General features: G+C 41.7%; 6 protein-coding genes and 2 pseudogenes across 10 annotated transcripts; 2 read left to right on the top strand and 6 right to left on the bottom strand.

Annotated features, from left to right (window-relative positions):
- Positions 1–42,752: 42,752 nt before the first annotated feature.
- On the bottom strand, positions 42,753–48,029 carry LOC111175787 (cullin-4B-like). The gene is given in 7 exon segments (XM_089923075.1): positions 42,753–43,670; positions 43,673–44,362; positions 44,365–44,432; positions 44,661–45,429; positions 45,582–45,879; positions 45,881–46,406; positions 46,408–48,029. Coding segments are annotated over 7 exon segments (2,646 nt in total). The 5' UTR covers positions 46,500–48,029; the 3' UTR covers positions 42,753–43,467.
- Positions 48,030–72,881: 24,852 nt separating this feature from the next.
- LOC111175786 (putative selection and upkeep of intraepithelial T-cells protein 1 homolog) lies at positions 72,882–75,536 on the bottom strand (the record flags this gene model as incomplete). The annotated part of the gene is given in 3 exon segments (XM_089912134.1): positions 72,882–73,365; positions 73,368–73,725; positions 75,147–75,536. Coding segments are annotated over 3 exon segments (852 nt in total), but the record flags the coding sequence as incomplete, so codon positions are not given.
- Positions 75,537–119,579: 44,043 nt separating this feature from the next.
- SLC5A9 (solute carrier family 5 member 9) lies at positions 119,580–138,438 on the top strand. The gene is made up of 14 exons (XM_022575638.2): positions 119,580–119,756; positions 121,737–121,808; positions 124,349–124,453; positions 124,754–124,918; positions 126,285–126,390; positions 127,226–127,306; positions 127,632–127,837; positions 128,035–128,170; positions 128,999–129,106; positions 131,674–131,824; positions 133,363–133,531; positions 134,885–135,100; positions 137,482–137,641; positions 138,217–138,438. The coding sequence occupies exons 1-14, from the start codon at positions 119,595–119,597 to the stop codon at positions 138,423–138,425; spliced, it is 2,046 nt and encodes a 681-aa protein (XP_022431346.1). The 5' UTR covers positions 119,580–119,594; the 3' UTR covers positions 138,426–138,438.
- A 1,594-nt stretch (positions 138,439–140,032) lies between these two features.
- On the bottom strand, positions 140,033–311,907 carry SPATA6 (spermatogenesis associated 6). Of its 3 annotated transcripts, XM_022575641.2 has the most exons (14): positions 311,654–311,907; positions 287,804–287,941; positions 286,598–286,646; positions 262,425–262,466; positions 261,251–261,375; positions 252,285–252,365; positions 247,456–247,749; positions 243,013–243,100; positions 236,551–236,591; positions 218,198–218,382; positions 213,956–214,055; positions 171,491–171,582; positions 162,684–162,872; positions 140,033–146,680 (listed from the first exon to the last, which is right to left on the bottom strand). In XM_022575641.2, exons 1-13 carry the CDS (start codon positions 311,702–311,704, stop codon positions 162,692–162,694), a joined length of 1,467 nt encoding a protein of 488 aa, XP_022431349.1. In that variant the 5' UTR covers positions 311,705–311,907; the 3' UTR covers positions 140,033–146,680; positions 162,684–162,691. The 3 variants fall into 3 exon arrangements, with proteins under 3 accessions (XP_022431349.1, XP_022431348.1, XP_022431350.1); XM_022575640.3 differs by lacking the exon at positions 140,033–146,680 and having other exon boundaries at positions 146,687–162,872; XM_022575642.2 differs by lacking the exon at positions 140,033–146,680 and having other exon boundaries at positions 146,687–162,872; positions 214,004–214,055.
- On the bottom strand, positions 207,251–207,381 carry LOC115801870 (U4 spliceosomal RNA; annotated as a pseudogene).
- Positions 311,908–358,146: 46,239 nt separating the features above from the next.
- On the bottom strand, positions 358,147–948,411 carry AGBL4 (AGBL carboxypeptidase 4). The gene is made up of 11 exons (XM_089912066.1): positions 948,369–948,411; positions 947,493–947,574; positions 900,646–900,907; positions 703,573–703,612; positions 497,385–497,474; positions 486,204–486,318; positions 466,351–466,462; positions 418,983–419,135; positions 416,328–416,490; positions 364,968–365,064; positions 358,147–358,845 (listed from the first exon to the last, which is right to left on the bottom strand). The coding sequence occupies exons 1-11, from the start codon at positions 948,409–948,411 to the stop codon at positions 358,728–358,730; spliced, it is 1,275 nt and encodes a 424-aa protein (XP_089768192.1). The 3' UTR covers positions 358,147–358,727.
- Positions 523,034–529,308, top strand: LOC149750757 (uncharacterized; annotated as a pseudogene).
- On the bottom strand, positions 567,149–614,905 carry BEND5 (BEN domain containing 5). Of its 3 annotated transcripts, none has more exons than XR_002644821.3 (7): positions 614,500–614,905; positions 599,219–599,352; positions 596,735–597,119; positions 582,283–582,431; positions 576,145–576,358; positions 571,533–573,421; positions 567,149–567,325 (listed from the first exon to the last, which is right to left on the bottom strand). XR_002644821.3 is itself a non-coding variant. In XM_089923049.1 (7 exons), exons 3-7 carry the CDS (start codon positions 599,321–599,323, stop codon positions 567,168–567,170), a joined length of 1,011 nt encoding a protein of 336 aa, XP_089779175.1. In that variant the 5' UTR covers positions 599,324–599,352; positions 609,393–611,255; positions 614,500–614,608; the 3' UTR covers positions 567,149–567,167. The 3 variants fall into 3 exon arrangements, 2 of the variants coding, with proteins under 2 accessions (XP_089779175.1, XP_022431352.1); XM_089923049.1 differs by lacking the exon at positions 571,533–573,421 and adding an exon at positions 609,393–611,255 and having other exon boundaries at positions 614,500–614,608; XM_022575644.3 differs by lacking the exon at positions 571,533–573,421 and having other exon boundaries at positions 614,500–614,903.
- Positions 948,412–1,153,433: the final 205,022 nt, after the last annotated feature.

Below are 1,153,433 nucleotides of genomic sequence, written 5' to 3'. Positions count from 1 at the left end.
ATCCTTTTCTTGTTTCTGATATTAGAGGGGAAATTTTAAAAATTTTACCACTAAGTAGACTGTTAATGTGTAGTTTTTTTTGTAGATACTTTTTTTCAGATTGAGGAAGTTCCCTTCTATACCTGGTTTGTTGAGGGTCTTTATCCAGATTGATTGGATTTTATAAGGATGTTGGATTTTGTTAAATGCTTTTCCAGCATCTATTAAGATGATCATGTGGTTTTCTTTTTTGGTTTGTTAATATGGTGAATTGCATTGATTAAAAAAAATGTTTAATTGTGATAAAAAAACCCATGACTTAAAATTTACCATATTAACCATTTAAAAGTGTTAATTATATTCACATTGCTATGCAACAGATCTTCAGAATTTGCAATGATTTCTGAATGTTTAACATTCAGAAATCACCCTGCATTCCTCGGAAAAATTCAACTTGACCATGATGATCTTTTTTATATGTTTATACCTTTTTTATATGTTGCTGGATTTGATTTGCTAAAATTTCGTTTAGGATTTTTCAGTTGTGTTTTTGAAAGCTATTGGTTTGCGGTTTTCTTTTCTGTTAATATCATTATCTGGTTTCAGCATGACAGTAATCCTGGCATCAGATAATGAGCTGGGAGGCATGCCCTCCTCTTCAATTTTCTGGAAGAGTTTGTGTAGAATTGGTATTGTTTCTTCTCTTAGTGTTTGGTAGAATTCACCGTGAAGCCATCTGGCCTAGAGTTTTCCTTAAGGGAGAGTTTTTAAACTACAAAATCTATTTCTTTAATAGATACAGAGTTATTAAGGTTACCTATTTTTTCTTGAATAAGTTTTGGTAATTTATATCTTTTAAGGAATTGGTCCATTTCAGCTGAATTGTCAAATTTACAGCTATAAAGTTATTCATAATATTCTCTTATTTAAAATAATATCTGTGGAATCTGTTGTGATGTTACCTCTTGCATTCCTGATGTTATAATTTTTGTCTTTCTTTTTTCCTGTTCAAGCTGGGTAAGAGATTAACCAATCTTATTGATCTTCTCAAAGAAACAGATTTTGGTTTCAATGATTTTTTTAAAATTGTTTTAGTGTTTTCTATTTTACTGATTTCCACATTGAACTTTATTATTTTATTTCTTCTTATTTTAAGTTTAGTTTGCTCTCTCTTTTTTCTTTTAACTGCTGTGTCTTCAAGTTAACTAATCTTTCCTTCTGCCGTGTTAAATATACCCTAAATTCCATCCAGAGTATTTTGCATCAAAGATGTATTTTTCATATCTAGAATTTCTATTTGAGTCTTTTTGATATCTTTCATGTCTCAAGTTTTTCAATACATAGAATACAGTTATAACAACTATTTTGAAATCTTAGTCTGCTGGTTTTAAAATCTGTCTCAGCTCTTAGACTATTTTGATAGATTGATTATTCTCCTTATTAGGGACTGTGTTTTCCTGCTTCGCTGCATGCATGGTAATCTTTGCTTAGATGCCGGAAACAGTGATTTTTACCTTGTTGGGAGGTGGATTTTTTTGTTCCTATAAATCTTCTTGAGTTTGTTCTGGGATGTTACTTGGAAACAATTTGGTCTTCTTGGGTCTTGCTTTCATGATTTGTTTGGTATACCTGCAGCAGTCTAGGGTGAATTATTCCCCACTACTGAGCAAAACCTTCTTGAGTACTCAAACCCAGTACTCAGGAATTATGATTCCTTTCAGTCTGGCTGGGGGAATATGCAATATTTCCAGCCCTGAGTGAGTGTTGGACATTGTTTTCTAATCTTTTCAGATTATTTTTTCCCTGGCCTCTATGTTTCTTTACATGAATTCATTGATCAGTACCCTCCTGAATATCAGAGGGGGATCCTCTGCAGATCTTTGGGGTTCTCCCTCTGTACGGCTCTTCCTCTTTGTTACTCTGTCCTGTGGACTCCAGCCCACTTGGTACTCCCAACTCTCAGCTTCATCTCTTTCACTCAGATTTTTGTTCCCTGCACCACAGCCTGGAAGCTCTCTCAAGGCATCAAGCTGGGATGATCATAGGCTTACCTCATTTGTTTCTTGCCTCTCAAGGATCACTGTCCTTTGTTGTCAAGTATCTTGAAAACTGTTGTTTTTTTAAAAAATATTTTGTCTGTTTCTTTTTGTTTGTTTAAGGCAGGAGGGTGAATCCAATCCAATAACTATCTTGGGCAAAGGTGGAAATCTCCTGGTATTTGCTTCTTACCATAGATTTCTGATATCAGCAAGCTTGTCAGAGCGACCCACTTCTGAAGGGAGAGTATGTACTCTTGGGAAGTTTTTCTGGGAAGAAGAAAATTCTCTGCTCTGTATCCACCTCACCAACTTCCCTTCAGCCCTTGGAGAGTGCAGAAAAAACCTCCACGTCTCTCAGGGCTCCATTACAATGAGAGTACAGAGGAGAAGGTGGCAGCTCTGGTGGCCATGGACCAAGTAAGAGGGCATCCAGATGGAGAGGAATTGAGGGGCAAGATTGTTTCTAGGACAAAGGGAGACATGGCTACCCACCTCTTGGGAGTCTCAGTGATGGAAAGTGATGGCATAGAGATGAACATCCCCCTCCAAAAACACCCCACTTTATCTAATAGGAGACCAACACATTGCCAGAGGCCATCAACAACAGAGAGAAACAGCTCAAGCCAATGTGAGAGCAGGGACTTCTTTCCATCAGTGACAAGAAGCCACTTATTTAAGGTGACTTCCTCTAACCCTTTTATTCTCCCTTCTTCCCTCCACGTGAGAGGCATGAGACTGAGAAAAGAAAAGAGGAGGAGTAAAAGACAAAATCAAGTCCCCTTCCCACTCTTGGAACTTGAAATACAAGTCTGGCAACATTTGAATGAGGGAGAAGACTTGGATATGATATTGAAGTTGTGAACTGGACTGGACTTTGAGTAACTGACATTGATAGGAAAGCTATGGGATCTGCCTGGAGAAATCCTTAGGAGGTGAGACTGAGAGACTGGACAGAGCTAGCTACCTGCAGTGAATGGAGAAAATAAATTGATCTTTATTTATACCCCTATGAATCAAGTCTTCTCAGTAAACTGGCTACATCTGATCGGCTAACGATAGCTCCCAAATCTTGAGACAGGCACTATGCTGGGTTTTGTACTTACCATATTTGTTCTTCACAACCTACAAGATAGTTACCATTTTATTTCCTCTATTTTGCTGATGAGGTAAACCGAGACACAGCTGACTTGCTTACATATAGAGTGTAGAAATTTCAGATCTGAGAAACTGATGGGAGTAATTTCATGTGTATCACTCCAGTCTAGGGAAAACCCATTCTACTCAGCTTCTTTGCTCTTACTCATGATACTTTCCTAAACATTTTGCCTGTGTTCAGAGTTTTTTACATTTCCCCAGGCTATATTCTGTCAATCCATCTCCTATTGAGACCAGGTCAGCTCAGCTGCTGGGATGGAGGTAGATGAGGAAAGGGGACATTATGGGAAAACTTTCATTTTAAGAAGATGAAATGTTGGATCAGGGCTCATGTCTGAGTGAGAGGCATCAAATAGGTGGGTGGCCTTGGATAAGTCACTTAACCTCTTTGTGCTTTAGTTTCTAGATATGTCAAATGAGGATAGTAATTGTCTTAGTCCATTCGGGCTGCTATAACAAAATACCACACCCCAGAATCTTATAAACAACAGAAATTTATTTCTCACAGTTTTGGAGGCTGGATGTCTGGGGTTAGGGTGTCAGCATAGTGGGGTGAGGGCCCTCTTCCAGGTCCAGACTGCTTTTTGTATCTTCATAGGGCAGGAGGCACTGGGGACCTCTCTGGCCTATTTTATAAGGGCACTAATCCCATCTATGAGGGCTCCGCCCTCAAGACCAAATCACTTCCCAAGGGCCCCACCTACTAACACCATGACCTTTGGGGGTTAGGGTTTCAACATATGAATTTTGGGGGGCATGAGCATTCAGACCATAGCAGGAATAGTACCTAGTCCATAGGGCTGTTGTGAAGAACAAAGTGTTAGTATAGGCCAAGCCCTGCATCAGTATCTGGCCTCCTCTATCCAATGATTAGCCATTATTGTTATCTGCCCTCTATTACTGGGTAAGTTCCGTTCCGCTGCTGAAAGAAAATGTTTGAATGAACCTAAACATATTCATTTCCTTTTTCTCCACATCTTCACTGTCTCCTCCCTCATGACCCCATCTCCATCATCACCCCAAGAAACATACCTTTACTTAGCAAAACCACTCTCCCCACTCACAAGAGAAAGAAGGGGAACATTTTTGCATATTTCTGGAAAGAACCCACATTTGACAAAATTTCTGCTCAGCTTTCCTGAATACACCTCTGGTTACATTGCTGGAGGATGTCAGAGTGAGTAGTTAAGCCCATCTCTGCCTGGTTACCCAGATGAGAAATTCTGGAGTCCTGCCTTCTCTGCAATGGGTTGTGTGGCCACGTGGGTCCCTGTAGTACCTTCCGAGTGTGCCAGGCAGCAGGTGTGCATCCGAAATGCAGGTGAGTCTGCTGCACAACCAGTTCTGCTGGTGGCACCAGAATCACCTGGGAGATTTCTAACAACATGGGTACCTAGGCCCTGGCCCCGGGATCCTGATGCTGTGGGTTTGGTGTGGGACCCAAGCACATGCATTTTTAAAAAGCTCCACAGGGAATTATGATTCAGCTTCCTGCAGAGACCTGCCTTTGGAGGTCAGAAGCCACTGCTTTAGAGTATTCCAGAGAACGGCAGCCACACACAAGCAAGAAGGGCAGCACAGATCGCCACCCTGGGCTCTTGGACCTCAGAGGGTGAGAGGTTTTACAGCGTGTCAGAATTGACAGGGACCTGACGGCTCACTGATACAGCACTAAGCATAGGAGGCTGAGGCTGGGAGGACTTGCCCACTGTCAGAGCCCTGCTCTGTGGTTACAGTGCTGTCACTTCCCCACTAGCCCAGGGATCTGAGAATACTTTGGGGAAGCTACAGGAAGGACCCTCCTGCCCGAATCAGTGCCTTTAGCTGCTATTGGAACAACTCTAAGCCCACATAATTCAAAACTGTGTGAACATGTTTTTGCCTGAATCAGGATTCACCCCCTGGTGGCCTGGTCCCAGAGACCACGTTCTTAATTGCCCTGCATCACTGCCCCTCTGCCACTGCCTGAGCACTCTCCCTGGCCCCCCTCTGTGCCCCCCTCTGCTCCTGCCCCGTCTTCTCAGAGACCTTGGGCAAATCAAGACTTTTCCCTGCCTCGGTTTCCTCCTCTGTGAGACAGGGATAATGATTATGTGAGAAAACATAGTCATTGCTGTGTGTAATTGTAGAAAAGAATTAGATCTTATCTTGCCTCTAAACGCTCTCTGACTTTCAATACTTTGAAGATGGACTCTGGTTTCCCAGAGGCCGAGGACCTTGGAAAATCTATAGCCTAAACCCTTAAGTTTATAGAAACTGGGCCCAGAAAGCTGAGTTACTATGACAGGGGAATTAGTATCCAGGTGACCTCACTCCGAGACCCCTGTCCTTTCCTCCATATCATAGGCACACGGCCCTGCAGCCATTCCACGGAGCCTCTGACAATTATCATTTTAAATATTCCTGACTGCTAGCTGGTCGTCTCCCCTTACCCCTTTTCCTGCTTTCCTTCCATCAACATTTAGTGAGTACTTGTGTTAGGTTGCTGTTAGAGAACCTCATTCATAATAGGTACTAAGTTAGCGTTTGGTGGTGGTTTATTTATTTACATTGAATCACATATTTAGCAAAAAGCACTTGCTTTGTGTGAAATTCTTTTCAGGGAAGCTGTGAGGGATCCAAGAGAAGCAAAGAACATGACCCATGTCCTCTGCCCTCAGGGAGTTGGCAGAGTCTGAGAAAGTTCACACACACACACCCATACCCCCCCTCACACACCCACACACACACAATCCACCCCCCACACCCCCCCACACACGGACACACACACATGCACACGTGGACACACCCACACACACACGGACACACACACCCCCCCCATGGGGACACTAAGCGTCCAGCAGAAGGTGTAGGGGCTACATCGGCACAGCTGTGTGCACGGTGGCAGGAGGGCAGCCTGGCTTGGGGTTGGGAGGCTGCTGTGCTGTGCTCCCCCCACCTCTGCGATGGTGCTCCCTCAGCCTAATCTCTGACTCCCTTTCTCTTTTAACCCCCAATATGCTGGGTTCCTCAGCCTTCTGTCTTGGACCCTCTTCTCACTCTATGTTGTTTTATGCATTTTCATCTGTTTCCCTGAGGTCATCCATGATCATCCACTTCTTCATGCTTCTCAATCTGTATCTGCAGAGGGAAGAGCCTCTGTGAATTTTGGACCCTCACATGCACCTGCCTCCGGAACATCTGTGACCAGATAGCTCAACTGCCCTTGTCCGAAACAACTCATTTCCCTCCCAACCGGCTTTTGCTCCTTGAGCTCTGGGCTGTCAGAAACCTGGAAGTCATTCCTGACACTCCCCTCTCCTGTGCTCCTCTAGCATCCCAATAATCATGACGTTCTTCGAATCATAGAACCTTGGAGCTCTAACTCTCCTTCTCACAGATTCTTTTCTCTCCAACCCATGTTTTCTCACCTGGGCTACTCTGAGGAACTTTACCTAACTGGTCTTCCAATCTTTGGTCAAGCTCACCCACCAGTCCTCCACACTGGATCCAGAGAACTCTCCATCACTTACAGCCCTTCAGTGTCTCCCCTTTGCCTGCGGAGTGAGCTTCCTGCTTCTGAAGGTGGCATCTGTAACCTGCATTATGAGTTGAGTTGTGTCCCCTGCAAAAGCTGTGGAGATCCTAACCCCTGATACCGCAGAATGCAAGCTTCTTTGGGAATGGGTTAGTTAAAATGCGATTAAGTCAAATGTGTTAAGATGAAGTCATATTGGAGGAGGATGAGCCCTTAATCCAATATGACTGGGGTCCTTATAAAAAGGGGGAATTTGGACACAGACACAGACACAGAGGGAGGAAGGCCATGTGAAAACGGAAGCAGTGATTGGCGTTATGAGGACCTGGGGCTGCTCCAAGGAAAGATCATCCTCTAGGTACTATGGAGGGAGCATGGCCCTGCCAACACCTTGACTTGGGGCTTCCAGCCTCCAGGATCGTGAGACAACAAATTTCTGTTGTCTTACCCACCCAGTTTGTAGTACTTTGTTACTGTAGCCCTACCAAGGTAATACTACCTGTCATGATCCAAATATCAACTACCAACCTCCGTATATCTTTCAGCCTCGTCTGCAGTCATGTACCCGCTACTCCAGCCACACTGGGTCGCTTACAGCTCTCTAAACACACCAGATACATGCACACCCTCACTCGTGCCGGTCCTTCCGCATGAAGGCTCTTCCCCTCCCCAACCCCCATCTCTTCTCCAGGCCTCACCCCTCTGCTCCTGCAGGGCCTTACGCCTATTCCTGGGCCCCTCGTTTGGTCATCACTGCCTTGAAAGCAGGGAGTCTGCTTTTCTCTTTTCTTTTTTTTTCTTTGTTTTTTTTTTTGCGGTACGCGGGCCTCTCACTGTTGTGGCCTCTCCCGTTGCGGAGCACGGGCTCCGGACGCGCAGGCTCAGCGGCCATGGCTCACGGGCTCAGCAGCTCCGCGGCATGTGGGATCTTCCCGGACCGGGGCACGAACCCGTGTCCCCTGCATTGGCAGGCGGACTCTCAACCGCTGCGCCACCAGGGAAGGCCTCTCTTTTCTTTCTCTGTGGTGTCTTAGCACTGAATCTGACCAGCTTGATGCTACAAGAATTTATTTGAGTTGGGTCACACATTCTCCCACAGTTTTTGTGATGTTGGTGGGGAGTGGATTCAAAACACTCCTTCCTCACCTGGGTTGCCAGAGAGGATGCTACCCTGGTTTCATCCAACATTCACTAAGAGTGAATCAACCACAGGCCATGGCATGCAGGAAACCTCCTCCAAACTGCCAAATACTTCTCCCCCGGCTGTTGCCTGGCTCTCAAGCAGGCCTGAGGAAGGGGGACCCAGAGAGAGAGATTTTGCTTGTTCCTTTGAGGTCAACACCTGATCAATGTCCCTCTTCAAATGAAAAATGGGGAAAACGCTAGCTAACTATTGTTTAGTGACCCCAACCCTTACCCCTTTAAAGTAAACACTCTTTTCAATTAGGAAGATTTGTCACCGGGGACAGTAATTCCGTGTCCTACCAAAACAAACACAGTTGTAATTAGTTTTATCCAGGAAGAAAATTAACTCTGTTTATCTTAGCATAATTAATCACTGACCCTTTCTGTCCGGGCAGCGTGGGGGAGGGTGTGGGAGTGGGGGGTTATGGTCTATAGCAATGGGGCATTCAGGGACCCATCTATCTCTCCTCTTGGTTACTCAGCTGTCTGCATGAGTTATTTGAAATAATATTCCTGGCCAAGAGTTATCGAGCTGCCTCAGAGCTAGATTTGGAGAAACACTAAATAAGGCTACGGTTTTTATGGTCTCAGGCCGTGGAGAATTTTAGATGAGTGTGCATCAGATGGGCATTCAGGCCTGCTGTAGGCCCTGGGATTTGCCTTTCACAGTGACCCTTCATGAGTCCTGGGGGTGGAAGAGGAGCTGTGGGCAAAGGGGTTGGTTCCTGATGATGGGGGTGAGGCTCTTGCTGCCGTGAGAAGGGCATAGACGGATTTGGTTCTGGTCCTAACTCTGACATCCTCTAGCTGTGTGACCCTGGGCAAGATACCTTATCTTTTTGAACCACAGTCACCTCCGAAGTTTAAAAAGAAAAAAAGAGGGTGGGGAGATCAGGGTTAGTAATTGGTACCCTTGTGGATTTTGTAAGATTAGAAGCGAGGTGTACCAAGCCCCCAGCCCAGTGCCTGGTAGGTTTTATTATTCTCGCGTGAACTGACTGAAGGTTCAGGGGCGAAAGAACATATGGAAGATCTTCTCTATTTTAATAGCTCCTGCAACTCACGGAGACCCTACTGTGTGCTGGGCTTTGCCTTAGGCCCTGGAAACAGAAAGAGGGCTTTATCACAACCCACATCCTCACGGAGTTCGCAGCCCCGTGGGGAGACAGACAGACACTCCTAAACATTCTCAATCTGTTATCGCAAATGCTAAGCCAGAGACATGGAGTGAGATCCCTGTGGTGGAGGTGCAAGCAGAGACTGAGGGAATTTGATTTCATGAACTCTGGAACATTCAGTTAACATATAATACCTCACTTAATCCTCATGATAACTCTAAAAATAGGCATGAGGGAGGGGGACCCAGGGACAGCGTAATTGCGGCTCACAGATGTTAAGTCATTGGACCCAAACTGCATAGCTGGAAGGTGGTGGAGCTGGGATGTGAACTGAGCTTCTATGATGCAGAAGCCTGGGCTTTGTCAGTTTCACCTTGGTCCGGAGATCCTGACTGAGTTTTAATGGCTGGTGTCCTGCCCCAAGGCCCCGAGTCGGGGCATTAAAGCATCGTGTTCCCTAGGGCTGGTGTCAGGAGTCCCCGCGATTAAAATTGCAGCTTCTTTGGCTTCAGCCTCTTCCAAATACAAGTCTCTTGTAGGGGGATCATTTTAAACAACTATCTATGGTGATTCTCATGCTCTCACCATCTGTGAGAATCATAAACATCTACCTTTTGTTCATCACGTTGAGATGGCTAATCCCAGAGAACTGCTTGTCCTCCAGACAAGGGGACAGAAGAACTGTGAAATCAAGGAGGCCCGTGTCCTGAGATGGGAGAGGTGGAGAGAGAAGCTGGGTGGAGTGGGACCCCTTGAGAGGAGGCTGGTGAGCTCCCACTGGGGTGAGTGGCTGCCGAAGGCAGAGAGATGGATTGGCACCTGCTTTGAGTACTAGGTCTCCCCCTTACTTCCAGGGCAACAGAGAGCTACAGAGGTCATTTTGGGAAGCAGGAGAGAGCTTCAGGCTCTGCCCACCTCAGACAGGCAGCAAGGCAGCCTTTCATGATGCACATGTTGCTGGCAGGAGAGGGGCTTTGGCCTCCCCAAACCTGGCAGGGAGCCAGAGCAGGGACCAGTCCATTTTTGGAGCTGCAAAGGAGCCCAGGGAAGAGGGCAGCCGCAGATTCTGAGGGCACCGAGGACAGTTCGCCTTGGCCAGAACTGCACGCTGGGTCCCACTCTGCCAGTAACAGGCTGTTTACACTTGGACAACTTCCTCCCCTCTAAAGTGCCTCAGTTCCCTCATCTGTAAAATGAGGGTAACAATATCTCGTCAGACTTGAGTGAGGATTAAATGGCTACATCATACACGTTATCTCACTTAATCCTCACAGCAGCTTCTGACATAAGGATATAATCGTTGTTAAATTTAAATGAGCGAGAGTGACAGGGTTCAAGTGACTTATCTGAGGCACGTAGGTTTTCAGTGGCAGAGCCGGGGTTTAATTCTGTCTGACTCTAGAACCTTTGGAACCACATTCCACAATGCCTCTTTTCTAGGAATGAATGAATGAATTCCCTCACATGCAGTCATCCAGCCTCGGAGGTTTTTCTGACAAGGGTGATTGCCTCCTCTTGAAGCTAGGCTGAACCCCTCCTGTGATCCTCCCTGCAGCACATGACCTTAACAGCCTGGCTGGAGGATGCTGCTTCCATCACAGGAGCCCTCGAACTGCTGACAGCACTAAAGGCTGTGTAGCACGGTAGTTCCAAGCACAGGCTCTGGAGTCAGGCCAACCGAGTTACAATATTGTTCGGGAAATCCTTGGACTGAAGGACTCTCGGTGAGGCTGATACTGTCTGATGATGGGCTTCCCCGAGATCCCAGGTTTCTTGGGGGCACAGAAATAGGCCAAGAAGAAGCTTGAAGGAGAGAAGACCCTGGGGGCCGTATCTCTGACTCCAAATCTCTGAAGGGCCCAAGGCAGAGCCAAGCTTTAGCTTAAAACAGGGACAGCTGTCCTAACAGTGGGCTGCCTTGAGAGTGCCAGATCTGGCAGTGTTCAATGGAGTCTGTAGGCCGAGGACTGCTCATCAATGGGACTGGGCCAGCAGAGGGGTGGGAGGGCAGAGCCATGATGCTGCAGATCCCCTGACGGAGGAATTATCTGGTGAAAGGATTGGTGACAGGGCCATGTGAGGCACCGTTCATCTCATAACTGGAGAATGTCAAGTTTACAGTTTAAAGTTTATAGGACGATCCTTCAGGGGAGGCTACCCAATGAATTTCTACTCACAGTGGAGGTGTGGATACTCTGTGCCTCAGGATTTTCCTGCATGATTTGGCCTTTCGGGAAGGGCAAGAGAATAGGATGGTGTCCTGGTCCATTTGGGCTGCTATAACAAAATACTATAGAACGGGTAGCATATAGATGACAGAAATTTCTCAGTTCTGGAGGCTGGAAGTCCAAGATCTAGGTGCCAGCTGATTGGTGTCTGGTGAGGACCTGCTTCCTGGTTCACTGATGGGCTGTGTTCTTGCTGTGTCCTCGCATGGTGGAAAGGGAGCTCTCTGGGGTCTCTTTTGTAAGAGCATTAATTCCATTCATGAGCGGTCCACCCTCATGACCTCATCACCTCCCAAAGGCTCATCACATTGGAAGTTAGGGGGAAAAACATTGTTTACAACAGATGAGGATAAGAAAGAGGGGAGAAAGGGCAGGGGCGGGACATCAGAAGGTGGTATCTGCTGTTCAGTGGACGCTTACTGGATTCCAGGCACACTCACAGCTTAGTCACATTGACTCCTCCTCACACAAGCCTCTGTGCTTGTTTCACAGATGATGGTCTGAGATGCACTCTCAACCAGGAAGGCCCCAGGTAGGCCTGGCTGGAAAGCCTGCTGGGTTCTGGGTAGCACATTGCCTTCTTCAGGGTGGATAGCACAGTGCCTCTTGCCTGAAAGTTTATCAGAGGTCATTTCTTGGCCCCCTCCCCGCCAGCCGGGCTTCTGCAGGCTGCTTGTCCTCTCTTTGATTCTTCTCACCTGTGGGTCTGTATAAAGAAAGAGTGGGAATGGGCATATACACTGAGAAAACCATAAGTCAAAAAGCGTCATGTACCACAATGTTCACTGAAGCTCTATTTACAATAGCCAGGACATGGAAGCAACCTAAGTATCCATCGACAGATGAATGGGTAGAGAAGATGTGGCACATATATACAATGGAATATTACTCAGCCATAAAGAGAAACAAAATTGAGTTATTTATAGTGAGGTTGATGGACCTAGAGACTGTCATACAGTGTGAAGTAAGTCAGAAAGAGAAAAACAAATACCATATGCTAACACATATATATGGAATCTAAAAAAGAAAAAAAATGGTTCTGAAGAACCTAGGGGAAGGACAGGAATGAAGACTCAGTTGAGAATGGACTTGAGGACACGGGAGGGGGAAGGGTAAGCAGGGACAAAGTGAGAGAGTGGCGTGGACATATATACACTACCAAACGTAAAATAGATAGCTAGTGGGAAGCAGCCGCATAGCACAGGGAGATCAGCTCAGTGCTTTGTGACCACCTAGAGGGGTGGGATAGGGAGGGTGGGAGGGAGACGCAAGAGGAAGGGGATATGGGGATGTATGTATACGTATAGCTGATTCACTTTGTTATACAGCAGAAACTAACACACCATTGTAAAGCAATTATACTCCAATAAAGATGTGAAAAAAATAAATAAAATAAAATTAGGCCATCTGCAAAAAAAAAAAAAAAAGAGTGAGGGTGCTTGGCTCCCTCTTGCGGTCAGATTAGTCAGGAGCCAGCTTGCAGGAGCCAAGCCTTTCAGGAACGTTGAGAAAATCACTGCAGTGGGAAAGGTTTGGCTAAGGGCATATCCCAGAAGTGGAGTTCTCCGGCACGCAGTAGGTGCACCATACAAATCTGATGAGTCACTGAATGAAATAGAGACCCGGAGGTGGGGGGGCCATCGGGGTGTCCCCTAAAAAAAAAAAAAAGCACAACCTAAAAGTTGAGAATTATGTTTTATTTGGTGGACTTTCTAAGGACCTTAACCCTGGGAGGCAGCCTCTCAGATAGCTCTGAGGGACTGCTCCCAAGAGGTAAGGGAGGAGCCGGGATATACAGGAGTTTTTGCAACAACGACCAGGTAGTGAAAACATCAAAGATCACTGTTAATTGAAGAAAACCAGATATCTCAAGTAAATGAATTTAGCGCTTTTCTGTGTATGGGAAGATGCAAGAGTCTGGGCTCACTGAAATCATTCCTCTGATATTCATCTTAGCTCTCTAGAGCCAGTATCCTGTTCTTTCCCATCCTGAGTCCACTCAGGGTGCACCCCTGGGGTGGCTGCAGTGGCTGAGGGCTGGACAGCAGGGAGCCTGTCTGTCTCCATCCTGAGCTCCCACAGGGCTCACCTGACGTCTGCAGCACCCTTTGTTGACTGACAGGGCGGGCAACATTCCTTATTCACAGGGGAAGAGGGAACCAAAGAGAGAAGAGTGCCAGCTGGGCAGAGCACGAAGCTCCAGTCTCTGCTCTCCAGCCACCCCTGGGAGCCCTGGACCAGTTAGCTACCCTCCACGGTAGGGCCTCGGAGCCTCCGCCTGCAAAATCGGGGGGCTGACTTATGTCAGCGGTGTTCATTCTGGGCTGTACTTATTAATCACCTGGGAAGTTTGAAAATATCCTGATAACTGGGCCCTCGCCCTAGAGACTCTGACTTTTTAGGTCTGAGGTGGGGCCTGTGCATTGCTATTTTTTAAATCTCCCCAGGTGATTACGGTCTGCCGCCACGGCTGAGAAAGACGTGGGTTATTTTTCTGGACCCCTCAAACTCCCATTGCCTGTAATTCTGAGATTGTTTTTAAGGCATTTCACTACATTTAATTTGTATCCTGTAGTAGTAGATGATGTCACTTCACCATTAGGACAATGAGCTGATATTTGTCCCCAGTAAACCTCAAGGCAGATCTGCATGTTCGTGTCCGTAGGGTAATTCCATCAATAGGCGATGGGAATAGGATTTATTCCCCAGGCCTCTAATGTAATGAAGTGTGCATTCTAAAGAAGGCTACACTGTTGAGATGCAAATTAGTAATGGCAGTTTACCTTCAAATTGCCATTTTGTTAAGGTTACCGTAGTGTTGTTTCAAGTGCTTAAAAGTGCATTATTCATGTAACAAACACAGGAAGTCCACCGGGAGAGAAAGTACAACACACTCAAGAGACGATTCGAGGCCTCTGGACTTCGTCATATCCACGAGAACTATTGCTTCATCCCCTCCCCTGTTTGTGCTTCCTGTATCCTGCAAAATGTGCCAGAAACAGAACACTGGGGAGTGGGGGAAGGAAAAGGGAAAACAGTCTGCAGCTTGGGCAGCTACTCTCGAGATTCACCACTTTGAGCAAGTTGTTCTTTTTTTTTTTTAAAGAATTTTTTGATGTGGACCATTTTTTAAAGTCTTTATTGAATTTGTTACAATATTGCTTCTGTTTTATGTTTTGGTTTTCTGGCCAGGGGGCACGTGGGATCTTAGCTCCCAGACCAGGGATCGAACCCACCTCCTACATTGGAAGGCAAAGTCTCAACCACTGGACCGCCAGGGAAGTCCCAGAGCAAGTTGTTCTTATTAGAGATGTCCAAAAGGCAAGCATTATTTTGAGGTATTTCTCGAATCTGGCAGCCTGGCCTGCCCCTCTGCTCTGCAGTCTCTCTCTCAATCTTGAGAGGGCTCTGGCCTAGCCACGGAGTAGGTATCACAGAGAGGATGCTAAGGGGACCCAGATGATACTGCTGCCAGATGACACGAGCTCTGACTTGGATTAGCAAGAAACCACCAGGAACAATCCTCTCAGTTCTAAGAACCACCATTACTCAAGCGCTGGTGTTGTCCAGGTGCGATGCTTGAATGACCCCCTTCACCAGTCTGAAGCATAAAAAAGATTTACAAGCCTTTTACTTCTTAATTAACTGTTCAAGGCCTGCCTGCTTATAATATCTAGCCTCCTTGAGGTATGAGAATGTCAACAACTTCCCAGAATGTCATGTAGCACAAAGGGTTTGGCGATGCTTCCAAGTGCACTCAATCTATCAAGGAGATTCGAATCTTCCTAGAGATTCCTTAACTCCATGCAAGTTCATCTCCTTCTCCTAAGTAGTCAGATCTCGGGAGGTTTTGCAAAGAACAATCTTTGTGAGCCTAAAGCCTTCTGTTATACCCATCCCACATCTCAGTGTGTACTTTGTGGTCTTTTTTTTGCAATAACTAAGACGTACATCTGAGGTATTCAAAGGAAAACTGAAGATCTACTGCAAGATAATAAAACTTACAATATTTGTCAGGTAGAAATCACTGGCAATTTCGGGAAGATCCCACATGCCGCGGAGCGGCTGTGCCCGTGAGCCATGGCCGCTGAGCCTGCGCGTCCGGAGCCTGTTGCTCCGCAACGGGCGAGGCCACAACAGTGAGAGGCCCGCGTAAAGCAAAAAAAAAAAAATTTCTCATGATGAAAAAATCTTCAGTTCTGTCTCACTTGGCAGTCTATCACGCTTGTGTCCATAATTTAATCCTTTCAACAATTTTGTAAGGTAAGAGAGTTAATCTCATAGTTCGAATTTTTATTATTATTAGACTGATAGAAAAAGCTAATAAGTTCTTAGCGCCTTCTTTGTTTCAGGAACTGTGCTAGGTCCTATATAAATAATAAATACTATCGCTAATCCTTACCATAAGACCACAAGGTGAATATTATCATTCCATTTAACAAACTAGGAAATCAAATCTCAGAGGAGCAATTTGCTCAGGATTCAGTAGTTTGCACATTCTGTAAGTGGCAGAGCTGGGATTCAATGGCACATCTCACTCACTCCCAAACCCATGACTTGCACAGCATAGTGACCTGCCTGCAATGTTCACCTGTCCTGGATATGGTGGGACATGCTTTTCCAGAGGGTCCTGTCCTAACAGGGGCAGGGGACACCTTTCAGATATGTTGTATAAGGTGCTCCTGCCGAGGGGACCAGGGGGCTGCACAATGTCCCTTCCAGCCCAGGGACTGACTCATTGTGAGTCAGCAGACAGGCTCTTTGTCAAGCACAATCTGGCACAAAAAATGGGTTAAAAAGTGTTTGTTGAAGATTGAAAGTGTTCTGACTTGGGACTGAATTAATGATAAAGAAAATACACTAGAAACAGTCAGGGAAAGGGAGGTTACCGTTGTCTGCAGTGGTCAGGGAAGTGGAGGCAGATTTTGACCCAAGACGTGAAATAACTTGCATAGTGATGCCCATCAGACTGAGAAGATTAGGGTCTCTGGGAGCAAATCTCTGTGACCCCTTTTGTGAGACTTTAGAAAGCCTGCAGTATGAGTTTTAACCCTAGATGGCACTCATGTACTTTTTTAGCTTTCATAGCTTGGCTTTCAAAGGAACTCAAGCAGTGGTTCTGGCCAACGTCTGTCCAAATTTGCATCTAACTGTGTTTCTCTAGGTCAGGGTGTCCACTTATGATTAATAAAATACCAGAGTAAAAACACGTTTTTATCTTGTTTATTCTTACTTCATTCACTTATACCTCCTCTCAGCCTAAAAAGGATTTGAGACTGGACAGTCTGGCGTCCTGTATGATACATATTTGAGGCAGATGACACAGATGCTTTTGAGACAGTCCTTCTGATGCCAGCGTGACACAGCATGAAGGGACAAGATCCCAGCACGACGCTGCCCTGGGGTAAAGTACCTGTTTTGTCTCAAGTGGCAAGTAGAGGAAATTTGTCTTCTTCAATTCCAATTTATCGCTCTTTGCTTGCTCTTACCTAATCTACTCTTTTGAAACACAGATAGGTAGACAGGATGAAAGTAAGGCAGGGTCAAGATCACAATAATGAGCATTGTGTTTGGAGAGGTCATGAGAAGCAGAGATTCTAAAATGTACCAAAGAGATGTAACAAACAACATACTAGGGATATAGGAACTGGAGGTGGGTGAGGCAAGGGCTGGTGAAAGTGAGACCCTATCATCCTTGATTCTCTAGCCATGGAGAAGATTGAGTGGATTTGAGGTTGGATGAGGAGAAGTTGTGGGAATGGGGCTCAGCCTGGGCTGGTTGAATTTTTTGCTGAAACCGAAGCATCTTTCCTTCTCCCCACCCTGCCAGTAACTAATGGCTATGCCTTTATTTAATAAATATCTGAGCACCTCTCATGTTATAAGAATTGGTAGAGGCACTGAGGATATAGATGTGAATAAGATAAACAAATTCCTATCCTCGAGCTTACATTTTAAGAGGGGAATAAATAACAAGATCAGGTGATGATAAATGTTATAAGGATGACAAAATAGGGAGCCATGATAGAGAGTGGTTAGAAGTGGGGTTTATTTAGCTGAGGTGGTCATGGTGGACTTTTCTGGGGTTACACTGGAGCTGAAATGGAGCTGAAACTTGAACAACGAGAAGGAACCAACTCTCTGTATTGGCATTCTTAATTCCAAGGAAACGGCAGCTAAAGGCAATAGACTTCCCTGGTAAAATCCTAGAAAGGCTTGAGACTCTATGCACAGGAAAGAATGTGAATGAAAAGTGGGGAAGGAAACAGGGAGATAAATTGAACCTTTGTAAATGCAATAGTCAACTTGCACCCTTACCCCTATTCACAGCATGACCTTTAGCCGACATTTATCCCTTGGCAAAACCCAACCAATCAAACAGACCACAAACAAAACATTGATTCCTTTTAAAAGATGTGGAACAAGCCATATGTGGAAGTCTTGAATAGCAAGTGTAGCTCTTTTCTATCTAGGTGAAGCCCTCCATATCCTGTTGCTTTTCTAGGAGAAGGGTGCTCCAGAGAAATAGCTCGTTCCCCATCAGCTGATAAGGTTTGATCGTCCATGGCTCACTCAACTAACACAACTCTAACTTTACCTTTTAATCTTCTTCAGTCTTAAAAGTAAATTGGTGAAATGATTGCAAGATACTTGAGAAAAGCCTGCAATGTGAAAAAAGACCAACGTTAAAAGACAGAAAACAGAAAGAAACAAAGAGAAATTTGGAGAACAGAAGAGAATCAGACACGCAAATGAACAAAAAAGTTCCCCTGTTATCTCCAATAACATTAAAAAGACAAGTTATTAAATAAAGGTTAAAGAATCAGAATAAATTACTGTAAATTAAAATTTAGGTTATAAAAATGTAATGGAAATTGGGAAGAAAGAGTCAAGAAAATGTCCTAAAATATAGAAGAAAAAAATAAAGTGAAAAATAAGTGAGAAAAGAAAATTAGTATGGTGGGCAAATCTAAGAAGTTCAACATCTGAGAAACAGGATTTCCAGAAAGAGATGAGGAAAAATAAAGGGGAGGAAATTATTCAAAGGTTAAAAAAAAAAAGATAATTTTACCAGAGTAAAATGGGTAAAGAAATTTTAAAATTGAAACAATCAAGTAGGATAATTAAAAAATAAAGACCCACAAATAGTTATAAGATTTCAAGACAGCAGGGTTCAAAAGAAGATCCTAAAAGTTTCAAAGAGTGGGAGAAAGAGAGAGAGACAGAGATTCTCACAGAAGAAAAATTTAGTTAAGTATATAAGCTTATCAGAAACACTTTCAGATTTCTCATCAGAAAGACTTCATCAGACCAGTTATACACATTCTTTTTCAAGTATTCATAAAAAAAATTACCAGTGAGTTATGAAGTTTCCACAAATTATAAAAATTGAAATCATATGAGGTATATTCTCTGACCACAGTGGAATTAAGCTAGAAATTGATGTCAAAGAGATAACTAGAAAACATTGTATGGAAAATTATAAAATCTACATCTAAGTATCCCTGGATCAAAAAGAAACCATAGTGAATATTAGATTTGAGCTGAATGATAATGAAATCACAACATATCAAAATTTTAGGGTAGCTAAAGCCCTGTTCCAAGATAAAATTATACACTTAAAGATAAATAACTGGAAATAAAAGGCTGAAGCAATGATCTAAATATCCATCATAAGAAGTTAGGAAAGAAAAGCAAATTTATCTCAAAGAAAATACACGAAGAGCAGAAATTAATGAAATTAAAAAAATCATACTATATAGGGGATCAAGGTAAAAAAAATTTCATACTAATAACATTGATCTGTTTTAAAAACAAGATCACACAAATTATTCATATCAGGAATGGAAAAGAACACAATTATAGATTGCATAGACATCAACATTAGTAAAATACACATTAAATCATGAAAGTTGAATAAGATTCCTATAGACACTAAAATTTAGTAAGATGTTGTCATACTAATAAGATTAAAACTTTAGATGAAATTGACAAATTTCTAGGCACAAAAATTTGACCAAACCAACACAAAATGATGCAAAAAATATGAATGATGAATTCAAGAAATTATAAACATTTTCACCAACCCATAAAGTAAATTGCAAAACCAAGTGATTTAAATGTTACATTCTACCAAATATTTAAAGAGGGAATAATGTAAACCTTATGTAAGTACATCAAAAAAGTAAAGAACTGGAAATTCTCCAATATAACACTTATATCAAACTTGATAAATTCAGTATAAAATGGAGTTACAGGCCAATAATGACCTAAGTCATACAACTTGCACAACATGAAATTGCTGATATCTAACCATCTGAACCTAGAAAAATGACAATTTTATGTGGTTCAACATAGTAAATGCAAAAATTTTAAATATATATTAACAAACCAAACCAGTCTGGGATCAGTTGAGGCAGTCTAGGATGAGGGGTTAACCTGACTGGATTAAGGTGAGCACCTCATTTAATCTATCTGCCTAGCAGAAGAAAGGGTAAACCCCCTGGCAACACCATTGAGAACTTCTATACTTTTTAATGGACAATGCCTGGCATTAGTTAAAGATTACTAGGAATATGTAGAAACAGGGCCTTAGGATAAATAACCAAGAGAAAAAGCAAACAATAGAAGCTGACCCAGAGATAATCCAGATGTTGAAGTTAGCAAAGACTTTAAAATAATTATGATTAATATGCTTAAGAAAAGAGAGGAGAAAGATAAAATAGATGAGTAGAAAGAAATTTCAACAGAGATTTGGCATTTATGAAAAGATTTAAGTGGGATTTTAAAATTAAAAAAAAAAGACTATATGAAGTTAAGAACTCAATGGATGAAATGAGTCAGCTGAGCACAGAAATGACCATAAGGCTAGTAAACAGAAAGTATCCAAACTGAAGCACATAGAGATAAAAAAAAGCAAAACACAACCGAATGTAAGAAACGTGAGGGTTAGGTCATAGGGTTTAGGTATATGTAACAGTAATCACAGAAGGAGAGTAATAAGAGAATGAGGGAGAAGTGATATAAGAAGATAGAATGGCTGAGAATTTTCCAAAATGGAAGCATACAATATGAACTCTTTTTTAAAAAAATATATTTATTGGAGTATAATTGATTTAAAATGGTGTGTTAGTTTCTGCTTTAGAAAAAAGTGAATCAATTATACATATACATATATCCCCATGTCTCTTCCCCCTTCCACATCTCCCTCCCACCCACCCTCCCTATCCCACCCCTCTAGGTTGTCACAAAGCACCGAGCTGATCTCCCTGTGCTATGCGGCTGCTTCCCACTAGCTATCGCTTTTACATCTGGTAGTGTATATATGTTCATGCCACTCTCTCACTTCGTCCCAGCTTACCCTTCCCCCTCCCCATGTCCACAAGTCCATTCTCTAATAAGTCTGCGTCTTTATCCCTGTCTTGCTCCTAGGTTCTTCATGACAATTTTTTTTTACACATTCCATATATATGTGTTAGCATACGGTATTTGTTTTTCTCTTTCTGACTTACTTCACTCTGTATGACTGACTCTAGGTCCATCCACCTCACCACAAATAACTCAATTTCGTTTCTTTTTATGGCTGAGTAATATTCCATTGTATATATGTGCCACATCTTCTTTATCAATTTATCTGTTGATGGACACTTATGTTGCTTCCATGTCCTGGCTATTGTAAATAGAGCTGCAATGAACATTGTGGTACATGACACTTTTTGAATTATGATATTCTCAGGGTATATGCCCAGTAGTGGGATTGCTGGGTCGTATGGTAGTTCTATTATTAGGTTTTTTTTTGAACATCTTTATTGAAGTATAATTGCTTTACAATGGTGTGTTAATTTCTGCTTTATAACAAAGTGAATCAGTTATACATATACATATGTTCCCATATCTCTTACCTCTTGTGTCTCCCTCCCTCCCACCCTCCCTATCCCACCCCTCTAGTTGGTCACAAAGCACCAAGCTGATCTCCATGTGCTACACAGCTGCTTCCCACTAGCTATCTATTTTACGTTTGGTAGTGTATATATGTAGATGCCACCCTCTCACTTTGTCCCAGCTTACCCTTCCCCATCAGCATATTCTCAAGTCATTTCTCTAGTAGGTCTGTGTCTTTATTCCGATCTTGCCCCTAGGTTCTTCATGAACTTTTTTTATTCCATATATGTGTGTTAGCATACAGTATTTGTTTTTCTCTTTCTGACTTACTTCACTCTATATGAAAGTCTCTAATGTCCATCCATCTCACTACAAATAACTCAGTTTCATTCCTTTTTATGGCTGAGTAATATTCCATTGTATATATGTGCCATATCTTCTTTATCCATTACATTAATCTGTTGATGGACACTTTGGTTGCTTCCATGTCCTTGCTATTGTAAATAGAGCTGCAATGAACATTTTGGTACATGACTCTTTTTGAATTATGGTTTTCTCAGGCTATATGCCCAGTAGTGGGATTGCTGGGTCATATGGTAGTTCTATTTTTAGTTTTTTAAGGAACCTCCATATTGTTCTCCATAGTGGCTGTATCAATTTACATTCCTACCAACCCTACCAAAGGGTTCCCTTTTCTCCACACCCTCTCCAGCATTTATTGTTTGTAGATTTTTTGATGATGGCCATTCTGACCGGTGTGAGATGATATCTCATTGGAGTTTTGATTTACATTTCTCTAATGATTAATGATGCTGAGCATTCTTTGATGTATTTGTTGGCAATCTGTATATCTTCTTTGAAGAAATGTCTATTTAGGTCTTCTGCCCATTTTTGGATTGGGTTGTTTGTTTTTTTGATATTGAACTGCATGAGCTGCTTGTAAATTTTGGAGATTAATCCTTTCTCAGTTGCTTCATTTGCAAATATTTTCTCCCATTCTGTGGATTATCTTTTCATCTTGTTTATGGTTTCCTGTGCTGTGCAAAAGCTTTTCAGTTTCATTATGTCCCATTTGTTTATTTTTGTTTTTATTTCCATTTCTCTAGGAGGTGGGTCAAAAAGGATCTTGCTGTGATTTATGTCAAAGAGTGTTCTTCCTATGTTTTCCTCTAAGAGGTTTATAGTGTCCGGTTGTACATTTGGGTCTCTAATCCATTTTGAGTTTATTTTTGTGTATGGTGTTAGGGAGTGTTCTAATTTCATTCTTATACATGTGGCTGTCCAGTTTTTCCACCACCACTTATTGAAGAGACTGTCTTTTCTCCATTGTATATCCTTGACTCCTTTGTCATAGATTAGTTGACCATAGGTGTGTGGGTTTATCTCTGGGCTTTCTATCCTGTTCCATTGAACTATATTTCAGTTTTTGTGCCAGTACCATATTGTCTTGATTACTGTAGCTTTGTAGTATAGTCAGAAGTCAGGGAGCCTGATTCCTCCAGCTCTGTTTCTCATTCTCAAGTTTGCTTTGGATATTCGGGGTCTTTTGTGTTTCCACGCAAATTGTGAAATTTTTTGTTCTAGTTCTGTGAAAAATGCCAGTGGTAGTTTGATAGGAATTGCATTGAATCTGTAGATTGCTTTGGGTAGTAGAGTCATTTTCACAATGTTGATTCTTCCAATCCAAGAACATGGTATATCTCTCCATCTATTTGTATCATTTTAATTTCTTTCATCAGTGTCTTATAATTTTCTGTATACAGGTCTTTCGTCTCCTTAGGTAAGTTTATTCCTAGGTATTATATTCTTTCTGTTGCAATGGTAAATGAGACAGTTTTCTAAATTTCATTTTCAGATTTTTCATCATTAGTGTATAGAAATGCAAGAGATTTCTGTGCATTAATTTTGTATCCTGCTACTTTCCCAAATTCATTGATTAGCTCTAGTAGTTTTCTGGTAGCTTCTTTAGGAGTCTCTATGTATAGTATCATGTCATCTGCAAACAGTGACAGCTTTATTTCTCCTTTTCCAATTTGGATTCCTTTAATTTCTTTTTGTTCTGTGATTGCTGTGTCTAAAACTTCCAAAACTATGTTGAATAATAGTGGTGAGAGTGGGCAACCTTGTCTTGTTCCTGATCTTAGTGGAAATGGTTTCAGTTTTTCACTGTTGAGGATGATGTGGGCTGTGGGTTTGTCATATATGGCCTTTATTATGTTCAGGTAAGTTCCCTCTACGCCTACTTTCTGGAGGGATTTTATGGTAAATGGTGTTGAATTTTGTCGAAAGCTTTCTCTGCATCTATTGAGATGATCATAGGGTTTTTCTCCTTCAATTTGTTAATATGGTGTATCACATTGATTGATTTGCATATATTGAAGAATCCTTGCATTCCTAGGATAAACCCCACTTGATCATGGTGTATGATCCTTTTAATGTGCTGTTGCATTCTGTTTGCTAGTATTTTGTTGAGGATTTTTACATCTATGTTCATCAGTGATATTGGCCTGTAGTTTTCTTTCTTTGTGACATTTTTGTCTGGTTTTGGTATCAGGGTGATGGTGGCCTTGTAGAAAGAGTTTGGGAGTGTTCTGCCCTCTGCTACATTTTGGAAGAGTTTGAGATGGATAGGTGTTAGCTCTTCTCTAAATGTTTGATAGAATTCACCTATGAAGCCATCTTGTCCTGGGCTTCTGTTTGTTGGAAGATTTTTAATCACAGTTTCAATTTCAGTGCTTGTGATTGGTCTATTTATATTTTCTGTTTCTTCCTGGTTCAGTCTCGGAAGGCTGTGCATTTCTAAGAATTGGTCTATTTCTTCCAGTTTGTCCATTTTATTGGCATATAGTTGCTTATAGTAATCTCTCATGATCCTTTGTATTTCTGCAGTGTCAGTTGTTACTTCTCCTTTTTCATTTCTAATTCTATTGATTTAAGTCTTCTCCCTTTTTTTCCTTGATGAGTCTGGCTAATGGTTTATCAATTTTGTTTATCTTCTCAAAGAACCAGGTTTTAGTTTTATTGATCTTTGCTATCATTTCCTTCATTTCTTTTTCATTTATTCCTGAACTGATCTTTATGATTTCTTTCCTTCTGCAAACTTTGGGGTTTTTTTGTTCTTCTTTCTCTAATTGCTTTAGGAGTAAGGTTAGATTGTTTATTTGAGATGTTTCTTGTTTCTTGAGGTAGGATTGTATTGCTATAAACTTCCCTCTTAGAACTGCTGTTGCTGCATCCCATAGGTTTTGGGTTGTCGTGTTTCATTGTCGTTTGTTTCTAGGTATTTTTTGATTCCCCTTTGATTTCTTCTGTGATCTCTTGGTTAGTAAGTAGTGTATTGTTTAGCCTTCATGTGTTTGTATTTTTTACTGATTTTTTTCCTGTATTTTGTATCTAGTCTCATAGCGTTGTGGTCAGAAAAGATAGTTGATATGATTTCAATTTCCTTAAATTTACCTAGGCTTGATTTGTGACCCAAGATATGATCTATCCTGGAGAATGTTCCATGAGCACTTGAGAAGAAAGTGTATTCTGTTGATTTTGGATGGAATGTCCTATAAATATCAATTAAGTCCATCTTGTTTAATGTATCATTTAAAGCTTCTGTTTCCTTCTTCATTTTGATTTGGGATGATCTCTCAATTGGTGAAAGTGGGGTGTTAAACTCCCCTACTATGATTGTGTTACTGTCGATTTCCCCTGTTATAGCTATTAAGTATTGAGGGTCTTATGTATTCGCCTTATGTATTGAAGTGCTCCTATGTTGGGTGCATAAATATTTACAATTGTTATGTGTTCTTCTTGGATTGATCCCTTGATCATCATGTAGTGTCCTTCTTTGTCTTTTGTAATAGTCTTTGTTTTAATGTCTATTTTGCCTGTATGACAATTGCTATTCCAGCTTTCTTTTGATTTCCCTTTGCATGGAGTATCTTTTTCCATCCCCTCACTTTCAATCTGTATGTGTCTCTAGGTCTGAAGTGGGTTTCTTGTAGACAGCATATATAGGTCTTGTTTTTGTATCCATTCAGCCAGTCTATATCTTTTGGTTGGAGCATTTAATCCATTTATATCTACATAATTATCGATATGTATGTTCCTATTACCATTTTCTTAATTGTTTTGGGTTTGTTAATGTGGGTCTTTTCCTTCTCTTGTGTTTCCTGCCTAGAGAAGTTCCTTTAGCATTTGTTGTAAAGGTGTTTTGGTGGTGCTGAATTCTCTTAGCTTTTGCTTGTCTGTAAAGGTTTTAATTTCTCCATCAAATCTGAATGAGATCCTTGCTGGGTAGAGTAATCTTGGTTGTAGGTTTTCCCTTTCATCACTTTAAAGGTGTCCTGCCACTCCCTTCTGGCTTGCAGAGTTTCTGCTGAAAGATCAGCTGTTAACCTTATGGCGATTCCCTTGTATGTTATTTGCTGTATTTCCTTTGCTTCTTTTAATATTTTTTCTTTGTATTTAATTTTTGACAGTTTGATTAATATGTGTCTTGGCGTGTGTCTCCTTCTATTTATCCTGTATGGGACTCTCTGTCCTTCCTGGACTTGACTATTTCCTTTCCCATGTTAGGGAAGTTTTCAACTATAATCTCTTCAAATATTTTCTCAGTCCCTTTCTCTTTCTCTTTTTCTTCTGGGACCCCTATAATTCGAATGTTGGTGCATTTAATGTTGTCCCAGAGGTCTCTGAGACTGTCCTCATTTCTTTTCATTCTTTTTTCTTTATTCTGGTCAGCAGTAGTTATTTCCACTATTTTATCTTCCAGGTCACTTTTCTGTTCTTCTCTCTCAGTTATTTTGCTATTGATCCCTTCTAGGGAATTTTAAATTTCATTTATTGTGTTTTTCATCATTGTTTGTTTGCTCTTTAGTTCTTCTAGGTCCTTGTTAAACGTTTCTTGTATTTCTCCATTCTATTTCCAAGAATTTGGATTCTCTTTACTATCATTATTCTGAATTCTTTTTCAGGTAGACTGCCTAATTCCTCTTCATTTGTTAGGTCTGGTGAGTTTTTACCTTGTTCCTTCATCTGTTGTGTGTTTCTCTGTCTTCTCATTTTGCTTAACTTACTGTGTTTGGGGTCTCCTTTTTGCAGGCTGCAGGTTCATAGTTCCCATTGTTTTTGGTGTCAGCCCCCAGTGGCTAAGGTTGGTTCTGTGGGTCGTGTAGGCTTACTTTTGGAGGGGACTAGTGCCTGTATTCTGGTGGATGAGGCTGGATGTTGTCTTTCTGGTGAGCAGGTCCACGTCTGGTGGTGTGTTTTGGGGTGTCTGTGACCGTATTATGGTTTTAGGCAGCCTCTCTGCTAATGGGTGGGGTTGTGTTCCTGTCTTGCTAGTTGTTTGGCTTAGGGTGTCCAGCACTGTAGCTTGCTGGTCGTTGAGTGGAGCTGGGTCTTGGCATTGAGATGAAGAACTCTTGGAGATTTTTGCCATTTGATGTTATGTGGAGCTGCGAGGTCTCTGGTGGACCAATGTCCTGAACTTGGCTCTCCCACCTCAGAGGCACAGCCCTGACACCTGGCTGGAGCACCAAGAGCCTGTCATCCACACTGCTCAGAATAAAAGGGCGAAGGAAGGAAAGAAAGAAAGAAAGAAAGAAAGAAAGAAAGGAGATAAAATAAAATGAAATAAAATAAAGTTATTAAAATAAAAAATAATTATTAAAAATATTTTTAAATAAAAAAAAGAAAGAAGAGAGCAGCTATACCAAAAACAAATCCACAAATGATAACAAGTGCTAACAACTATACTAAAAAAAAAAAAAAATCTGACAGAAACTTAGCACAAATGGTAAAAGCAAAGCTATACAGACAAAATGACACACAGAAGCATACACATACACACTCACAAAAGGAGACAAAGGGAAAAATATATATATAGCTTTGTTCCCAATGTCCACCTCCTCAATTTTGGATTATTCATTGTCTATTCAGGTATTCCACAGATGCAGGGTACATTAAGTTGATTGTGGAGATTTAATCCACTGCTCCTGAGGCTGCTGGGAGAAATTTCCCTTTCTCTTCTTTGTTCACACAGCTCCTGGGGTTCAGCTTTGGATTTTGCCCCACCTCTGCGTGTAGGTCGCCGGAGGGTGTCTGTTCTTCGCTCAGACAGGACGTGGTTAAAGGAACAGCTGATTCGGGGGCTCTGGCTCACTCAGGGTGGGGGGAGGGAGGGGCACGATGCGGGGCGAGCCTGTGGCGGCAGAGGCCATCGTGACATTGCAACAGCCTGAGGTGCGCCATGTGTTCTTCCAGAGAAGTTGTCCCTGGATCACGGGACCCTGGCAGTGGTGGGCTGCACAGGATCCCGGGAGGGGAGGTGTGGATAGTGACCTGTGCTCGCACACAGGCTTCTTGGTGGCGGCAGCAGCAGTCTTAGCGTCTTATGCCCATCTCTGGGGTCTGCGCTGCTAGCTGCAGCTCGCTCCAGTCTCTGGAGCTCCTTTAAGCAGCGCTCTTAATCCCCTCTCCCCGCGCACCAGGAAACAAAGAGGGAAGAAAAAGTCTCTTGCCTCTTTGGCAGCTCCAGACTTTATCCTGGACTCCCTCCCGGCTAGCTGTGGCGCACTAGCCCCTTCAGGCTGTGTTCATGCAGCCAACCCCAGTCCTCTCCCTGGGATCCGACCAAAGCCCGAGCCTCTGCTCCCAGCCCCCGCCCGTCCCGGCGGGTGAGCAGACAAGCCTCTCGGGCTGGTGAGTGCCGGTTGGCCCTGATCCTTTGTGCGGGAATCTGTCCGTTTTGCCCTCCGCACCCCTGTGGCTGCGCTCTCCTACGCAGCTCTGAAGATTCCCCCCTCCGCCACCTGCCATCTCCGCCTGCGAAGGGGCTTCCTAGTGTGTGGAAACCTTTCCTCCTTCACAGCTCCCTCCCGCTGGTGCAGGTCCCATCCCTTTTCTTTTGTCTCTGATTTTTCTTTTGCCCTACCCAGGTACGTGGGGAGTTTCTTGCCTTTTGGGAGGTCTGATGTCTTCTGCCAGCATTCAGTAGGTGTTCTGTAGGAGTAGTTCCATGTGTAGATGTATTTCTGATGTATTTGTGGGGAGGATGGTGATCTCCACATCTTACTCTTCAGCCATCTTGATGTCTGCCCCAATATATATTTTTGTTTTTCACTAATTAGTCAATGGCATTTTAAGAAAGAAAATTAAGAGAGAAGAAAATGTCTTTAAATTTATCCACATATTTACTATTTCTAGAACTTTTCTCCTCTGGTAGTTTGGAATTTACATCTGGTATAATATTCCTTCATCCTGAAAACTTCATGTTACATTTATGGTAGTGCAGAAATGCAGGCAAAAAGTTCTCTCTGCTTTTATTTTTCTGAATATTTTTGACTTACATTTTAATTTGATACAGAATATAAGGCTGACTTTTTTTCTCTTGAAGCCTGTTTCTCATTCCATATTGTTGGACCTTATTTTACTTCTACTGAGAAGTCAGTAGTGATTCTTATCTTTTGTCTCCTGTATCTAACATGTCTCATTTCTCTGGCTACATTTAGTTTTAAAAAATTTAATCATGAATGCCTTGGAGTGTTTTCCTTCATATCAATATTTCTCCTGCTTCCAGAGATGTCAAATACCTTATTTTTTCATTGTTGAAATGATTCTTACCTAGGCTGCTCCCAGCCTTCTTCTTACAAATGAGCTGTCAGAAACATTCTCTTTCATGTCTCCATGGGCACTTGCAAAAGAGTTTCTTTGAGGTATATAGCCAAATATGTCCTTAGTATGTCATAAATATGTAAATCCTTAATTTAATGCCAAATTAAGAGATCCCAGAAAAGATGGGTTATTTTCACTCCCACACGCCATGGATGTTAGCTCCCACTGCCCCAATCCTCATCAGTACACAGTGTTAGCCACCTTAATTTTGCTCATCTGATCGGTAAGAAGTTTTATCTCTTTTTTCTTATATTTGTATTGATCTGATTACTAGCAAGATTATGAATTTCTTCATACAGGTTTAGATTTTTGGATCTACCCTTTGTAGATTCCTTACTTACACAATTTAACAAATTATTTATCACATTTTCTGTCTTTTTCTTCTCTGATTTACAGGTATCCCTGTGTAGGTATTAATCCCTTGATATCATTAGGCTTTGAAAATATCTTCCCATCATGTCAGACATCTGCTGTCTTTGTCTATAGTGCCCTTAATTTAGCATAGATACTTAAGGTTGTCAAATTAATTTTCCCCATACAGTTTATACTTTGGGGTCTTATTAAGAAATCCTTTGCACTTCAATGTCACAAAGACATTATCCTGAGTTTTTATTTGTATGTTTTTACCCATAGAGTGAGCCAGTTTTCCTCAAGAAACCCTCCTTTTCAACTAATATGTGATTCCACCTGTTTTTAGTCAGGACTTTGGCAAGGAACACAAGGCAGATTCAGATGACATTCTGAAGAAAATCAAATGAAGAAAATGTTTATTTAAGAATGATTGGTGGCTGCAGGAGAATGCGCTCCCAAGTATGGCTGCCCTGGGGCCCGGCAGCCACCCCTCTGATTCTCCGGGAGACTATCCAACACCAGCAGGTATCCCCAGTATACCTAGAAGAATGCTCAATAAACACCTGATGATTGAATAAATGAGCACAGACCACCAGTTTATAAAGAAGTGAATACTTTTCATACTAAAGTGATTGGAGGAGGGAGAGGGGGAAGATGATGGAAGAGTAAGACACGGAGATCACCTTCCTCCCCACAGATACATCAGAAATACACCTACATGTGGAACAACTCCTACAGAACACCCACTGAACACTGGCAGAAGACATCAGACCTCCCCAAAGGCAAGAAACTCCCCACGTACCTGGGTAGGGCAAAAGAAAAAAGAAAAAACAGAGACAAAAGAATACGGATGGGACCTGCACCAGTGGGAGGGAGCTGTGAAGGAGAAAAGGTTTCCACACACTAGGAAGCACCTTCCCGGGCGGAGATTGTGGTTGGTGGAGGGGGGAAGCTTTGGAGCCGCAGAAGAGAGCGCAGCCACAGGGGTGCGGAGGGCAAAGCAGAGAGATTCCCGCACAGAAGATCGGTGCCGACCAGCACTCACGAACCCAAGAGGCTTGTCTGCTCACCCGCCAGGGCGGGCGGGGCTGGGAGCTGAGGCTTGGGCTTCACTCGGAGTGCAGGGAGAGGACTGGGGTTGGCGGCGTGAACACAGCCTGAAGGGGCTAGTGCACCACAGCTAGCCGGGATGGAGTCCAGGGAAAACTCCGGACTTGCTGAAGAGGCAAGAGACTTTTTCTTCCCTCTTTGTTTCCTGGTGTGCGAGGAGAGGGAATTAAGAGCGCTGCTTAAAGGAGCTCCAGAGACGGGCGCGAGCCGCGGCTAACAGCACGGACCACAGAGATGGGCATGAGATGCTAAGGCTGCTGCTGCCGCCACCAAGAAGCCTGTGTGTGAGCACAGGTTACTCTCCACACCTCCTTCTGAGGACCCTGTGTAGCCTGCCACTGCCAGGGTTCTGGGATCCAGGGACAACTTACCTGGGAGAATGCACAGCGTGCCTCAGGCTGGTGCTACGTCCCGCTGGCCTCTGCCACTGCAGGCTCGGCCCGCATCCGCATCCCTCCCTCCCCCTGGCCTGAGTGAGCCAGAGTTCCCGAAGCAGCTGCTCCTTTAACCCCCTCCTGTCTGAGTGAAGAACAGACGCCCTCAGGCAACCTACACGCAGAGGCGGGGCCAAATCCAAAGCTGAACCCTGGGAGCTGTGCAAACAAAGAAGAGAAAGGGAAATTTCTCCCAGCAGCCTCAGGAGCAGCGGATTAAATCTCCACAATCAACTTAATGTACCCTGCATCTGTGGAATACCTGAATAGACAACGAATCATCCCAAATTGAGGAGGTGGACTTTGAGAGCAAGATTTATTATTTTTTCCCTTTTCCTCTTTTTGTGAGTGAGTATGTGTATGCTTCTGTGTGAGATTTTGTCTGTATACATTTGCTTTCACCATTTGTCCTAGGGTTCTGTCCGTCCATCTTTTTTAACTTAAAAAAATTTTTTTCTTAATAATTATTTTTTATTTTAATAACTTTATTTTATTTTATCTTACTTTATCATATTTTATTCTATCCTCTTTCTTTCATTCTTGCTACTTTTTCTCCCTCTTATTCTGAGCCGTGTGGATGAAAGGCTGTTGGTGCTACAGCCAGGAGTCAGTGCTGTGCCTCTGAGGTGGGAGAGCCAACTTCAGGACACTGGTCCACAAGAGACCTCCCATCTCCACATAATATCAAATGGCAAAAATCCCCCAGAGATCTCCATCTCAACACCAACACCCAGCTTCATTCAACAAACAGCAAGCTACAGTGCTGGACACCCTATGCCAAACAACTAGCAAGACAGGAACACAACCCCACCCATTAGCAGAGAGGCTGCCTAAAATCATAGTAAGGCCAGAGACACCCCAAAACACACCACCAGACGTGGACCTGCCCACAAGAAAGACAAGATCCAGCCTCATCCACAAGAACACAGGCACTAGTCCCCTCCACCAGGAAGCCTACACAACCCACTGAACCAAGTTTAGCCACTGGGGACAGACACCAAAAACAAGCGGAAATACGAACCTGCAGCCTGCAAAAAGGAGACCCCAAACACAGTCAGATAAGCAAAATGAGAAGACAGAAAAACACACAACAGATGAAGGAGCAAGATAAAAACCCACCAGACCTACCAAATGAAGAGGAAATAGGCAGTCTACATGAAAAAGAATTCAGAATAATTATAGTAAAGAGAATGCAAAATCTTGGAAATAGAAAAGAGAAAATGCAAGAAACACTTAACAAGGACCTGGAAGAACTAAAGATAAAACAAGCAATGATGAACAACACAATAAATGAAATTAAAAATTCCCTAGAAGGGATCAATAGCAGAATAACTGAGACAGAAGAACGGAAAAGTGATGTGGAGGATAAAATAGTAGAAATAACTACTGCAGAGCAGAATAAAGAAAAAAGAATGAAAAGAACTGAGGACAGTCTCAGAGACCTCTGGGACAACATTAAACACACCAACATTCAAATTATAGGGGTCCCAGAAGAAGAAGAGAAAAAGAAAGGGACTGAGAAAATATTTGAAGAGATTATAGTTGAAAACTTCCCTAATATGGGAAAGGAAATAGTTAATCAATTCCAGGAAACACAGAGAGTCCCATACAGGATAACTCCAAGGAGAAACATGCCAAGACACATATTAATCAAACTGTCAAAAATTAAATACAAAGAAAACATATTAAAACCAGCAAGGGAAAACAACAAATAACACAAAAGGGAATCCCCATAAGGTTAACAGCTGATCTCTCAACAGAAACTCTGCAAGCCAGAAGGGATTGGCAAGACATATTTAAAGTGATGAAGGAGAAAAACCTACAACCAAGGTTACTCTACCCAGCAAGGATCTCATTCAGATTTGATGGAGAAATTAAAACCTTTACAGACAAGCAAAAGTTGAGAGAATTCAGCAGCACCAAACCAGCTTTACAACAAATGCTAAAGGAATTCTCTAGGCAAGAAACACAAGAGAAGGAAAAGACCTATAAAAACAAACCCAAAACAATTAAGATAATGGGAATAGGAACATACATATCCATAATTACCTTTAATGTAAATGGATTAAATGTTCCCACCAAAAGACACAGACTGGCTGAATGGATACAAAAACAAGACCCATATATATGCTTCTACAAGAGACCCACTTCAGACCTAGGGACACATGAAGACTGAAAATGAGGGGATGGAAAAAGATATTCCATGCAAATGGAAATCAGAAGAAAGCTGGAGTAGCAGTTGTCATTTCAGACAAAATAGACTTTGAAATAAAGCCTATTACAGGAGACAAAGAAGGACACTACATAATGATCAAGGGATCGATCAAAGAAGAAGATGTAACAATTGTAAATATTTATAAACCCAACATAGTAGCACCTCAATACATAAGGCAAATACTAACAGCCATAAAAGGGGAAATTGACAGTAACACATTCATAGTAGGGGACTTAGCACCCCACTTTCACCAATGGACAGGTCATCAAAAATGAAAATAAATAAGGAAACACAAGCTTAAATGATACATTAAACAAGATGGACTTAATTGATATTTATAGGACATTCCATCCAAAAACAACAGAATACACATTTTTCTCAAGTGCTCTTGGAACATCCTCCAGGATAGATCATATCTTGGGACACAAATCAAGCCTTGGTAAATTTAAGAAAATTGAAATTGTATCAACTATCTTTTCTGACCACAACGCTATGAGACTAGATATCAATTACAGGAAAAGGTCTGTAAAAAATACAAAGACATGGACGCTAAACAATACACTACTTAATAATGAAGTGATCACTGAAGAAATCAAAGGGGAAATCAAAAAATACCTAGAAAAAAATGACAATGGAGACACGACGACCCAAAACTTATGAGATGCAGCAAAAGCAGTTCTAAAAGGGAAGCTTATAGCAATACAATCCTACCTTAAGAAACAGGAAACATCTCGTATAAACAACCTAACCTTGCACGTAAAGCAATTAGAGAAAGAAGAACAAAATAAACCCAAAGTTAGCAGAAAGAAAGAAATCATAAAGATCAGATCAGAAATAAATGAAAAAGAAATGAAGGAAATGATAGCAAAGATCAATAAAACTAAAAGCTGGTTCTTTAAGAAGATAAACAAAATTGATAAACCATTAGCCAGACTCATCAAGAAAAAAAGGGAGAAGACTCAAATCAATAGAATTAGAAATGAAAAAGGAGAAGTAACAACTGACACTGCAGAAATACAAAAGATCATGAGATGTTACTACAAGAAACTCTATGCAATAAAATGGACAACCTGGAAGAAATGTACAAATTCTTAGAAATGCACAACGTGCCAAGACTGAATCAGGAAGAAAAAGAAATATGAACAGACCAAACACAAGCACTGAAATTGAAACTGTGATTGAAAATCTTCCAAAAAACAAGAACTCAGAACCAGATTGCTTCACAGGCGAATTCTATCAAACATTTAGAGAAGAGCTAACACCTATCCTTCTCAAACTTTTCCAAAATATAGCAGAGGGAGGAACACTCCCAAATTCATTCTATAAGGCCACTATCACCCTGATACCAAAACCAGACAAGGGTGTCACACAGAAAGAAAGCTACAGACCAATATCACTGATGAGCATAGATGCAAAAATCCTCAACAATATACTAGCAAACAGAATGCAACAGCACATTAAAAGGATCATACACCATGATCAAATGGGGTTTATTCCAGGAATGAAAGGATTCTTCAATATACGCAAGTCAATCAATGTGATAAGCCATATTAACAAATTGAAGGAGAAAAAATCTATGATCATCTCAATAGATGCAGAGAAAGCTTTCGACAAAATTCAACACCCATTTATGATAAAAACCCTGCAGAAAGTAGGCATAGATGGAACTTTCCTCAACATAATAAAGGCCATATATGAGAAACCCACAGCCAACATCATCCACAATGGTGAAAAACTGAAAGCATTTCCACTAAGATCAGGAACAAGACAAGGTTGCCCACTCTCACCACTCTTATTCAACATAGTTTTGGAAGTGTTAGCTACAGCAATCAGAGAAGAAAAGGAAATAAAAGGAATCCAAGTCAGAAAAGAAGAAGTAAAGCTGTCACTGTTTGCAGATGACATGATACTATACATAGAGAATCCTAAAGATGCTACCAGAAATATACTAGAGCTAATCAATGAATTTGGTAAAGTAGCAGGATACAAAATTAATGCACAGAAATCTCTGGCATTCCTATACACTAATGATGAAAAATTTGAAAGTGAATTTAAGAAAACACTCCCAATTACCATTGCAACAAAAAGAATAAAATATCTAGGAATAAACCTACCTAAGGAGACAAAAGACCTGATGCAGAAAATTATGACACTGATGAAAGAAATTAAAGATGATACAAATAGATGGAGAGATATACCATGTTCTTGGATTGGAAGAATCAACATTGTGAAAATGACTCTACTACCCAAAGCAATCTACAGATTCAATGCAATCCCTATCAAACTACCACTGGCATTTTTCACAGAACTAGAACAAAAAATTTCACAATTTGTATGGAAGCACAAAAGACCCTGAATAGCCAAAGCAACCTTGAGAATGAGAAACGGAGCTGGAGGAATCAGGCTCCCTGACTTCAGACTATACTACAAACCTACAGTAATCAAGACAGTATGGTACTGGCACAAAAACAGAAAGATAGATCAGTGGAACGGGATAGAAAGCCCAGAGATAAACCAACGCACATATAGTCACCTTATCTTTGATAAAGGAGGCAGGAATGTAGTTGAGAAAGGACAGCCTCTTCAATAAGTGGTGCTGGGAAAACTGGACAGGTACATGTAAAAGTATGAGATTAGATCACTCCCTAACACCATACATAAAAATAAGCTCAAAATGGATTAAAGGCCTAAATGTAAGGCCAGAAACTATCAAACTCTTAGAGGAAAACATAGGCAGAACACTCTATGACATAAATCACAGCAAGATCCTTTTTGACCCACCTCCTAGAGAAATGGAAATAAAAACAAAAATAAACAAATGGGACCTAATGAAACTTCAAAGCTTTTGCACAGCAAAGGAAACCATAAACAAGACCAAAAGACAACCCTCAGCATGGGAGAAAATATTTGCCAATGAAGCAACTGACAAAGGATTATTCTCCAAAATTTACAAGCAGCTCATGCAGCTCAATATCAAAAAAACAAACAACCCAATCCAAAAATGGGCAGAAGACCTAAATAGACATTTTTCCAAAGAAGATATACAGTTTGCCAACAAACACATGAAAGAATGCTCAACATCATTAATCATTAGAGAAATGCAAATCAAAACTCCAATGAGATATCATCTCACACGGGTCAGAATGGCCATCTTCAAAAAATCTAGAAACAATAAATGCTGGAAAGGGTGTGGAGAAAGTGGAATGCTCTTGCACTGCTGGTGGGAATGTGAATTGGTACAGCCACTATGGAGAACAGTATGGAGGTTCCTTAAAAAACTAAAAATAGAACTACCATATGACCCATCAATCCCACTACTGGGTATATACCCTGAGAAAAACCATAATTCAAGAAGGGTCATGTACCAAAATGTTCATTGCAGCACTATTTGCAATAGGCAGGACATGGAAGCAACATAAGTGTCCATCAACAGATAAATTGATAAAGAAGATGTGGCACATATATACAATGGAATATTACTCAGCCATAAAAAGAAACGAAATTGAGTTATTTGTGGTGAGGTGGATGGACCTAGAGTCAGTCATACAGAGTGAAGTAAGTCAGAAAGAGAAAGAAAAATACTGTATGCTAACACATATATATGGAACCTAAAAAAAATATTTCTGATGAACGTAGGGGCAGGACTGGAATAAAGATGCAGACGTAGAGAATGGACTTGAGAACACGGGGAGGGGGAAGTGTAAGCTGAAGTGAGAGAGTAGCATTGACATATACACATGCCAAATATAAAATAGATAGCTAGTGGGAATCTGCTGCATAGCACAGGGAGATCAGCTCGGTGCTTTGCGGCAACCTAGAGGGGTGGGATAAGGAGTGTAGGAGGGAGGCGCAAGAGGGAGTGTATATGGGGATATATGTAAACATATAGCTGATTCACTTTGTTATACAGCAGAAACTAACACAGCAATATAGAGAAATTATATTCCAATAAAGATGTTAAAAAAAAAAAGAAGAGTGATTGGAATTATGTGAGCCAACAAGATTCTCAAGGTCTGTCTACAGTGAGAACTTATCTTCAGCATTAATGACAAAGGTTGAAAAAGAGTGTTGCCAGAGCCTTGGCGATCTAGAGCCCTGGGTGATGAGGCATGCACAAGAGCTATAATTGTAGGGAGATGAGCCCGTTGACGAAGTGTGGCAACAAAACAGGAAGGGAGCAAGGAAAGAGATGCTTTGGCCTCTTTTTCTTCCCATCCTTCAGTCTTCCATTGATGACTCTCATAGGCCAGAAGAGAAGGGGCCCCAGGTGACAGACTTGGTAGAGGTCAGCCCTGCAAGCTGCCGAGTAAAGAAAAGAAGGAGAGAATGCATCTGAGGGGACAAATGAAGAAAGACCTACATACGCCACTTATATCAAATACCACATTTTTCTCAACTCTCTAATCTGTTCCATTTGGATTTGTCTTTTTTGCACCAATACCACTCTGTGTTTTTGTTTTTGTTTTTTTTTCAGTACGCGGGCCTCTCACTGTTGTGGCCTCTCCCGTTGTGGAGCACAGGCTCCGGACGCGCGGGCTCAGCAGCCATGGCTCATGGGCCTAGCCACTCCGTGGCAGGTGGGATCTTCTCGGACCGGGGCACGAACCCGTGTCCCCTGCATCAGCAGGCGGACTCTCAACCACCGCACCACCAGGGAAGCCCCTCTGTTTTTTTTTTTTTTTTTTAACTGGCTTTATTATATATGTTAATATCTGGCACAGTGAATTTAAAACCTTTCTCTTTATTGTTTTATAATTATCTTAGTTATTAGTAAATGTTAATTCTTCCACACAATTTTGAGATTAAACTACCCTATTGCTCCTAATATTCTGCTAGCATTGTATTAGAATTTTATGGTCTATAGAGTAATATGAAGGCAAATTTTATCTTTAAAATGTTAATATTTTTCTCCTCCATGAACATGATATTGTTATCCAGTTGCTTAAGTTTAGAAAAATCTTCTTAAAATTCCAAATAGATCTCACACTTTTTTTTTTTTTTTTTTGCGGTACGTGGGCCTCTCACTGCTGTGGCCTCTCCCGTTGTGGAGCACAGGCTCCGGATGTGCAGGCTCAGCGGCCATTGCTCACGGGCCCAGCCGCTCCGCGACATGTGGGATCCTCCCAGACCGGGGCACGAACCCGCGTCCCCTGCATCGGCAGGCGGACTCTCAACCACTGCGCCACCAGGGAAGCCCCCTCACACATTTTTTAAGTTAACTTAATCTGGAGAAAAGGAGTACTATTTTTTCAAATTTATTTGTATTTTTCCATTTTCTTATTACTTTCCATGTAAATTATGTCATCCACGTTTGTTCATTTTTCTCCTTCCTTTCTCATACTTGTGCTACACTGACAGCTTTATTTTCTTATTATGTTAGATAAAAAACCCTTTAATTATTTAGATTTAAAGAGAAAAATTACAAAGATTTTTTTCTCATTAAAATGTTTATGGAGATTTTTATTGATAGCCTTTATCAAGATAAGGAAGATCCTTCCTATTGCCATTTTCAAAGACTATAATCACAATATTTCTTGATATAATATTCTTAAAGCATTACAGTGTAATTTCTCCTTCATAGATAGTTTAAATTGATCCAGATTATATGATACATAACAAATACTGTTTCATGCTTTACTTTCAAGGAGAGGCAAGTCAAGTTGAAACCTATTCTTGCTTGGAAATTGTTGATTCCTGATGGTAAAAATGAGTTTGAACAAGCAGTCCTACACGCTGGGTGAAGTTGCCACCTTCACATTCCTCTTGTGAGGGGAAATCATATTAGGCTTGAAAAATAAGCAGTTGCACGCAGGCATCCACTGGGGTTCTTACAGAAGGTCCTGCTGGTTGCTATGTGATGATAGCACATCTGCTAGTGGTTTCTGTGGCAGCAGGAACCCAGCTGATCTGTGCATAGATCTACAAGGCATTTGGATGAGGTTCTTTCTGAAGGGCCTGGAGTCCTTCTTAGACCCGTGCTCTGTTCTCTGGGAACAAGTAAATGGGAAAACTTGAGATGCATTTATTCGTTCCATCTCTTTCATTACTCCTTTTCTTTGAGCTGCATAGAATGCTATCCAATGCTCTTGACCTTAGGTTCTTTTTATTCTGTCTGTGTTTTGTTTTGTTTTGTTTGTCTTTTTGGGGGGAGGAAGGATGGTTTTTGCTCCTTTTTCACTTCTTTCCTTACAGAGCAGTTAGCTTTAGAAGTTAAGAAAAGTAATATGTAATATGTATGGTAGGTCTCTATTACTTTAAAGAGTAGACTTCCTTCAACTTTCATTAGAAAGGAGGTAATAAACAGAAATAGTTATACGTGTGCTAAGTAGCCACAAGTATATGCTACTCATTCCTTTTGATTGATGATAATAGTAAAAAATATTGCCTATGTTCAAGATATCCCTAAAATAGAGTAAACTAATTGTTCCATTTCTAGATAGAGTAGAAGCCAAGATTATGCCCTAAGTAACTAAAATAACTCTGAGAATTTAAACAAAAATTTAATGAGTTGATTCATTTTATATATACATATGTGTATATATGTTTGTGTATACATATTAATATAAGTTTCATTACTTTATAAATCATAAATATAAATCTCCCACACATATAAGATATAATTTCAGTGATTTTTAGCCCATATGTGTATGTTTAAGGGTGGGTGAGATACATTCAAATTACTGTATCTGGAAGGAACCTAGGTCTTTAAACAATTTTGGGAAGCTGGCTTACCATTCTTGAGATGCTTGCCTTTGGCCTTTCATCTTGCTTAAGAAAACTTTAAAGATAAATATTGAATTAGTATAAATATTATGTATATTTGTATTATAAAGAATAACAAAAAACTGAACAACCCTGTAACTGCAACCCAGTTAAGAAAAAAAGACATGTAAATTAAACGAGGTAAAAGAAGACCAAAGTTGGTTTCCAAGGCTGGTGGGACAGCTTCATAAAGTTAAGGAACCAAGCTTCTTCTACTTTACTTGCTGCTCCATCTTCAGCCTCTTCCACTTCAAGGTCCGAGTTCTATCTGAGGTATAGCCATAGGATGGCCTTCAGTCTGGCTCTAAGGAGGGAGGGAAGGTGTGCCTCCTGAATTTAGGGATTGAAGAAAATTCTTTACAGTTCTGTTTATATCGCATTTACCAGAAATCAGTCCTATAGTCTCACCTGACTGCGAGGAATCTGAAAATTGTAATCTTTGAGTTGTCCAAGTTACTCCATAAACACTGGATGTTCTTTCTAAGTAAGGAAGAAAGACAGAATTGTCTCTGTTAAGAGACAACTAGCAATTTGTATGGCAAGGAGTAATTAATATATTTTAGATATTGAGCCTTTTGAGCTCTAGTTGTTGTAAATGTCTTCTTCTTTACCAGGGCTTATCATTTTACTTTCTTTATAATGTCTTTAGATATAAACACTATTAAATTTAATGGAGTTGAATTTAACATTTGCCACTGACATTTTATTCATAGGAATAAAAGGAATTTGTTCATATTTCAATTTCATGAAAAGTTTGCTGTTATAAAATGGTCTAATATTTGCATAGCTTTGGCTTTCAAAAAGGATTAATCTTTGTTAATTTGATCCATTCGGGACACATTTGTGTGTGGTGTGAAGTGGAGATTCTAAGGCTCTGCTTTTCCTGTGAAGTCGTTTCAGCACCATTCACAGAACAGTAATTCTTTCTTCATTAATTTGCAATCCTAGTCCTATCATGGATCAGGTTTCCATGTGTTTGGGTATGATATTGGGATCTCCATTTTGTTGATTTATCTATTTGTCTATATCAACACTAACTTCATGATTCTTTCAATTAGAGTAGCTTTATAATTAAGTCTTGATATCATTTAATTTAGGTTTTCTCACATTATTTTTCTTCTTCAGAAGAATCTTTGCTCTTTTTGGCCCATTACTCTTCTATGTATGTTTTAGAGTCATCCTTTTAAGATTCATAATATAAAACAAAACAAAACAACAAAAAAATAAAGTCAACATTATGACTGAAAGAGCATTGACTCTACAGAATATTTTGAATAGACTTGACTTTTTAATTTAAAAAATTAAGTATTATTCAGAAAATATGATTTTTGTATTAAAAACTCAAAAGAACATATGGCTAAATTATTATGAATTATAAGCAATTTAAACAAATTGATTAATAAAAAAATCAGTTATTAACATTATGTTTGTGAAATTGTTTGCTGGATGTTGATATTATTTGGCTTGTATGTTTTGTTTGTTTTTAATAAAAGTTTTATTGGAGAAAAATATAATCACCACGTACACAGGAAAAAGAGCACAAAAATTCAACTGATACAGAACTGAAAGTCACAATTATCCAATGTTGTTTGTGATTATTTTTCAATTTCTTAAACAGCTCCCCTCAATTTGTTTAATAGTCTCACCAATTTTTTCAGCTGAAATAGCATCAAGTTTTCAAAAAATTAAGAGCCTCAGGGAAGGGACCAGCTTTCAAGGTAACAAAGGTGACACCAAGAGTCTCCTAATAGTACCAGTTCTACCTAAAAATTCCTTAAGAGTAATTATCGAGTCTGGTGGAACAGTCTACGTATCTCACAGACCATCAGGGATGAGTTAGAACATTGACTTAGATGGTCCAGTATGGAGAGAGGGCAAACAAAATGGCTGCATTTCCTTGTCAAATAAGTTCATGTAAGGAAACCAGGGAGGCGCTAAGAAAATACGGGCAATGGCTGCTCAAAAATAGTTAGGAAGGCATTCTAAATACCACATATTGTTGGACAACAGTGTGTAAGTTGATGCAATTATAAAGAAAACAGGCAACTTCTTAAAAAAAATAGCTGGTTACAGTTCTTTGAGAACTCAAGAAAACAATCAATAGCAAACACAAGAGCCAAAAGTCTCAGTTGAGGGTTAGGACCGAGGTATTCTTCCTAATGGTTCCAAATAGTCAAGGAATTACACTGTTGCAAAAAGCATTAAAACAGTTCTGATTTTTAAAAAAATTAACACAGGGCTTCCCTGGTGTTGCAGTGGTTGGGAGTCCGCCTGCCGATGCAGGGGATACGGGTTCGTGCCCCGATCCGTGCATGCGCGGAGCAGCTGGGCCCGTGACCCATGGCCGTTGGGCCTGCGCGTCCGGAGCCTGTGCTCCGCAACGGGAGAGGCCACAGCAGTGAGAGGCCCGCGTACCGCAAAAAATAAAAATTCAAACAAAATTTCTGCTTCTCCTCCAAGATCAATTCCCTTCAGAGCTTCATGGAAAAACAAACAAGGAAGCAAAACAAAACCCAAAAACAAAAGACCACTGATGGTGAAAGAGAAGACTTCTACTCACATTATCAATTTGAAAAACAATACTCTTGCTATTTTCTATGTATGAACAATCCTAGGACATTCCCCTGAAAGGTAGGTGTCCAGTGGCTATGAGAACTCTTTATCTTCAAGCAAGTTTGAAAGGAATAATGTCAGCATAATACAGAATTTGAAATTCGCAACTAGGGGGTGTGTGGGGGAAATGAGGAAGGATCTAGTTCTATCTAGGGCTTTAGGAAGTTAAAATAAGGATGATAGGAAATGCTTATATGCCAACAAAAAGGAGAGTTGAGGTGCTTCCAAAAAAAACTTTGGTAGAGAAAATAGGAATGCTAAATCCCAGGAAGCCCGTAAGAATCTACAATTGGTCCAAGTTAAAGACAAAACTGTCCAAACAACATTAACGTCTAAAGGAAGTTGAAAACTAGTTTATGAATTTTTGCTCTTGTAAAAAGTTACAAAACACGTGGGTTTTGTTCTCTTTTGTGATGTTCATATTATATTCATTTTTAATATGAAGAAAGAGTTGGATTTTTCTCTCCTACCATGTTCTTCTAGTACAGCTGACCAGCACTTTTCTATTGCAGCTATTTTTATAAGTGCCTGTTAATCAGCACAGTAAACTCAGGGCTGAACCGTATACACACAGCCCATGGGAACATTTTAGGTTGTGTGTGTACAAGACCACTTAAGCAACTGTCCCTCTGCTTGAAAACTTGTTTCCAAATAAAGTTTTTAAAAACGTCCCTTTCAGTGTAACAGAACATTACTTAGTAAAATATCAGTAGCTATGACAACTTATTTTTCTCTTCAAGGGAAATCACAAAACAGGTGAACAACCAAGTCCAGGGTGGTTCTTCTATTTGATAAATACATCCAGTACTCTGTACAGTAAATAAAGTTTGCATGCAGTTTAAGTATCTTTAAATGACATTTTAAGCAAATAAACCTTTTGCTTCATAATTAATGGTACATAAGAACATCCCTCCTCTCTTTTTTTAAAAGCCATAGGGACCTCTTCCCCAGTTCCACATGGTAATCATGAAGACCAGGTACTTTTAGTTTTCTGCACATCATACTAAATAACATGCAAAGAGTTCAACAACATTCTTCTTAAAGGTAAGTATTACTCTTTAAATGGGCATGTTAACCACTGAAAAGTCACTCAACCGTTTCCATTACACTGCTTCATTTGGTCATTGGTAGCATAAAAGAAGTCAAATAATGACAGGTTAGTTTATCCACTGGCTACTGCTTATGACACCAAGTGCTCCAAGGCCAACATTTTATGCAATATAATTGTACCGGTTTGGATTTTCTTTATCTCTTTCCATGTAGTCCAGGTCAATTAAGGATTCTATTCTCTTCTTAAGATCAGCAGGCTTTACGGGAAATTTCAACTGGTTGTACACTTCTGAAACAAGAAGATTGTGGCTAAGTGTCTTTCTTATCTTCATAATTTGAACAATTGCAGCATCAATTTCATACTGTCTTGATATACTCTTTCTGTAGTGCTTGCTTGTTCCTCAACCATTTCTTTCATCTGAATTTGATTGATCTTTATCCTGAAAAGTTTGTGCTTGAAATCGTCATTACAAATGAACTTGTCACCATCTTCTATAGCTTTACCCTTTGGATTTTTCCTCAGAACTCTAGCTTTGCCACAGGCCAATGACTGCAGTGCTCTCCTTAACTCTCCAGCCTCTATTCCCGTAGCCTGCTTGATCTCTTCTAAACTTAACTCCTCTCCCTCATTAAACATTAGCAGCACCAGTGTTTGAAAAAGAGAGAACTGGAGTTCCTTTTTACCCTCTTTAAATTCTGCCTTTAGCACACAGTGTCCTAGGGTTGACTGCCACTGAAGTTTCCTGCCACTATGTTTGCCTAGGTAAAAGGTCTTGAAAATCTCCTGAAATTTTACCATCTCTGGTGGTAAATGAACATCCATAGGCACATATGTTGGCCAATAACCCACCGTCAGGATATTCACAGTTAATTCAATATTCCCAGGTACATTCTGGTTCTGCATATACTGTTTGAATTGAATCATGATGTCTTTAGAAAGTTCCATGTCTTTAAACGTTCCTTCAAGTTTGCTGGTGAAAGCAGCTCCACATTCATGTTTAAGTTTGGACAGCATTGATTTTTCAGCATCCACAGATGCACTCTTCCCAACAGGCACTTGGCCAAATCTTTCTTATAGAAGGCCTCAAAAACATCCTTGCCATAGATGAATCTAAATATAATCATAGGGGCTTCCCTGGTGGCGCAGTGGTTGAGAGTCCGCCTGCCGATGCAGGGGACACGTGTTCGTGCCCCCGTCCAGGAAGATCCCACATGCAGCGGAGCGGCTAGGCCCGTGAGCCATGGCTGCTGAGCCTGCGCGTCCGGAGCCTGTGCTCCGCAACGGGAGAGGCCACAACAGTGAGAGGCCCGCATACTACAAAAATAAATAAATAAATAAATAAATATAATCATAATCTTATCCAACATTTTCTCAAGTTCTTCATCTGTAGCTTCTTTGTTGCCTGCGAGAAGCTTTGAATCTGCATACTTAGCTGTAAGTTCAGCAGGTTTGTTTGGTCTTTTGTTAATGAATGTTTCAAATGCTTCTTTCATGGCATTGATATGTTTTTCATTCTTCAGGAAACAGATATCAATTATATGGTCAACCTTATCTTTAAAAGCCAGCAATTCTTGAACCATGGTTTTATCCTTTTCAGGATTAACTACAATAGTGCTACCAAATGCCTTAATGTATTCAATCCATTGCTGCAAGAGAACCTGAATGCCACCTCGAACTTTACTGAAGAGCTGATACAGGTGAGATAAATCTTGAATTCGGTTTTCATCAAGGAGTTTATTTAAATCTTTCTGAAGAATCGCTGTTAAGTGTTCACCTAGAAGTTGTTTCTCCACAGTAGCAATTAATGACTTTTGGGTGGTCTGATCTAAGTAAGTAATAAGTCTGTCTGCTTCTTCTTCTAGACGTTTGTTAACATGATGAAGATATTCAGGAACCTCTCTTTCCTGCATTAATTTTTGGCCTTCAGCTGCGTAGAGTCGGTTAGTTTCTTCCAAAAATCGTTGTTCAAAATAATCCTGATAAATTTGCAAATCAGAGAGCATGCTTAAAAGGCTTCGGAGTAAACTTCTATCAATTGCTTCACTATTCCCTTCCCAAATGGAAGGTAGCATTGATTTTTTTTTTTTTTTTTTGCAGTACGCGGGCCTCCCACTGCTGTGGCCTCTCCCGTTGTGGAGCACAGGCTCCAGACACGCAGGCTCAGCGGCCGTGGCTCACGGGCCCAGCCGCTCCGTGGCATGTGGGATCCTCCCGGACCGGGGCACGAACCCATGTCCCCTGCATCGGCAGGCGGACCCCCAACCACTGCGCCACCAGGGAAGCCCGGCAGCATTGAATTTTGAAGAACGTAAGTCCTATCCAGAAACAAAAAACTGCTACTGATCATGATCATTTGTCTGCAATGGTTTTGCCAGCATCTATCGATCTTCTTTAGAAAAAGAACTCTATCCAATGAATCCTCTCTGAACTGATGAATTTGTGCTTTCATGTGATCTTCACAAATCTGTCTCAGCTGTTTGCACAAGTTTGCAGAAATCTTGTAAGAACAGAGGTTTTCCATAGACTGATAGAGTTCTTCTAAATTGTTCTTAATTGAAGTACTATCCTGGATAGGCTTCCACTGCTTTTTTCAGTTTCTGCCATGTTTCATCTGTGTAGCTTTCTGGTAATTTAGGCTTATCTTTAAAGTTCTTGATCACTAACTTCTTAGCAGAGCCAGGCTTGCTGTTAGCAAAGCTAGAGACGGTGGTAGAAGATTTGGCTAGGCCGTTTGCGTGATGCACCAAAGCCACAGAAGAGATTAATATACTCTTATTTTTAAGTTGCTGCTGCTGAGATGTTGCAGCAGTTGGTGAAGGTGAAGAGGAGGAGGAGGATTCCTCAGCCATCTTCGCATCAAACCCTACACACCCCAGGGTGTCTTCAAAACGCAGCTTCTTCTGTATCCATACGTGGCTGGGAGCAGCCACTGAAACCCCCAGGCAGGAGAAGGACGAGGTTGAAGGGGATGCCGAATCCCTGGGTTGTAAAGGAGTGGAAGAGGAGGGAGAGGTGGAATCAAAGTCTTCTCTGTCGTTACTACTGTTACTGCCACTACTGCTGCTGTTTAACTTTCTCTTCTTGGCAGAGGTGAGTGGTGGTGCTGGTATTACCATCAGTGGCAGATCTGACCCCCTGAGCAGCAGCGGCAGCAGCTGAGGGATTGGGGGAAGAAAAACCTGTTGGAAACATGAAAATAGCGGGGTCAACAGGCAGACAGCATCAAAACCCTACGTTTATATGCCTGCGTGCGTGTAGGAGAGAAGGTGGCAATGCTAGAGGGGGAAGGGAAGAAAGAGAGGAGAAACACAGAGGACGAGAAGGAAAGTGAAGGGGGCGCTCCAGCGGGGGAATGGGAGGGTTTGGGAAGGAGGATAGGCTGACACCAGGAGTGAGCAGAACAAGGGGGGAGAGCGAATGAGGAGACAGACAGATAAACGGCCGTGCCATCCCCCTCCCCTGCTTTTCCCCCTCTCTCCCCGCTTTCTGCAGCAGCAACTCAGTAAGTCTGTGAGGCTGCAGCTCCTCCTCCTTTTCTCCCTCTTGGCTTGTATGTTTAGGCTTATTGTATCGTTCCAGTTTAGTTATTACCATTAATGTTATCTGGAAAGGTATTGCATGTGTCTTTTGTGCATTTGTGCATACATTTCTATTGATTATGTTCCTGAAGTTGAATTGCTGGATCATAGGCTATGTTTATTTTCAACTCTAGTAGAAGATGCTAAAGTGCTTTCAGATATCATCCTACCACTGTACTCTCACCAGCCATGAACATGAGAAATACCCTGTGCACTGCATCACACCACAGCCTCATCACAACTTGGTATTGTCAGCCTTTTTTATGGTACCCATTCTAGTGAGTGTGATATTGCATTGTGGTTTTAATATGCATTTTCCTGATTCTTAACGAGGGTCTCTACCTTTTCTTATCTTTACTGCTATTTGGGTATTTTCTATGCTGAGATTGTTCAGGTCCTTTAACTATTTTTCTTTCAGCATATCTACCTTAAAAATAATGTTTATAATTAAAATTTTGATATGAGCCCTTAATCAGCCTTGATGTTTTGCAAATATCTACCCCTACTCTTTGACGCTGCTTTCATCTATCACACTCTTTCCAATTCCACTTATTTTTTAAATGGATATATTAAATCACTGCAAGAGACACCTTACCTGTAACTTTTCTCTCCTTTAATACATTATTAGAAAGGCCATGGGTTAACATGTCAGTTGACAATCCCAGGGGATCCCAACCTTCCAGCCTACTCCACCAAAGGGCTAGACATGTGAATGAAGCCACCTTGAGCCCTTTGGAACACTCCACCCACTAGCTGAATATACCAAGAGACCTCAGCCTATGTCATGTGGAACAGAAGAGTCACGCAGCTGAGCACTGGCCAGAATTCCTACCCAACAAGATGTGAGATATAATAAAATGGTTGCTTTAAATCACTAATTTGGGGGATAATTTTCTATGAAGCTATAGGTAACTATAACAAGCTCCTCCCATAATCTTAGTTTTTCCTCTTTTTGATTATGCCAGATTCATTCCTATCTCTGTCAAGAGTGTTTATCCTTTTCACTGTAAGGTATCCAAATTATCAGACTTAAGGCCTATTGCTCTAAGAGAAATTTGTGGACAGCTCCAGCTCACGCCAACGTCTCCTTTATCTGAGGTCCTACTAAACTTATAATTCATATCATCACATAAATGATCGTGGTTTGTTCTTAAATATAAGGGATCTATTCATTATGACTACTTGTCAGTGAGAACTTGAGTCTCCCGAGAGTAGATATTAGCCAGGTATCTGTCTCTTCTCCTTGGCACAGCATGCTTTAATACATTATTTTATATTCTTGTATTGTAACACATGCATCTCAAAGCCCTTTGGTGGAGTAGGCTGGAAGGTTGGGATCCCCTGGGATTGTCAACTGACATGTTAACCCATGGTCTTTCTGTCATGATGGTCTCAGGGTTGTCAGACTTTGTACATGGCTGCTGACGGCTTCCAGAAAGAATAGTACAAAAACAACAACAACAAAAAGACAAATGAGACCAGCTCATTTCTTAAGACAGACCCAGAAACTATTGCAGGTTGTCTTCTGCCATATTCTATTGAGCAAAGCAATATCAGAACACAGTTTTAAGAGGAGGGGACATAGACACTTTCTCTTCATGGATGGAGCATCAGAATATTTGTGGCCATTTTTAACTTGCCAAAAACTGATACTGAAAAAAGCAGCTGGTGTATCTGATAAGTAAAGGCTGTTGTTCAGCAATAGCGGTCCACCTCCCACCTCTCAATATTGGGGACTATCCACATTCCTTTATTAAATATTTACGGAGTGCCTACCACGTTCAGGCAATGCTTTATGGACTGGGGATAATAAAGAGAATTTTTTAAAAAGATAGAGACTCTGTTGTTGTGTGGCTTACATATTAGTTGGTTATGAGAGAAAATAAAGACAGGAATTAAAAGTATCAGGTAATGATATGTGCTACTGAAGATATGATTAGGGGAAATGTTAAGTGGATGGTGACAAAATTTTTCTCTAAGGAGTTGACATTTAAGCTGGGACCTGAGAGGTAAGAAGGAGGCAGTGATGGGAGGGTCTGAGAGAAAAGCACTGCTGTCAGAGCAAAGATATCTCTGAGAGCAAAGTTCTGAAGTCAGAAAGGACTTGGCATCAAGAATCAGGAAGAAGACCCATGTGTCCAGAGCAGAGGGACCTAGGTGATGCATTCTCCTGTGGCCTTCAGAATAAATCCGGTCTCGGACTTCTTCCGCAGAGCACTTCACTGTGAGCAGCTCCAGGAGCCACCAGGTGGTCCTGGCGGGCGAAAGTGCTGAGCTCAGCTGCCAGCTGTCCCTGCCACAGTGTGGTTTCACGAGCACTCTTCCCATCTGGTTTACCTGTATAAGGATGGGGAAGAACTCTCTGGAAAAAGCACTACAGCTATATGAATCGCACAGTGCTTCTGAAGGACACCCTGGGAGAGGGCAAAGTGACCCTCAGGATCCACAATCAGTGTTCTTGATGGGGGGCAGTACCACTCTTTCTTTAAGGACGGTGACACCTATGAGGAGGCCATCATGGATCTGAGGGTAGCAGGTAAGGACAGAAAAGAGTCATCTCCACATTTCCTTGGCAATGCTACCCTGGACCACTTCCTGATATAGTTTGCATGTTTATATATGTGCATAATATACATAAACATACACATGTAGGGACCTCCCTTGTGGTCCAGTGGCTAAGACTCCATGCTCCCAATGCATGGGCCCCAAGTTCGATCCCTGGTCAGGCAACTAGCTCCCACACGCTGCAACTAAGAGTTCACATGCCGCAACTAAGAGAGCTCGCATGCCACAACTAAGATTTGGTGCAGCCAAATAAATAAATAAATATTTTAAAAGATACACATGTACATATATACAGATATAAAAGTATTATATACATGAATATATAAATATTTATATATCCATATCTTCTTTTTAAATGCTAATATGGTATATACTTTGCTTTGCAACTTACTTTTTTTTTAACATAATTGTGTAAACAGGAAGAAACTTCATATCAGTGTATGATTTTTTTTCCTATTCCTTCTATGGTTGCAAAGTTTTCCATTGTTTGGATGATGCAGAATTATTTTACACATATCCTACTTTGTTTTTTTTCAGGTCATCACCACTTTATTTTATTATTTATTTTTTAACATCTTTATTGGAGTATAATTGCTTTACAATGGTGTGTTAGTTTCTGCTTTATAACAAAGTGAATCAGCTATACATATACATATGTCCCCATAACTCTTCCCTCTTGCATCACACTCCCTCCCACCCTCCTTATCCCACCCCTCTAGGTGGTCACAAAGCACCGAGATGATCTCCCTTTGCTATGTGGCTGCTTCCCACTAGCTATCGATTTTATATTTGGTAGTGTATATATGTCCATGCCACTCTCTCACTTTGTCCCAGCTTACCCTTCCCCGTCCCCGTGTCCTCAAGGCCATTCTCTAGTAGGTCTGCGTCTTTATTCCCGTCTTGCCTCTAGGTTCTTCAGAACCATGTCTTTTTTTTTTTTAGATTCCATATATATGTGTTAGCATACAGTATTTATTTTTCTCTTTCTGACTTACTTCACCCTGTATGACAGACTCTAGGTCCATCCACCTCACTACGAATAACTAAATTTCGTTTCTTTTTATGGCTGAGTAATATTCCTTTGTATATATGTGCCACATCTTCTTTATCCATTCATCTGTCAATGGACACTTAGGTTGCTTCCATGAACTGGCTTTTGGAAATAGAGCTGCAATGAACATTGTGGTACATGACTCTTTTTGAATTAGGATTTCTCAGGGTATATGCCCAGTAGTGGGATTGCTGGGTCGTATGGTAGTTCCATTCTTAGTTTTTTAAGGAAACTCCATACTGCTCTCATACAGCTGTATCAATTTACATTCCCACCAACAGTGCAAGAGGGTTCCCTTTTCTCCACACCCTCTCCAGCATTTATTGTTTGTAGAATTTTTGATGATGGCCATTCTGACCGGTGTGAGATGATATCTCATTGTAGTTTTGATTTGCATTTCTCTAATGATGAGCGATGTTGAGCATTCTTTCATGTGTTTGTTGGCAATCTGTATATCTTCTTTGGAGAAATGTCGGTTTTTTTTGGATTGGGTTTTTGTTTTTCTGATATTGAGTTGCATGAGCTGCTTGTAAATTTTGGAAATTAATCCTTTGTCAGTTGCTTCATTTACAAATATTTTCTCCCATTCTGAGGTTGTCTTTTCGTCTTGTTTATGGTTTCCTTTGCTATGCAAAAGCTTTTAAATTTCATTAGGTCCCATTTGTTTATTTTTGCTTTTATTTCCATTTCTCTAGGAGGTGGGTCAAAAAGGATCTTGCTGTGATTTATGTCATAGAGTGTTCTGCCTATGTTTTCCTCTAAGAGTTTTCTAGTTTCTGGCCTTATTTATTACATTTCTAGTGTCTGGCCTTATATTTAGGTCTTTAATCCATTTTGAGTTTATTTTTGTGTCTGGTGTTAGGGAGTGTTCTAATTTCTTTCTTTTATATGTAGCTGTCCAGTTTTCCCAGCACCACTTATTGAAGAGGCTGTCTTTTCTTTTCTTTTTCTTCTTTTTACGGTACACGGGCCTCTCACTGTTGTGGCCTCTCCCGTTGCGGAGCACAGGCTCTGGATGCACAGGCTCAGCGGCCATGGCTCACGGGCCCAGGCACTCCGTGGCATGTGGGATCCTCCTGGACCAGGGCACGAACCCGTGTCCCATGCATCGGCAGGCAGACTCTCAACCACTGCGCCACCAGAGAAGCCCCCTGTCTTTTCTCCACTGTATATTCTTGCCTCCTTTATCAAAGATAAGGTGACCATATGTGTGTGGGTTTATCTCTGGGCTTTCTATCCTGTTCCATTGACCTACATTTCTGTTTTTGTGCCAGTATCATACTCTCTTGATTACTGTAGCTTTGTAGTATAGTCTGAAGTCAGGGAGCCTGATTCCGCCATCTCCATTTTTCTTTCTGAAGATTGCTTTGGCTATTCGGGGTCTTTTGTGTTTCCATGCAAATTGTGAAATTTTTTGTTCCAGTTCTGTGAAAAATGGCATTGAAAGTTGGATAGGGATAGCACTGAATCTGTAGATTGCTTTGGGAAGTATAGTCACTTTCACAATGTTGATTCTTCCAATCCAAGAACATGGTATATCTCTCCATCTGTTTGTATCATCTTTAATTTCTTTCATCAGTGTCTTATAGTTTTCTGCATCAAGGTCTTTTGTCTCCATAGGTAGGTTTATTCCTAAGTATTTTATTCTTTTTGTTGTAATGATAAACGGGAGTGTTTCCTTAATTTCTCTTTCAGATTTTTCATCATTAGTGTATAGGAATGCAAGAGATTTCTGTGCATTAATTTTGTATCCTCCTGCTTTACCAAATTCATTGATTAGCTCTAGTAGTTTTCTGGTAGCATCTTTAGGATTCTCTATGTATAGTATCATGTCATCTGCAAACAGTGACAGCTTTACTTCTTCTTATCTGATTTGGATTAAAATTAACTTCTAGCTCATCCAAGTAGAGGATCAGAAGGATCTTTACTATTAGGTAACTTATTAGCATAATATAATGCATCAATTATTCCAATGAGAAATATGATAATGTTAATACAGTTGATGCCATTAGAGTTATTACATTTCAAATGAGTTCCTAACTCAAGAATTAATCAAAAGTAAAATGTCTATTTAACATTACATATATTAATTTCAAAGAGAGAGTATTGGAAATATCAAGTAGCTTCCCTGGTACAGACTGAATGTTTGTGGTCCACGCCCTTGCCCAAAATTCATATTTTGACACCCTAACCCCTAATGTAACTTATTTGGAGATAGGGCCTTTACAGAAATAATTAAGGTTAAATTAGGTGCTAAGTACCTTCTACATCATGCCAATGAAAGGAATTAGCAGATCAGCAGCAACATATACAAGCTACAAAAAATGGCTGCTGCTTCCTTTCCACCCTCAGTCTCCCAGGAACTTTCCTTATGGCCTACACTAACTGGAAACAGAAATGAAAGGGCATTCTGGAAAGTGTAGTCAAGTTGACACACATTTAAGGACACGATCACACATTTAAGGACACGATCACAATGTCCTTAGATCATTTTTTTATTTTTACATATGAGAAAGGACAGAAACCTCTGAATTTAAACTAAGGAGAAAAACGGATAATAGAAACAGACCTAACAGACTGAAGTTGACTAAGATAGTGAAATTATCTGATAAGTTTAAAATAACTTTAATTGATTTGTTCAAGCATGCAGAGGAAGAGATAGATAACATCTATCTCTGGAATCTATGGTAGGAAAATATTGGGGATTCCCAGGAGGAGAAAATATAACTTCTGAAATTAAAAAAATCATTAAAAAGAGTTTAGCAGCATATTCAGCAGAAAGAACATGGGATTAGGGAATTGGGAGACTATTTAATTGTAAATATCCAAACTGAAGAACAGAGAGGAAAAAGAATATAAAATAAAGAAAAATGCATAGGGATATAAGAGAAACAGTGAAAGGAACTAACAGATATGTAACTAGACACCCAACAGCAGAAGATGTATTTGAAGAAATAATGACTGGAATGCTATTTTTAAACCCCTGTATTTATCGAGGTATGTGAACCTCAAGCAGGATAAACCATATCAAACACATCATAGTCAGACTATGGAAATCAAATTGAAACAAATCTGTTTAAAGCAGTCTGAGAATAAAAGGCATATTGTTTTCAAAGAAGCAACAATAGGACAGATAGCTGACTTTTCAACAGATAATACAAAAGGAAGAAAATAATGGAATTATCTATTTGATACATTGGAAGGAATTAAGTTCCAACCAGGATTTTGTTCCAGATGACACTATCATTTAAAAATGTAGGTTAGGGCTTCCCTGGTGGCGCGGTGGTTGAGAGTCTGCCTGCTGATGCAGGGGACGTGGGTTCGCGCCCTGGTCCGGGAAGATCCCATATGCCGTGGAGTGGCTGGGCCCATCAGCCATGGCCGCTGAGCCTGCGCGTCCGGAGCCTGTGCTCTGCAGTGGGAGAGGCCACAACAGTGAGAGGCCCGTGTACTGCAAAAAAAAAAAAAAAAAAAAAGTAGGTTAAATAAAGATGATTCCATAGTGGCCTTAGAGAATTAATTCTACTTTAGTTTAAGGAGAAATTTACAGACAACCAAATCTCCTGGTTCTTGAATCAAATTAAAAAACATTATATGCCTTTATCCTGGCATAAAAAGCTCAGTCAATCACTGTATTTCTGTAAGTCAGTATTTTTGCTTCAAGACTTCTAGCTTTTTAGGAAGACTATCTCCCTGATATCTACCATGTGGATCTCCCTCTGAATGTAAACTTCTTCCAAGTTTCTTCTAGATTATAGTTGGAACTTGTTTCTGCCCTTGGCCTTTGTTACAACTTCAGTCATTATGAAATCCAACCCTGAAATAAATTTATATACTAAAATTTTCCCTTGTGTCACTTATCAGAGTAAGAAACTTTATGCCTCCTACACTTATTTTACAAAATCATTCTTTTAATTCAATGCACAAAAGACCTGTTATCTGTTTATTTAATTTTTAACTGTGGACTTTCATGCTAATAGCCTTCTGATGCATTTCCCTGATTGATGTCAGATTTCCTCTGATAGATATGTAATTTATGAGCTCCAAAACTACCAATAAACCATAATTGAAGGATGTAGAGAATTGTCTTTTAGAGTTCTCTGCTTAGAAATTTTTGTCTGATTTTCTTCTCCAAAATGATTATTTACTGTAATTTGCCTTAAAGTCTACTCTCCTTACCCCTTTACATGGATGTAGATTTTAACACATCCTAGAAAGAAAATTCTAACATTCAGAATTCTCCAGCCAGGAAGAAGTCTGTCTCAAGATAATCGTGAGTTCACCATACTTGGAAGTATTCAAGCAAATAATTGACAGCCTAATTAAAAGATAAAAGAAATTAACGGAATTTCTTCCCTATGCTAGGTAACTTGATGTTTGAAGTCCTTTGTCTCTGTGTTATTATGGGACTCCAATTACTTTGTTTTCTTAGCATCCCCAGAAATCCTTAAGCCACAGCTGTGATTTTCCCATATCTTTCAGTACAACTGTATGCAGGGAGTGATGTCTAATTGCAGCCATATGCTGGCTCTACTCAAAATCACTTGAAACTCTAAGCTCTGCCACATCTCTGGATCTTGCTCTTCTTCCTGACTGATCCTAATTTCTAAATAACTCCATAAAGAACTAAAAGTAACCAAGAACTTAGAGACGAGGGTTAATACTGCTTTTTCAACATGTTCCTATTAGAAAATCCTGGCTTCCTAATTTTTACATTTCCTTTCTCTTTCTTCCATATTTCCAATTCCCACCAAATGCTTATTGGATGAAAAGTGCGCTATAAAGCCTATTTATACTCATGATTAGCATAGCCATGCTAATTTTATTACTGTATGATTTTGGACCGATAAATGTGCATGGCGGATAGTGCAGGTGCTCTGAGGTACTCTTTCTCTGCCTCATTTTAAAGTCCTCTGAGATTTGTTTGTCATTGATATATGATTCCCTGTCTCAGATAAGTTCAGATAGGAAGAACATTGATCTGGGTTACATTTCCAAGATCTTCTACTTCAGTAGTCTTGGTTGAGTTCTAGACATCCAGGCTCTCATGCTATTTGGGGTTGCTTTCAGTAACAATTTTATTGCTTCAACACCCTTATCAGCATTAAGCAGGAAATAAGATTCATCTTTACTGTGAATTTATAAGTGTGTGTGTGTATTTTATAACATGTGTGCATATGTCTATTTAAAATTTCATTTTAAGGCACTTTTCTCAGCATTCTTTTGCATTGGCATGTAACACTTTATGTGTCATTCTCCTATGTCCAATTTTTGGTACTAAATGCAATGCTGCTAAGAAAATTATTCAATGTGCCTCCTTGTATAGGAGCTTCAGTGAGATGTATACCAATATGTGGAATTTCAGAATTAAAGGCTATTTGAATTTTCAGCTTTACTTGATATAGCTGCCATTTATAAAACATACCTGCCAAGTATCTTGATGAATGGGTCAAATAATGAAGGAAAATGACAGGAGGCACAATACATGCAAACTCAGAGTAAAAGGGGAAATGGAAAATTCACTTGTATTAAGCATTACAATCCTGAAATATTTTCAAATGACTATTTAGATTGATGATATTTATGTAAAGATAAAAATATATCTGTAAGATCCAATTTAAGAAATGTATTATAAGCCACTAATATCTCTTCTCATTGGTTAAACCTGACAGATGGAAACTAATGTAGTAGGGGAAAAAAGCATAAAAATTGCTAGAATATGGACAAAGTTAAAATGCTCAGGAAACTTTTTGTTTTTGAGAAAAATGATTAATAGACTGATAAATTGTATACTTTTTAACTTAATTTTAAATTCCCAAATCTCTAATGGGGTCTCTAATATTGCACAAGTAGAATTAAAATATTTGAACAAAGAGAAGAAAAATATATACTGAGAAAAATCCAATCTATCCCAAACAGAACATTAAGGAAAATAAATAACAAAGCATAGAAAAGATGAGGCAAATATTAAACACAAAATAAGATAGTGGAAGTAAATTTAGCGAACTATCTTCATCACCACAATAAGTTTAAATGGACTAGGGACTCTAGTAAAACTTCAAAAATGAGTTAAAAAAATCCAGCAGTATGCTATTTAAATTAAATCTAATTAAAACTTAAGACTACAGAAGGTTTAATTATAAAAGGCTAGGGAAAAAATAATCCCTAAGTAATAATCAAAAGAAATCTGGTATAGTTGGATAATATACAAAATAAGATGAAAGAAGTACAGAGTTTCAATATCTAACAATAAAAATTTCATTCTTTCCAACCATAAATAAAACATTAACAAACAGTAATCACATATTATAATTACAGAAGTCCAAAAACTTTAATAATAAGTACCATACAGGCCACATTCTCTGATGACACTGAAATTTAGTTGGATGTCAATTTAAAAAAATATTTAAAACAATTTAAAGTCTTTTAGAAATTCAAAAATATTTTAAATAATTATAGGTATAAAGAAAATTATATGTAAAAATTCACACACAAAGGAAATTCTGGAAAGATAGAAAATGTGACCTAGAACATAAATCTTCCTCTTTCCCCACATAATAATAAACAGAGAAACTTTTGGGCCAACCCAATGGATAGCTAAAACAAAATCCACTGGGAAACATTACCAACAAAAACTAAGTGCCAATGTATATTCATGAATAAAGATATACAAAAGATTGGAGAAAATGTGAAAAATAGTGAATACAGGCAAAGAAGATTCAAAATATGTATAATAGCAGACATTGGAATGCAAAGCCAAATCAAAAGAACAAAACAAATACTAAAAACTATAATTCAAGAAAATCTTCCAGAAAAAAAAAAACCAACCCAGATTTGATGCTACATATTAACTAAGCACATCACATGCAGAAGAATTCAGACTCAAAACAATCAATAGCAAGACATGTTCTATTAAAATTCCTGGACATTTAAAGTAAAAGAAAAATATCCCTCTGGTCACCTAGCCAAACAACAAGTAACATGAAAGGAAAATAAAATCAGACTATGGTCAGATATTTTAATAGTAATACTTCAGGCTAGAAGACAGTAGTATAACAGATTTAAGATATTCAGGAAAGTAAATAAAAACCAAAGATTTATAAACAGAAGAAATGACTTTGGAAAATAAAAGTTACTGCCAAAAGTTACTGCTATTAGATGTAGTAGTTACTTTTAGAACTAATATGAAATAAAGGTTAAGAACATGAAAAATGTTTAATATCATAGTTTTTAAGGAAAGACAAGTTAAAACCACAGTGAGTTACCATTATGCACACATTAGAATGGCTAAAAATGCAAAGACTGGCCTTAGTGTTGACTAGAATGTGGAGCAATTGAAACTCTCATTCACTGCTGGTATGACTTTCAAATGGTATAACCACTTTTAAAATAATTGGCAGTTCTGTAAACAGTGAAGCTTAGACATATAATATGACCTAGCCATTCTACTACTAAATATTTAACCAAAGAAAATGAAGACATATACAATCATGCAAAAACTTACATGCAAATGTTCATAGCAGCTCTATTTGTCAGAGCAAAAAAAACTGGAAACAATCCAAAAGTCCATCAACAGTTGAATGATTAAACAAAGAGTTTCATGTCCATACAATAGAACACTATTCAGCTGTACATTTAACAACCAGGACAAATCTGAAAACAATTAATCTGGATAAAAGAAGTGTGATAAAAATGAATATGCCCTTTATGACTCCATTTAAATGAAATTCTAAAAGATACATACTAGGGACTTCCCTGGTGGCGCAATGGTTAAGAATCCGCCTGACAAGGCAGGGAACACGGGTTCGAGCCCTGGTCCAGGAAGATCCCACCTGCCGCAGAGCAACTAAACCCGTGCGCCACAGCTACTAAGCCTGCACTCTAGAGCCTGCGAGCCACAACTACTGAGCCCACGTGCCACAACTACTGAAGCCTGCACACCTAAAGCCCATGCTCTGCAACAAGAGAAGCCACCACAATGAGAAGCCCGCACACCGCAACAGAGTAGCCCTCGCTCACCGCAATCTAGAGAAAGACTGTGCACAGCAACGAAGAGGCAACGCAGCCAAAAATAAATAAATAAATGCATTTAAAAAAAAAGATACATACTAATATCTGTTGACAGAAAACATATCAGTGTTTGCCTGAGGATAGTGGTGGGGAGAGAGTAAAGAATGGATTATCAAGAAGTATGAAGAAAATTTTGAAATTAATGGATATTAATTACATAGTTTAAAGGGTGTATGGATATGTCAAAATTTGTCATATTGTACACTTTAAATGTGTGTGATATAATGTACATCATTATACCTGGATAAAGTTTTAAAAAAGAGAATAAATGGGCTGACTCTCTCAATATAAAAACAGGGAGAATTAAAGGAGCATATGCAAATTCTTTGAAATTTTAACAGCACTTTGAATATGTCCTCTCATTACCTTACATCCTCCACTGATTTTGATAAGTCAACCATGAATGGTGTGGTTCCCTTGTACATGATGAGTCTTATGCAGGTATATATACCATAACTTCTTTAACCTTTCATCTGTTGATGGACACTTAGGTTGTTTCCATGTCTTAGCTATTGTAGATAGTGGTGCTATGAACATTGGGGTGAATGTATCTTTCCAAACTAGAGTTTTTGTCTTTTCTGGATATTTGCCCAGGAGTGGGATTGCTGGATCATATGATAACTCTATTTTTAGTTTTTAAAGGAGCCTCCATACTGTTCTCCATAGTGGTTGCACCAGTTTACATTCCCACCAACAGTGTAGGAAGGTTAAGAGTGCATTATTAGTGTTTATGTACTATGCACTAATTTTTAGAAAGTTTTGGTTCATGGTTCTTATCTTTATTTTGTGGATGACCATTTTATTCCTGCTTATTTCTTTTTAATTATTTTTTACAGAATATTAATATATCTTTCAACATATATTTTGGTAAAAGTTGCATAGTTTTGGTCTTTGCATCCCTGTATTTTCAACTTTTGTGTCATTGAGCATTAGTTAAGTCTCTTGTAAACATCATAGATTTGAAAATAGTTTTCTTTCAATGGACACGTTTAATTATGGATAGATATGACATTTAATTACTGATGGGTATAGATTTATTTCTATTTTCAGAGTTACTTCCATTTTGCCCTGTAGATTATTTGTTTTTATTCCAGTCATTCCCCTAATTTGCTGTCTTCTGATTACTTTCTATCCTATTTTTTTTTAAGTTAACATAGTTTGCACAAGAGCTACAAGCGAAATGCAAACTTGAGTGTACAAACATATTTTACTTGCCCTCCACCTGACAATTATTTGGCTTTATATAAAATTGTAAAGCCACAGTTACTTTATTTGGAAATCTTAGCATATTGTTCCTCTGTAGTTTCTTTATCCACTGTCCCAGATGAAACATTTGATGCTTGTTTAATCCCTTAATTTTGCAGGAAACCTGTCAAGGAAATAAAATGTACTTGAGGTATTGTAAATTCAAATTTTACTAAAGGCAAGTAGCTGAAATAAAAACATGTTTGAGAACAAATTGATTTCCTCTGAGATGCCAAAAACATCTTTGGAAAAGCCATAAGAAAGAACTTTTATGTAGAAGTCATTAACTTGAATTCCCTGGCTTAAATCAATGAGAGGGAAACCTCTGCTGGGAGAAAGTGTACAAGGAGTAAAGGCATTCTAGAAAGGAGTCTGATTTAATTTGCACAGTGTCTCTTTGCAACTGAAGTAAATGAATACCCCGGTGAAAATATAATCAATAATATATATTCACTCTCTCTCTCTTTCTTTCTCTCTGTCTTCTCACTCTCTTCCTGTACCCTCATAACCCAGATAACAGTAAATCACTATATGTTGTGTTTGTTTGCTTGGAAAAGGCTATTGCACAATAATAGTGATGCTTACATCATAAGACACATCAGAAACTGCAGTGGATTTGTGGATTTGCTTTTACAATTTTTCTAAACATTCTTATGCATCCCCTTACCGTTCTGGAACTTGAAAAATCGTGAAACATAAGAGACATCAAAATGGAATAATCAACTTATCAACACAGGAGAAGAGCTAAACTCATTCAATGAAAGGGTGCAGAGAAAGCAGTTATTGAAAAAACAATGAGATTCATACAAAAACCCTAACACAAACTTGATAGAAACAGAGAAAACATTAAGAAAAATTGTACAAAATGAATTTAGGGAAATTATTTTTTCTTTGTAGAACAAAATTGACTTGATTATGGGAAGTGGTTGATTTTTTTAAATTTAAAAATCTCATAGCTAATTTAGAGCATTTCAATTTATGGTCAAGTTTGACCATTTTCAATTTTGGCCTTTCATGAGGTTGCTGCTATAAACTCTATAATATTAGCAATGTGAGATATATTAGTAGAGTGTAAATGGTGACAAGTAGAGTGAACTTGGTCTTTTCAGTTGACTACATTGTATAATCTCTCTTTCAAATCAATTAATGTATTGTCTTAATTTTTTTTAAGTAGAAATCTGGGAAAACCAAAAAGATAATTGACAAAATCTTTGAGCAGCTAACGCAACTTTTTCGTTGGTCTCCATGGGACACAGAGGAGCAGTGCTGAGAAATGGCCTTAGGGAACCAAGTGGATGAAAACAGGATTCGGTTTTAAAAATTCTGGTCCCCTCCACTGTGAATGACAGTAAAATTTCTCCTTGATTCTAACTCTTCTTTTAATCCCACTGGGTCAGCAGGTAAACCTGATTTTTTTTTAACATCTTTATTTGAAGTATAATTGCTTTACAATGGTGTGCTAGTTTCTGCTTTACAACAAAGTGAATCAGCTATACATATACATATATCCCCATATCTCCTCCCTCTTGTGTCTCCCTCCCACCCCTCTAGGTGGACACAAAGCACCGAGCTGATCTCCCTGTGCCATGCAGCTGCTTCCCACTAGCTAGCTATTTTACATTTGGTAGTGTATATATGCCCATGCCACTCTCTCACTTCGTCCCAGCTTACCCTTCCCCCTCCCTGTGTCCATTGTCCCCTCAAGTCCATTGAGGGGAGATGATGTAGAGCATCTTTTCAAGTGCCTCTTGGCCATCTGTATGTCTTCTTTGGAAACATGTCTATTTAGGTCTTCTGCTCATTTTTTGATTGGGTTATTTGTCTTTTTGATATTGAGCTGCATGAGCCGTTTGTATATTCAGGAGATTAATCCCTTGTCAGTTGCTTCATTTGCAAATATTTTCTCCCATTCTGAGGTTGTCTTTTCATCTTGTTTATGGTTTCCTTTGCTGTGCAAAAGCCTTTAAGTTTCATTAAGTCCCATTTGTTTATTTTTGTTTTTATTTCCCTTTCTCTAGGAGGTGGGTCAAAAGGATCTTGCTGTGATTTATGTCATAGAGTGTTCTGCCTCTGTTTTCCTCTAAGAGTTTTATAGTGTCTGACCTTACATTTAGGTCTTTAATCCATTTTGAGTTTATCTTTGTGTATGGTGTTAATGCACAGAGATCTCTTGCATTCGTATACACTAATGATGAAAAATCTGAAAGTGAAATTAAGGAAACACTCCCATTTACCATTGCAATCAAAAGAATAAAATACCTAGGAAAAAACATACCTAAGGAGACAAAAGACCTGTATGCAGAAAACTATAAGACACTGATGAAAGAAATTAAAGATGATACAAACAGATAGAGAGATATACCATGTTCTTGGATTGGAAGAATCAACATTGTGAAAATGACTATACTACCCAAAGCAATCTACAGATTCAATGCAATCCCTATCAAACTACCAATGGCATTTTTCACAGAATTAGAAGAAAATATTGCACAATTTGTATGGAAATACAAAAGACCCCGAATAGCCAAAGCAATCTTGAGAAAGAAAAACAGAGTTGGCAGAATCAGGCTCTTGGACTTCAGACTATACTACAAAGCTACAGTAATCAAGACAGTATGGTACTGACACAAAAACAGAAATATAGATCAATGGAACAGGATAGAAATCCCAGAGATAAACCTACACACATATGGTCACCTTATCTTTGATAAATGAGGCAAGAATATACAATGGAGACAAGACAGCCTCTTCAATAAGTGGTACTGGGAAAGCTGGACAGCTACATGTAAAAGAATGAAATTAAAACCTTACTTTTGAGTGGATGAATACTGCGTATAGGCTCCTTTCTGCTTCCCTGTATCATTAACCTGTGCCTTTGGATGCAAAGATGTTGATTGGGTTGTTTTCCTTAGTGGCAGAAACTAGGCATGAGAAGCATAAATCTGTACTGTAGGAATCATGGACTTGTCCTTGCCTTTGTTTAATCTCAAAGGGTGGAATGTTTCTCCACATTGGAGAGGTAATGAGGGTCTGACTCCAGGCCAGATTCCCATGTGTAATTCCTTATGTCTGATCATAGGAAATTACAAAGGCTTTGCGTAGCAGGTCCCATGCGGGAAAGCTGTCCTCCCCACACCAGACTTGGTGCACAGTCAACTCCTTGCACTCTCTGGAGGAAGCTGCAGTCAAGGACTAGGTCTCCGGCCCCCAGCAGCCATGCTCATATGCATACCTGCATTCCCAGCCCAGGTACCTCCTTTTGGAGGCCTCGTTATTGGGGTCCTCAGCTGAGATGCTTTTTAGTTGCCTCTTCTGAGACCTTCTTTTATTGGGAGATGGTGTCTTGACTAAAAGCTTCTTCTCTGCTCTATTTTTCCATTCTAGCCCTTCTCTGTCTCTCCTCCCCATCCGCTCTCCCCTGCATCCATAAAATGGCAGGAGCCTTTTGTTCAGTGTTCTTTATAGTGAGACACAATTTCCCCCACCTGTGCTGCATGTCACCTGACCCTTACCCAGTGCTGTTCTGTGGGGGAAATGGAACTGTAAGGAGCCACCAGAGCTTTCCTTTTTTGGCCTCTTATATGCCCACAATAAGGGGATAAAAGCTTGACTGTTACTTTTAGTTTTGCTCATTGTCCTAATTGGCCACGTCAACATCTAGCAGCCCTCAACAGGTAGTACAGAGAAAGCCAAGAGTCAGTGGATGTAAAGATGAAAAAACAAATACCCATTTTTGTGGTTATAGGTTATAGGTCTTTTTTTTTGGTTTAAGTAAAAATAATTTCTCTGTATTGTCCATAATAACTTATCATGGATTTGCATTGTATTCGGGGGGAAAAGTCTGCTAGTAATTAAGAGTACATGTTTTTGTAACCTTGCATACGTTTTTTAATGGAACGTTTTAGGATCGTAGATTGCTGGTGGAACACGAGGATTAAAATTTTTCTTCCCGTGTGACTAATTCTACATTTCCTTCCATTTTCATAAGAAGATTATATCTGCACAACAAAGCCAGGACTTTCATCGTTGGGCATTAGTTAGGGGATTTCATTAGTTCACATGCCTTACTGTGGACATAGGCTCATAAATGTTCCTGTCCAGCCTTTGTGGACATCTACAAGTTTCTATAATATTAAATTGTTGTTATTAACTATGATATTAAATTTTAAATTCTGCCTTTGAGATCAAAATAGAAGAAAACATCTAAACTTCACAAAGAGCTCAGTATTGAATGTTTCTGGATGAAACACTTGGGCCTTCCAATTTTACTTGAGAGAACTATCAAAGTGTGAAGTCAGAAATGAGACTGTCACTGGAGTTTGAGGCACTAATACTGCACTTGTAGAAACCCCGGAGCCTCAAGGCAGCTACAGTCAGAAAGCCCTTATAAGGCATAAGTCTTCCTCCTTTCCCTCCCTTCTCCCTCCCTCCCTTCCTCCCTTCCTCCCTCCCTTCCTTCCTTCCTTCCTTCCTTCCTTCCTTGTTTCCTTCCTTCCTTCCTTCCCTCCTTCCTTTCCTTCTTTCTTTCTCTCTTCCTTTTCTTTTTTAGGAAGGGACTATACTGTGTACATTTCTTTCAGTGATATCAGCTGATACCTCTGTGAGATTTTGAGAGAACAGGTAGAGGCAGTGAGAAGCAGTAGAGGTAGATGTTTCAAGAGATATAGAAGCAGAGAGGAAGAGATAGACAGATTTCACTGGGGTAGAATCTGACCACTTCTGGTCTTCTCCCCCTCTGATTGCCTCCCTGATGTGTGTGTATGTGCAGGTATATGCATGCATGTCTGTGCATGTGATATTTGTTGTTTATCAGGCACAATTTTAGACGTTTTACATCAAAATTTCTAATCTTCACAATCTCATAATTATATTCCGCATTTCGTGGAGGAAATAAAAGTAGATCAGAAGGGATAAGCCATTAACCCAAGGTCACTCAGCATGGTTAAGTCAGGATAAAAACCCAACTCTCTGGATTCAAAAACTATGTTCTTTTCATTAAGCAACCTTTCTTCTCTAGCCTGAGTAAAACCTGGTCTAAAAATCACCTTATTTTTTCTCTTGTTTGTTTTTTTTTTTAATAAACAGGGTACTCCCCTCACTTCTTTTTTCTTTCCTCCATATCATATTTAGTTGAATTTAGAGTTATCCTGAGAATATTATCATCCTGGCTTGGGCAACTTCATTACATGTGTAGTTTCATTACATGTGCCAAAGATATCGTTAGAAAAGTACACATTCTGGCAAGAAAATCTCTAGTATATTATTCTCACATCAAATCCACCAAGAGCTTTGCACATTAACAGATCAAGAGAAAATCTACAAGTCTTTGTTGCTTTCCCCAGTTATTAAGGCACAAAGACTGGAAAGGTCACTTTTGTAGAAACCCCAGGAGCCTCAAGAAGGCTACAATCTGAGATTGTATCTGGAGGCCAGTTGGAAGAAAGATGCCTTCTGAGTTACCACCCTTCCCATTCCATTTACCTCTGAATATAAAGTAAATAAAGGAAATGACCATGGTGATAAAGTCCATCAGAACACACAGGATCAGAGTCATATCTTTCAACTACATGACATCCAACTGGAAATGTGGATCTGAAATGGGGACTGGAAAGAGATGCAAGAATTAAAAGGGTCACAGAGGGGAAGGAGAACTGAATTACAGACAAATAAATTTACTTTTCACATTCCTATTGCTCCATACTTCTGGGCTTATGTGTGGGTGAAGGAGAAATAGGCTGGGTTATGTGGATGACCCTGGAGATGAGTACATTTGGCCCAAGTCTGGAAGAAGGCTGCAAAGAGGCAGATACCCATTCTTCCACCCAAGCATCATGACACTTGCTCTGGTTGGCCAGAGTCTGAAGGACAGATAGACACATTATACCTTTATCTTCTTTATGTGGTGCTGTAGCCCCTCAAGGATTCTAGACCTCTTGAGGAGTATGGTGAAATAGAATAGTCTAAGATTAACAGAATCTCTGAGATGAAAGAGATCTTACAATTCTCAAAAGTCATCCTCTTATCTGGAGCAGAAGTCTTCTGTAAAGTATGTTTTCTGGGTGATTATAAAGGTGGAAAACACCCCTAACTCATAATATTGATTAATATGTCTTGTGATAGGAACACCATTGCCAACAGTTAGGGTATCTGTTTCATTACTGGACAGCTATGTCTATTAAGAATTACTTTCTTACATCAACCCTAGTTTGTTTCACTGACATGATTGTTCACTGATTCATACTACCTTGTAGAGAAAGACAACCAAGATGGTGAGGATGAGGAAGCCGAAGTCAGGAGTCTTAAATCCACGTCCTTGAAATAACAGTTGAAATAATTGACAATATTCTTGTTGGAGAAGCGAAAACTCTGAAGTCACCAAGGTTGTTGCCCACATGATATATTCCATACGGTCTTAGACTGTACAAATGGAGGGTAAAGCGTTCACCTAATTAATATCTACTTTCTCCTATAATTTGATATAAATTCTCTGCCCTTAACTAGATCAGAGATCCTTTTTATAAGGGTAATAGCATAAATTTTTTAAAAATAGCAAAATTGCCCTGGGAGTGTGTGCATAAGGATCAGAGAGTGGAGAGTCTGTAAGTCTCTCTCTTGGTCACATACCTCTATTTTTCTCACATTAACATTTAGGAGAACTTCAAACCTCTTCTCATAAAGGATAGAAAATAATTTAAAACAAAATTGAAAGAAAAACTTGGAAGATAGTACAAAGATGCTAAGAGTATTTATTCAGAGGATTGTGTGTGTGTGTGTGTTTAAATCTAAACTGAGTTTTTAATTTTCTTTTCTTCCTACATGGCTAGGAAGCATAGCTTCTAAGCATGGCTAGAGCTGTCCATGCTTAGAAGGAAAGTTAAGATGATGGTGGGGTGCGAGTGAAGAAAGACATGCCATACGCTTAGGAGAAAAGGGGAGAAGAATGATGGCAAACACATGTAGCAGATAAGACACCAGAGAGGGAATTGAGACAGAATCCCTAGATTATGCTAATAGTAATGATAGTAGCAATAATATCATACATTAGTGTTGTTTGTACTATGTGCGAAGCCAGGCCAAATGACTTTGATATATTGACTAATTTAACCTAAAATAACCTTATGAAGTAGGCATCATCATCAATATTTTAAAGATGAGGAAACTGCAGTTCAGAGACTTAAAATAACTTTCCCAAGTTCACACAGGTAATAGTATTGCCAAGAAGTCTGACTCTAGCCTGGCACTGGTTCTTGGAAATAAACGGTATACATCTCTTGCAGATTGAGTGTCTTCTGCATCTCTTGCAGAATTAAAATGTACAATGCTTGTGGAATTTCCTGACAATTCATATTTGTTAAATGAATTGATAAGAGATTTCTGAATTGATAAGCCTCAAGAAGGAAAATCAGTCCAGAAAGGCACAGCAAACAGCAAGCTGCCTAAATACGGAAGAAGGTTGCTAAATGAGATAGCTGTAGAGGAAGCAGTACCTTCAGGGGAAAGTCCATTTTAGGTAGAGAAGAAAGTTCAGTAGCAATTATAAAAGAGGTTAGTGGATGTGTGTTACCTGCGTAATTACCAGGAGTTGTGAGCAGTGTGGGTGGAGGCTTCTGTGATCAATGACTCAATTTTAGGTCCTCAAGGTAGAGCAAGCAAAAATAAAATTTTAATTCGCAGATTCATTCTTTTTTTTTTTTTGGTACGCGGGCCTCTCACTGCTGTGGCCTCTCCCGTTGCGGAGCACAGGCTCCGAAAGCACAGGCTCAGCGGCCATGGCTCACGGGCCCAGCCGTTCCACGGCATGTGGGATCTTCCCGGACCGGGGCACGGGGTCTCAATCACTGCGCCACCAGGGAAGCCCCCCAGATTCTTAAGGATTCCGGGTCTGCTTCAACAATGACAGTGACCTGCAGCCTATTCTTGGGGCTTTCAGTTATATCCAATGGAAGCCTCATAAATCGCTAAATGCCCAGGCTGTATTTCCCTGTAATGATAAATTCCTTTTCACAAGGCTGCTATGACTAAATATCTCTTTCTTTTTTACTTTATTTTTAGTCTTTTCATAGGGGAACAGTACACTACAGCTGTTGAAACAGAGGGCTAAGGAGTCTAAGTGCCTGGTTGGGGTCCTGGCACCACCATCATTTAACAGTGTGAATAGCTATTCAACTTCTTTGTGTACCAGATTTTATCACAGATAAAATCTAATTCACTGAAAATTAAATATATTAATCTTATAAAATGCATACTGCACATAATAAATATTTAATATATACTAGCTATTATCATAGCATCTTGCTCCTTTCCTCCAGCACTGATGGATACGGCATTTAGTCTGCTAACATGGTTAATAAGCAAGACTCAGGTATGGACTTTCTTAGAGTAAAATACAAAAGCACTTTCAGTCTGGTCTGGTTTAGGGTATTTTGTCTTTATTTCATAGGAGAAAATTAATAAATAAAATCCTCAGAATTGTTCAGCGCTACTTTGTGACTTCTGCATTGTGATTTTTGGCTATAGCTACAGCTCCAGCTATAATAAAAAAATTACCTTACCTTGCTGATCATTGACATGTATACATAATTTCCATGGGGACCTCAAAGATAGAGCTGATGACACATTTTAAAATATGTTGGGTTCAGCTATCCTCAAACTTTCACAATTGCCTTTTCAATTTCACCCTCAAAGAGAGTCAGAAAGTCCGCCTGCCGATGCAGGGGACACGGGTTCGTGACCCGGTCCGGGAAGATCCCACATGCCGCAGAGCGGCTGGGCCCGTAAGCCATGGCCGCTGAGCCTGCGCTTCCGGAGCCTGTGCTCCGCAGCGGGAGAGGCCACAACAGTGAGAGGCCCGTGTACCGCAAAAAAAAAAAAAAAGAGAGTTAAAGAGGACAAGGATCAGTTTCAGTTGTCCATACAGACCATAAACTTAAGCAAAATATCTGTGGACATATGAATTATTTTGAGAAGAGGACTTTTTTACTTTGCATCACTCTCTAAAATAGTCTATGACCCCAAAAGTTTAAGATATACTGAATTATTATCTCCTCTAAGATTAAAGTACAGGAAGAATTGGCATATTTTATTAAGTGAAATGATGGCTGGATTTTTGGCAAAGATATAGCTATTACACTGAAAGAAATATGTTCTTTTGCTATGGAGGAGAAGCATCGTCAGTTTGTATCATTAAGCCCATAAATCTGGAGGCTGGAATCCAAACTCAATGACATGAGATCCAAAAGTTTATTGTTCATGTAATTCAAACAAATATTTGAGGTACAAGAAGCCCAGGCTTTCTGATAAATAGCCTGTTACTCTTCTTCAGCTAAATGTTTTGCCAGCTACTAAACACTTGGGAAAGGAGATACTTTCATGAAGTTCTCATCTTTCTGGTCCCACATGCCTCTTTTTTTGTGATGCAAATAGATAATGAGGAAGACACTCACACATATTGAAGTCAAGACTACCGGTGTGCCCACTGACCAAGGAGGTATCACATTGCAGGAGCAATCTGAAGGAAAAAAGAGATAATCATCAGTTAGTGGTGTGGAGACACTTTGCACTGGGGGAAATGCACCAAGAGAGCAAGAGTTATATTTTAATGCCATCCCTTTGTATTTATTTAGAATAGGACCAAGGGAAAAAAATATGGCTAAGGCTTAGGACTAGAGGATCCCAAGGATCTAAAGGCTTAGATCTAAAGCTGTTTGTCACTGGGACAATAAGCAGAGCTGTTTCTAAGATGGGACCAATTTGGGGCTGAGCCTAAACAGACCCAGAGAAAAGCAACTTATCTTTCTTTTTCTCTATCTAGTCCATCAGTCAACGTGTCTCATTTGGAGGATGAGACAAAGTTATGCACTAGTCCTTGTATTGTCTGGGTTCAAAATAGGCTGGAGTAGGATAGGTCTGGAGACGTCTGAACTGCCTAAGAGATCATAAGAGCTCTGAAAGTAAGAATTTCATCAATGGAAGGCAGGTTAGACAGCACTTTGTTTAAAATCTTATTTAGCACACGTCGTGGTGTCACTTGGCTATATAGTCTTTCCATGAAAATAGTCTATGACGGGGGTGCTTACTACCACAGGTCGTGCCCAGTCCTCTGCTGGGGAGTAATATACACAGTCTAACTTAGTGTTTAAAATATGGGATACAAAGACTCATGAGCATCATGGTGGCATATGATAGCCCTCATTTTTATCTCCCCATCAACAACAAAAATGTGACATCCATGCATAAACAGAAGTACCTCTATAGGATTTGTGGGACACAGCACCATACACCAAGGGACCCGGGAGGGGTCTTGCTCACCTGCGTGTCAGGTAATAAGCAGACAGTATTTGGTACCTGCTCTGGAACATGCAAGAGACTGTGAACTGTGGCTCCTCTCAGCTGTGCTCCTGGAGAACATGCAGAACATTGACCTACCAAAGAGAGAGTCTTTGTGGAAGTCCAGGTTTTCAGGCAGAAAGAGACCTCAGAAGAATGTAGTCTTGAAAGATAGAGCTATACCAGAAAGGATCTGTGCATTTGAAGCTTTTAAAAGTGAGCACACTCTGAAATCAAACAGCTATTTTATTGTGTCTTAAAATTTTCCCCCAAATCCTCCAAGTCGATTTCCTCCAATACAACATAGTTGAGATGGATGAAAACTTTCTCCCTAGGAAGAGTAGGCCACCTGGTGTAACTCTCCCTGCATGTTCTATTTTCCTGATGCCGTGGACTATTAATGACCTCTGCTCCGCTGTTTCTGCCCTGTGTAATTAGCACTTTATTTCCTGCCCCTGACGGGGTCACTGGGCCATTTAAGGAGTCAAGTAAGAAATATGTGTAAACTGTGTTACATGTTAAATGCTGAATGTTAAAACGATCTCCCAGTTTGTTGGGAAAGCTATCACCATACCAGAAAAAAAGGATTTCAATTTGACTGAGGTACACGAAAGCCCAGGCTTTCAGATAAACAGCATTGTCAGAAGCTCCACGGCTAAAGAATATCTAGGACCAAGGAATGATGAAGGGCGTATGTCTAACGTTTGTCCCAAGAGTTTAGAACTTCCTGAGGTAGATGGGCTTGGGAATCAAGGGTCAGGCAGCTTTAGCTCTCCCACCCCCACTTTATATCTCCTGCCCTTCAAACCCACTTACCTTGTAATCTGTAATATAAATCGACACTGGGCACCATGATAAATGTCAGCAGCAGAACCAGAATTATGACCAGAATCTGTATCCAAATTGTATTCCATGGAATACAATGTATACATTGTATCAGAATACAATGTTTCCGATAAATACAGTTTATCGACAATAGATTCATCTAAAGCATTCAAGACCTCATGACAGTGGGATATTAGACCTAAGCCAGTTTGGGGAGGCAGTTCTAATTGGGTGAGTGAAAAGTGACAAAGGGTCCAGAGTGGGACTGAGCCCAGTGTGATTAATTTGAGACTGGAGCAAAGGTGGATGAAGCCTTCTCACCCCAATTCTTCCCATCCATTCTGTCTCATGTTCTCCCTAAGGCAGAGCTGGGTTCTTCCTACTAAGCCTCAGACCAACTCAGTCCTTCAGTCCTTTTGTCTAAGCAACCAATATATGCGCAGTTCTGAATTCTCCAATGTATTCACTGGGTCTGGCATTATTCTTCTTGAATACATTGAGACACACGTTTACATAAGCTTTCCTCCTTTCCTATTCGTGTGAACAAGCACCTGCTTTGGTTTGCTGGTTTGCACATACTGGGCATAGACACCTATCATTTTGTTTGGGAATCTGATGTCTTTCTTCCCAGAGAAATAAACACAAAAATGTTCTAAAAGTAGTAAACTGCTAAACCTGTTGGGAACATATTCCTATTATAATAACCTTGAATTGGGATACCCCTCTCAGCATCTGTCCAACATGAATTTCACAGACATTTACAAATACTAATACATGTACATTTACTCAGCAGTTTCCAAGGCACTCATTTGATTTTATTTCAATCATTCAAGTATTGATTATTTATTGCTTACCTACTATGTGCCATGCAATATTTGAAGAAACTGGGGTATATATTACAACAAAGATCTCTATCTTCATGTTTTAGAAAGGGAGATAGATAAGTAACAATAAACATAATAAATAAGTTACACAGCAGGTTAAAAGGTGATACTACGGGCTTCCCTGGTGGCGCAGTGGTTGAGAGTCCGCCTGCCGATGCAGGAGACATGGGTTCGTGCCCCGGTCCGGGAAGATCCCACATGCCGTGGAGCGGCTGGGCCCGTGAACCATGGCCGCTGAGCCTACGCGTCCGGAGCCTGTTCTCCGCAACGGGAGAGGCCACAACAGTGAGAGGCCCGCGTACCGCAAAAAAAAAAAAAAAAGGTGATACTACTATATAAAAAAGAAAAATTAAAAGAGGGTAAGGTGATAGAAAATGCCCGGTGGAGGGGGTGGTAAAGGTTGCATTTTTCCAAGTTGGTTTGTCAAAGTGGTCCTTACTTACAAGGTGAGACTTGAGTATAGATTTGAAGGAGATAGGTAATTTATTGGAATTATAGCATTCTGGGAAGAGGGAACAACTGGAGCAAAGACCCCAGGCAGGAGCAGTTCTGTCACGGTTGGGGAACAGCAAGGAATTCTGTGTGACTAGACTAGAGGAGACACAGAGAACATTAGGGGATGAGGTCAGATAGGTAACAGGGGCAGAGATAGTGCAGGAGATTGGTGGGGCATTTTACTTTGAATAAAATGGGGAACAATTGCAGGGTCTTGAACAGAGGGTGACATATATCTCATGTTTTAAATGGATCCTCCTATCCATGTGTTGAGAATATACCATAGTGGACAAGAGAAGTAGTAGGGAGAACTTTTCAGTTGCTATTGCCAATGTTCAGACCATGGGTGATGGTGTCTCAGACTTGGAGGGCAGCAAAGGTGGTAAGAAGTGGTGAGACTCTGGGTATATTTTAAAGGTAAAGCTAGTATTATCTCTCGACACGTGTGATGTAGAATATAAGAGAAAGATGGGAGTCAAGGATGACTTCAAGGATTTTTTTCTGAGAAAATAAAAATAAGAAGTGTGACTGGGAAGGCAGTAAATCACACAAGTTGACAGCTGATTAAGAGTTTAGTTTTTGATCTGTTTGATTGAGGATATTTACTCAACTTCCACACTGAGATGTTGAGTTTAGAGATGAGACTAGAGTTTGGGAGAGAGGTCTGGGTAGAAGATATCATTCGAGGAATTCTTATCATATTGATTTTATGTAAAGCCTTGAGATAGAATTAAGTCACAATAGAGAAAAAAGACTCAAAGACTATGCCCTGGGAAACTCATATATCAAGAAGGCGGAGCAAAAAAGATGAAGTAGCAGAAGAGAATAAGAAAGAAGACAAGCAAGATGGTGAACAAAGCCAAGAGAATATAATATCCTGAAAACCAAGTGAAGAAAGTATATTAATTTTTCTCTTTAGTTTATAAATTTGATGACAATGGCCATCATTTGAAGAACAAACACACAGATCTCACCTGATAGGACAATGCTTGTTCCTTCCTCTTGATCAGTTACAGGGTTCGAAGGTAACAAGTGACATTCCCATAGGAGCTCCATCTTAGAAGAAGGGTCATCTTCAGATTGAACAATTTGTCAGTATCCTGTGAGTGAAATTTTGATGAAGGTAGAATGATCTCTCCTCTGCTGTCTCTCCATTCCATTTGAGTTTGCGGGAACCAACCTCTTGAATTACACTCCACTAAAAGACCTTTGGTATTAGGAGGATGCACAAGAATCTGCGTTTCCAGACTTGTAGCTGGTTGGAAAGAAAGGGGAAAACAATATTTAGGTGAAGGGAAGCCCCCTTCTTCTACTTTAAACCTTATGCCCTTAGATACACTGATAGTCAAGCGCTGTGGGGCTCTGATTGCTTCTACAACCTAATCAAAAGGGAAAAAGGCTAAGCCAGACTGAAGGGTTATGATATCCAAATTAACAACCTGGTCCTAAAAAGTCAGGAGAGGAAATGCCTGTTTGTTTCATTTATTCACTTAGTCAAAATATTTATTGATTATTTACTAAATCTAGGAGACTGGGCTAGGTCCATGGACATAATGATGAACAAAAACAATCAAGATCTCAGTCCTCATAGAATTTATAGTGTAACATTTTTTCTTGTATCTTCATCGTTAGTCACATATGAGCCACCATAATTTATTAATAAGCAGTAAATAGCATAAAGGCAAGTTTGCAACTTTAATTGAAACTTTAATTTAGGTGCTCTTTGAATAAAACAGGTAACACACTACTATTATCAAAATAAAGCAGTAGATATCAGTTTAGAGAAAATAAACAAGTTTTTGAAAATTTTCAGGACATTGCTGGGGATGTTAAGAATTGTCTAATGCGTGGGCAAAGAAAGAATGAGTAGAGATTTAAAGAGTTCCTCTAGAGCAGCTCTGTCTGATAAAAGTTTCTGCAGTGATGGAAATATTCCATATCTGTGCTGTCCATTCAGTAGCTTTTTGCAACGTGAGACTTTAGCACCTAAGATGTGGTCAGTGATCCCTTATTGGCCTTTTGGCTAAGATCAAGATGTGGTCAGTGAGACTAAAGAACTAAATTTTCAATTTTACTTAATTTTTTACTTTAAATTTTGCCTAATTTTAATTTTATTTAATTTAAATATAAATGTAAGTAGCCACATGTGGCTAGTGGCTATCATATTGAATAGCTTAGCTCTAGGCAATACAGATGAACGTCACAATAACTAATGAAAATGTTAAATGTGAATGGGCCTAGGTCCCTACCCTTGTGCCCTCACATTTGGAAGCCTTTCAGTTTACTTCAAGTCCTCCATCTTGCCACCATTTCTTTGTTATTCAGAAAACTAAGACTGAGGTGATATTGGAGAACACAGAAGATTACAGATGAAGGCTTTCTGAACTAGATTTAAGAACTAGTAGTCAGCAAACTGAGTCAGGGAGAAATGGGAATAAGAATGATCATTAAGGAGACAGTTGTAAAGATTTAGGTGGTTTACAGAGTCAAGTTTTACTAAAGTGTTGTCAAAAATAATTGAAAAAAATAGTAACAAATCCTGAAAGGATTCTGTTGATACTTTAAAGATCTAACAGTGCACATGGACCTGGGAAAACAGACAGTTCTTGCCGATAAAGGTAATATGCGCACAGACACAATTAAATGCATCCCCATTTAAAGACTAAATGCATGAATTTGAACTTGCTAACCAAACCCTGTATGTAATACGAAATGGTCAGAAACACTAAGAATATTCCTAATACTCAGCCTCAGATGGATTGAGAATCGTGGATGCATAGAAGCCTCAGAGGGATCCATCCTTACCTGTGACCTTCACTTCTCTGATGGCCTCATCACAGAAATCACCATGTTTGAAGAAACAGTGGTACCACCCATCAGCAGCAGCATTCACATTAAGGATCCTGAGGGTCACCTTACCCTCTCCAGTGGCTTCTTTCAGGAGCTCTGTCCACTCCACATACTTGGAGATGGTTTCTCCATACAAGTTTTTACCATTCCAGTACAGGTGAACAGGTTTTGTGTAGTGGTTCTAGGACCAGCATATTTCCATGTGTTCTGCACTCTGTGGTGGGGACAGCTGGCTACTGAACTCAGCTTTTCCACCTAATGGAGCCAAGATTGGCCCCTGAATGCCATTCACTGTGAACTGCTCTGTGAAGGAAGACAGTAACCAAAAGGTGAGAGTATGAACCAGGAGTCACTGTGTATTGGATTCATACATGTACATGATGAGTTCCTAGCTTTCTAGGTATCAATGGGTTCTTAACATTCCTTCCAAATACCACCTATAGGACTGCCTTACCTCTTTAGTATCTTTCTAGAGACTCCCAAAATTTCCCTTTTATTTAATTCTCTTTAAATAGGATTAGGATAGAAATTTCAAGAAAATAAAGAAGAGACCAATTAAAAAAGGGATATTCCATCAGGCTCAGTCCTTAATAAAGATCTCTGCACTCACTAAGTGCCTAATCAAATAATGTAGACTGACTGATTTGCACAGGCAAATAAAGTCTTCTCTAAAAACTATGTGTGATCATTACTCTTGCCTTTTCTCTTAACCTCAGGCCAACCACCAACCATTTTTATTTCGACTGAAAAAATCCACACTGACCCTGACATCTGATATATTTCTCTTTTCATCCCTTTAAAACTCAAAAATTTATTTCTGGGTAGGGCTTTTTTATTTTTTTAAATTTTATTGGAGTATAGTTGATTTATGATTTTGTATTAGTTTCAGGTGTACAGCAAAGTGAATCAGTTATACATATACTTGTATCCACTCTTTTTTAGATTCTTTTCTCGTATAGGTCATTATAGAGTATTGAGTAGAGTTCCCTGTGCTATACAGTAGGTCCTTATTACTTATCTATTTTATATATAGCAGTGTGTATATGTCAATCCCAATCTCCCAATTTATCCCTAACCCCTCTTTCCCCCTGGTGACCATAAGTTTGTTTTCTACATCTGTGACTCTATTTCTGTTTTGTAAATAAGTTCATTTGTACCATTTTTTTTTAGATTCCACATGTAAGCGACATCATAGGATATTTGTCTTTCTGTCTGACTTATTTCACTCAGTATGACAATCTCCAGGTCCATCCAAGTTGCTGATAAAGGCATTATTTCATTATTTTTTATGGCTGAGTAATATTCCATTGTATATATGTACCACATCTTCTTTATCCACTCTTCTGTCGATAGACATTTAGGTTGCTTCCATGTCTTGGCTATCGTAAATAGTGCTGCCATGACCTTCGGGTGCACGTGGTTTTTCAAATTATGGTTTTCTCTGGATATAATCCCAGGAGTGGGACTGCTGGATCATATGGTAGTTCTATATTTAGTTTTTTAAGGAATCGTCATACTGTTCTCCATAGTGGTTTTACCAATTTACCTTCCCACCAACAGTGTAGGAGGGTCCCGTTTTCTCCACACCCTCTCCAGCATTAATTGTTTGTAGATTTTTTGATGACGCCCATTCTCACTTGTGTGAGGTGATACTCCATTATAATTTTGATTTACATTTCTCTAATGATTAGTGACGTTAAGCATTTTTTCATGTGTCTTTTGGCCGTCTGTATGGGTAGGGCTTTTTTTAAAAAAAGATGTTTTCTCTGTATCCCTTAAAGGATTATATTTCACTTTAACAGATTATGTAGGATCTCATTGTGGGGAATTCTGCTCCATCTAGACTATGCTCTCTCACACTTTTGGTGGGGGATTGTAATCTATGGACTCAGAGAAAAATAAAAGTTTACTAAGTTATTAATTTATTTCTTCCAAATGAGTTTCTTAGATTTTTTTCCCCAGAGTAGAAAGCCACATACCATACAACTCATTGAAGGAGAAAATATGACTTGGATGTATGGTAAACCTTTATGTGATAAGGAACAAAATATATTTCTTTATTCATGTAAACATTTTAAATTTATTTCTTTGTAATTATGCAGTATTACAGATTCATACTGAAATACTTTAAAATACAGAATTATTTAAATGAGGAAAGTGAAAGTGTCCAAAATTTGCATGATAGAGGAATAGTGCTCACATTTGGACACACGTCATCCAATAACAGAGTAGGGAGGAAAGTAAAGACAAGTTCAGATACCGCTAAGATTGCAATAATTGCTAAAACACAAGGAGCACTTACAATGTGCATGGCAATATTCTAAGCGTGAAAATTTTAAGTAAATGAAAAATGATATACCGTGTTCGTAAATGGGAAGAATCATTTCTTTAAAAGTTTCAAATCTTTCTCCCCCGATAAATTATAATTTCAGGATAGTTCCAATATCCCAATAGTTTTTTTTTCCCATAAATTGACAAATTGACACAAATCAATGTCAATGTGCAAAGGCTGAAGAATTGCCAAGACACAACTGAGGGAGAGGGAGAGAAGGAGGATGCATAAGAATAAGGAATATGGAAGCAGAATGAACAAGGGGAAGAAGAAGAGAAAATATAATGGAGGCTGAATACATAAAAAATCTTTAATATAAATTGAACCTTTTAGGGGCTTCCCTGGTGGCACAGTGGTTGAGAGTCCGCCTGCCGATGCAGGGGACACGGGTTCATGCCCCGGTCCGGGAAGATCCCACATGCCGCAGAGCGGCTGGGCCCGTGAGCCATGGCCGCTGAGCCTGTGCGTCCGGAGCCTGTGCTCTGCAACGGGAGAGGCCACAACAGTGAGAGGCCCGCGTACTGCAAAAAAAAAAAAAAAAAAAAAAAAAAATTGAACCTTTTTTTTCTAATTAGGATTGTTAATATAAGGTATTAAATCAATTTTTTTAGCAGTGAAGTTTAGCAGTTTGAAGATTAGTGTAATGTAGTAATTGTTAAATATTACTTTAAACAAGTTTTTAAATTTGGTTTAATAATATTTTATTTAATAGCTTTAATTTTACACCCATAGTGAAATTTATCTTCCTTAAGAATTCATTTGTCAGATTGTGATATCAGAATTATATAGTCAATGTGATATCATCTAAAATCCTTCCTACTTTTATTTATACTCTTGAGTTCCTCACAAAGCGTGAAAACTGTAAAATTTTGAAAAGTGCAACAATAAATCTAGATTCTGAGTTGTTTTGGGATAGTTATTCAACAAGTATTTTTCCCTTTTACAAACTCAATTGGACATTGACATTAAATGGTTTTCTATATTTTCTTGAGCAAAATTTGGTAAATATCCTTTTTTGTTTTTACATAAAACTGTCCAATTTACTAACATTACCTCATTTAATAAAACACTTTTTTACTGATCAGTCATGATTAATTTTTTGAGAATATATCAATTTTAAGCTTCCTTTGTTGAGGGTGAATTCTCTTATTTTTCCTGAAGATGCCTTAATTTTGTACTTTACCAGAATTGTAGTTCATCAGTCTGTTTCCCTTAAGAAATATGATATATGGTTTCCATTGCTGCTGTTAAGAAAACTGCTACCACTCTGATAGCTGTTCCTTCATTGATAAACATTCTTCCTCTCAGACAGCTTTTAAGATTTATTGCACTTGAGTTGTAATGAATCTATGTATGAATTTATGTTTCTTTTTCTAGCTTAAGCTTGATAGTGCTTTTTGAATTGGATAATTCTCATCTTTCTTCAAGTATAGAAAATTCTCACCAAATAAATGTTTAATTTTATTACTTCTCTTATTCACTATATGCTCTTATAAAATGTTTATGTTCCACACAACAACTCTCAACTCTCTTGGGTATTACCAGCAGATGTCTTGAACCACCACCGCCTGCTCCTACGGGTGTCCCCATGTTAAAATAATTCATTTATTGTTTTGCCTTTCTGATACAACTGGGCTACCACAGATGTTCTTTCAGTTTAGAGAGTCAGAAATTCTCAAAGTTGACATTTAGTTCCTGACTAGAATAAGGTGTGGAAATAGGACACATGCCAGACCTTCACATTTTTGTCCCCTCCTCACTCATTGAGGGGAGGATGCAGACATAGTTGAAACTCTAGGACTCCCTGTTTCCCCCACATTAAGGCCTTCTTGTCTCTCCCAATGCCTCCTGTTATATCGCCACTTGAAAAAGACCACCAAATAAATTTAGGTTTTCTCATCCTTGAGGCCAGAAGAGTCTCAGTACCAATGTGTCAACTAATTAATTGATTGATTAATCAATTAACATATAAAATATTAAAAATCATTTTGTATGTGGAAAGGAATACTATTTTAGGTGTAAACTGTTTAATCCCCATTTTATGATATGTTTGTATAATAATATTTGAAAATAATTTGAGCTATTTGAACACTGCCAATGAAGTTAATTTTATTCCCTTAAACAATTAAACTTTAATATGGATCCAAAACACTGATTATTTTGAATGTGTTTTAAGTGCATTATGTAACAAATAAAATAGAATGATTACAAGCTAATTACCACAGTTACCTTTATATCTATTATAAAATAATAATGATAATTTCATCATTATTTTCTACTCATTTTTATATCTAGCTGGATATATAATTTGATACATTTTAAGGTTACATAATACATATTTTCATAAATTTTCAGGTTTATAACAATCTTACAGGAAACAAAGAAAAAAATGAAAAATTATTCTCAAAGATATAATGGAAAATATTAGAGCATTTTCTATTAAGAACAACTGTAAAGCAAGGGTAACTCAATGTGGAAATTTGAGGTCATCAAATAAAAATATCTTTGAACTATTTCATAAAACAAAACATGTTTTGTTTGTTTTGTTTTCTATAGACTTTTATAGAAAAAATATTTTTTTAAAAAAGTTACTGAGCATGGAATAGTTCTACGAGATAGAAAAATGTATAAATATTATCATTTTTGAAAAATCTGAATTTGGCTCATGAGAAGAGAGCTCAATGAAACAGTTTGTAATTTCAAATACATAGAGGAATTTAGTTTATGACAAAGATGAAATTTGGTATCAGTACAGAAAGATAGATTATTTAATAAATAGAGGGATAACTGGGTATTTTTTGGAAAAAAAAAAGTTAGATTTCTGTCTAAATCCTTATAATAGAAATTATTTTGCATAGATTAATTTGCAAATATAAAATAAATAGAAAAAGTAGCTGTATAACTTGGAACATGGCCTAGAAAACTCTTTCTAAGCAAACACACCAGCTGGAAACCACGAATAGAAGAAATATTGAATTATGCAACAGAAAAATAAGTAAATAAATTGAATTACAAAGGTCAATAAAGGGTATAACAGGTCAAGCATTAATTCATTAAATTAAAATTTTAATTCATTAAAATAAAAAAGTCTGGTCTGGAAAAGCTTTTTTTTTTTTAATCTGCAAAAGCTTTTGTTATGAGAAAGGAAAGATAAGTTACAGGCTGAGAAAAAATATTTACAAAAGATATATCAGATAAAGGATTTGTATCCAAAATACAGTAGTCCCCCCTTATCTGCAAGGGATACACTCCAGGAACCCAGTGAATTCCTGAATCCACAGATAGTACTGAACCCTATGTATACTATGTTTTCTCCTCTACATACATACCTATGACAGAGTTTAATTTATAAATTAGCCACAGTAAGGGAACGTCCAAATTGCCAACATTTCTACTTTTGTGCTTTGGGGTCATTATTAAGTAAAATAAGGGTTACTTGAACACAAGCAGTGAGATACTGTGACAGTCGTTCTGATAACCAAGATGTCTACTAAATAACTAAGGAGTGGGATACCCTGGATGAAGGAATGATTCACATCCTGGGTGGGACAGAGCAGGACAGCATGAGAGTTCATCAACCTACTCAGAATGGCTCCCAATTTAAAAATTATGAATTATTTCTGGAATTTTCCCTTTAATATTTTCAGACAATGATTGATCTTGGGTAACTGACACTGCAGAAAGCAAAACCAGGGTTGGGGATGGGGACTACTAAATACAAAGTTTCTCAGAACTTAACAATAAAAAAACCCCAATATAAAAATGGATAGAACATCTGAGCAGACACTTCACCACAGAAGATATATGGATGGCAAACAAACACAGGAAACGGAACTCAACATCATGTGTCATTAGGAATTGCAAACTAAAGCAATGAGATGTTACCAAAAGCCTATTAGAATGGCTGAAATTCAAAACACTGACAACATCAAATGCTGACAAAGATGTGGAGCAAAAGAAACGCTCATTCATTGCTGGTGAGAATGCGAAATGCTAAGCCACGTAGGAAAACAGTTTGGCAGTTTCTTACAAAGCTAAATATGTGCTTACTCTATGTTCTAGCGATCAGGCTTCTAGGTATAACACAGATGAGTTGAAAACTACATCCACACAAAAACCTGAACATAAATGTTCCCAGCATCTTTATTCATAATTGCTCCCAAATTGGAAGCAACCAATATGTCCTGTGGTACATTTAGACAATGGAATATTATTCAGTGATAGAAAGAAATGAGCCATCAAGCCACGAAGAGACATGCAGGAACGTTAAATGCATATTGCTAAGTAAAGAGGCCAGTCTGAAGAGGTTACGTACTATATGATCCCAATTATATGACATTCTGGAAAAGGCAAAATTATGGAAACAGTGAAAAGAGCAGTGGTTGCTAGGGGTTTAGGAAGAGGGAGGGAGGAATACGTGGAGCATAGGGTATTGTTAAAGTGGTAAAGTGGTTCTGTATGATTCAGAAATGGTAGAAACATGGCATTATGCATGTATTAATGTAGTAAATTTGAGGATTTCAGGGCTGATCAAGGAAAAAGATATGACCACGAGGTGGCGGTAGCACACAAGAAGCCTTTATTTGAGCAGCACTTTGACAGGGTTTTGCGGGTGGCAGTCCCTACAGTATGAGACCATTTGGAGGCACAGGGAGCACCATGCAGAAGGGGAGGAGGGCAAGGGAACTCCAGGGGAGAGATGGGTTAGAGAGAGGGCTTATGTGTCTAGTAATGTCACTTCACAGAACAGTGAAGAGTTGAGGGCTTTGCAGGGCAGCAGTGGCTTGGGGTCTCTGTAGCTACAGAGTTTATCTTACCTATGGCTAGCAGATGTTGGGTGCAGTTTCACAGAACACACAAAGCAGACAGGCATTACATAGCTAAAAGTATGTTTATCAGGGATATATTTAAAACAATTGGATGTGTAAAAATTTGAGTTTGGCACTGACAGACTTTTGAGCTAATGGGTCTCAGCCTGATTTAAAGAAGTAAGTAACACAGGGACAATATACAGAGGCTACGTGTGCGCATTTATATAACAATTTGTTAAAACCCAGAGAACTTTACAACACAAAGCGTGAACTCTAATGTAAACTTTATTCAATAATAATCTATCAATATTGGTTCATCAGTTGTAATAAACATACCACACTATGGAAGATGTTAGTAGTAGGGGAACCTTTGGAGGGGCTGGGTGAGGAAGGGAGAATGGGGTTGGTTATATGGAAACTCTATGTACTTTCTGCACATTTTTTCTGTAAATCTAAAACTGCTCTAGAAAATAAAGTAGTAAAATTTAAAAAGTCAATGAGGATAAAAAGGAGGAAAAAATAAAGGGGGGCTTGGGAAATTTCATAATTTACAAAAAAAAATAAAAAGTCCAAAAAAACTCTCTGGATGTTCAAAATATAATTAATATGTGAAAAGACTGAATTATAAACTAGTCAGAAACATGTGGAATAGGTATAAGAGATAAAAATTCCTAAAAATTTAAGAGTTCTTAAAAATCAATGAGGGAGGGACTTGTCTGGCAGTCCAGTGGTTAAGACCCTGCACTTCAAATGCAGGAGCTGTGGGTTCAATCCCTGGTCAGGGAACTAAGATACCATGTGCTGCATGGCGTGACCAAAAAAAAATAAAAGGTGATTCTTTCATAATTAAAAAAAAAAAAAAAGCAATGAGGGAAAAACCAGCAATGCAAAGGAGACATGGAGTAAAGACCTACACAGGCAGTTCAGAGAAAAGAAATACAAAATTTCTCTGAATGATACTCAGTCTTGTTAATAAAAAGGGTAAAATACAATCACTATGAAAATTTATTTTTCATCTGTAAGTTTGGAAAAGATAAAACTCTGAAACCTGTAATATCTGAGATAGTGATACCATGTGTTGGTGGAAATGTAGATTAGTAACTATTTCAGAATGATATTTTCAATATATAATAAAATGGTTCATAGTCTTTGAGCAGTAGTTCTACTCACTGGAATGTTTCCTACCTACGTACTCACAGGCATGCTCAAAACATGTGTGCCAGGATTGGTGGCAGCATTATTTTATTAGCCAAAGGCTGGATACCACCTAAATGTTCATCACTAAGATTTCTGTCGTTTAATAAGCGGCTTTTGCTAGAAACATTAAAATCTTATATTCCATTTGTTGTCTCAGGCTTTCTTTTACCTATCTCTAAATACGTTATCTTTATTTCTTCTCTGCATAGATATCTTTACAAATGCGAATTTTCATCACCTGTCAAGCTTCCACTAGCCCATTCCATCCTTCCTCATCTGACGTCTTACTTTACTGATAACTCACATGGATTCCAGTATGGATCTGCAGCTTAGGCCACTTCCTCACAGTATAAGTGGTACGTAAATCATGTCTCCTAAATATGAATATTGGTTCTCAAGGGCAAGTATTAGGTCTTCTTTATTTGTTTCTTCTCGCTGGAACCTAACACAAATCTGGGTACATGATAAAGAAGACTTGCTGATTAGAGATAATTAATTTTTCCTAACCATTAACTGGATCTGATACCACAATGAGGTTATCACCTCACATCGGTCAGAATAACCATCATCAAAAAATCTACAAACAGGACTTCCCTGGTGGCGCAGTGGTTGAGAGTCCGCCTGCCGATGCAGGGGACACGGGTTCGTGCCCCGGTCCGGGGATATCCCACATGCCACGGAGCGGCTGGGCCCGTGAGCCATGGCCGCTGAGCCTGCGCGTCCGGAGCCTGTGCTCCGCAACGGGAGAGGCCACAACAGTGAGAGGCCCGTGTATTGCAAAAAAAAAAAAAAAAAAGCATCAAACTATAATTTAAATGGGCATATTTTACTGTATGTAAATAATATTTCAATAAAGGTTTTTTAAATTGAGAAATGAAGTAGCAAGTGAAGTCCTAATGGATCCTCTTGGTGCCAAACTATGTAAATTATACAATAAGAACTTTAAGTATTTGTTGAAATGACTCAGAAGACTTAGTTTACACTCAAAAAACAGCTTTATTACAAAGGACATAATACAATAACAACAGATGAAGGATGTGCATTGAAAGGGCTTTGGGGTTCCCAGAAGCAGGCTTCTAGGTCTACCCATGGGGTAACATCACACAGGATATGCATCGTCTCCAGATCTCAGCCCATCTCTGTGTTTTGTGAAGCCCTCCAGTGCTAGGAAGCCCCAAATCTGCCTGTGGTAGGGGTCTCATGTTGAATTGTTCACATAAATCTATTCCAGCTATGTGACCAGGCTTAGCCTTTGAACCCTGACATCCCCTACTCCCTGCCCCCACCAAAATCTTAAATAAAATTAACATTCCTAAGCAATGAAGACAGGCTGCTGCTTCTTGCTCTGTAACAACTCACAGATCCCTGGTTTCAGAACATCATATATCTTTAGTTGATAGATTTTACATTATTTACCAAGAGTCAATAGCTCTGGAGATAAGCACTCAGTCAATCTAGACCAGCTGAGATTAACTGATGCTGTAAACAAATATATTCTTCCCTACCTCCTTTGTGTAACATTAGCTCTACATCTTCCTGGTGATAAGCATAAATTACCCCTGCCAAGATAGTGGCAACTTTCCTCACCTGTTATTTTCTAGGTAAGAGAAACCTAAACATTGGACAGAACTTCTGATTCTAGCTAGGATGAAGTAACAAAGATAGGACCTAACATTAATAAACAATGAAAAACAAGAAAAATATGTGAAATAACATTGTTTTAAATTTTAGGAAACAGACACAATAAAATCAATGAGGCAAGTTCTACAATCACCTAGGCTTCTGGTAGGCAAATTTTTGATTGTAGGCAGAGGAAAAGAGAATGCAAACAAAACCCCAAAAGGCCTGGCTGAGTTGAGAAGACATAATAGATTTCAGGAGGGTAAGGTGAAAAAGTAAGGCTGAGGTCCAGAAAGAAAGGAGCTATGAAGAAAAAGAGCTACAGAAATCTTCAAATAAAGCACCCTGAAAATTTTCTATTAAATAGTGCATGTGCAAAGTGAAACTCTGCAGAACTGAGGAAAGAATGATTAATATTGTTTTAATACCAACACCAGACAAAGACACTGCAAGAAAAAAACAACAATAACTGCAGACCAATATCCCCTATGAAGATTGATGCAAAAATCCTCAATGCAATACTAGTAAACAGAATTCAGTAGCATATTAAAAGGATTATATAATATGATCAGCTGGGATTTATTCCTGGATTAAAAGGATGGTTCAATACAAAAAATTGGTCAAAATAGTATATCATATTGACAAAATGAAAGGAGAAAAACCAAATGATCACCTCAACTGATGCAGAAAAATTATACGACAAAATTCAAAATACTTGCATGATAAAAACACTCAACAACTAGGAATAGAGGAAAATTACCTCAACATAAAATATATGAAAACCCACGGTGAACATCATACTCAGTGGTGAAAGATGGAAAACCTTTCCTCTAACATCAGGAACAAGGTAAGGATGTCCACTTTTGGAACTTCTATTAAATATAGAACTGAAGGTTTGAACCAGAGGAATTAGGCAAGAAAAATAAATAAAAAGCATCAGTATTGGAAAGGAAGAAATAAAATTTTCTCTGTTCACAGATCATATAATCTTATATCATAGAAAACCCTAAAGATTCTACCAAAAAAAAAAACCTGTTTGAACTAATAACTAAATTCAGCAAAGTAGCAGAAGGCAAAATCAACACAAAAATAAGTTACATTTCTATGCACTAACAATGAACAATCTGAAAAGGAATTTTAAAAAATATTCTATTTACATAACGTCAAAAAATATAAAATATCAAGAATTAACCACAATGAGATATCATCTCACACCAGTCAGAATGGCCATCATCAAAAAATCTAGAAACAATAAATGCTGGAGAGGGTGTGGAGAAAAGGGAACACTCTTGCACTGCTGGTGGGAATGTGAATTGGTTCAGCCACTATGGAGAACAGTATGGAGGTTCCTTAAAAAACTACAAATATGACTACCATATGACCCAGCAATCCCACTACTGGGCATATACCCTGAGAAAACCAAAATCCAAAAAGAGTCATGTACCAAAATGTTCATTGCAGCTCTATTTGCAATAGCCTGGAGATGGAAACAACCTAAGTGCCCATCATCGGATGAATGGATAAAGAAGATGTGGCACATATATACAATGGAATATTACTCAGCCATAGAAAGAAACGAAATTGAGCTATTTGTAATGAGGTGGATAGACCTAGAGTCTGTCATACAGAGTGAAGTAAGTCAGAAAGAAAAAGACAAATACCGTATGCTAACACATATATATGGAATTTAAGAAGAAAAAAAAAAATGTCATGAAGAACCCAGGGGTAAGACAGGAATAAAGACACAGACCTACTGGAGAACGGACTTGAGGATATGGGGAGGGGGAAGGGCGAGCTGTGACAGGATGAGAGAGAGTCATGGACATATACACACTAACAAACGTAAGGTAGATAGCTAGTGGGAAGCAGCCGCATGGCACAGGGATATCGGCTCGGTGCTTTGTGACCGCCTGGGAGGGTGGGATAGGGAGGGTGGGAGGGAGGGAGACGCAAGAGGGAAGAGATATGGGAACATATGTATATGTATAACTGATTCACTTTGTTATAAAGCAGAAACTAACACACCATTGTAAAGCAATTATACCCCAATAAAGATGTTAAAAAAAAAAAAGAAATTACACACTTCAAAAAAAAAAAAAAGAATTAATGAATGAAATGAATGACTTGTTCATTGAAAACCACAAAACATTCCTGAAAGAAATTAAAGAAGACATAGATAATTGGAAACATACCTTGTGTTCATGGACTGGAAGACTTCATATTGTTAAGATGTCAATACTACCCAAGGTAAGCTACAGATTCAATGAAATTCCTATCAAAATTCCAATGATATTTAAAAAACCCATTAAAATTCAAATGGGACCTCAAGGTATTTTGAATAGCCAAAAAAAAAAAAATTGGAAAAGAAGAATAAAATTGGAAGGCTCATACTTCATGATTTCAAAACTTACTACAAAACTATAATAATCAAAACAGTGTGATACTGGCATAAAGATAGACCAATGGAATAGAATAGAAAGCCTGGAAATAAACCCTCATATATATGGTAAAATGATCTTAGAAAGGACTGCCAAGACCACTCAATGGAAAAAGAGTCCTTTGAACAATATTGCTGGGAAAACCGGATACCCACAAGCAGAAGGATGAAGTTGGACCCTTACTTTATATCACATACAAAAGTTAACTTAAAATGGATCAAAGACCTAAATATGAGAGCTGAAAATAGAAAACTCTTAGAGGAAAAAATGGGGAAATTTTTCGTGATATTGGACTTGGCAATGATTTCTTGGATATGAAATGAAAAGCAAAGGCAAAAAAAAGAAAAATAGATAAATTTGACTACATCAAAATTAAACTTCTTTGCATCAAAGGACACAATTAACAGAATGAAAAGGTAACCCATAGAATGGGAGAAAATATTTGCAAATCATATACTGATAAGGATTAATATCCAGAATATGTAAAGAACTCTTAAAACTCAGTAGCAAAAATAACAAGTACGCTATTCAAAAAGTTGAATGGGCATTTCTTCACAGAAGATATACAAATAGCCAGTAAGCTCATGAAATGATGCTCACCATCACTAATCATTAAGATGCAAATCAAAAAACAATGACATACCACCTCATACCCATTAAGCTAGCTACTGTAAAAATTTCAGAAAGTAATTTTTAAAAAAAGGAAGTGAATGTTGGCAAGGAAGTAGAGATACTGAAACGCTTGGGCACTGTTGGTAAGAATGTAAAATGGTACAGCTTCTGTGGAAAACAGTATGGTGGCTCCCCCCAAAATTAAAAATAGAATTACCATAAGATCCAGCAATTTCACTTCTGGGAATATATCTGAATGAATTGAAAGCAGAATCTTGAAGAAATGTTTGAACACCTGTGTTCAAAACTGTATTATTCATAGTAGCTAAAATATAGAAGCCACCCAAACGTCCACTGATGGAACAGTTAAGCAGAATATGGCATAGACATGCAAAGCAATATTTTTCAGCCTTAAAAAAGAAAAAAATTCTGATATATGCTACAACATGCAGGAATCTTGAGGATTCTATGCTAAGTGAAATAAGCCAGTGGTAAAAAGATAAGTACTATATGATTCCACTTATATGAGGTAACTAGAGTAGTCAAACTGAAGGACATAGAACATGGAATGGTGATTGCCAGGGGCTGGTGGGAGGAGGAAATGGGATTTATTGCTTAATGGGTATAAAGTTTCAGTTTCACAAGATGAAAGGAGTTCTGGAGATGGATCGTGTTGATGGCTGCACAATAACATGAATGTACTGTAACTTAGAAATGATTAAGGTAATAAATTTTATGTTACAGTATTTTATCACAATTTTAAAAATTAGAGAAAAAGACTAAAGACTTTAGTCTAGCCTAAGTTAATTCAGTGTGTGGAATAATATGACAATTTCAAAGTTCACCTAACAAAAAGTTACTTTGTTTTTCATGGTAAAATTAAAATTCTAGTTGAATAAATAAAACTGTATGATGGAGAGGTCTCAAATTACAAAAATTATGCTCAGATAAATGTAATTCTCACATTCATTTTATGCTTTCATCTTGTTATCAACCTCATTAGTCCCTTATTTGCAATTTATCCCATAAATTCTGGTATGATTATTAATAGTCTTTTAATAGTTTGTATTTCTATTTTTTTAATTGATTGATTTTCTCTTTGGACTAAGATTGGAATAAGAAAGGCTTTGAGGTATTTTTTGTTTTCCAATTTTCCAAGTTTTTACAATTTGTATGTTTGTGTAGCAGTTTCTTTTTTATGACTTTTTATCAGACAATTTTTTCTCCCTTTCTTCTTCAGAGAATTTAGCAAGACTTTTATTTCAGGATTTACACAGAATCAAAAATGTAGCCAATACTCAATAAATGGTAGCTATAATCATTATGAATTTTAGACAAGCTCACTTGTCACTCTGTAGGTGTTGGATTAGATGATGAGGTTGGCAAATATTTAGCTAGAGAGACTATTTACTATATAAATAGTAGGTGACTGTTACTGTAATATAGTTGAGAAGTTGTGGTACACTCAAATGCATACATGACTCCATGGTATACTCATTTTGTAAGTATTCCACGAGGTCTTTAAAAGAATAAAAATAACAACATCCAAAAATACTCAGTGCCTCTTGTTTGCCAGGTATTGTGTCCAAGGTCACACAGCCAGGGCACAGTAGAACTAGGATTAAAATTCAAGATATGTATGCCTCAGTTCTGTGCTCTTTCCATAGTACCTGGCTCCCTCTTTTTAAAAAATCATACTTAAAAAAATCTCTCCCCCATTTCCCCATAAATTTTTCCACAAGGTATACATACCTTTTTATCTTCTGTCCACCAACAATTAGTAAGTAACCATGGATAACACACACACACACACACACACACACACACACATGCATGCACACATACCATTCAACACACATTTTCCCACAATATGTACAACTTCTGTGTAGAAGTTTTCTTTGAAATCAAGACCTCAGACAATTTATTTACTAAGGAGAAGGGGAATTTACCCAGCAACTGAAAAAATGTATCCTACTAAACAGGATATAAAACCACACTTGCAAAACCTATTGGCACAAAACTATAGAAATTGTCATTCACAATGAAAGCATTAACAAACAGATGTTAGGGTAAATCCAAGGTCTATAACAGAATAAGAGACAGTACAGAGCTTAGAGTCTGAGAATCTGTTTTTGGAATCTCATCGTGTGATCAGGGATAACATATTCTATCTTTAAGTCTGTTTCCTTATTTTTGTAGTAGGGATATAGACATCTACCTTACAGCCAAGTCTCTGTGTGCATGAAAGTACAGATCCTCAGGTCCTTTTCCAGACTTACTGAACTGGACCTCCTGAAATGGAGATGAAGGAAAGTCAAATATTTTCTTAGGAAACGAGATTCCTTAGGACAATGGATAAAGATACAACAATCCCTGGTAATATAAAAACATGGCAAGAGGAGTGGAGGAGTAAGACATGGAGGAGTAAGACATGGAGATGGTGGAGGAGTAAGACATGGAGATCACCTTCCTCCGCACAAGTACATCAGAAATACATCTACATGTGGAACTACTCCTACAGAACACTTACTGAACACTGGCAGAAGACATCAGACTTCCCAAAAGGCAAGAAACTCCCAACATACCTGGGTAGGGCAAAAGAAAAAAAGGAAAAACAGAGACAAAAGAATAGGGACGGGACTTGCACCTCTGGGAGGGAGCTGTGAGGGAGGAAAATCTCCACACACTAGGAAGCCCTTTCACTGGTGGAGAGAGGGGTGGGTAGGGGGGAATCTTCGAGCCATGGAGGAGAGGGCAGCAACAGGGGTGCAGAGGGCAAAGTGGAGAGATTCCTGCACAGAGGATCGGTGCCGACCAGCACTCACCAGCCCGAGAGGCTTGTCTGCTCACCCACCGGGATGGGTGGGGTCTGAGAGCTGAGGCTCGGCCTTCAGAGGTCAGACCCCAGGGAGAGGACTGGGGTTGGCTGCGTGAACACAACCTGAAGAGGGCTGGTGCGCCACAGCTAGCTGGGAGGGAGTCTGGGAAAAAGTCTGGAACTGCCTAAGAGTCAAGAGACCATTGTTTAGGGGTGCGGGAGCAGAAGAGATTCAGAGCACTGCCTAAACGAGCTCCAGAAAAGGGCGTGAGCCGCAGCTATCAGTGCAGACACCAGAGACGCGCATGAAATGCTAAGGCTGCTACTGCAGCCACCATGAATCTTGTGTGCGAGCATAGGTCACTATCCACACCTCCCCTCCCAGGATCCTGTGCAGCCACTGCCAGTCCCGTGACCCAGGGACAACTTCCCCGGGACAACACACAGCGCGCCTCAGGCTGTTGTAACGTCACTGTGGCCTCTGCCGCCGCAGGCTGGCCCCGCATTCCATACCCCTCCCTCCCCACAGGCCTGAGTGAGCCAGAGCCCCATAATCAGCTGTTCCTTTAACCCCCTCCTGTCTGGGCGGGGAACAGACACCAGAGGGCGACCTACATACCCAGGCAGGGCCAAATCCAAAGCTGGACCCCAGGAGCTGTGCGAACAAAGAAGAGAAAGTAAAGTTCTTTGTGCAGACTCAGAAGCAGTGGATTAAATCTCCACAAAAAACTTGATGTACCCTGCATCTGTGGAATACCTGAATAGACAACGAATCATCCCAAAATAGAGATGGTGGACATCGGGAGCAACTAGACTTGGGGTTTGCTTTCTGTATCTTATTTGTTTCTGGTTTTATGTTTATCTTAGTTTAGTATTTAGAGTTATTAACAATGGTAATTTGTTTATTGATTTGGGTGCTCTCTTCCTTTTTTTTTAATATACATATATATATTTTTTCTTTTTTTCTTTTTGTGAGTGTGTAGGTGTATGCTTCTTTGTGTGATTTTGTCTGTATATGTTTACTTTTACCATTTGTCCTAGTGTTCTGTCTGTTCGGGTTTTTTTTAGTATAATTTTTAGCACTTGTTATCATTGGTGGATTTGTTTATTCGTTTGGTTGCTGTCTTCTTTTTTTAATTACTGTTTTTTTTTACTTTAATAATATATATATATATTTTTTAAAGTTTATTTTATTATTTTTTTCTCTCTTTCTATTTTTTCTCCCTCCTCTTCTGAGCTGTGTGGCTGACAGGGTCTTGGTGTTCCAGCTGGGTGTCAGGCCAGTGCCTCTGAGGTGGGAGAGCCGAGTTTAGGACTGGCACACCAGAGACCTCCTGGCCCCATGTAAAATCAGCAAGAGCTCTCCCAGAGATCTCCATCTCAATGTTAAGACCCAACTCTACTAAACGACCAGCAACCTACAGGGCTGTACAACCCAAGCCAAACGACTAGCAAGACAGGAACACAACCCCACACATTAGCCGAGAGGCCGCCTAAAATCATAATAAGGTCACAGACACTCAAAAACACACCACTGGACACGGTCCTGCCCACCAGAAAGACAAGATCCAATGTCATTCACCAGAACAGAGGCACAAGTCCCCTCGACCAGGAAGCTTACACAATCCACTGAACCAACTTTACCCACTGGGAGCAGACACCAAAAGCAACTGGAACTACGAACATGCAGCCTGTAAAAAGAAGACCCCAAACACAGTAAGTTAAGCAAAATGAGAAGACAGAGAAATACACAGCAGATGAACGAGCAAGGAAAAGACCACCAGACCAAACAAATGAAGAGGAAATAGGTAATCTACCTGAAAAAGAATTCAGAGTAATGATAGTAAAGATGATCCAAAATGTTGGAAACAGAATGGAGAAAATACAAGAAACATTTTAAAAGAACCTAAAAGAACTAAAGACCAAACAAACAATGATGAACAACACAATAAATGAAATTAAGAATTTTCTAGAAGGAAAAAATAGCAGAATAACTGAGGCAGAAGAATGGATAAGTGACCTGGAAGATAAAATAGTGGAAAAAACTACCGCAGAGCAGAATAAAGAAAAAAGAATGAAAAGAATTGAGGACAGCCTCAGAGCCCTCTGGAACAACATTAAATGCACCAACATTCGAATTATAGGGGTCACGGAAAAAGAAGAGTAAAAGAAAGGGACATTGAAAATATTTGAAGAGATTATAGTTGAAAACTTCTCTAGTATGGGAAAGGAAATAGTTAATCAAGTCCAGGAAGCACTGAGAGTCCCATACAGGATAAATCCAAGGAGAAACACACCAAGACACAAATCAATCAAAGTACCAAAAATTAAATACAAAGAAAAAATATTAAAAGCAGCAAGGGAAAAGCAACAAATAACATACAAGGGAAACACCATAAGGTTAAAAGCTGATCTTTCAGCAGAAACTCTGCAAGCCAGAAGGATGTGGCAGGACACATTTAAAGTGATGAAAGGGAAAAACCTACAATCATGATTACTCTGTGCAGCAAGGATCTCATTCAGGTTTGATGGAGAAATTAAAACCTTTACAGAAAAGCAAAAGCTAAGAGAATTCAGCACCATGAAACCAGCTTTACAACAGCTGTTAAAGGAACTTCTCTAGGAGGAAACACAAGAGAAGGAAAAGACCTACAATAACAAACCCAAAACAGTTAAGAAAATGGTAATAGGAATATACAAATTGATAATTACCTTAAATGTAAATGGATTAAATGCTCCAACTAAAAGACATAGACTGGCTGAATGGATAAAAAAACAAGACCCATATATATGCTGTCTACAAGAGACCCACTTCAGACCTAGGGTCGCATACAGACTGAAAGTGATGGGACGGAAAAAAATATTCCATGCAAATGGAAATCAAAAGAAAGCTGGAGTAACAATTCTCATATCAGACAAAATGACTTTAAAATAAAGACTATTATAAGAAACAAAGAAGGACACTACATAATGATCAAGGGATCAATCCAAGAAGAAGATACAGCAATTGTAAATATTTATGCACCCAACATAGGAGTACCTCAGTACATAAGGCATATGCTAACAGCCATTAAAGGGGAAATCGAGAGTAACACAATCATAGTAGGGGACGTTAACACCCCACTTTCATCAATGGACAGATCATCCAAAATGAAAATTAAGGAAGCAGAAGTTAAAATGACACAATAAACAAGATGGACTTAAATGATAATTATAGGACATACCAACCAAAAACAACAGAATACACTTTCTTCTCAAGTGCTCATGGAACATTCTCCAGGATACCTCATATCTTGGGACACAAATCAAGCATTGCTAAATTTAAGAAAATTGAAATCATATCAAGTATCTTTTCCAACCACCACACTATGAGACAAGATATCAATTACAGGAAAAAATCTGTTAAAAATACAAACACATGGAGACTAAACAATACACTACTAAATAAACAGAGATCACTGAAGAAACCAAAGAGGAAATCAAAAAATATCTAGAAAGAAATGAAAATGAAAACATGATGACTCAAAGCCTGTGGGATGCAGCAAAAGCAGTTCTAAGAGTGAAGTTTATAGCAATACAATCCTAACACAAGAAACAAGAAACATCTCAAATAAACAACCTAACCTTACACCTAAACCAATTAGAGAAAGAAGAACAAAAAAACCTGCCAAAGATAGCAGAAGGAAAGAAATCATAAAGATCAGATCAGAAATAAATGAAAAAGAAATGAAGGAAACAAAAGCAAAGTTCAATAAAACTTAAAGCTGGTTCTTTGAGAAGATAAAAAAAATTGATAAACCATTAGCCAGACTCATCAAGAAAAAAAGGGAGAAGACTCAAATAAACAGAATTAGAAATGAAAAATGAGAAGTAACAACTGACACTGCAGAAAAATAGAGGATCATGAGAGATTACAAAAGCATTATGTAGCAATAAAATTGATAACCTGGAAGAAATGGACAAATTCTTAGAAAAGCACACCCTTACGAGACTGAAATAGGAAGAAATAAAAAAATAACCAGACCAATCACAAGCACTGAAATTGAAACTGTGATTAAAAATCTTCCAACAAACAAAAGCACAGAGCAGATGGCTTTACAGGCAAATTCAATCAAACATTTAGAGAAAAGCAAACACCTATCATTCTTAAACTCTTCCAAAATATAGAAGAGGGAGGAACACTCCAAAACTCATTCTATGAAGTCACCATCAACCTGACACCAAAACCAGACAAATATGTCTCAAAAAGAGTAAACTATAGGCCAATATCACTTATGAACATAGAGGCAAAAATCCTCAACCAAACGCTAGCAAACAGAATCCAATAGCACATTAAAAGGATCATACACCATGATCAAGTGGGGTTTATTCCAGGAATGCAGGGTCTCTTCAATATACACAGATTAATCAATGTGATACACTATGTTAACAAATTGAAGGAGAAAAAATATGATAATCTCAATAGAGGCAGAAAAACTTTTGAAAAAATTCAACATACATTTATGATAAACCCCCCCAGAAAGTAGGAATAGAGGGAACTTACCTCAAAATAATAAAGGTGACATATGACAAACCCACAGCAAACATGGTTCTCAATGGTGAAAAAGTGAAAATCTTTCCACTAAGATCAGGAACAAGACAAGATTGCCCACTCAGGAATAAGAAAAGCTTGCCCACTCTCACCACTATTATTCAACATAGTTTTGGAAGTTTTAGCCACAGCAATCAGAGGAAAAAGAAATAAAAGGAATCCAAATTGGAAAAGAAGAAGTAAAGCTGTCACTGTTTGCAGATGACATGATACTATACATAGAGAATCCTAAAGACTCTACCAGAAAACTACTAGAGATAATCAACGAATTTGGTAAAGTAGCAGGATACAAAATTAATGCACAGAAATCTCTTGCATTCCTATACACTAATGATGAAAAATCTGAAAGTGAAATTAAGGAAACACTTCCATTTACCATTGCAACAAAAAGAATAGAATACCTAGGAATAAACCTACCTAAGGAAACAAACGACATGTATGCAGAAAACTGTAAGAAACTGATGAAAGAAATTAAAGATGCTACAAACAGATGGAGAGATATACCATGTTCTGGGATTGGAGAATCAACATTGTGAAAATGACCAAACTACCCAAAGCAATCTACAGATTCAATGCAATCCCTATCAAAGTACCAATGGCATTTTTCACAGAACTAGGACAAAAAATTGTACAGTTTGTATGGAAACACAAAAGACCCTGAATAGCCAAAGCAGTCTTGAGAAAGAAAAACAGAGCTGGAGCAATCGGGCTCCCTGACTTTAGATTATACTACAAAGCTACAATAATAAAGACAGTATGGTACTGGCACAAAAACAGAAATATAGATCAATGGAACAAGATAGAAAACCCAGAGAAAAATCCATGCACATATGGTCACCTTATCTTTGATAAAGGAGGCAAGAATATACAATGGAGAAAAGACAGCCTCTACAATAAATGGTGCTAGGAAAACTGGACAGCTACATATAGAAGAATGTAATTAGAACACCTAACACCATACACAAAAATAAATTCAAAATGGTAAAAGCCCTAAATTTAAGGCCAGACACTGTATCTCTTAGAGGAAAACATAAGCAGAACACTCTGTGACATAGATCACAGAAAGATCCTTTTTGACCCACCTCCTAGAGAAAGAGAAATAAAAACAAAAATAAACGAATGGTACCTAATGAAACTTAAAAGCTTTTCCACAGCAAAGAAAACCATAAATAAGATGAAAAGACAACCTCAGAATGGGAAAAAATATTTGCAAATGAAGCAACTGACAAGGGATTAATCTCCAGAATATACAAACAGCTCATGCAGTTCAATATCAAAAAGACAAACAACCCAATCAAAAAAATGGGCTGAAGACCTAAATAGACATTTCTCCAAAGAAGATATACAGATTGCCAACAAACACATGAAAGGATGCTCAACATCAGTAACCATTAGAGAAATGCAAATCAAAACTGCAATGAGGTATCACCTCACACTGGTCAGAATGGCCATCATCAAAAATTCTACAAACAATAAATGCTGTAGAGGGTGTAGAGAAAAAGGAACCCTCTTGCACTGTTGGTGGGAATATAAATTGATACAGCTACTATAAAGAACAGTATGGAGGTTCCTTAAAAAACTAAAAATAGAACTACCACATGACCCGGCAATCCCACTACTGGGCATATACCCTGAGAAAACCATAATTCAAGAAGAGTCATGTACCACAATGTTCATTGCACCACTATTTACAATAGCCAGGACATGGAAGCAACCTAGGTGTTCACTGACAGATGAATGGATATAGAAGATGTGGCACATATATACAATGGAATATTACTCAGCAATAATAAGAAACAGAATTGAATTATTTGTAGTGAGGTGGATGGACCTCAAATCTGTCATACAGAGTGAAGTAAGTCAGAAAGAGAAAAACAAATACTGTCTGCTAACACATATATATGGAATATAAAAAAAAGGTTCTGAAGGACCTAGGGGTGGAGAGGAATAAAGATGCAGACATAGAGAATCAACTTGAAGACACAGGGAGGGGGAAGGTTAAGCTGGGACGAAGTGAGAGAGTGACATTGATATATATATATATATACTACCAAATGTAAAATAGATAGCTAGTGGGAAGCAGCTGCATAGCACAGGGAAATCCTCTCAGTGCTTTTTGACCACCTAGAGGGATGGGATAGGGAGGGTGGGAGGCAGATTCAAGAGGGAAGGTATATGGGCATATATGTGTACGTATAGCTGATTCACTTTGTTATACAGCAGAAGCTAACACAACACTGTAAAGCAATTTTACCCCAATACAGAGGTTAAAAAAAAAAATGAAATGAAATTGAGTTACTTGTAGTGAGGTGGATGCACATAGAGTCTGTCATACAGAGTGAAGTAGGTCAGAGAAAAACAAATACCGTATGCTAACACATATATATGGAATCTAAAAAAAAAAAAATAGTTCTGAAGAAGCTAGGGGCAGGACAGGAATAAAGATGCAGATGTAGAGAATGGACTTGAGGACACAGGGAGGGGGAAGGGTAAGCTGGGACGAAGTGAGAGAGTGGCATGGACATATATACACTACCAAATGTAAAATAAATAAGTTAGTGGGAAACAGCCGCCTAGCACAGGGAGATCAGATCGGTGCTTTGTGTCCACCTAGAGGGGTGGGATAGGGAGGGTGGGAGGGAGATGCAAGAGGGAGGAGATATGGGGATATATGTATATTTATAGCTGATTCACTTTGTTATAAAACAGAAACTAACACACCATTGTAAAGCAATTATACTCCAATAAAGATGTTAAAAAAATACAAAAAAGAGTTAAGTACAAGTGCTCTTTCTCCTAAGCTTTTGACAGAAATGTTGCCTCTTGGTACTGACAAAGATTCTTTGCTTGATCAAGCTTTAGTCAGGATCTTGAGCCTTTCCTAGGCCCATTTGTGCACGTCCTTGTAAAATCCAGTTTTAGCAAGAGCCCTGCTAAATCAGTTAACCAGAAACCCTCACCCTCGATATGTGATATCCTCAATATCTGATGAGGTTCCTCATCCTCCACCATCCCCAATATGATGTCTGGTCACCCTGGCCTGTCTTCATTCAGCAAAAATCCTGTTAGTTGGTTCAGCCAGAATCCCCCTTACTCCTGATGTTTCCTCTTAGAGATTTTCTATTCACTGACTTCCATCCTGCTCCTTGGTTATAAATTCCCACTTGCCCATGTTATATTTGGAGTTGAGCCTAATCTTTCTCCTTCACTTTCCATCCTACTGGATAGTCCTGAATAAACTCTGTATTACCATCTTTAAGGAGTGTCATTGAATATTTTTTCTCTAACAGTACCATGATGGTTTCCTTGGAGAGAGAGTTTGGGACTTAATCCCAGCGGTCTTCAATATTTTGCTTACATATCCTCTAAAAGGATTTGAGTAACTCTATAATCCCTTAATCATTTATATTAATACCTAAAATTTTATACAAGTTAAAATACTTGCAAGAGGTATAATTTCTAGACTTTTATAAGTATTGATATTTTAAAATAAAGCTTCCCCAGAAGATTTTATATCAATAAGTTAGTTTTGAAATTTTTTTATTTATAACCCTATTATAACTTTCTGCAACGAAATTATAACTTAGTTTTATACTTATGACCATAAGATTAAAAATTCTCCTGTATTAATTTATTATAATTTTTATCAGAACACAGTTGATAAAACATTGCAAATATATTATCAATTTTGATAAATATTGATAATATCAAACATAGAAAGTAAAATTTATTAGAAACATACCTTTCAAGAAGATGACTAGACTGTTTTTAAAAATAAATGTATCCTTGGATTAATATTATTTATGGCTAGAATGAAACAGGGTTTGGCAGCAATTCTGTGTGTATCTGTGATGGTTGATTTTATGTGTAAGCTTAGCTAGACCAAGTTATTTGGTGAAACACCAGTTTAGATGTTGATGTGAAGGTATTTTTTAGATGTGATTAATATTTAAATCAGTAGACTTTAAGAAAAGTAGAATACCCTCTACATTGTAGGTGGACCTTATCCAATCAGTTGAAGAACTTAAGAACAAAGACTAAGGTTTCCCAAAGAAGAAGCAATTCTGGCTCATGGCTGTAATGTAGAAACCCTGCTTCTCTTTCCAGTTTGCTGACCTGTCCTGCAGATTTTGGATTCAAGACTGCAGTATCAACTCTCCCCTGGACCTGCAGCCTGCTGGCCTGCCTCACAGATTTTGAACTTGCCAGTCCCATGACTCATGGAAATATCATGACTCAATTCCTCTAATATATATATTTATATACATATATTCATATATATATATATTTGAGTAGATGACAGATAGACTGACCAGTACATATCAAAAATGGAAATTCATATAATTACCTGTCCTTGACCCAAATAATAGAGGGATTGGGAACACCTTTCTGTCCCTGTATTAAGTAATACTGAGATCACATAAAAATAGCTATGTGCTCAAGGAAATCTTTGCTCCTAAAATTAAGACGGTGAACCCACAAAGATAGTTTACTTATCAAGACTAACAACGTTTTCATCAAGACTTCAAGACTCTTACCTCAATGTTCCCATCACCCCAGAGTTCTTCTCAAACCTCACCGTTTATCACCAGGAAAGACCCGCCTTAAAATCACGGGACCCAAAACCCAAAACCCTAAACATAACCTTGTGTCATTTGCTGGATTAGCAGCTTCTCTCTCTGTTGGTCATTTGGGAACCTGAGATTGACATCTCTTATTGTATATTTACAGATATAAATGCTGATAAAAGTTTCTGAGAAACGAGCAATATCTCTCAGTTTCTAAAACTCTGCTGGAGAAGATAAACTAAGCCAGAAGTTATTTCTTCAAAAAGATACAATTGACGAACCTTAGACAATACTGATCAGGAAAAAAAAAAGTAAGTACGAATCCACAATACTAAGAATGAAAATCACAATTTAATTGCAAAATCAGAGAAAAAAAATAAAGATAATAAGATTAAAACAATGATTACATACCAATATATTTGAAAATAGATAAAATGAGAAAATTCATAAGCAAGAATCAACACATTATGGCAGAGACCATAATTTTTTCTACAATATTTGTTATCCTTTTCTTCTATCTTATTAAAACCTTTGATTTTTTAGGTGAATTTTTAGGTGAATACATAGCCAAATGGAATATAAACTACATCGTTCGGCATCCCTTGTAGCCCTGTAGACTGAGGAGACTAAGTCCCGGCCAATTAAATATAAGCATTAATGATGGTCCTGCTCCAAGGAAGTATCTACAGAGAGAGGATGTGTTCACTTTTCTTTACTTTGGTTTGGGTACTTTCATGAACCACAAGTGGGAACCCATATATTGAGAATGGAAAAAAACAAAACTGAAGAAATTACTGGTGATTGTGGAATGGACTTCCTGCGTTAGTGAGAGAAAAAAAAGAAATTGCAGTCTTGTTTAAGCCGTGATTACTTAGAGTTTACTGTCTTCTGCGTCTAACCCAATCCTAGAAAAACCCAAAGTTGATGAATTGGATTTCATCAGAATTTAAGACTTCTTATCAGCAACACCATTAAGAAAAGACTTCACGGAAAAGACTTCAACCAGAAGAAAATATGTGCAACACACACATCTGGCAAAGGGTTTATATTCAGAATATATAAATAACTTTTACAACCCAATAATAATTTTTAAAACAACCCAATTTAGAAAGATTTAAACAAGTACTTCAAAAAAGAAGATGTACGAATGGCCAATAAGTACTCTAAAATGTGAGCGACATCACTAGGTATTAGGGAATTGCAAAGTAAAACTATACCAAGATTTCACCTCAGAGTCACTGAAATAGCTAAAATGAAAACACTGACAACACGATATGTGGCCAAGGATGTGAGAACTGGCACTCCCATACACTGCTGTTGTGTCTAAGATTTGAAGTTTCTTATAAAGCATACATCTACCCAATGACCCCAAAATTCTACTCTCAGGCATTAATCCAAGAGAAATGAAAACATATCCACAAATCTCTTTGTATAAGAATGTTCATAGTAGGTATATGGTCAGGCCGCTCGATGGCTGTGCTCTTGCTCTCTGTACATCCCCTGCTCCATCAGGTCCTGCTTCACCTACACGCTACTCACATGACTGACTTTCTTACATACTTTCCCAGGCCCCAGCTAATGATTGTTCTAGCTTTAGATCAGAACTCTCCACTATGCTTATCAAAGGGGTGGTTAGGGGCATGCCCCTCTGCTGGTTTCCCTGGTAACCAATGAGCCCACCTGCTATCAATTCCCCCTATAACTGATAATCTCCCCCTGCCCCCCGGGAGCAAAGACTGCCACCATGTCCTGCCCTGCCGTCCACAGCGCATGGTGGGGTGTGGCTCCAGGACCTTGCTTCAGACATGTAAGCTCCCCCATCCATTAAACCACTGATGTGTCTGTTGCTGACTCCAGGCTCTTTCTTCAGTCTTGAAGCTGGGCAAGTACGGACCTTGCAGGCCTGCAGAACGCAAGCCAACAGTAATCTTATTCGTAATAGACAAAAACTAGGGATAGTGCAGGTGCCCATCAACAAGCCAATGTGGTGTATTCTGACAATGGAATATGACTCAGCAACAACAAAGAGAAACTAACGATACTTGCAGCAATGTGGGTGAATGTCAAAACATTATGCTAGGGCTTCCCCGGTGGCGCAGTGGTTGAGAGTCCGCCTGCCGATGCAGGGGACGCGGGTTCGTGCCCCGGTCCGGGAGGATCCCGCGTGCCACGGAGCGGCTGGGCCCGTGAGCCATGGCCGCTGAGCCTGCGCGGCCGGAGCCTGTGCTCCGCAACGGGAGAGGCCACAGCAGCGAGAGGCCAGCGTACCGCAAAACAAAAACATTATGCTGAATAAAAGAGGCAAGACACCAGAAAATATGTACAGTATGATTCCATGTGTATGAACTTCTAGAACAGGCAAAGCTGATCTACGTTGTAAAATGGTAGAGTGGTAGTCACTGGAGGAGTGAGGGGTTGACTAGAAGGGGTAAGAGAACTCTCTAGGATTATGGAAATGTGCTGTAGGACACAATTAACAGGCATATGCATTTTTCAAAATTCATTGAACTGCACATTTTTTGTCTACTTGTTTCACTGTAGTATGAAATTATACCTTGATTATAAACACGGGAATGATTCTACTGATTACCCCCATTTTTCAGGGGTGGGGAAAGATAAATTAGTTGATAATCAGTTGGCTCAGAATAGGAATTTTTCCACTTCTCACTAATTTTTTCTTTCCCTTGGGGATGTTTACCTGTCTCTATGTTACGTTAGAATTTCCTTGACAATTACCAGAACCCATTCCTGAGGTATGAGTGGGAAAGATACAAAGGATAAAGGTGAAAATACTGACTACGGGAAAGCTTAGAGAATTTTGTTTTTGAACATTGGCCAGAAGCAATAGTAAAACACGATAGGTTGTTCACGTATGAAAAGATTCTCAATAAAGAAAATCCCAAGGAATTGCAAAAATAAAACAGAACAAAGAACTCCTGGAACTGATAAGCAGTTATAGCAAGGTTGTAGGATACATGGTTAATATACAGAAATCAATTGCTTTTGATTCTATCTTTGCAATTTCCTGTGAATATGTAATTATTTAGAAATTCTTAAGTGGAAAAATTTATCTACTCCCATAAACTACAAATATCTGTAACCTTGCCTACTTTTTATAAATTAAAAGCTGATAATTCATTGAACGACATCAAGAATTGCTGCTCCACCCTATGAGATTTATTGATGGGACGTAAGCCAAGAAATACACAAAGATATCTGAAAAATAAGATAATTTATTTTAAAATTAATTTATACCAAAACACACATCTGCAGCCCCACCTCTCAAAGAAAATTACTAATAATGTAAGTAGCTTTGGGCAGGAAAGAACTTTTTGCAGGAAAGAGCTCTCTACGGGAGGCCTCTTTGTCTTGTCACTAACCTTAAACCAGGCACCCCCATCTCCAGCCCTAGCACACGTTTCACATCTTTTGATCACACAATACCTTGTCTAATCTGTTGGTTCTTTCTGTAGATCAAAGAAGTAGAAATGAAGAATAAATAATTAACAGATGACCAGATCTCTTCCCTAGCTTCCCATTCAGTAACCTGGTGAACAAACTGTATGAACAAGACAGCATCTAAAGAAGAAGTGCAAGATATCAACAAGCCCGCACACAGTGGGGGATGGAGACGACACTGACCCCCTATCTCAATGATGAACTGAGATTACTTCCCTTTTTCCCTTTAAAAACTTTCATGGGTGAGCAGGATCTTCGGGGGTGGTTTTGGGGGAACACTGAGTCCACCATCTTCCCAGATTGCTGGCATTCTGATTAAAAGCAACTTTCCTTTCTACCAACAACTACTTCTCAGGTATTGATGTACCAGCAGCAAGTAGCCAGTCCTGATTCGGTATCCGTAACGTTTTGGTATATTTTCATCCAGTATTGCGTGTGTGCTAAAAAATGAGTGCTTACAAACTTTAGCATGCATGAGAATCACCTAGAGAATTTGTTAAAACACAAACCACTGGGCTCCACCCACAGAGTTTCTGATTCAGTAGATCTAGGTAGAGTCCAAGAATCTGCATTTCCGAGAAGTTCCCAGGTAACGTTGATACTATTGATTATAGAGACTACACCTTTAGTATAAGTGATAAACACCATAATTATATTCTCCTAAATAAAACTAAACTAAGTGAGAAATAAAAGATTAAGGCAGATTGTGCGTTAAAATGTCAACTTTATAAATCATTGGTATAAAATAAAGTTAGCATATGTGAATGGGTGGGTGGACAATCTAATGATGAATTCCAGTATCGGGCTGATTTACCAGCCCAATTACAGGCAGTGATAGCCTGCTCCCATTGAGACAGAGACTTAACTGCTAAACTTGCTTCATGGCTGAAAGCAATTGAGAACACATGTTTCCTGGGGTTTGCCTATTCCTTAGATAGATGGGAAGAAGTTTCAGGAAGACACATCTCAGTTCCTGATCCCAAATTTATATCACGGAAGCATGGTGAGTAGTAAGTGAGGAGGTAGAGAGAGGCCACGGGTATTACTCTAGTAACAGAAAAAGCTGCTTTCACAAGGAAGTAAACCTCAGCGGTTGGGAGAATTACAGCCCTTACAACCACCACTGCCATCCCTCCTGCCCTCCCCCAATACTGTTAAACACTTACGTCTTTCCAGTGGCCCATTGTTGCCAATAGGTTATAAGGATATCCGCGTACATCAACTGGTATATCTGCGTCTCTGGTTATTTGGCTAGGAATAATTCCTAGAAGTGTGAAATTACTGGGTAGTAATTTAAGGCTTTTCATACATATTGCCCAGTTGTCTTCCAGAAAGGATGCAGAGATTTACACTTCTGCCACCACTACTCATGGCACAGCACTGCAGTGTAAGCAAGAAATAAACCTCTGTGTGTCAAACCAGTGAGATGAGAGTGGTGTTCAGTGATTTAGAAACATTATTTTGATGTATACTCACAGCTGCCCAGTGAAATGGAAACTATTATTAATACCACTTTACAGTGGCAAAAACAGGTTTTCAAACAGCATTGTTTGAAATCACACAGCTGGTAAGTAGCTGAGTGGACACTCAAATTTAGTTTCCTCTGACTCCACTCATCATGCTTTGGATCACAATTGGGTTGAAAAGAAATTTACAGAGATTACATCATGGCTTGAAGTCACGTGAGGTATAAGAGGCATAGCTTATATGAGAATCCTGCTGGTGAAGAGTCCCAGATCCTTTAGGGCTCTATGTGTTTACACTTATCATCTACTCATTAAGATTAAATTCCTGGGACCCAGGGTAGCCTGGCAAGGGAGAACATAGTCATTGGCAAAGTAGATGGCTCCTTAGGACAGCCTGGAAAAAGTCCTCCCTCCCCCTTTGCATGACACTCCAAAAGCCTTCCCACCTCCCCCACCTACTCCTTGGCCCTTTGCCAATGCCTAAGCCTTCCCAGCCATGATTTAAGGTTTCCCTCCCACCCCACCCTGAGAAATTAAAAGGGAATGGAAGATCAATATGACATACTTTCCTAGAAGCGAAATCTGATAGACAGCATGAAAGTCTTTCACTCTAGAAAGAAAGTTCAGTCGTTCTTTCAATAATTAGTTATTGACTGTGTGTCTGGAATTATGCTAGGGATAATATGATGAGCAGAATCAGGCCAATCCCTCCTTTGTGTAGTTTATGGGAAGAATATGAATCTATGAGAGCACAAAGCAAGGGGTGTGTACAGGAAAGTTCACTGGACAAAAGCAGCAGCATGTGCAAAGGCCCCGCAGTGGAAGGCCATAGCATGTTGCCAGGAAAGAAAAGACTACAGTGAGTGGAGAGCGAAAAGGAGGGAGATTTGGGGCAAATGAAGCTGCAGGGTAAACCACATAGGCACCAGGGAACTGTGCTGACATTCCTGGAAAAACACTGGTAGGTTCCAAGCAGAGAGTAGGTTGCATGACATGCTCAGAGTTACATTTGAAAAGGTCCTTCTGGCTTTAGTGTGGAGAACAGATTGGAGGAGGGAGGAAAGGCCAGGTCAGTGGAAATGCAAGCACTTAAGTCACTTAAAAACACTCCCTCTGGCCTGCGCCAGGACACACCCTTCGGCAGGACATAGCTGAGGTGAGGACTTGACCTCACACTCAAACAGCTCTAGGTCTTTCCCTCTGTCCACGTGTGTCTTTGGCCCATCTGCTGCTGCTCTGGGGAGACAACCCTTGGGACTGAGCCTGATATATAAACCCTGGCTTTCATAATCGTCTGTTCATTTCTCTAAGCAGCGATCTGCCTTTAGGGAGAAAATAGTACAGGACAATCACCTCCCACCAACACGCCCCCATCACATTTTTATTTATTTATTTATTTATTTTTGCGGTACGCAGGCCTCTCACTGTTGTGGCCTCTCCCGTTGCGGAGCACAGGGTCCGGACGTGCAGGCTCGGCAGCCATGGCTCATGGGCCCAGCCGCTCCACGGCATGTGGGATCTTCCCGGACCGGGGCACGGACCCGTGTCCCCTGCATCGGCAGGCGGACTCTCAACCACTGTGCCACCAGGGAAGCCCACATTTTATTTTTTTAACTTAAAAATCCTAAACCAGTTTTTAAAGAAACATTCTATATTTCCAGCAGAAAAGCCAGGCTACCACTGGGTTTATTCACAGCCAGGACTCCACTTCACACCATAAGTCACTATAGATTTTGTAGTCCCCATTTAAGTAGCAAGTGTAAAAGTGATTCTATCGGCTCTGATGTGGGGAATGTATGACCATAGAGAGCAGTGGTTTATTCACTATAAAATCCCTACAGCAAGCACTAAAAAAGTTTGACTGAGACTGACATTACCAAATCAAACATTCCTTTCGTTTTCAACTTGGTTTTCCTGAGGCTAAATGCTACACTTTATAGCTCTCATAATTAAATACAATCTTGATAGAGTCAAATCAATTACAGAAGACAATAACTTCTTGGCTTTTGATTCTCTGAATAGCAATTTAGTTCTCTTTACCAAATAGGATAACCCTTTAGCCAATGTCTTTATTTAGATCATGCAGTACATTTGTTAGGAACATGGCCAAGAATAGAGTTGAATGGTTAAGTCACTAGAGACCTGTCTCTAGGTTGTCATAGTAGCATCAACTATCACAAGTCCACCAAACATACCATCATGTCTCCAAGAGATTATGGAAAATATCTTTTTGAAATCCCAACATGAAAAACTTTGTCTGCTGATCCCACCACATATTTGATGCCAAAGAACTTGTTCCATCAATAGATTCTCCTACATCTGTTGAAAATACAGGCAAAAAAGTGAGTCTAACATGACTTGAACTTAATGGTTCCCGTCATTCCCCATGTCTCTCTCCCAGTATCCACAGTTCATCTTTAAGAAGCTGGGAGTCTCCTTTGATGTTTAAGTGTACAAGGGTGTATGTTTGCACTCCATGAATTTACCCACCTCGAAGGGAGACAGCCTCTCCCCCGCCCCTGCTGCCCTTCACCCTTGGCTCCACATCCCTCCAGCCCTGTTGGGGGCTCTCTAGTCTCCCTCCCAGACCAGTGGTTTTAGATGATGTTGTTCCATGGACCACACCCTCTCAATTACCCCATAAGCACAGACTCCTCTAGTCAGGGACCAATCCCCTCTTCTTGGACTCAGCCAAACCTGTTACAAAGGAGAGGCCGAACCCAAATTTTGGTTAATTACAATGTTAACGAGCAGAAAAAGCCCTCAAGATTTCTTGCCTCACTGATTAATGCTATCCTTTTGCTTGGACTCTGTCTTCTCTCCTTTTCTACTAAAACCCTACTTATTCTTCCTGCTAGCTGAAACCCAAACTCCTTTAGAAAGCTTGAATAGTACCTCACTCGATGTGATGTAGTCCTCTTTTAAGTTCCTCATAAGCATTATACAAAGATTTTAGAGGAAGACATCCATCTAGGTTGGCATCTAAATTGTCATAAATAAACCATTTGGTCACTCTGCACCTTGGTTTCCTCATCTGCAAAATCTCACAGGGATGCCCTGAGACCTAAATCACACGATAAAGTGTTTTGCCCCTGGTTGGGCACTCAGAAGTGGAAGCAACCATCAGTATGATCTATATCTCTCACTGTAGTAATTAGGCTTGCTTATATTATAGTGTTTATGAATTCATCATTGCTTCCTGGCCCACTTCCCACCCCTCCTCCACTGTGAGCTCCTTGGGAGACAACTTCACTAATTAATCTTAGCTCAGCCTCAGAAAGAGGCTGGGATGGAGAGTGTTCATTCATTCCTAGATAAACTGAAGTTGTCTGGAATTCTGTGTTGTCCAATCCAGAACCCTCTACCCATATGTAGCTAAATATTTATATTCAAATTAATTACCATTAACTTAAGTTAAAAATTTTATTCCTCAGTTGTACTAGTCACATTTCAACTGTTCAATAGCCCTATGTGGTTAATAGCTACCATTTTGGACAGCACAGGTTTGGAATATTTCCATCATAGCTGAAAATTCTATTGGAACACACTAGTCTAAATGCTAAATACAGAGGCGTATTGTCAAACAACAGCTCAGATTTCCAGCTGCCCACACAATCCCCACCGATGCTAAACACTGCAGGCAGATGGGGTCACACATAAGATAGGGTATGAAGTGCCACCAAAGGCTTTACTACTCATCACTAAAGGCAAACTACAGTGGAAGATGCTGAAATCTGCTCTATTGCCCCAGCTTGTGTCCAACTCTTGATATTGCACATTCAAAGTAAGTGATTCACAGTGATAAACGCCTACGTTAAGAAAAAAGATCTCAAATAAAGAATCTAACATTATACCTCAAGTAACTAGAAAAAGAAGAACAAAATAAGCCCAAAGTTATTAGAAGGAAGGAAATAACAAAGATTAGAGCAGAAATAAATGAAATAGAGACTAGAAATGCAATAGAAAAATCAACAAAACTGAGAGTTGGCTTTTTGAAAAGATAACAGAATTGACAAATCTTTAGCTAGGATAACTAAGAAAAAGGGAGAGAAGACTCAAATAAATAACATCATAAGTGAAAGAGGAAGCATTACCACAGATACCACAGAAATACAAATATCATAAGAGGCTTCTATGAACAATTATATGCTAACAAATCGGATAACCTAGAAGAAGTGAATAAACTCCTAGAAACATATAACCTACAAAGCCTGAATAAGGAAGAAATCAAAAAATTAGAACAGACCAATAATGAGTAAGGAGATTGAATCAATAATCAAAAATCTCCCAACAAAGAAAGCAGCAGAATCAAATGACTTCACTGGTGAATTCTACCAAATATTTAAAGAAGAATTACTACCAATCCTTCTCAAACTCTTCCCAAAAATCAAAGAGAAAGGGACACTTCCAGACTGATTTTTCAAGGCTTGCTTTACTCTAATACCAGAGTCAGATGAGGTCATTACAATAACAGAAGATTACAGGCTGATATCCCTGATGAATATAAATGCAAAAATCCTCAACAAAATATTAGCAAACCAAATTCAAAAGCACATTTAAAGGATCACACACCATGATCAAGTGGGATTTATCCCTGGGATGCAAGGATGATCCAATATATGCAAATTAAGAAAAGTGATCCATTACATTAACAAAATAAAGGATAAAAATTATATGATTATCTCAATAGGTGCAGGAAAAGCATTTGACTAAATTCAACACCCTTTCATAATAAAAAAAAAAACCTCTCAGGCTTCCCTGGTGGTGCAGTTGTTGAGAGTCCACCTGCTGATGCAGGGAACGCGGGTTCATGCCCCGGTCCGGGAAGATCTCACATGCTGTGGAGTGGCTGGGCCCATGAGCCATGGCCGCTGAGCCTGCACATCCAGAGCCTGTGCTCCACAACAGGAGAGGCCACAACAGTGAGAGGCCCACGTACCGTAAAAATAAAATAAATAAATAAATAAAAACCTCTCAACAAATCAAGTCTAGATAAAAATGTACCTCAACATCCTTTTGTGATAAAAATTCTCAACAAGTTAGATATAAATGAAGTGCACCTCAAAAAATCAGGTAAAGATGAAATGTATTGTACCTTAACGTAATAAAGACCTTGAACTTAGCCCACAGCTAACAGAAGTATTCAACAGTGAAAAGCTCAAAGCTTTTCCTCTAAGATTAGGAACAAGACAGGGATGTCCACTCTCACCACTTCTACTCAACATAGTACTGGAGTCCTAGCCAGAGCAACTAGACAGGAAAAAGAAATAAAAGACATCCAAATCAGAAAGGAAGAAGTAAAATGCCTCTGTTTGCAGATAACATGATCTTATATATGGAAAACCCTAAAGACTCCACCAAAAAATTGTTAGAATAATAGATGCATTTTGTAGAGTTTCAGTTACAAAGTCAACATACAAAAATCCATTGCATTTCTCTACACTAAAAATGAACTATCTGAAAAAATAAATTAAGAAAAAATCCCATTTATAATAGTATCAAAAAGAATAAAATATTTAGGAATAAACTTAACCAAGGATGTGAAAGATCTGTACACTGGAAACTATAAAACGTTGACAGAAGAAATTGTAGAAGACACAAATGGGAAAATATGCCATGTTAATAAATTGGAAGGATTAATATTGTTAAAATGTCCATACTACACAAAGCAGTCTCTAGATTAAATGCAATTGCTATAAAAATCCTAATGGTATTTTTCACAGAAATTTAAAAAATCCTAAAATTCATATGGAACCACAAAAGAGCCCAAATAGTTAAAGTTTTGTTCTTGAGCAAGAACAAAACTGGAGGTATCACACATCCTGATTTCAAACCACACTACAAAGCTATAGTAATAAAAACAGTGTGGTATTGACATTAAAACAGACACACAAATCAATGGAACAGAACAGGGAGCCCAGAAATAAACCCACACATATACAGTCAATTAATTATTGACAAACACCAAGAACACAAGTGGGGAAAGGATAGTCTCTTCAACAGACGGTGTTTGGAAAATTGGATATTCACATGCAAAAAAGTGAAATTGGACCCTTATCTTACATCATGCCCCTCCCAAATCAATTCAAAATTGGTTAAAGCCTTAAAGGAAAGATTTAAAATTGTAAAACTTTAGAAGAAAACAGAGACAATCTCCTTGACATTTGTCTTGGCAATTTTTGAATCTTGTTGCCCAAAGCACAGGCAATGGGGCTTCCCTGGTGGCGCAGTGTTTGAAAGTCCACCTGCCAATACAGGGGACACGGGTTCGTGCCCTGGTCTGGGAAGATCCCACACGCCGCGGAGTTGCTGGGCCTGTGAGCCATGGCCGCTGAGGCTGCGCATCTGGAGCCTGTGCTCCACAATGGGAGAGGCCACAACAGTGAGAGGACTGCATACCGCAAAAAAAAAAAAAAGCACAGGCAATGAAAGCAAAAATAAATAATCAGGATTATATCAAAACTATTATATTCATTAAAGGGTTAATATACAAAACACATGAGGAAACCTTACAACCCAATAGCAAAAAACAAAACAAAACAAAACAAACCCCCCCCCAAAAACCCAATTTAAAAAAGGGGAAAAGACCTCAATAGACATTTCCTTCCCCCCTCCCCCCCAAAATGGGCAAAGTACCTGAATAGGCATTTTTCCAAAAAAGACATACAAAGGCCAACAGGTTTATGAAAAGATACTCAACATCACTGATCAGAGAAATGCAAATCAAAACCACAATGAGATATCACATTACACCTGATGGGATGTCTATTATCAAAAAGACATGAGATGGTGTTGTTGAAGATGTTGAGAATATACACCGTTAGTGGGAATGTAAATTGGTACAACCATTATGGAAAACAGTGTTGAGGTACCTCAAAAAATTAAAATTAGAGCTCCCATGTGACCTAGCAATGCTACTTTGGGTATATATCTGAAGGAAACAAAATTAGTATCTCAAAAAGTTACCTGCACTCCCGTGTTCCCTGCAGCATTATTCACAATAGCCAAGATATGGAAACAACCTAAGTGTCCATCAGTGGATAAATGGGTAAAGAAAATGTGATATATAGATACACACACACACACACACACACACACACACACGGGAATATTGTTCTTCAAGAAAGAAGGGACTCCTACCATTTGTGACAACATGGATGAACTTGAAGGGCGTTATGTTCAGTGTAATAAGCCATACAGAGAAAGACAAGTACCATATGCTACCACTTGTATGTGGAACCAAAAAGAAGTTGAACTCATAGAAATAGAGAATAGAATGGTGGTTCCCAGAGACTGGGGGATGGAGGAAATGGAGAGAGGTTTGTCAAGGCTACACACTTTCAGTTGTAAGATGCATGAGTTCTGAGTGTCTAACATAAAGTATGGTGACTATAGCTAATAATACTGTGTTGTATACCTGAAGTTTGCTAAGAGAGTAGATATTAAGCGTTCTCACCGAAACAAAAGGGTAACTATGTGAGGTGATAGATGTGTTAATTAACTTGATTGTGGGACTAATTTCACAATGTATATGTATATGAAATCATTGTGCTGTACACTTTAAATATAGTACAAGTTTACTTGTCAATTATACATCAATAAAGTTGGGGGGCAAAGTACGACTAATTCTTGCAAGTCCACAGCCCCACAGAATCTGTAAAGGAAGCAATAATGTGGGCTTACACAAAGCGACTTCTTAAATGCAGCAGACTCTGAATACTTCCTTTCCATGTCAAGGGCTAATGAAACACACACATGAATCTCTCCATCCTCCGGACTCACATCTCACTTAAAGTCAGGATAGTCATGGGCGCTCACCAGGCATTTTACACTTGACTACCTCCTACAGCCTCTAGTCCTCATAACAGTCTCGAAGGCTGCAGGATTATCTTTACTAGATTAGAAAAGACAGACTTGGAGAGGGAAAAGCAATTTGCCAAGGTCACACAGTAAGATGAGGAATAGAGAATCAAACCCAGGCTTGACTGACTCCAAATGCCTGGCTCTTTTCTCTGGCTCCAGTTCTAGCTGAAACTTCCTGTGGGAAGGGCTCTGATCTCCACCTTCTTCAGAACCAAGACAGTTGCAGCCTGGAACTAGGAGGTGCAAATTCCTGGAGTTTAGCACAGATAGCGCCTGTCTTTGTCTGATATCCACTTGCAAAATGTTAACAAGCTGGGGCTTCCCTGGTGGCGCAGTGGTTGAGAGTCAGCCTGCCAATGCAGGGGACACGGGTTCGTGCCCCAGCCCGGGAAGATCCCACATGCCACGGAGCGGCTGGGCCCGTGAGCCATGACCGCTGGGCATGCGTGTCCGGAGCCTGTGCTCCGCGCAACCGGAGACGCCACAGCAGTGAGAGGCCCGCGTACCACAAACAAACAAAAACAAGATAACAAGCTGTTGTAGACAGATGGACTGAGAGTCTCTGAGATTCAGAGAGAATGTGTGCTGTCAAAGGGTAGAGAGGGTCAGAAAAAGACATCCACATAGAGATTTATAATTTTAGAGATTTATAGAAAGTCAGCATTTCAAGGAGTTTCAGAATATTTCAGCGAGATAGTTGGTGTCCCAAAAGTTTCAGAGAGATACAGAAAACTATAGATATTTGCATATTTCAGAGATATGTTGGGAGACTTGATCAGAGAGAAAAAAAAAATCAGAGCAAGATTGAAAGACTTTTCTGACACACTGGCTCCTATGTGCCAGCAATGTCTCAGAGAACTTTTGACATATTACTGCAATTGAAAAGCCCCATGAATCCCTCGTCTATCTACAGATATTGTGTGTGGAAGTTTAGCTCTGATTATAACATGGGTATGGAGGGAGTGAAGAAAGGATAGTCACCTACTGGATTCTCTGCCCAGAGGGACGGTGAAATGGAAGATGCTAAAATTTGTCCTATGTCTGCCCCCTGTGGCCATCCATTGTACTGCACATTCTGGAAAGTATGGTCTTTCAGGGCCCCAGTCCCAGACCCGCCAGGGTCCAAATTACCTGCTCTACAAGTCTAGGCCTTAAAAGATAATTCACACATGAATATCTCCCTTCTCTGAATTCTTATCTCAATTTAAGTAGTTATAGTTGTGTGCATTCACCCTGCTTTTGACACTTAACCACCAACAGAGCATTTCCCATGGACCCAGTAGTGAGCAAAGTGTTTTCTATTCTCTCCTTTAATATTCACAACAAGCAAGCCAGGTACCCTGAGCACTTGCCTACAGTCACACAGTTAATAAGCTGAAGTGTTGTCATTCAAACCTACCTCTGTCTTACTTCAAGTCCGTCATTCTTTTCTCTGTTTCCACCTCTAATCTCTCAGCTGAATTCCCTTAAAGGAAGGTATCCAGGCTCCCCTTTACTTCTGCCAGTCACAGGCCAAGCACAGGGTTGGATAGACAGTATAAACTTGGTGAATGCTGATAATTTAAAACTAACTGATGGGCTTCCCTGGTGGCGCAGTGGTTAAGAATCTGCCTGCCAGTGCAGGGGACAGGTGTTCGAGCCCTGGTCCGGGAAGATCCCACATGTCACGGAGCAACTAAGCCTGTGTGCCACAACTACTGAGCCTGCGCTCTAGAGCCCGTGAGCCACACCTACTGAAACCCGCAACAAGAGAAGCCACCTCGATGAGAAGCCCGTGCACCACAATGAAGAGTAGCCCCCGCTCACCGCAGCTAGAGAAAAGCCCCCGTGCAGCAATGAAGACCCAACGCAGCCAAAATTAAATAAATAAATAAATATTTCTAAAAAACAAAAACTAATTGATGATCGATTGATTGATCATTATTGATCAATGCCTAATTGGGGTCAGTGACTGCTTAGAAAGCCATCCTAAGACAAGCCAGATGGTTTTCCTGAAACCTAACAGGCTCGGTGAGGCTACTGAGATATGGTATACCTCCATTTGCTGCATGATACAAAGGCAATTTTTTTTCCCATCCCATTTGCCGCCATCAGGATACAGAGGAGCCAGGAGCCCTACAGAAGTGGGTAAACTTCCAGAGATAATTCCTGCAGAGAAAGGAGAGGAGGGATGAATGCCACAGACTCGCCAGAGCAGAGTCTTGGCTTCACGCAGTGGAGTCTAACAGAGCAAGCATTACACACCTTCCAAGGGGCAAATCTCTCCCTCGGTGAGACTCCCTCTCTCCAGTTGTTGAGACACGATGCCGACAGCTCCTTACAGGTGATCAGGCTTCTAGCTGCAGAATAAAATCCAGGTGGGGGGGCCTGGTCTAGCCTGGCAGGTAGTGGGTCCCAGCCAGGGTTTAGAGCAGTGGGAGTGTTCTGGAGAGCCTCCCAAAGCCCCGTGCAGGAGGAGGTCCAGCTTAGACATCAGGAGACTGTGCTCAAGTCTCGCTCCGACACACACTTGCCTTGGACAGGGACTAGAACTCGCTGAGCCTCAGTTTTCTCACATGAAAAATAGGACTGTAACTTGCTTTCCATGAAAAGAGAAGTAACGCTTTCTGATCTCAGAGCCTACACTTTTAGCTGTGCTACCACATCCCATCAAACATAAACACCAATGTCCTTTGTCTGAGGTTTGAACTCAGCCCGAATTCTCCAACCCCATCTCTGGTTCCAGACAGAAAACTGTAGGCTGGAAGAACCTGAAATGGAACGTCACACACCTTGAAGTATTGGCTTCCAGGGCTCTGGGGTCAGAGAGCTGTCTGTGCTAGCAACCCTCCAGTCATCACACTATATTCTAAGACTTGTGTAAAGACAGACCATGAGGTCCTCAAGAGGGATTGGATCTGGTTTCTCTCTGAGTATCCGGTGCTTTCTGCACACACAGCAGGTGTCTGCTGGATGCTTCTTGAGGGAATTGTGAGGAAGGAGCCCAAGCTCTACTATTTCCAAGAAGCCCTGGGGCAAGATGATGAAGCGGAAAGAGCAACCTTGTAGCTGGCAACCTTGGGTGCCCATCTCAGCCCTGCCATAACTCACTCTGTGGCCTGGGAAAACTTGCTTCTCAGAGCCTCTGTTCCTTCAACCGTGAAGTGGGGATAATGCCTCTTATTCCCAAGTACCACGCAGGGCTAGTAGGTGAAGATAGTAAGAGAAGGGTGTGCCATTTAGACTATAAAGTGTGGCATGGTTGGGACTCCTAATGTCCCCCCAGCATCCATTCTTCTCTGTTAATGAGTAAAAAAGCCAGAATCTTGACAGGGCACAGGCCACCCCAAATAATGATAGCATTTCCTGTCTTTCCCTGTAGCTATGTGTGATCACATGACTAAGTTCTGGGCAACAGGATATTAGCAGAAGTGTTGTGTGACATTTCCAGGAAATGTTCACTGGAATATAGAGGCAATGGTTGGAATATAGAGGCAATGGTTGGAATACAGAGGCAATGGCTGGAATTCCATTTTAAACAATGAGATGGAAGATGGTAGAACAGCAAGAAAAAAGGAGTTGAGGTCTCTTAAAAAATTATGAACCACCTTACCGGTCCTGTTTTGTGTATCTCTAGACATGAACGTGAAAAAAACTTTCTTATTTAAGCAACTTTTAAGTTGCATGTATATCACAGCCAAACTTAACCCTAGCTGATATATGTGGTGTGGCTAGTGACAACTGGCATGGTTTTGAGTTTTTGAGTTTATGAAGAGCTTGCATGGGAAAAGAAGAAACAGATGTAATATGCATTCATTCGTTTATTTGATGAAAATGTAATGAGGATCTACGGTGTGCCAGGCCCTGTGCCATGTGCTAGAGACAGAAGTGAACCCGATAGAGCCCCTGCTTTCCAGGAGTCCGCCACTAGCAGGGGGAACATACAAGCAATTGTAGCACAGTTGGTAGGAGTTATAATGGAGGGGGGACAGGCAACCGTGGGTACCAAGTAACCCAGAATCCAGGAAAGGACATGGCGGGGGCGGGAACGGGCCGGTGGAAGGAGCATGAGCCCAGGTCCCAGGCTCTGCTTCCAGTTGCTAATCCCAGGATCCTCTGAATCTCCTTGGCCTGTTTCTCACGTGAGGTGGCAGAGAACTCGCCGCCTGTTTAGTCTCTCCCCAGCAAGATCCGGACGCTCGCTGGTGAGCGCTCCAGAGCCTTGCTTGGGTGGCTGCAGGCTTTGCTTTCTTAGAAGGACGTGACAAGGTGGGTGGCAGTGGCTCAGCCATGAAGCCATCCCCCGACCCCACTTGGGGCCTCTTGGGGCTCTGGAATTTGTCAGGACCAAGGACATCTCCAGGGGCCTGACCGCTCTAGGTGAACACCAGGGCAGAGTCCCACAGAGCCATCTCGCCACACAGAGCACAGTGCCAGCAACAGCGCTCGTGACAGAGCAGCCCTGCGCCGGCCGAGGGCTCTGTGCCTTGCACACACTCCTCAGGCTTTATACCTCAGGATGCTTCTGTGAGGTGAACTTCGTTATCCCCTCTCCACATACAAGGACACGGAGGCTGAGAGCACAACTCATGAGTACCAGGGCCGGGCAGGGTCCAGGGGTGCCTGGCCTAAAGCTATGGACCTGAGCCCTCACTGTTCTCCCACTTTTCAATCACAGCTCCAGCTGGATCCCACTTCCCCCAGGACTCTTAGAACCAAAAGGCTAGAGGAGACCAGGCCAATAATTTCCTTTGTAGCACTTTAGCGCTCCAAGGTCATTACAAGCGATTCCAGACATCTCATTTCACAGGTGAGGAAAGGCACTCCCAGTGATGTGTGCCACGTGCACCCATGCATTAGGGGTCACCAACGTGCTGGTGGCAGAAGCAAAGCTCTCTGGCTCCCGGGCCACACCTGTTTCCTCTGCGCCACTGCTGCCTTCTGCCACTCGGGCTCTGCTGTTTGCTCTTGGATTGAGCTCTGGTTCCTCATAAAAGTGACGTCTGCAGAGAAGACAGCCGATGTCAGGCGCTCACCACCCTCCCGCCGTCCTTTCCCCGAATCCTCGGGGAGCCTCCAGGCTGCTCGGGGTCTTAGCTCACAGGGACCCATTAGAGCCACTGCCGCCCTAGCTGCGGACACAACCAGGAACAGCCCAGTGTGGTCAGTGCTGTGAAGGGGAGCACATGGCCCCCAGCCTGGGCACCAGGAAAGGCAGCAAGGAGCAGCCAGAGGAGAGGAGGGGAGGCAAGAAATGATCTCTTGGTCAGTGGCCCCCCAGCAGCAGCAGGAAGGGCAAGGGCAGTGCAGCCAGGGCCTTAAACACCCTAGTCTCGTGTGCCGGAGCAGGAACGTTCTGTGCAGCCTCCCGACGGGTGCTGTCCAGCTTCCATGCTCCAGACCTTGGCCTAACCCTCTGCTGGTGTCACTCCCCCTTTTGAGATGTCCCCAGCCTAGACCATTGTTTTCCTTAAGTCACCAGGCCCTTGGACACACATGAAATTCTGCCATAGACCCTCTGACACTCTTCTCTCTTGGCTTCACTAGAGGGTGAAAGGGGCCACCTCCTCACCCTGCAGATGGGGAAGAAGAGGGGTCGCCAGGTCACTCCAACAACTTTTTGTAAAGCAATCGCCACGGGGATCTAGTGCAGTACTAAGAAAGTTTCGGCTGGTCCAAGGAGTGTCCTCCAGCCAAAAATGCCCGTTATGTGAGCCACATGTCCTGCAGGAAAGGGCATGCACGGCATTAGCTGGGCTCAGTCACTGGCCGAGAGCAGCCAGGCAACTGAGATTTCAGGGCGAGTGTTCAATACCTACGGGGTCAGCTGGGGCAGCAGGGGCCCTGGGCTTAGCCATTGCCACGGCCTCTGTGGCATGGCTCCCTGAGTGTCCTGACTCACTTTTAGAATTGGGGTAAGGGTACTAGGCACCTGTTATATTGTCCTCACCCATTTGACCTCAGCCAAAACTGAGACAGAAAATGTCCCGGGCTTCCCTGGTGGCGCAGTGGTTGAGAGTCCGCCTGCCGATGCAGGGGATATGGGTTCGTGCCCCGGTCCGGGAAGATCCCACATGCCACGGAGTGGCTGGGCCCGTGAGCCATGGCCGCTGAGCCTGCGCGGCCGGAGGCTGTGCTCCACAACGGGAGAGGCCACAACAGTGAGAGGCCTGCGTACCGCAAAAAAAAAAAAACAAAAACCCCGACTACAGGCCCAGCTCTGCCTTTACTTCCCTGCATCCCTCTCCTCCCTGGGCCTCAGTCTCTCCTCCACACAAGCAGGAGCTCGAGCGCCTTGACTCTGAAGTCCCTCCCAGTCCAGGCTGCCAGGACTCTGCTCCTTTCCTTCTTCTCTCCCTCCTGTTCCTGCTCCTCTCCGGGATGGGAGCGTGCACGCGTGCACTTGTACATGTGCATGTGTGTGTGAGCGTGCAACTGTGTGTGTAGTGGGGTCAGGGAAAGGGAGGGAGGCCTGCAGAAGACGGAGCTGGCAGTAAGGGGAAAAGGCGGGCCAGGACTTTATGTGCCAGTGGGGCTCAGAGCTTTCTCATTGGCCAGTGGCGCTTGGGGCTGTTTAATCATTAAAGGAAAGGAATGAAACCAGGAGTGCCTCAAAGTCCAGCCTGGTGGTGACTGACTAGTAGATGAGCGTGGAGCCGGCAGCAATGGGGCCTGGAGCTTCGGGAAATGGGGTCAGCACTGCGACAGTTCCACGCTCAGCACCGGGTCCTGGAGGCAGCCTGCATGCCTACGACATTGCGGTCCTGGTCGTCTACTTTGTCTTTGTCATTGGCGTGGGGATCTGGGTGAGTAGCGCGGAGGTTGGGGGTGGGCAGGGGAGGCAAAGGCAGGCTCTCTTCGATGGCTGGTCATGGAGCTGGGGGCAGGGGTGGGCAGAAGGAAGGCGTGTCCAGGAAGCACAGGGGCTGATGTGGAAGGACCTTAAGGGATCATCCTCTCCAAACCCTCCCTTTTAGAGATGGGCAACTGAGGCCCAGAGAGGGGTATGACCTGGCAGAGCTCACACAGCGAGGCCCCATCTCCCGCCCGACTCCCTGTCCCTGTGCATCTGCTCCTTTGGCCCCATGCATCCCTGGCCTCCCCGCATCCCATTCCTGCCCTCTTCCACATGCCAGCATCCCCAGCTATGCGAATGCTTGACTCCTGGACCCACTACACCTTCCACCAGATGGTGCCTTGGCAAGGAGCAGTGCTTTCTAAAGGAGCTGGGCTGCGCGTCTCACGGGAAGGGAGCCAGGCGAATCCCAACATGCTTCTGTTCTCCACTGCTCACCAGAGCCTCAATGCCCTGGACGGGCGCCAGGCTTGGAGGTCGGGGAGCTCTGAGTTCAGATGTCAACTCCAACAGGTAGGGCCGCATGGCCCTGGGAACATACGGAGCCTTAGTTTTCTTATCTGGGCAATGAGAGTATAAAGGTCTATGAGGTAAAGCGACCCTGACCATTTAGGAGCGTGACACATTTAAGGATCTGGCACAACGCCCAGCACACAGCCTGCAGCAATAAATGACCGCCGTTATCTCTGCAGCATTCGAGGGAAATGCCAGCGCCTTCAGACTCCACTGTGAGGCACAGAGTGATCTGAGCCCCAGGTGGCCACTTATGAGGCTGCGGCGAGGTCAAGAACCATCTCTGGCCTCAGTCTCCCCATCTGTAAAGTGGGATGAACTGTCCCTGCTTCCCAGGGTGTGTGAGGAAGAGATGGGCAAACAGAGGCTCGCTGGCTCCTGGGAGGTGGACAGCCATGAAAAGCAGAAACTCCCCTGTGACTCTGGACAAGTTGCTTCCCATTAGGGGACCTCCGTTTCCTCACCTGTAACGTAAACTGTTTCTGTTCATCTGTCCTCCCCAAGGACCAGAGGTGGCACAGGAAAGTCCAAGCAAAGGCTTGACAAGCAGCAAGCCCTGCACACAAGTCATGCCCTAGTGACTAATCTGTCACTTTCTCTTGGGGGAAGAGAAGCTTCTTTCAACTTCCCTCTCCCTCCCCCTCCTTCAGGTATTTCTCTTGTCTGCAGACCCAATCAGATGCCTGGCTTCGGCATCCAATAAGGGCTTTAACCCGCTGCCCTGTACTCACCCCCTGCATCCGAGAGAAAGTTCTTTCCTTCCTCACCCCCTTTCAGTCTTCAGAGTAATTCCTCAAATAGGCCACTACTGACCACCTCCCAGTGCAGGAGAGGGTTTGCTCCAGGGTCATGGGTGGACCTCAGTGGTGTGGTCTGACATCAGGCCGGAGCAGGAGACGGCCCCCAGAAGAGTCCTGCCTCTGTCTGGGGCCCGAGTGCTTTGCAACCTCCCAGTCCCCCGAGTGGGAGTCCGGCTGGGCGGAGGGGACAAGGCAGTCTCCCTGCCACGGTAGCCTGAGGATGAGACCCCAACTCATTTCCTAAAGCTACGTTTGGACGGGGACAGGGGAGCAGGATAGGACACAAGAGTGCACAATGGCAATAATCTGTGCTCATGAACAGCACCGTACATTCATGAGGGCGTTTCACTCACACACACACACACACACACACACACACACACACGCACCATTAGCTCCTTTGCTCTTCACACCAGCCCTGGGTGATGAGCAGGGAGGCCCAGAGAGGGGAGCTGACACCCCCAAAGCCACGTAGCTTAAAGATGGTGAACGCTTCAGCCTCAGTTCCCACCCCCTGTGTTCCCACAGTGCCTGCCTCGAGGGGCAGGGAATCTGGGGCAGAGGGCAGAGCCTGGGGGAGGCTCGGGAAATCCTCACTCTTGCCATTTCCTTTCCAGTCGTCCATCCGTGCCAGCCGAGGGACCATTGGCGGCTACTTCCTGGCGGGAAGGTCCATAAGCTGGTGGCCAGTGAGTCGACCCTCCTCCCGCCCCTCCCCCCATCTCCCAGCTCCCACCTCACCTACTCCTGCCTGGACCAAGGCTACAGCCCCCAAGGGGGTTCCTGGCTCTGGGCTCCTTCTCTCTGGTCCAGAGGCACCAGGCAACCTGAGAGACCTTCCAAACCCACAGCTGGGACCTGCGTGCCCTGGGCGCCTCCTAAGTGTGGGTCCCACGCCGGACACTGGACCTACAGAGCCCACGCAGAGTGTTCCCGTCCCAGAGGAGCTCAAGGCTGAGCGGGGTAGACAGACTCATAAACAACCTGATGGCTGTCGAGCTGGAGGGCAGCATGGGGCCTGTGAATGTCTGGGGGAGGCCTCTAACCTCCAGACAGTGGAAGTGGGATTAGGAAAGATTTTCTTGGGAAAGTGACACATAAATACTGAAGAGCAGTTAAGTGAGGGAAATCCTAGAGGTAAAATCCCACCCCCACAGGACCTGATCTTTTGAATCCCAGTCCTGCCCCTCAGGCCTCCCCACTTGTTCCTTTTGGTCCTCAAAGCTAACTTCCTCTTCCTGAAATAGGACGGAGGAAGGTGAGGCCTGCTTCCAAACTAACAGCGGAGTCCTCAGCCCCAGGGGCCCCTGAAGCTGGCACAAGCCCAGGCACGCACACCTCACATGTGGTGTGTGTGTGTACACATGCACACGCACCCACACACCACCGGCCCTCTGCACAACCCTGTCTTTGTTCTCGCCACCCTTGCTGCCCACCGCTGGCGACAGGCTCACCAAAGAGCAGAGGAACCCAGGAAGCCTGCAGGGCTCTCTGGAAGGTTCAGGTGTCTGGGACAGGGAGAGGCGAGGACAAAAGTAGCATGACAGGGCTTCCCTGGTGGCGCAGTGGCTGCAACACCAGGATGTGGTGGTGCCCTCGTCAGGGGGACGGGGCTGTGAGCTGAGCCGCCTACACTGAGAGCAGCTTCAGCCCAAGGCCGGGGCAGAACCAGCTGCAGGTAAGGGACTCTCAGTCCCACTGCCCCGCTGGGATGTGTGCGTCTGGTGTCTGTGATGACCGTCCGATAGCTTTGCGCGCTTCCCTACTCAGCCAGTCCTGAAAGGTGCCTCGTTCCCCTCCCTGTGGCCCGAGGGGAGTGTGGTTGGGGGCTGACAGCAGAAGGCGCAGCAGCATCCCCGTCTCAGAGGGGCCCGTGGGGTCCCCTGCCGACCTTGTTGATGGCTCCTTGAGTGAGGCACTGGGAGCCCTGGGCAGGGTCCTCGAGAGCAGCCTGGGGAGCCTTTCCTCCCACAGTAGGAGGCCCAGTGCTCTCTGCTGTGACTGAGTGACCCAGCCCAGCCTGCAGCATCCCCAGGACCCCCTAAGAGAGGGAGGGAGTGTGTGTGTACGTGTTGTGTGCACGCGGGGGCGGAGGGGTGGCTGAAAGTCCGCAGGAACATCAGGCCGATCGTTATCTCTGTGCCTTTGCACTGTGCCGCCTCGTCTCTGAACGTCCCGGTGCTTTTCCCTTCTTCTCACTTTCTACTGCCCAGCCCCACAATTTTATTAAGGTGACACAGGGTACAAGACTGGCTCTTCCCCTCCAGCTCCCATCTAACAACAACAGATAACGCTAATGGAGGCTTACTAAGACCTAGCACCCATCAAGCAGTGGTTACAGGAGGCAGGTGGCCAGAGTCACAACCCTCATTTCGACTCTCACTTATCAGTTCTGGAACTTGAGCGAGTTATTTGCCAGTGCCTCAGTTTCCCCGAGTAGAATGGGGATAATGGCAGAACTTTCCTCATGGGGTTGTCGTGAGGAGTTGGTGAGTTAATATATTTAGAACAGAAGCAGGCACTTGGCCATGCCGTTCAAGTACTGACGGCTGTGACTGTGGACATCATCTATGTAACTGGCATTGCCTCCTGTTGCCTCAGAGTAGTTAGCTGCCTCCTGGAGAAAAATTAACTGGGGGCGTGGCCTGGGCTGTGCTCAACCCCGTGGCTCCTCCCACTGCCTGGCCCTGCCCTGGGACCTGCCGGAACGGGGTGGCAGAGGGCCTCCCCCATCCCTCTCGTGGGGGACTCCCCTTCTCCCTTCAGCTTCCTTCTCTCTGGAGGCCCTTAGATCCATGGCCCCAGAGCAGAGCTTTATCCTCCCTACATGGACGCTGCTTCCCATGGCTTTTGTTCTTTTCCACTTTGCCTCTCCCTCACTGGGTGGCCTGGAGCCAGTGACTTCATTTCTCCTAACATTAACTCCTTCCTCTGTAAAGTGGAAAGATTAATACCCACCCCTCCAAATATCTGTGGAGATTAAGTGTATTAGTGCCTATAAAATGCCTAGCACATTGCCTGGTATACAGTAAGTGCCTAATAAATAGCAGTTCCATTCCTCTTCTCATTGCTCCCCCACTGCATCTCCTCCCTCTGATCTCACGTTCCCTGAGTTCAGGTTCTGCTCTCTCTCTGCCTCTTTCCCGGATTCTGAAGCCCATAGTCCTGACTACAGATCGATTCAAATGAAAGCTGACCTCTGACCCTTGGCCCCACTTGTGCCTTGCAGATCGGAGCATCTCTGATGTCCAGCAATGTGGGCAGCGGTCTGTTCATCGGCCTGGCTGGGACAGGGGCCGCTGGAGGCCTTGCTGTGGGTGGCTTTGAGTGGAATGTAAGGAAGTTGGCCTGGAGGATTCTCATGGATAAAGGGGGTCTTAACCCACCCCACCCCACCCCATCCCCGGCTTTAGTGCTAAGAGGAACCTCAGAGGTGCTTGGGGAAGATGCATGGTGAATCGAGAACCCATTTTACAGATGAGGAAACCAAAGCCTGGAGGACCTCATCAGAGGTCACACAGGACTGAGATCAGGCCTCTGGTCCCTTACCTCCCTGCCCAGGCCTCTCCTCTGCACAGACCACCCCTCCATCTGCATCTAGAACATGGATCCCTTTTTCTCCCCACCCTCCCAGGCAACCTGGCTGCTTCTGGCCCTCGGCTGGATCTTCGTCCCCGTGTACATCGCAGCCGGTGTGGTCACAATGCCACAGTACCTGAAGAAGCGATTCGGGGGCCAGAGGATCCAGGTGTATATGTCTGTCCTTTCTCTCATCCTCTACATCTTCACCAAGATTTCAGTGAGTACCTGCTCCCGTGTGGCCATCATGTCTCTCTGAAAATGCTTAGGAGAGGGCACAGCCTGTTGCTGGCTGGCTGGATGGATGGATGAATGCATGGATGGTTAGAAGAGGAAGGATAATAGAAAGGGAGGATAAATCCACACCCCTGGGCTTCCCTGGTGGCTCAGTGGCTGGGAGTCCACCTGCCGATGCAGGGGACACGGGTTCGTGCCCCGGTCCGGGAAGATCCCACATGCCGTGGAGCGGCTGGGCCCGTGAGCCATGGTCACTGAGCCTGCACGTCCTGAGCCTGTGCTCCGCAACGGGAGAGGCCACAACAGTGAGAGGCCCATGTACCCCCCCCCAAAAAAAATCCACACCCCTTCCTCACATGCTCCCCCTCAGCAGTAGGGTAATTAGAGATGAATGATAAATGTTTGTTGAGTGAATGAGAGTCCCTCTATCCAAAGAAGTCACAATCTAGAATTCGTTCACTCATTTATCTTCCCATTAATTAAGGCTTCATTCAGCACAGAGCATTAATTGCCTAGAATGTTACCATTAGAAAGGGCCTATTCTTCCTCTGTTGACCTAAACTCAGAAGACAGACCCAGGTCAAACGATTTGCCCAGGTCCACACAGAGCACTAGCTCTGGGGCTGGAACTAACGTTTGGGTTCTGTGGCCCAGCTGAGGCCTCCTGAGGCTTTGTCACGTAGTAGTCCTTGTCATGGGTCACAAAACACTCATGTAAAGGGACCAGCAAGCATGCCCTGAAGGGAACTGAAGCATTCAGGTTGGTCCAGGGCTGGAAATATTACAGCTTCTTGTTCCATCAATGCTTGTAAATAACCCTAAATCAGCTCAGGCAAAGGCTGCGACCCCAAGTCCTCCAATAAACCCAAACATGTGGGTATCCAGGACCTGTGTCATCTGCACTGGGGCGCCTGCCCGTCAGGTCAGCCGCGGGCCCATCTGGCAGCTGAGTGGGTCAGTGCTCCTTCAGGGAGCCGTCAGGGACCCCCTAGGTTCCCACCTTCTCCCCCAGTGGTCTCTTCCCCCCACCCCCCGACCCCAGCTCCTGTCTCACTTCCTCAGTGTGCCACTTCACCCCTTCCCCGCCAGCACATGACCTTGGCAGTGCTGCCAGATCACACGGTTCTCAGGCTCAGAGTTGTCCGCGGTGCTCCTCTGCTTTACAGTCTCCACGGCTCCTCAGTGTTTGTAGGCCAAGCCCATCCTCCTGAGCACAGCACGTAAGGCTCATCTTCATCACACCATGAGGGCCGACAGAACCTGGTATTGCTGAGCAGGAAGGTGACGTACACTGGTGACCACACAGAGGGCCTTGGGTGACCTGGACTCCTGGGTCGCTGTCTCTGCAGACTGACATCTTCTCTGGAGCCCTCTTCATCCAGATGGCTTTGGGCTGGAACCTTTACCTCTCCACTGTGATCCTGCTGGTGGTGACGGCCGTCTATACCATCACAGGTAGGGCCGAGGGGAGGTCACGTCGGGTGCAGGTGCCAGGAGCAGAGACAGGGACAGGTGGAGAGGGAAGCGCCGGATGACAGGGACACAGAGGTCCAGGGAGGACAGAGTGAAAACTGACCGGGAGAGTGAGAAAGAGAAACTGGAGGGAACAAAGAGAAAGGCAGACAGAGATGCAGAGTCAGAGGAAAAGGCGGAAAGACTCAGTGCATCACAGACACTGTGCACGTGGGAAAGAGAAAAGGGGAGACAGGAAGGGCAGAAACAGGAGGAAACAGAGCCATCCCGAGAGAGAGCCAGGGAAGGAGATACAGAGGAAGACCAACAGCAGGGAATAGGGTGGAGGTTGGGGGACTGTGACCCGGACTAGAGTCACCACGGGCTACTCCAGACAAGAGCCACAAGCATGCCTTCTCCCGTCTCCTGCAGAGCCCCTCACAGAGGCCTGGGCTCCCGGGACACAGGCTCCGGCAGACTTCCTCCTGGCTGAGGTGGCCTGGAAAGATGGGGGAGCTTAAATGGGCATTGGGGTGGGGAGGGAGGCAGGCCTCCCGGTGGAGCTAACAGCACAGGAAAGGAAAAGACTTGGGATATTACCAAACAACAGCCAGAGGCCGTCGGGACAGAAGGAGAGGGACCTGAGGGCCTGTGGCTGTACCAGCCTCTGCCTTCTGGGCGGGCCCATGGAGCACGAGGGGCGGGGAAGGCAGTGGCCAGAGCCCATCCGCTGAGGGCTCCATGTGTTCTCTGGTCTCCCCAGTGCGGCCCAGCACAGGGCGGGCACCCTGAGAGGAACCCCTGCTGGTGCTGATGACCCCTCTCCTTGGGTCCCCAGGGGGCCTCACGGCCGTGATCTACACAGACACTCTGCAGACGGTGATCATGGTGGGGGGAGCCCTGGTCCTCATGTTTCTGGGTAAGGAAGAGTCCTGAATACATCCCACCCTCCCCTGTCAACTCCTCTCTGATCTCTCTCTGGCTGTCACCACCACGGTCTGATCAGAACTTTGCAGAGCACAGAGCCATGTTCCGGCTCCAGGCCAGGGCACCCAACAGCAGGATTCTCTCTACTCCACAACAGGGCTCTTGAGCCTGAGTGCCACTCCACCTCTCATTCCCAAGTCCCATACGAGTTCCGAGCTCAGGGGTCCCACACATGACTGGGATCCAGCGAGCTGGGGCATGCGACAGACCCAGTGGGGCCTCAGGGCTGTTTCACTCGCAGTGGTCTCTCCCTGCAGGCTTTCAAGAGGTGGGCTGGTACCCAGGCCTGGAGCAGAGGTACAGGCAGGCCATCCCTAATGTCACAGTCCCCAACACCACCTGTCACCTCCCCCGGCCCGACGCCTTCCACATGCTCCGGGACCCTGTGAGCGGGGACATCCCTTGGCCAGGCCTCATTTTCGGGCTCACGGTGCTGGCCACGTGGTGCTGGTGCACCGACCAGGTGATGCCCTAACCGAGCTTGGCCCAGCCCACCACAAACTGGGGTGGCTCCTGAGGGCAAACTGGGCATGTGGATGCACAGAGGGCTGGGACTGGTTCGGGAACAGGTATGGGGCACCGTCCCCACGCTGGGGCTCGCAGGAGCCGAGCGGAACCCGAGCAGGCCCGACTGGCGCTCCTGCGCTGCTGTCTTTTCAGGTCATTGTGCAGAGGTCTCTCTCCGCCAAGAGTCTGTCCCACGCCAAGGGGGGCTCCGTGCTGGGGGGCTACCTGAAGATCCTTCCCATGTTCTTTATCGTCATGCCTGGCATGATCAGCCGGGCCCTGTACCCAGGTAAGAGCTAGTCTCCCTCCGGGCAAAGTTGGCCCAGAGCAAGGGCCACACACTTTCTATTAAGAACACATAGTAAGGGCTTCCCTGGCTGCGCAGTGGTTAAGAATCCACCTGCCAATGCAGGGGACACGGGTTCGAGCCCTGGTCTGGGAAGACCCCACATGCCACCGAGCAACTAAGCCCATGCGCCACAATTACTGAGCCCGTGAGCCACAGCTACTGAGCCCGCGTGCCACAACTACTGAAGCCCACGCGCCTAGAGTCCGTGCTCCGCAACAGGAGAAGCCACCACAACGAGACGCTCACGCACCGCAACGAAGATTAGCCCCTGCTCACCCGCAACTAAAAAGAAAGCCTGCGCGCAGCAACGAAGACCCAACGCAGCCAAAACTAACTAAATAAATAAATTTATATATAAAAAAAGAACACATAGTAAGTTCGTTAGGCTTTGTGGGCCAAACATACAGTATGTGTATCAGTAGAAGAAATTTGTATCTGAATGTCATTTTAACATCCTGCTTTCTCTCTATAAAGGAAAGACCAATTGAGGCATTCATGGTGCCTTGCAAGGATATTTGCCTTTTATTAAGATATAAGGCCTAAAACCCAGAGGGGTCTATCAGGTTTTGCAGGGTAGTATGTGGTTGAGAAGTCTACCAGACACTCTGAAATCCCAGGACCCAACCTCCACCTGCCCTTTGACCCTCTAGACGCTGACTCCCGCCACTCACCCGTGAACACTTCCCTATGGGGTCAGAAAGCAGGTACTGGGCCAGCCAGAGAAGGCACGGGATGGTTTAGCTCTGACTGCCATCACTTCTTCCGCAGATGAAGTGGGCTGCGTGGACCCTGACATCTGCCAAAGAATCTGCGGGGCCCGCGTGGGATGCTCCAACATTGCCTACCCCAAGCTGGTCATGGCGCTCATGCCCATGGGTAAGTCCCATCCCCCACACCACGCTGCACACCAGCTTTCCAGCCCAAGAGGGATTGCATTAGGATGGTCGTAGATGGGAAGAGAGAATGAAAACATTCACCTCCGCACCCCCGTTTCTAATACACACACACACACACACACACACACACACACACACCTTTCACAAGCATCTGTAGGGCACTACTCTGTACCCTGGCTCCGGACATACAGAGATTAAAGGCAGGCCCCTGCTCTCGAGCTCAACGCAGTCTGCAGGGTACCCAAGCAGAAGGTACAATACAGTGGGACCAGTGTGGGGACTCGGTGGGGCTGAGGGAGCCCTAAGGAGGCACCTGACCCACTTTGGAGGAATGTGGAGGAAGGTTTCCCAGAGGAGAGGAAATGGAGCTGAGTGCCGGGGAACATCTTAGGCAGACAAAGGCGGAGGGGCGTGGGAAATGTCGTTCCGGGGATGAGGGCCCGTATGTGCAAAGGCCCAGGTATGAGAGAGTGTCAAGTCTGAACTGAAAGTCGCCAGTGTGGGCTCAGAGGCAGCAGGAATGAAGACCACCTTCGTGGGGAGGACTTGGTGGCCATGCCCCACTGTGCAGCGTGACCTTTACTCTGAGGGCAGTGGAGGGTCACTGGGGGTTTCAGGCCAGCGTGCATGATTGGATGTGTGCTTTAGAAGGATCACTCTGCATGGAGCGTTCAGCTTAGGGGGAGGCAGGGAGATAGATCCTGAGGGATTTTCAGTGGTCAAGGCAGTAGTGGTGGCTTGGACCAGGTCAGTGTCTTTAGGGATGGACAGAAAGGGTTTAGATGATATTTGTGAGATAGAATTGGCGGGACTTAATGACTGATTGTGTTTGAGGGACAAGAAAGACAGAGGGATCCAAACAGGGCTTGCAGGTCTTGAGTTTACAATGATATTGAGACTGGGGACATAGAAAGAAAGGCAGGTTTATGGAGGGAAATTGAGTTATTCCCTCCCTCCAGTGGAACAAGAAATGAATCAAAGAAATAGTGGAGATGGTGGTGGAGGCCCAGTTATGACAGAGCAGCCACAGAGGGACTGGCTGAGGGAGGTGGGGTAGGAGGGAGGCAGAGGAAGGGGTCCAGAATAACTTGGAGGTGTCTTGTTAGAGACCAGAAACATATCATTAACCAAAGGAAGAAGCAGGGGCCCCAGAGGAAGATGCTGGCCTAGATTTGGGACACTTTGAGTCATCCAGGGAGCCATGCAGGAGGTGGTTAAATATTTGGACTGAGGGGAAAGAGGACTGAGGTGGGGCTGGCCAGGGAGTTGTGTTTCTAGATGCTTCCTCATCAGAATCATAGAGACTTGAGATACCAGTGGGCCCCACCCTCCCTTGTTACAGGTTGAAAACAGGCCCAGAAAGGGTCAGGACTAGTCCAAAGATCACACAGCTAGTTCCTTGCAGAACCAGGAAACAAACCCATGGCTTCTGCCTGTGGAAAACAGTATGGAGGTTTCTCAAAAAACTAAAAGTATAGCTACCATAAGACCCAGCAATGCCACTCCTGTGAGTATATATTAAAAAACCCAAAAACACTAATTCAAAAAGATACACGCACCCCAATGTTTATAGCAGCACTATTTATAATTGCCAAGATATGGAAGTAACCTAAGTGTCCGTCAACAGATGAATGAATAAAGATGGTGTATATATACACAATGGAATATTACTCAGCCATAAAAAGAATGAAATTTTGCTATTTGCAGCAACGTGGATGGACTTGGAGGGCATTATGTTAAATGAAATAAGTCAGACAGAGAAAGACAAATACTATATAATATCACTTATATGTGGACTCTAAAAAACCCAACAAATTAGTGAATATTACAAAAAAAGAAGCAGACTCAGATATAGGGAAGGAACTAGTGGTTCCTGGAGGGGGAGGACATTGGGGTGGGGGACCGAGAGGCACAAATTATTGGGTGTAAGACAGGCTCAGAGATGTACTGTAGAAAACGGGGAATATGGCCAACGTGTTGTAGTAACTGAAAATGGAAAGTAACCTTTAAAATTTGTATTAAAAATTAAAATAAATAATTAATTAATTAAAATAAAACCTTCAAAAAGTTCCAGGGATTCTGCCTCCCAAGCTGGGGCTTTAGCCTGGTCTCATAGCATCATTGAAAAAGGTTCAAAACGCTGAAAAAAACCACTCAATAATTAATAGTCACCCTCCTCCCTACCAGGGCCCACTAACCAAGTGTCTACAAGGTTTAAAACCCAGACCGAGATGTCCAGTCTGCAGAGAACCTTAAAGATCAGCTAGTCTCACATCCCTTAATAGTGCAGATGAGGGAACGGAGGCTCAGGGAGGACGGATGACTCAGCCAAGGCCACAGGGGGAGGCAGAGGTAGAGTGTGACCAGAACCCGGCCTCTAGTGCTATGGGTCTCCAGGATTCCTGGTTGGGCACCTCATTCAACACCGTCCCCATCCCTTTCCCTCCCCTAAACTCGTGATTCTGCTGGATGCTGGCAGCCTCCATGGTTGCTGGCAGAGCTGGCCTTAACGGGCCAGCTGCCCACAGAGACCTCATCTCTCCCCAGGTCTGCGGGGCCTGATGATCGCAGTGATCATGGCCGCCCTCATGAGCTCACTCACCTCCATCTTCAACAGCAGCAGTACCCTGTTTGCCATTGACGTGTGGCAGCACTTCCGCAGACAGGCAACAGAGCAGGAGCTGATGGTGGTGGGCAGGTGCGCTGGCCCATCCTTCCGGAGCACCCCCTCCCTGTAGGCAAAACCCCTCTCCCCTCTCCTCCCTGCCCTTGGTTACCCGAAGGAGATGCGGTTGGGTCTGGGCCCTGCACTGGCAGTCAGAGCCCCTGGTTCCTTGCGCCAACTTTCTACAGGACCTCAGGTGAGTTCCTCCCCAGCTCTGGACCACTCCCCTCCCTCCAGAATAAGGAGAAAAAAAATCTCTTCCCTGCCTGTTCAATTTTATCTTGGAACTGATCAAGAGGGTAAATGAGAGAAGCTGACAAAGCATTGACTCAGTGAAAGAGGAACTGTATAGATGGAAAGAAGTTAGCAAGCAGCTCATCCCCAATGTCTTCCAGACCAGCTCTTGATGTCATCCCCGGATAACAGAAAGACTCCTTCAGTCTCACCCCGAGCACGCGTCCTGCATCATACCTTTGTGCTGCTGACACAGGGGCGACTTATATGGACTTATATGGTCCTGCCCTGAGGGTGCACACAGTTTAATGAGAAAATCAGAAACATGTAATGCAGTGAGGGGCCCACATCGATGGAGGTGTTCATAGGAAGGTTGTCTCCAAAGGATGCAGGGCTTTGAACACTCAGCTGAAAATTTTGAACTTTACCTCATAGGTATTCATTTCATGCCTTTCAAAATATAACTTGGTGGCTATTTTTTCTTTTTCTCCCTGGGTTGGGCATTTATAGTTTGCACAAAGTTAAGAGGCCCTTTCTGAAATCTTTGCTTCATAATTTAAGGCTCTGTAACTCAGGTTTCTGGACTAAAGTGTTCATTCTCTACTTGAGTTTAGATAACTTGCTCTTTTCCATCTCCCTGCCTTTGCATTCACTGTTCCTTGCATCACAATGCCTTCTGCCCACGGCTGCCATGGATCCCTACGGCCCGCTCATCTGTGCATCCCAGCCCTATGCACAGGGACTGACCATCAAAGGATCTGAGCGCAGGACAGATTGTACAAAGAGGTGGGGGCTAAGAGGGGAGTGAACGGCAGGTAGCTCCTGCAGTTTAGCTGCTGCTCTAGTGTGGCCTGAGAGAGAGAAAATGGGAGGGAAAGGAGAGAAGAGGACAGGTGTGCAGAATCCTTTTATCTCTTTGCTCACCTGCCAAGTCTTACTGCACCTGATTGCATCAGTCAGTGAGGTTTGGGCACCATCTCCTGGCAATATGCATCATTGCACCTAACACACCCAAGAAAAGTTTTTCAACCAGGGGCCATTTACTCAGGTGGGTGGCGAAGGGGAAATGAATGGATTTCTTTCCGAAAGCAGATGGGCTACACACTTTCAAAGGGATTTTTAAAATTTTGGGTTTTCTGGATTCTGTAATTCTGATATTCTGGGATTTTAAGAGTCTAACTTTCTGGAATCTTTGCATTTGTGATCCTGTCTTCTCTGATTCAGCAACCACACGTTCCCCTCCTTTCTCCCTTCCTGGTTCCCGTACATCACCTTCACCTGCCCCCCTGCCATGCCGCTCTGAGCGCTCTTCACAGTGCCCTGTTCTCTCCTGGCAGAGTGTTTGTGGTGTTCCTCGTCGTCATCAGCATCCTCTGGGTCCCCATCATCCAAAGCTCCAACAGCGGGCAGCTCTTCGACTACATCCAGTCTGTCACAAGCTACCTGGCCCCACCCATCACTGCCCTCTTCCTGCTGGCCATCTTCTGCAAGAGGGTCACAGAGCCTGTGAGTGCAGCAGTGCATCTGTCTCTCCCAGAACACCAGAGGGTCAGGAGAGCTAGTCTGTCCATAACCTGGACTTGCCCCCTCCAGGCTTCCGTCTCCCCACCCATAGCATCAGGTCTAGATTTATTCATTCACTCAGCAAACATTAATCAATCCCACTAGGGAGGCTCCAGGGATGCAATGGTTTACAAAGTTCACATAGGTCTGCCATCACTGGGCCAGCGGGAGGAAAGAGGTTTCGATATGCAATAAGAGCAAAGTATGATAGCTGCCATGAGAGCAAAGAGCAGGAACACATAACCTATGGGACGCCTGGGAGGGGGGGGGTCACAAAGGGACTTGTGAGCTGAGATCTGAATGATTAATGGGAGAGGAAAGAGTCTTCCCGACATGAGGAACAGTGTGTGTAAAAGCCCAAGCAGACGGGAAGCTCTCTAACACAGTAGGGCTCTACATGTCGGCAAAATAACAGCAAAGATGATGATGAAACAAGGTGTGAGCTTACAGGGGTGCCTGCACATGTGCCACTTATGAAACTGCACGGAAATGTAACAGACCCTGGGAGGTACCAGGAGGGTAACCTTGGTCACTCCCCAGGTTAGCCTAGAAAAGACAGGCCCAAATTGCTGGCTGTACCTTGGGGAGGTAAGGAGCATCATGGACGTGATTGTACAGGGGCCACGTGAGAGCCCAGGGTCATCGTAAGGGAGATCATAGAAGCCCCTCCCCAATGGAGTAGTTAAGCCAGGCCTCTGCTGGGTCTACTGTTTGCAGAGCTCGAGTCCCCCTGCTGATAACTAGACTGCACGGCAGGACTCGGTTGAATTCTGGAGGATTCTATTCATTCCAGAATTTTTGAAAATATAAGCCTTCTTATACTTGGGGAACAGGTAGAGGTTAGGGTCCAACAGTGCTACAGAGAAGATATAGGACGTGCCAGAGCTTTTCTTTAAAAATAAAAAAGGAGGCGTTCTAATTCTGATTTCTGGTTTATCATAACAGAAAGCTGGGGAGGAAGATCCTGGCTTTCCCTGCTGATTATAAAAGCAAATTCCATTCTAGTTGAATATTCAGCACCTACCCTAAGTACTTATTAATTTGCTTATCATTGCATGTGAGTGAGGTCGAGTCACTGCTTCAGTCATTGTTCTGCAGTGGAGCCTAGCCTGACTCTGGAACCCGTGCCTTTTCCAATAAACCGCTCTGCCTGCCTTTAGGTTAAGACAAAGCCTCGGCATTCATGGGGAACTTACTCAGGCAGACTTGCAAACGCGGTGACAAACCAAACCGTGGCTTTTAGCTTCCTGGGGTTTCCCCGCTGGATCCCACCCCTGGACTGCCCTCTCTCCGCAGGGAGCCTTTTGGGGCCTCATATTTGGCCTGGCAGTGGGGCTTCTGCGCATGACCCTGGAGTTCTCGTACCCAGCCCCAGCCTGTGGGGAGGCAGACCCGAGGCCGGCCGTGCTGAAAGACTTCCACTACCTCTACTTTGCACTCCTCCTCTGTGGGCTCACGGCCATCGTCATCGTCACTGTCAGCCTCTGCACAGCCCCCATCCCTGAGGAAAAGGCAAGTGGAGTGTTCAGAACGAGGCCCGCCCCCAAGTGTTCCCCTACCCACAGTGCCTGGACTTCCACCATTGACTCTTACTCCGCTGAGTTGAGATCACAGATGGCTGGGGACGGTGAGCTCCTTGGGCTGTTAATTCCCAAGTGAAAAGTAATTCATTCAATTGGAAAATGACTCAGCGGGCACCTACTCTGTGCCAGGCACTGTACTGGGCTTACAAAGATGAATGGTCCCTGCCAGCAGCTGCCCGTGGGGAGCAGGGGTGGGGGGGGCGGGGAGGAAGACCCCAACACCAGCAGTTACTCTCCCAAGAGAAGGTACAGAAGGCCCAAGCTCAAAGGGTGCAGCCGAGGGCAGAGGAGAGGTAGTCACCCCTGGGGGGAGGGGGAGGCTCCCCGACAATGTCACTTGAGTTGGACCTTGAAGAAACAGGTTTATGAGAAAAGAAACAGTCTAGCAGAGTAAGAGCTCGATTTGAGGCCCTCACCGCTCCCACGCTGATGGATTTACCAGTCCTCAGACACTGATGCTCAGTCTTTTGAAAGCTTTTTTCTTTAGAGCAGAAGGGTATTACTTTGCTCAGGCTGCCATAACAAAGTACAACAGGGTGAGTGGCTTAAATGACAGGAATTTATTTCCTCGCAGGTCTGGAGGCCAGGAGTCAAGGGGTTGGTCAGGTTGCTTCCTCTGAGGCCTCTCTCCTTAGCTCATAGATGGCCATCTTCTCTCTGTCTTCACGTGGTCTTTCCCCTGTGCCTGTCTGTGTCCAAATCTCCTCTTCTAAGGGCACCAGTCATATTGGTGTCCTTAGGGCCCACTCATCAGACCTCATTTAACCTTAATCACCTCTTTAAAGACCCTCTCTCCAAATACAGTTACACTCTGAAGTGGGGGGTGGGTAGGATTTCAACATATGAAATTGGGGGGAACAGTATTCAGCCCGTAAGAGAGCCCATGCCAGAAGTTGGTCCTTGGAACACTGGGTGGAAATAATTAATAACACTCCTTACCTTTAGAGTTCGCAAAATGACCTATACCCTTAGTGTCACGAATTCCTACAAACAAGCAGTGTATTCACAGGTAAACCAAGAGACTGACTTCCCCAGGGGCTCACCCCTGAAATGGTCTCCCCCCACCGCTTGATCCTTCAGCGTCCCCATTGTCTGCTGTCTCATTCCCACACTGAAGTCCTTCCCAGTTAAAAATCCCCTCCCTGGCTCCCGTTCTCCTCCAGGTACAATTGTCTCCCTCTCTGACCCTCAGCAGCAAACTTTGTGAAGAGTGGTGTCCATCGCCAGCCTCCACTTCCCCCTCATCTACTCCTTAACCCGCTGAGTCGGCCTGGTGTCCCAGTGCCCTCCGGCATTGCTCACACCAACATTCCCAACAACCTTGTTACTGGTCACTTCTCCATCTTCATCTCAAGCGAACTCTGAAGAGAACCAGACACTACTGCCCACATCCTGCGTCTTGGAGACCTCTCTTCTGCTCACTGTATATTTTTCTACCCTTCTGGCTGCTCCTCTGTCATCTTCATGGGATTTTCTTCCTGCCCCTTAAATATCATTGTTCCGTAGGGATCCGTGGACGTCTCCGCTGTGAGGCCCTCCGGGCTCTTCAAGCTCCTGCTGTGTGTGTGTGTGTGTGTGTGTGTGTGTGAATGACCACGCCCCCGCCCCCAGGCTTTCTCTCTCTCTCTCTCTCACTCCCGCCATCACCAAGCCCAGTCGTCCTCCTGCCGGCTCGAGCTCCATGAGGGGCCCCGCTACCCATCTGAAGGTCCAGGGCAGCCCTGAGAGCCACGGTGGCTGCTTCCAGTCAGTCACCACGGCCTGCAGATCTCACTCCTCAACCTTGGGGCTGCCCCCCACCCCGTGACCTCAAATGCTCATTTTTTCTGGTTCCACTTTTGCAACTGTCTCCAGGCTGGATCTCATCAGTTCACTCCGAGAGATCTTCCTAAAGCCCAGAACTGAGCCTCTTCCCTCTGCTTCCTGCGTGCGGTGACTCTCCACGGCCTAGTAGCTTCAAGTAGTCTCAGCTTCTCAGCCTGACCTCGGGAGCTGCTGCTGTGGGCCGCCTGCCTCCCTGTGTCCGGCCTTGCTTCTCCCTGCCCGTGAGCTGCAGGAGGTCAGGGGCCCAGCCTGACCCGCGGTGTTTTCGGCCCCCGGCACGAGCCCTGTATGGAACAGGTGCAGGGAATTCAGATTTTCCAAGGACGGGGCAGTCGGGCCTCAGAGGCAGGCCTCGTCCTCCAGCCCTGTGCTCCTTCCTTGTTCTCCTCGCTGCTCTGCCGGCCTCCCAGGAAGGGGTGTCCTCTCTTTCTACAGCCCGACTTCCTTCCAAAGGTCCCTGAGCCAAGGCTATTTGCTCTCCTCCAGCTCGCTCGCCTGACGTGGTGGACACGGCACGGCCCTCACTCTGAGCTGAAGAGGGAGGCGCGGGAGAGCACAGCAGGGACAGCGGACGTGCCATCTGGGGAGGGTCCTACAGGGGCCGGAGGGACAGAGAACCCCAGGCACGGCCAGGAACAGCCTGCAGGTAGGCTGAGGGTACATGGGGGGAGCAGTGGGGGCGGACACCAGGTCATGGGTCCCAAAGACCCCATCTGGGGGGTCACTGGGGATGGGGTCTCTAAGGGAGTCCCCTAAATATCACCCCTCCTCCTTCCCAGATGGCTATTAAACGAGTAAGGCAGATGAGAGCTGAAATATTGCCCTCATTACTGGTAAAGCACAAGGATTTGGTTTATATCACTGTGAAGTGCGCTTCCTCACGCTGAGCCGCTCGGTCCTCAGGCGGGGCACGCGCTCCGAACTGGGTTGAACTGTGTTCGTTATCCTCGCCCCTTAACACCCCTCTCCCTGCAACACGGGGATGCTTCCGCTAGATGACGGTTTGGGGGTTCAGCATGGCGCCCCAGCTCAGCGCCCAGCCTGCGGCTTGCACCCGGGCTAAGCTGACTGCTCCCCCTTCCTCTGCCCCCTTCCGTGTGCCTCATTCCTTTCTTGGGTTTTTCACCATCTCTGTCCCGGCCCTGCTCTCTCATCATCTCCTTTCTCCAAGCTCGCCCTGCCGCCCCCCTGCCTTCCTGCCCTCTGACTTCTGTCCCTCAGCCCCACGCAGGTCCTGGGGACAGCTGCTCTGGGGCTGGCTCTGCGGGCTGTCGTGGGCCCCGGAGCAAGCACTGAGCCCTGCAGAGAAGGCCGCGCTGGAGCAGAAACTGACCAGCATCGAGGAGGAGCCGCTCTGGAGAAGCGTCTGCAACATCAACGCCGTCCTCCTGCTGGCCGTCAACATCTTCCTCTGGGGCTATTTTGCGTGACTCAGCAGGCCTGGTATCACCCAAGGCAGGTTAAACACAGCCACGCCTGGCCGGCCGGAGACAGGCTCCCTTCCCACCTCACTGTCCACACTGAGCCCTCAGAGGCTGAGACTGCAGGAACCCCCAAAGAGCACCCCATCCAGCCAGTACACTGAAGGGTGGAGCCAGGAGGCGCAGAGAGGGCGCTGGGTCTGCTCAGGCCACACAGTAGGACTCGCACTGGGTCGCCTGACTCCAACTCTTCTCCACTACAGTACCTTTCACTCCTACCTCAAAAACACTATTTCTGTCCTCTGGTGAGTCTGTCCAGGAGCTTTTACTCTACATGTGTCATGAGGTCAAAAAAGTGGAAGATACAAGAAAAAGAGTGGCAAGAAAGTTGCAAAAATCCTCATGCATCTTTGCTCACCCATTTCCCTTCCTTGTCCCCTTTCTCCCTCCTTTACTCTCTGGCTCCCAACCCCCGATCACCTATTTCCAGCGAGAATCTCCCCAGCAAGGCCTTATACTTTCACTGGTGGCTCTGCACTGGTGGCTGTCAGACCCGAAGGAGTGAGGGACCAGGGACCAGGGTGGAGGGTAAACATGGTGGCAGATGGCATTTGGGCAGGGAGCTCTCCTTGACACCACTCAAATCTGCCTCTTCCTACCCTCACATCCAAACAGGCATCAAGTCTCCAGGCCTCGAGGAACTTAGAGGCCAGCTGGAAAGATGTGACTTGTTGGAGACAAGAGGAATCAAGACGGGCTGCTGGGTGCTATGAGCAAGCCCTGCAGAGGGGCAGCACGGTCAGCCTAGGAGGCCCCACAGCTGCACCTGTGCCCCCTCCCTCTGCCTGCCAGGCATCTGGCTACTCTGGAAAACACCATGACCTTGCCTGGGTGTCCCTCCTCCAGGAAGCTGCCCGATACCCACAACTGGATCAAAGTCCCATTCCTGCTCACACAGCCTCTGGACCTGCTTCTGCGGCAGCACCGATCACTGCGCTGTGAGGTTTGCCTCCAGAACCAGACTGAGCACTCCAAGGGGCAGGGACCAAGGACCGCATCCCAAGTGACTTTGTACCCAGAAAGTAACAGGTGTTGCCTTGGTAACAGTAAACGTTGAATTGGTAATTCTCCAAAGTCCTGGTAGGCTTTGCATTACAGCTGGCTGGGTGGTGAGCTTGGAAACCAGTGGTGGGGAGGAATCTCCTTCAGTCGGAGTTTACACGCTGAGTCTCAGATGTCTAGAACATAAACCACAGCTTCGTCCCATTGCCAAAGTCATCCGTGAGATTGTCCCTTCCTTTTTCTATCTTCCTGTCTAGGCTGTCCCTATTCTCATGGGACCCTCTTTAATGCTGCCTTGGATCATCATTTTATGCTAATCACTCATCATAATTGAATACAAATAAAATTCTTGTTTTGACGGTTTAAATACATCTGAGTCTATGCATACCTCCTATTGCTGCTGTCCCCTCCACATTTCTCCACTGACCTTTTCTTGCTCTGTGTCACCCCACATGGCTGTGCAGTCCTCACTGTTTCCCAGTGACCCTTAATGCGAACTCAGCTATTTCCCCCAAACCATCTACATAAGGCTTTTTTTTTTTTTTTTTTTTTTTTGCGGTACGCGGGCCTCTCGCTGTTGTGGCCTCTCCCGTTGCGGAGCACAGGCTCTGGACGCGCAGACCCAGCGGCCATGGCTCACGGGCCCAGCCGTTCCGCGGCATGTGGGATCTTCACAGACCGGGACACGAACCCGCGTCCCCTGCAGTGGCAGGCGGACTCTCAACCACTGAGCCACCAGGGAAACCCTACATAAGGCATTTGTGTGCAACCGATTATTCTGAAGGTCCGGGGAGGGGAAGAATTGTAAACCACAGAAGCACAAGTTAAGATGCAATATTGAACACCCCTATTTCCCAGAGCTCCTCAGCAGCTGCTCTGAGAACTTCCCACGGGTCTCACAGCGTCCAGCCTCCCGCTCCTCGCGTGGTCCCCAGCCCCCTCTCCCTGCAGCTGCTCTCATTGAGCCCCTCTGCTCCTTTCTCTGTCCGGTGCCTCCCCCTCGGTTCCCCCTCCCTTTGTTATGCTGAGTCTCCTCTGGGCTCCAGACCTATCTGCTTCAACCCAAGGATTCATGAGCACGCTGTTAAACACAGGAGGACTTCAGGGAGGGTGGCCACTCTCCTTCCCTACCCTCTTTGCCTGGTTAATTCCTACTCATTCCTCACATCTCAGCATAAACATCATGTCTCTGCAAAGGGAAGCTATGTCATCCCAGTTACGACCTTACCTTGGCCACCTGCATCCCAGAGTGGATAAGTCTCCAGCACCCAACATATGGTCTCATGGTCCCCTGACTTTACCTTCAAAGAGTGACATATTTGTATAATTATTAGATTAACATTTATCTCATCCCCTAGACTGTAAAGTCCCCATCACCTAGAAAGGTGCCTGGCCCATGTTGGGTGCTAAAAAATGTGTTGTGAATAAGTGAAAGAATGGATTAATGAATGAGTGAAAGCATCCTTAGCAGAGGAAATCAAATATTCAAAACAGAGGTGGGGAAAATCATGACATAAGTAGGAAACAGAAAGTTGTTTAAAATGTCTGGATTGGAGGGAAGGCTGGGCAGGGCCACTGCTAGTCCACATGGCTTCTCTGCAAGCGAGCAAAAGGCACCACCCTTCCTTTTTGCATCTGTGACTCCTCACCAGGGCTCATGGTGGTAGCCAGAGCCCAGGCTGCAGTTCTGCCCCCGCTTGGCCCTTGGCCAGGTGCAGTAGTAGTAGCCCTGCCATGTTGGGGAGTGGCTGGGGAGGTCAGTGGGGATTAGTCCGGGGAGCAAGGTCCCTGCTAAACCTGGGACTTCATCATCTCTTCCCTGGATTATTGCACCAGTCAAAACACTGTTATCTCTGTTCTCAATCTCTCCTCCTCCAATTCACCCTATGCACAGCAGTGAGAGTGATCTTTGTAAAACGCAAATCTTGTGTCACCTACCTGTTTAAGATTCTCTGTAGACAATGTTTCCTAGCCTGGCCTGAGGCCCTACCAAAACTGCCAGAAGTACCCCCAGGGTTCAGTCCTTGGTCCCTCTTCTCTATTCCAGTGAAAGAGAGCTTATTCTGTGCAGTAGGTAAGAGCAGGGACCTGGAAGCCTGACCCTCTGGAATCAAATCCCAGCTATGCCACTTGCTAACTACATGATACTGGGAAAGTTGCTAATCTCTGTTCTAGTTTCTGTTCTACAAAATGGAGATGGTGACTGTAGCTATTTCATAGAGTTGTTGAAAGGATTAAATGAGTTAATTCACATAAATTATTTAAAACAGTGCCTGGAACAAAATTAAAGTCAATAAACATTAGCTATTATTACCACTATTAGTAGTAGGTGAGATGGGCACTGCACAGTCATGTTAGAGCTGGCACGACATGCTGTCAGAGCAAAGTGGGAGAGCAATTAATTCTTCCTGAGCAATCAGGAAAGGATATAACAGAAAGTTCTTATTGGAGCTGGAGTTTGTAGGATGAATAGGAGTTTTCTAGGAGGTCATACAAGGTAGAGGGACAGCATGTGCAAAGTGGGTAACATGCAAAAGTGCACGCTGGGTTCTGTAAAATAGGGATAATATTTACTCATTTGCAAACACCAACCTGAACATTTCATTTCTCCTTATAAATCATGTTTTGTTTCAGCCTCTCACCTCTAAAGCAGTCAAAGTTTATTGACCGGGGACAGGAGAGAATGAACAGTTGGCCGGTGTAGCAGAGGGTGTCATTGCCCCACGCATATCCCCTTAGGCATGTTTGCTGGGTGACTTCCATTGAAAGACCCTGCAACTCTGCTGAGGGCTTTCCCAGCTGCAGAAAAATGCTTGACGCCCTGCATAGAACAGGCTGGAAGTGCTGGGGAATTAAGAACCTGGGAGCAGGCTTCAACCAAGGACAAACAAGAGTTGGTGGGTAACTGTGGAACCACTAGTTCTTTGCCCCTCCAGTGGGACAACTCTGAGGCTTGTTTTAAACCATCTCCAGAGGTTCTCAGGGGGATTGAGTCCCAGGTGCCCACAGAGTTAACGTGCTCATTACCACATCCCAAAAAGCTGCCTTCCCTTCCCTGTCCCATTTCCCCACTCCCCTGCTGTGTTTCCTGGGATCACCTCCTAAATAAACTACTTGCACTTGGTTTCATGTACTACTTCCGGGGGAGACCAAACTAAGAGAGTCTTTAGGGACTAGAAGGCCCTCACGTCCTGGCTTAATTTTGCTACTTGCTTTGGGATGCCCCATACCTCAGCTTCTTTGTCCTTAATAAGGGAGGTGCAAGGGTTTGAATTAGTTGAGATGAAATCTTGGGAGCCCTCTAATGCTGACATTGTGTGCTTCTCATTCAGTTTCACAGGGGTCTCCTCGGGGCAGGGGGCAGAGGGGTGAGCGGCCGTGGAGCGGGTACAGGGAAAGCAAGTCACGAGCTGGCACACTTGAGTGGAAACAGCACAAAGAGAAAAACTGAAAAGCAGTTTTCAGAGACTCGACATGGGTTTGTCATGAGCAATAATAACATTAAGAAGGAGCTTTGGACCGTGAAGGGACGATGTTTAAAAACACACAGGTGTTAAAGATACCATGAAGAAATGTTTCTTCAAGTGACTTGCAATTGAGCTTAGATCCCCAAAGCACTCAGCTTAATGCGTGAGACTAGTAACTATGTCGCCGCGTGTGAGAGTTCACATCACTTAGAAGGGGTGGAGCCTGCCAGAAGCCCAGGCAAAACAGGGTCAGCTTTCCGTCAACCTAAGTGTCTCTAGACTTCCAGCCCTGAGTAAGATGACTGCAATTTCTTCTTTTCTCCAGGGTGAAAAGTTGGGAGAACTTTAAAAGCTGATATAGATATAAATCCTAGAGACCTTAAGTGAGGTCGTTACAGTTTACTTTCATATTTCAAGATCAAACTCAGCTTTAGCCAGGATTCACAAAATAGAAATGTCAGATTTTTTTTACTGTGATCTCACATAAACTCTACAACTTTCACTTAAAGAGAAAAGGAAAAAAAAACACCATTATGGGCTTCCCTGGTGGCGCAGTGGTTGAGAGTCCGCCTGCCGATGCAGGGGACACGGGTTCGTGCCCCGGTCCGGGAAGATCTCACATGCCGCGGAGCGGCTGGGCCCGTGAGCCATGGCCGCTGAGCCTGCGCGTCCGGAGCCTGTGCTCCGCAGCGGGAGAGGCCACAACAGTGAGAGGCCCGCGTACCGCAAAAAAACAAAACAGAACAAAACAAAACGCCATTATATCTTCCCCAGAATAGAATACAAAATCCTTGGTCCATCTCTCAGGATAGTTTGTATGTAAAGTTTAGGATAATATACGTCCAGAATGGGAAGGACCCTCAGGAGTCAGCTAGTTTAGCCTCTTTCCCACCTCAGTCCAGGTCAGAATATCTCTGACAGCTTCCCTGACAGGCAAGGTTAGCCCGCCTCTGCTTGCCCGCCTCCAATGAAGAGAAACTGACTGCTCCCAGAGACAGAGTGCCCACCGTCAGGTGACACCGCCGATAAGAAAGTTCTTTTGCTGCCTAAGCTTTGCATCCCTGAGTTTCCACCATTTATACCACGAAACAAACAATGTTAAATGAACAGTTTACTCTAAAATTACACCCCCACTAGCTGTGATTTATTCTTAAGCAAATAATTCGCAAAACTGGGAACACCCTGCAGAAGTTCACATTTATCTGGGATGGGAAGTACACGAAGACTAATAAAATAGGTCATTTTAAAAACCCTCATAACAATTTTGTAAAGAGCACTTTCATTTCAATCGTCTCATTTAGCCCTCAATCCCACTCTAGGATGTTGAACTATCGACAACTGAAGAAACAACTCAGAGAGGCGAAGTGATGTGGCCGAGGCCTGCCGCTCAGTAGCTGCGTTGGTCCTTGAAACCAGAATTCCGTCTCCACCTTCAGCCTCTGCCCCTGCACTACTCACGTAGGCAGCATTCTTTGGAAACGCCACTCTAGGTTCTGGGTGCGTGAAATAAATGTGCAAAACATCTACAGCCCCAACAGAGGTCAATCTAATAAAAAAGGCAGACAAGCAAGTAAGTTATTGCAGTCCATTGCAGTAAGGACTGAGATTAGAGGCAGGAACCAAGTACTTTGGGAAAACAGAGAAAGGAGCAACCAATTGCCTGGTAGGGTGGGGGGGGCTTCACAGACATGACACTGAACTTGGATTTTGAAGGGTGAATAGAGATTTCCGTGTGGAGAAATGGAATAGATTCTATTTCAAGCAGAAGACACAGCACAAAGCAAGACAAGGAGGGCAAAGGGCATGGCGTATTTGGGGTAGACTGAGGTACATGGTGTGACTGAAGCATCTGGCATGTAAGAGAATAAAGCAGATCAGCTCAGAGAGATAGGTAGATGTGATCCTGAGGACACAGAATGTCACTATGAATTGGGCACGTGGTGTAGCCAAGAATGGGATAGGGTCAGGGAGGGCTAGTAAAAGCAATGAATAGATCCAAGGAGCATCTTATTATTTGTTTTAGAAAGAGCATTATGGCCACAGAAATAGAATAACTTAAAGGGTCAGAGGCTGCTAAGGGAGGTTATTGAAGTATCACTGAAAAGAAATAAGGAAAAGTCCATCGACAGATGAATGGACAAACAAAATGTGGTGTACACATACCCTAAAACACTATTCAGCCATAAAAAGTATGACATTTTGATGTATGCTATAACCTGGATGGGCCTTGAAAACATTATACTTGGTATACTTGTGTCTGACATAAGCCAGACACAGAAGGACAAATGTTGTATGATTCCACTTAATGAGGTACACAGAATAAGCAAATTCACAGAGACACCACATAGAATAGAGGTTACAGGGTTGGGGGAGAGGCAGGAATGGGAAGATATCGTTTAATGGGTACAGAGTTTATGTTGGGGATGATGAAAAAGTCGGCATAGATAGTGGTGATGGGCACACACAGTATATGAATGTACATAATGCCACTGAATGGTACACGTACAAATGGTTAAAATTATGTTATATATTTTACCACAATTAAAATAATAAGGGTTGGTGGATGGATATCCTAAAGCAAGTATAGTAAAATGATGGGTTTAGATTTGAGCACACTGACGTTGAGGTATCTGCAGGATAGCCCACCGGAATTGCCAAAGAACTTTTTGTATCTATGGATCTGGAGCTTGGTGAAGAGATCGGGGCTTAAAACTTCCTTAAAATTCTTGCTTGGGAAAAATGTAACCTACCTCATAGAACTAGTATTAGATCTGTGCTTCTGTGTTGGGGGTGATAGTACTGCCTAGCGGTGTAAAATAATTTTAGGACTGTGAGTTACTTGAGACTTTATTTTGTGAGGGAAACTGGGAAAGGGAGGGGGGTGGAACCTCTCTTTGTCCAGTTAGGCTTCCAGGAACTAGTTGGTTCACATATGTTATAACAGAACGTGGAGGTGGAGGGGGGAGACAAGGACAGGGCTTGTTGCCCAGCTGCTAGCAGTTCTGGGGGCAGGCAGCCCCAGCAGGGATGGCCTCAGCTGCACAGCCACCTTGCCCGGGGTCCCACCCGGGCAGATGTTTCAGCCATGAAACAAGTTTCAGATGTTTCAGCCATGTCAGCCTAACGTGAGACAACTCTGATGGGTCATTTTGTTCCAGAGCCCTGCGGTGGGGTTGGCCAAGGCTGCTATCTGGTCTACATCGCAGCTCAACCAACCCTCCCTTCCACTGGTATGGCTCCAGGGCACTCCCTCATAAACACCCTGCACATTAAACTCCAGTCTCAGAGCATGAACCTCACCTGCGACAGAGGTCCAAATGACTAACCCAGCTCCTTTGACTTTACCTACTATGGTACTCACTATAATCCCAAACTATGCTGACTAGATCCCGGAAGGCAGCCCCTAACTCTGGATTCTCCACACATGTACTGGTGAGTAGCTAATGGCTGTTTTCTATTCTATAAGATAGTGTTAACAGGCTCCAAGTAACAAAAAGACCATCATGTGTTCAGCAAATAATTCCATCCTGGCTGCCCCAAAGATGCCCCATAGCAAAATCCATTAAACCTTAATGTGTTTTATTTTCTCTCCTGCAACCCTGAAGTGTTTGCTGACATTTGAAGTCTGGTAATAATCATCGTCCCCCAGCCAAGCCATGTTTCTGAATCTTCAGGCAAATTCACGGCTGTCCCATTTTCTGAATGTTCTAATCAACATTCTAAACAGCCTTGCTCCTGGATAGAAAGAAGGAAGAAAAAATAAACCTCTTTAAACTTCAGGGTCACAAAATTGCACTAGAAAAAGTCCCCAGTGGAAACACTGGATAGTCACAGATTATAGGTTTTATTAATAAAAATCAATATAGTTGAGATGTTCATGCATTTGGCATGAATCAAATGAACCAAGACTGAAGACAAAAAAAAATTGTTCATTCAAAACCTCTTAGAGGGATTTAATGTTTTGGGTTTTGTTTTGCTTTGGTCTTTGGTTGCTTCTTTCACAATACATTTTAAAGCCCAGTAAATTAAGCAAAGTAAATCTTGCATTGTATTTAAAATAATCTCAGGAACACATAGATTGATTAACAAGGATATACACAGATATATATATACCCTTATAAAAAAAGGGATTTCAGATGCATTCATTCTTTAAAATTCTAGCTGCCTGATTAACAGTAGCAAATGTTTATTGAGCATTGACTATGTGCAGCTACCATGCTAAATGTTATATATGTATTGTCTTGTTTAATTCCCCTACCCACCTGAGACAGGTAGGGCCTCTGGGTACAATGTGAATGATGCCACCCGCAGTTGTACAACATGGTAGCCCTGGGGATAGGTTCATTTTCTCTTCTCCTGATGAGGAAGTGAGGCGTGGAGGCACAGAATGATTCAGCACCTTGCCGCCAACTCACACAATTGGTGCATGATACTGATAGGACTCCAAACTAGGCTGATTTAACTAAGCCAGGGCTCTTACTTACTACATTACACTGTTCCTTGTCCTCTGCTATAAGATACAAGAGCTCATTGTGGCAAAAGAGACAATGTCATCTCTGTTATCCGACTTCCTCTTTGTCCTAGCTGTTCCCTTTGCCTACACTGTCCTTTTGCACATCTCTGCCTCCCAAGATCCCATGCATCCGTTAGGGTCCACAGAAAATGTCTGTAAAAATTTCCTGGACCCCCTCTTCCTGTAGCAGAATTAATGACACCTTCCCTTTGTTCCCAGAGTACTCTGTACCTGAATATTTTCTGGCTTTCCAAGATAGAGTAGTAAGAGCATTTAAAAATGTTTAATGAATGCAACTCTAGTATTTGTAGCACTGAGTTACTTATCTTGTTCCTTGAGACAAGAAAGGAGCATTTTCTCTTGTCCCTTTACCCACCCATCAACCCCCACCTCTCTCTTAACTCTTCCTTTAGCCTCTAGAGTTCACAATTGGACTTGTTTATACTTACTATAGTATTTCCTTGTTGAAGTGTAACCCACCTGTCTGTCCCTTTCTCCTTAGGACTCGATAAATCTTGCATCATAGGTTGTGTGCTACCATAGTTAAAAACATGAATTCTAATCCATCTGAGGGTGGAAGGCGTATGATATAGTAAATCATCATATAAAGGAACCTCAGTGTAGTCTAAATGCACTTACGCTTCTCTCATATTAAAATTTATGTGAAATTAGAACATTAGGCCAAAGTAATTTTATCCTTAGACATTCAACTGGATTTGGAGAGGCTGTTAACATTCACACTAACACCTATACTCTGGACACAGCAGTTCATCCATGTGTGGATGGAGCAAGAAGCAAACAACTCCTCATAATAGTCAAAGTTGATGACATAAGATCAGTACCTAAAAGCTCCCGAACAGGACATTTCCATTCTTGTTTTATACAATCATATCAAACTGGTAACCTGGTCCCCAAGCCCACTCTACATCATAAACAGAAAATCTGAGGAGGAAAGAAATTCTGAAATAATGAGACAAAGTGTCAACAAGGGAAGGACTAACACCAAAGCAGCATAACTGCTAAAACTAAACAAAAGAGTCAGAATAGTGTGGAGGCGGTCATTGCTGGCACAAATGGCTCTCCTCTACCTTCACAGCCCTGCATTTACATTGCCTGATACAATAACTGATGTTCAGACTGGTAAGCCAAAATCATCAAGAATGCATTGAAATATACCCTGGATCCTTCGTTTTACGGAGGTTAGGAAATATGTGAAAAATTTAGAAGATGTTCCAGTCAATAGTTAGAAGAATATTATAATTAAAGTATAACAGAACGATTGGAAAAATTCAGATATTCAGAAACCACTCATTAGGATTCAAACAGTAGAGGTTTTCAGTTTGAGGACTTTGTACTACGGAGAATGTAAAGCCTATCCTGACTAATAGTTTTCTTTAAAGGCAAAGTGAACTTTCTTTTTTTTTTTTTCTTTGCGGGCCTCTCACTGCTGCGGCCTCTCCCGTTGCGGAGCACAGGCTCCGGACGCGCAGGCTCAGCAGCCATGGCTCACGGACCCAGCCGCTCCGCGGCATGTGGGATCTTCCCAGACCGGGGCACGAACCTGTGTCCCCTGCATCGGCAGGCGGACTCTCAACCACTGCGCCACCAGGGAAGCCCCAAAGCGAACTTTCTAATGCTATCAGAGCTAATCCCTTTTCCAATTCAGATTCAACTTGAAACATCATTGCTTTTAACTTAGTTCGTCTCTGACTACACCTACTTTGAAGTGTAACACCAGTCATCTCAAAAACCACTTATATGGTGTGGACAATCCTGCAAAGAGACTTTCAGATGACAGCATGATGGTGTGTGGCTGAAAAATAATCTGATTTTTATGCTTCCTGCCCCCTCCACCCAATCTTCACATTTGGCTTAAAAAATCAATACTAAAGAATTGCAGTTTATATAATGTATGCTATAGCCAAGCAGCATCAGTAGTATCTTAATTGTAATTATTCACATCTGGCAAGACTTCAGATCTCACTGGCCACATTTTCTTTTCATATCTTATAAACATTAGGAACTTAAGAAAGGCTACATCCTTTAGCATCATGTGTAACCTAACATGTCAGAGAATATGCGGTGTTTCCAGTTTGCTAGTTTACCTTCTGACAAGTTTTGTGAAAGAGATGGGAATAAAACTAACTTGCATTACATACAAGATGCTGCCCACACAAATACCAGAAAGGGAAGCAAAATGAACAGCCAGACATATGGCATGAGCTGACAGCATAAAGAAACTAGTTCTGCATGAGTAACAAGGAACATCTTGAAATGTACAAGGCATATGTGTTTTAGGAAGAAGGCTGAAGTGTTTCATAATAAAAACAGGACAAAGTGAACCACGAGTGCTGAATAAAGTTTTAATTAAAAATGGGTTTTTAGCCTTCAATGTGAATATACAATATGCTTCGCAGATGGATTTTATATTTAAGTCTTATCCAAACCAAAAAGTAAGTGAGAAAAATAAAGCTTCTGAAAATGACACAGAGGCTAAAATGTATGTAAACAATAGAGGATTCTGGTACAAACAAACAAGAAAGGAAGAACAATCCTTCTGTCACCCATTTTCTGCTTGCACATTGCATAAGTAGATCATATAACCTACCTTTGGTGCATACATGTTTCTTCTTGGTTTAAATACATAATAGACACACACACTTAGGAAACAGCTGAGATGTCCAACCACAGAGGAATGATTAAATTAATTCATAGCACATCAGTGCAATATTAGATAACTATTAAACATACATTTATGCATCATTTTAGAAAAATGAAATGTGTATGTGTTACCATTAAACTAGTAAGATATGAAATCTGTTTAAAGAAACAAATGACTGTAGAAATGCACAGAATACTGCAATAAAACATACAAAAATATGGCAAGTTATCTCAAGTTTTTATTGATACTTTCACATGAGTACTTTATAAATCTTCCAATTTTTATGCAGTATTGCTTTTTTTTTTTCTTTTTTGCAGTACGCGGGCCTCTCACTGTTGTGGCCTCTCCTGTTGCGGAGCACAGGCTCCGGACGCGCAGGCTCAGCGGCCATGGCTCACAGGCCCAGCCGCTCCGCGGCATATGGGATCTTCCCGGACCGGGACACGAACCCGTGACCCCTGCATCGGCAGGTGGACTCTCAACCACTGTGCCACCAGGGAAGCCCTTTGCAGTATTGCTTTTTAAGATCAGAAAATAATAACATTTGAAAAGTCCAATTAAAGTTGCAATATTTTCCTAGAAAAATTGATATAAAAACAATGATTATAAGTTTATTGGAAAATGTTTTTATATTAATCTTTGATGTCTGACTTGTGGAACTTATCTATAGTTTTGTTCTTGGTCCAAGGCAAGAAAGAATTATCCCTAAGGTTCACTGGCTGTGGGCAAACAATGAATGAAATGCAGATATCTAGCAGACAAAGACATGACAATTATGCTCTTTGTGTACACAGGACCAATGGCTACACTTTTCTGTGTTTTCCTTGAAAAAAAAAATGTCTAGGGGGCTTCCCTGGTGGCGCAGTGGTTGAGAATCTGCCTGCCAATGCAGGGGACACAGGTTTGAGCCCTGGTCTGGGAAGATCCTACATGCCGCGGAGCAACTGGGCCCATGAGCCACAATTACTGAGCCTGCGTGTCTGGAGCCGGTGCTCTGCAACAAGAGAGGCTGTGATAGTGAGGCCCGCGCACCGCGATGAAGTGTGGCCCCCGCTTGCCACAACTAGAGAAAGCCCTCACACAGAAACGAAGACCCAACACAGCCATAAATAAATAAATAAATTAAAAAAAAAATGACCTATGGGCATTAAAAAAAAAAAAAAAAAGAAATGACCTTATGGGCATTAAAAAAAAAACAACACAAAAGAAGTCTAAACCAAACATAAAAAGCTATCTAAAGCTCTTTCCAATGCATTTAAACAACTGAGTTTAAGCTGGAAAATCTCTGGCAATGATTTTAGTGTTTGAAAGTATCTTAATGCCAGGAAATACTCTTCTATTACAAAATATTTATTTTTTAAAGTTCAGCTGCGGTTTGAGTTTTATTTGATATCTTTAAGTTGGATCAAGAGCAAATTCAGGAATAGCCTTTCTTACGAGGTTTTCTAAAGGTTTCATTTCATTTTGAAGCTGTATTTACTTATTGTCAATGCTCTTTCCCTACGTGGAACTCTATCCAGGCAAGTGATCAACTTGCTGTCCTCAAACACACTTCATGAACCCTTATTTCCACACCTTTATGCCACTGCTCAATTTTTTTCCACTTAAAGTACTTTTCTCGGGGGGGTTTCCCTGGTGGCGCAGTGGTTGAGAGTCCGCCTGCCGATGCAGGGGACACGGGTTCGTGCCCCGGTCCGGGAAGATCCCACATGCCGTGGAGTGGCTGGGCCCGTGAGCCATGGCCGCTGAGCCTGCGCGTCCAGAGCCCGTGCTCCGCAACGGGAGAGGCCACAACAGTGAGAGGCCCACGTACCGCAAAAAAAAAAAAAAAAAAAAAAGTACTTTTCTCTTTTCCTAGCTATTCTAACCCAACCCATGCTGCAGACTGATCTCATATCCTTCCTCTGTATTCATGAAGCCTTTTCAGACAAATGACTAGTTCTCTCCATCTTTTGAACCCTTATTACTCACTGACTCTTCAGTAATTATAGATTCCTATCTCTTTACTGCGGTCTTTTCAAGTATTTATGTCATCTGCTAAATTAGACTGAAAATTCCGTGAGAACATTTAAGAAGTATTTTTTATGTCATCCAAAGTGTCTGACATGCACTTGCAGATGGAGCTCCTTCTTGGAGCTCAATAAATATGTTGAAAGATGAAAAATGGCTGGAGAAACACAGGCTACAAAACTCTTACCTTTGGTCTTAATATGACCTTTGGAGTGTCAAATATATCTGCTAATGATATTATGAGGACGAAATGGCATTACTTGAGCCCCTAAATATTTTTTTTGGTTTGAGGACAGAATTCAAATTCTATAGTAAGGCATATGAAGAAGTGCCTTGATGTAATTTCAACATACATTTCCCCCTTATCTTGGGCCCCCATTTCACCCTACACCCTTGTACTCTAACCACAGTGAACTCCTTGCAGTTTCCTGAAGATGCTGTGTTTCTTTCATGCCCACGGCAGCTCCGATGCCCTGCCCCTCCTCTCCTGATAAAATCATCCATTAAGATCAAGATGAGAGACTGATTCCTTTGTGATGCCTTCCTTCACTCATTAAGGACGTGGTTGCTTCCCTCTTCCATGCTCCTAAAGAACCCACCCAAACATCTCCTTCATATATTTACTTGTATTATATATTTATAATATATGTATTTGTTTATATATGTATATCCACAATAAACATTTTATAACAGACTGTATTATAATGTGTCTGTGAGAGGTCAGGACATATTTATTTGATATTTGCCCAGTGCCACTCACAATATTTAGTTCATAATAGGTACTTGATGTTTGCTTAATGAATGCATAAATAAATGTATGAGCTTGATAATGTATAAATGTATAAACTTGATATGAGTTTAGATGAAGGGAGAAAAAAACCTGGTATTTAAAGGTTAGCCACCGATACCCCCAAAGGTATATAATTCACATGGAAATCAAGAGACAGCCATAAACCTTGGAGCTCAAGGTATTTTGTGCCTACAATACAAAAACATTCAGATGATGAAGAGGTTAACAAAATGATAACATTTTAAGAAGGAGAAATTTAAACCAGCTGAAAAAAGGCCTTCTTTCTCCTTAATAGAGAGGAAGCCATGAAGAGGTGACAGACTCATGGTTCACCAACCTGGGCTAACATCACAATCACCTAGAGAGGCTCAAAAACTCTTAAAGACTCTTTAAAAAAGTTAAATTTACTGCATCAGGATCTCCAGACGCTGAGATGAGGAAACTAGTTTTAACTGCTTCCTAAGTGATTCTCATCAGTCAGGATTTGGAAATACTGAACTGGAACACAACCAAAATCTTTACCAGCTTTAGATCGGGATGGTACATAGTCATGCACGTTCCACTAATGAGATGAATGTTACGTACGTCTCAGGTACTCTACATCTGTATCCTATGCCTGAGGAAAAGTTACTTCCAAATTATGACAATTTCCAATTATTTGTGGTAACTAGATCACTGAATTCTTTATATCCCATGGAAGTCTTTATTACTAAACCTTTCTAGTAGAGCTGCTAACTAGTTATAAGCTGGCTAGTTTAATTTCCCTCACTGTTCAATGGACTGGAGGTATGTTCATAAGTGGGTGAATTGGCCAACAAGTAGGGACAGAGCAGGGAGAAGGAAAAACAAATGGTTGGAGCTATTTACAAACATATCAAAAAGTCTGAATAATGGAAAATAAGCCTCCTCCATATATAGAAGTGATCAATCACTGAGAATCAAGTATCGTCTCTTAAAATCCAATATGAAATTCAATACTTAAGGAAAATCAAGCAATAGAAGGAAAAAGTTCAATAGAATATTTATGAGAAAATACTAATTTATGGGTTTAAGTCCTCATTCAGCCACTTACACCCCCCACTGTGAGACCTGCAAGAGACATTAAACCCAAACTGGAGTTTTCTCATTTGTAACAGTGTAGCATTATAACCCCTGCCCTACCTAATTCATAAACATGTATGGAGAAATACAAGTTATTATTTATCATAAAAGTTTAGTGGAAATAGTTTTTCTAAATGGTGGATAAAAATTCACTGAAGTCAAATGTTCTTTTTCTTCCATTTTCCCAACATAAACACTTGAAAATTTCTAATTCAAAAGCTGGTATCTTTTCTCTCATTTAGCAAAAACAATTACCCCCCTGGGTTTCCAGTGGAACTGAAATTAGTTTGACTGTTTTTGTTTAAGAATATCAACAAAAACCTCTCCAAATTATGCAGTTTCTATGCCAAAACACATTCTTTATGCTGCATAGCTGTAGGAATGTATCATAAGTGAACAACTGCTGGGCCACAAAGGAGAGTCAAGATAGAATATTTTTTCTATCCTCCAGGAAAATGTGAAATATTTTTAATACGTTCTTCTTGAGTGGTAGATTCCTTTCAAATATAGTTTTTTATATAGCAACAGAATATTATTATAAATGGGGAAAAGGGGGCTATACTAAATAACTGTTTCAGAAAACATACATGTTTCCGATGAGTCCAACAGATAATCAGTCAGCTATGTAACAATAACAACAGCAATAATAATTGTAGTAAATCATATCCTTTATACAGCCCTTACCACGTTCAAGGCCTTGTTTTAAGCACTATTTGTTAACTAATTTAATATTCATAATGACCCCATGGGATTGGTAATAGTATCTTCATTTTATAGATGACAAAACTAGAAACAAACAAATCAGGTAATTTGTCTAAGGTCACACAGTTATTAAGTGGTTGAAGTGTGATTGGAATCTAGCAGTGTGACTCCAGAGGCTGTGTATTTAACCACTAGGCTATTTTTCTGAGCAGTGAATAATTTATATGCAGTAAGATGCAATAACTAAAATATAATACTCATTAGCCAGCAATTTCCAAAAACATGTAAATATATTTTAAAATTTATTTTATGTATATCTTAGGTTGAGATTGCTAAAGAAAATTTTTTGTAATTAACATTTTTAAAATTTTAAGACTTCTAAAAAATTACCTGGTAAACCTTAGTCTATTTAAAAAAAGTTTTGTGTGCATGTGTATATGTATGTAAGTACACGCACACACACACACATACATATATCTCTGTGACTAGTGTCAAACAGTATAGTTTTCTGAAAAACGTGATTGCTCAATCACATTATTATAAATTCTTAAGACGTGCAGGGATGTGCATCTGGCTGAGATGATCCAGGGTTACTTCTATTGAATTAGGGTGATTTACTTTAACTTCTACCTCTAACATCCCCCAAATCAAAAGCATATGGTTAATTTACAAAACATAACTGTGCTAAATCCAAAATAAACGAAGGACAAAATAAACTTCCTACTATCAAAACTGGTTAATAGGACATACCCTCAAACTAAATTTATTTTTGTTTTAAAAATAATACCTTGACAAGTGAGAGAAGTCACAAAGAAAGTTGAAGTGGACAATATTCTCAAAGACTAAAGTCATGTGTTTAGTTTCACTTGTAAAATCTATGTAAAACCTCTACCGAAGTGCACAACATATACAAGGTTAACAGGATTTTAAATTTTATAGTAAAAATAATGATGCTAAGGTAGCTGTCCATGCCTGCGTGGATTTATGCACAAAATGATGAAACTAATGAAAGGGAAAGGGTATTAAATCAATTTTAAGCATCTACTATTTTTCAGGTACAATGCTAGTCACTTTGCATCATTTACCTAATATGTTCTTCATAGTAACCAACCTAGGTAGGTATCATTCTCATTTTATAAATAATAAAATTAAGGTCTAATATCTCCAGACAGCACCACAGTATAGAATACAAACCCAGGTATATGACTCTTCTCACAATACTATACAACCTACATAAACTAAATAACTAGTAAATTTAAGAGCCATACCAAAAAAATCTGAATAATTTGGTCTTGTGTCTTAAAATAATTTTGAAAAAATTTTTACATTTATTCCATTTTTTTTCTCCAATCAGATCTTCAAGATCTTTCAGAATATCACTGTATATTGACTTGGAATTTCAGTTATTACAGTTACCCTTTACTGAGCACCATGCATTGTACAACATGTTCCACATGCATTAACTCTTTAAATGATCACAAGAAACCTATGAAAATAGCTTCCATTTTACAAGTGAGAAAACAAGTTCAGAAAAGTTAAGTAACACAGAGGTGACAAGGAAACAGAGAAAGAAATATGAGGTCTGTTCAACTCTACAAACAACAGTATTGCTATTATGCCAGATGGAATATTTTTCAAACTGCAAATTTCTTTCCCCAGATCACTTCCAAAAAGTAATTAGGATAGTGCCTAATATATGTAGAAGAATGTCCACATTTACTTTCCTATTTAATCCTAATACTCTATGAGAAACGGAGGGGCAGTGCTTATTAATATCCTTTTTCACAGGTAAAAAAAATAAGGTTCAGAAAAGTTGTGAAGAAAGTGCTTTTTCTACTGTTCAATGTTGTTGTCAATGCCCTAGAAATAGAACTTTCTGAAAACATATATACATAAATCCTTCTTCAACATTTTATTTGCATATATCACTAATTTTACTAAAAAACAAACACACAAACAAAAACTCCAGTGAAAAATGACTTTCACTGATAAAAGTAAGCCTCTAATAGGATACACTTAATCTCAATTCTATTACATATATTCAAAGGCATTAAAGATTTTCTCTCACCTTATTTCTGAACTATGTCATAAACTCAGAAAGCTAAACTTCTTTAAACTTATACTGCAACAGAAATGTAGTGATGCTTCTGACACTTAAAGTCTATTTTTTCTGAAATTAATATAGGCACCTATGCTCTCTTGTTTACTATTTGCATGGAATACTGTTTTTCCATTCCTTCATTTTTAGCCTATGTGTGTTCTTAAATATAAAGTGAGTTTCCTGTAGACAGCATATAGTTGGATCTTGTTTTATTATCCATTCAGCTATTCTATGTCTTTTGATTGGAGAGTTTAATTAATTTATGATTAAGGTAATCATTGATAGGAAAGGACTTACTTTTGCCATTTTGTTGTTTTCTGTTTTATATTTACTTTGTTCCTCTATTCCTCTCTTGCTGTCTTCCTTTGTGCTTTGTTGATTTTTTTACAGTGACATTCTTTGATTCCTTTCTTTTTTTATTTTGTGTATCTTCTTTATGTTTTAGGGGTTTTTTTTGTGGTTACCATGTGGCTTGTTAAAATGTCCACTACCCAAAGTGATATACAGATTCATTGTTATGCCCATCAAAATCCAATGACATTTTTTATAGAAATAGAAAAAACAATCATAAAATCATATAGAACCACAAAAGACTCAGAATAACCAAAGCGATCTTAAGAAAGAACAAAAAAGCTGGAGGCATCACAGTCCTGATTTCAAACTAAATTACAAACCCATAGTAATTAAAACAGTATGGTACTGGCATAAAGACAGACAAATAGCAATGGAACAGAACAGAGAGCCCAGAAATAAAGTAAAACATACAGTCAACTGATCTTTGACAAGGGTGCCAAGAACATACAATGGGGAAAAACTGTCTCTTCAACAAGTGGTGTTTGGAAAATTGTAGTATCAACATGCAAAAAAAAGATAAAAAAAAGAAATTGGACCCTTACCTTATACCATACATAAAAATCAAGTCAACGTGGATTAAAGATTTAAATTAAGACCTGAAACTGTAAAACTCCTATAGAAAATATAGGGGTACATCTTCTTGACATTGGTCTTGGCAATGACTTCTTGGATATGACACTAAAAGCAAAGGTAACAAAAGCAAAAATAGACAAAGTGGAACTACATCAAATTAAAAAGGTTCTGCACAGCAAAGAAAACAATCAACAGAATGAAAAGACGACCAATGGAACAGGAGAAAATATTTGCAAACCTTATAGCGTTTCTATCTATTACAGTACTTCTCTCACCGTTAATAAGTAAATGTCAGTCTCCTCCCACAAACTAGGGTCAGGAACTAGGTTTATGTTTATCTCTAGATGTCAGTCAGTGCCTTGCAGATTGCCTGAAACTGAGTAGACCTTCAATAATATTTGCTAAATGGGTGAATAGTCACAAGTTCTGGCTGTCTAAGGAATTTCATATAATTAAACTCAAAGTACATCATTCAGAGATAAATAATACTCTCATAACTCAATAACGGCAAGTTTGCTTTTCCCTCTTACCTCTTCATTTTGTACATAAATTTCTAGCTAGTTAGACAATCTGGGATTGGGAGGAGAATATCTTTCTTAATTTCTAAAAGGGGGCCCTCAAACTAACTCACTACCACAATGGCCTCAGTAATAAGTAAAAAGTACAATTACTTGGGTTCCACTACTCTCGGGGCACCTATTATGGTCACATACAAATTAGGACATGAACAGCATAGAGCTTTTGCTTATTTTGACCTGAATTCATTATTTTGATCTGACTTCAAAAATCCATTTTGTATTCTTGAGTTCTCCCAAGTTCTAGATCTTTAACTGATTACTGGACATTTTCCTCAATCCCACCTCCACCCTCGTAAAAGCTGATCAATATTGAGTTTATTCCATCTTGGTTTCCTATACACAAAAGTCCTCCCCATCTTTCAATGTCCAGCTCAAAAGTTACCACATCTAATGCTGCTCCAGGCCTGTTGTTCACTTTGCGGTCCTCTTAACTGTCCCACCAAAGCATTTGCAACCTTGCACACAATCTCCAGCTAAAGCACTTGGAGCTTCCTGAACAATCATGCTCTCTCCCATTTTCACACTTTTGCAGGTTCTGTTGCATCAAGCTAGCATGCCCTATCCTCATTCTTGCATTCTTATATCATAGAAGTTACCAAACCACTGTAAATGTTGAAATACACTGTTATTTGTCTCTCTCAATAGAATCTGCATGCTTGTGGAAAGATACATTAAAAAATTTTATACTCTATATCTAACACAGTGCTCAACAAATATGTGATAAATGGGTGAATGAGTGCTTGAATGTGTAATTAGCCTAAGTTCCTAAGGTAAGATAAAAATAAACATAATAATGGTAAAATGGTTGAGTCACTTTGGAAAACAGTTCGGCAGTTCTTCAAAATGTTAAACATAGAGTTTCCATATGATCCAACAATTCCACTCCTAAGTGTATACTCAAGAGAAATAAAAAGATATGTCCTCACAAACTTCACAAATGTTAATAGTACCAGCATTTTTCATAATATCCCCAAAGTGGGAACAATGAAATGCCCACCAACTGAATGGATTAATAAAATGTGATATATCCACACAATGGATTATTTTTTAGTAATAAAAAGAAATGAAGTACTGATACATGTTACAACAGGGATGAGTCCCGAAAACCTTATGCTACGTGAAAGAAGCCAGACACAAAAGTCACATATTATATAATCCCACTTATATGAAATGTCCAGAATAAGCACAGAAACAGAAAGCAGATTAGTGGTTGCCAGGAGCTGAGGGGAGAAGGGAATGAGGAGTGATTGCTAATGGGTACAGGATTTCCTTCTGGAGTGATGAAATATTTTATACATAGCTAGTGGTTACAGTTGCACAACTCTGTGAGTATACTAAAAGCCACTCAACTGTATACTTTTAAAGGGTGAATTTTGTAGTATATTAACTATCTCAAAAAACCTATTATTAGAAAATGAACACAATAATAAGAATTCTCCATTTGGTCCAGATTTTTAATCAAGGGCTTTATCTTTGAAATCACAACACAACTCTGCTGCCTAGAACTTCCTAATCTTCTATATTGATCAATTATAGAACTAGAAAAATGTTGGAACATTAAAAGGTCATTCTAAATTAACCCCTTCCTCACCTTACAGGTAAGAAAACTGAGCTCCAAGAAGGATAAATGACTTAAACAAAGTTATACAACTAGTAGTGAAACCAGGGAGAACTCATTCTCAGTCCAATGATTCATCTTTTTTCTTAGTTGAATTAACATTTTCCTTCCTAAAATTCCCAGGTTCTTTTTTTTTTTAACTTAAAGGAAAAGTTACATTAAAAAGAAGAGGACAGACCTATTTATCTTTCATATTAAGCCTAGTAACTATTACGAGATTTTAGGGGATATTAAAAAAAGATTAAGAGAAAAAACTACTGCACCTTTCTGATTCTTTCAATGAGAAAAGGCAACTATTAGTACTTAAAGGTTTTACTCTTAAAAGATAATACAACATAAGTATTCACAGTAATAGTTAAGGATAGCAACAAAAACCACTCTTTCCCCTAGGGAATGGAAATAGACACTTAGCAAAGATGCTACATATGTGGAAATTTACATCCGAGCCTTCAGAGAGATGTCAAATTTAATCCATAGGAAAATGTCTTTCAAATTAACACTTTCTAAAGTTCCCCTTTGAGACCCATTTTTTGGTGGCCTTTGTATGACAATGGCAAATATAGGTGCAATAAGTAATTTTTGTGATACTTATTCACTCAGGAGATTTTCTATGAGAGCAAATATTTTCTTTAAAGTTCATATTTGTCCTTTTCACCAGAAGCAACTTTTAAAGGGAGGAATTTTTCATTTGTTTCTACCAAAGGGGAAAAAATACTAAGTTTCGTTGAACATATGATTTTTTTAAAAAACCATCATTCAATGTTGACCTTCAAAAGCTTATACAAAACATCAACATACAACTTATAGCTAGGGGGTAGCTCAGTAATTATGTAGTCCAGTATTTCCCTGACTGTGTCCACATGTACCTGCAGATGGCATTTCAGAGGAAGTATGGGGAGTTGGGGGAGCAGAATGGGAGGGGAAAGATAACCATAACAACAAATATTGTTACACACTCAATTTAGTTTAGGAAGTTCTGGGTTAATTCAATAAATATTTAATGAGCACCAACTATGTGTCAGACTTTCTTCTAGACGCTAGAGCAAAACATATTTATGCCAGGATTTCTTAGAGCCTCTAACATGCTACTGTTTACTATGACTAAGATGACCATATGTAGTTTGCCCGGACAGCTCCAGTTTACCACTGTTTTCTCAGCATCAGTAGACCCCCTTTCATTCCTGTTATCAAACGCATGACTCTCTAAGTTTGAGGGGTGTGAATATAGTGCATAGATTTTTCCTAAACTTACATGACCAATGAAATACTTATATTTCCTATAGCCATCTCCTAGAACAGTGGTCTACAGAACATGGTTCAGGAAATGCTGACCTACTCCATTCTCTCCATTTGATAACTGAGGAAACTAAGGACCAGAGATCTAAAGCCTAGGACACCTGGCTCCTATCTCTGATGTGCTTGCCAATACCTTGCAGATTGCCACAGATAAAACACTCAAACACAAAGTAAAAAAGTCTTATTATTGGATAACAAGTATTATGTATTTTCTCCTATTACAAAAATAAATCACTCAATTTTACATGCTGATTCCAATTTAAATAGAGTTTAACTCAAGTTTTTTCTTTTAAGATCATAACTATAAAATTAACCAAAGATGGAGTCAATGAGAAAACATTACCTTGTAGTCAACTCTTTAAGTTTATAAGCCAAGTTTACCATTTCCTATTCTCTGCTTTTCTTCCACTCACTCTGGTGAATACAAGGTAACTGATTTCTTCATATCTTCAAAGCCTCACTGGCCTCATAGGTGTGCTTGGGGCGTGGGGGAGAAGCTAATTTTATCAACTAACAACTTTCTAGTACAAAGAGTTACGCTCTAATATTTTCCTCCCCTTTATGGTTCCAAGTGTCCTTTAAAGTAAGGATGCTACTTTCTTGGGCTATTTGATACCTATGAAAACTCTAAAGAGATGAAATTACAATATAAGTCCCTTATTCTTTCTGAGTCTCTACAGGCTTATTAACAAAGGCTATTTTCTGATTCTGGATGCACCAAAGATATGGCTCTAGAAGAAAATCATGCAAAAAATTCTGTCTTTAAAAATCAGTTATTCACATTGTGGATCACCCATGGCCATTCCTATTTCTAGCTAACTGTTAAGCATTTTAAGTAACTTAGGTAGTTCTTTTAGAGAAGAGGGAGTGAATGATTATAGAAATTTTAAAAAATAAGCTGTATCTTAGGAGCTAAGACATATCAATAGCCTTTTCTGAGGGAGCAAACGGTAGAAAATACTAGTTAAAACAGGGTTTAAACTCCTGGGAAATTCATCTTCGTACAGTATATCTTTTTGCTCATGACCAAGAAAAGGGAGTTAATAATAATAATAATTAAATCTTAGACAAGATAACCAGTCAAGTCGGTGAAAAGAAAATTACAAGGTGATTAAGGCAGAAGAACATTTCTAGAGAGAATCTGTTTTTGGATTTGTAGCTGGTGATATGAGAGAGATGTGACAGAACAGCCTTCTCCGAATCAGAATGGAGGTTGTAATTGTGTTGCAGAGCTTTGACTTTTAGAATATAGCATTCTTTACTGTGATTGGAAAAAGGAGGTTTGCCCATGATAATCTATCATTTGAAGTAATAAACTTACTCAAGTCTAACTACTGTGCTCAATTAGAACCACCTGTTTAAAAGAAAAGGAATACGGATACTGATCACATCAAACGTTTTCATTGAGAAGTTGACAAGGACGCTCATACAGTTTCTCACCACTGGCCTCAGCAGCTTTCCTGTGTATGAGCAGCAGAACTACAGGCCTTTTTGTATAAGTTCCTGTACATCTTGTCCATGCTGTTCTCAAAGATGGGTCGGTGAGATTTCCCTTTATAAGAGGCTGCCCTGTTGGACCAGTACTCGCCATCATCCAAATGGAGAGTGCCACGTGGCTGCTGAAATGAACTATAAAAAAGGATATAAAAGATTAAAACAATGAGGAAACAAAATGAGAGGTAGTACTATATAAATCAAATATTTACTAAGTACTTTATAGGTGTGTGGTACTCTGTTTGGGCTTTGAGATATAAAATGTGACAAGGCTTATGCCTTCAAAGAGTGACACTATTTGCATGCAACAATTACAAAACAATAAAATGAAAATGGTATGTGAGAGTTAAAAAGAAATTCTGAGAAGAGAGGGAGGTGCGGCAGAGTAAAAGCAGGGCACAGATGGTATGGTATGGCCAGTTGTGAGAGTGCTTGGCCTCTGAAGTCAGGCAGACCTGGAACTGAATTCCAGCTCCGTCTTTGTAAGCTGTGGGAACCTGGGCGATTTATTCAATTGTCCAGGGTCTCAGCTTCCTTTACTGTGTTTCGGCAGTATTGTTGTAAAAACCAAAGAGGACATATGTAAAGTGCATAGTGCACTGCTCACCTGGCGCACAAAAGTTATTAAATATAAGGCATTGAACTACTAGGTACTTTATATATATTTATACATATTTATAAAAAATCTTACAACCCTCTGAAGTGAAGTGGTAACTGTGGAAACTGAGACTCAGTGAAGTCAAGTGACTTGCCTAAGCCTCTTTAGGTAGTAAGCGGCAGAATGGAAAAGGATACCATTTCTGTGGCTCTAATGTCCTTTCCACTGTGGCATGCTATTGTCCTCAGGGAGGTGTAGAAAATTCGACTGAATATGAATCACTTTTAGAAAACGGAAAACAAGGTGGAAGAGTCTGTATTTGAAGCGATAGAGAAATACTGTTATTTTGAGGGTGTTGAAGAAAAAAGAGAGAGAACAGATGGAAGCTATAAAATAGACCAGGACTAGGCTCATTGTAATGGGAATAGAGAAGAAAAGGCAACACTTTCTGAAGGCTTGATAGTGCTTTTCTTTAACTTGCTAGAAATAAAACATTGACTTTTCAAAAGACTGAGTTTATTTTATTTTTTAAACAAATAATGAACCCACTTTAATAAATTAAGTACTTGTTATAGATAAGACCTCTCAGGCATGTTAGAGATTATGCCATATAAAGCTGTATGTCCTTGCTATTAAATGTTACAAATATTGACTTCATATATTTGGAATCTCACTCCACACAAAACAAACAATTTCCTCCCTGACTTATCGGTCCCATGATGTTACTTGTGAACTGTGAAATAGCAACTCTGGGAGCTGGATATCTGTGAAAAGAATCTGCTATTTCACCTGAAGTCAATCTACCACCTGAACTCAGTAAAAGTGGTCACAAAAAAAGGCACAAAGTGGCTGTGTTATCATTCTTAGAGCTTCCCATAGCTTCCACCTTTCTTTCATTAGCTTTGCTTAAGAAATAGTCTAACCAACTGAATACAATGTCTTTCATACAATTTCTCACCAAGCCTAACTCCTGCTGGGACAGTCACTCAGAACAGTTTTTTGGACAATTTGAGTCAAGTGATAGAGAAATCACACACACAAATACATTAATAGAACTTCTTCTGCATGTACTTTGTACCTCTGCAAGTATATCTACCAGCCTAAGTCCCCACATTTGCCTCTGTTCCCTCATACTACTTCAGGAGTCCCACATGTTGTGTTTTGTTTGTTTAGCTGTATTTGGTTTATTTGTTGCTTTTTTTGTTTTATGTCAAGTCATGCACTAATTAGTATTTCACAAAACACAGCTCTGTCCTTAATCTCCCTGTTGTCCACAGTCATCAACTTTACTGCATACTGATGGTCAGATGATAATGTTCTTTTCTGAACTCCATATTTTGCCGGGCTAGTTCTACCACAATAAACCTAGTCAACAGAAATTTGAATTTTTATTAAGCTACTACCCAAATCTCAGAAAGGTAAGTAATAGTAGGGCTGCTAACTTTAAAAATCATTGTGTAGGTTTTTCTGAGATTGTAAATCAAATTCCTAATCCCTATCATAAATTATCATATGAATGAATAAGTGAATAAATAAAATTCAGAAATCATTTTAGGAGCAACTGTGAACCTGATAAGGGTCTGTGAAAAAGAGCTAAAGTGGCCAAAACAGACATCCTAATGCTTTTAAAATCTTGCAAATTTTGACAGGAAGTTTATTTCTATTTAAAATTGCAAAATTTTCAATTTAGTAAACAGTACTGTAGTTCTCCGGAGAGAATTTGGGAATTGGCTCTTCCTAGAAGTCTGAACTGCGAAACAGAGGTGTTTGCAAAACAGAGGTGTTTGCAGAACAGGTTCTAATACGCATGGACAGGTACAAACAAAGAGTAGCAGAATCTTAAAAGCAACATTTACTTCTCGACATGGAAGTATTTGGCTATCTAACTAATAAACTGTGAACATATTGAGTCAGTTCTGATTTTCCATTATTGGGAATATTAATAAGTTTACAATGTGTAAGCGACACTTAAAAAGTCTTATTATAGTAATGGGCTTTTAAAGACTACACTTCTGTATTTTACCATGAGTATCTCCAGCATTCATTCATTCAAAGCATTCAAAGTTCCTCCTCTACAAAACACTGAATTAGTGCTATATAACGTAAAATGGTTATCTTTAAAGCAGGGATAAAATTGCTATTTTATTAAATGCAGTACATTTTTTGGCAATTTACTTTTGCTACTTGAATAGGGAGCCCTCTATTTAATAATGACAAAACTATTAAGAAAAAAAAAGACAAAAAAACCAGAGACCAGGATAATACCTGAGAACCGAGCACTTTCAAATCTTAAATGTTGCTAAGGTATAAATTATAAATTTATTTTTTAAGGCCTAGCATATATACAGAGAAGAGAAAGGTCTCAGGTAGCTTAACATGGACTAGGATACTAGTATTTTGCTTACAGAAGGTTAAACTCACTTGAAACCCTGACAGTGTTTTCTATATCAGTACGAAATGAAGACCAAGTACATACTACTTTACACATAGTTTTCAGATAAAATATCTATAAGGTTATATACATGAAAACGAAGGTCAGAGGGTAAGATGGATATGCCATGCAAATAATATTAATTCTAATAAATAGCTGGAAGGTCATGAGAATAAAAAAATTGGCCATTTGCCATTTGTACTCAAATAATCAGAGTTGAAAATGACATTAAAAGATGATGATGCATATTCTATACTTTAAACTTGTGATCTAAGATTCAATATAAAGACATAATATAAGAGATGAATTCCTTCCCATAATACTCTATAAAGGTTCCTATCAAGCACAACTTTGACAAAACATGTAGAATAGTACTGAGGACGTGATGTATGCTCTATAGACATTGAATGGATGGATGATGGATAGACTGACGGATGGATGGATGGATGGAATGTAGGAAGGAAAATACTCAAAATCTTGGAGTTCAGAATAGATGATAGGGAGAGACTAAACTATGGTCTAATAAAATCTGTAAAGCATTTTGTATCTTTAAATATACCACACAAAGATAAAATGTCATTAAAGACATCAAAATTTACTGATAAATTATAGCAGTAATTCTCAAACTTTAACACACATCAGAGTCATCTGGAGGGCTTATTACAACTCACATTACTGAGCCTCACCCCCAGAGTTACTAATTGAGGATGTCCGAGATGGGGTCCAAGAATTTGTATTTCTAACAAGTACCAGGGTCATGCTGATGCTGCTGGTCTAGGAACTACACTTTAGAAAGCACTAAATTAGTGGCTTTTCTATAAAACTGTAAAAGCTTCGGGAAAAAAATTGCATGTTGCCATTTATCTTCTTTTATTATTCACAGAAACTATACAGTAAACATTAATAGAAGTCTATTCAAATGAATATACTGAAGACTGGTTACTTATACGTGATTTACTTCCCCTCTCTGAGTAAGGATGTGCAGAAATGAGCCACTGACAACAAATAAGTTCTAACAGCTTTCATCATTATTAATTCCACTGTTGATTCCTTATCTAGAGATATTACTAAATATCACAACCATAATATGTGATATTTAATAATAAAGAGTTTCAGCAAATGCAACTGATCATTATTAATAAAAGACCCAATTTTAATATTTGAACTGTTTTTTTTTTTAAAATTGAGCTCCTAGTACGTCAGAGACCTTGATGGGCAGTCAATAAACAAAGGTAAGCAAAACATCTGTGCCTCACACTTAACAGAAGGAGTCAAAACAGACATATAATGAAATGGTCACTATGAGATAAATATTGCTAATTGAAATTATATATGTGAGAGGAAGTGGCAGGATAAAGGAGAAAATGACTAACAGTCTGCTGAGGTCATAAAAGGTATCTCAGAAGAGGGAATAACTTGAATTTAGTCCTAAAGAATGAGTAGGCATTCACTAGATAAACAAGAAGACATTGGTTATTCCAGACATCATACTGTAACAGAACCAAGGCACAAATTAGCCTGAAATATCAATAAAAATACCAGGTAACACAAAATCCAAAGAATTCAAATTAGATTTGAGCAACATTTTCTCACTTAAAACTGAAAGCTTATTCTTAGTTATTCAAGAGACTTAAGTCTATATATTATTTAGACTTTTTTTCTTTCATTTATTAGTACTAAAGACATCTTGGTAAATTTACCAAGTTAATCAGATAGTGAGCAATGGGCAGGAAATGAAAACTATAGTCAATCTGTGTTATTCAAAAATATATAGTCAAAGTTTAAATTATTCAGTTTGAGATTCTGTTATAAACAATTTCATAATTAAAGCATTTATATTGAGCATATTCTTACTGTTAATAACCTGCAAAACATGCACAATAGAAAACAGTTTATATCAATAGCTAGTTCCATAAAAGAACAACACAGCTAAAAATTTGGGGTAATAGTCATAAAAGGCCAAGTCATGTTCTAAACATGAAATTAAAATTATTTTTATCTTCCCCTCTCTTTTTGTGGCCAACTCCCATCTACATGAAGCATCACCTCATGCCTGGTCTTTAGTTAGGACTAATGATCAAATTGAATAATGATGCCAGAATTTCTCTATACTACAGTATAGAGAAATTCCAACATCCTGAAAACTGAAGAAATTTGAAAAATATATAGAAGGTACTAAAAGGAGAAAGAGCATCCCAGGGCCCTGGAAATTGGCAAGGCTACCATAGCAAATGCCTAAAATTTTCTGAAACATACGCAATATGAAAGTTGAAAAGGACGTCTTCATGGGTAGTAAATTCTTTCCCCAATCCAGCTCTCAAATCCTAAATTATTGGACGTAAAAGGTCACTTAATAACTCCTTGATAAGAGATTTCTTTCAAGTGAATTTCATTCTCAAAGGTGATAGAAAACACAGGACAGCTAGCACGGATAGGCTGATGCCCGGAAGATGAAATAACAAGCACTCTAATTTGCCATTCTGCTCTTCCTGCAGAAAACATGGAACATCTGCTGTACTCCATGGCTGATAGCCACAATATATATCTAGATCATAAGATAAAGGATTGAGTCCTGGGCATAGTTTTTCCTGGGAAAAATATGAAAGAAAATAATTTCTATCTCTTCATGAATATTCTCTATTTGACTGTCATTATACTTCTCTTCAGTTCTTTAAACATAGCTGCTACATCCCCAGGGCTGCCTCAGGAGGTTTCTAGTAACTCATTTTTCATGTGTATGGATCACACTTTACTGTTTCTTTGCATGTCTCATAATTTTTTGTTGAAAACAACAATTTAGATAAAAATTGTAGCAATTCTGGGTTCTCACTCATTACCAAGTTGTTTTGGATTCTTTGTTTAGTGACTTGCCTGGACCTATGCTGTGAAGTCTGTTTCCCTTGCACTGTGTAGTTGCTGGTGTCTCTTCATTTTTATTTTTTCAATTTTTGTTTCTATTTTTAAGCCTGGCCTCCTAGGGGTTGCCCCTGCGTCAACATAGCTTGATGACCAACAAATGATTGGTCAGAGTCAATAATCCTATAACGTTTCCATCTTTTGCCAGTGGACCTATGTGTGGCTTAGGGAATACATTCAAAGTTTATCTGGTTGATAAATCTGCCCTAGAACTTGCTTTCTGCCTTCATAAGGCCTCACACTCAGCCATGGAGTAGTGGCTCCCTAACACGCTCTCTGGTCTCTCCTGAACATGTTTACAGCCTTATGCATACACATAATGTTCTAGACTACCAGGGATACATAGAACTTTATCAAGGACAACTGTGGCTATCTTGTCCTTGGATATTTGTTGTCTGCCCCAGTAAGCGGTAAGTAAGACCTCAAGCCCTCCCTTATTGTTTGCCAGTGGGATCATTATTGTTTCCATTAATCCCTCCACACATGAAATTTCCTATGCTATGCGCCATATAAAGTCAGTCCCCTCTGGCAGCAGAGCTGCCTGTCTTTTGGTGTGACTGCCTCAGTAGAACTTTTGTGCTGAGGAGCTGGGGGTTGGGGGGTGGGGACTGGAGCTCCAGGCAAAATGCCACAGACTCCTACTGCTCTCATTGAGCTTCAGTAGATTTTCTTGATAAACCCTTCTCAATTTGTTATATTCCTTTGGTCAATTTCCAGAGTCCTTAAATTGTTGTTTTTGACAATTCTGCTCAATTTTGTTGCTTTCGGAGGAGAGGATTTGCTGAGCTCCTCACTCAGCCATTCCAGAGGTCCATGCAGACTTCCTCTTGACCCCTGTGTCAATGGATGTCTGCAGAGGGGTAATTTTTAGCCAAGATCTCAAGTTCCCTCTTGATTTCTGCTGATAGAAGCCTTAAGGCAAGCAAGTGGGTGACTACTGTGACTGCGGGTTCTCTCATCTTTGAGATGGAAAGTAGAATTGGGTGACTTCTTGGCCTACTATATAATATGACTTAGGGATAAAACTAAAATAATACCCTGATCAGTTAAGTAGCTTCTGGAGCTAATAGCAAAGACACTCTTATAAAATGTCTTGAAGCACTGACCATACTTGTCCTATTGGTCCAAGTATGTCCTACTGGTCCAAGAGAAGCAGCAAGGAATATAAAGTAATCTCAGAAATGTGTAAGCAGAACTTTCCTAATGCTCTGCTTAACTCTCTCACTTGAGAGGTACTAAAACAGTCTCAGGTGACCAAAAGCTTAGCCATTAACATTGCTTGGTGAACTGGAAAAAGAACCAATACTAAGGTTTATGGCAAACTTTAAATAGAAACCAATGCTTTTCAAAATATGGTCCTTATATTACCTTCACTAGAATCATTCATGATACTTTTTAAAATGCAGATTTCTAGGTCACACCTCTGTATGTTAGGAACCAGAATCTATGGAGGTAGAAAGTAGAAATCTATATCTTTAAGAAGCATATTATACATACAAAAGTTTGAAAATCAGACCCTTTGCTTTATCAACCCTACTCACTTCTTACCCCAGTGAGAATTAATTATGTGGATACAGAAGGCAAAATTGGGATGCTAATCCATATACCGGAAATCTAAGAATTAGAAGTTTAAGTAACAACAATAAAGGGTACAAATTCTTCATCAAGGTATGCACTTCCTTGGCCCTTCCTTTTCCCATTTGGATTGCTTTTTCTTCAAACTCATTTAAAATACACTACTTTCCTTCATGAGAGACCTAGGTTTCCTCAAGGATGGGAAGCAGTAACTTTGGACAGGAGTTCAGACTTATACTCTGTGTAAGGGACAAAAGAAAAAGTCCTCACATGTTTATGGAATGCCTAGCCTAGCTTACCAGGGCAAATATCAGAGATTTCAGTCCAAAACACCAGTTAGCAATAAAACATATTCCATTATCTGGAGCTTTTTTCTTACACTTGTTTTTCAGGAAACTTAGGAAGGTGGAAGCCATATAGTAATCAGTGGCATAGCATCAAAGGCCTCAGAGAAACTTTAATTATATAAACTCACAATTTACATTCAGTTTTTAATACCACACTTAATGGCAATTAACATAAAGTTTTCAAAAGTCTTCATGAGATTTGCTAGTATAATTTTGCAAAAACTGTATTATTACTAACATTTCTGAAATTTTAGGCTAGAAGAACTGAATTTCTCTTATTAACATAAGAGAAAAATAAAAAAATAAAAATAAAAAAGGCTTACTCATGATCTAAATTTTTTTTTTTTTGTGGTACGCGGGCCTCTCACTGTTGTGGCCTCTCCCGTTGCGGAGCACAGGCTCCGGACACGCAGGCTCAGCGGCCATGGCTCATGGGCCCAGCCGCTCCGAGGCATGTGGGATCTTCCCGGACCGGGGCACGAACCCATGTCCCCTGCATCGGCAGGCGGACTCTCAACCATTGCGCCACCAGTGAAGCCCTCATGATCTAAATTTTGAAACCTGTTGTTTACTCATCTATTCAGGATGAGAATAAATACATCCTGAAGTAAGTCCTGAATATGTGGATTTGCAAGGCAGCCAAATACACTAGAAATCTTAAGTAGGATGAAAGGCACCACCATTAACTGACTATATTTGTTTTCACTGAAAATTTTCAGTAAGGCAAACATTAAAATACTATAATAGGATTTTACATAGTTAAAATAAAATATAAATAAATAAATATTGAGTCTAAATTTGCCACAAATCCTGCATATTAAAAACCAGGTTATTTTTATACTAACTATGAGAAGATCTCTATACACTGTATTAATCAAGCTCATACCTATACTCTGGGTCACTGTCATAGGCAGAGTCTCTATATAAAAGACCTCTTTTCAATTCCAGTTCATCTTCTTTCTCTGGGTCTCTCTCATCCTGAAAAATTTAAAGATTTCCATTAATTTATTTTATAATTAAAATGACACCCATGTTTCTGTGGTAATTGTTCTCCCCCTCCCCCAATGAAAGGAATTGAATTAAATGCTGGATTTCTTAGGAAAGGAACAAAAGGGTTAGTGAGAATTTACTATTCTGTTCAATGAAACTAATACAGTTTTATTATAGTATTACTAATACTGCTTATCAAAGACTAGAAACACAGTAGATGTTTCTTGAATCAATGAATAAATAGAAATGGATACTGTGTCAAGATATGTAATAAGATGTGTAGTAGGTAATAGCCTACACATTGTTATGTGGACTCCTAAAAGATTATACCTGCACTCTGAAAAATAAGTATTTGGGAAAACTATGTAAATCTAAGCATTTTAACACATACCTATTACTTACGAAGGAAGTGATTTAGAATTATTATGTGTACACCAAAATGCAGTAACAAGCCACAAGAAGTAAAAATGAAAGACAGGGTAGTTGGAATCAAAACACACGGCTCCTCCTCCTTCTATGCGCAGGCTGTTCTTTACTTCTGAGAGACCAACTCAAGGGCATAAGAAATAGAATTCTAAAGAGATAGCTTTGTAAACTATGTCATTCACAGTAAGGATGTTCTTACATATGGTAATTTTATATAATTTAGTATCAAATATCTTTCTCAACTACTAGCTAATACCCTTTTCTGTAGTCAAACAGGAACAGAAATAAAGAGAACTGATGGTAAAAGGAACCAGTAAGCACAGATTGCTGTAGGGATTAGTATTAATAAGGTGCTCATTCACTTTATGTAAGAAATCAGCTGAACAAAGATTATCAAAGATTAGATCACTCCCTAACACCATACACAAAAATAAGCTCAAAATGGATTAAAGACCTAAATGTAAGGCCAGAAACTATCAAACTCTTAGAGGAAAACATAGGCAGAACACTATGACATAAATCACAGCAAGATCCTTTCTGACCCAGCTCCTAGAGAAGTGGAAATAAAAACAAAAATAAACAAATGGGACCTAATGAAACTTCAAAGCTTTTGCACAGCAAAGGAAACCATAAACAAGACCAAAAGACAACCCTCAGAATGGGAGAAATATTTGCAAATGAAGCAACTGACAGAGGATTAATCTCCAAAATTTATAAGCAGCTCATGCAGCTCAATAACAAAAAAACAAACAACCCAATCCATAAATGGGACAAAGACCTAAATAGACATTTCTCCAAAGAAGATATACAGACTGCTAACAAACACATGAAAGAATGCTCAACATCATTAATCATTAGAGAAATGCAAATCAAAACTACAATGAGATATCATCTCACACCAGTCAGAATGGCCATCATCAAAACATCTACAAACAATAAATGCTGTAGAGGGTGTGGAGAAAAGGGAACACTCTAGCACTGCTGGTGGGAATGTGAATTGGTACAGCCACTATGGACAACAGTATGGAGGTTCCTTAAAAAGCTACAAATAGAACTACCATACGCCCCAGCAATCCCACTACTAGGCATATACCCTGAGAAAACCATAATTCAAAAAGAGTCATGTACCAAAATGTTCATTGCAGCTCTATTCACAATAGCCAGGAGATGGAAACAACCTAAATGTCCATCATCAGATGAATGGATAAAGAAGATGTGGCACATATATGCAATGGAATATTACTCAGCCATAAAAAGAAACGAAATTGAGCTATTTGTAATGAGGTGGATAGACCTAGAGTCTGTCATACAGAGTGAAGTAAGTCAGATAAAGAAAGACAAATACCGTATGCTAACACATATATATGGAATTTAAGAAAAAAAAATGTCATGAAGAACCTAGGGGTAAGATAGGAATAAAGACACAGACCTACTACAGAATGGACTTGAGGATATGGGGAGGGGGAAGGGTAAGCTGTGACAAAGCGAGAGAGAGGCATGGACATATATACACTACCAAATGTAAGGTAGATAGCTAGTGGGAAGCAGCCGCATAGCACAGGGAGATCAACTTGGTGCTTTGTGACTGCCTGGAGGGGTGGGATAGGGAGGGTGGGAGGGAGGGAGACGCAAAAAGGAAGAGATATGGGAACATATGTATATATAAAACTGATTCACTTTGTTATAAAGTAGAAACTAACACACCATTGTAAAGCAATTATACTCTAATAAAGATGTAAAAAAAAACAAAAAAGATTATCAAGAAAAATGATTTTAAAAATTTGGTGATGGCATGAAATTAGGAAGAGAGCATTCAGTTAAAAAATGTAAGCAATACATAATAGAGCAAGTTTTAAAATCACAGAAACTGTGAATATATATTTAGAATTATTATAACTTCTAGGTGAATTGAGCCCTTTTACTGTTATGAAGTAACTCCATTTATTTCTATTAATGCTTTTTCCCTTAACATTTTTTTGGTTTACCATTGATATAGCTACAATAGCTTTCCTTTAGTCAGTGCTTGGATGATATATATTTGTACTTTTATTTTTAACTTTTCCTTATTATTATGTTTACATCTTTTTCTTAAATAGTATATAGATGGATGTTGCTTATTTTTGTCCAGTCTGATAAGCCAATGAAGTAGAGCATTTACTCTATTAATATCACAGAAAATGTAATCACCTGTAATGAGTACAAAAGACACTGCAAAGGAAAGTGTAAGAAATAAGACACTATGTTAATATGTTTTCTTCAGAAATAGAGTATATTGCAAGAAAAACTGAATGAAAGAGATGTAAATGATGTTGAATTTTAAAATTCTATCCTTGGAAGAAATATTAATTTCTAGATTATATGATAAGTGATATCAGACATAAACATAAATCAATATTCCTGGTTTAATTTTGTCAATACAGTTGAAAAAAATAATTTTTGACCAGGAGTAATAAAAAATGTAGACTAAATTTTAAAAGTTTATATATGAAAAAAATACAAAAGGGCCTTAGAAATCTGAACCTCAATTATTCATTGAATAATACCCCTATTTTGAGCTGGGTACTTACTATCCTAGACTCTGTGAGGATAGAAAGATGACTAAGACATGATTCCTGCACACATGTGGAATAAAGTTTGTCTCTTCTGTGAATCTCTATGAGTAGAATGGATCAACAGGTAGAATTATTATAGGATATAATAAAGGACAAAATGAGGAAGAACTGCCTAATTAATAGAGCATTCTAAAAACAGAATGACTGTCGTAAGAGGGAGTAAGGGCACAATCACTAAAGCTATTCACATAGAGCACTAATACCTATCTAGAATCAAGGAATTCAGGAAGGAGAATTCTGCCCCAAGAAACAAAAAGGACTATATGGCCTTCACGGTTATTCTCTTCAAATTTTAAGACCATTTCGTGACATTTATATATATTCAAACACATACATATCTCTTATAAGCATCCTTGTGTAAGCTTTTTTTAAAAAGATCAAGTTATAAAAAAGCAGAGAGGCAACCAACATCATACCTATCATAAGCCATTAACTATGACTAAAACAAGTATTAGAAGAGGTATATCATTCCCATTAGTGCCAGAAAAATATATTTCCGGAGCATAGGGAAGTGATTCCCCTCTTATTTCTCACCGACATTCCCATTTGTCCACATGTAAACACAAGAAAAGATGGATGACATCAATATTTGTTCAGTTCCTTCAAGGTATCTAGGACTGAGTTAGGTACTTCTTAAATGAATATCTTGTAAGCCTTCAATAACCTTATGAAAAAGGTACTGCAACTTGGAAAAATTAACAACATGCCCAAAGATACAAGTTATTAAGTGGCAGAGCTGGAACTTAAACCCAGATCTAACTTTATTTACATTATACTCCCTCCTGAAATGCAAGTAAGATGGACTATAAAATAAAAATCTCCATTCCAAACCATTAGATTATTCTCCAGTATGAAAATTAAGCTCAAACTCTTTCAGCTAATATCTATTCAGTTCGTTTTTTATGAGGGTATTCTGAAATAATTTAGCCCAGAAGAATTTTTTTTAGGATTTCCATGAAGAAACAGTTTTCTTTCAGCAAAAGTCATTAATAAAATGACGTACTATTAGAAGAAGCTGTGGGCTCTCCTTCCCTGAAACTGGCAGTAAGTTAAATGTTCTCTTAAGATTCCTGTCACCAATGATCACTATCTTATACATGTAACTGACATCATTCTTAGAACACCCCTGGAACAAAGAAATAAAAGATACCCATACATGCTTGCAAACTGAAAAATTTAGGACAACAGTGATTCAATAGTCTATGATAGGGCTTTCCTGGTGGAGCAGTGGTTAAGAATCTCCCTGCCAGTGCAGGGGACACAGGTTCGAGCCCTGGTCCGGGAGGATCCCACATGCCGCGGAGCAACTAAGCCCACGGGCCACAACGGCTGAGCCTGCGCTCTAGAGCCTGCGAGCCACACCTACTGTGCCTGCATGCTGCAACTGCTGAAGCCCGCGCGCCTAGAGCCCGTGCTCCGCAACAAGAGAGGCCACCGCAATGAGAAGCCCGCGCACCACAATGAAGAGTAGCCCCCGCTCGCCGCAACTAGAGAAAGCCTGCGCGCAGCAACGAAGACCCAATGCAGCCAAAAATAAATAAATTTTAAAAAGAAAAGCAGCAGCCAAACCACAGCTGCAGCCAGTTAAAAAAAAAAAGTCTATGATAAAGCAAGAACTAAAAGGTAGTCATCTCACTAATTAAATAGTACTTAATAAAACATACACCTGTCATTCTCAAATGAAATTCTCATATATAGTTTAAAAACCTATAAGATGTGTTTCATTGCTGTCAAATTCAAAACACTATTTATAATGAAGTGTGTACAAGAACAAGAATTCCAATAGAATTTAACCACTAGTTCTAATTTGCATTATCACCCTGGACAATTAATGCTTCAATTTCCTAAATCGTAATGTAGAGAAAATTTAGAGTTGTTCAAAGTCACAAAGATAAGAAGTTGCAGAGCTGGCCTTGAACCAGGTTTTTCTAATTCTATAAACTGATTTATATTGTAAGTATATTAGAGGATAATAAAGACTAAAGGGAAGACCACTTAAAGAACACTTAAATGCTAATTTTTACAAACTTCTGGAGGCAGAGTGTGGAAAAGCATGTGTGATGGTTAATTTTATGTGTCAACTTGGCTTAGCCATGGTACCCAGACATTTGGTTAAACATTATAATGGATATTTCTGTGGCACTTTTATGGATGAGATTAACATTTAAATTCACTGGATTCTGAATAAAGCAGATTACCTTCCATAATGTGGGTGGGCCTCATCTAGTCAGCTGAAGGCCTTAATAGAACAAAGACTGATCTCTCCCCAGGAAGAAGGATTTATGCCAGCAGACTGCCTTTTTTTTTTTTAAACTTTTTATTTTATATTGGAGTATAGTTGATTAACAATGTTGTGATAGTTTCAGGTGTACAGCAAAGTGATTCAGTTATACATATACATGTATCTATTCTTTTTCAAATTCTTTTCCTGTTTAGGTTTTACATAATATTGAGCAGAGTTCCCTGTGCTATACAGTAGGTCCTTGTTGGTTATCCATTTTAAATATAGCAGTGTGTACATGTCAATCCCCAACTCCCCAAACTATTGCTTCCCCCGACTCTTCGCCCCCCCCATAACTATAAGTTTGTTCTCTAAGTCTATGTTTGTTTTCAGTTTCTGTTTTGTAAATGTTCATTTGAATCATTTCTTTTTAGATCCCACATACAAGGGACATTATACTATATTTCTTTCTCTGTCTGACCTACTTCACTCAGTATGACAATCTCTAGGTCCATCCATGTTGCTGCAAATGGCATTATTTCATTCTTTTTAACGGCTGAGTAATATTCCATTGTACATATGTACCACATCTTTTTTATCCATTCCTCTGTCGATTGCATTTAGGTTGCTTCCATGTCCTGTCTATTGTAAACAGTGCTGCAATGAACACTGGGGTGCATGTATCATTTTGGACCATGTTTTTCTCCAGATATATGCCCAGGAGTGGGATTGTAAGATCATATGGTAGCTCAATTTTTAGTTTTTTAAGGAATCTCCATACTGTTCTCCATAGTGGCTGTACCAATTTACATTCGGACCAACAGTGTAGGACTCCCTTCTCTCCACACCCTCTCCAGCATTTATTGTTCATGGATTTTTTGATGATAGCCATTTTGACTGGTGTGAATTGGTATCTCAGGGTAGTTTTGATTTGCGTTTCTCTTAATAATTAGGCATGTTGAACATCTTTTCATGTGCCTCTTGGCCATCTGTATGTCTTCTTTGAAGAAATGTCTATTTAGGTCTTCTGCCCATTTTCTGATTGGGTTGTTTGTTTTGAAGATATTAAACTATATGAGCTGTCTGTAAATTTTGGAGACTAATCCCTTGTTGGTCACTTCATTTGCAAATATTTTCTCCTAATCTGTGGATTGTCTTTTCGTTTTGTTTATGATTTCTCTTGCTGTGCAAAAGCTTTTGAGTTTAATCAGGTCTAATTTGTTTAATTTTGTTTTTATTTCCATTACTCTGGGAGACAGATCAAAAAAGATACTGCTGCAATTTATGTCAGAGAGTGTTCTGCCTATGTTTTCCTCTCTTGACACTTTTATTCAACATAGTTTTGGAAGTCCTAGCTATGGCAAACAGAGAAGAAAAAGAAATAAAAGTAATCCAAATTGGAAAAGAAGAAGTTAAACTGTCACTGTTTGGAGATGATATGATACTATACATAGAAAATCCTAAAGACACTACCAGAAAACTACTAGAGCTCATCAGTGAATTTGGTAACATTGCAGGTTATAAAATTAATACACTGAAATCTGTTGCATTTCTATACACTAGAAATGAAAGATCAGAAAGAGAAATTTAAGAAACAATCCCATTTACCATCACATCAAAAATAATAAAATACCTAGGAATAAACCTACCTAAGGAGACAAAAGACCTGCACTCCAAAAACTATAAGACACTGATGAAAGAAGTCGAAGACAACACAAGAAGATGGAAAGATATACCATGTTCTTGGATTGGAAGAATCAATATTGTCAAAATGACTATAATACCCAAGGCAATTACAGATTCAATGCAATCCCTATCAAATTACCAATGGCATTTTTCACAGAACTAGAACAAAAAATCTTAAAATTTGTATGGAGACACAAAAGACCCCGAATAGCCAAAGCAATCTTGAGAAAGAAAAACGGAACTACAAGAATCAGGCTCCCTGACTTCAGACTATACTACAAAGCTATAGCCATCAAAATACTATGGTACTGGCACAAAAATACAAATATAGATCAATGGAACAGGATAGAAAGCCCATAAATAAACCCACACACCTATGGTTAATTAACCTACAACAAAGGAGGCAAGACTATACATGGTGGAAAGACAGTCTCTTCAACAAATGGTGCTGGGAAAACTGGACAGCTACATGTAAAAAAATGAAATTAGAACATTCTTTAACACCATACACAAAAATAAGCTCAAAATGGATTAAAGACCTAAATGTGAGACTGGACACTGTAAAACGCTTAGCAGGCTGCCTTTGGATTTGAACTACAACTCTCTCCTGAGTAACCAGCCTGCGTATCAGATTTTGGACTCACTAAGCCTCTGCAATCACATAAGCCAGTTCTTTAAAATTTCTTTCTCTCTCTCTTTGTTATACACATGCACACACACACACACACACACACACACACACATCCTGTTTCTCTGGAGAACCCTAATACAGCATGAGAATGAGAAACTCCTCCATATTAGAACCTTCAGTACCTCACTTTCAACAATGGATAGAACAATCAGAAGATCAACAAATAAACAGAAGACTTGAACAACACTATAAACCAATGAGACCTAACAGGCATCTACTGAACACTCTATCAGACAACAGCAGAATATACATTCTTCTCAAATACACATGGGAAATTCTCCAGAAGAGACCATATTATGTTAGATCATAAAATGAGGCTCAATAAATTTAAAAGGACTAAAATCATACAAAGATGTTTCCTGGCCACAATAAAATGAAATTAGCAAATTAAATCCATTATTCAAAACTGTCAAAGATGGGCTTCTTTAAAACATTTAAGAAATAAATAATCTTACACAAACTCTTACAGAGAATAATTGGGAATATTTTCCAACTCATTTTTATGAGGCCAGCCAAAACCTGAGAAGGACATCACAAGGTAGGAAACTTACATACCAATCACTATCATTAACTTAGATGTAAAAATCCTAGGAAAAATATTAGCAAATTGAAACCAGTGATATATTTTTAAAAAATTATGACCAAGCATTTTGTTCCAAGTATGCAAGTATGGTTTAACATTTGAAAATTAAGTAATTTACCACATTAAAATAAGGAGAAAAAGCATATAATCACCTCAATAGATGCAATGTGATAAAACTCATACATTTATAATTTTTAAAAAATGCTTAGAAGATAAGGAATACAAGAAACTTCTGTAATCAGGAAAAGAATGCCCACAAAAAGTCTACATAAATCATCATACTTAATGTAGAATTATAAAAAGCTTTCTCTTTGGATGGCAAACAAGACAAGATGCCCTTTCTATAACCACTTCTATTGGATACTGGAAACACTGGATAATGTAATAAGGCAAAATAAATAAATAAAAGGCATAAAGATTAAAGAGGAAGAAATAAAAATGTCATTATTTACAGATGCTATGATTACATATGTAAATACCCAAAAATCTACCATTTATTAACATTAATATGTGAATGTAAGGAGGTCACTGGACACAAGGTCACTATACAAAAATCTATTCTAAGAAGTCATCATACCAAGAACAAACAGATGACAGAATTTTAAAAGATACAATTTATAATAGCATAATAAATATCAAACATCTAGGATTAAACCTACCGAAATACATGCAAGCCTTCTAAAATAAAAACTGTGACATAATTGGAAGAAATTAAAGATCTAAATTAATTTTAAAAGTCACCATTTTTGTGGATTGACTCAATGCTGGTAAGATGTCAGTTCTCCCCTACTCAAAGCACAGATTTAATGTAATCCCAATCAAAATCCTAGCAGGGTTTTTAAAACTGAAAAGTTGACTCTGGAATGCAGATAAAAATACAAAGAACCAAGAATAATCACAGCAATCTGCAAGCAAAAATAAAGCTGAAGGACTTATGCCATGGGATATCAAGAGTTATTATAAACCTACAGCAACTGAGAAAGTATGGTATTAATACAAAATTAGACAATTAAACCAATGAAATAGAAGACAATTCAGAAACAGACTTATGTATCTAAACTCCCAATCGAACAGAACAGCATCCAGGACTATCTACAGTGAGGAAAAGAATGGCTGTTTGGAGAAAGATGCTGGATCTTAATCATATGGGGATAAAATGAATCTTGATCCAAATCTCACATTATACATACAAATCAAATCCACATGCACTGTTGATTTAATGTGAAAGGCAACACAATTAAAGATTTTTAAAATAGGAGAATATTTTTAGAACCACGGTTAGCCAAAGTTTTCTTACATGGGGTAAAGAAAGTGCTAACCAAAGTCCTAACCAAAAGAACCAAAGTAACCAAAGAACCAAAGTAACCAAAAGTAACTGAGATACATTAAATTAAGAACTTGTATTCACAAAAGGACTCTTGTTAAAAAAACAAATATGTAAGTCACAGATTGAAATATATTCGTAATATAAAACATGCCCATTAGAAAATGCCCAGGAATGAAAATAAAAGACCTTAAGAGACGTACGGCACACAGAGACCAAGTCTAATGTGTGCTTATTGAGAAGCACTATAAATGTCAAACTGAATAAATACAAAGAAAACCACACCTAAGTGTATAATATTTAACTGCTGAAAATATATGACAAAGAAAAAAAAATTTTTAACAATTGCCAGAGAAGGGTATTCCAGGAAGATGTTAGTGGCATTGTGGTGGGCAAAATAATGGTTCCCAATGATGTCCATGCCTTAATTCCCAGAACCAGTGAATATGTTACCTCACATCGCAGCAGGGGATTTTGCAGATTTGATTAAGGTTAAGGATATTGATAAGAAGAGACTACCTTGGATTATTTGGGTGGGCCCAATCTAATCAAATAAGCTCTTTAAGGCAGAGAAACCTTTTGTGGCTGTGGTTAGACAGAGGGAGGTGTGACTAAGAATAAGAGTTAGGGAGATGCAATGTTGCTGGCTTTGCAAGTGTAGGAAAGTGGCCACAAGCCAAGAAATGTGGGCAGTTGCTAGAAGCTGGAAAAAGCAAGGAAATGGCTCCACCCCTGGAAACACTAAGTAGAAAACAGACACCTTGATTTTAGCCCAGTGAGACACATGTTGAAATTCAGGTCTACTGAAATGTAATATAATTAATTTGAGCCACCAAATTTGTGGTAATTTGTTATGGCAGCAATAAAAAACAAACACACAAGAGGTACAAATCTCCTCATAAAACATACAGAAATTTGTTTTTAGGTTAGGTGAAATAATTCATGGCAGACCAATGCTCTTGCTAAAATCTAGAAAAGCCAGAAAAAAATAAAAAGTTTATATTGTTTAAGTTATTAGAAAGGTGCAGACAAGTGGGCTAATGATATGCACTTCTGTTTTTCCTCAAAGCATTTGCACATTCTGAGTGTGGACAAAAGGCTGAGAACCAGGGCTTGGATTAGGACACGGGTCATTGCTGTGACACAGAGAAACTAACAAAGCTTTTGATGGTTGTAGGAGTGGGGTGATGAAACTAGAGTTTTATGAGGCCTTAGATATACAACTAGGCTCTCCATCATGACACTTATTGATTTATGAAGCTGCCTGGGACTACTAGGTAGATAACTCAAAAGTATCTGAAAAGTAGAGCAGATATTAGTACAGTCTTATGGTGCTTAAGAAATAAAGATCTGCCAGGGCAAGAGGCCTTGAAAACACAAGAAGCAAAAACCCTAGAAGTAATATTGACACTTAAGGAACTATATTTTTAAACTGAAGGCTCTTAACAATCTGGACTAGCTAAGCTAAAAAACTTGGTCTTGGCTCAGGCAAAGCTTATTTCTGGGGACAGAGCATCCAGCAGAATTTTTCTGTGGATCACACTAGGCTAGAGAGGTAAAACTGAAGACTAGAAGAGCCTCAAACACATGAAAGGTCCTTGTCAAGATATTTGCTAAATTTTGAAGGTGTGCCAGGTTGGCGGCAAAAAGTTAATCCAAAAATGACTGAAAAGCAAAAGAACCATCTCATATAATCAGATGGTACTTAAAAGACAAACATCCATCAGGAAGAAAGACTGATAACACAGCAGGTGAGAGTTGAAAGCCCTGGAAAGTAGCGAATTGACAGTTGACCATTTGCAATCACATTTTCCCTGAGGACACCTATTTCTGAGAATAGCTGGAACTAGCCATAAAGCTGGTGCTGGTGGACAGAGAAACCAGCAGACATCTTGGTGACTATGCAGAACTGGTGTCACAAAAACAGAGACTAGAGGGGACTCAAATACATGAATAATTTCTGAAGTTCCCTGCTGTGGGAATATAAGGAACTAAGCCTAAAACCTCTGACAAGCAGGATGGAAGCTGTCTCGGTTTCTTGGTACTGAGAAGACAAAGACATGAAAGGCTCTAAATTGAAAACACTGGAGGCTCATGCCTAAAAAAGATGGCTGAACTGAGATTCAGCAAAAGTTTGATTAAAGGTAAACTGAGATTTACCAAAACATCAACATAGCCTCAACCCAATTCAGTCTCTTTTAAATCAAGGTTATCGGTCTATGATGCTACCTGTCTAGTAGAGGAAAGAGGGAACCCTTTCATCACCTGGAAAAATCTGAACTTGTTTTAAACATAATATCTAAAATTTAATTATAAAATAAGTGGTACATAAAGAGTCAGAACAACATGACTAGTAAGCGAAAGTAAAAAGACAAAGGAAGCAAATCACAAATTTAACCCAGGTATTGGAGTCAGGAAACAAGCACTTTAAAATAATTATGATCAACATGTTTAAGAAAATAAATGAAAATTTGGACAAAATAGAAATAAAGATTAAGGAGTTCAAAAAATTGGCATCTATAAAAATATATCTAAGCCATTTTATATCTAAAAATTAAGTAGCTGAAATTAAAAAAAACTTAATAGATGGATGAACAGCATATTGGAAACAGCAGAAGACAAGATCAGTGAACTAGAAGATAGGTTCACAGGAAACATTCACAATAAAAGACAAAACAGAATGATAAATACAGAAAGGAATGCAAAACACATGTGGGAGACAATCAAAAGGTATAACAGATGTAACCGGACACACAAAAAGTAAGGAATAAAGGAGCAGTCATACAGCATATATGAAGAGATAACAGGCTAGAATTTCCCAAACTAATTTATGTCAGGAATTTATATATTCAAAAAGCTCTGAGCATCCTGAGCAGAGTTAATACATAAAACCAAATTTTTGAAAATAAAGGCAAGAGAAAATACTAAAAGAAGCCAGAGATAAAGGACATTACCTTCAACGTAGCAGGGGTAAGACTGACAACTGACTTCTCAAGGGAATGATAAAGCCATAAAGTACAGGAAGAAAAACATCTGCCAACAATCTTTCACAATTTAGTAGATATGTAAATAAATAATTAATAAATAATAAGTAAATGGAAATGAGCAAATTTTCCAAAGGGAGGCCTGCATCAAAAACACTAAAGAGAATTCTTCAGGCAAATGGGAAATGATCCAAATTAAAAAAAGAATCCAAAAATAAAGAGCAACAAAAAAGATGAGTATGTAGATCAATATAAATATTACTATAAAAAAACAATATAGAGGCAAATATAAATGAACATTACTGTATATCAGTACTATCAATGCATTGTGGAATCTAAAATGCTTGGCAACAATAACTTTAAAGGGGAAAGTGATGTAAATGGGGTGTAAGTGTTCTAAAATTCTAGCATTATCAGGAAACTGGAAAAATAAAAAAACTTAGACTATAATAAAGGATAGATGTATTTTATAGTACAACTATTAAAATAATAATAAGCAAATATATACCCTAAATTAAAGGGAAAAAAGGGAATAAAAGGTCTGCTTGTTAAAGGAGGTACGAAGGAGATAAAAGCCCAACAATATCAGTAAACTAAATGATGACACCAAATAAAGAAGGGGAAAACTGAATAATAAAAAACCCAACTATATAAGACACATACCTTAAATGTAAGGACAGAGAAAGGGTGAAAGTAAAAGGATGAAAAATACAAAGCAACATTAACAAAAAGAAACTTGGTTGGCTTATAATAAGTCAGATAAACTCTATTTGAAGGCAAAATCTTTCCTAGAGATAAAGACATTTTACAACAATGAATAGGTCTATCAGTCAGAACAAAAACACACTCTAAACCTGTATGTACCCAATAACAGTTTTAGAATATGCAAAACAAAACCATGAAACATTATCAATTCATACCCTCTGGAATAGCTATAATGAAAACAAACAAACAAACAAACAAAAAAACCTAGAAAGTACAGTGAATTGGCAAGGATATGTAGAAATTAGAACTCTCAACCACTGATACTGGAACACTTTGAAAATCTCTTTGGCAGTGTCTTCTAGAGAAGGATATGCACATTCCTTATGATTCAGCAATTCTATTTCAGGTATATAATGAACAGGAATATGTACACATATGTTCATCAAAGAACATATACAATAACGTTGATAACAGCACTATTAGTATTAGCCCCAAATAAAAAGTAGAATAAATTGATAAATGATGGTATTCTTATTAGAATACTATTAAAACAGGGGCTGACAGGGCTTCCCTGGTGGCGCAGTGGTTGAGAGTCCGCCTGCCGATGCAGGAGACACGGGTTTGTGCTCCGGTCTGGGAAGATCCCACATGCCGTGGAGCGGCTGGGCCCGTGAGCCATGGCCGCTGAGCCTGTGCGTCTGGAGCCTGTGCTCTGCAATGGAAGAGGCCACAACAGTGAGAGGCCCGTGTACCACAAAGAAAACCAACAAAAAACAAAAAAACGGGCGGACAAACTATTCTTGTGAAGGGCCAGATAGTATATATGTTTTGTATGTTATGTGGTCTCTATCACAATTACTCAACTCTGCTGTTGTAGCTTAAGAACAGCCATAGATAACATATAAATAAATGAGCCTACCAATGTTCCAATAAAATTTTAAATGCAATTTAAAACTCTGAATTTTGCCCATAGGCCATAATTTGCTGACTCCTGCTATATAGCAATAAAAATGAAGTGTATGCATGTCACAAACATAACGATCAACCAAAGAAACCAGATCCAAAGAAACATACTGTGTGATTCCATTTACAAAATGTTCAAAACCACACAAAACTAATCTATATGTGGTTAGATATTAGAACAGTGGGGCACATAATGATGGAAACAAGGCACCAGAGGCACTTCTGGGGTGTTAGTAATGTCGTGTCTCTGACTCAGATGCTGTTCACACATGGGTTCACTTTGTGAGAACCTATGCTGTAGAATTTAGGATTAAAGTATGTTATACTGAAATTTTAAAAAAAGTTAAGGGCCTAGAATATAGTACTTGAAAAAAATCCACGGAAAACATCTGCAACAAAATGAAGTGACAAGATATTCACATGAACCCCAAAATATGAGATGAGAACAAACCACAGTTGTTACAAGAGACATTTTGGAGGAGAGACATGTCCAGGAGACATCTGGAGGAGAAATCAGAGGAAAGCACTGAGGTATATGATAAATCAGGTAACTTCAAAATAACAAAAGAGAGTTTCACTCAAAAGCTCAGAAGTGGGAAAAAAACCCTCAGTAGGCCAATTTAAGAAGAGCAACTGGAAGAAGTTTTCCTACTTCCATAGTGATGAGTATGAAGAGTTTACAGGAAATTCTGAAGGCGCTAGAGCAGTCTGGGACCCATTAACTCTCAAAACTAACATGCCGAAGTCACCTTTCAAGACAAAACTTTACACTGAATAAAAACATCTGGGAAAAGAATCCAAATTGATCAGGGGAGCAAAATTAAAAGAAGAAAAATTCTATATAAAAGTTGGGAAGAAAAAGCAAGCCTGGAAATCTCTAAGTTGCCATATTTAGGAACAAATGACAAAAACAGAAGAAAAGAGCTCTCAAGCTACAAAGTTAGAAAAGTAAATCTAAATCATATGTCCCTTCTAAAAGTTCAGGAAAAAAAAATTCACACACACACAAATCATCATACATGGGTAAACTTCATAAAAAGTTTTAGGAGGGGAAAAAAAGACAAAAAATTTTCATTATGAATACTAAAAAAGAGGTAATTTATTTTGTTTCTCAAATATGGACAGTGCCACAGAGAAAACAAACAGATGAAGCAGTTTCTCTTTTTAGAAGTATTCCAGAAAATAAAGAATGGATGTCAAAGTTGTAATAGTACCAGTTTTGTAAGTCCTATGCAATGCATCTTGGAATTGGAATTGTTATGAAGAGACAGAGAAACATAGAGATAGAGATAGATAGAGAGAGAATATGAATAAATATGAATGAATATGAATGATCAGGCATTATATGGTCAATGATGAAAGACACAGCACGACTCTCGAAAATAAAAACTGAATATGGTTAAGCTTCTAGATACCCTGACCAATTTAAAGGTAATACTGAAGACAAAAGAACATGTTTAACAACACCAAGGGAATGATATCAGCAAAATCTTATGGGAAATTCAACAGGACAAGTGATACAGTTCTTTCAATAAATAAAATATGCCAGAGGAAAATACAGTGCAGAACAAAAGAGAAATAGAGAAGGAGCCTATGGACTAATAGAAAATTAAGATACATTAAAAGAGGAACCAAGACGGTGGAGTAGAAGAATGTGTTCTCATTCCCTCTTGTGAGAACACCAGAATCACAACTAGCTGCTGGACAATCATTGACAGGAAGACACTGGAACTCACCAAAAAAGACATCCCACATCCAAATACAAAGGAGAAGCCATAATGAGATGGTAGGAGGGGCACAATCACAGTAAAATCAAATCCCATAACTGCTGGGTGGGTCACTCACAGACTGGAGAACACTTACACCAAAGAAGTCCACCCACTGGAGTGAAGGATCTGAGCCCCACTGCAGGCTTCTGAAGCTGGGGGTCCAGCAACGGGAGGAGGAATTCCTAGAGAATCAGACTTTGAAGCCTGGTGGGATTTGATTGCAGGACTTCGACAGGACTAGGGGAAACAGAGACTCCACTCTTGGAGGACACACACAAAGTAGTGTGCACACCAGGACCCAGGAGAAGGAGCAGTGACCCCAGGGGAGACTGAACCAGACCTACCTGCTAGTGTTGGAGGGTCTCCTGCAGAGGTGGGGGGTGGCTGTGGCTCACCGTGGGGACAAGAACACTGGCAGCAGGAGTTCTAGGAAGTATTCCTTGGCGTGAGCCCTCCCAGAGTCTGTCAGTAGCCCCACCAAAGAGCCCAGGTAGGCTCCAGTGTTGGGTTGCCTCAGGACAAACAACCAACAGGGAGGGAACCAAGCTCCACCCATCAACAGTCAAGCAGACTAAAGTTTTACTGAGCTCTGCCCACAAGAGCAACAGTCAGCTCTGCCCACCACCAGTCCCTCCCATCAGGAAACTTACACAAGCCTCTAAGATAGACTCTTCCAACAGAGGGCAGACAGCAGAAGCAAGAAGAACTACAATCCTGCAGCCTGTGGAACAAAAAACCACATTCACAGAAAGATAGACAAGATGAAAAGGCACAGGGCTATGTACCAGATGAAGGAACAAGATAAAACCACAGAAAAACAACTAAATGAAGCGGAGATAGGCAAGCTTCCAGAAAAAGAATTCAGAATAATAATATTGAAGATGATCCAGGACCTTGGAAAAAGAATGGAGGCAAAGACCGAGAAGATGCAAGAAATGTTTAACAAAGACCTAGAAGAATTAAAGAACAAACAAACAGAGATGAACAATACAATAACTGAAATGAAAACTACACTAGAAGGAATCAATAGCAGAATAACTGAGGCAGAAGAATGGATAAGTGACCTGTAAGACAGAATGGTGGAATTCACTGCTGTGGAACAGAATAAAGAAAAAAGAATGAAGAGAAAGGAAGACAGCCTAAGAGACCGCTGGGACAACATTAAACACAACATTCGTATTATAGGGGTCCCAGAAGGAGAAGAGAGAGAGAAAGGACCAGAGAAAATATTTGAAGAGATTATAGTTGAAAACTTCCCTAACATGGGAAAGGAAATAGCCATCCAAGTCCAAAAAGGGCAGCGAGTCCCATACAGGATAAACTGAAGGAGAAACATGCCAAGACACATAGTAATCAAATTGGCAAAAACTAAAGACAAAGAAAAATTATTGAAAGCAGCAAGGGAAAAATGACAAATAACATACAAGGGAACTCCCATAAGGTTAACAGCTGATTTCTCAGCAGAAACTCTATAAGCCAGAAGGGAGTGGCATGATATACTTACAGTGATGAAAGGGAAGAAACTACAACCAAGATTACTCTACCCGGCAAGGATCTCATTCAGATTCGACAGAGAAATCAAAAGCTTTACAGACAAGCAAAATGAAGAAAATTCAGCACCACAAAACTAGCTCTACAACAAATGCTAAAGGAACTTCTCTAAGTGGGAAACACAAGAGAAGAAAAGGACCTACAAAAACAAACCAATAACAATTAAGAAAATGGTAATAGGAACATACGTATCAATAATTACCTTAAACATGAATGGATTAAATGCTCCAACCAAAAGACACAGGCTCGCTGAATGGATACAAAAACAAGACCCATATTTATGCTGTCTACAAGAGACCAACTTCAGACCTAGGGAGACATACAGACTGAAAGTGAGGGGATGGAAAAAGATATTCCATGCAAATGGAAATCAAAAGAAAGCTGGAGTAGCAATACTCATATCAGATAAAATAGACTTTAAAATAAGGAATGTTACAAGAGACAAGGAAGGACACTACATAATGATCAAGGGATCAATCCAAGAAGAGGAGATAACAATTATAAATATATATGCACCCAACATAGGAGTACCTCAGTACATAAGGCAACTGCTAACAGCTATAAAAGAGGAAATCGACAGTAACACAAAAATAGTGGGGGACTTTAACACCTCACTTACACCAATGGACAGATCATCTAAAATGAAAATAAATAAGGAAACAGAAGCTCTAAATGACACAATAGACCGATAGATTTAATTGTTATTTATAGGACATTCCACCCAAAAACAGCAGATTACACTTTCTTCTCAAGTGCACATGGAACATTCTCCAGGATAGATCACATCTTGGGTCACATATCAAGCCTCAGTAAATTTAAGAAAATTAAAATAATATCAAGCATCTTTTCTGACCACAACACTATGAGATTAGAAATGAATTACAAGGAAAAAAAACGTAAAAAACACAAACACCAAACAAACAAACAAAAAAAAAAATTGGGCTTCCCTGGTGGCGCAGTGGTTGAGAGTCCACCTGCTGATGTAGGGGACACGGGTTCGTGCCCGGTCCGGGAAGATCCCACATGCCGTGGAGCGGCTGGGTCCATGAGCCATGGCCGCTAAGCCTGCGCATCCAGAGCCTGTGCTCCGCAATGGGAGAGGCCACAACAGTGAGAGGCCCACGTACCACAAATAAAAACAAAAACAAACAAAAAACCCCACAAACACATGGAGGCTAAACAATATGTTACTAAATAACCAAGAGATCACTGAAAAAATCAAAGAGGAAATCAAAAAAAACGTAGAGACAAATGACAATGAAAACATGACAATCCAAAACCTATGGGATGCAGCAAAAGCAGTTCTAAGAGGGAAGTTTATAGCTATACCAGCCTATCTTAAGAAACAAGAAAAATCTCAAATAAACAATCTAATCTTACACCTAAAGGAAATAGAGAAAGAAGAACAAACAAAACCCAAAGTTAGCAGAAGGAAAGAAATCATAAACATCAGAGCAGAAATAGATGAAATAGAAACAAAGAAAACAATAGCAAAGACCAATAAAACTAAAATCTGGTTCTTTGAGAAGATAAACCATTAGCTAGACTCATCAAGAAAAAGAGGGAGAGGACTCAAATCAATAAAATTAGAAATGGAAAAGGAGAAGTTACAACAGACACCACAGAAATACAAAGCATCCTAAGAGACTACTACAAGCAACTCTATGCTAATGAAATGGACAACCTGAAAGAAATGGAGAAATTCTTAGAAAGGTATAGCCTTCCAAGACTGAACCAGGAAGAAACAGAAAATATGAACAGACCAATCACAAGTAATGAAATTGAAACTGTGATTAAAAATCTTCCAACAAACAGAAGTCCAGGACCAGATGGCTTCATGGGTGAATTCTATCAAACATTTAGAGAAGAGCTAACACCCATCCTTCTCAAACTCTTCCAAAAATTTCAGAGGAAGAAACACTCCCAAACTCATTCTATGAGGCCACCATCATCCTGATCCCAAAAACAGACAAAGATACTACAAAAAAAAAAAAATAACAGACCAATATCACTGATGAATATAGATGCAGAAATCGTCAAAAAATACTAGCAAACAGAATCCAACAACACATTAAAAGGATCATACACCATGATCAAGTGGGGTTTATTCCAGAGATGCAAGGATTCTTCAATATACGTAAATCAATCAATGTGATACACCATATTAACAAATTGAAGAATAAAAACCATATGATCATCTCAATAGATGCAGAAAAAGCTTTTGGCAAAATTCAACACCCATTTATGATAAAAACTCTCCAGAAAGTGGGCATAGAGGGAAGCTACCTCAACATAATAAAGGCCATATACGACAAACCCACAGCAAACATTATTCTCAATGGTGAAAAATTGAAAGCATTTCCTCTAAAACTGGAACAAGACAAGGATGTCCACTCTCATCAGTATTATTCATAGTTTTGGAAGTCCTAGCCACGGCAATCAGAGAAGAAAAAGAAATAAAAGGAATACAAATTGGAAACGAAGAAGTAAAACTGTCACTGTTTGCAGATAACATGATACTATACATAGAGAATCCTAAAAATGCCACCAGAAAACTACTAGAGCTAATCAATGAATTTGGTAAAGTTGCAGGATACAAAGTTAACGCACAGAAGTCTCTTGCATTCCTATACACTAATGATGAAAAATCTGAAAGAGAAATTAAGGAAACACTCACATTTACCATTGCAACAAAAAGAATAAAATACCTAGGAATAAACCTACCTAGGGAGACAAAAGACCTGTATGCAGAAAACTATAAGACACTGATGAAAGAAGTAATGATGATACCAACAGATGGAGAGATATACCGTGTTCTTGGTTTGGAAGAGTCAATATTGTGAAAATGACTCTACTACCCAAAGCAATCTACAGATTCAATGCAATCGCTATCAAATTACCAATGGCATTTTTTACAGAACTAGAACAAAAATCTTAATATTTGTATGGAGACACAAAAGACCCTGAATAATCACAGCAATCTTGAGGGAAAAAAATGGAGCTGGAGGAATCATACTCCCTGACTTCTGACTATACCACAAAGTTACAGTAATCAAGACAATATGGTAATGGCACAAAAAGAGAAACACAGATCAATGGAACAAGATAGAAAGCCAAGAGATAAACCCATGCACCTATGGTCAACTAATCTATGACAAAGGAGGCAAGGATATACAATGGAGAAAAGACAGTCTCTTCAATAAGTGGTGCTGGGAAAACTGGGCAGGTACATGTAAAAGTATGAAATTAGAACACTCCCTAACACCATACACAGAAATAAACTCAAAATGGATTCGCGACCTAAATGTAAGACTGGACACTATAAAACTCTTAGAGGAAAACATAGGAAGAACCCTCTTTGACATAAATCACAGCAAGATCTTTTTTGATCCACCTCCTAGAGTAATGGAAATAAAACCAAAAATGAACAAATGGGACCTAATGGAACTTAAAAGTTTTCACAGCAAAGGAAACCATAAACAAGACGAAAAGACAGCCCTCAGAATGGGAGAAAGTATTTCCAAACAAATCAAAGGACAAAGGATTAATCTCCAAAATATATAAACAGCTCATGCAGCTCAATATTAAAGAAACAACCCAGTCCAAAAATGGGCAGAAGACCTAAATAGACATTTCTCCAAAGAAGACATACAGATGGCCAAGAAGCACATGAAAAGCTATTCAACGTCACTAATTATTAGAGAAATGCAAATCAAAACTACAATGAGGTATCACCTCACACCAGTTAGAATGGGCATCATCAGGAAATCTACAAACAACAAATGCTGGAGAGGGTGTGGAGAAAAGGGAACCCTCTTGCACTGTTGGTGGGAATGTACATTCTTGATACTGCCACTATGGAGAACAGTATGGAGGTTCCTCAAAAAACTTAAAATAGAATTACCATATGACCCAGCAATCCCAGTACTGGGCATATACCCAGAGAAAACCATAATTCAAAAAGATACATGCACCCCAATGTTCATTGCAGCACTATTTACAATAGCCAGCACTATTTACAATAGCCAGGTCATGGAAGCAAACTAAATGCCCATTGACAGACGAATGGATAAAGAAGTTGTGGTACATATATACAATGGAATATTACTCAGCCATAAAAGGGAAAAAAATTGAGTCATTTGTTGAGACATGGACGGATCTAGAGACTGTCAGAGTGAAGTAAGTCAGAGTGAAGTAAGTCAGAAAGAGAAAACAAATATCGTATATTAAAGCATGTATGTGGAACCTAGAAAAATGGTACAGATGAACCGGTTTGCAGGGCAGAAGTTGAGACACAGATGTAGAGAACAAACGTATGGACACCAGGCGGGGAAAGCTGTTGGGGCTTGGGGATGGTGGTGTGCTGAATTGGGCGATTGGGATTGACATGTATACACTGATGTGTATAAAATTGATGACTAATAAGAACCTGCTGTATAAAAAAATAAATTAAATTAAATTTAAAAAATTAAAAAAATACTAATACTAAAGTTTCTTTGGGTTATTTGTATGGAAATATGTTAATATAAATGTTTCAGACATTACATGAAATTCCTAAAAATCTTATATGTTCTGGTATAATGTTATAAGTCATAATTCTAGTTATTACTTTAAAATGTATATCTCAGAAATAATTAAATTTCCTTGTCAATTGCATTGTTATGAACTTTCAACAAATCTTTAACCATGGTCATTTTTAAGTCTTTTGTCATTTACAGATAGTTCTGGGTGTACTCTGATGCTTTTGCAAAAATGTTCGTATAAAAGTGTTTCATCTTCAAGGAATTCATGGAAAAGACTCTGACAAGTACAGGTTTCTGGTAACTGATTATACTGCTGAATTGAATGAATAAGCATTTTCAGAACTCTAATGGAAAACTGATGAATTCATAAAAGTGCTAACAAAAGATCAAGATAAAAAAATTAATTACATAGGACTGAGTGAACTGATGAGGATGATTATAATTTTGTGACTTTCTGTTTGAATAATTAAAAAAAGATACATTAAGAATCAATATTGTTAAAATGACCACACTACTTATGGCAATCTACAGATTCAATGCAATCCCTATCAAAATACCAATGGCACTTTTCACAGAACTAAAACAAATAATTTTAAAATTTGTATGGAAACAAAAAAGACCCCAATTAGCCAAAACAATATTAAGAAGAGCAGAGCTGGAAGAATCAAACTCCCTGACTTCAGACTATACTACAAAGCTACAGCAATCAAAAAAAATATGGTACTGGCACAAAACAGACACATAGATTCATGCAACAGGATAGAGAGCCCAGAAATAAACACACACACTTATGGTAAATTAATCTTTGACAAAGTAGGCAAGAATATACAATGAAGAAAAGACAGTCTCTTGAATAAGTGGTGCTGGGATAACTGGATAGCTACATGTAAAAGAATGAAGTTAGAACATTCTCTAACATCACATACAAAAATAAGCTCAAAATGGATTAAAGACCTAAATGTAAGACCAGATACTATAAAACTCCTAGAGGAAAACATAGGCAGAACATTCTATGACATAAATCACAGCAATTTTTTTGGATCCACCTCCTAAAATAAAGGGAAAAAAACAAAAACAAATAAATGGGACCTAATTAAACTTAAAAGCTTCTGCACAGCAAAGGAAACCATCAACAAAACAAAAAGACAACCTACTGAATGGGAGGAGAAAATATTTGCAAATGATATGAAGGATAAGGGATTAATATCCAACATATATAAATAGCTCAACACACACACACACATACACACACACACACACACACAAATCCAATTAAAAAATGGGCAGAAGAACTGAAAAGACATTTTTCCAAAGAGGAAATACAGATGGCCAACATGCACATGTCAATATCGCTAATCATCAGAAAATGCAAATCAAAACCACAATGAGTTGTCACCTCACAACCATCAGAATGCCTATCATCAAAAAGAACACAAATAACAGTGTTAGTGAGGATGTGGAGAAAAGGGAACCTTCCTACACTGTTGGTAGCTATGTAAATTGGTGTAGCCACTGTGGAAAACAGTACAGAGGTTTCTCAAAAAACTAAAAATAGAACTACCATATGACCCAGCAATTCCACTCCTGGGTATAAATCTGAAAGAAAAAGAAAAACCAAAAAGATACATGCACCACAATATTCATAGCAGCATTATTTACAATTGCCAAGATATGGAAGCAACATAAGTAGTCATCAAGAAGTGGCCATAAAGAAGATGTGGTATAGATATATACAATGGAATACTACTCAGCCATAAAAAAGAATGAAATTTTGCCATTTGCAACAACATGGATGGACTTGGAGGGCATTATGCTAAGTGAAATAAGTCAGACAGAGAAAGACTAACACTATATGATAGCACTTACATGTGGAACCTAAAAAATACAACAAACCAGTGAATATAACAAAAAAGAAGCAGACTCTCAGGTATAGAGAACAAACTAGTGGTTTGCAATGAGTGGAAGGGAAATATAGGGATGGGAGAGAGGGATGTACAAACTACTGGGTGTAAGATAGGATACAAGGATGTATTGTACAATACAGGGAATATAGCCAATATTTTATAATAAATGTAAATGAAGTGTAGCCTTTAAAAACTGTATTAAAATTTTTTTAAAAAAGAAAGAAATGCTCACTTGGGGGATAATATTATAAAAGTAAAGAAATAATATCCATAAAAATCAGGACACTGGATTGTTCTCACGGATGAGGGAGGGCTGTGATTTTAAGGGACTACAGAGAGAGCTACTGGGATGGCTGGCTAGATTCTATATCCTGATGGGGCAGGTGGTTAAGATGCTCATCTTGGAAAAAATCATCTAGCAACATATATCTTATGCAATATTCTGTATCTGAGTTATAGTTATCAGTTTTAAAAGCATAAAAATTAAAAATGACATGTTCAGGACTTCCCTGGTGGTCCACTGGCTAAGACTCTGTGCTCCCAATGCCGGGGGCCCGGGTTCGATCCCTGGTCACAGAACTAGATCTCACATGCCACAACTAAGAGTTCGTATGCCGCAACTAAAAGATCCCGTGTGCTGCAACTAAGACCCGGCACAGCCAAATAAATAAATAAATAAATAATTTTAAAAAAAATGACGTGTTCAAAGTAGCAACAATATGACCGATAACTTTACCAAAACAATAGAATGATAGCTTGAAAGTGCTGAAAGAAAATAACTGCCAACTTAGAATTCCATAACCAGAAAAAAGTATCTTCCATAAACTGAGTTAAAATAAACTTTCAAACAAAAGAAAAAAACAAAACAATAAACCTGGTAGAATTCATCTGCAATAATGAATTGCAGGCTAAAGGAAATACTAGAATTCAATAATGAATTGCATGCTAAAGGAAATAACTAGAGTATTATGAAAGAGGAAGCCTGGAGATGCAGTGCAGAATGAAGAGCCACAAAATGGTAAAATATGATTACATCTAAATGAGCATCACCTATATAAAATATAATGATGCGATATGATGCTTAAAATATACAAACAATAAAAACAGCCTAATAATAGTATGTTAAGTGAGGAGGAAAATAATAAAATTAATATGTTCATTTATATTCAACTTTAAAAAAATACTTGTTTTTAATCTTTAATGTAACCATCAAAATAATAAAAAAAGAAAGTAGCACAAGTTAATGTGGTAGGAAATTAAATAATACATGCTCAAGCCAAAAAGAGGCAAAATAGAAGGAAATACGTAATATAGAATGAATAGAAAACAGTAGATTTATATCCAAATATATCAGTAGGTATGTTTAATATTAACAGACTAAATACTACAATTAAAATACAATGATTGCCACATTGTATAAAAATGTCAATATATGCTATTTTTAAAATCCCCTTAAATATCAACAGAAAGGTTCAAAGTGTAAGAATGAAAAAATATATTTTCATTCCTCTAAAACACTAAGCATATAAAGCTATTTTAGCTATAGCAATATCAAATAAAGCAGACCTAAAGAAACATTATTACTAGAAATAAAGACATTAAATAAATACTATAATTCCATTTATATGCATCTAATCACATAGCTCCAAAATATACAAAGCTGAAATTGTTAGAACAGGCAAATTAAAACAGGCAAATTATATTGGGAGATTTTAAAGAAGTGTCTCTCAGTATCTGATAGAATTGGCAGACAATAAAAAAGTCAGTAAGGATAAAGAAAAACTGAACCACATTAGCAAACGTGGCCTAGTTGTCAAGCACACAAAAACAGATACCATGTGTTTTTTCTTAAGTGTACTTGGAATAAAAAATGACCATATCCTGGGCATAAATAAGGTCTCAAAAATTTCAGAAGACTGAAAAATCAAGTGTTCTCAAGACATAGCAGAATAAAGCAAAAAATTTTTTTAAAAAGAAAAAATAAAATTCCCCCACGCAAAGAATGTTTGGAAATCTACAAATACACTTTTAAATAACCCAAAGGTAAAAGAAAAATTACAAAGGAAATTAGAAATAGTAGTGAAATTATGACACTACTTAGAAAGAAATCTATAGTCTTAAATACATGTATACATTAGGAGAAAGCCTAAATTTTTTTTTTTGTTTTTTGTTTTTTGTTTTTGTGGTACACGGGCCTCTCACTGTTGTGGCCTCTCCCATTGCGGGGCACAGGCTCCGAACGCGCAGGCTCAGCGGCCATGGCTCACGGGCGCAGCCGCTCCGCGGCATGTGGGATCTTCCCGGACTGGGGCACGAACCCGTGTCCCCTGCATCAGCAGGCGGACTCTCAACCACTGCGCCACCAGGGAAGCCCGAAAGCCTAAATTTAATGATGTGAATAGTCACCAAAAGTTTTTAAGAGAAAGATAAGCAAATTAATTCCACAGAAAGGAGAAGAAAAGAAATGATATAGACCAAAAATTAATAATGTAGGAAAAATACATACAATAGAGAAATAAAACCAAAAGTTGGTTTTTCAGAGGAAAAAAGTAATAAATCTCATAATTCCTTTGTGAGACTTATAATAATCTCCCTTTTATCACCATCATAGAGAAGTGATTTAAAAAAAAAAACAAAAGCAAACATTTATTAAACACTTTCTATATGCCAGTGTCATTCTAAGTATGTTACATATACTAATCCTACTAATACAAGAAACCTATCAGGAAACTGTTAACAGAGAAGTAATTTGTTGAACAAACTGGTTCCAGACAGAGCCTTCATAAAACAGCACACAGCTGGTATGTAGTAGCAACTCAATTCATCTCAGCTAAACTTACTAATCAACTTCAAACTATTAAAATTTAAACCATACTATTCCCTGGCAAATCACATACCCTACCCTTCCTGATTTATTCTTTCATTATACTATTTTGGCATATTTATATAAAAATCAGTACTTTTAAAAATAATTGGAAGATTGGCAACATTGTGCCTGAATTCCTACATGGCAACACTTAACTAGGGCTGAGCAGTGGCTTTCTCCTACAGAGAGGTCATAGATTTACTTTCTCTATTGGTCACAATACTCAACACCTACCCTAACTTTTGAATGCATCTGACTTCATGACTTCCTGGATTTCAGGATAAAGTCTATGCTTCCTATTCTGCTTTTTCCACGATTTGGCCCAACAAGAACCTTCTGCTTTAACTGGATTATACCTAACAATTTCCAGAATGAGTTTTATATAAAACCATGAATTTCTAGAGAGTATAGGCTTATAGGATTAAGTCACATTCTCTTTATTTCTGTCAAAAGGCACCAGAAACTGGGGTTCAGATGCGATAGCAAAAGGACTGGGGTCTTTGTTGAAATGATCTTAGATTTTCTTGAATTAAGTCAAAATGCTGAGTGTTTTCTCCTCATTCAACTGGGTTTTATTTTCAATAGGATCTTTTGTGATCACTGACTTCCATTAGCTTGTTTGAGGTGGGTTCTCTTCATTTATAAAGGATTGGCAAACTATGTTTTACACTTCTCTGTACTAATCAAATATTTAATGATTTTTGAAGGACTTTTTCACTGTCCCAGAAGAGGCTCATATTTAAATTTTTTGTGAAATAAAAATACTTTTTTACTTTTAAAAATTCTTTGTGACGTAATGTAGAAAAACTTAATGTTTATATTTAATAAGGTCTACCATTCTCTGTGAGTGTCCTTCAAGCAGGTCCAACATGGACTTTGGTCTGACCTGTGTCTAGGGAGTGTGTTTCAGTGTACAGCTCACAATGTGTGTCTCTGGTATGTTACTGTTTGTTTCTGAACATGGATCTTGTTTTCACATGTTAAGGTTTAGGCATATTATTAGGCTTATATGTATCAGATTGTACTTTGTGGGTTTATCTCTGTAGAGCTTAGTGGTTAAGATCAAATAGTATTAATCTGGACTCAAATCTTGGCTCCAACCAACCTAAGTAGCCATGTGACCTTATATAGAAGTCACAACTTTTCTGAGGCTCAGTTCCTCATCTTTGAAATAGTACTTTTTAATAGTACTTACTTTGTAAGATTATTGTGAGGATAAAATGGAATAATAAATACATGTATAGCACCTGGACTATAGTGAATGTTTAATAGTTATTATTCCTATATAAATAATTTCAGTTTTTCTCTGGAAGAACAATAACATTTCCTACTTATGCTTTTTATTCTTATACTTAATCGTATACTATGCCACACTGTTTTAATCTTTCACACTCATCTTTTAGTTTATAAAATAATCACTGGATTATACAGGTTCCTTATGGAAAATCTGGTTTCATGAAAATATCCCCAGTGCTTTGCATAGCGCAAGGTACAGAGCATGTAGCTATTAGAGGAAAAATGTTCAATATATACTTAATGAAAGAACATAGGCAAAAAAAAAAAAAGACTAATTTGAAGAGTTTGTGTTCAGGCTGCTCTTAATGTAAAACCACTTAAGATACTGAGATTTAGTGTCCAGTGTAAGCCAACATGAGCCACCTTCCATTCGAGAAAGGCAGGTCAGAGACAAAATAAATTAAGGTAATTAAAAGAAGTGATGTGACACATGGAGGCTAAACAATACACTACTTAATAACCAAGAGATCAGTGAAGAAATCAAAAAAACACCTAGAAACAAATGACAATGAAAGCACGATGACCCAAAGACCTATGGGATGCAGCAAAAGCAGTTCTAAGAGGGAACTTTATAGCAATACAATCCTACCTTAAGAAACAGGAAACATCCCAAATAAACAACCTAAACTTGAACCTAAAGCAATTAGAGAAAGAAGAACAAAAAAACCTCAAAGTTAGCAGAAGGAAAGAAATCATAAAGATCAGATCAGAAATAAATGAAAAAAAATGAAGGAAATGATAGCAAAGATCAATAAAACTAAAAGCTGGTTCTTTGAGAAGATAAACAAAATTGATAAACCATTAGCCAGACTCATCAAGAAAAAAAGGGAAAAAAAGACTCAAATCAATAGAATTAGAAATGAAAAAGGAGAAGTAACAACTGACACTGCAGAAATACAAAGGATCATGAGAGATTACTACAAGCAACACTATGCCAATAAAATGGACAACCTGGAAGAAATGGACAAATTCTTAGAAATGCACAACCTGCCGAGACTGAACCAGGAAGAAATAGAAAATTTGAACAGACCAATCACAAGCACTGAAATTGAAACTGTGATTAAAAATCTTCAAAAAAACAAAAGCCCAGGACCAGATGGCTTCACAGGCGAATTCTAGCAAATATTTAGAGAAGAGCTGACACCTATCCTTCTCAAACTCTTCCAAAATATAGCAGAGGAAGGAACACTCCCAAACTCATTCTACGAGGCCACCATCATCCTGATACCAAAACCAGACAAAGATGACACAAAGAAAGAAAACTACAGGCCAATATCACTGATGAACATAGATGCAAAAATCCTCAACAAAATACTAGCAAACAGAATCCAACAGCACATTAAAAGGATCGTACACCATGATCAAGTGGGGTTATTCCAGGAATGCAAGGATTCTTCAATATACACAAATCAATCAATGTGAGATACACCATTTTAACAAATTGAAGAATAAAAACTATATGATCATCTCAACAGATGAAGAGAAAGCTTTTGACAAAATTCAACACCCATTTATGATAAAAACCCTCCAGAAAGTAGGCATAGAGAGAAATTTCCTCAACACAATAAAGGCCATATATGACAAACCCACAGCCAACATCGTCCTCAATGGTGAAAAACTGAAAGCATTTCCACTAAGATCAGGAACAAGACAAGGTTGCCCACTCTCACCACTATTATTCAACATAGTTTCGGAAGTTTTAGCCCCAGCAATCAGAGAAGAAAAAGAAATAAAAGGAATCCAAGTCAGAAAAGAAGAAGTAAAGCTGTCACTGTTTGCAGATGACATGATACCATACATAGAGAAACCTAAAGATGCTACCAGAAAACTGCTAGAGCTAATCAATGAATTTGGTAAGTAGCAGGATACAAAATTAATGCACAGAAGTCTCTGGCATTCCTATACACTAATGATGAAAAATATGAAAGTGAAATTAAGAAAACACTCCCAATTACCATTGCAACAAAAAGAAAATATCTAGGAATAAACCTACCTAAGGAGACAAAAGACCTGTATGCAGAAAATTATAAGACACTGATGAAAGAAATTAAAGATGATACAAATAGATAGAGAGATATACCATGTTCTTGGATTGGAAGAATCAACATTGTGAAAATGACTCTACTACCCAAAGCAATCTATAGACTCAATGCAAGCCCTATCAAACTACCACTGGCATTTTTCACAGAACTGGAACAAAAAATTTCACAATCTGTATGGAAACACAAAAGAACCCAAGTAGCCAAAGCAATCTTGAGAATGAAAAATGGAGCTGGAAGAATCAGGCTCCCTGACTTCAGACTATACTACAAAGCTACAGTAATCAAGACAGTATGGTACTGGCACAAAAACAGAAATATAGATCAATGGAACAGGAGAGAAAGCCCAGAGATAAACCCACACACATATGGTCACCTTATCTTTGATAAAGGAGGCAAGAATGTACAGTGGAGAAAAGACAGCCTCTTCAATAAGTGCTGCTGGGAAAACTGGGCAGGTACATGTAAAAGTATGAAATTAGAACACTCCCTAACACCATACTCAAAAATAAACTCAAAATGGATTAAAGACCTAAATGTAAGGCCAGACACTATCAAACTCTTAGAGGAAAACATAGGCAGAACACTCTATGACATAAATCACAGCAAGATCCTTTCTGACCCAGCTCCTAGAGAAGTGGAAATAAAAATAAAAATAAACAAATGGGACCTAATGAAACTTAAAAGCTTTTGCACAGCAAAGGAAACCATAAAAAATACAAAAGACAACCCTCAGAATGGGAGAAAATATTTGCAAATGAAGCAACTGACAAAGGATTAATCTCCAAAATTTACAAGCAGCTCATGCAGCTCAATAAAAAACAAACAACCCAATCCAAAAATGGGTAGAAGACCTAAATAGACATTTCTCCAAAGAAGATATACAGATTGCCAACAAACACATGAAAGAATGCAAATCAAAACTACAATGAGATATCATCTCACACTGGTCAGAATGGCCATAATCAAAAATCCAGAAACAATAAATGCTGGGGAGGGTGTGGAGAAAAGGGAACCCTCCTGCACTGTTGGTGGGAATGTAAATTGATACAGCCCCTATGGAGAACAGTATGGAGGTTCCTTAAAAAACTACAAATAGAATTACCATACAACCCAGCAATCCCACTACTGGGCATATACCCTGAGAAGACCACAATTCAAAAAGAGTCATGTACCAAAATGTTCTTTGCAGCTCTATTTACAATAGCCGGGACATGGAAGCAACCTAAGTGTCCATCAACAGATGAATTGATAAAGATGTGGCACATATATACAATGGAATATTACTCAGCCATAAAAAGAAACGAAATTGAGTTATTTGTAGTGAGGTGTTTGGACCTAGATAGAGTCTGTCATACAGAGTGAAGTAAGTCAGAAAGAGAAAAACAAATACCGTATGGTAAAACACATATATGGAATCTAAGAAAAAAAAAGTCATTAAGAACCTAGGGGTAAGACGGGAATAAAGACACAGACCTACTAGAGAATGGACTTGAGGATATGGGGAGGAGGAAGGGTAAGCTGTGACAAAGTGAGAGAGTGGCATGGACATATATACATACCAAACGTAAGGTAGATAGCTAGTGGGAAGCAGCCACATAGCACAGGGAGATCAGCTCGGTGGTTTGTGATCACCTAGAGGGGTGGGATAGGGATGGTGGGAGGGAGGGAGATGCAAGAGGGAAGAGATATGGGAACTTATGTATATGTATAACTGATTCACTTTGTTATAAAGCAGAAACTAACACACCATTGTAAAGCAATTATGCTCCAATAAGGATGTTAAAAAAAAAAAAAAGTGATGTGATTGTCTTTCACTTCTGAGTAGGACGGGCTGTGTGTGTGTGTGTGTGTGTACACGTATACTTATATATATATATATATATATATTAAGGCATTAGAAAGCTGCTTAAACAACAGTACTAGTGATGCCAAGATTCCTGAGGGGAGAGGTGAGTTAATAGTCTGCAGCTGTTATTTTCCTGGGGGCATTTGTGGATTCTGAGAATAAAACAAAATGTTGAGAATCTATGCTTTGTCACAGGTCCACTGCCAGAGGACAAATATACCAGCAGTATTTTGGTAGTCTTACTATGCTAGATGGACAAAATTAATAATCTGAGAGGCCAAAACTCAATGAGACACGATGGGTGCAAAACTGACCTGATGGGTCCCTCAAGACACTCGCAGAATGTCTGAAACTATGCAGGGTGAAGGGACAAAAAAAGCTCAGCAAAAGCCTCTGAAAAGCAGAAGCGATTTTCAGCTGTCTTGCCTGAGAAGATGAGAGTCATAAATAGTACCTATGAGAAGGAAGGGGCCTAGAACCACACCAACTCTCAGGTAAAAGCCCAAAGGCTGAAAATTAAGAACTTGACAGTTTTGTTTTTTGGTTTTTTTTGTTTTTTTTTTTTAGTATTTAGTATTTAGAGAAAAACTGCAAAGATAAAGCGTTCCTGTACACAGGAACTTCACCCTTCACCCAGCTTCTCTTAATGTTAACATCTCATATAACCACAGTAAATTTTGCAAAAACCAAGAAATTAACATTGGTACAATACTATTACCTAAACTGCAGACTTTATTTGGATTTCACCAGTTTTTCCAATAATGTACTTTTTCTGTTCCAGGATCCAATACAGGATACCATGTTGCATTTAGTCATCATTTCTCCTTAGTCTCCTCCAATCTGTGACAAGTTTCTGTTCTCCCTGTTTCTCATGATCTTGACATATTGGTCAGGTATTTTGTAAAAAATTTCCCAATTTTAAAAAAAATAATTTTTTATTTATGGCTGTGTTGGGTCTTCGTTTCTGTGCGAGGGCTTTCTCCAGTTGTGGCAAGCGGGGGCCACTCTTCATCGCGGTGCGCGAGCCTCTCACTATCGCGGGCTCTCTTGTTGCGGAGCACAGGCTCCAGACACGCAGGCTCAGTAGTTGTGGTTCACGGGCCTAGTTGCTCCGCGGCATGTGGGATCTTCCCAGACCAGGACTCGAACCTGTGTCCCCTGCATTGGCAGGCAGATTCTCAACCACTGCGCCACCAGGGAAGCCCTCAATTTGGTTTTGTCTGATGTATTCTCATGTTTAGACTAAGGTTATGGGTTTGGGGGAACCATATGACACAGACATGCCCTTCCACATCCCCTGATATCAAAGGATACATGCTATCAACATGAGTTATCACTAGTGATGTTAATCTTGATCACTTTGATAATAAGGTGGTGTTATTTGCCAGATTTCTCCACCTAAATTACTATTTCTTTTTTCCATGCTCTATTCTTAGACATAAACCAAGTCCAGCCCACACTCAAGAAGAGAAGAATTAAGCTCTATCTCCTGGAGCGGGCAATATCAACAATTATTATTTAGGATTCTTCTGTAAGGAAGATTGGTCCATTCTCACCGTTAGTCATTCATTGTTTCACTTACATCAGTGTGGACTCATGGATATTGGATTATAATTGATACTAATGCTATTTATTTCATTGCTCAAATTATTCCAGAAATGGCCACTGGGGCTCATTCAGGTTGCTCCTGTGTCCTTTTTTTTTTTTTTTTTTTTTTGAGTTTTTATTTATTTTTTATACAGCAGGTTCTTATTTTCTATTTTATACATTAGTGTATAGATGCCAATCCCAATCTCCCAATTCATCACACCACCACCACCACCCCCCCGCTTTCTCCTCTTGCTGTCCATAGGTTTGTTCTCTACATCTATGTCTCTATTTTGATAAGCCCCTATTCCCCTCACCTTTCTTGAACAATTCCTCACTTTCCACACTACAAGATGTTCTATGCTAATCTTCTGTTTTCCCTGCTCCACCCCGAGAATTAGCTATTGCTCCAAGAAAAAAGCCCTCGTAACTTTCGTAGAAAATAGGTATTTAGAAATACATGATAGGTATTAGATCTGGGAGCTGGGTGTCCTTGCTGCTATTGGGTTGTCACTCCTTCTAGGCCCTTTCAGAGGGCAAAGACAGGAAATATGTGTGTATACTAACCCACGTATATTCATATATCTATATCTCTGAATTAATCTATCTGTATATATTAAAATAAACATGAATTAAAACTGTCATCTCAGACTCTAATCCAACTTCCCAGGGTTCATTCTAGCTTTTTCCCATCTTATTCCTTTATAACTTCTTTTTTCTGACAATAAGAAACCTGGTTGTTTTATCCACAATTTATTTACTTATTTATCCAACTCTCATATAGATGTAATTTCAGAATTGTTAGTCCATATCCCTGTATGAAACACATTTATCTACTAGAGCAGGGGTTGGCAAACAGCTCCCAGGGCAATTCTGGCCCTTTGCCTGTTTTGGTATGGCTGATAGCTGAGAGTAATTTTTACATTTTTAAATGACTGGGGGGATAAAACAGAATATTTCATGAAAATTACATGAAATTCACATTTTAGTGCACATGGATAAAGTTTTATTGAAACACAGTCATGCTCATTTGTTTATGTGTTGTCTATGACTGCTTTCATGCCATATCAACAGAGCTGAGTAGTTGTGACAGGGACCCTATGGCACACAGACTCACAAAATATTTACTATCTGGCTCCTTCCAGAAAAAGTTTGGTGATCCCTAAACAAGAATACAGTGATCATGTAGTTCTTTTTGGCTTTGGTGTTACAGTATCCAGCCAAAATACCATATTCCAAAGGAATTTAGATAAGCTAATTTAAAGATAAGTCTTGTATTTTTAACACTGCTAGTTTAATATAATCTACATTAATTCTTCAGAAGACCCAACGTCACACTTTTAACTTTTAATACAATAAATTTAACTCTTTCTAATGTACATTTTTCTAGGAGTTTTGACAAATGCATAAAATTATATATCAGTCACACCAGTATATCAGGCAGCTCCTGTACCCTAAAAATTCCCCTGTGAGGCTGGTTTCTTTGTAGTCGACAGCTTCTGCATCTCCTAACTTGCTATTTTAACAATGTCATATAAATAAAATCATACAATGTGTAGCTTTGGGGTTCTGGCTTCTTTCATTTAGCAAACTAAATTTAAGATTCATCATGTTGTAGCATACATTAATAGCTCATTCTTTTTTATTGCTGAATTATATTCGATTGAATGGCTCTACCAGTTTGTTCACCATTCACAATTAAAGTGCATCTTGTTTCCTTCTAGTTTTTGGTAATGATGAATAAAGTTTCTATAAACATTCATGTACAGGTTTCTGTGTGAAGATATGTTTCAATTCACTTGGGTAAACAGCTAAGAAAAGGATTGCTGGGTCATATAAGTGTATGTTTAAACTTATATATAACTATCTTCAAACTGTCCTCAAAAGTGGCTGTACCTCTGAGCATTCCCACCAGCACTGAATGAGAATTCCTGTTGCTCCATATCCTTGACAGCATTTGCTACTGCAAGTTTTGCAGGGTTTCTTTGCGGCACTGGGGTCGGGGGATGTTTCTGTTTAACAAATTCTAATATGTGTGTAGTGCATCTCAGGTAGTTTTAATTTGCATTTCTGTAAAGACTATTGAGCATCTTTTCATATATTAATTGGATAAAAATGTCTGTTCAGATCATGTGCCCATTTTTCAATTAGCAATAATCGCGCCTCGGATAAACCTCATTGGCTACGATACTGCCACTGCGCAAAGATTCATGTGCCCATTTCTAATTGGGTTATTTATTTTCTTATTGTTGAGTCTGAAGAGTTGTTTTTATACATTTTATTTTTTTTATTTATTTTATTTTTTTTGCGGTACGCGGGCCTCTCACTGCTGTGGCCTCTCCCGTTGTGGAGCACAGGCTCCGGACGCGCAGGCTCAGTGGCTATGGCTCACAGGCCCAGCCGCTCCGCGGCATGTGGGATCTTCCCGGACCGGGGCACGAACCCGTGTCCCCTGCATCGGCAGGCGGACTCTCTATCACTGCGCCACCAGGGAAGCCCTGTTTTTATACATTTTAATTATGGATATAAGTCCTTAATTATATATGTGATTTGCAAATATTTTCATTCAGACAAGGGTTCGTCTTTCTATTCTCTTAACAGTGTCTTTCACAGAGCAAAAGTTTTTAATTTCAATGAAATTTAATTTATCAATAATTTTGCTTTTCCTTTATGGATCATGTGTTTGGTGTCATATCTAAAGTCATTGCTAAATATAAATTAAGTGGACTTTCTACTATGTTTTAGGTCTAGGATATATATATATACATATATATATACATATATATATATATATTTGTTGTTGTTGTTGTTGTTGTATGCGGGCCTCTCACTGTTGTGGCCTCTCCCGCTGCGGAGCACAGGCTCTGGACACGCAGGTTCAGCGGCCATGGCTCACGGGCCCAGCCGCTCTGCGGCATGTGGGATCTTCCCAGACCGGGCACGAACCCGTGTCCCCTGCATCGGCAGGCGGACTCTCAACCACTGCGCCACCAGGGAAGCCCCTAGGATATATTTTGAATTATGTGTCAAGGAGTTTGTTTTTGTTTTCGTTTATCGACAACCATGTGTTAAAAAGACAACAAATGCAAAGACTCCATTTAATTGACTTTGTACTTTTGTCAAAAATCAATATTTGTGTGGGTCTATTTCCAGAGTATCTCTCCTATTCCTTGAAATCTGTGTCTACAATTTAGTCAACACTACAGTCTTCATTGCTATGCTTTACAGTAAGTCTTAAAATTAGGTAGTGGGTCCTCCAACTTTGTTCTTTTCAGAACTGTTTTGGTTTTTTAAGTTCCTGTGCTTTTCTATACATCCTAGAATCAGCTTGTCAATATCTATTTAAAAGCTTGACGGAGTTTTATCATTTCATTGAATCTAGAGTTCAAACTGGGGAAAATTGACATCTTAATTTGGAGTCCTCCAATCCATGAATATGGTATATCTCTGATTAGTTCTATCTTCTTTGATTTCTTTCAATGGTGTTTTGTAGTTCTCAGAATGCAGATCCTGCATTAGGTATAATCCTGTTAGAATTATACCTAAGCATTTCAATTTCTGGTGCTACTGTAAACTGTATGGGTTTTCTAAATTAAAATTCCAATTGTTCATTGCTGGTATATAGGAAATATTACTTTCTTTGTATTTTGTGACATTGCTAAACTCACTTATTAGGAGCTTTTAGGTTGTTTGGAATTTTCTACATAGATAACCATATCCTTTGCAAATACAGTTTTGTTTCTTCCCTTCTAACCTTTATGCCTTTTATTTATTTTTCTTGCCTGTCTGCATTATCTAAGACTCCCAGTATGATGTTAAAGGAATGGTGAGAGAGGGCATGCTTGCCTTGTTTCTGAGCTTAGGGGGAAAGTAGTCAGTCTTTCACCATTAAGTATAATGTTAGCTGTAGGTTTTTCAAAGATGGTCTTTATTAGGTTAACGAAGTATCCTTCTACCTCAACTTTAGTAAGAGTGTTTATCATGAATAGAGTTGAATTTTGTTGGATACTTTTTCTGCCTATTGAAATGACACTGAGAACAAATATGTATTTAATCCTATGTTAATCCTATTCCTCCTATGTTAATAGGAGGAGTTTACATTGCATTTCTGGAATAAGCCCACATGATTAGGATGTATTTTCATTTTTATATACTTCTGGTTCTAATTTGCTAATATGTTGTTAGGGATTTTTACATATATGTTCATGAAGGATTTTGGTCTGTATTTTTCTTTTCTTGTAATGTCATTGTCTGGTTTTGGCATCAGAAGAAATGTTGATATCATAAGATGACCTGGGGAGTATTCTTTCTTCTATTTTCAGGAATGTGTAAAACTGGCATTATGTTTTCTTTAAAGGTTTGGTAGAATTCATTAGAGAAAGCCTCTGGGCTTAGCGTTTTCTTTTATGGAAGATTCCTAACTTTAAATTAAATTTCTTTAATAGATATACAACCATTGCAATTATCTATTTCTTTTTGAGTTAGCCTCGGTAGTCTATGTCTTTCAAGATGTTCTTGAAAGTTATGTCTTTCAAGAAGTTTCAAATAATTTTAACAGCAATGTAAACAGAGCAGAAGACAGGATTAGCAAACTAGAGTACATTTCAAAAGAAAGTATCTAAACTAGAAAGAGAGAGAGAAAAAAAAAAGAATTAAAAACATCAAAATAAGCATAAGATACATATGATACACAGTCTAAAGACCTTATATAAATGTAACTGGAAATTCCAGATGGACAGTAAATAGATATTGGGGCAGAAGCAATGTTTAAAGAAAGAATGAACAGGTTTTCCAAAACTGATGAAAGATATCAACCTAAAACTTTAAGAAGCTCTGCAAACTTAACGTAGAATTGATCCAAGAAAACTACATCTAGGTATATCACAGTACGATTACTAAACACAAAGTTGAAGAGCAAATCTTAACTGCAACAGAGGGGGGAAACTCCACATTACTGCAAAGGAATGACAGCTGACTTTTCAACTGACACAAATGAATGGCTTCTTTAAAGTGCCCAAGGAGGGAATTCCCTGGCAGTGCAGTGCTTAGGATTCCACTTTCACTGCTTTCACTGCCAAGGGCACAGGTTCAATCCCTGGTCAGAAAACTAAGATCCCATAAGCCATGCGGTGTGGCAAAAAAAAAAAAAAAAAGTGCCAAAGAAAATAACCACCAACCTAGAAATGTATAACTTTATATCTAGTAAAACCACCCTACACAGAAGTAAAATCATGATGTTTTCAAACAAACAAAACTGGAATTCAAAGCCAGGATAATAACATGAAAGAAAGTACTAAAGGGAGTTTTTTGGGCAGGAGGAAAATGACTCAAAAATCCAAATGGGAATATGGAATTGCAGGAAAGGATGAAGAATAATAGAAAGGGTAAATATGTGATTAAAATGAATAAACATTACTATGCAAACAAAATTAATTTGTTGTGTGTTTTATATATGTAGAATCAAAATTCATGATAATAGATGTTCAGAAGAAGAGGTGGGGGCTTCCCTGGTGGCACAGTGGTTGAGAGTCCACCTGCCGATGCAGGGGACACGGGTTCGTGCCCCAGTCAGGGAAGATCCCACATGCCGTGGAGCGGCTGGGCCCGTGAGCCATGGCCGCTGAGCCTGCGCGTCCGGAGCCTGTGCTCCGCAACGGGAGAGGCCACAACAGTGAGAGGCTCGCGTACGGCAAAAAAAAAAAAAAAAAAAAAAGAAGAGGTGGGTTAAAAAAAGAGTTAACTGTTTTTAGGTCCCAACATTACTGGGGAGGTCAACAAAGAAATAATTTGTTATATATGCAAGTTGAAATCTCTAGAGAAATGAATAACAGAATAGTAAAAAAATGAATAATGAGTTAATAAAAAGGAAATGGATAATTAAAAAGTTACTAATCCAAATAAAATCTGCATCAATCTACATAAAAATTCTAGATTTTCATTATTGGAAAGAAATCTCATGTGCTATTCACAAGATACGCACTTTAAATATATTGATAAAAAGCAAAGGATGGAAAAATATACACCATGCATATACTAGGGAAAAGAAAGCTGCTATAACTATACAACTGGCAGACAAAACATACTGTGAAACAAGAAATATTACTAGAAACAAAAAGGGAACCTACATAAGAGGTTTGTATCGTAGTCTGAAATCTGTATCCAACTAACAATTTGGCTTCAAAATACATAAAATAAAATTAACAGAACTAGAAAGAAAAACAGACATATTCACAATCATAAAACTTGAAACTTTCATGAAATTTGACACCTACCTACCACTATACAGAAAAAAATAATTCCAACAAAAAGCCTTTAGAAGAAAACATATGATAGAATCTTGAACTAGACTGATGGAAGAAATTTTCACATATTGAGGTATGGGGAATCATTCTGGCTTGTACATCATTTGGCTTGAACTTTATGCTAACTAGAGCCAGCAGTCTTATGGTCTGTCAAATGTACATTGTACAATTGCTTTAACTAAAAACAACAACAACAGCAAACAACAAAAATGCACGTTGCACTTACCAGACTGTTTAGAATGTCCACTTGGAAGACAGGGATAAATGTGCGCCCTTTCTATGACACTAATGCTAGTACTCCTTCGAAGATGCGGTTCCCTTCTCAGACACTGTGGTCATGCTGACTCGCTGTGTATGTGCTAATCAGTCTCTTTGGAAACTTTGAAGGACTGTACCCCTGTCATTTCTGATGTTTGTTCTTTGTTCTGACAAGATATGAAACTGCGGTTCAGGCATCCAAAATGGAGCCAGTTGGTCACTGTGGATGTGGTTTCAGACACGTTCCTGCATCACTAAGACCTTGAAATTTTCTGAACTGTATCAAACTCAAGGATACCACCAGCAGTTCTCAAAACAACATCTGCAGCTGCAGCCAGCTGCAACCTTAAGGTCTCAAGGTCTCCCCCTGTGACTACACAGCCATTTCGGACCCTAACCAATCCTTACTTAATTCATCTACCTAACTGTAACTCTGCGGTTTTTGCTGATATAAGCCTCCTCCACTTTGTAGTCTGGCAGAACACAATTCAAGTGCTTCTCCTTCACAATTCAAGTGTCCTCGGCTATAGTCCTCAGTCTGGCTCTAATAAAGCTCTTCTCTATTCCTATTTTGGATTTATTATTTCTGTTGACAAGACAAAAATTATAAAAATGCTAATAAAAAAAGATAAATTTGATTCATTGTACGTAAGAACTTCTTTTCATCAAAAGATACCATTAAGAGAATGAAAAGGCAAGGCACAGAGTGGAAAAAGAAAATTGCAAAACATATATCTGACGTATCAAAAATCAACATGGAACTTTAACAAAACAAAAAAAGAGACAACTCAGTATAAAAATAGGCAAATAACTTGAACAAGTACTCACGAAAGAGGATATCCAAATAGCCAATAAACATATGTACTAGTCATCAAGAAACAGCGAATTAAAACCATTATGTTATAAAACTATTTCTCACTATCAAAATGCCAAAATTAAAATACACACACACACACACAACCTATCAGTAGTAGCGAGGACAAACTGAATTCACACAGGCTGGTAGTGGGAGTGTAAACTGTTAAAATCACTTGGAAAAGTCTTTGGCGGTATCTAGTAAAGCTTAATGTTTACACACTCTATGAGCAATTCCACTGGTAGGGACATACCCAAATAAAATGTATACAATGTTACCCAAGGATTAATAAGCTGTTCATAGCAGTTCTAAAATAGCTCAAACCAGAAACAATCCACATGTCCATAAATAGAGGAATGCATAAATCAATGGCAGTATTTTCACACAATGAAATACCATGCAGCAGCAAGAGTGCAGAACTATATATAACAAGATGTCTGTATTGCAAAAATGTCTGAATTGAAAAAACAAAATGAAGTAACTAAGAAAAGAAGGGAAAAGACATGGTTGGATGTCATTTGTATAAAGATCAAAAATATACAATACTAATCTTGCTATTAGAAGTTAGGATAATGTTAACCCTGGGAGTGACAGTCACTGGGACTATCTATATTACACTTTGAAAAGAAATTTAATTTAAAATCAATATGCATACAGAAACTTTCAACAGTACAAACTGATGTCAATGTCACATAATCCAGTTATATCCCCAGGACTAAGCTTGGTGTCCAACATGACTCATGATAAACAATTGTTTTTAAATTAATGAGTGAAACAAGAAATCAAACACAAAAAGAATAATATACTGTAATTATTTCCCAGCTGTTGTTCATATATATATTTATTTGCCTTACGTCAGAAAGTATTCTCATACTGATCTTCTCTAATATTAAACCTGACAAACCTGACCTCTTCTTTTCCTCTTTTAAGTTTTAATTAACATAAAAATCAGCTGGGAAACTTCTCCAAAATACATATGTCTCATCCCATCTCTCGTTCTACCATTTAATCAAATCTGTTTGCAGGAAATGGAATTGTTTTATTCTGGGTCACAAAACAAGGGTTCCCATATTTTGAAGGCTGTGAAAAAATTATCATAAAGTCACTACTTACTGACTCTTTATGAGATAGTTATCACTAACATTTTTTATAGTTCACATGATCTGTGTCAAACATTTTGCATAATGACTCGGGTCAAGCAGGAAGTTAGATACATTGCCTTTAGCAAAACCACTGACTTCCATTAAATGGAGGTTGTATCTTTTCTATTCCTTCCCAGTGATTAAACTTTGCGAGCTTTAAGCATCTTGGGTGGTTTTCATGCCTAATTATAAAAAGCCTTCAAAAGGAAAATTTAGAAACTAACATATAAATGTCTCTGATGAGCCTGATGTGATTTCAAGACATTCTTTACCCGGTCATGGATCTCATCGCAGTTTGAAGGTGAACACCAGTCAGAATGGAATCTGTAGGCATAAAAAACAAAGGTGACTTGTAGCCAGAGGGAGAGAAAAGTAAATCTTTCCAAATGCCAGACACAGAAAGTTATTTTTTCTTATCTCTATGTGATAACATAAAAAGATTAAAATAACATATTTTCTTTCTTTGACCGAGGACGAGAGGCAGGTGTAAAATCAGGTGCTAATTCTCAACTGTAGTATTAAGTCCTCACAATATGTTCCATTAACAGTCTTAATAATAAAGTTTGACATGATTTGGGGAGAGCATATCTATATATCTGACCATTTTAACAATTTCCATACATAATTCTTTAGAGGTTTATCTTTAAATAAAGATATAAATTTTTATATTAGAGCAATAACTCCACCTATAGTGCCTTTAAAATTAGTTCTTATTTTCCAGTCTTGAAATTAAACATGTCAAAGAAGAAGGAAAGCAACTATTCCTCTTTCTCATACCCTTCCCAAACTCAAAACTGGCACTTGTATAATTAAGCTACTTTATTTGTTTTATACAAGTAATAATGAAAATTTCCACATCCATCTGATTATAATGCATCTCATGACATATTCTTGGTAATTCCTTTATAAAGGAATGAGTACTAAAATGTTAACAGGTTGCTTAAAACTTTCTAGCTCCCAGTTTGTTCTTACAAAGTTATAATTTTATGTGTTTACACAAAGTATAAACTGTTAAGCAGGATAAATGATTTACATAATCTGTTTTAAAGAATGCAATCAGTAATGGATGATCAACTATATATAAATGTTAATCTCCTGCATTTGTAATAGGAAGTGTTGCTGCATTTATGGAAATATATCGGCAGACCTTGCTATTTGCTACATATGTAACACATCTTGAAAATCAGAGACCCAAATATCCAGCTCCAAGAGGATCTCTTCAATGATACTATGAGAGGATCCACTAGTCTGTGCTGTGGTATAAGAAATAATTACCTAGCAATCTAACTCCATTTACAAAAAGCAAAACCTTTAGCATGATCAAAAAGAATATCAGCTCCTTTTAAATTAGATTTTCTATTATTTCTTAGTCTGATTTTAGTAATAACTCTACAAGCTAATATAAATTATAAGTCATAATATTAATATTTATACTTTAAGGAGAAAACTGCTTCTGAAATGTAACACTTAAAATCAAAATTGAAACCCTTGCATACAAGGTTAACCCTATTGGAGGTATTCTATTGTGCTAACCCTATTGGAGGTATTCTTTAAATAGGCTTAAAGCAAAAAGGACTTTCACTATAAATAAATTCATTTGCTTAGAGTCACTGGTAAAATTTTCAAAAGTCTGTTTATTCATATACATGATTAAGGAGTCAGCTTTTTACAGCAATCTTAGAGGAAAACTTATTTAATTTTAATGAAGATTTACCTAGATAAACCAGAGCTGTATGTTCTGTCATATTCCCAAGTTTGCCTGGGACAAAAAATCTACACTTACATCAGTTTAAATTGTTTATTGATTCCAATGGATTGTATAAACATAGTATATTTCTCAGTGACCTAAAAGCCAGATCAGAGAATGTCTTATATTTAAAGATGTGGTACTGAGTGTGCTAAAAAGAACAAAATGTTTTTGTTCCTAGTAATGTCTTAAAGACATATTGTTTGACATATTTTACTTTCTTCTATAGACTAGATCTAGATCTTTTTTAGAAAATACACTCAAAGCAGAGGTGTTCTACGTTAGTGAAAGTAAAAACGTTTATTTACCCTGGAAAGTACCCCAATAAAATTTTATTAACTTATTTAGATGTATTCAAACTAAATTGCCATTATATTCTTTTATTTTAAAAGTACCTCAAATTTCCTCAAGTCATAAGTAAAATATGTAATGTTTAATATTTGAATCACTGATATCCTTCTGGCAAAGAACTTATTTATCTATATCTACTATCCAACATCAAAATAAATGTGTAAATGCTGTTACCTACTCTAAACCATCCCCTGCATTGAAATATGAAAAAGGGACAGTTGACTTTAGCTACCCTCAATAAAGAATTTTTGAAAATAGCCTCAGTGAAGAATTTATCAACCTGGCTTCAAAGCTGGGACAATTTATACAAGGATAAAATAACACAAGACTAAAATTGATATTTTACTATAGTAGTAGACAACTGGAGAGTTCTGTAAAATATGCAAAAAGGTAGAAAACTAAATCAATATTTATAAAAACATATGCAAGGAGATACAGGTAAAAAAAATTCTTGAAAACCTACAGATATGGCAAAGAACCTAATCAAGAAAACCACAAGGGCTTCCCTGGTGGCGCAGTGGTTGAGAGTCTGCCTGCCGATGCAGGGGACACGGGTTCGTACCCCGGTCTGGGAGGATCCCACATGCCGCGGAGCGGCTGGGCCCGTGAGCCATGGCCGCTGAGCCTGTGTGTCCGGAGCTTGTGCTCCGCAACGGGAGAGGCCACAACAGTGAGAGGCCCGCATACCACAAAAAATAAAAAATAAAAAAAAGAAAACCACAAGTGCTTAATTCTAAAAGTAGGGAAAAAGAGTGTAGCACCAACTGAATATCTGAACATCTGAGCAGACATGGAAATCAAAGAAAGTCCCTGAAAACTGAGATGCAAGTTACCAGACTTCAGTAGAAAAACCTCTCTTCAAGAGCTTCTCCTGAACTTTTAAAGCCTATAGATACACAGACATATATCTCCCTATGTAAATATACAGTTGTATCTATCTATCTATGTATCTATCTATGTATCTATGTATCTATCCATCTATGTATCTAGCTATGTATCTATCTATGTATCTATCTACCTACCTACCTACCTACCTACCTATCTGTCTGAACTTGATCTCCATAGGCATAATTCTAATACACTTGAAGCAACATTCATCAAAATTCCCTATCTCAGGATGGGGGTCTCTAGCATACCTTCATATACCCATTTCAAATGCTTACAGGGCTAATGAGGAAATAGATAAATCTATCTGTTCAAGACAGAGATGTTTTAATACAGTTTCCAAACTGATATACTCTTGTTTGAATCATCAGTTTTGAGATGAACTTTTGATAGACTCTCTACAGCTAATTTAAACTTTCTTATTTATGCCTGATAGCCCTAAGTACGCTGCAGGAATTTGGTGTGGTACTTTAGCTTTTTGATACCACTTGTAAAGATAGGTTTTATTTCTACGTGTTGACGGCATATCTCTTAGGTTTTCAAATTTCTATAAAATTTCTTAAATACCCAGGGTTGGGTTTTCGGTTTTGTTTTTTAATTTATGACAACTCTGGTTTTCTATGTTACCATGAGGGAGGCAAGGAATTTCCAATTTGGATTCAACAACAACAAAAACAGATGAAGAAGAATTATTTCTTTCACATTCAAATTATAACAAGTGTCTAACTTTGTTTGCCAAAGCATTTTTAGAGGGAGAACTAGAATCTTTACATAAGGTTAAGATAGACAGACGATTAAGATTCTCTTGGCAAGTTGGGGGTAGGTAATTTGAGGAAAATAGGCGCCATGTACCAATAATATATAGTATCATCATTATCACTAAAAGGAAAATATAACCTATGCTATTTTTATACATAAGCCATGACTATAATATTAAATCTCTATGAATCTACTAAAAACAAACTATCATATACTCTATTTTTCACTTGGGAACTACAAAATTTAATTAGGGTTAAAGTGACCCTAATTAATAAACTCACTAATAGTTAATAAACTCACTTTGAGAGAACTGGGCTGGGGAGGAATATCTAGCATTGTATAATATGCAATATGTTCTAAACAAAAACAATTTAAAGTAAGTCTCTTAGAATCAGATTATCCCGTTACGAATAATCACATCACATACATAATCACTGCCTGCTCTTTCCTTTTTTTTTTTTTTTTTTTGCGGCACGCGGGCCTCTCACTGTTGTGGCCTCTCCCGCTGCGGAGCACAGGCTCCGGACGCGCAGGCTCAGCGGCCATGGCTCACGGGCCCAGCCGCTCCGCGGCATGTGAGATCTTCCCGGACCGGGGCACGAACCCGTGTCCCCTGCATCGGCAGGCGGACTCTCAACCACTGCGCCACCAGGGAAGCCCTGCCTGCTCTTTTCTAATGATGATTATTCAAAAATTTAGTACAGAAATAGAGACCAAGCATTACCTTTCCCTGAGAGAAGCACGATTTAATACAGGGCTTGGAGAATGCTTCGGCATTGTAGAGGGTGCTGAATGAACGAGTAAGGTCCTGGATGAATGCTGGGGATTGCTACATGACCTTGAGCTCAAATAGTCATCACATCTTTCCAAAGAGTCATCGAAGTCTCTCCCATGAGGTGTTCTGATGACCTGTTTAAAAATTTTTTATATATATACATATATATGTGTATATATATATATATATATACACATATATATACATGTGTATATATATATATATACACACACACACACACACAGGATATATATAGTGACATTATACACACACACACACACACACACATACCCTTTGTAAAAGTAAAAAAATCAAATATAATGCCACAGCTATATTTGAAGGTAAATTTCAAAATGTAGCAGTCATTACTACCACTGCATGACTAGACATTAAATACATATGATTATTCATTCCACATGTCCAAAATCTACAGAACTTTATCAATTCCAATGGCTTTTGAGTAGGAATAGGGTAAAGGTAGGGATGTATATATAAAACAAAGGACAAATACACATGAACTAATGATAGTCTAGTTTATCTATGAGGCCAAACAAAACAGAATTCTAGTCCTCATACTCATTCATTGCTTCATAATAAATCAGGGTAGATAAATGAATAAATTCCTACCCTTGTAGAACTTATATTCTAGTAAAATTTACATTCTAGTAAGGAGAGAGAGATTTAAAAACACACACCTGGAGTCTGTCATACAGAGTGAAGTAAGTCAGAAAGAGAAAAACAAATACCATATGCTAACACATATATATGGAATCTAAAAAAAAAAACCAAAAAAAAAAACAAAAAACATGGTTCTGAAGAACCTAGGGGCAGGACAGGAATAAAGACGCAGAAGTAGAGAATGGACTCAGTTGAGGACACAGGGAGGGGGAAGGTTAAGCTGGGACGAAGTGAGAGAGTGGCATGGACTTATAAATACTACCAAATGTAAAATAGACAGCAGAAAGCAGCCGCATAGCACAGGGAGATCAGCTCAGTGCTTTGTGACCACATAGAGGGATGGGATAGGGAGGGTGGGAGGGAGGTGCAAGAGGGAGGAAATATGGGGATATATGTATATGTATAGCTGATTCACTTTGTTATAAAGCAGAAACTAATACACCATTGTAAAGCAATTATACTCCAATAAAGATGTTAAAACACACACACACACACACACACCTGCCCGCCCAAAATAAATAGGTAAAATATACAGTATATGGAAGGATGGTAAATACCATGGGAAGAAAATAAAGGCGATAAGAAGTGCTGCTGGGTGGAGTGGCAGGGGTATGTAGGGCAGGAGCTGTAATTCTAAATACAGTAGTCAATTGGGACCTCACAGAGAAGACTGTCCTAGTAAAGACCTAGGGAGTAAAGGCCTGAAGACCCTAGTGAAGACCATAAGACCTAAGTCAGGGGGACATTTGTGAGAAGAACATTCCAGAAAGAGAGAAAAATAAACACAAAGATCCTGTGGATGGGGTAGGGTGCATGCCTGATAGTTAGAAATAGCAAGGAAGCCAACAGGGCTAGACAAAATAGTAGGAAATAAAGTAAATAAGGTAAATTTTAAGGATTTAGCCTTCTATTCTAAACAGAGGAAAAATAAGCTCTTTTTATTTTTTTGTAAGTAAGATCTCCTCGGCTACTGTGTCGAGAACAGTCTATAGTGGGCCCAAGGGCAAAGGCAAGGAAATCAGTTAAGAAACTATTACAACAAAGTATGGAAAGAACGCTGGCTTGATTCTGAGTGATAGCAGTGGAGGCAGAAAGTGATCAGATTCAGAAGTCATCTGGAAGATACAGCCAACAGGATTTGCACAGACTGACTATCAAGGATAACATCAAAGTTTTCTGGTGAAATCAACTGGAAGAGTTGAGTTTGTATGAATTAGCTATACCCTTCCAAATGGACAGGTGGAAGAGTAAGATATTAGGAGTCTGGTTTTGGACATGTTGAGCTTCACACATCTATTCATCATCCAAACTATTAAAGCAGAGGTTCAGGAGAAGAGTCCAGGATAAATGTACAAGCTGGTAATTTCCAGAGTCTAAATGGCATTTAAAAGTATGGCACTAGGTGATATAACCAAGGAAGTGAGCATAAACAGGAAACACCTGAAAACTGAGCCCTGGGAAGACTCCACTGTTTAGAGGCTGGGAAGATGAGGAGGAAACAAACTGAGGAATGGCCAGGGAAGAAGTGGAAGAAAAAGGAGAATGTGTTATTCTGGAAGTCAATTAAATAATGTATTTCAAGGAGGAGGAGTAACTAGCTCGGTCAAGTACTGCTGACAGGTCAAGGCAGAAAAGGCTAGGAATGAACTTCTGGATTTTAGCAGCGGGGGGGGGGTCATAAATAATATTAATAAGAGTAGCTTTGGTGGGGGCTTCCCTGGTGGCACAGTGGTTAAGAGTCCGCCTGCCAATGCAGGGGACATGGGTTTGAGCCCTGGAACAGGAAGAGCCCACATGCCGCGGAGCAACTAAGCCCATGTGCCACAACTACTGAGCATGTGAGCCACAAATACTGAGCCCGTGTGCCACAATTACCAAAGCCCATGCACCTAGAGCCCATGCTCTGCAACAAGAGAAGCCACCGCAATGAGAAGCCCATGCACCACAGCGAAGGGTAGCCCCGGCTTGCCACAACTAGAGAAAGCCTGTGTGCAGCAACAAAGACCCAACACAGCCAAAAATAAATTAAAATAATTTTTAAAAAAGAGAGTGATAATCTGGAGTTAAGTTCAAGAGAGAATGAGAGAGACCTAAATGTAAGGCCAGACACTATCAAACTCTTAGAGGTAAACATAGGCAGAACACTGTATGACATACATCACAGCAAGATCCTTTTTGACCCACCTCTTACAGAAATGGAAATAAAAATGAAAATAAACAAATGGGACCTAATGAAACTTAAAAGCTTTTGCACAGCAAAGGAAACCATAAACAAGACAAAAAGACAACCCTCAGAATGGGAAAAAATATTTGCAAATGAAGCAACTGACAAAGGATTAATCTCCAAAATTTACAAGCAGCTCATGCAGCTCAATATCAAAAAAAGAAAAACCCAATCCAAAAATGGGCAGAAGACCTAGACATTTCTCCAAAGAAGATATACAGATTGCCAACTAACACATGAAAGAATGCTCAACATCATTAATCATTAGAGAAATGCAAATCAAAACTACAATGAGATATCATCTCACACTGGTCAGAATGGCCATCGTCAAAAAATCTACAAACAATAAATGCTGGAGAGGGTGTGGAGAAAAGGGAACCCTCTTGCACTGTTGGTGGGAATATAAATTGATACAGCAACTATGGAGAACAGCATGGAGGTTCCTTAAAAAACTAAAAATAGAACTACCATACGACCCACTACTGGGCATATACCCTGAGAAAGCCGTAATTCAAAAAGTCATGTACCACAATGTTCATTGCAGCTCTATTTACAATAGCCAGGACATGGAAGCAACCTAAGTGTCCATCGACAGATGAATGGATAAAGAAGGTGTGGCACATATATACAATGGAATATTACTCAGCCATAAAGAGAAACAAAATTGAGTTATTTGTAGTGAGGTGGATGGACCTAGAGTCTGTCATACAGAGTGAAGTAAGTCAGAAAGAGAAAAACAAATACCGTATGCTAACACATATGTACGGAATCTAAAAAACAGGAACAAAAAGAAATGGTCATGAAGAACCTAGGGGCAAGACGGGAATAAAGACGCAGACCTACTGGAGAATGGACTTGAGGATATGGAGAGGGGGGAGGGTAAGCTGGGACAAAGTGAGAGAGTGGCATGGACATACATACACTACGAAACGTAAAATAGATAGCTAGTGGGAATCAGCTGCATAGCACAGGGAGATCAGCTCGGTGCTTTGTGACCACCTAGAGGGGTGGGACAGGGAGGGTGGGAGGGAGGGAGATGCAAGAGGGAAGAGATATGGGGATATATGTATAACTGATTCACTTTGTTATAAAGCAGAAACTAACACACCATTGTAAAGCAATTATACTCCAATAAAGATGCTAAAAAAAAAATTAGGTAAATACCAAGGAAATCTGAGTAAATTAAGGACTTTAGTTAATAATAATATATCTATATTGATCCATTAATTATAGCAAATGTACCATACTAAATAAGATGATAATAATATGAGAAACTGGGTATGGAGTATATGAGAACTCTCTGTACTATCTTTGTATTTTTTATGTAAATATAAAACTGCTCTTAAAAAAAAAAAAGAACTGCCAGTAAAAAAAAAAATTAGAATTAAGCTATGCTAGGTAAAATTTTAAAATTTAACTTGCCCTTTTTCTTACATTTATTTTCTTTATGCTTCCAATCCACCAATGTTCTTTCTGTTACATTTTTATCTTATGATTTTATCCCTTAGTTCAGGTATTGTTTTATAATGCACATCCCTACTATATCATGTACATATCACAGAGAAAGTGGATTAGTAGTGTTGTAACACACAAAAACATCACCCTTGGGCAGACTTTTCATACCAGGCACATCTCATAGCCCCATCCTTTGTTGGTTGCCTTTGGGTTCCTATTCCTGACGCAATGGTGTCTGGATGATAGTGTTGACGTAACTCAAAACATGGTGACTCATGGCTGCGCTTTCACTAGAGGCCCCAGAGATATGGCAGTTATCTGGTAAACCTAACCATCCTAGGTCCTGATTACGGTAGACTTCAAACCCTCTTTTGTATTGACCCAGCTTTCTTATCTCTTCTCTGGCATATATTCCCTGCAAATATTATGCCAATGTACCCAAGACACTAAATGCTTCTAGAAAAAAAATTAAATTAACCATATAGATTGGTTAGTTTTATTATGAATTTATTATTGTCAGTATGATACGGACACTCAAATTACTTTGACATTCTCTAATGCCAGCATCCTCACTGGAATTAATACATCCTTCCCATAATGTTCTTTAAATCCTCTGACACACTCTCACACAGATGTTTCTAACTTGCTACCTCTGCTCTCCTGTGAATCTACTGAGTCCACACATGTATGCTCCCTTCTATCTAATCTCAGAAGTTTCTTCGATCCAAGAATAACACCTACCTCCATCTGTGCTTTATCCCCATTCTTTTTCACATCCTTTGAACTTCCCTCCATTAGTTATTAGCATGCTATCTGTATTTCCAGCTTCTTCACTTCAACTGGCTCCCAACTTTTAATGCAATTCATGCCTGATCTCTCCCATTTTTATCTCTCTTCTTTTGTACATTAAAAAAACTCATTGAAGTTGCAGACTAAACATATTGCTATTTTTCTACCTCTCCTGTACTTATAATGTTTCATCAAAACCTACTCTTCCACAACTTATTTTATAAATCCTGTCTTTTCCTCCCAGTTCTCATACTACTTGGCCTCTGCAGCATTTGTCACTGGTCAGTCCTCTTTTAGGTCTTCTCTCCTGAATTTCTCCTCCTCTGTTTCCTTAGTCACCTCTTTTCATGGTCCAGTGGACATTCTTCATCCTTCATCTCATCACTGAAATCAGTGGCTGCTCTCCAATGTCACACTTTCTGCCCCTGTCTCATGTACCTTCTCTTTGGTTGATTTCCTTTGCTTCTATTATCAAGTGTACAGTAATCTTTGAAACACTTATCTACGGGCAAGACTTAGCTTTCCAAGACGTATCTCTGGAAATCCAGATCTGGATACCCATTTCTCTGTAAGGCAGCTCTATTTGGATTTTCCACATGTAACCAAAACTCAGTAAATTAAAAATTTTTATCTCCACCATGCTCTTACCTCTGCTATTCCAGATTTCATCATTATCTTAGACCTAAGCTAAAAATCCATCATTCATATTTCCACAACACCAAGTATGGTCCATCTCTTTATTCACTCCAGAGCAAGCTATTTATGGACGACATAAATTTTAGAATTCTGCCGTCTTGAAATCTTAAATAAATTCGAGAAAATGTCAATTCTATCAATGAAAAAAAAAAAGAAAATTGAGATGGTTGATTGAAAATTTAGGGGACCTGTCAGATCAAATGAAAGAACTGAAAAAATTAATAACTATATAATATCATTTAAATGGCATTAGACATAGGAAAAAGTAGAATTGGCACTGGCTTTATCAAATTGACAACGTAACGCGCATAGTTTTGAACTTTCCCAAAATATAGTGAAAGAGTTAAAAATTCTCAGAGTAGAAAAATTATTGAAAGACAAAATAGAAGAAAAACTTTCCTGAACTAATGAGATACATCACGGGGGATATTATGAACCAGCAACATTAATTAAAAGAACAAAAACACCACAAAAAAAAAAAAAGAGAGAGAAAATGAGAGAGAGGAACTGAATTTATTTAACAAATATTTAACTTCCAGTCACCATGTTAAATGTTGGAATTACAACAGTGAACACAACGAAATCCCTGCCTTTATGAGCTTATGTCCTAGCAGTTACTATCAACGAAATATCTGACCTTTTAAGAAGGTCAATTTGACCTTTAATCTTTCTCAGACTCATTTCACTTGTATGCAAAACAGGGTTAATAACAGCTACCTTATAGATCTTCCGTCATTTATTTAAAGTATCTTGCAGAATGCCTAGGTGTGTGAATTAGTTATACAACAAATATAAGTCCTTTATTATTAAGACACCACTCCAACACGGCTTCTTACTTCAACCCTACCACAATTTTCACTGTTTTCCAGAATTACAGCAACATATGGTGAGCCAGCAGTCAGCTGAGAGAATCAAGCTTTCATCCCAGAACCAAACAGCATGTAATTCAAATGACTCAGTTACAGTCCCAAATAACTGACCAAGAAATATGTGATCCAGATTGAATAAAAGAAAAAACTGAAAAGTGCTCTATTGTTAGCTGTTCACAGAGACAAAGTAAAAACACAGTGAATGTCAAAAACAAGATCAAAGAGGTCCATGACCAATAAATACAAGTGTATATATTAAGAGACTGATAGAAAAGGAAAAAAAAGTGCTATAATGCTGTTTCTAGAATTATATCCAAATATGAGTCACTTGGCTTATAGTAGAGAGATTATTTTCTCTTCATTAATTTCAATGCCATTTGAGTCATGCTGGCTGGCAGACCATTTCATTTTTTGTTTACTAAAATTTCTCCACAAACTAGTCAGCAACGCTTTAAATAAAGCCTCTTCTAGGTGACTACAACTGACTTTTTTTCTCTTTATCAGAATATTCACTGAGAATCTCTTGAACAACATGTTAGCTAACACACAGATCTAGAGAGGTACAGGGATTTGAAATCACAAACCAGATGAGACAGGGTATTAACACAAAGAAAACTGACAGTGAGATATGCTAGGTGGCAAATACATCCTAACGACAATATGTGCAGAAGGACATTTATAGACTTCTAATGGTCTAAATGGTGGAGGTCTCATGGAGGAGGTGGACTGGAATCAAGGCCATAAGTAGAGAAAAGGGGGAGATAGGGCATTCCAAGTAGAGGAAAAGGCACAAGGAAACATAAACAATGAGTACAGTCACTTGGCTAGTTCTGTAGGAAAGTAATCAAAGAGAATATCACAGAGGTGGAGAGGGGCACACTGTAGAGAACCTTGAACGCTGCAACTCAATACTATCTGACATTTATTAAGCATCTTCTATGTATCAAATACTGAACAAGGTAGGTGACAGTAGTCACAGTTAAATATAACAGGAGACCTCAAAGATATTACAATCCAGAATGAGAGACATGAAAAAACAAGTAATGATAAAACAATGAGGAAGGAAACTAGAACTAAATAGATATACAATAAGTAATTGTGCAGTGGGGACACAGCTGGGATGTATTCCTTCCATGGAATTAGGATAAATATTTGTTTTGGAAAATTATTTATCTAAATGGGGAACGGAAGGTATAATAAGGGGGTAAGTCTTTGATAAGAATCCACTTCAAATTTTCAACCTTAAAACTCAGCTTAAGAAAACGTTTTCGTAGCTCTTGTGAGTTTTCCATAGGTTGCTTATTCACTTCCTAAAACCAAATGGAATGTTATCTCTTTGGCTCATAACAGAAGAGTTACATTTCTTGGATGACTCCTCAAGAACCCTGCCTTGGAGTGTTCAAAGAACAGGGTTCAAATCCCTGCTTGTTATGCGACCCTGAGCAAGTCATGTACTCTTAAGTTTTCATTTCCTTCTCTATAAACTGGGGAAATTATCTTACAGGTTTGCTACAGAAAATAAAGGAGACAAAATTAGTACAAACGCAAAGCAGAGGGCTCGAGTTATGAAAGACAACAGTATTTATTTCCTCTGTTTACAGCAACCTTCATATTTCAGCATAAACAGTTTTTTTTTTGTTTTACATTTACAGAAATAGTTCTTTAAATGCCATTTCTAAGATCTCAGAAATGTAATAATTCCAATATTGCAAATGTTGCAATGTATCAAGATAAAATCTAATATTTTTAAACCAATCTGAAATTGTTACAGGTAGAAAAGAAAATTTCACACACCAAATTCATTGTAATTATATAAATGTAATGTAATTAAATGACATACTTTTCAAATATGTGATACATAATGGTTTGGTTATACCATACTTATGAAATAAGGTTCCTGAAAAGTTGTTTACACAATAAGTTCATAAGTTAAATAATATTTATGCCCATGAGAATTTTATATTTATTGGAACTTCAAGGTCAAATTAATGGAATAGAGAACCACAAAGTATAAATAGGAACCAGGAAATTCGCTTATCCAACAAATATTTGTTGAAAGCCCATTTAGTGCCTGGTACTACACACCATGCTTTAAAGTTTCTCCTTTGTTATGGGACATAAAACTTAAGAAATAAATAAAAATAATTCTAAGGAATTTGCTGGGAAGTAGTTGAGAATGAAGACTATAGGAAAGAAGTGCAGTAGAGGCACTACTTTCAGGATAGTAAGAACGAAGCACAGTTCTGATTCAAAAGGGAGAGAAGCAGATACTGGCAACTGAGATCAGTTTCTCAATTTTGCTGAAAACATTCCTTTTGAATCCTACTGAAGGGAATGACCCATTCCAACCTTGTCAGTTTAAAAATACATATGTTCAACTATCTGGTTTGGTTTAAGGAAGATGTACTTTCTTTACACTGAAGAAAAATTTAGAAGAAGTTCCAAAATAATGCAATGAAAATGATAAGTAATTCCTAAGTGTGTCCATCTTTAGGGGGTAGGGGGAAATTCCTCCCTTCTTAGCCCACTGTTCAATGCACTTATATAAATAACTTGTTTAATCCTCACAATGACCCTGTGTGGTATTTTTATTACCTACACTTTACAGGAGAGGAAACTGAAGAAAAGTCAAACAGCTATTACGTGGTAGGGGTCCCAGGCCAGTGAACTATGAGAGATCCACAGCAGAAAAAACTGGAAAATCCCCACAGCCCAGGCCTCACAGGATGCCTATGAGGAAAGTTCCACAGAAGATGCGCTAACAATCTGATTTACAAACAACCCAATAAAAAGAGCCAAGGAACAAACCGACAAACTGTTCCCAAGGAAGAAATAAAATATCCCCCAATTAATTTTATGATGTGATCATAACATTGCTACCAAACCACTCAAGAAAAGCAGAAGGAAGGTAATTAGAGACTACTCTTACTAGTGACCATATGTGACAAAATATCTTAAGTAAAATATTAACAAATTAAATTTAGTGATGTTCAAAAAAAGAATACAACATGATTAAGCTGGGTACATCAAAGAATACAAGAATGGGTTATCAATAGAAAATCTGTTAATTCACTATAGAAAAATCATTAGCAACTCAATAGATGCTGAAAAAATTATTCAATAGCATCCAACATCCACTCGTAATTAAAACGTATACATACCTTGCAAACAAGGAATTTCAAACGGAACTTCCTTGACTTGCTAGAGGATATCTAACAAAAATCTACTGCAAATAAGATTCATAGGTGTGAAACCTTCTACATGATCTTACCAAAGACAGGATCAAGACAACACAGTATCAGTTCATGCTGCAGCGTATCAGGCTGCATTGCAAGAGCAAATTAAGTTTGAAAATTAGTGGCTTAACATAATAAAGGTTCATTTTTCCCTATGCTTTATGGTAATATAGGTTAGCAAGAGAATCACACTTCACAAAATTGCCCAAGGACCCGGGCTGATGAGACAGGCTGAACAACTTATAGTTGTACCATCTAGAACATGAGACCTCATTATCACTATAACAAGAGAGAGTTCATATCAATTCTTCTATGCTGCACCCTGGAAGGGATCCACGTAATTTACATGTATGGTCCATTGGCTGGAACTAGGCCCCATACACCTGCAAGAGGGCTTGAAAATACGGGAGGGGACATGAATAGCCAATAAGCAATAAATGTCTGCCACATCCTCATCACCACTTCTACTTAACAATGTACTGAAAATCCTAGTAAGTCAGGACAAATAAATAATGTGAAAGGCAGAAATAAAATTCATTGTTGAGGATATGGTTTCCTCTATTAAAAAAATTCAAGAATATCTAAGACAAGAATGTTATACAAAAATGTACTGCAGACCCATACATCAGTAAAACATATAAAAATGTAATTTTACATAAAAGACCACTTACAATGGAAACCAAAACTATAAGGTTTCTTGGAATAAATCTACCAATGTATTAACACATTAGTGGAAAAGTGTATATAACCTTAGTAAGACGTGTGAGAACTGAGACCACCTACGTTCACATGGCTTGGCTAAAAGAACAAAAAACTGAGGCCCACCCACCTCAACATGACTTTATCATGAGTTCCAGGAAATTCTTGCCGGGAAAATAATGCTATAAACCAGTAAATAGCTTCATTATTTGCTTCAGGACCTTCCCATAAATCATTTGCCTGAACAGCAGTCTGCTCAATCATCAATCAGCTCCCTTCTCAAAACAACAGATTCTTAATCTGGGCAAACAGTCCCCTTCTCAGGACAAGACATCACTCAACAGGACAAATCCCTTCCCTATCAAATACCTGTTTATTTACCAAGACTTGCTTTAAGACTCTAACCTCTGTGTCCATTAATCCCAGACTTTTATATCACAAACTCTGCTAATTAGATTCCCTCATTAAAAGCCCTACCTTAAACTACTGGAGCCCAGACCCCAAAACCCTACAAATATCTACCGTTAACCTTTTGGAGATACTACGAAGACTGTAAAGGTGGTGCTCTCCCTTACTGCATAATCATAAGCTCTGCTTTGCTTGGTATCAACAGATCATTCAGTTATCATGGTCGTCCTTTGGTGAGTTGGCAGTTGACAACCCTGGAAGTCCAATAAGATCCAAACAGACCCTCCTGGCTGCCACATCTAAGACACTCAACTTAAATAGAAATAGTTTTTTCCTCTGAGACACTTGGGCCTCCCTCCTGGGGGGTCTCTCTAACTACAATGGTGCTGTAAGTGAATCTTCCTGTTGAAGCTGGACTCTGCTCTCCTCTTGTTAAAGCTCCCAAATGCTGAGTTACTTTGTCTTGTAGGAATGCAGAGCGGTTGTCATTATCTGGTCAAATTTGAAAACTTGTAACCCAGGCGGAAATCTATCTTATTACTAACAATACTAATATGTCTCTCTCTCTTTGTCACTTTTTGCTCTGAGTCTGTAAGAGGAAGTTCATAGAGAAGTAACAGGCATTAGCTACTAAAGCGCCAGACCTAAGGATTGACAGGTTCAGATGTTCTCATTATACCATTTTAAAATCCTTAGTAGAAACTTTGCCCTGGGCCACTTGTCAGAATATCATAAAAACTTTCCTCAGTTTCGTCTTTTTTTTTTTCTTTTTTTTGCCATGGGAGAAAACGCCTCTAAGAGAAATCACTACCAAACCTTCCATCTTCCTAGAATTACAGATTTATCAGGTCTCCAATTTAAGAAACGAACCACTAAGTTGGGGCCCAAGACATAAGGTGTACAAGCAACATACTGACCGACACTGCCAGACTCTTATGCCTGTGTTTCAGGTTAGGCCCATGCCCCCTCCAAGTTAGATTCAAACTTTCCATCATCTTACATATACTTATACTATAATTTAAAATTTTACACTTATTGTTCCAAATAGCATAATTTCACTAAGCATATTTTAGAATTACAGTGGCCACTTTGGACGGTTTTTTATATGAACAAAACTGTTCATGTGAAAGATGCATTAGAATAAAAAGGAGCAAAATCCTACACATCCAATGGTCTGTACTTCTTAACTGGCCTAACAAAAATTCCAAAATATTTTTGAGTCCACGAATTGCTTCCGTAAAAGATTTGCTGGCCAAGGTAAATTTTTAAAAATGTGAAAATGCAGAACTATGTCTTGTTTAGATATCCTCACATCCCATTGAGAGAAATGGCTTTTATCCCACTATTTCTTATTTCCTGTCATATGCTCCTCCATTACCTCAGATCTCTATCCTTCTTTCTGTCTGCTTTCATTCCCATCTGACCTGCCCGAAACAAAAGCTCAATGACTTCTTAAAATTAAATCCCCTTCAGAATACATGAAGTGCCATATGGTTGATTTTTAAGCTCTGGTCTGTTTCTGAGCTGAATAGTCAGACACTCTCCCGCATCTAAACAAGATAACCAGGAATTTGCAGCAGAATTTAGAGTTCTGTGAACTTTAAACTAGCCTTTGCATGTTTCCTATCCCAATAAATGGTGTCATCAAACACTGAGTTGTGAAAATTAGAAATATAAGAGTCATTCTTAACATTGCATGGCTAAGCCCCTTTCAATGCTCTCCGCTTTCAAAGTTTTCCTGTCTATTTTTGCCTAGTTCCTGAAATAAAAAAAAAAAAATGCCTGGAGATATTTTTATTGAGGTATTGTTAATTTTTGAATTACTCTGCATAGAAGAATATCTTTATGACATTGACACTTTCTCTAGGAGAACATCATATATCTTTTTCATTTGCCAAGTCTACTTTTCTATCGACTCCACTGCAGTCGGCCTCCATTACTATCGCCCCAAGCCAATCCATCATCATTTCTCACATTGACTATTCAGTAGCCTACTAGCTTGTATATTACTATCCACTCTTTTCCTAGTCCACACTAAAATCAAGAGTAATATTTGCAAGGTACAAATCCAACTGCGTCATCTTGTTGTTTAAAATAATTTCATTTGCTTCCCATTGTACCTAAGATAACTATCAAAATTCTTAACATGGCGAAAAAGGTGTGATCCCTATCTACTACTCCAGCCTCAATTTAAATCATGCACCTACCCATGTCTTTCACTCCTAGCAACACTGGTCTTTTAGTTGCCTAGCCACTGAACCTTTATAAATGCCACCCCCCCTTTTCCCTTGCACATGTGCTTCCCTCCTTTTCACACAGTAAATTCTTATTCACTTTCAGAGCTCAAGAGCAATCACCAGTCCTCAAGATCCTTTTTCCATTCTCCTTCACCGGATCAAATCCTCCTAATATATAACCAGTCCAAGCTAGCATGCATGTCCCCCATGACATTTATCACAGTTCCAAGTATATATTGATTTTTGTGATTTTATTATTACCTATCTCCCTCACCATCATGAAATATCCATGAATTCAGGCAGAGATAGGTTCTAGTTTTGCTAATTTTTTATTTCTAGCATAATAGAGTTTCAGTCATATCATCTTTCCTAATGGTAAGAGAGAAGTTGGGAGCGGAGAGGGACAAGGCATTCTAGATGTGACAGAAGAAATGACTAGCTTTCCATCACAATTCATCTTTCCCTCCTCCAGAGCAGAATTACTGCTGAGAAGCAATCCTTGCAACCAGGTGTGGCCATCTGATTAGTTCTTGGCAAACAGAGTGTAGGTAAAAATGTTATGTGTCAATTCCAGGCCAAGGTTTTTAAGAAAGAGATATGCCTCTTCAGGTTCTCCTTCATTTTCCACCATGTGAAGAGGACAGCAAAGCTCTAGAGTAAGGCAAAGGCACAGAATGGGGTCACTGCACGGAAAAATAGTATGCAGATTAGACGCACCCTAAATTAACTATTATGTGAATAAAAACTAAATTTCTATTATATTAACCTTCTGAAGTTTGTAGGTTTATTTCTATAGCAAATAGCATTACCCCAAACAATTCAGATATCAGTATCTTACTGTACTGGTCTTAACATAGACCTAAATTTATGCATTGGCCTGTAAGTCAGGAGCAGGAAGCAAGGGAATAGATACTTGAGGATTGAAAATTTAAGATCCAATAATGCAGTAGCAAAATAAAACCGTGGCCTGCAACAGCTGGGAAGATAGACCACATAACTTTCAAGCCTATTATCTCTAGGAAAATAGCTGTAAAGGGCAAGAGATGTAGTGTGTGTTGGCTTTTACTTATACTGAGCAAGGGATTTCAAGAATGACGAGCTCAGGAGAGATTGGTTTGAGAGCAGAAATAAAATAGTATAGAAAGATTTTAGTAATCGAGGGCCTCTCAGGGCCAGGAAAAGTGAGTGCCAACTGCGTGTGGACACAAAATGTAGAAGGTTAAGACAGAAAAAGGCTTTGAGCTTTGAACAAAGGGCCATTAAAACTTTTAAACAGAGAAACGAAATCCTAAGACAAAAATCAGATTGAGGAGGTTACTTCCCATCTGAGCCTACTTCAAAGGGCCTCAAGGTAAGTGCCATTAAAAGGCATAAGAACTAAAGAAATAAATCAGACTTCAGAATTATATTTAGAGGGAAAAAAACAACTTTGTGTGTATTTACTGAAACATTAAACTGACTGCAAGCAAATAAATGAGAAGTTGATACTTGCCTAAGTCTATATTGCCTAAGAAATCAAGAACCTGGCCTTTAAGAGCCTAAGTCTATAAAATAGCTCTCAGGCCCCAAAACTTTTAACAGCAGGAAGTGGGCTAGAAAACTATGCAGTCCCAAGAGATCAAATCCTCCAAACCCGTTTCAGAGAGGATAACTCACTGCCATGTGGGATAATAAATGGACATGGAAAAACCAGCTGCAGGGTAGAGTCAGGGCCCATGGAGAGTAAGGTCTAAGAAAGGACATTCCTCTACTATCAGGGCAGCGGGGCACCTGCCTGTTAGGTTCACGAAGCTTGCCCAGCAGCACTTATCATTGCTGTAGACTAGTAACTGCTCTTCATTCTCCATTTCTCCCTTTTGCAAATAAGAGCACCATTTTTTTCCAGTTATCCTATCCCTGCTCTAACAAAACATACCAGAAATGAGGTTCAGGTAGAGTGAGAAGGTGAGGGAGGGGAGAAGTAACTTGTCTTGGTTCACAGGTCACTGGATCACAGGGAGTCTATCTGGATCTGGCTTATCCAACACTCAAAAGATCCTGAACTTCAAGCTACATTCAAGTGGAACTTGAATGATGGAACTTCAAGTGATTTTCCTGGAAGAGGACAAAAGTATGTTCTGTGTGAGGGAAGAAAGGGATATTTGGTGGCAGATAGGCAGACTATGACAGATATGGTCAGTGGTCTACTAAAATCTATGACCCCTCTTCAGTGGAAAACAGCTGCCTAACTAGGGTCTCTATTTGCTAGCCACCTTCCTCATCTTGCTTCTAGATGTGACTAGTTCTTGTCAATGGAATATAAGAAGTGACTTAATTCACTTCCAGGCTTTTTTTTTTAATTAACTAATTAATTTTTGGCTGCATTGGGTCATTCATTTGAATGTCTAGCAAAGAAAGGACAAAGAAACAGGGAACAATAAAGATACAGGGAGGCAGGTTGAGAGGTGTGTTCTTTTTCTGAGAACTTTGTATTTATAGAACAGCTGATCATAATGCATCCAGGGTGAAGAGAGGTGACTTTGGCCAAAAGAACAGCTAATGACCAAGTAACTAGAAATCTTAAAGAGGGAGGTGGCAGATATAATAGGTATGAAGAAGTAGGAAAGATAGAAAATAAATGTTAAATAGCCATTATCCCTCAATATACGCCCTCCACTCAAGCCAGACCAGTAGTTTCCCCCCTGCCTCCAGGACAATGTACTTATTCTAAACTCCAAGGCTTTTTCATGTTGTTTTCCTTCTAAGACATTCTTCTCTCTCTTCCCTTGCCTCTGCAGAATATATTTCCCAACAGAACTCAGGCCAAGTCCCAGTTTTCTAAAAAATTTTTGCAAGCACTCCTAGTTTCATAACTCTTCTCCTTGTAGAAATCCTATAGTGTTCCACTACCAGTTACTATATGCCTATAAGAAAATAGCCCTTTATTTTTTTCATAGAAAAGACGGCACTGTTCAATGCCGCATATGTATTTCTGTGAAAATCTGCCTCTTCAATACAGAAACAATCCTGTGAGCCCACTTACCACCCACAGCTTTACAAAGGTAGTATGAATGGTCACCTGCTACTCTAACTCTAAAAGTGAAGAATACAGAGGTGAGGGTGGGTGGATATTAAAGGTGAACAGAAGTGAAGTTCTTTTAAAGAATTCATTTAGAAAAGAGGATTCTAAATATATCACCTACCTCTAAATGGACCAGTCAACGTAGAATTGGATTATAGTTACCTTAGGATAAAGATTAGTGTCCTATAAGCTTTATACTTTTCTCCCCATTCTATACTTTTGTATATTTGGTTTACTTGTTTTCTCTTCATAATCCACTCACACAGCACATATTTTAGGAATCCACACCGTACATCAGACAATATCTAGCAATTGTCAATAAGCAAGATCAATAAGATCCTTGCCATTCTGGAACTTACAGATTAGTAAAAAAAAACAAAGATGCAAATAAAGAAGAAAATAAATAAAACTTGTGAAACATGACTTGAAGATAGGCTTGTCCCTTAGGTATTACAACTAAGGTAACTTCCCTGGGCCCCATGCAAGACAACAAACATTATGCTTCTTGATGCGTGTGTGTGTGCGCGCGTGCGTGCACATATATATTACACAGATCAGTACCCATGTATGTGTTTGAATAAATTCCACATAATAGGGTAGGTCTGCACCAGGGGAATTATGCCAGGCCCACACTCCTCTAGGGACAGCCTTAAGCAAGAGCACGACCCCATACAAATGCTATACAAGGAATGGTTCTATTCAAGTGCTATATCCACGCCTATACTAATAGTTCTCAAATACCAATCCTTGGATAGACAGCAAAAGAGTTGCATAAGAATCACCTGGAAGCTTGTTTAAAATAAAAATTTCTAGTCTACGGTCTTAACAATTTTAATTTAGTCGGCCTGGAATAAACTTTTATAAAGTTCCACCTTGATGATTCTGACTCTCTGGTAGATCTGGCCCCTTAGTCACATGGTGCCTTGGCTTGTTCCATATTTCTTTTATCACAATCAAAGCATGGCAAAGAGCTATGCTGTTCAGTGCCAGTAAGCATGGGATAAATTGTTTTCAAGTAAATAAACAAAGGTATTATAAGGAAAGCTATGTTTTTTGTTTTGTTTTGTTTTCCCAACTATGATGCCTCTTCTTATTAAGAAGCTTACACTTAGGGACAGAAGAGAAAAACTCTGGGGCAGTACTTCTCAAAATGTAGAACATGAACTACTAGTGGTATAGCAGATAACTTAGTATGGTACCCAAAATGAATTTAGATGATACACAAGATTATTTTATATAGCACATGGACATACACTAAAAGGGTACTGAATCCCAAAAGAAAAAATATATTTTCTTTTCAATTCTCTTTCAATCAGAAATCTTCAGTTAGCTATTGGTATGTCTCCTATACCTGTCTATCATTGCTTATCTCATTTTAAGAAAAAGAGAACATGTCTCAGAGTCTTTGGAAAACAACAGTTTTCTAGCCAGAATTTAGTAACGTTGTTTTGTTTTTGCTGTATTTTTAAGGCTATCATCCATTTAAAGTATATGATACTGATTTTTCATTTACACTGGTGAAATACATAAAAACAAGGTGAATTTTTAAAAGACAGCATAAATTACATGCAGGTATTGTAAAAATTATGAGGATGCTCTACGAATGACTGAAATTTAGAAATACTACTGTGTGAGGTATCACTAAAAGTAGCAACCAATTTCTCTCTGTCTCTGTCTCTCACAGACACACACACACACATATACACATACACAAACAAGTAATGAACAATCAAAAGTCACAAAACATTTGTAGCAAGACACTCAATGAAAAGTCTATCCTACCACCTGACAATATACACAAAATAATGACATTCCATAATATGACAATTATTGTTTGTAAATTTCTTGACTAAATGAATATGATAATATCTGACCATACATATAAGAAATTTACTAATGCTCTAATCTGAAAGCCAGGATAATTATTGTTCTGCAATTTATACTACATACCTTATAATCCTTGGGTCGGTAGCAGCGAAGGTGAGAATGATCTAAAAAAGGATGTACAAAAGAAACTATAAATATTTCCTATCAAAAAGAAGAAATTTGTTTTCATCTTTGATTTTTCCTACAATCACTCTGTTTCTACGATTATACTTCATACAGCAGTTTTCAGAAATATCTTAAAAACCCTTCAATAATGTTACAAAGATGATAAGCAACAAGTTAAAATCTGTATCAGTTCTTCAGCAATTAAGTGATTTCAAATCATATTTTCATTAGAGTAGGAGATATCTGATACAGGCCAGATTAATTTTTAGTTGATAAACCAATTTGTCTACATGAAATAGATAATTTTTAGTTGACAAACCAGTTTATGATGAAATATAATTTGAATATATAGATTTGATAGATACTGCCAAACTACATGTGTTCCTAATCTTGGAGTCCATGCTTGAATTAAGTAAGCGTAATGGAAACAGGACCAGCTTTAGAGGGCGGGAGCATACTGTCCTGTAGTGTACAGATCTTGCTGACAAATAGATGTGCATTACAGTTCAGGCTCCAGCACTTCCAATATGGCCCTGGGCACATTATCTAATCTTTCCAAGTCTCAGATTTCTCAATTTTCTAATGCAGGGGTCCCCAAGCCCCAGGCCACAGACTGACAGCGGTCCTTGGCCTGTTAGGAACCAGGCCGCACAGCAGGAGGGGCGAGCAGCGGGTGAGTGAGCAAAGCTTCATCTGCCACTCCCTATTGCTCCCCATTACCGCCTGAACCATCCCCCTTCTCCACCCCACCACCACCCCCGCAGTGGAAAAACTGTCTTCCACGAAACCAGTCCCTGGTGCCAAAAAGGCTGGGGACCACTGGTCTAATGTACCTCTTTCGTAATATTGTTTTAAAGATTACATTAGATGTTACATGTAAGGCAATACAATAAATGTTAACTATTATTACTAACAGCATTATCAACATCATTACTATTGAATACTAAGTCAAACAAGGCCAGGTTCAACTTCCACTACTTATCATACATGTTAGTTTGGTCAAGTTATACAACTAATCTGTTTTTCATTCCTCATTTTAAGAGTATGAAGACAATGCTTACCTTACCTCAGAGAGTTATAGTGATGACTAAATTATACAGTTTATAAAAGTACCTAGCACAGCATCTACAACAGTGGACTATAAAGCTATTCCAAATCTCTCCCTAAGCCAAAGACCACTACATCGTAGATGTAGATTTGGGGTTTTACTCATTACTTGAAGGAGTCAAGTTTTAAGTATTATAATCTCTGTTATATTGATAGATAAGAAAATCAGAACCATAATTTGCAATTCTACTTCTTTACTAATACATTCCAGTCAAAAACATTCTAGCATTCTATATTTTACCTTCCCAAACCACCTTGTACAGAAAAAAAAATGCTATATGGATAGAGACCCAGGATAGTCTATATTTAGTCAATTAGCTTTCATTTATAGCACAAGATGTTTGTTCTCCAAGTGTCCTGAGCCATTATAGAGGGTAGCTGAAACATTAATGTCTTTCACACAAGGTCAACTTCACCATTTAATTCAGTAAGGTCCAACTTACTTCAACTGCTTTTCAAAATTCAAAATAAAACTAACTCCCAACCTAACTCCTCTTCTGTAAAGTCTAATGTACAACATGGCCACAAGTAGCAGAAGAAATAAAAGAATGATAAGGACACACTGAGTCTAATTCTCCAAACATGCTAACTTTGAAAATTAAGGTAATAATTTCTATACATAATATATATTCTTTTTGGTAGCTAATGTAATATTCAAAATATCAATATATTAAAACACAGGAATGTCTTCTGCTCTCCACAAACCATTTATAAACCTATCCTAATTCAGACAAATTTATATAATTTTCTTTCACTTTTATAAATTAAGCTATTACTTTGATCTGGGGTTTCCTAATGTTCACATTTAATCACCTTTACCAACAATTGGGTACTTAACTATATTCTAAATGCAGGAGATAGAGGAGATAAAAGTCACAGCCCATGGTCGTGAAGTGCTTATAATTTACTTTAGTTAAGTTATACGAAGTTGAATAACAGCAGCATAAAAGAACAGGCTAAATCAGAATGGTATAGGCAATTAATGCTATTAAAAAGTCATATCAGAGACAGACCTCTCAAAGTTGAAGGCCATGAGGAAAAACTTCCTAAAGGAGGAAAAAGTTGAGCTGGGCCTCAATGAATGGGTCACACTTAAAAGTATGAAGAAAAAGAGCTAATTTAGATCGTGTGTGTGTGTGTGTGTGCACGACCTTGAACAACTTACTCTACTTCCTTAAATCTCAGATTTCTTCACCTGTAAAATGAGGATAAATAATAGCATCTAAAATTCTTGAGGTTACTGTGAGTAATTAATCAATGAAATATTAAGCATTTAGAATAGTGGCTTGCAGAAAACACAATAATATTAGTTATTATTTGATTCTCCAATAATCTCATGATATCAGTGTTACAAACTGAATATTTGTGTCCTCCCAAAATTCATATGTTGAAGCCCTACCTCTCAAAGTGATGGTATTTGGAAATGAGACCCTTAGGTGGTAATTAGGGTTAGATGAGGTCATGAGGGTGGGGCTTCATAATGGAAAGAGTGCCCTTATAAGAAGAGACAGTCAGATCTTGCACTTGAGCTCTGGTGTGCTCACTCATTCACTCATGCTCTCTCTCCCCTTTTATTCTAAAAATAGATATTAGTGATTTCACAACCGTGCAAATTTATTAAAAATTATTTAATTGTAAAATTATAACAACCGAATTTTATGATATATAAATTATACCTCAATAAGGCTGTTAAAAATGTTTTATAAATAACAGAGAATTAGAGAAACTAAAAAAGGAGTTCCTAAAAATGACACTCTGTAAAACAAGGAGGCACACAAACAAATGAGATATTTTGCTGATAAGTATATACATGATGACTACATGCATTTTATTCAGAAAAGAATAAAATATTACCATTTATTGCTATCTACTCAAGATATGACCTATTAGGATTTGGGATGTTATTTCCAATTTATTTGACATAAAAATAATAACCATCTAACAAAGGGACTAGTGGAAGCTCATAAAAGATTACAGTCTTGTGTAGAATTGAAACTCACAACAGAATCTTCAAATGAAGAGAATAAGAGACGTTTCCTCCAAGGGGGAGACAGAGTCTAATATCTTTCCTAAATCCTAAGCAAAATTGAAAAAGGCCAGGATGTTGCTCTTAATTTCCTCTTTAAAATGCACAAATGATTAGATAAAGCTTCCATATATTCTTGAGGTGTAAGAGATACTGAGTTTCTTCAAAAGGACTGCACAAATTACAATTAGAATTATATATCAAGGAAATTCCAGACAGAGAAAATTTAAAAATTTTATTTAAAAAAATACACCTAAATGAAAGTAGGAAAAGTGGTAGGAGAGTAGTGGAAAAGAAAGGAAGTTGGGGTTAGAAAACCTGGGTTCTACACTGTACCTGGCTATTCTGTAGCTCTCCAACATATCACGTAACCTCTCTAAGCCTCTGTCACTCTTCCTGATCAAATATAGTTACATCCACCTTCATATTATTATGAGGACTAAATAAATCAATGTTGGTGAAAATGGTAACCTATAGGAACTTAAGAATTATTAGGCAAGATAATTTGGTAAGAAAATGTTCAAGAAGAATTTTCATTAAAGATAGTCATAAGTGAAAATTCACTATGTGCAAGATATTCTATCATAAGAAATTCACATATGTATTTAAATAGCTGATAAGAACCCAAAGCACAATTGCTCAACTGCCAACCAGAAAAAAAAGTAGTCCAAAGAATAGGGGCATTAAAATTAGAGAACTGAGAAGGGAAAACTCTTTATAGTAAAAGGCAAATAATAAATGTGTAAAGAAAAATGGAACTTAAAAAAATATTTGGTAAACATCACTGTAATAAATTGTTTCGGGCAAGAATCATCAATGTATGCTAAAGGGGTCGAAGTCGAAGAGAATTACATAGTCTCAATCTTCCCATAATTACAAAGGGAAGGAAGAAAATAGCACCTTCATGCTGGAGAAACCGAGCAGACACCATCTTAATCAAGTGAGCAAATTAACATCACCAGTAACAAAGCAACATCACATACATCCTGACATGATGCACTGAGAGTAATACATCACTTCTGTTGTATTCCGGGGTAAAATGAATAAATCTAATCATGAGGAAAAAAAGATCAAACAAACCCAAATTGAGGGAGATCTATTAAAAAAAAACTGGCCTTTATTCTTCAAAATTATCACATCATTAAACACAAAGAAAGACTAAGAAACTGATCCATATTAAAGAAAACTAAAGAAAGAGACATGGCAACTGAACCTTATGTATATTGTGGAATTTTTTTTGCTATAAAGATATTACTAGAACAAGTGACAAAATATGACTTAGGTTTATAGCTTAGTTAACATTATATCATTAATTTCCTGTTTTGATACTTGCATCACATTAAGAAAACAACTGTATTAGTTTCCTCAGGCTGTCATCTACCATAGACTAGGTGGCTTAAACCACAGACATTTATTTCTCATAGTTTTAGAGGCTAGAAGTCTGAGATGTGGGTGTCAGCACAGCCAGGTTCCAGTGAGAGCTCTCACTCTGGCTTGAGGATGGCTGCCTTTTGGCTGTGTCCTTACATGAGAGAGAGAGAGAGCAAGACCTCTGGTGTCTCTTCTTATAAGGGCACTAATCCTATCATGAGGACCCTACTCCATAAACTCATCTACACCTAATTACCTCCCAAAGGTCATGACCCATCTCCAGATACCATCACTGGGGGGTTAGAGTTTCAACATATGAACTTTGAGGGACACATATCAGCCCATGGCAATGTCCTTGTCAAGAAAAGTTTATACACAGACACTCATACAGAGATGGAGGCAGGAAGGAGAAAGAGAGAGGAAGAGGGAAAAGCAAATATTAATATTTGTGGACTCTGAGTAAAAGGTGTAGGGGAATTCTTTGTACTATCTCAACTTTCTGTAAGTCTGAAATTATATCAAATTAAAAAGAAAAAAAAAGCACCTCATTATTGACCTCTCTGATTGTTCCTCTACACAGGCGGCTGACTGTTTTGATTAGAAGTTACTAGAAACTATAACAGTTCTGCTGGCAAATACACAATAATAGTCAAAGGAAATCAGACATTTAAGTTCATTCTACAAACATCTTCCAAAGAAATGTCTATATTGAAGCTATTTTCAGTTTTCTGGTTCTGAAAGCTTGTTTACTCTATGTCTATAAATTTAGTCCAAGAGGGGAAACATCCCTTGGAGGGGAAAGTCCAAGAGTATAACATCTGTTCCTAATTTCATATAATCTGCTATTCTGAGTATGAAAGACTTATTGATCGCCCCATTTATCTCCCAGTTAGTGCTAAAAGAGCAAAATAAATGTGCACAAACTCTTCATGTTCTCAGATAAGAATGTTCCATATCCCAATTTTTAAAAACAGATTATACACTAGCGTTTAGAAACAAAAAGAGACAGCTCACTACATGTTGATTGTATTTTTTCACTCTCACTTTTCTATGCCTTTTTTTTAGTGTGCAGTAAATTAACTTAAAGGCTGCTGGTGGATACTTGGTGAACTGACTAGCTAATGTCTACAGATATTAACACTTACATATCTCTAATTATAAAATACTATTTAATCTTCTTCATAAAAACCATCTTCATATTGAACTTAAGAAACAACTTATCTAACCATCAGGACCAGGCCTAAAAATGAAAAAAAAATATTATAAACTAAACCTAAAGGACATTATCTTTCCAGAAATATAAATAATAAGTATTATTTTGACAGCTGATATTTATTAGGTGTCCTGTGTGCTAGAGCATTTTACATGGTAATATTTATCATGTTATCTTCATTCTTCAATAAACTAACTGATTATCAGAGTAAAGTGATTTGTTCAAGAATGCCCAGTTTATAAATAAGTGGTAGAGAAAGTATTCAAATATATGTGTAAATGTATGTCCAAAACCTATAAACCTGAACTCTTTTTACAACGGTGTTTCCCAAAGTCTGTTCCATAAACTAAGTAATATATGTTAAGGAGAGGAAAAGGTTTCACGGTCAAATAAATTTAGAAATTGTTGAGCAAAACAAAAGGTTTTGTTTTGTTTTGTTTTGTTTTTTACTAAAAGATATCATAGCCTTTAATATGCTAATATGTGTTATGAATCTCAAAGATGAAGATGGTTTATAGCAGCACAGAAATTCTATTATTTTTAGAGAGTACCGACATGGGTGTCCCACAAGTTGTAAAAAGTGGCATTATACCATATTTTCCAATACAGCCAAGATTCTGTTTTTATTAATTGATGCCAAGACAAAGACTTGAATGTAGCCAAGAGAACTGAAACAGATGGAGAGAGATAACTTGTAGCTAACCATTGTGCAGCCTGGACCATCCATCTCTTTCACAGTCTCTGCCAGAAGATCCAAATAAAGCATCAGCCCTGGGACTTGGAGGATCAACCTAGAATAAGGAAGATTTCAATGTAAAATGGAGCTTAAATATTTTTTTCAGTCTCATGGTGTCAGAAAATCAATTGAAGTACATAGATCACATACCATCAAGTTAACATGATACTGCCTATACAGTTCAAGGATGTTCCAAGATCAGAGCTTAGCCGAGTATTTTGCTGTTTGTTTTTAAATAAAATTTAAGTTAAACTCCAGAAATTTTTAATTATATTTTGAATCCACTCTAAAATGAACAGATTTATAGTTGAAATGTCCATTACTTTATTGCCTAGTTTGCTTCCTATTACAAAGTTAAAAACAGGGAAATCTTACTTTACCACATTTAAGAAACAAGTTTAGCCATTTACTACTTATCTCCTTAGCATATAGATTTTGAATTTAGTGTCTTTACTTGGCTGTGTTCAGGAGTCAGCATTCTGAGTATAGTAATAAAAGATATTAACAGTTATCCACATTTTCTAACAAAAAAAAGTCAGAATGATATAAATCTGTGCAAAAAAGACAGCTCTACTCACCAAAATTAAAAAACTTTGTACATAAAAGGACAATATCAAGTAAAAAGGCAACCCATGTAGTAGGAGAAAATATTTGCAAATCATTATCTGAAAAGGCATTAATATCCAGAATATATAAAGAAACACCTAAAACTCAATCTAAAAAACTCAATTAAAAGTTGAGCAAAGGACTTAAGAAGACATTTCTCCAAAAGATATACAAATGACCAATAAGCACATGGAAAATCAATCAACATCACTAATCATAAAGGAAGTACAAATCAAAATTCTAGTTTACCCCCATCAGGATGGCCATTATCAAAAACCAGAAAATAACAAGTGTTGACAAGGATATGGAGAAATTGAACCGCTTGTGCACTCTCGGTAGGAATGTAAATTGGTGCAGCCACTATGGAAAACAGCATAGTGGCGCCTCAAAAAACTCAAAATAGGATTGTCATACAATCCAGCAATTCCACTCCTGGGTATATACCCAAAAGAACTGAAACCAGGGCCCTGAATAGATATTTCTATACTATTTTCACAGCAGTATTATTCACAACAGCCAAAAGGTAGAAGCAACCTGTGTCCATCAACAGACGAACGAATAAACAAAATATGGTATATACATGTAAAAGATTATGCAGCCATAATAAGGAAGAAAATTCTGACACATGCTGTAACATGAGTTAACCTCGATGACTTTATGCTAAGTGAAACAAGCAATTCACAAATTGACAAATACTGTATATATTAGGTAGCACTTATATGAGGTACCCAAAATAGTCAAATTCATAGAGGCAAAAAGTAGAATGGTAGTTGCCAGGGCTGAAGGGAAAGAGGAATGGGGAGTTATTGTTTAATGGGTACAGTTTCAGTTTAGCAAGATGAAAAATGTTCTGGAGATAGACGGTGGTGATGATTATACAACGTGAATGTACTTAATGTGTACACTTTAAAATGTACACTTAAAAATGGTTAAAATAGTAAGTTTTATATTGTGCATATTTTACCACAATTTTTTAAAATTCAACTTTAAAAAAAGTAATGTGAAAAGACAAGCCACAGAATGAGAAAAAATATTTGCATATCATATAACTGTTAAGGATCTAGAATCCTAAATATATAACAGAAAATTTACAACTGAATTCAACAAAAAGGCAAACAACTCAATAAAAAATGGGCAAAGGGCTTGAATAGACATTTCTCCAAAGAAGATATGCAAATGGCAACAAGCACGTGAAAAGATGCTCAGCATTATTAGTCATTAGGGAAATGCAAATCAAAACCATAATGAAATACCACTCCACACCCCTCAGGATGGCTACAATAAAAATAAAACAACAAAATGAGAATGTGGTGAGAATGTGGATAAATTGGAACCACCACACATTGCTGGTGGAAACAAAATGGAGGAACCACTGTGGGAAAGTTTGGCAATTCCTCAAGAAGTTAAACATAGAATTACCATATGGCCCAGCAATTCCACTCCTAGGTATTAAAGCAGTTGGGAATTAAAACAGGTATTCAAACAAAAACTTGTGTATGAATGTTCACAGAAGTACTATTCACATAACTAAAAGTTGAAAACCCAAATGTCCATCAACAGATTAACGGATAAACAAAATGCACAATGGATTATTCAGTCATAAAAAGAATCAAGTACTGATACATGCTACAACATGGATGAAACTAGAAAACACTGTGCTAAATGAAAAAAGACACAAAAAGCCAAACACTGTACGTCCATAGAGATAGTGAGCAGATCAGTGGTTGCCAGGGGCTGGGGAAAGAAATGGGGAGTGAATGCTTAATGAGCATGGGTTTTCCACTTAGGGTGATGAAAAAGTTCTGGAACTAGATAGTGGTGACAGTTGAACCACAATATAAATATACTTGATGTCACTGAATTATACACTTTAAAATGGTTGAAATGGTAAATTTTATGTTATATTTTACCACAATAGAAAAAAATCCTATTCTGCATAAATAAAAAAGCAAAGAATGCAGTTTAACTCTTATAGGACGGTTGTGCCAGTTTGGGAGAGTACTAGTTAGATTCTTGAAATGGCTTCTTATTCTTTAAGATTACTTTTTATACAGTGTTTGTAAAACTAGAATGTCTTTCCTAAACGTATTACATTTTGCATATTCATGTATCAAATTAAAATTTGGTTTGGTTACCAATTTTGTTAAGTGCTTTTAAAATCATGAATGCCTATGGGGCTGAGAGAAGCATACATTTATACAGTTGGAAACAATCTAGTCCTATACGATAACGTAAGCAATTTTATAAGCTTAGAAGCATGTATTTCTTTCTGTTCAACGGAAAGCTGAAAGGGAAATCATTTAAATAAAAATGTGAAGATTTATACCAAGCATTATTAAAGTTATTCTATTTTGAACAGTGACATGAAAATAATAATAAACATTTTAAGAGCAGTTATTTCCCTAAGCAACTTTTATGTGGCTAACGCTCAAAATATTCCTGGTTATCTTCGTACGTAGGCATTTTAATTAAAATGCTAATATTTCTTCAGATTAGAATTTAGCATGTCCTTTCTTTTCAATTTAATTTGCAATTATGAGCAAACAGAATTAAAGGCATTCTGAAACTGCCGTCAAACAAGCAAGTAAACATATCCGGATATTGTTCAAACCACAAAAAAATGTGACCAGAACCTATAAACGAGTTCTATAGGAAAAAGACAAGTATAATCACAATAATCTCAATAAAATATTATCATTTAAAAGCGTCCATTATATTATAAATTTTCTTTTTTACAATAAAAAATCTATTACTTAGGCTAAAATAATAAAGGATTCATAGTCAAAATATGAAAATGGAATGAAATATTGCTTAAGGCACAGCTAAATTTTTTTTTAAAGGTATCACAAAGAAAATCTGAACTTCTAGGTGGCGTATGTTAAAAAAGCGATTCGACCATCACAGGAGCATGTTTACATGTTTGTACTGATATTTACGTTTTAAAATTTGGAAAAAAATGTATTAGAGACAAAGTCAGAAAGTGTTTCATAGACATCCCAAAAAGTTGTTTTGCTTCTATAAGCACTTAAATCTTCAAGTTTATTATTATATAAAGCAATTTTTATTAATTTGCAAGCTTTTCTTAAAGAAATACTTTTAAGGTAATATAGTTTGATAAAAATTAAAGGAATTACGAAGATTCTGAGAAAGTCTTTTATTAAATATTCTGATTATAGACCCTTAAAATTAGCCAGAGTCTATTTGACTATATGGACACAAGCTCTAAACTCAAACCATACCAAAACAGGCTTCCATATAGAAAGATTAGAAACTATGTTACCCTTGAAGTTAACTCTTTCTTTCAAAGGCCTTCCTCTTCCCATCAAATAAAGATTTACTTCAAAGATCCATTATATAAGGTTTATCCAAGGGACATAATCTCAAGAGAAACTTACTTTTCCATTATAATTTTTTAAAAGGCCGGGGGAGGAGGGTGTCTTCCTTTCCACAAAGAAAACTTGGTCCTCTTTTAATACCCTACTCTGCCATTTTAGAACTAATGTCAATTACATCTCAGTTCAATTTGTAAAGTTATTACACGGTCCACTGTATGAGAGGAAAGGAAATGGCTACTGAGAGGATTTAACATGGCATTCATAATGGAGCTTGATCTCTGTCCGGTTTAAAGGCTGCAAAAGAATGTTCTTTTATCAAGTTAATTTTCCATTTTAGATTGCTAGGCTAACAGTTCAGGAAAGAAAATTATTAATATAAGCTAGAAGTTGAAAGAAATTTGAGAATAATAGTTTAGTGGAAGAACAGATTAGATCAGTTTCAAATGGAAATGCTTCAGAGAACACATACATGTCTAATCACAAATGGAGGTTTATCTGTTTCTTTTTTGAATTCATAGGGCCCCAGATTTAAATGGGCCAGCCGCTGCCTAGTGTCTTCAGATAGCTCACACATGCGTCTTTTTGTGTAAGGAGATGGAGAGTGTGATTTTGAAGAAATTGTAGGCTGTTCGTAGTTTTTTGCATTTATGCAATATTTATTTCTCTCAGGTGATTTGGATTTTTTCTTTTGTGACCTTGATGTTCTGGTTTGCAGTCTGCCATGTGATTTTTCAACTGGAGCCGTATGGTGAATAAATTTATCCTAAACATAAAAAATAAAATTCATTTGGTCAGGAGAGATATATTTCATACATATTATGACCCTTGGGTAAACCATATACATATACATATATATATAACTACAGGTAGAAAAAACCTTAAAAAGTAATTTAAGGCACATATAATCTATCAAAGCCAACTAGATCAGTCTCTCTTATCCATGTAGATCCTGAGGGAAGTCAAATCCATATCCTCCGAAATAACTCTGTCTAGTAGTTAATAAAATATACTGTACCGCACTTCTTAAGTATAACAAGTACTTTAAGAACGTTAAAGCCCAATATTTAATCATTTGAAAAATCTAAGAAAAAAAGTAAAAAAAAATATTTTTCAGTATACTAAAAAACTAATGCAAACATTGGTTTATCATTTATAATTATGTATTCAAATAACTGGCTATATAATTTAAGAGGGTTTGTTTAGTAATCTTAGCAACACACGTCTAATTAGTTGATTATAAAATCTTTATGGAGAAAACTATACGTTTCGTTCATACTATCATGATTACATACATTTGCACAATGTGAAAATCTGAAGAAAAGCTTTATACATATTTTCATAAAATGTATAATTTGGATTATACAAGGTGATTAGGATTTTTAAGATCTCTTCCAAACTAAAACTTTACAATTCAATGACAGATAACCATAACATCTTAATTCTGTATTTTTATAAAAGTAAAAATGTACAAAAGACACGTTACAAACTTTAATGACTAGTACTCTGTCTTCTAGTAAAACTGGCTAACACTCTAAAATTTTAAACACAAATGATATTTCTAAATATTTTGTGTTATTAGGATACTTTATTCAAATAGTCTCTGCCTTTAAAAAGTTGGATTACAAGTAAATAATTTAAGACCTCTTCAAGCTTTGTCTAGATTTATAAGCTTTCCAATATTAGAGAAAATGGACAGTTGAGAATCTTTGAACGTCCTCCTAACTTTATCACATTAAAAAACCACCGGGCTTCCCTGGTGGCACAGTGGTTGAGAGTCCGCCTGACGATGCAGGGGACACGGGTTCGTGTCCCGGTCCGGGAAGATCCCACATGCCGCGGAGCGGCTGGGCCCGTGAGCCATGGCCGCTGAGCCTGCGCATCCGGAGCCTGTGCTCCGCAACGGGAGAGGCCACAACAGTGAGAGGCCCGTGTACCGCAAAAAAAAAACCAAGAAAACCCACCAATCCTACCTTCCCTCTTCTCTACTTTCTCAATCCCCCTCCCTACTTGCTAAGGGTATCTATTTCTAAGTAAATAAAATACAAATGTGAAACAGGAGAAGAGTCAAATATTTTTTAAAGTAGGAAACTACTTTTTTTTTTTAAACAGGAAAGAAAATAGGAAAACAAGGAAACAAAGTTTCCTGATTAGAAAAATAAGTCCACAAGTTTCATACAGACCAGCAGCATCAGATTATTTCATCATCTTTCTTTCTTCTCTAGCTCTTGCTATGCTCCTGGACCTTCTCCCACCTTGTTCAATGACTTCAACAAGTAATTCAGAATTTTTCATCCCACTTCACCTATCTCTATGACATCACACTGACTCACAGAAGCAGCATTATTAACACATGAAAAGAACCTTTGAGGTTTAATAAAATGTTCAAGCAATGAATCTTTCCAAGAACTTAGACTTCCTATTTCTGAGCTTTAACTGTCTTTTTCTACTTCATCTTATATTTTATCATTATACAGATCCATTGCACCCTAAACTCTGAAAACCCCTTGCTGACCAAACCTTTTCCTCAACCTACTTCTTTTATTTTCACTGAATCTGTTACTTGTCCTCTTCGTCTCCCTCAGCCCCTAGATCTCTTTTCCCCAGATCCTCATACATTTTTAGGATCTCTTACCTTTAGACCCGGATGAACCCAACATCACCTATTTCAGCAATGCTGTAAAGTTCCTTCTTACCCACCTCTTGCTTATACCAAACTGAAAGGAACTCCATCTTCTTTTTTGATTACAGCTTTTGAACGCTGAATACCACTAGAGGAAGTTAGAAACGGTGCTGTATCTACCACAGATTCATACCTTCTAACCTAATCAATCCTTAATGCATCCTATTAATGCCCAATAAAACTTAAAATAGTAGCTGTTTCATACTGTTTTACACAAAATGGCTCCCTAGATCAGCCACGAGGACAATAGCACTTGTGACAAAAGGAGACTTGAAAAGTGCTAGTCTTCTTTTACTCCAGAAAACCTTCCTGCCACATGTGAATGAGCTGAAATTAGCCTGCTAGATGATGAGAGTCTGTGGCCATCACCCCAGCTGAAATCAAGCCAAACACCAGGAATGTAAAGTCCCTCTCACACCAAGAAGTCAGCCAGCTGCCAGACATGCAAGTGAAGCCCTCCTAGACCACTCAGCCCTAGCCTAGGCAGCCCAGACCAAAAGAATCACCCAGCCAATCCACACAACTGTGAGAAACATCTTACTTTAAGTTTACTAAGTTAGTGTGGCTTGTTACACAGCAAAAGCTACCTGATATAGATTATCAAACATATTAATAAAGTTACTAGTAATATTTAACTATTTACTAATAAATTCTACTTTGCAGTAGGTAAAAGAGACTACATAGAAAACTAGATATATTCCAGAAAATCCCAATAATATATTTATTTTTTCAGTCCATTCAATTGGTGGCAAAACATCAATTGTGACAAAAAATTTGAAAATAATGTGCCAAAAGGAATAAAGATCATTATAAATATTTATAAACCTAAATGATTTTAAAGAGTTTATTTCAATCACTCCTCTCTTAAAAACCGAAAATGGTTTGTCTAATTCTTAAACTGTATTTGAACCTGAAAATGCTGTTTTATAGCCATTAAAATTTTAATTGTAACTTAACTAATATTCACTTGGAAAAAAAGTGGATTTAGCATGTTGTCAAATAAGATCAGATAAGATTAAAATTCTGGCTGTTACCATTCAGATTTTAATGTAAAAGTGTATACTCTGTTGTGTCTACCATACAATGTCTTCATCTTATATTTCATCTATGTCATCTATATCTCAATTATCTTAATTAAAAAACTAATAACCTCAGTAACAGCCACAAAATTTATTAATTATATGCTATGTGCAGACACATATATTCTCCAATTTAATCTTTAAACCAGTCTTTTGAGGAACTTGAACCCAAATCTGTCTGATTCTCAAGAATATTTTCTTAATAACACCAAAGGCTATTCTCTCACATTTCTGTTCAACAAAAAACAAATGACAAACATTGAAATGGCAAGTTAGCCAAAAGCTTACAGAGGAAAATGCTAGTCCAATGAAACTACTAGTGGGGTGAAAGTTCTACATTTAGTAAGGAATCTTCCACTAAGCTGTACACTTAGAATGTGTGTACTCTTCTGTGTATATACTACACTCCTGACAAAAAAAGAAATTTCTACCCACCCAGTAAAGGCATACCCCAGTGTGGAGAGGAAACTTCTGTGAATCCAGAGGAAGCATTTCTGACAATTTACAAATGTGCACAGCGCATATCTCCAAACAAGTCAGTAACCCAGCTCTGCATTTGGCAAGTACGTATCATTAGATCTCTAGTAGCAGTGTTTCAGCTTGCATTTAAAAGATAAATAATTAGGCCAAACTCTAACATACCAAATGTCTTGCTAAACAAAATAAGAAAGATCCCCTTGATAATCTTACAATTATATTTTACCTTTGTTAGCTTGTCAGGTTACCACCCTGAGCAAATTCACTCTGAAACTGATAATGCAGGAAATTAACATTCTACTTTTTCCACCATAGGTCCAGTTCTGCCCTGTTTGGGTCCTCTAAGCTTTATATAGTACTGGCTCATCATCACAGGCTGGCCATTGTTACCCGGTCATAATGCAATCACATATGTATGAGTGATGCCTAGACATTATTAGATAACCTGTGGTCAGGGTAGCAAGATGATCCTGGTGACTCAGTAGGAAGTTAGACCAGAATGTAATATTAGATCCAGATATCTGAGTTTACTGAAGGCAGTTTTTACAAACATAGAAGGTACTTATTAGGCTGAAGTATCGAAGCTTCTCTTGATCTGATAGCACTAGAACAGCCACCAAACTAAGCAACAGTCCCTTAAGGAATTAGAGACACTCAAGAAGCTATACCCACTAACCACCTATATCCCAGCCTGAGAACCTCTGGTCCCATTCACTAAAAATGTATCCTTTGAACTTTAACTTCTTTAAGATTCATAGAAGCCTCCAATCAAGTTCTCTGTGGAACTTTTTGAAACCAACATGTTTCTGGCAGCCTAATTTCTTTCCATTAAAAAAAAAAAAAGTACCATCTACCATGTATACCAAGCTTTTCACTTCCACACTTATTAACATGTAACCAAACAACTAAGTACCTAAGATAATTGTTTTACTTAAACTAGAGACTGATCAAAAAAATGTGAAAAGAGTTGTAGCCAAAATAAAAGAATAATGCTTGCCAAATGCCCAATAAATACAAACAAATAAATTAAACCATTAGATATTTTAAATAAATGATTTTAACCTGAGTGTGGCACTTCCTTGAACTTATCAGACATTCGGTAATCACTGAGGTTGTAGAAAATTCCAGCTTTGGAGCAATTCCCTGAGGAAGAAAGAGAGGGTATTAGTAGACATTTTAATTTTTAAAAAGCTAATTATTACTGGTGAAAACACGACCTATAGTAACAAACACTTACCAAGGTTCAGCTGCTTTATTTGTTAGTTTGAATTTCTTATTAAGGATAAAGACAACAAACGAATGTTAAATGTTATCAAGAAACAGTTTTACTGCTGATGATTCACTTACAAGTGATTATATCACTTTTATGGAAAAATTCAGATATTTTTCATTTTCAAGTATTTCCCTGTCAATTTTTAAAAGATTTTTAATAATATTAAAGTCCTAAATATTTGAAAATACTTAATGGATTCTGGCTCTTTTTACTTTTACAGATTAAGATGTACTTAACTACATAATCCAGAAATACTTTGCATAGTCTCCACGTGTCAAAAAAAAAAAAAAATCACAGCTCCTGGGTATGCAGTTTTTGAAAACAGAAGAGAGATAAGTCTCTACCAGTTCTTCCAACAGTTTTTCCCATAATGTAGCTTACATTCAGATATACGAATGAATGAATCTGGTTTCTATTTTTTGCAACATTTCAATCATCAGCTTAAACACTGTTCTGAGACAAGCAGAGACAAATAGTAAAATTCAAAGGAACAGTCACAAAGCACCTGAGAAAATATTTGGAAGCACACAAGTTACATATTCACCAAAACACTAAAAGATACAGTATATTGTCTGTACCCAGGGCGGCTTCACTCTAATATATTGGAGGTCAGATATCTTACCCAGTCTTTGACCTACTAACTTTAAAGTTTCAAATATTACACACTACAAAAAGGTTAAATATGAGTTACCTATGAATTAAATGGACGACTGTTTTTCTGCAAACATACTTTTATTGATAATGCTTACTTGTTAGTTATCCATTGCTGCACAGCATATTACTTAGCAGTTGAAAACATACGTACATACTATCTCACATAGTTCCTAAAGGTCAGCAATCTGGCAGAGGCTGCACTAGTTGGTTCTGGCTTGAAATCTCTCATGAGATTGCAGTCAAGATGTTGTTTGGGCTGTAGTTTTCTGAAAGCTTGACTGAGGCTGGAGGATCTGCTTCCTGAGATTCACACAGTTGTTGGCTGGAGGACTCAGTTCTTTTCTATCTTTTAGCAAGAGAACTCAACTCTTTCTCGATAGGACTGCCTGAGTGTCCTCATGACATGGTAACTAGTTCTCTCAAAGCAAAGCAAGGAGGAAGACACAATCCTTTTTATGACTTAGTTTCAGAAGTCTAACACTGTCACTTCTGTCACATTCTATTCATTAGAGCCCCACGTTCTAGAACAAGGGAAACTACCTTTTTAGCAGAGGAGCATCAAAAATTTGGGGGACATGTTTTTAAACCACCGCAGTTCACTCTCTGACCACAAATTAAATTCCTCTCATGTGTAAACTAAACTCATGCCCTACTGAAGAAAAAGGAAAAGGAAAAGGAAAGGAAAGGGGAAAAGTCTCATCCTTTTATAACTTCAGCTTGAAATCCAGGATATTGGCATCTAAATCAAATTGTTATTCAGCTGTCTCAGGTATGGTTCTTTAAATACAGTTTCTAGGATACAGTTCCTCACAATTAGAAGACCTATGAACTAAAGAAACATGTGCCCCACATATATTCAAGGTACACATATGCAGCAGGCAGAGGATAATCACTATAGACATTCCTATTCAAAAAAAGAGAATACACGAGGCAAATAGAAATCACTGGTCCACAGCAATTCTGAAATCAGCCAGGAAAATGTTAGAAGTTTCTCACTTCGAAGTTTAGTCCTATTTCTGCTCAGAAATAACTATCCATAGTTTTTGGCTCCACTCTCTGGGCTCTTGCTTCCATCCTTTGAATTATCATTCCTTTGCAACAAGAGGTAGACAATGTTTAGAGCTATAAGTGTTCTGAGCCTGGGTCCTGTCAATAGAATTTTGGGGGTCCAAAAGCCTTTTCATTTTGTAAGGTCTCTCTCAATTTCAGACCATGCTGGTGGTGCTTCTGCCAATATAATGCTCTTAAAAATGTATTTGGTTCTCATGTGAACATAAATGGAGTTCACTTCCTTAGACAAAAGCCACACCCACCTCTACAGGGCTTCTGCTGGCCTTCAATCATCTTCAAGAACATATGTTTAAGCAGCATTATTTACAACTGCCAAGATATGGAAGCAACCTAAGGGTCCATCAACAGATGAATGGACAAAAAACATGTGGTATATATATATATATATATATATATATATATATATATATATACACACACACACACACACACACACACACACAATAGACTACTACTCAGCCATAAAAAAGAACAAAACTTTGCTATTAGCAGCAACATGGATGGACTTGCAGGGCATTATGCTAAGTGAAATAAGTCAGACAGAGAAAGACAAATATTGTATGATATCACTTATATGTGGAATCTAAAAAAATACAACAAACTAGTGAATGTAACAAAAAAAGAAGCAGACTCACAGATACAGAGAATAAACTAGTGGTTACCATGGAAAGGGGGGAGGGCCAATATAGGGGTGGGGAAGTGGGAAGTACAAACTATTAGGTGTAAGATAGGCTCAAGGCTGTATTATACAACATGGGGAATATACCCAATATTTTGTAATAACTGTAAGTGGAAAGTAACCTTTAAAAATGTGATAAAATTCTACATCTTTTTATGATAAAAACTCTGCCAGAAAGTGGGTATAGAGGGAACATACCTCGACATAATAAAGGTCATATATGGCAAACCCACAGCTAACATCATCCTCAACAGTGAAAAGGAATGCTGAAAGCATTCCCCCTAAGATCAGGAATAAGACAAGGATGCCCACTCTCATCACTTTTATTCAACATAGTTTTGGAAGTCCTAGCCACAGCAATCAGAGAAGAAAAACAAATAAAAGGAATCCAAATTGGAAGGAAGAAGTAAAACTCTCACTATTTGCAGATAACATGATACTATACATAGAAAATCTTAAAGACACACCAGAAAACTACTAGAGCCCATCAATAAATCTGGTAAAGTTGCAGGATACAAAATTAATATACAAAAATCTGATGCATTTCTATACATGAACAACAAACTATCAGAGAGGGAAATTAAGGAACCAATCCCATTTACCATTGCATCAAAAAGAATAAAACCCCTAGGAATAAAACCTATCTAAGGAGGCAAAAGACCTGTACTCTGAAAACTATAAAACACTCTTGAAAGAAATTGAAGACAACACAAACAGATGGAAATATATACCACGTTCTTGGATTGGAAGAATCAATATTGTTAAAATGACCATACTACCAAGGCAATCTACAGATTTGATGCAATCCCTATCAAATTACCATTGGCATTTTTCACAGAACTATAACAAATAATTTTAAAATTTGTATGGAAACACAAAAGACCCAGAATAACCAAAACAATCTTGAGAAAGAAGAATGGAGCTGGAGGAATCACACTGACTTCTGACTATACTACAAAGCTACAGTAATCAGTACAGTATGATACTGGCATAAAAACAGACATATAGATCAATGGAACAGGATAGAAAGCCCAGAAATAAACCCATGCACTCAAGGTCAATTAATCTATGACAAAGGAGGCAAAAATATACAATGGAGAAAAGAGTGTTTTCAAAAAGTGGTGCTAGGAAAATTGGACAGCTACATGTAAAAGAATGAAATGATAACGTTCTCTAACACCATATACAAAAATTAACTCAAAATGGATTAAAGACTTAAATGTAAGACCAGATACTGTAAAACTCCTATAGGAAAAACATAGGCAGAACACTCTTACATAAATCACAGCAATTATTTTTTTGTATCCATCTCCTAGAGTAATGGAAATAAAGGCAAAAATAGACAAATGGGACCCAATTAAACTTAAAAGCTTTTGTATGGCAAAGGAAACGATAAACAAATGAAAAGACAATGTACAGATTGGGATAAAACATTTGCAAACAATGTGACCAACAAGGGCTCATACAGCTCAATATAGCTCAATATCAAAAAACAAACAACCCCATCAAAAAACTGGCAGAAGACCTAACAGACTTAAACTGCCATCTGTATGTCATCCAAAGATGACATACAGATGGCCATCAGGCACATGAAAATATGCTCAACATGACTAATTATTAGAGAAATGCAAATCAAAACTACAATGAGGTATCACCTCACACTGGTCAGAACTCCCAAATTAGGAGTTTGGGATTAGCAGATACACACTACTATACATATAATAGATAAACAACAAGGACCTACTGTATAGCACACTGAACTATATTCAATATCTTGTAATAACCTATAATGGAAAAGAATCTGAAATAGATATATGTATATATATGTAGATATATAACTGAATCACATTGCTGTACACCTGAAACTAACACAATGTTGTAAATCAACTATATTTCAATTATAAAAATTGTATGAAAAATATTTTTAATTTAAAATGTTTTAAATGTAAAAAATAAAGTAAAATAAAACCTATGTTTAATTAAATTATTTTCTGAGGCAACACATCTTGGATCTTTTGGAGATTTTAATAAAGGATTTTACAGTCACACCTCCTTGGTTTCACCATCAGACCAAAATTTCCTGAACATACCCTAGAATGATCTTTGCTCATAAGTCATTCCTTAATTTCAACATTATCTGCCATTGGGGAAGGCTGAGAATCCTCAAAAACAGTAAGTTCCAACTCCTTTTTGTGTTATTAACAGGCTTTCCTTTTGCTTCTCTCTCCCCTTATATTTTGCTATAAGCAGCAAAAAGAAACCAGACAGCCCCTCTAATACTCTGTCTGAAAGTCTTACAAAGACCACCCATTCCATCAGGTATTTTTTTCTATATCCCACATTCCAGCTAAACTTTACACCATTACATAACAAGGGCTCTTTTCTCCCCTAATTTCCAATAAAATTTGCCTCATTTTCTTCCAAACACTCATCTGACAGTTTCTTCAAGGCTCTTCAAGCTTTCATACACACTCCTGCAAAGCTGTCCCAGCTTCTGCCCTCTCCAGAGGCTTGAGTGTCCTCAAACATGGCAGTTGGCTTCCCCAGGAGTGAGCGATATAAGAGTGAGAGCAAGGAGGAAGCCACAGTGCATTTAATGACCTGGTTTCAAAAGTCTAAAACTATCACTTTACCACAGTGTATCTGTTAGAGTCACTAAGCAGAGTCCATACTTAAGAAACTCTGCCTTTGGAAGAGAGGAGTGTCAAATCATTTGTGGACATATTTTATAAGTACCACAGCCTGGACTGCAACTTATCACTTTACCCCTCCCCATATATTGCTGGTCATATAGTAAATACTCAGTGTTTTAGCCATTATTTTTAGATCTTTCAAAACCCATGTGTATCAACTGGGGTTTCAGGGAAACAGAACTAACAGAATATATACACAGAGAGATATTTATTTTAAGGAATTGGTACATGCAATTGTGAGAGTGACAAGTCCAAAATCCACAGGGAAAGCTGGCAGGCTGGAAACTCAGGCAAAGTTGATACTGTAGTCTTGAGTGTGAAATATGTAAGCAAGCCAGCAGGCTGGAAACAGGATTTCTATACTACGGTCTTGAGGCAGAATTCCTTATTCTTTTGGAAACTTCAGTCTTTGCTCTTCAGGTCTTCAATTAATTGGATGAGGTCTTACCTACATCATCAAGGGTAATCTCCTACACTTAAAGTCAAGTGATTGTAAATAGTAGTCAAATCTACACAATACCTTCAGAGTAACATCTAGCCCCAACCTAACCAAAATAAATTTAATCATCACACATCGGAAATGTCAGTTTCCTCTATGAAGTCTACAATAAGATGTAATTTATTCAACTCAACCAAGTCATTTAAGTACATACAAAGATCTGTGCTAAGAGGTAAGATCAAAGATGAGAAAGTCACAGATTCTGATTAATATCACTGCCACCAACAAGAGGAGTTTTTCTCATGCGCTTCTAACTGAATCCACCACATTCAGCTGGCAAAGACACAATATTTGCCCCTATGATTGTGACACCAATTCCAATGTGTGGGTTTTCCAACACCACCAAGAAAAGTCTCTGTGACACCATTTGGGTGTCCTGAAATTTAACTCAGCTCTGACACTACCTGGAGATAGCGTCAGATCCCACAGGTTAAGGGCTCAGTTCCACAAGACTGCTCCTATCTGACTTCAGATGCTCATCACAAGTCCAGTTTGTCACCCACACGCTACAAATAAGAGGTTCCCACGACCCCTTCCTTGGGTTCGATCAATTTGCCACAGCTGCTCAAAGAACTCAGGAGACAGTTTACTTAGTTTACCAGTTTATATAAAAGGATATGATGACATCCAGATGGAAGAGATGTCTAGGGTGAGATATGTGGGAAGCGGGGAGAAGTTTCTGTGCCCTCACCAGGTGAGCCACTCTCCCAGTACCTCCACGTGTTCACCAACATGGAAGCTCTCCAAACCCCATCCTTTGGGTTTTATAGCCGCTTCATTACACAGGCGTGCCATTAAATCACTGGCCATTGGTGACTGAACTCAACCTCCAGCCCCTCTATTTCTCAGGGGTGGGGCTGAAAGTTCCAACCCTCTAATCACCTGGTTGGTTCCCCTGGCATCAAGCCCCCATCCTTAGGTTACCAAGGAGCTTTCCAAAAGTCTCCTCATTAACATAACAAAAGACACCTTTATAGCTCTTAAACACAGGAAATTCCAAAGGTTTTATGAGCTCTGTGCCAAGAATGGGGCAAGAAGACCAAATGTATGTTTCTTATTACAAATCACAGTATCACTGCCCAAAATTGATTCTGACCTCTCTGGTAGCAAAGCTACTAATTTTTGCAGCTTGCCCCAGGCTTAGTGAAGCTACAATTCTCACTGGCTATGCAGGGTATGAGAGCTGTCCTAGGCAAGATGACCACATACTTCTGCCATTTTTACCCAAAGTTTTAGCAGCTATTCAAGCACGGATACTTCTTAATTTGTCTTAATTGTCTTAACTGCCGATCAGTTTCCAGTGCCCTAAAACTGCGGCTTGTGACAATTTGGCCAGTTTTATACTTGTGTGGAGAGAGTAACTGACAGACCCTTCACACCATCATCACCAGAAGTCTCACTTTTTATACTGTTAAAAACAACAGGCCCAAAATTGAGTTGCTTACGCTAAGCCCCCTGTCACCAAACAGATTTAAATTAATTACAGTTTTGGCTCTCCCAGAGATGGAATCTTAAACCAGTCAATCAGGAATCGCCTGATTAGCACTCACGAGGTAATCCATCTGATTAGACCCTCTGCCATCCCCTAAAGGAAAGGAACCTTGCAATAATCAATACACTTTTTGGCCTAGTATAATGTCCTTGTTCCTGCTCCCTTCTGGATATAAAAATCTTTCATTTTGCACAGCTCTTTGGAGCTTCTTTCTATCTGCTAGATTGGATGCTGCTTGAATCAAATCAATTTTTGCTCAAATAAACTCAAAATTTTTAATATGCCCCCATTTATCTTTTAAGAATATATATAGACTTTTTGCCTTAGTAATCCAAACCTTTTGATATATGTGAAAGTAACTCAAATTCAATAAGGAAAATACCCGTTAATGGTCCATATTCTTATATTTATATTGCCAATTTGGTATAATACAGCATTTTAAATTACTTTTAAAAAAACTTTAACTTTAAAATCAGATTTTTTTTTCATTGCAGGCTTCTAGAAAGTCCCTGAAACATTCTTGGAAGACTTTTTGGGCTAATGGACACTGAAAATATCCCAAAGGAGGTATATTTTAATAGATTTGCTAGTCAACTTTTATACTTTCAGCAAGCTGAAATTTGCTATTTCCTACAGGAAATACAGGAGAAGTTACTTAATTCACCATATTGGCTCATGTAGCACCCCAATTTCCTTACTGCTCTAATATCTCCTAAAGTTAGTGAAAAATATTTGTCCAAATAATTTCAACCTAGACAACTTTCACTTTTTTCTCCTTTGAAACAGCAGGGGCTTCACTCAGTCTCTCTAGGCAAAAGGCATTTTCAGGAATAAAAATATTATTAATTATCCAATAAAACTGAAGAAGTTGCAGGAAAAGGTGAGAGTTGGCTATCACTTAATGCAGCTTTCACTTTTAGGGGTATGAATACGTATTTCCATTACATAAACGTGTAATAATTATTCTATCCAAACTCCTACTAATGTACATTTCAATTATTTCCATTTTTCATTATTATGAACAATGCTACAAACGAACATTCCTAAGAAGGCTCTTAGTATGCCAGACAGAATACATCTTAAAGCTATATACCTAGAAGGTCACAGGCTATGAGAATCTTGGCCTTCACTAGATAATCCTGAATTGTGGTTGTTCCGATTTACATGACATAGCAACATATACAGGCTTCCATTTTTCCATGCTTTTGACATTTGTCAGATTTATTAAATTTTACCAATCTTATGGCTATAAAAATGAAATCATATGATTGTTTTAATTTGAATTTTCCTAAATGCTAATGGGATTGTGCATGTTTTCAAATATTTATTGGCCATTCTTTTGGGAGAAAAATAAAGAGAAGAGAGACAAAGACATAGGGACAGTGGGGAGGGGAGGAAAGGGGGAGAAGAAGAGGAGAGAAATCTGAAGAATATAAGGCAAAATAATGCTTGTTAATTTTGGAAGGTAGATGCGTGCATTTTGGTAAAGTATTTTCATTTAGATTTCAGTATGTTTAAAATAACATCATAATTTCATGAAGCAATTATGTTTTAAACTAAATTAAACTTTGAATTAGGTCTTCACATTTCAGATATTGAGGGCTATGTGTTGGTTTTTGACAATGATCCTGCAACACGATTTGATTCAGAAAATAGTAAGCACTTACGCGAAGGCCAGATATCCTCCTCATGGTAGCCTGGCGGTTTGAGTCATGGTGCCCAGAAATTTGATTTGGACCCGGGAACATGAAATCTCGTGTATTCTCATCATATGTAGACAGTGTTTCACCCACTACAAGAAAGATATCCTATGATTCAAATTATAACAAAATATGCTATTTAGAAACAATATCATCAAGTACAAATATATAATGCCTGATGCCTTAATGAAGTACCTGCTTCAGGGTCATGGACTTAATTTTTTTTCTATGAAAGGGAAATTAAAATAAAGTTATGTTAAACGAATTAACACATTTCCTTATTCAGAAATGTCATACATACTACTAATTCTCCCTCCCCCTTTTGTAGAAAGGGGATGTTCATGTAAACTTTTTAAGTACATATGAGTTCCTAGAAAAGAAAATCCTTATAAACATATCAAACTGACATAACATTTATACATATAAAACTTAATTACCATCCCCAGAATTTTTTTTTCTATCTTCCATTCTTTTCTACCTGCCATTATGAGATATTAGGTTACATATTGAAAAAAATATAGACATTTTATAGAATCTGTGGTTACCTGGATTAGGTATATATGTGATATTCAAACATTTTAGACTACTAGCTTTCAATAAAATATAGTTCTCTATTTCTCACATAAAATAAGGATTTAAGATAGAGTCTTCTATAATCATAGAAATCAATAATAAAAATAAAACTATCCTTCAGATTTTAACTCTACCTACTGCAGGGATCTGTACTGTTTATTAAGTAGGTACAGTTTTAATTCCCCTACATTCCCAATAACAGTCAATACACAAAAACAAAGATAATGAACTACTTTATCAGCAAAAGCATATTGGTTTAGAAAAATCACAAAAACTTAAAGAAGTTAACTTTTATGAATGTCACAAAATATGCTAGGATCATATCGGGTTATTTCCCACTTTAAATTATGACTATTCAATTTTAGAACAATGTGTTCAAATATAATTTATGTCAATCTTTCTGTATATGTTATTTTGGCCTACTGACATTTTACACATAGTAGGCCAACGCTAGAGACTCAACATTGCTCTTAATTTGGGAAGAAGGGGAAAAGATGAGATTTTTTAAAAAGCATTTCATTGAAATGAGTTCACATGTCAATTACCTTATCAAAACACAATACAGTACCTGGCGGAACTAGCTGAATCAACTCAAACAATGCTGTATCATCTGAAAGTTTAAAGAAAAATTTCCATAAATAAACAAATTTATAATAAACTATAACTAATTACTTTACCACAGAAGTACCTAAAAGCCAAAGTAATTGCTCAGTAGACTACACATATGTTTATATCTTAGTATACTGTGTATATTTTTTGGTTGCTATGTATCTTGTGGATTTATTAATCTCTGGTAGAAATTAATCTTTCTAGGTTTTTTTCTGATTTTTTTAAGACTTTATTTTTTTAGAGCAGTTTTATTTACGTTGACAACAAAATTGAGAGGGAGGTACGGAGATTTCCCCTATATCCCCTGCCCCCCAAAACATGCATAGCCTCCCCACTATCAACATCATTCACAGGAATGGTACATTTTTTACCAAGGATGAACCTACACTGACACATCATAATCACCCAAAGTCCACAGTTTACCTTAGGGTTCACTCTTGGTGATGTACATTCTGTGGGTTTAGACGAATGTATAATGACATTATCCATCTTTATAATATCATATGAAGTATTTCCACTGCCCTGCTCCTCTGTTCTCTGGTTATTTATCTCTCTCCTCCCCACAACCCACCCTTCGCCCACCACAATCACTGTCTTTTTATTGTCTCCAGAGTTTTGCCTTCTCCAGAATGTCATATACTTGAAATCATACAGTATATAGCCTTTTCAGATTGGCTTCTTTCACTCAGTAATATGCATTTAAGGTTCCTCCATGTGTTTTTATGGCTTGATAGCTCATTTCTTTTAGGTGCTGAATAATATTCCATTGTCTGGTTATTCCACAGTTTATTTATCCATTTACCTACTGAAAGACATTGGTTGCTTCCAAGTTTTGGCAATTATGAACAGAGCTGCTATAAACATCCACGTGCAGGTTTTTGTGTAGACATAAATTTTCAACTCTTTGCATAAATACCAAAGAGCAGTATTGCTGGATCATATGGAAAGAGTATGTTCAGTTTTGGAAGAAACCGCCAAACTGCCTTCCAAAGCGGCTGTGCCATTTCGCATTCCTGCCAGCAGTAAGTGAGAGCTCCTGTTGCTCTGCATCCTCACCAGCATTTGATTCTGCCACTGCTCCAGACTGTGGCAATTCTAGGAATGTACAGGTATCTCGTTTTAATTTGCGTTTCCCTAGAGACATATGATGTGAAGTATCTTTTCGTGTGCTTATTTGCCATCTGTATATCTTCTTTGGTGAGGTGTCTGTTAAGGTCTTTAGCCCGTTTTTTAAAAGGGCTGTTTGTTTTCTTATGGTTGAATTTTAAGAGTTCTTTTCATATTTTAGATAACAATCCTTTATCAGATGTGATTTTGCAAATACTTTTTTTTCCAACCTGTGGCTGGTCTTCTAATTCTCTTGATTTTGTCTTTCATAGAGCGAAAGTTTTTAACTTAACTGCAATCCAGCTTATCAATTATTTTTTTCACATTTACTTTCAAAGACGACACTATGGTGTCTTTGGTGTTGTATCGGAAAAGGCATCACCATACCCAAGATCATCTAGGTTTTCTCCTATGCTATCTTCTAGGAGTTTTACAGTTTTGCATTTTCCGGTTAGGTCTATGATCCATTTAGAGTTAATTTTTGTGAAGGGTGTATGGTCTGTATCTGGATTCACTTTTTTTTTTTTTTTTTTTGCATGTGGATGTCCAATTGTTCTAGCACCATTTACTGAAGAAACTATCTTTGTTCTATTGTACTGCCTTTGCCCCTTTGTCAAAGATCAGTTGACTGTGTTTATAGAGATATATTTCTGGGCTCTCCGTGTATTTTTATAAAGATAAATTATGTCTTTCTTAAGCAGAGTGGTGAATACAGCTAGGTATATTACATAACTCACACTTTTAATATGTCTGAAGTACTTGATGATAAAGTTTTTAAATAAAAATAAAATATAAATTATGCCCTTTCTACCTTCTAAGAACCCATGAATGTAATCTTTTCCTTTCTTTAAATTCTGCTATTTTCATCCAAGGGAAATCTCAGTCATTTAACCCAATACTTGTATGTCCAGTTTTTGAGGAAATATTAAATATTCCTTGTAGCTTATCATTCGGATCTGTAATAAGAAAAAAAACTGGTAACAGTCCTACTCCTCAAGCACCTGACACTGTGTTGAAAAGGCAAACATTAAATGAAATAAAGACACAAATAAATATATAATTATAAACTACAAGTACAATAAAGGCATTCAGGTAGTGCTATAAGAGAGTATAACAAGATAATCTTGTCAGGGAGTCAGTGAAGGCTGAGGAGGAGCTCTTCAGGACTTGACCCATAGCATGAATAGGTGAAAACTAGGAGTTAGGGGGGTGGGAAACTAGAGGTTTTCAAGCAGGAGGAACAGGATGTATGAAGGCTGTAAATGGAACATAGCAGGGTAATCTGAGAGATTAGAAGGTTCAAAAACAAACCTCCTGCTAAAATCGACTTGAAAAGGTAGATAACTAAAAAATCTGCTTGAAGGCAGGAGAAACCTAACAAGGTAGTAAAAAAATTACAAGTCTGAAACTCAGTATATGAAGTAAACACAGGACTTCCCTGGTGACGCAGTGGTTAAGAATCTGCCTGCCAATGCAGGGGACAAGGGTTCGATCCCTGGTCTGGGAAGATCCCACACGCCACGGGGCAACTAAGCCCATGAGCCGCAACTACTGAGTCCACGTACCGCAACTACTGAAGCCCGCGCACTGTAGGGCCCACATGCCACAACTACTGAGCCTGTGTGCTGCAACTACTGAAGCCCGTGTGCCCAGAGCCCATGCTCCGCAACAAGAGAAGCCACTGCAATGAGAAGCCCGTGCACCGCAATGAAGAGTAGCCCCTGCTCACCACAACTAGAGAAAGCCCACACGCAGCAACGAAGACCAAACGCGGCCAAAAATATATATATAAAATTTTAAAAAATTATCTGTATTATTTTAAAAAACAGAAGTAAACACAGAGAGATAAGCCTGGTATTTGAGGTTACTTTTCCTTTTGGGTATCTGACAGTTCTGACAGAGGTAGCTAAGAGGCTAAGAAGCTGAGTACAGCTTTTGATAAGCTCATACAAAAATTGGAGTATCATGACCTTGGGAAGAGATGAGAAGGGAGGTCTGCAGGTAAGAGAAAATGGCCTGATAAAATGGCTAGGCTATAGGACTGAATCTTGAAAAGGTAAACCAATTCAAAAAGACACATGCACCCCAATGTTCATTACAACACTATTTACAATAGCCAGGACATGGAAGCAACCTAAATATCCAGTGACAGAGGAATGGATAAAGAAGATGTGGTACATATATACAATGGAATATTAGCCATAAAAAGGAATGAAATTGGGTCATTTGTAGAGACATGGATGGACCTAGAGACTGTCATACAGAGTGAAGTAAGTCAGAAAGAGAAAAACAAATATCATATATTAATGCATATATGTGGAATCTGAAAAAATTGGTATAGACAACCTTATTTACAAAGCAGAAATAGAGACACAGACGTAGAGAACAAACATATGGATACCAAGGGAGAAAGGGGGATGTGGGATGAATTGGGACATTGGGATTGACATATATACACTATTGACACTATGTATAAAATAGATAACTAATATGAACCTACTGTATGGCACAGGGAACTCTACTCAGTGCTCTATGGTGACCTAAATGAGAAGGAAATCCAAAAGAGAGAGGAAATATGTATACATATAGCTGATCCACTTTGCTGTATAGTATAAACTAACACAATATTGTAAAGCAACTATACTCTAATTAAAAAAAAGTTTAAAAAAAGAGAGTAAACTAAAAATAGATAACCAATGCTATACACTGAATATCTGTATCCCCTCAAAATTCATATGTTGAAATCATAACCCCCAATGTGATATTCAGAGTTAGGGCTTTTTGGCGGTTATTAGGGCAAAGCCTTCATTGAAGAGATTAGTGCCCATTAGTGCCACTGGTGCCCAAAAGACCCCAGATAACTTCCTTGCCCTTTCTGCCACATGAGAACACAAAGAGACAATGGCATTCTATGAACAGAAAGGGGACCCTCACCAGACACCAAATCTGCTGGCTCCTTGGTCTGGGATTTCCCAGCCTTCAGAAGTATGAGAAATAAAATTCTATTATTTATAAGCCACACAGTCTATGGTATTTTGTTATACCAGCCCAAATGTACTAAGACAGCAAACTAAGAACTTAGGCTTAAATCTGAATCATCCCAAATCCTGTCTAAATAAGTTGATCCAGAATTGCTAGTGCCCTCTAGAAACAATCATAAATCTTGTCTGAAGGAAAATATCTTCATCTAAGGTTTCAAATTATTTCTAAAATTCTTACATACAAAATCTGACATTTAATGAAAATCGACCAGGTATATAGGAAAAAAAGACCACTGGGATCAAAACACAAGAGAAATACAGGAAATAAAAACAGATCAACAGGGCTTCCCTGGTGGCGCAGTGGTTGAGAGCCTGCCTGCCGATGCAGCGGACACAGGTTCGTGCCCCGGTCCGGGAAAATCCCACATGCCGCGGAGTCGCCGGGCCCGTGAGCCATGGCCGCTGAGCCTACACATCCGGAGCCTGTGCTCCGCAACGGGAGAGGCCACAACAGTGAGAGGCCCGTGTATCGCCAAAACAAAAACAAACAAAAAAAAAAAACAGATCAACAAGAGATCCAGAAAAATTAGTTATCAGACTGCAACTTAAAATACAATTAATATGCTCAAGAAAATAAAATATAAGATTGAGAATGTCAGCAGAGAGCTAGAAACTGTTTAGCTAAAAAATAACCAAAAACTAACCACAACGAACAGATTTACCAGCAGATTACAAATGACCCAAGAGAGAATTATGGACTTGGAAGACAAAAATAAATATCTTGAGAGAGGCACAGAAAGCCCAAAGGTTGGAGTAAAAAAAAAAAAAAAGGATAGAGTAAGAGGATCTAACAATGTGCAATTGGTTTTGTAAAAGGAGAGAAGAGAAAAGGGCAAAAGAAATATTTGAAAAGTTAATATCTCCGAGTTTATCTGAAGAAAGATACCAAGATACAAACACCAAGCAGAACAAATTTTTAAAACACACACACACAGAGTTGGGCACATCAAAGTAAAACTACAGGAAAACAAAGACGTAAGAGAATATGTTAAAAGAAGCCAAGAGAATATGTTAAAAGAAGCCAGCAGAAAATGACAAAATACCTTCAAAGAAGTAACAATAAAATTAACAGATGATTTCTCAACAGAAACTAAGGGAGCAAAAAGACAATGGAATAGTATTTTCTAAGGGCTGGAAGGCAGTCATACCAATATTCAGCAAAAATATACTTCAAAAAAAGTTAAGACATTTTCAGATAAATAAAAATCAAGATATCTATCATCAAAAGACTGTAAGAAAGGAATTATGAAAGGATATTCTTCAGAAAGACACAATAAACTGAGAAGCTCAAAAAATGAAAGGAAATAAAGAGCAACCAAAAAGGTAAAATACAGTTGTAAAGTGAAATGAATGATGCCTATACAATAATAGCAATAATATTCTGTGTAGTCTCATTGCACACTAAGTTAAAATGCATAACAAAAAATAACATATAATCTAGAAGTTAAGTAGTTGTAGGTTCTTCATTGTCCTAGAAGAGGTTAAAATAAAAATACGTACACAACTCTGAAAACTCAAGCATGCATGCTGTAATCTCTATACTAACCACGAAAAAAAACAAAATAGTTAAAGAACATGGACCCTCAAGCTAATAAAAGTGTAGAAATGAAAAAGCAAAAAATAGTTAATTCAAAGAAAAGTAGAGGACTTCCCTGGTGGTCCAGTGGCTAAGACTCCGTGCTCGGGTTCTTTCCCTAGTCAGGGAACTAAACCCCACATGCTGCAACTAAGAGTTTGCATGCCACAACTGAAGATCCCGCATGCTGCAACTAAGGATCACGAGTGCCACAACTAAGACCTGGCGCAGCCAAGTAAATAAATATTTTTAAAAAACTATTAAAAAAAAGAAAAGTAGAAAAAGAAAAGCACTAATATTCAACAATCCAAACAAATAAAAAGTAGATATCAATATGGTAGATTTACACCAAAATATATCAGTAAAAACATTTTTTTAATTTAACGTTTTTAGATAATGAGGATTCACAACAAATTGTCAGAATACAGAGATCTCATATACCCTTTATGCAGCTTCCCCCAGTGGTAACACCTTGCAAAACTATAATAAAATATATCACAACCACTGTGACACTGATACAATCTACTTATTTTATCCAGATTAAAAGTTTTAATTGTACTCATTTGTATGTGAATGTGTATGTCTATATTTAGTTCTATACACTTTTATCAGGAGTGTAGGTTTGTGTATTCACCACCACAGCCAGGATACAGAATAGCTCCACCACCACATGATCTCTTATGTTGCCCTTTTGTAACCACATCCACCTCCCTCCCCAACCCATCCCTAATCCCTGATAACCACTAATCCCTATAATTATATTGTGCATTTTTAGAAATACTCTAAATGGTCCAATTAAAAGACAGATTAGATTAGAACAAAACAAAACAAAACAAAAACCTCTCTCCAAGTACCACTCATAAGATACATGTAAAATGTAAGAATACAGAAAAACAGAAAACAAAAATATAGACAAATATATAACATGTGACAACTAAAAGAAAGCTGGTTTGGCTATACTATAAAAGATAAAGTCATCATTAAAGCAAAAGCATCAAAATAATAAAAGGTTCAATTCACCAGTTGATAAATGCCTGGCAAGACTGGTCAAGAGAAAAGACACAAATTACTAATATCAGGAATGAAAAGAAAGACATAGAGATATTTTAAAATCCTAAGGCATTACGAATAATTTCATGCTACAAATGTATTGAATGTGTCTTATCTGAATCACTGTCAAACAAAATATGATTAAACAATTATAGAACCATTGGGGAAATGTGAACTGAGTGGATATTTGATGATAGTAAGAAACTGTTAATTTTTAGGTGTTCCTTTATTTTAATATCTATATCTATAAATGAAAGGATATATGATATGACATTTACTTAAAAATAATCTGATATATTAAAAAAATCAAGTTCCTACAAAAAGGAAACTTAAAACTTATGCAGGTATAGAAAAAACTGAATAGTTGTGTACATATGTGTGTATATACAGATATATGTGTAGATGCACACACACATACACAAGCCATTATTTAAAACCTTACAACAAAGAAAACACTAAGACAGATGACTTCATTGGTGAATTTTCAAACTTTTAAGGAAGAAAATAATGCTGATTACATGCATACTCTTTTGCAGACCAGTAAAAGAAGGAACACTTCTCAACTTACTTTATAAACCCAGCAAAATCTTGATACTAAAACCTGACAAGAACCTTACAAGAAAGGAAAATGACAGGCAATCTATTTCATAAACAGAAATGTAAAAATCCTATATAAAACATTATCTAATCAAATCCATCAATATATTAATATGGTTTAATATTCAAAACTAAAGCAACATAATTCACCACCTGAACAGAATAAAGAAGTATTTCATAAAAGTTAATAATCATTCATTTTCAAATAAAAATCTTAGCAAACTAGAAATAGAAAAGAACTTTTATAATCTAATAAAGGCTATCTACCAAAAACCTAAAACAAACATCATACCAAGTGATGAAATGTTGAAGCTGTCTCTCTGAGATCAGGAATGAGACATTCACTTCATTCACTGCTATCACTACTATCATTCACTTCAACATTTTATTGGAGTTCTAAACCACTGAAAGCATAATAGAGCAATAAAAAGAAATAAAAGATATAACTATAACAAAAGAGAAACTATAATTCTATCATTTACAATGTGATTGTGTACATAAAAAGTCCAAAGGAACCTAAAGACATTTTTTAAATCAATACATATAGCGAGGTTGCTGGAAACAAGGTAAATATGTCAAATAATGTATTTTTTTACATATCAGCAACAGTTAGAAATGACATTATAATCTTGTTTAAAAGTGTGAAATACCTAGAAAAATAATGAATTAAAGACTGCTACACAAAAGAAAAAAATTAACAGAGGAATATACATGCTTGAGAGACATCAACCAATCATAATGTATGGACCTTACCTTTATCCCAATTCAAACAAAAGACTTATTTTTTAAGTTATAAGATAGTTGAGGAAATGTGAACTGAATTGATATTTAATATTAAAAAGTTGTTCATTTTTAGGTATGGTATGGTACTGTTCCTATATTTTAGATATTGATATCTAATAGATAAAAGCATATGATGTCTGAGAGTTGCTTCAAAATAATCTGGAAAAGCGTGATGAAGTAGAGAGATATAGTAAAACAACATTAGCCATGAGTTGATAATTATTGAGCTGAGTGATGAGTACGAGGGGGTTCATTATTCTCTTTTAGTGTCCACTTTTGTATATTTATAAAATTTTCTCTAAAAATGTTTTTTTAATGTTTTTGATTAGAGAAAGTTGTGTGCGTGTGCTCTAATAGCATCACCGTGAGAGCTCCCATTATGCTGTTTTTTGTTAAAGTTCTCTTCTGCCTTTTCCATCAGAAATTCTAAAATAAGAGACACACATTCTACATGTTCAACTTCACATTCCTCCTTCAAATGGTATCTAGTTATCTCAATAAAATCAGTTTAAAATTGTCAGAATTCCTCCATATTTCCTATAATTTGTAAACTGAACATATATTAATTTTTCTTTTAAAAACAACAATAAAAGTTTTAAAAAGAGGATAGTAGAAGCACTAGGCTCTTAACAAGAAGTTAATCCTCTCCTTTTAGTCTCATGGCATCTGATGTTGTCAACTGCTCATCCTCCTTCTCACTACAATCTCTTAACTTCAAGGTCCCTACCACTTTTTCACCGAAGATAAAACAAGCTTATCTTCCTCTCAAACCTAAGACTTGCCATAATTTTGAACAACATCCACCCATGTGAATGTTGTATCCAACAGTTCTCTGACCTCCTCAAATCCAGTGCACATATACAAGGATTCTGATTATTTATTTACATGTCTGATCCTTATTTTATTAAGATGGATACTCATTTGAACAAACAGCCTATATTTTATTCACTTCTGAATCCCCTATATTCTCTCACAGTGACTGAATCTGCACAGGCAATCAAAAAGTTTAAAAAAACAAATTTTATCATAAGCCAGTGGATAAGCAACTTTTGTTTTGGAAGACTTTTCTATCACCCCTTGAATCACACAGCATATTCCATGAATACATCATGCTGTTTCTCATCCTATTATCAATAAATGGAAGAACAGAAAAGAACTAATGCTAAAGATGATACTGAAATAAGAGACTGGCATTTAAGAAACTTGGTCTATTGCACTTACAATAATTATAATATCTGACCACAAAGTAAAACCCTATCCTTTAGAAAATATCTGAACATAAAATTTTATTAGAAATCAAACAAATTAAACAAACAGGATAAACATACACTATATTTTTTCTGATGTCACTTATTCTGTAATCTCAACTATTTGAAAAACATTATTACAAAGTAGAATACTACATTTTTTAAAAAAGGATATGGGTAGTCAAAATAATAGTATTTACTACCATTTAGAGAACATCTTCTGTGTGTCAGAAGATGTTCTCTAAATGGTATTCCTATGAGCTTCAAACAAATCCCTAAAACAACCCTAACAAGCCATTATTTCCATTTTACAGATAAGAAATAGAGACTAACGGTTAAGGTTACCAAACATAAATTCCTGAGCTGAGATCTGAGCTCAGCCTGCACTGTTTTCATTAACAATTCTACTAGAACTAGAAAGCAGTAATTTACAAAATATACAGTGAGGTAAGGAAGTTATATTTTGAATGAGGCGTAGAATAAAGAGATAGGATAATAGCTAAATGAGGGTAAGGATGAAGACAGGAAATATCTTTTAAAGATGTAAACGTACAACATAACATACAGTGTGAGGGTTAGCAAGACAGACATTGCAAACACAGAGGGAAAAAAATCTAATGGTCAAGATACTAGAGATGGCACGAGGAGATGAATAAGAGGGACAAGTAGAATAATCTTGAGCAGAATGCAGAAACCTCATCCTCCAGGACCAGGAGAAAGGGGATAAGAATGAGAAACAATGTAGATGACTTTTAGGGCAGGGGAGGAGTAAACTGAAGTGATTCACTAACATGGCCTCAGTTTTAGTCAGTGAAGTAGGAAGTAGTCATCTGTTCACCTTAAGAAGGCTGGAGTTTAAACAGAGACATCTAATAAGAGAAATGAATATGTTTAAAATATCTACAAGATAAATTAAAAAGGAAGTTCTCCAAGAAGTAAAGGACTGAAAGGTAGCACTGAGAAATAACTTGTGTTAGCATCAATCTGAAGGTTATGAAAGCCCATCAGCAATACCAAATTAACCTTCCTGGTATAAAAAGCCAGGAAGGCAAGTTGTAGCACTGACCCGCGAATGGACATTTATTAAGAATCTCCGGTATGTCAGCTTTGATGTAATATCTGACATAATGAAATAAATAAGTTAAAGTAAGATATAGAAAGTTTCAAATGTTTTTACCAACACAAAAAGGATATACCTTTTTAAGCAACCATGTCATGATTATATTTGATTCCTATCCCAGATGCTCAGGGAAAACGTCAATAAATTCCAAGAAGCAGTAATATTATAGGCTACATGCTCTGACTGAAAGACAAATTAACAATATTTTTTAATATTTAAACTAATCATGGATAAATATTTGAAATACACTGAAAAGACATTAGCAGTCTTCAATATGAAGGTTCAGCAAAATGACTGGATACACAATAAATATTTTTATCACTTCCTTGTGTATCAACCATAAACAAAGGGAAAAAAGGAAAATTAGGTGAAGAACCTTATTCTCTAAAGCCACAAAATATATAACAGTTAGAAATAAACATAATAAGAAATGTATGGCAAGTATACGTATACACAGACACACACACACACACACACACTCACATACATACCCCAAAACCTTGGTAATATGTTGAAAGAAAGCATAACTTTAGCAAATCAGTATACATCACCTATCTACATGGGAAGAATGAATAATGTAAAAATGCCAATTCTCCCAAAATATAATTAAAATTAAAATTCAAAGAGGTTTATCTTAGACCTTAAAAAATGATTTTAAGTTCATCTAGAAAAATAAACATGTAGGAATATAAATGTGTGTTTATTAAATGAAAAGAACATGGATTATATAAAGCTGTAATAATTAACTGTGCACTACTAGCCCAAATACAGATACTTAGAAAAATTAAACAGATATAATGGGGGGGGACAAATGGGAGAGTACAGAGACAGGTTGAGGGTAGAAAGGATATTAAGGGGGAACAGATTTCTGCCTCAGATAATGGCAATTTACATAAAGCAGACCAATCATCTTATTAGGAAGACTAAGAAAATCAGGTCAAGTTATTTTTTAAAATCCACTTGAAGGCATAGAGAAGATAATACGGCAGTGAAGAATTACAGGGCCAAGTAAGTTCTAGGAGAAGAAAGAAAAGACAGGGAGATGAGCCAAACATTGGAGCTGCTTTCTCCCCAAGGGCATCTGCTAATTCCAGAAATTGCAAATGAAGGATTGATAAACTTAGCTGAGATTTTGATGGTCTCACAGACCTAGAAGCAAAATATCACTACAGGGGCTATACCAAGAAGGACAGGTCTTCATAAATTCTCCACAGTTTGGATAGAGCCTGTAAAAGACAACATCATAGGAATAAGGATGAACTGGAAATACCCTGGTGTTGTACACGGATTGAAACCCAGCGTCAAATCATCTTAATCTCTGACATTAGATTGACATGATTGAGGATTCTTAGTATCACTAGCAGCCTACAGAAGGGAAATAAAAGTCAAACATAAAGCCTACCTGGAGAATGACAGCATGATGTTATGCCTCCAATTACTTCTATATTTTTCACATACAATGTTCAGTACTCAAAAGGAATTGTACAATTATTTTTAGGGAACTGTCCAGCAGTATCAACAAAAGCTAAGTATACACCTATTCTATGACTCAGAAATTCCACTCCAAGAGAACTACTATAAATGTTTACCAAAAGATATTTATAAGAATATTCATAATAAGCCAAGACTAAAAACCATCCTCATTAACAAGAAATGAATAAATTATAGTACATTGATATAATGGAATACTAAAGAGCAATAAAAAAGAATGAACTACTGAAATACAACAACACAGGTGACTCTCACAGACATTTGGCTGAGTGAAAAAAAAGCCATATTCAAAGGAATACATATTTATGATTTAATTTATATGAATTCCAAAACCAGACAAAAGTAATCAATGCTGACAAAAGTCAGAATAGTGATTATCTTGAGGGGGGTGTGACTGGTAGAGGCACAAGGAAACCTTTTTGGATGCTGGAAATGTTCTCTATCTTGATGAATGGTGCTTATGGAGGTACACAAATGTGAATAATCATTGAAGGGTACGCTAAGGATTAAAATTAGTATACTTTAGACACTAAGAACAGCTAAGAAAATCTTCAAAAAGAATAAACCTGGGATAAACAACAAAGTCCTAACGTATAGCACAGGGAACTATATTCAATATCTTGTGATAAACCACAATGGAAAAGAATATTTAAAATAGGAATGTATATATGTGTATAACTGAGTCCCTCTGCTGTACAGCAGAGATTGGCACGCCAATGTAAATCAACTATACTTCAATTAAAAAATAATAAATAAGTAAAAGTGAAAAAAAAAGGAATAAACCTGGAGGGCTTAAACTACCAGATACCAAAACTGAAGCTCCAGTAATTAAGAAAGCATAATATTTATGCAAGAACCATGAAACAAAATAGAAGATCTATTTTTAAAAATCCACATGTATGTAGGCACTTAATTTGTGATAAAGTAAACATTACAGAGCAATGGGAATAAAAGTTTCTTCACCAAATGGTATTGCTCAATTAGATAGACATAAAATAAAAATAAAATGCTATCCCTTCTTCATACCATATATAAAAATAAGAGCCAAGGGGACTGTAAATCTGAACGTATATGGTAAAGAAATAAGGTTTCTAGAAAATTATATAGAATATCTTCATAACTTGGGGTAGGGAAAAAAATTCTTTAACATGACCCAAGAAAAGCACTAAACATAAAGGAAAAGATTAATAAATCAAACTACATTATTAAGTCAGACTATATTAAAAATAAACTTGTTCACCAAAAGAACAAGAATCACTAATGGATTAAAAATGCAAGCCACAGAGTGAGAAGCTACTTGCAACACATATAACTGACATAAAGCTTATTAACTAGAAAATATAGAGAAGTCCTACAAATTAGTAAGAAAGTAATAAACAACCAAAAGGAGAAATGAGCAAAAGACAAGCATTTCACACACAAATACAAAAAGATGTCCAAAAACGATGGTGTCATTTATCGTCACAGAAATGCAAAATGAAACCACTGTTCACTCACCATAATGACTAAAATGAAAAAGTCTGGCAATGCCAGGAGTTGGCAAGAGAGAACAGAACTAGAGGTTCTGTTCTAGAGGTCCTGTGGAGAACAGAACTTTCATCAATGGCAGCGTGTATATTGATAGAGAAACACTGGAAAACTGTCTGGCATTGTCTACTCATACTGACCCTAAGACTCAGCAATTCCACTTCTATATATACACCAAATAGGTGTGCATGCTCATGAACATCAAGGCATGTAATCAAGAATGTTCATAGCAACTTCATTCATAACAGCAAAAACTAGAAATAACCTAAATGCCCATTAATATCTGTAAATAACAGAATAAATGAATTGGAGTAGAGTCACATAATGAAGATACTGTATAGCAATAAAGGTAAATGAATTAGTTTTCAAAACACAAATCAGTTTCTCAGCAAAATGCTGGGCAAAAGAAGCCAGGAACAAAAGAATTTGCACGTTACAATTCCATTTATTTAGTGTTCAAAAACAGGCAAAACTAAATGACAATATTAGACGTTAAAATGGAAATTCCTTTGTGGAACACAGAGGAAATAGAGATTAGGAGGTGGTATAAGGAAGGCTTTCTGAAGTTTTGGCAATGTTCTAATTCTTGACCTAGGTTGTAGTTACATGGGTATTCACACTGTAATATTTCAGTGAGCTACAAATGAGTGCTTCCAGTTAGAGATAGTAGGTTAAATGTACGCATTAGCTTTTGTTCCCTTCTGAGCCCTCACTAAAAGAATAAAAGGATTAAACACACACACATACCAACTCACAATGACAAAACTAAAGAGAAAACAGTTTGAACAAAAATGGTAACTGAGTTAACAGCCTGGAGAAAGAATCTTAAGCCAATAGAGAGGAAAGCTTAGAAGCAAACCATTTTATACTAAGGAACTCCTAAGAGACGTAGCAATTGGTGGTGCTAGGTACCTCTGGAAATGACAGAATCAGTGGGGTTAAAAACCCGAGTAATAATTGAAAGTTGAAGAAGCAGTCAAACCCCAGATCCTTCTTCCAATTTACACCACTAGGAAACTGCCCTTCCCCATTCCCAAACAGGTGACTGGAAGTTATTCTCTAGAGAGTTGGAGCAGAGAAGGGAGGGAGGGGGGGCATGGAAGTTTATTAGGGAAAGGAGAAGAAGAAGGAGAGGGAAGAAGAGGGTTAGGAGGAAGAGAAAGAGGAGGAGAAGTAATAGTAGTAGTAGTTGTCTTCACTGGAATGGAAACAGCAGGTACAACTGACAGCAGGGGTAATACTATAAGAAAACAGGTAGATTAAGAGTCTGGGCTATACAATGAGATTTTACTACAGCTTCTTCCACTACAAGGTTCTATAAACAGGTCGCCAAGTATATAGCCTCTAGGAGAAATATGTGAATGATTCTTTTACTGAATATGACCAGCTGAAGAGAAAAGATATAAAAAGATAGTGACATAATTTCCAATAAAATGACCCAGAGAAATCACCTACAATAAAGTACACATTGACAATCTGCATCCAGGAGGAACCCCAACAGACTTAGCAATTAGTGGTACCAGGCACCTCTGGCACATAACTTCCAAAAGCATTTCAGTCTTCTATTCTTAAATATGAATAGATGGCCAATAATTTGATGAAATATGAAAGGCAGAATATGAAAGGCAGAAACAAAAACACAAAATAAAAGCGAAGACTAGAATTTTCAAGTCTCTCCAAACCTCCCTTCCAGAAAAACATATGCAGCAATTACACAGCAGAAAACTACAGACATTTACAATAAAATAAATGACAAGATATCTCCACAAACCCTAAGATAAAGCAGGTGATGACAAACCACGAACAACCACAAAACCTGCGAGGTATCAGCATCTATCTATGCAGGAGAAGCAGAAGAAAGCAAGGGAGTACCTAAAGGACCTGGGAAGAGTTACTCTAAATACCCAACTGGTACTCAGTAGGAAGAAGTAGATCAATCTGAGAAAAGCAGTTGAAATTGGAAGGGTGTTTGCCCATTCCAATAGCAGGTGAGTTCAAAAGAGTACAGTAAGGTCCAAAGGTGGTGAAGTAGTCTGGTAGCCTGTAAGAACTATAGAAACAACACCCAGGGTTCCTGGACAGGATGGAGCACAAGAAACCAAGAAAAATGGTAGAGAACAGAATACAAAATAAACAGGATAAAAATGTAGAAAGAGAAAACGCAGAAAAAAAACAACAGCAGAAAAAAACTATCTAAAGTGGAATGGAACAAAGGCAGAAAATTCCAGAAAGCAAGCCACCATACTTTGAACACTATATAAGGGAGCTTGGTGAAGCTATAAAAAATTATCCTAAATCACGCTTCCTTCTAAGAATTCACGGGAAAAAATCTAAATTAAGAATGAGCAAAGAAAAGGATCACAGTCAAACACATACCAAGCTCTTGTTTAAAAGATAATAATAGTGAGCAAAAGAAAAAAGTTCCTACAGTGAAAGCATCCAAAAGACATGCTTTCAAAATAAATAAAAACTATAATCTACTACTTGAAAATTAAGGAAGTAATACAAGATATTAAGCAACTACATAAATCAAATTTAGAAAAACACAGAAGAAAGATGGTAATAACTTAGGAAAGAAGCAGAAATAGAGAAGGAAGTTGTTTCAGAAACGAAGATTAAACTAAAACAAAAGCAAATAATCACAACAGATAGTATCTTAAAAGAAATAAAAGAACAAAAAGTTGTTTTAATCAAAAAGAAACAAAAAGATTTTAAAATACGAGTAAAAATAACAAATACTAAACATGCAAAAAAAATCCAACATAGACCCTGATGAAAAACACTAAGGCAAAGAAAGAAAATAAATATTAAATGGTATATATAGTTCATGAAACTTTACAGAAATGAAAAAAGATTACAAACTACAAATGAAGGAGAATGCACTGTACCTAAGAGTACCAAGCCATAAAAAGCAACTTCAGGACATATTCTAGTAGCATTACTACACTTTAAAAATAAATTAAAAAGTTTTAGGCCTCTAGGCAAAAAAACAAAAATGATTCATAAGTGAAAGAACATTAAACTGTGAGAAAATAATGTAAATACCTGAGGGAGAATTGGGGTTAAGTTAAGCAAAAACAAAAAAACTAAAACTATAAAACTAAGCAAAGGAAAGTAATTATTAGTTCAAGTGAAAACAAAATCCTTGCAGAAAAAGTATGATAGTATATATACCACATGGTTCAGCCATAATACTTTTTACATGATCTTAACAATATAATCTAAAATTATGATATAACTGTATTAAGAGAAGAGAAAGACAGAAAATGGGCATGTATATATTTTGAGAGCAAAGAGAGAACATATGAAAACTATTTAAATCCTCATTTTTCATAAGGGAAAGTAGAAATAATGTCCAATATTTAAAAATCAAACGTTTCAAATGCAGTATAAGCATGTTGGAGACAATGGAGGTGAATACAAAGAAAAACAATTTAAAAAAAAAAAAAAGCAGTCCTTAGGGGAGTAGGAAATGATGGAGGATAGGGATGTTACAGGACTGTTGTTTGCAATCAGCTCTGTAGACTATATGTAACTCTGCTATGAAGAAAATTAAAATAATTCTATAACCAATTAAAAATATAATTTCAATATAATTAAAAACCAGACTTAAAGTAAGACATTAATATTTACATATATGCATATGTATGTATGTATACACCTTGCCTGAGAGCAAGTCCTACAGAATAATAAAATTAATTGCCTGGTAGTTCTCTGGGTGAAAAGTTCTAACACCATGTGCACAATGTGCTTACCCTTTCCAGTCTGAAGAACTTGCCTTGCTTTGACACTGCAAATTCAGTACTTGTAAATTGGACAGAAGAAAAAGTTCCACTTTCTTTTCAAATAAATAAATATTAAAAACAAAAACCATTTCATAAAGGAAAGTAAAAGGTTAAAAATAAAGCCAAAGAAGGGAATAGCCCTTTTATAAGTGATATAAGTAAAACAAAAGTACCCCACACTAGCCAGAATCATTCTGGAAGGGGCCAAACACAAGCAGAATATAGCCAATAAAACGTCAATCAAAATATTACATGGGTGTTTAGTATTGCCAGGTATTATTTCTGTGAACAAATTACAGTGAAGAAAAATAAACACAGCTGTTAACAAAATATATTTCCAAATATAGTTTTTAATTCCAATAAGTTTGCTAAAGGTATCAGTGGTCTCAGAAGTATCAGTGATCTCCGTCCGGAGCCTGTGCTCCGCCACGGGAGAGGCCACAACAGTGAGAGGCCCGTGTACTGCAAAAAAAAAAAAAAAAAAATGTTTAATAAAAAAAAAAAAAAGAGGTATCAGTGATCTCAAGAAGAGTATAAAGTTTAAAAACAAAGGGTTTAAATAGAAAACAAATTTAAGATTTGTGTCAATATACTATATACCTTCTGAATCTCCCATGGACACAATGAATCACTGCCACACAAAGTGAAGTAATAAAATAAACAATACAGGTAGAATTGTTATTGAAACTCCTCAACTGTAAAGAAGTGGCCTGAAAAGTAATTGCTTGGGTTTAATTAGTTTATATTTTATCACAAGAACATAGATTAACTTCTAAAGAGAAAACTATTTCCTAGTTTCTATAAACAATGTTCTATTCTTTTATATTTAAAAATATATATTTTGGCAAAAATACTTCAAGAAGAAAAGACCTTAAATTATTAATGGAAAAGTTTTTAGAGAACTAATGTTCCTGGAAACCAAATAATAGGTTCATGTAAATTACATCTCCTGGAACATATAGTATAATTAATCCCATTTTACAGTTGCTCTTTCTTATAACTAAATAATGACATTTTCCCTCCTTCTGTAAAAATTGTCATTTTCACATGTACTTTCAACCCAAGTTACAAAGTAAATGTACTCCAGTACTCCAGAAATCTTAGTCTCATGGAGCAAATCAAAAGCTACCATAAACACCTTGAGAGAGAGTGCCAGAATGCCATTAACACTCTGTACCAGCAAGAGTAATTGCTATAACAATTTCCAATAAATGCCTATTTACCTGCCCTAACTGCAAGGGCGAACTGCTGGGAATGCATCTGCCATCATGGATTTAAAATATGAATCCTGAGTCCTACAAGCTCTCCTGACCACTGAGGCAGGGACTCTCTCATTCATAGACACTGAAGGATTTATTCTCAGCCTTCAAATCTTCACCTGAAAGCATTCTGAATACCCCAGACACCAGGTAAGCACTAATTTCCAGAAGCTGAAAAGCAGAGGCTATAATGAAACTGCTATTTTTCCCTACAGGCGAGAGAAAACAATAGGGACAGCTAGTAATCTACTGCAATATAAATAAAGATCGCATCTTCTCTTTATCCAAACGAGAAAGAAGCCAGAGCAGCTATTATTACATTTCAAAATTTCAAATACAAAATACATTTCCTAATCAAAGGATTGTATACTACAAACAGGTATCTCTCAGTAGGACAGTTCCAACACTCATGAAAACAGTAATGAGAGGCAGTTATACGATGCATTTATGATATTTTGTTTAACTCCTTGAACATCAAATACCTAGTATGTGCCAAGTATTGTCATATGCACACAGCAGCTACAAAAAAGGAAAAGTCAATGCTCTTATGAAATTATCACTCTAATGAGAGAGAAAATAAAAAATAAATAATATATCAGTGCTAGGAAGAAAAACAGGAGGACCATTCATCCCTATTTGCCCTGAGCAGTACCCCTTTCACAGCTGTTGTCTTGGTGGAAATACTAAAAACACACTCTTTTACTCTCAAAGTATTCTGGTGTAGAAGATACAATAACCTTAAAGATAATGGGATAGAGATTGAGATATTGACCAAAAGGGGGAGCTATTTTTAAATACTTTGGTGAGAAAAGATCTCTCATTATAATGATAAATCTGAGGAGTGACTTGGAGAGAAGTGAGGGAGCAGGCAAATCCATATCTGTAGGAAGAGCTTTTCAGGCAGTGTATTTGTGGCAGTATGTAGCTGACCCGTAAACAATGCAGAAGCTAGGGGTGACCATCCTCCTGCAGTTGAAATCTGCATATAGATTATAGTCGGCCCTCCATATCAGTTCCTCCATATAAATGGTTCCTCCGAATCTGCAGTTCAGCATCCACAGGTTCAACCAACCACAGATCATGTACTGTAGTATTTCCTATTGAAAAAAATCCATGTATAAGTGGACCAGCACAGCTCAAACCCACGTTGTTCAAGGGTCGAGTGTACTGTGTACGTGTGACAGAGTACGTTTGTGTGTGTGTGTGTGTGTGTGAGTCTGTAGAAGAAAATCTACAAAGCTTCAGTGAGAAAGGAAGAAACTCCAGTTTCAATAGAGTAGTCTATAAACTAGAAAACTTTTCATTCTCTTTCTTGCCTAAAAATGGTTCCCAGGAAATGGCTTTAGTCATAATTAGTTTTAGTCTGGTAGATTCCAGGATTAAAACCATTTCCCTAAAGAGAATGCCTTCTCTATGAATGTAAAATAGCCCTATATGGCTTTTAATGTCATTGGCCCTTAATATCACTTTATATTTATACATCATAAATATATATTTCCCCAGAAGCTTGGTGATTCTGGGGTGCAGATATGGTATGAATGGAACTTGGCAGTTCCCCAATAATAAGAGTAATAATAATAACACACCACCAATAAAAATAAACAAGGGACATTTTAAGTGTTTACTGCGTGCCAGGGACCGTTGTAAGCATTTTACCTGAGGTTACTCAAGTATCTGGCCATTTATCAGACTGCCCAGTTAAGGGGGTCTCTGAATCTCCTTGAGCATTTGTACCATCTACCAAAGAAAAAATAGATCCTTACCTCTCAACATACACAAAAATTAACTCAAAGTGGACCACTGGCCTAAATGTAAGGGATAAAACCATAAAATTTGTAGAAGAAAAGAGAAAATTTTTGTGACCTTGGGTAAGGCAAAGACTTCATCAAAAACATGATACATAAAAGAAAAAAATTGATAACCTGGACTGCATAACTTTTGTTCTTCAGAACACCCCATTAAAAGAATGAAAAAAATAAGCCACAGACTGGGAGAAAATATTTACTAGTCATATATCTGATAAAGAACTTATATTTAGAATATTTTTAAAGACAAAAAAAAACTTACAATTCAGTAAGAAGACAAACTACCCAGTTCAAAAATGGGCAAAATATTTGCACAAGCATTTTATAAGAAAAAGCTACATGAATAGCTCATCTGTACTTGGAAAGATGCTCAACATTATCAGTATTAAAATGCAAATTAAAAATACATTGAGAGGGCTTCCCTGGTGGCGCAGTGGTTGGGAGTCCGCCTGCCGATGCAGGGGACACGGGTTCGTGCCCCGGTCCAGGAGGATCCTGCATGCCGCAGAGCAGCTGGGCCCGTGAGCCATGGCCACTGAGCCTGCACGTCCGGAGCCTGTGCTCCGCCAACGGGAGAGGCCACAACAGGGAAAGGCCCGCGTACCGCAAAACAAAACCAAAACCAAAAACAAACAAACAAGCAAAAAAATACATTGAGATACCACTACACATCTATATATTCCAAAAAGACTAACAATATCAAGTCTTGGGGATGATATGGAAAATCTTCATACGTTGCTGGTGGTAATGTAAAATGGTACAGTAAGTTTAGAAAACAGGCTGACAGTTTCTTAAAAAGTTAAACATATACTTAGGATACAACCCAGCATGTATCCATATACTCACAGCAACATTGCTCAGAATAGCCAAAAACTTGAAACAATCCAAATGTTCATCAAATGGTGAATGGAAGGGGAAAAAAATTCCATACAAGATGAATATTATTCATAAATAAAAAGGAATGAACTACTAATATGTAGAACAACATGAATAAACCTCAAAAACATTATTCCAAGTAAAAGAAGCCAGGCACAAAGGACTAAATGTTATAAGAACCCACTTATATAAAATTTCTAGAAAAGAAAAATATACAAATATCTATTTTCTAGATAGAAAATAGATCAGTGGTTGTGGGGACTGGAAGTGGGCATAGAGACTGAGTACAAGCAGGCGTCAGAACTTTTGGGGTGATGGAAACATGCTAAATTGGATTGTGATGACGGCTCACAACTATATATATTTTCTAGAAATCGCTTAACTACAGTTACAATGGGTAAATTTTGTGATATGTAAGTTATACCTCACTAAAGCTATTAAAGTAAGGAAAGGAAAGATGACACTACCTTTCCTACAAGAACAGTATTTCAGGGTCATCACATTGCTGATAAGGAAAATATCTGTTAGAGAAGAATTCCAGCTAACACATATAGAAAAAATTAACAGTATTAGAAAAATCACATTTGGTAACCCCTAATGAAAAGACAGGTCTCAAGGAATGCTGAAGCTGTTCGATGAAAGGCGGTAGAGGAGGCTTATCACGGAGGAATCAGGCTGATGCTGCCTGGAGGCAAAAGATAAATCTTAATATCACTAAACTTAAGACAATCAGACATTATATGCCACTTGATATGATGCAATAATAAGTACAGAGCACCAATTATGAAGGATTCTTGCCAAAAAAACAAATAAGCCTGAATCGAACGAAACCTTTAGGTCTAATTTTCAGTTTACATAATATAAGTGATGAATAAGCTAAACAACACTTTGAGGAAGCAGCAGCCAAATCCAAACTGTAGGACATTCTAAAGGACCTGATTTTTCTAACAAATTCACGGCATTAGGAAGAAAAAAAGTGAGGGACACTACTACAGAAGAAAATAAACTTAAGAGCTAAACAGCCATATACATATGTGAACCACGCCTTGATGGGATCCTGATTTTTAACAAACCAACTGTATAAAGACATTGTGGTGGCAATTGGAGAAACCTGCATAATGACTAAGTATTCGATGTTATTAAGGAATTATTATTAATTTTGTTACATATGATACCAATATAGTGGTTATATTTTTTTCAAAAACGCCTTTATCAATTAGAGGTCATGCCAGAATACTGGCAGTGAAGTAATGTATGTATAGAATTTGCTTTTAAATATTCCAACATTTTTTTAAGTGGCAGGGTAAACATATAATACAATGGGCAAAATGTCAAAAACTGTTGAAGCTGACAGGTATATGAGACTTCATCATTCCATCTTTTCCACTTTTAGTATATTTTAATTTTTCATATTAATAAGGTTAGGGGACAACAAAAAACTGCAAAGCTGAGAGGAAAAGAAAAGTAAAAGAAAAGGGGTCCAAAGCTTACAAGAGAGATCAGGGATAAAGACTGCTGTGGAAACCATCAGAAGATAGGTAAAACATGAAGCCAAGTCTTTGGAGAATATCATATAAGGAGAGAGTAGAAACTAAGTCAAAAGAGATCAGAGAAGTGAAGCCAGAGGAATTTGAGAAAGATACCAAAAAGTGGAATGTCAGTGATGCAGGAGGAAACCTAAGAGAAAAACTGAATCAGGGGAATCAAGACAAGAAAGATTCCAACTAATAAGAACCACCAAGTACTCTTAGAGACCCTAAATTTCAAATAAAATAGGAAAAATTATGTTTTATAACAAGAGAATTTCAGAATGATAAGGGAAATAATTATCTTCATATTTTCTAAGATACACAATTTCCCAGATACTGAACAAGATGTTCAAGAAAATTAAAAGTCATTACGCACTGGCACCAAGTTGCCACCTCACTAGTCTGCCGTAGTGGAAGACAGAATACCAAGTGCAAGAACAGCTATAAAAAATAAATACGATATTGACATTAGCCATAAAGAGTTCTTTAAACTATTAACTCCCTGAAGGTAAAACAATGAGCCAGCCCTATTTCTACCCATATGCCCAGATTCTAGCATGGTTCCAGGCTGCATGTTTCTATATTGCTAGAGTCCCAACGGGGTGCAAAAGGTATGGAAGGGACAGTTGACATTGATGATGCTCAATATTGTTGGCATTTTGAGTCACAATTATATATTAGACCAATATGGTAATCCCTAATCCCTTTCTGATTACAAGGATAAATAACAGAGCTTTTCATTTCATACTCAGAGCTCAAATAACGTATTCCCCAACGTATACCTTTGCATTGCTGCTCTCACAAAAAACTGGATCTTTTTATAGTTGATCCCCAGTACTTTGAAGAATTTACTGTTAACCACAGCCTTGAATACGTCACTTTCAAATAATTTATTAACATATTGCATATAATACAAAATGCAAAAGCATATATATTTTAAGCTACTATTACTTCAATCTTCTATTGTTTACTATCTTGATTTGCAATACAGTGAGGTTAAAGACATATTTTTGTTTGCAGGGCAAAGTCCCACCTAACATGAATCTCAGTTCTTACATCATTAACAGCCCATATCATTTTAATCAATAAATAGTTCAGATAAGTCTTTTTGTTATTCACAGATCAAACACAGAAAAAGGAAAAATTCCCCATCTCTCTGCAGCACACGTAGTTTTTATTATTTCCAGGTATATTTCAAAATTCTAAAAAGTGTAAAAAACTTCTCACCTCAAGATTTTTGAAGTTCTTGTTTGACCCTTTTTGACTTTTATCTAACTCAGGATTAAAGAGCATGATTCTAAAATCTCTTAGAATCAGAAATTAAAAGTTAAAAACTTACATTCAAGCTGTGCAACCACATCTCCAGGGTCTACTGCTTCGGGGAACATCTATAGTGAGAGAAGGCAGAGGGAAGCAGGATAGAGAAGAGAATGTAAAAGGAAGACATATATGAAATAGTTTTTGTGTTTTCCTTCTCATTCCCAAAATATTCCTTTCCCAACCAAAGAAACTTCTGACATTACTGAGAACTGTCACTTCCTCTCTGCTTCTCATGATCACTATACAAGATTTTACCAACAAACGAAAATTACATCTGGCTCTGCCTCCCTCTCCAATTTGATCTGCTAGCAGTCCTCCCTTTGTTACCATGGTCATACTTGCCTTCTTGGTGTTCCTCCAGCTCATCAAGCTTATTCCCAACAAGACACCTTTATATTTTCTGTTCCTCTGCTTAGAATGCTTTTACCCTAGACCTTTAAATAACTGATACTGTCTCATAATTCAGGCTCAGTTTCAACGTTATTGCCTTCTCTGACCACCCTTTAAAATAAAGAATCCCCCTAATCCTTCTGTCCCCTTACCCTCCCTTTATTCTCTTCATGACACTTACTATTTACTTGATTATTGTCTGTTTCACCTATTACAATGAAAGCTCCAAGAGGGGAGCATGTTTGTTTTTTTTACCCAGTGCCTAGAACAGTGCATGGAACAGACCAGGTACTCAGTAATTACCTGTGGAGAAGAGGAAGGAGAAAAAGGAAGGAAGGAGGGAAGGAGGAAAGGAAGAAAGGAGGGAAGGAAGGAAGGAAAGAGGGAAGTAGACAAGGAGAGAAGGAAAGAAAAAAGTGAGAAATACAATTGGTAATAATTACCCAAAAGCACCAGATTCAGGGGGGAAAAAGGAAAAGAGACTTATAGAAAGAAGCACCACATGACAGCCATAAGCAAAATATGACCTATTCTTACCTATTAATATCTCCCCCATCTCTTCTATGAAAATGATTACTTAGAATTCAAGGTGCTATATTTTACATAAAGACCACTAAGACAATTTTAGAAGTAAACTGATCCATCACGAAGAAGAGGCAACTGATTCAATGTATAATATAATGCATATTTATTTTCAAGCTTCCGGATTTAAGTTACAAATCTCCTTTTGAATTAAATCAAAGTGCATAGTCAACAATCGTAATATGTGTTATTCAAAATTTGGAACCACTTTGATTTTTTATTGGTTAACATTTGATTGGATATTTGAACTCACCTTTTCAAACACCATTCTGGCATTGAAGACCAGTGGAAAATTGGCTGGGACACATTGTGTCTTTTTGTATTGGCCAAACACACAGATGCTAAGATAGATGTCCTCCTTGTCTTTCAGTACCACTCCTGGGCAAGTTACCTGAAAGAAATTAGACAGATGAATGTGACTGCTTCATGAATTCCCTGAACTACTGTACTAAAATAACTTACCAAACATTACATAAAAACACTAGTCTGCTAAGCTAATAAAAATAGGCACAAGTTAAAAGAAAAAGACAGAGATTCTAGTATTTACAGAGTTAAATGAAATGCCTTTATAACTTCCATCCCTCTGAGATATCTATGGTTTTCCACTTGGTTATTTGTGCTCTATGTACTGGCTCTTGGGACAGACACTAATAGTTTTAAACAGTAAGCCTCAGGCTCCCACTTTATGTAGAATGCTGACATAAACTTATTCAGCATCATTTAATCGCAAAGGATTAAGACTCAGCAGAAATAAAGCACAATACTAGAGGACAAAAAAAAATACCAAAAAAAGCACAAATCTGACCTGTATCACCCTAAGTCTCAGCCCATACACACCCTCATCAGAAGAAATACGACAAACTTTCAGAGCAAGTGAAGTGTAAGTTTCTAGCCCAATGAAATATTTTTTAAACATAAAACTGCACTTAACTATTCTCAGGACTGACACAAGGTATATAGGCATAAGATGTAGGGTTTCTAAAAATTACATAGCACAGTCTCTCCAGTTCCTGCCACATTTCATTTTCAGTGATCAACCATACCCTTAGTAGGCTATTGAAGATTCTCCAAGATTTGAATCCAACTTATCATATAGCAATATTACTTGACACCTCCTAAAAATACAATCAAAGTATATTTGTTATTGTTTACTGAACGCACACATTACTTTCTTGCTCGCATTCTTCCATTATCTGGATTACTGCTCATTTCTACTCCATGCCATCTCCTCCTCATCTACTTCTACCTCCCAAGGCTTACATTAACTGTCATCCCATACACAAAACTTCTCTTGATTCACCAACTATCACTATTCAATTCAATCTAATTCAAACATTTATTGTTAATTTATTATAGTCAAGTAAATAGTTTTAAATTCTCACAGCATTTTATAGTTCTCTTAAGGCCCTAATTATTGTCTCTATGCATTTTAATGAAGTGGATACACCTCACCTATTTTATTTGATTATAAATTCCCTGAGAACAGAAACTCTAATTTCCTCATCAATGTATCCAAAAACACAGACTTTCTATATTAAGAAGCAGCTTAGAAATTATCTAGTACAGCTTTGAATTTTTTATACAGGGAAACAATAGAGACCCAATAAAGTGAAGGTGATTTACTTACTTAAAGTCACACAATAAATGAGTCAATACAATACATTCAAAGTATTTAGAACAGTGCCTGACAGTGTTTTAAATAAATACTAGTGGGCTTCCCTGGTGACGGAGAGGTTAAGAATCCACCTGCCAATGAAGGGAATACGGGTTCGGGCCCTGGTCCAGGAAGATCCCACATGCCACAGAGCAACTAAGCCCATGCACCACAACTACTGAAGCCTGCACGCCTAGAGCCCGTGCTCTGCAACAAGAGAAACCACTGCAATGAGAAGCCCATGCACCACAAAGAGGAGTAGGCCCCACTCGCCACAACTAGAGAAAGCCCACGCACAGCAACAAAGACCTAACGTAGCCAAAAATAAAAAAATAAATAAAAATGTATAAATAAATAAATACTATAGTTATTATTAGAATGAAAACCACTATCATCTCCATCTTAATATAGACTATTGCACTGAATAAATGACAAAGACTTCATGTCCCTCTGTATACAGCAGTTAAGATTATTTTCTATGCTAGCTATTTTGACTCCATCTACCCCTTATTCTATTTTCTACTTTTGTCCTAATAATTCACTATTGATTATTAAAATCAAAGCCTTCAGAAATCTCATTCTGTCCATCAGCTTCATTTTCTACTCTGCCTCATTTAAACCAAACCTGTTAAGAGTACCTCTAAGTCTGTGTTATGCCTACAGATGAGGCTGGTCCAAATTGAAATGGACAGTTAATGTAAAATACAAGATTTTGAAGACTTGCTCAAAAATATTTTAAAGAATGTTTACAAAACAAGTGTAAAAAAACTCATTAACAACTTTTACACTAATTACATGTTGAAAGGATAATACTTATACTGACTTAAATAAAATTACTGTTAAAATTAATTTTATCACTTCTTTTAATTATTTAATGTAGCTAGGGGAAATTTTTTAATTATATCCTTGGCTCAAATTATACTTCTATTGGACAGCACAGCTCTAACTGTCCTCACTGGAAAATACTGAGTCTCTTTCCAATTTGTAGTATATTTAAGAAGACATGACATTTTTCCTTAGCCACAGTTCTATAAATTCTGCCATTCTTTAAAGGAATACCATGGAAAGTTCCATAAAGAAGGCATCAAAAGAGGGGTTAAAGAAAATCCGACGGAACAAATATAAAATAAGTAGCAAACTGGCTGGCTTAAACCAATCATATGGATAATTACATGAATGTAAATATCTTAAGTATTGTAACTAGAAGGCAGAAATTATCAGACTGGATAAAAAAGCAAAACACAATATGCTAGTCTGCAAAAACACAATTTTAAAGATTACGACATACATAGAAAAAGTATTTTCGTAATAGTAGAGTAAATATCTCCAAAATCAGCCCCTCCACAGAGAAGCTGAATAGATATTTTTCCAAAGAAGATATACAGATGGCCAACAGGCACATGAAAAGACGTTCAACATCACTAATTGTCAGGGAAATGCAAATCAAGACCACAATGAGATACCACCTCACACTCGACAGAATGGTTATTACCAAAAAGACAAGAAACAACAAGTGTTGGTGAAGATATGGAAAAAAGGGAACTCTCACACACTGTTGGTGGGAATGTCAACTGGTGCAGCCATTATGGAAAACAGTATATCGAGGGTTCCTCAAAGAACTAAAATAGAACCAGTTATAGGATCCAGCAATTCCACTCCTGGGTATTTATCTGAAAAAAAAGAAAATACTAATTTGAAAAGGTATATGGGGACTTCCCTGGTGGCGCAGTTGTTAAGAATCCTCCTGTCAATGCAGGGGACACAGGTTCGAGCCCTAATCCAGGAAGATCCCACATGCCACGGAGCAACTAAGCCCGTGCGCCACAACTACTGAGCCTGTGCTCTAGAGCCTGCGAGCCACAACTACTGAGCCCACGTGCCACAGTTACTGAAGCCTGAGCGCCTAGAGCCCGTGCTCCACAACAAGAAAAGCCACTGCAATGAGAAGCCTGTGCACCACAACAAAGAGTAGCCCCCCCGTCATAACTAGAGAAAGCCATGCACAGCAACGAAGACCCAACGCAGCCACAAATAAATATAAATAAATATTTTAAAAAAACAAAAGATATATGTACCATGTTCATTGCAGCACTATTTACAATAGCAAGATATGAAAGCAACCTAAATATCCATCAATAGATGAATGCATAAAGAAGGTGTGATACACACAAACACATCCCCCCACACATACACACAGGGATATTACTCAGCCATAAAAAAGAATACAATATTGCCATTTGCAACAACATGGATGTACCTAGAGGGTATTATGCTAAGTGAAATAAGTCAGATACAGAAGGAAAAATACCATAAAGAAAACAAAACAAATGAACAAAACAGAGACACATAGATACAGAAATAAACTGGTGGTTGCCAGAGGGGAGGCAGTGTTGGGGGGGCGGTGGACAAAGTGGGTGAAGGGGATTAAGAGGTACAAACTTCTAGCTATTAAGTAAATAAGTAATAGAATTAATGTACAGCATAGGGAATATAGTCAATAATATTATAATAACTCCATATGGTGACAGACGGTAACTAGACTTATCCTGGTGATCATTTCATAATGTATAAAAATATTGAAACACTATGTTATACACCAGAAACTAATATAATATTGTATGTCAATTATAATTAAAAAATTATTGTAACAAATGGTGAATATTTACTATGAGCCCTAAATTAGACAGTATTGTTGTATAAATGCTAAATTTATTGTGTGGGGGAATTGTATTAAACTTATATAGGAGAATGTCCTTGTTCTTAGGAGATTTACCCTAAAATATTTAGTGGTAAAGTGTCTGAATGTAAGCAACTTCAAATGTTTCATCAATATATGTTTATGCCTATATCTCTACTTGTATCATAGAGAAAGATAAATAAATCAGATGTGAAACAAACAAAAAGTAAGCCCTCCGTAAAAGCAATGAGAACACCAACAAAAACTGTCAAAATCAACTTTTTAGAGATCTAGAAATTAACCAGAAGTTTGCAACAATCTGAGGAGCATTTATTCAAGAAAAATAGCTGAATTTTGGTAAAAACAGTGATATTGTGGTGTTTTAACATACTTTATTCCCAATCTCCTCTACTCAGGTCTGCTATAGCCTTGACAACCAAGACCCTTACAATCATGGTAGCCATGAAAACTAGCAGCCCTACAGCCACTGTAGGAAATCAGGTATAAAGCTACCCAAAAGCCCTACGCCTAAGGAATTGTCAACCCCCATTCACAGGGCTTCTCTTTGACTTGAATCAGAGCTTAGTCACAACAAGCATCCTTTACCTGCAAGGCATTTGTCAGAAAAAAAAAAAGCAGCCATTGTTTAACATCACCGATGCCTGAGGCAGTGCCAGTTGGAGCAAACAATAAGTGACGAAAACACTTAAAAGGCAAAGCTGGAGAACTGTGTGTGTGTGTGTGTTGGGGGGCTGTCTTTGACAAGCTGTGATACATTCTTGGCAATTTAGAAGGTCATGCACACGTGCAGGGCTACAAGCATACCCAGAAATTACTTAAGGAAGCCCTAATCTCTCACCTCTGGTTGATCTTGAGGCTTTGAAAATGTTGGAAGTGAAGACTAAGAGTTGTACATTACCTGCAGGGCATAGAAAGCATGTCCCAACATACTCAGCAATAGAGATACTCAGCAAAGACTGGGGGACTCACTGGTTCAAAGCATTTAAGGAAATATAAGCCCTGTCATTAGAGGGCCATGAAGCTAACTGAGCAGAGACTTCAGTGGCCACACACAACAAAGAACACAGATTTTACAGAATATAGACATTGCCTCAGGAAAGTAAATAAACAAACAAAAAGCAACAACAACAGCAAGAAAACAATAAACTCTGGGAAGTAGAGGAAGTCTGATTTACACAGTTCCATATTATATTATTTAAAATGTCCAGTTTTCAACAAAAATTATGACATGTAAAGAAACAAGGGTATAACCCATACATGGAGGAAAAGGCAGTCAGCAGAAAATGTCCTTGAGGAAGCCCAGAAGTTGGGCTTACTAAACAAGAGCTTTAAATCATCTATTATAAATATGTACAAAGGACTAAAGGAAAACTTATCTAAAGATCTAAAGAAAAGTATGGCGATGTGGCAAAGACGTCTCATCAAATAAGGAATATCAATAGATAGACATTATTTTAAAAAATAGAGATTTTAGAGTTGAAAAGTACAAAACAAATGAAAAATTCACTAGAGAAACTCAAGAGTAGATATAAGATAGCAGAAGAAATAAATGAACCTGAAAATTTGTCAATTGAGATTATCCAGTCTGAGGTACAGAAAGAAAAAAGAAAAATGAATAGTCTCAGAGACCTGTAGGAAACCATCAAGCACAGCAACATAGATATAATGGGAGCCTTAAAGTAGAGGAGAAACGGCCAGAAAGAATGTTTGCAGAAATGATGGATAAAAATGTCTGAAATTTAAAGGAAAACAATCTATACATCCAACAAACTCCAATAACTCCAAATCACACACATTGTAAGCAGACGGTTCAAAGACAAAGATGAAGAGAGAATCTTGAAAGCAGCAAAAGTTAAATGATTCAGTAGGTACCAGAAATCCTCAACAGGAATAACAGCTGATTTCTCATCAGAAATATGAAGCCAGAAGAAAGTGCAATGACTTATTCAAAGTACTTAAAGAAGACTTTCAGTAGTTCAATATCCAGGCAATTCTCCTTCAAAAAGACGGAAAATTAAGACTTTCTCAAACAAAAACAGATAATCCATCACGAGCAGAACTCCCCTGTAAGAATTATTAAAGAGAATCCTTCAGAGACCTTCAAGATGGTGGAGGAATAAGACATGGAGATCACCTTCCACCTCACAAATACATCAGAAATACATCTACATGTGGAACAACTCCCACAGAAAACCTACAGAACCCTGGCAGAAGACCTCAGACTTCCCAAATCGCAAGAAACTCCCCCACATACCTGGCTATGGCAAAAGAAAAATGAAAAAACAGAGACAAAAGAATTAGGATGGGACCAACACCTCTGGGAGGGAGCTGTGAAGGAGGAAAGGTTTCCACACAATAGGAAGCCCCTTCACTGGTGGAGATGGGGGTGGCAGCAGGGAAGTTTCGGAGGAGAGCACAGCAACAGGGGTGCAAAGAGCAAAGAGGAGAGATTCCCACACAGAGGATCAGTGCCAATCAGCACTCACCAGCCTGAGAGGCTTGTCTGCTCTCAGTGGGTGGGGGCTGAAAGCTGAGGCTTCGGCTTCCGAGGTCAGATCCCAGGGAGAGGACTGGGGATGGCTGCATGAACACAGCCTGAAGGGGGCTAGTGCACCACAGTTAGCCAGGAGGTAGTCGGGAAAAAGTCTGGAATTGGATAAGAGGCAAGAGACCACTGTTTCGGGGTGCGCAAGGAGAGGGGATTCAGAGTACCGCCTAAGCGAGCTCCAGAGACAGGTGCGAGCCGTGGCTATCAGCATGGACACAAGAGACAGGCATGAGATGCTAAGGCTACTGCTGCAGCCACCAAGAAGGCTGTGTGCAAGCACAGGTCACTATCCACACCTCCCCTCCTGGGAACCTGTGCAGCCACTGCCAGTCCCGTGACCCAGGGACAACTTCCCCGGGAGAACACACAGCGCGCCTCAGGCTGTTGTAACGTCACTGTGGCCTCTGCCGCCGCAGGCTGGCCCCGCATTCCATACCCTTCCCTCCCCCTGGCCTGAGTGAGCCAAAGCCCCCTAATCAGATGCTCCTTTAACCCCGTCCTGCCTCAGTGAAGAACAGACGCCCTCCGGCGACCTACACGCAGAGGCGGGGCCAAATCCAAAGCTGAACCCCAGGAGCTGTGCGAACAAGGAAGAGAAAGGGAAATCTCTCCCAGCAGCCTCAGGAGCAGCAGATTAAATCTCCACAATCAACTTGATGTACCCTGCATCTCTGGAATACCTGAACAGAAGACGAATCATCCCAAAGTTGAGGAGATGGACCTTGTGTGATTTTGTCTGTATAACTTTGCTTTTACCATTTGTCCAACGGTTCTGTCTGTCCGTTTTTCTGTTTGTTTGTTTTTTTAGTATACTTTTTTAGCCCTTGTTATCATTGGTGGATTTGATTTTTGGTTTGCTTGCTCTCTTCTTTCTTTTTTTTATTAGTTTTCAATATTTTTTTAATTTTTAATAATTTTTAAAATTTTTTATTTTAATAACTTTATTTTATTTTATTTCCCTTCCGCCCTCTCGCCCTCCGTCTCTCTCTCTCTCTCTCTCTTTATTTCTTTCTTTCTTTCTCCCTTTTCTTCTGACCCGTGTGGCTGACAGGGGTCTAGTGCTCTGGCCAGGTGTCAGGTCTGTGCCTCTGAGGTGGGAGAGCCGAGTTTAGGACATTGGTCCAACAGAGACCTCCCGGCTCCATGTAACATTAAACAGCGAGAGCTCTCCCACAGATCTCCATCTCAATGCTAAGACCCAGCTCCACTCAAAGACCAGCAAACTACAGTGCTGGAGACCCTACACCAACCACCTAGCAAGACAGAAACACAACCCCACCCATTAGAAGATAGGCTGCCTAAAATCATAATAAGGTCACAGACACCCCAAAACATACCACCAGATGCTGCCCTGCCCACCAGAAAGACAAGATCCACCCTCATCCACCAGAACACAGGCACCCGTCCCCTCCACCAGGAAGCCTACACAGCCCACTGAACCAACATTACCCACTGGGGGCAGGCACCAAAAACAGTGGGAACTACGAACCTGCAGCCTGTGAAAAGGAGACCCCAGCCACAGTAAGTTAAGCAAAATGAGAAGAAATAGAAACATACAGCAGATGAAGGAGCAAGGTAAAAACCCACCAAACAAATGAAGAGGAAATAGGCAATGTACCTGAAAAAGAATTCGGAATAATGATAGCAAAGATGATCCAAAATCTTGGACAGAATGAAGAAAATACAAGAAACTTTTAACAAGGACCTAGAAGAACTAAAGAACAAACAAACAACGATGAACAACACAATAAATGAAATTAAAAATTCTCTAGAAGGAATCAATAGCAGAATAACTGAGGCAGAAGAATGGATAAGTGAGCTGGAAGATAAAATGGTGGAAATAACTACTGCAGAGCAGAATGAAGAAAAAGGAATGAAAAGAAATGAGGACAGTCTCAGAGACCTCTGGAACAACATGAAACACACCAAAATTCAAATTATAGGGGGCCCAGAAGAAGAAGAGAAAAAGAAAGGGACTGAGAAAATATTTGAAGAGATTATAGTTGAAAATTTCCCTAATATGGGAAAGGAAATAGTCAATCAAGTCCAGGAAGCGTAGAGAGTCCCATACAGGATAAATCCAAGGAGAAACACGCCAAGACACATATTAATCAAACTGTCAAAAATTAAATACAAAGAAAAAATATTAAAAGCAGCAAGGGAAAAACAAGAAATAACATACAAGGGAATCCCCATAAGGTTAACAGCTGATCTTTCAGCAGAAACTCTGCAAGCCAGAAGGGAATGGCAAGACATATTTAAAGTGATGAAAGGCAAAACCCTAAAGCAAAGATTACTCTATCCAGGAATGATCTCATTCAGATTCGATGGAGAAATCAAAACCTTTATAGACAAACAAAAGCTAAGAGAATTCAGCACCACCAAACCACCTTTACAACAAATGCTAAAGGAAGTTCTCTAGGCTGGAAACACAAGAGAAGGAAAAGACCTACAATAACAAACCCAAAACAATTTAGAAAATGGTAATAGGACCATACTTATCGATAACTACCTTAAATGCAAATGGATTAAATGCTCCAACCAAAAGACACAGACTGGCTGAATGGATACAAAACAAAGACCCATACATATGCTGTTTACAAGAGACCCACTTCAGAACTAGGGACACATACAGACTGAAAGTGAGGGGATGGAAAAAGATACTACATGCAAATGGAAATCAAAAGAAAGCAGGAGTAGTAATTCTTATATCAGACAAAATAGACTTTAAAATAAAGACTATTACAAGAGACAAAGAAGGACACTACATAATGATCAACGGATCAATCAAAGAAGATATAACAATTGTAAATATTTATGCACCCAACATAGGAGCACCTCAATACATAAGGCAAGTGCTAACAGCCATAAAAGGGGAAATCGACAGTTACACAATCATAGTAGGAGACTTTAACACCCAACTTTCCCCTTTGGACAGATCATCCAACCTGAAAATAAATAAGGAAACACAATCTTTAAACGATACATTAAACAAGATGGAATTAATTGATATTTATAAGACATTCCATCCAAAAACAACAGAATACACTTTCTTCTCAAGTGCTCATGGAACATTTTCCAGGATAGATCATATCTTGGGTCACAAATCAAGCACTGGTAAATTTAAGAAAATTGAAATTGCATCAACTATCTTTTCTGACCACAAACCTATGAGACTACATATCAATTACTGGAAAAAAATATGTAAAAAATACAAACACATGGCGGCTAAACAATACACTACTAAATAACCAAGAGATCACTGAAAAATCAAAGAGGAAATCAAAAAATACCTAGGAACAAATGACAATGAAAACATGTTGACTCAAAACCTATGAGATACAGCAAAAGCAGTTCTAAGAGGGAAGTTTATAGCAATACATTCCTACCTCAAGAAACAAGAAACATCTTAAATAAACAACCTAACCTTACACCTAAAGCCATTAGAGAAAGGAGAACAATAAAACCCAAAGTTAGCAGAAGAAATCATAAAGATCAGATCAGGAATAAATGGGAAAAAAATGAAGGAAATGATAGCAAAAATCAATAAAACTAAAAGCTAGTTCTTTGAGAAGGTAAACAAAATTGATAATAACCATTAGCCAGACTCATCAAGAAAAAAAGGGAGAAGACTCAAAACAATAGAATTAGAAATAAAAAAGGAGAAGTAACAACTGACACTGCAGAAATACAAAGGATCATGAGAGATTACTACAGGCAACTGTATGTCAATAAAATGGACAACCTGCAAGAAATGGACAATTTCTTAGAAAAGCACAACCTTCTGAGACAGAACCAGGAAGGAACAGAAAATATAAACAGACCAATCACAAGCACTGAAATTGAAACTGATTAAAAATCTTCCAACAAACAAAAGCCCAGGACCAGATGGCTTCACAGGCGAATTCTATCAAACATTTAGAGAAGAGCTAACACCTATCCTTCTCAAACTCTTCCAAAATATAGCAGAGGGAGGAACATGGGAGAAAATGGGAGAAAATATTTGCAAATGAAGCAACTGAGAAAGGGTTAATCTCCAAAATTTACAAGCAGCTCATGCTGCTCCATATCAAAAAAGCAAACAACCCAATACAAAAATGGGCAGAAGACCTACATAGACATTTCTCCAAAGATATACAGATTGCCAACAAACACATGAAAGGATGCTCAACGTCACTAATCATTACAGAAATGCAAATCAAAGCTACAATGAGGTATCATCTCACACCAGTCAGAATGGTCATCATCAAAAAATCTACAAAGAATAAATGCTGGAGAGGGTGTGGAGAAAAGGGAACCCTCTTGCACTGTTGGTGAGAATGTAAATCGATATAGCCACTATGGAGAACAGTATGGAGGTTCCTTAAAAATCTAAAAATGGAACTACCATACGACCCAGCAGTCCCACTACTGGGCATATACCCTGAGAAAGCCGTAATTCAAAAGGGTCATGTACCACAATGTTCACTGCAGCTCTATTTACAATAGCCAGGACCTGGAAGCAACCTAAGTGTCCATCAGCAGATGAATGGATAAAGAATATGTGGCACATGTATACAATGGAATATTACTCTGCCATAAGAAGAAACGAAATTGAGTTATTTGTAGTGAGGTGGATGGACCTAGAGTCTCTCATACAGAGTGAAGTAAGTCAGAAAGAGAAAAACAAATACCGTATGCTAACACATATATACGGAATCTAAAAAAAAAAAAATTGTTCTGAAGAACCTAGGGGCAGGAAAGGAATAAAGACACAGACATAGAGAATGGACTTGAGCACACGGGGAGGGGGAAGGGTAAGCTGGGATGAAGTGACAGAGTGGCATGGACATATATACACTACGAAATGTAAAATAGATCGCTAGTGGGAATCAGCCACACAGCACAGGGGATCAGCTCAGTGCTTTGTGACCACCTAGAGGGGTGGGACAGGGAGGGTGGGAGGGAGACGCAAGAGGGAGGAGATATGGGGGTATATATATATATATGTATAGCTGATTCACTTTGTTATAAAGCAGAAACTAACACAACATTGTAAAGCAATTATACTCCAATAAAGATGTTAAAATAAACCAAAAAAGAGCATTCTTCATATTAAAATGAAAGGACACTAGACAGTAGCTAAAATGCTCATGAAAGAATAAAGAACACCAATGAGGGAACTACATTGGTAAATTTAAGACAGTATAAATGTATCTGCTCTCATTTAACCATTTTTATTTAAAATAAAATTACATAAAGCAACAATTATTAAACTGTGTTGAAGTGTGTATATGTATAAAGATGTCATCTGTATGATAATAAAATTATAAAGAAGAGAGAGAACAGAACTAAATAAAAGCAAAGGTTTTATATATTATTCAAATTAAATTGGTATTAATCCATACTATATTGTTAAAAATTAAAATGTTAATTGTGAGCCCCAGAACCATTACTAAGAAAATAACTCAAAAAATATAGTAATAGAAACAAGGGAATTAAAATGGTCCACTTGATAATAGTTAACACAAAAGAAGTCACTAATGCAGAAACAGAGAAACGAAAAAGACATTAAGACAGAAAAGACAGAAAAATGACAGAGGTAAATCCTACTTTATCTTACATTAAATGTAAATTAACTAAACATTCCAATCAAAAGGTAGAGTTTAGCAGAATTGATTACAAACTATAATCCAACTATATGTTGTCTACAAGAGACACACTTTATATTCAAAGACACAAATGGGAAAAAAATAATCTATCCAAGAAGTAACCAAAGGAGAGTTGCAGTGGTTATCCTAACATCAAACTAGACATTAAAACAAAAATTGATACTAGAAGCAAAGAAGGACATTTTATAATGATGTGACAATTAAAAACAGGTAAATATATTCCAAGAAAACACAACAATATAATGATATATGTACTTAGATGAGCCCCAAAATACATGATGCAAAAACAAACAGGCATCTCTCTAAAGAAGATTCACAAATGGCCAAAAAGCACATGAAAATATGTTCAACATCACTAGTCATTAGGGAAATATAAATCAAAATCACAATGAGATAGCTCTTCATACTCACTAGGATGGCTATAAATAAAAAGATGGACAAAACAAGTGTTGGGGAGGATGCCAAAAAATTGGAACCCTCCTACTGTGCTAGTGGAAATGTAAAATGGCGTAGTCACTGTGGTAAAAAGTTTGGTAGTTCCTCAAGAAAAGTAAACAGTTACCACAAGAACCAGCAACTTGCTAGGTATATATCCAAGAGCACTGAAAACATACGTTCACAAAAGAATAGGTACAAGAGTATAACAGTGTTATTCATAATAACCAAAAAGTGGATACAATCCAAATGTCCATCAACTGATGAATAAGCAAGATGTGGTATATCCATACAATGGAATATTACTTGACCATAAAAAGAAATAAAGTACTGATATATACTATAACATGGATGAATTTTAAAAACATTATGCTAAGTGAAAGAAGCCAGACACAGAAAGCCACATATTGCATAATTCCACTTATAGAAATGTCCAGAGTAGGCAAATCCATAGACCTTGAAATTAGATTAGTGGTAGCCAGGGGCTGGGGGGAGAGGGAGATGACAGTACTAGGTATGGGATTTCTTCATGGGGTGATGAAAATGTTCTGAAATTAGTGGTGATTGTTGCACAACTTTGTGAATATATAAAAATTTATTGAACTATACTCTTTAAAAGAGTGGATTTTATGATATGTGAATTATATCTCAATGTTTTTAAAACTTAAAAATTCAGGACTAAAGTAAAATTATAGAAAAAGATGCACCATGCATTCACTAATCATAAGAAAGCTGGAGGGGCTAACTTGATATAAAGTAGACTTCAGAAAAAGAAAGGTTACCAATGTTAATGTGGAACATTTCATATCGATTAGAAATCTGATTTATGAAAAGATATACAAAATTAAATTGTATGCACCTAATAATACAATGTCAAAGTAATGAAGCAAAAAAATAAATAACTGAATTTCGACACTTCCCTGTCAATAACTGATAAAATAAGCAGTCAAAAATCATAAAGGGTATAGAAGATGTGGACAACAGCGTTGAAGTAATTTGACCTGACATTTACATAATACTCCATCCAACAACAGAAGGATACACCTTTTTTTCCAAGTGCACATGAAAACATTCATCAAGACAGATGATATCATGAACCGTAAAACAAGTCTCAATAAACAAAAGGATATGGGGTCAACAGGCAAAAAAATCAACTTTATTTCTATATATTAGCACATCAAAAAAAATTAATACCATTTATAATATCATTAAAATCTTAGACATGTACTACCTAGGTATAAATTTAACAAAATATGTGTAAGACATGTATTCTGAAAACTACAAACATCATTGAAAGAACCTGAAAACCTAAATAGATGGAAAAATATACCAGTTAATGGATTGAAAGGTTCATTGTTAATTCTCCCAAAAGTGGTCCATAATCTCAGTGAAATCCCAAGCACTAAGAAAAACAACAAAATTGACAATCAGGAGATAAATCCACTTTACATGAAAATTAATTTACACAATCTGAAAATAATTTTAAAATAAGTATTTAGAATCTTTCATCTAATAAGGGGAGAAAACTCCATAAAAAACAAAATTTATGAAATTAAAACAGGTAAAAATGTAAATATTCGGCATATGTTTAAAAAGAGACACTAAATGAGAAATATTGGAATATGTAGTCAATGAAGTTAAAAATCTCAATAGAGAAGATTTAAAAATTTAATTTAATAAGTAAATAAGAATATAATACTGAAGAATTCTCCCAGAACAGGAGGATATAAAAATATTACACACAAGAAAAGCACTTAAGAAAGCAGAATAGATACAAGTTCCAATATATGTCTAATAGCACTGTCAGAAGAAAAGAGAGAACAGCAGAAAAACAATATTCAAAGATATAAAAGCTAAGAATTTCCCCAAACTGCAGAATTCCATAAATTCTCAGATGGAAAGTACAAACTCAGTGGAAAACAATAAACAGAAATGAATCTATAGTTCTATAATCATAGTGTACTAGAATACAACAAGGATAAAATGAAAATACATTGTGATAGTAAAGATTTTAGTATCTCCATTACAATCTGGTAGAGACTGCATGCAGACAAAAAATTTAATACGGAACTGAAGGTATTTCAGAGAAAATAAATTTGATCTGATAATGGCTGATAGAGCCCCATATCAAACAAATAAATTTATATATTATTTTCAAGTAAATAGAGAACATTCACAATAATTGGATTATTCATATATTATATATATAATAATTGGATAACAACACATAGGAAATTGCCAACAAAAATAATCAATATCACACAGACTTCATTCAATACCCCCAATGCAATTAAATTAAAATACTACAATATAAGAATGTATGTATGTGTGTGTATGTATGTATGGCGGGAAGGCGAGGGGGAAAAAGAGTATATACACACATATAAATCCTATACATCTTGAAATTAAAACAAACTCCTAAATAGCTCATAAGGTAAAGTAAAAAGCATAAAATAAATTTTATAAAAATTATAAAATATCTAGAACCAAATAATTTTAAAACAGTTTCATCAATCCCCTTAGGATGCCAGCTAAGCAGCACTTGCATGTAAATCCAATGCCTTAAAGACAGATATTAAAATGAGAAAAGCAATGAAAAATAGGGAGAATAACACAAAATTCAGAGTAGTGACTAGCCAAAGGAAGAAGGGAGGGGGGATTCTATTAGAGAGAGAGATACAGGAGACTTCACCTTATCTGTAATGTTTTACATCTTAAGCTGATGGGGAGGAATATGGGTGTTCATTATGTTACTCTTTATAACTTTTTGTATGTCTGAAATATTTCAAAATAAATGTTTTAATAATAAAAAACAAAAGCTAAATAAATATTTGACTTATAGAGCTAATATCTCATCTATGAACACAAATGAAAGATGCTAAATATAAAATTATGAATCAAATCCAACAAAATATAGTAAAAATAATACATCCTGACTAAAAAGAATCTATCATAGGAATGGAGAAGGTGCAACATCACAAAATGTGTCCCTTCTATAGAACATGGGAGCAATGTTATATAATAATCTCATTAGACTGAGGGAAAAGCATTCAATATAATTCAAAACTCAGAATACTTTAAAAATTAGGGGGAATTCCCTGGTGGTCCAGTGGTTAAGACTCCGCACTCTCACTGCCGAGGGCCCAGGTTCAATCCCTGGGCCGGAACTAAGATCCCATATCCCACAAGCCACAGGTGCAGCCAAAAAAAAAAAAAAAAAGGAATAGAAGGGAGCTTTCTTAACTCAATAAATGAAAATCCTACAGCCAATATTATATTAGGTTGAAATATATGAAATTGTCCTTTTTTTTTAGTCAAAAAATGGCCCATTGTCAGCAATTTCATAAGATTCAATCTAATACTGGTGAAACTTCAGCGGGATAACTTAAAATAAAATGACAAGTATATGTACTATTATTCTCACTATTTAACATTATACTGGGGATTCTAATCAAGGACATAAATAATAAAAAGGGAAAAAAAAGAAAAAACATTGTACAAGAGAAGTCAAAACTGACTTTATTTACAAACATGATTTCCCACATAGAAAATCCAAATACCTTATATGAGATTTCAGCAAGTTGCTGAATACAAAATATGCAACAAAGACATGTACAAAAATGTTCACAGGAGCACAATTTGTAATATCCCAATACTGGAAAAAAAAATGAAAATGTCATCAACAATAGAAATGGATACAGAGGAACAGAATAGTTTTCCAACGAAGACATACAAATGGCCAACAGGTAGATGAAAAGATGCTCAACATCGCTAATCATCAGGGAAATGCAAATCAAAACCACAATTAGATATCACCTCACACAAGTCAGAGTTAACTCTCATGAAAAAGACAAGAGATAACAAGTGTTGGTGAGGATCTGAAGAAAAGGGAACCCTAAGACATTTCTGGTGGGAATGTAAATTGAGCATAGCCACTATGGAAAACAGTATAGAGGTTCCTCGAAAAATTTGAAATAGAATGACCATATGCTCCAGCAATCCCACTTCTGGATATACATCCAAAGGAATTGAAATCAGGATCTCATATCTGCACTCCCATGTTCACAATGGCATTACTCACAACAGCCAAGATATGAAAACAACCTAAGTGTCTGTCAATGAATAATGGATGAATGGATAAAGAGCATGTGATATATATGTACCAATATTATTCAGCCATCAGGAAAAAGGAAATCCTGCCATTCGTGACAACCTGGATGGACCCTGAGGGCATTACGTTAAGTGAAACAAGTCAGAGAAAAACAAATAATTGTAAGATATCACTTATATGTGGAATCTACAAAAGATAAACTCAGAGAAACAGAGAGTAGAATGGTGCTTACCAAGGATTCAGGAGGTGGGGGAAATGGGGAGATATTGATGAAAGGGTATAAACTTCCAGTTATAAGATTAACAAGTTTGGGTACCAAATGTACAGCATAGTGACGGTAACTAATAACACCGTATTATATACTTGAATGTTGCTAAGAGAGTAGATCTTAATTGTTTTCACCACAAAAAAGAAATGGCAACTATGTGACAGGATGGAGATGGTAGCTAATACTATGGTAGTAATCATTTTGCGATTTATAAACATATCAAATCAACATACTGTACACTTTAAACTTATACAATGCTATCTGTCAATTATATATCAGTAAAGCTGGGGGGGGAACAATAGAAAGGATAAAGAATTGCTGCTTCACATAACAGCATGGATGAATTCTCACAAAGAAGTTATACGTAAGCGTCGAAGGAGGGAGGGAGGGGAGGGAAGAAGGGAGGGAGAAAGAAAGAGGCTGACTTCAAAAGTTCAAAATTTGTTGTGATAGAAGTCAAGATAGTGGTTACCTCTGGGAGGGGAAGGGGGGCAGGTGGAGTGGCTGGAAGGAATGGAGCACAAGGAAGCAACCTGGGGTGCTGATAATATTCTAATTACCCATTTGGGTGGTGATTACACACTTTGGATTTGTGCACTTTCTGAATATATGCTATAGTTCTGTAAAAAGTTAACTTAAAGACTCAGCATTCTTTGTTTACCAGCAACAATAACAACAAAAAATAGAAAATAAAAACAAAAGGCATTACTAAAAAGAGCAAAAACAAAGTGAAAAAATAAGCTTCAACTAGAAGATCTTTGACATTTACATTACATATAACCAACAAAGGTTGGTGGTGTTCAAAATATATTTAACAAGAAAAAAAAACTCTTATGTTCCTAAAGGGCAAAGGATATGAACTGGCTATTCACAGAAAAGGAAACCTCTAGGATTGGAGATTGGAGTTATGCAGCCACATTCTGGAAATGCCTGGAGACACTGAAAGCTAGAAGAACAAGGAAGGGTCTTCCCCAAGAGCCTTCTAAGGGAGCGCTGCCCTGCCAATACCTTTGTTTTAACTTCTGGCCTCCAGTAAATGTGAGAGAACAAATTTCTGTCCTTTAAGACTCCAAGGACAACAAATTGAGGAAATTTGTTATGGAAGCCCTAGGAAATTAAACCAATTCCCTAAGACTTGGTAGTTCCATTTCTAAATCTATTCCCTAGAGCACTGGGTCTCTACAAGATCCAACACCCTCCTTTTACAACTAATATTTTGCAATTTACCCATACACATAACTAAAAAATAAACCAATGCCATAACGGAAAAAAATACAGAAATAAAATAAATTATATATTTCTATGTGTAAACGCTCAGGCAGAACTAAGCTAGAAGATACAATATTTGCACCTATTCACAGAATCAACATGAACTGGTCTGTTTCAAAAGCTGACAAACACAAGCAGAGTTGCCACTGATGCCATGATTTTCTGAAAGAGTAAACTCTTACCAGAGCTCCGAACAAAACAAAGTACACTCTTTCCTCAATTTGCATGGTAATTGCATTAGTGGAAAATTCACTGTATTTAAAAATATTTTTTTCCAAGAAAACAGACTTTGTGTTTAAACATAAAACAGAGTTAGGTTCTTAATCTCTAACAATTATAAACAGGTTTTCATATACATATTCAATGGGACAGTCAAGTCATGCAGAATACCAGATAATCAACACCAGTAGGATCTCCCCCAACCACTGTGGCAAACAAGGTAGCCCACAGATTTCTAGCATGCTCCCTAGGGCACAATATCTGCCCTTGAGAACAACTGACTCATGGACACCAGAAGGTATGTTCAAATATTCTCATTGCAACATTGTTTGTAATATTAAAAAAGAGGAAAACTGGTATTTAAAAGTCCATCAATAGGGGAATAAGAATTAAATCACTGTCATATAAATATACAGCATTACATAACAATTAAGGAAATTAACTAGATCTGTAAGAATCAACACTGACAAATTTCAGAAACAGTGAAGTGGAAAAAACAGATCTGCAGAAGGATACCTACAGTATGATACCATTTGTGTAAAGTTTTAAAACAGAACAATAGTACACGTAGTACGTAGGCGTACACAAATATGTAGTAAGCTTACAAAAACCTGAATGAAAAGAATACACTCCAACTTCAGGATATTGATTATGTTACCTCTAGGAAGGGACGGAGGAAAATTGGCTTCAGCAAGAGGTGCAAAGGGGCCTTAACTACATCTGTAACATTTTATTTCTTAAAAATTTGCAGGAAACATGTAAAATGAGGATTTATTAAATCAGGGTGGGGGGAGATCACAGTATTTAGGTTTTCTTTTTCTGTAAGTTTGAAGTACTTTAGAGTTAAAGTTTTAAAAAGTCTGTATTCCAGGGAAATTTACCACCAGCTGCAGCATAACTGAGTAAGGAAACCAGAAAACGATCACGAATGTTCAGATGAACTGTGATTGAAAAGTATCCAGATCTCGTTGCCTCAATGCTATCAATAATTTGAGTGAGGTAGTGAGGTGAGGTGAGTATAGAGAAGAAAAATGGGAATTATACAATACAGACTAACCCCAAACTGACACAATTCAGGTGAAGCAAATTGGCTGATTTTATTGCCCAGGCATTGGGCTTTACTCTTGTACCTCCAATTTCTTCCTTCTATATACCTAAAAGCATCTCATGAAAACGTCACTACTGAATAAGAAGAAGAAGGTAGAGTGAAGAAGCAGCAAATATAGTTTTTCATATCAAAGATATGATGTTTCAAATATTAAAAGTGTAAGTGATGGGAAATATAATTTTTGGCTGCTCTTTAAAAACAAGTTACTTTGGCATATTACATCATTTTCCCAAGATTCCTTGAGAAAAGTCACACTTTCTTCCCAGCAACATATTTTCTCTCAAGTCACGGCTCTGTTGAGCAACACAAAATATTGCGTTATACACCAAAACCTTTCATGTTTACTATGTTTTTGCTCTCATATTACCACAGTATTAAACATGAGATACCACAAATACAAGACTACAGCAAAAAAATAAACATGGAAAGGGGAGAAGGGAATGAAGTGCCCCACTTCAAGTAGGCAGGTAGAAATAAAACACCTAATTTCCAGTTTAGAAGAACAAATTAAGTATCACCATGATGGGGAAAAATTCAGACAATGACACAACATGGGATAATCTGTATCCGAGCCTGGTCTCCAAAAGGTAGCGTGCATAAAAAAACTTTTATAGGAATGAATGTTCATAGTTTTATCCATGACAACCACAACTTGGTAACAACCCAAATAATCAACAATAAAGAGACTGGGTAAACATGTTGTGGTGTGTGATAGAACATGATACAAATCACATGATAGAATGCTACCCCACAATATAAAGGAACTACCAATAGGCACAGCACATGAACGAGTCTCAAAAATACGATGAACAGAAGAAGCCCACACAAAATATTACACACTATATAGCTCATTTAATATGATGTTCAAGTACTGGCAAACTAATCTTCCCTGATAGAAATCAGAAGAGGAGTTCCCTCTGCGTGGGGCTTAAAAGGGGGAACAAGGGAATTTACCGTGGCGATGGCAGTGTTCTAAATCTTGATCCAAATAATGGTTGTATGAGTGTATGAATTTATCTAAATCCACGGAGGGGGGAAAACATTGTGGGAAAGAAACAGTAGGACTGCTCTATGTTAAAATGGACTAAAACAACCTAACGACCAAATGCAACATGTAAACTTTGAATGGATCCTGGTTTGAAAAAGTTAACTACACACGCCATTTTTGTTGACAACTAGGAAAACTTGGAAATGGACTAGATACTAAGAAATTATGGATAATTATCTTAGGTGTGATAATAGTATTGTGGTTATTTAGAACAATGTCCTTATTTTTAGAAGATATATGCTGAAGTATTTAGGCAACAATTTACTTTCATATTTTTAGTAAAAAATATTTATTTTTATACATATACAAATATACAGATATATCGAATTAACGTACATAGGTCATGGAATATATTCATTGTACTATTCTCCCAACTACTCTGTATGTTTGAAAAATGTCAATAAAGAGTTGAGGTTAAAGAAGATGCCCACTTACCTAGAGTGATCTTCAGGATACATTAAGGAAAGAAAACAAGCAAAGTGCAGACTAGCTTATATAATATGCTTCCTATTGTGAAGGAAAGTAAAAAAATATATATGGGAAGGGGGGAGTGTACAGTGTGTGTGTGTGTGTGTGTGTGTGTGTGTGTATGTATCTATTTGATTATATTACAAAGGGAAATACTAGAAGAATAAATCAGACACCAATAAAAATGGTTACCTACAGCAGATGAAAATAGATGGAAAACAGGTTTGAAAAGGGCTGGAAATAAGACTGCTCAGAGTGTATCATTTTATACAGTTTTGACTTTTATACCCCATAAATGTAAAGAATTAAATGAAATTGAAAAAAATGAAATTGAAAAGATGTTAAAAATATCTATGCTCACATTAATTCCTCCATTCTATCAAAGCCAAATCAATCAAGCTTGTTTAATGTGTGAGGTTATTAACGGTCTTTTTTGCTCCTTCTGAGCATCAGAGTCATTTAATGGGGTTTTTGCTGGTCAGAAAACTTAGCGTCTTCCTGCAGATCTGCCCCCTAAATAGTTGCGCAAACCTAGAAAAACATTTAGTCAAGCTAAGCCTCAATTTTCTCACCCATAAAAAGAAATTCAATCCAATGAAAGCTAAGATTTCTTAGAACTGTAAAATTCTGTGACTCAAATGTCTGTTGAAAAAAATGAAACAGGAATGTTTCCACCTGCATAATTTCTTAAGCCACGATGAACAACAAAGCTCCATTATACAGCCACTCACTTTCCGCCTGACAACTTATACTGGGGAGAAAGGGTAGTGAAATAACTTTTCTCTCTCTGACCCCTTCAGGCAGTAGTCAGTTACCACCAAGTGCTTGCTCTAAGCAGGTCTGGATTGACCAAGGAAGGAAAGCAACATCCGGTCCGGTCAGGCAGCTGCTCTCGCCAGGCTGCTAAACTGCATTGGTTAGCAGAGGAGGAAGCAGCAGCCAGTAACAAAGTCTAGAGAGGCCGAACTCAGGAGTTTTACTAACTGCCCTGGGCGCAGCGGTTCAGGAAACTTCGTGTATTCTTTTGCCAAATGAATCCTCCTTTACAAAAAGGCTGCCAAGCTTTGGCAGCTGTGGGATGAAAAAAACATCTGAAGCCAAAACTATAGAGTTTCTGACACTGCAGTGAGTAAAATCTCTGCAGCCTTAAAGATAAAGCGACAGTGCCAGAAACTTTCTTCTCCAAGCCTGCCTCACACTCTGCCCTACCCGGCCTTCCTTTCTTTAAGACCTAGCCAAAGACCTAAAACAGTCCTGTGGCTTCCCTGGAGGTTTCAGGGACTGTGCTACAGCGGCCTCATTGTAATGTGAGGAAAGACAGCAAGGAAAGCAGAGGATGCTTTGTGGTGGGGGGATGGAGAGCCTTGACTGCAGGGCGTGCAGGAAGGAAGTGGGGAGGGCTACTCCATGCAGCACCCAGAGGAATGGTGTTGGCTACTTAAGCACACACACACACACACACACACACACACACACACACACACAGAGTTTTGCTGGGAGATGAAAGAGATGAGAAATAAAAGGACTTAGAGAAGTGGAAAAAGAAAAAAAGGACTGAAGGAGGACTTTTGTTTCCAAACTGCCTGCAGGTCTAAAATGGAGGTATGGAAAGACTTTTGGGGGGATTTCCTCTAGAAGAGAGAGGCTGGAGATTTCATCTGAAGAGGAGAATGAGAGGGTCCTGTAAAGAATGAGGGGGAAGGAGATCAAAACCCCTTGGAAGGGTCTTGTAAGATTATTCAGAGGGATGGCGTTTGCTCATGGCATGGAGAGGTCCAAGGCCCTTCACTTGAGGAAGGGCAGGGGGTTCTCTGCCTCAGCTGGATTTCCACAGCAAGCTGGGGGGCCACTAACCTCTTCAGCATGTCTGGAGAGTGACTGGGTGGGGCTGAAGGTCCTCTGGAGCAAGTTTAGAGAATTAGTAGTGTCCCTCTAAAAGCTGGTGCCTTTCTTGGAGTGAAGGGAAGGATAGGGGCTCCTTCTCAACATCGGGAGAGTTTGGGGGCTGGAGGGGCCTGAAATGGTTTCCGAGGTATTGGCCCTGGGGTAGATGGCAAGGTGCTGTGTGCAATGCTGACATATTTCGGTTGCGGGGTGTGGGGACTCTACTTTGAGAGGAAAGGCCCCTTCACGAATCAGAAGCTTGTTAATCTGTCTGAAAGAGGAAAAGCACCCCCCCCGCCCCCCGAAGGCTGGGGAGAAGTCGGGCCAGTAATACTCTCACTAAAAGAACTGGAGCAGAGAAGAGGAATTTTAAAAGAAGACTCTTCCCCCACCCAATTCACTGGAAAGTTGAGAGGAGAGAGGAGGACTTTCTAAAGTGGTTTGGAAAGGATTTGAAGGAACCCGAACTGGAAGTTGGGAGGAAGCTAGGGGAGCTGAGGTGGAGGGGTTCGGTGGGGGGCGTCAGGCCTCTGTGTGGCTGGAGTGGGAGGGCGTTCGTGATTTTGAGGTTGGGGAAGAGCCAAATGACACGGGATCAAAGCTCCATAGGGATGATTCGGAGGGTGGAGGGGGTTTCGCGGTGACCCGGGGTTCTCGGAAGTGAACGGAGGCGGCGACCCTAGTAAATTCCGGGGGCTGACGACACCCAGGCGGCGGCGATGGGGGCGCGACCGGTACTCACAGAGCGGATCTCCAGCGCCAGGGCGCACTGCAGCGCCTTCACCTTCGGCATCCGCGCAGGGTTGGGGCGGCGGGGAGGGACCCCGGCCGCGGACCCGAGGGAGGTGAGGAGACGCGGGGCGGGGACAGGGAGGAGACGAGGTGGCGGCGGCGGTAGCAGCTGTGTCCCCAGGCCGGGGGCCGCGGTCCAGCCAGGGTCCCGCCCGAGCGGCAGCCTTGCGCGGGGCGCGGACTCGTTGTCATGGCAGCCGGGAGGGGCGGGGCCGGAAGAGACGCTAGCGGGGACGCGCCGGAGCCGCCACTCGAGGGCGAGCGGCTGGGGGCGGGACTCAGCGAACGACGGGAGGGGCGGGGGTCGCTCGAGGAGGCGGGGCTTCCGAAGGGGCGGGGCGGGGCGAGGCGGGGTGGGGCGGGGCAGTTCGTCTGTGACGTCAAGCTATGGGCCCAAAGCCAGAAGAAGAGAATAGCTGTATAATAGGACAGTGCGCAGGTCAGGGTGCTGGACTCAGGATCCCTGAGTTCCAACGTGGAAGTGGCAACTTGAGCTAGTGGCGTCCCCCCGCGGCCTCAATTCTCCAACTGTAAAGAATAATAACGATTATTTGTTCTCTTATTTGAATTTCCTTAACGGTGTTCAAAGCCAGCATGAGAAAACAGGATTGGAGAAGAGACGTGCTCAATTCAAAGGCAGAACCAGGACTGGACCTCAGGAGCTCTCAAGTAAAAGGTTGCCTCCCTGAGAAGAGGGGCCTCAATCAAATCACCTTCCTCTTCCGAGTCTCCTATTCTGCGATTCTTCGTTAGTGCGTCGCCCCCCTCCCTTCAAGGTTTCCCGTCTAATCACCTGTGTATGCATCTCAGTGTATATTGTTTTAAGTTGAACTGTCAATGAGGGGCCAAAAATAGGTCCAGTTGCAAAGTGGCTGGGCCACAGACCATCGATGATTAAGGAAACCTAAGAGATTGCCCAAGCCAATCGTTTTAAAAATCATTTTTAGTGCGAAATACATTACACATACAGAAGTATATAAAATAATTTCATCTTAAACAATAATAACAATAAAGCAAATACCTGTGCAACTAACACCCAGCTTAAGAAATAGAACGTTACGAGCACCTTAGAAATGTCGCAACCATTGCATTGCCTTCCTTGCCCGGGAAATAACCACTACCCTGACTTTTGTTACAATAATTCCCTTGCTTTTCTACATACTTTTGCGATTCATGATTGCATCTCTAAACAAGGTATTGTTTAACTTTTTCCTGTTATTGATGTTATATAAACATAATTAATACTATATGTATTCTTCTGTGACTTGCTTCTCTCACTCTTCTGCTGTAGGATTCTCCCAACTTTGATGTTGTGTAACAGGAAGTTTTTTCCATTGTTAGACAGTGGAATATGTCCAACATAACATATGAATATACATTGATTTATTTATGCTTTTTACTATTGATGGTTACTTGTATTCTTTCCATTTTTAGCTATTGTCAACAATGTTGTTATGGACATTCTAGTACATGTCCACTAGTGCATGTATGCTAGAGTAGGAGTGATTGACTGGCTGTTAAGTTTTGCACATGTGGGACTTTAATAGGTAGTGCCACACCATTTTCCAAAGTAGTTCTACCAAGTAATGTCCCTGCGGGGAGTGTGTAAGAGTTCTTATTTTTCCACATCCTCACCAACATTTGGCATTGGTATTGAATGTTGAATTTTTGTGTATTTGGACTTGTGTAGTCTAGGCATCTCATTGTGGTTTTATTTTGCATCTCATTACTTTTGAGGTTGAGCACCTTTTCATGGCTTTATGAGTCTTTCAAATTTCTTTTTGTGAACTGCTTAGTAGTTCTCTTACCCATTTTTCTACTGGATTCTCTCCATCCCTCTCCCTCTCTCCTGATGTATATTAGTTCTTCATATATTCTAGATACTAATTCTTTGTCTATTATATGTTGCATATATCTTCCTAGTTTGTGCTTGGTCTTTTAATTTTCCATATAATGTGTCACAAACAGAACATAAATTAAGTCACGGGTTATGAGTATTCTTAGTTTGACCAAATAATTCTAAGTTGCTGTCCTCAATGCCACACCAGTCTACACATCTACAACCAATGCCTGAGTGTAACTATGCCCTCACATTCTTCCCAACCTTGGCATTATCAAGCTTTCTTGTTGCCCCTAGTGTAACAGATGTAAAGTACCATCTCATTGTTGAATTTCTCAGATTACTGATGCATCTGAGCATATCTTTACATGTTTATAAGATTTTTGCTTTCTTTACGATCAATCGTCTGCTCAGATTCTTTGCCCATTTTTCTGCTGGAGTTTTTGTCTTTCTTACAAGAACTCTTCTGTACTCTAGTTATGTATATCTTGTCAGTTTCAGACATGCAAATATCTTCTCCCTTTTTCATCTGTTCATAAACTTTATCCAGGGTATACTTCAGTTAATAGAAATACCTAAATCAATCAATCATTTTTGCCTTACATTTTGTGTTTGTTTCTGACATTTTAAGAAGCCTTCCTTATTCCTAGGTGACAGAAATATGTCCTATATCTTCTTCTATCAACTTCATAGTTTTACTTTTCACATTTTGACGTTTAATCCATCAGGCCTCAATTCTTGTACATGGTGTTAGGAATCCAGGATCCAGGTTTTATTTTGTTTTGTTTTTTCTGCTAGAGAGTAAGCTAGATTTCCCAACAATACCAACAAAACATTCTATACTTCCTCTCATTTATTTGTGGCAGTACCTGTATCATATATTAACTACGTAAAATTCTGTCTTAAAGCTTCCTATTCTGTCCCTGTGTTCTATTTGTCTTTCTTGCAGCAATATCACACTGCTTTATTACTGGACTTCATATCCATTCGGCAAGTTTCTCTCTCTCTCTCTGTCTCTCTCTCTGTCTCTCTCTCTCGCTTTTTCTCTCTCGATTGTTTAGTTATTTGTGATCCTTTATTGCTTCTTTTTATTTTAGAGTAAGTTTATTAAGTTTCTCAAGCAGCCCAACTGGAATTTTTATCGTTATACATTAAATTTATAGAATAATTCAGGGAATTGACGTCTTTGTAATATTGCATCATCCCATCCGAGAACATAAAATGTTTCTCTATCACTTTGTCTTCTATGTTCTTTACTAGAGTTTTCAAGTTTTCTGCGTAAAGGTCCTACTTAATTCCTAGGTGTTTAATTATAGTTTTTTCTTTCTACTGTTGAAAACAGTTTCTTATTTTTCATTATATTTGCTAGTTATTGCAACTGTAGGGAAAATTTTATTTTTATAAGTTTATCTGTCAAACCTACTAAACCCTTACTGTTCGGAATATTTTCTCTGTTTGTTTCATTGTTACTATTGATTTTTTTCTTACAGAGATGATATGCACTGTATTGGGTTTCTATTCCTGCCATAAGAAATTACTACAAACTTGGAGGCTGGAAACAACCCAAATTTATTATCTTACCGTTCTGTAGGTCAGAAGTCTGACACAGGTCTCGCTGGGCTAAAATCAAAGGATCAGCTGGGTTCCTTTCCAGAGGCTATAGGGGAGAATCTGTTTCCTTTTCAGTTTCCAGATGCCACCAGCATCCCTGGGCTCATAATCCCCTTCCTCCGTCTTCAAAGCCAGCAAAGAAGAGTCAAGTTCTTCTCACAGTGCATCACTCTGACGTACTCCTCTACCTCCCTCCTTCCACTTTTAAGGACTCCTGTGATTACACTGAGCCCACCCAGATAATTGCCTTTTCTCAAGCTCATGCGATTAACAATTCTAATTCCATAACCTTAACTCTCCCTTTGCCATTTTAGATAATACATTCACAGATCCAGGGATTAGGATGGAGGCATCTCTGGGGGATTATTATTCTGCCTACCACAAGCACCAAAAGGAATGATAATTGTATTGCATCAAAACACATCAGATGTGTTAAAAATCCATGAGGTGGTAAAGTTACTCAAAGGGGCAAAAAAGCATGAGTCAGCTTTGGGTGATTTAAGAACCAACTAATTCTGAAATCTGATAAATAAAAAGAAAGAATCAAGCATTCATACTGAATTTCTTGTTGGAACTATACCTCAGGGTGACCAAGGGGTTGATGAGTTTTCTTTATAGAAAACTCCCAGAGATAAAGGAACAGGAAGAATAAAGAATAAGAATATTCATGGCTATTAAAACCATCAGTGAAAAGCTGATGACGATTTTTATCATAGGTAGGTCAGTCCGACGACACTTAAACACACTGACCAATCTCAACATCACAAAAAGAGATAATAAGACGTTATGCCCCTTCCAGGATAATGCAATAAAATGCCACCTTTCGAGCCAAAAAAATCAAACTTGAATCTGACCAAGCATCCAAATAAGTCACCAATGTACAGGAAATACAATATTTAAAGTAACTAACTGGTTAAACAAAATAGGGATATAAGCAGCAAAATGAAGACAATATGATTTTTATTCAACAAATTGCAAAGGAAAAACAAAAAGGGAGAGCCTGTGTATTAAAAGAGACTAAAGAGACATAACCTAATATAAAGTATTTATGAGGCAAGAGGGGAAATTTGAATGCTCACTGGATATATGAAGATCTTAAAGAATTTTTGATAATTTTTTTAGGAATGATAAGAGTGCCCAGGGTCTGGTCCTTAAAAAAAAAAAAAAAAGGAGCTCTTATCTTTTATAAAGTCATACACACTGAAGTATTTATGGATGAAATACGATGTCTGGGATTTGCTTTAAAAACCTCCAGTGTAGGTGGGAGTTGTTAGTGATGGACAGTGGGTGAGGGTATGGATAAAACAAATCAGCCGTGTAATTGTCGATGGCAGGTATGTTGGAGTTCGTTATACTATTTTTTTCTTTCTTTTTTTTTTTGTATATTCTTAGTTCTATGTTAATTCATACAAAAGAAAGTAGGTGTTGAACAGTGTCAAATGCTTTTTCTACGCTGATTATTGAGATAATCATATGGGCTTTCAACTTTAGCCCATGTGTGAAATGAATTACATTGATAGTTTTCTGATATTGAACCTTCCTTGTTGTCTTACACTTTGTTGTTTTGTGAATATGCTTTTGTATTACATTAGCTAGTATTTCATTTAGGTTTTTGCATATATGTTCATAAGAAACTTGGACCTATAATTTTCCTTCCTTTGTTGTCTTGTCCTGGTTTGGGAATCTGGATTCTAAAATAAGAGCATATATTAGACTGCATACTCTTGTCCACAGATCTCTGATGTTCTCTTCATTTTTCTTCAAACTTTTTTTTCTCAGATCCTTTAGATTGTACAATTTCTGTTTATCTGTCTTCAAGGTAACTGACTCTTCTGCCATCCCTAATCTGATATTAAGCCCATCCAGTAAAATTTTCATTTCAGTTAATGTGTTATTCAGTTCTAAAATTTCCATTTAGTCTTTTTTATTTTTTTTTACTTTCCACATGTCTGCTGAGATTTCGTGCTCACTCATTAGGACCATATTTTCCTTTACTCCCTGAACATATTTTCCTTTAATTCTTTGAACATATTTACAATAACTGCTTTAAAGTTGTAGTATGCTATATCTGACATCTGACATCTATACCATGTCGAGTTCTGTTTCTATTAGCTGCATGTTTTCAAGACTATGAATCACATTTTCTTGTTTCTTTGTGTGTCTAATGACTTTTTTAATTGAATACTGGATATTTTGAATAACACATTGTAAGACCGTGGATTCTGGGTTATCTATTATCTTTTCTCTGAAGAGTGTTGACTCTTGTTTTAGCAGGCAGTTTAATTACTGGCTGATTGCCTTAAACTGGTGGAGACTTAGCCATAAGTTGTTACTACAGGTATGTGGAAAGCCCAAGATGTTTCTATAGCCCCTCTAACTTGGTAAGACCCAACTTTCCAAACTCTGTCTCTCCTATGGGTTTTGCCAGGCTTGATTATAGACTTTGTTAAGGCAGGTCTAGTGTGGGCCTTTCTTCTAAAGTGCAGCCTTTCTGGTGTATCAGCTGGATTCCAGAAGTATTAACAAAGTGTTAAAAAAAGATCTCTCCACAATGGAAGGTTCAGAAATCCAGTGTCCCTTAGCACTGCTTGATCTCAAGTATCTCTCTTCTGCTCCCAACCCTGTAGCAGCTAAGTGGCAAGCCTCAGGTGGTCTCACCTGTGCATGTAAAGCTCATCCCTCAGCCTTGAAGTTTTGGGGAAACCCCTCATCAGTTTCTGTGCTCTCTCTGCACAGCTCCTGTCTTAGTTCAGGCTGCTAGAACAGAACATCATAGATCAGATTGCTTATAAACCACAGAAATTTATTTCTTATGGTTCTCGAGGCCAGAAGTCTGGTCAGAAGTCAAGATCAGCGTGCCAGCACAGTTGGGTTCTGGTGAAAGCCCTTTAATGGGCTTCAGATAGCCATTTTCTCGTTGTATCCTCACATGGCAAAGAGGGTGAGAGAGCTCTCTGGGGTCTCTTATAAGAACACTAATCGCATTAATGAGGGCTCCATTCTCATGACCTAGTTACCTCTCTCTCAGAGGCCCCAACCACAAATACCATCGCACTGGGGGTTAGGATTTCAACATGTGTATTGGGGAGAGGACACAAATATTCAGTCAGTAGTGACTAGTTTGAAGGTGTTGCCTCTGTCACAGCCTTCAAGTTTCAGCCTCATACAAAAATTCAGCTGCCAATTTCCAAGCCCCAGGTGTAGAATTTTTGGTGAAAATTCTAGCAGGCCTGAATAGCAGCGTTGTGAATGGCACCACTATAATTAATGATATCTCAGGAAGATGTATAACTGCAGGTAGCAGATAAAACAAATAGTACCACTTCTACACTTCCTCTCCTTTTATCCTCTATGAAATTTTATGGGAAGTAAGTCCAATAAAAAATGTAAGCTCTTAATCTTTCCCAGAGATCCTACCTCATTTGATGAATACTTGGTGGGAATAGGTTAGAACATTTTTTTTTCCTTTTATATAGTCAACTTTGCATTTATGAAGTGAGAATGGTAACTTAGACTCCCTGGCTAAATGGTCAGAAGGTCAGAGACATTCTGAAAGACCTCTGTTATCTTTCATTCATGTTCAGTCTCCATAACGGAATTGATGTAGTGGCAACAAAGTCAGTGTCTTCATTAGTTATAAGCCTAATAACAATAAGAATAGCCATAGTAACCATTCAGTGATGGTTCATTATATACAGGCATTGTACAAGGTACTTTATATACTTAATTATATATCCCACACATCTGTACAAGGTATTTGAATCCTCATTTAACAAACGAGGAAGCAAAATCAGAGTAAATCCTTGCCCACACTCACACAGATAGTACCTGACCCAGCAGGAATGTAAACTTTAGTCTGCCCTGTTCCAAAGGTAGCCTTCTTTCTGCTATAAAATGCTGGCTCTCATTATTTATTAGTTTAATATTATCAATAGCAAACATGCCACTTAGTTTAAGATACAATACAACCAGGTAATCATGCTGACAACAGTAGCTGTTATATTAATAGAATATGTTATATATGTTATTATGATCTTGCATCTGAATATAAATTTGTGTTTCTGAAAGTACATTTCTATCACTTAAGCTGATTCTCAAAATGGTGCTGTGTATTTTAAAGTAGAACTATTTCTAAACCTCTAATGCTGGACTGCCGGCTTATTTATCACTGAGCGTGGTATGGAAGGTTTACAAGAAACAAGACTTTTAAAATTTCTGATGGAGTTTGAAATGAAAAGATAAAGCAGGAATCACCCTGTGGTAAGAATTTTCTTATACAGAACAGTATGAATTGTACCCCTTGGAAAAATGTGTTTTGTCTTGATATGTATTATGCAGCTATAATAATACATACCCAAAAGAATACTTTGTTTTATTAAGCTTGTGTCCCTATGTAAGATATGCCAGTTCAGCCAATAATAATTAGATTGCCATTCCTCTGACTGAGTTTTAGAAAGTAATAAGCCAATGAGGAATCACTTCCAATTTCTCATATAACAGCCTTAGAGAAAATGGCCGCGTAACAGGCCAGCTTACTTTAGAAAAGCAAGAAGTGGGTGTGGGAGGAGACACTGTAAAAGTTCTGAGCCCTAGTTACAAACTGGGTCTGCTGGAATTGGGATTACTTCCAACCTGGGGGGCAGCCTCCTGAGACTCAACTGTACTGGCTCCATTGCAGGAAAGATAAGGACCTGGGTACCCATATGAGGGTCCCCAAATAGCTAGGAGCACTGCATCGATGGTAAGCCACATCCATCTTAGAGAAGACTTTCTGAACAAGGAAGGGTCCTCTTGTGACGTTGGAGCTAGGTAGCTGCTGGGGGAAGGAGGAGATGCTGATGTAGATATCATTTGGTTTCGTCCACAGCTACCAAGCTTTAACCTTCTGGAGCACTGAGTCCTGGTGGTAAACTGAATAATGGCCTCCCAAAGACATCTACGTACGAATCCCTAGAACCTATGAATGTTGCTTCCTATGGCAAAGGACTTTGTAGATGTGATCAAGTTAATGACATTGAGATGGGGAGATTATGCTGCATTATCCCGGTGGGCCTTATGTAATCACAAGGGAACCAGGAGGAGTCAGAGTCAGAAAGAGGGCAACGTGATAATGGAAGCAGAGGGGGAAAAGGTGATACAGGACCATGAGCTAAGAAATGAGGACAGCCTTTAGGAACTGGAACCAGAGGCAGCAGATCTGTCAACACCTTGATTTTACCAGACTCATTTCAGACTTATGACCTCCAGAACTGTAAGATAATAAATTTGTGTTGTTTTAAGCCACTGAATTTGTGGTAGTTTATTACAGCAGCAGTAGGAAACTAATGCAGTACTTGATTTGGTCACATTGCAGGTAGATAGGGAATTCCCTGGCAGTCCAGTGGTTAGGACTGGCCATTTTCACTGCCGGGGCCCTGGGTTTGGGGAAAAAAAATTGCAGGTGGACTAAAAGTTAAAAAGGCTGACTGTGAATTTCTTAAACGAATCCAGAATTAATTTTGCAACAGAAATTACAAATTTAAAAATCATGACACAAATAGTGACCTCAGGGGACTTTTCAAGTCCTGCTCTCAGGAAACAAATAACTCCTGGGCAGTGTCTGTTGGAGGTGGTTTCCTAGCACACTAGGTGATAAGCAGCCCCTTCCAGTCCTTCCTAGGCACCTGCAAGTTTCAACAAAATGTAAGTCTAATACCAGTCCCAGAAAATAAATCAGGCCTATTAATTAAGAGTGTAGACAAAAAACATAAGGCCATATTGGCACCAAATGACTGCCCTCCCACCCTGTGCACCCCTGGGCATCCCAGTTTGGATATTCTTTCTCAAGCGGATGTGGCTGCCAAGGCCTCTGGGCGTCTTCATTTCCCCTTGTTCTTATAAGAAAGAAGAGTGGAGATGAGTTGGGTCTCTCCCCATTTCCCGAACAAGATATGCAGCCTGGCCCCTACACTGAAGACCCCTTTTTATACTGCTCCTCCCTCAGTGTCTACCCATCAGAACAAGCCTGACTTCTCACCTCTTCCTCAAAGTTCTGGGGATTTTTAAAAATAAATAAAGTTGGTTTAACCACCTCTCACTTAGAGAAATAATGGTTGACAATATGTAAAAATATATATCTGGTCCCACCCTGATTAATTAAATCAGCACCCTTGGGAGCAAGGTTTAGGCATCTATCTATCTATCATCTATCTATCTATCATCTATCTATCTAAATAAATAAATATAAATATATATATACATTTTTTTTTTTTTTTTGCGGTATGCGGGCCTCTCACTGTTGTGGCCTCTCCCATTGCAGAGCACAGGCTTCAGACACGCAGGCTCAGCGGCCGTGGCTCAGGGGCCCAGCCGTCCCGCGGCACGTGGGATCTTCCCAGACCAGGGCATGAACCCGTGTCCCCTGCATCAGCAGGCGGACTCTCAACCACTGAGCCACCGGGGAAGCCCAGGCATCTATATTTTTTAAATTTCTCCAGGTGATTATAGTCAGGATTGAGAACCACTGATCTAAGCCAATCATGAACACCCTATTCCTGGCCAAATTGTGGTCACCAGTATTATGGGCTGAATTGTATTTCCTAAGATTCATACATTGAAGTCTTAACCCCCAGTACCTCAAAATGTGACTGTATTTGGAGAGAGGGTCTTTAAAGAGGTAATTAAGGTTAGATGAGGTTGTTGGGATGAGCCCTAATCCAATGGTGTCCTTCTAAGAAAAGGATTTTAGGACACAGACACACACAGAGGAAAGACCATGTGAAGATACAGAGAAAAGATGGTCATCTACAAGCCAAAGAGAGAGTCTCAGAAGAAACCAATCCTGCTGACACCTTGATCCTGGACTTCTAGCCTCCAGAACTATGAGAAAATAAATTTCTGTTGTCTAAGCCTCTCAGTCTGTGGTACTTTATGACAGCCCTAGCAAGCTGCAATCAGTAAAAAAATGGATCTCAAATCCATTGCACATTGTCATTCTAGGAACACTCATTTTCTGAACTCTGAATGTTAGCATGGGCTATACTTCGCTTTTTTTCAATCATAATAGCCTTCGTCTTAAGAAAATGTCAAATACTCAGGTAAATTGCTTTTACTTGCAAATAACAGAAAACTCAATTATCATTGGCTTACAGAATAAAGATATTTAAGAATTTCAAATAACAAAAAGTCTCAAGGTGGTCAGGAGAGGGATGTTGCAGATACTTACCTGGTTTGAAAACTCAAGCCTATCTTTCCCTTTCACTGTCTTTAGCACATTTTTGTTGATATCGCTGTTGCTGTTTGAATTGTTTTTTGTCTTCATGCTGGCTGTCTTCAGGCTGGTTGTACATAGCCACACCAGGAAAAAGGAAAAAGGGCAGCACCCATAAACCAGAATGTCATGCCTGTCCCTTTTTATAGGAAAATAAAAGCTTTTCCAGAAGGATCCCAACAGACCTCCGTTTGCTAGGTCACATGGCTTCCTCAAGCTGTACAGGAGGCTAGAGTGGAATAGCTCACAAATGGGAAAAGAATGTTACTGTCAGAGGACCAGTGGGTCTCAATCCTGACTGGAATCACCTGGGGGAATATTTAAGCTATAGATGCCTGGGCTTCAGTATCAAAGGTTTTGATTATATATATTAATACATATATATATAAGTAAATTAAGTTATACATTATATAAATATTACAAATATATATAATTCTATTTAAAATTTGCATAAATATTGATATAAACATGTAATGTAAATATATAAAATATATTAAAAATATACAAATATAATACTCATAAATTTAATATAAATATACAAACTTAATTTTATATAAATATTAATATAAAAGTATAATATTAATAAATGTATAAAGAAATATAATGTTAATATTTATATAAATATGAAATATAAATATATACATATAATTTGATATAAATTTATATAAATATGTATAATTTTTAACTCTACAGCTGATTCTGCTGTGTAGCCAGGTTAAGAACCACTGGCATAGACCAATTATTGTGCATCCCATGATACCACCTGGAACAAAATTGGGACTCAAATAGCAAGCAGGCAAGACAGGAAAATAACTGGATAGGAATTAACATCTGTGACAGACCCAACTAGAAATTATTTGCTCATAAAACAGGGAAGATGCACCTGGATTTGGGCATATTTAGGTACTATAAGACTAAAATGATCTATCAATCTCTTTCTCTGCTCTCTCTCTTCCTCTTTCATCTCCCTTCCTTTTCATCTCTTTTCCCTTCCATCTTCCTCTCTCTCCATCTCTCCCCCTCCCACTCCATTGTTTCTTCCCTTCATCTCCCTCTTCCTCTATCTCTAGTACATCTTCATAGCCAGGTTAGATCATTGTAAGCAGGATTTAAAAAAATATTCCCTAAAGAACCAAAACAGATCATCCAGTCGTTGGCTGAATGCTCCCAGTGACAGAAAGCCCCCTGCTTCCACGGAGTTAGTATATAAGATGGTATGAGTTATGCTCTGCACGAGGGCACCTGCCCAAAGTAGTGAGTGGGCGCTGAGTGCCATTGTGTCAGGCTTCAACCTGCTACAGAAAGAAGCACCTTTCTCTAATTCACATGAAGATGTCACAGAGGTTAGCAGAGGCCCTGGTGTTATGAGGCTACCCTTTCCACTGCTATACGGCTGTGACCTTTATGAAGTTCTCTTACAATGAGGCAAAACCTCCCTCCTCAGCTAGTCCACTCAATAATCCATTTAATAGCTTGGAGCTACTTAGAACACGTTTGCTTCTTCCTCTCCAGTCTCCATGACATCTTTTCTTCTCCAGGTTTCTCAGCCCCTGTTCCTCCTGCTTTAACGTGGCTCAGATTTCCCACCCATCATCTCCTCTGGCTCTTCTTTGGATACACTGTTGAGTGGTTAGTGGCCCTCTAAGCCGCAGCACCCTGGCCTGACCATTGTAAGAGGGAGAGTCTGCCCACAGATGGGGTGACTTCATCGCTCTTGAAGGGGAGAGAGTGCAGGTGGAAAATCAGAGCCTCATTCACAGAGATCACCTTGCTGCCAGCCGTGAAGGAGGTAGACCTGGGAGGCACAAGAACGAGCAGCAGTTTTAGTGGAAGCCAATCGAGGAAAGCGTTTCGGGGATGGGGTGAGGACCGTCAGTGCCCGTGCTGTTAGGAGTTTGGTAAAGTGAGTAAAGAAAGGGTTTCATGGATGTGGAAATTGGTCGTGACCATCATTACATAAGTTTCAGTTAATGGATAAATGCCAAATAAGGCAGTAGAGACAGCTCGTGCAGCAGAATGGAGAGCTTGTAGATGGCAGTTACAGGGGGGATACAGTCCAGAAGGTGGAGGGCAGCAGGTGTGTGTATATGCTTAAGGATGGGTGAGGTTTGAGTGCGGTTATAGGATGAGCAAAGAGAGGCAGCGGAGAGCTGGAGAAAGGCTGAAACTGGGAGCAGGAAGACGATCATTGGAGCTCTGCCTGGAGGACTCAGGAGAGTCTGAGATCAAGGGCACAGGTGGAGGGACTGGCCCTGAACAGGTGGACTAACACATGTTCCTTAAAGCCTGAGGGAAGGAGGAATAATATGTACATAGAAAAGGGGAAGATTTCTTTGAAATGAAGACACAGAAAGGATTACTTTTTTTTTTTTTTTTTTTTGCGGTACGTGGGCCTCTCACTGCCGTTGGCCTCTCCCGTTGCAGAGCACAGGCTCCGGACGCGCAGCCCCAGCGGCCATGGCTCACGGGCCCAGCTGCTCCACGGCATGCGGGATCCTCCCGGACCGGGGCACGAACCCGCGTCCCCTGCATTGGCAGGCGGGCTCTCAACCACTGTGCCACCAGGGAAACCCAAGGATTACTTTTACAAGACAAAGAATCTCAGTGCCAATATGTCTCTCAGTCTCTCTCTTCTCCCTTCATCAAATATTTATTGAATCCCTGCCCCCCAGAATTATGGATACAGAAAAAAACAAGACAAAGCCTTTGTCCTTACAGAGCTCCCAGTCTGGATAGGGATGGCCCTGCTCGTCACTTGTCGTTCTGCACCAAAGGGACCCAGCCCAGCACTGAGCTTGGGCCACTTTCCTCAGTGCTCACGACATCTTATTTCCTCTAAGTCTCTCTAGATGCTCTTGATTTCCTAATCATTTTGTCAAAGCTGTGCAGGAAAGAACACAGCTCGCTGAGGTGGCCGGATAAGGGAAGAGGAAAAAGTCAGGGATGGACCAAGTGGGGAAGAAATAAAATGTTATTTTAAAGCCGATGGCCTAAGTCCCCTTCTGGAGAGAACTGTGTGTGTTTGGAAAAATAATTTCAAGACCTCTCTGCAGGTTTGAAAAGGGAAACCCAGAGGACACACACAGGATAGTCTAGCGCAGTGAAAAGAGGACAGAAGTGCTTTACACAGGAAGTGGGATGAGGTCTGAGGCTTGGGTGTGGGGAGGAGGGGCCTGAGAATGCCTCAGGTGTGAGGGGGGGAAGAGAGGGATGGAAGCATCTAGAGAGTAAGGTCTGTGAGCTCCTAAAAATTCATATCTGAATAGAAAAACAAGCAGAGTGCGTTGAGGGTTGGAAGCGAGGTAAAGACCCTGAACTTCCTGGTAACACTCTGTGTAATTGTTGGTTTGTGTATGAGGCTGGTCCAGTGACCTGGGAGACCCTCGAAGTCAAGGGTCAGGTCTTGGCTATTTTACGTGCAGTAGTTATTACTGAGTCTGAGTGGTTCGGGGTTTTTTGGACCCTGAAGCTTATATAATTTGGAGGTCCCTTTAAGAAAAAGAATACAAAATTTGTAATGAAAAGTAAGAAAGTGAATATTTATTCAAAATGAGGGAACAAACCAGAGACGTTTTTAAAATTTCAAAATCCAGAAAAATCACATTATTTGTATTAATTGTCTGATATATACCTCTAGGCTACCTTTCTCCAGTATGTCCTGGATTTTCTCTTTGATCATCTCTTCATATGACAATAATTTTTGTAAAATGATTTTCCTTTCAGAGGACAGAAAGATAATTTGGTCTTTCTTCTAGCATGACTGATCAAACTTGGATTTTTATTTTGCAGGATTCAGAAGAGTTCATTTTAGCTTTGGAACTCCTTATCTGTCACGTTTTGTAGAATGGTCAGACTGTTGCTTTAGGAACCTCTATTGAATTTCTTGTATTAGGTGCTATAAGAATTCAGGGCATCTTGTGTAGTCCTAATCTTCACACTCTCTAAATTGACAGCACTCACTCATCACGTTGTTGCCAATGTCTTTGTTCTTGAGGCCCTGAACCTTTGGTGACAACGTTTGGTGAGTCGGTCCCGTGGGCAGTGGCAGTATTCCTGGAAGCCATTCCTACACTGGGGATGGCTAACAATAACTGAACAGTTCACGGGGAGTGGCTGTGAATCACATAAACATAATCCACTAACCCAAACTTCAACTCGACTTCCTAAAATGCCTATGGCTACCTCATTGCCTCCGTATGTGAAGGCAAGTGAGGCGAAGGGGAAATTGGAGTGGAAGAGACAATGGTCTTAGAAGACTGCTGTTAAAACCTTCATGCTACTTACAAAAACGTATCCTCAGGTGGACACAGAACAGGGGAAGGGTCCAGTGCTTCCTGAACATACAATAAATCTCTGGGTCTGACACATAGTGGACAGGTGCTCAATGAGTGAATAAACGTGAAAGGGAGGGAAAGGAGGGAGAAGAGGCTTGAACAGGAGCAATAGCGCTGATGCCTGAAAAGAAGGGGATGCCCGGTACGGTTGTTGGTGGGTGAGGCGTCATCGTTACCCTGCCTGACCTCAGCAGGGAAGTTGGCTTTGCTTGTCCACTGGGGCTTCTGACCTCCTGGCTAAGCTGCCCGTGTTTTTCCCCTCCCTCCTCTTCACCCCTTCTTCTTTGGCCACACAGAGGGCTATATTCTTATCCCTGTGACAGAAAGTTTGCCAATCACCAAGGCCCCTGTGTACCTTTTTGATTTGCAGCATTCAAAGGGCACGAAGAGATGCATTCAGAGGCAGGCTTTGAAATCGGACGTTACCCTAGTGTGAGTCCCAGCTGACACATCCTCGCTGGCAGGCACTGCCGAGCACAGCTGGACGGATGGCAGCATTTGCCCCATAAAACATTTGATACTTTGCCAATAAGCTGTAAAGAAGAAAAGAAAGCCCCTGTCTAGTTTGAAGTTACAGGGCTGCCTTGGAATGCGCTGACAGAAGCAAAATGTGCTGCTTGCTCTGTCAGATCAGAGTCCCCCTGCCCTGCTGATGTAAAGGAATATAGCTACCAGTAATGCAGGCCCCTGACTCAAGTCCCCACTCAGCAAAGCCACTGGGACTCTGGAGCCTGCCCCAGATCTCTCCCTTCGCCACTGGGGCTGGGTGGTTTAGGGTGCCCGCAGGAACTGCTGAAGCTGTTCAGTCTTGGGTACCACAGTCGCTCTCCGCTCCACCTCTTTGTGGCCTTGTTTGTCAACTGGAGCTACTACCACCACAATAAAGAATGGCGACCGGAACCTCTGCGGCCATTACTGTCATTCTTTTAGAGCTGTTTCTTCACTTGTACCCTTGTTTTTCTGTTTTCCCTGTAACAATGGTCCTTGAAGGGGAAGTCTCGCCAGCCAGTGAAAATCCCCTCAGTCAGACTTCAGAGGGTCTGGCAATCTACTGAAAACAGCTTTTTATAAAGTTTACCAAAGGTTAATGCCCTTTCTGATTTTCATATCTATTCTTGATCAGTGTGGGTCATGTTATCCAGGGTCCGGTTGGAAGACAGTTATCAAGTGCAAAACACCATTCCTCCCAGCCAACCCACAAACTACAAACATTCCAAGGCAGGAGCCATTGGTCTCCTACTTTAGGATGAATTCCTTGAGAACCTGAGCATTCTGCTGGAGGGCACCCTGCGAGATCCAGTTTACTTGAGCATTCAAGTGTCAGGAATCTGGGCTCAGCCATCAGGTTAAAGTCAGTCACTGTTTCTTCCCAGGAAACCTAAGAGAACTTATGTAAAAAAGGATTCCTGGAAGCATTGCTCTCCCAGAGTTCCTGTCTTAGTTTGGGTTCCCCAAGAACCATCAGACAATTATTTGAGTATAAGTAGTTTATTGAGGGGGTGATCCCAGGAAACTAACGAGAGAAGGAAGGAGGCCAATAAAGGGTATGTTTTCAAGCAGGTTTTCCCATCATGGGCTACTGGGGTTAAAGCCTACTCAGAGCCAATGTACAGTATACATCTTAGAGTTATCCTGTCCTAGGGGTGAAGAATCTGAGGTCTTTATCTATCCATTACCATCAGCCATTGGTTGAGAGTGTTAATTCCAGCCCTTCTGGCCTGCCAAGACGGTTGAGTAGGCTCCAGCCACTGGAAAAAGCAGAGAATCACAGGTGTTGGCAGTTGGAAATCTGGCCAGTGAGCACAGACATGGTGCGTATGAGGTAATAGTGGTGGGACACTGACTTGTTCCCAAGGTAGACATGCAGGACCCCTCATGATCCATAAAGAAGACCGCAATCAAGGAAAGGGAGTTTTCATGATCTTCAGAGTGTGCTGATTGTCTGGATGAGACTCTTGAGTAATCTATTCAGGAAGGAACAGCTAAGAATATAGGAACTGGATCAACCCTACATCCCTAGGCCACTGCGCACTGATAAGAGTAAGGCGGGGAGATGGGTTCAGGATTGAAATCCTAGTTCAAAGAGGAACTGGGATCTGAAGGAAGAGAAACTGAGGTATAAATCTGCATTGCTCTAGATGAGTGGTTCTTCATGAAGATGATATCACCCTGTAGGTATTTCAGAAATACGTGGGTCTTTTAAAAATGGCTCTCACAATAATTGGGGGGTGCTCCTGCCACTTAGTGGGAAATATTCAGAAATGTCAGGTAGTCCTACACACCGAAGAATTGTCCAGCATCTCCAAATCCTATCCCTCCACATATTTTTAGAAGTGAAAAACTTATTTATAAATATCTAGAGTTCACAGCCCAACTTCATTTCACATGTAAAATCGAACACTTTTTTGCATGATTTAAATACAGAGCAGTTTTTCCCTAAACCTAACCCTGGGATAATGCGACTTCCTTTTAAATCAAGAGAAAATTACATTTTCTTCAGAACTCTATTGGGAGTTGTACAAAAGTTTAGAAAAACACATCACTCTCAGTGGTAATATTTCAATCACCAATTCAACATACCTGCCTGAATCAGTTTGCATTTGTAGGTCTGATATTAATGTAATTTTATAAAGAGATGAAGGCATATGCTCCTTTATTGTATCTTTTTTGTAGTCCTGCCAGAGTATTTACATATGGAAAGACATTCTATTTTACGTTACTCCTCTTTTATTTCTACTTTATAGTACGGTTAGAATAATATTTCTATTTTTAAAACTTGTACATGTAGGCAAGTTTTATTTTCTGTGAATTTCGTATAGATAAGAAAGTGATCAAATATTTGTTATAAAAAAGGAGTGTGGGGTCTGGTGGGGCGGAGACGCACGGCTCTAAGCTAAATACCAGGAAGAGCAAGAGTAGCTCCAGACGCCCCCTGCTGGTGGGGAAGCAGCAGTTGCTGCCATCTTTACCCTGCATTGTGCTGACAGATTCTGGAATTTGTCTTCAGATTTTGGTACCTGCTTTAAAAAGGCTAATCAACAAATCTGATAACTTCCAGATAAGAATGGCTAAGGTGTCAATGGATCTGAAAACCTTAGCCTTAAAAAAAAAAAAAAAAGTGGTTGCCAGGGATTGAAGACATTTACCTTGGAAATGTGATTCAGGAATGAGCAAAGGTGGAATGAGGGGCCTAAATCCTATCATTTAATCTCTGAAGGGCTGAGATGGACAAACTGATTCCGAGTTGGGGGAATAAGGGAAAGCTAACACTAGTGGTCCTATGACTGGAACAACTTCTTCCAAAATATTAGGGTGAAAATATGGTCACTTTTTAAAAACTTAAATCATCAAATTCTCCTTTCCCTCTCCCCTTAGATGAGTTATTTTCTGGAAGCCCAATATGTCTTTCCTGAGTCTTCCCTTCATTCGTCTGCTTGTCTAAGTATAAACTTCAGAGACTGGTTCAAGATGGCGGAGTAGAAGGACATGTGCTGCCTCCCTCTTGCGAGAGCACTGGAATCACAACTGACTATCTCAACAATCATCGACAGGAAGACACTGGAACTCACCAAAAAAGATACCCCACATCCAAAGACAAAGGAGAAGCCACAATGAGACGGTAGGAGGGGTGCAATCACAATAAAATCGAATCCCATAACTGCTGGGTGGGTGACTCACAAACTGGGAGAACACTTATACCACAGAAGTCCACCCACTGGAGCGAAGGTTCTGAGCCCCACGGCAGGCTTCGCAACCTGGGGGTCTGGCAACAGGAGGAGGAATCCCTAGAGAATCGGACTTTGAAACCTAGGGGGATTGGATTGCAGGACTTCACCAGGACTGGGGGAAACAGAGACTCTACTGTTGGAGGGCACACACAAAGTAGTGTGTGCATCGGGACCCAGGGGAAGGAGCAGTGACCCAATAGGAGATTGAACCAGACCTACCTGCTAGTGTTGGAGGGTCTCCTGCAGAGGCAGGGGGTGGCTGTGGTTCACTGTGGGGACAAGGACACTGGCAGCAGAAGTTCTGGGAAGTACTCCTTGGCATGAGCCCTCCCAGAGTCCACCATTAGCCCCACCAAAGAGCCTGGGTAGGCTCCAGTGTTGGGTCACCTCAGGCCAAACAACCAACAGAAAGAGAATCCAGCCCCACCCATCAGCAGACAAGCAGATTCAACTTTTACTGAGCTCTGCTGACCAGAGCATTAGCCAGCTCTACCCACCACCAGTCCCTCCCATCAGGAAACTTGCACAAGCCTCTTAGATAGCCTCATCCACCAGAGGGCAGACAGCAGAACCAAGAAGAACTACAATTCTGCAGCCTATGGAACAAAAAACACATTCACAGAAAGATAGACAAGATGAAAAGGCACAGGGCTATGTACCAGATGAAGGAACAAGATAAAACCCCAGAAAAACAACTAAATGAAGTGGAGATAGGCAAGCCTGCAGAAAAAGAATTCAGAATAATGATAGTGAAGATGATCCAGGACCTCGGATAAAGAATGGAGGCAAAGATCGAGAAGATGCAAGAAACGTTTAAAAAAGACCTAGAAGAATTAAAGAACAAACACCTAGAAAAATTAAAGAACAAACAAACAGGGCTTCCCTGGTGGAGCAGTGGTTAAGAAACTGCCTGCCAGTGCAGGCGACATGGGTTCGAGCCCTGGTCCAGGAAGATCCCACATGCTGTGGAGCAAGTAAGCTTGTGCGCCACAACTACTGAGCCTGCACTCTAGAGCCTGCGAGCCACAAGTACTTAGCCTAAGTGCTGCAACTACAGAAGCCTGTGTGCCTAGAGCCCATGCTCCACAGCAAGGGAAGCCACCGAAATGAGAAGCCCGCACACCGCAGCAAAGAGTAGCCCATGGTCCCCAGAACTAGAGAAAGCCCGTGTGCAACAACGAAGACCCAACACAGCCAAAAATAAATAAATAATTTTAAAAAAAAGAACAAACAGAGATGAATAATAAAATAACTGAAATGAAAAATACACTAGAAGAAATCAATAGAAGAATAACTGAGGCAGAAGAATGGATAAGTGACCTGGAAGACATAAGGGTGGAATTCACTGCCACAGAACAGAATAAAGAAAAAAGAATGAAGAGAAATGAAGACAGCTAAGAGACCTCTGGGACAACATTAAATGCAACAACATTCGCATTATAGGGGTCCCAGAAGGAGAAGAGAGAGAGAAAGGACCAAAGAAAACATGTGAAGAGATTATAGTCAAAAAATTCCCAAACATGGGAAAGGAAATAGCCACCCAAGTCCAGGAAGTTCAGAGAGTCCCAGGCAGGATAAACCCAAGGAGAAACACACCAAGACACATAGCAATCAAATTGACAAAAATTAAAGACAAAGAAAAATTATTGAAAGCAACAAGGGAAAAATGACAAATAACATACAAGGGAACTCCCATAAGGTTAACAGCTGATTTCTCAGCAGAAACTCTAAAAGCCAGAAGGGAGTGGCATGATATATTTAAAGTGATGAAAGGGAAGAACTTACAACCAAAATTACTCTACCCAGCAAGGACCTAATTCAGATTCGACAGAGAAATCAAAAGCTTTACAGACAAGGAAAACTAAGAGAATTCAGCACCACCAAACCAGCTCTACAACAAATGCTACAGGAACTTCTCTAAGTGGGAAACACAAGAGAAGAAAAGGACCTACAAAAACAAACCAATAACAATTAAGAAAATGGTAATAGGAACATACATATTGATAATTACCTTAAATGTGAATGGATTAAATGCTCCAAACAAAAGACACAGGTTCGCTGAATGGATACAAAAACAGGACCCATATATATGCTGTCTACATGAGACTCACTTCAGACCTAGGGACACATACAGACTGAAAGTGAGGGGATGGAAAAAGATATTCCATGCAAATGGAAATCAAAAGAAAGCTGGAGTAGCAATACTCATATCAGATAAAATAGACTTTAAAAGAAAGAATGTTACAAGAGACAAGGAAGGACACTACATAGTGATCAAGGGATCAATCCAAGAATAAGAGATGACAAGTATAAATATATATGCACCCAACATAGGAGCACCTCAATACATAAGGCAACTGCTAACAGCTATAAAAGATGAAATCGATAGTAACACAATAATAGTAGAGTACTTTAACACCTCACATACAACAATGGACAGATCATCCAAACAGAAAGTTAATAAGGAAACACAAGCTTTAAATGACACAATAGACCAGATAGATTTAATTGATACTGGGACATTCCATCCAAAAACAGCAGATTACAATTTCTTCTCAAGTGCTCATGGAACATTCTCCAGGAAAGATCACATCTTGGGTCACAAATCAAGCCTCAGTAAATTTAAGAAAATTGAAATCATATCAAGCACCTTTTCTGACCACTATGCTATGAGATTAGAAATCAATTACAGGGAACAAAAATTTAAAAAACACAAACACATGGAGGATAAACAATACGTTACTAAATAACCAAGAGATCACTGAAGAAATCAAAGAGGAAATCAAAAAATACCTAGAGACAAATGACAATGAAAACATGATGATCCAATACCTATGGGATGCAGAAAAAGCAGTTCCAAGAGGGAAGTTTATAGCTATACAAGCCTACCTCAAGAAACAAGAAAAATCTCAGATAAACAATCTAACCTTACACCTAAAGGAACTAGAGGAAGAACAAACAAAACCCAAAGTTAGCAGAAGGAAAGAAATCATAAAAATCAGAGCAGAAATAAATGAAATAGAAACAAAGAAAACAATAGCAAAGATCAACAAAACTAAAAGCTGGTTCTTTGAGAATATAAGCAAAATTGATAAACCATTAGCCAGACTCATCAAGAAAAAGAGGGAGAGGACTCAAATCAATAATATTAGAAATGAAAAAGGAGAAGTTACAACAGACACCGCAAAAATACAAAGCTTCCTAAGAGACTACTACAAGCAACTCCATGACAATAAAATGGGCAACCTGGAAGAAATGGACAAATTCTTACAAAGGTATAAACTTCCAAGACTAAACCATGAAGAAATAGAAAATATGAACAGACCAATCACAGGTAACGAAACTGAAACTGTGATTAAAAATATTCCAACAACCAAAAGTGCAGGACCAGATGGCTTTCCAGGTGAATTCTATCAAACATTTAGAGAAGAGCTAACACCCATCCTTCTCAAACTCTTCCAAAAAATTGCGGAGGAAGGAACACTCCCAAACTCATTCTATGAGGCCACAATCTCCCTGATACCAAAACCAGACAAAGATACTACAAAAAAAGAAAATTACAGACCAATATCTCTCATGAATATAGATGCAAAAATCCTCAACAAAATACTAGCAAACAGAATCCAACAACACATTAAAAGGATCATACAGCATGGTCAAGTGGGATTTATCCCAGGGATGCAAGGATTCTTCAATATATGCAAATCAATGAATGTGATACACCATATTAACAAATTGAAGAAAAAAACATATGATCATCTCAATCGATGCAGAAAATTTTTTGACGAAATTCAACACCCATTTATGATAAAAACTCTCCAGAAAATGGGCATAAAGGGAACCTACCTCAACAAAGTAAAGGCCATATATGACAAACCCACAGCAAACATCATTCTCAATGGTGAAAAACTGAAAGCATTTCCTCTAAGATCAGGAACAAGACAGGGATGTCCACTCTCGCCACTATTATTCAACATAGTTTTGGAAGTCCTAGCCACGGCAGTCAGAGAAGAAAAAGAAATAAAAGGAATACAAATTGGAAAAGAGAAAGTAAAACTGTCACTGTTTGCGGATGACATGATACCATACATAGAGAATCCTAAAGATGCCACCAGAAAACTACTAGAGCTAATCAATGAATTTGGTAAAGTTTCAGGATACAAAATTAATGCACAGAAATCTCTTGCATTCCTATACACTAATGATGAAAAATCTGAAAGAGAAATTAAGGAAACACTCCCATTTACCATGGCAACAAGAAGAATAAAATCCCCAGGAATAAATCTACCTAGGGAGACAAAAGACCTGCATGCAAAATACTATAAGACACTGATGAAAGAAATTAAAGATGATAGAAACAGATGGAGAGATATATCATGTTCTTGGATTGAAAGAATCAATATTGTGAAAATGACTATACTACCCAAAGCAATCTACAGATTCCATGCAATCCCTATCAAATTACCAATGGCATTTTTTATGGAACTAGAAAAAAAATCTTAAAATTCGTATGCAGAAACAAAAGACCCTGAATAGCCAAGCAGTCTTGAGTGAAAAAAACGGAGCTGGAGGAATCAGACTCCCTGACTTCAGACTGTACTACAAAGCTACAGTGATCAAGACAATGTGGTACTGGCACAAAGACAGAAATATAGATCAATGGAACAGGATAGAAAGCCCAGAGATAAACCCATGTACCTCTGGTCAACTAATCTATGACAAAGGAGGCAAGGATATACAATGGAGAAAAGACAGTCTCTTCAATAAGTGGTGCTTGGAAAACTGGACAGCTACATGTAAAAGAATGAAATCAGAACACTACCTAACACCATACACAAAAATAAACTCAACATGGATTAGAGACCTAAATGTAAGACTGGACACTATAAAACTCTTAGAGGATAACATAGGAATATCATTCTTTGACATAAATCACAGCGAGATCTTTTTTGATCCACCTCCTAGAGTAATGGAAATAAAAACAAAAATAAACAAATAGGACCTAATGAAACTTAAAAGCTTTTACACAGCAAAGGAAACTACAAAGACGAAAAGACAACCCTCAGAATGGGAGAAAATATTTGCAAATGAATCAACAGACAAAGGATTAATATCCAAAATATATAAACAGCTCATGCAGCTCAATATTAAAAAAAAAAAAAAAGCCAATCAAAAAATGGGCAGAAGGGCTTCCCTGGTGGTGCAGTGGTTGAGAGTCTGCCTGCCAATGCAGGGGACACGGGTTCGTGCCCCGGTCCGGGAAGATCCCGCGTGACATGGAGCGGCTGGGCCCGTGAGCCACGGCCACTGAGCCTGCGCGTCCAGAGCCTGTGCTCTGCAACGGGAGAGGCCACAACAGTGAGAGGCCTGTGCACCGCAAAAAAAAAAAAAAAAAAAAAAGTAAAAAAATGGGCAGAAGACCTGAATAGACATTTCTCCAAAGAAGACATACAGATGGCCAAAAAGCACATGAAAAGCTGCTCAACATCACTAATCATTAGAGAAATGCCAATCAAAACTATGAGGTATCACCTCACACCAGTTAGAACGGGCATCATCAGAAAATCTAGAAACAACAAACGCTGGAGAGGGTGTGGAGAAAAGGGAATCCTCTCGCACTGTTGGTGGGAATGTAAATTGATACAGACACTATGGAGACAGTATGGAGTTTCCTTAAAAAACTAAAAATGTAATTACCATATGACCCAGGAATCCCACTACTGGGCATATACCCAGAGAAAACCATAATTCAAAAAGACACATGCACCCCAATGTTCACTGCAGCACTATTTACAATAGCCAGGTCATGGAAGCAACCTAAATGCCCATCGACAGACAAATGGATAAAGAAGATGTGGTACATATATACAATGGAATATTACTCAGCCATAAAAAGGAACGAAATTGGGTCATTTGTAGAGACGTGGATGGATCTAGAGACTGTCATACAGATTGAAGTAAGTCAGAAATAGAAAAACAAATATCGTATATTAACACATATATGTGGAACCTAGAAAAATAGTACAGATGAACCAGTTTGCAGGGCAGAAATTGAGACACAGATCTAGAGAACAAACGTATGGACACCAAGGGGGGAAAGTGGCAGGGGGGTGGTGGTGTGATGAATTGGGCGATTGGGATTGACATGTATACACTGATGTGTATAAAATGGATTACTAATAATAACCTGCTGTATAAAAAAAAAATTAAATTAAATTTTAAAAATTAAGAAGAAAAGAAAAAGAATCAACTTCAAACTAGGGTCTGTTATGCTTTCTCAACCAAAGCGGCACAGAACCTGGCCGGGTATTCCGGTCCTGCTGTACATCTTTCTCCCACGTGGTGGCGCTGTTGAAGACAACCGAAGGGAGTATAAAAGACATGGCAGGTTTGTTGCAGCATTGACCGCAATGATTGCCCTGGTTTTTTGAGGAAAGATAACCCTCACCTAAAGTAACCCCATACTTTGGCCCTGAAGTTTTCAGTTCTTAGTACTTGCTCTTTCAGATGAAATGCCCATTCTCCCTTTCAAGGAACAAGCCAGCCCTATTTGCACTGTGACTCTGGTGTCTGACTCTTCAGACCCAAATTTCTATCCCTTCCCCAGCCCTAGTTTTCACCCTGGCTGTATGGCAGCTTTACCCCTGGAACTCACAGAATACAGTCTCATTCTCCCCATTTCTCGGAACATTTGCTATCCCTTCAGCAGTTCTCAGCTCATTTCTATTCCTGCCTATTCTGTGCTATCAGTTTCTCTTAATACGTGATTATCGTTGTATAATAATTATACCCCTGGCAAACATCATCTCTAGCCCGCACCTACCACAGTTGATTCAAGGAGGGGGCAGATTTTAACTTAACAAAGAACTTTTAAAATCCAGAGCTCTATAATGTCTGCCTCAAGAGGAAGTGAGCAGCTCCTCCAGAAATACTTAAAAGAGGCTGTTTGAGCATCCCTCCAGACCAATATCCCAACAGGCATGCCAAACAGAGTCACCTGCCATGATGATGCTGTCTGTGGCCCAGAGAGGACAAGGCTGGCCTGTAATAACTGTCAAATCCCCCAGCTCCCTAAATGTGTCTGCTATCACAGTTTCACCCCTCTTTTGTCGAAACTAATGAGTCACGATTCAAGTAATGTTTTTCTATGGCTCCAAAACCATTTTGCTTAATGAGGTACTAAGTCTTCATAATTAGGCCCAGAAGGGAACGAGGACGTGGGCCTTAAGAGCAATAATTATTTCAGTTATTTATGGTAATAAAAAATTGAAAATAGGAATTCTTCCTCACAATGCAACTATTTATTCTTTTACATATTGCCTATGGCAATTACCCTATTAAGGCTGCGTTTTATTGCTAAAGACAATTAATTGAAATGTAAATTAAATGTAAATCAGCTAATTAAATTGATATGTAATGAACTTGTCAGGCTGGCCTCTCTGATCAGATGCATTTCACTGATACACAAGCATTGCAGCTGGCCCAATGAGCAGCTGGGGCCAAGGGTGCCTGGGCTATTCCCCACCAGACACCCTGGTGAGGAAGGGAGGGTCTGCATTATCCAGATCTTCAGGAAGAAAGGGGAAGAGTTCAGTCAGGCCCTCAGAAATATGTTTTCCTTCCGGTACCACTCCGTGGCCTCTTTTTTTTGTGGTTTCAGATGCAATGCTTTCAGATGCAATAGCTAGAGAATTCAACTCAAGCCGAGTCAGGTAAATGGAACATCCCGAAGTAGGGTGAGTTTGGAGTGGCTCCTTCAGGGATGCAGCTCCATTTCTCTCTCTTTCAGCTGTGCACTCCCTGTGTTGGCTTCATCTTTAGGTTGGTATCTTCATAGACTACATGCTTATCACACGAAGGGCAGGGTGTTGTTTATACAATGACTGAAGGAAAATATTGTCTTGTGCCTATTAAACCAGGGCAGCTTTGCAGCTGGCTTGCACTGGTACAGCTGTTCCAGTTGTTAAAATAGTGAAACACTTCCCTACAGTTGGTAAATAGCTACTTCCCCCAAGAGCTGCTTTCCCCTTAATGGTCTCTTCCTTTCACCGGTGTCTCCAGCTTCTCCCCCAGGACCCTTCAGCAAGAAAAGGATTAGGGTCTTCAGAACCCTGCTCTGGAGCCACGTCTGGCACCTATTCTGATTGGTTGATGCCCTTGCTCTGCTGCCCGTTAGATATCTGAAAAAAATTTCCATATTGGATCACTCCTAAACCAATCCCTGTGATTAGGGAAATACCATTTACTGCCTAGCTACACCCCTGAATTCACACTGTGGCAACAGGAAGAATTTTCCTTGATGACTCTAGAGTCTAGAGCAACCTTGAATGTGTACCAGAATCACGTGGAAGACTCATAAAAATGCAGACTACTGAGTCCCACCCTCAGAGGTTCTGATTCAGGAGTGGGTCCCGAGACTTTACCTTTCTATCAAGTTCTCAGATGATGCTGGTGCTGCAGGACTGAGGACCCCACTTTGAGAACCAGTGCTCTGGGTCTTTGCCATCCTCAGGAGAATTGAGAGCAAGGTCATTCAAATCATTTTCTGTGTTGGGTAGTTCAAGTGAGGAACCTGGTTGACAAAAGCTGTTCTAGTCTAGGCAGTCAGGGAACTATGGGCACAGACCAAATCCACCCTATCACATGTTTTTGTAAACAAAGTTGTTTTGGAACACAGCCGTATTCATTTGTGTATGGATTGTTTCTAGTTAGTTACTTCTGTGCTGTGGTGGCAGAGTTGAGACAGAGATCTTATGGCCTGCAAAGTTTAGAATGTTTACTAACTGCCTCTCTCAGAAAACAGTTTGCCAACCCCTGTTTTAGACTAATCAAGGCCCACCTCTGCAGTTGAAAGTGAAGGGTACATCTCATCCGTTAGCCTGGCTGCTACACAGCTGAAGACAAGTAAAATGAATGGAAAGAAAACAAGCCATGTCCACCATACCCCTCATCGGCTAAGTGGGTATGACAATCCTCGCTGTAAAGAAGGTTTATTTTGCAATCAAATGATCACATTTACACAAGTATGAGCAGAAGCAAACAGAAAGGATTCTGTAGCGTCAGGGATATGGGTACGAGTCATAGTATGATTTACTTTAGCACAGTTCCCTAGCTAGCTCCGAGACCTAGTCACCAGCAGACTGGACTCTCAGCTCTGTCTGCAAATCTAGCACCCCACAGGTCTGGGAAACCTAAGAACTTCCCTCAGGCTTCTTCTACATACCATGTTCTGGGGAGGGAGGCATAAATTGTTCTTATCGAGACAAGACATATATGAAAACATTCTTTTATTTAACAAATATTTACTGAACGCCTACCTGCTTTAAGGAAAAACTGTTGAAGGGATGAGGGATTCAGCAGTGAACAAAATGGATCATTTTGTAGTAAAGTTCACAGGCGGTTGAGCTTTGCCCAGGTCCACAGAGCTTCCAAGCAATCTTTTAGTGACTACCCTTTTAAAATCTCATTTTTAAAACATAAAATGTAACACATCCTGGTAAAGAAATAGAACATTTCCAGCATCTCAGGATCAGCCTTCAATACCTCCTACCCCTGTGATCCTTCCTTCCAACATTCTCCTCTCCTTAAGGGTAACCACTGTCCTGACTTTTATGAAATTACTTTCTTGCTTTGTTTTATACTTCTACCACCTAAGTGCATATGCCTAAATGAATCAATTTTGTTTTCCCTGTTTTGTAAATTCATGTAAATATAATCGCACATTGTATACTTTTTTGTCTTATTATTTTCAGTCAACAATGTATTAAGATTCATCCGATTTTGTGAGCGGCAACATTATCGTTTTTGAATAGCATTTCATCATGTGGATCTGCCACACTGTAGACATCCATTCTGCAGGTGGGATGTTTGCAGTTTGAGGCTATTGCGAATGGTGCTGCTATGAGCATGCTTGTGCATGCCTCTTGGACACTTGGGCATGGGTTTCTCTAGGGTATATACCCAGGAGTGCAATTGCTGGGTCACAGTGTAGCAGTATCCTCAACTGTATTAGGTAATGCCAAATTGTTTTCAGTCTCACCAATTGACACTTACTTAACAGTGGAAGAGTGCTCCCATTGTCCCATATTCTTGCCAACACTAGATACCATCAGACTTTTAAATTCTTGCTAATCTGTGTGTTTAGAGTCACCTCATGTGGTTTGAATGAGCATTTCCCTGATTACAAAGGAAGTTCACCTTTTCGTATGAGTTTTGGCCATTTGGGTTTCCTTTTTACGAACAGCTATTCAAGTCTTTTGGCCATTTGTCTAATGGGCTGAGATGCTGGATGTCTTTCACTTGCTCCTCCAGATCCACTCACAACTTCTTCACTCTGCTCTATGTCCTTGGGGGCGACCCAGATGGATTGCAGCCATGGGTTCCCTGAGCTTCTGACTTCAGCACTGGAGCACTGGAGAGCACTGGAGGGAGAGACAGAGGGAGGGAGGGAGGGAGGAAAGGGGGGAGGTGTAAGGGGTTGGGTATTTAGTTCCTCAATTCTCTCTCTGCTGAGTCACGAGGGGCTGACTGTATCCTTTGATCCAAGGTCACAGCTCCTGGCAGGCAGCTCTCTCCAACAGCTCTTTCTGTTTCTGAGTTCTAGGAACTGTTACCTCTCCTTGTCCTTTTAGACTTAGAGGGCTAATCTTGTGATATCCCTACACAATACTCTTAGCTTTGTAGATTGTCTATTTATAAGGCTTTCCACGAATTTGCCAACATGACTTTGCCAGCTGTTTGCTGATACAGTTGATTATCATTTTGTAATGAATTTTCAGGAGTCCTTTATTGTGTCTGGGATATACTCCTTTGTTGGTTATATGTGTATAAGTATCTTCTCCCACTCAAATCACTTTCTTCATAGTGGCTTAAAAATTGTTTTATCATAAAATAAAATGCAGGTATAGAAAATCACATGAAACAAAGAATAGCTTAATGGATTGTTTTAAGGCAGACACCCTTGTAAATACCAGTTGATGTCAAGTAATAGAACTTCTCCAGCTAACTCAAAAGCCCTCCGTGTACTCCATCCCAATCACAGCCTCCTCCTTCCCTCTCAAGGTAACCATTATCTTTCATTTTTATAGTTTTTCACTCCTTTGCATTTCTTCAGAGGTTTATCATTTAGGGCGAATCCCTAAATAATTCAGATTAGTTTTGCCTGTTTTGTGTGTTTCGTTAGTCTCTTCAAACTAAGATTTCTCCCTCTGCTCCCACCTTTTGACTTGCAATTTATTTGTGGAAGAACCTAGGTTATTTGGCTTTTAGGTGAACTAAGTCTGGATTTTTACCTGCTTCCTCATGGTACAAGTTAATATGTTCCTCTGTCCTCTGTATTTCATGAAAATTGGTAGTTGACTCTAGAGGCGTGATCAAATTCAGGTTAATTTAAAAAAATATATATAGATATATATAACAGAAGGTACATAATGTCTAATTTTCTCTTTTTGGTGTTAGCACATTTCCTAGTTTGCACAGGAAAGGCAGGTTAAATTTTTCATTCTTTCCCTCTATTTACCAGTTTTTGAGATAATGAGTTTTCTAAGATAATGAGATTTCCTGTCTTTCCACAAAATTGAACTTTTTTTATGAACTAATAATGCATTTAAACATACTTGGTGTTTTCCAGCCAGTATAGTTGTTATTATCCTAAGTGAAGCCCATTCATGAGGGCTCCAGCCTCATGACCTCAGCACCTCCCAAGGTCCCACCTCCTAATATTATCCTGCTGGGCATTAGGTTTCAACACATGAATTCGGGGGGATGCAAACATTCAATCTGTAGCGGATGATATGATTTATGATTTTTTTAAAAAGAGCACTTTGGGGAAGATGGACTGCAGGGGAATGAAGTTGAAAGCAGGATCCTTAGGGGAAGGTATTGGATTCACACAGGTTGGAGATGGTGGTGGCTTGCTCTGAAATGGCTGTAGAGGAGATGGAGAGAGGTGGATGGATTTCGGGTGTATTTTGTAGGACTGTTAATGTACTAGATATGAAGGATCAAAAGGGAAGTATCAAGATTAACAACAAAATATTTGGCCTGGGAAACCAGATGGTATTGCCTTTTGCATGGATAAGAAAGACAGAGGGGGTGATTTGGGGCAGGGATAAAAACATACCTGGAAATCAAAAATTCAGTGTAAGTCTGAGATAGCTGGTGATCCACTGACTGTATGAATCTGAATTTCTGGGGATAGTCTTAGGCTAGAGATGAGAATATGGAATTGGCACAATTCATGGGTTTGAAAGCTGGGGAACATCTAGATGGTTGGAGGTGTTATCATGGTGTCAAAGTGCTTGGGCTTTGAAGCCAGACTGAAGTATGTTTGAATCCTCCCTTTACCACTTACTAGCATTGTGGCCCTGGGTGTGTTACTTTTCGTGTCTCTAACTCCTCATCTACAAAATGGGGACTGTATGCCTTCCTCTCAGGGTTGTTGGGAAGATTAAGAAGGCATGTAGGGCTTCCCTGGTGGCACAGTTGTTAAGAATCCACCTGCCAATGCAGGGGACACAGGTTCGAGCCCTGGCCCGGGAAGATCCCACATGCCGCGGAGCAACTAAGCCCAGTGCGCTCTAGAGCCCGCGAGCCACAACTACTGAGCCCGCTAGCCACAACTACGGAAGCCCATGCTCTGCAACAAGAGAAGCCACCGCAATGAGAAGCCCGTGCACTGCAACGAAGAGTAGCCCCCACTCTCCACAACTAGGGAAAGCCTGTGCACAGCAACGAATACCCAACGCAGCCAAAAAGAAAATAAATAAGATTAATAAATGTATTTAAAAATAAAAGAACGCATGTGAATCTCCTGGCATTAGTAGTAGTAGATGGAGGCATTGGCACCATCAATCACCAGGTGAAAGCTACTTGAATTATAACCATAGTGCCTAGAAGTAAGTAAACATGCTAGTTTTGCAAACCCAAATTTTTGAAATATTAACTCATGTTCCATACTACCAAAATAAAATCTAGATAAATGCTTACACAGGCCTGGCAGGGTGTAGGAATCGGTGTAGATAGCTACCACTTAAGAGCGGTTCTGTGCAGCTAATTCACACTTACTTTCTGGTGGTTGGTAAAGCTGTAATATATCGACAGGAGAGAACACAGGGGAGAACAGGTCTTCTAGAATAAACATGGATTTTGAAGTCAGCCAGACCAGGGTTCAATCTCCACTTTGCTTGACCTTACCCTTAAATGTGAACTTCAGTCGGCGGTGAAGGGCTGCAGAAATACTGACTTCCTATTGGTAACCTCCTTGGCATGACCAGCCTATATCGGCCCCTTCAGGGGCCACATGTTTATTAAGTATGTCAACTGGCATCTTTGTCATTTTTACTCTAATGCAGCTCGTCAGAATCTTAGCATTGAGGAGCCCTTGAATTTGAAGCTTATGGAGCAATTAAACTTCCTCCTGGGAGAATCCAGACCTGGAGATTGTCAGTGCATAGAGATAAGCAATTGTGTATTCATTTCCCTCTTGCCAGAAAAATGGACTGCTCTAAAGTTCATCAAGGACTTATATTTATCTCAATGAGCTGTATGTACATTGCATTCTATGTAATTGATCTAGAAAACCACTCAGCTAATAAACTCAGGGAACCGGCCCATCTTCTATTAATTTCCTTTAATTAGCTATATCATCAGGAGGGCACTGAATGTCTGCCTGAAGTGATTCCTACCCATCTGATGGGAATGGTCAGTAATGCTGAACCAACCTTGGCCTTGCTGATAAGCAAGGTGCTGACACATCCATGCTGTCATCTCATGACAGTGCTTTGAGTCAGATGTGGCAGAGAGCATTATTCCCATCAGATCCTGGAGCTCAGAGAGATGATGTGACTTCCCCAAGGTCACAGGGAGGTTTCGTGAATCTGTAAAGCCAGGTCATTAAAAGTATGGGCTCTTGGGGCTTCCCTGGTGGCGCAGTGGTTGAGAGTCCGCCTGCCGATGCAGGGGACGCGGGTTTGCGCCCCGGTTCGGGAAGATCCCACATGACGTGGAGTGGCTGGGCCCGTGAGCCATGGCCGCTGAGCCTGCGCGTCCGGAGCCTGTGCTCCGCAACGGGAGAGGCCACAACAGTGAGAGGCCCGTGTACTGCAAAAAAAAAAAAAAAAAAAAAAAATCCCAGCTCTGATGGTTACTAGCTATGTGACAGACCTTAGTGGCCCCGGTCAGCACCCACCCTTACCCCCTTGCCCTCATCATTGCAGGGAATGCTGCCCAACTTCTGACTGCCAGGACCTGCATGTATGTGGCCTCCAGAGACTGCTTTGCTCCCTCCCCCAGCAGCCTAGAAGTGACAGGGAATTCAGGCTCCTTGGGAGCAGCCTCAACCAAGACTGACTGAAGCTGGTGAAAAATACCCAGCTCTCTCATCCCTGGAGTGGGATAATCCTGAGACATGAGTACACATGCTCCCCGAGCTTCCCCAGCAGGGTTAGGCTCTGGTTATCCATGGTGGCAACTTGCTTGCTAATGACCATTCCATTGGCTGCCTGCCCTCCTCATCTCCTTTTCCATTTCTCTACTGTTTTTTCTTGAGATCCCTTCTTAAAGAAATCCCTTGTACTTGGGTCCTTACCCCAGGGCCTGTTTTAGGGTAACCTGAACTGAGTAACCTTTAACAAATCATTTAACTCCTCTCAGATCCTCAGTTTCCTAATCTGTAAAAAAGGAATCTGTATAGTGCTTACCTCATAGGTCTGTAGGGAAGCTTAAAGGACACATTGCATATGAAGGGTTTTGCACATGTGCGTTCACACCAGCAAAATTTTAACATTAAAAACATGGGAAATGGCCTAAATGTCTAACAAGAGGGCATGCGAAAATAAATTAGGTTTTACCCATATGATAGAGCATCACACAATCAGCAAAAGTTATTTTCAATGAATAGTCAATGACATGGAGAACTGTATATGAAAATTATATATTACACAATCCAACTGGGGAGCTCAATGGGGGGAAATGTCTAAAATTGTTAATATAAAATTATCTGAATGTTGTTAAAATATATTTAAAATACATTGAATTATCTATCTCTTGGTGGTGGTAAGTTATTTTCTTTAGGCTTTTTCCTATTTTTCAAATGTCAAAGTTTTCCAAACAAGCAGTATTATGTTCATAATCGGGATAAAGGAAATGTTACTTGTAGAAACTGATCAAGATTTCGACTATGATAAAAAAAATAAAGATGCCTACAAAATGTATAATATCCCAACACTTTATTTTTATTTTCCTTTTCCCTGGTCAAATGCACTAATTACTAAAAGGAAAATCAGCTTTCATGCAATAGCGAAGTGGACAGTAAGTAAGGGCAAGGCTGTGCAAAGGCCTAAGGAGTGTCTAAATCTGAGGTCCTTTGAGTCCAAGCTTCAGGCTACTGCCCTTCCCTGCCACCACCCCCCTCCCCAACACACACACACGCAGTCTCTCCCTCTTTTGATCCTGCCCTGAGACTACTTTTCTTCACAATTTCATTTCAGCCACTCTTCTGGCTACCATTTGTGGTGTGGATTCCAAGCTGAAGTACCAGGTTGAGGCAACTTCGTCAACAGGCCCAGCATCGATGATGACCCATTTGGTGCAGCTCGCTTGACCCAGCTCTAGATTTATTTCTTCTGAGGACTCCTTGACCTACCTGCCTATGCCCCATGCTGGTCACCCCAGTACATCAAACTCTATCTGCATCCCACCTCCCCCAGCCTCAATTTACCCGCTACATTGTAGGTAGAAATTACTCTTACAAAGGAGAAAGTCCCTCTATCCATCCTTATGCCCCGCTATCCATCCATCTATCCACCCATACATACATACCTATATACATACATCCTTTCACTCAGCACATAATCACTGGGTATGCAATGCTGTGCAGACACTTGTTAGACTCTTGGGATACAGAGTTGACTCAGACACTGTCCCTACCAAACTTATCAGCCATGGGACAGCAACGTCAATGCACTCAGGCCTCACTCGACCCTCTTGTGCCCATGTGTGGCAGATGCCTGTGCTGTCTGCTTCACATCTCCTCAGTTCACCTGATTTCAGCACAGCCGTGGTGGACAGTTCCATGCACCTGGAACGGGACCAGGGCTGCCTCAGGGATCAGCCTTACAGAGGAGCAAGTGAAGGGGAATTTACACCCAAGGGGGCAGCCCTCAGTTGTTTCCCTGTCATCTAGGGAGACAGCTCTGGGGAGTGCTTTTATACCAGTTCCAAGAAAGTTCCTGGAGGGATTGAGGCCCTTTCCCCTCAGTGGTAATTAGCTCATTAATACACACTTTACTGGGTTTTCTCCCTGTTCTGTCTCACTTTTGCCTCTCCCTTACATCTACTTCCAGGTATCACCTGGTGAATAAGCTGCTTGCTCTCAGTTTCTTGTCCAGGTCTCTGTTTTTGAAAGAACCCAAACTAAGATACCATGGCAGGCATTATGAATGGAAGGAAGGAAGGGAGGGAGGGAGGGAGGGAGGGAGGGAGGGAGGAAGGGATAGAGGGAGGAAAGAAGGAGAGAAAGAAAGAAAGAAAGGGAAAGAAAGGAAGATTGATGGTATTATAGTGAGAGGAGAGAAGGACACTGTTGGAGGTGGACGAATGACCACCTGCTGTTGATGAAGGAAGACACTGTCACGTCGGTATCCATTCACAATGAGGGACTGTAGCTTCTCTTGTGTGTGCCAGCCTGTTGGCTGGACTGATTATCTTAGAAATACTAAGCCTAAGAGTCATGTGATTGTGACTAATAATAATAGTTACCTTTGAAGGACACTTCCATTTGCCAGGGACTTTATTTACATCATGTCATTTATTCTTCACGAACCTCCTGTGGCCCAGGCACTAATTAATCCCATTTTATAAGTGAGGAACCTGCAGTTCATAGAGGTGGCTCAAGGTCACATAATGGCAGAGCAGATCTCACCTGGGTCTGTCAGATACCAGAGTCCATAGTCCTGTGCTCTCCTCTCTACATGAGTCTATTACAGCATCCAGTCAGGGTCCCAATTCTCCAGCTGCTTGGCAAGCAATTTATAACACATGCTCTTGAAATGCAGGTTTGCCTTCTCACAGGGTCTAGGGAAGCCTTAGTAGGGCTGTGCAGTGAAGTGCAGTAAATAAAGCACAAGTCCATTTGTTACTCACCGTTAACCAACACTTAAGATAAAACATTGCTTTATTTATCCTCTCCGGCAGCTCAAACACACTCCATGGTATCTATTACACGGTGATGTTAATTAAGTCCACAGCACCGCACCTTCTGTGTGCAAGGTTCGCCGTGTCACCCGCTGGTCTCATCTCTCCAGAGGCCTCTGGTTCAGCATCAGGTCTGAGGACAGAAAGAAACTCTGGGAGGCCCGCCTCACCACCAGTGCTGCTGAGCTAAGTATGAAAGTTTACTACCTACACATCCTGCCCAAGCATTGGTCTAGAAACCTGACATGGTTTTCAAGGTCGATATGAGATCGTCTTTCAGGGTGGGCAACTGGGTTGGAGGGGTCCTAGAACTCCCAAAATGGCAGAATTGCAGGAGCCTTTAGGGATTGCCTAATTCAACAGGCTCATTTTATAGATGTGCGAACTGAGGTTGGGAGAGGGAGACTTACTTTTCTAAAGTTGCATAAATGCTAGTAGACTGGGATTTGATTCCAGATATTTTTGCTTCTGGTTCAAGCTCTTTCTAATGGATCATTTCAAGATCCCCTTGCCCCCACCCCACTCCACTTGTGTGGTTGTAGAATGGATGCATGTGGAGAAGGTTAGTTCCTTCTCCCCACTAAGTCCATTTCCCCTGAAGTCCCTTAAACCAATCCCATGGATTAGGCAGAACACTCCTTTTTAATTCCATTCCGCAGGGGAGATTGAGATTCAGAAGGAAGAAGACAGCAGCTGAATCAGGCTTAAATCCAAGCCTCTGAGTTAGCGCTCTTTCTAATAATCACATGGTCTCCTTAAGGCTGAATGAATGAGTGAACAAAAGAAGGAGTGAATGGATGCTAAATGTGCTAAAGAATGAATTTAGCTATGCACAATGAATAAGGCTTAACATTTGAAAGTCCCCATCCTGTGTGTCTGCATTTCAGCAAAGTCAAAGTCTCAGGGCCCCTGGAGCTGCTCCGTGGAGCAACGAAGTGTATATTCACAGTGGCGCACTCTCCACTTCCAAACACCGACCAGGACTCAGCCTACTTTAGAGCAGGCCCTCAGCGAGTGCATCTAAAATTGAACAGAAGAGAATGTTCTGGAATAGTGCCTCTGAACCATTCAGTTCTCCAGGAGCAGCTTGGAGAGGAATTGGGGTATTAAGGAGAGCAGTCTCTCCCTTCCCAACACCATGCCACAGTTGTGTTTTCAACCTTCAGTCGAAGAATGAGAAAGAGGAAAACAGGCAGAAGCACGAAGAAGGCTGAGATACAGGAAGGAGCCGTCAACACGAGGCCACCCACTGATGGGGTTAGGAAAGGGGCTGCTGGTGAGCTTCTTACCCTGAGGGACTGGTCTGGCTGGAACCCGCATCAGCCTTCCCTGGGACTGGGAAGGAGGAGAGGTGGCCCTGACATCCCCTGGGTACAGTCTGTGGGAGGCTGGGCAGAGGGGATGACGCAATAATATGGATGAAATGTCGAGAGATTAGATAGAATTTCAAACAGAAACTTAGCCCAGGACCTCAAACTAGGAGGCAATATAAAAATGTGCTTAGAATCGACAATGATCTATAATCTAATGCTGAGTTATGCAAACATACATTCACAGCTACACAAACCCATGTGTCACAAACTCAGATATAAGGAGGTTACTCATAAAAGCCTCACGCACAATGCAAATATACCAGTACACACACATACACACTCACACACACACACTCATGCACTTACATCCATCACAGTCACTTTACCTTTCCTACGTCGCCCAGCCCCTCCCCATCCCCTTCCTTTCTTTTTTCCTCTCCCATGAATGCTCTTAGCCTTAAAGTTTGACAGCTTTCTATATGGGCCTGTAAGCTAGGTTTGCTCCACTTTTCCCAGAAATTTAAGGAGTTGTCCTTATTTATGAACTTCTGGAGGGAAGGGGGTGTGGGAAGATGGAAGGAGGGGCATCAGCCTCGCAGAAATGTTCTGCTCAGAGCAGGCATCTCATCTTCGTGCCCATCATCATCGTTCTCGTCAGCAGCGATACCTGCCGATTCTCAGTGAATGGTTACCCTCTGCAGGGCCTTTGTCTGGACCTGAGCAATGAGTAAGACTGGTTTTGCCATCTCTAATCATCTCACCCCAAGAACAAGGCAAAGTACAGCGGGGAAGATAGAGCTGATAAACAGGAGAAGTGAAATACCAAAGCCATTGCTAAGGGCCCGTGAAAGGTTTAGACAATAGTTCTCTAGAAGCTCAGAGGATGAGTTAGCACTGAGGGCTGGGAGGTCAGGGAAGACTTCCTGGAGGAGGGGTCTTGAAGGACAGGTAGAAATCAGGGCAGCAGACAGAAATGAGAAGTGGCTGGCAAATACAGGTGTTTAATAAATTTTGCTGGATGAATTAACGACAGAACAATCCAGGTCAAAGGCAAGGCATGGACCCGGTAGGGGACCTTTATGAGGTCTCAGAAAGAGGGGAGAAAATACTGGGAAAGATTTGTCAAAATACTGTACTTTCCCAGTTATCCTCTCTTTGTATCCTCACAATACTCTTGAGAGTAGGTTGGTTGAAGATTATGTCCCCATTTTAAAGAGTAAGAACCGGAAACCAGCCAAAGCTCTGGGGTAACTCCAGACAGGGCAAGAGGTTTTTTTCTTTTTAATGTCATACAGGCAGGCAGTTATCAGAGCTGGGAGCAGAAGCCTGTATCCCAGTGTCTACATTTTTAAATGCTTCTCCCTTTACAATTTGAATCCTGGGGGCAGGAAGTGGCTTGGAGCGGAGGAAGAGGAAGTCTGTAGGATATTTAGTGGGGAAACTCCCTCTAGCATCTGCTTTTTAATGCAGGAGGCGGGTTAACAGAAGCCTCCTCTGCATTGCTCTATCCTGACCTCCTGGCAAAACCTCCCTCTTGTCGTTAGAACTCTAAGGGCAACGCCGGCTCTGCCTGTAAGACAATCGCTTCTCAGCAGTCGTTTCAAAGGCAGAGACTCAGGCACGGAGGACGTGCAGGGACAGACATCTAGCTGCAGAGGAGAACGCCTAGAGCCAGACTCAGGGGAATGAGGCAAAATGAGGTCGCACACAGGAACAAAGATGAACCGGTGAGCTCCCTGAGGCACGGGCTTTTTATAACCAGCATTACCTATGTACCGTTCTGCCAGTCTTAGGACTGTACACATAAAAGCAGAGGGGAAAATGGAAAGAATGTAAGCACTGGGGGTCTGGTGATAACTAGGCTCCTCTACTTAGGAGCTGTGTGACTTTGCACAGGTTCCTTAACCTCTCTGAGCTTCTGTTTCCTTCTCAGGGAGCAACACCTGCTTCATAGGGTTGCTATGAGGATTCCATGTAAAACAAAGCAACCCGGAGTGCAGGGCCTGGAGCTGAGCAGGCACTCAGCTGGGGCAGAGTAGCAGCAGCAGTAGTAATAGTAGTAGTCATAGTAGGAGATTAGCAGTGATAGTAGCAGCAGTAGTAACAGCAGCACCAACAGTAATAGCGGTAGCAGTAATAGTAGTAGTAGCAGTGGTAGTGGCAGATTAATAATAATAGTAGTAGCAGTCACAGCGGCACCAATAGTAGTAGTGGTAGCAGCAGTAGCAGTAGTAGCTGTAGCCACAGAAGCAGCAACGATAGTTGTTTTTATGGTTATGAGAAGAATGATCTAATTGCCTTGGGCTCTAAAAGTGAACTTGGCCTTCAAGGAAAGACTGGAGATGAAGTATTGAGTTGGCCAAAAAGTTCATTTGGGTTTTCCTTATATTGCCATTATTCTACTTCATAAAAATAGTCTGAGCAAAATTCACTGAGCTTAATCGTTTGGAGCTGTGATAAATCAAAAAAACTTTTTGGCCAACCCAATGAATCGATGTCCTCCATCTGTCCTTTGAGAGCAGAGCCTTGAAGACCACCCAGGACTTCCGACCGCAAGTCCAAAGCCCTCTACCATGCATGCTGCCTTGTATGTGGAGCTGGAATTTAGTTCTGGAGGTAAGGGGAGCTACAGATGAAGTCTGAGCAGTGGGATGTCTCAGAGAGGTCAGTGCTTTGGGAAGATAGATCTGTAATTAGGATCTAGTTATTAGGATAAGCTCAGAATGGAATTGTGGATTTAAGATTTGTCCATTCTTTTGTTCTGCTCCATTAACTGAGTGCCTCTGATAGGTCTGGAGCTGTGTTGGGTGCCATGAGAGGTATGGAGATGAATAAAACCTAGTTTCTGCTCTCAGAAATGACATGATAATGAAGGAGGTGACTATCATCTCAGTGAAGTAATTGATACATAGATAAATCAGCAAAGTGCTAGGGGACACGGGAAAAGGAAGCAATTCATTACATCTCTGCGACTGGGGGGGATGACGTGGAGTGGGAATATCTGAGCTAAGTCTCGAAGGATTTTCTCTAGTTAAGAAGAGTGGAGACGGTAGACGGATATGAGAAACGCTGAGCAAGCAAGGCCAGCAGGATGTGGCAACTGATCGGCAGGGAGGTGAGAAAGACACAGAAGTGGCGTGATATCCAAGCTCCTGGCTCGGACGATTGATTTGAAAGAGGTGCCATACACACGGGGTCATGTTTTATAGAGACCGTGGACGCTCCTTTGGAGAGAGGGAGGATAGATTAGAGGAGAGCATCGGAAGGCAGGGAGGTCAAGGAGGGGCTGTTCCAGCAGCCCAGGCAGGACGTGATGGTGGGAGTGAAGCGGAGGAAGAGCATGGACAAGGCAGAGGAAGGAAAATGCACAACAATCCTGCCTATAAGTATTATGTCCCCATTTTAAAGATGAGGAAAGTAAACCCTGCTTTAAATGATTCACAGGACAGCAGTAACAAGCGGTGGAGTTGACATGAAAACTCAGGACTATCTGACTCCAAAGTCATGCCATTATACTGCTCGAAGGCAGGCGCATCACAGAGGCAGAAGCAATGAGGCTTGGTGACTGGCTGGCTATGTGGAGAGAGGAAGGGACGGGAGTTATGACAAGGGCAAGGTTTCCAGCCTGGGCAATGAGGCGGGAAAAGAGGACGCTAACCAAGACAGCTGGTGACAGAGAGAGAAGCAGGTTTGGATTTAAGGCTGACATGGGGGCAGCCAAAAAGAAACCTGAGGTCTTTGGGGAACAAGTGAATTTTAAGCATTAAGGAGTTAAAACAGGTGTCGTAGGAATGACTTCCTGAATTGGTCAGCTTAGTGGTGAGGTTTGGGGTTGATCACAGAGGTAGTGGGATGTGGCAGAGTCAAGCGTGTACCCAGGTCCTCTTCTAGTTATTTACGAGCTGTGGACTATGGGCAAGGGACTTAATTACACCGATACCAGTTTCTTCTTTCTGCAAAATAAGCCCTGTCCAGCATGCACCCTGAGTTTGATGAGAGCACATAGAGTTAATACAGGTGACAGTGCTGCAGGGAATTCCTGAGTTTCAGCTAGCAGAGTGTATTGGTGTGATAACTTCACAGAGATGACCCTGGAGACATTGTAGGGTCAAAAATAGCAGAGAAAGAGCCTCTTATAAATCTTACTAAGATTTGTTTGTTGTTATTTTAATAAAACTGGTATCTTGCAGAACGTCTACGCCCCTCTCTTTTTAGTCTTGTCAGTTCTGCCTCAATTCAGTCTAGGAGAACGTTGTGTCCAGCGCTGTCTTCCCACCTGTTCTGAGCCCCCAACTTACAAAGACACTGATCCCTCTGTGTGACCGTCATTTTGCTTGATACTTCTCTCATTCCTGTCCTCAGGGGGAGGGGCAGCTTATACTTCTCTCTGCACTTCATTTGGGAGTAAGAAAAGCTTTCGCTTCAAGGAAAGGTGTTTCCAACCCTGGCAAGTTAAAGGTGGAGGTTGGGGAGAGAGTTCTACTCTATGCCAGGTATTTTAGAGATGTTCTTATATTTTGAAAACAGCTTTATTGAGGTATAATAGATATACAAAAACCTGTATATATTTAACGCTTACAATTTGACAAGTTTGGTCATAGGCAGATTAGGTATCTGCCTATGTTGCCATCACCATAGTCAAGGTAACAGACATATCCATCACCTCCAAACATTTCCTTGTTTTTTTTCTGCCTTTTGTTTGTTTTTTTTTTCTTGTTGTTATAAGAACACTTAACATGAGATCTACCCTCTTAACAAATGTTCCAGTGCACAACACATTACTAACTAGAGGCACTGTGTTGTACATAGATGTCATTGTATCTACTTTTCACAATAACTGTGGGAGGTAGGTATTATCATTCCCATTTTACAGATGTGGATCCTGAAGCTTAAAGAGGTTAAATTCTTTGCCCAAAGCCATACAGCTAGTTAGTTAATGGAAGAGCTAGGATTCACATTTCAGTTTACCTGACTCTTTCAGCCCAGGCTGGCCCTATTATGTTATAATGCCTCCCCTGTTCTGTCTGTCCTGGTACCCCAGTGGCTGAGCTGAGCCATAAGGGAAACGACCTCTAATCTTGGTGCCCTTAAAGTGCTCGGGAGGCAGGACTCAAAGAAAATATCTGAACAAAAGTTGAGGGACACAGTGGGCTCAGCTCACACACTGAGGAGGGAATGATACAACACTTGAACTAGATTAGCTTCCTGGGGTCAGTAACCCAGAAGGTGCCGGGATGGGCCCGGTAACAACTACCTTGCTGAGCTTCCAGGAATCCTGGAAGATCTAGAAGCTTTTGCATGTCAAGTGATAAATGAAACCCTACCCTGTTGGAGTGCCCAGTAGGGACTCAGACAGGTGTGTGGGAATGAGAGATGGGAAGAAGGTAGGGTTTCATCCGCAGGTGCTAACAAGTTCCTGAAATCTTGACACATACACCCAGCCTGGAAACTTACTTTCTGCTTTTTTTTTTTTTTTAAATGGCATCAGTACAGTTTAATAGAATATTGATTTATTGCAAGGTACAACGTACCGTGACATGCCATTCTTTTGTCTGTGTGAGCTCCATTAGTGCGGAGAGCAACTGTTGAATGTTTGCTCTTGTACCTTCATTTCTTCAAAATTCAATCTCTGATTCAGTTTTTTCATATACCTAGCAGTCAGACTGGGTCAGAGCAGGGTTACGTCAGTGAGCAACTGTTAGAAGCAACCATTACACGTGAAGAGAGGGTCCAAGAGAAAGGAGGTGAAAACCTAGAAATTCCTCTAGGATTTGGATCAAGTAAGTATAACTAGCCAAACTCTGCAATACACTGTGAAAGATTCTGGCCTGAGTTTTTCCTGTTTTGGCCTGATTTTACCTGGAAACTAATGGAGAAGGTCCCAGGTAGGGTAGTGGGAAGGGAGCTGGGTTTGAATCCAGGATCCCACTAGCCATATGAATGCAAACAAAGTATTTTACCTTTAGGGGTCTTCATTTTCTCACCTGAGAAATGATACTTATCACAAGAAGCCGTCAGGAGTATCAAATGAGGCAATGGATGTAAAGGTACCTGGCACAATGCCTGGCACACAGTAAATGTTCAAAAATATTTATGAACTGAATTGATGCTCTACAAATGCTAATCACTCAAGATTTCCATGCTTGGCACTGCGCTCACTACTTAGGAAAATGAGCTGGGCGCCTCTTAGGCAAGTTTCAGGTGTGTCACTGAATTACAGTGAAAGGACAAAAGCTCATCCTGTGCCCCTCCCCCATTCAGAGGCAACCGGGAGAGTAGCTGGAGGCCTCCTCCTGCTGCGGCAGAAGCAGCAGCAGCAAAGCAAACATCGTCAGAGGCAGGTGACCCAGCCTCTACTGTGGGCTTCAGCACGAAGGATCTGGGTGGCCTCCGGCTTGTGGCTTCTCCGCCACAGCTGTCTCTGAGCCTGTGGACTAATGCAGAGCAAAACTGACGCTGTTTATGGAGATTTGTGTGAGAGCCAGGTAGAGGCCCAGCGTGTCCCTTCACTCTCCTCCCCTCCTTTTTGCATAATTGTCTCACTCTCCTTAGTACACTGGTTTGGTAGCCGGTTCTACCCACGGTGGTCCTATCCTGAGAAGGAAGAGAGCAGACAAGAAGAGAGGCTACAGCGCCCCCTGCTGGGGCTGGGTGGGCTGGTAGCTTCTAGCCAGTTCACCTGCCGGCTTGGTGCTGTCCTCCATCTCAGTGCTGAAACTCTTCCCCTCGAACCTGAGACCATTAGGTATAACCTGGCCTCAGAAAGCTAGGGAGCTGCTGATCAGGCTGGGGCCACAGGGAAGTCCACTGGCAACCAATGTGGAGATGCAGACATCCCTTTTGCAAACACATCCTACAGTCTGCCTTATAGCCATGTATTTTTCCCTCATAAGGATTGCTGAATGTTAGCAGGGTCCATATTCTGTAATTCAGAGACACTTAATGTCACTTGTTTAGTGTTAAATGTTACTTTTTGTACTGTACACTCCATTGTCTGACATCAGGAATGTAAGTCCCATCTCATGTCATTTCTCTTCAGAGTTACAGAATAGGAGGTGATGCCACTGAGCATCCAGCATCCCCCTAGAGTTCCTCCAGATGCTCAGTCAGATTCTGCTTGCATACCTCTACTGTTGGGGAACTCAGTATCTCTCAACGGAGCCCATCCAATGGTCGACAACTCTATTCACTAGAAGGTTTTCCTCACGTTTGAGCTGAAATCTGTCTTACTGAGACTACCTCCCTGGATTTGGTTCTTACTTTTGGCAACATAGAGCAAGTTTGCTTTTTTGGACAAAAAGAATGTCCAAGATGTTTTCTTCAACTTTTTAGAGATTGTGATCTTGCTTTCCTACCCCCGCTCCCTCTTATTTTTCATCTCAGGGATAAACGGCTCCAGTCTTCTCATCCGTTTCCAGTGGGAAATGATTTGCAGACCCCTCACCATCCTGGCCACACTCCAAATAACAGCTATCATTTATTGAGCACATTTGCTGACATCCCCCACACCTAAGTTCATCAAACCCACATAACTACTGTAATGAGGTAGACATAATTATCACCATCCTACAGGAAACTAAGATTCAGAGAGGTTAAATAACTTACCCAAGATCACACGGATATTAAGAGACAGAACCAATGTTTGAATGCAGAATTAGAACCCAGAGTTGCCTGGCTCCACTAGTAGGCCTGAGCTTATAAAGCCTGTGATCTAATTAATCAACACAGTTTTTAAAAAGTGGGTCTGTAACTGAGGATATTCTATTGATAAAAAGTTGATGAAAATAAATGATTTTTTATGTCAATGAAGATTTGCTAAAATGGATATCAGTTTACTCCCAGTAAAATGTAAATTGGAAATGTACTATGTCATTATTTAATATGCAGTATAAATCTATAAAATGATCCACCTTAGCACCAAAAATAAAGGAGGGCCTAGGGCTTCCCTGGTGGCGCAGTGGTTGAGAGTCCGCCTGCCGATGCAGGGGACACGGGTTCGTGCCCCGGTCCGGGAAGATCCCACATGCCGCGGAGTGGCTGGGCCCGTGAGCCATGGCTGCTGAGCCTGCGCGTCCGGAGCCTGTGCTCCGCAACGGGAGAGGCCACAACAGTGAGAGGCCCGCGTACCGCAAAAAAAAAAAAAAAAAAGGTGGGGGCCTAAATATGGTCACGTTATGGAAGCAGTCTGACCAGGGAAAAGTAGATCTGGACTATCATCTCTGATTTTATGCGATCTCTCTCTATTTATGCCGTCTCAAGAGATGCTCTCGTTTCTGAAAGCTCTGCCACACTGTTGGCTCGTGCTGAGATGGTTGCATTCAAATAAACTCCCCAGGACTCTGCTGCACGAGCTGCTGGAAAGTCAAGCCTTGACTGTTCTTCCTTATCTTCATGACAGAGTCCCTGACAGCAAAGTGAGCGTTACACCAAATTGGGTCACCCGGCTGGTTCTTGAGGGAGTGAGAGACCTAGAAGGAAAGGTGCCAAGAACGCCCAGAGGAACAGAGGAGCTGCATAAAGCACTTTATTTGTGTTCTTCTGGGCAACAAGAACCCAGGGGAGAAGCTGTATATACAACACAACATTTGTAGCCGACTAACATATGGTTCTTTGTTTTCATTTCTGAAAAGCAATAAGCAAAGGGAGCATAAGCTTTGCTCTCAATTTTTGCAACAAAGTTTGAGAATCTCGAACCCCAAACAAAAGAATGCTAAACTGAAGCTTTGTGCTAAAGGCCCTCCCTCCCTTGAGCCTCCCTTTCTCTCCCTATCTCCTAATCCTTATTTCCGGGAGGTCATTTTAATTAGCAGGCTGTCATGGTGACTCAGCCTGCTGCTGCTTCACAGACAGGCAGGGAGCCGACTCCCCTGGACCCATTCATCATGAAAGGCACTTTACTCCGTAGAAAAATGCACAATATTTTATCATTCCCACCTGCCTCAGAGTGCATCCTTTTGTCTTTTGCATCTCCTGTCCCTGGCGGTCTGCCTCCTCCCCCCTGTTGCAGATTTTCCATGTCCTTGTCTTCAGTGGTCAGGTTTGATCTCAGACACCAAGATCTAGAGATCTTAACCATGAGAGACCTTTTGGAATGTGTGTCTATTACTTTTTGTTTTAGGAGCTAAAGATTCAATGAAACGACCCAGGTCATTGGGACATAGCTCTCAGAGCAGTTTTCTGAAGTTGCATGCTGGGGTTTAGGGGAGTCAGGGAGCATGCAGCTCATAAATTAACCGTATGTCTAAGACCATCGTGATCTCAAAAATTCTGTCCCATTGTTCCCAACTGTGCATTTGTCTTCGTGTTGTATGTGTTGTTGCTATTGTTCTGGGTCAGCAAATGTGGACACTGCATTTCTAAAACCGAAAACAACTGTAGCCTAGTCTAAACGGTAAACATCTGTAGTAACTGCACAACTTAGAACAGTAAAGGGGCTGGAAAGCAGTGACCTGAGAAGGGACGTGTGGGTTTTCTCTTCCTGTGAGGGTCTCTATGTTGTGGAAAATAGCATCTGTACTCATCTGGTTTGAATCTCCTATTTTGTTCCTAAGCCTGAAGGTGAAGGCTCACAATTGATTTTCCACTGGTAAAAGGGAAAATCGATGATGAAATTTCTCATGTTTTCCCTTCCCTTTCACTAGCTTATACATTATCTCACAGCCATTATCTTGGAAACTAGAGAAGGGTGATTAATTTCATGCCCCAGCAGAAAATGCATGCTCCTGCCACCACAAGACCACCCCGGACTCCACGTCCTTAAAAAGAGTTTGAAGGGTCTTTGTGGTTCACTGAGCTCTTCTTGCCCCCTTTGCTGTTGGGGTGGCTGCTGGCTGGGCCCCGCAGGAGCGGGCGCTTGTAGGGGGGGCGTTCTTTCCTGCAAAGGGGGAGATAACAGAAAGAGAGAAGAAAGACAGCACATATACACGCTGTACTGCAATCATTTGTGTGCATGTCTATCTCCCCCCACTGGACTGTGACCTCCTAGGAGCAGTGGCCTTGACTTCCTCTTCTCTGCATCCCAGGAACCCAGCCCAGGGCCTGGTTCAAAGCAGGCAGCATGACTCAATGGAATGACTGTTAGATGAATGGATGGATACGTTGTATCATTCTGGTTCTGGAGAAAACCTAACTGTCCTATAGTTACAAGTCTTCCACACTTCCAACTTGATTCTAACTCATTCTATCCATTTCACAACGGGATGGGCATGAACCCATAGATGAATTGCAGCTTGGCAGATCCAGGGAGCTCATTCCCTTCATAACCATCATGGGCTCCAGAGTTCCCTTTATATTTCTCAGAATAGCCTAATTATGGCACTTCATGGTGGGTCTGTCTCCCCTACAATCTTGGGGGCTCTCTGAAGGCAGAGATGTGTCTAGTTCATCTCTGTATCCCAGCACCCAGCACCCAATGCGATAGCTTTAACACTGCTCTTCAGCAATTATTCACTGTCTGTCCTGCTCACACACTAGGCTATGAGCTTCTGATAGGCAGGGGCCCAGTTTATGCAGTTTGCAGTTTTCCTCATACGGGGCCTTGTCTGTGTGTTATGTGGCTGAGTAACAAATTGATGCGTCATTCATTCAAGCATTGGATTAAGATTTATTTGCAGCGGAAAGATTAGCCAAAATCCAGAAAGAACTGAACTGGATTCCCTGGTCAGCTCTATGTGAGAGGTACGACCTTGAGCAAGTTGTTTAACTTCTCTGAGTTTCATTTACAAAACGAGGATAAAATATTCCAGTCTTGGAGGGTGGTGTGAGGTTAAATGAGATAATATGAATAAACTCACCTAGCATCTTCCTTTGCCTACTATAACTTACAAAGGCATGGTGCTAGGTGCTAGGTGCTAGGTGCTAGGTGCTAGGTGCTAGGTATGGTCCACTGTACTCTGGGGATGACAAAGTTGAGTCAGACATTGATGCTGTCCTCAGGCTGCTTACAGTTTAGTAGAGGAGACAGTTATACAAAATAATTACACAAAATAATAAATAATAAAGAACTACAATGCATGGAAGAAAATGGTAATGCCACAAATATGGGAATCTCTTGGGCCGTTTGATTTAGGATTCAAGATGTGACTTCTTATAACTCATGATGCTCTGACCCTGGAGTATCATTTTCCTTCATTGCCGATGAGTCATGAATAAGGTAAAGACAGAACAGGTGGCAGCACACAAAAGGGACACCTTGCCCTAATGTAGCTCCTCCACCAGGAAGCCTCACTGTCTAAAATTCCACACTCATGAGGGGCCTTGCTAACATAGGAAGGCCATCTAGCATGGGTGAGATACATCTAGATCTTAGTACCCATCAACAGCCTGGAACATATGCTGGAATGTTGTTTGCAGGCGACGTGATCTTGAAGAAGTCCCGTTTTCCTCTAGCCTCTGTTTCTTCATTTCTAAAATAGTAGAGCCCATGTCCTTCCTGCATCATAGGCTCTGGTAAATGGGGTTGGGGAAGAGTTTTGCCAATTACAAGGTGCCATTCATATATCACTGAGAGTGTGGGTCTTCACACCCAAAGGAAGCATGGGAAATAAGTTGGGTTTGTTTCTTTGCGGGTGAAGGCCAGGTATGATCACAGGTGGGGCAGCCCCAGGCAGATGGTGTGCGTGGGGAGAGGGTGTGCAGTGGCTGGGGAGGAGTGTGAACGTGCAGAATGACTCTGGGGCCATTACAGAGCCAAAGAGCACCTGCAGCTCAAGATGGGGGCACAGAGAGAGGCACTGGTAGGCAAGCATCTCACACCTGGGCCCCACAGAGATGCTCCTTTTCCTTTCGTGCCCTCCAGACTCACCTCCTTTGGGAAGCTGACTCCCCGGAAGATAAGCCTCTCTCTTCCAGAGGCTTCTGCAGCACTTTGTGCCTAATCTCTTAGTACGCCGCTTTCTAGGGAGCTCTTTGCCCAGCTATTTCTCTCACGGGACTGTGGGTTGGATGCATTTGATTTTTCTCTACAATTCCTGAGTGGTATGGAGTAGATGCTTGAAGGTTGTTTGATGAATTGAATGAATTTTTAGTCCCATCTTTATCACCTCTATTGCCCTAAACATCCTGGCCTGTCATTGCCTTAGAATGTGTCTTTTCAGGTTCAGCTCCCTGCCTCTTACAACCTTTCCCTCAACCTGGAATGCCCTCTCTCCTCTTTCTGTTTCATCCATTGGAATTCTACATGTCCTTTGAAACCAAGTTCAAGCCCCACTTCATCCATGAAGCCTTCCTGGGATACTCCTGCTGGCTGCCGAATGTTTGCCAGATGGTGTGGGAGAGTAATTTCTGATTGAGTCTCACTTTTCACTATAACACGAAGGGGTTGAAGTAGACGATCCTTAGGGGCTTCCTCAGTTCTACCATTTTATGAATCATACATTTAGGGCTTATTTAGGACCTACTCCCAGCTAGGCTCTGCACCTGGCACTAAGGATACAGGAGTGATAAAATAATTCCTCAAGGAGCAACCCATCTAGTGGAGGAGCCAGACATGCAAAGATGTCACAACATGCAAAGATGCTGTGACAATACGCTATGGGACGTACCATGCACACGTATGTGCAAAATGCAGTTCGGGATCCAGCAGAGAGGAAGGAGCTCTACCTCAGGTGGAGAGCAAGGACAAAAACACAGAGGTATGATGTCTGGACTGGGCTTTGTAAGATAAGTTGGCATTTGTCATCTACAGACAGTAAGGGAGAACATTCCAGAAAGAAGGAAAAGGATGAACATGGAGGTATGACTTGCTGACTGGGGTATAAAGTGGTAGAAAGCAGGTGGGGTGGAGAAGGTGCTCACAAGGGAAAGGTGTGTGCTAGGAGGCTGCATATGAAGTTTTAAATGTAGGCCAGGGCCTTGAACAGCCGGAAGACGAACTGAAATGGGGAGCCATGGACGGTGTTTTGAAAGAGGGCACAATCTGACAGGTAACTGAGCACATTTACACATTGCTCAGTATTGTCTGTTATCTTTGCATGTGTACATGCTTTCTCCTCTGTGGATCTGAGCTCCTGATGGGCAGAGGTTATCTATGTTCCCCCAGCATCCAGGGCAGGGCCTGCCACATGGCGGGCTCCAGTGTGACGCAGAGCTGATGATTCCCACTCCCATGCCCCACACACATATCCAGACCCCAGCGTGGAGGCAGCCCACTGGCACTGAGCCTGAGGCCACCTTACACTTAGAGGCCCACCCTCCGTGTTCATGCTCTGTCTCCCCACAGAGGCTTACCTGGCCTGCTCATTTCCCCTGTCTAATTTGTATGCACCTCGATGGGGCATTTTGTGTCACTGTGGTCGAGATAAGCGTGGGGTCTCAGCTCTGGTCATCAACGCCATGTCCCTGAGCCTTCACTCTCAGGCCCACATCCTGGCCTCCCCAGGGACCTTCCCCGAAGGGTGGCACAGCACCCAGGGATGCTGACAGGCTCCTACCAGCACGTGGGTGGAAACTGACACAGTATAATTATCCGTAGAGATGAGAGAAAACAAAGATTAATTTTGAGTCAAAACATATAATTTTCCTTTAAAACCAGAACTGCTCTTTCATGTACGTTATTTGATGCTTGGGTGGAAAATAATACAAAAATTGGGAAGTATTCAAGTCCCACATCAGAGCCTTGTATCCTCCTGAGATTCATTTTTTCAAGAACTGCTGACCAGTTGAGAGCTAAGTCATATTCATAGTTTGATGAGGTAGAGATGTGGGGATGGAGAGAGTTTTTATTTTATTTTTCTTAGGCGAAGGGTGGGCGCATTTACCACAAGTCCTCAAGGCTATGAACTTTGAGGAATGAGCTCTCCAGCTCTTCTCTAACAAGGGCTCCAAAGCTCAGGGAAATGAGGTCCCGTGAGCAGGGCTCTGAACTCCCCTGAATGCTTTAGACCCCGTTGCAGGGTCCTGCCTTCCCCATCTCAGAGGACTCTTCACTAACTGACACTGAGGACGCCAGGCTGGGGATGGTGGGTCCTGGCTCTAGCCATGGCTGTGACCAACCCTGTCTGCTCCCTGGGCCTCAACACCTCATCTGCATGATGACGATGGCTACTCTCCCTGGATGTCAGCACCATTTTACCGACAGTGCAACATTCAAGAACCAAGTGGGAAAGGATCGGGATAATTTTATTCAGGCTGACAGAGGACCTGAAAGAGACAATCCCCAAATTAACTTGTAAATGAGATTCTAACAATTCTTTTGAGTTTTACGGAGCTTTAAATTTTTAAGAACATAACCAAGGACTTCTAAGGATGAATTGAGCACCATTCTCTAGAGGTGAGCTCTTCAATGTCGGGGTCACGCCTTAATCATTTACTCGTTCAAGCACCCCGTCTGCCCAGACACTTGGCACAAAGTGTTGTTTTTCCTAAGTGAGTGAATGAAGGGATGCATACATGCACGCATGCTCAGTACAGCCTAGGCACTGTGGGAGCACAGAGAAGAAACACAGATGCTCCTTCTGAAGGCTAATCCACCAGGACGGGGGGGGAACAACCTGAGACAAAGTATGAGTCAGAGTACATTGTGTTGCAGACTCCTTGTGGAGCTGGGACTCAAGAGGTGGGACTCCCGGCCTGATGGGACGTGGGTCCTGAGAGATCATCCAGCCCAACCAGACAAGACCAGGGACTTGCCCCAGGCTGTGATGAGCTGTCTGGAAATCTGGGACTGCACCCCAGAAGCCAGAGGAGATGGAAACATTTATTGAGCACCTACTGGCGGCCAGGCACTACAGCACGCTTGTATCTAATTTTTAAAACCATCCTTTAGGTACCCACTTTAGGTAGGAGGAGAAAGATTTCACGAGGCCAGGAAGCTTGCCTAACATCCCACAAGCTAGCATGAGCTTGAGACAGAATTTGAACCCACACTGAGGTGGAGCTTAGCTGGACTTCAGTCCAGCTTTAGAATCATAAACGCCTAGGATCAAATTCTGCCTCTGCCAAAGTATCTTTGACCTCAGGCAATTCTCGTCACCTTTCTGAGCTTCCTTTTCCTCATTTGTAATATGAGGAATAGCCTAGGAGGACTGAATAAGACCATATACAAAAAGTACTTTGCTCAATAAATAGTAGTGATTAACACTGTGTTTTGTTAATAACAGGTAGGGAGGAAGGTACATCAGGGCAAAAGCCCTGAGACAGCAAAGCATTTGGGCAAGGTCATGGGCAAGGTCAGTGGGAAGACTGGTCTGGCAGGAGCAGTAAGTTTGATATCGTCATGTCCTTCAAGGAAGCTGGACCACTAGGAGAGTAGGAGATGAGGTCAAGAGGTAGGACGGGGCCAGCACATTCCAGATGCCACTGGGTGTCACTGCCCAGATGCTCACTGGGTTCACCGCCAGCAGTCATGGGAACACCCAGCACTCTGGGCTCTGGTCCAGCCCTCAGGAAGGACACTCATCTCCTAACCTTGTTTCTTCACCAGCTCAAGAAGTTGGCCCCAGCAGAGGACCTGAGGGGAAACTTCTCAGGGATGTGTCTTCTCAGCCCTGAGCCTTTGCATCTTGACAGAAGGGGACTCTCATGTGCTCGGGGTACATACATGCCTGGCACTGTGCAGGGTGCTCTAACACACATCTCTTAATAATCTTCTAAGTGAGCACCACTGTCCCCACTTTACAGATGAGGAAATTGAGGGATCAGAGACCTTATGAGCCTAGATGACATAGGAGCTATCAGATAAAGTAGCATATGGAAACACGCAGACTAGCTTGGAACAGTGACTGGACTCGGCCTCCCAGCAACTTCCATCCCTGTCGGTTCCCATGTTAGACCCAGAAATGTGACCAACCCCTCACTGTCTGACCCCATAATTATACTTCAACTCAGGAAATGTGCTGTTAAGCCCTTCTGCTCCGTACACTCTCTGCGGCAGGGCCAATCATCTTTCCCGTGACGCAGACGGGAAACCGAGGGACAGAGAGAGGCTAAGGGAAGCTGCCCCTAACAAGAAGCCAGCGAAGCAGGACGCAAGCCCCCGCTGCTCTGCTCAGCACTTACCGCAGGCTTGGCATGGGGGTCGCCACTTTCTCGACCATGGGGTTCAGCCGGTAATAATCCAGAAACGTTCTCGCCACGTTCCGCCCCAGCTTCATATCTGCAAGGGTGGGTGTTAAGGAGCAACTCTGGACTAGCAAGAAAAGTGAGAACAGTCACAAGACAGTATCACCACTCACTATTCTAAGTGTTGTATGTACTGTCTTTTGATTTTCACGAAACCTTAAATATTATTGATAGATACTATTATTTTCCTCATTTTCCAGACGAGGAAACTGAGATGTGGAGAAGTCCAATAATTTGCCCGAGGTCACAGAACCGGGAAGGAGAGGAGCCAGGATATGGGTCTAGGTAGTCTTACCCCGAAGCCTGTGTTCAGAGCTTTTAGAACCTACTGCATCCCTTTGGGAATCATTGGGCTTCCATGGTCTGCCTTCAGGTGGCTTGGGGTGGAGGCAGATAAGCAAGACCCGAGGGCAAGAGACCCTTTGTTGCATATAGACCAGGGCCTACTTGACCCCGGGGATTAGTCATCTACTTTGGTAACCTTGGGGACAATGATAAAACCCTCTCACCCTAAACAGTATCCCCGTTCCACCTTGAAATCTACCAATTACGAATCCTTAGGGTAAACGTTCATGACCTGTTAAAGTACAAACTCCCTGGGGAGGGGAAAAGGGTCAATTCCATATTGACCATTAACGTTTTAGTATAAATTAGCACAGCAATCACCTATTCAACAACATGGAGCGTATGCTCTGTGCATTATCTGTCATAACTCTGGGGCTTCACGTGAGCTGTTTCCTTTCCCTGAAGTGCCTTCCCCTTCCCTTTGGCTAATTTTTAACTATCAATTCTCCAGTTAGGTGATGTCTCTTTAGTAAAGCCTCCCACAGTACTCCTCTCCCAGGTCTATGATTGGTGCCCTTGCCCCCTACTTCCGTGGCTTCTGAACTGACTTCATTCAAAGCACTTATCTTTTATCTCATATCTCTCAGCTCTGAACGTCCAAGCCGTCACCAACTCTTACCCAAGGGACCTCCTATCTCTTCAGTTTCTCCACTTTTCTCCAGGTCCCTGCTGTTCCCCTAGAAAAGGCCAGCACCATCTTTTCCTTGAATTGCCGTCATCCTGTCCTAATGGCCTTCCTGCCATAAGAGTGCCTGCCTCTGCTCCATTTTCTATAACTTTGCTAGTCGGGGTGGGGTGGGAGGGTAGTTATTCTAAAACGCAGATCTGACTATGCTACCCAGCTGAGTAAAACCCTTCAGTGGCTCCCAGTTGCCTGTAAAGTTCAAATTTTGGAACTTGATCTACCGGGTCCTTTGTAGGTAGGTCTCAGCTTTGTGCCTGTTGCCTCCCACCTTCCACCCCTCGACCTTCACGCTCCAGTGATACTGAACTTCTTCTACCTCCAGGCCTTTGTCCATTCCATTCCATCTTCCCAGACCACTCTCCCCTCTGCCCACGGGGCTTACAGGGCAGACTCCTTCTCAGCTTCCAGACACCTCAGTTTAGTTGCCCCTTCACTGGGTGCCACTCAGCCACCATTCTACCCAGGCTCATGGAGGTGGGCTAGCATCTGTGGAACAGTTGAGTGAGTTGTCACCACTCTCTTCAAGACATCTCCAAGCTGGGATTGGACGTGGCCCAGGACATGAACACCGGCATTTATGTAATGCCTGGCACCACATGGGCACTTTGCTTACATATGCATTTTAAAAAACCCAGGGAGGAAGGCATTTTTATCTCCCCTTTGCTCTGGGAGGTTAAGAAACTTGTCCAAAGCTATATAACTGGAAATGGTAGAGTCAAGACTCCAATTTGGGAGTGTCTGACTCCAGAACCGTGAGCTTTCCGCCACTCTGGGCTGTTTCCCAACTTGAAGGCACCTTTTCTGTCAAGGGCTGAGTCATCCCAGGCCAGTGCCCGGTGGGAGAAGGAGAAACACCAGACGAGTTGTTTAAGACAGTGAGACGTGCCGCAGGCTTGCTGTGCTCTGGGGTTGCCACCTGCTTTCTTCCTCTGGTTGTGACTGACCTTCTCTGTCCCCTCCTTTAAAAAGTTCACAAGCTGGTGTCAGGCATGGGCTCTCAGACCAGCAGACACTAGAGGCAGTCTCACCACCAGGGCCTGCAGAAGTGGCTGGCTGCTTCAACCTAGCCAGGCTCTAGCTGGCTTGGGGTGACCAAATCACCATTGCGTGTGTCAACAGTAAGAGCTGCAGGGCTTCCTTGGTGGCACAGTGGTTAAGAGTCCACCTGGCAATGCAGGAGACACGGGTCGAGCGCTGGTCTGGGAAGATCCCACATGCTGTGGAGCAACTAAGCCCGTGCGCTACAACTACTGAACCTGTGCTGTAGAGTCCGTGAGCCACAACTGCTGAAGCCCACGTGCCACAACTACTGATCCCGTGCACCTAGAGCCTGTGCTCTGCAACAAGAGAAGCCACCGCAATGAGAAGCCCATGTGCCACAATGAAGAGGAGCCCCCGCTCACCGCAACTAGAGAAAGCCTGTGCGCAGCAACGAAGACCCAGTGCAGCCAAAACTAAACAAACAAACAAACAAACAAAACAGTAAGAGCAACAGGGGCAGAGAGGAAGGGAGGGGTTCCTGTGGACGGGGCTGAAAGATTGTAGTAGAAGTTTTGGGATCAAATGTACCTAATCCGAATCCGAATCCTGGCTCGGCCACATGCTGTGTGGGGCAGATTGTACTTTCCAAAGATGTCTGCAACAATGTCTCCCATCTCACCTGTTATTCTATGATGTGACCTTGACACTCCCTCCACTGAGAGGTGGCATCTATATCCCCTCTCTCTGAAGCTGAGTGGGCTTTGTGACTCACTTGCCACCAAAGGAATGGCAGAAGTGACAGTGTGGGACTTCTGAGGAGAGGCCAGAAAAGCAGATATAACTTGCACCTTTCCTGCTCGAATGTTCCAGCTGGGGCCCTGAACTTCCAGGCAAGCTGTCTGACTGCCCTGAGGCCAGCATGCTGTGAGGAAGCCCAAACTAACCCATGGAGGGGCTGCAGGGAGAGGCCCTGAGACTTTGTGGAGAGATTACTTTAGAGAGAGGTTCCTGGCCAGCCCGCAGCAGCTCCTCCAGCACACTACAGCTCCAGCTCCAGCTCCAGCCACTGTCTCACTGCCGCTGCGTCAACGATGCCAAGCTAAGAGTACTCAGGGGAGCCCTTCCCAAATTTCTGGCCCACAGAAAACAAGAGAGAATAGCTGTGGTTTTAAACACTAAGTTTGGGGGAGATTTGTTACGCAGCAGAGGAGAACTGAAACACAGTGTGGCCTTGCAGAGGCTTTCCCATCTCCCTGAGCCCTCATTTCCTCACCTGTAAAATGTGAATAACAATGCCTGCCTCACAGGATTATGGTGGTGAGGTATGTCACTAACACGTGGGTGCTGACTAAGTAAGTGCATGAATGGGGCCAGAGGGAAGCCTGAACCCTTCCTCCTGACCTGCAGTGAACGCCAGACTCGCCCAGACTGGAAGCAAGCCTAGGAGATCTCCTTGGTACTCAATACTCCTGGGCTCTACAAGGTGGAGGAGTTGGGCTGTTGCAGTAAAATGTCCCTCAGTGAGGTGCTGATCATTTTAGCAAGCTCTGTTTAAAAGACAGTGTTTTAAAGGTGGGAATTGTCAGGGACAACCCTCTTTCTCTTTCCAATAGTATTACATATTTCCTAAGCCCTGAGAGCCTCACTCCAGATTATTTACTGCACTGGCCCTGCTGGAGTCAAGAAATGAGATGTGGGTGACAGGAGTGAAGAGACTGACTGAACATTTTCAATTAAAACAAGCTGTCTTTGAACAAAGATTTAAGATCTAGGCAAGGAGAAAGCAATAGCTCTCTTGGCTGGAACCTTTTCTGATATACTGCAGAAATAAGAGAGAAAAAAATTGGGGTGAAAACTCCCAACTCTTCATTGCCAACAAAAACCTCAGAACGGCCTGTAAATTCAAAATGTCATCCTCCTCAGATTCTTCTGTAGCTCCCGATGGGCTTCTCGCAGAGGGCAGGAACAGGCAGCAGGTGGGATCAGGACCCTTGAATCAGAGAAGCAGGAGGGTTTGTCTGGGGTTGTCTGAAACTCAGACTGACTTGGTGACTTCTGCCCAGAGCTGTTTTAAAGTAAAAGGTGGGCGTCAATAGCTCCAGCACTTGGTGGGACGCTTTAACAGGCAATGAGGGCTGGGATATTCTCATTCATTCATTCACTTGTTCATTCATTCTAACATTCTGGGGGCTCCTCCCATGTGTGTACTGGCATGAAGAAGGGCAGAGATTGAGCTTAAAGAAGAATTAGACAAATTCTGTTTACAGTCTAGAAGAGGAAACTAACATGTCCCAACTAACTCTACTAGCAAACAGGCTGTTGCATGCTCACCTTTACAAAAGCAACTACCATTTTTTTTCCTAGCATACCCTGGGCACCGTACAGTGTACTTACTTACTGTCGATAACCCCCACCACATCCCTGCAAGGCCAAAGCACAATTCGACACATATTTAACAGGAAACTGAAAAAAGCAGACTTTGCATAATTGACCCAGAGCCTTGTGCCTCGAAAGTGATAGAGGTGGCATATGAACCTGTGTCTTTTATTTATTTATTTTAACATCTTTATTGGAGTATAATAGCTTTACAATGGTGTGTTAGTTTCCGCTTTATAAAAAAGTGAATCAGCTATACAGACACATATATCCCCATATCTCCTCCCTCTTGCATCTCCCTCCTACCCTCCCTATCCCACCTCTAGGTGGACACAAAGCACTGAGCTGATCTCCCTGTGCTATGCAGCTGTTTCCCACTAGCTATCTATTTTACATTTGGTAGTGTATATATGTCCATGCCACTCTCTCACTTCGTCCCAGCTTCCCCTTCCCCCTCCACATGTCCTCAAGCCCATTCTCTACATCTGCATCTTTATTTCTGTCCTGCCCCTAGGTTCTTCAGAACCAATTTCTTTTTTTTTTAGATTCCATATATATGTTAGCATACAGTACATGTTTTTCTCTTTCTGACTTACTTCACTCTGTATGACAGGCTCTAGGTCCATCCACTTCACTAGAAAAAACTCAATTTCATTTCTTTTTATGGCTGAGTAATATTCCATTGTATATATGTGCCACAACTTCTTTACCAATTCATCTGTCGATGGACACTTAGGTTGCTTCCATGTCCTGGCTATTGTAAATAGTGCTGCAATGATTATTGTGGTACATGACTTTTTTGAATTATGGTTTTCTCAGGGTATACACCTAGATGTGGAATTGCTGGGTCATATGGTAGTTCTATTTTTAGTTTTTTACGGAATCTCCATACTGTTCTGCATAGTGGCTGTATCAATTTACATTCCCACCAAAAGTGCAAGAGTGTTCCCTTTTCTCCACACCCTCTCCCATATTTATTGTTTGTAGATTTTTTGATGATGGCCATTCTGACGGGTGTGTGGTGATACCTCATTGTAGTTTTGATTTGCATTTCTCTAATGATTAGTGATGTTGAGCATCCTTTCATGTGTTTGTTGGCAATCTGTATATCTTTGGAGAAATGTCTATTTAGGTCTTCTGCCCATTTATGGATTGGGTTTTTTGCTTTTTTGATATTGAGCTTCATGAACTGGTTATAAATTTTGGAGATTAATCCTTTGTCAGTTGCTTCATTTGCAAATATTTTCTCCCATTCTGAGGGTTGTCTTTTTGTCTTGTTTATTTTTTCCTTTGCTGTGCAAAAGCTTTTAAGTTTCATTAGGTCCCATTTGTTTATTTTTGTTTTTATTTCCATTTTTCTAGGCGGTGGGTCAAAAAGGATCTTGCTGTGATTTATGTCATGGAATATTCTGCCTATGATTTCCTCTAAGAGTTTTATAGTGTCTGGTCTTACATTTAGGTCTTTAATCCATATTGAGTTTATTTTTGTGTATAGTGTTAGCGAGTGTTCTAATTTCATTATTTTACATGCAGCTGTCCAGGTTTCCATGCACCACTTATTGAAGAGGCTGTCTTTTCTCCATTGTATATTCTTGCCTCCTTTATCAAAAATAAAATGACCATATGTGCATGGGTTTATCTCTGTGCTTTCTATCCTGTTCTATTGATCTATATTTCTGTTTTTGTGCCAGTACCATACTGTCTTGATTGCTGTAGCTTTGTAGTATAGTCTGAAGTCAGGGAGTCTGATCCCTCCAGCTCCGTTTTTCTTTCTTGAGATTGCTTTGGCTATTCGGGGTCTTTTGTGTTTAGAAAGAAATTGTGAAAAAATTTTTTCTAGTCCTGTGAAAAGTGCCAGTGGTAGTTTGATAGGGATTGCATTGAATCTGTAGATTGCTTTGGGGAGTATAGTCATTTTCACAATGTTGATTCTTCCAATCCAAGAAAATGGTATATCTCTCCATCTGTTTGTATTGTCTTTAATTTCTTTCATCAGTGTCTTATAGCTTTCTGCATACAGGTCTTTTGTCTCCTTAGGTAGGTTTATTCCTGGGTATTTTATTCTTTTTGTTGCAATGGCAAATGGAAGCGTTTCCTTAATTTCTCTTTCAGATTTTTCATCATTAGTGTATAGGAATGCAAGAGATTTCTGTGCATTAATTTTGTATCCTGCTACTTTTCCAAATTCATTGATTAGCTCTAGTATTTTTTTGTTAGTATCTTTAGAATTCTCTATGTATAGTATCATGTCATCTGCAAACAGTGACAGCTTTAATTCTTCTTTTCCAATTTGTATTCCTTTTATTTCTTTTTCTTCTCTGATTGCTGTGGCTGAACTTCCAAAACTAAGTTGAATACTACTGGTGAGCGTGGACAACCTTGTCTTGTTCCTGATTTTAGAGGAAATGGTTTCAGTTTTTCACCATTGAGAACAATGTTGGCTGTGGGTTTGTCATATATGGCCTTTATTATGTTGAGGTAAGTTCCCTCTATGCCTACTTGCTGGAGGGTTTTTATCATAAATGGGTGTTGAATTTTGTCAAAAGATTTTTCTGCATCCATTGAGATGATCATATGGTTTTTATAGTTCAGTTTTTTAATATGGTGTATCACACTGATTGATTTACTTATATTGAAGAATCCTTGCATTCCTGGGATAAACCCCACTTGATCATGTTGTATGATCCTTTTAATGTGCTGTTGGATTCTGTTTGCTAGTATTTTGGTTAGGATTTTTGCACCTATGTTCATCATTGGTATTGGCCTGTAGTTTTCTTTCTTTGTGGCATCTTTGTCTGGTTTTGGTGTCAGGGTGATGGTGGCCACATATAATGAGTTTGGGAGTGCTCCTCTCTCTGGTATATTTTGGAAGAGTTTGAGAAGAATGGGTGTTAGCTCTTCTCTAAATCTTTGATAGAATTCGCCTGTGAAGCCATCTGGTTCTGGGCTTTTGTTTGTTGGAAGATTTTTAATCACAGTTTCAATTTCAGTGCTTGTGATTGGTCTGTTTGTATTTTCTATTTCTTCCTGGTTCAGCCACAGAAGGTTGTGCTTTTTTAAGAATTCATCCATTTCTTCCAGGTTGTCCATTTTATTGGCATATAGTTACTTGTAGTAATCTCTCATGATCCTTTGTATTTCTGCAGTGTCAGTTGTTACTTCTCCTTTTTCATTTCTAATTCTATTAATTTGAGTCTTCTCCCTTTTTTTCTTGATGAGTCTGGCTAATGTTTTATCAATTTCGTTTATCTTCTCAAAGAACCAGCTTTTAGTTTTATTGATATTTGCTATCGTTTCCTTCATTTCTTTTTCATTTGTTTCTGATATGATGTTTATGATTTCATTCCTTCTGCTAACTTTGGGGTTTTTTTGTTCTTCTTTCTCTAATTGCTTTAGGTGTAAGGTTAGGTTGTTTATTTGAGATGTTTCTTGTTTCTTGAGGTAGGATTGTATTGCTATAAACTTCCCTCTTAGAACTGCTTTTGCTGCATCCTATAGGTTTTGGGTTGTTGTGTTTTCATTGTCATTTATTTCTAGGTATTTTTTTATTTCCTCTTTGATTTCTTCAGTGATCTCTTGGTTAATTAGTACTGTGTTGTTTAGCCTCCATGTGTTTGTATTTCTTACAGATTTTTTCCTGTAATTGTTATCTAGTCTCACAGTGATGTGATCGGAAAAGATACTTGATACGATTTCAATTTTCTTAAATTTACCAAGGCTTGATTTGTAAGCCAAGATATGATCTATCCTGGAGAATGTTCTATGAGCACTTGAGAAGAAAGTGTATTTTGTTGTTTTTGGATGACATGTCCTATAAATATTAAGTCCATTTTGTTTAATGTATCAGTTAAAGCTTGTGTTCCCTTATTTATTTTCATATTGGATGATCTGTCCATTGGTGAAAGTGGGGTGTTAAAGTTCCCTACTATGATTGTGTAACTGTCGATTTCCCCTTTTATGGCTGTTAGCATTTGTATTATGTATTTAGGTGCTCCTATGTTGGATGCATAAATATTTACAATTGTTATATCTTCTTCTTGGATTGATCCTTTGATCATTATGTAGTGTCCTTCTTTGTCTCTTTTAATAGTCTTTATTTTAAAGTCTATTTTGTCTGCTATGAGAATTGCTACTCCTGCTTTCTGTTGATTTCCATTTGCATGGAATATTTTACTCCATCCCCTCACTTTCAGTCTGTATATGTCTCTAGGTCTGAAGTGGGTCTTTTGTAGACAGCATATATAGCAATCTTGTTTTGTATCCATTCAGCCAGTCTACGTCTTTTTTTTTTTTTTTTTTTTTTTGCAGTACTCGGGCCTCTCGCTGTTGTGGCCTCTCCCGTTGTACAGCACAGGCTCCGGATGCGCAAGCTCAGCAGCCATGGCTCATAGGCTTAGTTGCTCCATGGCATGTGGGATCCTCCTAGACTGGGGCACGAACCTGCGTCCCCTGCATCAGCAGGCAGACTCTCAACCACTGCGCCACCAGGGAAGCCCAGGCTATGTCTTTTGGTTGGAGCATTTAATCTATTTACATTTAAGGTAAATATCAATATGTATGTTCCTATTACCATTTTCTAAATTGTTTTTGGTTTGCTATTGTAGGTCTTTTCCATCTCTTGTGTTTCCTGCCTAGAGTAGTTCCTGTAGTATTTGTTGTAAAGCTGGTTTGGTGATGCTGAATTCTCTTAGCTTTTGCTTGTCTGTAAAGGTTTTAATTTCTCTGTTGAATCTGAATGTGATCCTTGCTGGGTAGAGTAGTCTTCCTTGTAGGTTTTCCCTTTCGTCACTTTAAATATGTCCTGCCACTCCCTTGTGGCTTGCAGAGTTTCTGTTGAAAGATCAGCTGTTAACCTTATGGGGATTCCCTTGTGTGTTATTTGTTGTTTTTCCCTTGCTGCTTTTAATATGTTTTCTTTGTATTTAATTTTCGATAGTTTGATTAATATGTGTCTTGGCGTGTTTCTCCTTGGATTTATCCTGTATGGGGCTCTCTGTGCTTCCTGGACGTGATTGACTATTTCCTTTCCCATATTAGGGAAATTTTCAACTATAATCTCTTCAAATATTTTCTCAGTCCCTTTCTTTTTCTCTTCTTCTTCTGGGACCCCTATAATTCGAATGTTGGTGCATTTCATGTTGTTCCAGAGGTCTCTGAGACTGTCCTCAATTCTTTTCATTCTTTTTTCTTTATTCTTCTCTACAGTAGTTATTTCCATTATTTTATGTTCCAGGTCACTTATCCATTTCTCTGCCTCAGTTATTCTGCTATTGATTCCTTCTAGAGAATTTTAAATTTCATTTATTGTGTTGTTCATCATTGTTTGTTTGCTCTTTAGTTCTTCTAGGTCCTTTTTAAACGTTTCTTGTATTTTCTCCATTCTATTTCCAAGATTTTGGATCATCTTTACTATCATTATTCTGAGTTCTTTTTCAGGTAGACTCCCTATTTCCTCTCATTTGTTTGGTCTGGTGGGTTTTTACCTTGCTCCTTCATCTGCTGTGCGTTTCTCTGTCTTCTCATTTTGCTTAACTTACTGTGTTTGGGGTCTCCTTTTTGCAGGCTGCAGGTTCGTAGTTCCCATTGTTTTTGGTGTCTGTTCCCAGTGGCTAAGGTTGGTTCAGTGGGTTGTGTAGGCTTCCTGGTGGAGGGGACTGGTGTCTGTGTTCTGGTGGATGAGGCTGGATCTTGTCTTTCTGGTGGGCAGGACCTCATCTAGTGGCCTGTTTTGGGGTGTCTGTGACCTTATTATAATTTTAGGAAGCCTCTCTGTTAATGGGTGGGGTTGTGTTCCTGTGTTGCTAGTTGTTTGGCATACGGTGTCCAGCACTGTAGCTTGCTGGTTGATGAGTGGAGCTGGGTCTTTGCGCTGAGTTGGAGATCTGTGGGAGAGCCATTCGATATTACGTGGAGCCAGGAGGTCTCTGGTGGACCAGTGTCCTGAACTTGGCTCTCCCACCTCAGAGGCACAGACCTGACACCTGGTTGGAGCACCAAGACCCTGTCAGCCACACGGCTGAGGGTGAAGTGAGGGTCCTTATCTCGAAATTCTGTCTGGCCCTCCCAGATCTCACAGCAGGGGTGGAGCAGGGCTCTGAGGTTACTCTCTTCTGAAGTTTTATTATTCTGAGTTCATATGGTAGGTATTTGGAGAAATCATGGTACTTAGTGAAAAGCAAGTTTGAGGGCATGCCAGGGACCTGTGCTCATTTGTTGCTGGGTGCTGCTTAATTACTGGAGAGTTCCTGTTGAGGATTTTTAGCCCTCTTTGAGTCCAGACCTGTCTGGAGCAAGGTCCTGGAGTAACACCCCACTGTGTACGGCAGGCAGGACATGGAGGTAGTCTTCACTCAGGGGGAAGGGCAACCTGAATGCCTTTTAACACCATGCATGCTTTCTCTTCTCTTGGGCGTGACCATAAATTCAGACACTAAATTCTGTGGACATGTTGGAGATTTAATTTCAAATGGAGGAATTTTGAAAGGCTTCATGGAAGTGGGTATATAGTCAAGATTTGACAGAGAAAGACAAATCTGAAAGAGGGAGGAAGAGAGAGATTAGCATCAGTAGAAGTGGGGAGTGGGTCTGAGGCCCGTGATCCTGGGCCAGAAATAAGACAGAGAAGGGCCCGTGGACCAAGGGAGCTGAAGTGTAGAGGGGAAGGTGGGGCTGCAATGCTAGGCTGGCGTCAGATTAGCGAAGGCTCTGAATGTCAAATTATGGAATTTAAACTTGTATTCTGTTGGCAATAAAAACCAGGGCCCATCTATGGTTGTATTTATCATCTGTTCACTCAATATGTTTTATTGATCATCTAGTATGTTCAAGTTCTCTAGAAGGCGCAGGGTATATACTGTGGTTAGAATCCAAAAACTAAAAACCGAAAACCAACCAACCAAACATAAAACAACCAACCAAGACAAGGATTTTTAAATCCAGAAGCAGAAACGGTAACAAAGTAATGCAAAAACACTGAATAAATACGTAACTGCAATTTTAATAGTGCTAGGAAGAAAATGCACAGAGTCTGTACCTGAGGGCAATGGGGTACTGCCTTAGAGAGGGGGTGTGGGCAGGCATCTGTGAACTGAGAGTGGGCAGTGGGTACGGAAGCATCTAGGAAGAAGGAAACGTGTGTGGGAAGGGTCCTTGGGTGGGACAGACAGGCTGAAAGAGGGCTGGTGTGGAGGGAGAGGCAAGGGTTAGATCACGAGGCACATTATTCTGGGTCACCTTCAGGACTCTGGATTTTCTAAGTGAATGGGAAGCATCTAAGTGAATGAAGAATTTTAAGCAGGAAAATGAGATGGTCTGATTTATAATTTTAAAAGGTCAGGTCATTGCTTTGCTAAAAATAAGAAAGCAAGAGTGGAAGCAGGCGAGCCAGACAGGAGAATACAGCGATGGTCCAGGGGAAAGATGGGGCCCTGGACCAGGATGGAGGCAGTAGAGATGGGAAGATATGTCGTGGGGGGGAATAACTGGCAGGATCTGCTGACAGGTTGGATGTGGGGCTTGAGAGAGAGGAAGGAAGGAAGGGTGACTCCGCGTACTTAGCCCAGGTAGCTGGGTGAATGGGGGTGCTGTGCTCTGGAATGTGGAAGACTGAGGGAGGAAAGGCTCAGGGGAGAGTTTAGGAGTTCAGCTTGAGTTCAAGCTGCCTGTGAGATGTTGGGCACCCAGGTCCTCAATCAGAAATAGGAAGATATCAATAATGGAAATGGTTTCTGAACCACCACGTCTCTAGGATTATTCACGCCATAAACTTTTGCTCACTGCATGGCCTGTTCCCTTCTGCTCCCTCTCCATCTTCTTGCCCCTGGCTCTCAGAGGGCATCCAAGGGCCCTGGGAGAATGGCAGTGACTGCAGGACCCTCTGTTCTCTTATCTCAGGACCTCAGGCCTGGTGCACTGAATGAGCCCATAAATGGGAATCAAGAGACCAACCTGGTTTCAATCGGTAACTTTCCGTGTGATCTTGGCCATTTCCTTTCTCTGGCCTTAACTTCTCTGTGGGTAACATGTATAGTCTCTCAAGTTCTTTCCAGCGTTAACATGGTATGTTAAAGCAAAGGCTTCAACACCATAAGCTTATGAAAAATCCCATACCCGTTCTTTCATTCAACAAATATTTATCAAGAACCTACTCTGTGCCAAGTTATTTAGGTGCTTAGCACGGTGAACAAAACTGACCAAGACCCCTGTCTTCATGAAGCTTACATTCTAGCTACTGGAGACGAACTGCTAATCCAGTACACTCGTACATTGCTGAGATGCCAGGCAGTGATGTGTCCTATGAAGCAGGTAAGGAAAAGGGCAAGGGGAGTGCTGGGGGGCAGGCAGCAGGTCGCAGCAGAAAGTAGAGTGGTCAGAGGAGTCCTTGTTGATAAAGTGGGGCTTCAGCAGGCTTGGAGGAGGCGGGGCATCTGGGCAGCATCGAGCATGAGTGACCCTCCTCACCTGAAACAGGACCTCTGACCAGTCACTTCATAACTGGCCTCCTGCTAAGTCCGGCCCAATCCCAGCACTGGGGATAACAGTCAGCCTCCAGGGTGGGATTGAGGAACACCTCCTTCTTGGCACGTGGCAGTTTCCTGACCGACTGAAGCTCCCCCTCACCTCCCAGAGCAAAGCCAGAGGGGACGCATCTCATACCCATCCTCCCGCCTGGCCTGTGGCCTCCCTTCCCCAGGCCCTCATGTCTGAAGCCAGCTCCACACCTCTCACTCCCTCCAGCTCTTCCAGAACCACTGCTGAGCACTCCTGGCCTCCCTGCCCTGCAGACAGCTGAGGTCCGGCCCCGCTCAGCAGATACCATATTTCGCTTCCTCTCTCCCCACAGATGTGTGCTGCAGGCAGGTCTGATTGCTCTCCGCATATTTTTAAAGTCTTTATTGAATTTGTTACAATATTGCTTCTGTTTTCGGTTTTGGGTTTTTGGCCCCGAGGCATGTGGGATCTTAGCTCCCCGATCAGGGATTGAACCTGCCCCCCCTGCATTGGAAGGCGAAGTCTTAACCACTGGACTGCCAGGGAAGTCCCGCTATCCCCGTTTTGCAGATGAAAAATTAGAAGGGACTTGTTCAATGAGGCTCACCAGATACTGGCACACAAAGGATTGAAGCCCATTCATTCGTTCATTCATTCACTCATTCATCATTCACATAATCATGACGTGCAGGACACCATTCTAGGACCTAGGATACAATGACAAGAAAAACAGACACAGTCCCTGTCCTCATGAAGGTCTTTCCTTGCCACCATCCTGCCTCCAAATACGAAAATTTAACTCCTACCTGCTCCCTGCAGGGAAGCCCCCACCTAGAATTCTTTCTCTTCTCACACTCCTACTCACGCCAGCAAAAGATGATTCCCATTGAAGGGGGCTGATTAATTCTGCAGAGCAGTCGGCCAAGAAAAAGTGATTTCTCTTTGGTAAGGCTGACAGCACTGCTGGAATGTTGAGAGGCAACTGCCCAGGAGCCTCTAGGTAAAGGCAGAAGAACAGTGGGATGTGAAGGATCTTTTGTCTCTGCCTGCCTCACCCATCCTCCCATGGGGTCAGACAGGTGCATGACTAAACAGATGAATCTGTCTCTTGAGTGCGGTGCAGAGGCTGCATATATAATCGCAGACTCCTCTCCAATGCCATGCAAGTCCTGAGGCACCCCCTGAGGTAAGGAGGCCATGAATGGGAGAGAAAGACAGGGAGACACAGCAGGAGGGAGGAAGAGACAGGGAGAGAGAGGCAGGGGCAGAGACCAAAAGAGAGAGAGATGCAAGCAGACAGGAAGATACAGGGAGAAACGCGTCAGGATGGAGCGGAAAGTTGGGGGCCGAGAGAAACTCAAACTTGAAAACTGGAGAGAAAGGAATGAGGGGCAGACACAGAAACCTACGAAGTGGATGACAGAGAGAGAGAGAGAATCAGACTGAGAGAGAGAGACAGACAGAAAGAGTGAGAGAGAGAGAAACATTGAGAGAGGGAGAGGGAAAGGGAGAGAAACATGCAACTGTAGACAACAGGGAGGGTGATGGGGGGAGGGAAAGGGAGAAAGGCAGAGGATGAGAGAGAAAGAGACAAAAGGAAAGAAACAGGGAAACACAGGCATAAGAGGAGAGACAGTAGGGCTTCCCTGGTGGCGCAGTGGTTGGGAGTCCGCCTGCTGATGCAGGGGACATGGGCTCGTGCCCCGGTCCGGGAAGATCCCACATGCCGCCGAGCGGCTGGGCCCGTGAGCCATGGCCACTGAGCCTGTGCGTCCGGAGCCTGTGCTCCGCAATGGGAGAGGCCACAGCAGGGAGAGGCCCGTGTGCCGCAAAAAAAAAAAAAAAAAAAAAAAAAAAAAAAAAAGAGGAGAGACAGCAAATGAGATGAGCAAGACAAAAATAGAGGCAGAGAGAGGCAGAGAAGGACAGACAGAAGGAAGGGAGAGACAGACTGATGGGAAGGGACACCTCCTCTTTGATATGTGAAGTACAACTCAAGAGGGTGGGTATTTTCCGGGAGGCTCACTTCAGAGAAGAGGCTGGAGATGAGCACGCAGGTATAAATGGTGGGGAGGTGTCCAAACCACTAAAGAATGCTGAAAGTTGCGGATAGCTATGAGGTTCTATATTCATTTCCTATTGCCACTGAAACAAAGTACCACACACTTAGTGGCTTAAAACAACAGAAATTTAGTCTCTCGCTGTTCCTGAGGCCAGAAGACTGAAATCCATTTCAATGGGCCAAAGTCAAGGTGGTAACAGGGTCACACTCATCTTGAGGCTCTAGGGAAGAAACCGTTTCTGGCCTCTCCCGGCTTCTGGTGGCTGCGGGCATTCCTTGGCTTGTGACCACATCACTCCAGTCTCTGCCTCTGAGGTCACATGTCCCTCCGCCATCCTCTTATAAGGATACATGTGATTGCATTTAGGGCCCACCCAGATAATCCAGGATACTCTCGCACCTCAAGATCCCTAGAAATGACATCTACAGAGACCTTGTCTCTATATTAGGTAACATTTATATCTCTAGGTTCCAAGGATTGAGGTCTGGACATCTTTGGGGGTTACAGTACATGTCCTGAGTTCACCTGCTTAGCTAAGAGCTGAGGGTGAAGATGCTGTGAGTGTCAGGAGTGGGGCTCTGGCTCTGTGCTGGGCGCTCTACCCACACCACCCACCAGACCCTCAGTATCACTCAGAGATGTCCAACACCTCCTGCACAAGCAGCAAGTGGATTTACCAGGATTTGGACCCAAATATGTCTAACTCCAGAGCCCTTTTTACTTGCGTTATTTGCTGCCCCTCAAGGGCAGGAAATACCTGTAACGGACCATGTGCTGCTTATTTTACTTCTTAAACACGTCGTAACCCTGCCCCCTCCTCTTCTCCCACCGTTAGTCCTTTAGTTCAGACCCTTATCTCTTACCTGAACTGTGCTTCAGCCTCCTAACTGGTCTTCTTGCCTTCAAGTTCTCCCCTTTTCTGCTGAGAGTCCCATTCTCACAATTGCTAACCGTGTCACTTCCTGACTTACAACCCCATGCTGATTCCCGGTCACCTACAGGGTAAGATCTAAATTCTGAAATCTGGCATTCCTGGCTTTCTATAATCTGGTCTTAAGCCTTGTCCCCTGACACTGTATACTGTTGTACATTTAAATGTGGGCTTTAGAATCTGAAAAGCATGGGTTTTAATCTTGGCTGCTATACATTTAGCTGTGTGACCTTGGGCAAGACACTTATATTCTCTGAGCCTCAGTTTTCTCATCTCTGAAATGGATAATGCTACCTACCTCACAGCGCAATTGTGCTAATTAAGAACTGTACATCCAAAGCACCCAGCACAATGTTGCTATGTAGTAGCTTTTAAAATTATCACTATTATTTATGAGCCTGTCATTGCCAACAAAGCATGAGTTCTTTAAGGACGAGGGTATGTCAGGTTCAGATTTGTTTCCAGAGTCATTTTACACATGTTAGGCCTATTAACAGAGGCAGGGAGAAGAAAAACAAGCTAAAAAAACAAGGTAAGGGAAGGAGAAAAAGAAGGACAGAGAGACAGAGGGAGGGAGAGATAAAGAAATTATTTTTAAAGTTCTGTTTCCTGGATGTATAGGGATAATACCTTGCAGGTCCTTCCATGCTGTGGGCCTCAGTTTCCTCTCCCATAAAATTGGCTGGAGGTGGACCTAGGTGACCTCTAGTCCTAAGGCTCACTCTCTCTGCTCTTCCCTAGGAGAAGTGCATCCCTGGAGCAGGGGATATCCTTTCCCACCACTCAGACGAGGGACAGCCTTACCAGGTGTGAGGGTGGTGCCTGCCACTCTAACAGTGTATTTAGAAGAGAAATCAGGCTAGAGGCTGGCTGGGCCAGGACAGATGGAGACCTGACCTCAGGTATAGTGTGCTGAGTCTGGAAGGGATGAGCGAGGGGGATTTTGGGACTTAAAACAACATTAGGAAGGTGGTTGTCATTCATTCATCATTTGCTACTCATTTATTCCCTCAAGGGACACTTACCAAGCACCTCCTATGTGTTGGGCCATGTAATAGCTTATAGAGTACACATGCTGAGTATATAAACAAAGACTGGCGGTCCTGCCTCAGGCTGCTGACAGTGTAGACGCTGTTGACATTTGGGGCTGGACGAGCCCATGGTGTAGGCAACTGTCCTGCACACTGTAGGATGCCTAGCATCACCCCTGGCCTCTTTCTTTAGGTGCCAGCAGAATCCGCCACTCTTTTGGGATAAACAAAAATGTCTTCAGACATTGTCACACATTCCCTGTGGGGACGATTCACCCCTAAGTGAGAACCACTGGTCTGGGGGTTACACAGGATCTGGTGGAGATGCAGCAGGTGAAACGAGAGAGGTGGGCGTGGGCAGGAGCTTGAGAAGTGGGTCAGAGCTTGACTGGGATCAGCAGCCCTACCTGGAAAAAGTACTCCCTGAATAGATCCTTGGAGACAGCGGAAGGGGAAAGGAAGCTGCCCTCGCGGGCTGCCTTGCCGTCGTAGGATGGACGTCTAACACTCCCTCCAGTCACTCTGGCAGGAAACGTGGCCCCCTCCATCTCTATCTAGCACACCGCAGTCTCCGAGGACCTCTCCCTTCCTGACTTCCCCTGGACTGCTGTATTTATAGCCCCTCTGTCTGTCTCGGGCCCCCTGCTCACCCAAGGGGGAAGTTAATAATCTCTCCCTCCAGCCCCCACGCTATCGCTCGCTTTGTGGCTCCCTCCCCTCCCCTCCTCCTTCACTCTAGGCTCCAGCAATTCCCCAGCAGTACCTCCCTTTCCCACTGATGGTTGACCGCAGCTCTGGCAACTGGCTCTCAGAATCGGCTGTGCCTGTGCAGCTGGGCCCTGTTCAGCAATTGTTGGGACTTGGATGTGCTGCAGCCTAAGAGGAGGCCCTGCTTCTCTGAGAGATGCTCATAGATATTATCAGAAGCTTCAGCTGGTGTACAATAAAAACAAGACCAAAGACCAAAGTAAATATTTGTGCAGTGGCACCTTGGAGCAGGTTGCAAGCGTTAGGGTCCTCCTGGCTTTAACACCTTATGACTTTCTCACCCTTGTGCTATTTTCTTTTTAACTATTGTTTTGAACTTGAAACTCAGGGGATGGGATAAATGTTTATGACTACCTCCTATCTTCCAGGCACTGTGCTAGTTTCATTTATTATGCACAAGCAAGGTAGATTTTATTATCCTCACGCTGCAGGTTAGAAAACTGAGGTTGAGAGATGTCACTTGTCTAACATGACTCAGCCAGCAACTGGTTAGGACTTAAGCTCAGGTCTGTCCAATTCCAAGCCCTACAGCTTTTAAAAATTATGCTATAATTTAAAAAATTATTTTAACTTTCTTTTTTTAATTTGTAAATTTATTTTATTTAAATTTTTATGTTATATTGGAGTATAGTTGATTAACAATGTTGTCTTAGTTTCAGGGATGGACCTGGAGATTATCATACTAAGTGAAGTAAGTCAGAGAAAAACAGATATCATATGATATCGCTTATATGCGGAATCTTAAAAAAAATGATACAATTGAACTTATTTACAAAACAGAAACAGACTCACGGATTTAGAGAACAAACATATGGTTACCAGGGGGGAAATGTTGGGGGGAGTGTAGAATAGGAGGTTGGGATTGACACATACGCACTGCTATATTTAAAATAGATAACCAGTAAGGACCTACTGTATAGCACAGGGAACTCTGCTCAATATTCTGTAATAACCTAAATGGGAAAAGTACTTTAGCTGTCTTAAAATGAATTCATTCATTTATTCAAAATTGATTATGTGCTATGTAAGGCTCTGGGCCACTTGCTGTGGATTTGGGATGAGAAGTCAGTCCCTGCCCTTGAGCAGCCCTTGGAGAAGCCTTGTAAATAAGAACGGCAGTGCAGGGCACTGGCTACTCCAGCAGAAGGCGGGAGGGGAAGTGGGGCGCAGAAGGTAAGAATGAACACTGGAGGGACCCGGAAGACATCTTAGACTTCTGAGCTGAACTGAGTGGGGGGCGGGGGCCAGTGGTTTTTGTTTTTGTTTTTGAGATGAGTCTTCACTGAACAATTTAGTTAACAAATAATTGAGAATCTATTACATAATGTGTACTTTTCTAGGTGCTGAGGTACAACTGTGCACAAAACAACAGGATCTCTATTCTCACGGAGCTCATATCACAGTGGGGAAAATAGGCAATAAACAAACAGGTGAAGAATAAGGTTGAAATCTGGGGCACCTGAAGGAAAAATAGGAGTTGGCCAGGTGAAAATAGGACAGGGAAAGGCATCTCCGAACAAAGGCAGAGGCATGATGTGCGAGCAGGGCGAAGCCTGGCCATCCTTCGAAGACTCTAAGACATTTGGCACAGCTGGAATGCCTTCTACGAGCTGAAGAAGGAAGAAAGAAACACACAAAGACAGGTCATGAGTGCCTTGTGTGATGTAGTGAGCGTGAGCTTTATCCTGCAGGAAATGAGGAGCCATGGCAGGGTCTTAGGGGAGGGAGAGAGAATGTCAGATGTGGCTTCGGGATGATCACTCCAGTGGCCCTGGTGGAGGATGGTTTGGAAGAGACCAAACCTAGAGACAGGGAGGACATTCTGATCCAGGGAGGCTGGTGAGGGCCTGAGGTAGGACACAGCCTTGGAGTAAGGAGGGAGGGATAGAATTAGCAATATCTGTAAAGTAAAACTGACATGACTTGGAGATTGAATGTAGGGTGCTTACAGAGGTAGCTGAACTAGGAAAGGTATCGAGGCTAACATACCAGGTTCTTGTCTCGAGGAACCGGGTGGAGGTGTCCCCATTGCTTCTGGATAGGATGTCTGAATGTGGCTTCTAGAAGCCAGGGAGCTTCATGCTCCCTCGAGTGGCTTCCTCGGCACCCTTCTTACCTAATTTAATTTTGCTGCACAGTTGTGCCAGGCGACTCCTCCGATTCCTACAATGAAGCTCCATTGTAATGTCTGGTTTTTGTCATTTCCTGGTATCTACTGCTCCTTGGGGGACATCTTGGTTTCATGTCAGGCAAAGCTGATGTGATCCCACTCCCAGGATGGGTAACAAGTTGGGCTTAAAGTTCCCATGAGACTAACACATTTATCCAATCTTTAGGATGGAACATATTTCCTCCGGAGCTTTTCTTTTCTGTTCTCGTTCTCCCACGCCTCTGCTGGGCCAGCTGGCCTGTCTGTCTGCCTGGCTGCCTCCCCACCTCTGACAAACACTAAGCAGGGTCTGCTCAGCATCAGGGTATCAAACATGCCTGTTCTGTATCTCATTCAGTCCTGCTCTGTTTTAGTAACAATAAGACAACAAGCCATATGCTATCTCATGCTCTCATCTATCCCTTGGGCAACAGGATTTCTTAGACCAGTTCTGTGCCGTTCCATTCTCCCTCCATGGCAGACCCCCCGCCTCACTGGCTCTAGGAACTCCTACTAATTCTTTAGCCCTCTGCTCAATTGCCACTTCCTCAAGAAAGCCTCCTGTCCGTGTCAGTGCCACCATCATATCCCCTCCTGGACCTCCTGGCACTCCTTCCTGGTCCTTTCATGTTGGTAACTTTACATGCATATATGTAGGTTTGAATACTGTCTCCTCTGCTAGACTACCAACTTCCATGATTGCAAAATCTGCGTAATTTGTTTGCCACCATTTCCCCTGTGCCCAGCAGAGTGTATGACACGTTAGGTGTTCAATTCATGTTTTGTTGCTAATGGTAGGAATCTGGAGCCCAGTCTGGCCCCTCCTTCTTCCTGAGCCAAGGTTGTCTCAGGACTTTGCTGGGAGGAGAAATGGAGGCCATTTCCTAGTGACTGATGGAGAGAATGTGGTGGTGAGAAGAGAAATGCTGAGCCGCGGACGTTGGCGAGAGGAAGGCTGAAAGCAAACATCACGAACTCCAGAAGGCAAAGTGGCCTTGTTCGCCCTCTGTCACTCTAGCAAAGCTTCTGGGAAAATCCAGAAGCAGGGATCCTTGAAGAAGGACTGTCTGATGAAGAGAAGAAAGAGGTGGCCCTGACTATCACCAACGATAGCCTGGATGCAGAGATGAAGAGGTTATGTGGAGGAAACGATGACCCTCTAGTATGGTGAAGGTGATCCTGGGCCAGAGGAGCCAGGTTCTTTTGACAACTAGTTATAGCTGGAGGGTGAAGCCAATTGAATATCACTGGGCCTCCAGGGACAAAAGCTCCTCTTGAACCGCAGACTCTCAGAACAATGCCCCACCTATGCAGAGCAGGGAACCTTGGACTTGTGCCTGGAGGGGACAAAAGGGAGCATGTCCTGGCACCCTCCAGACCGGGACTGAACCCACCGCACCCATGATCTCCAATGCTCTTTGCCTCTCTCTCCGCATTGGACTGTGAGGTCCTAGAGGGCAGAGTCGGCATCTTTCCCATCCTTGTTTCCCCACAGTCTCATACAATCCCACCAAAGAAGTCTTTGTGGGAAGAATATGTAAATGAATACATATTTAGACAAGTGGTTCACCCCTAATTCTCAATTTCCTTATCTGTAAGTGGGAATGACCATGGCTACTAAATCAAGTCTTGTGAAAACTGAATGACAATGAACATGAGGGCACTCGTTATGGACCCTAACATAAAGCAGGTGCTCAAAAATACTTTTTTCTCTCCTATGCCTTTAAACACACCTCCTGACTTCAAGTCCTCCCTGAACTTCCCTGACCTTCATATTTTCTAGGCTGAACTTGACGGTGCAGCAGTGGTTAGAGAATCACAAAATGTCTGAGCAGGAGGGTACCGACAGTGGACACCTGCCTTGTTTGGTTTCCTGCTCTTAACCTATTCCCTTTTCCTAACACCCCACTTTTCCCTATTGAACACCCATTCTCAATCCCTGTGGCTCAGGAGGAGCTGACTCCACCCAGACTCTCCATGGGGATAGAGTCAACCCTTTCCTGGCAAGCAGAGCACTGAATTCCTTTTGCCACAGTGATTAGTCAGCCATGGCATAAGCCCAATGAGACTCAGTTCTGGACTTGGGAGAGAGGAACTCACCTTTAATGGTGAGAGGATGGGATATCCACCAAGAGCTGCCATTTTTCATCTGGAGGAGGGATAGCCTGTTAGAGAGTGGAGCCAATATTCAGGAAGCAGATGGACATCAAGTCCTGATGACCCTGCTTGAGTCTCTTGAGCCAGGCATGCCTAAAACCAGTATTCCTTTGGCCTTCAAAATTTTGTGAGCTAATCAATTCCCCTTTTTACTTAAATCAGTTTGAGTTGGGTTTTCTGTCACTTGCAACCGAAGGAATTCTGACTAATATAGGACCTTGGAGTTTACCTCGTCAAGTGTCTTAATCTTACAGATGAGGAAGAGATTTGCAAAATCACTTAGCTTTTATACACCATCCATTTTCCAAATAAATATATTGCCTCACTTGCTTTTATCTTTGCTGCTGACCAGAACAGGGGCATGTTGTCCTCCTGCCTGGATAGGGCCATAGAACATTGATCTTGGTCAAAGAATGCCTAATCTTTCTCCAACAGAGAGAATTTCTTAATTCAGGTCCTCAGGAACCAGCTTTATTTTGCACGACAATATTCTTATCCGCCAAGCCAAGCTGTTGATGACTGTCCTTTCTCTTCCACACAGCGTCATCAGCAGAAATTAATTCTAATCACAAGGAGGCAGCAAGAGTGGACAGAGCATCAATTGGACGGAAGTAATCAGAACCTCCCTTGTCCACAGTTGGTACCTGTACGCAGGCAAGGCAAATACGAACAGGCACGTGTATGCATGTGCGCGTGCACACACACACACACACACACACACACACTCCTCCCAACCCCTCATCAACTAAGGCCCAAGGAGAGGGTACAGAATGAGCCTGCTGTCTGATCAGCATGGTGCTGTATAAAAAACCTCAAGGACTGTGGAGCCACAAAGATTCCACTGCTGACTAGTCACTTAAACTGGGCCTCCTCATTTGTAAAATGGGGATACACAGGCCGGCTTCAAAGTGGTTTAGAAGATTAAATAAGAATCTTGTATGCAAAGCACTTTTCACTGGTGTGTAGCAGGAGCTCAGTCAGTGCTAGTTTCCTTTCCTTCCACATCAAACACCTTTTATAGCTGGTGGAGAATAAAGGCCTAACATAATCTGAAATTTTAGATCCTTTGAATGTTCTTGATCTAGCCAAATCGCCAGCCCCTCCCCTTAATCCTGTGTCACCGTCCTGCTCCAGTCTATACCAACACGCGCACACACACAGACACACACACCCTCCTGCCTCTTTCCTCTCTGGGATTATAAATTCTGAGAGAGCAGTTTAGTATCCCCATTGTTCTCACAGTACCGGGCACAGAGTAGACACTGAGTGGACACTTGTTACATAATCACCAACGGAGCCTGTGCCTTTGCTCGTGTTTGTTCTCCACCTTAGTTTTTGTCCTGGTCATCTTTCAAGGTTTAGCCTACACCCCACCACGTCCTTCATGAAATTTTTGAACCTTATTCTTGGGAGCACTCTATTCTCCTCTGAACTCCACTCCTCTTTCATAATACCTGCAGATTTCCACCCATAATATAAGATACACATGGGTGACATAAGATATATATGGATGTCTTTTCTTCCCTGTCTCTTCAAGTTCCTTCAATCAATCGTTCAACTAACTCTTGGAGCCAGTGTATGCTGGGCACCATGGATACTGAGAGATACCCAACTGTGTCTGTGTCTTGAGATGTTCAGGTTCAGACTAGTCCTTAAGCACAGCCACTGTGTCTGATGCATCTTTCTCTATCCTAGGCCTTGGGCCGTGGTAGGTGATCCTTAAATATTTGATAATCCCTCCCTCCCTCCTTCCCTCCTTCTTTCTTCCTTCCTTCCTCCCTCCTTCCCTCCCTCCCTTTCTCTCTCTTTTTCTTTCTTTCTTTCTTTCTTTCCTTCCTTCCTTCTTTCTTTCTTCTATTAAGAGGGAAGATTAAATCAGATCAGCTCTACCAACACTTTTAAAACTGAGAAGGACACTGCAGGACCCTCCCAGGTACGAAAACCCCTCCATATCCCATGTTTCTTATTTTTAGAAAAAGGCTTTAGTGTCCTAGGCCTTCCCTGAGTTCCAAAGAGCAGACTCAAGCAGTTACTTATTAGAGAAATGAGGGAATGTAGAAATAAAGGAAAATCAGTCAAGCAAGAAAAGTAATGATAGCTTAAACAAGAGTTCAGTGATAAAACAGAGTCCTAGCTCCTCAAGGGATATACATAACAATATGACACAGATCTTTGAGTTGTTGTGCAGTAACTAAGACCCCAACCAGGTGAAGGTTGGTGACTACATGCTGAGCATAAGCACATAGACTGGTTAGAAACGGAAGGTTGATGATTGAGATTCCCAAAACATCACCCTGGTACCTCACCACCGACCACTTAGAAGAAAGTCCACGAGCTGATCACATACCCTGCAACCCTCCCCAAATATTGCCTTTAAAAACCCTTCCCTGAAAGCCATCAGAGAGTTCAGGTCTTTTGCTGCCTCTTCTCCTTGCTTGGCACCTGTGATAAACACTGTACTTTCCTTCACCACCACCTGGTGTCATTAGATTGGCTTTGTTGTGTGGCGGGCAAACGGACCCAAGTTTGGTTTGGTGATATTTTTAAGATGCAGTAGTCACTCATTAATCTTTGTGCTGGGTCTCTGAAACTCATGATCAATCTGTCTGAGCTATGCCTCTCCTTATGGTGTTTGAAAATATCCCTAAAGTCAATTAACCAGACGAGACTGGGCTCGGCTTCCTAAAGAAAGTTCCTTCCAATGGTGAATGAGATGTCAAGTTTTCTCTACCACACCCAACCTTCCCCTTCCCTAGTTCTTGTTCCTGCCCTGGATTACAGTTTTCTCCCTTGAAAAATGCTGAAAGAGATCACTTATGCCTCTTATTTCAGAGCAGTGAGGGGCTCATCCATGGCTCTGGGCTCTCAGGCCCTTGTGGAGTGTCTTCCTCTTTTTCCACTCTTGCTTATCCTCTTGGAGAATACTTAATCACCCTTGCAGACCCAGCTCAAAAATCTGTCCTATTTAGGAAATCTTCCCAGATCCCTCAAGACTGAATTAGTTGCTTAATTGCTCTGTTCTCTATGTACCCAAGGAATTCTGTACCTATCTCTTCCTTAGCTTTAAGCACATTGTTTTATAATCTAAGCCAGATCATGAGGCAGGTTAGGCAGGCAGGGTACCAGGTACCATTTGTGATGGGATGAAAATACAGCAAGTGGGAGAAAATGATATTTATCAGAACAGTTCACTAATACGTGGTTGGAGGGAAATCTGAGACCAGAGAGGTGAAGTCACTTTTGCTCAAATCATCAAGCTAGAAAGTGGTTGAACTGGGATTTGAATCTGACTCCCAAAGCAATGCTCATATTGGTTATTCACTCAATCATACGTGTTAGATGCTAACTGTGTGCCAGACATGGTGCTAGGCACCAGGATACAAAAGTTCAAGCATGGCAGGTAATGGCAGGTAATGGCAGAGCAGAGCCAAATGTTGGTCTGTGGTCTCCTGTCCCACTGTGTGATTTCACCACTAAGAAACTCCATAGACAGCCTCGTAGCCTCTCCCTCTCCCCAGGAAATAGCAAGACACTTCCTCAGAACGACCCCTTCCCCTGCCCCAAAATCTTTGGCTGTGCCCACTGTGGAAAGACAGCCAAGACTGCTGCCAAGTTCATTAATAATTTTGGCTTTCTGGAGGAAGGAGTTGGATTGCTTTACTCTTCAAATATCAAAACATCCAATTAACACAACTAATTAGCATCACTAGCAGCAGTCAAAAGAATGGCAATTTAGATGCAGGATTTCAAAGGTTTCCTAGTTGTAGGCCAAGGCAACCCATCTCTTGCTAATGACAAGAGTTCCTTGTTTAGGCAATTCTATAGCAGCCATCAATTAGCTTAGCCACCGGGCAGAGACTGGCTGCATCCCCGAGTCATTTGTCTAATCAGAACTGGGGATAGAGAGAAAGAGACAGAATAGGGTAAGAGAGGGATGGAGGGAGGGGGGAGGCAGGGTGGGACAAAGAGAGAGAGAGAAAATGAGAAAAAGAGGGAAACACAGAGAGGGAGAGATACAGAGAGAAATAACACACCAAGAGAAACTCTCAGAAACAAAAAGACATAGAATGAGAGAGAGAGAAATAAACATGAAAGGTGACTTACAGATAAACAGACAGCAATCATATAGATACAAAGAAAAAGAAATAAATTCCCTAAATATGGAAATGATATGACAAAAAATGTCCGACCACCAGTAGCTTTGGGAAGGTAGCTGATCATTGGGAAGCCTAGCGTTCTGACCTGTAAAATCAGGCTTAGCCGTGAGAATTCAGATGAAAATTTGGCAAAGTTTGGCTGCTATGGTGAAAGTCAAGAGAGGAGAGACTAAGAAACCCAAATCAGAGTTTTTCCTCTTCCCTTCTCACACTGAACTTTGGTCTTCCCATGAGCCTTGATTCCTCTTTAGAAGGTCAGGTGTGAGGTCAATATTCCTCCATTTATGTACTTTCTCCTATAAACCCAGTGAGCCCAGCAGCCAGGGCTCCAACCAGCCAGGAGTGTTGCTGTCTCCCCAAGGTAGGAAACCAATGGAGTCTACCTCAGAAATGGATCTCCTATGGAGTCCACGTCAGAAATGGCTTTTGTGTCTTCCTCCTCTCCATTGCACTGCCTCTGCCCTGGTTCAGGCCTCAGAGTTGTATCTGCGTCAGCAACCTGAGGGGACTGCAACAGCTTCTCTCCTTGCTGCTGTCCAGTCCATCATTATCACTGCTGCCACAGTGACATTTCTCAGATGCAGGTATGACCATGTCTCTCTCTGACTTAAACCCCTTTTTGATGGGTTCCATGCTTTCTCTAGAGCAAGCCCAAGTCTATTAAACATGGTATCCAAGGCCTCCCTCTGGGCTCTGGTTCCTGCTGTCTTCTCTGCAGTTTTCTCTTGACCCATCTCTCCCACTCCCCACCTTACACTCGCATTCCGCCACACTAGAGGTCGTGGAGGACCCTGGACAATCCATACATCTTTGTCTCTGGGCTCCTCCTCATACACTCTGGCCCCCACAATACCTCATTGATCCCAGCTCTTTCTCCGTGGCTTTCTATGTCTATGTTTTTGTTTATACACGTCCCTTGCCTATTAACTTGTTCTCTTTTACAGCCTCACCTCTTACCCATCAGATACACCAGGGTCACAAGCTCAAATGTCTTCAGAAGATGGGTTTATAATGTAAGTATGTGCAATGATAGGTGTGAAACAATAGGGGGCGTAGTGGCAAATTGAACAGTGAAAGCCATGCTCCTAGACCCTCAAACTCAACATTAAACCAACCACCAGCCAGCTCACCAGCCAGCAAACATTGTTCTGGCCAAACCCACCATCTGTGGGAAGGAGTCAGCCATGGGCCACCAGTTGGTGATGCTCCATCTGTAACAGACTCAGAGCTTACCTTGGCCCACAAGGTCCTCCATGCTCAGACCCTATTTCCGCCTCTTGCCATCTCTTTGCATCTGGTTCCCCTGTGCAGGGGCATTTTCACAGCCTCCACTGTCTCCGCCCCTTTGGGCCCCGCAGGGGTGTTAGCCACGTGTAAACGGCTGCAAAGAATACTAACATTCACAGCAACTGGCCCAGGCACGATGTCATTACCAGCGTTTTAACGAAGCCTAATCACAGCAGATGACGCCTCCCGCCAGGTGAGACAATGGTTACCGATGCGAGCGCACCAGGAGACCTCTGCCCTCTCCTGGAGGTCGCTCCAGTGCAGCGCCAGAGGGTTAACTCTGGAAGGACTGGACGGCTGTAGAGATGAATGTCCGGCAGAGGACTCCACTCACAGTAAGAAATGACCCCTCTCCCCAGGACCTATGGAAACACAGTCTGGACAGTGAGTGGAGCTGAGCTTAATTCTGGCAAAGGATCGCCATCTCTTCTGAGCTCCACCAGCCAACATTCTGTCTTTCCAGATATGACTGGGTCTCTATTTCCAGCATTTACTCCTGACTCAGGCCTTGGTAAGGCATTAGAGTCTTCAAAAAATGGTCTCTGCAGGAATAAAGATGTAGATATAGAGAATGGACTTGAAGACACGGGGAGGGAGAAGGGTAAGCTGGGACGACGTGAGAGATTGGCATGGACATATATACACTACCAAATGTAAAATAGATAGCTAGTGGGAAGCAGCCACATAGCACAGGGAGATCAGCTCGGTGCTTTGTGACCACCTAGAGGGGTGGTATAGGGAGGGTGGGAGGGAGACGCAAGAGAGAGGAGATATGGGGATGTATGTATATGTATAGCTGATTCACTTTGTTATACAGCAGAAACTAACACGCCATTGTAAAGCAATTATACTCCAATAAAGATGTTTAAAAAAATGGTCTCTGTTTCCTCAACTCTTTGGGTTTTCTCTCTGCCCCTCCATTTACTCCTCTTTTCTCTTTACAAGACTCAAGCACCAGGGAGTCTCCCAGCCCCACCCTCTACTGCCGTTTAGTGGTTAAGAGTGCAGGCTGTGGAATCAGACAAGGCTAGTCCAGACCCTGACATGCACATCTACCAGCTGTGACCTTGGGAAAGTTACTTCATCTCTCTGACCTTCAATGCCCTCGTCAGTCACATGAGAACAATAATTTCCGCCCTGTCTTCTTCACATGATTGTTTTGAGATTATGGAAAACTCCCAGGGCATTGCCTGACACCTAGCCAAGTCCCTTCCATAATTCTGAAACTTCACTGAAACGTCAGTTGGTGGCAGAAATTCTTGGCCCTTGCCAAATGTTTCTTCCTGCTATTTTTTTATGATGTGGACCATTTTTAAAGCCTTTATCAAATTTGTTACAATATTGCTTCTGTTTTATGTTTTGGTTTTTTGGCCACGAGGCATGTGGGATCTTAGCTCCCTGACCAGGGACCAAATCTATACCCCCTGCATTGGAAGGTGAAGTCTTTTTTTTTTTCTTCTGGCTGCGTTGAGTCTTCATTGCTGCGCCCGGGCTTTCTCTCGTTGTGACGAGCGGGGGCTACTCTTTGTTGGGCTGTGCAGGCTTCTAATTAAGGTGGCTTCTCTTGTGGAGCACAGGCTCTAGGTGTGCAGGCTTCAGTAGTTGCAGCATGCAGGCTCGGTAGTTGTGGCTTGCGGGCTCTAGAGTGCAGGCTCAGTAGTTGTGGCACACGGGCTTAGTTGCTCCGTAGAATGTGGGATCTTCCTTGACCAGGGATCAAACCCGTGTCCCCTTCACTGGCAGGCGGATTCTTAACCACTGCGCCACCAGGGAAGTCCTGGAAGGCAAAGTCTTAACCACTGGATGGCCAGGGAAGTCCCTAGATGTTTCTTTCTTGATTGGATAATGAAGTGTGGATTTCACAATGCTTCCAAATCATATCAAGAGGACGTGCTCAGTGGTCGAGGGTAAACTAACCTGACTCCCCTTCCCTATCTCCTCCTATATACACTACCCATTCCTCTTGTTAATACAGTAATTTATTTGTGCTACTCTCTTGCTCAGGAAACTTCTTTGGCTCCCTGTTGCCTATAAGCTAAAACCTCAAATTAGTACTAGGGCATCCAAGGCTTTCTATGATCTGGCCCCAAAGGACTTTTCCAACTTCAGTTCCTAAGTCTCCCTTGCATGAACTCACCAGTCAAGACAGGCCAATTTCTTAACATGCTCAGTTGTACCATTCAGCCTTTACTCTCCAGAGGATGATCTACTCTCCAGAACGCCTTCCCTGTTTCATTACTGGACTGTAAATCTCCTTCATTAGACTGTGAGGCTGGATGCTACTTTGTTTTGTTTTGAATCTCAATATCAAGAGAGCTAGACACAATGAAGACCCTCCATAAATATTTGTTAAAATGAACTAAATGCCACTCTTTCAAATTCTTCTTCTTTAAAGTCCAGAACAGATCACTTTGGGTGCTCTGATGTAGTCAAGTTCAGGATCTGAAGCCAACAGACCTGGGGTCAGACACAAGCTCTACCACTGTGATGGCTAATTTTATATATCAACTTGTCTGGGACACGATGCCCAGATAAGTGTTCAAACATTATTCTGGATGTTTCTGTGAGAATGTTTTGAATGAGATTATCACTTAAATTGGTGAACTTTGAGTAAAGCAGATTACCCTCCATAATGTTGGTGGGCTTCGGCCAATCAGTTGAAGGACTGAATGAAACGAAGGACTGACCCCCCCTGAGTACAGTGTACAGCCTTCGGACTTGAACTGCAGTATCGGCTCTTCCCTGGGTCTCCAGCCTGCTGGCCCACCCTGCAGATTTGGGACTTGCCAGCCTCCATAGTCACAAGAGCCAATTCCTTAAAATAAATTCCTTTCTATATAGACACACATCCTATTGGCTCTGTCTCTCTGGAGAACGCTGACTTATGCAATCACTTACTGGCAGCGTACTTCCATCAAGTTATTTTACCTGGCTGAGCCTTTGTTGTCTAAGCTGGAAAATGAGAATAATTGTTTCTCCTTCATAGGTTGTTACGATGATTCATTGAGCCCCTGTCTGTGTATGTGAGAGCCTTGTAAATTGTGAGCTACCGTGCCTTGCTAAATCTTATTATCAAGGTCCATCACCTCCAGGAAGGTGTCCCCACCTGCTCCAGCCTTCTTTACTCTCAGACATTCCTGAGCTCCAAGAACAGTCTGGGCTTACACCACACCGTCTCTGTCCTTTCTTTTGGCATCTAAGCACATGTGATGCCCAGCACTGGAGGGGAGACAGAGGAAGTGGGGACAGCTGACCCAGTAGAGAGGCCCAGTATAGACAGACCAGCCTGGGGGCAGCTCGTGGAGCTAGAGCAGAGGCTGCTGTGAAGGATTCAGACACAGTGCTGCAGTCAGTTGGGTCCTGAATTTAAATGCAGCCCATTGCTCTTTGTCTCGACGGGGTAATAAAAAATCCTCAGACAGTATATTATGGATGCAAAGGTGCAACACTGGATCTCTGCCCTCTGCCCGCCATCCGACAGAAGGGAGACATGTCTGGGGCCTGAAGGAGACAGACCTTGCAGGGAGGGAAACAGGTCAGAGCAGACAGCATGTCCTTGGCAGGGTGGGGAGAGCTTGGACCCCTTACACTAAGCCAGTACTTCCCAATGTTTCATGCTGTGACTCACAGGGAAAATGATGATATTTGTTTGCACAGTGAAGGAAGAAGGGAGGGGCTGCCTTTTTCTGGAGGTTACTGGCCTTAGAGCCTGGGCTGCGCCAGGCCTCATGAGGCTGTACATGGGCTGTGGTATCAGTACCTTGGTGGGAATCTCTGTGATACACTTTCCCCAACAGCTGGGAGCACAGAAGGTGCTGTGGTCCTCACAGGCCAACCTGATGGAAAGCTCAGCTGGGAAGTCTACTGGCCCCCCAGCTCCAGTGGGTCTTATGGTTGCTGCCTCTCTCTATGGGTCGAGAATCCTGCAAATCAGATCACGGCATCCCTCATTCATCATGACTAGCACCTACAGTCCTGGGTAGGGCACGTAAATAAGGACTTCACCTCTCCGCTCAGCCCTGTCTCCAAGCATTCCCTCCCCTAATAACTGTATCCATGTGTTTTAAACAACATGCATCTTTTCCATTCTCTCTCTCCCAAGTCTGCAGGTGGCTGGTTTGACTGATGTAGGATAAACTCTGCCAGAAGGTAGGGCTCCAGGCTGGCTTGGCTGCAGGCTGCAGGGGGGTCCGCAGTGCTCATTCTGGAGCCAGGCTAAAGTGGCAGTGGCTCCCTGTGGCATGCTCTTCTCCTGGTGGGTCTTTAGAATAGCCAGTGCCAAGCCAAACTGCACAGGCACGTTGGAGACCTCCAGCCGGGTCCGTTCTGTTAGCCTCCCGTTTGCCAAAGGAGGTCACCTAGATATGCCCAACATCAGTGGGGCAAGGAAGAGTACTGAACCCACAGTCCTTCCTGGTGCTTGAAGCTCCAGACATTCCCAGCTCCTGAATACATGTGGTGTCATGTCTCTGGCCTGGCCCCAGAATGTCCATTAATTGTAGTATCTGCACATCAACTTCTCCATCAGATTGTACATACAATCTTGGAATACTGCGGCCTCCTCTGACCCTTTTCTATATCTCTAGCCATCCAGTATGGTGCCTGACACAGAAGGAGTGCTCAGAAACTCCTCCATAAACAAATGAGTGAATGATTGAACAAATGAATGGCCAATGCCTGGGTTTCTATGTGCTCACTTGCCTGTCTATCTGGACCCAGGGGTCTCTGTGTATGTTTTGACCCTGGCCCCACTGGGGTACAGCTCCAAACACTGGGTCTAGGTTCTAGCAGAGCTAAGACACACTGTATAGGGTCAAAGTCCCTTGACCCTTCATCCTTCCTTATGGCTGAATTTGAGTTCGTAGGATGTCCAAACTGGGAAGGACATTAGAGACTCCTTGGTTCAACTGCCCCCATGTGGGAAGAAGCAATGTCTTATTCGTCTTTGATTCCCAATGCCCAGAGCAGGACCTGGTACAAAGTGGGTGCTTGGTAAATATTTGATTTTGCACAACTCCCTCTAACGCTTTTATAAATAAGAAAACGAAAGCCCAGAGAGGGAAGATAAACTCTCCCATTCATACAGTAATTTTCTGGTAGTCTGGTTTCCAGCCTGGGTCCTCTGACTTTCAGAAGGCCAGAACCCAATGGACTTTTCCTAAGGTCTTGTTTCTTGACACGGATCTAAGGTTATATGAAGTAAGATATTAATGACTTGTTCCAAGTTGGTCTTAGATCATTGATGGATCCAACATGGATGAGCTCATGTTGCTCTGAAGCCACGAAGGCAAAAGGCAACTGATGTGGCGGCAACAGAGCAGACTTTGAAAGCTGACAGTGTAATCCAAAAAGAGTCACGCACCACAATGTTCACTGCAGCTCTATTTACAATAGCCCGGAGATGGAAGCAACCCAAGTGCCCATCATAGGATGAATGGATAAAGAAGATGGGGCACATGTATACAATGGAATATTACTCAGCCATAAAAAGAAACGAAATTGAGCTATTTGTAATGAGGTGGATGGACCTAGAGTCTGTCATACAGAGTGAAGTAAGTCAGAAAGAGAAAGACAAATACCGTATGCTAACACATATATATGGAATTTAAGAAAAAAAAAGTCATGAAGAACTTAGGGGTAAGACAGGAATAAAGACACAGACCTACTGGAGAATGGACTTGAGGATATGGGGAGGGGGAAGGGTAAGCTGTGACAAAGCGAGAGAGTGGCATGGACATATATACACTACCAAATGTAAGGTAGATAGCTAGTGGGAAGCAGCCGCATAGCACAGGGAGATCAGCTCGGTGCTTTGTGACCACCTAGAGGGGTGGGATAGGGAGGGTGGGAGGGAGGGAGATGCAAGAGGGAAGAGATATGGGAACATATGTATATGTATAACTGATTCACTTTGTTATAAAGCAGAAGCTAACACACCATTGTAAAGCAATTATACTTCAATAAAGATGTAAAAAAAAAAAAAAAAAAAAGAATCTGCAAAGGCACTTGCTAACTACATGACCTTGGGCAAATCCCCTAACTGCCCTGAGCATCAATCTCCTCCCCGACTTCTTACTCCAAATGGGGTCCATAATGCCTGTCTTTCAGGGTTGTGGTAAAGATCCACGCTAATGCGGGCCATTTGCCTGAAACATCTTAATCTTAGATGGTTAGTCACTTACAATGACGTTGTAGTTTCAGTTTGTACTTCAAAGCTGGCCCACAGCTCCAGCCATCACCTCTGGAGATTGTTTGCCCTTACAAAGACGTCCGGTCTCCATGCCCTGCCATCCTGCTATTTTAATTTTCGCAGTGCCACTGCTCACTGTGGAACAGCCACTGACCATAAAGTTTGACATTTTGAAGATTAAAGTGCTTTGAATTAGTCATGCACATGTGAAGTCATTGTTCCTACTTGTCCTGCTCCAGAATCTAAAAATGACTTTCAGCAGAGCCCAGTAACTTTCCCTCCTCAATCACCTTCTGGTGAGGAGACCTGGTGGAGTTTAGGCCAAGTGAAAACCCTCAGCCACTCAGAAGAAAACCAGAGCAGGTGAGGGACGGTATGACTTGGCATATTTGAAAAGAGGGGTCTGCTCTGCCAGGGCTTGGCGGTCTGCTGCCTCCCCAAGGATCGGGGGGTGCTGGAGGGTTGGGGAGGGGTGGGGTGAGGCAGGGAAATCATAAGCACAGGAGCAGAGCAGGCGCTGTGGGCTTACAGGGGTCTGGGTTCAGAACCTGCCTCTGCCCCATGTAAGCTGTGTGACCTCAGGTACGTTCGTATCTTGAGCCAACATTTTCTCATGTGCAAGACAGAAGTAGTGCCTCTTTCATAAGGCTGCTGTGGGAATTTAATAAGCTAACAAGGCACTTAGCACAATGCCTGGCACATGGCAGACAACAAATATTTTCCTTCTCTCAAAATCTTCCCAACTTTCCACGACTCAGATATCTTCTCGTGCTTTAAATCCTGTGCATTCCCAGAAATCCCAGAGAAGTTCACTTGCAAATATTATTACTAAAATGCTTAGCCAAAGGGAAGTGAACTTGGGATTTCCCAGTCTGCCCTTAGTGTAGCTAAGTGGGGCAGACTACAGTCACAGTGTTCTTGTGGGGAACTCAAAAGAGGAAAATCCTCTTTGCTTTAAAACTAGCTGTCTGGCTGCCCGTGTCTCTATGGGGGGCCAGGTGGTTCTCCATCCAGGCAGGAAGTCTGGTCCCCAACCAGCTGGCCTCCGGACCACCTACTCAGCAGATCCCCATGAAGTGATCACACAGAACTGTAATGTGTAATAAGAGCTACCATTCCTTACTCGGAGACAGTCAGCATGTTAAGTACTTACATTCTAATTTAACCTCACAAAAACCCTGGGAAGTTTGTACCATTATCTCTCTTCGGTGGATAAGGAGTCTGGGGTCCAGAGAGGTGAAGCAACTTGCCCACAGTTGTGCAGGGCTCAGAAATGGCAGGGCTAAGGTTTGAAACCAGATCTGTATGACTGCAGAACCCCAGGCTCCTAACCACTGAACCATACCGGCTCATATACCTCCAGTCCTGGCCCTTGCCTAAGCCTGGGCCAGTTGGCTGTCCTGGCTTCTCTGTGGCTGGGCTGAGAGACTCGACCTTCCCCCAGGGAGGTGTGGAAGACGCGGCCTGTGTTAGTGCAGCTAGCTGTCAGATAGCTGCGACCTGGAGCGCGTTTGGGATTGTACCCTCGGCTCTCCTCGGGGGACACTGTGAGAGGCGACCTCGTGACACTGGTGCTGGCATCTGCTGAAGGAACGCTTAAGAGACGACAGGTCACTCCTCCCAACATGGGGCCCTGGGTGAGAGGTTTCCTTAAGAGCTCAGCGCTGGGAAATTCTTTGTGTGGTTTCAGTGTGGCATGGGCTTTTGTTGTAACTAGCACACACAGTAAACAAATGGCAAGCACGTTATAATAACTGGCCCACCGACACATACGCCAGGACGTCATGTGGGACCTCGGGAGATGACTCCTCCCCGCACTCCCACCAAGGGCACACTGGGAAGAGGAACTCCCTTGACATCCTTACACCCTCTGGTTGTCCCTTAGCTCAGTTCACAGGCCCGGGTGGCACACTTTGTCAAAAATCCACTCTGCCCACTTGGGGAGGCAGAAAAGACAGACTGTGATCCCTGAAAGACAGCTCCTTCAAGGTGAAGGTCAAGTCCCCGCTTTTCTGAAGAGCTGGATAAGTGGTATTTGAATCTGAATCTGTACTGAGGTGTGAGGAGAGGGGAAGGGGGAAGAGGGAGGGGGCGCGGAGGACTGGAGAGGAGAGGAAGAATAGAAAGCCTAGTGGGGCTGCGAGGGAAGGAAGGGGAAGGAGTGCTGGGGCTGCCTGTGCCCCTTTAGTCCTCACCACCACCAGTTAAGGGGCTGGAGCTCTGCGCACCTGCACAGCAGAGTGTAAGCAGAGGACACGGGAATCCAATGCAGATTTGGTGCAAAACGTTTCCCCTGTTTGCCTTAAGAGAGGAAGGGAACTAATGAGGAAGAAGGAGAGAGAAAGGAAAAGTGGAGGACGGGGGAGGGGAGACAGGAGGCTGGGGGGAACGAGAAGACAGCAGGCGCAGGCGAAGGAGGGCACACTAGACACTGTGTGAGTGTGTGTGTCTCTCTGAGAGACAGAGTCCAATAGACTGACAGAGAAGACTGGTGGGGAAGAGGAGAGAGAGACAGAGACAGAGGGGAGAGGGAAGAAATAGTCGGGAGGGGGGATGCCCATGCAGGGAGAAAACTGGGAGAGGTGAGTGGATGTGTCCCTCCCTCCTCCCAGCCCAGACAAAGGACTTGGCGGCTTCCCAACCCTCTGCGGGATGAAGCCAGACTCTCAAAGGCAGCCATGCACCCTGGGGGCCAGGAGAGGGCACTTCAACCCCAGACAACAGCAACAGAGCTGGAGCCGCAGCCGGTGGTCACCGCCAGGCAGGCAGATGAGAGGCGGGGGGAGGGGAGGGGAGGAGAGGCAAGCCTCCGGCTCAGGTCTGTGGGCTACCAGCTCTCAGTGGAGCCAGGATCCTGTGCACATCCCTGCAGACACAGGATGGGCCATGACCTGGTCTGGGTCCCCCTTGGCTGCCTTTGCCCCAGCCCAGTGCCTCCTTTGGCCCTGCCCCGCCCCACCCCTACTCTATTCCAGACTTCTGTCCTGAAGGGCAGTGTCCCTCCAACTTCTCCCCATGGGCCCCCCTCCTCCCCTTCATCAAGAATCATCGCTTCCTTGAGTACAGGGAAGACTAATTTTCAAAACCATTTCTTAAATACTCTGCCATCTGATCTGCACAACCATTCACAAGGCGGGCAGCAGCAGGGAGAGGGCGACACCGAGGCACTGAGGTGGGGTGCCACTTGTCTGTGATCACATTAAAAAAAAATAAACATCATGGCACTTTCCAGTCCGTACCTTCCATAAGGAGAACTTAAGCATGTTACTGTTTCCTCAACACCAGGATTAAGGAGTACTTACATATATTGTCTCTGAGCACCAAATACCTAACCTTGTCACACCCTGAGTCTTGGTCTCAGTCCCACATCTTGACCATAGACGGAGCCTGATCATTAACGACTTTGTCCTGATAAGAAGTTCTAAACTATGCACATGAATCCGGATGATGGAGTGTGACTCTATTGGGATATCTGAGAAATCCAAACACACTTTGAAAAGGATTGATGCTGTTTAAGAATCTTAGGAACCCCTTTAGAATCTTAAGAACGCTTCATGGAAATTTCCATGAAACCTCCAGCCTGCACTGATATCACTGTTTCCTGATGGTCCAGACATTTATTACTTGGATTTCACCCAGTTCAGTACTTGACCAGAAACAGTAATAATATTATTATTTATTGAGTGCCTACCATGTTCCAGGTAATTTATTAGGCACCTGAGATTTTTTTTTTTATGTTTCTGTCTACTTGAAACAACCCTATGAGGTAAGTAGCATAACCATCACTGTTATAGATAGGCAAAGTAGGGCTCAGAGAGCTTAGGTCTCTTGCCCAAGGTCACACAACTAGTAAACAGCAGAGCCAAGATCTGTACCCAGGTCAGCCTGGCTCCAAACGCCAAGCTCTTTTCCTCCTCTTGTCAAACAATGGCATCTCTTAGTTACATCTCAGCTATAATTAGCTCAACCGTCTGGCTGGTTTCTTCAAAGAAACTGTCCTCTAGTAGGGCACTGAGATTTGGACTTGGTAAAGGAAGAAACAAATCCAAGCTTCTGGGAGGGGACTGCTCCACCATCTACAAGCTGTCACCTGAGCAGGCTTCCTCTATTCGACTGTTTCTGCACTTTTGGAGCCGGAACTGGTTGTGGCTAAGGACAGACACTCAGGGACAACATGTACCGCTCCCTCCCCGTTTATGAAGATAGATAATAATACTCATCTCTCTAGACTGCTGGGGGGAATCAAACAAGATGATGGCTCTGAATGCACTTTATACACCCATAAGGGCTGTTCACTTCCTGATGGCCCATTCAGGGCTCAGCATCCTGTAGGAGCTCTGTAAGTATCATAAACATATTTTGCTTTGAACGAAAATCCAAGCATCCTCTGTCTCCTCTCTTGTCTCCACTGACTCATGGCAAAATGTGCTCAGACCGAGAGCAGTGGTCCTGACCTCCTGCTCCTTCCAGGTTCCGTTTTTCATCCTCCCGGTCACAACTCCCACCTCCTGCCTCTCCAGACACATCAACACGCCAGGCACGGCCACAGCTTCAGCTAAGGGCCCTCGCCTCGGACAGGGTTGGCAGCTGCCTCCTCTTCTTGGCAGGACATTTATCATCTTGAGGAAAATACTGACGGATAAGAAACCCCAGACAGACAGCATGTCCAACTGGGTATGCAGCCTGCTGCTTGGGAAGTGAGATTTGAGGTGCTGGCTCCAGATCTTTCTGGAAGAAAGGGAGGGTTGGTGGACCTGTGGCAACTGGGCTGTGCCCACAGGGGGTTAACAAAATCCTAGGGATGACTGTGCCCAGTACATAGATGTTCAATAAACGTGAGTTAGACCCAAGCTCAATAGGCCCTTTGAATGAGGCCTGGAGGATGGAGGCCCTTTGTCCAAACCCACCATTTCACAGATGGGAAAGTGGGATCCAGGGAAGACTAGAGATTTGCTGAGCATCACGCACACAGCAAGTCAGTGGCCAAAACCAGACGAACGAAGTCCAGGGCTCAAGAGTCTCACGTCAGAACACTGTCCACCTCACCACAATGCCAATAAGATAGCCCCAAACCGCTTCCCTGGTGGCGCAGTGGTTGAGAGTCCACCTGCCGATTCAGGGGACGTGGGTTCGTGCCCCGGTCTGGGAAGATCCCACATGCCGCGGAGCGACTAGGCCCGTGAGCCATGGCCGCTGTGCCTGCGCGTCCGGAGCCTGTGCTCCGCAACGGGAGAGGCCACAACAGTGAGAGGTCCGCGTACCGCAAAAAAAAAAAAAAAAAAGATAGCCCCAAACCTCTGGTCAGATGTGACGATCTGAGAAACTGGAATTGTTGGTTCCCTCCGGAAATCAGGAAAAGGGGGACCTTCGACTTAATTTCAGAGCCAGTGTCCAGGGAGCACATCCTTTTAAAGATGAAAGGAGCGGGAAGAAGGCAGAGCAGAGGAGTGTAACTGGGTGAGGTGGTACCCATCTATCCACTGCCCGCTCCTATCTCCCCTGACCGTCCCCCTGGCCTCCCCGCTGCCACGATGCTCTCCCTGCCGCGCTGGTTTGCCAGCAGATCATCAGTCCTTTACCAACTGGCTCCCACAGACCTCTCCAGCCTCACTGACTCTCACTCCCCAACTTGCACCCCAAGCCCCTGACTTGCCCAAAGGAGGGAAGCAGCTCTCCCAGGGCTGCAGACTCTGCACACGCTGCCCTCCCTGCCTGGCCTGCAAGCCCCTTCCAGGTCGGTGCTGCTTCTCACCACCCTCTGTGCCCCCTCTGTCACAACACTGCTGCAGCTACTCGCTCACCTGCCCGCCCACCGCACGGGAACTTCTCCAGGCAGACGCTGTTACCACCCATCGCTGCACCCCCAGAAGCCAGGCCAGGTCCTGGCGCATAATAAGTGCTCAGTAAGTGTGGTCTCCGTTCTCCCCCACGTAGAGGTTCAAGCTGGAGCTGCCTCCACTGGCTCTCGTTCTGACCTCTAGGGCCACATAGAACAGATCTACGCCCTCTGCTGCATGATGACTCTTCAGAAATTGACCAAAGCAAAGGGTCCAGATGTTTTCTTTCTAAGGAGAATACCCCCGATTCCTTGGCCAGTTCCTCACAGGCAACAGTGTTGGGTAGGGCGACCAACCATCCTGCTTTACCCAGGACTGTCCTGGGTTTAGCACCACAAGTCCCCTGTCCCAGGAAACCCCTCAGTCCCAGGCAAACCTGGGCACATGGTAAATCTAGTTTTATCTTCCCCTCCCATCCTAGGTCTTCAGAGGCCATGCACCATTTTCTCAATGGCCTGCATAGGTGGGGGGTAGGCAGAAATGAACCCAGGGCTCCAGGGGTCGATGACACCACAAGGCAAAGAAAGGCCAGCACCTCCTTGCTCCCGACATTGGCCTCTGTTAATGCAGCCAGTCGGCATCAATTCTGGCACGAGAACAGTGTGTGGTGGCTGTGCGGGTTGATACATTTGCCTTGTGTGCTAATATGGAGCTTTATAGTGTCAACTAAGATGCCTAAGCCAATTTACCACATAGGAGACCTTGTTCCCCCAAAGCAGTACTTCCAAAGTTGCTTTGGTTTTATTTGTTTACTGTAAAGACAGAAATTTTTCAATACCTTTGTTCTCAATATTGCCTAAGTCCTTCAAGTGTTCCAGGCATTCATCCATTCCACAATTACTTATTTAACACCTACAATGTGGCAGACAGTCCCTCTCAGTGTCCTTTGGGCTGCTCAGAGACCCAAATCTGCAACTGGTTGGAACAGACTTGGGGTAAAGTCCTTCTATTTTGGGGCCTCTCCCCACATTTGTACAATAAGATAATAGAGACACAAGTAAGTGTGTATATAAGTGTGCAAGTGAACTTGAATATAAACAAACAGGTTCAAATTTCTGAAGAACCAGCTGGGATTTTTCTGACTGTCAGCTAACAGCCATGATCCTGAGACAATATCAACTATTTTTATCAGCAACTTGGTTTCCATGGAGCCTTGCAGCACTGCTAGTGAAGGCGGACGGTTATCACCATAAAATAACTTTACAACTTTGTAATTTGTACCTCTCTGCTGTCAGTAATATTAACAGCATTTCGAATTTTGGCTATAAACTTGACAATAGCAGATAAAACCCTTAGAAACCTCATTTTGGGGGGATGAGGGAGGGTGCGGGAAGGTAATGACGTTTTGGTTTTCCAGGCCTGGGTAGAAGGTGCACTTTGATCTGGAGGTGGGAAATGGGAGAGCCAAGGCAGGGTTCACAAAGAGCAAGGCAGCTGAGCTGGGGTACCACAGAGACAGGGTCTGGGTGGCATGACGTCTGGGTGATCAGAGACTACAAACATGTCAAGACTGGGGGCAGGGGTTACAGAGAGTGGGGCTATAGGACGGGCAAGAGCTGGCTGGTGGGTCCCAACCTCTGTGGGGTTTTGTCCTACCGGGAAGGAAGGGAAACTGGGCCAACTGTAGAGCAGGGAAGAAAGTAAGACAAAGCCCACCAGGCAGAATTGAGAGAGCAGCCCGGGGCACGTTATTTGACTTTTCTGGGCTTGAATTTCCCTATATGTAAAAGGTACTCATCTCATAAACCCATGCACATGTGGTCACCTTATCTTTGATAAAGGAGGCAAGAATATACAATGGAGAAAAGACAGCCTCTTCAATAAGTGGTGCTGGGAAAACTGGACAGCCACATGTAAAAGTATGAAATTAGAACACTCCCTAACACCATACACAAAAATAAACACAAAATGAATTAAAGACCTAAATGTCAGGCCAGACACTATAAAATTCTTAGAGGAAAACATAGGCAGAACACTTTATGACGTAAATCAAAGCAAGATCTTTTTTGACCCACCTCCTAGAGAAATGGAAATAAAAACAAAAATAAACAAATGGGACCTAATGAAACTTCAAAGCTTTTGCACAGCAAAGGAACACATAAGACGAAAACACAACCCTCAGAATGGGAGAAAATATTTGCAAACGAAGCAACTGACAAAGGATTAATCTCCAAAATATACAAGCAGCTCATGCAGCTCAATATCAAAAAAACAAACAAACCAATCTAAAATGGGCAGAAGACCTAAAAAGACATTTCTCCAAAGGAGATATACAGATTGCCAACAAACACATGAAAGGACGCTCGACATCACTAGTTATTAAGAGAAATGCAAATCAGAACTACAATGAGGTATCACCTCACACCATCAGAATGGCCATCATCAAAAAATCTACAAATAATGCTGGAGAGGGTATGGAGAAAAGGGACCCCTCTTGCACTGTTGGTGGGAATGTAAATTGATACAGCCACTATGGAGAGCAGTATGGACATTTCTTATAAAACTAAAAATAGAACTACCATATGACCCAGCAATCCCACTACTGGGCATATACCCTGAGAAAACCATAATTCAAAAAGAGTCATGTACCACAATGTTCATTGCAGCTCTATTTACAATAGCCAGGACATGGAAGCAACCAAAGTGTCCATCAACAGATGAACGGATAAAGAAGATGTGGCACATATATACAATGGAATATTACTCAGCCATAAAAAGAAACAAAATTGAATAATTTGTAGTGAGGTAGATGGACCTAGAGACTGTCCTACAGAGTGAAGTAAGTCAGAAAGAGAAAAACAAATACTGTATGCTAACTCATATATATGGAATCTAAAAAAAAAGCTTCTGAAGGACCTAGGGGCAGGACAGGAATAAAGACACAGACGTAAAGAATGGACTTGAGGACATGGGAAGGGGGAAGGGTAAGGTGGGACAAAGTGAGAGAGTGGCATGGACATATATACACTACCAAATGTAAAATAGATAGCTAGTGGGAAGCAGCCGCATAGCACAGGGAGATCAGCTCAGTGCTTTGTGTCCACCTAGAGGGGTGGGATAGGGAGGGAGGGAGGGAGACACAAGAGAGAGGGGATATGGGGATATATGTATACATATAGCTGATTCACTGTTATACAGCAGAAACTAACACAACAATGTAAAGCAATTATACTCCAATAAAGATTTTTTTAAAAAAGGTACTTATCTCAAAGGCCAAAAATCAAATGATTCTTTCTATATCCATCTATCTATCTATCTGTCTATCTATCTACCTAATGATTTGGAAATAAACTTGGAGATCATATCATTTCATCTTCTAATCGAAAGATAGGAAAATTTGGACCCAAAGAGAAAGGAACTCCCCAAACCTACATGGCAAGCTGGAGGCAAAGCCAATCCTGTAATGCAGGGAGCCTGACCCATCTCATGAAGTACATCTCAACATTATAATTTTTACCATTATTACTACTACTATTAATCATTCATTCATTCAACCAGTCATTCAGCCATTTAGTAAGCATTTGTATTTACAGACCAAATTCTAGTCCATGTCTGCGTGGAGGAGGAAAAAGATTCTAACCGGCTTCAGTCCCGTTTAGTCGTCTGTTCCCAAAGCTCTCTTTTTGAAGCATTATTTTGTTTATGAATCTTAACAAAGGCTTGACCTTGGCCATCACAAGTAGGAACTGGGAAGTACCTGGGTATCTTTCCTTGCCACCCAACAGGTCAGACCTGACTGCTTCCTACTCTTCTGTATAGAAAGTGAAGCTTCCTCCCCAAGAAAGAAAACCCAGGCAGTACTCCCCTCCACCTGATAACCACCACAGCACACACACATATTCACACTCACTGCCCTATTAGTGAGCCAACTAGCAGATGCAGGTGAAGCTTGCTTCCACTTCATTCATTCCTTCATTCATTCACATTCACTGAGGGTCTACCTAGTACCAGGCTTTAGCCAGAGAAGTAAAATGATTTAACCAAGGTCACACAGCTTTATGAGGGGGGGAGGGCAGAAGGCTGTTCCAGAACTGGGATCTTGACTCCCAACCCAGCATTCTTTTCACCAACTCAAGGGAAAGCCCACCTTGACGGTGCACACCAAGAAAATCCCTTCTTTCCTTATGACTCTACAGTAGCTTGTGGAAAAGTCTGTCTGAAGCCCAGGTCTCTTCCCAGAAATTCTGGTCCATAGAACCATCTGCCTACCAAACTTCTCCATTTGTATGTCACATGAGCCCCCTACACTTAACACATCCCAAACAGAGCTCAGAATATCTCCCTCTCCAACCCCTTTCTCCAATAGTTGTGTTTAAGTGATTGGCGCCACCGTCCGCCATGTTGTTCAAGTTGAGAAACTGGGCATCTTCCTTGACTTCTTCCTTTACCTCCACACCCAAGCCATCACCCAAAATAGTCAATTCTACCAGTTAGATAATAGGACATGTTATTAAGATGGAACTGTCTTAGTCTTGGTTTTGCTGAGATCCCAAGTCTGTAGATACCACATTGCAAAGTGAGGTAGGAAACTACCAGGCAGGACTTGCAAAAGGAAACCAGAAAACCAGATTTGCAAACTTTAGCTCTCCGTCAGACAAGAGGGCCACCGGAGGGTGCAGTGCCCTAACCGAGGTGAACCCCAGATCACCGTGGACTGAGGGAAGACCCATGAACAATCGGCCTGAGCACATGCACTTGCCCACGTCAGTGCTCTCCAGCCCCCGGGCAGGTGTGTCTGAGGAGGCCCACGAGGGACTGCCAGGCCCTCTCAGGGAGTACCAGTCACCCAAGACCTTTCCTACACTTTCCTCCTGTCCCGCATGCTGCTCTGCCTTGGAGGGGTAAACATCTAGGGTTAGCCAGATGGGGGAAAGGGATGGAAATCAGGTCGGGGAAACAGGAGTCACCTCGAGCAGCCTGTCTGAGACAGGCCTGGGCTAGAGGATGTGGAAGGTTTTACTTTGAAGAGGTTCAATGGCTTTGATTGGACGAGACACAGTCATTGCTGAACTGAGACTGTTTGGTGACCAGAATTAATTAGAAAACTTTTAATTTCCCGAGAGTGATTAGAAAGTCATGGGGTTTGTAAGAGCTTTTATATCTCTAGATCTAGATGTAGAATCTATACGCATCTATGTGCAGGGTCCATGGGAGACAAAACATATTTTATAATTGTACGCTGTGTTTCTTGTTTAATGTACCTGTTACATAGCTCACAAATCTTTCTCCTTCTATTCGTGGTCTGGTTCTGCCTATATTTATTTATCACCTACTGTTTCTGGCCCAACTCCAACTTCCTTCCAATACTTTGGATGCACATCCTCTCTCTGGCATCTGGGCTTTCTCCTGTATGTCTCCTTCTACCAGGAAGGCGGCTCTACCCTGCTTCTGCTGCCTGCATCCCATCCACCCTGGAGGCCTGAGCCCTAGTTACTCCTCCTCCAGGAAGTCCTTCTTCCTTCTCATTCTTCACCGCTCCTGCAGGGTTAGATGGCTCCCATGTGCATCCCCAACCAGCAGAGCTTCCCTCTGCCTGATCATTTATCCCTCTGTGCTGCTGTCTCTACCTTTTTCCCTCCTCTCAAAACTGTCTCCTTCTTGAAGGCAGGAACCATGCCTTATTCATCTGCCTATTTCTAGTGTCTAGCGAGTTTTGTGGGATGGATGAGTATATAAATGGTATCTTCAATGTCTGTTGTATGTTTCAGAGGACTCAGTACAAGGCACATAGTGGGCTCTGAATCGAGACCAAGATAACTGAGTTCTAAAGCTCTGCATTTTGTCTTGGCTACAGCAGCCGTTCCCTTCTCCTAGAGACAGCATTTTCTGATTTCAAGGTGTCCACAGCTATAAGTGTGTGTGGAGGTCTCTGTTTCCAATGTTTTTCTCATCCATTATGTCAAAGAGCTATTTCCTTTTGGCTTGTAACCAGACCATAAACAAAGGCCAGAGAAACTCTGGGTTATTTTATGATTCCAGTTTAGCCTTTCTCTCTCTCTCTCTCTTTTTTTTAAATTGTTTGAACAGAGCATATTTATTACTTGGCAGGCCAGTAAAATGTAAATAAGGTTTGCTGAAGAATGGTCCAAAATTCTCAGGAATTTATCATTTCACAACAACAACAGAAACAACAAACCACAGGAAGGAAAGGCAAGGGAGCTAATATTTAATGGCACTGAGTATATGCCCAGTCATTTATCTGCTTTCTCTCACGTAACCCTCCAAACAACGCCGTGACGTAAACAACCATTATCTGCACTTTCCTGATGAAGAAACTGAGGTTAAATAACTGAGTTACGGTCCTCAGCTAGAATGACAGAAAGCAGAACTCACACCCACGCCTCTGACCAGAGCTATATTCTTGCTACAACCTGAACAGACACCACCAGCCAGGGCAGCAGCCTCTGAGGATGGCTTCATTTAGATTCTGTTGAAAGTTAGAAGTCTTCCTCCCAGAAAATGAACTCCACATTTTTACTCACAGTTTTGAATAAATTTTAGACAGTTCATAGGCTCTTCTTGAAGCCCATCCATAAAGCCCTCGATTAAGAACCCTTTAACTAAAAGAATGAAAATAGCTATTGGCTTGGCTTGATCAGTTGTCCAGGGCACTTCTGTGCTGATTTTCCCTATTGGACTGAAACTCATGCTCATGGGGTCACTCAGTCTTAAGACTCATACATAACACAACTGTGGATTCTTGATATCATAAGTTCATCTAAACAGGGAATTATAACATTTTAAATTTTAGAATCAGAAAAATCTTAGAATATTAGAGCTGGAAGGAACCAGAATACAGACAAGTCCACACATAGTTTCATTCTGCAGCTCTGACAGGTAGGAAGTATCAGACACTGAGCCTAAGAGAAGGGACAGGGCCTGCTTGAGGCTACCCAGTAATGGTGACGGAATCAGGATTCGAACCCCTGGTTGCTGGATTCAAACCCCCGGTTGCTGGATTCAAAGACAGATCATCGGGTTGAAGATTCAACCAGTGGAAGGAAAGTCATGCACTCTGCATGGAGATGAGAAAAGTGGTGACAGAGGAACATTTGTTGAGTTCCTATCAGGTGCCAGGCAGTGCAAGGGGATTGGAGATATATTGCATCTTTTCACTACCCCGATAAGCCTGCAAAGTGAGTATTATTATTTTTATTTTACAAATGGGGGAACAGGCTCAGAGTTGTGTGATAACCAGCCCAAGGTCACACAGCTAAGGAAGCATCAGTGTCTATGGCTATATTACCCTGATGTAGTGAGGAGGAGAGCCAGAGAGCAAGACCCTGGTAATGTCTAGCTGCTGCTTTTCCAGGGAGAAAAATTAAACCGACAGATACATATGTTCTGGAAGGTAAGGAGGTGGACACTACTGTGGGCCTTGGTGAAATATCCCTCAGGATTCTCCACCTCACCTAGCTCTTCTCCGGTCTTCCTCTCACCCAGCATCCTCTGGATAGCTAATTTGGCCTTCATGGACCCTGATGCTGGGAAGGGCATACTCTGGATGACAGAATTAAAACCCCTCACCATGGGAACTGCAAATACCCACTTGCTGTGTGAACCACATGGCGTTCTGAGGTCCAGGTCCTCCGTTATGGTGATCCCACCAAGGCCTTTTGCCCCGCGTACCCTACCAACACAGCCCCTGGTCTTTTGCTCTCACAGCCCTGACTACCTTCTTTAACATAAATGCGGGTCCTCATTCATAGTCACGTAAACCTTTTCGATGTTTTAACCAACAGCCGCTTCATATTTAAAGCTTACGGTGCACACTCATATATATTATTTCATTTAACCTTGCAACTCAGTGAGGTTGAGTGTTACTAGGTCCTCCTCTTACAGACAAGGACACTGAGACACAGTGAGGCTATATAACTTGCCCGTGGTGACACATCCTGTAAATGGCTGAGCCCGGATTCAAATCCAGATCTGTCTCAGTTGAAAGTCTGCTCTCTTTTCATGAATATTATTCCCACAGCAGGGGTTAAGAAAGCAGGAAGGTTCTCGGTGCCTTTGTGAGGGTGATGACGCTTACCTCAGGGAGGCTGGAGGATTGCCGAAGGGTGGGATGTTGGTGCTGTCATCAGATCCAGGTCTCCTGACTCCCAGTCTAGAGGACACTTCCTCCCAGACCATATTGCCATTCCTATCAGACCATGTAATTTCTTTTTCTGATTGGGACACAGAGCCAGCAGCCAACAAAGATCACAATCTGTCTGCCTGAAGTCTCCCTCTGTTTTTTTTTTTTTTTTTAAATGCATTTCAAACAAGAACCAGGTTAAATCACACTCATGTGCGTTGAACTGGCCTGCACTTCTCTGGAGAAACTCCAGATTCCTCTTCTTGTCCCTTAGATGCCAGATAAGATGGGGTGACCCAACAGCACCGCGGCCTGTTCAGCTCCTGCACAGCCTTGCTACCCATCACCCTTAACCCCTTCCAAACGCTGGCTTCTGGTCCCCACTGACATCCCCATCCAATCACTTCCCAAGTCTTCTCAGTGCCACATTCTGAATATTCCACAGCACCACCCAAGTCTAGGCTTGAGTCATTTCCCACCTGGATTGTCATAACGGCCTCCTAGTGTGTCTCTGTCTACAGCCTTGGCCCCTCCAATCTAACCTTCCCACTGCAGCCAGAGGGGCTTCCCACTGCTCTGTAAAGCCCTTCTACTGCTCTTCACAGTCCTTACCGTTTAAATTCCTAACGGGCTGCCATTTGGTCCCATCTCCTGCATCTGAAGTCCTTCAGCCATACCCGACCCCTTACAGCTCCAACAGTCCACCTTCCTTCCTCCCCTTTCTGTCTGCAATGCCCTCCCTACAACGACCCACCCCAAGCAATCTGCCTAATTTCTACTCAGTCTTAAAAACTCAGCTTAGATGTCTCTTCTGCCGGGAAGCCTTCCCTGACTTCCCGAAACTGTGTTTGAGTCTCCTCCTACCCCCATATGCAGACATTTTTGTCTTCAGTATGTTCCCTGCTACACATCCCCTGTGCCTAGAGCTTCACCTGGCTTATGGCAGACACTCAATATATATATTTAAATGAACATTTCCCATGGCTCTCTGGAATTCCTCCACCACAGAACTTACCCCCCAGATTATAACTGCCTCTTTCCTTTTCCGGCTCCCCAGGTGGACCAAAAGCTCTGTGAGTCAGGGACCATGCCTTCTTGGGCAATATTTTACCCCAGTGCCTAGTAGGACTCCTGGCATGTGCTAATGGTGTACTTACTTTTGATGAAAGAGGATTGGGTGTTGAGGAGAGGAAACCCTGGGCCTGGGTCAAGGGAGGGGCCTTCCACTGAGAGAAACATTTGCTTCTAACACAAAAGCATGTTGGAGGTGCTGAGATAGGGTAGGAGAATCCATCAAACTGGACATCAGAAATCAGCCACAAACTAAGTGCAGGCCACACCTGGCGGGACCCTTATCTCATTGAGATAAGGCTCACATGTGGGATACCTTTGGTGTGCATGCTCAAACTCTTCTTTCAGACAACTCCCTCTGTCTCCTTTGCCACCACATCAGGGGCGAGCTAGGCAGGGGCAGCATGGAATGTGCGTATGCGTGGAGCACAGGAGTTAGCGGATCCTGGGGAAGCAATGGGCCGCACACCATCGTGTGTGTGTGTGTGTGTGTGTGTGTGTGTGTACGGGGGCAGTGTGGCACATAGAGATGGCCAGGACTTTGGAAACCAAGGTCCTCTGCTGCAGAGCAGAGCCTACTCCATTGACCGGTGAGCCAGGTAGTTATTAAAGCAGACTTCAAGGTGACTGTCCCGGTCTTGGTGACTGGGCGGCGGGGGGACTCTCCCTCAGTTCTTACCACAGTCTCTCCAGTGAGGTACTGGATCTGGAACACTGGTCTAACACCTCGTCTGCCTACTGCTCGGCCCTCCCTCTGAGGCCATCACCCTGCCCCCATGTCCCCAGCTAGGTTACTGGACCCCCCAGAGCCACGAGGGTGCAACCAACTGTGTGCACCAGCGCTAAGTCGTGTCCCGACCGGAAAGGAAGTTTTCCTGCACAGGGTGTGGAAGAACTCCGCAGACACTCCCCAAGGGCTCAGTCAAGGCTGAAAGGAGCACCTCCACTTCTGGGGAGAGAGAGTTTGTATATAGAGAGTTAATATTATCCTTTCCCTTTCTTTTCCATCAACTATAATTCTTTCTCTGAGAAAACTAAGTGTTCAGAAAGGAGAAATGGGTCAGTCCAAAAACAAAAAGTAAAGAAAAGCAGAAACTGTCACAATCTGTCACAACCCTGATGTACTGACCTTGAAATGAAAATCAATACTCAGGAAACTAGAATTACTAAATAATCCCTAAAAAAATCAAGCAAGCTAGAGAGCGACCTCTAATTTCATCATGACAGGCTTGGGGGTTTTCAGGGACATTTTATGAGGAAGCCAAGAGGAAAAGCGAGTTGGCAAAGGAAATGCAAAGGCAGAGGGAAAGATGCACAGAGGATGAGCAGGAAGGCAGGGAAGTTGGAGGGAGGCTAAGGGGAGACAGAGAGGAAAGGATGGTGGGGAAAGGAGAGAAGATGGAGGAGGAGAGGGAGGAACACATCACATGAAGTAAGGAGAGAAAAACACAAGGCGAGAGTTGGGGGGACAGACAGAAGGAGAGGGGGATGGGGACTTCCCTGGTGGCACAGTGGTTAAGAATCCGCCTGCCAATGCAGGACACACGGGTTCGAGCCCTGGTCCGGGAAGATCCCACATGCCACAGAGCAACTAAGCCCGTGTGCCGCAACTACTGAACCTGTGCTCTAGAGCCCGTGAGCCACAACTACTGAGCCTGCGTGCCACAACTATGGAAACCCGCGCACCTAGAGCCCATGCTCCGCAACAAAGAAAAGCCACCGCAATGAGAAGCCTGCTCACCGCTGCGAAGAGTAGTCCCCGCTTGCCGCAACTAGAGAAAGCCCGCGCACAGCAACGAAGACCTAACGCAGCCAAAAATAAATAAACAAACAAACAAACAAATAAATAAATAAATAAAAGTAGAGGGGACAAGGCGGGTACAGACAAGCGAAAGGGAAAGTAGTGCACAGAGGGAAGACAAAAGGTGGGGGCATAAGCACAGAGAGATGGACGTCTGGTCTATAGACCAGACGTATAGTTGATAAGGGAGCGGGGGAAGGACAGGGATGGACTGGGAGTTTGGGGTTAATAGACGTGAACTATTACATTTTGAATGGATAAACAACAAGGTCCTACTGTAGAGCATGGGGAACTCTATCCAATCTCCTGGGATAAACCATAATGAAAAGGAATATTAAAAATAGAATGTGTGTATGTGTATAACTGAGTCACTTTGCTGTACAGCAGAGATTGGCACACTAATGTAAATCAACTCTACTCCAATAAAAAATTAAAAAAAAAAAGAGAAAGAGAGAGACAGAGACATGTTCAGGGTGAGAACGAGGGGCCAAGACTGTCAACGTCTTCCTTAGCAGCCCCGGGATGAGCATCTGGCCTGTGTACTTCCATACTTTAGATGATGGAAGACTCACTCCTTTGTGAGGGGACAGAGGGGAGAGAGAGAGGGGAGCAACACAGGTATGGGAAGGCCATGGGTCCAAGCGCCCGAGGAAGACTTGAGGCATAGCACAGGCAGATGGAGGGGAGTGTCCTTTAGGAGGGCAGAGAGCAAACAGGACAATCCAGAGATGACACCAGCGGAACCAGTCATGTCCATCCTCACCCCAGAGTCTCAGCCCTCACCTGAGTTGGAGACCAAATTCCTGACCTGCTTGGTAAATCCTGGCGGACTTGGATACTTTCAGCTGGATGCGAGCTGGCCCAGGGCTGGGGGGTGGGGGGGACCTGCGAAGGATACAGGCTTCCTCCGTGTAGGGCACAGCGGCCGTGGTGCCACCGATGATGTAGCTGTAGAAGGAAACCTCGAGGGTGTAGCAATACGAAGTGTGGTCCAGCAGCCCACCGAGGAAGCGACGGCCAGTTCCTGCTTTCACGGCATCTCGGTTAAAGGACGTGCTGGACTGTGAGAGACAAAGAAGGGAGGAGAGAATCAGGGCTGGACACCTGCTGGCTATGGGACCTTGAGCGAGCACCTCTGGATCTCAGCTTCCTCATCTGAAAAGTGGGATGTGACTCCCACTTTGCAAGATTATTGTAAGGATGGATTAAATAGACAAACAATTAAATGAAAGCACCTAGCGCAGTTCTTAGGGCATAGTAACTGCCATTTAACAAAGATTTGTGGAAATTTGAATGGGGACAGATGGAGCAAGGAAAAGTAGACAGAGCATAAGAATGATATTACGATAATCAAGACTGAAATTTGGGCACTGCTTTCAACTTTATGATATTGTTTCCCATATAGTATCTCATTTAGGCTTCACCCCCTCGACAGGGGTGTCGTAATGTTTCCCCTCTAAGGTGAGGTAATGGAAGTTCATAGTAAGTGACACAGGCCTGGACCAGGACTAAGTGACTCCAGACACCCCAACCCTCCTTCACAAAGCTCCCCCTCCGTTAGGGACAGCTGAACTCGTGCTCAGCATCACCAGAGCACAGGGGTCACGGCTCTTCTTTCCTTGGGTGTCTACTACCCCCAGCACAGTGGATAGAGAGGAAAGAACCAGCAGGTCCGCATTTCAAGTCCTCTCTCCAAAAGCGTGTGAGATGTTAGGCAAGTAGCCTTATTGGTCTGAGCCTCAGTTTCCTCATCTGTAAAGCGGTGGTAAATATAACGTCTCTTTTACAGAGCTGTGAGGGTCAGTTCACTTGTGGTTAGAAGGGCTTTCTATGCTAACCCATGGAAATCGCAGTAAATGAAGAACCTGGTTTTAATAAGAGAAGGCATGTCCTGTTCAGCAGAATATAAGAGAAGAAGGAAAAGGGGGTGGGGAGGAAGAGGGAGAAAGAAAACAGCAAAACAAGACAGATATAGAGATACTGAAAGAAAGAGAGCTGTGTGTATGTATGTGTGTGTGCCTTTTGACGTAAAGGAAAGGATCAGAAAATTAGAGTCTCAGATCAGAAAGGACTTGAAGTTGAAGCTCATGTAATGAAATCCAGCTCTCTCATTCTAGAGTTGGGTGCTGAGAATCAGAGAAGAGGGGAGACAGAGGCTGGACTAGGATAGATGACCTTGACCCAAGGCCTAAGCTCTTAAGGAGGCTGCAATGCAGGAACTCCATCAGGCAAGGCCAGAAATAAAGCTCCTAGACTACACCCTTTTTGTAGACCCTGGAAACGTCACCCCTGTGAGGGTCTCTGAAGTCTGTGGCCCAGCCTCCTGGAGAATCACAGTCTCCCAGGGTCTCCTCCAGAAGACCACACTCTGCTCTGAAACTGGAGTGGTTTCAAAAAGACAAGGGTTGGTCATCCTCCAGAGATTGCCACAGAAATAAGCACGGCTGTTTTTATCCCCAAGCTACTAATGAGCAGTCATCTCATTCTACCTGTTTCAAATGCTGAGGGACCTTGCCCTAAATACCCAACTTCTCTGGGCTTTAAGTGTCTTTTGGGTATAAAGTGTTGGATTGGGCTAAATAATCTCCCAGTTCCTTTCCTGGTGGGGCATTCCAGGATTCTGGGATTCAAAGTGCATCTTACCTCATGGAGAAATTCATCCTCCCTCCACTAATGTCTAGGCCTGAAGCAACGAGCAGGCACGTTTTCAGCTCATCAACTTCAAAAATTGCCGTGCCCTTTGTGGGCCTCTCCCCCGCTGGCCACACGGAAATAACAGGCCTCAGAGATTTCGTATCAAAACAAAGAAAAATGTGCAAAAACTCTTTCCCAAGTTTGCTTCCACCACAGGTTGATTCCCCTCCTTATCTTCCCTGCCATTTCTCAATATTCTTTTTTGCTGCAAATTATTCTAACTGCCAGTCCACAGCCTCTCCAGTCCTTCCTGGCATGTAAGAGGGTAGTAACAACAGTCTCTGGAGTCTGTTGAGATCTTTACTGCCTGCAAAGTACTTTCATATCTATTATTGCATTTGTCCTCCCAGGAATTTACAAGGCAGGCAAGGCAAAAAATTATCACCCACAAATTACTGACAAAGAAATTGGGGCCCAGAAAGGGCTATGGAGGAAGAGGATGGTGGACATATGACCCCCGTCAGCAGACATGTTAGGCTCCTTCTAACAGAATGAAGGCCAAAGCTCTGTGAAAGCAGACCCTGGGCCAGGGTCTGGCACTGGGAGATGCTCAGTGAGTTTCTTCTCTTGTTAGCGCTGGAATCAGATCAACGAAACCAATGTCAGCTCCTCGGACAAACCAAGCGCTGTCTTTTCAGAGAGTCTCCCTCCCTGATGGGTGATGAGCTGCTTGCAGGTACAGACAGAGCTTGTTTACCTCCATCTTTATCACCCACGCAAGACCCAGAGCAGAGTAGGTGTTCTGTGAAATGTTAAATCAAACTGAATTGAGTGAGGGGAAAGACAGGGTGGTGATGGGAGGGAGGGGGCAGTTTGGGGAGGGAAGCTGGGGCTGCCTGACTGAGAACTCTTCACTCACGTAGGAGAAGTCCTCGGCATTCTGACAGAGGAGCTTGGGGAAGACGGCCTGCCTCTGGAACCGCACCTCATCTTCAAAGATGTTGCCATACATGAAGCCATTCATCATGGTGGAGTGGGCATGGATGTCAATATAAAACTCCAGGCTTGTTTTCTGTTGAGAGAAAGGATAACAAATGAGACATCGGGGCCACAGAGTATGCCTTACACACACACACACACACACGCACACACACACATTTCCTTGTGAGCTAGCCCTATGTCTCTTCAGATGTAGCAACTATCTGTAATGTGATTGGAGGGGTTGAGAGTAGCAAGGATCAAGTTCTCCTTACTTTTATTTTTTTTAAATATTTATTTATTTTTAAATTTTTGGCTGTGTTGGGTCTTTGTTTCTGCGTGCGGGCTTTCTCTAGTTGCGGTGAGCGGGGGCTACTCTTCGTTGCGGTGCGTGGACTTCTCATTGCCGTGGCTTCTCTTGTTGCGGAGCACGGGCTCTAGGCGTGAGGGCTTCAATAGTTGTGGCACGCAGGCTCAGTAGTTGTGGCTCGCGGCTCTTGAGTGCAGGCTCAGTATTTGTGGAGCACAGGCTTAGTTGCTCTGCAGCATGTGGGATCTTCCCGGACCAGGGCTCGAACCTGTTTCCCCTGCACTGGCAGGCGGATTCTTAACCACTGCGCCACCAGGGAAATCCCTCTCCTTACTTTTAACACCATCCGCCTTCAGGGTCTCAGAGCGCTACCATTAGCAGCCCTCTTTAGAGGTCTTCTGAAGTGATGCTACCTACCCAGAACAGTTAATACATTCATGACTAAAGGCATTAGCAGAATTTGTTTCTCTGATTAACGAGAAACACCTTCAGGTGACATAATTGTATTTAAATTGGGCCTGCTAATGGTTTTGCCCCAAGTGGGCCATTTCTAGCTGAGGGATTCTGGGGTAAATCATGTACCCGCTTCGAAACTTTTATTTGAAAAATGGGTGTTTTAATTCCAACCTCAGAGAGTTAGAGCGGGAATCCAACTCAGCGATAATCATTACTATCATTTACTGCATAGTTAATGCATGCCAGACACCATTCTGGGAGCTTTACATAGGACATCTTAGTTACTTCTTTTATTTAGCCTCACTTCATGATGCCACACCTACCCCCCCAATAATACATAGTGTATGGGAAAAAATAACCTTGTTGTCTATAAAGGTAATTGTGACTAGTCTCTCTCTGCTCTCTGCTCACATGTATTTAAGGCACTCCCTAGCTCGATGCAATGTTATTTGTTAACCTTCTCATTTGTGAGCTCCCCGAAGGTAGGGGGATTGCCTGGAAAGCACCCAGTGCCTGTCCATGAAGGATGCTCAGTAGCCGGATGCAGAGTGAATGAATAAACCACCCAGAGGGATCATTCCAGACACTGCAATAGAATGCCAGGAACGGGGGAATTTTCAGGCCCTTAGAACGTCAATGTCCCTCAAATCTGACTTTCTCTTCCTATATATCTGTCCTTTCTGAGAGTAACATGGGAATAACTGGGACTGAAACCCAGGTCTCCTGACCCTTGACACAGTGAACGTATCACCATTAATGGGTAAGACTAGAAACAGCCATGGCAAGACCTGGCCACCTTTCCATCTGCTTTCTAGCATGTAGTCCTGGGAAAGAAGAAAAATCCAGGCTTGGAAGAATTCTCCCTCCTTGGGACACTTTCAAACGAAGTTAAGACCAAATGAAAACCATGTTGCTTCTAGAATGTGGGCCTCATGACTGTCATTTCATTTGCCTCAGACTTGGAGTGAAAGATCATGTCTTGCTGAGCTCCCAGTTCTCTGGGTGGCGTAAGCGGCCTTCTGAGAGATACAAGATGCAGAGCTCTGGGTGATATTAAACTCATCATTTTCAGCGTTGGAGGTGGAATATGCAGTGAATCAACAGGAGCCCTATAAAAGTCACCTTTGCAATTTTATTTTCTTCAATTGTCTGTCTTTTCCTCTGAGCTTTTGATGAGCTGCAGAGGAAAGGAGGTGGTAGAGAGATGACTTAAGAAATGGGTAAGGAAAAACTGCCGTTTATATCTCTGGATGTGGGAACTATTAGAAACCAGTATCTCTGACATTTCCCAGATCAGCTCGGAGTGGGGAGGTTTCCTGCTTAAGGTCAGCCAGCAAGTTAGTGAAGGAATAAGAATTAGAACCTGGCTCCTCCGAAAACCAGTCTGGAGTGGCTTCCACTGCCCCATCCTGACACCTGGCACCTAATGTGATTTTACTTTAAATGACCGTAAAGTGAATTATATTGATTGATTTACCTGGTTCAAAAGTCAACAAGATATGAAAGAATTTACAATGAACAATCTCCCTTCTACCCTTGTCCTCCAGGCACCCAGGCACACTCCCCAGAGGCATCTCACATTACCAGTTTCTCATACAAACTTCCAGAGATCATTTACACACCAACAAGTAAATATTCCTCCCCCTACCCCCTTTGCCCCAACGCACACAAAAGGTAGCACATTAAAAACACATCATTTGGGGAATTCCCTGGCGGGCCAGTGGTTAGGACTCTGCGCTTTTCACCGCTGAGGGCCTGGGTTCAGTCCTTGCTTGGGGAACTAAGATGCTGCAAGCCGCATGGGATAAAAACACAATAAAAAATAAAAACACAATTTTTGGATCAACTTTTTTTCCTCTCGACATATCTTAGAGATAATTCTTTCTCAGTACATGGTTACCTCATTTTTTTAAACAGTCATATATAAACTAGGCAGTTCCCCACTGACAGACATTTGTTTCCAACCTTCTGTTACAAAGTCTTAGTGATTGACTCTGTTATAAACACCATTTCACACATATACAATTATACGTAGGATAAATTCCTAGAAGTAGAATTTCTGGGTCCTATGTGCATTTGTGATTCTGATCAACATTGATGAACTGACCTCCTTAGAAGGACCAGTTTACAGTCCTAGCAATGTACAACAGCATCAGTTTCATGATTATCTTGCAAACATGGATGTGATCAAACTCTTTGATACTTTCCAATTTGGTGGTGAAACTGATATCTAAGATTAGTTTTAATCTGAATTTCTTTTAGTGTAATTATCTTTTATTATATGGTTATTATTTTTCACATATTTAGGAACTATTAGCATTTTCTTTTCTATGAATTGTCTGTTGATTTCCGTTGTCCATTTTAAAAACTGGGTTTCAGGGCTTTATTCCTTATTGATTTATAGAAACTATATACTAGAGAAATTAGCCTTTGTGTGTAGTATAAAAATATTTTTGCTCAGTTTGTCATTTGTCTTTTGACCTTACATCTGCTAGTACTTTTTTTCCATGTGGAAATTTTTAATGCTAACATTTTAGACAGATTTATCAGTCTTTTGTGGTTTCTGGGTTGAATTCTTTCATTGGTTCTTCTATTATTTCTATTGTTTCACTTCTTATATTTAAAAATTTCATTTCAATTGTAATTTACATGGATGTAGGGTGTGAGGTAAGGGTTAAACATTATTGTCCCATACCATTTATCAAATTGTGCATCTTTCCCCCACTGACTTGAAAAGCCATCTTTACCATATAACTTTCTTGTATGTATTTGGGTTGATTGTTGGACTTTCTATTCTCTTCTAATCATTTGTCCATTCATGTGTCAGTACTACACAATTTTAATTATGTTAAGTTTATAATGTATGTTAATATTTGGAGGGCTAGTATCACCTCATTATGCTTCTTTCCCCATATTTTCCTGTATTTTCTTGCATATTTTTCTATACAATCTTTGTAATTAGCTTCTTTAATTTTCCTTGCTCCCTCAATCCTGTCAAGACTCTTATCACTTTGAGGCTTCCAATCCAAGAATATGCTTTGACTTTCCATTTATTCCATTTTCTTTTGGGTACAGCAGAAAGTTTTAAAAGTTTTTTTTTCTTTTCTTCATATAGACCCTGAACATTCTTTTTGATGCCAAGGCAGTTTATATTTTTAGTTGTTGTTGTAAACATGATATCTTCCATTAAATCTTCTAACTGGTAGTTCTTTATACATATAAAGGCTCAATGGTTTAAATATGTACCCAGACACCTCACTAATTCTATTAGTTCTTATAATAATTTCTCATTTTATTTTTTTGAGTTTTCATTTGCTTACTTATTCAACAAATAACCACTGAGCACCTACGACGTGTCATATAGTGTTCTAGGCACTGGGAATATGCACCAGGGAGTGTTCTGGGCACTAGGATATAGCAATGAACACAACAGAAAGCACCTGATCTCAAAGAGTTTACATTCTATGGGAGAGAAAGAAAATAAACCAATTAATAAAAATACTAGATGTCAGGAGGTATAAATGCCATGGAACCAAATAAAGCATAGTAAGAGAATAGAAAGTAATAGAGGTTCTGGAAAAACAGAGACTTGAATGGAGTAGGAGGGTTAGTCTTGAGGATATCAGGTTAATAGTCTTCCCGGTAGAAGGAGAAGTAAATGTACTTGGCATGTTCAAGGAACAGCCAGGAGGTGAGGATGACTGAGGTGAATAAAGGGGGCAGTATTTTCCAGGTTTGCAATCGTATCACATACACTTAGCAATTTTATCTCCTCTTTTCCAGTTTTTATGCTTCTAATTTCTTTTTTTGTATCTAACTGCATTGGCTAGTATCTTCAAAACAATGTTAAAGGACTATTTAGTTTCTAAGATCCCCTCCCACTCTGAGAGTCTAAATTCTACCTGGAGTAGAAAAAGATCTAGGGAATTTGCCTGCATAGCGTCTGAGTTTGAAGTCTTAGTTCTTTTTCCTCTTCATTACACATATTCAGCACTATGCTGGCAATGCCAAAGACCACAAATACTAATTTCCTCACCATCCTGATGATGCTTTGTGCCTAAACTGGCTTTATGGACTTATGTTGGTTCATTAGAATGGAGCAGGGAAGGCAGAGCAGAGTTCCTACCTCTGGTTCTAATGTAGACATAATCTGTGACCACGAATAAGTAGCAGCTCTTCACTGTGCCTCAATTTCCCCATCTTTAAAAGTGGCTGTTGGATGAGAGAGAAGAGATATGGCTTTCTTAAACTTTTTATGATTTCTTCTCATGCTCAGTTAAAATAAATCCCTCCTTCTCCAAATAGCTTCTTGCTTGGGCCTTGATGTCAGTACTTGTTACTGTATAAGTATACTTGAATACTGTATAGATATACTTGTATACTTGTTACTGTAATCTGTGAAAAGTATGTCTGTCTGCCTATGAGCTCTTTGAGGAGAGGGATCATGTTTGATTTGAGTTCCATCTCTTTCTTAGTCTACTACAATAGCTTCTGACCTGGTTTTTTTGCTGCTTCAAAGCGACCTTTTAAAATGCAAACAAGGGACTTCCCTGGTGGTCCAGCAGTTAAGGCTCCATGCTCCCAATGCAGGGGGCCCAGGTTTGATACGTGGGCAGGGAACTAGAGCCCACATACTGCAACTAAGAGCCTGCATGTCGCAGCTAAAGGTCCCACACACTACAACTAAAAGATCCTGCATGTCACAGCTAAATATCCTGTACACTGCAACAAAGACCCCGCACGCTGCAACAAAGACCCCGCGTGCCACAACAAAGACCCGGCGCAGCCAAATAAATATTTTTATTAAAAAACATTTTTTTATTGGGGTATAGTTGTTTTACAATATTGTGTTAGTTTCTACTGTACAGTGAAGTGGAGTTCCCTGTGCTATACAGCAGGATCTTATTAGTTATCTATTTTATACCTATTAGTGTATATATGTCAGTCCCAATCCAACCTAATGTCCCCCTCCCCCACTTTCTGCTATTGGTGTCCATACACTTGTTCTCTACATCTGTGTCTCTATTTCTGCCTTGCAAACTGGTTCATCTGTACCATTCTTCTAGATTCCACATATATGTGTTATATACGATGTTTGTTTTTCTCTTTCTGACTTATTTCACTCAGTATGACAGTCTCTAGGTCCATCCACGTCTCTTCTATAAATGACCCAATTTCTTTTCTTTTTATGGTTGAGTAATATTCCACTGTATACACATAATACATCTTGTTTATCCATTCTTCAGTCAATGAACATTAAGGTTGCTTCCATAACCTGGCTCTTGTAAAGAGTGCTGCAATGAACACTGGGGTGCATGTGACTTATTGAATTTTGGTTTTCTCTGGGCATATGCCCAGGAGTGGGATTGCTGGGTCATATGGTAATTCTATTTCTACTTTTTTAAGGAACCTCCATACTGTTCTCCATAGTGGCTGTATCAATTTACATTCCCACAAACAGTGCAAGAGGGTTCCGTTTTTCTACACACCCTCTCCAGCATTTATTATTTGTAGATTTTCTGATGATGCCCATTCTAACCGGTGTAAGATGATACCTCATTGCAGTTTTGATTTGCATTTCTCTAATAATTAGTAACGTTGAGCAGTTTCTAATGTGCCTCTTGGCCAGCTGTATGTCTTCTTTGGAGAAATGTCTATTTAGGTCTTCTGCCACTTTTTTGATTGGGTCATTTGTTTTCTTGATATTAAGTTGCATGAGCTGTTTATATATTTTGGAGATTTGTCCATTGATTTGTTTGCAAATATTTTCTCCCATTCTGAGGGTTGTCTTTTCGTCTTGTTTATAGTTTCCTTTGCTGTGCAAAAGCTTTTAAGTTTCATTAGGTCCCATTTGTTTATTTTTGGTTTTATTTTGATTACTCTAGGAGGTGGGTCAAAAAACATCTTGCTGTGATTTATGTCAAAGAGTGTTCTTCTTACGTTTTCCTCTAAGAGTTTTATAGTGTCTGGCCTTACATTTAGGTCCTTAATCCATTTTGAGTTTACTTTTGTGTATGGTGTTAGGGAGTGTTCTAATTTCATTCTTTTACATGTAGCTGTCCAGTTTTCCCAGCCCCACTTATTGAAGAGACTGTCTGTTCTCCATTGTATATCATTGCCTCCTTTGTCAGAGATTAGCTGACCATAGGTGCATGGGTTTCTCTCTGGGCTTTCTATCCTGTTCCATTGATCTATATCTCTGTTTTTGTGTCAGTGTCATATTGTCTTGATTACTGTAGCTGTGTAGTAGAGTCTGAAGTCAGGGAGTCTGATTCCTCCAGGTCCGTTTTTTTTTTTCTCAAGAGTGATTTGTCTATTTGGGGTCTTTTGTGTCTCCACGCAAATTTTAAGATTTTTTTTTTCTAGTTCTGTAAAAAAATTCCATTGGTAATTTGATACAGATTGCATTGAATCTGTAGATTGCTTTGGGTAGTATAGTCATTTTCACAATATTGATTCTTCCAATCCAAGCACATGGTATATCTCTCCATCTGTTTGTATCACCTTTGATTTCTTACATCAGTGTCTTATAGTTTTCTGAGTACAGGTCTTTTACCTCCTTAGGTAGGTTTGTTCCTAGGTATTTTATTCTTTTTGTTGCAATGGTGAAAAATCTTCCAACAAACAAAAGTCCAGGACCAGAGGTCTTCACAGGTGAATTCTATCAAACATTTAGAGAAGAACTAACACCCATCCTTCTCAAACTCTTCCAAAAGTTTGCAGAGGAAGGAACACTCCCAAACTCATTCTACAAGGCCACCATCACCCTGACACCAAAACCAGACAAAGCTACTACAAAAAAAGAAAATTACAGGCCAATATCACTCATGAATATAGATGCAAATATCCTCAACAAAATATTAGCAAACAGAAGCTAACAACACATTAAAAGGATCATACACCCTGATCAAGTGGGATTATCCCAGGGATGCAAGCATTCTTCAATATATGCAAATCAATCAATGTGATACACCATATTAACAAACTGAAGGATAAAAACCATATGATCATCTCAATAGATGCAGAAAAAGCTTTTGGCAAAATTCAACACCCATTTATGATAAAAACTCTCCAGAAAGTGGGCATAGAGGGAACCTACCTCAACATAATAAAGGCCATATACAACAAACCCACAGCAAACATCATTCTCAATGGTGAAAAACTGAAAGCATTTCCTCTAAGATCAGGAACAAGACAAGGTTGCCCACTCTCGCCACTAATATTCAACATAGTTTTGGAAGTCCTAGCCACAGCAATCAGAGAAGAAAAAGAAATAAAAGGAATCCAAATTGGAAGACAGAAAGTAAAACTGTCACTGTTTGCAGATGACATGATACCATACATAGAAAATCCTAAAGATGCCACCAGAAAACTACTAGAGTTATTCAGTGAATTTGGTAAAGTTTCAGGATGCAAAATTAATGCACAGAAATCTCTTGCATTCCTATACACTAACAACGAAAGGTCAGAAAGAGAAATTAAGGAAAATAAATATTTTTTTAGAAAAATTTTTAAATAAATAAAAAAATAAAATGCAAACAAATTGGGACTTCCCTGGCAGTCCAGTGGTTAAGACTCCGTGCTTCCACTGCAGGGTCGCCGGCTCGATCCCTGGTTGGGGAACTGGGATCCCACATGCCATGCAACCGACCAAAAATAAATAAATAAATAAAATTCTCTAGTTAAAACTGTTCTACCATTCCCTGTTGCTCACAGGATAGAGTCCAAACTCCTTAATATATTTGCATAGGTCCTGCGTGATCTGGCCCCTGTCTAGTCTCAGCTCTTGCCAATTCTGGTCTGATATTCTACACTACAGTCCTATAGTGCTGCCTGGAGTACTTCAAACCTCTATGCTTGTGACTTTTGTCTCCACATTTACACACAATGAATGTCTTCTCTGCCTGGAATACATGATCTCTTTATCTGGCTAACTCTGACACAACCTTAATATTTAAGGCAGAAACTAAGTGGATGCTCACCAGTTCCACTTCCTTTTCCTGGACCATGGAAGACATCTCCCAGTCTACTTTGATATTTGGTTGGGATCAAATGGGATGTGGGCAGTGGTAACAAGTGTCACTTCCAAGCCTGGCCATTAAACCTGTACACAATCACCCACATTCTTGCTCTTGTGCATGGAAGCTACATGTAAAAACAATGGTATCGTAAGAAGGAAAAAGGTTAGGTCACTGAATCAACACTGGGAGGAAAATGGCCAGGCGAGTCACCTGACCTGCATCAGACTGTGGTGAACCTTCACTGTATTAAGCCACTGAGACTTGGGGATTGCTTGTTATAGCATCTAATATCATTCCTCCGACTGGTACAAAATATAAATTCAAATAGCCTTATTTTATCCTTCAGGGATGAGTTAACAGCCTCCTCTGTGCTCTCATAATTCTCTCTCCTGGCACTGACCACATGGCATAATAATGCTTTGTTTATCTCCATCTACTATTAGAATGTGGACTCTTTCAGGGCAGGGACCATACATTGCTGAATTTTTAAATCCACAGGACCAGAGCAAGGCCTGGTATATAGTAGGTTATCATTAGAGGTCTGGTAAGGGAATGAATAGAAAATGAATCAGTGAATTGATTGAATAATGAGTGAATTAAATGAATGAACAGCTGCACCTGAATGTTTTTCCAGCAGTCAAACGAGGTACTTTTCTGTGGCTGTGTCAGAGCAAGGGGTGTGCAGCTAATTCAGGGCCCTTAATTACAGTTTGGGATTGAGAATAGAAGCGGGGACAGCATCTCTGTTCTTTCCTTCTGAACTTAAGAAACTTAATTAAAACTGAGCAATGAAGGGCTGTCCCCTTGCCAGCAGCCAACAGCTCATCCTGCAATCAGGGGCCTAAAGAGTAAATTAAAAGCAGTGCCAATAAAATTAAAACTACCTTAGGGCATATTTGGAACATAATTTAGCGTGGAGTTTGCTTCCTCCTAGACACCGGGGAGGAAATGAGTTAGTTATTTTTTGTTTGTTTTCTTGGGGTTTTTCTCCCCTACATTCTGAGCTGCTTCCCTGCTTCACATCAGGTGGCATAAGCCAAAGCCTGAGCTTGGTGCTATGATGTGGGCTGAGTCCTCCACATTAGGGCAGCACTTCAGGGTGGACCACATATTCAAGCCAATGAAAGAAGAGAAACCCAACCCAGGAAGGGCAGAGGGATTTATCTCAGGTTTGGAGATGAGAAAGAAACTGAAGCTTAGGCGGGGATAAGGACAAGTTGAGGAGGGTAAACTGCTTTAGTGTTCCCTTTGTATAGAGGAGGGAGCTGAAGCTAAGAGAGTTTAAGTAACTTGCCCCAGTGGATGCAGCAGGAAGTGGAGAGACTCAAACCCAGGCTCTGGTTACAAGCCACACCGGACATCCTGCCGTGCTCGCAGGAGCTAGCGGTCCAGCAAGGCAATCGCCCTCATCCCAGGAAGGAAGCTTAGGCTTAGCCTCTCAGAAAGGTTGGGGGGGTGGGGAGAGCAAGGAGGGTTAGAGAACTTCCAGACAACTCCCCTGCTCAGATTTGCCCGAGGCAGCTCTTTCCTCATGGACCTAGGCAAAAAAGCCCCAAATCTATTTTTTTTATTATCACCTAAAATATCTCCCTGTCTGTCTTTCAGAAGTTAAAGTAGATACTTATGGAAGTCAGGGTGCATGTCCTAAAGCAGGAAGGAGAAATTTTAAGAAAAATAGAGAATGATTTCCTTAAAAACAACTGAGCAGGACTTCCCTGGTGGCACAGTGGTTAAGAATCTACCTGCCAATGCAGGGGACACGGGTTTGAGCCGTGGTCTGGGAAGATCCCACATGCCGCGGAGCAACTAAGCCAGTGCGCCACAACTACTGAGCCTGTACTCTAGAGCCCGTGTGCCACAACTACTGAGCCTGAGCGCTAAAGCCCACGAGGTACAACTACCAAAGTCCGTGTGCCCAGAGCCTGTGCTCCACAAGAGAAGCCACCGTAATGAGAAGCCTGTGCACAGCAACGAAGAGTAGCCCCCGCTCGCTGCAACTAGAGAAAGTCTGCGTGCAGCAACGAAGACCCAACACAGCCAAAAATAAAAATTAATGAATTAAAAAACAACAACAACAAATGAGCAACTCTAAGAGACAAAATGATGTCCTTTATCACACATAGCCTAGATCTCTGAAGTGGCCCAGTTAAGGCTTCTCTCCTCGCCCTGGGTGTGGCTGGACTGACATTCCTGCCACAAAAAATAAAAGGCATGCAATGAATCAGTAGGGACAAAAGGAGGCACAACCACAAAAGAAACCCAGGCAGCCAGCCTTGGGCACCGAGGGGACGCACTATGGCTCTTTATTTATTTATTTATTTTGCAGTACGCAGGCCTCTCACTGTTGTGGCCCCTCCCGTTGCGGAGCACAGGCTCCGGACGGCGCAGGCTCAGCGGCCATGGCTCACGGGCCCAGCCGCTCCGTGGCATGTGGGATCTTCCCGGACCGGGGCACGAACCCGCGTCCCCCGCATCGGCAGGCAGACCCTCAACCACTGCGCCACCAGGGAAGCCCGAGCTATGGCTCTTTGTCTCCTGCTTCTCTTCTCTTTACTCTCCAGCCTTGCTGACACCCACCCCTCGCCCCCCCGCCCCATAACTTCCCCAGCACACGCAGGTTCTCCTCTCTGTGCTTCTGTGTCTGCTACTCCTGTGGCGGTGGGGGTGGGGGGGCGGGGGGGGTGCCTACTCCCCCTCCCTTTCCCCTCCTGGTTACTTCTTTCTCATCTTTCACTGACAGGCCCAACGGCCTCTTGTCTGTGTAGCCTCCCTTTACTCTCCCAGGGACAGCAGCTCTCTTTTCTGTTAAGGTGTTTACCATCCAGTTTTTTCATTCCTTTAACAAATATTTACTATGAACCCACTATGTTCCAGGACCTGGGGGTGAACAAGACAGAAGAGGTTCCTGCCTTTGGGGAGCTGGCCTCCAGGTGGGGACGACTTGCCGTGAACAGCAGCTAAGCAAGGTGACGGCAGATTGTAACGCATGTTAGGAATGCATGGGGTGAGCCACAGGATGGTGAGTAAGTGAGTGGACGGGGCAGGGTCTACTTGAGGTAGTGTGGTCAGGAAAGGCTCCTGATATTTGAGCTGAGCCTTGAAGGATGAAAACCACAAGCCATTCAATGAGGCCAGCAAGAGAATTCTGGGTACATAAAGGCTCTGAAGCAAGGATGACTGTGGTATTTTCAAAGACCAGAGGAAAGGCCAATGGCTGTATCATGACTAGTACTGGAGGTGAGCCTGGAGAGGCTTATAGGGTCCAGCTCACGCAGGGCCTTGCAGGCCAGAGTCAGAGTTTGGAGTGTCTCCTGTGTACAGTGGAAGCCATCTCAGTAGGGGGACGCTGTAAAAACCTCACCCTGCCTGTGGTGTAGATAATGGATTTTAGTGGCGCGTGAGTAGAAGCAGATGCACCGGTGTCTCCTAAGAGATCACAGTAGCTTGAATTGACGTGGTGACAGTAGAGATGAAAAGAGAGGGACATAGCTGATAGATATTTTGGCCACACCTCTATAGGACCTGCACACGGCTTCTATGCAAGGAGCATCAAAGATGGATCGAGGGGCGACGCCTTGAGCAGCTGAGCCGATAGTGGTGCTGCGGAGAGAGATGGAGGAAACTGGGATGCAGACCAGCTGGACGGGTGGTGAGAAACTCGGGAGTTCCGACGTGGATCTCTGCATTTGCAATGACTATGAGATACCGATGTCAGGTAGGCAGTTAGATATATGAAAGTGGAGCGCTGGGGAGAAGACCGGACTAGAGATGTAAATGTGGGCATCATTAGCATGGAGGTGCTCCTTGACGTCACTGGGGGAGAGTGTGGATCCAGAAGAGGTCCCAAGATTGAGCCTGGGACCTGCTAAGGTTGAGACTTTGGGTAAAGGAAGAAGCAAAGGAGACTGGGGAGTGACCAGAGAAGGAGGAATTAAAAAGGACAGTGTGGTTTCATGAAAACCAAGAGAAAAAGAAAGGTTTTAAGAAGGAGGGGGGGAGTGGTCTGTGAACCCGGTAAAGGCTGGGACCATGCCTGGCTCACCTCTGCATCCCCAGGGTGTATTATAGGGCCCAGCACTGAGTCAGTCATCAGGGACATTTGCTGAGCAACAAAATAAGTAAGTGAATGAATGCACCAGGTATCCTGCGCTCAGAGAAAGGGGCTGTGCGGGGTGTGGCGTTAGGAGTCTCAGGGCCTAGATTCTAGCCAGCGGAGCTATGGAGGGAGGATAATAATAGCAGTATGGCACTTACTACATGCCTGGCACTCATGAACCCTCCCACAACCCTATTGTAAACATCATTTACAAGTGAGGAAACTAAGGCATAGGGAGGTTAAGTAACTTTCAAGGGATCCCCCAGGCCACATAGCGGTAACTGGCCAGACCCAAACAGTCTGGCTCTACCATCCATGCTCTTAACCATGACCCCATCGTCAAAAGCTGGTGATATTTATTAAGTGCTTCCTATGTATGGTCTTGTAATAAAAATCCTGTGTAGTAAGCACTGTTATCAAACTGAGACAAAGAGCTCACAAGGGGCAGAGCTGCAATTCAAACCCACGTCTTTCTGATCTGGGGCTAAGCTGTTCATCTCTAAGCTATTCAGAACACCCAGCCTCTGCATCTTTGGCCTCAGCAGAATAAACTTCAGGGCGAAGGAAATTCGTGAGAGTAATGCTTAGGTGTGGGGAAAAAGCATCAGAAGAGTAAAATTATTTTTCTACTCTTACAATCCTACTCTACTTAGAAATGAAAAGTAGGATGTGCATGTAAATGGAGGCATTTCTACATCTCTTCCAAGGATCCGGGAAGAGCCAGGTCTGGCCTGGCAGGAGGGAGCCTTCCTTAGCTTCTAACCCCTCCTCCACTCCTGCCTAGAAAAAGGGAGAGAGAACAAAGACTCAGCACAAGTGGTCTGGGTTCATAACAGACCCTCCCAGAACAAAAGAAAAACTGCTGACCTGTGTCTCCTGCTTACTGTCGCAGTGATTGGTGACCCCCATGTTGACTGAGACAATGATGATGACGATACAAGAGGGGAGTCACAGGAGTTCCATGGTTTTGGGATCTGGCAGAGTTGGCTTCAAGTGTCAGCTTAGCCATGGGTGGGCTTTATGACCTGCACCACAGTTTCCTCATCTAAAAGTTGGGGATAATAATCCCAACCTCACAGGGTTCCCGTGAAGTCAAATGCGGTGACTGGCTTTGCACCTGGCCAAACATCTGGCAGATTATACGCTCTATGCATTCTTTTCAGTCACACAGTGATACTTCGTTCAGGTGCTGTGCTTGGCACCAGGGATACGGACCTCTCTGAGTTCAAAACTTTACAGGGAAGATGGACATTTAAAAAGTAATTGCATGTGCAACGGAAGACTCAAAGACAGGTGCGGGGGCTATAGGAGCATAGAAGTGAGAGGGGCTTGGGAACCCAGCTTACATAAATGTAAATTTCTTCCTTGTTCAATAGAACATCTATTGACAATAACCATTATCTTGCACATTTGTAGAGTTTAAAAACCATTCTCACACCAATGAGTTCATTTGATTTTCTCAACAGTTCACTAAAGTAAATAAGATCGTGGTCTTCGTTTCTCAGAAGAAGCTCCGAGACAGACTTGTCAAGATCTCATAGCAGGTTAGGGTCTGAACTGGGATTCTAACGTACATCACACTGCTTCCAAAGCCTCTGCTTGATTCTCACCCTTGGGGGTCCCCCCAGGTGTTCACTCCTGCATCTAGAGTGGACATAGATACAAATGGAAAAGCCAGGCCTTCCTGCAGAAAGCCCCAGTCTGAGCAGGAATATGAGACAAAACAAGAAAAGGACTGAGATGATATGATATTTAAGCCTGTGAGAGCTGAGGGACATCTTAATTTCATAATTAAAAGTTAATATTGCTTCATTATATATCAAAGGCTGATGAAACTAGGGCACCCCCAGGAATGTATTAAGAGCTCAGTAAGGGCTTCCCTGGTGGCGCAGTGGTTGAGAGTCCGCCTGCCGATGCCCCGGTCCGGGAAGATCCCACAGGCCGCGGAGCGGCTGGGCCCGTGAGCCATGGCCACTGAGCCTGCGCCGTCCGGAGCCTGTGCTCCACAACGGGAGAGGCCACAACAGTGAGAGGCCCGCGTACCGCCAAAAAAAAAAAAAAATGAGTTCAATAAATACGTGTGGTCTGAATGCTTAGAGGCGTCTCCTAGAGGAGGTTGCTAGCTGATCCAGAGAGTTAATAATGTATCTCTAACTGCTGAGCTGGGGCTCTGTCCTCAGGAAATGTTAGTTCCTTTCTTCCCAGGAAGTCCATCTTGGCTCTCCTACTAACCTGACTTGTGACTCTGGAGAAGACCCTCTCCTCTCCTCAATTGCCCCATTTAGAGAGTTGATTTGGTGACTTCTCAGAGCCCATTTATGCCCTGAGAGTCTTATATTTTTCAATCACCTCATTTTTCTGCTTTGCACTCTTTTGTTTTGTTTTTTCTCCTACTGTGGCCTCTGAGGACAGATTCTGCCAGCCTTTCCCACCTCATCTCCTTTAAGACCTGAGTGCATCATCCTTAACCTTGGAACGGCCCTGTGGGGAGAGAAATACTGCAGGACGGCAGTGCAACCACATCTCCAAGCTAATGCAGTCTTCCCATTCGGTAGAGTAGATATCACTGCTTTTCAAAGAACCGTTCAGGGGTGTCAGCATTCGTGCCGAAATTATGCGCTTTGTCCTAGAGAACTCTAAGATGGTTCCTACCTGCTTTATTTGGTGCAGGTGGCGAGGGGAGAGGCAGGGAGGAGAAAGGTACAGGGAGGGATCCCATGGCAGTTCCTTTGCTCTTTCCTCCACTCCCACCTCCCCCTCTCCCCTCCTCTCTTGTCTCTCTTCACTCCTTCTCTCCTCCTGTCCCCCTTCCCCATCCCTAAGTGTCCATAAGGCTTCCAGTGCTCTGGGAGGTGTGTGTGAAGATGGGGTGAAGTGACAGCTGAAGGAAACATCCATTCTCTGGGTGGTCAGGGAAGACTGTGGAACATGAGGCTGTTGAGCAAGGCGTTGAAAGACCAGAAGGTTCTCACCAAGTGGGTGAGAAAGTGGGGAGCTGCCAGCAGAGAGAAAGGCATCCTAGGCAGAGGGAGTGTGTGAGCAAAATCTCCAAGACCAAAACCCACCCAGCCTGTTCAGGGAACTATCGGGTGCTTGGCACCATTGAAGGGTACGGAGTGGAGGGGCAGTGGGGTGAGGAGAGGGGCTGGAGAGTCTAGGGACCATTCATGGAAGGCCTTGCAAGCCACGAAGGAGTTGGGGCTTGTCCTGCAAAGTAGAAAATGGAGAGCCAGAGAAGTATTTTATGGAAGTATAACATGATTACATGTGCCTTTTGTAAAGATTGTTCTGGAGGCTGTGACGAGGAAGAATTGGGGGTTGTAAGCCTCCAAGGCATGAGATGGCTGGGACATTTTTGTCAGAGTCCAAGTGAAGACTAATTGAAAAAAGACAGGATTATGAATCAAAGTAGGGTAGTGAAGATGAGAAGATGGGTACAGATATGAGGCGCATTAGAAGGTAATATTGCCAGTGCTGGGTATGGGACCAAAATTTGGGCTGATTCCCAGGTTTCTGGTTTGGGTGCCTGGGTAGAGGGTGGGGTCATTCCCTGAGATTGAGAGTGTCATCATCTTACAAGTTTGAGTTGGATGTTTGCCTCCAAGGCACTTGTCCCCAGTTAGAATGAGATGCTATCAGATGGTCTATGGTCTTAGGTTATAACATTTTGATTCAAACAAGTTGGTTTTCCCTGAACATGGCTATTTGTGTGAAAAAACACGTTTCCCATGCAATCATATGTCTCCTATAAGAATAGGGCTATTTATTAATATAGTTAGACATAAACATGATTGCACATTTTTGATAGGATACAGAATCAGAACAAGAGTTAAAAAAAAATCAAAAACCTACATACACATACTGAAACACCTGGGTTCCCTACTGGAATGCAAATGGCATGAGGACAAGGGTTTTCTCAAGCTATTACTTTGCTGCAGGCTCTCACTCCCTCTGAATAGAAGAGATTGATTGTCATGGACTCATCACACATCCAGGAGGCAGCAAGGAGTGAGGGGGAAGTTGTGAGAGGTGAGCAAGCGTTCGACAAGGAGGTGTGGGGCAAACTAGGCTTTATCTCTTAGTTTGAAGGGAAGCCCCAAGACAGTGCAGTCTCCTTCATCCACATCCACATAAAAACCTTCATCAATAGCCAAGACACAGGGCTTCCCTGGTGGCGCAGTGGTTGAGAGTCCGCCTGCCGATGCAGGGGACACGGGTTCGTGCTCTGGTCCGGGAAGATCACACATGCCGCGGAGCAGCTGGGCCCGTGAGCCATGGCTGCTGAGCCTGCGCGTCCGGAGCCTGTGCGCCACAGCGGGAGAGGCCACAACAGTGAGAGGCCCGCATACCGCAAAAAAAAAAAAAAAAAAAATAGCCAAGACACGGAAGCAACCTAAATGTCCACTGACAGAGGAATGGGTAAAGAAGATGTGGTACATATATACAATGAAATATTACTCAACCATAAAAAAGAACAAAATAATGCCATTTGCAGCAACATGGATGGACCTAGAGATTATCATACTAAATGAAGTAAGTCAGACAGAGAAAGACAAATATATGATATCACTCATATGAGGAATATGTTTTAAAAAATGATACAAATGAACTTATTTACAAAGCAGAAACAGACTCACAGATTTCGAAAACAAACTTATGGTTACCAAAGGGAAAATCTGGCAGCAGGGGGGATAAATTAGGAGCTTGGGATTCACATACAGACACTACTATATATAAGATAGATAACCAACAAGGACCTACTGTATAGCACAGGGAACTCTACTCAATATTCTGTGATAACCTATATGGGAAAGAATGTGAAAAAGAGTGGACATATGTATATGTATACCTGAATCACTTTGCTGTACACCTGAAACTAACACAACATTGTAAATCAAAAATACGCCTATAAAAATTAAAAAAAAAAAGCCACATAGGATGAGTTTATAGCTTCTCTGGCTCTTTGAATTGTCTGGAATTTTGCTCCCCCACCCCCTTTCCTTTGACATATAATATACTATCAACAACTTACGAAACTTGTTCACAATCATTGTATCACCCTCACCATACCCATTTTACATTTTACACTGCTCAAGATTACACAGCTAGGAAGTAGCAGAGCCAAGGATAAAACCCAGATCTTCTATCCAGAGTACACGTTCTTCCCACTGTGCCATTCTGCCTTGAGCCTCTAATTTTGGCCTGGTCTTAAGGGCGTCCAGAGGGTGGATTAACAGCGGTCATAGAAGATATTTATGTATGTGAATAGCAGGTTCTCAAAGACCTGCCTCCATCTCCAATCTCATTTCCTACTGTCTGCTAACAGGCATCAGATGCTTTCCTCATGCCAAACTGACAGTTCCAGACCATGCCATGCTCTTCTGTGCCTTCCAAGGCTTCAGTTGTGCCATTCCCTTGGCCAAGAAAGCCTTGCTTTACCTACCCATCCTCTAGGGCCCAAGACTAGCATCGCTTCCTCTTTAAAGTCTTCCTTAACACACCTGAGTATGGTTGACCATGCCCGCTTTCACTTATGTTTTCAATCAACCCTCTGTTTTTGTTATACTCATTTCACTCTTTCATTATTATTGCTATGTATGTCTATTTCCCCCACTGGAACAAGCACTGGTCAGGACCTGAAATCTTTACATCTCCAACACCTAGCACTGAGCCTGGCACATAGCAAGTGCTGAAGAAATCCTTGTTGAATGAATAAAAGGACGAGTTAATCATGGAGAAGAAAACATCCCTCAGCAGAGATGATCTCCATCCTCCACCTTCTGTGGGAAATGTTGACACGAAACAGGAATAGAGAAGAGCAGACATCAAAGGGACATAATGGACAAAAAATTCTTCCAGGTTGTGTCTGTGTATTTTCTCCCTCCCCCACACCCCCGCCCTTTTTTCCTTCTTGCTACCGGAACAAAAATAAAGAGTACAACGTGAGAGAAGCTGTATTTTCTGTTTATTGACACCAGCTTAATAACAGTAATGGTGCAAGAAGAAAATGAGGTGTTATGTAAAACCCTGCATTGCAGATTTTGCTGCTGATGTAAAGAACTCAGTAAAGTGTAACACCTTAATCATAGAGATAAAAATCATACAGCAGCTTCCCACAGGCTCCCAGAGCCTTAAGACAAAATAGTTGTGGGGAAATGAGAGATGAGAGAAGAATATTATCAGGCATCAGAAATGTTATCTTTGAGCTTTTGGGGTTTTTTTTTTCCTTCATTTCTAAAAAATAGAATAAGATTTTTCTATCTTCTTCCAAGACATCTTCTAGAATTTCTGTATTCTCTAGAGGACATGCTCAGACTTCTGGGGGAAGACTTGCTCATTCTTTGTAAAAATTGGTTTGTTTAGAGAGAACTGAATTCCTGCCTTTTAGGTGACTCAGTGGCCTTTAAGAAATAGGGGCTGTCACGGGGCTTCCCTGCGGGGTTCAGTGGTTAAGAATCCGCCTGCCAATGCAGGGGACACGGGTTTGAGCCCTGGTCCGGGAAGATCCCACGTGCTGCGGAGCAACTAAGCCTGTGCGCCACGACAATCGAGCCTGTGCTCTAGAGCCCATGAGCCACAGCTGGAGCCCGCATGCCTAGAGCCCATGCTCCGCGACAATAGAAGACACTGCAACGAGAAGCCCGCAAACCGCAACAAAGAGTAGCCCCCGCTTGCAAACCGCAACAAAGAGTAGCCCCCGCTCGCAAACCGCAACGAAGAGTAGCCCCCGCTCGCAAACCGCAACGAAGAGTAGCCCCCGCTCGCAAACCGCAACGAAGAGTAGCCCCCGCTTGCAAACCGCAACGAAGAGTAGCCCCCGCTTGCAAACCGCAACAAAGAGTAGCCCCCGCTCGCCGCAACTAGAGAAAGTCCGTGTGCAGCAATGAAGACCCAACACAGCCAAAAATAAATACATAAATTTATATTTAAAAAGAAAAGAATTAGGGGCTGTCTCTAAAAATGAAAGAAGGGTTGGAATGGAGGTAAAAAGGTTGTTTGTAGTAAAACATCTATTTTTATTATGCTCTTGTAATGCAGGAAAAAAAAATCATAGCAGACAAAAGACCATATCAGGAGATGGGAGCCCCTGTACCAACTCAGCCAACCTTGGGAAAATCCTGTGGACCTCAATTTCATCATTCTTCAAAGAAGGGCTTACACCAGATGATCTCGTAGGTCATTCCAGCTCTGACACTTAACAGTCTGTGAGGCTCTGGGCAAGGTCAGTGGCTTGGATTTTGACTATTGTGGTTCTGGACTATTGCAGTAGCCACCCAACTGACCTCTCTGTTTCCACTGAAAATGCCGCCTTCCCTCCCTCACCACCCAAATCCACTCCCCATCCTGCAGATGGAGTGATCAGTTGCACCCTGGAGACAGACTGGGGGAAGTACGTGTAGGAAGAACCCCCGCCCCCCGACAGGAGCATGCCTTAAGAGATCATTGAAAAGCAAGGAAGCCGGTATCTAGGGCAGGGTGACAGAGGCAGAGGGTCATGGGAGAGGAGGTCAGAGAGCTGATAGAGGGCCAAATCAGGTGGGTCTCAGAGGTCCACTGAAAGGGCTTCACTGCCCCCAGGCACCACCCCTGAGTGCTCCCTGAGGCAGTGGCTGCAGTTGGCAGATAGGAAACACTGCTCTAAGGCAGCATGAGCATAGGTCAAGAAAAGAGAAGAGCTTTGGACCTGGAGATCTAGGCTCAGAACCTGAACTGGCTGGGTGACATTGAAGGAGTCGCTCTATTTCTCCACGTCTCAATTTCCTTGTCAGCAAACAGGAAGTGGCGGTAAGGCCATTCTTCTCACAGGGCTGACATGGGTTAAATGAGTTAGTGCATGTCCAAGTGCCTAAAACATAGCAGGTGTTCAGGAATTTTTTTATCCCATAATCATTATTTCAGCTGTCATCAGAAACAAGGGAATAGTCTAGGGCTGCACTGTCTCATATAGTAGTCACTTGCAACTATTTGCATTTAAATTAATTTAAATTAGTTTAAAATTTTTAATTCCTCAGTTGCACATGTGCAAGTGCTCAAAAGTCATGTGTGGCTGGTAGCTATTGTTAACGGAGAGTGCAAAAGAATACCATCATCACAGAAATTTCCACTGAGCAGCACTTGTCTGGTACTTACTTAGCAGGTATAAGTTGTGCATTGAAATTTACAGCATAGCCGTATCCAACTATACCTGCACAGACACATCTGCTTTCAGACACACAAGCACATACCTACATACAAAACCACAGAATCCGATGCTCAGGTCAGTGACAGTATGTTTTGTTACTAGGGAAAAATAAATCTGAGTTCCAACCCTGAGTCAGTTCACTGAGGATACGTCAGGTCTTGTGCCAAACATTTCACACTGGACATTATATCACTAAGTCCTTACAACAACCCTAAGAGGAAGTATTATCCTCATCTTGTTAATTTTGACATTGAGGCCCAGAGTGGTTGAGTAACTTGACTCAAGTCACAGAGCTTATAAGCAGCAGAATAGGACTCGTTCCCTACTATACAATGCTACTTCTTAAAGGACATTTCAGAGACACAGGGTTTATAGGGCAAAGTCACCATGCACCCTTTACAATCTTTGTTAAAGATGTGGATGTCTGAAACTGCCTTGGGACTATCTGACAGTACTGGGTTAGTCACAGAGATGGTAGAATTCAATGACATTGGCTCCTCAGGCCTTTCAACCTAGCTTTCTTGATTTATAGAATGTGGTAGTGTCAGATTTATGTGAGATCAGCTCAAATCTTCAGGAAAGTGCTGGAGCCACAGTAGCGGGAAGGGGTAGAGAGAGTCCTAAAACTGTAAAGAAGGAAGGCACCTTCCAAGTCATCCAAAACTGGTCTTCTCACAGTTTCTTTTTCTCCCTTATTTTAAGGGCACGGGCTTTGAAACATTGCATGGTGAAAGGTGATCTGTAGACAGGAGGGGGTTGCAAGTATGGGCCAGTGTGGCTTGGATGGTTCTGCATCAGTTGCTGCCTATGGATGCAGACGTAAGCACAACCAGAGCCAGGGAGAGAGATGGGTGGATGGGTGGGTGGATGGATGGATGAACAGAAGGACAGGCAAATAGACAGGCAAGTTAGAAAAAGATAACAGAGGCTTTTAATCTAGCTTTTTGTATACTTCTACTCCGATCCTCTAGAAGGCTGGTATTGTTTCTGATTCATTGTAAACTCCCTCTCTTGCAAGATACATAGCAGGTGCCTAGCCTAGATGCTCAATGAATGTTTGTTCAAAAAAAAAAAAAGAAACAAAATATAACACCTGAAAGAGCAGTAGCTAGATAACAATAAGCCTTCATGTTTGTAAGGTACTTTGTAATATATAAAAAGATCTCACATGCAATATCACACTTAATCCCTAATCTAACCTTTTCAAGCTGGCATTATGATCCTCATTTTATTGATGAGGGACCCCTGTCTCAGAGTGGTGATGTGCCTTGTCTAGGGTTATATGGAGAGGCCGAGGGACCAGATAAATAAGACAGGTCAGAGAGAGGTAGAGACTCATAACTAGACAGATACAAGCAAACAGAAACAAAACAGAGGAGACCAAGACATGGATAAATGATGGCGACAAATGGAGATGGATGGATAGATGCTGAGAGATCCTCCAGTCTCTCGTCCTTCAGTTCATCCTCTACACATGGCTGGAGATAACTTTCCTGAGTGCAAATCTGACCATGTCACTCCTCCACTTAATATACCTCCACTACTTCCCCAAGGACTTGAGGATAATGTTCTATTGTGAAAAGCCCTACCCATGTTCGTGATCTGGCCCTACCCATTTCTCTGGCCTCATTACGTCTTATCACTTTTCTATAGTGTCATTCGCTGTAGTCCTAGGACCCTCTTCAACTCCCAAGAAAGTCATGTCATTATCACTACTCCACGTTTATCACATGACCTTCCCCATCCCCCACACTCTCTTTTTCCCCTGCTTGTGGATGCCTGGCCAACTCCTACTTATCCTCTAAGACTCAATATAGCATTGCTTCCTTCAGGAAGACTTTCCTGACCACTCGTCCCAGGGTGGGTTTATTTTCTGTCCTAGATCACCCTCTTCTTTATTACAGGAGTCAATAGAGCAGGAAGAACACAAATTTTGAAATAAGAGAGACCTGGATTTAAATCCTGTTTGCCTCACCTATCAGCTGTATGACTCGGTTAGCCCCAGGTTTCTTCATCTCTGCAATAAACCTGATAACATCTGCCCCAGGATCGTCGTGATGGGATTAGAGATAATGTAAAAATGCCTGGAGTAGAGTATGTGTCCCCCATGTGGAAGCTGCCACTGCTACTCCAGTCTGATTATGCTGCACCATAATAGTCCGTTATTGGGTCTGCCTCTCCCTTTGCACCATGAGTGCCTGAGGATGAAGGCTGGTCTAACCCATCTCTGCATCCCCGTTGCTCAGTACCTGATACATGATAGGGCTTGCTGAATCCTTCCTGCCCACATTGAGGCCATTGGTTAGGGTGCTTTTTTAGGCACCAGAACGCACAACAGATAGGCATCCCATGGAACCAGTGCAGGGGAGGGTGGCAGCGTCTCGAGCAGTAGAGTAGGGGGTGCATCCCTGAAGGTGAGAATGAAGAAATGGCTGACTGAAACCTATTTGGGGTTTTTTTGTTTTTGTTTTTTGCAGTACGCAGGCCTCTCACTGTTGTGGCCCCTCCCGTTGCGGAGCACAGGCTCCGGACGGCGCAGGCTCAGCGGCCATGGCTCACGGGCCCAGCCGCTCCGTGGCATGTGGGATCTTCCCGGACCGGGGCACGAACCCGTGTCCCCTGCATCGGCAGGCAGACTCTCAACCACTGCGCCACCAGGGAAGCCCTATCTGGGGTTTATGTTGTATATTTAGGTTTAGGCTGTATACATTTTGAAGATAAGAGATAATGTTTAAATAAATTTTGTAAGCGGCTGTTTTGTCCTCCCACCTCAAAACCTCCAGAATTCTTATGTTCAGTCATTAAGCACATTTAGGTGGAAAAGTATCTGATTAGGTGATCTAAGATAGTCTATATACTTTCTTTTATCTTCCAAGGTGCCTTCACTTCCCTCTGACTTTTACTTTCCCAGTGGATTCAGATTCCTTGTAACTCTCCTCCTTACTATCCCTTCCTCTTCCCATATGCCCTGTCTGCTGGACCCTTCTCTACCCCAGGAAACCAGCTTCTAGGTGAATAAGAGTCACTCCTTCCCCACTACACACACACGCACGCACACACACACACACACACAATCTGGGGAAAAGTGGGCATCAAATACAACTGAACAGCTCTCACCACAGTTGAGGACAAGAAACCATCCCATAGCGGAGGGGTAGGGGCTGAAGCTGGGCCCTGAACCTGCAATATTTACTCTCCTCCCCGACTGCCAGGGCAGAGCCTCCAGGTCATAAACACCCACTATAGCTTGGGCCAAAGCCTTCATTGAGATTCTATTCACAGCTAAAGCCGTTGCCAAGCCTTCCCAGATCTGTCAGCTGCCCTGAAAAGCGGACAGGCCACCCAGCCCTCTGGCAGCCTGACAAGTGGTTTAGAAGCAGGCCGAGGCTCACTGACAGAGGCCCAGGGCTCTGGGTTTCAGCGAAGGGTGGGAGAGAAGGGATTCTCGTGTCAGGTGGCCTGACTTCCAAGGCAGGGTCATGGAGAGCAAGAAAGAGCAGGGGATGGGAAAGGATAGTTGGGGAGGGTCCTGGCTTCAGCCAATGCCCGTCTCACCCCATGGGTAGACAGTCGTTGGCATTACAACTACACACTGTGCCCACATTCCTGCGGGCCAGTACTATTTGCAGGATTGCACAGTTACTTTAATTCGTTTCTTCACCCATAGAACGGGGATAATAATAATACCTATCTTTCAGTGGTGAGAACTATTAGAATGAATACAAATAAAGTACTTTTGAAAACAGTGCCTGGCCCTGGCAAGTGTTATGGCTAGCTGGTATAACCTAGCAATCTTCATCTTTTAATGAGACTGTCAGGCATTGTATTATGTTTTACATGGATTATCTCATTTAGTTTTCACATAAGCCAGAGATTTAGATAGTATCTTCATTTTAACGATAAAGAAAATTTCAGAGAGGGTGCCTCATTTGCCCAAGGTCACACAGCTGAGTGAGAAAGAGAAAGAATTTAAAGCCAATCTGCATGACTGCAAAGCATATGCCCTTAACCATGTAGAACAATAATGAACATCAAGACTCAAAGAACAACGAGCTGTATGCTAACACATATATATATGGAATCTAAGAAAAAAAAAAAGGTCATGAAGAACATAGGGGTAAGACGGGAATAAAGACACAGACCTACTAGAGAATGGACTTGAGGATATGGGGAGGGGGAAGGGTAAGTTGTGACAAACTGAGAGAGTGCCATGGACATATATACACTACCAAATGTAAAATGGATAGCTAGTGGGAAGCAGCCGCATAGCAAAGGGAGATCAGCTCTGTGCTTTGTGACCACCTAGAGGGTTGGGATAGGGAGGGTGGGAGGGAGGGAGACGCAAGAGGGAAGAGATATGGGAACATATGTATATGTATAACTGATTGACTTTGTTGTAGAGCAGAAACTAACACGCCATTGTAAAGCAATTATACTCCAATAAAGATGTTAAAAAAAAAATTGCAATTCGGGAGACACAGATTTGGGTAAAACCGAAGGAATGTGTGGGGAAGAGAAAGAGCCAGGGGGTTATAAAGACAAAAAGCCAGGAGGTTGTTAAAGTTACTGGGTGAGAATTGTGATTGATTCTGACAAAGTCAGGAAATATTTGTTCTTAAGGAATTACGAGTTATTTTAGGGTGAGGGTCCAATAGGTAGATAGGCTGTCACGGTTTATATTAGGGTAAAGGTCCAGTAAGTATCTTGAGTTTCTGGCACATCTTCTGGATGCCTTCGTTAGGTCAATAAGTGGTCAAAAGATCAGATTCCATCCAGACTGAGACATGCATAAGTCACACTTCCTCAGTGGCCCACTGGCTCCATCTGAGAGAGCTCTGGTAGTAATACTGACTCCATTTTTATTTTCCTTCCACAATCACTAGGCCATACTGTAGATGAGCATTTTGCATGCCTCTTTGTCTGTGTAAGACTATATTGGTGTGGAGGAAATAAGATTTTTTTTAACTCCCTAGTCAGAAAAAAAACAAACAAAAATTCAAGATAAAAATCAATCCCTTTATTTTTAAAGTTTAAGTGCTGCAACATTCCACAATGGGGAAAAGAAAAATAAACAGCTAGGCTAAGAGACAGAGAGCTCTCTTGGCCCCTTGAGGGAAAGAAGGAGGGAGGGAGTGGAAGCTGCAGAGAATTCAAGCCTGCCAAGCAGTGTGGAGAAAAGGCCATTGACCCCAACCTCTGCCAGAGGGCTGCAGCGCCTGCTACTGGGCTGGGAGCTCCGCTTTGTGGGAATCCACAGCTTGCTTGAACGAAACAGAACCACATTTATTGATTTATTCAACAATATTCGCTGAGTGTCTACTAAGCGTCAGACCCTGTGCTGAGTGCTGGGACTAAAAAGATAAATTAGTCCCAGTTCCTGCATCAGTAGGAGTTTGTACTCTCAGGGGAGACATAGGCATAGGAAACCTAACCCCTGGGATGGCTGGGTCAGAGAAGGCTTCCTCAAGATGTGGGGTCTACATGGAGAGCTCAGGATCCAGTGAGTTATGCAAACGAAGGTGGGGAAAGGTAGGGGTGTTGATTCCTATGGAAGCTTAGAGCTAGGGTCTGGGCATTGTCTCAGGTCAAAGGGGAAAGTTAAACAAATCACTTGAAATCCTGCAACCCAGAAATGATGACCATTAACAACTTCTTGCACATACAGACAAAGCATAGCTGGCTGGCCAGATAGATGGCTAAATAAAAATCCTTTATAAAAGCACAGTGTGCTAGAAATATTTCTATTTTAAAAGGTACTGAATTCAGGGGCTTCCCTGGTGGCGCAGTGGTTGGGAATCTGCCTGCTAATGCAGGGGACACGGGTTCGAGCCCTGGTCTGGGAGGATTCCACATGCCGCGGAGCAACTAGGCCTGTGAGCCACAACTACTGAGCCTGCGCGTCTGGAGCCTGCGCTCCGCAACAAGAGAGGCCGCGACAGTGAGAGGCCCGCGCACCGCGATGAAGAGCGGCCCCCGCTTGCCACAACTAGAGAAAGCCCTCGCACAGAAACGAAGACCCAACACAGCAAAAATAAATTAATTAATTAATAAACTCCTACCCCCAACATCTAAAAAAAAAAGAAAAATGCACCAGAATTAAAAAAAAAAAAGGTACTGAATTCAGTTTTTCTTAAGTTTAACAGAACTTAAAAGAATCACATCTTCTAAAGAAAAAGTTCTCTCTCAGGAGACATTATTTCCTGAAAGATGTTTTCTAAGGTGAAAAACAAGAGTTTATGAGAATCATTAACAGGTTGAAGCCGTTCTGTTTTTTTTTTTCAAACTACGGGATTGAATTTTAGAAGAAACATGAGAAAACAGAGAGCGGTTAAGTAACTTACCTAAAACCACACAGCTAGTCTGAGGTACAGCTAGAACTTGAACTCAGTTATATCTGATTCTTTCCATCATATTAATTTGCTCCCCTAAGTCAACTTCCTTATTTTAAAGATCAGAAACTGGGCTCCAAAGAGGGCAAATGACTTCCCTGAAGTCATACTTTGATTCAGCCACAAGGCAATTTGGTGGATCAGACCATTGCTCCTGACCATTCTCTCTTCCTTGTAATAAGGATCTTCCATTGTCATTTTGTTTGCCCAAGAATCCAAGAGGAGTATGTGTATCTCCACCTCACTGACTTTGGCCTTGGCCTTGGCACAAGTTTTGGCCAATGGAAGGTAAGCAGTCACGATATTTGCCACTTCTGTGTGGAAGCTTTAAATGGGATAGCATTGGGAGTTACATGGTGGTCCAGTGGTTAGGACTCTGCACTTTCACTGCAGAGGGCGTGGGTTCAACCCCTGGTTGGGGAACTAATACCCTGCAAGAAGCGTGGCGCGGCCGGAAAAAAAAAAGAAAAAAGGGATGGCATTCCTGCCCCGTGCCATGACAAGAGTGGATCCCAGACAGGGAATGAACTTTCAACTTGGACCTAGGCGAGAAGATATGTGAGCAGAGTGGCAGCTGACTCACTCATAGCCCTCACAGAACATGAATATGAAATGAATGTTTGCTGTTATCCACTACTGAGTTACTGGGGTCATTTGTTACCATAGCAAAAACCAAATAATACAGCACAATTTCTTTCTTTTTTTTTTTAGTTAAGTAATTTTAAAAATTAATTAATTCATTCAGTTACTTATTTTTGGCTGCATTGGGTCTTTGTTGCTGCGCGCAGGCTTTCTCTAGTTGCGGCGAGCGGGGGCTACTCTTTGTTGTGGTGCACGGGCTTCTCATTGCAGTGGCTTCTCTTGTGGAGCATGGGCTCTAGGCACACGGGCTTCAGTAGTTGTGGCACGTGGACTCAGTAGTTGTGGCTCGTGGGCTCTAGAGCACAGGCTCAGTAGTTGTGGCGCACGGGCTTAGTTGCTCCGCGGCATGTGGGATCTTCCCGGACCACGGCTCAAACCCATGTCCCCTGCATTGGCGGGCGGATTCTTTACCACTGCGCCACCAGGGAAGTCCACAGCACAGTTTCTTGCAGAAATGTGTTCTGTGTTTTTCTTATGCTCAAAATTGCCTTTAGTCGTGCAATAATTATGAATTCAGGCCATGAGGATAATGGCTGTGTTTGTGAGCATTTGAAGTACTTATTTAGAAATAATTAGAGGAAGAGTTGAAAAGCATAAGGAGGAAAAGCCAGGTGTCATAGGTCTGGATTTCCAAGGTCACCCTCCGATGAAAAGAAAACCATGGGCAGCCCACTCTGTTGGCAGAGGCTACGATGAATCAGTGTTGTAGTTTCTTTTTTGTACTATTGCCACATGAAGGACTATTGGCATTAACTAAGACACACATTCACCCAGAAGCACCTCCCTCTGAAATGGAAGATGCTAAGCAAAAAGATGCAATAAATGCCAAATGAATCTATGCCATTAAATCACTGTGTGACCTTGAGGAAGTCATTTCCCTTCCGGCATCAGTTTTCTCATTTGCAAAATGAAGAGGCTGGACAAGAATCTCTCATTTTCCTTCTGGCTCTGACATTCTATGATTTGATTGCCTCTAACTCATTAGTCTCAACTGGCTTGAAAGGGACCCAGTGGTATTGAGGATAATCATAGCAATCCATCAAAATGTAGTCCAAAGAAGGTAATCTTGAGACTTGAGATAACGTAAGGGAAAGGGCTCTGCACACTTTGCAGGCTCTATTGTGTGTTTTCCATTGAAAAAAGGTCGGCAGATATGCCCCTTTTTCCCCAGCTTGCATCACCCTGGTGGCCTTCCCCTTACTTCTAACATCCAGCAATCTTTCAGGCCATTCTACCTCACCCTCTTTACCCAGTGAAACTGTTTTCTCCTCTCATCAGAAAGAAAAGTAGCTCTAAACCAAAGGAGTATGTCATGACACGCATAAAGATGTACGAATAACATGCTGGGGAAAGCAAAGGAGCGAAAGAAGGAATCCAGACTTCAGAGTTCAATAGGTTTGGCTGGGAATCCCCATGTCTCTTTTTGTTCATACATAAAATGGGGGTGATACTTACCTAGCACAGTTGTCCTCAGAAATAAAGGATACAAAATAGTTTATGGGTTCATGTAAGTACTCATTTACAGCCATGACAATGACAGAAGGCTTCCCGGAAGTGGTGGCATGGAGACAAACCTGAATGCTGTGTAGACTTCTGAGGGCTGGCCAGTGAGAGAGGAGGGGTAATAGTCCAATTAGAGGGGAGCGTGCGGGGGTGAAGGTGCAGGGATGAATGTGAACTTAAGAGAGTGGCAACGTGAATGTGGGTGAGACACGTGTCTTTTTGGGAGAAGAGGAACAGGCAATTAGGATAAGAGTAAAAGTTTCATGCACAGGAGTATAGAGAAATGAGTCTAAAGCTTTGAATACCAAGCTGGAGGGTCTTCAACTGGTAGGTAACAGGGATCCCTGAAGGGCTTTCGGAAATTCGCTTTAGGAAGTTGTGAGTGTGCTGATGAAGCTTGGGAAGGAAGCTGCATCCCCCACCAAGATGTGAGGAGGGAAGAGAGACAGTCACCCTCCCACAGGAGAGCTGCTGCTGCATTCATCTGAGATGGAAATCTGAGCTCCGGGGGAAACATCAGACCGCACCTTGAACTAAAACAGATGTGATTACTGTAGAAAAGATTTCTTTGAGACTTTAAAAGTTCAATTTTCTTCCTTTTAATCTCTTAAGAGAATCACTGGTTTTAAACCCAAGATAGTGAAAATCCCTGGTAATAAAATGAACCCAGAACTCCAATTGCTGACCAGATCTGAGTAAGATCGCCTTTACTGCTTGCTTTCCTTTCAGCAATCTTAAACTCACACCCTCAGTGCGTCCACCCTGTACCCCAAAGTTTGCTCCTGCCATAGGTTGAGGCCTTGCTACTCAAAATGGGGTCCTTGGGGCTTCCCTGGTGGCGCAGTGGTTGAGAGTCCGCCTGCCGATGCAGGGGACACGGGTTCGTGCCCCGGTCCGGGAAGATCCCACACGCCGCGGAGCGGCTAGGCCCGTGAGCCATGGTCGCTGAGCCTGTGCATCCGGAGCCTGTGCTCCGCAACGGGAGGGGCCACAGCAGTGAGAGGCCCGCGTACCGCAAAAAAAAAAAAAAAAAAATGGGGTCCTTGAATTAGCAACATCAGCATAACCTGGGAGCTTGTTAGAAAGGCAGATTCTCAGATTGCACTCCAGACCCACTGATCAGAACTTGAACTTTAATGAGATACTCAGGTGTTTCCTGCCCATTAAGGTTTGAGAAGAACTGGATTACAGTGTGCCCTCAGGTCCCAGGAGTTCTCTACAACCAGGGGAGGGCAGAGCCGGTTCAACCTCTTCATTGAACTAATGGGGAACTGAGATCCAGAGAGAGGAAAGAACTGGGTTTCCAAGGTTATAAAACTAATGAGCATAATTGGTGTAGTGAAGTTAATAACAGTACACCATGTGGTCTAATAAAAAATAATTCTCGACCTAAACAGACATTTCTCTAAAGACATACGGATGGCCAATAGGCACATGAAAAGATGCTCATCATCACTAATTATCAGAGAAATGCAAATCAAAACTACAATCAGGTATCACCTCACAGCAGTCAGAATGGCCATGATTAAAAAGTCTACAAATAATAAATGCTGGAGAGAGTGTGGAGAAAAAGGAACCCTCCTACACCGTTGGTGGGAATGTAAATTGATATAGCCACTATGGAGAACAGTATGGAGATTCCTTAACAAACTAAAAATAGAACTACCATATGACCCAGCAATCCCACTCCTGGGCATATAACCAAACAAAACTGTAATTCGAAACGATACATGCATCCCTATGTTCATAGAGCACTATTTACAATCGCCAAAACATGGAAACAACCTAAATGTCCATTGACAGATGAATGGATAAAGAAGATGTGGTATCACACAATGGAATGTTACTCAGCCATAAAAAAAAGAGTGAAATAATGCCATGTGCAGCAACATGGATGAACCTAGAGATTATTATACCAAGAGAAGTAAGTCAGACAGAGAAAGGCAAATAGCATATGATATCAATTACATGTGGACACTAAAATATGACACAAATGAACATAGCTACAAAACAGAAACAGACTCACAGAGAACAGACCTGTGGTTGCGGGGTGAGGTGAGTAGGGAAGAACTGGGAGTTTGGGATTAGCAGACGCAAACTATTATATATAGGATGGATAAACAACAAGGTCCTACTGTATAGCACAGGGAACTATATTCAATATCCTGGGATAAACCATAACGGAAAAGAATATGAAAAAGAATATATATATATATGGCTGAATCACTTTGCTGTACAGCAGAAATTAATACAACATTGTAAATCAACTATATGCCAATAAAATAAGAAAAATAATAATTCTCTATAGCTAGCTGGAGACGAAGCACAGCCAGTACATTGAAAGCCACGTTGATTTTGGTGTCAACTCTGTGTGCAACATTTACAACCCAGGCAGGCCATATTACTTCATCTCTCTGAGCCTCATTTTTCTCTTCTGAAAAAATGGGAACAATAAGACCCTTTCAACAAAGCTGTGAAGGTTAAGTGAAATAGTGTATGTGGAATATGGGACCAGAACCCAACCCAACCCAACCCTTCAGAATCCTACCTACTGTCCTTTCTCCTAATCAGAGTCAACCCAAGTCCTATTACTACAGGGCAGGTTTCCTAATTTAACAGGCATTCCCTCTGCAGAATGGGCAGCTCCTTCCCTCAGCTCGGGCTCTTTCCTCCTCTGGCATTTAGATACACCTACAATGGCTGGTTTTCCTTTCCTGTCTTCCCCATTAGAGTGTGTCTTGCCTTAGAGTAGAAACCGTGCCTTTATCTCTGTCTCCCCAGAGCACATCACAGTAGATGTGTTGGCAGATGGAAGGAGTGAGGGATGGAAGAGACAAGGGAGGAACAAAGAAGGAGGGAGGAAGGGAGAGGAGGAGGGAGCTGGGAAGATGCTGGCTGTTGCAAGGCAACCATTTTATAGCATGATGGATTCATTCAAAGAAACCACTTGACAGTACAGAATTCATCTTTTTATGACTGTGACAACACTAATACATTTATTTCCCTTCTGAAATTAACTTTCTAATATTAAGAAAGGTCAAAATGAACTGCAGCAAAACGAGACATTTTGTCACTTTTAACAAATTATACCAAAGCAGACTGTCAGATTAAAGGGGGCACCGTTTTGAGTCTAAATCCTGATACTGATTGCGTAATCAGAGCTCGTGCTTGCCATTCTGCTCTTTCCCTGCCCACAGACCTCCAATAGTTCCCTTTGGCCCAAATGATAAAACTCAAATATCTCAGCCTGTGTTCTGAGGCCCTTTAGAATATATTCACTTTTCTTTAAAAGCCATTCCTTCCCCCAAAGGGACACTGTACACCAGTCAGACCCACCTCCTTCTTCCTGTCCTCTTCCTACGCACCTTTGCTCGTGTGATGTCTCTTGTCTTTACTGGCATCTCTCCCACCGTATGCCCGTGGAGACTCTCTCTACCCTTTCTCTGCCCCTACCCACCCAACCCATTGTCTGGGTCCTTGTTCCTCAGGATTTGACTTGTTCTGTCCTGGAGTCTGCCACTTCTGCTCTTTTAGCCTTGAGTTGCCCTTGACGATGGCTTGGACCCTGAATTCCTACTGCCTCTCTCACACCTTATTCTGCCCCACCCTTAATTCCCTCGGAGGCATTTGGGAAAGGCTTGGTGGTCTAGGAAGGGACACTGAGTTGGGGGGCTTTGTTAAAGGGGAAAAAGAGGGAAAGGAAACAGTGCTGACCCTCTGTCCTGTTCCTCTCGGTCCTCCCTTTTTTTTTTTTTTTTTGCGGTACGCGGGCCTCTCACTGTTGTGGCCTCTCCCGTTGCAGACCACAGGCTCCGGACGCGCAGGCTCAGCGGCCATGGCTCACGGGCCCAGCCACTGCGCAGCATGTGGGATCTTCCCGGAACGGGGCACGATCCTGTGTCCCCTGCATCGGCAGGCGGACTCTCAACCACTGTGCCACCAGGGAAGCCCCCTCCCTTCTTTTGACTCATCCGTCTGTGTGCTCTGCCCTGGGCTGGACTGGGGAATACCTGCAGTCAGAAGAACAAAGACTGAACCTTGACTCTGTTTCTTGGGAAAGTGTCTTAGTAACTTTTAGGGCTTAGTTTCCCTACCTGCAAAGTGAAACAAAACAATAATCCCTATCTCACAACATGGCAGTGAGGGTCAAATGGATGCTTATATGTGAAAGTGCTCTGAAAACTATACAGCTTTGTGACCAATTAGCAAAAATAATTATAACAGGGCTTCCCTGGTGGCGCAGTGGTTGAGAGTCCGCCTGCCGATGCAGGGGGCACGGGTTTGTGCCCCGGTCCGGGAGGATCCCACATGCCGCGGAGCGGCTGGGCCCATGAGCCATGGCCGCTGAGCCTGCGCGTCTGAGCCTGTGCTCTGCAATGGGAGAGGCCACAACAGTGAGAGGACCGTGTACCGAAAAAAAAAAAAAAAAAAAATTATAACAAGACCCATGTGCTAGTGATTCATCCCCGGGGCCTAAGTGATGTGCTCCCACCCTACGGAGGTGGTGGGGGCCTGAGTGTGAGCCCCAGATCTACAGTCCTACCCTGTGGCCTCGGGCAGGCCAGCTCCCTGCCCTGGGCTCATGTGCTCTATGTTCTCTTTCTATGAAAGGTTAGTTTGGGGCACCTCTTCAGTTTTTCCAGCTCTGAAGTTCTCTGGCTCTACTAAATGAGCTGTGAGACCCCAGAAGGCCAGAATTAAGTTACTAATTCAAGGTCAAAAGTACCCAGGTCAGGAGAAGTTGGGGATGTATGCGTTCTCAGGTGGTGCCCCGGTCTGTGAATAGAGAGGAGGCATCCTGAGGTGCTAACCTCTTGACTGACTCGGCGTCAGCTGACCCCACTCAAGACTCCATCCACCTCCTGACTTGCCTGGCGCGCTCAATCCAGGATTTCATTCCAAGTGTTCCTTACAGTGCTGGGGGGAAGGGCAGGGTACCCAAAGTAACGGAATAAAGCTGGTATATCCATTTATAATGTCAATTGAACATAAAGACTATGGGGGTCATTCTGAACATTTGCTATACAGAGGTGTCATCATACTCAAGAAGAAGCCAGAGCAACAGAATCCCTCTTTTCTAGGTTGGCCATTTACATGTCTTTTAGAGATAAAAGAGGAGACTCCTGAGAACTGTTGAGGTCCTGCTGGCTGCTCGGCCCCTGCGGAGCCTGCTCACCTTACCTGCACCAGGAAAGGGGCTTTGGGATCAGGCAACTCTGACTCCACTTCAGCTCTGCTCCCATCAGCTGTGTGACCTTGCAGGTTCTAATGCTTTTCATTTGCTCCTTCCTTTAACTGACATTTTACTGATGTGTTAGGCATTATGCTCTGGGCAAGAGAATGCAGAGGTGACAGAGACATAGTTTTATCCCTCAAGGAATTCACAGTTGAGTAGAGAAAAACGAGCACGTAAAGCAATCAGCTTACCGTGGAGTGATAGATGTGAGCACCGGGAGAGATTACGGTGGGGTGAGGGCGGGGTTGTCCTTCACGCTGAGCCTTAGTTTCCTCAGCTAAGAAATGGGGATAATGACGCCCAGTTCATAAGGCTGTCAGATGGGTTCGATGAGACAATGCCTAGCACTTAATAGATGCTCAATAAATATCAGCGCCTTCCCCCTTCCTCAGCCCACCACCCGCCTAGGATCCCAAGCAGCGGCTTTCATTTGCCCCATCTGCACAAGAACGTCCTGTCACGTAACAGAAATGTCTATTAAAGAACACGCTTTAGCAATTGGAGGAGTTTGCAAGGTCACAGCCTAGAGCTAAACTCTAACAGGAAAGAAATTGTCCTCTTGTAAGAGGGACCCTGAGTAAGTCAACTCTTTCGATGGCTGAGTGTGCACTGGTGGTGCCAAAGAAAAGCTTTGGCCTTGACATGCCCTCTAGGTATAGCCAGTGAGAGGCCATTTCTGACAAATGGCCTTAGCTGCCAACCAGCGTACAAACTCCGCCTTCCAGCTAGCCCTCCTCCAGAGCCTCTACTAGTGCATCCCACCCCATGCCACCTGTGGGGTCTGGAATCACCCCAAGGGGTCTGGAGGATCACAGTCAATGGTATTCACTTTAGAACCATCCTTGCTGGCGTCAGCCCTTAGGGATTATAGCAGGTTGCCCCAACACACATGCACATATACCCAAAACCTAGGAATGATGGAAATCCACTTGCCCACCAGAGGTTAAACCGTAAAATCCACACAGAATGGGCCAGAACAGACAAATATAGGAAGCCATAAGAGAGAAAGGCTCCATGCCTGGAACTGAGTTGACTGTCACCCAATTAAGCGTTATTAGCTCAGCTGAAGAAAGCCTGAGTCACAGATGGAGGTTGGGGAGTGGTCAGAGAAGCTGAGATAAAGGCTAGACCTGCTCCCAGTCTATCTTTTAAGAACTTCTTGCAATGCTCTTGCGATAACCAGAACTATAGCTGTTTTTTTAATGCTACAGTTTAAAGATAGTGACAATGTTCTGAAGATGGCTTTGTGAAATTAACATTGAAATATCAGTTACTGTATATTACTGGATTTGAGCTTATAGTAAGAATAAATGCTAACATTAATTGAGTGCTTACAATGTACCAGCCTTAGGAAATACCACGCTAAGTGCTAAACGCTTTCTATGCAGGGTCTTCTTTAATTCTCACAACACCGCTGTGAGGAGATGCTACTACCCCATTTCACAGATAAAGCCACAGAGGCTCAGAGAAGTGAGGTGACAGGAAGAGGCAGAATTGGAAGCTGGAGGCAATTTTTGACTGCAGAGCTCTTGCTCTTCCTCCCTGAGAGTAAAGGGTCTGTCTCTGGTCCTGGCTGACAGGACAGTATTTGAAAGCCAAAGACTTAGCAGACGAGCAGCAAAGGGCCAAAGTAGGGAAAAAGGGCACAATCTGAGGTTTGCTCCAGGTAAGGGGAGATGAGAAGTCTTTGTTATGCTTACAAAGAGGGTGCAGAGGAGTTAACAGACTTCCTAGGATGTTAGGAGCCTGGATATAGGTACCTCTGGGACAGGCATTTTGGTTTTGTTTTGTTTTTTTTGTTTGTTTGTTTGTTTTTTGCGGTACGCGGGCCTCTCACTGTTGCGGCCTCTCCCGCTGCGGAGCACAGGGTCCAGACGTGCAGGCTCAGCGGCCATGGCCCACAGGCCCAGCCGCTCCGCGGCATGTGGGATCCTCCCGGACCGGGGCACGAACCCACGTCCCCTGCATCGGCAGGCGGACTCCCAACCACTGCGCCACCAGGGAAGCCCTGGGACTGGCATTTTGAACAGAGTAGAGGTACAATGGCTGGATGGTTGGATGGAAAGATAGATAAAAGGATGGCTACTTAGAGGGATGGATGCACAAATGATACCGATTGCTTCCAGTTTCCCTCTATAAGGTGGGCTGACCTGGCTTCATGAGGCTCTTATCCTAGGGACTGGCCCAGAACCAAGCACTTGACTCTGATGAGTTTGGTTCTGTTTTATAAAATAAAATAAATTCCCTCCTCATATATGGGTAGTCAGGTCCCCTCCTCCTTCCATAACTTTTTTCCAATTTTAAAGTTAACATATATTTATGGAAAACTGTTGGGAAACATAAAAAAAGGGGGGAGAAGAAAACAACCCTATTACCCAGAAATACCACTGTTAACATCTAGTTTACCTCCATTCTTTTTGTGTACATTTTGAACCTGGTTGTTTTATATGTCTTAACATATAATACATATGCAACTTTGTCTTATCTTTTTTTCACTTAAAATTGCAGCATAGACGTTTTCACAATATTATAACATCCATTACATGAATGTATTGTGATATACTTAATCAGTTTCCCACTATTAGGCATTTCAATTTTTCTTGTTTTTTTTACTGTTTATAAATAATGATTCTGTGGACTTTTTTTTTTTTTTTTTTGCATAAATCCTTATTCACACTTCAGATTATTTTAGCCTAGGTTTCTAGTACTGCAATTGCTGGCTAAAGCTACAAACACACCAACATATTTTAAACCCCAGAAAGTCATAATAACATTGTTTTTCTCTTTTAAATTTCATGTCTTCCCTGCTCCCTGAAGGAAAGCTCCCACGGCTTCAGGATCAAGTCCAAACTCCCTGGGGTAGCCAACAGGGCTCTTTATGACTGGCCGCTGCCTAGCGCCCAATCTTACTGCCAGTCCCTTGCCCTGAGTTCCTCCCATCCCCACATACCAAACTCCCTGGAATTCCCTGAGTATATTCACCAGTCTAGTACATATGTCTTCACACACACTGTTCCCTCTGCCTGTAATACTTCCTGTGGTCTTTGTCTAAACAACTCCTATTCTTCCTTCAAGGCTCATCTCGGAGGTCACGTTCTCTCACAAGTCTTGTCTGACTTGTCTGACTTGTCTGACCAAGTCCAGTTGGGATGACCTGCTTTTCCCACATGGTACCCAGATCCCTTGTCTATCATAACACTTCCCACCCTGTCGTGCCATCATGGGTTTACTGAGTCTGGAACGCTAGACCAGGGGTTTGCAGACTTTCTATGGCCTTGGAATCCTTTATTCAAACACATATTTTATACTAATAATAGTTAAAATCTTTTGAGGATAAATGTGCCTGGCACAGTGACTGTACAGTGCCTGAAGCAAGACACATGGATCACTTCAGTTAATCCTCACAACAGCTTCTTACAAACAAGGAAAACTGAAGCTTAAAAAGGTTAAGAGACCTGCCCAAAGTAGCAAAGCCATTGAATGTTGAAATAAGATTTAAACCTGGGCCTGAGCCTGAGCTCTTAGCCACAAAATTATACCTTTCTGGTTAAGATGGAGAGGAGCCCCATGTGAGGGGGTCCTCAGACCTCTTACAATTTTTCTAAAAGCAGTTTGAAATCCATGGCTCTATTCTGGATCATCAGCTCCTTGAGGGGAGGGACTGTTTCTTATTTGCCTTTGTACTCCAGTATACAGGGCTTGGGCTCAGAAAATGTGTGTTGAATGGATAAATGAATGATTTTTCCCTTTTGAAGGCTATAGGGAAGTTACTCTTTTATGTATACAGTTTACTAGCTTTGTAGTAAAAGCAAGAAATTGGAGCCTGGAATGGCTTGCTGAGTGGGAGAGCATCAAAGCTCATTGGACGGAAGGCCAAGTTGTGTCCAGGCTGATAAGACTTCTCACAGCCAGACACCTGGGGCTGGTACAAGGCTTGGGAGGTGGGCATTAGTACTTCAGGAGGATGGGGCAATTTCTGGATGAAAGGTTAGACAGTTCAATTCTTGCCGGACACAGTGCTTAGTCTGGTCCCTTTCATCAGAATTCAGCTCTCTCCAGCACGGTAAATGGTGGATTAATTAGGCGTCTGACTTACTTGATTTCCCATGGCTAAGGCCAATTTCTGAAATGCAATATGCTATTTGATGTACCAGCATGAATTCATCCTTGGCTCAGGAGCCTCCCAACAGTAACAACCAAAAATAACTCTTGGAAAAGTTCCACACACATTGAACACAAAACACCCTAAAATGTAACCTGTAGTCTGTCATAGGCCAGCTCAGCTGAGCCTCTAATGCGGTGGCAGGCTGTGTGCAGATCCCAATGCTCTCGGTCCAGGGGCCTGGAAGGGAGAAGGGAAGGAGTTTGCTGGAGGGGTGAGAAATGGGTGCGGTAGGTGAATTGGAAAAGTTCCTGGAAGAGATGACCTGGAGTTAAACTGGAGTGTTTGGGTAAGTGTAAAGAGGTTACTCCCAGATTATTCTCAAGCTGTCCACAGAGACCTCTTTTTAACTCACCGTGGCCTGGATAATTGGGTGCTCATGGGATAGGAAAAATGGGGAAGCACGATTGGTCTAACCTAGAAACCAGGGTAAGTGGAACAGATACGGGCAGCAGAGAGGGGTGAGGAGAAGAATTTTAGAATTTTCAGATTTGTGACAGAGATCCTCATGGCTGGATTCTAACATTCTGGAATTTTCAAATTTGTAAGCTTGAGAAGATTCCATATGTGAGAGCATTCTATGACAAGGGATTAGCAGGGGCAAAAAATGAAGGAACGAAGATGAGTCCATGGAAATGCAGCATGGTGAGAAAGTTGCGGAGGTCGATTTCTCTGGGATGTTCCTGTGCTATATTGATAAGGGGCGATGGGTTAGATGAGGGAGCTGCCAAGATTTCCCCAAACCATCCTTGAGGACCTACCAAGCGTGGGACCCTGCCAGGTGATGGAGATGCACACTGGAAAAGATGGAGCTTCTACCCTTGAGAAGCTCAGTGTAAAGGAGGCAGGGAAACTATCACTAAAACGCAGCATGATGTGCGCTTTAACCGGGAGGTGTGCCCAGCTCTGCGGGCTGCCTATAGACATCCAAACAACTACCCTTCCTGAGAACTGCATTTCAATCAATGTTCAAGAGGCCCTCATTGAGCTGCCAGCTAGTAGCCAGCCCTGCCCAGGGCAGCAGAGAGGGGAAGGCAGATCCTTTGCACTGGAGGGGTTTGCAATTTAGCTGAGAAAATGGAACCTATAGTCAGAGGAGATGCTTCTATGGCACCAAGCCCATGGAATACACTCTATAAATGTTGATGAGATAAACCACCAGGAGACAGAAGCAAAGTCTATCAATAGACTTTGGGCCAAAGTGTTCAGGGAAATCTTAGAAGCGGTAGGGCTGGAGGTGGGTTCTGAAGAAGGGGGATTTTGAGATTGGCTAAGCGTGTCTCCTGACTTGAATACTTTTCCTTCTCTCTCTTTTTTTTTAACATCTTTATTGGGGTATAATTGCTTTACAATGGTGTGTTAGTTTCTGCTTTATAACAAAGTGAATCAGTTATACATATGTTCCCATATCTCTTTCCTCTTGCGTCTCCCTCCCTCCCCCCCTCCCTATCCCACCCCTCCAGGCGGTCACAAAGCACCGAGCTGATCTCCCTGTGCTCTGCGGCTGCTTCCCACTAGCTATGTACCTCACGTTTGGTAGTGTGTATATGTCCGTGCCTCTGTATTCATCAGATTCCCACACATTCTTCAGGACACTGTGCAGATACTCATTCCAGGCTCTGGTGAGCGGATTTCTTCTTACCCGCCTGTCTCTCCTCTCTCTCTCCCAACACGCATTCATGGCAGACCTGTGCCCTCCCTGCATTGGGTGTTAGGGATACAGAAGTGACCAAGGTGAAGTTCAGGGCCTTGGTGGGATCACAGTCTGTGGTGGGCTATAGGAGCTGGAGGTGGGGTTGGGGACAGTGAGGTAAGTGCTGTAATGACGAAATGCATAAAATCTCAATAGCTCCATTTTTAATATACCTACTACTGAGTGTTATTTATGTACATATTATCTTATCCTGAGAGAAATCTCATGAGATGGGCGTTGTTGATCCCCATTTATAGATAGGGAAAATAGGACACAGAGAGCTTAACTGACCTGACTCAGAGGGAAACATCTAGAAGCTTTGCTGGTCCCCATGCAGTTGAAACAATATGTATCTAGTTAGTTGGTGAGAGGCATCCAGAATCTTTCATGAAAAGGTGTTAGAGAAATTGGAGGAAACAACCAGCTTGACAGGAATATTGCTCTGACATGAGAGCTCCATCTATCCACCCTGCTCGCTGCCACAGTCAAAGCTATAATCTAGAGAGGTAGAAAAATGACACCTTTTATGATGGGGGAAGTTACCCTTTAGAAAAGTAATGATTTCTCTTAAAATTCTTTAAAGTTTCATAAACCATCTCAAACTGTTGTAGGAAAATCTGTAAAAATTGCATGAACTCAGAGCCCCCTGTACAATATCACATTTACTTCCAGCCTTTACTTCTATATTCAACCTTTCCCCTGTTGGCTATTTACTGATTTCCTGGGCCATGCTGCTAGGAGTGAAGAAAGCATTGGAGTAGACCCACGTGTGTGACATAGGGTAGTGGTGTGAGTGCATTGCATCTACTCCTCTTGAAACCTTTAGCAGCCGGGGCAGTCTGGACATTTCCGCAGGGAATTCCTCTCCATGCTGCCCCACGGCAATAATCCTTCCTCACCTTTACAAAATGCTTCATGTTCATATAATGGGGTGTCTCTCTCCAACTTGCGAGCTAAGCAGGTCAGGGACTGTTCTTCCCTTTAACAGATGGGCACACCGAGGCTCAGGAAACTGACATTTATGGAGCTTCTGCCATGTGCTGGGCACCTTCACAGGCATTCACTCCAGGAATGCTTCCTGTGCTTCCCTGCAGCAGCCAGGATTTTTGTGCCTTGGCATGAAATCCTGCACACCAGTGGAGCGTACATAACCAAGAAACAACTCCAAGATGACACAGACTTGGAGCCAGAAGGGCCCTGTGGAGATCATCCTTCAACCCCTACAGTGTATAGATGGGGGGAAATGAAGGCTCAGAGAGGGGAAGAGACTTGCCTAAGAGCACCAAGCAAATCCATGGTTCAGCCACTCTGATGGGGGAGTTACATTCCCCGCAAGGCCCTCTTGCTGCCACAAAGGTCAGCCCACATAGTTCTAACTTCTCCCTGCAGGGGACCTCTGGGATAATAAAGTCATAGATGTGGGGATGAAACAAAAATCTGGGAACCCATTGTCCAGATTCCAAAGTTCCTGAGGCCTTGGTGAGATAGTTTGCAAATGCCCCGGGGATGTGGTTTTCACCTGGGGTGGCACAGCCTGCTCCTAGGGACGGATAAACATCCTGCCATGGGGGCAAAGAATTATCCCACCCCAGATGCCGTGGCTGTGCCTCTTGCTCTCCTGGTTTCCTCCTAAGTGTGTGTATGGGATGCAGATGGGACACCTCCAACCTTCTCCCCGGTACGCCCGTCCTTGCCCAGGTGAACTTACCCTTCCACCAGCAGGGTTCTCCCTCCAGACTGTCAGGTACTAACATGCAGGTGGCCTGTGGATTCTAGTGAGAGTCACCATCTCAGAGCCTTCTGGTCTGGTGACCAGAGAAACCTCTGTTCACCCTAAGAACAGACCTCATGGGCCATTTCCTTCTTTTTTAACTGATTGTGAAACTGTGCTGTCTGTACATTTGTGTACCTCTCCTTTGTGTGACTGTGTATAACCATATACTTGTCTGTGTCTATCTCTTATTTACCATGTTTACATAAAAATATTTTCTGATTTATGTATGTGAACATGTGCATTTTCTGCATATTTCTATGTTGTGTGTGTGTGAATGAGTGTTTGTCCTGCACGTGTTATCCAACCGTGTCGCCGGACCGCTCTGTTTGCGCGTAAACGTGTGATAATTTATTTATTTATCTGACAGAAAGAGAGCAGCTTATCTTGAGGATTACAGGAGGCAAGCAGGGAAAAGAAACCCAGCCCTGTGTTGCTCTGTTTGAAAAACTGCTCCGTGTTGTTATGGCAGCTAATTTTCCTTAAATGATTTAAGGAAACGGATCTGTCTAAAAGAGCTGCAGCCAAGTTGTTATAGCAACACAGGCCTTTCTCCTCTAGGAAAAGGCAGGGAATCACCCCAGAGCATAGAGACTTCTCAACAAAGCAGCCCTGGGCTCTGAGGGACTCAGGGGGCCGAGGAGAGGGCAGGAGGGGACACATTCACCTCCCATGTCCGTTCCTGGGCATCCTTCTTGGCAGCAGCCCTGGCCACGCTCAAGTTCGGGTCTCATCGTCTTTCACCTGCACCCCTGCCATCAGTGCCTATCGGGCACTCTTCTTCCACTTAGTCTCCACGTTGCAGACCTAGTCACTTTCTAAAGCATCTATCATTCAACATCATATCCCCTCTGGTGCCGTGTTCTGCGCTCTGCTCTGGATACACATAGGACACGTCCTTGAATAGCATGTCAGGGACGTTGGCCTTTATCCCACAAATAATGGGGAGTCACTGGAAGGTTTTAAGCAGGGGAGAGAGCCTCAGGTGGATTTAAATTTTAGGATGTCTCTAGGGTTTCTAGATTGGGGGCCTGAATGGACTGAAGTACTATTTATTCATCCATTTCTCTCCCTCGCTCAAGCGGTTTTGATGGCTCTTCAGTGATGATACTGATTCTCAAGATTGAGAGAGCTTGTGTGCCACAATATTCCCGACAAGAAGCACTTTGTTCCACTGCCTTAATTGTTTTTACAGTTATTATACTTCAATTAAAAATCAGATTAAAAAAGGGCCTAAGACTTTGATTTAAATGAGAAGAGAGCATTGGACCACAGGAAGAAGCCACATTCCTTGCCCATGAGCTTCCTCACAGCTGCCCTGTTGTATATGCTGCATACCCACCCCAGCAGCTGAGCTCTCCCACCTCCATTCTGTGGCTCAGCTTGCCCTGGGAAGCCCTCTCCCCTTTCCCTGTCACCTCCCTCATCCCTAACCCATAGCCACCTGATAAAATGTTTCCCATTCCTAAAGGTCCAGTCCAAATTCCTTGAAAAAACTTCCTTGGATCCCCCTGGGGATGCAAGCATGCACGCGCGCGTGCACACACACACACACACACACACACACATACACACACACACAACAATGCTCACAGATATAGACCCTGCTCATCAGCGAGGGTCTTTCTGATTCTCTGCCTGCTGATCCTGTGAGCAGAAGGCCACCAGGATGGAAGGTGTGAGGCTGTGAGCATTTAGAAACAAGGTCAGAAGCTGTCCTGGCAGTTTAGATAGCTCTGGGGTTGAGCGATTCTGATGATGTCTGTGATGGTGAAGGTCCAGGGTAGAAACACATTTAACGCTATTAGGGCAGATGCCTGGGGCACTGCAGTGTTTACAGCTGGGCACATTGACTCTCGAAGTCAAATGTGAATTTGAATGGGATACAAATAATGTTTGTTGAGGATCTGGTACACACCCGGTATTGTGTTAGGTGCTTTCACATAGCTTTTTTTTAAACACCTCTGATGTTTCTTCCTTTAAAAAAATATATATTTATTTATTTTAGCTGCACCAGGTCTTAGTTGCGGCACATGGGACCTTCGTTGCGCCTGTGGGATCTTTAGTTGTGGCATGCAAACTCTTAGTTGCAGCATGCAGGCTTCTTAGTTTCAGCATGAGAACTCTTAGTTGTGGCATGCATGTGGAATCTAGTTCCCTGACCAGGGATCGAACCCGAGCCCCCTGCATTGGGAGAATGGAGTCTTACCCACTGGACCACCAGGGAAGTCCCTCACATAGTTTTTAGGTAGAGAGATAGTGTAATTTGTCATCCAAACAGGGATGCTTTTAAGAGTGGAAGTACGTACCATTAATAAATACTCCAGGACAATGGGTATAAACCAGAACTGCCCTGGGCAAGCCGAAACTTTCAACCATCCTTTCTACAGATTACACTTTGTACATTCTTTTGGTAACCCTTGACGCAATTTGTAAATCTATATTTATCAGTATTTACTTGTTTAATGCTTATTCTCCCACTAGATTGTAAGAGTTAGGGTTTTGTTCACTATTACGACTCCAATGCCTGGTAGTTAGAAACTACTTGATAAATATTTGTGGAAAAAGGAAGGAAAGAATGGAGTAAGATTCTGGGCAGGGGGGCGGGGAAGAGAGGAAGAGACGGAGGGATCCAGGGTCCTGGTCCAGGTCAGCTTGGCTCTGATGTTAGTGTTCTACATCCTTGCTTGGGGCGTAAAGGAGTGGACTTTCAGGAAGAAGGCAGCTCCCACAACTCCCTCAGCATCCAAGTGTGTTTACTAAGGTCCAACCAGGTGATGATACATCTAGTCATAGCACAAAGAATATCCTAATACCTCTGAAGCTCGGCCTTGCCTGATCTGTATTCTGTAACAGGATCGAGTGCCCAGTTGCCTGGGAGCAAATCAATGACTCCAGATTGATGATGGCAACGGCAGGCTGATGCCTCTTCTCTTTAGCAAACTTGACGCCCTCCCTTCTGTTCCTCCCCCAGTTCTCTCCTCGGGGATTCACCTAAAACACCACTTTTTTCTGAGGCCCCCACTCTGTCACTTCTCCTGCCTCGTGTCTTTTCTTTGATCATGCCTCGTTGTCCCCTCTGTGAATAGCTCTTTAGTATCTATAAACCATATTACAGTGGGCATAACACGATTTGCCATGTTCAATCCAATGCAACTCAACAAAGAGTTATTGAATAGCTATTATCAGCCAGATCAGAAAAAAGGTAGAGGCTGTCCTCTTTTAATAAGAAGGTGGCAGAAGAAGGAGGTGTCATGATTCTATCAGGGAAACTACAGTTAACACCGAGGTCTGGGGGACAGAACCCAGCTGACAACAGACACCTCCTGAGCAATTCAGAAACAGCATTTCTCTGCCAGGAAAGGTGGTCAGGATGGATCAAAAGTTCAGCGTAATAACGGGGTTTGGAGAGTATAGCTAACACTTTCTTTTGTAGACAAGGAGAGTTGAATTGCAGAAGGAAGCAGATATACTAAAGCTATGGCTACGTAAGCCCTGACAGCAAGTGGGTTATAAAAAGACCTAGGGAAGCAAAGATCACAGAGGAAGATAAAAGTGGCAGTTGAGTTAACTACTTTGCACCTAAGGACTTACTTACTTTTTCATTAATCCTTTGCTCTAATATATACATTTGTTTTTATGTACACAGTTCTGCCTGGTCAATACATACTGCTCCTTAATTTAGGATATTCTTGTTGGTATCTTCAAAGAGAGTGAGTAGAATGAGGTACACGGGTGCATCACTGAAACACCCCAACTTCGGGACCTTTGCTGTCTTAGCAATCACTGTCTGTCACCTGATGGCAGTCAAGGGGTCATAAATCACAATCGTCAATGTTGGAAGAGGCTCACTCAGACGTAGTCTCACTATAATGTCTTCCAAACAATTGAGTCTCCTCCATGCACTATTTTCGACAGTGTCATTTAGCTTCAAGTTGAACACTTTTAGTAAGGCCAAGTTCACAGGTCACACACCCACTCCATCCTCAGGCAGCTCTAATGGTTAAGAAGTTTTATTTCTCTATCGACCTTACCTCTTGCTTTGGCCTCCACCTGGAAGATGTCTGACTATCCTCCTTCACAACTCTTCAGACAGAATGATGGTGGTCGGCCTCCTTTCTTCTCTAAGCTATGAAACCCCAATGTCTTCTCCTATTTCCCACAAAGTCATGTCCCTGTGAGCAAACTCAGTGTGGACATCCCCATTCCCCTTCTTTCTGGAATAGCAGGCCCTCTTCTCTAGGAACAGATCCATCACTACCATCACACACCCCAAGGTCAACTACATGATTCCAGCGAGGCTGTCCTGTCCTTACATATCCTTGCCTCTTGGGCCACAGTTGCCCTGCCCAGAGGTGGCCGTGTCCTCCAGTTCCTGCGCAGAGGAACTCCAGTCCCTCTTGGAACTAGAACTAGAATATGAGACTGAGTCACTCTCTAGTGGGGGAGCCACTGGATGTGACAGTTGACACAAGCTCCCTAGAGATGCAGGAGGCCAGGCTACAGTCCTCAACTGTATATGAGGCTCTGGGATTCTTCTAAAAGCTTCTCTATTCTGTGTAAACTGGTTCAAGTTGTATTTCTTTCGCTTGTAACCCAGGAGCCCTGATAAATGTGCTCCGGTATATTTCCTCCACCCCACGAGATCTCCACAACTGAAGCCAGTATTCATGAGGGGTGGGGAGGCACTTGTCCGAGTCAGAGAAGAGACCAGCAGGCCTAGTCCCTCCCGGGTTTCGACCCTGAATTCCTACTTTGCAGGTCCTAGTGGGCTTTCCCAGTACAACGCTGCCCTTTCCCAGATCAAGCCATAAGACCAACAGCTGCTGAGGGGGTTCAGTTACTCACTGGGTCGTTGTACATCTGAATGATGAGCTGTTTCACCCCATGCAGGGTGGGGTGGGCCCATGGAGAGGGATCCAGCCAGTGACGGTTCAGGTCGAACCCCATCAGAGAGCACCTAGGCAGTACCCAAAGTCAGAGTCAGTACAGGAGCAGTCATTATGTCACTTACCTAGCACATGTTTGTTTGTTTGTTTTTTGCCAGAGACAGTGCTGAGCATTTAACACGTGTTAATTCAGTCACTTTCAACAACGCTATGAGGTCACTATTATCATAATTCCTCCTTTACGGAAGAAGAAACTGAGTCACGGAGAGGTTCAAACATATTTCTGCGGAGCAGTCTCACTTCAGTGCCCATGCCCTGAGACCACAGACGCATGCGCATCTCCAATACAGGGCCAGAAGGAAGGCTCAGGCCGAAACCATCGCTTTCCCCACTGTTCCTCTCTGTCTCACACCCACAGCCAATCCATTGTGTCTACCTTCAAAATATACTCAGAACCCAGCACTTTTTATCATCTCCACCGCTATCACCTTGAGCTTGGACCAAGGTCCGGAGTATTGTAATAATCTCTTACCTGGTCTTGTTTCCACCCTTGCATCATCCTACCCCACCTCTCACCCTACATACCCTCCCCCTTTTCCACACAACACCAGGGTGATCCTATTAAAACATAAGTCTGACGGTGTCCCTTCTCTGCTCAAATGGTTCTCTGCTAGATGCAGAGTAAGAACCAAAGTCCTTACCACCAGCTACAAGTGCCCATGTGGTCCACCCGTTATCTTCTCTGAATTCAGCTCCTAACACGGTCACTCCTGCTTCTTCTGTGCCAGGTTCTGGCCTCTTACTGTTCCTCCAACAAACTGAGTGCTTCCAGCCCAGGGGCTCTCGTACAGGCTGTCCCCTCTGCCCGGAAGCCTCTTCCTCCAGGTAGCTGAGTGATTCGTTCTCACTTAGTGCCAGTCTTTGCTCACAGGTCACCTGCTCAGTGAAGGCTACACTTCCCACCTTCTCCACAATTTCCCATGGGCACATTAATTTCTTCACCAGGGCAAGTGGGACCGTGACCTCTGGTCTCCTCCTATCCCTCTTCCTTCCCTTTTTACCTCCAGATCGACTCAAAGCCTTGCTTGTCCTTGGAAAGATGCACCACCCCCAGGTCTCTGGGCCCACGCTTCCCTCTGCTGGGCCTTTGCACACTGTAGGCTTTCTCCAGGCCAGCCCAGGCTGAGGGGCAACTTCAGAAACCCTGTTCTTGCGCACAACTCAAATCACCGCATCCATCCTCTTCCTTTCCCCAGAACGTCTCCCACACAGATCTGACAATCTTGCCTTCTTGATCAAGATTCAGCTATGGGGGCTTCCCTGGTGGCGCAGTGGTTGAGAGTCCACCTGCCGATGCGGGGGACGCGGGTTCGTGCCCCGGTCCGGGAGGATCCCACATGCACGCGGAGTGGCTGGGCCTGTGAGCCATGGCCGCTGGGCCTCTGCATCCGGAGCCTGTGCTCCACAACGGGAGAGGCCACAGCGGTGAGAAGCCCGCGTACCGCAAAAAAAAAAAGGTTCGTCTATGATTCTCCATCACCTATAGGATAAAATTCTGCTCTTCACAGATTTTTAACCAGATTCAAAACTGATGAACTTTTTGCCAAATTTTTCCCCCCTTCTTTGCCCAAATTGTTCCCCTTTTCTTTTCTATCCCTTCCATACCATCTTATTTTACTATTTTACCCATCCCTACTTATTTTCCCACCCCCTCTATTTCCTTAAGTAATAAAACTCAACCCCCTCTCAGCTTGTTACATTTACATCCCCACTGCTCATCTTACTCAGAAAAATAGAGGATTCTACTGAGGACCCCTCCTTCAAGGTGGTTGGGTTGTTGTTGGGGAGTAAATAATAATAATTTCCCCCATCACTTAAAGTAAGCTGGCTGGGAACCCTGTGGGAGAATAACGAATGTTTCGTGGGGACACATAGGGGAAGGCTTCACTGAGGAAAAACCATTTGAGTTGGGTCTTGCTGAATGAACAGAATTTTTCCAGGTTTTGGGGGCAGAAGGAGAAGTGCAAGCAAAGAAAGGAACTGTGAAGCCACCCAGGCTATTGGGGGAATGGTAGACAATTTGATTTGACTGAATCACAGAGTACTATGTAAGTATGTAGTGAAGAGGTGGTGATGGTGAGCTGTAAAGGGAGTGGGAGGGGAAATGTAAGGGCCTCGAGTGTCCGGCATGGAGTTTCACTGTTTCGTCTTTGCATTGCTATACTTAGATGAATTGGGTGCTGGTGTTGGCTTCTCACTGATGGCAGAGTGGGGACAGAGACAGTCATATGCAGGTTACAACAGCATCATCACCACAGTCAAGGGGTCACAGTCAGCAGACATTACTTTGTCCCAAGAATTAAGTACTTCACTAAGTGTGAAATACTTTATCTATGTCAACCTTATGAGGGAGGTACTATTATTATTCCCATTTTGCAGATGTGGAAACTGAAGCACAGAGGGTTATAAACAACTTGCTTGAGAGAAGGGGTGATGTCAGGATCGGTTTACAAGCAGTCTGACATTCCGTGCTCACAAGAAACATAGTCTAACAGGAGAAAGAAGATCTGCTCACAGGCTTATGTACATTTATAATTCAGGACCAGTTTATGAGGATTAAGTGAGGACAAACTTAATTTAGCACAGGTTCTGGCACATAATAGCAGATCAAAAATGTTATGTTGTTGTTTCCTTGTACTTTATCATTGTTTTGTGCTACATGCTATATAAGTGGCACAGGGCTTCCCTGGTGGCGCAGTGGTTGAGAGTCCGCCTGCCGATGCAGGGGACATGGGTTCGTGCCCCGGTCCGGGAAGATCCCACATGCCACGGAGCGGCTGGGCCCGTGAGCCATGGCCGCTGAGCCTGCGCGTCTGGAGCCTGTGCTCCACAACGGGAGAGGCCACAACAGTGAGAGGCCCGCGTACCGCAAAAAAAAAAAGAAAATAAGTGGCACAGACTAATCGGTCTGTGGTCCATCAGGGGCTGGAGTGGGCAGCAGACAGCAGTGGTCAGGGATGACCTCCTGGCTTTCTCCCCAGTCTGGAAATCAGGCAGATCTGAGTTCACACCCATGCTCTGTTCCCTCTTAATGTAGTAGGCATTTGCCCATTTTCTTTGGGGAATTCCTAGCACCTAACTCTGTGATTAGATGGGGCAGCATTAGGGAGAGTTCGTTCCTCCATCATTAAAAGATGATGACACGGTGGCGGTGCCTTTTCTCTTACCCCAGAAGAGAGATGGGCCCAATGACTTGGCATCCAGGGCAGTGGCAGGAAACCGAGACTCAGGCAACAGCTACTTCTGTCCAGCACTTAAATTTGGACTAGGTGATGCCACGCTGGGAGGTGGGTCATACAGCAGTGCTACCGTGGAAGAGAGATAGATTATTCCTGCCAACAGACAATTTTTCTGCCCTCCAGAGCTACTCTGTTAATTAGTTGTTTTCCAAGTCTGGTCTTCCAGCTTCTGCTTCGTTCTGTAAGCCCCTTCCTATAAATTCCATTTTTGCTTAACTGGCGGAGTCAGTTCCTGTTTCTTTAACTGAGAGCATCCCTAACCGTATGGCTCTGTGGGCTAATTTATAGAAAATTCCAGCAGGCCCCTATATTGCCCACTTCCCGATGGCTGGTTACCAAGGAGACAAAACCATTGGCCTGGGTGCTGTTCCCAGAGAGCTCTTCCAGCCCGCACTGAGCATCTAAAACTTTGGAAGGGAACATTGTCGTTGATGACAGGACTTAATCATAAACTGTATCCTTTGAGATGGTTAGCTTACCTACCTCTCCCTCTTCCGAACAAGAATGTCCTCAACAAAGTCTTGGCCAAGTCACCAGGCTGTTCCATGACGCCTCCAGGACCTGGTACTCACCACCTCCCCAGGCAGCTTATCCCATTCTTGGACAGCTCTGTTAAGAAAGTCTTCCTCCTCTTTAGCTGAAATTTGTCTTCCGGTGACTTCACCCATCAGTCTCAGTCTTTCCCCACGGAGTCACACAGAACAATGAGGCTACGTTGGGAAGGCCCGAAGCTTTGGGAGTCAGTTAGGCTTAAGTTTTGGCTGTACTCCTTACCAGCTATGTGACCTTTTTAAAATTTCTTCTTTTAAAACCCCTCTGGGCTTCTGTTTTATCATATGTAAAATGAGGATAACATCCTCGACCTTCTGGGTTGCATACATGAACTAGTGTCTGTAAATGGCCCAGCAGAATCCTCAGGCAGAATGAATATTGAATAAATGGTAGCCAGTGATGGACAGTGGCAGTGGTGGTGACTGTGGTATCGTTGAAATTGTCTAAACCTAAGTATCTTCTACTCCAGGAAGGCTTGCTGGCTTACTCTCCGCAAATGTGGGATGGGTGCTTTTCCTCTGCTCCCATGATCCACTGCTCCCACATCGGAGTGGCTACAGCACAACATATAGTAATTATTGAGTCTGTCTCCCCCACTGGACCATGAATTCCTCAAGTGCAAGGATGATGTCTTATTTGTGTTTGTACTCCTGTACCTGACAAAGAGCCTGGACTACAGTAGACATTAAAGATTTAGTTGTTGAATGAACATTTCATTCTTTCCCAAGCATTTTCCTATCTCATATGATACAGTTCTCACAACCATCCAGCCACACAGGTGGATTGCGTTTTTCAAGTGGCAGCATTGAGGTCCAGAGAGGGTAAGGTAAGCCATTCCTCCAAGGTCGCCTAACCTGTACTCCACAGGGTCCAGACTGGAATCCAGCTGTCCTGGCCCTGGGCTCCATGGTCTTCACACCTGGCCACACTGCTTCCAGGAAGCCTCTCTGATTCAAAAAAGTGAGATTTGAAACTGAAGGAAAAGTGTTATTGGCGAGAGATCCTGAAAGATCCACTCCTTGATCCAGCCTACAGATGAAAGCAGAGTATGGCTGGTGATTCAAAGACAACCCAATCCCCAAGAATCCTGAAGCTCTTCAGAAGCTAAAGCATTTGCGGAACTCTGAAATCAGTAGTACCTGTGCTGGGTTTTTCTGAGATGATTTTTAAAGACTGCTTCTATTGGCAACCAGTCTATCAGTAGAAAGAGTGCTATTTATTGAAGAAAACGTCTTAGTAAAGTTGCAGGAGCCCTGGCTAGGGGCTGGGGGACAGGTCTCACCTCTAATATCTATATCATCTTGGGAAAGTCACCTCCCTCCCCTGGGCTCCATGCTCTTCTCTGTAAAACAAGGGTGTTATACTTCACTCATGGAGGACTCTTCTAGCTCTCTCATTAAGTGATTCAAAAGCATCAATAATTGGACTTTACCTCCAATGTTAGGGACTTGGAGGAAGCATACGTTTTGAATAAAGTGAAGTTGAAATACAAGGAGAACAAAATATTCTAGAAAAAGGATTGATACAGTTTTTAAAAGAAATGCCAAATAGTTAAGGGTTACCAATATCTTACATTAATTACACGCATTTTCCAACATTTGAGATTTGCGTCAGACCCAGTCCTTGCCTCTAGGAGCTCTCACATTGCTCAGAGCTTTGAAGAGAAGATGGGAGTTTGCCAAAGTCAAGACATGAGAGAGCATGCCAGGCAGAGTTCATGGTATGTGCGAAGTGAGGGAAGTAGAAAGCTTGGAAACTCTAGGCATTTCTAACAGTGTTATGCTTGTGTTTTGTGCTGTGTCCTTCCCTGGACTATAGGCACTGGGAAGGCACTGCTGGTGCAGGTTCTTACTCTTCAGTGGTTTCGGCTGCCTAAAGACAGGGGAATGGACAAGATGACCTCCAGATGCCCGGCTCTCACCCCTATGGTTGCCACTTTAGGGTCCCTTAGTATGAAATCTGGGGTCTCTGCTCTGGGCCTGTGTCTCCTTGGTCCTCTACTATTCTGCTATTTATTTTCAAGGTAAAATTTCTGCATGAGCTCAAAATCAGGACCCATGTTCTGACATGAGTGGGGCTATCTATGGCACCAAGAATATTGAATATTTGACATTAGGACCATTCTAGAAAATCCAAATTTATGAAAGTCAAGTTTATATATAACTTCTTCCTCTTGAGTTGGAGATACTCTTGAGTGCCTTTTCTTTCTTCTTCCAAACTGTGAGCCCAATAAGGTCAGGGAATATGTCTGTGTCATCTTGCCTACCTCCACTCCAACTTCCCTACTATAGACTGAAGTGCTGAGAAGGTTCAATATATCTATTGAATAAATAGATTATTGAATAGATGCACAAGTGCATGAACAAATACCCGGAAGGTTTGTAAACAAGGTTTAGATAATTACTTGAAGACATATTTTGAAAAGTATTTAAGCACTTGTTACATGCTAGACACTCTCACAATAGCCAAGTGAGGTAGGTAGTATTTATCCCCATTTTATAAATGAGCAAATAAAATCCAAGAGAGATATGACTTTGAGAAGGTCACTTGATAGCTACTAGAATATAGAGCTGGGATTCAAACCCAGGTCTTACTGAACCCAGTGACCCTTTGGGGTCCCCCCAGCCATCAAGGAGGCTATGTGATCTGTGAAAGAGTTGCTAGGCTACTCCTCTGTCTGCTCTTCCAGTATTTCTCTCCTTCTCTTCTCCCCAACGGCAGGGATACATGGTTCCAGAGAACATTATTTAAATGGCAAATAAATGGCTCCATCTTGTGAAGGGCATTGTGCCTCATCCCTGTTGCAATAATGGCAGCTGGAATGAGAGCAATGATTTTAACTCCCCTCCTTGTGATTTCCTTTTCATATCCTCTAAAGGGTAGAGAAAAAGGCAGTTTGGTGCCTCCAGGTCAGTCTTGTCCTGAGCACGGCAGGGCTGTGTGCTCCTGGAAGGGTGGCGTTGACAAGTGGAGATGTATGGGGCACGCATGCAATCGTCCCTCAAACACAGCAGTTTTTCAGCATTATCAATGAGCTGCATTGGATTAAGTATATTTGCACCAAAAGCAAAATAAATATTGCTTTATTCAATGCCACTAAGAGGTTGGGATTCAATTGCCCTTGGCCTGAGGCACCTTCCAGCTCTATTGATTGGCCGGTGTCAGGATGCCAGACAAGCTGTCATCAACAGCTCCTGCAAAATGCTTAGCAGGTGGGCTGGGCTCTGCTGTGGTGGAGACAGAGGGGAGCGGGCAGTGTCCTTTGTCTCAAACACACACACGAGGGATAATTATAACAATCACCTCCCCATCACCACCACCGAGATATTTAAAGCATTTCCCTCACACTCCTTCTTAGATGATCGCAGCAAGGATGTGACCCAGGCTGTGGAGGCAGAGAAGGAGGGTGGATACTTACATAGGTTCCAATTCAGAAGGATTTGGGTTTGAGTCCCAGATTGACCACTGTGTAGTTTTATGACCTTGGACAAATTCACGTTTTGCTCAAAGACCTAAAAGCACTGGGAGGGCAGAGACTAAATCAATTTCATTTGCCATCCAGTCTTCAGTGTTAGCCCAGTGTCAGGTACACAGCCAACTCGCAGTTAAACTGAAGAAATGGAAATAAACAGAAAGGTTAAGTAATTTGCCCCTAGCTCAGCAAGGACCAGGGACAGAGGCAGGACTTGAACCTGGTGTGTGCAGCTCTAAAGTCTATGTTCTTAACCATCACTCTATTCTCTCTTAGCAGCCCTGGGAGTCAGCTCAGGGCCTGAGGAACTCATGTGAGGTGAGGGGTGGATGCAACGCCCTTAATTTTTTTTTTTTAATAAATTTATTTATTTTTGGCTGCGTTGGGTCTTCGTTGTTGCGTGTGGGCTTTTTCTAGCTGTGGCGAGCGGGGGCTACTCTTCGTTGTGGTGTGTGGGCTTCTCATTGTGGTGGCTTCTCCTGTTGCGGAACATGGGCTTTAGGCAGCTGGGCTTCAGTAGTTGTGGCTCTCAGGCTCTAGAACACAGGCTCAGTAGTTGTGGCGCATGGGCTTAGTTGCTCCACGGCATGTGGGATCTTCCAGGGCCAGGGCTCGAACCCGTGTCCCCTGCATTGGCAGGCAGATTCTTAACCACTGCGCCACCAGGGAAGTCCCAACACCCTTAAGTTTTAAATGGGGAAACTGGCTCTCAAATAGGACCTAGCACAAAAGGTACCTTTATGCAAATTGACGAAAGGTGCGCCCCCCCACCCCCACCCGCTCCAGGCTGACAATTTAGAAACAGGTGCCCCTTCTGGGTGGGTGAAGTACAAAATGATGTCACTTGTTCTGGCCAGACGTGGGGTCGGGAGCAGAGTCGCAGCCCACCTTGACCCCCTGACCAGGAGCCTTTGTGCAGTGCACAAATTGCATGTCCATGGGAGGAGGCCCTGGACATGCCCAAGTTTCATAGCAGAGCCAGGATGAGCACTCAGGGTTCCGACCTCCAAGGATCAGCATGGTCTTGACCCTGTAGTGGTGGTCCTTCTGGCAAGGTGGTAGGATTGGGGAAGGGGGTGATGAGACCATGCCTGGGGAAGGGGTCATCTCTAACACTAGACTCCCGGGGCCCTTTCTCCTGGAGCTTATTCCTGGTGGACAAGGAGAACCGTCATTGGAGCGCCCTCTCCCTTCCCGTGGAGATTGTGTGCTCCGAGATTCAGCCCCCTCCTTTCCGGCTCCTGCTGGTCAGCAACAAACACCCGGGCTTGGGGGGATTTCCACCCTGAGGCTTAAAGCGATTCTGAGAGCCAGTCACCGAATAGAAGGACCCAAGATTCCATAAAACCCAATCTCTCCATTTCAAAGATGGGGAAACTGAGGCCAAGGTCACACAGCTGTGTAAGGATAGAGTTGAAAGTCCATTCCAGAACTACTGGATTATTTTTTTCTCTGTAAGAACACTTACAAAGAGTAAAAAGAACCATTTTAAAGGCCCAAGGGGGCACGTTTTCTAAAGGAGTGTACAGTACTGGCCCTTGGGGCTAGGAAGGCTATTTCCATTCCTTTAATGAAAAGAGGCAGAGGAGGCATAAGGGAAAGAAAAGTCCTTTAGGTCTTCACAGATCTGGGAGCTGGCGAGACCCTTGCCCACCTGGTCTGAGCCTGAGAAGCGGCTTAGGTTGTGAGTGTGGACTCCAGAGCCACACTGCCTGGGTAAGACCCTGGAGGGCCCATGGATTAGCTGGTGGCTTAACCTCTCTGTGCCTCAGCCCTGATCTGCAAAATGTGGATTCTGCCTACCTCAGAGGGTTGTTAAAAGGATTAAATGAGATCAGCCGTGTAAATGCTGGGGACACCGTCTTGTTTGACATAAGCGCTATACACGTGTTAGATGGTCTTATGGTTTCATCTTGGTATGACACTCAGGGTCCTCCACAAACTAGTCCCAACTTATTCCTTAAGCTTCTTGCCTCATGTCCCCCAACCTGTACACCATGCAAGGCTTGCACATTATATGTCCTATGAGCTAGTTACAAAAAGGCACACCCTTCTGCGGGCTGGTGCAACACCTCCAAGTGGCAAGGCTCGTCAGCCTCCATCTGCTCTCTTAGCCCTTGTGCAGTGTGTGAACCTACACCATAGGCTGCAGCCCTGACCGTGTGCACTAGCCACGCCAGACCACCTGGTAGTGGGCTCAGGGCTCCTGTTCACTCGGGGTTCAGGCAGCAGGGCTCAGAGGCTGAGCACTTGGGCTTCGAGTCAGCTCTCTGGTTTTGACTCCTGGATCTCCCTCACATGGGACCTTGGGCAAGTGAGTTCACCGCTCTATGTGCTTCAATTTTCTTGTCTGTAAAATGAGGATAATATAAGAACCTACTTCATAGTTTCATGGGGCTGTTGGGAGAAACCTCCCTTTGCTTTCAATCCCAATGGGGACTTTTAGTCCCCAGGAATCAGGAGAATGGCTCTTCGTCTCCATCCCCTCGCATCCTCTTCCCAAGGGAGGGGATGGAACTTATCTGACGGGTCAACCTGATACAAGGAGCAGAGACTGTTGGGCCTGGCCCTCCTGGCACAGCTTGTTTGGATCTGTGACCCTGCAGGGAGGGTCCGTTCTGTCCTCCTCTCCTCCACTTGGTGTGCCTTCTGGGAGGCAGCTTCCTTCCCACTCAGCTTGTGGCTGGTGGGGAAGTTGAACTTTGGGGTGACGTATAAGGAGGCCAATTTTGGTCACAGATATAAGCCATGCCTTGCAAATTCTTTTTTCAATAATAAAGTTAATATTCTGACCTCTATCTTTCTGACCCCTGTATCTCCTCCTACATTGGTGGAAGTAGGCTGAGAGTGGGAGAAAGAGCATGATGAGTTATCACCCCTACATGTCCAGTGGGAATAATACATTAAAAACTATTAGACTACAATGAGATATCATCTCACACCGGTCAGAATGGCCATCATCAAAAAATCTAGAGGCAATAAACGCTGGAGACGGTGTGGAGAAAAGGGAACAATCTTGCACTCCTGGTGGGAATGTGAATTGGTTCAGCCACTATGGAGAACGGTATGGAGGTTCCTTAAAAATCTACAAACAGAACAACCATACGACCCAGCAATCCCACTACTGGGCATATACCCTGAGAAAACCATAATTCAAAAAGAGCCATGTACCAAAATGTTCATTGCAGCTCTATTTACAATAGCCAGGAGATGGAAACAACCTAAGTGTCCATCATCGGATGAATGGATAAAGAAGATGTGGCACATATATACAATGGAATATTACTCAGCCATAAAAAGAAACGAAATTGAGCTATTTGTAATGAGATGGATGGACCTAGAGTCTGTCACACAGAGTGAAGTAAGTCACAAAGAGAAAGACAAATACCGTATGCTAACACATATATATGGAATCTAAGAAAAAAAAATGTCATGAAGTACCTAGGGGTAAGACAGGAATAAAGACACAGACCTACTAGAGCATGGACTTGAGAATATGGGGAGGGTGAAGGGTAAGCTGTGACAAAGTGAGAGAATGGCATGGACATATATACACTACCGAATGTAAGGTAGATAGCTAGTGGGAAGCAGCCGCATAGCACAGGGAGATCAGCTCGGTGCTTTGTGACCACCTAGAGGGGTGGGATAGGGAGGGTGGGAGGGAGGGAGACACAAGAGGGAGGAGATATGGGGACATATGTATATGTATAACTGATTCACTTTGTTATAAAGCAGAAGCTAACACACCATTGTAAAGCACTTATACTCCAATAAAGATGTAAAAAAACAAAACAACTATTAGAATAGGGTCCGACAGCTTGTATAATTCCATTAATGTCTGCACTGTTATCATCACTGTTGTTATTTAACATTATTATTCCTTTGGTAGAGAATGTGTTGCTCATCTCTTCACCCAACTAACTCCCAGTCTCCTCTCAGGAGTCATCTCACCAGCGCCTCCTCCTTGAGGGCAAGCACGTGGCCAAGCCCACCTCAGATCCCCGGGGATGCTCAGGACGAAGTGCGTGCCGGGTGAGCATTTGCGCACAGGGCAAGGCGGACAGTGGGAGATGGAGGAGGAGGAGCTTCCTGGATGCTGTGTCCGCCTTGAAGACCAGGCTAAAGAGGATAGGCTGCTTCTGATGGTCAATGCGGAGCCCCGGAAGGATTGCACATAGAGAACTGACCCTATTCCAGCAGCGGTTTAGGAACTAAGACCGGGAACGATAAAGTTCTTGATTCTACATATTGTTTTGCTCCTCCGGACTCCCCAGCCACTAACTGGCTTACTGTCTCCTCAGAGGCCTGTCTTCACTGTAGAATCAGTTATTAAAATCAACTCACTATCAACTGTAACTTTGAAAGGCTATTCAGCTGCTCGCGGGGACAGAGACGGGGAACTGCCTCCGTAGACATCTAGCCATCTGGCCTCTTCTGAGGAAGCTGGCTGGGAAGCTCATTTGAATAATTGGTTTTAGCCGTGTGCACTCGTGGTTGCCTGCCCCAGTGTCCTTTCAGCCTCTGTAGAAACATCACGCAGGTTACATAAAGCGGGAGAGAGTCTCTGGGAGGTAAGGCTTTGTCTGGCCCCTGCGTCACTCGCGTTTCATCTTAAATAACTATGTGGCTCGCTCCCTGTGTGACCTTGAGCAAGTTACTTAGCCTCTCTGTGGCCTGGTTTCCTCTTTGTTCAAAAAGGCAGCATGATTTCTGCCCAGTCCATGCCTCCTTGTAAGGCTCTCAGAGGAGGTGGGGTGGGGGGGGGTGAGGGCTGTGACTTAGCAGGAAGGCAAGTGGAAAGATTTAGGTTGACGAGAGCTCAGTGTCAGATAGCGATGGGCACGTAGGCTGTACCAGGAGAAGTACATCCCCAGAATTAGGCTTGTGGTGGTCCCTTCCTTCTCCTATGCCACTAGCTAGCTCTATGAACTTAAGGGAGTTACCTAATCTACCTATGCCTCAGTCTCCTCACAGTCTCCTCATCTGTAAAATGAGAATAATGAGAGTTGTTCTGAGAATTAAACAATACAGGCAAAACACCCAGAATAGGGTCAGGCCCAGGACGTTCAATAGATATTAACTATTCATCACCACCACCACCACCGCCATCATCACCGCCATCATTCTCATCATTATAACTGTTCCATCCTGGACCCCGTGCCGCAAATACAGACCACGACAAACATCCGGAGTATGTTCAGAGCACAGCTGTAAGGACGGGGAGAGGAATGGATTTCAGATTACATAAGAAAATTTGTAAGGCTTTGGGGATGTTCAGGCTGGAGAACAGGTGCTGGCAGGGGTAGAGTGAGTGAGGAATGGGGACACACAATCCTCAAACAGCTGAAGGGCTACTATGTAAAAGATGGACTGGACCCGACTAATCTTTCAGGGGTAGAAAGCAGAGGTGATGGGCTATCAGGTTTAGCCTGGACATAAACACCCCCTAACAGTCAGAGCTGGCAGCAGTGCAGCATTTCTTAAGGTTTCCCTGCCCTGGGCAGGGCACTGGACAAAGGTCTTTGAGCTCCCATCCCACTCCAAGGCTGGTGAGGCTACGGATAGGCAGCAAGGGGGGGGACATGAGGCCTGGGTGGGGAAGGAGGCACAGTGAGAAGGGGCTGGCAGATATCGCTTGGTGTGGCAACTTGCAGTGGATCTCTGTTTCCATTTCTAGTTGATGAAAAATGCAGTTTTATGCTGTCGAAGAACAAATAGAATATTGACATGTATTTTACATTTTACACAGCTAATTTTATGTTCTATTCTATTTTGGACAGTTAAAAATGTTTCCCCCTTTGGATGTTGAGGTGGGCAAGGTTGGTCAGTTCCAATGTCTGTGGGTGAGTGTGTGTATGTGTATGTGTCTCGTGTGGTGTGTATATCTGTGTGTATCTGTGTGTGTGTCTGTGTGTGTGCATGTATGTGTGCGTGTTGGAAATACTTCCTCTGATGTTTCAACCTCTGCCATACTTAATGATGTTTGCTGTGCAAATCTCTCCTTATCTCCTTTTATGTCTGGTGAACTCCTATATGCCATCCGCCCTTCAAAAACCCACCCTCGTCACCCCCAGTCAGAAGGAAACACTCCCTGCTTTCAGGATACAGTGTAGCAGGGGGATGAATCTGTAGCAGGCCAGGGTTGGCCTGCCTGGATTCGTAACCTTCCTGCTGGGGGACGTGGGGCAAGTTCCTTGGTGTTTCTGGGCCTCAATTTGCTTTTCTAATTAAAAAGGGGCCATAATACTCCCTCCACCTCAGGGCTGTTGGGAGGGTCAGAGGAGATGATATGTATAATGTGTGCTTAGTAGGCACTTAGACATTAGCTCTGATTATACCTAGGCCTCCACAGCCTCACACTCACACCTCTAGTACAAACACTGGGCTTCTTATTGCCAAGGACCGCCTCTGATTTCCATCTGCTTCCCTAAGGCGTAGCACAGGGACTGACACTCAGCAGGCCCCTGACAAGCCTTAGTTAAATTGGATTTACTGCGCTGGAGCATTCTTTGCTACGTGAGGCTCACCAGGGCCGAGAGACATAATGCGTTGCGAGTCTGCGGGTCGTAGCTGCATCCGTTTCCACCACAGGGTCTGCAGTGTCATGCGATAAAACTGAATCATTTCTACACCACCCATGGAGGTCTACTCCTCTCCCCCACCTCCACACTCCCAAGAAGCACTGAGGCTTCCCCAAAATGAGAAATTCCACAGCATCCTGCTATCCTTTGGGTAACTGCGTATTTTATGATGACTGGTAGGCAATTACTATGGTAATATTGCAATTCAGCATGTGTGAGGTTTGGGAAATGAGAAATTATGGGTAACTACTTTGGACTCATTTCTATGGTAACAAAAAGTAATTGTCATTAAATACCGGTTATATGGAGGCTGTACCTGGTAATTATAGATTTTTATGCCCCAAAACATAAATAAAACCAATACATTTATTCAAAGGTCTATGACTATTTACTTATACGTGGCTCTATGGAATACACAATGACAGGCACCTAATTAGGAAATGCAAACCCGATGCAGAGTTTCATATTGTCATATGGAGATGAAGAGTCTGTTTTCCAAATGCAAGGCACCTTGCACATCACACAGGCGCAGCGGGGTACAGGTGGGGATGGAGGTTGTCTTCTCTGTAAAGGAAGTGATGGGGAGGAGAATGTGGCAGAGAGAGAGAGATCAAGAGTCGCACTGTGTGGGACCAGCCACACCTACTGCAGGACAGTGAGAATCGCCAGCCGCCAAAGCCTGACTCAGCCCATCACCCCCGACCCCAAAGGCTTTCCAACCACTGCCTTGTAGCTCTCGGCTCGATGACACCTGAAGTTACAGCGTTCATCCCTCAAAGCTCCTAGCCCCGAGATGCCCCTAGAACTCTCCAAAGATGCTCAAATTGCATTGATAAGTCATACCATTATTTTTTTATTGTGATAAAATACACATAACATAAAATTTACCATTTTCATCATTTTTCAGTGTACAATTCAGTGGTATTAAGTATTCATAATGCTGCACAACCATCTCCAAAACTCTTTCCATCTCGTAAAACCGAAACTCTATACCCATTAAAAAACAACTCTCTTCCCCGCTCCTCAACCCAGCCCCTGGAAATCACCATTCTACTTTCTGTCTCTATGATTTTGACTACTCTAAGTACCTCATATTAGTGGAATCATAAAAAAATCTGTCTTTTTGTGTCTGGCTTATTACACTTAGCTTAAGGTCCCCAAGATTCATCCATGCTATAGCTGTACCATTCTTGACAGAGCCTCTCCCTAGTACTTCTACTAAAGGACGAAGTGTGCCTTTCACTTCATTTTCCTCTTCCAACAGGGCAGGGGGAAACTGAGGCCAAGGGAGAGAAGTGTCTTGCCCCAAGACTAGAGGACTCAGGAGAGCGGGGAAAGTCAGACTGCTAGCTCTCTGCTTCCACCTCCAGCTGGTAAGGCACAGGCAGTGTCTGGGAGTGTGGAGAGTCCTGGACACACCGTAGGACCTTGAACGGGCTCTTCACCTCTGCAGACTTGGTTTCCCCTTTGCTCAAATGGGTACAATAAAAACTGACTTTCTCAGAGAGTCGCGGTAATGATGAAAGGTGGTTTTTAGATGTAATGTACAATAACAAAGTGTGCCTCTGAACCCAGAGTTCACTAAATCATTACAGCAGCTCATCATAGTATTTATGTCACAACAGCATAAAATCAAAACAACTGGGGTTAGGAGGCCGTGTTGCTGAAAGTAAAGGGTTGGGAGCTGATGGCATGTGGTGATGACTAGTTTGCCTGGGGACTGGAGCTCCGTGCCATGGCACAGTTGCGAAACACTGCTGTGGTGTGTATGTATTCATTCAGATAATACATATCAAAGGCCAGTTCTATGCTGGGCACCACGCCAGGCTTCGGGGATGAAGTCCTGACTTCATGGAGTTTATAGTCTAGAGGTGGAGACAGTCATTAAATAGATAGTCACGTGATTACGAATTGGGGCCAGGGCTCTGAAAGGACAGTACAGAGTGCTCTGAAAGAGTGTGATGGGAGACCGAATTTATTTTGGGGAATCTAGGCAGGCCTTTCTGTGAAGTGGCATTAAACCTCAGACCTGAACTGAAAAAAATGGCCAGTGTTGCTGGAGTGTAGTAAGTGAGACGAGGGTATAGTCGTTCTGTGTTTTTATTAGATGCCATAGTATCATTGTTTCTACCGTTACACCATCTAACTGTCCTAGAGGGCCACTGGAGAGTGCACTGTGGTTGCTGTAACTTTGGCCCTCTCTACTCCTCCCATAAGCCGGAGTCTGGGAGCACATACGGTAGTCTAGTAAGTAAACACTGCTGCTCTCTTACATAAAATGCATTCTCTCTCATGGGACAGCTGCCATCATTGGCCATTAAATGCTAGAGTGCACCTTGTCTATTCTACTATAAATACCATGGAATAGGTACTTGTATTATTATTATTATTATTTTTTTTTTTTTTTGCGGTACGCGGGCCTCTCCCTGCTGTGGCCTCTCCCGTTGCGGAGCACAGGCTCTGGACGCGCAGGCTCAGCGGCCATGGCTCACGGGCCCAGCCGCTCCGCGGCATGTGGGACCTTCCCAGACCGGGGCACGAACCCGCGTCCCCTGCATCGGCAGGCGGACTCTCAACCACTGCGCCACCAGGGAAGCCCGGTACTTGTATTATTAAATAAAAGCTTTGCGTGATCAAATCTGGGAAGTCTTACTCTCCTTTCTAGACTAGATTTTATGGTTCTTTAATGTGGAGGAAGGAGAAGGAGGAAGGGGAAGTGGGGTCGGGGGAGAAGAGGCACCTGCAGGACAGGCCTGTCTGCTGCTCTTCACTGGGTCTGGCGTGTGTGGTGCCAGCAGCAGGTATAGGACAGCCCAGGAACACAGCTCGGCCGGGGCACGCCTGCACCCCTGCCCACTCCTCACAGGCCACACGACTTAAGGCAGGTTATTTATTCAATGTCACTGAGGCTTGAGAGACTGCACGTCCTGAGGGGAGGTGTAGAGAGTGAAGGTCAGGGAGCACGTGAGGGAGGTGGGGCTGACCCCCGCGCTGCGAGGTGGTCTGTGAGTGGGGCTCTGTGTGCTGCCCGGAAGTTCTGACAAGCATCCTTCCTCCCCACCTGCCGCCTTCTGTCCTTTGCTCCTCCCCCCACCCCACTAACTCCTGCTTTTCCTCCTGTACTCCTGCTAATCGGAGTAGGTTTTTATCATCTGCGAGCAGAGAAAGCTTCAGAGACCCTCCTCCATAGAGTTGTTATGAGGATCAAATAAGTGGGTGAACGCCTGACACACGGTGCTGGGTGGCAAGCGAATTCTCGTAGTGGCCTTTCCCAGATTGGGTTTCAGAAACCCTGCCGCCTCTGGGGACAGGGTAGTGGTGGAGCGGGTTACGGGCTGGAGGGGTAGTGAGCTCTTTAGGAAAAGGGTTCCTCTGGGGAACACTGGACACTATATTCCCCTCTTGGGATTCCCGTTTATTAGCATATTCAAAACTGAAAAGTTTGGCTTCCCTGGTGGCGCAGTGGTTGAGAGTCCGCCTGCCAATGCAGGGGACACGGGTTCGTGCCCTGGTCCGGGCAGGTCCCACATGCTGCGGAGTGGCTGGGCCCGTGAGCCATGGCCACTGAGCCCGCGCGTCCGGAGCCTGTGCTCCGCAACGGGAGAGGCCACAGCAGTGAGAGGCCCACGTACCGCCAAAAATAAAAACTGAAAAGTTTTATTGTGAAAGAACTTGTTTAACTTTGCTTAACTCTGTGTTTCCCAAATTCACTTGAACTCCAAATCTCTCTTCCCCCATATTGCCTGGACAAGTCCCAGCCAAACCACGGGACACCGTGCCGGGGCTGGCCTACAGGACCTCTAAGGCACCTTGAAGCTCTCCATCTGGAGTCTTGATCACTATTTTTCACATTCTCCCAATCTTGAATGGTGAATTCTCATGAAAGGCTCTTTGTTGCTACTCAGCTATTTTAGCAACAGGACTAATGCCTGTGGTTAGAGATTTTCTTCAACTCTCATAACGAGAATCACACATTCTCACTAGGAGAAGGCGGGGCTTTTCAACTTCGGTACAGAACCGTTTCTGAGGAGTGGAGCTCTTTTATCCTGAAATCCCCAAATCACAAAATTTGGACAGCTTGAGGGCATGTAGGAAGCAGCCAGCTCCCCAGCACCAGCCCCCTGGCCATCTGAAGCCCAGAGAGAGGAGGCATTTTGGCCAAGGTCACAGACCCCTTTCCAACTGGTCACCCCGGGACAGCAGGTGGTGACATGAATAAGTGTGTGTAGTGAGCAGTCCTGACCTCTCTCTGACCACGGCTGCTCTTGTAATTAAACATAAACGTTAACATCAATCAAATGGTCCTCCCACCAACATTATCACTAACAGTGTATTCTGTCCAGCGAAGGTGGAAAGGCACTGCTCGCAGGCCTGCAGCAGCCATAAAACCTGCCAGTGCTAATGAGCCATCGCTTGAGCCAGTTAAGAGAGGAAACAAAACTGTCTTTAATTAAGGCATCATGCATCCCATGGGTTCTCTCTAACTCATACCCAGGGGTACTGGGAAGCCCCTGTGGACCCAACTGTCACATTCTGGGAAAGCATGAAACCAGCTCTGTTTAAAATGGGCCTGATGGGATGTCAGGCAATGTGGGTTCTGGTCTGAGCTCTGCCACTGAACTTGAGCAAGTCCCATCTCATACCTGAGCCTCAGTGCCTTCCTCAGTAAAGTCACCCCTTTCCTTCTCTCATATCCACCAAATTCTTTTTGAGCATCTACTACGTGCTGATCCCTGCTGACAGGCACCGGGGACACAAGGACCATTAAGGCTCAGTGCTTTCCCTCTGGTGGCTTTAGGACCAGTGGGGTCCATGCAATAGGATAAGGTATGTTCAGTAGCCAGGCCTGTGGGAGCTCAGAGGAGGGAAGGGCCAATTCTGTTTGGGGGTTTGCAGAATGTTTTCTAGAAGAAGAGGCATGAGCTGAGTTGTGAGGAAGGGTTAGTGAAGTGAGGAAGGGACCAGGAGGTTCTGGACAGAGGGTCTTTATGAAGGTAAGGTATCAGGCACCAACAGGACGTGTGTAAGGAACCAGGCCTCCCTTAGAGTGTGCAGAGCAACAGTTCTATGACCAGAGGGTGGGAGGTGAGGCACCAGGTCACACAGAGCTTTGCCTCAAAGCCGGGGAGTTTGAATGTTACCTTGAGGGTTGTGGGACTAATCAACTCTCAAGCTGTATAATTTAGGCAGTGAAGTTAGACAGTCAATGATTTACTGGTTGTATGACTTTGGGCCAGTCTGTTGCCTCAACCGTGAAATAAGGGTAATAACACTCTCAGAGGATTCAGTGTTCTCTCAGCAGATGGTTCCCTGGGTAGTGGAATTTTCGGCTGTAAATTATGGTGCTAAGCCAGGAGAAAGAGCTCAAGGTGTGAGTACCTGAGTGAGTGTGGGGCTAGCGGTGTGCCCACACCAAATCAAAATGCTGTTCACGTGGTCTGGGATGCTACTCTCCTTCATTAATAATCTCCAAGAAGAAACCCGGAAACAAAACAGTAACCCTTATCACCACCATATGATATTCTGCAAAGCACGTTCATTGCCACCGTTTCCTTTGATGCTCACAAGTGCCCTGCCAGGTAAGTAATTATTGTCTTAATTATGCAAGAGAAACTGCAATGCATCAGAGAGGGAAAGTGAATTCCCCAAGGCTACACAGGAAGTAGGTGCCAAAGCTGATATTAAGTCTCCTGACTCCTGGTCCGGCAAGCTGCCCAGAAAACTCCAGCAAGTGACCTCAGGTGACTGTGAACGAAACAGCCAAGGCCCATTAGTCATATTCTCAAGGGCCAGAGTGAAACTTCCTCTAATGAACTCATGGGTAGTCTGAAAATTCTTCCTCAAAAACCTATCCCCTTTTTCTTCCTGCTTCCACACCACCATCCAAGCATTCTCTCCCGTCCCTCACCTGTAATTGCCCAGGTAGACGCCATCAGGGTTGAGCATGGGTGCAATCTTGAAGACCAGGTGCTCCCGTAGGGCACGAGCAATAGGGTGCTGGCTTATGAGGAAGTCAATGATCCCTGGAGAAAGAGAAGCACCTGGGTTAACCTCAAAGTGTTTCAGGAAGGAGGAGCACATTTCCCTCAGCTGGAAAAACACAGCTCAACAGGTGATTTGGGCCTATGTTTTTAGCCACTGTGAATGTACGGCTATGGACTAGGTGTTGCCCAGTGAATTTTACAAATAATATCTCTGTTTCCAAGAGACAGTTCAAGATGTAATATTGAAGCTCATGGGCTGGGGGAGAGCATGTCCTGCTAAAGAGCACAGGGTGGGCCTCCAGGAAAAGACAGCATATGAGCTGTGCCTTGGAGGGGCCCCTGGGTCTTGACAGAGATGGGGGAGAGGCAGGATAACTCTAAACAATAACTTTAGAGCTGCTCCCTAATGGACCTGCTGTTAGCTAAAGGCTGCCATCAGATTGGATGATGATGGAGTCAGGGACCTTAGGGGTCTCAGTCCTCAAGAGGCTGATGGGGGCACCAGGAAACACAAAGGAGAAGTCAAAGAGGACAGGGAGGTTTTGTCAATGCCCCCAAGCCTGCTTCTTTCCCCACTTTGAGGGCCTTCTGTTCCCAGACTCTGGGGCTGGCTGCCCTCTCTGCTTCTCACTGGCACCAACAACTACCTCGCCTTCAGGTCACCAGATTTAGAAGAGTTGAATTCTCCATGACCCTCCTCCCACATTCAGGGGGTCTCCAAGTCTCTTCCTTGAAGCTAGCAAATCTGCCCCTCATCTCCATCCCTCTGCCTCTCTTCTGTTCTAAGCCACCATCATACTTGGCCTGGGTGAGAACAACCACATCTGACTTAGGTGACAGCAGCCACCTCTAGAATGAGCCCTCATCACGATAGCCAGAGGGACTGTCCTGAAGGGCAAACCTGACTCTGTCACTGCTGTCGTTGATATCCTGGCGATGGCCTGCATACATCTACAGGAGAGGGGGTGAGAAAACAAGAACTGAGTCCTTGCCTTGTCCCTCCTTTTCTCCACATTTCTACTTATTCATCAGAGACCCGAGAAAAGTAGGCAAAACGGAGCTCTGGCATTCCATGAAATTCCTGTAATGCTGGAAAGTGATAGGAGAGTACAAAACGCTCCCAAAAGTACAGAAGGAGAACTCCTCTCCTGCTGGAGAGAGCAGGAAAGGCATCAAGGAGAAAGAAGCTTTTGAGCTGGGCCCTGAAAGATAAGTAGGTTTTGACAGCCAGACAGGAGGAAGCAGCGGGGTAACTAAGAACGATCCACATGCCCAGTGGCAGGCACTTAGCCCTTGGAATGATAAGTCGCTCAGAGGCATATTCCAGAGCTGCCATGACCAGTGAGGGACATCTTGGGCTTTTCATTAGGCCGGGGCTGAGAATCCATGGGCAGCCGAGAGCCAGTTGGACGTCATTTACTTCGCCGCCGAAGCGGCAGTCGACCAGATGCCCTAATTTATTTGTTGGTCTTCATATGAAAGCTGTAGTTTGCCAGTAAACAGGCAGGGTAATGATGCCAGGCACCCTTGTTAGGGGCTAGTAATTGCTTAATCTGTCCACTAATTGACCCTGGCTCCTGGGGCAGCCCTCCATCAAGGAGCCAGCCTGTGCACAGGGCCTGGCCGTGCTGCCTCAGAGGATGGCTTCTGGAAACGGAGGAGCTCATTGTGAGCCATCCTCCTTCACAGATGAGCAGATTAATTGGGCTGCCGATCAGGCAGCTAATAAAAGGATGAGAGGAAACAAAGCCAGACCGGAGGCTGTAGCCACCCAGAGTGCGTATGGGGCAGGGAAAGCAGAGGTTTTAGACTCATTTCTTGGCTTGAGGTCAGATACTGTTCAACAGGAGTCTTTCCTATTGATCAGGAAACTAGGAGGAGATCTTCCACTTGTATTTGGTGTGGGAGGGGGTGGTAAGTGAAGAGAAGTATGAGGAGGAATGTCGGAGAAAGTCAGAGTGGAGAGGAAATGCCATCCCCCACTATGGGCCAAAGCACGGCATGGACCGAGGAAGCAGAGAGCGTGTGGACCTGGGGACCTGCCTGTGACTCTTCACCGGTTGTTAGCTTTCTCTGACCAGTTTCCTCATCTTGATACAGAGGTAACAACACCGAAGCTGGAAGACTGATGTGGGACAGGGTTAGAACCCCTGCATTTTGACTGCCTGACACAGCGCCTGAACACTGTGATGTGCTCTCATAAACTCACTCAGATCAAAGGTTGAAAGGCAGTGGAGTAGTAAAAAAGTAGAATGCAGTTTAGAACCAGGAGTCCTTGTCTGTGAAGTTGACTGACTATGGGATTTGGGGACAAGGATACTCAATTGGAGAAGCCAACAAACCAGCAGTTAGAGAACTGGGGTTCTAGTTTTGGTTCATTGATAAATTTAGAAGAAAGAATCCAGGGGTTCCCAAGGATGCAACCCACACCAACAGCCTATGATTCCATCTAGTTCATTCCTCTCCCCCAGAGTAGCAGAATCCCCATCTGTTAAGTGAGGAGAATCATCTCTCTCTTGCTGGGAGACATAATCCACCCCCTTAAGATCAGTCTCTGCCCCTTAAGTAAACAAGTTTGCAGGTCCTTTCCTTTGAACTAATGTAATCAGGAAGGTGGAAGAAAGCAGGGCTGGAGGCTAGAGAGGCTGGAGGAGAAGAAGGAAAAGTGGCAGAGGATCTGAAATGAAAGCTGGGCGGCAGACCTCACTGCCCTGCCGACCTCGCCTGGCCACGATGACCCTCGCCAGGCAAACCACAACTGAACATCCATTACTGTTATTTCTCCCAGTATACTTGGTTCAGCTCAAGGCACACAGCAGGTGCCTAATAAATGCCTATTGGTAGATTGGTCCCAGGAATTCATTCAACCTTAACAAAGTACAGTAAGTCCCCTACATTCGAACCTTCAAGTTGCGAACTTTCAAAGATGCAAACGTGCGTTCAAATGTCCAATCACATAAGTTAGTTCACATGCACACTGTCATGTGCGTGCATCCTCTACAAGTAGTTATGCTTTTGTATACTCTACTGTACAGTACTGTATAGCGTACGGTAGTACAGTATCTTTATTTCAAGCTAGATTTGCAAGAGGATGACTTCATTGAACTTGCTGTGTAACATGAGGAGCTTACTAATGAAGACCTGATGGAACTGGAGGCCCACAGAAAGGACAAAGAGAGACAAGGGGAAGAAGTAACTGAAGAACTGGAGAGATGCACGACACAAGAAATGGCAAGGGGATTTTCTTTATTTGAGGAGGCATTGTTAGTTTTTGAGGCACAGGACCTGAATGTAGAATGGTACATGAAGGTTGCAGAAACAGTTCAGAATGCAATCCAATGCTACCATGTCATCTACGATGAGAAGAAAAAGAGCTATTACCCAGATACCACTGGATCATTTTTTCAAGAGGGTAAACAAAATTGAACCCAGCAAGGAACCAGAACCTGTGCCATCAACGTCAGGTGTGAGTGAAATTGCAGCTTGCCCTCCGTGTCCTATCGCTGACAATCCTTCAGCTCTACCATCTCCCACCTCCTCTCCCTCCTCCAGTCAGTAACTCTTCTTGCCTGTTCACTCGATGCCAGCCCCTGGATGCCGGCTGTTGTGCTGCACTACTGTACTTTTCAAGGTACTGTCCTGTAAGATTAAACATGTTTTCTTTATTTTTTGCATTTGTTTGTTATGTATTATTTGTGTGAAAAGTATTATAAACCTATTATAGTACAGTGCTCTATGGCCAATTGTGCCAGTTGGGTACCTAGGCTAATTTTGTTGGACTTATGAACAAATTGGACTTACGAACGTACTCTCAGAACGGAACTCATTCATATGTAGGGGACTTACTGTAGAGGGTTAGTTGTGCTGATAATCACTCATTGCACAAACATTCTCAAGGCCAGGTCCCTGCCATGAGCTTGGCATTCCAAGATGCATGAGAGGTTCCTGCTCAAAGGGTGCATGGAGAGAAAGCAGCTCCCACTGTACCCACTGGCAAAGGCTCTGGTGGGAACAGCACAGGGGGCTCTGGGAACTCAGGGGGCTCCTGACCCAGCCTGGGGGTCAGGAAGAGGCCATGGCAACTTAAAGGATGAGTAGAGTGAGCCAGATGAAAGGGGTGTCTGGGGACAGTGTCCCAGGGAGGGAGGGTCTTACACAAAGGCTGGGAGGTGAGAAAGAAGACAGCCTGTTTGCTAGAGCTCTTCAATTCCAGGGGGCATAGCTTTGTAATTAAAGGCACAGACTCTGAGGGACTTCCCCGGTGGTGCAGTGGTTAAGAATCTGCCTGCCAGTGCAGGGGACACGGGTTCGGTCCCTGGTCCGGGAAGATCCCACATGACGTGGAGCAACTAAGCCCGTGCACCACAACTACTAAGCCCACATGCCTAGAGCCCATGCTCTGCAACAAGAGAAGCCACCACAATGAGAAGACCGCACGCCGCAACGAAAAGCCCGCGTACTGCAACAAAGAGTAGCCTCCGCTTGCCGCAGCTAGAGAAAACCTGTGCGCGGCAACGAAGACCCAACACACCCAAAAAGAAAGGAAGGAAGGAAGGAAGGAAGAAAGAAAGAAAGAAAGAAAGAAAGAAAGAAAGAAAGAAAGAAAGAAAGAAAGAAAGAAAGAAAGAAAGAAAGGCACAGACTCTGAAACTGGACTAGCTGTGTGGTCTTAAGCTCTTGGTTCCTCAGTTTCCTCTTCAGTTACGAAGAAAATAATAATAATAACTACCATGTGAGTTATTGTGAGGATCTCAGTAAGTTAATGTTAGCAAAGTGTCTGGCACATAGGAAGTCTGTTGTTTACTCATTGCTCTTATTTGGTTTGGTTGAAGGTGTGAGGGTGGGAGGATGTTGAGAGAGAAGCGGGAGAGGTAAGTGGGGACTTGTTAGTCCTGCTGAAGAATATGAAGGGCACAGGAGAGCCATTGCAAGGTTAGGGTCAGATCTGGGCTTTGGAGAGTTTCCCCTGGCTACAGCATGGAATGTGGTTTGGAGGGAAGTTATAACAATAGACAGATGTCCTGAAGGGTGACAAGGTGGCAATAGGGGCACAGACCTAGCAGAGTGCCAGCAAAGATAAAAGAGGCCTGCAGTCAGGAGGCAGGGTCTGACATGGTGGTGACCTCCAGGGGCTCTGCAGTGACCAAAGCCCAGAGAGTCACGGGGAAGCCGCTGATGGAGGGGAAGCCGTGTGGATAGATGATGACGCTGATGACAAGACTATTTGTCTACCACCCCCAGGAGCATCAATAATCTTGGCTTAAATCACACAATCTTGGGGAAAGGTGACACCAAAATGACTGAGATTAAGTTTCTGGCCCCTGGCAGAATGGTGCCTCAAAATGGAAACTGAGTTCAGTTTTAGAAAAGTAAGGAAAGTCATATTTCCAGTACCTCTGAGTTTGGGGGATTGAGGCTTGCATCCGCTGTGCAAATCTGTTTTCTCTCCAGGCTGTGAGCTCCAGGAGGGCAAGGACAGCTCTACATTTTTACGATGATTTTGTCAGTGCCTAGCTCAGCACTGGGGCCTGGAAAGTCCTCAATAGATATATGAGAAAGGAATGAATAAAATATGGACCAGTGATGGGTTGAACTGTAATTACACTGGCTCTGTTTTGCAGACAGGGAAACAAAGTCAGGGTGAGACACTTGCTGAGTGTCTCACAGGGGCCTGGCTGGGATTCAGGTCTAGTTCTACTGGCTTCAGAGTGGTGCCCTTTCCACGAAGCCAAGATAGAAAGAGCCAGGAGTCTATTTGCATGTGATTTGCATATATGCTCACAGGGTTTTTCTCTAGAGAGTTCTGTATAAGGTTCACTGTTGCTGTTTCCGGCTAGTAGGCAGAATAGAATACAGTGCAATGGGAAGAGCCCAGGCTTGAAGCAAGACAGTCGGCTGGGGTCTCTGCTGGGCTCAGAATGTGGGTCACGTGGCAGGAGCCACTCTAGACCCCACCCTGACCGTGTACCAGGCCCCTGTCTGCCCTCAGCTGAGCCCAAGGGCCCCAAATTATGGAATCACAGGCAGTCTCGCCCTGAAGAGGCTGAAGTTCACAGAGTCTAAGTTCTTACCCTCTAATCCCCAACTCTGCGCATTTCACAAATGAAAGGACAAGTTTGGGGAAGCAAAAGGCCCCGTGGCAACCCCTTAGGGATCCAGTTTCAGGCATCTGTGAGGCTGTATGGGAGAGAGGGGGAAGGGGAAGATGAAGAACAGGTGAGGGAGAGAGGAAAACAGAGTTGGGGAGGGAGGGAGAAAGGGGCATCCGTCACCACCTCACTGTGGGAAATGCTAGGTTGTGCTGGGTCCTGGTGTCCTGGTGGTTGTAAGTGTGTGTGTGTGTATTCCCCTCCTCCTCTCCCTGTCCGCACAGGACACCCCGGAAGAGTGAGCTCCCAGAGGGAGGGCCTGGTGGGCCCCTTGGCACGTTGAGCAGGGCTCCCTGAATTCTCACAGCAGCTCCTGGAGGACCACATTGCTGCCACATTTTATAGGCAGAGAAACAGGCTGCGAGAGTTGAGGACTTGCCGAGCGAGGGTCCCCAGCGCGGAGGTGAAGTGGTAGGATTCTGACTCAGGGCTGCTCATGTCTAAAGCCTTAATGATGCACATGCCCCTGCTGTCTCCTGCGGGTGGCACACCTTCCACGGTCGTGTTGCATACGCGTGGGCTTAACCGATTCATTTATGAGCGGTCTGAAGGGGGCAAGCGCTCTGCAGGTGGGACTTTTCAGTGAGCCATGCGCCAACAACTCCAGAAAGCTTCAGCGCAAGAATATTCACTCAACCGGAGGTCGGAGATCTGACGTGCAGTCCCAGCCAAACTTCTGACGTGCTCCGTGGTCTCCCATGTGGGTAAACGAGGAGGGTTCAGCTAACGGTTCTTTAGGGAAGGAGGCCAGGAAGGCAGGGCACGTGGTACAGGAGTCACATGCCTGGGTTTGGGTTCCCAGTAAGGATAAGAGGAACCATCCTGGGCACCTGCAAGATGCTCCATGAATGCTACTTCCTCCCCTACGAATAACACTTCTTCAGTGCTTACTGCATTCCAAGTACCATCTTAAATATTTTATGGTTATTAACTCATTTAATCTCCACAACAACCCTATGAGGCAGGATCCCTATTATTATTCTCCTTTTGAGATAAAGGGACTGAGGCAAGGAGAGGTTATAGGACATCCCCAAGGTCATCCTGTACCAAGTGGGGGAGCTGGGCTTCAAATCCAGGTGGTGTAGCTCCAGAGACAACAGCTCACACACACTCTGCTACAGAGCCACGTGGGAGTGACCTTGACCTCCCACACCGTAGTTGGAGAGCAAGGACAGTTTGGCCTCACAGAGGCCAGGAGCGGGGTTGGGGGCAGTAGAGGGTGACTGACAAGCAGCCGTCTCCCCAACATGCAGAGCCTTGAGGAAGTCACATCCCGCCCGCCCCCCCCCCCCCGAATGCCACCCCCGCCAGAGCCCTGCCACGACAGGACTTCACTCTACTCCCAGGTGCGTCAGCAGCTCGGCCATGAGAACCGAGGTCCCAGCCAGACGGGGATGACCAGGCCCCAGATGTTTGCCCTCCACTCAAGGTCACTGAGGTCCCAGCCAGACGGGGATGACCAGGCCCCAAATGTTTGCCCTCCACTCAAGGTCACTGAGGTCCCAGCCAGACGGGGATGACCAGGCCCCAGATGTTTGCCCTCCACTCAAGGTCACTGAGGTCCCAGCCAGACGGGGATGACCAGGCCCCAGATGTTTGCCCTCCACTCAAGGTCACTGAGGTCCCAGCCAGACGGGGATGACCAGGCCCCAGATGTTTGCCCTCCACTCAAGGTCACTGAGGTCCCAGCCAGACGGGGATGACCAGGCCCCAAATGTTTGCCCTCCACTCAAGGTCACTGAGGTCCCAGCCAGATGGGGATGACCAGGCCCCAGATGTTTGCCCTCCACTCAAGGTCACTGAGCCAGTTAATGGGGAAACAGAGTTAACAGAACCAAAGGTATCTCAGCAATCAATCTTCCAGGCCTTAGACCCACCCTTCTGCCCTCCCCAGAACAAGGTGGGCTGGGGAGGGGAATCCAGCTGAGGGCTGGGTCTGGGGAAGAAAGCCCCAGCTGAGCCCCATGGGGCTGTGGTCTGGGCTGTCCCCAGGGGGCTGGGAGGCCCTTGGGGAAGACCATGCCTCAGTTCCTCATTGGCAAAGTGGGGGAATCCTGCCTGTCTTGAGCTGCCTCAGGAAGGGTGAATTGTGTGTCTTAAGTGGCAGTTACAGAGATAGGGACAGAGGAAGACCAGGACTGGGGAGATGGGTCCCGGCGTCACATCCGCCATGAATAAGCTGTGTGATCCTGGGTCAGCCACCTCTCTCCCCTGAGCCTCCCAGTCTCACATGTCAAATGTACTGGTTGTTGTGGGGTGGCCAGAACACTGTGCTCTTCCAGGCAGGAAGCTTGGCCCTCTAGTCTTTCTAGGCCCCTTCACTCCTCCAGCAAAAGAGCGTGCACAGGCTTGGGAGACCCAGCTGCAAAGCCCCCTCCTCTCTTTACTGCTTATGTGAACTGGAGGTTCCTCTTTCTGGACTCAGATTTAGCGTCCGAGAGCCAAGACAGCATTTGTTCCTCACAACAGCCCCGTGAAATGAACAAGACAATGCGCATTTTACAGATGTGGAAAATGACACTCTAAGATCCAGCCCTGGGTCTCAAACAGCTAGGTTTAAAGGGAGAGCAACAAATATAAATCAAATGCATAACAAATCAGGGCCAAAAAGATGACCATTGGGTAACCCACAAGGCAGGCACAGAGCAGGGGGCTGAAGGGAGTGGGCACAAGACCTCCTAGGCAGAGGGGCAGCAGGTGCAAAGCCCCAGTGGTGGGGAGAAGAGTGTCCGGGGATTAAGTTGTGTGGAGCTGGGATATAATGAGGCCAAGGCCGCCTGGCAAGGGCCACACCATGGAGAATTGTGAGTGTCATGCCAAGAAGTTTGGAGTTGATCCTGAGAAGGTGGTGGGAAGGCATTAAAGCCTCTGTCAAGGAGTGAACATTGACTGAAAGCCTCAGTGATAGACAGCACTGAGTCTATCGATAAACTCAGCACCATCCAGGGTCAACAGAGAGAGCACCTGGGAGCTTCTCGACTTCTCTGTGCCTCAGGCCTCCTCTGTAAAATGGGATAGTTACCCTACCCTCTGTCTGCTGCCCACAGAGGGGGTGAGCACGGGAATTTGGGCTCTCAGGGATGAAGTATTGATGGTAAGGCTACTGTCTTTTCACAAATAAGGACAAAAGAGTTGCATCTGATCAGCTGGGGAACAGGCTGCTGCCAAGTTCAGTAACTGACAGATGGCTGCCGGTAAAGAAGTTGGTACAAGAAGGAGGGCCCCGCGAGAGGTTACTGCAAGGACAGTGCGGGGAAGAAGGAGGCTGGAAGTGAGAATGCCAAGGAGGCAGCTAAGGTGGCTGGAGCGGGGAGTTGAGATCCCCCAGCCATGCCTCTGATGAGCTGCTTGTCTTTGGGCAATCACTTCCTCTCCCTGAAGCTCAGGCTCCTTGTCTGAAACTAAGAGGGAGGAAGTGGTGCCTAACCACAGCCTTGTAAGAATACGAACGGGGAAAATAAGACCCATATGTGTTTGCAGAGTGCCTTATAGTTTACAAAGCAGATTACCTGCTTCATCTTCTCAGATCCCATGGGGAAGGGGGTGACATCTATTGAGGGCCTGCTGTATGCCAGACACAGGACTGGGTGTTTGTTTACATTCATCTCATGCCAGTTTCATAACAGCCTTCACAGATACATATTGATATAATAATTTATTTTACATTTGAGGAAACCGAACTGCTGGGAGGTGGCAGAGCCACTTGCAGAGCAATTGCATTCCACAGTTATACACCCTAGAAAAGTATCTGCACACGTGCACAAGGCCCACAAGGCGACACCTATGTATCACATTTGTGGGATACAAATATGACACATTTGTATCAGCATTGTCTGTAAGAAAAAACACTGTGAACAACCTAATGGTCCATCTTCAGGAGAATGGATAGGTAAGTTGAGGTATAGACAGACATGGAATAGAATACATGGTGAAAACAGTTGAATGACAGCTATTCAAGTTCCAACACATACAGAATGATACCATTTTTATAAAGTTCAAAAACATGCAAAACTAAAAAATACATTGTTCAGGAATGCTTACATGTGTAGTAAAACTATTAAGAAGGACAAATACAAAATTCAAGCTGATGGTTATTTGTATGAGGGGGAAGGAAAGACAGAGGACTTAAAAGGAATAGATAATATTCAGCTTCTTAAGCTGGTGGGAACTTGGGCATTCATTAAATTATTATTTATACACTATTGAATATATTTATATTGCTGACTAATTGAATATATATGTGTATATATATACATGCATGTATATATACTGCTGACTATATATTTTATATGGATTAACTACTTAATAATAAATAAAAATTCAATTACAAACAGATACATTTGAGAAGAGAAATTACCTCTTATTTACCTCTGGTTGTCTGATACGAAGCATGCATTCCTTCTCATGGTTGGTACAGTATTTCAAAAGCTGTTTGTTAAGTGAATTATTGACTGAACGAATAGATAACTTTCAATTCTTACTTCCCCAGCCCACCACACTTCTGCCAATATATGAATTGACCTGGGACCAGAATTTTTGTTGTTGTTGGTGGTGGTGGTGATGGTGGGTGGAAGGAGACCAGATTTATTTTTTTGTAAACCACTGGAGACATGTAAAACAAAGCTAGGAAGTGTAGATGACTCTATGACTCTCATCCTCAATCTAGCACATACAGGAGAACTCTACCTATTCATCTATCTATCCACCCTATCCACCCATTCATCCACCCATGAATCCATCCATTCATTCATCCATTCTTCCATGCATACGTGTAGTCGATGAACATTTAGTGAAACAAATGCTAATGGAGATCAGGTGTAGCCTCTTGAGAAGTGAAGTAAATTCTCATCCAAGATAAGGACTCTGCATGTGACCATACTGTCCCAGAGGCCATCACAGTGCCCCAGATGGATGTGCAGGGGAGACACGGGATGCCCATGAGATCTTGCAACTTACCTTGACACACAAATGAAGAGGGTGTTTCCCCCGGGTGGATTCGTCCTGTGATGAATACCACCTTTTTCTCTGCCCCCTCCCAAAGGTTGTCTGTAAGATAAAATGGAAGTAGGTTACTAAGGAGGACAGCTGAGATGGGAAGTTGTTATGTATATGTGTGGGAGGGGCAGGGAAAGGGTGCTTTACATTTATCTCTTAAATCATTGGGTTAAAGCCACTAATTGTATTATGTCCCTGGTCACCCAATATTAAATAACTACATTTCTGTTCTTCTGTGCAACTGATCATATTAATGTTACAATCACCTGAAGAAGTCATAAGAGCAACGTCAAATCCCAGATCCACTGACCATGAAACTAGGCAAGTTATGTGTCCTTTTTGAGTTTCAATGTGTTAATCTATAAATGTGGATAGTTTCTTCATAGGGTTGCTGTCATAATTTAACAAGCTTACATATTGCCTAGTACACAGTAAAAATTTAGTAAATGATGGAGTAAAAAAGGTAGCTATTTATATTAGTAATAGTAGCCACTGCCATTTAAATAGCACCTTTTGTGTCGGGCACATTATACACATTATTTATAATCCCTACAGAAACATGACAGTTAATACTTCTTTTACTGAGACAGAAACTGGGGCTCAGAGAGGTTATATAACTTGTTCAAGTTCTACCTACACAGCTACATAGGGTAGAGCTGAGATTAGAATCCAAGCCCTGTTTGGCCTTGATGAAGTAAGAGGGACCAGATTTCTCTTTCACCTTAAGCAACTAGAAGGTTGGACAAAATATACAAAACAACTCTTTTCAGACATTGAACAAGAGTCAGTGCAAGACTAACTCATGAGAAAAGGAAAACTAATGAGGCATGCCCCTGACTGCCCTGGTTTTTTGCCTGGAGGCCCACCCCAGACCAAAGAGCAGAGAGAGGTATCCTCAACAGAGCATGGAAATCTCACTGAGATTGAAGTTCAGGGAGTCTGAACCAGGTGGTGGCTGTGGGGAAACTCTGTATATTTCAGAGAAGAGGGAGCTCTGTAGAAAAAGAGTTCCAGGAATCCATAAAGGGGTCCTCATGAGTCTTTGCTGGGTCCCAAGGTGTGCATATACAGGGTGAATCTCCATGATGTCATGAAAAAACGACCAGGGAGCTGTGAACTGCACGTTCTCAGGGCTCACACAGGGTTAGGAATCATTTGAACTCCCACCTCCCAAGTGGAAGTCCGCATTGATCATTCAGGGCATTTGGTAGACAATCCAGAAGGGCCATGCCTTAGTAGTGGGGCTAAACCACCCAAGACTCACTCTAACAAAAATTTAAAATAAATCTCAGATGGATCAAGCTGAACAGCAACAACAACAAAATTGACTGCCTGCTATATAAAGTCCAACTGTCTTTAAAGGAAGACAACAAAATCCAGATATTCAACAATGTATAATTCACAATATTCATCATCCAGTAAAAGGTATTAGACATACAAAGAAGTAGAAAATTATGGGCCAAAGTCAAAGCCCACGCTTTTGCTGCCTCTATGGAAGTCTCACTTATATAATAAAGCTTAGCATTTTGCAAATATATTATTAGACAAAAGCAGTAGGCAAGAGTGACATTCCTAGAAAAGAGGGGCAGGGAGAGGGTGCTTAGCCATGGGCAGAAGAAGGACTGATTGACACAGAACAGAACAATGACCTGAAGGAAATTCAGACATGAACACTGAGGGGCGTTCGATTAAAGGATCCCGTCTACATTAGTGGACAATCTGGATGGAGAGGGGAGGCAGAGATCATTAACTGGCTTTCTGCTTCTGAAATGCTAGGACAGGTTATTTGAATGTGATTCATGATCCCAACAATTGATGCACCAAGCCAGAGACTAAAATTTAAAAAAAAGAATTAACCCTATCATACCTGGATCTGAAAGCTTAGGACTTGCCTGGTCTATTGGGTGACCAGTTTTGAGGTCACTGCTTCCCTAATATTAGGTTCCTATAAGACAGCAAAACATATAATGAAGCCAAAATGCATACTTGAGAACTCACTCTGTTCTCGGCTCTATGCTAAGCACCTTTAGGAGCAAAGGGAGAGAGAGAAGGCTCACCTGCTCTTAAGAAGAGAAGTTAGATACCTGAACATCTCCTGGACTGAATACAAGCTCCTCAAGGGAGAAACTGTGACTTTCATGGTGTATGTTTAATGATTTTCCCAGGACTCCGTGTGGAAAGGTGGTCAGGAACTGGCTATTCAATTAATAAGTAAAACATACTCATACAGATCCTGGTTTATAAAGAAATTTAGACACACACTATCTTATTTAATCTTCATCATGCCTCTGTGAGGTAGATAGTATCAACTCCATCTTACAGGTGAGGGAACTGAGGCTCACAGAAGGAGGGGGCATGTCCAAGGTCATGCAGTAGCAGTGGCAGAGTCCCAGCCCAGTGCCCCATTCACTACCCTGTCCGTCTCCTCCCGGATCCACTAACAGCAGTACCAGATTCTACATCTACCGCATTTCCATCCACAATGTACACAAGGGAGTTTGGTTTCATCCCTTGTTGCTGGTGGGAGTTGAGCTATGTCTTAGTATTTATATTGCTTTTTCACTTAAAACACAAAAAACAAAATGTCACCAAGCCCTCTTAAAACACACTAACACTGACCCCATCTATCCCAGCAGTGTAGAAATGAAAAATGACATTACCAAGGTCTCAGTGAAGGCTATCTTTATGGATGTCTCCCCTGACCTGGTATCAGCTCAATTGCATTCAGCATTTCTGCTGACCACAGGGAAATGCAAAATGGGCATTCTATTTGCACACTAATTTTACTGAGCCCCTGCGTCTTCATGAAATGATAACGTGGGGCTAATAAAAATCAAGCATCTCGGGTGCTAATATAAGCAAATGTTGCCGCAGGCAGGTAACAAATTGCTTTGTCATTTAGGAGGCTGTAAAAGAGCATTATAGTCGTCTTTAGGCAAAATGGATGGGTCTCCTTTGCTCAGCTTTTAGCTTTCATTTACAAAATCAGTTTAAGGTAATGTAGCAGCTCTGAGGTGGTGTGACATGGGACTTCCACTCCCACCCCAATCCTGTTACCAAATCCTCAGACTCGTGCAAAGCCAATTAAACATGTTCTTGGTGGAGACAGCAGGGATGATGAAGGAAGTATGATTTGAACAAAACCAGGGTGGCAAAGAAGCTGAACAATGAGCCCAAGAGAAACATATAAGGGAGGGTAAAGCTGGAGGCCTTGGAGAGAGGCACACTCAGGGGTACAGGGTACCCTCAAGTAGAACCAGGACAGCCATAGTGGGCTCCCCAGTTAACAGAAGGTGTTTGCAGTCAAATGTATTTTGTGTAGCATCCCAACTCATACACACACACACACACACACACATGAGCACTCCTTTGATAGAGGGATAATGTCCCTCTATCAGCCACCATTTCCTTATTCATAAAATATTTCTTGAGCACCTATTAGGTGGCCAGGCACTAGCTATTATTATCTTCATTTTACAGAAAACCTAGGCCAATAGACATTAAGTGACTTGCCCACAGCTAAAGGCTGGCAGAGCCAGAGTCCCCACCCAGGCAGTCTGACTCCCCCTGTGTTCCTCCTCTACGCTTCTCTGCCTCTTGTGAAGGACAATGACATTATCCAGCTCCAATAGCAACTAAGTAGTATTTATTCAGTACTTACTCTGTGTGAAGCACTTTACACGCATGATCATAATTTTCACAGCAACCCAATGAAAAGCATCTACAATTCTTACCCCTATTTTTTAGGAAACTGAGTTCTGGCAAGGTAAAGTGACTTGTCTAAACCTGCATAAGTAGCAAATGTGAGGGGAGCCAGGATTAAACCTAGGTCTTTTTGAGTCTCAAATATACGCTCTTAACCACTGTGTCATATCACCTCTTGGAGATTAAATGGGGTCCTTGTGGTGGTTTTAAAAAATACATCCACAAATTCTTCATTAATCTCCTCTTTTCAAGAGGTGAACTCCCTCCCTCCCCTTCAGCACGGGCTGGCCTTAGAGACTTGCCCTAACAAATAGATTGCTACAGAGGTGATGGTGCTTGGCTTTTGAGATTAGGCTATAAAAAGACAGTGGCTTCCATCGTGGATGTACTTTCTCTCTCTCTCTCTCATCACTCACTCTGGCGGCCTTGACTTGTGGACACTCAGGCAGCCTATGGAGGGGGTCCCCCTGGTGAGGACTGTCCCACCCCCAGATGACTGCAGCCCTGGCCCACAGCTTACTGCAACCTCATGAGAGAGCCTGGGTCAGAGCCAGTCAGCAAAGCTGCTCCCACATTCCTGACCCACCGATACAAAGAGATAATAAACCTTTGTTGTTTTAAAAATGCTGAATTCTAGAGTAATGTGTTAGGCAGTAATAGATAACTAATTAATCCCACTGGAGATGGCTGCACTTCCCCTAGTTGATTGTAGAACTTAAGAAACTTTGCATCTCATCTATTGATGCTGAGCCTGAGTGAGGAGCAGAGCCACAACCTTGGTGTCAGGATGGAGGGAGAGCCTCCATCGATCTGGTCAGCTGTCTGTGGACTGGACCTGTGGTTGGTGGAGGTACCAGCCAAGATGCCAAGAGGCCCCAGAGAGCACCAGCTGGGCCCTCTGAGGACAAAATTCTCCCACAAGTTCACATGGTCAGTTTTGTTGCCCTGTCTCTCCTGACAATAACTTGTCACAGGGAGTGAGGTATTCTGTGCAGGAAGAAGGGTGGGGACCTGGGAGGGGAATACGGAATGTTACAATAGAAAGATTTTTTTTTTTAAACAGAAAACTTTTTCATTTTCTTGACTGCATGATCCCTGAGGGCATCACAAAGTCAGGAGAATGCCCTCCTGTTGGTTTCCATACTGGACCAGTTGCAGTCTTGCCTATCATACTCTGGGGCCCGAACAGGTCCACCTGCTAGCAAGCTAGAGAAAAGGAAATCCTGGAAGCAACAACAGCACGCTCTGGACCAGAACAGCCCTGTCACCGGCCTCCCTGTGTTGGCACCATCCTTGCCAGCCCATCGTCTGCCCAGCCACCAAAGAGGCCTTTCCAAAACGCAAAAGGGAGCACACCACTCCCTCTGCTTACAACCCTTCGGCAGCGCTCTGCTGTCCTCCTCCGGGCAAGCCCAGCCTCCTGCATCTGGCATCGCCCCTGTCTCTGGTAGCTGGCGGCCCCCTCACTCCTCCAGCCCTTTCCACAGGTCCCAGCCTCAGCTACTCTCGGCAGCTCCGCAAGCACGAATGTTCTCCCCACAACTCCACACCTGGGTGCGTGCTTGTCTCTCTGTCTAGAATGCCAGCCCCCAGTTCATCTGTCTGGCTTACTCCTACTTAGCCTTCTAGACTGCTCGGCTGTGCCTCCCCTGAGAGGGGAGGGAAGAAACTAATATTCATCCCGGACTGGTCCTAGGCCACCCCTGGTGTTACTGTTGTGTTGTATCTGATTTCATCAGCGGAACAATTCTGTAGTTTTCCCTACAAAATACATCACATTAAATGTAGTATGAGGAAATCACTCTGTTGCTGATACTGACAATAAAGAGGGAATAGGAGCTGTGAATTATACAAGAACATGCTCCGGGTGCAGGATTTCTTGTATGTAATTTTATGAGAAAATGTAGGTTTAGGAGGCATCGATAGAGCTTTCTTGAAGGCATTGGAGAACGAGTGAATGTATCTGGGTAGAGATGAGACTTGCTGAAAGCAAAAACACCCAGGCCTGGCTCAGCCCAGGAGACTAAGGGTGAATTCAATGGGAGAGGAGAGCTGGATGGGGGAGACTGGGCAGGACATTGGTCCCTGTGTTTCTTCTGCCCCCTGAGGGGGTTAAATGGAAAGCCTGCTGGCTTCCTGGGCAGATAGACCAGTACTCATATCCAGGACCCGCAGATGACTGGCTGTGAGGCCTTGAGCAAATTCCTTATACATTCGGAGCCTCAGTTCCCTGTAAAATGAGAATAATAATGCCCAGCTCACAAGGTAAACCTTACGTCAGAGATGTTCTGCCCCTGCCCCATGGCTTTGCCTGTTAATTGCGGGTCCCATTTACCGAGCCATAAGTCCTGGGAATAGACGTAGTCGCAGGGGGACTCTGTGTGGGTCCCCGCGTTATGCACCATAGGCTGAATCTCTAGCTTCTACCCACAGGTGCCCGAGCACCCCTCCCCCACCACACATGACAATCAAAAGTAGCTCGGACATCACTAAACATCCCATGTCTTCTCAGAGGCAAAATAGTCCCTGGTTGAATATTCTATAAACCCCTATAAAATACGCTACTTCATTCAGCCTGGCCTCGTCAGTATCTTCTCAAGCAAACCTTCAATTTCTTAGACTGTGCTGTCCCAACCAACCCCTCCAAGACGCCTTTCCAGAAACCTCCAGACCACAGCGCCCTCACCCTCCTCTGAACTCAGGGTTCAATCTGGACCCCTCATGTGGTCATAAATTTGTTTTTTTTGTTTGTTTTTTTGGTTTTTTTTTGCGGTACACGGGCCTCTCACCACCGCGGCCTCCCCCGCCGCGGAGCACAGGCTCCAGACGTGCAGGCCCAGCGGCCATGGCTCACGGGCCCAGCTGCTCCGCGGCACGCGGGATCCCCCCGGACCGGGGCACGAACCCGCGTCCCCTGCATCGGCAGGCGGACCCCCAACCACTGCGCCACCAGGGAAGCCCCGGTCATAAATCTTTTGCGGCCTCGTTCAGGCAGGACAGAAGGCCGCAGCTCAGATTTGCTCTGCCTAATGCCCAGCACCTGCCCCCTGAGCCTCCGGCCCACGTCGAGAAAACAGCGGTGTTAGCGAAGTTTATTTTCAGTTCTCCCGCTCCCTCGCCCCCCCACCCCCGCCCTCTGGGTCACATTCCCTCAGCGAGGCTTGGACCTCCCAGGGCCTAAAATTTCACATCTGCCAGGTACTCATCCATGTTGCACGGTTAGGAAATGAATGTTCTACGCTTGATGAGATGGGAGAAGAGAAGAGATTTCTCTTGAAAAGAGTGTGCTCCTGACAGGGAAATGCTCATGACAAGAAATGAAGCATTAATTCTGGAATTTCAGGCCTTTGGGAAAGGAGCCTCTGCGTCTCTGGTATACCTCATGTGTCTACCACATATTAAAACCACTTTTTGGCTTTAAAAAGCAGTGAGGAGGCCTCTGACCTATAGGAGACTCCTAGAGGCCAGAAGAACTGCAAAGCCTGAGGAATCGCCAAGTGGAACAGACTCACTGTGAAGATGAAGGGAGAGGCCCAGAAGGGACAAGTGACTTGTTGGAGGCTACACAGCAGGAGGGTGGTCAAGCCAGGTCCGGAACCCAGGGCATAGAGCTCCAACGTCCAAGCAGCCACCTGTCACGTCACTGGGCTGCCTCGGGCGATGTGCCTGCAGGCTGGTGCCTGGAGAGTGCCCAGGGGATGCCTGCCAGGGCTGTGAAGGAAGCCGAATGGCGATGGGCCTGAGATACAGAGGGCTAGGGCCAGTCGTTACCTTGTCAGTCACAGAGGCAGCACCCCTCAGCCAGGCTGCCCTGCTGGGCTTGGCCCCTCTAAAGCCTGCGTGGGCTGGTACTCTGGGCCTGGAGCAGGTAGACAGGCAGCCTTCCAGGGTGGGGGTGGGGGGTGTGGTGGGTGTAGGCTGACGGCAGGAGGGCTCTTCCCGCCATGACCTATCTTGATCCCAGCACCCTCCATCTCCTGCAGAAAGTCAGAATCACAGCCACCCTCTCAGGGTACCTACTGAGGTCAGGTCTCCTGGGAAACAGGCTGGGAGAGGCTGAGATTGCCGTGCAGGAGCCTTACCGGGGATTGCTCTCAGCAACTCTTGTGAGAGGTGAGTTAAGCAGGGCTGGGACAGTCTCAACGGCGACTTTAATCAATCCCATGGGGAGCTCCAGGCCAGGAGGGTCCTGCATAGCTGTCCCAGCAGGTGAGGGACTGGCTCTGTATCCTGCACGGCCCGGCTACTGGGTGTGGGCTGCCCACAGGCCTGGGCTGGAGCCTCGGGAAAGGCGGCTTCCTTCAGCTGAGCGTAGTTTCCAGGGAGAAACTCAGCTGTGAGCTGCCAGGTACCAGCACTGCTGGGAACTGGAGGAATTAATTGGTCCTGAAGGGCGAGGGCGGTGGTGCACACGGCACCTGCTACACCAGCCTTCAGCTGAGGCAGCCCGGGAGAGCAGGGCAGACAAGAAGGCCGAGGATGAAGGACTTTGTTTTTTAGTTCAATTCTATATGTATTTTCTAACACTGACCATATGCCACACTTCGGGCTGGCCCCTGGGGACGTAGAGAGGAAGGAGACACTCTTCCTGCTATCCAGGGGCTCAAAGACTAGCGCAGAAGAAAAATCAAGCCTGGTTTTGCGGTAATAAACTTGAATTGTAGAGTTGGACAGAAGAAGGGTTAAATTCAAATCCTGCCACACATGACCCTGAGCTCTGAGATTGTTCCTTTCCTCGCCTGCAAAGTGAGGATCAACCTCACAGGGGTCTTGTAAGAACTGAGACAATGCATCGGGTCTGTGCCCATGACCTGACATATAGAATGTGTTCAGAAACGGTAACTTGCAGACCGTTAGAAGTCACTTGGTCCAACTGCCTGATGTTACAGGTGCAGAAACTGAGGTCACTAGACTCTAAGCAACACTAGAGCCATGACTTTGCCTGTCTGTTTCACAAATTGTATTCCCAGGGCCTAGCACACAGAAGGAGCTCAATAAATCCTCGTGGAATGGTTGTAGAGCACTTGTTGCCCTTTGGTTGTGCGAGCGCATCAGGCTAGAACTGAGTGCCCAGGCTTTTCCTAACACGTGCTCTGCCTTCCATCTCTCCCAGCCTCCAGAAATTTCTCACCAGGTTCAGTTTCAGACTTATTAGCAAATGCAAATTGAATTACGAGGTGCCCTTTTGCAACAAGGGCAACAAAAAGTTTCCCCAGAAAGAGAAAGCAAGAAGAGGTGAAAGCTAGGATGAAAGTCGAAGACAATACATTCTAATCAGACTTGATAAATATGTAAATTAAAGCAGCTGAACGGTTGGCTTTGACAAATGACTTCTCCGTAAGGGGATTTTCCACGCTGAAAGGAGAGAGTTCAGCCTGCCTGCTAGTCGCAGCCAGAGGTCTCTCCTCCTCTCCCAGCTATGCGGGCTGATGGGGGCAGGCACTGGGATGCGTAGAGGCAGTGCAGAGAACGAATCCTTCTTTTAATGGATGCCATGTATTGAGCATCTACTAGCTGCTAGGCAAGCCTCCCTCAACCCTGTGAGGGCAGAGAATCCCTGTCTCGTTGAGAAGGAAGCCAGGGTAAGGGCGAGTAAGGGCCAGATTCACCAGACTCCCAAGCCTGGTGTCGCTGAGGGGCCAACGCAACCCGCTGTTGAGAATGTGAATTCAATCCCTCCAGTGGTTTTATTGCGCTCTGGGCGTCTGAACAACTGAAAAGTTCGTGCCTTTCAGTCTTTTCTCCCCTGCAGGACCTGGCACAGTGGGAGTGTTCAGGAAAGAGCTTTCCTTAACTTGTTACCTAGCTCCAGACGGATCTCTTCCCTCTGACAGCCCCCATCTCTGTTTCTCCATGTGTAAAAGTAGCCCTTGGAGTCGGCCCTGCTGAAGGCCCAGACAGCACAGAGCAGAAAGGAGCAGTCAGACTGCAGATTCTCTGCAAAATACAAGACAATTGTCATTGAAACCTCTAAATTTGGGGGTGGGGGAGGTTATTACATAGCAATAGGTAACCAGAATCATTGCCATGAAATTGATGAAGCTAATGGGTTACAGTACAGCCGTCAGCTGAGAGGTAGTTGAAAGGAACAGGCTTTGAGCGGTTCCTGTGTGCCAGGCACTTTCCATACATTATGATCCAGGTCTCACCAGGCCCCGGGAGAAGTGTATTGTTTTCCTCATATTACAGACAAGAAATCTGAGGTTAAGTGCTTTGCCCAGGGCCACCCAGCTAGCAAGAGTTACGCTGGAATTTGAATCCAGTCTTTCTATCCCCTGAGACCAGTCTTTCTCCTGACACCTCCAAGGGGGAAAGCTCATTCCCCAGCTATACCAGATAAAAGATTTGTTCTGCGTGTAAACGTGGGCAGGCACACGCACGCATCTGCTTCTGACTCAAATTCCAACAAATTCCTAAGTTTTTGTACAAAGTTATCAGAGCTGAGGTATACACAGAAATTCAAGTTGAATGGTTTGCAGCCTTGGAAAGACACTATTCATACAATTTCCCCAAACACAGAACCAATATTTATGAGCGCTTGGAATGCTTCAGGAAAAGAGTTTCCCGGTAGGGCTGGGAGTAATGTGATCCAGGCCCTGAGCCGAAGATCTGTCTTGCCTGGTGCTGGAGGAATTTAGATTTGAAAAGTATTCTTTCTTTCCTATTGAGATCTTCATTGACTTGTATAAAAATACCACTTTCAATCTCAGATCCCCATTGGCATCTTCATATAAGCACCGAAAATGCTACTGGGCTTTGGAGATTTCATTTAATGAAGGAAAAGTATTTCTATTAAAGAGTGAAATTTTTTTTTCTCTCCACACAACATCTTTAGAGGAGCCAGGGAAGCTGGATTGTTCCGGGCTCTGAGAAAATGAACCAACCCACGCCTCACCCATGATGTGGTCACACAGACTATGGAAGGCAAGGAAGGGTCAGTAATGAGGGGAAAATAAGAGCAATTATGCTAAACTCCCATGTCCCCATGATCTTACGGTTGATGAGGCGCTTTGGCACTCAGTAGGGAGATATTTCTGTTGCCATTGCCCTTGTGCCCTAGAAGCTAATCTAGGCTCTGACCTGCCTGTCCTCTGCCCACCCCACTCTCACCTCTACCCTCTCACCAGCTCTTCACGCCTCTTCACACAGGGGTTCAAACTAGCTTCTCCGCCTTGTCTAGAGAGCTGCCCTGGGTTCTGTGGACCTGGCTCCTTACCCTTCAGGTCTCTTCTCATGAAAACGGTAGCTCCATGGTGGCAGGAACTTTGTCCTAGTAACTGCTGTGGACCCAGGTCTAACATGGTACCTGCCGATACACATGCCGACTGCATATTTATTGAGTCAATAAGTACAGCCAACAGGCATTGAGGGATGTGTGCTGGGGAGGGTGAGCGCCAAAGGAAGAAGACAGAAGACATGGTTGGGGTCAGCAGATTGTCCAAGGTCATCCAGGTGGTAAGTGGTGAGTGGACCCCAGTCTGATGAATGGTAAAACCTGTGTCCCTTCACCCTGAGGCTCCTGTCCCTCACAAAGAGGCCACAGAGTGCAAGGGTGTGAGCAGTACCTTAGGTGTGGCTGTGCCTGTTTTCCCATTCTGTCTCTGCCACTCACTAGCTGGGTGGTCTTGGGAAAGTCACTCACTTGACTTCTGGAAGCCTCAGTCTCCTTATCCATAAAATGGGAATAATAATAATATTCATCTTATTGGGTAGTTGTGAGGACTAAATGAGCTAAAATAAAGCACTAATAACAGTGCTTGTCACAAGGAAAACCGTCAATTAACATTTACTCTTCCTAATCATTCAATAAATATTCCTTGAGCTCCCAGACACCAGCTCCCCTCCCCACTCCCAGGCAGAGTCAGGCTCTCTCTGTTCTGTTCCCTCCTCACCCCTTCCGAGATTACAGACATTGCCCAGCAGTACAATAGTAATTTGCTTCTCTTTCCCTCTCGCCTTTCCCCTCTGGTGACTCTCAGCTTTTTGGGGGCAGAAGCCCTGTCTTGTTCATCTCTTTCTGGTATTCATTTCCTTTGTCTGAGACACAGAAGGGCATTTTGACATAGTTGTTTTGATGCAAGAGTTTTGAAATGGCTACATTTAAATGTAAAACTGCTTTGGAAAATTACCAGGCACTGTGTAAAGCAGACCCCCCCACACACACAACCGTGCATGTCTGACCTCCACTGACCTTCACTCCCAACAGCTCCTCACTGCCCCTGTCTCCTTTCTTGCCAGCTTGACTGGGAGCCCACCCTGAGCCCAACCTCTCCCCTCCATGAGGCCCCTGCCAGAGGGGAGGTCAGGGATGGGGAAGCTCTGGGATGAGGGGAGGTAGCCTGAAATATCTCCTGGGCACATTGTTTGGTAATGTTTATTAAAAAGCTGAAGGTGTAATGCTTTGTTTTCCCGGCTGTGTCAAAATGTTCCCATTTCAAAACACTTGTGTCAGAGCAGCAGCATCAATGTGGCTGAAACAAAAGGACTGTCAAAACGATATGAACTCTGCAAGGAAGCCACCTGGCATGTAGCAGTCCTCAATAATGGATTTAGAACATATACCACTGTAAGTGGATTAACAAGCCATCAGCTGCACTTAACACCAACTCTCCCTGTAGAAATTCCTTTTTGTTCCAGTGAGGATGTTTCCACCGCCATAAGGATCAGAGAAGTTTAGGATGCTGCCTGACATCACACAGCAGAGATGATTAGACCTGAGTATGGTCTAGTTAATCTCCCCCATTTTACAGCCAAGGTGCCAAGAGAGAAAGTGACTTGAGCAAGGTCTCACAGTGAACTGGATTTTCATGATAGGTCAGAAACATGTGATCAGTTATTGGACAACTTCTCCACACTGTACACTAAATTCTGGACCACAGCATCACCACTGAGCACATGGCACGCACTCAACAGAACAGAACAGAGACCACGGGCAGGCCGCTAAAGCCCTAGGCATGCTGCTTGAAAATTGGATTGGCCAAGTTCTCTGTAAAAGAAGCTTTAGTGGGCTTCCCTGGTGGCGCAGTGGTTGGGAGTCCGCCTGCCGATGCAGGGGACACGGGTTCATGTCCCGGTCCGGGAAGATCCCACGTGCCGCGGAGCGGCTGGGCCCGTGAGCCATGGCTGCTGAGCCTGCGCGTCCAGAGCCTGTGGTCTGCAACGGGAGAGGCCACAACAGTGAGAGGCCCGCGTATCGCAAAAAAAAAAAAAAAAAAAAAAAAAGAAGCTTTAGTGTCCGACCGGGCAGCTTGTCACTATCCCATTAGCCGGGCAGTCCAGTGGAGCAGCGAGGCCTGGGTGGCCCATGTGTGCAGGCAGGAAGGGCAAGCTGCTGCAGTATGGGGCACAAGTGAAGAGCTATTTGTATCTGTTTCCATAATTGATATTTCTGCAGCTGGTGAAAGAATAAATCCCTGTTAACCTGGGTAAGGAAATTATATATCCCTACTGTCTTCATGGTTTCATGATTCAGGCTGAATAGAGTCTTTCTTGAATAAAATAAATTATAAAAACTTAATTTACAAGAACTTATTTCCAGGGGGTGTTTTATGTTAAATGCTCCTAGGATAAGGCTTCTAGGATAAACCTGGACTCTGTACACAAATTCTGCCTCAGACTATCCCTGGGGCACATGGACTAGAGCTGGGCAGACCCGGGTTTGAAGCTGTTTAACCAAGATAAGTTGCTGAACCACGGTTTCATCAGAGGCTAAGTGAGGAAAGGTGTGTAAGTCATGGGCGCTCCACAAAAGTAGCCTCTGTTATTACTGAGTTCAGAAGGCTTCAGTTCCACCTTCTGGTAGACCCTTTCCTCTAGGAAGGCCCGGGCTTGAAGGTGCTGTCGGAGCACGTGTGGGCTGAGAAGAGGAGAAGCGATTTAGCATAGAGGTTACAAGCAGGGACTGGGGACCAACCAGAGCAGTGCCTCCACCGCTCTCTGAGTGTGTGACCTTGGGCAAGTTATCTCTCTGTGCCTCAGTCTTCTCCTCTGTAAAGTGGGTTCATGGTGGACCATTCTCCTAGTCATGCTCTGAGGAGGAAATGAGTTGGTAATTTCTAAAGCACTTGGAATAGCATCCTAGTGTTTATACAAATCTTCTATAAATATGTGGTTGCTAAATAAAATAAGTACTGACTAGTAATACCCATTCAAGTGCTCAGGGTCTGCAGAGGGATATGCTCATCTTGGGACCCTTCCCTGTGACAGGCCCTACCCCTTCTCAGAAACAGTCTTCTATGGATAGTTATTTGATACTTTTCTCCAGATACGTGAGGCTCATGCATACATACGCAAGAGACACATTTTATTCTTGATTCTCAGCCCTGGTCGCATGTTAGAACCACCTGGGGAGTTTTTAAGAAATCATAATGCACAACGGCCCCACTCCCACCCCTGCACCCCTTCTCCAACCAAGGTCGTGGGGAGGGCTCAAGGAAATTATTCTTCCCACGTGCAGGCACAACTGAGAACCCCTGGCCCAGTGTGAGCCAGGGCCAGGCTCTCTACTCCCTGGGTCTTGGTCTTCTTACTACGTCATCTGCAGGAAGAGCGGGTAGGGCTAGGTGGTCTCTCTCCTCCCCCTCCAGGCCAAAAAGACTGTGATCCTGGAGGTCTGGGGGACCCAGGATCTGGCTCGGGATGGCTCTGATTAGACCACGTTGGTCTTAACATCAAGGAGAGGACGCTGGGGTGAGTGGACAAGAAAACATGCATACATCAAGCAGATAATTTCTCACAGACACAGTCCCTTCCTGGGAACAGGACAAGAAGCACTAAGATAATGGCGGTGCAGCCTCTCTGGGAACTCGCAAAGCTTAGAGCAAAGAGATTGGATTTATAACAGAAATGGAAGCCATGTGCATGAGGAGAAGGAAGAAAGGCATTTTCAAAGGATGAAGGAGGAGGACTAATATATTTGCAATCAGTGGCATAGAGGGGTTCAAATGCATGCGCACCAGGAGACAGAAAGAAACGGCATCCTGGGAGGGCGGGAGAAGAGAAAGGGAGATCACGGTAGCTGAGCATCTGATCTGTGCAGGCAACAGGGGGGCATGTTATCATCTAATCTCATTCCATCTGGGCGGCCTCCCAGAGGGCGGGTGTCTGATCCCCATCCGACAGACCCCACAGGTGGTGAGCAGCAGTTCCAGGATAAAACCCCAGGTCACTGACTCCAAAACCCTGCACTCTTTCCCCTCCGGTTTGGTGCCTCACTTATCCAGAGCTTCCCGTTCTCATAACCTCACACACCCAGATCACAACAAAGAGCCGGAATGAAGCAGAAGAGGACTGAAAAGGACCCAAATCCAGAGGCACAGCCCCACATTAAAGGTCCTCAGGAGAACCTGTTGGGGACACTGAATGATGGGGAGATTCTCTCGATTTCTGGGGAGCTGGTATGAGCACAGAGTGAATCCGGAGGGGAAGTGGCAAAACCCCACAGAGAGACTGGGGCCCTCCCAGGACACGTTCTTGAGTGTCGGGCACTATGAACACATCGAAAGGAAGCAGGCGTCACCTGGCCGTGGGCTGTGTGCCTCCAGAGCTCTGCGGCACTGCCAGCCCAGCCCGTCTCTGGCAGGGAGAGGGCAGCCCGACGGCGCTGAGATGTGCGGCCCGCTCAGTGCAGCCAGCGCTGCGGTGGGGTTAGGGTGGCCACAGCTGCGGTATCTGCCCTTATCCATCCCGGGCCCCTCCCTCCCTCCCTCCCCACCTCGGCACTCAGCCAGCTGCCTTCTGGAGGTCATTCAGCATCCCCCCAGCTCCTCTGGTCCCCGCCACAAAGTGTCAGTGCTGAGCGCTAGAGACAACCAGAGGATGCAGTCAAGGGGCTGCTCTCCAGAAACTTACCATCTAGGAAGCAGGTACTATTTCAAAAAAAAAAAAAAATTGGAAGCACATTTTGTTTTGGAGGCCCAGTGGCTGAGAAGAGTATGCTTAGCTCTCTGGAGAGTTCAACAAAGATGGGTGCTGGGCTGGAGGTGTGAGGTGTTCCCAAGGTGTTCCCAGACAAGCCAGGACCGTGGGGTAAGTGCTTCCCCCAGACCAGCTCCCTCACTCGGGTCAGGTTCAGAGCATGATCACAGTCCAGCTGTGGACTGAGCTGACCAGGGTTGGGCTGGGATCTTCTCTCTCCCCCCAGCCCACCCCTCTCTCTGGTCCTGAGGGTGACAGTGAAGGTCCTACATGGCAGGGGGTGCACCCTCTCCTCCCTGGCGCGTAGTAGGTGCTCCACGTGGGAATGTGGGAGTGGATGGACAAGCCGCTTGCTCACTTTAAAGCTCTGCATTCAGACAGCACCCATGTGACTGCCTGGCCTTCGGAAGAACTGGGACTTGCTTTTTAATGGTGCTAATGTGGCAGTAACGAGGTGGTAAATGTCTGTCTGTCTCCCAGCCTCTAGCAAGGCCATATTCTCCATTCCCCGTGTTCCCCACTGCGTCCTTTCAAAGCCCTTCTCTTTAATGCCGAGTGGAGGAGTTCCAGACAGCTATTTGCATTTTCAATTCTAGAAATCATTAATATTTTACAACGGCCAGCACCATGGTTTATTAACACACTCAGATTTCCTACCTGCTACTGTTAAAGGGAAACTTTCTATTTGAGAAATATTCCAAGATGGGGTGATATTCCAACTTTTGTTCAAATTCTGCTCTCAGTTCCCTGCTCTCAGGAGCTCAGTGGGGGAGACGGATCTGTAAGTGGAGGAGGATTTCGAGTGACCGCTGTGTGGACTGAGGGACACACAGGGGCCGGGAGCCCAGAGGAGACCCAGGCACAGCCTGGGCGGGTGGAGTCAGGCTTCTCAGAGGAGGACTGCCAGTTCCAGGGGAATGTTTCTGCAGAGTGAGTGAATCAGAAGACCTGTGCTTAGACATGGCCCTTCTGATTACTTTTAGTCATTGTGGCAATAGGCTGAGGTTAAGATCGAGGGTCTTTGAGCCAGGCAGCCTGGGTTCAAATCCCAGCCCTGACACCTCTAGCTGTGTGGCACTAATGATAACTAATAGCTTTTGAGCATTTCCTGGGTGTCAAGAGAAGGCAGCCTTTGTGCGCCTGTTCAGTGCAATCGGCACTACAGAGGGGGTGACCTTGCTGGGTGGCCGCAGCCGTGGGACTGGACCCTGCCCATCTCCTCTCTCCTCCCTCCCACCTCACCGCTGCATTCACCGGTGTGTGCTATTTCCTTTGAAACTCACAACCAGCCTACGGGGTCATTCCTGCCTCCTCATTTCACAGAATAAGAGACTAAGAATCAGAGAGGTTGAATCATTCACGACAGACCACAGAGTTGGCCGGTCAGGATTTGATCCCTGAGCTTCAGGGCAATTAAACACTGAGCTCTTCTGCCCCTCACTGCAGAGGTGGGTGTGAGGATTAAAGCCCGCAGCACATGGTGGGCGCTCAGTAAGGTAGCTGCCGTTGTTGTCCATTGTCTCCAAAGCCCAGCTCATGAATCTCTCCTTCACTAAGCGGCCCTGATCTCTCTGGCCAGGGGACCCTAGGTGTCCCTGGCTCACAGTCAGTCCCCAGCATCACCGCCATCCTTCTGTGCCATTGTCACCTCCTCCTTTCTGTCCACTCCCAGCAACTCTCGCCGTTCTTGGCACAGGGGAAGGTTGCCTTCAGTGTTTGCTACACGGATTGAGAGAGAACAATATTAACCACACCAATTCCCAGAAGAAAATGTTTGCCAAAGGTCTTTAGCCTGGACACAGCAATATCAAAATGACACAGCTATAAATTGCTTTCAGATTCAAACTGGAAAGGTGAACTTTGACCCTGTCAAAAAATAAGAACAAATTAAATTGAAACACAAAGCCATTTCCCTTGTTCCAGGGCTCTGGATTTCTAATTAACCTGCAGCACGATTCCGAAGGCGGCAGGGGATCGGGAAGATGGTGTCTGTTACCTTGCGAACGGAGCAGAGCTCAGGAGAGAGCTTTTTGTTCATTGGTTCGTTTGTTTGTTTTCTTTTCTGGGATGTATTGTGCTTCTTGTGGTTTAGGGCCTTAGATGAGAGCGATCCCAGGCGATTAGAAAAAAATAATTGCTAGAAGCTGACCTTGTACAAAAGAACCCACAACAAAACAGCCCTCACCCTCCCTGTCCCAGAGAGAAGCAGCTCAACCCCAGCAAGTTAGAAGCACTGGATTGCATTTCCGCAGCAGTAGCTGAAAGGTGAGGCTCCCTTTTCAGGAGGCTGAGGGGTAGGGGGCCCCCTGGAGCAGGTGCTACCACTTAACTCAGAGTCTTGGCGAGGCGGCTTCGGGGTTTTGACAGCCAAGCCTCTGACATATTGATACGGAGACAATGGTGAATGACAGGGAACTCATTCAGGCCAAGGCGGGCTATCAGAGCAACTGCAAGCTGGGAAAGGGAACACCGGACAGAAGGCGAGCTGCAGCCTGGGGCAGAGGCTTTCCAGGAATCGCCACCACACCTGCCGGGGGTAATGAAGAATGGGGTGATGTTCCTGACCCACTGATCCCCAGACTTGAACGAGAAAGAATCGCCTGGTGTACCTGCTACAATGACAGGTTCCTGGGTCCCCCTCCAGACTCACTGAATTTGAATCTCCAGCAAAGGGCCTGGGGATGGGTATTTTTAAGCCAGTGCCCTGGATGCTTCTCATGACCAGACAGTTTTGGAAATTAGTGATCTAGAGTGTGAGCACTTTCCCTATTGGAGCCCCTGGGATACTGTCTGGCTTGGGCAAGTCACATCCCTTCTCTGAGCTTCCATTCCCACGTCCATACGATGGTGGTGGGGATCCCTGCCTATCAGGGGTGTGTATCGTGTCCGAGGGAGAAACAAGACGAGTCTGTCAGGTGTGTCGACAGGGCCTGGCCCCTAGGAGGTGTGCCATGTGTGGGATGTCTGCCCTCGTAGGTGTGGGGGGCTGAAGTCCTCCAAACCAGCGCCTCCAGTGATGCCAAGAGACCCTCTTTTTATTCTCAAGTTTTTGGCTCAAAGCCACTAAGCTTCAGCCTCAGATGCCACTGCTCCCCAGGGGGCATCGTCGCAGGCCCTGCCCCATCCCAGGAGCCAGTGCCACAGGGCTCCAGAGCCTTCGGCGGTAGAGGATGTCAGGACACAGGCTTCCTTGGGGAAGCTCAGCTCAGAGAAGCCGGGGTGGAGGTGACCTCCCAAGTCCTTGACGGAATCAATTCAGGCTGACAGCTGATCTTCCAGATTTCCATTCCTCACTCCTGGGGCTCCTGCCAGGTCTCCTGATAATCCCCAAACTGTAGGTCCAGTCCAGGGACAGAGGCCCTCAGCTCAGAGTGGGGACTTAAGGAGGGAGTTCCCTCCCAGCTCATACCAGTCTGCCAAGAGACAGGCCTCACTGGGGGCAGGGGAAGGGATTCGTGGTCAGGAGACCAGGGTGAGGAGAGGCAGGCCATGGAGGGTGTGTCATGGGCTGAACTGTGTCCTGCAAATTTATCTGCTGACGTTCTAACTCCAGTACCCCGGAATATGGCTGTATTTGGAGACAGGCTGTTGAAGGAGTAATTAAGATAAAACGACATCTTATAAGTGGGCCCTAATCCAATATGACTGGTGTCCCTACAAGAAGAGGAGATTTGGACACAGCCAGGCCCAGGGGAAAGACCACAGGAAGACAGAGAGAAGGTGGCCATCTATGAGCCAAGGAGAGAAGTCTCAGGAAAACAACCTGGCCGACACCGTGATTTCAGATTTTGGGACTCCAGCACTGTGAGAAAAGAACCTTCTGTTGTGTAAGCCCCCAGGTAGTGGGGTTTGAACAGCAGGCAGCTGGGGCAGACTAAGACAGAGGGCCCCGGCTCTGGTGCCGGCTCCTTCCCCTGACTCCAACTTTGGGAAAGTCTCCCTCAGTTTTCTCATCTGTGAAAGAAGAAAACAGTATGTTTGACAAAAGGTTGTTAACATGGGCATAACTCGAAGAAAACAATCTAAGCATGGCTCTTACTAAGTGTGTGATATGTGTTGTTTCCCCTCCCTGTTCAGCTGTGTCCTATAAACTGTCACCCCCATTTCATCACACAGGAAATGGGGATACAACCCTCATCTACCTCATTTAACAGAGCTGCTGGGAAGCCAGTGAGATAACTTATGTGACACGTCCAAGAAGGTACAAAGCGCTTTACAGATGGGAGGAACCACTGCGTCCCGGCAAAGTGGGGCATCATCCTCCCTGAGAGACACTTTCAGATTGAGATCCAAAGTGCAGAGTAGCAGAAAGAGCCGTGGGTTTAGGCACATAGGCTTTGGGTCCGAGCCCCAGCTCTGCCGTTTCAGTGAACACATGGGCATGTCACTCAGCTTCAGGGTCCTGCCTATGAAACTGGGAGGAGGACAGCTGTGATGGAAGATGCTAATACTTTCCATCCAAGCAGCCACCAAGTCCCAAGTAATTCCCTGTGCTTGCCCAACTCAAGGAGTTTTCCCTCCCGCTCCCAATAGCTTTGTGCAAAATCGGTACCAGAGGACTCACTCCAGTGTCTGGGAGAAGCTCTACTTATCACCCATCAGAATCCCCTTCTGACACACACATCACACTCTTCTAAAAACCTAACATACAGCACGTGAGCACTGGCCCCCCTCAGCCTTCTACTGGGGTCACCAGCAGGGTCCAGCTTCTCCCCACCGTCCAGCGTGACTCGGAATCAGAACAAGGAAAAGTACTTGGGGATGAGGCAAAAAGCATAACAAGCAGAACATTAAAAAAACAAAACAAAAGAACTCTTTCCAACAAGGCTCATCCAGGGGAGGCTGTGTGTAAGCGGGGTCTGGGTGAAGGGCTGGATTTTCCTTGAGGACCTGCCTAACTCTAGGTGGTCTGGCTCTATTAACGAGTAAAAACATTAGGTCATCAGGGCTCGAACCACTGATCAGAAGGTGAGGTCAGAGCTTACTGGTGAGCCTCAGGGAAAGAGCTCTGTAGTCACGTTCCAGCCAACAGCTGCTTTAGCAAAACCACACTGGATATAATTACTTTCTACTTTGCTGGGGTGGGGAGGGGGCATGAATGGGAAGAAGCCCTAACCCACCCTTCCAGTTTGAGGCAACCTTTTGCACATCGAACAAGGAAGCCCTCACTGGCCGTCATGTGATGTTCTAACGATGCCCAGAAAATGTGCCCAGAGGAAAATCATTTTTTCTGGCTCTGTAGGTACTCAGAGTCTGGCTCCCTAGACCATTAGGTGGGCACTTCCAGAGACCACGCCTCCTTACCCTGAAAGGGGATAAGAAGAGATGGGGGGGGAGATTTTCCTTCGTCTGCAGAGGGTCACCATGGTGACTGTAGGTGAAGACTCACGGGTTGTGTCCAGCCTGTGTGCATCCCGCAGAGCTCTCAGACCTCTCTGGAGTCCTTAGTGGGGTTGGCTCCTGCTGTTGGGCCAAGCCTGTGAGGCCAGACACTGGTCAGGGGATGGCCTGCCAGGAGGCCTGTGCTAGTGGAGAGTCCAAGGTGGGAGGGAGAGAAGAGGAAAAGAAGGTAGAGGCAAAGGAGGATGCGAAGCATCCCGCTGCCCACAGACAGCCACAGCCCTCGCAGTAGCTGCAGCCTGAGTTCTGCCCTCATTTAACAGAGCTGCTGGGAGGCCAGCGAGGTAAACCTATGGGAGCCGCTTAGGGAGGTCAGGTCAGGTGACGGACAGAGAGAGGTGGGAAGGCCCGCAGGGAGACAGAGGCAGCCACAGGCAGATGGAGCCAAGGCAGAGAAGCAGACAAACGTGGAGAAGGCGACAGACATGCAGCAAAGGCACGCGGAGAACAAGAGGAAGGGAGGAGAGTGTAAAGAGAAGGACGTGAGCCGGAGGAAAGGCCAGGGAGCTGCCAAACCATCGGCTTCAATGAAAGACGTCAACCTGTGTGCAGAGACTGTGGGGTTGGGCTGGAGCAGTGGTGCTTAATGGAGAGGAGAGGTGGAGGAGAAGGGCCCCGCGTGTGCTCCCGTCCGCAGGTGATGGGTCTGCGCTGCAGGCCGCGCCCTGTGCTGATGCCACCCCAGCCTTGATGGAGGAAAGGCAGCGGGAGAGGCTGTCCATGCAAATGAAATTCTCGCGTCCGGTCCTGTGATCTCAGACTGGAGTGGTCGGTCTGCAGTGGAAAAAAGTCCACAGACTGGGGTTTGAAACCCAGATCTGTTGATCAGTGGCTGTGTGATTTTATGTCTGTTTCTTCACCTCTCTGAGCCTCACTGTGCTCATGTGAATTGGGGCACTAATGCCATCTGCTGCCTCTGTTCTCACGGAGAGCTTCTGACGATCATGTTGGTGGGTATGGTCTGTGAAGGCCCTTAGCCAGCACCTGCGGGCAGCTCTCCCCACTCTGGGGCCCTGTGGTGCTGACCCCCCCCGCCATGGCGGGCCGTTTCCTCTGAGGTCCACTCGGGTGAGCCTCCCTGGTCACCCTCTACACAGTAGCATCCACCCTTCCCCCTATTTCCTGTCTTCTCCATAGCACTCATCACCCCCTGAAGTGTGGGTGTTTATTTTCTTCCCCCCACTAGAATATAGCCTTCCTAAAGGCAGTGACTTTGCCATCTGATTTACTGCTGTAACCTCAAAACCTAGAACAGTAGGTACGGAATATATACCCATGGAAAGGAAAGAAGGGAGGGAGTGGGAGAGAGGGAGGCGACCTTCACGCCCCTGCATGCATAAGGTGCCATCAACATTCAGATGATGGAGGTGAGGACCCCCCGCCCCCGCCCCACACCCCACCCTACGAAACCCCACTGGTCCTCCTTGCATGTGGGCTCTGGCGTTCTCTCTATTCTCAGGCCCACCTAAGCTTTGGGGCCTTCCCTCCCTCCTGCTTCCCGTGCTCCTGGCTCCCCCGAGGCCCTCTCCATGCATCCACCTTTCGGGCACCACTCTGGGCTCAAAATCCCTTCCTCTCCTGTCCTGTCTTCAAGGCTTAGCTCCAGTCCTGCTTCATTCATTCATTTCCCATCCATTCATTCAAATACTCAGTGCTGTTTGCTGATAAGGGGGATGCTCTATGCAATCAGAACGGACTCTACCAGCTCAGAAATGAGACTGTGTTGTCATGGAGCTCGTGGCTCCAGGGACCCAGAATCCCCCAGTATTAGAAGACAACCCCCATTCTCCTTGCTTACACTGCCGAAGAGACCTGAACGCCGCTGAGAAGCTGCCAGCACCCTAAACAGGAGATGACACAAATTGCTTTGCTGGGACTAAGGAAGTCATCAGTGTTGGGCCGAAAGGGAGCAAGGAGGCCCTAGGCGGGGAATGGTCTGATTCAAGAGGCCCTGTGGGTCCTGGAAGAGCATTAGAGAGATATAGCATGATATCACTTATATGCAGAATCTAAAAAAAGAAGGATACAAAAATATTTTGTAAATGTAAAGTTCAGACAAACTTGTTTTTAAAATGCAACAAAGTTATAGCTTCCAATTATGTTTATTTTTCTTATAAAATTTAAAACTTTTTTTGGGGGGGGGGCACAAAACCTGAATAGTGGAAAACTACCTTTTCACCATTAACCCTGATGAGCTCCCAAGAAGTTTACACAAACTGCTACTAAGCTATGCCCTGGAATGATTTGGTCCTCAGCTCACTCAGGCCCACCCATACCGGCAGACGCGCAAAGTCCACGAAATGCGTCATTTTCATTAGTGCATTCTTACTGACAAAATCAGTGTATAGTTGAATGGTCTCTTTTGACTTAATGTATAATATTAAAGAGGTGAACTAATTCTAAAAAAAAAAAAGAGCATTAGAGATCCCAATAGTGATGCTAAAGTCGTGTCTGTGTTATTGTCAAGGGACGGAGACACAGAGGGAGGGAGAATCTGTGCATCTGCGGGGAGAGAGGGGGCACGAATGGGAGGGACTAGGCTCAAGGTGAAAGTTTCTGCTTTTGAGCCTCAGGCCCAGCTTTGCCCCATCCTAGGCAGTGGACGTCTAGGAGCCACTGGAATCTATGAAATCAAGGAGAGATCCCCATTCAGAAACACGGGAATCCTCTGCCTGGCATGGAGCTCTCGTACAAGGGAAGTGGGCAATTATACAACAGGAAAAGGACCTGGGCCCAGACGGCTGCAATACAAGGCAGAGAGGGAAGGATGACACTCCCGAGAGGCTCTCCCGGGCCACCTCAATCCCGAGCGACTCTACCCTTCCTCCCTTCCTTCTTTCCTCCCTTCCTTCTTTCCTTCCTTCCTTCCTCCCTCTCTCTCTCCCTTCCTCCTTCCCTTCCTTCCTTCCTCTTTTCTTTCTTTCCTCTCTTTCTTTTAATAAATATCTCTCAGTTATTAGGACTTGGGCAATCTCCAAAGAAGAGGGTAGCCGGAACTCACAGCAGCTGGGAGATGGGCATACTGCCCAATAAAGGGAATCCATTACACCATGTTAATAAGTTTTTCCTTTATCCTAAGGGTACTGCATGTGTTGGGATGAGGCTGCCTGATTTGAGGGGTGGAGGGGCTGATCAGGTTTTTCTTTGGTAAAGACCACTCGTGCAGGGGAAGAGAGGCAACACCTCGTCCAGAAGGCCCTGAGACCCCGCTCATCCCTCTGTGGCTGCATGGGCTGCACAGTTATACCTCTCTGCTGTGACTCGAGGTGTCCTCATTACGCCGTTAGCACCTCAAGGGCAGGAGAGAAGGTCTGTGCGTATGCCGTAGAGCCTGGCACCTGGTCCCAGCCTGAGGCTCAGCGAGTGTTTGCTGGCGAATGACTTCCTGCTTGTGGAACGAATGGAGCAGGCCAGGGCCCACCTAGGTCCCAGCCTCTGAGACATGCTCTGCTTCCACTAAACCAGAGGTCCAGCCACTGCGTGCTGAACCAGGAGACCAGGCTCAGTTTATGGATTCCTTACATTCCCAGACCACTTTGATTCAAGGGGAGGGGGGTACATAGAAAGGCTCAGCTCGGTTACATAATAGATACAGAAATGGTGGCGTAGAAGCGGGCAACTTTCCCAACTTTTCACATTAAAACAGGAGAAAGATCAGGATTCATTAAGAAGTCAGCAGATGTCAGAGAAAGAAGGACCATTAGAGACCAACGAGTTCAAGCCCCCTTTTCCAGGTGTGAAAACTGACTGCCGGGGTGGGGGCTGGCTCTGGCTGAGGGCCCCACAATTGGTGGCAGATCACAGGGAAGGAGTTACTCTAGACACATAAAATAAAACAGGGCAAAGATAGCAAAGCATCATTTGAACCTTATCAAGTGTTGAAACCTACCCTGAACAGATAGGAGCATGGGCAGAGGTTAAAGCCAGGCTAACCAACAGAAGTAGCACGCACTCCGCAAATGTGAGTCACGTGCCAAGTCTCTAAAAGCCACATTGAAGGGGGCAGGTGAAATTAATTTTAATGGTATAGTTTATTTTACTCAAGTATCTAAAACATTATTTCAGCACCTAATCAATATGAAGAACTTTATTAATGAGATACTTGTATAACATTTTATACCAAGTCGGAAGTGCAGCTGTGTGTGGGCACATCTCAGTCGGACCGACCACAGTTGAAGGGTTCACGAGTGCCTAGGGGTCGTGTACTGCACAGCACAGGGTCAGAGGAATCAGGGAAGCCTTGCGGGAAGGAGTCCCTGCGAAAGTGAGGCAGAGAGGGGCAGGAGGCTTTCCAGATGGAAGAAACGTTATAAGCAAAGGTAGAACGTTGTGAATGAGAATATTCTGCTCACGGAGGGCGCTGGCCTGGCTGCAGTTTAGAGTCTTGTGGGTGAGAAGTTGAGGGTGGAGACCACTGAGGTGCTCCCTCCCTTGTTCCACGCAGTTCCATCCCAGCAGCCGTGACTATCTTCGTAACTCACGGGGCACCGGGTGGTGTAAAGAGGACCCTCACCACGTACTTGCCTCTTCACACAGCCCTGGGAAATAGACCCAGAGCAGCTGCCCACAATGGCACAGCTGAGTTAGCAATGGACCCCGACCTCCGTCTCCCGCTGCTTCTTCCAGAATACCAGCCCTGCCTGGAAGCGAAGTGCAGAGGGGTTTCCTCCCTGAGCCCTGAGCAGGTCTGTGCATTTGCCATGTCTCCTGCTGGGCCTGATCCTCCCCACCTGCCCAGCCTGGGTCTCTCCTCCTTTGGGAAATTTTCTCCGACCCTTGTCTTATCAGAATTTTTCTAATTAGACTTACCTCCTCCCATTAAAAGTCCAAGTAAGAGGGAGGAAGAAGACGGGAGGTAGAGAGACGGGGAGGTGTGGAGGGGAATACCTATCCACAAGTTCCTGAAGCTACAGCACAGCAGCAAGTCATGGCGAAGAATGGTTATTTCAGACACAGTGAAACAAACAGAACCCAGCAGGAGGCCCATTAATTCTGAGTCTGAAGAGGCACCAACAGATTCCCGCACCAGCACTGGGGCTGCGTGCTGGGGAGGCTGGAAGTCTGCCATCCCTGCCTCCCACTGGGACCTGCAGGTGACCCTAGGGGAGCTGGAAAGGCTTATGAGAGGCTGTCTGTCAAGTCACCCACACAGAGAGCAGCTCAGGAGGTGGGAAGGCGTCTTCGAGAGGGAGCGTGGGCCAGCCACCCCCACGGAGCCATAAGTGGGACAAACGTTATATGTGCAAACAACCATCGCCCTGCTTCCCACTCAGGCAGAACTGGATCCAAGTCCTGGCTTTACCCCTAAGAGGACGGTGATCTTCGGCAGGTCAGGGCTTCAGCTGAAGTTGGCTCGTCTGCACAGGTGACCCCACTCGCATAACGGGGTGATTCGGGAAGTCAAGGGGGCTGGTGTATATTATGGTGTCCCCGCGCATTGTAGGCATCAGATACAGGCTAGTGACTGCCTCTCGGGGCTTTCTCTCTCCCTTCTTCATCCTCTACCTCTTTCCTTCTTACCCAGGGAAACGGGATGGGAGGGAATCGTGGTGTTCTGGGTAAGAAGCCTGCAGTACCCCAATGACAGCCGACGCTTTTTGAGACTTACTGTGTGCCGGGCGCTATTGTAGGCTCTTGCCTGGATTACCTCATTTAGTCGTCTCAGCAACCCTGTTGGGTAAGAACTCTCATTAGCTTCTCCCTGGCCACTGAGCTGGGAAAAGGAAGATCCAGAATTCAACCCCAGGCCATGTGGCTGCAGGGCTCGCACTGTGGCTGCAGCCCAGCCAAGGGATGCACACGCTCATTTCCTCGCATATTCCAGCCTCTTTGCTCCTCTCTTACGGCACTGATGCTAAGCCTACCCTGGCTGTTCTTTTTTTTTTTAATTTATTTAATTTATTTTTGGCTGTGTTGGGTCTTCGTTGCCGCGCACGGGCTTTCCCTAGTTGTGGCGAGCGGGGGCTACTCTTCGTTGCGGTGTGCAGGCTTCTCATTGTGGTGGCTTCTCTTGTTGCGGAGCATGGGCTCTAGGTGCTCGGGCTTCAGTAATTGTAGCACACGGGCTCAGTAGTTGTGGCTCGTGGGCTCTAGAGTGCAGGCTCAGTAGTTGTGGTGCACGGGCTTAGCTGCTCCGCGGCATGTGGGATCCTCCCGGACCAGGGATTGAACCCATGTCCCCTGCATTGGCAGGTGGATTCTTAACCACTGTGCCACCAGGGAAGCCCTACCCTGGCTGTTCTTCATTAATCTCCCCAGCGGGCCACCTGCCCCTCTGTGGCCTAGGACAGGGCTGGGCATAGATTAAGTGCCCAGTGATATTTTCTGGGAAAAGGAGTGTATCTAAAAACTATTTGCGTGGGAAAGATAGTTAGTCCTATCTCACGCTCAACTCCACAGAGAGGAAACTGGGCTAGAGGTGCGGTTTCTTGCCCCAGACTCCACATGGAGGGGAAGAACTGGGTACCCGTCCTAGGGTCCTCGACTCCTGGCTGGCCGGCTTTCCCTGTCACAGAGCCCATCTCCTTCTCCACAGAAGCAGATTCCTTGATGATATGTGTGCGTGTAAAGATCCAGACATGCTCCTGGGAGGCTCCAAAACTGTCCCTGGGCTCCTTGAACTGCAGGAAGGTCTCCGGGACCTGTCCCTGTGTCGCCAGAAGGTGGCGCTCCACTCGACATGTCTTTTGCTCTCAAGTAGTTCAACGTCCCTGAGAGCCATCCAAGGGGAAGAAGCCTGGTGAAATCCATTTCTCTGTCACCTTACAGATCAGCCACGGACTCCGCAACCCAAAACAGAAACCCCCTTTTATCTCCGAGGGAAGATGAAAGGCAGAGATTTCTCCTGTGACTTCCAGGTTTTCTGCCCTGCGAGAAAGTGTGAGCAGCTTCCTGAACAGCACCCTCCTGCCCGTGCCCTGGAGCCTCCGAGGAGGCTCTGGCTCTGTCTTCCCTTCCCACTCACCCCTGACCTGCAGGGCCCCAGCTACCCTGGGCATGCAGCCCTTGTCATGCTCTGCCTTTGTACCTGCTCCCCTCCCACCGTCCACCCCCCGCCTCCCACCTGCTTCAATCCCCACGTCTGGAACTCCTTTAAAAAACAAAAAAGGTAGAGCCTGTGGTTTGGGGTGTGGCACTGGCCCATGCAAGGCTTTCTTGGTCCTGAGGATTCCCTTATACGCTGACCTACAGGCAGGCATCCCTCCTGACCCGACCCCCAGTCTCTCCCGGGAATCCCAACACAGCAAAAAAACAGAGGTGGGTAGGGAAGGACGGGTGAGGGGAGAGAAAGAGAATATGGTTATTTATATACGAATATCTATTGCTGGAGACGCAGAACCACTGAGGTTTTTAAAAATGGCTTCACAAATAAACATGGGTTTGGATTCCAGCTTCACTCCTAGCTGTGGTTTTAACTAGCTGTGTGCAGATCAACCTCTTCAGTGTTGCTTTTGTTGATCGTAAAATGGGGATAATGATTGTACCCTCCTCATGAGATTGTTGGGAGAGATAAAATGAGGCGGTTCACATATCCTGGCACTTAGCACGGAGCCTGGCACGTAGTAAGTGGGCAGTGACTGGGCTCTCGTTACTTGGGATGATCCTTCCGTGTTTCTGAGTGACAGTGTTCCTCCAGGAAGCAAGGAAGGTTGGTTCCGCCTTCTCTAATGTCATTTTCTTGGCCATCCATTCATCCACTTACCTACCAACATCATCAGGCTTCACTCTGTGCCCGGCCCCGGGCCAGGCATTAGGGGTCCAGAGGAGGATAAGTCGCCCTTAAGCCAGTTCCCTTGACACTTCCCTGACTCCTTCCTCTCCCTGGCCCGGCCACCCTACCCCCAATAACTACCCTCACTCTCTCTCTACCCAGTGAAATTTTCTTTGGATTCTCACAGCAGCCTCTCGCACACGCGTCTATGGAGCACTCATGTCACAACTGCATCGTCAGTTTACCTGTCTCTCTACCGCACTCATTTGAAGAAGTCTCACCTGGTTATTCTAACCTCCATCCTGCCGCACCCGTCCCCCACCCACTTGCCCTTTTCTGTTCAAAGATTACACAGTTGAAGATTCAGTGGCAGGAGATTCTGTTATTCTTAGAGCCCGTGACTGTGTCACTCAGAGGATAGTGGACTCTGTGATGGGGCTTCACCAAGATTCCCAGCTGCCAGGTACCTGACCTGGAGAAAACTCCCTGCTGCAAGGTGCCTGCTTCATTTCTCCTGCAGCCGCAGAGACAGAGTGTGGATCCTGCCAGTTCCACGTCCCAGCTGGTAAGGGAGGCCCACGCTGGGCTAATCACCTTCTAAACAAATGGCACAGTGATGCGCAGGGTGGGGGGAGAGCTGGGGTCGCACAGGCCGGTGTTTTCAATTTAGAGGCCATGCATTATTTACACTGCCATTACTCCCCTCAATTTGACTTCACGCTTTAGCCCTAATTTCAGTATAATCAAAGTCAATGAATATTTAATCAGGATTGCTTCCAGAAATTGAGTAATGCCATTAACATAATGGCCTCGGGACTTCAAAGCTGCTTTCCTTCAAACACATCTGACTTCCACCTTTCCCCACCCCCTCCCCTTAACCAGTTGTGCAGACCAGGCAGAGAGGCCAGTTACAGCTTTGTCCAGGTGTCAGAAGGTGGCTGGTGGGGGAGGAGCGCTGACCCTGGAGTCTGAGTGCTGGCCCCAGCGAGACTTGAGGACAGCCAAACTCTGCAGGTGGACCCCGTTTTAAGGCACCTCGATTTATGAAAATGCCAAGTGTTAAGCCATATCCCCAAGCGGCTTCAAAGACAGACCTTCAGAGTTCAGGTTCAAAACAAGGCTATTGTGGGGACTTCCCTGGTGGTCCAGTGATAAAGAATCCGCCTTACAATGCAGGGGACACGGGTTCGATCCCTGATCAGGGAACAAAGATCCCACGTGCCACAGAGAAACTAAGCCCGCCCACCACAACTACTGAGCTCGCACGCCACAACTACTGAGCTTGCACACCACAACTACTGAGCTTGCACGTCTCAATTAGAGAGCCTGCGTGCTGCAAACTACAGAGCCCACGCACCCTGGAGCCCATGTGCCACAATTAGAGAGAGAAGTCCACGCACCGCAATGAAGAGCCCACGCACTGCAACTAAGACCTGATGCAGACAAAAATAAATTAAATAAGTAAATAATAAATAAATCTTAAAAAAAAAAAACCCAAAAAACAAGGCTATTGTCATACACAGACAGGTTTGGGAGGAGCTGGCCTGGACCACTGCCAGTCCCCCACCACTGCCAGTGGAGAAGCCCACTCTCAGGGAGCCAGCACCTGGGTTCATCTTAAAGGGCCTGGGCTGAAGGACCTCCTCTTCAGGTGTGGAAACCCGCCTCCTGCAGGCTGCCCACCTGGGCTCAGGCTCTGCTCTTTGAGGCCCCACAGAACAAGGGTGCTCCTTTTGCCCCAGGACAACTGGGCACACCATAGAACATGGTTTTCATCTCTTCTTATGCATCCTGTCCCCGTGCCAGAGGCCCAGTAGGGCTGTGGCGGACGCAGTGGTGAGTCTGACACCGCTTGCTCCCCAGGAGTTCAATGTGAACATGGTCAGGGGTTGCACAGAATTTTCAAAGCACTATTACAATTGCCAACTCCTTTGACCAAGGAAGGATCTGCATCCTTCTTCCACAGTATCAACTGGCGACATCCCCAAGGTCACCCAGCACGGTGAGTTTAGCATACGAAGAATCTATGAGTTCTAGATGTTAAAACCAGGAGCTTCCTTAGGTGCTTCTAGGTCAACCTTATTGTACAAAATGGGAAATGGGCCCAAGGTCACAGCTGGACGGTGGAAGGATAGGGCTTAGCGTTTGTTGTAGGGGCCTTAGATTCCTTGCCCAGGGTCTTTTCCTTTATAAAAGACCTGTAGTCATCAAGGAGGAAGAAACACCATAGTGCATCCAAGGGCTTGTTTACTTGGAGAGCTGTGTCAGGAAATATTCCTGGGAGAGGCTTCAGTGTCTGACGGGAGGTCAGGCATGTCTGGGATGAGACAGCGAGAGAGTTGGGGAGTTGATAGAAGTGATAGAAATGTGGGCTACATATCTACCGTGGTGGGTAGTGAAAAAGGGGAGGGGGTCATGCTCCCAGCTACAGAACCACAGGCAGCCCTTGAGAAACCTTAGTCACCTCCAGACATCCCTGACCTCCTTCTGCTAGACCCTGTCCCTGGCAAGCCCTTGCTGACGCCCCTTGCAGGGCTGGGTGTCTCTCACCGTGCTCCCTCGGCCTCTGTACTCCTCTGGTTCGAGCACTTCTCCCCCTCCATTGCCTGTCTGTATGCACTGCTGTGTCCTTCCCCCAACTGCAGACTCCTTGAGGGCATGCAGACTCCTTGAGGGCAGGAGCGAGGCTGACATTTCTCTATATCCCTGGGGAATTGGTTCATACTCTGTAGGTGTCACACCCACCAATAGAGGACTCAGCTGCTCTTCACAAGCAGGATGTGAAGATGTCCAGCTTTGACTCCCTAACTTGCAGGGCCAGGGAGCTCACCACTGCCTGAGTTCATCCTAAACATCACTCAAGGGCCTCCTCATTAGGAGAGGAGTGAAGGAACAAATGCCTCGTGCTGCCACCTGGTGGTGACTTCCAGCATGGTGCCCTCTAAATCCACCTTGTTTTTCCTACCAAATGGCTATGGAAAGGCAGGCGTTTTTATGGCGCTGGACCTGGCATCCAGCTGCCAGCATTTTCACCCTTGGCCCAAGGCCTCCCTCTGGCCATTGCAGTCTACTCTGTCCCTGAGCATGGCAGAGCAGAAGTGCCAAGGATTTACGGCTCCCTCTCCCCCAGAGCAGCCCTCAGCCAAGGACTGAGAGAATTCATGGTGCGCCACCCCCCCCGCCCCCCCCCCCGTTCCCTTGCCCTCTGCTTGCAGGGCATATTCTACACTGTCTCCCAGAGTCCGCAGCAGGATTGAGCCTCGGTTGCCCACAGAGGTCACCTTCTCAGTTACACGCCCTTGGTCGGCTTCCTTTCCTTTTCTGTGTTATTCCCACTCCCTCCTGGTGTTTCCTCACTTTCCAGAACATTTCTTGCACTCAAATCCTTGTCTTAGGGTCTGCTTGTGGGGTGACCCAACCTAAGGCGCTCTCATTATTCTATTAGTTCCTCCCTGCCCCCCCACCAGCTCCACTAGGAAAATGCCCTCAAGTCTCACAGGCAGCAGGGTCTACCAAGTGCCTGCATGTTACGGATGGAGTCCCTCTTCTATGGCCCCCAGGAACCCAGCTATTTGGCCTCAAGGGCCGTCCCTGAAGCTGGCGCGAGTTACCCCGCACACCCAGGCTCCCTTTGGCAGTGTCTTGTTCAAGATGCATCTTGTACTTGTCTTCCTGGATGGCCAGCAAGGACAAGGCTGCTCAGACAATTAAAATGCCTGGCATGTGCATGGAGCACAGGGCTTTGTTCTGACAGCAAACAGGGGAGTCGGCCACAAGCGGGGGCTCAGCTGCCAAGGGCTTCACTTAGGAGGAAATGAGCCTCAGCATTCAGAGGAGGCATGTGGGGGATGAGATCCCCTTTGAGACGGGCAGCCTATGGCCCCTTGGGGAGGAGGGCAGCCAGACCTCGGCCTGCTGCTGTCCTGTTTGCATTCACTGTGCTGTGTCCCAAGGTTCTCTGAGAGTCCAGAGCACAAAGACCAGCTCGTACCTGCCCACAAAAAAGCCAGGAAGGGAAGGAAGGGAGCTACGAGCTGTGCGTCACCCACCGAGTGCCACAGACCTCACACACGTTCTCTCATCAAATCTTCACGAAACTCAGCAAGTGCAACACTATTGCCCCACATTCAAGGGAGGAAACTGAGTCTCAGGGAGATGATGCAACCTGTCCATGGCAGGTCTTGCATACGTGGAGGAGTCAGCCTTCAAGGCCAGGTTTGTCTGACTCCACTCTCTCTGTTTTTCCTGCTCCCACCCCAGTGGGGCTACGGTGCCACTGACAGACAGGCGGTCCGGGGAGAAGTGGAGATCAGGAATCCTGGCTGAAGTGCAGTTTGAACATTTTGGGGGGATTTTGCGGTCTGCACTCATCCCAGTCACAGGAGAGGTTGGGAAAGAACCATTGGCCCATCTCCCTGTGAGGCTCTGGCCACGCCCAGGCCTTTGGTCCAGCTGTGCCCTGCTTGGGATTTTCCTCTCCATTGTCCCTCTCCATCTCCCAGAGCCAGCCCCAGTCCTCCACGAAGCCTTCTCTGGTCCCCTCAGACCTCTCTCACTTCTCTTCTCATCTGCACGAACAGACCTGGAAGGAGACAGCTAGTTCGGAGGAGAGCGCAGCCCTGTGAGGCGGGAAGGCTGGCTCGTGGTCCTGCCTGTGACCCTGCATGACCATGGGCAGACCTCTGCTGCATTTTGGGTCTCAGTTTCTTCATCTGTAAACTGGGGAGAATAGTACCTGATTATCCCAGGTTGTTTTTAGCATCAAATTAGATAATAGATATTAGAATGTTTTAAAATTGTGAATGGTAGTGCACTTGATGATTTAAAGCACTAAGACTTCAAAATATAATTTCATTCACACTGAGGGTCTACACTCTGCCCTGTTTCCTGCTGGGTAATATACGTTCTAATATTGAGCAAATATTAGATGCCAGTTCCTGTGGTGAGGGGGGACTCACCACAGTTCAATGAAAATCCATAGTTTTCTGAATTCTCCATCGAGTGGAGGAACTAGACATAAATGAATGAGTGAATGGATGAGTGAATAAATGAATGGAGCACAAAAAATTAATCGCCCCTCATTGAAATGTTCAGCTATTAATATGGTAGCAGACTAACAATACTGAACCTTCTACCTTATAAGACTCACAAAGATATAGAAAGTAACAAAAATAGATAATAGCGTTATACATTATGTCAGATTTTAGGGTGGGGCAATTTCAGGGCTCTACCCTCTGAATATCCCCCCATCTCAAGCTGAGGGAAAATATTTTACTCCCTGCACACCTTGTTCCCAAATCTAAGATGCACTGAACAGGATAACAGGAGCCTACCAGGTGAGAGGACCTGTCTCTGGAGCCAGCCAGCACTGAGCCCTGCACTGCCCTTCCCCTCCCCGACCCTGTGGTCCTCTTCTCTTCTTCCTTTTATTTTTTTCTTAATGCATTCAGAAGCAGCAACCCCGAGCAGGCAGTACAACAAGAAGCAGAGATGGGGCTTCCCTGGTGGCGCAGTGGTTGAGAGTCCGCCTGCCGATGCAGGGGACACGGGTTCGTGCCCTGGTCCGGGAAGATCCCACATGCCGCGGAGCGGCTGGGCCCGTGAGCCATGGCCGCTGAGCCTGCGCGTCCGAAGCCTGTTGCTCCGCAACCGGAGAGGCCACAACAGTGAGAGGCCCGTGTACCGCAAAAAAAAAAAAGAAGCAGAGATGGGCTGGCATCCAGGAGCACTTAGAACTTCAGGAGGAGCCTTGTAAACGGGGACCACACAGGAAGTGCTCTGGAAGTCATGCATGTTGGGGTAAAGGAGGGTCTTTTAAGTATGACTCTGGGCAAGGAGGAAGTACAAACCACATCTCATCCCACAGTCAGAAAATTTAGGGGTTGTCCCTGGAGAAGAGCCAACTTCAGGATGGTAAAGCAAACTGTTATGAAACCTCACAAATGGAACTGGGCGGAGCAAGTCGACGAGCACGACAGGTCTACATCAGTGAGGGGTCAACCCTGCTCCACGCCTAGGCTTCCTGGTTGCAATGTCAGGTCTGCATACCTCGCTCTATTCAAAGATGGCGAAGCAAAGCAAAATAAAACCTCCAAAGAAAGAAAAAATAGGGCCTTCGAGGAAATACTATAGAGAAAGGAAAGGAAAACATTGCCTAGAAAACTTGGAGAAAGAGAAAGTTTGAAAAGAAGTTAAGACCATTTCAGAGACCATCTGCTTGGTATCCTTCAAAAGATGCAAAGGCCTTGGCTTCTAGGGAAGAGTAAGAAGTAGGATGAGGTGAAGGCAGAGATGTAAAGGAAGTCGACTGAACAAGGATGATATGGCAAATTAACACAAAATAAAATACCAAATTAAAATTCCCCTGGGAGTGAGAAAAGAACAGGATCAATATTGTAGAAAACGGCATTGGTGATGAGAACTCATTTGAGTACCTCGCAAAGAAGGTAGAGAAAAAAAGTCAGTGATGAAAATGGTGAGAAAGAAGATGATAGCCACAGAGGACAAGAAGGGACCTAAGAATATAAATATTCTGGGGGCGGGGGGCATATTATAAAAACAAAAGTGACAAAACCATAATAGGGAGAATTTTTAATCAACTAGAACAAAAAAAGCAAAACAAAACAATATCACCTTGAGTCAAAAACCCAAAAGAGATCAGTGATCTAGGCAATATTATGAAAAGAATGAACAAGATCTTGGCAAAATAAACTTCAAGGATAAAGAAAATGTATTAACATCCAGGAGGGAGAGCAGATTGACAGCTAAGCTTAGCACTAGACATTAGAAAAGGAGAATTATCAAGTGGCGAGGAAGATGACAAGGGAAAGAAAAGCCCATGAGATCCTGTTACATAAAGAGGAGTAAACAATTATTGCTTTGTTCTTAACTGACAGTTAAGAAATCTAAACATAACTGTGTATGTCGCACATTTTAAGGTATGCATTAGAGAATTGTTACAAAGAAGATTTTAAACTTCTAAATTAATACAAAAGATACAGACAAAGAAAATATAATTTATAAAGAGAGATAGAGGAAACATTGTTAAGAGCAAATATTGGGCTGGCCAAAAAGTTCATTCAGGTTTTTCCACAAGAAAAAACCCAAACGAACTTTTTGGCCAACCCAATATATATCTATATATGAAAGTGTAAGATCGGGTGACAGATAAGGTCAAACAGACTACATGTGAAATGATTGCAAATACTTTATTCTACTGGAGGACAAAAATTCTCAAGGTCAAATGTAAATATTAAATTATGTGCAACTTACAAGAGAGAAATCTATTTTTTTTCTTTTTATTAGATTGTTTTGATGTGGACCATTTTTAAAGTCTTTATTGAATTTGTTATAATATTGCTTCTGTTTTATGTTTTTTGGGCACAAGGCATGTAGGATTTTAGCTCCCCGATCAAGGACCGAACCCGCACCCCCTTGCATCGGAAGGCGAAGTCTTAACGACTGGACCACCAAGGAAGTCCCAAGATTAACCTAATTTAAACGGTAAACGTTTATTGCATACTTGCCATGTGTACTGCACTGTGCTAAGTATTTCACTTGCATAATCCAATCCTCCCAACAACCATGTGGGGCAGAGATACTGGTAGCCCTGAGTAACCTGCCCCAGGCTGAGCAGCTAATACACAGTAGAATTGGAATTTAAACCCAATCCACTCTCAGAGCACAACTTCTTAAACATTACCATCTGCTGCACCTCAGGCAAAATCACACAGTAAGGTTGAAGAATGAAGCTTCCACATATTTCAGGCAAACTCAAAGAGAAAGCGGAGGTGATAATGATAAAGCAGAATTCAAGGCAAGAACCATTTAACAAAGAAGAGGTTGGTCAAATTAAATTGATAAAAGGCAATCTGCATTGAAGATTTAACAATCGTGAGCTTATTGCAACCAACAAAACATCCAAATATTCATAACAAGTACTGGAAACCCAAGAAGAAAGCAACAGAAATTGTAGCAGGAGGCTAGATAGCAAGCACAGATAAAAATAGTCAATTCAGTTGTTTCTAGTTTCAGGCATTCATACGCAGGTGATAAAAAAAAGTGTATTTAAAAAGCAAGGAAATGATAAACACAAAATTGTCAACGGTGGTTACCTCTAAGGGTAAGCCAAGTGATAGGACATTGATAAATGTGAGTTATTGGTAATCTTCTAATTCTTGAGTTGGGCAGTGAGTTCACAGGTGTCCATTATACAATTATGCTTTATAACTTACATATATACCTATATTATTTTATATGTGTTGAATAATAGAAAGATAAAAATGTGAAAAGAAAAAATAAAGAGAAAAGATTTTAATTACAATAATCACTGAAGTTGAGTTAATGACACTTAACAATTTTTCACTCTACAATATAGGATAATTTAGTAAATTCCAAGTAATAATATAAATATTTACACTTTTCGGGCTTCCCTGGTGGCACAGTGGTTAAGAATCCACCTGTCAATGCAGGGGACACGGGTTCGAGCCCTGGTCCGGGAACATCCCACAGGCCGCGGAGCAACTAAGCCTATGCGCCATAACTACTGAGCCTGTGCTCTAGAGCCCGTGAGCCACAACTACTGAACCCAACTGCCACAACTACTGAAGCCTGCACGCCTAGAGCCTGTGCTCCACAACAAGAGAAGCCGCCACAATGAGAAGCTCACGCACCACAAGGAAGAGTAGCCCCCGCTCACCGCAACTAGAGAAAAGCCCGCATGCAGCAATGAAGACCCAACGCAGCCAAAAATAAAATAAAAATACAATAAATAAATTTTTAAAAAATTTACACTTTTTATTCTCTGACCATGACTACTAAAACCAGAAATTAGTAATAATGTTTCAACAACAACAGAAAGAGCTCTGAGTAACTGCCACATGGAAACTAAAATCACTTTTATAAAAATACTATGTCAAAGAATAAAAGAAAATAATACAATTACAAAATATTTAGAAAATAATGCAAATTAAAAAAAAAAATTTCTAAAACTAATAGAGTGCTGCCAAAGCTATGCTCAGAGAGAAATCCTTAAATGCATTCTTAACTAAGTAAGAAAGACTGAGAAAAAATAATTGATGCAACTATGTAATTTGGAAAGAGAACAAAAAGAAACCCATGGAAAGCAGTAGGAAAGAAGTAGTAAAGGTAAAAATGAATAAATTAACAAACAGAAAAATCATAGATTTGGTAAAGAAATACAAGGGCTGACTTTTTTTTTCTTTTTTTTTTTACAAAACCATAGCATAAACACATTAATGATGTAGAAAATGAACAGATGTTTCAAAGTAGGTAAATAAACAACTTTAAAACCAGGTCCAACATACAGTCAGGCACAAAGTACACTTGTATAGGAACGTGCTTAAATGCACATTATTACACATTATATGTAAGTGTATGTACACATATGAATGCATATCTATCCACACACATTCACATGTCAGTTTAATACAAGGCAGCATGTACCTAAGAGCAAAGTAAGGAGGAGGAGCCACCGGGATAACGGACTCAGAGGTGGGCCAGGTCCCTCTCGGGTCAGGTGGGGCTCCCTGGGGTTTGAAAATGTGAGGCGGCCGTGAAGAACAAAGGCCATTTCAGGGTGAGTGTGAAAGTGTCCATCCCCTGATGTCATGCTCAGCACGCTACATTTCAAGATCGGTTTGGTGACTGAATGGATGGGGAAAGGAAGAAAGAAAGATGGATGGATGGGGTGGGGGTGGGGGTGAAAGGAAGAAAGCAAAGCTGTGCAGAAGCACAGAGGAGTTTGGGGGCTGGTGGGAGAGCAGGCCAGCCAGAGAGCATCCATGCCAGGATGCAGCACAAGGCCTGGCACGGGGTAGGATCTGAACACATGTTTGTTGATCTAGTTGGTTAGATTTCTATTCTCTTTACTTGGCTTAGACATTCCTTGGAAACACTGAGCTCTACCTGTAACCACATCATATGTTTGTTGCTCCACGGCTAGAACGGAAGCTCCATAAGGGCAGGGGCTTCAGGTCTCCTCTCACCCCTAGAACACAACGTGCTGCGTGGAGTCCTCAACATCTATTTGCCAAGCGAATGAACGACAGCTGAGGGAGGCCGTGGAGGGCCGGATGCCAAGCTCAGCAAAATGGCCTTGACACTGTTGGAGCTGGGCCAATGTAGGATAAGTTATATTTGTAAAGGAAGGATGGCCCATAGAGCAAGTTGTCCTCATATCTGTCCCCATTCTTCACGCAAGGAAACTCTCCTCCCGGAGTCCAAAGCAAGTCTAGAGACACTTCTCTGGATGGAAACTACCAGACTAAAGAAGTATTAAGGCCTGAGTTGGGGGGATGGCATAAGTTTCATTTTCCCGACTTGTTCAGGCAGCATCTGGGGCCCAGATGATGGTCGCAGAGGCCCTCAGATGTGAGCAGAGCTCCAAGTGGAGCTGGCTTCCTTGCCAGCTCCAAAGTGGGGAGGCCTTTCAAACTCCAGCGAGAGACCTCACCGAGGAGGGGGCCACACCTGCCAGGTGACAGACCCTGGTGGGCCCCAACCTGTACCCACCCTCCGTAGGGTCAGAGCACCTACTGCAGCTCCCCATCCCTGAGAATCAGTTTGTGGTGCCTCAGGGCAGGGAAGGCGGGGGCCCACTCAGCCTGAGCCCGGAGTCCAGACCAGCCAGCCTGTGCTCTGGACTCACTTCCCAGGATGCCAGGAAGCCTGACTCCACCTGCCTGTCATATCTTTACTCTTACCTGTTTGCTGGGGGTGATTTCCTCAACATCCAGGCCCTTCTGAACTCAGACCTGGCCCAAGCCTACACTCTCAAAGACATTTTCTGGTCTGATAGGCACCTGCCGTGCGCACGTTACAATCATTACCTCCTTTAATTCTAACGTGTGAGGTAAAGATCATGATTTCATTTTACACATTGAGAAACAAGGATGCAGAGAGGTGAGGCAGCTTTCCCAAAGTGCAGGATGAAGCCGGCACTCTTCCTCAATGGTCTGTCTTCTGCACCTTGCCACGCAGCCTTCTCTACAGAAGGACACACCGCCTTCACCCCTCTGCTCCTCCCAAGTCAGCCTATTTCAAATTCCTTGACATCCCCCTGGTGTTTTAAGTGAAGGACGCGCATCTGTTTTTGACCACACAGCTCCCTCTTCCAGGCACGCCCGCCTGCCCTGAATGTCTGGTGAACTCTTGTTTTAAGCCTCAGCAGAAGAGTCACCTCCTCCGTGAAGCCTTCCTGATCATAATCTCTATTTGGGAAGACTCGGGCCTCCCTCCCTCCTCAGAGCCCCTACACACTCCTCCATCCTGACACGTGTGACTCAGGAACGCACTTGTGCACGTACACGCCAAGCCAGTTGACCAGACTGTAAGCTCCTTTAGGGAAGAGGTTCAGATTCCTTTTGTACTTCCAGCACCACGGCCAGGGCCGGGCACACAGTAGGGACCCCCAAAATGTTCACCGAACCATTTTCACAGTCGAATCTGGTTCCGAACTCAGATCTCTGCAATTCCAGGAATTGACTTCCCACCCCCCAACACACACAGAGCAGAGGGGGTTTAACCCTCAACACAGGTCCAAACGGTGTTCCGTACCTTAATAGTCGCTAACACAGCTAAATGACGCATGGAGGAAAGAGGCGGCATTTGTTTTTCTGCCCCTGAGGACATACCAGAGAAATTGCAGTACAGTAAATCGAGTGATGGAGACAGAGAGGTGTGCACGTTTATCCCACCCCAGGCCCCAGGGGCAGCACACCCTTGCTTGTGCTACAGTTGAGAGTCCCACGTGGAGATCCAGCACAGACACACGGTGGGGACTGCGGTGATGCTTGTCGAATGAATGAGTGCAGGAGCAGAGAGTTCTCACCTCCTTTGTCAGCACCCGGTGCCGCCCGTAACCCCTCACACCATCACTGGTACACAAACATATCACAGGGTGTCTGCGTGGGCACTTCGCTCGGTGGCGGCAAGGAGAGGGACAGACGTGGGCCCAGGCTTGGCTTCCTTCCTGATATTCTTTTGTGCTTTCATCAAGCAGCAGCCTCCCAGGGAAGGAGTGGGAAGATCACGGGGTTTCTGCCAGCCAGGCCTGGATTCCAATCCTGACTGCCACGAGCCTACAGCGTGACCGCAGATGTGCCGGTGGGCTCTGAGCCTGTGTTCTCGGTGCAAACTCGGGCTGAAAATACCCACCCCAGGGGATACTGCGGGGCCACAAGACGATCCATAAAAAGTCGTGGGTATCAAATAATGCAAAAGTACTTCATCAGCTCTAAATTTCTAATATATACGTAGAAAATAGTCACAGAACTATTATTTTTAACTTAGCCATTTGACAAGGGGCAACTGAGTATTTGCTTCGTTTGAGAAAAAGGAGAAAATGAAAGCACAGAGAGGCTTGGTGACTTGTCCCAAATCTTCTGGGTGGACCTCTATGCTGGGGCCCTACGGCTGGTCCTCGGGTAACTTTCCTGGCCTCGGGGCACTGATGCAGAGTCAGGAGGAAGCCCAAGAGAGGAGCACGGGGCTGGCATGACCCGGAGCTCCGGCATGCCTCCCATCTCCAGGTCCTCAGACTTGGGGGTTCTTCTCCCACACTCCTGAAAACCATTAACTTACACACCCCTGGAAAGCTCCTCTCCTGAGGCCACTAAGCAGGGAAAACAGCCGATACCATGGCTAGAAGGAGACAGATGGGCAGAGGACACAGTCCTTCTCTGCTGGGCTCGGTTGAGTGGGAAAGCAGAGGTGACCTCCAAGGCCCACCCCCAACTGCATGGTCGCTTCCAGTGGCCAATGTGGAACCCTGAGCAGCCGGTCATGGCCAGGCTCCCTCGGCCCGTGCGGTGAGCATGGAAGGCGGAGTGGTCCCAATGCCTAACCCTGCTGCTCCTGGGACACCCCAATGTTGGGGAAGCACTAGGTGGCCCTTTGCCAAGTCAGCCTCCCCTCTTGTCCACCACTCAGAGTGTCAGAATTACACTGTTCCTTCTGGTGCCAGCTCTGGTCTGCAGATCAGGCACCACTGATCCTTGGTAGTGGGAAGGAAAAGGAAAAGAGAAAATGGTATTTGAATACTGGCTGTGCGCCAGGTACTGCACCAGACAATTCACAAAGATTCTCTCTTAAACGTTCACAACACCCCCATGAGATGGATTATACCCATTTTATAGGTGAGGACATTGAGGTTATAGAGATTAAGTCACAATCCTGAGATCACGTGGCTTTCAAGTGGGGAAATGGGAGTTGAACTCAGGTTTGTTTGATTCAAAAATCCACGTTCTTTGTGCCTCCCACCCCTGCATCCTTGGGCTTGCACATGCTGGACTCAGGGAACCCCAAATCTGTCAGTCTCTGTATCCAAGGAGTTCTCAGCCCACTTGGGGAGACAGAGGTGAGGACCAGAGTTCAGGTGTTCGTCCCATCACAGTTTTCCTCTGTGATCCTGGGTGGTTCCCGGAATGACCTCTGGGACACTCAAGAGACACCGTATTCCCCATAGAGCTCTGCCCACATCAGGGGAGCTGCGTTTGCTCCACTCCTGGTAAAAGAGCGCCCTTGTTTCTGCCATTCTCACAGGTGCTGTTTGGGATCTGTTCACCGTTCTTGCCTCCCTCCCCTGTGGAGGGGGTAAGTACACACAGACCCCTCGTCTGGCAACAGCCTTGGGACAGAGACTACTCTGCAAGCCAACATCCCCCCTCCCCTTTCGCACACACAGCCAGGGTGCATTCCGACCTCCCTGGGGGATGCGGCACGTGACAGCCCTCAGGGGTGGGGAGGAAGTGAAGGCCATGCACTGCAGGCCTGGTCTGCAGACCCTCCGGCACGATCTTCACTCTTGCTTCTTCATATTACTTTTCCTCTTGAAGCTTGGAGCCCAGAAAGGGGGAGCATTTCCCAGGTTTGACTGAACTTTCGCAGAAGAAAGCCTGACCCCCTATCTTTCCCCTGCACCCCTGGTCCCGTTCTGGATCTCCTCAAGCAGCCACAAAGCCCACTTGCTGCTCGGGCTGCCTCGGCCCCCATCCACGCGGAGCTCGCGCTCTGCTAGGCTCTGGCCTTCCCCGCGGGTGGCTGGAAGGCTGTCCGCCAAGCGGACGGTTGTGCCTGAGGAGTCCAAGCAGGGGGGGCTCCAGGGGCTCAATGGCTCAGGACACGAGTCAGACGCTGGGGATGGATCTGAATAGTAGCTAAGCCACTCCCTGGCTGTGTGAACCTGGACAGACCACGTAGCCTCTCTGAGCCTGCATGTCCCCATCTGGAAAATGGGGATGATAAGATCTACCTTACAGGTCCACATGATGATTAAATGGGGTCGAGATAGTGAGATGGCTTTGTAAACTGTAAAGTGCTATTTGTGTGAAGCGAGTTCTTCCTGTGGAAGGAGAAAGCAGGCCCCACATGGAGTAGAAGACCAGGCCTGGCTTTGTTTAGACTCGGGGGTCGGCATGGGAAAGAGATGGAAGCAGAGGGTGAACCCCAGGGTGGTCCTCTTCAGGCATCCCCGGCCTCCCTGCTTCTTCTGGGACACCTAAGCCTTGAGCTCCTCCTGCCTTGGGGCGTCTGTACTCATAGAGCCCATGGCTAGATCCAGCGCTGGCCTCGAAGATGCCCCCGTGGATGGCTTTCTCACTTCCTCAGGTGTCTGCTCGGATGCCGTCTTCTTAGAGAGGAGTTCCCTGATCCCCTTTCCAAAATAACATCCTTCCACCATGGATCCTGTACCCTACTTTCCTTTCCTTCAAAACACTGATCACAACCTACCATTATTGATCTATTTGTCGGTCTGTTTTTCTGTCTCGTCCCTCTATTACAATATAAGCCCCACAAGGACAGAGTTGTCAACTCTTATACTCTCTTTTAAATACCCACTACTCAGAACAGGCCAGGAACATTGTGGAAACCCCATACATATTGGCTTAATGAGTGAATGTATCAATGAAAAAATGGATGCATCAGTGAATGAATGAAGTGACTGTGTCCAAGGTCTCCCACCTCAGAGTCCTTGTTCCCCTCGGCAGCCGCAGGAAAGCATGGTGGGGACTGTATCCAAGGTGGCCACGCTCCAGACGGTCAGCATCAGCCATCTGGAACATTCACTTGTGGGGAACAGTGTAGGCCATCTGGTCACACTGCTGAGGCCGTCCTTGAGTGAAGCAGCCCGGCCGAGAGAGCAGCCAGCTCCCCAGCTCCCCTTCCTGCCCTGAACCTGCCTAAAGACGTGGCTTCCAGCCCAGCAAGAAGCAGCTGAGCAGCAACAGGCAGGTGTGGGGAACTTCAGCTGGACCCGCGTTGCCAAGGGACAGGGAGGGGCCTCTGCTGAGACTCTGCCGTGTGCTGGGGCCCATCACCCCAGCCTTGGGCATCATCGTTCAGAGAGCGTTTTCAGGGCTGCTGGTGGGCATCCCAGCGCTCTGCTGCAAGAGCCGCTTTCATTATACAATAGCAGGTGAATAGACTAATCTTCCTCGGCAGAAACCCCTGGGTGCTGGGTGTGCTTCTCACTGTTAAGTCCCTCATCGTCATCGCGGAGGTCCAGGCTCCATGAGCTGGAAGTGGGGAGTTTCCCTGCAGCTGCCCACGGGCACTGCTGTGCGGGAGGATTACACCAGAGTCTGGCAGGGAGATCCCAGCTGGTATTCACGTGAGGGCCGTGGGTCCTTACATGTCCACCCTGTCCAGCAGGGGGCGATTTCTGTTGTTCCCCTCTGAGTCTGGGGTCACGTTTTGGCCCCTGTAAATATTTTACTCTGTTGCCCTGAGAGTGCTGTTCTCTGAAGGGAAGAAGGCGGGGCAGGGAAAGAGCATTGGCAGGGCCTGGTCTATGTGTTGAGCATCTCCTACAGGTTTGCTCCTTTTAACCCTGTGACGAGGGCAGTGTTGTTGCCATTTTTCAGATGTGGAGACTGAGGCTGAGAGAGAGGTGAAGGGATTTTCCAAGGTAACCCAGGATTTTCCAGGGTCCTGGATAAAGATCACAGTCTGCTCGAAAGTCACCTCCTGTGGGAAAACTGCCCGAGTTTCACAAACCTCACTCACACCCGGGCATTGCCTGTGTCATCGCCCTCCGCCCAGCCGCCTCTCCTGTGACTGGGTGGGATAACACCCACCAGCGGGGTGATGTGAGCACTGCTTGGTGCTGGCGGTGGGGGGCTTTGTGGGTGCTGCACAGAGGTTGGTGGTGAACCAAGGGCTGCAGGAGCCCTGCAGAGGGACCGGCTGCTCCGGGGGAGAGGAGCAGACAGGCCTTGGGAAGCCACAGCGGTTCTGAGACAAGGCAAAGACATCACAGCACAAAGATGCAGAGGCACGGTGGGAGTAACCTAGCAATGATTGGGAGGGCTAGTGGGGAGGGTCCCAGAAGACGACAAGAGGACACTTCATTCTGCCAGCAGTAGGGTCCCTGAGGTCTGGAGAGGCCATGCTTAGAACCTCTTTTCCAGGAAAATATCTGGGCCACTGAGTGTGGGACAGATCGGAAACGCTGAGCCTAAAGGTCAGTCCCTTCTTTTAGCAAGATGAGTCTCCAAAATACTCTCTTCTCTGAGGGGTCATCTGCCACCACCTGGGGACACAGAAATAAGTCTCTCTGGTCCTGGCAACTTTTCTCCACTGGCCACCCCCTCGCCTTCCCTCAGCCTCCTTCCTGGGACCCAATCTGGGGATGGCTGCTTCAGCCTTTCCAGCAAACTTGGCCCAGAGGAGGCCACAAAGCCCAGCAGGACCAGAGCAAAGAGGGCTGTCCCTGCCCAGGATACACTTTGGACCTGAACTGAGGCCAGGAGGACTCTAGGGGGAAAGAAGGGAAGGGTGGGACCATGTCGCTTGAAGAAAAAGGCCCCAGCCTGGCCCTAATCTCCCTCCCACTGACTTGCTGAGTGAGCTCATGGAAGCCCCTTCCCCTCAGGGTCTCTGTCACTAAGATGAGGGGAGGACGGGGTGACAACTGCTGTGCTGTGGCTGACTCTGGAAGCAGCCACAAGCCACAGCCCAGAACCTGCCTGACTGTCCGCTCTTCCTCTTCCTTTCCTTCCACAAAGTTCCGTGAAATGACTGCTCTGTACTAGACTCTGAGCAAGGAAGTGTGTCTGCAAAGACAGATTGAAAATATGCCTACTCACCAAAGCATTAGTATATACTGGAAAGTGAGGAAAATGAGCTACAAAAGAGGGTGTCAATTTGTGTGTATATCTTTTGTGGGTGTGTGTATAACAGACCTACAACAACAAACACATTGAATAGAAAACTGGAAAGATATATACAAATCTAACAGTTATTTGAGAGGTGATGGTATTTCTTTCTTTTTTTTCAAACATCTTTATTGGAGTATAATTGCTTTACAATGGTGTGTTAGTTTCTGCTTTACAACAAAGTGAATCAGCCGTATGTATACATATATCCCCATATCCCCTCCCTCTTGTGTCTCCCTTTCACCCTCCCTATCCCACCCCTCTAGGTGGTCACAAAGCACTGAGCTGATCTCCCTGTGCTATGCGGCTGGTTCCCACTAGCTATCTGTTTTACATTTGATAGTGTATAGATGTCCATGCCACTCTCTCACTTTGTCCCAGCTTACCCTTACCCTCCCCATGTCCTCAAGTACATTCTCTATGTCTGTGTCTTTATTCCTGTCCTGCCCCTAGGTTCTTCAGAACCATTTTCTTTTTTTTGTTTTAGATTCCGTATATATGTGTTAGCATGCAGTATTTGTTTTTCTCTTTCTAACTTACTTCACTCTGTATGACAGTCTCTAGGTCCATCCACCTCACTATAAATAACTCAATTTTGTTTATTTTTCCATTGTATATATGTGCCACATCTTCTTTATCCATTCATCTGTTGATGGTCACTTAGGTTGCTTCCGTGTCCTGGCTATTGTAAATAGAGCTACAATGAATATTGTGGTACATGACTCTTTTTGAACTATGGTTTGCTCAGGGTATATGCCCAGTAGTGGGGTTGCTGGGTCTTATGGTAGTTCTATTTTTAGTTTTTTAAGGAGCCTCCATACTGTTCTCTACAGTGGCTGTATCAATTTGCATTCCCACCAAGAGTGCAAGAGGGTTCCCTTTTCTCCACACCCTCTCCAGCATTTATTGTTTGTAGATTTTTTCATGATGGCCATTCTGACCGGTGTGAGGTGATACCTCATTGTACTTTTGATTTGCATTTCTCTAATGATTAGTGATGTTGAGCATCCTTTCATGTATTTGTTGGCAATCTGTATATCTTCTTTGGAGAAATGTCTATTTAAGTCTTCTGCACATTTTCAGATTGGGTTGTTTGTTTTTTTGATATTGAGCTGCATGAGTTGCTTATATATTTTGGAGATTAATCCTTTGTCAGTTGCTTCATTTGCAAATATTTTCTCCCACTCTGAGGGTTGTCTTTTCATTTTGTTTATGGTTTCCTTTGCTGTGCAAAAGCTTTTAAGTTTTCATTAGGTCCCATTTGTTTATTTTTGTATTTATTTCCATTTCTCTAGGAGGTGGGTCAAAAAGGATCTTGCTGTGATTTATGTCATACAGTGTTCTGCCTATGTTTTCCTCTAAGACTTTTATAGTGTCTGGCCTTACATTTAAGTCCTTAATCCATTTTGAGTTTATTTTTGTGTATGGTGTTAGGGAGTGTTCTAATTTCATTCTTTTACATGTAGCTGTCCAGTTTTTCCAGCACCACTTACTGAAGAAGCTGTCTTTTCTCCACTGTATATTCTTGCCTCCTTTATCAAAAATAAGGTGACCATAGGTGCGTGGGTATATCTCTGGGCTTTCTATCCTGCTCCATTCATCTATATTTCTATTTTTGTGTCAGCACCATACTGTCTTGATTACTGTAGCTTTGTAGTATAGTCTGAAGTCAGGGAGTCTGATTCCTGCAGCTCCGTTTTTCTTTCTCAAGATTCCTTTGGCTATTCAGGGTCTTTTGTGTTTCCACACAAATTGTGAAATGTTTTGTTATAGTTCTTTGAAAAATGCCATTGGCAGTTGGATAGGGATTGCATTGAATCTGTAGATTGCTTTGGGTAGTATAGTCATTTTCACAATGTTGATTCGTCCAATCCAAGAACTTGGTATATCTCTCCATCTGTTTGTATCATTAATTTCTTTCATCAGTGTCTTATAATTTTCTGCATACAGGTCTTTGGTCTCCTTAGGTAGGTTTATTCCTAGGTATTTTATTCTTTTTGTTGCAATGGTAAATGGGAGTGTTTCCTTAATTTCTCTTTCAAATTTTTCAAAATTAGTGTATAGGAATGCAAGAGATTTCTGTGCATTAATTTTGGATCTTGCTACTTTGCCAAATTCATTGATTAGCTCAGGTAGTTTTCTGGTAGCGTCTTAAGGATTCTCTACATATAGTATAATGTCATCTGCAACCAGTGACAGTTTTACTTTTCTGATTTGGATTCCTTTTATTTCTTTTTCCTCTCTGACTGCTGTGGCTAAAACTTCCAAAATTATGTTGAATAATAGTGGTAAGTGTAGGCAACCTTGTCTTGTTCCTGATCTTAGTGGAAATGGTTTCAGTTTTACACCATTGAGAATGATGTTGGCTGTGGGTTTGTCATATACGGCCTTTATTATGTTGAGGTAAGTTCCCTCTATGCCTACTTTCTGGAAGGTCTTTTATCATAAATTGGTGTTGAATTTTGTCAAAAGCTTTTTCTGCATCTACTGAGATGATCATATGGTTTTTATCCTTCAATTTGTTAATATAGTTTATCACATTGGTTGATTTACATATATTGAAGAATCCTTGCATTCCTGGGATAAACCCCACTTGATCATTGTGTATGATCCTTTTAACGTGCTGTTGGATTCTGTTTGCTAGTATTTTTTTGAGGATTTTTGCATCTATGCTCATCAGTGACATGGGCCTGTAGTTTTTTCCTTTTTTGTGACATCTTTGTCTGGTTTTGGTATCAGGGTGATGGTGGCCTCGTAGAATGAGGTTGGGAGTGTTCCTCCTTCTGCTATATTTTGGAAGAGGTTGAGAAGGATAGGTGTTAGCTCTTCTCTAAGTGTTTGATAGAGGTCGCCTGTGAAGCCATCTGGTCTTGGGCTTTTGTTTGCTGGAAGATTTTAATTACAGTTTCAATTTCAGTGCTTGCAGTTGTCTGTTTATATTTTCTACTTCTTCCTGGTTCAGTCTCGGAAGGTTGTGCTTTTCTAAGGATTTGTCTATTTCTTCCAGGTTGTCCATTTTATTGGCATATAGTTGCTTGTAGTAATCTCTCATGGTCCTTTGTATTTCTGCAGTGTCTGTTGTTACTTCTCCTTTGTCATTTCTAATTCTATTGATTTGAGTCTTTTCCCTTTTTTTCCTTGATGAGCCTGGCTAATGGTTTATCAATTTTGTTTACCTTCTCAAAGAACCAGCTTTTAGTTTTGTTGACCTTTGCTATCATTTCCGTCATTCCTTCTTCATGTATTTCTGATCTCATCTTTATGATTCCTTTTCTTCTGCTAATTTTTGGGGATTTTTGTTCTTCTTTCCCTAACTGCTTTAAGTGTAAGGTTAAGTTGTTTATTTGAGATGTTTCTTGTTTCTTGAGGTAGGATTGTATTGCTATAAACTTCCCTCTTAGAACTGCTTTTGCTGCATCCCATAGGTTTGGGTGGTCATACTTTCATTGTCATTTGTTTCTAGGTATTTTTTGATTTTCTCTTTGATTTCTTCAGTGATATCTTGGTTATTTAGTAGTGTATTGTTTAGCCTTCATGTGTTTGTATTTTTTATAGAATTTTTCCTGTAATTGATATCTAGTCTCATAGCATTTTGGTCAGAAAAGATACTTGATACTATTTTAATTTTCTTAAATTTACCAAGGCTTGATTTGTGACCCAAGATATGATCTATCCTGTAGAATTTCCATGAGCACTTGAGAAGAAAGTATATTCTGTTGTTTTTGGATGGGATGTCCTATGAATATCAATTAAGTCCATCTTGTTTAATGTATCATTCAAAGCTTGTGTTTCTTTATTTTCATTTTGGATGATCTGTCCATTGGTGAAAGTGGAGTGTTAAAGTCCCCTACTATGATTGTGTTACTGTCGATTTCCCCTTTTATGGCTTTTAGCATTTGCCTTATGCATTGAGGTGCTCCTATGTTGGGTGCATAAATATTTACAATTGTTATATCTTCTTCTTGGATTGATCCTTTGATCATTATGTAGTGTCCTTCTTTACCTATTGTAATTGTCTTTACTTTAAAGTCTATTTTGTCATATATGCGAATTGCTACTCCAGCTTTCGTCTCATTTCCATTTGCATGGAATATCTTTTAACATCCCCTCACTTTCAGTCTGTATGTGTCCCTAGTTCTGAAGTGGGTCTCTTGTAGGCAGCATATATATGGTCTTGTTTTTGTATCCATTCAGGCAGCCTATGTCTTTTGGTTGGAGCATTTAATCCATTTACATTTACGGTAATTATCAATATTTATGTTCCTATTACCATTTTCTTAATTGTTTTGGGTTTATTATTGTGGGTCTTTTCCTTCTCTTGTGTTTCCTGCCTAGAGGTGTTCTTTTAGCATTTGTTGGAAAGCTGGTTTGGTGGTGCTGAATTCTCTTAGCCTTTGCTTGTCTGTAAAGTTTTTAATTTCTCCGTCGAATCTGAATGAGATCCTTGCTGGGTAGAGTAATCTTTGTTGTAGGTTTTTCCCTTTCATCACTTTAAATATGTCCTGCCACACCCTTCTGGCTTACAGAGTTGCTGCTGAAAAATCAGCTGTTAACCTTATGGGGATTCCCTTTTATGTTATTTGTTGCTTTCCCCTTGCTGCTTTTAATATTTTTTCTTTGTACTTAAGTTTTGATATTTTTATTAATATGTGTCTTGGCGTGTTTCTCCTTGGATTTATCCTGTATGGGAGTCTCTGTGCTTCCTGGACTTGATTGACTACTTCCTTTCCCATATTAGGGAAGTTTTCAAGTATAATCTCTTCAAATATTTTCTCAGTCCCTTCCTTTTTCTCTTCTTCTTTTAAGACCCCTATAATTCGAATGTTGGTGTGTTTAATGCTGTCCCAGAGTTCTCTGAGACTGTCTGCAATTCTTTTCATTCTTTTTTCTTTATCCTGCTCTGTGGTAGTTATTTGCACTATTTTATCTTCCAGGTCACTTATCCATTCTTCTGCCTCATTTATTCTGCTATTGATTCCTTCTAGAGAACTTTTAATTTCATTTATTGTGGTGTTCATCATTGTTCATTTGCTGTCTAGTTCTTCTAGGTCCTTGTTAAACCTTTCTTGTATTTTCTCCATTCTATTTCCAAGATTTTGGATCATCTTTATTATCATTACTCTGAATTCTTTTCCAGGTAGACTGCCTATTTCCTCTTCATTTGTTGATATTTCTTTTTAACTCTGGGCTATTTTTCCCCCAATGTTTTTGTATTGTACTTTATTACTTTTGAAATAAAAAAATCAATAGAATGGGAGGGGGAGGGATAAATTAGGAAGTTGGGATTAACAGTTACACCCTACTGCATATAAAATAGATAAACAGCAAGTACCTACTGTATAGCACAGGGAACTATATTCAATATCTTGTAATAACCTATAATGGAAAAGTATCTGAAAAAGAATATATATATATATATATATATGTAATAACTGAGTCACTTTGCTGTACACCTGAATCATTGTCAGTCAACTATACTTCAATTTAATAAAATAATAATAATAAAAATCAATAGCAATGGCTAACTTATAATGAGCGCTTGTTATCTGCCTGGCAGTCTTCTCAAAGCCTTGCACAATTAACTAATTTAATCCTTGTAACAACCTCATTAAATGGGTCCTACTGTTATTCCATCTTACATGTGAGGAACCAGAGAATGGAGAGGTTAAATAACTCTCCCCAGGTCACACAGCTCATAGGTAGTGAAGCCAGGATTGAAGTCTCCACAGTGGCGATCTGACTGGAGAGGCTGCACCTTTACTCATTCGCTATACAGCCCCAAGTAAGCAGGTAAGCAGCAGATGCAACCTTGATGAAAAGCACTTCCCCGTGTTGGTGGGAGGAGAGGAACAGCAGGGGCTGCACAAGGCTCTGGGCACTGAAGTTCTCCTGGGGAAGACTTCTTACTGCAGTGGACAAGGACATGGAGAATGTATGCACAGGCTAAAACAGACCTCCAGGCAGAGGAAGCATGTAGACAAAGGTCTGAAGGTGGGAACTGTCTGGGGCCAACGTGAAGGTGTGGGGCCTTGCATTTGGAGGAGGGAGGTGAGCATGAGGGAGAAAGCTGGCCGGTGAGCCACCAGAGACCAGATACAAAGGGATTTGATTGAGCGAAGAGGCTGGATTTCATCCTGGGGCGGCAGGGAGCTGTGGAGGGTTTCCCATCAGGGAAGACCCTGGTCAGATGGGGTTTAAGGGTCCCTCCTGGGAAACCGCCATTCATTCTCTCTCCATCCCCTGCTCCCTTCTTTCCCTCCACTCTTTCATTTTGGGGGCAGGGAGCCCAGGGGCCTTCCCATTCAACAGGCTTTTGTACCTTCCGGCCCTGCCCTGGGAAGATCCGAAAAGGACTAGGGCTGGGTTCTCGCACCCCGCTTAGGGATCTTATAACCAGATACGACCAATATTAGGACATAAGGCAGTTCTTCAAGAGATGTCCAAAATTCACCACCCCCTTGGTCTACCTATGGAGCACCTGTGCATCCTTTAAAATCCAGCACAAACATCACCGCCTCTGGGAAGGCTTCCCTGATGAACAATCTCTCACACAGATTCTTCCACCTCTCCTCTTTGGGACACTCTACTCCTGGCACTCTCTGTCCTTGTATGTCTGTCTGTCCCCACTGCTCACCCTTGACTTGAGGTCCACCAGGGCCCGACCATGGGTGAACCCCTCTAGGTCCCAGGGCCCAGGAAGGGCCTGGCCCATCGACGGCATCCACAGAGTCTGTTGACTGGAGGATGGCCAAGGCTGGGGCCGCACTCCTGGGGGACTTGTGGGTGAGCAGAGATTAGCCAAGGAGAAGAGCCTTGATGTTCAGAGATTCCAGAAAAGGCTGCATGTTGGAGATTAGACTGGTTCAGGCCTTGAGTGACATCACAGCAAACTGGCTGATCACTCTGATGGCCTCTTGTGCCTCTGGGGACATTGTCAGTTCCTGTGTGTGAGTTTGTGGGCGCCAGCATCCCTGGTCTTACCATGAAACTCATTAACCTTTGCTATTTAAGGGAACCTGTCAGCTTACAGTCATGGAGATAAGTACCAGGCATCGTGGTGCCAAGAAGGCCTCATTTGACACCCTGTCTGTCCCCACTAATTAACAGGCTCAGAAGCAGAGAGATGGGTTCTCCAAGCAAGTGCTGCACTGCCTCAGCCCAGGGACAGGTACTCCCCGTGTTGAGCTCCTAGAATGTGCTCCCCAGCTCCCCCAGCCCCAAAGCAAGCAGTGCCTTCACCAGAAGTCACACGGCCCTGTATCTGGCATCCCTTTCTGGCCCCTCCCTGCCCCCCTCATCCCCACAGCTTCTGTTTCCTCTTGCCTGGGCTCCTGAGCAGCCTCCTAAAGACCTCTCTGTCTCTAGTCCATCCTCCTCCAACGTTCCACACTGAAGCCAGAGTGAGGTTTCTAAAACCCGAGTTGGATGACGTGACTCCTTGCTGGAACCCTTTCCATGGCGCCCCAGGCCCTGGGATGTGGCCCCCCGCCTTGCTCTCCAGCCTCATCTTCCTGGACCACCTCTCTGTCCCCATCACACTCACCCCGGCCTCTGTCTATGCTCCTCCCTCACCTGTGAGCCTCTTCTGCCTCCTACTTCTCTGAATCCTAAGTGCTCAGTCCACTGCAAGACTCCCTTCTGCCCCAGGGAGGTGACCTCCCCCTTCGCTGAGATTCTAGTAGCCTTCAGCTCACACACACTTCCCATATGCAGTCCTTCCTCCTTTCACTTGACAAATCTGTGTTGAGTGTGTGCTGCGTGCCAGGCCCTGGGCGGGTTGCATCATATCCACCGTTGCCTCCAATCCTCAAAACTGCCCTGGGAGGCACAGGGGCTCTCAGGACCCGGCCCTTTCCTAACGTTTCCACTCCCACTCTTTGCTGCTTTTTGTGTCCATGGGCACAACCCCGCCCTCTCTGGGGCTCAGTTTCCTCCTTAGCAAAATGAGGTCTGAATCTCCACCCTTGAGGTTGTTGAGTTGCTAATAATAGTAGCGGCAAGAGTAATAATAATGCAGAGCACTGAGCACGCTCAACACAGTGCTTAACAGGCATCCACTGCACCGCCCCCGGCCACGGGTCAGAGCGGTTAAGGGCCCTGCCCCGCATCAGATCTGCCCCCAGAAAGCCCCTAGCGGCCGTTGGCATCCCTGTCCACATCCAGCCTGGAGGAGGCGTACGAGACGAGAATATGCCAGGCACGTTCCGGGGAGGCACGCAGACGAGCCTGGCTGGAGCTCAGGGCCCGTGTTTAATAAAAGATTAATGAAATTGTCAAATTGACCTTGTCAGTGTCTGCTCAATCCAATTACGCGGCTGTGGTCCCCGTGAATGGGGTTAAAAGAGGAGCGCACACGAGAGAGACGGCGCTGCCCAGGAAACCCTGGGGGGCAGTCTTTCCTGCAGCCCGGCCTGCCGCCCCCAGGGCCCACCAAAGACCCGCTGGCCACCGTCAGGGTGCCGTGTCCCCTTATTCTGGAGGAACAGCAGTGAGCACCCCGTCTCCAGCAGACGGGGTGTTGGCACTCTTGGCAGACGCTCGCATCCTGCTGTATCACGCTGTGCAGGGCACAGGCCACGTGGTGAGAAGGCATAGTCGCTGTCCTTGAGAAGGCCTTGGTCTGGTGGACGGGGCAGACATGGAAACAAATAGAATTCACCAAATGTGAGCAGGGTCCCGATAGATGGTAACCCAGGCAAGCCGCGCTTACACGGACCTGGCACTCGGTGAGTTTCCTGGAAGAGACGTCACCGGAGGTGAGAGGTGACCCAGGAGCCGACCCAGAAGAGACAAATAGGAAGAGTGCAAGGGGGAGTGCCATCCTCAGGGAATAGCCAGGCGTCAGCCAGGAGGGCCGTGGAGGAGCGTTCTGCAAAGCAGCCAGGATGGTGGGGAAGCCTGTTCATGCTGGAGAGGGGTGGGAGTGGAGTGCGGTGGAGCGCAGGACAGGGGACGCACGGAGCAGCTCAGGGTGTCTGGAGAGGAGAGGCTGGTGGGTCACAAGATGAGGGGAACGGGGAGCTTCCCTGGGGGCAAAGCCTTTCAAGGAATGAGCCCCAAGCATCCTCTGTGTGTAGGGAAGCTCAGCCCTCTGGGGAAGGGTCCCGCAGAGCCTGGCTGGAGGGACCAATTTCAAGGTTCTGAGGAAGACCCTGTGGAACAGGCTGGGTGCAGAGCTGCTCCCACCTCTGCCTCTGCCAACAGCACTTAGTCCTGGGCCTAGGCCTGCCTGCCACGCCCCCTCTCCTCTGGGGCATTTGCTGGGTTCTTCCAACTGAATGGCCCTTCTCAGTTTACTGAGCTTACTTGCATCCCTTCCACAACTAGATCATCACTATAACACTGCAAGATAGACAGCATCATTATGCCCATTTTACAGTTGATGAAACTGAGGCTTAGGGAGAACAAAGGCCCCCACCCAAGCCTTGTTCACAATGGAAGTGAGACTCATGTCTATTTATCTGAACTAAAATCCTATGCTCATTCTATTACTACATGGAGATCTTTAAGGGAATGGGGGGCCCCTCACTAGACAGGCCATCACTTCACCAAAAGACAATCCTGCCAACTGCATTTCTAGGGCTCAACAAGCTCTCCAAAACATGAGACCCACATTTGGATGGTGCTTTTCAACAATGTGATTCATGTTCAGCCATGGATTCCTACTGGAACAAGTATTTCTCCACGGCCCCATCACAGCGCCCCAGGGAAGACAAATCCCCAGTCCCCTCCCAGTGGAGGACATCACTGCCCACCTGCTCAGCCAAGCCAGAAACAGGGGAGTCATCCTCATCTCCCCCTCCCCTCCGATCAACAGATCACAGTGGCTTAACCCCAAATATATATTTCCATTCTGACCTTCCCTGCCCATTCCTTCATTCCCGGAACCACTGCTTTGCTCTGGTCCCCACATTTCTTGCAGGGACCATCCGACCAGCCTCCTAACTCTTTTCCCAAATTCCGTCTCCCCCACTCCAGTTCATCACCTTCAATTCCACCAGAGTGGTCCTTCTGAAACACCAATCTAACCACGTCACTCCCGGGCTCAACACCCTTCAGCGACTCCCTGTTGCCGCCTGAAAGCAAAGTCCAGCTCATTAAACAGGCAAGTCAGGCCTGCAGGCCCAGGGGCCCTGGCCCCCCATCACCCCACAGCCTTGTCTCTCAGCAGGCCCCACTCAGACCTTGCACTTCAGACCCCAAACTGGACCTCTTAAGGTGTTGAGAAACTACGAAGCTTTTTCAGTCCCTCATTCATTTACCCCCCATCCATTTATCCAACTTTGAGCCCCTATTATATGCTAGGCACTCTTCCAGTCATTGCTCTTGTGACGCCTCACCTTAGGACAATATTCAAACACATACATCAGGGTGGGAGAAAAAGCAGCAGAAGAAGATGTGAGAGTGCCTGGGGTGGGGCGCGATGTGCTTGCTCTTCCAGACGGTGGTCGGGGAGAACGCTTCTGATGAGGGAGATGGAGCAAAGATCTGAAGGAAGTGGGGGCAGCCATGTGGACATCTGCAGGGAGACGGGCCTAGGACTGCAGACCTTACCTCCCCAATCCTGTCTGCGTGGAACACCTTAGGCCACTCCCGGGCCCCAGCTCTCACCTGAGAGTCAGAGTAGCAGTGACCTCCTCTAGGACGTGCAAGGACAGTCAACCAGCCCTTGTTTTTTATGCCCCTACAGTACCTCACATGGCTTCAGGCCCAGCTCTGTAACACTGAGGTGCTCGAGTTTTCTCTCTACCCTTCCCCTCATTCATTCATTCATTCATTCATTTCTTGAATAAAAACTGCTTGAGTAGCCCCCAGGGGCCAGGCCCTGTGCCAGGACTTGGGATGCATCTGTCACTCCCCTGTCAAATGTCCCAGGAGCTCCTGGGAGGCAGAGAGACACTGCTGCCCCACCTCATTATCCCCGTGCTAGCACAGCACCTGGCCCCAATGGCTTTGGTGAGTATTTGATGAGTGAATAAACATTTGAGACCATTTTATTGAAATGCTTCAGAGTAAATTTGGAGACAGGCATTCCTCTAATCAAGAGTAATTTAATAACCACAAATGCCTTTTAACACAGTGGGGAGGAAAAAAAGAAGGTGTGCATGTTCCTTATTGCTGCAGGTAAAATAAATGGCATTTTTAATAAAATGTCCCCATACAGCATATAGAACGTGGCCACGTGATGAAACAAATAAATATCTGGTGAAATTATGCATTGCAAAGCAGACTTTTTCCGGTCTTTTGGTTATTAAATGTAATCACTTTTGAGTCGTGCCCCTACTCTTCTTCCTAGCGGCAGGTACGCGTTTGATTAAAATGTGGGCCCCAGAGCACTTTCGCAGGGGAAGGTTGAGCTACGTCCCCAGAGGAACTGCCGTGGAGCAAGCGAACAGGATGATGGGGCCAAGGCAACTGCCACAATTTGCCTCATGCTTGATGGACGTGTTTATCCCCAGACAGAGTGCACGTAGTCACGGGCGTATGGAAATCTTGCAATTAAGGCCGAGTCTAATTAGAGACAGCAGCTTCAAAATACAAAGGGACCTCTGAGTGGCAGCCACTCTGGTCGGCTCTGAAACGTGATTATCTCACTCCAGTCCCTGCCTCAGCCACCAGTGGACTGAATTACCGGAGGGGGCGGGGTTTGCATCTTGTTGCCATATGTGGATTCTCTGGGCACAGCTCTGCCTTCAGACCGTGGAGACACCTAGGTCCTTGGAGAAGAGCACGGGTTTTGGGATTTACCAGACTGGGATTTGAAATCTGACTCTGCCCATTATTACCACTCCAGCCTCAGCACCCTCGTCTTCCTAGTGGGAGTGGTGGCAACCGTCTCATAGGGCCATGGAAGGATCAAGTAAGGGTTTTGTGGAGATGCAGTTCAGAGAGGTCGTTCACCTAACTGGGTCACTTACACAAGCCTTTGCTCCCAGTCCGTCCATGCTGGTGAGAGCGTGCTTGCCTGGGACCAGAGGTGAGAACCTGGGAGGGCTGGGCTCTCACTACTGCATCCTTCATCCTTCACCCTTCACCCACAGGACCCAAGACAGGTTTCTTCGCAAGCTTTCTCTCCTTCAGTGCCCGACACTGCTCCGAGCGATCAATTTTATGTGTCCACGCGGGGTGGACACTGGGGATGAGCTGTTCCCCCTCAGCCCAGACAGTCCTCGCAAGAACAGACGGCCTGTGGGTCAGGGAGAAGGCACTGCGGGCAAGCCTTGTTAGACCCAGAGTCCTGGCCCATGGCCAGCAGCGCTCCCTGAGCTTAGGCTGGGGTCAAGAGATGAATCAGAAACCAGGAAGTCACAATCTACTCAGGAAGACAGACAGGAAGAGAGCACAGAAGTGTGTGACATCAGTTTACATTCCTACAATATTTTACAGTTGAAAATGCTTCGACTGAGTCCTTGTTTAATCCTCCCAAGAGCCTGTGAGGGGGGAGTTAATGCCAATCCCCACAGGACTCTGAGCTTCAGGCCAGCTCTGCCCTCCAGGTACACGGAAGCGGAGGTGTGTGTCGCGAACCCCACTCCCGTTACCCTCCCAGGCGAAACGTATGGGACATTTTCGCTTTCTGCTTTTTTCTTTGGATGTCTTGTTTGTTTGTTTTAAATAGTTAAAACATTACAGAAGCCTCTTTTGCACTCTTCCCCATCCCCCAACCCTGATAAGCTGGGCTGTATCCTTCCTGCCCAGGTTTTCACACTGCGCCTGCACATCTGTCTGTCCATACAATACCTATAGTATCCTTTGCATGTTTTAGGATTTTATGTACGTAGTCCCAAACTCTAAGTTTCATTCCACCACTTGCTTTTTGTACTGCACGTTATGCTTTTGAGATTTATTTATGTGATACATGGAGATCTGGTTCCTTTTTGCTGTACGGTATTTCACTCTACGAAGAAAGTCAACATGCGTGTGTGTGTGGTGTGTGTGTGTGTGTGTATGCACATGCATGCAATGTGTATAACTATCCTGCCGTTGGACATTTGCTTCCACACCTTCTATCATCCCGTGTTGCTTTACAAGGAAACCTCGCACATGTAGGTGAACCTTGAACACGGCTAGACTCCAACCGGGGAGGAGGGACACTCCTCTTTGTCACACAGTGCAGGGTCTGGCACCCTGCTGGCTCTGTCAGTGCTGATTACTAGAAGGCACTGAGGTTGTGATGAAAGAACAGTGGACTTGGTCTCAGAAGGACCTGGGTTTGAATCTTGACCCTCTTACTTATTAGCTGTGTGACCCTGTGCAAAAATTCTAACCTTTCTGACCTGCAGTGTCCTTACCAGGAGAAATAAAGACAGTAACACCAACTCCCAAATATTCCTGTTGCGATGATTAAATATATGAAGTCTTCAGTGTGGATCCTGACATACAGGAGGAGCTCAAGAAAGCTAATGGAAAGTTCCCTGATCCCGGGCAGACAAAAGAGCACAGGAGAGGCTTCAGCAGCCTTCTGTCAGCTGCCCTGCTCGCTCTGACAAAGGAAGTCTAGGTCGAACGCTCAATTTTAAAAACAAAAGAAAAAAGAAAAGAATGAAAGAGAAAGAGAAAGAAAGAAAACAAGCCACCTTAGAATCATAATTTGAAACCCAGGGAGCTACCTCCAAATCTGGCTGGGTTTCTACTCCATGTGTGCCTTTGATTGGCTGACACTGGAAATCTGCGGAGGGTGTCTCTGGTCTTGGACCAGGTTCCCTGAAGGGCAGCCCCACCCTGCAGAGGCCACCTGCACTCCTGGGCCCTGTGGAAGGCAGCACCAGGCTGGGTTACAAAGGGTTAAATCTCTTCCTCCCCCAAAAGAGACTGGAGCCAGTGAGGCTTTCTGCTTAAATGGCCTATAACCATCTCCCAAAGCTCCTTAGCTCAGAAAGTATACAAGTCAGCAAAATGAAAATAATTTCAAGAGCCATTGGGAAGAAGAACTCCAGCTTCCCTGCTGCCCCCGCTGACAGCCTCTCAGTAGCGACTTGCGTTTTTCACATTCAGGGACAGAGTCTCCCCACCCCCCCACCCCCGTTTCAGGAAAGGATGTATCACAGGCTGAGATCTGCTGCCTCCCAGGAGGGAGAGGCAGGGGGCGCAGGAGGTCTACGGGGATCTACCTCCGCACCTGGAGTGCTTCGTGGTTTCCAAGCCCTGCCCTGGCCACGATGATGCTGCCAGGCCATGGCAGCTTCAGAGTCTGGTGGAGCAGGGACCGTCACGCATGTATTATAACCAAGGACACGGAGGCTCATAGACAGGAAGTGCCAGACCCACCCTCAGCCCAGGTGAGTGGGATGCTCCTGGCTGAGTGCGCAGCCCTCCTTGCTTCTATCACTCTGAGAGGTAGGACAGTACCTGTTAATGAGCACCTACTACGTGCCTGCCATGTGCACAGCACTTTATGCAACAGCCCTAAAATGTTGACACTGTTATTCTTGTTCCACAGTTGATAAATCTGAGGACCCAGAGGTTGAGTAACTTGGCCAAGGTCATGCTACTGAAAAGCTGTGGAGGAAAGTTCAAACCCGCAGTCTCATTTCACACCCACACTGTTTCCACGGTACCAAGGAAGTGCTTAGGGAAGACCTGGCACAGAGACAAGTACAGCCCTGCCATCTGCCCCCCACTCTCCTGACACGTTTCAACTCCCTGATCTGGGTCTGCCGCCCCCCCACGGGCTGAGTCCCCACAAGGGCCTGCACACAGTGAGTTCAGGGCATGGGAGCTGCATGAAGACCCAGCTGCCCTGGGCACTCCCCATCTGGACGGCTGCAGGATGGTGCTTACAGCCTGGTTCCCACCTGGCAGTGGCAGCACTTAAGGAGGAAGGAGAGTGGGCACCTGACCCTCACCATCTCTCACCTGGGTTATTCCCAAAACCTCCTTGACTTTTCTCTCTCCCTCCAAACCCGCCAGCACACTGCTGCCAGCATGATCCTTCAGCAGCTGTCCTTCATCCTCAGAGTCCAGCACCTCAGCCTGGGACCAAGGCCCTCCCAGGATCCTGCTCCTACCCACCTCTCCAGCCTCCTCCCCAATACCAACTTCACCTCCACTCCTTGAAGCACCTACCTTCTTCCGCCTCTTGCCCCTTGTTCACAAGGACAGAAGACAGTTACACAGTGCTATGTATCAGGTACAGTTCTAAGTACTTTATAGACATTAACTTAATGCTCATAGGAACCGACCCCTCCATTTTATGGAGGAGGGAACTGAAGTCCAAACCAATTAAATAACTTGCCCAAGGTTGCAGGGCTGGTAATCGGTAGATCCCGGGGTAAGACCCAGGCAGTGTGAGGTCAGATTCCTCAAATTTAACCTCTGCCAAACCCTTTCCTCCTTTCTTGACCTGGTGACAGTCTCTCCTGGGGGAACAGGACCAGGAAGGTCTCATGACACCCTCTGAAGGACTTTCTTCATCCCTCAAGTTCTTAAATCCCCAGGCCGAAGGAACTGCTTCGGTCCCTGGTTTCCCACACCTGTGGTCTTCAGGGGCCAGGATTCTAGGGAATTTCTTCAGCACTGGGCTCAGTGTTGGGCCCGGGACTCAGACGTGAACACACAGTGGCCCTGCCTTGGCGGGCTCACAGTGAGAAAGATGGACGCACAACGACAATATGAGCTGACAAGGCCAGCAGAGGGCAGAAGAGGGTGCCACAGAGCAGGGGGAGGCGCCCCCACCCAGACCGTGGAGGGAGCACTGAAGACCTCCTGGAGGGAGGAGAAGGAGAAGGTCATGGAGCAGAGGTGCCCGGGAAGGTCCACACAGAAGAAACAGTTTGTGTCCACGAGCGATCTCAGGTAGCACAAAGCATGGTCGTAAAGACACCAGGCATTGGAGGCACTCAGGCTTCCATGCCAGTCCCGGATCCTCCTGGTCATGGTGGTGCCATCTTGGGCCAGTTACTCAACCTCTTTAAGTCCGTTTGCTGGTCTGTGAAATGCGGATGGTCATAGTATCTGCTTCACAGTGTTGTGTGAGAAATAAAATAATGACAGTGCCTAAAACATAGTAAGTGCTCGATAAATACTAGTTAATTAAACAAATAGTGTCCATATCTATATCTCCTGCGCCTAGCACACAGTAGGGGCTCCGCAAAGGGGTACAGAGATGAATTTACACGGTCCTGCTCTCACTTTGCTGACTGCCTCAGGGAAAGAGACAACTAAATAGAAATTACAACACAATGCTCTGAGCATTAAGATGCTGGGAAGGCTGGGACTGGCAGGGAAGGAAAGGAGGAGATTTGGAAAACCAGAGAAGGGAGGGACTCCTTCTGGGAAGAGGTGGAAACAGTTCCTCAGAGGAAATGTTTGAGCTGAGTCTTCAAGACGGGGGAGGATAGGTTTTCTATAGTTAACGACCCAGGCACGAATGAGTGCACATCTTGGAATAAAAGTGAGGCTCCAGGTAGACAGGACAGATTTAATGTCCCATACTTCTCACACTCCTTGGATACCTCCACACCCGTGGCAGGGGCCCTGGACAGGGCTTGCTACCCCATGCTGATCTCAGCTTCCGGGGCACTCCGCTTCTCCCCGCCACACACTCAATCTGCCTCCCTGCTCTACTTTTGCCTTTTTTTCATGGCACTTATCACTTTCTACAGTTTTTTTATTTATTACATTTACCATTTATCTTCCTACCCACCTCATTCCACTCCCACTAGAGTTTAAAGTCTTTGTCTTTACTAATATGTCTCAGACATTTAGACTAGTGACTGACACCTAGTCGACATTCAGATATTTGTGAAATGATTGAATGATTCCATAATTACTCATGGGGGAACTTCTGCATACAGATGTTGGTGAGGTTAGAATACTGAATCTCTCTCCCCGTTAGCTACTGAAATGGAAACATGCCCAGGGTACCAGATTGGGTATGGCCAAAAGAGTGCATTCTGGAATGGTGGAAAGAGCACAGGGTTTCAAACCACCCTTGAGGTGTGACTCCCTGTTGGACCCAACCAGCAATGCCTGTTGGAGTGGTGGGCACAGACTAGAGATATTCAACTCGTTGAAGATGAATGGGGGGGAGATGGACCGACAGACAAATCATCTCCTCGTGGCCGTTCTCGTCCTTCTGGCGTAAGCTCCAATGTTACATCTTAGAGGTCTTCCCTGATCACATCTAGATGGAGGAGTCCTAGTTACGAGACTAATCCAGCTCAGAGAAAGTAACTGGTAAAGAAAAGTGGGGTCTTTAGCGGAGGACCACACGGTTCTTTTCTTTTCACTGACCTAACCATTATTATTGGCAACTTGGTGAAGATACAAAAGATCATATTTCTATACTATAAAACTGGGAGGAAGAATATAGCACAGAATAAAATTCCATAAGGATCTCAAACATGCAAACATATGAATCGACAATTCACATAGGAAGAAGCTGAAAAAGTACTTTTGTAGAGAAAGCTAATTTGCCAAACTTCTTTAAAAATCCCAAACACTGGTGAAGTTGTGCGGAAATGGCACGTGCACGTCCACCTACCTAGAGACGTGGCTTGACCTTTTTGAGAGCAATATAACAAACATAGATATAACAACAACATGGAAAAGACTATAAAAATGTTCTTGCCCTTTAATTAGCTCACTCCTGGGAATTTAAGAAACAAACAACTATAAATGATCACGACAGCATTATCTCTAATAGCAAGAAGCTAGAGACAATAAAATGTACAGTGAGGAGATGAGAAGGTAATCATGACCCAGTGTCAGGAAGGGCATTGAAATGGCAGCTACACAAACCAGGCAGCAGAGGGGGAAATGTTTGCCATATGATGTTAAATGAACAAGGCAGGATCACGGGAGGCTGGCCAACTGCTGTGAACAAAGAGGCACTGCCCTGGACAGACAGGAGGGGCTCCCAGGAGTGAATGTGTTGTTGGGCTTGGTTCTTGGGATTATGGCTCGATTTCTTTTTCGGCTTTGGCTTTCCTCAAATTTTGTTTTGTATTTTAAACACAAATGGAAAAGAAGATCTCAACCAGCTGGAATGTTGGGCCGAAACCAGTAAGATGGAATCGGGATGCATGCAAAATCCACTATTTTGTTTAAGAAATACACTTAAGAACACACAATTGAGGTGAGGGGGGGTATAAACAGCTGCTAAAGTGAATAAGGAAGGACAAAGGGAACAAAAAACCCCACATTTACTGCAGCCCGCAACTGGGATAGTGAGGGCTGTAGGTCTGGTACCGCGGGAGGTAAGTGTGGTTACATTAACAACTGCATAACGGACAAGGTGACTGGGGCTAGAAGATTTAGGAACTTGCCCAATTTCCTCTAGTCTAATAAATAATGAAGTCAGGATTTGAATTTGGTGTGAGTTCCTCTGTCATCAAAATCTATGCTCGTTCTCTTGCAACACAGTGAACTAAAGGGATAAGTATTCTGTTAGCCAAAAAAGGGAGCAGGGCAGTATTTGGTGACCATAAGCTCAACGTGAGACAGTTGTATCGCTAAAGATGCTAATTCAAGTTTAGGGCACTCTAATAGAGATATGCCATCCAGGAGCAAGAGATGACAACCTGCTCTAGTTAGTACTGGTCAGACCCTTCCTAGAGCAGTGTCCAGTCCTGAACCCTACCTTCTAGTGGCGCATCCATAAAACAGCAACCAGGATGGTCAGAGTTCTTAGGATTAGGGAACTAAGAGATGTTGAATGCCTAGGTGCTTTACTCACGTTATCTTGTATAGCTCTATATACAACCCTGTGAGATAGGTATTATATTCCCACTTTTAAAATGAGAAAACTAAAGCCAAGAGAGATTGAGAACTTCTTCAAGGTCACATACTAGTAAGTGGCAGTCAGGGTTTGAACACAGGGCTGTCTAAATCCAGAGTCCTCACTCTTCCCTGCACTGCCTCTCCCACGTGAGAGATGGCAGAACAGAATTTGAGCTATTCATTAGTCTGTGAAGAGACATGATCGCCACCTTCAACTCTGCAAAGGGCTATAAGCAGAAGCATTTTGCCTGACTTCAGAGGAGAGAACTTGAGTGACCTCAGAAGTCTCAGGGAAGTAGATTTTTAGCTCAGCAGAAGAACTTCTCAGTGATGACAATAATTGGATGTGCCCTTGGGTAGGAAGGTGAATTCTCCACGCCTGGAAGAGTTCCAGCATGGTCTGGAAAGGCATTTGCTTTCAGTGGAGAGGAGATCTGAGTGGAGGACCTCGAAGTTCACTTTTGACCCTTCGGTTCGATGAGCCTATGAAGCTGTTTGGCAGAAGCTGGTTCATCTCTTCAGCAGAAGTGATGAAAAGACCTGTTGGTATGTCTATTTGCAGATGTAAAAGTAAAAATATGCCCAAGGTAAACAAACACATTGGTCCAGAGAAAACTATATACAGAAAATGAAATGAATTCTGCTGGAAATGCTTACAGGTTAAGCGTTTATTTTGTGTAAACAAGAAACCAAACTCTGGAGAGACGTGCAGTCTCAGAAGTAATCAAAGAAAATATAATGAGGTAACAATTTTCACCTGTTAGGTTGGCAAAATAATTAAAACACGGTCACGCCCATTATATGTATCAAGAATGATAAAAGTGGTACTCTTTTTGACCCAGGTAAAACGAACCTAAGAAACTGATAGAAAATATAAAGGGGGGGAAAAAAATTGTGCACACAAAAATCTTCATAGATGTTTAATTTATAAACGACCTAAAGATTCAAGGAAGGGCAATGGACCGGCTAGGTGACAGGGTAGGGGCTGAGGTGAGCGAGGGTAGCTGGAAGGTCGGGAGTGGACCTAGTCAGAGCGCACAGGGAAAAGCTCATGAGCGCTGCGCGCTGTGGGATGAGCACAGGGTGTCTGGAGGGCCAAAGGCAGGTTTGAAGGCCAAGGTCACAATGTAAGAGGTCAGAGCAGGTCAGAGACAGGATAGGCGCACACACAGGTGAGGACCGAGTGGGCGTGGGGAGAGGAGAGGAGAGAGGAAAACCACCTGTAACACTGGCGGCCATTTATCCACTCTCCCTGGGTCACTTTAATTACGTGCCGGACCCAAGTGTGCAGAGAGAGCTTCCGTGAACTGGCAGCCCTGTGGGTTAGTCCCACAGCCGACCAGGTGGTTTACCCAACCGTAGCTTGATGCCCATTCACTGGGGGGATGTTCGAATTGATGGCTATAAATTTCATGGAGCAACAGGGCAATATGTTAAAAAGAAAGGGAGGGATGCAAACCTGATGATATGCTATGACCACAGGTATGTAAAATACACATTTACGCTCCTAAATGAAGGACTAGAAGAGATACATCACAATGCTCGCAGCTGTGCAATTTGGAATATTTCCCTTATTTTTCCAAAAATTTCTATAAAGTGGTTTTCATTTCTTTATAATTCCCAAAAAGGTCATAATTTAGAAATGCACCTAAGAAACGCATGGGCACATAACAGTCACTAACAACACACTTTCCTCAGCTAGAAAATAAAAACAAACCACATCTTTCTGTTTGGTCTGGCCACAGAGAACTTGTGGCCGGGGCTTCGGTAAACAGGGCCCAAACCTCATCATTTCAGGCTCTGCCAATCCAGGATTGACTGTCTTGTCCTCCACAACTCACTGGCCTGTCAGAGGAAGTGAAAGAAAGAATCTAAGTGTAAAAGTGAGGGGAAAATCATTGGCACCTACACTGAGTCACCTTCTGCATCATGTCCAACTAAACAGCATCTGGTGAGCATGAGAGAGTAACTCTAAACAAGGTTTTAGGGCAGATCCTCAGCCACTTATAAGAGGAAATTGAGTCTCAATTTCAAATATTGTCATGCACTGTAGAAGGAGCATGTCTTCTTACTTAGGAAACACTCTTGTCCCTTTGTTAAGACAGGACTTCTAATGCTGTCTACTAGACTGGTGTTATTCAAAACTGGCACTTGTGTTAAAAACACATGTTCCCAGCTCTATCCCAGCCCTACTGAATCCAGCACCCTAAACCAAAGCCCAGGAATCTGTATTTTAAGTACCTCAGCAAATTCTCAAGACTGGGCAAGTTTGGGAAACTCCCTACTACACAAAATGAACTTCAGTTTTGTGTATGTGTTTGAATGTAATAAAACTGTGGATCCTCATAAATGGTACTATTATTCCCCATCCTTTCAAATGGCTTGAATTAATGACACTGATTTCCATTGACTGATTACTTAAGTTGGGGCTCTCCGAAATATGCCCTGAGATTACATGGCTAGATTCTCAGCCCAGACCATAATATTCCACTCAGTTTTCGAGGGAAGAGGTAAAAGGACAGATTTTGCACAGACCTGGATTCTGACCCAGCTCCACTGCTGACAACTCTGGGACCTTGGCCAAGAAGTTACTTAACCTTTTCTGAGCTCATTTCCTCATTTGTGTGGGTGTAAGAATGGTGGCCCTGCCCTCACATAACAGTCACAGGGCACCAGGTACACAACAGGTGCTCAAAAAGTCTCAGTCTAACTAGGGTGTAAAAACACCTGCCCCCTCCCCTGCCCCGATTCCCCATCAGAAACAGCTCTTATGTCCTTCCTTGTCACATCTACTTTTGATTTCATGCTGCCTTGCAAGCTAAGGACAGCTAACATCTGCATGGCTCTTTGAGACTTATGGAGCTCTTTTCCCAGCTATCACCTGGCCTCCTCTCCACAATAACCCTGACTTAGGGATCACTGTCTCCACTTTAGAAGAAAGGAGCTCCAGAGTGGTCAAGTGACCTCCCCAGAAGCGGTAAAATCACAATCAGATCCCACAATCTTTCACAACCCGTTCTGTCCCTGATGTATGTGTCATATATTACACGAAGCACTTTCACGTCATAGCCTTTTTTTTTTTTTTTTTTTTGCGGTACGCGGGCCTCTCACTGTTGTGGCCTCTCCCGTTGCAGAGCACAGGCTCCAGACGCGCAGGCTCAGCGGCCATGGCTCACGGGCCCAGCCGCTCCGCGGCACGTGGGATCTTCCCGGACCGGGGCACGAACCCGCATCCCCTGCATCGGCAGGCGGACTCTCAACCACTACGCCACCAGGGAAGCCCTGTCAGAGCCTTTTTAAGCAGGTATTTCGATGACCATTTTCCCTTCCAACCTAAAAGCACCTATAAAGCAGGTATCATATCTTATTAGTCTTTGTAGGGAAATGGAGCCTCTGGGTGTTTATCTTCACCGTGCTTAGGAAGGAAATGGGATGAGTTCAAATCATGTATACTTTTTCCCAGCCTCTCATGCATTCACACTACTCATGCCCAAGCTGCTCCCCCGCCGTTAAAATGAACACATCTTAATAACAAGAATTTACTGAACACTAGTAAGTGTCACAAACTTTACTTACCTAATGAACTAACTTTTGTTAAACACTCAGAAAAGTCCTGGCACATATTAAGTATCTGTTATTGTTATTACTATTTAATTATCCACATAGCCTGTGAGGTATGCATAATTTTCCTCACTGTACTGGTAAAGACTCTGGGAAGTTAAGTGATTGGTCCAAGATCACACCACTCGTCTGTGGAGAACCGGGAAAATACCATAAAAGGAAATTCATACCTATGCATCCTATTAGCAAGCATATAATATTTCAGATTACAAAGAATTATTTTATGTACTAAAATAAAATTCCTCAAAGAGGTAGCCACCTCCACTACTCCCCCTAGTGACCCTGAGCTTTTGCTTATAGACCACCAGTAATCTAATGGTTTAGTGGATAAACCATTAGAGAAACCAGAGGCCAAAGTTTTCCAACCAATGCCTAAAAGCCAATAACCAGAAATGAAGAAAATAATGACTACCAACATTTATTGAGCACTTATATATAGTGCTCTATAACTTATAGCAACTCTGCAACGTTGCAATTCCGCAAAGTAGATATTATCTCCTTTTTACGGAACAGAAAATTGAAGCTCAAGAGGTTACGCTAAGTCCAAAGCAAGCAGTGGAGCCAGGTTTGGAACCCAAACTCCTCAGCCCCAAACCCTTGCCATTTCCAACATACTACACTGACTTCATAGGCATTACAGAAAGGAAAGTGTTAATCAACAGGAAGATCAAATGTGGTCTGCCTGATTGGGCACCAGGCACTTTAGAGACGCAGCTACTGAACGAGATAAAAATTATGCAACTTGAAAGATCATTTGAGATACAAGATAGGATGAACGAACCGACACCAGGTGACGTTGCCCCTGACTTTCTGAAGGTAACCCTGAACCACATCTAACATTACCACCCCCTGACACTTCTTTACAAAGATTGACTCAAATTATCAGGAAAGCTGAATCTCAGATCACCTTGAGTGACAGGTCCTAGATCTGTCCTTTGAGGTAAGAGAAGGTAATCTGCTTCGAGACAGCCCTTCAGATCTGTAGACAGTAATCACATCCCTTATGAATTTTCTCTCCTTCAGCCTGAATGTTCCGCCCCTCAAAGGACACTGGTCACCTCCACTGTACACTTAATATCCATCATTAAATAAATGAGGCTAATGATTGTCTACAGCAACGAATTAATGAAGCTTTATTATAGAACAAAATAGAGGAACAAAGATAGAAGTCCTTGAATGGTAAAAATATCAGCTCAAATTCTTGGCCAAGTGATAGGTAACTCAGAGACACTTTATCCGCCTCCGGAAAGACAGCGCTTTCACCATCCCCAGAGCAACACTGGCGCCAGGATGCTGCCTGAGTCTCAGCAAATCCATCCGCCTTCTTGGAGTGGGAAGTCCAAGTTCAGAACAAGGCGCTGACCTCAGAACCCTACTGGCTCCCCGCCCACACACCACCACGCATGGTGGGGTCTGATCTGGACAACACCATCGCCCGCAAATCACACGCCACACAAGGAAAACGAGAAGGCTTTATGAAAAATCCAAAGTTTATTGCAAATTATATTTTGCTTCCCTTCGTTCTTCATTTTTACAGGATTTATTGATATCCATGATTTTTTCACAGATGTACTTGTTGACTTTGGAGAGTCTCTGTGCAATTTCAGTTTCATCCACAGTTTCTTGTGCTATTCTGTCGTACAAACACTCTAGACAGGGAAAAGAAACAAGAAGGCCAAGGATTAATGGTACATTCGAGTACGTATCTTTAAGGGGGAGAAAGGAAAATATGCCTCCTGACATACTTCCAAAGCACCAACTCACATATCTGGCACGGCTGTATTTTAAATTTTTCAACACAAGAGTAGATATACACTGTAAATTTATACTTTAAAGATAATGATACAACACCCATGTGTCCATGCCCCTGCTTAACAGGGCAGCATTGCTGGTCCCTCTGAAGCCTCTAAATGCCCTTCCCCAGCACCATCCTCACCAGAGGTAACCACTCTCCTCAATGTTTGCTTTTCTTTTCGTGTTTGCACATATGCACACATCCTTAAATAACACGTTGCTACCTTTCCCATTTTTAACTTTTTACAAGTGTATCCATACTCTGTATGTCCATCTGACTTTTCTTTTTTCATCCAACATTCCAGTTGAGTCACCCGTGCTGAAGTGTGCGTACAGCTGCAGGTCACTCACTTCCACTGGTGAGCAGCGTTCTACTGTCCGACTAGTCCACAGTCGGCTGACCCACTTGATCGTCCACGGATACTTGGATGGTTTCCCATGTTCTGCAGTTACAGGCACCCTGAGCCGTGTCTCTTGGGGCAAACATGCAGGAAATGCTCAGTCCGGGCCTAGGCTGGAACTGCCCAGCGTTAGGGTGCGTGCCTACTACGCTTTACCAGGTGATACCTGGGAAACTGTTTTCCACAATGGCTGTGCCGCCTGGCACCCCTAACAGCAGTGTGTGCAAGGACTGCCTGCCCCATAGCTCCAACAGCACTCCAGGTCAGATTATTAAGGTTCTGACAACCTGGCGGGCGTGAAGCGGTACCTCACTGAGGTGCTTACTAATGAGGCTGAGGATGGCCACTTTTACTGACTCTGCCGTTTGCTGTGATGAAGCAAGGAGTGAGCCTCAGACAGGGCCTGACTGAAGCTGGACTTTGGACTACTTCCTAGCATGGGGACCTGAGGCAAATCATTGCCCTAGATTCCTCACCTCATAAAACAAGGATAACAAACCACACATGATCCTTTTTAAGGCTGCCATGAGGGATGTGAAACAAACGTTTTGCAAGCCTTCTTCAAGCTATAAGGAGCACTACCCCTGTCTGAGGCTATTACAGTTATTTTATGTATATGCCACTGTCCGTTCCCAGGGCCTAGCACAGCGCCTGGCACAGGGGCAAGATTCAGTAAGTGTATGTTGAATGAATGAATGAATGCTTTTCTTGGGAAACCTGAGGGGACATAATAATTCTGGACATAAGGGGACTAGGGGTGTAGGTGGGGAATGTACCACTGGGGTATGTAATCGTGGGCAAGATTTTTAACTTTGTTGAACCTGAGCCTCCCCACCTATAAAACAGGAGTGACAACCCGGTCTCGAGGAACTGCCACGCAGGATAAACAAAGTCCCGTGTACCAGGCCAGTGCACAGCAGGCAATGCTGTTAGTGACGCAGAACATCAGCACTGGGGAGGGATCACGGAGACGGCCTTGTGCTACAACCCCTCCACTCACACGGGACATGGCTGAGGCCTGGAGAGAGGAGGTAAGTACAGGCACGATCCCCTGCGGCCTCCACTCTGAGCCCCCCCGGGCACGTGGCCAGCCCGCCCACTGTTGCCGTCCGGGCTGCAGGTGCATGTGCTAGATGCCCTCTTTCTTTGGGGCACCATCTCCTCCCTGCGGATCAGGCTTTGCACAGAGAAGCCTCTGAAAGCTTTCAGCTGGCCTTCACTACTTCCTGGCTGCTTCCAGCCGCACTAACCTGCACTGTGTCTCGTGTTGGCTTTTCCACAGGGAGTGAGCTGAGAAGGTCCCACCTCTGCTGACTCCACCTGCATCTCCCGACCCCCTCCAGGCTATCCCACAAGTCAGTCTTTGCTCATCTCCTCCCAGATTACCGATTACCCTGGTCTCATGTCTCATCCTTCACCTGCCTAAACCCCACCCATTCTTCCAGATCCAACCTGCTTGGAACCTACCAGGTTGAGCCGGGAGACCCCATTCTGCCTATACCCTCAGTGCTTCCATACTCGCCTGGGTTCTTCCTCTATCAAAGCCCTGATCACAGTCTCATAGAACTGTGACCACGCTGTCTCACCTACAGACCCGAACACGGGGTCCCTCCCCAGCCCAGGGCCAGGGGGATGCAGACACTTGCAGTGACACTGCTGGAAGCTCAACCAAATGAGGAAGACACCCTGTGCAGAGGACTGTTTCCAAGTTGAGGGGTTCGAATCTGGCTCTAACCCTGGTTGCTGTGCCACCTCGAGTGGGAACCTCTCTGGGTCTCAGTCTTACTGTCTGAAAGCAGGATGTCAAATCCAATCATCTAAGAAGATTCTTCCAGCTCTAGGTCTCGTTCTCTGAAAGGTAACAGGGTGGGTAAAGAGGCAAAGGAGAGAGAAGGGGGCAGGGGAGTGGGTGTGATGGCCCTGAGAGGCCCCGGCATGAGCTGGAGAGAAGGCAGGAAGAGAAAGGTACAGATGGAGGAAGGTTTTCAGAGGCGCCCACAGAATCCCAATCATTCTCGTTTCCTGAGGGTAAGAGCACTGAGCGGCCCCTGAGCTTCATTAAAAGGCTTTCGTTAGACTCCAGATATTAATCACCTGCAGCTGCCAGGAATGCCTCCCTCTGCAAGGGAGCATTTGCGATTATTGCTTAATTAACAAGGTTTATAACAGCGCTAATGGGTCCTATTAAAAAAGTTATAAAAATTAACCAGAACTCAACGCCGTGGCTCATTTGAAAATTCAGACACTCTGCAAAAGGTCACTTGAGGGGCTTCCCGGGTGGCGCAGTGGTTGGGAGTCCGCCTGCCGATGCAGGGGACATGGGTTCGTGCCCCGGTCCGGGGGGATCCCGCGTGCCGCAGAGCAGCTGGGCCCGTGAGCCATGGCCGCTGGGCCTGCGCGTCCGGAGCCTGTGCTCCGCAACAGGAGAGGCCACAGCAGTGAAAGGCCCGCGTACCACCAAAAAAATAAATAAATAAAAATAAATAAATAAATAAATAAATAAATGGCTTCCCGGGTGGCGCAGTGGTTGGGAGTCCGCCTGCCGATGCAGGGGACATGGGTTCGTGGTCCGGGAAGATCCCACGTGCCGCGGAGCAGCTGGGCCCGTCAGCCATGGCCGCTGGGCCCGCGCGTCCGGAGCCTGTGCTCCGCAGCGGGGGAGGCCGCAGCGGTGAGGGCCCGCGTACCGCAAAAAAAAAAAAAAAAAAAAGGTCATTTGACCTTAATAAGGTTTAACTGCCATTCTGGAGCTTGTCATTAAAGCGAGACGCTCCTCCAGCCCTTCTGCTTTCGTCTTTCTAAAGCAGTGTCAGCGTTCACCACATCCCTTTGCTACACGGTAAGGAGTGACTTTAAAACCACAGAGAGGAGAAAATCCTCACCAACCCTGTGAGCACCAAGGCTTTTGTCATTTTGATATGGCAAATGCGAGTAAATGTGGTAAAATCATACAAAATAAATACAAACAATCTCAATCCAGCAGACAGCTTGCATGGGAAGAACCAGTCAAATGCAGTCTGGACGAGCTCAAATAATTAGCCTAAAAATGGGGAGTGTATGGTGCGATGGGAGACAGGCTTGAAAACTGCCTGCCTAGTAAAGAAAAAACAAATCAACACTGTATTTTGGTAAGACAAGAAAGCCCTGGAGACAGTGGGAAGCCTGAAAGCCCAGTTCAGCTCAGCTCTGATCTAACCCGCTGTATGACCTTGGGCAAGTCGATTTCCTTCTCACTCATCGGCATGGCAAGTAGTTATGGGCTCTAAAGGGTTGCTTGACCCGGCACCTGGGAGGCAAAGATACAGAAAGAAGAGAACAGAGGTAGGCACGGGGTGCTCTGGGACATACAACAGAAGGATCCCCCCACCCTGAGAGGCCAGGGAAGGCTTCCTGAAGGACAGTTCCCCTAAGCACACCTGGGTGGTGAGTAGCAGCTAGCCAGGCAGAGCAGCACGCGTGTCGGGTGGGCAGTCTATGTTCCAGGTGCCAGGAATAGCATTTACAAATTCCCTAATGTGAGAGGGGACAAGGCTTGTTGAAATACAGCAGTTCATTATGGTAAGAACTTAGTGAACAAGGGGGATATTGCTGAAAAGTAAGCTGGAGCTAGAGCCAGGGGACAGATTATGAAGGCGCTTTTACGACACGTTAAGAAGCTTACCCTTCAATCATGGGCACCAGGGACTGGCTGTGACGGGGTGGTGGTAACAGGATCATACTGGGTTTCTGAAAGATCACTCTGGTTACAAATGGAGAGAAGAGTCTGGCAGCTGCTGGAGTAAGGCAGGGGAGAGGTGATGTGGCCTGGACTACGTGAGGCGCGATGGGTATGGAGAGGAGTGGACGGTTTAAAAGGTATTTGGGGCAGAACAGATGGAGAGCGGGCACGTGGAAGAGTCAGGAATGAGGCCTCTCTGGGTCCCTGGCAGGTGGTGTCATTTATCAAGACAGGGAACACAGAGGGGCAGAAGGCTTTGGGGAGAAGGAAGAGGAGAGAGCAGTGAGCAGTGCAGATGTGCCAGGGTCACGTGGACATCCAGGAGGAGGTGACCAGTGGGCACCTGGATGTATGGGTCGGGAACGTGGAAGTGTGAACTGAGGTCAAATATAGATTTGGGAATCAGTCACTGATTCAACAAATATTTATTGAACACTGACTATATGCTGGCCCTGAGCAAGATGCTCATAAATCTGATGTTCTAATGGAGGCGGGGAAAAAGACAACCATCAAGCAATAAACAAGCAAAGAAGAAGTGCTCCGCAGGGACTTTAGGGAGGGTGATGTGACAGAGAGCAATGGAAGGGCTACTTCATCAGCCCGGGCGGTCGGGGACGGCCTCTCTGAATGACAAGGAGGCAGGATGTGCAGACCAGAGGAAGGGCACTGCTGGCAGTGGGGACAGGAGGGGGCCGGGAGAAGGCCTCAGTGGTTAGAGCACAGTGGAAATGGGAAGTGTGGTGTGAGATGAGGCCAGGGGAGTCACCAGAGGCCAGATCACCAGGCAGCAGCCAAGACGCCAGGAGTGTGGATTTCAATGCAGGGCCGTGAGCACACCGAGGGCAATGGGGACGGTGAGAGCAGCGGAGGGCAGCGTTGCAGAGTGAGAGAGAAGCGGGCTGGAGACAGAGGCGAGGGCAGCGGGAGGGGAGCCCACAGGGGGGATGCGAAGCCACAGGCAGGAGGAGACCTCAGCATGCAGGAGGGTTTCTCAGTAAAGGAGGAGGGATCAGGTCAAACGGCCAGGGAAGAGGTAGAGGCGGAGCCACGGGGAAGCCTGGCAAGGACAGAGTTAAGCAGAGGGCTGGGAGCCGATGCCAGATGGCAGGGGCGTTCCCAGTGCACACGGGCAGTGAATGCAGACAACTCTTTCAGGAAACCTGGATGTGAAAACGAACGGAGAGACATGGCGGCAGCTGGGTGATGGAAGTGACGTCTAGGGAGTGTTTTGTTTGCTTCTGTAAGAAATGAGTGATCAAAGTATATTTAAATGGTGCCGGGAAGGACCCAGTTGAGCAGGAGAGACAAGGTACTTAGGAAGGCAGGTGGGCTGTGATCCAGTTGGAGAGAACGGCCAGTCCCAAATAAGAGAAGGAAACATGAGGCAGAAGACTGGGGGATCCAGTGAAGTTTGTAGATAGGGTGGTTCGAAGCTGTGGGATTTCTTTTTCTTTTCTCTGTGAAGGAAGAGACATGGTCATCTTTTGAAAAAGAGAGAGCTGTGGACTACCATGTTCTGGAAGAGTAGAGAAGGTTTAAAAAGGGCTTAGAAAATGGAGGAGTGGATCAGTGAGGGAAACTTGGAGGGCCTGGCCTATGGGCCTGAAGACAGTGAGCCTGTAATAGCCCCAAGACACACAGCTGAGGTATTTTCTTCTAGAATGTTCCTTAGTATTGGGGACCAGATTAGCTGCAAATGACATCATCTGAATGGGGTCCAAAGAACATACAAATGTCTACAGGTCCACTGGGCAGCCAGGAAAAGGACCGTGAATCCTGCCTTTACACATGGACACACCAAGCATCTACCTGGTACTGGCACTGCGCTGGGCCTGGGGAGACAAAAATAAACATAAGAGAACCAGGGTGAGCTCAAAGTTAAAGCAAAGCAGAGTTGGGGCTCAACCCCAGGCTTTCGATACCTGGTTCCAATTTCTACTCCCCATCACCCTGCACTGGGAGCAGACAGGAGGGGGCCTGGAAGCTGCAAAGCACTGAACAATCGTGAGCTTCAATGATGTGACCATCACGAGGTCATGTCGGCTCCATGGGGGCAGCTCACTTGTCAACAAAGAATGGAAACTTCTTCTCACACCTCAAACATAACTATTCCAAGCTACAATCCAAGCAGCCCTCTTAACTGTCGTAAGAGGTGAGTGTTCAGCTGAAGACACTGCGACATGGAAGGAAAGCAGTTCGCAAGAAACAGTGTGAAGAGTCAGTCAGGGGATCAGCTTGCAGGTCTCAGCGTGGCACTTGTTCAGCCCTCGGCGGCTGAGCTCCCACTGTGTGCCAGGACCTGTGCGAGAGGCAAGGAAGACGTGGAGGTGAGTCCGACACAGTCAGACCCGTGCCTGAGGCAGACGCACAGCAGATCATGTGACGCCACGGCGTGACAACGGGAGGGCAGCCGGTCACTGGAAGGCACCTGGGACCTGCTGAGTCACAGCCCAACAAGCGTAACAGAATTAGAGGTCAGCCACCTCTCAGGTAGGCAGGGCTGTGTCCCCAGGAAGGACGCTTTCTCAGGGCGACCTCCCAAACTAGGCTCCACCTTTTCAGACAGTGGGCAGACTAAAGGTTACCTCCGCTCGTCTAAAAATAAGTGTCTGCCTAAATCAGGTCATCATGAATCGGCCAGCAACGGGGGCAGCTGTGCTACGGAACAAGCCCCGGACCAGAGTCAGTGGGGGTGGGCTTAAATCCAGGCTCTGAAACCCTGTAGCTGGACTTCTGGCTGGTCACCTAATCTCTCTGTGTCCTTACACCTCGACCTCCAAAATACACCCTAAATCTGGCCATTTTTCTCTGTTTCCACTGCTCTAACCATAGTCCATGGCACCGTCATGCCTCCCCGAGACCACTGCAGCAGCCTCCTAGCTGACCTCCCATTCGGTCGCTCCCACTGAAGACCTCCACTACCTTTCTCCTGCAGGTAGGGTAAATCCAAGCCGATTACCGTGGCCTTCACGGCCCTAAAAGACCGTCTCTCGCCCACCGGCCTGATCTCAGTATCCCCTCACTCATGACTCTGCAGTGCCCCAGGGCTGCTTCACCCCTTGAGCATGCAGGCCTTTGAACCCGCTCTTTATTCTGCCTGCTTCACCACCCCTCAGACCTGCACAGGGCTGACCTCTACATCCAGTTCCCAGCTTGAATGCACCGCTTCAGGCAGGTCTTCTCCACCCACCCCAGCCAACACAGCTACTGTATCGCTCGATGAGGCTTCACGGCCTTTCATCAGTACCTGAAATTATCTGATTTGTTCATGGACATACTTGCTGTCTGCCCCAGAACTTGGCACATGGCCTGTTCGAAATGTACATGCTGACTGAGTCTTGCTTTCTTCATCAAAACATGGCAGTTGGACACTTAAGAGACTAGTGGTTAGGAGCACAGCTTCTGAAGCCAGCCCTCCTGGCTCGGACTCCTGGCTCTACCCCTAAAGCTGTGCGATCTGGGCAAGTTACTTCACATCTCTGTGTCCAGTTTCTGCAACTAAAACAGGGATAATACCGGCAGCCAACAGAAGGAGTGTTATGTGTTATGAAGATTAAATGAGTTAATATATGTAAAAGAATTTTTAACACAGAATCATAGAAAAAACAGAACCTGAAACGTAGTGATCGCTCAGAACAATTAGCAATTACTATGTCCTCCCTGCTCCCATGTACTTTCCTGCCTGTCTCCATAATTTGTATTCTCTGTACCGTAACTATCTGTTCTCGTGTTCATCTTCCCCATGTGACTGTAAGCACCTTGCAGATGGAGACTGTGTCTTATCCCCCTTTGTGTCCTCCATACCCAGTAGACAGCCTGGCAAAGAATAAGGGCTTCGTGAATGGATGGAGACTGGGCGGGGGAGATAGAGGAAAGAAAGAAGGAAGAGGGAAGAGAGGGGAGGAAGGAAGAAAGGAAGGCAGGAGGGAAGGAAAATCAGAGTCCAGGCCAGTGCCCTATCTTTACAAACGACTCCCTGTCTCTCTGCCTTCCCTCCAACCCCTCCCAAACCCCAGAAAAGAAGCTGAATCCAGTGACCCTCAGCTGGTCTGCACCTCACTAAGTGCTCCAGGCACGATGCTAGGACCCCCCAGAACTGGTCCCCTAGCCTCCATCTTCAGGCTGTCTACACAGCAGCACTCCTTTCCCAACCCGACGCCTTTGTTCCAGATGCTTCTGCCTCCCGAGTACCTCTCTTTACACATCTGCATCTCCAGATCTGACGGATCCTTCAAGGCCCAATCCAGTGACCCCCTTCCCAGGAACCCTTCCCTGATTTTCTGGCTAGGGGTTTCCTCCCCTCCTGAGAACCCCCTCTCTGTCCCTCTCGCATGCTAGCTCCTTGAACTGTACTTGTGTCCACAGCTCATTTGCCCTGTTAAATGTGAGCTCTTCTGGGACCAGGTCCACATCTGCTCCTGTGTCCCCATGCCCAGCCCGGGGCCTGGCATGGAGAAGCTTCAGTAGGTGTCTGTTGAACTGAAATGTGCCCGACACATTCCTGACAGAGTAAAGGGCGGTGCCTCAGCCACTGCATTTCCAGTGCGGGACCCACCTCTGACGATGCTTAGTTTGTGAGGCGAGAGGGGTGGCTTAGGGACTGCATCTTTCTTTTTTTTTGTGGCAACTCCTGTGACGCTTCTGTTCTTCAGAACATCTGTTCCCCAAATCATGACTGCCAAGTTCTTTGTGTACTTGGAATCTCCTTGGGTTACTTGTAGCTGGTGCCATTTCTCCTCATCAACCCAAATCCCGCTTCCCAGATGGACCTGAAAGGGATAAGAACACAAGCAAGCACCTGTTTAGTCGGACAGGATGGGAGCTGGAAATTTTTCTTGTCCTTTAAAAGACACTGCTGCACAACTGCAAGGGATTTGTTCCATAAACACTAATTAACTTTCTTTAAGGGAAATAATCATTTACTGAATACCTGTAACGTGCCAGGCCTTATTCTACGGCTTTATATCCACTATCTCAAAATCTTCACAGCAACCCTGGAAGGAAGGCGTTGGGACCCTATCTTCATTTCAGGTGGAAAAACCGGGTTGAGAAAGGTACAGCTGAAAGTCACTCAACTCTGAACTCGCAGAGTGGATTTATTTCATCTGGGGGGGGCCTCGTTGTCAGGATGGTTTAAAGCTTCCTAGGTAATTCCTAGGTGTGACAACCACAGCAGGTGGAGTGAGGAGGGAAACCGTCCAGGCTCTGCCACTAACGGAGTGTGTCTGTGCAAGTCCTTTCTGTCTCTGGCTTCAGTGTCCCATGAACTGAACTGGGAGAGTTGGATTTCAGCTAAATTCCTTCTGGCTGAGAACACCTATGATTTTAACAAATTAAGCACAACCACTGTGTCTCTGGTCTGATCTGACGGCACACAGAACAAAACACAATCTTATGCTCTTTGTAAGGGAAGCACTCAGAAAGTTTCAGTGCAGAGTCATTAAATGCAAAAGTCCCAGAATGATCTAGCGATGAGGTTTGAGATTTTTTTTTTTCCCCCTTCCTGGCTCTTTTAACAACTTGAAGACCATTTGCTAACATTAATCATTTAAAAAAATGAAATTTTGACTTTGACATTGCTATTTATGTTGTGTTTCTGCTGAGTCTATGGAGGGTGGAAATGGCCTCTGTGGGGATGGAGGAGAGGAAGCCACTGATGAGGTAAACTTTCTGAGGGGAATGGAAAGTCCCTGCCAAGGTCCCTGTCTTCAGAAAGACTGTAGGTCATCGACGTCGCATGGTCGGGAGGCATCTCAGGAGAGTCTAGTCTGAGAGACAGCACGCACACCCAGACTGATGGCAGACCAGCAGGACCCATGTTTGGAGATCTTTCTACCGAAGGTTGGCCTGGAAAGCAAGGTGGGCACGCACAGATGGGCAGACAGGTCAGCCAGCGACTCTAACACAGCCCACCCACCAATGTCAGCAAGTAACCAATCTACCTGCCATATCTAACTTCACTTCCTTTAGCTCAAAAGATCATTCAGACCTCTGCAGGCACGATATCAGGTAACCAGATCCACCTGGCCTTCCTGTGCTGCAAACCCTGGTGCTATAAATCTATTCATACGACTCAGGAAGATCAGTAACCCTGGAGTGAGATGCGCTGCCTGGGGCTGGCTGGGCAACATAGACCCAAGGTCAAGTCTGGCCTTTTCTCTGCAGTCTGAACTGCAGGTGGGCAGTCTGTGTGCCAGATCAGGCATACTGGGGACAAGTTCCCTGCTGCTCCCTGCTGGACCCCAAGTCACCTCCCTGGATGACTCTCTGGGGCTACCCACGCAAGCTTCCTGAGATAGGGGAAAACAAGGGGTGTGAGTTACGTTAAATGCAGAATCAGAAAGCCTTGGAGATGGAGGACAACTTCAGTTTTCCAAAGATCTCTGCTCTTTTCTAACCTGAGCCTTGCTTTCCTACAACCTTTTAATGTACTGTTATTAAAAGAGAAATGGCAGTTATCTTAGCCAATGTTCTACAAGAGACAGGGGACACTAATATTTTTTGCATACCTATAGTGAACTAGGTATTGTACTCTCAGTTTAGTTAATCCTCATAATGACCTTAAGAGATGGAAATAGGTAGAAATAATTACTCCTACTTTACAGACAGGAACAGAGATTCAAAAGGACTCGTTAGTTTTCCTAAGACATACTATCAGTACATTCTGGAATCAAATCCTATGACCCTGCAGCCCATGCTCTCCCGGCCTTCCTGCTGCCACCAGTGTCACGGTGGTGCTAATGGGGGTGGAAACAAAGCAGATCAGTATTCAGATGGCTTTCCTCTTGAGTCTTCCTCTGTACCTGCCCGGCCACTGCCCTGGCCAGCGCCCACTGCAGTTCACACTGCAGTCAGGGAACCTGGAGAAAAGCCACGGGCTGGCCTTCCTGCCTCCAGTCCCTGCCCGCTCCAACCCACGCTGTAAACACTGCCAGATTCATTCCCTAAAACATAGCTTTCCTTCTTTGACTAGATGACTTCCGCAGTCTTTCAACTCTGTGTTTTTATGTTAACCCTCTGGAATCTTGAATGGCTCCCAGTTTCCTGTCACCTCAAATCCAACCTCCTCAGGCGGCATTAAAGGTCCTCTAGAATCCTGTTTCCATTCAACCTGCTAATCGTACTATGTCCATCACTCAGTGATGTCCCGAAGCTCACTCATTTCCTCCTACTTCCAGTGTGTGGTAGGTAACAGAAAGAGGATGGGCTCTAGAGTCTCCAGCCCTGTGTGAATCCTGGCCCTTCCACCGAATAGCTGGGTGTCTTGGGCTAGTCACTTTACCTCTCTGAACCTTACTTTTCTCAGCTATACCACAGGCAGATCACCACCTAATTCGTAGAGCTGTTTTGAGGATTCAGTGAGATAACATGAGTCAAACGTCAGGAGGACAGCACACAACCAGAAACTGTTACTTCCTTTGCCTTCTTTCCCCCATCCACGTCTCTGCTCATGCCTCTCCCCCACCCAGGGATGAGTGCCTTCCCTTATGCCTTCTTAAGCCTGCTAGTCTTTCAAGCCCCGGTCCCCAGTGCAGGAAAACCTCCTTCACTTCTCCAGGGCTAAGCTCTATCCCTTCTGAATTTCTAGCCTACTGAGAGGCTTCACTACCTGATTCAGCCCCACGTCTCTGTGGGGAGAGGTCGAGGCTTTGCCTCCTTTGCCTCCTACAAAGCGATCAGCGCTAGTCTGAACACAAGGCAGTAAGAAACTGATGCACGTATTTAATATGTCTTAGTGTCACTGGCTTTCAGTTCTGAGGAGCTGCTGTTCCTTGGAGAAGAAAATATTTTCTGACATGCATTCGAATACAAGGCCAATTTTATAGCACAGAAAGAAGTGGCCCTGGATAAGACCAATCACAGGTATAGGTTGGGGCATTTGGGACAAGGGCTCCTGAGGTCAACAAAGCTCCGTGTCATGCCCCATTTTCAGGGGTGCAGAACAGACTGGAAAGAGCACTGACCTGGAAGCCAGGTGATCCGGCTTCTAGTTCCTGCCTGCCTGCCTCTGATCTGTTGTATAACTATAGACGAGCCCCTTCTCTGGATGTATTTCCCCATCTATCCCATGTATAAATTAGACTATTTAAACTTTAATGGTCTTTGCAGCTTTATGATTCAACGAGTTTTTGAAATAAAATATCTTAAGACAAAGAAAAGCAATGCACTTTAGCAAAATCAGAAAGTAGCTTTCATGGCAAGCCCTATTCACATAAAGCCCCATGTGACCAAAATGTTAGCCTTATGCTTTCAAGGGAGGTTATTAAAAGTATGGCAACTGGTGGGATGGGACTTGATCAAAAAAATATCTTTGTGAAATGTTATTTAGGACAAAACCAGTTTCCTGCTAGGAAATGGATCCCCTCCCCATGCTCTAGGCAGCACAGAGATTAAGGCAGAAAGAAGGAAGGGTCAGAAATGACTGCAGAGCCAAGAACAATGATGGCTGCTTCTGGGATGTGGGGACTGCTGTTCTAGGAAGCTGCCATCCATTTCCAGTAAGTCTGCTTCCTTCCTCTCCCTTAATACATTTCTCTGATTGCAAATTAGCTGCAAACAGAAGGCAGGTTAGTTTGATAGCAAAGTGCTGGCAATAATCGACGAAAAAGGAAAGTTGGCACTTTAAAGATTTGTTGAGCAACTCGAGAGTGAAAAAATTAAATGAACTTTGAGAGACCCATTTTCCTGGAGGAAAAATGATCCTTTGCAAAAGAGACCCTCATAATGCTCAGAAACTGTCCATCGGTCTTCAAAACAAGAGAGAAAAAGATTTCTCTTAGAAGCTACTTTAAGAAAAAGTCTATAGTCATTCCACAACGTGATCATGACTAAAAAGAAGTCAACAAAGACAGAATAGTCTTTTCTTTATCTTCAGTTGGGAAAGGTTCACCAAACTTAGACACACAGTTTGAGTCACTGTTAATGACTATGGAGAGCATTCATCTGATCCCACCTGGCACAGACAGAGACGCTGAGGCCCAGAGAAGGGAAACCCCACTCAGAGTCACACAGGTAGGACAAAGATAGAGCTAAGCTTAAACTCAGGCTCCAGGCTGCCTATTTCCACTCTGTCATGCCACCTCTAACCTGCAAAGCAGACTCTTTTTTTTTTTTTTTTTTTGCGGTACGCAGGCCTCTCACTGTTGTGGCCTCTCCCGTTGCGGAGCACAGGCTCCGGACGCGCAGGCTCAGCGGCCATGGCTCACGCGCCCAGCCGCTCCGCGGCATGTGGGATCTTCCTGGACCGGGGCACGAACCCGTGTCCCCTAGCATTGGCAGGTGGACTCTCAACCACTGCGCCACCAGGGAAGCCCTACAAGGCAGACTCTTAAAGCTTGCTGGCTGCAGCAAGGCAAGGCAGAAATGGGCCTATGGTTTGGCCCTCTGGGGGGAGGAAGTGCTCCACGGAGATGAGGGCAGCATCTCCAAGAGAGCCTGAAAGACTAACAAGTTTCATTTCCTTAGCTTTGGCTATTTGCTTTGGCTCAGTCTGGCCAGCTGCAGGGATGTATCTGGACAAACCCAAATAAAACAACCTTTTCTTTCTCATCAACCCACTGGGGAACAATACTGGGTAAACAGAGACCTTTTGAAGCATAAGGCAAGAAAAACAGACTGACACAGATGAGTCTCTGGGGAGAAGGAGAGGTGAGGTCTGCAATGTATGCCGTGGTAGCAGAGAATATTACAGTAAAACTGCATCTGACCAGTGCCTAGACAAAGGGATCCAATATATTTCCTCCAAGACGAATTCATTTGGATGTTGGAAGAATATTAGAAGTCTTCTCCCTGCCCTGCTACTATATCACCATGTGACTTTAAGACTTCCAAAGGCTATTCCATTACTTTTCACCCCTGTACTAATATAACTACTAACATTGCTTAAGTTTTCTTTCATAACATTTTTTCAAGAGTCTTACAAAAAAATGTGAGGAGTTATATGTGGTCCTAGGACTGTGGGCTAACCACGCTGAATGTACAACTTGAAAGCAGCCTAGGGGTAAGAAGCATGTCCCATTCACCTCTGTATCCCTGGCATTTTATTTATTTATTTATTTTTTAAAGATTTTTTTTTTTTTTTTGATGTGGACAATTTTCAAAGTCTTTACTGAATTTGTTACAATACTGCTTCTGTTTTATGTTTTGGTTCTTTGGCCACGAGCATGTGGGATCTTAGCTCCCCAACCAGGGATTGAACCCGCACCCACTGGAAGGTGAAGTCTTAACCACTGAACTGCCAGGGAAGTCCCATGTATCCCTGCCATTTAGGGCGGGGCTTAGAACACATAGGTACTTGGTAAACGGTGAATGGATAAATATTGAGTCGTATCCATATCTGTAAATCAGATGTTTCTAGATCACCTTATAAATTTTATGCATCTGGTTTCATTGCATTATCATTTTAAAATACATTCTCACTAATAAGCTATTTTTAAATGTCAGTTTAGTTTTACAGTTGCTTTGGCCCAATGTTTACCAAAAAAAAAAGAAAAAAAGGAAAAGGAAGAGAGAAAGAAAAAGTCCTAGTAAAGCTCCACGAGTTATAACACATGGATTCTGGAAGCAGTCACTCAGGGCTAGGCCAGGAGGCCAACTGGCCAGGCTGTGTCTCGGGAAGCTCCCACCATACTCTCCATCTTCACACTGACTAACCAACACTTGCAGGGAATGGATAGTGAGCTTGAAACACTACCTTGCCATTGTCTAGGATATACTTGTCCATGACAGGTGCAGGAGCGGGGTAATAGGACGACGTATTTGCTTCCTCACTGAAAGTGCTCCGTAACTCCGGCTCGGGCTCGAGACATTCTGACTTTACTTTTTCCAAGTCAATGGCGGGACCTAGGCAGTTAAGAAAAGAGATCTGTCTAGAACTCCAAGGAAAAGAAAAGGCAAATATTTTAACTAGGCATCTATCAGCACATAGCGGCACACAAAAAATATGTTGGCTTATTTTTGTCCATTGGACTACACTTAAACCCAAGCTTGAAAATAATATGAGGTATGAATGTCACGGGAAAAGGTAGAAAACTGGAAGACAAGAATGGACGAGAAGCTAATTAAGCATGAATGAGAAGCAGTCTTCTAGGGTGTCACTGTCTGAATGAAAACACAGGGGACTCGACTTCCTGCAGAGGAAAGAGGTCCTGTTAAGACTGGGGTGGAGACCGGGTGGCAATGACTCCAGTATGCAAATTGTGTATTTGCCAAAACCCCATCTCTGCAGCCTATGCGAAGTAGGCCACAGCAGAAGATAGGAAAGCGGTGGGGGGCGGGGAGAAATGCAAAGGCCTCCCCCTCCCACCAAGACCTAGTATCTAGGCAGGAGCATTTCAACCAAGAAATTAAAATACAATACAGATTAAGCCCCTGATTGCCTGAACCAGCAGCTACCCTGATTTTTATTTTAATGCAATGAACACAAATTATGCATGGTTTAAACTGTGAAAGGCAGCTAGATAAATGGTGGTGGTTTTTCTAAGGGGGATATTTTCTTCTCCATTAGCTTTTAAAAATGATGGACTATTTTTCAAATCGCCTATTGTGTCTTGATTACCAAAGGGCAGAGAAACAGGATGAAAATGAGTAAATAAGGCCAAATGACTAGATTAACTTTTGCAGGAGAGCAACTCCAAAGGCCAACGGAGAGTTTAGCATCCTGGAAATTCTCCCTATGCAAATACTTCAGGGTTTAATGGGAGCAGAAGTTCAGCTACTGCCAAAGCCGGTCCCCAGGGCTGTGCATATAACTTAAGTAACCAATGGGTTTCAGGGTCCAACCTTCCCTTATCCCTACCATACGGGCCACTTGGGACAGAGCTCTTTGTGTACTAAAGCCCTCACCAACAATCTGGCTGTAATTCTATGTTCAATTGCCACGCCCTTGCTTTGGCTGGTGGTCGGGAAGGTATTGGTGATTTTGTTACAAAAATTCCTCATGACAGGGCTTCCCAGAACAAGAATATCATTCCTGAGTTGCTGGCCGCTGCCACCTGCAAGACAGATCTCTGCAGTCTCCAATATTTAAGTTTGAACACACAAAGCTGAATGCAGCATGGCTGGGGAGTAGCACAGCGTTGACAAAAAAGGAGGGCTCATCTTGGGAGACCATCTCCCCATTCTGCGTGACCTACTCAAGAGCTGGGCCTAAGGTTTATTCTTCTTTGTCCCCAGCACCTGGAATGAGGAGGTGCTCTCTGAATGTTTGTTAAATGAATAAAAGAATGACAAGAACGAATGAATAATTCTAAAGTTTCAGAAGCAGATGCCAAACTTTATCTTCTCTCTGTGTGAGATCTCAGTTGCATTTCTGAGATATAAGCAAACTCAAGTGGAGCATTTGATCTTTTCTTAGATCAGGGAAGAAGTAATTACTTCAGTTTCCCCAAAAGGGCCTGGCCAAGTTGGCATCTGAGGTCTCTTCCTGCTCTGACATTCAGCAACACAGAAAAAGGAATGGGCTGAGAGGGGGTGGTCCATGCAGCCACTGGAGCACAGGTAATCTGTGGCAAGATAGCCTCCCTCCTCTGGAGCCTCCTTTTCCTTCTATGAGGGGAAGGTGTTGGAGAAGAGATTGAATCCATCTCAGCTCTGACTCTGTCTAGTTCTCTCCCATCCATCTCCACAACGGCTGCTAAAGAGATCTACTCACGACTAGGTCCTTCCTGGCTTAGGCTCCCATTCCCCTCAAGATTAAGTTGCACACCATAGATAGCCTCCTGAAGGCCCAGAATAACCAGCTTCCTCTCTACCTCTGACACTCAATTCCTGCTCTCCCCTGACACTGCTCACGTCCCCCAGATGCTGTGTTGTCCCAAGCCTCTGAGCCTTTGGATGTGCTATTGTTTTGGCCTTGAACGCCCCCTCATCTGCCTGCCAAGCCCCTGGTCAGACTGCAGAACAGAGCTTAGATGTCTCCTTCGTGAGGCCTTTCTCTGATCACTACCAAGTAGGGGGTCTCTAAATTGTAAATACTTCCAGCAAGTTGTACTTGCAATCATCGACCAATCTGTTGTCCACATCAAACTGTGAAGCTCTTCAAGGGCAAAGTTTTACTCTCTTTGCAATCCTGGCACCTAGGGCTAGGCCTGGCACGTTGCAAGCTCTCAGTAAATTCTTCATAACATGAGAGGGGAGAGAAAGTTGTGGGCAAGAAAGAGGCTTCAGTGGGCTGGAGGAGAGATCCTGAAATAAAGCCCTGCTGCTGAGTGGAGGTGCTTGGGGGCGGTGGTCGGGGTGGGTAGGAGGGAAGCTGTTGCCAAGTATCTGAAACCTGTTTGCAGCCGTGCAAGTAGAAGCTAGGGCTGTGAAATAGAAATTGGAAACATCTAGCCAAGGGAACGGACAGTTCAGATGGCTACAGGGGGACAAGTGAGGGACATCAGAAAGAGCAAGGGCTGAGAGCAAAAGGTCACCTCTCTGGCTCCACCCTCCGCTGGTCCCCTCTTCCGAGACTCCGTTCCCAAGTGGCCTAACCAGGTCCTTTGGACGCTCCCCTCCCCCATGATAATCAGATGCACTCATTTGTTTCTATGCCTGCCCCTCATTAGACCACCGTGAGGCCTGAGGGCAGGCAGAGACTGCGTCCTTTTACGTCAGAGACCAGGGCTCCACACAATGCCTGGTTCCAATTCAATCCCTGACAGGCAATTTTACACATCAGTAATTACTTAACCCTTCTGACTCTGTTGCCTCACCTGAAAGGAGGGATGACAACAGCGACTTGGCCAGACTGAAGATTAAACGAGTTACATATGAAATGATTAATCCAGACTCTGGCACGAAGCAGGTGCTCAGTAAACAGTGGCTCTCCCCCACTGCCCCTCCCCCACACGAGGGTCATATTGGGTGCTCAGTTAGTCACTGCTAGTCCCTGGGAGCCAGGGCACTGCTGGTCTTCTTTTGCCCCAAGTGCCTAGCACAGGCCCAGCCCAGAGCAGGTGCCTGCACTCCACAGCACACCCATGCTATGCTCCCCTGTGCTGGCCTCCTCAGGGACCAACAGAGTTTTGTCAAATACTGAGGCTATCATACTGGGATCTTCTGGCTCTCAAGGAACACTATTTCCTAATGTACCCGATCAGCACTGTTTAAAATACCTGGTGGCTGCCAGGGATTTTTTTTTTTTTAACAACTTTATTGGAGTATAATTGCTTTACAATGGTGTGTTAGTTTCTGCTGTATAACAAAGTGAATCAGCTATACGTATACATATACCCCCATATCCCCTCCCTCTCGTGTCTCCCTCCCCCCCTCCCTATCCCACCCCTCTGCACAGCTCTCCTCAACTGCCTCCTCTGGCATTGTATACAGAAGGTACCTGGTGCCTCAGATGGTGCCTCAGCAAGGAGGAGAGACCAACCAAAGGCTCATCTTGGAAGGGGTGTGTCAGGAGACCTGGGTGTGGATCCAAGTTGCGTGACCTGAGACACGCCACCTCACCTCTCTGAGCCTCAGCTTTCCTACCTGTAAAATGGGGACTTGCCAACAGCCACCTGATAATGCCTCTGGAGAGACTCTGGCACTGAGGCAGGCATAGAACAGAGGCTCCGACACAGGCTCAGGCTCAGAAAATGGCAGATGAATGAAGGAATGAGTCAGTCAGTAAAGCAGGGTGTTCAGTATTACAGAATCAGAGAGAAAAGGAACAAAAAGCATGTGGTTTCTTTGGGGAGAGGAGGGAGGGCCTCTAGTGCTTTTAATTTAAAAAGGAGAAAAAACACTTCATTGCAAATTTTAGTAGGCTCCACTATGATGTTGGCAATTTACATCTCATTACAACAAACGCTTCAGATTGCTGTTTTGCTTTTAAAAATTTCTGAGGCATTGTTCTCCTTGAAACATACGTGACCAAATTAGCCACAATAATAAGCACTGGCGCTAAGAGACGGCATTGCACGATCTGGGGCAGATATTTTAAGTAACAAAGGAACTTTTTTCACTTGTGGGAAGAGTAGGAATCAAAAAAAAAAAAGCCTTTTGATCCACTTCAGGTTTATTTTGGAGAAAATATACCTTCCATGAAGAGAAACCTCTCAGCTGGGTAAAGAAAGCTTTTGAAAGAGTATAAAAGATAGTGCTTGTCTTTTCATTCAGTCATTCATGAGCCCATTCATCACACAATCCCTGACTGCAGACCAAGATGGAGCCCTGGAAGAGGCACTGGGGACCCAGAGACAAATACAGCACGTCCCAATTCTGGACAAGTTGAGAATGTAACACGTAAAACTCTTATTACACAGCATACAAATTGCTGTGAGTTGATGGACAAATGCTGGGTTTAGTGCTAGAAAACTTGGTGTAAATCCTGGTTCTATTATTTCCTTTACTTTTTTAAGCCCCAGAGGCCTCTCCCACGAAATAGGAATCGCGGCACACAGTAAGGGGCTTGGTAAACGTTTGCTGGCACAACAGATAAATAAAATTATACCATTCTCTGTTCTTGTCTACCTTCAGCTGGACTAACACTATTCTTCCTGAAAGCCTGTCTAAAAAGTTAACGCTTATGTTACTTCCAGGAGGCTTAAAAATCACCTATACCTTCAAAATATATGTTTGGACACTAAATACCATTTCTGATTTCGGCTGAAACAAAAGAGGCTAATAATATTAGTTTTTTTCAGAAAAAGTACTGAAGCCTTCCATTCATTTCTGCAAGTAAATAGGAAGTTTCTCTGCTATAGGTATAACTCTAGTTTCTTCCTAAATGCAAAATGAATCAGGTCAAAATACGTAAAGCAGCCCCGCCATAGCGCAGAGGCACACTGGGTTGGCAAAAAAACGATGGTTACACTTGTTGAAAGGACCTGAGCACGGGAACAGCTAGTAGCAATGAAGGAGGTAGTTACACGAAGGCCTTGGAAAGAGACAGCGGCAGGTGGATCCCCCTCTGTGGGCCCCAGCATCCCCTCTCAAAAGGCACCGGCCACTCTCACCTGCTGCCATAGCTACGCATCTGTTTCTTAGCCCCGTTGTGCTTCCAGTGAGGGCTGGGACAAATGTGGTCTCATTCCTTCAGTGAGAATCTGCTAGGCACCTACTAAGTGCCAGGCCTGGGTTAGGCGGGTTTGAGTGATGTGCAGTCCAGCAGTGGAAAGAGACAGGCAACAGATCATTACCATCCTGACAAGGGTAAGGATAAAGACAGGAACAGAAGCAAAGGACAGGGTGCTACACCTTGAGGAGACTAGGAAGGCTTCAGCAGGACGGTCACCAGCTTCTGTGCTGGGGCCTGGAACGGGTTGGGAGGGCTGGGGTGGGGTAGTTATCTTCATATGGTGAAGGCAAGCGGCACATAATGGAGGCTCACTGACCGACCAGGAAGTGGGCAGCATGATGATCTGCACAGGTTTGGGGAGGGAGAGGTCCCCACTGGCTCCGGGATCATGGAAGGCTTTAGGGAAGACGTGAGCTCCGACTGGAGCCTGATGGGTGATAAGGTCTAGGGAAGGTGGAGGGCTGGTCAGGCAGGGGGATGGCATCCCCATCAGCAACAGCTCCTTGGGTCCTTCCCCCATCCCTCCCCATTTTCTGAGGGCCCTTTGTGCGTGAAGGCTGGGGTAGGCTTTGCTGGACAAAGGCAGGAGAGGCTGTTCTAGCCTGAGGTACTGGGTCGGACAAAACCCCTGCAGCTCATGTGGGTGCCCTCACAGTGGGGCTGGTCCCTCGGGGAGTCAGAACCACAGAGCGGAGCTGGAATGGACCTAGAGAGCCCCCTCTCCATGGGGTAGAAGACCAGGAAAACTGGGGTGGCAGGACCTGGCCCAAATCCCCAGTCGTGGGGGTCAAGGTATTTTCCCCACTGTGAGGAACTGTAGATGCCCATTTCAAAGGACATATTTGCTTCTCCCTGAAAAGGAAAGGTGACCAACACTGGCTGAACATCTTCTTTGTTAGTACCTTCCATTGAAATACCTATTATTTAAACCTTTTAATCTTGACACGCCAGTGTCAAGTTACTATTTGTTTACCATCTCTGAGGACAGCTACCGTCCTAGTCAAGGCTATATCCCCAGCACCCAGCACGATGTCCCTGGCCAACAGCGAACACTCATTAAACATGTGTTGAATGAAACAGGTTAATCCTCATGGCAGTCTCGCAAAATCTATCTTATTATCTTTGTAGAGGCTCAGAGAGGTAAAGTAACTTGCTGAAAGTCAAACAATTCAGGGTTGTTAGACTCCCAAAGACTTGCTCTTTCCCTACACCTCTTCGGCTGACTGCAGTTTTCGGACTGCACGGGCTTCTCACGTAATGCCCACTCTGTGGGACACCCTCAGCTCATCTCTGACCTTCTCTCACCTTCCTAGGGTGTCTGTGAAGATCCACAATCGTGCAGGGGGGCAGCTGGGAGGAGAGGGTATCACCAGGACTCATCTCACCTCTAGGAGCTCTGAGCCTACCCCCTGCCAGCTGGTGGCCAAAGCTGGGCTGGTTCTTCATCTATGGTTCTTCCACCTTCCTCCCCGCCCAACTGTCTGGACCCAGGAAGCATCCAAATGGCAAGGATACGCGGAACATCACGGGCCTGCCCTGCCAGACAGGCACTGTGTGCATATGACATGGCCTTTGGTTCTGGACCAGAACTGGCTGGGTGGGAAGACTGAGGGGTTGTGGTGGGAATAAGTGGGGCAGGCGGCGTAAGGGCCGCCCTCAGAAGCCTGCAGGGCTGCCACGGGCACAGTGAGCACCTGCGGGCAGGAGTTACGGGGGTGGGGGGGGCAGAGTTTCACCACACGGCTGACATCTCCCAAGCAAGTCAATCCATGGCTTTGGCTTTGCTGGCTCTTGCCTTCAGGCCATGAGCCCTTCAAGAGCAGGAACGATTTGATCTGCTTGGTTCAGAGGAAGAGGGTGACTCCGAGGTTGAGGGACTGCACCCCAGGCCACTCCAGTGGGGAGGAGCCCTTGTGCGCCACGGGGCAGTTTCCAGGTGCTCTCACCCGCTTCTACAGCCTTGTCTGTCCCTCCTGCCTACTTCTCCTCTGCGCAGTCCAGTCAGAAACCACTTGTGGTTCCTGAATGAGCCAGCCTCTCTCATAACTCCATCAGGCTCTCCTGTCATCTGGACACGTTCACTTCCGCTCTCTGAGCCCGCATCCTCATGTGATGATCCTATCTACTGCTGAGGTTGTTTTCTGTGTGGAAAGCACCTAACGGCAGGCTCAAAGCAGGCGTTCAGAGGGGTCAGCCACTGCCCTTAATAAGGGCATCTCTCCCCATCTCTTCCCCATCTCTCCCACCTCCACCTGCTCTGACTGGCAAAGCTAGTGGAAAACAAGCCTGCCACACAGCCACACCGAAGCCCACAACCAGCAAGGCAAAGCCCTGTTTCAAGTGGGAAGCACAGTCCTGTTCTGGCAATGAAGAGAAGCCCAGTGACTCCTGCATGTGCCGGCTCCCTGAGCAGGAACAAAGGGACAGCCTGGAGTTGTCCCTCAGCCCCCTCCCCATTGCCCCAGAGAAATGAACGCTAGGGAAAAAGAGGAAGGAGGGTCCTGGACTGTCCTGCCACTCTGAAATCAGCTCTTAGAACAATCTAGGATGAACTGTGGCTAATGTGTTGATTCAGTCAAGAGTGCAGAAAGTCCTTCAAAGTGGGAGATGGCCAATACCTTTAAGAGAAACAATTCCAGTTCTCACTGCTAGACCTTTTCCTGCCACCCGGGGTTAGGAGGCCCTGGGCATAGCGGTTTGGGCCCCACTCCATCAGTAAGTGAGGCAGTGGTAGGCTGTGGACCTCCTGGGTCACGGGGATACCACTCATCCTCTTAGCCCTCTCTCAAAGCCCAACTTTTGTGAGCACTCCTGTGTATTGGTGAGAGTGAACTGAAGGCTGGAGGAGGTGGAAAAGAGCTCTGAGTGGAACAGGCCCCAGGAGGAGAGCCGTGACAAAGAGAAAATTGAGCCATAAACAGTGATGTCTGAAGAATCAAGCGGGTCAAAAGGAGTGCTTGAGGACTGGAGATAGGAAGACTGGAATTCTGCCCAGGAAAAGAGGGAGAGTTCAATAAACCACAGACCAGTGAGCTTGAAATCAAGTCCAGGCGTACCTATAAAATAGATGATTCAAATATGATTTCTGAGGACTTACAAGGGAAAGTAGCAATCTCCAGGAGACAGGAGGGGTTGACCAAAGATTAAGATATGCCAAGACAACCACATCTGTGCTCTGCTGTAGGACAGGGATTGCCTATGGCGTGCCAAGCATCATATACACATTATCTCATGCGAATCCTCAAATGATCCTACATCATTAATGCTGGACCCACTGAGCACTTACTATGTGCCAGCCCCTGGGCGGAAGTCTTTTCATGCATTTGCTCATTTAATTCTCTTAAGAATCATAAAGGTTGGTACTGGCATTGACCTTGCTTTTTGGATGAGGAAACTACGGCCCAGGAAGTTTTAAGTAACTTGCCCAAGGTAACAAAATCAGACTACGGAAAAGCCAGGGTTCAAAACTCCAGTATTTCTGGCCTCAGGGCCCATGCAGGCTCTTAGTCACTGACCATGCTCTCCGGGCCTGTATGTGGTAGGCATTAAGATATTCATTTTACAGAGGATAAAACAGAGGCTGAGAAGGGTTAAATCATTTTGCTTGAAGCTGCGCAGTTAAAGAATTAGAGCCAAGATTCAAATCCAACTAATACCTGCTGCTAAAGCCCGCGGTGCCTCCAGCACAGGGGAGCCGGCAGGAGGCACTGGCTGGCGTCAGCTGCCTTTTCAAAGGCACTGTCAGAGACCCGTGCTCAGAGTCCAGCTCAGGCCACGCAGGATTTTCAAGATCAAAGCTGGTATTTTAACGGACCTTGGACGGAGCACAAGGCACGAGCCCAGAGGGGAACAGAGGTGATAGAAACCCAGCTCTAAAGAGGCAGGACAGATTTGCGGGCCACAGCGGCTTTCTCCTTCAAAAGTTTCAACTAGCTTGTGATCTGGCCGACGGGGGCATACATTATCTCTTCTTTTTGCCTTCTCCTCTCTCAGATGGAGATAATAATCCTTACCTGGCCTTGCAATAAGGCTATCGGAATAGTCCAATGAGATAAAAATGTCAAGGTCTTTGAAGCCTGTGAAGTGTCTTGTACATGTGAATTACTGATATTCTCCTTCTTATCTAGGCCTCTTCTGGTCAGAGCTCATCATCTCCACCTACATTCCCTACAAAGCGCACACAGAATCCAAAGCCATCAGATGCCTCCCCCTGCAGCTACAGCATTTGCTCTGTTCTGTCCGGTGTACAGGGCTGTGCCCCGCTTCGGGCTGTGTGTGCAACTTGAAGGCAGGGATTCCGTCTCCTCCTCTCTGTCACTCACAGAGCCCTTTTCGGCCTCAGTTGAACTAATGTTACCTGAATCACACCAGAACGATTTTAACTATCTAAGAGGTACTTAGAGTGCTAAAAGCTGAGGGTGACGTCTAAGCCTCGGTCTTTGACCTCTAAGAGCAAGGGATCTGGCTGAGGGGAAACCAAGACAGACGCTAGAGTTCACTCCTTCTCATATACCAGAGCCTTGCAACTAACTGGCTTTCACTGTTCTGCTACCCCTCACCCCCTTGGAATTCTCTGAGACTGCCAAGCCCTGGTTTAATAAACACCACTCTCACCCTAGGCTCGTGAATGTTTTATAAAGGGACTTTCTATCAACATATTTCCAGCACCTGACACAGTCCTGGCACAATGGATGCCCTTAATAAATGATGAATGAATGAAAGAATAAATGAATGCACATACACACAAATGAATCTGTACTTTATAAAGTAGAAGATCTTCATGCTTTTTGTGTCCTCAGCACTTATTTCTTTGGGAGAAGGCAAACAGGAAAGGGCAGGAAAGGAGAAAGAGACTGGTGTTTATTGAACACTTACAATATGCTGGTCACAGGGCTTTATTCTTTACATATGCTTCTTCCTTTAATTTTGACACCACGACAGAGGCTCCCAGCAAAGGGACTCTCTGGGTTAGAGAACGAGGTTCCTTCCCATCAGAGAGGGCGGACTCCCATGCTAAGGTCATACAGAAGGAAAGTTCTACTTTACAGAGAGATGTCCTTTGGGAGGATTAGGCTGAGGGGGTCACCCCCACATCACTGACAGTGAAGTCCAAGGGCTAAAGAAGGTCATGGTGGGCAAGGGCCCAGAGAGAGGCTCCCAGGACCAGCTGTCAGGAGACCCCTGGGAATAGGCTTGAGGCACTTTCTGGGCTTGTTCCCTCACCAGCAACGTGAGGGCAACACCCTATATCCTGTCTAAGCTCGTTCACAACTCCAGGGCTCCAAGTTCTAGAGAATTTTTTCTGTTAAATCCATCTTGTGTTTACTTGTGGAATGAATGAAAGAATGAATACTCAAATGAAGAAGTGAGTCAGCCAGCGAAGTCTCTCCAACAGCTTCTTATACCATCTTGCTGCTGCTCCTGCCCTTCTGCCCCTACCCTCCACCGGCTGCACCATTACAACTCCTGACTGCCAGAGGACCTGCTCGCCACTCCGAGGTGCCCCTCGGGCTCAAGAGGTCAGGCTCTGGCTCTCTGCCCTCTCCCATCTAAGGACTGTAGGATCCCAATGCCTGGGGAAGTCAGCACTGATTCTTTTTAAAACTGAGCATCCCTGACCTGTGGATGATCCAGCACCCAAGATGGACAAAGATCCTTGAGATGGGGCCCCTGGCAAGGTGGAAGGGAGAAAATACACAAGGGGAGGCCTCCAAGAGCAATGCTTGAGCTGGGCGCAGGGGGCGGGCAAGGATGGTGCAGCCCAGGCCACGCATCAACCCCAGGCTGGAATGTGCTGCTGAGAATCAAGGAGGGTCTTTCAGTCCCTTTCTGGCTCTTCTCTGCCTTGTTATAGGTTTCTTGGGGGTGTGTACAGTGCAGGAGCCGTTACAGCAGGGGGTGTTTTCCCAGACTCAATCAGAGAGCCTTCCACCTTCAAATGTTAGCCCCTTCCCCAAAATTCGGTACACTGCATTTCAATCACATGCTTACATGTTTACCTCCATCACTACGCCCTCCCCAGCTTCCAATGTCTTAGTCTTCTTTGTATCTCCCCAAGTCCCTAAGCCCAGAAAGCATGTGGTCAATGTGAGCTGACTGACTGAATGAACAAATACATATGTAACTCCTTTTCTCTTCTATGATAGAAGACCTTGAGAGGCAGAGAAGTTGGTTAACCCACTCAAGGTCACACAGCCAATTACTGGTTAGGAGAATCAAGAGTTAAAAAACAAATCAGTCTCTGTCTTAGCCCCTCCACGAAATGGTATGAAAAAGGAGCTAATGGTAATTCAGCATCAACAGAATGCCAGACAGTATGCTGTGTATCCCTATGCTGTGAGACGGGCATTATTATTTCCATTTTACGGACGAGAACACCAAGTCTCAGAGAGGTACCCTCTGCCTAGATTGCTCCTTGCTCTTCCCACCCTCTCACCCCTGCCTGGATAACAAAAATGCATCCTTCAGGCTCCAGCTTAGAAGTCACTTCCTTCAGGAAGCCTTTCTTCCCCGATCCCCCAAATTCGATGGATGGCGCTCCTCGGCCGTCCCACAGCAGAGCTTCTATCCCTGTGCTGGCACTGTGTCAGCGGCTGTCTCCCGTATCAAGCTTTGAGCTCCTCAAGGGGAGTGGGCAAGGGCGGTGTCCTGAACGTACTGAACTTTAACCACTAGGCAAAATGCCTGGCACACAGCAGAGGCCAGTAAATATCTGTGGAAGAAAGGAGGGAGGAGGGAAGAACGCAAGGAAAGAAGGCTCCCAAAGCCACAGCGTTGGGAAGTGGGGAAGTTGGGTTTAAATCCAGCCCTATCTGGTTCCAAAGACTAGGCTAGAACAGACTAGACTACATCCATGAAAACATACAAACTCCCCTTAGAGTAGGGAACCTTTTATTACACTCTTGTGGATTTATCTTAGAACTTGGCACATTATCATTTTCTGATTAACAAGTGCTAATCGATGGACTTTAAGCTTTCACAGGTCACGGAGAGCAGGTGTGATTGTCTGGGACACCCATGGTCCCTGGAGCAAAAGGCACTGCACATGGTGGATGCTTTACACATACTTGTGTCTTGAGCTGATTTATAGTCAGTCCATCCCACTGTGATGACGACAGTGACTCGGATCAGAGAAGAGCCAGCCACTGGCCCTCAAGACGACATTCAAGGCCTGTGGGGTGGGAGTGCCTGGAATGATCAAGACACTGAAACTATGGTCGGGGCCAAGTTTGTCTAAGTGTTTTAAGACTAAAGAGGAACATGCTGATACAAAATGCAGTGTCTTACTGCCCCAGAGGGTTAGGAGTGGCTTCTGGAGTTTAAACTCAGGTCATCATCATACAGAAGAGGCAGTTTCCCTGGGAGTTGAAATAATGACGTGGAGAGTTTTTGTTGTCAGTATGCTTTGTGCCCCTCCCACCCTCCACCCCAAAGAAGTTTACAGAAGGCGTAGCATACTGAGTGCGAGGAACATAAAAATTATTCATCCGAAGACCAGGACAACACTTTTTCTCTCTGAAAACCTCAGTTCTCTCCCGCCTCCCACCCCCACTCCAAGATCAATACAGTTTTCACATTTTTTTATAGTTAGGGTTTCTCTTTGAGATTTTATTTCGATAAAAAAATTTTAATAAGTTTTTACGTTGCACACCGCATGTGACCTCTGGTGTCGCTGTGCGCCTCTAGGGGCTATGATTTGGCAGAACGGCCAAGGCGGAGTCAGGGGGTGGGGACACGACTAGCCTAGGAGTTGGGGATACGGTTTGAGGTGAGCTCTGCCTCTGCCTCCCCAGGTGACTCTGCCTAAGTCCCAACCTCAGCTTCCTTCTCTGCGACAAGGGCATGAAAAGGCCTCTTGACCGACTCCCTAGGCCACCCTGAAGATCTACTGAGGCACTGCCTTGGGGACATACTCTAGGTAGTAAAAGGCACCTGTAAATATAAGTAAGGTAGCACTTCTATCTAAACATCAAAGAGAAATGAGGCTTTACATGTCAATCTGTTATCTAGATAACACAAACCTTCCTGCTTGAGTATAAAATTGCATTTGATTTAAACTTCGGGGATGGCACCTGTGTCTCTAGACTAGTCTCTTCCCTTTTTGAAGCCAAGAACACTGATGCAGGCTTATTAATGACTGTCCTCAGGGGACGTGGAGGCTATGAACTTGTGTTATACTGATTTGCTCAATACTGACTGGCCTCTAGTTTTTACAGTCCTGGATTCTTGTGTTCTGAAAGAGCGTTTCTGTCCTTTCCTCTCAGGTAAGGAGTCATTTCTCCCTGCTGGCAAAGCTGCTCCCTTTCAGGTTTCCCTTGATTCCTGCTTCTAAACCACGTCAGATGTGAATATCTAAAAACCTAGTTTGTTAAATTCAGTTGCAATATAAGAGCCTATCAAGTTCTTCTATGAGCAAACCTGAGGAGTTTTATACATCTTTACATTAATCTAAGGTCGTGTGCCTCCCTGCTCAAAAACTTTTTAATTTTTCTCATTCCTACCAAAACAAGTCCAGGCACCCCAGGCTGGTATAATTTTCAAGGCCTTCAATCACCTGTTCTTAAACTACAGTTGCAGTCTCTCTTCTCAACGCCCCAGTGAGACTGCTGCCCTCTGCTTCCTCTTGTGCCTTGAAAGCCCGCCCACCCTTCAAGGCCCACCTCCTTCCCGAAGTCTCCCTCAGTTACAAATAGCCTCGCTCCATCCTTTGAACTCTCCTGTCATCTGATCCACGTCTCTCCTGCGGCACTGATCACTTTCTGACTTAAAAGTAGTACATTTGCCGGGATGCTGTCTAGCTCTCTTTACTATCCTGAAACCCCCTTGGAGAGGTTTCCTATTTCCCCCGGTCCTGCCTCTTGCCACATGGATGCATAAACGAGTGGTGGCAAATACGCTGCCAGCTCTCGTTCTCTGAGCCCCATTTCTTGACGTTGCCCGCTGTGCTCTGGAGAGCTAAGGCTGCCGCACGCCGAAGCTCCTGTCAGATTGGATCCGAGAGGGGAGTGACTCTCCCTTGGGGTAACTCTGCCCTTCCCTCGCCTCAGGGAAGCTCGGCCTGCCTGTCCCCGGTGCCCTCCCGGAAGGGGGGCGGCACACGCCATGTCCCCGCGGGGAGTGGCAGGCGGCCCGTGGCGGGAGCACTCACCACTGCCCAGCCTCAGGAGCAGCACGTCCTGCAGCCTCCGGTTGAGGTCGCGGAGCTCCTTCATCTCGGACACCAGCGCCCCGTACTCCTTGAGCTTCTTAGCCTGCTGAACCAGCTGCCTGCGAGTCCGCTCCAGCTCCTGCTGGAGGTGGCGCATCTCGTCCTGCTGCTGCTGGTAGTTGCGCAGCAGCTCCTCATACAGAGCCCGGGGCACACCGGCGTCCTCCAGACTGTCCATGTCCTCTGGGCCCGGTGAGGCCTCCACGAAGACCTCTTCCGGACATGTGCTGTGGCCCAGGCTCAGGCCGTTCTGCTTCTCCAGCCGGGCCACCACTGCCTCGATGCTCTTGTGCGCCACTTCACTCGGCTTCCGCCCCTCGGGTCTCTGTGTAGGACAACGAGAATCAGTTCAGGCAAGGGCAGCTGGGACTTTCTTGGGCTGCGGCTCAATATTTCCCCAGACAATCCTAGAATCACAGAACCACAGAACATCAGTGCTTGGAGAAACTTGTGCAGACACGTAGTCAAAGCCCTTCACTTTACAAAGGGGGAAACAGAGGTCCAGAGTGGGGAAGGGTCTCGCCCCAAGTCACACAGTCAGTTAGTGGCAGAAGCAGGACTCTGGTTTCCCAGGCCAGCACTTCTTCCGTTCCATCACTCTGCCTCTTGGGTGCATATTATAATATCATGACTGCCCTCCCCAATTCCCCAGGCTCCCACCCTACCCATAGGGCCCAGGCAGTGATCTGCTCACAGGGAGTATTCAATGTGTATTTGTGGAGAATCAGTAACAAATCAGGCCAGGCCTAGCCATCCCAGGGGAGCCATCACTCAAATCTCTTCAACAACAAAGACATAAAAGCCCCTCCCCCCTGCTCCCCCCCACAAAAAAAAGGGCATTCCACCAAGTAAACTTTTCCTCAAGAATGCTGTAGTTGGGAAGGATGCTAAGGACTCTAATCTAGAGCAGGAATCATGTCTTATTTTCTGTTCCTCCACTGCCTACTCAGAACTGGCACTTGGCAGGGGCTGGATAAATGTTTACGTAACTGAAAAGTTCAAAGAACGCTAGCACTGGAAGGTTCTTTCTGTTGAACTCCCTCATTTTACAGGTGAGGACACTGAGGCTCAGAGAGGGGAAGGACTACACTCAGGGTCACACAGTGAGCTACAGAGAGAGTCAGACTCGGAACCTGAAGCCCGACTTAGAGCACTAGGCTCCTTCCCCCACATGTGTTAGCCTCTCCTTGGACTCTGGCCAAGTTGAAGCTCAGCAAGAAGTGGATACAGAGAGGACAGTTTAGTGAGAAGACAATTATCTAGGACTACCCAGGAGTTGGGGTTTCAGCTGCCTGAGGCCAATTCCAGCTCAAGTGGACAAAGCTCCCACTGAGGGGAAGTGGGAGTTAGAGGACCAGTGCAGGAGGGCTATAGGAGCTCTCCTGATGGGGGCACTTGTGGGAGATGCAGACAGCTGGAGATACCAGATTCCAGACAACTTAACTGTGTCCGGTCAAGCCTGCCTTAACCTCTCAATGAGTTCCTGGAAATTTTGGAAAAAAAAAAAGAAAACATGACTCTGAGATTAGGTTACACGACAAAATCCTATCCTGTCATTTATCCACTGGGAGAAAGTGCTGCTGGTAGTCTAGATGAGTTTATTCATTAAAATTGTAATGATCACTTTGGATATCCGTCTGCCTCACTACACTGTGAGACCACTAAGGGCAGTGACCATGTCTGTCTAATCTCTATGACCCCAGGAACCAGCAAGGGGCCAAGGCCCATAGCACGGGTGCAATGAATGCATGAACTAAACTCAACTGCATCTTTTGGACTATGCTTTGGGGATGTCCTTGGCCTGTGTCCAAAAGCAGACTGCAGTCAGTGCAGAAGGCATCCCTCTTCCTCCTCCCTTCCTCCAGGGCACCCATCGTACAGAAAAAAACATCTGGCTTATCGAACAAGATATTCAGCAGGCTTACAAGCAAAGGCTGGAGAAGAGCAACTAGGGTGCACACCAAAGGAAATGCAACCTCACGCACAAGTTTTCTTCCAACCCAAGGTCACATTAAGCCCTTTGTCTGAACCTGGCGCACCCCATCTCCTCGTGAGTCCACCCTTAGCTTTTTGGGGGCAGCCTGATAGTGACTGGCTCTGAACTGCTGCCCAAGAGCAGCCATGTTCCTGGAGCCTAGCAGTGACCTCTCCGGAGCTGGAGGCCAGACGGAAATGCACCATTCCCAACCCTTAGCAGCGATGACACTGCACAGATGGTACAAACAGGACAGCGCTCCCTGGAAGGTCAGCCAGCAGAGCAAACTCACGCTAGCCGTCCCGAGCCTCTCCCAACGTGAGAAAGTCACGGCCTGTGACACCAGGGGGCATTTACATGGGCAGAGGAGGCCAGACTGGAATTCTTTAGCTATAAGAAATCTGAAACTGCTGTCCCACACTTCCAAAGAAGAGGAAAGATGTTGTTACCTTGATGTGTCTAAGCTGTAAATCTTCTTCCCCGTAATCTTTAACTTCCCCATCTTCTTCTACATGATTGAGAGAAAGTTTGGGGATTTTTATTTTCTTCTGCATCACACTGTTTTCAAGGTCAGATTTGTCTTCTAAAATGCATAGCAAGAGAATAAGGTTCATTATGAGTCAAAATGCTCAAAATGCCCATAACCTCAAATACTAGAGAATGTCTGAGGCCAGACCAGTTAAAAAGGAAAAGCAAACAAACCCAAGACATGTTTGTTCCCTTCTACATGCAGGGCTCCTAGTAGCAGCAGCACAGATCAAACTCTAGGATCAAGGGTATATGCTAAAGGCACCACCATAAAAAGCACTGAAATAGCTCCCAGTGAATTTGCTGAGGGGTTTCCCTAAGTATATCTTCAAGGGTGGCCTTTTATGGAATTCTAGAATCTTGGAACTGGAATGGCCCTTAGATTGCTATCTGGTTTTAACTTAACTAGCACATGAATCCCTCAACAACCGAGATATTTCTAAGCAAATGATCTCCCAGGAAAACCTGGTGGGTTTCTGCCCACTCAGGTACTGATGAGCATGAAAGGATGATAGCTCTTACGGAGATAAAGCCTGAACTGGAGCTGAGGTACAGCCTCCCCACAGCCCAGACACAAGACAGGCTGAGTTAAGACAGATACAGGAAGAGTAACTAGCAACATTTACTGGTATCAGATAATGAAATGACAGAGTTTGGGGGGCCTCAGTGACCAAGTGGCCCAACTCTCTCTCATCTTACAGGTGAGGATGGAAGGCGCGTGCCCAGGGTGTGAGTCTGAGGAAGAGGCAGGAGTGGGAAACAGGCCTCTGGCAACTCAACCACTGCTTACGTGTGATAACAACACACACTGACGTGCATTACAAACTACAAAAGTGCTACACAAATACAAAGGGATACTACTTCTCCTCACTTTCTTATTCTTTAAACTCAACTTCAGATAATCTGAAAGAGAATTATTTTTCTCTTGCACAGATTTCAAACTTTACTTCCCAGATCTGTCTCTCACTGTAGATGTCAACAGTAAAAATTCAAAGAGGACAGTTCCAGAGGTAGAAACTCGAACATGCTCTGGAACTGGCCCTTGTGGTAAATACTTTGAGGTCCTGTTTTCCGGGCCTGAACTGGGACTCTGGGAATTACTATTTCTTACTCCTCAAAGGTTCCCACTGCTGCTATATCTTAAATGTAGTTTGTAGCATGTTGCCCAATGCTGGATGTAGCATGTGGCCAGGGAGTGGTTAAGTTCTGTCTCTCAGGGTCTTTATGTGTGAGTGTGTGTGCACATGTATGTGTGTGTGTTGAACATGCTCTTACACTTCGCCCAGTCCAGGCTTCTCTCCTCACAACTTGTTAGCAAAGTTGAAAAGGAAGCCTGTAAGCACCTAACTATTCCAGAATGCAGTCAAATGCCAAATCTTCCTGAATGTACCTTAGGAATGGAGCCCCAGCTGGTCAAGGGTGGGACTGCAGTATCAGAGAGGCCTCAGTGTGAAGCTCAGCTCTTCCGAGACAGGGCGCGAGGAGGGAGCAACAAGGTCTTAATCGCATGACCTCAGGTGTCTCCTCTATAAAGAAGTATGGGGACGACAGCGACAATGCTTCACACACTTAACCACACAGCATGGCTGGTACACACTAGGCACTCAATGAACAGGGTGTAAAAACTGGTATTATCAACAGGCTCAGAATCGTTTTATTTCCCTAAGCATAAGGTGGATAAAGATACAATTAAAATACAAAAACAAAGGAATGACTTAAGAAAGGTATCTAGTGTAAGGGAAATGCCCCCCAAAAGAGGAGGCCATCTTGTTAACAACCCCTCCTGATCAGAGATGAAAATGCCCTTTCCCACTAGTGGGGCAGCAATCCTAGGCTTCTAGTTTCACAAAAAGGCCAGTTCTTGTTCTTGTTCTCTTTGTACCTATAAAATACACCCAATGGGTTAGGCAAGAACAACAGCAGGGACCGTGGTCTTTCTAAAAGAGCAGTAGCTCACCTCCTATAAATCACTGTCCATTCCTTCTAAGTCAAAAAGCTGCTAAAATATAAAACCTAAAGAAGGTGCTCCAAATGAAATTATCCTGAAATGGGATGGGTGGGTGTGTTCACATGTGAAAAAAGAGGGAGAGAAACTGAAAGGGATATAGAGGATGAGAGGGGGGTGTTAGGACTTCTGAATGTGTTGAGGCAAAGCTCCTGGGTTAGCCTTCAGTTTGACAAGGTCAAGGGCAAAAATTTGAGATGTAGCCACCGAACTAGAAATGACAAGCTATGCTCTGCCTCCCTGAGCTGAAGCTCTGTAGCTGAGAATCATGCTGGTATGGAGAGAAGCAGTCATTCAGGCTCACAAAACTGGGCAATATTTCAACTGGGAGCAATCCTCAGATCATTTCACTTAACCCTTTCAAAATGGAGACGAGGTTCCAAATGGTAAATCCATGCATCCGTCTACTCCGCAGTCAGGCCCAGGGATACAGGGGGAGCAAGACAGGCAGGGTTCCCATTCTGGTGAGCACATCATTGTGCAAGGTCACAGAAGTTAGTGCCATAACATGAACAGTATGAGAACTCAGACTGTGCAACCGGAATTCAGAGCTTTTCCTCCTATGCCTCCGCTTAACATTTACTGAGAATTTACACTTGCAGGATCTGGCTGGGGCCCTGGGGCACTGAGAATGAACACCTGCTTAGGGGACACAAGATAAAAACCCACGAAAAAGAAAAGCCCTCAAATAAGATTGAGATAAGATCTCAAATGCTGAATGTGAATAAGGGGAAAGTAACTGCTATAGGATCTTGGGGGCAAGGGAGATCACTTTGGTCAGTGTAACCATGGCAGGCGTTTGAGAGGAAGGGCCCTTTGAACTAGACTCCTTACTTACAGGGTGGTCTTGAGTAACTTAATTTACTTCTCTGATCCTGTTTCCTAATCTGTGACTTGAAGTAAATAATTCCTACTCACATTGCCAGGATGCCGTGAAGATGATCAATTCTGTGTGTTAAGAACTTGAGCGGAGTGAATAGCACTTGGACCGTCAGTGTACATAAAAGGACAGCCATTTACTGATGGCAAGAAGAGGGGTAAAGGACAGAAACCAAAAAAAAAAAGATTGCAAAAACATTTAGACCGGAATGGTTACAAAAGATGGTTCAGTTATAGGCAGGAAGAAAAGGTGAGAAAGAAAGTTAAGGTGGCTGGGGCTTGGAGAATAACTGGCCTTGAACGCTAAGGTAAGAAGAACTGAGGTTCAGCCTGCAGGTGTGGAAAAGTCAGACAGCCTGGATTCCAAGTCCAGTTCTGCTACGTGGTAGATGTGAGAAGTCAGGCAAGCTGCTGTGTCAATGAGCATCACTGATCTCTTTCCGTAGGAAGGGAGACAGAATATTGACCTCAAGTGGGATCAAATCAGCTGAGTATATGTGCCTTGAAGGCAACAAGAGTGGTACTTATAGCAGATGACAAAGCTCAGCAGAGCCTGCGGCTGGCCCAGGGCTGCTGCAGGCTTGCCCCTGGAGGTGGAGGCCTACTCAGCCACCTGGCTTGAGAAGGGAGACACGTGAGAGAGCCTTACTCCCCATATGATGACAGGGGCCCCCAACTCCCACTGGCTATACCCAAAGCTCCACGCCCCCTCCATCTAACTGGAATGCCCCCTCCTTTCCTTTCTGTTAGACAAACTCCACCTAACCTCCACTCAGTTCCTCTTTCCTCCTCTAAGGTCCCATTACACCTTATACATACCTTCTCTGTAGCCTATTTTCTTACTATGTTGCAATCACCTGTTCTGAGGTCTGCCTTTCCCACAGGAGTGTGGGTAACCACAGGGCAGGGCCCATATCACAGGCTTGGCCATACAGTATAGAGGCTCATCAAAAAAAATGTTTAGTGAAAGAATAATAAAAAGAGGCTATACCAGTAAGCATATGAAAAGATGCTCAAAATCATCAGTCATTAGGGAAATGTAAATCAAAAATAGTACTATCAGATATACTTCATACTCACTAGGATGGCTACAATCAAAAAAAGAAAAGAACAGAGAATAAAAATAACAAGTGTTGGGAGGATATGGAGAAACTGGAACCCTCATACATTCCTGGTGGGAATGTAAAATGGTGCAGCCACTATGGAAAAGAGTTTGGCAGCTCCTCAAAAGGTTAAACAGAATAACCATACGATCCAGCAGTTCCACTCTTAGGTATGTACTCAAGAGAAATGAAAACATGTTCATAGCCACATTATTCATAATAGTCAGAAGGTGGAAACAAGCCAACTGTCCATCAACTGATGAATGGATAAACAAAATGTGGTATATCCATGCAATGGAGTATTATTCAGCCGTTAAAAGAAATAAAGTATTGATACTTGCTACAACATGGATGAATCTTGAAAGCATTATGCCAAGTGAAAGAAGCCTGACAAAAAGGCCACATAATATATGATTCCATTTATATGAAATGTCCAGAACAGGTATATCCACAGAGACAGAAAGTAGATTAATGTTTTCCAGGGACATAGGGGAAAGGGGCAATGAGAAGTGACCACTTAATGGGTAACAGGGATTTCTTTATGTGTGATGAAAATTTTCTGGAATTAGATAGTGATGATGTTTGTAGAACACTGAATTGTACACACTCTAAAATGGTTAACATGGTGAATTTTGTCTTATGTGAATTACACTTCAATTAAAAAATAGGCTACCACTTTTAGAATGTCTATTACCGACCAGATGCCACTATACGGCTCTTCACATATATTACTGTACTTCCCAACAACCCTGCAATCAGGTATTAGCTGCATTTTTTTTCCACAGAAGAAGAAATGAGACTCAAAGAGGGCCTAAAGCCACCCAGATGCGAAGGCACAGAGCCAGGATTCGATCTAGATCTCTTTGCCCCCCAAGCCCACGCTCTAGTCTCTCTAAAAACACATGCCTGAAATATGGTTGAGCCATATTCATAAATGCTGAACGAATGAATGATGGCTCTAGATAAGGACATCTAAATTCCCCAGCCTGAAGTTCAAAGCAGAAGACCACTTTACTCCTGCTCTCCTGCCACACCCCTCTGGCCTCAGGAAGTCCCCAGATAGGAATAACTATCGCGAGGCACAACGAATTAGGTTGTAGGCCAGGGCTCAGGGTTTGAATGGGTCCTTTGAAAGGGTAGACTGAGCAGTGCAGGAAGGTCTGAGTGACAGAAGTAAGTTCCTGAAAGGAGCAGAAGCAGACAGTCCCTCGAGTCACATGTCCCCTTACCTGGATCCTGGCTGCCCCAGTGCTTGGCCAGGGGGATCTTGAGGCCCCTCTGAGAGGTAACTACCTGCTGGCTCCATCCTAATGCCCATCACCCTCCTCCCTGCGCCGTGCTCCCTGGATGAGGGCTCAGGAAGATCTGAGGCCTCCACTTGTCCTTTTCTGCAGTCACTGTACATTCACTGAGCCCCTGTTCTGTGCTGAGCACTCTGCTAAGTGGTCCTTGCCTTTCGGATCCTTACAACCCAGGATGTGCCAAGAATCCCAACCGGAATAGAAGGCTTGACTTCCTGAGAGATGTTGGCTCATGTGGGGGCAAACCTCCAAGCTCCAGGCCTTCCTAATCCTAATCCCAAATTAAAGGTGGTGCCTCACATCCGCACCTAGTCCACAGAAGATTACGGAACACTCAGTGTCACCGTAAAAAGTGGAAGAACTGGTTGGGAGAGGGAGGCCCAGGATTTAACAAAAGCAGCCCAGTCTTTCCAGTCAGGGAGTCCTGGCTTGGAATTCTGCCTCTGCTACATACTAACTGTGGGAACTTGGGCAAGCTACTTCACCTGTCCGAGTCTCACTTTCATTATCTGTAAAGTGGGGATAATAAACTGTTTTCCAAAAGGTAGTGCATATAAAACACCAAGCACAGTGCCTTTCTTGTCCCAGGTGTTCAGTGAATAGTGGCTGTGAGGCTACCCCTGTGGGCTGTGTCATTGGCTTTTATCCTGTGGCAAAGACACACGTACCCGACACAGATTGAGACACGATGAAAGAGATGTTTGGGGAAGATTAACGTGGCAATGGCAAGTAAGATGGATGAGGTGTGAGGAGGAGACTGAACACAGGGTGACAAGAAGCTATAACTCCTGACTGGTCACATTAATGAAGGTGAACGGTGGTGTGGATCACCTAAGACAGCAGGTAACTTCATGCAGCATTTTAATGTGGCTTTGGAGTATGCTTCTGGCTTTGCATTCCAGGAAACCACAGAAGAAATTAGCAGGAGACTCAAAAAGGATGAGTCAACCCACCTCTCTGGTCAACCCACCTTTGCAACTGCTCCAAGCTTAAGACCAAGTAATCAGTTTTAGTGTAAACAGAAATAAGTATGTAGCCTCCGAAGAGATAAACTTCATTGATTCTAACTTCCTGATTCTTTTGTTTCCAGGGCAAGAAAACCACCAAGGATTTGGGCATCAACTTTCTCCTTCTCCTTTCCAGCTACTATGCTGTCAGCTAACTGCATTCATCTTATTCAACAAATACTGAGTAAGCAACTACTATGTGCCAGGCCCCACGCCAAATTCTTTATTAACATCAATACATTCAACCCCCATAAGGATTCTATTGAAGCAGAAACTGAGGGTCAAAGAGTGAGGTGGCTTGCCTAAGACACAAAGTTATTAAATATCAGAGCCAGACGTTCCAGTCAGGCCTGCATGTCACTCGGGCCCTGGTTCTATCATCTAACTATCCTATAGGAACAAGAGAAAAATGACCAAGTTGCTGTAACTTCCTCAACTGAACTAGAAGGCACATATAATATGGTGAGTGTGTCAATATAATTTCCCCAGTGCCAGCTTTTTTCCCAAGCCTTTGCCTACATCCAGGAGAATCCTGTGATCAATGCCCAAATTGAACTTAGTGTGACTTGATACCAACCTCCTGAACTCCAAGCTTATCAAGACCACCAAGCCCTAAATAACCCCCAAATAGAGCCCCTATTCAAAGCCATAAAATACGGTAGAAGCTGCTCTTCAAAAATATAGAAGAACTTGGTATGTGTCATTAACCTGAGAGGGAGGAACATCCCATTAAACTTACCACTGGAAAAAAAAAAAAAATGGAGGCATGTTTAATGAGCAAATAGTGTTTTAGAAAAGAGGCCGGTGGACAGGAAATCCAATGCAATTCTGTCTTCAAACGTGAAGATACTCCTGAAGAACTTGAAATACAGTTAAAATGGGAGAGGTACTGTCTTGACTCCCATTTTACATAAAATCATGCTGGATAATTAAAAGAATCCAATGTCAGAGTTTAACGTGGTGTGGGCTTGTTAGCTATGATGAAGTTCTGAAAGGCTAAACATAAACTGTTTTACATAGGTTTTGTCTTATTTAAAAAACATCTATATGCAAGTTTAAAGTTCTTCATCTGTGTAAAAACCTTGCAAAGTCTTATGTTTGCATTAAAAACAGACATGCCACAGAAAAGGCATGCATATCTCATTCTCTGGCCTGTGGCGTTTGTTTTTTTTAAACTCCAAGGCAGACAAAATTCTCAAGTTTCAAGGATTGTATCTAGCCAAGACAACACGAAGATGAGTGCCCTGCTGTGGTAAAGCAGAAAGAAATCAAGAGACAGGGGTTCGAGGCCTGGCTTTGTAACTCACTCTCTGGGTGACCAGTTACTTCCTTTCAGCTTTCTTTTCTGTAAAACATAGGGACTAGACTAGAAAACCTTAAGAGATCCTTCCAGCTGTGTGATCAACTGGCCAGCCACAGGGAATTCCACTTCTCTTTCTCTTCTATGCAGTGCCGGGCAAGAGTAGATGATCTAATCCCTCCAGGTGGGCTCGTTTGAAGAACTGTCCTGCTGAGACCATCCGAAAGGGGAGAGAAGAACTGCCAACCAGGTTTCAGTAGGTCTCCCTGCTTTCACTCCCATGGCCTCACTGGCCTTGGCACAGGGCTAGGGCACAGACAAAACTAGGAACCTCATCCTTCTGACTCATCTGTCTAGCTACCCTCATGTGCTTCACCAGGCTGTTGCCAGGGTAATAAGTGGCCCCGCCATAGGGTCACAGAGGGGCAACACATGGGGGGAGATGGTAAGCCCTTCATGCTAAAGTCAAGCCACAGGAGGATTCACAACGCCCACAAGTTAAATTTTAAACGTGTCTTCTCCTTGGTCCTCTAAATCGCTCCTTTCCACAAATGGTGGCACCCACGACTAAGCGAGCTGTTCTCTCAAGAATGCTTAGCCACCACAGTCCTTATCAGCTACCTATATTTAATGAGTACCTACTACGTGCCAGATACTTTTCCATATTACCTTGCTAAATAACATAGTGGGCAAGTCACTCGTTACCATCTCTACGTTACATTTGAGTACCTGAAACTCAGAGAAGTGAAGTAATCTCCCTAAGGTCACACAGCTTGTAAACAGCAGAGTCACGGTTTGAACCCAGACTGTCTCACTTCAAAGCCTATCTCCTTTCAGCTCTCTAAATCTTCCTCCTTGATACTCAAGGAAGCGACCTGGGGGAGGGGGTCATTTAACCAATTCTCCCATAGGACAGGATTTCATTCCAGAATATCCACCTCCCCTGACAGGGAGCTCATCACTATGCTTAGAAGCCCTTTCCATCGTTCATCCACTCTCTCGGCTATTATTATATTCCTCCCACCAACCGCTTTGAATTTCACTCTCTGGACCTAATTTTGCTTTCTGGGCCTCAAAGAACAGGTCTGATTCTTCTTCTAGTGGGGCAAAACTCAGACATTCAAAACTACCAAAATATCATCTCATGCAAATCTTTTCTTCTCCTGCTTATATATTTAGCTGTCCTATCCTACTACGTCTCACCAATGAGCTCAGAGGAAAAAGTAGTTGCTGTGTAGTTAGAAGAAACAAAAACAGGCTTAGATCTGGGATACAAAGACCTCGCTCCTTGTTTGATTTCCAGGACACCCATCTCTCCTGGTTATCACTTGATTCTTAGTCCATCTCTGGCTGCTTCTCCCCAGTCACCTTTTTGGGCTCTTCCTCTTCAGCTGTGCCCTTAAAAGCTGGTGTTCTAAAGAGTTCTGCATGATTCGCTTACTCTGCCCCCTCTCCCTCTGTGAAACCACCACTTCCATGGCTAATGACTTCCACATTGGGACCTTCAGCCCAACTTCAGAGCACTCTCCTGAACCTTGGGCCACGTGCCTAATCACTCTCCTGGAGTATCTGCCCAGATATCCCATGGGCCCCCAAGATTCACCTTGCCTCAGACTGAACTCAATATCTCCTCTTCCAACCAACTACTTTTCTAATGCTCCCCACGGAGGGAGGAGAGCCCAGACCACCACATCACCATCACACACATCACCACAACCAGACAGTTCCCAAGTCCTATGGATTCTCCTTCCTCAATCCACCTCAGAGCCATCACAACCACTGCCACCCTAGTTCGGGTACCATACTTTTCGACTGACCTGACTCACAGTTCTCCAAGAGCTTCATGTGTATGGGAAGACCTTAGCCCACTGCCTGGCACCTACGGCACCCACTAAACAACTGTCTGCGTAGCTCTCTTCTCCCAGGGTAAAATAAGAAGCCTTATCTCACAAGGATGTAGACAGAGTATGTATGTGGTAATTCCTAGCATTGAACCTGGAGCCTGGTGAGTTCTTAATATTTAGTAAACGAGTCCGTGAAGGCAAGAAACAATGCCTATTCCTCCTCCTTTATTTCCCTCCAGTGTAAGACTGACCACCTAGTGTAACTTAATACCTGGGGAACTTAAATGAACCAGAGAAAAGCTCTTCAGGGTATGTATGCTTTTCCAGTAAGCATTTTAAAATGAAGAGTACACACATCTTCTCTCTCTAAGGAGCTTATAAGACAAAGCAGGTAGGCACAGTGGAAAGAGAATAAATCTTGAAGTCAAAGATCTAAGTTTGAATTCTACTTTTCTGGTGCGTTTTTTAAAAATAAACACCAGTGTGCTCTTGAATGACAAGAAAACACACCAAAGAGCAAGACCTGAGCTTGCCTGGGGCAATTTCTTCTTTCATCCTGTGAACCAGAACTCTGAAATACTCAGCAACACATACTATTTAGTTGTAACAAATATGTGGTTCTTAAACATGACAAATCACATCAGACGGGACCTTACATGGTTAACATTTCAGTAGAATCTGCAACAGATGACAGCAGGCAAGTTCCAATCTTCGCTCCAACGTACATCAGGAGAACATGTCAAAACCTAAATTAAAAGTCTTCACTCACTTAAAAAAAAAAAAAAAGAATCCTTTTGTTGGCAGTCTCCCACTGATGACATGCAACAATCTTTGCATATGAAATCGGCTACTCCCCTGCTTCACTGCTAACTTTGTAGAAGTTCCAAAGCATTTCTGGAGCAAGTGATCCATTTGGACCAACAATGCCAAGCTGGGACCTGAGCCCTGAATGAGCTAAAATTACCAAAGCAAGAAGAACGTGGCTTTGGAAGCGATTTCCCCCAAGTGTGGGGTTTCTTCTAGTCAAGGGAGTGATAAAGAATGTTGACTTTTTCCAGGTGAACAAAGTTGAAGGAAACCTCCAAAACTCACTGCAGGTTTCTGTTCTGAAAAACAAGTTGCTGCTACAGGGGCTCCTGTCCTCCCTACTTCTTCTCCCCAAGCATAACAAATGCACCTGTCTTCCCCAAGTTGGTGAGTTCCACTTGGGCTGACTGGAGTGGACTACGTGCTGGGCACTATGGATGCAGAGAGAAGGAAGGCAGGCCCCTGTCCTGGAGGAGTTCACTGTCTGGTAGGAAGACAGACCTATTCACGACTAACCAAAACAAGACACAGAATGCTAAAGATAAGTGAGGAACAGCAAAGTAAAAGGAGAGCTCCGAGGAAGGAGAGTTTCCCTTGCGGACTGAGGGTGGAACAGGGAGCTGCCAACGCATCTGTCCACTCCTCTGTGGCATTCGTCCTCAGCTCACGGGACTGCAGGCATGTCACGTGTCTGCCTTCTCCACTGAAGGGGAGCTCCATGGGCAGAGGCCCCATCTCACACAATGATTAATCCATCCTCGTTGGCTCAAAGGAGTGCCTGAGGGAGTGTTCTCAAGACGGCATGAAGTACCGCAGGCCTGGGGGAAGCTGGAGAAATGGGGTTGGTCTGGGGCTGCTATGAACGCCCCGGCTGAGAAGCTTAAGTTTTATTCAGTAGGCAACAGGGAGCTACAGAAGGTTCTAAGGAGAGAAGTGACTTGACTAAGACTGTATTTTGGAAGATTTTTCTGACAGCAACTTGGAAAACAGATTGAGGCAGGGTAATCAATTAGAAGGCAGATGTGCTGGCTTAGATAAGAGCTGGTGCACGCCTGGATGTGGGCAGTGGTGGTAGAGTTGGAAAGATGTACAAGATAAACCACAAAGCCCACCTAGAATGGGCCCTTTCTCTGTGCTGCCCTGGTGCCTGGCTTCCACCTCTATTTAGCACGTACATTGGGCCCTAAGACTACACTCACCCTGAGGATGATGCCCATTTCCTCTCTGTCATTCTGCCCGGACAGAAACCCTACATGGCAGGGCCTGAAAAGGTAACTTTTGTTTCGCCTGGATTGTGCTGTCATTTCAGTCCCAGGACCTCAGACCTGCGAGTGCACTGGAGCATTCGCTTATTACAGCACCGGGCCTGGTGTATAGGAAGTAGAAGGGGGACATTTGACAACAAAAGGAATTTAGCACACCAAATAATAATAACATAGCCAAAGTGCCTGGATAGAATGGCATAGAATTTTAAGACTCTGAGCTGAGAAAAACCAGTTGTGGCCCCATAAAAAAACCATAAATTCAATACCATGAGCCCCAGTAGCAGACTGGATTGCAGTTAGATAATGGTAAGCTCTCCAAAAGGGTTGTTCTCATTTTCAACACGCTGTCTGGCAAATAAATGAGAGTGACGAAGGAGACCACATCCAAAGGTGAGCCACATCTTGAGTTACGTGGACCATGGAGGATGGGAGCTCTTCTGAGATTTCCTGAGGAAAATGACAACTTAGCAGAGAGGAAAGTGCGTGTGCTCTGTAGGAGGGAGGCTGGTGAGAGGGGAAGAACAGAAGGGGCTGGAAAACTCAGCATCTAAAACTGTTCCTGGGCTCGAAAACTTGACTTGAACTGTCAGCTTCACAGACAGTTCTTCTCTTGCCTTTCATTCCTTCCAAGCCTGCTGTGTGGCTGACGAGAACATCAGCTACTTTACAAAGGAGATTTCCAAGTGGGGGCCTGGCACTGCAAGACCTCGGTTTCAAGTCTGGCTTTGTCACTTGTTAGCTATACAGCTGGAGAGGAGTCTCTGAGACTCAGTTGTCCTCATCTACACAATGGAAATAGTAACAACGGCAATCTCTACCAACAGGGTCCCGGGGAGGACTAACAGACATAATGCACAGGCACAAAGTAAGACTGTCAGTAAAGGTGTGTTTGTTTTCTCCCCTTGAACTGAAATCAAGGCTATATACTGGGTCTGACACACATGGAAACCATGATGTAGACCAGCATATGCTGGAAAATGCAAAGTCCCAAAGCAGCTGGCTTTGACATTTCCTGGATACAAGAAGAGGTACACCTGAAGACAGCTCTGAGTTGGCCTGGGCAAACGGTAAAGTACCGCGCTTCTCACCAAAAGCCATAAAACGGCCCCGAACTGCTCCTGAAGCTATGCTTTTGGCGCCAGAGAGGGATTAATTACTCATGGCTGATGCACAAAAACATAGCTATCTCTGCCTCCCGCTTGAGGGCTTGCCGCCTCACATCTGGTCCCACAGCACCGTGGTATTCACAACTAGGAGATGCCAGAAGATGAGCTCCTTAAGACGAAGTCACTGCAAGAAATTCTCGGAGCCACCACATCCAAGATGGGGTTTCAAGACACATGGGAGAGTTCTTCCAGGACAAATGAATTCCCACACCTACCCTGGCCCTTCCAGTCAGGTCTGGAGCCAGGACAGTGGCTCCAATTTAAAAGCTAACCAGCTGATTGGAATTCTAAATGTGGCCTAGTCAACGGCAAGTTGTTTCTTTTTCTTCCCCTTGCTCTTCTCAAGAAAAACACCTGAAGAGAGGTGGAGGAAAGTGCTTTTCAACTCACTTTGCTCAGACTGGGGCCACGCTTCTTCTCTGGATCTACTCTGCCAATTTCCAGATGTTGCCTAGGTCTGTTTGTGTGTGTGTGTTATTTTAATTGTCTGTTTTCAATAACCCTAGAGATTTATCAACATTCCAACTTGGAGGATGAATAGTCTACAGATTCAAGATTCATGGTCCTCACACCAATAATTACGTGTGTCTTACTGAAGAAGACTTTTGTCAATTTCCAAACTCAGAGTCTGTGGGGGCTGCCATCTGCCTCAGCAGCCTCTCTGCGGTGCCTGAAGAGCAAAGCACAGTGGTGATGTTTACTGCATGAATAAGTGGATGCAGGGACAATCTCTAAAAGAGGAAAGCAGCTATTACACACTAAAACACCTACCTACCACTGACTCCTTCTGACCACATCACTCCCCGCCTCCTAGGGCCCTTCCAGATGTAGGAGTATAATAGAATCATTAAGAGCATGCTTTCTCTTCTTCTAGCCAAGGGGAAGCTAAGGTTACAACCTACCTATAACCTCCTCAGGCCTATACTGTACTCTTGGGGAAAAATCTCCTAATCCCTTCCTTCAGGTAATTAAAAGCAAGCAAACAAATGAAATAAAACCTAATCCGCTACAAAGGTTTCCCTTTTCTACATACTTTCCTTCATTCTGTTCTTCTGGCCCCAGGCATGCCCTGGTGTTGTGGGGGGGGGGGCGGTCTATACCACTGTGCCCCAGGGCTTGCCAGAGAGGTGGTCAGGACACAGTCTGTCCACAAGGGCCCCAGGTGCTCATAGGGTTCCAGTTCTTCTTTCACTCCTCAACTCTGGCAAACCTACTTTCCAGAGGCAACAGGAGGTGATGGAAAGGAACTTTTCATGAACCACAGCTCTAAGCTACTGCTAATTTGCCATGGGACCCCAGGAAAGTCACTTCTCTGTTTCAAGCCACAGTTTCCTTATTTGCCAAATTTAAATATGATACATGCTGAATTCATCTCTTAAGGAAAGCTAAGGAAGTTGGAAAAAATAGGAAAGGTCTCAAACTACAAAATGCTAGCAATGTCTCCTAACCCCTGGTCTTCTCTTCCAACCGGAGGGCAGGGTGGTTTACTGTCTCTGTCCACTCTGAGGTACACCCTCCTTACCAGCAACAGCTAAAAGGCTGCTCCCCAAAATGGAAGTGATACTTTCCTCATCCACTCATATCTGTACCCAAGCCTCCTAAAACTAGCTGGGAAAGAGGATCCACTGACTTTACAAAGGAAAAGGTGCCTCAGCACGGCAGAAAGAACCTGGTGAAGGAGGCTAGAGGGCTGGCTTCTAGTCCTACCACCAAGTGAGCCTCAGGATCCTCACCTGTCAGGTGGGGATGAGATCACCTGCCTTGCCTATTTCTCAGGGCCCTGGGAAAGCAAGAATGGGAGGTCTGGTCTTATCCTGACCTAGAAACTCTTTCCTGGCCCTCAGCTCTCACTCAGAGAGCCTTCTGGGAGATTCAGTAGGGGTGTGGGGTCTGAAGGATGCTAAAGTGCCACTACTGCTTTACCTCTGCCACCTAGCCAGGGAGGGGCAGGAGAGAGTGGCACCCAGTACCCAGTGATCGAGGCCTCTTCATCCTGTCCAATGATGGCCCGAATGAGACAAGGATGTCATAGCTTCCCTCTGTAAAGAGGGACTCCCACCTGGCAGGGTCTGACAATATCAAGCCTTGCCTCTCACTCCCAGGCGGTACTAAGGGCCTTAAAGGGAGAGACAGACAGCTAGAGAAACTTGAGGAGACAGAAGGCGCAGAGAGGAAAGGAACTGAGAGAGAGGTAAAGAGAAGGTGAGAGACAGAAAAATGAAGGTACAAACAGGCGGGGAGAGAACAGGAAAGTGAGGGAGCCGAGAAAAGACAAACAGAAAGAGTAGGAAAGACACAGCGATGAAGACAGACTGACAGCGCGGGAGGTGTCAGGGAGGCGGGGAAGACAAAGGGGACCATCTCGTATTTTTAACTGGTCTGGCCTTCTAGAGACACCCCGTCCCCTAAAGAAAAGCCTACGGGACAGGAGAAGGGGGCCGGAACAAGCAGCGGCTCCCCCCGGCCCCCTCCCCGGCTCCCGGTCCCCGCCCGGCCCCCGAGTCCCTCCCGGACCGCTCGCTCACCTGCCAGCGCCAAGATCTGGGCCTTGTGGAGCAGCAGCGCGCCCCAGTCGCGGGGGGCGCGCGGGGGGCTCTCGGGCCCGGCGCCCAGTTCTTCCGGGCCCCGGTACACGGCGTACACCTTCTGGTTGTCAAAATCCAGCCGCGAGCGGGGGCTGAAGTCGCGCACGCACGACACAGGCAGCGCGTAGCAGACGTTGTCCTCCAGGAACCGCACAAAGGCGTACATGGTGGGCGCCGGGGGCGGGCCCCGGTCGGCCGGTCAGCCCGCGGGGCGGGCGCGGAGGTGGGGAGCCGGCGGGGGGCGCGAGCCGCGCGGCCGGGCCGGGGGGCGGGGGCGGCTCCCGGGACCCGGGCTCCCCCCGCTGTTATTGTTCCTGAAAGCACCGCTCTGCCAATCGGCTGCTCTCGCCTGGGCGCGGAACCTGGAGGGAGGGGGGCGGGGGGCGGAGGAGGGGGTTTGGAAGCGCACCGCCACTCGCGAAGTCAGACCCGAGCAATCACAGCCGGAGCGCGATTCGCCGAGGGAGGGGAAAGGGCAGAGACGCTAAATCGCGATAATGATAATAACAATAGCCTTGCAGGAAAAAAATGCATTGACTAATATTCAAAGTCGCGCCGCGTGCAGGATTTGTGGCTTCAACGGTCGCGCTACAAAACAAACTGCATTGCAACAAAACTGCACTGCACAGGAGAGGAGAGTGTGAGAGAATAAATGCAGGGCAGGGGGCAATCTTGTTTGGATTCCTAAGTGTAAACTTGCACTTGCAAGACAGCAGAATTTTGGAGTGCATCAAATAATTGAAACCGCTCCTCTCAACCCCTTTAGTTCATTGTTTTTTTCTTTCTGGCAAAAACCGCCAGCTCCCCTGTGGGGAGGGTCAGTCAGCCAGAAATGTTCCCCCTGTGCTGCCAAACTAGTTCTGACCAGAAACTGGGGCTTATCTGGGATTTCCAGTTGGACCAGCTGGCTGGGGCAGTGGAGTGTTTGTCAAGGGCCCCTCTCAGCTGGAGGAAGCAGTGTAGCTTTTCTCCCCTGTAGTCTTCCCCCAGTGAAGCACCCCTCCACAGAATGCCTGTCACTGAACTGGGACCAGTTGGAATGAGCAGGGAGCGGAGGGGTGGTCGTGGTCGGAAGAAGGCAAACCCAGGGCTAGCTGGGCGTTTCTGGAGCACCTCGAGGGGTTCTGACTGGGCTATGTGTCATAGGAACCCCATCCTACATTAGAGGGGGTCAGCATCCTTGCACTGACGCCTCTGAGAGGGTGGGCTTTGTATCAGATATGACTACTTATATTCCTGGCACCTGATAGGGGCTCAGTGAATTTGGGGTGAAAAATAATAATAAATAAAAATCCACATTCAGTCACACCCATACTTTTATTCAAGCGACCAATATACACTGGGTATGCGCTACATGCCAGATTCTGGGCAAAAGGCTGGTGGTAGAGAGATGAACAGACAGCACAAACACCTGGATCTCTTGTGGTGTAAGACAGTGTGCCAGAACTTGAGTCTCAGTGTTGGATTCCTGTGCCCAAATTAGGTTACTATATGAATAACACACCTTCTCTGTCCTGGAAACCCTTACAATCTGGTCTGAAAGTATTAAAAAAGTGTAAGTAAGTAATTATGTTATGGTGAGAAAAGTGTTCTCATAGAGGAATGCTGAATTGAGGTGGCAGGCTGAATTAAATGTTATATTTTTTTAAAAATTCATTTTAATGAACTCAACCTGTAAGAAAAAGACAAAATAAATGTGCCAAAATGTTGTTTCTTAGTAGTGGTGGGTGATTTTATTCTCCTTTGTGTGTTTATATAACTATTTTCCACAATAAGCAGGGATTACTTTATAATCAGAAAGCATTACACGTTATTTTTTTTAAAAAGCGCTGGGCTCACATTTCATATCAGCTACACTAATGATTAAGTAGATAAACCAAAACCCTCCAGATTATTTCACTGTGATTTGGGGAGGGCCATCAACATGCAGCTCCCAGATCCAAACATACAGGTCAGATCTAGTTCCCTTCAACTTAGCCTCTGGCATATATGCAGTGACAGCCAGTTATGAACACATGTTGTCCTGATACAGATGTTGAACCTTTGTTGCCCCACATACTTGTGGACAAAAGAGGAGCCACACTGAATTGTTCCAGCAGGTTTATCTTCATGATTATGATTTCTTTGGACTGATCTTACATGAGTTTTTATTTTAAGAATACATTCCTACGGTGGTCAAGGGGAAGTAATGTGTAGCAAGACTTCTGATAATTCGCAAGATGAGTCGTGCAGAGTTGGCCATATTTAATGAAATACCATGAAGCTCCAAACTCTGTTTGCGAAATAATTTCAGGTAGCACCATGGCCAACCTCCTAGCCCATCTAAATGAGAGTGACCTCAAAATACATTACCAATCTCATCTCTACCACCTTCCTGCACACAGTACACTCCAGAAACATTACACTATTTGACATTTCCCGAGAGAGCATGTTTTATCAGGTCTCAAGCCTTTGTGCTTGGTTCTGCCCTCATCCTGGGAAGTTCTTCCTCCTGGAGTGCACAGTGACCTCAGCCTCCCCTGAAGGCCAGCTCAGATGTCACCTCCTCTCTGAAGCTTCCCCAACCAGCCGCTCTCCTCAAGCACAGGCAGTTTCTTTCTACTATTTTGTCCCAGCACCTTTTATCTTCCCTCATTAGAATGAGCTCTTTGAGGGGGGACAAAAAAGCCGTGTAACCTCAGCATCCCAGGATCCTAGCACAGGGCTGGGGAGAAAATGCTTATAAAACAAATGCAATAAAGAAAGACACAGCATGAATAACAAACCTCTTGCGTGGTTTTTCTGAACATTTGTCCCTTCTTTTCAGAGTTGGGGCTGAATCCCAGCTCTGTCTTTCCCATTCCTGGTGATCAAAGTGCAGATCACTGAGTCTACTTCTTGTGAGACAGACACATCCATGAACATATTAAGTATCACTGCACCCTCAGGTTCAAACAAATTCTCCATCCAAGTCAGTGTAAATCGTTCTCATAAGGGGGCAGTTCCATTTTCCAAGAACCCAGAAAGAAGAAAAGAACAAATAATGACATGGATGCCAACAGAGTAAACACGGACTCAATTCACCTTGCATGTAGGTGCACAGAATGGATTCTAGAGAAGCAACGGCATGTACAAGATACTCAAAGAGACACACTTCAGCAGCCTAAGGGCAACAGAAAGACACCCAGAGTTCCTGCTTTCTGTGTGTGTCACACAGTCAGTCTTTTAACACAGCTTCTAGAGAACCTACTAAGTGTGCCTCCTCTGTCCTAGTGAAAACCGGAGTCAAAGTACCTCTTTGATCCAGAGACTGTTGCTCCAGGCTTTACACATACCAGAAACTAAAGCTGTTGATGGATGATTCATTGATTGGCACACAAAGACAGTTCAAAAGTACAGATTTCATACTTAAAGAGGTGGCTAAAGATGTCAAGTTCAACCAGATCACAGTTGAACCCCCTCTTCAATATTCCTGCCAAGTGTTCATCCAGATGCTTCTTATATAGTTCTAATGTTAGGAAGTTTACCAGCACGCCTTATCTTTGGGACACTACTGACTGTTAGAAAGGTCTTTCATACCTACACTGAGGAAGAAGCTTTCACCTTGTAGCTGTCATACTAGGTTCACCACCAAGAGTCTCATGCCAGCCCATCAGATATGGAAGAACTGGGGATCCTATCTCATTAGGATCTTGTTTATCTTCTGCCCAGACATCTTCACTTCCTTCACCTATCTCTCCTCATATGACCTGGTTTCAGTGATGATCATTGTGATATCTACTTTTCCTTCAAAGTTTACTTACAAACCAAGCATGCCAGGCAACAAATATATATGATTTCAATTAATTTCACACTGAACCCTTGAAGTGGGTATTATAAACCCCATGATAGAGTTAAGAAAATTAACAAAGCAGTCTGGCTCTGGGGAATCCTGGAAGGCCTGTGGTCATATTTGCATTTTAGACATTTTAGACTAGAAGCAGTGTGGGGTAAGGATTGGGGGGAAGCAAGACTGGGGTGTGGGAGGCCTGTGATGAGGTTGACTGTCCTCTCCCTGCCCCTCCCCTAACTCCCTCTTTCTACCAGCCAGATGTACTTTGCCTCTTGTCCAAGTCATTTTAATGGAGCAGAAAATGTACACATATGGGGCAGGTTTGCAACTGTGTCTGCATTGCACTTTCCTGTTGAGTTTTGCAGAGCCTTGGGTTAATGTCAAGCTCCTTCAGCTTAGCCAGCTGAAGCATGATCAGGGGCAGCAGGGGGACTTATGTTTCATATTACTGCATGGAATTCTCAGTGTACTTTGTAAAACTATTTTAAGGAGACCTGGTTTCTGTGAGTTTTTAAAGCAACTGGAGCGTGTCTTTTCAACCTCTCTGCTAATGATTGACCACATTTTTTCATGATTTTGCCTTTTTTCCCTGTGATATTTAATTTGACTTTTTAAGTATTTGCTTTTTAAATTTTTTATTTTTTATTTTTATTCTGCCCAGAAAAGCAACTTGCTGTGCTATGAGCTCAGGGCTATTGTCTTCTCAGGCTGATTCAAGGAAGGAATGTTGATACATGGCCAGGAGGATCTGGGACTGTTGGGAGGCCCATGCTGGGCATTACCCTGAACTGCTATCACCCAAAGGCAGTGGCATCAACCCAGTATATCTGTGTGAACTCCTGATAATGAAATCTGGTTGACTCTGGTGGTGGGGTTTTGGGCAGGGGAGGAGAGGGCAGGAGACAGGGGGAAGGAAGAGAGGAGTTGCTCATTGAGTACAACCTCAAAGCCCAGTGAACACTGCCTGGAGTTAGAGGGAATGCCAACTTGTCATGTAGGCAACCACCTGGAGGGCCAAAGGAATATGGGCTTTGGAATCAGGCCAAGGATTAAATCCTGACTTTGCCACATTTTTGCTGTAACTTTGGGCAAGACACTTTGCCTCCCTGAGACTCAGTTTGCTTACACATAAAATGAGGCTAATGATATGTATCTTCTGAATGTATTATGAGATTTGGGGCAGGAGTTTTTACCCTCTCTGTGTATCAGAACCACCTGGGGAACTCAAAAAAATATCCCACTCCCAGGTCCTATCCCCTAAGATCCTGATTCAATTCGTCTGGGGACGGGACCTGGGAAATGATTTTGTTTTTTAATTCCCAGATTATTCTAACATCAGACCAGTTGAGCACCTCTGAGTTGGAAGATTTTAAGGTAACATGGCAGTCACATAAGAATTGCTCAACCGGGGCTTCCCTGGTGGCGCAGTGTTTAAGAATAGCCTGCCAATGCAGGGCACACGGGTTCGAGCCCTAGTCCAGGAAGATCCCACATGCTGCGGAGCAACTAATCCTGTGTGCCCCAACTATTGAGCCTGCACTCTAGAGCCCGTGAGCCACAACTACTGAGCCCACGTGCCACAACTACTGAAGCCCACATACCTAGAGCCCATGCTCCGCAACAAGAGAAGCCACCATAATGAGAATCCTGTGCATAGCAACGAAGAGTAGGCCCTGCTTGAAACAACAAGAGAAAGGCCACGTGCGGCAACGAAGACCCAACGCAACTAAAAATAAAATAAATAAAAATAATTTAAAAAAAGAAAAAAAGCATTGCTCAACAAATCCTAGATATTATTTTCAGGGTAAATATACAGGGCTCTGAAATGTCTATGTAACCTCTCTTGGGCACAATAATTTCTTTGTTTGAAAAATGACATACCAGTGTGAAGTGAAGACAGTATATTGTAGTCTTAGGTCCCATATACAAATCCTGGCCTAATAAGTAAGGTTATTTTTACTAAGTGTGGCCATGGACAAGTTTCTTAGTCCCTCCAAGCCTCACTTTTTTCATGGAAATATTAATACAGCTTCATAGGGCTGTTATGAGAATTAACACTTTAATAATCCACATAAAATGCTTGGCACAGTGCCTGACAATATACGATAGTTCCTATTACTATTGTTATTATCGTTACTATTACTAGAGCTCTTATCCCCATGCTGAAAGATGCCTAATAAATGTTTACTGAGTCACATTGGATATAATGAGCTAAACTATGCTGATGATCATCCAACAAGCACTCCACAACGCTTCCACGCCAGTGCCATCCCCTTTAAACCAGAGCCTGTGGGCACGGGTGGCAGTCACCAAAGGAGTTCCCAGATCTCACATGTTCAAACGTCTCTGAGGCTACAGGCCTTGCCTAAACCTGCAGCAAACACTTCCAAGATAATGTGTTTGGAGCCATTCATTCTTTCAAATTGACTTTTTGAGTATTTTCTTAGAAGAAAAAAAAACTTGTATGTATTATATAAAATGTAACATGCAGACGCGTTTACGGCAGTCTGAAGCCTTGTGAACGCCTGATCAAGCAGTCAACACAATGGTCAAGTTCAACCAATCAGACCTCTGCTATATTTTGATCTCCTGTGGGTCACACTCTGGAGCTGGTTACACGGATGATCTGAATCCAGGCATCTTAGTCTAGTTGTGTGTGTACTCCACATAAGCAACACAAAGCAAAAGAATTCCCCATGGTTGAAGACCAAAAGAAATTTATGAATAGAAGAGAAAGAAGAAATGCTGTCACAAGGGAAGAGCATTTGAATTGGTGTTGAAAAACAAAGAAATTGGCCTACCTGGGACTTCCCTGGTGGCGCACTGGTTAAGAATCCGTCTGCCAATGCAGGGGACACGGGTTCGAGCCCTGCTCCGGGAAGATCCCACATGCTGTGGAGCAACTAAGCCCATGCGCCACAACTACTGAGCCTGCGCTCTGTAGCCCACGAGCCACAGCTACTGAGCCCATGTGCCACAACTACTGAAGCCCGCACACCTAGAGCCCATGCTCCGCAACAAGAGAAGCCACTGCAGTGATAAGCCTGCGCAATGCAACGAAGAGTAGCCCTCACTCGCCGCAATTAGAGAAAGCCCCCGCGCAGTAACGAAGACCCAACACAGCCAAAAATAAATAAATAAATAAATAAATAACTTTAAAAACAAAAAAAAATTGGGACTTCCGTGGTGGTGCAGTGGTTGAGAGTCCGCCTGCCGGATGCGGGGGACACGGGTTTGTGCCCCGGTCCGGGAAGATCCCACATGCCGCGGAGCGGCTGGGCCCGTGAGCCATGGCCGCGGAGCCTGTACGTCCGGAGCCTGTACGTGCTCTGCGACGGGAGAGGCTGCAACAGTGACAGGCCCGTGTACCACAAAAAAAATAATAATAATTGGCCTGCCTGGGAAGGATGCAACTTGCCTCAACTATGAATTTCAATTAGGGGACTATTAGTTTTAGAAGCTGCCTCTGGTTTCCCTTATTAAATTAACTCATTCTGTTATTTTTCAGCTGAAATGTCACTTCCCTAGGAAAGGCCTGCCTGGCTTGTTCTTCCCAGCCCCCTCCACAGACTAGCTCAGGAACCTGCTACCTATTTCCACAGCTTCTTATATTTTTCTTCATGGAACTTATCGTAGTATATAACATATATTTATTCTATTATTGTGTGTCTCTGCCACTAGATTGAAAGCTCCACCAGAGAAGAGACCCTATCTTTCTTCTTCACCACTGTATCCTAGCACTTAGCCTGTCACAAGGCAGACCCTAAACAAACACTTGCTGAATGAATGCATGTCTGAAACATAGACCCTGGAGAAGAGAGAAGCCCCCAAAGGTGAGGAGGGAAAGGTGTTCCAAGGGCCTTGTTTTGTTCCTCTGAGTCTTACCTTTCCCTTGTGAGTGTCTCTCTGTTTCTGGGCTCCCACCATGTCTAGCTGCCATAATCTGGCCCCCAAAACAATAAAACCCCTTTTGTAGTTTTCCCTTAGAGCGACTAGACAGGTTGACATTTTCAAAATGGTTTTCTAAATACACGGAGAGAAAAAATTGCAAATAATTACAGAAAAATAGTCACGTGGACAATCATAAATAGTTGACATCCACTGGAACCAACAATAATGTAATAGCATCAGGAACCTCACTGACATAGTCCCTGGCCTTCCCAGGACACAAGATGGTGGTTTTGCCTCATCCTATAAGGCTAGACTTTCTTCTTACCCTGCTGTTGGCTGGATGTCACTGACTCTAACCCCCTACTCAGGGGTAACCCTGACTCACTCTAGTCTTCTGATGATTCCAACATGATCTGGGAGGTAACAGGGCAACTTTCCTTCAAAGACCACATGCTAGTTCTCTGGTTACGACCTCTGCTCATCTCAAGCGCCCATGGCTCAGAATGTCTGCCCTTCAGAGGTCCACAGAGGGCCAGAGTGAACCCCACATTTCCATCCACTCTTAGGCTTTTGTTTGATAACTCTGGGCTGCTATTCTGGGTTAGAGGCACACAACGGAACATTCATTCAGGGAATTAAGTCTTCTCAGAAGCACACAGCAAACCATGAATAATTCTGATTTTCTTAAGAACATATCCTAACCATGCCATAAATTCAGTACAAAATCAGAAGAAAGGAATGAAAACGTAACTAACAATTATTGATTTCTGTGATAGGATGTATACTGGCTGCTTTAGACATATCTCCTTTAATATTTTCAGAACACCCATGAGATTTTATATCTCCATTTTTCTGATGAGGAAACTAAGACTTATAGAGGAGATAGGAGTTGTTTATAGTCATGTGGAAAAGACCTGAACCTCAGGTTCTTGATCCAAAGCCTGGTTTCAAGGGCTGTTTTGATATGGACCTTGCCTCAGAGTTTCCTGGGCAACAAGGAGCTGAATTGATTGTGGAGTTTAATCCCCACTTCCCTTTCTTAGAGGCTTGAATCCTGACTAGAAATCTGAGAACTAGATCTTAGGGGAAAGTCCAATATCTATCTTAGGGTTCCAAGCATCCCTAAACTGAGTAGCTAATGATTCTGAGAATACTGATGATATGACTACTAGGACTACATTATCTGGGGTTTCTGAAACCATGGTTACTTACTCCAGAGACACTGAAGTTTTCAAGAACTCTGAGGTTTCTAACTGCTCAAGCAGATCTCTATATTCCTTTTTTTTTTTTTTTGCGGTATGCGGGTCTCTCACTGCTGCCTCCTCTCCCGCTGCAGAGCACAGGCTCCGGATGCGCAGGCTCAGCGGCCATGGCTTACGGACCCAGCCGCTCCACGGCATGTGGGATCCTCCCTGACCGGGGCACGAACCCATGTCCCCTGCATCGGCAGGCGGACTCCCAACCACTGTGCCACCAGGGAAGCCCGATTTCTATATTCTTACACTCCTTGTTGATGGCCAGGGACAACCTGGGGATTACCTGTTACTGCATGGTCTGGAGGGAGCCTCTTCTGAGCCAGAACAAAAGAGGATCAGAGAGCTCCAGTGAGAGAAGTCTCTGTGAGAAGTGTCACTCCCACCCCATTCTTACCCTGCCATCACTTGGAGGAAAAAGAACAAGAATAGGAATAATAGCCATGAACTTTTGTGGAATGTTTTGTGGAAGGCTTTACGTACATTTCTCATTTAATCCTCAAAGCAATCCTGGGTGGCAGGTACTATTAATATCAGCCTCATTTTAGAGCTGAAGAAACCAAGGCATAGGGATATTAGGTAACTCGCCCAAGGTCACACAGGAGTAAATGCTGGAGCCAGGATTCAGACTCAGACTACCTGACTCTAGAGGCCCAACTATGGACTTCTACCCCAGTTCTGGCTCCCTCTGAGTCTGACTCGTGCCCCACTGAGGGTGATTTGTGCCTTTCTAGCTAGAATGGGGAGATGACGGATCATCCATCCTCAGAAGGTCATATGCTGGTTTTCTAGGGATGTCCAGACCACTTTGATTGGTCCAGGTGAGACCCTGGCAGGCACTATCTCAAAAAACATTCTGGAGCTCATTAATATTTTCATCCTATGTTGTAGTGGATGGGAGTGTACTAGATTCAATCTGCAGTATAAGGATGGCTTTCTTTTATTTACTCAAAATCAGTTTCCTTATTTAGTACCACAATAGGGCCACCTATTATGCCAACCAAAAAAAAAAGCTCTTGACCTCTAAGTTTTTCTATTATAATGGAAAATGACTCACGTATCCAACATGCCACACATTTTTGTTGTTGTTGCTGTTGATAGTTTTTTTCATATATTACTTTAGTGCTGGTGGTGGGTGAATTGATGTGTAGGGCATCAAAACCCCACCTCCCCTCCCTTACTATCAGGAGCACCTTTATTATCATGGAAAATAAGTGGCTAGAATAGAGAAAAAAGAGATAAAGGTGAGGCATTTTTTTTCCCCCTAAAATACAGGATAGACATAAGCAAGACACACCAGGGTATGTGAGACTCTGGATGAAGTGGCCAGAGAGTTTAACTCAACTGTTAGGCAGAGTAAGTCACTGGACAGGCCCCACCCCTCCACCCTGCTAATGCATCCTGCCACTTTGCTGGGCTGTCAGAGGGTCTCCAGTCTTTGAGTTCCGCTTCTGGCTTCGGGACCCACGGTGGAGAGGCAGCCCAGCACAGAAGGGGGTATGAGGCCATAGGAAAAATGAAATGTGCACAGGCTTTAGACCCAGACTTGGGTTCAATTATCGCTCCATCACCGTGGGCAAATTTCTGTCAGGTTTTTCAACTGTCAAATAGAGTCTTATAAGGCTGTCATGGGGTCTAACAGACTACGTGTGTAAAGTGCCTGGCAGGCTCAGTGCCTCACACACAGTAGGTTCCATGAAAACCAGTTGTCTTTTTCATTCTCATCTTCCAAGAGAGTCTCTGTTACCTTTTCCTCTTAGGAGGTCACACGGTAATGACAGGATGGATTGCCAGAAGCCAGGTATTTTGGGACGAAGTATCTTCCCCTCCCTCTTCCCAAAGACTGGGCAGTATTACTGCAGAGATGCCACCCACCATCCTCTTCCTGGCCAACGCTGGGGCAGTATGCCACGTTCAAGAAAGCTGGAACCTTAATAAGATTGGTACTTATAAAGTTTTAGGACTTAGCTGAGTTTGGGGTTTTATTGTCTGCTTTTAAAATTATGTTCAGCTTTTGTACATTTAAAACATGCCTTTGAAATTGTGAAACACAGTGTTCTCAATCATAAAAAAGGATGAATTATGTTATGCTTTTCTGTTCCCATTTCTGGGTTCTTTTTTTGTCTCCTTATATGAATTTTTCTGTGATGTCCTGCCTTATGTCCTAACTCATCTGGAATACTAGCTGTGAAATTCTGGGCAAGATTCTTAACTCCTGTAAGACTGCCTCTCTCATTCATTCATTCATCTACTAATGACTATTTGTTGAGGGTTCATTATATGCCAGAAGCTTTTCTTAATACTTGGGAAACAGCAGAGAACCAGACAGTTTTCTTATCTATAAAATGGGAAACTAAACTTTTAGGATTGTTGAGAAAAGCAAACAAGATAATATATGTAAAAGAGAGGAAGAGGCAAAGAAAAGGACTGAAATTTATTGAGACTCCTGCTCTGTCCCTGCTAATGCTAGGTGCTTCACACGCAGTGCTCATAATAACCTTACAGATGCAGCAGCTGAGGTTCAGAGACGGAAAGTGAGGGCTCAAGTTACACCCTGGATTCAAACCTAGGATGAAGTTCCCACTCCGCTCTGTTGCTTCCTGTGGTCCCTGGCATACGACTTGTCATTTGGTAGGTGTGTTAATTCCCTTACCAATTCCATGTAGAATCTGGGAGGCCGTACTCTTCTTCTTGCTAGCTGATACATCTGATAGCACCAACTGTGATTTGGGTAGGGTAAGGGGTACTTGAATGAAAAATCCAAACCCTGTCCCCTACTTCCTTAGGGGACAAGATGCAAAGAAAACTCATGAAAGGCAGCGGTGTAGGGGGACATATACATTAAGGCTATAAATTTAAATTTGCTGTTGGAACATGCAAACAGTTATTAGTAACTCCAAGTCATCCGGGGAAGGACTCTGTGGTCCTCAGGCATCCAGACTCATCGGCGTAGGAGACAGCTGGGACATGGACTCTTGGCAAGAGAAACATTCTTTTCCCCAAGCCAACCCATCTCTGCTGCTGTGATTTTAAAGATGAAATGATCAAAACTCTATCTCTCTGACTCTTACCCCGCCCCAAGTGGAGGCAGATCTCAATTGCACAAACAACAAGGTACATTTTTCCACTTGAGATGTTCAATGTCCAAGGAAGAAAGCGTCTTCCAGGAAATGTTCACTTAGGGCCTGCACACTTTCAAGAGGCTGAAAGCAGCACAGAAAATGAAATTACCCTGCTTACACTTGGCAAGGGGGCTGCAAAACTGCCCCAAGCTAAACAAGTTGGACATATGCACCATTTTTTCTTCCATCTCTCTGTTTGGACAGGTCACAGCAAGAGCACAAAACAGATTTACCAACATACGAGCCAGATAAGCACCGTCAACATGGTTTTAATTTTTTGAGCAAATCCTTATCTTTAGTATTATGAAAAGGAACGGCCATGCCAGATGGTGCTTGTTGCCACTGAGAAAACCTGTGAGGGTTACCAGAATGAAAAGGTAGACATGGAGGAAGCAAAGAAGAGCTCTGCATGCAAAGAAAGGGAAAAGAAAAAAATCTTTTCCTTGGCATAAAGAAATTTCATCCTGAAGGTTCTTTTTTTTTTTTCTTGGCAGAGTAATAAATACCTTAAAATAGCGTTATAAGACGGAAACAGAATCTATAGAAGCAGGAAACCAAGAATAGTGACTTCAGAGAACTTATAGCCCAAACCTCCCATTATAGAAATGATTAAACTGAAGACAGAGGACAATAATTTACCCAAAGTCAAAAAGTTTTTCTTTGACTAAATCAGTCCTGGAACCCAGCTTCTGGTGGGCCTTTCCTCTGTCCTATATTGCCATGCTCTCTCTTTTGCGGTACGCGGGCCTCTCACTGTTGTGGCCTCTCCCATTGCGGAGCACAGGCTCTGGACGCGCAGGCTCAGCGGCCATGGCTCACAGGCCCAGCTGCTCCGCGGCATGTGGGATCTTCCCGAACCGGGGCACGAAACCATGTCCCCTGCATCGGCAGGCGGACTCTCAACCACTGCGCCACCAGGGAAGCCCTGCCATGCTCTCTCTTGATTACAGGGGAAAGTCTTCAGAAGAAGGTGCTCTCATCCATGCCTATGGCATGAGCTTACCTACTCCTAGAGAACCATACATAATTCATCATTTTCAAGGATTAGCATCATGAAGAAGCCTCTCCTAGTTGGGGCGGGGATGTCCGCTGTCACTTCCATCTGCCCTCTCTGTACTACCCTGTACTCCCCCACCCCCATCAATGGGACTCTCCAACACTCTGGCCAAAGCATGAACCCAACCCATTTTGGGTTAGGTTGCCCTAAGCATAGCTGATGCAGTCTGGACTCCCAAAGAGGCTTGACTGAAACAAAGAGGAAAGAAAAGGCAGCAGAATGATCTGAGCTTTGAAATCAGATAAACCTGAGCTCAAATCCCTGCTCCACAGCCCATTAGCTGTGCAGATCTGAGCAACTCACTTGACTTCTCTGAAGTTTGGTTTCCTTAACTGTGGTGTAGGTTGATTTACCTCCCAGGGTACTTGATAGATACAATTAAATAAGAGAGCATACAGAAAGCATCCGGCCCAGATCTTTGCACACAGTGGACACTGGTGTAAACAAAGCATTAAACAATCTGATTTAGAAAGCACAGGTGTACAGCCAAAACTCAAAAAATATTTCCTGGACCACTTTCTTTGAGCCAGACGCTGTGCTAAGTGTTGAGGCAGAGAGAAACAAGACATGGGCCCTACCCTGCAGGAAATAATTTTTTCTTCAGTGTTATGGGTTGAATTGTGCCCCCCGCCAAGAGCTACGTTGAAGTCCTAACCCCTCATATCTGTGAACGTGACTTTATTTGGAAATAGGGTGTCTGTGAAATCAAGTTAAAACGAGGTCATTAAGGCGTGTCCAATCCAATAGGACTGATGTCCTTCTAAGAAAAGAAAAATGATATGTGAAGACAGAGACACATAGGGATAATGCCATGTGACTACAGAGCAGAGACTGGAGTGATGCAGCTGTAAGCTAAGGAAGGCCAAAGGATGACGGCCACCACCAGAAACTAGGAAGAAGCAGAAACAGAGCCTCAGAGTGAGCATGGCTCTGCTGACACCTTGATTTTGGACTTCTAGCCTCCAGAACAGGGAGAGAATAAATTTCTGTCGTATTAAGCCACCCAGTTTGTGGTACTTTGTTTTGGCAGCCTTAGGAAACGAATACAATTGAGGAGACATCCAGGGGGGCCAATATAATAATTGCAACAGAAGAAGTGGAATAACATTTATTGAGTTCCCTGTGCTGAGTTTGTTACATTTATTCAATTACGTAATCTTGATTAAGCCACGAAGGAAGGCTTCTTGTGAGGCCCAATGCTAATGGAGGCCCAGTGTCTATGTGGAGGTAGATTGTCCAAGGCAATCGACAGTCTGTGGCTGCCTGACTATTCCCTATAGTTGGAGTTGACACCTGAAGGATGGCTAGAAGCTCTGCAGGTATGAGAGGGTAGGGAGGGGAGACACCATTTGGGCTAGAGAGCCCAGCGTGTGCACAAGCATAGAAGTGTGAGCTAGTTTTGGAACTTTCAGGAAACTACAAATATTTAAGCACTGCTTGGAGCACAGTGCCATTTATCTGCCTTCTAGTCTTTCTTCTCCACTTTGATATCCCACAGACACCTCTTATTCAAGATGTCCCAAACTGAACGAGCCCCTTCTTTCGACCCCCATTCATACCTCCTCCTACCTGTTCTCCCTCCTACCCTCCTTGCTCTGGTAAATGGTCCACTTACCCACCCATCCAGCCTGGCTAGACGCCTCAGCGTGCCTGCATACTCAACCCGTGGAAATTGACTTCCCTCTTGTTCCAGATTTACACAGCCATTTCTGAGCTTTACTGCCTCTGGTTCCGATGGGATCTCACTTGGCACAAGCTCCCAACTCTCCAGCTGTGTCTCCCAGCCGTATTCCTTCCAGCCAAGCCTCTCTGCCAGATAACTGATGATGTGCAGACAAGTTCTTAATTGCAACGGGGGAGCACATATTTCAAGAAACTTTGTGATAAAGCAAAGGATCCTTCTTATAACATGAAGGACATTTCTCTCACAACCCCCCCACTCCCCCAACTTATCATTTCATCGGATTTTCATTTCACATATTAAATCCAAAAGTCTCTTACAGCAGGATCCCCAAAACAAAAGAACAAAAAGCTGCCCAAGGGACAGATGGTATCATCCTGAAGTGCAGCCACGTCAGGTGCTTCCCAAGATGCTCTTCTTTCTAAGTCCAGCCCCTTTGGTCCTTAGACTCAAGACTGGGCACTTACTGGGGGAAAAGCAATTTTGGCTCCTGGCAAGAAAGGGAAGGACATGTGGATTTATTGAGAATCTAATACATGCGTGGCTCTTTTATTTATGTTCTCTCATTTTCCTCTTCATGATAACCCCATGAATTGCTACCCATTGTATAAATAAGGGAGTTCAGCACCTTACCCAAGCTAGTGGCAGCTTGTAGGGGAGATGACTAACGCTGAAGGGTGCCTGAATGAATCATAATGAGATTGTTGTCTCTGAGCACACCCTTTCAAGTTGTCTGGGTTATCCAGTCAGCCCTGTTGCCTTTTCAAAGTAGACATGAAGTCCTCAGTCAAAGAGGAGGCCTTCTGCCCCATGCTAAGTCCCCAAGTGGGTGGGCAAGAGGCTGCGGTGGAAACTTTTCTGTTTGCTGCTGCCTGGGGGCTCCTCCCTCCTGCTGGGAGTCAGTGTTAGGTACTGCCGTGGGAGGGGCGAATCCAGCCACATGGGTCCTTGGAGAGGAAGCACCTTGGCTTAGATCTGAAATCGAACGTCCTCTAGGGAGTTTGAAAAGGTGGGTTTTGTGTACTTCATAATGGCCCAGCTGTTCCAGAAAGAGGAAGCGCAACAACATTTTTAGAATAGTTAGTGGGGTGCGACAGAACCCAAAGACTGTACCCACAGAAACCCTTCCCCTGCTCATTTGTTTCAGAAAACACTCAGTGTTCACAGAGCAAGTGCTGTGCTCTGTGCTGGATCTCCGACCTCTCCCTCTTGGAGGGCCCTTTCCTATCTGTGCTTGTACGTGCTCAAGTCTTTCCCAGCCTCAGAACATGACCTGCACCCCCTCCAAACCCTTGCTCATCCTTGCCTCACCTTTCATTTCTTCCTTCTCACTTCCTCTTCACAAGCACAACTTTTTGAAAACAAGTGCAGTCCACACTTATTATCAGCATTTACTCACCTCCCATTCACCCCTCAGCCCCCCTGCAGTCTGACCTACACCTGTATTGAACCTGCTCTCCAAGGTTACCAGTGACCTACTGAAGTCAACATCACTGAATTCCTACATTTGGTCTCCGCAGCATTCACACTGTTGACCTTGTCTTCTTCCAGAAATGTTTTGCTCCCCTTGACTTCAGTTGTCTTGATTTTCTTCCTGCCTCCTCTTATGTAACCCTCAGTCTCCATGGTAGGCTCCTCTTCTTTGCCCCACATTTTAGATGTCAGTATTTCTCAGAATTTTGCCCTATAATTCTGGTCTTCTTATTTTGTGTACTCACACACTTAGAGCAGACAGACTCCTCCCCGAGCTCCTGTCACATATGCATACGGCTGCTTACTAGACATCTGGACTTTGAGGTCTAAATGGCATCTCAAATACTCCAAATCCATCTCCTCATGAAGACCCAGGTTGTGTGTGGCTTGTCCACTTGTGTGTCTCTAACTCTTAGCACAGTACCTGCAACAAGGAAATTCCTTAATCAGAATGGACAGGGATGGTGAGTTCACAAAAATTGGCGAGTCAGGTGAGCTCCTGCCCTTAAGGAGCTCCCAGTCTTGAAACAGGAGACTCTAATGTGTGAATTAGTGCTGTCTTGGAGGAAAGCACTAGAGGCTGTGGGGATCTGGAGTATATCCATTTTTCTTACAGCTTCCAGATATACAGAGTTGGGCAGAGCCAGGACCAGAGGAGCCCTTGAGTACATGTTCCCAGAATCCTTTGGCACAGTTTGGCAGGGCAGCTAAGTAGAGCAGACACTGTGGTAATGAGCCCAAAGGCCTGATGTCAAAGGCCTCAACTGGACAATTTTCTCAGCTCCATAACCATAGACAGAGCAGCAATCTTAGCACAGACTAGGTCCTGATATTACTCACATGATGAGCCCTGATCTTGGCATAGATCCTGACACTATCCAACCATGTGATAAATACAGCATCTTTCGTAAGAACAGGTAAGGTGCCTTCAGGCAACACACTCTGACACAAGCAAGGCAGAACCCAAAGCATGTGTCCTGCCTGGGGGGTTAATGACATAAACATCCATTTCATATCCTAAGAAGAGAAATAGAATTACCAAGTCTAAAAGAGTTAAAGCTGGAAGGCATTATGCCCCCTTACATCACCTTTCATAGCACAGAGAATGGGAATTCAGCTCATTGTATATAGGAGTACAAATGTTAACATTTCATATCTAGCTTTAGATGCAAAAGCCCTTATTCCCACTTCTGAATCTTCCCCAATTAATTTTATCAAAGCATAACTGACTTTTGACTCAGAAACATCAAACTAAAGATTTCTTCTGGCCTCCAGGCCTCTAGCTGGCCCTCTCTGATATACTCTTGTCCACCAGCCAGAGTGATCTATTTAAAGCATAAAGCTGGCCAGGTTTCTCTCCTGCCTAACACCCTTCAGTAGCTCCCCATCACCTTCAGGATGGAGTCCAGGTTCCTTGTCTCCAGGTTCAGCAGAGCCCTGCCTTATCTCTTGCCTCTCCTCACATTCCACTTTATTCCATGCTGTCTTACGCTTATGTTGAAGTTGTGCCTCTTTCCAGAATGGATTGCTCACCAATCTTTGCTTGCTTAACTCTTTCTTAACCTTTGAGATCCACCTTAGCCACTGTCTCTTCCAGGGAGCCTTCCCAGAACTCTTAGGCTGGGTCACTGCCCCCTCGCCCTGTCCCACCACTAGGCCTCCTCCATGATGTCATTTAGAACCTTTGATAGGGACATCTTATTTATGAGTCTGCATCTCCAGCGTTCTGGCCTTCTGAAGGACAGGAGCTGCATCTTTATCATTCCCCTCCTCTCAGTGCCCGCCACAGGACCTGGCACAATGGAAGCTCTTGGTGAATTCTGACGGAAAAGAAAAGCAATTCCACGATTAACACTCACTGAGAATTAACTGTGTGCTAGGCGCTAGGTGCTTCACACATAGTTGCCACTTCATTCTCCTAATAGCACCGGGACCACTCAGCACGCTTAACAAAGCCCACTGCACCCAGAGTGGTGATTGCCGGTATCCTGTAGGAGCTCCAGTAATACCCAGAGACTGTCTCTTTGCCCTGTCCCCGGCCCAACCCTCCATTCCAACCTACGGCCTCTGGACTCATGTCCACTTCATGCCTCACACCTGGACTTGCCTCTCTGCTTGGCCCCTTGGGTGAGATCCAGGGTCAAAGTCTTTGTCTGTCTTTCTGTCTCACTTCCACCTCAGATACTGGCTCTCACCCTCAGGATCAAGTTCTGCAGCTTGTCTACCTAACATTTTCCACCCCAGGAGGCAGCCAAGGCTCCAGACCCTCAGTCCCAACCCAGCATTCCAGGTCCTTGATTACATGAGAGGAAAGAGCAGATCAAAGCAGGACTGATTGCGCCACTGTTACAACGACAACAAGGAAGTTCAGTCAAGTTATGTGCCCAAGGCTACATGGCCTGGCTTCTGCCCAATGCCAAGACAAGACCCAGACAGAGTATCTTCTCTTGTTTGGAGGGCACACTCCTTCTCCTTTAAAACAACCCCTCCTTTAGCCCTTTGAAGGCCTGCCTACTTATATATTTCACACCTTGGTTATGAGATGTCCAGGCAGGAGCTGAATCTATCACCATCCTCCAGGGGCCAGCCTGGCATAGAGAAGCGCCTTGGGGAAGGCATGGTAAAGGGATGAATAAGTGTCAAGCTCAAGCTCCCACTAATCTCCCTCCGGCTACAGTGGATGTTCTGCCTTCCCTCTACTTCGGTTTCCAAAGGTACTTGGAATCCTCCTTTGCATTTGGATTGGTACCCAGGAAACAAAGCTATCATATGCATTTTCTAGTCAATTTTTCTGTGTAATTGATACTAAATCCTTCTGTAAAGAAACACACACCCTCAACAACCTAAGGAAAGCTAGTTATGGTTTAATGGCTTAAATAAAGGAATTGTGCAATTCTGGGGAAAGTACCAATCTCTACGTTATCCCTTCTGTCCTGAGAACGCCAACCTCTCAGGTAACATTTTCTAAGGCTGTGAAAAGAGAAACTGCTTTGGAGTTAGATAAAATTGGGTTAAAATCCTGCCTTTGCCTCTTAGGGGCTGTGGACCTTGGGAAGAAACCTGAGAGTCACCCTATGCTCTACCTTCTTCCTTACTCACTTCAGCCAATCTATCCCGCCAGTTTCACCTTCTAAATGGTTTTTCTCCAATCTCTGCTTCAATCATGAACTAGTTGGATGATTAAGCACTTAGGCTCTGGAGTGAGACTGTCTGGACTTGAATCCCAGTTTTCTTATTTACTATGTCATCCTGGGTGATTTATTTAACCTCTCAATGTCTCAGTTTCCGGGGATGAAAAATCTTGGGTTATTAACAAGAATCAAGGAAATAATCCCTATAAGTGCTAGCATTATTCCTGGCCCAGAGGAGGAGCTCATAGACATTAGCTCTTCTTACTATTTCTTATTACCTCCTTTGTTCAGGCCATTAACACCTGCGACTCCACACTTCCCCCTGCCCCACCCCTACCTCCCCCACTGCCACCCCCTGCCCATCCCTGTAAGGTCTCCTGCCTGGTTTTTCTCCTCTGCTGCCTCTTCTTCAGTCTATTCTCTGTGCCTTTGCCAGAGAATTCTCTTAAAAAGACAGATTTGATCATGTGATTTTCAGATGAGAAACTCTGTAATAGTGCCCCCTTGTCTGTAGAATAAGGTCTGAGCTCCCTAGCTTTGCAGACAAGGCCCTCCATGATCAGGGTCCCTGCATTCCTCCCTACAATCCTGAGAGGGAATTGCTGTCTCAGAGTGTTAAGTGAATGTCCCAAAGTCCTACAGCTATTCACTGCTCCAGCTGGGATTTATACCCAAGTCATCAGAGCCTGTGCTCTGTGCATCGGCCCACACTGCCTCTCTCTATGCGGGCCATCCAGGAACTGACAGCAAGAGGCAGCACCAGATAAGCAGGAACGGAAGAGTGTACAGGGGAGAAAGGGGAACTGGGATGGAGACATCACGGCGGGCTACCTGACTGAGGAACTTCCTGGAGGGGTTGGGGCTCTAGGCGCCTGGAAGGACAGGGTAGTGAGGATGATACTGGAGAAGATGCTGAAGCTGTGATTTCAGAATTGGTTGGTGAGATGAAGTGAGATTCAAGTCTGAGTGGAAACATGCATGTCAGAAGCATCTTCCCCAACCCTGGCAGAACCCCAGGAAGCTCTGAGGTTTTGTTCTCGGTTTTGTTACTTTACTGTCAGTGGGGTTGGAAGGACCATGTTAGGTTTTAGGACTTGCGGGGTCCTCTTTGTTCTCCAGATTAATGAGCTCTAGGTTGGTTGGGGAGGGAGAAGAGTCCTTCCCCCTTGAGGTCCTTCCTTGCAGTGATTCTAACCAAATATCCATCCATTTGTGCAGCAAACCTTCCAGATGCCTGCAAGGCACCAGGGCCCAAGCTGGAAATGCAAAAAGCCAATCAGAGGTGGTTCTTGGCCCTAAAGTACTGATTTAGCAGAGAGAATATGCCATATACAATGACAATACTGTGTGAAAAGGGCCTTGGGAGAGCTTGAAGAAGTCCTCTCAGAGATGACATTTCAGCAAGCTTCTCAGTGAACATTTTCCTTCGAAAGGGTTACTTGGGTTCATTTCAAAAGGCAAATTTGGGTTATTGCTTTTTGTGATTGTAACTGCCGAACAATATGTCATTGCTTGGCGTCGTGTGGCGCTCTTAGGGCATGCAGGGTAGAATAGTGGTGTGGCAGAGTTCCTTGTCTGGGGGACCTAAAGTGTGGTTCTACATACTCATTGTAATTTCCTCAATTTATAGACCAGGGATAATATCATCACTTCACAAGATTTCATAACTGAAGCACCTGGTAGAGAGTCTGCAGGTCACATGAAGAAGGAGGAACACACTCTCTCTGGCTATATTAGGGGCCCAGTGAGGTAATACAAAAGGACAGTGACCTGGGATGAAGCAACTCTGCCACTGACTAGCAGTGACTCTGTACAACTCGATTAACCACAGTGAGCCTCAGTTGCCGCCTTTGTCCGGTGCGGACAAACTACCATGTCTGGCCACCGAATGGTAGCTCTTGGCCCCAGGTCTCCCATTCCCATGCTGTATGCCCCCCTCTCTCAGCCTATTTCCCCATCTGTGAACAAGACAGGATGGTGAGGCTCTGTGCAGAGAAAGACTGAGAGAGAATATTCTCTAGGGGCTGTTTAGCTTTGACATCCCATGCATAAAACAACAGCCAGATTGGACTGTTGCTTAATTCTATCCAAACTGCCAGAAAGGCATTTGAATAAGTAATCTAATATATACATTTCTATTCTATTCAATATTCAGGTCGTCTCCTGGCTGGAATGAGTATTCAGAATAATGATTGCTTAGAAACATACCATTCCAAATACGAATGAGAATATTTTTGCAATATTCAGTTCAACAAGGATGGGAGGTATGAGATTAGGTTCTGCAAATAATCACATCTTTCACATCTTGGACGCCTAGACACATACTTACTACATGTCTCTCTTCATAATCTTGGAAATGCAAATCCCTGCTCTCTTAGAGGCCTGAACATACCTTCTGTGCTAAGTCAGTTCCCGTGTGAAGATGGTAGAACAGGACAAAAAGATGTGACCTCTCATCTGGTGTTTGAGGCTCTGCTACGACATCTTCCCCATCCACTAAGCTGTGGTCTGGTCCCCTCACACTCCAGTGGAGACAGAAAGCCCACTACTTGAAGTAGCTAATCCCACTGGTGGCCAGCTTTGACTTGGGGAAATAGCCTCTCACGCTGAGCAGTCTCCCTACTTTTTCTAGTGTTCCTACATTGATCCTGGTTCTGCATTCTGTTCTGCTCTCAGATATTCCTGCAGGGATTGAAGGCAATGACCCTCTCCCTTCCACCAAGGCAGCCTTTTCCCTGAGCTGAATCCCTACTCCCTCCAACCGGAAGTCAGCTCTTGCTTTGTGCCAGCACAGGGCTCTGTAGGGATCAGCCTGGAGGACACCAAGAGCAAAGGTGAACTCAAGATGCCCTGGTGAATTCCTTTTTCTCCAGCTTCCTATGCCATTCAGTATGAGAAAATGAAGCTTTTAAAGTAACAGGGGCAGAGTAGTTGTTTCTGAGGAAGGTTGCCAAGGCTTTTCAGGAAACAGAAAACAGCACTGGGGAAGGAAGACCTTTGGATTATAACGGGAGGAACAGAGAGTGCTAGCCTACAAACTGTTCCCAACCAGCACTGCACCCACCTCAGAAGGTATGTGTGCACACGTGTGTGTGTGTGTGTGCACGTGCATGCATGAGAGCACGTGGGTGTGTAAGTATGAGTGATTGTGAGTGAGCATTTACCCTCTCATACTCAACAGTGCCTGGCTGGTGTTAGTACAGAATAAGCTCCTCACTTGGCCAATCGTCACGTGTCTTCAAGATTCGCTCAGATGTCACCTCCTCTAGGAAGCCTCCCCGGACATGCCCTCTTTACCTTAACCAACCTGCATCCCCAGGAAGCTTTCTGTGTTTTCCTTCATATTGTCCAGCTCCTTGCCAGTCGGCCCCTTGGACAGTGGCAGCTTCTTGAGGGTCCCGACTGTCTGATCCATCTCTGGCTCTGGGCCTGGAACAGCGTAGGCACCTCATATATATTGGTTGCATAAATGTATTTGCGGAAAGGTATCGGAGTCCTATTTCAGGGCTCTGACCACTGCCTTTGCTGCCATGTTTTTCCTTCCTGATTTATGGGTTTAAGGTGATGCAGATTAAGTACAGTATAACTCTCACAAGATGAAGGCAGTTGTTGGAGGATCACCCGGATGAGCCAGTGGTATCCACAGTCCAGAGATCATGGGAGCCTTCCTGTAAGAGGCAGGCGTTGGGGTGGATAGTGCTGTTTCTCCATCCTCCATCTGCTTTGTACTGACTGTTCCCAGCTGTGATCTGCTGTCCTCCCCTGCCTGGCCCCTCGGAGCAGCCATTCCTTGAGCTGACACTCACATTTTCCTTCTTTCCAGCCAAGTCACAGCTTTTGTATGCTCCCTATGCAGATGTGAAGAATTCTTGAACACATCTGCATATCAGAGTGGTAGGGAAAGCTGCTTGGCAAGAGGCCCTGGCTCAGCAGGAGTGCTCTGTTGGCAAGCCTCAGTTGTGAAAGGATCTCTCTCTGCACTGTTCTTGGCCAAGGAACTCAGCCAGGGACCATGCTGGTCAGGGCTGGCCTTTGTCCTACCCAGGGGAGGTTGCAATATGGTGCGTTTCTGGGGGTAGAGGAAACTGCAACATCCTCTTAGCCTCCTCCGAGGAAGCTAAGAAAATCGGTAGGCAAATCTTGGGGCAGGGAACTGGTGTCTCAGGCAATGGCACAAAGAGAAAAGAAAGAAAATGCCCGTTTACATATTCATTTACTAGAAGCAGCCCAACAACCCCATTGGTAGAGGTCTGCTTTGTGCTGAGCAGTGAAAGCGAGTCATTAAATATGAGGACCTGCTTCACATCTGAGATCTGCCACTTTCAAAGTCTGAGACCTTGGGTAAGTCCTTTAACCTATTTTGGGATCAGTTTTCACATCTGTAAAATGGAATGATAACTGTACCTGCTGCATAAGGTTGAGGGTAAGGCTACATGAGATAAGCCCAATAAAGCACTTAGCAAAGCATGTGATAATCATTTAGTAAATATCAGTTCTTTTGGAGCAGTTTGTTTACTGTACATTTACTATGTGTCAGGCATTATTCTGGGCAACTTAAGTATCTTGTCATATTTATACCCCACAATAAACATTCAAGATAAGTATTATTACGCTTACTTGCAGTCAACTAAACTGAGGCCCAGAGATGTTAAGATATGTCTGAAGGCCACACAGCATAGCAAAGGGCTGTCAGATTTAACTTTCAGGGCCATGGAAAGCCAGATGCCAAATGTCACTGGCAGGACCAGAGCTGGAAATTTCCAAGGGAAAAGGAGGCCTAAGCCTATATGTGGACCAGGGGACAAGAGGGAATCACATTCTTGTCCAGAGTGGTTGAGATCACAGCTGGAAAGGTGTGCTAGGTATCAGATCTCATAGGTGAAGCATGAAAGCAAAAGGGACAGTGAGTGGTAGGGCTGGCAATCAAGAAGGGCAAGAAACAAGACAGCACAGCCTCCCAGGGAAAGGCCATGGCCAGTGAGTCAGGATGAAGGCTAAGACCAGGGTAAGCGTGTCAGAGCTGGCTGGCCTTGGTTAGGCACTTTTCCTCTCTGGACCTGGAGAAGTGGGTAATAATACCTAGATCACAGGGATGAGGTGAGGACTAAATGAAGAGCTGCACATAAGCCTCTTTTCGCAGTGTTTGGAACATGGTAAGTGCTCAACAAATGCATCTAGAGAAAAATACCCAGACTAATGTCTGGGTGACAGAATTTCAGAAAGAGTAACAGAGATCATTATCTCCATCCTTCAGAGGTGTGGGTTCCAGCTGTAGTCTAGAAAAAGGACTGCTGGGGCAGACTCCTTGCAGGGGTTCTATCACGTGAAGATCCCTGAATGCCGAAACTGGCACAAAGAGGACATGCGCTAGCTCTTCTGTAGGGCAAGGAGAGGGTGACAGTGCGATGTCTGATCCTGAGATTAGTTTCCTATGGGCCCATGTCTGAGCTCCAGGGAGAGAGGGACTGCAGGTAGAAGCTATTTCTAAAAAGGCCACAGAGAGAGCTATGAATGCAGAGCAGAGGAAATGAACTGATTGAAAAGACTGTGACTTTGGCTAATGTAATATTTCTTGTCCTGGCAGCTTGATATCATAAGCAGGAAATACCTTTGGTGGGGTCATCCGATTTCTCTTGGTGGGCAGTGGGAGCCCTGACTAGGGGGGAACACTCTCAGTGGAAGGAAGCAGAGAACCTAACGGGATAGGCTAAGAATGAAAGAAGCAACATGGTAGATGGCATGTGGAAGCAGAGAGCATCCTCTGTGAGATCACGTATGATGCCCATTGGAGACTTCCAGAAATAACTGAGCAAGCCTTTGAGGGAGGCTGGAGTCCTGCATTAGCACACAGGGGCATGAGCCGACAAATCACAGGTGATTACTGTAAATGGGACCCCATTTGTGCCCACAGGCTGGTGCGGTCTGGGAAAACGTCAGTTAAACACTCTCCACTTATTCATCAAATTGCTCCCACGGGTCTGAGGTCATTTCTGAAAATAGGTATGCTTATACCTCTCTTACGTATTTCCTCCCTTACCTCTGACATCTTGGTTAGTAAGTTCTCTTGTTTCATCCTCACAAAAATTTCCCAACGTCACTTCCTCCCTGCTTTTCCAGCTTTATTCTGGGTACACGAGGAATAGGGTCCATTTTTCAGTGATTGAGGGTGGTAGCAAGGGCTAATCTACATCCATTATTATGATAAACGCAGGGAAGAGCACAGAATTTTTCCTTGAAGATTTATGATCTGATTTCAGCCATTCATCTGAAGACTCTTCGAAATTGTCAGAGAATGCATGAATTCACTCACTCACTCATTTATTCAACCAACGAACAAACATTCTCTGAGCGCTCTGTCAGGCTTGATGCTGGCTCCTGGGGACGCGTGGCCCCCGTGCGCTTGAGATTCTTAGGGTCTAGGGAGACAAGTACACAGTAGAGGGTAGTACACTAAGTTGCGCTGTTGACAATGGCCAAGTTAAAAGAACAATGCAGATCATTTCTGCGAAAAGACATTCCCTAGGTCATTTGCCAGATGATTGCTTTTTCTCATTCTCTTCCTTGGAAGATGTGCCTGAATGATGTGGGAGAGGAAAAGGGCCCACTTTTCACTGCCCCCTTGGGAAGGAGGTGTGGAGTAAGGGAAGGAGCACAGGCCTTGCAGCTAGACAGGCTTGGGCCTCAATACCTGTTCTGCCACTTGTTAGTCGTCTGGCTTTAGTCAAGTCACTTCACCTCTCTGAGTTTCAATTTCTTCATGTGCAAAAAGAGGATAAGTTATATAAAATATATAGAATAGTCCTTAACATATAGTAGGCACTCTGTAAATGGAAGTAATTTTCATTTTATCCCAAATTTCAGGTTTGCAAAATTCGTTAGTGTTCAACAAATAAATGAACTTTACCGTGATGAGCTACTGAGATTCTGGAGTTGGTCTGTTCCAACAGCGCAGCCCAGCCTATAGTGACTAATGCAAAAGGATGGCCTTCTCATGGTCACCCATCTGAGGCAACCAGTTCAGAGCTGCTTGCTCAGTTCATTGTATTTGTTTCTCTTTAAAATTCCAAGTCTCTAATTTGACCTTTGGAGGATGCTAGTTGGTAAAAGGCCCAGGCTTTCCCACATGCTGATTGTCTGCTGTGCTTGGGCCCAGTCCCTACATATGGAGTGGGACAACAATACTTGTAACTGATCCTGCAAGGAGGCCCTCTCTCTCCCTCCCCTTCCTACTACCCCCAGCTCTCTGGAAAGCATCAAGAATAAAATAAACAAGAGCACATGTGGCAGGAGCAATCCTCTCTCTGGCTGTGTCCCAACAGATGGGACGCCACAGGTAGCCCTCCAGGGCCCTGATCATCAGCTGGTGGGGGTGGGTGGTGGGCGGTGGGGGTGGGTGCCAGACAGAGGGAAACTCAAGTTCTTTAGGCCAAATCCACTGTGCCATGGAGTCCAAGAGCCGAGAGAGACTTCTAAGACATCTCAGCACGGGCGTGTAACTTTTCTGGGGCAGGTTAGAGAAGACAGTTGCCCATAGCCACACAGCTCTCTAGTGATATGGCCAAGACCTCAGACTCTGGTCTCCTGAATCCCAGTCTGTGCCTTCTCCATGTTCCTGGGCAGCTTTGTTTGGGCATCTACAATGGCATCCTGTTTCCAACATATCAAATTCAAATGCTCTGGTCTGGCATCCAGCATCTAGGGGATCTGACAGTCACTCTACCTTTCTAGCCTTATTTCAAACTCAATGGACAACTTAGACTGGTACTTCCTGCTCTTGAAAATTTGCTCCAAATTCCCCTTTACTTTTGTTTAAATCCCCCTCTTTTCTATTGTCTGCTCTGGGATGTCTGGCTCTTACTTAAGTGTGTCTTCTTGGTTCTGTCCTGACCATTCGCTTTCTGGCTGAGGTTCAGCCTTCTCCGTAAGAGTGCCCTTTGGGGGTTTATCTAGAAAGTACAGATTATGCTATGTCAGATGATGCAGTTGGGGAGTGAGTGGGATCTGATGTTACAGCTTTCTACTAGAGGGGTCGACCCAGCAGTGTCCAGGGCATGGCTGTGTCTGACCACAACCCGAGAGGCAGTGTCAAAAGGGTCTGAGATAAAAGATAAGGAGCCCTTCAGCGAGGTGTTACACTTGGAAGCTCACACAGAAAGGTAACCTTAGGAAGGTCTGTCTGGAAGCCAGGGCAGCATGATCAAGGAAAGCTATGGGAGGCCACCATCTAAAGCTGAGCCAGATAATAAGTGTGGCCTCTTGTATGGCTGGACCTTATGTAGGTGAGGAATTGCCTTTGGGGGCATCAAAATGGACAGACATCCCCAGGGGATGAATTAGGACAGCGGGGCACTTCCAAGGCTGAGAGTTGCCCAGAGGAAGCTACAAAGCTGGAGTCAGGAATGGGAATGCGCGTGGTGCTACGGGGGAAAGGCTGGGTGTGATTTTAGAGTGAACAGCAGTTTTGGTGGCTATGGGTCATGAAGAACAGACGAAGGAGGTAGGTTAGGAGGTTCACCTTAATTTACAATAAGGGCTCTGGACCAGACGTTCCTCTTTTTTTTCCTCCCTCCTGAATAACACTACATTGGCCTGGACAAATTCATAATTTTTAAATGTATTCATTCATCAAACATTCCCTAGAGTCTGCTCTGTGCCAGATCTTCGGCTAGACACTAAGGAAACAAAGGTGAATCCTGTATACTCCCTGCCTTTAAGGGTTTAATTTCTTGGGGAGAAACACTCACGTAAACTCAAAAATAATACAGAGTGGTGAGTGCTGTGAGAGGCGGAAGCCAGGAGGCAGAGGAGAGGGGAGGCACCTGACCCAGCCTGGAGGTGAGTGAGTGTGGGGGGAAGGAGTGCAGCAGGAAAAGCTTCCAGAAGAAAGAAATATCTGCTGAGGGAGAAAAGGATTTGGATATGTAAAGAAGGGATAGTGTCAGATTGCTGTAGAAAGACACAGGCAGGCTTGGGCAAAGAACTGGTGGAAAACCAAACCAAAACAAAACAGTTTAGGAACAGACCTCAGTAATGGGGAAATCAAGCAGAGAGTCCTAAGTGTCCAGATTAATAAGCACATGGCATCAGGGAGATCTGGACCCTTGGCTGGGATCAAGAGCAGAGAAAAGAGATTCTAGGTCCCAAGGAAGAGGTGATCCCATCTAAAGGGAGCCTAGGTTTATGGTAGAAGCTTCTTATATTATCTCATTTACTCTTTACCAGACCCACAATCTGGTTTCCAGGGCTCTCTGCACTAGGGTTTGAGCCCAAAACTTCAGCTAAGAATAAGGTTCTGTTTTACTTCCTATGGGTCAGACTTTATGTATTTCCCCTCATTAGAGCCTTGGTGGAAAGGAATAACTGGTCATGGAGCAAAACTGGGTGAGGTGTGTCCTACCATTGGAGTTACTACCCTTCCTGTGTGGACTTCCTTGCTCATATCCCTCTGGCTCTGATGGGGGCACTCTGGGCAGCTTTTTCTTAAAGGCAAGGCTCAGGCTAGGGCACTGGAAAAACACAAAGGAGGACTTAAGTGTTGTTTTGGTTCTGGACCATTTGAGTCTCACAAGCTTGGGATAAAAGAACCCACATTTTAGTTCAGCTCAGCTCAGTGGAAATCTGCACTGAGATTTGGAGCCAAAGTTCCAGGTAATTATAATAGCTAGCTTTCTCCTTCCTTGTGAGTATATTTGCCTTAGGGAAAGCGGGCTGAGATGAGGTTGGATATGGGTATTTTTGAGTCCCCTGGCTAAATGCTACCATGATATCGTCTCAGCAACACCCTTACCATTATCGCCGTCTACTAGTTTTAGCCAGAGACCGACTGTCCCCCAGTTCCCTGCCAGCCTCCTCAATGGGACCTAGAATCTCTTCACTCTTGTCTTGAAACCCAGCCACGTGCCTAGTCTTCCCTGGTGCCATTTGCCTATCAACATGGACATCTAAGAACTACCCGCTTGACTCTCTCATCGCTGAGCTCTGCTAGTTTGCTTCTTCTATTGGGACTCCAGATGCAGAACACTCTAATGGTAATGGTGAATTTTCAAACAGCCAAGTAGAGCACTTGACCTCTTGTTCAATCTCATTCTTCCTTTCCCTTTGTCCTCCACTATTGAACTGTGAGTTGAGTCCCAGAGAGTCAACCAATGTGGGTAAATTAGCAAAGCGATGGCAATAATGGTCATTCATAGAGCACTGTCACGCTGGAAAGAACACTGACTGGAGTCAGATGGAGTTAATTTGAATCCGTGCTTGGCTACTTACAAGCTAAGCTTCGACAAGCCACTTCACCGTCGTCAGCCTCGCTTTCCTCATTTATAAAAGCAGGGGTAATAATTCTAACCAGATAAGACCTTTGAGCAAAGTATATTATATTCAATTCCTCAAGGGTTGAGCCCATGCTGTATTCTTCCTTGTACCCTCAGTACGTACAAAGCACCTGGCACACAATAGGTGGACAGTAAATGACAGCAGTTAGTAATATTTACTTGAGAAAGAATATATTCCGAGCACGCAGCCAAATGAAGACAGGGGATAGAAAAGAAAAAAGGTCATCTCGTTCTTCACTGTATGGACCTAGAAATCAGAGAAGCAGACGGGTTAAGAGTTCAAGGCAGTTCTAATTACAACACCAATGCTATTAACTGTTAATCTTCTGCCCGTTGCTATCATCTCTGCTTGGAGTCAGATATGCTCTGTCTTCCTGCAAGCAATTCCTGGTTCTCTAAAACGTCGTTAACGTAACTAACGTATTTCGTTATCATTGTTCTGGCATTAGCATCTCAAACTAAATGAAACATGGGCAGAATGTGACTACTCACTGAGGAGCTATAACATGTGTGTATGGTGGGGAAGGGGAGTGGAGAGAGAAAGTGAGGAAGAGAGAGAGAGAGACAGAGAGAGACAGAGAGAGAGAGGGAAAATGTGGCCAGTTCTGCTGATTTATGGAATTTGCTATGTGGAGCTGCAGTTAAATGCCTTTGTCAGGGTAGTGGAGGTTGGGTGGGGGGCAGTTAAGTACAAGTTGAGGAGGATGGAGGAAACCTCTGAAATAGTTGTGTTTTGGACGGGTAGGTAAAATTTGAAGTGCCTTGAATAAATCTGAGACCATTCTTTGTGGCTGAACAGCCAGATTTCACTCTGCCAAATCAATCTGAAAAGAGGCTCAGATAGAACTGTGGAGGTGCCTGGACTTCACATTCAGGCATTTGTGGGAATGAGGTAAAGATTAAGTGTCTCTTTTGCATGAGGTATTCTAGTGTTTTAAGTCCTTTTAACCAGATGGCCACCCAGGCAGGAAACTAACCATGCTTCTGAAGAGAAGAAGGAAATGTGGCCTCCTTTGCCAGCCTGTAACCCCAAGGTTCAGGAAATCAACACTCATTTCCCTAGTGGGTTATGAGAGCTTATCCCTGTAATCAATAAGCATGAAACCTCTGGCACCCCTGGACTCTTGCACCATGGAAGATGTTTCTTCACACATGCATGCATTCATTCAATAAATATTTGAGCACCAACTATGTTTCCAACAGAAAGATTAATAAGATATCGTCTGTCAGTAAAAAGCCTACAGTCTAACGAAGGAAGAGGACATTATAATATAGTGTGACACGTGCTAAGATGCAGGTTTGGGCAAACCACTGTGAGACCACAGATGTGCCTAAGCATGCTCAGGGATGAGGAGCTCAGGGAATGCCCCAGAGGTGGTCAGGATGAAGAGGAATTCACCAGACCAACAGGTGTGAGGGAAGTCATTCAAGGCTGAGGGACCAACATGCACAAAAGTCTAAACATGAGAGAGAACTTGGTCTATTCTAGGAATTGCAAACACTTGAGAAAAGTTTGAGCACAGAGAAAAAACTGAGTGGCCATGGAAAACAGTGAGGCTGGAGAGATATTTGCCCAGTGCTTCATGGAAGCCGGAGACGAGTGCCCTGCACCCTGCCCCCCAAATATATATGACATTTTGAAGGCTGCTATTTCCTGCCTCGAGCGATTCCTGATCGCCTGGGATAGTGTTCCGTTAAGTTTAGGAGGCCTCAATTTGTCCACTTAAGAGGGCATTTGGTTGACCTGACGGGCTTCAAGAATCAAATGAGATAGTGGAAGTAAAGAATTAAATATACTCCAGTTACTCCATGGGATCAGACCTGGTTTATTAAACAGCTTTGCCATTGAGGGCTGTGTGAACATTGGAAATTTATTTAACTTCCATGAACTTCAGTTTTTTCATTTATTGAATGGATATGATTATGGAGAGGATTCAACAGAATAACTTATTCTATTTATAAACTGAAGCATACTGGTTAAGTGAAAGGATTATTTTGTTTGTTTGTTTGTTTTTGTTTTTTGCGGTACACGGGCCTCTCACTGTTGTGGCCTCTCCCGTTGCGGAGCACAGGCTCCGGACCCACAGGCTCAGCGGCCATGGCTCACGGGCCCAGCCGCTCCGTGGTGTGTGGGATCTTCCCGGACCGGGGCACGAACTCGTGTCCCCTGTATCTGCAGGCAGACTCCCAACCACTGTGCCACCAGGGAAGCCCAAGTGAAAGGATTTATTAGTATTAATTAGAATTTCATCTCTATCCGGTGGGTACCTGGACCCCTATTCCATTTACGCAGGTGTCTGGATCTAGTACTCCCCTTTCCCACAATGCTGAGCTTGGGTGCTCCCACCAGCTATGGTCAGCTAGAATTCCAGCTGACCAGACTGACTGGCTCTCTGCTGCCCTCACCTGTCCAGAGCCAGGCTTCCACAGTAGATACGGGACCAGAAGCCTAACCTCCTGCTTCTTGGGCCTCCCTCTTATACTTCCTGATGAGGCAGGAACAGAGAGGGCAGCACCCAGGGCCAACTTCAGTTCATAACCCTTTCTAGTACGTGCTTATGCGTCCCTGCAGAGGCACCTGGGAGACGTAGGCCTGTTTCGGGTGGGTGATGGAGGCTGTGTGATCGGCAGGCAAAGGACCAAGACATCCGTTTCTGCCCAGAGCCTTGGCAACATCTTGAGCACCTGATAGTCTGCAGCCACACCAGGAGTGTCCCCGGGATTAGGCCAAATTCATATACGAGAGACAGATTTGGAAAGGCCATCATCCTCCTTCGGAAGCAAATGTTTTCACCAGCTCCGTCTTCCAGCTGCACAAATTGGTTAATTACAAGGGCTATGATTTGCAATCAATATTATCTCCTTGGCGTCTACTTCACTGAAGGCAAATATTTATGGCCACATTAGAGAAAGGGCATATTGTCTTAATCAGGAGCCATACATGGAACACTGGGCTAAGTGATTCTTAGGGCACTGATGTCAGTTTTTGCTTTTCTTGGTATGAAGGGTTTTGGGCAAAAAACACAGGCAGATGCTAGATCAAGGCCCTGATTTTCACAAGACGAAGACAACCAGAGGCACTAATCCTAAGGAACAAATCCTAAATGCAAAGAAATGCTTTATGCACAAAGATGCCTACCACAGATTTCTTTTCACATTGGCGAAAAAAAATATTAACTTAAATATTCAATATAAAAGGAGTAAATAAGCTATTATGCATTTACTTGATGGAATATTATCAAGCCAGTAAGAATGATGGTAATGAAGCACTACATATTGACATGGAAAATTCTTACCTTGTGCTGTTAAGAGAAAAGAAGAGAAACAAAATAAGTGGGTGTTCTATACCTTTTAGAAAATATGCATAGAAAAAAAGCCTGGAAGGAAATACAGTGATGTGACAATGGTGGTAGTCTTTGAGCATTTCACCTTCTATTCTCTCCTACATTTTTCTTGAATGAATGTGCATTAATTTTACAATTAAAATTCACTAAAAATGGTGAGAAGAGGAAATGATTGGTCATACTGGCAACTTCACAAAGTCACTGTATTCCACATCCTGGATTGAGGAAACCAGCTGGTAACATGGAAATATATTTTCATTTGGTCAGGAGATAAGTATTAAGAATCCACATGGCAGGACCCAACACTGAATGCCTTCAAGGCTTCATGGAATATTGGGGAAGGGCAGCTCCCCCACTATGTGGAAGAGGTTATGTGGAGTGCTGGAGGAGCACAGAGCAGGCTCTTAAACCACCCTGAGTGGTCAATGAGGGCTTCCTGGAGGTGGTAATATTCAAAATAGATTTTGAAGGATAAAGAGGCAGAGAATATTCCAAGAAAAGAAAACGGGTCAAAAAAGGTATGCGAAAGACCCTGTCACGTTTGGGGGAATGACCAGTACTTCATTGTGGCTGAAATATTGGGTGCATGGGGAATGAGTGATAAAAAGCATCCCCAGGCTAGATTCTGTCCTCTTTTTTTTTTTTTTTTTTGCAGTACGCGGGCCTCTCACTGTTGTGGCCTCTCCCGTTGCGGAGCACAGGCTCCGGACGCGCAGGCTCAGCGGCCATGGCTTACGGGCCCAGCCGCTCCGCGGCATGTGGGATCCTCCCGGATCATCGGCAGGCGGACTCTCAACCACTGCGCCACCAGGGAAGCCGCCCAGGCTAGATTCTGAAAGGCCTTGAATATCATTCTAAAGCAGCCCTTCTCTGAGAAAATCTGGAGAGGTTTATCCTGAGGGCAACAAGGAGCCTTTGAGACTGCTAACAGGGGCAGGAAGTGGTCAGAGCTGTGTGCCAAGAATGTCTCTCTGGCTGCAGCATGGACTTGGGAATGGATTTAGGGGATGGATTTGTGAGGGATAAAGAGAGATTGAAGGTAGAGAAGTCAATGGGCATAGTATAGCAGGAGTTCTGGTGAAAGATGCAAAGAATGAACCAAGGAATCCTAGACTTACAAGAGCCCTTAGAAATCTTCCAGCCTTTGACGTTGGAGGAAGAACATGTTTCTGGATCAGTTTAACACTGAAATCAATAGACTGAGCAAAGCAGATTGCTCTCCCTAGTGTGAGTAGGCCTCAACCTATCAGTTGAAGGCCTGAATAGAAGAAAAGGCAGACTACCCCTTCCCCCCAGATAAGAGAGAAGCCCTCCTGCCTGACTGCCTTTGAGTTGGGACATCAGTATTTCCCTGCCTTTGGACTCTGATGGAAATATCAGCCCTTCCTGGGTCTTGAGCTTACTTGTCCTTCCTTTCTTTGGACTAGAATTACACCATCCGCTCTCCTGGGTCTCCAGCTCGCCAACTGAAGATCTTGGCACTTGTCAGTCTCTATAATTACATGGGCCAATTTCTTATTATAAATCTCTCTAGGGATAGATGGATAGATAGATAGATAGGTAGATAGATAGATAGATATGCAGGTATGTCTATTGCTACTGGTTCTGTTCTTATAATCAGATTTCTATTAATATAGTCTGTAATCACGTTGGTCCTTTTCACATCCACATTGCCTCAGTGGCACGAGAGTTGACTTAACCAGTTGCAAAGCTAGGAGGCAAGCCTAGGTCTCATGGCTCCTGCCTGGGGCGCTTTCACTCTACCACACTGTATCAAAACACACCAGGACCACCTGAGAGAAAATAAATTCCTTATTGCCTGTACCAGCTTTTCTGGCATCAGACCTTCCAAGATTCTTGAAGGCCGAAGCCTTGGTTTCTTAATACATCTAACTATTCACTACATGATTATCCATTAGTAGGGCAAAGATTTCCTTCATTCTCACAGGGTGTTTTCAGTAGTCACCGTCAGAAAACAAATCCTAAGAAGCAACTTTGCTTTCCTATCACCATCTACCGCCTCTGGTTCCCTCTGTTATATCCTTCTTTATCCAATTCTGCTCAGCAGGCTGAAACATAGTGCCAAATAATTAACCGGCCTCCCCTGATAAGTAAGCCAGCCCTACCTGGAGACCAACACACACTCAGAGGTTGGCTAGACTCTGGTACCAGGGCAAAGGTCAGCTGGGGCAGACTAAGGACTCTGGTGATCAAAGGGGGGGTCACCATCTATCACCTTTCCCAAGTCTCTCCTTCTCCATTCCCCAAGGCCTCTGCTTAGAATTCATTTCCCCTTTCCTCTTTGCCTAACAAGTTCCCATTTTTCCTTAATGCCCAGTCCGATGCTTCCTTCGTGCTCCCACAGTACCCTGTGCACATTTCTACCCAAGCGAGACTACTGTATTTCTTCACTTCTCCTTTTCTTCCTTTGGACGTTCTCTGGGTCAAGAATCAAGCCTTACTCCTTTCTTTCTCAGTGCCCAGCACAAAATATGAAATGCAAGATGCACCAAAATGTGTTTAATGCATGAATGATTGAATGAGTAATTAATAACTTGAATTTCAGGTCTGCTTATTTCATCTCTGAACCAAGGCACCTTGCTAGGCCTTAATTTTGGCATCTGTAGAATGGGAATATCTTCTTCTCAGAATTATTGCAAGGAATATATGAAAGAGAGGGGATGGTGGGACTATGTGATCCCACAGAAAGGCTGTGTGTGCACACGGTAGTACACCTTGTGAGCCATCAGCGTAGTTAGTTACCTTCTCCCAAGATGTGTCAACAAGACTGTAAGCCCTCCAAGGGCCATATGTTTCTTTGAGTCCCTTTTGTTCCTCCCTCTCTCCCTTTCACGTTCCCTCCCTCCCTTCCTCTCTCTATCCTTTCTTTCTTCCTGACCTCATATTTTCACCAAACACCTAATACAGGCCAGACATTTGGGATACAATGGAAGGACAGTCAAACCTATCTTTCTGCTTTTAAGGAGGACCTCACAGTGAGGGAGTCAGATATAAAATGACAATCACAATCCAGCATGCCAAGAGCGGGGACCCAGAAAACCTGTGGGCTTTGCTCACACGTGGAGGTAAAGGGCATTCACCACAGCCCACATGGGCAGAGCAGACTTCCTTTAGGGAGACTTACCCTCCCATGACTAGGTGTCAGTTAACTGAAAACTGTTCTAAACAAAAGGATAGACATGTTTGGAAGAGCAGAGGTGAGAGAGAATGGAGGACATCAGAAAGGTCAGAGTGCTGGGTGAGGCCTGGTGGAAGAGATGGTCGTTGGGTTAATATAAGACTGGAGGGGCAGACAGGGGTCAGTCCTACAGGGCTTTATCAGCCATGGTGAGGTATTGGCCTCTATCCTCAGATCAGTGAGAATTGTGGGATGAGTCTACCGTGGGGAGTGACAGGTCCAGATTTGTTCCCCAAAGGAGCAAAACAGGAATCCCATGGGAGGAGGGCAAGTAGGGGAGAGGGAGGCTCTGGAATTGCCATTTTGGGGATAAAAGCTAAAGGCTGGGGAGCTTGGCCTGGGGAAGGGAAGACCTGGAGGTCAGCCACGCTGCTGTCTTCCCACGTGAGGGGCTGTTGAGGGAGAGGAAGCAGGTGTGCTCTGTGTGTTCCAACAGTGCTGGGACCAGTGTGTGTGACTGGCCGGCTACCTGTGTAAACAGGGCAATCTACTCACCTCACTGAGCTTCAGTTTCCTCACTTGCAAAATTGGAACTAAACTGGCTTCAGCGCACTGCTGTAAGTGTTTAATGTAAAGAGGCACACCAAGTACCCAGCACGTGGTTGGCACATGGGAGATGCACATGGTAGGCTCCTCGGGACTCTAAACATAAATACTGAGATGCGGTGAGAAGCATGCTGGCGGGGGAGCATGGAGGGAGGAGGGAAACAAAAATAATTTCAGCTTCGAACACAAAAACAATTCCGCTTGCTTCCTATTTTGGGAATTGCTGCGGAGGCCAGGAGGGAAGGAAGGATCCCATTTTAGTGCAACCCGCCTTCTCACTGGGGCTGTGACTTCCAGACTCCAACCTGCCTCTCGAATCGACTTTATAAAAGATTTGGTTACTGAATTGGCTAAGGGGTACCAGAGACTTCCTTCAACTTAAATATCCTGCCTCAGAAAAGCCCTCCCTGATACGGGAACTCTCTAGGACCTCCTGGTGTAGCATCTCATTACGCCATTTACTTTACCCTTTTTATAGTGTGTCCTTATAACTTGTGTGATTGTTTAATACTTTTCTCCTCCCCAATGAAGGCAGAGACTATTTTTGATGTTCCCTTTTGTATTCCCAGTGCTTAGAGCAGTGGCTGGCACATAGTAGGCACTTTATTCACTGACTGACTAAAGGAATAAATGCATGAATAAACAGACAAGTTGGAAACAAGGGAAAAGGGCATTTCTGGCAGAGGAAAGTCCATAAGCAAAGGCATGGATGTGGCAATAGGCAGCATCCATGCAAGTACCGAGCTAAAAGTTCAGTATGTCTAAGAGATAAAGATGGAAACGGCTTTGGGGGCAGACAGTGCAAATTCCTTAATGCCGTACTGAGGACACTGGACTGTTTCCTGTGGGTGATGGAGGTACTCAAGCAGGGAGGTCCCTGTGCTGGAAGACTTTGACAAGGAGAGACTGGAGGGGCTTCCTCCCTGTTTCTGGAATCTGTGGTTTGGTCGTCTGCTCTGTTCAGGACCTTCATTTTGGATCTCAAAGCCCTTCTTTCTTCTCCAACCATTGCCCACAATTCAATTTGACTGAGAATCACAGATCATTTTAGTGCATTTAAGCCCCAAGCTGGAGGAACAACTCCTTCCTGAAGTCCCAGATAATAAGAGTTCCTCCCGTCATTCCTTAGACAACCCTTCTCGGCACAATCAAACCCTTAACTTGCTTCAGAAGACCAGGGTTCCAGGCAGCCTCTGCTCCTATCATACACCTCATTCTCTCATTTTATAAAACGGGGCTGGTGAAAATTGCATCTGTCCTCTGAGGGTTGGTAGGAGAATTAAACAATACAAAGAGTGTGGAAGAGTTTGCTGAATTGTACAGCACTGCCAAAGTCACATGTTGTCACCATGAAATACGAAAGCTGGTACTCTAGTCAGGTACACAGGCACACGCTAGCAAAATGTAAATCTGGGCTCCAGTCCCAGTCTACCACCTCAACCACTACCAAAAGCAGGTTTGTGGTGGGAGATGTGAGCTTCAGAAAGTGAGACTCTAGAGTCTAGGGATCAGATGAGCTGGCTAAGAAATTTCTAGAAAGAGCCCTATGGCCTGAGAGAGAGCACAGATTGGAGGGTTATAAATCTCTCTTGTTAGTGAACTAAATAAAGGCCTAGGCAGGAGAAGAATAATTTACAACTCAAACTTTTCTGAATTAAGTGCTTTCATGACTTGCTGCCAGGAGATTGCTTGTTTGAGACCAACCTTTTGAACCCTAAAAGACTCCACAAATGTGGGGTTTTGTGGTTAAGAGGAGACCCTTAAGGATCCAGCTCCAATGTCTTTCCCACCCTCACCTCCCACAGTATAACTTCATACTTTCCCAAAGTCTCTCCCATCCCCCAAAGTCTAGGCACAGTGGACTGTTTACCTGTCCCCAAGTATATTCTTTATTCTTTCACCTCCAGGCCTCTGTACATGCTATTCCCACTGCCTGAAAGCTCTTACTTCCTTCTCTACCAATCAAGATCTTGTTTGTTCTTTAAGGCTTTGGTCAAATGATATATATTTTTTTTCTCTGAAAAACTTAAGGTGAAACTTGCTTTGATTTCTTAAGGTGAAATTAATCTCCCTTCTTTTATTGCCTCCAGATGATATTATTGTACTGTGCTTTTAGTTGGTAAAAAATCTGTCATATTTAAATTTTAGTCAATTGTTTCTATGACTTTTCCTTTATTATATTGTCTCTAAATCCCTAGTGCCTACCACAGGTCTTCATATAGCCGAGGGGCTTAGTAGGTATGTGTTGAAGCAAATGAAAGAAGGGTAAGGAGGAAATCAATTTTTATTGCATATCTAATGGCATGCCAAGCACTTTATAGATACTGACTCTTGTAATTATGGCTCTCCCCAGCTTCCCAGGCTATGGGCCTTTAAACACAGTCTTTGGATGCAGGCATGCTGTAGAAAAACCCTGGGTGAAAGCTCTGGTCTCACGTCTTCATATTCCCTGCCACCCTCCACTCTGCTCTCATCTCCCTGGCTCTTGTATTGTCTGACTCTATGTCCTGGCTCTTGATAGCTGCCCCTCGCAGTTATCAACTTCAACTCAAGGCAATAATTCTTTCTTGTATAACACTATGTGCAGCCATGTTTTTCGCATGCTTTCTTGTTTGGAAAGCCGTCTTAGGCGTGGTTGCAGGGAAGAAATAGTTTTAGCTGCACAGAATCACAATAGCTGGGAAATCTTCCATAGGCTAAGGGATGAGACAAACCCCATATGGTGGTATCCCCTTTACAAATGGGACCACTAGGTTCAGAGAGGCTGGTTGCACTGCTAGTAAGTGTTGAAACTTGTGTTCAAAGACAGGATGGCTGTCTGATGCCAAAGCAGCAGAAAGTGGAAGAGATAAACCAGAGTATTGCCCCCGCCCCAACCTCCATGGAGATGTCTCTGGCAGTGGCTAAGTCTCCTCCGTGGCTCCAGCTACTGCTGGACACGTGGCCACAGTTTCAGCTTCTGTTGGGTAACCCTAGCTCCTAGGATCCAGCATCACCTGTCCTCCCTTTGACCCCCTAGCCTAGGATGGTAGTGTCTTCCTGCTGACTTCTGAGCTTGTTCACCATTCTCTGTTTGGATTCTCAACTGGTACCTATTCCTTGCATCGAGTCCCCTCTCTTTTAAATATTTGGAGTGGTTTCTTTTTCTTGGTTGCACGTTGACTGATAACTCAGATTGAGATAAAACTAAAAAACAAAGCAAAACAAAAATTGCAATGATGCATAACAATAACTGGTAACGTGCCAGAACTATTAACTGTGTAATAGTAATGATTGCTGACGACAGGTTGTGCCTCAGGTATTTCTAGACTGCCAGTTACAATCCATTCTCTAGCTCTAGTTGTAACTCTACTCCCTTCTTCTCCTCTCATATTTGAATAGTAATAAATAAAAATAACAAAACTGTAGGGTTAACCTTAAATCTGTTCTACCGATACAAAAGAAGTATATCATGTAAAAAGCTTAGTGTTTTCACTGTTATTAGTAACACGTGTGTGTGTGTGTGTGTGCGTGTGTGTGTGTGTGTGTGTGACATCTCACAACCACTGTTCTTTGCCCTGATGCCTTACAAAATAAAGGGTTGTTGTGACAGAACAGCTTTTTAGTGTGGGCATTGTGAGTCTGGAACCAGAGTGCCCAAGTCCAAGATGGGTCCAGTAACAGCTCAGACTTCTCCTTTGGGATTTTGGACCTGCCGCTCATCATCGTCATCACCACCATGATGACAACAGGAGGCCGTCACAGACACTTGTATACATGCCAAGCACCGTGAATCTTCCTGTTGGCTTATGAGCTCCGTGAATCATCATAACTACCCTACGAGGAAACTGAGTCACAGAGAAATTGAAGAACTTGACCAAGATCACATGGATAGAAAAAGGGCAGAGTCTGGGTGAGTACACGCAGTCAGTTTGTAGAGGTATGCTATAAGCCACAATTCCTTAGTGCCTCTCTATAGAGCAGGCTTGTCTACTTCGTGGCCCATTCATTATACCATCACCTCTGTTCCTCCCCTCTCAGACTTCTCTTCAAAAGCATCACATGCCCTACCCTCTGCCCCAACTCGTGGGACAGGAACGTTCGCATTTCATAATCGCTCCATTGGCAAAGTACAAGTTCTACCCTATGGAGTGAGGGAGGCAATCAAAAAGGCTCTATCACACACGATTCCTCCTTGCTCTTGAATATGAGCAGCCAGAGAGAGGCTGGAATATCTCTCAGGGGAAAAGTCTGAGGAACAGAAAATAGGGTCTTTGGAAGAATTTGTCTTTCTAGGAGTTAAATCAGTTTAGAGTAGAAAGTATACCAAGGAAAAACACCCACAAAAATGGTTTGCTGCTTTTTTTTAACTTAAAATTATGGAAATTGTTTCTGACAGCAAATTGCTCCTAATTAATTTCTTGGCTCTGCTGGGAAAATGTACTGTTCTGTTGATTTCTAAATTCCACCAGCTTAATTATCAAAAGAATTTTTTTTCTCCTTAAAACTATTAACATGTGGGTTTGCAGTTGGGGGTTTGTCAGCAAAGTATGAAGGGCAAGGGGAGAGGGGGAGGCAGGGGTTGGATGGGCAACAAAAGGCCTAGGGACACAACTAAAGTCCTGGACCCCACATTTCAAAGTCCAGGAGAAGGTTATGTCCACAGGAAAAGAAGTCTGAATGGTATAGGCAGAATAATAATGTGAGGAGTGCCTGGGTATAGAGTTGGGAGAATTCGACTCAAATTGCATCTCTATTACCGACCTTAGACAAACAATGGAGGCTTTTTGAGCTTCAGTCATTTTTGTAAAATGGGGCTGGTAATAATGTCAACATTTACAGAACTCTTGCCACATGCCAGGCAGTGCCCTACGTGCCTTTGTGTGCATTAACATCTTATTCTTCTCCACAGCCCCATAAAATAGTGATTTCAACTCTTTCTATCTTACAGGTGAGAAAACAAGTTCAGAGGGGCCATGCAAATTGCTAAGGTTTCACAGGTGATGAGTGGCAGAGGCCAGAAAAGAACCCAAGCAGCTGGGCTCACTGTGAGAGGAGAGGAGGCCGAGTTCCCAACTATTGGTCAACCTGTCTGCCTTCGTCACTAGACTGAGAGCGTCTCAAGGTTGGGGGACTATTTTCTAACTGATTTTATATTCATAATGCAGTTAATGTCTGATAAGTAAATAAATGAATGAACAAATGGTTTATATGCTCAATAAAATATTGGCAGAATTTAAATCTGAAATCAGTTAATTTGGTGCAGTTTATGAAAAAACATTCAATTTCAGTCACTCAACAGATGCTGATAAATTATCCACTCTATGTCAGTCACTGCACTAATCAATGAATAACCTTGGACACTCAGCAATTTTGCTTTGGGAGACTGATCCTAAGAAAATAATTGGACAATTGGGTAAAGATAGATGAACAAGGATATTCATCACAGCATTCATTCATTCACTCATGCAACAAACATTTGTTGAGAGCTACTACGTGCCAACCATTTTTCTAGGCATTCCCACTGCAAGAGACAAAGTCCCCGCCTTCACGCAACTTACAATCTTGTAGGAAAGACAGACAAAAAAACCCAAATGGATATACAATGTCAGGTGGAAATAAGAGCTAAGAAGTGAAATGAAGCAGGGTAGGGTAAAGGAATGGACTGTGAAAGGAACTGAGTTTTTGGTTTGGGGCTGAATGACCAAACAATGAGGGAGTGACATGAGGAGTGAGCTATGTGAACAATGGGTGTAGAGTAGAAGTGTGGTCTATGAGCCAGTTTTCTTGTGACTTCAGGCAAATCACTTCAGCTCTCCTGCCTCCTGGGCTGGTACAGAGCAAGGTTCCTCTCTGCCACCCTCCCACCCGTGTTCCAGGAGCCCCGCCCTCCCCCTGGGGCCCAGAACAAGGATGAGATGTATCTGAGAGAGCCTCCTGTTACCAACATATTTCACAAAATCCCAAGACAAGTTAATCCCACTCATTTGCCAAAGCCAAGATCAACTATCACTTCCTCTCTCGAAGCGTTTCCTTGCTTTGTCAGGGAAGGTGTTTCTGGACTACTCCCCTTTATACTATCTGTACACTTCTGTTGTAGCATTTCGGTTTTTGCAGGGTCTGATTTTTTAACTTTTTGAGACAAGGACAGTGTCTCATCTGTTTCTGAATCACAGTGCCCAACTCATGGTCTAGCAGATGGTAATGTTTAACATGGGACAGCTGAATTGACTTGAAAAGGCATTTGGGGGTTGCACAAGATTTTGACATGAGTTGGGTAAGGCTTTTTGTTACATTCAAATCTATTCTCTTGTACATAGCAGCCACACGAGGAAAGCTCACTGAATGAATAAACCCACGTTGTAAAAAGCAGTTTCTTTCTGCTGGGTGAGGATTACCCCACCTCTGCAAGGAAATCATTGCTTTTTACAATTGTCAGACATGGTTAAACAGGGCTACAGAGTGGGGACAAGTGGAGAGATGTGAGAAATATTCACCTTTGCTAAAGATTTACTATATGGCAGGCAATGTATCAGACCATTAAATTATCCTAGTTGATTTTTCAGAACCATCTAGAGGGTAGTTACTATTATCTTCATTTTATAAATGAAGAACAAATATATCAGGGGGATTAAGGCATCACTTTATGCACAAAGTTGAAGGGGAACAGTAGGATGAAGAAGCTAGGAGCGTCTGAAACTAATGTCCTTGCTCTCCTGAGCTCCTGGCATGGCAGGTGATAGAGGAGAGACTGTAAAAAGCTTTAAGAGAGCTCTGGAAGATGCTGGGGTTTTCTCTCCTGGAGCTACATCAGCTCATTGGCTATTACATGAGGAGATGGTTGCTGTTTTTAGAAGGCACTCATAGATCCATAGTCACACGAGTAAACATCTTGGTTCTTTAGCAAGTTAAAGGATCTGTAATGTGGATTCTGCACAGCCCAGACTTCATCTTAGGTAATAACATGACTTTCCCAGGTCACCATGCTTGTTCTGCTCTAATGACACTGATTACTTTTCCCTCATATTGTTGTCAACGTTTCCCCTACTAGATTGTGAGCACTTTGAGATCTGGGGCTTGGCATTCCTGCCTCTCCTGTCCCTATCCCAGAGCCTGGCACAAAGAAGACCTTAAATTATTGTAATTAAAGGAACAAGACAGTGATGGTTAATTTTATGTGTTAACTTACTGGGCCATGGGGTGCCCAGATATTTGATTAAAGATTATTTCTGGGTGTGTCTGAGAGGGTGTTTCTGGATGAGATTAGCATCTGGTTAGGTAGAGTAAAGCGAATGGCTCTTGCTAACAAAGGTGGGCATCATCCAGTCCTTTGAGGGCCTGAATAGAATGAAAAGGTGGAGTAAAGGGAGAAATTGCTCTCTCCATACCTGACGGTTGAGCTGGGACATGGTTTTCTCCCTAGACTGACACTTACACCCTCAGCTCTCCTGGTTGTCAGGCTTTCTAACTCAGACTGGAACTATAATACTGGCTTTCCTGGGTCTCCAGCTTGCCAACTGCAGACCCTGGGACTTCTCAGACTCCATAATCATGTGAATCAATTAGTTAACATGAAAAAAAAAAGAAATATATATGTATATATCATGAGTTGGTCCTGCCTCTCAAGAACCCTGACCAATACAGATATTCTGGTGCTGTGGAGTGGGGTGCTGCTGTAACAAATCACTAAAAATGTGGAGGTAGTTTTGAAACTAGATAATGGGTAGAGGCTGGAAGAATTTTGAGGTATATGCTTGAGGTGATTCTGGTGAGATCTCAGATGGAAATGAGGAACACATTATTGGAAACTGAAGGAAAGGTGATCCTTGTTATAAAGTGGCAAAGAACTTGCCTGAACTGTGTTCTACTCTTTTGTGGAAGGTAGAACTTGTGAGCAATGAAACTGGATATTTAGCTGAGGAGATTTCTAAGCAAAGTGTTGAAGGAGCTGCTTGGTTCCCCTTGAATGCTTATAGTAAAACATAAGAAGAGAGAGATGAATTGAAGAAGGGAAAAAAGAACCAGAAGTTGAAGATCTGGAAAATTCTCAGCTTGTCCAGGTGTGTTTGGAAGAGAACACCAAGGAGGCAGCTAGACTATCCCTTGATAAAGAGATCACGGGTACAACTAATGAGCTTAATCAGCCATCTCAACAGAAGCCAGGAATACAGATGGCATTACACCAGCAGGAACACTCTCAGCTGGGACTAAGGGAGACAGAGAAAGTGGGATGGAATGAAGGAAGGCTGTCAGATTTCTTGGATTCTATCTTCAATACAGGATGGGACCCTAGAGCTATTTGGCCGTGAATGTGCACTATTCCTCAAAAAAAAGGGAAGGATGACACCAAAGGAGATTCACAGATCATCAGGGCTGCCGTTCCCACCACAGACCCAGGAGAAAGGGCTAGTTCCTCCTCAGCTTCAAAGGGTGGGGCCACCTCTCCAGTTTTAGCAGGTCAGGATACCTCTGGCCAGTACCTTGAGGGCAGGGTCACCACAGAGGTCTGTGGAGGTAGGGCCCTGTGGAGATGAAGGAGTGGAGCTGCGCTGCCTAGCCATGAAGGTGACACTGTCACCCCCATTAGCCTGAAGGGCACAGCATTGAATCAAAGAGGATTACTCTCAAGCCTTAAGATCTAATGGAGGTTGCCTTACTAGGTTTTGGACTTGCTATCACTTCTTTTTTCTTTCTAATTTCTCCCTTTTGGAATGGGAACATCTATCCTATGTCTATCCCACCATTGTATTTTGGAAGCACATAACTTATCTGGTTTCATGTGTTCACAGCTGGAGAGGAATTTTGCCTCAGGATAAATAATACCTTGAGCTTCACTCGTATCTGAGTTAGATGAGAGATGTTACTTAGGTGAGACTCTGGACTTTATATTTTAGAGTTGATGCTAGAATGACTTAAGTCTTGGGGTTAGTGGGATGGAATAAATGTATTTTGCATGTGGGAAGACATCAACTGGGGGAACAAAGGCAGAATGTTCTGGACTGAATGTCTGTCCCCCCATATCCATGTTAAAGCTTTAACCCCCAATGTGATGGTATTGGACGTAGGATCTCTGGGAGATACTTAGATTTAGACGAGATCATGAGGGTGGGGCCCCCGTGATTGTACTAGTATCATTATAAGAAGGGAAGGGAGATAAGAGCTTACTTGCACTCTGGTGCTTTTGCACACATGCATGTGCGCATGCTCTCTCTCTCTCTCTCTCTCTCTCTCTCTCTTTCTTGTGAGGACACAGCAAGAAGCCAGGAAGAGAGCCCTTATCAGGAACTGAATTTACGGGCACCTTGATCTTGGACTTCTCGGCTCCAGAGCTATAAGAAATAAATGTCTGCTGTTTAAGCTACCCAGTCTGTGGTACTTTGTTATAGCAGCCTGAGTAGACTAATGCAGAGATTTAGTAAGCTTCTCACTTCCAGTTGGAGTTGGGCTGAGAATAAAATACTGTTGAGCCTTCAAACCTTGAACAATACCTTCACAAAACCCTGAATTCCTCACTTGTTGAGAGTTGCTACCCATTCAGATTCCAGAGTGACAAAGTTTTCTCTAGAATAAAGATGGTAGTGGTCACTGGCCTTGCTCATCAGCTTTGTCACAGTTCTTGTAATCAGGATTTGATGTGACAGAGTTTTAAAATAAATGCCTTGTACTAATAAAAAGTAGCTGCCTGTCGTGGATGATTGTGTTAAATACTCAAATGCTTTGAATTTAAAAAGGATTTCTCAGAAATGCAGTCCTGAAAGCACTGTTCTAGGTTATTAAGGGGACTTAAGAGCTTGACCCCACTCTGTGAAGTGTGGGATGAGGAAGCCAATCTGCCCTAACCAAATGCCTCTTAGAACCCCCAGCAGAGGCAGAATGCTGAGATTTATCCATCTCTTCAACAGATTAAGCATCTTTTATTTTAGTTTTTTATTAATTTATTTTTTATTTTTGGCTGTGTTGTGTCTTCGTTGCTGTGCGCAGGCTTTCTCTAGTTGTGGCGAGTGGGAACTACTCTTTGTTGTCATGCGCAGCCTTCTCATTGCGGTGGCTTCACTTGTTGCGGAGCATGGGCTCTAGGCAAGTGGGCTTCAGTAGTTGTGGCACGCTGGCTCAGTACTTGTGGCTCACAGGCTCTAGAGCGCAGACTCAGCATTTGTGGCACACGGGCTTAGTTGCTCCGTGGCATGTGGGATCTTCCTGGACCAGGGCTCGAACCCATGTCCTCTGCATTGGTAGGCGGATTCTTAACCACTGCACCACCAGGGAAGGCCCTAAGCACCTTTTAAATGCCTGATGTGGTGTCAGATGCTGAAATCTAAAGATGAGCAAAAGCAGACATGGGCTGTGCCCTCATAGAGCCTAGAGGTTCGTGGGAGAGACAGAAGTCCTTCAAACAATCGCACAAATATGGGTATAATTACACTCTGAGGTAAGTGCTATGAGAGAAAGGACAGTGTTCTGTGAGTGCATATAACAAGGTAAGCTGGCCAAGATTATGGGTCCAAGACAGGGCTCCTTGAGTAAGTAAGCTTGTGCGGAGGTATGCATGATGTGTAAGTGGTGCTGGGGTGAAGGAAGAAGCAAGAACATCACAGGAAAGTGGTAGCACCAAGAGGAAATTTAGGGGTCCATAATCTTAATAAAGACTTCATAAACTCCAAACAAACACTCTAAAATAAAATACAATCTAAGGAAAAACAGTTGGCCTGCTATACACAAATGCATCTTCAAAACCCTAGAACTCTCTTTCCAATTAGGATGCTAATTTAAGTTCCTCCAATGGAGAAACTGGGGGGCCAACACTAATCCAGGATATACAGTAAATTTTATTTTTATTTATTAATTATTGAAGTGGAGTTGATTTATTATAGGTGATTTAGTTTTAGGTGTATGACATAGTGATTCAATATCTTTGTAGATTATACTCCATTTAAAGTTATTCCAGGAGAACTTCAAGATGGCGGAAGAGTAAGACGTGGAGATCACCTTCTCCACAAATACATCAGAAATACATCTACGTGTGGAACAACTCCTACAGCACAACTACTGAATGCTGGCAGAAGAACTCAGACTTCCCAAAAGGCAAGAAACTCCCCACGTACCTGGGTAGGGCAAAAGAAAAAAGAAAAAACAGAGATAAAAGAATAGGGACGGGACCTGCACCTCTGGGAGGGAGCTGTGAAGGAGGAAAAGTTTCCACACACTAGGAAGCCCCTTCGCGGGTGGAGACGGGGGTGGGGTGGCAGAGCGGAAGCTTCAGAGCTACGGAGGAGAGCACAGCAACAGGGGTGCGGAGGGCAAAGGGGAGAGATTCCCGCACAGAGGATCGCTGCCGACCAGCACTCACCAGCCCGAGAGTCTTGTCTGCTCACCCGCCGGGGCGGGTGGGGGCTGGGAGCTGAGGCTCGGGCTTCGGAGGTCAGACGCCAGGGAGAAGACTGGGGCTGGCTGCGTGAACACAGCCTGAAGGGGGCTAGTGCGCCACGGCTAGCCGGGAGGGAGTCCAGGAAAAAGTCTGGACTTGCCTAAGAGGCAAGAGACCATTGTTTCGGGGAGCGCGAGGAGTGGGGATCCAGAGCACCATCGAAACGGGCTCCAGAGACAGGCGCGAGCCACGGCTATCAGTGCGGACACCAGAGACGGGCATGAGACGCTAAGGCTGCTGCTGCCACCACGAAGAAGCCTGTGTGCGAGCACAGGTCACTGTCCACACCGCCCCTCCCGGGAGGCTGTGCAGCCCGCCACTGCCAGGGTCCTGTGATCCAGGGACAACTTCCCCAGGAGAACACACGGTGCACCTCAGGCTGCTGCAACGTCATACTGGCTTCTGCCGCCGCAGGCTCGCCCCGCATTCTGTACCCCACTCTCCCCCCGGCCTGAGTGAGCCAGAGCCCCCAAATCAGTTGCTCCTTTAACCCCGTCCTGTCTGAGCGAAGAGCAGACGCCCTCAGGCGACCTATACACACAGGCGGGTCCAAATCCAAAGCTGAACCCCGGGAGCTGTGTGAACAAAAAGAGAAGGGGAAATTTCTCCCTGCAGCCTCAGGAGCAGCGGATTAAATCTCCACAATCAACTTCATGTACCCTGCATCGTTGGAATACCTGAATAGACAACGAATCATCCCAAATTGAGGAGGTGGATTTTGGGAGCAACGATATATATATATTTTTTCCTTTCTCTTTTTTTGTGAGTGTGTATGTGTATGCTTCTTTGTGTGATTTTGTCTGTATAGCTTTGCTTTTACCATTTGTCCTAGGGTTCTGCATGTCCATTTGTTGTTGCTGTTTTAGTATAGATTTTAGCACTTGTTATCATTGGTGGATTTGTTTTTTGGTTTGGTTTCTCTCTTCTTTCTTTTTTTATTACTTTTAAATTTTCTTAATTTTTAAAAATTATTTTTTATTATTTATTTTAATTATTTTCTTTTCTTTCTTTCCTTCCTCCTTCCTTCTTTCTTTCTTTTCTTCCTTTCTTTTCTTTCTTTCTTTCTCTCTCTCTCTTTCTTTCTTTCTTTTTTTCCTCCCTTTTCTTCTGAGCCACGTGGCTGACAGGGTCTTGGTGCTCCAGCTGGGTGTTAGGCCTGTGCCTCTGAGGTGGTAAAGCTGAGTTCAGGACATTGGTCCACTGGAGACCTCCCAGCTCCACATAATATCAAACAGCAAAACATCTCCCAGAGATCTCAATCTCAATGTTAAGACCCAGCTCCACTCAACGACTAGCAAGCTACAGTGCTGGACACCCTGTGCCAAACAACTAGCAAGACAGGAACACAAACCCACCCATTAGCAGAGAGGCTGCCTAAAGTCATAATAAGTTCACATACACCCCAAAACACAGCACCGGATGCGGTCCTGCCCACCAGAAAGACAAAATCCAGCCGCATGCACAACACAGGCACTAGTCCCCTCCACCAGGAAGCCTACAAAACCCACTGAACCAACCTTAGCCACTGCGGGCAGACACCAAAAACAATGGGAACTACGAACCTACAGCCTGCGAAAAGGAGACACCAAACACAGTAAGTTAAGCAAAATGAGAAGACAGAGAAACAAACAGCAGATGAAGGAGGAATGTAAAAACCCACCAGACAAAACAAATGAAGAGGAAATGGTCTACTTGAAAGAGAATTCAGAGTAATGATAGTAAAGATGATTCAAAATCTTGGAAATACAATAGAGAAAATACAGGAAATGTTTAACAAGGACATGGAAGAACTAAAGAGCAAACAAACAATGATGAACAATACAATAAATGCAATTAAAAATTCTCTGGAAGGAATCAATAGCAGAATAACAGAGGCAGAAGAATGGATAAGTGACCTGGAAGATAAAATAATGGAAATAAATACTGCAGAGCAGAATAAAGCAAAAAGAATGAAAAGAATTCAGGACAGTCTCAGAGACCTCTGGGACAGCATGAAATGCACCAACATCTGAATTATAGGGTCCCAGAAGAGCAAGAGAGAGAAAGGGACTGAGAAAATATTTGAAGAGATTATACTTGAAAACTTCCCTAATATGGGAAAGGAAATAGTCAATCAAGTCCAGGAAGCGCAGAGAATCCCGTAAAGGATAAACATGCCAAGACACATATTAATCAAAATATCAAAACTTAAATACAAAGAAAAAATATTAAAAGCAGCAAGGGAAAAGCAATAAATAACATACAAGGGAATCCCCATAAGGTTAACAACTGATCTTTCAGCAGAAACTCAGTAAGCCACAAGGGTGTGGCAGGACATATTTAAAGTGACGAAAGGGAAAAAACAACAACAAAGATTACTCTACCCAGCAAGGATATCATTCAGATTCGACAGAGAAATTAAAACCTTTACAGAGAAGCAAAAGCTAAGAGAATTCAGCACCACAAAACCAGCTTACAATAAATGCAAAAGGAACTTCTATAGGCAGGAAACACAAGAGAAGGAAAAGACCTACAATAACAAACCCAAAACAATTAAGAAAATGGTAATAGGAACATACATATTGATACTTACCTTAAATGTAAATGGATTAAATGCTCCAACCAAAGACACAGACTGGCTGAATGGATACAAAAACAAGACCCATATATATGCTGTCTACAAGAGACCCACTTCAGAACTAGGGACACATACAGACTGAAAGTGAGGGGATGGAAAAAGATATTCCACGCAAATGGAAATCAAAAGAAAGCTGGAGTAGCAAATCTCTTATCAGACAAAATAGACTTTAAACTAAAGACTATTACAAGAGACAAAGAAGGACACAACATATTGATCAACAGATCAATCCAAGAAGATATAACAACTGTAAATATTATGCACCCAACATAGGAGCACCTCGATATATAAGGGAAATGCTAACAGCCATAAAAGGGGAAATCGACAGTAACACAATCATAGTAGGGGACTTTAACACCCCACGTTCACCAATGGACAGATCATCCAAAATAAAAATAAATAAGGAAACACAAACTTTAAATGATATATTAAACAAGATGGACTTAATTGATATTTATAGGACATTCCATACAAACACAACAGAATACACTTTCTTCTCAAGTGCTCATGGAACATTCTCCAGCATAGATCATATCTTGGGTCACAAATCAAGCTTTGGTAAATTTAAGAAAACTGAAGTCTTAACAAGTAACTTTTCCAGCCACAATGCTACGAGACTAGATACCAAATAAAGGAAAAAAATCTGTAAAAAAAACAAACACAGGGAGGCTAAACAATACACTCTAAATAACCAAGAGATCCCTGAAGAAATCAAAGAGAAAATCAAAATATACCTAGAAACAAATGACAGTGAAAACACAACGACCCAAAACCTATGGGATGCAGCAAAAGCAGTTCTAAGAGGGAAGTTTATAGCAATACAATCCTACCTCAAGAAATAAGAAACATCTCAAATAAACAGCCTAACCTTACACCTAAAGCAATTAGAGAAAGAAGAACAAAAACCCCCAAAGTTAGCAAAAAGGAAAGAAGTCATAAAGATCAGATCAGAAATAAATGAAAAAGAAATGAAGGAAACGATAGCAAAGATCAATAAAACTAAAAGCTGGTTCCTTGAGAAGATAAACAAAATTGATAAACCATTAGCCAGACTCATCAAGAAAAAAAGGGAGAAGACTCAAATCAATAGAATTAGAAATTAAAAAGGAGAAGTAACAACTGACACTGCAGAAATACAAAGGATCATGAGAGAGTACTACAGGCAACTATATGCCAATAAAATAGACAACCTGGAAGAAATGGACAAATTCTTAGAAAAGCATAACCTTCCGAGACTGAACCAGGAAGAAATAGAAAATATAAACAGACCAATCACAAGCACTGAAATTGAGAGTGTGATTCAAAATCTTCCAACAAACAAAAGCCCAGGACCAGATGGCTTCACAGGTGAATTCTATCAAACATTTAGAGAAGAGCTAACACCTATCCTTCTCAACCTCTTCCAAAATATATCAGAGGGAGGAATACTCCCAACCACATTGTACGAGGCCACCATCACCCTGATACCAAAACCAGACAAAGATGTCACAAAGAAAGAAAACTACAGGTCAATATCATTGATGAACATAGATGCAAAAATCCTCAACAAAATACTAGCAAATAGAATGCAACAGCACATTTAAAGGATCATACACCATGATCAAGTGGGATTTATCCCAGGGATGCAAGGATTCTTCAGTATACGCAAATCAATCAATGTGATACACCATATTAACAAATTGAGGGAGAAAAACCATATGATCTTCTCAAGAGATGCAGAAAAATCTTTCAACAAAATTCAACACCATATATAATAAAAACCCTCCAGAAAGCAGGCATAGAGGGAACTTACCTCAACACAATAAAGGCCATATATTACAAACCCACATCCAACATCGTTCTGAATGGTGAAAAACTGAAACCATTTCCACTGTGATTAGGAGGAAGACAAGGGTGCCCACTCTCACCACTATTATTCAACATAGTTTTGGAAGTTTCAGCCACAGCAATCAGAGAAGAAAAAGAAATACAAGGAATCCAAATCAGAAAAGAGGAAGTAAAGCTGTCATGGTTTGCAGATGACATGATACTATCCATAGAGAATCCTAAAGACTCTACCAGAAAACTGCTAGAGCTAATATATGAATTTGGTAAAGTAGCAGGATACAAAACTAATGCACAGAAATCTCTTGCATTCCTATACACTAATGATGAAAAATCTGAAAGAGAAATTAAGGAAACACTCCCATTTACCACTGCAACAAAAAGAATAAAATACCTAGGAATAAACCTACCTAAGGAGACAAAAGACCTGTATGCAGAAAACTATAAGACACTGATGAAAGAAATTAAAGATGATACAAACAGATGGAGAGATATACCATGTTCTTGGATTGGAAAACTCGATATTGTGAAAATGACTATACTACCCAAAGCAATCTACAGGTTCAATGCAATCCCTATCAAACTACCAATTTCAGTTTTCACAGAACTAAAGCAAAATATTTCACAATTTGTATGGAAACACAAAAGACCCCAAATAGCCAAAGCAATCTTGAGAAAGAAAAATGGAGCTGGAGGAATCAGGCTCCCTGACTTCAGACTATACTACAAAGCTACAGTAATCAAGACAGTATGGTGCTGGCACAAAAACAGAAATATAGATCAATGGAACAGGATAGAAATCCCAGAGATAAACCCACACACATATGGTCACCTTATTTTTGATAAAGGAGGCAAGAATATACAGTGGAGAAAAGACAGCCTCTTCAATAAGTGGTGCTGGGAAAACTGGGCAGCTACATGTAAAAGAATGAAATTAGAACACTCCCTAACACCATACACAAAAATGAAATCCAAATGGATTACAGACCTAAATGTAAGGCCAGACACTATAAAACTCGGAGAGGAAAACATAGGCAGAACACTCTATGACATAAACCACAGCAAGATCCTTTTTGACCCACCTCCTAGAGAAATGGAAACAAAAACAGAAATAAACAAATGGGTCCTAATGAAAATTAAAAGCTTTTGCACAGCAAAGGAAACCCTGAACAAGACGAAAAGACAACCCTCAGAATGGGAGAAAATGTTTGCAAATGAAATAACTGACAAAGGATTAATCTCCAAAATTTACAAGCAGCTTATGCAGCTCAATATCAGAAAAAACAAACAACCCAATCCATAAATGGGCAGAAGACCTAAATAGACATTTCTCCAAAGAAGATATACAGATTGCCAACAAACACATGAAAGAATTCTCCACATCACTCATCATTAGAGAAATGCAAATCAAAACTACCATGAGGTATCACCTCACACCACTCAGAATGGCCATCATCATACAATCTACAAGCAATTAGTGCTGGAGAGGGTGTGGAGAAAAGGGAACCCTCCTGCACTGTTGGTGAGAATGTAAATTGATACCGCCACTGTGGAGAACAGTATGGACGTTTCTTAAAAAACTAAAAATAGAACTACCATACGACCCTGCAATCCCACTACTGGGCATATAGTATGAGAAAACCATAATTCAAAAAGAGTCATGTACCACAATATTTTCTGCAGCTCTATTTACAATAGCCAGGACATGGAAGCAACCTAAGTGTCCATTGACAGATGAATGGATAAAGATGTAGCACATATATGCAATGGAATATTACTCAGCCATAAAAGAAATGAAATTGAGTTATTTGTAGTGAGGTGGATGGACCTAGAGACTGTCATACAGAGTAAGTCAGAAAGAGAAAAAAAATAGCACATGCTAACACATATATATGGAATCAAAAAAAATGGTTCTGAAGAACCTAGGGGCAGGACAGGAATAAAGATGCAGTTGTAGAGTATGGACTTGAGGACACGGGGAGCGGGAAGGGAAAGCTGAGACCAAGTGAGAGAGTGGCATGGACTTATATATACTACCAAATGTAAAATAGATAGCTAGTGGGAAGTAGTTCAATAGCACAAGGAGATAAGCTCGGTGCTTTGTGACCACCTAGAGGGGTGGGGTAGGGAGGGTGGGAGGAAGATGCAAGAGGGAGGAGTTATGGGGATATATGTATATGTATAGCTGATTCACTTTGTTATACAACAGAAACTAACATACCATTTTTAAGCAATTATACTCCAATAAAGATGTTAAAAAAATAAAATTAAAAAAAATAAATTTATTACAAAATAATGGCTGTATGTCCCTGTGCTGTACAATATATTCTTCTTGTTTATCTTATTTACACATAGCAGTTTGTATCTCTTAATCCTCTACCCCTGTCTTGCACCTCTTCCTTCCCTCTCCCCACTAGTAGCTACTAGTTTGTTCTCTATATCTGTTTCTGTTTTGTGATATGCATTCATTTGTTTTATTTTTTAGATTCCATATATAAGTGAGAGGCTGTACTGTAAGTTTTGAAACTTCACATTTTCCTGCTGCCTCAGTATCCCCACAGCTTGTGGGCCCCCTGATCAGGTAACCGGGTTCGCCAGTATGATAAGTTTGGCCCTTGATGCAAGTTCCCCTTCCTACCGTCCCCTGACCATGACCTAATAACGTCCAAATGCACCCATAACATCCCCTCACATCTTTTCTTGTGTACTCCATCCTGATCCCCAATAAAAGCACTTGCCCACTCTCTCTCTGCTCTCCACCAGCTTGGTTGAGCCTACTTTGTTAGCATTGCCTCTCATATGACCCCCTCTTGGCATGTGGTGACTCTGTCTCTCTAGGACCTGTGAGTATAATAAACTTTATTTTCTTGCCCTTCTCCTGTGTCCCCTTGTGTGGCTTCACCTGACTGACCATCACCTAAAAGAACACAAAACATAGGCAGCAGAGGGCAAAATACGTCCAAAAATCTTATAATATAGAGGGGATATGTAGGTTCCAGAAATTGAAAGAAACCACTGTGGAAAGAATGTTGGGGCAGGGGAGGGATGTGAGACAATGCTGGAGAGATTATCCCAAAAGTCTTGGAAAAGCTGTAAAGTTTTAAGTCAGTGGAGACAGAAGAAGTGGGGTGCTGGAAGGATCATATGTGCTGTTTGACAAGTGAGTTCAGAGAGACCAGCTAGGAGGCTATTACCAACTACCAGTATTACTAACTACCAGTTAGGTAGTTCAGATGAAAGACCATGACATTTTGGATCAGGTTGGTGGCAGTGGATATGGAGACAAGTGGATGAATTTAGATCTTTAGGAGAAGTAACAGTGAGAACAGGGGTAAAGAACAGGCAATGTCCTGGTTCTGCTAAAAATTTCTGTATAATGTTGCACAAATCCCTTCTTGGTGCCTTAGCATCCCCTTCACCCACCAGGGTAGCCCACAAGTCTCCTCCAAGAAATGGTAGGAATCTGCAAACCATAAGAGTAGAGAATCTTTCAGAGATCTTCCAGTGCTAACATTCTGTGGTTCAATAATTCTGTGATCTTAATTCATTTCTCCTCTCTCTCTCAAATGTCTAAGACTATCCTTTCTGAAAACGTACTTGCTGGAATGATAACCAAGCCTGTAGCTTGACGATAAATAGTTGTGACACCTTGAATCAGGCTATGAACCAGGCATTGCCAGGTGTCTACTGCACAGAAGAAAAGAAAAAGAATCTCTCATTGGAAGATTCCCCTAGAGACCAAAAAAATCAATAACAAAAATGTCAGTGTCAGATGGGGAAATATCTTGGATGATGATAATGACGATGATACTCATAATAATTTCTTAACTTCATTTAGTGTCTTAATATGCCTTATCTCATTTGACACAACAACCTTGTGAGGTACACCAGTTCACAGAAATGAGTAGAATGAGCTCAGGAGAGAAGAAATGCCAGTGCTCAAACAGACTTTAGATATTCATTTATTTGACAAATGTTTATCAAACACCTACAGTGTGCCAGTATAAATTTGTAATAGGCAAGGTTTTTCTTCTCATTGGGGTTAAAAATAATAAAATATATAATAATAAAATATACAATAATATAAAGTATTATGTGACAAATGTTTATCAAACACCTACAGCGTGCCAGTATAAATTTGTAATAGGCAAGGTTTTTCTTCTCATTGGGGTTAAAAGATAATAAAATATATAATAATAAAATATACAATAATATATAGTATATAATATATTATATAATGACATAATAAATGTAATAAAATAATTATTGTTTATAGTAAGTTTTATGAAGAAAAATTAGTAGGGTGGTGGGTCAGCAAGTAAACAGAGAAGGCAATTTTCAATAGAATAGTCAGAAAACATTCTGGGAAAGGTGGCATTACAAACAGAAAGAACAGTATCACAGAGGCCAGTTATGAGAAAAGGTCGACTTATCTGAGAAATGAAGTGGACAACAGTTTGGCTGGAGCATAATGAGTGAGATAGAGACAGTGATATGAGAGGAGGTGGGAGAGATACAAAAACACAAACCATGGGAGCTCTGTGGACCATGGTAAGGACATTGGATTTTGAGTGATGGGAAGCCATTAAAGAATTTTAATCAGGAGTGTGATATGACCTGATTCTACATCTTAAAAGGTCACTGGCTGACCTGTGGATAATAGACCATATGGTGGCAAGAGGTAAAACTGGCAGACCAAGTAGTAGGCTATTAAAGTAGTCCAGGTAAGAGAGGGATTGGTGGCTGAAAGAGAAACATGGTAGAGATTAAAAGCAACAGGTAGGGCTTCCCTGGTGGCGCAGTGGTTGAGAGTCTGCCTGCCGATGCAGGGGACACGGGTTCGTGCCCCAGTCCGGGAAGATCCCACATGCCGCGGAGCGGCTGGGCCCGTGAGCCATGGCCGCTGAGCCTGTGCGTCCGGAGCCTGTGCTCCGCAACGGGAGAGGCCACAACAGTGAGAGGCCCGTGTACCGCAAAAAAAAAAAAAAAAAAAAAAAAAGCAACAGGTAAATTCAAAATATACTTTGGGAGTAGAATAGACAGGAGTTGGTGATGAATTCAGATGTTGGTTGAAGGACATTTTTTAACCTCTTTATCTATGCATGTGAGCAGCTGAGGCCCAGGAAAGAACAAAGATGGGAAATGACTGAAACAAAACTTGAATTCAAGACTTCTAAGTCCACATACAGTGTTCTTCCCAGTGCACCATACGTCTCTGCTCAAAGTAACAGCCTGGCATGTGGTAGGTGAGGGGTGCTCAGTTGAGACGGGACATATAACCCTTAATAACTATTAATAGACACTGAGTAGGTATATAGCAGGGAGGCTTCTGGGCATTCGCGTATTAGAATGGGAGTCCTACACTTGCTCTATTTCCCACTTGTCAGCTGCTAGCCCTCCCAGTCCAAGGCTGGGATCAGGAGAAGGAGATGGTCTCTACTCCTGCTGAGGGCATATGGCTGCTCTCTACTGATCCAGGAGAGAGAAGTGGACAGATCGTGAATGTGTTTTGTAGCTTCACAGATGAAGAAAAGAATCTGATGACAGTTTTGAGTCCAGACTCCTCCACAGGTTAATGTTACCTGTGGCCTCTTGGTTCTCATATTTTCACTAGGACATTCAGAACCATGACAAAGCTCATCTCCTGGCTTGCCCCTCACTCTACTCTTATGTCCTATCCACACAGAACACTTCTTTGTTTATATGTGTGCATCTTTCTTACTAAACTATAAGACTGCCAGAGGCAGAGACACCTCTGTGTGTCCAGCTCCTGGCTGAGCAATTGGCACACAGTATATACTCTGTAACTGTTTACTGAGAGGATAAAGAAGTTAACCTCTTCTGGCCTCAGTTTCCTCAACCTTTAAAAGGGAATAATTAATAACTGCCTCACAAGATGGTGAAGTTTAAATGAGTTAACATGCATGTAGGATACTAACACAGTGTAGGAGCTTAAGAAACAAATTCATACATTATCTATATACCAGAAGCTTTTCCTTGCTCAGCATCTTTAGATATTAGGGAATGCAAATTAAAAGCACAATAAGCTATTACTACAGATTTATTAGATTGGCTAAAATTTTTAAAAATACTGACAATTTCAAGTACTGGTCAGGAAGCAGACCACTTGGAATCCTCATAGATTGCTGGTCAGAATGCAAACCGGTATAGTTCCTTAGAATATTAAACATGGTTACCACATGACCCAGCAATCCCACTGTTAGGTATTTACCTAGAGAAATGAAAACTATGTTCACATAAAACCTGTACATGAATGTTCATAGCCTCTCTGTTTATACTTGTCCAAGCTGGAAACAATCCAAATGTCCTTCAATGGTGAGCATAGTATAAACAAACTGTGGTATTCTGTATAATTAAATAGTACTCAGCAATGAAAAAAAATGAACTATTGATACACATAACTCAGATGAAATCACAATAGCATTACGCTAAGTGAAAGAAGCCAGTCTCAAAAGGTTACCTATTATATGATTCCATTTTCATGCCATTCTTGAGCAGACAAAACTATTAGTGATGGAGAACAGATCATTGTTTGCTAGAGGTTGGGGGGGAAGGGTGTGACAAAGGAGTCTTTTGGGGTGATAGAACTGTTCTGTATCCCAATTGTGGTGGCAGATACACAGATATATACCTGTGTTAAAATTCAAAGAGCTATACACAAAAATGTCAATTTAACTGCATGTTAATTTAAAATATTAAATAAAATAAAAAGCTTTCTTATATTGGCATTAACATCTAATAGGCCTCCCAATTCTATAGTGTATTTTTAATCCAGGGATAGTATCTTTATTATTCAAGCTATCTCTCATTACAAAATGTAAAAACTGAGAGAGAAGGAGCAGGTTGTAGACAGTGTGGAGATATATGGGGGACTCTGACTTGTCTGGAACTTTCTAAAGCTAGAGCAGCTATTTCATTTCAATTCAATCCTGAACTTTCAAAGAGAAAAAAACCCTCCCCTTTTAAAAGCTTTGCTAGTAAAACTGTCCTTGCACTGAGCCAGCGATAAATCTACAGAACACTATGGTAATACCCATGGAGAAGGCAAAAGGGGCCTCCGTAAACCATGCGATTTGAACTACTACAGATGTTGCAGTGGGAATTTATGGTTTTCGAAGGATCCTTATCTCTTCTTGCCAGTTTCTGCACATTGAATCATGCACTAGCAGAGTCTATTTTAAGAGCCATCATTTTTTTCTTTAAATATTTTTTTAAAAATCTGTGGCAATTAATTTCTTCCATACTGTTCTATCATGACAAATAAATGGGAAATGCATATTTACAGAGCACATGTAATTGCATTTGGGCACATGCAAATGACATGCAAATCTTACATTCTAAATGAATTTATCATCTCTGAATTTTAATCCAAGGACCTTTCTTTTTAAATTCAGTTTATATTCTGACAGGTATACAAATGAGTTTGACTCTGGAAAATAACTTAATAAACTCAGGGTTAGCTATGCAATTAGAGGAGGCATCTGGGAGCTATAAACTCTAGGAAACAGCATTTACATCTTTTTCTGCATTCAAGGTTTCAATTTCCTAGCTCAAACCCTCTCCCCACCAGCCTGCACTCCCCGCACTTCACCACCCCATTTCCCATCATTCCTGCAATCCCATAATTTGCAATCCTTTATTTTTTTTCTTTTCCTGGGGGAAGGTAGATGAGTGCATTTCACTGAGGATGACCTCATCAAGTCATTGTCCCATTGTCCTCAGTGCACTGTTTTCAAAAACTAAAGTCAGAGTGAAAAATGAAATTAAAACTAACAGAATTAACATTGATCAGGACTTTCATTCAGGTTTCTTATTATCATGGCTAGCCCAGGTCTTCTCCTGTGAGTGCTAAAGTCTTCCCATGGATTACTGACCCTCTAAGGAAAGCTATGAGCAGTCACAAATCTGATTTGTCGAAAGACATAAGAAAGAGAAGAAAAAGTGGAATCATTTTCTGCCAGAGCTTTCAGGAGGAAGGAAACAGAACCATAAAACAAAGTGGAATGGAGGTTCCTCAAAAATTAAAAATAGAACTACCATATGATCTAGCAATCCAATTTCTGGGCATATATCCAAAAGAACTAAAAGCTGGGTCTCAAAGAGATATTTGCACACCCATGTTCATAACATCACTATTCACAATAGCCAAGAGATGGGAATACCTCTAATGTACATTGATGGATGAACAGATAAACAAAATATGGTGTATACATACAATGGAATATTATTCAGCCTTACAAGGAAAGAAATCCTGTCACATATTACAACGTGCATGGACCTTTAGGACATTACGCTATGTGAGATAAGCCAGTTACAAAAAGACAAATACTTTGTGACTCCATTTACCTGAATTAGCTAAAGTAGTCAAATTCAAAGAAACAGAAAGTAGAATGGTGATTACCAGGGGTTGAAGGGGAAGGGGAAAATGGAAGTTGTTTAATGGGTATAGTGTTTCAGATTTGCAAGATGAAAAAGTTCTGGAGATCTGTTTCACACCAATGCCAATATACTTAACACTATTAAACTGTGCAATTAAAAATAGTTAAGATGGCTAAAAAAACCCCAAAATAAAACCCTCAACTGCCCAGGGCAGGGGTACCTCAGAAAGAAGAACTTTAATGTCTAATAAAATTACCTTATGTTGGGACAACAGTGTTTGAGTAGGGCTGTAGAACCATGGGTGTAAAAAGTTTTACGATTTCCAAAATTTTCCTAATGAGGTGATATTTTGCTTATACCTGTCGTTTATACAAATTTCTAAGACTAGTGTTTTAATTTAAAATGTCTTAAAATGGAGGCTTTAAATTAAGTTCAAAAGATCTTCTTTTTGCTCCTAATAGAAATCAGCTTTAAAGACAGCCTTTTGAGACTCATGAATAGGGAACGTATCGTCCACAAGCTAAATCTGGCCTGCTGCCTCCTGTTTTTACATGGCCCATAAGCTAAAATAGTTTTTATATTTTTAATGGTTGAAAAATAATCAAAAGAAGAATAATATTTTGTGACATGTAAAACTACATAATATTCAAGTTTCAGTGCCCATATAAAATTTTATTGTGCGAGTGTGCGTGCGCACACACACACACACACACACACACAAAGCAGAAGCTGAAATTCCAAATTCTGATTTTCATAGAAGCATAAATTCATAGGACGTTTTAGTCTAAAAGACACTCTGAAAGGATCTAATAAACCTCACTTTACAGATAAGAAAACTGAGAGTAAGAGGTGAAACGACTTGTCTTGAGTCCTAGCAAGTTAATAGTAGAGCTGGAACTCTCTGTACTACGCCCTTTTTTCTCATATTAGACTGGGCAGATCCGACGTGTCAAATTATGACTCAGCATTATCTTCTGCTTCTTCCTGAACCTCCTTTTTGGGGAACATATACTGAACATTATTCCTTAGAAGCCATGCACACCCTTACAGTATTAATGCATTTAGTCCTCATAACTGACCTACTGAGGAAGGTTAAATTATCCCTGACCTGTAGAGCTCACAGTTCTCTTCCTTCTGCCATACACACTGGCCATGCTGATCTCTGTCAGGTTGTCTACCCATTTACGGTGAATCCTGTCATCTGGCTTCCACCTCCTTCAGTCTCTCAGGGCCCTAGCTCTGCCCTTATGCCCTCTTGCTGCAGGATCCTCAACTTCTCCTTCTCTGCTGTCTCCAAGTCCTACTCCACAGGTAATCAACATGTTCAAATCCCTCTTCACTTAAAAAACAAGCTACCCTTCAGTCCTTCATCTCCTCTTTCCTTTCTTTCCCAGCCAAGCATTATGAGAGTAGAGTGTACACTTGCAATATCTCCCTCTTCACTTCTCAACTCATTGCAAGCTGGTACCTACCCCCCGCATCCCCATCCCTAATGCACTCCATAGTGACTTTTTTGTGGTTTAAATCGATGGGCACTTTTTAAAAAAATCTTATTTCATTTGACACTAGTGATCACTCCCTTCTTCTTGAAACTCATATACAAACTGATCTCTCTTGTTGGTCTCTCTATATCAGAAAGACAAAGATGGATAAATACTCTATTACTCCAGCCATTTTCAGTGTGCCTCTGTCCCTCTTTGCATATGCTGTCCTCTTTGCTTAGAAAACCCTCCTATCACTCCTCCTGCCCTTGCTTTCGCCTATGTTGTGAATTCCTCTGCATCCTTTAAGACCTAACTGATATTTTCTCCTCTTGAAGCTTTCTCTGCCTGCCTTCAAAAAGAGTTGATCCCTTGTCTCTTTGCCTCCACTGTACCTGACATTTAAGTTAATTGTCCCCTTTATCATACTATACGCATTCACTCATTTGTACCTCACATGGCTTGCACTCTTCTTGAGGCAGGCAGGGACATGTCCATTTCACCTCTGTGTGGTAGGATAAACTGGCACCTTATGATCCCTTTCCCCATTAGTACCCTCCTCCCGCTGTGCTCCTATAAGAAGGGGACTTGGACTAAAACAAGCAATCTCATGGTAAGCAAACAAACACATCAGAGCTAGTGCATGAGATTCTGCATAGGTAGTAAAGATGTAACCCTTGATGGCTAATGTGTTTTTCTTGTATTAGGACCAGTCCCTAGAAGAGGCAGGAGGACTTAAATATTTCTCAGAACAATAGTACAGAGAATGGTTGATCAGTCCTAAAGAGTAAGGCCAAAACTATGCTGACAAAAGAAATAACCTTTCTTAGATAGGGGGTAAGGCTATGTCATCTCACTGTGAGGATGGCTAGTTCATATAATTCATAGCTTCCATGGCTCCAACTGGAATAGTGACTTGCACTGACCTTTACTCACTGGCCTAGGGCCCAGTCTGCCTCCAGAGCCTGGAAGGACTGAGCAAACATGAATAGCAGGAGCCATCGGACTGAAGCCTGACGGACAGCACACGGTGTGCTGTCCACCTCCAGTGGGGAGCAGCAGATTTGGTTTGAAGGAATAGGGTGTGGTCACCAGGCTGAGAGAATTAAAGAGGTGCCCGCCCGAGTGGGAATCAGAGAATATAAGGAAGTTGAAGTAAAGTCCGTGAGGGGTTGAGCCCCCTCTCTGTGAAAACCTAAGTATGGAATCCTCCACCTCCCACCTCCTACAGGAGATGTAAGGAGTAGCTGGGTCAGTCAGCATTGCACCCTTTATTCCCCCTACAATAAATAACCTTTTGAGATTTTCCTGATTCTTAGGTAAAGAGCAACTACATGAGAGACAGTGGAGCATGGTGGTTAAGAGTAGACTCTGGAGCTGCCTGGGATCAAATCCCACCTTTGCTACTTACTAACCATGAAACCTTGAGCAAGTTACTTGCCCTCTCTGTGGCTCAGTTTATTCATCTGTTAAATGGTAATAATTATGGTATCTACTCATAAAAGCTTTTGTGAAGAGTAAGTGAGTTCATATATCAAAAGTAATTAGAACAGTACCTGGCATGAAGTAGACACTCGTAAGTGTTGCTTATTATTGTTACCATTGCTTCTACTGCATAGCCTGGAGTATTTGGTCTCATGGAAGCCAACGCGTTAGGAGGCCCAGGATGGTACAGGCCTGTTCTGTCCCATATCCTTGGGAGTATTGGCTGCAGGGGTATAAACTTCTTTGGTTATCAGCAGTGTGAGATCCACAACCTGGGAGATACCAGAGAGGATCCCAGGCCCCAAAAACAGTATTTAGACCAAACTTTGGATTGTAAAAGAAGATACCATTTCCACTTTTTAAAAAACTAGCCTACTATACCTGGATTATTTTGAGTCTCCCCAATGCTGGCATTGGTAAGTACTCAATACATTTGTAGGTCAAATGAACGGTGGGTGGTAGGATACAGGTAGCAGGTACAGATCAGAGGAAGCAAGCACTAAGTCCTGCCTACAGCCCCATTGATCTTGCCACTCGGTCTCAGGTTTTAGACCTTGGATATCCCTCGTATAAGTGCTGGGATCTGTAACTCCCTTAACTGCCACTCATTCACTTCAAGGCCTTAGGCAAGTCCTCTCTCCATTCTGGGCCTAGTTTCTTCACATGCAAAGTGAAGCAGTTAGTCTAGTTCAAGTGTGGTAAGTAGGTTTTATCTGACATGCAGATATCAGTCAGTGTTTGATTAGTGACTGGCTAGAGTACCCTATAGAAAGATTTTGAAACTGAATCCAGGCTGAGCAGAAAAGTTTCATGATTTAGTGATATTGTGGTACAGGAGATAAGTGATTGTTGGTCCTTGTGTCATGTATTTTTTTCTTTTTTACTCCTGAACTAGATAATATACTCTACAACTACTTTCTTTTGATTAGGCCTAAAGAATCGCCCAGACTAAATGAGCATACCAATTATGGTACCATGTTTTTCTCATAATTGTAAGATGTAGTTATGTCTTTGCACAGGCAAGTTATCCAGTAAAAAGACTTACTCTACCCAAAATTTTTCCACTCCTGTGTGAGTAGGTAAAATCGAGGTCAGAGGACCCTTCCGTAAAGAAAGGAAGAAAAAAGCCCAGACTTTGGAGTCAGCATGCTTAGCCACTTACACCCTGTGTGATTCTGAGTGCGGTTGCAACCTGTCTAAACTTTAGCTGCTTCTTCTTCAAAATGGGGTACTAATATTTACAATCACAGGATGGTAATGTAATGATGATGAGCTAATTATAAAATAAACAGTACCTAGCACAGTAAAGTACTTTGCGTGAGGGAGACCCTTGACACTCATCTTCAAAGTAAATGCAGGGAGTTCTGGACTGTAAATGCCTTCAGCGTAGAGATTGTGTCTTATTTGTCTTTTTATACCTAGTTCTTGACACAAAATAAATGTTTACAGAATACTTACTGGCCTGAATTGAACTGAATTCAATAGAAATGAAATTAGACGATCTTTTAGATTCTTCTCAGTATCAAGCACAGAACGTGGTTACATGGGCTGTTCTCATAAATACTTGTGGAACATAGTCTTTTGGTGGCCTAATGCTAGAACTGGATACATTAATGGAAAAGTGTATAATTCTCAGAGGGACACAAAGGAAGGGCCATTCATCCACTCACTGCTGGCACTGTCTCAGAAAAGGTGCCACTCGTAGCTACTTCCTACTCCATGCCCTGTTTCTCAGAGGGAAGAAGGTGGCCCTGATAAATCCATCATGCTCCTTCTGCATTTACACAGAGAAAAAGATCCTAATTTTCCCCTACGGACCCAGGAGACACTCAGAAATCACATCCTATCCTGTCTGGGTCCAGCCTACATTGTCCCTGCTGGGCAGCGTGAAATTCACTGCTCTCCTTTCCCATCTTGTTAGCTTCCTTCTGAAGTCCCCTTCCTGTCCCAGCGAAACTGAATGGATCACAACAATTTCAAATATCTGAGTCATTATCTCATTGTTCTAAACAACATATTTTTGCCATTGGCCCTATAACTGTTCTCCTTTAGGTGAGTCCTGAAGAATTTCCAGGCCTTAATGAGTATATCAATTATTGTTCATGGAAGAGCTGATGTCTCCTTAAAGGTTATCTGAAGGTTGATTGCTATCTCAGTGCTTATATCCAGCAAATCTATCTCAGCCTTATGAATGCATCTGACCTTTTTATAGGTACAGGGGAAAAATAACAGAACAAAAGTTAATTTAGACCTCTATAATACAACATTTTCTTTTTTTTCTGAAAGAAATGAAAGGGCATTGAAATCGATACTTGTAAAATAACACACTGATGAATGCTGGGACCCAATTTTCTCATTTTGCTAACTCGAGACTGGGAATTCTGAATAGTTTTCAATCCTGCATTCTTTGGGCACTGTGAAGTCTGTGTGTTGTGTCCACACAATGCTGCTGCACACTCATTATGGGAGTACCAGTGGTCCTGAAAAGGTCAGTTAGTTAGAAATGTCAGTGTTCAATGGAGCCACGCAGACCTGTGTGCACACGGATCCAATTAGAGTGGCCAGGATCACTGCTGTAACCCGGAATCTTAATGAGCAAGTGGAGGAAAGGGGGGAGGTGTCTTTTTGTCCTTTCTTTCTTCTTATTCAAAAGAAATGGAGATTGCTTTTCAACCACCCTACATGGGGTTGTTTAAACTTTACTAAACACCACTTGGGCTCCAGGTAGCTGGGAGGGGAACCCCAGCTCCTGCAAAGGCTGAGCCAGCCTAGAACGGCCAGATAATGAAAGGAAAGTAATGAAGCAGGTGGGAGCAGTACTTCAGACTTCAGGCTGGTAGGTCAGGTCACCCTTCACAAAACTTACTCAGGCTGATAGCTGACTAAGAGGAAAATGACCTTCTTATGAAGTTCATTTCTAAATAATTTCTAGGCCCCTACTATGTGCCAGGTCTTGTGATTAAAAACTGGCCTTTGTCATCTCTGACAAACCTAGACCACTTGTACAAACACGTGTCAGGAGTGCATAAACATCTGGATGTGTATACTGGCTGACGTTTCTTGAATTCACCTATACCAGTACTTTCTTGTTTCTAATCCATCACAAACTGATATTTTGGAAAAGTCCACTGATCATGAACTTGGATGCTGAAGCAATGTCAAATTGCCGTTAAAGTTTCTAAATGCTTTCTCTCAACTTCTATACTTCTCTCATGGTGGACAAACAGTGTACACACTGGCACCAGTCTGTGGGTGGCACTTTGAGTAGCGCCTCTCACTTGCTACTTCTTACCTGACATTCCTCACTTTTGCTGGTCCCCACTATTCTGGACTGACCGTCATACTGGACTCTCTTCTCGGGTTAAGTCACTGCATCGTTCTTTAAAGTGCTTTCTGATGTTTGTCTTTTGGAACCTCAGCCCCACCCTATGCTTAGAACATGCTGCCAGCAGCCTCTGTCTGGAGTTCAGTGGACTAACCAGACCAAAACCACAAATAAAACCCTGGGTAATTTTGTTACAAGTGATCCAGGGACCATACTTTGAGAACACATGAAGGATTTTACAGGGAACCATATGGTTGGATTTCTAGGCTCAGCAGGCAGTGATGACCTGCTTGGTTCTAGGTCTCAGACACTCTAGCAGCCCATTCCTTCAACTGAGGTCACAGCCCTCCTGAAGCCCGCCAGATCCCAGGATCATCTGGCTTTGTGGTTCAGTAAGGGCAAGAACAGTGGATATAAGAAGTGTTGGATTAATAAATGAGCTTATTATACACAGGGGCTGGGGTTTGGTGTCAGCTTTTGCGCTGATCTTTCTGCCTAATTTTTTGTATCCAGACCTTTGCCTCAGGCTCCATAACTGTTTCTATCCTAATACTCATTTCTACAGTAAATGGGTTCTTCTCTCACTTGGTTTTCCTTTTAGTATCTCTGCACACTCTGGATGAACCAGCACCTGTGATTAGGAAGGCAGCTGAGAAGTTCACTGGACGTTAATTAGAAAACCTGGGTTCAAGCTCTGACTTTTCCAACCAGAAGATTTTGTGAACTTTGACAAATGCTATCATCTCCCTAAGACAAAGGTGCCAACCTTATAGGGTTGTTTTATTGTTTAAACAAAGTATTAAATGCAAAGTCTCTCTGACTTTGCCATTGTGGTGTGCTACAGCAAAGCCAGCTTTGCTGCTTTGCCACTTGCTCTTATTATCTCCTCCAGGAAAGAGAAGGTGATTACGTTGCCCCTCCCGTGACCCTTCATGGAGGAAGGAAAGAAGGATCCAGGGATTTGGAGTAAAAAAAGGAGAGAATCAGGGCAGAGGATGCAGTGGAAATACCAGGAGCACGTTCCTGAGACAGCCCCTGTCAGTTAACCCTAGGGAATAAAACACGGGTAGAGGCCAGAGCATGGGAGGCAGCTAGTCATCAGGTCCTGGTCTTTAAGAGAGGGGAGCGAAGTGATACCAGATGCTTCCCCATGCACTGTCTAAGGCTGGAACTGAGCCCACCTCACAAATTCAATTACAATTGGTGTGGAAAATGCAAGGTTTGTTTCCCCAAAAAGCAGCTGAAAACCACCAATTCTCCTTTCATCATTGTGATTAAAAACTCTTTAACAAACCAGTCTCCCAATAATCTTTACCAGAAGGGAAACCTTCTGAAGGACATCCAGCCATCCATCCAAGGATGAAATTCAGCTGGGCTGGGCTGATTTCCCTTTATTTATTTATTTATTCTTCAGTTTCTGGAGAGAAGTGTATCTGGTTTATAAGACAGTGATTCAACCATCATCTGGAGGGGAGGAAATTGTACTGCAAGTGCCAAAGATAGACTTTTCTGGCATTTCAGAGAATAACCTAATAGGCTGGTGCTAAGTTAGTAAGAAAAAAAAAAAAGTTATCTGGCATGATCATCCTCAAAGAAGGACTTAATTTATGCCAGATACATTATCTCATCTAATACAACAACACTTTGAGGTCAATATTATCAGCTCCATGTTAGGAATGAAAGAGATGAACGTCTGAGAGGTTGCATTTTGTCTAAAATCATGGTAGAGATGAGATTTGAACCCGGGTCCGGCTAATCTCAAAATTTTTGTTGTATGCTACTAGAATTTCTTTCTTTTTTTTCCCTTCTCCCTCTCTCTCTCTCTCTCTTCTTTTTTTTTTTTTTGTTATAGTAACACTTTTTCTGTTCCAATAGTGCTGAGTAAGCACTGGTAATGGCAGGTCAGTAAATCTTGTTAAGGGAAAACTCCCACATTCTTCAAGCCTATCCTCATCACTGTCCCTGATAATGTTTTAGACCAGAGAATGAAAGATATGCACCACCCTCTATGACATGCCACTGTGTCCTTAGTCTCTAGGAATTTCAAGTACATGTACTTGGATCACACCTTGCCTCAACTCAGTGGCAGCCCACCACCCATTTACCAAGAGTGCAGAGGGCTTTGATATAAACTGGGAATTGGATATTGGGGTATACAACCTTCTTTTCCTAAATGAGAGATTTTACTTTTCTTAGTCCATTGAACCAAAAATATTTCTCACTTTTGTGGCCAAGGCAAAGGCCCTTATAGTTTAGGTCTATGTTATATAGAAAGACACAGATGGACAAATGCAGCTGTTTATTTATGAAAGAAACAGCAGCTAGACAATTCTTAACACTTTTCTCAGAAACCCCTGCCAATCTCAAAAAGACAAGCCATCACTCACATACCTTGGGAGTATGGGGAGAATCCTTGGAGGAATGAGAACAGGGAAGTGGGTCTGAAAGGAACCAGAGTTATAGTATTGATAATCATAATCACCATCTTAGCATTTTGGTAGTCAGTCTCCAAGGTGGGCCTGAATGGTTCTCACTTCTTCCTAGTATTCATGCCCTGGTACAGTCTCCTCCCACAGGGAATAGGCTGAACTATGTAATTAACAGGATATTATAGAATGATGGGGTATAACTTCCTAGGCTATCCCATAAAAAAAATCACAGCTTCTACCATCTGTCTATTGGATTAGTCACTCTGAAGGAAATCAGTTGCCATATTGTGAGCATACTCAAGCAACCCTATAGAGAAGCTTATGTGGCAAGGAACTGAGCCTCTTGGCAAAAAACAGCACCAACTTGCCATCCATGTGTGTGAGTTATCTTGAAAGATGATCTTCTAGCCTCACTCAAGCCTTCAGATAACTAGAGCCTTGGCTGACACCTTGACTACAGCCTCATGAGAGATCCTGAGCCAAACCCACCTATCCCAGCTGCTACTAGATTCATGACCCACACAAACTGTGTGAAATAATAAACATTCCTTCTTGTTTGAGACTGCCAAGCTTTGGGGTAATCTGTCACAAAGCAATGCAATCACAATAACAACTATTTATTTAAAAATCTACTATGGGTCACGCACTTTACTATTCTAGCCACTTTACACATATTATATCTAATCTTCACAAAATTCCGAGAAGTGTTATCATCACCCTGCTCTTTTAAAGATGGTAAAATGAAAGTAAAGCACAAAAAAGCTACCAGACCCTCCCAAAGTCAAACTCTACGTGGAAGATGTAGGATTTGAACACACCATGTACGTATGTACTACAAATCTCTTGCTCTTCTACTTACACCCTGATGTTGCACACATGCACAATAAATAAATAGATAAATAAATGAATAAAAAGTGCAGAGAGCATATGCCTGCTTCTGTGTTCATCTGGAGCAGATTAAGGTATTTCTTACTATAAGCAATTATTGCCAACAAATTAGATAACCTAGAGAAAAATGGATAAATTCCTAGAAACATACAACCTACCAATAATGAATCAGGAAGAAACAAAAAATCTGAACAGACTAATAGTGACTATAGAGATTGAAGCAATAATATAAAATCTCCCAGCAAAGAACAGCCAGGATCAGACAGTTTCACAGATGAGTTCTACCAAACATTTAAAGAGGAATTAATGCTAATCCTTCTCAACCTCTTCCAAAAAACTGAAGAGGAGGGAACACTCCCAAACTCATTTTATGAGGCCAGCATTACCCTCATATCAAGCCAGGTAAGGACGTTACAAGAAAAGAAAACTACAAGCCAATATCCTCGGTGAATATAAATGCAAAAATTCTCAACAAAAAACTAGCAAACAAAATTCAACAGCACATTAAAAGGATCATGCACCATGATCAAATGGGATTTACCTATGGGGTGCAGGATGGTTCAACATGTGACTCAATTAATGATACACTCCATTAATAGAAAGGATAAATCTTATGATCCTCTCAATAGATGCAGAAAAAGTGTTTATAAAATTCAACATTCTTTAATGATAAAAGCTTTCAAAAAATTGGGAAAAAAGGAACATAACATAATAAAGTCCATATATGACAAACCCTCAGCTAGCATCTTACTCAACATTGAAAGGTTTAAAACTTTTTCTCTAAGATCAGGAACAAAACAAGGGTGCCTACTCTCATCACACCTATTCAATATAGTATTGGAAGTCCTAGCCAGAGCAATTAATAAGAAAAAGACATCAAAGGCATATAAATTGGAAAGGAAGTAGTAAAATTGTCTCTCTTTGCATATAACATGATCTGATGCACAGAAAACCCTAAAGCTTCCACCAAAAAACGGTTTAGAACTAATTCAGTACAGTTGCAGGATACAAAAGTAACATACAAAAATCAGTTGCATTGTATTTCTATATACTAACAACAAACTATCTAAAGAGAAATAAAGAAAACAATTCTATCTGCAATAGCATCAAAACCAATAAAATACTTAGCAATATATATATATTTTTTTACAGTGGCCCGTCTGCTTGAGGTAAGTTAACAAGTGCAACTCACTCATGTCTCCAACTCCTTTTTTTTTAAATTTAATTTTATTTTTTTATACAGCAGGTTCTTATCCATTTTATACATATTAGTGTATATATGTCAATCTCAATCTCCCAATTCATCACACCACCATCCCCCCACCCGCCACTGCTTTCGCCCCTTGGTGTCCATACATTTGTTCTCTACATCAGTGTCTCAATTTCTGACCTGAAAACTGGTTCATCTGTACCATTTTCCTAGGTTCCACATATATGCGTTCATATACAATATTTGTTTTTCTCTTTCTGACTTACTTCACTCTGTATGACAGTCTCTTGATTCATCCCAGTCTCTAAAAATGACCCAATTTCATTCTTTTTTATGGCTGAGTAATATTCCATTGTATATATGTACCACATCTTTTTTATCCATTCGTCTGTAGATGGGCATTTAGGTTGCTTCCATGACCTGGCTATTGTAAATAGTGCTGCAATGAACGTTGGGGTGCATGTGTCTTTTTGAATCATGTTTTTCTCTGGGTATATGCCCAGTAGTGGGATTGCTGGGTCATATGGTAATTCTATTTTTAGTTTTTTGAGGAACCTCCATACTGTTCTACATAGTGGTTGTAAAAATTTACATTCCCACCAACAGTGCAAGAGGGTTCCCTTTTCTCCACACCCTCTCCAGCATTTGCTGTTTGTAGATTTTGTAGTTGGTGTGAGATGATACCTCATTGTAGTTTTGACTTGCATTTCTCTAAAAATTAGTGATGTTGAGCAGATTGTCATGTGCTTCTTGGCCATCTGTATGTCTTCTTTGGATAAATATCAATTTAGGTCTTCTGCCCATTTTTGGATTGGGTTGTTTGTGTTTTTGATGTTGAGCTGCATGAGTTGTTTATATATTTTGGAGATTAATCCTTTGTCTGTTGATTTGTTTGCAAATATTTTCTCCCATTCAGAGGTTTGTCTTTTCATCTTGCTTGTAGTTTCCTTTGCTTTGCAAAAGCTTTTAAGTTTCATTAGGACCCATTCATTCATTTTTGTTTTTATTTCCATTACTCTAGAAGGTGGATCAAAAAAGATCTTGCTGTGATTTATGTCAAAGAGGGTTCTTCGTATGTCGTCCTCTAAGAGTTTTATAGTGTCCAGTCTTACATTTAGGTCTCTAAACCATTTTGAGTTTATTTTTGTGTATGGTGTTAGGGAGTGTTCTAAATTCATTTTTTTACATGTAGCTGTCCAGTTTTCCCAGCACCACTTATTGAAGAGACTGTCTTTTCTCCATTGCATATCCTTGCCTCCTTTGCCATAGATTAGTTGACCATAGGTGCGTGGGTTTATCTCTGGGCTTTCTATCCTGTTCCATTGATCTGTATCTCTCTTTTTGTGCCAGTACCATATTCTCTTAATTACTGTAGCTTTGTATTACAGTCTGAAGTCAGGGAGTCTGATTCCTCCAGCTCCATTTTTGTCCCTCAAGACTGCTTTGGCTATTCGGGGTCTTTTGTGTCTCCACACAAATTTTAAGATTTTTGTTCTAGTTCTGTTCAAAAAAATGCCATTGGTAATTGGATAGGGATGCACTGAATATGTAGATTGCTTTGGGTAGTATAGTCACTTTCACAATAGTGCTTCTTCCAATCCAAGAACATGGTATATCTCTCCAGGTGTTTGTATCAACTTTAATTTCTTCAGCAGTGTCTTATAGTTTTCTGCATATAGGTGTTTTGTCTCCCTAGGTAAATGTATTATTTAGCCTCCATGTGTTTGTGTTTTTTACATTTTATTTCGTGTAATTCATTTATAATCTCATAGCGTTTTGCTCAGAAAAGATGCTTGATATGATTTCAATTTTCTTAAATTTACTGAGGCTTGATTTGTGACCCAAGATGTGATCTAACCCGGAGAATGTTCCATGTGCACTTGAGAAGAAAGTGTAATCTGCTGTTTTTGGATGGAATGTCCTATAAATATCAATTAAATCTATCTGGTCTATTGCGTCATTTAAAGCTTGTGTTTCCTTATTAATTTTCTGTTTGGATAATCTGTCCATTGGTGTAAGTGAGGTGTTAAAATCCCCCACTATTATTGTGTTACTGTCGATTCCTCTTTTATAGCTGTTAGCAGTAGCCTTATGTATTGAGGTGCTCCTATGTTGGGTGCATATATATTTATAATTGTTATATCTTCTTCTTGGATTGATCTCTTGATCATTATGTAGTGTCCTTCTTTGTCTCTTTTAACATTCTTTTTTTAAAAGTCTATTTTATCATATATGAGTATTGGTACTCCAGCTTTCTTTTGATTTCCATTTGCATGGAATATCTTTTTCCATCCCCTCACTTTCAGTCTGTATGTGTCCCTAGGTCTGAAGTGGGTCTCTTGTAGACAGCACATATATGGGTCTTGTTTTCGTATCCATTCAGTGAGCCTGTGTCTTTTGGTTGGAGCATTTAATCCATTCACGTATAAGGTAATTATCGATATGTATGTTCCTGTTACCATTTTCTTAATTGTTTTGGGTTTGTTTTTGTAGGTCCTTTTCTCCTCTTGTGTTTCCCACTTAGAGAAGTTCCTTTGGCATTTGTTGTAGAGCTGGTTTGGTGGTGCTGAATTCTCTTAGCTTTTGCTTGTCTGTGAAGCTTTTGATTTCTCCATTGAATCTGAATGAGATCCTTGCTGGGTAGAGTAATCTTGGTTGTAGGTTCTTCCCTTTCATCACTTTAAATAGGTCCTAACACTCCCTTCTGGCTTGTAGAGTTTCTGCTGAGAAATCAACTGTTAACTGTATGGGAGTTCCCTTGTATGTTATTTGTTGTTTTTCCCTTGCTGCTTTCAATAATTTTTCTTTGTCTTTAATTTTTGCCAATTTGATTACTATGTGTCTCGGCATGTTTCTCTTCGGGTTTATCCTGTATGGGACTCTCTGCACTTCCTGGACTTGGGTGACTATTTCCTTTCCCATGTTAGGGAAGTTTTCGACTATAATCTCTTCAAATATTTTCTCAGGTCCTTTCTCTCTCTCTTCTCCTTCTGGGACCCCTATGATGTGAATGTTATTACATTTAATGTTGCCCCAGAGTTCTCTTAGTCTGTCTTCATTTCTTTTCATTCTTTTTTCTTTATTATGTTCCACAGCAGTGAATTCCACCATTCTGTCTTCCACGTCACTTATCTGTCCTTCTGCCTCAGTTATTCTGCTATTGATTCCTTCTAGTGTATTTTTCATTCCAGTTATTGTATTGTTCATCTCTGTTTGTTTGTTCTTTAATTCTTCTAGGTCTTTGTTAAACATTTCTTGCATCTTCTTGATCTTTGCCTCCATTCTTTTTCCGGGGTCCTGGATCATCTTCACTATCATTATTCTGCATTCTTTTTCTGGAAGGTTGCCTATCTCCACTTTATTTGGTTGTTTTTCTTGGGTTTTACCTTGTTCCTTCATCTGGTACATAGCCCTCTGCCTTTTCATCTGTCCATCTTTCTGTGAATGTGGGTTTTGTTCCACAGGATGCAGGATTGTACTTCTTCCTGCTTCTGCTGTCTTCCCTCTGGTGGTGCAGCTATCTAGGCATAAATTTAACTAAGGAGATGAAAGATCTTTATGCTGGAAACTTTAAGACATTGATGAAAGTAATTGAAGAAGATACGAATAACTGGAAATATATCCCATGTTCATGGATTGGAAGAATTAATATTTTTAAAATGTCCATACTATACAAAGCCACCTATAGATTCAATGCAATCCCTATCAAAATTCCAATTTGTATTTTTTATAGGAATTTTTTAAATTCCTAAAATTTGTAGGAACCAAAAAAGCAATCTTGAGAAAGAAGAAAGCTGGAGGCATCACACTTCCTGATGTCAAAATCTACTACAGAGCTATAGTAATCAAAATAGTATGGTACTAGCATAAAATACTTCAATCTCCATAGTCACTATTAGTCACACATAGACCAATGGAACAGAATCAAGAGCTCAGAAATAAACCCATGCATATACAGTCAACTAATATTTGACAAGGGAGCCAGGAATACACAATGTAGAAAAGATAATCTAATCAATAAATGGTGTTGGTAAAACTGGATACTCATATGCACTTGTAAAAGAGTGAAATTGAACTCCTACCTTACATTACTCACAAAAATTAACTTGAAATGGATTAAGGACTTAAATGTAAGATCTGAAACTGTAAAAGTCCCAGAAGAAAACATAGGGGAAAATCTCTTTGACATTGGTCTTGGCAATGATCTTTTTGGCTATGACACCAAAAGCACAAGCAACAAAACAAAGATAAACAAATGAGACTGTGTCAAATTATAAAGTTTCTGCACAGCAAAAGTGCAGAAACAAAATGAAAGGACAACCTATGGAATGGGAGAAAATATTTGCAAACCATATATCTGATAAAGGGTTAATATTCAAAATATATAAGAAAGGACTCATATAACTTAATAACAAAAACAAACAACAACAAAAACGAAACAAACAAAGCAACAAGAAAAAGTGAGTTAAAATGGGCAGAGGACCTGAATAGCCATTTTTCCAAAAAGACACACATATGGCCAAAGTACAGGAAAAGTTGCTCAACATCACTTATTACCAGGGAAATGCAAATCAAAACCACAGTGAGGTATCACCTTACATTTGTTAGAATGGCTATTATCAAAAAGAGATTATAAGTGCTGGCAAGGATTTGTGTACTGTTGGTGGGAATGTAAACTGGTACAGTCACTCTGAAAAACAGTATAGAAGTTCCTCAAAAAATTAAAAGCAGAACTACCATATGGTCCAGCAATCCCACTTCTGGTTATATATCTAAAGGAAATGAAATCACTGTCTCAAAAATCTATCTGCATCCACATGTTCATTGTAGCATTATTTATAATAGCCAAGATGTGGAAATAATCTAAGTGTCCAAAATGCAATATACATATATTTCAGCCACAAAAGAGTGAAATCCTGCCATTTCTGACAACACAGATGAGGCTTCATGGCATTACACTCAGTGAAATAAGTCAGACAGAGAAAGACAAATACTGTAGGATTTCATATGTAGGATCTAAAACACCAAACTCATAGAAACAGGGAGTAGATTAGTGGTTGTTAGGGGCTAGAGGGTGGAGGATATAGGTGATGGTGGTCAAATGGCTCACACTTCCAGTTATAAGATGAATAAGTTCTGGAGATCTAATGTACAACATGGTGACTATAGTTAAAAATACCATACTGCACACTTGACAGTTGCTAGGAGAGTAGATCTTAAAAGTTCTTACCACACACGGGAAGATAAATTGGTGCAGCCACTATGGAGAACAGTATGGATGTTCCTTAAGAAACTAAAAATGGAACTACCACTTGATCCTGCAATCCTACTCCTGGGCATAAACCCAGAGAAATACATGGTCCGAAAGGATACGTGCATCCCAATGTTCATTATAGCACTGTTTACAATAGCCAAGACATGGAAGCAACCTAAATGTCCTTTGACAGAAGAATGGATAAAGAAGATGTGATACCTATATACAATGGAATATTACTCAGCCGTTAAAAATAATGAAATAATGCCATTTGCAGCAACATGGATAGACCAAGAGATTGTCATACTGAGTGAAGGAAGTCAGACAGAGAAAGAGAAATATTGTATGATATCGCTTACATGTGAAATCTAAAAACAATGATACAAATGAACTTATTTACAAAACAGAAACAGACTCATAGACTTAGAGAATGAACTTATGGCTACCCGGGGGAAGTGTGGGGAGGGGAGGGATAGTTAGGGAGTTTGGGATTGACAGGTACACACTGCTATATTTAAAATGGATAACCAGGGACTTCCGCAGTGGTCCAGTGGTTAAGAGTTCACCTTCCAATACAGGGGGTGTGGGTTCGATCCCTGGTCGGGGAACTAAGATCCCACGTGCCGCGCATGGTGTGGCCAAAAATTAAAAACATAAATAAATAAATTAAAATATAGTAAACAGCAGTAAAAATCTTTTTTTAAAAAATTAAAATGGATAACCAACAAGAACCTACTATAGAGCACAGGGAATTCTGCTCAATATTCTGTAACAACCAAAAAGAATTGGAAAAAGAATAGATACATGTATATGTAAAAATAAATAAATAAATACAATTTTTAAAAAGTTCTCGCCCCCCCCCCCATACAGGTTAGAAAAAGAGAGAGAGAATGAGAGAAAAGAGAGAAATAACAATTATCCTTGATATCAAAATATTTTGGTAATTTCTCCAAAACTTCTTTGAAAATGTAAAATAATAATAATAACTAAATAAAAATAATGGTTACTTCTTTGGGAAGGACTTTAAAATACAGTACTCCCATGGACACCTAATATAATGACTAATGACAGAAAATCAGTACTCCCCTTCTCTGCCATCCCCATGAAGGAAATGACAACTCAGATGTATAAATTACTAATTTCTTATTCTATCTCCTGGCTAGACTGGGGCGATTGTAATTGCACTGCTTCAGGCCAGGGTGTATCACACTTGCCTACATACATTTTAGCAGTGCAGAGACAGGCTAACACTGTTGTAGACCTTTAGCCTGCGGGTTTAGTGCTCTAGTCCCTGAACCAATGAGAACCAAAAGAACAAATGTCCTCCCAGCTAAGGCCAGATAAGCTTTCCTCTTTCTCTCAAACCCCATTAAAAAGGCCTAGTTTGATCAATAAAGCTGTTCTGGCCTCTAGTGTGTATAGCATTTTCATGCTAATATTAATAATATGCTAGGGGCTTTACTGCCATGATTACCTCACTTAATCTTCATTTCATTCCTGTGAAGTAGGTGTAACTACATCCATATTTAATGAAAAACTAAGCCACAAAGTAGTTAAATAATTTTCTTAAGAGCTTGGAGCCAAGAAGTGGGAGAATCAAGGTTGGAACCCAGGTCTACCTGGATCCATACTTTGACTACTGTTGAAAGTTGACTCCCAGGTAAGGCTGGCATCCTGCTCTGTATCTGTTAAGCCTAGTTCCTGTTCTCTGGCTGGAAGTGGGAATGTAAACTGATACAACCTTTCTGGAAAATGAGTTGGCAGTAAGACTTAATAATTCCTTAAACATATTAATGCTCTTTGGCCCAGCAATTATACTTTGAAAATAGCCAGATAAAAAACTTATGCAAAAGAAGTAAAAGCTTTTTTCACAAATAATTTTATGGGAGAGTCATTTATAAGAGAAAAACATCTGGAAATAACACAAATGCACAACAATAAGACGTGTATTTTTGTAAACCAGGTTACGTTTAAAAGATGGAAGAGAGTAGAGCTTTTAAGAATAAGTGTGCCTTTAAAATGCTCATGGATCTAGTAATTCCATCCCTAGTAATTTATCTTAAGACAATAAGCTAAAATGTAGACACAGCTATATACACAAAGGTTGATAAATTATTCATAAGATGGAAAAACTAAAATCAAGTTAAATATCCAACATCATTGGCATGGGAAAATATTTCTGTTGTAATATTAAGTGAAAAATCAGGATAAAATTTTATATTCTATATGATCTCAACTATGTAAAACAAAATTATACATGCGTAGAAAAAAAGGCAAAGAAGTAAATGTATTAAAATATTAAACAGCGATTGCCTCTGGGAGATAACTGATATTTCATCTTTTTAACTTATTTGTGTTTTTCAAAATTTGTACTATGGGCATGTGCAATTTTTTAATAGAGAAAGTTATTATAAAAAGATGGTAAATATGCAAACTACATAGCAACATGAAGATTGTTTATGAAATAATGTTAAGTGAAAAAAGATGTACATAAAAACTTACTGTGATTGCAATTATGTAAATATGTTTCTGCATATAGACAAGAACTGAAACGGAAAAATGTATAAATAGAATTAGGTTTTTTATTGTGCTAAGGCTGTGGGACTAGGAGTAATTTGTTTATCTCCTTTAAAGATCTCTTTAAAGTTGTTTTAATGAAGTGCATGCATTTTTTGAACCATCCTCTCTGTGTGTATTCACTGTGCTGCTAACTTTCTGGCCGTGAGGTCGGGAGTACCCTGGCTTGGCTTCACATCTGGTCCTGGCCCCTCTGGGCTGGCTCCATAGGCTTTGCTCGCTCTAAAAACGTCCATGAAGCAGGAATAATGGCTAGTTTGGCCTCTCTTGTTCCTTTAGTCTTCAGAGGGGCTACATGTACATCACGGGGGACTTTAACTGGAGACAAAGCCCAAAGTTGTCATGTAATGGTCAGCAGGTTCAGTCACCATTTAACCTAGGTATTGTTTTAACAAGGTAAAGAGGGGATAAATTTTTTTGTGTGGATATTTGCAATCAGGAACAAATCTGTGATTTTTTTCTGGAAGTTTCTGTGATGTTTTAAGGAAATCAATTGTCTCTTCAGAATGCAGCCTAGTTAGTGGAAAAGCCCCATGACTATGATGTCCCCAACATTTCATGCTTTCCTTATCACCAGCAAAGTAGGTCAGCTTTAATTCTGTCTGAGAAAGAAGATTCTGTGGGCCAATATCACACATGAAGTAATATTTATATGTAGCAGTAGAAAAGGTAAAGGATTTAGGATCAGACAGATCCTGACTCCATCACTCACTTATTAAATGTATTTATGTGGGCAATTCTAATGGAGCAGCACCTTCCTTTCTCATTTGCAAGTCAGGAAAGATGATGCCTGCCTTATGGGACAGTGGGGAGAATTATATGAAAAATACATGTAGAGCGCCTAACACAGTTCTGGCACTGAGTGCCAACATTTAGATACTTCCTAAATGCTGTCCTTTTAGTCTATACAATCAAAAAGTTAACGACCATTTGACAAGGGTGCCAAGATAAATCAACAGGGGAAAGAACGGTTTTTTTTTTCAACAAATGGTGCTAGCAAAACTGGACAATCACATGCAAAAGAGGCAAATTGGAGTCTTATATCATATAAAAATTAACTCATAGGAGTACATCTTCGTGACATTAGGCAATGTTTTCTTGGATATGATACCAAAAGTATAAGCAACAAAAGCAACAAAATAGATAAATTGAACTTTCATCAAAATAAAACAAATTTTTGGCTTTAAAGAACATCAAGCAAGTGAGAAGACAACCCACAGAACAGGAAAACGTATTTGCAAATCATGTATCTGTACTCAGAGTATACATTTAAAAACTCTTACAACTCAACAATAAAAAGACAAAATATAACCTAATTTAAATGAGTAAGGGAAAATAACTTGACTAAACATTTCTCCAAAGAAGATATACAAATGGCCAATAAGCACGTGAAAATATGTTCAACATCATAAGTCTTTAGGAAAATGCAAACCAAAACTACTGTGAGATACCACTTTACACCCACTAGGATGACTATAATCAAAAGATAGATAATAAGAGAGGAGGCAGAGAAATTAGAAACATCTTACATTGCTGATGAGAATGCAAAATGGCACAGCTACTTTAGAAAACAGTGGCAGTTTCTCAAAATGTTTACCTTAACATTTACCAAATGATCCAGCCATTCCATTCCTAGGTATATGTCCAAGAGAATGAAAAGCACAGTTTTTACTTGCTCACACATATCTATGGCAGCATTATTTACAGTAGCCAAAAATGTAAACAACTGAAATGTTCATCACTAGATGAATGGGTAAGCAAGTTGTGATATATCCATACAATGGAATATTATTTGGCAATAAAAAGGAATGAAGTACTGATACATGCTATAATATGGATGAACTTTGAAAACATTATGCTAAGTGAAAAAAATCTGGTCACAAAAGGCCACATACTGTACAATTCCATTTATATGAGATGTCTAGAATAGGCAAATCCATAGAGATAGAAAGTAAATTAGTGGTTGCCAGGGCCTAGGGGAAGGCAAAAATGGGGGGTGACTGCGAATGGGTACAGAGTTCCTTTTTGGAGTAATAATAATGTTCTGGAATTAGTGGTTATGATTGTACAGTTCTGTGAATGTACTGAAAACCACTAAATGGTGTCCTTTAAAGGATGAATTTTATTGCATATGAATTATATCTCAATAAAGGTGTTATTTTTTTTTAAAGCTATGACCAGCACTTTTAACTTGATGGTGGGAACATAAAATCTTTCTAGAAGTGTGAAAAGATATAATCATCATGGCCAAATATTCTAGCTCTTCTCAATGCAGTGCCCTTCCCTGTAGGAAGATTCTGCATCTCTACCTTGTTGAATTAGAAGTGGTCATGTGACTGCTTTGATATAGGAAATCTGGGCAAAAGTGACCCCTTCTAAAAATTTTTAAGAGAAGGTACATGGCTCACCATCTCTCCCTTTTCCCTCTGCCATGACTACCCATACGGCAGGCGCTGTCAGCACTTTTCTGCAACCTCACATATTCTCCTGGCACTTATTATTTCTGCACATATTGAATGCTTTCCAATTGCCGACATCTGCAAACCTCTCCTGAGGGCTTTCTTGGGTCACTGGAATCTGCTATGTCCATACATTGAGCAGATTGGAAGTGTCAGGGAATTAACACCCCCACCCTCACTCCCACTCCTTTGCCCCTAAGGGATAACTCTGAGGCTTATTTTCCACACTGACTTCCAGGGTTTCCCTGTAGGGTTAAATTCCACTTGCCGTCAGTGGTAGCTTGCTTGATAACGAACCTTTCTTAGCTTTCTTCATTTTCTTGTATCACTTCCCTACCTCCTGCCAAGGTCTCTGGGATCACCTCCCAAATAAACTACTTGCATTAAAATCTTTGTCTCAAGTTCTGCTTCTTAGGGAACCCAAACTAAAACATAGAGCAATGTTCCAAATAAAGGATGCTTGGTCAGCCTGGGTGCCAGAGTAAAGATGAAGTAGAGCAGAACCGACTCCAATCCATGAGAGACATGTACCAAAAGTAAAAAATAAACCTTTATTTTTTAAGTCTCTGTAATTTTGATGTCATTATTACTTTGGTGTAACTTAGTCTGTCATGATTAGTGAACTATGTATAACTTTTCTTAGTAATTCTCATTCTAGGAATTTTTCCTAAAGAAATAATTAAAGATGCACACAAAAATCTTTATACAAGAATGTTCACTGTGGTATTATTTATAATTAAATCATCAGGGACAATTTAATATACAATAGATAAATTTAATATAGAATGCTTTTCAGCTATATAAAAGTCGCTCTGAGAATATTTAACAATATTTAAAAAATGTTCACATTATATTCCTATATAGTTTATATAGGATCATTATAATTTTATTTTTTAAATTACATATATATTTGTATATACACGTGTAAAAAGTAACCGTCTCTCTTTTTAAAAAGTATTTATTTATTTATTATTTATTTTGGCTGCGCTGGGTCTTAGTCACAGCATGAGGGACCTTCATTGCGGTATGCGGGATCTTTAGTTGTGACATGCAGACTTCTTAGTTGTGGCATGCGGATTCTTGGCCACGGCATGCAGACTCTTAGTTGAGGGATGCATGCGGGATCTAGTTCCCCAACCAGGGACCAAACCTGGGCCCCCTGCATTGTGAGCGTGGAGTCTTACCCACTGGACCACCAGGGAAGTCCCAAAAAATAACAGTCTCTTTCATCAATCTGGTAATAAAAGTCTCACTTGGATAGGAGAAAAATATTTCCTCATACTGCCTCCCTTCTGCTGAAGAGGTTATAGGAGAATAAACTTTCCAAAAAGTAAGAAAAAAACTGTAGTTGGACTTCTGGGCCACATGACTAAATAAGTTCATGCTTCAATAAGCCCATTCATTCCCATCAAATAGTAATATTGAATAATATATGAAAAAAAGAAATGAAAATATATAGTTGGGCTCCATTGCAAGAGACATATCTCCATGAAGCTGAAAAGTACAGAAATGCAAAAGGATACATGCTCCTGAGGCTACTTGTTTGTTGAGATCTGGATATAGCAGCAGGCAGTAGCAGCTGAAAGTTGGACTCCTATGAGCCTCCTAAAATGCTCTATAGGAGATGAGGATCAGAGACAAGGTCTTCTGCTTAGAACAAGGATCTAGGGTGGGGCTCCCCTGTTATGAAAGAAGCCTAGGAAAAAAAAAGGCTGCTGCAGAAACTTTGCTTCTGTTTCCTTTGTCTATATTCCTTGCCTCTCTAGGTCTACAGCACACAGACAGCTGCTGTGTGCTGTAGGCCTAGAGAGGCAAGGAATATAGACAAAGGAAACAGAAGCAAAGTTATACTATCCTGCTGACTTTTTGTCACTGGTTCTCCATATCCCCAATATTTATCAGGTCCTATACTGAAAATATGGGTAGAGTCAACTGCAAAATCCACCATATAGGGATATGTGAGCATAGTGGGAGTTTGCAGGGGTGGGGGGGAGGGGTGGTGGTGGTGGTCAGGGCTGGGGAGAAAGAGTAACAGAAAACTTCCTTCTCAAAGTGATATTACAAAGTAAAATTTCAAAACACATGAAGAAATTAAATGCTAAAAATGATACTAAATAAAATCAACAGTTATAACTTGAATTCACTCCAGATGAAACTTATTTTATAGAACAAAGATTTTAAAATAAGCATATTGAAGATGTTTGAAGAAACAAATGAAAATGTTAAAACAGAATAAGAAATTATGAAACAGAACAGGCAGAAATAAAACAAGAGCAGGTGGATATGAACAAAATTAGAAATCTTGGAAATTAAAAATAATCACTGAAATATTGAAAAAGACAGGAAAATAATCCAGACTAGATATGGCCAAAAAGTGAATTTATGAATTCAAGTTACTTGTGGGGAACTCAGAATCAGTGCAGTAAAATAAAATGCTAAAAATTATGAAAAATTAGTAAAAAATCATGGAGGGCCACTTGAGAGACTCCAACATTCATCTAATAGAAATTATTGAAGAAGAGAATCAAAGGAATGAAGAAAAGGCAATCTTTGAAGGGATAATTTGCCAATAATTTCTCAGAATTAAAGAAAGACATAGGGGCTTCCCTGGTGGCGCAGTGGTTGAGAGTCCGCCTGCTGATACAGGGGACACGGGTTCGTGCCCCGGTCCGGGAAGATCCCACATGCCGTGGAGCGGCTGGGCCCGTGAGCCATGGCCGCTGAGCCTGTGCGTCTGGAGCCTGTGTTCCGCAACGGGAGAGGCCACAACAGTGAGAGGCCCGTGTACCACACACACACAAAAAAACAAAAAAACAAAAAAAAAGATAAAGAAAGACATAGACTCTCAGGTAGAAAGACTACTCAGAGTACCAAGCAGGGTAAACAGAAATAAATTCACATCCAGACACATTAAAGTGAAAAAGCAGAGCATGAAGATCAAAAGGAAAGTCTTTAAACCTACCCAAGAAAAGATAAGTTACCATAAACAAATAATGGCAGACTTCTTATTAGCAACTGTGGATGTCAGAAAAAAATGAAAAAAAAAAGTTCAAAGAACGAAGGGAAGTCCTCCTCAAGCTAGAATTTATACCTTGCCAAACTATCATCCCAAAGATAAGTCAAAATAAGAACATATATAGATTAAGATCGTTTCTCATGGACTCTCACTAAAACAGTTATTAAGGGGTCTACTTTAATGAGGTAACAGGAAAATCTTGAGATGCAATAAACAGGAGAACACAAAAATTTATAAGCTGTGTAGGAAAAGTCAATTGGCTCTTCATCATCGTCATCGTCATGTGTAGTTGCTAATAAGTGGAAGAAAGAATGAACTAGTTGTTGAATGACACTGAGATAATGGGTTATCCATATGTAAACAACAAATTAAATCCCCAGCTCATATCATACACAATGATCCGTCCTAAATGAGATAAATACCCAAGTGTGATGTAAAACTTGACAATTTTTAGAATACAGGAGAATATGATATTCAGGTAGGGAAGGATTTCTTAAATAAGTCATAAAAGCAAAGTTCATAAAGCAATATTCATACATTCAACTACACTAAAATAAAAAAAAAACCCTTCCATAAATCAAAATACATCATAAATCAAAAAACACAAGCCACCATCTGGGGTAAGATATTTGCAATGCATGTTAAGTGACAAAGTATCAACATGCAGAATAACAAAGAATTAAAAGTCAATAAAAAGAAACAACCCAAGAGAAAATTGAAGAATGATATGAAAAGTCAGTTCACAGAAGAAAGCAAAGTGGCCAATAAACATACGAAAAGATATTAAACCCCACCAGTAATCAGGGAAACACATATTATAAAAACAATGGGATAACATTTTACATTTATCATGATGACTGGTAAAAATTTATGTCTGATGATTCCAAGTGTGGAGGATTCAGAGAAATGGAAACTATTATACTTTGCTGTTCTTATACTTTGAAGTATAAGTTTGTTCAACTACTTTAGAAAACAACTGGCCATTATACAGTAAATTTGAAGATGCATGTAATCAGTAATTCCTCTCCTAGTTATATGCTCTAGATAAATTCTCATACTTATGCACAAAATAATCCAAGTAGTATTATTTAAAATTGCAAAAAAAACTGGAAATAACCTAAATTATGATCAATAAGATGGAAAAAGAAATTGTGATGTAATCATAATTGCTATGTAATCATAGCAGTTAAAATGATTGAACCAGAGCTACATGTATTCACATGAATGAATCTCTACAGTATAATAAGGGAAAAGTTCAGTATGACATTTATAGTGTGACATCACTTATAGGAATTTGTAAAACAATACCAGTTATACCAGTCACATTTTTGGATATATAGATATAGAAAATCATTGAATTTATTACAGTGATTACCTATAGAGTGAAGGGAGAGAGATGCAATCAGCTAGGAGTACAGAAAAGTCTCAACTAGATCTATAATTTTTTTAATAGGGGCCTCTGTAGCATATATGGCACTATGTTGATATGATAAAGCCAAGCTGTTTGGTGGTGAGGGGGGCAATAAATGATTCTTCATTTTATCTCTACTCTTTTCTGTGAATTCAAAATTATTCACGATGAACAAAAAAAGAGTTTAAAGAAGATAACACAGGTTTTTAAGGCTTTCAAATTCCCAGCCAGCATTTCTGAAGGCTCCTAGCTCATGAGGAGTGGCAGAATCAGACTGCAGTTCTGTATTGAGGATGGTCTGGTGACGAGTGCAAACAAGCTGGTACCTCCCACTGGCATCCCCAGAGAGGTAGCATGCCCCTTGCTAGCTGTAGCAGCTTCTGGTGAGGTGGGGAATGGAGATGACTTTGAAAGTGAGAGACAGTTAGTAACAGTAGAGGGAAGTGATTCTGACATGGACTAGAGTTGTTCAGGTAATATATAGCCTAATGGTCTTTCCTAACCTTTCCAAGTCATGACACACATGGATAATACTTGGTACACTGGAGTAGAGGCTACCACCTTGGCAGCTCAGTTATCCTGGGACCTACCTGTGCCCCTGAGAGATGAGTGGATCAATATATCACAAGTGTTTATCTTACAATATCACACAAATGTAGCCTACTTGCAGTACTGTATACTCGTGTGACGCAACATGACTTTTGAGAAGCTTTGACCCAGAAAATAGTCTTTTCTCATCTAAGAGTAGGGAAAATTATAAACCATTCCAAACTCTGGCAGTGCTTAACAGTTTGCCCAAAAAGAGTGCACTGAGAGTCACAACTATTCTGCTTGAATTTGTGCAGTAGCAATTAGGAACGGAAAGAACTGGTGTAAAAGAAATGCAGTTAACAGAGTCTAAAAGTCTCCTTCTAAAGCAACTGAAGACAGATCAAGAAACCTCTCCAATTCACATGTCGGCATCATATCAGGGTGTGACCAGATGAGACTGGGATGTGAAAGCAGGCAATCTGGGTCAGCATTTGTGGAGCAGAACAGAAAACAATCATGAAGGAAAGCAACTAACCGGACGGGACAAAGATAATCACTTAACCAACACCTTAGCGGGAAGGGATTGGTAGGTCACACAACTGAGCCATTCTAATTATATTAGCCCATGATTTGGAATTTCTATATATGTTAATTATATACTTGTTAAACACAATTCATTCTATGGGTTAGATTGAACATTTTCAAACCAGTTCATCTTTGTTCTTCTGAAGTCCCAAGTTCAAAGAGATCTATCAGGTGGAAATGTAGTAAGGCCACCTGAACTGGGTGGATCCAAATTCCATTTGCAGTCATTGTCTTATATCTCAGTTACATAGACAGATAACCAGCCTTTGGGCTAAGATAGTTCCTGCAGAGGACAATTTCTCAATCTCCTTGTGAGCCAATTGGCCCTGGACACAGCAACAGGCTGGGTGCTAGGCAGGATGACATGGCACAGCTATATTGGTTACTAAAATACTGAAATACCTCCATATTTATTGGTAATTAGCCACTCCTAGAGCTCCCCAACCCTGCCATGTGACCACCTCCCCACACCAGTCCCTTTCTCAGGATGCCATCTCCCCACAGTCCGGTAAACAAAGTGTTAATGCCCAGCACAGTAGAGGGCCACCGGGGCCATTAAATATTTAGAACATCACCAATGAATGAAGATGGACCACCACACCCACTCTTGAATGCTCACTGCTGGCACCATCATCTCCTTGGATTCCAAGAGAGAACAGCATCTCTTGTTGGCCAGTTTTGCCTCAAGTTCCCAAACTGAAATAAAATACCTTCTGGTAAAACTAAACTGCTCAACTTTTCTCTGGGCTATATGCCAGACCAAGGGGAAGGAAAGGAGCTTTAAATCCCAGGGTCATAGCTTTGTTGTGGGACTTGTCCTTCCTAAAGGGGAGTGACAAGAGTTACAGGAGACCAAACCTGGTCACTTCCCCAGACTGGCCTTTCCTCATTAACTGTCCTCCCTTCATTCCATGCCATCTACCAGGCAGTTTCCCCATTCCCCATGATTTTAAAGCTTATTTCTCAGGAGACCAGGGCACTTCCTTGACACTTGGATCCACTGAGTGATCTGGGGAGAACCTGGCCCTGGAATATGCAGCAACATCATAGTACCAACCCTGCCATCTGCAGAGTCAAGACAAGGCAGCACAGAGCTGGGGAAGAGAAAAGAAACTGCCTGTGGGGTAGAGGATGGGGGAGAAGGATCATTCATGACACAAGAACTCTGCTGTTCATTCAGGAAGCCAAAGGAGGAGGGCAGGAATTGCATTTGGATAGACAACCAGGCATCACTCTGGGAAATAAGGGAAAAGCCCAAGCAGAATGGCCACACCTACTCACCAGGGCTGGTTATCGTCAGGAGGTCTAGGTGCCGCTGTTGCTGCAAAAGAAAACACATTGTGAGGGCACTGATTCAAGCCAGAGCCAAACTTGTTGCTTAGCAGGTCAGGGTGAACGTGCAAAGGGGATGTTCAGACACGCAGAGCAGGCTGTATTGCGGAGGACGTGGTCTCACAGTTCTGCAGGGAGGCCTTGCACCCTAGAGACAAGGGGGAATGGATAGCCTTTCTGGTCAGAGCCGAAAGGGCCTTAGAGACCTTCCAGTCAGACCTATCTTATACTTCGGGAAAATGAAGTCCTGAGAGGAATGTGGCTTACCTACAGCCACAAAGAAAGTCCCTTTCCAGACTCCCAGCCATGGCTCACTCCTCTGTACCAGGCAGCCTCAGATTTCTCTTTGGTCACACTGGCTGTACTGGTTAAGTGTCTGATATCCTGGCAACCCTCTTTGCCTTGGGTCCTTAAGTCACTGTCACCCTCCTGATACTCCTTTCTAACCAAGATGCTCCTGGGGGCTGGTTTATTTATTAAATCTGCTCAACAATGCTATGACAATTTCAATTGCTGACGAACAAACCATTACTTTTCTAACTGAATCCTCATCTCTCTGTACCATACAACATTCAAAGAAAATAATATTTGTCAGGTACACTAGCCCATATAGATGAAGTTGCTCTTGTTTGGAGGCAACTAGCCTTGGCCCCAAGGGCTGAGGTGGTCAATATCTCAGTTGGCTCGCCCCCTATCACACCATACTTACGGAGAAGCCTAGTCCTGAAATGGATGTCATGGGAACCTGAGGGTGGAGAAGAGGGTATTGTAGGCTGAGGATGGGGCAGTGGGAAGCAACTCTCTTAAAGACAAGTCAGGATTCCTTAAGCCTCAGTCAACCTGTCTCTTTCCTACACTTGATTTTCTATTAGTAGCAATTTCCATTAATATGTAGTTTTTTTTTCTTAAAAAGGGGTCCTAACAAACTTCACTTTGAGAACCACTGCTTCAAGGATACACATCGCAGGAGCTTCTGATTATCTGGTACTTCATCCAGCGGGTCCTTTGCCATATTTCACCTCACCTACATTTCCCTCTTTATCTTGCCTCTCCCCTAGAATGGCTTCCTGAAATTCTGCTTAAGCAGAAAGGAGAAGGCAGCAACATTTTTTGAGTACGGAATATAGGCCAGGCACAGTACCAGGCACTTCGATGTGTCATTTCTTCTTACACTCTTGGCAATCCTACAGGGCTGGTAATATACAACAGAGGGACATGGGGTTCAGACAGGAGAAATTATCTGCCTAAGACCACATCTTCATTGAATGAGAGAGCCAGGATTAGAATTCAGTCAGTTCTAATCTTGGCTTGAAAGTCCAATATATGATCATGCACAATAAATCACTTAGCATGATGCCTGGTACTTAATAGGTACTTAATAAAAAGAGCTATTTTTGTATTGATGTTTTGTTATTATTATAGACCATGTGACCCTTGCTTTATAAAACCTGCCTTGCCCCTTTTCATAGAATTATTGGTACCGGAGCTCAAAGGTCATTGAGTCTGACCTGCCACCAGTATAGGAATCCCCTCAGCAATGTCCCCACCAGTTGTATGAACTGATTCTGTTTTATCCTTTTGCCTGACAGGGAACTCACTTTTTGTCAGTTAAAATTTTTTTTTCTGTTTTTTTTGGCCATGCCACACGGCATGTGGGATTTTAGTTCCCCAACAAGCAATCGAACCCGTGTCCCTAAATAGCTCTACTTTGAGCAGGGTTAAAAGCTGCTTCCTTATGAAATCATCCCTGTTTCTAGCTGCTTCATTCCATGACAAGCTTGGAGGTCTGAAGGAGATCTGTGTCATCTTCCCTCCTGGTTAAATATTTCCAGTTCCTTCACCTTTTCCTTATAAGACCTGGTCTCAAATCTCCTGGCCCTTGTGGTCCCCTCCTCTTCCATTTAAATTTGATCTGTCCCAGTCAAAACCTCTTTAAGATCTCTCTATCTCTACCTATCTCTATCTCTCTATCTCTCTATCCCTCTCTCTAATGATTTTTCAGGGCCCTAAAAGCAGGTCTGCAGCCTTTCATAGCCTTCTTAATCACGCATCCCTGTTTTACTGCCAGCTCATAATTCATTCCAGTTGACATTTTCAAGCAACAGTGCAACTCCAAGATGTCACTGACCTCCACTGTGAGCACACATCCTCGTGCTGAAATGAAACACACACCCACATATGCAAGCTAGAAGGACTGCTGGAGCCAGACTGCCTGCTTTCCCAATCACAGAACCAGGCTAGTGGGACAACTGGCTCACGCTGCCTTTGCCAAGGCCAGCCTGTGAGGCTAGGCCCTTCCCTCATACATGAGGAAGGAGGACAATCTGTCCTTCTATTTTTCCATAAGCTTGGTTTTGTGGCAATTGCCGTTGGTGAAGGAGGTCCATTTATCTGAAAAGTGTCTATTTCCTCATTAAGATCTATCTCTAAATGGTGATTCTGTGTCCAGGGTCCAGTAGAGAAAAAATGGAAGAAAATCTGACAGGAACACGGACAGACCTGGCCTTGTGTCCTAGCTCCTCTCTGTAGTTTTGGATAATTTACTGTTATGTCTCCGGCCGTGAACTTCATACCTCTAAAATGAGTGAGTGAGACTGAAATACTGTCAGTGACTCTGAGTCAAATACAGCCAGACACTGCTTGTGGGCTCCCCTTCCGGTGTAGAGTTCTCTGAGCACGCCTGTAGCCAGGACCCTGGGGGCTAAATGACAGAGCTGAGAATTTAAAAGAGAACAAATTTTAAGCTCACCTCTCACACAGCAATTTTCAGTGCTTGTGTGTCTTCCTCACTAGCTGAGGGGCATCCTAAGGGCCTGGAACATCTATTATTCAGTCCATGGCACACAATAGCCCTCAGTAAACATCGCTAAACTCAGCTGAACCATTCCTGGAATGCACATTATCCTTTCAAATCCCCATGCCTTTGCTCACGCTGTTCTAACTAATCTCCTGAGATCTTCATGGAGCTCCCTCCTCACAACTCAAGATGTCCATGAGGTCTGCTCTGCACCTCAGCTCCCAGACCTAACCCCCTTCTCTCCTTTCCTCAGAACAGAATATTTCACACTTTGTTCTTCCAATGCATCTTGTAAAACCTAACTTTTGTATCATGCTCTGTCTTAATTATCTGTTTCCTTCTCTGTTTCTCTCATGTGGTCTTTACCTGAGGATAAGACTATGCCATTTCCTCCCTATATTTCCATTGCCCAGCACAAAGGCTGAAAGGAATGCTTGATGCCATCTAGTTCAAATGATTCAACTATTCCATTATTCCCTCTGCAACAACCCTGTTAGGTAGGAATTCATCAGCATGGAAAGTAAGCATGCCCCTTCCTCTACAGGACTTCCCCCCTGTCACGGCTTTGGGGATTCCTGCCTTTATGATTTTGCTCCTGCCATCTCAGCAGCAATATTATCTATCCACCTCCTCTGGAGACCTTCCTTCCTTTACTCCCACCCATAGGATCACCAGGCACTTTGTATTGATGTTTTGTTATTATTATAGACCATGTGACCCTTGGTTTATAAAACCTGCCTTGCCCCTTTTCATAGAATTATTGGTACCAGAGCTCAAAGGTCATTGAGTCTGACCTGCCACCAGTATAGGAATCCCCTCAGCAATGTCCCCACCAGTTGTATGAACTGATTCTGTTTTATAAAACCTGCCTTGCCCCTTTTCATAGAATTATTGGTACCAGAGCTCTCTCCTGGACTCCTATAGCTCCTACTGTCTGTACCACTCCTGTAGGGATGAATTAAATCTAACTTGGTGACAACTCCCTCTAACCTACGGTTCACAGACATATGTGTGCACCACCTAGCGGCCCAAGCAGGTAAGTGTAGACTAGTGTTTTAACCGGTAGCTCTTAAGACAGGATTACAAAGTCTGCATGTTCTATATGCAAATAAAAACAAAAGTGTACATTCAAGAATCACTGTGCAGTAGTGAGGGTGGGAGGGAGACACGAGAGGGAGGGGATATGGGGGTATATGTATACGTATAGCTGCTGCACTTTGTTATACAGCAGAAACTAACACACCATTGTAAAGCAATTATACTCCAGTAAAGATGTTTAAAAAAAAAAAAAAGCATCACAACAGTTTGAACCTAAGATACTAAAGTATCCAAATAATTCACTCAAAGTCCTTAAGAAATAAAAGGAATAAACGAAAGAGAAAATTTTCATTACTAAACAGTGTGCCTAGTATAATCATTTAGGATCACCAGCGGAAACTGCTTGGCATTTATTACAATAGGGCACGTGATTTGTGGAATTTGACCAATAATAGAAAACTAGTTATATAAGAAGGGAGCATGGTGGACATAAAGAATTACCAGATTATTTAAATTAGTTACCAACTGAGAGACATAAGGGCCTTTTACATGGACATGATATATTACCTAACTGCCTGGATGGCAGAATATGCAATGTTAGTTGGAGGAAATGAAGGTAGCTAGCTAGGCAGCAGGTTTGGTAGGCTGACAGGGCCTGCTGACTGAGGGCTGAGCAGCTGAACCATTAGCTAACCATAAGCTACAGTCTCAGGAAGGCAGGCCCTTCACACGTGTGGTAGTGGTACCGTGTGTGTGTGTATGTGTGTGTGTGTGTGTGTGTGTGTGTGTTGAGGAGTGGGGGGAACATTTCTCCTCAGATAAAGGAATTCTAAACCAACACAGAGGGCAATGTGTCCAAGTGTGCCTGTATGGCATTCCATGGATTCCTGGCAGAGTGTGGGTATGCCAGGGTTGAGTCAGTTAGGAGGGAATGTGTGGACTCCTGGCTGTGTATGACTCTGCATCCAGCTTTCCCTGGTAAGAGTGGTGCCTCATAAACATTCAGAGGAAACCCATTTCTGTGTTTAACCAATGTGTGGTTGATGCAGAGTCATGACTCCATAAAGATCATGGGGGCTGGAGGTTCCAAGGTCAATAGGAGTAATCTCTGAATTTGATGCCAACCAAGGATGGCAGAAGCATCTGTAGTGGATGCTTAAGGAACTGTGTATCAGCATCCTTGTTCCAAGAGTCATCCATATTCCTCTGTTCATCCAGTGGAAGCTATTTTGTTAATACAACGCTACTTCACCTCTGGTCACAGTTGACAGCCCCAAGGGTAAAAGTACTGAAAGGTGGGTCAGTTAGAAACCTCATCTAGGAATTTTGGATCTTTTGTGATTTCAATTATTCTCAGTGAAAACTATTGTTGTCCAACATTAAAGAATCTATCTTTAAAATTTTTGTAATGAAAGTAACACATGCTTATTTTTGTCATTTTCCAAATTTCCAGAAAATACAGAAAGTAAAAATGAATGAAATCCCACCACTGAAAGAGAAGCACAGTTAGCATTGTTTTGGTGTTTTTTTTTTTTTTTTTGTCATCTTTCTTGCTTGTGTTTATTTAACAAGGTCATATTTATATATAACAAATGAAGCATGCTTTAATCTTGTACAGCATTATGTTATTATTATTATTTTTTTGGTCTCAGGCTGAGTCTTTAAAGTATAAGAATGTAAGTCACATACATTTATCGTTATGTGACAACTCTTGTTGCTGTGATTTTGTTTCTAGTCCTTTTTCAGGGAAGGTGGTGTTAGTAAGACATCAAGAGAGAACTACTTGGTTATTTTGTCACAGGAGGCAGTTTGAAAAGCCCCGCTACTGCAGCCTAGAGATGTAAACAAAGTCCTCTGAATCTGGGGAGACTCTTCCAGGCAATATCCAACCTGCAAGATACTCTTTTCTTCATGTCTGAAGTCCTTCTCCCTGCAGTTACACGAAGTATTTTGTGGAAAGAGCTCCAAAATCAAAATCAGACAGACAAACATATGAGTCCTGACTCTACCATCTTTGAGCTGTTGTTATCCTAGGCATGTTACTTAAGCTAGTTGGCAATTAGGTATCCCATTCATAAAAAGAGTGTAGACCAACCTCCAGGAGCCTAACAGGAAAGAGAAGCTGAGAGAAAGAAGAAGAATCATTCACAGGTGAGGGGGTTGTGGTGGGGGGTGGGAGGTGTCAATAGGTAGAATGGGAAGCACACTGGTCGGAGGCTAGGATTTCTGAGTGCCTCTCCAGCTGTGCCCCACCTCAGGCTGAGACTTTGGGCTTCTCACCATCTGGTGCCTAGCCTTTTACAACAGCACCTTAACTGGTCTCCCTGCTTCGTGTCTTGCAAATTGCTGCTGCAGCTGGAGTGAACTTTCTAGAATGACATCTTAAAACTCACCAGGGCTCCTACAGAATAAAGTTTAACCATTTAGCTGCTGTTGGAGGACTTCTGTGACCCAGCTCCTGCCTCTTTTCTCCTGTTCCTTCAGACTCTGAGCTCCAACCACGATGAGCCACTTCCAGTTCCCCAAATTTTGCTGTGCTCTCACCTCAAGGTCTTTGCACGTGTTGTTCCCTCTTAGAACTACAACCCAAGCAGATTTACCTGGCTAATTCCTACTTGTTATTCAGCTCTCCACTCTCATGCCACCTCTTCTGTAAAGGCTTTCTTGACTTGCCAAGGCTGGACTGGATCTTGCCCTTATCCCTCTGACCTTCCCTATCAGAGCAGCATCACACTGCATCTCCCTGGCCTATTTACTCCTCCATCCTCTCCACTGGCTGCGTGATCTCCCTGAGGGCAAGGGCTGTGCCATTATTACTTCAATCCTCTCAGGGACTAGCCCAGTGCCTGACCAACAGATGATAACAAAGATTTGCCGATCACTGGTTACCAAGATGATAACTAGAGAAGTTCCTGCTGAATCGATCATCAGAAAAGGTCTTTAGTTTCATCCCCTTCTCTCTCAAAAGACACACACCATAATTTTTCTCAAAACCCTCTCTGATTCTGTCTTGGTGACCTAGGTAGACCACTGAGAATTTGGCCATCTTCATCTGGATGAGTAATTATGAAGCTACAGTTAAAAACGGACTTTTCATTTTCATCACGAACTGCATTGCAATTGCTTCTCGGAATGAGAAAGGGACGTGGTGTTCCAGGAGCTCAGGGACTGGTTTGATGTGTGAGGTTCTATGTGGTAGAAAAGAACAGTCACTGATTACGCGTTCTGTTTTGCTTTTTTCTGTTTAGTGCAGGATAGCTATTAGGGGAAAAATCAGTCTTTCATGTCGTAGACTGGAGATAATTTAAATAAGAGGAGCAGTAATCCCTGTGCATTTTCCTGTCACTCCGGAAGTCAGCCATAATGGGGAGGACCTGGGGATCCACACCCTCTAGAAAGGGAGGTCACAGGGGCATAGGCACACATTTGGCTTCATGGCTCAGACCCTCTTTTCCCTGCAACCCCCTTCCTGTTCAGTTCCCACCCCCCACCCCTCACCCAGCCATAGTCATTTTCTAGGCATCTAGGGATCTCAGGCTCCCTCCCTGCCCTACCCCAAGCAGAGCCTGCTCCCTAGAAAACATCTTATGTGGTGCTGACCTCTCCCTAAACTCACTACTTCTGATCGTTCTTACTCCAGTCTAGCCTGCTTACTGGCTGCAGGACTGATCACTCTGAAATTAAATTTGATCCTTTCTTAGAATAATTTAATGATCCCCATTGTCAACAAGGGATGAGAAATATCCACAAATTCTGTGTTATTTGAAAAAGCAGTTTTTATATTTTAACATGACCTCATGTTTGGAGAACAAACAAAAAGTTACCTATTATTTTCGGAACCAAACTTCAGATAATAAAGGTGGGTCTAATCACCTTGGTCAGTGTCACATGTAGAAGATGTGGCAGGAGGAAGGTGTGGGGAAAGCCAGTCGCCTCTGTGAGGAAAGGAAGCAGGGATTATGAAAGTGTGAAAAACGCTGTCTCAAGCACTGAGCTCATGCCCACACCCCACTGAAGTGGGACGCCGGTCTTCTGTTTACCTGACCATTCTGTATGCCATCACCTTACCTGTCCCTGACCCTGCCTTCTGCCTTTGACATGGCCCTCTTTCTACTTCTCCTCATATGCTGAACAAGTGATGTGCAGCACGGCTTCTGCAGATAGCCCTGGAACTTCACTTTCTGCCTCTTCACTTGTTCACTCATTAATCCAACAAATAACCATGAAGCACCTACTCTGTTCCAGGCATATTGCTGAGGAGAACGAGAAAGACACAGCCCCTGTTTTCAAAGAGATAGCTAATAGTGGAGTGGAGAAGACATATTAAGCAAATAATCACACAGTATGAATTAATTTCAGTTACGGTAAGTGCTCCAAAGAAAAACATGGGGAAAGGTACATGACCAGGGTTCAACGTATTCCTCAAGCCCCGCCCGGGTCAATGGCTGATGCCTGGATGCCTCCCCTAAGCATCCACCAACTCCACCACCTTCCAGGGGAACCTGACCAATGGCTGAGGCTTAGCTGCCCTTTTGGGCGCCTACTCCCATCAGGATAATAAAAAAAATGCATTAGCCTTTTACTGAGGGAGAGAGTGAACATCACTCAAGGCTGAACTAGAATCTCATGACTAGGGGTTAAATTCAGTGGGAAGCAGAGTGGGGCAGCAGACGAAAGCTAGGGCTGCACAAGCGAGATTGCATCAATGTACTTCACCGAGTAGTTTCTGCTCCTGTAGCTTCCTGTTATTGGAAAAGCCAGGCACCCAGTGGCTTTCATCCCCAGGGCAGCTTAACGGAGCATTTGGGTTCACCTCTGGCAGTCTGCACAAAAGCAGGGCCAGTGGCAATGGAGAGGAGCATATGAAACTGCAGAGACATTTTGGAAGCAGGATGAATGGCAGCAGAGGCTGTAGCAGCTGCATTTGCTGAGCACTTACTCTGTGCCAATCCTCACAACCTTCTGAGGCCAGCATTGTTACCTGTTTTAACAAATGGAGAAGCTGAAGTTCAAGAGGTTAGGTTACGTGCTCAAGGTCACAGCTGCTAATGGAAGAACCTAGATTCAAACCCATACTGTTGGCCTCTGATGCCCGTGCCCAGGTAGCTGTGAGAGTATTGAGTTATGAGAAATGTTCTTGGCGATCCCCAGGTTTCACAGGGGAGTGGGAGGGGCTATGACTTAAGCGTGATGTTTTGTATTTTTCCTTCATAGCGTTCACAATTTGAAATTCTATATTTATCTGTATTTATATTTGATTAATGTCATTCTCATTATATGCTAAGCTCCATGGCAGAAAGGACAGTTTAGTTTTCCTGGCAGAGTGGACTCTATCTAAATATGTATTAAAAAATTAAATGTGGAAGGCTAGATCAGGTTTTTGAAGAGGGCTGGATAAACAGCTGAAACCCTTACTCCTGCTGGAAAGAAATGACACACGTCCCATCCTAAAACCCCAGAGACTCAGACGGGGGCTTGTGCTGGAAGACTTCACCCTGCCCAGCTCTGGAGGAAACAGTGAGAGGAAGGTTGTTCCAGTCATGAGTCAGAAGATTCCATGCCAGGACAGATTGCTTCTTCCCCACCCTCTGCTCCAGCAATATAAGGCCATGTGGGAACCTGCAAGAACAGACGTGGCATCTAAAGTGACAGTGAAGCTCAACGCTGGAGAGGATGCATGCATGGCTGACAGATGCCTACCCAGTACACCCATGGGCCCCAAAGCCTCTGAGCATTGATTTAATCATGTCTCACATTACAGTTAGGTATTTATATATTAATCTCTTTTTTTCTTCCCACCTGTACCTCCCCTCTCTCCATCTCCTCCCCCCCCCCACCTTCTCCTCCAAGGTGACAGATGAATATTTTCTATATTGGGTATTCTTCTGTACCTGATCCCAGATAGGACCACAGGAAGTTTGTTACAGATGTGATATTTTGGCTTACTATCAGACAAAGTTATATGGTTATAAATTCTCTTTTTTTATATGTTTTAAGTCACAACTTTTCTTTTGTGAAATCAAATTTTAGAGTTTAAAAGATGCCTTTTAGGGCTTCCCTGGTGGCGCAGTGGTTGAGAGTCCGCCCGCCGATGCAGGGGACACGGGTTCATGCCCTGGTCCGGGAGGATCCCACATGCCGCGGAGCGGCTGGGCCCGTGAGCCATGGCCGCTGAGCCTGCGTGTCCGGAGCCTGTGCTCCGCAACGGGAGAGGCCACAACAGTGAGAGGCCCGCGTACCGCAAAAAAAAAAAAAAAAAAAAAAAAAAAGATATGCCTTTTAGGTCTTCAGTTTATACTTTAAAGCTGCGATTACCCCTCATCCTCAAGATCACCACGACCCAGCATGAGTGAGGCTATCCCATGACATAGCCTCCTGGAATGTCAGAGCAAGGGGTTTGCAGGTCATTTGGTCCAACTGCTTTATTTCAACGAAAAGCAAACCAAGCCCACAGAGGGGAAGGGAGCTGCTCAGTCACCTGCCACAGTGTTCTGCACTATTTGCTTATGTGCCTCCTTCAACAGAGTGGAAAAAAAGGGATGTCTGTATCCCATCCATGCCTAAAAGAGCACAGATGCTCAGAGAACAAAAAACTGTTGAGGAAAGCAAGACAGTGGGATAAGGTTATGGAGGCAGGGGAGGAACTTAGTTAAGAATTTGTTTTGAGTTTTAATACCATTATTTCTATTTGATTCAACTGGTTTTAACTGAGGAGTTATCAAGAGGACTTCCTTCAAGAGGTGGTAATTGAAATGGCCCCTAAAGGACAGGAACCAATTTACTTCTCACTGAGAAAGTGAAGCCAACTTTAAAAAGAATAGCACAGGAATCTGGGTTGGCCATAGGCCCTGCTGTCCTCTGTCTCTAGGAGCTAATGAGTCTGTTCATGTTTGATGTCTGGTTCTTAAGACTATCAGGTTATCTCCTTGAAACACTATTTTCTGGTTGTTTCTTTACATATTTGGTTATTCAACATATAACACTAATTCCAAAAAAATTTGAAGATGCTTAAAAGAATGCAATAAAATTAAGGCACATGTAATTAAAGACATGGAGAAAAAGAAAAATAAGGAGAAATCAGATGCTAGGTACAAGGTCATAACTCAGAATTCATATCCTGAGATACTCTTCTCACTTGCTAGAGGTAGGGTACAAATTTGGCTCTCGGCTTTTCAACAACCTAGGCACAGTGGAAAACTAGGTTACAATATACCCAGTGTCCTAAGGAAAAAACAAAAACCCCAAATAAAACAGTTGAATTACAGAATCTCCACTGTTCCTAACTTGAGATCTGAGGGAAATATCTTCTTAGGGTCCTTAGAAAGGGTATCTTGAGGCCTAGTGGTTGATAGGATTTGGCCAGGTCATGCAGTGACATACCAGCAGACCTGAGTCCCATTCTGCTTTTGAATAAGGCTTATGGAGCACAGAGATAGGTGAAATGACCACCAGGACCAGAATAAGAGGCCCCAGGTCTGTGCCATGGATAAGAGCAAAGGACAGACATGAGCACAAATCGTAGCCTATATACTCACAAGTATATAGCCCTTGGATGAATTACTTAAACTCTCTCTCATTTCCACATTTCTTTTTTTTTTTTAATTTATTTACTTTTGGCTGCGTTGGGTCTTCGTTGCTGCATGCAGGCTTTCTCTAGTTGCAGCAAGCGGGGGCTACTCTTCGTTGCCACACGCGGGCTTCTCATTGCGGTGGTGGCTTCTCTTGATGCGGAGCACGGGCTCTAGGCACACCGGCTTCAGTAGCTGCAGCACGTGGGCTCAGCAGTTGCGGTCTGCAGGCTCTGGAGTGCAGACTCAGTAGTTGTGGCTCACGGGCTTAGCTGCTCTGCGGCATGTGGCATCTTCCTGGAGCAGGGATTGAACCCCTGTCCCCTGCATTGGCAGGCGGGTTCTTAGCCACTGCGCCATCAGGGAAGCACCCATTTCCACATTTCTAATGTAGGGATAAGAAGAGTTTTTAAACCAGAATATAATTCCACTCAGAGTTTTTATATTATAACAAACATTACTGTATTATGGAATATAATATAAAATCCACGTCTCTTTTAAAGAGAAAAGATTCCATAAAACATTAAAGTTACGGATTTTTTGAGTGTCAAGGTCACTCTTCCCTACTTAGGTGGAAGAGCTCGGAGGCTCTGTCTTCACAAAGGATCGTATCACACTCAAGTAAGTGTTCAATAAAGGTTTTTTTGCTCCCATTCTCCTTCAGATTCAGCAAGTGTGCAAAGTTGTTCACACAGGCCTGCACAGAACCGTGGTAAGGACTGAGTGAAATAATGAACCAGAAACACTTGTATTTTGGCCCCAGCTTTGCCACTTTCTTGCTGTATGAGCCAATAATTTACCTTCTCTGATCATGTCTCTACCACATACTAAGTGATCATGGGCAAGTCAGTTAAATACTTTTAAATGGGTTTTTAGCAACCCACCTACTTGTAAAGCAGTTAGCCTTGCGCTTGTCATATAATCTGGGGGTAAATGGCACTTAGACTGCTAAGACTTTTATTTTTAATTCCGAAACTGCTTGGAAAGCCTTTCCTCCTCTCTGTCTCTATATATGACTTCTCTATTACATCATCACCTTCTGGAAGCCTCTGCTCTCCTAGGCTGGGTTAGGTGCCTCCTCCAGGCCCCTCAGCACTTTGTCCTACCCTTGGCCACAGACATTGTCACTGTGGGTTGCAATCATCTGTGAGTCACCCTGCCGTGAGAGCTCTTGCAGACAAGGATGCTGTGTGATTCAGATTGGTATCTCCAGCTCATACCACTGTACTTGGCACAGAGAAGGCCTTCAGTCATGTTTGCTGAATTGCATGAAACTGGAGTTCTTGAGAAAAATATCATGATATTCAGGATAAAACTGTGGCACTGAAAGTGAGGCAACATTAATCTGTGTTCCTGCCCATCCAGAGTAATGCCTCTGCACAATGTCAGTTATATATACCACAGGAAGTAGAAGTGTCTGGCCATAACAGTCTATTTTCCGCATTTGACTAGCTCTCATGGAAGCTCCATTCCACGCTGACGGACCACGACTTTCCATAAGAAATTGTCAGCTTGATTGTGGGGAAAGAATCCAGATCTAATTGTTCTTTGTAAGCCTGGGACAGAAGGTATTATTGCTTGAAAAATGGAACTGTCTAAATTAATTTTCCTGAAACAAACATCTTTGCCAAATAAAAGCAATGCATAATAACAATCCATAATTAAAAGTAAAATGATACCTTTTGTTACGTAGGGAAGGCAAATGTGTTCACTACAAAAAAAGACCAAAATGTGATTTTCTTGGAACTCCAGGGACACACCTTGAAGTCTGAGAGAGGGATGTGTATGTGTATGTGTATGTGTGTGTGTGTGTTCAGGAGTAGAGTAGGGTGGGAGAGATATCTCTTTCTGCCTTTTTTTTTCTTTTCCTTTCCTTTTCTTTCCTTTTGCTTTTGAAAAACAAACATCATTCATGTCTGATTTCTGAACAATGCAGCCAGAATATTCTCATTACACTTTTAGTAGATAGGAATTGGAAAAGTGAGGGGAGTTAACATTTATAGAACTGCCCTTATTTTCCCTTGACTAAATTTCCTAACCTATTTTAAAATTTATTCCAATTTTATATATATGTATGTGTGTGTGTTTATGTGTGTGCATATATCTTTGTAAACTGATAAATCCTTTCTAGAAAAGAGTTAATTAAGATGTTAAAAACTTAATTGTACATCTACTATGTAACAGATGCTTTATTTACGTTTACTCGTTTTATCCTCATAACACTCTCACAAACATAGGTATTTAACCTCCATTTTAGAGATGAGGAAGCTTGACGTTCAAAGAGGTTAAGTAAATTGCTTGAAGTCACATAGCCGTTAAGTGACGGCACTAAGATTTAAACCAAGCTTCTGACTATGAAACCCATGTTTAAGAACACTCTCTCCATAGTATATAGTATTATTAAATAAGAATATTGATGATATCCAAAAAGGAGAAAAATACACACAAAAACTCAAGATCACAACAGCCATTTTCATTTTTTTTCATGCTGTTTTCTAGTTCTTGTCTAAATACCTGTACTTGTAATGCATGGGTAATAATTATACATGAAGAACAAAGATGTAGTCATGGCATAAATACGATTTTGCTACTTTCTGTTATTTTTAGGTTACATTATATCATAAGAAGTTTTCCAATAGTATTACACAGTCATTGTAAAACTATTTTAATGACTTCATAATGTTTCATTTAGTGAAAGGGCATGGTTTACTTAAACAGAACATTTAGGCTGTTATTATTTTGTTATTATAAATGACATTATGGTAAACATCTTCCTGCATACAATTTTTTCCTTCATTTGGATTAGATTACCTCTCTGGGATGAATACCCAAGAGTGGAATTACTGGGTCGGAAAGCATGTACCTTTTTAGTACTCTTGATACATACTGCCAAATTACTTTCCAGTAGGATCATTCCAATTTACACTCCCATAAGAAGTTCCTGACATAAAGATTTTACTGTAGCCTTGCCAGCATGGGGGATTATAATCTTTAAAATATATTTTTTAATGTAATAGTTATCATATGGTATCTAAGCGTTGTCTTTTTTTTAAAAGATGGTTCAGTAGGTTTGAATTCTTTTTCATTAGCTTGTTCGTTCATTGTGTTTCCTATAGTGAGAGTTGACTTTTCACATTATATATCTGGCATTAAAGTTTTAGTTCTATTTGCATTTTAAACTCTCAGGGGAGAGCCACCTCTCTTGTTCTCGGTTCACCATCTTTGGTGGCACTGGAAATACCCACTCGGGGACCTGATTTGACACCAAAGGAAATGCTTCCCCTAAATAACAAGGCCAGTTTTAAAGTTTCCAGTTAAAGATAGAGCCCACTAAAACTAGGAAGTGCACATCTAGATAGTGTTAGTATAGGCTCACAAGGATTTAAGGATGCTCTGAGTTCCCCTCCTCCTTTAATCCCGTTCTAAGGAAGGACCATGTCACTTCTCACTGAACAGGAGGAGCTCTGCAGGAGATCAAGGGCACTGACTGGCCCATAGTACAAGAGGTGGTGTTTTCCCCACGACTGCCCTAGAGCAGGGGTACCGGGCAGTGGCCTGTTAGGAACCGGGCCGCACAGCAGGAGGTGAGTGGCAGGTGAGCTAGCAAAGCTTTATCTGTATTTACAGCAAGAACTTGAGGGAAAGGTTTGTTTTAGGTTAGGATTCACGTGTTCAGCAGCCATTTACTCCCTAACTAAAAGTACCATTACCCTCATTTTGCTGTGTTCAGAGAAGAGCAGTCACTCAGTCAGCCACAGATGCACATGGCTTAGCACATATTGTATACATAGCTCTGAGTTAAGCCCTGGGGCAGAATGGGAAGCGGGCACAGAGAAGCACTTACCTGGGCCAGGCATTTTGTTTATATTGGCTCACTTAAGCCCCACAATATTATGAGGTTTGTTTCATAATTCCCTTTTGTAGCTGAAGAAACTGAGGGCCAGAAATGTAAAGGAATTTATCCACGATCCCAGTTATAAGTTGGTCTCCATGCTTCTAGTTGCACTTCCCTCAACCCATTCTCTACCCTGCAATCAGAGTGAAGTTTCAAAAATGCAAATGTGCTATTCTCTTTAAAATTCTCCATTGATAAAATAATAATGTCTAAACTACCTAACACTATCATTCTGCCCTGCCAGCCTCTGTAGCCTCCATGCTTGCTGCCACTCCCTTCATAGTCCAGGCTCCATGCTGATCACCTTTAGTCTGCAGGACACCATGCTTTACCTCTTGCCTCCCTGTCTTTTGCTTTTTTTCTTTTTTCATTGAGGTATAACTGACATATAACATTATATTAGTTTTTTTTTTTTTTTTTTTGCAGTACGCGGTCCTCTCACTGTTGTGGCCTCTCCCATTGAGGAGCATAGGCTCCGGACGCACAGGCTCAGCGGCCATGGCTCACGGGCCCAGCTGCTCCACGGCATGTGGGATCTTCCCGGACCGGGGCACGAACCCGCGTCCCTTGCATCGGCAGGCGGACTCTCAACCACTGCGCCACCAGGGAAGCCCCATTATATTAGTTTGAGGTGTACAACAATGATTCGATATTTGTATATACTGTGAAATGATCACCACAGTTAAGTCTGGTTGCCATCTGTCACCATACAAAGTAATGTCTTTTTCTTGTGATGAGAACTTTTAAGATCTACTCTCTTAGCAACTTTCAAACATGCAACACAAAATTAATGACTCTAGTCACCATGCTGTACATTAGATCCCCATGACTTATTTATTTTATAATCAGAAATTTGTACTTCTTGACTCCCTTCACCCATTTCACTCCCCCACTCCCTTCCTCTCTGTCAACCATCAGTCTGTTTTCTGTATGAAATTTCTCTAGTCATGACCCCTGAAAGTATAGTCCTCATGTCTTTTTATAGGCCGTTTCCTTTGCCTCCCACATCCTTCCTGTCACAGTCTTTCCTTGGTTAGCTACTTCCCATTCCTTTTTCAAATTTCAGTTTAAAGGTCATCTCCATCATTAAGCCTTATCTGACCCCCCCCACCACAGAATAGCTTAGATGCCATTCTTCTGTGCTATCATAGCACTTTGGCTACCATCCTATAATTGTCCACTTGTTTTCTCATTCAACTGTGAACTCCTTAAAGGTGAAAATTGTCTCACCCATCACTGTAGCCCCAGCATTTAAGCATAGTGAATGGCACAGAGTAAATGCCTGCTGTAGACTGAATGTCTGTATCTCCCCAAAGTTCTTATGTTGTTGAAAACTAATCCCCAGGGTGATGGTATTTGGAGGTGAAGGCTTTTGGAAGTGATTGGGTACTGAGGGCAGAGCCCTCATGGATGAGATTAATGTCCTTATAAAAGAGACCCCAGAGAGATCTCTTGCCCTTTTCACATGTGAGGTTACAGGAAGAAGTCTATGAACCAGGAAGCAGGCTCTCACCAGACACTGAATATGCTGGTGCCTTGATCATGGACTGACAGCTTCCAGAACTGTGAGAAATAAATTTCTATTGTTTAAAAGCCACCCAGTCGATGACATTTTTGTTATAGTGGCCCAAACAGACTAAGACAATGCCCAGTAAATATACTTGAATAAATTAAGAAATGAGCAGAATCAGAAACTGCAGAGCTGGCAAACACATCATGATCCAAGAGGTCAGGGGTTTTTCAACTATAGTTTTTTGCAGTTACTTTAAGTTGTTGAATGTTCTTGTCCACCATTCACTGAATGACTGGTGGAATAAACAATAAAAAGAAGGTGTGATCACCAATAAATGAAGAGGAAGGCATTATTTGTAGTTGCTCAAGCCTCTGTTTTCCCAGCTGTGCCCCCCTAGAGGGCCCCCTGTTCCAGGCCACCTACTCTATCAGCATTCTGTAAAGACCAAGCATGGGCTTTGCAGTCACACCCTGGTTTGACTCGTGGCTCTGCCTTTTTCCATCACTAACTTTCCTGCAGCTACCATTGAGCAAATGCCTATCATGTGTCAGGTACTGTACCTTGTACTCTTTTTCTCTTAGACAAATCACTAATTCTTTTTTTTTTTAATAGATGTTTATTGGAGTATAATTGCTTCATAATACTGTGTTAGTTTCTGTTGCACAACAAAGCGAATCAGCCATATGCATATGCACGTCCCCATATCCCCTCCCTCTTAAGCCTCCCTCCCATCCTCCCTATTCCACCCCTCTAGGTCATCGCAAAGCACTGCGCCAGTCTCCCTTTGCTATGCAGCTGCTTCCCACCAGCCAACTATTTTACATTCTGTAGTACATATATGTCGATGCTATTCTCACTTCACCCCAGCTTGGCCCTCCCATCCCATGTCCTCAAATCCATTTTCTATGTCTACTTCTTTTTGTTTCTTTTTTGGAATTTTTGAATTTTATTTTATTTTTTTATACAGCAGGTTCTTATTAGTCATCCATTTTATACACATCAGTGTATACACGTCAATCCCAATCGCCCAGTTCATAACACCACCATCCCCACGCCCTGCCGCTTTCCCCCCTTGGTGTCCATACGTTTATTCTCTACATCTGTGTCTCAATTTCTGCCCTGGAAACTGGTTCATCTGTACCATTTTCCTAGGTTCCACATATACACATTAATATACGATATTTGTATTTCTCTTTCTGATTAACTTCACTCTGTATGACAGTCTTTAGATTCATCCATGTCTCTACAAATGACCCAATTTCGTCCCTTTTCATGGCTGAGTAATATTCCATTGTATATATGTATCACATCTTCTTTAACCATAAGTCTGTCGATGGACATTTAGGTTGCTTCCATGACCTGGCTATTGTAAATAGTGCTGCAATGAACATTGGGGTGCATGTGTCTTTTTGAATCATGTTTTTCTCTGGGTATATGCCCAGTAGTGGGATTGCTGGGTCATATGGTAGTTCTATTTTTAGTTTTTTGAGGAACCTGCATACTGTTCTCCATAGTGGCTATATCAATTTACATTCCCACCAGCAGTGTAAGAGGGCTCCCTTTTCTCCACATTCTCTCCAGCATTTGTTGTTTGTAGATTTTCTGATGGTGCCCATTCTAATGATGGTGTGAGGTGATACCTTACTCTAGTTTTGACTTGCATTTCTCTAAAAATTAGTGATGTTGAGCAGCTTTTCAGGGGCTTCTTGGTCATTTGTATGTATTCTTTGGAAAAATGTCTACTTAGGGCTTCTGTCCATTTTTGGATTGGGTTGTTTGCTTTTTTTATATTGAGCTGCATGAGCTGTTTATATATTTTAGAAATTAATCCCTGTCCATTGATTCGTTCGCAAATATTTTCTGCCATTCTGAGGGTTGTCATTTCATCTTGTTTGTAGGTTCCTTTGCTTTGCAAAAGCTTTTAAGTTTCATTAGGTCCCATTTGTTTATTTTTGTTTTTATTTCCACTTCCCTAGGAGGTGGATCAAAAAAGATCTTGCTGTGATTTATGTCAAAGAGTGTTCTTCCTATGTTTTCCTCTAAGAGGTTTATAGTGTCTGCTCTTATATTTAGGTCTCTAATACATTTTGAGTTTATTTTTGTGTATGGTGTTAGGGAGTGTTCTAATTTCATTCTTTCACATGTAGCCGTCCAGTTTTCCCAGCACCACTTATTGAAGAGACTGTCTTTTCTCCATTGTATATCCTTGCCTCCTTTGTCATAGATTAGTTGACCATAGGTGTGTGGGTTTATCTCTGGGCTTTCTATCCTGTTCCATTGATCTATATTTCTGTTTTTGTGCCAGTACCATACTGTCTTGATTACTGTAGGTTTGTAGTATAGTCTGAAGTCAGGGAGTCTGATTCCTCCAGCTCGATTTTCTTCCTTCAAGGCTGCTTTGGCTATTTGGGGTCTTTTGTGTCTCCATACAAATTTTAAGATTTCTAGTTCTATAAAAAATGCCATTGGTAATTGGATATGGATTGAATTGAATCTGTAGATTGCTTTGGATAGTACAGTCATTTTCACATTCGTGATTCTTCCAATCCAAGAACATGGTATATCTCTCCATCTGTTTGTATCATCTTTAATTTATTTCAGCAGTGTCTTATAGTTTTCTGCATACAGGTCTTTTGTCTCCTGGTAGGTTTATTCATAGGTATTTTATTCTTTTTGTTGCAATGGTCAATGGGAGTGTTTCCTTAATTTCTCTTTCAGATTTTTCATCATTAGTGTATAGGAATGCAGGGGATTTCTGTGCATTAATTTTGTGTCCTGCAACTTTACCAAATTCATTGATTAGTTCTAGTAGTTTTCCGGTAGCTTCTTTAGGATTCTCTATGGATAGTACCATGTTATCTGCAAACAGTGACAGTTTTACTTCTTCTTTTTTGATTTGGATTCCTTTTATTTCTTTTTCTTCTCTGATTGCTGTGACTGAAACTTCCAAAACTATGTTGAATAACAGTAGTGAGAGTGGGCAACCTTGTCTTGTTCCTAACCAGAGTGGAAATGGTTTCAGTTTTTCACCATTCAGAACGATGTTGGATGTGGGTTTGTAATATATGGCCTTTATTATGTTGAGGTAAGTTCCCTCTATGTCTACTTTCTGGAGGGTTTTTATAATAAATGGGTTTTGAATTTTGTTGAAAGCTTTTTCTGCATCTCTTGAGAAGATCATATGGTTTTTCTCCCTCAATTTGTTAATATGGTGTATCACATTGATTTACCTATATTGAAGAATCCTTGCATCCCTGGGATAAATCCCACTTGATCATGGTGTATGATTCTTTTAATGTGCTGTTGCATTCTGCTTGCTAGTATTTTGTCGAGGATTTTTTCATCTATGTTCATCAGTGATATTGACCTGTAGTTATTTTTCTTTGTGACATCTTTGTCTGGTTTTGGTATCAGGGTGATGGTGGCCTTGTAGAATGAGGTTGGGAGTGTTCCTCCCTCTGCTATATTTTGGAAGAGGTTGAGAAGGATAGGTGTTAGCTCTTCTCTAAATGTTTGATAGAATTCACCTGTGAAGCCATCTGGTCCTGGACTTTTGTTTGTTGGAAGATTTTTAATCAGTTTCAATTTCATTACTTGTGATTGGTCTGTTCATATTTTCCATTTCTTCCTGGTTCAGTCTTGGGAGGGTTGTGCTTTTCTAAGAATTTGTCCATTTCTTCCAGGTTGCCCATTTTATTGTCACAGAGTTGCTTGTAGTAGTCTCTTAGGATGCTTTGTATTACTGCAGTGTCTGTTGTAACTTCTCCTTTTTCATTTCTAACTTTGTTGATTTGAGTCCTCACCCTCTTTTTCTTGATGAGTCTGGCTAATGGTTTATCAAGTTTGTTTATCTTCTCAGAGACCCAGGGTTTAGTTTTATTGATCTTTGCTATTGTTTTCTTTGTTTCTATTTCATTTATTTCTGCTCTGATCTTTATGATTTCTTTCCTTCTGCTAACTATGTGTTTTGTTTTTTCTTCTTTCTCTATTTCCTTTAGGTGTAAGGTTAGATTGTTTATTTGAGATTTTCCTTGTTTCCTGAGGTAGGCTTGTATTGCTATAAACTTCCCTCTTAGAACTGCTTTTGCTGTATCCCATAGGTTTTGGATCATCGAGTTTTCATTGACATTTGCGTCTAGGTACTTTTTCATTTGCTCTTTGATTTCTTCAGTGATCTCTTGGTTATTCAGTAATGTATTGTTTAGCCTCCACGTGTTTGTGTTTTTTACATTTTTTTCCCTGTAATTAATTTCTAATCTCAAAGCATTGTGGTCAGAAAATATGCTTGATATGATTTTAATTTTCTTAAATTTACTGAGGCTTGATCTGTGACCCAAGATGTGATCTATCCTGGAGAATGTTCCGTGCGCACCTGAAAAGAAAGTGTAATCTGCTGTTTTTGGATGGAATGTCCTATAAATATCAAATAAATCTGTCTGGTCTATTGTGTCATTTAAAGCTTGTGTTTCCTTATTAATTTTCTCTTTGGATGATATGACCATTGGTGTAGGTGAGGTGGTAAAGTCCCCCAGTATTATTGTGTTACTGTCGATTTCCTCTTTTATAGCTGTTAGCAGTTGCCCTATGTAATGAGGCGCTCCTATGTTGGGTGCATATATATTTATACTTGTCATCTCTTCTTCTTGGATCGATCCCTTGATCGTTATCTAGTGTCCTTCCTTGTCTCTTGTAACATTCTTTATTTTAAAGTCTATTTTATCTGTTATGAGTATTGCTACTCCAGCTTTCTTTTGATTTCCATTTGCATGGAATATCTTTTTCCATCCCCTCACTTTCAGTCTGTATGTGTCCCTAGGTCTGAAGTGGGTCTCTTGTAGACAGCATATATATGGGTCTTGTTTTTGTATCCATTCAGCGAGCCTGTGTCTTTTGGTTGGAGCATTTAATCCATTCACATTTAAGGTAATTATCGATATGTATGTTCCTATTACCATTTCTCAATTGCTTTGGGCTTGTTTATGTAGGTCCTTTTCTTCTCTTGTGTTTCCCACTTAGAGAAGTTCCTTTAGCATTTGTTGTAGAGCTGGTTTGGTGGGGCTGAATTCTCTTAACTTTTGCTTGTCTTTAAAGCTTTTGATTTCTCCATTGAATCTCAGTGAGATCCTTGCTAGATACAGTAATCTTGTCTGTAGGTTCTTCCCTTTCATCGCTTTAAATATGTCATGCCACTCCCTGGCTTGTAGAGTTTCTGCTGAGAAATCAGCTGTTAACCTTATGGGACTTCCCTTGTATGTTATTTGTTGTTTTTCCCTTGCTGCTTTCAATAATTTTTCTTTGTCTTTAATTTTTGCCAATTTGATTACTACACGTCTCAGCGTGTTACTCCTTGGGTTTACCCTGTCTGGGACTCTCTGTGCTTCCTGGACTTGGGTGGCTATTTCCTTTCCCATGTTAGGGAGGTTTTCGACTATAATCTCTTCAAATATTTTCTTGGGTCCTTTGTCTCTCTCTTCTCCTTCTGGGACCTCTATAATGTGAATGTCGTTGCATTTAATGTTGTGCCAGAGGTCTCTTAGGCTGTCTTCACTTCTTTTCATTCTTTTTTCTTTATTATGTTCCACAGCAGTGAATTCCACCATTCTGTCTTCCAGGTCACTCATCCGTTCTTCTGCCTCAGTTATTCTGCTATTGATTCCTTCTAGTGTATTTTTCATTTCAGTTATTGTATTGTTCATTTATGTTTGTTTGTTCTTTAATTCTTCTAGGTCTTTGTTAAACATTTCTTGAATCTTCTCGATCTTTGCCTCCATTCTTTTTCCGAGGTCCTGGATCATCTTCACTATCATTATTCTGAATTCTTTTTCTGGAAGGTTGCCTATCTCTACTTCATTTAGTTGTTTTTCTAGGGTGTTATCTTGTTCCTTCATCTGGTACATAGCCCTCTGCCTTTTCATCTTGTCTATCTTTCTGTGAATGTGGTTTTCATTCCACATGCTGCAGGATTGTAGTTCTTCTTGCTTCTGCTGTCTGCCCTCTATTGGATGAGGCTATCTAAGAGGCTTGTGCAAATCACTAATTCTTATTAACAAACCTGCAACATAGACATCACCCTTCTTATACAGATGAGAAAATGGTAGCTCAAAGAGTTTCAGTTACTTTTTCTAGCTAGCACAGCTATGCAGTTCCAGCCCAGGGATTGAAACCCAAGTCTCACCAGTTCCAGAAGTCCATGCTGCTTTTATAATATCACACTTCTCTGCTTCTAATAGTCTTCTAGCTATGAGCACACAGTAGCTGAATAAGAAAATATAATGAATTATTTGCAGTCTTTTTATGAAGAACTTCAGTCTCTGTGAGTCAAACATTTTCTTCCTTGAGCCAACTCCTATGTGTGGGCAGATGGCGGATGGTGACAATTGTCCATTGCTTGTGTGAATATCACATTTGTATCCTATTCAAAAACACATTTAAAAGATGTGTCTGCGGAGATACATGGAGCAGAGAATAGAGTACATGCTTTCCTTCATCTGACTATAATGCCCCTAAATGTGTCAATATTTTTTCTCTGCAGGTAGAGCACTACATTGGATTCCCTCTCGTCTCTGCTTCAATGGTTTTGTAATTATGAGGCAAGCAAGAATTCAGCAGCTGGCCCCTTCTGGAGAAAGGGGACTGGCTCCATTACTTACACTAGTTGAAAGAAAAGAGCTTCTTGTGTTGAGATGGATCTATCAGTGGCTTTTAAATCAGGTGTATGGGTGCATGCGTGTGCGTGTGTGCATGTGCACGCATGTTTGGTATATATGTAGAGAGAGAGAGAGTAAAAGTAAGTGCAAAAAGGAGAACGAGAGAGAGAGAGAGAGAGAGAGAGAGAGAGAGAGAGAAACCCAGAATAACAATAGGGGAAAGGACAGTGAGAATAAATATCCAGCTCTCTGAAACTCACCTGAGTGAGTGCTGGAAAACCCCTAGAGATTGTCTAGTTCAATGTCAGCAAACTGCAGCCTGCTGGCCTAATCTAGCTTGCTGCCTGTTTCTGTACAGCCCACAGCTAAATATGGCTTATGTATTTTCAAATTACTGAAAACATATAGAAAGAGAAATAATATTTTGTGATATGAAATTCAAATTCCAATGTCCATAAATAAAGTTTTATTGGAACACAGCTGCACTCACTCTTTCACATACTGTCAAATGATGCTTTTGTGCTACAAAGGTGGGGCTAAGTAGTTGCGACAGATATTGGTTGGCCTGTAAAGCCTAAAATTGCCCTTTATAGAAAAAGTTTGCCAATTTCCTGAACTAGTACAAACTGCAGACCCAATAGCCAGCTTGAAGGTAGAGGTTATATGCATCCAAATGTGTATCCCTGGTGCCCAGCACGGGGCCAGGCACCGAGACTGGTGACACAATTTGTGGGGCCCAGTGCAAAATAAAAATGCACAGCCCCTTATCCAAAAAGCAGGTGTAAAGTGGCATTAAAGGTATTAAAATATGAAGCCTTTTCCTTTCTTCCACTGTTTCTCTCTCTACCTGTCATGGTATTTTTTTATTTGCTTTTTAATGTTGTGCTCCCTCAGGCATGGGGACAGTGGTGGGGTGGATGCAGACCATCACAGGTGTCCTAGGGCTCCACCCTGAGACTGGGTGCACAAGTGTTCATGGCCCACTGGCTGCTGGGAACCCCCTTTCCTCTCCCAGCTCCCCACCCCGGATGGCAGCTGAGGGCAGGGAGGTCAAGACAGACATTTCCATCCCCATGGCCTGGCTGCTCCAATCCACTGCAGACGGCAACACCCAAGAGTACTGCTACTCTCACATTGGGGCAGGTTAGGCACCTGCATGGGGGCACCTAGCCTGTCCCCGTGCTTGCCCCAGCTGAGCTGTCTACCGAACATACCCTGGCACTGCCATCCTGGGAAAAGGGAAGCTGGGTGGGGTCCAGACTTCCAGAAAGTGAGGAAGAAGGTGGCCAAGAACCCAGTCTGAAGAGGCATGAGGTAGTAGGAGGCAGGCCTGTGCATGAGCCTAGGCTCCAAGTCTCTGGTGTATGCTCTGTTGGCCCACCAGATTATGTTTATAAAATACGAATTCAGGGCTTCCCTGGTGGCGCAGTGGCTGAGAGTCCGCCTGCCGATGCAGGGGACGCGGGTTCGTGCCCCGGTCCGGGAGGATCCCACATGCCGCGGAGCGGCTGGGCCCGTGAGCCATGGCCGCTGAGCCTGCGCGTCCGGAGCCTGTGCTCCGCAACGGGAGAGGCCACAACAGTGAGAGGCCCGCGTACAGAAAAAAAAAACAAAAAATAAAAATTCAAAGATAAAATTATTAAGAGTTGTAAGACACAAACCACAGAGCTTGAAATCCCAAGTGCAGGGTCCTTCTGAGTGTGAGGGCCCTGGGGTATTGCCCTGGTCACACACCCAGGAAGCCAGTCCAGCCCAGCACACCCTAAGGACTGGAGGACTGTTGCTTTATGGACATTTTTGAATGAGACAGTGTGCCACGGTGGAAAAGTACCTGGATGCCCAGCTCTGCCACTTCCTAACTCAGAACCATTGTTTCTTCACTGTAAAATGTGTATCTCTTTAAGGGTTCAAGTGTGCGATGAGGGAATGACAATCCTCTAAAGCTTGCTGTTAGCTTCATGCTTCTCTGGGAGCATCTTCAGGCAGCTTAGTCAGCCACAGATTCTACTGGCACCACCGTATTAACTTCCAGTCTCATTCCCTGGTGCTAGAATATTCGCAGATGTTTGAGGATGGTGAGGGAAATTAGCCTGTGTACTATTAGCTCCCATCAAAGTCAGCAGATAAATGTGAAATGACAGAAAAGTGTTGTGGGATGTCAGAGATGAAAGCAGTAAGTCCAAATGAGATGAAGGCAGTAAGTCCAAATGAGGCATCAGTTTCCTGAGGAGAAGGCATTAAGACTATTTTTTTGTGTAGGGTGGGTGGAATTTCTTTAGGTGGAGAAGAGGGAAAGAGGGCTGAGGAGCCCAGGCAGAGGCTTCTGCGTGAACAAAGCCTCAGAGATGAGGAAGCAGGTATGCACCTAAGGAGCAGTGAATATTCTAATATGACTGGAGCATAGAGGACAAAGAGGATGTGTGTGGAGATTGTCCTGAAAGGCTTGTGGGCATATTATAGAGTCCCCTTTGCCCTACTGAGGAGTTTGCATTTCATTATTGAGGCCACTGCAGGCCACTGAAGAGTTCAGTGATGGAGAGAGACAAGTTGCTAACGTGTGTCCTGGACATGAACTAATCTGTTTACAGAGAGCAGGAATGGCTCAGTGTTCCCTCTGCCTGCTGGGGCGGTGAGCACAGGACAGGGAGAGGGAGCCAATGATGTCTGTAGAGAGCGCACCATGGACTGGATCTATGTTAGGAGCTTTATAGCCATATTATGACCACCCCTTTTTACAGATGAGAACTGAGGCTCAAGGAGGTCAGGGGTTGTCCTGACAATCACAGAGGTAGCAAGGAGGCAGAGTCAGCCTCCTGCCCTGGGTCTACCTAACACTCTGGTCTAAACCCTTAGTGATGCCCCACTCTGCTTTTCAAGAATTCTAAGCAAGCAGTCAAGATTCTAATTCTAAGCAAGACCCAGTTCTCTTGGGACAAGCCACAGCCCTTGTCTGAAAAGGTTGCAGATAGAAGTAACCATGTCTTTCATTTTGCTCCAACTTGCCCTATTTTTGTTGAAATTCCCAGTGTCTTAGACTGCAGGTGCCTCCAGGGCCTATCTCATCTCTGTGTTCCCAGTGTCTAGCACAGGGCCTGGCTAGAGAAGGTGATTGGTCCCAGTTTGCAGAATGAGTAACCAAATTAAAGACCATACTAGTGTATTAATTAAAGGACTCCCTACTTCATCTTGGAGTCCATGGCCCTCCTAACGAAAAGCAACCCTTGCAGTTTTCAGGAGGAGACGTGCTGAGGCTGAGGGCTACGTGGGTGATGCACAGTTGCAGAATCAGAACCAAATTTATAGCAAGTAGTGCCCATAAACAGCACAGGCTACTCAGTTAGGCTAATTTACGTTCACACAGGGCCATCCCAGCCCCCAAAGCCCAGAGCTCTTTACAATTCCAAAATGATTAAAAGCATCACACAAACCCATATTTTCCATTTTTATTAAAAGCACTAAAGCGGGCAGTGCTTTCTGCATGTCAATGAGGAGCCCCTTCCCAACCCAGAGAGAAAAGTCTTTCCTCAGGTGGCTAAGGCAGACTTCTCCACATCTCGCTCAGGCATCCTTCTAGCCCTAAGCCCCACTGGCTTTCTCTCCAACAAACGAGGTTACCTGGCTTCCCCAACACCATGGTCTGTTCCACCCAAGCCCACCTTTGCTTAGGCTCTTTTCAGTCAGAGGCACATTCCTGCTTAAAATCTTCACAGACTTTCACTGTCCCAACTCCTCAGCCTGACACCTAAGGCCCTTCACAGAATGGTGCAAACCACCTGTCCGGTCACAAGTCCGGTCTTTCAAACATGTTCTCCAAATATGCAGGATTTTCTTTGTTTTTCACTCTTAGAAGCCTTTGCTCATGGTGTTCCCTGGGTCTAGGATGACTTTCCTTCCTTTCTCCACCTGGAAAATATCTATTCTTATCGTTTTAGATCTAACTCAGTTTTCACCTGTCCTCTGAATTATTGCTGGACTTTCTTAGACCAAGTTAGTTATTCTTCTCCATGTTTAAGTCCATTTAAGTGCACGCCGTCCTGGATTGTGTATGTTTATGCATCTGTCTCTCCCATGTGACCTTTAAGCACAGAGACTGGCACAGAATAGGTACTTGGTGAGTATCCAATGAATGAATGAAACAATGAATTTTAACTTCCAACAATGTGTCCCAACAGAGACAACACTGATGCGGTAAAGAAACTTACTCATGTAAGCTGACGAACTTGCTTACCATTTAACTGAGAAAGCAACCTGAAGAACATAAAAGCCCAACATCACATCCGCCTAGGTAACTGCACCTATGCTCACATACTCTACCTCTCCTCGTGTTGTTATGGAAGTGCTTTCCCTGCCCCTATCCAAGACCATCCCCTCTACTTGTTCACTTCCCCTACTAGATCCCTTCCCCCTTCCCCCACTCAAAGATTTCGCTCCAGCAATGTTTGCCTATCTTTTCTGCATCACAAAAATTTTCTAGTTTCCTGGATCATTTCCACCAGTACAAAACCATGTTAATTCTTCCATTAGAAAAAAGAAAACAGTTCTTGGCTCCACTTCACCTTTCCGTTACTACTTCATTTTTCTCCTTTCCTTGAAATCGTTGTCTCTAACACTGTTTCTGATTCTTCATCATCCCTTCTCTCTTGAATGCCCTTCAGTCACACCTCTGCCCTCACCATGCCACTGAAACTGCTCTTGTCAAGGTCTCCATGACCTTCAATGGTTCTCAGTCCTCATACCTGATAGATCAGCAGAATTTGATCCCTCCTCCGTGTACCACTTTTTAAAAACTTGACTTGCAGGATGCCACACTCTCCTAGTTTTCCTACAATTTCACAGGCCTCTCCTCCTAAAACTCCGTTGCTGGTACCTCTTTTTCTGCCAGACCTTTTCATCTTGGAATGAGCCAGGGCTCAGTCTTTGGAACCCTTTTCTTCTCAAGCTACACTCACTCCTTAAATGATCTCCCTCAGTTTAATAGATTCCAAAGTTTATCTCCAGTCCTGACTTTTAAACTCCAGACTTCATCTAACTGTATCTTCAATATCTCCATGTGAATATTTATCAGGTTTCTCAAATTTAACACTCCAAAGCCAAACCCCTAATTTCCTTCTCCAAATCTATTCTACCCACAGTCTCTCCCTTCTTATTTAAGGAAACTCCATAACTTTATCCTCCAGCCAATGTTCAGGTCAAAGAACTTGGAGATATCTTTGACACTATCTTTCCCCCCATGTCCCATATTCAATCCTTCATCAAATCACATTGACTTTGTCTTCAGAATCTCCAAATTCTGACCACTTCTCACCATCTCTACCTTCTTCCTGCCACCATCATTTTTCGCTCAGATTACTGCAATAGCCTTTTAACTGGTGCCCCTATTTCAACTCTTGCCACATATTGCCCTTCTAAAATACTATTCTCAACACACCATTTAGAGTGATTATGGTAAAACAACACAAGGCAGCTTAAAAGCTTTAGATGGCTGCCACCCCACCACAGTAAAAGCCAAAGCCCTTACAGCGTCTTTAAAGGTCCTACATGATCTGATGCTCCACTCACCCCACTGACCACATCTCCTAAAATTCTCCCACTCAGTCATTCCATGTCAGCCACTGACTTCCTTGCTTCTCCTGTAACATACCAGCCACGGTCCATTCTAATGGCTACTATGTTTATTGCTCCCTTTGCTGAAAACACTTTGCCCCAGATATCCACATAATTGCTTCTTTATTTCCTTCACGGTGATGCCTTCTGACGATCCTATTTTAAATTCCAAACCACTCAATTCTCTACACCCCCTGTCTCCACCTTCTCCACACTCCTTACTTCCCTTAATTGCCTTATTTTCCTCCACAGCATTTTAGGGTGACCATTGTCCTGATTCATATCTCTTTACCCATTGAAATTACTAATAGTTTTGTGCTTTCGCTCTCAGAGGTGTCCTGGATTGGACAATAAATTAAATGATTGCCTTACTTTCCATCACCTAGTATACTAAATATTTTACTTGTTTATTTTGCTTATGTATGTTTCCCCCTTTTCTAAACATTACATTACATTCTAATGTAAGCTCTATGAAAGTAGGAAGTTTTCTGTTTTGGTCCTTACTTGCTCTCCGGTATCTAGAACAGTGCCAGCACATGGTAGGTGCTCAATAAATATTTGTAGAATGAAGGAGTTCACATTTTATAAATAACAACAGAGGCAGTTGCACCACTGTTTGGTCTTCTTTCTTTGTAAGAGACCAGGTCTTGGCCTCAGCTTCAGGACAGCGCTCACGACCCAGGCCAGGGAAACTATAGTATTTCCAGACCTTGTTAATCCTCCAGCTTTCACCAAAGAGGCTCCAGGGAATCAAGGAGCCAAAAGAGGAAGATCAATTTGTAAAGTTCATGCCATCGGGAATCTTAGAAATGTGATTCATCACCCTCAACCTCATGGCAAGGAGGTAGTGCTTGGGACGCGGCCCCTCCACACAAAGAAACACGTTCTCCGCATGTAAACACTGATCACACCATTACCAAAGCCCAGGCCCTGCCAAGGCATAATGACTGTGTTCAGTGACATGGGGAGGAAAACACACATTAGCCAGACGGCAGGTTTCAGACGCACGCCTGTGATATTATCTCTAATCATATACAGTCTATTTCATATCCGCTTTTTTGTGGGCTTCACAACTTATAATTATTGCCAGCAGGAAAAAAGAAAAAAAAAAAAGGTAGGGAAATGTTGGAAGGGAGCGGTATAGATAGAAGGGAAAATTCTTCCTGATAGCAATAAACTGTGTGAGCAAGATAGGCCAGAGCTTATTAGAAAATATTAGAAACTAGATTTGGATTAAAGCTAAGAAAAATGAATTGTACATAAGCGGTGAGACTGTGCAAGCCAGAGAGATCTCATAAGCCTTTCAGATTGTCTCATTACATCGTGCGTCTATGACACTGGAAGGAAGTTAGTGGGAAGTTATGAAATGTGTCAAATTTAAAGTCCAGACTGGATATTTCATAAATCCATAGAGGACTTGGAAGGGCCTCTGAGGTTAATGAGCTATACTTCATTTTATAAAAGAGGGGAAGGACCTGCAGGACAAGGACTCAAATCCAGGCATCCTGACGCAGTACACAGATGATTCCTCTACAGAAGGTGACGGTAACAGGGAGCTCTTGCTTGCGCATCATTTACCCTGGGTCTTGGAGTGGGAGAAATTACCTCTAAGCTCGGCACTGGGACACGACGATGGCAGAGTTCTGAGAACATCACGAGGCTGAGATGAGAAACCCTTCTGGATCCAGTGATCTTAACACTGTGGGCTTGCTTGTGTGTGCATGTGTGAGTGTGTGTGTGTATGTATGGTGTGTGTATGTCCATGTCTCCTGACAGCTGAGTTGTAATACTGGAGAACAGGGCTACAGGGAGAATCAAGCACCACAGACAGACAGGTTTCATTCCTGCTCTCCCTCAACCAGGTGCTGCAATCTTCTTTTTCCCTCTTTCACTCAGGTTTACCCATCCTTCGAGGCTGCCATCAAGTTTCCCCTTCCCACACCCAGAACACAGAGGGTGAGGATACAGTGGTTTAGCCTCCAAGCTTCAGTGTGTCACACCAACCTGTGTCATCTCCCAGAACTCTTTACTAATCGTAAAATCTTTCTCTCTCTGAGTCGTGGTTTTTAGATATGTAAAAAATCCTACCTTTGCAGGACTGTGGTAAGCATTAAATAATATTTTGTTTTAAAGGGACTAGTATAGTCAGATAAGTTATTGGAATAAGAATTTCTGTATATGTTCTTGCATTTTCCCTTCCTCTTGTGTTCCAAGCAATAGCTGGGCTACTAGTCTTTGCTTTTCTGGGGATATTTGAAAGAGGGGAAAGCAGAAGCTTCTAGGAGTCAGCTGTATTCTTTTGCTTTTATGAAAGCCAGGGTCCACTGAAGACTATGGACTATGGACATCCTTGAGGGAAAAAGGAGGAGAGGGGAAGATGGCTTCGGAGTTAAGGTGGGGAGGGTTATTTCTCAACCAGGGAGGAGGAAGAAGGTCAGTGCAGCTGTTACCTGTACTTCACTCTGCAGCAGCATCCTAAGGCTCTCTCAGGCTGGTTGCTTGTGGGTGTATGGTCTGTGAGCTCATCAGAGATCATTATGACCCAACCAATGCATGGGAGCAGCAGTAGAGGGACATGAGAGACAGGGAAACGGCAGTGTCAGTGGGCACTGGTCTGGACCAATGACCAATAATCAGAGAGGCTACCCCAATGCTTCTAATACTTTGGGGCTGCGTGAGATCCTGGGATCTTACCAAAACATGGAGGTGGGAAGCCCCAGTAATAACAGAGATTCAATTTACTACCAGGTTAGTAGGATATGGGATACCAGTTCAATTTAAATGTTTTTAATATAACAGTAAATATATTTCTTGTACTCCTAAGTTTGCAGACCAAGATTCATACCTATCATGGTGTCATGATGCCTACCATGGAGTAACGTTCCATAAATGGCAGATATTATCATTATTATTTCATTACTTACTAAATGTATTCGAATAAATAAAAATCATAGGGTTGATCAGGTCAGTAAAATTCTAGGGGTCAGGTCAAGGCTGGTCAAGAACACAAGCAAAGTATCAGAAGAAAGCTAAACTCAAGGAGCTGAAACAACAGAACCAAAAGCACAGGACCCCATTCTCTGAATACTCTCTTCTAAAAACTTACATTGAGCACATATTTTGGACGAGACACTGAGTTGGATTTTGATGTCTGAATAATGAATCAAACATGGCCCCTGGCATTGAGAAGCCTCTAATCAGGTGGGGGACATAGACACATAAAGAGATCATTTTAGTTTAGTGTGCCTATAGTTGTCTTAGGGACATTTGGCCATAGGACAGATTCCTGTTTTAGTTCTACTGCAAGGTGAGAATCTATCTTAAAGTAAGATTAGGCTTCGGCCTTACTGGGGTGACTGAGGGAAGCAACACACTGACCAGGCATGAAATTTGGTGACTGGAAGAAGGTATTACCTAGCACAGGCACTGCAGAGAAATTCTGTTACACTCCCAGCTTTTAGCTAGGACAGTCAGATTCCCAGCCCTGAACTTTTCTCATTGTGTCATGCTAACTCCAGAAATGACCCTAGGAATTAATAGCTTGTACTCTAATAAGGAAGGAGAAATAAAAATTAGAATCTACACTGTACTAGTTTTCCAGGGCTTCCATAATAAATGATCACAAGCTAGGTGACTTAAAGCAACAGAAATTTATTCTCTCACAGTTCTAGAGGCTAGAAATTGGATATCAAGGGTCTTACAGGGCCATGTTCCTTCCAGAGCTTCTAGGGAAGTATTTTCCTTGCCTCTTCCAGCTTCTGGTTGTTGGCAGCAATCCTTGAAGTCCCTTGGTTTATGGCAGCATTACTCCAGTCTCTGCCTTTGTCACATGACATTTTCCCTGGGTGTCACCGTGTCTGTATATTCACATGGCCCTCTTATAAGGAAACCAGTCAGTGAATTTATGGCTCACTCTAATCCAGTTTGATCTCATCGTAACTTGATTACATCTGCAAAGACCCTGTTTCCCAATAAGGGCACATTCACACGTGCTGGGGGTTTGGACTTCAACATACCTTTTGGGGGAGGGGATACAGTTTGATCCACAACACACACCTTCAAAATATGCACAGACATAGACAGAAAAGGGGAACCTTCTGGAGTTCATTTGCCACCTATAGGTTCATTTGTCTGTCAGACACTAACATCCCCGAGGGCACCCTGGTGAAAGAGGAAGCCTGCACTGAACGAATGAGTACCTGCCTGATGGCTGGGGCTGCTCAGCTGGCTTTAGACCTGCCTGTTCCAGTGGGTGGCCTGGGCCATGACAGAGCTGCTGGAGGTAGGGAGAGAATCTGCCAACCTAAATGTACCCTGTCCAACACTTCATCTTATGATGAGGAAGCCAAGGACCAAGGAAGGGAAAGAAGTTGTTTAAAGTTTTCATCATGCACTGGCCATGAGAGCCCCAAATGTTACCAGATGTTAGCCAAAATCAGGAAGCTGGTGTGAGAAAGAAACACTTCAGGAGCTTTCAAAATTTTTAGCTGACTTCAAAATGTGCAAATCCTTTGCCCCGGCAACTCTACTCTTAGGAAGTTAGCCTAATGAAGTGGTTAAGATTTAGCTACAAGGAAATTTGTCAGAGCGTTATTAATAATGGCAATATAAATACTTACCATAAACTGGACATTTATTTATGTCAGCCATTGTACTAGGTGCTTTGTATATATTCTCATTTATTCCTCAAAACTAAATTTCTTTCTTTTACTATGAAAAAACAGAGACTTAGAGAGTTTAAGTTTCCCAAGAATATACAGCTAATAACTTGAAGAGCTTGGGTTGGAATTCACATCTATTTGACTCCAAAGCCCAGGCTCTGTACTTTTTGCATAAAGTCATCAAGTCACCTTCAGAGACCCCAAATGGAGATGCCAATGACTGGGAATCAGTTAAAAACACGAAGGAGCATCCATACAATAAATCACAGTAAATCATTACACATGGTGCTATAGATAAGTATTAGTGGTATAGTGTATATTAAAAAAAGGTAGTAAATTGGTACAGTCACTGTGGAAAATAGTATGGAGGTTTCTCAAAAAACTAAAAGTAGAAATGTCATAAGACCCAGCAATTCCACAGCTGGGTATATATCTGAAAAAAACAAAAACACTAATTCAAAAAGATATATGGACCCCAATGGTCCATCTAATAGCAGCATTAATTAAAATTGCCAAGATATGGAAACTACCTAAGTGTCCAGCAACAGATGAATGGATAAAGAAGATGTGGTATGTATAAAAACAACAGAATACTACTCAGCCATAAAAAAGAATGAAATTTTGCCATTTGCAGCAACATGGATGGATTTGGAAGGCATTATGCTAAGTGAAATAAGTCAGACAGGAAAAGACAAATACTGTACGATATCACTTATATGTAGAATCTAAAAAATACAACAAATTTAGTGAATATAATAAAAAAGAAGCAGACTCACAGATATAGAGAACAAACTAGTGGTTACCAGTAGGGGGTGAAGGGCAACAGAGGGATGGGGGAGTGGGAGGAACAAACTATTGGGTGTAAGATAGGCTCAAGGGTGTACGTACAACACGAGGAATACAGCCAATATTTTGTAATAACTGTGAATGGAAAGTAACCTTTAAAATTGTACAAATAATTAAAAAATTTTAAAGAGGTAGGTTACAAGATACTACTGTGTGATTCTGTGAGTGCGTGCAGCGGTTAGGGTGGATAGATAAATACACGTAAAAACACTAACGCTCATTATCTCTAGGTGGTGGGATTATGAGAGAGTTTTACTTTCGATATTCTCTATAATTTTTCTGCAGTGAAAAATAAATTAATTTAATAATTGCAAAAAGAATGTTTGTTTGCAAAACCAAGAGACTCCTAGTAGGCAGGGAGAGAGCATTTGCTAAAAGGCTGTTTCTAAGATGGCAGCTTCGGCTTGAGCGTGTGCTCCAGCACATTAGCTTCACCTCTCCAGACAAGATCTGTTTGCCTACGTGGCACATGGAAAACTGCAGCCTCTCTCCAATATAAAGGCTGCATTCCTTTGGACTTAGCAGAAACACCTGGGCAGTAAACGCTGCTGAGCACCTGAGTGTCAGAGGGATTTCAGGGTCCATTGCTTCTGCCCTGTGGCTAGAGGAATCTAATAATATCCTGCCATTTCTTTTTTCTCCTGAAGAAGATGCAGCAGGTAAAACTTCTGATTGAATTCCATCTTAATTTCATTAAATATTCATAAAGGCTAATTAGAAGACGAGAGAAAGAGGCCATGAGGCAGCTGCTTCTATCATCCCGTCAGAGGCCGGCTGGCTGATCATCACGCATGGACCAGCCAGTGGTCAATATGGCTGTGACCTTTCTGCCCTCTCCTCTGGGGTCACTTCTCACCATCCCAGCAAGGGACTCAGGGCCGGCAGGGAAGGAGGGGCAGGGGCCAGGCAAGGAGAAACAGCTCATAACTCTGACAGCAAGGTGCTTAGTGAGTAGAATGCAAAATGCAAATGCTGGGAAACATTCTCGATCACTGCGGGAATGGAAATCTTTCCCTAATGAGCGATGACAGTGGGAGAGTGCTGATTGCACCGAAGGAAAACTGCTTAAAATTCATAATCAATCAAGCAAGTTGATTTTAACCTTTTGTAACTAAACCATCCCACTCCAGCTCCCTTTATTGGCCAACTGGAGCTCATCTCTCCCCACCTCTTCCCCCAACCCAGCTGGGACGGAAGGTGCCAGTGAGAGACTTGAGCATACAGAAAGACAGAGCGCAAGGACCTGGGAAAGCCTGTCTATGCTGACCCTTTAATTTTACAGCTGGGGGACTAAGGTCAGAGAGGGCCAGGGACCTGACAGTGTCACATGGTCAGTGGCAGCACACTGGCTTGCTTCCTGCATCAGCTGAGGAATACTGTGAATGAATGTGCACTGAAGTCCAGAGTTCTAGATTTGGGACCCAGCTTTGCTATTGTGAGCTCTGTGACACTGGAACAAAGTACTTACACTATTTGTAGACTGCAGATTCCATATTTTTAAAAGGCAATAATCAAGTCTTCCTCCCTACTTCACAGGGTTCTTGTGAGAATCATATAATAGAAAGGATATAAAAGTGCTTTGAAAATGGTAACCCATCGTGTTATTATTATACTTCTCCTTTCCATTTTCCAGGCCCCTATGTTCTCTCCCTCCAAACCTTATTCCACACAGATGTTGGCAAGATCTTTTTAAAACTGAATCTGACTTTACTATTTTCCTATTTAACTCTTCCACATTGTCCTTTGGATAAAGTCTAAGCGATAAGCCTGGCATTGAGGAACCTTCACAGTTTTGTGCACTTGCCTTCTTTTCTCTGAGCTTCAGTTTCCTGATTTATAAAACAAGAAAACGAATACCTACCTCAGAAGGCTGTTGTGATTAAAATTCACATCTGTAAAGTGAACAGCTGGTGCATCATAGCTGCTTGGTATAGCTTAATTATTATCTTGTTAAGTTTCACAACAACCTTGAAAGATAGGTGGAGAAGGGGTAATTTTTACCCTGATTTTGCAAATTAGACATGAGAAGTCCAGAGAGGTGAAGACATTGGATTATAGCCACACAGCTAGAATTCAGAGCTGAGATTTCACTCTTGGGCTTTTGGCTCCTAAGGGTGGGGGATTGGGGTAGGAAAGGAGGAGCAGGTGTGGAGAAACCCCAGGTTGCCAGCGTGGAATCGTTCTTTTCTGAGATCTTCTGTCAAGCCCAAAATGTATGGAATACAGTTTTATTTTCTAACATAATGCAAAGCCTTAGGTCATAGGGCTAGCCAACTTCTCTTGCCTCATTTCAAACTGCTAGAAAATAAAATGGAGCAAAGAGTGCTTCAGTTATGCTAAGCAGTTGTTGAACAAAGAAGGAAGATGAAATTCCCAAACAATAATTGAATAGTTTTGTTTGTTTATTGCTCAATTTCTCCTCTAGGCCCTATTTCAAGAGAGCAAGGATAAACTGAGTGAAAATGCATGTGCATGAACTATTGCAAATGAATGTATCATTCAGAGATGACTTCCTTAAGACACTGGACTCTACACAGGGTGGCTGGGTGAGCCCTGGGCATGGAGTTAGGAAACCCGGATCTGGTCTCCCTTGGTTAACCTTGTCTTTCCTGGTCTCCCTGCCCATCAACTCAGGCCTGCCCCAAGACCCAGATCCAACTTGATATGAAGCAAAAGGGTTAAGCATTCCAAAAATTCTGCCTCATTCATTTATTCATTTAACCAGTATTTATTGAGCACCTATCACATGCCAAGCATTTTGTTAGGTAGAGTACAAAGTTAGGCAAACAGACATAGATTCTGCCCATACGAAGACAATCTACATGCTACAGACATTTGAAAATAAACACAAATTCATATATATGATTTCACCCTTTAATAAATGTTGTGAAGGGAAAATATTGGGAGCTATAAAATATTTAACAGGAGGAGCTGATGTAGCTGAGGGTGGGGTTGGGTTTAGGTAAGATTTCCATAAGGAAGAGACATTTGGAGTTAAGAAGGCAGAAGGGATGTGAGTGGAGTGGGGTTGGAGTGCTCCTGTCAGAGGGGATAGCACTTGTAAAGGCCCTGAGGTATGAGAGAACAACGGCACATTCATGGACCTGAAAGAGACTAGGGTGCCTGGAGTACAGAAATGGGGACCAAGAAAGATGAGACCAGAGAGGAGGGAAGAGTCTAGACCCTTCAGAGCATTCTAAGCCAGGGAGTACAACTGGGGAAACGAGTTAGTCTGAGCGTGTGGGAAGCCACTGAAGAGTTTAAAAGAGGGATGGGCATGATGAGATTTCTATTGCCAAAAAAAAAAAAAAAAAAAAAAAATCACTAAATCCCAGGAGGCTTGTTATAAAAAATGACATACTAATTCTGAAATCCATATGGAAATGCAAAGGACCTAGAATAGCCAAAATAACTTTGAAAAAGAACAAAGTTGAAGTACTAACAATCTCTGATTTCAAGACTTATTATAAACCTACGGTAATCAAGGCAGTGTGGTTTTGGCATAATTAGATCCATGAAATAGGATAGTGTTCAGAAATAGATGCAGTCATATATAGACAACTAATTTTCAACAAAGATATGAAGGAAATTCAGTGAAGAAAGAACAAGCTCTCCAACAAATGAAGCCAGGACAATTGGTTGTCCATATGGGAAAAAATAATTTTTATCCATGCCTCATATCACATATGAAAATTAACTCAAAATGGCTCGTAGACCTAAATGTCAAACATGGAACTCTCAAACTTCTAGAAGAAAACATAGGAGAAAATCTTTGTAACCTTGGATTTGTCAAAGATTTCTTAGATAAAATACCAAAAGTATGATCCATAAAAAAGTAAATTGATAAATTGGGCCCAATGAAAAATTTAAAACTTCTGTTCATTGAAAGAGCTGTTCAGAGAATTGACAAACAAGGAATAGACTGGGAGAAAGTAATTGCAAATAATATATCTGATAAGGGGCTTGAATCCTGAATATGTATATAAAGAATTCTCAAAATTCAGTAATAAGAAAACAAGCAACACAATAAAACAGTGGGCAAAAGATTTGGACAGTTCTCCAAAGAAGAGAAACAGATGGCAGACAGGCACATGAAAAAATGCTCAACATTGTTAGTCATTAGGAAAACACATGTTAAAACTATAATGAGGGGCTTCCCTGGTGGCGTGGTGGTTGAGAGTCCACCTGCCGATGCAGGGGACACGGGTTCGTGCCCCGGTCCAGGAAGATCCCACATGCCGCGGAGTGGCTGGGCCCGTGGCCATGGCCACTGAGCCTGCGCGTCCGGAGCTTGTGCTCTGCAAAGGGAGAGGCGGCAGCAGTGAGAGGCCCGTGTACAGCAAAAAAAAAAAAAACAATAAAAAAACAAACTATAATGAGACACCCCTACACACCTTTTAGGATGACTAAAATTTAAAAAAAGACTGCCCATATGAAGTACTGGAGAAATGAAGGAGCTGGAACTCTCATACACTGCTGGTGGTAATGTAAAATGGTACACAAGGGACATTTGGGGGTGTTATATTGTTCATTATCTTGGTTGCGGTAATGGTTTCAAGGGTGTATACACATGCCAACACTTAAATTGTACTTTAAATGTTTATTTAAAGTGCTTATTTATGTCAACTGTCAGCTTGTTGTATGTCAATTACATCTCAATTAAAATTTTTAAAAAATACAAAACAGAAAAAAATAAGCCAGTGGTATTCAGGAAAATGGATAGGGACTATTTGGTGGTGGTAGGGGGGAAGGCACAGGTGGATTTAGGGTAAACAGGAAATGGATAGGGACTATTTGGTGGTGGTAGGGGGAAGGCACAGGTGGATTTAGGGTAAACAGGAAATGGATAGGGACTATTTGGTGGTGGTAGGGGGAAGGCACAGGTGGATTTAGGGTAAACAGGAAATGGATAGGGACTATTTGGTGGTGGTAGGGGAAGGCACAGGTGGATTTTGGGTAAACAGGAAATGGATAGGGACTATTTGGTGGTGGTAGGGGGAAGGCACAGGGGGATTTAGGGTAAACAGGAAATGGATAGGGACTATTTGGTGGTGGTAGGGGGAGGCACAGGTGGATTTAGGGTAAACAGGAAATGGATAGGGACTATTTGGTGGTGGTAGAGGGAAGGCACAGGTGGATTTAGGGTAAACAGGAAATGGATAGGGACTATTTGGTGGTGGTAGGGGGAAGGCACAGGTGGATTTAGGGTAAACAGGAAATGGATAGGGACTATTTGGTGGTGGTAGGGGGAAGGCACAGGTGGATTTAGGGTAAGCAGGAAATGGATAGGGACTATTTGGTGGTGGTAGGGGGAAGGCACAGGTGGATTTAGGGTAAACAGGAAATGGATAGGGACTATTTGGTGGTGGTAGGGGGAAGGCACAGGTGGATTTAGGGTAAACAGGAAATGGATAGGGACTATTTGGTGGTGGTAGGGGGAGGCACAGGTGGATTTAGGGTAAACAGGAAATGGATAGGGACAATTTGGTGGTGGTAGGGGAAGGCACAGGTGGATTTAGGGTAAACAGGAAATGGATAGGGACTATTTGGTGGTGGTAGGGGGAAGGCACAGGTGGATTTAGGGTAAACAGGAAATGGATAGGGACTATTTGGTGGTGGTAGGTGGGGGGCACAGGTGGATTTAGGGTAAACAGGAAATGGATAGGGACTATTTGGTGGTGGTAGGGGGGAGGCACAGGTGGATTTAGGGTAAACAGGAAATGGATAGGGACTATTTGGTGGTGTTGGGGGGAGGCACAGGTGGATTTAGGGTAAACAGGAAATGGATAGGGACTATTTGGTGGTGGTAGGGGGAAGGCACAGGTGGATTTAGGGTAAACAGGAAATGGATAGGGACTATTTGGTGGTGGTAGGGGGAGGCACAGGTGGATTTAGGGTAAACAGGAAATGGATAGGGACTATTTGGTGGTGGTAGGGGGAAGGCACAGGTGGATTTAGGGTAAACAGGAAATGGATAGGGACTATTTGGTGGTGGTAGGGGGAAGGCACAGGAGGATTTAGGGTAAACAGGAAATGGATAGGGACTATTTGGTGGTGGTAGGTGGGGGGCACAGGTGGATTTAGGGTAAACAGGAAATGGATAGGGACTATTTGGTGGTGGTAGGGGGGAGGCACAGGTGGATTTAGGGTAAACAGGAAATGGATAGGGACTATTTGGTGGTGGTAGGGGGAGGCATAGGTGGATTTAGGGTAAACAGGAAATGGATAGGGACTATTTGGTGGTGGTAGGGGGAAGGCACAGGTGGATTTAGGGTAAACAGGAAATGGATAGGGACTATTTGGTGGTGGTAGGGGGAGGCACAGGTGGATTTAGGGTAAACAGGAAATGGATAGGGACTATTTGGTGGTGGTAGGGGGAAGGCACAGGTGGATTTAGGGTAAACAGGAAATGGATAGGGACTATTTGGTGGTGGTAGGGGGAAGGCACAGGAGGATTTAGGGTAAACAGGAAATGGATAGGGACTATTTGGTGGTGGTAGGTGGGAGGCACAGGTGGATTTAGGGTAAACAGGAAATGGATAGGGACTATTTGGTGGTGGTAGGGGGGAGGCACAGGTGGATTTAGGGTAAACAGGAAATGGATAGGGACTATTTGGTGGTGGTAGGGGGAGGCACAGGTGGATTTAGGGGAAACAGGAAATGGATAGGGACATTTGGTGGTGGTAGGGGAAGGCACAGGTGGATTTAGGGTAAACAGGAAATGTATAGGGACTATTTGGTGGTGGTAGGGGAGGCACACGTGGATTTAGGGTAAACAGGAAATGGATAGGGACTATTTGGTGGTGGTAGGGGGAGGCACAGGTGGATTTAGGGTAAACAGGAAATGGATAGGGACTATTTGGTGGTGGTAGGGGGAAGGCACAGGTGGATTTAGGGTAAACAGGAAGTGGATAGGGACTATTTGGTGGTGGTGGGGGGAAGGCACAGGTGGATTTAGGGTAAACAGGAAATGGATAGGGACTATTTGGTGGTGGGGGGAAGGCACAGGTGGATTTAGGGTAAACAGGAAATGGATAGGGACTATTTGGTGGTAGGGGGGAAGGCACAGGTGGATTTAGGGTAAACAGGAAATGGATAGGGACTATTTGGTGGTGGTGGGGGGAAGGCACAGGTGGATTTAGGGTAAACAAGAAATGGATAGGGACTATTTGGTGGTGGTAGGGGGAAGGCACAGGTGGATTTAGGGTAAACAGGAAATGGATAGGGACTATTTGGTGGTGGTAGGGGGAGGCACAGGTGGATTTAGGGTAAACAGGAAATGGATAGGGACTATTTGGTGGTGGTAGGGGGAGGCACAGGTGGATTTAGGGTAAACAGGAAATGGATAGGGACTATTTGGTGGTGGTAGGGGGAAGGCACAGGTGGATTTAGGGTAAACAGGAAATGGATAGGGACTATTTGGTGGTGGTAGGGGGAAGGCACAGGTGGATTTAGGGTAAACAGGAAATGGATACGGACTATTTGGTGGTGGTAGGGGGAGGCACAGGTGGATTTAGGGTAAACAGGAAATGGATAGGGACTATTTGGTGGTGGTGGGGGAAGGCACAGGTGGATTTAGGGTAAACAGGAAGTGGATAGGGACTATTTGGTGGTGGTAGGGGGGAGGCACAGGTGGATTTAGGGTAAACAGGAAATGGATAGGGACTATTTGGTGGTGGTAGGGGGAGGCACAGGTGGATTTAGGGTAAACAGGAAATGGATAGGGACTATTTGGTGGTGGTGGGGGGAGGCACAGGTGGATTTAGGGTAAACAGGAAATGGATAGGGACTATTTGGTGGTGGTAGGGGGGAGGCACAGGTGGATTTAGGGTAAACAGGAAATGGATAGGGACTATTTGGTGGTGGTAGGGGGGAGGCACAGGTGGATTTAGGGTAACAGGAAATGGATAGGGACTATTTGGTGGTGGGGGGAGGCACAGGTGGATTTAGGGTAACAGGAAATGGATAGGGACTATTTGGTGGTGGGGGAGGCACAGGTGGATTTAGGGTAAACAGGAAATGGATAGGGACTATTTGGTGGTGGTAGGGGGAAGGCACAGGTGGATTTAGGGTAAACAGGAAATGGATAGGGACTATTTGGTGGTGGTAGGGGGAGGCACAGTTGGATTTAGGGTAACAGGAAATGGATAGGGACTATTTGGTGGTGGTAGGGAGGAGGCACAGGTGGATTTAGGGTAAACAGGAAATGGATAGGGACTATTTGGTGGTGGTAGGGAGGAGGCACAGGTGGATTTAGGGTAAACAGGAAATGGATAGGGACTATTTGGTGGTGGTAGGGGGAAGGCACAGGTGGATTTAGGGTAAACAGGAAATGGATAGGGACTATTTGGTGGTGGTAGGGGGAAGGCACAGGTGGATTAATGGATAGGGACTATTTGGTGGTGGTAGGGGGAGGCACAGGTGGATTTAGGGTAAACAGGAAATGGATAGGGACTATTTGGTGGTGGTGGGGGAGGCACAGGTGGATTTACGGTAAACAGGAAATGGATAGGGACTATTTGGTGGTGGTAGGGGGGAGGCACAGGTGGATTTAGGGTAAACAGGAAATGGATAGGGACTATTTGGTGGTGGTAGGGGGGAGGCACAGGTGGATTTAGGGTAACAGGAAATGGATAGGGACTATTTGGTGGTGGGGGGAGGCACAGGTGGATTTAGGGTAACAGGAAATGGATAGGGACTATTTGGTGGTGGGGGAGGCACAGGTGGATTTAGGGTAAACAGGAAATGGATAGGGACTATTTGGTGGTGGTAGGGGGAAGGCACAGGTGGATTTAGGGTAAACAGGAAATGGATAGGGACTATTTGGTGGTGGTAGGGGGAGGCACAGTTGGATTTAGGGTAACAGGAAATGGATAGGGACTATTTGGTGGTGGTAGGGAGGAGGCACAGGTGGATTTAGGGTAAACAGGAAATGGATAGGGACTATTTGGTGGTGGTAGGGAGGAGGCACAGGTGGATTTAGGGTAAACAGGAAATGGATAGGGACTATTTGGTGGTGGTAGGGGGAAGGCACAGGTGGATTTAGGGTAAACAGGAAATGGATAGGGACTATTTGGTGGTGGTAGGGGGAAGGCACAGGTGGATTTAGGGTAAACAGGAAATGGATAGGGACTATTTGGTGGTGGTAGGGGGAGGCACAGGTGGATTTAGGGTAAACAGGAAATGGATAGGGACTATTTGGTGGTGTTGGGGGGAGGCACAGGTGGATTTAGGGTAAACAGGAAATGGATAGGGACTATTTGGTGGTGGTAGGGGGGAGGCACAGGTGGATTTAGGGTAACAGGAAATGGATAGGGACTATTTGGTGGTGGGGGGAGGCACAGGTGGATTTAGGGTAACAGGAAATGGATAGGGACTATTTGCTGGTAGGGGAGGCACAGGTGGATTTAGGGTAAACAGGAAATGGATAGGGACTATTTGGTGGTGGTAGGGGGAAGGCACAGGTGGATTTAGGGTAAACAGGAAATGGATAGGGACTATTTGGTGGTGGTGGGGGGAAGGCACAGGTGAATTTAGGGTAAACAGGAAATGGATAGGGACTATTTGGTGGTGGTAGGGTGGAGGCACAGGTGGATTTAGGGTAAACAGGAAATGGATAGGGACTATTTGGTGGTGGTAGGGGGGAGGCACAGGTGGATTTAGGGTAAACAGGAAATGGATAGGGACTATTTGGTGGTGGTAGGGGGGAGGCACAGGTGGATTTAGGGTAAACAGGAAATGGATAGGGACTATTTGGTGGTGGTAGGGGAGGCACACGTGGATTTAGGGTAAATAGGAAATGGATAGGGACTATTTGGTGGTGGTAGGGGGAGGCACAGTTGGATTTAGGTTAACAGGAAATGGATAGGGACTATTTGGTGGTGGTAGGGAGGAGGCACAGGTGGATTTAGGGTAAACAGGAAATGGATAGGGACTATTTGGTGGTGGTGGGGGGAGGCACAGGTGGATTTAGGGTAAACAGGAAATGGATAGGGACTATTTGGTGGTGGTGGGGGGAGGCACAGGTGGATTTAGGGTAAACAGGAAATGGATAGGGACTATTTGGTGGTGGTAGGGGGAGGCACAGGTGGATTTAGGGTAAACAGGAAATGGATAGGGACTATTTGGTGGTGGTAGGGGGAAGGCACAGGTGGATTTAGGGTAAACAGGAAATGGATAGGGACTATTTGGTGGTGGTAGGGGGAGGCACAGGTGGATTTAGGGTAAACAGGAAATGGATAGGGACTATTTGGTGGTGGTGGGGGGAGGCACAGGTGGATTTAGGGTAAACAGGAAATGGATAGGGACTATTTGGTGGTGGTGGGGGGAGGCACAGGTGGATTTAGGGTAAACAGGAAATGGATAGGGACTATTTGGTGGTGGTAGGGGGGAGGCTACTGTAAAAATCTAGGAGGGAGATGGTGCTAATTTAAGAGCGTGAGAACAGTGGAGACGGTGAGAAGAAGGACTTAGGAGTTAAAACAGAAAGCACTGGTGATGGATTAGATAGAGAGGAGTGGAATGACAGAGAGGGCTAAAGGACAATATCTAGGTTTTTGGACAGCCCACCGACATTTAGTGAGATGTATTCAGTATTCAGGTGATACTGAAAGAAGCCCTCATCTGCCCTCTCATCTCTTTCCCCTGCTCCTATCCCCATTACCACTTTCCTAGGTTAGACCTTATCATCTTTGGCCTGCATTGGTGCAACACCTTCTTCTCTAATCTCTCCATATCCAGACCTGCCGTCTCCAGTTGATCCTTCACATCAGAGACCAGAGTCATGTTCTTAAAAAGGCATTTCATTCTCCCCCTAAGTTCCTTTCCAGGATTCAGGATGAAGTCCAGTATCTTTAGTCTGGCACTTGTGAGGCCTTCCCTGCTTGGCCCCTATCATCTTCTGTAGCCATCTCGCCCTCCTGCCAACACCTGGCAGGACCTGGCTCCAGATATACTGAATTGCTTGTAGTTTCCTGAATGGGTCCCTCCTCCTTACTTGTGTACAAGTTGGCCTCTCTGCTTTGAACTCACTTCCTGGCTTGGTTTGGTGACTCCTAGACACACTTTCAGCATTTTGTGCTTCCTTTTATCAGAGCATGTGTTTCCCTGCATGGTAAATCAGATGCCAAATCAGATGGCAGCTCTGATTTGGTCTCCACCCCGAGGCCCTTTCTCTTGCACTTCCATGGTGGTCTCTTTTCATCTTCCCTCTAAGTCTGGAGATCTATTTGCATCTCCTGGACCCCTTCAAGGAGGCTGAGTACTGTTCAGCATCTAGGGTAGTACCAGGCACATAGCAGGTACTCGGCTTTGGGCCTTGGGCTTTGCTTCCTGTGAGCAATGTTGCTCGTGCTAACCAGCTGTTTTCTTGATGATGTGGCTTGACTCCCCAGCCCTATCCATTGGAAGCTCCCTACTTCATCTTAAAAATTAATGGTTCAGCTTAATGGGAGACTTTCATAGGACTCTCATTTGGTTATCAGGTGGTGGCTCCACTGGTGTTACTAGGGTTGGGTCTGTTGCTCAGTATTTGTCCCATATCTAGAGGCATGTCCTGGACGCTCCCTGCCTTTCATGCCTCACCTACTGCCACAATTCCTTCCTTCCTCACGTGCTGTCTTGAGTACCTATGGAGTCAGACCTTGCTGGGCAATGGGGAGATGAAGACAGATGAGATATAGTCACTGACCTCAGGTAGCTCTAGATGTGACACTAAACAAGTTGTTTCCATTCCCTGATTTTTGGTTTCCCCATTGGTAAAATAATGTCTAAACTGTCTTTTCCTCTATGATCTCATGCTTCTGAAGTTATAATTAAGCTGATTGGCAGGACGATGAGTAAACTGTAGATGAGGGGGAACTAATAAATACCTGAAAGAAAATATGCAGCATTGATAAAATAGTCTGAGTTACTGCTGGCTTAATTAATTTAACTTCTCTACAGAGCAGATGACTATTGTGCTGAAACACCAATCAATGGCCATGGGTTGTTGTCATTGTACAAAATGTAGTATTTGTCTTTAAAGCTTTATGAGTAGCATGGATCATGACATGGGTAGCATGCCAAATGTTTAACTGAAAGTTTAAGTCAGGTAGTTTCTGACATGCATGGCCTTTATCTTCAGGGGGCAGTTTCGTGTAAAGGTTAAGAATAAAGTTTTAGAGCTGTCTGCCTGTATTCAAATACTAGCTCAACCAATACCTAGTTGCTTAAACTTGGGAAAATTACTCACATTTCTGTGCCTCTGTTTGCTCATATGTAAACTGGAGATATAAAAAAAAACTACTTTATAGGGTGATTGTGAGGATTCAGCAAGTTAATAAATGTAAAGCTCTTAGAATAGTGCTTGGCATGAGGTAAGGGCTCAATGAATATTGGTAATAATTATTATTATTATCCACAAAAACCTAGGACAAGTTCTGATTTCCCAAAGAAAAAATGTGAAACTGCCATGATATAAAAACTTCAATTCAAGAATTATTACCAAACCTAACATTCATGTATTGCTGCTTCCATTAGCTTATACTTCCCCTACTCTCATAAGGTGGGGAGCTGTATTTGGCCTGCAGTACTGCAGTAGCAAGGCACATGAGTCTCTCCAATAATAAATATGATCACATTCCTGGGAGGATTTTCTATTTCAAAATTATAATTACAATCCAGTGACTTAATTAAATTAGACCCTTCATTCTACCCAAAGGGCTGATGCAGAAGAGAATAGGCAATCATGAGTCTAGGTAACTAAAAAGTGACATTTAGGAGGTAGAATCATACACTGTGAGTTACAATTTTTGCTGAAAATCCCTGTCGTTTTCAAGGGTCCTCAATATTCGGCCTCTTTCATCCCACCAGCCACTCTGTCAAAGACACTCATTCACAGCAAGAGGGAAGCAAAAAAGCACACTGTATCCAAGAAGTCCATCTCTAGGGTTGAAAGCCTTCTATTTTTACATTTACCACTTATGGTAAAAATTTAGGGACATACATACTGCAACAATGTTTGTTAACAAATTTACTGCAATGTCTTGAAAACACAGCCAACCAAAGTAATGTAAAAATCATTGAGGATAAATACTGATTTGAGTGCAACTAAAAAATGCAATAAAATCAACAACAAAGGGCTTCCCTGGCGGTGCAGTGGTTGAGAATTCGCCTGCCGATGCAGGGGACACGGGTTCGTGCCCCGGTCCGGGAAGATCCCACATGCCGCAGAGCGGCTGGGCCCATGAGCCATGGCCACAGAGCCTGTGCGTCCGGAGCCTGTGCTCCGCAACAGGACAGGCCACAACAGTGAGAGGCCCGTGTACTGCAAAAAAAACCCACCACCACCAACAACAAAGAATTAAGTAAATGTGGAATCAGTGGGCTTCCCTGGTGGCGCAGTGGTTGAGAGTTCGCCTGCCAATGCAGGAGACGCGGGTTCGGGCCCCAGTCCGGGAAGATCCTACATGCCGTGGAGCGGCTAGGCCCGTGAGCCATGGCTGCTGAGCCTACGCGTCTGGAGCCTGTGCCCCGCAACGGGAGAGGCCACAACAGTGAGAGGCCCGTGTACCACAAAAAAAACAAAAAAAACAAAAAAAAACAGTGGAATCAGTGTACCTTATGTGGGTAGTTTCTGGAATTGAGGGAAATAATAATAGCTATTATTTATTAAAAACTTACTGTTCTTAGCACTTTACATGGATTTTATCCTCTCAATAACCCTTTAAAGTAAGTATGAGTATTATACCCTTTTTTATAGATGGGAAAACTAAGGTACAGAATGAATAAGTAATTTGCCCAAGTACTGACTTCAGTGTCTGTGTGCAAACTTCAGGCCCACCTAGCCTCTCTGTGTCCCACAGATGACAAACATAACCCTTTGTTGACATCCACTGCTCTACATATACCCCAAAGCCAGACATGACAATACCACAATAGCAACAGTGAGGTTGCTGGTAAGGCCCTTCAGTTTTCATTCTATGACAGTACCTAGTACTAAGAAAAAAAGAGCACCAAGTAGTAATTTTTAAAAAGTACCAAGGGCTTCCCTGGTGGCACAGTGGTTAAGAATCTGCCTGCCAATGCAGGAGACATGGGTTCAAGCCCTGGTCCGGGAAGATCCCACATGCCGCAGAGCAACTAATCCTGTGCTCCACAACTACTGAAGCCCACGCACCCTAGAGCCTGTGCTCTGCAACAAGAGAAGCCACTGCAATGAGAAGCCTGTGCACCACAACGAAGAGTAGCCCCTGTTCGCTGCAACTAGAGAAAGTCCGCGCACAGGAATGAAGACCCAATGCAGCTAAAAATAAATAAATAAATTTATAAAAAATTAAAATTAAAATAAAAAGTACCAAGAAAAAAAATGGAGAGAAGGGTCAAATAAATAAACTCAGAAATGAAAGATAAGACATCACAACTGGTACCACAGAAATACAAAGGATCATAAGAGACCACTATGAACAATTATACACCAACAAATTCGACAACCAGGAAAAAAATGGATAAATTCTAGAAACAAACAACCTAACAAAACTGAATAAGGATGAAATAGAAAATCGGGACAGACTGATTACCAGTAAGGAAATTGAGTCAGTAATCAAAAACCTCCCAACAAACAAAAGTCCAGGACCAAATGGCTTCACTGGTGAATTCTACCAAACATCTAGTGAAGAATTAACACCGATTCTTCTCAAACTCTTTCAAAAATAGAAAAGGAGGAACTATTCAAAACTCATTCTATGAGATCATCATTACCCTGATACCAAAACCAGACAAGGATGCCACAAGAAAAGAAAATTACAGGCTAATTTCTGTGATGAACATAAATGCAAGAAAATCCTCAACAAAATATCTGCAAGCTGAATTCAACAATACATTAAAAGGATCACATACCATGACCAAGAGTGATTTATTCCAAAGATGCAAGGGTGGTTTGACACCCATAAATCAGTCAATGTGATACACCACATTAACAAATTGAAGGATAAAAATCATATGATCATCTCAATAGATGCAGAAAAAGCATTTGAGAAAAATTCAACTCCATTTATGATAAAAACTCTCAACAAAGTACGTATAGAGGGGACATACCTCAACACAGTAAAGGTCATATGACAAGCCCACATCTAACATCATACTCAGTGGTGAAAAGCATAAGGCTTTTTATCTAAGATCAGGAACAAGAAAAGGATGCCTGCTCTTGCCACTTTAATTCAACATAGTATTGAAAGTCCTAACCAGAGCAATTAGGCAAGAAAAAGAAATGAAAGGTATCCAAATTGAAAAGGGAAAAGTAAAACTGTCACTATTTGCAGATGACACATTATATATAGAAAAACCTAAAGACTCCAAGAGAAAACTGTTTGAATTTACAAATTCAGTAAGGTTGCAGGATACAAAATCAATACACAAAAATCTGTTGCATTTCTATACACTAATAATGACCTATCAGAAAGAGAAATTAAGAAATGAAAGAAACTAAAGAAGGCACAAATAAATGGAAAGATATTACATGCTTATAAATTGGAAGAATTAATATTGTTAAAATGGCCATACTACCCAAATCAATATATAGATTCAATGCTATCCCTGTCAAAATTCCAATGACATTTTTCCCAGAAATAAGAACAAACAACACTTAAATTTGTATGGAAGCATAAAACACTCCAAATAGCCAAAGCAGTCTTGAGAAAGAAGAACAAAGCTGGAAGCACTATGCTGCTGCTGCTGCTTCTTTGTTTTTTTTTTTTGATTAAACTATGCTTCTTGATTTCAAACTATGTTATAAAGCTATAGTAATTTAAACAATATGGTATTGACATAAAAGCAGACATCTTGATCAACGGAAAAGAATAGAAAGCCCGGAAATAAACCCACACATATGTAGTCAATTAACTTATAACAAAGGAGTCAAGAATACACAATGGGGAAAGGAGAGTCTCTTTCATAAGTGGTGCTGTAAATATTGGACAGTCACATTTGCAACAATGTGGATGGACGTCAAGGGCATTACACTAAGTAAAATAAGTCAGGCAGAGAAAGACAAATACCATATGATTGTCTTATATTTGGAAATCTAAAAAAATTTAAAACTTCAAAATCCAAGCTCAAATATATAGAGAAAAGACTGCTGGTTGCCAGAGTGGGGATGGGAAAAATGGGTGAAATGTTTTTGTTTTTGTTTTTTAAATAAATTGAGCTTAAAAATAGAGGTAGTAGTGGTAATAACAGTAGTAATAGTAGTAGTAGTAATTAATTCACATAACAGTACAGAAGAAACCATTGCTGAGTCATAACAAAAAATGGAGAGAGATATGAAGCACAATTTCCAATTTTAAGAGAGAGAAGAAAGGCATTCACAAATTTCATACAGTATCTGTAAGTGCTGACCAAAAGATTAAAAATATGTGACAAGTTTATGACTCACAGAAGAGCAATCCCCCTAGCACTGATGAATGCAAATTTAAAGATACAGTAAAAACCTCCTACTATACCACACCACACTCACATACTCAGCTCCGTCAGAGTAGAAGATCCCTGAGCTCCCTTTCATCCTGAGACCCACCATCTGAACCCCAGCTCTGAGACAAAGTGCAGGGGTTCTTCATGTGTCTTGCTGCAGATGAGGGGTAGTGCACGTACACACACACACACACACACACAAAATACCTAGTAGTATTTATTCATTCATTCAAGAAATATAGATTGACCACTTACTATATGCCAGACACTGTTACAGGCACCAGGGATATAATACTGAATAAAACTGTCAAAACTCCTCCTCTCATGGAGCTTATTTTTAACTGAGGAAAATGGACAATAAATAAAATAAGTAAAATATACAGTACTTTATGGAAGTGATAAGAGCTGTGGAGAAAAATCAAACACGGAAGGAAGATAATGGGTTTTAGAGATGAACTTAAAATTTTGGGGAGGGGAGTCAGGGAAGCTGTCACTGAGAAGGTGAATTAGAGTTAAAACCTAAAAAAGGGGCGGGAACCGTGGGAATGGCAAGTGTGTTCATATTAATAAACTTTATCCTCCTATCTGCCCATAAGAAGAAATAAAGCATACTATTTTACCTAAAAGAAAAACAAACTCTTTTAGCCTAGAGAGAGGTAAATCAGGTACTGGTCATGGCTGTGTGCCAGGCATCAGGCTAGGCACCGTGAAGGATGCAGAGATGAAAGGCAGAGTCCCTGCCCTCATCAAGCTTGGGTGGTCAGGGAGAAAAACACGTGAGAGATGGTTGTATATAAGAAAGGGGACAATACATTTTTAAAGAGAGTAACAGCAGTTCTATAGAGGGGATGATTAAGTCAGGTTAGAAAGGTATTGGGGGTGAGGGAGGTAGGCCTTAGAGCTGAGATGGGCTCACAGGTTGAAGAAACAAATGAGACAGCGTGTATAGAGGTACAGCCATGGGGAACAAAGGCTGTGGGAGGACGCTGGTGGTGATGCTGCCGGTAGATTGGGGGGGGGGGGCGGGGGCGGGGAGGAGGTCGTTCCAGAGCAGATTGGTCAGGAAGGTAAGGGAAGGTAAAATTTTAACCAATTTGGTTATTTCTTGTCATGAAAACAAAGAAATAAAATTACTTGTATTAATTAGCTTATAAGATTAGGTGGCTTAATGCAATATAAAATCATTGTAAATCCGTAGAGGAATGATGGGAGCTACAAATAAGTAAATAAGTACGTTTTGCACCAGCTGATTGAAGAAGACAAATCTCCTTCTGTGGCCACAAAAACTGCTCCACTGTCCGCACACCTGAGCTGAGTCTACATCAACTGTGAAAGCCTGTCAGGCTGTCAGAGCTGCGGGACATGGTCTTCAGGTCAGATGGCCTGAACTGTGTGACATTTGGGATGCTACTTCACCCGTCTGCACCTAGCTTCCCTAGCTGGACAACATGGGTGATCCCTACAGTGCCTGCTTTTCAGAACCACGTGCGGATTCAGTGCAGCCTTAGATGTGGAGAGTACTTTGTAAGCTCTGAAGCACTGAGCCTATATAATCAACCTTCACTGTTAGCACTCACATTTTCCCTATGGGACTTAAGTGACAAAAAAACGAGAGAGCTAGAGGTTGAAGGGAATCCCCTCTACCTGTATTTAGCTGTATGGCTTTTGTCACCTATAAGATGGGGCCTAATAATATCACACAGCTTGTGATATGGTGTGAATAAAATCATCAGCTGGCATACTATGGTGCTCAATAAATGCGTATTTCTGTCTGTTTACTTTTTGAGGACCTTTAGAAAAGCTCTAAAGGTGCTGCATGTATTTGCCCCCAAAGCAGGGATGTGGGTACAATCTATGAGACTGCATTCTATTTGGAGCAAGGCAGGGATAAAGGCCTGCTCATAAGATGCTCTGAAAGTTTATACCAACCAGCTTGAAGGAATTCCTCGCTCCCCAGCCGCACGCTGCAATGACCCTTGTCTGAAACCTTTGGAGACCCCAACCCTTATTCAAGTCAGCTCAAATAAACTTTACTGGGTATCTACTAAGTTCTAGTCACAAAGTAGGTGCTAAGATAATGGAGAAAGTTAAAATCTAGAGGGTCTCTTGATATAGTTGCAGTGTGATAAATGCAGGGTTCTGGGGACCCAGTGGAGAGCCTCATAATCCAGCTTGAGGGATCCTGAAAGAGATTTCAGAAGAGCTGAAACCAGTGTCAAATCTTTGGACTATGCCAGGTCAAGAAGAGGAGGTTAAATAAAGAATTGCTTGAGCAGAAGTAAGGAGTGTTAAAAGAGCAGGTGTGTGTGCATGTGTGTTGTGTGTGTGAGTGTATGTGTGTGTGTGTGTGTGTGTGTGGTATATGAGTGAGATGAGTATCAGTTGAGGGATGAGTATCACTCATCAGATGAGTATCACTCAGTTGGGGAAAACTGACTTTTAAAAATTTCCGTGAAACTTCTAAGCCCCATCCCCTTTCCCTCCTCCAAAGTTTGTGCAGGCCCCTGTTGTAGGAGCCACTCTTCTTATGACTTTCCGTTATTTGGGGGAAGTCAATAACTTGAACCTGACCTTGTAAGAGAACAGTTCTCAGCCAAATTGTGACTCACTCCTCCAGGCCCCAGCTGACATCTTGTGATCATGCCAAATCCCAATCACTTCACAACGGGTCAACTCACTCTCACAGGGTTACCCCAATTCATGGGCTGGCAAATGCTTTAAAATCAGACATACAAAGTAGCTAACAAAGTTGCCTTTTACAGAGGTCTGGAAAAAAAGATTCCTTTTTCTCTTCATACTCTCTGATGCCAAGTTTCTAGTTTTATAGGCAAGCTGTGAATCTTCCTGAAAATAAAATAAATTCCCATAAAGGAACTTATGGCTTTATTGCAATGGCATTTTCAGGTACAGGTACACAAATGTCTTGTATAATCTAAACGATCCAGAGGTTTATGAGAATAAGAATATTTTAGTATACTGAGCATTAGCTGGGCAGTGACCTCGTGTCTCTATTTATTTTATCTCATTCTGTTCTCACATCTCCCTATGAATTAGAAATACTTTTCCATTGTACAATAAAGGAAACTGAAGCTTGGAGAGGTTAATTTTCCCATTCTACAGCTAAAAAAAGGAAGAGCTGCAGATTAAACCCAGGTCCATTACTCTGGTCTACACTCTCTCAGAGTGTTAGTCTTTCCCCATATATGCAGTTTCCAGACAATTCAGCAAATTTCAAAGCTTTCATACTAGTTTTGAGTATTTTGAATAAAATCTTTGTAAATCATATCATACCCTTTCTTATGTTCCTATATCGGCAAAGCTGTACATAAATTAACTTTGCCCTAATTTCTTTTGCAGAAAACAAATTTTTGCATCTATTCTGAAATCACTATGCCTCTTGCCTTGTTTGGCTACCTTATAAATGATCAATGGCTTTTCCATGCAGTTGTATTGCTAGCTGTTTCTGACTCTTGCAATCCTCCCACTCTCTTTACATTTGCTGCTTCTAAACTGTTTTAGGCTACTAACTAAAATAGCTATGCTTATTTGAGTATGCCTAAAACAAGGTAAATAGGGCTGAATGGCAATTGGAGTGTTTGGACTATGTGGAGAGTATGGTAATTTTAATGCATATGTCTGCGATGGTGTTTATAAAGTATTTAACATGACACAGGAAATGTCATGGTGATCACAGTTCTGTCTATTTTTCATATCATGACCCAATAAGGAATTTACTCTTCCTGTTGAAGGCTCAAAAGCAAACTCTCCTCTCATTTCTACCTCAATAGCAGTGACGGAAAGTTAAGACCATTGGCTGCAGCCTGCTCAGATTCAAGACAAATTGCTGCAGGCCTTATAAATACATACAAGGAGAAACCATTTCCCCTGAAATGGTTCATCAGCACTGGGGATTTTGTAGAGCATCCTGAAGAAATGTAAACCTTTCTCAGGAACACCATTGTTAAAGACTACAATTAAAGTGAATTTGAAGTAAAGGTATAAGCAGGGACTTAATTTTTTCCTCATATAATAAGACTCCTATTACTAGAAAGTGATCTTTCAGTACCAACTTACTAGGGACAAAAACACCTGCACATGAAAGAGAGGGAGATGGAAAGGCATGTGCAGTACAGTAAAAAGAGAAATACAGAACATACGAAATATATACCATTCTTTAACACGTGGCTACATGTTTCCATAAATTTCTTATTGAGAGGGAATTGAAATCTTATACCAGAACTCTACTAAATGCCTTAGGATGTGTTTATGTTCAGGTTTCTAATATAGCCACCTGTACACATTTCTCATTCCATGTGGTATATTCATTCTCTCTAAGTCCTCTTCCTTTTCCATAAAACCTAATTTTGAAACTCTCTCCCAGTATTGTGACAAAAGTTTGAACTTGATGGACCCTATCTGACTACTGCGATCAAACCTTTAGTTCCTAGACTGGCACAAAGGAAGTAAATAGACCCAATTTAGACCCAATTTTCCCTAGTTAATCCTTAATGAACCTTAATTTTGTCTCAATGTGTGACATAATAAATAGGGATCTTGTGACATCTCCCAAAAGGCCTTTAGTTTTCTGAATGCCACATAGATGAGGCTGCCCAAAAGGCAACCTGGCTAAGTAAAGCAGAGAGCAGATACCCACTAAGTACCATTGTTCTCATTTGAAGTCAGATGCAACCATAATGTTCAAGAACTAAAAGAAATTCACTGAACATTATTATTTATCAGGACCAGCTCTTTAAAATGATCCTACTAAAATAATTGAAACTTATTTTTAGTTGGGGCTCAAAGGAAAGAAAGTTATTCTTCAGCAGTAGGGCCCTGCAGTTCTCACTGAGGATTTCTGATGTGGTAGGTTCTCTAAGAGACATTTTAAGAGGTTCCCTAGCTCCTAAAAAGAAGACAGTCTTTCCACATCTCCCAGATGCAGAAAAGTATGCAGACCCCCAAGAGCTTAAGAAAAACATTCACTAAGACAGACTGTCAAAACCGTCAGTTCACAACCAAATTTAGGAATTTCACAAACAAGTCATTGGGTGACAGAAGCAAGAGAAAGAATGACAGTTCTGACAGGCATTTTTTCCTTCAGTAAACTGCCCGTGGGTGCCCTGGCCACTGGCTTCAGTGTTGAGGCATTCCCCAGGGAATGGCATTCCAGAGAGGACAGGAGGTGGCCATAATTGCTGCTTGTCATTAAAGTATTTTTACCAAATAGACTTGTCCATATGGCAGTTCTTTTTTGTTGTGGGCTATTTATATCCCTTGCAATCTTTACTACCAAAGCTAATCTATACCACATCAGTAGAACATTCCTAGGTCTTTGAGTTTCCTTCATTCATTTCCAGGAGGCAGGGTTGCTAACAGAGCAGAAAGCTGAGTCAGCACAGACATGGTTGTAGCTTTGTCAGCTAATATTAAACAGGATCCTTGGATGTTTCTGGACAGAATTGCGTGTGCATGTGTGTGTGTGTGTGTGTGTGTGTGTGTGTAACAGTTCTGTGAGATCATTTACAAAAAAACCTGTTTCTGAGCCCATCAAGCTCATTCATCTTGCTTTTTAAAAAATTTTGTTCTCCCATTTACTGTCTCATTTGACAACTGTTTTATTTTTTGTCTTGTTTCTCCTAGCTTTATTGAGATGTAATTGACACATAGCATTGTGTAAGTTTAAGGCCTACAACAAACGGTATTAATTTATCACATTTATATATTGCAGAATGATTACCTTACCACCATAACATTAGCTACCACCTTCATCCCACCACAGTTACCATTTCTTTTTTTGTGGTGAAAATATTTAGATTTATTTTCTTAGCAACACTGAAATAAATGATACAATATTATTAGCTATAATCACCATGCTGTACATTAGATCTCCAAACTTGTTAATCTTGTTTGATAACTGTGGATGAGTTCCTACTTTGTGCCAGGCCCTTCTCTAGGCGTTGAAACTAATGAAGAATAGGACACAGCTCCTGCCCCTGAGGAGTTCTAGCTCCTCCATTAGTTGGCTGGGTGAACTTGCTTAAGATTTTTAACCTCTCTGTGTCCTTGTCTATAAATTGGAAATAAAAAGTACCAACATATATGTTATTGGAGGAAATAAATGAGATATTACATGTAAGGTATTTAAGACAATGCCTAACACATTATAAGCACTCATACAGAGTACTTACTATCATCCAAATTATTATAGTTAATATTTTATGAAAGGCTGGCTCCAATGTCATCTCCATTGAAATACCTTCACCTATCTTGCCAATCAAAAGTACTTTCTCCTTTTCTTTTTCTTGGTACTCTGCACTGAGTTACCACTTACTCTATTCCCCTTCTGTTATAGATAATTGTACTTATGCCTCCATCGTCACTAAACTGAGCTGCTTGGGGGCAGAGACCACTTCTTATTTCCATTTATTCATTATTCATCATTCATTCATTTATTCTTTCATTCACTCATTTGACAAGTATATACTAGGCATCAATTATATGCCAGCCACTATGCTAGCCACTGGAAATAGAGCAAAGAACAAAAAAACCATGGTCCATCCTTACTATCAAGTTTAGTGGTAGAGACAGATAAGTAAGTAATTACTGACAAGCCTGTGAAAGGAGTAGGCACAGGAAACTATTAGAATAAACAGAAAGGGCAATAAATTCAGACTAAAGGAGTCATAGAAAGTGCCCTAGAGGAAGCGGCATGTAAACTTAACTCTGAAGGGCAAGTGGGAGTTGGCTAGGACAGTATGAAAGGGGCAAAGCAGAGTATTCCTGACAAGAGAAAGACCCAGAGATAAGAGAAACTAAAAAGTTTCTAAAAAGGGAACTAAAAAGTTCTGTATATCTACAGGAGGAACTGTAAAGAGAAGAGAGGAGTGAGGTGAGCTAGAAAGAGGGGCAAACACCAGATCATGCCAGATCTTGTATGCCAAGCTTAAAAGTCTTGTCTTTAATAATATGGGAAGTTCCAGAGGGTGTTAAGCAGAAGAGTGACATGGTGGTCATGTAAAGTAGAGAAGTAGGGGGAAGAGGACACTTTTGGAAGATCAGAGTCAGTAGGACTGAGTGACTGAGTCCTGCTGCTGTTGAGGGTGAAGGGTGGGAGGAGTCAGTCACAGATTACTTGAGGGTTTCTGGCTCTGGAAACTGGAGTAAATGGCCATAGAAGCTTCTGAGCTGGCACAAATAAGAGGAAGGGTTGCTTCTGGATTTGGAGAGAGATAATGAGCTCTGTTTTAAAGCACAGTTGACATGCCTATGGGATACCATAGTAGAGATATTAAGTGGGAAGTTGGATAGAAAGGTTTGGAGCTCCAGAGAAAACAAAGGACTGAAGCACAGATTTGGATGTCTGCCACAGAGAGATGATAACTGAAGCCATGAGAGGGGATAAGCTCATGCAGGGAGGCTGTGGAGAATGAAAAGAGAAGGCAGACTAGGACAGAGCCTCGATAAATTCCAGCACCTGAACAATAGTTACAGTTGCTAGAAGAGGCAACTGGAAAGGTATGGCCAAGGAGATAGAAGGGCACTAAGCAGAGTGCTATGTCACAGAAGTTCATGAAAAATATTGTTTCCAGAGGAAGGGAATGGTCATCAGAGTCATAATAAAAATCAGAACAGCATTTGATGACGTCTGTCAGAACAACTTCAGTAGAGAGGAGCAGAAGCCAGACTGTGAAGGATTGATAAATGAGTGGGAAATGAGGAAGCAGAGATAGCAAGGTTACTAAATACTCTTAACAAACTTTGGCTATAAACGGGAAGGAGAGGGAGAGAGAGAACCTGGAGAAGACATGAGGTTGAGGAAGCTATTCTTTTGTTTTGTTTTTTGTCTTAAGATGAAGAAACTTTACTATGTTTAAATGCTGATATGAAAGTGGTTCTCCCTCACAGAATATGAATAATTAATTATATGATTATAAAATGTTCTTTTGTTCATTCTTTCATGTCCAAGCAGCCTTGCAAGGTGGGTACAGGAGGGGCTATGAACCACTTTTTGTTGTTGTTGATGTTGTTTAATTGATGAGGAAAGTCAAGTACTAATGAGAGAAAGAGACTTTGTTATATCCACAAAGTAGGTTAGTGTAGAGCCAGACTGGAACCCCAGTTATGTGTCTAGGTGGAAACGTGACCAACAGTGAATGGTGATACCAGTTCACTGTTGCCAAATGCCAAATGCCCTAGATTCTCTGAGACAGTCAATCATTTCCTTGGTATGGCTTCTCTTCTTTATCTAAATCTCTTTTATTGAAACTATCACACTGCAGAGCAGTGATTTCTTGCCTTTTCTCTCTTCCTCATGAACCTGGAAGCATCTTGAAAACAGGGGTATGTCTGACCTTTTTATCCCCAGTGCCCAACAGAGTCTGGCACATAAGTAAAAGGAAAAGGTCAGAGTTCCTCAGAAAATTCCAGGCACTGAGCCAGGCACCTTCATATATCTCAGTTCTTAACCCAGACTGCACATCACAATCACCTGGGGAGTTTAAAAAACTATGGAAGCTCTGACCCCACACTAAACCAACTAAATTTGACTCTAGGGGAAGGGGTATGTTTTAAAAGCTTCCCAGGTGATATCAAGGCACAGCTAAGGGTGAGAACCACTGTTTTCCATTATTTAATTTAATCTTATTAATAGTCATTGGGGGTAGTTAACATTATTCCCAATCAAGCAGTAAGGAAACAGGCGTACAGAGGGTAATGAAACATAAAACCATGATTCAAGATTCAAATGCTGGTCTGAATATTTTTCTAACAGATGCATAATAAATATCTGTTGAACTCAACCAAATGGATTCCAAACTCTGTGATACATTGCTTGTCTCAGCATATTTATCTGTGTCCATATGTGCCCTGTCTATTTGATTCAGAAAAAAACATCTACGTACCTTGGGAATTACACTAAGAAAATACATTTAGGAATTCTAGAGATCAAACTGGTAAAAGTCCAGCATTTTACATCCGCACATCAATAGGAATTTGGTGTCAATAAATCACAATTGATATAATGGCTAGAGCAAACATTCACCCCAGAATTTCTCAAATGTTTCCAATTTAATATACTCTGACCTGTTATCTTATTTATGACAGCAAAATCCTAAAATTTTCAATGTTTTATACATAGTACGTGAATGTACTGTCAGTGGGTATACAATAGAATACACTGAAGTCAGAAAAGATGAATGCAAATTAAAGTTAGTTGCCCAAATCTGGTCACGTTATGCATTAGTTCATGATCATGTACAATTTTTTAAATCTAGAAAAAAAGTCTAATCATATAAAAACTCAACAACAACAAAAACCTTTTAGAAGTAATGAATGAATTAAGTAAAGTATTAGGATACAAAATTAATGTACAAAAATCTATTGTGCTTCTACAACAATGAACTATCTAAACAGAAAATTAAGAAAACAATTCTATTCACAATAGCAACAAGAAGGATAAAATACATAGGAATAAACTTAACCAAAGAGGTGAAAGACTTGTACCCTGAAAATTACAAAACACTGATGAAGGAAATCAAGAAAAAAGAGATAAGGGAGAGACAACCACTGTTCATGGATTGGAAGAATTAACATTAAAATTTCCAGAGAGATAGCCTCATCCACCAGAGGGAAGACAGCAGAAACAAGAAGAACTACAGTCCTGCAGCCTGTGGAACAAAAATCACATTCACAGAACAATAGACAAGATGAAAAGGCAGAGGGCTATGTACCAGATGAAGGAACAAGATAAAACCTCAGAAAAACAACTAAATGAAGTGGATGTAGGCAACCTTCCAGAAAAAGAATTCAGAATACAGATAGTGAAGGTGATCCAGGAACTCAGAAAAAGAATGGAGGCAAAGATTGAGAAGATGCAAGAAATGTTTAAAAAAGACCTAGAATAATTAAAGAACAAACAAACAGAGATGAACAGTACAATAACTGAAATGAAAAATACACTAGAAGGAATCAATAGCAGAATAACTAAGGCAGAAGAACAGGTAAGTGACATGGAAGAAAGTATGGTGGAATTCACTGCTGTGGAACAGAATAAAGAAAAAGGAATGAAAAGAAATGAAGAGAGGCTAAGAGACTGCTGGGACAACATTAAAGGCAACAACATTCACATTATAGGGATCTCAGAGGGAGAAGAGAGAGAGAAAGGGCCTGAGAAAATATTTGAAGAGATTATAGTCGAAAACCTCCCTAACATGGGAAAGGAAATAGCCACCCAAGTCCAGGAAGTGCAGAGAGCCACATACAGGATAAACCCAAGGAGAAACAGGCCAAGACACAAAGTAATCAAATTGGAAAAATTAAAGGCAAAGACAAATTATTGAAAGCAGCAAGAGAAAAACGACAAATAACATACAACTCCCAAAAGGTTAACAGCTGATTTCTCAGCAGAAACTCTACAAGCCAGAAGGCAGTGGTATGACATATTTAAAGCAATGAAAGGGAAGGAACTACAACCAATATTACTCTACCCAGCAAGGATCTCATTCAGATTCGGTGGAGAAATCAAAAGCTTCACAGACAAGCAAAAGCTAAGAGAATTCAGCACCACCAAACTAGCTCTACAACAAATGCTAAAGGAACGTCTCTAGGTGGGAAACACAAGAGAAGAAAAGGACCTACAAAAACAAACCCAAAACAATTAAGAAAATGGTAAGAGGAACATACATATCAATAATTACCTTAAACGTGAATGGATTAAATGCTCCAACCACAAGGCACAGGCTCACTGAATGGATACAAAAAAAAAGACCCATATATATGCTGTTTACAAGAGACCCACTTCAGACCTAGGGACACATACAGACTGAAAGTGAGGGGATGGAAAAGATATTCCATGCAAATGGAAATCAAAAGAAAGCTGGAGTAGCAATACTCATAACAGATAAAATAGACTTTAAAATAAAGAATGTTACAAGAGACAAGGAAGAACACTAGATAATGATCAAGGGATCGATCCAAGAAGAAGAGATGACAAGTATAAATATATATGCACCCAACATAGGAGTGCTTCATTACATAGGGCAACTGCTAACAGCTATAAAAGAGGAAATCGACAGTAACACAGTAATAGTGGGGGACATTACCATCTCACCTACACCAATGGTCAGATGATCCAAAGAGAAAATTAATAAGGAAACACAAGCTTTAAATGACACAATAGACCAGACAGATTTATTTGATATTTATAGGACATTCCATCCCAAAACAGCAGATTACACTTTCTTTTCAGGTGCGCACGGAACATTCTCCAGGATAGATCACATCTTGGGTCACAGATCAAGCCTCAGTAAATTTAAGAAAATTAAAATCATATCAAGCATCTTTTCTGACCACAATGCTTTGAGATTAGAAATCAATTACAGGGAAAAAAAATGTAAAAAACACAAACACATGGAGGCTAAACAATATGTTACTAAATAACCAAGAGATCACTGAAGAAATCAAAGGGGAGATTAAAAAAATACCTACAGACAAATGACAATAAAAATGTGATGATCCAAAACCTATGGGGTGCAGCAAAAGCAGTTCTAAGAGGGAAGTTTATAGCAATACAAGCCTCCCTCAAGAAACAAGAAAAATCTCAAATAAACAATCTAACCTTACACCTAAAGGAGCTAGAGAAAGAAGAACAAACAAAACGTAAAGTTAGTAGAAGGGAAGAAATCATAAAGATCAGAGCAGAAATAAATGAAATAGAAACAAAGAAAACAATAGCAAAGATCAATAAAACTAAAACCTGGGTCTCTGAGAAGATAAACAAACTTGATAAACCATTAGCCAGACTCATCAAGAAAAAGAGGGCGAGGACTCAAATCAATAAAATTAGAAACGAAAAAGGAGAAGTTACAAGAGACATTGCAGAAATAGAAAGCATCCTGAGACTACTACAAGCAACTCTATGACAATAAAATGGGCAACCTGGAAGAAATGGACATATTCTTAGAAAGGTATAACCTTCCAAGACCGAACCAGGAAGAAACAGAAAATATGAACAGACCAATCACAAGTAATGAAATTGAAACTGTGAATAAAAATATTCCAACAAACAAAAGGCCAGGACCAGATGGCTTCACAGGTGAATTCTATCAAACATTTAGAGAAGAGCTAACACCCATCCTTCTCAAACTCTTCCAAAAAAATTGCAGAGGAAGGAACACTCCCAAACTCATTCTATGAGGCCACCATCACACTGACACCAAAACCAGACAAAGATACTCCAAAAAACAGAAAATTACAGACCACTATCTCTGATGAATATAGATGCAAAAATCCTCAACAAAATACTAGCAAACAGAATCCAACAACATATTAAAAGGATCATACACCATGATCAAGTGGGATTTATCCCAGGGATGCAAGGATTCTTCAATATATGTATATCAATCAATGTGATACCATATTAACAAATTGAAGAAGAGAAACCATATGATCATCTCAAGAGAAGCAGAGAAAGCTTTTGACAAAATTCAACACCCATTTATAATAAAAACTCTCCAGAAAGTGGGCATAGAGGGAGCCTGTCTCAACATAATAAAGACCATATACAACAAACCCAAAGCCAACCTCATTCTCAATGGTGAAAAACTGAAAGCATTTCCTCAAAGATCAGGGTCAAGACAAGGATGTCCACTGTCACCACTTTTATTCCACATACTTTTGGAAGTCCTAGCCACGGCAATCAGAGAAGAAAAAGAAATAAAAGGAATACAAATCGGAAAAGAAGAAGTAAAACTGTCACTGTTTGCAGATGACATGATACTACCCATAGAGAATCCTAAAGATGCCACCAGAAAACTACTAGAGCTAATCAGTGAATTTGGTAAAGTAGCAGGATACAAAATTAATGCACAGAAATCTCTTCCATTCCTATACTCTAATGATGAAAAATCTGAAAAGAAAAATTAAGGAAACACTCCCATTTACCATTGCAACATAAAGAATAAAATACCTAGGAATAAACCTACCTAAGGAGACAAAAGACCTGTATGCAGAAAACTATAAAACACTGCTGAAATAAATTAAAGATGATACAAAAAGATGGAGAGATATACCATGTTCTTGGATTGGAAGAATCACTAATGTGAAATTGACTATACTACCCAAAGCAATCTACGGATTCAATTCAATCCCTATCCAATTACCAATGGCATTTTTTATGGAACTGGAACAAAATATCTTAAAATTTGTATGGGGACCCAAAAGACTCCGAATAGCCAAAGCGGTCTTGAGGGACAAAAATGGAGGTAGAGGAATCAGACTCCCTGACTTCAGACTATACTACAAATCTACAGTAATCAAGACAGTATGGTACTGGCACAAAAACAGAAATATAGATCAATAGAACAGGATAGAAAGCCCAGAGATAAACCCACGCACCTATGGTCAACTAATCTATGACAAAGGAGGCAAGGATATGCAATGGAGAAAAGACAGTCTCTTCAATAAGTGGTGCTGGGAAAACTGGACAGCCACATGTAAAAGAATGAAATTAGAACACTCCCTAACACCATACACAAAAACAAACTCAAAATGGATTAGAGACCCAAATGTATGACCAGACACTATAAACCTCTTAGAGGAAAACATAAGAAGAACACTCTTTGACATAAGTCACAGCAAGATCTTTTTTGATCCACCTCCTAGAGTAATGGAAATAAAAACAAAAATAAACAAGTGGGACCTAATGAAACTTAAAAGCTTTTGCACAGCAAAGGAAACTACAAACAAGATGGAAAGACAATGCTCAGAATGGGAGAAAATATTTGCAAACGAATCAATGGACAAAGGATTAATCTCCAAAATATATAAACAGCTCATGCAGCTCAATATCAAAAAAACAAACATCCCAACCCCAAAATGGGCAGAAGACCTAAGTAGACATTTCTCCAAAGAAGACATACAGATGGCCCAGAAGCCCCTGAAAAGCTGGTCAACATCACTAATTATTAGAGAAACTACAATGAGGTATCACCTCACACTGGTTAGAATGGGTACCATCAGAAAATCTACAAACAACAAATGCTAGAGAGGGTGCGGAGAAAAGGGAACATTCTTGCACTGTTGGTGGGAATGTAAATTGATACAGCCACTATGGAGAACAGTATGGAGGTTCCTCAAAAAACTAAAAATAGAACTATCATACGACCCAGCAATCACACTACTGGCATATACCCTGAGAAAATCATAATTCAAAAAGAGTCATGTACCACAATGTTCACTGAAGCTCTGTTTACAATAGCCAGGTTCTGGAAGCAACCTAAATGCCCATTGGCAGTTGAATGGATAAAGAAGATATGGTACATATATACAATGGAATATTACTCAGCCATAAAAAGGAATGAAATTGGGTCAGCTGTAGAGACATGGGTGGATCTAGAGACTGTCATATAGAGTGAAGCAAGTCAGAAAGGGAAAAACAAATCTCGTATATTAACACATATATGTGGAACCTAGAAAAATGGTACACATGAACCGGTTTCCAGTGCAGAAATTGCGACACAGATGTAGAGAAAAAAACATATGGACAGCAAAGGGGGAAAGTGGCGGGGCTGGTGGTGGTGGTGTAATGGATTGGGAGATTGGGATTGACATATATACACTAATATGTATAAAATGGATAACTAATAAGAACCTGCTGTATAAAAAATAAATAAAGTAAAATTCAAGAAAAAGAGTGTGCTCCAATGCAGGGGGCCCAGGTTTGATCCCTGGTCAGGGAACTGGATCCCGCATGCCGCAACTAAGACCCGGCACAGCCAAATAAATAAATAAATATTAAAAATATATATTAGACGGGTAGAATTTGAGGCGGATCTTGGATTATGGGGAGAGTGTGATTAGCTCAAAGTATTGACTGGGAAGCAACCCCGCAGTCATCGTTTGGAGGTAAAAATGGCTTGAGGATGTGAGGAGAGCCCAGAATTTCACCCCTCCTGTGGCTGCCCCTCTGCTACGTTAACAGAGAATGAAAAGAATTTTTAAAAATCAGACTTTAAGAACAATTTCTCTTCTATAAAGTATTGCTTCCAGGGGTGCAGAGCACGTTTCTGAATTCTAGCTCTCTGAGAATAAACTTGGATAAAGAATTTGTCTTTCAGCATCTTCTCGCTGTACTTTGTTTTGAAGAGTTTGGTCTGTGTGGGTACATGCTGTACTTTTTAATATGCCAAAGCGAAATAAGTTCCCTTTCATCTGATTTGCTTGTGTTAAGTGCAAAATTATGCTAGTTCAAAGTAGAAAAGAAAGAAATACTGAAATGAAGAGCAATTGGGTTAGATTTATAAAAAAAAAAAATTCACCCACAGGAAATAAAATTTTGAATTAGTAAAAAAAAAAAAATTCCATAATATCCAAAGTGATCTACAGATTCAGTAAAATCCCTATCAAAATTCCAAAGTCATTGTTCACAGAAATAGAAATAAAATCCTAAAATTCATATGGAACCACAAGAGCCTCTGAATAGCCACAGCAATCTAGAGCAAGAACAACAAAGCTGGGGGGATCACATTTCCTGATTTCAAAATATATTACAAAGCTTCAGTAATCAAAACTGTATGATACTGGAATAAAAAAGACATATATACCAATGGAAGAGAATAGACGGCCGAGAAATAAGTCCATACACCTAAGGTTGGCTAACCCCTGAGAAGGGTGCTAATAACACAAAATAGAGAAAGCAGACTCTCTTCAATAAATGATATTAGGAAAACTGGATAGCCACATGCAGAAAAATGAAGTTGGATCCTTATCTCATACCATATAAAAAAAATCAACTCAAAATGGATTAAACATAAGACCTGAAACTGTAAAACTATTAGAAGAAGATATTAGGGAAAATGCTTCACAACATTGATCTGGACAATGAGTTTTTTGGATACGATACCAAAAGCACAGGCAACAAAAGCAAAAATAGACAAGTGGGATTGCATCAAATTAAAATGCTTCTGCATAGCAAAGGAAACAACCAACAGTGTAAAAAGATGACCTACGGAATGGGAAAAATATTTTCAAACCATATATATGATAAGGGGTTGATATATAAAATATATAAGTAATTCATACAACTCAATAGCAAAGAAACAAATAACAATTTAAAAATGGGCAAAAGACCTGAATAGACATTTCTCAAAAGAAGAAATATAAATGGACAACAGGCATATGTAAAGGTGCCCAGCATCACTAATCATCAGGGCCATGCAAATCAAAACCACAATGAGATATCACCTCACATGTGTTACAATAGCTATTATTAAAAAGACAAAAGATAGCAAGTATTGTGAGGATGTAGAAAAAGGGAACTCTTGTGTACTATCGGTGGGACTGTAAATAGGTACTGTCACTATAGAAGCTACTCAAAAAATTAAAAACAGAACTACCTTATGATCCATCAATCTCACTTCTGGGTATATATCCAAAGGAAATGGAACATTTCTCTCAATATCTTGCAGAGATACCTGCACTCGCATGTTCATTGAAGCATTATTCACAATAGTGAAGATATGGAAATAACAGAAATGTCCATCAACAGATGGATGAAGAAAATGTGATGTGTGTGTATATATATATATATATATATATATATATATATACACCACACATAAAATGGAATATTATTCAGTCTTGAAAAGGAAGGAAAACCTGCCATTTGTCATAACATGGCTGAACCTAAAGGACATTATGCTAAATGAAATAAGCCAGACACAGAAAGAAACATACTGCATGATCTCACTTATATGCAGAATCTAAAATAGTCAAAATCATAGAAGTAGAGAGTAGAATGGTAGATGCCAGGGGCTGTGAGTCAGGGAAAATGAGGAGATGTTGGTCAAAGGGTGCAAACTTTCAGTTAGAATATGAATATGTTCTGAGGATCTAATGTACAGCACGGTGGCTATAGTTAATAATACTACATTGCATACTTGAATTTGCTAAGAGAATAGATCTTAAGTGTTCTCTTCATAGAAGAAAAAAGAAAAAGGCAACTATGTATGGTGATGAATATGTTAATTAGCTTGACTGTGGGGATTATTTCACAATGTATATATATATCAAAACATCAAGTTGTACAGCTTAAATATATACAATTATACCTCAATAAAGTTGGGGGAAAAATCTAGGTACTGCACTAGACTTTCCAAATATTATCTTATTTAATTCCCAAGACCATCCTCTGAGGTACACTTTATATTATATAAATATACATTTTGTGAATGAAAGAATTGGGTCTGAGCTAGGTTAAGTGATTTTCTCAAGGTCACAAAGACCCAGGTCAGTCTGACTACAAATTCACTACTACACACTGCTTCCTGCATATGAAGTAAGGGCATGTGGTGCTTTTCTAGTCCTCAGGCCCACACACTCCAGGAACACAGAAGCTCACAAGGTGGTAGCAGCAATGATTTCATCACATATTTTTAAATGATTTTCCTTTTCATAAGGGGAACATTAGTATTCTAAACATGAAGAAAATATCTGATTTTTCTTTTTCTCTCCCCCTTCCATTTTATTGTCTTGGTGTCAGGGATAAACAGTGTTCCAAGGATCATTTTCTCTGACTATCAGCTTTGGGAGACTAGAGAACATTGTTGATGACCACCAAAGGTGTCAGATTTCCCTTAATAATCCAAATGTATTACTCAGAGATTTGCCAATAACCTTTTGACAAAAAAGAAGTAATTATTTACTAAATATTGAGTAATAGGATTTTTTCAAAGTCAAAAGCAGCCCTGTGGAGAGTTAATATCATGAACCTCAGTTTCCTTAAGGCTCCCTTTGCCTGTGCTGTCCTCTGCACCCTGCTTTTGGCATCTATCCTAATATTTCTCTCACTGACTTGCCATCATCTGTTTACTCACCTGTTTCCCCAGCTAGACTTGAAGATTTCCCTGGCAGGGACTCTCTCATTCCTGTGTTTCTAAATTGGGCACAGGGCCTGGCTGCAAGCTTCTGCTTAGTAAATGTGTGGAGAATGAATGAATGAATGAATGAATGTAATCTTACTCTTCTCCCTCAAAAGGAATTTGTTAAATGTACAACCAGTGATGGTATAATTTTTAAATCTCTATGAGACATTTTATGCAAATTGCCAAAACAGCAAAAATTCCTCATTGGAACATGTTGGGATTGTTGATTCAGGAAATGTGATACCCAAACCCTGATGCATTCTCTGATCTTTATTAGACAACTATCCTAATTAATTATGGGGTCAACTTTTAAATGAACTGTTTCTATAAACTCTGCCATTGGTCCTCAAACCTCAATTACCCATGCAGATATGCAGATTCTGCACCCCTTTCACTCAAAACGGCTTCTACTAGATCTGTCTGCCAGGAATACCCACCTTTGGGCCACACGGCCAAATGGGGAAGAAAGGTGGACTGTCTGATAGCAAGGCGTGGGCGCGGACTGGCTTGAGAACATGACCCCAGTATAGCCAGAATAATGTCCCACACGTACCTCAAAATCATGTCGATTGAAGTCATGAGTTTTTCACCAAAACCTGCTCCTCCCTTTAGCGAGTTGTCTTCAGCCCAGGGTATGGCATCACCATTCTCTCAATTACTCAGACTAGAAACTGGTGTGTGATTCTGGATTCCCCCCACTTTTCAGCTCTCTCAATGGCATCCTATGATAAACAGACCTTAAAATGTCCGCTTCTCCATTCTTACAGCTACTACCCCAGTTAAAGACTCCAAAACTTCTCATGTTGATTACTGCAATAGCCTCCTGTCTGGTCTCTCTGCCTCCAATAATCTCTGCATTGAATTCAGAGGTATCTAAGATCCAAAACTGACCATGTCATTCTCCTGCCAAAATTCCTTCAGGAACATATATTTTTCAGGAGTTGCCTTGAACTGGTGTCCTGAGTGGCTTCTGCTCTCATCACCCCCTAACTATGCTCCATCCAGCCACCTTGAACTGCCTTTATTTTCTCTAGTATGCCTGATACTCTCTGGCTTCTGGAGTCTTAAACCAACCTGGAACATTCTTCCCCAGATCTTTGTCTGACTAACTCCTATTTACCTTTCAAGTCTTAGCCTGATCGTCATTTTCTTTGGGAAGTCTTCCTAAGATAATTGACCCAGCTGGATGTTAGCTCCAAGAGAGCAGGGTCATGTCTTCTTTAGTGTCTGGCATGGTGCCCTACACATACTGTACTTGTTGAATGACAAAAAGGGAAGAAGGAAATTGATACTTATTAAGTACTGGTTGTGTGCCAGGCACTGTCTAGGCTCTAGCTCATTAAAGTCATTTAGTCCTCATGACAACACTGATGTATAAAGCATCACAGTCTTCATTTTTCAGATAGAGAAATGGAGACTCAGAAGTTGAATAACTTAAGGCCACAGAGCTGGTAAAGGCAGAGCAAGAACTGATTCCAAAATCTGTGTCTTTCTATTGTTCCATATGCCTAGCATGGAGCTCGTAGCATATGAGATGATAAAAAAAAAAAATTGTTAAATGAATGAAGAAATGAACATAGGGAGATCATAGCTGCAAATAATATAATTCATTTCAGGATGAAAATATATACCCAGATAATAATAATGCCTGTCTTTGGGCGATGGGTCTAGGGATGCCTTATCATCATTATCATTATCATCACACTAGCTTCACGCATTTTCTATGTCTTATTTAATGAATATGCAATTATTATTATGTATTATGGGAAAATAAGCAAAATTAAAGGCAATTTAACTAAAATATGTATCTATATAATACACTTCAACAGTGATCTAGGTATATCGTAGAAAAGAGGTAGCTATTCCCTTACATATTCTTTTTCTTTTTACCACAGTATTTACTCTCTTTTAACATTCTATTCAATTTACTTATTACATTTACTGTCGGTCTCCTCCAGTAAACTATAAGCTTCACAAGAGTATGCACTTTGCTCACCAATGTATCCCAAGTGTTAAGAATAGTGCCTGGCGTTGAGGAGGTCTCAATAAATATTTATCAAATGATTAAATAGCCATATTATATTCAAACTCCTTAAATGATGCTTTGATTTCCAGTGCTTTTTGGCTTACTTTACAAACACTTTCCTGGTTGCTAACTTGAATTTCCTTAGGTTAAATAAAAGGATTCTGCTCAAACTGAAACTCAAATTTTTATCAAAATGGAGATTCTTAGTCAATGGAAATGGTTTCCAAATGAAGCTGACGGTTCCATGGCCACAGTAAAACATCAAACTTGTTCACATCTGTTATGGTACTTGATCCTCACAAAAACACAGTGATAAAGGCAGGTCAGGAATATTATTTTCCCTACTTGATAGATGAAAAACTGAGACAAGGCTAAGGCCCCCAGTTAGGTTAGTGTGACAAAAGAGAGACCTGAACACAGATCTGACGAAGAAACAGAGAGCCAGGACCATAGTCACTGGGAAGAAATGGGATTTGAGGCAGAGAAGTTCACGAGGTATGTACTCCAGCACAGAGACAGGCAGGGCCTAGTTATAGCAGTCAGACAAGACAGCAAGGGTAGGGACTCAGAAAAGGAGTGGGAGGAAGGCAAAGCTGAGCTATGGTTCCAGAGACCTTTGCATTTCTCCCGCAGAGGTGCAGGATTGAGCCTGAGCCCAACGGACTTTCCAAATCTGTCACGTCATCTCCATCCCAATCCTCCAGTCCAGTTGTCATCATTTCTTGCCTAGACAATTTTAACAGCCTTCACACTGGTCTCACTCCTCCAGTCTTGCCACTGGCAGTCCAAACCCCCCACTGCAATCAGACTGATTCTTCCATAAGGAAATCTCTACCATGGTATTTTTCTGTTTTACTTCTTTATTATTTCTTCATTATCTGGAGGATGAAATCAAAACTTAGCATGGCATTCAAGCCCTCTATGCTAACTGCTATCACCTTCACATTTCTAAGGATATTGCCCCTTTCCCCCATGTCCCTTACCCAATAAATCTTTTTCAGACTCGAAATATGCTGTGGCTTTTTGCACCACTATGCCTTGGCACAGGCTGTTGACCTTTTCTGTTCCTGATGAAGTCTTAGTCATCCTTCAAGGCCAGCTCAAATGCCACTCCGTCTGCGAAGTTTTTGGTCCTCCCAACTCTACAAGGACAGTTACTCGCATCTGTATTTGGGCTTCTGGAGCACTCTTCACACTGCTCTGGCACAGCAAAACGTTGTCCTATCTGTTTCTCTCTCCCGTCCCCAACCTGTGCTGTCCTTGGCACTTGTTAACGCTCAAAACCACTGAAGCAGGTGGTTCTTATAGTGTGCTCCCTGGACCAACAGAATCACATCATGGAAGCTTGTTAGAAATGCAAATTCTTAGGCTACACCCCAGATCTACTAAATTGGAAACACTGGGAGTGGGATCCAGTCCTGCAGGTGATTCTGATACATACTAAGGCTTGAGAACTGCTGTACTAAAGGATTAAAGGAATCAAGGAGGAATTCTGTGTGGGAAGAATCAGGAAAGGCTTCCCAGGGGAGGAAGCATTTAGATTGGGCCTGATAGAGGTTAAGATTTAGATACAAAGAAATAAAGGGAAAGGGCTTTCCTGAGATAGGAAATTGCAAGAACAAAGGCAAGGAGCTAGAGAAGTCCCTGCGTGGTCAGGCAATGTGTTGGGCCCAGTTGCCTGGAGTCTAGAAAGAGTGAAGGAAAGTAAACAGAGATCAGTTTAACTCAGCAGCCTCTCCCACTGGCCCATAAACTCCTCCACGACAAGGAGGCAAGGACTGTGTTTGACTCAGCTCTGCGTCTAATAGCCGACCCAGGGCAAGGGCTTAGTAAATGTTTTAGGAATGACTGATGGAGGGCAGCTCAAATGAAGAAGAATATCAGAGACATAGGTGTTCTGTGAGACCAGCCATATCATGCAATGGTTCCTGAAAAGGAAAGAGCAGAGAAAATTGTTCCACTGCAGTTAGAGCATAAACTTTCCCATCTGGCTCCATCTAGTGTCCTAATGGGCAGATTTCTAGTCTAGGACATCTCGAGCCACAGAAGAAACATCCTCTGATTGCTGTGCTGCAGGTATAGAGAGGGGAGGGAGGCGGGGCCGCCAGGGCCTGGCTTCAAATTGAAAACAGCTTTAGGTCTGAGCTTTCTTGACTTTTTTCATTTGGTTATTCCATTTAAATTTCCTGTAGCTTTGGGACGTGTGTGTGTGTGTGTGTGTGTGTGTGTGTGTGTGTGTGTGAGAGAGAGAGAGAGAGAGAGAGAGAGAGAGAGAGACAGAGACAGAGAGAGACAGAGAGAGAGAGAGAGACAGAGAGAGAGACAGAGAGAGAGAGGGAGAGAGACAGAGAGAAACAGAGAGGGGAGGGATGAGAGACAAGTCCTTTGCACATGCCAAATTCCAAAGATTGTGTACCCAGAATCCTTGAATTCCCTTATCAGGGCATGTGTGATGGATTTTGGCCATGTTCTGTAACCTCCACCAGGGGGTATCCCAGACTCTAACAAAGCAGCATGCAAACCTAGAACTTGGGAGAGGGTCATTTTTCTTTAAAAGTGATCAATAAACTATTGTCAATGTCTTTGATAAGGACTGAAAGAACACTATTCTAAGGAAATAATGAGAGATGCAAACATATGTACAAGAGTGTTCATTAAACTATAATAGTAAAAAATTGAAAATTACCTAAATGTTGAATAAGATGAAATGATTAAATAAGTTATTCATGTGCATACTATGGATTATGCAATTCTTAAAAACATACTTTTGAAGAACATTTAATAACATGGGAAATGGTCATGGTATTTTGTTGAGTGAAAAAAGAAAAATACAATATGACACCCATTGTATTAAAAATGCATAAAAATACAAAGAAAGAAGTTGGTGAGAAGTACAGTAATATGCTGACTTGTATAATTAGCAGCAACATAAATTTAAATTATTTTACTTTTATATATTTTCTACAATGAGTATATTTACAGTAAATCAAGAATTGGGCAGTAGCATGAAAAGAAGGAAACTGAAATGAAAATGAAAAGAAAATTTCATTAGAAAATGAAAAGCAGAATATTAGTCAAATTGGGAGCATGTAATCCAGTAAAAAGTAAGCAGTTGCAGTGGTTTGGAGAAACATATTTTGCCAGTATCATCTAGCACAACCCAGGGCCCATTATTATCGATGACTAAGAGGTTACATGTTTGGTGTTTTAACAAACTACTTCCTATTTTTAAAAGAATTAAATAAGGGACTTCGCTGGTGGTCCAGTGGTTAGGACTTTGCCTTCCGATACAGGGGGTGCAGGTTCGAGGGTAGAAAATCATACATCCTTGATATTGTCCATTCTTAATGAGCCATCTATGAACAAAATTATTTGTGTAATAATAGCTATACTCTCCCAGATATTTTCAAATCAATCTCACAAAAATGCCAATGAGCAAATCCTGACTGATAGATACGTATATACTATTCCTTTTGCCTAAAACACTGTTTCTCAGAAGTGGCAGGTCAGGTAAGATTTGCGGGTGTTTCTTATGCCCCCAGCACTTAGCTAGACATTGTGTCTGTCCGCTCACAGATTTGTGTCAATGAATCTTCACAGAGATTTTATATGTGCTATTAGCCTTGTTTTGCAAATGAGAACATTGGGGCTCACAGAGGGGAAATGACTTCCCCAAGGTCATACAGGTAGCATGCAAGTAGTAGTGCCTAGTTCAAACGGAGATCTGTCCCCTTGCAAACCCAAGCACTTCCTACCTTTGGCATTTCCCAAAGGGGTCACCTGCAGGGGAAAATTAAAAGGATGCAGGAGGAGTTGCAATGTCTGAAGCTCTCAGAAGGCACCACTGTGGTGTAACTCCTGTTCTGAACTCCAGTGACCTTGAGCTTGAAAGGGACAAAGGAGCAGACTCCCCTGATGCTCTGTGATGAGTCAAGAGGAAAGGCAGCTCTCAGAGAAACAGCTGGCCTTTCTCCAGCAGCCGGGCCTGGGAGATAAACAGATCAATGCAGACACTTGCCTCCACCTAATGAGCTAATGACGCAGCCAGGATACTGCCTTATTGGATTGCTGGTCATGCTGATAGGGCCCAGAGTTAAGCAGGCCTACTGAGGGGGCGGGGGACTCATTCCCCACCTCCTAGTGAAGTCCAGCTCCTTTGTATGAAAGCTAGGAATGACTTGTTCCCTTTATTTGTTTGTTCATTCTTTTGTTTGTGTTTGTTTTTCCTCACTCTCCTAGGACTATGTTGAGATTTGCTGAAATGATGTCAATGACCTTTTTGCTCTGTGGACAGAGTGCCACAGATGAAGGAAACACTGTCCTCCCAAGAGGCAGACCAGTGTTTTGCTAAGAGTCCCAACCTGGGCATTAGCACAGGTATATTCTGATTTCCACAGTGACTCGCTGCAGGACTTCAGGCACATTCCTGCCCCTCTCTGATGTCAATTTCCCACGTGAATCATAGACTCACTGCTTGCTGCACAGCCACAAGAAGAGTGAGGAGCCAGAGAGTCTCCAAACCAGAAGGTTGCCAGGTAGGCCACTGTCCTCAACCCAAGACTGGAGAGTATCAACTGTCGTCACAGACGCGTTCTTTGAGCTTGTTAGAAATAGAACCTTTATATATGTCCTTCTCTGAGGAGTCTTCAGAGAGATTTTGGCCTAAAAGTCTCCTCAGGGTTGAACTATATCAGTGGTTTACAAATTTTTAAAACTGTGGAACCCTTTGTACAGACGAAATTAAATTCAAAAGCCATAGAATAAAATAGATGCAGTGGGTGAGATATTGTTAAGGCTCCATGAAGCACAGTTTGAAAATCACCAATTTAATCCAACTCTTACTTTACCCTGCTGGTGGTGAAGCTTTGACCAAACTTGGGTCTCCTGCCTCATAGTCCTGTGCTCTTTCCCTTATATACATTTCCTGATTCATGTACCCATCAATCCATTCCCCACTGTGCAGAATTTGCTTAGATTCTACTATACTGAGTCTACTGAGGGAATTACAACAAGACATCATTTGAGTCCACAGAGAGCTCACAGACCTCTGATGTACTGGCCAAAGACAGAAAGGCAGAACCCCACAAATGGACTAGATTAGGGTTTCTTAACACCGGCTCTATTGACATTTTGGGCCAGATAATTTTTTTATTGTCAGGGGTTGTATTATGCACTGCAGGATGTTTAAAACAGACATGGCCTCTACCCACTAGATGCCAGTAACAGTCCCTCCCAAATCTTGACAATCAAAAATGTCTCCAGACATTGCCAAATGTCCTTTGGGGGTAGGGGGCAAAATCATTTCCATTAGAGAACCAGTGGATTAGTTAACACAAGAGAGCAACATAAGGGATCTCACCAGGCTGCATAGAATTAAAGGCCAGGTAAATGATGAAGACAATGTTGAGAAGAAGGGGCTCCTCTACACCTATATCCTCAGGGTGGTGATACCAGCACAATGCGGAGAAAGGAGAGGCAGACTCTTGGCTTAAGGTGGGCTTGGCCCTGATTGTCTTCTCACCCTATGCTCCCCTAAAGATCTTCTGGCCAGAAACTTCGTGGAAAGACTCCATCTGGACTTCAGTTTCCTCACCTGTAACAAGGATAGACAGCGAGGTCTGTAGTCTCACCAATAATCCCTAAATTCCCTCCTAGCTCATGGATTCTATTTTCTAATTTTTGCCATAATCCTAGAAACAGCAAAACCAAGTCAGGCTGCTGACTACTCGATCTTAGGCTTTCTCAGCCACATCTGAAAACCCACTTCCTTGGATAAGTAGATTACAAAGGGAAATATAAAGGGAGTTTATGCTCCTATCCATACCTTGGAATAATAATAATGATAACAGAGATTAACCTTCATGTGTGGCTTTGTAGTTTACAAAGCTCCTTCACATATGCTATTCACATACGTTATCCTCAAAACCACCCCATGAGGTGAGAATAATTACTGTCACTTCATAGATGAGGAAATCGATGTTCTGAAAGGTTGAGGGTCTTTGCCTAAGGTCACATCCAGACCTCCCTGACTTCAAACTCCTTGCTTCAAACTCCAGCTGCCTGTGCTTCACTAAGCATATTGGAAACTGTCGCTCCAAGTCTCCCAGAGACAGGACATAAAGGCCAAGTGACTGAGACACTCAGGCGGAACAGGAAGGGAAGAGACAGCATGCTGAGGATACCATGCTGACCGTGATAGGTAGACAGAGCTGGCTGAACAAGTGCCAAACCAAGTGCTTTGAAAGAGTTGAAAAAAGAAAAAAAAAAATCTTCCCACTGTTTGCCTGCCAAGGCCTTGCACTGGGACACGGGTACAGAGCTCTGCTTAAGGCTTAATTCTATTGATTACACATTCCATTTTCCAAAGTGCCATTTGCCTGAAGGAGCAGGTGGCGTTTTCGGCATCCGTTTAGCTGATGTATTAGCCATGTGGCTCAGTGCATCAGCAGGCTCGAGTCATCAATTTACGGTGAGATGACAGAGGGAATCACTCACTGCAGAATTGTAATGGGGAGAGGGGGAGGGGTAATGGAACACAGAGAAAGGGACAAAAACATTGGAACTGTGGTCCTGACTGGGGCCTGGGGAAGCAGGAGATGGATGGCCCAACATAGGACCTTCGGTTGATAATAGCAAACATACTCAGGGCCTGACTCTGTGGCAGATCCCAGGCTGGGCACTGGGGACACAAAGAGGAGTCACAAGAATTCCCACCTCCAAGCCCTCAGTTTTATGGGGAAGACAGACATAAACTATGAACGACAATAATATCAGACATACGTTACAACAGAAGGATGCGGTAGGTAACAGAAAAGCGTTTTAAAATTCCACAGCTATGGTTCAAGTCCCAGCTTTATTATTTACTAGCTTTGTCGTTGTAAAGTTAGAGGCAAAGTTAGACTGGAAGCTCGTGGAGAGCGGGCATAATATGTCATACATTTTTGGATGTCCAGTGCCCCAGCCCAGAGTCTGGTATTGCCATCATAACTACCAAAGAATATTAATAATATAAGTATGATAATAAGAAGAGTAGTCATAATAAAATAACATTTTCTGAGCTATATACCAGGTCCTGCCTAAGTGTTACATATCTTTTAATCCTCACAACAACCCTATGAATTAGGTACTATTATTATCTTTATTTTATAGAGGAGCAGGTGGAGCCTCAAGGAGGTTAAATAACTTTCCCATAGTCACACAGCTTGTAAGTGGTGGTGGAGCCAGGATTAAAATCCAGAGCTGTCTGGCTCCAAGCCATACAGCCATTCAACACTACAAAGTTCAGCTATCCCAACTGTACTCAAGTTATGTAACCTTGCAGAGACTCCATTTCCTTACTCTCCATCAGTGGCTCTAATATTCTTTTTCTTTACAGGTTGTTGTAAGCATCAAATAAGATAATACATGTAGAGCATTACTTAGTATATTCTAAAAAGCTCAACAAATGATACTTATCATTATCCTTATTCTTAAGATAATTATGTTCAGAGAAGAACTTTGAGGGGCAGAGCCCACCTCATTTAAGGGAAGCTTGTCCAGTGCCTGTGTGAATACCTACTCTTCTCTGATGCAACCAAGGTGCCTCCTCTGGCCCCTATCCTTGCTAGTGCTCCAGTATGATTCTTCTTTTTAAAAAAAAAAAAAAAATTATTTATTTATTTTGGCTGCACCAGGTCTTAGGTGCAGCCCGTGGGCTCTTTAGTTGCAGCATGGGGGAATCTTTAGTTGAAGCATACATGCGGGATCTAGCTCCCCGACCAGGGATCAAACCTGGGACCCCGGTATTGGGAGTGTGGAGTTTCACACACTGGACCACAAGGGAAGTTCCCAGTATGATTCTTTTTAATTAGATATTAACATTTTATTTATTAAGGCTTTTGCCATTTGACATGCAACATGAGGTAGACTGTGGCAAAGGCAAATGTGAGTAAAGCCAGTAATGCCTTTAGAAATTGCATTCCAATAAACAGGCTCATTGGCCCTTGAGTTTCAGGGAGGAAGTTTATCTGACAGAAGTATAGGAGGTGGACGTGAGAGGAGGATGGTAAAAATTTGCCTTGGTAGAGAACCCCACCACTACCCTATCTCTGTCTGCTCTGGCTAGAGAACCGCCCCCATGCTCCCTGAGAAAGCAGTGTTATAGAAGAATGGACACTCACTGGTGTTTCCTCACTCATTCACTTATTCATTTATTCAGCACATATTTTTAGAGGTCTTGCTTTATTCCAGGTACCATACTGGGCACTGAATTTAGAGAGATCAATAAGATTTCATTGATACTTAAAACTTTAGAAGGATGATGCTTGTGTAGTTACAAAATGATGTGATAATTCATTGTCATGCTATTTAAAATAATAACAATTTAGAAGCATCTCAACTATAAATACTAGGAGATTTTAAATAAAGTATGGTATATCATTTCAAAGGAATATTATTTAATCATTTAAAGAATTTATAAATAATTCCAAATACTGTGGTAAAATGTTCACAGTACAATGTTAAATGATATCAACCTGTACATATAATATGTTTTTAACTATATATATATATATATATATATATAGATATAGATATGCAAAAAAAATTTGTCAGGAAGAAAATGTTCAACTTATTAACAGTATTATCTTTGGGGATGGTGTTAACGGTGATATTTTCCTCTGATATAATATTATCTGTATTTGCAAAATTTTCTACAATGAACATATAGCAAAAGCTATCCAAAAGTATAAAACAATTATTGTTATAAGTATGCATAAAATACTCCTGGCAAGGAAAGATTGACCTTCTAACTTTTCCATCTTACAGATGAATAAACTGAGGTTCTGAGAGATTATGTAGCTTTTCCAAGGCTTTCCAGCCCATAGCTGACTGAAGCACACCGCAAATAAGTCATCTGATTATAAATCTGGAAGTTTTCCACTGAGCCACCGGGACTTTCTAAGAGCTACCTGCCTGAAAATGGGGGGTTGGTCTGTCTCTAAAGTCTTCAAGGATCTGGCAGAGCTACTGTTCTGATTGTTCCAGAAGAACCTAGAAGTCAAAAGGAGAGTCTGGGAATGATTCAGTGATGGATCGCTAGTTGTGGATCTAGAGGAAGTGCATAGCACTGTAAAAATAACCTTGGCTGTTTACATTTCAACTCTTTAAGATTTATGGTATTTGAACTAGAAGAATAATATAGGTCTGGGCACATATTTAATGTTTTCATTTGATTTAGAACATACAGCCCCAGCACTGAGCTGATTTGAATGTTTGAATATTTTAATATCACTGTATTATGTGCTCAGCATTCATGATTAAAATACATCTTCAAGTCCAATTTACTTTTAACTTCATTATGGTCTGTTACAACTGGCGTTCAATGAATTCTGCATTTGGCCACATAGCCCAGCTCCAGTTTTTTGCAATTGTGCATTTGTGTGCATACATCCATGGGCATGTAAAACCAAACTCTCCTCTTTAAACAGAAGTATTTCTTGTCTTAAGAAGGACCTATTTTCTCAGGTATCAGTGACATTAGAGCACAGGACAACTGAGATATCAATGAATTCAACCTTCCAATTCTATTCTCACATCTGGTTCATAGGGACCCTACTCTGGGCTCCAAGCGTTACTAATGCAAACTTTGCGGACCCATCTCTCTGCCGAGAGAATATCCAGACAGGTACAATAGGAATTAAATTCAGACCTCTTTGATATTTTGCCAACTTTTCATCTTAAAAAAAAAAATACAGGTCTTCCCTGGTGGCACAGTGGTTAAGAATCCGCCTGCCAATGCAAGGGACACGGGTTCGAGCCCTGGTCCGGGAAGATCCCACATGCCGCGGATCAACTAAGCCCGTGCGCCCCAACTACTGAGCCTGTGCTCTAGAGCCCATGAGCCACAACTACTGAGCCCACGCGCCTAGAGCCCGAGCTCTGCAACAAGAGAGGTAACTGCAATGAGAAGTCCGTGCACCACAACTGCTGAAGAGTGGCCCCCTCTCACGGCAACTGGAGAAAGCCCATGAGCAGCAACGGAGACCCAATGCAGCCAAAAATAAATAAATAAATAAAATTAATTAAAAAAAAATTATAGCTTTACAAGTATTTTTCCATTTTTTCATTATGTATCTATCAAGGTAGGAGGATAGGTATATATTTTAACAATTTGTTAGGTAGATTTTTAACAAAATATTTAGATTATACTTTGTGGGCCTCCATCTATTCCATCACCCGAGCCTTGAAAATGTTCAAGGTGGGCCTGCAACTTTCCCCAGCTCCCAATTTCTGGATAGGGTCTTAGTGGGCAAAAGACTTACCCAAGGAATCATGTCTTGCTCATCTCTGTACTGCTAGTGCATATCACATTCTTTAGCACTTAGAACACACTCAGTGAATGGTTAATTGAAACAAACTAATTTGGAGGTATTTTTCATTTGTTTTGTATTTTAAATTGGGGATTTTATAAAAGCAACAAAGAAGATAAGTTCAGGACACATAAAGCCAATACGGTTCACTAAACAATTAATATATATGTGTGTGTATATGTGTGTATATATATATATATATATATATACATATACACACACATATACTCAACAAATTACAATCAGTATGCATATCCAACCACAGTATGAGTCTGCAGCCTGAAAGGTTGGAATAAGGGTGACTGACTAATGCATGGGGAGGTCATGTGTCTCATCTCTGACTACAGGGATACGTGTCCATCTCAACCCACAAGTTTGAGTGATTCCCCTAAGCAAGTTCAGGATTGAGGATTCCCCCAAGCTATTATCAGAAGAAGAAGAAATGAATGCTGTACAACAAAATGCTTAATGCACTTTGAAACTGTTATCTTTACATGAATATACTTACATATGTATGTGTGTGTATACACACCACTGTATATTACATAAATTATACGTACGTGTGTATATACCCACCATGATGCCATAAGGCATACTCCACTGGGCACCTATAACTGCATGGTTGTTTCTCAAAGTCTGCAGGATCTTTACTGCCTCCACCCACCCCTCACAACTTCATCTCTGCCCCTCCCCATCCAAGGAGGATTTCTCATTACAGGATAATGATAGTGGAATAGAACTCTGTCACTGGATAATGATCTCCTGTGGTTAGATGAATGAGGAAGGCAGACTTGGGCACTTTCAGAAACTGAACAGCAAGGGGCTGCCAAAATGTTGATTTTTCATAGAGGAAGGCTTTAGTCCTGTCGCAATAGTCCACTCAAAGCTGAAACATTACATGCAGAAGGAGACAGCAAATTTAGGGAGAGCAAGGCCCTTGGGAGACTGAGATTAGACTAAGATATAAGGTGGTTGACCACATTGCATGACCAGGGGTGATTTCAAATCCTTACTGGGTCGCTCTCAGTTTTAGGCAGCTGAGCTGCTTTGCCACTTAGAGACAGGAGGTGGGATCTATGTCCTTTTGAAGGCAGTTTGGGTTATGGAAGACCACAGCCTGCTAATAAATGGCTTGAATGGCAAGACCCTGGAATGGCATTCAGGACAGAAGCGTTATTTTCCCTGCTCTGCCTGTATGGCACGGCACCACATTAGACAAGGCTTTAACCTTTCTGAGCCTCTGTCCTCTTATCTATCACATAGTGTGTTGATTGGAGGTTTCTGAAAGCCTAAAGGCATCTGACTTGACAACTTCACATTAATAGCAATGTAACTAATTTCCTTTCATTTCATAAGGAGTTCAAAAGCAATACATCTAGTATGCAGAGGGGAGAGAGCGTTCAACATGCATGTGTACCTCTCGAAGAATTCTAGTACCTTAAACTTGGAAGAAACTTCAAAATTCATCTATTTCAATATCTTCAGGAACCCTGGATGTTCTGCTGGGACATCTGTGGTGGGGGAAGCTTACTATCTCCCCAGGCATCCCCATCAGTTGTTGGTGAACTTGGACTGCCTCAAGGTCATTTGTTTGTTTGTTCATTTGTTCATTCATTAATCAATTAATTTGATACCTAGCAGGTCAAGGATTATATAAGGCACTGGAGCCCCAGATGTGAGTCAACACGATCTCTGCTCTATAAAAACTCAATGTTGGGGCTTCCCTGGTGGCGCAGTGGTTGAGAGTCCGCCTGCCGATGCAGGGGACACGGGTTCGTGCCCCGGTCCGGGAAGATCCCACATGCCGCAGAGCGGCTGGGCCCGTGAGCCATGGCCGCTGAGCCTGCGCATCCGGAGCCTGTGCTCCACAATGGGAGCGGCTGCAACAGTGAGAGGCCCGCGTACCGGTAAAACAAAACAAAACAAAACAACTCAATGTTGAACAGAGCAGCATACTGGAAGGGGCACAGAAGGACAAAGGGGACAGTAAGGCAACTAGACATGTAGACAATAATTACAATAAAGGCTTTGGCAGAAGTGGTATGTTAAGGTCTATCTGCTAGCAAGAAGAAATGGTCAGGCTGCATTTTGTGGAAGAAAGTGGAAGGCATTGAGGGAACGCACTCTCAGGAATAAAAGTTGGGAGCAGGACAGCTAGGCAGCTTATTGTTATTAGAGACTAAATAGCATAATGTGAAAGAAAGGACTCCAGGGTCAAAATGTCTGAATTCAAATCTGGTCTCCGCCACTTCTAGCTGTGTGGTCTGAGGCAACTTTCTTAACTTCTCTGTGCCCCAGTTCCCTCATGTATAAAATGAAGACAATAATAGCATCTAAATAGTAGGGTTAATGTGAGGATTCAGTGAGTTTTTATATGAAACGCACTGAGAGGACTGTGCCTGAACATAAGGCACACAGCCAGCACTATCACTGATTAGGGCACGTCAGTTAAGCCTTAGCTAGCAGTCACTGTGGCAGTGGTAGTAAAAGGGGTAGCAGTAAAATCATAATAGTATATTGTAGCAGTACAAGTAATAGTGATGTTAATAGCAGCGGCAGCAACAGTAGTATTAGTGGTAGAAAAGTGTTAGTAGCGATAGTAGCAGCAGCGGCGCTCACAGCGTCTGTTATAGCAGCAGTGGTAGCTGTGCGGTATTAACGTAGCAGAATTGGAGACAGGAGTCATGGGCAATGGCTGAGAGAACTCTGGGGGTTTAGATACTTTTTGCCTCATCCTTTGGTTTGTCCCTTTATCACCTCCTGCCGTTGCCTGCATCGTCATGTGCCTGCCCGACAAAGAACGGTAGGAAATCCACCCTAAAATGAAGGCGGGTCAGTAGCTTACACACAGAGGCCACCAGAAACAGAGAAGCCCTGAGACAGGTTTTTCCTTCTGAGACAGTGTATGGGTGTGTGGAGTGAGAATGAAGTCCCAAGAAAGAGTACGGGTGACAGCCACATTGAAGGGGAAGGGGAAGGGGAAGGGCCAGTGAGTGAGAAGGAGGCCATTCTGGCTGAGCAGATAGAAGGCAAAGGAACTGGCTCTTGGCAAATGTGTCAACTACGTCAGTTTCCTCAAAACTGACACGGGAGCTGGGGATCAAACTCAACGAAGTAGACTCCAGTGCCTCAGGTATAAGGATCGATGCTAAGATTCAAGCCCCAATCTGCCTTTTAAGCACTAAGAGCGCCTTATGTGAGTTTCTCCTGTGGCTCAGGATGTGGCTCCACAGTTAAGGGCCAGAAAACCACTGCAGTCAGCCAGCCATCACAATGATATCTAGGGTTCTGTTTATTTAGAAAGTTTTAAAAATGTATAGTTCCCTTGGCGTGAATGTCTGCGAGAAGCCCCTGCTGGCTGGTGGGGGAAGTCAATACAGGGCGAGAAGGAATGGATTAGAGTCACATTGTTCCAACAGCAGCAAGAATGAAAGCTTCATCAACATTCGGATTAGCGCATCCCCATTTACAGGAGCTTGAACTCAATTAAAAATTTCAGCTGGAATCTTGGCACAGGTGCCTTGAGACAGAAGCTGACTGTTCTGGGCTTCCACCCCAATTTTAATATGTATTCCTGGAAGGAGATGGTTGGGTCAGATGGACCCGGGGCTCGATTTAGACCCTTGGCACAAAATATAATAAAGTGCTATTTGGAATCCCATGGCAATTTAGTTACGTTACAGAATCAGCTGTTTCCATAGGTCTCTTTTACCCTTGGGCTTACTATTTTCCTCGAATTTGATGTCACTTTTTTTGTGTGTGCGTGTGTGGTACGCGGGCCTCCCACTGCTGCAGCCTCTCCCGTTGCAGAGCACAGGCTCCAGACGCGCAGGCTCGGCGGCCATGGCTCACGGGCCCAGCGGCTCCGCGGCACGTGGGATCCTTCCAGACCGGGGCACGAACCCGCGTCTCCTGCATCGGCAGGCGGACTCTCAACCACTGCGCCACCAGGGAAGCCCTTGATGTCACTTTTTAAAGAGAGTGGTGAAAGAGGGGAACACTGGGCTTGGAAGCCAGCGGACTTGGCACAAATTTTGGTTCCATTTACTGGCTGGAAGCTCTTGGCCAAGTCACTTAATCTCTCTGAACCTCAGTTTACTCCCCTGTAAAACTGGGATAATAATTGATAGCTTTTCCTCAAATGATGGCTGTGCAAATTTAAATGAGATAATAGACAACAGAGTTAACACACCTAGCATGTTGTTTGGTACACAAATTTGCTAAACTAAATGATATCTTTTCCTGCAAAATCCTCTCACTTCTGATAGGTTCCGAGAGGTTATACTGTGCGACATTTCAGTTCTTTACTCTCAGACCAGGGCCTGGCCCTCAATAGTTGCTCTATCTGCAAAACCCACGTTCTGAACTCTGCGTTACTAAGATTAGTTCTGCTACCTGCCTTACATTCACCACCAACTTTCTCCAGACCTGGGTCCTTCTCTTGCCCTCTCTTGGCTGGTGAGTCTCTGAGTCTGCATAGCTTAGCGTACTCCCAGTCCATTCTTGACACAACAGAGATAACCATTAAAATTCAAAGCTGATCCTTACTTCCTCACCCAGTGGCTTCTCAATGCTCTGAGGTAAAAGGTTAAAATGTTTCCCATGGCCTAAGAAGCCCTGCATCCCCGCATAGTCTGGCCCTACCAACCTCTCAAGCCTCATCTTTCCCTCAGTATCTTTGCTTCAGTCACACTTGCATCCTTTCAGTTCAAAAAACATGCCACACTCCCTCATACTCTTTGGTCTTTGCTACCACTGTTCTCTTTTCTGGAGCAGTTATCTCTACCCACCTTCTTTCTGCATCCTTTGTTTAATCAGCTTATCCTTCATATCTCAGCTCAAAAGTCATTTCCTCAGCAGTGTCACCCTTGCATTTGGAAATCATATCAGGTCTTCCTATTATGTTCTCTGATAAGACTTTTCATCTGTAGTACCTTTTATGGTTTATAACTATATATTCAATTAATTCTTGTTTTAACTGTAAACTCCATGAAGGCAGAGATCACGTATATTTACTCATTATTCTATTCTTGACACCCAACATGCTGTGTAGAATTGTCAGTGTTGAAATGTGGCACTCCAACACCATCACTACATTACAGGTTGCCCTGGAATCACTTGCCTTGACCCACTTCTGAATCCTAATTTCCTAGAGATCCTCTAGCTTTCTAACCTCATGACTCACTTTCTTCTTTATATCAATCAGACCTGATCATCAGCACCACGTTGTTATCTTGGGCTTTTCCCTGATTTTATTATGGAAGATCGCCTCAAGGAAAGAACCCGGCAAATGCGGCCTTGGTCTCCTGGGCCTACGCAGAGGCCTCTGGGCAGTGCTACCAGATGTGTGCCAACTCACAGGGCAGGACCGTCTCCTGTCCAGCTTAAATATATTGAGCTGTAATTAGAGGTCTGGAAGCACCAAGCCCCCATGACAGTAGACCTGGATGTCTGGCTGGTCTCTCTGGAGTGCCCTTTCAGCTACATCAACCTCTTTAGGCCCCCCTCCACTTAGCCTGATACACTTGAGCCCAAATATGATCACACTCAGGGCGGAGCTTTGTAAAGTTGAAAAGACTAGACACGTGTAAGGGACTAAGGGCTTAGTTCAGGCTTCCTCTCAATTCACAAACCAGGCTTCTGCTTGGCATACTCTGCCACCTGGAGAAGATTTCCTACTTCTTTCTTTATTACCCAATGGCAGTTCCAACCCTCCTCTCTCTACTCCCTCTGCATTGGCCCAGATAAAACAGGATTTTTTAAAAATGTCAGATGTGTCGCCATTAAGGTCCCCATTTTTAAGGTTTTGTTGCCTCTCGACATTATTTGTCTAGGGCAGAGCTGCACAATGGCAACCTGGAGAGCCAGCTTCATTTTAGCAAATCTTTGCATGGCTAAATAATCCATGTTCCCAGTTATTTTAAGATGGAGAATAACAGCACTAAGACTTGCTCTGTAACAGTGGGCAGGTCCTCTTCCATTTCTGAACCTCAAGTTCCTCATCTGTCAGATAAGGACTTTGATAGGTAAATGCCCACATGGTAGTTGTGCTGATTAAAATGGATTACACATATGAGAGGGCTTGTGTACGGCATGTTGCAAATATTTTGTCATTATCACTTTTAAAGCTAACCCCTTCACTCTATAAGACAGAAACCGAAGGCCATGGTGGTTAACACACTCATTCAGTCATTTGATCTACCATTTATTCAATAATTATTTATTAAATGTCCACCACGAACCAGGCACTTTGCCAGAGGCTAAAGGATTTACCCAAGGTTGCACAGGAATTTCACGGCAGAGCTAGGATATCAACAATAACAACAGCTACTACCTCCGAGGGTGCACTATAAAGCTAGCGCTTGCTAAGTACTGTATACACACAACCAAACTTAATCCTCACCACAACCCTGCGAGGTGGATACTATCAGCCATATTATTTTTTATGGATGAGGAAATTGTCATCTCAATGAATATTACTTGCATCTTTCTCCACATTTTTTCATGGGGACCAGAAGATGCTATAGAGACATAGAGACCAATGTATTAATGCTTAGACATGACCTTGGATGTCAGTTTACCCCAAAACTTAAGCAAAAACTCCAACAGAAAGGCATTTAAGTGTCACGTTTAAAGATTTACGAAGTCTGTGGGCAGCAACATGGCAGGTTTGGGAGCCAGTCAGATTCCTTCATCCATAAAAGTGGGAATAATTATTCTGTTTTCACAGGGCTATTGTATAGCTAAAGCCAGATACTAAGTGTACACAAATACTCTTCCCCCGTGTATCCTCTTACTCCCTCACTTTGTTCAGGCCTCTTAAATGTTACCTACTCAGAGAAATTTCCCTGTCCATCCCACCTGAAATAGCCTTCTTCCTGATCTGTCTCTTACTCAACTGCATTTTTCTTCACAGCATCTGATACCACATCATATATTTGTTTACTTGTTCATTTGTTGGCTGACTGAATGAATGAATGTACCTTCCCTTCCTTCGGACTCTCATTCTGGTGCTCGTCTCCTTGCATGTAAAATCAGCCCATCCCTCCCAGTAAAGAGTATGGGGACGAGTCCAAGGGAAGCCTAGGTTTCCTATATGACTCTTCAAAGAGACTCCAGGGGTTTTGCTACATCGGCTCAGGGGGCCCCCGACCTCTACCTCGAGGCAGCATGCAGCAGGGATTTCGCCAGCGTTAAGACCAGCCTGCCTGCCTTCTTCCTGCCTGCCTGCTGCTTGGCTACCCCCCCACCCCCGACATAGAGGAGAGACAGATGAACAGGATGGTACATATGTCTTCCACAAAAGAAAAGCTCTACAAGTTCAATTAAACCTTGGTAATTTCACGGACCACAGGGTTGAGGAAGTAAAAGGTGTTCCCGATGCTTTTCTTACACGTAAAAAATGCATTCCTTAGCCTAATTTTGATTTTACATATAAAAGAGTTATATTAAATTAATGGAAAGGAAACGTTGAGAAAAGGAAAAGTGCTGTTACTCCTTGAATTTGTAAGAAGGGCGATGACATTTCTGAACATTTCTTCAGCTGTCAAAAGACCACAGATCTTCTTTTAATGTTATGAAGACAAAAAAATTTTCTGTTGCATACTTGCCGGAAATGAGACCCAGGAGAGGGGTACTGTTTCCTGCAATTACATGGTTGCCAGGGAAACCGAGTATAGAAGTTAGCCTAAATACAGGTTAAAAAATGAAGAATCTCAAAACCTGGTTTAAGAGTATTTTTGAAAAGTCTGGGCCAAGCATGATACAGAGTGACACTTGTAGAACTGTAAGAATTTCTTAGCTGTGGCAAGAAACGACAAAGGTTGCCTTTGTGCTATTTTCTGCTGTGAACCTTTTTAATGAGTGTTTTTCTAGAAGTAAAATTCTTCAGGTAATTTTTTAAGCCCTCCAGGATTCCCCCGCCACAAACCCCCCACAAAAAACCAAAAACAATGTTTGATTGCAGTCTAGAGAAACACATAAGTATGTACACACACACAGAAGTTTTAAAAACAATATTTAGTAATCTTACATGCCAGAAAAAGACTTACCTTTTCTCTTCTTTACTATTTTAAACAAAGGATACATGTGGTTTACTTTAAAGAATGGACTGAATGAGCATCAAAAATTGTAAGTGTATTATCATCTCTGAGTCAAATTTATCCTTTCTATTAAATAGAGTTAAACAGAATCTCTACCTTGCATGGTTGTTCCAAAAATGAAACATATGTACGTTCATATATGTATGCATGTACAAATTGTAGATGTTCAATAGATACTTAGAAAGTAGAAAATCTTAGAGCTCATTAGTTTAACCTCTCATTTAAAACAGAGAATTTCTCCTAAAATATAACTGTTATCCAACTTCTGCTTAAACTCATCCAGGGACAAGAAGCTCACTACCTTACATGACAGACCGTATCTATCTAATAGACAACTTCTTCGTTTATTAAGTTGGAATTTGCTTACTATAGCTTTTATACCTCAGACCTGATTCTTGTGAGTCTACTCCCTCTTCCCCAAAGAATCACCTATGTCTTCCTGAGTTTAGAGAACTCCATTCCTACAACTAGCCTATGTGCTAATAAGAGGCAGCCCTGTGTGACCACAGGCAAGTTACTTCGCATCTCTGACCTTCAGTTTCCAGTATCATTAAATAGGGTTAGTAATTATTTCCCTGTTTCCCTCTCAGGCTTCTGCTAGAGATTAAAAGTAAATGCCACATGGGAAACTGCTTTGGAAACTGTAAAGTACTACACGTATTAACTACTGTTGCCATTTTGTTCCAATCATCTCCACTTAACCTTGCCTCTAGGCGAGCTGGTGGCCCTGCTAGGGGATGAGGTGGGGGGTGGCTCTTTCCTTGGTTAAGCTCCGCTCTCCTTAGTCCCAGGCCTGAAGGCTGATTAGCATCTTCTTGGTTCCCCTAGCTGCTTTCTCAGCAGGAGCCCTTGCCTCTCTCCCCAGGTTCCCTCATTGACGTTGCTCACCCATTTAGTTAAATGCTGTTTTGACGAGGTAGCCTATTTTGGTAAGTGCCCCTGGGGAGCTGCAGAAAGGTTTAATTCTCTTCCTTTTCCCTAATGTTTATCTAATGGTAAAGGATTGAGAATAGGTTCCACATCCCTGGAGACTCCAGGCTGAATGATTCAATAATGTATGTGTCTAGGGGCTGGCTGAGAAACATAGCTTTCAGTAGAGAGGAGAGGATGGGTTGAGGACACCCAGTCATCATGCCAGGTAGGGTGTCACTCATCAGGAAGGGTTCCAGGGGCTTAGTAATGGACAGCATTAATGAACCAGAGCATGCGGTGATCAGGACAGCAAGATAGGGGGACCACATGTCCTAGTACATATATCTGTTGTTTCAATGCCATTATTAATGGTACCACCTTTCACTGTGAAAAGTGAATTTTGCAGGATAAATTATATGTTCTCCTTAGACATAGGTGAATGGAATGAGAATGCTTTTCTTCTAGTGTTCTCTAACCCAGTAAAGGGCATCACCACCCACCTGGTTCCTTAAGCCAGAAACTTTGGAGTCGTCTGAGACACTTTATCCCCACAACCAGTCTCCAAAGAATCCTTCAGATTGTTCCTCTCTTCTACACTCCCATGGCCGCTGCCTTAGTTCTGAGTCTCAGTGTCTAAATTTTAATTTCATTTTGTTCTATTCAGTCCCTGGCTCCAAGTTTTTTGAGATCTCAACTCTGTCTTCTCTTATAGTAGCCACGTCTCCCTGTTCCCCTTTACGATCATACCTCTGGTATGCTTATCAAAATCACTAAGCCTTGCACCTTGTCTCTAAAAGCCAACCTTCCATTTCATAACTTCAATTGTTCATTCATTCATTCGTTCGACAAAGATGTTGAATAAACTAAGTTCTGAGTGTTCAAATGAGTCAATATTACGGATTCATTAACCAATTTTGGTTGACAGTCTGCTATGCAGTTATGAAGTCATGAAATTATACCAGTATCCATTATACTTTGGATCCAAATTCATCTTCTACTCATATCCTAGAGTACTGTGTGCAAAAGGTAAATTTTACTCTGTAATTGTTCTGCTTACAACGCTCCAATGTCTCCCCATTGGCTACGGATATGTTTCAGCATGGAGGAAGCCCTACTAGAACGACATCCTGCTTCCCCCAAACGCCCTCCCACGGCATCCCTTACCTTATTGGAGTCTCCTTAGGGGAGTAGCAGTAACTTATCCAATGATGACAGGGGGAGAACTAGCAGTTGAGGCTCAGCTTGCACTCCCTGTCTCTCTGGAATTAGCCCATCTACAGAGAGCTTACACTTAGTTCTGCTTCTCTGTGCTCTGCCCCACTGCTGCCTGTGACTGGGGCGTGGGGGGATAGGTTTCTAGAGTTGAGTGTTTGTTGCCACCCACTTCAGCCATGTTTTCCAATGCAGCTTTTGCAAGTGGTTGTTTATCTGACTCCTGAGTCCATCTCTCAGCTGGTCTGATTTTGCATAGGTAGTAGAAGAATAATTCATTGAGTTCCTCGAAGCCCACACCCAGGAGTAAAGTCACATTCTCTGGTCTTATAAAAAGCAGAAGAAATCGACCTCCTCTTTGGTAAAGTGGGAGCATTTGCCTTTCTGCAGTTGCTCAATATCTTTCCTCTCCTCAGGATGCTCTTTTGGAAAGTCACCCTCTATGAGGACAATCCACAGCCCTGGCTAACCTTCCCAGAGATCTTATCTGAGCCCAAAAAAGCCGTGGAAAGCCTGCTAGATGCGGGTTTGTGGTAGGAGTGCTGTCTGAGTGGCAGGCTCAAGGGGCCCTTACAGTTCCCTCGGCTAGAGAGAATTGTACTCTGGTGCCTGATTCTAATGCTGAAGCAGCTTTGAGCCCTCAAGGAAGGTTTAAGAACTTGCTGGTGTGGGCCTTCCCTGGTGGCGCAGTGGTTGAGAGTCCGCCTGTCGATGCAGGGGACACGGGTTCGTGCCCCGGTCCGGGAAGATCCCACATGCCGCGGAGCGGCTGGGCCCGTGAGCCATGGCCGCTGAGCCTGTGCGTCCACAGCCTGTGCTCCGCAACGGGAGAGGCCACAACAGTGAGAGGCCCGCGTACCGCAAAAAAAAAAAAAAAAAAAAGAACTTGCTGGTGTGGAAGAAGCTACCCCCAGTCTGCATATGACACTTTCTTGGCTACCGGGGTGAGAATGAATCATGCTACTCTTTTATTTGCAAATAATAGTAAAGAGGCATTTACAGTTATTTTTGCAAAGAACTCCTTCCTTTATTCGTCTTATTATATTCTCAGAAAACCATGTTAAGGGCACACAATTACTCCTATTTTATTTTATTATTATTATTATTATTATTTTTTTTTTTTGTGGTATGTGGCCCTCTCCCGTTGTGGAGCACAGGCTCCAGATGCGCAGGCTCAGCGGCCATGACTCACGGGCCCAGCCGCTCTGCGGCATGTGGGATCTTCCCGGACCGGGGCACGAACCCGCGTCCCCTGCATCGGCAGGTGGACTCTCAACCACTGCGCCACCAGGGAAGCCCTACTCCTATTTTACTGATGATGAAACTCAGTCTCAGCTTAAGTGACTTTTCCAAGGTTCCTCAGTAAGCTTAAGGAAAAGCTTGGGAAATCCGGTCCGAATTAGAATCATAAGGTAGTTGGGAATCTCCCTTAATGATGACCACAAAACCTATCATCTTTTACATCTGGGTAGAGCTTTGTACTCTTGAAAACACAAAATACCACAACTGGAAGGGGTCTTACCAAGCATACAGTCCCACCTCCTTCCTTGACAGACGCAGTAAAGTGAGGCCCAGAGTGAGAATGTGATTTTCCTGAGGAATTGAAGTGAGGCTAGCAGAGCTATTGGACCCGAATCTAAGCCTCCAATTCCCAGTCCACACTCTTCGTTAGGGCTGCCTACAGAAGGCATGAGTCCGTCGTGCAGGGGAGAATATTAACCTCAGAGAGGTTCATCTTTTTCAAGGTGCCACAACTGAAAAATAGGAGAGCTGAGATTATTAGCCTTGGAGTTTGGCGGATAAGATGATACTTGGCTGAATAAGGGAGAATTAGCTTTAACAATTATTATTGTTATGATTATTTGTTATCACCTCCAGCTTCACTTCATGGCTTTGTAGCTATCGTAAATTCAGGCCTTTAGTGATTCAGTTTAATTATTGCTTAGTCAAACTTATAGATTTTTTTTTCCTTTGTGGATAGTGTTGTTATTTTGTGGTATGCCTTTAAAAAGAAAGGTATTTACAGACCCACATTCTGATTATGGGTTTCAAGTATACACTATCTCTCCATAACATTCACTAACAGCTACCCTAGAGCCCAGCATCTGTTAAGTTGCCTGCAAACATTTGACATTTGGAAGTGGTTGTCCTTCTCCCTTTTTTTCTTTTGTCACCAATAAATCAGTTTTGATGACTTTAATGGAAATTAAATAAATAAAATCAGACTTCACCTCACTATTATCTAATTATATAGTTTACATTTTTAACAGTTAAATTGGGCTTGTCAGACTCAAAGAGCAGGCAACTGCTGAAAAAGTTTAACCAAATGACTCTGGGGCCAGAAACCAGGCAATCACTGCTATGATCTTCCACAGTCCTCACTGCTTTGGGTTCTTAGTCACCTGGTGACATTTCTTTTTTCTTTTTTTTAAACGGTATTACAGATTTATTGAGATATAGTTCACATATCATATGATTCACCCATTAAAGGGTGAATGAATGTTTTTTAATTTACTCACAGAGTTATACAGCCATCACCCAATTAGTTGTAGAACATCTTCATCAACTCCCCCACACCAAACACCATGTCCACTAGCTACCACTCCAGCTTCTTCTTCCCCCAGTGGTTCTTCACTTGTCACAAGTGAGAAGCAGAAATTACGGCTATGATGTTGCTCCGTCGATTAGCTCTTCATTCAGATTTCAATCCCGTGTTCTGGAGCTTTTGATTTCTTCCAGGAGGCTCAAAAGGCATTGTGTTATGAGGAACTCCAGATGACTAAGAGTGATATTTTAGTACTCACAACCAAGAATTTGTCCAAATGGACCCAATTATTTGTAAATAGAGTATTCAAACTTTTCCTTTTTTTCCTGGAACCATTTCCGAACTGGAAGAGAGGTTTTAAAAATTCCCTGCCAAAATTCTGTACGCAAAACTATTTTCCCACGGCCCTCTGGCCCACCCTTGGCACCCCTTCCTGTCTCTTAGCCCTTTCGTGGCCCCAACTGCCGGGGCCTTGGTGACATCTCTTGACCCCTAGGCTTTCTGGAGCACTGGTGTGGGAGGCAAACACACCTGGGTTTTAACTGCAGTCCTGCCGCTTATCAGCGTGGTGCCTTTGGGTAAATAACCTAACTCCTGAGTCTCAGCTTCCTCATCCCTAAAATTGGAACTATAATATCTACCTACTAAGGTTACTGGAAGAAGCAGAAATAATGCATTCAACGTGCATGGCTCACAGTAGGCACTCAACCAGTATGAGTTCCCTTTTCGATTCATAAGTGATTCATCAATATGTATCTGTCATTGACCAAAATGACTGCGTTGTATCCAAGTCAAAGCACTTATGCCCTACTGCCTATTTTTGATACATCACTCAATCATCCATTCAGAGAATACTAATGTCTATACGTGCCAGACCCTGTGTGATGCTGGGAACTGATTATCCAGTGGTGAGAAAACAAACACGGTCTCTACCATGATAAAGTTATAGCCTGTCAAGAGACAGAGCTTAATTAAGTAGACAGCAGATAAAATAAGTAATTATAAATTATAATAAGTTCTGTAAAAGGGAAAAAACTGGGTTCTATTAGAGAACAGGATGATCTGATTTAAAATGGGTGGTTGGGGATGGCTTCTCTGAGGAGGTGACATTTAAGCTGCGAATGAAAAAAGGAAGAAGTCGGGGAGTAACCCACGTAGGGCACCCGGCAGCTGTGAAGGCCTGAGGTGAAAATGAGATTAGGATGTCATTCAAACCTAGCCTCTGGCTATCCCCACAGTCTTCTACCATTACAAGCTAAAATGGGCATTTGTATATGTACATAACCTTGCATGGACTCTTTTCTCTGAAGCCATTCTCCCATTTCTCCATCTGGAATGCCAAACTCCAAATGTCACATTCAAAGACTCCTTAATCTCCCCAAAGCAGATCTAATCCCTCTCTCCTCTACTGTTCCCCAAATCTGTGTTTAACTTTATACTAATATTCATTAATAAGTATGTAATGGCTATTATTGTTACCCTGTGTCATGCACTATGCTAAATATTCTACCTGAATTATCACATTTAATCCCTACGGCAGCCTTACGACATAGGTACTGTTACTATCATCCCCATTTTACAGAAAAAGAAACTGAAGGCGTAGTCACTTACCCTGACTGTCAGAGGCCAAGTCTGGATTTGAGCTCCAGACCTTTTGCCTCCAGAGCCCGAATTCTTAAGCCCCTCTGCTATGCTACAGTGACATCTCTTTACATCTTCCCCTCACCAGACCCTGAGATTCCTGAGGGTGGTGTTTTGCGTGATTCATCAATATTCTTAGCACATAGAACAAGCCCTGGCACAAGGGAGTTAACTCTTTGCTAAAAGAATGTCTTGGCAATTACAGATCCTGACTGATAAAGACAAAATCACGTAACACATAAATAGGTCTGTCCCTTCAGCCTTCAGGTGCAGCCTGTACTGTGGACTCTGTTGATCTGATTTGTGCGTTGATTGACAGCCTGGGTCCCTCTCCTTTGGTCCCGTTAATGGCATTAGCATCTAGTCAATAATGCTCAGCATCTCATTTTACCACTTTAATTAACAAATTCAATTTGTTCAAACCACTGTGAAAACAAATTAAAAGCTCAAGAATGGGGCCTCCAGGATGGGGAAGGAAGGCAGGGGCTCCACACAGATTAGGCTGCTTGTTGATCTGATCTTTGGAGATTATGGGGAGCCGAACACTGTCTGCCCTTCAACTATCTTCCTAGCCCTGACCCAACAGAATGCCTCAGTGATGTAGCCAAGATCGGGCAAACCAGCTTCTGTACCCTTTGGGCTTGTCCCTTCCCTCTTCGCAGAGACAAGAAGGTGCCCTACTCTGCCTTCAAGTCAGCTCTCATTCTTCAGAGGGGCAACTCTGCTTTGAATTTGAATTCAACAACAATGACATTCATAAAAATTCCCGGGACCAGCAGTCCTCAACCAGAGAGAATTTTAACCCCTAGGGGATATTTGACAGTATCTGGAGAAACTTCTAGTTGTCACAACTAGGGAGAAGGTGCTACAGACATCTTGTAGAGGCCACGGTGCCACTAAACCTACAATGCACAGGACAGCTCCTCTCACCAAATATTTTCTGGCCTAAAATGTCAATAGCACTGAGGTGGGGAAACCCTGTCCTAGTGTCTCTACAGTTTTCTAAGCACGTTCCTTGATAATTGCAATGTCTCTGCGAGGTAAGCAGGACAGGGATTGCTGACCCCCATTTAAGAGAGGAGGAAATTGACAATCAGAGTTCAAGTGAAGTGCTCAAAGTGTACAGTTAGTAAGTGGTAGTGAACAGTTCAGAGAAAGATCCTTTTTCTACCTCTAGTTGAGTTAATAGAATGGAAAGCACCTTTTGGAGCCTCCAAGTAGCTTTTAGGGGAACGAGAGCTGGTTACATCTATTAAGTGCCTCTTAGGGGACAGGCACAGGGCAGGGTACTTACTATGTAACAGGCAGCTAGACCTGGGGGAACTGGACCTGGGAGAAGGTGCTTATGAGTGAGTCTGCGAAAACTGGCCCTGTCCTCCACCCCCAAGAGTTACACGTAATGGCTGCATAGCAGCTACACATTTTTGAATAGAAGGCAGCCACTCAAAAGGTCACCTGGCTCTTAACCACTGGTTATTCCAGGTCCCAGATTCAATTGTCCTTTCCAGCTTAGAAAGCAAGCACGGGTAAGTGCAGACAGAACTACACAGAACTTTTGAGGTGGGAAAAAATAAAACCCAAACTTGAGCCCTTTTCAGGAGTTCTGACAAGTACACAGACATACTTGATAAATTGAGACAGGTATATATATGTGGGGGGGAGGAGATAGGCAGAGAAAGGGGAGAAGAAAGGAGAGAGGCTGATGAAGTTACTGCAGAGGATCAATAGAAGGCTTCAAAGAGAATTTATCCAAAAGAAAGAAAGAGTCTAGAAGGAAGAAGCAGCCACAGACCCTGAACATCAGAGGGCAGTGATGGTTCCTAGCACAACCAGTATCAGATACTCTGGCAGCTTGAGTAGATGACCTAGATTAATAGCTTTTTGAGTGAATCAAAAGAGGTAGGTCACTAAATTCAGTAACACTCTGGAGCCCAAGGTATTTGCTCTGGGATAGCCCTGAAATGAACATAACAAAGAGAGCACTTCCTGTGAGTATTGTTCTGTGGGGAGTTAATTTCTGGCATTGGGCTACGGGATTGGCCTTTCATTTCAACAGGTCATAGCTTTCCAGCTCTGAAGATAAACACAATGATAAACATAGTATTCAAAGGAATCAAGTGCTAGCCTAGAAGCAGGCAGCTCCTACTTAGACTGAGACCTAAAACCATGAAATCCCAGTTCAGCTTGTATGGTGGCAAGTGAAAGCCAGGGGCAGTGTACGAACACTTGTAAGGCTCACTGGAGATCCCAGAAACTGAGTTAGAGGAACACTGTACAACACTGGGTTTCCTACTAAAACAGGCAGGGGCACTGGGCTACAGAAATGCAGCTAATAATGTTCACGGGACCTCAGTGGTATTAACAGCATGCTGAAACTCATGCCACTGGGTTTGTTCATGTTTTCTCATTTAATCCTCATAACAATAAACAAAGTGGTTTTATCCTTGCCCAAAGTCATACACCTCAGAGATGGCAGAATGGGGATGTGAAGTGGGATCTTTCTGATTCTAAATAGCAAGCTGTATCTAGCCTACAATGTCAGGGCCCTTAGGAGGAGAAGGGGAGAGTAGGCAGAAGGGCCCATGTCTCTGGGTCTGCTTCATCCCACCGTCCACTAAGCAATTATAGATATTCACACAGAGAAACCTGACATTTGCCATTATAAATTCCAAGGGTGATATATTCCCTGATTTGCCCAGGAAGAAGCAGGTCTTTGTAGCAGGGAAAGAGATGCTGAGGAGATGCCTTGGCCTATTAAAGGGCTCATTGCAGAAACATTCCCATTCCTTCAGCAGTCTTAGAAGCAGATACCGAATTAGTGGTGGTAGGGGACTCTGGTGTGGTGGAAGAACAAGGCTTTAGAGCTAGATTAGTCTGGGTTTGAGTTCTGTTCACAGCTCAGTGGCTGAGTGACCCTGGGCACGTGACTTAATCTCTCGAATCCTCATGCTACTCATCAATTAAATGGGATAGCAATAAAACTGTTAAAAGACTGTTGTGAGGATTAAATGAGATAATTTGGGTAAAGAACTTAGAACAGTGGTTGGCATATTCGTAGCCGTTCAACAAATGTCAGCTCCACTCCTCACATTCCTAAATGTTTCTCTTATACTGGAAGTTGAGTCCCAATTCAATGTTGTATTCCCAAAATTTAGAACAAAACTCAAGACGTGGTCAATAAGTAAAAGTTTGATGGGTAGATAGAGGGAGGGTAGAAGAATGGTGGGAAAAAAAGTAGGGGTTATATTCAACTTAGATTTGAATTCCAGCTCCATCATTTTCTAACTGCTGTGCAACCTTGAACAAACTACCTAACCTCTTTCAGCCTCAATTTCCAAATGGGTAAAATGGGGAGAATATTAACTAACTGGCCAGGCTTTCGTAAGGATGGAAGATTACATATATAAAGAACTTACGTACCACCTACCTGGCAAGTAGATGGTATTAGATATGATATTCCTATTAGATATCTGGATTTTATCTGGATGTTATAATGCTTTCATTTTAAACCAATTACTAAGCACCACTACTTCCTCTTTACCTTAGTTATTTCCTCTGCTTATGGAAAAATATGCAGGAATAAGGAAGCCAATCTCATTGTGTTTCATGGAATTTTAATAGCACCACCTTTACTCTTGTACAGTCAACGAACCCATGTAGAGAATCTCCTGTGTGCACAAAACTGGGTTAGGTGTTGGGGAATCAGTGGCAAGAAAGACTGAGGAGGTCCCTGCTCTCACAGAGCTTACAGCCTAGTGTGTGTGTGTTTGCGTGGCAGGGAGGGTGGCAAACAGTAAACAAACAAAAAAATCATAGACTGATAAACCAATGTCTTGCTCTACGACAGGTGTAGGTGGCTTCAGTTATATCTACTTTTGCTCCCCAGAATTAAGTTAACAAGATTATGTCAAAGAGACACTCTGACTTGCTCAGAGAAAGGTGATGAGCACATACCTCTCAGCACGGAAGTGGCTATTTAAAGGTATTTCGGTTCCATCATGAAGCAATTTGATTCTCCTCACAACCCCCACATACACTCCCATTGAGTCATGCTCCGAGATTCAGTAACATTTGCTCACATATACTCTGCTCCTGGCATTGTGACACGTGCCAAAGCTACATGAATAAGACATGCCCTAGAGCAGCGATTATAGTTGAAATGAAGGGGAGCACAAATGTTTACAGGAGGCTGAGTTGGCTGTGTGTGTGTGTGTGTGTGTGTGTGTGTGTGTTTAACCCTGGCGGAGGTTGGGCTGAGGGTCAGAGAAGGCTTCTTGGATTCATAAAGCTATTCAGAGGCACAGACCAATGGAACAACAATACTTCAGGGTAAGAAGGGTTAGGTGGCATCAGGTCTAGTCTCCTACCCAGAATGGGAAGCACTATTCCTGCCTGCACAATCCAATATGCCAGATCCTGTGGTATTCACTGAGGATACAAAGGCAAATAAAGCACGAGCCTCCTTTAGTGAGCTCATAGTGTGCCATGTAGAGGCAGTCAAGGTAACAGTATAATAAATGCCAGAATGAAGGGAAGCTCAGAGGGGAGATGAGACGGCCAGCCGAGAACACAGAGGAGAGAGGGGCAGCTAAGGTGGTCAGCTAGGGTGAGGGCACAGAAGTCTTCACCAGGGAGGTGATGCTTAAGTTAAAATCTGAAAGCTGAGCAGAGATGTTCCTTTCTCCCATCCACCCATCCACCCATCCATCCATCCATCCATCCATCCATCAATTGACTAACTCATATACTACCTGAAGACTCATTATAGCTAGGCGTAAGCAGGGCAAGGTCTAAGTAAAATTGTGGTTTTCAGAGTTTACCTCAGCCTCATAGGCTGTCAGAGGAAGAATTCTTATAAATGATATAGTTAAACCCCAACAATTTTACAGATGTGGAAACTGAGGCTCAAAGAAGAGGTGAAAGCATTTATCTCAATTCACTCTGGTAGCAACTGATAGAGCCTGATTTAGAACCCCAAGTGTACCCAGACCCCAGGTCTCATCCTGTTATAACATGCTGCCCCTTTCTCAGTCTGCCTTTTTGTGCAACCTCCTCTATTCCCTGGCCCCAGGGGCTCTAATACTCTCTTGTACTTCCCCTTTCTGGTTAGTCAAACATGTTCCTGAGCAAAGTTCAGGAACGGATTCATACCAAGATAAACAACTCAAAGTTTCACATATGGAGAAAGAAGGGCAAGGGGAAAAAAGCCCCACATTACAATAATTCATTACATAATTCACTTGATTTCTTTCTACTAAAATCTAACTCTTCATCAAGGAGTTTGTGGAACAGGGAGTAACTCTGAGTTAGGAGGACCTTGAAATCTGATCCCAGCTACGTGGCTGGTCCAGAAAACACTTCTTTCTATGAATAAGGGAAACGGCCACAGAGAAATGTGCTGGGTTCTGCCCTCGTATGGTTTCTAACAGGCGGCATCATCATTTCTTGCCCCATGGCATAAAGTATCCACAGATGTCCGGGACTAAACTAGACAAATCAAGTGCACAGCCCTCCAGTCTCAGCTGGAGGCACCCCAAATGGTGGCAATCATGGAGACTGTGTGATTACTGCATGAGGATGACCCTCTTTATTCCATCCTTTTCAGCCCAGAGAGTGGAGAGGCACAGCTGACCACCTGTGGTGCTGCCACACTAGTCAGGCTCCACCTGAAAAGCCCTTTGGAGCTCACAGGAGAGTTAGAACTTGGTAATAACACTGGGACCAAACCTTGGGTTTTAGTAATAATAATCAGGGATCCAGGATCCCATCTATGTACATACCTATCTTATTTGCCTCACAATGACCTTGGAACACAGGGATTGTTATCTCTATTTTATAGGAGAAAAACTGAGGCCCAGAGAGGTTTTATGACGCAGTTGGGAAGTAACAGGGCCAGGATCTGAACCTAACTCTATCCCACACTGAGACCTTAGGCCCATATGCACCCCAGGACACACTCCACCTCAAGTATTTTTTTTTTAATTGAAGTATAGTTGACTTACAATACTGTGCTAGTTTCAGGTATACAGCAAAGTGATTCGGTTATATATATATATTTTTTTTTCAGATTATCTTCCATTATAGGTTATTACAGGACATTGAATATAATTCCCTGTGTTATATAGTAAAGCCTTGTTGCTTACCTATTTCATGTATAGTAGTTTGTATCTGTTAATCCCATACTCCTATCTCTCCTCCCTTCCCTTTGCCCTTTGATAACCATAACTTTGTTTTCTATGTCTGCGAGTTTGTTTCTGTTTTGTATATAGATTTATCTGTATTATTTTTTAGATTCCCCTTATAAATGATATTATACAATATTTGTCTTTCTGTCTGACTTTTAAGTATAATATTCTCTAGGTTCATCCATATTGCCACGGTTCATCCAGTCCTTGTGGCAACATTTCATTCTTTTTTATGGCTGAGTAAGATTCTATTGTATATATATATACACCACATCTTCTTAAGTCAATCATCTGTTGATGGACACTTGGGTTGTTTCTGTCTTGGCTGTTGTAAATCGTGCTGCTATGAACACTGGGGTGCATGTATTTTTTCTAATTAGAGTTTTCATCTTTTCCAGATATATACCCAGGAGTGGGATTGCTGGATCATATGGCAGCTCTATTTTTAGTTTTGTTTTTATCTATTTATTTATTTATTTATTTGGCTGCTCCGGGTCTTAGCTGCGGCACGGGGGATCTTCACTGCGGCATGTGCGATCTTTTAGTCACAACATGTGGGCTCTTTTAGTTGGCGGCATGTGGGCTCTTAGTTGCGGCATGCAGGATCTAGTTCCCTGACCAGCGACTGAACCCGGGCCCCCTGCATTGAGAGTGTGGAATCTTAACCACTGGACTACCAGGGAAGTCCCTATTAGTTTTTTTAGGGAACCTCACACTGGTTTCCATACTGGCTGCACCAATTTACATTCCCACCAACAGTGTAGGAGGGTTCTCTTTTCTCCACACCCTCTCCAGCATTGTTTGTAGATTTTTGATGATGGCCATTCTGACCAGTGTGAGGCGATACCTCATTGTGGCTTTGATTTGCATTTCTGTAATAATTAGTGATGTTGCGTTGCAGCTCAAGCATTTTTATGCACACCCATTTCCCGGTGCATTTGCCCAAACACCTGTGGTGGACATGCAAACTCCTTCATCAGACCTTAAGCAGGCTATGGAACTGCTACAGGCCTTAGGTTCACATACACAGATGAGAATATTACTTACTTCATAGGTTGTTGGCATTTAGTGAAAATGAGATACTGTATGAGAGAGCTTAGCCAGGTTCAGGTACCTGGTAAATACTCAGCTAAGGGGCAAAAAACAAAACAAAAAACCCCAACAACTTTCTTTTTCCAAATCTGACTCAACTGTATATTGTCAAGAGGCAACGTAAAGAGTCAGTAGAGCAGAATACTGAGACTAAGGGCTCTGTAGCTGGTCTGCCTGATTCAAATCCCTTCTCTACCACTACTTAGCTGTGTGATCTTGGGAAGTCACTTAACCTCTGTGTGCCTTAGTTTCCTCATCTGGAAAATGGAGTTTGAGAGAACTATATGAGTTGAAACACACGTAGCTCTTAAAATAGTGCCTGGCAAACAGTAAGGGCTCAATAAATGTTAGCTAATTCTTATCATCACCCTGAATGTGTGAGAAGATACCCTTCCTCTGAACCTTTCTTCATGCTCTTCTATCCAGCATGTTCTTCCCTACTGAAATTGAGCCCTGCACATTTAGCTCAAGATACACCTCTCCCATTAGCCTTTCTCATTCTTCCATGTCTCAGAAGTCATTTACTCTGTCATTAAAATTGTCTGGCTGCTTTAGGCATGTACGCTCACTTATCCCACAGGCACTGACCACACCGTGAAGAGAACACTTCGTGCTCCTGAACTCCGAATCCCTAGCCTAGGCCTAGGGCCTGACCCACAGGAGACATTCAGTAAACACTTGCTGCATGAACGTATAACTGGATAAATATATCTTTGTTTCATTGCCTGTGCACGCCAATTACAGGAGATGTTTACACTCCTTAGTGATAGTAGTTTTATCAACAGGTCAGGATGTGGGAGAAACAGCAATGGACTAAGATGAAGATGACTGGTGTTCTGATTTTGGCTTTGCCACCTATCAGGTACAAGACCTTGAGTGGTTGGTTTTGGTTCTCCGTGCCTGAGTTTCCTCATTGGTAAAATGAGGAGTTTGAACAAGATAAAGTCCGAGAGCCCTTCTACCTATAAGCTTTGTGTCAGTAGTCAAAAAGCTGTCCACACTGTGCTGGTTTCCTTCCATAGGCACTTGGTGTCAGGCTCTGTGCCAGGCACTGGGGACACAGAGATAAATGACACCCAGTCTCTGTCCAAAAGGACTGACAGTTGAGTGGAGAACACAGTCTTACAAACTGATGGCTACGTGGGAAGGAGAGGAGCAGAGGGAAGTACAGAGGAGGGACTTGATTGCCCCAGGGCAGGAGAATTTGGCGAGGGCGACCTGGAGGAGGTAAGAGTAAAGTCAGCTCTGTGGAGAAATTGCCCATGTGAGAACAAAAGGAGGAGGGCACAGACCAACGCTGGGTCTCACGTGCACACTTGAGCCTTCTATACCTCCTAAACCTCTTCAGCTGAGACTCATCTCTCCCCAGGAACAATTTCCCTCTGGTCTACTTTTCCACCCCTCTATCACACCATGCTCCTTCCCATCTTCCTGAAATATGCTTCTGTCTTCTCCATCAGCACCTTCTCTGCCTACTTCTCTCCTTCTTGTGTCCCCATCCTTTTAACTCTTCATCATTCTTCAGAGATCGGCTCAAATCACTTCCTCAGAAAAGCCTTTCCTGACGTTCCAGGTTAGTTCAGGTCTCCCCACTGTATATTTTCTTAGTACCCTGTGTTTCTGCTTCATCACATTGTTCAATAGTTAACTGTGTGCTTAGTGGCTTAATGTTTGTCTATTCTTCTAGACTAAAGCTCAACAAGGGGCAGGGACTCCTTCTTACTCAAGTGTTTTATCCCTGGCACTGTGCTTATATAGTAGGGTCTCAATAACATATTGAGTATATTGACCCTACTTATAGTAGGGTCTCAATAAATATTTGTAGAATGAATGAATGGAGGGACAAAGATGGGGTAGAGAATGGGGGGAGGGCAGCACTCACCTTTCTCTTTAATCCCACTTTCAAGCTATTTATTCCTCTGTAATTAACATTAAAATACACAATGCCTCAGAGGCTAAGGCTTTTCAGCGTTTCCATTCCTTCCCATCCTTCTGCTCTAAACTCAACTGAACCCTTAGAGCTTTAAGTGCTCAAAACAGGTTTGTATAAAGAAAGAATAAATGAATGCTGCCCTAAGCTTCTCACTGCATTAACCCACCGATCTCTTTCCCACTCTTCAAAGTACAGCACACTCCCAAATTGCCTCTAATCCACAGCCCAGTCCCTCAAAGTAATTGATTTCAGATGAGGGGTGATAAGAAAAAATTCTGATTGAGCAATGTCGCGCTAAAGTATGAATGACTGATGGCCCTTTAAACCCTCCCTCTCTTTTTCTCTTCTTCCCTTCCTTCCTTCTATTTTTTCCTCCTTCTCCCCCCCCTCCTCCTCCTTCTTATTTTAATTTTAAAAAAGGGGACCTGCTAAATCCAGGTGAACAGAGTACTAGAAATACACTGAGGTGAAAATAGAAAATATCTTACTTAGAGTCATCCCACAAAAGCAAGATGAGTTTTCACAAAGGTTGGAATACAGGTCCTTAGAGAATATTTGGATCATTTCTTTTGACTTACAAATGTAGAAAGAGAAGCCTAGAGAGGGCAAAAGACATGTTTAAGGCACAGAGCAAAGCAGTGTCAAAGACGGGACTGGAACTCCCTGCACTGATCTAGCGCATTGCCCTTTATATGTTTGCCTTGTGCTTTGTCAGCAGTCTGTAAATCAAGCCCTCCTGCCCTCCCTTTGCTCTTGCTTCCTGGGCCTTCTCTGCTAGCCCTGCCTTTCTTTTCCTGAGTCTCCGTGACAGCCTGCCTGCCTCAGCTGCCCTTGCTGAGCACTGCCACTCCATAGATAGCTTTGCCGCCTTGCACTGGTTCATCCACTTGCCGTCTGTTTTCAGATTTCTCCCGAAAATCCCAGTGTTTCTACTGTTCCCTGAATTCTGTCACGCCCTCCTCCCCTGCTGATGGACCCAATAAACAGCTACTCTAATTTAGCCTTCATCCATCTCCAAGCCACCATTTTCTGAAGTTTACATCGTCTATTTTTCACTCTCTTTCATTTTCTGATTCACCAGTTTCAGAGAACTAAATGTGTCTGAAAGGGCAGTGGTGAAGCAATGATGACTTTTCTAAGGAATTGTAATGGCAGTATTCACTCCTTTACTCATGTAGCCTTCGGTTCAATGAGAATTCCTTGATACTCAGTATGTGTTGGCAAGGAAAGATAGCTAAAGAAATAGAAGGCCCTGTTGCATACTGGTCATTGAAATAAGAGATACATGCATAAAAGACTAGAAGAAAATTTTATATATATATATATATATATTATATAAAATAGTAACATATATTGGGCACTCTGTTACAGGATGCTCAAGTGAACGTTTCATTTGAGGCACCAGGAAACGAGGAATGCTTGTTTGGAATACCCAAAGAAGTGTCAGAGTTTGTACAGAATTTCCAAGTATGTGCCTAGAAACCGATTACAAAACTCTTGAAACACCTTGCTCACTTCAAGGATACAAAGGAAAGAGGGTTAGAAATTATAAAGAGTGGGTTTCGTGAGGGGGATTTTTGATGCCTGGGGTCCCACAGGCCATGCCTCCAGAGGAGGGATTAGGGTGTATTTCTCCCCTCCTCTCTGCATGGGGAGAGGAGGGTACGGTGGGCTGGATTCTGGATTCTTGATGCCTTCCTGAGAAATCTGGTGAGCAAGAGACTATGGAAAAAGTAAAGAAGCAGCTGCACTGAGATGGGCCTATGATCCTAGTGCTTGCCCAGGCAAAAGACTCTGAGCAGACGTGGGGCCCATGGTGGATAGAATCAGTTTGATGCCATATCGACTCCCGTGCAATCCATGTATACAGTGGACAACCAGAAAAGCAGGAAATACGAGGGTAGTGACAGCAGGAGAAGCAGGATGTATTCCCCAAGTTATGGTTGCATTCAACCAGAGGTGCCTCCAAAGAACCTGTGAAAGCACTGACCTGAGAGGGAGTCAGCTGCAAACATCTCTCAGGCCCAGAGAGCCTGAAGCCAGCTTAGGAGAGGGCCAGGCAAGCAGGGTCCTTCTGTTCCTTTCACTCCCCTTCTCCTCTCCCACTTCAGCCTTGGCTGGGGGTGGAGGTACGAAGGAAGAAGACATTAAAACAAGTTCAGAGTTTTGCTTATTGTCTGGGATTGGACATTTTTAATTACTGGATTAAGGCTGTGTTTGTTAATTCAAGTGATTGAAAGACTTTCTATTACCTAAAAGGAGAATTTTCATCCAGGGCAGGGGAAGGACTACCCCTCTGAATAGGTTTGAAGTATTGACAGGAGACAAAAATAAAGCGGCTTTTATGAATACACTCCGAATCCTGCATATTATATCAACATATTATTGGCTATACATGTAATCCTGACAGAAACCCTGCAGATAAGTAACATTACTGTCCTCATTTTAATAAATGTAGAACCTGAAACACAGGGAGATTAAGTAACTTGACCAAGGTCACCCTCTGGTCAAATGGAAGTATTTTCAAGCACTGTAAACTCCCTATGGGTGGGGCTATATTTGATCCCTTGCTGTATCCTCAGAGCTCTGCACAGTGCTAAGGGCTCAGCAGTACAACTAATATTATTTGAAGGTCTGATTTCAGAATGCTGTACTGGAAATAAGTGCATGAGAGAAGTTTTAGACCTTCAAGAGCAGCTGAGACAAATGAGATCAATGAGGATCCCTCAGGACCCATCTGAGAGCTTCCCAGCTCCCTTTTGTTGGTCACCTGGCCAGGCCATAACCAACCTTGCCCATGTGGTCTGGCCTTTGGACACAATTTTACAACTGTCCCATCTTGTTGCTGCTTTATGTGGCTCTTGTGCTGAGGGTCCTTCCCCCTCTCCTCTGCCTTTCCCCAGCCTACATGCCCCCACCCCGCCCTGCCTTTATTTTCAGCAGGAAACATCAACAAAATTTAATCAGAAATGTTAGTTTGGCTGGATAGGGATGAGGAAGGCAGAGACAGCGACTCCTCTGTGATTAGCTGGGTAAAGGTCGTGAGGGAGCGCTGTCATGGCTAGAAACCCAGCAACTGGGGCAGACAGATGGGAGCCCCTTGCTCCCTGAACCCCAGGGGAGGGGCTAGGACTGTGGACCAGACTGGCTGGGGTGGAGTCCTGGGGAGGCCTGGCCAGTGTCTTCTGTGGCTCTGTAGCCTGGAGGATGGGTAGTGGGCATGGTCCTCTCTGGATCTTCATTATGTCCTGATACTTGTAGCCCTAACATAACACTGTTCAACAACCTTTCCTCAGGACCCTCAAAAATTCAGATAGAAATATCTAAACAAGGTCATATCATGTAAGACTTGGAGACATTTTAGATTACCTGTCCCAAACCACTCATTGTAGAGATTTAAAAAACCTTAGGTCCAGAGAGGAGAAGTAACTAGACCAAGGTAGCACGGACCTCAGTTTCACAGCTGATACTAGATTTAGCTCTCTTATCTTTCACTTTAGTTTTTCTGAGAAATGACTGGTCGGAACGTACTGGCATGGTCAGCAAAAGCATCAGGAGTTAGGACTGCTGTGTGCTGCGGTCAGTGTCTTCTCAGAAGAGCTTCTCTGGTAAGATTCTTAGGGTTCTGTGCAAAAGCAGCTATACTAACCCTATGTGAAGAGAGTTGAAGGGGAAGCTACTGCATTTCCTTACTCAAAGCCACTTATGGAAAAGACATGGTAAGCCAGCTTATCTCAACTGTGGTTAGTATTTTTGACCAGAATTGTTGAACAAGGAGGAAAAGCTAATATGAAGCTGAGGAGAAACACTTTGTTGCACTAATCCTTATGATGTCATTACAAGGGAAGAAATATAACCTCTACTTTAAAGATGAGAAAACAAAAGCTCAGAGAAACTACATAACTTGCCCAAAGTCATAAAACTAATAAATGGGGGAATCTAGGCTTGAAACTAGGTTTTGTCTAATTCCAAAGCCCAGTTCTTTCTACTGTATAGCTTGAAAATTTATTCCAAAAGTCATTACTAAAGATAAATTTATTCAATGAAAATTTAAAAAGCAACAATAGTATCACTGGAATAAGTGCACAAGCTCTCCAGGACACTACTTTGAGTGAGAAGCACTTGTGTTTATCCAGTTGTTTGCTCATTTGTTCATTCATTCATTCATCCATTCAGCAAATATTTATTGAGCATCTACTAACTGTTAGCCACTGTTCTAGGCACTGAGAATACATGCTCGGGCAAAAATGGCTTTGCCTTCATGGGGCTTACATTCTGGTAGGAAGTGGAGGAAGATCAAGTGACTAAGAAAATGAGCAAGATATTATCAGATAGGACTTCCCTGGTGGCGCAGTGGTTAAGAATCCGCCTGCCAATGCAGGGGACATGGGTTCAAGCCCTGGTCCAGAAAGATCTGACATGACCGTGGGGCAACTAAGCCCGTGAGCCACAACTACTGAAGCCTGCACTCTAGAGCCCGTGAGCCACAACTACTGAAGCCGACACGCCTAGAGACCATGCTCCGCATCAAGAGAAGCCACCGCAATGAGAAGCCTGCGCACTGCATCGGAGTAGCCCCCACTCGGCGCAACTAGAGAAAAGCCCGCGCAGCAACGAAGACCCAACGCAGCCAAAAATAAATAAATAAATGTATTAAAAAATGATATTTTCAGATAATAATATCAGACATGAAGAAAATAAAGAAGAGTGATACGATAGGAAGTGGGAGGGGCAGGCAGGAGCTAATTAAATAGGGTGGTCCAGAAAATCTTGGAGGTTGGGGTCAGAGTTCAAGAGCAAGAGGATGAATAAAAGGAATGAATGTTCACGTTCTTGTAAAACACACAAGGCAGATGTAGAGAGGATGACAGTACTCTCCTCTCTGCTCTGTGAACTCTCTTTCACCTCCCCAATATCCTCCAGCTTCTGAGTAGAAGGAACACTGAGGCAGAAAGCTCCAAGCAGAGGAATGTGGTGTAGAGGGAAGGCGATGGGCTTTGAAAGTGGATAGATCCCTGGCTGTGGAACCTTGGGTGAGTTCTTTAACCTCTGAGACTGTTCCTACGTGTGAAAATGGGGACAGTGACACCTTCCTTCTAGGATGTCTGGGGATCAACTGAGATACTGGATGGACATCAGTTCTTAGCTGCCGGCAACAGAAACTGAAGAGCTGATTAAGCATAAAGGGAACTTATTAAAGGAAACTTGGTAGCTCACAGAATGAACGGAAGGTTCAGAAAACCAGGTCTGAGGCTAAGCTCCATGCCTAAATCACTGCAGACCTAGTCTGATGAGAAAACCACAGCTGCTGCCCCTGCCACTAAGTACCAGATGCTACAGTTAACACCACTTCTATGCTACCAGTTCAACTTGTTTACAACTACTATGTTGCCAGCACAAAGGACATTTCTGGGCCAGGAACTCAAAGTTGCCTCTCCTGCCTAGGCCTCGCAGTTGCTCACCTCAGGATTGATTTCTTGTGGGCGTGCTTTGGATTGGTGGAGCCTAGGTCACATACCTGTCCGCTAGCTGTGGGAGAATTTAGGGAAGAGACTTTTCCAACTTCTACCATGAGGTGAAGGACTCATGAAGAAGAGTATTCAAAAGAGGTTGGGGAGCCACAAATACGGCAAATACCCACTGAGGATGGAAGATACCAGCACAGTGCCTGGAACCCAGGAGATGCTCAGAGAAAGTAAGTTTCTTTTCTCCTTCAGCTTCATAGACTTCCATCCATCTGATCCTAAGCTCTGAGGAGGTATTAATAATGCTGTATGGATAGATGAAAAGGCCACCATGTACCATTTAAGACTCCCAGAGAGGAATCGTAAATTTAGCCCCTGCTGTAGACACCTTCCAGAGAGACAGGCTGCTGAATGGGACTTGGCTCAGAGTAGGAACAACGTGCTTGGCATTTGCCTAAATACAGCCTAGCCCAGAGGTAGAGTGGCCTCAGAAAATGAGGTGAGTTTAGAATTGAGCCTTAAATGAATTGCTGATCCATCACAAATGCCTTTGGGGGCAGAAGCATGGGAAGACAAAGGATCTTCAGTTGACAAATGGTGAGTAATTCAATAATTGGACTTGGGTGCCCTGAGCAGTGTGCTTCCCTTTTTATCCAAAGCCAGTCCTGTAACTAGAAGGATGCCTCAGGTTCCTTATTTGTACTTCAATTCCCTTTCCCCTCCACCACTTCTCCTATCTTTTGGGACTGGAGACCAGCCCTGAACTCCAGCATACATGAAAACATGTCAAGATCTTAGCAAAACTGCTCCCTATATCAGGTTCCTTTATCCCAGATAAGATCTTCCCAGAAATAAACCACATCCTAGATGGAAGCCAATTTGACCCATAATCTATGGGTGAAATACTGTTTACAAGGCACTTTGCTGCACATTATCCAATTTGATTCCAATGGCATCTCTGTGAATTTTACATTCTTTCTTTAACATTTATTGAATAATATTGCATTTTTATTGTGTCAGGCACTGTGCAGAGACTCAGAGAGGGGGGAGTGACCTGCCTAAGAACATATAGCCACATTTGGTGTTTCTTCCATCTTGCCTTAAAGCTTGTCAAAATCAAATGAGATGCCCTGTGGAAAAGGGCTACATGAAAGCATGAGGTTATTATTAGTGTGGCTCTGATTTCTGGCTCTTCTTTCTAAACCACTGCTCTAAAAATCTGGGTGACATGACAGAGGCATGAACTTCCACGAGTATGATGTGAACAAGTGCTGTCTCTTAATGTCTCTCTGATCCCACAAAGAGCCTTGTTTTTCTCTGACTGCCAACCCTGGCCTCACCTCCCCTGCAAATCACATTACTCCCAGTAGCAGTTCTTGCCCTAGAGAAAACTGTGCCACAAATCTGGAAGGTAAAGGAATCTTAGAAGCTAAAAATAGCCGTGACCTCAAGGGATCAGTGAGGATTACATCAGATAATGTAAATATATTATTCAGAAAGGGATATCTGCTATTATTACCTTCATTGTAAAAGAGCTCAGAGTAGTTAAGTGGCACATATAAGGGCACACAGCTATTAAGGATAGAAATGAGGATTCGGAATCAGGCCTGTGTTTCCCTGTGCCACACTGCCTGCCTGGAGAGCCTTACGCACGCTTCAAGCCTAATGCACATCCTTGATCTTCTTCCAAACTTCCCACAGCTCCCCAGCAGAATGAATGTCCCTTCTATGGTTCTCCCCTTGTCCTGGCCCTTGACAGAAGAACATTTGAGTTAGGATGGATATCAAGCCCACTTGTATGTCTTTAACTGCAGTTATAATATTTTCACTCAGTGGTCACTCTGTAGGGGTAATGCTGCAGTTGGGCTTTGGACCCAAATCTTGCCCTTATACATCTGTTGACTTCATTCCCAGTGCAGTGGTGAAACAGATGGGCTGGTGAATGTGAAGGTCAGGGCCTGGCACCCAGCGAGGAGATTTCCCCTCTCCGCTCCCTTCCTTGCGTTAGCTCTTTGCCACAGGCTGGTAAGACAGCATGGTATGCTAGTTTGTTTAACTTGGCATAATTGAAAAAACGGGAAGCTGGGCAGTCCTAGATTTAAATTTTGGCTTTGCCTCTGGCTGTGTGGCTTGCAGAAAAAAAATTTAACCTCCCTAAATTTGATTCTTTATCAGTGAAATGGAAAGAATACTGTGAGAAATATGAGATAACAAGTGTAAAGCAGCCAGAAAACCATTGTGGCAAATACGTGGTAGCTGGGAGTCATTAATCACTAACTATTATTATTACCTTGCCAGCCTGAGCCCTCACAGGTAGATGTCTGCCCTGACCCTGGCTCTTTAACTGGAGCTGACCTTCCTTTGTTTCCTGTGATAGGAAGCAAAACAGACCAGCCTCAAGCATTAGGCCCTGTGGTGTCTGCCTAGGTTGCCCTTCTCTTCACAAGCTGTTCCCTGTTCTTGTCTTCCTGTTGAGAGCCAGCTTCCCAGGATTCCCTAAAAAATCCACAACATTGCCAATGCTGGCAGAACTGCACTTTGAATTTAGGGTGGGGCGCACCCTACACTCGAATTTCTTGGCCATCAGTGGCATTTGTCCAGTACACAACAGTGCCAACTGTTCACTTCTATCTCAAGGTGATCCAACTCCCTTCCTTCAAAAGACAGAAACCATAAATCCTAATGTATTCAAAACTCCAATGCTAATAGCAACAGACAAAATTGCTTTGCTTCAGGTAACCACTATATTTTAAAAGTTACATTACAACCAGTTAATGGCTTTCAATCACAAGGACCATTTTGTTATAGAATATTTAAAGGCACCCTCACATTTTTCTTTAAAATTGTTTTTCCAATTAAAATAACTGCAGCTCCTTATGGAGAAAAAAATAAGACAGCATGGAGGAGGGGGGCTCAGAGGCTCAGAGGCCTCTGAAGTCAGGGAAAGTAGAAGTCAGGAAAGGGGGGAAAGAGGTTTACAATCATTCTTAGGAATCTGATTGATCCACTGATGGATTCAATCAACCAACAAACATTTACTAACACGTTCTCAACTAACTCTGTTTAGGCTGCAGATGTACAAACAAATAAGATGGCACTTAGCCTCAAAGAACTCTTTGGACTAGTGTAGCAGTCAGATAGGCAAACAAACAATAGCGATCAGTGATAAGTTCAACAATAACAATAGCCCCAAGGGGTCAAAGGGAGGACACTCACAATGTTATGCTTTAGATAGATGCTTTATAAATGAGGTGAATTTTCTTATTTAAACCTTTAAATATCTAATTTTACAATATTTCAAAATCATCAAAAATTACAGAAACTAACATAATGAATGGCATACTACTCCACCAATTCCTAACATTTTGCCATATGCTTCATATTTTTTAAAGAAATAGGATGCTACAGATCTGAGTTAAAACCTTCATGTTTTAATCCAACCTCTTCCCTTCTGTAACAGAGGTAAACACTCCCCTGAAAATTTGTGTTTATCATTACCATGCTTTTATTTTTGCCGTTATTACATATGTGTGTACCTAAGAAGCAACACAGAACATTCTTTTGAATGCTTTCAAACTGTATATATAATAAATGGTATCATACTGTCAACCTGCGGCATGCTTTTCTCCCTTACAGTATGTTTTTAGAACTTGGCCACGTTGATAGTTGTAGCTCTAGTTTATGTATTTTAACTTCTATAGTATTCTGTAGTATTCTGTAAGTATGGCCAAACCAAATGTATCTATGCTCCGATGGTTTTCAATTTTCTGTTATTACAAATAATGCTGAGACAGAACTCAAATCTGTCTATTGTGCATATGTATGACATTCTCTCGAAATGGAATGGGTGGATAGCAAGATATAAGCATCTTCAACTTCACTAGATAATGCTGTACCGCTTTACACAGTGGTTGTACCAATTTACACGCCTCCCACCAACAGAAGGTGACTTCCTATCACTCCATGTCTTCACCAATACTTGGTACTATAAGCCTTTCTAATTGTTGTCAATTTGAATGATATAAATTGTGGTTTTAATGCATAGTTCTTTGATGGCTAGTGAAGATTAGCAATCTTTCATAATGACTCTTCAGCTTCATTTCTGTGAACTGCTTATTATTTTTCCACTTTTTCCATTGGGTTGTTTGTCTTCTTTCTAATTGAGTTGTAAGCTTTAAAATATGTTGGTGTGTGTATAGTATATATATATTATCCTTTGACAGTTATATGTTCTTCAACTATTTTCTATTAGTCTGTGACTTGAATTTTCACTTTATTTGGGGAGTCTTGTTAGACAGAAGTTTTAAGTTTATCATAATCAATTTTTAATCTTTTCCTTTATTCTGTTTGCTTTCTATGTCTTATTTAAGAAATATATATCTACTCTGATTTCATTAAGATATTCTCCTGTTTCTCCTTTTAAAAGTGTGAAGTGTTGCCTTTATACTTAGATATTAATCTACCTGGAACTTATTTTGCTATGAGATAGGGATCCAAGGTTAACTTCTATTTTTCCACTTAAGAAAACTGGGCCTAGATTTGAGAGTATAACAGAAATAGGAAGAAACAAATGTATCTTCATTCATTCATTCATTCATAATACCAAGTATTCATGGATTTCTTGATATTCTAGCCATTATCACCTATGTCCAGAATTTCAACTTCCAACCATGTGCTAATAAACTCCAGCATGGAGTTATTTCTGTGTATGTCCACGAGGCTCTCCCACAGGTGCTTTCTTGGCTTTCACTCTCCAGTCCCTGCAAAGGTTATACTTAAAGTACCAAGAGTATGTTCTAAGTTCTGAATGATCCCTGGTTGACAGAGCATCTTGTAACAGGATCACTTTAAAGGCTTCCTAGCTGAGAAGCTCCTTGATTCCAACCACTGCCCTCAATTTATTTTACTTTTTTAAAGATTTTTTGATGTGGACCCTTTTTATAAGGTTTTTTTTTAAAAAAAAATATTTATTTGGCCGCACTGGGTCTTAGTCACGGCATGCAGGATCTTTAGTTGTGGCACGCAAGATCTTTAGTTGCAGCACGCAGAATCTTTAGTTGTGTCATGTGGGATCTAGTTCCCTGATCAGGGATCGAACCCAGCCCCCCTGAATTGGGAGCATGGAGTCTTAGCCACTGGACCACCAGGGAAATCCCCACTGCCCTCAATTTATGACAGCCAGAAATCTTATTGAAACACAACTGTGACCACATCCCTCTCCTCTGCTCAAAACCTTTTGGTTACTCTACATTTTTCCTCAGGATAAGCTTCAGGCTCCTTGGCATGACATTCAATACTCTCCACAACCTGCCTCCTAAAGACTGCGGCAGCCTTGTCTTTAGCCACTCTCCAACTCATCCTTTGTGCTCTAATAACACCTGTCCATAGTTCCTGTACATGTCATATTGTTTCTTGCTTAAGGGTCTTCACTCATGCTGTTCCTTTCCCTCTGAATGCCTTTCTGCTCCCCAATTCCACTTGAGACAAAGAGGCTATAACTACACCAAATGTTCTTGTTCCTCCTTCCACCGCCACAGTATACAGCTGTTACTAAGAAGTAGCTACTTAAGCAGGGACTGCATTTTCTAGTCCCCATAACAGTTAGATGTGATCATATGACTGAGTTACAGCCAATGGATTGTGAAAAGAAGTGATGTATACTGCTTTCAAGACTGCCCCATCAAAACTCATCATGTATTAGGGCCCCTCCATGCTTTACCTCACCTTTGAGCTGGATGCAGAGGACTCTAAGACCATCATAAATGGCAAAGATATAAGATGAAAGGAGCTGGGGCCCCTAAATCACCAACATTACAGTCCTTAGAACTGGCAAGAGGGGCCCTGGTCTGGGTCTCTCACATCTGGAGGCCCTGATCTCTGAAGTACCTTCTGCAAAATTTTCTAGGTCCCCTTCAGTGCCTGGAACTGGCAACGGATGGCAGTGTTATCTGGGCAGGGTGCCTTGAGCTTACAGCAGTCATTTTTCCCCCTTGCAGGTGCTCTGTAACCCTCTACTGAGGGCTGGCTTCATGAGCATGTGACTGTGCAGCTGTACAAGGCCTTATGCTTATAAGGGCTCTGTGTTTGGTTTAATGCTCTGCTGAGACCGTTTTGGAGTTCTTAATAATTTTTAACAAGGGCACCCACTTTTTTACTTTCAATAGGCCCCACAAACTTTTCCTGCCTCTAACCCATGTGTAAGATGGACCAGATGCCCAGAGAAGCTCTGGGACTCATGCCCAAAGGGTCATCCTGAAATTTGGGGTGGTTCCCTGGTTCTATAAAGGCAGTACGGTGACAGGATGATTTCCACTGGCTAACATGATACTTCATTTAGGGATCATGCGAGATTGTGCTGCCCCAAGGGTGCTGACATTAGACACATCACAGGACAAGGTTAAGGCTCTGGACTACTGACTGTCCACTGCTAACTCTTGGTGTATGGGGCCTGGGTTCCTGTGTCACCTCTCACTCTTTAGCCTATGCACTTGCTGCTGTTGGCATTCAGGGCAGTCATTCATTCCCATATAGGCTCCATGCCAGTGTCTGTCCAGCAATTCTCTGAGGGTGGCCATACCTATCCTGTTGGAGAGCTTTAGAGACCTTCTCAATGCCAGTGGGCCCTCCCTACTTATGTCCTCACTTGCCTTCAGGTTGTTTTTAAGCTGTGCTAGTTGAGAGACGGACATTCCTTGCACCAGTGAAATGACTCCTTTTACTCTGCCCCAAACCCCTAGCCTATTCTCCTTGCTTGGGTTGTATGTTGAAGTCAGGAATGCAGTCAACAGTGAGAGGGTTCACATTCTGGTTAATGACTACGGCCTAAAGAGTTTAAGAGAATCCAATTTTTATAGTGAAGAAAAGAGTTCAAGAGAAGAGAAATTTTACAGTGTAAAATTTCAGAAAGAAAGTTTAACATAACTAGAAAACAAATTATTGGTGACATTTTCCTGCATATCTGAGAAAGATTTGCATTTTTGGTCATCATCAACAAAGCACAAAAGCAACCTTTGAGAGATTCCCTGAAAGCTATCATTCATAATGAACAATGCAGTGCCATGAGTAACTATGCAATCAGCATTGAATAAATATTATTATGAAACTACAGAGGCAAAGAGTCTGTATTATTTCAATACAAACAGGTTCCTAAGAGTCATGGTATTGTGAGTAATAAGAGTAATATTTTTCTTGAGGTGAGAGATATGAAATTAGTCAGGAACCACCACATATTCAAGAACACAATAAAGAACACAGAGCTGGTGCCTAGATATTGATACCATAAAGGAGCTTCACATGCACTACTTAGACAATTATATAAAAAAAAAAAAACTACCTTTCTCCACATTATTCTATATCTTCTTCCATAAGTCACTATACATCAATATAGTGCTTTTTTATAATTTTTACATGAGTCTTGTATTTTTGTTATTCAATTTGCTTATATACACAGAAGTCCCATAAAAAAAATATTTGCCCAGGGTTCCCAAGACTCAAGGTGCTGCCCTAATCACTAAATATAGGAAATCTGCCCACTGAACAGGAGGACTCACATTGGACAGTTACATAAATGAGAAATAAACTTTTATTGGTTAAGCCACCAGTACTTTAGAGTTTATCAAGTAACTAGCATTTCCCTATTATTCCAGTTTTTCTTTGGTCACTGCCATTCATCCTTAAATACATGACTCTACACATCTCCGGGAAGTTTTACTTTCCTTTCCTGTTTCTCTGTTAGGCGCCCTTTCTTTCCCCACAGAGCTGGGTTGTTATTCTTCTTTGTACTTCCATGATGTCCTGTGCCTTCCTCTATCATTGACCAACCATATCATATTTTACTCATTTGTTTATGTGTTTGCCTCTCCTATTAGACGATGGTCACCTGAAGGGCAGGTATTTTTGCCCATGAATGTTAGCCTCTAGAAACATGCTTGGGGAATAGAAGTGTTCATCAAATAATTTTAAAATCAGTATCATTTCACAAGGGAGGCGTCTGGATAGAGTAGGAAGAGCACAGGAATGAGAAAACATGGATTCTAGAGCCAACTTTGCCACTGTTTCCCACATAATCTTAACCAAGCCATTTTCATTCCCTGAGCTCAAATACCCTCACACATAAATTGCAGATATTAATACCCACATTTCAGGACTGTCCTGACAAATAAATCAAACAACATATGAGAATTACCTCATAAACTGAATAGGTGACCTTCAAAAGGTGGTACTTGTTATTATAGTAGATGCTCAATAAATATTTGTTGAATTAGTGAATCCAGCAATTATCTGAGAGCCTATCATATGCCAGGCATTGTTTTAGGCATTAGAAATGTAGTAATGAGCAAGCCAGTGACACAGTCCTGCTCTCCTGGAGCTTATGTTCTAACAAGAGAAGATAGTCAAGAAAAAATATTCAGGCTGTGAGAAGAAGAAACATAAAGCAGAGTAAGGTGCACAAGAAACACTAAGGCAAGGAGCTGCCATCTCATAGGATGGTCAGGGAAAGCATTATTGATAAGGTGACGTTTGAGAAGAGACATAAAGGAAGAAAAGGAGTGAGCCATGAGGATACCTGGGAAGAGTATTTTAAGTAAAGACCAGCAATTGCAAACATCTTGAAGCAAGAATATGCTTGGCAAGTGCATGGAACAGCAAGAAAGCCAGTGTGGGTAGAGAGAGTGATGAAGGGAGAGGGTGGTAAAGGAGAGGGTGGTAAAGGAGAGTTCAGAGAGGCTGGAAGAACTGATCATGTAGGGAGTTCTAGACTACTGTAAACACTTTGTACTTCTGTTTCTCTTAGAGAGATGAAAAGCCACTGAAGGACTTTCAGCAGAGAACTACCACAATATGACTTTAATTTCAGAGGATTACTCTGGCTTCCAGGTGTAGAAAAAATTGTAATGAGTATATATGGGGAAGAATAGGGGAGGCAAGGCCAGAATTGGAACCAGCAGTTAGGAGGCTTTTCCAAGAATCCAGGGGAGACATAATATTAGTTTGCAATAAGGAGATAGAGGTGAAAGTGATAGGGTGATTAGGAATCTGGATTATTTTGATCATAGAGACAATAAGATATGTTGATGCATAGGCTGTTGGACAAGAAAGAGAGAAATCAAAGGTGATTTCAAAGATGAGAGGGGGGAAAAGGAGATAGATGGAGTTACCAGTTACAGAGATGGGGGAGATGAGAGGGGGAAGATGAGGGGGGAAAAGGAGATAGATGGAGTTACCAGTTACAGAGCTGGGGGAGATGACAGGGGGAAGATGAGAGGGGGGAAAAGGAGATAGATGGAGTTACCAGTTACAGAGATGGGGGAGATGAGAGGGGGAAGATGAGGGGGGAAAAGGAGATAGATGGAGTTACCAGTTACAGAGATGGGAGAGACTGCTGGAAATCTAGTTCTGGGGATTAGAAATTGTAAGCTTGGTTTTAGACAAGTTGTGTTTCTATTATATGTCCAAGCTAAGACCTTGAGTAAGCAATCGAATGTATGATTCAGGAATTCGGGGAAGAGGGCTGGGTAAAGATAAATTTAGGAGTCATCGGCTGATACATGGTATTTAAGCCATGAGACTAGATGAACTCATCAAGGATGTCATACTAACTGAGGAAAGAAGATATCCAAAGATCAAACTCTAGGATGCTTCAATGTCTAGAGGTCTAGGAAATGAAAGAGAACCAGTAAAAGGAGACCTGGCAAGAAAATTAAGAGAAAATTGTTCCCTAAAGTCAAAGGAGGAATATAATTTGAGAAGACGTGAATGGTCAATTGTGTTAAAAGTTGCTAGTTTGATTACTTCATCATGGAGAGTGTTGACAGAACACTTTTGTTGTAGAGTATTTTCTGCTGTAGAGTCAACAGTTCTGGTCTCAATTCTATCAGCTGCTTCCTCTGTCAGTGTGGATGTGAATTCCTGAACACTATCTCCCAGGGCTGCTGTGGGTCCTGTATAAAATAATCGTTGTGGGGCTTCCCTGGTGGCGCAGTGGTTGAGAGTCCGCCTGCCGATGCAGGGGACACGGGTTCGTGTCCCGGTCCGGGAAGATCCCACATGCCGCGGAGCGCCTGGGCCCGTGAGCCATGGCCGCTGGGCCTGCGCGTCCAGAGCCTGTGCTCTGCAACGGGAGGGGCCACAACAGTGAGAGGCCCTTGTACCGCAAAAAATAATAATAATTGTTGTGAAAACATTTGGTAAAATGCTTTACTGTTCAACTATATATAACTTAACAATCATTGACACCACAAGCTCTATGCCAGGACCTGATCTGGGAAGTGGGCACAGAGACAACACAGCATACTTCATAATTCTCTGCCCTTGGGGAGATCCCAGTCTGGTCTGTGTGTGTGTGTGTGTGTGTGTGCCTGTGCATGTGTGTGTGCATAAGCATGTCTGTTGCACCAATATTACAGTATGCGCAGTTCTGGAGGAAGACCCAGGGCACTACAGTAGCACAGAGGAGGGGCAGGGTACGAGGAATCGGTAGTAAAATGGCAGGTCCAGGAGGCCACGAAAATTGGACAGGAGGGAAGATTCTTCGGAGCTCATTTCTTGAGCACAGATTGAGGAAGTGGCAGAGTTGGCCCCTGAAATGCCAGTCATTTTTATCTCTCTCACCTTCGGACTCACTTGGAGCATCAGCACTGTTAGCTGAATCAATACTTTCTCCTTGACCCAAGCAATTGATTTTCACAATATCCTTCTTTGTCACAGACAGAAGACTAAGAAATAGAAACACAGAAAAACTGTTACACTCTCTGAGAAGGAGCAAAGGAGCAAGGGAGAGCTGTCTGTTGGTAGAGATGGACTACAGGGTGGCAGTGAGCTCAGAGCTGGGGATTCTGGGCAGGGGAAGGTTGAAGAAGGAGAAACTAAGGTAACCATCCCCATAGGCTCCTGGAAGTGCTGGGTGGTGCAGCCATCAGCAAGACAGAAGGATTTAATGATGCCAAGTCCAGGCATAGGTACATGATAGTGGTCAGAGGGCAAGGCAGGCAAAAAAGTTACAGTTCCACCAGGTTGACAAGAGAGGCCAGAGTAACAACAGTCAGAGCAGGGCAAACCTTACCCAAAGGCCAAGGATGCCCAGGTTCCTGCTTCACAGTGCACTTCCCCTAAGAGCGGGAGCCATTAGCTACTTACAAGCACTGCTCATCTAAGTCTACCAGGGAGAAATCCCAGTCCTTCCAAGACCAGTGGTGCTCAACCCTGGCTACACATGAGAATAATCTGGGACATTTAAAAAATAACAATGCCTGGGAATAGCTTCTGATTCAATGGAGGAGAGGTGGGCAATTGATATTTTCTAGGAGCTCTGCATATATTCCAATGTGCAGCCAATGTCAAGAACCACAGACTTAAACCATCCTAAAAAGTAACCTGGTGTTCTTGAAAGATCCCTGACCTTGTTATATCTATCATTCATTCATTCATTCAACAAATATTTATTGAGTGTTTCTAAGTACTGTAGACCTGGGTTAAAATCACAACCCAGATACTTAGCAGCTATGTGATTTGGGCAGCACATTACCTCTTTTAACTTCAACTTCTTCAAAATGAGAACAATAATACTACCTATTTCACAGGCTTGTTTAGCAGATCACCAGAAATTACACACTAGAAATGCTTTCAAATAATATGTACTCAATAATTGGGCACTCTCTACTCTTTTTCTTAATGAATTGGAAAGGGGATGGGGAGGTGTGCGGAGAAGAAGCAAAATGTAAAGAGCACCTGTTCAGTGACTTGTGGGAAGTAATACCTATTGCCGGTCATTGTATTTGTAGTCATACAACCAGAACAATTAGGACTCTGCCTTGTTCTTGTGGCTAAGACCTCCCCTAGTACCCAGTCCTCTGGGGCCTACGGTCCTGCCTTGTCGTACAGGACCTGGATAGCTCAGGCTCTGCTGGCTACCTATGAACAGACCTGCCTGACTCTGTGCACAGGCCTGCACCTTGCAGGGCTGGAGGTGCACAGACTATGGTGGGACAGACTTACGTTTAGGCTGGTTCAGTCACTTATGAGCAAACCACCTAACACCTGAGCCTCTTTTTCTGCATTTTTATATTGGGGATAAGGTTATTAATTCAGCTCACAGACTATGGAGTCCAGCATCCTGGGTTTAAGTCCTAATTTTGCCACTGTTTCCTCTTGAGGAGTAGAGAAAATAATAGTATGCATCTTATGAGCTGTTATGAGAGTAAAATAGTCCATTTAAGATACTTGGGACATTATCTGGTATATAGTAGGCTATCAGTAAATATTAGCTGTTATTATTATTTTTATTATTATCACCATCTACCTTTATGAATGTCCACGAAAGCATGTGATCAGCTGAGCAGCCCAGCAGCCAATACAGGCACTAAAACACAGAGAGCTAATTAATCCATTTAGACAATAACTTTGATGACAGCTGGGAATGTGTACAAATCATGTCGTTTTTTCCAGACCTGTCATCTCACTCAGGATAATGGCTCCCAGGCGGGCCCAGTATTCTGTATGATGTTCCTGGAGAAATCCCACGGGGGTTTCAGGTGGCATGAAAGATGGGATCTTTACCAGAGCTTTTCAGAGATGGAGAAATAAATGACCTCATAGCATCCCTTCTGACTCAGCCTGTGCCTCTGCAGCACAAAATGACCACGTGGCCATTCTGTGCCCTGAATGCCTAACTACTGAGGCCTGAACAACAGATTAAGGTCCACAGTAGCTTACTGGCTGACTTAGTAATAACTGCTATTGAAAACCACTCTCCTAAAAAACAGCATTTTACAGTTTACGTATTGTTTCATTTGATTCATTCATTCACTCATTGACTGAACACTCGCTGAGTATTTACTACGTGTCGGGCTCTGAGTGAAGTGATAGTTAATCAGTCAAACAAAACATGATGTTTAAGCACCGTTTACTAGGGTTCACTAGTAAACAAGACTACAGGTGTGAATCATAAAAAGCCCCAACAGTTCACAATCAAATCAGAGAGAGCTGGAGCAGATGAAAGAACAGAAAAAGCACAGTTCCTGTCATGGAACCACGGCATGTGTGGGGCAGGGTTCAAACACGAGAGTGATAGTTCTATCTGGGGGGAGGGAGGCAAAAAAGACTTCATACCTGGGACCTTTGTCTTAGGGCCAGTTCTTATGTTCCAGCTGATCCTGCTTCCATACCTGAGTCAGTGCTGTCACCCGGTTCTTCTAGATGATGGAGGCCCACCCACATGCCTGATTTCTGAGCAGTGCTCACTATTTGCTTTCTCTAAATCTATATGTCATACCCCAATTGCCCCTGTTAGGTTCAGAATATTCAAAATGTGTCTGCCAGCCCCTAATCTGTTACACCCTCTTGACAGACGTAATAATACCTAATATTTGAATCTCACAGAATTACTGTATTAAAAGAGATACTGATGAAGAAATAATGCCAATGGTAAAAGGGACCCTTTACTGAATGCCTAATATACATTGATGTACAGGCATCAGGTATTTGATGCAAAGTTTTGCTTATCTTCACATATTTTTCCTACAAATAGATATGAAGGCCTCCATAAAAAGTTCAGTGACTTGTCCAAGGTCATATAAGTAGTAGGCACCTGAGTCTGTTTACTGCAAAAATTTTATTGTTATTATGAGACTGTTTCCTCTCTAACACACTGCCTCTCCAAAGTGAAAAAGAATATATATATATACATACATACAGAGTACATACATACATAAAACTGCAGAGCACCTGTCATGTGCCAGGTACCAAAATAGACATTTTTTATATGATACAAAAAACATAAGAGATATTACCCTTTTTAAAAAAAGTAAACATATAAGGCAACTGATGCTCAGGGAGGATGAAAAATCAGTTTTTTGACAGTAGAGCCAGAGTTTGAATCCAAGTTGGTTTGACTCAAAAGACGTTGTCTTTCCACTATACTCCACGACTCCCCTTCCTGAGACCCTCAATCTAGCTCTGGTTTTCCTGCTGTCTACCTGTTGCTTCTTTGGGACTCAATTTCCCCATCTGAGAAATCATGATCTCTAAGAGCTCTTTCCGCTTTGATGTTCTCAGGTTCTAAGATGGAGATGAAAGGCAGACAAAATAGCGTTCTGGACTGAGAAAAGCAGGGATACAGCATTGCAAAATCAGGGAATATTTAGGAAAAGTCAGGCATGTTATGGGCTGGAGTTAAAGCAACTCCAACCTTTGGGTAGGGAAACAGAGAAGGCTTTATTTACACTAGACCTCGGGGGATGAGGAGGAGTTTGAAATGTTCAAAGATGAGCATTATTTCAAGAAAAGGGAAAACACATACATAGGTCTCAGAGGTCTGCAATACAAAGTATATTCGGAGAATGGCGATTTGTTTGATGCGGTTTTGACCCAGGAAGGAGTAGAGGAATCAAGGAGAGAGAGGATGTGATGATGAATTTCACCCCAATGGTAGCTGTGGTTTCAGTCTGGTTGGCTGGGCCACATCCACTCATACGTGGCAACTTTTGCTCCTGGTCTTCATTACGTTATCAGAGAGTTCCTGGTAATTTGAGGTTATACAGCTAAGCTGGAATAGTGCTTTCAGAGAAGTGAAAAATTAAAGCAATTATCTATACAATTAAATCCCAAACACACAGGTGCACACACACGTATACACACACACACACACACACACACATGCCTTTTATGTGAACAGCTAAAAAAAAGACATTTGGATGATCTTCTGAAGACAATTTTGTCAAACTTCTGTTGGTCATAAGAGAGACAGGTATTCATTGTATAAAAAGATAACAGCACATACCGGTTCTTGTTTCATTGGTATTATGAGAATTCTTTTTCTTGATGAAGTTCAGGGGTATATACATCATAATTATATTCCCATAGGAGGTGCTTTGGAAATGCCCAGAAGCCATATTTGTCTTCTGAAGATTGTATGAAACACAAGCCTCTGGCTAACTGCTAAGACCACACCTCAGATAGGCAGTGGGCAGGATCCCCATCACCAGTAGCTTGAAGCCTGTATATGTACAGAATACCAGGGTACCAATGAGAGGCTTCATAGCTGGGTCAAAGTTCATGTTTTCCACCTCACCCCTTGCCCTTTGCTTTTTCTATGAAGTTCACAAATATATTTAAGTCTCACAACTTGAAATCCTCAAAATCTGCCCTTTTAACATCGTCCCCAAGTGAACATCTCATCCCTTAACTTCACATACATTCCTTCAAAGAGTTGTCTGTAATTACTGCTTCCATTTCCCCAATTCCCTAACCTTAATTGAGTTACACTTCTACCTTCCATGAAATCTTTCTTACCAAGCTAAGCAATGATCCCGTTAACGTGAAATCATCTCAATCATCATTTTATTTATTTAACTGTTTCGGTGTTTGATACTTTTCACCATTCCCTCCTTAAAACTCCCTTTACCTCTGTCTTCACTGACACTCCTTTCTCCTGGTTTCCTTCCTCCTCTTCTGACTACTCTGTCTCAACCTCCTTCACTGATTTTTCTTAATTTCACCGTCCCTTAAATTCTGATGTTCTCAAAGTCCCTGTCTCTCAACCTCACATTTCTCCATCTATCCATCAAGTATATACCAAATGAAGACCTGTAGAAATGAATCAGACCAGATCCCTGTACTCAAAGAGCTCACAGTCTAGTGGGGAGACAGATATGTAAACAGACAATCCCACACAGCATTAGGTATTGTTTTGTCTTCACTCTGCTGGATGAAAACCATGCAGTCAGGGGACAAAGGCAGTAGTAGCAGGGGCCTTCTGCTTCTTCCACTGGAGGGCCTTGGGGTAGAGACAACTTATATCTGTCTACTTAAACATATATGGAGGGCCTACAAATGTCACGCCTGTCATGTCAGACTTAAGTATCCAAAAGAATAATCACTCAGTGGTATCACAATTATTCTATTAGTTGCGATGTCTTGGTCCATTCCATTGTGTCATATTTGGGAGGCAGCATGAAGTAGAGGAAATAACACAGCTTTTAGGGGAAAAAGGCTTGAGCTTGAATTCTGGCTTCATTTTAAACTAGCTATATTATCTCAGACAAGTTACTCAAATGCTTGAGTACTCTGACCCTCATTTTCCTCATCTATAAAATGCACATATTTTCTTATAGAATTGTTATAAGGATTTGATATAAGAAGCGCTTTGCACAGTTCCTGGCCCTTGGTATTTAGAATGGAAATTAGCCCAAACTTTCTTATATTCCAAATGTGGGACTAACTCAAGAAGAAGAGAGACTGTGGGCAATCAAGCGTGTTATCTTTGCTCAGGTAACAAGGTGTGATGCATTAGAGAAGGGGCCCAAGACAGCATTGTTTTAAATAAAAGTCCTAAATTCCCTTTCAATTGCCTTGTTCAAATCACTTAAGGGGAGCTTTCTGTAGCTCTGCTAATGAAGTCATCCTCAAAATCACTTTCCGACAGACTACTGCTCAATAATAAACTAACTGCATGATAATACACACATCCAAGCCCCCAAGTCGGGTGATTTTTTAAGATCGGAATCCATACAAACAGTCATTGAGAGTCTTAAGGGGGTCATTTGTGGAGATTGGATTTCTCCAAAAGAAAAGAATATACCCGTTTTATTCTCTTTATTTTGCCAGCTCATCAAGAAGAAAACGATGAAAAACTGTAATGTCTACGGTGCAATTCATCACAGGGAATTTTATGGCAGAAAAATATTTTCAATTTATAATGGCAGTAATAAGTGACATTGGGCAAAGGCTGAAAGAGACTTTTTCTTCCTACCAGGAGTCAGCTAGGAATAGAAGAGGGATGTAATCATTACTCATCCCTAGATGCTGAATGTTTAAAGGCATCTTACACAACAGCATGCATTTTACTACCCTGCTATATACACCAGGCAGAAAAATTTTACCAGAATTCTATAACTCACATGCCCTGTTTATCATAACTGAGTCCAATTAAGGCCACACAGTGGATAAAAGGGAGGGTCTTCTCCTTGTCAGAACCTCCAGGCTGACTGTGAGAAGTCCAACAAAAGAGCCATTCTTAAGAAGGGAGCCATGTTCTAGTGTTTGGCTTAAAAGATGTATCTTAAATGACTCTAGCCCTGGGGACACACACACACACACACACACACACACACTCACACACACAACTTCATTGGCAGAGTTTTCTAACAAATGGAATGCAGTGGTAGAGAACTCACTGAGCACTGTTCCCAAAACCCACCAGGCACATGGCCAAGGAAATTATTCCATGCTTTCCTGTTTCACTCTCTTGTATACAGATGGGACGTCACCAGGAGTACTCATCCATCACTTTCACTGTTACTCTTCTAAGCCCCAACCCCCATATTACCTTCATCATCAAACTTCATTCTTCACTTACACATTTATTCATTCATTTACATTTACTAAAATAGTCAAAATCAACAAATATTTATAGTATGACAATATGTCAAGCATTAAAAATACAATGGTGATTATGATATAATCCCCTACTTTTAAGGCAAGAAGTTCCTAATTTAGTAGAGCAGATAGCTGAGCAAACAGTCATACCACTGCCTGACTGCATGGTAAGGGCTCTGCTACAGGGTATGCTAGGTACTGAGATTCAGAGGGAACAGGAGAGAAAAACACATTTAGCATGGAGGGGCCGAGAGAATGCTTCCTGGAGGAGACGTCCTTTTTTAAGTTGAGTTGTGATGCACGACTGGGAATTTTCTAGTAGGAAACAGGTAGAAAGACAAGGCAGACAGAGGAACAAGATGTGCAAAAATGGAAAAATGTGTGAAATGGATACAGCATGTACACAGAATAGAAAGTGTGGAGCACAGCTGTGGAGCACAGCTGAAGGGCAAAGCCTAAGCGTTCTGGGACTTCCCTGGCGGTCCAGTGGTTAAGACTCCACTGTAAGGGCACGGGTTTGATCCCTGGTCAGGAAACTAAGATCCCAAATACTGTGCAGTGCAGCCAAAAAAACAAACAAACAAACAAAAACCTCTCTACTGTAGAGCACAGGGAGCTCTACTCTCAATACTCTAATGGCCTATATGGAAAAGAATCTGAAAAAAGACTGGATACATTTATATGTATAACTGATTCACTTTGCTGTACAGCAGAAACTAACACAACATTGTAAATAAACTATACTCCAATAATTTTTTTTTTTTTTTAAAAAGCCTAAGGGTTCTGATTAAATTACCTAGGAGAGGTGAAGTGCTGTTTTACGTGCTTTGGAGTCATAGATATGAAAAACACACAGCCACCAATCTCAAAGAGCTTCTGCTTCACACACACAGAAACTTTCTTCTTTGGCATGTATTCCTTGCCAGGCAAGTCAATTGACTCAGCTTTGTTGTGCTTTTGTTTGTTTAGTTTGTGTGTGTGTGTTTTGTTTTGGATGGTCTTTGTTTATTCTTCGACACACTTAAAATGAAGAGAGAGAGTAAAATGTGAAAATCTGGGGTCGGAAGTCTCTCTGTCAGAGGGAACAGGTACAACCCTAAGGAAGAAATGTTCCTAGGAATCCAAGGAAAAACAAGGCCAAGGAGCTGGAGCAAAGTGAGGAAGGAGAAGAATGGTAGGCAATAAATTAAGGGCACAATTTGGGGGCCAGATCACGTGAGGCCTTGTGAGCCAAAGTAAAGGTTTTGGATTTTACGCTAGGTGAATTGTAAGCCACTGAAGGGTTGCGAACAGGGAAATGAAATTATCTGACTCTCATTTTATTTTTTAATTTTTTTAACATCTTTATTGGAGTATAATTGCTTTACAATCGTGTGTTAGTTTCTGCTTTATAACAAAGTGATTCACTTATATGTATACATACATCCCCATATCTCCTCCCTCTTGCGTCTCCCTCCCTCCCACCCTCCCTATCCCACCCCTCTAGGTGGTTACAAAGCACCGAGATGATCTCCCGGTGCTATGCGGCTGCTTCCCACTAGCTATCCATCTTACATTTGGTTGACTCTCATTTTAAAAGGAGCATCCTGGCTGCTGTGTGGAGCACAGACTGCAGGGGGACATGAATGAAGAAAGGATCTGTTAAGAGAGGAGTATCTTCACAGACAAGACGATTGGGGCTGAGCTAGAGTGGTAATGATGGAGGAGATGAGAAATGACTGGAATCAGGGCATAATTTGAATATCATTACTTAACTGTCCCTCCCCCATTTTCCTTAACTTCTCAAATGCCCAAACTGTTCATTCCACAAACAGAGAAACTGAGGCCTAGAGGAAAAGGACTTGTCCAAGGCCACACAGTGGGTCCATGGCAGAGACAGTCCTGTCTCTTTTCTTTGGCTTCCCTGAATTTGTCACCATCTCCTCTCCAAGTCAATTCCACTGTCTTTCATAAGCCTGCAATACCATCTTCCTGGTGGCATTTTCAGAAAAGCAGACGGCATTCAGCAGAAAGCCCGCCCAGCATCAAGAGAAACCAGGACTTTGATGTGCTCCAATTGGAGCACAGAGAAGATGTGTGGAAAATACCAAGCAAATGTTTGGACTCAGAATCCAAAATAACATGTACTTAACTTTGCAATTGAAAAAGCTAAATTCAAACATGTGTCTTGTTGGTTTTCCAGAAAATATAGAATCATGTAGCATAAAATTAAATAAACACCAACCCCAACTTGTGGTCTCTCCCCACCCTCCCTTCCTCTACAGTATCCTCCAAGTATTTTCAAACTCCCTCATTCTCCAACTTAGGAACCTTCCATATGTTTGGGCTCGTGAGGCAAATAGTCATACTAGCTAATACCATAGTACACAGTGGAAATTCCCTATTTCCTACTGCATTACACATGTTCAGTCCTCTGGGCCTCTGCTCATGCTGTTTCTCTGCCTGGTATGCTTCCCCCGTGCCTTCTTTTTGTCTGAAATATTCTTTGAAGCCTCCTTCTTCAAAAGCTATTGCCCAATTCTTCCTGTCACTTAATTGACTACTTTATTCCTCTCAAATCTTGTTGCAAAGATAGCTACGAAATCCTCAGTCTCTTCATCTTTATAATGGAAATAAAAATATTTCTACTAGCCTCAAAGAGATTTGCAAAGATTAAATGAATGAATATTCATGAAATAGCTTTGAAAAGAGTAAAGTACTCAACTATTAGTATTAATTTTTCTTTTTTCTTCCCTTCCTCTTTCTTTCTCCCTCCTTTCCTCCCTCCCTCCTTTCTTTCCCTTTCCTTTCCTTTCCTTCTCTTTCCTTTTCTCTTTCCTTTCCTCTCCCTTCCTCCCTCTCTCCCTCTTCCTTCCTTCCTTTCTTCCCTCCCTCCTTTCTTCCTTCCTTTCTTTCCTTCCTTCCTTCCTTCAGTTCTTAGTTAAAAGTACCCTTCTTTTGTTGGGGAGAGGAGGCTCCCCAAACATGTAAATGCAATAGACATTTGTAGTCAGCTGCCTGGTGTCTAAAGAATAACTAGATAAATAGCATTCTTCAGAGTCTGGCCAGTACAGGGCCTGTTCCTGGCAGGGCAGTACTGATATCGTGTCTAAGTCTTAATCACTTCTCCACTCCACTAAATAACAACAATAACCAAAATAACATAAACTCTCAAAAATAACTCTGGCACCCTCTCCTGACAAAAAGGAACTAGATCTGCAACCCTCCACTTCAACCTAGACAGTTCTTCTTTTATTAGTTTTATATTTTACATGAGATTTTTTTGAGAAAAGCGTTCTTTTACTTTAAAAAATCTTTAAAATAACTGTTCTGATTGAAAGCCCTCATTTTAGAGATACAGAAGCTAAAACTCAGGGAAGGGAATAGTTCAAGGACATACTTTCTAAAGCCAGGTGAAATAACTTCTAGACCTAGGATCAGCCACTTCCTGGATATTATCCCTACCCTGTCCACGTCCTGGGAGGTTTTCCTGATATCAAATGAGCTAATGGACTGATTCTGGAAAAATCTTACTCATTTTCCAGAACATGTGGCTGTCATTATGCTCATTTTGGCTCATTTTCCTGGTCTCGGGTACTAGGGACCTTGAAAACCAAGATCCAAATCCAGGTAGTATGAGGAAAAACCTTTGGATTCCTGGCTCCAACCAGTTCCTTAAAAGTATTTTGCATCAGCGTACATGGATTTCTGCTCAGTCTTCTGGCTGAGAGGATTTTTTTTTTTTTTCCATTTTTGCTTTCTCAAAGAAAAACAGGAAAACCCTCAACACTTCAATAACAGGCCCTGGGGCTTCAAGGCCAAAAAATGACCAACCTCCTTTCGACCAACCTCCTTTCTCCTCCATAATGACTGTAATGAGCTCTGACAGGTGGGTGGCTTATAAGAGCAGAGGAAAACTGAAATGACTTTGGGACACTGTAGGTTTTTAGGAGAGTGGTGATTTGACTATTGTAGGAACAAATGGCTGCTAAGTCTCTGAATACAGACAATGAAATTTCAGGAACTTGTGGGTCTTCTTCAAGGTGACTTAGACAGACATTCATGAACTAAACTCTAGACAGATTTCAAGTGAGACCAAGCCACAGGTCAGTTTTCTTCTGTTCCGTTATATCAGCCCATTAAAGCTTACCCGTTTCTGCGTCTCAGTTTCCTCATATCTAAAATGGAAATCCTACCTCATAGGATTGTCATGATGGTTTAATAGAAAGATGTATGGAATGCTCTGTGTCTACTTCTACATTACAATGAAAATAAAACAGCAATAGCTAACACGCACTGAGCACTTACTAGGTGCCAGGCAGATTTAAGCATATTGTATTAATTCATTTAATCTTCAACATAATTCTTTGAGGATTATTATTATCCTTATATTATAGATAGGGAAACCGAGGCATTGGAAGGTTAATTTACTTGCCTAAGATCATATAGCTTGAAAGTGATAGCGTTGGGATTCAATCTAGGTAGTCTGACTCCATAGCCTGTACTTAACCAATATAGTTACCTGTCTCTAAAAAAGTAGTAGACTTAATTGTTATTGTTAATGAGGTCAGCACCAGGAAGGAGAGAAGCAAGTGTGGTATCTTAGAATGTCTCACAATCCTCCACAGGAGAAGTCCTGCCAAGCTGATCCAGAACACAGAAATGCATGCTGATTCCTTTCAAAATGGCTCCCAGTGACAGAATGCCAGATCCTCATACTTTGCTCTCTGGCACTAATTAAAACAAAGGAGTTAATCAAGATAAACTTCCACACCTGCTCGGCACCAGCCTGGAAGTTTATCATGTCTAAATATGTTTCTCATGCATTTACTGCAAATTAGTTTCTGAAAGTGAATTTCAAGGTCTAGTGATTCTGAGGTTCCCTAACTCCATTTTCATTAAGTTTTCACAAATGATCTACTGTTGCATTATTCTTTTATAGTGCAGATTTAAGACCCCACTATGAAAAGCAATTATGCTGTTGGAAAAGTGTATTTTGACTTATTAAAAAATCTGAAAGGTTTCAGAAAACTATTTATTTAGGTTCTCATTGGGAGAGTATTTTGACAGTCCTCAGAAAGAAAGCACTTTTCAGTTGCGTACTATTTGGAGTGGGGCCTAACAAAGCCTTTGTGCGAAGTAAACGTGGAGCAGTAGAACAAGCACAGGGCAGGGCATCAACAGGCCTGGAGCGCTATTCCTAGACGAGAAGCCTTGGGCCTCCCTGTCCTCATCGAAAAATAAGAACTGCACACAGTAATCTCTAGAGTAAGAGGAGCACCGAGATTCTATGATTATAGCTGCCTGTACTGATCACTTACTGTGTCTCAGACACAGCGCTAACAGGTATGTATCCAATCCTGAAAGACAGACTGTATTATTCTAATTTTATGGATAAGGAAACTGAAGCTTAAAAAGGTTACATGGCTTACCCAAACTCAATAGATGCTAGATTTGGCACATGACCCCGATCATACATTCTGAGGACTGCTATTCGGAGAAGAAAGAACAGAATAATCTATTGATACATTCAACAATATGGATGATTGACTGCAAGAAGTCAGACACAAGAGTTCATAACATATGACTCTATATGAAGTTCAAAAACAGACAAAACTAATCTATGGTGATAGAATCAAGAGCAGTTGCCTATGGATAGGTGGAGAGTGAATGGAAATAACCACAGGGAACTTGCTGGGGTGATTAAAATATTCTAGATCTTGGTTGGGATCATTACACAGGTGTATGGATTATCAAAGCCCATGGAATCAAATGCCGAAATTTAGTGCATTTCACTATAAATAAACCTAAAAAAGTGTACATGGCTGGTGGGCAGCTTGTTTTGCTTGTGAGCCCCATGCACAGATGCCTATATGCAAAGACTGCTCCTCCTAAAATGGGTAAGGCTGGGGCAATGTGTCCTTCCTTGGGAACCAAGGGAACTGATGTAGGGCTCCTTTCTGCCGGGTATTTCTCCACCTACACAGACATCCGATGCTGGGGAAGACCTCTGCACTGAGAATGAATATTCAAGGCCTGTGTTTGTGCTTTCCTTTTTCATGACCTCAGCTTAGTCACTCCCCTTCTTGGACCCTAGTTTCCTCATTTTAAAATAAAGGAGGATGTAGGAGCCTCTAAGCTCCATTCTAGCTCTAGTCTCCTCTATGTTGTATCAAGATGATCGTTTCACTCAAGCCCCGCACCTGGTTACTTTCATCATAGAAAGCTGGACTGAAGGCAGGAAAGGCACGGAAGCTAAAGGGAGGTGGTCCAGATGGGATATGGATTTAGTCCATCCAATCCTCTCATAAGCGGAATAGTGTTAAATGTGAAATAGTCAGTAAGATGAGGACATAGATTAAGATTGCATTTTAGGTCTCAGTCCATGGCCAGGAACAGGGCTCAGCTGTATCTTCTTTTTAGCTTATTTTTGGTATGTCTTCTCTGTTCCAGACATTGCCCAGTACCCTTTACAGATGGTTCCTTATCTCATTCTCACAGCAATCCTGTGGAGTAGGCATCATTATCCCGTTTTATAGGTGAAGATACTAATGTTCCAAAAGCTTAAATGATTTGCCTGAGTTTACATGACTTACCTATGGAATAGATGGAATCTGATTCATAAATCCCCACTTTGAACCTCTATTTTAACAGGCAGTGTCAACTTAAAGTTAACCTATGGCAAGCAAGCTTAATATGCTTAACTGTGACTAAGATCAGTGATAAGACAGAGTTTAGAAAGACTTGTTCATTCTTTGGCAGACATTATTTTTGAGAAACGTGGATCAACAGAAAAATAAATTCTAGATTGGAGAGAAAAGAGAACTAATTTTTTTGGTGCTTACTATTTGTTAGACAGTAAGGGATTACAACAGGACCAACTAGAAGGCTCTTATTTCACTTAACCCTAAAATATATCATATTATACCAGGCTCACGAAGATCAAGTAGCCTAACTCTTAATTGGATACCTAATTCCATCTCTAGCCCACGTGTGTGTGTGTGTGTGTGTGTGTGTGTGTGTGTGTAACAGAAAAAAAAGTTAATGTATACGTGTTGTAGAAGTCTTCAAGCAAGTTCTTTTTCTCTTTTAATTGATATGAATGGGACCAAAAAATTCACTAAGTTGTTTTAGTGATATTCCCGTAATTGTTCATGGTTGTAATTTCAAAATGCCAACCTATCTATTTGAAATATGGCACAGAAAATAAAACACAGATGAAGTTATCTTTATAATATATTTGAGGCTATTTCCTGGCCAATTAACTATAGAAATATCAGCTTTCAGAGTGAATTACCCTGTTGCAGCCTATTCCAATTTCCTAACAAAATATACAGGAAAGACAAAGAAATAACAAGAACTTACAGTATCCACAATTAGAACGACAATCTATTGCCAGAAACTGGGAGTTACTTCTATGAACTCTAATAATTGTCAGAGCTGGGTTAGAGGAGACAGTTAGTGGCCTACTTACACTTTTGCCTCAGGAAATAGAACAGGCCCTCCCACCTGAAAGAAAGTAGAAAAACCCCCTCATCTCTAGACCTAGTCTCTCTCAGACTAAGGGGCTGTAAGAGCCAACAAACTGGAAGCAATTCCTCTACTTCATGAGCACTGCTACTTGAGGCAGCCAGAGTGCTTCTCCCCTCAATCGCTGCCTGCCCTCCGGACACCTCTTACTGTACCTAATCAGTGATTTTAGCTCCCAGTTTATATTGCATCCTATGAACTGTCATCCTCACATGTAAAATAATACAGCCAAGCATGAAAAACATAAACTCTAGTAGCGGTGCCTGTGAGAGATAGTAGCCTTGGATTCCTGTGTGCCTATTTATTCAGTGTGCTCCAGAGAATAAAAAAGTGTAGCTTAGAGAAGATCTCACCTTATTTTATTACAGACTCTGTGTGTAAGCCCAGGTGCTCTGAGAATATGACATCAAAATGGTATATGTGTGCAGTAAATTTAATAGGGGAAGTGCCTGCGAGACAAAATGGGGAGGGACATTCGGGAAGCTGGGAATGCTGTCAGACTGTGATGCAGGTACTCAAGGCATGACCTGGAATGAAGGAGCAAAGGAAAGAAGGAAGGAAGCTGAGGTAACAGTGTCTTAGACTACAATGATTTCTAAAGAAAGATCCACAAGGTGAACAGGGAGTCCTAGAGCCAAATTTGCCTGTCAGAGGAGTCCCCCATTACCGAGGAACAAGACAGCTTTAATATCTCAAGTGAGCTCAGTCTTTGCTGGGAGTGGCCCACGGAAAGCATGACCGCTGTGCAAACACAGTGGTGGATTTCAGTGCAGCAGCTGGGACCCTTAGTCAATTACAGTTCTTGTATGAGGACTCTGATGGCTGTCACACTTGGAATGGGTCTAGCAGAAGTATACAGCTTACCCTCCTGTAGACCTGAGGAGGAGATATGAACACAGTGATGGGAAATGCCACATAGTATATTTCATCAATCATCAAGACTGAATAGAACCCCATAAATTTTAGTTTTTAAAAAGGTTGGTAGGGGAGAGATTTATGAACCAAAACAGAACTGAGTCTGTGGAAACTCGTATCACTTCCACCAGTTAAATTACATATTTGGTTTACGGAGTAAGTAAATGAATCTTGGAGGATAACTATAAAACACTATAAATTTATTTATTTTTATTTTTTATAGTTGTTAACATCTTTATTGGAGTATAATCGCTTTACAATGGTGTGTTAGTTTCTGCTGCATAACAAAGTGAATCAGCCATACATATACCTATATCCCCAAATCTCTTTCCTCTTGTGTCTACCTCCCACCCTCCCTAACCCAACCCTCTAGGTGGACACAAAGCACCAAGCTGATCTCCCTGTCTTTGCACTAGCTATCTATTTTACATTTGGTAGTGTATATATGTCCAAGCCACTCTCTCACTTCGACCCAGCTTACCCTTCTCCCTCCCCATGTCCTCAAGTCCATCTCTATGTCTGCGTCTTTACTCCTGTCCTGCCCCTAGGTTCTTCAGAACCACTGTTTTTGTTTTTTAGGTTCCATATATATGTGTTCGCATACAGTATTTGTTTTTCTCTTTCTGACTTACTTCACTCTGTATGACAGTCTCTATGTCTATCCACCTCACTACAAATAACTCAATTTCATTTCTTTTTATGGCTGAGTAATATTCCATTGTATATATGTGCCACACCTTCTTTATCCATTCATCTGTCAATGCACACTTAGGTTGCTTCCATGTCCTGGCTATTGTAAACAGACCTGAAATGAACATTGTCGTACATGACTCTTTTTGAATTACGGTTTTCTCAGGGTATATGCCCAGCAGTGGGATTGCTGGGTCGTATGGTCGTTCTATTTTTAGTTTTTTGAGGAACCTCCATACTGTTCTCCATAGTGGCTGTATCAAGTTACATTCCCACCAATAGTGAAAGAGGGTTCCCTTTTCTCCACACCCTCTCCAGCAGTTATTGTTTGTAGATTTTTTGATGATGGCCATTCTGACCAGTGTGAGGTGATACCTCATTGCAGTACTGATTTGCATTTCTCTAATGATCAGTGATGCTGAGCATCCTTTCATGTGTTTGTTGACAATCTGTACATCTTCTTTGGAGAAATGTCTATTCCGGTCTTCTATCCATTTTTCAATTGGGTTGTTTGTTTTTTTGATATTGAGGTACATGAGCTGCTTGTATATTTTGGAGATTATTCCATTGTCAGTTGCTATGTTTGCAATTATTTTCTCCCATTCTGAGGGTTGTCTTTTCGTCTTGTTTATGTTTTCCTTTGCTGTGTAAAACTTTTAACCTTCATTAGGTCCCATGTGTCTAGGAGGGGGTCAAAAAGGATCCTGCTGTGATTGATGTCATAGAGTGTTCTGCCTATTTTTTCTTCTAAAAGTTTTATAGCGTCTGGACTTATATTTAGGTCTTTAATCGATTTTGAGTTTATTTTTGTGTACGGTGTTAGGGAGTGTTCTAATTTCATTCTTTTACAGTTTTCCCAGCATCACTTATTGAAGAGGCTGTCTTTTCTCGATTGTATATTCTTGCCTCCTTTATCAAAGATAAGGTGACTATATGTGCATGGGTTTATCTCTGGGCTTTCTATCCTGTTCCATTGATCTACATTTCTGTTTTTGTGCCAGTACCATATTGTCTTGATTACTGTAGCTTTGTAGTATAGTCTGAAGTCAGGGAGCATGATTCCTCCACTCCATTTTTCTTTCTCAAGATTGCTTAAGATATTCGGGGTCTTTTGTGTTTCCATACAGATTGTGAAACTTTTTGTTCTAGTTCTGTGAAAAATTGGTAGTTTGACAGAGATTGCATTGAATCTGTAGATTGCTTTGGGTAGTACAGTCATTTTCACAATGTTGATTCTTCCAATCCAAGAACATGGTGTATCTTTCCACCTGTTTGTATCATCCTTAATTTCTTTCATTAGTTTCTTATAGTTTTCTGCATACAGGTCTTTTGTCTCCTTAGGTAGGTTTATTCCTAGGTATTTTATTCTTTTTGTTGCAATGGTAAATGGGAGGGTTTCCTTGATTTCTCTTTCAGATTCTTCATCATGAGTGTAATGCAAGAGATTTCTGTGCATTAGTTTGTATCCTGCTACTTTATGAAATTCATTTATCAGCTCTAGTAATTTTCTGGTTGCATCTTTAGGATTCTCTATGTATAGTATCGTGTCATCTGCAAACAGTGACAGCTTTACTTTTTCTTTTCCAGTTTGGATTCCTTTTATTTCTTTTTCTTCTCTGATTGCTGTGGCTAAAACTTCCAAAACTATGTTGAATAAGAGTGGTGAGAGTGGGCAACCTTGTCTTGTTCCTGATGTTAGTGGAAATGGTTTCAGTTTTTCACCATTGAGAATGATGTTGGCTGGGGGTTTGTCATATATGGCCTTTATTATGTTGAGGTAAGTTCCCTCTGTGCCCACTTTCTGGAGGGTTTTTATCATAAATGGGTGTTGAAATTTGTTGAAAGCTTTTTCTGCATCTATTGAGATGATCATATGGTTTTTCTCCTTCAGTTAGTTAATATGGTGTATCACAATGATTGATTTGCGTATATTGAAGAATCCTTGCATTCCTGGGATAAACCCCACGTGATCATGGTGTATGATCCTTTTAATGTGCTGTGGATTCTGTTTGCTAGTTTTTTTTGTTTTTTTTTTTTGCGGTACGCGGGCCCTCCACTGTTGTGGTCTCTCCCACTGCGGAGCACAGGCTCCGGACACGCGGGCCCAGCGGCCATGGCTCACAGGCCCAGCCGCTCCGCGGCATGTGGGATCCTCCTGGACTGGGGCACGAACCCGTGCCCCCAGAATCAGCAGGCAGACTCTCAACCACTGCGCCACCAGGGAAGCCCTGTTTGCTAGTATTTTGGTGAGGATTTTGGCATCTATGTTCAACAGTGATATTGTCCTATAGTTTTCTTTCTTTGTGACATCTTTGTCTGGTTTCGGTATCAGGGTGATGGTGGCCTCGCAGAATGAGTTTAGGAGTGTTCCTCCCTGGGCCGTATTTTGGAATAGTTTGAGAAGGATAGGTGTTAGCTCTTCTCTAAATGTTTGATAGAATTTGCCTGTGAAGCCATCTGGTCTTGGGCTTTTGTTTGTTAGAAGATTTTTAATCACAGTCTAATTTCAGTGCTTGTGATTGGTCTGTTTATATTTTCTATTTCTTCCTGGTTCAGTCTCGGAAGGTTGTGGTTTTCTAAGAATTTGTCCATTTCTTCCAGGTTCTCCATTTTATTGGCATATAGCTGCTTGTAGTAATCTCTCATGATCCTTTGTATTTCTGCAGTGTCAGTTGTTACTTCTACTTTTTCATTTCTAATTCTATTGATTTGAGTCTTCTCCCTTTTTTTCTTGGTAAGTCTGGCTAATGGTTTATCAATTTTGTTTATCTTCTCAAAGAAAGAGCTTTTAGTTTTATTGATCTTTGTTATCGTTTCCTTCATTTCTTTTTCATTTATTTCTGATCTGATCTTTATGATTTCTTTCCTTCTGCTAAATTTGGTTTTTTTTTGTTCTTTCTCTAATTGCTTTAGGTGTAAGGTTAGGTTGTTTAATTGAGATGTTTATTGTTTCTTGAGGTAGGATTGTATTGCTATAAACTTCCTTCTTAAAACTGCTTCTTCAGCATCCCATATGTTTTGGGTTATCATGTTTTCACTGTCATTTTTTCTAGGTATTTTTTGATTTCCTCTTTGATTTCTCCAGTTATCTCTTTATTATTTAGTGGTGAATTGTTTAGTCTCTATGTGTGTGTTTTTTTTACAGATTTTTTTACCTGTAATTGATATTTAGTCTCATAGTGTTGTGGTTGCAAAAGATACTTGATACGATTTCAGTTTTCTTAAATTTACCAAGGCTTGATTTGTGACCCAAGATATGATCTATCCTGTAGCATGTTCCATGAGCACTTGAGAAAAAAGTGTAATCTGCTGTTTTTGGATGGAATGTCCTATAAATAATTGATCAATTAAGTCCATCTTGTTTAATGTATCATTTAAAGCTTGTGTTTTCTTTTATATTTTCACTTTGGATGATCTGTCCATTGGTGAAAGTGGGGTGTTAAAGTCCCTTACTATGATTGTGTTACTGTCGATTTCCCCTTTTATGGCTGTTAGCATTTGCCTTATGTATTGAAGTGCTCCTATGTTGGGTGCATAAATATTTACAATTGTTATATCTTCTTCTTGGATTGATCTCTTGATCATTTTGTACTGTCCTTTTTTGTCTCTTGTAATAGTCTTTATTTTACAGTCTATTTTGTCTGATATGAGAATTGCTACTCCAGCTTTCTTTTGATTTCTATTTGCATGGAATATCTTTCTCCATCCCCTCACATTCAGTCTGTATGTGTCCCTAGGTCTGAAGTGGGTTTCTTGTAGATCGCATATACACGGGTCTTGTTTTTATATCCATTCAGCCAGTCTATGTCTTTTGGTGGGAGCATTTAATCCATTTACATTTAAGGTAGGTATCAATATGTGTGTTCCTATTACCATTTTCTTAATTGTTTTGGGTTTGTTATTGTTGGTCTTTTCCTCCTCTTGTGTTTCCTGCCTAGAGAAATTCCTTTAGAAATTCCTTTGGTGGTGCTGAATTCTCTTGGCTTTTGCTTGTCTGTAAAGGTTTTAATTTCTCTGTCAAATCTGAATAGATCCTTGCTGGGTAGAGTAATCTTGGTTTTAGGTCTTTCCCTTTCATCACTTTAAATATGTCCTGCCACTCCCTTCTGGCTTGCAGAGTTTCTGCTGAAAGATCAGCTGTTAACCTCATGGGGACTCCCTTATATGTTAATTGCTGCTTTTCCCTTTTTGCTTTTAATATTTTTTCTTTGTATTTAATTTTGGATAGTTTTATTAATATGTGTCTTGGCATGTTTCTCCTTGGATTTATCCTGTATGGGACTCTCTGCACTTCCTGGACTTGCATGACTATTTCCTTTCCCATATTAGGGAAGATTTCAACTATAATCTCTTCAAATATTTTCTCAGTCCATTTTTTTTTCCACTTCTTCTTATCGGACCCCTATAATTAGGATGTTGGTGCATTTAATATTGTCCCAAAGGTCTCTGAGAGTGTCCTCAATTCTTTTCATTCTGTTTACTTTATTCTGCTTTGTGGTAGTTATTTCCGCTATTTTATCTTCCAGGTCACTTAACTGTTCTGCCTCAGTTATTCCGCTATTGATTCCTTCTAGAGAATTTTTGATTTCATTTATTGTGTTGTTCATCATTGTTTGTTTGCTCTTTCGTTCTTCTAGGTCCTTGTTAAATGTTTCTTGTATTTTCTCCATTCTATTTCCAAGATCTTAGATCATCTTTACTATCGTTCCTCTGAATTATTTTTCTGGTAGACTGACTATTTCCTCTTCATTTGTTTGGTCTGGTGGGTTTTTACCTTGCTCCTTCATCTGCTGTGTATTTCTCTGTCTTCTCATTTTGCTTAACTTACTGTGTTTGGGGTCTCCTTTTCGCAGGCTGCAGATTCGTAGTTCCCATTGTTTTTGGTGTCTGCCCCCAGTGGCTAAGTTTGATTTAGTGGGTTTGTAGGCTTCCTGGTGGAAGGGACTTGTGCCTGTGTTCTGGTGGATATGGCGGGATCTTGTCTTTCTGGTGGGCAGGACCACGTCTGGTGGTGTGTTTTGGGGTGTATGTGAACTTATTATGATTTTAGGCAGCCTCTCTGCTAATGGGTGGGGTTGTGTTCCTGTCTTGCTAGTTGTTTGGCATAGGGTGTCCAGCACTGTAGCTTGCTGGTCGTTGAGAGGAGCTGGGTATTAGCATTGCGACGGAGATCTCTGGGAGAGCTTTTGCAGTTTGATATTACGTGGGGACCAATGTCCTGAACTTGGCTTTCCCACCTCAGAGGGTCAGGCCTGACACCCGCCCAGAGCACCAAGACCCTGCCAGCCACACGGCTCAGAAGAAAAGGGAGAAAAAGAAAAGGAAATAAAGAAAGAATAAATAAATAAAATAAAACAAAGGTATTAAAATGGAAATAGTTATTAAAAATTATAAAAAGTAATTTAAAAAAAAGAAAGAAGAGAGCAACCAAGCCAGAAAGCAAATCCACCAATGACAACTAGTGCTAAAAACTATACTAAAAAACCCCAAAAACAATAAAAAATAAAACCGACAGTCAGAACCTTAGGACAAATGGCAAAAGCAAAACTGTACAGACAAAATCACACAAAGAAGCATACACATACACACTCACAAAAAGAGGAAAAGGAAAAAAATATATATTAAAAGAAGGAAGAGAGCAACCAAATCAATAAACAAATCTACCAATGATAATAAGCTCTAAATACTAAACTAAGATAAACATAAAACCAGAAACATTTAGATGCAGAAAGAAAACCCCAAGTCTACAGTTGCTCCCAAAGTCCACCGCCAGATGATTCATTGTCCATTCAGGTATTCCACAGATGCAGGGTCCATCAAGTTGATTGTGGAGATTTAATCCGCTGCTCCTGAGGCTGCAGGGAGAAATTTCCCTTTCTCTTCTTTGTTCGCACAGCTCCTGAGGTTCAGCTTTGGATTTGGCCCCTCCTCTGTGTGTAGGTCGCCTGAGGCCGTCTGTTCCCCCGCTCAGACAGGACGGGGTTAAAGGAGTGGCCTATTAGGGGTTAAAGGAGTGGCCTATTAGGGGGCTGAGGCTTACTCAGGCCAGGGAGAGAGAGGGGTATGGAATGCGGGGCAAGCCTGTGGCGGCAGAGGCTGGCGTGATGTTGCAACAGCCTGAGGCGTGCTGTGTGTTCTCCCTGGGAAGTTGTCCCTGGATTGTGGGACCCTGGCAGTGGAAGGCTGTACAGGCTCCCAGGAGGGGAGGTGTGGATACTGATCTCTGCTTGTGCACAGGCTTCTTGGTGGCTGCAGCAGGAGACTTAGCATCTCATGCCTGTCTCTGGTGTGCACACTGATAGCTGTGGCTCGTGTCCATCTCTGGAGCTCGTTTAGGTGGTGCTCTGGATCTCCTCCCCTCACGCACCCCAGAACAATTGTCTCTTGCCTCTTAAGCAGTTCCAGAGTTTTTCCCAGACTCCTTCCCGGCTAGCTGTGGCTCATTAACCCCCTTCAGGCTGTGTTCACGCAGCCAACCCCAGTCCTCTCCATGGGATCTGACCTCTGAAGCCCGAGCCTCAGCTCCCAGGCCCCGCCTGCCCCAGCGGGTGAGCAGACAAGCCTCTCGGGCCGGTGAGTGCTGGCCGGCACCGATCCTCTGTGTGGGAACCTCTCTGCTTTGCCCTCTGCACCCCTATTGCTGCACTCTCCTCCATGGAGGGAGCTTCCCCCCCGCCCACCCCCATCTCTGCCAGTGAAGGGGCTTCCTAGTGTGTGGAAACTTTTCCTCCTTCACAGGCCCATCCCTGTGGTGCAGGTCCTGTCCCTATTCTTTTGTCTCTGTTTTTCCTTTTTTCTTTTACCCTACCCAGGTACGTGGAGAGTTTCTTGCCTTTTGGGAAGTCTGAGGTCTTCTGCCAGCGTTCAGTAGGTGTTCTGTAGGAGTTGTTCAACGTGTAGATGTATTTCTGATGTATTTGTGGGGAGAAAGGTGATCTCCATGTCTTACTCCTCTTCCATCTTGAAGGCGCCCCCCCAACACTATAAATTTAAATAGCTGGTGACTACAATTGCAGCTGCTATTCCAGATGTGATGTATTTACTGGCTAATATCAATACTATTCCTAGCACCTTATATAAGCTGTTGATTTGGCAAATGCCTTTCTCTTTATTAGTTTTCAAGGCACATCAGAAGCTGTTCATTTTCACCTGACAGGGACAATAGCATACCTTTCCTATCTTTTGGCAGGGCTACTTTAACCCTCCTGCTGTTTATCATAATCTAGTCTGCAGAAACCTTGATCATCTTGACTTCCCACAGATCATCCCACTGGTACACTATACTGATAACTATAGTAGTATGAAAAGGAAGTTGCAAGTACCATAGATGCTTTAGAAGGCGTGTGTGACAGAAGGTGAGAGATAAACCTCATAAGAATCCTGGCACTTACCATTTCAGTGAAATTTTCAAGGTGTCTAGTGGTCTGTACCATCCTGTAGTAGCCCTCCAAAGTGAAAGATACGTTTCTGCATGTTGCAGTATTTACCTCTAAAAAAGAAGCACAATGATAGGTGAACCTTTCTGGATTTTGGAGGTAACATATACCATATTTGACTATGTTGTTCTGGTCCATTCGTTGAATAATATGCAATGCTGCCAGTTTTGAGTGGAGCTCACAGCAAGAGAAGGGTCTGCAGTAGGTCCAGGCTGCAGTGAAAGCTGCTCTGCATTTGGACGTTATGGCCTACGAGATCCAAAATGATTATGGCGAATAGGGATGCTATATGAAGCCTATGGCAAGCTCCAGCAGGATAACCACAGAGCGGGTCCCTAGAATTAAGAGCAATGTCATACCTCCTTCAGCAGATAACTATTTCTCTTTTGAGAACCAACTCCTAGCTGCATAGTAAGCCCCAATAAACACTAAACATATGACCTTGGGACATCAAGTGATCATGTGGCCTGGACTGCCTATTGGGAACTGTGTGTAATCTGACCCACCAAATCATAAGCTTAGGTTTACAATTCACCAATGAGTGAAAATGGTATATAAGCGGCATTAATGTATATAAGGCTCTAGTAGGTCTTAAAGGCACAAATAAGTTGCATGAACAGGTAGCCTGGATTCCTATAGCATCTCTTCCTGCAGCGTTGTTTCCTCTTTTTCGGTCCACCTATGGCCTTACAGGAAGTCCCTTTAAACAACTTGCTGAAGTGACATGCTGGCATCAATCAGAAGTGGACTGCTATAGTTTTACAGTCACCCAATCAGGAATGTCCTTGAAAGACAATAATAAAGGGAAATCCTTCCAGTGGCCAGAACGTCAAGTAGCATATTTAGTTGTTCACTTTGTTTGAACAGAGGGGTGGCCAGTGAGACTGTCTTTGCTGATTGACAGCATAATGGCTTGGCTTGATGAACAGGGACTTGGAATGAACAAGAATGGAATATTATTGTCAAGGGGATCTGGGTAAGAAGTATGAAGATGGAATTATTGGAATGAAAAGAATGTGAAGATTTTATATTCTATGTGAGTGCTCACCAAAGATCACCTATTGCAGAGTAGGTTCTCAATAATCAGGTTAAGATGATATGTTCTTTGGATATCAATCTCCTAATCCAAGGCCTTGTTCAATGGGTCGAGATACAAAGAGGCCATGACAGCAGGGATGGAGGCTATGCAAGCCTTTACAACGTGGAGTTTTCTTGATTATTTAATCTGCCAGTAGTGGAGACCAACCCCATTTCCCCAGCCAGTCACCCCGAGCCAGTCACCTGGTGGTAGCGTGATTACAGTAGACCCCTTCCAAACAAAGGGGCACTGATTTGTCCTCACTGGAATGCACAATTATTATGGATTTGAATTTGCCTTCTCTATACTCAGTGCTTCTGCCAGCACCATCAATCCACGGATTTGCAGAATCCCTTATTTACCATGTGGTATCCCCCACAGCGTTAATTCTGACAAACAAACTCATTTTGCTGCAAACATATATCAGTGATGAGCTCATATATACTTACTAGTTTTAATACATACTTCATTTCTCAGAAGCAGCTGGCCTGATAGATTTATGGAATGGTCTAACAAAGACTCCATTCCAGTTCCAGTTGGGACACTGAAAGCTTGGAGCTTTCTCTTACAAGATATCATGTATGCTTTGAACCAGTGATTAACATGGTGGTGTTTCTCACACAGGCAGAACATATGCATCTGAGAGTCAAGGGGTGGAAATGAGATTGGCTTCTCTCATATTACGCCTAAAAGCCTATTCACAGAAACTTTTTCATCCCTACAACTTTCTCTGCCAGTTTAGGAGGGCTTAGTTCCTAAATGAACATGATAATAGTTCCATTGAAGTGGAAACTAAGGCTACCACTTGACTATTTAGGGTTTCTTATGCTACTAAACCAAAAGGGAAAGAATCATGTTGCTTTACTGGTTAGGGTGATTGATCCCAATCACTAAATGGGATTTGGGTCGCTACAACACAATGGGAGCCAGAAAAAATAATTCTGGAACCCAGAGGGTTCTCTAGGATGCCTTTTAGTACTTCTGTGTCCAGTAATGAAAGTTAATGGAAAAGTACAACCCAGTAAATATTCACTGAGGGCACATATGCTTCAGAAATAAAGTTCTGGGTCACCCCACCAGGTAAATAACACCAAAAAGTTGTGAAATTTGCTTAAGGCAAAGGGGAAATGGAACGGGTAATGAAAAAAATGGAAGTTATAACTATCACTACACCATTTCACCAGCTGCAGAAATGAGTACTCTAGCAAATACACATCTCTTCTTCCTTGCTTATCGGGGGTGTGTGTGTGTGTGTGTGTGTGTGTGTGTGAATTTATTTCTTCCTCCCTCTTCCTTTTCACTTAAAACTTTATATAAAATTCATTGTTGGTGATGACCTTTAACGTTAGCCTTTAGATTGCATATTATTAAATGGGACTGTGGCTAAAACAGGTAACAGGACCTACCCTAGAAATGGATGCAGTGACCATTGGAGCTTTGTGTCTTCTCCTTTTGAGTGGTGAGAACATCTTCATGTGTATAAAGATTAGTTGCACCTTCTAAGATGAAAGCAAGAAGTTGACATATTTTGCTACACGGAATTCAAGTATGTGTAGAAAGGTATGCATAGATGATAAGTAACCAGAGGAATAGACTGAGTCAGCTGTTTACCTGTTGTCTTTCAGTTCCAAACCCACCCTGTTATTCTCTGCTCTGTGACACTGCAAACTACATTTCCCAGATTTCTTTTCTATCTGGCTTCCTGTTAGGTTCTGGCAATAACTAAGGGAAAATTGGAAGGCAAGAAGAGGAAAGAAGAGACTGTGATTTTGTGTTTTGTATTTGTTGGCTCTAGTTTCCTGTTTTGTTTTTGTTTTTGCTTTTTTTATTCCTAGAACTAATCTCTTCATGCACTCTCAGCTGTACCAGCCACAGAAACGCAATGTCCCCTCCTCAGAAAAATGAAATCAATGCCACAGAGTCCCTCTCTAAACTCTTAGGTTCTGATAACTCCAACTAATCCCTTTTGTTCCCCTAATCCCAGCAGTGATAGCAGCTTCCTGCTGTTATTATCTCTGGGTTATCTCAGTGTTCTCTTTTTGCTCTTTTAGCCCTCCACACCTGGTAACAATTTCCATACACTAAACCCTTCTATTGAAATACTTAGTTTTTGCTTTCCTAAATGAACCTAAATGACCCAGACACAGAGAAACAAGCCCTTGTACACAGCAGAGTTAAACAAGATCCCAAAGGTCACTCCACAAGGCAATGGTTAAGTTGCCTTAATTAATAGCTGTAATGTTTTTGGTCAGTTTGTTTTTGTTTTGAGGATAAAGAGTAAAAGAACCAAAGATACCTGTGTACTCAAGATAAAGACAAATAAACACCTAGCAGTAAAAGGTAGTTGACAACAAATGTGTGCACAGGACAAATAGAGATCTTTCTATAAGGTCTATTTAGTAACCATCAAAGTAATTTAAACCTGCTTGGCAAAAGCTGGAAAGCATCAATGACGACTCCTTTCCCATGTTAACTATGTCTTGATTCTTCTCAAACCCGAATTCTACATTCCAATTGGACCTATAATTCACTCTCTCTATGTGAATAAATATATGTATATATACACTTACCTATAAATTAGTATCTCTACTTTCTTCAAATCATTTGTATCCTAAAACTGTGATTTTTAAATCCTGTGGCACAGAATAGTCGAAAACATAATTCATTAACCCATTTTATTCATTCTTTCAACAAATCTGCATTGTGTAACTGCCGTGTTCTAGGGGACTATGTTAAGGAATAAGAATATAGAAGGAGCAAAAACAGACATGTTCTTTGCCCTCAGAAGCTTACAATCTATTTCGGAGATAGACATCCATCAAAATATTGAAAAATTCAATAGTGATACACGCTAAGGTATATAGTATATGAAAATGATAGCAGAGATTTGGACAGGGTAGGGGAAGGGGAAGCAGGAAAACAAACCAAAATGTTTATCCTAAAAAGAATAAGAAACCATTGAAGTGTTTTGATTTTGGAGGCTCTAAGTGATCAAATGTGCATTTGATTTGCCAAAGAGGATAAGCTCTATAAAATTTGCACGGGTAGGGATGCAAAATGTAAAGGAAGAACACTAGATCAGAAGACAACCTGGATACAAGAATTACTACTATTATTATTCAGTTGATCATAAATAGTTGAATGACAGTGACAAAGGTTGTCTATGGTACTTCCCAATTTTGTACACAACAAAGTTCTAATCAACAAATTTTGAACACAACAGAGTTATCTCAGAAATATATATCATAACGGTACTACTATAGATCATTAGTTACAAAGGTGATAAAAATATTTTGTCCGTTTTTTTTTTTTTTTCATTCCTTCAGCTAGGCCGAACTCAGCCCTGTCTGTCAGAGCTGTCTCTGGGTAGATTCTAAAGATACGCACAGCAGTGGGCAGCTGCTTCTCACTAGCCCCATCTATTCCTTGCAAAATGCTGAGATGGTGCTTTTTTGCTTTAGCAATTGTTTTCCTCTAATTATGTTCAACTTAAATGGCTACAGAAGTTAAAAATATAGCCATAGAGAGGAGCTATAAGAGCATTTAGTAAAGGTCCTAAATAGATACCTCCCTCAGAAACCACTTTGTAAATTGCCTTGATGCTCAATATAGAAAAATTCGCAGTGGGTGCTGAGGATATTGTTATAAAATGGATACCCAGACCGCTGGCAAACATGATCTATGGGACTTCCAGTTAATCCAATGGAATCATAGAATCATTGACTCATAGGTTTAAGGAAACACAGAATCTTAGGACTTTAGAACTATAAAGTAAAACACATTTTTTAAAATATCAAAATGATCTTAAAATCCGTCTGCTTCAACTAGTCACTCTGAGCCTGGTATAATATCTGAGTCCCCAGGCGGTGCTAACATTCTATTTGAATGCATAGAGTGACGGGGATGTACTACATTTGTGGGCAGCTAGTTTTATATTTGGGCAACTCTGAATATTGGAAAGGTTATCTAAGGGCAGAGATGAAATGTGACCCCTGGTTGTGCCTATACATTGGTCCTACTTCTATTACCACTGCTACGACTATTCAAGGAGAAAAAACATGGATAAACTCACTCACACGCCTTTGGATTGGTTTTATTTGCTTCATCCATGGACATAGCAACACTAGGATCCAATCGAGAACAGCTGTGTGATATGTTAGGTGACCTGGGTCCTATTTCCCTTCTGATGCTTCCTAATCATTTTTCTGTATTAGAAATCCAAGCTAAACCTGATTCCTTCCTCTCCCTATTCCTGCAGATGACAGGAAACATTTATTAAGTGCATTCTATGTGTTGTTCCCTGTTCTAAGGACGTTAAAGGTGTAACTAACTTATTCCTCACAATAGTACTATGAGATATCCTTACTGTCTAGAGGAGACCATGTACCAGTTTCTCAATAGTGAGTAGTACAGCTGGTATTCAGACTCAGTATATATGGCTTCAAAGTTCATGCTCTTAACTCCTATGTTAGTATAGAATATGAAAACAACAACAACAACATTAAAAGCTCTTGTAAAAAGGAATGTTGAATTCCCCAGTTCGGAAAAGATAAGGATTTACCCAACAATGGAAAAATGCCATCAAATATACAATGTGGTCTTGGGCAAATTACTGTTTCCTCAGCAGTAAATGAAGGAAGCAAAGGCTTTGAGTGTCCTCCAAGGTCCCTTCTAATCTGAAGCACAAAGACCTCTACCAATATTGGTTTTGGTCAGAGTTATCCTGAACTCCAAATGTGTCAAGCACTGAGCTTATTCCTTCCTAGGAATATATAATAAGACATAAATGAAGTCAAAAAAATAGAAAGCAGTGTGATAGATGGAATAATAAGGGTGTTTATACACAGAAGAGTGGTCAACTTTATCTTGGGGTGTAGGTGGGAGCCAAGAAAGACTCTAGAGAAGAGTTGACACCTGATCAAGGTTTTGAAGGATGGAAAAGATTTCAGTAGGTGGATAAGTAGTAAAGAACCATCCAGGTAGAGAAGATGACATGTTGAGAAGGTAGAAAGTCATGTTCAGGACCTGAGAATCAGTTCACTATGACAGGAGGGTAAAATATAAGAGGAGAAGCAGTAGGGAATAAGGCTGGAGAGACAGATACGGGCTAGATGACAGGGCTGTGGTACCTAGCTAAGGGATTAGAATGGGGCTTTACAGATGAGTGACAGAGTAAAAACACAAATTTGATTTTCTTTCTTTTTTTAATATAAGTGTGATCAGTTGTACAGTTTTTTACACTTGCATAGCTATTCTTTATATTTTTTCTTTTTTAACATCTTTATTAGAGTATAATTGCTTTAAAATGTTGTGTTAGTTTCTGCTGTATAACAAAGTGAATCGGCTATACATATACATATATCCCCATATCTCCTCCCTCTTGACTCTCCCTCCCACCCTCCCTATCCCATCCCTCTAGGTGGACACAAAGCAACGAGCTGATCTCCCTGTGCTATGCGGCTGCTTCCTACTAGCTATTTATTTTACATTTGGTAGTGTATATACGTCCATGCCACTCTCTCACTTCGTCCCAGCTTACCCTTACCCCGCCCCGTGTCCTCGTGTCCTCTACGTCTGTCTTTATTCCTGTCCTGCCCCTATGTTCTTCAGAAACATTTTTTTGTTGTTTTTAGATTCCATATATATGTTAGCATACGGTTTTTGTTTTTCTCGTTCTGACTTACTTCAGTCTGTATGACAGTCTCTAGGTTCATCCACCTCACTACAAATAACTCAATTTCGTTTCTTTTTATGGCTGAGGAATATTCCATTGAATATATGTGCCACATCTTCTTTATCCATTCATCTGTCGATGGACACTTAGGTTGCTTCCATGTCCTGGCTATTGTAAATAGAGCTGCAATGAACGTTGTGGTACATGTGGTACATTGTGGTACAATTCTTTTTGAGTTATGGTTTTCTCAGGGTACATGCCCAGTAGTGGAATTGCTGGGTCATATGGCAGTTCTATTTTTAGCTTTTTAAGGAACCTCCATACTGTTCTCCACAGTGGCTATATCAATTTACATTCTCACCAACAGTGCAAGAGGGGTCCCTTTTCTCCACACCTTCTCCAGCATTTATTGTTTGTAGATTTTTTGATGATGGCCATTCTGACTACTGTGAGGTGATACCTCATTGTACTTTTGATTTGCATTTCTCTAATGATGAGTGATGTTCAGCATCCTTTCATGTGTTTGTTGACAATCTGTATGTCTTCTTTGGAGAAATGGCTATTTAGATCTTCTGCCCATTTTTGGATTGGGTTGTTTGTTTTTTGATATTGAGCTGCATGTGCTGTTTGTATGTTTTGGAGATTAATCCTTTGTCAGTTGCTTCATTTGCAAATATTTTCTCCCATCCTGAGGGTTGTCTTTTGGTCTTGATTATGGTTTCCTTTGCTCTGCAAAAGCTTTGAAGTTTCATTAGGTCCCATTTGTTTATTTTTGTTTTTATTTCCATTACTCTAGGAGGTGGGTCAAAAAGGATCTTGCTGTGATGTATGTCATAGAGTGTTCTGCCTATGTTTTCCTCTAAGAGTTTGATAGTGTCTGCCCTTACATTTAGATCTTTAATCCATTTTGAGTTTATTTTTGTGTATGGTGTTAGGGAGTGTTCTAATTTCATTCTTTTACATGTAGCCGTCCAGTTTTCCCAGCACCACTTATTGAAGAGACTGTCTTTTCTCGATGGTATATTCTTGCCTCCTTTACCAAAGAGAAGGTGACTATATGTGCGTGGGTTTATCTCTAGGCTTTCTATTCAGTTTCATTTATCTATATTTCTGTTTTTGTGCCAGTACCATACTGTCTTGATTACTGTAGCTTTGTAGTATAGTCTGAAGTCAGGGAGCCTGATTCCTGCAGCTCCATTTTTCTTTCTCAAGATTGCTTTGGCTCTTCGGGGTCTTTTGTATTTCCATACACATTGTGAAATCTTTTGTTCTAGGTCTGTGAAAAATGTCATTGGTAGTTTGATAGGGATTGCATTGAATCTGTAGATTGCTTTGGGTAGTAGAGTCATTTTCACAGTGTTGATTCTTCCAATCCAAGAATGTGGTATATCTCTCCACCTGTTTGTATCATCTTTAATTTCTGTCATCAGTGTCTTATAGTTTTCTGCATACAGGTCTTTTGTCTCCTTAGGTAGGTTTATTCCTAGGTATTTTATTCTTTTTGTTGCAATGGTAAATGGGAGTGTTTCCTTAATTTCTCTTTCAGATTTTTCATCATTAGTGTATAGGAATGCAGGAGATTTCTGTGCGTTAATTTTGTATCCTGCTACTTTACCAAATTCATTGACTAGCTCTAGTAGTTTTCTGGTAGCATCTTTAGGATTCTCTGTGTATAGTATCATGTCATCTGCAAACAGTGACAGTTTTACTTCTTCTTTTCTGATTTGGATTCCTTTTATTTCTTTTCCATCTCTAATTACTGTGGCTAAAACTTCCAAAACTATGTTGAATAATAGTGGTGAGAGTGAGCAACCTTGTCTTATTCCTGACGTTAGTGGAAATGGTTTCAGTTTTTCACCATTGAGAACGATGTGGCTGGGGGTTTGTCATATATGGCCTTTATTATGTTGAGGTAAGTTCCCTCTATGCCCACTTTCTGGAGGGTTTTTATCATAAATGGGTGTTGAATTTTGTTGAAAGCTTTTTCTGCACCTATTGAGATGATATGTTTTTTCTCCTTCAATTTGTTAATATGGTGTATCACATTGATTGATTTGCGTATATTGAAGAATCCTTGCATTCCTTGGATAAACCCCATTTGATCATGGTGTATGATTCTGTTTGCTAGTATTTTGTTGAGGATTTTTGCTTCTATGTTCATCAGTGATACTGGCCTGTAGTTCTCTTTTTTTGTGCCATCTTTGACAGATGTTATTTTGGAATAAAGTTACTCATCAATAATTATATTCCTGAGACTGAAATTGCTTTCAGTGTAGTAACAAATTTTGGCTATTTTTTTTCTTATTCACATCGAAGCCCAGTACATTCTAATACTTTTTTATTTTTTTTTTTAATTTTAATTTTTTTTTATTTTTAATTTTTTTGCGGTACACGGGCCTCTCACTGTTGTGGCCTCTCCCGTTGCGGAGCACAGGCTCCAGATGCGCAGGCTCAGTGGCTGTGGCTCACAGGCCCAGCCGCTCCACGGCATGTGGGATCTTTCTGGACCAGGGCACGAACCCGTGTCCCCTGCAACGGCAGACGGACTCTCAGCCACTGTGCCATCAGGGAAGCCCTCTAATACTTTTTTAAAAACTAAAATTCTGCTTATGTTGTCATCTAGATAAACTGTCCCAATTTTGGGTTAAAAATGGGGCACATAACAACCTCCTAGAGCGTTGAGGAGAAGCGGTTGAGAATGGTCTGTTTTGTTAGGCTCTGACTTGAGGCTGCTTCCAGGTTTACAGATATTCAAAGGGAAACAAGGACAAGGAGGTTCTAGGGGAGATTTTCAGCATGTACAGAGATATTGGTAAGAGCTCACTGACAGCTCAGGCATCCCACAGGGGTCAAAAGGACCTTGCTCATTCTTCAGAGTTAAGATTATTGTGTAACTCAACAAAGCAAAATTATAGGGAGAACTTATCCTAAGTTTCTTTCAAGTAAAGAAATAGTGGAAATGTTGGAAATTCAAGTTAATTTCATATATCAATTCATTCATTCATTTATTCATCAATCAGCAAGCAAACGTTAATTGAGAAAGCAGGTATATTAGAACCTAGGTTTTAGTCAAAGTTCAGCCATTTACTAGCTGTGAGTTCCTGGGCAAATTAATGTCTTGTGCCCCAGCTTCCTTTTATTATTTCAAGTACAATAAGAGGAATAATAATAATACCTGTATTTTTAGGGGTAGAGAATAAGGGGATTGATTGAAGAGGTATGTAGGGAGTAGAAGCAACCAGAGTCAAACTTGTTAACCATATAAATAGGTAATGAGGGAGAGGTGGAGTCTAGAAAGATCCCCAAGGTTTTGACCTAGGACTAGTTATAGAATCAGAGAATATAGCAAAGAAAGACTAAAGATGTATTATATTTATTAGGACTCTGTTATATTCAAGGCATGTCAGAAGAGAAGTAGATTCTCTCAGAGCTGAGGCAAGACTGTTCAACTAGGTCATTGAGGAGAAATGTACAACAAGGCGACAACTGGCAAAGTATTTTGGGAGGCTGTGGGAATTCACCACAGAACGAGCTCAGGAAGGTTGGAGCAATCATGGAAGGGTAGAGGATTAGAGGTTGAAGATCAAGTCTAACCTCATGAAGTCTAACCTCTACCACCATTTTTAAAAAAATATCTTTATTGGAGTATAATTGCTTTACAATGGTGTGTTAGTTTCTGCTTTATAACAAAGTGAATCAGCTATATGTATACATATATCCCCATATCCCTGCCCTCTTGAGCCTCCCTCCCACGCTCCCCATCCCACCCCTCTAGGTTGTCACAAAGCATCGAGCTGATCTCCCTGTGCTATGCAGCAGCTTCTCACTAGCCATCCATTTTACATTTAATAGCGTATATATGTCAATGCTACTCTCTCACGTCATCCCAGCTTTCCCTTCCCGCCGTGCATCCTCAAGTCTGTTCTCTACGTCTTCATCTTTATTTCTGCCCTGCCATTAGGTTCATTGGTACCGTTTTTTTAGGTTCCATATACGCGCGTTAGCATACGGTATTTGTTTTTCTCTTTCTGACTTACTTCACTCTGTATGACAGACTCTAGGTCTATCCACCTCACTACAAATAACTCAATTTCATTCCTTTTTATGGCTGAGTAATATTCCATTGTATATATGTGCCACATCTTTATCCATTCCTCTGCTGATGGACATTTAGGTTGCTTCCATGTCCTGGCTATTGTAAACAGTGCTGCAATGAACATTGTGGTACATTCTACTACCATTTTTAAGATGTGAGAAAGTATTTGTCAGAGTGGGAAAGTAATTTGCCCAAGGTCACACAATGAATTATAGGCAGTTTAGGACTAGAAATGTATCTCTCTTTCTGCTACACTGGATTCTGTGTAGGAAAGTTCTCTGGCACATTCCAGTCTATCCACTGCACAATAAGGCCTTGGCTAGTATGATTTTTCTTACTTAAAAAAAATAAAATCTCTTTGAGCCTCAGTTTTCTTATCTATCATAACTCCTCTTGGAGACTCATAATGCACATTACGTTCTGAAAAGACTTGAAGTAAAAAACTGTTTGACAGTGTTTAACCTAACATTTTCCAAATAGCTCCCTACTATCTTATAACACCTATCTATACTTCATGAAACACAATTTGAGACATGCAAAAACAATTCTGATAGAGAGAGGCCAAGCTCATAACCTGACCTAGGGGTGGAGGGTGAAAAAAATGGAAGGGGTTTCTAATGCCTGAACTGTGTCTAGAACAGTGAGTAGGAGTTACTCAGAAGAAGGAGGTAGGACGTGGAGAAGGCCTTGTGGGCAGAGGGAACACAGAAATGTGCCACAACCTGGTATCGACAGCATTTCACTGTGGATGGTGTGCATGACGGAGCTGAGGATAAAGAGGTAACTAAAGTCTACATCTGGAGGGGCTTATAATGCCATAGTAAAGAATTTGGGAGGACTTCTACTTCTGGCTGAGATAGGATAATAGGGAATGAATTTACCCTCCACATGAAACAACTGAAAAATCAGATGAAATATATGAAAAAATGGTTTTTGAGACATTGCACACCAGGCAATGAAGAGCAGTGATTGCTATGAGATAGGAAACCAATGCAGTGAGCTGTAGCATTGCTCCAGCTTACACCTTGAGAGTTTCCAGGACCTGACCAAGAAACCCAAGAAATCTCTGGCAAACTCCGTGTGTTGAGGAGACAAAGCTGAAAGTCTGGAAAGACTAAAGTGGCTAGAGTTTACAGGTCACAGAATTGGAGAGGGAAGGGCTGAGGGAAAATATTCTCTGGAGATTTGTCAAGGGTTCCCCTTGAGTATTCAGCAGGATACTTATCAGCACACAAATGTAAGAAAACTAAGGCTGGGGAAAACAAACAAACAAAAACAACAACAACAAAAACACCTGAGAGGATTAGTGGGAACAGTGCCTGATACTCACAAGGGGCTATAAACAGGGCCTATCTACCAGCTAAACTGGAAAACCTCATAATTCACAGGCATTTGGGTAGAATACTCAGAAGGGACTTGTCTGAGTAGTGTGGAATAATTAACCCTAGACCAAATACTTCTCTGGTCCCACCTAGTGAATTCAAGAGCAAGACCTGAAAGGACAAACTGTATCCATGTAACTTAAACTGCATCCCAGAAGAAAGATTAAGAACATTTATAGGAATACAAAGATGTCCATACCCAACAGGGTAAAATTCTGCCATCTAATCAATGTCTTCCATCTAATTAAAAAATGCATGCAAAAAAGTAGAAAAATACATCCCATGGTAAGAAAAAAATGTCATATCAAAGTAGACCCAGAACTGGTACAAATGTTAGCATTAGCAGAAAAAGACATTTAAAAAGTTATTATAACTATATTCTATGTGTTCCAGAAGTTAGGAAGGGACACAAAAAAGATTAAAAAGGAACGAATTGAACTTTTACAGATAAAACCTACAATATCTGAGATTAAAAAATGCTTTAGGTGGAAATAATGACATATTAGACCCTGGAGACGAAAAGATTGGTGAATTTGAAGACATAGCAATAAAAGCTATCCAAAGAAACACACAGAGGAAAAAGACCCCCTATCCACAATTAACAAAGCATCAGTGAGCTGTGGGACAGTTTCAATAATCCTAACATGGAGAGAAAAAAAGTCTAAAAAAATAACGAGTGAAATTTTTCCAAATTTGATGAAAACTATAAACCTGCTGAATTCAAGAGACTCAATGAACCCCCAAGTAAAAGAAACATTGGAAAAAAAAAAAAAAAACCTACACCAAGGCACATCATAATCAAATTGTCCGAAATCAGTGATAAAGAAAAAATCTTGAAAGCAGCCAGATGGGGAAAAAAACACATGATGTATAGAGAAACAAAGGTAAACATGAAAATAGTTTTCTCCTTGGAAACAATGCAAGTGAGAAGATGATGGATCAACCTCTTTGAATTACAGAAAGGAAAAACTTTCAAGGTAGAATTTTTTTCTACCAAAAATATCTTTCAAAACTATGGCAAAATTATGGTTTTTCAGACATAGTAAGCTAAAGTAATTTATTACTAGCAGACCCACAGTCTAAGAAATGTTAAAGGAAGTCCTTCGGGTAGAAGGAAAATGATACCATATGGAAATGTGGATGCACCACAAAGAAATTACGAGCATCAGAAATGGTAGTCATATGGATAAATATTTAAGGATATCTCTTATTATTTAAACAACTTTAAAAGATAATTCACTGTTTAAACAAATTATAATATAGTGCAGGGTTTAGAAGACATGTAAAAAAGTAAAATGAATGTCAACAATAGCACAAAGGCTAGAAGCAGAAAAATGGAAATATACTATTGTAAGTTTCTTATACTACTTATGAAGTAGTATAACGTCACTTGAAGGTAGTCTGTGATAGTTAAAGACGTATACTATAATCCCTAAATCAACCGCAAAAATAACACAGTAGAGTTACAGCTAATAAGTCAACAAAAAGGATAAAAGGGAAACCAAAAATATATATATTCAAGAAACTACTCCAAAATACTTCAAAAGAAGGCAGTGGAAGAGAAAAAAAAGGAACAAAGAATAGATGGGACAAATAGAAAACAAAAAGCAAAATGATAGATTTAAACTTACCGTATCAGTAATCATGTTAAATATAAGCCATATAAACACTGTAATTTAAAAAGCAGAGATTGCCAGACTGGATAACAAAGCAAAAATCCAAGTATGTGTGACCTACAGAAATAAAAGCTCGAGTGACTATATCAACACCAGACACAGCAGACTTCAGAGCAAAGAATATCACTGGGGAAAAAAAGGTAATTTCATAATGGTAAAGGTGTCAGTTCATTAAGTGGGCATAACAACACTAATTATTTATGCATCTAATACCAGAGCTTCAAAAGTGCATGAAGCTAAAACTGATAGAATTGAACAAATCCACACAGTCATAGATTTCAATACTCCTCTCTCAATAACTGATAGGATACACAGAAAATCAGGAATGATATATATAAGACTTGAACAGCACTGTCAACCAACTTGACCTAATAGACTTTAAATACTCCACTCAACAATAGTGGAATATACGTTTTCTTAAGTGCGTGCAGAATATTTACCATGACAGAACATACTCTGGGCCATAAAGTAAGTATTATATATGTGAAAAACCTGAGAGAATATACAGAAGAGCTACATGAATTACTAAGTGAGTGTAGCAAGTTTACAGGATAAAACACAACCATTTTAAAAGATTAAAATGCAGCCATACTCAGGGATCCTAATGTGGTTCCTAGGATACACCAGATTGTTTCATATGTCTGGGTTTTTCTCATGTTAAGCACTCTGTCTAGAATGTTCTTAGTTTCCCTTTCCACATGCTGTCTCCCCACCATGCCCTTAAGACAGCCTGGTAAAAAGGCCTGTTTATTTTTCAAGATTTAACTCAGATATTACCCTCTCCACAAAGACTTTGCTGATACTCCCTCTCACTCCCCTGTCCCAAGAGATAAAATGTGTATATCCTCTGAATGCTGTATATAAACACTTAAAATAGAGCCCATTCCTATCGTTTTAAAGATGAGTCTATGAGCTAGTTGAGGACAGGGACTTTTCTTACTCATTGCATACACTTTAGTGGATAAATATCTTCTACTCTGTAATAACTAACAACTGATGCCTAACTATCTAGGTATGTTTCCACCCCCTTCACCAAAGTGGGGGCTCCTTGTGGGTACACATTGTGTCTGACTTCTTTCTTATCCTCATTATCTAACACAGTGTCTGGTACAGGAAAGACCCTTTATGTATATATGCTGATTAAATGCCTAGACGAACAGTGTGAGGAGGGTCTGAGGTCTTGCACTTCTGGAAGAGAATATTTCAAAGACCACAGGATAAGGCTGATGACAACTAGAAGCATGAAAGACAAAACAAGTCTCTCCTAAGACAGCAAGAAGACTGCCTTAAGCAATCTCCCTTGGAGGCAAGTGTTCCACCTTTGCTACAAACCTGTTGGTCAATACTAAGTGCCTGCGGCTGGGACAGATGATGCTGCGCTATCTTTTCCCAGCCACGCTAAGAAATCTCTAGCATCTGGATAAAGTGTGAGATAAGAGAGAGGGGAATTCAATTTAGAACGCCTTCAGAACTCTTCACTGAGGCACTCCCAGGCATAGGACTGGGCAGGTGAAGGGGAGGAGGCCTGCCCGCATAGATATCTCATTACTGCTGGCTCCACTGGCCTCCGAGGTCAGCATAGAAATGAGTGTCCCAGGGGAAATTTAGCTTGAAAGCAGCAATTCTGTCTTTCAGTGTGTTGATAGACCAACTCTGGTCACTCCCTGACCAAAAATATGGGGCCACTTACTTAGCCTAAGAAATTTCACAGGAGGGACTTTTTAGAGACCATCTGGTCCAACCCTCTCTTTTGACAGATGAGGGTGTGGAGGCCCAGAGAGCAGTAACTCAGAGGCAGAGGCAGAGGCTCTGCCAGGGTAAGGGCCCAATCTCCTGATACTCTCCATTATTTCTCAACACAGATTCTGTAAATCCTTCAGATTTCAATGGAGCCTACAGGGTAAAGTTTAAATGGACTGGCATGTCCTTCGAGGCCCTCCTGTCCTGATCCTAACAAAACTTTCCACTCTCATATCCACCTCTTCCCCACCTGTCTTCCAGCCACAGTGTACTCAAGAGTTCCTGGAACATCCCTTGTACTTTCACACTTTTACCTTTAAATGTGACATTCCCACTGCTTAAGATGACATTTTCTTCTTTTGCTGTCTGGAAAATTCCTCCTCATTCTTCAAAGCTAATTCAAATGCTGCTTCCTCTTCAAAAACTTCCTGGATATTCTAGGGCAGAACTATTCCCTCCCTGCACAATGCTTATTGCACTTTGACATGTATCTGTTATAGCATTATAATGTAGCATAAGTATTTGCTATGACCATATATCTTAATAAATGCATGTCCACATGCAGGTTATGTTGTTTGGAGGAGTTATCTCCATTTAAAATTGCCAGTGGTATATGAAACGCAAATACCTTATTCATGCAGGTATTTATGCAGACCCACATTTGGTCATGTAGTAAGTACCCAGAATAATATTAATGCCTCAAGAAACTGCAGGTCTTTCCAAAGTCCATTACTCAGGTCATAACCACCTATTTATACTAGAAACACTAGGATATATGACTTATTTACGATGATAAAACACTTTTTATGAACTCATAAATAAAATTTTATTTATAACAAAATTTATATGTATTTATTAAGATACTAGACAATTATGTATTTACTACAGAAACTCTCAGTAGGTTAGTTCTGTAGTATAGGATAGATTTCATGTGTAAAATTAGGTCAGGTACATGTATGTAATTCCAACATTTATACAATCCATGTTCTGTAATGTGATCGGGGGGAAAAAAAACCATGCAACTAAGGGACTGTCTTGATATAAAAAGTTTAAAAAATATACAAATTTTCAAACATAATTTGAGCCACAAAAGACAGTCATGAGGCTTGTTCACTTGGCTCCCCATTTAAACTTAGATTTCAGTTCTGAGCCCACCACATTAGGTTCTTCCTAAACTAGCTATTGTGCAATTCTCCCTTCTCCATTACTCCAGCCCCGGTGAGTCATGCACCACACATGCCTACTGTGCTCTTCTTCCTCCACTCTTCACCTGGCTAAATCCAACTTATCCTTCAAACTTTAGTTCCAGTTTCACCTCATCTAATGCCCCTGTTTTTTCCAGTGTTTCTTTTGGCCTCCCACAACTCCTGGGCTTCCCTCTGTCACAGCACAAGTCATACTATGTGGTCACCAGTCACTCTCATTACACTGAAGGCCTTGAGAGCAGAGATCCAATTGGTCAGTCTACACATATTTATTAAGCATTTACTAAGTGCTGGGCATTATACTGGGGGCTGGGGATATACTAATGGACAAAACAAAGGCCCTGCTCCCAAGGAGTTTACATTCCAGCAGGAGAAAACAGTATTAAATGAGTAAACAAAAATTAAATGAGATAATTTCAGCTACTGATATATCCCATGAAGAAAATTAAATGGCATCATGTGATAGGGACAGGGTGGTGTATTTTCACTAGAATTATCAGGAAAATACTCTCTGTGGAGATGACCTTAACTAAGACCTGAGTGTTGAAAATTCCACTACGGGAAGAGTGCCAAGTCTTGGAGAGAGGAAGGAACTTTCCATGCTTGTGTAAGAAAATCACAGAAGCTAGACCTTAGTGACTGAGTGGAAGAGGAAGAGGTGAGAGAAATAGGCAGAGGTCAGGACCCATAGGGCCTTACTGGCCGCTGTAAGGACTTTAGATTTTATTCCAGTTACAATGGAAGCCACTGAAAGGTTTTAAGCAAGGAGTGACATGATCTACCTGCTGTGTGGAGAATGAATGCTAGAGGGCAAGAAACAGGGAGATCAGTCAATGGCTGTTTTAGTATTCCAAGCAAGATGTAATAGTGACTTGGACTAGGATTATGACAGAGGAAACAGAGGAAGGTGGCTGGATTGGGATGTATATTAAAGATAGAGCTGGCAAGACTCCTAAAGGACTGTATGTGAGATCTGAGGGGAAGACAAAAGGTTTTTACCTGAGGCCATTTACTATGATGGAGAGGACTTGAGTTTCTGTCTTGAATGTATTCATTTTGACAAGCCTATTAGACATCAGGATATAGATGATTTGTAGGCAGTTAGATTATACTAGTCTAGAGTTTAGGAGAAGTTAAGGCTGAAAATGTAGTTGTAAAACTCATTAGCGTAGAGTTGACATTTAAAGCTATGGGAATGAATCAGAGTACCTGGAGAATGAGCATAGCTAGAGAAGAGAAACGAAGAGAAGAGAAGAAGGCAGAGTGGCCAGAGTACTTCAACATTCAAAGTACGGTAGGGAAGGAGCCGTCAAAAGATTCTGAGAGAGTGGCCACTAAAGAGGAGAATGAAGAAGAGAAGGAGGAGGACGACCAAGGGAGTGTGCTGTCTTATCCTAGAGAAGAAGAAAGCACTTTAACAGGTTATGAGTTAATTGTGCGAAATGCTGCTGGGAGGTCTAGGAACATGAAAACAGAGAACTAATCATTAGAATTGGCAGGATGCTGGTCTAGGATGATCTTGATAAAGGCTACTTCGGAGGAACATTGGAGGCGGAAGCTCAACCTGAATGGACTGAGAAGAGGGATGCATGGTGAGGGAGTAGAAAGAATGAATGTAGTCATCCCTCAGTATCTGTGGGGGATTGTTCCAGGTCCCGCCCCCGCCTCCCCACCACAGATACCAAAATCCACAGATGGATTTTATATAAGTCCCTTATATAAAATGGTGTAGCATTTGCATGTAACCTACGCACATCCTCCTATATACTTTAAATCATCTCTAGATAACATATAATACCTAATACAGTGTAAATGCTATGTAAATGTTATATAAATAGTTGCTGGTGCATGACAAATTCAAATTTTGCTTTTTGGAACTTTCTGAAATCTTTTTCAAGTATTTTTGATCTGAAGTTGGTTGAATTCACGGATGTGGTACACGCAGATACGGGGGGCCAACTATATAGATAATTCACTGGAGAAGTTTATCTATACAGTGGGGCAGAGTAATAGGTTGTAGCCAGAGGGAAATGTGAGGTCAGGAGGGGATCTCTCTCTCTCTCCCTTTCCCTCTCCCTCTCCTTCTCCGTCTATCTCTATCTCTATCTCTATCTATCTCTATCTCTATCTATCTATCAACTAAAGAGAGGAAATACTATGGCTTAGTTGTTTGACTATAGGCAAATCCAGAAAGTGATGAGTTTAAGACATAGATGAAAAAGGGATACCTGTAGGGACCAGATAGGGTCTAGAATATAGGAGATTTGCTTTAGGTTAGCAAGAGTGTGTTTCCATTCTGAGAGAAGGAAAGGCGGCGTGTGGATACACATGCAAGTAGGTTGGTAAATTTTTAGGTAGTGCTCATCATACGGCTTCTGTTTTCTCTTTTAAGAATGAGATGTGTCGGCAGGTAAGATGACCTATTGGACACCATCTTTCCAGTGTTTAGAACAGTGCCCAGCATACAAGTACTCTGTAAATGTTTGCTGAGTGAGCCAATAATGAAACAAAACTGCACATGATCTGCCCCATGAATGGATGGATCTTCTTAACTCAAGAAAAAGAGTTCTTAGTCTTAAACTGAAATCCGGGGTCTGCCTTTTTGCCACCTCTAAGATCCTGACCAGGGTACTTAAAGTCTCTGAGCTTGAGGTTTCTCATCCATAAAATGGGGATGAAATGCCTACTTCACAGGAATAATACAAAAATCAATCAGGTGCTTTATAAAAAGCACTTGGCACAGAGGCTGGCACATAGTGAACTGCTTGACAAATGGATATTGCCACCAATGATGAATATTGCCATCACGGTTGCTACTCTCACTAACATTGGTCACCATCAAACTCTTCCATTTGTTTCCACAAATAGATTGCAAACGGCTGTAAAGCAAAAGACTCTGTCTTAAGAGCCCTTCACAGTAGGTTTCTGTTTGAAATGGTAGTAGATAATCAACTGCTTTGGGTGATCCAAAGAAAGAAAAAACACTTTAGTTTGGGGAGTCAGAGAAAGGTTAAAGCCAATAGTTTGAAGATTGAAGCCAAACTGTTTCATGTTTATCTGCATTTTTAAAAATGTAATTGCATCAGTTATCTCTTCCTACCTTCATAAGAGCTCGTGGGATAGGAATTTTTCTCCCAGTTTCATAAATGAAGAAACAGAAACTTAGAGAAGTTAAATGACTGGTTCAAGAGCTCAGTTAATAAAAATGGCTCTGGGGTGTCTGCATTCAAATGCTCTGCACTCTCCACTACATTCATTTTTTGGAACAGGCCATAGGAAGAGCCAAAGAGAATGAAACTGGCAATAGAAATGAGGGGCCCATCCAAGCTACAACCTGCCCACCTGATCTCACAGAAGCCCCTCATTTCTACAGTGGGGACTGGCAGAAGTCTCCCTAAATATCTTCTCCAATTCTTCCTGGGCATATGGTTAGACCACATTTCCTACGGACATTTCCACTGCAGTGAAATCTAGCCATGTGACTAATTTCTGACCAGTGAAATGTAAATAAAAGTGATATGTGTCACTTCAGGCCTAAGCCTTAAGGCAGTGAGCTTTCCCTCTCTCCTCTTTTTCCTCTTTCCACCAGTTAAAACCTGAGGGGGGCTGAATTTGACTGTGCAGATAACAACAATGCCCTAGGTGAAGGTGGATCGGGGCATTGGTAGGAACATGGGTTCCTGAATAACTGTGGGGAGTAGAGCTGGCTGCCAACCTAGACTGCTCAATTTAGAACCCATCTGTGAATGAGAAATAAACTTCATTGATCTTTAAGTCACTGTACTGTTGGATTTCTTTTGTTACAGTACCCTGTCCTTACCATTAATAATACATAAGGTCACACACTTGAGAAGACAGTTGCAGAAGAGGAGGCTCAGGGGAACACAGCAGCTGCCTCAAGATCTTTCTTCTGGGGCAGAGGAGGCAGATAAGCCCCACATATCCCAGAAGCAGAACCAGGACAGACACATGGGACCCAGAGATGGAGTTCACTTCCGTAAAAGGAGGAGCTTCCTTTCATAGGTGCCCTATCATAGAGAGGTAATGAGTTCCCTGTTCAGGTGTGTGAGCAGGGACTGGATGACCTACTGATGAAAATGCTAGAGCCAGGGCTCAAGCTTTGCTGTGGAGTTGTACTAGATGACCTTTAAGGTCCCTTCCATCCCTGACAGTCTAGACAACAGAGGAAAACAAATTTCATCCAATTAAAGGCCTCAGAAAAGCAAGCGATGACTCACCGATACAGAAGCTGGCTGTGCCTGGAGTTCAATTGCCCTAATGATCATCATCATCACAGAAGTTCTATCGGCTTTTTTCCCCTTTGATTAAAGTCCTCAGAAATACCTCCAGGCTTCCTTCCAAACAAATGGCCCATTACAGAAACTCAATTTTAATCTGATCTCTCCTTTGGTAATTACATCCTTGGTCAGGGGAACAGGACACTCACTTAATGAAGGGGATGCAGCTCAAAGGGTAAGCACTGAAAATGTGCAGAAGTGAAGAGAATGCATTTGGCATGACATGCCTCCATCAAAACACATTAGAAAAAATGCTGTGCAGTGTGGAAAAAGCCCCAGCACGGAAGGCAGGAAGCCTGGGTGCTATCTTGCTCTTGACCCTGACTCACGTTCTCTCTCGCTAGATTTCTGCACCTCATCCTACACCCACTGAATCCATATCCCACAAAGCAGCCTGAAAGACTATCCAAGACCCAAATATGATCAAGACTCTCTGTGCTTTAAATCCTTCCTTGAACCTACACTGTTTTTGGATAAACTCTAATATGATCTACAAGACCCTTAACCCCCTCGACCTCTTTTCAGCATTAACAGGGTTCATTCCACTTGAGCCATGCTTGTCTTCTTTCACTTCCTAGAAATAGACTCTCTTTCCTCAGTCTGCACATAGTGTTCTCTGTCAGGAACACTTTTCTGCCTTCCTGTTTCTCTAGTTAACTTCTACTCATAATTTGGATCTCAGTTTCTTTTCAATTTTATTTTAAAATCCCTATACCACAGTTACCATGTGCCAAGTACTAACTGATTTATAAATATTAAGTAATTTCATCTTCATCAGAGCTCTACAAGGTAGGTACTATTATTATTCCTATTTCACAGATGGGGACACCAAGACCCAGAGAAGTTATGCAACTTGCCCAGGGTCACACAGCTAGTAAGCGGCAGGTTGAGGATTCCAACCTAGGAAGTCTGGCTCCAGAGTCCACGTTTTTAACCACCATACTATGTTGGAGCATCACTTCCTCAGGGAGACCTCCCTGACCGGGTGATCTCCTTTCTGGATATAGTCTATCATAGCACACGTTACTCCACTGTGATTAAGTATGTTATGCCATCTTCCCTGCTAGACTGAGAGCTATGGAAAAGCAGAGATCCCATCTTCCTTATTCACTGCTGTAACTCCAGCCTCCAGCATACAGTGGAAACTCAGTGAGTGGCTTTTGATTGAGTTAATAAGTATATTAATAAGACTCAGTTTTTGAATATGTAAAATGAGGAAGCTGATCTTTGTCTACATTTTTTTCTGTTGCTTTGAATAAGAAAGAGCCCAGCATTTAGATGCTGGCCTTGATACATGGTAGAAAAGTATCATAGTGCAAGTCATTTATTTAAACGATTTGAAACTTAGCTATTCCCTTTGTAAAGGAAATTTGGATTAGATGGCTTTAAAGACTCTTCTAGCTCAAGAATGTCTCAGGCACTTATAACCAATATACATTTTGGGAGGTTACTGAAAAATTTGGTTATATGTGTGTAGTTCAATGTTGCCTATTTGTGGCCTGGTGTAAAATCCTTACTGTAGATATCACAAAGAACAGAAAACAATTTTGAGGCTTGTAAGCACAGTTAGTTTTTCAAGCTGGTGTGAAATGCAGGAAATTTAGGAGTAATAGAAGTCAGGTACAGTGAAGTGAAAAGAACACAAGGCTGAGAGACAAAAGCTCAGAGTTGAGTGCTGGGCTCTGTCACTTACCAACTGCATCATCTAGAACAAGTCAGTTGATTGATAAGTTTAGATTCTAAATTGCACTAAGTATATTCCTTAAAAATATTGCTTTCTCTTTCAAGCATAACACACATCTGCTTTCTTCAAGGAGGCTCCAGTGGCCTATGATTCCCAGTTTTTGTATTCTCCTCCCCTTTCCCGTCAACCCCCGGAGAGTCCAAGGAGGAACCAAAGTGTCAGAAGTTACAACATGAATCATCAAATCATGGCATCTCAAAGTGGCTAATATCAACTTGAAACCCTCAGTTGAAAAGTAGTTATTTAGCCCTTATTATAGGTCAGAAGAAGCTGGAGAGGCCCCCTAACGATTGTTCTTTAGTATTCTCACCTATAAAATGGGAATATTTGAATGCAACTGCAGGAAACTATGAACAATCAGGGACCGGGCAAGAAGATTCTAACGTTCTATCTGATCTGGTTCTTTGGTAGGAAGGTCCTCTCAGTGACCATCTTTGTGTTGAGCTATGCTTCCCATCATGGTGGCATCACAATTTACCCAGGCTCCCAAACCAGAGATCACTTCTCCTTGACTCCAGCCCTAATCCTCTTTCCATAGCCCACTGGTTACCAAGCCCTCCCAATTCTAACTCCTGAATATCTCTTTTTAATAATTCAACCCTCACTGTTGTGGTAATTCCCTCATCTCTAGCCAAAATTACTGTAGTAGACTTCTCATTTGTATTCCCATACCATTCTCTTCTGCTAGAGAGTTCTTAAATTTAAGTTTGACCATATCACTCTCTTGGCTTAAACCATCAATGATACCCCACTGCCCTCAGGATAAATTCAAACTTCTGGTGTGTGGTATGTCAGAATCCCCACAACATGGCCTCCACAGACCCAGACTGGAAGTTTGACTCTACCACTATCCTACCTGGGGCGTGTTGTCTGGCCTCCTTAATTCTCTGTTTCCTCATCTATAAAATGAGATAATCATCTCTACCCTACAGAGCTGTGGTAAAGATTACATTAAACACTGTGTTTAAGGTGCTTCGTATAATGTCTGGAACATAGATAGAGTACAATCAATGTATTTCTTCTTATTAACAAGGAACTCACATCTTGTATATAACTGAGGAAGGGAAAGACAAGATATGGTAACAATCATGGAAACACCAGGAAAAATAGATGTGTAAATAGCTTTCTATGCAAGTTCTTAGGCAAGAGTCAAAACCACTGACTGAGAAGGGACAGGAGCCTTCTTAGGGGAGGTAGTACCTGATCTAGGCCTTGGCCACCTGGGGTAATACCTTAGGCAGAGTTTGTTGACCTACTTTGATGGTTTTCTCTCTCCCTTTCTGGGGCTTTGCTTACTGAAACTTGAAATAATTAGCATGGAGTTTCTGTTCTCCAGGCTATGGTGATGCACTTGTTCCACCCATAAAACTAAGGGCTTATTTTCCAATATAATTGATCCCTTAACCTTCAGTAACTCAAACATTCTCTCTACCTTCAAAATAATAGAAAACTAAGAGAACAATTTCTCTTTACCTTCTAAATCTTGGCAACTTAAAATAGAAGAGTGAGAGACAGAACATTAAGGTCTCACTGGTTTCAGTTCTCGACAATGTAATGTGTAATTTTTCTAGTTGGAATTTCAAGAACTCTTATTATTTAATCTGTTATTTATTCTGTTAAAGTACAGTCTTCCTTAAGAGCAAAAGGATTAATGGTTTCAAATTCCAGCACGTTGACCTTTATTCTACATTAAAATGCATATTTGAAACCACTCTGCCTGGGCTCCCATAAGCCATTTGGTATTGAACATCAAAGGAAATATAAAGTTTAACTCCCACTCTAGTCAGGAAACGAATTTTAGAAATAAAAATAGGCTTCTGTAATGTTTATGCATAGATGCATGGAAGACGCTTTGTTGAGTTTGTTCACAGACCAGGTAAACAAAGGCTTGGCTGGAGTAAGACCTGCCTCCTTTTCCATTCAGTCTTGGCCTAGGTCTAGCATGGTCCAAAGCTAGGCCACTTCCTGCTTATTTCCCTATCACAAAAGCATAGTCTTTGCCCTACAAGGGGGATAAAAACACAGATAATGAATTAATTAGGCATTAAAAATAAAGTTGAAAATTTAATATGGGAAGAAAAATAAAAGAAGAGAATGCATGTTTGTTGACCACCTACTATGCATTTAGTACCATGTTAGGAGCTTTTTACATATTGAGGAGTTTTGTCTGCAAACAACCCTTTGGCTCAGTAGGAGTAACTCTCCTCCCCTCCCTGAACTGCAACAGCACCAAACCAATGACTCACAGCATGGGCATTCTCATCTTTCATCATAGTTACCAATGTGTGAGTCTTGCCTCCCACACTCAACTGGAGGCTTTCTTTGAAGGTAGACACAACTGATGTCAACTATGTTTCTCCTTCCCCTGACAGCCAGGTTCATATCTAGTGCCTAGTACTACTGAATTCTGTTGAAATAATCACTGGGAGTCACCTCAGTCCTCTCTGTTCAAAACCTGCCCATTAGTAATACAGCCTAAATAAGATCCATCACCTGGTTCCCTACAGAGTTCTTGGAGCCAGATATGGGCAGACACCCATCTTTCTAGCTTCCCCCTGGGACTCTGGCTTTTCACCAAGTCTGATGAAATTCCAGAGTCTCTGAATAGTCTGATGAGTCCCTTCTGCCATCATTTAAAACGTGTGCTACTTTGCACCAACTTAAGAGACTAACATCTCATTTCCACAGTGTCTCAGGGGCTGGATCTCCTTTTAGTATACCTCCCTCACTCAGCATGACACCCACACCATTATGTGGGAACCTCCGTATGAAATGATAGTTTTCTTGGCAGAACTCTTATTGTCCAGTGTCTGGGGTTTTCTCCACTCTCAACATGAACTAAACAAATCCAACTGGCAGGAGACTCCTATTGTTGGACAAACGCATTCCCATAAATAGAGTCAGAAAACAGATGCTCTAGAGACAAAGTACTGACTGAGGGTTTCCTGTGGCATTACAGGTATGACGGGCATATAAGAGGGACAATGCATTGAAGAGAGCATCAGACTGAGTGGACTGAATGAAATGAAATACCATATAAAAACTATGAATAAAATGAAATGCCATATAAAAACTATCTCTCCTAAAGCTGGCCCAGAGCAGGTACTCAATGAATGACTCATAGTTCCTAATATGTCTTCCCATAAACGTATAGGAAATAGCTCACCTATGCCAGGCCCTAGGCTGGGCACTGGGGATATAGTGATGAATTAGACCCAGCCTTTGCCCACAATTAGTTCATAATCGAATAGGAGGAGAGTGGGGCAAGGATGATAGTGGGCATAAAATGCTAGATGAGAGGGAAGTACAAAGCACTGAGGGAAGTAAAGAGGAAAGAGGGCCCAACTATGCTCAAGCAGTCAGTGAAGGCTTCAAGCGACAGGGACATTTGATCTAGATCATTAAGTATAAGTAGGAATTCTTAGGGTGGCTGACCTGGGAAAAAAGGCAAATGGACCACTTATACAAAGGCCCACAATTGTACGTGTGAAGTTTACGTTGTCCTTTGAGCACAGCTAGAGGTTTGGGATGGATGGACATAAGCAACCCTGGTGGGAATGGAGAGAAATAAGACTGGGAAGAGTCTGAAGCAAGAAGTTTGATGAGCACTGCTTTTTATCTTGCAGTCCAAATAAACTGTTGTGGGAATATTTGGAGAGAGGGGAATGGGTATGGGCAGAGCCAAGACTTAAACCCAGGTTAAGAATCAGAGACAGGGAGAGAGAAGAAAGGGGGAGATGAAGACCAAAAGACACAACTATGAGAAGGTTGTGAGGGAGTGCTTCAAGGGAGAAAATAAACTTCTGCTAAGAGTCTCCTATATACCAGGCGCTGTGCTAGGTACTTAACAGCACGTAGTTCTTTTTCTTATTCGGAAGAAAAAAATTGGGGGGGGGGGGGCTTCCCTGGTGGCGCAGTGGTTGAGAATCTGCCTGCCAATGCAGGAGACACGGGTTCGAGCCCTGGTCTGGGAAGACCCCACATGCCGCGGAGCAACTAGAGCCTGTGCGCCACAACTACTGAGCCTGCGCGTCTGGAGCCTGTGCTCCACAACAAGAGAGGCCGCGATAGTGAGAGGCCCACACCCTGCGATGAAGAGTGGCCCCCGCTCGCCACAACTAGAGAAAGCCCTCGCACAGAAACGAAGACCCAACACAGCCAAAAATAAATAAATTCATTAATTAAAAAAAAATATATATGGGGGGGGTTCAACTTACTCTTAAAGGATAATCTGAACTCATAGCTCTAGAAAACAGACCTATTTCCAGAGGCCTATACTCAAAACTTGTGGTTGTTGGTGCCATTGAGGAAGTGCCATGTTATCCATAAGCAGGAAGTATTCCTGACTTGAGCTCAAAATTCCATTATTCCATTTGCTCTTTCAGTTTAAGCATTTGTCCTCAGTTCTAATGTAACTCCCAGAGTGAAGGATCCAGGAGCCCCTTTGGTTGAGTTAGAGAAAGTGAGTCAGACAGCACAGAAAACAAACAGATAAGTATTTGGAGATGACATGCCTGTGGTGATATGACTTGTTGTGGTATCTTGGGGGTGTCCAGGGAACCTCCACAGAATGTGACTGCAGGAAGCTCAGTCTCTTCATTACTCATCATGGGTTCATCACAGTGCACTTAGCAACACTGAGAAATGTCCAGGAATTCTAATGAGAAGCCGGTTGTGGCAGAGGAAGAAGCTTTTCTAAAGGGCACTGAGAGTCTTGATGATCCAGAAAATAACGACAGAACAGACACGCTTTGAGGAACCCTTCATTTTACAGAGTTGAAAGGGAGGCAGCTTCACAGTATCAAGGCAACCCTCCAATTTAAGAAGGTTTAGGCTCCATCTCTCCCACAGAAGAAGATGCTTTCCGAGTCTCCTCACTTCACTGTCCATGCTATATTCTACACCTGTCCCTACCTCTCCTGCATTCCCTTTGCTGTTCCCCAACTCCAACCCCTCTGGGAAGTTCTTGACCCTTCTAGCTACTCAGCGATATCCTAATTGCTTACATTGGGAGGCAGCACCGGACACTAAAGCTGGGAGCTAGGGCACTTGGACCGGACACTTGACAGCCGGGTGAATTGAATCTCTTCTCTTTCCGAGGCTCAGTTTCCCAGCTTGGAAGTATATAACTCCTATATAACCCTTATAACTTAAAAATTAATTATTCTATCATCATTTGAGATCGAATTTATGCCCTACATTCTCTAGCAAGCCATCTCAGATTACCTGGTCAACTCCCATCTTGTCTTCTTTTACATTATATTGCTCTTATTGTTGGGCCCACACATTTGGACAATAGTAAAAGTGTTAAAAGTCTTGTCCCTAATGCAATAAAAGATGCTTGAGGAAGGGTCTTCCTTAACCTGTGTCATCCCATCCTTCCTCCCTATCCTCACGTGTCCAGCCCAGGGCTGCACTGAGCTGAATAAATTTTTTATTTAATGGAATGGGAGGGAATCCTGTCAAATAAGGATGCTCTCACTCTGGTGACTAACTGAAAATGGTTCCCTGAACCCTAGATTAGCAGTTCTCTGAGCAGACTGGTGGCAGAGGGCATTGCAGGCAGAAGGAATAGCATGAAGTACAAGAGAAATGCTTTAGACCAAGAGGCAGTATAATGTTCTGGTTAAGAGCACAGGTTTTGGAGCCAAAACTTCTTTGGCTTTCAGTCTTACTTTGCCAGTTAGTATCTTTTCCTCTTGTGCCTCATGCTCCACTTATGTAAAATGATGGGGCTGCTCGTGCGGTGCCTACCTCATAGAGTTGCGAAGACTAAGAGAGGTTAGTATACATAAAATGATTGGAACAGCGCCTGGGACATTGTAAATGTTCAATAAATGTAAGCCATTATTATTCCTGGATCACAAATTCAGAGGCCAAGACTAAGAAAATCGAAGCTAGCGTGTGCTGGCAGGGGCAAGATCATGAAGGACTTGGCATAGTCTGTAAAGGAGTTTAGCTTTTTATCCACCAAGAAAAATGGAGAATTGAGAATTGCATGGAACACTGAAGACCAGGTTTGGGTTTTATAAGAGCCCTCTGGGGTTTGTGGAAAATAAATTGGAGAGAAGAGAGGGTGGAAGTGGAGAGACAAGTTAAAAGGTTGTTAAAATAATCTATGAGGGATGTCTGGTATCCTGGAACAGAGCTTCACATTTCCTCTCAGTACTAAATGCCTCCAAATGTTATCTCCAAACCTGCCCTCCACCGGAGCATGGCTGGCAGGCCAGATTCTCACTGAGTGACCACTGTACACCTTCTCTCCCATGTGTCCTCCCCACGCTGGGCAGCCTCCTCATATTTTTCATTCCTACATGTTGTCTACTAACAAAATGCCCACTCATCCAAGCCTTCTAAAGCTCTAGCTGCCCTGCCAGCCTACACACAGCCCCATCCTGACTGCTCTGTCATCCTCTCTTTTGGAGGTAAATAATCATATATGACCAATATGTCAGCTGCTCATCAAACTTATCACCTAAGTCAGGACACTTTTTTGAGTGTAAGAGAACAGTACTAATAATTATGTTGAGTTGACAGGCATACTAAGTGAGATATATATGGTCGCTCTACCCAGTGGTGTGGAGACACCTTACTTCTCACAGGCTTTGTTTCTAACATTTCCCTTCATCTGTACTATACTTTCCAGTTTACAAAAACTTCCATCTCATTGTTTTATTGATCCCAACACCAGTCGTGGGAGTCTAGGAGGGCAGGGATTCACCAAAGTAGCCTTCCTTAGGTCATCAAATTGGCCAGTGGCTGAAATAGGACAGAACCCTCTGCCCCACTCTGGGGCCTACTTTAGCTCTTCATTGTGGTGGGGTTTTCTGGGAATTGATTTCACCCCCTCAGGTTGGCATTGGAGGAAAGGGGCATGACACACTTCTCTTCCCTCATTTCTCCCCTAACACTGGGGGAAGGTAGGGCATTGAGAAAGTTGTATTGCGTGACTAATAAAGAAACTATTGGAATGTGGCAAATATCAATAAATAAATACAGTCATCATTCAAGAGATAATTATGAATACTTATCTAGATGGTAGGATTTCAAGTGATTTCTACTTTCTTCCTTATCCTTTTCTGTGTTAGCATGTACTAGTTATATAATTTTATTAAATGTTATCTTTTCTTTTTTAAAAAAGAAACAACTGAGAGTCCTCAGTGAAAGGATCAGTCTCAATGGGGGAGAAAAAGAAAGAAAGAAAGAAAAACAGGCTTTTGAGCTAGACCTGGCTGTAATCTTAATCCCGCTCTGTGACCTTGAACAAGTCACGTATGCCCCTGAGCCTCAGTCTCCGAATTGATAGAATAGAAAGTCCACCACGCACCTCACAGGACTGTTGTGAAGATTCCATAAGATTCAACAAGTAAGAAGCCCAGGTAAGGGCCTGATGCGTGGCAAACTCTCAATAAATGTTCATTCCCTTCACGGGGGTGTTACTGATGCAGCCTCCCAAGGCTTCTGACAAGCCCTGCCGCCTCTTCTCCTTGCTGCTTTGGAGCCATCGGGGATGCTTGTGACAGCTGTGCCCTCCGTGTGTAGGCGGGGCTGTCCAGAGACACTGGCTGCCTAATGTGGGGAAGCAGTGTTGTCAGAATCGCTGGGGGTTAGTCATCCTGCCTCCAGGGTTTCTGACAGGATGTTTTGATAAAATATATCTATTTTAAGTGACTGTGATGAAATACTAACCAGTTTCTGAAGGGCTTTTAAGATGTTTTTAAGAAGTTTCAGATCAAAGGCCCCAGGAAGGCTGACTTTGTGCATTAAATATTTAGTACTGATTCAGTCACTTGAGAACTCAGGCATTTTGACATTGCAAGAGGAAGAAAGCACATTCCAACTGGGGCCATAGTCACGTTAAAGACACAGGTGACAGACTCAGCACCAAGGGGCCTATCTCCTGGCTCCTATTGGGTGGAAGGTTGGAGGAGGTGACCTAAAAGGCTGTCCACCTAAGGATTCAGGGTCTGATAGAATTATTCATGCCCTACAGGGACTGGGCAAGCAGGCCTCTCAGTGAGCCCTGACAGCAGGGATCTGCCTTCCCAGCTGCCACCATCGGTCTCAGCGCCTGTCACTCTGCACACTGCCACTTGGAGTCTGCCAAGTGCCCGATGCCTGCAACGTGTCTTGCAGTCCAGCTGGGAGACACTGTCCTCAGGACCACACGTGGCTCACAGTGTCCTGACAGGCAAGCCTCACCGTGAAGAAGAGACTTGCAAAAGGCCTGCTGCAAGTCAGCGGCATGGCTGGGTCTGGTGTCAGGAACTCCTATATGGCAGTTCCAAGGTCTTTAAGACATATTACACTGTCTCTTCAATGACAAACAGCCACGTGCAGGTGGACATAAGAGGAAGAGGAAGAAGCTTAGAATGGAATAGGTAGCAGTTCTTGATGTATACAGGGTCATAGCCACCTTTGGAAATCTGGTGGAAATTATAGATCCTCTACATACATATGCAACATTCGGCATCTAGTGTTGCGGAATTTGAGCATCCCTTAAAACCCATCCTTGAACCTCAGGTTGCATAACCTTAGTTTAGAGCCATGGTAGATCAGTCAGCCCAGAGCACATAACTTGGACTTTCTTGGATGACTTGTAGAAGAGTGGTGTGATGCAGTGGAAGCATCACAGGGTTTAGCGTCAGATCAGCCTGAGTTACATCAGTGCTCAGTAGCAATGTAATATTAAGAAATTAATATTTCTCTGATGCTCCGTTTCCTATTTTTAACATAGGGTAATATTACCTCATGGAGTTATTGGGAGTTTAAGTGGAATGATACACGTAAATCAGTTAGAGCACCTGGCTTACATTAGGCTTTCAATGGATACAAAGTCCCTATCCATTTTTAACCTGCCTCTCTCTGCCTCCAGAAAAACCCTTATGGATCCCTTCGGCATCCAGTCATCCACTCTGGCCGTCCACCATACAACTAAACTTTAGACTCTAGGAGGGCAGAGACCATGTCTGTTTTACTCACAACTGCTACCTCTGTATCATGTATATAGGGTAGTGATTGACATATGATAGGAGCTCAATACATATTGAGTTAAATAATCTAAAGAACAAATGAATGGACATGATGGATACACAGCAACTTCCAGAGAGGGATCAGGGCAGTGAATAGAGCGATTATCCTGTGGAAACTACAAATAATGCTTTCGGCCACAGGCTACAAGTGTTTCAGGGACCCCCAAAAGTATGGATTTAGGAACTGGGGATTCTGAGAAGACAATGTAGAGGCAGTTCTGCCTATTTAGCTCTACTCATTCTTTCATCCCTCCACCAGTATCGCAGGCTTTGTCTTTTCCCACACGGCAAGCTGAGGAGCTGCAGTTACACCAAAGCACACCAAGTAAGCAGCAAATCTAGGATGAAGTTACCAAGTGGGACAGCAGAAAGAGGCAAAAGTTATTAGCCCCTGCCTCCCCCAGTCTCCACTCTGATTCTGCAGGCACTGCTGTTTCCACCTGGAAGGTTAGCCGTGCTCAGTTCCTGGGCCAGTCCTGACAAGGCAGGGAGTACAGAAGCAGACGTAGTCTTCCCTACAGTTGGGATCTTGCTGTTTTAGGCTAGAACACACGCCTGAAGTGAGGCCCTGATCCTTACACGCCAATGGAGTCAGAGTTGGTCACAGTGCCTTTCTTGGAATACAAGGTCAGTCTCCACCTAAACCTGGAAAGCCCCACCTCAGATCCTTACCATCTCTTCTCCTAGAGACTGGAGCATGCTTGCAGGCCCCAGAGAGTGGTGAGGGACTGAGGGGAGAAGGAGCTATAGGTCGTCATCCACCTGATTCCAATACCAACTGTTGCTTGGAAGTTCTTCCTGACTCGACTGAACCTCTTAGAAATACATGTGAGTTTGCTACGCATTTCTGGATACTGAATGGTCTGGCTGAACATAACACGTTCCCCAGAATCCCCTTCTTCCCCATTTTGGTGGCTCTGCCATTCACCAGCTCAGAGAAGCCAGAAACCTAGATGTAGTGCTTGATTTCTCTCTTCCCTAACCTATAATATTCAATTAACCACAGGTTCTGTGAATTTTAACTCCAAGATTGTTTGTGAATTTATCACTTTTTCATTTTTCTTACTGCTGTCTTACTTGTTAGAGAACTCCCTAACAATGTTCTCTGCCACCCTCCACAGAGCAGCCCAAGTGTACTTAATATAAAATTAGTTTGACTTCATCACTCACTGGCCCGTACATGACAATCGCACCACAACCAGAAACAAAACAAAACAAAACCCTAGGCTCTTCCTTCCATTCTAGTTTCTCTGTGTGCCTTTCAGGCCCCTTGACTGTATCTTTAAAAGTCCACCAATGACTCCTTCCCTGGCTCCACAGAAGGAGAACAGGAGACATGAGCTGTCTGAGGTTGGAACAGCTGCTATGGGGAGTAGGGAGCTCCCCATGCCTTAATGCATGTCTGAGCCTGGATAGTCACCCACTGGGATGTTGTGGAAAAGCTCTGCTCTTGGACGAGAGACTAGTTATACGCCATATGAGGGTAAATTCTGTCCTGAGGAGACTTCTAGGGGTTTCAGAACAGCACATAACTTGGGGACAATAACATATCCCCTTTCTCTCCCCCAACACACACACTGACATCTGCATGAGGAGGCCCCACCTCAAGGAAAGCTGCTTCTCCTCTGAGACCAGCTGACCCACAGCCAGTTGAAGTGGGAGGCTGTGCTGGCATTTTTTCCTGTGGTCAATGTAGTCAGTCCAGACACTCCCAGTGAATAATTTAGGCCTCCTAAAATAAACCAGCTGCAGCCAAGATTATCAGATGCGGCTGTCCGCCTTGATAGCAGTAAGCACAGAAATACCAAATCTCACGCCCTTCTCTTGTAAACGCAGCTTTTTAGGCACTGCTTACTAAGTGATCAGAAAGAGACAAAGTCTTAAAGATAACAAAAACAAACACTTTGCATTTGTGTAGTTCTTTACAAATTCAATATACTGTTAAGTTACAGTTACCAATCGAGAAACTAATGTGTATCGGGCAATATGGCAACTGCTTTATAGACCTGATCTTCTTTTAATCACAGACCTTTGAAACATTATTTACGCTTACATCCCAAGTCCCAGCTCCACCTCTTACTAGCTATGTGATCTTAGGCAAGTTAATTAATCTCTCTGTACCTCAGTTTCTCAATCTATAAAAGGGACAGAGTAACAGAATATGTCTCAAAAGGTTGCCGTGAGAATTATACAAGATATTTACATACCAAGAGCTTAGCTTTCACTTCGTGTGACACATATAAGCACTCAATAAATTTTAACTTTGTTTTACATTACTCCTGACAAATGCCATGAAAATTAAAGGGTTATTTTTCCAAAATGTGCAGGTGAAGAAACAGGCTGAATAATGTGAAATAAGTTGCTTAATTTGGTAATGAATTAGTGGTGAAGATGGGATTCAAATGCTGATCTGAGTCCAAAACTTCGACATTCTCTTTCCATTTGAGAGAGTGCCATGGTGGTTGTTACTACCGTGACTGTTGTCGTCACTACTGTCACCACTAATAGCATTTAATCGTAATGCCTCCTCACATGGGCATGGTACTTTCAAGCCTTCAAAGAAAGTGTAGATCCGTTATCACAAAATTACAAATCCTTAGGCCTATAAGTGACTCCATGGAACCTCAGCCACACTCCTCATCCCAGGATAGGAGCACCCTCCCCATCTCTGTGGCACCCTCAACAGGTGATGGTCTGTCCAAGTTGGACCTCATCAGTTCTGAGAGGAAATAACCAAAAGAGGATCGTTCCCGGGCAGAGCAGGGCTGGAGAGGGCAGAGACCCAGTTACGTGTGGGAGGCTCCAGTACCGTGGAAGATCTCAGAGATGGAAACACACCTATCATTCCTCCTGACCATATTCAGGCCCTCAGATTGCACAGAGGGAGGTTCCTGGAGGAGGAGGCCTTCCTAGACCTAAGAAAGGGTGGACCTAAGGGAAGGGCAGCCAGATGAGCTCCACACACTCAGAGATAACTAAGGAGGAACAGGGGCCCAGAGCAAGAACAAACACCAAGAGAATCTAGAGCCTTGCCTCGTTGTTGCTTGTACCTTCATCTGCTACCTTGTTCCCCAAGTCTGTACCTGCAGGGTGTAACAGAAAACCCAAAACAGAAGAGGGCCTATGGCCTTGTTTCTGGGGGCAAAGATGTGGAGGAGCTAGAAGGACTGAATCAGCCTCCCCAAGTAAGTTAAAGGCAGGAAGCCCAGGAGAACAAGGGTAGGATCACAGTCACAGAGAAGAGGAAGGCAGGCTGGGTCACGAGGCAAGCCAGGAAGGAGGCAAAACAGAGCCCCAAGAGGCAACTTTGCCCTGAGAAGGAACCCTGGGGACTCCAGAGCGTAAAGGCCGCCTCACTTCCGAGTGAGTGCTTCCACAGTCCTATGAGATCCCCACAGTAACACAGGGTAGTCAGTAAAAGGATCCATGCAGAATACAGAGCCTACATTTTGAAGTCAGACAAAGCTGAGTACAAAACCCTGGTTCTACCACATGCTAGTTATGTGAGCTCAGGCAAGTAAGTTAATCTGAGCCCTGGTTTCTCCATCTGTGTAGGGGAATAACAATAGCAACGTATCGTTAGTCCTAAAGACGACATGATTACATGAGACAAGGTGAAAACAGAGCCTGACACATAGTGTATGGGGAGAAGATGGTAGATAATATGACTAAAGGCATTCTTCTTTGTCGAAATGCAAAGAACGTAAGAGTCCCGATCAGGAAATCAAGATCATACTCTCAGAGACTACATACCTATTCTGTTTTTAGGCCTCAGCTTCCTCAGCTGGGAGAAGAAGGTGTTAGAAAACTAATCTTTCAGGGTCTTTCTAGGTCTAAACTTGTATGACTTCAACCACTTGCAGTACAGGCATCATGAATGAGAGAAAGAGATGAAAAGTCCCCTCCATGTATCTTCCCCCAACTCCCGTAAAATGTCTTGGACAAACAATATCAAGCTTGGGTAATATTCTGCTGACCTAGATAGACAAAGTTAGGAAACTTTTAAATATGTATGAATATTATTGAATGAAAAAGAGAAGGCTAATTCAAACGGCTGCAGTGCATAATAATATCTTATTATTATCCACTTTAAATGTAGGAAATTCAGTAGAAACTACCTTTCCTATAAAATAGAATTTGTTTTGTTTTGTTTTTTTTTTCAGTATGCGGGCCTCTCACTGTTGTGGCCTCTCCCGTTGCTCCGGACGCGCAGGCTCAGCGGCCATGGCTCACGGGCCCAGCCACTCTGCGGCATGTGGGACCTTCCCGGACCGGGGCGCGAACCCGTGTCCCCTGCATCGCCAGGCGGACTCTCAACCACTGCGCCACCAGGGAAGCCCTAAAATAGAATTTGAAGAAGAGAATACCTCTATTCTCTTTTTAGCAAATAACTGTCTTTTATTGCCAAAGTTTGGTAAATAAGCCAGAGAAATCAAATTATATTGGGGGATGAAGTTAAACAATTTAGAAAAAAGTCCAACATTTAATAAATTAATCCAATCCAAGGCACAGTAAAGAAAACAGGGTGGGATTTTTATGTTTCCTTTTCTGAAATGATATCTCTTTGGGAAGGCAAAGAAGGAATCTGAACATTTTCAGCAGTTTCTCCTTTAAAGAGAAATGTGAATTAATATATCTATTCAACAAAAAATTCTTGAGAATTTACCGTGAACCCAGCAACTGAACAATCACAAAGAGGAATAAAATCCATGTTATAGCATGTATCAGTACTTTACTCCTTTTTACGGCTGAATAATAATACATTGTATGGATATACAATACATTTATCCATTGATCAGTTGATGGGCATTTGGTTGTTTCTACTCTTTGGTTATTATGAATAATGCTGCCGTAAATGTTCATGTACAAGTCGTTGTGTGAACATAAGCTTTCAGTTCTCTTGAATATAGACCTAGGTGTGGAATTGCTGGGTAATGGAGTAACTCTATGTTTAACATTTTGAGGAACTACCAAATGTTTTCCACAGCAGCTACACCATTTTATATTCCCACCAGCAATGTACGAGGGTTTCAATTTCTCCTCATTCTCCCCAACACTTGTTATTATCTGTCTTCTTTTGTTACAGACAGTGTAGAAGTTGGGATGTGATATCTCACTGTGGTTTTGATTTGCATTTCCCTGATGGCTAATGATGTTGAGTATTCCCTTATGTCCTTATGGGCCATTTATCTTCTTTGGAGAAATGTTTATTTAGATGCATTGCCCATACTTAAATTGGGCTTTTCGTACTTGAACTTATTTTCTCCCATTCTGTAGCTTGTCTTTTCACTTTCTTGATGGTATCCTTTGCAGCACAAGTTTTTAATTTTAATAAAATCCAATTTGCCTTTTGCTACTTGTGCTTTTGGTGTCATATCTAAGAAACCATTGCCTAACCTAAGATCACAAAGATATACGCCTATGTTTTCTTCTAAGAATTTGACAGTTTTACTTCTTACAGATAAATGCACATTTAAATAAAATTTCTGGCCAATAAAAAAGAGAACAGGGAAGCAGGAAAGGGAGAAAGCAGCGGTCAGCAGTGTTAAAGGCAACCACAGCAGCAGCCTCACTGGGAGAATGTCCAATCACCGGGAGGCCCTGGCAGGTAGCTCATGACCCGTTTCCCCCCCACCTCTCCTCTCCTACCTCTGGTAACAATCCTACAGAGACAAGCAGAGCCCTGGGAGAGGGTTACTGCAACCTCAGCCGTACCAGCTAAAGGACTCCCTCGGAAGTCCAACAGCTTGCTCGGAGAAGGAGCACAGATTCTAGCTAGGGGCTGGCCATCAGTCAAATCTCACCTGTATTTTCCAATTTCAACTGCAATGGTGTGGGGTGACTCATACCCCTCTTTTGCCAGGCCTGTGCTTTGTCCTCGCTATGGGCTGTGAACAAGTCCCATCATATTGTTCCCAAGCCATCACTGGTTGTTGGCACAGTCACCAAAAGGAACACAAAGTGAACTTCTTGAAAGTAAGACTGCAGAGTCTGAATCAAAATCATTTTGCAAGTTGCTTTGAAATCCTACCTTTATGAGACCTTCTTTAAGCCAATAAATTTAAAAAGGCCAAAAGTTGTAGTCAGTGATTTGGTTTTTTTTTTTAACACCGGAACCATATTTCTGAATGCTAGGAAATAGGATTCTAGGAAAATGTCGAGTTCATTTATCAAGTCTCCCTGCACCAGGACACTTTTGTTAGAAAATGGATAATAATGATCTGCAACTGATTCTATTTTCTTTTCCCTAAGAGCCTTTAAGAAGTCACCTACCGTGACCACTTTTCTGAGTTTCCAACCACTGTCATTGTAACACTTTTGTCTTTTAGGAATGGCTAAGAGATAATGTCAGAACTAGTTGATGATGATTTTGATTCCTTTTTTCCCCCTTCTCTTTTCCTTTTTATATTGATGGTGATTTATTCTAGGCAGGGATGATCCCCAAGGGAGATCTAAGCAGCGGCATTAGCACTGGGGACTTATGCTGGGACCCACCACCAGCCACAGCTTTCCCCAAACTGTTTCCTTTGACAGACCCAGGCCTTTCCTCTCTGCACTCCCAAACCTCCTTCTCCACAGCATTCAGCCAATCTTGAGCATGACCTTCTAGATATCTTTCCAATTTGTACCCTCTACTACATCAACAAAGTCCTTCTCACCCATTAAGTGTCTTAAAGGAGACCTTAAATAGTACCTCACCTATACAGTACTTTCTGATTCCCCAGTTTGAGTTAGGGGCCTCTTCCATGTTCCTACAAGTTCTTTTCCCACTCCTCACCAATCACCTATACCTTAGTTTCTTCCATACAGATATTACCACTTATGAGTAGTATGCCTCAGTTTCCTCATCTGCAAAACGGGGACAATAGTTGTACCTGCTTTATAAGGTTGTTGAGCTGATTAAGTGAGATAATAAAGTACCCAGAATATGCTTAGTATGTAGTAAGTACTCTAAATGTTACCTGTTCTCATTTTAATATGACAAATTGTATACCTTCAGGGAGCTGAGAGTCTGGTAAGGGAAATATGGTATTACAAATGCATTGTATCCAAGTAATAATGAACAACTCAGGAGGCACTTTCACACCTGTTATCTAACATGTGCTAGAAGCCTCTTGCCGTGACCATAACCCTGAAGCTAAATCACAATGCCTAGTTTGCAGATGAGGCTTAGAGAAGTTGACATATGAGAGATTTAAGGGGCAGCGCAAAATTCAAATCCTACTATGGCTCTAGGCCTCCTGACCTTTTTACTTAAATTATGACTGAACAATGGGTTTCTCTGGATATCTACTGAAAGGAGGACTAATGTATGAGGAAACAGAGGCACAGAGGTTACACACTTAGTGAGCGGCAGAGTCAGGGTTCTAACCCATGTAGCTCACACTACTGATTAAGGCATCTAATTTCCTTCTCATTGCCTTGTAGGTGCTCAGTTAATGTCTTCAGAAAGAGTATACAAATAAGCAAACCTTGCAGATGGGTCTGGGAGTGAGAAGCAGTGGGCTGCAGTGGACAACCTATGCGTCAGCAGCTGGGCTTCCAGCTAGAGCTGTCCCACTAACTCACTGGGTGACTCAGGAAAGTTACTTCCCCTCTCTGGGCCCCAATGTCTCCAGCTGTAGAAAAGAGGGATAAGTTTGCAAACATTGTTCGCAGCTGAGTCCTCTCTTAAAACTGTCTATGGGGAAGGCCAGTAAGTAGGGGCTGCACTGTTATGCATGGCAAGGGAAGGCAAGAGAGGCCAGTGCCCTGACTTCTTAGAAGCTCCTCTTTCCCCTCCCTCCTCAGTGGCCCCTAAGGTACTGTTCAGAGCCCAGATCTTTCCTTAGAGATACAGGGAGCATGGTTTTAAAACCCCAGAACTAGAGACACGTAAGATTCTTCTTGGCTTTCACATTCTATGACTCACATAAAAGAAATGACCTTGTGCCCTAATGTTATACACCTCTGATTCAACAAAATGGAAATGTGCTTCAGAGGACGTAACAAAATATGACCACACAGAGAGGTAGCAAGAAGGAATTTTGGCTGCAACAGCACAGATTCTCCACCTGCCCCGAGTCCTATACGTACCTTAAATACAAAAATATTCCCTAAATCTATGACCAGAAGATAGATATTGAATGAACAACCGGAAGAGTGATAAGTGTCTTAAAAGGAAACAGTATATTATAGATGCATGAAACAAGCTCTCAAACTAGTCTGGGGAACAGTGCATCAGGGAAAAATTCCATGAGGAAGTGATGGTCAAATTGGATAGTGAAAGCAGAATAGGAAGTAGTTAGGCAAAGGACCACAGAGAAATGACATTTCAGGTAGAGGGCCGGTGTGTATGCAAGTGAGGGAAAGAATCCATGGCTCACAGAAAAAAACTGTAGGAAGGTCAGTGTGGTTAGGGCATGGACAACAGAGTAAGAGGGTATGAGAGAAGCTGAAGAAGCAGGCAGAGGTCAGATTATGCAGGATCTTGCAGACCATGATAGAATTTGTTATTTTAGCTTAAACAGAGCCCAGGTGTTCAATGGGTCATTTTCACAGATACTGAAATCACTCAACATGGTGGCAGCAATGTGGCGAAAAAGATAATTATGAACCAAAGTCCTCCATGTTTGAGGGAAGTGTCCAAGAAGTGAGCAGATGACAGCAATAAGAAGTGGTAGTGGATTATATAGACTGATAGCATAAAGTTCAAAATATGTCTTTTTATATGATGTCTTTTTAAAAGGGAGGGGAAAGAATGATCTAAAAATAGAAATCTGTTAGCAAGAAGGATGCCATCTGGCAACCTAGCTGAGAGGTTATTCTGTCTCTTGTTCAGGTACCAGCGAATCAGTGAGGAAGTGAGGGGAAACACAAGGTTAGGAGGAGGTCTGGGACTTCCTGGCAGCCATGTAATGCTGACATAGTTGTGTGAGTAGGAGAGAGAGAGAGAGAGAGAGAGAGAGAGAGAGAGAGAGAGAGGGAGAGAGCGAGCCTGGAAGCTATTCACCTCACATCTTGTGCTCTTACGCTAAAGAAGCTGTTGTAACTTCCTGAGAGACCCAGATAGTTTGAACTAGGGCACTCACAGCAGAGATAAGGAAGACATAGATTCTAAGGATATTGAGCTGTAGCCTTGATCATACCTGGTGACAGACAGTATGTGGTGAGTGAATAAAAAGGAATTAAATAGGACAGGTTTCTGACATGGGCAACAGGCATGATAGTGATGCATTCACTGAACTGGAGAAACCCAGGTTTGGAACAGGTATGTGGTAGTCTGGGTCAGCCTCTGCAGCTTGAGGTATAGCAGACACGTGTCTACTTGTTCTAGCAGAGGGAGAACCCAGCTAGATTCCCCACATCTCCTCTTCAGGCCCATGTTTGCCAAGAGCTGAGGTTTAGAGTGGAAGGATCACCTACATCAGTAGGGTAGGTTGGAAGCCCCTCAGCCAGATGCTGAGAGGATGTACCTGCCTTCAATTAATCTGGACTCTTTTTGGAGGGAATAGTAAAAACTATGCCAAGAGAGTGGTGACTTGTGAAGTGGCCTGCTGGAAGGGAGCCCAAACCACTCAGCTTTTTAAATTTAGAGTGTCTGATCAGAACAAGGTTCGGTGCAGATGGGGTTCCATAGAACTCTCCCGGGAGGTAGATCAGGGACTGATAACTGAGATTACTGACTTCCAACAGTTACTCAATTTAAAACTCAGCCAAATGTAATTATTTTTCATACATTTGTTTGGTCATGTTGCCAGCTGCAACTGCATGATGTTTTACTTCAAAGGGGAAGAAAGAACAAAAGGAGAAGGAAGAGAAAGAATGGAATGGGACTACCTTATTTTGAAGATATCATGCTGATCAGAAGTGTGCTGGCCTCTCTAGCCTCTTTTCTGTGGTATTACCTTCTGTTTCTTGTTTCCTGCCCACAAGGTCATCGGTTACCTCTAGCTCCTTTCTGAGATCCTGGCCTTTCCACACAAGTCCACACAAGGATTGTACTGGAAGCTGCCAAGCTCTGTATCTTAAATTCTTCCAGAATTCCTTATACTTATCCACTATGCTCCTCTTCATCCTCACCTAGCCTTCCGGCTTTCTGTGATTATACTATGTTCTCTATCTTCACTTCAGCTTTATGATTTTGCATTTTTTTGGGGGGGAGGGTCTGACTCCCAGATTCTTAGTTTGGCTTAGATTTTGAAAATCTTTCAAGATATGGCTTTCAGAATCTTCCCTTTGCCACCAGACCATTCTCACTGTAACTCTGCTGATCTGGGAGCCAGTCTCACAAGAAGGGGTTGGAGTCCTGGTGGGAGTTCCTATTGCCCAGGGTCCACATTGTAGAGCCCCACCTAGCCAGGCCCTTCCCCAGAGACTGCTCCTTTTTCTAAATTTTGTCCTTTGCCATATGTTTCTCCCTCACTCATCATGTATTTGAACTAGCCATTTCATAAAACTTTACATATGATCCTTATGGACAAGATGGAGAAATGGGGGAAGGGACTACACTTTGTTTATCTCTAGATCTATCATGGCACATGGTACATAAGAGATTCTAAATTAAATTGAACTAAATTGAATTTAATTGAGTTGACTTGGAGACAAGTAAAGTCTTGTTCACTTAGGTGACTTACGCTACTGCGGTTAGTAGCAAAATCAAATTCAGGGATTGAAATAAAAATGCCAAACTAGGCATTCCACAGAAGTATCTGGTAATATACATGGATCTCTGTTCTTAGTCTCAGGTCTTATCCTGTTATAAACACTTGTATCCTTGCCTTAAACTAACTCTTAAAAAATATATTCTTTAAAAATTCTGAGTGATGTCACTAATGTTGCAGATAAGAGAATCCAAGAATCAAAATGATCACAGCAGCCTAGAACAAAGGACTAAAACCAATAAGTTTAAACTTAGGATAAATGTAAGAGGTCACAATTATACTTGTAAAATCTATTAGTATAGGCCAATGTGGTATCCTGGATCAGTTCCTGAGACCAAAATAGGATATTAGTGGAAAACTGACAGAATTTGAATATAGTTCTGTAGTTTAGTTAATAGTAATGTACCAATGTTAATTTATTAGTTTTGACAAATGTTTCATGGTTATATATGACCTTTTAACTTTCTTTTTTTTTAATTAGTTTTTATAGTATAGTTGCTTTACAATGTTGTGTTAGTTTCTACTGTACAGCAAAATGAATCAGCTATACATATACCTATATCCCCTCTTTTTTGGATTTCCTTCCCATTTAGGTCACCACAGAGCACTGAGTAGAGTTCCCTATGATACACAGCAGCGGTCCCCAACCTTTTGGGCACCAGGGACCGGTTTTGTGGACGACAAATTTTCCACGGATGCGGGGTGGGGGGGTTGGGTGGGGGATGGTTCGGGTGGTAATGTGAGCGATGGGGAGCGGCAGATGAAGCTTTGCTCGCTCGCCTGCCACTCACCTCCTGCTGTGTGGCCCGGTTCCTAACAGGCGGCAGTCCGGTACTTGTCCATGGCCCGGGGGTTGGGGACCCCTGCTCTACAGTATGTTCTCATTAGACATCAATTTTATACATAGTATCAATAGTGTATACATGTCAATCCCAAACTCCCAATGCATCCCACTCCCTTCTTTCCCCCCTGGTATCCATACACTTGTTCTCTATGTCTGTGTCTCTATTTCTGCTTTGCAAATAAGATCATCTATACCATTTTTCTAGATTCCACATATATGCGTTAATATACAGTATTTGTTTTTCTCTTTCTGACTAACTTCACTCTGTATGACAGTCTCTAGGTCCATCCACGTCTCTACAAATGGCCCAATTTCATTCCTTTTAATGGCTAATATTCCATTGTATATATGTACCACATCTTCTTTATCCACTCCTCTGTTGATAGACATTTAGGTTGCTTCCATGTCCTGGCTATTGTAAATAGTGCTGCAGTGAACATTGTGGTATATGACTCTTTTTGAATTATGGTTTTCTCAGGGTATATGTCCAGTAGTGGGATTGCTGGGTCACATGGTAGTTCTATTTTTAGTTTTTTAAGGAACCTCCATACTGTTCTCCATAGTGGCTGTATCAATTAACATTCTCACCAATAGTGTAAGAGGGTTCCCTTTCCTCCACACCATTTCCAGCACTGTTTGTAGATTTTTTGATGATGGCTACTCTAACTGGGGTGGGGTGATATTTCATTGTAGTTTTGATTTGCATTTCTCTAATAATTAGTGATGTTGAGCATCTTTTCATGTGTTTGCTGGCCATCTGTATATCTTCTTTGGAGAAATGTCTATTTAGGTCTTCTGCCCACTTTTTGATTGGGTTGTTTGTTTTTTTGATATTGAGCTGCTAACAGTAGAGAAAACTGGGTGAAGTATATGTTGGAACTCTCTATATGTATTACCTTTTCAACTTTTCTAAAAATCTAAAATTATTCCAAAATAAAAATTTATTTTAAAAAAGACTATCCAAGAAATAAAAAAATAAGTTTTATTTAAAGAACAATAACAAAAATTTACTACATGAAGGCCTCATTGTTTAAAAAAGCAAATGTAAATTCTGGCTACATTTCTAGCGATCTAGGATCCAGAGCAAGAGAGGCAATGGTTCTATTCTGCTGTGGCATGCTTAGATCACCTGCAGAGTTTTACATTCAGTTCTGGTATTTTAAGAAGGAAATTGACAACCTAGATCATGTCTAGAGAACAACAAAGAAGGTACAGAGTTTAGAAACCATGGAATATGAAGAAATGTAGAATTACGAGGGAGGAGAGGAGGAAGAACGGGATTAGGTTGGAAAAGGGAAGATTCATGAGGGGGCTGTGGCCACTGTCTTGCTATCTTTGCAGGCCTGTCCAGGGGCTAGAGGAGCAAGTACATGCAGGGTGGGCCCAGAGGGTGGTGGTAGAACCAAAGAGAGGAGGTTACAGGGAGGCAGCTCCTTCTGGGGATGGTATGACTTATTTGTCATTGGGATAGAGCTCAGGCTGCCTCAAGAGGTATGTGAATAGTGGTTGAAAAGTCATATTTCTCGAATGTTGAGAAGATGCTGTTCCATACAGTTTAGGTCCTTGCCCATAGGAAATGCCTAATATATTTGTTAAATTTGAGTGTGACCCCTACAGTCTTTGCCAACTCTGAAATTGTGTGAAATGTTAAGATCAAAGAGACAAGCTTTTCTGGGTATTTCTATGACATTATCATCACTATACGTGTGTCTTGGTAGTAAAGTTTTCCTCCTAGTGCTCTTGTCCTGTGAAATATCTCTGCCTGAGAAAAGGAAAGCCAACTGGACAGACAGGCAGGAGTTAACCTGACTTCTAGATCAGCTGCCATCAGCAGAGGCAGCCTGGAGATGGAAGGGTTAAGTGCCACAATGATCATGTTCCCTCCGGCTTGGTTCCTCACTGCCCTCAGGATACAGTCCAAATTCTTGAGTTTGGCATTCAAAGCCCTCCTGACGCAGCTTCCACCTACCTCTCATTCTTTCCCAATCACCATTCCTCTTGTTCTTCTTCTGCTGACCCTGTGCTCTTGTCATTTGGAACCACACTAAATAGTCAGGGCTCACCAGGTGTCTCAGCCTCTGTATTCATGCTTTGATTCTCAATTCAAGATGCCTCTTTCCTTAATGCTTCATTTCCTCCCTTGTGCCTTTCCTCTGCCTCCTACTTCTGTTACATCAAGTTTCTTACCATCATTGCTATTATTAGCCTTTATGTCTGTGACATCCAGTACATGGAGTATTTCTTAGGGGCAGGGTGCGTTTTGTACTCATCTTTCTGTCTCCAGCACCCAATACAGAGCCTGACAGGTAGAAGGTGTTTACTAGATATTTGTAGTATTGAGGAATGGCTTTGGAAGAATTTAGTAAATAACTGTATATGTGAACAGAATACTTCCTTATCCAGGATTGGTTTAGAGTCCATTCTTTGGGGTCCACAAAGGCATGGCTTCAAATCCCAGCTACATGATATAGACAAATTATTGAATCTCATTGAATCTCAGCTTTTAAAAATGCAAATGGGAGAAGACAATACTTATAGCCCAGAGCTTAAATGCTTCCTTCTAAGTGAAGGCTTCTCCCCAAAATGTATTTCCTTTCCTGATTTAATTTCTCCAATACTGTCTGTCTCTTTCTACTAGAATGTAAGCTCCATGAAGGCATGTATTTATGCCTGTTTTTACTGCTGTATCCCCAGAGCTTAGACAAGCTGGTTACATGTTAGGCATTCAATTACAGTACTAACCATATAATAGGGGTGTTGTGAGGACTGAGTGAAAGGATGCATATAAAAGTCATAGCATTGGGTCTGGCACATACTAAGCACTCAATAACTACCATTGTTAGAAAATAAAAGGCAGATTGAAAGGCAACATTACAACAAGCTAATGAGTGACTTAGAACATACAAAAGGATGTCATCAACATTTGAACCATAATTTACGTTGAAGTTGGAAGGGATGTTTGAAATAATCTGGTCTGACTTTCTAAGGCCCATAGAGAAATGTTTTTCCCAAGGTCATAGAGCTAGCCAGTGGTAGAGCCTAGACAATATTATTCTCATATAAATGATTTTCTAGTGATTCCCTAAAATACACTATCAGACTATTTTCTTTGTTAGACACTTCCTTTTGGCAAGTATCCCTAAGTATGGGAATCACTCTCTCCATCTAATACTTTCAAAACACACACACACACGAGTTATGGTTCCTCTAGTCCAATGACATTTGAAAATAATGCAATATTTCACTATGTCTGACAGTACAAGGGCTATATGACTTAAAAACTCATGTGAGTCAGTTAAAATCTAATTCTGGCTATGCTGGAATGAGAGTATTGATAAATGCTATCCCCAAAAAACAAATATAAAGCTGGACAAAATTGAAACGAACAACCATTTCAGTGTTTTGGAAACTGACCAAATTGACAACAATCTCAAAACTATTACGTTTTTAAAACTGCTGAACTTCAGGTAATAAGAATGGGAATATATGATGTTCTGTCCTGGATTGGTTCCATCTTCCCCCAGGCTTGGTGAATGCTAGGACAGGCCAGGCTGTGAGGGTTGGCAGCTTCTCTGTCATGGTCGAAGGGACTCAGTTAATTTGGAGAAGTAGGCAGTGCCCAGACCCAGCAGCATTGTCTGTGGGCAAGTGAGAACGGCCCACAGTTGCATAGCTGGGACAAGAATATGCTGGCTGAGACTGGGTGCAGGCTCATCAGAGACCTGAGAAGAAGCCTAAAGTAGCAACACACACATGAACAACCTTGAGGCTTCACATATGCACACAGGGAACACAACACAAAAGGGAAAGTAAAAGGCAGGTCAGACTTGAAAACTGCCCGAACTTTGTGCTCCCCATACCCACACACAAATCCACTGTCAGAGGATGGAAGCCTTACAGACTCAGAGTGGATGAGCACAAACTCAGTCCAATCATAGCTGACCTACACAGACACAGGGTTGACTCCCTGACAATTTAGCCTTGAAAATAGGAAAGAAAAAAGAAAAACTGAGTAGAGGCATTGGAGAAAGGTGCCAAGATAGTTCATGGGTAAAAGGTTAGTCTTTTCAACAAATGGTGCTGCAACAATTGGATATCTATATGCAAAAAAAAGTGAACTTAAGGCCCTTACCTCATGCCATATATAAAAAATTACTTCTGAATGGATCATGGATTTAAATGTCAGTGGAAATTATAAAAATTTTAGAAGAAAACATAGGAGAAAATCTTTGTGGCCTTCAGATGGGCAGCTTTTAGGTAAGACTCCAAAAGCATGATCCCTAAGAGAAAAAACTGATAAGTTGGACTTCAAAATTAAAAACGTCTATTCCTCAAAAGACATGGTTAAGAGAATGAAAAGGTATAGATTAAGGTATAGGTATAAGGTATAGATTAAAGGTATAGATTGGGGGGGATTTTGCAAAGCATGAATCTGACAAAGGACTTGCATTCAGAATAAAGAACTCTCAAAACTCATTATAAGAACACAACCCAATTTTTAAATAAATGGATAAAAAGTTTAAACTAACGCTTCAGCAGAGAAGATATATGAATGGCAAATAAGCACATTATAAGATAATCAACATAACTAGTTACCAGGGCAGCACAAAATAAAACCACAATGAGATTTCACTACATACCCACTAAAATAGCTGTAATGAAAAATATAGGTAATTCCAAGTGTTAGCAAGCACATGGAGAAACTACAACCATCTCTCCTACCTTGTTGGTAGGAATGCAAAATGGCACTAACTTGGAATGCAGCTTGGCACGTTTTTTGGTTTTTGTTTTTTTTCAGTTGAATGTGAACTTATATGACCCAATGATTACATTCCTAGAAATCTACCCAAGAGAAATGTGATCACATGTCCACTCAAAGATATGCACATGAATGTTCATAATAGCATTATTCATAATAGCCCCAAACTGGAAACAATCCAAATGTCCATCAACTGGAGAACAGAAAAAGAAAGTGTGGTATATATTTTCAATGGAATACTATTCAGCACTAAAAATGAATGGACTACTGATGGATGCTACAACATGAATGAACCACAAAAATGTAATGCTATGTGAAAGGTGCTAAATGCAAAAGACGACTAAATAGTGCGTGATGCCACTTACAGGAAATGTTCAGAAATGGCAAATTTACAGTGTCAGAGAACAGATGAATAGTTGCCTAGGGCTGGGAGTGGAAGTGGGGATTTACAAGGGAACTTTTGGGGACGATGAAATGTTCTAAAATTAGATTGTGGTGATAGTTGTAAAACTCTATACACTTACTAAAAATCATAGAATTGTACCCTTACAATGGGTTAATGTTATAGTATGTAAATTATACCTCAATAAAAGTGTTATAACAACAAGAAAATAAAGATCTTTCCTATATGTATTTAACTTAAATGTCAGATTGTGGCTTTGATGTATGCACAAAGGGATTTTGTTTGCTGGTGTTAGAAAGGGCCACTGGTAAATAACAAAATAAAATGCCATTTTGGATGATATAATTAGTAGCAATAGTAGCTATGCCCATGGTGATTAATAGTTCCAGCACTAGAAATTCAAAATCTTGCTTCCTGCCTGCTCTCTCTAAGAATTGTCTGTTGACATGTTTAGCCTTCCTACTTGTAATTATCCTCCCTCCAAATTGGAGTAGGGCTTAACTATAGTGGTGGCTTCAGTCACAAGCCATATCAAACGCTCTGGTAACCAAGAACTGTCCTGTCTGCAAGAGTATGCCAGAAGGCCTTAATGTCTCTGGTATCTGCTTCGAGACCCAGATCAGGGGGATGGAGCCAACACACAGAGCTCCCCTAATCTGGTTTAGCCAGCAGAGGTACACCCTGCACTTCCACTAACTTTACTTTCTTAAGATGTAGCTTTGGATAAGGTATAATCCCTTTCTCAAAATCTACTATTGATTTTAGTAGGTCCAATGTGGAAAGGAGCAATGAGTCCATCAAAGTGCCAGGGCACAGCATTAGAAGCCATGGGTTTAAATATTGGCCTAGTCCTGAACTAGCCATGTAGCTTTAGCCAAGTAACTTATTAGCCTTAGATTATTTATCCCCAAACTGGGATAATTCCGCCTACCCCACAAAACTGTTGTGAGAAACAAGTAAGACAGTACATATAAAGTGCCTGACCTAGTGTCTGTGTGTTGAATCTGAATAAAGGATACAGCTGTAATTCTTTAATATGACAATCAAGGTTTTTCAGAGTTTGGTCCTAATCTTCCTGTCTATCCTTATCTTCCAGTAGGAAGGTTCCCTATTCCAATCAAACCAGACTTCTGACCAACTATCACCATGCAATGACTCAGGCTGTTTCTTGCTCTCTGGGCTACCTTCTCGCCAACTCTGTATTCAGTAATCCTACCCATCTTTCAAAACTCGGCGTAAAGCCCATCTTCTCCATGGTGTTTAGTCTGACCATAAATTCTTTAAACAACTCATGGGATCCTCAATTATATACTTTAAAAAAACATAATATATATTTTTTAATGTCTTATTTCCTCTGGTATGGAATACATTTCTGGAAGTACACCATGACTTGTATACTCCATTATATATCCCTACAGTACCCCTCACAGGGTCTGAAGTAGGACAGTGGTCTCGAATTATTTTACTCTAACTGAGGAATTCCTCAAAGAATAATTTAAAAACCCCTACCAACTTCAACTTTCTCATTTTATAGATGAAAAACTTGTCCCCAGAAAAGGGAAGTAACATTCAAGGTCATATGAGTAGTTTGGTATTAGAGCTGGACACATATTTCAAGCTTCTTATGGCAGAAACTTCAGGATGTCCTTCAATATTAATTCACCTCCATATCTATAGGACTACTAATTTTTAGCTCACCCAGAATGAAGACTTCATTTCTCATCCTTCTTTTAGTTAAGTGTGGATATGAGTTCTATCTAATGGGATAAACGTGAAAGTGCCACAATACTGTATCTTCCCCCTTCTCCGCCTACTTTCTTAATCTTGCTGCCTGGAACATGGATGTGACAGAATTCCACATTTGACACTGAGTTTGAGAGCCACATCCCAGGGATGGCAGGGCAGAAAGCTGGAAGAACTTGACTCCCTAAGAGTTTCAAGGAGCAGAGCCACACTATCAGCTCTGGATTGCCTACATCTAGATTTATATATGGAAGAGAAATAAACTTCTATCTCATTTAATGAGCTGTTATTTTAGGTATGTATTTTGTATATTAGTTATTGGAAGCTTAACTTATCCTATTATTCCTCCTATCAGCTTTCTGATGCTCTTAGCTCTTCACATTGTCTCTAGATATATCTTAATTCATTCTTTCATTCATTCAATAATTTACTCCATAGCCATTCAATGTACACCTACATTCTGCCTGGCATAAATCTAAGAGAGGGTTGCAGTGGACACAAGAATGAAATGAACAGATCCCACACTTAAAAAGTCACAAGTATTGAATGAAGCTCTTTCTCTCTTAATTTATATCATAAGTCATATGGCTGGCAAACATTCATCTCAGGATTTCTCCAACAGTCCCATCTGAAATAATCTACTGTCTCCAGTAATACATTGTTGATCAGACCACGTGTGACTAATATGTTCTATTTGGCTCTCTACAACCACTCTCTGCCCTTCTCCATCATTTTCTTTGTTCAGGGAAACTTATCTGTATGGATTACTTCAGTGGGCTCTCTTGCCCTCTGATTTCCAATTGGGTTGGCCAGTAGGAACCCCTAGCAGTAGATCAGAGGGAAGTAAGAGAATGAGCTCTATGTATTTATTTTTCTCAGCTCCCTCCCTATGGGATCATCTCAGGCTAACTTTTTTCCTCAACTGAAGGTCACTGTTCCACTCAAGATGGCCCACTGCATGACTCTCTACTATTGGGTTCTGTTAACCATTTCATCCCTTCACACCCTTTGAGCTGTTACTAGCCCCAGGGAACTGCACTATACCCTGTGGTTTCTGTACACGGTGCCCGCACCTTGTAAACAGCCCATTTATTAAGCTTTCCTCAAATTATCCTAATGTGAGGCTGCCATCTGTTTCCTACTAGCATGCTGACTAATACACCATGTGTCCCAATTCTCAGTTCAAAAGATATAGGCACCAGATATACATGGCACCCATCAGAAGCACTGTTAGGAAGAGGATTAGAGTAGAGGGAAGATATTCTTTACTAGCAACTGAAGTATTTCTGACCGCAGAGAACAAAACCTATGCATCCAATGTGAAGGACACTTTTAGATCCTGGGATGGGCAGGGAGAAAAAGAGGAAAAGACAGTAGGAAAGTGTGGTAGGCAGAACAATGCACCCCTTCTCCCAAAATGTCCAAGTCCTAATCCTTGGAACCTGTGAATATATTACCTTACATGAGAAAAGGGACTTTACAGATGTGATTTAGTTAAAGATCTTGAGATGGATATATTATCCTGGATTATCTGCGTGAGCTCAACGTAATCACAAGTGTTCTTATAAGTGAAAGAGGAGGGCAGGAGATTCAGCATCAGAGTGGTGCAGCATGAGAAAGACTTGATAAGTCAATGTTGACTTTGAAGACTGAAAGGGAACCACAAGCCAAGGAATGCAAGCAGCCTCTAGAAACTGGGAGAGGTAGTGGAATGAATTCTCCCCTAGAGCCTCCAGAAGGAACACAGACCTGTTGATATCTAGATTTTAGCCCAAAGAGGCCAATTTCAGACTTTTCCTGAACTGTAAGATAATAAATTTGTGTTGTTTCAAGCCACCAAGTTCATGGCAATTTGTTATGTCAGTAATAAGAAACTAATATAGAATTTAAGACTGAAATCTCCAGACCCAGAAAACTAAACCTGAGGAAGGAAGGGTTGGGGAGCTAATAGATGGCAGAGATAGAACACACTGTGGACAGCACAACCATACTGCACACCACCTGCTAACCTACACTGCAGTCAAGTTAAATTCACTAAAAAGCAAATTTATTCTTCATCTCGTAAGCTTAGACTCATAAAATGCTTTCACACCTTTTGTAACACCCAGTAGAGCCTTCTTTTTATCTCACAGTTCTGGGGATTCACCAGAGCTTTTGTATTCTGTTAGAGAGCTTTATCAGCTTCATTCAGAAGGACACACAACTGCCTTATCCTATTCTTTGACTTCCTGGTGGCCATAGTAGCAAAATATTACACACAAAAAACAATGATTTTTTTAAATTTCCAGAGCATATAGTCTACAAAGCACCAATATCTATTATTTGCATTCAATAAAAACCAGTGCTAAGCTCCTCCCCCAGCTTTCCCATTTCTGAATGGGCCTTACCACACTCTGACCCAGCTGCTCCCGGAAGAAGTAATCCATGTTTCTCTTTTGCAGGCTGTCAAGGTAATGCTGAAAGCGAGTGTACGTATATGGGTAGCAGTAAGCAAACTGGTAAATATCTTCTTCTCGGTCAAAACAAAATGCAAAGGACATCACATAATTCTTCCTATGGTCCGGGCAGCGGTAGTAGTAAACGTTTTTAGGTGGCAGTCTTTGCCTGAAAGATACAAAGAAATTTGGGCATATCAGACAGTTATTCAAGCTTCAAAATATAATCAGTAGGAATAAATGCCCAAGATTGAAACTGTAACATCAAGAAACCTAGGTGGTGGCCAGGGACAACAACATATACCAATCTATGATCAAAAGAGGTTGGACACTCCCTCTTGCAAGAGCACTGGAATCACAACGAACTGCTGAAAAATCATCGACAGGAAGACACTGGAACTCACCAAAAAAGATACCCCACATCCAAAGACAAAGGAGAAGCCGCAATGAGATGGTAGGAGGGGAGCAATCACAATAAAATCAAACCCCATAACTGCTGGGTGGGTGACTCACAAACTGGGAGAACACTTATACCACAGAAGTCCACCCACTGGAGTGAAGGTTCTGAGCGCCACGTCAGGCTTCCCAACCTGGGGGTCTGGCAACGGGAGGAAGAATTCCTAGTGAATCAGACTTTGAAGCTAGTGGGATTTGACTGCAGGACTTCGACAGGCCTGGGAAAGACAGAAACTCCACTCTTGGAGGGCACACCACAAAGTAGTGTGCACATCAGGACCCAGGGGAAGGAGCAGTGACCTCACAGGAGACTGAACCAGACCTACCTGCTAGTGTTGGAGGGTCTCCTACAGAGGCGGGGCGTGGCTGTGGCACAACGTGAGGACAAGGACACTGGCAGCAGAAGTTCTGGGAAGTACTCCTTGGCGTGAGCCCTCCCAGAGTCTGCCATTAGCCTGTAGGCTCAAGTGTTGGGTTGCCTCAGGGCAAACAACCAACAGGGAGGGAACCCAGACCCACCCATCAGCAGACAAGCGGATTAAAGTTTTACTGAGCTCTGCCAACCAGAGCAACACTCCCCTCAACCCACCACCAGTCTCTCCCATCAGGAAACCTGCACAAGCCTCTTAGATAGCCTCATCCACCAGAGGGCGGAGAGCACAAGCAAGAATAACTACAATCCTGCAGCCTATGGAACAAAAAACACATTCACAAAAAGATAGACAAGATGAAAAGGCACAGGGCTATGCACCAGATGAAGGAACAAGATAAAACCCCAGAAAAACAACCAAATGAAGTGGAGACAGGCAACCTTCTAGAAAAAGAATTCAGAATAATCATAGTGAAGATGCTCCAGGACCTCGGCAAAAGAATGGAGCCAAAGATCGAGAAGATGCAAGAAATGTTTAACAAAGAACTAGAAGAATTAAAGAACAAACACCTAGAAGAATTAAAGAACAAACAAACAGAGATGAACAATACAATAACTGAAATGAAAACTACACTAGAAGGAATCAATAGCAGAATAACTGAGCCAGAAGAACAGATAAGTGACCTGGAAGACAGAATGGTGGAATTCACTGCTGCAGAACAGAATAAAGAAGAAAAGAATGAAAAGAAATGAGGACAGACTAAGAGACCTCTGGGACAAAATTAAATGCAACAACATTCACATTATAGGGGTCCCAGAAGGAGAAGAGAGAGAGAAAAAACCCGAGAAAATATGTGAGGAGATTATAGTGGAAAACTTCTCTAACATGGGAAAGGAAATAGCCACCCAAGTCCAGGAAGCACAGAGAGTCCCAGGCAGGATAAACCCAAGGAGGAACATGCCAAGACACACAGTAATCAAACTGGCAAAAATTAAAGACAAAGAAAAATTATTGAAAGCAACAAGGGAAAAATGACAAATAACATACAAGGGAAATCCCATAAGGTTAACAGCTGATTTCTCAGCAGAAACTCTAAAAGCCAGAAGGGAGTGGCATGATATATTTAAAGTGAGGAAAGGGAAGAACCTACAACCAAAATTACTCTACCAGGCAAGGATCTCATTCAGATTCGACAGAGAAATCAAAAGCTTTACAGACAAGCAAAAGCTAAGAGAATTCAGCACCACCAAACCAGCCCTACAATAAATGCTAAAGGAACTTCTCTAAGTGGGAAACACAAGAGAAGAAAAGGTCCTGCAAAAACAAACCCATAACAATTAAGAAAATGGTAATAGGAACATACATAGTGATAATTACCTTAAAGGTGAATGGATGAAATGTTCCAACCAAAAGACACAGGCTCGCTGAATGGATACAAAAACAGGACCCATATATATGCTGTCTACAAGAGACCCACTTCAGACTTAGGGACACATACAGGCTGAAAGTGAGGGGATGGAAAAAGATATTCCATGAAAATGGAAATCAAAAGGAAGCTGGAGTAGCAATACTCATATCAGATAAAATAGACTTTAAAAGAAAGAATGTTACAAGAGACAAGGAAGGACACTACATAATGATCAAGGGATCAATCCAAGAAGAAGATATAACAATTATAAATATATATGCACCCAACATAGGAGCACCTCAACACATAAGGCAACTGCTAATGGCTGTAAAAGAGGAAATCGACAGTAACACAAAAATAGTGGGGGACTTTAACACCTCACTTACACCAATGGACAGATCATCCAAACAGAAAATTAATAAGGAAACACAAGCTTTAAATGACACAACAGACCAGATAGATTTAATTGATATTTATAGGACATTCCATCCAAAAACAACAGATTACACTTTCTTCCCAAGTGCACACAGAACATTCTCCAGGATAGATCACATCTTGGGTCACAAATCAAGCCTCAGTAAATTGAAGCAAATTCAAATCATATCAAGCATATTTTCTGACCACAATGCTATGAGATTAGAACTGAATTACAGGGCAGAAAACATAAAAACAAACACAAACACATGGGGGCTAAACAATATGTTATTAAATAACCAAGAGATCACTAAAGAAAACAAAGAGGAAACCAAAAAAATACCTAGAGACAAATTACAACGAAAAGACAATGATCCAAAACCTATGGGATGCAGCAAAAGCAGTTCTAAGAGGGAAGTTTATAGCAATACAAGCCTAACTCAAGAAACAAGAAACATCTCAAATAAAAAATCTAACCTTACACCTAAAGGAACTAGAGAAAGAAGAACAAACAAAACCCAAACTTAGCAGAAGGAAAGAAATCATAAAGATCAGACAGAAATAAATGAAATAGAAACAAAGAAAACAATAGCAAAGATCAATAAAACTAAAAGCTGGTTCTTTGAGAAGATAAACAAAATTGATAAACCATTAGCCAGACTCATCAAGCAAAACAGGGAGGGGACTCAAATCAATAAAATTAGAAATGAAAAAGGAGAAGTTGCAACCGACACTGCAGAAATACAAAGCATCCTAAGAGACTACTAGAAGCAACTCTATGCTAATAAAATGGACAACCTGGAAGAAATGGACAAATTCTTAGGAAGGTATAACCTTCCAAGACTGAACCAGGAAGAAACAGAAAATACGAACAGACCAATCACAAGTAAAGAAATTGAAACTGTGATTAAAAAATGTTCTGACAAACAAAGTGCCAGGACTAGATGGCTTCACAGGTGAATTCTATCAAACATTTAGGGAAGAGTTACCACCCATCTTTCTCAAACTCTTCCAAAAAGTTACAAAAAAGGAACACTCCCAAACTCATTCTATGAGGCCACCATCACCCTGATACCAAAACCAGACAAAGATACTACAAAAAAAGAAAATTACAGACCAATATCACTGACGAATATAGATGCAAAAATCCTCAACAAAATACTAGCAAACAGAATCCAATAACACATTAAAAGGGTCATACACCATGATTAAGCGGGATTTATCCCAGGGATGCAAGGATTCTTCAATATATGCAAATCAATCAATGTGACAGACCATATTAACAAACTGAAGAAGAAACACCATATGATCATTTCAATAGATGCAGAGAAAGCTTTTGACAAAATTCTATGCCCATTTATGATAAAAACTCGCCAGAAAGTGGGCATAGAGTGAACCTACCTCAACATAATAAAGGCCATGTATGACAAACCCACAGCAAACATCATTCTCAATGGTGAAAAACCAAAGCATTTCCTCTAAGATTGGGAACAAGACAAGGATATCCACTCTCACCACTATTATTCAACATAGTTTTGGAAGTCCTAGCCACAGCAATCAAAGAAGAAAAAGAAATAAAAGGAATCCAAACTGGTAAAGAAGAAGTAAAACTGTCACTGTTTGCAGATGACATGACACTATACATAGAGAATCCTAAAGATGCCACCAGAAAACTACTAGAGCTAATCAATGAATCTGGTAAAGTTGCAGTATACAAAATTAATGCACAAAAATCTCCTGCATTCCTATACACTAATGATGAAAAATCTGAAGGAGAAATTAAGGAAACACTCCCATTTACCACTGCAACAAAAAGAATAAAATACCTAGGAATAAACCTACCTAGGGAGACAAAAGACCTGTATGTAGAAAAGTATAAGACACTGATGAAAGAAATTAAAGATGATATAAACAGGTGGAGAGACATACCATGTTCTTAGATAGGAATAATCAATATTGTGAAAATGACTATACTACCCAGAGCAATCTACAGATTCATTGCAATCCCTATCCAATTACCCATGGCATTTTTTACAGAACTAGAACAAAAAATCTTAAAATTTGTATGGAGACCCAAAAGACCCCGAATAGCCAAAGCAGTCTTGAGGGAAAAAAACAGAGCTGGGGGAATCAGACTCCCTGACTTCAGACTATACTACAAAGCTACAGTAATCAAGACAGTATAGTACTGGCACAAAAACAGAAATACAGATCAGTGGAACAGGATAGAAAGCCCAGAGATAAACCCACACACCTATGGTCAACTAATCTATGAAAAAGGAGGCAAGGATATACAAGGGAAAAAGACAGTATCTTCAATAAGTGGTGCTGGGAAATCTGGTCAGCTACATGTAAAAGAATGAAATTAGAACACTCCCTAACACCATAGACAAAAATACCCTCAGAATGGATTGGAGATGTAAATGTAAGACCAAATACTATAAAACTCTTAGAGGAAAACATAGGAAGAACACTCTTTGACATAAATCACAGCAAGATATTTTTTGATCCACCTCCTAGAGTAATGGAAATAAAAACAAAAATAAACAAATGGGACCTAATGAAACTTAAAAGCTTTTGCAAAGCAAAGGAAACTACAAACAAGACAAAAAGACAACCCTCACAATGGGAGGAAATATTTGCAAACGAATCCACGGACAAAGGATTAATCTCCAAAATATATAAACAGCTCACGCAGCTCAATATTAAAACAACAAAGCCATCCAAAAATGGGCAGAAGACCTAAATAAATATTTCTTCAAAGAAGACATACGGATGGCCAAGAAGCACATGAAAAACTGCTCAACATCACTAATTATTAGAGAAATGCGAATCAAAACTACAATGAGGTATCACCTCACACCAGTTAGAATGGGCATCATCAGAAAATCTACAAACAACAAATGCTGGAGATGGTGCAGAGAAAAGGGAACCCCCTTGCACTGTTGGTGGGCATGTAAATTGATACAGCCACTATGGAGAACAGTATGGAGGTTCCTCAAAAAACTAAAAATAGAATTACCATATGACCCAGCAATCCCACTACTGGGCATATACCCAAAGAAAACCACAATTCAAAAAGACACATGCACCCCAATGTTCACTGCAGCAGTATGTACAATAGCCAGGACATGGAAGCAACCTAAATGTCCATCAACAGACGAATTGACAAAGAAGATGTGGTACATATATACAATGGAATATTACTCAGCCATAAAAAGGAACGAAACTGGGTCATTTGTTGAGACGTGGTTGGATCTAAAGACTGTCATACAGAGTGAAGTAAGTCAGAAAGAGAAAAACAAATATCGTATATTAACATATATATGTAGAACCTAGAAAAAATGGTGCAGGTGAACTGGTTTGCAGGGCAGAATTAGAGACACAGATGTAGAGAACAAAGTATGGACACCAAGGGGGGAAAGTGGCAGGGGGTGGGGGTGGGGGTGTGATGAACTGGGAGGTTGGGATTGACATATATACACTGATGTGTATAAGAAGGAGGACTAATAAGAACCTGCTGTATAAAAAAATAAATAAAATTAAATTTAAAAAAGAAAAAAGAGGGGCTTCCCTGGTGGCGCAGTGGTTGAGAGTCCACCTGCCGATGCAGGGGACACGGGTTCGTGCCCTGGTCCGGGAGGATCCCACATGCCGCGGAGCGGCTGGGCCCGTGAGCCATGGCCGCTGAGCCTGCGCGTCCGGAGCCTGTGCTCCGCAACGGGAGAGGTCACAACAGTGAGAGGCCCGCGTACCGCAAAAAAAAAAGAAAAAAGAGACTTGAATCTGGCAGTACTTCGTTCAAATTCCAGCCCTATCCTTTATAAAGTGTTTAAACATGCAAAGTTAAAAATGAACAACTTTTATTCATCATTTGTTCTTATTTTGAGCACATATTATATACCCAGGCATTGTGCTAGATTACCTCTGTAAAATGGTAAATAAGATAAGCCAGGTATTTGTCCTCATGGAGTATATATGCTGGTAGGGAAGCAGTCAATAAAATATTTTAAATAAATATACAATATAGTTACAGACTCAAAAGTGTCTTGAGGGGAAAGAGTGTGATGCTATAGTGACATAAATAGGGGAGGATTACTTTCCCCAGGGAAGTCAGGTTTTAGTATTATAACACTAATTCAGATACTTTAAAATAAGTTCATGCACTTTGTGAATATTCAAGGGAGAGAAAAAGAATATTCAACATTTCTTTAAATTATTACTATTATTCTTCTATAGAGCATTCCATGAAACTAATTTTACACAGAAGCACTTTGGGAAATACTGCTTTAAAATATGCTGTGTAGGCAATTCTGCTAAGCTAACATGCTCATTCTCCAATAAGCAACACTGAAACACATACATGAGAAAAGGCAAAATGGTCCAGTCATAATTCCCAAAACATCTTTACGTTAACCCACTTCACAGGCTCACTGCACCTCCTCATTTGTATAATATCCACACTATGCACGATTTCCCTGCAGAGAATGCCTCTCATTTGTGTCTCTTAAAATCCTATTAATCCTACAAAACCTGTCTCAACTATGCCTTTTCCATGACTGTCCACTGATAATAGCAGGCCTGTTTGGCTCCTACATTTTGTAGCAAGTCTTGCTTTTTTTATTGGCTGCTTCCTAAGTCTCATCCACTAGGATCTGTTTGGAAGCTCCTTAAGGGCAAATATGTTTTGGGGGGTGGGTTCTGGCATAGTGGGTGGAGGATGCAAGGCTCACGTGCGGTGGCTTGTCATTCACCTGGGAAGCCAAGGGGCAAAGGGGCATATGGAGGAAAGTGTGAGGAGGAGGGTGTCAGAGCTGAGGTTGAAAAAAACAATAATGGTGCTGGCTCCAGGTAGGGCAGCCTGGAGAAAACTGTTAAAAGCTCCAAAGCATTGTAACATTCCAGCAGTTTATTGCAGAATCTTGTTTCTACCTTGGTGTCTTTCTGAGGCTGCCTCAGTGGCCAGGGTGGCCAGGGTGGGAGGTAAGGCTATGGGCTTCCCGTGGAAGAGCCAATGTTACATGGCACTGACGTTGTACATGTTTGGGCTTGTACTGCTTGCCTGTAGCCCTGGCTGTCATGAATCTCACCCTAACATTAAGTGGAAAACAGGTAATGGGAACATCAAAAGATTATTGTTAATTAAAGAAAAAAAACAGACATCTCAAGTTAATGAATTTAGCACTTTTCTATGTATGGGAAGACAAGAGTCTGGGCTCATTGAAATCATTCCTTTGATATGCACTTTAACTTCATAGGGCCAGTATCCTGTTTTTTTCCATCCTGAATCCCTCAGGGTGCACAGTCAGGGGTGACTGCAATGGCTGATGACTTGATGGCTGTACACCCTTTGTTTACTGATATGGCAGGCTTCATCCACGCTATTGTTATCCCACTTAGAAGATATGGCCATGGAAGTTCATAAAAGTTAAGGAGCTTACCCATTCTCTCAAGCTAGTAAATGACAAAACTGGGATTCAAATCTGTTTCTGTCTGATTCTAAATCAGTACTTATAACACTTTTCCAGGATCCCTCTTGGTAAATTACGGGATTCTGGCATAGGCCAGGTGGCAAGAAGGAACAAGTAAAATGTTGGAACTGCAGGGAATTCATCATGGCTGAAGCACAAAGAATGAGAAGGGAAATCATGAGAAATGTGTTTGAAGAGAAAGGCAGAAGTCATATTAGAAAGGGACTACGGCTGTCCCTCCACATCCATGGGTTCTGCATCTGCAGGTGTGAAGGGACGACTTTACATGATGGGACACGTTAAAGAATTTAAACATTATCCTGAGGTCACAGGATACCTTTAAGTCAGTGAAAGAAGTAAAGTACCATGATTGTCCAAGTCCAAGGGATAGATGAGAGTGATCAGAAGGACAGGGTAGTGGCTGCACAAGTATAGGAAATCAGATAGATTTGACTATTAGATAAAAGTGGCTGATGTGATGGGCCATGGGTGGGAACCCAAAAATGATGAGGACGGGACGTAGAGAGGACAGCTTAAGCAATAAAGGAACGGGGCTTTTCACATAAAAGTCCACGGTAGTTGGAGGCTTCCCTGGTGGTGCAGTGGTTGAGAGTCCGCCTGCCGATGCGGGGGACACGGGTTCGTGCCCCCGTCCGGGAAGATCCCACATGCCGCGGAGCGGCTGGGCCCGTGAGCCATGGCCGCTGAGCCTGCGCGTCCGGAGCCTGTGCTCCACAACACGAGAGGCCACAACAGTGAGAGGCCCGCGTACCGTAAAGAAAAAAAAAAAAAAAAGTCCACGGTAGTATCAAAGGCTGTCTAGAGGTGTGCTTAGGCCCACAAATAGAGTCCATTTTGCTCCTACACCCAAAGCCAGGAGGAATAAACATGCAAGTAAAAACAATCTTCTTGTGACACAAATATAGCTTTAAAGCAAACCCCCTAGGCACTCCTCCTTTCTAACCCAATTGCTACCTTAAACCCTCCTATATTGAAATTTTGGAGGTACCAGTGATGAAATAGACACGGAATGGCCTGGAAGGAAAATGGGGAGTGAAGAGTCCCCTCCAGATCCTTCTGCACACGGAATGTAGGAGAATGAGCAGCTCCTGAGAAGGCATAGGGGGAAGTAATGGGCTCCAGGATAGTCAGGCCTTAGTTCATTGTTTTATTCAGCAAATATTTGTTAAGTATCACATACCATAGACTGAAGTAAAGGAAGACAAGAGGTAAAGGAAGCAGTGGATTAAAACACTGGGGTCCAAGGGGGATTATTAACCTGGGAGTTGAGTTTCATAGGAAAAAGTAGAAGGTTTTGGATAGAGGAGGGATCAGTGGAAAACCAAGATTAGAGGGAGAACAGACCAGCGCAGGGATAAGGGTATAAAAAGAACAGATGATGGTCTACATTTGTGATGTGACTGAACATGCAGAAATGTTAGGGTGGTAGAAGTAAATGAGCCTCAGGGTCTCCAGCCAATGGTCTGTGACAGTTGCTTCAGGCCCTGACTCAGAGGTCTGAGTCTGAGTCTCCTGGAGCACAAGGTGAGTGTGTCTTCATATACAAGCGATTCCTACAGTCACAATCCCCTCAGGTTATGACACCGATGTTTTCAAGTCTTTATGTACTAGTATATTCAATTAAGATCCATGCTTTAAATTCACTCACCTCAGTTTTCTCCTATTCTAGCCAAGTTTAGCAACTTGACTCTGAGAGCCTGCCGTCTCCACCAAATTTGATCATGTGCTACCAGGAGAATTCATCTAATGCCTGCAGCTGTCCCAGCTCCTCTCCTGAGTAGGTTGGATGCTTAACCTGATCTGAAGGCAGACTGAAGGTAATGGACACTGCGGTGATCATGCAAGAAAGCTGAGATGCTGCTCAGGGCTTAATGTTCCAGACTCTGCTAAGGATACTAACGAAAATCTGTTTGAGAAGAATTCAGCAGGCCAAATTCATGAGGAAGCAAAGTAACACAAAGAATAAAGGAAAAGAGGAATGAAGCTGTGTAGGAGAAATGTGTCTCTCACTTGGAATGCACTTATGGTTTTTCTCTTATTTTGCTCATTATGTTTCACTATGTCTCAGGCATGGTGTTAAATTTTTTATACGCATTATCACTGAATCCTCACAATACCCTATGAGCTAGGGGCTGTTAACATCCCCTTTACACAGCTAAGAAAATGGAAGCTCAGAGAGGTAACAAAAATTGCCCAGGGTTGCAAGTTTGGTAAGCAGCAGAGCCTGTACTAGACGCAAGCTAACGTGACTCCAAAGTCTGTGCTCATCATCCCTATGGTAACTTGCCACCTGCCTTTCTCCCCTTGACACCAATTCATAGCCTTACCTTCTGCTTCCAGAGAAATCTTGTCTGACAGTACTCTGACCAGTACTCTCCTGTTAAAAACTCTTCAAACAACTTCTTATCCTCAAAAGGCTCCCCGAGATCTCCCTGTGATTCCAGCGTCGTCAGTCATTTCTCCCTCCTTGAACCCTATGTTTTATTCATACTGAACTACTCACAGCTCTCTAAAAATGTTGTGCCATACCTCCAGTACCTCTGTGTCTTTGTGTTTGATCTTTTCTCCACTTGTACTGCTTCCCCTGCCAGATACCTTACCTACTTGGTAAACTCTTACTCATAGAGGTGGCATATTGTAGGTTGTCAATAAAGCCTTAAATATTTTTTTAAACAAACTAAATAATTAATAAACAAAAGAATGTATAAATAAATGCCTATATCCTTTAACATACCTCCTCTCTGAAGTCTTCTCTGGTTATTCATCCATCATTAATTTTTCTCTACTTTGACACTTGATATTAAAACAGTTTTATCACCGGTTTGTCCCTTAACAATAAGCAACAAAAGGAAGTGGAGATTTCTTCAAAGAGAAGGTAGCCTTCTTGAAAACAGGAACAGTGTTACCTTTCCCTCTCTTTCTCACTAGAAATGGTACAGAGAAGTTTCAAATAGTACTTGCTTATTTTAAAAGCACTTGTAAAAGGAAAAGAAGACTCCTCTCCACAGATAAATGGTAGGCGTCATAGGTAGGTAGATCTTAGCTCAGTATAAAGTAGAGACTCTTTAACGTTCAGCTGAAGGGAAAGTAGAAAGGTCTATGTTACAAGGGAGTACATGGGAAGCTTTAAGGGATCTCATAAAAAGTTTCCTGGGCTTCCCTGCTGGTGCAGTGGTTGAGAGTCCGCCTGCCGATGCAGGGGACACGGGTTCATGCCCCCATCTGGGAAGATCCCACATGTCGCGGAGCGGCTAGGCCCGTGAGCCATGGCCACTGAGCCTGCGCATCCGGAGCCTGTGCTCCACAACGGGAGAGGCCACAACAGTGAGAGGCCCGCGTACCGAAAAAAAAAAAAAAAAGTTTCCTGTACTTGATATTAAGTTAAACAAGGCAACCTTCTGATTCCATTTAGCACAGACAGTCTCGGATATCAATGGAAACAATATAACAATTGTTTAGGCCATTCTAAGTACTTCATCATATATTAACTCCTTTAATCTTCACAATAGTCCTCTGAAGTTATTCCTTTATCCTAAATGATATGATAAAAATGAAGGTAGGGTCAAGAATACTTCTTAAGAGAAACAGATTGTCCATGACTCCCTAGAAGACTCCAGAAAGGAAAGAATCTAACACCTGATCCTGCCAGAGATGCAGGTTGATTCCAAGGCCTGTGGTGTGTGCTCTCAGGACTCAGAGACTAAAGGGTGATCCAGCTCTTGAGACAAGTCATCATCCTGGGTCCATCCTGATGACTAAAGAAGCCCTCCACATGTGTGAAGGAGGCGGTAACCAACATCCTCGGATTCAGTCATGCATGCATATGTGGCTGAGTGAGCGCACACGCACACGCACACACACAGGCTGCATGCATGTACATACTGAACACGTTCACAATCATACTGTGTATACTTCTCTACTATAGCCTCTATTTCATTATATCAACTTGAATATATGCCTTTCTCCACCACTGGATTGAGTTCTCCTTGAGGGCAGGAAGCATATATTGTTCATCTGGTTCTGGAGGATCTATACAAAGCCTTAAATAGAGGAGGTACTCCAAAATGCTCATGAATTGGATAAATGAATATAACTGTGAGTGAACTTTAAGATATTAACATATTAGAGTAAATAATTTCAGCCACACCAAGGTGTGTATATTATGCTCTCTCCATGTGAAGCTGTGAGTCATGCCCTGAATACATTATGTTTCAGAAACCTCCATGCCATTTTAAATGCTGTTCTATCTGTAATTGCCTTTCCCATACTTTTCTACATAGTGCATTCCTATGTAGAGAAGTGAGGCCCAGCTCAAATGACACTTCCTCTTTGAAGTCTTCGTCAACAATTCCAGGAATAACTAATTGCTCTAAATAGTAATTACAGAAACTCCTGTATTTCTGATTCATCTCAAAATCTGTAGCACTTAGCACAGTGCTTGACCCTGAAGAGGAGCTCAAAGCATGTTTGTTGAATGAATGAGTAGGTGAATTTATGGTTTAATGAATGAATGGATGGATGATTCCTTCCCATTTTCCATCCTCTCTGCCTCTGTCCAAACCATCAGCCAAGTTCCCAATGCATCATTTTGGAGGTTACCAGAGCACAGAGGAAGAGGAGAAAGCCCAGGACCTGAAGGTGTACCCCTCCTCAAGACCCCTCCTCAAGACCCCTGAAAGACAGGAGCCCTAATTTCCTTTCTGATTAAGCAGAAAATATGGATGTTAGATGAGTTCCAACCCCAGGGTGTTCTTTGACAGTAGACACAAACTTTTTTCTCCAAATTAGCAGAGAGGGAAAAAATAACAAAGAATCTGTCTTTTAAGGCAGTACATCCTAAAGGAGGTATACAAAACCAAGTCATTCAGACACCTCCAAAGGGAGTAACATATACTAAACACCTCCTATATGCCAACAATGTGCTACCTGTTTGATGTACACTATTGTCTGACTGATAAACACATATTCTTTCCACCACACCAAGGCTGTGAAATTCACCCAACAATTTGGGTGAAATCTGAAATTCACCCAGCAACTGCAGAAACAGTCTCTTAGTTCCCCTTCTTCATCTACCCAGAGGCAGGGAGCAAACTGGCATCCAGTTTCCCAGATACGTTTGAAATTGAAGAAAGATTTCATCCCTCTTCCCTTCATGAGGGCAGCTGAATCTCTGGTTTGTCATCCATGACAACAGATGGCCTTTAGTCTACGTTTGGCTGGAACAACCCAGACCATCTCCTGGCTTGAGCCAGTGGGCCCCTCCTTTTCTTCTCAGGCGTCTGGCACAGCCAGGCACCAGCATGGCTGCCCACATTATAAATCTACCCTCCCTAGGCGAAGAGGACCTGCTCCTAATTCCAATTCTATCTTCCCCCAAATAATTATAATAGTGCTCCTGTCACCAGCATATCTATTCTTATCTTTCTCCGCACTTTGTCACAGCTAATCTCTTGGTGAGTCACAGGGAGGGGGAGAAACAGAGAGTGAGGGAGTGCTCAGCTACAGGCAACACATTTATACACCCACTGTCTAATCAGATTACCATCTTATCAGGGGTTGATGGGCACTAGTGGTGGGAGGAGAGAGACAGAGCTACATATTGCCAGCCGAGTTTCTGATAAAAGACACTGCTCGATTCTTGAATTAACCTTTTTGTCCTACACACTCTGTTGTTTATTTTTCAGAGTTTATTTTATGTGTAGGATTTTTTTTTTGTCTGTGCCTTCTGGAGAAGGACACCCACACACTGGGTCAGCAGCTGCTTCTATTAATTCCAAGCCATTAAAAAAATTAAAATTAAACCCAATTACTTTGGCTAGTTTAGAGCCGGGGAATAGCTGAGACGGATTATTCCCCACGGTCATGGACAGCAACAATATTCCTACCTACATGTGGCTGCGGGCAGAATGCTAATGCAGTCAGAAACTCCAAGGACAGGCTCCTCAGGCAAAGAGAGACTCTAAGTCATGTACTCTATCTTCTCCAATCCAGATTCCTGAGAGGAGGCAAGAAGAGGACACTGGACAAAGAGCTAGGAGTTGGGTGCTAGCCTAAGCTGCAGTCCTTGGGCAGGACTCTACCTTTCTTGGTGCCTCTGTGTAAAAAGTGGTTACTAAAATGTGTCCTGAATCCCTCTTAGGGTTGTTATGACTCTTAGGTGAAAATGACTATGTTTTCAAAACGATCGTTTGTTGGGCTATAAGATGGGGTATGAGGCAGTATCCGAATGCTGGGTGCTTTGGGATGGGGTGGCCAGCTGTACCTGCAACTTGTTCAGGTTTGCGCTCAAGTTTTGTATCCAAGTTATTTTGTTGCTCCATCATAGGTGGAATAATAATAAGGGTTCTGGATATGAAGTCACTAGACTGGAATCTCCTTACAGTCCTCCTGCACAGAGCCTATTATACAACAGCACTCAATAAATATTCTTGAATGAATGAATAAATACGTCAGGCAGAGCTGGGTTAGAACGAATAGACAGAGCTGTGTTCAATTCCAGCTTTTGATGCCCTTTACAATTGTAGTCATTGTACAGTAGAAAGAACATGGGCCTGGGCTCTAATCTACTTCCATGACTTATCAGTCATGTAGCCCTGAGCCTGGATTTCCACATCTATAAAATGAAACCAATATCTAGCTCACAGATCTGTTTTGACAATTAGAGATGAGATTGGTACCCGACACATAACAGGTGCTCACAATGGTAACTGTGATTATCACCATGCTCTGTATGACGGATAGCTGGCATCACACTCTCTTGATTCAGAATAATGCATTCCAAGCTCATACTAAGTGTGCTTAGGGTATGAAATGGACAAAGCAGGTAGGATAGGGGACCAAAGAAAAGGTGACAAGGGATGAGGAACCATTTAAACACAGAGTTAGGAAAGAAAACAGTGATAACCCTGTTTTCTGTCCCAGATCCTTCCCATACCCAATGTAACCAATACCTCTCTTTCAAGGAGATGGGCTCTCTAATAAAATTAAGTGTGTCTGTCAAGATACAGGAAGGCAGTTAACTCCTTCAGTTCCCAAATGGTGGTGGGAGATATATTCAAAAGTGTTTTCACTACTGGTAACTGGCTATGCTAGACAATCATGCCGTGGCCCATGCAGCAACCTGCCAGATGAATGGAGTCTCAAGGTCACTAGTTGGTGGGATCAATCAGAAATATGGAAAATTATAGGTTAGGCAAATGTGAAATGTGTTTGGGAAATAGAGACTGACCAGTCCTGCTTATAGAGAATAGTCTGCTCTAAGCATATTTATCATATGGTGCAAATCTAAAATTATTTATTTTGTTTTTTGGTTACTCCTAAACAATTTGTGCAATAAACATTTCACCAGCAATGAGCTCAAAAATACAAAAGTGCATATTTTAGGAAAGCTGAGTACTAACTTTTCATTCCTCATGAAATTCAGTGATAAACATGACACATGCATAAGATGTTTGTAAGTATTTATGATCCACTGTAGGGGGTGTACTGATAACATGGCCACATTAAAACCAGAAGACACAATGCTGCTGAAGAAACACCAGCATCTATTTGGTTTAACAGTTATTTTAAGAAAACTTATGTCCAAAGACTATAATTTACATATATAAAAGCAGAACCATAGAACAAAAATGATTGAAATTATTTTAGAGCAATGTACTTCAAATGAAAAGCCTCACTTCAAAGTGATGTGTGCTATCACTTTTACTTAGAGTGCATGACTGTTCTTCTAAAATCATTTCAATCAGCTTTAATTCCAAGTTTTCTTGTATATAAAGTGGTAGCTGTTAATGTCTTTTCTCTGTTAGCATAAGAACTAAAATCAGTAATGTGATCTCAGTGTCATCAGGTGTTTCAAATAGAAAATAATTTAACTTAATTTCAATGTAATTCAGTTATTTTCACCCAATTCATGGAATCAAAGTAAAGCTTTTGGAAATTCATTCTGTTGAAGGCTAAATACTGCCTTAGTGGGAATGATACTGTTAATTCAGTAAAATAAAGTTCAACATGAAAGATAAAATTACTTATTTTTTTGGTTATGATAATATGAACACAAATTTTGGTAAAAGCAATGTACTTGTTAAATTAACAAACCTATGGAGTAGAAATTTATTTTGAGTTGGTTGGAGGTGTCCATAAAAATCAAAATTGCATCCAAAACAAGCTTCTATTTTCTACCCTCAAAACAGAAACCACAGTTCTCAAAATTTACACAAAATAAGTAAACTATACAATTTTTTATGAAGCTAATGCTAAACCACACACAAACAAAATTTTATTAAGCTTCAGGAAGGCAGACCATGTTTCTTTTCTTTACTGTCTGCCATCAGTGGGATCTTAGAGATTTTGAGCTTTTTAATAAGCCACTTTGTTAATCAACGTTGATTTTGCTGTGTTTTTATGTTTGCTTTTTGTTTTTGCTGTTAATGAGACCCCTAAATTTTGTTAATGAGGTCTTTAAAAGAGGACAGAATTTTGGTTGCATTTTGTTCAAAATCAATTGGAAATCTTTAATCAAGTATTCAACAAATGAAGCACCAAAGTATTTTAATTTTTAAAGCTTTTATCAAATTGCAATTACTGAAAACAAAGCTTTCAAATAGGAAGACATGACATTTATCTCTACAAAAGCAAGGGAGGAATTGCACAAATTAAATGATGAAAGCACAATTGAAATACAAGACTTAATTCTGAAATTCAATGATCATACTTTGGGAAACCTCAGTTTAGGAGGATAATTTTTTTGATGAAGCTCCTATTTTTAATTAGATATTTATATATTGTACCAGAGTGGAATGAAATTGAGAAGGGCTACAATTTTGTAGCACCTGCATTTGGTGAAAATTTAAAAGAATCAAGGAAAAGCACTTTGACAAAAGTTGTTTTATAAAAAAAATTTATCTAAGAAAATTTCTTGGAAAGGAGTAAACAAGATAGTAACTATGAAAATATTTGGACTGAAACGTTCATATATTTCAATACTAAAAAGCTTGTAACTGAGAATGTCCTCAATTTGGGAGAATCTGCTGAACTCTACCAGGTACCTCAGTACCTAGAGAGATAATGCCTTTTATTTAAGAATATTATGATCTATAAAGGAGAATCAATTGAATGTGTCAAGAATTTCAAACTTGTTAACCATAAAAATTCAATTCTAAAGAAGACTTGAAGGCAATGACATCAAAAACTAAAAATAATAAAACCATATTAGAAAAAATATTTTTCATAAAAATACCAATGACATAGTATGTCATTGTAACTAAAAAACTGATTAAAGTGTGTAAATGTATGCCAAAAATAACAGTGCTATTTTAAGAAAATAAATGTAAGTTTTAAAAAAATTTTGCTTTAATGTACATGGATGTATATTAATTTTACTTTTAGAATGAATTTTGATTTTTAAAATAATTGTTTTGTAAATCCAACAAAGAAAACAATTGGTGGTCAATACATGAAATATTTCAAAAATATATAAAATTTTATTTTTAGTTTCCCTGTTCACTTTCAGTTGGGATGATGATAAATTATGTGCTCATCTTATCCATCTGCCAACCTAATTGCTCTTCTTGAATGTCTCGAAATTACCTCAGTTTCAACCTGAATATAATGAATCTCCTGACCTCCCCTAAACCTGGCCCTCCCAACTCAGTAAGCAGCTCCACCATCCCCATCTGTCCAATCGTACAAGTCAGATACCTCAGAATCAACCTTGATGTCGTCCTTCCTTTCACCCTTTCCTTCCTTTTTGACTCAATGAATATTGCTGAGAGCTTCCCATGTTGTCACTCTTCTAGATGTTGGGGAAGCAGAGGTAAAAAAGCAATTCCATGCTTTCATGGAACTTTTAAATTGTGAGAAGGCGAGATAAACAAACAAATAAATCAATGTATTACATAATACAGTGTAAAGTAATGATAAGTGTAATGAATACAAATAAAGCAAGGTAAGGGGAGAGAGGGTAATGGAGGGGGCAATTTTAATTAGGGTGGTCACGGAGACAACCATTTAGTAGAAACTGGATGATGTGAGGAAATAATCCACATGTATATGGATTATTATACTACCTTATATTCAATATTATATTCAGTATTTATTCAATATTATATTATATTATACATATCCCCAAGAAAATAGTGGCCCAGAGGGAACAACAAGCATGGAGGTCCAAGTTTGGTGTATCTCTAGGAACTGCAGGAAGGTCAGTATGATTAAACAGGAATAAGTGAGGAGGTGAGTGGTAGAAAGGGAGAGAGGAGACCATTTTATAGGGGCTTACAGCCCCTAGTAAGAGTTTTGTGTGAGAAGCCACGTAGGGTAGAGATATTGAGAGTAATGAAATAGTCTGAGCTACATTTTAAAAGGAGCTCCTGACATAACTGGTTGAAATGCTGATTCATAGGAGTCAGCTCTGACATTTTGGTCTTCATCACATGGAAGACAGTGTTTAAGTCCATTTCTCAGTACCCATCACCTGTCGGTGAATGGTACAGGTTCCTTTCTACACAGTGGATCTTCACAGTTAAAACTTTATGTGAAAGAGCTTTCATACCTCAGTGGACTTATTAATCTCAGAAGCTCTAAATTCCTGTATTTCACAACCTCCCACTTTTCAGGGTTATTATGTTAATTAAAATAATAAAGTGGACTCAATAAAGAGCTTTTGGTAACTGAAATGAGTAAATGAACTTCACAAGTCATCTATCAGCTTCCTGAAATTTGGGAACCAGAAGTATAGGAGATGAGGAACATTTTATTTTCTTCCAATAAGAAATACATAATTGTCCTTTGAAAGATTTTCTTTGTAATCTATCTGGGAGGTCTATTAACTCTTTATACTGACACAACTATACACTTTCATAGAGAGATGGGACTTTTGGGATCATCTAGTCCAGTGTCTTTCAAACAATTTTTAGTTCTTCAAAAGTGCTTTCTGCAAAAGAAAGCTAGCAGAGAGGCACAATATGCAAAAACCAAACAAACAGATAAACAGAATTCAGATGGCAAGAAACAAGGCAAGTGGGAGTGGGTGGGTTTGGGCCTTTCATTTTATAACTGAAGTCTAGAGACATCAGTGACTGGGCAAAGCCACACTGGAGGTTAGAGGCAAAGCTGAGAACCGCTCTTCCAGTTATATGTGTTTTGTTCATTGATCAAACAATGATTTATCAAGCACAGTTCTCAATGCTGAGGATAAATTACTATATAAAACAAAGTCCCTGTTTTTATGAGAGAGAAAAAAAAATATATGGTATATTAATATATATATTTATACATTATTTATATATTTATATACATATTTGTCAGGAGGTTATAAGTGCTATGAAGAAAAAAAAGGCAACGTAAGGATAAGGGAATAGAAAGTAATGGAAGGGGGTGATGTTAGTTATACCGGGTGGTCATGGAAGGCCTTTCTGATGAGGTAACATCTAAATAAAGTGAAGACCAGTGGATTTCTGGGGGGAAGCAAGTGCCAGTAATGTCTCCCTGAGGCTCCTGCTCCTCCAGGACAGAGACCTACTAGGTGCCAGGAATTGCATTAGCCTCTTCACATGCATGAAGGCTTGGAGCAACAGGGAGAGCATAGATTTTAGTTCTGGTTTTGAATCCAGGTTTTGGCAAGCGGTTGATTTATTCTCTTTTACCTTCAGTTTTCTGATTTTTAAAATGGGAATGATATTATTTTTCTTTCAGATATGTTCAAAGGATCTAATAAGAAAATACATGTAATGTCCCTGACATACACCAGAGCTTTACAGTTGGGAGCTATTGGTATTATCTACCTCACTCTCTTTGAATGAAGGATTCTTACTGTAGTTGGCATTAGTAAATATTGGCTGCTTGGCATATATTTCCTCTTCCTAACAAAAGGAAACAAAGTATAGCAAACTATTTCCTATACTTAAATGACTCCTTCTTCATTTGTACAGTTTGCTGGAGTCACAGGGAAAAAGGCCTTGTCATCCCATGCCAAAGCACTTATCCCTGTCTAGGCTAATCAGATATGACTTCCATGGAATCTGTACCTTGAAGAGAGAGAAAATAATGAAAGACTTGGTGATCCTTCATTTCCCAACCAGACTGCTCCACTCAAAGGCCACTTTTTTTGTGGTTTCCTCTCCCTGGTGCTAAAGCTCTTCACTTCTTGTTCACCCTCAAGTCCAGGTCTCTCTCCATTTCCCATGATTCTGTAGGTCCCTAATATCCTTCAAATGCATTTCCTTTTGTCTAAGTTAAAAAGAATACATTTCTACTCTTAGTAACTAAAGAAACTATCTTATACACTTATACATAACCAATTTAATTGAGACAAAAAAAACCCCACCAACATAAGACATATTTGCCTTCTAGATAATTAAAGTTATGTTGTTGATGAATAATGTTGATAAAGAAATTTTGAATTACATATATGGTCTTTGCCAACTTATTTACCTCTCTGAAAAGCAATTTATCAAACTATAAAACAAGAAGATTAAAAACAAAACAAAACAAGATTAAACTAACTGAGGCTCAAAGGATCCTCACAGAATTGACAGTCTAGGATTCTAAAGTCTATGAGGTTATGATTCTAAGAATTTCTTTATAATGAAATTTTATAAGAGATCTTCAAAGCTTTAATCAAAGGCCAGTAAAGGAAAATTCTCATATCACATGACAGCCTCAACTCATACTACGTAAGCCTCTGCCTGTCTCACCTCTTTGTAGGGGCAGCTCAGACATTCAGCTGCTCCTTGGATTGAATAAGAAGTGTGCAGTGGGGGAGACGTACAGTGTCCACATGAGATGCCATTTAAGATCACACAGCTAGCCAGTGGCAGTTAGTCAGGGCTTCAACTCCACAGCTAACACTTAAACAGAACACTACCTTACTAAGTAATGGGGACCTTCATAGGAGAGACAGGTGAGGTAATCGCAGAAGGATTCCTGAAGAGGAATTCAAATGGGAGAAAAGATTTCCCAGACAGAGGGAGTGTATATGAAAAGGACAAGAGGTGAGAATGCAAGACATGTATTCAAGGTAACTACACCATGAAGCTAAAGCATAGGTTTTATGTGGGAATCATTGGTGAGGAGTCTGAAGAGGAGCTTGAATTCAACTGTAGGGAATAGGGTGGGGTTTGAATACAAGACTAAGGAATATCATCAGTCAAATGTATTAGACATTTGCTCCACTTTCTCCAAACGACCTTTCCTGCTTTACATCTGCATCCTCTGCTTTGCCTGTGATGGCACCAAGGGAGCGAGAAGATCCAGGTAACGTTACCTGAGATGACATAGTGGACTTTGGAGAAATGTTAGCTAAAACAGAAGAAACAGGTAGGTTCTTTTTCCAGGTAGGACTATTGAAAAGCAACCAGCTTCCTATCAAAAGTTCTCACAACTGGCCTAATCCTTTCTGGGAGAGTTCTAGAGGGAATCTTGAGGTAGGTCTGAAATTTGGGGAAGGTGTTGGAAAGTGGTGTTAAGTGTGGAAAGAGGAGGGCTGTGAGAGTAGAGAGATCAGGGAGACTACACCTTTCTCCCCAAGCTGGTCTTCCATTTTGAAGCATAAGCCTGAGAAAGTGTTCTGCAAACTGACAAATTATTGCAATAAGGGAAAAAAGATGAGAAGAAAATAAATCCTGTGGAGTGAAGACAAAGGTGATGGGATCAAGAGGCAAATGAAAGGAGAGAGGTCTTAATGGAAGAATTATTAGACAGCATGGTTTGCATCAGTCCCAGAGGCAGGAATGACTTGGAAAATGAATTCAGCAATGGTTCTGGTCCTTCTGGGCTGAGACCTTACAGAAGGTGGTATTTCTCAAAAATGAGTTGCAGTCCAGCTCAAGGCTTCCAGCTTGCTGAAGATAGATTCCCAGCATTGTAAATGTGTATTTGGGAGGATAAGGGTGAAAGGGGTGGCAACTTTTCTCTTTCTGGACTAGTTTTGGTGGAAAACTGCATCTCTATTTACCTGTAAATCAGTCAGAATATAGTTGTATCAGTGTCCATGTCGCTGGGAGGAGCACAGCCTCAGCTGATCAAAAGTGCTTCTGAATGCCAAGCAGCCCACAGATGCAGGCTACAGAAAAGAGAACTGAAGCCCTGCCTATGAGGTTAGTATGCCCCACCTGGCTACCTCCAATTAAAAAACTTGGTTAAGGGACTTCCCTGGAGGTCCAGTGGTTAGGATGCGGTGCTTTCAATGTCATGGGCCCAGGTTCGATCCCTGGCTGGGGAAATAAGCCAAGCGGCACAGCCAAAAACACAAAAAGCAAAAATACTTGGTTAATTCTCAGTTACCTGAGTCAGTCAAAGCAGGTCTATATGGATAATGCAAAACTCAAGCACACATTCAGCACCTTCTCTGTGGGAGCATTTTTCTAAGTATGGGAAATTTAAAGATTAATAAGACACAGTCTTGTCCTCATGCCCTGAGAAATTCAGTCTTGCAAGAGATACAGGCATCCTAACCATGATAAGAAGTGTTCTGAGTTCTGTGATAGAGATGTGTGCACATGCAATGGGGGCACAGAGAAATCATATGTGACATGGGAGGTCATTTAGACCATTTTGAGCTGGGCCTTGATGGATGGGTGGTTAAGAGCTCACCAAGGAATAAAGGAAAGATGAAGGAATTTCTCAGCAGAGCAAAAAGAATGGGAAGATAGATTTTGCATACTGTTTAAGGGAACAGGTTTTTAAAGTTAACATCAGATCGTTTCATATACCTGCTTAGAAACTTCTATGCTTTCCCATGCAGATGAAAAAAAAAATGGCTAAACTCATAACTATGATGTGACCTCCACCAATTTTATCTTGCACTGCTGTCTTTCTTTCCTCTGTTCTGCCGACATGCTTTCTTTCTATTCTTCAAATACATCAAGTTCATTCCTATCCCAAGGCCTTTTTATTTGCTGCTTCCTCTCCTCCTCTCTCTTGAATGTTCTTCTCTCAACTCCTTCTCATTTTTCAGATATCTTCCAGATGTCACCCCACAAGGAGTTTTTCCTGACCACTTAATTTAAATTAGACCCCTAACCACACTCACTCTCTTTCATTCCCTTGTTTTATTTTCTTCGTGGCATTTATCACTATCTGACATTTTGTTTCCCTCCACTAGGGTGTAAGTTCCTTGATGGCAGACACTCTATGTCTATACTTACGTTTTCAACATCTAGAAGTTTCTGGCACAATAACTGAATTGAATAGATGAACTCAATGGTGATAAACACCCTGCATGCGTATGCAGGACACCCAGCAATGGCAGGGAATAGATATAAAGGTGGATAAGACTAGTAGTAGTGGTCATTATAGTAATAATATCCACCAATTAATGAGCATTTTCTGTGTGTTAGGCCCAGGCTAAGCCCATTACCTTGTTCAAACTTCACAGTAATCTTGGGATATAAGAATTATTATCCCCTTTTTAAAGATAAAGTATTTGAGAGAGAGAGAGAGAGGAGTTTAGTAATATGTCAATGTCTTACTGCTCCTGAATAGAAGAACTAGATTTTGAACCCAATCTACCTGACTCCCAAAACCAATATTTAATAATTCAATAGAGAGGGGTAACTGGACTACAATCTCCCTCAAACTACCTCAGAACCTTGCTATTTGATGGATCTTCTACATATGTGTGATTATACACGAGTATCATTCTAGGAGAAGGAATGTCTTCTAGGACAAATTGTGGGGAGAGAGCAAATCAAACCTAATAGTGGGTCTCAAATCTTGTCCTCAGGTAGCCAGAGATTCTCTCTCTACTTAAACTCAGTGCGCACTCACTTTTGATGAAAAAAAGAAAAAAAAAAAAGCAATGGTAAAACAAAAACCAAAAACCAAAACAAACTGAGCCAATATATCTTTTACAATAAAAATCTAGAAATATCAGGGAAAAAATCTATTTGCTTTATATCAAACACATGAAAAAAGGGACCAAGTCAGTTAATTTCCTGGACCTTTGACCTCATGATGACAAAAAATGTCATTGTGTGTCTGTGTCTGTGTATGCGTGTGCTTGCAGTTCTAGGTCCAAAATAAATTTCAGGTGACTTATAGAAATGTACATAAGAGAAATACAAATAATAAACAAAACAGGAAATGAAGACAAGATATCATGGGGAGGAAAATGAAACAAAGTTTGAAGTGAAGTCATCACAAACAGATGCATACCATAAAGTTATGTGTACTCATTAGAAGTAGGTTTTAAATTTGAGTTTCCTAGTAGCCAAAGCAAAGAAGGAATTATGAAAAGTCATATGTTCTTAACAGTTAATAAAATAAAAAATAATCTAGCTGCTTGGGGCAAAAATAAGCCAACTACTTATAATTTTTCCTGGTAATGAAATCTGACAAATTTTTCTCATGCTTTCAGAAATTTTTTCTTACCATCTGTAGAGTAAATTCACTGAGAAAATTCATAATATTATTTTTATGGAGTCCCTCAATGCAGGCCAAAGGCAATATGTCAAAGGGCAATTCTACAAAAGCAACTCTAAGAAGCACAAAGGTAATGCAGTCCAGCAATGCAGCTCTCAGGTTATCTAGTGTGGTCCAAGGACAGAAGAACTAATGAACTGTATATCTTCAAGCAGACTTCCATTAATGCTGTTTCTTGCAACTAGGCTTTTATTTAGAATAAGTCAGCAAAGAATTTGAGGTTCCACTTTGTGTCAAATTCTTGGAATACAAATAGTCTACTCAGGTAGTTAAAAGCATAATCTTATACTCTTACAGTCAACTAAATGGAGGATATGATATGCTCTTTTGAAAATTAAGAAATAGACAAATCTGTGTGCCTGGATAGATGGTCAAGGAAGAACATGTGGATAGGGCCAACGTTATTCATGAAAAAATACGTAGGATCTAATCTAATGCACTGACAGTTGGCATAAAATTGTAGAGTTTTCAGCTTTTGATTTTAATGAAGACAATATGTTTTCTCTTTTAATTACAATTGAATTTTAACTGAAATTGTTGGCTACTGTGTTGAGCTGGCCAAGGACTTTCTTACACTTCAAAGAGACAACATCTTGGGAGTAACTATACATTCACTAGGGAGTGCATTCAGTCTGCACTCAAAAATGCCACTTTGAGAAAAGGAAAAGTTCCCTGTTCAGTGATAGTGTTTTAATAAATAAAAAGGCAGCTGTTATGGAGAGAAAGCAGCATATGGGACAAAAACCCTACAAGTAAATTGTCTGCAAAATGTTGCAGTAATCCCCATGGCATGTGCTTCCTAGAGAATGATGGGACGTTTGTCAACACACGTAGATGAAACGATAGGAAAAGACTCCAATGTATAATTCATCTCTCTATCAAGTTAAGTACACAAATACCTCAACTGTAGGTTGGCACAGTCTAAATATTTTAAAGCTTCCCACAGTGTTCCAGGTCCTCATTGTTGCCATTCCAGACAATACCAGGAAACAAGCATTTCCCTCATTCAGAGTCACTGACAAGCATCTCTCTTCTCTTGGTCAACAAACACCATCACTTTATGCTGTCTGTCAGTGCTCTCCTTGGCTGGAAGCAATTACAGAGAGACTTCAAGCTAGAGGGAATACCCCCAATTATACTCATAGGTGGGCCTTAGTTTTTAATTAATTAAGTGTAGGATTCTACTGTTCCTTATTCCCTGAAGAGATTTTTACCATAACATCTACACAGTTCAGTGAACTCATGTTTGAGTGTGTGAGTGTGTGTGTGTGTGTGTGTTTGTGCTTGCTCCCTCTCCTAGATAGAAACTACTTGAGAATAGTGAGCTTTCCTTAATGTCTTGGTACACCCAGCACCTCTTACATAGGCAGTGCTTAAAAACTGACTATGAATCAATAAGTGACTACAGAAAGATTTTTCCCCACCATAAAAATCTTTGATTTTTGAGCGCATAGCACCATCACCATCACCTCACTGATCCTCCTTAACGTGTCTGATTCAAATCATCAAAGGTATATCAAGAGCACTCCATACAATAGATTCTATGTGAGATTTCTGCATATAAATTCTCATTTGAAATCCAATTCTATTTACAAAACTGTACTTCAAATGAACTGTACTTCAAATGAACAGTCTTTGAAATCATAGTTACCATATAAACCCGTCTACAGACTAAAACTGTTGAGTTCTCCCAAGTAGATTTGAGAAACAAGGGTAAAATTTAGCCAAGCACATAAATGACGGCTTCTTACTAAATAATTAGTTAAAAATCACTCATTCTTTGACCAAGCACTGTCTGTCCAGGTCATTTTTTTTCTTCAAAAAGAAGACTTTAAGATATTAAATACAATGAAGACACAATCTATGTAAATAAACAGTACATAGATGTAAAAATAGATTTGTTCTCTGCATCAAATGAGATATTATAAGAGCTGAAAAAGCAATCATTTTGCACCAAGAAGAGGAAAGAAGAGGAGAGGAGGAAGGGGGAAAGCACTGGGTTCCTAACATTAATAAGTATGATCCTCTAGAAATTAACAGTTAACATTTATTAAGGGCTTATTAGGTATCAGGCCCTGTTACATTCCATTCATTATTATTAACATGTCCCTTTCAAAAATGAGAAAACAGGTTTGAAGAGGTTAAGTTTCCCCAAGGCCACATGGCTGACTAGTGGTGGAGCTAGAATCAGAATCCTGATGTATATAACTCCAAGCCTGAGAAGGTAACCCATATCCAGATGGCCCTGGCTCACCAGGACCTCACAGAATAGCAGAGGAGAGAAACAGGGTCTGCACGCTCCCAGGGCCAGAATGCATTCTGCCCTTGTTCTACACTCTGATCCAATCCTGGAGCTTTAAAATCCAGTTAGATACTGCTAACTCTTGAATATTTATCTCATGCCCTACCTTATGAGTTTCAGACATATATTTAATTACCTTCTAGACATCTTTACTTGGATATTTAGCGGGCATCTCAAATCTAACATGTCTGAAATTGAATTCCTGATTTTCTTCCTTCGATTGTACTAACCAGTCATTGAGGTCAAACACCTAGCCTTTATCCTTGGCTGCACTCTTTCTCTAACATCTCACATTATATCCACAAGCATGTTCTTTTGACCCTATGTGAGTGATATGTCCTGAATCCAATCACTTTTCAGCATTTCACCGCTAGTACCCAAGCCCCACCGGCTCTCCCCTGGACCACTGCAGTTGCCTCGCTATTAGTCTCCCTCAAACCACCATTTCCTTTCCACTGGGCCACTGCAGCAGCCTCCCTGCCTGCGGCCCTCCTCACCTTTCTCCTGGACTACTACAACAACCTCTCTACTCACCTCCCTGCATTCACTCTTGCTCTTTCCCTTCACTGGTCCCTTTAGTCTATTCTCTAGCCAGCAGCCAAGTGATGTTTTAAACTATGAATTAGATTCATATCACTTCCCTTGTTCAAAGGCTTCTAGTGCCTCCCCATTAAAAATTTAGGGCAAGATCCAAAGTCTTCACCATAGCCTACTAAGTTCTACATCTGATCCAACTCCTGGCTATTTCTCAGATCTCATTCTTACCACTTGCTCACTATACTCAGTTACACTGGCCTTCTTGCTTGTTCTCACCTCTGGGCCTCAACTCCATGCTGTTCCCTTTGCCTGGACTGCTCTCCTCTAGAGCCATCTTCAGATGGTTCACTCCCTTATTTCATTCAGAGTTTTGCCCAGATGTCCCACACTATCTAAAATAACCCTCCTTCTATAACTCCCTATTTCTTCTTACTGTTTCCCTTTTCTTCATGTCACTTACCAGTAGCTGATATCATAGTATATATTGTTTTATTGTGTGTCTCACCCTCTAGAATGAAAGTTTCATGAGTAAAAAGACTTCGTTTTGTTCAAGTTGTATCCCCAGGACCTAGAACAGAATCTAGCACACAGTAAGTGATCGGTAAATATCTATTGACTGAATGCTGTTTCTCCAGAGTCAAACACATATTTAGTGCAAAAAATTTATTAAATGAAAATAGATGCAGGGAGATCAGCTCGGTGCTTTGTGACCACCTGGAGGGGTGGGACAGGGAGGGTGGGAGGGAGGGAGATGCAAGAGGGGAGAGATATGGGAACATATGTATATGTATAACTGATTCACTTTGTTAATAAAGCAGAAACTAACACACCACTGTAAAGCAATTATACTCCAATAAAGATGTAAAAATAAATAAATTAATTAAGTAAAAAAGCAAGGTTTTCATAAAAAAAAAGAAAATAGATACGGATACAAAGGGTGTGTGGTACATGAGTGAGATATGTTTTGAGCCAGCCAGACTCAAGACTGCAAGGTTACTTTTTTCCCAGCTTTACTGAGGTATAATTGACAAAATTACAGTATATTTAAAGTGTACAACATGATGATTTGATATACGTATACACTGTAAAAGGATTCCTACTATTGAGTTAACTAACACATTCATCACCTCACATATGTACTTTTTTTTTTTCTGGTGAGAACACTTAAGTTCTATTCTCGTAGCAAACTGCAATTATACAATACAGTATTATCAATTAGAGTCAACATGTTATTCATTAGATCCTCAGACCCTATTCATCTTATAATTGAAAGTTTGTACTCTTTTACCAACTTTTCCCTATTTCCCCCAACCCTAACCCCTGGCAACCACTTTTTGAATCTGTTTCTATGAGTTCAACTTATTTTTTTTTTTTTTTTTTAGGATTTCACAAGTGATATCATACAGTATTTATCTTCCTCTATCTGGTTTATTTTATTTAGCATGCCATTTTTAAAGTCCTATTCAAGGGATGGCAGAGAATCCAGGTGACGATGGGTGAGTAGACCAAGGAACAGGCTCACTTTGAAATCCTATCCCTTGCAGCGTGGGCATTATTAGAGAATCCTACCCAGGTAATTGATTCCTTCTTTAAAAATGGTGGAGTTGGGTCTTGCATGATGGAGGAGGGGATGAAATCTCCATTCATCAGATTGCCTTTTCATTTTTGTTCTCAGATTTAGCATTCCTGCCAAGTGGTACCCAGGCTGGGCTTAAACATCTCCAGTGCCTAAAAAGTCACTGTCACATTTACTAAAGTGTTGCCTGCTCCATCAATTCCCCAAAATCATATATTCTCCTTTGACAAATACAAGTGTTAAGCAATTTAAAAAAGGAAAGAAAAGGAAGCCAGTATTTTCAGAGCATCTACTATATGCCAATAATTGTGCTAAATACTTTACTCAACTTTCTATATTTAATCCTCATAACAACCTGAGATGTAGAAATCATTATACCCAACTTAGAGATGATATAATTAAAGTCTAGAGAGATGATGGGACTTGCCTAAAATTTAGTACTTGAACTGAGACAATTTCATGCTTTTGTGAAAAAAACAAAACCAAAACTAATGAACAAGTAAACAAAACACCACATAGAGGTTAATACTTAGGGTCCCAGCAAGAAATTAGGTGGCATATTCAAGCTAGCTAATACATAAACAGTTTAAAGCAGGACTATTTTCAAAGGTGGAAACAGTACCTGGTAAGAAAACCCAGTACGGATAGTACTGCAGCCACAGTTGAGATACCACCTAGAGGCAGGAAATGGAAAGGAGAGGGAGAGGGAGTGGTTACCAGACCCTGGAAGTTGAGGTGCTGTGTTGAGAGGACCACTTTACAGCAACTACAACTTCAATCAAGGGACATAGCCAGCTAGTATGTCCCCCTCACATACTGGAGAAATAAATACCACATTACAGTTTCTCCCACTCTCTCATCTTTTGGTGGTAGCCCTGATTGGCTGAACAGAAACAGAAACCATATGTCAAGGGAGTCTCTTGATGTGATCCATACAGGTCAGCCTGGGGGCGAGGTGGAAGATAGAGCAAAAGGGTAAAGAGAGGAGCAGGTGGGACAAATGGGATATATGCAACATACCCCCATGAAGAAGGTCATGCAAGCCTTTAAATAAACCTGAATTTGGATTACACTTCATTGTCTAAATTGTCACATTGTATGCTTTAACCTGCCAACTCTTGTTCTGTTCACTATAATGCTCAAAACAAAAGATTCTCCTTAAACGACTGTGATTTTGCAATTAAAGCCCAATTTAATGAAAATTATGTGCTTTTTTCATATCAACTTGCCTGAAAATTCCTCTTTGGTACTTCATGAACATCCCATAGTTCTTTCAGAGCATTTATATATAGCCTTTTTTAATTGTTTCTGCAAAACAATTAGAATCTCATTGTTATATTTGAAATTTTAATATAGCCATTATAATGTGAAAGGAAACTTCTGAGACACATTAATATTTTCATATTAATGGAAGTGCTGTTATAATGTTAATAGAAAAATGGGTTTAATCAATTATTTAATTCATTCGTCAACTACATACTACCCCAAAACTCAAGGGAATGTAAAACAAACAACTCATTTAAAACAACAAAACGGATTGCGCTTTAGAAAATTTCAAGATACAGTCAATAATTTTAACTCATTTTAATCTGGAGTGACTAATCCCAGAGGAATAGAAAGAGAATGTCATGTGAAAAGGACATAGCCCTTTGAGTTAGAGGGACCTGGAGTAAAGTCCCAGCTCTACAGTGTACTAGCTGTGATTTTGTGGTGTCTTGAAGTCTCTGAGCCTATGTTTCTTTGTCTACAAAGTGGGTGAAACAATATGTAACTCATAGGGTTGTTTGAGGATTGTGGTAAATAAAATATGCAAGGATTTTATGACAGTGCTTGGCATCTTGAAGATGTTCAGGAAATAGGAGGTATTATCTGTTAGCTTTTGTTCTTGACTAGGGCTTCTTTCTGATATCCTTGCCTCCCTTCTCATTTAAGGACCTCTTTGCCTTCACCTCTCACACCCAGAGCCTGAAACCAGCCCTAAGCAAGGAGTCCTTTGCTTTCTCCCCTATGGGCCCTGTCCTATCATTCTTTATTCCCCAGGACCAAGCCACTAGGCCCCCATCCTACAAATGTACCCCTTTAAGTCTTAGCACAGAAAAGGAAAAGATAATCAAAGTTTTTTTTTATGCCTCCAATAGAAGAGAAACCATTCCCCAATTCTGCTGCATCTAAAACCAAGGCAGGGGCAGAGGAGCTGGAGATAGGAAACCTGAAACTTCAATCCAGGAAGGATAATGACCTTTTCCATTGGACCCACATGGCTGGCACAGTCTTTCCCTAGGGAAGTTGGCAGCAAATGAGGTTGGACTGAGAAGCTAGATAGGTATTATCATTATTCCAATTTTAGAAGGTAAGAAACAAGGTAAAATTCAAACCAGATTTTGATTAGGGGAAGGACATAGGGGCAGCTGCCAATCGTGCTAATCTCTAAGATCCATTCAGCATAACTGAAAGTATAATGAGATGATGGTAACCACTGCATGTAACAGAACTATCCACTGTGTGGTGGGAAATAAGACCTTGACAAGATGTTGGGGTAGAGATGTGTGTAGGAGAGAAGACTCCCGTGCATGCACTACAACAGATTTTTACTAATAGGTTAGAGAGGTAAGGTAAGGCCTTAGCTTCAGATTTTCATTCTGCTGAGAGGGTTTGCAAATTTGAAGTCAATGCTGAAATTCTCCAGATAAGAAGAGAAGCTATGTCCTGTAACTAGGGGTCTTCCTTCTGTCCTCTTCCCCCATGCAGCACTAAGACTCTTCCCTAAACTCTTAAACAAATACTTAAACAATATCAGATTAGAGGGTTTCCAAGTCATTGGCTAGCTTGAGAAAGCCACACATCTTGTTGTCAGCTATTAAATGATTCGGTTTGAGGCCATCATTTTGTCCCTTCTGACTCAAAATCCAAGTTCTTTTCACCTACCAACTTTGTATATCAAGAAGATTCAAAATCTTAAGATAAAGGATAATGTTCTAAGGGTGGAAACTCAGGAAAATCGAGAAAAATAGACTTAGGAGGCAAGTTCAGAACTGATTTGTTGGGCTAATTTTCTGAGGTTCACCTTGAAGTTTTGGCCAGTAACAGATCCATCTCTTTATCTAAGCATTCTGTTTGTCCTAAGCACAGAGAACCTTACTGTCTCCCTCACTTCAGTAACCTCAACAAACTTGCCTCTACCTTTCCAGTTAGTTCCTTGAGCCCCATTTTCCTCATCTAAAAAAAAGGGAATTATTACATTTTACAGTTATTACAGAGATTAGATTAAATGGATGTAAAGCATCTAGACTATTACCTGAGCAATAAATGGTAGCTGTCATTATCAATTTTGTTTCTCTTTCAAGCAGCGTCATCAGACTACCTTACAATTGTCTATTTCCATATCTGTCTTTCCCACCAGACTGTGAGCAACTCAAGGGCATTGGGGCCCACATCTGCTCACCTCTGTATTCTCAGCACGTGGCACAGAGAAAACGCTCAAATTTTTGTCAAAGGAATGAAAGAGTAAATGACTCTCCTTCTCCGTACACTCCTCTGACCGCCCAAATGCTTGCAGTCACCTGAATGGCACTTGAAGTTTACTCGGCAGAGGATAGCCAGAAAAGAGGCCCTTTGTAGAGATGACCGTTAAGTTTTGGCCCCCTTTAGGTCCCTTTTCCTTCTTTTGCTCTTATTTCACAGGAAGAGAGATGGGAGGAGACATCAAGGGAAAGGACATCAAATCTGGAAGAGCTTAGATGCAATTTGCACTTCTACAGATTGCCCTGAGGACCTTAAATTGCATCTAATTATCACCAGTAATTAGGGCTGCTCTTCATAGAGGCAAAAAATAGTGTCCTGTAGAGAGCACCCCCTGTTCCTCAAGGACAAATTCAGACGGGACAGATGTCACTCCCCTGCCAGCATCTTCCTCCTGATGAGGAGGCTCCAGTCTGCTTCAGTTACTACCCCAGACACTTACTGCCTGGATTGACAAGATACTAATGACAAGAACAAAACAATGCATCTTGAAAGTGCTCTGAAATTTAAAAAGAGCTTTTATTGCCAATATCTTACTAGATTCTCAGACCAGTCCTGTAACAGAAATAAGATTCATTCATTCATTGTACACTACCATGTGCAACTTATTCTGCTAAGCACTGAAAATACAGTAATAAACACACACATAAAATACCTGCCTTTACAGAATTTGAAGACGCATGCAAGAAGCAATAAATAAATATGCCATTATAGTCCAGTGTGATCAGGGCTATAATAAAAGTATAGGTAACTATGTTTAAAAAATATATCCCCATACTACAGAAATGGTTATGTGACCAGGTATCTTGGAGGAGGTAGCATTTGACAATCACTGCAAATGCATGAAAATTAGTAATATTTCCATTGTGAAAATAAGGAAACTGAAGTTCACAGAAGCTAAATAACTTGCTCATGGTTATACAGTAAGTAGTGAAGCCAAAACCCAGGTCCTTCAACTTCAAATCTCTGGCTTGTTCTAAGAGAGCACCTCTATTCAATATAGAATTTGCCTCTACAGCCTTCCTACAAATGTTTATCTAGCTTCTGCTTAAATACATTTAGTGACAAAATGTGTATCACCTCGTTAGGTATGCCATTTTATTGTAAGATAGAGCTCATTTTTTTAAATGTTCTTGTTTAACAGATATAGCATTGGGGGGACTTCCCTGGTGGTGCAGTGGTCAAGAATCTGCCTGCCAATGCAGGGGACACGGGTTCAATCCCTGGTCTGGGAAGATCCCACATGCCATGGAGCAACAAGCCCGTGTGCCACAACTATTGAGCCTGCACTCTAGAGCCTGTGAGCCACAACTACTGAGCTCATGTGCCACAACTACTGAAGCCCGCACGCCTAGAGCCCGTGCTCCGCAATGAAGAGTAGCCCCCACTTGCCACAACTACAGAAAGCCCACGCACAGCAAACAAGACCCAATGCAGCCAAAAAAATTAATTAATTAAATTTAAAAAAAAAAGAAATAGCAATGGGGAGGAGATACTTTGTTTAGAGAGAGAAAGGGCTTGGACATAGTTGTGGATACAGAACGTTTGACTTTCTGGAGTTTTGTGAGCTAGACAGGAAATAAAAGAAAAGAATGGAATAGACCAAGAGTTGATGAGGATGCAGAACAACCAAAATTCTCATACATTGCTCGTAGGGGTATCACTTGGTAGTACTGGCAGTATTTATAAGGTAGAACATATGTGTAGTATGCTGAATGAGGTCCCTCCCCAAGAATGCCCCGAACCTAATCCCTGGAACCTGCAAATGTTACATGATATGGCAAAAAGGACTTTGCAGATATGATTAAGTTGAGGATCTTGAGATGGGGAGCTGACCTTGGATGGTCTGGATGGGCCTGATGTGATCACAAGAGTTCTTATAAGAGAGAGGGCAAGGTAAAAACAGGAGCAAAGAGAGATTTGAAGATGCTATGCTGCTTTGATGACGGAGGACAGAGTCATGAGCTAAAAAACACATAGAATATAGCTCTAGAAGCTGGAAAAGTCATGAAAACAGATTTCCCCTGGAGCCTCCAGGAGGAAACAACATTGCCAACACCTTGATTTTAACCCCATAAGACTCATTTTGGACTTCATCAGAACTGTAAGAGAATACACTTTTTGTTGTTTTGAGCCACTAAGTTTGTGGTAATTTGTTACAGCAGCAACAGGAAACTAATACAATATGCATAGTCAATGACTGAACACTTCCCCTCTTATATACCCAACAGAAGTACATACATATGTGCACCAGAAGATATATACAATAATTTTCTTAGAATACCATTTGTGACACACAAAGCTAGAAAGCACCACATGTCATCAAAAGTATAATGGATAAATAAATTGTGTAGGTCAGGACAGTAGTTACCCTTGGGGGTGGGGAGCATATGGCTTTTGAGATGCTGGTAATGTTGTTTCTAGATCTGGGTGCTGTTTACATAGGACTGTTCAGACAGGGAAAATTTTATCAAGCTGTACATTTATGATATATGTACTTTTATGTTTGTATATTAAACTTTAATAAAAAGCTTAAAAGCAAACCAAAGTTCTGACTCACTGATGCATCTGGACCCTCTGGAGGTCACCTATAAAAGCAAGGCCAATGGGCATTTGCCTAAGGTCCAGTGTTTGAAAACTAGAAAGTCTTGGCTCCTAGCAATTATTTAACAAGGTCTGCTGCTTTTTGGCTTGCAGAAAACTCTTTCATGCCTGTTACTTAGGCACATTCCTATTGTGGACCTCCTGACTCCATGGACATATTATTCCACCTGATTGAAAAATTCAGCATGTTATGTGCCATAATGGAATTATGTAAGTGCTTCTGCAAGGAAGAGCTTTCTTTTGGCGGAGGAAGCATGGGTCTGAGAGGCAGGAGATGTGGGCTTGGATTCTGGCTCCGTCACTGACCTGCTACAGTATGACAAGTCACTTCACTCTAAGATCCTCTGTAAAATGCGTGGCTATAGGATTATAGTCTGTAAGAATTAAACATGATACATTACTCCCAGCCTGCTCCATGCCTGGCCCTTAAAGAAGATCAGCATAAATGTGCTGTATCTGAACAAGGAAGATTTCACTTAGGAAGGTATAGGGAAGAGAGGAAGTGGAGTTATGTCTAAGCGTTCGCTGTCTGGTCAAACTGGACAAGGAAGACACAAGACAGCACTGGGAAAGGTCTCAAAGGCTGAGCTGCTTTAAGGCAGAGCTGTACCAGCCTGAGATGTGAGAACAGATATGAGCTGAGACAGAAAAATGCCAGAAAAGTAACACCAATTATCATAACTAAAGGGAAAAGGTGTGGTATAGTCACAGCAATAGGTCAGAAAGCAGGGATTCCAAGATGCATGTAAGGAATGGAAGTTAGGACAGACCAAGGTGAAAGTTTCAGGCTGTGAACAGCCTCCAGCACTAGAAGTTCACTCCAACCTGGCTAACAGGAGGGTGATCAGAGACTTTAAAGGGGCACTGCTGGACTGGAGAAGCTGGACCTTGAAAGGTTTAAGCAGGGAGACTTCTCTTTAGCTAAACCCTTCCCAGGTGAGGCTGGGGCTTGGGGCACACTACCTCTCTCCCACGGATGGCTTTAGGCATTTGCAGATTGAAGAAAGGTTCAAAAATCTATTTTGACACTTGGCAATATGCTACCCAATGGTTTTCTGTTGTGTTCTATGACCTTTCTGCTGTGTGTCTGTTTTGCTATTGATTTTAATTACGGAATATAATTTCCGGTGTGAGTACTCAGGCAGCTCCAGCAGGCCAAGCTCCTACCAGAGAACCTCCCAGAGGAAGGCAAATGGAAAAGCAGTATGGCTTAGAGCTTATGACACTCCTTAGAAAGGACACAATGGGTTCTTTTCATGTAAATGTCACTGCTGTGGTCTGATGCTTCTTTGCCAACCCACTAAGCTCAAGGGGGAAATGGGATGTGGAAACAGAAATACTCACCAGTTGCTGGGCTCATTTCAACAAAGAACAAAGGAACTTGCAAAGCACAGCCTCAAACCATGTATATGGTGTGCCTAAACTGTGAAAGAGGCAGCCAACTTTCCAAAAGTTCAGATCTGAAAACAATACCAGTAGATGGGTCAAACACATTTTACCCTCTTGAGGCAAAGTGTATAGTGCAAAGAGTCATGGAGTGTGAACCTGGAGACTTGAGTTCTAGCGCCAGCTTTATTGTTAACTACCTACAAGACCTTAAGCAAGGCACTTAATGTCTCAGGCACTAATCTCCTAACCTGCAAAATAAGATAATTTGATTCAATAACTGTCTCTCCTGTGCTAAACATTGTGCTATGTGGCTTCATTTAATCAGCAGAACAACTCTGCCAGGAAAATATTATCCAAGTTCCCTGGGGCAGGAAGTATCTCTTTTATTGCACTTATCTTTCCTTTCTATAATTTATCTATGTAATGCCTGCCTCCCACCCTAGATTGTGACACCTTCACTGCAAAAGTAGGCTGATTTAATCTTGTGTCCCTAGTGTTCAGGACCTGTCAAAGTAAGGCACAGGCAAGAACAACAGGGGTTGCTTGAGATTAAAGTTCAACTGACTTTTGACTTCACTAAACACAACCCAGCAGTAGAAAGTTGTGTGAAGGTTTCCCTGTGCTTTTGGCTTTTTTGATAACAGAGCAGCAAGACCTGTCTCTTTCACACACACACACACACACACACACACACACACAGAGTCATTCTAGAGTGTGAGCAGGAACAGTCCAGGGTCTTTTGGACAAGGTCAGGACTGATAGTGTTGGGAACTGTGTGCAATTTGAGGGGACCTTGTTCATGGACCCATGAAGCAGAAACTGAAATAGAGATTAGCACACAGGATGTTTAAGGAGTGCCGCTGGGATCAACACCTGTAGAAGGGAGAGGATGGAAGGAGGAGTAAGTGGAGGAAAAAGTGAGCTGTGATGCAATCCCAAGGGTGGCCTCGGTTATATCTTTGGGGGGCTCTGGAGCTACAATGGTCTTTCAGAGTTGTCCCAAGTTGGGCCTGCACAATCAGTCTCTGGGTGTGGAATCCCCAAGCAGAAGCATGACTTTGGGCTGGGCATCTCTCTGTAGCTGAGGTAATCCCTGAAGGGGCTTACAGCTGATAACTGCCTGCGGTGAGCATTCCCAGGAGCTAGGGCAGTAAGTCTTCCTTGAAGGGGAATCTGGGTGGTGCATCAGTGTTTACAACAGACCTCAAGGCCATCAAGGTTGACTGGCAAAGGGTCAAGAGGCATAATGTTCTGGCAAGACTGGACAGCTGGTGGAGAGGGATAAGAGAACATATGCCAGGGTAGAAGTCAGGTCAAGCACCCTGGGGTCCTGGAGGTGGCATGACAGGGCCAGGGATCAGAAATCCAAGCTGGCGTTGGCTCAAATCCAGGGAGTCAGGCAATGTTCACAGGCAGGGTCAGGCAGGGCTCAACAGACACAGCAGACACAGTTTCAAAGCCAGCAGCTAAAAGAGTTCCAGGAAGTAACACTTAGGAACTGGGAAAGAAGGAAATTACTATTTATTGAGTTTCCACTTTGTGCTAGGCATTTTACTTAGTTTATCTCCCTTCATCCTAATAATTCCAAGTTAGGATGTTATATTTTATCATGTTACAGATGAAGATGCTGAGGCTTAAAACCTTTCATAAGATGTCTTAATCAGTATGTAGTAGAGCTGACATTCAAATCCAAACTGCTGACACTGAAAGCACCAGGACCCAGGTCAGTGCGAGCTTCCTATGTATGAGCTACCCAAGGTCTGGCGGAAAGAAGACTCAGAGGCCTATAGGTTCTGTGTGACATTGGGTGAATCATCTATCTTTGGAGTCTAAGTTTTCTAATTTTTCAAAAGAAAACAATGAAGGAATAAAAAGTTCATTAGAACTTTTATTATCTATCAATATATGAATCTAATGATACCAGCACATGCTTCCAAATAAGCCTACTCTATATAGGAAACTGGCTAAGAGCATGGGTTTTGGAACCAGAGAGACCTGGGTTCAAATCCTGACTCCTTGAAAATTTGGAGGTGTGTGTGCGTGTGTGTGTGTGTGTGTGTGTGTGTTTGAGGTGAGATATTTTAGAAACATCTAGAAAAGTATGAGAGAAATAGAGTGCAGAGGGAGTTCCATTTTCAGTTTAAGTCTTAGAAACAAACTTCCTCTGAGCAGCTCCCATAACAACAACTTGGTTCTTGTGGATTGTGAACAAGAATTAAGAATTCCCATATTTCCCCACGAGAGGACTCACCAGTTAACTAAGAACCTGGCTGGGGGTTTGTTAGTAAGAGGTCCTCATGGCAGGGGCAGGCTCCCTGAGACAGATCATACAAGAGGGAATATGAAACTGTGTCCTCCAGAGAGGACATCCAGGCCTGGATCAAGAGAGAGAGAGAACAAGGATACCAGCAATAGGTTTTAGGAGCATATGCTTCTATGGAATAAATATTTGTATCCCCTTCAAACTTCATATGTCGAAGCCCTAATCCCCACTGTGATGATATCTGAGGTAGGCTCTTTGGGAAGAAATTAAGCCATGAGGATCAAGCCTTCATGAATGTTATTAGTGCCCTTATAAAAAGAAACATGAGAGAGACAATCTCTCCACCACATGAGCACACAGTGAGTTGGTAGCCATCTGAAAACCAGGAAGTGGGCCCTCACCAGAAACTAAATCAGCTAACACCTTGATCTTGGACTTCTAGCCTCCAGAACCGTGAGGAAAAAATATCTGTTGTTTAAACTACCCAGTCTATAATATTTGTTACAGCAGCCCAAGCTGACTAAGACAGATACCCTCAGAAGGGCTGGTATACCTCAGTGGCCTTCTGTGTGAGGAGCAACCCACACTAGCCATCCCACAGCCAAGATCAAGTAGGATCCAGAAAACACCTTGTGGACACAAAACTCGAGTGTACCTTTCTTGCCACTAGGTCAGTATTGCCAGATATTATTTTTGAAGGGAGGAGGAGAGCAGGTGAGGGAAGCAGAAATCTGAGAGACCAGGCAATTTCACCCAAAGAGCAACACATATATAAAGGAACAATCTGGTTATAACACAGGACTAAATTTACTGGTTAGGAATAAAATTTAGCATAACTATTATTTTTTTCAAGATTCCACGCACATGGAAACTCCTGAGGAAGGCCAGAGCTACTTTGCAGTTGTTGAAAGCTATATACAACTTGTTTTATGAGTTGTATTGAACATATGTCTTCTGACTCCAAGGTCATTTGCTGTTTCCACTGAAACAAGATTCTATCACTCATTCTCACCTTACTCCCATGTGGGCCACAAACCCACTGCTAAGATGTTAAAGGACATGAAAAGATTTTTCTAAGATCCACTCTAGGTCTAGGGTCCTATCCACCAACTCATGATTCTGATCCCTGTTCTGTCATGAGCACCTGTGGTCAGCAGTTTTCAGATATTCATGTCTGATATAAATTTCTACATGGCTCAGTTTAAGAATGAACAAGCCACCTCCTTGGCTCTGACTTCCTGTTTACCCAGTAAAGTCAGCATTTTCAGTTCCTTTTAGTTCTAACCCAACAGTTTGATTTTTTTGGGGGGGAGGGCACAAGATTGAGATCTCAGGAATACAGTCCACTGTTGGAGGCTTATGGTTTCTCTCTCCCTGTTTATAGCAATGCTCTTTGAAAAACAGAGAAAGAGGTCCTTTCACCCTGGTCTCTTGGGATGATGCATGCACAGTACTGCAAATATTTCCAGATAGGTAAGAGGGTCAAAGGTAACACTGAAGCCCAGGTTGAGGGATTAGATGTTGAAAAGAGAATATAAGAAAAGGCTTGGAAACAGTTCTGAAAGGTGAAAACTTAGAATGTTAAAGTGACAAAGACCTCAGAAATCACCTGGCCCATCTGTGCAGTTGGGGAAACCACAGACCAAAATGCAGAAAAGATTTTTCCAAGGTCATGAAGTTCTAAGACATGATGGCTTAGCCTTTAAAATGCCAAGATTCAGGGCTTCCCTGGTGGTGCAGTGGTTGAGAGTCCGCCTGACGATGCAGGGGACACGGGTTCGTGCCCCAGTCCGGGAAGATCTCACATGCTGCGGAGCGGCTAGGCCCATGAGCCATGGCCGCTGAGCCTGCGCGTCCGGAGCCTGTGCTGTGCAACGGGAGAGGCCACAACAGTGAGAGGCCTGCGTACCGCAAAAAAAAAAAAAAAAGCCAAGATTCTCACACTCCTCCACTCCCAAGCCTCAGCCCCACATCTCCATGTTCATTTCCTAGCACAAGGCCCTTCATCTAGGGGGTTCCCCCCAAATCTTCGTGGAATCAATAAGTGGCACTTGTTTCACTAAGAATATTCTATAGCTTCCATTTCAAAGCCCAGGGAAATTTAGGTAAAAAAATTAAGCCACTTGACAATGGTCACCCAGCAAAACATTCTATATTTGACTGATGTCCTTCTGACTTCTACTCTTTGGACTCCAAAATCTCAGCCATTCACCTATGTATGAGGCAAATTCATTGCAATCTCCCTTCCACTGAAAACAAAAATGTGTTGACTCTCTATTACTTAAAGGATAAAGTCTGAATTTGGCTTTCAAATAACTCAGTAACTTAGACCAAAACTAATCTAGGCCCTCACCATTTCACTGACCCATGTTCAACCTACTGGGAATTCCTCACTACATGAACAGGCGCTGGCGCATCTCCAGGCCATTTTCGTTCTGATCCCTCCTACTCTCCGCCTTAAGCACGTTCTCTCTCTTTATCTGTTAAATAGTTCTCATTCTCCAAGGCTAAGCTCAAATGCTTCTTGCTCTGGAAGGCATTTTCTGAGTCCTTGTGATACAATTCAATGTTTGTTTCTCTGTCTCTGTATCACCCCATGCCTGGCTTATGGCATTGTAAGCCTTTTTAAAAGTATCCTGTGATCTATATTTGGATCCCACATTTGCCTGGATCACCTTGAGAGCAGAGTATGATTCATTGTTTTAAGTAATGAACATCATCATACATGAAATGGAGAAGCAGGTATAATTGTTTTATTTCATAGGTCAAGAAGGTACAGAAAAGCTACAGGATATAGACAATGTTTAATAAAATATTTGCTCTCCTTTCCCCTTCATTTCATTTGATACTAACCCCTTGGATCTTTGTCTCCACTTTACAATGGAAGATGAGTGGGGAATCATAAAATTTAAGTAACTTGACCAAGGTTACAGAGTTTAAACATGGCAGAGCTGGGATTCTACCAAGGTTTTCTGAATCCAAGTCCAAGAGCTCTTCTGTTGCACTTCTGTTGCCTCCCATCTATTCACCCCAAACCTCCAAGCTACAGGAAGAAAGCTCAGGGAATTCCAAATCTTCTCTCCTATGGTAGGCCACTCTAAATCTAAGTGGGCTTCAGAAGGCCCTACAGAAATAAGTACAGTTTTTATAGTTTTGCAATGACCAAATATTTGCCTCCAAATATGGCTACAATTGTTTTTCCTGTCAACTGCATAATAAGAAGTACCACAGACTGCTCTGTTTACCAATTCAATAATCCCATACAATAATCCCCCTGGAGCTGGAGGACCATATCACATTTCTTATGTGGAAAATGAGCTGTCTGCCAGCAATCTGAATTTCAATCTCCAGCCCAGACCTTCTGCCTCAAACCAGTATTAAATATTTTGCTGATGTGAATTTGTAATTTTAAGTAGAATGCCTTTTACTAGACCTAGAGTAGATATTATGCATTTATTTATTTATTTATTTAGGGCATTGACATTAAGATTATAGTGATCTACCCCGCTCTAAATGGCTTGATGTAAATGCTGCCAGGTGACAAGAGGGGGTGGCCTTTGCAAACTTTCTTTGGATGGGGAGAGTGCACAAGCTCAAAATTATATTCCCAAGAATCAGTCCCAAGAGCCTCTCCAAGAACAGAGTTGGTGAATAGCAAAAGTTCACATGGCACAAGGCTTTTATAAGAGGCCTCTGAGAGCTTGCAGGATTATAGAACCTTGGCACTAAATGTGTTCTTACAAATCCATCCATGCCTCACCAATTGCAGGTGGGGAAAGTGAATTGCCGAAAGAAACAGTTTGTCTAAGGTTTATACAATGAGTTGATAGAGAGCTAAATCCAGATATCCTGATATCTTGGTTCCAACACCATCATCTTTTCACTATACTTTAGGGGAAAAGTCAGGAGCATGTTAGCATAATGGTAATAAGTACGAACATTGGAGTTAGTGGATCTACGTTTGCATCCTGCCTTTGCTACTCTGTAGCTGTGTGACATGGGAAAGTTCTTCAGTCAGTCTCTAAGCGTCAGTTTCCTCACCTGTAAAGTGAAGTAATATAGATCCTTACTTCATATGAGTACCTAATTCATAGAATTACTATGAGGACAAAATGTGTAAATGTATGGAAACTCTTAGCACAATGTCTTACACGATAAGTTCTCAAAAAATGTTCATTTTTGTGATGGTAATTCTGTTGCTGCTACATTCTTTTTCTTTTTATGTCTTGAATAACTCTAAGAGAAAAATTAGAAGTACTGGCTATCTCTCCTTTGCAATAGAAAGGACAACTGAATACAAAAACCCCTTTAAAATGGAGGGAGGGTCTAATTATCATTCTTTAAGTGAGAAGAGGTAAATATATTTTGAAAACATATCACTCACCACTTTATCTAGGGATTCAATTTGCCTAACCACAATGGATTCAAAATAGCTCTTTCTTTGGAAGTGCCCCCAGTGCTGCCTGGCTGCTCTCAGAGCATTTCTGATAGACTAGAGAAGTATATAACATTCCTGAGATAGCCATAACAATGGGTAACGGGTGTTTCCAGCTAGTTTTCTCTTGGATACCCAAGTTTTTACTACTAAAAGGGTTTTATCTTCTCACTTAAATTACACACACAACCTCACAAATGTTCCTCACTCAAATCACTAGAAGTAATACCAATGATTCCCACAACATACATTTTTATTTGTCTCTATATTCCAGCATTCAGGGCTCATTTTTGAGTGTGTTCCTAGTGCATAACTTTTGAATGAATGAAGAGTGCTAGCATAAAGTTTAGTCCTAAGAGAAGCAGTGTGTAAGATACTGCTTGGGGTGGCAACTGAATTCCTAGTGATTTTGCATGCCTTGGAAATGGCTCCAGTGTCTAGGGATGGGCATATGGCCTTGTCTACTTAACATGGTTTTCTCCCTGGACATAGCTCATAGATCGTGGCATGTCAGGACAATCAGAATCTCTTTCTGGGAGATTTGAAACTGGAAATGGAGAAACAAGACTGGTTTTGTTGACACTGAGTCATATTCATGTTATTACCTGACTAGACATTCCTTGAATTTTACTGCTGTGATTCCCCCAAGTGATGTTGAAGAATTCCTCAAGTCTTTGTTATTCAACTTTTCTATAAATACTATGAAATACCTCAGTATCCTTCCAATGATACCACTGGAAGGAAACATCTTGAGAAGGCAACTGCCTTATTTTGGAAAAAATACTCTGATAAGCTAATTGGGGATAGAAGGTAAGATTGTAAGGTCATGAGCTTCAACTGGTGACAAGGAAACAAACTCTGGAATTCTTGTAATATATAAAAAAAGAATTGGAATCTAAAGATGGGACAAACAGATAATAACGGAAAGGGAGTGGAGAAATGAATTAAGATACCTATATATCTATAGGTATAGATATATAAGGATTATGATATGGGGAAGATGAAGCCCAAATTAGTAGAAAAAGCTAAAGATCTTTTAAGAACAGGTGTGACTAATATTAAAGTTAGGGTTTTCTTTGAGTTGCTGTTACATAAATTCTTTTCATCTCCCCAAATCTTCAGGAAAATTTGATCCACACACAAAAGTTTTATATTAGGTTAATTTTTTTGAATGTGCTATATGTGTGTGTATGTGTGGACATGCATGAATACACGTGTGTGTGTATGTTGGGGTGTGTGTGTGTGTGTGTGAATTTAGGTATATCCAGGAGAGGAGCTGAGTTCCTTGTCTGGGTCAATAAGGACATTATACGCAGGACAACAAGATGAACCACAAACTGAACTAATTCAGAGAGCTTGGAGCCAATAGCTCAGGATACCAAAACTCATCCCAACCCACAAGAAACTCTGGGAGAGATTGAGAGGAACGTAGAGCTTCCACTGCACATGGGGTGGGAGCTTTCAGTTAATTTCATATGAATCTCAAACAACAGGACGCCACAGCTGACATCTAATTTGCATAGCCTGTCTGGACAGATCATCTTGGCAGGTTATCTCTTTTTGCTGCATTTCTTTAGTCCAGTCAAGACTAGTAGCCAGGGCTCTTGGCTTTTAGCCCTCTATACTGTGAGAAAGTTGGAGCCGATGGTCTACTCCACAGCTACTTCTCTGATACCAGATTTTTAGTATCAATTATCCAGATATTTACCCAAAGATACCCTTAGTCCTCAGGTCCTTTATCTCCCTCTCCTCTCAGGGCCCACTCGACCCACAGGACTACTCGGGAGCAGGGTATGGCCACCAGTTCTCGGATGAGCTGAGACTCCATACCCCCAAAGATTCAGAGCATGAAGTTGCTTGCATCACAGATTTGCCTGAAAATAAATCAAAGGCAGCAGTGGAGGGTGGATTAACATTTTGTGTTGGGAATGGACAGAAGCCCTTGAAAATGATGCCATGAATGCATGTTCCATGATTCACAAAGGAAGTTGTGATCTATGTTAATAAAGCACATTATAACTGAAAAAAAATTATCCAGATATTATCCATTCATTTATTTGTTCATGCATCACTCATTCAACAGATACTTATTGACCATCTATTATGTGTTAGCCACTATTCTTGATGCCTGGGATATATCAGTGAACAAAAACACAGCAAAATCTCTGCCGTTCCATTCTGGGACAACAGATTTTTAATAACAGGACGTTTCTGTACACTTCAAAAAGAATGAAAGTAGAAAATGGAAAAGCAGATAAGGGGAAGGAGAAAGGAGAGGAAGCTCTGTTTAATGAGAGCACAGTGGCTTTTCTGGTCATTGCAAACAAGAAGAACAGAGCACCCTCTCCAGAGTTGCCAAGCCATCAGGGAAACTACTTTCTGCCAGTAGTTTTGCAAGTATGGGGCCCCGCACTGCTACCAGGGTGAGCAAAGCTTGCTGGGAGGCCTCATCTCTCTGCACTGCCTCTCCCTGAGAGGACACCCAGGGTTACTGACAAAACAGTGAATGATTTCTTAATAGAATACAGTCAGCAGAGACAGGGGTTATGGTGTAATTAACATAACATGAATTTTTAAATATCCCAGGTAAGGGCTGCTAGCAGGAGATAGGCCAGACACAGAGAAGGAGAGCCCAGCAGAAGCTTGCTGCACTCTTTACCCTAGGCTGTAACCCTGAGTCAAGTGGGTATGGTGAAGAGCACCAGACTGGGAGCCAGGAGAAATAAACCTGATTCTACCAAGAACTCACTGCGTGACATTGAGCAAGTTCCACCCCCTCTCTGAGCTCTTAGTTCCCTATCGGAGAAATGAGGGGGTTAGATTGAATATTCTTAAGAATAAATGATCTTCTAGACCACGGTTTTCAAACATAGCATTATAATTTTTAAACAAAGCCTTCAATTCCAAAAAAAAGCCACTAACATAAAGCCCTATAATCTCAAGCAATTAAAAGCAGAACTGCTCTAAGAGTAGCAGGGGGTGGGAAGCAGATAAGAACCCACCTTCTCTTCTCCCTTTGGCAGAATTACCTTTTGCTTCCCTTGATGTGGGGAGGAGAGTCTCCAGTCACCTTAGCTGCACACCCCCTGCTCTCTGAGGAGGCAGCTGCCGTGGAAGCCATCACCCACGGTAAATCCAGCACTAGAGACCACTGCCCTTCTCAACTGAAAGGTCATTGGGGATCATCCCACTATACCTTACTTATGGATTTCCCTCAGTCCCTCACTGCTACAGGTCCAGACCTCCTCTGGTACCTGTCCTCACCTGATCACTCCTCTCCAGTCCCACCTCCCCTAATCCAACCAAAGCTCTCACTCTCTCCTCCCTTCTTTCCTCTGAAACACTGTTCACTGAGCAATGGAATAATAGTGCCCATCTCACAGGGTAGTTTTATGAATGAAATTAACATGTTAGTACTTAGTACGGTGCTTGGCGTATACATATTATTTAAGTATTCTTTATTACTTTTGTTTTTGTTCATCCTGCTGTTGTCGTTAACAGTATTACATAAGTGCCATGGCTTATACTTTGGTGAATCACTAGATTCACTAATCTTGCTTTACCTATCAACAGCCTCAATTTTTGCCTCACTGGTTACTTCCCTCCCCACATACCTTCTAGCTTCTTTCTTAGTGATTTCCACATTCATGCGGATGATCCATTCAACATCGTGGCGTTTTTCATCAATGCTGTACCCTGAGCAAACAGAACAATGCCTGGCTCATGGTTAATACTAAATAAATACTTTTTGAATGAATAAAAAGGATCTCACCAATCTTATTTTCCTCTCCACTTCACCACCCCTTGCCACCACCATCTTTCTCTCAGATACACACGCACACACAAACACATACACATACACATACACTCTACCCTACCTACAAAATCAAATGTCCACATCATATTCTCTAACTGCAAATTTCAAGCTAATTTGCTAAAGCATTTACTTTACGATAATTCTTTGAAGTCCAATCTACTGATCCTCCTACTTTATTGTTATCCACTCCCTTCCTGCTTTCTCCTCCCATGTCCAACATTATAATTATGTCTTCACAAACACCTTCAATCCCCTTGTCTCCATCTATTTTTTTTCTCATGTGGCAAAACCGAAACACAGAATGAACTCTTCTACCCAAGAGTTGTACTTATACAGGTCCCAAGTAACTGGAGAAAAATCACATACCTAGGTAAAATGACTGCACTTTCAATTCATGCAACTGTTATCACTGCCTAGCAATTCTACAGAGTTATTCTGGTAAGTAGGTTTCTCATTTTTTCCCTGGGGGAAAAGCAACAAAAACAAAAAAATTAGAAGTTCAGACCTTCTTCTATCTCTTGGAAACCGTTATTCTTTTTCCCTTACCAGCATTCTTAGAGGATAATCTCATCTAATGCTTTCTATTTTAGAAGCCATCAGACAGGAGCATCCTCATACTCCCACAACCAAAATCAGAAACCCATGCCTAGGTTTCTTTCTATAATCCCATTACCGTGGATGAAGGTGTCCTTCTTCCTAACAAAAGCCTTCAGCATGTCCTCTGGATCCCATTACTCTCACTTTCTCAAGGACTGCACTCTTGTTCATCTCCTGTGTCTCCTACATCATCCATCTTGCTTTCTCCCTAGATCATTACCATTAGCAAATAACTGCTACCCCATGATTCCACATTCCATCCACCATCAGCTACTACCCATTTCTCTGATCCTCTTCTTGGCCATACTTCTGCATGAGCATGCTGTCAGCACCTCATATTCTTCAATGACAATTCAGTTCACTCTACTCTTGCTTTTCCCCTTTCTTCTGGCCACTTATTTTATGATTTCTATGTGGTACCCTTCTCTTCTGTCCAACCTGTAAATATTGAAATTCTCTAGGTTTTGACCCTATATAACCTTATTTTTTTTTTTCTCCACCTTTCTTCCTAGGCTTTTCTCATGCAAATACAGGCATTATCTATATGCTAACAACTCTCAATATACATCTCTAGCCCAAACTTCTCCTTTGGACTCCAGCCTTGTATATCCAAAAGACTACTATATATTTTCCCTTAGAGACCTCATGGGTACCTAAAACTTGACATTTTGAAAACAAACATGACAAATCCCCTATTCCACTCACATTCCTCACCTTTCAAAATTCCCCAAAGCAGTCAACGGCAGTAATAGTCAACCAGTTGCCCAAGCCAGAAACCTGAACTCAATCTTGATTCCTCACTCTCCCTTTATTCACAGATATAATTAATCTTTCAGTAATCTAACTTCCAGTACACATCTGTGAAATAAAATTTATATTTTATGGCATGAGAAGAAAAATTTAAACAGAAAAAATTTTCTCTTCCCTTTGGCTCCCTCTCTCCCCTCTACTGTGCATTATGTATCTGCATTGTGCATCAACCATCGGTAGAAATACCTGCTCAACCATCAAGAGCAACATTCTCCTAGCATCAACAAGACAACTCCTTAAAAGATAACACACCTTCTTGATCTTGTAAGGGGCCACTATGATGCATAGATCTGGATTGTGTAAACTGTCAATAATACGTCATTTAATGCACAGCCCTCTGTCTCAAAAAATTTATGTAACTGTGCCTTGACTTCTAAAGGGCAGAACAGTTCTCAGAGCTTTCTGAGCTGCTGTTCCCAGGTTATAATCCTCAATTTGGCTCAAATAAAATTTTCCATTTCTTCCTTAGATCGACTGATTAATTTTCATCAACTCATCTCAAATCCTTTAATTTCTTTCATTTCTATTGCCACCCATCCTAATCCAAGCCCTTATTATCTCACTTCTATAACAGCCTTCCCACTATCTCCATCTATTCTACAGTAATTCACTATATTCTATTCTCCATAAGAGCCAAAGCATTTTCTTTAAAAAGGGAGAAAGAACATCAGTTTATCTAAATGTTAATCCCGCCCCTCCAACCACCTGCCCCACTAAAAAGCCTTCAATGTCTTCCCTTTGCATTATGGAAAAAAGCCAAATATTCTAACGTGGATTTGAAGCCCTATGTGATTTTGGCCCTGCCTCTCTCTCCAATTTCATCTGCTACTTTTCTCCTTTCAGGTCTTCAAACTATATGATATCTTTCACACCAGAGGTTTTCAGCCATTCTCTACCCTCTGCTGGGCATGATCTTTAGTGCTCTTCACTTCCCTCCTCTAATCCTTCAAGCTTCAGATTAAATGTCACCTTCTCAGAGAGGCCTCCTTTGCCCATACTGTCTAAGTGTGACCCTCATGCTATTTTCTTACACTAAAACTGTTAAGTTTTCATTACTTATCACAGTTTTAAATTACATACGTATTTAATTGTTCATTTGTGTCCTGTTTCTCTCTACCATTAGACCACAAGGCCCATAAGGGAAGAAACCATATATATTTTATTTACTGAAGTATACTCAATCCCCACCATAAGGTTGGTTCCTCAATAAATAGTTGTTAAATAATGTTGAACAAACTCTAAGACTGCAAATAATATATTTTGAAAGTTACTTACCTAAACTGTGAGCTCCTAAAGACAGTGATGTGATTTCTCTCTACTTTTTTAGCCTCCAGCACAAGCAAAGAGTAGGTCCTTGGGAAGGTTTTACAAATAAACTGAGATGCATCCTAACTTTGAGTCTGACATCTCAAACAATACAATGCACCAATTTCACAGTTCTAGCAACTGCCTAACTCTGCCTGTGTTCTGCAGAGTTAAAGTTTGAAGGACTCTGAGAGAGGCAACATGTGCAATATAGAGGTCCTGGGATTTGAATCAAGACATGCTTGGGAATCCCAGCTTTTTCCCCTTAGTAGCTAACACCTGAAGTAATTAGTTAATGTTCAAAAGTCTGTTTTATGATAGGAATATAATATAGCTATAGAAATAGAGTTATTGTGAACATTAATTAAGATAATATATATGAAATAATGAGTACATAGTTGGCTTATGATAAATGTTAGCTCCCCTCTTAGCATGTAAGAATAAATCCTATTTGGGCTAGAAGTGCTCGTGGAGATTATTCAGATATCTCTCCTGATTTTACAGATGGACACTTGTTTAGGGTCACATAAAATATCAGTGTGAAAGCTGAAATTAGCGTGTGTATCTTTTCTCTGTATTAGTTTTCTTCTATTGAAAAGAGGATATTATAAAATATTCTATGATACAGTTTTAGGAAACAAAAAAGTACTATCATTATCACAGTGGACCTGCTATAGAAGATAACCTTGAAAACTTGAGGATAAGCAAATTTTTGTAAAGGCAGTAGCCAGTATCCCAGAGCTATTATCTATTCCAATTGGATCAACAAATATGAATCATATACTTACTGTGCTGGGGTTGAAATAAATGAGACTGAAGATGCAAATCCTCACTGAATATTTTTAAGCCAAGCATAGCACTGTTAACTCAACACGAAGTTCATTGTCAGTTCTAAGATATACATTTCCCCCCATTTAACATTTCTGAAATCCAGATACCTTTTACAGTCTCTGTGACAGTTATGATTCACTGACCTTGTCTGAGTGCATATATATTTGCTAATGTGTCAGTGGTTTGGGAGGAAATCCCAAGATGACAATGGACACTTTGAAGAAAAGACTGCATCGCCACTTCTTAAAGACACAGAAGCTGCTACTGTGTGGAAAAATGTGTCTATTCACAACACTGAGTTAAGTATTTCAGAATAGTTTGGATCCTGAATGTTCTCAAAATATCTTAACATTTCATTTGCGTGTTCTTTCCATTATACACAAGAGACAGCTATGATAAAAATCTCTGCATAAATAAGTTTAAAAGAGGTCTTTCTGGAAGTAAAAATAAAAATTCAATGTAATAAGAAAGCATTGTGTCAGAATTTAATTGGCAACATTTTTCTTTCTCACTAGTTCATAAATAATGGTGCATCTTACAGTTGACAGCTTCTTAAATTTGATGAAATGCGGTAAGTCACACCACATAAAATGCTGCAGGCTGTGTAACACTTTCCAATAAAAATATTCCAATCAAATCAATCTTATACTGATTATCAACAATTTAGGTTGTGTCTCTATTAAAATACTATTAACCCCTTTATTGAACACTGAATATGGTTAATTATACTATGGTAGTTAAGAGTAAGAACTTTTTAATTCTGCAGAATTCCACCTGCAATTCAATCTTGACTCCCCCATTTTACCAATTCTGTGACCTTGGACAACTTATTTAAACTCTCTCACACTCAGTTTTTGATTTTTTTCAAAATGGATGAAATAATAATACTTATCTTTTAAAGTCTGTTGAAAGGATTAAGTGAGATCATGCAAATAAAGCAATTAGCAGTATGTGGGTCCTACGAATGGCTCAATGTCTGTTAACCACTACGTTATTATTGCCACTATTATTATTATAATGATATTATATTACTTGATCTTTACAACGTCCATTTGAGGCCATTATTATCTCCAATTTGGAGATAAGTTTGATTATTAGAAACTTTCTGTTGGAGAAGGGTTACACAGACCACTGATTATTTAGAAAACTTACATAAATTATACCAGTCAGTTAATTGTCAGATACTCAAGCTTAAGTTCCTCACCACTTAATATTTAAGAAAAGCTTGATTGAGAGAGAAAAAAAATACATGGAAAATAGCCTAAAATGTATATAGTTCATTTGCTTCTTGAGAGACTCTAAAATGTATCTTTGGACTGAGCCAGGGCACGAGAGAACACTATTGTGTTGTCCCCCAAGGGGGGAAAGTGGCGGGGAGGGGTGGTGACGGTGGGATGAATTGGGAGATTGGGATTGACATATATACACTAATATGCATAACATAAACAATAAGAACCTGCTGTATAAAAAAATAAACAAAATTTAAAAAAAATAAAGAGAACACTATTGTGGTGTCTTATAGAGTTGCTTTTATCAACATGGCAGATAACATAGGACTACAGTGAGAGATGTTATAAGAAATGGCCCTATGAGACTTTTCCCTTGCTGTTAAGGATATGTCTGAGAATGCTGCTTACTACATTATATATTCTTTAAAGATCACCTAACCCTTTTCCCCTCCCCTGGGTCTCAGTGTCAATAAAAGCTGTGTTTTTTCCAAGAAACTTAATTGAGTCTTGTAACAGATAATGTGACCCATGTGTCTGATCTGTATCTCTTCTTGCCTTGGTTGCTAGAAAACTCAAAGTCAAGTTTATTACTCAACCCCAACAAATGTGTGTATTAACCTTACTCTTGGCTTTCTCTTTCCCCTCCTGTCATTTTGCCAGAAGGGACAGTTTGTGAGATGTCTCTGAGATGGGAAAGAGCCTAGTGTCTTTTGGGCACTGAAAGAAGGCCATGTAGTTGGGTCATTTTTAGAGTTGCTAGAGATGAAGCTGGAAAGATAAGTATGCCAGCTGGGGACCTTGGAGGCAGTGATAAGCTCTGTATTTTTACCATCCATTCCAAAGAATTTATGGCAAACAAAATATTAAAAATAAATCAGTCAACAAATAAAACATATAAATAAATACTAAATATCTTAATTCTATAGATTTCCTATGGGAAAACATGAATTAAACTACCTTGCCCCACTTCCAACCCTGGTGTGCAATAGAGTCCTTCACAATCATCAGAAAGCAGAACAGAAAGGTGAAGGTCAAATGATACTAGGTAGAGCAAGATTGGTATAAATGCATTTTGAAATGGAGATCTTATGCCAGCATATGCCTGACTGGAGCCCTGACCCACTGCCCACCTGCTGCTGGTGGAGAATTAACTCCACCCACGTGAGCATGCTACATGTGCCAAGTCTGACCATAGCACACTGATTTATAAGCAATTTGGAGGCTTTAAAACAGCAGCAGGCTGATGCAGCTCCACAGAGAGGAATAGGACCTGGGTTCGAAATCAATTCTGTGACTTATTAAGCTGTGTGACCTTAGGTAAGTCACCTTCCTGAAACTTGTTTCCTCATGCATCACAGAGGAATAATGGTACTGTCATTCTTACCACACAGGGTTGTTAAGATTAAATGTAAATAAAGTAAAGGTAGTAGCAAGATATCACAGAAATAACACTGGTGAGGAAAACAGGAGAGCTGACTGTGCTTCCTCTGGCTGAGCTTTAGATTCTGTGAAATGAGGCGGTTGGATTAGAAAGTCTCAGAAGGGGATCATCTACTAACTCTATGGTTTGTAGAAGAGTTACACAAAAGAAAAGACCGTTTGGATGTGAGAAATGATCAGAGAACGGGTATCTGCCTGGGCTCAGAGGTATGGTTACTAGCAATTTTCTTAAGGACTATGAATCAGCCCACAGGAGCCCAAGGTTTGTTTGTGGTCAGTGGGTGACTTGGGGGTGCTGACAAGTTTGAAAGCGTTTCACAGTATGAGTGTCTAAGGTGCTTTTTAATGGAGCCATAAAAGTCAAAGTGTACCAAAAAGAAAAAAATAAAGAAGAAAAGAAATCTGGGCATTTAATCATTCAACAGCAGTATATGTGAGAAAATAGCATATCCTAGTGAATTTTATGGAAAACACAGAAAAAGGCCTATATTGGAGAATTTAGATATCTGAAATATAAGGATCTTTATTTGGCCCCTTTTCTATGTAGGCACTTACTATACCTATCACTTAGTCCTCATAATAATACTGAGAAGTAGGGTTTAACATCTCCACTTTATAGATGGGAAAATGATACTAAGAATGTTTGAATAATTTACCCATAGTCATACAGCCAGCAAGTGGTGCAAATGAGATATAAAGCACAGATCATTGGCTTTGAAGTCCACACTTTCAATTCTTTCTATTAAATCAGGTTGCCTCCCAAGGAGAACCAGAGCTGTGCTCATCAAACAGATCAAGTGTATATGGAACATAATTAGACTGAATATGCAGACAGTCTAAGCAGATGAGATATGGTGGCTTCCATATTGGAAAGGAAAGAGCATGAAGAGTATAAAAAAATGATAAAAATAAAAGTAACAGAAAATAGCTAGTTGAAACTTCGCAGATCACTAATTACTTTCCTATTCATTAACTCATGTGTTCCTCACAATTATCCTGCAAAGTAAGTAGTATCATCTCCATTCTCAAATGAGGAAACAGGCTCAGAGAGGGTGAATGACTTTCTCAATGTCACCCAGATACTGAGTGAAAGTTTGAGCCCAAATCTGTCTTTCTTCCAAGTTCCTGTCCTTTTCAGCATGCCAAGTCAACCAGATTTCTACTCTTATGGTCTGGACAATGTTATTCTGTAGAAGAATGATTTTTTACTAGACTTATTTTCATTAAAAAAACAGCTCCTCATTCCTAGTTACAAAAAAAAAAAAAAAAATCAGGCCCTCCTTTGAGTTTGGCACCAAATTTCAACATGTTGGCGTGAGGGGGGTGGGGAGGAGGTGTCCCCACAGCAATTGTCCAACACCAGCAAGGCATCCTATAATTCAACTCAATTCTGTTACTATCTACCCAGAGGCAGCATCAAATTCCACAGGTTGAAGACTCAGTCCTACAAGACTGAGTGCCCACTGCCCCAACTTCAGATGCCAGTAGGAAGTCCAGGATGTCCCCCTGTGCTTCTGACCAACTCGCTATAAATCAGTGGTCCCCACAAGACCTTTCTTGGGTCCAATTAATTTGCTAGAGCAGCTCACAGAACTCAGAGAAACATTTTACTTACTAGATTACTGGTTTACTATTAAAGGATATCATTCAGGAACAGCCAGATGAAGAGATGTATAGGGGAAGGTATATGGACAGGGGAGTAGAGCTTCCATGCCCTCTCCAGGCTCCCCATTCTCCCCACTCCTCCTCATGTTCACCAACCCCAAAGCTCTCCGAACTCTGTACTGTTGTTTGTATGGAGGCCTCATTACAGAGGCATGATTAATTAATCATTGGTCTTTCGCAACTGAACTCTATATCCAGGCCCTCTCCCCTCTCTGGAGTTGGAGGTGGGGGTGGGTGAAATTGAAGGTTCCAACTCTCTAATCACAAGGATGGTTCTCCTGGCAATGAGCCTGATCCTTAGGTTAACTAGGGGCTTTCCAAAAGTCACCTCATTAACATAACAAAAGACACATTTATAGCTCTTAAACACAGGATATTCCAAGGGTTTTAGGAGCTGTGAGCCAAGAACAGTAGACTAAAACAAAATATATATGAGAAATATATATTTGGAACACTGATATTAGAGCAGTGCTAGCCAAAAGAAACAGCTGTTATAAGGCTCTAAAGACACCCATCTAAGCTTAGACTAACCCCATAACACAAGTCCAAGAATTAATAACATACCCTATGGTCATCTAAAATATAACCAATGCTGGACTCCTCTGGGGGCACAGTGGTTAAGAATCCACCTGCCAGTGTATGGGACATGGGTTCGAGCCCTGGTCTGGGAAGATCCCACGTGCCATGGAGCAACTAAGCCCATGAACCACAACTACTGAGCCTGCACTCTAGAGCCTGAGAGCCACAACTACTGAGCCCACGTGCCAGAACAAAGAGTAGCCTCCACTCGCTGCAACTAGAGAAAGCCCGTCGCAGCAAAGAAGACCCAACGCAGCCAAAAACAAACAAACAAACAAATAAATAAATAAATAAAATAACCAGTGCTGCCAAGATAGGTTTTTGCTGCACTGTGAAGAACCTAACAAGATTGTCACTGCTGGGAATGACCCTATACTGTAGGAGTCAAAATCAATCTACTGTTCCAATAGCCTGGCAATTACAGGAACAATGACGTTTAACCAACTTGCCCAGGCTGCTGCTTAGAAAATAAAGAAAATTGGCAAGGTCCTCAGAGTTCCATAGTGATCTACAGACTTCACAGTGCTGCTAAATCCATAATCTCTGATCTTCACAACAATCCTATAATCTAAGACAGACATAGGAGATTATTCCAAATATATGGGTGAGAAATTGTTACAGAATGCAAGTTCGTGTGCTGGATGCACAGTGAGGCCAAACAAACTGAAACATCAGAGTTTAGAGCACAGTAAGTTTTATTGCAGGGACAAGCAAGGAGAATGGGTGGTTTGTGCTCAGAAAAACCCGAATTCCCCAATGGTTTTGGGGGAGAAGTTTTTATAGGCAAAATTTGGGATGAGAGCTGTGGGGTGTGTGATTTTCTTCTTATTGCTTGGTGGTGAGGTAACGGGGCAGGGCGGTGCTCCAGGAATCTTGTGCACAGTCTGAAGTTACCATCCTCCACCTGGGTGGGGCCTTAGTTCCTACACAAGAACTCAAAATATTGTTATGTATATTCCTTGAGGAGGAACCAGGATACTGCTTTAATTGTTGCACTATATTTTCTTGATTGTTTGGCCTTCGTTTCTGCATTCCCTTACTTCCCTGAATAGCAACGGTTTGAATCTGCTCCTTGGAAATCAAGGAGGCTGAAGTTTTTATCCTATAAATAAGAGATGGGACATGGAAAGGCTTTTGTGCCCAGGAGGGCCCCACCGGGTCCTGCTTGGTTACAGAAGCTGAGTCATAGAGAGAAGAAGAGAACTAAACTAAACTGAGCACCTACTGAAAAAGAGTAGGATTTTGTGGGGCTCCTGGGCACAGAAGCCTTTCTGTGTCCCCCATTTCTTGTTTGTAGGGAATGGGTTTCAGACTCCAGGACCTTCCCTGAATTCCAAAGGGCTGGTTCAAACAGTTGCTAATCAGGGAAGGGAGGGGATGCAGAGACAAGGGAGGAGCAGTCAATAAATAATAATAATGCAGCCTTGGGACAGGATCCTGGTTCAGCCTCAAGGGATACACATAACAGTATCTTTGAGCTCTTCTGTAGAACTAAAATAACTAAAATCCCCAGCAAATGGAAGATGTTAACTACTTGATGAAGCATTGTTTATTCCAGAGAGAAGGTCACAGTTTGATACCCTCAAGAACCACAGAAGCTCATCAGGAGACCACCTGAGGCCAGATTACAGGAATGCAGGCCCTGCACACACCCTGATCCTTACTGGCAACCCCACCTTTGAACCATTGCTATAAAACTCCTCACCAAATCTCCCCTGGGTTGGGACACACAGTTTTTGAGGGCGTGAGCCCACTGTGCCCCCCTTTGCCTGGCAAAGCAATAAAGCTATTCTTTTCTACTTCACCCAAAACTCTGTCTCTGAGATTTGGTTCAGCACTGGTGCACAGAGGCTGAGTTTCGGCGTCACTACCATAGGCAAGTATTTTATGCGTGTACACACTTAGTCCTCACAATCACCCCAAGAACGATCACAGGAAGGTATGATGATGAAAAAACTCAAGTTTAGACAACTATTAACTTGTCCAAATTTACACACGCTAAGTGGTAGGATTAAATAATAATCTTGGCAGATTCTCCACAGTTTAATCAAGGTCTGTCTTGGAGGACTGGTAGTAGTGTTGCCTAGTCCACCCTTTTTTAATTACACCACGGTACCTATTTTGATGTATTGTAAAATGACCTGCCCAAGATTACTTACCCATTTGTCTTCCCTGACTATACATAGTCCCCTCGGTAAAGGAATTTTTCTCAATTTTATCCTTATACCTCAGGACTCAATAAAGAACTTAGCAGACTTTCAGTGACTTTTAATGTTTCACAAACTGAACTGAAATTTGGCTTTGGTATAGACTCTGACATCAAAGATCCTGGATATAGGCTATTTTAGCTATGATATATCACATTCAAAGACATTTAAAAGGGCTGGGAGTTACACTAATGATACGGATAGAGCAGGATAGTTACACAGGTAGTTTTAGAGATCCCACTATTACAGATAGAAAGGGACTATAGATAGAGAGGGAGCTTTAGGAAACTTTGGGAGACTACTGTAAGTTAACGATCACTCAGGAAAGCTATCAGAACGTCATCAAATGAATCAGGCTTGCTTAACAATAAAGCCATAAATAAAAGCATGAGATGTGCTCCAGGCCATTAAGCAAAAAACTGAGGCCTTCATCTTGCTGGCCAAGGTCAGCAAGATACTGATCCTTAGGACCAAGGATAAGACTATAAGGGAAAGGTGACATTCCAAAGTAGAAGACCCTCATTATACTGAAACCACAGATGATTTAGCATATTTTAGTATATGTTAACACCCCTCTGCTGATCTGAATAAGTGCCATGACAGTCCTAGTTTGACCTTATAGAGTCAAACACTCTCCCACTCAATGCAAAGGGGGAGCTAATGATGTAAGCCTGATATCTATTCAAAGAATGAGAAAGAAGGTGGTCTTCTATCCCTCCCTACTTTTCCTTTGATTATAAAAATGTAGCCCACTTAGTTCTCAAGGCAGAGCCCTCTTGCCTGCCTGCTTGTATCCTTTACAAGAATCTTATATTAATAACTCTACTTCTTGCCTATCACTTTGCCTCTCACTGAATTCTTTCTGAGCTGAGACATAAAGAACATGAGCTTCATTGAGTCCTGAGACATGTTGTGTGATTTCAGTTAGAAGACTGTGGGTTCGAGTCCCATCTGAGGTGCAACTGGGTTCAAGTCCTATCTGAGGTGTGCAGTTTCACTTCCAGTCATGATGCAAGTACAGAAACCAGATTTACCCTACTGCCTGAAACAATTAGAAAATGAACAAAAGATATTTAAAAATTGTTTTCAGATATTGGACAATAGGCAATGCAGGGCTCTCCTGTAAAACAAGAGAGGAAAGTGAGGTAAGGCTTGTAATCAACTAGGATTTTTGCCTGGAGGCATATTTTTGATAGTGGAGAAAGGAGGGGATACCAAGCATAGCCTAATGGTGTTGCAAAATTGAGAAGATAAAGATCAGAATCCAGAGATTCTGAAGTAATGAGGGATAGTCCTTGAGAAGATGGAGCTCTGCAGAAAAAGAGCTTCAGAAATTTGCACAGTGGTGCCTTGAGTCTTTGCTGTCTCCAAATTCATGCATAAGGGTAAAACTCCATGAGATCAGGAAAAGAGCAGCTGGGGAAAATTGTACTTGAACACTTCCCAGAGATCATAGAGAGGTTAGGAATTGATCACGTTCCAAGAGTGGAGAGCCCTCATTGATACCTTGAGTCATTTGGAAAAGATACCAGAAAAGGGCCAGGCCTCAGAAACAGGGTTAAACTATTTCTAGAGTAAAGGCACTCTTCCCTAAAATATCTTAAAAAACAAACTATAAAACGATCAAACTGAACTGCAACTCAACTTCCAGCCAAAACAAAACCCAGGTCTTTAAAGAAAGACAAAGTACAAACATAGAAAATCCAGCAGCAAATCAAAAATTAAAGGTATATCAAGAAGTAGGAAAATGTGACCAATAATCATAAGAAAAATAAGTCAATAGAAACAAACTCATAAATTGTAGATATAGTGAAGTTAGCATACAAGAACATTAAGTAAAGGAAAATAGTCATAATTAGAGTAATGGAAGATATAAAATTAATCAAATGAAACTTCTAGAGATAAAAAATACAAATCTGAAAAACAAAATTAACAGGATAGACTTAATTTCAGAATAGATACTACAGAAGTAAGCATTACAAAACTTGAAGACAAAGCAATAAAAACGATCCAAAATGAAGCACAGAGATTTAAAAAAAAAAAGAAAAAGAAAGAGACTGAAAAAAATTAAGAGTCTCAGCAACGTTTGGGGCAATATCAAATGGTCTAAATCATATGTAAATGGAATCACAGGAGGAGAGGAGAGAGAAAAAGGACAGAAAAAATATTTGTTAGTGAAGAAATAATGGCTGAAATTTTTCCAAATTTGATGAAAAATATAAACCCATAGATCCATGTAGCTCAATGAACAACAAGTAGAATAAACACAAAGTAAGTACACCAAGACACATTATAATAAAATTTGTGAGAACCAGTGATAAAAAGAAATATCTTAAAGGCAGCAAGGGAAGTGGGGAGAAATAAGACGAAAGAGAAATAAAGATAAGAATGATTGCAGAAATCTAATCAAAACTATGTAAGCCAGAAGACAGTTGAACAGCATTATAAAGTGCTGAAAAAGATTGTCAACTTAAAATTATAGCAAAAATGTTTCAAAATAAAAGTGACATAATTAAACATTTCATAATAAACTAACTCAGTCTTTGTTAAAAATTAAAGCAAAATGAAAACTTTTTCAGCTAACCAAATTAAGATAATTTGTGACCAGCAGATTTAGGTGTTTAAAACAAAAATAACAGCAATGTATTGTGGGTTGATATGCAGATATAAAATCTATGATAAAAATATCAAAAGAACAGGAAAAAATATAAGTATATTGTTTTAAAGATATTTCGGTATATGCGAACAGTTATAACACTATTTGAAGGTGGGTTGTGATAAGTCACAGATACTTATTGCAAACCCCAAAGCAACCCCAAAAAGGTAAAACAAAGAGGTTTGGCTAGAAAGCAAACAGTGAAGATTGAACAGAATCCTTAAAAATACTCCAATTAATCCAAAAGAAAGCAGGAGTAGAGGGGGAAAAAGTACCGAGAACAGATGGAACCAATGGAAAACAAAGAGGAAGATGATAGACTTAAACCCAGCCAAATTCATAAGCACATTATATTAAATGATCTAAACACTCCATTAAAAGCAGAGATTGTCAGACTGAATTTAAAAATCAATGTTGAACTCTATGCTGCCTACAAGAATTTCACTTTAAATATAAAGACACAAGCATTTCTTTGTAAGAAGAATGGAAAATATATACCATGCAGTCAGTAATCATTAGAAAGCTGCAGAATTACTACATTAATATAAAATAAAGTATACTTCAGAGAAAGAATATCAACATGGATAATGAGAAAACTTCACAATGATCAAGGGATCACTGCATGAAGAAGACAAAAATTATAAAAATGTATGCACCTAAAACAGCTTTGAAATACATAAAGTAAAATCTGACAGAACTGAAAGAAAAACAGATTCACAATTATAGTTGGAAACTTCAACAATCCTTTACCATCAATTGACAGAATACTGAAAACTTCAAAACATTGTTGGAGAAATTAAGGAAGACTTAAATAAATGAAGATATACACACTGTTCATGTATTAAAAGATTCAATACTGTTAGGCTATCAATTATCCTAAAATTTACCTATAGATTAAATGCAATCCCAATTGATAAATTGATTGTATAATGTATATAGCAATACAAAGAAACTAGAATAGCCACAGCTCTTTTGAAAAAAAAAAACGAGTTTGGAGAGCTTAAACTACCTGATTTTGAGACTTTCTGTAAAACTAAAGTAATCAATGATGTGTGAAATTGGCCTAAGGATAGGCATAGATCAAAGGAACATAGTGGAGTCCAGAAAGAGGATATGAATAGAAATGGAATGTGGTCATTGATTTTTAACATCACAGCCAGTATAATTCAATCAGAAAAGGATTATCTTTTCAACAAATGATGCTGGAACAACTGTATGTCCATATGGAAAAAAATAATAAATCTTGACCCTAATATCATACCACATAAAAAATTAACTTGAAATCACAGATTTTAAATGTAAAAGCTTAAACTACAAAAGTTCTTAAAAAAAAACATAGGTGAAAAATATTTTACCTTAGGTTAGGCAAAGATTTCTTAGATAGGATACAAAAAGCATGAACCATAAAAGAAAATAATATGATAAAACTGATAAAATTGAAGAAAATTGAATGTTTGCTCTACAAAAGAAACTACTCAGAAAATGAAAAAACAAGCCACAGAAAAAGAGAAATTATTCATAAATCATGTATCTGACAACCTGTATCCAGAAAATATAAGTAACTCAGACAATTCATTAATAAGATAAACATTAAAATCAGAAATGGGCAAAAGATCTGAATAGATTTTTAACCAAAGAACATAAACAAATGCACAATAAGCTCATGAAAAATGTTCACCATCATTAGCCACTAGGAAATGAAAATAGAAACTACATTGCACACTACTACATACCCACTAGAAGGGCTAAATTTAAAAATACTAATAATAACAAGTGTTGACAAGGATATAGTATAACTGGAACTTTCATACATTGCTGTTGGGAATACACAAATGGTACATACAACCATTATAGAAAACGGTTTGCCAGATTTTTATAAAGTTAATAAATATATTTACTGTATAACCCATTAATTCATTCCTAAGTGGAAATAAAATGGTATGCCTTTAATTTCTTGGTTTTAGAAAACATTACAAAGCTAGAGTAATTAAAAGAGCATGGTACTGAGGAGTGATGTCTGCAAGATGTCTTTCCACCCACAAACACACTGATTCAGCAACAACTCATGGACAAAAACTTTTTAAATACTGGATATCCACATGCAAAAGAATGAAATTGAATCCTTATCCTACATCATACTAAAAATCAATTCAAAATAGATTAAAGGCTTAAATGTAAGGCATGAAACTGTAAAGCTCCTAGAAGAAAACATAGGGGAAAGGCTTCTTGACTTTGGTCTTGGCAGTGATTTCATGGAGATGACACCAAAAGCATAGGCAATAAAAATAAATAAATAAACAAACAAATGGGACTAAAACTAAAAAGCTGCTGCATATAGCAAAGGAAACAATCAACAGAGTGGAAGGTAACAGAGTGGGAGTATATATTTGCAAACCATACATCTGATAAGGGGTTCATCTACAAAATATATAAGGAATTCTTACAATGCAATAGTAAAAAACAAAAAATGAAAAACTAGTAACCCAATTAAAAATGGGCTAAGGACTTGAGTAGTCGTATCTCCAAAGACAACATACAAATAAATGGCCAATGGATATGAAAAAGTCCTCAATGTCACTAATCATCAGGGAAATGAAAATCAAATCCACAATGAGATATTACCTCACACCTGTCAGAATGGCTGTTATTAAACAAATGACATTAAGTGTTGGCAAAGATGTGAAGAAACTGGAACCCTTGTACACTGTGAAAATGCAAAATGGTGTAGCTATAATGGAGAACAGTACAAAGTACTCAGAAAATAAAAAATAAAACTACCATGTGATCCAGCAATCCCATTTATAGGTATTTATCCAAAAGAATTGAAATCAGGATCTCAGATATCTGCATTCCCATATGCAGCACTGTTCACAAAGTCAAGATTTAGAAACAACTGAATGAATAAAGAAAATGTGGTGGGTTTCCCTGGTGGCGCAGTGGTTGAGAATCTGCCTGCCAATGCAGGGGACATGGGTTCGTGCCCCGGTCCAGGAAGATCCCACATGCCGCGGAGCGGCTGGGCCCGTGAGCCATGGCCGCTGAGTCTGAGCGTTCAGAGCCTGTGCTCCGCAACGGGAGAGGCCACAACAGTGAGAGGTCCATGTACCGCAAAAAAAAAAAAGAAAATGTGGTATATACAATGGAACACCTTTCAACCTTAACAAAGAAGGAAATTCTGTATTAGGCGACAGCATGGATGAACTGTGAGGATATCATGCTAAGTGAAATAAGTCAGTCACAGAAGGACAAATACTGCATGATTCCATTTACATGTGGTATCTAAAACAGTCAAACTCATAGAATCAGAGAGTAGAATGATGGTTCCCAGGGGTAGGGGGGAGGAAGAAATTGGGAGTTGCTAAACAATGGGCATAAAGTCTCAATTATACAAGGTAAGTAAGTTTTAGAGATGTACTGTACAACATTGTCCCTATAGTTAACAATACTGCATTGTATACTTAAAAATGTATTGAGAGTAAATCTCATATTAAGTGTTCTTAACACAATAAAATAAAATTTCAAAAAATAATAAAATAAAATTATATGCCTTCACAAAAACTTATATTGAATACCCATAGTAGTTTTATTCATGAACACAACTCAAATTTACATCAACAAATGAGCAGCTAAAAAAGTTACAGTATATTTATAGAATGGAATACTACTAAGCAATTTAAATAAATGAACTACCGATACCTGCAAAACACAGTACTGAGTAAAGAAAGTAGGAATGAAAGAATACGTACTTTATTATTCAATTTATATTAAACTTTAGAAAAGACAAATTGAATCTACAATAGAAGAATGCAGATCAATGGTTGTTTGGGTGAGGGGGTCGAGGAGGGAGGTTGACAGGGAAGAGGCACAAGAGAACTTTTGGGAGTGATGGAAATATGGTGGTGGTTCCATGAGTGTATACATTTGTCAAAATTCATTGATCTCTACCCTTAAAATGTGAGCAATTTATTGTATGTAAATTACATATCAGTAAAGTTATTTTATTTAAAAGAACAAAATTCTTATGGAGCTGCTCATCTACTGTAAGAGGGAAAATCAAACGAGCAATAACAAGTGTGTTAAATACTATGCTGGGGAAATCCAGATGCAATGAGAGTACCTCATAGAAGCAACTAACCCAAATTAGAGGTTTACAGAGATTTCTCAGGGGGAGCTGAGATCTGAAGGAGACATCAAAATAGTTTTGTAAAATAGACATAACAGCATGTGCAAGTGCTTGGGGCAAGAGAGAATGGTACGTTTACCACCAACAACAACAACATACGTTTTTTGGTTTTTTTGTCTGTTTGGTTTTTGTTTTTTGTTTTGAAGAGATATTTATGAAGCAGGAGGACAGACAAGCTTGACAGGATTTGGTGATTGATTGAATTCTGGAAAGATTAGAATCAGGAATAACGCTCTGAATTCTGCCCTGAATAATGAGGTGAGTCGTAGTGGCATCTTCTGAAATAAGAGACATTGAAGGAGCATCAGTTTATGGGGATGGTGATAGATAAGTCTATTTTTGAATGGAATTTGAAGTACCTGCAGTATACCAAAGAAAATCATATATGTGTGTGTGTATATATATATACATATATATATAGGTTTGCATACAAAGTCAGAGAAGCAACATGCAATTATAATTAATGCCAACGAATTAGATGAACTTCCCTAGTAGAGTTCAAAAAATGAGAAAAGATGAGGACCAAGCAAGTTAAAGATCACCAATATTTAGGAAATTATCAAAGGGAGAAGAACTTACGGAGAAGGTAGTGAGAAAAAAACAAACAGGAGAGAGTGGTCTCATGGAATTCAAGAATTCAGTACAGTGTGGTCAACAGGATCAAATGTGATTAAAAGATAAGGAATGAGACCATGTATTATATTTGGTAATAAGGTCATTGTTGACTTGTGAAGAGCAGTTTCATTGGAGTGGTGGAAGCAGTGTTGGAAGAGTTACTGAAAAACTGAAAATGAGAATAGGAAATACAGAAAACTTTTTCAAAATGTTTGCCTGCCAGGAAAGAGTTCAAGGGAATTTTGTAGTCAAGGGCTTTCCCCCTTAAAGTACAGGAATGTCTTAAGTATTTTAAATGTTGATGAGAAGGAGCATGTAGGTTCTGAAAAGGAAATGATGACAACTTTATTATCATTTATAAAGTCCAATGTTAGCTGGACCCAGGACTCAGAGGAATAAGGAGAATCTTAAGTGTCTGGGCAACACTTCTGACTTGAAGTCACTTCATCTCCATAAGTGAAGTCAAGGAGAATCACAGTGATTATCAATCATATAGTCATATGACTTGGAAATGGAAGGGATCTTAAAAAGAGACCAAATTCAGTTCCACTGGGGACATCTATCTTAGAGCCAGAAGACATCAAAGGACTTCATATGAGCAATGCTTTTTATCCTCATGTTATAGGTTGAGCTTGGCATTATTGTTAGTAGTATGTAAAATGATCTCTTAAATCATTAAGAAAAAAATGAATATATTTTTAGAAAAATGGGTGAAAGATGTGACTAGGCAATTCATTAAAGGGATAAAAATGCCAATAGACATATGTAAAGGTTTTAATCCCACTATTATTTAAATGCATGTAAAAGAAAACTCTAAAACACCATATTCCTATATCAAATTGCCAACTATTAAAAAATACCATAATACCCAGTGTGACAAGGAGTTGAGAAATGAACATTCTTCTACACATTTCAATGGGACTAACTATCAATAAAATAGTTTTCTAGAGGACAACATTTGACACTATGTGACTGTTCATACCCTTTGACCCTGTAATTACCATGCCAAATATTTATCCTATGGAAACAATTATGGCTGCACAGAAGTTCACATGCAAGAATGTTCACTGCTGAGATGCCAGGTTATGTATAAGAGCAAATATTTAGAAACAATGTAAATGGTTAAGAAGTATGGATTTCTTTTAAATAAGCTATTGTATATGATAAAATACTTTGCCATTAAAATAGTATTTCTTGAAAACTGTAATGATATATAAAATGTTTGTGACATATTGCTATATGAAAGTAAAAACTTAAAAAAACAATAAAAATCCAGAGTAGTTTTACGATCTCAATTTTATAAAATGAAAAGTACACACACAAACATGAATACACACGGCACGTGCCTGTACACAAAATGAATTAGTGGATCAAACTATAATATTAACTGTGGTGGTCACTGAATTGTGAAACTTCAGGTGATTTTTGTTTTTTCTTTAGGACTTTCTGTACTTTCTAAACTTTCTGCAGTGAACATATATTACTTTAATGACCAGATAAATTAATTGTGCAAAAAATGACACAGTCAAAACTATAAAGAAATATTTTTATTCTAAAGCTGTTAAAAACAAGATTCCAAGTTTAAATTTTCTTATGATCTCTCACTAGGTTGTAATGATTATTTAGGGACAAGCACACAGGCAAAAAGAGCAACAACAAACCCTCTGTCCTGGCAAGTAAGAAAATCCTGGTTCACTGATAAACATAAGTGTAGACAATTTTAGAAAGAACATTTACCTGTTGCCAGGCATTTCACTTGCTTCAACTCATTTCACACAACTACTCTGAAAACTAAGTCTCATTATCCCCATTTCACAGATGAGGAAAAGTACTCCAAGACATTAAGGAATTTGCCTAAGGCCAGAATTCAAATGCAGATCTTTCCAACTTTCAAGCTGCATCTCGTCCACTATGTGTTGCTGCTCCCATGATTAACAGACATTTTATTAGAGAATTTCTGAAAGTAACCAGGGACCAATTTAAAGTCTAAAAATAATACATCAGGAAAAATGGTGCTATAAAACGCTTTTAGATTTCTTGCTAAAAAATAACAACTACAGGCTCTTCTAAGAAAAGAGCACCAAAACTACAGACTCCTTCCAATAAGCCAGTCTTTAATATCTCTAAGCACTAGAATATTTAATTTGAATTTGGCTGTTGTGACGAATACAATAACTTGTGAAATTAATCATTTTGTTTTTAATGAAAAAAAATACATAGCTTTGCCATGTCTATACATATGGCTGGCAGGGATAATGGTTTATATTGAAAAAATACTACTCTGTGGGAATTTCTACTGCTGTTTAAGCCGTAATTCAATTTGTTCTATTTAAATACAAGAAATATGCTGGTCTTTCAGACAATCAGTCCATTTTTGAGGTTCACAGCAGGTTAAAACTGTAACCCTTTTCACTTATAAAAATGAAATCAATGATCTAATTTCATCTCCCCAATAGTTCGTGGTATTAGAATGTAGAAAGAATGCTTTATGAACTGAACCAATTCAATGAAATCAAATTGACAAATATTTGCTGAGTAATTCAATATGTATCCAGCAGTCTGCCAGATGTTTTATATTTAGCATTTCATCTTTTCCAAATAAAGTCCCCATTTTATAAATCATGATATTAATGATCAGAGGTATTACATAATTTTAGTCAAGGTTACACAGCTAAAAAATAGGGGAACAAGAATTTGAACCTAGACCTACATGAACCTAAATCCCATGCTATTAACATGACACTAAACTATTTCTGATATTAACTGTATGGTAGAGATTGAGTGATATCATGTGACAAATGTATTGACAGAAGTTTATACAAAACGATGCTGAAACACAGATGTGGGGAGTGATGGTATGGGAACACCAGGAAAACTCCCTGAAGGGGGTGACATTTAAATGGTCTGTGTAATCACTGGTTTCAGAAGGATATGATCGTAATACCTTCTTCTACAATAGAGACTGTGATCTTCATTTCGTATAAAGTGACTGATACCCAGGTTAGTACTCATGATATTGATGTTGATACCAATACTCAGGATCTTCCAATAAATTGAAAACTAAAATCCAGATCTTTCACCCTCAGTCCAGTGGAGTGGCTCTAAAGGGCACAGAGTAGCTGTATAGGGAGTGAGCTAAATGATAAAGTGAGTGGGTGGGCAGATGGTGTCAGAATTTGGCATCTTCATGGCACTTGGTAATAAAAGAATCACAGAATCTCAAAGCTTCAGAAAGAGATTGTTCAACATCCTGGACATTTCTATCAACACCTAGAAAATAATTAATTATTATATAATAATGTGTGCCATTTTCGGACAAGTTGAAAGTAATCACTACAAGAAAAAGGGAAATTGTGCTCTAATTCCTATAGGTGAGGGAAGGAAGTTTGAATCTACCTGGAAGAAACAGCATTTGAGCAGAGTATTGACTAAAAAAAAGAAAATTTACATACATGAAGAAAGAAAGCAGGTGGGGCTTCTAGGCAAAGTGAAGAACATGATTCAGGGCATGAAGGCGTGAAAGTGAGAAGTTCCGGGGACTAGAAAACAATCCAGAGTGGAAAGAGCTTAGGTTGTATGGGAGAGAAAGTGTGGAAGGAAGAAACTAACATTAACACACCAGAGCCAGATCTTAGAGAGTCTTGAATGCCAGACTAGACTTTTATATCACTCTCTGTCAGGTGGGTGAATAAAGTCCAAAGAGAAGACTACTGCAGTCAGAACCTTTAAGTAGCAGCCAGAGGGAAAACTAGAGAAGGAACAGTTCGAAACAGACTTTGATGAAGCTAATGGAGAAAAGTGTGTTAAGAGGTATGGAGTCAAAAATGGGCCCCAAATTATAGCCTAATTAAAATATCAGTTCTCTTCCCGCAACTCCTGCTTCCTTGCTCTTTCCCTCCACTATCGAAATACTTAAAAAGAGTAATCCACATTTACTATTGCTACTTTTTTGATGTTTGTATATTCCTTAACACACTGCAGTCTGACTTCATTCCCTATCACATCACTGAAATGGCTCTGAAAACTTCACCTGTAATCCAGTTGCCAAAGGCAATGGCTGTCCTCATCCCACGTAATCCTCCTGTGGTGCTGCTCATCAAATTTACATCTCTAGCTAAAACATCCCTCTCTATCTCCAGACTCATATATCCAATTGCCTGTTCAACAATTCCACTTGGATTCTAACACCTCAATTTAACATGCCGCAAACTGAATTTCTAATCTGACCTCCACAAACCTACCCCAAGTACAGTCATTTCCATCTCAGTTGATGGCAACTCCATCCTCATTGTGCTCAGAGCAAAATCCCTGAATCATCTTTGACTCCTCTCTATCTTTTACTATACATCCAACCCTTTAAGAAATACTACTGGGTTTACTTTAAAAATACATTCAGTAAACAGTCAATCTATTGCTACCACTCTGGTTCAAGTCACTGCCATTTTTTGCTTAGATAACAGAAATACCATCAGAACTGGTTTCCTTATTTGTAGCCCTATAGTCTATTATCAACATAGCAACCAGAGTAGTCTGGCCAAAAGGAAAGGTGTCCAAAATATACTCAGGCAAGCTAGTCCAGAGCAGGTAATTTCCAGGGAGGAGCTATGGCTATCTGTGCTGGGTAAGAGGAGGATGGAGTTCAAGCAGAGCCATACTTGTTGCTTTACCATTTACAGAAACACTTTTTAAGTACAATAATTTATGCAAATCTCACAACCATATTTGGGATCCAGGAGTTATTTCCATTTTACAAGTGAGTGAACTGAAGCTCAAAGATGTGAAATGTCATCATTCATTCATTCATCCATTCATTCACCCACTCTTTTACTATTTATTGAGAGCCTGCTATGTGCCAGCTCTACAATTAAGCCAGAGCTCCTCAGTCTGTCCTGGTAGAGCGGGAATTTAAACCCTAGGCGGGTCACCTTTAAGTCCAAGAATTTTTTCCTCTCCATGCAGTGCAAGGGGACATCCAATGAGGACCTTTTCAAATGTTTTGTGAGTGAAAAGCATGGGAGGAAATGATACATATTTACAGTCAGACAGCAACTACAGCACTTTATGTGCAATACTTGGCCCTCAATAAATGTGTTAAATGAATAAGTGGGTGGATGAATGTGAAGGCAACAATGGTGTTGCTCTTCCTACCTTGTATGACTATAATGAGGATCAAATAGGACCATGGTGAAAAGGGTCTTGTCAAGGGACTGTTTTAACATTCTTTAACATTTCTACTGTTTGTTGCTTCAAATCCTGTTTGGAAATAAGCAATGATGCATCAGGCTGGGATAGATGCACTTCTCTACAGAGCAATGACCCTCGGTTATAAGTTATGATCCTATCTCTTTTTACTTACTGTCTCACTAACAAGATAAAAGCACCTACCTTTTTATCTCCATATATGACCAGGTTCACGAACAAAACTGGGGCTTAATATCTGTTTTTTGAAGGAACTTATGAATTCCAATTTTAGAGATTAGAAAGTTGAAGCTCAGAAGGCTAAGTGAATAACATAAAGTCACCTGGCTATCAAGTGGCCTAACTAAAATTTGGACTCAGGCCTTCTGACGCTGTTTTCTGTTTTTTTTTTGAACATAGTAGTTTGTACCTCTTAATCCCCTACTGCTATTTTGTCCTTTCCCTCTTCCCTCTCCCCACTGGTAACCACCAGTTTGTTCTTTGTATATGTGAATCAGTTTCTTTTTTGTTATATTCACTAGTTTCTTTTATTTTTTAGATTCCACATATAAGTGATATCATACAGTATTTGTCTTTGTCTGATATATTTCACTTAGCATAATACCCTCCAAGTCCATTCATGTTGTTGCAAATGGTAAAATTTCATTCTTTTTTATGGCTAAGTAGTATTCTATCCATTCCTCTGTTGATGGACACTTAAGTTGCTTCCATATCTTGACAATTGTAAATAATGTTGCTATGAACACTGGGATGCATGGATCTTTTCAAATTAGTGTCTTGGATTTTTTTCAGATATATAACCAGAAGTGGAATTGTCATATGGTAGTTCTATTCTTGATTTCTTGAGAAACCTCCATACTGTTTACAACAGTGGCTGCACCAATTTATGTTACCACTAACAGTGTAGGAGGCTTCCCTTTTCTCCACATCCTTGCTAACATTTCTTATTTATGTTCTTTTCTATGATAGCCATTCGGACAGGTGTGAGGTAATATCTCATTGTGGTTTTAGTTTGTATTTCTCTGATGATTAACAATGTTGAGCATCTTTTCATATGTCTGTTGGCCATCTGTATGTCTTCTTTGGATAAACGTCTATTCAGTTCTTCTGCCCATTTTTTAATTGGGTTACTTTTTTTTTTTCTCTTGAGTTGTATGTGTGGTTTATAGATTTTAGATATTAACCCCTTATCAGTCATAGCATTTGAAAATATTTTCTCCCATTCAGTAGGTTGTCTTTTCATTTCATTGTTGGTTTCCTTTGCTGTGCAACAGCTTTTAAGTTTAATTAGGTCCCATTTGTCTATTTTTGCTTTTATTTTTTCTGTCAGAGACAGATTCAAAAAATTTTGCTACAACGTATGTCAAAGAGTGTTCTGCCTATGCTTTCTGGTCTTATGTTTAGGTCTTTAATCCATTTTGAGTTTATTTTTGTATATGGTAATAGAGAATGTTCTGATTTCACTCTTTTATGTGTAGTTGTCCTGTTTTCCCAGCACCACTTATTGAAGAGAATGTCTTTTATTCACTGTATAGTCTTGGCTCCTTTGGTGTAGATTAATTGGCCATGTAAGTGTGGGTTTCTGGGCTCTCTACTCTGTTCCATTGATCTATGCATCTGTTTTTGTGCCAGTACCATATTGTTTTGATTACTGTAGATTTGTAGTATATTCTGAAGTCAGGGCGTGTGATTCCTCCAGCTTTGTTCTTCTTTCTCAAGACTGTTTTGGCTATTTGGGGTCTTTTGTGTTTCTGTTCAAATTTTAAAATTATTTGTTCTAGTTCTTTGAAAAATGCCATTGGTATTTTGACAGGGATTGCATTGAATCTGTAGATTGCCTTGGACAGTATGGTCATTTTAACAATATTAATTCTTCCATTCCATGAACATAGTATACCTTTCCATCTGTTTGCATCATCTTCAATTTCTTTTATCAGTGTCTCATAGTTTTCTGAGTACAGACATTTGTCTCCTTAGGTTTATTCCTAGGTATTTTATTCTTTTTGATTCAATGGCAAATAGGGTCATTTCCTTAATTTCTCTTCTGATAGTTCATTTTTAACGTATAGAAATGCAACAGATTTCTGTATATTGATTTTGTATCCTGCAACTTTACCAAATTCATTAATGAGCTCTTATAATTTTTTTGTGGCATCTTTAGGATTTTCTATGTAGAGTATCATGGTATCTTCAAACAATGAGTTTTACTTCTTCTTTTCCAATTTGGATTCCTTTTATCTCCTTTTCTTGTTTGATTGCTGTGGCTAAGACTTCCAATACTGTATTGAATAAAAGTGGCAAGAGTGGGCATCCATGTCCTATTCCTGATCTTAGAGGAAATGCTTTCAGCTTTTCACCATTGAGTAAGATGTTAGCTGTGGGCTTGTCATATATGGCCTCTATTATGTTGAGGTATGTTCCCTCTATGCCTACTTTCTGGTGAGTTTTTATCATACATGGGTACTGAATTTTGTCAAAAGCTTTTTCTGCATCTAGTGAGATGATCATATGGTTTTTATTCTTCAATTTGTTAATGTAGTCTATCACATTGATTGATTTGCATATATTGAAGAATCCTTGCATCCCTGGGATAAATCCCACTTGGTCATGGTGAATGATCCTTTTGATGTATTGTTGAATTTGGTTTGCTAGTATTTTGTTGAGGATTTTTTCATCTATGTCCATCAGTGATACTGGCCTACTGGCCTGTAATTTTCTTTTTCTTTTGATATCTTTGTCTGGTTTTGGTATCAGGATGATGCTGGCCTCACAGAATGTGTTCAGAAGCATTCCTTCCTTTGCAATTTTTTAAAATAGTTTGAGAAAGATAAGTGTTAACTCTTCTCTAAACGTTTGGGAGAATTCACCTGTGAAGTCCTTTTGTCCTGGACTTTTGTTGTTTGGGAATTGTTTTTTTTGGGTGTGTTTTTCTGATTCAATTTCATTACTGGTAATTGATCTTTCATATTTTCTATTTCTTCCTGGTTCAATCTTGGGAAATTTCACATTTCTAGGAATTTGTCCATTTCTTCTATGTTGTTCATCTTATTGGCATATAGTTACTCGTAGTAGTCTCTTATGATCCTTTGTATTTCTGTGAAGTTGGTTGTAATGTCTTGTTTCTAATTTCTGATTTAATTTCTTTTTTTCTTATGAGTCTGGCTAAAAGGTTTATCAATTTTGTTTATCTCTCCAAAGAAATAGCTAGTAGTTCCATTGATCTTTTCCATTGTTTGTTTCAGCTCTATTTCATTTATTTCTGTTCTGAACTTTATGGTTTCTTTCCTTCCACTAACTTTGGATTTCATTTGTTCTTCTTTTTCTAGCTCCTTAAGGTGTAAGATTAGGTTGTTTATTTAAGATTTTTCTTGTTTCCTGAAGTAAGTTTATATCGCTATAAACTTCCTTCTTAGAACTGCTTTTGCTGTGTCCCATTGATTTTGGATCATTGTGTTTTCATTTTCACTTGTCTCCAGGTATTTTTTTTTACTTCCTCTTTGATTTCTGCAGTGATCCATTGCTTGTTTAGTAGCATATTGTTTAGCCTCCACATGTATTTGTGTTTTTTTGCAGACTTTTTTTCTTATAGCTGATTTCTAGTCTCATAGCATTGTGGTCAAAAAAGGTGCTTAATATGATTTCAATTTTCTTAAATTTAGAAGGCTTGTTTTATGCACTAGCACTCTAACAGCTTTTGTGATATACTATTTTTTTACTTAATGTTTGGCCTCACAAGATATTTGAATAATAATAAAATAATAATGGTTAGGTAGAACTTTATAACTGATGTGGTACTTTCCAATATATTTTCTATTTACTCTCACAACAATAGTACATGTACAAATCACAGATGGAGAAACATAGGCCTGGAGTATCTCAGATGTGCAGAACTGCCCAATGTCAAAGAGCTAACAAATTCAGAACCCAGTCTTTTCTTCAAACCCAACATCTCTAGTTCCTTCATCTTCATTTCAATGTCCTTCTTCTCTCAAGCTAAACTGTCCCAGGAAAGCAGCATGATCCTCTTAAGATAGGACATCCACAATTGTACTCATTGCACTGGGACAGGCCAGCAGAGAAAAATATGCCCTCCAACTTGCACAGATTTCCAAAAGGAGATATTTTGCCATCTAAAAGAGCTGTCAAGGCTCCAGGGACTTTACTGGTGATGAACAAAGCCAGTTGGCAAAGTATTTGACAAAACTTAACTGCTAGTGTTTCTCAAGTTACAGGAGACAAGGATTTCTTAGGTGTGTCCACTGACCTGCATGCAACATAATCAAAATAGAATTTGCAGGTGCTGTCAGGGTGATATGACATGCATTCAGATTTTTTCCCTTTTATTTTTAGGCTTAAAGTTTAGTCCTCTTTTTTTAGTAGTTTTTGGAGCCATGTGACTGGCACAACTCTGGCAAGTGCTATAAATGCAACGGGACTCTGCCTAAGGGAAAACTGCCACCATGTAAAACTCGTACTAAATATTTGTACTCCTTCTTGGGGCTTTAAAAGGTGGGTGCCATTTCTGAGAGTTAAGAAACTGCTTTAATTACTTACATATACAACCAAGGGAGAAACACAGTTTTAATGGAGTTTATATTTAAACACAACAAGAATGCACAGTAACATTTACTGGTATTAAACAAGAAGGGACTTATTAATTTTACTCCACTTAGCTTCAGTTATACTCAGTTTAACAAACTTTGCAAGTACAATGTGAACTGCATTTCTTCTCAAGTATAAACACCATCCAATGATGAAATCAAATGAATTGGAGACTGGGACGTAATGCACTTCATTCATTCATTCTTTTAGTTATTCCTAAATTCAACAAATATTTATTGAGCAAGGACTCTGGAACCAAAGCCTAGATGTAATTCAGGTATCTGCATAGCCCTATGCAATTATTTTTTATCATAATTATTATTACTACCACATATCAGGCACTTTTTTAAGATATTTGGGAGGCAAGTAATAGGAATAATGGTCCATAGTCTTGTGGAGCTTGAATTCAAGTTGTTTTTGTTTCCCATTTTGCTCTCAGACTACTGGCTGTTGCTCATGCGGCTATTAATCTACTTGCTATGGTAACCCTTTATTTTTCCTGTGTCCCTTCTTACATTTTACTGTGGACTATGAAGCCAGCAACCAAGCTAATTAGAAATATGTCTAAAGCAGGAAGCAACAAACACAAAATGAGAATATAAGGATGCTCTGGAGGACCAAAGAGGAGAAAACATGGGGCTATCCTTATAGGAATTGAGGTGACAAGACACAGTCAACAATTAGGTAGTAATATAAGATAGTTTTATGAACTCAAAATAGAATGCCCTGGGACATGTACTCAGTGTCAAATTCCTGCTCTAAGGTGGACTGTATTTCACTTAAAATTTTAGTTATATCCTACTATGTTCTAGGCCCTCTACCAGACACTGGGAGTTAAAAAGAATAAAATAATGTTACTCTCAAGAAGCTCACCAAAGAAAGATATATAAACAACTATAGTACAGGTCACATTGTGATAATGCTATGAAAGAAGTACAAGCTTCTGTGGAAAGAAGGAGCAATGCATTCATTTATTTAACAAAGAATTACTGAGTGCCAACCACGCATCAGGTACTGTGTTAGGTGCAATACAGTAGTGAACCTTATGAATTGAAACTTATGGAACTGCTGATTTTGGCAACTGGCTCAACCTACTAAATAAAAAGGGCTCCCTGGCTTTCCAGCTTCCAGGTTGGGTTTACACAATGGGGAGTCCCAGAAATATATAACGGAAGGAGAGAGGAGAGAATTGTTTGACTATTTACTTCCCTGGATCCTTCCTTGTGCAGTGACATTAAGCTAGCTGTGTGCCTCAATCTATCTTTCTCAGTTCCTGTCAGGTGACTATGTGAAAAGAATTCTCTTATTTTGGGGTCTGATAACCACTTCTTCCCTTAGCTTCTTCAGGTCTTATGTGGTAACAGTGCCCTAGTATTACTAACTCCAGGTACTGCATTATACCTTGTGTCTTCCCTATATTTTGCCAACACCATTGTAAATTGTCCCTGTATTAAATTCTCTTCAAATTCCTGCTAGGACTCTGATCCAGGAAATACGTTTAGAATATTTGAGAAAACTGAAGAAGCTAGTATGACTGGAGCTTGAGACATGGGAAGGAAAAAGAAGATGAAATTGCAGAGATTAAATTACACAGAGCTTTAAAGACTATGATAAGCAATTTGAATGTTACTTTAAGAGTAATAAGAAGCCACTGGAAATATAAGAAAGAGTAGTTAAATTTGCATGAGGTCAAGGTAGGAACTTCAAGAAGAGTTGAGAGGGATGAGGGGAAGATGGCAGAAGAGTAAGACATGGAGACCACCTTTCTCCCCACAGATACACCAGAAATACATCTACACGTGGAACAACTCCTACAGAACACCTACTGAACGCTGGCAGAAGACCTCAGACCTCCCAAAAGGAAAGAAACTCCCCACGTACCTCGGTAGGGCAAAAGAAAAAAGAATAAACAGAGACAAAAGAATAGGGACAGGGCCTGCACCAGTGGGAGGGAGCTGTGAAGGAGGAAAGGTTTCCACACACCAGGAAGCCCCTTCATGGGTGGAGACTGCGGGTGGCAGAGGGGGGAAGCTTCGGAGCCACGGAGGAGAGCATAGCAACACGGGTGCGGAGGGCAAAGTGGAGAGATTCCCGCACAGAGGATCGGTGCCGACCGGCCCTCACCAGCCCAAGGGGCTTGTCTGCTCACCCGCTGGGGTGGGCGGGGCTGGGAGCTGAGGCTCGGGCTTCGGTCAGAGCGCAGGGAGGGGACTGGGATTCGCGGGGTGAACACAGCCTGCAGGGGGTTAGTGCACCACGGCTAGCCAGGAGGGAGTCCGGGGAAAAGTATGGACCTGCCGAAGAGGCAAGAGACTTTTTCTTCCCTCTTTGTTTCCTGGTGCACGAGGAGAGGGGATTAAGAGCGCTGCTTAAAGGAGCTCCAGAGATGGGCGCAAGCCGCGGATAAAAGTGGGGACCCCAGAGACAGGCATGAGATGCTAAGGCTGCTGCTGCCGCCACCAAGAAGCCTGTGTGCAAGCACAGGTCACTATCCACACCCCCCTTCCGGGGAGCCTGTGCAGGCCGCCATTGCCAGGGTCCCGGGATCCAGGGACAACTTCCGCGGAAGAACGCAGGGTGTGCCTCAGGCTGCTGCAATGTCATGCTGTCCTCTGCCGCCGCAGGCTCGCCCCACACTCCCTGCCCCTCCCTCTCCCCGGTCTGAGTGAGCCAGAGTCCCCGAAGCAGCTGCTCCTTTAACCTCGTCCTGTCTGAGTGAAGAACAGATGCCCTCTGGCGACCTACAGGCACAGGCGGGGCCAGATCCAAAGCTGAACCCCGGGAGCTGTGCGAACAAAGAAGAGAAAAGGAAATCTCTCCCAGCAGCCTCAGGAGCAGCGGATTAAAGCTCCACAATCAACTTGATGTACCCTGCATCTGTGGAATACCTGAATAGACAACGAATCATCCCAAATTGAGGAGGTGGGCTTTGAGAGCAAGATATATTATTTTTTCCCCTTTTCCTCTTTTTGTGAGTGTGTATGTGTATGCTTCTGTGTGAGATTTTGTCTGTATAGCCTTGCTTTCACCATTTGTCCAAGGATTCTATCCATACGTTTTGTTTTTTTTTTAATTTTTTTCCTTAATTATCATTTTTTATTTTAATAACTTTATTTTATTTTACTTTACCTTCTTTCTTTCTTTCTTTCTTTCTTTCCTTCCTTCCTTCCCTCCTTTAGACAACGAATCATCCCAAATTGAGGTGGACTTTGAGAGCAATATTTATGATTTTTTCCCCTTTTCCTCTTTTTGTGAGTGTGTATGTGTATGCTTCTGTGTGAGATTTTGTCTGTATAGCTTTGCTTCCACCATTTGTCCTAGGGTTCTATCCGTACGTTTTTTTGTTTGTTTGTTTTTCTTGTTTAATTTTTTTCTTAATAATTATTTTTTATTTTAATAACTTTATATTTTCTTATTTTATTTTACTTTATCTTCTTTCTTTCTTTGATTCCTTCCTTCCCTCCTTCCTTCCTTCCTCCCTCCCTCCTTTGCTTGCTTTTTTCTTTCTTTCTTTCTTTCTACTTCTACTAATTCTTTCTTTCTACTTTTTCTCCCTTTTATTCTGAGCCGTGTGGATGAAAGGCTCTTGGTGCTGCAGCCAGCAATCAGTGCTGTGCCTCTGAGGTGGGAGAGGCAACTTCAGGACACTGGTCCACAAGAGACCTCCCAGCTCCACATAATATCTAACGGTGAAAATCTCCCAGAGATCTCCATCTCAACACCAGCGCCCAGCTTCACTCAACGATGAGCAAGCTACAGTGCTGGACACCCTATGCCAAACAACTAGCAAGACAGGAACACAACCCCACCCATTAGTAGAGAGGCTGCCTAAAATCATAATAAATCCACAGACACCTTAAAACACACCACCAGACGTGGACTTGCCCACCAGATAGACGACATCCAGCCTCATCCACCACAACACAGGCACTAGTCCCCTCCACCAGGAAGCCTACACAACCCACTGAACCAACCTTAGCCATTGGGGATAGACACCAAAAACAATGGGAACTATGAACCTGCAGCCTGCAAAAAGGAGACCCCAAACACAGTAAGATAAGCAAAATGAGAAGACAGAAAAACACACAGCAGATGAATCAGCAAGAAAAAAACCCACCAGACCTAACAAATGAAGAGGAAATAGGCAGTCTACCTGAAAAAGAATTCAGATTAATGATAGTAAAGATGATCCAAAATCTTGGAAATAGAATGGACAAAATGCAAGAAACATTTAACAAGGAGCTAGAAGAACTAAAGATGAAACAAACAATGATGAAAAACACAATAAATGAAATTAAAAATACTCTATATGTGATCAATAGCAGAATAACTGAGGCAGAAGAACGGATAAGTGACCTGCAAGATAAAATAGTGGAAATAACTACTGCAGAGCAGAATAAAGAAAAAAGAATGAAAACAACTGAGGACAGTCTCAGAGACCTCTGGGACAACATTAAATGCACCAACATTCGAATTATAGGGGTGCCAGAAGAAGAAGAGAAAAAGAAAGGGACTGGGAAAATATTTGAAGAGATTATAGTTGAAAACGTCCCTAATATGGGAAAGGAAATAGTTAATCAAGTCGAGGAAGCACAGAGAGTCCCATACAGGATAAATCCAAGGAGAAATACGCCAAGACACATAGTAATCAAACTGTCAAAAATTAAATACAAAGAAAACATATTAAAAGCAGCAAGGGAAAAACAACAAATATCACACAAGGGAATCCCCATAAGGTTAACAGCTGATCTTTCAGCAGAAACTCTGCAAGCCAGAAGGAACTGGCAGGACATATTTAAAGTGATGAAGGAGAAAAACCTGCAACCAAGATTACTCTACCCAGCAAGAATCTCATTCAGATTTGATGGAGAAATTAAAACCTTTACAGACAAGCAAAAGCTGAGAGAGTTCTGCACCACCAAACCAGCTTCACAACAAATGCTAAAGGAACTTCTCTAGGCAAGAAACACAAGAGAAGGAAAAGACCTACAATAACGAACCCAAAACAATTGAGAAAATGGGAATAGGAACATACATATCGATAGCTACCTTAAATGTAAATGGACTAAATGCTCCCACCAAAAGACACAGATTGGCTGAATGGATATAAAAACAAGACCCAAATATATGCTGTCTCCAAGAGACCCACTTCAGACCTAGAGACACATACAGACTGAAAGTGAGGGGATGGAAAAAGATATTCCATGCAAATGGAAACCAAAAGAAAGCTGGAGTAGTAATTCTCATATCAGACAAAATAGACTTTAAAATAAAGACGATTTGAAGAGACAAAGAAGGACACTACATAATGATAAAGGGATCGATCCAAGAAGAAGATATAGCAATTGTAAATATTTATGCATCCAACACAGGAGCACCTCAATACATAAAGCAAATACTAACAGCTGTTAAAAGGGGAAATCGACAGTAATGCATTCATAGTAGGGGGCTTTAACACCCCACTTTCACCAATGGACAGATCATCCAAAATGAAAATAAATAAGGAAACACAAGCTTTAAATGATACATTAAACAAGATGGACTTAACTGATATTTATAGAACATTCTATCCAAAAACAACAGAATACACATTTTTCTCAAGTGCTCACAGAACATTCTGCAGGATAGATCATATCTTGGGTCACAAAGCAAGCCTTGGTACATTTAAGAAAATTGAAATTGTATCAAGTATCTTTTCCAACCACAATGCTATGAGACTAGATATCAATTACAGGAAAAGATCTGTAAAAAAGACAAACACATGGAGGCTAAACAATACACTACTTAATAACGAAGTGATCACTGAAGAAATAAAAGAGGAAGTCAAAAAATACCTAGAAACAAATGACAATGGAGACACGATGACCCAAAACCTATGGGATGCAGCAAAAGCAGTTCTAAGAGGGAAGTTTATAGCAATACAAGCCTACCTTAAAAAACAGGAAACATCTCATATAAACAACCTAACCATGCACCTAAAGCAATTAGAGAAAGAAGACAAAAAAACCCCAAAGCTAGCAGAAGGAAAGAAATCATAGAAATCAGATCAGAAATAAATGAAAAAGAAATGAAGGAAACAATAGCAAAGATCAATAAAACTAAAAGCTGGTTCTTTGAGAAGATAAACAAAATAGATAAACCATTAGACTCATCAAGAAAAAAAGGGAAAAAGGGAGAAGACTCAAATCAATAGAATTAGAAATGAAAAAGGAGAAGTAACAACTGACACTGCAGAAATACAAAAGATCATGAGAGAATACTACAAGCAATGCTATGCCAATAAAATGGACAACCTGGAAAAACTGGACAAATTCTTAGAAAGGCACAACCTGCCAAGACTGAATCAGGAAGAAATAGAAAATATGAACAGACCAATCACAAGCATTGAAATTGAAACTGTGATTAAAAATCTTCCAACAAACAAAAGCCTAGGACCAGATGGCTTCACAGGTGAATTCTATCAAATATTTAGAGAGGAGCTAACACCTATCCTTCTCAAACTCTTCCAAAATATAGTAGAGGGAGGAACACTCCCAAACTCCTTCTATGAGGCCACCATCACCTTGATACGAAAACCAGACAAGGATGTCACAAAGAAAGAAAACTACAGGCCAATATCACTGACGAGCATAGATGCAAAAATCCTCAACAAAATACTAGCAAACAGAATCCAACAGCACATTAAAAGGATCATACACCATGATCAAGTGGGGTTTATTCCACGAATGCAAGGATTCTTCAATATACGCAAATCAATCAATGTGATAAACCATATTAACAAATTGAAGGAGAAAAACCATATGATCATCTCAATAGATGCAGAGAAAGCTTCTGACAAAATTCAACACCCATTTATGATAAAAATTCTCCAGAAAGTAGGCATAGAGGGTACTTTTGGCAACATAATAAAGGCCATATATGACAAACCCACAGCCAACATCGTCCTCAATGGTGAAAAACTGAAAGCATTTCCACTAACATCAGGAAGAAGACAAGGTTGCCCACTCTCCCCACTCTTATTCAACATAGTTTTGGAAGTTTTAGCCACAGCAATCAGAGAAGAAAAGGAAATAAAAGGAATCCAAATCGGAAAAGAAGAAGTAAGGCTGTCACTGTTTGCAGATGACATGATACTATACACAGAGAATCCTAAAGATGCTACCAGAAAACTACTAGAGCTAATCAATGAATTTGGTAAAGTTGCAGCATACAAAATTAATGCACAGAAATCTCTGGCATTCCTATATACTAATGATGAAAAATCTGAAAGTGAAATCAAGAAAACACTCCCATTTACCATTGCAACAAAAACAATAAAATATCTAGGAATAAACCTACCTAAGGAGACAAAAGACTTGTATGCAGAAAACTATAAGACACTGATGAAAGAAATTAAAGATGATACAATCAGATGGACACATATACCATGTTCTTGGATTGGAAGAATCAATATTGTGAAAATGACTCTACTACCCAAAGCAATCTATAGATTCAATGCAATCCCTATCAAACTACCACTGGCATCTTTCACAGAACTAGAAAAAAAAATTTCACAATTAGTATGGAAACACAAAAGACCCTGAATAGCCAAAGCAATCTTGAGAACGAAAAACAGAGCTGGAGGAATCAGGCTTCCTGACTTCAGACTATACTACAAAGCTACAGTAATCAAGACAGTATGGTACTGGCACAAAAACAGAAAGATAGATCAATGGAACAGGATAGAAAGCCCAGAGATAAACCCACGCACATATGGACACCTTATCTTTGATAAAGGTGGCAGGAATGTACAGTGGAGAAAGGACATCCTCTTCAATAAGTGGTGCTGGGAAAACTGGACAGGTACATGTAAAAGTATGAGATTAGATCACTCCCTAACACCATACACAAAAATAAGCTCAAAATAGATTAAAGACCTAAATGTAAGACCAGAAACTATCAAACTCTTAGAGGAAAACATAGGCAGAACACTCTATGACATAAATCACAGCAAGATCCTTTCTGACCCACCTCCTAGAGAAATGGAAATAAAAACAAAAATAAACAAATGGGACCTAATGAAACGTCAAAGCTTTTGCACAGCAAAGGAAACCATCAACAAGACCAAAAGATAACCCTCAGAATGGGAGAAAATATTTGCAAATGAAGCAACTGACAAAGGATTAATCTCCAAAATTTACAAGCAGCTCAATAACAAAAAAACAAACAACCCAATCCAAAAATGGGCAGAAGAGCTAAATAGACATTTCTCCAAAGAAGATATACAGACTGCCAACAAACACATGAAAGAATGCTCAACATCATTAATCATTAGAGAAATGCAAATCAAAACTACAATGAGATATCATCTCACACCAGTCAGAATGGCCATCATCAAAAAATCTAGAAACAATAAATGCTGGAGAGGGTGTGGAGAAAAGGGAACACTCTTGCACTGCTGGTGGGAATGTGAATTGGTACAGCCACTATGGTCAACAGTATGGAGGTTCCTTAAAAATCTACAAATAAAACTACCATATGACCCAGCAATCCCACTACTGGGCATATACCTTGAGAAAACCAAAATTCAAAAAGAGTCATGTACCAAAATGTTCATTGCAGCTCTATTTACAATAGCCCGGAGATGGCAACAACCTAAGTGTCCATCATCGGATGAATGGATAAAGAAGATGTGGCACATATATACAATGGAATATTACTCAGCCATAAAAAGAAATGAAATTGAGCTATTTGTAATGAGGTGGATAGACCTAGAGTCTGTCATACAGAGTGAAGTAAGTCAGAAAGAGAAAGACAAATACCGTTTGCTAACACATGTATATGGAATTTAAGGGGAAAAAAATGTCATGAAGAACCTAGGGGTAAGACAGGAATAAAGACACAGACCTACTAGAGAATGGACTTGAGGATATGGGGAGGGGGAAGGGTAGCTGTGACAAAGCGAGAGAGAGGCATTGACATATATACACTACCAAACGTAAGGTAAATAGCTAGTGGGAAGCAGCCGCATAGCACAGGGAGGGAGATGCAAGAGGGAAGAGATATGGGAACATATGTATAAATGATTCACTTTGTTATAAAGCAGTAACTAACACACCATTGTAAAGCAATTATACTCCAATAAAGATTTAAAACATATTAAAAAAAAAGGAAGATCTGAGTCAATAATTGGACATAACACTGGTTGATAGAAAATAAGGGAAGAACATTTTAGGCAAGGGACCTAATAGTCCAGCGTAGTTACAGGAAAGGGACTTGAAAGAAACTAGGCTAGGATTCAGCTGAAGTGTTTTTTGTTTTTGTTTTTGTTTTTTGGTGTGTGTGTGTGTATGTTTGTGTGTGTGTGTGTGTGTGTTTCAACTGAAGTATAGTTGACTTACAGTACTGTTAATTTCAGATGTACAGCAGAGTGATTCAGTTATGTATATATATATGTATTTGTTCAGATTATTTTCCATTATAGGTTATTAGAAGATATTTAATATAGTTCCCTGTGCTATACAGTAAATCTTTGTGCTTATCTATTTTATACACAGTAGTGTATGTCTGTTAATCCCATACCCATACTAATTTATTCCCCCACCCCCACTTTCCCCTTTGGTAATCATAAGCTTGTTTTCTATGTCTGTGAGTTTATTTCTGTTTTGTAAATAGATTAATTTGTGTTTTTAGATTCCACATACAAGTGATATCATATAATATTTGTCTTTCTGTCTGACTTACTTCACTTAGTATGATATTCTCTATGTCCATACATGTTGCTACAAATGACAATATTTCATTTTTTCATGGCTAATTAATGTTTCACTTAGCCATATATATGTGCTTATATATAAGCCACATCTTCTTTATCCATTCATCTGCTGAAGGAACCCATGTTGCTTCCATGTCTTGGCTATTGTAAATAGTGCTGTTATGAACAGTTGGGTGCATGTATCTTTTCAAATTAGAGTTTTCATCTTTTCCAGATATATGCCCAGGAGTGGTAGCTCTATTTTTAGTTTTTTAACTGTTTTCCATAGTGGCTCACACTTAAGTTTTTCTAGGAACCTAAGATTATGTCTATGAAAACTGTGCAACTTCTAATGATTTCAGGGCTATAGAATCTGATAAATATTCTGCTGGCTATATACTCTGGGAATCTGGTATCTTAAAAGATATAAACAGAATAATAATAAAATGTATTATTTAACTATAATTTTTATCAAACAGTAAACACCTAGCATCTCCAATAAAACTAAAAAAAAAAGTAAAACCTAAAACATTGTTTAGATCATTGCTTTTCTCTGAAGCTTTCTTCATTTGACCTAATCTCCCCCTCAAAACAGCCTTACTTAGATCTCCTCTATTCAACAATGTCCAGTCACTCATGCCTGTAAGTCAAGAGCTAAAAAAAATAAAAAACCAAAAAACTGTTGCATGGCTTTCAAAACTTTTTGGCTAAAATTTTTGAGTGATCCTAAACTCACCTCCTCTTTCCTAGCTGGGAAGAGCTCCTCACTCTCTCAAATGCATGCCATATCTATTCCCATCTGCAAACATCTCCTGTCTCCTTTGCCTCACTTCCTTTTTCTCCAAAAAACCAAATGTATAGAGAAGAATGAAAGATTTGGGCTAATGCATATTTGGGTTATAATCCTGGCTCTGCCATTCACTAGTTGAGTGACTTTTGATAAATTATTACAACTCTTTGAGCCTCAGTTTCCTCATCTATAAAATGGAATAATAATCCCTGCTCTCATGGGAGTACTGAATGATTTAAATGTGAGTAAAGAATCTAGCATAGCACTTGGCATGTAAGTGCTCAATAAATATTTTCTTTCACTTCTTTTACCCTATCTCTATGCTTATAATAGTGTTAAATTTAGTTCTAAATAATATCCCAGGAAAGTAATCATAAAACTTTTTATTGCAGATACTACTTCTGTTATTTGAGGGATATTAAAATGTCTATTGAGAATATAAGCTTAATATGGTAACAAAAAAGATATTATAAATAATAATAATGACAATTTTTTTTATAACTCACAAATTAGTTTCATACCCATTTCTTCATTTTCTTCTCAAAATAACCTTATAGGATGGGCAGGTTAGATATTATTCCTACTTTCCAAGTGAAGAAACAGGCTTGAAGACATTACAAGACTTGAACATTTTCACCCAATCTGCAGGGGATGGAGAAAGAGGCAGAACCCAGATCTTCCAGCCGCTTTACAAGGGTTCATCCCATTCCATTCCTGACAGACAGAGATATGCATTAACTGGGTAAGTAACTTCCCTTCTGAGACCTTCCATTGCCCTATGGACAAGCCAACAATGTAGTAGTGTGTGATAGGGGTCTACCCCCACCTCCCAATACTTATCTAGCCTTACGTCCTCCCAAGACTATTCATTAGTTTAAGGAGAAGCCAGACTGAACTTGTTTGTTGTTTCTGAAACACATCAAATTGTTAGCTCTGGGCACATGCGGCTGCTTTTTCTTGGAATGCCCTTCCTGATCCTGAACTCCCAGGTAACACCTCTTTATGAATTTTTCCAGATTCAAGGCAAGGATTGCTCTAGCTAGGAGGACTTTCTTGATACTGCGTGGAAAGTGGCTCCTTCATCTTCTGTGTCCCCTGGCACAACCCTAAAACTGTGTCTTGAACTTGGTGCAACTGTGTCTTCTCTGTATCAGTTTTATTTGATGCAAATATGTCTATCTCTGTCACTGGACTGTGAGCTTCACGAGGGCAGGGACTGTGTCATGCTTTTTAATAATTCTCGGTGTGTCCAGACAGGGCTTGGCATGGAGCAGGTACTCAGGGAATACTTGATAACATGATGGATGAATCAGTTTCCTAGGGTATCCTTAGGTCTGACTGAGAAGCCTTACAAATGAAAGGAAAACAGTAAATCACAGATCTTCTCAGGAAGGAGTCAGTCCTAACCATCTACATACATCAAGGCATGGGGAGTGAAGTGGAAAAACAAAAACAAAAATGTAGGAGTCAGCAATTACTGCTTTTTGGGACACAACCCTGAACATGTCATTTTCTCAGCAGCAACTCTCTCACCATTTCATCTCTATTTGCCATTTGCCAACCCAGACTGTGCTGGTTCTCTAGTGTAAAATAGCTTTAATCCTATTGAAAATAGTTCTGCCACAGGGAGATCAGCTCGGTGCTTTGTGACCACCTAGAGGGGTGGGACAGGGAGGGTGGGAGGGAGGGAGACGCAAGAGGGAACAGATATGGGAACATATGTATATGTATAACTGATTCACTTTGTTATAAAGCAGAAACTAACACACTGTTGTAAAGCAATTATACTCCAATAAAGATGTTAAAAAAAAAAAAGAAAATGGTTCTGCAATGAAAAAGCTAGGTCATCCATGGTGTAATGCATTTTAGCAGGCCCATGCACAGATCTGAACAGAAACTGGGTCTCACAAGTCCTCTGAGCCCCGGTTTTTCTATCTGTAAGGAACAAATTACATCCTCTCTTAGCCTCTCCACCAGCAAGACTAAACATGGCATAAGGCAATGGTATGAATATGCTCTGAACACTGTCGATCTGCCCTATTTTGGAGCCCACAGAAAGAAGATGGGGAAAAAGGATTGAGCCAGTGTGTTGCTGCCTGATGATGACTCTCAGTGGATACTCGGGCTTTAGAACTCTGCAAAAGACAGAGGGAGAGGGTCTTGAGGGGCTATGTTAGAGGACTTTGGAGGCAGGGAGTCTTTGGAGGCAGGGATGCCCCCAGGGAGCCCATCACTGAGGAAGCCCCATGAACGGGTAATATGAGGTAAGGAGCAGCGCTTACTCTTTTATATTCCAGCACTAAACACACAAAAAAGACATTTAATCAGTTTTAGAAGGAAGGGGAAAAAGGAGGGAGGGAGGGAAGGGGGAGGAAGGAAGGAAGGAAGAAAAGAAGGAGAGAAGGAAGGAAGGAAGGGTAGGTCCAAAGGCTTGCCTTTAAAAGCAGCCTGAATCTAGCATTGTGTTTAATGAACATTGAGCCTTTAGCCCCTCTCACTTATACCTCATACTCATGCTCAAAGACCCAGCTCACTTCAGTGCAGTTTCTTTCACTTTATCTAATTTACACATACCTGCTGATCCCTCAGATCTATGTTGGGTGCTAAGGCCCCTGATATGAATGAGACACAATCCTTGACCTCAAAGACTAAGCTGAGAGAAACCTAAAAATAGACAGTGACAACTTGGTGATAAATGCTGTGAGAGAGGAGTTCAGGAGGAATGGGGCACACAATGCATGGGCTAACTAACTCAGCCTGCAGAGCCCTGTAAGACCACAGACAGAAAGGCACTTAGGTTAGGCCCTGAAGGAAGAGTAAGAGCTTTCATAGGCAGAGAGAGGGTTCTAGGCTGAAATCACATTGAGAGCAAAGGCAGTGAGGCTGGTGGTGACGGTGTTGACAGAACAAGATACTCCTCTCTGGGAAGTTCCAGAGAGCATTTGATGGCTGAACAGAAGATGTGGGAGAGAGGGTGTGAGCTAAGCCAAGAAAGACAGGATGGGGTCAATCCAGCTTCATCCAGGAACAGGCAGAAATGGTGGTCCAGGTAAGGAAAACAATACAGCGAAGGTGAGAGGAATCTGCAGCTTGGCTGGAGGAGGGATTCTTTTAGAAAGTCATAGGTTGAAAGGGGTTGTTTCAGAAAGTCATGAATATAGTTAGAAGGTAAGAGCAGGAAGTATCCGAGACAGCATCAGCCTTTTTTTTTTTTTTTTGCACTAGCATTTATTTTTCTTACTGTAGATAATCTTCTCACCACCACCCTTCCACCCCACCCAATTCCTCTGCCAAGTAAATTACAGATCATAAATAAGACGGCCTAATTTTGACTTACAACTCTACTATTGATCAGTTCTTTAAACTTGGATGACTTTCCAGCTTTTCCTACCTCAGTTTCTATATCCCCCAATGGAGGTAATAATGGTATTCACGACCGTTGCACGCTTTAGTCATAACAGCTAATTTCTATTGCGTATTTACTATGTATCAGGTCTAGTTCTAAGCATTTTTTAGATGCGAGCTCATTTATTCTCTGAACACCTATTATCCTGTAGGTAGTATTTGTGTCTCTATTTTATATTGGGTTGGCCAAAAATTTCGTTCAGGTTTTTCCGTAAGATATGGGGAAACGGAATGAACTTTTTGGCCAATCCAATAACGAAGAAAGGAAAGGCCCAAAAGGTTAAGGATTTGGCCTCAGGTCACAGCTACAAGTAGAAGATTCAGGATTTGGATCCAGGCACTTTGACTGCAGAACCTACACCCCTAACCACAGTGAATAAGATCAGCTATGTAAAGTGCCTAGCATTGTGAGGGATGACGAAAAGTATGTGTTATTATCACCGGCAAAGCCCATTAACAATTCCTGGGAAATGAAATAGAATCTGGGTAATAAAATAAACTCTAACCTTTTTTTTTTCCTTTTCCTTTGTGTTTAGGCCAGTTTCACTCGCTCAGAAGTTGCCGCGTTCGGAGGCCTTGCACCGGGCCCTTCAAACCAGAGTTTCTGGTGTTAAACGGCTGCGCAGATACTTCAGTTCGCTGGGCCTGTGCAGAAACGCTGCACACAGCACTGCAATTCAAGATGGCGTGCTGGGCGCGGGCCAGCGTGCAGAGACGCTGCCCGTGCGCCCGGATCTGGAGTGCGAGCAGCACAGCTGTGCCCAACCCGCAAGAACTCCGCCCCCTCCCCGCTGAAGAGCACCCTATACAGCAGCCCCACCTACGGCCTGTCAGAGAGCCTGTCCGGGAGAGGGGAGGGCCTGTGCTCTGGAGCGCAAGCTCGCACCTCTCCATTCTTTGGCTAAAGAATGAAGCTTCTTCACAGAACTTGGTCTCATTCTATTGGCTTGATCAACACTAGGAAGGAAGAACCTTGCTGGGGCTGTTTCGAAAAGGTTGGTAACATCATTCCGGCGGCTCTGTCAATTTAAATAAATGGATGAGTGTCTGATTAGTGAGTGACTGAGTAGATAAGTGGACACACGTTCGTTGAAAGAGGAAGCACACAGCTGAGAAGAGAACCCACCTCAGGTGTCTGGCCAAGATGGTGAGGGGTTGGTAGCTGTAAGGTGGGATGGTGGTGGTAAGTGTCCCATGTCATTAGATATACCTGGCATTTGGTCACCATTGCTCTGAACCCATGAATAGAACACTGAGAAGTGCTCCAGAACCCCTCCAGGGAGCATGATGGGGCCTGGGTGATCATACTAGGCTCCCTGTGTGGCCTGATTCAGATGTTTGCCATTCTTCTGCCTCATCCATTATCATTACAAGCAACCTAAAATTCTGATTATAAAGGCACGGCTTGGTGGCAGAGAGCAGCTGGGGGGTCAAGAGGAAGAGGACTGGGGTCAGAGGGAGTCACAATTCATCAGTTTCAGCAAGCCCAGAGTGTCAGCACAAAACAGATGCTTTGGAGCTGATAAAGGAGCAGCCTCAGTGAGGGAAGAGACAGAAGAGGAGAGCAGGAGATGACATTTTCTGCCCACAGATGTCTGCAGACATTAAATGACTTTCCCCAGGTCACACAGAAGTAGAAAGGCAGGATTCAAGCCCAGAGCTTTGTGACCCCAAAGCCTATGCTCTTTCTCTCATACCGCACTGCCCTGTGATCATAGAGAAGGGGATTCCTAGATGTGTTTGCTCAGTTTGATGCTATTGTTGCACGTCTGTTTGAGAAAGAGAATAGGTTAACAAGTTGCAACTAGATCTTATCCACCCCAAGTTCCCCCGCAACCCCATTTCATACGTTAGAAAACCCAGGCTCAGAAAGAGGCAGTAACCTGACCAAGGTCACGCAGGGGCTAGCATCCAGGTCTCTGAATTTCCACAGCACCTCATAAGAAAAGAAGTTGGTGCCCCCAGGTTTCCAGTGAAAACTGTACTTTCAAGGCCAGCCAATAGCTTAAAGGTCATCTGCTAGGAGGCTTCACATGCTTGTTTACGTGAAGAAAGGGAGGGCACCTAATTTTAGCCCACTGAAGAATGAAATGCTGACGTACAAATGCAATTAGGAAAAAAAAAAATCCAATGGCATGACTGGGAAGAGGGACGAGGCTACAGACTTGAAGGAAGGGGATAGTGATTCAGGCCGAGAAAAGGGCAGGTGAGTGGGGTGGGGAGGTAGTGACAAAGCACCCTGGCCAGGTCTTAGGCTGGCAGGGAGAAGTCTTAGGTCCTGTAGGTGCCCCTGTGCACCACCCTGAGTCTGTGTCCCAAACAGGGCTATTTTTCTGCACTCTCAAGGGGCACTTGCTAATCAACTTAGAAAAGGCAGTAAGAGGTAATGCAAAGAACATGGGCTATAAAATTGTGCGGGTCTGGCTTTGCCACTCCTCAGCTGAGTGACCTTGGGTAAATCACCTCACTTCCCTGAACCTTATTTTCTTCATATTATCAAATGGAGGTGATATCTACTTTGTAGGGTTATAGCAGGATTAAAGGTAACATGTGCATGAAGCACCTAGCATGGTTCCTGGAATATAGCAGGTATTCAATAAACTGTAATTTTATACTTATTACTGTTGTTACCGGTGTCATTATTACTATTATTATCTGTTCCCTGTGAAGTTAGGAGCATGTCACTGGGGTGTTTACATGGTGGTTTCTGGAATTTGGCTATTTTCTATTTCTTTCAGGACAATGGAAATTACATGTTTCTCTGAAGTAAATGCACTCAGCTCCCCTCAACAGCTAACCTACCTATTGTGAATATACTTTTGAGGGTGAGATAGGAATCATTTCTTTGGAACTTTTCACTAAGCCAGAACTGAAACTTCTAGACTAGGCTCAGTAATGCCTTCTGACCCTGCTAAGCGGGACCACTGTTTCTGGTCTCACAATTTTGAAAGTTGTCTAAGTCCCTCTCCAGTGCCTGGGCTGACTATGGAAGAGAAGCAGAATATCCTGAGCCAAGACTTGGCTCCTCTGGGTCCTGGTCACCAGAAGGGCCTATCTTGAAATTTTCTAAGTTCTCTAGTGCCTAAGGTCAACCAGGGATAGCAGTGACAATTGGGCAGGGTGCCCAGGTTCCCCTTTCTCATCCTCAGGGTGCTCTCAAACCCTCTACCCCCTGTTCCTCACATGTAGAAACAGGCAGATGATCTGAGGAGCTCTAGGACTCATGGTTATGGGGTTGTTCTATGGCCCGTGTCTAGGTCCCAGTTCCAGGAGGATGGCTGGGAGAGCAGATCACTTCTGTCAGCTGGTGTGATATTTCTTTTACAGGATTATGCAATATTAGACCACCAGGATAATGCTAACATGATGATTTTGGGTGACTCCCACTCATGTTGGCTATAGGACAAGTCCAAGGATCTAGGCTACTGATGGTTCACGGTCCGCCACTGACCTCTGGGCTTGAGCAATGTGTATGGGCCCAGGCACTGGCTCTGACCTGTCTATGTTCCAACCATGGTGTTGTCTCTGGAGTTAGAGCAACTGAAGACAGCATGGGTGGCAGCAGGCATCCTTTACCCTGTGTCTCCTCCTGGACAGCAGAGCCAGGCTGTTCTCTAGAAGTGGCTGTACCTATCTCATGCCTACCTTCTCTGAAGTCTTTTGAAGTGGTTGTTCTACATTTCCCACAAGTTCTCCTGATTGTTTGCAATTAATGTGTGAATGCTGTGCTCTCCTAGGTCTGTCCTAAGGTGTGCCATATGAGGACAAACTTTCCTTGTGTGAATGGGTATGTTCTTCTCTCTTCACATATGGGTCCCTTGCTTATTCTTCCTACTGATGGTGGTATATGGAAGGCACTTAACATTGTGCAGTCAACATCAGAAGAGCACATATGTTAGGGATATGGTGATTATGGCCTAAAGCTAAAGAGATTAAGAAAAGACACGGTTGGAAAATATGTTGATCTATGTTTATGCTATACGGTTCTGGATGGTACATTTAACATGACCAGACCAAGAATTATCATTCACATTTTCCTGCACACTTGGAATGAGTCCTGCATTTGTGTTCATCATCAACGCAGCATCATAAAAACCCTTTGAAAGAGTTAGTAGAAACCAGTATTTGTGGGAGACACAACAAAGATTCTCTCCTTGACCAAACTCTACTCAGGCTCCTCTGAATTCCCTTCTCTCAACTAGGCCCTGACTTTTGGGCTTCCATGTTCATCTCCACATTATTCAATTTTAGCCAGAATCCTGCTAAGTCAGTTTAGCCAGAATCCCCATCCATGATAACATGCTCACCCTCAATACCTAATCACGTTCTGCATCCTCCATTATCCCCCAGGTAACATCTAATCACCCTGGCCTGTCTTCAGTAAGAATCAGCTGGTTTAACCACAGTCTCTCCTCTTCTCTGATGTCTCCTCTTAGTAATTTGTATTTTTCTATCCACTGACCACCACCCTCTCTTGCTCCTTGGTTATAAATTTTCATTTTTCCTTATTGTTTCTGGAGTTGAGTCTGATCTCTCTCCCCTACAAAACCCCATTGCAGTAACCCCTCTGAATAAACTCTGCTTTACCATTCTTTAACAAGTGTCATGAATATTTTTTTTCTTTAACAACACCATGAATGATGAGGTGCCATGAGTAATAATATAGCCAGCATTAAATTAATGGTATTAGGAAACTGCAGAGGCAAGGCGACCTATATTGTTTTGATACAAACATGTTCCAAAGAGCCATGCATCATGAGTAATATCGATGTTGCTCCTTTTTCTCCAGATGGGAAATATGAAATTAACCAGGAACCGTGTATTTGGCAATAAAGAACATGAAAAGATGGTGTCTGGATGCTTCACATGCACTGATTGAACAATAACCAAACATATCTCTTCCCTAACTGTTGCTCTAAATCTTCATCTAAATTCACATTCTTCACATGGGTCCATGAATTTCAAAATTTTTAATCAAATCATTTCTATAGACAGGAGCCCCACCAAAAATATGTACCTGGGGCCTTGCACACCCTAGACGTGTGCAGGTTGTTATAAAATATGTCCAGCTTGTGGCTTAACCATGGAGTCTTGTCACCAGAGAGGTGATCAAGGAAAACAACGGGGTACTGTTTGGAGCACTGTTGTTGCTCCATTATAGCTGAAGCTGAAGGGTCACTACAGGTCTCAGCTGCACAGATATATCATGATCAGTGATTGAAAGTGAAGCTTCAAAGCAGTCTTTCACAAATTGCATATATACTCACAATGAACTATTAAGAGTAAACAGATGTATATATTAATATATTCTATGCTATACTATGTAAAGGGAAAATGCATAGAAAGAAGACTAACGGGAAATAGGATAAAATTTTAAGAGCTGTCTTTAAGAGGAGAAATCAGAGGGGATTTTCCTGAGTCATGTGTACTTTTCAGTACTTTCTAAATTTGCTACAATAAGCATGTGCTATTTTCATTTTGATCTTTCAGCTCACTGAACTTCTTTCAACATGTGTCTCTTACTTCTCTGCACATGATGTTCCCTCTTTCCTATAGACTCATTCTCCCCAATTACTCACCTTCATTTGGCTAAATCCTACTGATCTCTGAGATCTTATCAGGATCTTTCCTGCAGGCACCCTTCTCTGACTCCTCCGGGCTGTATTAAATGATTTTCTGATGAGCTCCCATATTCCCTTGTAGATTCTTAATCACTCTACTTGCAACTGAAAGTTTGATTGCCTTTTTCTGTATCAGTCCTACGCTCCAGCAACGCTCAGCACTATGAGTGGCAAACATAATGTATAGTCAGGCCAACTCAAGATGGTTGCTCTCTTGCTCTCTGTAATCCCCTGCTCGACCAGTGCCTGCTTTACCTACACCCTACTCACATGACTGACCTTCCTACATACTTGCCCTAAGCCCCAGCTAGTGATCTATCTTTCTTATCAAAGAGGTGGGGAGGGGCCTGCCCTTCTGCTGGTTTCCCTGGTAACTAGTGAGCCAACCCTACATAACTCCCCCTATAACTGGTAATCTCCCCTTCCTCCCACCAGGAGCGCAGACTGCCACCATGTCCCGCCCACCGTCCACCATACACGGTGGGGTGTGGCTCTACTACCTTGCTTCAGATGTGTAAGCTCCCCCATCCACTAAACCACTGATGTCTCTGTTGCTGACTCTGGGCTCTTTCTTCTGTCTTGAAGCTGGACAAGCACAGGCCTTGTAGGCCTGCGGGGAGCAGCCCAACACATAGATTCTCAGAAATGTTTGTTAAATGAATAGCTGGATGAAAATAAAAATTTTAACTCCTTTTTAAAAAATATATACACATGAAGAAAGCCTAGGAGGCTCCGGGAAATTTTTGTCCTTTCCCATTGATAGTTAAAAAAAAATTGTTAATGGAGTGCTTCAGTAAGTAAACAAATAATCTATGGAACTGACTCCTGTCCTCTGACAGGGACAGAAAAAACAGTGTGATAATTCTTTAAGGCAGTGTTGGGCAAAGAAGTCCTTAAGAACACTAATTCCAGAAGATAGTCTGGGAAGAAACGAGGGAGAGAGCATCTATAGTCAAATAACTGTGGGAATGCTGTACGTGCTGGCCCCCTCTCAAGGTTTACTATGTGTAATAGCACATTCCAATCTTATAAAAAGTCCTGCTGTAAAGAATCTGGCTAATTTATTTTTAATCCAGGCTTCTCAAATTTATTTAAATATGAATCCTTCCTTTATGTAACCCTATTAACATCTGTTTTGCAGAACACTTTGAGAAATGCTGGGTTTAAGAGATAATGCTTTCTGAGGAAGGAATTTCCTGCTCACGGTGAAGGTAAAAAGTAGGAAAAATACAGGAGGGAAAGAGACAATGAGATTTAAAAAAACCTAATAAATACTAATAAAACATACCTAATAAATACTAATAAAACATACTAATAAAGTGTAACATTTATTGAACACTTACTATGTGTCGGATTACACCAAGTATTTTATATACATTAGTTTAACTTTTATAATAAGTTTAAGAAGTAGGTACTATTATTCCCACGTAAGAAAAGGGCTAAAGTTCAAAGAGCTTTAGTATGTGGTGGACAGCACCCTATCTATCTGGGTTACTTCAGACTCCCTCTTTACCACTATGCTACCACCACTGAATGACAAAAACCTTCCTTGTCTTGGTGGAGTAGGTAATGAAATGGGAACATTGCCTTCCTTTATTCTTCTTCCCTTCTCTCCCCATCTTTATTTACCCTTCCCTTCCCTTCTTTCTCCCTTCCCTTCTTTTCTTCTTTCTCCCTTCCCTTCCTCCCTCAAACATCCTCTTGAGTGTCTGCTCTGTGTTAGTCACTGTGCTGCGTGGACCTGGGGTTTCAGAGATGAATCAGAACCAATTTCTCTTCTTGAAGGGACTCTGGTCAAGCCCAGTAAGCCCAGTAAATCAGCTTCCAAGACCTGGGACAGATTAACAGGAGAATGGGAAGGAAGATAATCCCATGGATTGCATCAAGAGCATCAGAAAGGCTAATAAGATTAGCATGGAAGGTCCACCTAGAGCTGCTTCCCACACATTTCTAAGGTTGGGTCCTTAGAAGAAGAGGTATTTGGCAAGCATGGGAGGAGGGAGTATAAAGTTTCATGTACAAATCACCAAATTAATGCTGTTTTTGTTAACTAGATTTATTAGCGAGACTTGCGGGTAAGCACACCTGTCCCCTATTTCAAATATACCCTGGAGATTTGGAAGATGAGCTGATCTGGCCACATGCCAAGAAGCTATCTGGGGAAATGAGTGTAAAATTTCACTCACATGGGGGTTACAAAATAAATATAATTCAGGGCAGAAAGAAACCTGGACCCTACCAAGAAACTTAAAAAAAAAAAGAATTCCCTGTACCTCTCTAGATCATAGTGTCAATCACACTGCTCTGTGTCTGCCTCCCAGTCAGGATGGGGAGGTCCATTGAAAACTAGAAATTTTTATTTTTTCTGTCCCCATCCCCAGCCTCTGGTACAGTGCCTGGTATATTATAGATGTTCAATGAATGCTTGAAGTAGGACAGATGAGAGGGGGTAGGTGGGGAAGAAGGGATGGAGGTGACTCGGATAAGACAATGGAGTCACAGAATATTATGGGAGGTTCAGGAGTTTGACTCTGCATCCTCTGGTACAAAGTTCAGCTTCAAGAAGATACCTACCACATCCTCACAGCTGCCTCATGGTGCCCTTATCAACAAAGAATCTTGGGCTGACCTAGGGAAGCATTTCTGATCTCTCCTGTGCATAAGGAGTCTCAGGCCTGCCATCCTCCTTGTTGGAGATTGTCACTGAGGGAGGAGAGGTAAAGGTAAGGATCTACTTGAAATTCAACTAGTGCTGCATGAAGAATGATGCACATGAAAAATTGATCATGACTCTGCACCCAGGCAAATATTATTAATAATGCAGTATTTAAACACACAGTATATCTCCCTTAATGATGAAAAGAAACTCAAGGTCACCCCAAATAAAAGTCATTCCAATGAGACCAAAAGGAAGAGAGATAATTTCTCCATGTGCATCACTCCACAATAGCTTCCTTTATACCACTACCTAGCAGAGTGAGTAGCCTTTCTATCAAGAGAGGGAGCAGAGCCCTTCTCAACAGGAATATTTCAAACCACTGCTTAGCAGAACCCAGGGGTACTAACCCCCCTTTTCTCAATCTCCTCATCTGTAAAATGGAGATAATAATACCCAAACAATGAGGCTGCTATAAGTATTATATGATTTATATAATATATCAAATTAAGCAGACAGTAATAGCTCTATAAATTTTCATTTTCCTTTAATCTATGTGATTGAAACCTCAGTTACATAGAGAAGTAGTGAATTTTCAAAGACTAGACATATATATTCCAAAGCAAAACAGAACTCATAGTACACACTTTCGGCATGTGTCCTGAGCACCGTCTCCCTTTTTCTGGGCCTTGGTTTCCATCTGCAAAATTAGGGGGCTTCTAGATGATCTCCCAGTCACCAAATTGCTACTCCAAATATTTGCAATCATGTAGATAAGACAAATTACAAAAAGCATGAGATTTGGAGTCTTCTGACAGACCTGGGTTCGAATGCAGCTCCTCCGCATACTTGTAGTAAGACCTTGGTCAGGGTACTTAACCCCTCTAAGCCCCAGATTACTGAGTGATAAACTGAGATAAAATAGTTCCCACCTTGGAGATTTATTCTGAGCGCTAAGTAATCCAAGGTAACATTGCTAGTAAGGGGAAGATGTGGAAAGCAAGCCCAGCTCTGTTTAATTTCAAAGACCATGCTCTTTGCATTGCAATAGTGGAAAATACCAACATAAACAAACATTTACAAAGCCAGGCAGAGCAAAGTAGAAGCACAAGGCATTCAGCTGTTGAATGAGAGAGGCAGGAGGGATTAATGCTGTCTATGAGTGAAAGTGGTAAGTTATTTCATCAAGAAAAGAGCTCTGGAGTCAGAGGCCAGGGATTCAAAACACTTAACCTCTCTGGATCTCAGTTTCTTCTGTAAAATAGGGACAGTAACAGTACCTGCTTTACAGAGTTAAGAGTATAGATGAGGTAAGGTATATAAACACTTAGCATAGTGCCCAGGACATAATAAAATCTCAATAAATGATAGCTATTGCTATTATTATAGTAGGTTCTTTTAATGACATGAAATTAAATAGTATTATAAATGATCAAAACATTCTAGAATGATATAAACAGCCCACAAGATGCTGCCAACCCTAAAAGAATCAGAAGCCCAGAACAGCATTTTTCCATGGCTTTCCAACTTCTTTATCACAAAAGAAAGTCTAGAAATTACCTGTTTTGGCCTTCAACCAGGCTCTATTCTCAGAGGTATTATTTACATTTCAGATTCATTATTGTCTTCTATGGTGCTGACATGAAATAACCTTCCATTCTCTTCCATGTTAAAAGAGTACAGTGTTTCTTGGCTCAATAAATAATTCAGGGATATATTAATATTTTAAGAAGAATAAGCAATATATTTTAGACCCTAGAAAAACCATGACGACTGAAATTAGTTATTGGTAGCTGAAAACTTAATTGAACCAACATATCGATTGTTTTTTCTTCCAGGTTTTATTGCCCACACAATGAAGAGGAGTGCCTGCTTCCATTCCGAATGCTGCATACTTAATTATATCTGCTGGATTTTGTTTTCATAGAAACTCAAAAGCATCCAACCATGAACTTAAGTGCTTTTGCCCATCTGATGCTAAACACAGAACCACTCCCCTTTCCGTACAACAGTGCACTCTTCTTCACGTACATTTTTTAAGGATAATGGATGCCATTTTTCCATAAATATCAGATTTCTGAGTTAGCACTTATAACCTAGCTAAAGAAGCAGAAAAGAAATATAATTTATTTTTACCTACTATGTCTCAGATCTTATGCATGTATGATCTTATTTAATCCTTAAAATAACACTCCAGTGTAGATAATATCTTCTCCTTTTCCAGATGAAGAAATAGAGTTTCAAAGAGGCTGAGTAACTTGTCAAGGTCACCCAAAAACTGCATCCAACCCTAAAACCCAAGTTCTTTCTTCTACACCAAGCTGCTTCATAGTACTAATAATGATAAAAATAGCTAAGAAATATTGAATACTTACAGTGTGCCAGGCACACTGTTTGAAGATTTTTATATGCATTAATTAATTATTCCAACAATCCTTTGAGATAGGAGCTATTTTTATCCCATTCTACAGTTCAGGAAAATAAAGCTTAGAGAGTTGAAGATGGGCTTTCCCAAGTTTCCCTGATATTAGGTGGAAGAGCCAGGATTTGAAGTCACACAGTCTGACTTCCAGGGTCCAGTCTCTTAACCATTACACACACCATACTCCTAGATACCAAAATCTAGGAAAATAGGGAAGTGGGTCTCCATCAGTAGGTAGATGAAATAAGACTGAGGGGGTTATCTTCTCAGCTCCACATGGGACATTAAACAGATTTCTAATAAAGATAAGTCACTATGACAGGGAACTCCCAGATGATGAGTTGGCAGTGTTAACAATGCCCATTTCTGGGTATGGTCTGGGATCTTTGCTGCAAACATGATCTCCCTAACTGATCTGTCAAACTTGGCCTGCCCTGCAAAGGAGGAGTTAGCCAGCTGCCTCTTTCCTATACTATGGTTATACCCTAACTTTTCTCAAACTGTAGCCACACGGGGTATTGCCTCTGCCATCTGCGATGACAGTTCCAGGATGAAAGAGAATGTGCCCAGAGTCAGGTAAATGGCCACATGATAAGCTGCTCTTCATTTGACAAAGTAGATCAGTTCCCAACATGGTAACTGTGCTGAATTTAAAAGAAAAATTGGAAATAAATCTTAGTTTTGGTGCAGCCACACACATGTAAGCATAATTTCATGCACTTTTGCATGTGCAAACACACACACACACACAAACACAGATTCCTGGTCTTCTCATAGCCACTGGATACCTATAAGTACATGGCACAGTTGTTGCAGTCTGGATCTGGAAGCATGCCCTTTGTAAGAGAGACAAATCCATCTACTTATGGATGCGTTGACTTGGTTCAAGTGTGAGGAATCTCTATCAACAGGTATCTGAGTACCTGCTAAGTGTCAGGTCCCAGGCTGAGTCTCTGATTCTCGTTTCCTACCCGAGCAGCTTCAACAATCTGAAATCAGTCTTTTGACTCCAGCCTGGTTATGGACTTCCATATCACATATTTCCTTTTACTCAAACCATCAGGGTAACAGTTGCCTATCCTGACACTTGGGTTCATCCTGACCACAATCATGCCTAGATTAGACGATAGATAAGAAACTCTGAACCCCAGATACTACTACAAGAGTTAAGTCAAAGTGCTGAGAAAGGGCTATTAAATGTAAATGACAATTCTCCTTAGACTTGAGTAACAAAATAGTGTATTAGCTATATACCGCTGTGTGACAAATTACTCTAAAACATATTAGCTTATAACTTCATTATCTCTCACATTTTCTGAGAGTCAGGAATCTGGGAATGGCTTAAGGATTGTTTTAGTTCAGGGTCTCTCATGAGGTTTCAGTCAAGCTATCAGCCAAGGTTGCAGTCATCTGAAAACCTGGCTGATCCTGGAAGATCCACTTCCAAAGCTCATTTGCATGGCTATTGGCTGAAGGCTTCAGTTCCTCACCACATGGTACATAAGCCTCTCCAAAGAAGTTCTCATGACATGGCAGTTGGCTTCACCCAGAGTGAAGAATCCAATGGAGAGAGAGAGAGAGAGAGAGGGAACCAAGATAGAACCTGTAGCGTCTTTTATAACCTTATCTCAACAGTGTTATCATACATAATAGCTCTGGTGCAATGTAGGTTGAGGATCATTAGGAGCCATTTTGAAGGCTGGTCACCATAAAATGCAAACAATACAATATAATCATTAGAAGGTAATTGAAAGATTATTTCTCAACATTTAGCCTAAGATCCTTTGGAACACAGAAACAAATAAAAGAATTAATTTATGTTAATTGATTGTTGAATGAATTTAGTTCAAGTCAGGGCTGACTACACTTATGAGTTTCAAAGTTTCTTGAGACTTTCTTAGGTTTGAAAGATCAACCCCTCGGGTTCCTATAGATGAGGCCATCAGAGATACCCAAGCCCCCATGATTACAATGGGCCAGATTCAGTACTTAGTACTTACAGAACAATACGTTTCCTTCTCATCATTTGTTGAGTATCCACTGTATGCCTGGCACTTGGAATACACTAGTTTTTATTATTACAACCACTTGCCAATAGGGCTTTTAGGTCTTGGTTTGCAGATGGCAAAATTGAGGCTCAGAGAGACAAATTGACTTGCCCAGAAAATTTGTAGCAGAGCAAAGTTTTAAACCCAAATCTAAAATAACTCCAAGGAGAGGAGGTTTTAAAGGAGTGTTTTCAGATAATTCTGTGGTGCCCCCATTGAAATGAGATGAAAATATAATGTTTTGGCTTTTCAGATGTGATGGTAAATTGTAGCTCCCCTTTGCTTCAAATTAATCTCTTTAACCAACATTATTTGATGATGTGTGAAGATAAAGAAATGAGACTTTTAAAGTTATATTATATTTGTATGGAATGTTTTATATCCTTTCTCTATCCTAGCCTATCTCAACTATTCACAATAAGCATACAGAAATTTGTAGATTGTGTTTCCCCTCTGCAGAACTACAAGAAACATTCTGGTTCTACAGTATTAAAATTGATTTGGATGTTAACTGCTTGAAGCTTGAAGCAGGATATGAACCAGTTTTGAGAATTGTATGGTATTCCCTCTCTCCCATGAGGCACCTGGTATTCCCATGGAGAAATGAGCTGCATATTGGCCATCTTCAGCCAGAGTCTCTTGACTAGCATCGCTATTTTCTGACCACACACCTCAGATCACTGGCTCCCTCTATAAGAGCTGTCCTGTATCTCTTTTTCACATTGTTCTTCCTAGTTAATTCTATCATTATCACTTTTTTCAACTCTTGCCGCCAACCTGATCCAAGCCACTGTCATCTCTCCCTAGGCTACTAAATGATCTTTTTTTGTTTCTTGCCATGAACTCTCTGATCTATGATCCACTTAGCAACCAGAATTCTCTTTTTCAAGATAGACACAATCATTTTAATCCCTTGTTTAAAACCCTCTCATGGCTTCCTGTTATATTTAGAACAAAATCCAAACTCCCTTTCATGATCTTCAAGGCTCTGTATAATCTGAATTCTGCCTACCTCTCCAGGCTAATCTCATCTTTTTTTTTTTTTTCTTTTTCTTGCATACTAGCTTATTTCAATTACTCAAATATTCTGTGCTCTTTCCCATCCCAGGGCCTTTGCAAATTCTGTTCCCTTTATGCATAATGCTCTTCTGACTCTCTCTATGACAAGCTTCTTCTCATCTTTCAGGCATCAGATAAAATGTCCTATTCCTCCAAAAGGCATTCTCAGTCCCCTGTATCTAAAGTAGGTCTCCTATTTTCCTCTAACTTAGCATCTTGTTTAGTTCCATCCTAGCTCTTAGTACACTCTATATTCATTTATTTATAGAGGCCTAGAACATAGTGGTAATAAATACAGATTCTGAAGTCAGACTGCCTGGATTTAATTCCTAGTTCTGCTATTTAACTGTGGCCCAAGGGCAGTTACTGACTTCTCTATGCCTGAGTTTCTTCATCAGTCCTAGTACCTATTTTACAGAGCTGTTATGATGATTAAACATAAATTACTTAAGACAGGATCTAGCATATAGTAAACACTCAACATTTGTTATTATTATATATTTTTCTTCTAACCATAATACACATTCCATGAAAGCAGGGGCCATTGCTGGTCTTGCTCACCATTATGTCCTTAGTGTCTGGTACATTGTAGGCATTCAGTGGGTCCTTGCTGAGTATAGTGTGAAGTCTGTTCCTAGCATCATCAAGAGATAATGGATTTTACAACCAGATTTACCTGGATTCAAATTCTGTTTCTTCCATGCTCTGTGCTGAGTTATATCATTAATTGCTTTTTTCTCGTCATGACCAACACCTGTAAAATTCCCCTACACTAGGCCTCTTATTGACACTGAATTATTACAAAATGTGTCTAACTTTTGCTCTCATATGACAGTAACACATGATATTCACGAGCATAGATGGGTTCTAGAGTCAGACTGCCTAAATTGTTAATCTGATTCCACCACTGATTCATTTGGCAAGATACTCAGACTCTCTCGTGCTTCTTAGATTTCCTTGGTTTTAAAATGAAGGTAAAAATAGTACTTACTTCATAGGGTCACTGTGGTAATTCAATTAATTAATACATGATAAATTCATAGAAGAGTTCCTGGTATGCAGTAAACTCAATATATTTAGTTCCTTGATACTCAGAGTGTGGTTCATAAACCAGTAGCATTGCCATCACCTTGAATCCTGTTGGAAATGCAGTATCTCGGGTCTCACCACCAAACTACTGAATCAGAATCTGCATTTTAATAAGATCTCCAAGTAATCTACATGTGGATTAAAGATTGAAAAATGCTGACTTAGCTGACATCAGTTAACAGTTCCTCCCAGGATTCTGCTTCTTGAGAAACAGCCATCTGAAAACTACTAACTCATTGTGTGGCCTTGAGAAAACTTCAATATTTGCACTCTGAGCCTCATTTTCCTATCTGTAAAATGAAGATAAAATTACTCATCTAGTCAACAAGTACAATCTTACTGGCTATTTGATCTTGGGTGGTTACTCAACCTATCTGAGCCTCATTTTTTTCTCACCTGGGCAACAGAGATAATAATAACATTCTCAGAGGATTATGAAAATTGAGATAATGTATGTTAAGCACTTAGCATTATGGTCAATACATTGAATGCAACCAATAACTGTTAGTTACTATATTAACAAGTATCATAACAAACTGTAATGGTGATGATTATTTTTATGACATGCCTTACTTTTTCATGATGTCCCTGAAAATTACTCTCTCCAGCATTTGGCATTCCCTTCTAAACATCTGCCACACGTTTCTGTAGATACTTTAAAAGGAACATCATATATCTGCATGTATAAATTCCAGAGTATATATGAGCCACATGACATTATAGTCATTCTCAATAAATGTTTGATACATGAATAAATGAGCAAATGAATGAATGTTTCATATTTGTAAAGAATCAAGGGTGATGTTTACTCATTCTTGATTGTGACAACAAAAATAAATCCTTCAACTTAGCCTTCATATTTTTGTTCAGCTGAGCTTCCTTCAGATTGATCTCCCATGAATGCCCAAACAGATCTACCGTTCCAGCCAAACCAATGTAATAAACTTATTCTTTGAACTGTGTATAGTAGTAGACAGAATTTGGGCTTCGAAATGTTTGATATGAATTTGAGTCATGACTCTTTCATTTACTACTTATGAGATCTAATGCAGGTCCCCTAACCTGTCTGAATTTTGGTTTTCTCCTCTGTAAAATAGAAATAATTAGTCCTCGATATATTGTTGTGAGACGCCAGTGAGATGATGCACATAAAAACTGATAGCACAGCAACTGACGCATAATAGGCAATCAATAACGATGAGTTCCTTTGTTCTTTTGCTTGATACACCCTTTTGGAAAGTAATTCAGTAATATTTACCAGTTCTCAGGAAGTCCATTTCTAGAAATTTTCCTCAGGAGATGACCCAAATGAAGATAAATATTTATGTATAGTTATAATTTATCATGTCTGCATTTTTAACGTAGCCCCTCAGCAACTGATAGATTGGTCCTCTCACAGTAAGCATTCATTCAGCGTAATTCTCTGAACTATTATAGTGTGTGCCTTATCATGCTGGTTTCTGGAGAATGCATTCTTTCACACAGTCTTTCATTTATTCATTCAACAAATATTTATTTGAACATTGATTATGTGCAAGGCAGAGTGAAAGAGAATAAAGAGATGAAGAAAACACTTACCCCTCTCATTAAGATTATAACGTGGTAAAAATCCACTTTACTGAGCCACCATTCTCTGATTTAGACAAACTCTTACTCATTCCTTGGTCACAGTGCAAATGTTGCCTAAGCTATGATAGATTCTCTGACCTTCCTAGTAAGTAAAGTTCTTGGTTTCTTCCCTTTTGCTTCTATAGGATTCCATTCATAAGTATTTTTAGGGCTACCACATTATACTTGTGTGCGTGTATGTTTACAAATATCTTGTCTCCTCCACTGGACTTTGAGCCTTCAATTGCAGTGACTTCCCAATCTTGTTCAACTTGTAAAGGGCCTGACAAAAAAAGCAGGTACTCATGTTCAATAAATGTCTATTGAGTAAATGAATGAATGAATGAATAAAATCACACATTATAACAGTGATTTAATTCAAAATATAGGATGTTTACTAAAAGAAGAATAAAGCCTTAAAGGAGTCTGGAGGAGGAAGAGCCCACCTGTTTTGGAAATCAGGAAAGATTTAATGGAGAGGGGAGCATTTGATATGGGCCTTAAAAGATAAAAAGTATTTCAATAAAAAGGGAATAATAGGACATTGTGGGTCTGTAGGTCAGCCTGAGCAAAAGCACAGAGCTGGGGAAGTTGGGTGGGTATGGTTTATTCATGTTTGGAGAAATAGTATACGGTCCAGCTTGTGGAGATGTAGGAAATAAGACTGTGAAGGTAGGTTAGGATCATATTTTGTAGGACCTTGAAAGCTGCAACGAAGGATTTATACTGAATTTTACAGGTTGTGTGACTGTGAGGGTACCAAGGGATATGTTTTAGGAGGATAAAGTTACTCAGGAAATAGTTCTAGGAACATATCAATTACACCTAGAGGTGGGAGTGGTGTGGGAGTGATAATGCAGGCACACCGGTGGAGAGACCAATTAGGAGTCTAGAGGAAGGCAACGCAGGTTAGAGTAGTGGGATAAAGCCCTGAACACTTATAGGAAGACCACCAGCTCAGCTGCCTTAGTTTTGGGGCACCAAGTATTACATGGAAGCATACCTCCCAAGTGTGCTCAGAGGCAATCCATTAAGGTCGCTATCACCCAGTGGCCTGAGACAAGGATTTTTGTGTTGATGCAATAAAAAATGAATGAGGGGACTTTCCTGGTGGCCCAGTGGGTAGAACTCTGCATTCCCAATAGGTTCGATCCCTGGTCAGGGAACTAGATCCTGCATGCATGCCACAGTGAAAATCCCGGGTGCCGCGGCTGGGACCCTGTGCAGCCAAAATAAATAAATGATTTTTTTTTAAATGAATGAGGCCCAGACTCTGCTTTCAGAGAGCTTTTTAGCCCAAGGAGGAGGCAAAGAGGCACACAAACAACTATAATCTTAGACAAACCATGACGTGACAGAGGCATAGCCAAAGTGCTACTGGAAGCCAGGGGTCCAGAGCTCTGGTTCTGATGACCTGCTTTGTAATCTTTCTAGGCTGCGTTGCTCTGTATTCATGTCCAAGTCTGCTACTTAGTAAAGTTATAACTTCTGGAATGTCACTTTACATTCCTGGAATTCATTCTGTTACCTGTTACCTACTGATAGGCCAACCAAAATTATGTCTGCTTGCTTAAAATTTGGAATATCATCTACCTTTTATCTCCAGTCACTGTTCCCCACTCACCTGTGAGACACTCCACTGGTTTCATCTTCCCCCTGCACATTTGATTATTCAACTGAATGTGACCAGAGATTCTATAAATTTCGAGCAGCTAGAGATCTCAGCACATGAAGCTTTCTCGGCTCCCCACTGTGTGGTAGCTAGTGCCCTCTCAGGACTCTTTACTACTCTTGCCTTTCCATAAACAAACAGTAGTATGATACTTTAAAATAGCTCCTAAGTGGAATAATGTGTAATATATACTCCTGAAATGTCCCAGTCAATGTCACGTACATCAGGTTGCTTCTAACCAGAAATGTTAACACAGTTCAGTGAGGGTCAGATTAGTGAGGAAGGTAGATGATACTTCAAAAATTTAGACAGAGGAAAGAATTTCTGGAAGGCTACTAACAAGAACAAAGGGGTGAAGGAAGAAATTGACATGGTACATGGATAGGACAGTGAAGAGCATTTCTAGATTCAGAAAGAAGGTTGTGTTGGAAGTATCAAAGCAGAGAGTATGAGGAGAGAATCATCCGCTCAATGAGGAAATGCAGGGAGACAAGTTTGACTTTATTTAGCAAAGACATTTCCTTGGAAGGTAATGAGTGGCCATGGCTAGAAGAATACAAGTGGAGACCAAATGTCAACTTTGGAGAGTTGTTGTAGAGGATATTTCTAACTTAGCTAGGGAAATGCCATTAAGTCATGAACTCCAAAGTTGAAAGATAATTTAATGAGTAGCATATTTTTGATAAGGTGCTAAGAAGAGAGGGAGTAAATGGTACAGGAAGGGACAAGGGGAAGGAGGGAGGGAGGGAAGGAGAGAAGAAAGGAGAGGAGGAAGAGGGGGAACAAGGAAGGGGTGGTGGGAAGGAAGGAAAAAAGAAAGGAAGACAAAGGTAGGAGAAGGACAAAAGGAGGGAGGAAGGGAGATTAAAAGGAGAGAGGTAGGGAAGGTGGAAGGAGATGTATAGTTGAGTCATATTCAGTATTGGTACACTGAGCATGGATCCTCTCAATTCATTACTGTTAATAATAATAAACTCTTGGGGTCTATCCACCTGTGAATTTCTGATTATTTGACCAACCATGGGTAGTCTATGAATGCTTTTAGTCATAAGAAATAAGGAAGAAGGGCCCAGCTTCAAGTTCTGGACCCTTTCAAAAAGAGAAACAATAGCTAGCTAACAAGGCATCCTAACTGACTGCATCTTGTGAACTTTAAAAGTGTCAGAGCAATTTAGCCTTTAAAAAACTGCATAAAATATTTTATCACATCCTTGCCTTGGTAACTTTAATAAACTGTGGTGCCTTCAGGGACCCAGATCCATATAAATTAACTGCCTTCAACTTGGAGCATCAGGGTCTTTATCTTTTGTCAGCTTAATTATGTGTTTAATTTTATTTTTAACATTTTAAAAAATTAGCCACACTAAAAGCAGCCTCAAATGTTTAATTAAACAAATGGATATTGTTATATCTGGCATGATCAAAACTCTCATTTGTCATGTTAACGTTTCATAGGAGCCAAGAGCTCCAAGGTGGTACTCAGGCAAGTCAGGCACTCAGAAGTCTGACTACTTTTCCAGAGGAATTTAGTGTCTAACTTGGTCATGAAGCTATTTCGATATTAATTTGTGGCTGATTACATCAGAGCTCCAGCATTCTATTAGATATTTACCTAACTTCTCTGTGCAGAAGTCTTTGCATGGTTGGGAATTCCCTGGTGGTCCAGTGGCTAAGACTCTGTGTTCGCAAAGCAGGGAGCCCAGGTTCGATCCCTGGTCAAGGAGCTAGATCCCGCATGCATGCCGCAACTAAAGATCCCATATGCCGTAAAGAAGATCCTGCATGGGGCAAGGAAGATCCTACGTGCTGCAACTAAGACCCAGTGCAGCCCTTCTCCCCCCCCCAAAAAAAGAGAAAAAGAAGTCTTCATGGTGTAGATTGGAGACTTGAAAGGGGTAAAGTGGTATCATCCAGAATAATTTGAACTCCCATAGGCAAAACATCAGCCTCTGGCCACTAGTCCTCTTTATATTCTTTATATCTCCTGTAAAACCATTACTCTCACTTCCAAATAGGTCAACCTCGTGCAGTTTCCAACCTGGCCCTTCATAGTTCTGTTGAGCTTTCTGACATTGCTCCCTACTTCATAACCACACAAAAGCAGGAGTCCTACTTGCAACACTCAGAATCTTGCATTGACTTTCATTCTGACTTACTGATAACCCTCATGGCTTTTGACTTCATGACTTTTTTTTTCCCATTTTGGACCAAGCTTCATTTATTGTTTCAGAAACACATTAACAGCCTTTTCAGTAAGGCTTGGTGTCCAAAATATTCTGAACACCCACACCCCATGTGTGTATTCTGGCTCTTTGTACAGGTTCTGAATGTCTCTCATCCAATCTTTTCTATACACCATTGTCAAATAGTTCTCCTAAAAAGAGCTTTGATCATCTCCTCCCTGCCCATAGTCACTCAACGATTTCACATGGTCTCCAGTATAAGGTACAGGTTCCTTAATAAGATACTCAAGACCTTTCAAACTTTAGCCCTAGATCAATACGTTGGACTTATCAGGCTCTAGCCTCCTACTTCTATACTTACATGACAGACACTGGACCTCTCATTCTTCCTGGAATATATTTTATGCTTTCCCTCTTTCATGCCTTTGCTCACACTTTCCCCATATGCCTGATCATCCTTATTTCCAGTTTTCTAACAAAACATGTACCCTCTACTAGGAAGCTCATCATAATTTCATGATTCTGTTCTACCTACCACATGAATGAGGTATCAGCTAACCTGTGCTGGGCCAATGATCACATCACCATCTCACTACTCGCAGAGGGCTGGCCTCATGAATAAACAGACTAGGCCACTGTCTATATCTTGGTCTTTAGAAACGCTCCACTGCTCCTTCCCAGAGGAAGGATACTCACTTAAGCTGAGGCTTAGAGGATGAGAAGGAATGACTACAGAAAGAGCACAGTAGGCCAAAAAAACATGTACAAAGGTGGTAAATAAATATATCACTGTATTCTAGGAATTCCAAGTGCTCTATGCCGTGATGCAACTGAGATTCAGAATAAGAAGAAAAAAATGTGTTTTAAAGAATGTTGAGTATATAGAATTAAATTAATGATGATCCATGCTTCATGAGATACTCTTATTTGCGCCTAATCTTATTTTACTTTATTTTGTTCTGTTTATTTATTTATCTTTAAAATAAATTCTAGATTTTTACCATTATGACCAGGGTTCCATGATCAATCTTGTATCCTGGTACACATTTTAAGAGTTACTGTTGGATATTTACCTAGAAGTAGAATTGCTGGGTGTTAGGGTATGTAAATGTTCAACATTTATAAGACAATGTCAAATTGCTGTGATCTGGAGGATAGCATTAAAGAAATAGTACAGATTAGAATACCTAACCAAGTTATTCATCTTCCCAGATTTGTTAAGCCAAGAATTTTCCTTGAAGCTACTGATGACCAGATTAGGAAGATGACCTAGCACCAACCACATTCTTGGAAGTTGCAGAAGAAGGGGTTTATCTTCACTGGAGTGAGGCTTATTGAGCTCCTCCACCACCTTCATGGTGGGGGCCATGTTCCTTGGCACTCTGCCTGTTCATACAGCTAGGCCCACCACGGTTGCAGTTCTAGATTTTTATGTTTCAGGAATAACCTAACAGGCCCTGGCCTCATATGTTGCAACACACAACTCTTGCCTCCTGCACCCAGGGCTTCCCTGCTGTTGCTGAGGCACAAGGCACAATGTGACCTGCTTAGCAGCCACACACTCACACTGGCTCACCTACCCAGGCCCATGGGGCTTCAGGCTACAGGTGGGCCAGTATGGAGTGCTGCGGGCTTGCACGCCGCCCACCTCCTTAGTGACTCATTCTGTGTCCTGTGACTCATTCTGCTGATGCACCTGCTGCTGCTGTCCTGGAACTTGTTTTCCCAGCAGCCACTGGGGTTTAGATCACACAGCCTGAAGTAGGGCAGAACTGATGCTCAATAGGGCACATTTTCACTGACGGGAGAGGAGGAAGGCTGAAAACCAAATATGTTAGCTGCAAAGCTACTGCCAGCCAGAAACACGCCTACATATATTTACCTCCTTCTCTATATTAAATCCCCCTTTCTCTCACTCTTGGTTCTCAGATCGCCTCCCTCCCAAATTAAAAAGCAGTATTAGCATATAAATGTTTATCTCAGGGAAGCCAGTCAGCATTCTAGGCTAGTGAAACCATATAAGGAAAATACTGAACAGGGGTCAGTACCACATTTGTAGGGGAGGAAGAAACTCAGCCCTGTTGTAGCAGAGCATACATCTTCTCTTCTAATTCATGGATTGCCTGGCCATCCAAATAGCTCTTTATATCCTGCCCCATGACCCCCTTGGTCCATATGACAACTGAATAATTCCTTGCTGAACTGATTACATCCGTCCCTTTCTACTCCCTTACAGGGCCTTGTGTTTTTCTATTTCACTTTTCACAGCTTCATCAACTCCAACCCAGATCGTTGCTGTCATGAGCCACATACCTTTTTTCTTTTTAAAAATTGAGGTAAGAGTCACATAACAAAATTACCCATTTTAAAGTGAACTATTCAATACATTCACAGTGTTTTGCACTCACCACCTCTGTCTAGTTCCAAAACATTTTCATCACCCCAAAAGTAAATCTCATACTCATTAAGCATTCCCCTGGTCACATACTTGTTTTATTAATACTACTTTTCTTTACCCCCAGTACCCATATAATAAATTCAGGAATACACATACCTATCCATCTCCTCCCAAATCCTTGTTCGATGAGTAAAAAATATATAAATCATTGCTAGTAAGTTTAATTTAATTTACTCTTCTAGTGATACGAAGATATCAGGCAAGATGGAAATCTTCTAAAGGAAAATCAACCAGAGAGCAGGGCTCAATTAAATTGCACATTTATTTATGAAGCACCCACAATACATAAGCCTGAAGGAGGATGGGCAATTTAAATTCACATTTATTGAGTAATTCCATGTGTTACTCACCATGTGACTTACTAATTTTTAGTCATTCAGTCCTCACGCTAAGCCTATACAGTTAGAACTGTATTTTCTGGTTTGCAGATGAGAAAACTAAGGCTCAAAGAGGTTAGATGAGAAATTAGATGACCAGAACCCAACTTTGCAAAGACAAACCCCAAGCCCTTTCCACTAAACCATCCTGTCTCAAAATTGTTAATATTTTGGGAACATTTAATAATTATCTTTGGATCTATAACAATGTTAAACCTTAAATAGTTAATTCTATTATATGACAGTTGTCTAGTGCTACATGACAAATCACTCCATAACTTAGTGGGTTAAGGCACCAATCATTTATTTGCTCACAATTGTGTTTATAAGCAATTTGGGCTAGACTCAGCTGGGACGTTCTGCTCATCTCACAAGGAATTTCTAATGTAATTGCAGTCATCCAATGGTCAGCTAGGGCCTCATGATATAAGATGGTTTCACTCACATGTCTGGTAGTTGGTGTGACTGTTATCTGGGGTACCCCAGTTCTCCTTCACATGGTCTCTTATTCTTTAGCAAGTTAGATGATTCCTTCACATAATGACAGAAGCATTCTAATAGCACCAAAGCAAAATGACAAGGGTTTTTATTATCTAGCTGCCAGAATCCGTTTCTCGTCTGCCACATTACAGTGGCCAATCTAGACCCAAAGGGTGGGGAAATAGGCTCCACCTTTCATGAGAAGAATGTCAATATCACACTGCAAAGGAACTTGAATTCTGGGAGCTGTGTTTCATTGAAGGCCATTATTGTAAAAATCTATCACACATAATCTGAAGTTAATTCTTCCCAAATGATTGCTTTTCTGTTTTTGCAAAGTCCTAGGCACAAGGACCTCTTCAAGTGTTCTTTGGAGAGCAGGAACCAGGTCATCATTCAGAGTCACTGTTCTGGTGCCTACAGTGGGTGGCTCAGGTAAGGAATCTGAATATTGTTTCCATTTGCGTGGGTTACACACACCCTATAGTCATCAGCATACAAGGCTTGATCACAGCCCATATTTCAAGTGATTCTGGGATCCAACCAAAACCCTCCAGTTCTAAATGAGTTTAGAGTGGAAACAGATGAACATTTTTTAAAAAAAAAGACTTTTTCTGCAAGAATATGTCTAGAAATAAACTATGGAAATAAGTGATGTGGGAGCAGAACTCACATATGTTTCTAACTATTAGAAGTGCAGGAGCTACAATGTGATAGTCATTCCACTGACCACCAACCTTCCTTGGGTGACTTGTTCCTTCCTTCCATACCAGTTCAGTAAGTATGATCAACGGCTGTGATGTGGCTAGCTCTGTGTCCTTGAGGTATCTCTTTCGCGAATACCTCTGTGTATCTTCCAGGGGGATAGTCACCTTTTCCTCTGTGCCCACCCCCCATATTACTCATGCATCTTCCTATGGTGGCCATGAGAATGTACCTTGCAAACCTCCAACTACAGGGAAGCATAATTGATCTAGGACTCCAACTCCTGCAATCTAAAATCCAGAGCTTCATTTTCTCCAAAGCCACATTTCTCACAGGTTGCTCACAACCAAAAACCTAATGTCTGAATACTAAGGCAGAGCCATTCTTGAGAGACATGAGACTCGTCCAACATGTAATTTTGACTCAAGGACTCCCCAGTGACCTTGCTGAACTTTTCACCCAACCTTTCTTCCCTCCTTTGCTTAGCATGAGACTCACAATCTTAAAGGTCTCCAAGTCTCCTTGGCTCTCTCCTCATTTTCTTTCACAGGTAATTCCCTTAATAAAATTCTCATATTTTTAAATGTTGCATTTTTCAATTCTTACATTTTTGGCATCTGCTTATCAGGAGACTCAAACTAACACATTGCTCTGCCAATAGACTGTGATTTTCTTAGTGGTTTAGGATATGTTGCATACATCTCTATATTCTCACTTCGTAGTACATTCCCTGATATATAGTTAATGCTCATAAGAGCCTTCTGAGTGAGCAAATTCCATAACCACTTATTCACTACATTTCAAAAATAACAACTAATGTTTATTGACATCCTATGTGCCACATACTGGGCTAAGTGCTACATAAGAATTATCACATTTAATCCTCATAACAACCTCTATTATCTCTAACTTAGACATGAGGAAACTGAAGTACAGAGAGGGTAAGAAACTTGTTCAAATCACGTAACTAGCAAATAGTAGAGCTGGGACTTGAACTCAAGATGCCAGATTCTAGAGAACATATCTTAGTCTAAAATGTATTTCTTCTTAAACCATAATTCAAAAAGATACATCTACCACAATGTTCACTGCAGCACTGTTTACGATAGCCAGGACATGGAAGCAACCTAAATGTCCATCAACAGATGAATGGATAAAGAAGATATGGCATATATATACGATGGAATATTAGTCAGCCATAAAAAGGAACGAAATTGAATTATTTGTAGTGAGGTGGATGGAACTAGAGTCTGTCATGCAGAGTGACGTAAGTCAGAAAGAGAAAAACAAATGCTGTTTGCTAACACATATATATGGAATCTAAAAAAATGGTACCAGTGAACCTAGTGGCAGGGCAGGAATAAAGACTCAGACATAGAGAATAGACTTGAGGACATGAGGAGGGGAAGCTAGGACAAAGTGAGAGAGTAGCATTGACATATATACACTATCAAATGTAAAATGGATGGCTAGTAGGAAGCAGCTACATAGCACAGGGAGATCAGCTCTATACTTTGTGACGACCTAGAGGGGTGAGATAGGGAGGGTGGGAGGGAGGCTCGAGAGGGCAGGGATATGGGGATATATGTATACATATAGCTGATTCACTTTTTTGTACAGCAGAAACTAACACAGCACTGTAAAACAATTATACTCCAATAAAGATGTGAAAAAAAAATAAAATATATTTCTTCTTGATGTTCCAGCTACAATGATAGAGGATGAAAAAAACGTATAGAGATGAAAAAGAAATAGTTCCAAATTTCCAGATCCAGATTAGGAGAGACAGACACTTTGTTCATTCATTAATACATTTAATATCAATCATCTTCCAGGAACCACATTAAGCATTGAGAATTCAGACCGGGGATTAGGCATTGATGTTGCCTTCAAGAAAATTACAATCTAGGAGCGAAACAGACAGGTGGACATGCAGTGCCCCTCAGTGTGGTAAATGCTAAGCAGGATTTTCGTATGGGATGAGAGCCAGATGTGTGTCTTGCAAAAATTAAGAGCGGGAGAGGGAGGAGGGCATGTAGCAAGAAATGCTTCCCTGATATGATTATGACAGAGGAGAAGCCTTATGAACCAGTAAAGATCTATAGGAAAGAGAAGGAGAGTGATTTATGAATTGAGGGAAGGGATGTGTAGGAATTTGGTAATTTGACTGGAGCTTAAATGGTGGGTAGAACTTTAATAAAGGAGACGGTGGGAAAGGACATTGTGTGCAGAGATAAGCAAAATATATAAAAGTGTGAAGGTAGGACCTATACCCTATGTTCCCTGAATAATAAGTGTAGGTGAAGCACAAGGTCCAGGGAAGAAGTTAATAGAAGATAATGTCTGAAAACCCATCCAAGTTCATTGTTGAAGGGTTTGAAAATCAGTGTGAGCAAGTACGATGCTATTACTGTAGCATCAAGGAGCCATGGGGTTTAAGTAGGATAGAGCATCATCAGTTTTAGATAGACTAGTCTGATATATTACCCCGAGGGTCTGTCAGGGTGGAAGAACAAAAATAAATCTTATGACAGAAAGGGAAAGGAGAACAACCTTATATTAAATGCCTTTTGTGTGCATGGTCTAAGGCTGGTGTTTCATTCCTATCTATTTATTTAATCCAAAAAATAATATTTTGAAATAGATATTAATGCCTTTATTTTACTGGTCAGAAGGCAGCTCACAGAAGTTAACTTACTTCCTCCAAACCAAATAATAAGGTAGAAAGTGGTAAAGCCAAAATCTGAGCCCAGGTGTATCTGACTCTTGAGTCTGTACTCTACGCCTACACTATCCTGTCTTTAATCCTGAGAAGGACTTTGCAATTGTATATTTATTCTATTAGTCATTAACCCAGTCAACAAGTATTTATTAATCTACTATTTGTCAGGCCCTGTCCTATTTGCTAGGAATATAGTGAACCATACAGGCAAATCCCTACTTTGGAGCTTACATTACAGTGGTATGAGACCGATGTTATACTAGTGAAAAAAGAGATTATATGTTAGGAGGTTATGAGTGCTATTAGAATCATAAAACAAGGTAAGGGGATAAAGATTGAAGATATAGGCATTATAGTTTTATATTGTGCAGTTAGGAAAGGTGGCATTTGAACAGAGATTTTAAGAAATGGTAGAGCGTGTGGATTTCTTAGAGAAGAGTTTCTAGGCAGAGGAAACAGAGTATAAGTGTTCTTGGGCAGGACCTTACTTGACATGTTCATGGAACAGCAAGGAAGCCAGTGAAGTAAAGCAAGTGAGGTGGAGAATGGTAAGAGATAAGATCAGTGAGGTCACAGGGTGGTAGAACATTTTCGGTCTTGTAGGCCACAGTAAGGACTAGAAATTTTACTCTGAGATAGATATGAGCAAGAGTAGAAGCATGGATATCAGCCAGGAGACAACTGAGTAGTTTAGGCTAGAGGTGATTTTAGACTAGGTGATTGCAGTGATAGCTGAAATGTGATCAGATATGGGATTGTGAAGGCAGAGAAAACAGGATTTGCTGAATCATTGGATACAGGGTGTGAGAAAAAAAAAAAAGCCAAAAAGTAATCCAAGTTCTTTGATTTAAACACCTGGTTAAAGGGTAGTTCCATGAATATACGGAATACTATGGGATATATGACCAGGGGCAAAGTCGGAGCTGCAGAAGATACAAATCTGAAAGTCACCAGTATATAAATGATATTTCAAGACACAGGACTGGGTGAAATCACTTAAAGAATGAATATAGATAGAGAAAACTCCAACATTTACATGTTGAGAAGGAGAAGAAGAAAATACACAAAAAAGGAATGGTCAGGAGGTAAGGAGGAGAATCAGAAGAATATAGAATTTCAAGTCAAGCAGAGTGTTTAAGAAGGAGGGAGTATACAAGGCTTCCAATTTCTTCACATTCTTGCCAGCATCAGCTATCTTGTGTGTGTGTGTGTGTGTGTGTGTGTGTGTGTGTGTGTGTGTGTTTTGTAATAGCCATCCTAACAGGTGTGATATCTCATTGTAATTTTCATTTGCATTTTCCTGATAATCGATGTTGAGCATATTTTCCCCATACCTGTTGGCCATTTGTAAGTCTTCTTTGGAGGAAGGTAAAATGGTACAGCAGCTATGGAACAGTATGAGGGTTCCTCAAAAAATTAAAAATAAACTACCATATGATACAGCCATCTCACCTCTGGGTATATATCCAAAAGAATTAAAATCAAGATCTTGAAGAGATTTTTGTATTCCTCTATTCACTGCAGCATTATTCACAATAGAGAAGATATGGAAAACAACACAAGTATCCATCAACAGATGAATAGATAAAGAAAATGTTGTATATACCAAAATGAAATCTTATTCAGCTTGAAAAACGAAGGAAATCCTGCCATTTACGAAAACATGGAAGAATCTGGAGGACATTATGCTAAATGAAATGTTAGTCACAGGACAAATACTGCATGATTCCACTTATGAAGTTTTGAAATAGTCAAACTCATAGAGGTGGGGAATACAATAGTAGCTGTCAGGGGCTGGAGAGAGAGGAAACTGGGAGTTTTTCAATGAGTATAAAGTTTCAGTTACGCTAAATGAATAAGTTATAAAGATCTGTTGTAAAACATAATGCCTATAGTAGTTAATAACTACTAATAGTTAATAACACAGTATTGTGCACTTCAAATTTGTTGAGAGGGTGAACACCATGTTAAATGTTCTTATCACAAAACAAACAAATAAACAAAAACAAAGTGATACAAGGAAACTTTTGGAGATGTTGGATAGGTCTATTGTGGTGATGGTATCACTGGTGTTTTCATATGTCCAAAATCATCAAATTGTACACATGAAGTCTGTGCAATTCTTTGTATATGAATTATGCCTCAATACATTCATATTTTAAAAGGAGAGGGAAAGGAGAAGGGAGTGATCACTTACTGCTGAATGGTCAAGAAGGAAAACTAACCAAATGGGCTGGTGACATGGAAGTAACTGGTGACGCTGACAAGAATAATTTCAGTGGAATTATGGGGAAATGGCCTTGGAGTTGGCCAAAGAGTGAGAGAAAAAGAGATAGAAAATAGTCTATCTTTCAAAAAGTTTTTCTATATCAAAGGCCAGAGAATTGGGTCAGCAGGTGAAGGAAAATGGGGGATGAAATTTTGTTTTATTTTTTTTTTAAGTTGGAATAATACATTACATTTGTATGCTGACAGGAATAATCCAGTAAGGGCTGGAAACAGATTAGGGAGAAGTGAGAAGGAAATTTCTCGTCTATATATTGGGTTGGCCAAAAAGTTCGTTTGGGTTTTTCCAGACATCTTACAGAAAAACCTGAACGAACTTTTTGGCCAACCCAACGTTATATACACGTGCATACAGTTGAGATCCAGAGAAAAAATGGCTATAGATAGGAGCACAAAGAGTCCATCCATTTTAGATAGAAGGATAGAAAATTTGTAATAAATTCATAGATTTGCTGGTTGGAGGGTAGAAGGATGTTCTCCAGGGATTGCTTCTATTTCCCCATGAAATAAAAAAAGCAGTCATTGTTGGTAGGTAAGTTTCTTTACCCTAATTTCATGTTTTACACTCATGGCTTCTTTCTAAGTATTCATTCCCTTCTCCTTAGGGCCATTTTTGGTTGATGAATTTGTAAGAATGGGATGAGATTGTTTAGGAATGACCAACAGAGAGTATGCATTCCACTCTGGCCCTCTGTGCTGTGCAACTTTTAGGAGAATACTCTATCTCTGGGAAGAAAGTAGGCCTGAAGCTTTCTAGGGCTCCCTATGATTGACTGGTTTTCTCCACTTGAAAGTCCGCTGATCTGCAGATATATGCTATGTTTTCTTTATCAGTAATAAAGATGATATCTTTAATCTCTGTCTGCTAACTCTTGTGCCTTTCTGTCCAAAGATTCTGAACTCAGGTGGCAAAGAAAAATGACATCTCTTTGGACCTCTTAAGCCACCATAATCTTTAACTGAGTGTGAGGAGGGGGGTGGGAATGTTGAAATGTGAAGACAGAAAACATGTAAAATTGTCTACTGAAAGAATGGAAGAGTAAGTTGACTTGGAAAATGTAGTATGGGCCCATCTGATGTTTGAGGTAACTTAAAGAGAAACCAAAAACAATGGTTTTGATTTTTTTCTCCAGATATACTCATCTCCTCAGGTATGACTGAAAAAAAATTATCCTGATATAGTTGGATTTAGCCAGAACTGGAGTTTTTTCAGGAAGTAAGACAGGGGGCCAGAGGGTAAGGTAGTTGAAGGTGTATGTGGAGGAATGATTATAAAGATAAGCCATGGACTCTTAAGGAAGGAAATAATGATTCAAGGCAGGTGAGAACACTGAAAAGATATTAGGGTCAATTGTTTGAGTTTCTCATGGGAATCACAGAATTGTAAAAGTGGGGGTATGAAGTGGATGGACTGAAAAGATAGATAATGCAGGTATTTTTTTTCACATTTTATCACCTCTGAAAAGGAAAATGTAATGGCAATTTAGATTCAATAAAATATGGTAGTAATTATTAGGTCTAAGGTATGACAATGAATAGAGTTTCTGAGGAGGGTGAAAATGAAAGAACTGAGATGCGAAGGCATTAGAATACTGAATGTCAAAATCACCAAGAATGATGACAGGAGTGGTGACAATGACACTGGAATATAGAAGTTTCTCTAAGATGCTTTTCAGCTCTCGTATGCTATTACTTAAACCAGGAAAAAAACCTTACTCGATTGACTTGCTATTTACAGTGAGGTTAAAAGATATCCATCAGCAGAACAAAGTCTACAGGGAATCATACATGCTGTGCTAAAAAGTCAGTAGGTTGTCCTGAGCTCCATATCAGGGCTGAAGACCTTTACTCATAGATTTGTTAAGATACCAAATAAGTGGCTACATGGGAACTGCCCTGAGCTACATGCAAGAAAGAAGAGATGAGTAGCTGGCTACCTGAGTAGATGGTATAGTGATGAGTGACAAGTCATGGAATCTATGCATAGTTTTATTCCTAAATCACTTGGTCAAGAGTCATTAATTGTTCTTGATCAGAAGGTTCTTCCTGCCTGTACAATTATGTACATAATTACCCTAGGAGGGCATAGTGTTACTAAGGGGAAAACAAGATCACAGACTTGGTTTTCCACACTCTCTATGCACATAGTATGTATTTATCTTATGAATGTTTGATGGTGATGATGACGGAAATGCAGGAGCCATATTTTCCACACTTGGAAACTATATATATTATTGACCAATTTTATTAGTAATCAGGCATTTGTTGAGCAACAGCTGTATACAGAGCATTAGAATGAGTTGTAGTAAGGTAGGTGAAATAAGTGGAATCTCCAAAAATAGACTTAGTAAGGATCCTAGACATATAAATATATTTACATACATACACACAAATACACATACTTCCAGAAACACATGAGTCTCCATACTTAGTCAGAGTCACCAACATGCACATCACAGTCCACACAAAGGGAAAGGCACATGTAGAGCACTCCAGTTCCATTACTATGGCTATCTTGTGAAGGAACAATCCCTCAAGTTATAAAGTAGCATATAATTCCTCTTGCTTACACAATCACCAAAGCAAACTTGAAATAATGATTTGGCTTCCAATGTGGCTTGATGATAGAAGATAATGCACAGATGATAGAGTATGTGGACCTTGTGTAATCTGCTTCTAGTGAGAGTCTTTTCTCAAGATATATTAATAAATTGTTGCATCGATGCCTACTTTAATTGCCTATACAATATTTTAGCTAATATGAATCTATATTTCAGGGCCTGATCACTCCTGGGTACTATCAAAAAAGATTATCTTAACCCTCTAGAGGCTTCTGTTTTTTCTCTCTTTTATACATCCATCTCTCTCTCTCTCTCACACACACACACACACACACACACACACACACGCACGCACGTACACACTAAGTCCCATAACGTATGTGGGGAAATTTGGAATGGGGCTACCAGAACACAAAGGTGTCATCATGACTTACTCCCTGTTAAATTCAACAACAAAAGAAAAGGTTGATTGAGAGTTAGAGAATTGCCCTGGTCCTAGGCCAGGAAAGAGGAACAAGTGGCAACTCCTTGACAAAACTCTAGCCTGTCTTTCAAGGGTCACTCCTATTCAAACAATCTGGCTTAAAAGTCCTATTTAGACTCCTATCTTGTGGAAAACTCATGGTGGAGTGGAAATAGTGCTGGAATATCCAAACCCCTGAATTCTAATTCTGACTCTACCACTGAACTTGATTCATCCTTAGTCAAGTCTTTTTGCCACATAATCTAGTATAGAAACCCATGTATACAAATAATGTCTTTAAAGTGTGGTATGATGGAGTAATCTCTGTGGTGTGAATATAGATGAATGCTTGACTAGCTTTTACTGGTCTTGGTCAGCCAGGCTGAAATGGTTTCATTACCATCTAACCATTCTTATGTGATCTTTTAAATAATCAGATCATAATCACAATAACTAAGGAACAACATGTGATGCGAATAACACTTCTTCAGTTATTAAAACACTTTCATAGCCATATGTCAGATGATCCTCCACAAACCAGTGAGGTTGACAGGACTGATAGGACCATGCTCATTTTATAGATGAGGAAACTGAAGCTCATAACAACAGAGCAACTTATCAGTCAGATTGAGACAATAACCGCAATTCCCATATGATCAGTTTCTTCTGATTCCCTGTGGTGCCTAGCATGATGCTCTGCACTTGGAGGAACTGAGTGTCATGCCTTCTGCCTGCTCTGCTCTTTTACAGAGGTCTGTTAAGCCCAGTACATTGATTTAATGGTCCCCCTGAAGGGGCTACTTTCTTACTGAAGGATGGGGAGGGAATAGCAGTTGCTGCTTAGAGATAGAGCCTGAGGTTTGCCAGGGAAATTCTGGTATCACTGAGATGATGGGAGCTCAGGAAACAAGATAGGAATTAATGCCAACTGGTAACCAATTTTCCTAAAACAATAAATCTCTTTTCCAGAACTCTGGCCCCAGAGGAGGCTTTCACTGGGTTTCACAGGGAGAACCTCAAAATGAACATGACAGTTAGAAGGCTGTGATACATAGGAATTATAAATGAAATTATGATATGTCTGAGGCTAAGTGACAGAGTCTAAAAAAGTCACTGAATTTAGCAGGGTGGAGTGAGGAGAACAAAGGATTTGAAACCAGGCATATTTGGACTGAAATCCTGATCCTGTCGCTTACTAGCTCTGTGGCTTTGGGAAAGTCACTTCATATCACTGAACCTTAGTTTCCTCATCAATACAATGCAACATTATAAAATACTAGAAGTAATATTCTCTGCAAAAAGGCAAAGCCTGGCAGAAATGTGAAGTATAATATTTTGTCTTAAACTTGATGCTCATTCATTGTACCTAGCACTAATATGGTATAGTACATATTTTTAAGGCCTAATTCTACTAGCCATTTCCAATGAAAAATCCTCTTTGATCCTGCATGTAGAATTCATGTCTCCTTCCTCTGAGTTCCTACAGTCCCTTGCACAGAATTCTGATCTTGTACTTACGACTACACGTGGTCATTATGACAACTCTGTGTCTATTTCATTCACCATTGCAACCCCTGGGCTTGGCACATAGTAGGTACTCAGTAAATGTTGAGTAAATAAATGAACAATGTCTTTCCTAATAGAACACAAGCTTTCCAAGAGCAGAAACTAGGTCTCATTGTGGTATTTAATCTTTATAAGAACAAGGACCATGCCTGTTTTCTGCCTGCTGGTCACAACTGAAACACTAGAAGCAGTAACTAGAACAGTTCCTAGGGTTGAATGAGCTGACTCTGTATTTCCAGCACTCAGTGCAGGACCTGAAACAGAATGGATGCTCATTGAAAGCTTGCAGAATGAATGAATAAATGAATGAGAGCATTCTTCTTGAATTGGTCCTATCACTAAAGCAGGTAAAAATCCATCTGCTTGGGGTAGCTGAAGAATAGTCGGTAATTAGTGGGTAAGTCTTGTTAAGAGATGGTATCAGGGCTGCATAGTTCCATCCAAATGAAGTCAAATCTTATATATTACAGCTAGAAGGATCTTTAAAGACTACTCAGTTATCTTATGCTGATACAACACCCTTATGTTCTTTCCTCAAATATGGGGGATTTTATTTTTGTTTCCGTAATGCTAAGAACAATGGGAAGCCATGAAGTATTTTAAGCAGGTTTACATTTTTCAAAGATCAATCTTGCTGCATTATGGAGAATAGTTTGGAGGTAGACACAATCTGGATAAAGGAAATCAGTGAGGAGGCCACTGCAGTAGCTCAGTGAGAAATAATAGTAACTTGAACTATAGTATGACAATGGAGATAGTGAAAAACAAACATGTTCAAGAGACATTTAGGAGGTAAAATCAACAGATCATGGGGATGAATTATATATGGGGGTAAAAGAACTGAATAGGTTAGGAATGCCTGTGGTATTTCTCTATCTTTGTTTGTCTCCCTGACTAGAATTGACTTCTTTTAAAACAGTAGCCCTGTTTAATTTGTTCTGATATTGCCAGTGCCTTACAGTGGGCCTGGAACATAGTAGATGCTTGGTAAAAGTCTGCTGTAAGAATGAGCAAATCATTGCCCAGCAGACAGAGAAAAGGAGGAGCAATATTCAGAGATCAATACCAGTAGGGAGGGACATCAGGTCTCTAGATACTGGGCTGGAGTTTATGGGAAGGACTGGCAGTAGCAAGGCAGTACTAGATAAGTCATCAAGGGAAGAGCTACAGCATAGAGAAACAGTCAGACTTGGGGTATAAGGTGGTATCCCTGTCTTAGGAAAAGGACAGATCAAGTGTTTAAGAGTTATGATGAAGCCCGTGAAGCAGCTATGAGGTCAGGCTCTGGGCCAGACTGCATGAGTTCCAACCCTGACTCTACCTCTGCTAGCTATATGACCTTCTTTGGGCAGCTACTTAATACTTCTAAATCTCAGTTTCCCTATATGTAAGTGAGGATAATAATGGTACCAATCTCATATGGTGGTCATTAGGATTAAATGATGCAATGCACTTTATCAATGACCAGCAAAATATCCTAATCCCCAATAAAAATTAGCTATCAACCACTACATAAGGTCCAGACAAGAAGGAAAAGGACAATAATAATAAAAATTGTCATTTATTTAACACCTACTATATACAAGGTTTTGTTCAACAACCATTTTAAAGATGAGGAGATTGAGGCTCAGAAAGGTTACATAACTTGCAGGTAGCAGGTAGAAAATTCAAAACCATGTCTGTCTGAACTTCAAGGCTCACTCTACACTGTTAAATTTCCTGAACTGTTTAAATTGAGGCTCCTTTTAGTCCTGGATGAACCATGGCCTTGGTATATTCAATGCTGAAGGTACTGACCCAAAATATAGGGGTCAAATTTTCCAGGTGAAGGTACTGGGGCCTGGGAAACGGAATAGCATTAAGGAGCCAGACAGAACCTGGTACCCCGCAGAGAGGCACCCTACATCCGCACACTCCGTGATCCAATGGCAGCGTGATTCACATCCATGGGACATGAACTTCATAATTCATTCTGAAAAATGGATAATTATAGGAGGTTGTCAGATTCAATAAGCAAATGCTGAGGAAATAAAAACAACAAACTATGTGAGAGCTGATATTTGTTCAGGCAGACATCTGTCTTCTGTTAGAGGATTCAGGGATGTTTTTCAACAGAAGGTTTTAAACATGGCTTAGAAAAACCTCTCCTCAGCATGGTCTGCAGGACAGGGCCAAACTCCCGCTTTTAGTGGGTTTTCTCACTCTCATAGAGGGCTGGTCCCCACAGTTACTGGGGGGAGGAGAGGAAGAGGCAGACCTAGGCTGATAGCCCCCCTCCCAGGCAAACCAAGCTGTCCTCCTCAGAATTCACTTTCTGCTCCTGTGAGACCACGATCCGCACCACCTCCACTTGTGCCCAGCTCATTCCCACCTCCACAGCCTTGCACACTCTGTTCCCACGGATGTCCTCCTCCCTCCCTCCTAGCCTCTCCAAACTCATCTTTAAACTCCCGGGATCTTCAGAAACCTTCCCCAAATGCTCCATCCCACATTGCTCCCCAGCCCACCCCCAACAAAGCTTAGCGTCTGAGCTGCGTGATCTAGAGCTTGATCATCTACTGCAGCTTTCCAGTAAGAGAAAAGAATAGCACATTCAGTCGGAGGAATGGATCCTCAACCGTGGCTCTGCTGCTTCCTGGCGGTGGGGACTTGGGCAAGTCATATATATCTCTCTGAACCTCTGTTATCTCTTTCATAAAATAAAAATACTAATACCAACTCAGAAGACCACTGCACAGGCCAAATGAGGTAATGCCTTTAAAGCAGCACTCAAGATACACTTTTCAGGTTGAGTCTAGTGCTATCTACTGACCTCACATCTAAGTGTGTCTTATCTTCTTGGGAACAGGTATTATGCCTTCTTCCTACTTTCCTCAGAATAACAAACTGCTTAGTTGCATTCTCTTCTTTTTCTCTATATTTCCACATGCAAGATAAACCAGTCAGAGGCTCAAGACCCCTGAGGGCCTTGAGTCAGTGCCATAATAAATTTGATCTTGCCTGTTCTGTTCAGCGGAAGCTGAGGAGGGGACTGCACAAAAGATGAGAAATAACAGAAGACAGGAGCTGTGGTTTCCCCCAGGGGATCCAGGAATTCAAATGACAAAGTAGGCTGAAGGTGGCAGGACATAGGCAGTGGTAGTTGGTTCTTAAAATCAGGTGACTCCCAGAGGCTGAGTCGCAGGGCTGCCTGCCCCAGATGGGTACCTTAAAGCAAGACTGAGACTAGGAGAATGGGGCAAAAACCCTCAGCAGATTAGACCAGTTTCTAGGGCATTACTGTAATCCCACCACAAGTGAGACAGGGGAAGAAGGCCAGGTGAAGAATGACCATCCTCAGAGGTGAATCCTGAAAACTAGCAGGAAGCAACACTAGATTACAGAGTTCCAAGCAGAATGAACACCTTCTCTTCAAGATTACCTTAGCACTTTGTTTCTACTACGAAACTATAAACTACAAATCCTACTACTGACAGGCTAGAATTTAGTTATATGGTAACTTGTACCTTTCACAATGGAAACGCTTGAGCCAGGCAAACCTGCCCTGGCCCTTGATAATAATCCGATTTTGTTCAGTTACTTAGCATGTTTGGATGTCAATTTCCTCATCTGTTTAATGGAGCTAATAATATGCTTTGCCCTGGTTATTTGAATTGATATGGAAGCTTGACATGAAAAAGTGGTTGTGAAAGTGATTTGTAAACTTTGAAGCATTAGAAAGATTATTTTTATTCATTATATCTCATCATGCAAATGAGGCTATAAATACCAGCAGGTACAAGCTGTTCTTTATTCATCATTGAATCCTTTCATACTAGGGGCATGAAGGACGAGACCATTGTTTGTTGAGTTGCCCTTATGCCAGGCACTGTGCTGGGCACCTTCCATGCCTCATATAATTTATTTAATTCTGCTAATAACTCTGTCCTTTTTCTTTTCTCTAGACCTGGCTGCCTCCCAAGAAATAACAGATACTCAGTAAATATTTCTGTATTGCAATACCATAGTTCCACTTTTCACAGTTTGAGGTTTGAATGATGTAGTTAGAGAGTAGAAATGGTACAGGGGTATAATTCTGATAATGAGTAACAAAATGGTAATGACTGCCAAGAAAGCAGGGGTCACTGATTCTCTTTCTAAACATAATCTCATCTCTTCTACTAAAAAACATCAAATCCCTTCTCTTAAGCCTGATCAAACATAGAGGGTGATTCTCTTGCCCCAGGAAGTCTCCTGGTCATGAGGTGATGTTGAACGGATATCCACATTCAATCCTAATTATTATGCAGAAATTTAGAAATCCATCTGTATCTCAGAGGGGATGGGGGGAGATGATTGTTATTCGCTTAGCATAGGTGTAAAACCGACCTCTAATTGTAATTACACACAAATAAGAGTATCAGAAAAGATCCTGCTTCCTTCTAGTTGTATTGGAGAGTCTTTGATGTTGATGACTTCACTGGTTTGGCCTTTCTTATTCCTCCTCCACAACACCACACAGTCACAGTTACTACAGCCAGTTGGTCTTTTCAGTGCCCATTAATATTCCACGTTCATTATTGAGAACTCCTGCAATTGCCTCCTAACTGATCTGTCTGCCTCTGTTTGGCCTCTCACAACCCATTCTCCTTATAGTTACAAAAGGGTATTTCTAATAGTCAAAACCAAGCATGCCCCCCTCTCCCCTTCCATAGCTCCCCATAATCTATGGAATAAAGTCTAAACTCCTTAGTACTTTCAGCTAGCCTTCCTCTCTCCTACCCTTTCCCGCATACCTACAACATATGCATGCATACCTACACAACAGTCACATGTTCCACTTTTATTGACAAACTTTCAGTTTTCTGAAACTTACTTGCTTTCTTGCACCTTCAGGCTTTACACAAACTGATAAATATGCTGTTTCTCTCCATGCTTAGTTGGCCCTTACACATCTTCAAGAGTCAGCTCAAGCACTGTTGTCCCAAGGGAGACTGCCTTGACTTTTTGATCTGTAGCCCCCAACCCACCTTCCCCAGGCATAAGTCAAGTTCTCTCCCACAGTACTCTCAGAGCCCCCGTCACAGCACTTCCCACTCCATGTGGTAGACCCTTGGTTTTGACAGGTCTGGGACCTGCACAGAATTCCATGGTTAAAAGTATAGACTACATAGTTAACCTGCTTCATTACAGATGGAGAGACTGAGGCCCAGCAAAGTGAAGTGACTAGGGTCTGAAACTAGAACCCAAATCTCTTGATTCTTAGCAATTACTCCAAACACCAAAGATAAAGAAAAGAAGGAGGGAAACTAACATGTACTAGGTCTCAAAGACAGAGCTGCATAGAAGTGGCCCTTTCACACACACTGACTCTCTGACATGCTTCTCTTAACTGTTTGTTCTTGTCACTGTTCTACAGAGGGAGGCTGATTTACTGAAAGTCCAAGGTCCCCAAGCTAAATGAGGGCGGAACTGGGATTCCATGCACGTCTCTGTCTCCAAGTACAGTGGTCCCCCTCACTTAGCACATGTTTTGGCGTCAGTCAAATCACCCAAGACTGTTCTAACTGCTGTAGGAAGAATAATGGAAGATAAAGGGAAAAAGCAGACTTCCACCAAATATAGTCCACATAGGCAAAATGATTCTGTAATCAGCACGCTGGACACGCATCACTAAATGGGGAGCTGGACAGAAATGAGAAAAGGTAGCATCAGCAGACGAGAGCTATGCTCGCAAAAGCACTGTCACCCCAGTTCCCACAGATGTGTATGCGAATATATTGATATACAGGTTGCTGGGAACCATGATGCTAAGGGCAAAGATGTCTCTTCCTAGAGAAAGTCAGGTACCATTGCTGTGTCCTTTAAGAATGACTTTTGACCTTCTATGATAGGTTTCCTTAAAAGCTTATGTTTAAATGTCAGTATTTCCATAAAATTACCTCATATTTCTACAGTATAGAGAATAAGAACATGGGTTTTGCAAGGTCAGACAGAAAAGGCTCTGACAGTTTTGTTTTGCCACTTACTAAATGTGTGGCCTTAGCTTCTATTAGCCTTCATGTTCTCATCTGAAAGATGAAGGCAATGGTAATGTTCTTTAAAATTGTCATGAGATTGAAATATGGTGTTGGAGGTAAAACACCTGGCACAGGACACAATGTGTAATAGATCACTCTCTTTTATCTCCTTCTTCTAATTATAATGTTCTTCCAAGTGTTCTCTTAGGTATTTGATCCTCACAAGAATCCTGTGAGTCAAACAAGGCAGAAGATATCTCCCCATTTTACAAAGACCCAGGAACCAACTACATGATTTGCTTAGAAGCCTCCAGTTAATAATTATGTTACTGGATACTAAACCCAGGTTTTCCTAGTCCATGTCATGCTCCATTTATTCATTCAACAAATGCCCACATACTAGCTTCGGCAGTGAATAAGACAGACCAAGTCCCTGTCCCCATAGAAATTCCTCTTTATGTAATAGTTTCTACAGAAAAGGGTACAGAAAATAGCTGTAGAAAGCAGAGATGCCTTGCCACAGACACTGTAGGTGAGCCAGCTACAAGCAAAGCATCACAGCTCTTGTGTCAGACCCCTGCTTGTTAAAGAGGGATCCCAAAATATCTGGCAGAAGGTGGTACTACTTGTCCAAAGTTAATGATGTGCCAAAGGGCCCATTACATGTCACCACAAGAATACAACAAACTCTCTTTCCCCTTCACCACAATTGGAACAGACTTTGATGTTACTTTAGAAATGTTTCAATGTGTCTGTAGAGCTATTTTAGCATTCTCTTAGTTATACCAATCAACACTTCAAAACAAGAGAAACTTGGACATATGTTCTTCCTGATCATGCCTCACGTTGAACTAAAACAGTCTTAACACATTAAAAACACGAAGGAAGTTCTTGCTACTTTCCCCTCACACCTCCCTGCCTCATGACCCAGTTTAGGGGCTGATTTTACTTGCCTTATGCAATGCCCTGCTTAGTTCCCTGACCTCATATCTCTTCCTTCCCTAAACCTGGTGCTCCTTGACTTAATCTTATTTTTCCAAGTATTTAAGTATCCTTCCTTTAGCAAGACCATCACTTGGTGCAGGAAGATCAGCATCAAATCAATGTCGTCTGGTTCTCTGTCTCGACTTCAGGCAATGTCCAGGTGACCATTCAATTAAAAATGAGCTATGTTCTCTCTAACCCTATTCCCTAGCACTTTCCCTGCAACATCATACGCTTTCTGCATGCACTCCTGCCTCAACCAAGGGCCTCAGCTTCTCCCTCCGTTCCTGGCCTTGGAACTAGAGTATTCCTCTCCTCCACACTTATGGCCTGTCACAATCTGGACATAATTTTCCCTCCGGTCTTATGCCCTTCCCCTCCTTCATAAAAACCTTGGCATTAGCCATCTTGATGAGCAATATTCCCCAGCACCTTCTGTCCCCCCCCCCAATACATAACATATGTCTTCATGTCTACATTCATACTTTGCTCTGCCTAAAATAATCCCATCTAATCTCTGCCTTCAGAAATTCAAATCCAGATCTAAAATATGACCTTCCCTACATCCTCAAACACTGAGCAAATAAAGCAGGAAAATTGTCTAGTATAGTGAAAGAGTATAAGCTTTTAGTTGTGTAGACAGAGTTGTCACTAGCTTTGTGGTCCTTGGGAAACTCAATAAACCTTTCTGAGCCTCAGTTACCTCATCTATAAAATGGTGATGATAATATCAACCCCAGATGGTGATAAAAATACTAAGCCTGGCACATTGCAAGAGCTCAATAAATGACATCTATTTTAATTATAAGATGGTGTGTGCACAAACTACTGTCAAAGAACTTGGAATGTGATGGGTACCACAGATTCCAGAAGGAGGAGAACTCATGTCTACTTGTAGAACTCATGGAAGTCTTCTTGTAGGGCAAAGCATTTGAACTCGGCTTTGAAAAATGGTTAGATTATCAACATATAAAGATGACAGGAGAAAACATTCTAGGAAGAAATAGTGCATAAGTAAAAGTATGCAAGAAAGAAAATATGGAGCAGAATTGGATAGTCAAATCACACAGGTTGACTGAAGCAGAAGGAGGAGGAAAAGTATTCAAGAGATATATTGCTAGAAATAATTTTGCTGGAGATTCAAACTATGTCATCTACATGGACAAATGTCTGAAGTAAATCTTTACACAAATTCTAACACCACCAGAAAACTTGGAAAATATACCAACACTTCTCTGTCATGGATCCATGAGGTGAGAAAAATTTGGCTTCTGCCAGCATTCATAAGAGGTGTGAATAAGATTCAAAACTTTTAGTACAAAGGGAAAGCTCAAAGCACCTCTTTTGTGTTGTTAAGACACAGCAGCCTTTTTGGACTTTATTAGAAAATTCTTGTGCCAGCTGTCTCTTTTCTCTGACTCACAGTCACGCAATATGCCTCTCTCTTGTTTCTCGTCAGCACTGCACTCAGATACTAATGAGTTTTCAGCAATAGAAAACCCAACGGAATATTAAAATTGGAAAGAGGAGCTCGTTGAGTTAATTTTGTTGAAGTGCATCACAATATACTGCAGTGCTGTAAGAATGAATATTCAAATAGGAATTCAGTCATGGGAAAATTAATTAAGGAAAATGTTATTACTAATATTGCTTTTTATACACATACATATGCAGAGACACACAACCATCTATTGGCTCCAGTGTTAACAATAATAAAAGTTAAACATTTATGAAAGTCAAATGTTCAAGACCCCTTGTTGAGTTGCTGTTAAAATTTTTTAAATTAAAAAAAAATTATCTATGATTCCAGAAACTGTTTCTAAAAGACAAATTCCATTGTCATTCCTCTGCTTAAAATTCTGGAATAGATCCAAAACATCCTTCATAACAAAGTAAAAATCTTTAAGGCCACAATATTTACTGTGGCTTATGCATTCCTCATCTCATTTCATCTACTTGCATTCTCCCAAATATGTTTTATTCTTACAAATCTCCCTGTCTTTGCACACAGTGTTCATTATGTGTATAACATTCTTTGACCCTTTTCAGATGCAGCTCACTGTCACTTCTTTCTCCCTCTGCTAGACAAAGGGACCCTCCTGGGTATTCCTATACCACTCTGGTCTGAGTGTTAGTTAACAGTAAACACTGTGCACCTACAAAATGCTAGAGACCAAGTCAGGCAATTGTATATTTTATTGTCATAGTCTGTTTACTTGGCTGCTCGCCCACTAGACAATACATTTACTAAATGACTAAACACATGCTATATAACAGCATTGTGCTCAGCACTCAGGTTTAATGATGTACAAAAATACAACCCCAGCCCTCAGACAGGTTATAGTTAAATTATATAGATAACTATTACATGTCCTTTGAATAATAATCTCTATACTCCTTAACACCTGAATATTTTCTGAATGAGCAAATAATTGAGTGAGTGTGTCGATATGATGTTCCAAAAAATGGAATTTAAGCAGAGCAGCACACAGCTTCTGTAGAACATAAAATTAAAAAGCAATTTGACATATCAGTACTGGAATCAAATATCAGATTGGAATCAAAATACTGATATTTGAATCCCAGTCCATGGATTTACTAAATGTGTGACTTTGAACAAGCCTCTCAGCCTCTGCGAGCTTTACTTTTCTAATTTATAAAATACTGGGAGGAAAGCAAGATTAGAGGAGTAGGAGGACATGGAGCTCATTTCTCACCACAAACGCATCAAGAACACATCTACAGATGGAACAATTCTCACAGTGCACTGGCTGAAAACTAGCAGAAGACCTTGAACACTGAAAAGGACAAGAAAGATCCCCACATAACCAGGTAGGTTGAAAGAAAGAAGATGGGAAAAAGAAGAGGAGAGGGAGTAGGATGGGACCTGTGCCCCTTGCGGAGAGCTGAAGGAGGAGAGGTCCCTGCATGTGGGGAAACGCCCTCACCGATGGGGAGATCAGTTGGGACAGAAAAGGAGCAACTGGGGCTGTCAGAGGATAGTGAAGTGGCCGGTCTTTGGCAGGCAGGACAGAGTGAGACCTACACAGACAGTCCATGCCACAGTCTGTATGCCCCAGCCTGGGACATGTGTCCACCAGTGCACATGGGGGCTGGGTGCTGGAATGTGGGGATTGGAGAGCAAACCCAGGGAGAGGACTGCTGCTGGATGCGAGGAGACAGCATGAGGGGACAGGAGTGAGGAAATCTGCAACCGGGAATGCTTGTGGAAGAAACCTGGACTGCCATAGAAGCAAGGCATCCTACTGAGTGACGCACAGGGGGTGGAGCCGCCATTGCAGCCTCTCTCCCCACATGCCAGCCCCTGCCCGCCCAGGCACTAGGAAAGGCCCCCGCCAGGGCTGACCCTCTCGTGCCTGAGGCCAAATGCTAGAAAAGACCCCCAACAGGGCTGGCCCTCCTGCACCTGCCACTGGGCACTAGGAAAGGCCTCTGCCGGGGCTGGACCATGAGCTCCTGCCACCGGACAATAGTAAAGGGCCCCACTAGGGCTGGCCATTTCTGCCGGTGGCCAGTAGCTATGAAAGTCTCCCACCAGGGCCAGACCTGTCATGCCTGTGGCCACTGGATTCCCCATGCACCTCATCACTGACGGCGCCAGACCTCTTGCAGCCGCCAACTCCCCCAAGCACCAGTCGCCACCAGTACTCCCATGACCCCAGCAGCCATGGCACCTACATGTCCTGTCCTCAGTGGGGCAGACCTGAGTGCTTCAGGGCAGCTTCAGGAGCAAATGCGTGGCCCACACTCAGAGGTGGGTCTAAAAGCACAGCTGAGCTACAGGGGCCGTGCACCTAAGGAAGAGAAGCTGAAATCTCTCCTCGTAGCTGTGCAAACCATGACTTGACACCCCTGAGATCGGCTTGGTAAAAACTCAGCACCAACAAAACATCTGAATGGATGAGTGCTCCCACAGCCAAGATGGACCTAGCTTTAGCAGCGGTAGATTTTGTGGGCCCATATACCTGGGGGTTGGGCCATGGTAAAGTCTGAACTGCCCCCATAACACCCACAACAGGTCCAGATCCATGATGACTACAATCCTGGGACTTGACTTCAGTGGATCTACTCTGGTGACCTGGTGAGAGCAATGTCTGAGAGACATTGCTGACACAGCCACAGATAAGATGGGGCCGAGAGCAGTGCCAACATTAGCGTAATCTGAGAACTCACACAATGGGTGAAAGGTGACACAACAGAGCACACTCACAGGTGAACAGGTCCAGAAGAGGAATACTCAGTAGCTTCCCTCCCAGTGGGAGTGCTCCAACCCACCTACGTCACACCACAGATCAGAAACACAGCTAAGGAGCAGATCTAGGAGCCTCCACTCCAACAACTAGGAAGCAGACCCTGCCCCTGAAAGGGCAGTGAGAACCATAGAGCAATGGGGAGGCCCCGCTCAATATACAGGGCAGGCTCTGGTCACACAGCACCAGTCAAACCCCCTATTACGGGTCTGAATTCAGTAACTGTGGGCTCTTCGGGCACGTACACGTCGGGGTAGGACCAGACCAGAGTTTGAGCTGCCTACATAGCTCCAACAGCAAGTCCAGGTGCACAATTACTGCAATTACTGGGACCTAACCACAGTGGATCTGTGCCAGTGGCCAGGTGATAACAATGCCTGAGAGTCACCAGGGCCAATTGCCAGGATACCTACAGTTAACAGAACTGAGAGCAGTTCCAACAGCAGTATACTTTTTTAGCCTGCACAATGGGAAAAAGGGGACACAATGGAGCACAATCACAGGTGAACACTCCAGTGAAGGAAAACTCAGTGGCTACTCTCCCACTGGGAGTGCTCCAATACTGCCTACCTCACACCACAGATCAGAATCACAGCTAAGAAATAGATCTGGGGGCCTCTACTCCAAAAACAAGGGAGCAGACCTCACCCCTGACAAGGCTGCAACAACCACAGAGCAAAGGTGGGGACCTGCTCAATATCTAGGGCAGGCTCTGATCAACACAACAAAAATCAAACACCCTATCAAGGGGATAACGGCACAAGCCTCTGGACCAACCTCACTCATTGGGGGCAGACACCAGAAGCAAGAGGAAATACGATCCTGCAGCCTGTGTAAAGGAGACCAGAAACAAAATAAGTTTGACAAAATGAGATGACAAAGAAATATGTTGCAGATGAAGGAGCCAGATAAAAACCTACAAGAACAACTAAATGAAGAGGAGATAAGCAATCTACCTGAAAAAGAATTCAGAGTAATGATAGTAAAGATGATCCAAGATCTCAGAAACAGAATGGAGGCACAAATCAAGAAGATACAAGAAAAGTTTAGCAAAGACCTAGAAGAACTAAAGAACAAACAAACAGAGATGAATAAGACAATAACTGAAATGAAAAATAAATTAGAATTAACCAATAGCAGAATAACTGAGGCAGAAGAATAGATAAGTGACCTGGAAGATAGAATGGTGGAAATCTCTGCTGCAGAACAGAAAAAAGAAAAAAGAATGAAAAGAAATAAGAACAGTTTCAGAGACCTCTAGGACAACATTAAACATGCCAACATTTGAATTATAGAGGCCCCAGAAGAAGAAGAAAAAGACAAAGGGCCTGAGAAAATATTTGAAGAGATCATGGTTGAAAACTTCGCTAACATGGGAAAGGAAAGAGTCACCCAAGTCCAGGAAGTACAGAGGGTTCCACACAGGATAAACCAAAGGAGGAACACACGAGACACATATTAATCAAACTAACAAAAATTAAATACCAAAACAAAAAAATTAAAAGCAAGAAGGGAAAAGCAATACATAACATTCCAGGGAAAACCCATAAGGTTATCAACTGATTTTTCAGCAGAAACTCTGCATGCCAGAAGGGAGTGGCATGATATATTTAAAGTGATGAAAGGGAAAAACCTACAGTGAAGAACTCTACCCAGCAAGGCTCTCATTCAGATCTGACAGAGAAATCAAAAGCTTTACAGACAAGCAAAAGCTAAGAGAATTCAGCACCACCAAACCAGCTATATAAAAATTGCTAAAGGAACTTCTCTAGGCAAAAGCACAAGAGAAGAGAAAAAAGAGGAAGGGAAGAAAAAAAAAATACACACACAAAAATACCCAAAACAATTAAGAAAATGGCCATAGGAACATACATATCAATAATTACCTTAAATGTAAATGGATTAAATGCTCCAACCAAAAGACACAGACTGGCTGAATGGACACAAAAATAAGACCCATACACATTCTGTCTAAAAGATACCCAATTCAGACCTAGGGATACATACACACTGAAAGTGAGGGGATGGAAATAGATATTCCATGCAAATGCAAATCAAAAGAAAGCTGGAATAGCAAGACTCATATCACACAAAATAGACTTTAAAAGAAAGATTGTTACAAAAGACAAGGAAGGGCACTACATAATGATCAAGGGATCAATCCAAGAATAAGATATAACAATTGTAAATGTTTATGCACCCAACATAGGAACACCTCAAAACAACAGGCAAATGTGAACAGCCATAAAAGGGGAAATCAATGGTAACACAATAATATTGCGGGATTTTAACACCTCACTAACACCAATGGAGAGATCATCCAGAGAGAAAATTAATCAGGAAACACAAGCCTTAAGTGAAACATTAGACCAGATAGACTTAATTGATATTTATAGGATGTTCCACCAGAAAGCAGCAGTATACTTTCTTCCCAAGTGCACATGGAACATTCTCAAGGATAGATCACATCCTGGGTCACATATCAAGCCTAGAAAAATTTAAGAAAATTGAAATCATATCAAGAATCTTTTCTGATCACAATACTATGAGACTAGAAATCAATTACAGGAAAAAAATGTAAAAAACACATGGAGGATAAACAGTATGCTACTAGATAACCAATGGATCACTGAAGAAATCAAAGAGGAAATCAAAAGAAACCTAGAAACAAATGACAACAAAAACACAATGACCCTTAAAAAAAAAACAAACAACAAACACTAAAAAAAACCCCACAATGACCCAAAACCTATGGGATGCAGCAAAAGCAGTTCTAAGAGGGAAGTTTATAGCAATACAATCCTACCTCAAGAAACAAGAAAAATCTGAAATAAACAACCTAACCTTACACCTAGAGCAACTAGATAAAGAACATACAAAACACAAAGCTAGTAGAAGGAAAGAAATCATAAAAATCAGAGCAGAAATAAAAGAAATAGGGGGAAAGAAAAGAATAGCAAAGATCAATAAAACTAAAAGCTGGTTCTTTGAGAAGATAAACAAAATTGATAAACCAGACTCATCAAGAAAAAAAGGGAGAGGACTCAAATCATTAAAATTGGAAATGAAAAAGGAGAAATTACAACTGACACTGCAGAAATACAAAGGTTCATGAGAGACTACTGCAAGTAATCATAGGCCAATAAAATGGACAACCTGGAAGAAATGGACAAATACTCAGAAAGGTACAAACTTCCAAGACTGAACCGGAGGAAACAGAAAAGATGAACATATTGATCACATGTAATGAAATTGAAACTGTGATTAAAATCTTCCAACAAACAAAAATCCAGGACTAGATGGCTTCGCAGGCGAATTCTAACAAGTGACAAGAGAAGACCTAACATGTATGCTTCTCAAGCTCTTCCAAAAAATTGCAGAGGAAGCAGCACTCCCAAGCTCATTCTATGAGGCCGCCATCACCCTGATACCAAAACCAGATGAAGATATCACACACACAAAAAGAAAATTAAAAGCCAATATCACTGATGAACATAGATGCAAAAATCCTCAACAAAATACTAGCAAACAGAATCCCACAACACATTAAAAGGATCATACACCATGATCAAGTGGTGTTTATCCCAGGAATGCAAGGATTCTTCAATATATGCAAATCCATCTATTTGATGCACCATATTAACAAACTGAGTAAACAAAAACATATGATCATCTCAATAGATGCAGAAAACACTTTTGGCAAAATTCAACACCCATTTATGATAAAAACTCTCTAGAAAGTGGGCATAGAGTGAACCTACCTCAACATAATAAAGGCCATATACAACAAATCCTCAGCAAACATCATTCTCAATGGTGAAAAACTGAAAGCAATTCCTCTAAGATCAGGAACAAGACAAGTATGTCCACTCTTACCACTATTATTCAAAATAGTTTTGGAAGTCCTAGCCACAGCAATCAGAGAAGAAAAAAAAAAGAATCCAAATTGACAAAGAATAAATAAAACTGTCACAGTTTACAGATGACATGATAAACACTATACATAGAAATTCCTAAAGAGGTCACCAGAAAACTACCAGAGCTTATCAATGAATTTGGTAAAGTTGCAGAATACAAAATTAAAATACACAAATCTCTTGCATTCCTATACACTAACAATGAAAGATCAGAAAGAGAAATTAAGGAAAGAATCCCACTTAACACTGTAACAAAAAGAATAAAATACCTAGGAATAAACCTACCTAAGGAGACAAAGGACCTGTACTAAAAAAACTATAGGATACTGATGAAAGAAATTAAAGATGACAGAACATGGGACTTCCCCAGTGGTCCAGTGGTAAAGAATCCACCTTCCAATGCAGGGAATGTGTGTTCAAGCCTTGGTTGGGGAACTAAGGTCCCACATGCTGCAGGGCAACTAAGCCCACCTGCCACAACTACTGAGCTCAGGCGCCCCAACAAGAGAGCCCATGTGCTGCAAACTACAGAGTCCACATGCTCTGGGGCCCACGCACTACTATTACAGAGCCAACATGCCCTGGAGCCCACAGGTCACAACTAGAGACAGAAAACCTGCACACTACAACTAGAGAGAAGCCTGTGCACCACAACTAGAGGGAAGCCCTCACACTCCAATGAAGAGCCCGGGCACCATGGCTAAGACCCGACACAGCCAAATAAAAAAAGAAATGAAGAAAAAAATAAGACAATACAAATAGATGGAGAGACATACCATGTTCTTGGATTGAAAGAATCAATATTATGCAAATGACTCTACTACCCAAAGCATTCTACAGATTCACTGCAATACCTATCAAATTACCAATGGCATTTTCACAGAACTAGAACAAAAAAATTTACAATTTCCAGGGAAACACAAAAGATCCCAAATAGTCAAAGCAATCTTGAGAAAGAAAATGGAGCTGGAGGAATCAGCCTCTTGGACTTCAGACTACACTACAAAACTACAGTAATCAAGACAGTATGGTACTGGTACAAAAACAGAAATATAGACCAATGGAACAGGATAGAAATCTATGAGATAAACCCAGGCACCTATGGTCACCTAATATACAAAAGGAGGCAAGAATATACAATGGAGAGAAGACAGTCTCTTCAATAAGTGGTGCTGGGAAAACTGGACAGCTACATGTAAAAGAATGAAATTAGAACACTCCCTAACACCATACACAAAAATAAACTAAAAATGGATTAAAGACAACAATGTAAGGCCAGACACTATAAAATTCTTAGATGAAAACATAGGCAGAACACTCTTTGAAATAAATTGCAGCAAGATTTTTTTGACCCACCTCTTAGAGTAATGAAAATAAAAACAAAAATAAACAATGGGACCTAATGAAACATAAAAGCTTTTGCAAAGAAAAAGAAACCATAAGCAAAATGAAAAGACAACCCTCAAAATGGGAGAAAATATTTGCAAATGAAGCAACTGACAAGGGATTAATCTCCAAAATATACAAACAGCTCATGCAGCTCCATATCAAAAAATAAACAACCCAATGAAAAAAATGGGTGGAAGACTTAAATAGACATTTCTCCAAGGAAGCCATACAGTTGACCAACAAACACATGAAAAGATGTTCAACATCAGTAATTATTAGAGAAATGCAAATCAAAACTACAGTGAGGTATCACCTCTCACCAGTCAGAATGGTCATCATCAAAAATTCTAGAAACAATAAATGCTGAAGAGGATGTGGAGAAAAGGGAACCCTCCTACACTGTTGGATGGAATGTAATTTGGTACAGCCACTATGGGGAACAGTATGGAGGCTCCTCAAAACACTAAAAATAGAACTACCATATGACCCAGCAATCCCACTCCTGGGCATATACCTGGAGAAAACTATAATTCAAAAAGATACATGCACCCCAATGTTCATTGCAGCGCTATTTACTATAGCCAGGACATGGAAGCAACCTAAATGTCCATGAACAGGCGAATGGATAAAGAAGATGTGGTGAATATATACAATGGAATATTAGCCATAGAAAGGAATGAAATAGTGCCATTTGCAGAGACATGGATAGACCTCCAGACTGTCACACAGAGTGAAGTAAGTCAGAAAGAGAGGAACAAATATCATATCATATAATATCACTTATATGTTGAATCAAAAAAAATGGTACAGATGAACTTATTTGCAAAGCAGAAATAGAGACACAGATGTAGAAAACAAACTTATGGATACCTAGTGGAGAAGGGGGAGTGGGGTGAATTGGGAGATTGGGATTGACATATATACATTACTATGTATAAAAATAGATAACTAATGAGAACCTACTGTAGAGCACAGGGAACTCTACTCAATGCTCTGTGGTGACCTAAATAGGAAGGAAATCTAAAAAAGAGAGGATGGGGGTGGAGCCAAGATGGCAGTGTGGGAAGACTTGGAGTTAGCATCTCCCCACAACTAGGGCACCTGCCGGCTGCTGGTGGGGGGACCCTGACACCCAAGGAGATGGGAGGAACCCCCAAGTGAACCAGTAGGACATGGGGGGACAGAGGGGGGAGAAGTGGAGGCCAGACAGGATTGGCGCCCCTGAGGCCAGGGACATCAGGAGATGCAGGTGGGAGGGGCCCTCCAGGAGGAGCAAGAGAAGACTGGAGGGTGTTCCCCCCCCCCCGACTCGGGCCCAGGGAGCCTGCTGAGCTCCCAGGCCACCCCCTGCACTCCAAGACCCCCCTTCTCCCCAGCCACATTGGTCCTGAGGGCATAGGAAGGAGGCCGAGGGGAGAATAGGAGAGGCAGGTGGGAAGGGCCCTCTGGGACCAGAGGAGCAGGAGAGGAGAGGAGGACATTTGCCCCACCCACTCGAGACCAGGAAGCCTGCTGGGCTCCCAGGTGAGGTGCCTTGCCCTCTGAGACCAGGGGTGGGAGGCATGCCTTTGCCCCTTCTGTTCCGTTGAGCCTAAGCCTCACCCTCCACAGCCTCCAGGGCATTTTCCAACCCTGTGGGTCCTAAGCATAGGCCCCGCCCACCACCCAAACCTTGCCCTTGCTTAGGCCCCACCCTCCACAGCCAAGGCCTCCCCTCCCCCTTTTATTTTTCTTTTTATTTTTTGCTTTATTTTCCCTCCTCCTCTTTTCTTGCTATTGTGGGACTGTTGTACTTTCCGGTTGTTGATTCATCTATATTTTTATTTTTATATTCTTTCTAACATATCTATTAGTTTCCTAGTCTAATTTTACTTTTTACTTTGTTATTGTTCTCTCTCATTTTTTTTTGCCACCCCATGCAGCTTGTGGGATCTTGGTTCACAAGCCGGGGGTTGGGTTGAAGCTCCTGGGGTGGGAGCTCCGAGTCTGAACCACTGGACCAACAGAGAAACTCAGACCCCAGGGAATATTCATCAGAGTGAGGTCTCACGGAGGTCCTCATCTCAGCACCAAGACCCAGCTCTACCCAACAGCCTACACACTCCAATGTTGGAAGCCTCAGGTCAAACAATCAGTAAGATAGGAACACACTCACACTCATTACAACAACAAAAAAAAGAGATGGAAAAAGAATATGTCACAGATGAAGGAGCAAGGTAAAAACCTACAAGACCAAATAAATGAAGAGGAAATAGGCAATCTACCTGAAAAAGAATTCAGCATAATGATAGTAAATATGATCCAGAATCTTAGAAATAGAGGCACAGACTGAGAAAATACAAGAAATGTTTAACAAAGATCTAGAAAAACTAAAGAACAAACATTTCATTTCAATAACTGAAATAAAAATGCACTAGAAGAATCAATATCAGAATAAATGAGGCAGAAGAATGAATAAGTGAGCTGGAAGGCAAAATTTTGGAAATAACTGCCTAGGAGCAGCATAAAGAAAAAAGAATGAAAAGATTTGAAGACAACCTCAGAGACCTTTGGGACAACACTAAAAGCACCAACATTCAAATTATAGGGGTCCCAGAAGAAGAGAAAAAGAAAGGGTCTGAGAAAATATTTCAAGGGATTATATTTGAAAACTTCCCTAACGTGGGAAAGGAAAAATCACCCAAGTCCAGGAAGCATAGAGAGTCCCATACAGGATAAACCCTAGGAAAAATACACCAAGAACATATTAATCAAACTAACAGAAATTAAATTGAAAGAAAAAAATATTAAAAGCAGCAAGGGAAAACCAAAAAATAACATACAAAGGAATTCCCATAAGGTTATCAGCTGATTTTTCAGCAGAAACTCTGCAGGCCAGAAGGGAATGGCAGGATACACTTAAAGTGATGAAAGACAAAAACCTACAACCAAGATTACTCTACACAGCAAGGATCTCATTCAGATTCGATGGAGAAATCAAAAGCTTTCAGACAAGCAAAATCTAAGAGAATTTAGCACCACCAAACCAGCTCTACAACAAATGCTAAAGAAAGTTCTCTAGGCAGGGAACACAAGAGAAGAAAAAGACCCAAAAAACAAACCCAAAACAACTAAGAAAATGGTAATAGGAACATACATATTGACAATAAACTTGAATGTAAATGGATTACATACCCCAACAAAAAGACACAGGCTGGCTGAATGGATACAAAAACAAGACCCATATATATGCTTCCTACAAGAGACCCACTTCAGACCTAGGGACATATACAAACTGAAAGTGAAGGGATGGAACAAGATATTCCATGCAAATGGAAATCAAAGGAAAGCTGGAGTAGCAATACTCGTATCAGATAAAATAGACATTAAAATACTGTTACAAGAGATAAGAAAGGACACTACATAATGATCAAAGGATCAATCCAAGAAAAAGATATAACAATTATAAATGTTTAAGTACCCAACATAGGAGCACCACAATACATAAAGCAAATGCTAACAACCACAAAAGGAGAAATCAACAGTAACACAAAAATAGTAGGGGACTTTAACATCCCACTTACACCAATGGACAGATCATCCAAACAGAAAATAAATAAGGAAACACAAGCTTTAAATGACACAGTAGGCCGGAAAGATTTAATTGATATTTATAGAACGTTCCACCCCAAAGTGGCAGAATACACTTTCACTCAATTGCACACAGAACATCCTCCAGGATAGATCACATCTTGGGTCACAAATCAAGCCCCAGAAAATTTAAGAAAATTGAAATTGTATCAAGCATCTTTTCTGACCACAGTGCTATGAAGTTCGAAATCAATTACAGGAAAAAAACTGTAAAAAACACAAATACATAGAGTCTAAACAGTGCTCTACTAAATAACCAAGAGATCGCAGAAGAAATCAAAGAAGAAATAAAAAAATACATAGAAACAAATGACAATGAACACGATGATGCAAAAAACTATGGAATACAGCCAAAGCAGTTCTAAGAGAGAAGTTTATAGCAATTCAATCTCAACTCAAGAAAAATCTCAAATAAACAATCTAACCCTACACTTAAAACAACTAGAGAAAGAAGAACAAAGAAAACTGAAAGTCAGTAGAGGGAAAGAAATCATAAAGATCAGAGCAGAAATAAATGAAATAGAAACAAAGAAGACAATAGCAAAAACCAGTAAACTAAAAGCTGGTTCTTTGAGAAGATAGACAAAATTGATAAACCCTTAGCCAGACACATCAAGGACAAAAGGGAGAGGACGCAAATCTATGAAATTAGAAATGAAAAAGGAGAAATCACAACTGAGACCACAGAAATACAAAGGATTAAAAGAGACTACTACAAACAACTATATGCCAATAAAATGGACAACCATGAAGAAATGGACAAATTCTTGGAAAGGTACAATTTTCCAAGAGTGAACGAGGAAGAATTAGAAAATATAAACAGAACTATCGCAAGTAATGAAATTGAAACCGTAAATAAAAATCTTTCAACAAACAAAAGTCCAGGACCAGATTTCTTCACAAGAGAATTCTATCAAACATTTAGAGAACAGCTAACACCAATGCTTCTCAAACTCTCCCAAAAATTTGCAGAGGAAGAAACAGTCCCAAACTCATTCTATGAAGCCACTGTCACCCAGATACCAAAAGCAGAAAAAGGTATCACAAAAAAAGAAAATTATAGGGCTTCCCTGGTGGCACAGTGGTTGAGAATCTGCCTGCCAATGCAGGGGACACGGGTTCGAGCCCTGGTCTGTGAAGATCCCACATGCCGCGGAGCAACTAGGCCCATGAGTCACAACTACTGAGCCTACGCGTCTGGAGCCTGTGCTCCACAACAAGAGAGGCCGAGATAGTGAGAGGCCCGTGCACCGTGATGAAGAGTGGCCCCCACTCACCGTAACTAGAGAAAGCCCTCGCACAGAAACTAAAACCAAACATGGCGAAAAAAGAAAAGAAAAGAAAAGAAAATTATAGACCAATATCACTGATGAACATAGACACAAAAAATCCTGAACAAAATACCAGCAAACAGAATCCAACAGCACATTAAAAGGATCGTACACCATAATCAAGTGGGATTTATCCCAGGGATGCAAGGATTATTCAATATATGCAAATCAATGTGATACACCACATTAACAAATTAAGGAATAAAAACTATAGGATCATCTCAACAGATGCAGAAAAAGCTTTTGACAAAATTCAACACCTATTTATGATAAAAACTCTCCAGAAAGTGGGCATAGAGGGAACCTATCTCAACATAATAAAAGCCATTTATGACAAACCCACAGCAAACATCATTCTCAATGGTGAAAAACTGAAAGCATTTCCTCTAAGATCAAGAACAAGACAAGGATGTCCACTCTCACCACTATTATTCAATATAGTATTGGAAGTCCTAGCCACAGCAATCAGAGAAGAAAAAGAAATAAAAGTAATACAAATTGGAAAAGAAGCAGTAAAACTGTCACTGTTTGCAGCTGACATGATACTATACGTAGAGAATCCTAAAGATGCCACCAGAAAACTACTAGAGCTAACCAATGAATTTGGTAAAGTTGCAGGATACAAAATTAATGCCCAGAAATCTCTTGCATTCCTATACACTAATGATGAAAAATATGAAAAAGAAATTAAGGAAACACTCCCATTTACCACTGCAACAAGAATAAAATACACAGGAAAAACCTACCTAAGGAAACAAAAGACCTGCATGCAAAAAACTATAAGACACTGATGAAAGAAATTAAAGATGATACAAACAGATGGAGAGATATACCATGTTCTCAGATTGAAAGAATCAATATTGTGAACATTACTATACTACCCAAAGCAATCTACAGATTCAGTGCAATCCCTATCAAACTACCAATGGCATTTTTCACAGAACTAGAACAAAAATGTTCAGAATTTGTATGGAAATACAAAAGACCCCGAATACCCAAAGCAATCTTGAGAAACAAAAGCGGAGATGGAGGAATCAGGCTCCCTGACTTCAGACTATACTACAAAGCTACAGTAATCAAGACAGTATGATACTGGCACAAAAACAGAAATGTAGATCAATGGAACAGGATAGAAAACCCAGAGGTAAACCCACACACATATGGTCACCTTATCTTTGATAAAGGAGGCAAGAATATACAATGGAGAAAAGACAGCCTCTTCAATAAGTGGTGCTGGGAAAACTGGACAGCTACATGTTAAAGAAAGAAATTAGAACACTCCCTAACACCATACACAAAAATAAACTCAAAATGGATTAAAGACGTAAATGTAAGGCCAGACACTATAAAACTCTTAGAGGAAAACATAGGGGGAACACTCTATGACAAAAATCACAGCAAGCTCTTTTTTGACCCACCTCCTAGAACAATGAAAATAAAAACGAAAATTAAAAAACGGGACCTAATGAAACTTAAAAGCTTTTGCACAGCAAAGGAAACCATAAATAAGACGAAAAGACAACCCTGAAAATGGGAGTAAATATTTGCAAATGAAACAAGAGACAAAGGATTAACCTCCAAAATATACAAACAGCTCATGGAGCTCAATATCAAAAAAACAAACAATCCAATTAAAAAATGGGTGGAAGACCTAAATAGACATTTCACCAAGGAAGACATACAGATGGCCAAGAGGCACATAAAAAGATGCTCAACATCACTAATTATTAGAGAAATGCAAATCAAAACTATAATGAGTTATCACCTCACACCAGTCAGAATGGCCATTACAAAAAATCTAGAAAAAATAAATGCTGGAAAGGGTGTGGTGAAAAGGGAACCCTCCTGCACTGTTGGTGGGAATGTAGAGTGATACAACCACTATGGAAAAGAGTATGAAGGTTCCTTAAAAAATTAAAAATAGAACTACCATATGACACAGCAATCCCACTACTGGGCATATACCCTAAGAAAACCATAGTTCAAAAAGAGACATGTTTTTCTCTTTCTGAGGGCAGGAATAAAGAGGTAGTCATAGAGAATGGACTTGAGGACATGGGGTGGGAGGGTGAAGCTTGAGTGAAGTGAGAGTAGCATCTACATGTATACACTACTGAATGTAAAATAGTTGGCTCGTGGGAAGCAGCAGCACAGCACAGGGAGATCAGCTCGGTGCTTTGGGGTGGGATAGGGAAGATGGGAAAGAGGCTCAAGAGGGAGGGGATATGGGGACATGTGTATGCATATGGCTGATTTGCTTTGTTGTGCAACAGAAACTAACACAGAATTGTGAAGCAATTATACTCCAATAAATATCTATTAAAAAAAATTAAAGTAGCTGAAAAAAATCGGAAAAAAGAGACATGTACCACAGTGTTCATTGCAGCTCTATTTACAATAGCCAGGACATGGAAGCAACCTAAGTGTCCATCGACAGATGAATGGATGAAGATGATGCGGCACATATATACAATGGAATATTACTCAGCCATGAAAAGAAACGAATTTGAGTTATTTGTAGTGAGGTGGATGGACCTAGAGTCTGTCATACAGAGTGAAGTAAGTCAGAAAGAGAAAAAGAAATACCGTATGCTAAAGCATATATATGGAATCTAAAAAAAAAGAAAAAAAAATAGTACTGATGAACCTAGTTGCAGGGCAGATATAAAGATGTAGACATAGAGAATGGACTTGAGGACACGAGGTGGGGGGGGAAGCTGGGGTGAAGTGGAGAGTAGCATCGACATATATACACTACCAAATGTAAAACAGCTAGTGGGAAGAAGCAGCATAGCACTGGGACATCAGCTCAGTGTTTTGTGACCACCTAGAGGGGTGGGATAGGGAGGGTGGGAGGGAGGGGCAAGAGGAAGGGGATATGGGGACATATGTATGCATATGGCTGATTCACTTAGGTGTACAACAGAAACTAACACAGTATTGTGAAGCAATTATACTCCAATAAGGATCTATTAAAAAAAAGATTATGTTAATCTCATAAAAAGAAAAAAAAGAGGGGATATATGTATACGTATAGCTGATTCACTTTGCTATACAGCAGAAACTAACAGAACATCGTAAAACAACTATACCCTAATAAAATTTTTTAAAAATAATAATAAATAAAACACTAACACCTGTTGATTTAGAAAGAGCTCAAAGTTTTCACTCCTTTGTTCATACTCAAAGAATAGAATTACATAGAACACAGTGGGAATACCGTTCCAGGGGACATAGAACTTAGGGCCAACTCTGATCAATTGGCAGTTACTCTCTGGAGTATTTAGTTGAGAAGGATTCTGAGATTCAATCCAGATTTGGTAGGAAGAAGTACTGTGATCAATTAACAAAGCCTGCCCATGAGGGCACAGGAGAGTGGCTATATACTACGTGTAGACAGGTATTTGCTGTCCCATAGACATTGGGTATCCATAGAAAGCTAAGTGAATGAGTGGCATAAATCTGGGAGTAGTATGGAATGGGATGGAGAGCAAAGAAGGAAACCATAGACCATTTAACTGGACCATCAGAGAGAATACAACTCTCACACAGCTCTCTAAGCTACTTAGAGTAATCTACCTTATCTTACTGTTGTCCAGGTACATTACCTTTTTCTTCTAGACTATGAATGCTTTGTTCCTGGCACATAGATAGAGCTGATAATGTTTGTTGGATGAAAGAGTGAATGAATGAATGAATATACAGACCTTCTGCTTCTTCTCTGTATGACCTTGGGCATGTCCTTAATGTAACATATCTAACTATAATTTGACATGGTGCTCAACAGTTTACAGAGCACATTCACTTCCATCAGTTCATTTGATCCTCACCACAATGCAAAGAGGTGGGCAGTGACATTGACTGTTTTAGAAATGAGGAAACTGAGTCTCCAAGATTAAGTGGCCTCTTTTGTATGTATACTATTTGGTCATAAGTTTCCTTACCAGTGAAAAAAGAAAATAAATCTTGATTTGCTTACCTCACTGGTTTGTAGTAAAGTTCAAACCATTGTAAAATAAACAGCACTGTTTGAACACAAGGCAAGATCTTGGTAATATTTTGCTTGTTGGGAACTTTGCATTCTTTAGCTTATTTCATTCTCACAAAAGCCTGAAAAAGTGGGTTTTGATATCCAAATTTTTGATGAGGAAACCAGGGCTCAAGCCCAAGGTCACTGAGCTATTAAGGGGTAAAACCACTGTGTTTCTAAAGCCCATACTCCTTTCTCCAAACCATATGACATTTTCTTCAACAGAACCCTCCTGCTACAATAATGCATTCTTTCTTTTTATGTTCCTCCGAAGGCTAAAGATAGTAACTGCAGCATCTGGCATGTATAAATATAATTTGCTTCAAGAGAGACAGGTTGCTAGCATGCATGTGATTCTTCAGAGGCAAACAGTCATGTGTACCTGGGAACAGGAAGGTAGGTTCCTCTGGACCAGCATGGCTGGGGCTGGGCCTGCCCATGAGTCTGAAGCTGCACACAGAGTTTCTAGGATAAGCAGTGGCTACAAAAGACTGTGAAATGCTGCCTATTGAAATGCAGGCCTCACAAAATAATCCATAGCTCCCTTGTCTTCTCAGTGCCTGCAGCTCTGGGCTTTGTTCCTGGGTCCACAGATGAGCCCTTTAGTCTATTATCTAAACAGGAAAATTATAGTTCCCTGAGGGGAAAAGGCTTGGGTCTGAGCTTGACTTTTTATCAATCATGTTAATTTAGAAATAAGCTATTGGTTTGACTTTGCATTCATCAGAGTCAAGGGTGGGTTGTGTTCCTTTGGTCCCTTTGTCTTTAATTAACAGCCATTGAATACCCATATTAATTAGTGGGGCTGAGAGATATTTTGCCTCACCCTTCAGCATGGTGGATAATTAAAAGTCCCATTAATAAAATAGCTGCATTCATAATTTCTATAAACCTATTATGAAACAATAAACATGATTATAGGGTAGCTTCCCATCGTCTCCCAGGCTCCCTTCACTATTCTAGTCTATTTCCATAAAGGTTTTAGAATTGCACAGGGAAGGAGAAACTAGCAAAAGTTGCATGTGTTAACTTTGGATCTGATTGCTCGGGGCATGTGGTTAACGGGATAAATCAGAAAAAATGTGTTCTTGAGAAGACAGGAAGAGACCCACTTGAACTAGAAATGTGATGTGGTCTTATAGGCCTGGAACTCCTGCCTCTTTTGTATTTTAACTTCAAGGAAAACTAAAAGCTTTGTTCTTATTTGGACTGGAAATATCCATCATGGGTTTTTAATTGGATGTGCTGACACTTAGCTCAAATCAATTTAGCAAATACTGTTAAGTATATACCATGTGTTGAGCACAATGCATGGGAGATACAGAGATGAATCAAAAACAGTGTCTGCTCTCCAAGAGTCTGCTATCTAGTGGGATGAAAAGTCCCTTAAACAACCAATTCAGATACAAAGAAGGTCCTGAATGTTAAGAGAAGAAGAAGACTTCACTTAAAAAAACATTCTCCAAATCAATGTCTCTCATCAATGTCTCAACAGATTAGACTGGAAGTTTCTTCTAGATACTTCCACTGTACCCCTGTACTTCTCTCCAATCATACCATTTATCACAAGATGCTTGTTTAACCCATAATGAATGAAAGATTCATTATAACAGCAGCTAAGTTTGTCTTATTTCAGTATTTTCAATGCTGGCATATTGTGGGCACTAGTAAATATCTATTGAATGAACGAATGAATGAATGAAATGGCATTTTAGTCCTTAATGTAACATATTAAACTATAATTTAAGCCAACCATCCGAATAAACATAACAACCTTATACAGACAGAAACAAAGCTCTAGAGGACACAATCTTTCACAAACATTCTCTTATTTGATACAACAGCCTATGCCCCATTTAAAAAAAAAATGAGATGCAGAAATAACAAGTTGATGAGGTGAGGACACCATCCAGAGTGGCTAACCTTAAACCTACTGCTCTTCCCACTATAACATGCCTCTGCTCTGTTCCCCCCTAAAGTCCATCCTCTATTCAAGAGTTTACTTGGGCTCCAGCCACAAAAGATCCTTCTTCTCGGAATTCTCACACAAACTTCAAGATTCAGACTTGGTAATACCCAGTCTAATATGTGCTTATTTTCTGGCCCTGTTGGATTTAAATCCTCATACCCTCTCTCTCCAGCTGCCGCTTGAAGACAGCTTTCTGCTTCTATCCTATACTCCCAGCATCCTTTCACTTTTAATGGACCCACAGTAGTAGCCTTCATGATTGCTCAATATAAAATTTCTCATGCATTCTGGGCGAGCTATTCCTTAGGCCTTCAAGTATTATATGCCTTGTCTTCCCCACAAGGTGTAACACATAGGTGGTGCTCAGTAATTGTGGATTACCTTCATTGCAATGTCCTACCTGCAAAATCCCTCCTTGTAGAAATTCTACTCTCCCAGGACTCTACACTGCTGTCTCTCTTTCTTCACATTTCACTTGCTTTTTAAAAAAAAAAAATTATTTATTTATTTATTTATGGCTGTGTTGGGTCTTCGTTTCTGTGTGTGGGCTTTCTCTAGTTGTGGCGAGTGGGGGCCACTCTTCATCACAGTGCACGGGCCTCTCACTGTTGCAGCCTCTCTTGTTGCAGAGCACAAGCTCCAGACGTGCAGGCTCAGTAGTTGTGGCCCATGGGTCTAGTTGCTCTGCAGCATGGGGGATCTTCCCAGACCAGGGCTCGAACCCTTGTACCCTGCATTGGCAGGCAGATTCTCAACCACTGTGCCACCAGGGAAGCCCTTCACTTGCTTTTTAACCCCCAGTAGAAGGGCTTTTATCAATGAAATTGCTCTCACTGACTTCTCCTGAAGGCCAGTTTCAAGGATTCTTCAATGTTGTTGTTTTACTTCATTTTTCTGCCTCATTCCAACTGCTTGAGCAGTCTCTGTTTTAAGATACTCTCTTCAAAAGTTTGTTGGCAAGGGTTGCTTGGGGACTGAATTGGGGGTGGAAGGGAAGAGTGGTGTGAAGAAAGGGATATGTTCATTGTCTCAGTTGTGATGATAGTTTCATGGATGTATACAATGTCCAAATTTATCAAATTGCACACTTTAAATATGTGTAGTTTTATTGTATATCAATTGTACCTCAATAAACCTGGTTTTAAACAGTTTTTATCAAAAAGTCAGTTGGGAAAGTGGTCTCTCCTAGCTTTCTTACTAGTTGTCTGACCATTTCTTCAAAGTTTCCTGTCCTATCCCAGGGGATAAATATAGTTCTAGGCCTTCACTTTTGGCTGCATAACCTTTCCAACTATAAGAGATTGGGTCTGTCCACCTGTTTCTGAAGTTGCAACCAAACAACTAATTAGAGATGGATGCCAATTTGCACATATGTGCTTGGTATAGGTTTGTAAAATTAACCTGGCTTAAATGCATATGAAAGAAAGTTGTGTCACTGTCAACAACATTAACACCATATTTGTCTTCTACCTCTGCATCCTTTTCATCACTGTCATTATCATTATCATTACATTAAGTGCTTACTTACTATGCATCAGGACCTGTGCTAAACATCTTGCATCTAATTTAATCCTCGCAACTACTAAAGGTAGTATTGTTATGTCCATTTTAAAGATGAAGAAATTGATTCACAGATAAGTTATTCAACTTACATGATTTAAAAATAACAGAATCCAGAGATGAACCCACAGTCGTTTAACCTCAAAGGTCAAACTTTTAACCACAATGCTATATTATCACGGGCAAGACTACTTTTGTTTCTCTGCCTTTCTTCTCCATAGGAAAAATCTTAAGATCAAAAACTAAGAAGATCCATGAAAATAGGAGAGTGTGAACTCTCTCTCCAGCTGCTCTACCTTTCTAAAGCCTTAGGATTATTGAAAGAGGCATCAAAAGGTACTTAATTTGGCTTTCCCCTTAATACGGAGATCCCATGTACAGCTTCTGGGAATACATTTCTAGTGACAGGAAGTTCATACTGCCTGTTGAGACAGCCTTCTTCAAGACTGCACAGCTCCCATATTTGTTCCCATAGGAGATCAAAACCTGCTTCACTATATTTCTACCCACTAGTCTAGTTCTGTTCTCTTGAAACATCCAAAACCACTTGGTTTCCTGGTACCATGACAAGCTTTTAGAAATTCTAACACTCTCCCCTGAACCTTATCTCCAAACTGTCCAGTTCTCCTTGATTAACTTTAACCATGACCCAACCCTCTTTGTGTCAGAAACTGCATTAGACACTCCTTTATCCAGTATTCTAGTCAGGTAATTAGTCTTTGCCTTGGTCCAGGTCCCTTCCCTGTTCTTTGTCATGAACATCTATTTTTCTGTCTGCCCTGTGCCTTCTCAGAACTGCATCCTGTCCCATAGCTATGATATGAGGACAGGTATGACTATCTGATGCCAGAGGGCAAAGGTGAAAAGGCTCTAGTGAAACTCTACAAAAGCAAATGTCCTAGAAAATTTCAGGGGAGAGACCTGATCATCTTTGCAGCTCCTGTGCATTTGGGATTCTTTTACTCTGGGTAAAGGTACTGAAACAAGGCAGGCAGAGTGCTGCCCTGTATCATCCCAGTCTTCTGCCTAGGGCCTGTTCACCACTTAATTTCTGTAGGTACTGTCTTCCCAGGGCCCAGCTCTCCTCCTTTCCAACTTAGCCCACTCCTGTCTCCATCCCCTGCCCAAGCGCATTTCAGATACATTCCCTCAGACAACAGGGCTCTACAAAGAATGTGTTCAACAGACCCACCATCTTCATTCTCACTTTCTCCATTCCCTCCTTCCCACTGGATCTGAACCACACACAACCAGCCATTCTTCTTCTTGGTTTGCTTTTCCTGTTAACTTCCTGCTCACTCCATCTTCTCCTAAACTTGGCCTTCCAAGCCTGCCATACAATGATGGAGTTCATTTTAATTTCTTGCTGAACCATAGTCTAACAAAATATTCAGAGCACCTTACATATTTTGCCTAATTTGTAAATAAGAAATTTGCCAGTAAGAGAGCTTTAAGTGACTTGCCCAAGGTTACGCAGTTTAAAGTGATAGTGCCAGAATTTGAACTTCTGACAGGTCAAAAAAGGTTTAAGATATTTTACTAACCTAGGTATGTTCCATTTTGTCCAAGTCCGTTTTAGTGTGCAGTGCCCAGACCTGAATAAAGCTTAACTGTAAGTTTTTAGAATGCATATGAGTATACTGACATGCATAAACATCTGGACCAAACAATTAAGAACTTACTTCTTTAGTTTTATTCAAAATGCAATGACATTTCATGCCAGGTCTTTAAAAAATAAAAACAAAATGACATTCAAGAAGACATTACAGCTTCCTCACCAAGGAAATTCATTTGAAATTTCTGGTATAAAGTTGAATCTAATTATATAAACCTATTTAATTAAGTAATCCTCAGCACTTTTTACTAAGAATTTGCTCTCCCTCCTGCCTTCCCAAAGGGCTGATTAGACTTGGTAAACTTAATTTTGATAACAGTGTCCTGAATTTTTCCTAATTCCCAGCCAGAAAGAGGATGCATGTATAGAGGAGATAGAGCTGGGAGAGGTGGAAAATCCCATGTTATTAAAAAGGAATGAGTGGAAATAAAACAGTGAGTGAGTATTCACTCCAGTGATAACAAAGAGAAGAGCAGAGTGATACCTCATTTCCTCCAGGAAATGCTATCCACCAAGGAACTCCCTCAATATTAAAAGTCAACAGCTTGAGTAGAATGACTGCTAATCCGCTAGCACATTTTTGTAAATGAGACACAGTGTGAGTGAGAGTTGTCATACTTAGATTTAGGTTTTGGAGAGATTTTATAGGAAATATATGTGAGATGGACAAGGCTTAAAGCAATGAGACCATTTTGGAGAACATTTCAACATTCAGATGAAAGATAATTAGAGACTTGGCTTAGAGGCAGTAGGAATAAATAGAATGGGGCAAATTAAAAATACTTAGGAGACAAATTTGGCAGACTTGATAATGATTCAGATGTGAACCTAAGACAGAAGTTGAAGACACATTTTTTTTAGCTTGAGTAATTAGGCAGACAGTGGTGCAGTAAACCAGATAGAGCACAATGGAAGAGGAACAACAGAAATTAGATAAAGTTATTGAGTTCCATTTTGGACATGTTGAAGGTAAGGTATAATAGACACATAAGTGTTGACATATGACAGCAATTTGGATATATTGGCTTCTTGCTCAAGGAGAAGATCTGGATAAGAGAAAAATTAGACTTTGGAATAAACCACATATAAATGGCATTTGAAAATACGAAAGATGATAAAATTCAAGAAAAATGGTAGAGTAAAAAACAGTGAGTCAAGAATGAAAAAAATTTTTACATCATTATTAAAATATAATTGCTTTACAATGTTGTGTTAGTTTCTGCTGTACAACAAAGTGAATCAGCTATATGTATACATATATCCCCATATCCCCTCCCTCTTGAGTCTCCCTCCCACCCTCCCTATCCCACCCCTCTAGTTCATCACAAAGCCTCGAGCTGACCTCCCTGTGCTATGCAGCAGCTTCTCACTAGCGATCTATTTTACATTTGGTAGTATATATATGTCAATGCTACTCTCTCACTTCGTCCCACCTTCCCCTTCCCCCACCATGTCCTCAAGTCCGTTCTCTATGTCTGCATCTTTATTCCTGCCCTGCCACTAGGTTCCTCAGTACCATTTTTTTTAGATTCCATATATACGCATTAGCATATATGGTATTTGTTTTTCTCTTTCTGACTTACTTCACTCTGTATGACAGACTCTAGGTCCATCCACCTCACTACCAATAACTCAATTTTGTTCCTTTTTATGGCTGAGTAATATCCCATGGTATATATCCATTCATCTGTTGATGGACACTTAGATTGCTTTCATGTCCTGGCTATTGTAAAAGTGCTGCAATGAACATTGGGGTGCATGTGTCTTTTTGAATTCTGATTTTCTCAGGGTATATTCTCAGTAGTGGGATTGCTGGATCATATAGTAGTTCTATATACAGTTTTTTAAGGAACACCCATACTGTTCTCCATAGTGGTGATACCAACTTACATACCCACTAAAAGTGTAGGAGGAGTCCCTTTTCTCCACACTGTATCCAGCATTTATTGTTTCTAGATTTTTTGATGATGGCCTTTCTGCCCGGTGTGAGGTGAGATGTCTCATTGTGGTTTTGATTCTCATTTTTCTAATGATTAGTGATGTTGAGCATCTTTTCATGTGTTTGCTGGCAATCTGTATGTCTTCTTTGGAGTAATGTCTATTTTGGTCTTCTGCCCATTTTTGGATTGGGTTGTTTGTTTTTTTGATATTGAGCTGCATGTGCTACTTGTATATTTTGGAGATTAATCCTTTGTCAGTTTGCAAATATTTTCTCCCATTCTGAGGGTTGTCTTTTTGTCGTGTTTATGGTTTCCTTTGTTTGCAAAAGCTTTTAAGTTTCATTAGGTCCCATTTGTTTATTTTTGTTTCTATTTCCATTACTCTAGGAGATGGGTCAAAAAGGATCTTGCTGTGATTTATGTCATAGAGTGTTCTGCCACAAAAAAAAGAAAATTACAGGCCAAAATCACTGATGAACACAGACACAAAAATCCTCAACAAAATACAAGCAAAAAGAATCCAACAGCACATTAAAAGGATCATACACCATGATCAAGTGGGGTTTATCCCAGGAATGCAAGGATTCTTCAATATATGCAAATCAAGCAATGTGATACACCATATTAAAAAACTGAAGAATAAAAACCATATGATCATCTCAATAGATGCAGAAAAAGCTCTTGACAAAATTCAACACCTATTTATGATAAAAACTCTCCAGAAAGTGGGCATAGAGGGAACCTACCTCAATATAATAAAAGCTATATATGACAAACCCACAGCCAACATCATTCTCAATGGAGAAAAACTGAAAGCATTTCCTCTAAGATCAGGAAGAAGACAAGGGTGCCCACCCTCACCACTATTATTCAACATAGTTTTGGAAGTTTTAGCCATGGCAATCAGAAAAGAAAAAGAAATAAAAGGAATACAAATTGGAAAAGAAGCAGTAAAACTGTCACTGTTTGCAGATGACATGATATTATACATAGAAAATCCTAAAGATGCCATCAGAAAACTACTAGAGCTAATCAATTAATTTGGTAAAGTTTCAGGATACAAAATTAATGCACAGAAATCTCTTGCATTCCTATACACTAATGATGAAAAATATGAAAGAGAAATTAAGGAAACACTCCCATTTACCACTGCAATAAAAAGAAATAAAATACCTAGTAATAAACCTACCTAAGGAGGCAAAAGACTTGTATGCAGAAAACTATAAGACACTGATGAAAGAAATTAAAGATGATACAAACAGATGGAGAGATATACCATGTTCTTGGATTAGAAGAATCAATATTGAGAAAATGACTATACTACCCAAAGCAATCTACAGATTCAATGCAACCCCTATCACACTACCAATGGCATTCTTTGCAGAACTAGAACAAAAAAGCTCACAATTTGTATGGAAACACAAAAGACCCCGAATAGCAAAAGCAATCTTGAGAAAGAAAAACAGAGCTGGAGGAATCAGGCTCCCTGAGTTCAGACTGTACTACAGAGCTACAGTAATCAAGACAGTATGGTACTGACACAAAAACAGAATCATAGATCAATGGACCAGGATAGAAAGCCCAGAGACAAACCCACACACATATGGTCATCTTATCTTTGACAAAGGAAGCAAGAATATGCAATGGAGAAAAGACAGCCTCTTGAATAAGTGGTGCTGGGAAAACTGGACAGCTACATGAAATTAGAACACTTCCTAACACCCTACACAAAAATAGACTCAAAATGGATTAAAGACCTAAATGTAAGGCCAGACACTATAAAACTCTTAGAGGAAAGCATAGGAAGAACAAAAATTTGTGGAACATCAACATTTAAGAAGAAAGTAGTGGAAGAAGATTTACAAAGGAGAGCAATAATGAAGTGATGGAGGCATAGGAGGAAAGCCATAAAAATATATGGTGATGAAGCCAAACAATAAAAAAAATGTTGAACTCTGCTCATGGATTGGAAGAATTAAAATTGTTAAAATGACCATATGACCCAAGGCAACCTGAAGATTCAATGCAATCCCTATCAAAATACCAGTAGCATTTTTCACAGAACTAGAATAATTCTAAAATTTGTATGGAAACACAAAAGACCCTGAATAGCCAAAATAATCTTGAGAAAGAACAAAGCTTGAGGTATCACACTCCCTGATTTCAAACTGTACTACAAAGCTACAGTAATCAAAACAGTGTGGCACTGGCACAAAAACAGACACCGATCGATGGAACAGAATAGAGAGCCCAGAAGCCCAGGAATAAAGCCAAATGGTCAATTAATCTATGACAAAGGAGGCAAGACTATACAATGGAGAAAGACAGCCTTGTCAATAAATGGTACTGGGAAAACTGGGCAGTTACATGCAAAAGAATAAAACTGGACTACTTTCTCACACCATATATAAAAATAAATTCAAAATGGATTAGAGATTTAAACGTAAGACCTGAAACCATAACTCCTAGAAGAAAACATAGGCAATACACTCTTTGACACTGGCCTTAGCAATATTGTTTTGGATATGTCCTCAGGCAAGAAAAGGAAAAACAAAAATAAACAAATGGGACTACATCAAACTAAAAAGCATTTGCACAGTGAAGGAAATTATCAACAAAACAGAAAGGCAGCTTACTTATATATTTGCAGACAATATATTTGATAAGGGGTTAATATCCAAACTATACAAAGAACCCATACAACTCACAAATCAAAAAACCAACAACTAAATTAAAAAATGGGCAATTTTTTATATACAATTTTCCAGAGAAGATATACAGATGGCCAACATACGCGTGAAAACATGATCAATATCACTAATCATCAGGGAAACGCAAATCAAAACCACAGTGAAATACCACCTCACATCTGTCAGAATGGCTATTATCAAAAAGACAATAAATAGGCAAGGATGTGGAAAAAAGGGAACCCTTATGCATTGCTGGTGGGAATGTAAACTGGTATAGTTACTATGGAAAACAATACAGAGGTTCCTCAAAAATTAAAAATAGAACTACCAGGCTTCCCTGGTGGTGCAGTGGTTGAGAGTCCGCCTGCTGATGCAGGGGACGTGGGTTCATGCCCCAGTCCAGGAAGATCCCACATGCCATGGAGCGGCTGAGCCCGTAAGTCATGGCAGCTGAGCCTGCGCATCCAGAGCCTGTGCTCCTCAGCAGAAGAGGCCACAACAGTGAGAGGCCCGCATAACGCAAAAAAAAAAAAAAAAAAATAGAACTACCACATGATCCAGCAATTCCACTTCTGGTTTTTTTTCTGAAGAAACCAAAAACACTAATTCAAAAAGATGCACCCCTATGTTCATTGCAGCATCATTTACAATAGGCAAGATATGGAAGCAACATAAGTGTCCATCAATAGGTGAATGGATAAAAAGGATGTGGTATACACACACAATGGAATATTATTCAGCCATAAGAAAGAAGGAAATCTTGACATTTGTAACAATATGCATGGACCTAGAGGCTATGATGCTAAATCAAATAAGTCAGAGAAAGACAAACACTACATGATCTCATTTAGATGTGGAATCTAATAAACTAAACAAACAAACATAACTAAACAGGAACAGAGTCATAAGTACAGAGAACAAAGAGATGGCTGCCAGAGAGGAATGGGGTGGAGGCTGGAGAGAAATAGGTGAGAGAGATTAAGAGGTACAAACTTTCAGTTACAAAACAAATTAGACAAAGGTATGAAATGTAAAGTGTGGGTAATATAGTTAATAATTATGTAATATCTTTGTATAGTGACGGATGGTAACTAGATTTATCATGGTGATCCTTTTGTAATACATAAAGATGTTGAATCACTCACTATGTTGTATGCCGGAAAGTAATATAATATTGTAAGTCAATTATATTTCAGTAAAAGATGTTGAGAGAGGAATGACAAAGAATGTCCAATTCTAGAGTTTTTACAAGATAAGAATTGAAAATGACCCATATATTTGGCAATTTGGCAATTAAGAAGTATTTGGTAACCTTAAAAGAAGGAGATTTAGTAGAGATGTAGGAATGAGAGCCTACGGTAGAATAAGGACTGAATCAAAGCTGATCCAGGATCCATATGCCTTTTCAGTGATTTCTAAGTGGTGAGAGGTAGGGAAAATATGACATTAAGGAAGGGATATATCTGAAGATTGGGGGCAACTTTTTCAAACATTCCATAACTTTTTCCCCTAGTGATTACAATTTAACAGCCTCTCCGAAACTCCATTTACCAACTCTACAGCTATAGTGAGCCTCTATACTGCTATAGTATCCCCTGGGTGTCAGGGTCAGAATGAAAGGCTGCAGATCTCTGATAAATCAAGTCCGTAAGTTCCTTGGGATCATAGACTCCTTCAAAATGCTGATATAATTACACTTAAAACTTTAGATATAATTTCAGTAGGTTCAAAGACCCTGTGAAACAGAATGTGTCTTCATATATTGTCAAGACCCTCTTCTCTGGGTAATGTTGTCCCAAGAGAAGGCAAAAGATAATAATAGTTATTATGAGTATACTAACAGTAAGCATTTATATTTGATACTTCCTAATGTACAACACTTCCATGTTTTTTCTCTTATCTGATTCTCCTTAAAGTCCACATTTTATAGATAAGTGCAATGATGTTACTCAGAGCTATTAACAGATACAGAATGTGATTCCAGTTCCCCTGGTCCCAAATCTCCTGCACAGAAACTTGGGAGCATGTCACAGTATTTGGTGATTGCCATTCAGATGTGGGCACTCACCACTGGAACTCACATCTGCACGGCTTTTCTAATGGCACCATAGACTCACAGAGGCAAAATGATTCCTCACACAGCTAGTAAGTGGCAGAGATCTTGTCTGGTGATGCTTTATCACATGACATTTTCCTTCTTCCTGGGCCCAGTTACTCAGAATGGAGCACTGGATTACTGGCCTTGTCTTGGCTGGTTCTTCTATGCTCTGAGCATCAACATGTTATGATACAAACCATAGCTCAGACCAACTCTATCTTTTCTCCACCTTTTATTTCCTCATAGAGCCAGGATTTTGATTGAATAGCTTCCTGAAAATTCATTGCTTTTTGCTTCCTCTCATGGTTTTAATTTCTTGCCAAAGTGACTCCTTGGAAGTTCTATATTTCCTCTTTCATGGACACAGAGGAGGGCAGCATAGAATTTTTCCTTTGTAAATAAGGCTGCTCCTCTTCTTCATTGCTCCCTGTGTCCCTTAAACAACCTCTATCCACCTGTATTTAGTTCTTATTGATTCTCACTTAACTGTCTTGTTCCTCCTAGACTCTGGAAAGCCCTTTGACTCTGTAGAAACTGAGTGTATGTCTACTTCCTCTGATAGCACAGGTAAACAAACTGTAGGCATGTTCAGCATAAACATTCGATTCTGCCCCTGCCCCTAGGATCAATCTCAATAGAAAAGTGGGGTAGGAGTAGAAGTAGGGAAGTAGGATTCCTGTTTATCAGGGTAGCGTATTGGGAGTTAAGAGACCCTGGCGTAAGCCCCAATTCCAGCTTGTCCTAGTGGTGTAATCTTGGATGAATCACAGTTCCTCTGTGGGCTCAAGTCTCTAGTCTGAAAATCAAAGGTGTTTGTACTAGGTGACTCCAAAAGTCCCTTTATGTTTCCTTTCACAAATTACATTTTATGTTGCTTGTATATCCATTGCATAATATTAGTACAATGTAAAGTTATAGATAAATGAAATTTTGGAAAAGTACCTTACAAATGGGAAATCTATTCACAGATGTACTCACTGCTCTGATGATGTTATGACTGAATTCCTGGATCTTCACAAACCTCCAAGGACCTTGCCCCTTCACACTGGGATAGGACCCCAGTTTTTTTTCCCCAGTCTTTGCTCTAATTTAGTTATGGAGCAAATCTACTAGGAAAATAAAATTAATCTGGCAGAATGAGGAGGACATCTCAGACTTGGACAAGGGGAGTGGGAAGGAAGATTTAGGAATTAAATTTTGGCATTAGCCAAAGGAAGGAGAAAACAGGCCCAGTTTAGAAAAATGTTCAAAGTCACTTCAGTACCTGGGTTGAGAGAAGTAGTCAAGGAAAGACTGAGAATCATTGGACAGTGTCACCTTCACGTTTTGGAGGGAAGGATAAAGTTTTGAAATTCTTAATCAGCTTTTCTGTTCCTGTATCATGGGCCTTGTTCCCTTAAGGGAGACCAGAAAAAATGCACTGAATTCCAGTGACAGGTTCTGAGATTTAGAAAACCTGTGACCACTGGGATTGCCCTGTGAGAGGGAAGAGACTTAGGAATGAAGGGTCTATTATAATTATTATCATTGTTGTTATTATTATGATGATTACTTCCTCCATTGCCTACTTTATTTATTTATTTTTGTCATCCAGCATAGAGTTTATTTTGTAAACGTTCCACGTACATTTGAAAACAAAAGGTATTCTGCTGTTGCTGGGTGAAGTGTTCTATAGATGTCAGTTAGGTCAAGTTGTCTGATAGTGCTGTTCACGTTTTCTGTTCTTACTGTTCTACTTGTTCTATCACTTACTGAGAGAAGAGTATTGATATCTTCAACTATAATGATTGGTACTTCTATTCTTTCAGTTTTGTCAGTTTTTACTTTATGAATTTTGGAGCTCTCTTTTAGGTACAAATAAACTAATAATATTTCATTTCTTTCTCTTGTATTGACACTTCTATCATTATGAAATACTCTTTGTCTCTAGTAATATTCATTTTCTTTTTTTTTTAAGATGTTAAATTTTTTTTACTGGAGTATAGTTGCTTTATGATGTTGTGTTAGTTTCTGCTGTACAATGAAGTGAATCAGCTACATGTATACATATATCCCCTCCCTCTTAGATCTGCCTCCCACCCCTCCCCCCATCCCACCCATATAGGTCACCACAGAGCACTGAGCCGAGCTTCCTGTCTTTATAGCATGCTCCCGCTAGCTAGCTATTTTACGCATGGTATTGTATATATGTCAATCCTAATCTCACAATTCATCCCACCCTCCCCTTCCCTTGCTGTGTCCGTTTGTCTGTTCTCTACATCTACATCTCTATTCCTGCCCTGGAAATAGGTTCATCTGTACCATTTTTCTAGATTCCACATATACGTGTTAATATATATTTGTTTTTCACTTTCTGGCTTACTTCACTCTGTATGACAGACTCTAGGTCCATCTACATCTCTACAAATGACCCAATTTCACTCCTTTTTATGGCTGAGTAATATTCCATTGTATATATGTACCACAGCTTCTTTATCCTTTCATCTGTCATAAGACATTTAGGTTGTTTCCATGTCCTGGCTATTGTAAATAGTGCTTCCATTGCCTAATTTCCTTAACTGTTTTCTCTCCATGTCTTTTTTATCTCTGCTATTAAGGCTTTGACCCTTCCCAAACACAGCTCCTTCCCTGACACTTGCTTTATACATATTATTCTGCTGCATTAATAGAAATTGTGATGAGAATGAAAAAAATGAAGGTTCTGCTCAACCTTCCCCACAGTGAGTAGACTTTACAACTTTGACATCCACATCTGGGTCCCACACTCCAAGCATGTCACTGGCAAAAATCCAACACAGATGACCAGGATGGGGATGGGTCTGGAGAACAAAACATTCTGGAAAGAGTATAAAGAATGGGAAAAAAAATAACCCCCAAAAGAGAACTTGGATCAATGGGTGAACATTTTATAAATAACATTCTGAGTATCAGACTTTGGCTAGAAAGGAAAGGGAGGAAACAGTAGCCAGTTGGTGGAACGGACTCCTGGCAAACAAAGCTCTTCAATGGATTGTTTCCTCCCCAGTCCATGGAGAACTGATGACCTGAAGATTGATGCACTATTCCAAGTAGAAAAGAAAACTCCAGCATGGTTCCTGCAGGTATTGTTATCCAAGGATGCCCGATCCAGCAAAAATGACTAGGAATGGTCTCAGGAGGCCCTAGGTAGGATGAGCTAAAATATAGGTTTGAGGTAATGACTTTGTCATCAGGCCATTCTAGCTGAACCCAGTTAGACTGGGGTCTATGAGTGGCAGTATCAAAAATTCTCTCACCCCTTGCTGTATAACCAATTGATTTAGCAGATTTTATTGACTGACAAGACAGAGTTGGAAAGGCAGAATGATGCTCCTTTGAGGGAGATCAAAAGCCAGGATGGTGCTCCATTAAGTTCATGCTCCCATTCCAAACAAGAGCCAGAAACCACACAAAAGAAGCCTCTTGACACAAATACTCACCCTTCACTGAGTCTCTTCTTGCCCTTCCCTACTCATGACTCTCTTGGCCACTGACTTTGCCATTCCTCTCAATGTTTTCTTTCACTGTGTATTATCCTTTTCTATGCAACTCTTGTTTCTCATTATACTACTACTATAATTAATGATAATAACAGCTATACTTTTTAGATCATGAAGTTTGCGCCATGGCTTCTTCTGAGTGAATATATATATATATTATAATTCTATATGTATATAATTATATATATGTAATTCAGAGACTATCTTATGCCTATGAGTTGATTCTGGTGTTAACTCTGTTTTGCAGGTGAGGAAACTGAGGCTAGGAGAGGTTTGGTACCTTGCTCCAAATCACACAGGGAGAAAGTGGTAGAGCCAGGTTTCAAAATGGTCATCCTCCTGACTTAAAAGTCCACACTTTTCCTCCTGAGCTATAATGCCTCAGTAATGATTTATTTCTTCTCAATAATAATTCTGATGATTTTGATTCTCCTCAGTCTGCCTTGGTTGATACCTGAAATCCTATCCTATCATCAATTCTTCCCCATTACCTCCCTGCTCTCATCTTCTCCAGCCTTGCAAGCAGCTCTCAGATAGCAGAAACCAAAGAGCTAGAAATTAGAGGAACTCAAGACAGATTTTGTAAGACAAGCTGTCCCTTTTGTGGCCACGTGATACCCATCTCAGAGAAGATTCATTCTTGGGTGCTGCCTAATATGGGAGGAGGGGTCCAAGAATTTGGCATCACCCCTGGAGATCTTTCTCTTCTCATCTTACCACAGTGCATTTGTCCCACAGTGCTGCTGGTTTTATGAGTAATGAGTAGATTTACTTAAGCTATAAAAATAAAGTTAGTTCAAGTTATTGTTCCAAAGAAACCCAGAACAGGGTCATGCCTGATTTGGTTTCCAAGGGGAAAAACGTATTCGTGATATGTCAGAACTCAGCTCTTGGTGGACCCACACATATGTGCAGGCATGCACATTCACAAATACACACACACACCTCCCAATCCTGAAGCTATTTTCCAAGAAAACCAGATAAAGAGAATCTTCATTACCAGCAGCAGGGAGTGAGTCAGTGCTGGGTGGAATAACTAAGCAGACGGTCCTAGTAGGAGGAGTGCTAGGGCATGTGAAACATAAGCAGCGACCTCAGCCATGGGGACCTTGGAAAGTTGCCTGGGACCTTGGAAACCATTTTATCCAGCACAACTAACACATATATTTCAGTAATTTAAAATGTTCATTAGTTTAATATTTTGAAACAACTCAAAGAATTATGAAATTAACTTTAGGTATTTGTGACCTTATTAAAAAAGAAAATGTATATCATCTCAATCTTGTATCATTATCAGGTAAATAAGTTTGAAATGAAACTTAGATCGTGTTTTTAAATCAAGGAGCAAAGGAACCATACAGATGAAACAGTAACTTTCTATTGTCCAGATTTAGTTTCTTCCTGAACTATATTTTGGCTAAAGGCAATATTTCTACTCCCAATTCTAGTCATTCTCTGCTCTCTGCTCTATCAACATTAAGTGTACAATAAAGGCCCCAGATGCGGATTCCAAAGTCCAGCGGGGGGAAGGAAGAGCAGGATCTTCTTTCTCCCTTATTCTCGACACTCTGCTTCTATTTATATAACAAAAGATATTTAACAATGGAAGTATTAATAAAGAACACTGCTTTAAGGGAACAGCAAAGCCTAGTTCAGTCTCATAATAAGTAATTTGCAGAGGTAAGACTACTGAAAGGATAGGGCATGAGGTCAGGGAAAGGCAGGTTGCCCAGTGAGAACTGTGATGTGAGAACAAGTTAGAGATGAAGCAGCAGTGGTCAGCTGGGAGCAGTTGATGAAGACTTCGACTGTCATATCTACAAACAGGAAATCTAATTCTATAGGTGAAGAAAACCTGGCTGGGTTTTTGGAAAGGGATCAACATGACATGATTTGTGTTTTGGATAGTTCATACTTAGAGTAGGTAGGGAATAGATTTTAAGAGGAGAAATTGAAAACAGGAGAACCAATCAGAAGGCTGGTGCAATAATCCATGTGAGAGGATAAACTTCATGAGAATACTTGGTACTCCCAGTGTATCACTGTTGCATGTATTCTCAGGACCTAAAATACAGGATGTGCTCAATAAATAGTTGTTAAGCAAAAAGTGACCTCCATTTATGTCCAGGAGGGAAGTGAAAGAGAGAGATGGCTTAGGGGGTCAGATCTGTGGCAATGAGACCCATTCATCCACAGGTTTCCAGGTAACTTTTTTCCAGATCATTATCCGGACTGTGCTGGCTAGGTGCCTAGACTGAGGTACTTTTCATAGAGTATTTATCATGTCCAGACACCTATGCTTAGCATTATTGTGCACACATGATCTCATTTAATCTCTTTTTTAAAAAGAAACCCAAGGAATTAGATATTATTATCCCCAGTTTATATGTGGACAAAGTGAGTATCTGCTGCATGTCATGTAGCTACTAAGTTACATCAGGATTTGATCACAAGACTGACTCTGAAGCCTATAATTGTTCCACTCTACTGAGAGGAGCATGTGTCTCTTGCCTTACTAAACAGGGGATTTTTTGTATCCCATTTCCATACACATTGCACAAGAGGCCTCTATCTCACAGCCTCGACAAACAATAGCAGCACACTTTGGAAATTTGTGCAAATGTGTTTTCAGTAAACTGCTGCAAATTTTTCTGTATGCCTTAATAAGCTTTTGTATCCTCTGGAGGCCTTATTAGATAAAGATACGATGTTTTAGAAAATCCTCCATCCCTAACTACTTGAAGATGCTTTAATCATTTTAAATCTCCCTAAAAATCTTGTGCAAAACTCATATTGTTGATTCTGGCTTAATGAATATAAATGCTACCCCTTCCCTTATGAAATCTCTTCGGATGAACTTACACAAATACTGAAGATGAGGTGGACCCAGATAATCCTTTAAACAAATAATAGACTCTATCTAGCCCTGCTACAAGTCCTATCTGGTTATAATTCTACACTTTCCTTTGCTCCGTCTTTCTCTTGCTGAAGTTATTTGAAAAGTGTATTGCTTTTCCACACTGGAAATGCTATTTTACACTGCTGGTTTTGATGAGGGCCCGGGAAATAGCAACATAATATCTTTCCCTCCCAGATGTTGCTCTTTCCTCTTTAGAAAATGAATTTTCCACCTATCATTTCAAAGTACCCTGCCAAATGGTGACCAGCTTATGGCCCAAGTGCATCCCTAGCACACAGGCAAGATGTCTCTGAAGGAACAAAAAGCAACAACATTTCATCTAATCCATGTAATTGCTTTTAAAATGGCTATTGTTTTTATTAGCAGTTCTTCCATTGCTATCATAGGATGATCATACTCTTTCTGAAATCTCATTTTCCATTTGTGTGTTGAGAAAACATTTCAGTTATAGAAATATGCAGTTGAGTTAGAAAGATGGTTCTCATTCATCCACAACCAATCCACAATTTCAAAATTTGGGGGAAGAGAGAAAGAATAGACTAAAATTTACTTTTATCCAAAGCCATATGAAATAAAAAGGTTGTGAGGGAAATTAGGTCAACCAGTTGTATCTACAGGATCACAACAACTCTGTACTTATTTTATTTGTAAAATAAGGATAATAATGCTAATATTACAGGGTTTTATGAAAATATTTTAATGAAAATATTATAAAAATAATACTATATAAATATTATAGAAATATTTTACAGAATATTATATGTGAAAGTGCCTTGCACACTTCTTGTTAATCAGAAAAATTCAACGAACAGTAATAGTTGTTGTTATTGCTGTTGCCATCTCAAGGGGAAACATTAAACCTTCATTCTTTATTTATCAAACATTTACTGATCACATATGACACAGTCCCCCACGGATGAAGCTGTCAGTGTAGTGGGATAGACAAACAGGAAAAGAATTAACTACTTTGCAATGTAATAACTCTTACAATAGAAGTATGTAAGAACTGCTCCATGACACAGATGTAGCAATTTAAATAATACTTTACATTTATATAGCATTTTACAGTTTTCAAAGCTATCATCTCACAGCAAAAATTGAAGTAGGTTTGAACTACCCACCTTTACAAATTATCGTCATCATCATGATCACCATCACCAGCATCACCACCACCACCATTCTGGCAGCCACCATTTGCTACATGATTACCTTGCCAGGCCCTGGGCTAGGAGTTTTACGTGTATTATGTCACTTAATCACCATAAGAAACCTGCAAAGTATCAGTAGCTACTTTGATCCCCATTTTACAGATGGAGAAACTAAGATTCATTGAGATTCACTGACTTCTCCTAGTCACACAACCAGTAAGCAATGTAGTCTGAATATGGACACAAATCTGTCTGTCTCCAAGTCATGGTCTTTTCTCCACTTGCAGTTTACAAAGCAGCTCACAGAAAATTACACTGGGGATGAGGAAGAACAGGAAAATTTTCTTTCAGTGAGATCTAATATATCCATCTTGATTAAATAATGCAAAAGAGTGGCTGACAATTAATACCCTGATCTCTACACTAGATATGGAAGTCATGCTTCTAGATGTGTCCCAGTAGTTGCCATTCAACAAAGCTAGGGCATATTAACAGACAGGTTTCACAAACAAATGGCCTTTGGAGAAGCTATTATACCAGATCAGATGGCCTATCATCGAACTTTAACATTGACATTGCCGATTCTGGCATTCAGTCTTTCAGAAATTATATTGGCCATCCAGATACAGAATAGATAACATTCAGATGGTTGCCAACTAAATCCAAATGTTTAAACAAGCTGCTAGCCCTTAGACAGGAAAACTGAAAGTGCTAAGGAAAACCCTTAATCATATTACTGCAAACTAAATCAAGGCAAGGAGAACAAATCCTCATTATAGGAACCTGGCAGTTCAGAGATGGTCCACAGCGTTCTGTCAGATCACTGAAGACCACTTATCCTTGCTTTTGCCACAGGTTGGCTCCCTGAGGTAACAATTATACTGCTTAATTTGGCCCTGGAGGAAGTCCTGTATGAGAAATTTCCACCAGGTAAAAATATTTACTCCCTGAAGAATTAGTATATTTCTTCCTTTCTGACAATAAGAACTATGTAGCCTATAGTGCTGCCTTTGGTCCTTGGTGGCTAGGAAACTTATAAGTGATTTTTCTGTTAATCCATGGCAACTAGGTTACAATGAGTAAGGTGAATATTTTTGCCTTCTTAATTCATGTTACGAGCAGGGCTCCATTTTTAAAACGGGGGATAACAAAAGCATTTATTTTTAATAATTATTCTATCATTTTATAAAATAAAGGATACAATCTCATTTTTTCCAGATCCTAAATTTATCATTGTTGTGTGAACATCATTTATTCTTTCAACACTTAAAATGTACTATGCTTGGGACTTCCCTGGCGGTCCAGTGGTTAAGACTTCAACTTCCAATGCAGGGGGTCCGAGTTCAATCCCTGGTCAGGGAGCTAAGATCCCACATGCCTCATGGCCAAAAAACCAAAACATAAAACAGAAGCAGTATTGTAACAAATTCAATAAGGACTTTAAAAATGGTCCACATCAAAAAAATCTTTTAAAAAAAATGTACCATGCTTTACCTATGTTGAACATTGTCCCTTAGTAATGGGGAAGGAAGTAAACACATAAAATACAATGTGGCAATTACTACTAGTATTACAGTATGATAATTACTACAACTATTTGTAAGCTGTACAAAATGTGTATCAAATATGTCCCTTCATATTCGTATGTACCATAGGCTTGCTTTCTTGATGGGCAGAGAAAAGCTGATGCCTGATTAATGTGACTTTCTGAAATGTAACTCAGAAACTCAAGTACCTTGGAGGTTTGGGTGAATTAAGAGGTTTTAGATCTGGACAGATCAGTGTACACACTTCCTTAGAAAGACCTCTCTGTCTTCTGCAATTCTCAGGGATCTCTCTAGCATTGCATTCTGAGGTGTACCCTCCAGATCAGACACAAAAGCCTGATCACATCTGATGTAATGAACCATGGGAGACAGGTCCTATGTCCCCAGTCTGGATGTGAGCCTCAAGAGCTTGTGTTTCATTTATTTTGTACACTAAACTAAGCACCTTTAATCAAGCTTCTAAATTCAACACAGTTTAACAATCATGTATTAAGCTTCTATTTTTTTCCCCTGGAAGCACAGAAATAAATAAGACTCATGATTCAGAGTTTAAGATTAGTTGGGGAGAGAGACACGTAAACATATTTAGTATAGTGTATGAAATTACAACGATAAGGGTGTGTCCAGAGTGTCTGGCCCATGGCAGGGATCATAATTTGTTTGGGAAAGAGCTCAGTGATGCTGGCCAATGGAGAGTGAGAGGAGACAAGAGGAGAACAGGAAGGAAAGAGGTTGGGGAATCACCCACTTACCTACTCACCATGCAATGCACCAGGCCAAGATGAGGCCAGGCTGAGAAAGAATTTTGTCCCAGGGACCCACTGAGGCAAGCAAGTGGCTTGGATGTGAGACCAAGTAGCAGGTGAGGCTAAAATCAAGCAGGAAGTAAACACTCTGGGAGATCAATTCATTCAGGCAGTGCAGAGAGAAGATTCTGCCTCTCTAGGGGATGGAATTGACTTAAAGTCTGTATCAGAACTCCAGTCAAACAAGTTGGGATTCAGACTTGAGCACTGGTCTTATCCAGTCCTAGAGGGAAACTAGAGTGCTGGACAATGAAACTGAGGAAAAAGTCCAGTTGCTTGTGGTAGAGAAAGGATCTCCATGACCATGCAAATTGCTGAGGTTCCCCACCTACCTTCATGCCCAGACATACTGAGGACTAATTTAGACATCATATGCTGGAAGTCTGAGACTAGTAATAAGCCTCCTGTTTGGAATAAGATTGGCATAGGGCCTTAACCTGAAAGCCTTGAGATTGAAGGGGTAGAGAAGGGATAAAGGCAGCATCAAATATATTTGTTGTTAAAACACTTTTGAAGGTTGAGAAAAAGCGATTCTCAGCCTCTTTCCTATCAAGACAAAGAGGAATCTTTCTTTTTCCCCCCTCATTTGTCTGAAGTTATCAGCAAGAGGCACCACCACTGCCATTTTGTAACTTGAGTGTCACATGAACTATTGCAATAGAAACTTGAGAATGTAAAGAACCTCACTCTATTTTTCTCCACTGAACTTTCCTCATCTTCTAGTTATATGCAGATTCGTGATTTTTTTTTTTCTCTCAGGAGAGCCACAAGGAACCTGTCAGAAATATTCCAGCATATGCAAATCCTAGCTAGACAGACAAAAATAATCTTTGTTCTGTTCCTCATGTGCTCCGTGGGAGTTTTGTCTTGTTTGCATGATTGATCAGTTTGTATGCTTCTTTTCAAAATCACTTTTCAAGTGGAGACATGAAGCAGAAAACAAGAGAAGTATGTAGTTCTGGGCTAGGTGAAAGGGCACCCGATCCAGGATAAGCCCTTTAACAACTTTTGAATGTCCCTCCTGTACATATCAGATGGTCCTATCAGGGGCAGTGTCTGTAGCCTCAATTATATGGGCAACAGGAGATAGATGAAATTCTCCAGAGATGAACTGTAGAATAAACAGGCTTTTTTTCTTTTTTTCTAGTTGACATTACTCTTCTATGTCTAAATACACTGGATGATATGTAAACTGCCAAAACCCTGTCAGGATTCCTAAACATTCTCAGGACAATTTCTCTTTATTCCCAAGAGCTCATGGTGCTTCTGGCCCTTCCTCATGGGCAGTTTCTGCACTCTTCTGAAGGACCTCCCTCCATATCTAATTTCAAGGAAGAGTGCATCAATCTGGACTCTTCAGAGAGGTCCCCCTACTTGCCCAGCTCCAGACATAATGTGCTCCTTGTAAGTAAACCATAGGAAAGATAATTCACTGCCATGAAGCTCTGTTATCAGAAACAATCACCCCCAAATATTACTTTTTCTGAGTTTTATCTCCTCCATCTTCACCTCCACTGCCTTTGTCCAAGCTTCATCATCTCTACCTGTATTACTGAAGTAGTCCTTTAACTTGCCTTTCTGTGGCCATTATCCCCTCTTCTCCCTGCTTCTCAGACCTCTTCCTCCTCCTATCCCAAGCTTCTTATTCACTATTCCACTGATAGTGACTCCAAAGCGTAAATATGAAAATGTAACTTGCTTGATGAAAAAATCACAACCACCCTTAGTCAAATGCTAAGGAAAGGAGGAAGGGAAAATGGCAACATTTTTGAGCATCTGCAATTTGCCAGACTCTTTGCTGACTCTTGTTTATATATATATGCTCTATATCCTCACAACAGTGCTTCAATATAATGTATCACTATCTCAAATTTAGTATGAGGAAACTAAGGTTCATGGCGCTTACATAATTTGCCCATGGCCATATGTCTAGTAGACTCAGTACATAGCAGCTGAGGTCTGCAGGTATGCATCTACTGCTATTACTTTGCCACTATCGAATCTAGGTTCTGGAGGCATAGAGATGCATATGACATCTCACCATGTCTGATTCTGAGAAGCCCACAATGGAGGATACACTCACACTAACTAAGTTACAAGATGATGTGGAAAGTACAAGGCTGAGTGGCAAAGACAGGGTCCGAACTCAAGTCTCTCCCAATTAGACTACTGGTTGCAAATTTTGCGAGAAACTGTTAAATGTTAAAACTTTCCTCAAACTTTCACATGATAGAATTTGCATTTTTACTCAAGAACTATGCAATGGCAAAGCGTTACAATCAATTCAGTGAAGCTTTCAAATGAACGTGCACTTTATTAATCACAACAGCAACAATGTCTGTTTGAATTCACATCTTTGTGAGAGACACTGTTGGCCAGTGTACAGAGAGTGAGCGTATAGCCACATCTGAATTTGGGACGCTTTTGCAACAGCCTTATGATTCTCCCTGGGTCTTCAGCCCATTCACTGGGAATGAGCACTCACCTCGTAACAACCTCTGACACAATATCCCTCTTAACAGGGTTCTGCATGGTTGACAACTAAAGAGTCAGAGCAAAACATGATTTGTAGAGCATGCGCCTTGGTCAGACCTTGGAGGGTGATGAGAAGCCTTTGGTCCCTCCTTGAACCCACCCAGACATCCATGCACGGGAAAGGAAAAAGTACAGAGGGAGGGAACTACCGTTTTTTAGTGTCTGCTCTGTGCTAGCCACATACTTTATAATCTAAACGTTACATTGAGTGTGGTGTTTAAGGCCTTTTGGCAGAATCTTGCCTCTCCTCATTTAGCCGAGTGCCTGCCTTTCTCTTCCTTCACCCCATCTACCTTCTTCTCTCTTATTTTTCCCAAACATACTTTGCTCTTTTACATCCCAATGCCTTTGATAAAGCTGTTACTGTGCTTGGAAAATGCATGACCAGCTCCCATTGCTTATCCTGTTAAACTCTCTCATGGGTCCAAATCCAACTCCTCTTTGAAGCTATCCCCAACCTATGCAAGAAGTTGTTCTCTCTCTCCTCCATGCAACTGTCACATTGATTTGCTCTTCCTTTGTAGTACTGATCTCATTATATTAACTTGTTTACATATGTGCCTGCATTACTGGCCTATACTATTTTGGTGGCAGGGGCTGCATCTTATTTCTCCTGAATCTCTGTAGTGTGCAGAATTGTGCCTGGAACATAACATGCACTCAATAAAAGGTGACTGAATGAATGAATAAATAAACAAATGTTTGATTAATAATCTCTGCTTCCATGTGTCAACATTGATATCCTTTTCTGAAACTGTCTGCTTCGAGTTTAGCGACTGTATTACAGCTTTTGGTCCTGCCATTTGTCACTTCCTAACCTACTCATCCGTTGAAGTGATCATAAAAGCCCAGGATATAAGTGTTGGAGGAGATCTTAAAGGCCATCTAATCCGATCTTCCTACTGGGGCAAAAATCCCCTTTCTGTGATCAGGAATCATTCAATCATTCATTCATTCTCTGATTGAATATCTCTAGTGATAAGGAGTCCACTGCCTTATAAGGGAATTCAATCATTCTTTAACAATATTAATTATTAGGAATGTCATACTATATATTTCTATCACTTCTCCCTACTGGTACTGTTCCTGTTCTCTGAAACTGTACTATTTACATGTATTTTCTCCCTTAAATGACATCCTTTCAGCGATCTGATGAAAAACTGAGAAATTAAGTAGTCACTTGAACAAGGCATTCTGGGACCTCAGGAACCCCCCACTGGTTTCTAGGATCAAAGCTGAGGAGGCAGATTTAGCTGTAGAGGCAGCTGGCAGGGGAAGTCAGGTTCTGTAACTAAGAGATTGGCAAATGTGAGCTTAACCTTGGAAGACAACAGGACTCCAGGTGATGGAAAGCAACAGAGGGAGCCTAGGTGGCACTCTATGCTGAGGGCAGGGGAGGCAGCATAGGCAAAAATATGGTGTTAACAAGAGCAGTCCAGCAACCTAGAAGGATAATGTGCAAAACAGGACATACGGTGGTAAAAGTGAGGCTGGGAAAGCAGTCAGAAAACTGAGTGTCGGAGAGGTGAAGTGACTTGCCCAAAGTTACATAGCTAGACAGGGGAAGAGGCTGGCTCTAGCCAAGATCTTTTGGGTTCAAGTCTTTTTTGCTAGTCAAATAGTCTTTATACTATCTCACGACATCTCCCTGTCAGCTCACCCTCAGTACCAGCCACAGAGTGATGATCCAAAAATGACTTATTAGATTGAGCTTCACATACTCACTGGAACATTTGCATTACAGTGGTCCCTCCATTAGCCTCCATGGCTGGTTCTTAAAAGAGGTTTATACAACAAGAGCACTCAGGTCAGAGCTTCTGAGTCAGAGGCCCACCCAGAACTACTGCACAACTCCCTTTTCTATGATGCACAGGATTATCACCCACTGTGGGTCAATATGTTCTTCTTTAAATGTGTTATTTCACCAGTCAGTCTTACGGATCTGAAAGCATTTTTAAAGATGATTTTCCATATCTCTCCTCCAATCAGTTTAAGTTTAACTTCAGAAAAATCCAATTTTTATTGTTCTAAGTTACTGGGAGGCATCTCATTTTCCTCATTTTGTAATACCTATACAAATCTCAGCCTTTGCTATCAAAAGAGATACAAAAAAATAAAGGTAGGACAGACCTCTTGACAAAACTCACCCCATGACATGGATTCCAACTGACCTTTCCAGTTTCATTTCTTGCCACTGCCCCTGAGAACAGCCCCTGTGGACTCAATCCCCTGTTCCATCTCAAAGGCCTTAGAATGGCTGAAGTTTCTCCTAAATGACCCTCTTGTCAAGGTTGGTGATTTGAGACAGTAGTGACTTTGCCAAGGTCCCAAAGAAAATTAGCATCAGGGGAGAAATTAGAATCTCTGGATTTTGTCATGGCTTTACTTTGAGCCATGATACTCATGAGAGCTGCCAAGAAAGGAATGGAAAAAGAAGATATACTACAAGCTACCTATTTAAGGAAATGCGTGCCCCACGTAAGGCTTACCTGGACAAATGATTCCTACATTGTTAACATGGGCAACAGATTCAATACAAACATAAAAGGAAACATCCCACCACACAGCAATGCCCAGAGTCCCTAAATAAGTGGAATATTTACTGTTCCCAGCAGAGCTAGTGGAAGTGACTACACTGAAAAAACAGTTAATTTCTGGGCAACGTTTTTAATTCACTCCCTGCTGATCACTGTCGTGGGGGTCATTCAATCAGCAGGAAAGCTTGGCTGTCAGAGATTCCAGAAGTGCTCCTTTGACACAGTGCTGAGCAAGACATTTGGGCTGCTTTCTACCGGCCAGTCTTACAACACTCCCGTGCTTTACTTTGAAATCCTATGCAGCTATGTACTTCTGTTTAGGTAAGGGGCTGGGGGTGGGGGAAGGAATCTTGTCTCATAATTTAAGAGTAGCTTCAAAACATTTCAGTTAGTTTTTCTACTTTTCTTTTTTAGGCCGGTAGAAAAAACCTTAACTAGATCAGCATGAAGCAAGGCTGGGTAATAAATATCTGGCCCACACATAACTATTGAAGCTCACTAGTCCTCTTTTGAATTAAACTGCAGGAAGGTCACCTTGATTACAACATCCCAGACACATTCTCAAATAGCTACAGGCTTTGGTCGTCATGTCCAGAACCCATTGTTCTTAAGGGTGAAATGAACCGGAACTTGGAAACCAAAAAATGGAATCTCTCAAGAATTAAAATATGCTTCCTTGCTCCATCTTGCTTTCTTTCACTGGCCACTCCTGCCTGTGTGAAATTGTTTCCCTGTTTCTCCAATCCCTATCCATCATTATGCAATGGAATGAGCATGGACATTGTCACCATGAATACTTGGTTTGAATCCTAGCTATGCTACTTGCCAGCTACTTGCTTTGGGTAAGTTGCTTAACCCCTTTTAGATTTAAATTCTCCCTTAGTAAAAGAGGAATAAGAATAGCTATCGCTGAGGATTATAGAGAAGATTAAATTAGAAAACCTCTATGACAGAGCTTAACATAGTCCTTAGCACGCAGCATGTGCTCAATTAAATATTACTCTTCTTCCCTTTTCCCACCATATTGCCCACCTCAAAATACAGTGGTTTGGGGCTTCCCTGGTGGCGCAGTGGTTGAGAGTCCGCCTGCCGATGCAGGGGACACGGGTTTGTGCCCCGGTCTGGGAAGATCCCACATGCTGTGGAGCGGCTGGGCCCGTGAGCCATGGCCGCTGAGCCTGCGCGTCCGGAGCCTGTGCTCCGCAACGGGAGAGGCCACAACAGTGAGAGGCCCGCGTACCAACAACAACAACAAAAAAATGCAGGGGTTCTTCTAAGAATACAGCGAGTCTACTGTCAGCAGATACGATGCCCCGATACCCAAAGAAGACCCTGCTCTCCTACTCTGCAGTTCTCCTCCGAGAGGGCTGGCTTTTGTTGCCATAAAAATGTATGTTTGTATCCCAGATCCGCTGATTCCAAGCTGTGTGAAATCAGGCAAATAACTTTTCAGAGATTCTGTTTCTTCATCTTTAAATAAAAATGTTACCTATGCCATAGGTTTGCTGTGCTGTGAAGATTAAATAAACGGAAAGCATGTTTTGGAGAACCTGACCCATCACAAACAAACTGTAGCTTTTAGAGTTAATGACAAAGAATTCATTATGGTTCCTTTGTCTGCCCAGTCTAAACTGAATGTAAAGGGCAGAAAGAAAAAAAAACCCAAAACTAAAGCACCTGTTCCTGGCTTCCAGAAGCTCACAGTCAGGAACAAGATGTTCAGTAAATATAAGTGCTACAGTATACTTGGGGAATGATCTTGGAGATGCATTTAGATATCTCTCCCACGGTGCACCTAGTTCCAAAGGAGTTTCATTGTGCAGTAAACCATAGAGCACGACTATTCCGGCTTCATAAAATATTTTTGTTTCAAAATAAAAAAGCAGCTAAATCTAAGCATTTTATCTGGGTCTAAAGGTCACATATGACTCTGCAATTATGTGATCCCCTCTTCAACATCCTCTAGAGCTGACAGAGTATTCAGAGGCACCCAAGTTCTCACTGAATACTTGTGACTGATGGACAGTACAAGCTCCCAGGGAACAACAAGGTAGCACTCTATATTTCATTCACTTAGTGGTTTCCTCATCTCCTAGACAGATCTTTAAAAGGGGAGATTAAATTTCCTCAAAAGGTAAAATTAAAATTCAGAATTTGGAAAAAGAGAAGGATGCATTATCAATACTGTGTACCCCTTCCCTTGCATAATATTCCTTGTATTTGGGTAGCATTTTACCATTTACAATTCACATTTTAATTTAATATCTTACTTATGATCCTCAGAAAAGAACTGTGAGGAAAGTACCTTCATGATTTACAAATCTGTTTTTTCACATTTTTGTATTTTTTTTGAAATGGAATTGTGTCTTACAATCAACAAAGTATTTCTTTTCTTTCCTGAAAAGTTGATAAATCAATACAATCCTTATTAAATTATTATACAATGCATGATCTTAACATAAAAAATACTTTTTAAAACTTTTTTAGAGATTTGGAAGCTAAGACTCAGATAAAGTGTTTAAGCCAATAATCCAGAGCAAGAGAGTGAAAGGATCAGGGCTAGAATTCCTCAGCCTTGAGTTTTGGGTAATGCTCTTTTCCACCATCCAGCTCTGATCCAGACTCAGCAGGCAGGACTACTCTTTCAAAAGGAAAATTAGAGCCTCCCCAAGACACGTAATTGCAAGAACTACTCTATCAACCGCAAACATCATTTGATCTTTAAGCCAGTTCTAGTGTCTAAAATTTGCATCTTTGGCTTTTTCCTTTGGGCTGTTTAAGCAATCCCTGATACAACACCCACATTATGTACGTCTATATGTGTGTATATAATTTTCTGCTCCACCTCATTCTGCAAAGGTTTTGAGGTGATCCAAGGAAATATAAACCATAAAATTATAAAATAAAAGAATACAATATAAAAATCAAGATTAAGAAAATAGGTGAAAACTAGAGTAAATAGAAATAGAGCACAACTGGATAGGCCATAAATGCCCACACAGATGATACTGTGTTTTGTTTTTGTTTTTTTTTATTTTCAAGTCTTCATTGAATTTGTTACAATATTGCTTCTGCTTTATGTTTTGGTTTTTTGGCCGCAAGCCATGTGGGATCTTAGCTCCCCGACCAGGTATCAAACCGGCAACCCCTGCATTGGAAGGAAAAGTCTTAACCACTGGACCGCCAGGGAAGTCCCCAGATGATATTGTTAAGTCATGAATTTGGCTTTGAGTTTTCTGATGGCCATAGTGAAAGCAAAGACACATATTCTGTGTATGAAACTTAACTCATCTAGGGAAGAAAAAAACATTTCTCCCCAAGTGAGCCCATGTGGGAGAAATAAATAGGGAAAGTGATAGATGCCATGACCAGTGATGTCAGTAAAGTTCCTAGAGCAAACACACTAACTTTGTTTTAAGACTGTTTTTGTGATGTCCCAAATAACGTGTTAAGAGAGCAAAAGCCAACTAGATAGCAGACAAAATAGTTCAAAGCAATCTGATCCAAGTGCATGATTGCCTGATGATAAATCTTTATTCAGTAATAATTCCTACAATTTATAGAGAAATGGATGGGCTGCACACCATCCCAAAGTATCATTTAACAGAATAATTCATTTTGTTAATAGTAGAGAGTATAGGTTGCGGTTTCTGGCAAGGGCCTAGAATACAGACATTGTGTGTTCTTCTCTGAGGGAAGACCCAAATCCTCAAACGAGTGTGGCCAAGCTGTAGCTACACCAAGAAGCCTAAAATGTCTCACATAGTGGACATCCCATATCCATGTGGCGAACCTTTCAAAGGTGAGGGCAATGACAGAATCTACAAGTCACATTTGGCTGCTAATGACCTTTAATATATAGTTGACCCTTGAACAATGAGGGTTTGAACTGCACGGGTCCACCTATATGAGGATGTTTGTCAATAGTAAATACTACGGTACTGCATGGTTCATGGTTAGTTGAATCCACAGATGCAGAGGAATCGTGGATGTAGAGGGCTGACTATAAATTATACGTATGTGGATTAACCCCTGAGTTGTTCAAGGGTTACTGTATTAGATGTTAGTTTTTGAGTTTAACCAGTTCAGACTTGGGCCCTGAAATAAATTTTGATAAAAGAGTGAGGATAGTCTACGAAGGTTTTAATATTATTGTCCTAAAGTTTGGGGATGGGGGTTGAATTAAAAAACACTGAGGAAGAGAAGGGTATCACAGCAAGGGAAGAGGAAGCAGACTTGGTGGTATAATGGTAAGGAAGGGCTTTATGGGTTCACATAACAGTAGTGGTCTTCCCCTGCTGCTTCACTTGGTAGTCCAAGCTTTCCACACAGGTACATTCATGTGAAAACCTTCTGTCAAGTGTAAACGTTTATATAGGGCAGCCATTCTTTAATTTTAGCACCTTCTCAGCTGCTTTGTTTTATTTCTTTGATGCTTTATTTTGCCTTTGAAATGACTTCTTACAGGACTGACTACATAGTTTGAGAGGCCCAGTGCTAAATGAAAATGTACGCCTCATATTCAAAAATTATTAAGTTCCCCAGAGGGCAAGAACAGGGCATTAAACCAAGCATGAGGCTCTTCTAAGTGCAAGGCCCTATGAAACTGCATGGGTTGCAAGTCCTGAAAATCATCCCTAGATTCTCACTAAAACCTGGATCTAAGCAACCACTCACTGAGTACAGTCCTGAATAGGTCATTAGTAGTCCGTAATTGTTAGGGGAAATATTTTTAGGAAGTTTTACATCAGTTATTCACCAGCCCTTCCATTCTTCCCCTTTCCCTTTGACATCTGCTCATTGATTCTGACAGCAGTACATGCTGGTGATGATGACGAAGGTAAGAAATAAGTACGGCAATGAGGATGAGAATGACGATACTCTAAGAAGCCCTGGTCTGAGCCAGAACACCAGATTCGGAGGAGCTGGGTTCAAGGGCTATAGGCCCAAAGAGGATTAATATGGTGTAGGGCAGTAAGGATGCCACAAAAATTTATGCTGCTTTCATGATTTTGCCCAGAACTGGTTGGTATGCTAGAATTTTGTGTTTAAAAATGAGAGTTAGGGGCTTCCCTGGTGGCGTAGTAATTGAGAGTCCACCTGCCGATGCAGGGGACGTGGGTTTGTGTCCCGGTCCGGGAAGATCCCACATGCTGCGGAGCGGCTGGGCCCGTGAGCCATGGCCGCTGGGCCTGCGCGTCCACAGCCTGTGCTCTGCAACGCGAGAGGCCACAACAGTGAGAGGCCCGCGTACCGCAAAAAAAAAAAAAAAAAAAAAAAAAAAAAAAAAAAAAGAGAGTTAGTGTTTCCTAAAACTAACTGATATGCTAACTGAGGAACAATCCCAAGGAAACCCATCAAAAAACTGACAAATCAGAAAATTCTCTTTTGAATTTTATCAAATCCTCGACTCTCTGTCCTTCCACTAGTCTGGTTACTTCATGGTCTTTCTCTACCTCTAATACATGATCTTCCATTAAACCACTGTGTGGCCCTGGGCTTCATTTACCTTTTACAAATCTCAACCTTCATATCTGTAAAAGGGGAATATTGTTTACTATACTACCAAAGGCCAATTGTGAGGATCAAATATGCCTTGCACATAGTACATATTCAGAAAATACTGTTAAGGTGACATAAATCTGTGTCGCTGACACTCTCTTATAAAGTCTAGGCCTTCTTCTTTTTCACTTGGAAGTCTTTTAGTAAGGTAGTTAGGAATCCATTCAAAGGACTTTAAGCAAGCAGAAGAACATTGGGAGAAACAGAAGAGTAGAGAAGGAGCTTGAGAGCTCACACATCTGGCCTAATTACACCAACGTCCACATGACTCTGGAATTCAACATAGCAAAAATCTCAGTGTCTCTCTGCTATGCAACCAAATCGACACAGAGCAGGCTCTGCAGCAGGCCCTGTGCAGGACACTGGAGGAACAGAGATGAATCAGACACAGTCTCTACCCTGGGGGTTCACTGTCCAAAAGGGTGCTCACTTAGAGGAGTAGAAGGCGAAGGTGTGGTTGGGATGAGGCGATAGGAAGTTGAACCACTGAATCCTGTAGTCAAGTTCCTTTGTGATAGATACAGCATACACTGAGCATATATGTATGTGTGTGTACGGTTGTGTTCCCATGTACAAATGCATACTTGTATCTGTGCCTATACCTGTATGTATAATCTCTAAGAGAAGATAGAGGAAAAGATCTGAAAATGAAAACGAAACGGTCAGATATGTCAGTTAGCCAAATATGCTAACTACAGAAAAATTAGGCAGGCCCTAAGACTTACTACTGACTGCTTCCATTCACTCACTTATTCAGTCAACCAACCAGAATTTACTGGGCACCAGATACATGCCAGCAACTGGGTGCCAGGAGGCATATGAAGATGAAGACTTAGGCACCAATCCTGCCTTCAATATTGGAATTATTTAAGTTTCTTTCTTGCCCACTAAACTGCAACTGCCTCAAAATCAGAAGTATTGTGTATTCTGTATATGGCAATGGAAAATAATTGTGCAGCTGACTGATAAGGAAGAAACAGAAAATGCCTTCTTTTATATGTCACAGGATGCTTTGTTTGACATCCGATTCTTAAAAAAAGAAAGGGCCACAACTGCAAAGATATATACTATTTAGTTTGTTCCATGATTGCCAGAACACAATACTAAAGAACTAGGCAGAGAAGCCAGAGGAGACTTACAGGCAGATTAATCATGGACTTCCACTAGTCCCAAGGTGGGACTGCTTCAGCTGACCCCACTTACCTTAACGAGGATAGGATGTCCTGGTGGGGTGAAATTAGAGGAGCTGCCAAACTGACTGTGGTATATCAGGCTCACATTGGCATGGCTCACAAAATCTGCTTAATTGGGAGTCTATTTTCAGTAAGCAAACCCTGGTGTGGGCCATCTATGATATTAAGCAAACTGGATCTCCATGGAGTATAGAGTGAGCTCAGACAAATGTTCCATGTCCTTGGGGCTACAAGGGCTAGTGGCCATCAGGAACCACATTTGATTCTCATACAGTGCTGCCAGCCAATCCAGAGCCAATGGTCTCTGAGATATAGTGATGAGAGGCTCTGTGCAAAAAGATCAATCACCTTGAGAACTGAATTCATAGGAAATGGGCATTTACTGAGTACTTCCTAAGTCTAGGCACGCTATTGAGTGTATTAGATTATTTTTTAAACCTCCAAGATGACCCTAACTGCAGTTTAGAGATGAGAAAACTGAGGCTCAGAAAGATTAAGCAACTCGTCTGTCATAGCTGGAAAGTAGGAGAGGTAGAAATGAATCCCAGGTCCATCTGTTAACAAAGTCCATACTCTTTCCTTTTCAGAACCTTCAGGTAATACAAGAGTAGGCAAAAGCAGTCTGTTACTGCCAAACAATTCAATTCATTCACATTTCCAGCCTTTAATACAGAATGAAATCAGATGCAAAAAAACATAAATCCTGACAAATAAGAGTGTTTAATACTTAACTTGAATGAATGTTTATGATAATGAAAGGATTAAGGTGCACAAACATATTAAAATTTAGGGAAACTAGACAAAATCACTTTTATCTGTTGCAAACTCTTGAATATTTAATGATCTGATTTATAACTATGCCTGTTGGAGCTGCTACGGAAGGCGGGAGGAGTGTCTTCCCACATTATGTTACATCTCTGGAGGTGGCTTGAACCATCACCTGCGTCTTAGTAACAACAAAATCTCAATCTCCTTCCTTGATGTCTCTCCTGAGCTCAAATTTATATGTCCAACTTCTAGCTGGACTCTTCTACTTGGGTGTCCCACAGCCTCTTGTGCAAAAATGGACATATTATTGCTTTCCCTCACCTCAAACCTGCTTCTCTTCCAGTATTACTTATCCTTTTATCTGTCTCTGGGACTAGTACCATCTTCTATTTATCCCCCTAAACAAACACCTAACAGTCTTCCCCAACACTGTTCTCTTTTCCCAATCACTAGGTCCTTTCTTAAATTCAAATTTCTATCTTTCAAATGTGTATAGTGCCTTTATAGTATTTACCAAATATTGTATTCATACATTTATTTTTGTAATTTTCTAAAAATTCATTTTTATGATTATTCAAATAATATATGTCCCCTATTATACTGTAAATTTTATAATAGCAGGAGCAATATCTCTTTTCTCACCATTTTATTGCCTGTACCAATAATGGTGCTTGACACATCGTAGGCATTCAACAAATACATGTGGAAAGGATGGATGAATCTATTCTTTGCCACACACCTGGTTCACATTCTTATCATTTTTCACCTGGGTAACAGCAACAGTCTCTTAATTGGCTTCTAACTGGCCCATCAAAAAAGTCATCATCCATTCTGCCAAAGTGGACTTTCTCAGGCACATATCTGATCACTGATAATGTCCCTTCTTTTACCCCCAGGTGAGATCTGATTGAATCAAACAGCCTAAGGGTTGGTGTAGCCTTGCCTTAAGATGGAAAGCACCCTGTACCGTGAAGTAAAAATCCTGATGTCCAGTTGACCTGCTAAGCGTATTTAGTATATTCTGAAATTTTTGAAGTCATAGACCCTCTTAAGAATCAGTTGAAAGATATGGTTTATGTAAACATATGCACACAAATTTGAATACAATATCCAGTATGTTCCTGGATACAAAACTGAATTCTGATCCCATGATAAGATCCCTGACTTAGTTCTTTGACCTTGAACAGCCACCTAATATTTGTGGCTGCAGTGACCACTTCTCCTTCAGAAGAGAATGCATTTACTATGCTGGTGGCAGGAGTCTGGAGCTCATGATCTCTTGAAAGCCTCCCTGGCTCCTGCATTTTATGTTGTTGTAGATTAACTGCTCCTGGCTTCTTCCTCACATCTTACTACTCTAACGCTCAAGGAGAACATGAGAGGCCCCAAATTCAAAGTGACCTCTCGCTCCTGTGATGTCCATTAGCATCTTCTATGTGACTTTTCCTACTTATTACCTTGTATTAGAACAGAGTGACATGTACCAGTCCTGATTCCCTTAACAGCCTGCAAATTTCATAAGCATGAGGAAAATGTCTTATTCATCTTTATATGTGTAAAATGCCCAGCACAGAGGCAGAATTCAGATAATATTTATTGAAGTCATACAATACATATCTTGTGAATACCTAGTATGTGCCAGGCACTGTTCTGGGTACTTGGGATACATCAATAAACAAAGCAAAGATCCCAACCTTCTTTGTGACACTAATGTTCTAGCAGAAGACAGGCATAAACGACAAACATAATTTTTAAAAAATGAACTACATAAATCTATTAGAACATAAGGACTATGAACAACAACAATGGCACAAAGTAGAACAGGATAAAAGGGATCAAGGGCACGGGGGTAGGGGCACTTTGAAATAATGGGACAGATGCCATTGAGGAGAAATCTGAGCAAAAACTTGAAGGAGGTGAGCGAGTGGCTATACGGATATCTGAAGTTGGAGCTTTCCAGGCAAAGGCAACAGCTAGTGCAAAAGCCCTAAGGCAGTAGTGTGTCTGGCGTGGCTGAGGAACAGCAGAGAAGCCGGTGCAGCTGGGTCACTGGGAGCAAGGGAAAAAGCAGTAAGAAATGAAGTGAGTAGAAGTGCGACATGATCTGACTTGTGTTTTGAAAAGCTCACTGCAGTGGCTCTGTAGAGAACAGACTGCAGGGGTGCAAGGGCAAAAGCAGGGGGCCAACAGGAGGTCACCGCAGTAATTCAGAAGAAAGATGGTGGTGCCTCACACCAGTTCAACAACAGTCACATGGCATCTATTGTGCTTCTGGTTCTAGGAGGGTATAAAGAATACAGTATTTTCTCCACCTCAAGAAGCTCACAGTCAGCAGTCTGTTCCCAACCTATTTTTCTGGTCTTATTACCTACAACAGGACCAAGTTCTGCTCATCTTTCCCATTCCCAGCACGCAGTATTCCAGTCAGCCCAAATTGCTCGTTATTTCCCAAATACACCTTGCTTTCTCATACCTTTGCAGTACTCTTTCTTTTGCCCAGACACCCATTTACCCAGCTTGCTAAGCTCACACATTTCAACTTCTTCCAGACTCAATTCAAATGCCACCTTTTCAGGGAAGTTTCCCCTAACAGCCTGTGTGGAATCAGTCCCCCTCCTCTTTGTTTCCCTCGCATCCTCTGCATACCACTTATCCAGGTGTATTATAAATAGACTCCTGCTAGATTGTAAATCACTGGTACTATGACTTAATGCCTACAATATCTAGTAAAAGTCCTTGCCTTCATTATCTTTTTACTAAACACAGGGAAGAAGTTAGGTAGGGAGAACAGAAAAGAAAGGGAGAGAGGAAGGCAAGAACTAACACAAACCACTTTTGAAAGTTTGCCAACCTGCTCTAGAAAAACCCCTTCACATGGTCCTTTTTAAAGAGAAAACTAGGAGCAAGCAGAGTAAGAACAACTCAGGTTCCACGCACATTTCTCAGCAAACGCTCAGCTCCAGAAATAGTCTTGGAAACTGGGGTGGATGATGCGGTCAGTGGGAGTCAGTCATCTATAAAATTCCTCTAATCAGAACAAACATCTGGATGCCTTGATCAAATTCTAAAAAGGACTTGTCAGGGCTTGGGTCCTGACCTTTGGGCCTGCTTGAGCTGTAATGGGGATACAAATGTGCTGAGCAGGACAGAGTGAGCGACCCACTCTGCTGTGGAGAGTGACTCGGTACTGCTTGGGGCTGGCACTCACAGCACTAGGCCAGAGCGGATGAGGTGAGGGCTGGGCTGGGGAGGGGCTGAGAGGTTCTGGAAAACTCACCAGGCCTGGTCATGGTAAAGGGTAAAGTCTAAGCTTAAGAGGAATGGGTAGAGAGAGGGGATGCCAGTTGTTGCACTGGGTGACTCATTCCACCTTCTCTCACTTAATTCTCATAACTACCCCCAAACTAGTCATGGCTGTCTTTCAGAAACACTGAAATCGAGGTATAGGGACATTAAGCAACTTGTCTGGAGCCAGATAGATACCAGGTAGAACCTGTGTTCACATCTGGATCTCTTTCAGTCACAGCATGAAGCTACCCACGTGGCTGCTCAGCTTAGGAGTCTGGCTCGGGCCTGATGGGAGATCCAAGTTTCAGATGTGCTTTTGTCCACCTTGCTATGTGTCTGTGGGAAAAGAATGCCCCCTCTCTGAGCCTCATTTTAATCTTTTGTTCATTAAGAGTTAGGACCAGGTGATCTTTACAGTCTCTTCAGACTCCAAAATTCTATGATAGCTGTAAGAATGTTAAAGGTGCTACTTTCTTCTCTCCTTTCCCTATACTCTCTCCCACCATTCTTTACACACACCCACATGCCCTTTCAAAGTGGTGTATAAAGAATCTTTTTATGTTATCCAGTTTGGAAAAAGAAGTTTGACAAAGGGTAGAGACTTGAGAGACTTTATCATTGTTGATTCACTCAAAACTACATACCTCCCCCAATACTTACTATCTGATCTTTGTTTTTGTCAGGAAAAACTACCCTCCACTTTGCAAAAGAGAGCTGCCTTTATCTTCTACAATTCACTCTTTCTAAACTCTACCTTGGGGTTTCAGTTACACTAAATAACCCTATTCAGCATGTAATTGGAGAAAATATAATAGAAATATGAAATAAAAATAATATTCTCCCTAATATATTCATTTTAATTGTTCCTTTTCTTCTCCACCAGAGTGAGTGGGAGGTAATCCCTTCTATTTCAGTTACATCTTCTTTAAATGACTGGGATTTTATAATGTGCTGTTTTGTGAGCAGAGATTTTTCCTTTTTTTTTTAAACTCGCTTATGTTAAACCACATCTGGGTTCAAGTTAAATCATTTTATTGTTTCTGATATACTTGATCATAAGCCAAAGAATAATAAGTATTCTGCTTATGATCCAAGTATCCTTATTAAGTTCTTATATCAAATAAAGCTTTCTGGATTTGGTTGAAAGTACAGACCTGACAACAAAAGCAAACTTTCATGGAAAGGCATTAAGTTCTAGAGACAATGTAGGGTTTTTATGAAAAAAGAGGAAATTGAATCAATAATTCTTAGAGCTACAATATTTTGGGGGGTCACATAGCTTTAATTCTCCCAACTACATTGTAAGATGGATATTATTAGCTCCATTTTACATCTGAGGAAACAGAGGCTTGAGAGGTTACATAGATTGCTTAATAAGCCAGCAAAGTAAGTGGTGGAATCTGGGTTTTAGAAGTTGGTTCCAGAGAGATGGATCAAGAAGAAAAGGGGCATTGCTGGGGAAGCAGTTTGTCTTCTTCGAAATCCTCCCTGATAATTAAGCTCAATAACCACTTTAAGAGACTGCTGGCAAACTGGGCTCTGACCGTACCCCATTCCAGGGGCACTACTACTTTGCCTAGTAGTTACTAGAAAGAACAGAAGATACTGTCCCTTCCAAAGCTTGGAAACTCTGAGACCAACTATAGATCTGCCTGGTTAGTGGCTCCCATGCTATGGAGTTGGCTGTAGCCTGCTGCCAAGCAAGATCTGCCTCAAACAGGCCACAAAGAATTTTTTTTCTGGGAGGGGGTGGAAAATGCAGTACCTAAATGGTATCACCAGCCCTGACTGTGATGCAAAAGAGGGAAATGTGTGCAGATACACACACACACACACACACACACCCCATACACATTACTCACCCACACCCGCCCCCACAAAACCACACATACCGCATACACCCCACACACGTAAACCCACACATACCGCATACAACATACACACATGCAACATGGGAGAACAAAATATAGAAATCAAAAAAGATACCTGACTTTATACACTGCTGGTGGGAATGTAAAATGGTGTAGCCACTTTGGAAAAGTCTGTAGTTGCTCGAAAGGTTACATAGAGTTACCATATAATAAAGCAATTCCACTGCTAGTCATATACCCAACAGCCAAAAAGTGGAAATAACCCAAACAGTCATCAGCTAATTAGTGACTAAAATATGGCATATCCATATAATGGAATATTATTAGGCTATAAAAAAATTAAATACTGACACGTACTACAATATAGATGAATCTTGAAAACATTATGATGAATGAAAGAAGCCAATCACAAATACCACATATTATATGATTGCATTTATATGAAATGTTCAGAACAGGTAATCCTATAGAGATGGAATGTAAGTAGATTAGTGGATTCCTAAGGCTGGGGATTGGGGAAAGCAGAGTGCCTACTAATGCGTACGGGTTTTTACTTTTACTTTATTTAACAATTATGAAAATGCTCTAAAATTGATCATAGTAATGGTTGTATAACTCTAAATATACTAAAAACCACTGAATTTTTAAATAAGTGAAATTTAAATAAGTGAACCATATGATATGTGAATTATAACTTAATAAAGCTGTTATTAAAATAAGAGAGACACATATGATCAAACCCAGACCTAGCTGGCACAAGAATATAAATCCTAAATAAGACCTGACCAACAGTGATAACCTGAACAATCCTGGTCTCATGAAGAATATGATCTGCATAAAATGACTACAGGAAGTCAGAGGGCACAATTACAATAATTTTTGTTTTGTTAATTACAAATAAATTTTAAGTCAATGATAATCATTTTTAAACATTTGAAATATAACAGGAAAGCAACTCCAAAAAAGAAAGAAAATACCCAAAATACCCAGATAAACCATTAGGAATATTTTTGTTTATGTCATTTATATGTATACATATTAGCTTTGTTTTAAACATTCTTTTACAACATGATTTTTAATGACTTCATACTATGATATATCAACTATGTTTAACCAATCTCTGCTAATGAGTACTTAGATAATTTATAATTTTTCCCAATTACAATACTGCCATGAACATCCTAAGAACAAATCTTCGGGCATATCGCTATTTCTTTTGTTATCATGAATTTGAACGCTCAGATTCAGTTGAGCAGCAGTTAAGTGTCAGCTCATATTTTGACTTCATTAATCACAGGGAAAACAAATGGTCCTTATAAATCTCTGGTCTCTGTTCCTGGTCCAATCACTTAATTACCCTAAAAGGTAAACACATGCCCCAGATAAACCCAATCTGATCTGATTGTTATGTTTATCAGTTAATGTAAACTGAAAGGAAACTCAAGGTGTTGATTCACAACCAAAAAGATTAGTAGAGGCCCAAAGAAATAAGCGAGGCCATGAATATCATTAACAGCAACTAAGGCTCAGAGGGCCAAGGAAATTACCCAGATCCCACAAATAATACCTGGCAGAACTAGGACTTAAGTTGAGGCTGTATGATTCCTAAGCTAATGCTTTTCCCACTAGACCTCATTGCTTCACGTGCTGGATGCTGTCCTCAAGGAATTTGTAATTTTTGGTGGAAGGTAAGATATGTGTACAAATAACTGTAATTCAGGTAGAGGAAGGTTAAGTGCCACAAAAGTGATACAAACACAAATATTTTCTTGGTAGAATCAGGAAAGTCTTTACTTGTGTGATATGAGCTGTTAAGAAGAAATGCATGTAATCATTTAATAAGTATTTAAGTACCTATATGTGGGAGTGGAGCCAACTCCACCAGCTATTGAGGGCAATCCTTGCTTTCCACTTCTTCCTGCACACACAGCTAGACATCAACTCACAACTTTCTTTAGAGTTAGTTATGGCCGTTAAACTACATTTTAGCCTATGGAATTTGACTGAAAGTACTATGAGCCACTTTCGGGACTGCTAATGAAAAGCTCCCACGTGGGATCTTCCTACCTCTTTTCCTATCTAGCTGGCTGGAATGGAGATGATGCTCAGGTAACCCTGGAAGCTAATGCATTGAAGATAACAGTCACCCTGGGTCCCTGAAAGGCTATATAGTCAAGAGATACCCTGTCCGTTTATCCATGATGAAAAAAATTTATATTATAAATTATAAAAAAATTATACTTGCTTGATCTATTAGACATTTCAATCTAACACAATAGTTAGCACACCCTAATATATATAGACCCTGTGACACGACAAATAAATTTGTTATGCCCTTAAGAAGTTTATAGGGGAAGGAAGTTAAATCCATAGGAATATAGGATACAGTATATGATAGGAGGAAGCTTTGTGAATACATGAGTGCTTGATCTCATCTTAGTGATTCCAGTGATGATGCTTTCCCCAAAGAAACGGCATCTAAGTTGCAGCCTGATGCATATACAGAAGTTAACCAGGAAGAGGAGGAGAAGGAAGAGGATTCCAGGCATAGGAAGAGGATTTGCAAGTCTGAGGTATAAAAGAGAAGATGTGGCACATATATACAATGGAATATTACTCAGCCATAAAAAGAAACAAAATTGAGCTATTTGTAATGAGGTGGATGGACCTAGAGTCTGTCATACAGAGTGAAGTAAGTCAGAAAGAGAAAGACAAATACCGTTTGCTAACACATATATATGGAATTTAAGAAAAAAAAATGTCATGAAGAACCTAGGGGGAAGACAGGAATAAAGACACAGACCTACTGGAGAACGCACTTGAGGATATGGGGAGGGGGAAGGGTGAGCTATGACAAAGCGAGAGAGAGGCATGGACATATATACACTACCAAACGTAAGGTAGATAGCTAGTGGGAAGCAGCCGCATAGCACAGGGATATCAGCTCAGGTGCTTTGTGACCGCCTGGAGGGGTGGGATAGGGAGGGTGGGAGGGAGGGAGATGCAAGAGGGAAGAGATATGGGAACACATGTATATGTATAACTGATTCACTTTGTTATAAAGCAGAAACTAACACACCATTGTAAAGCAATCATACCCCAATAAAGATGTTAAAAAAAAAAAAGAACACTTGGGTAGGATTTCTATAGGTAGAGAAAGGAGTGATGGATCTAGAAACAGAAAGCTGAGTTTTCAGTTCTGATAAAGAGTATAGGGTCCATCTTATATTTAATATTATTTGAAGCATCATATCTTACAGAGTGTTTTTACATCCTAAGGTTAATGTTTATAATTATAATAACCATTGGGCAGCAAGTAGTATTTTATCTATTTCGTTGATAAGAGAAATAAAGCTCAATGATATGAAGTAATATAGTACAATAATAATTGCCACTATTTCTGGACACGTTACTGTACATCAGGTGCTTCCGGTAAGGTGATTCACGTGTTCTATTAAATCTTCAAAACCATCCTGAAAAGTAGGGTATTATTATATATCTTTTCATAAGAAAACAAGGACTCAAGTCAGTGTCAGCTGGAAACTGAAACTGAAACTAAACTGTGCTGCCTACATTCCATTTGCCCCTCTGTAACACTCTTCATCCTTATTTACCCTTTTCTCTGCCTGAGATGGCTGACCTCTATGGATTACATCAACTGCATTCTGTGATTCTGGCTTCTGTTTAGGTCCTCCAATGGGGACATCTAGCAAGAAATCAGAGTCAGGAAGGAGAAGAGGTATTTATTTCTCTGGATCCCTTCCCATAATGTCATCTAAGGTTGGCTATTTTTCCTGATAGAAGGTCACTACTGCCTTCAAAACAGCCCACTCTATACAACTCTTTCTTTCTAGGTTACAATAACCTCTCCCTCCTGTAACAATTCTGATGTTTCTAGCCCCAGGTTCTTGCACTATCCTTTGTGGTTCTACACCACCTATCCTTAATACAACAGGCCTTTATAAATAAACCTCCCTCAAATTATCATAACTTGGGTGTGCTGTTTCCTTTTGGAGACCTAAATGAGACACAGTCCTGTGAATATACAAGAATCTACATTTCCATTCATTTCTTCAGCCTCTCACAGCACTCAAGAGGTGCTGGTGTCACCTTAATGGCCTGATTCAATTTTGATGATATAAATATGTGATAATTTCAAACTAAAACTACCAATGGTTTTAAAAGCAGCTCACAAAATTGCTGAAAACTTAATAATCAGCTTCTGCAAGCTGACAGGAGCAGCTCTAGCACACCACTGCCACAGGTGACTTGGTAGGGTTACATGTCCACCTGTCTCATCTCTTAATAAGAATCAGACTCTTGGTCATGGCCTGTATTTCCAAACGCCTCTTACTCTCTCACTCCCATTGTCTTTACTGATATAAATACTACCCTGGGAGGTCAGAAGGATAGGGTACGTCATATCCATTTTACTAAGATGAGGAAACTTAGTCCCGGGAAAGTGATATGACTCAACCCAAGTGTAAGTCAATTTCTAACATCATTTAACAAACTATTATTTTATTTTTAATAAATATTACTTTGATTTTTCAAGAATGCAAAATTGTAGAATATTTAAAAATATAAAAAACTCTAAAGAAATAAAATTCTACCACAATCCTACCATCTATAGATACCAGTTAACAGTATTATATATGTGTGTATTTAATGTACTGTATATATACATACATAGGTTTCATATTATTATAACAATTACGTATAGTATTATACCCTACTTTTTTACTTTATATAAGATCAGCATTTTCCCATGTTATTACTGATGCTTGGAAACTATTTTTTAATGCCTACATAATACTGCATCAAGTTGACACATTATAATTTACTTAATAATGTTCCTGGTTTTGGACATTTAGGTTAGTTTGAGTTTCTGTCATTATCACCTACCGTATAATGAATACCGTTTTATACAAAGATTTTTCCATAATATGGATCTTTTTTGATTGTTTAAATCTCAGAACAGTATTGCCAGGACTAGGACTCAGATTTTTAGATTCCTATTCTTGATTTCTTTCTACTACATATTTCAATTCTTAAAACATTAAACTACATGGACATTTTAACATAATGCCATTGTAAGTTTTCATGGAAATGTTCAGGTTTTCTTAGTGAGCCCTAACCTACGGTGGAAGGGAGCACTTTGAAACCTAACCTAAATGCAAACATAGCTCTTGGTACTATTATTTAATAGGAAAATGTTCAAGGGTAACTGGTAATAACATTAATATTAGTGATGACACTGATTAGAGTATTAGTGGACTATGCCAGTATTATTTTGTGGTCTTTGGTTTTATCTTCCTAATATTAACACAGGGTCTTTCTTCTGTTCTGTCTTTAGAGTTACCTCCCTGAGTCTTCATTTCTGCCTCTCCCTCAGGAGTTGGATGACCAGTTTGTCTTGGTTTTCCCAGGAAATTCTCAATTTAAAACTAAAGTTTAAATTCCTACATCCCAGGAAACCCCATACTTCTAGGCAAACCAGTTTGGTTGGTCACCCTACCAGTCAGGAGTAGGTAATGGAAACAGCATGGCTAAGGGTCACACAGATCTGGGGCTGAGGCTTTGCTCTCTGCCCCTGAGTAGTTATGACACCCTTTTCTGAGCCTGAGTTTCCTCAACCCGGAGGTGATAACCTCTGACTTTCCTGCCTCCTGGAGCTATCATGACAATACCATGATGCAAAATCATTTTGTAACAATAAATTGTTGGGCAGACTGTTTCATATTGCGCCCAAAGAGTTAGAGGTACTGGGTTTAAATCTAATTCTTACAGAGTAGTTGGAGTCTTTAGACAAATACTTCTCTGGCCCTTAGTTTCTTCGTGTGCAAAATGTGGGCTTTTGGCTAGGTAATCACTAAGACTCCTTCCTTCTGGGATGTTGGGCAGGATATTAAGCACACCATCTGCATTATTTGAAGTAAATAAATGGTAAATATTATTGGTTTTGCCCAAAGGCAAGATCTGAGATTTGAGTTCAGTTTCAACTGTTTGACGGCAGAGCCAGTGCTTTTTTTCGTACACCAAGCTATTACATGTCAGCCCCTTTTCTTGGAGAAAAAGCTAAGGGAGGCAGTGGGGCAGGTTGAGGAAAATTATGGGTCTGCTAGTCAGTCCCACGTGGATGCCAGGCTCTGTACTGCACTTACTTGCTGTATGATCTTGAGCAAGTCCTCATGACAGACACAACAGAGCCAGGTTCAACTTCAGATCTCTCCACTTCAAACCATAACTAAGCTCTTAACCACTACTATATTAGAATAGGGAAAATGACTAAGATTTAAATTATTGACTTGGTATTCACGTCCCAGCTCTGCCACTTACTAGCTTTCCTAAACTATTAGAGCAAGTTACTTAATCACTCTGAGCCCCAGTATCCTCATTGGTTAAGATTGGGAAAGTGATAGATAGAACTTTCCAAAGTTCTGAGAGGATCATAGAACCAAGCACAATGTCTGAAAGCTGCTTATGACAGAATGATGTGCATTAATCTTGAATTCCATACAAAGAGCCTAAAATCCTAGTAATTTAGGCCATAGTTTGAGTTTAAGGGGATCTTGGAAGTCACCACCTTCTGGTTCATTAATCAGCAAATTCTCTTCACCTCTCACTCATTTCCTCATTTGTCTCATGGTCCCATGACTGGGATTGTAGCATGGATTCTTTCCTTCCCTCTTCCCTTCTGTGCTTCTTTCCATTTGAGTTTTGAGGTCAAAACAATACCACTAACTATAATACTTTGCCAGCATGCCCTATAATTTAATTGGGAACACTGATACTGATAGGTCCACTCTCCCTCCCGGAGCAGGAATCCCCTCCACTTCTCCCTGACAGGGAGCCATCCTCCTTCAGCTGAAGCAGCTCTAGAACTCACCACATGCTGAGAGCCCTCCATTGTTGGATAGTTCCAGTTGGTAGGATGCACTATATAAAACTAAATGGTTAGACGATGGTAGAAGTTGTCACCAGGCTCCAAGTTTTCAAGCTTCATTTGAAGGTAATGTGGCAGCAGTGAGGAAAGTGATAGGCCTATAATTCAGTCCCATGTGGGCTCCAGGCTCTGTTGGCATTTACTTGCTGTATGATTTGGAGCAAGTCATCTGTCTTCTTCTGGTTTCTATTTCCCATCTGAAAGACTGTAGATAATAATCTCTCTTTCATAAAGAGGGGAGAGGGATATCAGCGTATTTCGTTTTTAAAACAAAATTCAGCTCAATCACTGATAAGGGAAGAGGACAAAAGCACATCTTCTCTGGTGGAAATAAGAAAGAATGTCCTGCATCCTGGCTGGGTTCTACCCTTGCCTGGTTAAGAACTCTCCAGTAAACACAATGTGAAGATCATCCAGAGTGGACAACCTTGCTGGGTCCTGTGTGAGGAAATGGTGGCACAGAGAGGTTGTATGATTTACTCATGATTCATTCCATGAGCTTGTGGTAGACCCAGAGATGGAATATATTTTAAAGTCTATTTTGTCTGATATGAGTATTACTACTCCAGCTTTCTTTTGATTTCCGTTTGCATGGAATACCTATTTCCATCCCCTTACTTTCAGTCTGTATGTGTCCCTAGATATGAAGTGGGCATCTTGTAGATAGCACATACATGGCTGTTGTTTTTATATGCATTTAGCCAGTCTATGTCTTTTGGGTGGAGCATTTAATCCACTTACATTTAACGTAATTACCAATATGTATATTCTTATTGCCATTTTGTTAATTATTTTGGGTTTGTTTTTGTAGGTCTTTTTTCTTCCCTTCCTCTTTTGTTCTCTTCTCTTGTGATTTAATGACTACCTCTTTTTTTTTTAATATTTATTTATTTGGCTGTGCTGGGTCTTAGTTGTGGCATGAAGGATCTTCCTTGTGGCACAAGGGATCTTTAGTTGCGGCATGCATACTCTTAGTTGTGGCATGTGGGATCTAGTTCCCTGACCAGGGATTGAACCCAGGCCCCCTGCATTGGGAGCATGGAGTCTTAGCCACTGGACCACCAGGGAAGTCCCTTGATGACTATCTTTACATTGTGTTTGGATTCCTTTGTCTTTGTGTGTATATCTCTTGTAGATTTTTGGTTTGTGGTTACTACAAGGCTTTGATATAGCAGTGTCTATATATACAAGATTGTTTTAAGTTGCTGGTCTCTTAATTTCAAATGCATTTCCAATATCCGGCATTTGTACTCTCCTCTTCTCATGATTGCTGATTTTGATATCATGTTTGTGTGTGGATGATTTCCTACCTTTACTGTATGTTTGCCTTTACTGCTGAGCTTTCCCATTCAAATTTTCGTATTTCTAGTCATGGCCTTTTCTTTTCCACCTAGAGAAGTTCCTTTAGCAATGTTGTAAAGCTGGTTTGGTAGTGCTGAATTTTCTTAGCTTTTGCTTGTCTGTAAAGCTTTTGATTTCTCTGTCAGACCTCAATGAGAGCCTTGCTGGGTAGAATATTCTTGGTTGTAGGTTTTCCCTTTTCATCACTTTAAATATTTTGTGTCACTCCCTTCTGGCCTGCAGAGTTTCTGCTGAAAAGTCAGCTGATAACCTTATGGGGGATTTCCTTGTATGTTATTTGTTGCTTTTCACTTGTTACTTTTACTATTTCTCTTTGTCTTTAACTGTGGTCAATTTGATTAATATGTGTCTCAGCATGTTCCTCCTTGGGTTTATCCTGTATGGGACTCTTTGCACTTCCTGAACTTGGATGACTGTTTCCTTTCCCATGTTAGGGAAGTTTTCAGCTATTATCTCTTCAAATATTTTCTCAGGCCATTTCTCTCTTTCTTCTCCTTCTGGGACCCCTCTAATGTGAATGTTGGTGCATTTAATATTGTCCCAGAGGTCTCTTAAATTGTCCTCATTTCTTTTCATACTTTTTTCTTTATTCTGTTCTGTGGTAGTGATTTCCACCATTTTGTTTTCCAGCTCATTTATCTATTCTTCTGCCTCATTTATTCTGTTATCGATTCCTTCTACTGTATTTTTCATTTCAGTTATTATATTGTCCAACTCTGTTTGTTTGTTCTTTAAATCCTCTAGCTCTTTGTTAAATATTTCTTGTTCTTCTTGGTCTGTGCCTCCATTCTTTTTCTGAGATCTTGAGTCATCTTTACTATCGTTACTCTGAATTCTTTTTCAGGTAGATTGCCTACCTCCATTTTACTTTGTTCTTCTGGGGTTTTATCTTGTCCCTTCATCTGGAACATGTTCCTCTGCTGTCTCATTTTGTCTTTCTGTGTTTGCAGTACCACAGGCTACAAGACTGTAGTCCTTCTTACTTCTGGTGTCTGCCCCCTGGTGGGTGAGGCTGGTCCAAGAGACTTGTGCAGCCTTCCTGGTGGGAGGGACTGATGCCTGCTCACTGGTGGGTGGAGTTGGTGTTGTCCCTCTGGTGGACAGGGCTGTGTCAAGGGGTGTGTTTAGAGGTGGCTATGGTCTCAGGAAGACTTTAAGCAGCCTGTCTGCTGATGGGTGTGGCTGTGTTCCTGCCTTGTTGGTTATTTGGCCTGTGGCATCCCAGCACTGGAGCCTAAGGTCTGTTGGGTGGGGCCAAGTCTTGGCATCAAAATGGCGGCCTCCAGGACAGCTCACACCAGTGAATACTCCCCAGTACCTTTGGCACCAGTGTCATCCCCACAGTGAGCCACAGCCACCCCCTGCCTCCCCAGGAGACTCTCCAAGACCAGCAAGCAGGTCTGGTCCAGGCTCCTATGAAGTCATTGTTTTCTCCCCTGGGTCCAGGTGTGCATGAGACCTTGTGTGCATCCTCCAAGAGTGGTATTTCTGCTTCCCCGAGTCCTATGGTGTTCCTGCAATCAAGCCGTGCTGGCCTTCAAAGCCAAATGCTTTGGGGGCTCCTCCTCCTGATGCCAGACTCAAGACTGGGGACAGGCATGTGACTCAAAACTCTCACCCTGGGATTTCCAGTGGTGGTCAAGTGGTTAAAACTACATGCTTCCAATGCAGGGGACGCAGGTTCAATCCCTGGTTGGGGAACTAAGATCCCACATGCCATGCAGCGTGGCCAAAAAAAATATTTTAAATAAAAAAATAAAATAAAAAACAAAAAAAACAACTCTCACTCCTGTAGGAGAACATTTGTGACATAATTATTTTCCAGTTTGTGGGTCACCCAACTGGTGGGTGTGGGATTTGACTGTATTGCAAATGTGCCCCTCCTACCATCTTGCTGTGGCTTCTTCTTTGTCTTTGGAAGTAGAATATCTTTTATGGTAGGTTCCAGTCCTTTTCTGTCAATGGATGTTCAGCAGTTAGTTGTGATTTTGGTATATTTGTGAGAGGAGGTGAACTCAGGTCCTTCTATTCTGCCATCTTGTCCTCACCCCCTCCCCAGAGGTGGAATATAGACTCAAGTCCATGTTACTCTCACCCCACTACCCTACTTCTACTTCCACAGTTCCTTGGGTTACATGATCTATTCTAGACTAAATTTTTTAGAGTTTTTCCCTTTGTTACATCTCTGGCTTCAAAAGGCCCCTCCCCATGTTTTCTCCCACCCCTCTTTCAATCCCTTGGAAACCTTAGATCCTTCTGTACTTTTTTACATTCTTCAAACTATTCTTATGCTTTGGGAGCTTTTTTTGTGTGGGGGGAATAGAGTTAAGTGATATGGATTTACCTTTTTGTTTTGTGGTAATTATAGATTCTAATGGATTTGTGAAACTAGTGCAGAGAGATCTTGTATACCCTTCACTTTGTTTCTCTCAAATGCTACATCTTTCATAATTATAGTACAGCATCAAATCAGGAAATTTACATTGCCACAATGTGTGTGTATAGTTCTATACCATTTTATCACATGTAATCATCAACACAATCAAGATACAGAATTATGTTACCACAACAAAGATCTCCCAGATGCTACCCCTTTATGTTACATCCACCCCACCTCCTTCATCATCCTATTATAATATGAATACATAACATCATAATCTACTGGTGTTGACACTTACCAATTTGAGTGAAAAGTGTAGAAACACTTCCTCCTTTTAAGTCCTTTTACCTCTCCACATATAATATAATTGTGTTCAGTATTTCCTCCACATACATTGAAAACATTGGACAATGTTATAATTTTTGCTTTGACATCAAACATAATTTAGAGAACACAGAGAAAAAGGAAATTTTGTTGTATCTACCCATATTTTCACTCTTTCTGTTTCTTCCTTTTGGATAGTCCAAGAATCCTTCTTTATTATTTCTTTTCTGTTTCAAGAACTTCTTTTACCCATTCTTTTAGAGTAGGTTTACTGGTGACAAATATTCTTAGTTTTTCTTTCATCTAGAATGTCTTGATTTCCCCTTCATGCTTGAAAGACATTTTTGCTAGATATAGAATTCAGGGTTGACAATTCTTTTCTCTCAGCATTTGACAAACATTATGTCACTTCCCTCTGGCATATTTCCTCTTATTATTCAACACTTTCAAGATTCTTTCTTTGTGCTTAGTTTTCAGAAGTTTGATTATGATGTTTCTTGGCATAGATTTCCCTCAGTTTTTCCTGTTTAGGGTTCACTCAGTCTCTTGAATCTGTAGGTTTAAGTATTCTTTTCAAATCTGAGAAGATTTCCTCCACTTAAAACACTTTTTCAGTCCCACTCTCTTCTCTTCTTTTGATTCTAATGACATGAATATTAGGTCTCTGAGGATCTGTTCATTTTTCTTGGTCTATTTTTTTCTGTATTGTTCCATCCTCACATTCATTTATTCTGTCTCTGTTCCCCTGCACTCTGCTATTGATCTCATCCACAAGTGGGTGGTGGAAATCCATATTCCTCATGTGGTCTGACATCATAGGTGAAAGGGATTCATTACTGACCAGCTGGAATAACAGTCCAAGTTCTGTACTTTTCTCTGATATGAACTGGTTGGGGGTTTGGAGCAAAAATGGAAGCCTAGGCTCCCCACTCAACCTTTGTTGTTAAGGAAGAAGATGGGTCTACAGGTTTTTTCCACAGTGCTTGGCTAGAGTAGGCAATTATTGTCTCAAAGTTTTCTGTCTTACTAGGCTGCCCTTTCCTGTCCTTTGCTTAGCCAGAACAGGCTTTTGGGAAGGCTTGGCTTTTCTCTGTGCCTGTGGGCATTTCCAGGTTGCTGCTTTCTTGAGCAACCATTCTGGCATTTATGAGGCAACAATAAAACCCAAGGTTCTCACCACTATATCATTTGTCAGGTCCTGAGAAACCTTGCCATTCTTCCCTCATCTCTTCACCTTTCAGAGTCATCTCTGTTTTTCCCATAAGTAATGTGTATGGTTTTTAGCTGTACTTAGTGAAAGAAATAGGGAGATATGCATCTATTCCATCTTGTCCCAGAACCAGATGTCTGTAATGTCTTGCCTTTTCTTTTTAATGGATATGTATTTATTTTTGGAAACTTGATTTTATGGCATTGCATTAACGCTAATAGACTTAAAATATAAAACTTAAATGAGAACAAAACAACTACAAGGACCATATTACATCTCCTAAATTAATCATTTTTTTCAATGTCAATTCTTAATGCTGTCCAGATTGCAGTAAAACTGATAGAGTGAAAGACCAATATGATAATAACATATTCATATTGAATATGAATATGAATATTGAATATGTGAAAGACCAATATGAATATAACATATTTTGAGAGCATGCATATCAGGAGCTTATAATCATTAACTCTGCAATCTCTCTCTTAGGAACTGATTCTAAAAAATAATTTAATAAATGTAAATCTATATAATAGTATCTACTTTAGAAAAACAATATATAGGCAGTCTAAATGACCAGCAATAGGAATATGACACAGTAATTTGTGATATTGAAAATGGTAAAACATTCTCCAACTATGGTATAATGAACATTAGGATCAAACATGAGAAACTGCTTCGATATAATGTTAAATGAAAAGGACAGAATACAAATGGGTATATATATTTGATTGTTTCCATGGAAATAAACTAAAAAGGAAAATGTAATATTAAAAGTAATTGTTAGGTTTAGTGCAGGGATAATGGATTAATTCATTTATTTAACAAACATTTATTGAGTACCTACTATATGTCAGGCACAGTTCTAGATGCTAGGGATACAGAAGTGAATTTTTTAAAGTTTTTTTTTATATTTATTTATTTATTTGGCTGTGCAGGGTCTTAGTTGTGGCATGTCAGATCTTTAGTTGCCGAGTGTGGGATCTTTAGTTGCGGCATACAGGCTCTTAGATGCAGTATATGGGATCTAGTTCCCTGACTAGGGATCGAATCCAGGCCCCCTGCATTGGGAGCATGGAATCTTAACCACTGGACCACGAGGGAAGGCCCAGAAGTGAATTTTTTAAATGACAAAAATTGCTATTCTCATGGTGTTTACTTTCTAATAGAGGGAGAGGTCACTAATAAAATAAGTAATGCATTATAATTTGTTAGGTGGAAATAAGTGCTACATAGAAAAATAAAGCAGGGAAAGAGGATAGGTATACGGGGGGTGGGCAAGGGGATGTAATTTAATTTTAAGTATATGACTTATTTGTTTTACAAATTATTAATTCATGAATTTATAATTTTTCAAAAATATTATTTTGTAACAATAGAGTAAAGCACCATTATTTCAGGAAAAAAAATTAATTTCAAAATTTTAGACATTTTTTGACAAGAATAAGGCTAAAGATTATCATTATGTTAAGAATAGAGAATATAGATCTATTGCTTATTTGTACATAACTCTATCACTGCATTTAATTCAAAAGAATATTTTAACCGTTTGTTTACTTGCTGTCTATCTCATGGGCTTGTATCTCTTTCCTCCATTTTTGTAGCCAAACTTTTGAAAGAACTGTCCATAATTATGGTCTCCATTTCTTCACACTTTCTCTATCCCCCAACTCACACAGTCTGGCTTGAACTCTCACCACATCACTAAAAGTACACTCACCAAAGCCTCTAACAACCTCCATGTCACTACAGACATTGAGCATTTAAAACCTTAATTATCTTTGACCCCTCAGTAGCAGTTGGCAGTGTTAGCCACTCCTTGTTGTCTCCTCGGTTTCATGACACCACAGTTTCTTGGTTTTTTTCCTACTCTCTGGCCGGTCCCTCTCATCTTCTTTTGTGCTTCTCATCCTCTTCCTGACCTTTAAATGAGGATTTCTCAGAGCCCTGTCCTAATCGTCTCTTTTCACTACATATGACCTCCCTGGGGGATCACATCTGTTCCCAGTGTTCTGGTTATCATCTACAGGCCTATGACTTCTAAATCTGCACCTCCATATTCATGTCTTGAGTTGCTTATCAATATACCCTATTGCCTACTTGACATCTCTGCTTAGATATCTCCCAGGCACTTCTAGCTAAATGATTCCAAGGCTAAGCTCATCATATCCCCTATCCAACCAAATCTGCCAAAATTGTCTCTTGTCCCATGGCCCCTATCTTCAGTAAATGACACCACCATCCCTTCCGTTGCCTATTCCAGAAAACTTGGGAGTCATGCAGGACACCCCCCAACTCCCACTTTATTTTACCCACCACAGCCTGTCAATCACAGACAAGTTTATTCAACCTCTGTTAACCCTCAAATCCATCCACTTGTTTTCATCACTACTGTTACCCTTCTAATCCATTATTGGCTTAAGGTATTGCAAAAAATCTCTAAACAACTGTCTTCCTCTCCAAGATATTCTCTATTCAGAAACAGGACTAATCTTTATAAAATGCCAATCATGTCCTGCTCTTGGTTAATCCCTTCAATTTATTTACATTGCCCTCAGAATCAAGTCCAACTCTTTATCTCGGTTTACAAGGCTCACATCAGTTTCACTCACACCTACCTCTCCAGACTTTCTCCTTAGAATTTCATGCTCCAATCACATTGTCCTTTCTTTGTTCATCAAAGGTGTAATGATCTGTTTCAACTCTTGGCCGTCAAACACATTCTATCACTTCACACATACCTCCACCCACTATGATGTAACTTTTATTGATCTTGTAGCTCTCAGCATAAATAACATTCCTAAGGAAGGTCTCTTATCCTTGAAGCAGTCTAAGTCTTAAATGCTATATAGCATGCTGAATAGTTTCCATGCATGCTGAATTATCCCATTTTAACAGTTATCACATTTATCAAAAGTTACATATTTAATGTCTAGCTCTGTAGACTATGAGCTCTATGAGAACAGTAATCATATTTCTCTTGTTTTACTCCAATACCTTACATAATTCCTGGTCCATTGTAACTGCTTAGCATTTATTGACAAGCTTAAGGAAGGAAGAAAAGAATAAAGGAAGGAAGGGAGGGAAGGAAGGAGAAAGGGAAGGAAAGAAGGAATAACACTCATTCAGTCAGTCTTGGGTGAGACAGAGGAAAATAAATTTATTGAATTAATAAGATCCTTGAGACTTTAAAAAGTATTTACACATCCATTTCACATTTATTTATCACAACAACTCTGTAAGAAAGTATTATTATGCACTTTTTACACTGAGGAAACTGAAGCTCGTAAAAGAGGTATCATGGCTCATCAAGTTATATCTTGCATTTGGAATCCCATTTCCTTAATTTTGTTCTTATCCAATTTCCTCAAGATCTAGCTGAAATACCACCTGCCTCAGAAGCCCCTTTCTCCCCAAGTCCTAATAGTATTATTTTCTTCATCTCTAATCCACAGCACATTTTATATACCTCCCTAGTGGTCTTTAGTACAATGCTCCTTACATTGTGCCTATTTATGTTTCTGTTTCATTTAAACCCCTAAAAAAAAAAATTTAAAGATATAATCCAGGTCATATTCATATTTATCACCCCAGTACCTAGCACAAAGTTAGATGCTCCATAACAATGTGTTACATGAAAGCTACATATTAGATTTAGTCCAATCTCCTCAATCTACTACAATGGACAAATCAATCAGAGAAGTTATTTCAGATCTACGAAAGGCCACACAGCTGCATGCTACACGCTGCTTCTTTGTGCCCCCTTCTCTACCCTTTCCATGCATGGAATATGGGAGGAACAGTAAAGGTGGAGTCCTGAGGTCTCTAGCTAATGCCACCACTTACTAGCTGTGTAAATATCCTAGGTTTAATTTCTGCATAGGTGAGGATACAAATATTGGCTGTTTTGTAATGCTGGTTTCCAACAGTGTCTAGCACATAGAAATTTCAGCCTTTGACAATATTAAAAAATATTAATCAGTTATGGTTGAAAAAACTTCATGCTACAGAGTCCCAACAACCAACAATCCCTATAAGTCTAATATGTAAACAGAATTAGAGTGAACTAAAATAGGCAGAAAACTTCTGAATCTTTCAGTTTCTCCACTTTCCTGCTAGGTATGCTGATTTTATCTCCTCAAGGCAGAACAGACTTGAGTGGACATATATTTATTTGCATAATGGCTTTTTAGTTGCTTATTTGCTTTCTACAACTAATTGATTACCAGACCCATGCTAAGTTCTGAAGGCATCTTTGCTTGGAATCAGTTACAGCCCTCTATGACAGGTGAAGACGAATATTTATTTCACCTTGAAAATGTGAAGAAAGTTTATTTTCCGAATTTGGTATATATTTCATCCAGGAAATTTAGGGCTTTTAATGTTTGTCATGAGGTAAGAATATTTCCAATGCCTATTTGTAATATTAAAATAGGTAAAGCCCCTGGACAAGAAAAGTATCCACTACTTCTCCTTTTATTATGGTGGTTGCCCTGGTATTGGGGAAACTAGAATTAGGAAGACACTAGAGAAGACAAGAGAGCTGTATGGCAATTGTCAGCCTCGAGTCGGGACTGTTTAGAATCCTAAATTGTGGAACTCCATAGGACCAGTAAAATCTAATAATCTGAGAGCTAAACAGTCACATCACTTCTTATGTTACCCTGGGTACATTTAGGGTGACGATTACTGGAAGATAGGTTCTCATACTGGAAATCAACAAAGGAATGGAGGAAAGTCCTAGGCAGAAAGCACCAAAGGTACAGAAAGGATCTTCAGAGAAAAACAGTAGAAAGAAGGGTAACAATTATGGCCTGCAGAGATCAGTTAATAAAATTCTAAAATGAAAGTTCTCTTTGGGAACAGATCGTTTCTGTCACATTAATCCTGTATATGCCCAATATCTATAGTGCATAGCACATTAAGGTGCTCAGTAAAGTCCTATCAAGTAAATAAATATCCAAATGTCTTGCTTGAGGAAAAGGGAGTGTGAAGGAAGGTAAAAAGCTTTCTATCCAAAGTCAGGGGATGGTAAAGCAAAAGACAGGGGAGATTAGACATATCAACAACTTGATTTACTCTGGTACCTTGTGCCTTATTGGCTTCAACTACACCAGACTTGGTTCTGAAACTTTAAACTCTTTTTAGACGATTAGAGAAGTCCAGTGACTGGATAACAGAGGCTGCTGAGAGCCTGCCAACATTGGATAAGAACGCTAACTTATTTCTAAGGCATTATAATATAAATACAGGGACTCATTAATATTTCAAAAGCTTGTCAAGAGCCCTGACAGAGGGGACCCAAATGGTAGTCCATGAGAAACAAAACAAAACAAAATGAACTAATTAAGGCAAAAGGATTTTCAAAAGCACACAAAAAGAGAAGACTCCAGAACTGAACACTTGAGGAAACCAAATGGTGATTATTGCTGTTACGTAAGATCCCAACACAGAGCCTGGTGAAAGAAGTACAATGTTATTTTAAGGCCCTTGTGAGCAGATCAACAGTGATATCCTTCGTTGACAAGGTTTGAAGAACCTATCTACACATATGCCTATTAACAGAAAGAAGTGCTCTGTTATTATCCACTCAGGCCGAATTCAGAGACTCAAAGCAAAGGCCTACCCCTTGTTCAGATCCCCATGTCAAAAGGAAACTGAGGAACAGCAGTATAGTTAACTTGATTTAGTAAAGTAAAAAACAGGCCCAGGAAGATATTTTTATCTTTTAATAAAGAGTTTTCATTATCATCATCAAATGCCTACACTTTTACAAACCTGAGTTTCTCAGCCCAGCATTTATAGAAAATTGCCAAGTATCTTTTCTACATAAAAGCACAATTCAATATTTATGAATTGCTAGCTTTCTATAAATATAGGTACTTGGAAATGATCTTCTCACTAGTCATTAATATTTGAACAGGTATCAAAGCTAGAATAATATTAACAATTCCTGGAATTTGTATAGTATTCTACATAATACTATCAATAATAGATGACATTTATTGAGCACTAAGCAAGTGCCAGGCACTTTACATGTAAATTCTCATCATGAATTCCGTTCAATTCAAAAGCATTCACTTAACATCTACTGTGTGACAGATGAATAACACTTGGTTTCTGTCTTTAAAGACTCTCATTTTGGTGCAATCAATGTTGCATGAATACATGAATGAATGGATGAAGAAATGAATTGGTTTGAATGTCAGTGTGGGATAATAACAATAACACAGGCTCCTCCCCTTACTATCTATGGTCATGAGAAAGTCCTTAACCTATCCTAGCCTCAATTGCGTCATCTGTAATACAGGGATATTTAAAATGTCCCTTGCAAAAATTTTGTGAGACTAGTAACAGCAAATATTAAACATCTGCCAAAGAGTGGGCCCTCTCAGTAGGTGACAGGAGTTATCATTAACACTGCTGTCCTCCTCCTCCTCATTACTGCTGTTAAGTGACCCTATACGACTGTCTTCATCCACACTATAGCAATGGGACAAATAGAACTTCAACATCCAAAAAGCCCACACAACATCTACACTAAACACCACAACAAACAAGCAAACCAAGGGATACCTTCTAAACTGTAGCTCCTGATGTCCTCCTAGGTTACCGTACAATATGTATGCCCAGGTTAGAAAAGAAAGGAACGGGATCAACTTAATTATGCTTCCAGATATATCATGATAAAAGGCAAACAGGACAGGGAGTTTATCGAATAACAGACTGTACCTTCCTGCATAATAGAATGCTAGTGACTCCAAACATGGGACCATGTTTTCTATTCCAACATTCTCAAAGAGCGGTAGCTAGAGCCCAGATAATGGCCATCCAGAAACTGATCTAACTCTTCTTAGTGCCAGTGAGACTAAGCCCTAGCCATACAGCAGATAAACTTGAGCCCTGGGTCAAATTCCCCAGTCAGAAGGAGGTCCCATTCTGTGGGTCACTTACCATTTTGGTCTGCTGGTAGATTTCACCATAGGGGCCATCCCATCTCTATAAAGACTTTTAGTTTTGCTGAAGTTAACAATGTTGAAAATGACTCTCTGAAAAAGAAAGAGGGAAAAGTTTATCAGAAGACTATGCTATTCAAGTTGCAACTTCCTGATAATTAGGACTGGAAGTAATAAGCAGGGTTATAGGAAACCATATGGACTAACTACCAACATAGTGAGGATAAATGGCGTTCACAGAGATTCAATGTGTTTCTGCTAGCTTATCTGCTAGCTTAACATAGTAGTTAAGAACACAGACTCTAGAACCTGGAAGCCTGAGTTTTAATCCCACTCTACCACTCTCAATGCGTGACTTTGCCAAGCTACTAAATCTTTCTGTGCCTCAGTTTCCTTATCTGAAAAACTGGGATAGTAATGGTACCTAGAATTACTGATGAGAATTAAATAATTTAATAAAAGTACAGGGTTTGGAACCATGCTTGGTGCATAGTGAAAGCTATATAAGTTTTAGTTATCATTATTAATTGTGCCCTCTCTCTAGGCTCACCTAGAATTTCCATGGAAATGAATAATATTATCATTATAGTAACAGTAGTGCGTTTGAAGTTCAACAAAACTAAAGATAACAACTTAGTGCAAAATTGAAACTAAAAAATTTGTAACTGCTCAGCACCCCTTTGATTAGAACTAAAGGATATGTGTCTGCTTCCCCTTTGTTATCTTCTGCTAGGGGCCAGGAGTACTGAGCTCAACCCTAATCTCAGTATCAGTTTATAGTAGCACAGACACTTGGGTGAGCTCCTTCCCTCTCTGGTTCTCACCTTTAAAATGGGGGAGTGGAATGTTTTAGATGACTAAAACCCTTCCAGAAGGGTAGTATATTAAAATGAGATCAGGTCTTTGTTTTAATAAACAGCTTTGTCACAAGTGGGGAGGAGAGATTGGGAAAGGAAAGAGAACTGGGGTTAAAAGACATTAAATGACCACTGAAATAGTCCAAAGGAGAGAGGATGATGTTCAGGGCAAGGGCAGCCTGAATAGTCAGAGAAAATGAAAAGCTTGCAAGAGGTTAACCATAGGCTGGCTTTTCTATCCAGAGGCAGTGGAAGACAGAAGCATCAAAATTCATGTATTATTTCATTGAACAAATGTTTATTGTGTGAGGTATTAATGTCAAGTGCCAGAAATTTTATACACTTAAAAATTTTTAAATATTCTCTTATAATTATAATAAAAATATTAACATTTCCATTTTACAGATGTGGAAACTGAGGTTCAGAGATATTAACTAACTTGTCTTGAGCCATGCAATTAAAAGACGGAGAACTGATATTTGAACCCAAGGGATAAAAAAGTTAAGATATCCAAGATCTCTACCCTTGAGTTACTCACTAAAGTTCAAATGCCATAACTCTAACCAAGTCTGTTTTCCAAAATAAGGGCAAAAATAAATATAAATATAGTGGCCATTTTCAAGCCTTTAAAATTTCATTTTCCTTTAAAAACAGAAAATCAAAACCATTTCCTCTGGCCTCATATTTGGGACTACCATAAAATGCTTTGTTCTATGAAATAACTTCTTAGGAATAACTCATGTTTTCCTTTCTCCTGAGAGACCTAGCCATTGACCCCATCTCCAGGCATTTCAGTTTCAGAACTCCTTTCAGTCATTAAATTAAGTCATCAAGAATGTCCAAGACTATTCCATTATTAATAACCTGGACCTGCCTGTTGTCAGTTCAGTTACTTCTGCCAGGGTCTTGGCTACTGTCTGTTTTAAGAAAATCAATATCAAGGGGGCAAATGGCCTTTGAACCTCACAGGGCCTAATCCCCCTTTTTTCTTCTGAGATTCCAGGTGTCAGATCCATCTCCAGTGAACCCAGAAGCCATGGTGTACTTTCAGGATCTAGAGTAATGCTAAATGCAGGGGGAAATCTAATACAGAAATAATGTGTATATGTGAAGTTGGAATAAAGAAATTAAAAAGTGGAATATTTATTGATCATTCATATCCTAATACATGCCAGAAATTTTCTCAGGTGTTTAAAATATGCTATATTATTTAGCTTCTCTATCCATAAACAAAAGTTGTTTATTTTAGCACAATTTTAGACATGAGGAAATTGAATCTAATAAAGGCTAACTGGCTTACCCCCCACCCCCAGATCCCAGAACTATTAGCTGGTAGAGCTAGGACTTAAATCTTAAGTGTCTGGACAATAAGTATGCCTTTTTTTTTTTTTCCCTTTGGTTGCACGTCTTGCAGGATCTTAGTTCTTAGTTTCCCAACCAGGGATCGAACCCAGACCCTGGCAGTGAAAGTGCAGAATCCTAACCACTGGACTGCAAGAGAATTCCTGAACAGTCTTTTATTATTCTCCACCTGTGCATTTTTAAAAATGTTTTCTAGCTTACTTAGTAAGGCAGCATGTGGTTGTGAGAATCAAAGGTATTTGGAAGCAAGCAGTGCAGGAAATCTTGGCTTTCCATATTTTCTAGCTATTTGTAAGTTATATACTCAAAATACATCAGATGAAACTGTATCCATGAGGTAATGGTAACAGCAACATCTATAAAAATAACAACTTCTGAGACTTTCTATGCACCAAATTCTAAGCTAAGCACTCATAGTTTCAGTGTTTTGTGTATTAGAATCACCTGGATAGCTTTTAAGTACTAGAGATGCCTGGACCTCACTCCAAGCTGGTATCTGATGCATTATCTCACTTGTTTTGAGGATAATGAGCTTTTTGAGACAGGGACTATTCATTACCTCTTATTTATGGATGAGACAAGTGGTATTGAGATTAAGTAAATTAAAATTACATAATAGTTAGTAGTAGAGCTAGAATTTGAACCAAGTCCACTGACTCAAGAGAATAAGATCATGGACTTTCCAGATAGATATACCTGAGACTGAAAGCCAGTTCCCCATTGGTTCTGTGAGCTTAGGCAAGATGATTATTCATTTTGATATTGATTTAAAAATCAATCTGGAATTCAGATGATAATACCATCCTAACAAAGTTTTTATAAAAATCTGTGAGATTACATAAGTAATCACCTGTCACATTGCATCTAGATAAGAATAGGTATTCACTATTTATTGAGATTTTCCCCCTTATCTTCAATGAAACTGGATCTTTTAGTTCTTTACAGCTTCCTTCCTTCCTTCCTTTCGCCTGCCTGCCTGCCTTCCTGCCTTCCTTCCATTATTTATTTTTCTCTCTTCTCTCTATTTAAAATTTTAATCCAGGCTTCTTGTTTCAGTAATATGATGCTCTATATTGAAACTTTGCAAATGGTGACCTGTAGCACAAGCTCTCAAGGTAGCCATGTGTGAGGCCTGGGGCTCTGCCCATCCTTAGTAAGGGGGTTGTGGTGCTATGGAGGAGTTCAAGAGCTCCATTCCAGGTGTAGGCCAAGGAGTGGTCCAGTGTTGCTGAGGGTGTAATGAGAAGCCTGCATGCAGTCCCAGACAGTGGCCTTGATTCTCTGTCTTCCCATATAGCCAATACTTTTGTCCAGTCAGGAGTAAATTTTCTACTTAATGGTGTCCAAGCTAGTCCCAAGGACTATTCTAAATAGGCATGCACATTCTGCAAATTAGAGGGTCATCATTATTCTAAAATGTTTCATTATCTTAAATCATTGTAGTATTGAAAGTTTGGTTAGATTTTAACATCACTTGTTTTTCCTTTTTTTTTTTTTAAACATCTTTATTGGGGTATGATTGCTTTACAATGGTGTGTTAGTTTCTGCTTTATAACAAAGTGAATTAGTTATACATACACATATGTTCCCATATCTCTTCCCTCTTGCGTCTCCCTCCCTCCCACCCTCCCTACCCCACCCCTCCAGGCGGTCACAAAGCACCGAGCTGATATCCCTGTGCTATGGGGCTGCTTCCCACTAGCTATCTACCTTACGTTTGGTAGTGTATATATGTCCATGCCTCTCTCTCGCTTTGTCATAGCTCACCCTTCCCCCTCCCCATATCCTCAAGTCCGTTCTCCAGTAGGTCTGTGTCTTTATTCCTGTCTTACCATCACTTGTTTTTCACAAGAAATTTCAACAGTTCAATTATGAATGAAAAAAGGAGAACTGTTAGATGCTTTAATATAATTTCATATGGTTTAAATATTTGAACAGTTTAAAAGTTTTATCATTTTATTGTGTGAACAGTTTCTCATTAATGGCTGACTATTAAGACTTTGAATAGATCATCATTGAAAAGTCTTGAACAGGAATTGCATATATCCATTTCAGAAGTCAAAACCTCATATAAAAATGGAATGTGCATGGACAAAAACTCAAGTGTTTCAATTAAAAATTTGAAGATTAAAAAAATTTTAGCGTTTGATATCCTCTGTATATATTTTTTGTTACATTCAAAAATTATGTGTTAATTTTTTTTCACCAAGCTTCATATAGTCATCCTCCAAACATTCCCCAGGTACTCCAAAATTCTGCATAGATATCATCTTGCCTAAGTGTACACATATTATTTTCTCTATCTGCCTGGGTGTGAAAAAGGTTGGAGAACACTGCTCTGGATAACCTTTCGCAAACTCCTAGAAATTACAGAATATTTAAGAACATTATTTACATGAAGAACTTCTAATAAATAAAAAGAAATCCATAGATGCCAGAAAAATACAGGTGCAGAAGGCAGGTCACTGGTCTTGGTATCTAAGAAATTAGATTTCTAACATCTATGCAAGGATAGCAAACGAGGCCTTGAATCTGCATGAGGCAGGATATCTGACATGAGATGCCTTCACAAATTTAGCATCCTCAAAATGATATAGTATTAGTGGAACTGTGGTATAGAAAGAAATCATTCACTAGCAATGGGGGATAACAAAGATGCATGCCTATCTATTCATAGATTTGAGAAAGAAAAAGTAATTTTCAAACATGGGCCAGAACATTTTGGGGTTTGGGTTGGAATTTACATTACCAGCTTGGTCTTAAGAACCCAGGTAAAGCATTTACAATAAATTTAGTTACAGGAAGATAACCCTGGGGCACCTGGTCAAAACAAGAAAAAAAAATCACTTTGAATGCACACATTTTCAGTCCGGGCACACAGAATTTCCATAATGAAGTCCTGAAGAGGTCAAACTTTCATATAAATTTATAAAACATACAAGAAAACAATACACACTAAAAGTGAGAATCAGCAGAAAAATAGATAACTGAATTAGACTACAAAGAACTTCAGGTCATAAAACTATATGGCAAACTATAAAGAAAGGATTTTTTTAAATGATTAAAAAATTTAAAAAATGTTTCAAACACATGAAAACAGAACAAAGCACAATAAAAATTTTAAAACACCAGAAATAGTCTTGAAAAAATTAAAGAGAGCCTTTAGAAATTACAAAAAATTAATTAAACTAAAAATTTCAGTAGACAGGTTAAGATGCAGAATGGATGAAATTTCCAAAATTCAACAGAGAGACTTATAAAGAGAGAAAATACAAAACGGGACACAGAGGGGAAATAAATAAAAATATACATCTGATAAGAGTTCTAGAAAGAGAGACAAGAGAAATTGGGAGAGGCAAAATCTACACAGAAAAGGATGAATATATTCCAGAATTGATGAAAGACATGTATATTCAGATTTAGGAATCACAAGTCCATCCAAAGGAGGATTTTTAAAAAATCTAGATATAGACACATCATAGTGAAATTACAAAACACCAAAAGTGAAGAGCATGTTTTGATAGCAAATCAGAGAAAACAAAAATTACCTACAAAGACACAGAAGTTGGACTTATGCAGACTTAACACCAGCAACATGAGAGACCAGAAAATAATGGAATAACATTGCCCAAGAATGAAGGTATGATAAATTTTCAGACAAAGCTTAAGATGTTTAGCAGTTTCAGACTCTCAGTGAAGGAGCTACTAAAAGATGAACTTCAGAGGACGAAAGAAATTGAACATAAAAGGTAAGAATGGCAAGAAACAACAATGAGCAGAGAAACAAGTAAATCTAAATAAGAACTGAATGAATAAAACTATTATTATAACAGTATTAAATTTTAGGAGTGTTAAAAGTTTGCACCAAAACATTGGTCAATAAAACAGATGTGTTTGGGACAGTGGTGAAGAAGAGAGAGGCAAGATCAGACTTAAAGTATTCTAAGGTCTTTGTATGATTCCACAGGAGGATAGGGAAGCTAATTAACTTAAAACATTGCTATAAAATAAGAATGTGGGAATTCAAGAGTAGTCAATACAATAATAGAAAAAGGATTTATAAATTCCAAATGAGTAAAAAGAAGAGAATAAAGAAAGCACGATAAATATAATAGAAGATAGGATAGGGGATAAAAAGCAAAGCAAAACATTACTTATTGAAAGCCCAAAATAAGATAGTAGAAATAATTCCAAATATCAATAATCGCAGGTATTGGAAATTGACACATCGCTTTGTTAAAAAACAGATTAGGAAAAAAATCTACACTTATAATCTTTCCCAGAGACATGCATAAGACATAATGGCACAAAAATTTTGAAAGTGAAAGGGTAGAAAAAGATATAACATGAAAATATTCACTAAAGGAAAGCTATTTGAGTTATGGCAGTACCAGACAAAACAGACTGAGGTTAAAAAAAATGTAAGGTTAAGGATATAATCACCACATAAAACCAAATATTCTACAGGAAGATATAACAACTTTAAATATGTATGCACCTAATAAGAGCATTAAAATATATAAAACAAAAATTGACAATACCCCAAGTAAAAACTGATTAATCTACAATGATTAATCTCAGTAATTGAGAGTGGAGACAACCAAATATTCTGGAGGATATAGAAAACTGTAATCTTCCAATTTGATAAGATCCATTAAAAGATCACTTATTAAAACCTACAATGCTTTCCACATACACGATTAGATAACAAACATTTATCAAGTAAAAGAAGGATAATTGTAAAAGATTAAGCATGTACATATGGTCACGACAAATCTCAACAAATATCAGAGAATTAATACTCTTCAAATCACAACCGCTCACTATCAAGTCATAAAATCATATATCTTTTACAAAAAGTTGACAAAAAACTCTCAACATTTTGAAATTTTATATATATTCGTAATTTTTCATGTATCAAAGAAGAAATAATGATGAAGAGTGGAAAGTATGTGAAATTGGATGATTAATTCAGCACTACATATCAGAGCATGTGTCATAAAGTAAAAACATTAAACAGAGAAATTAAATTTTAGCCTTAAATGCATACACTAGAAAAGAATAAAGATTGAAAAGAAAGTGTGAAAAAGAAATGAAGGAAATGATAGGAAAGATCAATAAAACTAAAAGCTGGTTTTTTGAGAAGATAAACAAATTTGATAAACCATTAGCCAGACTCATCAAGAAAAAAAGGGAGAAGACTCAAATCAATAGAATTAGAAATGAAAAAGGAGAAGCAACAACTGACACTGCAAAAATACAAAGGACCATGAGAGATTACTACAAGCAACTATATGCCAATAAAATGGACAACCTAGAAGAAATGGACAAATTCTTAGAAAAGCACAAACTTCTGAGGCTGAACCAGGAAGAAAGGGAAAATATAAACTGACCAATCACAAGCACTGAAATTGAGACTGTGATTAAAAATTTTCCAACAAACAAAAGCCCAGGACCAGATGGCTTCACAGGCAAATTCTATCAAACATTTAGAGAAGTGCTAACACCTATCCTTCTCAAACTCTTCCAAAATATAGTAAAGGGAGGAAAACTCCCAAATTCATTCTACGAGGCCACCATCAGCCTGATACCAAAACAAGACAAAGATGTCACAAAGAAAGAAAACTACAGGCCAATATCACTGATGAACATAGATGGAAAACTCCTCAACAAAATACTAGCAAACAGAATCCAACAGCACATTAAAAGGATCATACACCATGATCAAGCGGAGTTTATCCCAGGAATGCAAGGATTCCTCAACATACGCAAATCAAACAATGTGATACACCATATTAACAAATTGAGGAGAAAAAATATATGACCATCTCAGTAGATGCAGAAAAAGCTTTTGACAAGATTCAACACCCATTTATGATAAAAGCCCTCCAGAAAGTAGGCATAGAGGGAACTAACCTCAACATAATAAACTCCATATGTGACAAACCAACAGCCAATATCATTCTCTATGGTGAAGAACTGAAACCATTTCCCTGAGATCAGGAACAAGACAAGGTTGTCCACTCTCACCACTGTTATTCAACATAGTTTTGGAATTTTTACCCACAGCAATGAGAAGAGAAAAAGAAATAAAAGGAATCCAAATCGGAAAAGAAGAAGTAAACTCTCACTGTTTGCAGATGACATGATACTATACATAGAGAATCCTAAAGATGCTACCAGAAAACTATTAGAGCTAATCAATGAATTTGGTAAAGTAGCAGGATACAAAATTAATGCACAGAAATCGCTTGCATTCCTATACATTAATCATGAAAAATCTGAAAGAGAAATTAAGGAAACACTCTCATTTACCATTGCAACAAAAAGAATAAAACAGCTAGTAGTAATCCTACCTAAGGAGACAAAAGACCTGTATGCAGAAAACTATAAGACATTGATGAAAGAAATCAAAGATGATACAAACACATGGAGAGATATACCATGTTCTTGGATTGGGAGAATCAACATGTGAACATGACTATATTACCCAAAGCAATTTACAGATTCAATGCAATCCCTATCAAACTACCAATGGCATTTTTCACAGAACTAGGACAAAAAATTTCAAAATATATATGGAAACACAAAAGACCCTGATAGCCAAAGTGATCTTGAGAACGAAAAACGGAGCTGGAGGAATCAGGCTCCCTGACTTCAGAATATACTACAAAGCTACAGTAATCAAGACAGTATGGTACTGGCACAGAAACAGAAATATAGAGCAATGGAACAGGACAGAAAGCCCAGAGATAAACCCATGCACATACAGTCACCTTATCTTTGATAAAGGAGGCAGGAATGTACAGTGGAGAAAGGACAGCCTCTTTAATAAGTGTTGCTGGGAAAACTAGACAGCTACATGTAAAAGAATGAAATTAGAGCACTGCATAACACCATACACAAAAATAAACTCAAAATGGATTAAAGACCTCAATGTAAGGCCAAACACTATCAAACTCTTAGAGGAAAACACAGGCAGAATGCTCTATGACATAAATCACAGCAAGATCCTTTTTGACTCACCACCTAGAGAAGTGGAAATAAAATAAAAAATAAACAAATGGAACCTTATGAAACTTAAAATCTTTTGCACAGCAAAGGAAACCATAAACAAGATGAAAAGACAACCCTCAGAACAGAAGAAAATATTTGCAAATGAAGCAACTGACAAAGGATTAATCACCAAAATTTACAAGCAGCTCATGCAGCTCAATATCAAAAAAACAAACAATGCAATCCAAAAATGGATAGAAGACCTAAACAGACATTTCTCCAAAGAAGATATACAGATTGTCAACAAACACATGAAAGGATGCTCAACATCATTAATTAGAGAAATGCAAATCAAAACTACAATGAGGTATCACGTCACACCAGTCAGAATGGCCATCATCAGAAAATCTACAAACAATAAATGCTGGAGAGGGTGTGGAGAAAAGGAAACTCTCTTGCACTGTTGGTGGGAATGTAAATGGATACAGCCACTATGGAGAACAGTATGGAAGTTCCTTAAAATGCTAAAAATAGAACTACCATACAACCCAGCAATCTGACTACTGGGCATATGCCCTGAGAAAACCATAATTCAAAAAGAGTCATGTACCACAGTGTTCACTGAATCTCTATTTACAATAGCTAGGATATGGAAGCAACCTAAGTGTCCATCGACAAATGAATGGTTAAAGAAGATGTGGCACATATATACAATGGAATATTACTCAGCCATAAAAAGAAACGAAATTGAGTTATTTGTAGTGAGGTGGATGGACCTAGAATCTGTCATACAGAGTGAAGTCAGTCAGAAAGAGAAAAACAAATACCGTATGCTAACACATATATATGGAATCTAAAAAAAAAATTGTTCTGAAGAACGTAGGGGCAGGACAGGAATAAAGATGCAGAAGTAGAGAATGGACTTAAGGACATGGGGAGGGCGAAGTGTAAGCTGGTACGAAGTGAGAGAGTGGCATGGACTTATATATACTACCAAATGTAAAATAGATAGCTAGTGAGAAGCAGCCACATAGCACAGGGAGATTAGCTCGGTGCTTTGTGACCACCTAGAGGGGTGGGATAGGGAGGGTGGGAGGGAGACACAAGAGGGAGGATCTATGGGGATATATATATATATATCTGATTCACTTTGTTATAAAGCAGAAACTAACACACCATTGTAAAGCAATTATACTCAAATAAAGATGTTAAAATTACAAACAAACAAACAAAAAGATGTAGATGTCGAGAATGGACTTGAGGATAAGAGGAGTGGGAAGGGTAAGCTGGGACGAAGTAAGAGAGTGCATGAACTTATATATACTACCAAATGTAAAATAGATAGATAGTGGGAAGCAGCCACATAGCATAGGGAGATCAGCTCAGTGCTTCGTGACCACCTAGAGGGGTGGGATAGGGAAGGTGGGAGGGAGAAACAAGAGGGAGGAGATATGGTGATATATGTATATGTATAGCTGATTCACTTTGCTATAAAGCAGAAACTAACACACCACTGTAAAGCAATTATACTCCAATAAAGATGTTTTAAAAAAAAGTGGTAAGTACTTAACATAAAAAATTAAGAAACAAAATAATAATTCACACTAAGGAATCTCAGAATGCAAAACACTGGAAGCAACTGGGGTGCCAGGCACAGCTTGGTTCTTTATAAACAAAAATTAAGTCCCCATATTCCTTCCCTCACACCAAGCACCCAAGTGACTCATTGTCCATCATGACAGGAAACTAGAGGCTCATTCTCTGGAGTGGTTGACGAGATTCCAGATTCAAAATCCAGAATAGTGGTAGTCGAGCATATCTCTATAGTCGGGAGTTTAGAAAATTCTTCTATGGGAAAACCCCCAATCAAGATAAAAGATTTACAGATATAGGTAAGGGGGACTCCCCCAAAGAAATGAATGAGCACGGTCCAAATATGTATATAGAACCTTATTTCAAAATTTAATGATAATCTTTTAATGATGAAAGACATCAATAGAAGCAGAGAAAAAAGCAGCCAAGCAAAGGTATGGTGGGAGTCAGGGGGAGGACTTGGGGAAAACAGAAGAGATTTGCAAAAGGAGCATTGAATACCAGTTTAACAGGAAAAGAAGCAATTATTTGCAGAAGGCAGGAGGCAGATGGAACAGTTGCAGAAGAGAAAAGCTTAACCATATATAATGACTATTTACCTATTCATAATAAAGAAAAGACTGAATATTAATTTAACCAAAATACGGATATAAATATGGGGGGAGGAGAAGTGTTTGTATTTTTTAGCAGAACAGTTAAAGAATGAAATCATCATCTCATAATAAAAAGTTGGGAAATACTATCGAAAACTAAAATGAATAGAGAATAGCGGTATAGAAATTTTATTTAGAAATACGGAAATAATATCAGAAGAAACAATTAGAAGAAATAAAAGTGACTGCCTCAAGAGCAGGAGAGCAAGGTCCAAATTCTGCCTGCTGCCTGTTTTTGAAAAAAAAAAAAAATGCCCTTGCTCCTCATTGATTAGGTGTTGTTTATGTCTGCTTTTGCCACATAATAGCAGAGTTAACTAGTTGTGACAGAGACATGTTGGATCACAAAGCCTAAATTTGTTCTTTACAAAAGAAGTTTGCTGTGTATTAATTTTGTATCCTGCAACTTCACTAAATTCATTGATTAGCTCTAGTGATTTTCTGGTTGCATCTTTAGGATTTTCTATGTATAGTATCATGTCATCTGCCGTGACAGTTTTACTTCTTCTTTTCCAATATGGATTCATTTTATTTCTTTTTCTTCTCTGATTGCCATGGCTAGTATGGAGGTTCCTTAAAAAACTAAAAATAGAACTACCATATGAGCCAGCAATCCCACTATTGGGCATATACCCAGAGAAAACCATAATTCAAAAAGACACATGCACCCCAATGTTCATAGCAGAACTATTTACAATGACCGGGACATGGAAGCAACCTAAATGTCCAACAACAGAGGAATGGATAAAGAAGATGTGGTACATATATACAATGGAATATTACTCAGCCATAAAAAGGAATGAAATTGGGTCATTTGTAGAGATGTGGATGGACCTAGCGACTGTCATACAGGGTCAACTAAGTCAGAAATAGAAAACAAATATAGTATATTAACGCATATATGTGGAATATAGAAAAATGGAATAGATGACCTTATTTACAAGGCAGAAATAGAAACACACACATAGAAAACAATTGTATGGATACCAAGGGGGAAAGGGGTGGGGTGGGAGGAATTGGGAGATTGGGACTGACACATATACACTATTGATACTATGTATAAGATAGACACCTGAGGGGAACATACTGTATAGAACAGGGAACGCTACTTAATGCACTGTGGCGTCCTAAATGGGAGGGAAATCCAAAACTTAGGAGATATATGTATATGTATGGCTGATACATTTTGCTGTGCAGTAGAAAGTGAGACAACATTGTAAAGTAACTATACTCCAATAAAAATTAATTAAAAAATAAAGAAGTTTGCTGATTCTTGCTTTAAGAAGCAGGAATCAAAACTGTGGCAAAAGTAAAGAGATATTTTTTTTGGCATTTGCAGTAGCATTTGACTTTTAAAATAACATAAGTGTATTTTATTTTCATAAATATTAAAGTTAAGTTAAATAAAAGAAAAAGACAAAAACTACGCAACTCATTTTATGAGACTATTATAAATTTGAAACAAAAACAGGCAAGGACAACTGGAGAATGGAAACATATAGCCCTACATCAATTATGAACATTGAATGAAAAATATTAATAAAATACTACCAATTCAAATCCAGCAGTAAATTTATACAAACACACACACACACACACACACACACACACACTAGTATAGCAATACAAAGTAAGATGGACCCTAGGAATGGAAGGACTATTCCACATTAAAAAGAGATATAATGTAACTTATCATATTAATAGATTAAGTGAGAAATACTGAATTATCAACAAATAGATATAGTAAAACTATCTAATAAAATTCAACAGCCATTCAAGAAAAGTTTTTTAAAAATGTTTACAAGCTGTAAATAAAAAAGAACTTCCTTTATCTTATACAACATATCTATTAAAAATTTATACAGAGGCAAGAAGAACTACAATCCTCAGCCTGTGGAACAAAAGCCACATTCACAGAAAGATAGACAAGATGAAAAGGCAGAGGGCTATGTACCAGATGAAGGAACAAGATAAAACCCCAGAAAAAAAACTAAATGAAGTGCAGATAGGCAACCTTCCAGAAAAGGAATTCAGAATAAAGATAGTGAAGATGATCCAGGACCTCAGGAAAAAAATGGAGGAAAAGATCGAGGAGATACAAGAAATGTTTAACAAAGACCTAGAAGAATTAAAGAACAAACAAACAGAGATGAACAATACAATAACTGAAATGAAAAATACACTAGAAGGAATCAACAGCAGAAAACTGGAGGCAGAAGAATGGATAAGTGACCTGGAAGACAGAATGGTGGAATTCACTGCTGCAGAATAGATTAAAGAAAAAAGAATGAAAAGAAATGAAGACGGCCTAAGAGACTTCTGAGACAACATAAAAAACAACAACATTTGCATTATAGGGATCCCAGAAGGAGAAGAGAGAGATAAAGGACTGAGAAAATTTTTGAAGAGATTATAGTTGAAAACTTCCCTAATATGGGAAAGGAAGTAGCCAGCCAAGTCCAGGAAATGCAGAGAGTCCCATACAGGATAAATACAAGGAGAAACACACGGAGATGCATAGTAATCCAATTGGCAAAAATTAAAGACAAAGAAAAATTATTGAAAGCAGCAAGGGAAAAATGACAAATAACATAAAAGGGAATCCCCATAAGGTTAACAGCTGCTTTCTCAGCAGAAACTCTACAGACCTGAAGGAAGTGGAATGATATACTTAAACTGATGAAAGGGAAGAATCTACAACCACGGTTACTCTACCTGGCAAGGATCTCATTAAGATTCGAAGGAGAAATCAAAAGCTTTACAGACAAGCAAAAGCTAAAAGAATTGAGCACCACCAAGCCAGCTCTACAACAAATGCTAAAGGAACTTCTCTAAGTGGGAAACACAAGAAAAGAAAAGGACCTACAAAAATAAACCAAAAACAATTGAGAAAATGGTAATAGGAACATACATACAGATAATTATCTTAAACATGAAAGGATTAAATGCTCCAACCAAAAGATACAGGGTTGCTGAATGGATACAAAAAAAGACCCATATATATGCTGTCTATAAGAGAACCACGTCAGACCAAGGGACACATACAGACTGAAAGTGAGGGGATGGAAAAAGATATTCCATGCAAATGGGAATCAAATGAAAGTTGGAGTAGCAATACTCATATCAGATAAAATAGACTTTAAAATAAAGGAGACACGGAAGGACACTACATAATGATCAAGGGACCAATCCAGGAAGAAGATATAACAATTATAAATATATATGCACCCAACATACGAGCACCTCAATACATAAGGCAACCATTAACAGCTATAAAAGAGGAACTTGACAGTAACACAATAGTAGTGTGGGACTTTAACAGTACACTTACACCAATGGACAGATCTTTGAAACAGAAAATTAATAAGGAAACACAAGCTTTCAATGACACAACAGAACAGATAGATTTAATTGACATTTATAGTACATTCGATTGAAAAACAGTAGATTACACTTTCTTCTCAAGTGCGCATGGAACATTTTCCAGGATAGATCACAACTTGGGTCACAAATCAAGCCTCAGTAAATTTAACAAAACTGAAATCATATCGAGCATCTTTTCTGACCACAGCGCTATGAGATTAGAAATGAATTATAGGGGAAAAAAAAGTAAAAAAGACAAACATATGGAGGCTAAACAATACATTACTAAATAACCAAGAGATCACTGAAGAAATCAAAGAGGAAATCAAAAAATACCTAGAGTCAAATGACAACAAAAACACAATGATACAAAATCTATGGGATGCAGCAAAAGCAGTTCTAAGAGGGAAGTTTATAGCAATACGAGCTTACCTCAAGAAACAAGAAAAATCTCAAATAAACAATCTAAGCTTACACATAAAGAAACTAGAGAAAGAAGAACAAACAAAACCCACAGTGAGCAGAAGGAAAGAAATCATAAAGATCAGAGCAGAAATAAATGAAATAGAAACAAAGAAAACAAAAGCAAAAATGCATAAAACTAAAAGCTGATTCTTTGAGAAGATAAACAAAATAGATAAACCATTAGCCAGACTCATCAAGAAAAAGAGGGAGAGCACTCAAATCAAAAAAATTAGAAATGAAAAAGGAGAAGTTACAACAGACACTGCAGAAATACAAAGCAACCTAAGAGACTACTACAGGCAACTCTATGCCAATAAAATGGACAACCTGGAAGAAAATGGACAAACTCTTAGAAAGGTATAAGCTTCCAAGACTAAACCAGGAAGAAATAGAAAATATGAACACATCAATCACAAGTAATGAAATTGAAACTGTGATTAAAAATCTGCCAACAAACAAGAGTCCAGGACCAGATGGCTTCACAGGTGAATTCTATCAAACATTTAGAGAAGAGCTAACACCCATCCTTCTCAAACTCTTCCAAAAAATTGCACAAGAAGGAACACTCCCATACACATTTTATGAGGCCACCATCACCCTGATACTAAAACCAGACACAGATACTACAAAAAAAGAAAATTACAGACCAATATCACTGATGAATCTAGATGCAAAAATCCTCAACAAAACACTAGCAAACAGAATCCAACAACACATTAAAATGATCATACACCATGATCAAGTGGGATTTATCCCAGGGATGCAAGGATTCTTCAATATATGCAAGTCAATCAATGTGATTCACCATATTAACAAACTGCAGAATAAAATCCATATGATCATCTCAATAGATGCAGGAAAAGCTTTTGACAAAATTCGACACCCATTTGTGATAAAAACTCTCCAGAAAGTGGGCATAGAGGGAACCTACCTCAACATAATAAAGGCCATATATTACAAACGCACAGCCAACACCATTCTCAATGGTGAAAAACTGAAAGCATTTCCTCTAAGATCAGGAACAAGACAAGGATGTCCACTCTCACCACTATTATTCAACATAATTTTGGAAGTTCTAGCCATGGCAATCAGAGAAGAAAAAGAAATAGAAGGAATACAAATTGGAAAAGAAGAAGTAATACTGTCAGTTTGCAGATGACATGCTACTATACATAAAGAATCCTAAATATGCCACCAGAAAACTACTAGAGCTAAACAATGAATTTGGTAAAGCTGCAGGATACAAAATTAATTGCCCAGAAATCTCTGGCATTCTTATACACTAATGATGAAAAATCTGAAAGAGAAATTAAGGAAACACTCCAATTTACCACTGCAACAAGAAGAATAAAATACCTAGGAACAAACTTACCTAGGGAGACCAAAGACTTTTATGTAGAAATGTATAAGACACTGATGAAAGAAATTGGAGATGATACCAACAGAAATCAAAGATAACATATACAGAGGGAGAGATACACCATTTTCTTGGATTGGAAGGATCAATATTGTGAAAATGACTATACTACCCAAAGTAATCTACAGATTCAATGCAATCCCTATCAAATTACCAATGGCATTTTTCACAGAACTAGAACAAAAAATCTTAAAATTTGTATGGAGACACAAAAGTCCCCAAATAGCCAAAGCAGCCTTGAGGGAGAAAAGCAGAGCTGGAGGAATCGGACTCCCTGACTTCAGATTATACTATGAAGTTACAGTAATCAAGACAATATGGTACTGGCTCAAAAACAGAAATATAGATCGATGGAGCAAGATAGAAAGCTGAGAGTTAAACCCACGCACCTATGGTCCACTAATCTATGATAAAGGAGTCAAGGATATACAGTAAGGAAAAGACAGTCTCTTCAATAAGTGGTGCTGGGAAAACTGGACAGCTACATGTAAAAGAATGAAAGTAGAGCACTCCCTAACACCATACACAAAAATAAACTCAAAATGGATTAGAGACCGAGATGTAAGACCGGACACTCTTAGAGGAAAACATACGAATATCACTCTTTGACATAAATCACAGCAAGATCTTTTTTGATCTGCCTCCTAGAGTAATGGAAATAAAAACAGAAATAAACAAATGGACCTAATGAAACTTAAAAGCTTTTGCACAGCAAAGGAAACCATAAATAAGACGAAAAGACAACCCTCAGAATGGGAGAAAATATTTGTGAACGAATCAATAGACAAAGGATTAATCTCCAAAATATATAAACAGCTCATGCAGCTCAATATCAAAAAAACAAACAACCCAGTCCAAAAATGGGCAGAAGACCTAAATAGACATTTCTCCCAAGATTACATACAGATGGCCCAGAAGCACATGAAAAGCTGCTCAACATCACTGATTATTAGAGAAATGCAAGTCAAAACTGCAATGAGGTATCACCTCACACCAGTTAGAATGGGCTTCATCAGAAAATCTACAAACAATAAATGCTGGAGAGGGTGTGGGGAAAAGGGAACCCTCTTGCACGGTTGGTGGGAATATAAATTGATACAGCCACTATGGAGAACAGTATGGAGGTTCCTTAAAAAACTAAAAATAGAATTACCATATGACCCAGCAATCCCACTACTGGGCATATACCCAGAGAAAACTATAATTCAAAAAGACACATGCATCCCAATGTTCATTTCAGCACTATTTACAATAGCCAGGTTGTGGAAGCAACCTAAATGCCCATCAACAGACGAATGGATAAAGAAGATGTGGCACATATATACAATGGAATATTACTCAGCCATAAAAAGGAATGAAATTGGGTCATTTGTAGAGACGTGGATGGATCTAGAGAGTGTCATACAGAGTGAAGTAAGTCAGAAAGAGAAAAACAAATATATTAACGCATATATATGGAACCTAGATAAATGGTACAGATGAACTGGTTTGGAGGGCATAAAGTGAGACACAGATGCAGAAAACAAACTTATGGACATGAAGGGGGGAAAGCGGCGGGGGGTGGGGTGGTGGTGTGATGAATTGGAAGATTGGGCTTGACATGTATACACTGATGTGTATAAAATGGATGACTAATAAGAATCTGCTGTATAAAAAAATAAATAAAAAATTTATAGCAATCCTACTTAATGTGAAATATGAGAAATCTTCCTTTTAAAGTCAGGAAACAATAAGGATGCCACTACTGTTATTTCTATTCAACATCATACTGAAAGTTCTAGTGCAATAAAATTAGAAATGGTTGTAAAAAATATGAGGATAAAAAAGTTATTCACAGATGATATGATTATTTACATATTAAAAGAAAGAGAGGGCTTCCCTGGTGGCGCAGTGGTTGAGAGTCCGCCTGCCGATGCAGGGGACACAGGATCGTGCCCCGGTCCAGGAAGATCCCACATGCCATGGCACGGCTGGGCCCGTGAGCCATGGCCACTGAGCCTGCGCATCTGGAGCCTGTGCTCTGCAATGGGAGAGGCCAGAGCAGTGAGAAGCCCGCATACCACAAAAAAAAAAAAAAAAAAGAGAAACTGAAGGAAACCTTTAGGATAAATAGAGATTCCAAGAAGGTTAGGGATTCAAGAACATATGAATATCCACAATGAACCTATAAAACAGTGGACTGATAATAAGAAAAATATAGAAAGAGCAAAATTTACTCATATCAGGAATAAAAAAAGGAATCACAACCACAAACATTAAAAAGGCAAGGAAACATATTATAGAAAAAAAGACATTTTCCAATGAAGTTGAAAAATTAGAGGAAAAAGGCAAATTTAGAAAAGCAAAAACATACCTTATCAAAACTGATAGAAGACACATAAAATCTGATTATTCTATTAAACTTATGAAGGTAATTGAATATACTATTAAAAACTTACAAAGAAAATGCCAGGCCCAGACAGCTTCACTGGTGAAGTCTTCCAAACATTTAAGGAAACCAAAACACCAATCTTACATAAATTATTCCAGATAACTGAAAATGAGGGAACATTTTCCAACTTGTTATGTGATGCACATAAACTTGATAATGAAATGTGAAAGGGATGTTTCAGGAACATCTCCTTCCCAAACAACTAAACAAAAAATTATCAAATTAAATCCAGTGGCAGGGAGCACTAAATTACAGTTAATTTACTCTAGGAATGCAAGGTTGTATTAAAATTCTAAAATTAATCCTTATAATATACCACATTTATAGATTAAAGAAGTTTCTCTCAAATGTGAAAATAAAGCATTTGATAAAATATAACACTCTTGGGGGCTTCCGGGAAGATGGCGGAAGAGTAAGACATGGAGATCACCTTCCTCCCCACAGATACACCAGAAATACATCTACACGTGGAACAACTCCTACAGAACACCTACTGAATGCTGGCAGAAGGCCTCAGACCTCCCAAAAGGCAAGAAACCCCCCACATACGTGGGTAGGGCAAAAGAAAAAACAATAAACAGAGACAAAAGAATAGGGACGGGACCTGCACCAGTGGGAGGGAGCTGTGAAGGAGGAAAGGTTTCCACACACTAGGAAGCCTCTTCGCGGGCGAAGACTGTGGGTGGCGCAGGGGGAAAGCTTCAGAGCCGCAGAGGAGAGCACAGCAACAGGGGTGCAGAGGGCAAAGCGGAGAGATTCCCGCACAGAGGATCGGTGCTGACCGGCACTCACCAGCCCGAGAGGCTTGTCTGCTCACTCGCTGGGGCAGGCGGGGTTGGGAGCTGAGGCTCAGGCTTCGGTCGGAGCGCCGGGAGAGGACTGGGGTTGGCGGCATGAACACAGGCTGCAGGGGGTTAGTGCACCACGGGTAGCCGGGAGGGAGTCCAGGAAAAAGTATGGACCTGCCGAAGAGGAGAGGCAAGAGACTTTTTCTTCCCTCTTTGTTTCCTGATGCGTGAGGAGAGGGGATTAAGAGCGCTGCTTAAAGGAGCTCCAGAGATGGGCGCGAGCCGCGGCTAAAAGCGCGGACCCCAGAGAGGGAATGAGATGCTAAGGCGGCTGCTGCCGACACCAAGAAACCTGTGTGTGAGCACAGGTTATTATCCACACACCCCTTCCGGGGAGCCTGTGCAGCCCGCTACTGCCAGGGCCCCAGGATCCAGGGACAAATCCCCTTGGAGAATGCACGGCACGCCTCAGACTGGTGCAACGTCAAGGCGGCCTCTGCCGCCGTAGGCTCGCCACGCACTCCGTGCCCCTCCTTCCCCCGGGCCAGAGTGAGCCAGAGGCCCCGAATCAGTGGCTCCTTTAACCCTGTCCTGTCTGAGCAAAGAACAGACACTCTCTGGCGACCTACACACAGAGGCAGGGCCAAATCCAAAGCTGAGACCCTGGGAGCTGTGGGAACAAAGAAGAGAAAGGGAAATCTCTCCCAGCAGGCTCAGAAGCAGCGGATTAAAGCTCCACAATCAACTTGATGTACCCTGCATCTGTGGAATACATGAATACACAAAGAATCATCCCAAATTGAGGAGGTGGACTTTGAGAGCAAGAATTGATTTTTTCCCTTTTCCTCTTTTTGTGAGTGTGTATGTGTATGCTTCTGTGTGAGATTTTGTCTGTATAACTTTGCTTCCACCATTTGTCCTAGGGATCTATCCTTCCTTTTTTTTTAATTTTTTTCTTCATATTTATTTTTTATTTTGATAACATTATTTTATTTTACTTTAACTTCTTTCTTTCTTTCTTTCTTTCTTTCTTTCTTTCTTTCTTTCTTTCTTTCTTTCCTTCCTTCCTTCCTTCCTTCCTTCCCTCCTTTAGACAACGAATCATCCCAAATTGAGGAGGTGGACTTTGAGAGCAAGATTTCTGTTTTTTTCCCCTCTTCCTCTTTTTGTGAGCGTGTATGTGTATGCTTCTGTGTGAGATTATGTCTGTATAGCTTTGCTTCCACCATTTGTCCTAGGGGTCTATCAGTCTGGTTTTTTTGGGTTTTTTTCTTAATATTTATTTTATTATTTTAATAACTTTATTATATTTTATCTTGCTTTATTTTATTTTACTTTATCTTCTGTCTTTCTTTCTTTTTTTCATCCTTTCCCCCTTCCTTCCTCCCTCCCTTACTCCCTCCTTTCTTTCTTCCTTTCTTTATTTCTACTTCTACTAATTCTTCCTTTCTACTATTTTTCCCTTTTATTCTGAGCCATGTGGATGAAAGGCTCTTGGTGCTGCAGACAGGAGTCAGTGCTGTGCCTCTGAGGTGGGAGAGCCAACTTCAGGACACTGGTCCACAAGAGACCTCCCAGCTCCACATAATATCAAACAGCAAAAATCTCCCAGAGATCTCCATCTCAACACCAGCACCCAGCTTCACTCAACGACCAGCAAGCTACAGTGCTGGATACCCTATGTCAAACAACTAGCAAGACAGGAACACAGCCCCACCCATTAGCAGAGAAGCTGCCTAAAATCATAAGAAGTCCACAGACACCCCAAAACACACCACCAGAAGTAGACCTGCCCACCAGAAAGACAAGATCCAGCCTCATCCACCACAACACAGGGACTAGTCCCCTCCATCAGGAAGCCTACACAACCCACTGAACCCACCTTAGCCACTGGGGACAGACACCAAAAACAACGGGAACTACGAGCCTGCAGCCTGCAAAAAGGAGACCCCAAACACAGTAAGATAAGCAAAATGAGAAGACAGAAAAACACACAGCAGATAAAGGAGCAAGGTAAAAACCCACCAGACCTAACAAATGAAGAGGAAATATGCAGTCTACCTGAAAAAGATTCAGAATAATAACAGTAAACATGATCCAAAATCTTGGAAACAGAATAGACAAAATGCAAGAAACACTTAACAAGGACCTAGGAGAATTAAGATGAAACAAACAACGATGAACAGCACAATAAATGAAATTAAAAATTCTCTAGAAGGGATGAATAGCAGAATAACTCAGGCAGAAGAACAGATAAGTGACCTGGAAGATAAAATAGTGGAAATAACTACTGCAGAGCAGAATAAAGAAAAAAGAATGAAAACAACTGAGGACAGTCTCAGAGACTTCTGGGACAACATTAAATGCACCAACATTCCAATTATAAGGGTTCCAGAAGAAGAAGAGTAAAAGAAAGGGACTGAGAAAATATTTGAAGAGATTATACTTGAAAACTCCCCTAATATGGGAAAGGAAATAGTTAATCAAGTCCAGGAAGCACAGAGAGTCCCATACAGGATAAATCCAAGGAGAAATACGCCAAGACACATATTAATCAAACTGTCAAAAATTAAATACAAAGAAAACATACTAAAGGAGCAAGGGAAAAACAACAAATAACACACAAGAGAATCCCATAAGTTTAACAGCTGATCTTTCAGCAGAAACTCTGCAAGCCAGAAGGGACTGGCAGGACATATATAAAGGGATGAAGGAGAAAAACCTGCAACCAAGATTACTCTACCCAGCAAGGATCTCATTCAGATTTGATGGAGAAATTAAAACCTTTACAGACAAGCAGAAGCTGACAGAGTTCAGCACCACCAAACCAGCTTTACAACAACTGCTAAAGGAACTTCTCTAGGCAAGAAACACAAGAGAAGGAAAAGACCTACAATAAAAAACCCAAAACAATTAAGAAAATGGGAATAGGAACATACATATTGATAATTACCTTAAATGTAAATGGACTAAATGCTCCCCAAAAAAAAGACACAGATTGGCTGAATGGATACAAAAACAAGACCCATATATTTGCTGTCTACAAGAGACCCACTTCAGACCTAGAGACACATACAGACTGAAAGTAAGGGGATGGAAAAAGATATTTCATGAAAATAGAAACCAAAAGAAAGCTGGAGTAGCAATTCTCATATCAGACAAAATAGACTTTAAAATAAAGACTATTAGAAGAGACAAAGAAGGACACTACGTAATGATCAAGGGATCGATCCAAGAAGAATATATAACAATTGTAAGTATTTATGCACCCAACATAGGAGCACCACATTACATAAGCCAAATACTAACAGCCATAAAAGGGGAAATCGACAGTAATACATTCATAGTAGGGGACTTTAACACCCCACTTTCACCAATGGACAGATCATCCAAAATGAAAATAAATAGGGAAACACAAGCTTTAAATGATACACTAATCAAGATGGACTTAATTGATATGTATAGGACATTCCATCCAAAAACATCACAATACACATTCTTCTTAAGTGCTCATGGAACGTTCTCCAGGATAGAACATACCATGGGTCACAAGTCAAGCCTTGGTGAATTTAAGAAAATTGAAGTTGATTCAAGTATCTTTTCTGACCACAATGCTATGAGACTAGATATCAATTACAGGAAAAGATCTGTAAAAAAGACAAACACATGGAGGCTAAACAATACACTACTTAATAACGAAGTGATCACTGAAGAAATCAAAGAGGAAATCAAAAAATACCTAGAAAAAAATGACAATGGAGACACGATGACCCAAAAACTATGGGATGCAGCAAAAGCAGTTCTAAGAGGGAAGTTTATAGCAATAAAATCCTACTGTAAGAAACAGGAAACATCTCAAATAAACAACTTAACTTCGCATCTAAAGCAATTAGAGAAAGAAGAACAAAAAATCCCCAAAGTTAGCAGAAGGAAAGAAATCATAAAAATCAGGTCAGAAATAAATGAAAAAGAAATGAAGGAAACAATAGCAAAGATCAATAAAACTAAAAGCTGGTTCTTTGAGAAGATAAACAAAATTGATAAGACTCATCAAGAAAAAAAAAGGGAGAAGACTCAAATCAATAGAATTAGAAATGAAAAAGGAGAAGTAACAACTGACACTGCAGAAATACAAAGGATCATGAGAGATTATTACAAGCAACTCTATGCCAATAAAATGGACAACCTGGAAGAAATAGACAAATTCTTAGAAATGAAGAACCTGCCAACACTGAATCAGGAAGAAATAGAAAATATGAACAGAACAATCACAGCACTGAAATTGAAACTGTGATTAAAAATCTTCCAACAAACAGAAGCCCAGGATCAGATGGCTTCACAGGTGAATTCTACCAAACATTTAGAGAAGAGCTAACACCTATCCTTCTCTAACTCTTCCAAAATATAGCAGAGGGAGAAACACTCCCAAACTCAATCTACGAGGCCACCATCACCTTGATACCAAAACCAGACAAGGATGTCACAAAGAAAGAAAACTACAGGCCAATATCACTGATGAACATAGATGCAAAATTCCTCAACAAAATACTAGCAAACAGATTCCAACAGCACATTAAAAGGGTCATACACCATGATCAAGTGTAGTTTATTCCAGGAATGCAAGGATTCTTCAATATATGCAAAACAATTAATGTGATAAACCATTAACAAATTGAAGGAGAAAAACCATATGATCATCTCAATAGATACAGAGAAAGCTTTTGACAAAATTCAACACACATTTATGATAAAATCCCTGGAGAAAGTAGGCATAGAGGGAACTTTCCTCAACATAATGACAAACCCACAGCTAACATCGTCCTCAATGGTGAAAAACTGAAAGCATTTCCACTAAGATCAGGAACAAGACAAGGTTGCCCATTCTCACCATTCTTATTCAATAGTTTTGGAAGTTTTAGCCTCAGCAATCAGAGAAGAAAAGTAAATAAAAGGAATCCAAATCGAAAAAGAAGAAGTAAAGTTGTCACTGTTTGCAGATGACATGATACTATACATAGAGAATCCTAAAGATGCTACCAGAAAACTATTAGAGCTAACCAATGAATTTGGTAAAGTAGCAGGATACAAAATTAATGCACAGAACTCTCTGGCATTCCTATACACTAATGATGAAAAATCTGAAAGTGAAATCAAGAAAACACTCCCATTTACCATTGCAACAAAAACAATAAAATATCTAGGAATAAACCTACCTAAGGAGACAAAAGACTTCTATGCAGGAAACTGTAAGACACTGATGAAAGAAATTAAAGATGATACAAATAGATGGAGAGATATACCATGTTCTTGGATGGGAAGAATCAACATTGTGAAAATGACTCTACTACCCAAAGCAATCTACAGATTCAATGCAATCCCTATCAAACTATCACTGGTATTTTTCACAGAACTAGAACAAAATATTTCACAATTTGTATGGAAACACAAAAGACCCCGAATAGCCAAAGCAATCTTGAGAACGAAAAACGGAGATGGAGGAATCAGGCTCCCTGACTTCAGAATATACTACAAAGCTTCAGTAATCAAGACAGTATGGTGCTGGCACAAAAACAGAAAGATAGATCAATGGAACAGGATAGAAAGCTCAGAGATAAACCCACGCACATATAGTCACCTTATCTTTGATAAGGGACGCAGGAATGTACAGTGGAGAAAGGACAGCCTCTTCAATAAGTGGTGTTGGGAAAACTGGACAGGTACATGTAAAAGTGTGAGATTAGATCACTCCCTAACACCATACACAAAAATAAGCTCAAAATGGATTAAAGACATAAATGTAAGGCCAGAAACTATCAAACTCTTAGAGGAAAACATAGGCAGAACACTCTATGACATAAATCACAGCAAGATCCTTTTGGACCCACCTCCTAGAGAAATGGAAATAAAAACAAAAATAAACTAATGGGACCTAATGAAACTTCAAAGCTTTTGCACAGGAAAGGAAACCATCAACAAGACCAAAAGACAACCCTCAGAATGGGAGAAAATATTTGCAAATGAAGCAACCGACAATGGATTAATCCCCCAAATTTACAAGCAGCTCATGGAGCTCAGTAACAAAAAAACAAAAAACCCAATCCAAAAATGGGCAGAAGACCTAAATAGACATTTCTCCAAAGAATATATACAGACTGCCAACAAACACATAAAAGAATGCTCAACTTCATTAATCATTAGAGAAATGCAAATCAAAACTACAATGAGATATCATCTCACACCAGTCAGAATTTCCATCATCAAAAAATGTACAAACAATAAATGCTGGAGAGGGTGTGGAGAAAAGGGAACCCTCTTGCACTGTTGGTGGGAATGTAAATTGATACAGGCACTGTGGAGAACAGTATGGAGGTTCCTCAAAAAACTACAAATAGAACTACCATATGACCCAGCAATCCCACTACTGGGCATATACCCTGAGAAAACCATAATTCAAAAAGAGTCATGTACCAAAATGTTCATTGCAGCTCTACTTACAATAGCCCAGAGATGGAAACAACCTACGTGTCCATCAACAGATGAATGGATAAAGAAGATATGGCACATATATAGAATGGAATATTACTCAGCCATAAAAAGAAACAAAATTGAGCTCTTGTAATGAGGTGGATCGACCTAGAGTCTGTCATACAGAGTGAAGTAAGTCAGAAAGAGAAAGACAAATACCGTGTGCTAACACATATATATGGAATTTAAGAAAAAAAAATGTCATGAAGAACCTAGTGGTAAGACAGGAATAAAGACACAGACCTACTAGAGAATGGACTTGAGGATATGGGAAAGGGGAAGGGTAAGCTCTGACAAAGCAAGAGAGAGGCATGGACATATATACATTACCAAACGTAAGGTAGATAGCTAGTGGGAAGCAGCCCCATAGCACAGGGAGATCAGCTCGGTGCTTTGTGACTGCCTGGAGGGGTGGGATAGGAAGGGTGGGAGGGAGGGAGACATAAGAGGGAAGAGATATGGAAACATATGTATATGTATAACTGATTCACTTTGTTATAAAGCAGAAACTAACACACCATTTTAAAGCAATTATACTCAAATAAAGATGTAAAAAATAAAATACATAAAATAAAGTGTCAGCGTTACACCTCTTAGCACCCCTTATCAGAAAAACAAACAAACAAACACTCTTTAATAATAATCAACTCTTAGAAAAGTTGATACAGCCACTATGGAAAACAGTATGGAGGTTCCTCAGAAAACTAAAAATAGAATTACCATATAATCCATCAATCCCACTCTGGAGAATTTACCCAAATAAAACTATAATTCAAAAAGATACATGCACCCCTATGTTCATAGCAGTGCTGTTAGGCTATGTTTTTCTATGTTAGGCATAGCAGAACATAGGCTATGTTCACAATAGCCAAAAGTTGGAAACAACCTAAATGTCTATCCACAGATGAATGGATAAAGAAGATGTGGTACATGTTTACAATGGAATACTACTCAGCCATAAAAAAGAGCAAAATAATGCCATTTGCAGCAACATGGATGCAACTAGAGATTTTCATACTAAGTGAAGTCAATCAGAAAGAGAAAGACAAACACCATATGATATCACTTATATGTGGAATCTAAAATATGGCACAGATGAACATATCTATAAAACAGAAACAGACTCACAGACATAGAGATCAGACTTGTGGTTGCCAAGGGGGAGAGGGGGAGGGAGAGAGATGGACTGGGAGTTTGGGGTTGGTAGATGTAAACTATTACATTTGGAATGCATAAACAACAAGGTCCTAATGTATAGCACAGGGAACTATATTCAACATCTTGTAATAAGCCATAATGGAAAAGAATATTAAGAAAAAGCATGTCGCTATGTGTATAACTGAGTCACTGTGCTGTACAGCAGAGATTGGCACAACACTGTAAATCAACTCTACTTAAATAAAAAAATAAATAAAATAAAATCAATCACAAGGAAAATAAAAAGACCTTAATCTTATAAAGGAAAAAAAACTGAAGAAACCAACGGCAACATCATACTTAATCATGAAAACTTTAAAGCATTTCCATTGAATTTGGGAACAAGAAAAGAATGCCTGCTACTGACACTCCTATTCAACCTTGCACTGAAGTTTTTAGTCACTGTAGTAAGGCAGTAAAAGTAAATAAAAGGAGAAGAGTTGGAAAGGAAAAATTAAACTTTTAATATCTACATAGCCAACATGTTTATGTATGCAGAATACCCCCAAAGAACCTACTAATTATTAGAATTCATTGATACAAAGTCAATATTAAAAATTAATTGTATATATACTAGCTATGAACAATTAGAAAATAGAATTTAAAAGTGATACCAGGGCTTCCCTGGTGGCGCAGTGGTTGAGAGTCTGCCTGCCGATGCAGGGGACACGGGTTTGTGCCCCGGTCCGGGAAGATCCCACATGCCGCGGAGCGGCTGGGCCCGTGCACCATGGCCTCTGAGGCCGCGTGTCTGGAGTCTGTGCTCCGCAATGGGAGAGACCACAACAGTGAGAGGCCCGCATACGGCAAAAAAAAAAAAAAAAAAAGTGATACCAATTATGATAGTGTCAAAAATATCATTATAGGAAATAACGATACAAAATCATATTGCAACAAAAATACAAGACCTCTACACAGAAAATTCTAAAATATTATTGAGGCAAATCAAAGAAGCTTACTAAATAGACTAATCTATTATATTCATAGATTGATGATTCATTATTAATCAATGTAATTAGCTAAAATCCCAGCAGATGTGGCTGTGGGGCATGTGTGTGTGTGTTTAAAATTGATAAGTTGATTATAAAATTTATATGGGAGTGCAGAGGGCAAAAAATGGGAGAAGATATTTGCAAATGATATAACCAATAAGGGGTTAATATCTAATATATATATACAGCTCATACAACTCAACATCAAAAAAACAAACAACCCGATTAAAAATTAGGCCGAAGAAGTAAATAGACATTTTTCCAAAGAGCAAATGCAGATGGCCAACAGGCACATGAAAAGATGGAAAACATCACTAATCATCAGGGAAATACAAATCAAAACCACAATGAGATATCACCTCACACCTGTCTGAATGGCTATCATCAAAAAGAACACAAACAGCAAATGTTGGCGAGGATGTGGAGAAAAGGGAACCGTCGTACACTGTTGGTGGGAAGGTAAATTGGTGCAGTCACTGTGGAAAACAGTACGGCGGTTTCTAAAAAATGAACTACTGTATGCCCCAGCAATTCTGCTCCTGGTATATATTTGAAAAAAAAAAACCCAAAACACTAATTCAAAATGATACATGCACTCCAATGTTCATAGCAGCATTATTTAAAATTGCCAAGATATGCAAGCAACCTAAGTGTCCATCAACAGATGAATGGATAAAGATGTGGCATACGTACGTATACTCACACACACACACACACATTCACACACACACGCACAATGGAATACTACTCAGCCATAAAAGAATGAAATTTTGCCATTCGCGGCAACATGGATAGACTTGGAAGGCATTATGCTAAGTGAAATAAGTCAGACAGAGAAAGACAATACTGTATAATATCACTTACAAGTGGAATCTAAAAAATACAGCAAACTAGTGAATACAAAAAGCAGTCTCACAGATATAGAAAACAAACTAGTGGTTACCAGTGGGGAGCAGGGGAGGGGCATTATAGGGATGGGGGAGTGAGAGGGGAGGTAGAAAGTACTGAGTATAAGATAGGCTACAAGGATGGACTGTAACCTTTAAAAATTGTATACTTTTTTTTTAATTCTATGGGAATACAGAAGGTAAAAAATAGCAAAGACAGCCTTATCAGATAAGAAGATTTACTACGAAGTTATAGACATTAAAACAATGTGACTTAACATTGCTACAAATCTATAGAGATAGACTTAATGGACTAAAACAGAGGGCCTAGGAACAGACTCAATATATATCAGAGATATCATTACAGATGAGATTGAAAAGCTGAATAATCAATGAATGGGTCAATGGGTCATCCATATGGAAAAAACATAAAGTTAGATCCCTACCTCATGCCAAATACACAAATAAATTCTAAATGCATTAGGGAAAAATAATGTATAAACTGAAATATAGTAGATTATTTTATGGACTCAGGATGTGTAAGGACTTTTTAGACAAAGCACCAGAAACATAAGCCCTGAGGAAAAAATAAATATATTTGACTGCCTTACAAAATATATTTGACTGCTATACAAAAATGTGGTATATTTTATGTTAAAATATATCATAAATAAATGAAAAAACAAGACAATGATTGAAGAAGTCATGTGTGTAATGCTTATAATGGAAAAGGTTTAATACACAAACCTATAAAGAACTCTTATAAATAAAAATTTAAAAGACCAACTATCCAATAGAAAATAGTCCAAGGATATAATTAGACAAGTAACAGAAGAAGAAACAAATGGCCTACAAATACATGAAAACATGATCTCCCCACTGGTAACGGAGGAAATATAAGTTAAGAAAATAATGAAACACATTTCTTACCCTCATACTGGCAAAAAAATTAGTAAATCTGAAAATACCAAGTGTTGGAAATTATGTAAGAAAGAGTGACTTTTTTTTAACACCGCTGGTGAGCATGTAAAATAGAATAGCTTCTTTGAGGGTAACCTGACAATAAAGTAAAGATAAAGATGCTTATAATCTATGATCCAGCAATTCCACTTCTATGTGTTTTCCTAAAACAATTTTTATACATTACACAAGGAGATATATATGACAATGTTCATTGTAGTACTATTCCTTTTTAATAGTAATTCCTTTTTAATTTAAACAACTAAAACCACTTAACTCAGAATGAGAATGGATGAATTATGGTTCATAACTGCAATGGAATAATACTTATCACTTAAAATGGATGAACCAGAGCTACATTTATCAACACAGATAGACCTCCAGAACTATGCTTAGTGAAAAGATAAGCATTATATAAGGCAAGCATATAGCATATTTTAATGTAATACATACATGTACAACAGAGGTATAAAATCATAAATGGGAATTATACCCATTAATTTCAGGACTGTGACTACTTCTGGGAGAAAGTAAAGTAAGAGGGAAAGCTGTACCTATAATGTTCTATTTATCAAAATCAATAAAAGAAAGCAGAATCTAAAGGATGACCAAATATTAACATCTGTTTCATCTTAGTGGTGGGCCCTTGAGTGTTTTTATATTATTTAACATGTATTTGAAATTTTCCCTACTTTAAATTTCAGAAGTTTAAATAATTTTACTTCATTAGGCATTTCAGTGTAATATAATTTTTGTTGGAGTATAGCTGCTTTACAATGTTGTGTTAATTTCTACTGTACAACAAAGTGAATCAGCTATACATACACATATATCCCCTCTTTTGGGGATTTCCTTCCCATTTAGGTCACCACAGATCATTGAGTAGAGTTCCCTGAGCTATACACTAGGTTCTTATTGGTTATCTATTTTTTATTTTTTCCAAATTGTTAGCAAGTGTTTCCTACATCTTATTAAGTCATCCCTTTCCTTTCTAATTTCAGATGTCACCCTTTCCATAAAATAAATTTTAAATGCTTAGGTTTATTTCTGGACTTCCATTTCTATTTCACTGATTTGCATACTCATTTTAGTGACAGGCAGCCATTGTTTTGATAATTGTGGTTTTACGATATATCTCAAATCTCTAGTAAATGTTTCCTTTTACCTTTTATATGGCATCACATTCAGTGTCTTTTAAAAATCTTTTATTGGTTATTTTCTTTCACAATGTATATTGTTTATGCTCCTTTACAATTAAAAAAACTTGTATTTCACAACAATTGCCTAAAATCTTCCTTATGCTGTTCTTTCTTTCTTTAGTAATTTGGAAATCATTCATTCATCCTAGTTTTAGTCTACTGATGATTATGTTTAAATTAAAAAATGAATTTGATTCTTTAAGTTAGGCATAAGTAGTTTTCCTATGAGTGATATCAGTTACCCCTTTTGAGACAACTACTTGACAGAGAGGTATATAACACAATGGAGGAAAGCTGCTTTGGCGTATGTCTAGTTACATGTTTGCCAATGTGTCGACGTGCCACCAGGTAAGTGTGACTTGAGGGGGACTGCACAAGAGTTTAGGGTAAATTTGCCTTGGTGTTATGACACATCAAAGGGTATTTAGGTAATGTGGGGCTGAGCTGGGGATAAAATCTAGATCTCTGTTTTTCCAAACAATCAGCTAATTTCTTTCAGAGCCATATTTTTGTTTTTATATTACTAGCTCTGAGCCAAATCTGATTCCCAGCATTGTAGAAGAAATGTTGGAGTTCCAAGCTGACCTCTTTCTGTGCAACTCTGACCATGTTTTATCATCTTTCTGAGATTTGTTTTCCTCACCTGCAAAGAGGAAAATCAGACTTATTTGGTAGAGTTTTTGATAGGATTAACTATAATTGCCAAGACGATGTGGTCAGGAAACAATAAAAAACTATACACATGTGCATATTATTTATATATATATATAAAGTTAAGCGTCCTGTCCATGAAGAACCTACAGGTTGCCAGTCAAGTGTCAGGAAATCCTGGACCTGATGTATCAAAGCCATGAAGCCTGGCATAAAGATAATCACTATGTGAAAAACGAATCCTTACCTATTATAAGCTGCTGTTGGGACTCACAATGAACCAGCAAAATTTGTTACTCAGCTGCACCTGTGTCTTGTCAACTGGAAATTGTCAAAATCTTCACACAGATACTGCAGTCTGATAGATATAATAAAGAAATGGCTTACAGATTGCACATTAGAAGATTCTTCTCTCTCACTGAAGGCTTGTGAGAAAGAAGCCAAAAGAGGTAGAAGGGAAATGGAGCAAAACATTCTCATCAAGGGAAGTTCAGCATATCAAACAAGGGCATCAGCAACATGGCAGAAGAAAAATAAGATCTTTCAGGGAGTCTCTTTCTTCTCCCTACAACCCAGAATAAATATTCACCAACATCAGACAAAAAATGCCTCTCTTTTCCTCAATCTGACAGCATTTCCTACAGAAAATTTGTTCTAAATTTCATTCGTTCATTCAAGAAATATTCACTTAATCATTTCATTTAATAAACAGTTACAGGACTCCTAATTTGCTATGTGCTCAGACTAGAAATGAGTAACATCCTTTGCCCTTAAGAAACTACCTAGCAGGGGAAATAAAGTAAAACACAGACACTCACACACACGCACACACATACACAAATAAAATGCTGAGTTACCATCTGTAGCCAGCCAAGTGAAAGAAAGCTATATCTTCACTGATGAATAAGGACTGACCAGGCAGGAAGGAAAGTGTGGGAGCCATTCCAGTTGGCAGGAAAAACAAGAGCAAAGGTTGAGTGGTTTGTGGAATTACAAGCTCTTTCCTGTGGCTAGAACAAAGAATTAATTTTAGGGTAAGATATGAGACTATGGCATAAAAAGGTGCATGGGCCGTGTTAACGGGTTTTAACCTTTCCTGAAAGCAACATGAAGGGGCTACTGAAGAGTTTTAAGTGTAGGTGTGAAAGCTTCAGACCTAGGTTTTGAAAAGAACACCCCAAAATTGACTTCCTGTTCTCCAGGATGATGAAAAGGTCAAGGAGAATGCATAGATTACCTAGATGGCTCCAATCCTAGGCCAAACTATAATCAACAAGAGAGTGAATCTCCACATTTACCCACTCCATGTTTCCCTTGCCCAGAGGTACTACAGAGATCATAGGACAGTTGGGGCAACAGGTGTGTATACACATTTTATTTATTAAATGGGCTACTCATAAGGCACAGGGAAGAAGCCACAGGTTTTCTTCAGTGCCTCTGAAACTCTCGAACAGGAATGCATAGATTTCTATACTTAGGCAAAACCAAAAATCCCTCCTTGTTTTGTCCATTCAGTACCTCTCTTAAGGTGAATTTATCACCCCCTAGCTGGTACCACAATGCTACCCACTTCTGCTCTCTATTATGTTTGTACTCTGTTTACTTGTATTATCATTTTATTATAATATTGGAAATGATTTTGATTCCTGGTTACCTTGTTTAATGTCATCACCTTTCCTTGATGAGACTCTGAATGCTTGTCTATTTTCTTACAGTGCATACAAACCAGATGTGGTAGATTGATTGCAACATTTCTCACAATTCTTTCCTCTCCATATACACTGAACTATGATTTTGCTGCTCCTCGCATTAAAAGGTGATCCTCTTGAATCTGGGCCAACCCATGATGGCTTTGATCAGTAGAAACTGGTGGAAGTAACAGTATACCAGCTCTGAGCCAAGGCCTCAGAAAGCCTTGAGTAGTTCCATTTTCGTTCTTGAAATCCTACCACCAATATTTGATCACATCTAGAGTAGGTTGACAGAGCATAAGAGGCCACACTGAACACAGCCTAGTTGTTCCAGCTGAAGCCATCGCAGACCAGCCTACAGCCAGCTGACTTGCAAACATATGAGAGAACCTAGCTCAAGTCAGAGAGAACCTAGCTAAAATCTATGTGATTCAGAACTAACCACCAATAAAGAAGAACCACCCAGCTGACCCATGAGCATTAATAAATGCTTATTCTTTTAAACCAGTAAATTTTGGGGTGCTTTGTAATTTAGCAATATCCAAATGATAAATTATGTAATGCTTCAGTAATCAAAAATATGCAAAAAACAGGAAAAAAAAAGAGAGCAAAAGAAAGAAAGGAAACGTTAAAAAGAAGGGAAAGAAATCACTTACATGTGGAATGGAAAAAGTTAAACTCATGTAAGCCAAAGACCAGAATGGTGGCTACTAGAGGCTGTGGATGGGGAGATGTTGGTCAAAGAAGGTAAACTTCCACCTATAAGATGAATAAGTTCTGGGGACTACAGCATGGTAATTATAGTTAATAATGATGTATCACATACTTGAGAGTCGCTAAGAGAGTAAACCTTAAATGTTCGCACTGCAAAAAAGAATTATGTGACGTAATGGAGGTATTAGATAACATTATAGTGGTAATGATTTTGCAATACATAAATATATCAAATTAGTACCTTGTATACCTTTAACTTATACTATATGTCAATTATATGTCAATAAATTATACATCAACAATTTTTTAAAAAGAAAATAAAAGAAATAAAAAAGAAAAAAAGAAAAGTAATTTCACATTGGGGTTCATAGTCACACTATTTGTATTAAACTGAATTTTTCTTCACCATCTTTGTAATTGTTTTTGATAGGTCTATTCTTCTTTAAATATTGTCTATCTATATTTAAAATATATTTAAACTTCAGCATACTAATATGTATTTTTGATCAATGTTTGTAGATTTTTGTTCTCCAACTTTAGTGGGGAAAAAAATCAGTTCCTGCCCTTGAGAATTTCCCATTTTGGCTGGTTTCATGGGAGGTGACATGGTTATGTTATAAAGCAATGTCAGTTTCTTTCTCTTGACTTATAAGGAGTTTGGATAAGATTACAGTCTTAGGAGGCAAAAACATGAATTCAAATCTTGCCTCTATCACTTACTATGTTTTTAAACTTCAGTGTGTTTTATCTTATTTCAGTTAACCCATCCATACAATCATAATAATAATACATTACCGGTCTGAAGGCTCAATCTTCAGCTAGATAGCTAAAGTAAATACTCTTCTGAGGGTTCTTTCAGCTCCAAGATATAGGTTTCTTTGGTGCTATTTTTACTAAATAATTGTTATGTATCAGGTGTGAAACCTCGTTTAATAATCCAAACAAAAATTGTAAGGTGTTAATATTCCCATTTTACAGATGAGGAAACTGAAGTTCTCACAGATATTAAGTAACTTGCCCAAGGGCACAGTAATGACAAGTCGTAGTATCAGGACCCCAAATCAGGTTAATTTGACTCAAAAGCTGGAGCTCTATATAATAAAAAATACTGTATTCCTCTTCTCAGTTCTGGTTAATCGAGGCTAAACCAAGAAATAGCAAACTTCTCTCCTCCCATGTAGAATCATGTTACAAATTAAAAGGCAATTTGCCTCTGGAGACAAAGATTTTTTATAGAAAGCTTTTGAAATAGAGACACAGATGTAGAGAACAAACATATGGACACCAGAGGAGGAAAGTGGGGGTGGTGGGGTGGTGGTGGTGTGATGAATTGGGAGATTGGGATTGACATATATGCACTAATATGTATAAAATAGACAACTAATAAGAACCTCCTGTATAAAAATATAAAATAAAATTCAAAAAAAAAAAAGCTCTTGATAGATAGCAAACTGAGAGTAGTAATTCTACGACAGAGAGCAGCACTTGCTTAGAAAGGGTCTTTCCTTTTCCCAAAACACCTGGGAATTATTATGGGATGACTGTTCTACAGCATAGCTTTATTTTTTTTTTCACATCTTTATTGGAGTATAAATGCTTTACAGTGTTGTGTTAGTTTCTGCTGTATAACAAAGTAAATCAACTATATGTATACATATATCCCCATATCCTCTCTCTCTTGAGCCTCCCTCCCACCCTGCCTATCCCATCCCTCTAGGTTGTCACAAAGTCTCGAGCTGATCTCCCTGTGCTATGCAGCAGCTTCCCACTAGCCATACATTTTACATTCGGTAGTGTATATACATCAATGCTACTCTCTCACTTCATCATAGCTTCCCCTTCCCCCCATCCATGCCCTTAAGTCTGTTCTCTATAACTGAGTCTTTATTCCTGCCCTGCAACTAGGTACATCAGTTCCGCTTTTTAAAATTACATATATATGCGTTTGCATATGGTATTTGTTTTTCTCTTTCTGATTTACTTCACTCTGTATGACAGATTCTAGGTCCATCCACCTCACTACAAATAACTCAATTTTGTTCCTTTTTACGGCTGAGTAATATTCCTTGTATATATGTGCCACATCTTCTTTATTTAATCATCTGTTGATGGACATTTAGGTTGCTTCCATGTCCTGGCTATTGCAAATAGTGCTGCAGTGAACATTGTGGTACGTGACTCTTTTTGAATTATGGTTTTTTCAGGGTATATGCCCAGTAGTGGGATTGCTGGTAGTTCTATTTTTAGTTTGTTAAGGAACCTCCATACTGTTCTCCATAGTGAGAGGAAAATTACAATTTACATTCCCACCAACAGTGCAGGAGGGTTCTCTTTTCTCCACACTCTCTCCAGCATTTATTGTTTGTAGATTTTTCAATGATGGCCATTCTGGCTGGTGTGAGGTGATACCTCAATGTAGTTTTGATTTGCATTTCTCTAATGATTAATGATGTTGAGCATCCTTTCCTGTGTTTGTTGGCAGTCTGTATGTCTTCTTTGGAGAAATGTCTATTTAGGTCGTCTGCCCATTTTTGGATTGGGTTGTTTGTTTTTGTGATATTGAGCTGCGTGAGCTGCTTGTATATTTTGGAGATTAATCCTTTGTCAGTTGCTTCATTTGCAAATATTTTCTCCCACTCTGAGGGTTCTCTTTTTGTCTTTTTTATGGTTTCCCTTGCTGTGCAAAAGCTTTTAAGTTTCATTAGGTCCCATTTCTTTATTTTTATGTTTATTTCCATTTCTCTAGGAGGTGGGTCAAAAAGGATCTTGCTGTGATTTATATCATAGAGTGTTCTGCCTATGTTTACCTCTAAGAGTTTTATAGTGCCTGGCCTTACATTTAGGTCTTTAATGCATTTTGAGTTTATTCTTGTGTATGGTGTTAGGGAGTGCTCTAATTTCATTCTTTTATATGTAGCTGTCCTGTTTTCCCAGCACCACTTATTGAAGAGGCTCTCTTTTCTCCATTGTATACTCTTGCCTCCTTTATCAAAGATAAGGTGACCTTATGTGCATGGGTTTATCTCTGGGCTTTCCATCTTGTTCCATTGATCTGTATTTCTGTTTTTGTGCCTGTACCATACTGTCTTGATTACTGCAGCTTTGTAGTATAGCCTGAAGTCAGGGAGCTTGATTCCTCTAGCTCCGTTTTTCTTTCTCAAGATTGCTTTGTGTATTCAGGGTCTTTTGTGTCTCCATACAAATTGTAAAATTTCTTGTTCTAGTTCTGTGAAAAATGCCATTGGTAATTTGATAGGGATTGCACTGAATCTGTAGATTGCTTTGGGTACTATAGTCATTTTCACAATATTGATTCTTCCACTCCAGGAGCATGGTATATCTCTCCATCTGTTTGTTATCTTTGATTTCTTTCATTAGTGTTTTATAGTTTTCTGAGTACAGGTCTTTTACCTCCTTAGGTAGGTTTATTCCTAGGTATTTTATTCTTTTTGTTGTGATGGTAAATGGGATTGTTTCCTTAATTTCTCTTTCTGATCTTTTGTTGTTAGTGTATAGGAATGCAAGAGATTTCTGGGCATTAATTTTGTATCCTGCAACCTTACCAAATTCACTGATTAGTTCTAGTAGTTTTCTGTTGGCATCTTTAGTATTTTCTATGTATAGTATCATGTCACCTGCAAACAGTGACAGTTTTACCTCTTCTTTTCCAATTTGTATTCCTTTTATTTATTTTTCTTCTCTGATTGCTGTGGCTAGGACTTCCAATACTATGTTGAATAATGTGGTGAGAGTGGACATCCCTGTCTTGTTCCTGATCTTAGAGGAAATGCTTTCAGTTTTTCACCATTGAGAATGATGTTTGCTGTGGGTTTGTTGTAAATGGCTTTTATTATGTTGAGTTAGGTCCCCTCTATGCCCACTTTCTGGAGAGTTTTTATCATAAATTAGTGTTGAATTTTGTCAAAAGCTTTTTCTGCATCTATTGAGATGATCATACGGTTTTTATTCTTCAATTTGTTAATATGATGTATCACATTGATTAATTTGCATATATTGAAGAATCCTTGCATCCCTGGGATAAATCCCACTTGATCATGGTGTATGATCCTTTTAATATGTTGTTGGATTCTGTTTACTAGTGTTTTGTTGAGGATTTTTGCATCTGTGTTCATCAGTGATATTGGTCTACTATTTTCTTTTTTTGTGACATCTTTGTCTGGTTTTGGTATCAGCATGATGCTGACCTCATAGAATGAGTTTGGGAGTGTTCCTCCTGCCACAATTTTTTGGAAGAGTTTGAGAAGGATAGGTGTTAACTCTTGTCTAAATTACAGCATTGCTTTATGGTAATGCTTTCCAGGGGAGAGATGCACTAACTGCTATCAGACCAGGTGCTGAGGTTGTTTGCCAGCAGGAGGAAGGGTTGTTCTAAGTCAAGCAAATTCTCTCATCCAGTTCCTCTGAGGCCAATGGTAACTGATTATAAACCAGCGATAGAGATGAGGTTTAGTCTCCGGAGAGTATGAGGGCTATACCCAGGCCCACATTCCGTTTTATGGTTGAGGTCAGTTCTAATACCAATATAATGGTTCGGCCTGAAGCCACAGTTGTTTCAGTCCATCTGAAGAAGGAATCACTCACTCTCCATAATTAGAGGACAATCCAATAAATCAAAATATTTTCTAATTCCAACCTGAAATAAACATGTTTTAAAATTTTGATGCAACATTATCCTCATTGTATTTACACAATCATCCTGCTATGTGTAGCTGACACATTTTTCATCATTCATGAAAAGTTCATGTTAAGCTTTTACAAACTTCAAATTATTAGACTCCACATTCATGGAGCTTCACCTTATAGCAATTTTGGAAACCTGAGAATTGGAAGAGATCAATTTTAAGTGGAAAAAGCAGAGTATCTTATGGATTGCAAACAGCAGATAAAATGTTTCCTTATTAAAGGCTGCTCTCTCCACTGAATTTCAGAGAACACTAAGATCTCTACTTTGTTTAAAGATAATCACTCTTTTCTCAGAGTGTTTCACTAGGGCTTTACCTTAGGCATGAATTTTTCATGACTGATTGAAAAGACAATGCCAACAGAGAATAATACAAGCATAAAAACTTGTCTTACAAGGTAGAGTTAAATTACTCCAAGGGTTAGAATGACAAACCCAAGTGCCGCCTTCAACTCAGCAAGTAAATTGACAATTACAAATCTGTTGAAAAATGAGAAAAATCAATTAGGAAAAGGTTGACTTGTGCTAAAAAGTAGTGTTTGCTTTACTGAACATCATTCAGTGGATTTTGGAAATGAATAGAGAAAGCACCATGGGAAAATGTCTATCTTTGGGTGCGGGATGGGAGGAGGTATACTGGGAAGAAAGTTGGACTGAAAGAAAGGAGACCTGTCTTTCCTTCCTGGTTTATGCAACTGACTTGTTGTTTGACTTTGGGAAGATTACTTCCTATGTCTGATCCTCTATTTTCCTATTTCTACAGTAGAGATAATTGACTAGGGTCCAGAGTCATGGACTGAGGAGTTTGGACACAGTAACACAGTTAAATCAGGTCAAAAGTGAAAAGGGAGACTCTAGATTCTATATATATATATGACTGACTCATTCCTTTATTTTTTCAAGAAACACTCATTGAACTCTGCCTATGGGCTCAAAATATTTTACATACTGGGAATACACAAATAAATAAGACATATATAGTTCCTGCCTTCACGTGGTTTACATTTTAGTGAGGGAGACAAACAGCATACAAGTAAATGAATAGATGAACAAATGTGTAAATTAATGTATAATGCAATATCAGATAGTAATAAGAACTTAGAAGAAAAATAAAATAATCAAAGGTCAGGATATAGAGTGTAAGATAGTCTATGGTCAGGTTGGCTGAAAAGTATTATTGTTTTATATATATAATTTGTTGAACACCTGATAAGTTCCAAAGAAATGGTTAGGTGCCCTTATATTGCATGCTATTTCTAATCCTTAGAAAAATATTACAGGTATATATTATTTTTCATTTTACAGATTAGTAAAGTAATAAGAAGAAAACTGAAAGATCAAGTAACTTTCTGTTTGGTCACCCTTCAGAGATAAAATACACTCTCCCACCCCAAATTTGGTTCAGATGCTTAGAATGATGCTAAGCATTCATGAAGAGCATATAAAAAGTTTTATTACCCACATAACAAGGATTTATGGCAAAGGTAGAATAGTTCCCCATACTGATCTGAAAATGGCTTGAGAGAGCAGGAAAGGAGGCTTGCTTGGAGTTTTACGGTGGGTTGGGGTAAGAGCCAGGTTCACAAATAAGGGCCTGTATAGTTTGAACTCCATGCCAGTGCTAAAGGAGGCGGCACCAGTGCTTTCTTATCAGCTTGTCCAGATATGGGACAGAAGGTAAAGGAGAGGTGGATCGTGAAAGGCGTTACAAGTCAGATGTCAAAAATGGAGTCAGACTGTTTACTATACTTTCTTAAGATGATATAACTTATGTAGCAGAGACAGAATGAATGAAACCCAGGTCTGGATTTGTCTAGCTCCAAAGTCCATGCTTTTTTATTTTACACTGTGGAAACACAAATGATAAGATTTTGTCATTTCCCTTCAATGGGCATGGGGAGACAAGTCTCAAAAAAGGGGTATGGGTATGGTGCAATGCAAAAGGCACTAGAGAGATGGTATGATGGTGGGTGCCCGGACTGACCCTACTTCATAAAATGACTTTAACCACTCTTAAAACTATGGGAGAACTAACAAAATACTATGAAATTATCAGGCCAAAATTTAAGTGAATTCTAGATCCAACAGAGAGCATTTGCTGAATCCAGTGAATCTGAGCTTGGCAAAATAAAAACTGGCTTTCAGGACTGCCAAGGCAGTTGGGAATTAAAGAACCCATAGAAAAGTGAGACAAAAATTTTGCGTGCAATTTCCCTTCAAGTCATTTGCAAAATTCTAAGCTGCTCATATACAGGGTAAGATGCTAATAAGTCAAGTAGAAACCAGCATCAAGGAAGTTAAAATGGTAAGTGGAGATTTCAACAGAGTCTCACAGTGCTGCAGGAAAACATTTTAAAGTTCAGAGTCCACTAAGTTGGAAAACCTGGGTAAATACTCCATACTGTTTGAGATACCAGAAGGGTTATGCCCTTGGAGTAAGGGAAGGCAAACGTACCTGAATTTGTATACCTGAAATTCAGCCTCGACTGGATAAATATGATCTTCCCAAAAGTTATTTGCCTTCCAGAAGAAAATGAAATTCACCAGAGGAAAAAATATTAATAAAAGTATATACATTTTCAAATGCAAATTCCTGTATCAACCAAATTTATGAGTCATGTCAAGAAATAGAAACAAATAAATGAGAATAAAAAAGAAAGGAACCTGACCCACAGATTATCCAAAAAGTTCACGTATCAACAGGGACTTTAAAAACAATTATAACTACAATTGACCTCTAAACAATGGGGGTTTGAACTGCATGGGTCTAATGACACTTGGATATTTTTCTTTCTGTTTTTTTTTAACATCTTTATTGGAGTATAAGTGCTTTACAATGTTGTGTTAGTTTCTACTGTATAACAAAGTGAATCAGTTATATGCATATATATATTCCCATATCCACTCCCTCTGTGTCTCCCCCTCACCCTCCCTATCCCACCCCTCTAGGTGGTTGCAAAGCACTGAGCTGATCTCCCTGTGCTATGCAGCTGCTTCCCACAATCTATCTGTTTTACATTTGGTAGCGTATATATGTGAGTGAAACTTTCTCACTTCGTCCCAGCTTGCCCTTCCCTCTCCCTGTGTCCTCAAGTCCATTCTCTACATCTGTGTCTTTATTCCTGTGCTGCCCTTAGGTTCTGCAGAACTTTTTTTTTTTTTTTTTTTAGATTCCATATAGATGTGTTAGCATATGGTATTTGTTTTTCTCTTTCTGACTTACTTCACTCTGTATGACAGAATGTAGGTCCATTCACCTCACTACAAATAACTCAATTTCATTTCTTTTTATGGCTGAGTAATATTCCATTGTATATATGTGCCACATCTTCTTTATCCATTCATCTGTCGATGGACATTTATGTTGCTTCCATGTCCTGGCTATTGTAAATAGTGCTACAATGAACATTGTGGTACATGACTCTTTTTGAATTATGGTTTTCTCAGGGTATATGCCTAGTAGTGGGATTGCTGGGTTGTACAGTAGTTCTATTTTTAGCTTGTTATGGAACCTCCATAGTGGCTGTATCAATTTACATTCCACCAACAGTGCAAGAGGGTTCCCTTTTCTCCACACCCCCTCCAGCATTTATTGTTTGTAGATTTTCTGATGATGGCCATCCTGGCTGGTGTGAGATGATACCTCAATGTAGTTTTGATTTGCATTTCTCTAATGATTAATGATGTTGAGCATCCTTTCCTGTGTTTGTTGGCAGTCTGTATGTCTTCTTTGGAGAAATGTCTATTTAGGTCATCTGCCCATTTTTGGATTGGGTTGTTTGTTTTTTAGATGCTGAGCTGCATGAGTTGCTTGTATATTTTAGAGATTAATCCTTTATCATTTGCTTCATTTTCAAATATTTTCTCCCATTCTGAGGGTTGTCTTTTCATCTTGCTTATAGTTTCCTTTGCTGTGCAAAAGCTTTTAAGTTTCATTAGATGCCATTTCTTTATTTTTGTGTTGATTTCCATTTCTCTAGGAGGTGGGTCAAAAAGGATCTTGCTGTGATTTATATCATAGAGTGTTCTGCCTATGTTTTCCTCTAAGAGTTTTATAGTGTCTGGCCTTACATTGAGGTCTTTAACCCATTTTGAGTTTATTCTTGTGTATGGTGTTAGGGTGTGTGTTAATTTCATTCTTTTACATGTAGCTGTCCAGTTTTCCCAGCACCACTTACTGAAGAGGTTGTCTTTTCTCCATTGTATATTCTTGCCTCCTTTATCAAAAATAAGGTGAGCATATGTGCCTGGGTTTATCTCTGGGCTTTCTATCCTATTCCATTGCTCTATATTTCTTTTTTGCGCCAGTACCATACTGTCTTTTTTTTTTTTTTTTTTTTTTTTTTGCGATACGCAGGCCTCTCACTGTTGTGGCCTCTCCCGTTGTGGAGCACAGGCTCCAGATGCACAGGCTCAGTGGCCATGGCTCATGAGCCCAGCCACTCTGTGGCATGTGGGATCTTCCCGGACTGGGGCACGAACCCGCGTCCCCTGCATCGGCAGGCGGACTCTCAACCACTGGGCCACCAGGGAAGCCCTTGAGCCTTCTTTTAATTAATTAATTAATTAATATATTTTTAAATTTTTGGCTGTGTTGGGTCTTCGTTTTTTTTTTTGCAAGGCTTTTCTCCAGTTGCGGCGAGCGGGGGCCACTCTTCGTCGCAGTGCATGGGTCTCTCACTGTTGTGCCCTCTCTTGTTGCAGAGCACAGGCTCCAGACGTGCAGGCTCAGTAGTTGTGGCTCACGGGGCCAGTTGCTCCATGACATGTGGGATCTTCCCAGACCAGGGCTCGAACCCATGTCCCTTGCATTGGCAGGCAGATTCTCAACCACTGCGCCACCAGGGAAGCCCTACCATACTGTCTTGATTGCTGTAGTTTTGTAGTATAGTCTGAAGTCAGGGAACCTGATTCCTCCAGCTCCATTTTTCTTTCTCAAGATTGCTTTGGCTATTCAGGGTCTTCTCTGTTTCCATACAAACTGTGAAATTTTTTGTTCTATTTCTGTGAAAAACGCCATTGGTAGTTTGATAGGGATTCATTGAATCTGTAGATTGCTTTGGATAGTATAGTCATGTTCACAATGTTGATTCTTCCAATCCAAGAACATGGTATATCTCTCCATCTGTTTGTTTCATCTTTAATTTCTTTCATCAGTGTCTTATAGTTTTTTGCATTCAGGTCTTTTGCCTCCTTAGGTAGGTTTATTCCTAGGTTGCAATGGTAAATGGGAGTGTTTCCTTAATTTCTCTTTCAAATTTTTCATCATTAGTGCATAGGAATGCAAGTTATATCTGTGCATTAATTTTGTATCCTGCAACCTTACAAAATTCATTGATTAGCTCTAGTAGCTTTCTGGTAGCATCTTTAGGATTCTCTATGTATAGCATCATGTCATCTGTCAACAGTGACAGTTTTACTTCTTCTTTTCTGCTTTGGATTCCTTTTATTTCTTTTCCTTCCCTGATTGCTGTAGCTAAAACTTCCAAAACTATGCTGAATATCTGTGGTGAGAGTGGGCAACCTTGTCTTGTTCCTGATCTTAGGGAAATGGTTTCAGTTTTTCACCATTGAGAATTATGTTGGCTGTGTGTTTGTCATACATGGCCTTTATTATGTTGAGGTAGGTTCCCTCTATGCCTCCTTTTGTAAAGCTTTTATCATAGATCGGTGTTGAATTTTGTTGAAAGCTTTTTCTGCATCTATTGAGATGATCATATGGTTTTTATTCTTCAGTTTGTTAATATGGTGTATCACATTGATTGATTCGCACATATTGAAGAATCCTTGAATTCCTGGGATAAACCCCACTTGATCACGGTGTATGATCCTTTTAATGTGCTGTTGGGTTCTGATTGCTAGTATTTTGTTGAGGATTTTTGCATCTATGTTCATCAGAGATATTGGCCTGTAGCTATCTTTTTTTGTGACGTCTTTCTCTGGTTTTGGTATCAGGGTGATGATGGTCTTGTAGAATGAGTTTGGGAGTGTTCCTCCCTGTGCTATATTTTTGAAGAGTTTGAGAAGGATACGTGTTAGCTCTTGTCTAAATGTTTGATAGAATTTGCCTGCAAAGCCATCTGGTCCTGGGCTTTTGTTTGTTGGAAGATTTTTAACCACAGTTACAATTTCAGTGCTTGTGATTGGTCTGTTTATATTTTCTATTTCTTCCTGTTTCA

The sequence above is a fragment of the Delphinapterus leucas genome, chromosome 1, assembly GCF_059928025.1.
Source record: "Delphinapterus leucas isolate spDelLeu-1000000601 "Yukka" chromosome 1, BTC_Dleu_Yukka2, whole genome shotgun sequence".
Lineage (NCBI taxonomy): Eukaryota > Metazoa > Chordata > Mammalia > Artiodactyla > Monodontidae > Delphinapterus > Delphinapterus leucas.
This window is presented reverse-complemented; position numbering and strand designations above follow the sequence as displayed.

Bases quoted from the DNA above. Each gene is read 5' to 3' on its own strand.
- BEND5 (XM_022575644.3), bottom strand. From the start codon at position 614,725: ATGTACGCCTTTGTGCGGTTCCTGGAGGACAACGTCTGCTACGCGCTG. The intron at 576,359-582,282 runs GTAGTGTTTCAA...TATCCCTTTCAG, and splicing joins ATATCCTAGACAATGGCAAG to GTCCATCTGGGAAGCGGGAT. The intron at 567,326-576,144 runs GTGGGTCCCGCA...TTCCCTGTCTAG, and splicing joins CAAACTAAGCATCGTCAGAG to AGTGTTTGTACGACAGAATA.
- SLC5A9 (XM_022575638.2), top strand. From the start codon at position 119,595: ATGAGCGTGGAGCCGGCAGCAATGGGGCCTGGAGCTTCGGGAAATGGG. The intron at 127,307-127,631 runs GTAAGGAAGAGT...CTCTCCCTGCAG, and splicing joins CCTGGTCCTCATGTTTCTGG to GCTTTCAAGAGGTGGGCTGG. The intron at 131,825-133,362 runs GTGCGCTGGCCC...CTCTCCTGGCAG, and splicing joins GAGCTGATGGTGGTGGGCAG to AGTGTTTGTGGTGTTCCTCG.
- SPATA6 (XM_022575641.2), bottom strand. From the start codon at position 311,704: ATGCCGAAGGTGAAGGCGCTGCAGTGCGCCCTGGCGCTGGAGATCCGC. The intron at 262,467-286,597 runs GTAAGTTTTTAA...TTAAACTTTCAG, and splicing joins TGTGGTTGCACAGCTTGAAT to ATGATACAGCATTGTTTGAG. The intron at 171,583-213,955 runs GTTAGTTTCTAA...TAAATTTTTCAG, and splicing joins CTCATCAGAGACATTTATAT to GATGAGAGAGACCCAGAGAA.
- AGBL4 (XM_089912066.1), bottom strand. From the start codon at position 948,411: ATGCTGAAGGCTTTTGTTAGGAAGAAGGACACCTTCATCCACG. The intron at 419,136-466,350 runs GTGAGTAACTGA...TTCTCTCAACAG, and splicing joins TTCAGATGTACAACGACCCA to AAAACAAGCCTGGAGTTTTA. The intron at 416,491-418,982 runs GTGAGTGAAGAG...TGTCTCTCACAG, and splicing joins ATGCCGAGGACTTCTCCTAC to TCCAGCACGTCCTTTAACCG.